Raw genomic sequence first — 1,008,991 nt, forward strand, 5'->3', positions numbered from 1 at the left:
ACGATACATGACAATGTGCAGTCTGCATTCTCGTGAAAACGACTTCTTTCCACAGTGTAGGTACCGATACTGTTTATTGTACTCATTGATAATTATTGTTTCTAATTTGTATTCACAAAGATTTAGCTACATCAAAAATACTGATAAACTTGTAGCCTAATACTTCTGTGCCGCACGTAGAATGTAATCCGCTCTTTGCAAACTTCTTCATAAGTGTAACAGCAGACAGTAAATTAACTACCTACGTGTAATATCTTTAACTGGTAGTAATTAAGCACTGCATTTAAATTGCCTATAAAATACTTCTATCAATGAAAGAAAATATGTAGTATTTTGCCATCATAAATTAGCTTTTTTGCTATTTGTTTTACGTCACACCGACACAGATAGGTCTTATGGCGACGATGGGACAGGAAAGGTCCAGGAATGGGAAGGAAGCGGCCGTGGCCTTAATTAAGGTACAGCCCCAACATTTGCCTGGTGTGAAAATGGGAAACCACGGAAAACCATCTTCAGGGCTGCCGACAGTGGGGTTCGAACCCACTATCTCCCGGATGCGAGCTCACAGCTGCACGCTCCTACCGCACGGCCAACTCGCCCGGTCATCATAAATTAGAAGCCATAACCTAATTATTTGGTAGAATTGGACAAACCAAGTATTCTTCAACCCCAAACAGCTGTGACTGTAGAGGTTATAGTACTCTTAAATTATAATTTTCAAACTTTGCTCTGCATATTCTGTAGGTAGTTATAATTTTTATACTTATTATTGTCGGTTCTAAGTTCTAACTTTTGTGCTGATGGTAAAAATGGAAGAATATTAAGATTAGGATGTGGGCTGTGCCAACACAAGCCTGTATAAAGCCTAGGATTTATTTGCTTTACAACATTTACTTAGTAGAATTATTATTTTATTTCTTCCCCAAGATTACAGTTTAAAAGACAGGTAACTCCCCCGTCACCTGGCTAAGTCTTTGGCATAGACCAAACCAACAAGAAGTTACTCCATAACCTCTAATAGTGGAAAATTACAGTAGCTTAACTGTTAAGGTGAATTAGTGTGTCAACGGTAACATTTCTCTGACAAACCCGCTTTACATGTACAGTTGCACTTCACATTTTCACTCCCTTTGTTCAAGACAACATTAACTTTGTGAGGTTTTGAATCGATGTGGGATGATTGTAAACACAACGCTACAACACCAGTTTCATCTTCTGTTTCAAACTTTTTACTTACACATATCAAGTAATTACGCTTGAATATTTCTTTCCCTTCCACTAATGGACGCGTGAAATCTCCGACAACTCTCAACAGTTGTGCATACGACACCAAAGACATTTTGAACACTTAATAAATCCTACAGACCCACACCCGATCACTGTCGTGTTTATTTCCCGTCACTATCTCGCCGCCATATTGGAAAGAGCTGACCGTAAGCTCCTCCCCCGTTTCGGACGTCAGTAGCCACAGAGAAACAGTGCAGCGGGCAGCTCCCTTTACTCCCTGTGAACAAAGCGTTGCCTACGCTATAACACTATATTATTATAACGTAGGCAACGGAACAAAAGGTGTAGTGTATCAAGAAAATATAAATAAAAATCAGCTGATTCTTGTATTCCGATCATTTGTAGTTCTGAGTAGGCAGTTAAAGTATCCGTTAGCTAATAATAATCAAGTTCCTAGATCCCAATAATTGCAATTCAAGTCCCTGTCTTAGTTCTGAAAGAAGTATTTTTGAGAAATTATCGTAAACAACCTTATTTAAGCATTTAAGAACATTTTTATTTTCCATACCGCGGTGTAGGGAAAATGATAGTAATCCACCATCAGTAATATCACAGTTGAGAATATTGTAGTGTAGATACGGTATCTTGCCTGTTATATTCGTGTGTATCTTTTGTACGGTAGCCCTAGCATTTAACCAAATGGCAGGTTTCATTGCTATTACAGAATAGTAGGATAAAGTAACGTTTAACTTTGTTGGTAATCCTTGAGTACCGTACCGGTAGTTTTTGAGAATTTCTAACTTCAGGCCTAATTGGAATTTTCATTTCTATTTGTGCTTAGTAATAAACTAATAATCTATTGTAATTAGGATACGTCTGAACCACTGCCTGCTCGATCTGCATCCGATGGCTGCTTGAACTGCCTGCTCATTCCATACTCAAACGTGTAACATGCCTTACAAACAATCTGCCGCTAGATGGCAGCACCAAACATACCAATTTACCGCGTGAATACAACTAGATAAGCATACCAGCAAAATTTAAAATCTGAAAGTAAGAGAAATATTAAAGAATTTTACGTATAAAGTGGTGCTCTAGAGAGTTATATATTTGCCGGGCTGAGTGGCTCAGACGGTTGAGGCGCTGGCCCTCTGAGCCCAACTTGGCAGGTTCGATCCTGGCTCAGTCCGGTGGTATTTGAAGGTGCTCAAATACGTCAGACTCGTGTCGGTAGATTTACTGGCACGTAAAAGAACTCCCGCGGGACTAAATTCCGGCACCTCGGCGTCTCAGAAAACCGTAAAAGAGTTGTTAGTGGGACGTAAAGCAAATAGCATTAATTATTATTATTATTAGAGAGTTATAGCTTCAGCACTTTTCGAGAAAGAGGTTTCGACTTTGTCTGTATGGCACTTCCCTACATTACTAAGTAGAGGTTTCACGACTTTGGCCACCACAGTTTCTGACACAAGTTCCTGGTGCTTATTGTTACTAAAACACTTTAAAAACTTACATTGGCACAAAGAAGGTAGAACATAGTTTTTTATAATCTGGAGCAGACTTGCAGATTTCTTGTAGTACGGTAGAGCCGCCTCAACAAATTTCTGAAGCCTCATAATTAGTCCAATAAATCGTTGCTAGGGCTGGCGCAGCTATCAATGGGGATGAATTAAATGAGGTAGAAACGTTTTTCAAGCACGTGCTGCATTCTGTTTTTTCTTCGATTACACGCACTAAATAACCACACACTAATCCCTGGTAAGCAGTTTCCGAAGTGACACACACTGACTCAGGGGGCTCACGAAAATCTTCCAGTAAATCAAGTACATACTCAGGGAATAATAATAATAGACGGCCTATTAGGCGACTTGCATATCTGTGAAGATGAAAGCCCTATCTAGGATGATTTCTAATGCTGAAGATGCCACACACACCCCAGCCCCCGAGCCACTGGAATTAACCAATTAACTAAATAGGCCCTACTTGCGTAAATAATAATAATAGTAATAAAAAGAGCAGTATATTGACATGATTTTATACTGCTAGCAAAAGACTCGTAATGGAATCTTAATCTGATTACCCTCCAGGGTTGGCTTTTCCCTCGGACTCAGCGAAGGATCCCACCTCTACCGCCTCAAGGGCAGTGTCCTGGAGCTTCAGACTCTGGGTCGGGGGGATGAAACTGGGGAGGATGACCAGTACCTCGCCCAGGCGGCCTTACCTGCTATGCTGAACAGGGGCCTTGGAAGGGATAGACAAGGAAGGGTGAAGGAAGCTCCCGGCATTTGCCTGGAGGAGAAGTGGGAAACCACGGAAAACCACTTCCAGGATGGCTGAGGTGGGAATCGAACCCACCTCTACTCAGTTGACCTCCCGAGGCCGAGTGGACCCCGTTCCAGCCCTCGTACCACTTTTCAAATTTCGTAGCAGAGTCGGGAATCGAACCCGGGCCTCCGGCGTTAGCAGCTAATCACACTAACCACTACACCACAGAGGCGGACAATGGAATCTATGACAGCATATTATTCTGTTTTGTACCTTCACATTAACAGTACAGTGTCCCCAGATATTATATTACTTAGTATGTAATACTTCAAACCTTATGCTTACCATTTTCTGCGATGGTGTTTGAAGAGCTCTTGTTAAGGCCGGTCTCCACTGTTTAACATTTAACACCAACATGTTAAATTTAACATGTTACAGTTGACATGTATATTGTGATTGTGTCTTCCAATTGACTTTGCATGTTAACTCAGAATGTTGAGTTAACACTTTTAACATGTTGGCTTGTTTTCCGCTCCAAGTGGAAAACATGTCAAGTCAATTCGTTGTCCGTGCGATGTTGGCACAGCTTCGGCAACTTCCATGCTGATTCCATGCCAACACATAGCCTAAACGACGCAAACGACGTGCTCCTCATGAAATAGGTTTATAATTACAACAATCTGCAACACTGATTCTCTTTGTTATAAGCTACAAATACAGTACGCACACGTGTGTCGTTCTCTCTGCATTATACTAAAATGTACCGGTATAGTCAGACATGGAGTAGAGCGAGGAGATTAATTAATGATATGCCTTTTAGAAAGGCCTTATTTGTGGGATGTCTCATCAGAGGAATACAGATATAAAGCGAAGAAAGCCGACAGTTTCCAGGAACTCGAAAATATCTATAATTGTCCCCGCGAGTAAATCGAAAAAAAAAACTAGCGTCCCTCCGCTCCCAGTACAGTCGAGAATTGCAGAAAGTTCAGAAAATTGGGTAATCGGGAGCGGACGAATTTTGAAGCAATGAGCAGAGTGAGGGGAAGAAATGTGCCTAATAAGACTGCATTTCTAAATCATAACAAGAAGCAACAGTGGCAAGAACAAAGGCCAATTCCTCTTCATCTGAGTCCATTGTCCTTATTTAAAAATACTAGACACCACCTAAATGTATTACCATAAATTGATATAATGAACTACCTGTATATAAACAAAGGATGTCAAGTTTAACATGTTTATTAAGTGTGGACACAATGTTAAATGAAACAGTATTTGACATTTAACATGCTGATGGTGTCACCAGTTAACATTTAACACTTTTAACATTTAACATGTTGTTGTTAAATGTTAATCAGTGGAGAACGGCCTTTAGACGGCTCTGTGCTTGAATCCCTTCTCTTAATCATCGCTGAAATTAGCGGTTGTTTATAAGCTGGATAATCAGGAAAAGGGCTGGGTACAGATCCTGTTTTTAATTTTCGCGTTTTGCTGGTCACTTTGAAATCGTCATTTACGAAATGTAGACTGCAAACCACGGAATAATCAGAAGGAATCCATTTACTTCCCTTGCTGTTTCCTTCCCTGGATATAATACTTAACCACTTTCGACGCAATTGTGTACTTGAAGGTATATCATGGAATGAAATATCACGCCATTCTGGTTTCCCTTTCTTTGATTTGCTGAAAGGCAAGCAGCAGTACACCATTTTCACTGAAAACAAGTACAGTCTATCCTATTTCCCGCTATTTCATTCCGACAGGTCTGGAGCCGGTTGATGCTGCCACCTGCTGTAGGTATTTGTAAACGGAGTGTTTCATTTAGTGCCATGTTAAAATGTTGTAATGAGCAGGCAGTATAAGCAGCCATCGGATGCAGATCAAGCAGGCAGTGGTCTGAACATAGTTTAAAAATTACTGTAGTGTATTGTAGTAATTACTAGAAATTAGAGTACTTATTCTACTTTTTTTTTTTTTTTTAGTAGGCCTAGTCTTGCGAATTTCAAACTTTAATTGTAATTTCCATTTCTGTTTGTGCTTAATAAAAACTTGCTGTAAGTAGGATACCGGTACGTCTGATCGTAGTTTAAAATTATTGTAGTGTATTGTAGTATCTGAACGTAGTTTAAAATTATTGTAGTGTATTACCTTATTAGAAATTAGTGTGTTTATTCTATTACTGTGAAATATTTGTGTAGTATAGTATCTGTGGTATCTGTAGTAGCCTACCAATACCGGTTAGTCTCTTACTAGAATTCTGTTGTAGTAATTAGGGTAGACTTAACTGCAGTTTAGAATTGTGTAATTCTTGTGTATTATTTTCTGTGTTCAGTAATTAATAGCAATTTTCATCATGTTAGGTTGTTGTAGGAAAAAAATCGTACAACTAAGTAGTATTGTAGTGTAGTAGTAGCCTATATTACCTTATTGTCGTGTGATATTTGTGGACTATCTTAGACAATATTTCTTTCCTTTGATTTCTATTTTGCACAGAATAATTTATTGTTTCTTTTTTTCTTTTATTTTCAATATTGTGTAACGAATAGCTAAGGAGTGCAAATGTAGGCACTGTGGGTGTGGCCAGTCATTAAGGAGTATGAGAGAGGAGTTGAAGAGTTTGAGGGAGATAATTAGGATTCTCTCAGAGGACAGGAAGGAAAGTAGGCCTCCCTCAAACAATGTACAGGATACAGTAGGTATAAAAGAGGGATGAGAAGGAAAGAGGGGAATTGTAGAACACAGATGGTCTAATGTTTTAAAGGGAAGGAGATTGCAGGCTAAGGGCTCCATTCAGGATCAGAATTCAGGACAGGTGTCTGTGAAAAATCGGTACGAGTCATTGCAGGTAGAGAGCAACCGAGGGAAAATGAGGAACAGGGAACTGTTGCTGAGAAGTGTGGAAGGAGGAAGGGAAAAGGTAGGAAAGGGAAATTTAGAGTAATGGATAGGAAAAGCCAGTTGGAACAGGGTCATGGGATGGAGAAAAGGGACGAGGAAGTAGCTTCTGCAGCTGTCAGGAAAGATAGGACTGACCAGGAGGGGAGGGGATTATATGAGGTGGGTAGGGTTGAGGCTCTGGTCATGGGGGATACCATCGTTAGACATGTGGGGAAAGTGTGTGGAGGAAAGGGAACCAGGGTAGAGTGTTATCCAGGAATTTGGTTAAGGCGGATGTTGGGGAAAGTAGAAGAGAAGGAGGAGGAAAAGGAGAAGGTGGTAGAGTTTTACGTTGGTACTAACAATGTAAGACAAGCAAGTGTAAGTACCAACATATTTGGGGATGTGTGGTATCTAGTAAATGCAATTTAAGGAAATTTAAAGAAGCAGAAATTGTTATCAGTGGAATACTGTGTAGGAGGGATACTGACTGGAAAGTGATTGGGGATTTAAATGAGATGATGGAGTAGGTATGTGGAAAACTGGGAGTGAGATTTCTAGATCCTAACGGGTGGGTAGGAGATAGGGATATGCGCTCAGATGCCCTTCACTTAAACCGCAGTGGTACATATAAGTTAGGAAATTTGTATAGAAGGGTTATAGGGAGTTACATTCAGGGAAACAGGGTGGTCTAGGGAACGGTGATAAGGGAACAGGGAACTGAAAGTCAAGTAGGGATGACATAAAAATGTTAGTGCTCAACTGTAGAAGTATTGTAAAGAAAGGAATAGAATTAAGTAATTTAATAGATATGTTTACTTACCAGATATTGTAATAGGAGTTGCATCATTGCTGAGAAATGATATAATAGATGTATCGTAGAGATAGGATAGCAATGGTAGGAGAGAGAGTATTCATTCTGGTGAAAGAAGAATTTGTAAGCTACAAAAATGTTCAAGATGACAAACATGAAATTCTAGGTGTACGGCTCCTCTCTAAAGATAATAGGCAACTTCATGTCTTTGGAGTGTACAGACTGGAAAAGGGTAGCCCTGATGCTGATTCAGAATTATTTGAAAAGATAATCAGCTATGTGGGAAATGATAAGGAAAGGAACGTGATTGTAGCGGGTGATCTCAATTTACTAAATGTCGATTGGGAAGATAATGGGAACGACAGGAAGCATGACCAACAAATGGCAAATAAGTTAATATGGGAAGAGCATTCAATTCAGAAAGTGATGGAACCAACTAGAGGGAAGAATATTCTGGATGTGGTGCTGGTAAAACCTGATGAGCTCTATAGAGAAACCAAAGTAATAAATGGTATTAGTGACCACAAAGCTGTTTTTGAGGTAGTTAAAAATAAATGTGGAAGAAAGGAAGGCACCAGTATTAAAATTAGGACTATTAGGCAGTACCATATGGCTGATAAAACAGTCATGAGGGAGTATTACAAAGTAACTGTGATTGATGGAAAACGATAAATACAAATGTAAACAGACTCTGGGATGGGTTTTAAGCAGTTGTAGAATGTGAAAATACGTTTGTACCTTTAATGAATGGTAAAGATCCACTATATAATAACAGAGAAATAAAGAGTCTAAGAAGCAGGTGCAGGTTGGAAAGAAATAGAATTAGAAATGGCTGAGGAAGTAAAGAGAAATTGTAGGAACTTACTAGGAAATTGAATCTAGCAAAAAAGGCTGCTAAGGATAACATGATGGCAAGCATAATTGGCAGTCATACAAATTTTAGTGAAAAATGGAGAAGTATGTATAGGTACTTTAAGGCAGAAACAGGTTTCAGAAGGACATTCCAGGAATCATTAATGAAGAAGAGGAGTGTGTATGCGAGGATCTTCAAAAGGCGGAAGTATTCAGTCAATAGTATGTTAAGATTGTTGATTACAAGGATAATATCCAGATACAGGAGGTGACTAATACTAAAGAAGTATTAAAATTTACCTATAACAATGACATTTACAGCAAGATCCAAAAGTTGAAAACTAGAAAAGCAGCTGGAATTGATAAGGTTTCTGGGGATATGCTAAAGACAATGGGTTGTGATATTGTACCATATCTGAAGTACGGTACTTATTTGATTATTGTTTGCATGAAGGAGCTATACCAAATGAATGGAGAGTTGCTACAGTAGCCCCTATGTATAAAGGAAAGGGTGATAGACATAAAGCTGAAAATTACAGGCCAATCAGTTTGACATGCATTGCATGTAAACTTTGGGAAAGCATTCTTTCTGATTATATTAGACATGTTTGCAAAATTAATAACTTATTTGATAGAAGGCAGTGTGGGTTTAGGAAAGGTTATTCCACTGAAGCTCAACTTGTAGAATTTCAGCAAGATATATTGTGGATTCAGGAGGTCAAATGGGCTGCATCACAATTGATCTATCTGAGGCATCTGATAGGGTAGATCATGAGAGACTACTAGCAAAAATGAGTGTGATTGGACTGAATGGGTGGCTGTATTTCTAGAAAATAGATCTTGGTGAATTAGAGTAGGCGAAGCTTTATCTGACCCTTTAATAATTAAGAGGGGAATTCCTCAAGGTAGTATTATTGGACCTTTATGTTTTTTGTGGAATCAGAGATAAGGCTTTTTGCAGATGATATTATTCTGTACAGAGTAATAAATAAGTTACAAGATTGTGACCAACTACAAAATGACCTCGATAATATTGTGAGATGGACAGCAGGCAATGGTATGATGATAAACAGGGTTAAAAGTCAAGTTGTGAGTTTCAGAAATAGGAAAAATTCTCTCATTTTTAATTACTGTGTTGATGGGGTGAAAGTTCCTTTTGGAGATCATTGTAAGTACCTAGATGTTAATATAAGGAAAGATCTTCATTGGGATAATCACATAAATATGATTTAAAATAAAGGGTACAGATCTCTGCATGTGGTTATGATGGTAATCAGAGGTTGTAGAAAGGATGTAAAGGATAGGGCATGTAAGTCTCTGGTAAGACCCCAACTAGATTATGGTTCCAGTGTATGGGACCCTCACCAGGATTACTTGATTCACAAACTGGACAAAATCCAAAGAAAAGCAGCTAGATTTGTTCTGGGTGATTTTCAACAAAAGAGTAGCATTACAAAAATGTTGCAAAGTTTGGGCTGGGAAGACTTGGGAGAAAGGAGACAAGCTGCTCGACTAGGTGGATATTAAAAATAACACTTGTAACATACTTTGTATTTACGTACATCTCAGTACGGGCTTAACATGAGAATTATAACGTGTAAGTGGTATGTTCCTGGCTGTCAGAGGAGAGATGGCGTGGAATGCCATCAGTATACAAATAAGTTTGAGTGGTGTTTTTAAAAGTAGAAAAGATCACAATATGAAGATAAAGTTGGAATTCACAAGGACAAACTGGGGAAAATATTCATTTATAGGGAGGGGAGTTAGAGATTGGAGTAACTTACCAAGGGAGATGTTCAATAAATTTCCGATTTCATTGCAATCATTTAAGAAAAGGCTAGGAAAACAACAGATAGGGAATCTGCCACCTGGTCACGTGAGGCAGATGGAGGAGGGTAGGTTGCCTAGGAGAATAATAGATTCAGTCATCGAGGGTAAGAGACATAGAGACCAAGACAACGATGGTTAGGCTTGGTTTCTAATGCTTTTAAAAAAGGGGGTATGGAAATAAAAATGAACAAATAGCTAATTACAAACAAAGGATTATGGTGGCATTTAATAAATTCACAGAGGCTTCTAGATTGAATGCTAAAAGGCATAACAGTCTACAATGAATAACAGTGTGTATGTAAATAAACTCTGCTTCTATTTTGAAATATCAAGATTGTAAGTACATCATGAAATGTTTCTTCATTGTTTTAAAAATAAAAAGCTACAGTACTTGATTTATCAAGAATTTTGCATAGTTCTATTTTATCAGCTATTTAAATTCTCTGCATAGCACAAAGGAAAGTATGATAGAGCAAAAATTTTCCATAATAGAAACCTTCCACAAAAAACTATTGCTTCTGTCAAGATATCACTATACTTTCTAAAGGAAATAATGTTTCCAACCAAGTGTTTTGGTTGTGTGGTTAGGGGCATGCAATTTGAACCCCACTGTTGGTAGCCACGCCCACTCCTCACCCTTTCCTATTCCATTGTTGAAAACTGCTTTTGCCCTTCTCTCCAAACTCTTTGTTGAGTAGATTTGGTTCATGCCTGCATAAAATCTACTATTTCTTAATGAGCACAGAACTGGAGGTATGGAGCATTGGCAAAGCCAGTGCCTGTAATGGAAATACACAAAGGCTCATTGAACGAGATCCAAAATCTGTTTCAAATACAAGTGTTGCAAATCTGTTGTCTGAGAAGCTTGTTATGACGGCTAATGAAATTAGTCAATATTCTATTACATAATATTCAGTGTGATTCAGTTAAAATTAAATCTGTTTTATGCAGTGTCCAGATATGAGGGGGTACCCAACAAAAGCTGGAATTATTTTTTAAATGCTATTTATTTTCAAATTTTTTACAAAACAACCTTATCCCCTTCAAAATACTCTCCATTACAACCAATACATTTGTCCCACAAGTTCTTCCACTGTTCAAAACATTTTTTGTAGTCATCTATAGAAATGGCTGACAGCTCCTCCCTCATTTTTCTTGACCTCTTCAGTGTTGTCAAATCGGTATCCTTTCATGCCTCTTTTCATGCGTGGAAGTAAGAAAAAGATGCACAGAGTCAGGTCAGGCATGGGGCAGTGGAACCATGCCATTTTTAGCCAAAAACAGTCTGTGTGCAGGTGTATTGTCCTGATGGACAAACCAGTCTCTTGTCTGCCACAAATTGAGTCTGTTTTGACTAACACTGTTGCACAATCTTTTTAAAACTTCCCATGAAAAGGTTTGCATGTTGTTCACTTAAACTTGCTATCATAAGAAATGAAATATGAACAAAACAGCGCTAGCAAAAACAATCACTGCAGATGAACAGAACAAGCCAGCTAGACAACACAAGTAGCACTGAACTGGCAACGGGTTGCACTATACATGCCTAGCAGCATAAATGCATACTACACAAGCTTCGCCAATGTCAATGTTATTCTGGTTATTTTTGGGTACCCCCTTTTATATAGTAAATAGTATTTCAATGAAGAGACACATAAGTATTAACCTGCAGGCGACATACAGAAAATTTGTAGTTCTTCTAAAACACTGAAGTCTGTAATATTTAAAACAGACCATTTTCACAACTGTTCCTAGCTGAAAAAACAGGGATAAAGACATTGACACTCGGTCAACCAGCACCTCATTTAAGACTAGAACAAGTGGGGCAATATATAGGGCACGAATATTGGCATAGATCCCAGCGAAGGGTGTATACAGAACACAAATTCATGTGTGGCTGCAAGTAAAATAATGTGTTTTTCTGTTTTCCGTGCATGTTATTCGTACTTGACTTGAATTGGATGAAAGCTGGAAAAACAGATCTCAAACATTTGAAAGAATTTTTGTTTAAAACACAAAAGTTCCTCCCAACATATCATCCCTTGAAAAGCGAAGTATCTTAAGTGATAAAATGTAAATTTTACAGGAGATGATAAAAATGATTAGGCAGTCAAATACTTACAGTTTAGGCTGTTTTGGATTTTATTCTACTCCAGAAATGAATTTTTCACCTTATTGTTATTTATTTATTTATTTATTTATTTATTTATTTATTTATTTATTTTAATTCCATAACATAATATTTAATTCATTATTTAATTAATATTTAACTCCATAACATAATATTCAGAAACTACCATCACCTATATTACCATCATTATTGGTTTCACTAGGAATCAACTGGATGTCTTCTTCACTATCTGTATGATCAGTACAAAGTTTTAGTCATTTGTAGACTATAGAATGCTTATCCATCATAACTGCAATGCACAAACGACCCAACGTGTTCCATAGTAAAACCTATACTACAGCAGCGACCGACAACAGTCACAAACAATAAAACTCACACATCTCACGTTCCCTCCAGAATTTAAACTTGATACTTATGATAATCTGTATCCAAATTACAAGATTCTAACTCAGGTGCTTAAGATGCTGGTACTTACGATAACCTGGTGTTCCATATACCACTGATGGTGGTTATGATAATTTGATAATTTCTTTTCTTAGTTGTTTTTACCTTCTAGATTCATTTTACACTTACAATACTTTGCCAACATGTGCAGTGCAGTCCAATTGAGATATAAACTTTTTAAAACAAAAATGTTGCTTACGATACTTTGCCTTTTCAGGGACAATATTAATTCATGCATGGAATATAGTGAATATGGTGACTCAACTAGATTCTGCTTATTGCCAATCAATTAACAAACAATGATCACGTTAGGAAAAATAGAGTATTTATTTGTTTACTTGTATGTGTTTAGTAAGAATGTTAAATTTGTGAAAAAGTAGGGCCCCTCCACCAGCCCCCTCAGCAGTCACTACTGCATGGTAGCTGCATCAAGTCTGTAGGTCAGCATTGGTACTAAGTAATATCTATACAGTGTAACCCTGGCAGCCCAGATAAAAGAGCCAACATATAGGAGGTGCCATACAGGGCAGTGAAATGGCTTACAGGCTGTGTTTGATGGTGTTGTTGGAAGAACCAAAGTTGTCTAAGTATGTTGGTGCCTATGCTGTTAGTGTCAGTCTCAAGGTGATACAGAAGATGTGCTTATGGAACACAAATCTTTTATTTTTGATTGACAATGGTATTGGTTCTATCTTCTTGATGTATAATTCCTCATCAGATCTCAACTGTAGCTGCCCTTCAATCCATGTGCTGGCTAAAATATCCTCCACTCTCTTTCTACTAGCTGGCTGACTTATACTCGTCTATTCATAGTCGAAATCTCTGAAGCATATGTTGTGTGTCTGAGAAGTTCGCTGAATGATGCTATATCTGAACAGCAACGTGGCTCTTCAGAGATGTGGGGAGAGCCACTATGTAGCGTGGCAAGGTAAACCCACTGCAGCCAGTCGAACACAGTATCAGAGGTAATATCACAGCACATTCGAGCAATGAGTGAACATAAAGTTTTGCTACAAACTGGGGAAATATGGTGTCAGAGATGCATGAAATGATGGTGCTAGTGATGCAAGTGTGATAAACTGATATAACTTAAAAACAATATTCTCCCACCCTTGGGTAAATAATGCAAGTATCAAGCTTGAATTATTATTATTATTATTATTATTATTATTATTATTATTATTATTATTATTATTATTATTATTATTATTATTATTATTATTACTCATATACATTCACTTATTAGTATCATTATTAATTTACGATCGCATTATTTGTGAGGTTATGTCATAAAAACATTTGCTATATATAGATATTTATATGAGTTTAGTTAATGTAAGAACCTGTAATTAATATTATATTATTTATTATTACCTGTATTAATGATTTGTAATCACTACAGAATTGTGAAACACACTGTAACATCCAGAATGGTACTGGATAGACGAGAACTCGGTAGAATATTCTGTACATTATATCTGGGCCTTAAGCACTCTAGAATTTACAAGAAAATGTATCTTTCTAGAAGCCTAGCCAAGCACATATACAGTATAAAGAGGTGGTTTTGATGGTAGAGATGAGTTATTACTTAGTTGGATTTATGGTTTAACAAGAGTATACTTGTGACCTCGTGCTTTGTTTAGGCAGACATGTTAGTCAGCAGTCATTTGTTTTAAAGTTGCGATCTCCATGTGGAAGTGCTTAGTGGTAGGCATTTGTTGAAGATGGCAGGTTGTTGATGTGTGCATTTTGTTTGTGACAACAGTTGATTAGTTTATATTATGTTTATGTGAAGTTAAGGTGAAATATATGTGTGCCAACTGACAGCATCTTGGGTGCGTCTTTGTGGATACATCACTAGTTTATGGGATGGAAGCCGTGAGGAAGACATAATTACGAGTGGTTCAAATGCTTCAACAAAGGGAAGGAAACCACTGAGGATATGCCACATTCTGGTCAGCCGTCGACAAACAGAATCCCAGACATGATCGAACGAGTGCAACAAATGATGGCAGAAGATTCACGACTGACTCTACGATTGATGGCAGGACAATTGAATGTTAGCAAGGACACAGCACGCACCATCATCCACAGTGGCTTGGGTAAGTGGAAGATCTGTTCTCAGTTTGTTCTGCATAAACTAACAGAAAGCAAACTGGAATGAAAATTTTTGGAGATTCTTTACCATATGTGACCAGAAACCATCCTTTCTGCAAACCATTGTCACGGGGGACGAGACATGGTGCTGCCAGTTCGATTTGGAATCCAAGTGGTAATTGATGGAATGGTGTTCACTGACTTCCTCGTAACCAAAAACGAGTTGCCTGCAGAAGTCCAAGGTCAAAACACTGTTGACTGTCGATATGGCAGCCATCCATGATTGTGTGACAGCCGTTCTGCATTTGATTCATAAAGAGGTCTTTGCTGACAGTTTTCAGAAGCTGTATGAACAATGCTAAATGTGTTTTGTAGTGGATGGTGATTATTTTGAAGGGCAATAAAGGAAATATGTTTTTATCTTCTGTATTTTGTAATTTCTGATAACATTTTCGACATGCCATGTATAATCCTTAACATCCATGCTGTAGTGTCTAAGCTTGGTTCAGTTCCTATACTCACCCTCTTCTTATTACAGATGGTTTTCTTCAGCTCTATGCCCACTCCAGTTCCTGATATTGGTAACTTCCTGTTCTAGTCAATTCTGTTGGATAATTTCACCTGGATAACCAAACTTCTTGATCTATCCAATCTTCCCATAGTTAGTGATCATCCATTCTGATTAGCCTACTGACATTAATTGTGACCATCTTCTCAGAGTAGACTTGTAGTCCTATTCGCCCAGCAATTCCTTTCAGCCCTTATTATCTCATCCATTAGAGTAATAGCTTTTTATATTGCCTCTAAATAACGTAGCTAAAATAGGTACCTATTCTGAAGAAGAGGAAGCCTGTTTCCAGTCATTCGACTGGGTCAAGAATGGAATGAATGAAGCCCCATATAGCGGCGAGGATGGGAATTGTGCCAGCTGCTGAAGTCTGTCGCACTTATCTGGGGCAATGATTAATAAATGACAGATGAAATTAAATGATACTGGAAAGTGCTGCTGGAATGAAAATATGACAGGGAAAACCGGACTACCCAGAGAAAAACCTGTCCCACCTCTTTTGTCCAGCACAAGTCTCATATCGAGTGACTGGGATTTGAACCACAGAGCCCAGCGTTAAGAGGCCAGCATGCTGCTGCCCGAGCCACCAGGCTTGTGCAAGTAGAATGTTGATAAAAATATTGAAATAAACATATCTTTATGTATTACTTTGAGGGCAGATTTCCCTGCATAATTTGTAGAATATATTTTAAATGCATCTGTTATATCAGTGTTTGAAGTTTACGTATAAGGAGAATGTTTCAGAAAATTAAGATTAATTTTAAAGAAATTAATAGACAAAATTCTGTGATACGTCGACTTTAATGTGTATGCTTATGATTTTTATCCTCTGATAGAGAACAGACACAGTAGTTAATATTTAAGAACACAATAGTATGTATCAATATAATGTGAAGTAAATCACTTACTAATTTACTGTATATATTATAGTGGCCAAATTTTATTTTAAATAGAGGTTAAATTTGATAATTATGAAAATGTTTCATATCTAATTAACAACTGATGATTTAAAATTTTATTAAAAATTCTAATGAAACAAATGTTTGTGTTTACATCAACATTCAAAAGATCCAGTATTACTTTTCTTATAAAATCTAGAAAAAACAAACATTTCTAATTTCTATTTACAACAAGCAACTACATCTTATAAAATAGGACTAGAATTTGTCACTTCATATGTTGATATTTCACTTGGTATTTTTAGAGAATGTAGAATTTTTCCACAAACATTTTGTTTCATTAGACCAACAATACTTTACAATTATCTACAGATAAAAAATAAATAACAATTTTATTTTTATTTTGTGTATATGTCACACTCCAGTTATAAAATTACCCATTCCATGAAATAGCCAAGCATTCACTCATTTTGTGAACGGGATTGTGCATTTGCCTACTTAATAAAAACTGCCCAATTTATGAAAAGAGGAAAACAGAACATGTTCAGTTTACATAATGACAGCATACCTGCCATCTTTACAAAACCAAAAATCAGGAGATTTTGATATGAAAATCAGGAAAAATCAGGAGATACAATTGGTCAAAACTGCTTATTCTACATGTCTTGCACAATACAGGAGTACTTTGTATAGACTATATTATAACACGTATTGTCTCAAAACCCGACTGTTGCTATACGAGGCTGCAAGGCTAAAAATTACATATCTCTATTCCCTCACACAAAGTATGTGAATGAGATGATCGGTCTCTGACAAGCCTTCTGAAAATAGTATGAACTCATGCTCCACACATGTGAATCAGACATGCACTTGAATGCCATTACTTAGCAAATGCATAGATTAATATATTGCATTATGCGGTTATGCTAAGTGCAATGCTATTTTTATCACATAATAAATTAAAATTTGCCAGAATTGTCTCCAAATGGCTCCTAAAATCTCTAGAAAAATCACTAATCACTATCTTGAAATTATGTCACTAAATTACTAAAACAGACTCCAAATCTAGCAACTAGTCTCTAGAATCGACTAGACTGATGTGAATGAACATGAACATAACACACGAAAACGAGAGATTGACAATCGATATACACAATGGAAAATTCTAAATTCCCGTGGAGGAATTAGATATGTTTCATCGATATACACGTCGCGATATACAGGTTTCGAAAAACATCGTACATTCACACGCATTTCTCGTATTAATAAAAGTCTATATTTCATTTGAAAGTGGCCATTGAGCGAAGGACTTCTAGGCACTGGCGTACAAAACTGAAATGGCGGGATTTGAAAACAAATGTTTGAAAATAACCAGAAAATAAGCTAAAATCGGGAGAAATAATAGAATAATCGGGAGGCGGGAGAAATTGTTGAAAATCGGGAGTCTCCTGCCTAAATCAGGAAAGTTGGCAGGTATGTGACAGGTATGCATACACTATCTGATCAGAAGTATCCAGACACCACTGCACACTAGCAAATAACAAAAAATGATGCATCATAACAGTGTAAAAGGAGGAAGGGATGTTTGTATTGTTCAATGCGACTATGGAACAGCATGAAGGGTAGGTCGGGTGAGCTTAGTGACTTTCAGTGTGAGGTAATCATTGGTTGCCATATAAGCAAGAAATCTGTAAGGGATATTTCTAATATTACAGATGTACCCAAACTGACTGTTAGTTACGTAACTGTAAAATAGAAGCATGAAGTTACAATCACAGCATAAACACAATCTGGACGGTTACATTTACAGACACCCAGGGATCAACAAACATTAAAGAGGGTGGTATGAGAAAATCATTGGTTGTCTATAGAGAAAATCACCAGGGAATTCAAAGGTGTTATAGTATAGCTAGACCCATGATTGTGCATCGGGGATTAAGAAGAATAGGGTTCCATGGTCAAGCAGTTGCCTATAAACCAAATATTTCCCATCTTAATAAAAAGCACCACCTGGAGTGGTGTAAAGAGCGAAGCCATTGGACACTGGAACAGTGGAAACAGGTCATTTGTAGGGATGAATCATGTTACTCATGTTACAAGTTGTGGTGATCTGATGGGAGGATTTGGGTATGGAGAATGCCCAGGGAACGAACACTACCTACCTGAATGTTTAGTACCATTGGTGAAGTTAGGAGGAGGTGACATTATGGTGTAAGGATGCTTCTCATGACATGGACTCAGTGCTCTAGTAGGATTGCATCACTGTAAACACAGAAGGATATCAATACATTCTGAATGTTTTTGTACTACCTAGCATGGAAAATCAGTTTATTGATGACTCTTGTTTATATCAATATGATAACGCTCTGAGTCACAAAGCAGGCTCTGTAAGCCAATGGTTTAAGGCTAATAATATTCTGCACCTGGAGTGGCCCACACATAGTCCCAATCTAAATCCAATAGAATATCTGTGGGATAAGATAGAACAGCAACTTTGTTCCAGACCCCACCATCCAACATCAACACATTCTCTGGTTATGGCTCTTCGGGAAGAATGGAATGCCATTCCCAAGGAAATGTTCCAACACCTGGTGAGAAGTCTCCCCAACAGAGCCAGGGCTGTGGTATAGGCAAAAAGTGGACTAATATCATATTAATGGTGACTACGTACTAGAGAATATGTGACCAGCAAACTGTGTCTTCTGTTTGAAGTACAGTAGATGCCTGGATACTTTTGATAAGATAGTGTATTTAAAACCAAATCATGACATGTTTGATAATACTGACTAAATAGGTATCAAACTTGCAGAATGTTCAAAGATCAAACTCTATTACTAGCTTTCTCTGAAATTATTGCATATGAAGGGAAATACCACTGCTGCCGGGGAAAATCCTCTATGTGCAGCAATGAGTGAAAAATGAGATTTTGACACTACTGGAAAGCTCAAACCATGCTCTACAATCCAATCAAAACATCTTGTGTGACATTTCAAAGTAATGGCTGCTAATCCAGAAAATATTCTACCTCCTACCTGACAAATTATTACATTAATTCAAGCTAACATAAAAGAAGCAAAACATTGTATTGTACAAGTAATATGCTGAGTGTGAGTGCGAGTTCATTACATGTATGAATCTGCAAGCATGCTTGTGTATGTGTGTGTGCATGTATGAGTGTAAAATCATGTATTTATGTACTGCTGTTATTGTAATCTGAACTATTAATTTGGTAAACATTTTGAAATAATAAATGATGTAATCTAATGAAACAAATATCCTATGTGTCAATTTGCAAAATACAAAATCTCCTATATCAAACATCTAACAAATTAATATTAATTTTGTAGTGAATATCAATATTCTACAGATAATTAAACTTCAAATAGAAGCTAAGGGGTAATGATAAACAAGAATGAATCATAATCTTGGTCGTTAACTGTATCTCTTAAAAATGAAAGAGTTTTCTTGTCTCTCCAGTAAAATGTTATGTTTTACACATAGGAGGTTTCTTCCCAGCAGTGATGATATATTGTTTACACTAATTATAATATGGCCTCAGCTACCACATGCAGATATTTTTATCTAATGCTATTTGTAATTTCTATGTTCAGTTTTACTCTAGCGGAACTCTGTTGGATGATATATCTGAGCTTTAATTAATTTTGTCAGGTATACACCAAACATGTCACAAGAGATCTTTTAATGTTGATATTGTATGACATGGAGTGCCAAGAGGACCTTCCTCTGACATACAGAAATCCAACTACTTCCACCAAGTTTGAAACAATCTGGAGGCTTATACTTTACTGCTGATCCATAGGGATAACATTATTTACACTGATCTGTCAGTTATAAAGAGTGTGTTAGGTTATGATGACAAATATACTGTACATCCTCCATATATTGACAACTGATCAGGCCTATTACCCACAAATTTACAGGATGATCCACAAGACGTTAGATTGTTGAAAGCAATATTGTTATAGAAGCTCAGTTCACTTGTACTAAAGTAACAGAAAATTCATGTGAGCTGCTTAAAGAAGAGAAATATACACTGATGAGCAGTAAAATTAGAGATAGCTGGCTAATAGCCTGTAGAACACCCCCCTTTCACCTTGATGATGCCAGTGACTTGGGATGACATGGACTCTACAAAGTATCAAAGACATTAGGGAACTATACTGATCCATGAGCACCACACAACCTTCCATACTGAACAGTGATTGGTCAGAGCAGGATCCAGCACACACAGATCCCTCTTGATAGCATCTCAGATGCACTCAATAGGATTGAGGTTGGGTGACCTTCAAGACTTGGCAAGCATCCTCACATCTGCGGAATGTTCATTGAACCAATTGGCCACAATTTGGGAGCGATGGACCCGTACATTGTCTTGCTACAGCAAAACGTTTCTGCAGGGTGCTAGAGGTGAATAAATGGGTGGACATGATCAGACAGCAGGTTCCTGTAATGTTCACTGGTGAGGAACACTGGGAGATATACCAGGGATCTCATTTAATTCCACATGAACAGTTCTCAAACATGGATACTGCCACCACCAGCTGAGCTGTAACCTACAAGCAAGAGGGACCCATTGTCTCATGGGCTGGGTGACGCACTGCTATCCTGCCATTGTCGCGTACCAACTGATACATCAACTTGTCTCACCAGGTGAACTTTTTCCATATTCCAAAAGTCCAAAGGCAGTGTTCCTTTGCCTATGTCAGTCATTGTGCCTTCTGACGTCCAGTGAGCAGAGAGGATTCCTGTACCCCATTGTGATGAGATGGTTCTGGATGGCATAGCTGCTCACACTTCGTTGTTGTCCAACATTGAATTCACCATCTGGCTCCATGGGTAAATTGCTAGCATGCTGGCCTTTGGTCACAGGGATCCCAGTTTCGATTCCCGGCAGGGTCGAGAATTTTAACCATCATTGGTTAATTTAGTTGGTACTGGGGCTGGGTGGATGTGTCGTCTTCATCATCATTTCAACCTCATTACGATGCGCAGGTTGCCTACAGACGTCAAAATCAAAAGACCTGTACCTGGCAAGCCGAACATGTCCTCGGACACTCCCGGCAGTAAAAGCCATACGCCATTTCATTTCATTGAATTCACCAGAGATCTGCTGCACTCTAGGTCCACCTATCACCTTTTACCATCGAAACTCGCCAACGGTGGCACTAAAGGCCATACGCCATTTCATTTCATTGAATTCACCAGTGATCGACGATGATGATGATGATGATGATGATGATGATGATGATGATGATGATGATGGTGATGCTTGTTGTTTTAAGGGGGCCTAACATCGCAGGTCATCGGCCCCTCACCAGTGATCTGCTGCACTGTAGGTCCGTCTATCACCTTTTACCATCCAAACTAGTTGATGGTGGCCTTCGTCATTGTGTTGTACTCCATGACAGTTGATCCTGATAGTGGTGGTAGTCCCCAAATCCACATACTCATAGAACAGTCTTGACACGGTGGCCTTTGGAAAGCCCAATGCCTGCCGACTTCGAAGATGGAAGGACTCCTATGTCTGGCACTGATAATCCGGCTGCACAGAGATCTCATGCCTTGCCCAATCTGTGGTCTACTGTTACTCACATAGCCAGTATGAGGTCTGACAAAATTATAGTCATGTGGTATGCTGTAATATTACATTTATCACTATTTTGCACTATTTCACCAAAATGACAGGTACCTCTAATTCAGTTGCTCATCAGTGTAGATATAGGGGTCCAAGGCTTTTAAGTTTGCCCCCTTTAAAACAATAATCACAATCATCAGAGATAGAGATGCGTCTGGCTCTATGACAGAGCAGTCAGCATCACGGTCTTAGGTTCAGAGGGTCCCAGGTTTGATTACCAGCTGGGTTGAGGATTTTAGTCACATCTGGTTAATTTCTCTCCCTGGGAGACAAGGTGCTTTATGTTTTTTGATCAACACACGCAACACAACGCAACACAATGCAACACATCACACTACCAACCATCACACAAACACCTTATAGTGAATAACACGATACATCCCTCCACATAGGGTTGGCATCAGAAAGGACACTCAGCTGTAGAACAGGGTCAGCTTTGCAGGCCGATGACCCAGATGTTAGGCCCCTTTAAACAACAAGCATCACATCTGCAACACAGTTTGCAAAACACGACCCCAACAGGATGGAAGAAGAAGTAGAAGATCTGAGATGTAGATGCAAATATTATAGCATAACGTACTAGATAGCTCTTCTTATTCTTATTCTCCCACTGTCACCCTTATCCAGGGAACTCCTGAGTCAGACTGTGGATCATTGACCTCCATCCAATTATATCACCTCCCTGGAGAAACAAGAGATGCATGCCGCTTCTGGGGTACTCCTTAGATCTTGGTACTGATCCACTTTGGTGTTTAACATACAGTAGACTATCATTATAATGGGATCACCATACCCAAAGGCTAGAACAGCTCTTATAGAGTATAATTTATCAGATGTTTTAATAATTTTATTTACCAGTACCCATACATAGCAGGAATAGCTTTGTTTTGGAATGAATATTTTCCAGGTTGTAGAGTCGTAATCCTCTGGACCTTCTCCATCCAGATGTCTTATCTACAGCGATGGTAGACATCTTCAGAAGCAAAGGGAACTCAGCCAAGGCTGCCACGACACTGAAGATGTGTACCATAGCTGTAGACAAAACATATGGACAAGAAGGGAGCTCCAGTGGACCCTATATTCATTCCACAATTACCAGCCATAAAATGTTAAACAATTTTACTTACCGTATGTTAATACTGTGACATACAAAGTTAACTCATATTGGCAGAAAGGTCTCAAACTGTAGAAAGCCCACTGCCATTTTTTTTTCCCAATTATGAAATGAGTAATGCTGGAAACCAGTTCACAGATGGGCAAAAACTTACCAGATTCATGAATTGGATAATTTCACACATAAAGTGTAACATATGCTAAACCATTAACATTTAACTTATGTATATTATAAATAAAACAAGAAACACAAAAGAAAAGAAACAAAGTAAAATAACATTCATTAAAATAACAGATTTTTAAGTACATAAATATGTGTTCTGTTCCATGGAGTGTAATGAGTATTTAGCATTTAATTTTTATTATGTATTTGTTTCATTCATTCCACTAAAACCACATCTCAGTTTCGAAGTTCATATGATTATACTTAAAAAACAGTTACTCCTGACCATATCTATAGCATTCCTTTCCACACATTCAGCTACACTTCCAGTTTTAAAGATACTGATGATGTTACCACTGACCTTACTGATGTAGTAAGTTTACTGTAAATGCAACCCAACACATTTCTGCAAGGTAAAATCAATCAATATTTTACTTTCCACAAACTTAGTACAGTCTCATATAATAATTCTTGCACTGAAGTACAAATTAGTCTTAATGTGGCAAAGTCTTCAATACCTTGTATATGATTTTAAAAAATTAACCAATGAATATTCCTTGTCACTTACTTTTTTCATTCACAACAAACCACTTGTGATCCTCTGGATTTTTCATCTAGTAGAATAGTTTGTTACAAATGTTGTATACGCAATAACCTGGAGGCATCACGCTTTCCACACTTATCAAGCCCAGTATTTAAAACATCATCTGTTCTAGCAGCACAACAAAAGATACATAATTATTACACAGAGTATTTAACACATGTACATATGTATAATATTTATTGGAGTCCTAATAGTAACTGGCTAAGTACACAACCTTTGGTTATAAACATACAGGCTGATTATATATGTGCACCCCAGATCCAGGAGTGATTTTATAATTGTCTTAACACTCAATTGCTCAGACTCAGAGAAATGATGTCAAGATATTATCTTCCAATTTACATCCAAATACATACCTCATCAGTAGGCCTAAGTTGCTTTTCACCTACATTGAGTAAATTTATTAACTATTTCTATCTAAATTTACTCTAATTCCATTTAAGTTACCCAACAGCAAATTAGAAATATTTTATATGAGTTGTTCTTTCGAATTAAAGTTAAATCCACGCAGATGATTGGTGGAATTTCATGTTTATTACTATCTTAAATAGAAGATTGTAATCGATTTAAGATAAATCAAGAGTAAAATTTGGTATAACTAGTAAATATTATGCTGGGCTGAGTGGCTCATACAGTTGAGGCACTGGCCTTGTAACCCCAACTTGGCAGGTTCGATCCTGGCTCGGTACGGTGGTATTTGAAAGTGCTCAAATACGTCAGCCTCATATCAGTAGATTTACTGGCATGTAAAGGAACTCCTGCAGGACTGAATTCTGGCACCTCATCATCTCCAAAATCCATAAAATTGTAGTTAGTCAGACGTAAAGCCAATAACATTATTATTAGTAAATATTATTATTGAAAATAATATGACTATTTTGCTGCACACACAACTTCCTTTAGTGGCATTCAAGGGCGCCCATACCCGGGGGCAAGGTGGGACTGCCCCCCTCCACCCCCCCTAGCTCTCAGGGAAAGGCAAAAATCTAGTCTAGTCAGGTGTTTTCCTTTCAAGAAAATGATTCAAAACTCAGTATTACGTAGAAGTGGTAGCACTGTTCCCCACCAACAGGCAGGGAACACCGTGGGTTATTCTACCACAGAATTCAAGTCGCCATTTATCTTCCAAAATATTAAAAATACTACGTACACCCAGGTCTGGGCCCCACCCTACAAACTGTCATATGGGTGCGGATGGTGGCATTGCACTTGAATGTGCCATCTTTTTACGTGTTCAGGTCTAGGACCGATATAAAAGAATCTCAAGTACAGTATTATGTCTGTGAAGTCTGAATATCTTTGTCCTATGTAGGCCTTTGGGCTTATGCCGAGATTTTCTTCCGAAGAAGCGGAGCAAAGTTCTCTGCAAAATGTGAAGAGTTTCACCTTGTTTTCTTGACATGGCATAAACCCAAAAGCCCATATCATGTCTACGAGTACGGGCCATAAAAGCATCAGTGTTAACATCTTTGTCCTATGTTTGTGAAGTCTGAATATCTTTGTCCAGTTACCCTTGTTGTTCTAGTGTTACATAATCCTGACTGCTGGCTAACCCTGGACCAGTCATATGAGTAATTTCTATCTGATAAAGAAGATCATAATGAATTTAGGGTAAATCAAGATTAAAGTTTGGTACCCTTTAGAAAATATGAATTATTGAATCATAAAAATAAATATACATGCATATATACATCGCAGACCCATACTACATTTCTTATGCCACTGCACTTTTAATGTCTCTTGTTTTCCTTGTCCATCAAGGTATCTCTTGAAATTCTTGGCATTTTTTCCAATTCTTGTCTCTTTTCACTTAAGGGCATGTCGTCTTGCATGTTACAGTTATGCATGTTGCTTTGCTTAGTAATTGTCTTAGGCCTTGCTATTTGCATAAAATACTTTCATTATTGGGTGCCAAAATATTTAGACTTCACAGACATGATATTCCACTTGCTTTCGTTTCAACCCCGGACCTGAAGAGATAACAAACAACGACACGCTGAAGCACAATGCCACTAAAGAAAGTTGTATGTGCAATGAAATAATCATGGGTATAATTTTATGTTTTAATAATAATTTTCACTAATTGTACCAAATTTTACTCTTGATACACCAAAAACCCATGATGATCTTCTCTTTAAGATAGAAATAAGCATTAAATTCCACCAATTATCTGTGTCAACATCAACCAAACTAATACAAGGCAATCCATATGAACATTTACAATTTTAATGAGTTATAATTTCCCTCTGGATGTAAACATGAAAATTAGTTTAATGAATTCAGTAGCTCTAAGAGAACTTATTTTGGTACCTCTACCATCCATTGTTGACAATTATTACTATTGTTGGCTGTTATTATTTTTCTTTACAATTTACTTTATGTCACACTGACACACATAGGTCTTATGGCGACGATGGGATAGGAAAGGGCTAGGAGTGGAAAAGAAGTGGCCATAGCCTGAATTAAGGTACAGCCCCGGCATTTGCCTGGTGTGAAAATGGGAAACCACTGAAAACCATCTTCAGTGCTGCCGACAGTGGGGTTTGAACCCACTGTTGGCAATTATTAATTAGTTTGCAGTCACTATTTTTTACATTCATAACAAAAACATGCTGTATTCTCTTTAGCAATGCTTTTTTTTTTCTTGTGGAAACATACAGGAAGGTAAATTCCTTGAATAAATCATAATGGGCATTTCAAAGAGAATTTGGTGTGCATGTTTTTCCAATCAGGTCAACAATTTTATCGCTGGTATGAAAGCTGAAGACAACTGGCATGCTCCTCAATGAGAGTGGAGGGCACAGACCAGGCAATGGTCAAGATTGTGTTGACGATGATCGAGAACACTTACTGACCTCATCAAAATAATCATTAGTATACAAGCATAGGCCATGATCGCTTGCTAAACAATGTGAAGTACTAGGAATGAAGTCAGTAGGATTGATGAAGATGCACTTTGGAGAATGCCATGAAATATGGTGCAATGAGTACAATTGTATATGGATGCAAGAAGAAGACACTTTCAACATTTATTCTAAGGAATCTCCCACAGTTACTCTGAAATCAAGAACATATTGCACACATTTCTTATTATAAGTTCAAGAATTATATGGTATTAAAATTGTAAAGTTTTATATACCGAGTAGGTGGCTGTGCGGTTAGGGTCGTACAGCTGTGAACTTGCATTCAGGAGATAGTGGGTTCGAACCCCTCTGTCGGCAGCCCTGAAGATAGTTTTTCCATGGTTTCCCATTTTCATACCAGACAAATGCTGGGGCTGTACCTTAATTAAAGCCATGGCTGCTTCCTTCCCACTCCTAGCCCTTTCCTATCCCATCATCACCATAAGACCTTTCTGTGTCAGTGCAAGGTAAAGCAAATTATACCAAAAAGAAAGTGTATATGGATCACACTGCATACTGAATTGTCTTATAATGTTGTTCGTGATTTGTGAAAAGGATAAGTTATACAATATACTCAAGATCCCAATCAAGACATTTCAGAAGAATGGTTATTTTCTGAGAGATTAATAATGTCCGAAGCCCAAAGAGAGATAATCATAAATTTCTTCACTTGCTAGTTTGGCTTTCTTGCCATAAGTAAAATCTACCATGGATAGGACTAGCAGCATTCTCAGAAGGTACAATGTCAAGAGCATTACTTCACCATGTTAAAGATTCCATTGGTCTTAACTGCATTGGAATATATGAGATACCTTGTTTCAGTGCATCTTTCTATATTGGCTGAATGGGCAATATACAAGGTGGTCAGAAATAATGTGAACTGGGTATATGAGCATTAGAGGGTTTATTATACTGATAAATGTTTTGAAAAAATTAAATCGATATCTTGCGCCATTGTAATTTCATCAATTTCTGAATTTAACCAATCGGATCACTCTGCAGAAGAATTCAAATGGGCTATGAGAAGCAGTGTTGCTAAATCTGCACATGGATTAAGATCGGCTTTAGAGCACCGATGGAAGAAAGAGAACTTTGCCAGGGGAACAATATGAACACGGACCTCCGAGCTGACAGGATCGCGCCATAGCAAGTACACTACGGTGACACCGGATGAAACCCACTGAGTGTTCATGTTTGATGAAACACACACACACAGCACTCGAGCCATCAGAATTCACCAATGAAGGTTAAAATCCCCGACCCAGTCAGAAATCAAACCCAGGACCTCTTGAACCAAAGGACATTATTTTGACATCGTATGTCTTTAGGGTCCTAACAATAACCAGCAGAAAAAATTAATATTTATCTTACAACACCCTGTATGCACATGGTGTGATTTGACACTATAAATAATCACTACCCAGCATTTAGAATTTTTTTTTTTTTTAATTTGGTAGCAAGTGGTATGATAGGTGATCTTAACTAATTTTCGGTTGCTGAAAACGAGTCCGTTGTCCATTTCAATGTATCAGGACACACTGCGGAATAGACAGACCGAACAACAAATCAGAGGCACTATTTGAACTACTGGAAGAGGAAGGCTTCATCCTCAGCAACAAAGCACAGGATAAAACATACATGTCCCACAACAGCTCGAGCACTATAGACCTTGTATGCTACTGCAGAAACGACCTAAAGCTCAAAACCATAACTACCACCACAGAGTCAGCAGGCACACCTATAAGGAAACATCTCCCAATAAGAGCAGAATTCCAGATAATATCGATGGAGAGAAGCACACAAAATGAGCAGCGATGGATGCCAAGAAAAATAGTTCCCAATCTACTAGTTCAGAATATAAACGTGGAAGAAATACTGAACACAATAGAAAGGGGCAACATTGATCTTGCACTGAGGAACCTAACTGAATCTCTGATGCAGTCTGCATCCCCAAATCCGACAAAGAGGAAAAGCAAACCCTGGTTCGACAGTGAATGCTACACAGCACGGAACCTGGTCCTGGAAAAACTGAATGACCTGAAAAAGATAGACACGAACGACGACACTCTAAGGCTCAACTATGTACACGTAAGAACGAGATATACCTCGCTCCTGAAGGCTAAGAAACAACAGTATACCCAGGCCAAAGAAGAAGAATTAATACGAGAAGCAGAAGCAAAACCCTACAAAGTCCTAGAGCTACGGAGAACCAAGGTGACCCCAAGTATCTCAATGACAATATGGGAAAATCACTTCGCAAATATACTTCAAAAGAAGAAAATGCAATACCATGCCAAAGGAAGTACCCTGCTAATGGAAGAAAAAAGAATAACAGAAGAAGAAGTTTGGCAAGCAAACGAAAAGAGCAAACCTCGAAAGGCAGCTGGCCCAGACAATATCTCGAACGAGGTGATGAAAGGATCAATGATATACACCATTAAGATATGGACAGCCCTATACAACAAGTGCCTAGAAATCATGGACACCCCTGCAGTATGGAGAGAATCGACGGTCAAGGTGATCTACAAAGGGAAAGGACCACAGAATACTCCAGAATCCTACAGAGGGATAGCCCTGGAATGTACACCATTCAAGATAATGAACAACATCTTACTTAAAAAGATCCATGACAAGATAATGGCAGTTATACCTCGGGAACAGTACGGCTTTACTCCCGGAAGATCAACTGTACAAGCGGTGGGATACGTACTCCAATTCATAAGCGAAGCCCTGACTAAACCCAAAGGCCATGCATATGCAGCATTCGTTGATTACAAACAAGCTTTAGACGGGGTAAACAGGGATAGAATACTGGAAAAACTAAAGCCTGTGTTAGACGAAGAAAGTCAGATCTTTAAGTTCATAGCAAGCATCCTCCGAGAAAATACAGTCAGAATCCACGATGGCCTAATCCAATCCAAAGGAATCCAGCAACCAAACGGAGTACTCCAGGGAGATCCTATAAGCCCCATTATGTTTAACGTACTTACCCATGATGTGATACAAAGGATACAAACAGAAGAAGTGAGGATGTGGTTGTACACTAATGACATGATCCTGCTCTCAGAAAGAAGAGAGCCCCTGCAAGAAGCCATAAACAAATTGGAAGAGTGGTCCCAAGAAAATGACCTAGTTATAAATAGGGAAAAGACAAAAATAATGAAGTTCAGAAAAGGAGGAAATTTGGCAAACACTGATAGATTCACTTGCGGGGAAGAAGTACTGGAAATAGTCAAAAGCTACAAGTACCTACGACTCACTCTGCAAGTGACAGGACATGCCTTTTCCAAGCACATTGAAGACAGAGCTGTAAGAGCAATAAAGGCGACTTTCGAGATAAAGAAACTGCATCTACTATCCGTCACAACAGCCCTGAGACTATTCGACATAAAAATTGCTCCCATTGCCTCATACGGCATACAGCTTATATGGAACCACCTCACATACTTGAATCTGAAGCGATTAGAGGGAATTAAAACAGCCTACCTGAAAAGAATGCTCTGTGTCCCAAAATACATGCAAAACAGAATAATGTATATCCTGGCAGACACAACCTTCTTTATAGAAGACCTGATGAAAGCTCATAATCTGATACCAACAAAGCACCAGATTCCTAGAAGACAGGCGACAGAAAGCGAGGGACGTCAATCCCAGACTCCTCACCACCCGAGCGATGACAAGCAACGAATGGAAAAAGGCCAACTACCAACTGCGCCATTTATATACGAGACTACATCACCGAATATGTTCAACCAAGGGATACCACAGCCCCACCGACAGATGTCAGTGCAACATATGTGGAGAACCATGCAACACGTATCATATCATTGAGTGCAAAGACAGGACATTGACTTTGTCACACTATGCAAATGATGCTAATTTTGTTTAATTAATTAATTAATACCTTGTACACAATGTGTTTAATAAATTATATATACTAGCATATAATAATAAAAAAGTAAAATTAAGATAAGTTTGTAAATATTTACAGAGGAAAATAAAGATATTTTGAAAAACAGTCCATGACATATGTATTCATTCCACTATCTTTTTGTGGTTGCAAGCCAAATAAACAGGAGTTTCATCTGTATAAATGCCAATATCTGGGGTCTCTTGATTCATGTAGATGCTAATAAACAGTACATACATGATTTCTGTGCTTTAGCAATGAAGTGTGAGTACTGAATTCAGGAAGAAGACAATGTAATGCAAAACAACACCAGAAAATGCTATTAAAGGTAAAATTTGTAATTACCTTCATGTGAACAGTCCTAGATGTTCCCTTGGAATGACCACTTGGCTGGCCAGCATCTGACTGCTGCATTTTTGTAATCTCTTTTCAAATACCAACAGAAGTTCTTTCTGCCTCCTTCAGGTCTTGGTGAAACCTCTCTCCCGTCTCTTCACTAACAACTTTTCCAAAAAATAAAGGAGATGAGAATGAAGCAAGTGCACTTTCAGGCTCATCTGTTCAAAGTTTCACTCTTTCAGAAGCTTTCTAATTTGTGGCCCAACAAAAATGCCTTTCTTGACCTTTGCATCTGATATGTGGAAACTTGCTTGCAATGTACTGAAAACAGGGGCTACTTTTGTCCAAGGCATTAACAAAGTGCCTTATGATTGCCACTTTGATGTGTAACTGTGGCAAAATAACTTTTTGCAGATCAACTAAGGCAGCATTTGTAACATATTTACATCCGGTGTCAATCTCTTAGGTCAGGTAGGTGTAGACCAGTGTTTGCCCCTAGCTCTGCTGTCCTATTCACATAAATGACAATGGAATTTATTGTAACCTGCTTGTTGCCCTAATAGAAAACCCCACATCTTCAAGTCACAACACACATCCTACCTGCACTCATGATATTTGATATTGTACAAAACAGTTTTCATAGGTGATGTAACTTAATTTTAACAAAATGGATGTGCCACAGGCATTAAAGCTAGAATGGAGTACAGCCTTTAAATGCTTTAGAGGACTCCACAAACAGTCTCCAGTCTTCTGGCTTGTAATTGCTCCCCAGCTGTTCTATCAGTCTTGGAATGTCACAGCAGTAGTTCAGATCATCTTCCTTCTTGAAATACTTCCTGAACTTCTTATCTCTATTTTTATACAAAGGAAAGGTAGTTCCAGGAGCAAAATGATTTTCTTCTTACAATCATGACCCTAGCAGTTCACTTCTTTCCTTCATGACACTGAGATCTAATATCATAGAGTTTGAGGGATGTTCCACCATTCAACACATTGTAAAATATGGTAAATTTATTGGGCAAAGACCAGTTTCGAATCCCTTGGAGTCATCATCAGTTCTTGTTGAATATCAAATCAAGGGGAATCTGATAACAATCATCATTAGGGTTACAACTCAATTGGTTGACATAAGACATCATAATAAAAAATTATACACATAATGGCGATTGCCTAAAAACACATCAATGGGTTGCAAAACATACACCTTGAATTGTAACATACACAGAGTATGCGCAGGCTCCGATTTCAAGTAGTTAGTGCCCTGGGCAAACAATATTTAACCGCCCGCCCCTCTGCTCGTTTTCCTGTTCCTCTAAAAAAATAATTGTTTACAAATTAAATATTACAGTTTTCAAGATTAAAACAGCACATTATGCAAATACAGTTCTCATAATTAAACTTATTAAGCCAAATAAGAATGAGACTGTTTTTGTTTTTATTTAAAAAGCCGTTGGTTCAGTTTGATAGTTTGTATGTGAGTAAATAATTTTAGAAATAATACACGTTTTCTTCATGAAATTTAAATATATAGATTAAATTCAGGTTTTAAAGTTAGAATGCCCAGTCCACCCATTTGTAAACTGGGGCCTGAGTATGCGATACTAGGAACTTAAAAAGTTCTTAGTTCTGATTTAAACTGTCGTGTGTTCATGCAACACAAACACTGGAGACATATGCACTGGTTGAAAATATATACAAATCTACATGAAATACCTATAATGATATGAAACATATGACGTTTTAAGAATGTTCTTGGACTTGATGGTCTAGTTTCTATCTAATTAAACTATATGAAATATATACACATTGAAATGAAATGCACACAAAGACATAAACTAAAGTTTTTGGTTCTGGTTCAAAAAACCACACTATCACATGAAACATTTGGTAATTTACAAAAGTTGACATGGATTTTTTTTTTTCAGCAAACGTTACCACCGGGCGAGTTGGCCATGCGGTCAGGGGCACGCAGCTGTGAGCTTGTATCCGGGAGATAATGGGTTCAAATCACACTGTCGGCAGCCCTGAAGATGGTTTTCCATGGTTTCCAATTTTCACACCAGGCAAATGCTGGGGCTGTACCTTAATTAAGGCCAAGGCCGCTTCTTTCCAACTCTTAGGTCTTTCCTATCCCATCATCGCCATAAGACCTATCTGTGTTGGTGCGACGTAAAGCAACTAGCAAAAAAAAAAAGCAAACATTACCAAACGTTTCATGTGATTGTGTGGTATAATTAGTCATTAAGTGTTGTTTCAAAAGGTTCACATGTTTTCAGATGATTGTAACAAGATTGATGGATAAGTTTATGCTGAGTTATACAAACATACGACAGTTTTCAACCCAAATCCAAGAATATTAAAGTGCCATGTGTTTCATATCAATGTATAAATTTGTATATTTTCAACTAGTGCATTTGTTTCCAGTAGATTGAAACAAGACCAACAAGTCTATTCTGTGTTCCACGAACACACAACAGTTTTTTAAACAAGAACCAAAAACTTTTTAAGTGCCAAGTAGTTGATGTCTTTGTGTGCATATCATTTCAATGTGTATATATTTCATCCAGTTTAATTAGATAGAAACTACACCATCAAGTCCAAGAACATTCTTAAAGCGCCATATATTTCATATCATTATAGGTATTTCATATAAATTTGTATACATTTTCAACCAGTGCATATGTCTCCAGTGTTCGTGTTGCATGAACACATGACAGTTTAAACCAGAACTAGGAACTTTTTAAGTTCCAAGTATTGCATACTATGTGTATGTTACAATTCAAGGTATATGTTTTGCAACCCATTGATGTGGTTTTAGGCAATCGCCATTATGTGTATAACTTTTTATTATGATGTCTTATGTCAACCAATCGAGCTGTATGTAGGCAACTCTAATGATGATTGTTATCAGATTCCCCTTGATTTGATATTCAACAAGAACTGATGACGACTCCAAGGGAATCGAAACCGGTCTTCGCCCAATAAATTTAATATATTTTACAGCATGTTGAATGATGGAACATCCTTCAAACTCTATTACACGGTATTAGTTATACGACAACACAGAATTGAAAATCATAACCTACAAAAACCGAGATCTTATAACAGATTATTCAACTCCAGCTGGTTAAACAATTGTGGGCTTACTGCTTCTGTGGCTGCTGAAAAATCCATGTCAACTTGCTTTTCATCAGAATCTGAGGAAGCTTCAGAGTCAGGTATACTGGTAGGAGGTGAAATTTCTGGTCCATAAGGAACAGGTCTCATTGCTGACCTTAAATTCAGGTACACAATACTGTTCTTGTTTTTCTTGTTAAATTCAGTTACTTTACACAGGCAAACATAGCAGTCACTGGTATGGTCCTGGGGTTCATACCAAACCATCCCTGTCCTGAATGGAAGGGCCTTACATTTTCCCTGGCTCCATTGTCATAGGTTTTCAAGGCACATTTACAAATTACGTGAGGAGCTTATGCCTTATCCAAGTCTCCTAATTTTACTTTAAAATATGCATAATATAAACTTTTCATCATTGTGGATATTGGCCTACTTTATTCTTTCATTATGTAACACTCACACATGTAACAAAATGAGCCTGGCTTATTCACACATCATCTTCTAATTTCTGACACACTCACCATTTTCACAATACAACACGATATAAACAACAGGTCAGATTTCCACCACACTCACAACGCAACTGACACAGGACTAGGCCACAACTCTGCATTTCAGGTGGTAATAATTCTAAAAATAGACTCTGATATTGGATGAGTTCAATGGAGGAGACAAATTCGGTGGAGGTGCATTGGATTGACAAATATGCACAACAAAAACAAAGCAAACTGCGGCCATACTAACAACAGCTGATTCACTGTTGCAATGACATTTTCAGGTAGTAAATGGCATTTAACACTAAAACTAGATGTGATACAAAAGAAACAGTGACATTTCTGAAATCAAGAGACCTTATTTAGTTAAAATCAGTTATGAGATTCTTTGCCACAAAAATCATGCTGGTAATCATAATCATAGGAAACTTCCATGGAAAATATGAGATCTGTGAAGTGCTGGTAGTGATGTTTTATGTTTGTGACAGGAAATGTATTTGGATGTGCAGAAAAAATCAAGAGGTGGGGTGAAATTCTGAATTATCTTGACGCTTTTTAGCATAGAAAACCACAATTCAAACCAATGCTATACATTGATGAATAACTGAATTAGAGATATCTGCTGGTTTAGCAAAATGGCTCTGTGGTCGGCCCAGTAAATGTGATAGTATAGCATAGCATGTCACTGTGATGTCATCAGACCTTGTACCGGCCGTGGACCACAGGATGGGCAAGGCATAAGATCTCTGAGCATTTAATTGGGGCCAGATATCTGAAGTAGTGCAGGTATTGGGCTTCCCAAGAACTGCAGTGTCATGTGTTCTATGTGTATGTAGATTCGGAGGTAACCACCACCACCAAGACCAAGTGCCATGGAGTATGTATTGATGACAAAAGTCACCATCAGCTAGCTCGGATGACAAGTGGTGATAGATGGGCCTGGACTGCAGTAGATTGCTGGTGAATTCAATGCTGTACAACAACAAAGTATGAGCAGTTATGGCATCCAGATCCATCTCATCACAATGGGGAAAAGGAGCCACCATCTCACAGAGGTGTCTCTGCTCACCACGCATCAGAAGGCATAATGACTGACATGGGCAAAGGTACACTGCCTTTGGACATTTGAAGTGTGAGAAAAGGTTACTTGGTCAGATGAGATGAGGTATCAGATGGTAAACGACGATGGCAGGGTACAAGTACATCACTCACTCCATGAGACAATAGGTCCCTCTTACCAGTAGGTTACAGTTGAGCCAGTGGTGGCACAGTATTCTCTTTCAAGGACTGTTCATGTGGGATGAAATAGGATCCCCGATATATCTGCCGACATCCTTCACTGGCAAACATATCAGGAACCTGTTGTCTGATCATGTCCATCTACTTGTTCCCCTTCAGCAATCTGTAGGAAAGTTTTCCTGTAGCAAGGCTGTGCACTGGCCCATCACTCCTAAATAGAAGCTGACTGATTCAATGAACACTCCACAGACATGAGGATTCTTGCCTAGTCCTGAATCCTATTGAGTGCATCTGAGATACTATCAAGATGGATTTGTGCACCCTGGATGCTGCTCTGATCAATCTCCGTGCAATATGGAAGGTTCATAGTAGAGTTCACAGAAGTCCCACCTTACAATACAAACATCAATTGAATTAAAATCAATTAGTACATGTTTCATCCTTATTTCATCGATATCATCAGCTATAGCCTAAATACCATGTAAAACTAAAAGATGAAGGTATCACATAACAAGAAATGCAGACCCTCCACAGCAAGACATGGATAAACCAACTTCAGCCAGCAAGGATATATGTTCTTTCAATACCTTAACTTTTAACAGCCTGGCTTGAGCATGAGGTCACACAATGTCCCACACAGCACAAATCAAGATTCTCCAAACTCATAATATAGTATTATAACGTCTAAATCTACATCCACTTTAAGAAGAGCCCAAGGTGGTGCCTTATTTTAAGTCAATGAAAGACTTTTACACAACAAGGATTTGATATTTTAGCCTTTATATAATTTTAACCATTTCTTGTCAAGTGATACCTTTATCTTTTAGTTTTAAATGGTATTTAGACTATTGCTGATGATATCCATGATATAAGGACGAAACATGTACTAGTTGATTTTAATTAAATTGATGTTTGTATTGTTGAACTCTCTTATAAGCTTTATGGTGACAATATGGAAACATTATGAAGTTTATAATATGTAACAATATGGGAGGTTGCGCAGTGGTCATGTATCAGTATGGCTCCTTATTGCCTTCACTAACTTGTGGAGTCTATGTCATGCCATGTAACTGCCATCATCAGGGCAAAAGGGGGTGTTACACGCTATTAGCCAGGTATCTCTAATTCAATTGCTCATCAGTGTATAACTATGGAGACAGACACTATTCTGTTGGGCTAATGGATTAACACAAAGAAGATGAATTAGAAGTCATAATAGAATAAAGACAATGGCAAATCAGCATCAGAAGAGTGAACAATTGAAAAGGAAACATGGACAAACATGAAAACACAAAAGGACAAGGACAATCGCTATATCTCCATACTTTGCCATCCTCTGCTCTCTACTCATTAATCCCAGTTCTTTCACATCCATTCCTTCTCAGCCCCAACAAGCTCATTTCTGCTTCCCAGATTCAACAGGAGGATGAGCTTCAACACTCATCAAAAGGCCATCTTGATAGAACTCCAGCCTTAATGTGGGACGAGTGGAATAAGAAGAAAGTCAAATAAATGGAGGAAAAGGATTTTTTGTTCCCTTCCATCACTTATAATAAGAATAAATGATCTCTGATATATGAGATCTCATTCAAACTAAGATGTTCGATATGATGGAGGTTGATATTTTGTTGCCCCTTAAAACAAGAATCACCTCAAAACTGAATTTCCTACCTCAATAAAAGGCAATTGTTATTATATCCATACAAAAATCATATTTGAACATCAAGATTATGTTGTTTTTAAAAACATAATACATGCACATTAATTGGTTTGCCTTTGGTGAGTGAGTAGAAAGATAAACTGTATTTTTATAGGCATGAAATCCCCTTCATGTACTTTATAGGGCCTCCCAAATTATAAAAACTCTGCCAATGGAATTGGTCTAATCTAATAGGCTATGTTTCATCTCATTCCTTTCAAGTGCTGGGTCAAGTAACAAAGACTGTCTACATGGTAAGTTATACAAACAATACAGTTGGACAGGCCTGTCACACACCTTCATAATGATGACAAATACTTATGGAACATTATTGATATAAAAATGACAGGGAATGCAGGACATACTACAGAAAATCTGTCTGCGCTATGCACATTTTTTTATGAACTCACTGAGTTGTGTATCTGGAATACAGGAGTGATATCTTACTGTCTGAGCTATGGAAAGCTGTCAAAGATACCAATATGAAATAAAATTCTATACAATGCCCAGACCTTTAACTTGGATATACTTTTCAGGTTAGATTCTAAAGCTACAAAGATTTTAACCCAATCACATTTATCCCATTTCCTAGGTCCTGACCAACACTCTGGCTATAAAATCTAACTACAGTGTGATATGAAATAATGGACACTAAAGGCTTCATCAATGAACTAAGTGCAGGCCTTTGAAACGTAGATGCATCACAGGATTTTCAAGATCATAATGAGGTGGTACTCCATCATGCTAGGATATCCTGTAAAGTTTTACCTCTAGCAAAATGTAGGGAAGCAGTCTGATTTGATTACATTTTCAGAATGACAAGTATATTCTGATACAAATAACAAGAAAAGGCAAGATAGAGCAGGGATGTGGGCAGTATAGATTATCCTGAATACTGAACCTCTGACAGTGGTTCAACCATGTCGAATATAAGACCAAGTGTGAGGACTCAGCCATTAATAGCACGGTAGTTTGCAGTCCCGCTACTGCACGCACTGCAAGTGATTATATACAACACGTGCTCCAGTAGTTCCGGCAAGCTGGGTATAGTAAAGTGCAGGAAACGTGACTGTGTGAGATGATTCAGTGAATAAGTTGAATTGTCTTTGCTTTCAGTTCCTAAAGTCAGTTCATTGTGTGTTGTATACTTCAAGCATGTATCTTGTAAGACTTGATTCATTTAATAGTTCAGCATGCTGCACTGTTTTGTGCCTGGCTCTAAGTCAGGCTATGGTGGAGTAGTTGATGATATGTGATTTTTTTCACCACTGAAGGATAGGAATCAATTTGAAAACTGGGCCAGAGCTATTCCACGGAAGGATACTGAGTTAATGCCTAATAGCTGAATTTGTCATGTTCATTTCTCTGATGATTTGATAGTAAAAGCAAATAATTTTATCGTGAATGGTGAAAAAGTAGATATCTCTCATGTGAGATGAAAATTACGTCCAGGAGCAGTGCCTCACATTTTCCCTAATTTGCTGCCAAATCTTTATGCAAGCTTTCGAAAGTCCAGCAACTGACAAATTGAGTTGGTAAGTAGAGTATTACCTTGAAATAGTTCATGGGTGTTTGTTTTAATATGCTGGGAGTTAAGTGATATTTATCTGTATATGTACACTCTAGTAACCTGTGCTTTCCACAACATGTGATGAAGGCCATAGCTCTCATTTCCATGTATGATTTTTTTCCATTGTAACCTGCCATAGTATTTTAATTGTAATCTCTCATTGTTTTTAAAAAGGCAGTGTATATACTTAACAGTTACAGAGTAATACATTTCCTCTGGCATTATTCCTAAGACTAGTTGATCAGTACTGTGGAGCTTGCCCACTTGAGTGCTGCCTGGCGGGGTGCACTTGAACTCAGAGTCCTCACACTTGTTCTTATATTCGTCATCCATGATAAGGCAATTCTGTTATGGGAAATACAAAATAGCAAAACTTACTCCATGATAGTTACCAACCTTCTGCAAGGAGATGTCACCAGAGGAAGGAAAAGAAGAAAATATAAAAGAAAAAATATTTCTTCTGAGAAAGTGAAGCAGAAGATTTTGCAGAATGTCGAGAGTTTAGGCTACTAGTCTCATTTCACAAGGAATAATTCCAACTGTCTTTTACATCTAGTATTCCAACCATTAGGCTATATTCAAGCCAAATAGAAGAGAATCCACCCTGTTTTTATACTACAATATTGTACTATCTTTTTCAAAAGAAATACACTTCTAACTATTCCAAATTAAAAGAATATGTTTCATCCCTCTTTGGGGGACATCTTCAGCTTATAGAAAGTACAAAGTTATACAAAAATACATGTCAAATATTTGACAAGACAATCTAAAATTTATTTGAAAGTTGCTGCCCAATACAAAATGCAAGATGTGATTAATATTCTAAAGGGACCAATACTTTCTTTCTTGAACTAGATCCAAGTTAGTGGTTGTCTCGTATATCGGAGGAATGGGAGGTCCATTTTGGTAGCTGAGTGGTTAGCGTGCTAGTCTTTGGATACAAGGGTCCCGGATTCAATTCCCAGTTGATCAAGGGATTTTTGCCTCCAATGGTAGGTTTCCTTTGCTTGGGGACTGGGTGCTTGCATGTAACTCACCGTTTAGTTCAGCCCCTCAACTCCTCTGTATAAATGTTAGTGGCAGAAAAGGTATCCAGCTGTAAAACATGTGCCAAATCCAGAATTCACCAAGAGTTGACCAGAGCCATCTCGCATCATGAGTGACTGAAGGAAAGGCAGAATCTTACTCCTAGCGTGATGTCATCTGCATGAGTGAGAGTGGTGGGTGGGGGTGCCCTGGGCGTCATAAACCCTTAACACGGCCTTGCCTGTCATAAATATCTGTTGAGAACTGGGATCATATGAGCCCTCATTCTTTAATGCTAATGGCTAGAAACAAAATCTTTGAGATTGTTTGACAGACCTTATATCATATTTATCAAAACATACAAATAAAGAATTTGCAAACTCTTATAAATCATGCACATCAATAATATTTCAGTATGAAATGGTCAGTTATGTATGAAAACTGTTCCATGAGTTAATATGAACCCATTATGTCACATAAATAGCAATAGAATTTTAGTTAAAAGTAAAATCTGATCCTAGGCTGATGGATACTAACTTTGAGTTACAGCAGAAAGAACTGATCTCAGACATTCAGCTCAGCTTCTGCTTTCTAGTAGAGAAACTACGGGATTCCCTGAGAGGTAGAATCTTATCCATTTATTATTTTACAACAGGTGAAAAATCTTTAAAACCATCTACTATATTTCCTTCAAGGTATTACAAGGGAAGTGTATCTGTTCCCTGCCTCAAAAGAATTCATCTTCAATAAAAACATTCTTCCTTCCTCTGGATGAGATATGACTATGTACAGCTATTAGGACTCCATTAAAAAGACCTGTATGTACATCGACTAATAGGATAAAGATCATCTTGACAAGTATAAATATCCTGTATCTCACATAAACACATTTTGGGTACAAAGATCTCTTGTTTATATATGTACATACAACATAATTTTATTAATATTACACTTATGCAATTGTTTGATATTCCTGCTCCACTGTATTCTAAATTTGCTGACAAAAATGAAAAAGTTTGCAAAGAGAGAACAAGAATCTGAACAGTGAAAAAAATATAAGCTCTTCTGTTGTAGTATGTTATACTGGGTTACATCACAAGATGTTTGTTTTTATATATGGTACCAAATATACACAAACACATATACTCCCACACAAACACACATAATAAATAATTTATTTATTGTTTTTTTTTCTTTCTTTCATATAAAATTGTCACTCACTCTCCAGTTTCTAGTCACACTGTAACTCACTCGCAAACACAGTCACTTAATACACGAGAGACGAGACACCATTTCATGGTACAGTTCCCAGCACTGATGCTCACAGAGAAAGGTGATTGTAGCTGACAGCTCCAGACTGCAACAGAAATAAGCCAATTAAGTGAAACAATATTTCTTTGACAATATAGGTTTTTGGACACTTTTTTATCTCATGATAACAAATAATTCACAAGAACTTGCCTAACATGACGAAATACTTGCTCCTGACATTTCTACACATGTCCTTATTTACTTACCTTACTCACCACATGTTCCTAAATTCCAGCCAAAATACGTGACAGAGACTTTTTTTTAAATCAACTAGGAGGAACTGAAACACGCTGCTTTAAATAGTGAATAGGATAATGAATTCTGACAGATAATATAGACAAGAAAATAGACCTATTTAATTCTATTATCTATTGACAAACATGCACCTAAGAAAAGAGCGAGTCTCGCAGCCAGCTTGCCCTTGATTGACAGTTGAACTAAAATCTACAATGGCACAATGTGATGCATTGTATCGATGTTATAAGCAAATCTTACTGTTAGATATAGCCTGTATGAACAATACCAACCTCTTAGAAACAGAATCAAACAACAGATCCACGACAGTAGCTTCAATGTTTAGGTAGTAACATAAACAAAGAAATTACTCAGAAACAACTTCAATCATTAGGTATTCGTAAACACCATGAATTAAAAATTTCCCCTCCATGAATTAAACAGTCAGTATACTAGGGAAATACTAAACACAGAAAAACAATTAGTGTAAAATACAATCAATTATTTACTAAGACAACAGCCTCCTGATTACCCATCATTCAAATTCCAAAAAGTTACAGAGTACAAAGTGAGCTTGATGTCTCCAGCCATTGGATCAGATGACATCCTTTTCTCTTACGATACCAGTATTGATGATACCATATTGCCAATAATAACAAACATATTTAACTTCTGTCTTCTTCTTTCAGTAATTCAGTCTAATGACTGGTTTTCCCCTTCAACTGGGTCGATCCTGTGTTGTGTCTGCATAGCTCCTGCATCCTGAGTTCACAAGAAATGTCATCATGTCTTACCACTGGTTATTTTCCAACATTAAAATTGGATTTGTAGTCCTCAGAACATTAAAAAGTCCATAAAATATTTTAAACGGCATCTGGAGTGTCATTACAAGTAATAAATCTCATTGTAGACCGTATTGGACATCAGATATGAACATTAAAACAAGAATAATAGTTAACACCACCTTTCCAATACTTATCTTTCCTTATATTTAGGAAATAAACATTACAACAGGCATTGTAAGATGGGACATGTTTCGCTTAACAGTCGTAAGCATCATCAGCCAAAAATAAATCTTAGCCTAAAGTTAGGTCAGGGCCCTGAACCTAGCGTCACTGTTCATCTCAGCAACCTGGAAAAATATGGATTCAACACTAATATTGGTCATTTTCAATTTTGATTTCATGTCAGTCCCTCTATGTTTGGTTGAGAGCTATGCTGGAACATACACACATAATCTTGGCCAATTTGATGATGATGATGATGTTTGTTGTTTAAGGGGCCTAACATCAAAGGTCATTGGCCCTCGGTCAATTTGGACATTTTCTTTTTCACTCCTCACCTCCCATGCCGACAGGGGCTGAACTTGGACTTAAATGGCATTTGGAATGTCCGTATCTATCTCACTGACCCCCAAAACTATAGATTCAGCACTAATATAGGTCGTTTTCAATTATATTTTACATGTTACTCTCTCCCAAATTCCACCTCTAGGGGTGTTAGGAGGTGCCCTACCCCTCCAGTATTTCTCTGTATATAGTACTAATAAATAAACAAACAAACAAACAAACAAACAAATAAATAAACATTAATAATTAATTTGAAGATACAGCATACAAATTGTGCATAGAGTTGAGAACATACTAGAATTATCCTGTACACTATCATCATTCACTTTCACAAAAGATCACAATAGAAGATCTTCAATTTGTACAAGTGAGTGCATGGTATCAGGTGCATTGCACACCACATAATTTCCTCTGGGTCATGAAAGTGCTCAGTTTTACACAGCTTATGGTGTATCCATGTACCACCAATGAGTTCACAAAGTTTTGTAGCTCTTGGTTAGTTTTGTCCATGTCCTATTCATCATGGCCTCCGTTCTATAAAAGATCATCATTTCATCTCTTTTCTTTACTCTGTCTTGCTTTAGTTTCTCCCAGGCATCTGTGAATGGTAGCCCTTTTATCATTCGGAGGTCTGCGATGAAGGAGGTCTCCTTGGCCAAGTTCGTATGCTAGTTGAGATTTTGTGTATTTCAATATCCCCAGGGTAACTTTTAGAAAGTGTGACTTGGCTGCTTCAAGTGTCATCAAGTCTACCATGGTCACCTTCTCCCAGATGATTTCCAGCCCGTATGTGGTGATGGGAGCTATTTTTGTGTATTATATTATTTGTGGAGACTTTATGTGGGCTCTGTAGACTCTAGCTGTTGTTTGTAATGTCAATCCTAGATATGTGAATGTATTTACTTACTTAAGGGGAGTTGAACCAAGGTAAATCTTGTCATTAGCTGCTTCTCTGCCTCCTTTCCAAAATATCATTTTTACAGTTTTCTCAGTGTTTATTTTAATATTGTTATCCTATGCCCATCTGTCTAGATTGTCAATGGCTTTTTGCAATTCAGGTAGAGAACTCGACCCAATGACCATATCATCTGTGTACAAGTATATGTTAACATTTACAGTTCGAAGCTTGGTTGCTGTGACCGGAGTTGGGACAGCAGTTAGAAAATGGCGGAAGCCTCTTCAATTTTGTTTTGAAAAATTCATTTGTTGTCTTAAAAATTATTTATGTTGTATAAAATATCTCCTTTTTGAACATTTGAACATTGGACTTATAGTTTCAGAAAATTAGAAAATTTTGCTATGGTTTTGTATAAAATATCTGTTTTGGAAGAATTATGTTTGGAAAAATTTTGTGTTTAAATTATCATGTAGCTGTGAGTTTTGAAATTATGTATCTAACTTATGAAACAGAGTGTACTTACACATGCCATTTTTTGGTGACAAAATTAGTGTTGCGTAAAGAAACATCACGAACATTCGCTAGCAGAAATGAAGAGAGCTTTGATTGGTAGGAATAACGAAAATTTTAATTGGTGAATGTGAAAGTCGGGAGTGAATTCCATATCCTGATTGGTTACCTCGGTGGTTGCACCATTTTTGGCTTCTTCATTGGAGCGAAGCTTGCATCCATGTCTTTTGCTTCGGACCAACCTTGTGAGTGGTCATGCTCCTGGATTCATCCTGTAATGGGATGCCAGCCTCAGGGAAAGCACTGTTTCTTCTTGTTTTTCGGACATTAACTTAACTCGAATGTAAATTTTCCTTTTTTCATAGAAGTTCACCCTCGGAATTCACATTCGTCACTAATATTGTTACAATGACTTAGCTTTTAGCCAAGCTCATATCATTTTAAATCTTCAGAAGCAATTCCATTTTCCTTTTTTAGAAACATTGTAACTAACATTTAATTTAGATTTCCCTTGGGCTTGCCTTCCATAGTTCTGTTTCACTTAACTCAAGCCAGTTAAACCTATGCTCCTTACTAGAAGTAATTTTAGTATGGAAACAAGTTAATTGGCCTTCGTGTTAAGATTTATATCCCCCCTTTTTTTTCTGTGTTAAGATTTTACTTCTTCCCTTTTTTTTCTTTTCTGTGTTAAGATTTTACATCTTCTTTTTCTCATTTGTTAAAAGGAATTAGCCCTCATTATAAACCATGTAAAGTTATTTCTATTTTCCTTTTTTAAAGTGTAATTTGAAATTGTCATCGTATGAAGTGCATGCATATTACAGGTGCAGTCTATTTCTAACAGCCTTTGGTATATGAGATGTTTTGGTTCTTTCTTTGCTGATTTTGAGTCGTCCTTTTTAATATTGGTTTTGTTGGCTTAAGGGTAATTACCTTCTACAAATTTTTCTTATACAAGTGATACGCTCCACCTACCTCATAGGATTTCCATGCCACTTCCCACATCATTTTGTAGTTTTCAAGTTTCTCAACCTGTTGTTTATGTTTTACGTGGCTTTGAGTATGTGAACCTTGTGTGTGTTCTAATGTTTTACTGTGTTTTTAAATTCATTATATTTATCATTAACCTATTATTTTTATTTAACATGTTTACACAATCTGTAACAAGGTTACAGTTGCCATTACCACATCGTGCATCGCTATGTTAAAGAGCCGGGGGTTGACTGGGTAACTTTGCATTACTCCCTTGATTTGCATTATCAGATTAGAAGTTGTAACACTGTCATCAATTTGTAGGTAGTTAGTTGTCAGAATGCTGCTTATCACTTTTGCAAATTTGTTGTCTTCCCCCATTATAGCTTCCAGTTTCACAATTATTAACAGCCTGCTTAATGTGTCAAATGCTTTTGCATAATCAACAAACGTTACATGAAATTCAAATGAAATCAAAATCTCTTTATTTGCAAATGAGGTGTCTACCTCAGTGGCAAATGGTACACTAAAATACATTATTATCAAGCACTAAGTATTAAATTAACAAGAGAAGATAATTTTCCTATAACACAATATTATACAATTTACGCTAACATTTTTTTCTATTAAACACACAGCTCATCCTTAATAAATTTATATTGTTTACAAAATTCTACTCATAATATCTCCTGTACTACTTACAAATATAGTCAACTGATATACAGTATGTGGAATACTTCAAATGATACTATACAACTAGTATAAGATTAAACTTTACATTGCATTTATTTACTTTTTTTTTTTTTTACCCATTCTGGAACCTAAGTAGCATAACAACCTGCTGCATCTTAACCAGAGCCCCTTTTGCCACCACTTTTCAGAGTTCCTGAAGGGCCTTCACAGCTACCGTAGCGGTCCCAGGGCCCTCGAAGTCCCCACTGTACTTCACCCCTACAGGCAGTCCCCTACTTTGGCTGTCCAAACTCCTTAGACCAGGGGATGGAATTAATTTATTCACACACATTTTTTTATTTACAATAACCTGCACTGGTCGAATGCCCTCTAACACTTCATTTATTTTCTCTGTTGCTGTTTATTCTTTTCTTGAATATCTGTACAGATTTTGGAAAAGGATCAAACACTACCCCTGGTAACCTGTTCCACTCCTTCACACCCTTCCCAATGAATGAAAATTTACCCCAATTGCTTCTGCTAAAGTTCCTTCTAATTTTATATTTGTGGTCTGTCCTGCCGATATAATTATTTTCCAACTGAAGCCTCTCATGGATATCTCCCCATGCTTCTTCTCTTGTATAGGCTCTATATAATCCTATAAGTCTAGTTTTCTCCCTTCTCTTACTTAAAGTTTCCCACCCAAGTTCCTTTAAAATTTCTGATACACTACTCTTTCTCCTGAACTCCCCTGTTACAAGTCTTGCTACTTTCCTCTGCACACTATTTATTTCTTTTATTAGGTATTCTTGGTGAGGATCCCAAACATTGTTTGCATATTCCAATAATGGACGAACCATACTTAAGTAACTTTTTTCTTTTAATTCTTTATTGCATCCTTTAAGTAGCCTCATAATGACATGTAACGATCTGTATGCTTTCCCAACAATGTTATCAAAATGACCCTTCCAGTGCAAATTACTTTCAAATCTCACACCTAAGTATTTGCACTTGCCAACTTCTAGGATAACTACCTCATCCAAAGGATAATCAAATTCAGTATTAAAGCTCCTGTTTGTAAATGTTGTAACAGTTGATTTCCCTCCATTAACCTTCATATTATTTCCTTCAACCTATTCTTGGATACTCTCAAGATCCCTTTTTAATTCTGAACAATACTCAATGTCATTTATTTCCCTATAAACAATTATGTCATCTGCATACAATCTTATTTTTGACGTTATATTGTTCCCTAAATCATTTGCGTATATTAAGAAAAGTAACGGACCAATTATACTACCTTGTGCAATTCCCTTCCAAACTTTCTCTTCCTGTGATATATTATTTCCTATTTTGACTTTCTGAACCCTTGAATTTAGAAATATTCTTATCCAACGTATAACCCTTATGTCCAATCCTATTCCCTCCAATTTCTTTAATAATATTCCATGTTCCACTCTATCAAAGCTTTGGAAAGATCTATGGCTATGCAGTATAACTGGCCTCCTGAATCCAACTGATCTGATATGTCCTGCTGAAATCCCACCAGTTGTGCCACACAAGAAAATTTCTTTCTAAATCCATACTGGCTCCTCATGAACCAGTTTTTATCATCACATATCCCTGTGATGTACTTTGCTATTAAACTATCCAGTATTTTACAAACTATACTGGTCAGGCTGATTGATCTGTAGTTCTCTGGTTTCCTTCTATCACCCTTTCCTTTATAAATTGGTATTATTATAGATTCCTTCCATTCCTTTGGTATTACACTATTATTTATGACATAATCAAAGAGAAATTTTAAATAAGGCACTATGTACCACCCCATTGTCTTTAATACCTCCCCAGTAATTTGATCACTTCCTGCTGCTTTTCCTTGCTGAAGCAGTTGGATTTCTCTGAAAATATCTTCATTTGTGAATGAGAAGCTTCTTGTTTCCCTATGTGTCTCTCCCTCTCTATCTTCTGTTACAGTTTCCAACTCCTGATAATCTTCTACTGAATCTCTGAATTCCCTACTAAATAGATTTGCTTTCTCAGTATCTGTTAAATAGTGTTCACCCCCTTCTGCAACGATTGTAGGAATTTGGATTCCTTTTCCTTTTCGATTCCTAATATATGAACACAGCTTTTTCCATTTCCCTTTGTGGTCATTATCCTCTTGAAGTATGCCATTCATATAATTCTCTTTTGCTTCCTTTTTCACTCTATTCAGTTTCCTCATTAGCTGTTTTCTAGTTTCTCTATTCTCCCTACCCTCTTTGGTTTTCCTGTTTACTATTCTACGTTTTCTTTTTAATTTTCTTATTTCCCTTGTATAATAAACAGGGTCTGAGTGTCATTTTACCCTTCTTAACAGTTACAAATCTCCTCTCTCCTTTGTAAATGATTCCTTTAAATTTAGCCCAAAGTGTATCCACATTACTTCCTCCACTTATCCAACAACTGAATTGTGATTTAAGGTAAGTCCCAAATTCATCAACTTTAGTTTTCTGTACAATTTCTTTTCTTGTGTAGCCCTCTTATTAAGCATTTTTGGTACGAGTCCTACATCCATTATTACAGCCTTACGGTCACCTATTCCTTCAATTACCTCAGTTTTATCAACAATTTCCTATGGTTTAACCAAGAACACATCTAGCAAGTTATTGAGATGAGTTGGTTCTTGTACTACTTGTGTAAATCCTCCCTCCCAAATTAACTTATTTGCCCGTTTCTGTTCATGGGCTTCACTTGCAGCTCCATTCCATTCAACTCCAGGCAAGTCTAGATCCCCCCCAATTATTATCATATCATTATTATTGTTTTTATGAGTAAAATCTATTATTTTCTCAAATATTTCTATGTCTCTTTCCTCTCTTCCAGGCCTATGTTGTTGTTTGAGTCATCAGTCCATAGTCTGGTTTGATGCAGTTCTCCATGCCACCCTATCCTGTGCTAACCTTTTCATTTCTACATAACTATTGCATCCTACATCTGCTCTAATCTGCTTGTCGTATTCATACCTTGGTGTACCCCTACCGTTCTTACCACCTACACTTCCTTCAAAAACCAACTGAACAAGTCCTGGGTGTCTTACGATGTGTCCTATCATTCTATCTCTTCTTCTCATCAAATTTAGCCAAATCGATCTCCTCTCACCAATTCGATTCAGTATCTCTTCATTCGTGATTTGATCTATGCATCTCACCTTCAGCATTCTTCTGTAACACCACATTTCAAAAGCTTCTATTCTCTTTCTTTCTGAGCTAGTTATCGTCCATGTTTCACTTCCATACAATGCCACGCTCCGCACGAAAGTCTTCAAAAACATCTTTCTAATTCCGATATCAATGTTTGAAGTGAGCAAATTTCTTTTCTTAAGAAAGCTCTTTCTTGCTTGTGCTAGTCTGCATTTTATGTCCTCCTTACTTCTGCCATTGTTAGTTATTTTACTACCCAAGTAACAATATTCATCTACTTCCTTTAAGCCTTCATTTCCTAATCTAATATTTCCTACATCACCTACCTTCGTTCGACTGCACTCCTTTACTTTTGTTTTGGACTTATTTATTTTCATCTTGTACTCCTTACCCAAGACTTCATCCATACCATTCAGCAACTTCTCGAGATCTTCTGCAGTCTCAGATAAAATAACAATATCATCGGCAAATCTCAAGGTTTTGATTTCCTCTCCTTGGACTGTGATTCCCTTTCCAAATTTCTTTTTGATTTCCTTTACTGCATGTTCTGTGTAAACATTGAAAAGGAGAGGGGACAAACTGCAGCCTTGCCTCACTCCTTTCTGGATTGCTGCTTCTTTTTCAAAGCCCTCGATTCTTATCACTGCAGACTGATTTTTATACAGAATGTAGATAATTCTTCGTTCTCGGTATCTGATCCCTATCATCTTCAGAATCATAAATATCTTGGTCCAATCAACATTATCGAATGCCTTGTCTAGATCTATGAATGCCATGTACGTGGGCTTGTCCTTCTTGATTCGATCCTCTAAGATCAGACGTAAAGTCAGGATTGCTTCACGTGTTCCTACATTTCTTCTGAAGCCAAATTGATCTTCTCCCAACTCAGCTTCAAATTGTTTTTCCATTCTTCTGTAAATAATGTGTGTTAAAATTTTGCAGGCATGAGATACTAAACTAATTGTGCAGTAGTTTTCACACCTTTCAGCACCAGCTTTCTTGGGAATAGGTATAACAACATTCTGTCAAAAATCGGATGGGACTTCTCCTTTCTCATACATCTTGCACACTAAATGAAATAACCTTGCCATGTTGGTTTCTCCTAAGTCAGTGAGTAATTCAGAGGGAATGTCATCAATTCCAGCTGCCTTGTTCTTATTTATGTCACTCACAGCTCTGTCAAACTCTGACCTCAAAATTGGGTCTCCCATTCCATCAGCATCAACAGCCTCTTCATGTTCCAGAACCAAATTATCTACATCTTTATCTTGATACAACTGTTGGATATGCTCCTGCCATCTTTCTGCTTTGTCTTCTTTCCCTAGAAGTGGCTTTCCATCTGAGCTCTTAATATTCATACACCTAGATTTCCTTTCTCCAAAGGTTTCCTTGATTTTCCTGTATGCAGCATCTAAATTTCAATTTATCTATCAGTCAATACTGATCTGCATTTAGGGCAGTCGCCCAGGTGGCAGATTCCCTATCTGTTGCTTTCCTAGCCTTTTCCTAAATGATTTCAAAGAAATTGGAAATTTATTGAACGTCTCCCTTCGTAGTAAGTTATTCCAATCCCTAACTCCCCTTCCTATAAATGAATATTTGCCCCAGTTTGTCCTCTTGAATTGCAACTTTATCTTCATATTGTGATCTTTCCTACTTTTATAAACGCCATTCAAACTTATTCATCTACTAATGTCATTCCACGCCATCTCTCCGCTGACAGCTCGGAACATACCACTTATTACAAGTGATGAAAATCATTTTTCGTCCGTATTGAAAGTTTCATAAACTGTATATAGGATAATATCTTTTGTTTATTTCCACCTATTCAATACATTACAAGAAGTTGGGATTTATATTAAAACATTATTCAGATGAGACATGTTTCGCCTCTCACTTTGAGGCATCTTCAGTCATTATCAAAAACCTTATTATTTTACCAGGCATCTGGTTAAAGATATTCAAAAATTGTGTTTGATGATTATAAGAGAGGTAAGATTTACGTTAGTTATAAACATGTACATGAAGTAACTAAAAATCCAATATATTGATAAAAACATATGTAGTTCTTTGTTGAATAGGACTTGTTTGATTCTACTATAGTAAGAGAAGGTGGCTTGAAGCCGTAGTCATTAATAGATGTCTAATACATAGTGGAAGGCATAAAATATCAGTTCTATGAGAATATACATTACCGGTACATTCAAATGATACTAAAAACTAGTGGATTCAAAGGTAGTACATATAAAATGTTCAATGAAATAACTATTGATCTAATAAAATGATAAACACATATGTAGTTCTTTGTTAATTAGGACGTCGTAAGATTGTACGGCTTAAAGCCGTAGTCATTAATAGATGTCTAATACATAATGGAAGGCATATGAAATCAGTCCAGTGAGAATATATAATACAAACAATTGATACATAAAAACTGGTAGATTCATAAGAGGTACATTTAAAAATGAAGGCGTCATGTGGCTATAAAAGACAGTTGATGGCTTAAAGCCGTAGTCAAGGTTTGAAATATAGGTCAAATAACTGCTAAATATATGGTAAAAAGATATAAGTCAAAATATACAGCTTAGTATAAAAAAATATGAAGGAAAAACATTCCAATTGCTTGACAAAAGTTACTTGACGTTGGCATGCGTATGTCCGTGATATTTATTGGTCAACATTTCGTAGGTTATTTTAGATTTATTCGGCAAGATTGCGTTGACAAGAAGTTCACCAGATGTTTATAGTTGGCCTAATTTGTAAGAAGAAAGTTGTAGAGATGATGATGGGTGGAAATTCTCAACGTTGGTATGGTTTTTTTGACGTGAAGGTTGGAGAGCTGTTGTGTTCTTCTTCGATGACAATATATTTTATAAAACGTTGATTGTAAATAATTTATACTATTGAAGAGTATTATGGAAGTTTGATGAAGCTGTTGAATTATTGTTGATATAGAATGGTTCTGAAATGAAGAAAAAAAAACTGTAGTTAATTTTGACGAAAATGAAAGACAACATGGGAAGGTTTTGTTTAAGTGTTGTTAGTGAGAAAATGTTGGTGCTTACCTATGGCGTTGTAGGCCCATTTAACAAGCTGTGTGAGGCGCTATTAGGATACTAATGGTCACTAACGGTTTTTACTCCTTGTGTTGTACGTATGTCGTCTGGCTAGAGGGGGGTGGGTAGGAGGGGGCGGAGTTGTAGGCTTGTGATTCGTGAACTTGAGGGAGTTGTGAATGGTAGGGGAAGCGGAGGGGCGTGTATCATTTATTGGTTTCTGAATGGCGCGTGAAGGGGAATTACGTAAGATGGGAGGGGGAGGGGGGTATGATGTATTTGTTGACGTAGGGGTGTTTGTTGATACTGTTTTGAAAATATTAAAAAACTTTTTGTCCTGAAGGTTTACATTATTGAATAATGTTACTATTTGGTCATATAAAGGGCTTCTATTGTCTATTGGATCGTTTAAATTCTTATTAGCATTGAATTTTTGGTCCAAAAATATGTATAAATTTTCGAATTCGGTCATAAGTCTACCTTTTTTTACTGTTTTTAAAATTTGAAGGTCCTGTTCAATTGTGGTAAAGTTGTGCCCCGTTTCTTTCATGTGATTGCTCATTGCTGAGTGTTTATTATGTTTCTGAGCATTGAAATGTTCTGTGTACCTAGTTATGAAGCTTCTTCCTGTTTGTCCGATGTATGAGCTGAGGCACTCATTACATTTTAATCTATAGATACCGGAGCCTGAGTATTTATTATTTTCTGAATTTATTGTATTATGGTTGAAGAACATTTTTTGGTTTGAATTTTGAGTTTTGAAAGCTATTTTGATCTCTTGATTTTTTAAGGTGTTGGTTACTTGGTGTATGATTGGGTTGGTGTATGTAAAGGTTGCGAACTTAGATTTTTCATTTTTTATTGGGGAGAGGTTTGTGGATAGTTTCAATTTAACTTTATTGATTAGTTTGTCTATGATAGAGGGATTATATCCATTAAAAGTGGCTATTTCTTTTATTGCATGTATTTCTTTTTTAAAATTGGTCGCTGAAAGGGGGATTTTTAGAGCTCTGTATACCATACTATAAAACGAGGACTGTTTGTGTGATTGTGGATGAAGGGAACTTTGTTTAATAGTTATAGGTGTGAATGAGGGTTTTCTGTAAATTTGGAAATGAAACTTATTGGAAGTTCTTGTTATTGTGATGTCAAGAAAATTAATTGATTTGTGGTTCTCGTCCTCTTTAGTGAATTTAATATTGTTATCCAGATTATTTACATAAGTTAATATGTTTTCACTATTGTTGAGGTTTTTGTCAATTATTACTAGCGTGTCATCAACATAGCATAGCCAGAGATTTAATCCATTGATGTTATTTATTATTTTGCTGTTTTCGAGGTTTTCCATATAAATTTCAGCAAGTATTCCGGATAAAGGGTCTCCCATGGCCAGGCCTTCCTGTTTGTATATTTTATTGTTGAAAGTGAAAAAGTTGTTTTGTAAGACGAAGTTTAGTACTTTTAAGAATTCTTCTATTTCTGTTTTGCTTAAATTGCTATGTTTGGAAAGATTGTTTTTTATATTTCTATAGTTTTTTTAGCGGGAATGTTTGAATACATGTTAATGACGTCGAAAGAGCACAATGTGTGATTAGGTTTTAAGTTAAATTTTTTTAGAGTTTCACATAGTTCTATTGAATTTTTGGGGTGTTTGTTATGGAATTTGAAATGTTTTTTGAGAAATTTCTGGAGGAATTGTGAGGTTTTATATGTCGGGCTATTTTGGCTGTTTATGATTGGTCGAATGGGAACATCCTTTTTATGTACCTTCGGTAGTGATCTGACGGTGGGTAGTTTGGGGTTCATATTAATGAGACTTTGGTATTCATGTTCATTAAATAAAAATGAAGAGTTTTTTAAAAGTGTTTTTAGATTATGTTGAGTTTTTGTAGTGGGATCCTTTGAGATTATTGTGTAGGTCTCATTAGAGAAGAACTCCTCTGTTTTATGAATGTAATCTTGTTTTTTCATTAAGACTACAGTATTGCCTTTGTCGGCTTTAGTTATTATTATGTTATTAGTGTCCACTTTTTTCTTAATTCTTGGATCTGTTTTAGTGAGGACGAGTTATTTTTGTTAAAAATTTCTTTTACAAGGGCAGGTAATTTCTTTTTAATTTCGTATTTTATGTCGTTTTGTTTGTCTGTTGGAATTTGTTTGTTTATGTTTGTTTCAGCTTCGGCTATTGTAGTGGTTATATCTTCTGCTTTATGTGGGTTGGGCCAATTATGTTTTAAGCCTTGGTTGAATAAACGTGTTTCTTTATCTGTAAACGTGACGTCGGATAGATTAATTGTAGTTGGAATATTGTTCCAAGGAGAGGGGGATATTTTTATATTACTGTTCCGGTTCATTGATTTTGCTTTTTCTCCTTTTAAGTGTGTCAATTTACGATTCCCGCTAAAAAAACTATAGAAATAATAAAAAACAATCTTTCCAAACATAGCTATTTAAGCAAAATAGAAATAGAAGAATTCTTAAAAGTACTAAACTTCGTCTTACAAAACAACTTTTTCACTTTCAACAATAAAATATACAAACAGGAAGGCCTGGCCATGGGAGACCTTTTATCCGGAATACTTGCTGAAATTTATACGGAAAACCTCGAAAACAGCAAAATAATAAATAACATCAATGGATTAAATCTCTGGCTACGCTATGTTGATGACACGCTAGTAATAATTGACAAAAACCTCAACAATAGTGAAAACATATTAACTTATTCAAATAATCTGGATAACAATATTAAATTCACTAAAGAGGACGAGAACCACAAATCAATTAATTTTCTTGACATCACAATAACAAGAACTTCCAATAAGTTTCATTTCCAAATTTACAGAAAACCCTCATTCACACCTATAACTATTAAACAAAGTTCCCTTCATCCACAATCACACAAACAGTCCTCATTTTATAGTATGGTGTACAGAGCTCTAAAAATCCCCCTTTCAGCGACCAATTTTAAAAAAGAAATAAATACAATAAAAGAAATAGCCACTTTTAATGGATATAATCCCTCTATCATAGACAAACTAATCAATAAAGTTAAATTGAAACTATCCACAAACCTCTCCCCAATAAAAAATGAAAAATCTAAGTTCGCAACCTTTACATACACCAACCCAATCATACACCAAGTAACCAACACCTTAAAAAATCAAGAGATCAAAATAGCTTTCAAAACTCAAAATTCAAACCAAAAAATGTTCTTCAACCATAATACAATAAATTCAGAAAATAATAAATACTCAGGCTCCGGTATCTATAGATTAAAATGTAATGAGTGCCTCAGCTCATACATCGGACAAACAGGAAGAAGCTTCATAACTAGGTACACAGAACATTTCAATGCTCAGAAACATAATAAACACTCAGCAATGAGCAATCACATGAAAGAAACGGGGCACAACTTTACCACGATTGAACAGGACCTTCAAATTTTAAAAACAGTAAAAAAAAGGTAGACTTATGACCAAATTCGAAAATTTATACATATTTTTGGACCAAAAATTCAATGCTAATAAGAATTTAAACGATCCAATAGACAATAGAAGCCCTTTATATGACCAAATAGTAACATTATTCAATAATGTAAACCTTCAGGACAAAAAGTTTTTTAATATTTTCAAAACAGTATCAACAAACACCCCTACGTCAACAAATACATCATACCCCCCTCCCCCTCCCATCTTACGTAATTCCCCTTCACGCGCCATTCAGAAACCAATAAATGATACACGCCCCTCCGCTTCCCCTACCATTCACAACTCCCTCAAGTTCACGAATCACAAGCCTACAACTCCGCCTCCTCCTACCCACCCCCCTCTAGCCAGACGACTCACGTACAACACAAGGAGTAAAAACCGTTAGTGACCATTAGTATCCTAATAGCGCCTCACACAACTTGTTAAATGGGCCTACAACGCCATAGGTAAGCACCAACATTTTCTCACTAACAACACTTAAACAAAACCTTCCCATGTTTTCTTTCATTTTCGTCGAAATTAACTACAGTTTTTTTTTTCTCATTTCAGAACCATTCTATAACAACAATAATTCAACAGCTTCATCAAACTTCCATAATACTCTTCAATAGTATAAATTATTTACAATCAACGTTTTATAAAATATATTGTCATTGAAGAAGAACACAACAGCTCTCCAACCTTCACGTCAAAAAAACCATACCAACGTTGAGAATTTCCACCCATCATCATCTCTACAACTTTCTTCTTACAAATTAGGCCAACTATAAACATCTGGTGAACTTCTTGTCAACGCAATCTTGCCGAATAAATCTAAAATAACCTACGAAATGTTGACCAATAAATATCACGGACATACGCATGCCAACGTCAAGTAACTTTTGTCAAGCAATTGGAATGTTTTTCCTTCATATTTTTTTATACTAAGCTGTATATTTTGACTTATATCTTTTTACCATATATTTAGCAGTTATTTGACCTATATTTCAAACCTTGACTACGGCTTTAAGCCATCAACTGTCTTTTATAGCCACATGACGCCTTCATTTTTAAATGTACCTCTTATGAATCTACCAGTTTTTATGTATCAATTGTTTGTATTATATATTCTCACTGAACTGATTTCATATGCCTTCCATTATGTATTAGACATCTATTAATGACTACGGCTTTAAGCCGTACAATCTTACGACGTCCTAATTAACAAAGAACTACATATGTGTTTATCATTTTATTAGATCAATAGTTATTTCATTGAACATTTTATATGTACTACCTTTGAATCCACTAGTTTTTAGTATCATTTGAATGTACCGGTAATGTATATTCTCATAGAACTGATATTTTATGCCTTCCACTATGTATTAGACATCTATTAATGACTACGGCTTCAAGCCACCTTCTCTTACTATAGTAGAATCAAACAAGTCCTATTCAACAAAGAACTACATATGTTTTTATCAATATATTGGATTTTTAGTTACTTCATGTACATGTTTATAACTAACGTAAATCTTACCTCTCTTATAATCATCAAACACAATTTTTGAATATCTTTAACCAGATGCCTGGTAAAATAATAAGGTTTTTGATAATGACTGAAGATGCCTCAAAGTGAGAGGCGAAACATGTCTCATCTGAATAATGTTTTAATATAAATGCCAACTTCTTGTAATGTATTGAATAGGTGGAAATAAACAAAAGATATTATCCTATATACAGTTTACATACCACTTAGTCGAGCAGCTCTTCTTCTTTCTCTCAATTCTTCCCAATCCAAACTTTGCAACATTTTTGTAATGCTACTCTTTTGTCGGAAATCACCCAGAACAAATCGAGCTGCTTTTCTTTGGATTTTTTCCAGTTCTTGAATCAGGTAATCCTGGTGAGGGTCCCATACACTGGAACCATGCTCTGATTGGGGTCTTACCAGAGACTTATATGCCCTCTCCTTTACATCCTTACTACAACCCCTAAACACCCTCATAACCAAGTGCAGAAATCTGTACCCTTTATTTACAATCATATTTATGTGATTACCCCAATGAAGATCTTTCCTTGTATTAACACCTAGATACTTACAATGATCCCGAAAAGGAACTTTCACCCCATCAACGCAGTAATTAAAACTGAGAGGACTTTTCCTATTTGCGAAACTCACAACCTGACTTTTAACCCCGTTTATCAACATACCATTGCCTGCTGTCCATCTCACAACATTTTCGAGGTCATGTTGCAGTTGCTCACAATCTTGTAACTTATTTATCACTCCATAGAGAAAAACACCATCCGCAAAAAGCCTCACCTCCGATTCCACTCCTTTACTCATATCATTTATATATATATAAGAAAACATGAAGGTCCAATAATACTGCCTTGAGGAATTCCCCTCTTAATTATTACAGGGTCAGATAAAGCTTCACCTACTCTAATTCTCTGAGATCTATTTTCTAGAAATATAGCAACCCATTCAGTCACTCTTTTGTCTAGTCCAATTGCACTCATTTTTGCCAGTAGTCTCCCATGATCCACCCTATCAAATGCTTTAGACAGGTCAATCGCGATACAGTCCATTTGACCTCCAGAATCCAAGATATCTTCTATATCTTGCTGGAATCCTACAAGTTGAGCTTCAGTGGAATAACCTTTCCTAAAACCGAATTGCCTTCTATCGAACCAGTTATTAATTTCACAAACATGTCTAATATAATCAGAAAGAATGCCTTCCCAAAGCTTACATACAATGCATGTCAAACTTACTGGCCTGTAATTTTCAGCTTTATGTCTATCACCCTTTCCTTTATACACAGGGGCTACTATAGCAACTCTCCATTCATCTGGTATAGCTCCTCCGACCAAACAATAATCAAATAAGTACTTCAGATATGGTACTATATCTCAACCCATTGGTCTTTAGTACATCCCCAGAAATCTGATCAATTCCAGCTGCTTTTCTAGTTTTCAACTTTTGTAACTTATTGTAAATGTCATTTTTATCATATGTAAATTTTATTACTTCTTTGGCCTTAGTCTCCTCCTCTATCTCGACATTAGCCTTGTAACCAACAATTTTTACATACTGCTGACTGAATACTTCTGCCTTTTGAAGATCCTCACATACACACTCCCCTTGTTCATTAATTATTCCTGGAATGTCCTTCTTGGAATCTGTTTCTGCCTTAAAGTACAGGTACCTATACATACCCTTCCATTTTTCACTAAAATGTGTATGACTGCCAATTATGCTTGCCATCATGTTATCCTTAGCTGCCTTCTTTGCTAGATTCAATTTTTTAGTAAGTTCCTTCAATTTCTCCTTACTTCCACAGCCATTTCTAACTCTATTTCTTTCCAGTCTGCACCTCCTTCTTAGTCTCTTTATTTCTCTATTATAATAAAGTGGGTCTTTACCATTCCTTACCACCCTTAAAGGTACAAACCTGTTTTCGCATTCCTCAACAATTTCTTTAAACCCATCCCAGAGTCTGTTTACATTTTTATTTACCGTTTTCCACCGATCATAGTTACTTTTTAGAAACTGCCTCTACTTTTCTCTACTCTCTACTCTCTACTCTCTACTTTTCTTTGATGTGAAAACTGCCTCATGCCTGCTTTATCAGCCATATGGTACTGCCTAATAGTCCTACTTTGAAGACCTTCCTTTCTATCACATTTATTTTTAACTACAACAAAAACAGCTTCATGATCACTAATACCATCTATTACTTCAGTTTCCCTATAGAGCTCATCTGGTTTTATCAGCACCACATCCAGGATATTTTTCCCTCTGGTTGGTTCCATCACTTTCTGAATCAGTTGTCCTTCCCATATTAACTTATTTGCCATTTGTTGGTCATGCTTCCTGTCGTAAGCATTTCCTTCCCAATTGACATCTGGCAAATTCAGATCTCCCGCTACAATCACATTTCTTTCCATGTCGTTTCCCACATAGCCGACTATCCTATCAAATAATTCCGAATCCGCGTCAATGCCCAGGACCATACAGCCTTCGACATCCTTGCACTTCTCCTTCAGCCATTCTTCCTTAGCTACCTTGCACTTTCTATCCACTTGATTCTTTAATCGCCTGTATTCTTTTCTGCCCTCTTCATTTCTAGCATTCTTGTATTTTCATCGTTCATCAATCAGGTCTAGTATCTCCTGAATTATCCACTGATTCTTAGTTGATCTTTTCTTCCTTCCTAACATTTCTTCAGCAGCCCTACTGACTTCATTTTTCATGACTCTCCATTCTTCCTCTATAGTGTTTCCTTCAGCCTTTTCGTTCAGTCCTTGTGCAACATGTTCCTTGAAACAATCCCTCACACTCTTTTCTTTCAACTTGTCTAGATCCCATCTTTTTGCATTCTTTCCTTTCTTCAATTTCTTCAACTTCAGATGGCATTTCATGACCAACAAGTTGTGGTCAGAGTCCACGTCTGCTCCTGGGAAAGTTTTGCAATCCAGCACCTGGTTTCTGAATCTCTGCCTAATCATAATGAAGTCTATTTGATACCTTCCAGTGTCTCCAGGTCTCGTCCACATATACAGCCGTCGTTTGTGGTGTTTGAACCAAGTATTGGCAAGGATTAAATTATGATCAGTGCAGAATTCAACCAGTCGACTTCCTCTTTCATTCCTTTGTCCCAATCCACATTCTCCTACTGTACTACCTTCTCTTCCTTGGCCTACCACTCCATTCCAGTCTCCCATCACAATCAGATTCTCATCACCTTTTACATATTGTATTAAATCTTCTATCTCCTCATATATTCTTTCGATTTCTTCATCATCCGCTGAACTAGTAGGCATATAGACCGGCACTATTGTGGTGAGCATTGGTTTGGTGTCTATCTTGATGACAATAATTCTTTCACTATGCTGGTCGTAGTAGCTTACCCACTGCCTTATTTTCTTATTCATTATTAAACCAACTCCGGCATTTCCCCCGTTTGATTTTGTGTTGATAATTCGGTAGTTGCCTGACCAAAAATCTTGTTCTTCTTGCCAACGTACTTCACTTATACCAACTACATCTAACTTTAGCCTATCCATCTCCCTTTTCAGATTCTCTAACCTACCACAACGATTCAAACTTCTAACATTCCATGCTCCGACTCGCAGAATGTCAGTATCCATCTTTCGGATGATCGCCCTCTCTCGTGTAGTCCCCACCCGGAAATCCGAATGGGGGACTAGTTTACCTCTGGAATATTTTACCCGCGAGGAAGCCATCATCAGTACATCATTCATACAGAGAGAGCTGCATGTCCTCGGGAGGTAGTTACAGCTGTAGTTTCCCATTGCTTTCAGCCGTGTAGCTCCCATCATGTGAACAATAAGTTTCCTTCACCAGAATAAACACCCCCCCTCCCATCTTATCTCCTCGGTCTCTACGATAGACTTTATACCCTTCTGGAAATACTTCTTATTACCCACCCCTTCTCTCAACCACGATTCCACTCCTATCACCACATCAGTCTCATAAGATTCCATCAATGTACCGAATTTTAATTGTTTATTTACTACACTCTGACAGTTTACCAAGAGCAATCTCAGACCCCCTTCCTCCCTAAAACTTGACTGTTGCAATTGGGTAACATTTGACTCATGAGTTGAGAACTTCCCTGGAACCCAGATCCTTGTACATAGATATTGATTTAAGGATCTGGGTTTTCTGGCAAGTTTCCCTGTATGTGCCAGTTTAGTGGTATGGGTTTTCTTAAGTGCAGATTAGTTTACAAATCTCTGTTGATAATTGTAGCAATTTGTCTACAGAGAGTTGCTTTTCCATTACCATTCAGATGTAACCCATGCCTTGTGAACATTTGCCTAAAGTATCTACTATATAGACATTTCTAAAACTCTTAAATAATCTCTTGATTTTTATATTTACATCATGTATAGCTTTGTTCACACATGAGTCCTCTGAAAGGTCATACCTGGGTGGCACATTAACTACAATTACTTTTGAGTCGGGTAGTTTGGAAATCTTACCTCTGAGGGTCGTAATTAGTTCCTCACCTTCATTTGCAGCAATGTCATTTGTACCACTCACAATCACCACATAATTGTCCTTCTCTAACACAGGATCACAACTTGAAAGGACGTCTTCAGTTTTGGCACCTGGTTTTATTAGTCCTAAAACCTCAGTTTCTGGATTCTGCAGCTCATCCTTGATGCCTTCTGATAGTTTCTCCCATGTTTAACCTCGGCCGACTGGATCCGTCGCTGCGCTCCTTATACCGGCCTTGACAATTGCCTGTGAAGCCCAGCATAAAACTGTAATTGGAAAGTTTCACCATAATGCCGCTGGAGCGCTGGCTTACTACCCACTGACAGGAAGCTGTATACCACAAATTGCCACATTTCCAATTTTATTTATATGGTTTTGCTGTCATAAATGTTGGCAATGTGTTCACAATGAGGGACTTGTTGGCTTGATATTGAGATCTGATAGTTATGTGCTAGTGAGTTAATTTTTTTATTGTGTAGTGTGGTGATTATATTTTTTAAATTGTGTTTACAGATCTTGGAATTTGTGACATTCTTGTGCACCTTTTTGTACTTTGAGCAGAAATTTTATGGAAACAAGAACAAAGTGATTTCTCGCTGTAACTTTGTCCTGAACAAGGATTTTAATTTACGTGCTAATTTGTTTTTTTAATGGTGTGGTGATTTGCTTTTCTTTAACTGTGTAAGGAAATAATCGAATATATATTGCTGTGTGCCTTTTTTGTATTCCGAACAGGAAAAAAAGAGCAAAGGTACACTATCATTTCAAGATTTCTCTGTAGACCAGGACAAAACTGCGGAGTGGCTAAAAGCAGGTAGCACTCTCATCTTAGTTTTTTGTTTCTATTTTGGGTATTTACCTTCGTTCTTTCTTTCTTTCTTTCTTTCTTTCTTTCTTTCTTTTTTACTCTGTTTAACCCTCCAGGGTTGGCTTTTCTCGTGGACTCAGTGAGGGATCTCACCTCTACCACCTCAAGGGTAGTGTCCTGGAGCATGAGACTGCGGGTTGGGAGATACAACTGGGAAGGATGACCAGTACCTCACCCAGACGGCTTCAACTTCTATGTTGAACAGGGGCCTTGTGTTGGGGATGGGAAGATTGGAAGGCATAGACAAAGAAGAAGGAAGGAAGCAGCCGTGGTCTTAAGTTAGTTACCATCCCGGCATTTGCTTGAAGGAGAAGTGGGAAACTATGGAAAACCACTTCGAGGATGTCTGAGGTGGGAATCGATACCCCCCTCTACATAGTTGACCTCCCAAGTCTGAGTGGACCCAGTTCCAGCCCTCGTACCACTTTTGAAATTTCATGGCAGGGCCAGGAATCGAACCCGGGCCTCTAAGAGTGGCAGCTAATCACGCTAATCAGGTATTTTTACCCATGAATTTTCTTTCATAGAATAATCCTTTAGGCAGTGTCGTATTTGCCGTATGATAGCAACACAACACATTTTTATCCAAGATAATATGAATTTTAACATTTAAACATTGAAACGTAAGAATCCACTACTGCTATGATGGTAAGGCCAATGTATGAAGTGTTTTTACCTGAGCAATGGGGCCAATGACCTACATGTTAGGTCTCTTTAAACAACAAGCATCATCATCATCAAGCAGAGAACAGTTTACAATTTATTTACTCAAAATTATTAAAATTCTTCTTCTTTTTTTGCTATTTGTTTTTCGTCGCACTGACACAGATAGGTCTTATGGTGACAGTGGTATAGGAAAGGGTTAGCAGTGGGAAGGAATTGGCCGTGGCCTTAATTAAGGTACAGCCTGATATGAAAATGGGAAACCACGGAAAACCATCTCCAGGGCTGCCGACAGTGGGGTTCGATGCAAGCTCACACCTCACAGCTGCATGTCACGCAGCCAACACGTTATACCCTACTGCATTTCAAGTAAAAATTATTGTCTGAATTTAGCCCAGCCAACTTCCCTGCTATTTAATATTCTAGTGAAAGGTATGAATGAAATGTAATCTGAAACTATATATATATTGAAATTAAAATGTAAACTTGTTTGAGTCAAAATATTTACGTTATGCATACAACGAATATGGAAAAAGTAAGACTTGTATGTTTTGTCCAGCCCAAAAGTAAGACTTTTATGTTTTGTCCATCACCATTCCTGAGAGCAGCATTTGAAGAATTTTAAAACTCTAATTGAACAATGACTCTTAATCTCAATATTAACATCAGAAGACAAAAGTATGTGGTAAGTTCTGCTATGTATCTAAATGCCATGATAATAAAAAGATTACTATTATTCCTCACAATTAAGGAACGTCAGTTGGACTACTCCATCCTCTGCAATTTCATTTCACGACGTTATTTTCGCACATATCAATGAAAGTAGCCTTTAGGATTAATCATTTTAACAATATTAGTCAATGTAATATACTCTTTTATACCCTAAATTAAGATACATCGGCAATCAGAGTCAATATCAGAACGTCAGCTGGACTGATTCATCTCCCTGCAGTTTCATTTCACGACATCATTTTGTCAAATATCAACAAAAGTAACCTTTAGGATTAATCATGTTAACAATATTAACCTATGTAACATTCTCCATAACTCTAAATTACGATAAATCGGCAATCAAAGTCAATATATTTTCCATAAAGAAGTATGCATTTGTACCGCAAGTAAGTCTGCCGCCAGCGCTACGTGTCGAGCTGTGTAACTACTCCGATTACAGTGTGTGGACCCGATTGTCAAGGCCGGTAAGGAGCTAGCTAGAGCGACGCATCAAGTCGGCTGTGGTTTAACAATAGGCCTAAAATAGCTACGTGTCACTTCCGTCCATGGCGATCTTTCTTCTCCAATGTCTTCTTTATCTTCCAGTTTCTTTATTTTGTCCTTTAAGCTTTCATTTTCAAGTTTCAGAGCACATAAGTCTTCTTGTAGCACTCCTAAAATCTTAATTATAGTTTTGTAAGTCTCTCTTTCTTGTTGTTCTGCTTCACTATCAGTTTGTTTACACTCAGGACACAGCCACACACTTTCTTCAATATCAGTCCTATTTACAATATTTGCACAACGAAAATGGTACCATTCATCACACTTACGACACAGAATCCCATTTTTAACTACTCTTCTGCATTTGCCAAATTTTTCACTGCATCTTACACCATCATCCACTACGGATATCACAGATTCACACACAGTAGTCGCCATCTTGTAACCGGTAACATGCCGACTCATATCTTCTTGAGTCTCCAGTAACCTATATACAAATGAATAGAACATTCTGTACAACTCAAGTGACAAAGGTGCTATACTCTAGACTCTTACCCTGTGTTGCACAACGTTACATCAGACTTATACATCAGATTTACAGGTACCGTAATAATACCGTAAATTATATACTATTAATTACGTGTTCTTACATTAAATAAAGTCGTGTTAATAAACATACAGCAGAGGTATCATGACATAACCTCACATGTTCTGTTGCACAAGACAGATTGTACAACACACAAATAATAAATGATATGACCATGATTCATACCGAATAACTAAGCAGATAATAATAATAATAATAATAATAATAATAATAATAATAATAATAATAATAATAATAATAATAATAACACCTGCTAATCAAGCTTGATATTTTCACTATCTACCCATGGGTTTAGAGAATTATTTCTAAGATATACTAGTCCATTACACTTGAATCAGAACCTCATTAAAAACAATGAAGATCCCGAAAGGTTCATTGAGGTGGAAGAACAACCAGACTCGTCATCGGAAGATGAGATAAATATGACCACAATGTGTTCCACATAATGAGCATGATAAAGACACTCAACAGCAAGATCTTCGAAGGTAATTCCACCTTAACAAAACAGATTTCTGACAACATTTCAAAAGTAAATGAAAAAATTTCAGATGAAATTTCACAAGTTAATTCTGCCTTAACAGAACACATTCTGCTGGCATGGGGGCTGGGTGTATGTGTCATCTTCATCATCATCATCATCATCATGACGCGCAGGTCACCTACAGGCGTCAAATCGAAAAGACCTACACCTGGCAAGCTGAACACGTCCTTGGACACTTCTGGCACTAAAAGCCATACGCCATTTCATTTCAGTAGGTTACAGAATTATTCTAGCAAACCCTTTCAATTCTTCCTTAGCCATACCCATATCTACTCAAATTATATACAACTGAATAAATGTTTTATGCATATGGTAACTTACTACTGAGTTTTTCAGTTTAGGAAAATCTGACAGAACGTTAAGAAGCCATAGCTTACAGCAGCTTCCATTCATCAGTAAAGAAAAGGTTGATTTTTTTTCAGTTTCTGTGACATAATTCAACCAACAGCCAAAGACACAACAGCAATGAAGCATTTTCAAGTTTTCAATATCTGTAAATAAATAGGATATTAATGTATTAACTTACCTATAAATCCACAGCACTGAAGTTGTAATTTATCCAATTTGTGTATTGCAGCTTAACATTGCTCAATGAAGAGAACGTTGAGGTTACATACACATTTCTGTTGATATTTACTTACACTTCTATACGCAATACTGTCAATGTAAGGGACTGTCGCACAACATATTCCACATAAACACAAAATCTCCCTAACTTACTTACATAATTAATAATAAACTAGCAATAACACTGCAAGAACATGTGTTAACCAACTTTACTCCACCAGTCCTCGGACTACCGGGCGAGTTGGCCGTGCGCGTAGAGGCGCGCGGCTGTGAGCTTGCATCCGGGAGATAGTAGGTTCGAATCCCACTATCGGCAGCCCTGAAGATGGTTTTCCGTGGTTTCCCATTTTCACACCAGGCAAATGCTGGGGCTGTACCTTAATTAAGGCCACGGCCGCTTCCTTCCAACTCCTAGGCCTTTCCTATCCCATCGTCGCCATAAGACCTATCTGTGTCGGTGCGACGTAAAGCCCCTAGCAAAAAAAAAAAAAAAGTCCTCGGACTGGCCTAGTCACATGATTTTACCACGCCATGGCCTGTCTTTCTCGTTGGCCTCGGTTCAACCAAGTGGCACACTAAGTTTGCCAATGACAACACTAGTAAGTGGTATATAAGTGAAGATCGGAGAGCCAATAAGGGATAGTGGCATTGTGATTCCCCACCATTTGTGTGCATAGATTGGGTAAGAATACAGTGTTGAAGAACATGACAACCATATAAATAGGTTGCCAATGTTGACCGCAGAACAATCATGTCCTATCGGGATTGTGGGGGTGAAGGTAGGATGGACTGAGTGACATGCAGGAAGCCAGTGGCCCCATCCTACCAATGAACATGCATACAGACATCCGATGCACATGGTACTTATGGACTGTACATTCATATCAAACATCCTCACTCAAGATTTCTGGCATATGGCACATCAATCTGCAGTAGCAGGAGAGCTTGTCCAGGTTCCCATTATTGGCTGCTACTGATCGATATTCCTCATATAGGTGGAAAATTATATTACTATTTCCTATACTATCATAAATTGTTGCTACGGAATTATGATGAATTTTATCTTATGCAATGCCACTGATAGCTCACCACAGGTGCCTGTGGCTGCAATGATGCTGGGAACATTGGACCTGGAGGGATAAAGTAAACTCGTGTCCTCAACCTGAGATGGTGCAGCTCTTTTCAGGCAAACCCCCAATGGACCCACAATTTCAACCACATACCAGCCCTCCTGCCATTCTTAAATTTCTGTTATCTTCTCTAATGAATCCCACTTCTGCTTGCAGTACCATGATAGTCGCATCCATGTCTTGTGGCACAAAGTTCCATACCTGCCCTTGTGTTACATTATGTGCCATCATACAAGCCCGGCACCTGGAGTTCTGGTATGAGGTGCCGTTAGATTCCAATCCTGCCTGCTCATAGTCTGCATCACTGGTATACTGGCTAGCAACCATTATATTCTGGAAGTGATGGAGCCTGTTGCTGTCCCCTACCTTCAGAGCCAGGCTGGGGCCTCTTACAAACAGGACAATGCACAAAAGTTGTGGCACATATTGTCCAATGGTTCCAAGATGAGCACCATGCCACGTTGCTTCCTTGTCTTTCACATATTCACTGGATGTCTTACCCATTGAAAATATGCGGTTCAGAGTCGGATGATGACTGGCCCACCTCGGGATACCTGCAGCCACTACAAATGAACTTTGAGAATGCATCAAAGCAGCATGGGTGAAGTTACCCCAGAAGGACATCCAAAGTCCATTCTTCTTAATGCCGTGTCATGTAGCAGCAGTTATTACATCCGTGTTGCAGCCACATAGTACTGATTTCCTGATGTTCTCCAAGTTATACTGAGCTGCAAGAATAATCATGTTACCTGTGTGTGATGGGTATTCTGTCCAATAAATCTGGTTGTGATGGCTCACGTCCTTCTTGGTGTTGCAATTTTAATGGCAAGTAGTGCAGTTATATTTATTAATAAGTTTCAGAATTTTTGGGGACAAAGATTGCATGTGGAGGAAGATGAAATAATGGACATATGGTAAAACACAATACATCTCTATTAAATTAATTTATGCTGATATTTTGGTGTTTAGTATTATTTAGAACTGAATAGATTGTAGGCTTACTTACCACATATTGTTATTTAGAAAGAGAGGTACTGAATAATATATTTGCTCACTTCTGCAACTGTTTCTCCGTTAATATCAAAAAGACACAAACTTACAAACTTACCTTCATATCTTTACCTGCACGGACGTAGAAGAAAACTTCAATAAATTTAATGTTCAGCAAGATATTTCTGTGTCTGAGATGTGATGTCTGCTACTATTGACGGCTGCTTGCACAGTGAAGGGGCGCCCTTGCTGTTGTTGCTGTGGCTCAATCTCAGGCTCTGAGGAAGTACTGACATGTGAAGGAGTCATACTGACGTTCACATATGGCAAAGGCTGTTTGTTTATGAGTGCAGCAGGGTCCAAAGAAAGAGCTGCTTTGAGGTGATTTTGTTGGTTGTTATTATTATTGTTATTAGGAGAAGATTTATCAAGGCTGACTAAGCTTCCAACAGCAGCAGGCTTTTCTGTACTACCCCCACTACTGGATGTTTCAGCCTCGAGTAATGGTTGCGTTGAACGAGACTCAGGAAGCACAAAACTAGTCTCCCAGTCTGAGTTTGAAAGAAGTTTATCCACACTGCTTGTGGAAGGGGATGATGGCAGGTCTGGAGTAGGACCTGACAGGGGCACGAGGTAGTCCGAAACCCTCTGGATCTGTAGACAAGAGTTCTCGTGGGCTGGCGGGCGCATGATGGTGGTATCTCGTTCAGCAGAAGGGGGGCGATTGAACACAGGCAGTGGTGCATTCATCACATCAGGGTCCTGAAGTTCACAAATTTAAGCACTGCATTCCATAATGTAGGATTTAATCATATTTCCATAAACTAAACTAATAAAATATGAGAAGGAAGGAAGGAAATGTTTAACAAGAACAGTACATCATTGTAGACTTCCATGGTATGCTGAACTAAATATAGAATTCACTTCATAAGTCATGGCAAATGTGTTATTTTCTTTTCTCTCTCTCTCTCTCTCTCTCTCTTTTTTTTTTTTTTTTGAATTTGCTTTACCTCACACTGACTCAGAGAGGTTTTATGGCGATGATGGAACAGGAAAGGACTAGGACTGGGAAGGAAGAGACTATGACCTTAATTCGTTACAGTACCACCATTTGCCTGCTGTTAAAATGGAAAACTTCGGAAATCAATCTTCAGAGCTGCCGGCAGTGGGGTTTGAACCCCCAACCTTCCGAATGCAAGCTGATAGTTAGATGGCCCAAACAGCACAGCCAATTGTTTGGTATGTGTTATATTTTCCAGACATGTGAGAACAAGGCAAGTCCAATATATACAATTGAAAAACTTGTCACGTGTGCTTTGGTAGCCAGTTAACAAAGTACGGGAAAGTTAGTGTGTTAACGACTGTGCTCAAAGATGGATGTAAGTAAAATTGATCAGCGGTCATGTGTGAAATTACAATTCACTGTCACAGAAATGTACGTCGGTGTCATGCGGAGCTAAGAGAAGCATTGAGTGATTGTGCTCTACCATATCAAACTGCTGATCAAACATACAAAGGGTGTTCCAAAAGAAAACAAACTTTTGAAATAGTGTGCCAGTTTGCGGGTGGAGTACACTGTGGCTACTGAGAACATGTAGCGGCATGTTTAGGCAAAAGAAAACCTGCCATTTGTTGCGTTTTATGTTGACAGTTAGTCGTCGAGCTACAGCTGCTGAAGTGAGCATGTGCACAAGCTGTTTGTCAGAATAATGCCAAAATGACAATGAAAGAGCTTGAAGAACAATGTGTGTGTGAGATTTTGCTACAAACTTGGCAAAACTTTCACAGAGACATCATAACAAGCGATAATAATAATGGTGTGTGGCCTCCGGAGAGGCCTGGTGCAGGTCTTTCAATTTGACGCCATATAGATGACGTGCGCATCTATGAGGATGGGGTCCTACCTATGATGAATTATAATGCTTAAGACTGCACACACACAGCCCCCCAAGCCATTGGAATTAACCAATGAAGGTTAAAATCCCCGACCCAGCCGGGAATCAAACCCAGGACCCTCTGGACCAAAGGCCAGCACGCTAACCATTTAGCCATGAAGCCGGACATAACAAGTGATGAGACATGGGTTTATGGCTATGATATTGAAACAACGGTGCAGTTGTCACAGCGGGTGGGCAAAGGGTTTCCTCATCCAAAAAAAAGCATGCATGAACCGTTCAAAAATCAAGGTGATGTTGGTTGTGGTTTTTGACTGTAAAATCATTGTCCATCAGGAAGTTTTACCACATGCTCAGACAGTAAACCAGAAAGTCACCAGGGAATTCTAGAATGTTTGAAGGATGTTGTGCCTAGGAAGAGACCTCAATTGTGGGAAAACCAGACTTGGATGTTTCATCATGACAATGCACCGGCTCACGTATCGCTCCTTGTCTGCAGTTATCTAGCAAAACATCACACTTCCATTGTGCCTCATCCACCGTATTCTCCAGACTTAGCCTCATCAGACTTTTCACTGTTTCTTAAACTTTAAACGACGTAGAAAGGACATCATTTGCAAACACCAGAGGAGATTCAGGACAATGCAACATGAGTCATGAACAGAAAGTGCAATCCAGGAGGCTTTCCAGAAATGAAAGAAACTATGGGAAAGGTGTATTGCCAGTAGAAGGGACTGAGGGGGACAGTGCTTTAAATGTTGTACAATAAGCTATAAACATAACATAACGTAACTTCTTTTTGAACACCCCTCGTAGACACATAGCCACAATTGAACTGTTGCAGAATGGATATCCCATGTAGGCTCACACAGAGCTGTCAGTGACCATTATTGAAAAATTTTAATAGAAGAAATGCATTGGACTGTATAGGAAGTATCCACACATAAAGGTGTTGACAGTGTTCTGAATTTTGCAACAGAACTTGCTAACACACAAGATATAGGTGCATATTAAAACTGATTTCTATTTACTTATCTTTCAATTGTCTCTTGCTCCTGTAACCTGATTTAGTTTACATTAGCACTGAGAAGCACATTAATGACCTTCAAACACATATAGTGGATTTAAACTGCTCCTGCCAAGAAGAGTGGCTCAGATGGTTGAGGCACTGGCCTTCTAACCCCCAACCCGGTAGGTTCGATCCTGGCTCAGTCAGGTGGTATTTAAAGGTGCTCAAATATGCGAGCCTTGTGTCGGTAGATTTACTGCTACATAAAAGAACTCCTGTGGAACTAAATTCTGGCACCTCAGCATCTCCGAAAACTGTAAAAGTAGTTAGCAGAATATAAAACCAATAACATATATTAAATTGCTGCTGCTTTATTGGTGGTTATAATGTGGTTACATTGACTTATGAAACAATACCCATTTAATATTTGTTGTTGCTTTATATTTAAAGGTTAGGATAATGAGGTCAACAGCTCTGTGAATAAAATGGATAATATATAAAGTACCTATGTGATTGTGGTGTCAATACGGGTATGTGAACATATGGTTCATTGGAGTTAGTATCAAGAAATAAAACACATGCCAATATGGGAGGAATCTAATAGCTATGTTAACTCCTATACTGATGACAACTAGACAGTATAACATCTATTTGAATTATGCCATGGAGATAAATCTCCAACTTTTGTTGATAGCCTTATCGAACCTCATCAGGAGAAGACCATAAAATGGAGTGAAACAACTGCCAACAAATTTGATTACTGTGTATGACTATTCACTTTTGAACTAAACCGTGAATGCACAGTGTTGAGGAGAGAAAATTTATAAAAGAATAGAGAAGTAGAATATCAGGTGCATTTATTGCATTTGTATTCTTTCACATTTTAACCATCTTAGACTGATTGTGATTCCCAAGAACTGAAAGTATTAACATGACCTGATGTTCCCAGAGGTACTGTATTGAATAAAAAGGGCTACTGAATGATTGGAAAGCAAATGAACCTTCTTGAATACCAGGCCAAAACTACTGTAGTTGTTAGTTCTACTTAGAAACAGGTTAGTGTGACCTCACCATGGTGTGGAAAAAGCTGTAGAAGTACCGTAGTAGTAAAGCATCTAAAGAAATAAAACTGTGAGAAATAACCATGAAAGTCTACAACCATACTGCATGACATTATTTTGTTGAATTCCTCACAGTCAGTCACAAATGAATAATACTGGAAAGTTATAACTTAAGATGTTAAAAAATATCAATTTTGTGTACTTTGGATTATAATACGTGAATAAAGTACTTCACATAAAATGAGTTCATCAAAACATTTAATAATAGTGAATAATACTATGCAAATGTAAAAGTATGAGTATTTAAGACTAGTATGAAAGAAAGTTTTATAGAAAAAATGAACATGTTTATCTTCATTCCTTCTCATATCATATGCATAGAAAATTCTTGAGAGTTAATAGAAATTACATGCTTTTACATTTACACAATAATCTTATGATTAGAGAAGTAATATTCATCCTTTGACTGTTTAGTGTTATAGGTCAAGAAGGAAGAAGGGGGAATGTGAAAATAACAGGTAGTGAAGTAGCCATTCACTGATTCAACTGGAGTGAAGGTGACTAAGCCAATTTAGAACTAAGGGCAAAATCTGCATTGAAGCTGATAGATAACATTGGTACCTGTCATGACAACCTTGTAGTGGGTACAACAAATTAGTGGTATTGCTGGTGATAGTAGGGACAAATTTGTCTCCACAAAACTAAGAGGGTTTTGAAGAAAACATTTAACTCTTGTAAACAACACATCTTACAATGAATATATTCACATAAGAAAGACTCAAAAAGAGGAAGGGTTAATATAGACCATGAAGATAAAATAGGTAAGGCTCCTAGAGGATAAGATCTCCCATGTGGAGTGAGGATGTGAGAAGGTTGTTGCAGAAGGCATGGTCTGCAGGGATTTAGTAAATCCATTTTATCCTGGATTGCAAGCCTAAAGCAGTTGCACTACATATTGTATGGGTAGAAATTATTATAACAGAAATACTGTTCAAGCATGGTTGGCGGTTTGATGTGAACAAATGTGTCAATTCTGACATTGGGAAGGTGGAGGTCGATAATGATGAAAATGCAAAAATAAAAAAAAAGTCTCTCAAATGAAATGGACACTTGTAATAGGAGTTGAGGTGATTGAGGAAGAAGTCAAGGGGGTATTCTTAGCTGTTGCTAGCTTCCTTACTTGAGTAAATTAATTTCCTAATTTTCAAATTTCTGTCAACGTGATAGGTTGCTATCCCTTTTATCTTATTGGTGATTAAAAATAACAGAAACAATGTTTATGTAGGTCTAAACCAAAAATGATGAACAGTTTCATGATATGAACTCTAGACAGGAGTGACAGTCTTTTCACAGGCCACTACACAAAAAATTCACACTCTTGAATCAAGGTGGTGTAACTGTGAACACAGACAACCCAGAATATAATATAAATTACCATGCACTGCTTTGATTACACTGGTATGTTCTGCAGTCTTCAAATGATCCTTGATCTTTGGTCAGTCTTATTATAAAAAATTTTAAAAACCCATGGTGCAAGAGCCCATGAAGGGCTTTGACCTACCAAGCGACCGCTGCTCAGCCTGAAGGCCTGCAGATTACGAGGTGATGTGTGGTCAGCATGAAAAATCCTCTCGCCGTTATTCTTGGCTCTCTAGACCGGGGCTGCTATCTCACAGTCAGATAGCTCCTCAATTGTAATCACGTAGGCAGAGCAGACCTCAAACCAGCCCTCACATTCAGCTAAATGTCCCTGGCCTGGCCGAAAATCATACCTGGGGCCTCTGGGTAACTCAGTCTTGTTATAGAATAATTAAATCCCAAAATCCCTATAAATACTATAAAACTGATAACTTCCTATAGCGGGTTTCCATTAAGACAAAGTATAACAAGATAAGTGATAAAGATATGTGATGAAAGTTATGTTGGTCCAAATAGGTCAGACCTTAAGATAGTTACAAATCCTCAAACGGGCACAATTAGTGCAATTACTACCTTTTCTTCACAGACAGAAGAAATTCCTTCCAGAAATTCATAAAGAAGGCTGAAATGGTATCATGATCTCCGACCATTAGACCATTAGACCTATAACTTCAATGTTGTACAGTTGGCTCAAATTTTCTGAGTGAACTTCTTTGGGTTAGCCTAAGTAGTGTTCAAATCATATGTTCAGATTGATAATGAGGACTTTCATCCTGTCCTTATAGGCCATCATGTCAATCCACTGTGGACTTCTTCATAGACATTGAAATTTTTCTTGTGGAGTTCATCAGCAATCAGTGTTCTTATCTTTAGGTGACATGAGTTTCTCAGCACTTCTCCGCATGAACAGGAACCCAGGACGTGGGCCAGAGTTTCTTTCTCTCTGACTCATTGAGAATAAAGGTTTCTGTCTTGAGTTCTGCCCAGAACAGTTCGTATTGCAGAAAAATTCAATTTCATTTTGATAGCTTCTCGCCATTAACTGAAGGAAAGTCCGGCTCCATGGCTAAATGGTTAACGTGCTGTCCTTTGGTCACAGGGGTCCCAGGTTTGATTCCTGGCAGGGTCAGGAATTTTAACCATCATTGGTTAATTCTGCTGGCATGAGGGCTGGATGTATGCGTTGTCTTCATCATCATTTCATCCTCATCTAAGGTGTAGGTCACCTACGGATTCAAATCGAAAGCCGAAGTCCTTGGACACCTCCCGGCACTAAAAGCCACACACCATTTCATTTCATTCTTGCAGGAATGTCTTTGGTAATGCTGTAGCCAGTTCTTTGATGGGAGATGTTCTTTATAGAGCTCTATTCTGATCTCTTTCTGAGGAAGAGAGTTCCAAGCTACTAGCTGACAGCTCCTCAACTCTTGGCATATTGTTCATAGATTAAGAAAAATGCCTCTTTTACTGGAGATGCTGTCAGAATCTGTAATATAAGGGCCTGTAAGCAGTGTATTATTTCAGATGCCAGGTCACACATTTTTGAAATGTGATTGTTTCCAGCTCTAAGGAGGGCATTGCAGGTGCTTATCTGCTACAGTTGAACTTCCCACATCACATTACAAAGCTCAAATTCTTTTTACTTCACATCAAAGTACAGTGCACTCTCAGGTGTGTCCATGGATAGCTGCAGGATTTAATTCAGAGAGGTCCGGATTATTTTATCAACAGCTTGTGAGAAATTAGCTGGTACATTTTAAATTTCTGCTGTTTGAAAAGTGTTCGCAGTAGGGAGACAGACTGTTTTGTATAAAACATTGAACATTTGGTCTGATTTGAGTAATGGTGGAGCTATTGACAGATCCAACTTCCCATGGAGGTTTCATAAAGCAGTAGTCACACTGAGGATGAGTATAAGGTAAACTCATATCCTCATCCCAATATGGAGCAGCTCTTTTCTGGCACACCCCCAGTGGAGGTGAGCTGCATGTACCATTTTAACCACATTTTAACCACATTTTAACCTGCCATTCTTAAATTTTTGGCAGTACTGGAAATCAAATCTGGGCCTCCTAGGCTGGCAGCACTAACTATTACACTACACAGGGGGGCACCATTAAATGTGAAATCTTTAAAAATCTTCCTTGACAATCTCGGAAGTGTTTGCAGACAGAGCTGTTCTATTTCCCCCTCATTCTCCAGATCTAACAGTTTGTGATTTCTACTTGTGGGGTATGTTGTACGTTGGGTATTCATCCCGAAGGCTGGTTTGATCCTCCACAGCTCCACCAAAAGCTATCATAGATAGCCTAGGCATCACTGAAGAGGCATACTAGGGAAATGAGGAGTGAGGTAAAAAAAAATGTCTCAAACAAATCCTCACAGATTGGAGGAACTGAAAGAAAACATTACAAATAAAATCAGAAACATTACAGAGGCAGAACTCATTCACATCAGCCAGAATGTGGTTACCAGATACAATGCCCATATAACCCACGAAGGGCGACACTTTCAGCATCTTTTATAAGGCAAGGTTTCATGTAGAAATGTATACATGCTTAAAGCAGGGTGGCCACGAGTGACGTAAGTTTGGCTGAGGCAGCTGTCATAGCGCAGAGTACAAGCACCATGCGTTCAGTCTGAGTTTATATCATAGACCCTGTATATTTCCCCTTAAAATAATAATCACCAACAGTAAGGTCAGCAGTGTCTCAAATAATCTTTACCTCTCAAAGAAAATCTGAAGATTGTGGAAATCCCTCATTCATCTGGAGAGCTTGTTTAGTTATCTAAAAACCACCACAAAACGGGGGATAATTCTAAAATATCTGCCACTAATTACAATTTGTTCTACGTTGCACTGACACAGATAGGTCTTACGGCGACAATGGGACAGGAACAGGCTAGGAGCGGGAAGGAAGCAGCCATGGCCTCAATTAAGATACAGCCCCAGCATTTGCCTGGTGTGAAAATGGGAAACCATAGTAAACCATCTTCAGGGCTGCCGACAGTGGGGTTCGAACCCACTATCTCCCGAATACTAGATACTGGCCCCACTTAAGCGACTGCAGCTATAGAGCTCGGGTCTGCCACTAATGAGGAACAGGAAATTACAGGAAATCTAACATTTCATCCATTAAGTTACTGAAATTCTTTATCTTAGCCATGGAACAGGTAACTTTGCAGATTATAATTTTTTGTTATTCATGTTAACATTTGGACCATGCTGTATAATAAGAACCTAGGCCTATTAGGAAATAAGAAGTATCTCTCAATGCTTTCAATATAGGATGCACTAGATGAAAGAATAACAGTCAAAGTAATAATTGCCTGCAACTGCAATTACTCCCAAGAACTTTCCAACTATTTCATCATAACTGTCACATGAAAATTGTTAGATAATGAAAGATTCTCCAACAACAACCACAAAATTTGGCTATGCATTGAGATAGGAAGAGAACACAAATTTTGTAACCAAGGACAGAGACTTGAAATGTGTAAGAAGAATAGAAGAAAACTAAGAGTGCATTTATCAGGAATGCTTTAAGAATTTATGTGGTAGAACATCAGGAAAAGAACGACAGAAAAAGGTACAATGTTCAAATGACAGAATGAATAAGAAAGTTCAGGAAATAAATAAACTATGCATGTGGAAGACTGAAGAAAGTAGAAAGATGTATGAGGTAAAAAGGGCAAAAAATCTCAAATTTAATGTACAAAGACTGATTTAAAACACCAAGTAATTCAACAGGCACAGATAGCAATGAAATGAGAAGGATATCATCATGTGGTCTAATTGGTAGCAGCTTATTGGCTGACGGAAATGTCACTGATTGCACTTTACAACCACAAGGACTTCTTGTGGTTTGAATTTAACTAGTGATTTCTATACCCCCAAATCCTAAGTAATTGTTGGCATATACTCCTTAGGTCTGCTTTCAACAATGTGGGTTAATCCTTAACCCAATGTAACTCTGTTTTAACTCTGAATTTGACTATTCATTCTGTTTCATAAAGGTGGTTTAGTTTCAACTCTAGGTTATGGTCAGAGTTAAGTTAACCCCTCTTTTCAGCTAGGTTAAAAGGTCAACTCAATGCTAAAAGGAAACTACTTCTTCTTCTTCTTCTTCTTCTTCTTCTGCTTCTTAAGACGCCGTCTCCGAGCGGAGGTTGGCGATCCACGTAACTAGCTCTGATCTTGACAGCGCAGAATGGAATGCCATTTCTGAAGTACAGAAATTTCTTCTTCTCCCAACAGATCTCTTCCCCTGTATCTTCCCTTCGATAATAAGCTGTAATAACTGATACCTCTCACCTCTCATGATATGTCCTAGGTATCGCGTTTTCCTCTGTTTTATGGTGAGCAGTAGTTCTTTCTGCTTTTTCATCCAACGAAGGACCTTGGCATTTGAGATTTTTATTACCCAGGATATCCACAAGAGACGGCGATACAGGAACATTTCGAAGGCATCAATACGTTTTTCTATGATTGGATCCAGAGTCCAGCTTTCACATCCATATAGGAGAACAGAAAATATATAGCAGCGGATCATATGAATTCGTAGTTGGAGAATGAGATCTGACCTCACAAAGAATTTCTTCATGGTAATGAATTGTTTCCTGGCCTGCCCAATTCTAGATATTATCTCCTGTTTGGAGTTACATTGGTCATCCAAGATGGTACCCAGATATTTGAGAGAAGACGCTTGCTCAACTATTTTATCTTTTATTATGAGATTTGTCTGAATTGTCTTCTTAGAGAACACCATCAGTTTCGTTTTTGAGGGGTTAACATATAATCCAAACTCTTCACTGTGCTGAACTAAGGAGTTTATCATGCACTGAAGGGCAGGCATGTCATCAGCTATGACAACAGTATCATCTGCATATCTGATGTTGTTGATGATTTTCCCATTAATTTTGATCCCACCATAGTCTTCCAATGTTTCTTTAAAGATTGCCTCTGAGGAAACTGCCAGCTGTAAATCATGTGATGGATGCAGAGTTGCTTTATTTAGATATGATAAATTGTGCAGATGATGATCACGTTGACACATCTTATGAAGCAATGAGTGACATTGTTAGTCAGGGTCAACAGCAAGGATAGGACTGTGCTAATGGGCAATTTCAATGTGAGAGTTGAAAATAGAACTGAAGGATACAAAAGGGTGATTGGTAACTGTGGGAAAGATATGGAAGCTAAAAGGAATGGGAAGCATTTGCTAGACTTCCGAGCTAGTATGGGATAAGCAGTTATGAATAGATTCTTCAAGCATAAGGCTATTCACCACTACACATAAGAGAGTAGGGGCAATAGATCCATGTGTATGTTGTATGTTTGGTATTGAGCCTGAAGGCTGCTTTGATCCTCCACAGTTCTGCCAACAGCTGTCATAGATAGTCTAGGCATCACTGAAGAGGAATATTTGGGAAATGAGGAGTGAGGTAGTTTCCCGTTGCTTTCCTCACTGAGCCACAAGTTACCATTACATATCAGTCTGCCAAGCCCACTGAAATGCACGCAGCAACTGACACTATGAGTGATATTTTCACACCATTCATAACATGGACTGGATGCATAAGGAATGGCATTACTGGCATCACTCATACCTCAGTCACCTTCATATTGCCAAAGCCAAGGATGAGACTGAGACAGGTCAATGAAAGTAACAAATTTATTCTAGCCCATACCAGAAGACACAGTGCACTGTAAACACTATATCTCACCAGCAAAGTCATACCAGATGCATAATAGACTATATCACAACAGACTTTAAATTCAGGAAATCTGTTAGGAATGTGCAGGTTTTCTGGAGATTTTTTTGATGATACAGACCATTATTTGACCTATAGTGAATTGAGTATCTCAGGCCTAGGACAGAGAAAATTAAATCTGTCTGCAATGCAATATTTAATGAACTAACAAAAACAACTGCATTACATTCCTTCAATATAGTCACCCGCAAAGTCTATTATCTTTCGCCAAATGTCAGGAAGCCATTGGGGACTGTTGGTAGGGCGTTCTCTGTTGATGACAGCAAGGGAGCACCATACTGCACAGAGTACAGACTCCATGCTAGGAAATCGGTGGCCTTGGAGGGGTTCATTGAACTTCAAAAACAGGTCAAATTCACAAGGACTTATGTCTGCTTAGTACGGAGGGTGTTCCAAGACCTCCCAATGCCGCTGTTGCAATAATAGTTTGACACTGTTTGCGATATGACGATGTGGGTTGTCATGCAATATGATAGGATGATTCTCTCAATAAATGGGAACATTTGCGCCACTTAATCAGAAACGGGCAATAGTAGTTGTTGCAGTATCTGTCCAGGTAGATGCCAGCAAGTGCATACTGCTGCCATTTCTGTACGTGGTTTGTCCGGAAAATACGTATAAATCCGTCGGGGTGACGTATCACATATCGTGGAGGCGCCACCAGGTGGCACTGCTGTTGTCGCCAATCTTCTCAACGCTCAGTTCGAGTCGGAGAGCTCTGCATGTCAGTAGCAGCGTGCGGGTGCTTGTTGAAAGTTACCCGTTTTCACCTGCCGTCAGTATGGAGCTCTCTCTGATTGAGGAACAGCGCATCAACATCAAGTCTCAGAGCTCGTGTGGCCCGAGTTCGACCGGATTTGGCACAAAGGGGCAGGTGGATCCTTCATCACGACAATGCGCCCGCTCACACGTCGCTCGTTGTGCGTGAGTTTTTGGCCCAAAGCTCAATCACCGTGATAGACCACCCGCCTTATTCACCCGATTTAGCCCCTTGTGACTTCTTCCTGTTCCTGAAATGCAAAATGGTGCTTCGGGGGTGCCACTTGGGTGATGTGGAAGCCATCAAGGGAGAAACGACACGGCAACTGAACAGCATCACAACTGAAAACTTTCAACAATGTTATCAACAGTGGAAACGGCGTTGGCAGAAGTGCATCTTGTCTCAGGGAGAATACTTTGAAGGAGACCATATTGTAATACCTGAATAATTGTCAAATAAAGTTATTATTCAAATTTTATATGTATTTTCCGGACAAACCTCGTATGATGATTCAGGACAAATATTTTAGGTTCCCTATGGGAATCAACATCTACATCATTCGATGGCCAGGCAGGCATCAATTTTTTGGAAATGAGACATAGCTCTCGTAGTGCATTGGCACTGCTGGTGGCTTCAAGTAGCTTATGCAGTGGCCTCCACGGTATGCACTAGCCTTGCGTCTTGGGTGGTGTGCTAAGTCCCAACTGACGAGCCTAACTTAGCACACGAGGGCGAAACGCAGGCAACCAAGAATGAGTTAGCTGGAAAATTTATAATGTCCAATAACGGACCATTAAATTGGTATTACAAACCTCGTATGTCAGTGAGATGATGTGGAACCCAACAGGATGTAACTTTCATCAAGTTAAGATATTTTGTTAGTATGTGCCCACCGTTCGACGACTGAGGCCAACCTCTATGGATAATTCCTGGACAGTCCATCGATGGTCAACAGACACGAGACCACTCACAATGTCAATCCATCTTGAGGAATGGACAGCTGAACTATGCGGTGCAAATCCGCAGTCTCATTCTGACCTCTACAAAATGCATTGACCCATCGTGCGACAATCCTATAACGTATTTTCGCCTCTATAACATTCTGATGAAGTTTTGCCATGGGCAACCTTGATTTTAATCCACGAATGCTTATCATCTTTTGAGAACATGTTTTAGAGCAGTGAAATCATCACTCTTCACTTTAAAGCCATACTACAACTCTCCCAACTGGATGCCCATCAAATGCATACTACACATCGACAACAGCACCATCTGACCACTCCCAAATCCTATTTGTGCATTCCCGATCTCCTGAGAGTGTCTGGACTACGTTGCCACTACTTTGTTTACAACCCTCATAGATCCCAGGGACAGGTGGAAGGAATATTTTGAAAATCTTCTCAACGTAAAAGGAAATATTCCTAGTGATGCTGCGAACAACCGAGCTCATGAGGGGGAGGGGGAGGGGCGAGAGCAATGTTGTTGGTGAAAGTACGCTTGAGGAAATGGAAAGGATGGTAAATAAACTCCACTGTCATAAAATGGCAGGAATTGATTATATTAGACCTGAAATGGTGAAATATAGTGATAGGATGGGAGGACAGGGATGAAATGGCTTCATAGAGTAGGCCTAATGAGTTTAGCATGGAGTGTTAGTAAGGTACCTTCTGATTGGACAAAAGGCAATTGGAAGAGAATATGTTACCTAGGAGAATAATGGACTCTGTTATGGAGAGTAATAGAAGTAGAGGGAGACCAAATGATGATGGTTAGACTCAGTTTCTAACAATTTAAAGTTAAGAGGTATAGAACTAAATGAGGCCATAGAACTAGTTACAAATAGAGGATTGTGGTAGTGGTCAGTAAATTCACAGAGGCTTGCAGACTGAATGCTGAAAGGCATAACAGTCTATAATGAAGATATATCTATAAAAATGTGGTGTTTGTGTCAAATCTGGTCAAATGGCTTTTGAAACCAGACTGAGAGGAAAATGTACTATACCCTTTTCTGTTAATAATTATGATGGATAACATAACAAGAGCAGGATTAAAAGGTATAAAAATTGACACAGTGTTATTTGCTGATCATAATGTGACATGAGAAGAGGATGAGTACTGTAAAGACAGCTTTATGCAGAAAATCGGAAGACTAAAGAACGGGGAATCAAAATTGGTGTGAGGAAAAGTAAGACAATGGCAATAAGGAGACAAAAAAATGAAAAGAAAAGATAGAGGGAAAGATAGTAAAGATGTAGAGATCTTTAAATATTTAGGCAAGATTTAGAACTCTGCAATAGAACACAATTTAAAAGTGTTTTCTATCATGAAGTGTGAAATAAAAATGACATAAAGCAATGTGACTAGTACTGTACAGTAACATGGTCATGGATAAAAAGTGGTTGAAAAAGATAGTAAAATGATGAGAACAATCCTCTAAAGTTTGATGTTCACACACACACACACACACACACACACACACACACACACACACACACACACACACACACACACACACACACACACACACACACACACACACACACACACACACACACACACACACACACACACACACACACACACACACACACACACACACACACACACACACACACACACACACACACACACACACACACACACACCCCCCCCAAAAAAAACCATGGTGATTAGTATTTCCGTCATGGATAGGCTGACCAGCTGTTCCGGTATTGCTAAGATACTCTCACTTTTTAAGCAACTGTGTCAGTGTCCCAAGAAAAATCTTCTGGACACTTAATTGTCACTGTTCATAATGTATGCCTGTTCAGTCCGTCAGCGCTAACGCTGGTGGGATCCTCAACAGCTCTGCCATCAGCTGTCATAGATGGCCTAAGCATCACTGAAGAGACGTACTAGGGAAATGAGGAGTGAGGTAGTTTCCCGTTGCTTTCCTCACCGAGCCAGAGTTGCTATTACATATCAGTAGAGGCATGATTTTTTCGCATTAACGATAAACGCGACAAAAATATTTTGAAGCGATTTTGCGATATCTTTACGAATCACATGTTTCTGGTTAAGAAAATATGGATATTATTTTCGCGAATTAAACCGAATTAAAGCAATAAGGCCATTTTAAAGCGAAATTCAATTATTTCACGATAAGCGCGATATTACAGCGAAATCTGTAGTGAATAACGAACTTGATGTTTTGTTCCAAGATTATGTATGAAGAGAAAAGAAAGAGCGAAGAAAGATTCATCAACAGGAAAGAAATATGTTATTAATGTTCTGGAAAATCTCTTTATGACATAGCATCAAAGAAAAGGGGTTGGCTCCAGGTTTCTTGCCAAACGAAATGTTTGGAATGTTGTTCTTGTGGTGGGTGGTAATCCCACCCCAACCTGTCTCCTCACGGCATTGTGCAATACTGGAATCGCTAATGACGTCTACAAGCAGCACAACTGACTGGTGTATTTTGGCTTCGTGGTCAGGTAAAATTAAGAAAGTGATCACAGACAGTAGTGAAGATGGATCGCTCGACAAGTGTTACGGTGTACAGCAGAGCTAAACAGTTTGCGAGTGAAGCTTTATACGTTTCAGAAAGCAATATTTTAATGTGTAAATTTTGTAATGTTCGTATCGAGTGGGAGAAAGAAGATACTGTCTCAAAACATTGTTTTAAAAATAAGGAACATTCAGAACGTAAATTTAGCACTCCAACAGTGAAACGGCAGGCAACAATAGAACTCTCATTAGATATGAAAAATAAAGCTAAGAGTAAAAAAATAGAATTTATTCACGAAACAACAGTGATAATACTCAAAGCCAACATCCTGCTGGAGAAGGTAGACGACCCTGCAGTCCGGAAATGGCTTCAAAAGTATGTATTAGGTATGTACAGTCTATCAATTAAACCTCCACAATCAACGATCAGTGATTAGTAATTAAACGTTTAATGATTAATTTTAGAATTTCATTAAAGCGAAATTAAAGTGAAACGGCAATATCTATTTCATGAAACAACGCGAAAATTAGTATTCTTCTCGCAAAATCGTTCAAAAATTAATGCGAAAAAATCATGCCTCTACACATCAGCCTGCCAAGCCCACTGAAAAGCATACACCAACCAACCCTATGAGCAACATTTTCACACTATTCATAGCAGGGACTGGCTGCAAAAGGATTGGCATTGCTAGCATCGCTCATACCTCAGTTACTTTCATATTGTCAAAGGCAAGGATAAGACAGAGACAGATCTATGAAAGTAACAAAATTGCTCTAGCCTATACCAGAAGACATAGTGCACTGTAAACACTAGGTCCTGCCAGCAAAGGTATACTGTTCATAATGGGGAAACATAATGCATACCTACTACTCTTCCTCATTTCCTTAATTTTATATATTACCGGTAACAGCAGTGTAAGAACTGAAGATATTGGGGAAGCAAAATGCATACCTACTACTCTTCCTCATTTACTTAATTTTATAATTAATAGCAGTGAAAGAACTGAAGACCACTAGAAAAGGCATCACAAGGATATTTCACCCTGCAGTAATGAAATGAGGTGGAAATGATTGCAACCTACATGACTACAGCATTGCTTATTTTTATTTCACTTAACAAGATTGCACTGAGGTGGGAATAATTTTTTGTATTCTGGGGAACAAGCTATTATATTTTTATTTGACCAAATTTATTAAAATTCATTACACCATTCTAGAATTATTTTATAATTTTTATGTGTAATGTAGATTTTCCTTATCAATCTTCAAGAAGAATCTGCTCTTAACATGAGTTTTCAGCCAGTTGCATTACATTTTATAACTAATTTCATAACATAAAGGAAAACAAATTAATGATGAGCATTGAAGTGAATTTTAAGTTGAGGTGTTCCAGCTTTTCACATAAAAAGTCTGTGTCCAAGGCTTCTTGTCACTGGCCTCTGTAAAGAGTCACGAGAATTTAAATGATATTGCATGGTGTATTCTATTTTGCCACGAGATCTGCAGAAGATAGTCTGGCTGTCAACTGCTGATGGTCAGTTCAGTACTGGAAAATTGAGTCCAAGTACAGTAGGCTACCTATGCAGGGGCACCATATGCAGGAATCAAACTGAACTGCCAGGATGAACATGAACTGCCCTCAACAGAATTTGGACTAACCATATTATCCATGCTGTATCACTCTTTAAATGGGGTAAAATTCCTTCTCCCTAAAGTGAATGTGGTGTTCCCTTGATTAAAGTTAGGTTATGTGTATAACCCCAAAAAATTTTAATGTAATATAGGCTAGGTTACCATATGTATTTAGGCTTAATCATGTGTATTATTTTATCTCATGTATTATAGGTTAGGCTATGTTTTTCATAACCGTTGATGTATTCATTCATTCAGAAAACTTTAATCACTTTCAAACGAAAGGCAAAGGAAAATCTATGGAATAGATACTTCATAGGTGAAATATAAATAGGTAATGTTTAAAACAAACACTGGCCCTGCTTTGTTAATCCTGTTGCATTGTTACTACTCACTCGTAGTACTAAAGAGTTTAAGTATCTTAGTATAATTAAGGAACTATAGAATGGTATTTTATTTTTATTTTTTACACTTTCTGTATTGATGTCTCTACTTTTACTGTTTAAAGTCACCTGATTATATCATTGCAAGTATCAGAGTTTTTAGATCCGCCATTGAATACATTATTCATTATACAATTCTTCTGTATGAGCCTTTGGCTCGTTGGAATTAATTATTGAAATAAATATCTATCTATATGTGTATTACTCAAGGGTAATTAGTTATGGTTACATTATGTTTATCACTGTAAATTTATGGTTACATCATGTTTATCACTGTAAATAACTGCCTGAGTTTTCCAAGTTGCTCAGGAAAACTCCCAGTTGTATGAGTTAATGTAGGCGGGTTCTGGAATCTTCATGTATCAAGGACATGTTATACAATTTTTTAGATGCACCATAGCGACAAACTTTTTTCAAAACAATTCTAGAGTAGGTACTTATGAAGGAATTTTGGATGTTATTACAGAATCTTCCAGGTACCGTACATTGTAGTAATACTATGTGGTAAGGAAGCAGGATTGTCTAGAATCATAGCCAGTATATATATATGAAAAATGTTGAGAAAAGTACAGTTAAGTTGTACAGAGATGTAAATCAATTGGTGTTGTTACCATAGTTCAGCTGTTCTCATACCATATGATAGTGGATTTGCAGTGAATTGTTATAGAGTTGTGTTGTTGATACTGCATCAGTAAATCAATTGTGGTTTATATGAGTAATGTGTTGGTAGTCATTGTGTTACTGCTGAAAACATGTCTGTGAATCTTTTCTTGTACTGTGCATCTGGTATGTGATGAGTCAGTGAGCAAGTGAGTGTACACAGTCAGCTGTTGATGTAAAGAGCTATAGTGTATATGTTTTGAAAGTTAGGTTATTGTATTTATGTTGAATGAATACAGGTTATGTATATATAAGTGGGTAATTGGTGATAGTGGTGTTGTTGTTATTATTTAACTACCGGTGCTTTGGTGAATCTACTTCACCTTCACAGTTACAGTACGCGAACCTTTTCTTGAGCCCAAGTTCCCTTCAGCACTATGGAGCTCAGGGCTCAAGAAAAGGTTCGCGTACTATAGTTCACCATATTGTGTTTGAAGGTGATAGAAGAGCATAGCATGGAAATCGGTCTGATTTCCTATTGGCAACATCCATAGTCATAGAATAAATAGGAAATTTAGATGTAAAGGTACAATCCTGCCTTGACATTTGTCCCCGTAAATTTGTAAATTTTTATCTTGCATGGGTTTGCTTATGTTGTATGGTAAATACCTACATAATAAATACCTTGAACATTTGGTCAGCCTTCTCATGGGACACCAATCCTACTAAGAGCACAGAGATTTCTTAAATTGTCACAGAGATTCAATAATGTGAAATTTCTAGCAGTAAGATTTTTAAAAATATATAAATAAATAAAAATGGATAGACCACATGAGGAATGGGAGTGATCAGTAATGGAAATCTGAAGATTTGAATTTGAATTCCACTAGTCAGAATCCTTAGAAATGATTATTTTAACCCACTTACTACTTCCTTTATTGTACACAGAGTTTTAATACAGGATAACTGACACAGTATAGGAGAGTATGTTAAATAATGAGGATGCTTGAAATCCAGTTGAGGAGAAAATGATGAACTGACATCAATTATATCATACATAATCTCTAAAATTTTATTTCTAAAATAGAGACAAGCATTAATATAAATAATAATATAAACATCAGGGTATGAAATGTTTTATTTTTAAATATCAAGCGTAATATTTACCTGCATGCAGTAGTCTAGTCTCTCGAGGATGGTAGCGAAGTTCGGCCTTTCATCAGGCTTTGGATGCCAACACTGAGTCATAATACCATAGACTGGGCCGGGACAATTGTTAGGAGGCTCCAAACGTCCTCCACTTGTCACTAGTTGCATCACTTCTCGATTTGCACAACCAGTGTAGGGCATGTATCCCAAAGACATGACTTCCCACAGGAGTACACCAAAAGACCTGTAGAAAACAAAAACAGGATATAAGTAAGGATTCATCAAAAGGAATTTCCTGCTTACTTAATATCAGTGGACAGTTTAATAACATTTTGATACAAAGTGAATATAACTACAATAGCTCTTTGTATTAACCTTTGAACTGCCAATGTCCAATGTCCGGACGTTTGAGGTTCAGGCTAAAAAAACCAACGTCCGATTGATCCGACGTTCCAGGAAAAAATATTTCCAAGTTATTTATTCATTTTAATAATCTATAATACATGTTTTGGACTAGCATTAGATTAAATAAGACTATATACAACAAGTTTATTTGAGGAACTAGCTGCCGAGTGGCTTGGTGACCAAGCAGCAATTGGCGCTAATGGGTTAATGCAAAATCGCACGCATCAAATAATAATTAAATAAAATCAACTTCATGGTCCGTATCACACTTTAACAGATTCACTACCGGTATGTATTTTTTATTTTCCACCTTGTCGATACATAGTTGCGTAAGGCAACTGAATGAATTTTTCATCTAAACAGTGTTATGTGGCTGAAGATGTTGATAATATACAAAACATGTACCACTTTTTACCAATAAGTTGGCTAATGCAATTAATGTATCGACAACGTGGAAAATAAAAAAAATACTTAGTTGTGAATCAAATAACAATGGCGTGTAACCTCTGAAGAGGCCTGGCACAGGTCTTTCGAGTTGATGCCGTATAGGCAACCTGCGAGTCTGTGGCCCTACCTGTGATGAATTCTAACGCTGAAGATAACACACACACACACACACACACACATACACACACACACACATGCCCAGTCCCCGAGCTGTTGGAATTAACCAATGAAGGTTTAAAATCCCCCAACCCGATTGGGAATTGAACCCAAGAACCCTGGACCAAAGGCCAGCACACTAACCATTTAGCCATGGAGCTAGACATAGAATCATTTGAGCCTGACTTCACTAACCTTGTACTGATCATGATGAAATTTACTGGAAACCTTCTGAAAGAGTCCTAATAATGTTTTCTGGTGTGGTAAGTTGTGTAAGTCAGATCCCATTAAAAGGGCACACAGTAACTTGGTACAGATTTCATGTGGTTTTGAAGGGGTCTATATGTTCAGTATCACCATCCACACTTTCCTCAGAAGAGCTTTGAATATTGAACTTGCATTCTTCAACATTAATTGGGCATTCTGAATAATTATCTGCATGGAGTTCATTAAATATTTATTCTGGATCTAAACATGCAGTTGATCTGGAAAGCACCATCTTACCCACCATGTGGCACTTTGAGCGATAGAGACATGAGGTTGGAAAATTCAAAAAAAAAAAAAAAAAAAAAAGTCATAAAACAGGAGAACAAAAAGTAAAGTTAGCATGGAATAACCAAAACCTTCAGCACTGAGATTCTATCAACCTTGACCGCTGGCTAGTTTCAGGAGTTCCAGTAGATGTCACTGAATATACAAGTCATGTGAACACGAGTTAACTCAGGACCCATCAGCAATGTTTGGCTAGCCAAATACGAGTAGACTAGAGTCTCATCAGCAATGTGTTTTCTGAATCATATCTTACTGTTGATAGGAGTTTGCTTCATCTTGCTCCATAGAATTGTGCTGGAAATAACCTGCAGCTGCCGTATTCTTAGAATGTTCCTCAGACATCTGTTGACTCAAGTCTGGAGGCTCCTGGCTAGCAGTTGGTCAGTCCTCTAATTTTGCAAATATACACTGGAGCAGATTTGATGTCAAGTGTTGAACATGTACAACTTTATATTGATATGAAGCTTCATGATTTCTAAACTGGTCGCAGCACTGCAAACTTGCTTTTGGCCTTACTGATTCAATTCCTAAAATCTTCTGCAGTTCCCCCATCAGATGCAATGATGCTCCCTAAGTAGCAGAACTGTTCAACTTACTTGACATTAATTAGTGGGAAAGAAAATAACAAACATAAACAACAACATAATCGGGTATAGCTTTACTGAAATGAAAGAACTTATTTCTATGAACTTACCATACATCTGTTTTTGAAGTAAAGATTCCATCTAGAAAAGCTTCTGGAGGCATCCATTTTATAGGCAGCATTGCTTTCCCACCTTTCCTATAATAATCTGCCCTGTGTTCACATAACAGAAGAATTAGGATTTATACATGACCAAGACATGAATGCATTAGTAAGCTGTAAAATTATAAAAAACAACATTTTGAAAAGAGTATATAATTTTCCATCCTTCCTTTAGAATTATAGCCAACTAACTACATGTGGAGTTTACTGAGATTTTCAACAACAACAAAGATTTCTTTTTTAATCATACTTTTTGATGACCTTTAATATACTGGCCTGCATGTCAGAAGTTTAAAAATACATAACCATGTATTTTGGTTAATCAATGTATCAACTAACCAAGTGCGATATATAGGCCAACAGGCTACTCATAGAGTTATAAATTAAATGCCTGGAAATTTTCGTACAATTTAATTACCGGTACATGTTTTTAAATGTTGTCAGTAAACTGTTTTTTGTCAAACAAATTAATTCTAAAGGTTTCTTGCTAGCAGAATATAAAATGAAATAGAAGTAACTGGTATGAATAACTGGTAAGAAAGAGAGAATAAAGGAGTAGAAAATAAGTAAGAGCAGTATGAAACCAAATCACAAAGATAATCATTAACATCCCTGTAACAAACTAGATCTACTGTCCTGTTTGTCTGAAAACAATTACTGCATCAAGCTCATTTCTGAACAATACCATGTGTATCCTCTTAAGAACTTGATTGCAATGCCTTATAAATAAGGAAGTCGCTTCTGCACTAGGAAACAAGATGTGGGGTAGTTTCAGATACAACACTGAATGTTACTAGGACTAAACTACAGGACTGGAGATTAGATTAGACCTTAGATGATATAACTTTCAGGAATAATAATAATAATAATAATAATAATAATAATAATAATAATAATAATAATAATAATAATAATAATAATAATAATAATAATAATAAATTAGTTCACTTGAACATGATTCCATCATGCTATCAAGTTAAAAGTATTGGGGAGATCGATCTGTGTCGGTGTCATGGTTACAACTGAAGTAGTGAGCTTCAGAGGTTGCTGAAGATGTTTGTGAGCTGTGCCTGTTTTTGGTCCACGAGAGGTATTTTATTTCCCTCAAGCTCTCCGGACAAGTCCGGCGAGCCTCCCGATCCGCCACCAGGGACACGCCCGATACAAGAACAGGCTGAATTCATTCCATTGAAAAACTACATGAAATTGCCATCAAAACAAGACTTCAAATTTCATATGAAAAAATTTAGTACATGGAAGGAGCCTCATGATACTTAGATGGACAGCCTATGATAACTAAATTCGGCAAAATTGTTCAAGTGAACTAATTTAAATATTTGGAAGAAATTATTCAGCCCTCTGATTTAAACTGCGAAGCAAATAAAGAAAGAATTTCCAAATTACAGAAAGCATACAGGATCACTTGGAACAGGTATAATAAAAAATCAATATCTTGGAATGCAAAACTTAGATACTATAATACAGTGATCAAACCTGAAGCATCATATGCCTCAGAAACCTTAATCGACAATCACCACTTTGAAGACAAACCCAACACCAGAGCTACTATAACTTGGACAGAAGAACGAAAGGAAGAAGCTCAGTGAGAGGATGAAGAGATAAGAAGGCCAACACATCAGCTAAGCTAGTTCAACCATGCTCCTGAGTAGGGCATAACGATGTTAAAAAAAATAAAAATAAAATAAAATAGTAATAATAATAATGGCATGTGGCCTTCGGAGAGACCTGGTGCAGGTCTTTTCATCCGACGCCCATAGACGACCTGCGCATCGTGATAATGATGAAATGAAATGGTGTATGGCTTCTAGTGCCAGGAGTGTTCGAGGACAAGTTTGGTTAGCCAGATGCAGGTCTTTTGATTTGACTCCCGTAGGCAACCTGTGCGTCGTGATGAGGACGAAATGATGATGAAGACGACACATACACCCAGTCCCAGTGCCAGCGAAATTAACCAATCAAGGTTAAAATTCCTGACCCTGCCAGGAATCGAACTCAGGTTCCCTGTGATCAAAGGCCAGAGCGCTAATCATTTAGCCATGGAATCGGACATGAAATGATGATGAAGACAACACATACGGTGACACATACACCTAGTCCCCGTGCCAGGGGAATTAACCAATTACAGTTAAAATTCCCGACCCCACTGGGAATCGAACCTAGGACTCCTGTGACCAAAGACCAGTATGCTAACCATTTAGCCATGGAGCCGGACACTTCTAGGAATGAAAATGTTGTCCAATTCTCATCTTTATCTACAGTGTTGATGAATAAATTATCTCCTCCGAAAAGATGTACGGTATTACTAAATAATATTTCCATGTTAGAACAATGTATTCATTTTAATCTGTTATTGTTATTTGAAAATGTAAAATCACTTTACTTCACTTCACCACAAAGTAAAGAAATATACCCCACCAAAGAAGAATAATTGTTCTACAAAAACTGCAATTTATGAATTCCTATAAAAACCCTACCTTCTCCATCTTCCACTTCTTTGTCCACACAGATTAACAACCACAGTAACACATGCCTCCTTATTTCCATGCATACTGAAGTGTATGTTCCAAAATACCTTTATGATAACAAAAAGGAATTGAAAGTTGCTAACTTCTTACAAAATTGTACAAAATTATGTTCAAATCCTCTTAGTCAATACTATAATATTTTACATCCAATTAAGACAAACCTTTACAGAAACAGAGACACATTTTGACCCAGCATAGGTTCATTCTCAGTAAGAAAGTTGCTTACTCATGGATTGTAAAAAAAGAAATAAAATTTTAAAATCCAACACAGACCAAGTAGACTATATGCAAGTTATAATGATAGCTTTCAATTCTTTCAAAGGAAATACAATTTTGCTGATCTATATTAAGTTAATCTTGTACATATACCCACTCTTTTGATGAATGTTTCAGCGGGTGAGTTGGCCATGCAGATACGAGCATGCAGCTGTGAGCTTGCATCAGGGAGATAGTGGATTTGAACCCCACCCCAGAAGATGGTTTTCCATGTTTTCCCATTTTCACACCAGGCAAATGCTGGGGCTGTATCTTAATTAAGTCCATGCCAGCTTCCTTTTCACTCCTAGCTCTTTCCTGTCCTATCATCACTATAAGACCTAACTGTGTCGGTGAGACGTAAAGTCAATTGTAAAACAAAATTGAGTATTTCATTGTTAACTCTCTTGGTGCCAGGCGGTAGTGCGAGCATCCGGGCTTTAAATTGCCAGAGCCGATCTGGTCGGCCTTTAAGAATCCAGTCGGAAGTTGCCAGAGCCGATTACATCGGCCGGCTTAAAATTCTGTGGTATACGTACTTTTGAGGCAACCTATAGTGACGTGCATACTTTTGTTACAACCTGTAGTAAAGGGGCTACACTTTATTGTGTGTCTGGCCTTGCTTTGGCAGTTGTAAGAGGGTGTTATACCTTTCACAAGAGTCGTTTCCTGTGTTTACAAATACCGCTAACCGGTCAGTAAGAGATTGCTCCTTGCAGTGAGGGGATTTGCGACAGGAAAATGGCATGTCGTTCACGTGATATTTTTTCAGCAGGTATTGATGACAATAAATTAATGCAGTATTTCGAACAGTGCGAAGTTAACGCGGATGATTTATCGGATAGCGATAGGGAATTTAGTTCAGAGAGTAGCGACGAAATTACACCGCACACGTCCGCGGAATCACCGCAGCTAAAGAAGAGACGTTTAATTGTGTCTAACAGCACTAAAGCTACTCTGAATATGGTGGGAGATGAAACTAGTGATAACGAATATGATGATGTCTCTGGAGAACATTTTGTGGAAATTTGTCCCAATGAACCCGACAACATTCCTCAACCTCCTGTCTCCTTCAAGGAAGTTCTTGGACCTAAACATGCACTACCGTCTGATTCTCCGCCCATATCATACTTCAATTTACTTTTCACTTACTCTATGCTAAACCTTATAGTCACATATAATCCTCTAACATTACCTAAATGCCGGTCTCCGCGGGCCAAGTGTAGCGTGCCTGCCTCTCACCCGGAGGTCATGTGTTCGATTCCCGCCCAGGCCAAGAATTTTCGCCTGGTCCTGAGGGTTGGTTCGAGGTACACTCAATCTAAGTGACACAAAGTGATTGCAATCGAGGATATATCTGAGGGTGAGAGGGCGATCCCGGTCTGGAAAACCAAGAAATATTGCTGAGAGGATCCGTCTCACTGACCATGATTCATCTCGTAAACTGCAGGTACCGAACTGAGCAGCGGTGGCTTAGTAGGTGAAAGCAAATCACGGCTTTAGTGCCATACATTTCTTAATTTCGTAAATTCTGTTGTATTGTAAAATTATTTTTCTAATATATACTGCAACAGAAAAAACGAGAAACTATTTTATCTGAAAACAAAAAACTATAATATCAACTACTATTTTTTACTTATTTAATATTTCAGAATTATTTTAATACTGTGTTGTCCGCACGTAGAAAATTAGTTGTCAGTATTTGCCAACCATCGATACACGTACGCTAATTTTATCGGTGAGTAAAATTGTCTTGTTTTTACTAGTGACATATGTTTGAATTTTTATTTTTTACGTTTTTATTTTTCTCGTTCAAATTAGTTATTTTATAGAATTGTATTTAGAAATACATTATACATAATTACGTATATTCTTTTGTATCGTAAATTATTTTTTCAAAGTAGATATTGAGAGAGAAAGTGCGAAAATATTTTTCTCTTCCTAAAAATAAACGTTTTCGACAACTATAAATCAACAATAAAACGTCTTTGACTCTTTATATCACTCCAAACCAGTTTCTTATTCTACGTAGTCGATATGTAGAAAATTTCATGCCGGTATTTGCTATACAGCGGTAGATATACGCGAATTTTAAAATACATGTATTTCCACTGAAAACGGCCTGGCACTTTACAGTAGTAGAGTGGAGGCGGAGCTCTGGCCTCTTCCAGCTGATGGGGAGCGGCCGACCAGATCGGCTCTTGGCTCCAAGAGGGTTAAATTCATCAACAGTGTAGTATCCTCGACTCTTTTAGATACCGTATTAACATAAAATAATTTATTAATACTATTGCTCATTAATGTTAGCATACATGTTCGCTCTTCATATCCACATCTGAAACATAAGACAATCCATAGCAATAGCATTGTCATAATTGGAATTCATAAAAAATCCTGCGATTTCTGGAGGATAAAACATTCAAATATGGCCGTCTCCAATGTATTGAATCATTGTCTTCTGTTATTTTATATAGTGTCTTAGGTGATGAAATGATCAACATACTACATCCCCCTCGCATAAATAAAAGCCATTAAATAGACACCATTTTTCCCTTTGCAAAAATCAAATGGTCTTATATATGTGTCCCAGTCAGGGCCATCCATCAACGGCTGCTAATTTCAGATGATAACTAGCCATCAGACATAGCCTGTATGGTTGCTATGATTATACTTCTGTCACACATTTTGTCCTGGCACAATACAAAAGTTTTTGGATTACCCCCAGCCAAAAGACATTTTAATGTCAAAAAAATTATGTTTAACCATTCATATTTCCTCAATGAGCCATTTAACTTTCTTCCTGGCCCTCTGATGTTGTTCAGTAGTAATAGTAGTGGTGGTGGTGGTGGTGGTGGTGGTAGTAGTAGTAGTAGTAGTAGTAGTAGTAGTAATAGTCGTAGTAATAGTAGTAGTAGTATTAGTCGTAGTAATAGTAGTAGTAGGTTGCACCTCCACAGAAACAGAGGCAGGCATGGTGGTGGTGGCCCGAGAGGGCAGAGTATCCATGGCAGTCGAAGAAAGCTCTCCGACCATTGACCTAAGCACTGTCGCATCATCATTAAGAGCAGGATGAGAAAAAAGTTCATCAGTTGTGTCCGGTATCGCTGAAGTTGACATCGGGTCTGTTGGGACCATATTGACATGGAGCAGCCATCATAGTCCATCAGAGGAAAGAAGATAAGTCATTTTGGAACTATTTATCATCCTCTGAAGTTTCAGCCATGTCAGATAGTGCAGATTGCAACTGATCATGATGTCAAATCCAAAACCTCTGAAGTTGTGGAACAAAAACTTAGGACCATCTGGGACCCAAAACCTCAGTAATGGTTGTCCTTATCTATTTGCTTTCATTTCTTTAGTAATTTCTTGCCCATACTTTGCCATTACCCGAAAATTCCTTTGATTACGACTGAGTTTCACCATAAGAAACAACTTGTTTCTGTTGTTTGTCCTCTGAACTTTGTTCATCATTGGGAAGGTCAGAGTAAATATAGTCTATTTCTCAAAGTGCATACCATAAGAGCATGTGCTGGTAACACTCCTGTTGTCACATGGGGAGTATGTAGTAAAAACCTTTGAAGACACAATTCCAATTTCTCCACTGGAATATTATGCAATGCAGCTCGTAAAGCTCCTTTCATCCTCTTCACAGAATTTTCAGCCACACCATTAGTTTTTGGGGAGAATAATATGCCACTTGAATATTACCCTACTCATTAAAAAAAAAAAAAAATCAGTTCCTTCAAATGCAGAGTAACTGTCAGCTACTAGGTCTTCTGGTAGACCAAATAAATCTGGCAAATTCTTGATGCAGCAAAGCTGTCACTGATTTGGTCTGGAATACATCTAACCACTTTGAATGACTGCGTATGTCCAAGGGATGTGAATTCTTTGCTATGGTCATTGTGGTCATTCCCATGGCACAAGGGAACACTTACGAGGGTTATCATAATTGGCTTGCATGAACCCCCCTCTCCCCCATGACACTACAGCCCTTGAAGGGCCTTGGCCTACAAAGCAGCTCCTGCTCAGTCCGAAGGCCCGCAGATTGCGAGGTGTCATATGGTCAGCACGGTGAATCCTCTCAGCCATTATTCTTGATTTTCAAGACCGGGGCCACTATATCACCGTCAGATAGCTCCTCAATTCTTATCACGTAGGCTCAGTGGATCTCAAACAAGCCCTCAGGTCCAGGTAAAAAAACCTGACCTGGCCGAGAAGTGAACCCAGGGCCTCCGGGTAAGAGGCACACATGCTACCCCTATATGAATCACAATTTTTTACAAGTCTCTCAGTTGTGCAATCTAACATTGGCCTCCATACATATAAGTGAGCTACAGCTTTGGGCTTACAAATTCTTGAGTGGGAAGCATGAATACCTTTTAAAACTTTATTTCTTAAGTGAAAGATATCACAACCTTACACCCCCAAAATAATATTTCATTATCACCATGCACCTCATCTTATCTTGTAAAATATGGTAACAAGTCATCATCGGATTTTATAGGCCACCCTATCTTAAGGTAACGTTCAACATCATAATTGTAATTTGATATGTACAAAGCCCAATGCTGTAACCTGTTAGCAGCACACACCGGAATACCATTTTTAGGTCCAAAAATTGCAGGTAATGGATGGTTGTCATTCTAATTAATTTTTCTAACAGCAAAGATTAATGCAACCGCCACTTTATGGAGTTGGAAGTACCTCTCCTCTGCTTCAGTCAGGGTATGGCTAGGAAAAGATTTTTCAATTCAATTTTAGCAGTTTCATTGTAAAATGCTGTAACTGAAACCTGAGGTCCAAATATGTGAACCACACATCCCTCTTACATGTGCCATGGTAAAATCCGAAAAGGGTACTAGGTTGTTTTCTGGTATCCCAAAGATCAAGAAAATATCAGTAGCACAATTTTGTCTCAACTTTTCATATCCCAGGACTGAAGAGGTTGCTTACCTCTTTTACATCACTCTAAAATCTGTACATATCCAAAGATGGTAGGGAAGAAGAGGACCATTAAAGGCAAGGTAATGGTCATGGGCTAAATTAAGGCGTAGCCTTAGCATATGGCCGTTGTAAAGGTGAGAAACAAACGAAACCCTCTTCAGGACTACTGACAGTGGGATTGAAACCCACCCTCTCCCAAAGGCAAGCTTGCAGCTACACAACCTGTACCATGAAGTCAACTTAGCTCACATACTCAGTTCTCTTTCTTGCTGAAAACTTGTCTAAAGAGACAAAGTTGGTATTTTAACAACAGATGACTATTTATATTTGTGAAACCATTTGACAACCAATATTCACTTCCATGTATAGTTTCATTATTACAGGGGATATGAATACTTCTAACATCTGATGAATATTATGTATGAGAGTTGCCAAAATTGAGACTTTCTGGAGCAAGAAAAAAAAAAAAAGGCAACATTGCCCATGCACCAGTAGATGACTACATATGATGAGAAGAAAGAGTCTCAGAAGGTCTCTGAGACACTTTTTAGCAGTGGGGCAATCTACAAAGGAGAGCATGCTGATTTCATACCTGGTGCTGACACATACCCTCTGGATGGAGGACATGGTTTTTCCTTGATAGAATGAATTTTCAATGGTGGAGGAATCTCCTACAGTGAGAGCATGCTGACATTGTAGTAGATGCTCCATCTGGCACTGACGCATATGCTCTGCCCAAAGGACATGGTTTCTCCTTAACAGAATGAATTTTTGATATGAGGCAGGGGGGAAATCTCCTACAAGGAGAGCACACTGACTTCATAGTAGATGCTCCAGCTGGCAGTGACAAATACACTCTGGATGGAGGGCATGATTTCTCCTTGATAGGATGGGTGAGACAGCATTTAGGAGGAGCTCCTTCCTTCCCCACTCTTTTCTCTAGTGTAGATGGGCTGCAAGGGATACTCCAAGTGCTGGTCGATGAAGCAATCTCTGCTGACTTAAAAGTAGCTTTTATTGACCTCAAGAGGACAAATTGGGGCAAATATTCATATAGAAAGATGCATTATGAATTGGAATAACTTACCAAGGGAGATGTTCAATGAATTCCAAATTCTTTGCAATTATTTGAGAAGAGACCAGGTAAACAACAGATAGAGAATCTGCCACCAGGGCTACTGCTCTGAATGCAAATCAGTGGTGATTGATCAATTGACTGAAGGGGAGCAGAGAGAGACTTGGTATTCCTCCCTAGTTGGTATTCCTCCTTAGTTGCCTTCGCCGACACAGGCTTCTTTATGCCCAAAGGTGGAGTAGACCTCACCTTAAGGCTTTTACTTTTTGCAGCATTGCTCGCTGGAGACACTACTGCTTTGGACACAGTGATCTTTGGTGGTATAGTTGGAAGAAACAATTAACTTGATAAACTCTGTGATATAATGCTGAGGTTAGTATCTTTGCGGTTACATTCAAGGAATAAAATTTATGGCACATTTTCTGGTATGAAATACCACCCAGGGTTGTAATCTCCTGAGTTTTCTTCTCATTGAGACAGACAGAACATTTCTTATTCTGAGGAGAATGAAGACCAGGTTAATTAGTGCACATGTTTGGAGGTGTGTACTGCTCCATGCCATGAGCAGATTAGTTCAAACAACAAAATAACCTGTGTCCAAACCTTTGGCGGTTATAACACTGCATTGGAGGTGCAACGATAGGTCACTACTTTGACTTTCTCTGGTAACACTCATAGCTTAAAAAAGACTATGAAAGCACCAGTGGCATCTTCATCCTTGACTTAGCATATACTGTGCCTGATGTGTGTCACGTCATGGTTCTTCAGGTCTTCCATTGGTTCATCAGCAGCGTTCAACATCAGGTTGTTGTGGAATATCAATCTGCTAACCTAACAGAGAGATTTATGCTCTTACAGTTTGGCAGGAAGTTCACCAAAGTGGCTGCATCTGAGAAACCAATTAGCCTGGCCTGTGGTGCATGTCTTGAACAACAAACTAGCTTTGGGTATCTTTTTAAGATTGTCGTGTTTGCTGTGGACAACTTCTATGTGGCTACTAAACAAAATAGACTTCACCAGTTTAAGTCATTGGTTCTAGTAGCAACTACAAATCTAGGGAAGCTGGATTCCAACTTTTCATGCTGCACTTGTTCCCAGGGGTTTGACCCCCACATAGAATCAAATGTTAAAGACTTGGGTGGTGAACGACTCTGAACAGGCTAAATACATATCTCCAAGACTGAAAATAGTATCCTCCTTGTATGCCACCAATTCCAACCATGAGCTGTCTCTGTAGCTGCCAGGCAGCCAAGGCAGTACCTGCCTAGCTTGGAAGGTATTGCCCAGCTTTCAATGTTAAGAGGAGTTCCAGCTCAGGTACTCGGCTGTGTGGGTAGTTGTATTTTCAAGGAGATAGTACTGCCTGGGTACATGGTGCTCTCACCCAATGGGATGGGGATACTGTCTGGGATTTTTGACATTGTCATACAAGCAAGAAGTCCTTCCCTAGGAAGCATGCATTAAATTTAGATTCTGTCAAACCTTCAAGAGGGGGCCAAAGGCCAAGTGACCCTTTCAGTTGCCTTCTTCAAGAGACAGGATTAGTCTGCCTATGGGTGAATGTATGTATTCTCACCCTCCCACTCCAAATCATTACACTGGGGCAACATGTTTATTTATTTATTTACTTTTTTTTTTTGCTATTTGCTTTATGTCGCATCGATACAGATAGGTCTTATGGTGATGACAGGATAGGAAAGGCCTAGGAATTGGAAGGAAGCAACCGTGGCCTTAATTAAGGTACAGGCCCAGTATTTCCCTGGTGTGAAAATGGGAAACCACGGAAAACCATCTTCAGGGCTGCCGACAGTGGGATTCAAACCCACTATCTCCCGGATGCAAGCTCACAGCAGCATGCTCCTAACCGCATGGTCAACTCACTCGGTACACCCTCTTTAAACAAGTATTCTGACAACACTGAAGAAACCTGTCATCTTACAGAGATTGACTTAAATACTGCTGTAAGGACAGAATTTTTCAAAAGTAACCAACAATCTAGTTAATTTCTTTCTGTTCTTGAATTATTTGCTCTATGCTATATTTCTTGAAATGAAAGCTTGTTTACTTGTTGTTCCCTTGTGTTGAGTTTCACTGACAGTGAGGTGGTGAGTGAGTCTGGATGGTCTCTCAATTAAACTTTACACTTAAATAAGAATTTTAAAAAAGAAACAACAACAACTTTCAAACAGTGAGGAAGAAACATGTTATTTCAAAATATGGACTTTCCTCAGCACATTTGTAGACAGAGTATACAAACGCTTTGAATGGACTAACACATTTCTATCTTCTAGGTAAGTGTATATGACTGTAATCCCTATATTCTACTCTTATACATTGTGATTTGTGAATCAGTTTAGAAATGTCTTGTTGTTCGTGAACTTACATACATGTCACGTACATATATAGCACATAGATAATTGTCCATAGTCAGACTCACTTTGTCAATAGTCCATTCTCGATCCTATTGCCAAGATTATCAAAAGAAAGCAGAAAAACATTTATATTACAGTAAATTGTACTAACCAATAAAATAAAATGATAATCAATATTACTAAATTTACATTTTGTCTTATCTAAACATTCAAATGAGTAATGAAATTTAAGTGAATTTTGAAGAACTCATTGGGAATTGTCCCTAAAAAGAGATGAGCTACGTCTGCCATGTGTGTACCATGTGAAAGGTGCCATCTGTGAACAGTGCAGTCTTTTATAATTATGGAAGCTAGAGTAGGGTGACCAGATTTTCAGGCACAGAAAGCAGGACCTAGTCCTGAAAGTGATCAAATGAGATACGAACTTAAATTTTTTCATTTGCGTTATCGTTATTAATGAAGTAATAAATACAGTACATGACAAAAGAAATAATGTAGACAGGGATATTAATGGGAAATAATGTAATCTTGTTATGAAGGACTTTCCCTTCTATAATAAACTGTAGAAGGTAATAAGTATTTACATTTCTGATAGATACGTTACAGATATGCAGTCTTTCTCCTTTTAACTGTAACTGAGCATACATTTCAGGACTTCAGAAATCATTCTTAGTGCCCATCCCTCAACACCATACATAAGTAAAAAATATTTTACAGATCTTACCCTAAGATTGATGCCCAGGTCTGTACATGTAAGGAATTTCATGAAAGCACTAAGGACATTCCTATACAGCATTTCATCTCCATATCTGATGAAGGTCAGTCATCCAAATAAACTTACTCTTTCTACTATGGTCCCTCAGAGGAGGAAACGCCTCTGAAACCCATCCAGGTAGTGTCTGCACTCCAGGTTAGGGGCAGCTACAAGAGCATCTGTTCTCCACACTAGAAACGGCCTTTTAGATCCCATCACTCCTTCTTTATTCTTCACAAATCCTGTATTCACCTTTTCTTACCTACAGTTACTTATAATTTCAAATAATAATTTTTTTTCCAACTTTTCTTCAGTAACTAAATTTTTGCAAACTCTTTTTGCTTCCATGTATTTGGCTCTACTCTCTTCAGTCTTTTGTAGACTCCTGCATCTGTCATCAGTACTTATCTGCAGCTCAGAGAAGCAATGATTACTGATGGCGTTATAATCTCTGACAGCACTAGCATGAGGATCATTCACTACTTCAAGTTTGTGGTGGATGTTTACTTGCTGGAGATACGCTACCCACGCTCCACGAAGTATAGACAACCTTTATATTTATTGCTTGTGTACAATATACTGTTAGGTATGTTACTTGGTAGCTGAAAAATTTTCTTCTTTTCCTTTACTTTATCTTCCACCCTATCATTCCAGCATTCTGTTTCTTTCTCTCTTTTCCCCTTCCTAATGTCCTGCATGAAGGCCATACTGAGAAAATAAATATCAAATGTGGAGTGATGCAAGGAGATCCAGTATCACCTTTTTTATTCAACTGGGGTATTAAACACAACTGGGGTATTAACCACATACTTAATGATATCACTGAAGAAAAAGCTGGTGAAGCTTATGGTTTAAAACTAACCCCTGATACAGATCCAATAACTGCATTATGTTTTGCTGATGATATAGCAATTGTCGGAAATGACAAAGAAGCAGCCTTGATCTTGTTCACAAGCACTATCAATATGCTGCAAGAGGTAGGCCTAGAAATCAATACTAGAAATCTAGAGCTATTATCATCCAAAATGGAAAATGAATCTGTAATACAATTCCAACAATCTGTGGCAGTAACACAAGTATCTGCGGTGATGATGAAGTTAAATATCTGGTTGTGTCCTTCAATGTGACTCTGATATTCAATGAAAACCAAACTTTAGAACAATTAAGAAGTAATTTAGACAAGCTTGTTACCTCCCATTTGCTATAATCTATAGAGAAAATTCCCAAGAAATGTTCAATAAAAGCAAACAATCTAATCAACAGTGTGTGAAGGAAATTCTTCTGCTACCAAGTAACATACCTAACAGTATGCTGTACACAAGCAATAAATATAAAGGTTGCCTATACTTTGTGCAATGTGGGAAGCATATCTCCAACAATTAAACATCCTCCGCAATCTTGAAGTAGTGAATGATCCTCATATTAGTGCTGTCAGAGATTATAATGCCATCAGTTATCATTGCTTCTCTGAGCTGCAGATAAGTACTGATGACAGATGCAAGAGTGTTAAGAAGATCCGAGAAATTCTACGAGTGAAGGAATTTCATCTTGGAGTAACTACCCACACAAAGGGAGAGGAGTTCCATTATTTGCCGAACTACCATCTGCCAATTCATGGGTGATGAAATGCAATGGGCTATCACCCTCAGAACAGAGAGCCATGCTAAAAATGATGGCAATGGTCACCCCAGTGCGCAGACGCGCAGGTCGCCTACGGGCGTTCAATCAAAGGATCTGCACCTGGTGAGCCAAACTTGTCCTCGGACACTCCTGGCACTAAAAGCCATACGCCATTTCATTTCAGTCTACGTGAACATTCTACGAGCACAGGCCACTGCAGGCACTGCAGTGAATATGAAACCCTACCCCATGTGCTTGGGAGCTGCCCTCAGGGAGAGTTACTTTGCATTAGGCTTCATAACACCATGAGATATTTATTAGTGAGTTGTCTCAAAGAAAAAAGCCTTAAGGTTCATGAAGAAGTCCACACTGTAGCAGAAGGTGGAAGTAACCGTTGTACTGATATAATTGCCCTCAATCGGAGACTAGACAAAGCAGAAATCATTGGCCCTACAATAAGGTGTGAAGACTCTGTTTACCAGCCAGATGTTGTAGATAAAGAAAAAAAGGATATATATGCACCAAAGATACCCTACTTCCAGAGAGCCTACAGCATTAAGAACATAAGAGTAAGAGGACTGCTTCTGGGTGCTAGAGGAACCATCCCCAGGAATTTTGTTGAATGGTGGCAATCATACAAACTGGGCAGAAATATTTAAGACAAAATTGTTACCACAATTATAAAATTCTCAGTGGCAATAATGCAGAAAAATTTGTATGGAAAACATAGTATTTAATTTCCTCCTGACAGCATAAAATATAACGTTCATTTTCTTTAGTACATTGATATTTCTTTTCAAAGCCTACAATTCAATTATGTTTTCAAAGAATGAATGAGCTATTCTGTGTCCTTTGGCAAACATGTATTGGTGTCAGAATGAATAAATAAAAAATACATTTTTATTTACGAAGAATAAATTATAGCAAAATTCACCAATGACCAGTAAGTTTTATTCTTCATGAGAACAGTACAAGCACGAAGCAAGCACAAGAATGAACAGAAATGTTCAAGGAACTTGGGTGGGAAGCTTTAAGTAAGAAAAGGGAGAAAACTAGACTTATAGGATTATACAGAGTCTATACAGGACAGGAAGCACAGGGAAAATCCGTGAGAGGCTACAGTTGGAAAAAATTATATCAGCAGGGCTGAACACAAGTATAAAATTAGACAGGATTTTAGCAGAAGCAATAGGAGTAAATTTTTATTCAGTGGTAAGGGCGTGAAGAGTGGAACAGTTTACCAGGGGATGTGTTTGATCCTTTTCCAAAATCTGTACAGAAGTTCAAGAAAAAAATAAACAGAAACAGAGAAATGAAATGAAATGAAATGTTAGAGGGCAATCGACTTGTGCAGGTTATTTTATATAAAGAATTTTTATGAATAAATTAATTCTATCCCCTTGTCTATGGAGATTAAACAGCCAAAGTAGGAGACTGCCTGTAGGGATGAAGTACAGTGGGGACTTCGAGGGCCCTGGGACTGCTACGGTAGCTGTGAAGGCCCTTCAGGAACTGTGAAAAGTAGTGGCAAATGAGGCTCTGGTTAAGATGAAACAGGTTGTTATGCATGTTAGGTACCAAAATGGGTAAAAGTTAATAAATATAATATAAACCGAAATCTTATAGCAGTTGTATAGTATTATTTGAAGTGATTCTACCTGGATATACTGTATACAAGTCGATTATGCGTGTAAGTACACAAGATATTATGGGTAGAATTTTGTAAATAATATAAATTTATTAAAGATTAACTGTGTGTTTAATCAAAAAATTGTTAGTGTCAGTTGTATAGTACTGGCAATGATGTAATAGGAAAGGGCTAGGAGTGGGAAGGAAGCAGCTGTGGCCTTAATTAAGGTACAGCTCCAGCATTTGCTTGGTATGAAAATGGGAAACCACAGAAAACCATCTTCAGGGCTGCTGACAGTGGGGTTCGAACCCACTATCTCCTGGATGCAAGCGCACAGCTACGCACCGCTAACGGCATGGCCAACTCGCCCAGTTTATTTAAAATTTAGTGCTTGATAATAATGTATTTTTGTGTATCATTTACCACCGACGTAGACACCTCATTTTAAAATAAAGTGATTTTAATTTGATTTGGAACAGAACCACATTAACAGAGGTAACAAACATACAAACAAGTTACTATGGTGAGGAGAAATGTATAGGGATATAGCCACTTGAAACATTCAAGCATACTTAAAGCTTTCTTCAGCTTGTCCCAGTTTTTTCTAGGGTCACTGGAGCCTCACAAACTCATTACGGTTTTAGCTGGAGGTTTAAGAACGGATGCCCATCTCAACCCAGAATCGACCAGGATTTGAACCTCGGTCTTCTGGGTAAGAAGCCAGCAATTAAGCCACTGAAATAATCACACCCCCCCAAACATTTAGGCGTACATGCAATATAATAATTTTCTATGACAGTGTTCCCGTTCTTTTTCCTATCTATGACGCGGTATGTCACTTGTGTGTTCCTTTTCATTACTTATATTATTAACCTGTTGGGATCTTTTCTCTTAGTCTTCTACCACCTCTGTTTGATGATGATGATTTAAGGGTCCTCACATCTAGGTGATCCCCTCCCTAACATTTTCATCTTTATCTTATGTCTCTTCCCTTATTTGGCTCACTTCTTATCCTATACTTCTCACATCAAGACTGAACATTTGTCAAGATGACCCCTTAGTGAATGTTGATACCTGCCCTCCTGATAAAGTCAGGAAGCAGAAGCAAACTTGTCAAAGTCTGAGAAGAAACGGATATAGAAGAAGTAGGGTTAATGAGGAAAGAGCCAATCTACTTCATGATGGCCGTATATGAAGATGTTTGTCCTTGTCTCCTCTTTCTATTATTCCCCAACAATGCCCTATCTTTGTAAGTTCCTTCTCATGTTCCTATCATTTTATATATATGATTCTGTCAATTGTTTGTTCTTATTCATTACTTATACTTACCCTGCATGTTATCAAATTTATACCTAACAGTGTTCCATTAAAACCATTCATACAGAGATTCTGATGACAAGGAACATGAGGCTTCAAGACATGTCAATGTTTTCTGGGCTTGTAGGCATTGGTCTAGGAGCGTGTGATGTTCCCAATGTTTCACCGAAGACTGCGTCCGGCATTATCAAGGGTTCCGACTGGCTTCGATAGCAGCGAAGCTCACAGTGGAATGGAGTGGTGAAGCAATTCCACCTCGTTATATAGTGCAGGCTAGGGTGCACTGCTCGCCTATTGGTCCGCCGTGTTGGAGGGGCGGTCGCAGATTGGTTGTTCTTCGGCCACTAATTGAAGCATTATGGAGCCCAATGTACGTCAACCCGCCTTGATGGAGACAGGCAACTGATCACCCGTTGCTTTTTCTGGTTTGCCCTGGTCATCGAGTCCTCCAGAATTTAAGGCTTTCAGGACTGGAAACCAGGCTTTGTTTACCCGTACCAATTCCTCCTTATGGTTGAAGCTGTTAATGTGCTTCAGGAGTTCAATGGCTTCCCTTTGTAGCTGGGTATAATAAGATATAGTGGTTGACAGTACTTCGGTGTTGCTGTACTGTATGTCATGGCCTGCTAGCAGCGAGTGTTTAGCGACTGATGATCTTTCATCTTGTCCCAGCCAGCTATATCTGTTATGCTCCTTCAGTCAAGTGGCAATGTTGCGTTTTGTAGTGCCTATGTATACCTGGCTGCCGCTACGTGGGATCTTGTAGACACCTGCTGTGAAAAGAGAATGGCGCTTGTCGTTAGCAGGTCTGCTAATTGAATTGCAACACCACTCCATTCCACTGTGAACTTCACTGCTATCGAAGTCAGTCAGCACCCTTGATAATGCTGGACGCAGTCTTCGGTGAAGTTTTTTTTTTTGCTAGTTGTTTTGCGTCGCACCGACACAGATAGGACTTACAGCGACGATGGGACAGGAAAGGGCTAGGAGTGGGAAGGAAGCGGCCATGGCCTTAATTAAGGTACAGCCCCAGCATTTGCCTGGTGTGAAAATGGGAAACCACGGTAAACCATCTTCAGGGCTGCCGATAGTGGGATTCGAACCTACTATCTCCCGGATGCAAGCTCACAGCCGCGTGCCTCTACGCGCACGGCCAACTCGCCCGGTCGGAGAAGTATAGGGACCATCACATGCTTCTGGACCTTAGCCTACAAGCCCGTGAAACATTGTCATAATTTGAAATGCTGGCCGTGAAAGCCTCAGCTGCTATAAGAATTCAAGACTGAGTCTTTATTCCATATGTGCAGACTACAATGAAGAGTTTCCATACTATTTCATTACAAGCCTTCAAAGCCAACTACAAAAGAAAGACACCAATTGGAATTAAAAAGAATATTTACATGTCTTTAAATCTGTATGGAAAAGAGAGACTAATAGGAACTTTACAATCCACTGAAGCACTACTATCCAGCCTGCTACCAGAGTGGTCCAAGGGGATAGAGTTTGAAGATAAACTGCCATTAAAGCAATAAAGAACCATTGTATCTAAAAAGATCAAGGTATTACTTGATATTATCAAAGAAAGAATGCACTAACTGCATGATTGGAAAACAACTTTCATTCTAATAAGAGCTTAAAAAGCTATCCAAATCACACTACAAAGAAGATAACTAAAGAACAGAATAAAAAGAAAAGAAAATCTTCTGAAATATACCTGTAAATGTCTCGTGCCATTCCAAAATCTGCAATCTTTACAACCCTCCCAGGACCTTTTGTTGTAAGAAGGCAATTTCTGGCAGCAATATCCCTGTGAATAAACCGGTTATCTTCCATATACTTGCATCCTTTAGCAACATCCATTGCACAGGTAAGGAGATCTTTCATTGTAAGAGGTGATGGTCTTTCCTGGAGTAAAATAACACAAAATAAAAATTTAGTATTTGAGAGAAAAAAATAATACAGTAGTCCAAAGTATAAAACATTATTTACAAGCATATTAGAATGGTCTTTAAATTATTTCATTGGGGAACAACAAATTACATAGAAAAATTATATTCATAAAACTTGGTAAAATCATGTACTTGAAATTAACTAATTTGCTTGCACAGAAATTCAAATTAACTTATATAATCTATATATTAAAAGAATTTACTACAAACAGCTTTGGAAAATCCATCCGTCCATTCTACTGGACCAATTTGCTTCATTTGGTTGGTTTATTCTCTCTGGAATTGCCTGCCAGTGAATCATGAGAAATTGATAGGTCTCTAAGTTCAGCCAACTTTGAGTAATCATAAAATCAAATCAGTAAATGATCACTCCAATAATTGCAGGCAAAGGCAATACATTCTGTTGCTAAGCGACTAACACTTTCAAATACTGTATAATCCCGAATACCACCCACACTCTTTTCCCCAAAATATTGGTTCTAAATCTTAGGTGCGGGTCGTATTCAAGCCGTTCATTCTTGTAGCCTAAATATTTACTATGTTTACATGGAGTATTGAAATAGATTTCAATATGGTTACCGTACCTACTCACTATACCACATGAAAACGGGCATTCAGGTCTAATTGTTAGTTGTGTTCTAGAAAACAAGATCAATTTTTCTCAATACGGTTACAGTGGCATGTAAACGTAAAATGTAAGGTAATGAAATATGGTATATCAAAGAATATGGGTAAATATGCAGTAAATATGAAAGCCACTGCTGCAGATGCTCGATCGTAATTTGTTTCACAAGTGTTGCTGGCATGCTGGGTGCGCAAATAGCTGATCTCACAGGATATCGTACTTTGCGAGAGTCGAGACTGTTGGTTACTGAAGTCTCCTCGCTCACATTCGAGTTACGTACCTGTCCCGTGAAAGTGCTGTTTTTATAGTAAGCGATGGATTTGAAATGGTATCTGCGGTCATTTATTGTGCATGAGAAAGTTAAAGTTGTAAGCGAAGCTGAAGTACATGGAAATCGTGCCGTTGGTAGAAAGTACGAAAGTGATGAATCGTGTATTCGTGATTGGCGGAAGAAGAAGAAGAAGGAAAAACTTCTAAAAAGTAACAGTGATCGCAGAGCGTTCCTCGGGCGGAGTGCAGTGTTTCCGGAAATTGGAGAATGACTCCAAAAATTTGTGATAGAAAAACATGAGTTAGGATATGGTGTTTCTAGTGAAATGTGTCAACTGAAAGCACTCGAGATTTCAAAAGAACTCAAAACACAGGGTTTTACTGCAAGCCGCGGATGGATCCAAAACTTTTATTGGAGAAAGGGATTGTGCATTTGGAGATGTGCGTCTATTTTACAATGTCTCCCTAGGGCGTATGAATAAAAATTAACGGCCTTTCAGCGTCACATTATTCATTTGAATAAGCAAAATTCTTATTTACTGTCACAAATTGGGAATGCTGACCAGGCACCTGTTTATTTTGAAATGTCGTTGGAAAATACAGTGGATATGAAGGGTTCTAAAAGTGTAACTATTAGAACAGGTGGTAACGAAAAGCAACGATTGACGGTAATGTTGTGCATATTAGCGGATGGAACCAAACTCCCTCGATATGTGCTTCTGAAAAGGAAAACACTTACGAAAGGAAACATGTTCTCCGGTGTTATTGTTAGAACATATGAGTTCAGCTGGATGGACAGTACGTTAGTTGAGGACTGGGTGAAGTGCGTTTGGCAACGTCGCCCAGGAGCTTTGTTACAAAAACGAAACGTGCTTGTGTTGGACAGTTACTGAGGACATACAACTGACGCCGTAAAAGAAACGATGAGGAAAGGTAAACCAATCTTGCGATAATTCCCGGAGGACTCACTTCTATTCTACAGCTGTTGGATGTGTGCATAAACCGGCCTTTCAGAACTGCAATGAAACAGTTGTACACCGAATGGAATTCTGATGGTGAACACGCGTTAACACCAACCGGACGAGTGAAGAGGCCTGAAGTGGGACTAATATACAGCTGGATCAAGACTGCATGGGTGCACATTCCCAATGATCTAGTGTCCAAAAGCTTTAAGAAATGTGGAATTTAAAATTCAGTGGACGGTAGTGAGGACGACTATTTGTGGAAAGATGCCAGCGACGAAAGTTCCTGTGGTGAAAATTCAGATGACGACGGTGAATTGTGAATGATCTGAGTATTGGACCGATTTTATTTATGATTTTTGTGATGATTTTATTAATTGTATGCTGTTTGAATTTATATTTGTGGTATATTTGAAGAAAATTAAATAAGTATGTTATTTGATTATTTATTTTTTTCTGTATGTTGCCATCTCAAATTTAGGGTGCACATCTTATTCGGTGGTGGGTGGTATTCAGGATTACATGGTATTCTGATACGTATGTGATTTTCATTCTTAGCAGGGGTGAATGCTGGTCATGAAAGTCAGGCTTGCTCTTCCATTCGTGAAAGTTGGTGGGGTGGGACATGCATAGTTCTGAATGAATAAAATTCATAAACCCAAAAATCGCTAAATCACATGAACATTTTAATCATGCATTCAAACTGGTTGTCACACCTTCAATAATGGCCAAAAGAATAACAATCAGACAAATTTTATAATTATTAACAAATCATGACAAGCCAGTGATTATATAATTTAAAGAAGTAAATGTCAAACTATGTACACAGAAAAACTGCAACTATTTATTAGATCTTCCTACTTGAAAACAAACTCTACTCTGCGGCTTCTCTTTACAAAACCATCAATAACTTCATCATAGAAAGAGGACTGGAATCTAATTTTTGCAAGCAATCCTTTTTCAATTGACAACATAGCTGAGATACAGAGAACGAACGTACATATTCTCTGTTTTTCTCCCTGTGCTGTGTCTTTAAATCTGGCAGCGCCGGACAGGGCCTACCATTCTTAATAATGTCTCTTTTCTCTTGGATAGTCCTCCGAGAAAATAGATTTGATAACAAGCTGCCAATAATGCACTGTTCGGAACCCATTGCAGTATGTCAAATCATTCAGAATAGATGATCAGGAACTTACAGTACACTACTCACTAACACAACACACTAGATCTGTAGCTCTCAGACCAGAGCTTCCAACCACACATTACAAACGTGACAGCTTGCAACCGGCCTTGGAGAGAAGAAACCTGCGCGCGCATACATTTCTCGCTGTGTCGACAGCGCTACTGAAGCTCCTAAGATATGAGCAAGCCTCGCTGGACTCGCCAAGATAAATGCAGCACGCGATTTGTATAATGCAGATCTATTACAGATACGGTACATATTGTAATTTTTTTAACTCACCTGCTTTAGAAAAATATTGCGCTTGCGCAGCAAGCGTAGCATGCTCGGAGAAACCGCCCCTGATTCTTAGTAATATCACTGTATGCAGCCATGTTTGATTACTACCTGTCAGCCAGAGAGCATTACACTTCTTCTGATCATGGAAGAATACTATTCCCTGCTAGATACTCGTTGATTCTCTAACCTTTCCCAGCTTCCAAATATATTGAAGAGATCACAGAGCTTTTTTAATAACTTACATGCTGCTAAGAGAAAAAAGTCTACGTACAAACAGACCCCATCATGACATATGCCTTAGACACTATCTGGGAACACCTACTGAAAGATAACCTAGCTACACTAGAAAGAGTGAAGTCCATGTATCTTTAAAAAGTTCTCTGCCTGGCAAAAAGTGCTCCTTCAAGACTAACCTATGAGCTCAAAAGACAACCGTTCTATATAGAAGAAATGCGATTAAGAATACCATTGCCTTCTATGACAAAATATCAAGCTTTACATCAAAAACTGCAGGATAAACAAGTGAATATATGGATAGACTTTTACCAAACAGACGGCATGATGATGAAGTGTGTCATACCATAATGCGCTTCTTATTAAATGTTCATAAAACCATTGAAAAGAGCAGGCAAAACAATATGACTGTGACAAGGATATCAATACAACTTATCTGACCTATTTACAACAAATGCTGCGGGACTAATATGCAGCTGGATCAAGACTGCATGGGCGTACATTCCCAACGATCTAGTGTCCAAAAGCTTTAAGAAATGTGGAATTTCAAATTTAGTGGACGGTAGTGAGGACGACTGTTTGTGGAAAGATGCCAGAGACAAAAGTTCCTATGGTGAAACTTCAGATGACGACGGTAAATTGTGAATGACCTGAGTATTTTTCATTTATCCATAAAACATGCTAATTTGATACTTGACAATTATGATACATGCAGACAAGGTGGGAAATGAGCAAGGGCTACCTGTTCAAGGACAGAGCAGACCAAAGAATTTAGTCCAATGCTTACATTTGACCACTATAACATTGGTATGCTGACAGGCTGAAGCCAAAAAATTGGAACAGTATTAAAGAGTTAATGCATCAATATTGCCTATGTACAGAATACAAAGTGGTCAAATCAGAACATCACAATGTCTGTAAGGAAAAAATTTCAGGGCAACATAGTTGAAGTAAGCTGCATCACTGACTGCTACTTTCTATTAAGACTAGTACCGATACCAACACCACAACCATCCACCCTTTTCATCTCATGCTATGCACCTCAAGCAGGTTAGTCAGATGACAAGAAGGTAGAGCTCCAGGAGTGTGTGGACATACGTCTCCAATCATTTGCCAGATACATGTCCACTGGTGGAGATCTTAACGGCCACATGGGACTTGCTACAGACCCTCAGTAAGGGTTATAAATTTCATGTTGTTGGTCCGTATTGAATGAATTTTAAACAAATGTTTGCATTTTCAAGATCATGATTCCAAGTATTTCTTTTTACCACTGGAGAAGTGCATATGCTCGATTTGAGGCTCCAGCATCATGAAACTCACCTCACAATAGTCAACCACCTTCATTTCTCTATGCTTCTGATCGATAATTTGCATGTAATAAACTTCGTACTGAATCTGTACTCATATTACAAGATTTTAACTCAGGCGATTAAGATGTAATGAATGGTGCTTATGATAACCTGGTGTTCTGTATATTACTGATGATGGTTACAATAATTTTTTTTTTTTTACGTTGTTTAAACCATCTAGATTCATTTGACACTTACGATAATTTGCCAGCACGTGCAATGGAGTCTGATTGACGTATAAACATTGTAACCTCAATTTTGACAAAAATGTTGATTACGATACTTTGTCTTTCCAGGGATGATTTACAAACTGGTAAACATTAAAATGTATATAGGTTCTTTTCAAGTGTTGTACTGGGAATTGTTAAATGACTGCTTCTCCATAAAACATTACAAAGTGCTAGTACAAGTCATAACAGTACTCACAGGTTTTGGCCGGGATTCTCTCAAGAAGGTCTTCAGGTCTCCACCAGCAAGCAGTTCAAGAATGATGAAGCGAGGATGTTTGTCGAAGCATACTCCGATGAAGTGTACAATGTTTGGATGGTTAAACTTGCTCATGATGAGAGCCTCCATCAAGAAATCTGTTTCAGCTTGATTTGTTGAAAGTTCTGGAAGAGTCTGAAAATATATCCAAAATGTAAACAGACCAAATACTTTTCATAAACAGGAAGTACTACAATACAAATATTTTTAAATACCAGTACTTTTCTTCTATTGGTGGAGTAATTTAAAAAATAAATTTATCAAAATTTTTTACATGTAATCAAGCAGAACAAATGCTTCACTCCAAAAATGATAAATAAATTTAAAGTATTGGCTTACTAATTGGAGCTAGAGATTAATGCTGAGAAAGTTTTACGACACTTGTAAATTATTCTAGTAGAGGCACACTCAAATTAAGGAAATTAAGGAACAAACTGAAGGATCATCTTCATAAATGATGAACCAAAAATAAACCAAAACCTAGGCGCAACAGCTCCAAAGGGCCATGGCCTACCAAGCAACCGCTGCTCAGCCTGAAGGCCTGCAGATTACGAGGAGTCATGTGGTCAGCACGACGGATCCTCTCGGCCGTTAATTCTTGGCTTTCTAGACCGGGGCCGCTATCTCACAGTCAGATAGCTCCTCAATTGTAATCACATAGGCTGAGTGGACCTTGAACCAGCCCTCAGATGCAGGTAAAAATCCCTGACCTGCCTGGGATTCAAAGCCAGAGCCTCTGGGTAAGAGGCAGGCACGCTACCCCTGCACCACGGGGCAAGCTTATAACTGATGCCAACAGGTAAACTGTAAAAATTTTCTTGTCAATTACCATCTATATACATAGAATAAGAGTTTTGTCTGTACATTGCTCAGAAATTTAAAAGAATGGTATTTCTGTCTTGGTCATGTCCACAGTAACAAGGAAATGCACTTTTTAATTTTTGGTCATTTCTGTCTGTTTGTCTCTATGTATGTACGTGCATCACAATAAAATGACTGAATAGAATTTAATGAAAATCGGTATGTAAAGTCAGGGAATGAGCCACTACAATCTAGGCTATAAACAATTTTATTCACACTGAGTGAAATGGTAGTTTAGGGGAAAGCCTAAAATTTAATTCTCAAATATTTATGTTATTAGTGCTTCTATTGATAAATACTGCATAGCAAAAGCTATAGCGAATTAAATTTCTGATCATTTATGTCTTACACATTTTTACTGTACCAGCTATGATAACAGAGATATTCATGAATTTTAATTTTTGATTATAAGTCCATATAAACGCCGAGCCACAAGAAAATGGGTTAACAGAGTTTAATGAAAATCTTTACGTAAAGTTGGGGAATAAGGAACTACAATCTAGACTATAAATAATTTTATTCACCTTGAATGATATGGTAGTTTAGGGGAAGGCGCCCAAAATTTAATTTCTAATTGCCTATGTTATTGGTCCTATCAAAAAGTACTACAGTGCATAACAAAAGTTATAGAAAATACAATTTCTGATCAGTTATGTCTTATTCAGTTTTACTGTACTGACTATGATTAGAGTGGTAAAAAAGTGAAATGGCGTATGGCTTTTAGTGCCGGGAGTGTCCGAGGCCATGTTCAGCTCGCCAGGTGCAGGTCTTTTGATTTGACTCCCGTAGGCAACCTGCGCGTGGTGATGAGGATGAAATGGTATGAAGACGACACATACACCCAGCCCCCGTGTCAGCTAAATTAACCAATGATAGTTAAAATTCCCGACCCAGCTGGGAATCAAACCCGGGATCCCTGTGACCAAAGGCCAGCACGCTAACCATTTAGCTATGGAGCCGAACATTAGAGTGGTGGTGGTGGTGGTGGTGTGATTATTGCTTTAAGAAGAAGTACAACTGGGCAACCATCCTCTATATAACATTAATAAGAGAGGAAAAAAATGGGAGGCGTGTGACACTTTGAAAAATGAAGCCATTGGCCTAAGAAAGACAAGGGCCACGAAAGCCGTGAAAATGAAAGACTCCCCAGGCCTCCATACGCAGTACTGTTGAGGTCAGGAAAGAACAAGAATTGACCAAGGGAGGTTGGACAGGATAGATAAAAGTGAGGAGCCTGGCATAAAGTAAGCGGAAGCAATGACAGGAATCAGTTTAGAGCCCCATGGTCACCAACCCACCGCTCCCAAGTTCAGAGGCCCCCGGGGCCCCTTTTAGTTGCCTCCTACGACAGGCAGGAAATACTTCGAGTGTCATTCTACTGCCCCCACCCACAGGGGGACAACTATGATAAGGGAATTCATGAATTTAAATGAATTTAAATTTAACATTTTGTTGCTTAGTCCATACCAATGTCGAGCATTGCTGACATGGAAATACTGTTCAAACGTGCTAACTGGTGATGATTTTTGTCATGATTGTCTTAAGGTGTAAAAACGCATGGTCATCAGTCCATATCAACAAGGAAAATTGTGAATATGATTATGAAAATGAGAAAAGATCTTAAAGGAACAATCACTTAAAGAATAAGACAAGAAGAAGTCTTGAAATAAAGGAGGGTTCTCTACATTAGATGCCAAAATATCAAAGATTTGGAAGAAAACTCTGAAGGCTTACAATATCGAAAGTTCTTAAAATTGATCAACAATAACATTACATTGATCATTGTTTGTTGTGATGTGCTTTCTCTCCTCTGCTGCCACTCATCTCCGATAGGTGGGATTACTGCTGCGTACCGAGTATAACAGCCTGCCTGAACATTGATGGGATGTAGCTGGGGAATTCAATAACTTTCTTCTGTAACATGCCATTCCTCTGATTCATAAATTTTCTGATATTACTGGTGTGTAACACACTGGGTCTTCATAGTATTCCAGCTATTCAATACCTACTCTGAGGCATTGAAATGAGCATTGTGCATACTTCATGGAATAATGGCAGATGAGTGTTCACTGCCCAACTTGATTGTGACTGGCAGTAGGCAAGTGGGCCTGCCATCATAATGAGAACTTCCCAACTTTATTGTGACTGATAGTAGGCAACAGGGCTTGCCATTACAATGAAAATTCTCTAAACCAGTCTTCACATGAGAAAAGACATATGGTGATTCCCCCCCTTCGTGTTTCTGGGGTGACGCTAATAGCTATTCAATTTAATACAGTCTTACCCACAAAGTGTATACTACTTAACCTAGAATTCTGTACACATTGTAGAATTCCATAGCGAAGCACGAAGCACGGGTATATCAAATAATCATCATTATTATAATAAATTCAGTTAGTTTCCTTATATATATATATATATATGTGTGTGTGTATAATCGGCTTATTGAGAAAACTGTGTAACTTCATTAGGGTAAAGTATCCCAGAGAGCAAAAAAGTTGGAAAAAGTTATGTTCAATTAATGTCAACATTCATTTTCTTTGTGACTTATTGATAGATTTCTATTAAATATAATTTGTTATTTGTGGTTTTAATTTCTTATTAGGTCACAAATGGAATTATGAATTTTTCTTAATGTGAAACATATACGTCACTGGAGATATGAAGAATGCAAGGATGAGATAACATATGCACAGTCAATGATGAAATAAATCATATTTTTGAGTGGTTTGTCACTGCCCGTGCAAAAGAAGTGCCTATTTTAGCACCACTAATTCAAGCTGAGGCTTTAGAGAAAGCAAAAATTTAGGTAAAGACAATTTCAAGGCATCTCATTGTGTCTGAAAGTTTCAAACAATGGCAAAACATTGTCTTCAATTTTGTGTTTGGGGAAGCTAATGACAATGATATGAAGAAAATGACATACTGGAAAGTAAAAATAAGATCCAGTTGCAAGAAATTAACCTAAAGACATGCACAAAGGTGAAGAAGTGGGCTTGATTTTTAAGGTGTTGCCTTCAAAGGCTATGACTGTATGTGGTGTGAAATGCACTAGTGGAAAGATGTCTAAAGAAAGAGTTTTTAATTTTGCAAATATGGCTGATGAAAGTGAGAAATCTATTGTGGTAGCAAAAGAAGCATGGTGCAGACCTTTCAGAAACCTGTTTTTAAATATTCCCCTCCAGTGCAATTGTAATGGAATAAAAAAAGCCTGGATGACCAACTCTATCAGAGAAGACTGGTTTCATTCCTTTAACAGAAGAATGAAAATACAATTTCATAAGGTCATATTGTTCGTAGACAATGCTACCTGCCATCCAAGGAACAATTTGTCTAAAGCTAGCCTGTTTCTCGCACAACACAACTTCAGTTATACAACCTATGGATCAAGGTATAAGGGAAACCTCTGTTTAAAAAAAAGAAACAATAACAATAAGCAGGTTTAATTCTTCAGAACCCAGTCATAGCATAGATGAAGAAAAGCACAAATCTCCAATGAAATCTTTGTATTGATGTATCTTTATTTCTGCTTGTTACAACGGTTTAGGTAATCAAATTATACCACTGAAACACCAGCTTCATCATACACATCCATTTATTACGAGCTGTTGACTACAACTGAGCATCACACACACCAAGCAGTTCAAACGTTCAAAGAACAAAGCAAGCAAAGGTAAACCACTCGACTAAATTTATATGAGTTACCAACATATAACCTCAATGTTATTTTCCTTACGATATATACAAGATATGATACATGACATTTTATTTTTGCGAGAAAACCACAATATTCCAACACTTTGGGTTTTCAATTATAATATTATACTATGTGTAAATTGTACATCAAGCAAAAATACAGTGGAAACCCTGTTAACCAACCTTGGGTTAACTGGACTAACTATGTTAATAATGTTGATTGTGGTGTCTCACCATTGTGATCCTCTGATCCTGCTCTGCTCACAGACAAGATGCAACTAGTTTCATATTGCTTATAACAGCATATGCTATTTTTGTGTTTTCATTTCATTGGTATTGTAGTTTTTAATAGTTTGAAAGAATTTATTTTTCATGAATTTACTTTAGATATTTCACCATGTTGTAAACAATATTTAAAAACATAATAGGCTTTAAAGTTGGTTTAGTTACTGTAATCTATACAAATTATATAAAAATAAAATGAATAATATAAGAGTGTAGTATGTACATGCCAATGTGATTGTTGGCCATAACGCAAAATATTAGATCCAGTTCATGGTCCAAAAGCTGTATTTTCTATTTCACAACAGAATTGCTTAAAAATATGGTGAAATATCTTAAAGTATAATACTATACATATCTGGATATTTTAATATTGCTGGATTAACTGGCCAGTTCATTATCTGACCAAGAGTCCAGTCCTGTGCAGGCTGGTTAAAATCTACTGTAAGTATTAATACAACTCACCTTCATATGCATGTACAATAAATTGTATTTACCATAAATTTAACATTTTTCATTTAGTGTACGGCTTTTAGTGCTGGGAGCGTCTAAGAACTTGTTCGACTCACCGATGTGGGCCTTTTTGTTTGACACCCGTGCGCGATCTGTGTGTCTGGTTATGAGGTATTATGATAATGAGGTAGGAAGAGGTGAAACCCGGTGTCGGCACATATGCTACTCCCATCAAAAAACACCAATGGATTTCCTCAGGGCTTAACGTTGCCATGCAATGGATGAACTTCCATCAACAGAATAGTAGGCCTTCACTCCATATGAATACTGCAGGGAGGTTTGGAATTGATTTTAGGATTCTATTTACAAGAGGAAGAATTTCTTTCAAGGTTATTTAATTAAATTTTGTTAGTATGGTGAAACCTCTCTAATAAGAATACTGATCGGATCCAAAAATGCATCCATTGCAATGCATATACAATACTAAGAGATATATTAAGTGATAACTTAGTATGTATTGTAGTTTTAATAATTGTTTTACATTGCACCGGCAGAGACAGGTCTTGTGGTAACGAAAGGACTAGGACTGGAAAGGAAGCAACCATGGTCTTTGCTAAAATACAGCTCCAGCATTTGTATGGTGTGAAAATGGGAAACCATGGAAAACCATGTTCAGGGCTGCCGACCGTGCAGTTTGAACCCTCTATCTCCCAAATGCAAGGTGATAGGCAGTATCCAACTGAAGGAAGCAGAATCAAGCTTTACTGTAAATAATATCACCACAAAGTATTTCTTTAATATAGTTTTAACAATATATTAAACCATCATTATTTCCAGAAAGGGGCCAATGGTCTCGATGTTGAGCCCCTTGAAATATGAAAAGGCTTTTCTAAAATCAGTAACATCCATCTGTGTATATGAAATAGGTGAAAATAACTAACCTTGACAGCAACAGGCATTTCTACAGCATCACCAGCACGATGGCGAAAGAAACCTTGATAAACCTCTCCAAATGCTCCTTGTCCAAGTGCTCTGTACCAACAGAAATAATAGAGAACTGCTTAGAACGCAGCACAAAATGATATTATGAATAATGTATTTATAACCATCTGCAGTACAGAAAGGAACAGGGCTAAAATTCAACAAGCATCTTAGTAGGGAGAATTTGGGGTTAACTGGACCATGGGGTTAATTGGACCATCTCAATAATAATTAAAATAAGAAGGTTTTTTTTTTTTTTTTTTTTTTTTTTTTTTTTTTTTTTTTTTGCTGCCACATGTTAATTCCTATAGGTTGGCTTCGCTGTGTAATCTAATATGTCTGCTGTATGTATGCCGTATTCAGAACAATGAATAGAAAAGTTAATTCCAGAGGTAAGAGTACATTTTTGTTGCTAGTAATAAATTCTCCTGAAGTATTAGTTACTAATACTTCACAATTATCTCGATTAGTATTAAATTCAGTGGTTATTGCTTTATGAAACTTTATGAAATCAAAGATGCAGATAAGGCCATTTTCATGATTATTCATAGAGAAAATGTAGGGTTAAATGGACCATTAAAATTTGGGGTTAGGTTGACTGGTCCAGTAAACCGCAACATTTTTGACCAAGTTATTATAAGTTAGATACCACTATTATGTTAGTCAGTATTTAATGAACTTTACACTTTTAAGACAAATACACCTTTTGTTAAAATTTATCTTCCTTTATTTCAGAAAATGCCTAGTAATCATGTACATATGTCCCAAAACCAGTCATATTCTACAATAGAGCTGGCAAAAGCTGTGAAATCTGTAGCAAATGGAGAGTTGTCTGACCGTCAGGTGGAAAAACTAACAGATATTCCTCGTAGCAAAAATGAGTGCTATTGGACTAGAAAAAAGAGTGACTGAATGGGTGGCTATATTTCTAGAAAATAGAACTCAGAGAATTAGAGTACGCGAAGTTTTATCTGACCCTGTAACAATTAAGAGGGGAATTCCTCAAGGCAGTATTATTGGACCTTTATGTTTTCTTATATACATCAATGATATGTGTAAAGAAGTGGAATCAGAGATAAGGCTGTTTGCAGATGATGTTATTTTGTACAGAGTAATAAATAAGTTACAAGATTGTGAGCGGCTGCAAGGTGACCTCGATAGTGTTGTGAGATGGACGGTGGGCAATAGTATGATGATAAACGGGGTTAAAAGTCAGGTTGTGAGTTTCACAAATAGGAAAAGTCCTCTCAGTTTTAATTACTGTGTTGATGGGGTGAAAGTTCCTTTTGGGGATCGTTGTAAGTACCTAGGTGTTAATATAAGAAAAGACCTTCATTGGGGTAATCACATAAATATGATTGTTAATAAAGGGTACAGATCTCTGCACATGGTTATGAGGGTATTTAGGGGTTGTAGTAAGGATGTAAAGGAAAGGGCATATAAGTCTCTGGTAAGACCCCAACTAGAGTATGGTTCCAGTGTATGGGACCCTCACCAGGATTACTTGATTCAAGAAGTGGAAAAAATCCAAAGAAAAGCAGCTTGATTTGTTCTGGGTGATTTCCGACAAAAGAGTAGCGTTACAAAAATGTTGCAAAGTTTGGGCTGGGAAGACTTGGAAGAAAGGAGACGAGCTGCTCGATTAAGTGGTATGTTCTGATCTGTCAGTGGAGAGATGGCGTGGGAGGACATCATTAGATGAATAAGTTTGAGTGGTGTCTTTAAAAGTAGAAAAGATCACAATATGAAGATAAAGTTGGAATTCTAGAGGACAAATTGAGGCAAATATTCGTTTATAGGAAGGGGAGTTAGGGATTGAAATAACTTACCAAGGGAAATGTTTAATCAATTTCTAATTTCTTTGCAATTATTTAAGAAAAGGCTAGGAAAACAACAGATAGGGAATCTGCCACCTGGGCAACTGCCCTAAATGCAGATCAGTAGTGACTGATTGATTGATAACTTCAGCAGAACGAGGAGTTTTGGTGACTGTTGCAGCAATTGTAGGAGCCACTGAAAAAGTAGTCCCCCCATTCATTATTTTTCCTAGGAAGAATTTCTGTAACCACATGCTCAAATGTGCTCCACCTGGAAGTGATGGAGGAGTCAGGCCAAGTGGATAGATGACAAGTGAAAACTGTTTCTGTCTGCACTGAAATATTTTGTAAAGCATGAACGGCCTGCCAAGGACAACCAAAACTGATCATGCTGGTCAGCCATGATTCGCATTGCAGTATTGATTCTCTGAACTTTGCCAAAAATAATGAAATTGTTTTGCTGACCTTTCCACCACACTGTAGTCATAAAATTCAGCCCTTGGACTTGACTGTATTTGTACCTCTAAAGGCTAAATACATTTCATGTGTAACTTCATGGGAACACCAGCCAATGCACCAAGAATTACCATATATGACATAGCAGTCCTTGTATGTGTAGCTTATCATTTGGCGTTCACTCCAGCCAACATTCTGAAGGGATTTAAAATTGGTGGTATTGAGCCTTTCAATACAAATAATTTGACTGATCAAGATTTTGTGTCATCTTATGCAACAGACAGACCTTTACCAATTCAACAGTCTGCAGAAGATGACTCTCCAGGAGAAGGGCTGAGCACATGAACAGAAGACAACATGGGGGATCCTGGGCCACAGTCAGAAGATCTACCAATTCAGCAGTCTGCAGAAGGTGACTCTCCAAGAGAAGGACCAAGCACATGCAGATGGCAACATGAAGAATCAACAAACAAAAATTAAATCTCCTGAGCAAATCCGGCCATATCCTAAGGTTAGCCAACAAAAAACTACTAGAGGTCAAAAGAAAGGAAAATCAACTGTCCTTACTAGTACATCAGTGAAACAACAATTAGAAGAAGCAGCAATAGTAAGAGCAGCAAAGAAGCAGAAACAAATTGAACTGAAGTCTTCTGTAAAATGCTGAATAATAGAGAACAGCAGTGACTCTGAAGAATCTGACCATGTCCACCATATTCTGATACTGATTTAGGCCTACATAATAGTGTTGAAAACGTTGAAACAGTTAGAAATGGGAACTTCAATGTAACGAAAGTAGAAGGGCTATTAGTAGCCGCAATTATGTTACTCAAGTTGTTAAAATGTATGATGATGGCTACAAAGTTCAGTTTTATAAGTGAGTGGTTTCTACTACAAAATTTGAGGCTACAGAAGAATAATAATAATAGTAAAAAGAAGAATAAACTTCATTACTTCTGATGAAGTAATTTCCAAACTACCTACTCCTATACGTGGCACTACAGTCCACTATGAAGATATGATATGGTTTTCAATTGATATCACAAAATTCAGTGTCCACTAAGACTTGAAATGTTCATCAAAATGTTTATTTTGTGCTATACTTAAGTATCTGTTATAACAGTTGTTGCAAGTACTAATGCAATATAAATATTTCTAATGAGAGTAAACTATTCAATTTATTTAACCACGAGGTCCAGCTAACCCTGACATATTGTCCAGTTAACCCAGCCACTAGGGTTAAGATACTGAAGTTTGTGAGTATACCTATGGAAAAGTTCACGATAAAAAATCTTAAAAGGATACATTTCTAATGTAAAATTTTAGGGAAAGAGAAATTTAGGTCCAGTTAACTCCAACCTTCCCAGTAGGGTTAACTACGCACTCTTAGCTACCGTTAAATTAGATTAAGTACTTTTTGAATGATGCTGTTAAGGTGATGTCAGGAAGGACAGGCCGGCATAAAAACAGCAGCTGGAAAGGGCAGTCACTGAGGTTAGTGTGAGGTTAATGCCTCATTCTTAGCTAACTCCTACTACTAAAGAAATGATAAGAAGTCGTTTACAGACTTTTTGCAAAACGTTCGAAAGAATACATTCTTTTCATGTCTGAGGGAAGATTTTAATTGAAAGATATTTATTTCAAGAAGAAAGAAGATTACAGGCTTTTGAACTGTGGTGCTACAGGAGAATACCGAAGGTAAGTTGAAGTGATAAAATTACATATGACGAAGTACTGAAGACAAGAGGCAACAAGAGAAAGAGAGAGCTTATGTTGAGTAACAAGAAAAGAAGAGAAGAGAAGAGAAGAGAAGAGAAGAGAAGAGAAGAGAAGAGAAGAGAAGAGAAGAGAAGAGAAGAGAAGAGAAGAGAAGAGAAGAGAAGAGAAGAGAAGAAACACTCTGATTGGACACCTCCTGAGACATGATAGCCTTGTATTAATAATGTTAGAGGAATAGATAGATGGATAAAAAGGAGGAGGCTAGCCTAGAATAAATTTAATGGACAAAATTGAAAGAGAGTGCAATACATATCAAGAAATGAAATGATCTGAGACAACAGGAATGGAAGTTGCTATAAACCAATCAAAAGGTTGAAAACTGTAGAGGAAGGATTTCTTTCAAGGTTATGTCTTTAAATTTTGTCAGTACAGTGAAACCTCTCTAATATGGACACTGATTGGACACAAAAAGTTGTCCATATCTAGGAAGTGTCTGTTAATAGATGGCATGCTTACATAAGCAAAATATATCCCTTGCAATACATATACAACACTATCTAAGAGACATTTTAAGAGGGAACTTAGTAACTTAAGTAAAGAGTTGCAAAATGTTTAATTGGAGTCAATTCAAACCACTATTGTATACTGTACTTCAACTCGCCAACTCTCACCATTTTATGACATATTTCTCTTTAAAAACTCATCTAGACTGCTTTGATGACAACATTTCATGTTGACTAGCTTCTTCTTCAAAATGGCCTGTAGTTGTATTGGCTGAAGGCTTTTGGCATCTCTGCGATGAAGAGCAAATGTCTTCAATTGTTTCACCATTTGATAAGGTGAAGGATTAAAGAATCTGAACTGGAGTTTTAATCTTTTTTCAACTTCCTCCTCATGGTCATTACATTCACCAGCTTTCATTTCTGTTGCTTCAACATCCTTTCACCAGTTCACTAATATCCAATTAATTTTCCTCTAAATGTAAACTCCTATCAATCAAGGTGCTTTCACTGGCATCAATATTTTCATACCCTGCCTGGTTCAAAAGACCCTGGATTGAATCTTTTAGTTTTTTTCCTCTAGATTTTCAAAGTTCCCTTCAGTACCATTATCAGAAAATCCTGCCTTGAAGAAACAGTTGCAAATCGTGTCCTTTGTTACAGCTTTTCAAGCCAAGTCAATTCATTCCACTGCATCCAATACAGAAGCCGAAGATGCAATGTCAAGTATTGCCATGAGCTGTATCAGAATTAGCTGTCTGCACTGGCCTTTGAAAATGTGAATGATGCCTTGATCAAGAAGTTGACAGACAGAAGTAATGTTCAGTAGGAAGAACAATAACTGGACATTTTTCAAGTTTAATTTAAGATGGGAAGTTACACTGTCTAGGAAAAGAACAACTTTCCCATTTTGGTTCTTCATTTTCTTTTTGAAAGAAACAAACCAGTCCGTCATTATTTTTCATGTCATCTAAGCCTTTGCTATAAGTTCTCCATTCCACTGGTAACTTCTATCCAGTCCTTTAAGACATTGAAGCTTAGATGCCATTCAAATAACAAAAGGTTTTGATATTTCACCTGTCGTATTTAAGCAGAGTAGCACACTCAGATGCTCTTTAGACATTTTTTTCTCCACCATATTTTTATCCCTGGAAACTTTTGTTTTGGAAAGTTTTGCTGGGAAGTGCACAAGAAAACAGACCAGTTTTCTCCACATTATAAAGGTCTTTTTTCTTATAACCTGAATTAGTGGAGAACACTCTCTTTCCACTGTTCAATTTGTGGGCCAGCAATAACAGCCGATTCCCTGTTGTCCATGTGAACTGTGTAAACTTGACCAATGGCATTTGACTTCTTATTCTACCACATGTAATAAAGAGTGAGGGAACCTCAGGATACAACAAAATCTTGCCGAAGTCATCAGTGCTGCAAGAATTGAAGAAAGCAGTGAGCACTGGGTCAGCTGCATTGCCAAACTGAACATCATTAGGGTTATAATAAAAGTTTTGTGTGGCTATTTCTAGCTGAGTACAGCCCTTGTAAGGTAGACCCTCTGATGAGGGTGGGCGACATCTGCCATGTGTAAGTAACTATGTGTTATTGTGGTGGAGGAAAGTGTTATGTCTGGTATGCGAGTTGCAGGGATGTTAGGTGACAGCACAAACACCCAGCCCCCGAGCCATTAGAGTTAACCAATGAAGGTTTAAATCCCCAACACGGCCGGGAATCGAACCCGGGACCCTCTGAACAGAAGGCCAGTATGCTGACCATTCAGCCAAAGAGTCGGACATCATTATGGTTGAAATACACATATTGACCATTCTTCACATATTGACCAGCTGGAATACAGTCAGCTCTCTGTCTGGATTAGGAAAGAAAGGATTCTCCATATAGTTTCAGAACTGCCAGTGTATTTTCCAGTCTGATACTGCAAAATCTTGTCCTTCCCATTTTGAACAATGAATGTGGGATCAGATCCTTTATTAACATACTTACAAACATATTTGATACACTTCACTGAATTACAATATTTCCTGTTGATGTGGGCCTTCAATGTCCTACGAAGCAGTGGTGAGTAAGATACCACCCAGCAGTTGTCAGCAGCGGTGGTTCCTTGTCTACCAATCATCTCAAAGAAGGCCCCTTTGTCTGCAGGGAGTCTCTGCCTGTAGGGAGTAACCATCATTGTCTGAGTGTCCTTGATGGTCTTCTTGACATAGTTCTTTGATCATTGCCAATTTTTCATGCATGGGCTGTTGAAATTCACAGCAACACAGGGCCCATGAATCATACTAGTTTCACAATTACAGAAAATTCAGGGTTGGTGTCATGGTTAGGGAGTTCAGCACAAATGATTGAGTCAATGACATTAGCTTCAATTTTTTCTCTATCTATATCAAAATATGCACGTGGGAAAGACCTTGTTTCTGCCATTTGATGGAATACATGCAGCATAGGACAGATCCAAAGATTTTTCTGTTCATGAGAAATCTCACAGGGTATTTCATCTGAAACACTCTTCTGACAATGTTGCACCAATCATGAGCCTTCTGGTGTTTGAACAGCTCCACTTCAATATCTTCTCATTTTGGGTTACACGTAAAAGTCCTACTGTGGTGCCACATGAAAGTCAATGCATCTTGGTGTTTTTTGTATATGTAAAGTGGACTCCCATGAAAGTGGACAGTAAAATTGAATGTTCGCCCACAATGTTAGTTTTTCCATCAGTAATGATTGCATCATACATGTGGATGAAGTTTTTCTACATGGGGTGCTCTCTAGTTGGTCCATATGTACAGTAAGAGTTAACTTCTAATTTTGGCATACATACTTGTTAAGAATTGACTCCACAATCTTCTAAACTAATGTCAATAATTGAAGCATTTGTTTGGATTATGAGACATATAGAAGTTCATAGATGAAACTTTGCCCTTGCCATCAGTGTGTTGAGTAGGAAATGGTATCCATCCTCATCTCTAGGGAAGAGCAATATTTATTGGAGGGCATCATATGACCTGTGTATCTCAGAAATTTTGGTCAGTTTGTTGTCCTTGGCTTTAAGTAAGATGTCCCTCTACTCAAACTCCTGGCCTACTAACAACACTGTCACTTCATTACATATGGAGGCATTAAAAACATCCTCTGAGAGAGTTGCGAGGAACTTTATCTGCATGAATGATAACTGACAAATATCCAGATGGATTGATTTCCAGATTGTTCTTGAAACTGAAGATTTATAGTATGTATTATCATGTAACATACTTTGTAAACTTTTCACCACACTTGGGATGAAAGCTGGGTTATTTTTATGACACAAGTCTGTCTCATTGTCACCTGCAAAATATATCTGTAAAAATTTAGATTTTGATTTGTGATCCAGGGGAGAAGGAGATCCAATAAAGTGGTAAACTTGTACTATGAATGTCAGCATGAAACTTTTGTGATAAATGATTTGAGTGCTGAATGAAGTCATTTGGAAATGCGAGTCATACTTTCTGGTGTTGACAAGAAAGTGTTTGGAGTGGGGATGAATACCAGTGAGAAGACCGTACAGAGGTTCAAGTGCTGATGGATATTCTCCAATTAAGGGGTGTCTGTTCAAAAAGGTGTTATTTCCACTTCAAACAAAAATCAGCATTTCATCCACATGCATTGCAGTACTTGAATTCTATTCAATGCCATGAGCAATTCAGACAAAAAATGATGTAATTCCTTAAAGGTTGTACCATACCTGATCATGGGTATGTTCCATGTGCCTTTTATTATACATTTCATGTGTTTTCCCACAAACTTATTTTAGTGGAAATAGTGTCTTTTGAACAGACCTCAGTTCTGTTTTCCTGTTAAGGCAGCAGGTTCGAAGAGGCTCATTATGCCACATTAGAGCTTCACAGTACTGACAGACTACTGTCATTCTGCCATAAATGGGCCAGTATCATAAGCCACCTTGGGGTCATAATGGAAACCTGAATCTTTCTTAACTCTCCAAAGTGAAGAAGTCAAGTTTTCAACACTCTCCTTTGAAGTTTGTAACCAAAGGTAACTAAAGGTTCTTCTCAATACTCTTTCATCATCTAGTCTTTAATGGCTCCAGCCTTTTTTCTCTTCCCTCTTCAGGTTCTCCTTTTGCACCCTTAAATTTTTCACTCTCTTCTCTCTTTCCTCTTTAACTTCATATTCCATCCTCTTTGTATATTGCTTTCTTAAATTTCCAAATCTCCACTTCTTACCTCTTCATCTCATTCTTTTCGTCTCTTTCTTAAGTCAATATCATCTCTCTTCTTCTTTCATTTCTTGTTTTGTTCCTCCCCCCCTCAGACCTTGATTCTCTTTTCTTTTTCTTTAGTTTCAAAATCTCACAAACCTTCTTCTAACTTTTTAGGAACATTTGAAGAGGTCCCTTGAGTAGGCCTACTATTTCTGTTTGTTTCCTTCAGGCCTGTTGTCAGTTTATTGAACCTGCCCCTCTGCTTAAGCAGGTTCAGGGTCATCAGAGGTTGATTCACCCAGTTCCTCATACACATCAAAGTATTTGGCAAGGACCTCACAGTTTCCAGAAAACCTCAACCTCATTATCATAGCTCCTTCCCCAAAAGACACAATCCATGTTCTGTTAGTGTGCACCTCAAACTTGTAATCTGGATACCCCTCACAAGCAGAACCAGGAGATCAATGTTTACTCATAACCTTTGCATATACGAAGGCACTTGGATAGCTCTATCATCTACGATAAGAGTATGCATGCCATACATCTCCCACCTGTTTGCGACATGACGTACAATCTATTCCTTCACCTCCATGTGCCATTCGGCATCACCAACAGGGCCCGGAATAAGCATGACCTATTGCCCTGTATAGGTATCACACAGAGATCAGTGAGTGATTCATTTTCCAATTTAACTTTCTCCATAATTCAGCGAGTACAAAATTACTTAAAATATGGTAACTGAAATAAGCAACAAATAGCCTCAACTACGGTGCTGAATGCAAATAAGATTACATGATTAAAAGAGTACATAATATTAATTATCATACTAAAAGTTACACTTCAGGTATAGATAAGTTATAGAATCCCATAGACACATTATGTGTACAAAAATGTCAGCGCCTGTTTTAGTTCCTGCATAGTCAACCAAAATGACATATCAATCTGATAATATCGGCCAGTTATAGAAAAGTAATAATTGTTGTTCAGTGACAAGTAGTGTAATTATTAGCTGAATTCAAATAGGAAGATACCTGATTATTCTTCAATAATCTGTCCAATGTGATATTTTTTGGCAAATCATCTAGATCATTCACCTAAACCTATGAGTAAAGAATCTTCAGCTATGAAGGTACCAACACTTTATCTTCAACTCTACATTTGAATAATTTGAATGAATAAAGGTAATAATGTTTGCATGTCTAAATGAATTGAAACACTCAAGATTAATGAATTAATACTGTGCAGATACTGTGCAATATGCATTATGAGAAATGGACAAGGATGGGTTAGGTAGAAGAATTATGGACTCAACCATGGAGGGTAAGAGAAGTAGGAGGAGACAAGACAATGATGATAAGAAGTTTTAATGAATTAACAAAAAGAGGTGTAGAAAAAATCAGACTATGGAGCTAGTTGAAAGTAAAAGATGTGGAGCTTCATAAGTTAGATCACAGTGACTACCTGCAGACTGAACATTTTAAGCAATAATGGTCTGCAATTTAGATATATGAGTTTGTGATTATTTTGTAATTCGTTTGTAAAGTCATATCATTAGAAAAACAAGAGATCCAAAGATAATTAAATTGACCTAATCTAATGCTATTTTACTTTACATTATTTAAACATAATTTTCATCAATTATTTTTTCAATGATTTGGTGATGAAAACTGAAAGATTAAAAACTAATGAAATCATTATCCTATAACTAAAGTGGAAGGCAAACCTATGGGTTTCATGACTTTCACGATGATGGTTGTCTGCATCAGGTTTCAAACTCTAGATTTCTAAATGATGTTGCTTCCTAACCTGCTATTTTTGCATTTGAACTATGACAGTGGGTATACCTGAATCATTTCCCTATAAAATGTAAGAGGAATTGCTTCCACCATTGATCTATCACTCCAATGAGTTTACAAACAAGAACCTGAACACAAGACAAGAACATAACATAAAAATAAAAAATAAAAATTGAATTTAATAGTAGTGATATAAATATTAACTTACTTGACTAATCTTAGATGATCCCTGGGTATATCCTTCAAGTCTTGGATGGTGTAAGTGCCTCCTCCAAATTCATAATTGGGATTGTATTCAGTCATCATACTATCTGAAGCTTCTCGGAGCCGATTAAGCTGAAGGTCTGGACCACTCATTATTTGACGTCTGACCCTTGCAAGTTTATTTCGTTGAAACCGGTTGTCTGACAATAACACATAATTTTAATGTTAGTCCGCAACCATGTCTGATATAAGATTGAATATTATTTATAACATTCAAATACTCAGGTAGGAAAACCAACTATGAATGGCACAGAACAAGGAAACAAAGAGTGGTAAACTCTAATAACTCTAATAATAATAATAATAATAATATGACATATGACCTTATCTACCCAAGTGCAGATCTTATGAAGTGATGCCATCTAGGCAATCTCCTTAGCAATTTTAGCATTCTAATATTGTGCTGCTATCTACCAATGACAGCTAAATTCTACTGAACAGTTCCTGTAGCTGAGTAAGTTTAATTCTGTCAGTTTCTGCCGAGTGTACTACAAAGATTTCCGACTTGCCAGCAATGACATGGAGTACAAAAGATTTTTGACGATCTTTCAAAAATGTGCTACCTCGACCGCGATCAAACCTGTAGGCTAAACTTGGGATCATGAGTCAGACATTCTACTACTGATCCAATGAGACAGCTAAAAGAATAATAAAGTATCTGTTGAGAGTTCATTCAATTGGTATTGATTTTGAGAGACCGAACTCGATAGCTGCAGTTGCTTAAGTGCGGCCAGAATCCCATATTTGGGAAATAGTGGGTTTGAACCCCACTGTAGGCAGCCCATAAGATGGTTTTCTGTGGATTTCCACTTTCACCTTAATTAAGGCCACGGCTGCTTCCTTCCTGCTCCTAACCCTTTCCTGTCCCATCATCACCATAAGATCTATCTGTGTCGGTGCAAAGTAAATCAAGTTGTAAGAAGATTTTAAAAGACTCTGGAGTGCTAGAACTTTGTCCTGAAAAGAGGATTTTTAAAGTGTTAATAAATCTGCTGATGGGGGCCTCTATCAAATTTAAGCACTCCTAAACCAACCAGTATTGTCAGGATTTAACCCTGAGCATAAGAGATGAGAATCAAACAAACTATATTATGCAGCAAGATAGCAAATTGTCAGGTAAAATAGTAAAAAAGGAATTTTCCCCACTTTATATACTATCAACTGAAGAGAAAAAAATGTTACCACTGCTAAAACAAAACCAAAGTTTATGACCATCTGATGAGTTGCTCTTTTTATCTTCACTAATGAGGATGATATTATAAATTTTGCAGCACTTCTTCTCAGAACATTATCAATCACCTTCTTCCCTAGTAAATCTCCACACACCATCAGTTTCTTTAAACTGTGTTAAGACCAGTTTATATGTCTGACTATTAGAGAATATACAGGTAACAAGAAGCTTGTTATAAAAGTATAACTACTGGTAAGAAACAAGCAAGTGTGAAATTAATATTTGAAGAGATAGGAACACTTAATGGGAAGAACAAAATGACAGGTTAATATGAGAAGAAGGAGCCACAGAAAGGGGAGAAAAGGACAAAAATGATAACATAAAGGGCAAAAGCAATCTCCACATCATACACTGCTATCTTCAAATAAATTAGCTCTTTTCTAGTCAATCTTAGTTCTTCTACAACCATTTCTTCTCAGCCCCTGATGAGCATATTTCTACTTCCCAGCTTAATCAGCAAGGCAGGTATCAATACCCACTGAGGGGCTATATTGACAGATCTTGTAGGATAAGAAGAAAGGTGTGGATACATGTGGGAAGGGAGAAGAGACATGAGATACAGATTGACACAGGTGGTAAATAGAAACACAGGACAAACACAAAAGAAGAAAGATGTCCCAACAGGATAATAATACAAGTACTGGAAAGGAATCAAGTATCAAATCAAGTCATATATAAAGAGATAGGAATATGAAAAGGAATAAACTTTTTAAAATATCGTTTTATAATTTGCTGTACAATGCACTCACACAGATAGGTCTTCTGATATCAATGGGATAGGAAAAGGCTAGAAATGAAAAGAAACCAACTGTGGCCTTAATTATAGCCTGGTATGAAAATGGGAAACCACAGAAAACCACTGACAATGGGGCTCAAACTTACTGTCTCCTGAATGCAAGCTGACAGCTGCATGACCCCAACCGCATAGTCACTCGCTTGGTGAACACACAATAGGATAAACACAATGAAATGATTTCTTTATCAGAAAAAGCACTGCAACTGCATTTTCAGTCTGGTGCAACAATCTTCTCATATATGAAAAATTCAACCATGCATTGTTAACACAGATCTTAGTGATTCACACTGTTCCATGCAATTTCTTTCTTTTCTCACAATTAAAACAGTCTTGTTATAAAATGTTAGATTAAATATTCATTCAGAGTCATAAATAAGTGTTTAGCTGGTATCAAACAAGGAAAATACGAAGCTTATACACAAAAAAATAATAATACTGTGAAAGTGACAAGTCTTCAAGTCATATTCAGAAGTTGTGAAATCTATAACATAAGATAAGTTTTAAATTTTATCTTTTTAAAATGTACATTAATTGAAAATGGCATAATTTCCTTGTATAAAATATTAACAAATTTCTAAACCAAAACTGAAAATTTTTAAATTACTGAAAGTAATTCAAGGGAATATATTTTAGACATTGCTTTATAATGCATGTATACACTGGCTAAACAATTTTAAAAATTCTGGGTCATAAAGAAAATAATTCTCCAATAATTGATTAAAAAGATAAGTTTGAAGTTATTGAAAATGAAACTTGATAATGAATGTAATCAATTACTCTATAAAATAAATAATAATTATAAACTTACCAACTTGGTCTTCAACTTCACTTTACAACAAAGATTTAGGTCTCCTTCTGATGAATATCTGAGACCAGTCACAGATATGATGACAATTAATTTATACTTTCAAATTAACAACATAAACAGAAAAATCAATATGAATGCGCAAAATAAAATTTCATTCTTCCTAGACATCCTTAAGGATTTCAAGGAAATGGGAGAAAGCCTTCAGTGACAAGATGGCATCCAAGGGAGGTGGTATGGTCAAGTTTTTGATACCTTACTTTTCTTCAACATTTCAATCATATGATGTGCATTATGTAGGATAATACTGTAATACAGGATACATCAAGATTTTAACAATGTTATTGATTTTATGTCCTGCCACCTACTTTTTTTTATTTTTGGAAATGACAAGAAGCTGGAATTATGTCTCGCAGGAGTTCTTACGTGTGCTTGATATACTGACACAAAGCTGGCGCACCTTCAAATACTACTGGACTGAGGCAAGACTGACCCTGACAACTTAGGCTTAGAAGGTCAGCACTCTACTGTCTGAATCACTCAGCCCAGCACACATCAAGAATATTACAAACTAATCTTAATGGCAATTAGTACCTGACCTGGTCAAATGACTGGAAACAGGCTGTGGATTTTTATTTTCATTTTTTCATTTTTCAGTACCTATATGTAATCTGAATGACATTAACAAGAATTTGTAGCATTAACCATAATTCTGTGATTGTCAAGTAAAGAGAGAACTCAGGGAATAAATAAAATTGGATAAGAAAAAATACTGAGAGGAAATAAGACTTACCTAGGCATAGACAAAAGGCACATACTTAGTAGTATAGCACAATATGTATTTCAGTGGAATATCTCTGTCAACAGAAAGAAGAGACAAGTACAAAAATGTTTTGTCCAAATACTTCTTTTTGATTCATTATAATTTATTATGTAAAACTAATCCTATTATTATTATTTTATCTCTATACATTCCTTAGCCAGTCATGTTTCTATGACCTATATTTTAAGAAACATGGCAAACAAGCAGACAGTCTCCTTACTACTTCTTCCTATCAGTATTATTTTGTACTTAAAAATTATAACCTTCCTAAAAGAGTGCTATTTGCTTTATGTCCTATCAATTGGACTAGAATTTAAGAGATGCTAGTGTGACAGAAATTTATCTCACAGGAGCTCTTTAATATGGCAGAAGCAAACAACATGTAGTAATTCATTTAAACATCTCCAAATGCCATCAGCCTCAATCAGGATCAAAATGGTTGTTTTAGGAGCAGAAAGAAAATGTCAAATAAGGTGTGTGACTGAGGCTGGCATCCACCTGGCATCCTAATCAGTTCATAAGAATAATATTTATTTTATATGATGTTTGAATTATGCAGGGCTTGAGTCATAACTCAAGATTACTATTACCACTATCAGGCCTGTTCAAAAAATAACCAAACTTTGAAAATCCCATGCAAATTCAATTATGGAATTAATTATCGTACAGCAGCTGTTAGTTTGCAAGTGTATAGAGTATGTGTTATGATTATTGAGATATCTGAATACTATGAGCAGCATACCAACATTTGCTTCTAATTCAAACTAGGGAAAATGTTTATGGAAATACACAGTGTTTTACTAAGACTGACAAAAGTATTGCAGGTCAGGTCAAATGTGGAAGTGTTATTGATGGTCTTTTTTGACATCAACAGTGTTTTACACCATGAATTCCTTCCTAGGGGTCAAACAATGAACCACTGGTATTATCTCAAAGTCTTGAGAGAAAACGTCAGGGGAAAAAGACCAGACTTGAGCACCATCCACCATAACAACAGAGTCCACTGTGCTTGCTCATACAACATATTCACCTGACCTAGTCCTGGCAGACCATTCTCTATTCCACTAACTGCAATTCACCCAGAGAGGACAATGATTTCAGTCAAGTGAAGAGATCAAACTAAAATTGTAGGCAGAACGCAATCTTCCTACCAGGACTGCTTCCATAAATGGAAATGGCATTGAGTGCACTGAAGTATTAGAGGAGGGGAGTACTTCCAAGGAGACAAAGCTTACTAGGCTGCAGGTAAATCCCTCTAAAGTTATTTGCAAAGATTGGTTACATTTTTAAACAGGCCTTGTATGTGTTTATCATATCTTTTCCTAGGTAAGTTGCTTTTCATCTCTGTACTTTGCCAGGTTCAGTGGTTCAGATGGTGGAATGCTGGCATTCTGAGTCCAAGTTGTTGGGTTTGATCCTGACTCAGTCCAGTGCTATTTGAAAGTGCTCAAAAATGCCAGCCTTGTGTCGCTAGAATTACCTGCATGCATAAAAACTTTTGTGGGACAAAGTTTTGGAACCTGACTGTCCCAGAAAGCTGTAAATAAGTTAGAAGGATGTAAAACTAATCCTATTATTATTATTTTATCTCTATACATTCCTTAGCCAGTCATGTTTCTATGACCTATATTTTAAGAAACATGGCAAACAAGCAGACAGTCTCCTTACTACTTCTTCCTATCAGTATTATTTTGTACTTAAAAATTATAACCTTCCTAAAAGAGTGCTATTTGCTTTATGTCCTATCAATTGGACTAGAATTTAAGAGATGCTAGTGTGACAGAAATTTATCTCACAGGAGCTCTTTAATATGGCAGAAGCAAACAACATGTAGTAATTCATTTAAACATCTCCAAATGCCATCAGCCTCAATCAGGATCAAAATGGTTGTTTTAGGAGCAGAAAGAAAATGTCAAATAAGGTGTGTGACTGAGGCTGGCATCCACCTGGCATCCTAATCAGTTCATAAGAATAATATTTATTTTATATGATGTTTGGATTATGCAGGGCTTGAGTCATAACTCAAGATTACTATTGCCACCATCAGGCAGATTGTCTCTCTGAGATTTTATTTGAGAAAGAAATCTTCAAGTTAGGGAGTAGAAGTGTAGAAGTGGTGTCTTACACTCGCCAATGAATTTTTCAATGCTGAGTCCGCTATGGTCTGGATAATAGTGTCCGGGATTTTGTTTATTCTTAAGAAGTCCAGCGTCTCCTTAGGAATTATCCCTCTAGCACCAATCATAAGGTCAATGACTTCCCATTTTGTAATTTTGTAATTCTTTCCGAGATCCTCAAGGCATGGCTCATATATGGCCTTTTTCTCCTCACACACTAATCAAGGCTGTTGTTCATTTTCCTCAAATCTTACAGTGGAATCAATCACCATACCCGTACCCTTTGCCCGGTCAATGACAACAATATCAGCTCGTCCTGTAGAACCATTTGCAGAAAGACATCCTACTTCTTCATGGATCTCCAAATGTTGTTGTTTACGGAGGCTTCTAGCGATCAATGTGCGAACTGTATTGTGTCAATGGATCCTCATCAGCTTTCCGTTATGACAGAACCCTAACACATGAGGTAAGGTTTCAAACTCGTCACATCTTCTGCAACGGGATGAATTAAGGCTCCTTTCAGGGAGAGATCAAATTGGGATGACATTACAGTTCATTTTAATTGCTTCTGTCCATTGTCCGCATGACATACCTCTCTTATTACTGATCCAAGCGTTTCCTTTCTTCCAGTGGGAAAAGAATATCACTCCCTTACCTTTGGATGGTAAGGTGCACCAACTCCTAAAGGAATCTGCGCAGAGTACTTTTTGGATGAGCTTGGGAAGAGGGTTTTCGAGATGTTCAACTTGTTCCTTGCTAAGCGGCAGGCGTTCAAGGCAATGGGCGATTTCAGTACAGAGCTCTCTAGTGGCTTTGATGTATGGTCTTCTCACATGCAACAGCCTTTTGCAAATATTTATATGCTGAATGAAAGCCTCCCAATGAGCTTTGAAAATGCCAAGTCCTCTAAGATAGCATGGTGCATAAATAATTGCATCTGGGGCATTAGTAGGTAATACAATAATTTCTTTAACGGAAGTCCTTATAATTTTATCAATGTAACCCAGAAATTTAATTATCAGATTTTTCAGAGGTGCACACTGGAATATATTGGTTGAGTATATTTAGCTTCTGATCCAGAATGAGAAGGGGTGAACTAGCCAACTGGTTCAAATTACTTGTGAGTTGACTGATTATTGCATTACGATGAAATTTAATTTCATATTAATATGTGACTCCAATGTACCTTATTGTTTCATCTGGTGAAATGCACTCAATTGTATTCCCATCCAGAATTGTGAGAGCAGAGGTGATCAGCTGACCTTTAATCTCAATATGGACTTTCCTTTCGTAGTATTTATTTGTAGTAGAGTCCTGCAGAGAAGCCCAGCCCATGAACTGCTTCAGCAGTAGACTGCAATGGGCTTTGAAAGGCTCGAACATACAAAGCCCGTGACGTTATCACACGGGCCGGTCTGGGCAGCACTCTGTCATTCGTATGCAGTGAGCCAAGGACAACGCTGTGGTAGTTCTACGGGCTGACTGCTTCAATGTGTACAGTGTACTGCATGTCAACGGAGTGCGTTGCATTATGGTTAAGTGCAGCCGATCAAATTTGCTGTGGTTTTCAGTTTGACTTCTCTGTCCATCCTGTTATCGGAAACAAATGTGGACCATAGTTCCAAAAGAAGAGAAACCATGGCAAAAAATCGTGAAGTAAAAAAAAAAGCAACAAACGAACTAAAAACCGCACAATACAAGACTTCTGAACTGGATCCTAAACTTAAAAGTAGCATTTGGTTGGTATTCAAGCCTGCAGTTGACAGTGACGGTGATGTTGTACGATCTGTGGTGAACTTTATGTACACACTAGCAGTTACCCGCAGCTTCTCACGTGGATTTCGTAATTTGATAAAAGTAATCGTTCCTTGGTACTGTACTAAGACATTATCTGAAAATACCAGAAGTATAAAACCTCACTGAAAAATTGAGTTTCATTTACCCCAGAAACTCCTTGTAAACCAAATTTGTGGTATTGCCTTTTGGGGCTGAGATGACCATGCGACATAGAACTGTATACATGAGAACGTCTTCTCTCAAGTAAAAAAAAAAAAATGTTTCTTTATTTTTAAAGGCGATTACAAATAAATATTTCCACATCTGTAACATCTTCAGGTTTTGAGATATAAGTATCCGCATGAAAAGAATTCAACCCCTTTATCAGCCCTTCCTCCACCCCCACTTACGTGGATTTTCCGTAAACGAAAAAGAGAGACATGTTTCTTTATTTTTAAAGGACATTCCAAGTACCAAGTTCCATATCTGTAACATGTAAAGTTTTTGACATACACTGTAGATATCCTGGTACTCATTTTAAAAATTCACCTGCTTTTTCAATTCTTTTCAGTCCCTAAGTGATTTTCCGAAAACAAAAAATACGTGTTTACTGATAAAGGAGCTGCCAAATACCAATTATCACGACTGTAACATCTTCAGTTCTTGAGATATCAGTACCCTAATAAAATTAATTCAACCCCATTTTCAGCCCCTTTTACCTCCCATGTTAAGTGGGTTTTCAAAAAACAAAATAATACCAGTTTTTTTATTTTTAAAATATTAAAAATATCGATTTTCACATCTGTAACATGTTAAGTGTTTGAGATATACTGTAGATATGCTCATCTTAAAAATTCACGCCAACCCACATTTCAGCCTTTTAAAACTCCCCCCCCCCCCTTTAGTATCCTTCCCAAAAACAAAATAATACATTTCTCTTTATTTTTAAAAGAGATTACAAATACCACTTCACGTCTGTAACATGGTAAGTTTTTGAGATATGTTGTAGATATGCTCGGGGATTATGTGTACAAATTTTGGTTGGCAGCTATGCCCAAATGTACACGCATAAATAATCTCGCTGCTGTGCCATGGTTACAGCAGTTCATTTCCTTATCCGATTCCAAGAGCAGGGGTAGTGTGGTATTATTTTGTTTTAAGGCCCGTAGGGCTTACCAAGATTTGTTCTTTGGGTCAAGCAGCTTAAAATGAGCTTAGTCTCGTCCTTGCATGACAAATTCGATATTTTTCCTATACTAGCCTACCATTTTTATATCTCCCCCATCACCCCCACCTCGAATTGTTTTGAAAATAAAATACGGCCCATGTCCCACAGGGATAATGTATATTTACAGTACCTACATTAGTAAAAGGATTTTTAGAATTAGTCCAGTAGTTTCTGAGATTACCCTCCAGATATACACAAACTAACAAAATTCGCGCTCTCTTTATTATATCAGTATAGATTAAAGGAATCGGACTGATTTCGTCTTTTCATGATTAGATAAAAACTTACGATGAACGAGGTGTGCTTGAATGATGAGCATTCTAATGTTTCCGTATCATCAGACTCCACGACTATGCCACAACCTGCCAAAGTAATGAAGTTTCTTCGTGGACTGACGTTCATGATGCTCCTATTCCAACAGATGAGCTGGAAAGGTATTTAAAGCAAAATTGTGCAATGGAAGAAGATAGATATAGTGTCCTATTGGAGAACAAATGGACAAAACTCTCCAAAATTTCACCAGATCGCTAAGAAAGTAAATATGTATGCAAGCATCAAGTTCAGCTTCAGAGAGAAATTTCAGTTCAGCAGGCTTTGTTCTCAGTGCACGACAGTCTCTTATACAACCAGACAATGCTGATTCTCTTCTTTTCATTCATAGTAATTCCATTCCACCACATTAACAATGACCAATAAACTACGCACACTAAGTAAAGCTATGTTCAGGATTGTTTTTGTTGTTAGCATATTGCACGTCAATTCTGTTCGTAAAGAATGTGTTATGTTCAAAAGGGCTGAAAATCCTTCTTTATTCCAAACGTCATTTTTATTGCTAAAAGGCAAGCAGGGCCAACAAAACAACTTCTGTAAAGCTGGAGAGGGGCACAACCACAGAAATTCCTTCAACCACAATCGTTTGAAACTAAGATTGTAAGATTTACCGGAATGTTTCACTTCTTTTGTAGCACAAATTTGCAGCGATTCAGTAGGGCGACCAAAACGTAGAACTTCATTCTGATCTTTGTTTCTCCAATGTGAAAATGGTGTTTCTAATAAAACACATACTATGTCATAAACAGGATATAATTATGTTTAAATAAAACAGCACAACACTACGAATGAAACACACTGCATAAGTACTCGTACTTCACACAGGATGATGCAGGGAAGACGAAACATTCCGATATTCCGGCAACTTCACTTGCACATTTCGCTATGAGGAAAGTATGCAGGTGACGTCATGGTTGTCATGGCAACCGCCAAGGCCAAGCGGCACTTATGAGGTAGAGCCAGCTGCTGAATCTCTCGTCTTCACTCAAGCTCACGTGCCGTACTGTGGGTGGCCGACAGCCGGCGCTTTCGTAAGTTCCCCTGGTTCTCATCAAGTGATGCAAGCTCTTGGTGCTCCAAATACCGTACAAAAAACATTTTCTTTCCGTAAAACCAACAAATCAACTTGTGAAAATTTGGATTATATAATTCCACCTTTACAATACTGCAAGTGTCTTTATTAAAAGACTACATTAAATTACATTCATGATACATGTTTCGTCCTCTTATGGGACATCTTCAGTCACAAATATAAAACATTAAAAATAAGGCGAGGACACGTTGAATTGAGTAGATAAAAAGTCTTAGTATCATGTGACGCGGCGTGGTGGCGTCTTGTCAATCATCAATATTAAAATGGTGCGGTGTGAACATGATGTGAAACATGAAGTCCAATAAAATCATAAGTTAAAAATGTTGTTCAAAACGTCGAATTGTCAATTATTAAAACACAGTAAGTGGCTGTGCGAATAAAATTATGTGCCTATTGTACAAAAACAGTGTTGAGGTGATGCCACATTACAACAGCTTTCTTGATTAGGAGGTAGAGTTATACTGGTGATACAAGTTGAAACTGATAGTGTGTTGACAATAGGGGCCTAAAAAGAAAAAGATATATGAATGAACTAAAGAAATAAAATTCAATTGAAATGTAATTGAAATGTAAACTAAGTGCCCATCCAGTCACTCACCTCCTTGCCCGTCCTACATCGACCACTCCACCTCAAGTGCTAAAGCTAACTGAGTGACGTCCTTGAAGGTCGTTGAGGACTGACCGTGAGGGGAGGTTGAGGGGAGTTTGATGTAAGGGGAGAGGCATGAGGTAAAGCATTACTCACGCGCCTTCGTGAAAAGAATTTCTTGATTAACTCCTCGACAAGTATATTAATGTCCTCCGATATCTCATTAAGATTATAAATCGGGTTGCATTTTTGATCAATATTTATAAAAATGTTTTCTAAAATATTCAATAGATTACCTTTCTTACATAAATGAAGAATTTGAAGGTCTTGTTGTATGCCTGTGAATGAATGATTAGTGTCGTCCATATGAGAACCAAATGCTGAGAATCTGCCGTACTTTGACGCATTAACATGTTCACCATACCTTATATTAAAATTGCGGCCTGTTTGTCCGATATAACTGGTGGAACACTGCTGGCACTTTAATTTGTAAACACCTGATTTCTGAAATTTGCTACTACTGCTGTTGATAGTGTGTTGATTGAAAAAAAGATGAGCGTTGTTATTGGTTGTTTTAAAAGAAACTTTCATATTAAGTTTCTTGAAAACATTCGTGATATCGTATATTTTATTGTGACTAAAGGTAAAAAGGGCGTAACTATCTTCTTTCTTTTTGGTATCCTTAGTTAATGTGTAAAGGTGGAATTATATAATCCAAATTTTCACAAGTTGATACTTTGACAATACGGGCTCTAATATGAAGTTTATTACATGTAAACCAACAAATGTCATAAGAAAAATAAATTTTAAAAACATTTGTTGTGGTAAATATAAATGATGAAGTGGCACTTCTACTACTTCACCTGAAAAGCTGCCCCTAATTGTACACTGGTCATAACGTCTTCAACTGCCTTACTCTTTTGTGAAAAAGAGACAACACAAGCCAAGTAGATGCTTGCTTACAGTTTAATGAAACCAAAATCATATCTAAGATGCTTTTTCTAAAACTGTTGATATCAAAATATAGTCTTCACAATCTCAGGTAATAATAATGTCTATGTCCTACATGCCCCCTTCATCCCTTCCAGAAAACGGTTCCTTTTTCCTAAGTGTCTCATTCTGAGCCTCCAAAGAAAAAATGTAATTTTATAATGTAAGATATTTTATTTCACCAAAAATTTATACATCAATTATAACCCAGAATTTTCAAAATAATGCTACATAAATGTACCATAATACTAAAAACATAGAGAAAAACACATTTAAGAGATGAGCCGATAGTGGCATGTATTAAGTTTTCAGTACAGTCTTATAGAAAGTAATTGCTTTTCACATGTATTCTAAGTATTAAGCTTGACAAAACAGACATAAAAGATGCTAAAAGAAAGCACAAAAACATTGTAAGCAATATAAAAAAAGTACTGTTGAAATAAAAATTTGTACTTGTCTAAGACAGTGATGTTATTAAACATTAAAGCAATAAGAGGCTTTGAGTGAATGTATTCCTGTAATGTGAAATACTGAAATGCCTTCAATATATATAACTTAACTCTAGTTTTGGTCTTCTCTTGTGTTGTTCCCATATCTCTCAGCACAGACTTCTTGCTCTTTAACCCTGAGATGGGCAAATAATTTCTTACTGGCACCATTTTTCTTAGCCACACACTTTCTTTTCCCTATAGCAACATACATTATGTAATTTAATATGCAAATTAAAAAATAATATGAGTTTTCAAAGAAATTAAAACATAGCACATTTTACACAAAATCACAACAAATTGTAAATAAAGAAGGAGTTCATGCGTGCAGCTTTGTACAACTGTTAATAGTGGCAAATAAAATGAGTTCATGCAATGTAAATTTATGGTTCAGAAAGACCAAGAACATGATTCTATGATAGAATTCCTCCACATTGATATTTCAACAAAGAAACAATATTATTGTTTTTAAATGAGTGCACAATTTTAGGGTGGATTTCAACCTTCTACCTATATCCATGCCAGCACCTCTTTAAAAAAAGATGAGGTAAAAGAGTCATAATGATAATACTGGTAAAATGTTAATCAAAATAATTTATGTCATTTCCATTAGCATAAAGCTAAACATTAAAGAAATAAATGATTTGAAGGAAGTATATTGACAAAGACATGTCTGTAGGTTCACTGCATAGATATCAGACCTATTTAACGTTGTACTAACTCAGGTAAGTTCTTGGTGTATATTCAAAATGTAAAGCTTTCACTTTCAAAGGTTAAAATATATATTATCTCCCAAGGTGAGTATTAAAATAAAGATAATACAGTTTACTACAGTTCCTAATTTTAAACTTGTTTGTATTCATTCTCCTCCACAGAATGTGTGTAATATTATTTCTCTAGTTTTGACATCCTGGGACATTTCAATAGCAATCACTCAATTTTGTAACTTTTAATTAAGAATGGCTTTCTTGAAGGTCAAAGTTTATGTACAAGCTTTAAATTTTCTGAAATTTCACCTGCATTTAATATAACAAATCATCACTTCCCTGTCAATGAACTAAACTGAACAAAGAGGAGGTTAATGAGAAGCTGCAGATCAAAGATAGATAAAGTAGTTACAACTACAGTACTGAACCGTATCACCGATTCACGGTCCAGTAAATCTACATATTATAAAGCAACATATTCTATTCTCAATTTTATTCATTTCTTCAACCATCCAGTATTTCAAATATAGCGCTAAGCGGCAACTGAACTCCGTGATTTAGGGAGAGCTGCCCACACATAAGCAGGATATCGACCATGAGAGAGGGTGTGTAGATCCCGATGTTTCAGTGAACATTGAGTTAGAATTATTTGAACAGACCTGGCTAGAGAGAGAAGCTTAGCATGGTAGGAGACGGAGCGCTTTGAAAGTTGTCGCGTGGAGCAGAGTGTACCAATCCTACGCGCGGAAACTTGAGCGACTCAGGCTTGACGGACTGTTATTTGTTCTAGTTTTTTATTCACAAGAGCTAAACATAAGTTGTATCTGACCATATTATGAGTGTATACAATTTATGATGATGTTATATCACTGCAATGTTATACAAATTGATCAGTTTCTATATCTTTCAAACTCAAACAGCGGTTGAGAAGCAACGGCCACACAACAAAGGAGATTTGAAGAAGTCCAGGGGAGTGCCCAGGGCTCACGTCTATCGCCACATCTTATAAATAGGAGGGAGCCGCCCAGCTCATGCTCATTCTGTTACTCGCTTTCACCGGTCGTACATGATCAGTCATATATAGATGTTGATTCCCATAGGAAACCTGAAATATTTGTCCCGAATGAGTAAATTTATAATACCAATATAAATGGTCCGTTATTGGACATTATAAATTTTGCAGCTAACTCATTCCTGGTTGCCAGCGTTTTGCCCCCGTGTGCTAAGTTGGGCTCATCAGTTGGTGCATAGCACACCCACCAAGATGAATGGCTAGTGCATACCATGGAGGCCACTGCGTAGGCTACTTGGAGCTACCTGTATTTCAGGTTCCCTACGGGAATCGACATCTATATCATCTGATGGCCAAGCAGGCATCAATTTTTGGTAATGTGACAAAGTCTCTCATAGTGCATTGGCACTGCTGGTGGCTCCAAGTAGCCTACGCAGTGGCCTCCACGGTATGCACTACCAGTGCGTCTTGGTGGGTGTGCTATGTACCAACGGATGAGCCCACCTTAACACATGGGGCGAAACGCTGGCAACCAGGAATGAGTTAACTGGAAAATTTATGATGTCCAATAACGGACCATTTTTTATTGGTATCGTGATCAGTTGCGCCATGATTATACTCGTTCTTTGTGAGATATATCCAGAGTATCATGTGTACTGTTTGCCAGAATGCGAGACTGCATGCCTTCATACAACAGCTTAGATGAACAGTTAATCCTGACATTTCCAGAGTGTAATCTATGTACACAGATATAGACTGTGAATTATCAATCTGTTATCAGACCATAAGGAGCTCCTTCGAGCTGTATTGCCAGTTCAAGCTACAAGTAGTTTCCTGCTCATGGTATTTTAGTGCCATTCATGCCTATTTAAATGCCTCCATGGACTAGGCTGTGATCGATTATATTTTAATCAATGTGGGCACTACATTTGGCAGACTAATTCAAAGTAGGAGATTAGCACAATAATCTCACCCTGATCATAGCTCACAAGGCATCTGTATATCTGTGTGTGCATGTTCCAGCCAGCATTTCCAGTATATATATATATATCCTCAAGCAACAAGATTTCCAGTGATAGCCCAAGAGAGAAGATGCCGATCAGATCAGAGGCCGTCCAGATGATTGAAGCCCAGTATTCCAGACCCGACATCTCTAGCGTCATGATGGGTTAATTAGACGATGTGTCCCGGCTTGAGGGCCGGAGGCGATGATGCGGAAAGTCAGTTGAGTTGATCTACATTTTTTTTAACATGATAAACAATTTAATTTGGATTGAGCCCTATTTCATTTTGTTAGCTTAATTTGTAAATATTCTTAACTTTCTGTATTTCATTCATATGCCTTTTGCATTTTTAATTTTTTCTTGTAATTTAATTAATGCTTGGGGCTGACAATTTGTTTGTGTATATATTTAGATTTTGATTCGTTTTGGTTTGAGGGAGTTGTAGTTTGGAGTGTTAGTGTGTTTGGTTATGTTATTTCTGTGGTACTTTTCTGGAGGTGCTAACTCAGCGACGTTATGATCATTTAAATATTTAGAGGTAATTTGACCTCATGCATTTGTGTGTGGGAACAGGAATAGATTGTCATATAGATAAAACTGGGAGGGATGTGTTGTGTGAATTACAGGTTGGAGCCAGAGTAGCGAGACCAGGCATTACTTACCAAAGGTGTGGCAAGTCCTTTTAAAAGCAATTAAGCGACAGACCGAACCGGAGCTGGAGATGACATTCGTGATTTGTTGTGACATATTCAGAAGGCCAAGATGCGCCTAACATGATAGCACTGCCGCTGATGTGTCGAGTTGCAAGGCAACCATTTAAGAGGCTATGCATGCCCGAGCTATGAATCTGCACACTGTGAGCTGGAGAGCCAGAGAGTGCTGATGAATGTTTGTGTTAGCCATGGGAGTTAACGGGATTTTAAATTAAATAATTATTATGTCCAGAGATGGCTAAGTATGTTGCAAGAGATGAAAATTGCGAGAAAGTTCCTTTAAGTATTTGCTTCTGCTTGTTACCAGTGAAGCCGAGGACATTTGTCAGCCGCGAAGGCTTGCTTTGTGATATGTCATACTGCAGGCTAGAAGCAGATGAGCAGCCAGGGTGCTGAAATGCAGGTCCCGTTAAGAAGTCTCGAGTGAAGGGGAAGTTATGTCAGCTGTTTTACTTCCACTTTCGTAGCCCATTCATTCTTGCTTGCCAGCTGGAGACAGTGGCTTTCTCAACTCAAGCTACGCCAGTTGCACGTGACCCCATACATTCTGACGTCCTTGGAGTGCTGCAAAATATTGTGCCATATGGTATTCAGATGTGTATTTAAATGTACTTCTGTTCCAGGTCATTTCTGTTATTATTGTGTGCGTATTTGTTTTTGTTGTTGTTATGTCTTTGTGTTTATATTTCATTGTTGTTTTAATTTGTGTGTGACAGCACGGGCTGTTTGGTCATGGCTGGAAGTTCTGACTTCTTATTTGCATGCAGACCGTATCTGTATTTTAGCATCAGTGTTTTTGGGGGGTTACTCACATTGGTCCCAAGACTGCATTAGTTATATGTGTTTTACCAGCATGTTCGGATTATTATACATGTAAATAGTTGGCCATCGCAATATGAATCTTATATTGTTTATCATCATTTCTGTGTTTAAATTTCCTCAAGGCTTTATGCCCCTCATAGATCATACTCAACTGATTTAGGTCCACACGTAAACATACGAGTCAGCTGATTTTCCACAAACAATGACATTTGTTTTGGGTCTTCAACCCACACTGAAGGGTCACACTTTGTGATGCCGAGTTGTATTTATGTACAGTTATGTGAATTCCAGTATAGTCGTTGGCGCATCTCTCATAAAAAAAAATTTATATTAAAGTTTTGTGTTTTTCCTTAATCTTTGACTTCTCATTTAAAGACAATTTGTCTGCCTAGACCTGTCCTCTTATGCCATGGTATTTTTATTAGTTAGATTTTCACTCACGTTTATATAACGGACCATGCACGCGTTTCTCCACTGAACTAGACCTTATGCACATGGACAGGGTAAGGTACAGTATGTAGATAGAATAAACATGATTGTGAAAATAAAAGTCGAGAGTGTGTTGGCTAATGGAAAGCAGAACTGCAATAATGTGAGCTGGGGTCAGATGCAAGCAGAACAATAACCATGGCTAATTGTTGAGGCATGTAAAAGGGAAACTGGCCCAGCCCAGTCAAAGATTCTGGAAGTGGCTAATAACACAGTACAACAGTGAACTGCTCTCAGACACAAAATATATCAATTATCATGTTTTCAGATATGCTGGTCATGAAAATAACATTAGTTTTTTTTTTGTATCACCTAACATTGTTGATATATTTGTATTGCACCCTACAACGGGACTGTTACAGTCTTTAGAAGAGGAAGGCACTATTGCCTCCCTGTCTGGGCAACTTTTTTTATTATACTTCTTGGTTTTATTACTCTAAAGGAATGTTAACCCCCCCCCCCAGTTACCGATTCCATTAATAAGTAAGAGAGATATGATGGTATGGAAACAGTTCTTAAGGCTTTGAATTGTACAGAACATGAGTGGCAGTTTTGTGCAGATCTAAAAGTGATAAGATACTAACAGGAATGCAGCAAGGATTCACAAAAATTTGTTGTTTTCTCTGTGTGTGGGACAGTCAATATAAGCATAATCATTATGAAATTAGAGAGTGGTCTTCAAGAGAAAGTGTAGTATTAGGACAAAAAGGCGTTAAAAACTTGCCACTTGTTGATGTCACCAAAATTATTTTTCCGCCTTTGTGTATGCAGGCAAGTCAATAAGTATCTACAATTATGCTCTAATTGTCTTTAGGTTGGCTCTATGGCATTGTGTGCTCACCAGCTGTTAGATGGCACCGTTGTCTAAGCCTGTGGTAGGTTTCAGAATTATCAGTGGAAAGAATTATCAGATCAGTACAGCTTGCACTGTTGTAACATAAAGGTAATCCATTCCTTGTGGTCTGAGGGTGTACTAAGAGTGGAAATTCACAGAATACTTTCAACACAATACAGGGACAATGTTTGCCACAACAAAGTGTTTACTAGTGGATTGAACAGTTCAAAAGGGGTCACACGAGTGTGAAGGATGAGGAAATATCCGAGCGTCCATCTGCAGCCGTAACTGATGCCAGTATTGAACAAGTGCATGATATGATCCTGAATAACAGATGAGTGACTGTTGATGACGTGGCAAATTGTATGCACATTAGCCATGGTTCTGCATATGAAATCATGAATAACAGGCTTAACTTTCACAAAGTCTGTTTGAGATGGGTTCCAAAACAACGCAATGAAGAGCAGAAGTGCAATCGTGTGAGAATCTGTCAGCACCTGCTGGACCATCATGCTAACGAAATATTTCTGAAACGGATCATCACTGGATATGAAACATGGGTTCACCACTTCGAACCAGAGAGCAAACGTCAGAGCATGGAATGGAAGCATCCCGGATCACCAGTCATAAAGAAATTCAAAAGTCAACCTTCTGCAGGAAAAGTAATGCTTGCAATGATTTGGGACCCTCAATGACCAATCCTGGAACATTGCTAGGAAAAGGGGGAAACACTAAATGGTGAACATTACAGCGATAAGATGATAAACAAGCTGAAACTTGCAATTCGCAATAAATGCAGAGGTCAATTGCTGGAAGCAGTTCTTTTGGTGCATGACAATGCACGTCCACATACTGCCACCCACACCACTCATACTCTTCAGATGCTGCATTTCAAGGTGTTGGAGCATCCCGAATACAGTCCCGATCTCGCCCTATCGGATTATCATCTGTTTGGTCCACTTAAAAATGCTCTAAGAGGCCATTGATTCAGCTCCAATCAACAGGTGAAGGAAGCAGTGCATACATGGCTTGCTGTGTAACCAAGAACCTTTTTTTGCAGAGGATCTCAGAAAGCTCGTGAAATGGGGGACCATGTGCACTGAGAAGGGGGGTGACTATGTTGAAAAATGATATCAATAACAAGTGTGTACTCTTTTTGTAATCTATATAAATAAAGTTGTAGGGGGTCCACTGTCTGTAATTTCTTTTGTTTTGCCAATTTTTCATATATTTATCCATTTTAGGTCAACTCAAGACTGAATCGGTGGTTTTTACTTTTCATGTCCGTTTGTCTGTTTGTCTGTTCCACCATCACGTCGAAATGGCTGGATAGATCTCAACCAAACTTCATATTTGGAGTATACTCGTCCCACGGAAGGTTTCAATATGCATATAATTTTAAAATCTTTAATAGACGGTTTTCCTCCATTTTCTCTTATACTATTGATTTTCTGTAAACTTTGTGTACCGTATGTGAAACGTCTCTTCATTATAAACAACTTTCATTATGTTCATAATTTACCTTACTCTTCACATGACGGAGAAATTTACTATTTTCTGCAGGTATCATGCTCTGCATTGAGTGACCGACAGACCGACAACGAACCTACAGGTTACCATGGCAACGTCTGACTGCTTGCCAGCAGGGAAGTAACGTATTGCCATTTTCCTCATCGTGCTTTTAAATTCCTGGTTGTTCCTTGGGTAGAAGGCAAGAGAGGCGTCATTCGGCCTATCTACGGGATATTGGCAGAACATCGTTGGAGGTTATAACTGCCCTCAAATAGCTTATGTAATAACACCATTAGTCATCTTCTTATCTGTTTACCTAAGAATTACTGTGCCTAAATGTCTCATCTGTTACCGCTTTATTACAAGAAAATCGAAATTGCAACACCATGAAGGCATTAGTCGTTTGTGTTGATTTTCAAGATATAGAATGATGCCATGTAGGTAAGTAAATGATCAAAGTTTCAGACCCATTGGATCATTGCTACAGGTCTCCCCATGTGACTGGTCGCGGAGGAATAAACTCCAGTATACGGACTCTGGTGTAGCGTAGTTGACTTGCAATCTGTGCAGTGAAGTGCTCCCCGTCAAACATGCCTCGATGACAGAGAAGAGCATGCTATCAACAACTGTCGCCGTTTGAGAGGGCTCGGATAATTGGGCTGTGTGAGGCTGGATTATCGCTAAGGACTGTCGCTTCACGTGTTGGCCAATAGGCATCTACAGTACAACGTGTATGGTAGCAGTGGTCAAATGAAGCTACCCACACTTGTAGACCTGGCACGGGCCCAGCACGACAGACAACTGTGAGAGAGGATTGCCGCATCATTCGGATGGCCCGGATGGAACCCCATGCAACAGCAGGGCAAATTCGAGCAGCTGTGGCACCCCAAGTTACACAACAAACAGTTGGTAATCGCCTGTGTGCAGCTGGCTTACGAGCTCATATCCCTGCAGAAGGTGTTCCATTGACCCCACAACAGCGATGTGTAAGGCTGGCCTGGTGTCGAGAAAGATCGACGTGGGTCGACGAATGGCATAGGGTCATATTTAGTGATGAATTGTGCTTCTGTCTTGCCCACAATGATCGCCGGAATCATGTGCGCTGATGTACCGGGGAGAGGGGCCGCCCAGATCTTATTGTCAAGAGGCACACAGGGCCAACACCAAGTATTACGGTCTGGGGAGCTATTGGCTTTAATGTGAAATCACAATTAGTGTTTGTTGAGGGCACTATGACTGCTCGACAGTACGTTGATAGGGTACTCAATCCAGTGGTTGTCCCTATGATGACAAACATTGCTGTATTGATTGTTGTCCAAACTTGCGGTCAGAGGGACCTGAAAGTGTAATCATCGAATCACAACTAAACACTTGTCCTGCATGTTCAATTGCAGCAACGTAGCACCACTCCTTCTGGCTGTTGCAATTTCCATTTTCTTCAGTGTATATCCATAATTCACACCAGCATAATTTATTGAGGGGCATTTGATTTTCCAATACATTCACTTGGCATTTACATATTTGTCATTATCCAGCTGTCCTCAGTTACAATCCATTTTCTATTTATTTCAACTTTCTTAACTGTATTATTTTCTTCCTTAATTACTCCGTATGTATGCGAGTGCTAGAATCTACTGGATATATTTCCACCAAACTTCATATTTAGAATCCACCTGTCCTTGGGTAGGTTTTAGGACAAATATTGTTTCTAAATCCCTGAACTTTTTTTTTTTTTTTGCTAGGGGCTTTACGTCGCACCGACACAATCCCTGAACTGACTGGGGGTTTATACGATACTGAAACCGTGATTTTGCACTCCCACAAAATGTACACAACCAAACTTAATTGAAATCTACCTGCCTTAATGGAAATTAATTTCTAAGCTTTTTCTCAGGTGCATCATTTCGATACGAGAATTAATAAGGGAGATATCATTAACCGACCGTTTTTTGGTACAAGTCCCATCGGACTTAACTCAAGAGCTGGTGTGTGCAAAGCGTACTTCTTACAACTTGAAAACTACTGAAGATATTTGAACCAAACTTTATATTTAGCATCTACCTGTCCAAAGGTAGGTTTTAAAGGTCAATAACATTTCACGTTCCCGGAATGGACTGGTGGTTTATAGGGAACCGAAATGGTGATTTTACTCTTCCACAATATATACAGTACAAGAACAACCTGACTGGAAATTGACCAAACGTGATGGAATTCCATCTTGAAAACATTTTTTTCATGTGCATTTTTTTGTCAGGAGGATTAATAAGGGAGATATCATGAATGGTCAGTTTTGCAGGTTAAGTCCAGCGGAAAAAGCCCAATAGTTGTTGTACGTGGAGCAGATTCCTTATCTATCTATATAAATAAAATCATAATGACTGTGTGCCTCTACATTGACTATTTTGGCAAAATCTTCACACAGCTATCCGTTTAAGGGGTAATAATTACCATCTGCATATTTTTTTTTGGTTTAGTTTCCTGAAAGTCCTAATTTTTACACTCCTCGCCCAAAATCCAGATTGCGGCATAATACGCCAGACGAAAAAGAAAATTGAAATTTGACAAAATTATTCGATTTAGCCTGTAGCGGACGGAAAACTTCCAAGATCTTTAAATTTTTCATTTTTTATCCCCAATGAATATCGAAATATGGAGGCAATTTTAATTATGGTGCAGACCTTCGGGAAGTCCTATCACATAACGGATGGCACAATCTCTGTTCAATTTGAAATGATCTACAACCTTGGTCTTATGACTTTTTGTCGTATCTGTATCCTTTTTACGTTTGAGCATGCATATTTTTTTAAAATTCCCCTACCCAATTGTGTTTGTCTGTAGGCCAGGGTGCCCGCCATTATAAACAAATGTCCTCATCTATAATGTGACTGGCATTAGGCATAGTGGCCTGCTATTTTGATGGAAACTCACCAGCTTTGTGTGACTGGCAGTAAGCTGGCTGGTAGTAGGAAAAGGGGCCTGACATTATAATGATAACTGATTTCGACTGATAGTAGGGTAGTTGCCTGCCATTTTAATAAAAACTTCTCAACTGCTATCTGTCTGGAAGTAGGAAAGGGGTGCTGCCATGGAAACAAAAACTCCCCAAATCGATTGTGACCACGCAGTAGGCAACGGGGCCTGCAATTATAATAAAAACTTCCCAACTTGATTGTGAATAGCAGTAGGCAATTGAGCCTGCCGTTATATCAGAAATCTGTAACAAACACTTTACATTAGAAACAGCATGTTGGGACCTCCCCATGCTGTTTCTCAGATAACGCTAAGAGATATGCAATTTTAAAACAATCTTATTTACTGCATGTACAGTATTTACTTTGATATTTGAATACAATGTAGAATACCATAGCAAAGCACGGGTACATTTGCTAATAAATTATAAAAATTGATTGCAGATACTTATTGACTTGCCCTCGTATAAAACTGCGGTTGATGAGGAACTTTGTTAAGGTGATATACATATCAGGAAGGACATTTCAATATTTAAGGGGAAAATTCCAAAGGTTAAGTGAGGTAAAACTGAAGGGAAGTATCTTTATAGGACCATAAAATATGCAATCTCTTACATAATTTATTTGAGGGGACTCTCATTCCTGTTGAAAAAAAAAATGCCGACCTTGCTTTTAAATCAGTTTCAGTGAATTTTCTGGGAAACTATAGAGCAGAAAATTACAGAGAAGATTTGTTGATAGCTTACAAGACACTGAGATGCAACATGTCCCTTGAGATTCACTTCTTCCATACACACTTGAATTTCTTTCCACCGAACCATGGTGAGGTCAGTGATGAGCATAGGGAAAGGTCCCATTAGAACTTATTAGGAATGGAAAGGCAATACAAAGGGAAATCGGTGTCCAACATACTTGCCAATTGAGGAGTTGGATGCAATAACAGCGTAAGTAGACTTACGTTATTTTGAGAAACAGAAGCTTGAAGTTTATAAATGTTCTGAGTTAAAAGTAATATTAGGAATCAACCTGAATTTCATTTAAGGACAATTAAAAGAGCCAGGAAATGTATTTCCCAAAGAATTTTATTGATCTGATAGCTAATAAGAAAGACAGAGTTATTTAAAGTTTCATTTTATACACTGTTATTGCATGAAGAGCAGGAAAATTATATTTTGCCATACACCAATATTGATCAGGGAGTTAGGGAAGCATGACCGCCCACTGTAGAGGAAGAAATGTGGCAGTTTATCCCACCTCAGTTCTCCAAAATATCTAAACTTACTAAAATTAAGAACAAATTCCTAAAAAAAAAAATAATAATAATAATAATTGTCAACTAAGAAAGGTTTATTCGTTATTTAATATTCACCTTTTTGTTCTTTTTGCGTAAAGGGTCGAGAGTATTTTGTTACAGTGCTCTCTCCAACTGTGGTATTAGGCTACGGTAATTGCCCCACCACCACCACCACCACCAATTAGTTGAAATATTATAAAATATTATAAAATATTATAAAATTAGTAACATTCCTTTCTGAACAATTTTTATTCCTATTTTCATTTACAAAATGATTCTCTAAACATAAAAGAAAAGGAAAGGAACAAATAACAGATCACGAAGTATATACTTGTTTGAAATACTCAAATGCATCACTGATCAAAATCAGGATGATTCATCTTCACATGCTGCATTAGCAGACTCTAGGGAATCATTACACTCAGACATAACTTTCACATACCACTCAACATTTTGAGTATTTTAAGTATTTCATTAGTGAAATAACATCAACTCTTTTGTCTGCTTTTACGCCACACTTTATTACATCATGTAGCCTCAAATAATTGAAACTGAGAAAGCTATCACTCCTCTTTAAGAAGGTAAATGGCACATAGTTAGGAGTGTAGGACTATGACTCTGATACAACACCATTATGGTAATAAAGTCACACAAACTTTTGTATCATGAATCTGTTGCTTTTACCAGAGTGCATTCTTAGAAACATAGGTCAAAGTGCAGATACCAGTCTTTTATTAAATGTGATGCCACAAAACCTTCTCGTCCACTCGGTGACATCTTCTCCAGCCAGAGAACTGGCGGCAACTGAACGTGTCACTCGTGAAGCATGCATCATGCAATAACAGCGTAGCGCACGGTACCAGTTTTAGTGAACTCCTGACATCTAGCGGCATCCTAGCGAACTAAGACCTGGACTGGGTTATAGTGAAGGGACCAGGAAATCTGAAAACAGTATTCATGCAATAACAGCGTAAGTAGACTTACGCTGTTATTGCATCTAACTCCTCAATTACTGCTGACAACTTATCAAACATGTTTCGGAGCCATCATTTTTATTTTACTTTTTTAAATTTATTTCAAAAGAGACACCTGAGCCAAGGCTCATAATGGTGCAGTACAATGAATTACATTTGGCAACAGAGATGATATTTGAGAACATCAGCTTCTAGGACAAAAATATAACAGACTGTACAATGAATAGGGGGCAAGGCTTCAAGGAAAAAGTTTTAAAAAGGTAAGAAGTTTTACTATATAAAGTCTTAATTGCAACATAAAAACAATTTTAGAATACTTAATATATTTCTGTTGTTGTGCATTTTGGATTATGGATGATTTGGGTTAAAATTACACCAAATAGAATAATAGAAAACTGCAAATGAACAACAGTGAAATATGTAGCCCCTGCAGTATGTTGTGGAAAATTCATCATGTCCTCCCAAATAACTGTTAGGTGATAGAGAAAAACAAGGTTTAGATTCAAAATTGGTATATGTAAATTAACTAAAATTGCATATTTTCATTTCTGAGAGCGACAAAAATTGGAAATTTGTTGCACTGTGTAATGGAAAGATGCCTGGAATGATCTGGAATTGGAAACTGTGAGATGCTATTTCTATAGTCTTCCACTGGTCTATTTAAAGAGCTACACTGAGGAGATAGAGGAGTCAGTCAGATGGTCTTGTACTACACAGAGTTCAGTGAAACATGAGAGCTGAGTTCTTAAACTTAGTCAGTGAGTGTTAGCTCAGTGTATCAGAAAGTCAGTGAATTGGCAAGTCAGTTCTAAGTGCAAATGAGCTCAGTGGTCTCTGTTTGAGCATACTGTGGAGTGAACTGGTCTGGGGACAACACCATGCTGTGAGAGCTCCAGCTGGAGAATACGAGTTTGATGCACTGGAGTGCTGTGTGGTCAGCCAAGTTAGTGGATGTTAGTGAAGTAGCTTTAGTAAATTTAGTTGACAGTGAAACATCTTTGAATACCAGCAGTTATTTTAGTTTCGAGGACCCTAACAACCCGCAACATGTTAAATGTTGTTTATTATTTCATTAATACAACTTCCACGAGGAGGCTGCCGCTTGCAACTATCTCAAAGTATAATAAAATAATAATCATCATCATTTTCAAATTCCAGTTTTCCAGGTATGGTGACAAGTGATTGCCATCTCCTCCTGTCTGGATACATATTATGTTCCAGGACATCTTTCCACCTGACCTGTCTCCTCCACCTCTGATTTCACTGGCACTATTCAGCCTTTGTTTGGACTTCTCCTTTGTCTTTCTTCCTTGGATAGTTAGGTCAAAGTATTTTCTGGCAGGTCTTTTGCACTTCATTTTCATAGTGTGTCCATACCACTGAAGTCTACGCTTCTTTATTAAACTTGTGATAGGGACCTCAGTGCCAGCTACCTTCATATTTGATTCATTTCTGAGTTTGTCCTTTTGAGTAATTTGATTCATAGCTCTAATGAATCTCATTTCTGTTGCCCGAATTCTGCTGTAGTCATTTTTACTACTTTATGTAGTAACTTCCCACTTCCCTGACCATCTTCCTATATCATGGTAGTAAAATCATCCTAGTACTTTAAAGAATAATCATATTTATATAAATAAAGCATTTTAAAGATATTTAGTGAATACAGAATGATAACAAATTCGCTATAGATTGTGGCAGTGAACAAGTTACCTCAATGGGCAATTTCAACTGATTTTAATTGGTCGTCTACAGCACTGGGTAAAATAAACTACATAGAAGAGACGTTGGAAATGAAAAAGGAGTAATATGAGAGTACATACAATTTAGCTGACATTTCCTCGCATTAAGAATGTTCTGTCCAATCCTTGTCTAATAGAAACAAATAATATGATTTGAGAGAAGTTTAATGAAGTACACACCTCTGCAGGTACTTTGCATAGGGATCAGTTTGAGAAACTGAATGACACAAAAAGCACAAATTAAAACTTTTTTTTTTTTAGACTCTATGACCAATGAATCAACCAATTTTGTAATATTAGATAGTAGAAGGATGAAATTTTGTAACCAGTTAGCCTTCTTTTCTCTCTACCCATTGGGAGAATATCTTGTATGATGGTAGAGAATTATAAATAGCAGTTAGCATTTATGGGCGATACTGAATGTTACTTTTCCTCTTTGTCATACAGTATATTAAGTCATAATATACAGTTACAACTTCAAACAAGAACATTAATGTTGCATTCTCTATTTAATGTTACTTCACAGTCATGGCAGATACAAAAGTATGCAAATTAAAGAACACAACATAAATCTGAAGCCATGCAATTTCATTTATTAAAAGAATATGGAGCCTCTACTACAAAACACTGCAAAATTATTCACTTACAAAACTTTAGAAATATAGGACTACTAAAATAAGAACAATCTATAAGCAAATAAATCATATTTTCATTCAAGTTATTCTCTGAAATTTTAATCCTCAAACAGAATTAATATGAACTACTGTATTTATGTGAACATGGCCTGAATATACAAGAATGGTACATAAACTTCTTGTGATTCCTTCCCACTTGTCTTAATAAAAGTGCATTATTCTCTTTCCACATCTCCATATTCCATCTTCTATTTGTTCCAAGAGCTATAAAATTGTTAATATTGTTGTAGCTTCATGTACGGAGCTTGGGATCCCTAGGAACAAATATGACCTCTCGATCAGGAAAGCGTAATGTTGGTATTGTTGAAACTGTCACACAATATCTAGTTTACATGTGAAATATTAAATGCTAATGGAACAAACACCTTGTCCACAGGAGAACGATGGAAACTTTACCTTTGGATGGTTTGGAAAATATATACCCCAAATAGGAAGGTAATTAAATTGCATACAGAATTTTAAAATAAGGAATAATTTTCTGAACCTGTCACTGTTAGCACTGGAGTATCACAAGGATCTCACCTTGCTCCCTTGCCTTGTATTATCTACATAAACAATATCAAAAATATACTTTACAATTAAGATTTGCTTATGTTTGCTGAAGATGCAAAATATTTCATAAATGTTAATTGTCCACTAGATTGCTTAAAACTACAAAATGGTTCACATCAAAATGTACTGTTCACAAAATGAATTGAATTTGAACCACGATGAATTTAAAATAATATTTTTTTAAGAAAAAAGGGTAAACATCATTTCAATAAATGTTTAGCAATAACATCCTAAAACCTGTTCTACAAATTAACAATTTACTATTTTACCTAGTTATGATCTGTCATTTAATGAGCATATTGGATATATTTGTAAGAAATTATTACAAAGATTAGGTTGTATTACTAGATGTTCCAACCAGTGGCACCAACTTTGGGGGGCAAGGCATTTTCTGCCCCACCCCCTTCAAATGATCTTAGGGGCAGAGTGCCATTTTGACACCCCCTCCTCCCCCAAAAAAAATTCTCCTCCTAGATGTTAAGTCCCCTAAAATATGGAGTTTGGTAGTCTTTGGAAGCTGCTAAGGCGTTAAATCCAGAGAAGGTGGTAGAGGTCAAGAAACAAGATTCCCTCAGAACTACATTTCTCAATGGAGACTATTCAAGCGGTACATCTGGTGGTAGAGCTTATCACATTTTGTATCCTGAAATGCACAGTATACAGTATGGTAATAGGATATTTAGTAAGAAAATGTATTTAGGAAGCAAGTTCTAATTTTTTTTACTTGATTATTTTTGATAGCTTCATACAAAAAACATTCCTTCAAAATATCTGTATTCATGAATCAAGTTCTATTTTTCTGTTTAGAGGTGAATATTATCAAAAACTCTGTACATAAGTTTCATTCAAAAAAGTATTTGAGAAACAAGCTCTATAACTGTTCAGTTTTTCCTGTTTTGTTGTTGTTGTGAATATTGTTATTATATAGAAATGTTTGTATTGTTCCTTATTTCACCTGCCTGTTTTCATGTGAACCATGGCCCCTCAATACCCGAAGTCGCACAGCTGATTCCAACGTAACTACTCATCATATGTTGTAGGCTATATATCCTTGGTAGTCCTATACTGTACACCTATGTGAAACCATACTTACAAGACCTAAAAGATTCAGAACAATATAAATATCTTTATTTGTACAGTATTTGTTTAGAGCAGATCTCCGCAATGATAACGTTGACTATACAGCCTTAGAAAAAAAAAAAAACAGAAAGCCTCAAAAACTTCTCATGTTAAGATAAATTAAATTTCTTCTAAAATAAATCTGAAATCCAGTTAGCAAATGCATGAACTATCTATATAAATCATATTATAAGTCTGTCTATACAGTTTAAATTTTTGCCCCATATTTCATTTTTGTCTTGAATTAGGTAAATGAAAGTTGAAAATATCTTCAGTTCAATTTTTGTTAGTTTGTTCATATGTTTTGTTAGTTACATCACAGAAAAATGGCTAAACACTATTTTCTTTAAACTCAGTACCCCAAGTTCAGGGACTGCCAGATGCATTAGGCTATATACTGTATTATTTGATTAGTATTGCATAATTAAGGGATCAAAACAGGAAATGATAAATTTCCCCATTTATACCAACTGTATAAAAAAATTGCACATAATAAATGATGTGCAACACATAATTTCCAATCTATCATGTATCATAAATTTTTGATGCATGAGAAATAAGAGTAAAGATAATCATGATTATTATATTTTTCACAAACTTAAATAGTTGTAGTGATAAAGTTAAGAGCACCTAAAATGGATGAAACACCTGCTAAATGGAGTGAGAAAATTGCTAAATATTACTTCTATCTAAAAGGAGTGTGTAACAAACATTATAGAAAATCTAAGCTCCAATCTTTTGTACCTGATACATTTTACTCTATGAATTTTTTTTTTTTTTTTTTGCTAGCTGTTTTACGTCGCACCGACACAGATAAGTCTTACGGCGACGATGGGACAGGAAAGGGCTAGGAGTGGGAAGGAGGTTGCTGTGGCCTTAATTAAGGTACAGCCCCAGCATTTGCCTGGTGTGAAAATGGGAAACCACGGAAAACCATTTTCAGGGCTGCCGACAGTGGGGTTCGAACCTACTATCTCCCGAATACTGGATACTGCCGCACTTAAGCGACTGCAGCTATCAAGCTCGGTACTCTATGAATTTTTTTTTTTGCTATGGGCTTTACGTCGCACCGACACAGATAGGTCTTATGGCGACGATGGGATAGGAAAGGCCTAGGAGTTGGAAGGAAGCGGCCGTGGCCTTAATTAAGGTACAGCCCCAGCATTTGCCTGGTGTGAAAATGGGAAACCACGGAAAACCATTTTCAGGGCTGCCGATAGTGGGATTCGAACCTACTATCTCCCGGATGCAAGCTTCACAGCCACGCGCCTCTACGCGCACGGCCAACTCGCCCGGTACTCTATGAATTATAATAATGGAGAGACTCACAAATTTAAATTAGTATTGCTAAGTCCATCAATGGCAAGCGTAGCTGATGTGTAAGTAACATTTAATCATGGTAATGGACTAACTGGTGAAGGTCATGGTTGTAGTCATGATTGTTTATATAAACTAAAAAACTGGATGGTCATGAGGGGTAAAGGAATCATGAAAGAGAGTGTTGAAAATATAGGCCTTGAATACCTTAATATTGCAAAGCCAGAAGAATACAAAGAGGGATGGTCTACAATGGACCTAAACTCATAAAACTTAACAATAACGTTACCCTAACCGACTGTTATTAGTTCAAGTGTGTTCTGTCTCTTATGTTGCCATTCATCTCTGCTGTAAACCATTCCTGCTGCAGTTACAAAAACAAACCCAACAGCAACTTATACAGCAGCTAGTCCTATTAATACTACAGGTTATGCTGACATAAGTACAGTAGTTTTAGATATAGTCATCATTTTTCCTTCAGTTGTTACAAGTTAGTAGATATCAGCTCATCTCAATGTTACAAAAATGTTAGTAATAAAGGATGAGTACTCACAAAGACAAGTGCCCAACCCAATGAATGCTGAGCAGATGAGAACGCCAAAAATCGCTGTGATCACCACCCACAGCGGGAAGCCAGTGAAAACTACTGAAACAGCTAAATATGTTGCAATAAACAGCCAAACAAAATGTACACCGAATTATGAGCCTAAATGTTATTTAAGACTAGCAAAGAAAATCATTTTACAACACTACTGAATCACTGCCAATGAGACCTAAGAGACTTCATGTTACTGCCTGGCAATCAATGCAGAATTATCTTGTGTCTTACTCTACGTTCGATCAACGCTTTCAAGTTGAGGAATGAAGACATCCATTGGAAGCACTCATTTTTTGTACATGCTTTCTGGTAGCAAAATATAACTTTTGAAGTGTGTTATCTAATCATTCATGTCTTTCATGTGATAAATATTTAATTTTCTTTATATTAATTAGAAATCTGTCCTTAAAACTAGTCCTGAGATTCAGAGATTTTTTTATGATCATTAATTTTTCTGGAGACGTTTGTGTTCTTTCTTCTTGGCTGTTAATTGTTCTTAATAATAATTGTACCGGAGGTACACCCACCCCGCACATTTAAATTAAGCACCTTGTATAAGGCCATCTGTAATATAAACCTTGAAACTACTAGTACAAGAAGTTTGGACATTTTTCTGACACATGTCTCTACTATCAGCTGATGTTGTGCCCTCTGGGGTGAAGATGAACTATTAATTTTCAAAGTAATATTGTAAGTGAAGGTTTCCTAAACTGAACTGTTTATTGATTGTTGTTAGTGTTCAAAAGTTATCAACATTTCTAACTCTTCTCGCCAATTTTATTCTTCTACCAATAAGAAATTTTGTACATTTATTTATCTACCAATCAAAATTTTCTGATATTTATTAAATTATCCAAGAAGAATAGGGGGTGTGTCAGGGCCTTGGCCCAGAGTTTTCTGGAACTTTCCTCTCTGTTATAAAAGCCGAGGGCTGGTGAGCCAAGTTGTCTTTGTGATCACTCCAGTGTATAGTGTGTTCGTAACAGAGGCAGGGGCTACCTCGTCCATCTTCGGGAGGTCCACCAGCTCAAGTTAATGGCAGATTCTGGTTAATGTGATGGTCTTTCAAAGCTAGCTCAAGGGGAAGGTTTCAAATCTTTAGTAGTGTAACTTTTATTTCTTCAAATGTAAGTTTCAACCTTTAAATGTAAATTTCAAACAAGTCAAAAGAAATTAACTGAAATCAGGGAATAAAGAATGTGGAACCCTCTTGTATTCCCTCTCAACTTAATATTGAGGTGACTATGATTTTTTTTAACCTTTAAAATCTATCTAGTAATTTCTGTGACTTAAATATTTTTCTCCATCTAGTCACCTCCATAGGATAGGCTTAGCCTCTGTAACATCGGGCCATAAGCCCAAATAGGGTTTTAAGTATTTCATGTGAATTTAAAGGAGTGCAAATTTTAGGTTCCTAACACCGTTCTTTTTGGCCAGTAATGCTAACCTTTTGTTTTTTCCAGAGGCCATGTAGGATGGGTACTTGGCAGTATAGGACATGGACACCACGTATGAGGCTGGCGGTCAAAGGGTTAAAGAGTTCAAAAGACTCGTTAAGTTCCTGAAGGGACCTACTTCATTCATTATTTGAACATTAGTTTTAACCAGATGTTGTCAGTCTTGTTTTACGCAACTAACAGATACTTGGAATTTTAACTGGTTGATTCCATGTCCAAATTGCTACAAATAATGCCAATAATGCACTGTCGCCTGTTCATTCAAAAGAATAGCACACAAATAACAATACGGTAGTTCACTGTCACCTTCGGGCTGGGAGTTTCTACACAGTCAAATAGTTGAAGAGGCATGCCTCATTGGGGCCTAGACCTAATGGAGAGAGGAGCACGGGCGGTAGCCTAACTTCCCTTCGCCGCCCCGCTCCCAATTCCCTAGTTCACAGAACGCAAGCAAAACAAAAAGTCCTTGGTGAGTCAAGTTACGTCTTTCCTCCCTGTTAGAAGGACTAGTCTGCTGTCACCATCTAGTGCGCGATCAGTGAAGCACATCATCCGCTTTCATATTAAATAGCGATTATTATAGTTTTGGCACAAAAACAACAGCAGACACATTTGTTACAATATTTGTATAATTTAATCATATTTCTTAGGTTAGGCATTGCCTCAAATGACTCCAAGTAGTTTCACCACTGCTTATACCATCTATCACTTTTCTCTTTAGAAATCGCTTTATTCCATCATGCCTGCACACTAATATTTTTATTTACAATCCTTTGTTTGGGGTTTCAAACATGATGCCAGGTAGCATCTTGCAGTTCGAGATGTATTCAGTATGTTAAAAATTAAATAACTTGAGGTTCAACCTATTCAATACTCAAAAGAAACAAACGTAGCAATCACATTTCTATTTAAATGGGACCGGTTTCGACCTTAGTCTAGGTCATCATCAGCCATAAAAAACATGTAAAATGTTTAAGAATGTTGGAGGTCAGTTTTTCACTGTTAGGCACAAAGACACGACATCACATTCTGTTAAATGTATTCAGTAAGTTCAAAGAAAATTTGTCGTAAACTTACTTGCTATCTAACAGTTAATTTGAAAACACTGTTATTATGCAGGCCTTTAGGTCTCATAGGCAGTATAAGTATATTTTATTTGACAATCATTATTAGATAGAAGAAAAAATATAACAAATGGGAAATACTCACATTTATTGTTGCAACTGACATTGTCATCTCCAAGAACCCAGTCATTTGGACACAGACATTGAGTGCTGTGACGGAACTCATCCATTGCCAAACAGCGATAGTTACAACCACAACCAGTAATAGCAGGTATAATGAATACTGCACCCATTCCATCATGAGCACCTTCCTGAACATCACCGAAGAGTCCTTCACCAATATATGAGTAGCCACCTTCACCAACAGATTCATTGTACCAAGTATTGCCACCTGAAAGAAAATATCAACCAATCAACATTGTTCTAATTGCCTTTTCAAGAATTACGCTAGCTGAAGCAGGAAGATTTTTGGGTTATTCCTCTAATCTGGTACTGTATTTATGAGGGTACTGATAGAAGAATCATTTAATAATGCATGAATCATTAGTAGATTGCCCCCCTACATAGTGTAATGGTTAGCACTATTAGTTGCCACCCTCAGAAGTCCATATTCGATTCCGACTAGTACCAGTAATTTAAAATTGGCAGGAGTCTGTTATGTGATTAAAAAGGTACATGCAACTCGCCTCCAGTGGGGATATGCCTGTAAAGTGCTGCACCACCTCAGGATGAGAACTGAAATTTACTTTACTATCAGTAGATTGAGAATTTTGTTAGATGTAATAAGTCATAACTGTAATGGATTAGTCAGACTTGACAAGTTATCATACACTGTTACGTAGGTCAAGTCATAAGTCATGGCAACTTTTTTTCTTCTTCTCGCGAACAGGAGACAACATGGAAAATCTAAAATATGCATTTGGAAATGTACAGTATGTACTTGCACATGAAGCCACTAGATGGTGTATGTAAACAACAGTGTGGGTCTAAGCATGCCACCAATTTCAGTGTGTGAGTGAGAGCATCACAAAATGGAAGTCAACAAGCAGGAGCAACGATCGTGTATTAAAATAGCAGTTCTCCACGGTAGAAATGCATGCCAATGCCATGCTGAACTATGAGAAGCCTTAGGTGTGCATGCCATGCCCTAGAGAACAGTGGCGAGGTGGGTGGAGACGTTAAAACGGGGTAGAGTATCAACTGCCATTGTTCAGCATCACTTACAATGCTGGGGATGGGAGGTTCTTCCAGACCTGCCTTATTCGCCTGATCTGAGCCCATGTGACTATGATCTAATCCCTAAAGTCAAGAGGACATCGTTACAGCATTTCAGAGAGAGGTGTTGCACGTTAGCGATACACATGCAGCGAATGGTATTCAGCGCCTGCCCCTCCGCTGGCAACGCACAGTGGAAGCCTTGGGTGATTATTTTGAAGGTCTGTAACCAGTGGAGACCTGTCCTTTGTACGTAATCTTGTGTATTTGGTGTCTATACCATAATAAAACAATGTTTACCAATGGCCTGTGTTCTGTCACTTTCTTACGAGAATCTCCTAAAGTCAGAATTTGTCTTCAGGCACTATGCATAAGTACATGCTCTATATTTCAAATGCATATCTTAGATTTTCCGTGTTGTCTCCTGTTTGCGAGAAAAAAAATTAGTTGCCATGACGTATGACTTGACCCTCGTATGATATCGGTGAAGTATAGTGAACATTACTGTGCAAGTATAAATTTGTTGAGAAAGCAATGAACCAGTCTGTGTCATACTCGGGTGTTCTGTGAGTACGTTATATGGTCACTCAGTTTTGATTATGGAAGCTTTTGGACCTAGACAATGAGTGCTGTGATGGAACTAATCCATAGCCAAACGATGATAGTTGCAGTGAAAAATGATACCTGTTCAGGAAGACCTTCAGTTACAGATGACAACCATCTTAACAGGATATAATGAAGAGAGATCATGGTCTCAGCAATTCATAAATAGCCTAGCTACTGTAAAAGTATGAAATATTATAAGGCTGGGACAAATGAAAAGGTGATGTGAATCACTGATGGTGGCATGTACAGATCAGTTAAAAGTAACACAGTGAGGTCAGATTATCTTTCACCTGGGAGCTGGCTGATAGAGTGCCTAGCTCTTGAGATACTTGTTTTGTAACATTCCATTCACTCAAACATATATTAAGTAAAATGTGCAAACAATGATAATAATTCAATGCATCATGAGAACTAATCTATATTCAGTATTAACAGTTTAGTAACTGGATGAGCTGGTTCTTTTGAAACACCTACTTCTTGGGACAGATGAAGTAGGAATTTTGCTGGACAGGGTTTGAATTTTGCCCCAATTTCAGCCAGCTTTTAACTCTGTGTTTGCCAAGAAATTGTAGTGTTTAGCAAACCAGTCTATCTTAATCTTGATTGATGCTTTCACGGCCCATAATTCTACATTCATGTTCATAAAAATCAGAACACCTTGAAGGCTATTTATGAATTGCTGAGACCATGATCTCTCTTCATTATATCCTGTTAAGATGGTTGTCATCTGTAACTGAAGGTCTTCCTGAACAGGTATCATTTTTCACTGCAACTATCCTAGAGATAGGAAGTTCATATTCACAGGATATTCTGAAGAAATGATTAGCATTTGAACCATGTCGGCCCTCAGGTTCAAGGTCCACATTGATATCTCAGCGCACCACCACCGACTGGTAAAATGTGCCTGTGGCTCTCATCACTATAAACTGAAGGATCAGTGTGACAGTGTAGGATGCCTTGCAGACATATGCAAGAACTGTACCATCAACTGAGTGAGTTTGAAAGAGGGCACATTATTGGCATGAGAGAACCTGATGCATCCATCTGGAAAATTGCTGCTCGTGTGGGATGAAGTGTGTCGGGAGTGCAACAGGTGTGTACAGAATGGTTCACAGAAGGCCGTAGAACATGATGAGATGGGTCTGGTCGCACTACCCAGACCAACCCCTGAGAAGATTAACACCTCATCCGAATGGCATTGCAGGACAGATCTGCATCCTCCTTGGCTCTGGAGCAACAGTGGAACAGTGTAACGCATCGTACACTATCAGGAGTGACAGTCCGTCACCGTTTATTATGGTCTGGGTTACCGGCGCATCGTCCACTTCTCCAACTACCTTTGACTAATATGCATAAACATGCTAGACTGCAGTGGTGTATGGAACGACATCACTGGCGACAAGAATGGCAGCAGATAGTGTTTTTGGATGAATCCAGATTCTGTTTGTTTGAAAATGATGACCGCATTTTGGTTCGCAGCAGACGGGGGAGAGGCATCACATTGACTGCATTCGCACAAGACATACAGTGCTAACTCAAGGCCTGATGGTGTTGGGGTGCTATTGGATACAACCACAAAATCACAGTTGGTGCGTGGCCAGGGCACTGTGACCAGTTTGACCTATGTGAATGACATCCTTCAATCTGTAGCCATACCCTTTCTGCACGACACCCCAGACACCACATTTCAGCAGGACAATGCACAACCATATATTGCTGCATGAATACATGCCTTCTTGTTGTCACATGATGTCAGACTGTTGCTCTGACCCGCCCGATCACCAGACTTGTTGCCAATCAAAAATGTATGGGATATGGTGAAACGATTGGTGCAGCACTGTGACCCAATGCCAACCACCAAAGATGAACTGTGGAACCAGGCGAATGCACCATGGATGGCTATATCCCAGGATCCCAGTCGCGCCTTATACGCGTCGATGTCATCACGTATGGAACAAGTTATCAGTGCCCATGGAGGACCCAGTGCCTACTAGGCAATAGGACACATGCCGAACGTAGGTAACTGAAATGCTAATCGTTTCTGCAGAACATACTAATGAGCATGTCCTGTGAATAGGAACTTCGTATCACTAGTCTGTCAAGGTTTTATGTTTTTACGAACATGAGTGTAGATGTGATAATAAGCTTTTGGGCTTTTGCCATGTCAGAAAACAAGTTGAAATTTTTTACATTTCACAAAGAACTTTTCTCTGCATCTCCAGAAGACAATCACGTCTGTTCATGAGCAAGACTGACTGACTGACTGACTATGACTTGACATTAATGTCTGCATACACTTTTGAAAACCACACAAAAGTAGCATTAGGATTCAACTGATCACACACAACACAAGGCAGACAGACAGTCAGCCAGCCAGATGCCAGTAACATGACCAATGTGACTTCAAGTCGCTGTGTCTTGGGTCCTGGCCGAACATTGCACCAGCCCCAGAGTGGCGAGGATAAGTGTCTACATGATCCCATTTCTTCCTTCCTTTAGCTCCAATGTGGTTTCTTCTACATGTGACATTGTCTATCAGTTGCTAGCGGTACTTTTCTCATACCATTCTTTACAAAACTGGAGTAACCATTTGGAAGACAGTAAACTCATACATAATATTCTCATACACCTTTTGGAAAATAGACTAAAAGAAGTAAGTCAAAACTGACTGATGAAGGGAATACTTGTTCCATCTAGACAGACCAAATACAGATTAATAAATGCAGGAGGAAACTAAACAACTATAAAGGATTCCTCAATCACACAACATCAATCACCACTGATAAGCATTTAGGGCTGTTGCCCAGGTGGCAGATTCTTTATCGTTTATTTGCCTAGTCTTTTCTTAAATAATTTCAAAGAAGTTGGAAATTTACCAAACATCTCCCTTGATAAATTATTACAGTCCTTAACCCATTCAGTGGGTGATGCAGTGAGATCCGTAGCTACAAGTCGCTTGCTCATTGGGGAACGCGAATATATCTGCTGATTCTATTTATTTTTCTCAGTTGCCTGCCCACAGATTTTTATTTCTTTTTCAGCAGTATCTTCTAGATTAGTCTGCCCCCTGATGTGAATTTTTTCAACTATGTTCTCCCAACACCAATGTGTCATCAAGTTGTAACATAAAGAATGCATCCGGGCAAGAATGACTTAAAACCTAATAGCCTCGGGCTGAAGCTTTACCTCATTCAGTATAATGAGTAGATTGTAAGTGGAACAAAATGAGAATAAAAAGTATTATTCCAGGTAAAATCTTACATCTGGCAACCCCATGTTTTGGAATGGAACCATACAAATTACATAAAGCTGGGACAGGGTATATAACATGATATGCTTCCGTGAGTATCATAATGAACTGCTGTAAAAGATATAACACTGTGAAGACTGTAAATACTGAAAATATCACCTCTTGTGTAGTGTAATATATTGTGCGAGTGTCATCTGTGAACTGTAGGTATATAAATTGAATCTCTCAATAGTGCTAACCAACATAAAAGAAAATTTTGCGAGTATTCTAATTTATTACATTCTAAATCTTTTTAAGTATATGTAAACTTTGTAAATCTACAATTTTCATGTAAAAAAAATGTACTTCCAGGCAGAGATTGTTAGTAAACTGCTTAAAATATGTTGGTATAAGTTATTGTATAAACGAAAACCGGAGCTTCGCTATTAGGAAGAAACAAGCTTGGTATCACAGTGTGAAAGCACTTAGTATGTTCTTGCACAAAGTATTGAAAAATTAAAATAATAGGATTTTTCAACAATTAAATGCACTCCATTCAAGTAAATATTCCTCTGAGAGCCATTCTAGAGTTCATTTTAGTCCAAGATTGTTATTAAGCAAGTGATTAAATATTTTCTTCAATCAGGGAAATCGCTACCCACCTGGGAGTGAGACGGAGTGTACTGAACTCCCCACTTAAGGGGTTAATTCTTCTTCCTATAAACAAATATTTGCCCCAATTTGTCCTCCTGAATTACTAATATCTTTATATTATGATCATTCCTACCACTTTTAAAAACTCCATTCAAGTTTATTCATCTGCTAATGTCATTTTACGCCACCTGTCCACTGACAGTTTGGAACATACCACTTAGTTGAGCAGCTCTTCACCTTACTCCCATGTCTGCCAAGCGTAAAGTTAGCAACATTTTCATAATACTATTCTTTGGTTGGAAATCACCATGAACAGATCATGTTGGTTTCCTGTGGATCTTTCCCAGTTCCCATATCAGGTTATTGTCATGAGGGTCCTATATACAAAAACATATTTAAATTGGGGTCTATCCGGGAGATAGTAGGTTCGAATCCCACTATCGGCAGCCCTGAAAATGGTTTTCCATGGTTTCCCATTTTCACACCAGGCAAATGCTGGGGCTGTACCTTAATTAAGGCCACGGCCGCTTCCTTCCCACTCCTAGCCCTTCCTTGTCCATAAGACCTGTCTGTGTCGCTGCGACGTAAAGCAACTAGCAAAAAAAAAAATTGGGGTCTTCCCAGTAATCTACCCCTCCTTTATATTCTTTCTGTCTGTCCGGTTATCAGTCCAGAGGCTGGTTGGATACTCAAATAGTACCACCATAGGTTACACAGTTACAGGAAAACTGCAACAGACAATGCTGGTGCCAAAATGAGGTGGACTAGGAAAGATGAGAAGTGAGGTAGTTTGCCATTTCTCTCCTCACTGGAAGTTTCACACGATTGCACTTCTCTTCTTCATTGAGTTGTTTTGGAAGCCATGTTGAACTTCTTCTTCTTGAGGCGCCTTCTCCTAGCGGAGGTTGGCGGTCCACATAGCCAGCTCTGGACGTGATGTTGCAGCATGGAAAGCATCTTCTGAAGTGCAGTTGTGCCATCTTCGGATGTCCTTCAGCCATGATTTCTTCCTCCTGCCAACAGACCTTTTCCCCTGTATTTTACCTTCAATGATGAGTTGTAATAGCTGGTACTTCTCGCCTCTTATAATGTGCCCTAGATATTGGGTTTTTCTTTTTTTAACAGTAAGTAATAGTTCTTTTTGTTTCTTCATGCGATGAAGGACTTCGTCATTTGAAATTTTCAGCACCCACGGTATTCGGAGTAGGCGGCGATATAGATACATTTCAAAATCATCAATTCTTTTTTCTAGATTTTGGTCAAGGGTCCAGCTTTCACATCCAAAGAGAAACATGGAGAATACATAGCACCGAATCATTCGCATTCTTAATTGTACACTTAGGTCCGATTTTGTAAATAGCTGTTTCATGCTAAAAAATTGCCTCCTGGCCTGTTCTATTCTAGTTTTTATCTCCCTCTTGGAATCACATTCCTCATATAGCACATTACCCAAGTATTTGAAGGAGGATACTTGTTCAATCTTACTGCCGTTTATTGACAGGGTTGCTGGAATTTTTCTTTTAGAGAAGACTACAACTTTGGTCTTGGAAGCGTTGACAAACAGGCCAAACTCTTCACTGCGCTGGACTAATTTTTCTATCATGCGTTGGAGCACAGGTAATTCATTTGCTATGACAACAGTATCATCTGCGTACCTGATATTGTTAATTGCCTGTCCATTTATAACTATCCTGCTGTTTTCCTCCAACAATACCTCCTTAAATATTGCCTCAGAATAAATGTTGAATAAGAGAGGTGACAGCACACAACCCTGATGAACACCTTTTCTGATTGTAGACGCTTCTGATGTTCTTTAGTCGATTTTGACATCTGCGGTTTGATTCCAGTACAGTGCGCTGATAATGCGTAAATTGCATTGGTCAATACCAGTCGATCTTAATATCTCTATCATCTTTTCATGTTTCACAGAGTTGAAGGCTTTTTTGTAGTCATTAAAACAAGTATATACATCGACATTCATGTCCCTGCACCTCTGTACTAGTACATTTAAGGAGAAGAGTGCTTCACATGTGCCTATCCCATTTCGGAAGCCAAAGTGGGTCTGATCCATATAAGATTCATATTTCTTGTAAATCCGGGTGTGTATGATTCACAGAAATATTTTGAACAGACTTTATGAAAGTTAAGCCTGTTTTACATGATTTCATGTGCAGAACTATGGCTAATGTGCATATGATTTGCCATGTCATCAACAGTCACTCGTCTGTTATTCAGGATCATATCATGCACTTGTTCCATACTGGCATCAGTTATGGCTGCAGATGGATGCCCGGATCTTTCCTCATCCTTCATGCTCGTGCAACCCATTTTGAACTGTTCATTCCACTGGTAAACACTTTGCTGTGGCAAAACATTGTCCCTGTATTGAGCTGAAAGTCTTCTATGAATTTCCGCTCCTGTTACACCCTCAGACCACAAAAAATGGATTACGGAACGCTGTTCTTCCTTGGTGCAAACAGGGAGTGGCACAGCCATCTATACATCACAACAGCACAAACTGTACTGATCCTGATAACGCTCAAACCTACCACAAACATAGACAATGATACCATCTAGCGGCTGGTGAACACACAATGACATAGAGCCAACCTAAACACAATTAGAGCAAAAATGCAGCTAGTTACTAACTTGCCTACATAGATGTCTTATTTATTTATAATCTAGTTAATGTGATTACCCTAATGAAGATCTTCCCTCATATTAACACCTAGGTACTTACAATGATCCCCATGTGAATCTTTCACCTCATGAGCACAGTAATTAAAACAGAGGACTTGTCCTCTTGGTGGACCTTACAACCTGACTTTTCATGCCATTTACCATCATACCACTGTCTATTAACCATCTCATTATCTTGCTGGGGTTTCTTTGTAGTTGCTCACAGACCTATAACTTATTTATTACTCTATACAGTATTAGGAGTATAAAAGAATTGAGAAAATAATAACTGCTATGTGGAAAAGGAGATAAGCTTTACATGGGTAGATGAAGAGAATGAATCTGGAGAGGCTGGCCCAGAAGATATTGACCCTCCAAGAGAAATGGAAAACCCAACATTTGTGACTGAGAGGGAAACACAAAGACTAAGAAGAGGTGCATGTCTGACAAGTAAGAGATACAGCTAAGATAGGTCCTTAGCAGGAAAATTGTGGAAATGATGGATACACTCAAGAAACAACTTGCCAAGCCATGAAATATCTTGGTGCATGAATGAGAAAGGGGAAGCCAAAGAATTAAGTACTGTACCTTTAGTGGGAGTGCAAAGATAAAGGCATAAGTCTGAGGGTTACACAACAATGATGACAATGACCACAACAACAACAATAATAATAATGTAAAGTCCTCAGCTCAAAGGCTGGTAGGATCCCCAACAGCTTCACTATAAGGTGTCATAAACAGCCAAGGCATCAGTGATGTGGTGTACTAGGAACACTACAAGATAGGTAGTTACTTGTTGATTTCCTCAGCAATCCAGAAGGTGCTATTGCCTGTCACTCTGCCAAGCCAATAATCATCATCATCTTTATCTTGGCAGATGCTAAGTATACACTTATCTGTACATTAAAATAACACTCCTAAAGAAGTAGTTTATACTACCTGAGTAACCTCCTCCACCGCCACCTGTCTTACAGCCACTGCCTCCTCCACCAAACCCTCCCTGACCCTCATCCAGTTTCCTTGTATTGCAGGCGCTTCCTCCAATACCTCCTTCTAAGAGAGCCATACCAGTGACATGCCTAGGATTTGGATTAGTACTCTTCCAGCCACCTCCAGCACCTGAAGTCAATATTAAATTTAACATTAGACAATGCAAAAATATGCAGTAAATTGTTCTGAGCAAAACATTAAGTTGTAAAGTATATAAAATTATATCACATACAGTCAAAACTTGTTAGGACGTTTTTGTGGGTACCAAAAGAAATAACGTCATAAAGAGGGAACATGCTAAAAAATGAAATATTATTTCGCTGTTAAATTTAAGGTTAGGTTTGAACTAAAAATAATTATGATTAAAACAAAAAAACAAGTGTTTGCAATTATAATTATTGAAATAAATAAAGAAATAATACATTTTAAGAACACCAACATGGTAAAACTTCAAGGAAAAATGTTCTTAAGAACACGAACTACACATGTCGCTGACAACTATCTTTAAAGTTGTAACAGGAAAGTCCAACATCTGGGTGATTTACACACGTTTCATGTGTGGTTTAGCATCCACTTTCTCAATAAATTTTAATTTTTTATCTCTATAAACTGTCTAGCTTTCTTCTTCTCCATAAGTGAATGTCCTGCAAACCACTATGTGTAAGTACAATAGGCCTAATTTATGTACGTCGTTACACACATAAGTACAGTAGGCCTAATTTACGTACACAAGGACTCCCCCTCCATCGATGAGGCGTTACTCCTTTTCAATTGAGGACTCTCCCTCCGTCGATGAGGCGTTAACCCTTTTCTACGACTTCCTTCGCGCTGTAATAAAAGACGCTGTACCGTCCCGGATAGTTACCACACGGAAGTTCCCATGCTGGTACGACTAGGAGGTAATAAATAATTAAAAGAAAAGGAGAGGGCAAGAAGGAAGTTTAAAAAAACGGGCCATAGTAGTGATTATGTGCAATTTTCGATGATGATGATGATGATGATGATGCTTGTTGTTTAAAGGGGCCTAACATCGAAGGTCATCGGCCCCTAATGGAACGAGATGGACGAAATGACATACGACAGTTAAAATTTTACAACGTAGCCACTGATTAGAGTTTTTTAAAAAATGGCGATGAAAAATGAGTATGAGATTAAAACAATCAGTGGATCTAATTCGCAATGCCTTATTTTGGAATAAAATAAGAAAAATTACAGGAGACAATGGAATAAGGCATTGCCTGCTAGTACAGATATATATATACATACTTTACATTAGACGTTAAAAGAACACATTAAAATACGCAACACAAACTAAAATGAAGTCGATAGGATAAGAGTGTAATTGACACAAGGATACAAGCACAAAGGACATCATTACATACGATAAAACAGACCACTATCCCTCATAAAGCGGATGACGAGGTCTGCTGACTGCACGTCATCACGCAGGATAAGGGAGATGGTATTTGGGAGGTTAAGACTACGGCGAAGATCAACCAGGTCCGTATACTCCGTAAGGATGTGTACCACGGTAAGATGGTCACCGCAGGTACACACCGGAGGAGGTTCTCCTTTCAAAAGATGCGAGTGAGTCACGATACCATGGCCGATCCGAAGACGACATAATACCACGGCTTCCCGCCGCGAAGCCCGAAGGGAAGTCTTCCATACCTTCGTTGTTCCTTTTATCGCTCTCAACTTATTGGGAGGTGGAATGGCCTGCCAATCCATCTCCCAATGGGACATAACCAGATGTCTTAGCTGAGAGCGAATATCACTTGCTGGAACCTTGAAAGGCAACGGGGGCAGTGTAACTGCCTCCTTGGCAGCCTGATCTGCTAACTCGTTTCCCTCTATGCCCATGTGGCTTGGGAGCCACAGAAACGTGATTCTGGTGCCGGCATCCCAACACCCGGCCAGCAGGTCCTGGATCCGCTGCACCAGAGGGTGTTGAGGGAAACAGGTATCAATAGACTGAAGCGAACTCAAGGAGTCAGTACACACAAGAAAGTGTCGGCACTCATTGTATAGTGCGTACCGCAGAGCTCTGCAGATAGCATAGAGCTCTGCCGTGTACACACTACAGGTTTCCGGGAGAGCAAAAAGAAACCGATCATTGTCGACAACGAACGCACAGCCCACCTTCGTATCTGTCCTTGAACCATCCGTGTAGACGACGACTGAACCTGGATAGCGGCCAACAACGGACAGGAAGAGCCTCCGATAAATCGAAGGGTCCGTGTTTTCCTTCGGGCCAGTGTGTAGGTCCAGGATTATTTCAGGATGTCGAACTACCCACGGAGGTGCCCCACTCGGTTGTCTGACAAGGCATGGAACCGAAGGTACGTTAAACAACCTGTAACTGCTCTCCAAGCGTATTCCAACCGGCCGCGTTGCTCGAGGACTAGCAGCGTACAGAAAATGGTTGCCATTGTTGAATACGCAAGGATAGCTGGGATGAAGTGGCATCTGTCGCAAATGAGCAGCATACGAAAGAAGCATTTGCTGGCGCCTCAGGTGTAAAGGCGGCACACCAGACTCAGCGAGCAGGCTAGCAATGGGGCTTGTACGAAAAGCTCCCATCGCCAACCTAACCCCGGTGTGGTGGATGCTGTTCAGCTTCGCAAGAACGCTTGGTCTTGCGGAGCCATATGCTGCACTGCTGTAGTCTAACCTAGATAAAACGTGTGCGCTGTAGAATCGTAGGAGCACCGCACGGTCAGCTCCCCAATTAGTGCTGCTAAGAAATTTCAAGAGATTTACCCTCTTGGTGCATTGCACTTTTAGCTCCCGCACGTGTGGCTCCCACGATAATTTACTGTCGAAAAGGCGCCCAAGAAATCGGTAAGTGTCAACCACGGGAAGAGCGATATTTCCTACAGAAAGTTCAGGATCTGGATGTAGAGTACGTTGACGGCAAAAGTGGACAACGGAGGTCTTTGCAGTAGAAAACCGAAAACTATGTTCAAAGGTCCACTGCTCCACCTTCTGGATAGCTTGCTGTAATTGTCGCTCTGCGACTGCCATACTGTGCAAGCTATAGTGCAGAGCAAAATCGTCCACATATAGTGACGGTATTACTGCTGGACCAGCAGCAGCAACAATACCGTTTATGGCAATCGCGAACAGAGTGACACTAAGAACCGATCCCTGTGGGACTCCATTTTCTTGAACGTGGTATTGCGAATATGTCCTCCCTACTCGGACACGGAATAGACGGAGGGACAAAAAGTTCGCAATGAAAACCGGCAAGTTACCTCGGAATTTCCATTGATGCAGGACTGAAAGGATATCATATCGCCATGTGGTGTCGTAGGCCTTTTCTAAGTCAAAGAAAACAGCTACCAAATGCTGTTTGCGGAGAAACGCATCCTGGATAGAGCTCTCCAGGCATACCAAGTGGTCAGTGGTGGATCGAGCGGCTCGGAAACCACACTGGTACTCGGACAAGAGTCCTTGTTTCTCCAGACACCACACAAGGCGGCGATTTACCATCCTCTCAAACAGCTTACACAGGCAGCTGGTAAGACAAATAGGTCTATAACTTCCTGCATATTTAGGATCTTTGGCAGGCTTGAGGACAGGAATGACGATGCCCTCTCGCCACTGAGATGGATAGTCACCCTCCATCCAGATTCGGTTGAACACACGAAGGAGATAGAAAAGACTGTCCTCACTAAGGTGTTTCAACATCTGGTTATGGATATTGTCTGGTCCAGGAGACGTGTCCTTGCAAAGCGCGAATGCGCTACGGAGTTCCCACTCCGTAAAGGGCACATTATTGTCCTCTGAAGCCTGAGTGGCAAAACTGAGATGACGACGTTCTGCCTCCCGCTTCAGAGGTAGGAAGTCACGATGGTAATTCCCGGAGCCAGACACGTCCGCAAAATGGCGAGCAAGATGGTTAGCAATCGAGAGTGGTTCAGTGACGATATTGCCTGCAATGGAAATTCCCGGTACTGAAGATGATCCATGGATACCCGAAATACGCCGAAGTTTAGTCCACACTTGAGATGATGGAGTGTGTGACGTCATAGACGACACATATCTCTCCCATGAAGCCTTCTTACTTTGGTGAATAAGAACCCGCGCCTTAGCGCGGAATTTCTTAAATGTTACCAAGTTGGCCGCAGTAGGCTGTCTACGGTAACGTTTATGAGCACAACGGCGTTCTTTGATAGCTGCTGCTATTTCTTCGTTCCACCAAGGAACGAGTCTTCGGCGAGGAGTCCCCGAGAAGAACGGAATGGACTCCTCAGCAGCAGCAAGAATAACTTGGGTGACATAAGTTATTTCCTCGCCGACGGTCCGCCTGATATCATCATTAAAGACAGCTAGTGATGTGTACTTTGGCCAATCAGCATGTTTAAGAATCCATCGAGGGGGAGCCTCGGCGGATTTTTGGTTCATCAAAGTAAGAATGATGGGAAAATGGTCACTGTCACAAAGATCGTCGTGTGTGTTCCACCGAAACAGCGGAACCAACGTTCGGCTGCATAGACTTACGTCTATGCGAGAATATGTGCCGTAATGTACACTGAAGTGTGTTGGTTCCCCTGTGTTCAAAATACATAAATCCAGGTCTGTTACCAATGTTTCCAGCTCTCTTCCCCGGGGGCAAGGCGTCTCAGAGCCCCAGATGGGGTGATGGGCGTTAAAATCTCCCAACAAGAGGAAGGGAGGTGGAAGCTGATCTAGAAGATCAGCGACATCATTAATGTTAAGAGGTAGCCCTGGCGGAAAATAGACATTACACACTGTTGTTATGACAGGCAGCGGAACGTGAACAGCTACAGCCTCCAGCGGGGTTCTTAGTGGAACCTCTTCACTGTAGGTATCAGAATGGACAAAAATGCCAACGCCACCGGAAGCCCGGTGAGAATAATGTCGTTCTGTCGAGTATAGTCGAAAATTTTGCAATACCGTATGATGATCTGGTCGGAAATTTGTTTCCTGAATACAGACTATACTCGCCGAATACTCGCTAATGAGCTGGCGCAACTCAGCAAGATGCCTATCATAACCGTTACAATTCCATTGTAACAGTGCCATATTGTAAGTGTGGACTTCTGAGGATTAGGATAGGAGCAACGGAATGCTACTTAACCTAACCTACACTCACATCCCCATCCGAAGATGGAGATTCGTGCTCCATGTACAGCTCCTCGTCATCAGACGAGGTGATGCAGGCCTTCAACTTCTTCGACGTAGTCCGGGTGCGGGGTTTCTGCCCACGAGAGGAGCGCGCAGGTTTCCCCGAAGGAAGACCTGCTGACGCAGAATCAGGCCCTCCAGGTGGAGGGCGTGACACCCCATTTGTAGGAGATTTGGAAGAGCGCCTATTAAGGGCGCTCTTCTTCCCCGCCGTCGATTCTTGTTTAGACGGGCTGGGAGGGGAGTTCCCAGCCCTGGTCGACGATGCTGCCTCCGCCGGCTTAGGCGCGGCTTTCGCCGACGCCGGCACAGGCAGATTGGTGGTCGAAGGCCGGGATGGACCAGCCTTCGAGCTTGTTCTCTTTGCGGCATTGCTCGCAGGAGCAACCGCCGCCTTGGGCGCAGCGAACTTCTGGACAGGTGTTGCAGATGAAAATGAGGAACCTGGCAGGGACGGAGCTATCAAGCTGAAGTCTAGTGTCTTGGCCGGTGCATTCAGGGAATTAAACTTACGGCGCGCTACCTGGTAGGAAAGACCATCCAGGGTCTTGATCTCCTGGATCTTCTTCTCACTCAGATAGGTCAGACAGTTCCGATCCCGAGGAGAATGAAGACCAGAGCAGTTAGTGCACTTGTACGGAGGTGTGCACTCCTCCGCGCCGTGAGCTACTTTCCCACATGTACCACATACTGACTGATTCGAACAACGAGATACCATGTGTCCGAATCTCTGGCATTGATAGCACCGTATAGGAGGCGGGATGTACGGCCTCACATCGCAACGATAGGTTGTCACCTTGACTTTCTCTGGCAACACTGACAATTTGAAGGAGACTATAAACGCACCCGTGGCAACGTCTTCACCGTTGACTTTGCGTGTGATACACTGGACGTGGGTCACGCCGCGGTGCTTCATGTCTTCCATCAATTCATCGTCAGTGTTCAGGACGAGATCACAGTGGAAAATCACTCCACAAACCAGATTCAAGGTTTTGTGCTCTTCCACTTTGACGGGGATGTCGCCAAAGTGGTCGCACTTAAGCAACCGATCTGCTTGGAGCACAGTGCTCGTCTTTAAAAGCAAACCACCATTGCGCATTTTTTTCAGGTCCTCCAGTTCACCGTAGACACCTTCAATGTGGCGACTAAACAGAATCGATTTCACCAGCTTGAAGTCTTGCCCATCGGTCCTGGTAGCAACCAGGAACCTAGGGAAGCTGGAACCCAGACTAAGTCGCTGCGCTTGTTCCCAAGGGGTTTCCCCCCTTAGGGAATCAAAAGTTAAAGACTAGGGTAGTGAACTACCCGAGGTGGCAGGCGGAAGGTGTTTCGACGCCATGCCCGAAATCATCCTCCCCGAATGCCACCCACTCCGATCAGGGGTGTCTGTAGCTGAACCAAGCAGCCAAGGCAATACCCACCTGGTCGTAGCAGGTATTGCCCGGGGTCCGATGTTGAACGATGCCTAATACGGGATGACTGAGGCAATGAGCACTAGGACTCCCTTCCTCCAGTCACCCGCAATAGGATGTACCCCATAGCGTGTACCGAGCACTAACAATAGGAAAAATAAATAAAAATAATTAATAATAATATGTCCTTCTGGCATTCGGCTGTGCGGGGACCTGCATTGTCAGGTGGATACTACTGCCCGGGTACATGACACTCCCATCCGCCGTGTCCTGGGTGGTTGCTGGCACGGGCTTTCGAGCGTAGTCGCACACATAGGAGCTCCATCGCCGGGCAGTACGCACATCAAATTTTGAATGGTCTACATCTGACCCTCAGAAAAATAATAAAAAATAAAGAGGGGACCATGGCCACATGACCCTTTAAGTCGCCTTCTACGACAGGTAGGGATTACCTATGGATGTATTCAGCCTCTCCCATCCACAGGAGGTCCATCACATTATACCAAACCGCAATCCATGTCCGCGCCAAGGTCGCCCCTTTTTGTCGCCTCTTACGACAGGCAGGGGATACCGCGGGTGTATTCTGCATGTGTGTCCCCCACCCGCAGGGGGTAGTGTGTTTGGTCCGCGAGAGGTATTTTATTTCCCTCAAGTCCGCCGGCAAGCCGGTTAGGACCCCCCTATCCGCCACCTGGGACGCGCCACGTGGGAGTATCACCTCTCCCCCTACTACGCCATCGTAGTAGGTTCGTGGTGTGCAATTTTCAACCATACACGGTGAATTTAAGTGTCTTCAGCTCAAAACATACAAAAATTATATAACTTCGATGGAATCAAAATTAGCTGCCAACCCAAAGTGTTTCTGGAATTTTGTAAACAACAAACGGAGGTCATATCGCCTACCATCTACTATGCTTCAGGAGGGGAAAGAATTACAGGATAACAGAGAGGAGCATCTTGGACAGTTTTGCAGATACCTTTGAAAAGTATCACTCTTCTGCCGCACAGTGTAATCTATCCACTTCGTCCGTGTGTGATATAGGCCTAAATTCAATAGTGACCTCTCCAGCAGAGGTATCTTCAATTCTTGCATCTTTGGATACCTCCAAATCATGTGGTCCAGATGACGTATCCGCAATAGTATTGAAAGAATGTGCATCTGTGCTAGGTAGGCCACTTAGTATCATAATAAATATGTCATTCTCATCAGGGAATTTTCCGTGTGAGTGGAAGAAAAGTTATGTCATACCAGTGTTCAAGAAAGGAGACAAAATGGTGTTTGATAACTATAGGCCTGTTGTGTTATTGTCCCCGATTTGAAAGGTGGCAGAGAAGATCGTGTATAAGAGATTGTACAGTTCAGTTTCACAGTATATTAATATAGCACAGCATGGTTTTGTACAGAAACGCTCTACTGTCCATTATGGTGGTGTATATCAATATTTCATTTCAGAATCTCTGGACAGGAGGCAACAAGTGGATGTTGTTGACATAGACTGTTCCAAAGCCTTTGATTCAGTTCAACATGATGCTCTACTCATCAAATTGTCAGCATATGGGATAGGAGAAAGTGTTTTGGAGTAGATCAGAAGCTATCTCACTAATAGGGTTTGCATAGTAAAAGCTGATGGTATTATGTCAAAGCCGTACCACCCTAGTTCAGGTGTCCCCCAAGGATCTTTACTGGGCCCTCTTTTCTTTGTCATATTTATAAATGATATAACATCAGTTATAAAACACAGTAATTGCCTTCTCTATGCTGACAATCTAAAGATCTTTAAGGTGGTCAATAGTGAGTTGGACTGTAAGTTGCTACAGTCTGATTTAAACCTCCTAAGTAACTGGTGTAAAAAGTGGCTGCTTGGTTTGAATACTTCAAAATGCAACACAATTACATTTTCATGTAAGTTGGAACCAGTAAATTACCCTTACCATTTATGCAATTTCCAAATAGCTCATGTGAATGAAATAAATGATCTTGGTGTGACACTTTCAAACTGCTACGGTCTTTCCTTCGAGAAACATTTAGATAAGATTTCTAGGAAAGGGTTTAAATTACTTGGCTTTCTGAAAAGAAACTGTGCCGAATTTGTTTCTCCTAGAACTCTAATATCTTTGTTTTGCACTCTAATCAGGCCATCGTTAGAATACTGTTGTGAGGTGTGGCTACCTTCTCAGCAGTATTTAATACAAAACTTGGAAAGAGTACAAATTAGGTTCATGAAATGGATCAGCTACAAGGGTTTGGGTATTTCTCTCTCTTCGTCCTATTACAAGTCTTTTTGTGCGACCGTGAGCATGAGGACATTGCACTCACACCGCAGATGTGCCAATGCCCTCTTTCTTTATAAGTGTCTGACGAATAGAGTGGATTGCTCAACATTACTCGAGCTGATTTCATTACATGTTCCTCATCGCAATACAAGGCAAAGGTATATTTTTCATCTGCCTAAAGTGAGAACTGTGGCTCGGGCTAACTCATGGCTTGTGAGGGAACTAACATCACTGAATGAGGTGGGTGAATCAGTGGACCTTTTTCACGAACCCCTGTCTAAAACCAGATGTGCCCTAATGACCACATGAATGTAAGGCCCTATCTGTAAGATATGTAAATATGTAAATGTTACTTGATGCAGTTTAATAACGTCAATTATTTTAAGAGATTTTGTTTTATTTTATTTACTTATTTAAGGTGTTGAAAATGTGCATATATAAAGGTCTCTAGATTTAGTTTGAACTTGTTTATTGTTTTAGGAAATTAGTGTTATTTAAGGTGTATTTGTTGTATTTTACGTTTTATTGAATCATCTGTAATTGGGAAAATAACCTGTTGATGATAAATAAATCTATTCTATTCTATTCTACAAGTCACTCAGGCCTCTTTCAGATGGCACAGAAGTAAAACGCACCCATGTGAATGCGCGGGTTCATCTGCTTCCGCTGACTCTTACTCACACAACAGGTCAGTGCACGTTTTCAGTGCAAAACTCCCTGCGCTTTCCAGTGGATACTTTTCAACACTCTTTTCAGTGTGGGTAATAAATATTGACCATCATAGTCTTCGTTTACCTTTTACATTTAAGAAAATATTAAACTAGTTTACACATGCTATGTCCTTCACATTTCATTAGAGAAGGAGATGGGTACAATTTTCAGGATACTCTCTCAATAACGGGTCTAAATTACATCATGCTTTCCAAACCACGAGACCACCAGTATTTCCAACATTAAAGTTAATAAGTTCTCAATGTCTATTTTGAGTCCCATAACAACCATTGCAAATCACACAGGAAGAGAAAAAACACACGAATAACTTTTAAATTGAAAATGAAAAATGAATATGTCAAATGGGTGACAACGGACCTATTTTTGTTTATCGTCTAAATGCATTTCTACTCGCGTATCAGAACACTATCGGGTTCTGATACAGGTTGCAGTACTGATGTCGTAAGCACGGCCGATCTGCTGTGTATGATGACATGCATAAAAACTGATGTCCAATAACAAGTAACTGTGGGCATGCTCCGCAACTTGCCATGGGCTGCCCGCTGAAACATTTCTCCCTCATGCGGTTACTCTCTGTGCTTACGTATCATCTGAAAGATTCTATTTGAACAATCAGTTCTTAGTTTAGGCCTATGTGGATTGGCGGCTAAGCGCGGAAGTGGGTAGAACCCATGCCATTTGAAAGAGGCCTCACAAATGTAAAATTAAGCACCAACACGTTAGACGCAAAGATAATAAGATTGGCTCGGGACTGATGCTCCCTGCAGCTGTAAGCCAACACACAACCGCGCTCTGGCACCATATAATTAAGTTCCCTACCTAATCCTTACCCAGGCCAGTTGTTGCTGGCCTGTTGAGCATGCAACGTGGCCAGGAATGCTAATTTAAATTTCTTATCATTAGAGTTATGAACGTACTAAAGTGTGACATAAATGCACTATCCAGGTTTCTTTAGCATGTATTTAATAGGACACATCCTGGGACTTTGGAATAATGGCATAATAACCAGGGAAACGTGCTGGAGAGGGACACTAGTTTCGAGTGTATAATTTAAAGTAAAGATAGGGAACGGTTCCTATAGATGGGAAATGAGTACACGGTATTAAGAAGTCCGTAAAATTCTTGAAGTTCTACTGGTGAGAAACATCTCATGACATTCTCAAGATTAGTAAGCATGCTTCTGACATCATGTGGTACATGAAAGTGATAACATGCTGTGAAATCTCTGTTAACCGGATGAATCACAAGGCAGTATGATCTCCCATTCACAGTGAATAACACAGACCTTTGGGCAAGTGGGAAGAAAGGTGATAGGTGGATAGCACAAATTCTCATTTCTTTTACGCCTGAGCTTTTGACTGCTGATGGATGGTAACGATCTGAATCCTGCTCATAATTTAATTAATATAATATTTTTAGTCTATATTTATGGGTATCAAGAGAAAGTAATGGGTCTGGTAATACTTCACAGAAGTCCTAGAAAATAAATTACAATGGAAGATTTGTTCCTGGTGTATTAGATTCGAAAGCAGAAATACACTGAGTATGATTTACCGTTCGAAGAACCATGAGATATTACAAAGCAGTCAAACATTGGCTATTAGCTCTTCTATTTTACAGGCTTCATTTGGAGTTCAAGCCACATTCTGTTCTTCATTGTTTCTTTTTTGCTAGTTGCTTTACGTCGCACCGACACAGATAGGTCTTATGGCGACGATGGGACAGGAAAGGCCTAGGAATGGGAAAGGAAGCAGCCATGGCCTTAGTTAAGGTATAGCCCCAGCATTTGCCTGATGTGAAAATGGGAAACCACGGAAAACCATCTTCAGGGCTGCCGACAGTGTCAACCGCACCATATCATTTTATGGTACGTTTGCCTTTTCTGAGGTCTTCACATTCTTAGCGAACTCTTGTGTCTATGAGCTATTACTCTTTCCCATCATGTGTTGTTACCACTATGTAATCTTTCCTTATTCCGATAGATGGCATCTCATACATTAGCATAGGTCAAAGCATTTCTTTTCTGCTCTGTCTTGTTAGGTTATCTTTCTGGTTGGTGGGGTGTGGAGATTTTTGACTTGAGAAGATGGAAGGATTGGATTTCCAAGTTGCCTTTGTGGCATATAAAAGATATTTTAACCGATTCAAAATGTCTGTACATATCACGGCCTTTCGAGAATGTTAATTGCTTATGTAATCAAGGTATTTATCTTTCTTTAATCTTCTCTTGGTTTTATTATTACTTCGTTCTGTGCTCACTATGGTTAAAAAGGCTTCCCTCATTACATGTGTTTCTAATTTATTTGTGTGTTAACTTTACTTTTACATGCTTCTTTCGGTATTTTCATTTACCGATCCACTATGTTTATTTTGAGAACAGAAGGTGACACGGATTCATGTGTGTGTGTGTATGAGATTGTTTGCTGTGTGTGGCCGAGATCTTTTACTCATGTCGCTTCATTAACATTCCGCTTGAGCTCATGTTGTATTATTTTATCGCGTGTTCTGTATAATTCATGTCCACTTCATAGACCTGGTATGAATTCAAGCTAACTACGCGATTTGCCTGCTTCTGTGTGTTTTGATGTTGGAGACACTCCGTCTCTTTAAGATGGACCACTTTCTAGTTCATACTATCTGAGCTCGAGAGCGGTTGTTTATTTTGTTATGTGCTGTGTGTTGACGTTCTTATACGTCCCTCTATTCAGTGACCTAACCTCTTGGTCGATGTATGAGCGTGGGTGGTCCTGATGTTTGAGTCCGTGAAACCTTTTGGGTCTAATTTATTTACTGTTCGTTTCACATTGCTGTCATTGGCTTTCTTTACCTGTTTTCTACTTTAATTTGTTTTATTCTTTGCTGGGTGCCTTCTGTGTTATTTTAGTTGTTTTGTGTGAAACCATGGTAACCGCCCCTTTTCCCTTTTTCTCTCTGCTTGAATTTTATGAGCTTGGTGCACCCTTCCATCTTCTCCCATTTTTTGCTCTTTTACTTAATGATATTGTATTCTTGGGGGACGTGATTTTTATTGTTGAGAGTTTTATGTCTTATCTGGGGAATTGAAAGGGAGAATGTTATTATTAGGTGCTGTTACTCCCTAAACTTATGACTGTTTAGACCCGATGTGCTACAAAGAAATGTTTTGGACCCACCTGAATTCATATTCTTCAATTATTTAATATAGATGCCATGTCCTTATTCCAAACTTTTCTTCACATCTTTTATGAAGGTAAGCATGTGTGAAGGTGCTGTAATCAATGAGTCTGGTGTATTTTGATTATAGGCCACATATTATTAATATTAGCTATTTGATTTTTGGCCCCCTTGTTTTACCTATGCAACTTTTTTTTTTTTTTTTTTCTTCTCCATAATAAATTTAAGTTCTTGCCCTTATTACTGTTATACTTTTATTTCTTTGTGTCTCTTATATGTTTGTTGTCTGTAAGAGGCCCAGGTCCAGTTCCTGGCAGTTTTTTTGCTAGTTTTGACCAAATCCACCACACTGGGTCTTCGTCTTGTTCCTAGTGTCAGTTCAAGTGGGGTTCGAACCCACTACCTCCTGGATGCGAGCTCACAGCTGCACGCTCCTAACCACACGGACAACTCGCCCGGTTTTTCTTTTTGTAAATAAGTAATTTTTTATTAAATCTAGGAAAAGCATAATTCAAAGGAATAATGGCATTAAATTTTTATTTCATTGCAATAATAATATAATAAAAAACAAGAGTTCCAAGAGTGTGAAGAGGTGGGTATTATGGAGGATAAAAACAATGATAGGGTCAGTTTCAGAAGGATGGTGGAAAGCCATCAGGGCTTTATGATGAAGACAGAAACCAGAAGATGGAGAGGCCCTTTACCAGAGAAGTGGAAGGAAATGCTGATCTATGGGCTCAAGAGATACTGGAAGGATGTCAAAGCCAGCGGATGAACAAGACACAAGCACTGAAAATAAGATTGGTTGTTAACACGCAGTCCATAGAGACTCGATTTGGAAAAAAAAAAAAAAAAAGTTCAATTTTCCAAAGAGTTCCTGTACTGGGTTTTCTTCTATTTCATTTATTTTTGCAAATTAGCAATTTGTTAATACAATACTCTCAAGGCAATGAGTTATAAAAAGATATTGTGCTAGATTTGGCAGATTTCTACATGGGAAGTAAGAAACACCGATTTCTTTACTTCATAGCATGAAAATGAAATACCACAACCATTTAATGAATGAAAGAAGAGACCAAGGATATATTAACTAATAAATAATGATACACTAGTGTAAAATATTTATTACAAACTAAGAACTAATACATCATACAAACTGAAAGTAGTACACTATGAGAGATGCCATTCTCAATGGATTTATTTGTGATTGAAACGGCAATGGTAAGTGATGTATTAACAGAACCAAAGAGTATAAAATATTTCAAGAATATACTCTTCTTTGATCAAAATCGCACACTTTTTAATAATGGTAGAATGGTCAAGTTAAACAGCCACTCTGTAGTGTAATAGTAGCAAAGTCGAGATTGGAATGGTTTGGGCATGTTAAGAGAAAAGACCCAAACCGAGCTGCTAAAAAGTGGATGGATGGAAGAAGATCTAGAGGCTGACAAAGGAATCAGTGGATCAGCCAATCAGTGGATCGAAGTAGAACAGGAGAAGCTATACCTTGAAGACAAAGTTGGTGTGCGCTCTTGTACTGCAGTGAGGAAAATAGAGACGCTTAAGTGATAATGACAATTTTAAAATAGACAATTTACGGAACATTCAGCATAGAGTTTAAAGAGTAGATCATAAGTGGAACAAAATGAGAATAAAAAGTATTATTCCAGGTAAAATCTTACATCTGGCAACCCCATGTTGCGCATGTGTTTTTACGGAACCATATCCTTATATACAGCTTGAGTCCCATTCTTCTAGAGAAATATTTACAATACGCGATCTGCACAGGCACAAAGAGATTGCAGGACTGTATACTTTGACTCTCACTTTGATTCTCAAGATTTTGGCTGAGGCTTTGAGACTCTCAAGCAAGAAGAATTACCATCCCTAAGGGGTTACAACTGAATGAGGAGAGGTGAGAGATTTTTAAGTCTCAGCTAGAACAGACCTAGGTAGCAGGAAGACTTATACCATCTGTCCCACTCAAAGGCTGCCCCATTATATTTTTGGCCTACATTTGGTAATATTCAAGGGATCACTTTTATATTTTGACTATCATCAGCAGTCCAATGCACAGAGGGTTATGCATACACGAACAGACCATGTACATTAGATGATTTACAGGAGAACATTCAGCTTGAAATTAAAGCTTGAAATTCAGGTTCTAGGTATCATCTCCATACAGGTCATGAAAGCCCTTGGAGAAGTAGGAAGTAAAGGGTTCCACCAACTGTAAACTCGACAGTAAGTACCAGTAATACAGAGTGGTTAGCTCTATGGCCGGCTGCCTTTTCCCGCAGGAATTAATCCAGCATTCATTTTCTTTGGTGTAGGTTGTGCGGACCTCAGAACCATGTGTCACTCCAGAAGTGGAAATCTCGCTTGTTAGATTATTTGGCTACCTGACAGGGAATCGAACCACTGTTCCTCCCAGCAGACCAAGAATGCCTTTACTGGTACCCCTGGTGTATGACATATCAGTGCCTCATATTCTCCTGTGCTGTTAATTGAGTCATTTTTCTGGGGCTACATTTAAATGGGACACACTGTATTGAAAAATAGTCGTTGACGAACTTTTCCCCTTCTGAAGATGGTAGTAATGGGAAGTAACAGAAATAAATTTTATTTTACAGATTTAATAGTGGAACAACTACTATTCTTGACTGTTTAAAGTAATTATTAATTTTCTTACATTCATATTTTCTTCTTGAAATGTTTCTTTTGCATAAATTAAGTAAACACTAAATACTTTACAGATATGTACAGTACATTGTCTCCTCAGTCTCCTTTGTCAACACTGTCTATAACAATGATAATGATGATATACATGAAAAAATGAATACTTGAAGCATCTGTACATGTAATGGTAGTGGGAACTCTTGTACTAATTCAAACAAAAGGGAAAATTTTACCTGAAGAATTCATGCCAAACTCTGTTCCTGTTAGTGGCTTACGATCAGGATTTACTCCATGTCCATGCTGCCGTCCATCATTTACACTCTTCCCTTCTCCAAGACCTCCTCCACCAGCTGCTATTAACACTGGAACAATTTCAGTTCCATTCTTGTTAATCTGGAAAATGGGAAAAGCCAAATTTGCATCAGTAGATTTCAAAGAATGAACAACTTTTTTCTTATGAATGTCAAACATCATGATGTTGAACCCATAAGATCAGCGATGCCTCTAAAGTTGCTGTGAGACTTTCACAGTGAACTGATATTCTTGTAGAAAGTCATCTGTTGAAGGTTTTATGGTCTATGCCAGCCCATAGGTATAGAAGAAGTGTGTCTGCCTCTTACCTGATCCCATGGTATGGCCAAGGATTTTACTCCTGGAATGAAGACTGGAATGAGGTTTGTTCATCTTTGTGATTTCAATTGAGAAGTTGTCTGATATGAGAGGCAGCAGAGATGGTACAGAAAGTCAAGCACCGGGTGAGTTGGCCATGCAGTTAGTGGCATGCAGCTGTGAGCTCGCATCCGGAAGATAGTGGGTTTGAATTCCACTGTCGGCAGCCCTGAAGATGGTTTTCAATGGTTTCCCATTTCTACACCAGGCAAATGCTGGGGCTGTACCTTAATTAAGGCCACGGCCACTTCCTTCCCATTCCTAAGCCTTTCCTGTCCCATCATCACCAGAAGACCTATCTGTGTTGGTGTGACGTAAAGAAAGAAAAGAAAAAGAAAAGTCAAGCAATATGGTTGAGGAAGACATCACGCTGACCAGATGACACTCCAATATCTGCATACCATCTGGCTAGGCAGAAGTTGTCTTGGTGGACCAAGGCTGTCAATGTATGTGCTTTTCGTGTTTTGATTAATGAAATTAGTGTAACAAATTTTATTGCTGTTATCACAGAAGAATTGATAGACATGTCTAATAAGTTGCAGTCATCATCAAATATTTCACAATGTCACATGTGATGGAAACATTGAAGGAAGATTTATAGGTTTTTGTGAGGTAAGTAGTAACTGCAGGGCAATTAGCTTGTCCAAAGTTTTAATTGATTACATGGAGCAACTTAAATGTGATGATAAACTTGTGGCACAAACTTATGACGGTTCGTGAGCACAACAGTTTACAAACAATAGTTTGGAAAAAATACAAAAGGCAATGTGTGTCACTGTTACACTCACAAGCTTAGTTTTATAACAGTCGAACAGTCAATTAAACAGTCCAAAATATTTTTCCAGACAGTAACATGGTTGTTTTTGTCTTTTATAAAATCATAAAAAGAACTAAAGCTCTAAATGATGAGGTAAAGAAATGCCCCGAACAATATCTGCCAGTAGATGGAACTACAGAAGCAGAATGACAGGTGTTGTTCTTCACCTCAAAACTGAACTTGTCACACTTGTCACCTTTTCAGACTGTGATGATAGATAAAAGCATGTGGAATGGTGAAACAAGGGCATGCGCATGGGATATTATCATACTACAGTATAATAAAAGTACCGTACAAACATATATTAAAACTGTAAGGATTGTTGGTGCATAAGATATACCTTGTTTCTTAGATATTATACACTCACAGAAAGAGAACATATTAAATACTAAGAAATAATGCAGTATAATTCTATTTCTAGATTTTATTTGCTATTTGGAGCTTTTAAACTTCTGTAATTATAGGACTTGTGTATTGGCTCACCATGAATACAAAAGATGCACCACCTCCCCCACCACCTCCTCCTGTTGGTTGATCAAATTTCTTCAGAATACTTGTTTTTATAATATTACTGCCCCTCAGAGGAGCTTGACAAGAATAATCCTAAAAATAAATAAAGATGACACATCAAAAAAATAAATAGGGTAATATAAGAAATCACATGTTTAACAATTATATCTTCAGTTTTAAACTTCAGAATGAAGCCAGTTACATAATATGGCTAAGGTTAAATTGTGATATGAAACATTGGCATAAGTATAAAGAAACAAATTAACACTCACTCTTAGGCAAGCACTAGTTCCCTCTTGCCCCACAAGGATGAACAACCGTTGACCTTTATGTAACTCCACTATTAAGCGAGCTACAGCACCATAACTTGAACCATTGCCATCTGATCCATACCCTCCTCCAGCACCTTTAGCTATAAGCCTAGAACAGATCAGAATCTTGTAGATGCTAGAAGATCATATTCAGAACAAATTAACAAACTATACTACAAGAAAAATTACTCACTTATTATACAGTAAATCAACTGACTGAACATAAAGTCAACAATAAGTTTCCAGAAAGTGAACTCGAGGGTAAGAATGAAAATATGCTTATGAACAACAATGTCCACTTTTTTTATTTTTATTTTGTTACAACTTGCTTTAGGTTGCACCGACACAGATAGGTCCTACGGCGGTGATGGGATAGGACAGGCCTAGGAGTGGGAAGGAAGCAGCCTTGGCCTTAATTAAGATACAGCCCCAGCATTTGCCTGGTGTGAAAATGGGAAACCACAGCTTCAGGGCTCCTGACAGTGGGGTTCAAATCCACTATCTCCCGGATGCAAGCTCACTGCTGCCCACTCTAACCACACGACCAACTTGCCCAGTGTGTCAATTTTTAATAATGACAATTGGAGATAAATGTCTGGCCAGTTACTCTACTACAGTAATGAACAGACCATACAGCCAGCGTCTCACCTAGTGTTGGGTGGCAGTAAATAACCCGATCCCCTAAGGTGACCAACGGCTTTGGGCAGATGAGTTTCTTTTGGTGGGGTGATGGTCCCTTCAGTGTAGGAAATTACACTGGAAATCATAGAGTAGCTTCTGAGCCCAGGTTACAGGTGGCTGCAAAAGGCATTTGGATCCAAGTGTATGCCACCTAAACTGGGTGCAAAGAAGAAGATATGGACAAATTGCTAGAAATCTCAGAGAGAGAAGCCAAACGGGATAAAGAGAGAGCACATTTTTCCATTTGTAATTAAAACTGCTATATATATGGTGAAGGCAGCCAAAGGACCTTAAAATGCCATACTGGGTACCCAAAAATTATACATGTCATGTCTTGCACATGCCTTACATATAGGATTACGAACCGTCCGGCTTTTGCCGGACATGTCCTGCTTTTCAATCATTTTGGTTATGTCCGGCCGGCATTTCTAATTTATCAACATTGTCTGGCATTTTTCGTTACAAGATTGCTCACTTAGGTTTTATGCTGAAGACAGCATGTTATTGTATCGTACATCAACTCCATGTGCTCAGGGCGCTACTTCTGAGGGTGGAAATAAGTAATACTAATATTCGATATATTGAACTTGAAGTCCAGGCATCGATCAACCAATCAACGCGCTTCATTTCCACGTTTATGTTGAGAGAAACCAGAAGTGTCGAGAGCTACAGTTTACATGTGCTTGCCATATGATTTGCAGCTATCGTGTTTGGCTATCTGGTTGTTGCCGTAAATTATAGTGCGAGTATGCAGCGAGTGGAGTGAAATATTAATCTCACTGCATCCTATTACGTACCGGTATGTCATCTTTGCAACCTGAAAGGAGTGAATCTAAAAAAAGACAGTGTAAATTTTCAGATAAACTAAAACATAAGTATCCTTGCTTTACTCACGGACACAGTGAAAGTGAAGCGAAATGTGCAGTGTGTGATAGTTATGTTAATGTCGGATGCAAAGGTGTTGGTGACTTGGAAAGACACGTTAAGAGTGAAAAACACAAAAAGACGGTGAGAACTAGGTCAATATCATGTTCAATGTTATCATTTGTCACTCCGAAATATTCACCAAATGATGAAGTTCAAGCCGCAGAAGCTACAATGTCATTTCATACAGTTTTCCATCACCAGTCGTACAAATCAATGGACTGCACAGCTAAATTGAATAAGAGTATGTTCTTAGGTTCTGAAGTAGCACAGAAACTGACCTGTGCAAGAACTAAAATAGAAGCCATAATAAATAATGTTATTGCTCCTCACTCGACAGATATTATAATTTAAACTCTTAACAATAAAGTTCTATTTTTTGGCCTAGGAACAGATGCAAGTAATCATGGTGCACTAAAGTTGTTTCCAATTGTCATCCAATTCTTTGATTACAAAAATAATGACATTCAGATAAAAGTTCTTGATTTACAAGCATGTCTAAATGAAAGTTCTGAATGTATTTCCTCCTATATTTCAGATACTCTCAAAAAGCATAAAATTACTTCTAGATGCATTGCATTTTCTGGAGACAATGCCAGTGTTAATTTTGGAGGCCTTGCACGCAGGGAAGAGAAGAATGTATTCTCTGCTCTCAAAAAAGACTTGAATGAAAACATAGTAGGTGTTGGATGTCCTGCTCACATTCTACATAACTGTTTGCAACATGGAGCTGATGCTCTTCCTGTTGATATTGAGTCTGTGGTGATGAAAATTTTCAACTTCTTTCATATATATGCAGTGCACATTCAGAAACTGAGAGACTTTTGTGAATATGTTGATGTAAATTATCTGTAGCTTTTAAATCATTCTAAGACTAGGTGGTTAACATTGTATCCAGCAGTTGAAAGAATCCTGCAATTGTTCCCAGCTCTGAAATCCTACTTTCTTTCTCAGGGTAGGAAGTCAGTCCCTTCCATCAATTAGAAACTTCCTTGAAAATGACTTTTCAGAGCTCTATCTTTTGCTTCTTTCCTCAACCATGCACATTTTTCACTATACAATTTTGTCACTTGAGAAAGAACATAATTCAGTTGTAGAAGTGCTTGAACTATTAGAATCTGTCCAATCTTCATTGAAAGGCAGATTTGAAGGTCAATTCATTCCCCTTAAAGTCAGACAGATGTTAAATACATTTTCAGAAGATGGTTCGGATAAAGAATGCAAAGTGTGTATGGAGAATGTCTTGTTTCTATGAAACCTGCACTGAGTACTTGGATAAATGGATGCATCCTATAGAGGAATTCAAGTGTTTCAAATGGTTGAAACTTCAAAACATTAAAGACCTCAGCTTTGACGGTATTGTACCATGTATTCAGTACTTACAGTCAAAAGGTGTAGATGATTCAAAATTATTCGATCAGTTCTGCAACGTAAGGCTTATTCTAAAACTTCAACTTTGGATAAACATATACCACTAGAATAACAATGGTCTGTTTTAACCACGTAATGAATGAATTTGGTTTGGGCATGTTCACTTAGCAGACTAGCCCAACTTATTTTCTCCCTCCAACTTTCCTGTTGTAAAACCTTAGGCACAATGGAACCTGGACAAGTAATATAACTAATTGGATTAAAAACAGTTTGAGCCACTGACAAAACTGTCCTTCTTGTGGGAACATTGGAGTTATTTAACTTTACCGTTTTACATGACAAAATACGAGCTGGAGAAAGAATTTTCGTCCTCAGACTCACATTCACTAAAATCAGACACTTTTTCGACCGTATCATCCAATATTTACACTATGTCTGTATCACTGATCCATTTTCGTGATGCTATTTTACTGGAAAACTGCAAAAATACGTAAGAAGTACGCACATAAGAAAACTGCGTCATGCAACGTATGTATTACGTTACTCTCACAAACAGGAAAGCAAACTCATCAAGATACTGTGGGGACTTCCCTCACCGGAAGAGTTGTTCTATGTTGGTAAAGAAGAGAGGAAGCTTGGGGAGTGCTCCTCACTAACAGAATGAAAGAAATTAGAAAACTAACTAACCCTAAGCATTGGTTTCATCTACCAGGCACAGACAACCCAGCTGATCTATGTTTGAGTGGTTGCTCTATGTCGCAGCTGGTCTCTTCTCATTGGTGGGAGGGTTTAAGAAAACAGTTGACCATCGTGCACTGTAAAAGTTAATGAAGAGGAGGTCAAAGGAGAAACAAGAAAAGGCCTTGTTACCGCTACTATGCTTATCTCCCAGGAAAAGCAGTGATATTTAAGATTCTTTTTCCAGTATTTAAGAATCATCAGAATTGTGGCCAGGATGCTATGGTTCACCAACAATGCCAGAAAAGACGTAGTGCAGAATGGCACTTCTGAAATGGATTGTCTTGAAATTTCAATGGCGGAGAAATGATTGTTGAAAATTATTCAAGAAGAGAAATTTACCGAAGGAACAACCAAAAATCATTGTGCTTTTTCAAAGACCAGATGGGCCTCATCACGATTAAGACAAAAATTGCAGCTACTGTAATATAGTGTTTCTCTCACAGAAGTTGAGAGCGTTTTATTCAATGTGTCTAACTGGTTTTACCTACAGTATACTGGGTTTGTGTTGGTCCCTAACAAATTGCCTGTGTGCCAGCATCGGGTTTTATCATCTCGCTTCCTACTACCATATATCATGTCACTCATTTCATATCATAAACTCCTCTGATGAAATTGATCCAGAAAGAGCGTCCAGTCATTAAAACTAGCTATGAAGATTCATCTCACTTCATACCCAACCCGGTACAGAAAGAGGACAAGGGTTGGACAAACAATTAAAGACATTTACAAAAAACACACAAAAGATGAATACTAGGAAGAGAGCTAGAATTAATATTTCTAGGGATTCACTCAAGACAATGGGTTGGGATATGGTGCCATATTCCGAGCTGTCAGCAGAGAGATAGCGTGGAATGACATCAGTAGATGAATTAGTTTGAGTGGTGTCATTAAGAGTAGGAAAGATCACAATTATGAAGATAAAGTTGGAATTCTTTTTTTTTTTTTTTTTTTGCAATTTTGCTTTAGGTAGCACTGTCTTATGGCGATGATGGGATAGAAAAGGCCTAGGAGTGGGAAGGAAGCAGCTGTGGCCTTAATTAAGGTAAAGCCCCAGCATTTGCCTGGTGTGAAAATGGGAAACCACAGAAAACCATCTTCAGGCCTCCCAACAGTAGGGTTCGAACCCACTATCTCCTGGATGCAAGCTCACAGCCGCGCACCCCTAACCGCATGGCCAACTCGCCCGGTAAGTTGTAATTCAAGAAGACAAATTAGGCAAATATTAATTTATAGGAAGGGGAGTTAGGGATTGGAATAACTTACCAAGGGAGATGAAGGGAGATGTTCAATATTTCCACTTTCTTTGCAATCATTTAAGAAAAGGCTAGGAAAACAACAGACAGGGGATCTGCCACCTGAGTGACTACCCTAAATGAAGATTAGGATTGATTGATTGATTGATTGATTGATTGATTGATTGATTGATTGATTGATTGATTGATTGATTGATTGATTGATTGATTGTCTGAAGTACTTATTTGATTACTGTTTGCAAGAAGGAGCTATACCAAATGAATGGAGAGGTGCTATAGTTGTCCCAGTGTACAAAGGAAAGGGATATAAAGCAGACAATTACAGGTCGGTCAGTTTGACACAGACATGTGTTGCATGTAAGCTCTTGGAAAACATTATTTCTGATAATATTAGATACACTTGTAAAATAACTAACTTGTTTGATATAAGGCAGTTCAGGTTTAGAAAAGGTTATTCCAGTGGGGTTCAACTTGCAGAATTCCAACAAGATATATCAGATATTTTCAATTCAGGAGGTCAAATGATCTGTATTACTACTGACCTGCCCAAGGCTTTTGATAGGATAGATCATGGCAAATTTCTAGAAAAATGACCTCAAAGAATTAGAATAAGTGAAGAATTATCTGGTCCTGTAATGATAAATGGGGAGGTTCTGTAAGGTAGCATTTTTCGTCTTGTGTATACATAATACTATGTGATTCGGCTGCCCCTTCTAAACATAATCCTACCTACCACATGTTTTCCAGTCATTGACCGGGTCAGGGATGTAATGAATGAATCATATATAGGCTATTAGTATGATGGGGTTGCCACTCCCAAAGTGATTTATTAATGATTGATAGATGCTATGAAATGAGAATGGAGAGTGTTGCTGGAATGAAAGATGACAAGAAAAACCGGAGTACCTGGAGAAAAACCTGTCCTGCCTCCGCTTTGTCCAACGCAAATCTCACATGGAGTGACCGGGATTTGAACCACGGTATCCAGCGGTGAGAGGCCGACGTGCTGCCGTCTGAGCCACGGAGGCTACTGCCCCTTCTAATGTAGTCTTATTCAACCTGCAATATAAGTTCCATCCTGAAAACATCTGCTCTGCCAGTGTACTCCGACAAAACCGCCTCACCATGATAGGACGTCGTTATATTTCTTCTAGATCATATGAACCTGACACGCCGGCGAAACACTAAATTGATATTGGGACCACAGTAAACATAATACATGGTATAAGCTGCACAGTGTGCCATACGGAACCGTAGCATAGTTGATAAAGGCGCAGCGGAGAGGTCTTACATGTGAGGTGGGAGGTTCGAGTCCGGGCGAAGATTCCATATTTTTAAAATATTTGTTTAATATGTACCGCACGTAATGTAAGTTCAGTACCCACTTTCATGCAAATTATGTGTGAATGAATGTGTTTATGGCCCTAAGAAGGGCCGATTAGTTAGCAGGCCAGACACATATGGACTGGAAATAATAGGAACTCAACTGCCCTGATAATGTTTTATTGCAGCAAATGCTCAATGTGATGACCGTTTTGGTCTATGCACATTCGGGCCTGGTGTCCCATACACCACCTTGCACATTGAAGAATTCCAGGTGGAATTGCTTGGCAGGTGCCCGTGATGAGTTACAGGAGCTAGTCGGGAGTTTCAGGCGCTTGAGTATAAACAATGTTCTTCAAATGCCCCCACAAGAAGAAGTCTAACGGTGTTAAATCCAGTGATCTGGCAAGCCGAGAAACAGGGCCTCCTCGTCCTATCCATTTTCCTGGCAGTTCCTCATTCAGATGGTTACAAATGGGTAAAGTCAAATGTGGCGGAGCTCCATCCTGTTGAAACCACATCATCAAACGATCTTGCAAGGGCACATCCTCCTGCAGCAGTGGGAGTTCCTGACACAGAAAGTGCAGGTAGCATGGGCCCGTACAATGGCCTTCAAAGAAATAAGGTCCAATTAGGCGATCCCCCAAGATTTCACACCAAACATTCACTCACCGTCGTACTTGATGGAATGCCTGTTGCACCCAGTGAGGACTGTCCGGATTCCAATAGTACATGTTGTGGCAATTGACGTTCCCATTACTGTGGAAGCGCGATTCATCCAAGAAAAGGATGTGCAATACGAATGCTGCATCATTGTCCAGCCTGCCTTATAGCCACCGAAAGAACTCTATTCAAGCTTAGAAATCCCGCCCTTGGAGCTCTTGGTGTAGCTCAGCATAGTATGGGTGAAATTTATGTTCATGCAGTATTCGCCAGATGGATGGCTGGCTGGTGTTCACCTGTTGTGCAATTGCCCTTGTTCTGATGTGTGGATTATTACGAGCTGCTTCCAGAACGGCCTCTTCGGTTTCACTCGATGTAACGGGCCTGTTGTGGACTGATGGCTACTTGGAAATCATGCCTGTTGTCCTTAGGCGTCTTTCAACACGGTGGAACGTCGTAGCAGCCGGATGTCACCTGTCGGGATACCGTTCCTAGTACAGACGTAGTGCCTCGCATGCATTTTGTCTTGCTTCCCATAAATGAGGAGCATGTCCAAGTATTCCTCTGTGGAAAACATGCCAAATGACAGCAGAGTTTACACTGAGGCCCTAACCAGCAGAGTATACACAGGGCACAAGATGAATAACAATGTCGTTCTTCTGTTTGAACGTGGCAAATGTGGGCATGTGTTTTCAAACATCATACCCATGCAAAAATATTTGAACGATGCAGGATTCGAACCATCGATGACACATTCTGTCAACGCCTAACCACATCCGCTATGCTATAACACTCAGAATATGCTGGTAGTACAACGAGAGAGAGTACATACATTATCTGATTCGGTGTTTAAGACATTAATTAATGTACTGTTACCTAGTTTCATGCATTGATTCCCCTCTTTGTTACACCCGGTCATGAGGCATGGCACATTAACATAAGTTACATGTTCAAAGGACGTCGTTACATGATTTCAAGGCGTCATGTTTTAGGAGCAGACGATATAACCTGTCGGTAGGGTTTAGCATCATGTGCGAAATGTGCTCATTGGACATTAGTACCATACAGTATGCCTGCAGGGGAATAGCCACCTTATAACCATGTTGTAAGTTAGTTCGGTTCCATAAAACCAAATACAGTAGAGACAATACGCGACACTTCCGGATTTAGCCTTGTTAAAATGGGAGACAAGTCACAAGTGGAGCTCCTAGTGGCTTGACCTGAAAATTCGCGCTAAATTCAAATATCAATGGAAATGTATATACGGAAATAGATAAATAAATTACGTCTAGAAAGAAAGTGTTACTAAGATATTAACTTTAAAGTTGTTAAAGCAATTCTGGATAAATGAATGAAGAGTTATTTAAAAGGTTGTTATTTAAAGACTGAAATTAGACATATAAACAAGATGTGAAAAGGACTGCTATGAAATGGGTTGATCTTTCATTTATGCATTACTTTCTTTGCTTTAGCATTCTTGCCTGAACTTTTACAGTTAGATTTGTCTTTTTGCTCATTTAAGAAACATTGTATCATCACATTAAAACACTTGTCAACAAAAATATCGGCACATTCCTTACACACATGATTCAATGAATTTACATTTAAGAGTTGGACAATTTTCCTTCTTGAAGCCTACTAACAGAAAGAAAATTTATAAATTTAGCCTCAAAAACATCCAAACTTTCCATATAAGCGATACCTGCCATAATGCCATTACATTAGGGTAAAGCAAATTTGCATCATCATATTGTTTCAACAAAATATGTACATTTCTTAAATCACCCATATTTTCTTCAGTGCTTGACAACGCATTACGGCATTCCAAATGGGGTAACTTGGAACACAACTAGCTACACTCATATGCATATGTATTTTCTGGAATTAAATCAAACCCACAGATCACACCTACAACACATCGGTATTGAAGGTTAACTGCTGCACTATACAATAAAATATGCGTATTATATTTTAAGCCAGTTAAAATATGGATCGAGCAGGTCATAAGATTAGGAAGTACTATAAAAATCTCTTTGTCACTGGAAGAATATATATGCAAACACAATATTACTTACATTTTCTTGTCACAAGGGAAACGGAAGAAAGACCGTGCATTCTTCTCTACTTCATAGTTACTGCAGCCAAACACAGCACATACCTTTCCCCTCATGTTGAGAGGAGATATCAAGGAATGACATACGCTACTATTTAATTATGTCAACTCACTGAAAACACATAAATAACACCAAAATCTTCACACACAAATACACGTGCTCTTATGACAGAATCAGTAAGTCTCAGGTCAATCCGCTAGAGAGAGCTCTAATAGCTGTCCCTCGATATCTTGCTGATTGTCGCGTATTGTCTCTACTGTATTTGATAAAACTACATTGGAAGGAGCGGCTGAATCACACGGTATAAATGATATCAGTAAAAAACTGGAATCACATTTAAGGCTTATTGCAGATCATGTTACACATCATGTTATACTATATAGAGTAACAAATAATTTACAGGATAGTGAGCAACTGAAAAAGTCTCAATAATGTTGTGAGATGGGCAGGAAAAAATGGTATGATGGTCAGCAAGATGAAAAGTCAGGTTGTAAGCTGCTAAAAAGAAAAAGTCCTCTCAATTTGAATTACAGTCTTGATGGAGTGGAAGTACCTCATGGGGATCACAATAATTACCTAGGTGTTAATATAACGAAAGAATTTCATTGGCATAATATCACATTAATAAGATTGTAAATAAAGGTTACAGATCTCTTCATATGGTTGTTAGGGTACTTAGGGGTTGTAGTAACGAGTAAAGGTGATGATGATGATGATGCTTGTTGTTCAAAGGGGGCTAACATCAAAGGTCATTGGCCCCAACGAGTAAAGGAGAGGGCATATAAATCTCTGGTAAGACCCTAATTAGAATATTGCTCCAATGTACCCATACCAGGGTTACTTGATTCAAATAAACAGAAAAAGATCCAAAGGAAAGCAGCATGATTTATTCTTGGTGATTTCGAAAACAAAACAAAAAAGAGTAGTATTATGAAAATGATGCAAACCTTGGGCTGGGAACACTTGCGAGTAAGGAGATGAGCTGTTTGACTAAGCAGCATATTCTGAGCTGTCAGAGAGACAGTGTAGAATAATGTTAGTAGATGATCAAGCTTGAGGGAAATTTTAAAAAATAGGAATATGAAAATAAAGTTAGAATTCAAGAGGAAAACTTGGAACAAATACAGTATTTGTTTATAGGAAGAGGAATTAGGGATTGAAAAGGATTTACCAAGGGAGATGTTCGATATATTTCCAAGTTCTTTGAAATCATTTAAGAAAAGTTCAGATTAATAAACTCACCAGCAAAACAAGAAACAAAAAATGAAACTCTATGTATTTTAGACAAACTTTAATGTTAGTCCATTTGAAAATCGGTAAAAATCAAATATTATAACATTATGGCAATGCATTTTAAATTAAATAGTTAATTTGAAAATTTTCAGCTCAATAACTGAGAAACATTATTTATCATAACAATCACAACAGTCCACCAACACAAATTTGGAAATATTGAAACCTGGAGCTCTGCACCGTTTCATATGCAGCCCATTTTTCTACATGTTTTCAACACATTTCCATTGCCTCAGTAATGGGTATTATCATCTCTAGCCACAGTTACAGCTGTGATTTGATCAGGCATGCTCAATATGCAATCTTGAATGTTATCTTGTTGTATGAGCCCTCATTCTGCCTGGAGTGCAGTCCGAAATTGAACCAGTGTGTCAGGGGAATGACTCCTAGCACATCTCTCAAGCACATCTCAGACATGCTTTATCAGGTTTAGGTAATGACTACAAGCAGGTCATACCATGTGCTCAATTCTGACTTCATCCAGGTACATACACAAACAGCAACGTGTGGGCGAGCATTGTCATGCGTCAGAATAAAGTTTTCACCGATGACAGGTGCAAAAGGCTCCACGTGATCCACTATAAACTCTTTGATGTATCGGTGGGCTGTTAGACTTCCATTCTCAAAGAACACAAGGTCCGTGCACGCATGAGTTTTAATCCCAGCCCAGACCATCACAAAGCCTCCATTGAATGGTGTCCTTGCAGAGAAAGTACAGGGTGAATAAACATTCCCCGGATCTTCTCCATACTCACTCCCTTCCATATGGTAATTTCAAACAGAATCTGGATACATCCGTAAACAGCACTGAGCTCCACTGCTCCACAGTCCAGTTTCGATGGGCGTTGGCGAATTGTATCCGAGAGGCACGGTGCTCATGTGTAAGCAGAGGGCCTGTTGTTGGCCTCTTGGACTTTAAATCCACTTCATACAACCACCTGCTTACTGTCCTTTCACTGATGTTTGTGCCCAGTATGATTTCTGTCTTCCACAGCTGTTATGTGTCGTTCACAAGGAACTTGAATTATGATAACGTGATCATTGCGCTCAATAGTGCTTCTCCTATGATTAGAACTGGGCCTCTTGGTGTAGATATTGTCCTCTCTGCACCTTTCAACAATTCTGTACACGTTAGAACACAACATGCAACATGCCTATAACGTCCACTACATAGCCCTTGCTGCGTTTTCAAGTGAAAGAGCCATTATGACCTGACCTAGAAGTGTGAGTAACCATCAATCAATCACTAATGATCTGCATTTAGGGCAGTCACCCACATGGCAGATACCCTATCTGTTGATTTCCTAGCATTTTCTTAAATGATTGCAAAGAAACTGGAAATTTATTGAACATCTCCCTTGGTAAGTTATTCCAATTCCTAACTCCCCTTCCTATACATGAATATTTGCCCCAATTTGTCCTCTTGAATTCTAACTTTATCTTCATATTGTGATCTTTCCTACTTTTAAAGACACCACTCAAATTTATTCGTCATTCCACGCCATCTCTCTACTGACAGCTCGGAATGTCCACAAAAATACACAGCACGATAATTCACAGCAATAAACCTTGAGACACCTTTTTGTGGTAATTCTTGTCCAAAGGCAGGAAATGGTAATATTGGTGTTGTTTATCAATTATTGCACTGAAACTTCTCAACTGGGCTAATTAACTTATGATGCATCACCATTGTGTTGCAATATCTTAACACTTAACTTATACAGGGTTTCAAATGGACTAACATTATATTTTGTCTAAAATATACAGTGTTTTTTTTTTTTTGCCAGTGAATGTTGTTTATAGGGAATTTGCCACCTGAACATCAGCCCTAAGGCAGAATGGTGGCAATTGATGATAATAATGATGAGTTAGTCTAGTCTGTTGGACTTCTCTCATGTTTGAAGACATAGCCATATTATCTGTATAGATTACTTGTATTTTTTCTGATACTATAGTGTGAACTAAATCAGCTCTTGTTAACTTGAAAAGCAACGGGCTTAAAGAATAACAATCTAAGACACTGATTGTCTGCTCTTTTGGTGATATCATCTCATAGCCTGGCAAGCTTTTGCAAAAGAGACAAAGTCTCTCACAATGCATTGGCATTGCTGTTAGCTTTAAATAGCCTATGCAGTGCCTCCATGTTGGTATGCACTAGCCATGCATCTTGGTAGGTGTGCTATTTACCAACTGATGAACCCAAATTAGCACACTGGAGCGAAATGCTGACAACAGGAATGAGTTAGCCTGAAAATTTATAATGTCCAATAATGGACCCATTATATTGGTATTAATGCTCTTTTGGTTACGATCTCGTTATGTTGCTGTTGTTGTTGATTTCCATTAAAGAAAGACAATTACTTTAGTAGAGCATTACCCGTCAACAGAGGGTGGCTATGTTTATGACAGAATGTGCAGTGAAGTCAGAAAAATTAATAATATATGAAAATATCAGTGGCGTATGCTGGGATCAAGACGTGGGCTATCACTAGACTTAGGTTACCCCCTTTTCGATGATTGATTTAGTGAAGTCAAGCCTTCAGTGTTTTGAGCTGCAGCCAATAGCCAACGGAGAAGCCTGCTGTGTTGTCAAGGCTGCTTCACAAGCTACTGCCCTGGCCTCTGCTACTGCCAATGCTCAGTGGAGAAGGTAGCCTAAGAATTAGCAAATTAAAATTCGGCTTTGTGCCCAAATGAATAGAATACTTGCCTCTGGTCCAATGGCCCCGGTTCAATTTTCAGAATCAACCCCCTCGTACTGTTAATTCCCCTGTCTTGGGGACTGTGGTTTATGATGCCTTCGCCATTCATTTAATCCTCATTAGGTCACCGCCAAGCCTATACAGATGCCAATTATTATTATTATTATTATTATTATTATTATTATTATTATTATTATTATTATCATCATCATTTTAGGAAGGCTCGGCTTGTGCCGGTAACATAATGGGCTAACTCGACCTAAGCAAGGAGTCACCCTCTTGATTATGAAACTACAGGTACATATATGTACAAATATTTACAACAGAAATAATTACAACATATACATTTATACAATAAATACAAACAACTTCAGACTTCTTATGTCCCCGTTTTGGGAATCTGTTCTTCAGTATTACTGGGACTGCGGCCTGGATCTTCATGCTGTTTGGCGTGAGTCAGAGGAAAAGTCGTTCCTAGGAACTTCCTCACAATGTGGCAAGTGCTCAGGAGGGTGGCTTTCTGTAGTTCTACGTATGTGTGATGATGCAGGTTTAATGCGGCCAGAGAGCTGTGCAAGCATTTTGGAATAACACCGGTACATGATATTACTATTGGAACTGTGGTGACTGATTCTAGTTTCCACAGACGTTGTATTTCTATTGCCAGTTCTGTGTATTTTGATATCTTTGTGGCTATTGTTGTTTGCAGATTGGAGGTATTTGGACAAGCAATTTCTATAAGGGATGCGGATCTTTTTGATTTATCGATTAGAATAATATCTGGCCTATTGTTGCTGAGCGTGACATCGGTTATGACTTCTCGGTCCCATAGTAGTTTATATGAAGAGTTTTCGAGAATGGGTGGAGGTGTATATTTCCAATATGCAGTTGATGACTGAAGAAATCCACATTTTACAGAAAGTTTCAGGTGAATGATTTTTGCTACCTGATCATGTCGGTGCTTATAATCGGTGTTGGCCAAGTGTGGGCAACCAGAGATGATGTGCTGTATGCTCTCTGTAGTTCTGGAACAGCGGCGGTAGTTGTCTGAGACAACTGTTGGATCCTTCATGATAAATCTACGGTAGGTCCGTGTAGCAATTACTTGATCTTGGATGGCCAGAACAAATCCTTCTGTTTCTGGGAAAAGACCGGAGTAGGTCAGCCAAGCGTGCGACGCAGGTTTGTCGATATGAGGCTGATCCAGTTCATGGGGGTATTTCCCGTGAAGAAGTTTTTGCTTCCACATGGCCATATTCATCTCTTTTGTAGGTGGGGTAGAAACAGGCATTTCTGGCGACGACAGATTGAGAGGTGTATAGTTTATATCAGCTCTGCAAACAGCATGATGAAGACACGATGTATCAGCTCTCGAGTGGAAATATTCTCTTAGACTTGATATCAGATTGCTATGTAAATTGACAATGGATAAGAAGCCCCTACCACCTTCTGATCTCGGGAGTGTAAGACGTTCGGTTGCAGATTTAGGATGGTGCATATGGTACCGGGTGAGTGAAACTGCTGTTTTCGTTTGTAACTGCTGAAGTTCTGTTTGGGTCCATTTTATGATACCAAAGGAGTATGTGAGCAGTGGTACGGCATACGTATTGACTGCTTTGGTAAGATGTTTAGCTGTCAGTTTTGATGATAGTACCTTGTTGAGACGTGTTATATATTGTTGCGTGACATTTCTCTTGATGTCGGCATGTTTCATACAAGTGCTCTGATGAAAACCGAGGTATTTGTACATTTCTTCTTCCTCCAGCTGTTGTATGGATTCGTCGCTTAAACTCAAAGGTGTCCCTTGTGCTGAGTAGGATCCTCTGATGACAGTTTGGGTTCTGCATTTGTCCAATCCAAACCGCATGCCTATATCTGAAGAAAACGTCTTGGTAATTGAGAAGAGATGTTGGAGATGGGGTTTGGTAGAGGCATACAGCTTAATGTCATCCATATAGAGTAGGTGGCTGATTTTTAATAGCTCTTCTCGCTTATTCTTAATGCTAAATCCATACCCACTTGTGTTCAGTAGGTAGGATAGTGGATTTAATGCCATGCAGAACCATAATGGACTCAGTGAGTCCCCTTGGATGATCCCTCGTCGTATTGGTATGGGTCTCGTTGCAACACTACAGTTTCTTAGAGAAACGTGAAGTGAGGTGTTCCAGTCTGCCATTACCGTCTTCAGGAAGTGAATGATTGAGGGGTCAACTTTATATAGTTCCAGAACATGTATGAGCCAAGTGTGTGGTACTGAATCAAAGGCCTTTTGGTAGTCAATGAAGCAAGTGTATAGGTTCCTGGATTTATGGTGTGCTTGTTCCAGGACCACAGTGTCAATAATCAGTTGCTCCTTGCTCCCCTTGGTATTCTTCTTGCAACCCTTTTGCTCCTCGGCAATGATGTGGTTTTCCTCGCAGTGTTTCAGAATTCTGTTGGCTATTATAGATGTAAATATCTTATATAGAGTAGAGAGATATGTTATAGGCCGATACTTCGCTGGATTTTGCAGATTTTCATCCTTTGGTTTCAGATATGTGATGCCAGTGCACAGGAAAGCTGGGAATGTTGCCGGGTTGTCTAAAAATTTCTGGAAATGTTGAGTCAGAAGGAAATGAGTACATGTAAATTTCTTGTAGTAATAACTGTGTATGCGATCAATGCCTGGGGCCTTCCAGTTCTGCAGTTTCTTGATGCTCTGTTATATTTCTCCGATCTCAACAGCCTTGGTTGCCATATGCTTCACTTCATTAGTTCTATCTTTCAGTTCACTGATCCAATGGGCTTCCGCATTGTGCTCTATTGGGTTCGACCATACTCCTGACCAATAGCTGTGAATTTTTCCTTCGCTGGGCGTATTTCCATCTTGTGCTGCATCTTGTGTTCTCTCGTTCAGATTGTTGTAGAACTGTTTCTCATTTCTTTCGAACATTGCGTTCTGTGATTTTCTCTCTGTGGTGTTTTGGTATCTTTTGAGGCGCTTGGATAATGCGGCCAACTTTTGCTTCATGATTTCGAGGGTTTCTTGTAGTACTGTGCTTCCAGGTTCCTCCAGACTCTGCCTTGAACTGATTTTCAGAATTCGAATAATTTTGTTATTTAGGCGTTTCCCTCTTACTCCATTCTTGTATTGCTGCAGGCGATTGACATCCTGGCGGATTTGGATGATGCGTTCTTTCAGGCGTTTTGCCCAAGGTGGTTCTCTCAATTTTTTCTTGACAGACTTAATGTTAGGCAAAAATGGCTTTCCATTGTTTAGTCGTACTGCGGCTAGTGCTGCACAGTATATAGCAGTATGTACTTCAGGGACCGTCTGATGCTCTTTCAGATATTCTGGCAAGACTTTCGAATTAAGATCTTCAATGATTTTTCCAAACTTTTTGGATGATTGCTGCCTTGGCAGTATGGGTCGTTGTGTAGGATCGGTACCAGAATATTCTAGAAGGGCCTTGTAGAATTCAACATGTGTCTTGTCATGGAGGTCAGAGTTATCTGAAAGTATCACTTCGGGAGTACTTGTATGTACTGTAATATCAGTATCAGGTGGACTGTTAACCGTTGAGTCAGACTCGGTACTTTCAAGATGTGGAAAGAGTTCTTGTGTTACTTCTTGTCTGATTCTACTAAGAACAGGACCCGGGATCAAATTGTTCTTGATGATTGATCTTCGTTGATCTGCAATGCGCTGTTCAGTAACTTTCATTGTTGGGTACTGATTTGTAAAGGCTGTGTGTAGTTGTTGTCTATATCCTGCGATTTCAGTTTCAAGACGAGTTATTCGAAGATATGTCCGCATGATAAATTCATTCATATCATTGTTCCATTTAATGTGTTTTTTGGGGCTTACTGATACGAGTGGTCATACTTGGCACAAAAGCACTTGCACCAGGTGCGGTATGGTAATCAGGTTCTTGTGTTCCGCCATGATCGTCTTGAGCTACTGTAGCTTGTTCGGGTGACCCGATGGGAGGCCAGCAGATTATTATTATTATTATTATTATTATTATTATTATTATTATTATTATTATTATTATTATTATTATTGGTACTATTAAATTAAAATGTTCAATTTTGCAACGGGCGTACTCATCGTTCACGGTTTAATTAGCTTCCTCGGGAGATCAGTGGTGGTGTCCGACCCATGATCAAGAAGTAAACGGAAGTGAAATACCAGCACTCTGTTATCTATGTAATTAAGTGAGGTGAGGAAGTATATGCGATGAGTAACACATGGTTGATAGTTAGCAGTGGCGATCTGACGAACCGAAGCCTAGCACACCTATTCTCCCCAGTCACCGCTCCTATGTGATATACTGTACAGCAGCAAGCCATGACGGGCGAGTCGAGGGCAGAGGGACGAGAGTCTGGGCTGCAATATCAGTTTCTGATGCCTCGCTCTCAGAAATATGTGCTACGTTTTTTCTAACTGCTTTGAAGTTTTTTATATGGAACAATGTGTCAGATGCGTACATTATAATGTGCTTTAGACTCCCATCATTCTCAATTGAGGTTTGGGCTTCACTGATAGCCTTGGTAACCCTCAGTATACGCCACTGGAAAATATCGCGTGTAAACATTTTAATCATTTGAAATATGGTTAAGGGGTAAGAAAAAGTTGGTACATGGCGATGGCGATGGTAATTAGGTAGAGTTTCATCGTAAAGCTCAGTCACATACTGAAACAACTCATTTTTGCTACCTGTTTAATACCACACTAAAGCAGACAATACTGCGATAGGAAAGGTTAGGATTGAGAAGACACCAACCATGGCCATAATTAAGGTATAACACTAGCATTTCCCTAGTATTAAAAGGGAAGACCAGAGCAAAGCACCTTCAAGGCAGTGGAAAATGAGAATATCCAACCCTCATTTCATGAATACAAGTTTACAGCTACTCTGTATACTCATTCTATGTCAATGATTAAAAGTGCTTCTTAGTACTGGTACCCTACTTACGTGTAATAGTTTTCTTCTGGAGCTACCCATTCTTGAATGCCCTTTAAAGGGTAAACTGTTTTGACAACAACTCTTGTATTTGTTTGGTTGTATGCCTCCTCACATTCAGATGGTTTAGGACCTTCTCTGCCTCTTGCTCCACACGAGTTCAGAGAATAATCTGAAAATGTGTAACACAAGGTAATAGTTAATAAAAACATTATAAATGCAAAAGAACCTCTAGATATTGAAAAATTCATATCCTTAGGCTTCATTTCTGTTCCTTGTAGCTTTAGTTTTCTGTTTGATTACCTTTGTGCAAAAGAAAAATAGAACCACAAAATCAAAGGTCAGTTTTGTCTTTATGAGGTGGAGTTATGAAGATAAATTCTTTGACTCTAATTTAACAAATAAAATTGGCAGATGAGACTTCATGAACCAATTTGTTTATTTTTATACAATAATTTCTCTTAAACTCACAGATAAAATATATACTTCCTAACAAACAAAAAAAAAGTGAATTTTTGTATGGAAGAAGCACAATCAATCATTTTATCCTGTGTCACAATCTTTTGTAATAAAATATTACTTGATTTATTCTTTTATATACATCTGCCCAATACAGACTTGGTCAATAAATTTGCATAGTTCTATTATTGTGGCAGTATAAAGACAAAAGCAGGAATGTATTGAAATTTCTTATTTTATTGTATTAAAAATTATTTTTGTTGTACAAGATTTCATTCTGTTTGGACGTTTGGACTTGGAAGAATTGTTTCGATCTCATAAACCTGGATCTATCCAGATCATTTCAAATTCTCTTTTAGAAACTCTTATTTATGGATTGTATCAAAATTATCATTAATTTGTGAATTTTAATGTTTTCATATTTTATCTAAATTTGTGAAACACGCAACAGTTCTAGAAGCATGTGTCCTGTTGCATAAACAAAGACTTTTCTTGAACACTTATTATCGCTGTGTTAGCAAGAAAGAAGAGACTTTTGATTGGAGAAAATAAGAGTAAATGTAATTTAAGAATGTGAAAGTCGAAGGTGAATTCTGATTGGTTCTCTTTGGTGGTTGCACCATTTCCTGTTTTTCAATCTTATCTCGCTCCTTCTGTGGGAGCAAGGTAGTATCTGTGTCTTTGATCATCTGACCATTTTAGCGAGCAGATGTGTTCCTCCTTTGGTCCCCTCGTGCGAAACCCAGTCTCAGGTTAAGCACTGTTTCTACACTCATTTCTGTTTTTAACTTCATTAAAATGTGATCATTTCTTTTTCTTACACAGGAGTTTATCCTTGAGTTTCATATTCACCACTAAATTTGTCGAAATGACTTAGCTTTTCAGCTAAGATCTTATACTATTTGTTCGGAGGCAATACCCTTTCTCTTAACTTTGTAACTTATAATGTAATTATCTTTCCGGTTTGACTCCTGGTATTTTTGTGTTACCTTGCATAAGTACAGAAAATCTATGCAAATTACCTGAAGAGTTTTAGATAGTGATGCAACTTTACTGTACCTCTGTGTTTGGTTTTATTTCTACATTTGTGTAGATTGGGATTAGCTCTCATTTTAATCATCGCATCGTGTATCATTGGTTAGTTTTTCTTTGGATTCAAATTCAATTATTAAATTTCTTTTAATGAAATGTGCTTGTCTGCAGGCATGCTTCATAACTCCTTGATTTCCCTTTATAAATATCTTTCTATTTTGAGTTTTTGATTTGTTTCCTTTTCTTTTTTTTTTTTAAATGAATGTGTGTAATCCAAGGGCAATTACCCTCTCCATTTTCTTTCATAGCAAAAGGTTACGTTCCATTTCCTCTCAGGATTCCATGCCACTTTCCACATCCATTCTGTAGTTGTCATGTTTCCTAACCTGTTTGTTTACATTTTGGGCTGCAATGTTTTTTGCTGAACCTTAAGTTTTTTCACTGTGTTTAAAATATTATTATTATTATTATTATTATTATTATTATTATTATTATTATTATTATTATTATTATTATTATTATTAGTGTAATCAAGCCAAAATGCAGTTACGATTATGTTATGAAAGTGACAAGCAGCATTTTGAGCAATTTAGGAAGCAATAGGGCTAACTCACCTAGCTATACCACAAATGGATACGGTATATACAGTAGATATAAATATGGGTGGCTTCTTTCCCCATACATTTCACATATTAATTTTACTGATATCAAGGAAAATAGCTTACTCACATGTTTTATTTGTAAAATCAGGATGGTGTTCAGTCGGAGGAACAAATCCTATTAAAAAAAATACGATTTATAATTAGAGAATCTTACCAATACTATAATCATTAGTTCTAAAAACAGCAATACATATGGTATCAGTTGATGATGTTAATGTCTACAGCTACTGTCAGTAGTTAAACTGCTTTTATTCTCAATGAGCATTTCAGATGTGAAGTGTATAAAAAGTTCTGGGTAGGACTCATTTAAATGGAAATCATACAAGAAGTTAAGATTGTTACTTATTGATTGCCTAAGACTCTGCCAAAATTTAGACTAATTTGATACAATAAAAGTGATGCATATGGAATAAAATTAACACTGATGGAGGAAAGGCGGAAACACAAGTACAAAGAATCAAACTACAGATTGTAGCTGGTGGATCATTTAAAAAATTTTAGAACTGAATTCCCCCATCAAGTATCAACACGGTGAGGTTTATATTCTAATTATGCTGACTTGGAATATTGAAAAGCTGAACTAAGTATATACTCACTTCTTTGCCAGTAAGAAATACTGTAATTATATCCAACTGTTTCATTAAGGGGAACACCTGGAACAAAACAAGATAAAATTTTCTCATTAAAATATGTTTATACATTTTTAACATAGGATCTGTTAACATTATAATCTGCAAGAGGTTTTTTACAGAAAGTCAAAAAGGAGTAAGCTGAAAATGTTGGAATACTTTCAGGAGAACAACTGAAATGATAAGCATTTGTCTCTATAGTCAATGAGTGAAAGCTTTTATATTCTCACTCATAGATTCAAAGGCCTTTCAATATCTTTACAATTCCAAAATTTCTCCTGTATGTATTATATAAAATCATTTCAAACATTCCTTTGTATGTATACCAGGCATTACTACACTGTAATTCTGTACTGCACTATTCCCTAACAGTCTCTGAAAATAAAGAGGAATATAAAAAAATTTTAAATCAAATACCAGTATTAATGATATGTTGCACACAGAATCTTAGGTTTAAACCAGTACTCATAATTTGTTGTAATATCTGGTAATACCCATGAGCTTATCGTAACACTCACCTTTTCCAAAACACTCGGGACTCATTGATATATCATCTATGGCTATGTCTCCCAACCCGCCAATACCTCTCCTTGCTTCAAAGCGAAAAAAATATCTGTGAACAAAAAGAAAGGGTTTGCATTGATATTCAGTCAACTGAATTATTTTCTTCTCTGATCTTTGAGACTAAAACAACTAGGAAGAAGGATGTGAGCAGCATTAGATGGTTGAATTATGATTTGTTAGGAGTATGTTTGGGAATAATAATAATAATAATAATAATAATAATAATAATAATAATAATAATAATAGAAGAATAAGAAAATGATGATGATGATGATGATGATGATGATGACGATGTCTAGCTTTCTGTGGACATATCAAAAAGGATGAATAATTTTTTAAATTCTTTTTTTACAATTTGCTTTACGTCGCACTGACACAGATGGGTCTTATGGCAAAGATGGGATAGGAAAGGCCTAGAAGTGGGAAGGAAGCGGCCGTGGCCTTAATTAAGGTACAGTCCCAGCATTTGCCTAGTGTGAAAATGGGAAACCACGGAAAACCATCTTCGACTGCCGACAGTGGGGTTCGAACCCACTATCTCCCAAATACTGGATACTGGCTGCGCTTAAGCGACTGCAGCTGAAAAGGATGAATCCAGAGGGGTTAGCCCACAATAGAGTGACCCTGCAAGAAAAATGGAAAACCTAACCTCTGTGATGGAGAGAGGTACACAAAGACTTCTGTGCGAGAAGAAGAAAGTTAAATGACCAGAAAAAAAAAACTTTAACAATTTCCCAGAGATACATCGTTGCTCTTTGGCTGGGCTGTCTACACTGGAAAAGGACGTCTTTTGAGGACATGAACTATGGAATTCTCCAAGTTGATTTTTGAATTTTGACCTTTGTTGGTTCTTCTCCATGTAAAAAAAAAAAAAATCTGTTCTTGGTTTTTACAATATGAAAGTAAGAAATGTAATGGAATATGATTATTTATGAAGAAGATGAAGTTATCAGCCTGCATTTGTCTTCTTCTTCTGTAAATCTGTCTTGAGACAGGTATCAACTGGACAGTCTCCATGATTCTCTGTCCTGAGCATCTTGATTTAGTTGTTCATTCCAAACCACCTTCTTCCTCTTCCTTTTCTTCCATCTATTTTTCCCTCCATCACCTTCTGTTGAAGACAATTTCTACGTAGCATGTGACCCAACCAGGATATTTTCCTCTTCCTTATTGTTTTCATCAGGTGTGTCTTCTCTCCTACTTTTCTTAGCACTTCATCATTTCCCACTTTATCTGTCCACTTCACTTTTTCCATTCTTCTCCATAACCATATTTCAAAACTTTCCAAATACTTTGGTTTTTCCTTTCTTTTTTTTTTTTTTTTTTTTCTTTTTTTTTTTGCTAGTTGCTTTACGTTGCACCGACACGGATAGGTCTTATGGCGACGATGGGACAGGAAAGGGCTAGGAGTGGGAAGGAAGCGGCCGTGGCCTTAATTAAGGTACAGCCCCAGCATTTGCTTGGTGTGAAAATGGGAAACCACGGAAAACCATTTTCAGGGCTGCCGACAGTGGGATTCGAACCTACTATCTCCCGAATACTGGATACTGGCCGCACTTAAGTGACTGCAGCTATCGAGCGCGGTTTTTCCTTTCTTAATGTCCATGTTTCAGCTCCATACAACACTACACTCCACACAAAACACTTTGTGAACCTCATTCTTAAATCAATAGGGATTGCCTTAGATGTCAAAAGCCCTCTCACCTTTCCAAAAGCTTCTTTACCCATAGATATTCTGCTTCTTATTTCTTCTGTACAGCTTTCATCCATGTCAATAAACTTCCCAAATATCTGAATGACTTTACTTGTTCCAATTTCTTTTCCCCTAGTATTATTTTAACAGCAATCTCCTCCTTTCCTATTCTCATCACCTTAGTCTTCCCAATGTTTATCTTCATTCCAGACTCTTTGTCCACTCTCTCAATATTTTCCAACATGATTTGCAGATCTTTTCTTGATTCCGCTAATACCGCCACATCATCTGCGTATTTTATGGACTTTATTGGTTCTCCTCTCACTACAATGCCTCTTGCTTTTTCCAGGGCCTTCTGTAACAGTTTTCCAGCATATATATTGAACAGAGCCAGTGACATGCAACATCCCTGTTTTACTCCTCTTCCGATACCCACTTCTTCTGTTTCATATTCATCTACTCTAGCCATCACCTTCTGATTCTTATACAACTCTTTTATTAGTCTTTCCAGTCTACACCATCAGAATGCACTCTGTCAAATGCTTTTTCCCAGTCAATGAAACATATATAAATTTCCCTATTCACTTCTAACATACTTTCTGCAATCATCCTTAGGCATCCAATTGCATCCTGGTTCCTCTTCCCTTTCTAAAACCAAACTGATCATCTCCCATATTCTCCTCTATTTTCTTTTCTATTCTTCTCAGCACTATCCTGATCACTGCCTTAGTGACATGGCATATAAAACTAACTGTTCTATAGTTGTTACATTGTTTAGCATTACATTTCTTTGGTAAGGGAACCATAATGGTCCTAAGAAGATCTTCTGGCCACATGCCTGTATCGTATATTGTGTTCACCAGATTGTTAAGTCTATCTATTCCTCCATTCCCTAAAGTCTTTAATGCTTCAGATGGTATATGGTCACAGCCCATCACTTTCCTTTCCTTTCCTTTCCTTTAGGTCCTGGATTGCCTTTTCCACTTCCCATTTTTCTATCCTTGGTCCTCTAGATTCTTTGTCACAATCCTGCTCATTCTCCAGTATCATTGTTCCAGTACCAGCTTGATGATCATACAGATCTTTTGTATATTCCATCCACACCTCCTTATTTTCTTCTAAACTTGATGTCATCTTTCTGTGTTTGTTCATTATTCCTTGCTTGCTTATCTTCCTTTGATTTCTCCTCATCAAGATCCTTGCTGTTCGATACATCTCTTCTATTTTTCCCCTCCTTTTCCAACTTTTCTATTTCTTCACATTGGTTTTCATCCATTCTTCCCTGGCCTTATCAGTTGTCCATCTCAGCTGATTGTTTAGTTTTCTGTATTGTATTTTTCCTTCATCTGAGGAGTAATTTTTCCATTTCATGCGTTCATCCATTTTATCTAACACCTCCTTCGTTATCCATTCCTTTTTATTCTCTTCATTCTGACTTTACCTACTTCTTCTTCTAAGATTTTTACTATTGCACTACTGATGGTAAGCCATTTCTGTGATACATCCATACTCATTCTCGAGTTTTCCAACTTTTCTTCAGACCTTCTTATACAAGACCCGGTATTTTCATTCTTCAGTTTTTTTACGTCCCACTTCCTTCCAGGGTGTTTATTTCATATATTTCAGTTGTGTTCTTATATCTGCCACTATCAAGTTGTGGTCTGTGTTTGCATCTGCCCCAGGGAATGTTTCAGCCATTTTGATGCTGTTTTTTGAACCTTTGATTGAGTATAATAAAATCTGTCTGATATCTGGCTGTATCACCAGGACTCTTCCATGTATACAGCCTCCCCTTATGGTTCTTAAACCAGGTGTTAGCAATTCAAAGGTCAAGGCTCTTGGAGAAATCAATAAGTTTTTCTCCTCTTTCATTTCTTCTCCCTAATCCGTAATCTCTGACCACATTACTCTGTCTTCCACTTCCCACTACGCTATTCCAATCTCCCATCATCACAGTTCTTACTGGACCTTATTCATTCTCCTCAAACACCTCCTCTATCTGGTCATAAATCTGGTCTACCTTTTCCTCGTTCGCATCCGTAGTAGGCATATACACTTGAATGATCAGTGTATCAACAGGGTCACTCTGTATCTTGAGTGCCAGTACCGTATCACTTAGGCATCACCTTAATTATACTACTATCTAGAACTTTCCTAAACAATAGTCGTACTCCTCTTTGCCTGTGTTCTCCTCCCTTATAAGTCATCTTGTAGTCCTCAGATACAAGCTCTCCTTCTCCTTCACATCGCACTTCAATAATCCTAAAATACTGACGTTGTATTTATCCATTTCCTTTTTCACATTCCCTAGTTCAGCTTTCTCATTCATTGTTCTGACATTCCGAGTACCAATCCTCAACAGTTCAGATGTCTTCTTCTTCCCATTCCGTTCAATTTTCACATCGCATGGTTCTCCTGTTACAGCGCCCATCTGGAGATCCGAATGAGGGCATATTACTCTGGAATTGAATTTCTTCTCAGGAACAGCCATATACATGGATTTTGTCCAGTGGGACTAGGGATACTACAAGAGTATTTAATGCGGTGGTTTCCCCTTGCCTTCTGCATCCTATGCCGTTGACTTCCAATAAGTTCATCTGCATTTAGGGGTGATTTCTCACCCCAAGGACAAGAGGGTGCCCTTTTCTCCACCCGCTCATTCACCCTCCGAGGAGGCTGTTGGCCATTTGTAGAGGGGGACCACTTATACCGGTGGTCACCGGGTTTCTTTAAATTGTACTCGTATTAATCCCCTAGTCCAGGGTTGCCTCTTACGCCATCTCCACCATACCGAAGTCCACCTTCTCCGCCATAGATTCCGTTGAAGTCTTCACTCGTAAACCTGAACTGGGACCTATATCAGATGTTGTCAATGTGCTCTGGGACTCACATAGGCAGGGGTGCCACTCCCTGGGTAGGGCTGCCTCCGAAGAGGGTCCCTACCCGCTACCTGCAAGTACTAATGGTTCGAGGACTTTTTGTGCAAAGCAAGTTACATGTTTATGTCTGTTTTGATGTCAAAATGTGCAGTGACCTTTGAAATATTATATTCATATTTGTAAAAATGGGAAGATCAGTTGCAGAAAATTTACTACAGTAAACTAGGGTTAAGTACAAGAGAGGTCAAAAATATTCAAATACTCATAATAAATGTTAAGTTCTGAGCAGTTTATATTGAAACTCACAAACCATAACTATATTAATTAGGAAATCATAATTTCTCACATTTTTCTTACAGAAACATTTAGTCTAAATCTATGGAACATGAACTGCATTATATCTTGTTGTTCTATCATTTGTTGTTTTCTTATATCTTGTTATTCTTTCATGTTTTTGTTGTAAATAATTTTATATTTTGTTTAGAATTTCTCCTCTGTTCTAGCAAGTAAATTATTAACTTATTAAGTATGATTTTGTCAAATTTCTACTGCTACCATAACATTTATTAATTGGGTATAATTATGAGATGAAAGGTTATGATTTTATATTTGTCAGTGTATACTATAACTTTTGGTTCATGCATTCATAGCAGTGATTACTACGGTGGCTTAAATACACAATTGCCTATTGTTAGGCCTTCTTGTTGATATTGCCTTTACTGTCATAACAGGTTTTTTACACTGCCACCCAGCAATGTCAGGCAATGACATCTCACAGCACTGGAGGACTGTTTCCACAAGCCTTACGGGACAGGCAACCTGTTCTCTACTAGCCTTGGTAATGGCTTAACCTTGTAGTGCTAAGTACATCTGAAGTGCAGTTATTTTATTAGTTAGTATCTTGTTTAAGTTAGGTCAGGATCATCCAGTCACAGTATGAGACAGTAGACGGTACTACCTGTGACTTTCTAAGAAGAAGGAGAAGAAGAAGAGAAAACAAGGAGGAAGCAGAATTTTAAGACCCTCCTGTATATTTTTCTCTTCTTGTTTGCCAATCTTTCTCAAGTAGAAGAAGAAGAAAATAATAATAATAATAATAATAATAATAATAATAATAATAATAATAATAATAATAATAATAATAATAATAATAATAATAATAATAATAATAATAATATATTAGTAATATTAGTAATAATAATATATTAGTAATATATATTATTATTATTATTATTATTATTATTATTATTATTATTATTATTATTATTATTATTATTATTATAAGTAGAAGAGGAAGAAGTTAACGAATAAGTCAAGGAGGAAGGAATATTTTTGGACCCTCCTCTATATTATCTCCTCTTGTTCTTCAATCTTTGTTAAGAAGAAGATAATGAAGAAGAGAAAATACAAGGAGGAAGCAGAATTTTAAGACCCTCCTGTATATTTTCTCTTCTCCTGCAATCTTCTTAAAAACTAATATGATGATGTTAATGAAAAAGGCCAAGGGCCATTACACCAAACTTGACACCACTGTGTAGGAAATGACACATAAATTCAACAGAACATTGTCAACAGTTTAGATGGCAGAGGACTTCAGTACCAACAGCGGATAAAACAGAAGAAATTTCTCCTGTCAGCAATGTCTGTACTTCAGGGAAGTGGTTGTAAAGTATGTCTGTACCCTTGAGCAATGGCCTAAAGTTACACCTGGCAGTAGGAATGAAATGCCTCTGGGATCGGCGACACCACCGTAATAATAGCCAATATATAAGGTATTTCTGAACACGCCTTGGAAAAGGCAACCAGTAGCCAACATGATGATGATGGGCATAATCAACCTTACGACCCCGACAGAAAAGGCAGAAGAAGTGGTGGATTTTATGAAGACAGAGGGTATAGAAATGATGGGGTTGAGTGAAGTTAAATGGAAGGAGAAAGGAATGAAGAGAATGAGGAAAGAATATACACTGTACTGGAGTGGTGGCCGTGAGACAGAAAATGGAGAGGGCCTGGAAACTTCGAAACAGCTGTAGGTGTACGTGGATATGGTAGAATACATCAGCAACAGGATAATGAAAATTAGACTGAGAATGAAGGACTTCATACAAGTGTATGCACCACAGACAGGGAACAAAGAAGAGGATATTGAGGAATTCCTGGAGAAAGTAGAAAAATAAGTTAACTAATGTGGAAGTGATTATAATGGGAAATTTAAATGCACAGGTGGAAAACAAAAGACAGGAAAGGAAGAAGTAACAGGACCACATGGATATGGAGAAAGAATGAAGAAGGAGAGAAACTAGTTGAGTACTGTGAGAGGAATGGAATGATTGTGGGCAACAGAAGGTTTCAGAAAAAAACCCGCAGGAAAATTACAAGATATGGCTGGGGTGACAAGAATAAAATAAGTAACTGATTACTTTCTTGTGGAAAGGATAAATCACAGACAGTTGTTGGATGTAACAGCTTTACCAGGAGACAGGATTGTGATAGCAAAAATGAGAGAAAAAAATGGAAAAATTAAAGGAGATAAGAGATAGTAAAATAAAAGTGTGGGAATTATAAGAATATGCACGAAGAATTTCTGGAGAGATTGAAACAACAAATTCTAGTTAGTGAAGTAGGAAATAGGGCATTTGTAAGTGGGGCAGAGAGTGCCTGTGGTAGAACATTGACGAGAGTGAAAAAATTAGAGACACTGTGGTGGAATGAGAAGGTGAGAGAAGTAGTGAACGAAATGAAGAAAACATGACAAGAATGGAATAGGGATGAAAAAAATAAGAAAGCAAATGGAAGTATCTTGATAATAAAAGAAAATGTAAAAAAAAAAAAAAAACCTGGTAAGAAAAGAAAAGTTGGGAAGAATTTACACAAAAGATATAAATGGATTGAGCTGGCAGTAAAAGAATTAAAAGTAATAAACTTCATTGTTAGGTTCCGTATTGAGTTGAGACTATGCTTAAAGTAAATACAAAATTTTAATATTCCACCTTCTCAATACTAAAAAATCATGTGATGTTTTTACAAAAACATTACAATGACATTAAAATGGTACTAGTTTCGGTCCACTGTGGACCATCATCAGCCTAGCCAAATTACAACAGTAAAAGACATAGTGATAAAAAAATAGTATGGAGAAATGAGAGGATCTAAAAGGATGGGATGGTGGTGGAATGACAGATAAAAGTGAAAAAACCGTATTTGCAAATAATGATAAAAGTAGCAGAAGTGTTCACAATGACAAGTAAAATCTTGTGAAGTCACGTAAAAACCCTTGATGAGATAGTCAGGTTGGCAGTTGCTCCTCTGTTGCACGATTGACATATATAACTACGTATATGCTTCTAGAAAGTTGTAGATGTGAGTTCCACTTTTGCGTAGAAGGAAGAATTGTCCAATGAGACTAGCACCAGATTAAAATTGACAAAGTTGAACCTGTTCTATGGTGGAATTAAAGGCTTTCTGTGTTGAACAGAAGTCTCAGTTCAATCGGGACCCCAATGAACCTGGGGAGAGAAGATAGTATTAACGCGGTAATCGGATAGAGAAGAAGCGAGGCACCGGAAAATATAAACGATGACTCACCTTGCGCTGCGTGAAACAAACTTGCTGGATTGAATGCAACTTACGGAGTGAGCGTAGCGCGGAGTAGATCAGCAGAAAAGGGGTAGGTGAATACGGAGGAGAGGAATGACGTAAGTAGTGGAGGGTGGGAGGGATGGGAAGGTTCAAGGCGGGGTGGACGGGAGAGGAAGTGAAGGTGTTTGTACTGTCGGGGGACCCTTGATTGACTTAAAGAAAGAATTTTGAACGACCGATTTGTTTTTTCTGTAATAAGTAATGAAAAGGTCAAATAAAATATTGGGTTTCTCAGTTATTTCGTTAAGGTTATAGTTGGCATTAAAGTATTGATCTAAATGAATGTAAAAGTTCTCTATTATATTGAGTAGAGGTCTTTTCTTAGCTATTTTGAGAATGTCCATGTCTGTTTCAATATTCGTGAATTTGTGGTTATAGTCGACCATATGTTGGCCGATGGCTGAAAATTTGTTGTATCTGACTGCATTGAAATGTTCTAAATATCTAATGTTGAAGCTCCGGCCGGTTTGCCCCACATAAGAAATATTAGAGCATGTATTACATTTAATCCTGTAGACGCCTGATTTTGTGTACCTATTTATTTTATTAACACGTGATGTGTTATGTAAGATTTGTGTGTTGTTGTTGTTGGTTTTAAAGGCTATTTTCATACCTTTTTTCTTTAAAACGTTGGTGATCTTGTGAATTCCATTGACGTAAGTAAAGATGGAAAAAGAGTCATGTTTAGGTGGTTCTTTTTTAAGTGTGGTTTTGGGGTGAAATTTATGTTTGTTAATGATGTTTTCTATGAAATGGCTATTGAAGCCATTGAATCTGGCGATGTAGCGGATAGTATTCAATTCGGTATGAAGATCATTTTTATTCATAGGAACGTTGAATGCTCTATGTACAAGACTGTTATATGTTGCTTTTTTGTGGGGGAGGGGGTGAGCTGAATCTTGTTGGATTGTGACGGCCGATTGGGTGGGCTTTCTGTAGATCTTGTACTAGTACCATTTTAATGTCATTGTAATGTTTTTGTAAAAACATCACATGATTTTTTAGTATTGAGAAGGTGGAATATTAAAATTTTGTATTTACTTTAAGCATAGTCTCAACTCAATACGGAACCTAACAATGAAGTTTATTACTTTTAATGATGACGCTAACCAAGCTAAACACAAAGCCTTTCAATATCTAGGCATTAAGTTGAAAATAGCCAAATTAGGCAAAGACAGATTTTCTCAAACAGTGCATTCGGTTTGATTTAACGCCAAATTTCTTAAGACACAACAAAAAGAAACATCGTATCACGTCACAAACTTCCAAAACTCAAACTAAGACTAATAAAATTTGGTTGAAAGATGAAATCAAGTTTCTTTATAGGAAAAAATCATTCCTTAACCTCAAACTATACGAGTCTCACCTTGCGTCAACAAAATTGTTATCTAAAGCGCATTGGACAATCTTCTTCCAATCAGTTGAAGATAAATTATTTATAGACTTAACCAAGAAACAACATATTTTGGATAATAAATTGGAGAAATTAAAGATATCCAAATCGCAAGATTACCAAATTAGACGCAACAGTAGACCAGCAGACGATCGTAACCATTTTCATCCACCCGTAATTAACCTATCCAATACTCCCCTAAATCCAAATGAAGAAGGAACTTTAGCCAAGGGACCCAAACATAACTGGCCCGATTTGAACACAACCAATTCACTTATTACAATGATAACAGAATCGGAATTAGCTATCTCTAAAACGCCTTTAGATACACAAGATGAATTAAGATATGACATCAAAAAGAAACTTAATAACATCCTTTTTCGCAATAATTCACCTAATTTTCCCGCCAATTCTAATAACAGGAATGTACTAACCGATCTGAAGCTCCTGCACACCCTAAACAAAAAAATTAAGGACAACGACCTAATCGTGACCAAGGCCGATAAAGGCAACACGACCGTAATCATTGATAAGAATGAATATATCAGTAAAACATCAGATTTCTTTAAAGATAGTTCCTTTTCCATAATTAAAAAAGACCCCACACAAAAAGTCCAAAGACTCCTTAAACAAACCTTAAAAAACTCCTCCTTCCTACTCACTGAACATGAAAAAAGCCAGCTTATAAGTATGAACCCTGGGCTTCCTACGGCTAGAGCTCTCCCAAAAATTCATAAGGCAGGTGCTCCCAAACGTCCAATCATCAATTTTAGACCGAGCCCTTTATATAAAACCGCACAATTTATTCAAAAGTTCCTAAGCAAAAATTACCGTTTTTCATCCAATAAATCGGTTAGAAATACCTTTGAATTAATAGACAAACTTAATAAATTTAACATGCAACCTCATTACTCACTTCACTCCTTTGATATCGTAAACATGTACCCAAGCATTCCAATTTCTAAATTAATTCCCATCATCAAAAGTAACTTATACAAAAACAATCATTTGAGTAAATTGGAAATTCAAGATTTCATTACATTGTTGAAATTAGTCGTAAATAACAACTTTTTTACGTTTAATGATACCATCTATCAACAAAACGGTCTGGCAATGGGTTCACCTGCATCAGGCATTCTCGCAGAAATCTATCTGGACTTTCTCGAGAACACAAAAATCGACAATAAATTCGACAATATTCTCCTTTGGGCTAGGTACGTCGACGATGTCCTAGTAGTTATCAACGAGAACTTGGAAGATGCTCACACCACACTCCAAACACTTAATAACATCGATCCGCATATTAAATTCACATTGCAGTCAGAAGTAGATCAAAATATCAATTTTCTGGATATTACAATCACTAGACAACAGGAATCTTTAACCTACAAGATCTACAGAAAGCCCACCCAATCGGCCGTCACAATCCGACAAGATTCAGCTCACCCCCTCCCCCACAAAAAAGCAACATATAACAGTCTTGTACATAGAGCATTCAACGTTCCTATGAATAAAAATGATCTTCATACCGAATTGAATACTATCCGCTACATCGCCAGATTCAATGGCTTCAATAGCCATTTCATAGAAAACATCATTAACAAACATAAATTTCGCCCCAAAACCACACTTAAAAAAGAACCACCTAAACATGACTCTTTTTCCATCTTTACTTACGTCAATGGAATTCACAAGATCACCAACGTTTTAAAGAAAAAAGGTATGAAAATAGCCTTTAAAACCAACAACAACAACACACAAATCTTACATAACACATCACGTGTTAATAAAATAAATAGGTACACAAAATCAGGCGTCTACAGGATTAAATGTAATACATGCTCTAATATTTCTTATGTGGGGCAAACCGGCCGGAGCTTCAACATTAGATATTTAGAACATTTCAATGCAGTCAGATACAACAAATTTTCAGCCATCGGCCAACATATGGTCGACTATAACCACAAATGATATAGATGTTGATTCCCATAGGGAATCTGAAATATTTGTCCTGAATGAGTAAATTTATAATACCAATATAAATGGTCCGTTATTGGACATTATAAATTTTCCAGCTAACTCATTATTGGTTGCCAGCGTTTCGCCCTCGTGTGCTAGGGTGGGCTCATCAGTTGGTACCTAGCACACCTACCAATACGCTGGCTAGTGCATACCGTGGAGGCCACTGCGTAGGCTAACTAGAGCCACCGGCAGTGCCAATGCACTAAGAGACTTTGTCTCATTATCAAAAATTGATGCCTGCTTGGCCATCAGATGATATAGATGTTGATTCCCATAGGGAATCTGAAATATTTGTCCTGAATGAGTAAATTTATAATACCAATATAAATGGTCCGTTATTGGACATTATAAATTTTCCAGCTAACTCATTCTTGGTTGCCAGCGTTTCGCCCTCGTGTGCTAGGGTGGGCTCATCAGTTGGTACCTAGCACACCTACCAATACGCTGGCTAGTGCATACCGTGGAGGCCACTGCGTAGGCTAACTAGAGCCACCGGCAGTGCCAATGCACTAAGAGACTTTGTCTCATTATCAAAAATTGATGCCTGCTTGGCCATCAGATGATATAGATGTTGATTCCCATAGGGAATCTGAAATATTTGTCCTGAATGAGTAAATTTATAATACCAATATAAATGGTCCGTTATTGGACATTATAAATTGGTATTGGTAGGTGTGCTAGGTACCAACTGATGAGCCCACCCTAGCACACGAGGGCGAAACGCTGGCAACCAAGAATGAGTTAGCTGGAAAATTTATAATGTCCAATAACGGACCATTTATATTGGTATTATAAATTTACTCATTCAGGACAAATATTTCAGATTCCCTATGGGAATCAACATCTATATCATCTGATGGCCAAGCAGGCATCAATTTTTGATAATGAGACGAAGTCTCTTAGTGCATTGGCACTGCCGGTGGCTCTAGTTAGCCTACGCAGTGGCCTCCACGGTATGCACTAGCCAGCGTATTGGTAGGTGTGCTAGGTACCAACTGATGAGCCCACCCTAGCACACGAGGGCGAAACGCTGGCAACCAAGAATGAGTTAGCTGGAAAATTTATAATGTCCAATAACGGACCATTTATATTGGTATTATAAATTTACTCATTCAGGACAAATATTTCAGATTCCCTATGGGAATCAACATCTATATCATCTGATGGCCAAGCAGGCATCAATTTTTGATAATGAGACAAAGTCTCTTAGTGCATTGGCACTGCCGGTGGCTCTAGTTAGCCTACGCAGTGGCCTCCACGGTATGCACTAGCCAGCGTATTGGTAGGTGTGCTAGGTACCAACTGATGAGCCCACCCTAGCACACGAGGGCGAAACGCTGGCAACCAAGAATGAGTTAGCTGGAAAATTTATAATGTCCAATAACGGACCATTTATATTGGTATTATAAATTTACTCATTCAGGACAAATATTTCAGATTCCCTATGGGAATCAACATCTATATCATCTGATGGCCAAGCAGGCATCAATTTTTGATAATGAGACAAAGTCTCTTAGTGCATTGGCACTGCCGGTGGCTCTAGTTAGCCTACGCAGTGGCCTCCACGGTATGCACTAGCCAGCGTATTGGTAGGTGTGCTAGGTACCAACTGATGAGCCCACCCTAGCACACGAGGGCGAAACGCTGGCAACCAAGAATGAGTTAGCTGGAAAATTTATAATGTCCAATAACGGACCATTTATATTGGTATTATAAATTTACTCATTCAGGACAAATATTTCAGATTCCCTATGGGAATCAACATCTATATCATCTGATGGCCAAGCAGGCATCAATTTTTGATAATGAGACAAAGTCTCTTAGTGCATTGGCACTGCCGGTGGCTCTAGTTAGCCTATGCAGTGGCCTCCACGGTATGCACTAGCCAGCGTATTGGTAGGTGTGCTAGGTACCAACTGATGAGCCCACCCTAGCACACGAGGGCGAAACGCTGGCAACCAAGAATGAGTTAGCTGGAAAATTTATAATGTCCAATAACGGACCATTTATATTGGTATTATAAATTTACTCATTCAGGACAAATATTTCAGATTCCCTATGGGAATCAACATCTATATCATCTGATGGCCAAGCAGGCATCAATTTTTGATAATGAGACGAAGTCTCTTAGTGCATTGGCACTGCCGGTGGCTCTAGTTAGCCTACGCAGTGGCCTCCACGGTATGCACTAGCCAGCGTATTGGTAGGTGTGCTAGGTACCAACTGACGAGCCCACCCTAGCACACGAGGGCGAAACGCTGGCAACCAAGAATGAGTTAGCTGGAAAATTTATAATGTCCAATAACGGACCATTTATATTGGTATTATAAATTTACTCATTCAGGACAAATATTTCAGATTCCCTATGGGAATCAACATCTATATCATCTGATGGCCAAGCAGGCATCAATTTTTGATAATGAGACAAAGTCTCTTAGTGCATTGGCACTGCCGGTGGCTCTAGTTAGCCTACGCAGTGGCCTCCACGGTATGCACTAGCCAGCGTATTGGTAGGTGTGCTAGGTACCAACTGATGAGCCCACCCTAGCACACGAGGGCGAAACGCTGGCAACCAAGAATGAGTTAGCTGGAAAATTTATAATGTCCAATAACGGACCATTTATATTGGTATTATAAATTTACTCATTCAGGACAAATATTTCAGATTCCCTATGGGAATCAACATCTATATCATCTGATGGCCAAGCAGGCATCAATTTTTGATAATGAGACAAAGTCTCTTAGTGCATTGGCACTGCCGGTGGCTCTAGTTAGCCTATGCAGTGGCCTCCACGGTATGCACTAGCCAGCGTATTGGTAGGTGTGCTAGGTACCAACTGATGAGCCCACCCTAGCACACGAGGGCGAAACGCTGGCAACCAAGAATGAGTTAGCTGGAAAATTTATAATGTCCAATAACGGACCATTTATATTGGTATTATAAATTTACTCATTCAGGACAAATATTTCAGATTCCCTATGGGAATCAACATCTATATCATCTGATGGCCAAGCAGGCATCAATTTTTGATAATGAGACAAAGTCTCTTAGTGCATTGGCACTGCCGGTGGCTCTAGTTAGCCTACGCAGTGGCCTCCACGGTATGCACTAGCCAGCGTATTGGTAGGTGTGCTAGGTACCAACTGACGAGCCCACCCTAGCACACGAGGGCGAAACGCTGGCAACCAAGAATGAGTTAGCTGGAAAATTTATAATGTCCAATAACGGACCATTTATATTGGTATTATAAATTTACTCATTCAGGACAAATATTTCAGATTCCCTATGGGAATCAACATCTATATCATCTGATGGCCAAGCAGGCATCAATTTTTGATAATGAGACAAAGTCTCTTAGTGCATTGGCACTGCCGGTGGCTCTAGTTAGCCTACGCAGTGGCCTCCACGGTATGCACTAGCCAGCGTATTGGTAGGTGTGCTAGGTACCAACTGATGAGCCCACCCTAGCACACGAGGGCGAAACGCTGGCAACCAAGAATGAGTTAGCTGGAAAATTTATAATGTCCAATAACGGACCATTTATATTGGTATTATAAATTTACTCATTCAGGACAAATATTTCAGATTCCCTATGGGAATCAACATCTATATCATCTGATGGCCAAGCAGGCATCAATTTTTGATAATGAGACAAAGTCTCTTAGTGCATTGGCACTGCCGGTGGCTCTAGTTAGCCTACGCAGTGGCCTCCACGGTATGCACTAGCCAGCGTATTGGTAGGTGTGCTAGGTACCAACTGATGAGCCCACCCTAGCACACGAGGGCGAAACGCTGGCAACCAAGAATGAGTTAGCTGGAAAATTTATAATGTCCAATAACGGACCATTTATATTGGTATTATAAATTTACTCATTCAGGACAAATATTTCAGATTCCCTATGGGAATCAACATCTATATCATCTGATGGCCAAGCAGGCATCAATTTTTGATAATGAGACAAAGTCTCTTAGTGCATTGGCACTGCCGGTGGCTCTAGTTAGCCTACGCAGTGGCCTCCACGGTATGCACTAGCCAGCGTATTGGTAGGTGTGCTAGGTACCAACTGATGAGCCCACCCTAGCACACGAGGGCGAAACGCTGGCAACCAAGAATGAGTTAGCTGGAAAATTTATAATGTCCAATAACGGACCATTTATATTGGTATTATAAATTTACTCATTCAGGACAAATATTTCAGATTCCCTATGGGAATCAACATCTATATCATCTGATGGCCAAGCAGGCATCAATTTTTGATAATGAGACAAAGTCTCTTAGTGCATTGGCACTGCCGGTGGCTCTAGTTAGCCTATGCAGTGGCCTCCACGGTATGCACTAGCCAGCGTATTGGTAGGTGTGCTAGGTACCAACTGATGAGCCCACCCTAGCACACGAGGGCGAAACGCTGGCAACCAAGAATGAGTTAGCTGGAAAATTTATAATGTCCAATAACGGACCATTTATATTGGTATTATAAATTTACTCATTCAGGACAAATATTTCAGATTCCCTATGGGAATCAACATCTATATCATCTGATGGCCAAGCAGGCATCAATTTTTGATAATGAGACGAAGTCTCTTAGTGCATTGGCACTGCCGGTGGCTCTAGTTAGCCTACGCAGTGGCCTCCACGGTATGCACTAGCCAGCGTATTGGTAGGTGTGCTAGGTACCAACTGACGAGCCCACCCTAGCACACGAGGGCGAAACGCTGGCAACCAAGAATGAGTTAGCTGGAAAATTTATAATGTCCAATAACGGACCATTTATATTGGTATTATAAATTTACTCATTCAGGACAAATATTTCAGATTCCCTATGGGAATCAACATCTATATCATCTGATGGCCAAGCAGGCATCAATTTTTGATAATGAGACAAAGTCTCTTAGTGCATTGGCACTGCCGGTGGCTCTAGTTAGCCTACGCAGTGGCCTCCACGGTATGCACTAGCCAGCGTATTGGTAGGTGTGCTAGGTACCAACTGATGAGCCCACCCTAGCACACGAGGGCGAAACGCTGGCAACCAAGAATGAGTTAGCTGGAAAATTTATAATGTCCAATAACGGACCATTTATATTGGTATTATAAATTTACTCATTCAGGACAAATATTTCAGATTCCCTATGGGAATCAACATCTATATCATCTGATGGCCAAGCAGGCATCAATTTTTGATAATGAGACAAAGTCTCTTAGTGCATTGGCACTGCCGGTGGCTCTAGTTAGCCTACGCAGTGGCCTCCACGGTATGCACTAGCCAGCGTATTGGTAGGTGTGCTAGGTACCAACTGATGAGCCCACCCTAGCACACGAGGGCGAAACGCTGGCAACCAAGAATGAGTTAGCTGGAAAATTTATAATGTCCAATAACGGACCATTTATATTGGTATTATAAATTTACTCATTCAGGACAAATATTTCAGATTCCCTATGGGAATCAACATCTATATCATCTGATGGCCAAGCAGGCATCAATTTTTGATAATGAGACAAAGTCTCTTAGTGCATTGGCACTGCCGGTGGCTCTAGTTAGCCTATGCAGTGGCCTCCACGGTATGCACTAGCCAGCGTATTGGTAGGTGTGCTAGGTACCAACTGATGAGCCCACCCTAGCACACGAGGGCGAAACGCTGGCAACCAAGAATGAGTTAGCTGGAAAATTTATAATGTCCAATAACGGACCATTTATATTGGTATTATAACCACAAATTCACGAATATTGAAACAGACATGGACATTCTCAAAATAGCTAAGAAAGGACCTCTACTCAATATAATAGAGAACTTTTACATTCATTTAGATCAATACTTTAATGCCAACTATAACCTTAACGAAATAACTGAGAAACCCAATATTTTATTTGACCTTTTCATTACTTATTACAGAAAAAACAAATCGGTCGTTCAAAATTCTTTCTTTAAGTCAATCAAGGGTCCCCCGACAGTACAAACACCTTCACTTCCTCTCCCGTCCACCCCGCCTTGAACCTTCCCATCCCTCCCACCCTCCACTACTTACGTCATTCCTCTCCTCCGTATTCACCTACCCCTTTTCTGCTGATCTACTCCGCGCTACGCTCACTCCGTAAGTTGCATTCAATCCAGCAAGTTTGTTCCACGCAGCGCAAGGTGAGTCATCGTTTATATTTTCCGGTGCCTCGCTTCTTCTCTATCCGATTACCGCGTTAATACTATCTTCTCTCCCCAGGTTCATTGGGGTCCCGATTGAACTGAGACTTCTGTTCAACACAGAAAGCCTTTAATTCCACCATAGAACAGGTTCAACTTTGTCAATTTTAATCTGGTGCTAGTCTCATTGGACAATTCTTCCCTCTACGCAAAAGTGGAACTCACATCTACAACTTTCTAGAAGCATATACGTAGTTATATATGTCAATCGTGCAACAGAGGAGCAACTGCCAACCTGACTATCTCATCAAGGGTTTTTACGTGACTTCACAAGATTTTACTTGTCATTGTGAACACTTCTGCTACTTTTATCATTATTTGCAAATACGGTTTTTTCACTTTTATCTGTCATTCCACCACCATCCCATCCTTTTAGATCCTCTCATTTCTCCATACTATTTTTTTATCACTATGTCTTTTACTGTTGTAATTTGGCTAGGCTGATGATGGTCCACAGTGGACCGAAACTAGTACCATTTTAATGTCATTGTAATGTTTTTGTAAAAACATCACATGATTTTTTAGTATTGAGAAGGTAGAATATTAAAATTTTGTATTTACTTTAAGCAGTAAAAGAATGCCATATGGAATTATACAAAGTAATAGGAAAGAAAGAGTTTGTACAAAGTTGATGAAAGAGGAAGGTGGAGAGTTGATAACATATCCAGAAAAAATAAAGAGAAGATGGAAGGAGTATTATGATAAACTGCTGAATGTGAGAAATTGTACAGAGGAGATGATAGTAATATGGTGTGATGACTCAACAGTAGAAGGTTTTATAACCATGTTAGAAGTGGAATTAGCCAGTGGCGGTTTCTGGTATAGCGCAATAGAGCAATGAACCTCCAGTTTATATCAAATTGTACTCAACTAAGTAATTTTCATAACTCCCTTGTCAATCTCAAAGCTCTTGCTAAGTCCCTCTATGTAATATACTCATACTGGCTTTCAATTTATGTGAGCTGCGCAAGGTCTGTGGCTGAATACTCATCTGGATTGAACCCCCTCGCAAGGTAAACTCTCCATCTGTGCATAGGCGAAGGGAATGGCGAGGTGCCTGCCATCTGTTGCCCTTACGGGAATTTAACTAGGCAACAGAGAATAGTGCACATAATTAGCACTAGTGTTGAAAAGCATCATTACTACCAAAAATCACATTAAACTGCCAAATTCCAATTGACATCTTGTCCCAAATATATCAATACTTACTAAACACCTACTCATTTGCTTTCTTTGGAATAATTTTTTGGAGAGAAACTTAAAAATCATTGAGGCAAAGAATAGCGGCAAGGTTATATCAATGAAAACTTTTAAATACAGTTATTACTGTTCCTATAATGACATCCAATGCAGAAAGGTTCTTCTCTACCCTGAAGAGAATAAAGACTTTCTAGCGCAGCACAATGACCGAGGATGGACTTAATGATTTTGCTATGTTGTCAACTGAAAGGGACTTTTTTCAAGACTCTGCGGACTTCAATCAAGCATTTATACATAAGTTTGCATCCTTCAAGGAGCGCAGGATGGATTTTTTGTATAAGCTGTCTGCATAGGGTAAGTTGATTGTAAAACATTTCTTATTTTGCATGTGGTAAATTTCGGCATATAGGCCTACCGTATTGTCTGCTTCTCTCATATTTGATCACATTTCTAAAACTTCTGTCATCTTATTTTAGGAGATTATGGTCCACAATGGAAGAGGTGCTGGGGGAGAGGGGGAGAGGGGGAGAAGAGAGGTTGGGGAGGAAGGGGCAAATTTTTCCTTCTTTTGAACCCCCAGTGATGAAAGTCACGCGCTGCCACTGGAATTAGAAGTCCATAAAATTAAAATAGGGAAGGCACCAGGTATGGATGAAATAAGTGTGGAAATGATAAAGGCTGCTGGACACGTTGGACTACAATGGGTGTAAAGATTACTAAAGTGAATATGGAAGCAAAGATGTGTGCCAGAAGACTGGGGAAAGGGAATAATAATACCAGTCTTTAAGAAGGGGGACAAAAAATGGTGTGATAACTATAGAGGAATTACATTCATATCACAAGTGTGAAAAATACTGGAAAGAATATTAGAGAATAGAATGAGGAAAAAGGTAGGAGGGTTGCAAGAGGAACAGTATGGCTTCAGAAGTGGAAGATATAGAGTCCTTGAAAAGAACTGGGAATATGGAAAGGATCTGGTCATGACATTCATAGATCTAACAAAGGCATATGATAGTGTACCCAGGGAGAAGGTTTGGAACACCATACTCAAAAAGAAACTGGGTAGAAATGGTGCAAGCAATGTACAAAAACTGTGTCAGCAGCAAACAGACTCTATTTGGAAAGACAGAATGGTTTAGAAATGAAACTGGAGTACACAAGGGAATGTGCTATTGCTTCTCCTATTTCTAATGGTTATGGACAAAATTGTGAAGGAGACAAAGGAAGCATATGGAATAGGGAGATAAAGTTCTTACTATCTGCAGACGATATTGTGGTCTGGGGAACATACAATAGAGGAAAGCGTAACTGATCCATCTTTTTTCAATACAAATTGTGTTGTTAAAACAATCACAACATTTTTATTTAGAACCGGTTTCGATGTCTTTGGACACCATCATCAGCCAAATAGGTTATATGAACAAAGATATACAAGTATTATAATACATATTATGGACCCTTAATGGGGAACAAACAGCAAAGAAATACAAGAACAACTTGACGCACTGAACAAGTAAATCAAAGAGTATGGTATGAAAATCAGCACAGAGAAAAGCAAGACCATGGTGATATAAAGAGGAGAAAGACATGGGAAGGCATTGTGAAAATTGGTAATCAAAGCCTTGAAACTGTGGACAGTTTCAAATACATAGGAAGTGAATTAATGCAGAATATAAGGCTAGACGTGGAGATTAGTAAGGGGGTGCAACAGGGCAATGCATTCTACCAGAGCATAAGAAATTTTGTCTGGAATAAGGAAGTACCAAGGAAGTGTTAAGAGATAATGTACAAAACATATTAAGCACCCAAACTGACCTATGCAGCTGAGACCTGGACAACGACAAGTACAGAGGAGAATAGAATTCAAGTCAGTGAAATTAAATACCTAAGGAGTATGATAAGAAAGACAAGGAAGGACAGATTGAGAAACGAAGATTCGAGAAAGGATGTCAGAATGGAAAACCTCAATGAGAAAAGTGATAGGAATAAACTAAGATGGTTTGGACATGTAAAGAGGGTGGAGTTTAAAAGAATAACAAAACAGATGATGGAGATGAAGTTCAAGGGAAAGAGAGCAAGAGGGAGACATAGGAAAAGTGGATCGATTTGATAAAGAGGAGTGCAAGAAGAAGAAACCTGGACTGGGAAAAAATGGAAGAGGAATGAAGGTAGAAGAATTAAGATTGGCGAAGAAAGAGCCTACCTGTTTTAAAACCAGTGTATGAAGATGTGGAAATTGTCCTAGTCCCTTCTGTTTCCAGGTTCGTCCTTATCTCCTCTTCTATTGCTCCCGCTTCCAATACTACCTGTCATTTTGTTTATCCTATCTTCCTACAGATGACAATCAGTACCATTATGGTCATTGTTTTGACAAAGACCTTTACTTCAGTTGAGTTTCATAATACTAACCAAACTTTTACATAGTATATAGGAGATAGATACAGTATGTTTGAACAAAAGTTCCATACCTCTCTGTGACGTTGGGTACGGTGACTACTTGTCGATACCACATGTTGCGTTTGCCACCAAAATTCCGCCACAGCTCTTTGTGGTTTTGTTTTTTATCGAGTTCCACGAGATAAAGTTTTAATGCTCCGCTGTGTGGTCCATACTGATGATAATGAAATCTTAACTGAAACAAAGAAGAAAAAGAAGGTTAAATATCTCAGTTAATTCAATAATTCAAGGATACAGAACATGAGAACACCAAAGCTCTAGATTCATTGCTTGCATGATATAGGCTTTTGGGCTTATGCCATGTCAAGAAAATAAGGTGAAATTCTTTACGTTTTGCAGAGAACTGTGCTCTGCATCATCAGAAGAAAATCTCGACTGTCCATGAGAAAGGCTTCTTAAACAATGAACTTTGAATTTAGACGTTATAATAGAAGTTGAAATGGTAGTTCATTCATCACCAGATGGCTCCCCGGATGCGGTACAGCACCAACGTTCGAAGCAGAAGTTCTGTCAACTTCTATTATACCTCCCTTAACATCTGTCCTATCGAAAAGAGTAAAATGGGTCTTTAGTTTTTCCCGTTGCCCACCTTGAAGTGACATGCACGACATGTCCCATGGGACTTGGACTAAAAATCCAAATTTTCATAATCATCTGCATTATTATCCGTCATACAATAAATATGTATGTGACATAAAGGAATGGAAATAATATGTTCTTAAATGTTTGTTACATACAGTCTTTTGATAGACCTAATGTTAACAAAAATATTTGAGAATAATCTTCCTATAAATACCAACTCCATGTAATTATCATGACATCATATGCACCTGATAACACAATCCTGAGTGAGTAGAATCCAAATATGTAGTTTGGTTGAAATAAGTCCAGCAGTTTTTGACTTTTAGGAATATACAAACAGACAGACACCAAAGGGAAAAGTTCTACCTCATGTTACCTCGGTGTTCAGATACAATAAGTGGGGGTAATTTTAAAGCCAAGGGAAATACGATGCAACCTCTGATTTTCTCCTGTTATGGATCCTTCTAAATGACTGTATGTCTGTGAGGATATCCATCACTGGCTGCAGAGCATGAAGTCCTTAGAAAATAGTAATTTTCACCATCATTTGAAGAGCAAGCAAAATTACATATATAAAAAAATTGTTTAAAATAAAGGGGCATTTCACATGTAGTCTACAGATTTTACATATAATCAATAGTGTAAGAAAAAATTGAAGAAACTGTTCTGGTCTTCCTACAAACTCCCAGTCTATTCAAAGATTTTTAAATGATATGCATATCAAAACCTGCTCCTTGATGAGTAGACTACAGATATGAAGTTTGGCTGAGATATAACTAATAGTGTAAGAGAAAATTGAAAAAAAAACTCTTCTGGTCTTCCTGTAAACACCCAGTCTGTTCAGTGATTTTTAAATGATATGTGCATTGAAACCTGCTCCTGGATAAGTAGGCTCTAAATATGAAGTTTGGTTAAGATCTAATGAACTGTTTACCTGTGATGGTGGAACAAACAAACAAACAGACAAACCGACACGAAAGCTAAAAACTACTGATACGATCTTGAATTGACCTGAAACAGATCAATACGAAGGTTGGAACTTAAATAGTGGCAACTATTTATTTACAACAGATACAAAATAGTTACATGTTAGCAACCTTTCCTGCCCTTCAATGTAGTCACCAGCATTGTGTATAATCCGTTGCCAGCGATGTGGAAGTCGTAGTATACCTTTAGCAGAGCCTGTTCTCTTGATGGTGCGAATGGAGCGGTCTATTGCCTGTCGAATCTCTGCAACAGTTCTGAAGTGAATGTTCACGAAACGTTTGGTTTTGATCACTGTCCAGTACGCGGCAAGAGCATGCACTTCTTTTTCACTCATAGCACGACCTGCCCGATGAATGTCGGCCACAGTTTGCCGACCATCGTTAAAGGCTTTTACCCAACGTGCCACTGTTCTGTAAGGCAATGCAGAATCCCCGCAAGCTTCCTGAAGAACTTGATGACACTGTCATGCTGTACAACCTCTGGCACATTCAATCTTGATCCAACTCCATTGTTCCTGTTTGGAAAACATAGTGACAATATTACGTTAGACCGCTAGCTCACAAGTGACTGTGTTTCTCTCGCTTGTGCGCATGCAGGTGATGTGGGAAGGGCAAGTCCATTTGCTCTGAGGTAAGGTGCGTATGTAACCAACGTGTGCTATCAGCGACAATATTAGATTCCGTTGCATAGTGTCTCCACAGCAGTGTTGCCACTATTTAAGTTCAACCCTTGTATATCAACATTTGGAAAAATAAATTACATTACAGACAATGGACTCCCTAGAATTTTATTTACAGTGTAAGATTATGGAACCTGAAAGTAATGGCTGAGAAATGCTTTACAACCAACTGAATGTAGGCAGTGTCTAATGTTTGATAACTCTATAATGTCACCTTCAACTTCAATGCCTTAATGGTGGTTTTGTCCAAGATTCTATTGAAGAAACTGTGCAATGCAAGCTTCAGACAGTTCCTTGAGACATATACAAGTCATCCAGTTCCCCAAGAATCTGCACTAAAGAAGGATTACTTGGCTTCATGTTATGAAGAGTTGTTAGATAAAATAACAAGTTCTGTGGGTGACAGCACAATTTGGGTGTCAATAACTGAAACAACCAATGCTGAGAGTAGATTAATAGTGAATGTAATCGTTGACATGTTGGTAGTACATATCTAGAGAAAAATTTCAATCGGGTGAACAGCCAAAAAGAAACGAACTATTCTACCATTGGTGTTCTCTTTGATAATTGTATGAATTTACTGTGTTGAAAAAAAAAAAAAAAGAAAAAAAAAAAAAAAAAGAAAAAAGGAAAATGTTCTCTATTTTTGTCCAATGCAACTCCACATACACTGATGAACAAATTAATTAGAGATACTGTAGCAGCTGTTTTGGCAAAATGGTACTGTGGCCAGTCCGGTGAATGTAATAATTCTATGTGGTTCATGACTGCAATGTTGTCAGACTTTGTAATGGCCATGTGAGTAATGGGCAAGCACAGGATGGCTAAGACACAAGATTTCAGTGTACTTGATCACAGTCAGATTATCGGTACCGAACGTATGGGCTATTCCAAGTTGTGCAAGCAATGGGTTTTCCATAGGCCACCGTGTCCAGAGTGTATGATGAGTGCATAGATTCAGCCAAAAACACCACCTCCAGGGTCAACTGCTGTGGAGTATAATGTGTCGTTGACAGGAGCATTAGAAACAGGCAAAGTTTGAGGCCTGTCATTGAACGTGGTTCAAATTCAAACTCAAGCAAAAATTACACCTCAAACACATGCACTAATCCCTTAATACAGAATACCGTAAATATGAAAACTATGATGCTGAATGCATCAATAACGAAGACCCTCAAACAATTAACAACTTGTTTAACTATATCACAATGGGAAATGCAAGACCGAAACCTTACTACAATTAACTAACAAAAATTACTTAGTAATCTCAATAAAATTCTTATAAAATATAGAATATAACAAGACTCTAAACACTACACTATTTACAACATATCACAAAGGAATTTAAATGAATTGTAAACACCAAGTGGTAACGAAATATTTGAAAATAAAAATCACACCAAAGAATCAACCACCATGAAAGTTGATGTGCGAAAAGCATACACACACACAAACAAAGCCATGTGCTGTAAGCAAAAAGAGGAGTGGCTGCAAAAGGCATCTGGTCACAATATTAGGAGCAACCTACAAGTTTTGGCTAGCAGTAGCTCTGAATGCCTTTGGGAGTGAGGAACCTATCATTATAAAAGCCTGTCTGAATACAAGTGTACTGTGCTGGACCCTCAAAAACTTCTAGGGCTTTCCCTACAAGCAATGAGCAGTTTTTCTGATGCTGGGAGAACTGTAATAAATGGGCAACCAGCAACCAAATATATCAAGATAGGAACTATCAATGTAGTGACACTAACAGGAAAAGTGGGGAAAAAATAGTAGATTTTATGATTGTCAAAGATATTGTATTGCCAGAAACCAGTGTGACCAAATGGAAAAGAAACTGATGAAAGGCTACATCTTATACTACAGTGGAGGAAGAGAAGATAGAAAGGGTGTAGACCTCATAATTAGACAAGACCTAAAGGAATATCTAGAGTTGGTGGAATGTATAAATGACAAGGTGATTAAGGTCAGATTGAGACTTGAAACTGGTGTGACAAATATACCGTAATTCAGGGGTATGCTCCTCAGACAGAGAATGCAGATACAAGTCTAGAGGAATACCTTGAAAATCTGGAAAGCCATATACAAGACAAACAAGTTGTGATCATAGGAGACATGAATGCTGAAGTATGTCAAGAAAGGAGAGAAGATGGGATTACAGGGTCATTTGGATATGGGAAGAAAAACAAGGCAGGACTGACAGTAGAAGAAATGAGTTGATTATTGATAACACATGGTTTCAAAAGTAAAACAGTCAGAAGATAACAAGATATGTTTAGTGCTCCCCTTAATGTTGTTGTTGGTTGTTGTTGTTGTTGTTGTTGTTGTTGTTGTTGTTGTTGTCGTCGTCGTCGTCATATTAAAAGTTTTATAAACTATGTAGGGGTTCTTAAAAGAGTTGACCTAATTGAAAATTACATAACGGAAAATTACCAGTATAATAGGTAACCCATTAAATGATCATTAAGAATCCCTGCATAGTTTGCAAAACAATTTTAATACTGATAACAACAACAACAACAACAACAACAACTGAACTTCAAGGGGAGCACTAAAATTAAAGCACCTAGAAGTAAAGTAAAGTACAGCATGTTGACCTAGCCAGGGTGGGGCATGTGGCATGGCAGAAGGTCAACGGACTGACTAGCCAGCTGGTCTCATGCCAGCGACAGAGTACCGGTATTACAACAACTTGCATTCTATGCTAGCGTGGAGAGAAGTGAGGACTTCATTAAGATAAGTTCCAAATTTCAAGTTTTTAAAGATTTAAATAGAAATAAAATGTTTATAAATTTTTAAATATTTTTGAGTGTGATCTGACAGAATCTGATGTTCTTTCAAGAACTAAAGATGTCATTCTATTTTAGTTAAATGTACAAAATCAATTCTTTTCTAGTAGACTATGTTAGTGTAAACATACAGCCAGGCTGAGTGGCTCAAACGGTTGAGGCACTGGCCTTCTGACCCCAATTTGGCAGGTTCAGTCCTGGCTCAGCCTGGTAGTATTTGAAGGTTCTCAAATACATCAGCCTCGTGTTAACAACTTTTCTGGAATTTAAAAGAACTCCTGTGGGATAAAATTCTGGCACCTTGGAGTCTCCAAAAACCATAAAAACTAGTTAGTGAGTTGTAAAAAGCATAACATCATTAGCATATGGTAGAAATTAATAATTTTTGAAAATAAAGTTCATTAGTTATTTCCATGATGAGTTTATTTTAGGATCACCATGCAAAATACTTAAACTCACCTTACAAGATTTGTAGTATGGAGATGTTGAATTACTGTGGTATGGTGGTGGAGGGTAGTAGAGTGGACTCTGGCTGACAGCTTCTTCAGCAAACGTGGGTGACTTGGACATGTTCACATACATATATACTCCTGTAAAATGGGAAGAAAGAAATGAAAACAATGAATAAGGAAATAAAGAATGAAATAAATAAGAAAGAAAGCTGTTAGATAGAAGTCTAATCTAGAGATTTGGGTTCCCTAACTTCTAAAGACTGAGCGAGTTAGCTGCATGATTTGGGTCACTAGTTCTGAGCTTGCATTCAGGAGATAGTGGTTTTGAACCCCAGTCTTGGTGGTCCTGAAGATGATTTTCTGAGGTTTCCTATTTTCACACCAGGTAAATGCTCGAACTGTACCTTAATTAAGGACACGGTCAATTCTTTCACTGTGCTAGCCCTGTCATATCATCACCATAAGAACTGTCTGTGTTGGTGTGACGTAAAATATTTAATGGCAAAAATATAGGGTTATTCAGCTAAGTTGTCCACCTCAAATATTTTCTGATCCATTAAAGATTTTGTTTTCAAATTCTTAAGTTGTATTAAGAGGATTCATAAAACATTGTCCAATTTATCTCCATCACAAAATATGTAATTACCAAGAAACCAGTAGCAACTTTGTTTTTAAAAATGGTACTATACTAATTTCACCCATTAGAACCACTAATAATCAAGCAATAAGTTTAGTGATTTGCTTATTTTGCGAATCTGACGGGTACTTTTGGTGATATTAAAGGGTTTCATACGTGTAGGCAATAGAGAGAAAGTGATGTGCCACTCACTGTAATGTTGGGTGCATGGTTCTCCTGTGTGACTCATGTTTTGTTGATAAACACACGTACCTTGCCCTTACCTCAAGCAGCCCCAGAGAAACAGGTCGGTGGATACAGAGAGGGTTTTGGCCCTTGGGTTTCGTCCCTTAAGAGGCCACGGTTTGTCCGTGGTCCAACAGCTCTGTACTCTGACCGGCCAACCGAGCAGAGGAAAGTTGGCCACGGCTCTACTGTGGCTCTACGCCTCTGCATTCAGGAGACTGGCATGGGGCACAGTGCCAGACTTCACGCCTGGCTCCACCCGTCGGCTGTCCTGAGAATGGTTTTCCGTGGTTTTCCATTCTCCTGCATGCCACGGCCACCCACTCCCTCACCTTCTCCACACATCTCCTTCATCGTAACAAATTTCCCGGCCTGAGAGATGGTGTCACCATCTAAGAGGCCCGCCTCCCCCTTCAGGGGTGGAATGAAAATGTTTAGTAGTAGTAGTAGTAGTAGTAGTAGTAGTAGTAGTAGAGAAACAACAGTATGACGTATAGCATTTTAGAGTTACAAGGTTTCTATTTCATCGACATTAAATCAGAAAGAGACAAGATAATACAGTAAAATTATAATACTTCAAGTGTTTTATTGTCCTTCTCATGAGTAGGTACACAGTACATGAAATTAAATTAACAACTTCAAAATCCAATGAATGACGTGGTCATTGGAAAGAATGAATGCAAAAATTAATGGAGAACATTATGTTGGGCTCCTTGGTCCTACTTAAAGCCAGCATGTAGGACTGATGTACCTTAGCAACAGGCAGTGGTTATTTGAAATTGAAAAACTGGGGAATTTTATATCATGTATTTATTTATTGTTTATATTTTCTGTGTATGAATTTTGGAATTATTTGATTTTGACATGGCTTCAAGATTGTTTGGTTGTCATGAAAAATTGAAGTAAGATGTAATAATTATGAGACATACTGTAGTACACGCGCTAGATCGGGATGGGATGCTTGCTGGAGTTTCCGGTTTCATCACATTGCATTCGTTTCAAAATTTCTCAATGCTACTCGGTGTTCTTTATCAGCACTTTTTGCTCGGCCCTCATTGGATAAAATAACAGTAGTTGTGATTGGCGGACGAAGGAAAATACGGACGCTCATTGGTTGTTTTACTATTTCCTAATTTCCGGAGAGGAGTTTGTGGCTAACGCCAAGCTCTGCTGAGCCGTCTTTGAATTGTGACCACTGAAGGGAGAGGTTGCCTTCTCCAGGTGATGGGTCTTCTTGAACCCTCCAACAGGTAAGCATTTAGTTGTTTCTCATCTTTCTGGTAGTTATCTTCAAATGTAGTGTTCCATTTTAATTTATTTTGCCTAGAGCTTACCCGTTTTTCCTTCAGTTGCCAAATTTTTCTTAAAATGACTTAGCCTTCCAGCAAGTCATATCGGATTTGTGTTAAGAGACAGTTCCCATTTCTTTGGTTTTGTAAATTATTTGTAATCGTAAAGTGTAACTTTCCCCTTGGGGCTGTAACATTTATTCTGCGTCATCTTGGAGTATTCACATTTAGCACGGGCACCCTCTCAGAAGTGTTTTTGAGGGGGCTGCCTCCTGAAGGTGCTCTACACCAAGATTATCATTTTGAAGGTTGTATTTTCTTTCTTACATGTATATCTTTATGACTGTATAACGTTATTCTGCGTCATCTTAGAGTATTCACATTTAGAACGGGCACCCTTTCTCAGAAGTGTTTTTGAGGGGGCTGCCTCCTAAAGGTACTAAGATAAATATCTTAAATGTTGTTCTCCTTTCTTACATGTACATCCTTATGACTGTATAGTGTTACTTTCCTTTTTCCTTCCGTCAGTATTATGTGATTTAAATGTTTCGCCATGAACAGTGGAACATTATGTGAGATGTTCCGGCCTAAGGTTACATAACTGAAATTGTACCCTCTGGGTAAATTTGTAATTGTTTTTGGAAACTATTTTCCATTTTTTGAGGTGTAATTTTGTTGATTATTTGTGCTTTAATTTTCATCTAAATTGTTAAGTAAACTTATTGAATTGGAATCACCATTGATTTCGCTTCTTCAACATTGCAATACCTTTCACCGCCTGGATATACCTTTAGAATGTCTTATATCCACTGGTGAATTTCATGGGCTATTGGTCGTTGTCGCTCTTTCTAAATACCACTTCCAATGAGTTCAGTCATGTAATTATTCATACCATTTTGCCTAGCTGTACTCTCTCAAGAACTTCAACCACTAGTACAAAAACACTTACACTACTGCCCTCATCAATTTTGCAGCAGAGAAGTCAGACATCGCTTGGCTGGCTGTTCAAGCAAGACTGTCTCTATTTTGGAACTGAAGTCTTTATTCAAATAGTTATCAGTTTATCCATGGACTTGGAGACTCAAATGTGTAAGAGGGGCTTGCCCTTTCTTTAGATTCCATTCATAAATCATTCACAAATTTTGGAAAATAAATAAACAAGAACAATGATATGAAACAATGGCACATGAATACAAGCTACCATAATAAAAATATAAGCAATATTGTAGAGACCATACACTTACCAGTCTTGTTCTTGTAGGTGTGATCAAAGGACGGGCCTGTGTAGTTAGATGCTGATGAACCATTATGTAAAGCCCACTGCAAATTCTTATTCCGTGTGTTATTCCAACCACACCAACCATTCTCAAAGTCGCATCGTGTTATAGCAGCTGGAACATCATCTGTATAAAATCATAAGAGAACATTACATAATTTTATCTTAATTTATTGAGAGCAGACATATTGTAGAAAAATAACATTTAATTTCATGATACTGGAGGTACAGCTGACCACAAAGATCCAGAATATCTAGGTTAACCTTCTCCATTCACATTCTCATTTGCCTTCTGTCTAGCCATCTATGATCAGTTGTAACAGGCTACATATATTACTTCAGAAGATGCGACTAAAGGAGACAGCTTAGAGAAAGAATAATTTTATTGTATTTAGTCTAATGACTTTTGTAGCTTCTACAAAGTCTGTTTTTTTAACCTTCAATCACGCATGTAAAAAATCAAGAGCTAGTTGGAAGCCAGGTCTGTGCATCACGTGATTGCGCAACATCCGTTCTACAACCTCTGCCACTGTCAGCTCCAATGCACCAGTCATATCAAAGCTACTGGCAGTTGAAATGGCCACTAAGATCGATACTTCTGCCAAGTGTGAGATGCAAAGAACATCATCAGATTCTTTCAAATCGCACTCAAATATATTTAGAAGTATATAAACATTTATCTTTATTTCTACTTATGTCCTTATAAAACTTGAATTTTGGAACTTATTTTAATGAAGTCCTCACTGCTCTCCACTCTAGCATAGAATGTGAGCCGTTACAATACCATTACTCTGTCATTGGCATGATTCCAGCTGCCTAGTCAGTCCGTTGACCTTCCGCCATGCAACATGCCCCGCTCTGGCTAGGCCAATGACACACTGCAGCCCTGAAAATGGTTTTCCGGGGTTTCTCATTTTCACACCATGTAAATGCTGGATCTGCACCTTAAAGAAAGCCATGTCTGCTTCCTTTCCATTTCTAACCCTTTCCTATACCGTCATCACTGTAAGACCTGTCTGTGTTGGTGCAACATAAAACCAATTGTAAAAAAAGAAAATATTACTATCTTTAAAAAAAATCTGATGTAGAAATTTACTTTTGCTTGGCCTAAATATATGGTGTTGCATACTGTTATTTGATGCCTCAGCTAATTCAAATTACACTACCATTTTATTTGTTGTTGTTATTATTATTATTATTATTATTATTATTATTATTATTATTATTTAAATTGTTTTGGGTAATCATTTTGGGGTTGGCTAATGAGCTTTCAATGGGCTGGCTAGTTTTCCTTTAATTTTCCATTATGTCACTTACCTCTACATGAACGCCTTTTGTTATGCATTAAAAGACAGTAAAGTCTAAATAAATAAAAAATAAAAAAAGTATCCCTGCCCCATAATTGAATCTATCATGTGTAAGACTGGCATACCCCAGTGTTCGACTTGCTCTTATCATCAGATCAAAAACTGGATGTATGGCTTTTCAGGCGTTTGCTCTATTAACCAGCATTTCGTCTAGTGTCAGACCTAAGATGAAATGCTGGTTAATAGAGCAAACGCCTGAAAAGCCATACATCCAATTTTTGATCTGATTTTTGATATGCTCTATTGGTGGAAAAATATCTAATTCCCTTCATGGGAATTTAGTATTACCATTTGCTCTTATCATCTATGCTATACTGCACTGCAGCACAATGCGTGTAGAATATAGCTCATGTAAGAGTTTTAACATGGTGGCAATGTCCACCACATTGTGTTTCACAGAAGTTTCATTTACATATCAATCAATCAATCAATCAATCAATCAATCAATCAATCAATCTACTAATGACATTCCACACCATCTCTCCACTGACAGCTCAGAACATACCCCTTAGTCAAGCAGCTCCTCTCCTTTCCCCAAAGTCTTCTCAGCCCGAACTTTAAAACATTTTTGTAATGCTACTGTATTGCCAGAAATCATCCAGAACAAATCAAGCTGCTTTTCTTTGGATTTTTTCCAGTTCTCAAATCAAGTACTCCTGGTGAGGGTCCCATAAAATGGAGTCATACTCCAATTTGGGTCTGAACACAGACTTACATGCCCACTCCTTTACATCATTACTATAACCCCTAAATACTCTCACAACCATGTGCAGAGATCTGTACCCATTATTTACAATCCAGTTTATGTGATTACCCCAATGAAGATATTTTCTTATGTTAACACCAAGGCACTTACATTGATCCCCATAAGGAAGTTTCAACCCATCAATGCAGTAATTTAAATTGAGAGGGCTTTTCCTGTTAGTGAAACTCTCACTTGACTTTTAACCTCATTTGTCATCATACTATTGCCTGCTGTCAATCTCACATCAATGTCAATGTTTTTTTCAGTCACTTACAATCTTGTAACTAATTACTCACTAGCTGATGTACCTGTGCTTCGCTATGGAATTCTACATTGTATACGGAATTCTAGTGTACAATTTGTGAGCAAAATTGTATTAAACTGCATAGTTCTTAACGTTACCCTCAAAACGCGATGGGGAAGTTACCAAACATCTTTTCTCATATGAAGACTGAGTTAAGGAATTTTCACTGTAATGGTAGACCCACTTGCATACCATCAGTCACAATCGGGTTGGGGAGTTTTCATTATAATGGTAGACACTCGCTCTCCACCTGCCTTTTTACATCCTCATAAAGAGTGTCTTAGTGGTTTTTGCAATTGAAATGAACATACATTAAAGTGACGTCAGTAGGAATGGTGCGATTAAAAGCAATGCTTTCATATGAAATATTCAATCAAATGAAACACCATACATTTTCTCACTTTTAACGAACAGGACTACACTGCCGATCTAACAGTCTAAAGTTCCAGACCAAGCCGCAGACAGCTGTGATTCGTTAACACTCTTCGTCCTTTTTCGGTGGGGAGAGGGTCGAATAGTGGAGACTCCCAGGGCTAAAACTATGCCATTTTACTAATCTGTTTCCTAGGAGTACCCGATGAGTCAGAACATATCAATTCACTACACTGGCGGCGGATAAAATCTATCTGACTTGGAGGCAAATTTTTCCTCCAGGCCAGAGGAGAAACCTCCTCTTCACTGATAATTTGGAATAAAATGAAGGTAGAATTTAATAAAAGTGAAGAGGAAGAAGCTTTTCTTAAGAAACGGCGTTTTTCAGGGTTGAATTTTGAGTTATTTAGTGAATTGTGGTGCTATAATTTGGAATAGGCCTAAATTATTATTCTAGACCAGGCCATACTACTACTACTACTACTACAAAGTCCGCCTCTGCTTTAAGTATGTGCACTGCTCATTCAAGACAGCGCGTCAGGGTAGGGATCGAATAACTTGAATACTATGAAGAACCAGTGTGTTACATACCAACTGTATCAGAAAACGTATGAACCAAAGGAATGGCATGCTAAAGAAGAAAGTTTTCTAACTCCCCGGCTATTTCACGCCAATATTCGGTCAGGCTATTATACTCCGTACGCAGCAGTAATCCCATTTATCGGAGTTGAGAGGCAGCATAAGAGACAAATAACATCACAACAAACAATGGTCAAAGTAATGTTATTGTTGATCAATGATATGCGCTCTCGGTATTGTAGGCCTTCACATTTAGTTTTCTTCCAACTTTGAAATACCACTAATCATAGTCAGTATGGTAAAACTGAATAAAACATAAATTATGAAAATTGTATTCTCTATAACTTTTTTATGTACCGGTAGTACTTTTCGATAGGACCAAAAACCTAGGTACTTAAAAATTAAATTTTAGGCGCCTTCCCCTAAACTACAATTTCATCCGGGGTGAATACAATTGTTTATAGCTTAGATTTTAGTTCCTTATTCCCCGATTCTATGTACCAATTTCCATTAAATTGGGTTAACCCATCTTCTCGTGGCTCGGCGTCGATATGGACTTAGCAATAAAAATACAAATTCATGAATATCTGTGTTATCATAGCCGATAAGTAAAAATGTATAAGACATAAATGGTCGTAAATTTAATTCTATATAACTTTGGTTATGTAGTATTTATCAATATGACCACTAATAATATAAATATTTGAGAATTAAATTTTAGGCCTTCCCCAAACTACCATTTCACTCAATGTGAATAAAATTATTTATAGCCTGAATTATAGTGACTTATTATCCGACTTTGTATACCAGTTTTCAATGAGATAGGACCACTAATGACGCAAATATTTAAGAAATAAATTTTAGGCCTTCCCCTAAACTACCATTTCACTCAGCGTGAATTAAATTATTTATAGCCTGGATTGTAGCGACTTGTTCCCCAACTTTGAATACCAATTTTTATTAAGATAAGACCACTAATAGTGTAAATATTTGAAAATTCAATTTTAGGCTTTCCCCTAAACTACTATTTCTATTAGCGTGAACAAAATTATTTATGGCTTAGATTGTAGCTACTTATTCCCCGACTTCATGTATCAATTTTCATTCAATTCTCTTTAGCCGTTTTCTAGTGATGCGTGTACGTACAGACAGACAGACAGACAGACAGACAGACAGACAGACAGACAGACAGACAGACAGACAGACAGACAGACATTACGGAAAAGTAAAAAGTGCATTTCCTTGTTACTGTGGACATGACCGATACAGAAATAGCATTATTTTCAAATTCTGAGCAATGTACAGAGTTATTTTATATATATATATCATTCCTATATATCGGGTGGTTCACCAGCCCCTTATTTTTTATGGAGGTAGATAACATAACTAACGCGTATATCATAGTCATCCAAAAAACATTAGTACCTGCTTCTTTATGGCCTTCGTACAACCATGCCGTTTTTATAATGCTCCCAAATATTGTAAAAATCATTAACGTCAGTGTTATTTCTATTACTTAAACTATAAGAAATGTGTAAAACCATCACAGTTATGAATATTACTAAGGACTACAACGTGGTAAGGATGCACTGCGGTTGGTAAGGTGACTGAATCACGTATTAGTGCTGTAGCATCAGCAAAACTCTGTTATAGTAGGTTTGATTCACAGGCTAGTACACTTTTTTTTTATACATGCCATTTACAGTGACCATAATATGGCCACATGTCATTATGTTCCAAAAAGTGAATTTTTATTTGGTCCTGAAAAGGGCCGTCTTTACATAGCCAGGTTAGACTGCGACATGATGGTCTGTAGGTAGAAAGTAGGGTGCCCTGCATATTCAGAGTAACAAGTGTTCGAAATGTTGACCACTTTACAGTGTTCATTTAACTCTTGACCATTTCGGAACACGTGGCATAGTCCTATATATTTATTCGACCGTACTTTCTCCATAAATTAGCAAAGTCCAACATACTCTTCATAGGAATACATCATGAGGAAATTAATAAGCTCTGTGATGTGACTTAGTAGGTGTGGATTATTACTTGTGTGGATTGGACTCGGGAGGTTGTGGGATTCGAATCCCATGTTGCCTATCCCGAATACAGTTTTTCACGGTTTCCCAATTCCACCACCAGGCAAATGCTTGAACAGCACCTTAATAAAAGACCAAGGCCAATTTCTTTCCCAATCCTTCCCCACCCATCCTTAGGAGAAAGACATCAAATCAGAGCGCAACCAATAGCAAAAAATATTTATTATTATTATTATTATTATTATTATTATTATTATTATTATTATTATTATTATTATTATTATTATTATTATTATTATTATTATTATTATTGTATCCCCGCTATAATGGAGCACCTATATGGTTCAAATTAGACTGATGCTGAATTTGAACCACTATGCTGCTGATACTCACAAACCTTGTGCTCCAGTCCTTAACCAATTTAGCCACAAAGTCAACATATGATGCTTGCTAGAGGCTTAGTACTTAAGTATGGCTGTTCCACCTTGAAAGTTAATATCCATGTCAAAGTCTTCAATGATGGTTTACAGTGTTCATTTAACTTCTTTACATTACAGAGCACATTAATTCAAACGTATTATGGGTACCTGTTTTATTTCAAGGCATAATAAATCACATGTTTGCAGAATGGTCCTCAGTATTTGGCATGGAATTGTGCATAGTAGTTCTTCTTTTGCTTGGCCCATGGATCAATTTACAGTGATGACACACAGGTGGGGGAGAGCCTTATTGACCATGGGAAGAAATGTCAAGTTAGTTTTCTTTTCATAAAACTAAATTATAAGGATTCTTAGGTTATATGTGTTATTTGGGTTGCCTATCTCTGAAAAAATAAGGGGCTGGTGAACCACCTAGTATGTAAGAAAACAAAGATCCAATAATACTGCCTTGAGGAATTCCATTCTTAATCATTACAAGATCAGATAATGCTTCACCTACTCTAATTCTCTGAGTTCTATTTTCTATAAATATAGCCACCCATTCAGTTACACTTTTGTCTAGTCATTTTTTTCAGCAGTGTCCCATGATCTACCCTATCAAATACCTTAGATAAGTCAATCGCAGTGTAGCCCCTTTGACCTCTTGAATCTAAGATATCTGCTATGGCTGGAATCCTACAAGTTGAACTTCAGTGGAATAACCTTTCCTAAACCCAAACTGCCTTCTATCCAACCAGTTATTAATTTTGCAAAGATGTCCAATAAAATAAAAAATAATGCTTTCATAAAGCTTACATGCAACACATGTCAAACTGACTGGCCTGTAAGTTTTGGCTTCTTTTTATCACCCTTTCCTTTACACATAGGAGGTATTGTAGCAACTGTCCATTCATTTGGTATAGCTCCTTCATGCAAAACAGTAATCAAATAAGTACTTCAGATATCTTACTATATCTCAAGCTGTTGCCTTTAGTATATTCATAGAAATCTTATCAATCCCAGCTGCTCTTCTAGTTTACAAATTTTACATCTTATTGTAGATGTCTTTGTTATTTTAGGTAAAATTCAATACTTTCAATACTCTCAGTACTTTCAATACTCTCAATACTTTCAATATTATCTAGACATTATCCTTGTAAACAACAATCTTTACATACTGCTGACTGAATACTTCTGCCTTCTGTGGATCCTTACATACATTCTCCCTTTGTTCATTAATGATTCCTGGAATGTCCTCCTTAAATTTGTTTCTGCCTTAAAGTTCCTATACATACCCTTCCATTTTGCACTAAAATTTGTATGACTGCCAATTATGATATGCCATTGTGTTATCCTTAGCTGACTTCTTTCCTAGATTCAATTTCCTAGTAAGTTCCTTCAAGTCCGGCCCCACGGTGTAGGGAGCAATGCGTCTGCCTGTCACCTGGTGGCCCCAGGTTCAATTCCCGGCTGGGTCAGGGGTTTTTAATTGTAAATGATTAATATTCCTGGCCTGGGGACTGGGTATTTGTGTCATCCTTAATGTTCCTTTCCTCATATTCAACACTTTACACTTTGGCCATTTCCAAATACAAGCAGGTTCACAACATATGGTGCAAAGTAGGGGCATAAGATCTTCTTAGGTCGACGCCCTGAATAAAAAGCAATTTTTTTTAATTCCTTCAATTTCTCCTTACTTCCACAACCATTTCTAACACTATTTCTTTACAACCTATATGTCTTTCTTTTTGTCTTTACTTGTCTGTTAAAGTATAGTGGGTCTTTACCATTACTGACCACTTTTAAAGCTATATGCCTGTTTTCAACTTCCTCAGCAATTGCTTCAAAACCCATCCCACAGTCTGTCTACATTTTTATATACTGTTTTCCACCGACCTAAATTAATTTTTTTAAACTCCTTCATGCCTAATAGTCCTACTTTTAGAACCTTCCTATCACATTTATTTTTAACTATAACGAAAACAGCTTCATGATCATTAATGCCATCTATTACTTTGGTTTCTCTACAGAACTCATCTGGTTTTACCAGCACCACATCCAGAAAATTCTTCCCTCTAGTTGGTTCGATCACTTTCTGAATCAGCTGTCCTTCCCAGATTAACTTATTTGCCAGTTGTTGGTCATGCTTTCTGTCATTTACGTTACTTTCCCAATTGACATTTTGTCATTGAGAACACCCACTACAATCACATTCTTTTCCATATCATTTCCCACATGGCTGATTAAGTTATCAAATAATTCCAAATCAGCATCTGTGCAACCCTTTCCTGGTTTGCATGCTCCAAAACGGTCAAGTTGCCTTTTGTCTTTAGAGATGGGACATTACACTTGGAATTTCATGTTTGTGGATGTTTTCGTTGCTTATATATTCTTATTTCACCAGAAATAATCCTCCTCTCCCCTACCATTTGTATCCTGTCTTTACAATAAACACTCCAGTTCCATGAGAAAATTTCTGCATCTGCTCATCTTATGTTAACTCTTGACATAGTATTGTATATTAACCTAATTACCATTAACTGATTTGCCAGCCAAATCACCCTTTATTTATTAAGTATTTTATATTATCCTTGTTCCAACTATTTTTTTTTTTCACTAATTAGCTAATAATGTCTCAAATGGGGACAAAATTTTAATAAGTATATGTTATTTTGGAATGAAAATAATGACTTTATATTGTAAAGGTGGAACTTTTCACTACAGATTTATAATGCTTATATAAGTGACAATACAGCCTCAATATAAAATTTGTTTCTTGCTATTTGTGTTAAGTGAAAATATTATGAAGTGGATTACGCATGAAATGCATCAGATTTACTGATTGGAAAAATACGATTACCAACATTTTTTTGTATTTGTAAGCACATTTAAATGCCTCGATCGTGTTCTTTGTGTCGAGCAACATCTTATGTATATGTGGAAGGATCATGAATAATACCCTACAAAGTTTCAATCCACGTATACATTTTTGTAAATGTGTAATAATGTTTTCTGTTTCTTCTGTATATTGTCATAAATAAGAGCCTTTTACTTGACAACTGTTGATATAAACCCACACATGCTCTCTCTCTCTCCCCAGTAAAAGGAATGTTTGATGTAAAACTCACCACATAGTAAGGGATCCTCATCTTCTCCATCAGGGCAGTCAGGAGAGATGTCACACACATGGTCCCGGCTGATACACGTCTCATTATCACAGTGAAATTTCATATCATTACAGCCATTTTGGGGGGGCTCTGGAAAAGAAAAGATGCTGAAATTCTGAATATTACATACTTTATATGTGCTACATTTACTGATAACATGGTCTTCATTTTCCTTCATATCTTACTGTTCTAGTTATAAACTATAGAATACCGCTAACCTGCTACTGTAGGGATAACGTGCCTGCCTCTTACTCGGAGGCCCCGGGTTCAATTCCTGGCCAGGTCAGGGATTTTTACCTGGACCTGAGGGCTGGTTCGAGGTCCACTCAGCCTATGTGATTAGAATTGAAGAGCTATCTGAAGGTGAGATAGCGGCTCCGGTCTAGAAAGCCAAGAATAACGGCCGAGAGGGTTCGTTGTGCTGACCACATGACACCTCGTAATCTGTAGGTCTTCGGGCTGAGCAGCGGTCGCTTGGTAGTCCAAGGCCCATCAAGGGCTGTAGTGCCATGGGGTTTGGTTTGGTTTTACATCTAAGTACTAATACTAATAGTCTTAACACACTGTATTTTTATTTATTATGCCACTTATATAATATAAATAGTGAATCTTTAAAGAAAGAACTGGAATTTTTTTTAAAGTAGCTTATACAGGAGTAAACAAAAGCCTTTTATAGGAGGAATTCAAATCAACCAAACCAAACCAAACCAAACCCCATGACACTACAGCCCCGAAGGGCCTTGACCTACCAATAGTTTACTGCTCAGCCCAAAGGCCTGCAGATTACAAGGTGATGAATCCTCTCGGCTGTTATTCTTGGCTTTCTAGACCTTGGTCACCATCTCACCATCAGATAACTTCTCAACTATAATTATGTATGCTGAGTGGACCTTGAATCAGCATTTCAGATACAGGTAAAAATTCCTGAGCAGGCCGGAGTGGTACCTGAGGCCTCCGGGTGATAGGCAAGCACACTACCCCTAGACTACAGAACTGGCTGGAGGAATTCAAATCCTTTTATTAAAAAAGCACTTAATATCACAATTAAAGCCTATGACACAGCTTTCAATTTTTTAAATGTTTTGTTGTTGATAAGTACAAAGCCATTCTTTTCCAGTGTTGACTGAAGTTAATGTAACTTAAGTTTTTCAGTTATAAATGTTCATTTTTTACAAGAATGTTCATATGTTTTAATTGTTATATTTATGTATGAAGATGCTGGATGCTTCCATTACATACTCCTTGTAGACATGATATGGGCTTTTGGGCTTATGCCTTGTCAAGAAAACAAGGTGAAACTCTTTGCATTTCGCAGAGAACTTTCCTCCATATCATCATAAGAAAATCTCGACTGTTCACAAGGAATACTTCTACAATAATGAAGGTTTGAATTCAGGGAATTTAGACATGTGTTGACAACTTATTGTAAACCTTCTTTGTTGTAGAAGTCTTCCTTGTGAGCAGTTGAGATTTTCTTCTGAAGTCGCAGAGCAAAGTTCTCTGCAAAATGTAAAGAGTTTCACATTTTCTTCACAAGGCATAAGCCCAAAAGCCTATATCATATTTATAAATATTGGCTGTGAAAGCATCAATGTTTACATATTTCTTGTTTCTGGCTTGAAGAGACAACACACAGCTTTGTCTCCTGTCAGATCCCAGGAGATGGAAGCTGAGTCATTTTAATACTACACCAGTTTGAGGATCTTTTCAAGCATCTGACAACAACCTTAATACTCACTGTGAATACAACTTTGTGTATTCTACCCTCATATGTACAATTTTTATCCACAGTACTCCTGAATTCCCTCTCCATGGAAAGAATGATAATCCTAAAATTTTTCTTCATGAGTCTACTCAAGAAGTTTGAGAGTGACAACATCATGTGCCTGCCTGAGTATGGCCTCTTCAATATGCTTTGAAGTCTTGCAAACACTGGTGAAAAATGAAATCACAACACCAAGCAGGAGTTGTGGTAGATAAATGAAATTCAGGAGGCTTCATGTTTGCACATTATTCAAATTTGCGTGCTAGTCGATGAAGAGTGGTACTGGTAGCCCCGCCATGACCCTGCAAAGCAAGTTTGTTTTTAAATACATGCTGAGCACTTCATGAGTGTTTGCCATTCTCTGGTGTTGATGTTGTGGGATAGGTGTGAGTCAAACATGTCTTTAAGAAGACGAAGAAGGCAATATCAGCAGCTTACCGAGTCGAATGAGGCCGTGTAATAAAGTTCCGAGAAGATGGATGTTCTTTCTGCGATACTGCAAAAAGACTTGGCAGGGATGTATTAACAGTGTATCAGTGTTGGCAACAGTGGTCATGGTAAGGCACTGTCTTAAGAAGACCGGGTTCCAGCCACACACAAACCACTATGGAGAGGGAAGACAGTTGTATTCGCCACGTAGCTGTGGTGGATTGTACTGTATCTGCAGCAGCCAATACAGCTTCAGCTGGCACCAGGGTAACACAGCGAACTTTAGGGACAGCTCTGTGCCAGATTTCTGTCGTGTTCATGCCACTAACTTTGAATCACTGCCATCTGTGACTTCAGTGGTGTCAAGCTATAGCTCATTACTTTACTAACTTTTTAAATATACAGGTAAGTATTCATTTGGATCTTACAGGAGGAGGTCACTAAACTACTCGATACATCAAAATGATCCAAAATAGTTATTCCCAATTTTGATAGTCGCCTTCTTAGTTAACTTGATTCAACCACCCTACTAGGATGGAAAATGTCATGCAGAACTTCAGTTGGTTGTTGTGACATCATTAACATCTATAGCCAAGTTCATTATCGCGATCTTAGAATGACAAGGTTCTATCTGACAAAATTTGGGAAAGTCATATTTGTATACTACAGGGTTCTATTTGGCGTGATCTATTCAAAAACAAGCACTATGATGCCATCTGTGAGAAAATGTGGAAACTACGAGTGTGACAAAGTTCTATCTGCACTGATAGAACCTTGTTTTATTCCACCTTTTTCCCGGCTAGCAGATACACCCTTGACATTTTTACTTCCTTGTTGAATGTGAGCGGAAAGCAGTGACTGGCTGTTCGGTAGCCAGTTGTTTTTTTTTTTTTTTTTGTTGCTAGTTGCTTTATGTCGCACCCACACAGATAGGTCTTATGGCGACGATGGGACAGGAAAGGGCTAGGAGTGGGAAGGAAGCGGCCGTGGCTTTAATTAAGGTACAGCCCCAGCATTTGCCTGGTGTGAAAATGGGAAACTCAGTAGCCAGTAATCCAATAGAAACACAGTTTATAATATTTTCATCCAATCACATCTGCACAATCACCATCCCCGCAATCCACGAAGCAGAGTTTGTATAGGCGTATCTTTGTTACGGAGTACAATCTAGACTTTCACAAGCCGAAGAGTGATCGCTGCGATGTGTGTGAAGCTTATAAGGTTTCAGAGTGTCAGCATATAACAACCGTAGAGCAGAAAACAATACGATGAGCATTTCCTGAATAGAACTCTGTCTCGAGCTGAAAGAGATAGAGACAGAAAAATCGAGGACATACCTGTATTAAGTTTTGATCTGCAGAATGTGATTGTTTGTCCTAGGGCAGAAATAAATTCTTTCTTTTATAAAAGAAAATTGAACACGTATAATTTGACCGTTATTTTGTCAACAACAAGACAAGTTTACTGCAGACTGAGGTACAATCAGGAAGAACAGGAAATGATATCGCCAGTGCATTCAGGGTACTACTGGATAGAGTAATTGCAGAGAACAATTTTGATGAACTGATAAGATGGAGCAACTCATGAGTTCTGCAGAATAGGAATGTGCATATTTCATTTACTGTGTTAGATTTTTTGAGGGACAACAATGATGTGAAGCGCATCACAATGAAATATTCCACTCCACGTCACTCGTGTATTCAGGAAGTGGACAAAGTACCTAGTTGCATTGAAAAAGCCATGCAGGTTAGTGAATTTTTCTCTCTCTCAGGACTAATCAGAATTTTGAAAGGCATCGATGGAACAAGACCTTACAAGATTGTGCAAATGAAGGACACTGATTGGTACCCCTGCGAAGCTTCTGAACTACAACTTGATTCCCTTCATGAAAGTGAGTTCTACAATATTTAGTCAGGTACTACATGAAGTTCAGTTTGTGCTCAGCCACTCTCCCGATTTTCAGCAACAGGTTGTCTACCTGAAGATGCTGGAGAAACCAGTGCGCCGAACAACACAGAAAGTGATGAATGCCCAGTCTACTTCTCCAGGTGTGGCTTCAATCTTGGAACTAAAACCAGAAGTTACCAAACAAATATCTCAGGTTACAGAAGAAAAGAAGGAAGATATAAAGGCCATGTTGCAATTCATGCCTTAACAAGACCGAGCATACTACAACACAGTCCTCTATTTATAACCGTAGAAGTTGTAAGTTCCAATCATGTTAGTTCAAGGTAACTTGTTGTCATTGAACATGATATGGGTATTCCCAAGAAAGCCGGTGCTGACAAGTGTGAAAACTACCGCACCATTAGTTTAGTACCTCATGCCTGCAAAATTTTAACACATATTATTTACAGAAGAATGGAAAGACAAGTTGAAGCTGAATTGGGAGAAGATCAATTTGGCTTCAGAAGAAATGTAGGAACACATGAAGCAATCCTGACTTTACGTCTGATCCTAGAGGATTGAATTAAGGAGGACAATCCACGTACATGGCATTCGTAGATCTAGAAAAGGCATTAGATAATGTTGATTGGACCAAACTATTTATGATTCTGAAGGTGATTGGGATCAGATACCGAGAACAAAGAATTATCTACAATCTATATAAAAATCAGTCTGCAGTCATAAGAATCGAGGGCTTTGAAAAAGAAGCAGCAACGCAGAAAGGAGTGAGGCAAGGCTGCAGTTTGCCCCCCTCCTTTTCAATGTTTACGTACAACAGGCAGTAAAGGAAATCAAAGAGGTATTTGGAAAGGGAATCCCAATCCAAGGAGAGGAAATCAAGACCTTGAGATTTGTCGATGATATTGTTATTTTATCTGAGACTGCAGAAGATCTCGAGAAGGAAGTAGATTAATATTGTTACTTGGGTAGTAAAATAACTGACAATGGCAGAAGTAACGAGGACATAAAATGCAGACTAGCACAAGCAAGGAAGAGCTTTCTTAAGAAGAGAAATTTGCTTATTTCAAACATTGATATAGGAATGAGAAAGATATTTCTGAAGACTTTCTTCTGGTGCGTGGCATTGTATGGAAGTGAAACATGGATGATAACTAGCTCGGAAAGAAAGAGAACAGAAGCTTTTGAAATGTGGTGTTACAGAAGAATGTTGAAGGTGAGATGGATAGATCGAATCACGAATGAAGAGATACTGAATTGAATCGGTGAGAGGAGATCGATTTGGCTAAATTTGATGAAAAGAGAGGTAGAATGATATGGCACATCTTAATTGAGACACCCAGGACTTGTTCAGTTGGTTTTTGAAGAAAGTGTAGGTGGTAAGAACAGTAGGGGTAGACCAAGGTATGAATGAATATGACAAGCAGATTAGAGCAGATGTAGGATGCAATGAAAAGTTTAGCACAGGATAGGGTGGCATGGAGAGCTGCATTGAACCAGTCTGTGAACTGATGACTCGAACAACAACAACAACAACAACATGGGTATATTGTATACTTTTTGTAATAAATATAATTTGAAATTTTCTGACATTAATTAACCGGTTTTCTCATTTTAATTACTTGATCCCAATGAAAAATTGAAATATTAAACGTGTACAATGTAATAACAGGTGAAGATGCAAATTTTATCTTAAATATTCCATTGCACATGAAAGCAAACAAGGCATTATAAAGTATTAATCCTGTGAAATGTAACAAGACAAGGTTCTAACTGCATTTTTACGCTTTCAATTTATGGTAAATTTGAAATGATATTGATTTTCTGACACAATGTATTTGTGTCTAATGTGTGTATCAGGTAATACAGAAAATTTGAAATGTTTTTATTAAAACTGAACAAAATTAAGATGGTTTGAATTTCCAAATGCAAGTTTCTCCAAATAATAAAAATGGCAGATAGAACCTTGTCATTCCAAGGTCACCTAATCTCTTAGGCAACCTATGTTTTTATATTCAGGTCCTATCATCAAAGTCAATTTATAAGCACAATACCATTCAACACGTTTATCTCTAATTTGGAATTTTTATCTGAAGTACTCCTCTCCTGCCATATAATAAACTGTCAAGTCATGACCTGCATTGTCAGCTATTCCACCACTTCAATATCTCTTAACGAAAAGGAAATTGCAAAAACATACATTTACTTCCAGAATAAAACAATGAAGCTGTTGTTTTTATTAAATTCAAAACATACACTGAGAATACACATAGAACAAAGAAATGCGGAGTTAAGTCCAGCGCCGCTGTATAACACTGACGTAGTCAATGATGACTGCTACTTTTGAAATCTAAGAGAAGCGTTTTCTTCACTCCTTCTTCTTCTTTTTTTCTGCTAGTTGCTTTACATCGCATCAACACAGATAGGTCTTATGGCGACAATGGGATAGGAAAGGCCTAGGAGTTGGAAGGAAGCAGCCATGGCCTTAATTAAGGTACAGCCCTAGCATTTGCCTGGTGTGAAAATAGGAAACCATGGAAAATCATCTTCAGGGCTGCCGACAGTGGGATTTCAACCCACTATCTTCCGGATTCAAGCTCACAGCCGCGCGCCTCTAACCGCATGACCAACTCGCCCGGTGCACTCCTTCTTGCTGAGGCATATCAAAAGTTTAGTATGTATGTACGTATGTTCAGTCCGTCAGCGATGCCACTGGTGGGATCCTCAACAGCTCTGCCATCAGCTGTCATAAATGGCGTAGTCATCACTGAAGAGGCGTACTAGGGAAATGAAGAGTGAGGTAGTTTCCCGTTGCTTTCCTCACCGAGCCAGAGTTGCTATTACATATCAGTCTGCCAAGCCCACTGAAAAGCATACACCAACTGACCCTATGCTCAACATTTTCACACCATTCATAGCAGGGACTGGCTGCATAAGGATTGGCATTACTAGCATCGCTCATACCTCAGTCACTTTCATATTGTCAAAGCCAAGGATAAGACAGAGACAGATCTATGAAAGTAACAAAATTGCTCTAGCCTATACTAGAAGACATAGTGCACTGTAAACACTAGGTCCTGCCAGCAAAGGCATAAAAGTTTATTACTACGAGAAAACTAATTCTTCCAAAAACCGACTGAATGGTTCCTGTTTTAATGGTTTTGTAAATAAATCCACCAACATCATATTAGAAGGACAGTATTGAACATTTGTAACTCCCTTCTCATGCAGATCCCGTAACATAATGACAGACATTGATATACACAGTTCAAAAATATTAGGGTAACATGTTTTGTAACGTCCGGTATGAGAACGTTAATTTGGTAGATGGGGTTCCAGTGGTCATACAGCATACCTTGATACCTTAGCTACTCAGGGTATGTCAAATCGAAGTTATGCTCCATCTGTAGGAATAGCCATGTATTAAACTGTCAGGTGACCCCTCAAAACAAAGTGAATACTGGTGCGTCCGTGTGTCGTTATGAGGTACACAGACTACTGCAGTCATTTGAGCACATTGCACATAAACCAGCACATCCCATGAGACATCATAACATGGTTCAGGGGCCGTAACTTTGATTCAGGAAGGATGGACTTTTCGTCGTGTTGCTGTGGATCTCAACGTCTCTCCGTCAGGTATTCACCGCTTGTGGAATCGCTACAATGAGACAGGCCAGTTTACAAGGAGGGTTGGACAAGGTCATGGACACATGACAACCTTACAGGATGACCGATATCTGACCATCTGTGTGTTGCGGAATCATTCAGCAACTGCCAGTGAACTGCAACAAGACCTCAGGAGGGTCACTGGAGTCACGGTGTCTGACCAGACAGTAAAGAACAGATTAAGAGAAGTGTCCTTACGACCCAGACGTCCTGTTCGTGTGCCCTGTTTAATGCAGCAACACCGTGCAGGTTGCCTTCTGTTTGCCCATACCCACGTCAACTGGCAACTTCACCAATCAAGACCTGTGTTGTTCACAGACGAGTCCAGATTTCCCCTGACACAGCGTGATGGATGTCAAGGTGTATGGAGACGCCGTGGTGAGCAGTACATCCGAAATGTTGTCCAGGAAGTCGACCGATTCAGACAAGGTTCTGTGATGATGTGGGGTGGCATTAGTACTGATGGCCCTATGGATCTTGTCGTCGTACGCGGTACTCTTATCGCTACGGGGTACATCGAGCGGATACTGCTACAGCATGTGTTGGATGCTGCATACGGTGTTGGCCCTGAATTCATACTCATGTAGGGTTCATGTAGCACGTATCACCAGAGCTATCTTGCGAGAACTGGACATTAAAGAGATGGAATGACCAGCAGTGAGTTCCGACCTTAATCCCATCGAGCATGTGTAGGATAGGCTTGACAGTAGTGTTCATGGGCGTCCAGTTCCACCACAGACTCTCCAAGACCTTGAACAGGCTCTCATTGAAGAATGGGACCTGATACTGCAATGTGACCTCTGTCGACTTATACGGAGCATGCCAAGTAGTTGCCAAGCTGTAATAAACGCTCATGGAGGACATACACCATGCTGAAGCCCTCAACTGTGATAAAAAACCACCATGGAGGACTGTTATCACTTTGTTTTTGCCCCTATTTGGACATTTCCGCTTGTGTTATAAAAATCAAAGCAAAACCATCAATGTTCTTTAGTATACTTCAACGGTAAAGAATAAAGGTTTAGATGGTAATATACCTGGGTGTGAGGTATTGTTTTGTGGAGCATGGCATACATTCAAAAACATGTTCCCCTAATTTTTTTGAACTGTGTATTTAGTCTGAACTCCAGAAACACTTGATTCAATCAGTTGAATGAAATCCTGGTTATCTACGAACAAGGTGATTGGCTCAACAATCTGTATACCAAAATCTTTGATTAACTGCTTGAGCCACAATAACTGTCAACTAGTTAGAGATGCTGCAACATACTTTGCTTCTGTTGATAACATTGCAACAGAAGTTTGCTTGTGGCTAGACCAGGAAATTGTTTCTGCAGATAGGAAATTAGTTTCCATTGGGGTAACTGCTGACTTTGCTTCTGATAATCCATAGTCTTTGAGTAGTTTTACAATTTTTGACCTCTGCTTTAACAAGAACGATCCATCTGTTTTTCATTCATTCTGGAGTCTCAAATAATGTTTTACATCACCTATGTAAAAATAATTGAGTAGTTCTTGAGCAACTCTTGCTGTTAATTCTGAAGATTTACCAGCTACCAGCAAGTCAGCCACATATAACAAAATATACATGATAGGACCATCTTCTTCCCATTGGGATTACATAAATTGATCAGCCTTTCTTTGTTGAAATCTTAGCTTCAATAAAACTTCTTGAGCCTTTTTATTTATACACATGCAGGCTGCTTCAATCCATAAAGACTTTTTTCCAGTTTTAATACTCTGTTTTCTTTACCCAGTTCTTTGAAACCTTGTGGCTGCTCCATATACTGGGTGGTCCACCAGGTCCTTACAATCCAGTTTTATGCATCCCTTCACATTTACTACAATTCTGAAAGATATCGGTTCCTCTCCCTAAACTTGGGTAATATAATGAGATGTGTGTTTACAGGCTAGAAGACAGCAGTAATCATGAGCACCACTACTAATTCATTATGGGTACCTCGAATGATCCTGTAAAACGAGTACAGATACGCAGAACACGATTTTAAAACTGGAGGTGGACGCAAAGACCGGGAGCATGGTACTGTACAGGTTGGGAAGTGAAGACCATAGGTCAAGTGTCACAGTAGTTCACATGGTAAGCGGGTGGGGAGATATGTGATAGCAGACAGTGCACAAGGTAGGAGGTTCGAATCCCACATAAGATTTTTTAACAGCCAGTTGCCTGGGATGTGGTAAGGTTGCATACTTGATAGCTCCCAAGAATTGATTTGTTTATTTGGCCCTGTAAAAGAGCGTATGTATCATTGCATTGGGTATGGTGCTGGGTTGGATGAGGATGTGGTGATGATAGTCTGTGGCCAGTATAGGCTGGGAAGTGCGTGCCATAGGTCAAGTGTCACAGTAGCTCATATGGCTAGCACATGGTAGGTTGTGTGATAGTTAACAGTGCTCCAGGGTTAGAAAGTTCAAGTCCCATACAAGTATTCTTTTAAGCCAGTTGCCTGGGACATGGCAAGTTTGTATATTTAACACCAGTATTTTTCACAGACTGATTTGTTTATTTGGACCTGAAAAGGGCCGTTGTTATGGAGCTGGGAAGATCGAGTCTAGAAAACATGTGACAGGATTTCAGTTATCCATGTCGTTTAACGCAGCACCTGCTTGAATTGACTACCTCCACGGTCGATACAGAGCTGCGCGTTGTAAGGACTGTCTGGCCTGTTGCAGCATCTCCGGCAAAACGGATCGGCATGCCTCGGTGATGAGCTGTCTAAGGTGACAAGGACTGGCCGGCTCCTGTGCATACACCAGTTGTTTTACATGGCCCCACACAAAAAAAATCCAGGGGCGCAACATCAGGCGATCTGGCGGGCCACGGGACAGGTCATCCCCTTCTATCCATTTATCAGGATACGTTGCATGGAGATGGTTCCGGACGACCACCGCCGCGTGCGGTGGTGCTCCGTCATGTTGAAGCCACATCCTGCAGTGGTCAAGGAGTGGCACATGTTCCAAAACAGTGGTGGTTCATCTTGGGGAAACCGCAGATAGCGCTTGCTCGTCAGATAGCCCTCAAAGAAATGGGGAGAGGTGATCATCCATGATTCCACACCATACATTCACGCTCCACTGTACTTGAAAAGCAATCTGTCGCACCCAATGGGGATTATCTGCACTTCAGTAATGCATGATATGGCGATTAACGGTTCCATTGTTGTGGAATCGTGTTTCATCCGTAAATAAGAGAGTCGCTAGAAAAGCAGAATCAGTGTCCACATGCTGTAGGTTCCACTGACAGAATGCCACCCAGACATCGAAATCATGACTATGGAGCTCCTGGTGTAAGTGCAGATGGTACGGGTGAAACCAGTGGGTATACAATACCAATATAAATGGTCTGTTATTGGACATTATACAATATCCGCATAACAGACGCTCAGCTGATGTTCATTTCCTGTGCAATGGCCCGTATGCTAGTATGAGGGTTACGCCGGGTAGCATCAAACATGACCTCTTCATTGTCAGCAGACATCATGGGACGATCTTGAACAGGCGTGTCCTTCCCAGGGATGCAATATCCTGCAGGCCACTTTCCACACTTCAAAATGTCATGCCCATCGATTGTCGTCTATCCGGATAACGTTCTTGGTACAGGCCTTGTGCCTGGTATGCATTCTGTCTAGATTCTCCATAGATAAGTAACATATCCACATACTCTTCACTGGAATACACCTCACGGCAGTGAATAAACTTTGTGTTGTGAATTGCTTCGAAGGAGGGAGTTCGCGCAGCTACATACTTACCTGCCATCGCATGTTGTTATCATTACAATGGGGTATGCTTTGCCCTACAAAGTTTGGAACATGTACGACAGAACATCATCTCTTCACCCTTGTCCAACCCAGCACCGTACCCAATGCAACGATACATACGGTCTTTTACAGGGTCAAATAAACATATCAGTCCTTGAAAGCTATCAAGTATGCAACCTTACCACATCCCAGGCAACTGGCTGTTAAAAAAAAAAAAAATCTTATGTGGGATTCGAACCTCCTACCTCAAGCACCGTCCACTATCACATATCTCCCCACCCACTTGCCATGTGAGCTACTGCGACACTTGACCTATGACACCCACTTCCCAGCCTATACAATACCGTGCTCCCGGGCTGTGCGTCCACCTCCTGTTTTAAAGTACGTGCTCTGCATATCTGTATTCATTTTATGGGTCAATTAGCAAATGTACCCGTGCTTCGCTACGGTACTCTACATTGTATACGGATATCAAAGTAAATTAGTGCTCATGAAGTAAATAAGAATTTTAAATTGGGTTTGTCTTGGCTTTATCCGAAAATCAGTATTGTGAAATCCACAGACGTTGTTTCCAATGAAAGTGTGATTTGCGGAATTGCGATGATAACGGCAAGTCCACTTGTTTACTGCAATTCACAACGAATAAGGTCATTTTCATTTAACGGCAGACCCCACTGCCTAGTGCGCGGCCAAAATCGATTTGGGGAGGTTTCATTACAATGGCAGACTCCAATTCCTACTTTCAGATAGATTACAGTTGAGGAACTTTTATTATATTTGCAAGGACCTTCCTTACTGCCAGTCAAAAGTGAGTTGCGTTCTTATCTTTATAATGGCAGACACATTTTCTAATGCCAGTCAGCTTCCTGCCAGTCACACCGAGTTGGTGAGATTCCATTATAATAGCAGGCCACTATGCCTATCGTCAGTCACATTTTAGATGGGTCAATTTGTTTATAATGGAAGACACCCTTGCCTACTGACAAACAGGATCACGTAAAATAGTTTTGAAAAAAAATTGCATGCTCCCTAGAGTTCTGCTAGTCGAATCGAGAAGGGAATTATGCATTAAAATAGTGCACAAGAGATGGACGACGACCCCATTCTTACTGCCTGTCAAAGTCGATGTGGGGAGGACTGAAAACAATAGCAGAAGCCCTCCTTCTGACAGTCACTATCGATTTGCAATGTATTTAATACCAATGGCAGACAAACCCTTTCTAGATTGCTACAAATCAATGTCATTGAAAGAATATAGTCGTCATATGGAAGTATAAGGATGTTAACCATCATTTACAGAATAACTGCTGCTAAACGGTACATCAAATCGAAAAACGGATTGTACAATAAGACGCACTTTATGGCCATATCTTGGGGTCATCAGCTACTCCCGTACAAGTTTCAAATTTCTGAGATTTCTCGTAGTGCCTCATTAATTCACGTCTTTTTTTCATTTTTAACTATTTATATATACATCACTCCAGCCCGACTTGCTTTTATATATATAGATGACGGATAAGCATGAGCACGAGATTCATATCTCCTAAACGGTGCATGATATTAAGAAACGGTTTGCGCCATTAGATGCCTCATTTATTGCTCTAAATGTTTGTGTCTGCACCATTTCCTCGTATCTCCCATATTAAGGGGGTAAATTGAGTTCAAATTTTGAATAGGGTGAAATTTGGGTACATTTTTAACATTTTACATTACTTTTTGCCTACTTATGTATAAGCTAGAAACATGAAATTTGGTCCACACATGGCCCTTAATCGTGCCAATGTGCGCACCCAACGTGATGATCCTATCATTCTTCTAAGTGTGTCAAACAATGAAATATACTTGTAAAAATCACCAAATTTACGAACAATCCAGAAATACGGCCAAATTTAATGTATAAGGGAGAGAGATACGACAAAATGTCACAGGATCAAAGTTGTAGATCACTCCAAATTGAAGTGACATTGTGCCATCCGTTTTGTGATAAGACTTACCGTTTAGCAAAAAAATAGCTCAAAAGGAATATCTGCACAGTCATTAAAATTGCCTCCATATTTCGATATCTTTGGGGGTAAAAAGTGAAAAATTTGAACATCTTGGAATTTTCCCGTCGGTTAGGGACTAAAAACTATACTTTCACCAAATTTCAATTGTCTACCTCGTCTGGCAGGTTGTGCCGCCATCTTGATTTTGGGGGACGGGGGATAAAAATTAGGAAATTCCCGAAAATTTTTAAGCCCACAAAAGCTATAGGTTGCCGTTTCGGACATATTATATGACTGCGTTCTTATGCTGAGCCCAAAATTTGAGCCCCCCCAGCGTGCCCCCTTCAGGGAATTTTGAGAATTTCCGATTTTTCTAGGGATCCTGGGATCATCAGCTTCTCCCATACCAAGTTTCAAATTTCTGAGATTTCTGGAAGTGCCTCATTAATTCACGTCTTTTTTCATTTTTAAATATTTATATATACATCGCTCCAGCCCAACTTGCTTTTATATATATATAGATTGAGGTACCCATAATTAATTAATAGTGGCACACACGATTCTTGCTGTCTTCTAGCCCATAAACACACACCTCATTATATTATCCCAGTTTAGGGAGAGGGACCGATGTCTTTCAGAATTGTAGTAAATGTGAAGGGATGCATAAAACTGGATCTCAAGGGGCTGGTGGACCACCTGGTATATATCTTCTGTTAATTCACCATTCAAGTATGCAGATTTAACATCCAAATGTTGAACATGGAGACATTTCTGTGCAGCTACAAGAACAAAAACTCTAATAGTCTCATGTTTTAAAACTGGTGTAAATGTTTCATCCAAATCTTCTCCAAATGTTTGCAAAAAACTTGAGCTACCAAACGGGCCTTATACATGTGGACGTTTCCAACCCTGTCTCGTTTTGTTTTGAAATCGCTTTCTATCCAGATGGAAGATCTGCCGGTTCCCATACTTTATGTTCCTTTAGAATATGTATTTCCTCTTCAGCAGCAGTTGACCATAACTTTTGCTTAAAGGGTGCCATTTTCAGCAGTTCATCCCATATGCTTGGTTCTCTCATGTAATCTGTAGGTCAATCTTGATTGTGGTACTCCTTTATTTCCCTGTTCTGATGCAGGTCTTTGGGATTCCTCTTCAATTTCAGTTGTGCTGTCAAATTCCTCTTCCAAGTCATCCTTTTCTTCATAAGAATCTTGTGCGTTATTATTAGGTAAACACATTTCAATAGAAATACCCTTCATTAATGAGTTGGTCTTCAAGATGACATTGATTTTTCCTTCAGGCATTTTACTGCTAACAAGATTTGTGTGACTGGTTTCATATTAGACTATTTTCACAGACCTGCTGACCCAAACCTTGGCTGTCTTAGGGTCGAAAATCCTATACACTTTAGTTCAGTCATACCCAATAAGAACATATTCTGCTGCTTTATCATCCCATTTCTTGCATTTCTGCTTGGGAATCAAGGAATAAATCTTGATCCCAAACTAAGACTAACATCAGGTTTTATTCCTGTGAATAACTCAACTGGAGTTTTATTGATACTCCGACTCACTGACCAATTTTGTATGTATGCTATTGTTAATACAGCTTCTCCCCAGTAATGGTTTTCCAATCCAGCATCTGATAGCATACATTTCACAGATTCAGTTAGTGACCTGTTTTTCCTCTCTGTGATGCCATTCTGCTGAAGAGTATAGGTGACAGGCTGATGTTGTATTCCCTCTTTCCACAGAAATATCTCAAGTTCTTGGCAAACATATTCTTTGCCATTTTCTGTGTGAATGGAAATTGTTTCCTCCCAAATCTCATTTTGACATTAGGGTGATATATTAGTGTATGGCACCTGGTACTTCATCCTTGAATTTGACTAATCTCATTACAGTAAATCTTGAATAATTGTCGATTAGTGTCAGAAAATATCCATTGTCAATAGGTATTGCCATTTGCATATGCCCACAGATCAAAATGGATAAGTCTCATTGGTTCTGTTCCTCTTGGCATAGCATCCAAAGACTTTGATTGACCTAGTTTTCCTTTAATACAATTATTGCATATTACCTCCTCCGAGTATGAAGATACTCAAATCTCTGTAGCCAATTGTTCGCTAATTAATTGCTTAACTGCAGCTAGATCCCTGTGCCCCAATCAACGATGCCATAGATGGAGACATCCTTCTCTTGCCATGTTAGCTACCTGCCTTGGAGTCACAGTTTGAAGTCGGAATAAATTTCCGTTGCTTCTTCTCTCAGTAATGATCTTGTGTCCTTTGTAGATTCCACATGAATTCTTCTCAAAAATTATATGCTGACCTTGTTCTGTTTTTCATTTGACAGAAATCAAATTATCGTCCAGTAGTGGAATATACAGAATGTTTTTGAAAAAAATAACATATTATGGTCTCTCTATAATTTTTATTTTTCGCACCTTTGTACGATCCTTTTTTTATCATGATTAGTAATCTTACTTGAGTCTGTTGTGGTTGACTGTAGTCCTGTCTCCAAGTCATCATTTCCCCGACTCACCTGCTTTGACAATATACACTAGCCATGCGTCTTGGTAGGTGTGCTATTTACCAACTGATGAGCCCAACTTAGTACAATGGGGAAAAAGGTTGGCAACGAGGAATGAGTTAGCTGGAAAATTTATAATGTCCAATAACGGACCAACTAATTGTTATAAGTTTTTATACCCGTCGAGTATTTTTTCCTGTTAGGTATTCTATAGTTAAATCTGCTTCAACACAACCTTCAAGCACTGTAATGATTCCTGAGTATATTTTTGGAAGGCTCACCAATAATTCTGCGAAAATTTCGTTATTCTCAAGAGGCTTACCTGATGCTCACAGCAATCCGATCACTTCCATGATAGCATCAATATGCTTGTCCATCAGCCGTTACAATAGGGTATTCCCTACAACTTCTGACATAAATACAGCCTGCTGCTGAACGTGAATTTCTCTTATTTCTTTAACAATGTTTTCCATGCATCACACATGTTTCCCAGATGAGCAAAATGAATGAATTAGCTATCCTCAACACTCAACATAATGTACGCTATAGCCTTGTTAATCCTTCTTTCTCCAGTCATCATTTGCATCTTCGGGTTTTGGCTCACTGATATTTTCCTATAAATCATCACGTACAAACGTAGATGGCATCCTTGTTTTCCAAAATATGTAATTGCCATTATTCAGTAAAGGGATATTCATCCTTACACTATCTTGAGTCATATTGCACAATTACAGTACATTTTTATAGAGAAGTTTCAATCTATTTGTGCAGTTCACCTGATGAAAATGAAATAACGAAAACACACATTTACTTCGGGCATAAAACAATGAAGCTATTATTTTTATTAAATTCAAAACATACACAAAGAACACACATAGAACAATGAAATGTGGAGCTAAGTCCAACACCGCTGTATGACGTTCATAACAAGATAAACTTGAAATTTTGAAATGTTTAGATAAAGGGGAAAGTGGAACAAATACCAGCTGAATTCAGAATTGGAAAAGTCATGATAAATGATTGGACGAAAAATTGAATCAAAATACACTAGAGTCCCGTTAATCCAAACCCCGTTAATCCGAAAGTCCAGTTAATCCAAACTGAAATATTCAATTTTTTTTTAAAAAGTACACCTTATTGAAATGAAAGAACATATTATAGAATGAAGACTTACTTGTACTTTATTAGTCATATTTTTCTAGAATAACTTAATGTAAACATAATTATACATCATGAACCATCAATCACTGGGCGTTCATCTTTACAAAGTCTGTTAGTTTCTTTTGCCGTAGTGATTGGGACCTACTCGAAGATGCAGTGTTAAACCAGAATCTCATAAACATCACATCAATGGGTGTAGTAGTGGAGTGTTGCTCGACGTAGTGTACGGCAAGTTCTAGGCAGCCGCGGCATCTGAATATGAGACTAGTGTAAAACGTTACTGTATTTTAGCAGTTTTAGGAGATAAGTTTTAACCTAGTTTTAGTCGTTTTCTCCTCTACGGGTTCTAAACTACCTTATTGTAATTTTACACAGTATTTTATTAATGTAACTGCTAAATAATGGTCATTTCAAATTACAGTATGTACTGTACTGTATTGTAGAAACTATTTTCCTCAGACGGTTGAGGCGCTGACCTTCTGACCCCAACTTGGCAGGTTCGATCCTGGCTCAGTCTTGTGGTATTTGAAGGTGCTCAAATACGTCAGCCTGGCGTAAGTAGATTTACTGGCACATAAAAGAACACCTACGGGAGAAAATCCCGGCACCTAGGCGTCTCAAGAAACCGTAAGAGTAGTTAGTGGGACGTAAAAACAATAACATTATTATTAGAAAATATTTTCCGGTTAATCCGAAAATTTTGTAATCCGAACAGACTCCGGTCCCAATTAGTTCGGATTAACGAGACTCCACTGTAGAACAAATTTGCAGAACTGTGACCAAGAGAATAATTGAGGAGCACCGTACGTAAAAAATGTCAGACTTTGACAAAGTTGATGAGCTCATCCTTGTATGGTTTTTGCAAGAAAAACAGAGAGATGTTAGGCTGAGTGGTCCTATAATCCTAGAAAAAAGACACCAGCTCAATAAGCTGATGAACAGTAATTTCAAATTTACTGAAAGTAATGGCTAGCTGAACCAATGGAAGAGGAGGCACAGGGTACAACAGTTATCTATCAACAGAGAATAATTATCAGCTGATCACATGGCATGGTTTCATTGCAGAAGTTTTCACCCTAAGAAGTTTACAAGTGCAATGAAACTAGATTAAGTATTAAGATGTTGTAGCTAAAGCTCACAGTTTCAAGATGAGCACAGAACATGTCACAGTTCTAGCATGTTATATGATACAACAGGGAATCACAAGTTATGACTTATGGTTGTTGGAAAATCAAAATATCCAAGAGTGTTCAAAAACATCAATAAGAACAATCTCCCTGTCTTCTACAGGAACCAAAATATAGCATTAATGACTAGTGCATTATTAAAAAAATGTATTCATAACCAGTTTGTGCCTTCAGTAAAGGAAAAGGTTTAATGCAGAAAATGATCTACCACTCAGGGTGTTATTTATTTTGGATAATGCACCAGTTCACCCCTTAACAGGCGAACTGATCAATGGAGATATAAGAGTAATTTTTCTGCCTCTACCGACCAAGGTGACCACAGGGATAGGGTCGATTAGCTGTGAGATTGCATTTGGGAGATGGTTGATTCAAATCCCACTGTCGGCAGCCCTGAAGGTGATTTTCTATTTTCACACCAGGCTGGCGAGGCTTGCTTAAAATATTCTGAGCTCGGTAAATTCATGAAGCAGGATGCTACCCTACTTGCACATAGTCCAAGTGAGGATCTCTCCTCTAACGGGTTATGGACCACCGGTGAATTGTATAGTCCTAGCCGCCTGAGCACAAGGAGGGGCAGGACTCAGAATATGTCCGAGATGCCCACTCCCATTCCATAGCAACTGGTATCCCGACTCTCAGGACCACTTACTAGGCCACTCAGCCATTGCCCATGGTTCACGAACTAGGACGTGACTACAGTAACCCACAAACATATAGTAAGTGAGATTGAATCAAGGTGTAGTAAAGCTAATGCAGTGAGCTCGCAGTTGCGATTAGCAGTATTCTGTAAGAAGGAAGTCAGCTCCCAGACGAAACTATCTTTACATCGGTCTGTTTTCAGACCAACTTTGCTTTACGGGAGCAAAAGCTGGGTGGAATCAGGATATCTTATTCATAAATAAGAAGTAACAGATATGAAAGTAGCAAGAATGATTGCTGGTACAAACAGGTGGGAACAATGGCAGGAGGGTACTCGGAATGAGGAGAAAAAGGCTAATTTAGGAATGAACTCGATGGATGAAGCTGTACGCATAAAGCGGCTTCGGTGGTAGGGTCATGTGAGGTGAATGGAGGAGGATAGGTTACCTAGGAGAATAATGGACTCTGCTATGGAGGGTAAGAGAAGTAGAGGGAGACCAAGACGACGATGGTTAGACTGGGTTTCTAACGATTTAAAGATAAGAGGTATAGATGTAAATGAAGCCACAACACTAGTTGCAAATCGAGGATTGTGGCGACATTTAGTAAATTCTCAGAGGCTTTCAGACTGAACGCTGAAAGGCATAACAGTCTATAATGATAATGTATGTATGTATGTATGTATGTATGTATGTATGTATGTAATGCTGGCGCTGTACCTTAATTAAGGGTATGGCCGCTTCCTTCCCAGTCCTAGCCTTTTCCCATCCTTGTGTGGCCAAATACCTTCAATGTGTTAATGTAACATTAAACCACTATTAAAGAAAAATCTGCCTCTAAATGTTATGCCATTGTTACAACCAATGGACCAACAACTGCTACAAAACATGAAAATTGTTTATAACAAGATGCTCCAAAGATCCTTAATAAAAAATGAAGGCACTTCTAAAACCATTGTCAATGTCCTCAAACAAATCACTATCAAAGAAGTGATTTATTGGGTGGCTGAGTGATGGGAAAATGTCAAAAAGCAATTACTTAGAATTCAAGGAAAAAGTTATGGCCAACAGTGAAAACCCAGACCAAGCAGAGGAGACCAGACTTGAAGTTTTACATCTCATTAAGCAAATCCCAGACTGTGAAGAAGGAGAGGAAACAGATGTGAACGAGTTGTTGGCAGCTGACACAGAGATCAAGTTATGATTGACCAGGAAATAGTTTTTCTTGTAATTCAGATAAAGAAGGTACAGCTCCACTACCTAGAATTACTCATTGGGACACAGCAAAAGAATTGGAGACATCCCTGCAGTACATAGAGTGCAATAGTGGCAGACATGATGTTCATGAAGTTCTGGTGTATTGTGCCATCCTTAGGATTTCCATCTGTGTCAGCAGAAAGGGACTGAATTTTTTGTAATAATGAATGATGTAAGAAGATACTGCATTGTTTTATCATTTTCACTGTTACATTTGTTGAGTATTAAATCTGTTGATCTGTACTGTATGTAATTATATATTGTATTATTTTTATAGTACATTTGATGTTCGAGCATGCAATACAAGCCCATTTTAATATGAAATTTCTTTGATATTTTTCCTTTCAGAAATTTTTGTGTTTGGATTATTCAGGTTCAATATAGATTTTGATTCCCACAGGGAACTTGAAATATCTGTCCTAAATGAGCAAGTTCATAGTTCCAACATAATTGGTATATTATTTGATATAATACACTGAAGAAAATGGAAATTGCTACACCATGAAGGCATTGGTTGTTTGTGTTGATTTTCAAGATATGGAACGATGCCATGTAGGTATGTAAATGGTCAAAGTTTTAGACCCATTGGATTGTTGCTACAGGTCTCCCCACGTGGTTGGTCGCGGAGGAATCAACTCCAGTATACGGATTCTGGTGTAGCGTAGTTGACTTGCAGTCTGTGCAGTGAAGTGTTCCCCGTCAAACATGCCTCGACGACAGAGAAGAGCACGCTATCAACAACTGTCGCCGTTTGAGAGGGCTCGGATAATTGGGCTGTGTGAGGCTGGGTTATCGCTAAGGACTGTTGCTGCACGTGTTGACCGACAGGCATCTACGGTACAATGTGTATGGCAGCAGTGGTCAAATGAAGGTACCCACACTCGTAGACCTGGCACAGGCCCAGCGTGACGGACAACTGTGAGAGTAGATCGCCGCATCATTCAGATGGCCCGGATGGAACCCCATGCAACAGCAGCACAAATTCGAGCAGCTGTGGCACCCCACATTACACAACAAACAGTTGGTAATCGCCTGCGTGCAGCTGGCTTACGAGCCCGTGTCCCTGCAGAAGGTGTTCCATTGACCCTACAACAGCGACGTGTAAGGCTGGCTTGGTGTCAAGAAAGATCGATGTGTGTCAACGAATGGCATAGGGTTGTCTTTAGTGATGAATCGCGCTTCTGTCTTGCCTGCAGTGATCGCCGGAATCATGTGCGCCGATGTACCGGGGAGAAGGGCCACCCAGATCTTATTGTCGAGAGGCACACAGGGCCAACACCAAGCATTATGGTCTGGGGAGCTATTGGCTTTAATGTGAAATCACAATTAGTGCTTGTTGAGGGCACTATGACTGCTCAACAGTACGTTGATAGGGTACTCAATCCAGTGGTTGTCCCTATGATGGCAAACATTGCTAATGGAATGTTTCAGCAGGACAATATCCGGGTTCACACTGCACGCATCTCCAGAGAAGCTCTCCACGACATCACAACCTTAGAATGGCCCGCCAGATCCCCGGACCTTAGTCCTATTGAGCATGTGTGGGACATGATGGGTCGACAAATGGCCAACCGTCCTCAGCCACCCACAACTCTGGAACTGACCCGTGCAATGCAGCAAGCATGGGCCACAATTTCTCAGGAAGCGGTCCAGGGCCTTATTGACTCCATGCCTTGACGAATTCATCAATGTATTGCAGCTCGTGGTGGGCACATCCTGTATTGATTCTTGTCCAAACTTGCGGTCAGAGGGCCCTGAAAGTGTAATCATCGAATCACAACCGAACACTCGTCCTGCATGTTCAATTGCAGCAATGTAGCACCACGCCTTCTGGGTGTAACAATTTCCATTTTCTTCAGTGTACATTTCACAGCTAACTGGCACACTGGGGCAAAACATTGGCAACCAAGAATGAGCTAGCTAGAAAATTTATAATTTCTAATAGCAGACCAATTACATTGGAATTATTCAAGGTTTTCCAACTGAGGTTCAGATTAGAGGGGCTCCACTGTATTAATGTTGAGTTGCAGTCCACACCAATCTATTATTCCATTCTGGGACTGATGTTGAAGATTAAGTTTGTTTTTCATAGTCAGCATACAGAAGGGTCCAGGATATCGACTGACGTAGATCTGCCCACAACAGTACCCATCACAGGGACAACCAGAAATTACTGGATGCACCTTCAGCAGCTTGGAAGTAGCTTCAGGGCACTGGATAAAGTAGTGGCAACCAAGCAACAAGGTACTTTTGGACACTTTTCAAAATGCTAGCTAAACCAGGACAAGTAGCACATGATCGAATACTTCATTGATATCCAGGAAAGCAAGATCAAGCAGTTTGTATTTCTAATAGTGTAATAGTGTATATTCATACAGCATGCATTGCAGTGATTGTGCTACAATTCCTCACATATCCAGCTTGATTCTTGGTCATTTTGACAATCTTGTAAATCAATTTAACCAGAATGTGTTTGAAAATTGGCTTAGAATTCAGATCAGGTGGTAGTTTGCACACTTGGTGCAACTTCCCTTCTTGAAGATTGTTACAGTGATTCTCTGATGTCAGTCAGTCAATCAGACAGCATTCATCCATCTTTGATAAATTTTGTTGAACAGTAATATTAATCAGCTACTGCATCACATTATTACTCCAAGGTTGTCTGGATCAGTGGTTTTTCCCAGCTTTGTTTTTTTTAAAGCAGTGTTAACTTCAGCAACATTGATTTATTCAATGGGTCCTTCCATGTTATGTCAAGTTTCTCATCAAGATCTGCATTCCAAGTGCCGTTGTCACAATCTTCCTTGACTCCCCATGAACCGCTCTGAAGGCATTCCGATGAGGTGGTGAGAAAATCATGATATAACTATTTCTTCTTGCTAACCACACCACTGACATCATGATTGCTTCTTTGTCAATCTGTTGTTATCTTAAACTCAAAGTTTCAAGAATAGCATATGCAGCTTTAAGAACAACCTCTTTCACTTTCGTCCAACTATCTTCGACTCTGGTAATGGACAGCCATATTATTCATGTAACAACGACTGACTCCATATTATGTTTGAACCATTGCCATTTCATTCCCAATGGTCTTGTTTGTGTCGTGCATTGACTTGTCAGTGATGTGTAACTTGCCAATGAGCGACAATCTTGAATGGTTAAAATTCTTTCACTGTTACTCAGAAAAAGCTTCTGTCAGCTTCTTGAAAAGATGTAAATTTCTAATATATTTCTATGGTCTTGTTTCCAACCAAGTATTCATTTGCTCCTGAATTGTTGACAACCTTTCTGTTTGCTTTCCTGGGAGTCATTTGAGACTTCTTGAACACTTCTTCAAACTGCACCTTTCCCAGCATGAAGTCTTCTCTCAGCCAGTTCTCTTTGACTTCTCTCCTTTATATTAACACCTCAACATATTCATCCCCAAACCAGCAAACCAAGTCATCCTGTCTATGACCTTTCCCTTCATAACTTCTTTTACTGCTTCTGTAACCATGTCCCAGATTTCAGTTCAGTTCTGCTCTGTCTCATATTCTTCTAGAGTTTCAAATCAATTTTGCTAAGCTGAAGTTGGAATTCAACCTTCTTGACAAAATTTATCAAGGATATTGGGTTAGAAGCACTAATAGGGTCAGTAATAAATAACATCCATGGTATTCACTGTCTGCCATAAGAGGTGACTAAAAGATGCCCCAGAGGTTCTTAACTTGGGAGCATAGGTTGGTGACCATAGGGTCCTTAGCTGAGTCCTGGCATTGCTTCCACTTACTTGTGCCAGGATCCTCACTTTCATCTATCCTGTCTGACATCACTTGGTCAACAACTGTTCTTTTCCGACCACAATGGTATTGGGTTGCAAGTCCTAGGGTGTCTTTCATTTTCATGACCTTTGTGGTCCTTGTCTTTCTTTGGCTTATACCTTCATTTTTTGAAGTGTCAAACCCCTTCAATTTTTTCTCTCTGATTAGTGTTAATAAAAGGTAGTTGCCTAGTTGTACTTCCTCTTTAATCACTACCACCTCTATGTAGCCAACGGCCGTAGCCGTGTTGAAACACCGGATCCCATGAGATCTCCGAAGTTAAGCAACATCGGGCGTGGTTGAGAAGTGGATGGGTTGCCACGCGCTGTTGGTGGGGGGTAAGGGGATGGAGGAGCGGAAAGGAACTAGCCACCCTACCGTACGTAAACTCCGGCTCAGGTACCCCTCCGTGGAGGTTCGGACCTGCCTTCGGGCAGAACACACCCTTACCTTACCTTTACCTCTATGTACAATATTTTTCTCTGATTTATTCGGTAAGGAGACAATTTTTTGAGCAGTTAAATATTTTTTGATTAGCCATGCTTTATTTTGAATAACTGATAGCATTGATATTTTGTTGATTATGTACTTTTTTGAACTTGCAATTTTGTAAATGGCAGCAGAAGTTTATTTTTGTTCATTTCAAGTCAGTAGGCTATGAAAATATGGATACTAGTTAGCAAGTAGAACTCTTTCTTATGGTACTGATGAACAAGTTACCAATGAACTAAATGTACAAATTAGCAAAGCAACTGAAAACAGGATCCATAGAAATCTATTGCTAAAGCCTCACATTCTTTGAATTTCACCAAGGTAACGGTTGGCTAGACACCCCTGTTATGGTGAGGGATGAAAAGAGGGGTGAAAACCAGTCTAGAAAACAGCAAGGTGCGACCTTCACACCAGTTGTTACCAAGCAGTGGGATTGAAAGCAAGTTAAGATGTCAGTGTGGTCTAAACGTGAATATCGCGCAATTATCCGCTACAATTTTGCTCGTGGATTAACTGTTGACCAGTGCCTGGAGGAAATGACTCCTGTACTGGGGAAAGACTGTCCACATTGAACAACAATTTTCCGCTGGTACAAAGAGTTCCAGAGGGGAAATTTTGGGGTTGAAGACGATCCTCATTCTCGGCGACCGTCTGAATCAGTGACTAAGAAAAACATTGAAGCTTAAGGAAAATGTTGAAGCAAGAGAGGCGGTTGACATATCGGCAGGTAGAAGAGACCCTCCACATCTCTGCACCAGCTATTCATTCAATTCTACATGACCATCTCGATGTAAGAAACGTTTGTTCCATTGTGTACCCCATTTACTTTCAGAGGAACAAACGGCACATCGAGTGAAATGGTGCCAAAAAATGCTAAAACAGTTTGAAAATGGGACTTTGTGTAATGTCAATAGCATCATTACAGGTGACGAAACTTGGCTTTATTATTACGATGTCTCAACAAAATCCCAGAACAAGGTGCGGATGTTTGAAGTTGAGGGTACTCCTGTGACTGTGCGAAAGTCATGCTCAGTGAAGAAAAGGATGATTGCAGTATTCGCCACTAAACGGGGCATCCTGACTAGGGTTGTTCTAGAAACACAAAGGATAGTTACTGCGAAGCGGTACAGTGGGACTTGTCTGCCTCAGGTCATCCAGGCTCTCAAGCAGCTCCGTCCGAGGTCATGGCTCAACACTTTGCTCTTGCATCACGACAATGCTCCAGCACATTGTGCTAATGTAACAATGGATTTTCTTGCCAGATCAGGGGTGACTGTGCTTCATCACCCTCCATACAGTCCTGATCTTTCCCCATGTGTCTTCGCACTCTTCCCAGAAGTGAAGATGAAGCTGAAAGGGCGGCGTTTTTGATCCGACGAGGTGCTTCTGGCAGCATGGGATCAAGAGTATGAAAATGTAACCGAAGAAAAGTGGCAGAGTTGGTTTAGTGACTGGTTTTGACGTATGGAGAAGTGTATTGAGTGTGGTGGAAATTATTTTTAAAGTCTAAAGCATTCACTCACATTGCAAATCTTTCCTAGTGCTCTTTGTATAATAAGATAATCAAGCATTTTATACTACAGTAGTATGATAGATCACAAGTACAGAAATGAAAATCCACAGCCAGTTTCCAGTCATTTGACCGGATCAGGAAAGGAATGAATGAATGAAGCCCTCATCTAGTGGCGAGGATATGAATGTGCCGGCTGCCGAAGCCTGTCGCACTCCTTTTGGGCAATAATTAATGAATGACAGATGAAATGAAATGGTAATGGAGAGTGTTGCTGGAATAAAAGATGACAGGGAAAATTGGAGTACCCGGAGAAAAACCTGTCCCGCCTCCATTTTGTTCAGCACAAATCTCACATGGAGTGACCAGGATTTGAACCACAGAACCCAGCGGCGAGAGGCCGGCACACTGCCACCTGAGCCACGGAGGCTGTCAGATCACAAGTACTAACAGATGTAATTTATACTTCATAAAGAACAACCACCTTACCAGGGAAGCAATCAAGGAGTCTGATATTGTCCATAGCTAAGTGGGACGGTACTCTTCCACTCGTCACAACCTCCAGCACGATGTTAAATTCTTGACTAATTCGGCCAAGGGTGAAAAGATTCTTTTCCCATCTGAAACAATGAAATCAAAATGTATTAGGCCTACAGTTACTCTATAATTGATAATAAACAGTGATTTAAAAAAATATATTTGTACTATTTATTATTACAAAAATATTTTAAAAAATAGATATAATAAAGTCAGTCTGAGACCAACTTTGCTAGTGAAAGCTGGATGGACTTAGAATATCATACTCATAAGCTGGAAGTAACAGACATGAAAATAGCAAGAATAATTCTGGTATAAACATGAGTGAATAATGACAGAAGGGCACCACCAAAAAGAAGAAAGAGGCTAAGTTAGGAATGAACTTGACAGATAAAACTGTGCACATGAACTGGCTTCAGTAGTGATGTCATGTCAGGTGAATGGAGGAGGACAGGTTACCTAGGAGAATAATGGACTTGGTCATGGAGAGTAAGAGAAACAGAGGGAGACAAAGGAGACAACCGTTATAATCAGTTTCTAGACAATTTAAAGGTAAAGAGGTGGAGGACTAAATGGAGCCAAAGAGCCACTTGCAAATAAAGGATTGTGGAGGCCCTTAGTTCATTTACAAAGGCTTGTAGACTAAGCACTGAAACGATGATGATGGTGATGATGATGAAGATAATGATGATGATGATAATAATAATAATAATAATAATAATAATAATAATAATAATAATAATAATAATAATAATAATAATAATAATAATAATAATAAGTTTCATATCCCAAGAATTAATTTTATGGTTTTCAGAGAATTAGCACTATAAAGCATATTAGAGGTACCTGGCTATTAACATGTAACACCTACTTTAGCCTTTATGACAGTGGCAACGCGGTGTGGCATGGACTTCACAAGACACCAGAAGCTTTGGGGAACCCATGATCACTACACAGCCTCCTATAACCCATGAAGATTGGTCAGAGCAGAGCTCATGTCATGCACATACCTCTTGACAGCATCTTAGATGTGTTCAATGGGATTGAGATTGTGACTCCTTGGGGAGCAGGAAAGTATCCTCACATCTGTGGAGTTCTCATCGAACCAGTCAGCAACAATTCAGGAGCAACAGGTTGCAACATTGTATTGCTGTATGTATCATTTGCCTGCAGGTAAACAGGTAAACGTGATCTGCCAACAGGTTCCTGTAATGTTCACCAGTGAGGGATGCTGTCAGATGTGCCAGAGACCTCATTTCATTCCAGTGTCCATACAAGGATACCACCAATACCAGCCAGAACTGTATTCCACTGGCAAGGCAGATCCAGTGCCTCATCTGGTTGACAATGCACTCATGCCTGACCATCAACATGCACCATCTGGCAGTTTAACTCATCTATCCAGGCAAACTTTTTCCATGCTTAGAGCATCCAATGGTAGTGTCCCTTTGACCATGTCAGTCGTCGTGTTTTGTGACAGGTGTTTAACAGAGGTACCCTTATAGGACACATTTGCTTCTTTATCGCATGGTGAGGAGGTGGTTCTGGATGGTATGGTTGCTCACACATCATTGTTGTCCAGCATAGAACTGATGAGTGATTTGCTGCACTGAGGTCCGACTATTTGCTGTTACGATCTGAGTGAGCTGACAGTAACTCTTGTCATCAACATGTCATACAGTACAACAGTTTTGCCCAAATCCATGTACTCACGGCACACTTGGCAAGCCCAGTGCTTGCATGATTCCAAGATGGAGCGGCCCATATGTCTGGCGCCGACGGTATGGCCATGATCAAATGTGCAGAGGTCTTGTGTCTTATCTACCCTGTACTCAACTGTTACTCATACAACCAGGCAACCTGCACATCGTGATGAGCATGAAATTATGATGAAGACGATGCATATACCCAATCCCGTGCCAGCAAAATTAACCACTTATGGTTAAAATTCCCGACCCTGCCGGGAATAAAACCCGGAACCAAAGGCCAGCATGCTAACCATTTAACCATGGAGCTGGACATTTGCATGGTTATGACTGGTCTCAGACCTCACCCCATTTTCTCTGTTGTGGCTCACAAATGGGTGATTTTAAGAGAAATCAGAACAGGAAATATTTCATATTCAATCTTTGCCATAGAGAGCAAAACAAAATAGAGAGTGATTCATGATTCTGACTGGTTTTGACATTTTATTCATTAAATTTCATAGAGAATAGGCAATATACATCTTAAATTTAAATTTCATAGTAATTTTGGCAGGATAATATTAAGAAGCAGCTGCATAGCCCAATGCTGGAAGCACACAATTTACCACAATGAGCACAGGTAAATGGCAAACCATTCATTTCTTCTGATAACTTCCTTTTCTTTGCTTAGTTGTTTCCTGTCAATCTCAATCTGTCATAGTCTTTCTCCAAAATGGAATGTACCATTAGGTACCAATGCTCTCCAAGATATACGGTCTAGAGCTGATGTCTCCCAGTTATTAATATCGATGTTGCATCTCGTGATATATTCTCCAATTATATCTTAAAATGTTTTCTTTGTGTTCTGATACCCTGTTTACACAGTGATAGCTCAGAATGTAATATTTATTTGGGAAGGCAGTGATCATGAAGCTGTTTTTGTCGTAGCAAAAATAAATGTGATAGAAAGGAAGGTCTTAAAAGTAGGACTATTAGGCAGTACCATATGGTTGATAAAGCAGGCATGAGGGAGTTTTTAAAAGTAACTATGATTGGTGGAAAAAGATAAATAAAAATGTAAACAGACTCTGGGATGGGTTTAAAGCGATTGTTGAGGAATGTGAAAACAGGTTTGTACCTTTAAAGGTGGTAAGGAATGGTAAAGACTCTCTTTATTATAATAGAGAAATAAAGAGACTAAGAAGGATGTGCAGAATGGAAATAAACAGAGTTAGAAATGGCTGTGGAAGTAAGGAGAAATTGAAGGAACTTACTAGGAAACTGAATCTACCAAAGAAGTCAGCTAAGGATAACATGATGGCAAGCTTAATTGACAGTCATACAAATTTTCACGAAAAATGGAAGGGTAAGTATAGGTACTTGGCAGAAACAGGTTCCAAGAAGGACATTCCAGGAATCATTAATGAACAAGGGGAGTGTGTATGTGAGGATCTTCAAAAGGCAGAAATATTCAGTCAGCAGTATGTAAAAATTGTTGGTTACAAGGATAATGTCCAGATAGAGGAGGTGACTAATACTAAAGAACAATTAACATTTACATATGATAACAATGATATTTAAAATAAGATACAAAAGTTGAAAACTGGAAAAGCAGCTGGAATTGATAAAATTTCTGAGAATATACTAAAGACAATGGGTTGGGATATAGTACCATATCTGAAGTACTTATCTGATTATTGTTTGCATGAAGGAGCTATACCAGATGAATGGAGAGTTGCTATAGTAGCCTCTGTGTATAAAGGAAAGGGTGATAGACATAAAGCTGAAAATTACAGGCTAGTAAGTAGAATAAGTTATTTTATTTTTCCTTCTCTTCCCATTATTCTGTAAATAATGGTTACGCAGTGCAAGTGTGGCCAGGCATTAAGAAGTATGAGGGAGGAGTTGGAGAGTTTGAGGGAGATAATTAGGATTCTCTCAGAGGACAGGAAGGAAAGTAGGCCTCCCTCAAATAATGTAAAGGATACAGTAGGTGTAAAGGAGGGATGGGAAGGAAATGGGGGAATTGTAGAAGACAGGTGGTCTAATGTCTTAAGGGGAAGGAGATTGCAGGCTAAGGGCTTTGTTCAGGATCAGAATTCAGGACAGGTGTCTGTGAGAAATCGGTACGAGTCACTGCAGGTAGAACAACCGAGGGAAGATGAGGAACAGGGAACTGTTGCTGATATGTGTGGAAGTAGGAGGAAGGGAAAAAGTAGCAAAGGGAAATGTAGTGTAGTGGAAAGGAAAAGACAGGTGGAACAGGGTCTTAGGGGGGAGAAAAGGGAGAAGGAAGTAGCTTCTGCAGCAGCAAGAGAAGATAGGGCTGACCACGAGGGGAGCGGTTCAAATGAGGTGGGTAGGGTTGAGGCTCTGGTCATGGGGGATTCCCTCGTTAGAGATGTGGGGAAAGTGTGTGGAGGAAAAGGAACCAGGGTGGAGTGTTATCCAGGAATCAGGTTGAGGCAGATGTTGAGGAAAGTAGAAGAGAAGGAAGAGGGAAAGGAGAAGGTGGTAGTGTTTCATGTTGATACTAACAACGTAAGGCAAGCAGGTATAAGTACCAACATAGTTGGGGATGTGTGGGATCTGGTAAATGCAGCACGGATGAAGTTTAAGGAAGCAAAGATTGTTATCAGTGGAATACTGTGTAGAAGAGATACTGACTGGCAGGTGATTGGGGATTTAAATGAGACTATGGAGTGGGTGTGTGAGAAACTGGGAGTGAGATTTTTAGATCGTAATGGACTGGTAGGAGACAGGGATCTGCGCTCAGATTGCCTTCACTTAAACTGCAGTGGTACCTATAAGTTAGGAAACTTGCTTAGAAGGGTTATAGGCAGGTACATTCAGGGAAACGGGGTGGCCTAGGGAGCGGTGTTAAGCAAACAGGGAATTGGAAATCAAGTAGGGATGACATAAAAATGTTAGTGCTCAATTGTAGAAGCATTGTAAACAAAGGAATCAAATTAATTTAATAGATATATACTTACCAGAAATTGTAATAGAAGTTGAATCATGGCTGAGAAATGATATAATGGATGCAGAAATATTCTCACGGAACTGTGGTGTGTATCATCGAGATAGGATAGGAATGGTAGGAGGGGGAGTATTCATTCTGGTGAAAGAAGAATTTGTAAGCTACAAAAAAGTTAAGGATGAAAAACATGAAATTCTGGGTGTAAGGCTAATCTCTAAAGATAATAGGCAACTTGATGTCTTTGGAGTGTACAGACCGGGACAGAGTAGCGCTGATGCTGATTCAGAATTATTTGATAAGATAATCAGCTATGTGGGAAATGATAAGGAAAGGAACGTGATTGTAGCGGGTGATCTCAATTTACCAAATGTCAATTGGGAAGGTAATGTGAACGACAGGAAGCATGAACAACAAATAGCATATAAGTTAATATGGGAAGGGCACCTGATTCAGCAAGTGATGGGATGTGGTGCTGATAAAACCAGATGAGCTCTATAGAGAAATCGAAGTAATAGATGGTATTAGTGATCACGAAGCTGTTTTTGTGGTAGTTAAAAATAAATGTGAAAGAAAGGAAGGTATTAAAATTAGGACTATTAGGCAGTACTATATGCCTGATAAAACAAGCATGAGGGAGTTTTTAAAAAGTAACTATGATAGCTGGAAAATGGTAAATAAAAATGTAAACAGACTCTGGGATGGGTTTAAAGCAATTGTTGAGGAATGTAAAAATAGTTTTGTACCTTTAAAGGTGGTAAGGAATGGTAAAGATCCACTATACTATAAGAGAGAAGTAAAGAGACTAAGAAGGAGGTGCAGGATGGAACGAAATAGAGTTAGAAATGGTAATGGAAGTAAGGAGAAATTGAAGGAACTTACTAGGAAATTGAATCTAGCAAAGACGTCAGCTAAGGATAACATGATGGCAAGCATAATTGGTAGTCATACAAATTTTAATGAAAAATGAAGGGTATGTATAGGTACTTTAAGGCAGAAACAGGTTCAAAGAAGGACGATCCAATAATCATTAATGAACAAGGGGAGTGTGTATGCAAGGATCTTCAAAAGGCAGATGTAATTCAGTCAGCAGTATGTAAACATTGTCGGTTATAATGATAAAGTCCAGATAGGGGATGTGAGTAATACTAAAAAAGTATTAAAATGTACCTATGATAACAATGACATTTACAGTAAGATACAAAAGTTGAAAACTAGAAAAGTAGCTGGAATTGATAAGATTTCTGGGGATATACTAAAGACAATTGGTTGGGATATAGTATCATATCTGAAATACTTATTTGATTATTGTTTGGTTGAAGGAGCTATACCAAATGAATGGAGAGTTGCTATAGTAGCCCCTGTGTATAAAGGAAAGGGTGATAGACACAAAGCTGAAAATTACAGGCCAGTCAGTTTGACATGCATTGCATGTAAGCTTTGGAAAAGCATTCTTTCTGATTATATTAGACATGTTTGCGAAATTAATAACTGGTTTGACAGAAAGCAGTTCGGGTTCAGGAAAGGTTATTCCACTGAAGCTCAGCTTGTAGGATTTCAGTAAGATATAGCACATATCCTGGATTCAGGAGGCCAAATGGACTGTATTGCAATTGACCTATCTAAGGCATTTGATAGGGTAGATCATGGAAGACTACTGGCAAAAATAAGTGCTATTGGACTAGAAAAAGGAGTGACTGAATGGGTGGCTATATTTCTAGAAAATAGAACTCAGAGAATTAGAGTAGGTGAAGCTTTATCTGACCCTGTAATAATTAAGAGGGGAATTCCTCAAGGCAGTATTATTGGACCTTTATGTTTTCTTATATATATCAATGATATGTGTAAAGAAGTGGAATCAGAGATAAGGCTGTTTGCAGATTTTGTTATTTACCAAGCTCGATAGCCGCAGTCGCTTAAATGCAGCCAGTATCCAGGAATCGGGAGATAGTGGGTTCAAGCCCCACTGTCGGCAGCCCTGAAGATGGTTTTCCGTGGTTTCCCATTTTCACACCAAGCAAATGACTCATTGGCTGAATGGCCAGCGTACTGGCCTTCGGTTCTGAGATTCCCGGGTTTGATTCCCGGCCGGGTCGGGGATTTTTACCTTCATTGGTTAATTCGAATGGCCCGGGGACTGGGTGTTGGTGCTGTCCCCAACATCCCTGCAACTCACACACCACACATAACACTATCCTCCACCACAATAACACGCAGTGTCCTACAAATGGCAGATGCCGCCCACCCTCATCGGAGGGTCTGCCTTACAAGGGCTGCACTCGGCTAGAAATAGCCACACGATATTATTATTACCAGGCAAATGCCGGGGCTGTACCTTAAGGCCACGGCCGCTTCCTTCCAATTCCTATGCCTTTCCTATCCCATCGTCGCCATAAGACATATCTGTGTCGGTGCGACGTAAAGCAAAAAAAAAAAAAAAAAGAAAAGATGATGTTATTTTGTACAAAGTAATAAATAAGTTACAAGATTGTGAGCGGCTGCAGGGTGACCTCGATAGTGTTATGAGATGGACGGTGGGCAATGGTATGATTATAAATGTTGAGTATGTGTGGGAGCTGGTAAATGCAGCATGGGTGAAGTTCAAGGAAGCGGAGATTGTTATCAGTGGTATACTGTGTAGGAGGGATACTGACTGGAAGGTGACTGGGGATTTAAATGAGACTATGGAGTGGGTATGTAGGAAACTGGAAGTGAGATTTCTAGATCCTAATGGGTGGATATGAGATAGGGATCTGCGCTTGTGTGGCTTTCACTTAAACCGCAGTGGTACGTGTAAGTTAGGAAACTTGTATAGAAGGGTTATAGGGGAGTACATTCAGGGAAATGGGGTGGTCTAGGGAGCAGTAATGAAATGTCACATGGCTTTTAGTGTCAGGATATCCCAGGACGGGTTCGACTCGCCAGGTGCAGGTCTTTCTATTTGACACACGTAGGCGACCTGCGCGTCGTGATGAGAATGAAATGATGATGAAGACAACACATACACCCAGCCCCCGTGCCATTGGAATTAACCAATTAAGGTTAAAATCCCTGACCCGACCGGGAATCGAACCGAAGGCCAGTATGCTGACCATTCAGCCAACGAGTCGGACATTAATAGGTTATGCCATGTGTTCTGTAATGTAAACAAGTTAAATAAACACTGTAAAACATCACTGAAGACTTTGAGATGGGTATTAACTTTCGAGGTAAATGAAATGGCGTATGGCTTTCAGTGCTGGGAGTGTCCGAGGACATGTTCGACTCGCCATGTGCAGGTCTTTTGATTTGACGCCTGTAGACGACCTGTGATTCGTGATGAGGATAGAATGATGATGAAGACGACGCATACGCCCGCCCCCCGTACCAGTGAAATTAACCAATGATGGTTAAAATTCTCGATCCTGTCGGAAATCGGACCCGGGACCCCTGTGACCAAAGGCCAGCACGCTAACCATTTAACCATGGAGCTGGACACTTTCGAGGTGCAAGGGCCATATGTAATACGTAAATATCATGTACGTTGACTTCGCAGCCGAATCGGTTAAGGGCTGGAGTACAAGTTGTTGTGAGTATCGACAGCCTAGTGGTTTGAATACAGCACAAGGCAAATTTTTTGAACGCACGGTTTTTTGGACTTCATTTTAGCAGGGACACAATAATAATCAATATTTCTTTTTCCTATTGGTTTTAAGGGATGCACCCTGAATTGGCGTCTTTCCCTTAAGAATGGGCGGGGAAAGGATTGGGAAGGAAATCGGCCTCTTTTACTAAGGTACCGTCCCGGCATTTGTCTGGTGGTGAAAATGGGAAACCGAGGAAAACCTTTTTTTCAGGACGGCCAGCCAGCATGGGATTCGAATCCACAATCTCCCGAGTCCAACCCACACAAATAATAATCCACACCTACCAGGTCACATCACAGCACTTATTTCCTAACGTTGTATTCCTATGTAGAGTACGTTGAGTCGTTCTTTCTTTCTTAATCTTTTTACCCTCCAGGGTTGGTTTTTCCCTCGGACTAAGCGAGGGCCCCACCTCTACCGCCGCAAGGGCACTGTCCTGGAACGTGAGACATTGGGTCGGGGGATACAACTGGGGAGAATGACCAGTACCTCGCCCAGGCGGGCTCACCTGCTATGCTGGACAGGGGCCTTGTGGGGGGATGGAAAAATTGGAAGGGATAGACAAGGAAGAGGGAAGGAAGCGGCCGTGGCGTAAGTTAAGTACTATCCCGGCGTTTGCCTGGAGGAGAAGTGGGAAACCACGAAAAACCACTTCCAAGATGGCTGAAGTGGGAATCGAACCCACCTCTATGCAGTTGACCTCTCGAGGCTGAGTAGACCCCGATCCAGCCCCTCGTACCACTTTTCAAATTTCGTGGCAGAGCCGGGAATCGAACCCGGGCCTCCGGGGGTGGCAGCTAATCACACTAACCACTACACCACAGAGGTGGACCGTTGAGTCGTTGCTAATTAATATGTATGCCACATGCTCCGTAATGCTAAAAATTTAATAAACACTGTAAAGCATTATTGAAGACTTTGACACGGATATTAACTTTCGACGTCGAACGGCCATACTCAAGTATTAATCCTTTAGCGAGCGTCTTGTATGTTGTATTTGTGACTGAGTCGGTTAAGGGCCGGTGGCACAAAGTGTCTGAATACCGGCAATGCAGTTGTTCGATTCCAACCTTACGCACGGTTTTTTGGACCCCATTTTAAAGGACACGCAATGTTTATGCACACTTACCAGGTCAAATAAAGAATAAGATGGCGACTACTGTGTGTGAGTCTGTGATATCCGTAGTAGATAATGGTGTAAGATGCAGTGAAAAATGTGGCAAATGCAGAAGAGTAGTTAAAAATGGGATTCTGTGTCGTAAGTGTGATGAATGGTACCATTTTCGTTGTGCAAATATTGTAAATAGGACTGATATTGAAGAAAGTGAGTGGCTGTGTCCCGAGTGTAAACAAACTAGTGAGGCAGAACAACAAGAAAGAGAGACTTACGAAACTATAATTAAGATTTTAGGAGTGCTACAAGAGGACTTATGTGCTCTGAAACATGAAAATGAAAGCTTAAAGGACAGAATAAAGAAACTGGAAGAAAAAGAAAACATTGGAGAAGAAAGATCGCGGTGGACGGAAGTGACGCGTGGCCATTTTAGGCCTAATGTTAAACATATGGGAGAAACTACGTACAACTTAAAACCGGGAAAAAACTCTTTGCAGTGCCAAAATAGATTTCAGTTATTGCAGCAAGTTCCAGAAGAAGACACACCAAGTTTTCCAAATAATTTTAAATCCAGTGGAGGTAAGCTACAGAAGAAAACCAACCGAAAGTCAAGATCGCCAAAGATTCATCTCTACGCAGACAGTCAAGGGCGGGGTATGGCAGAAGGCATCAAGGATGAGCTGCAGAATCCAGAGACTGAGGTTTTAGGACTAATAAAACCAGGTGCCAAAACTGAAGACGTCCTTTCAAGTTGTGATCCTGTGTTAGAGAAGGACAATTATGTGGTGATTGTGAGTGGTACAAATGACATTGCTGCAAATGAAGGTGAGGAATTAATTACGACTCTCAGAGGTAAGATTTCTAAACTACCTGACTCAAAAGTAATTGTAGTAAATGTGCCACCCAGGTTTGACCTTTTAGAGGACTCATGTGTGAACAAAGCTGTACATGATGTAAATATAAAAATCAAGAGATTAAGTAAGAGTTTTAGAAATGTCCATGTAGTAGATACTTTAGGTCTTGGCAGGCAAATGTTCACTAGACATGGGTTACATCTAAATGGTAATGGAAAAGCAACTCTCTGTAGACAAATTGCTACAATTATCAACAGAGATTTGCAAACTAATCTGTACTTAAGAAAACCCATACCACTAAACTGGCACATACAGGGAAACTTGCCAGAAAACCCAGACCCTTAAATCAAGATCTATATACAAGGATCTGGGTTCCAGGGAAGTTCTCAACTCATGAGTCAAATGTTACCCAATTGCAACAGTCAAGTTTTAGGGAGGAAGGAGGTCTGAGATTGCTCTTGGTAAACTGTCAGAGTGTAGTAAATAAACAATTAAAATTCGGTACATTGATGGAATCTTATGAGACTGATGTGGTGATAGGAGTGGAATCGTGGTTGAGAGAAGGGGTGGGTAATACAGAAGTATTTCCAGAAGGGTATACAGTCTATCGTAGAGACCGAGGAGATAAAAAGCGAGGAGGGGTATTTATTCTGGTGAAGGAAACTTATTGTTCGCATGAATGGTTTACTGATGAAAGGGATGAAATATTAGGGATAAAGTTTGTGATAATATGAAGGAGGTGGGAATTATAGGAACATATAGGCCTGGAAGAGAGGAAAGAGACATGGAAATATTTGAGAAAATAATAGATTATACTCATAAAAACAATAATGATACGGTAATAATTGGGGGAGATCTAAACTTGCCTGAAGTTGAATGGAATGGAGCTGCAAGTGAAGCCCATGAACAGAAACTGGCAAATAAGTTAATTTGGGAGGGAGGATTTACACAAGTAGTACAAGAACCAACTCGTCTCAATAACTTACTAGATGTATTCTTGATTAAACCATGGGAAATTGTTGATAAAACTGAGGTAATTGAAGGAATAGGTGACCATAAGGCTGTAATAATGGATGTAGGACTGGTACCAAAAAGGCTTAATAAGAGGGTCACACAAGACAAGAAATTGTACAGAAAAACTAAAGTTGATGAATTTGGGACTTACCTTAAATCACAATTCAGTTGTTGGATAAGTGAAGGGAGTAATGTGGATACACTTTGGGCTAAATTCAAAGGAATCATTTGGGAAGGAGAGAAGAGATTTGTACCTGTTAAGAAGGGTAAAATGACCTCAGACCCTTTTTATTACACAAGGGAAATAAGAAAATTAAAAAGAAAATGTAGAATAGTAAACAGGAAAATCAAAGAAGGTAGGGAGAGTAGAGAAAGTAAAAAACTGCTAATGAGGGAACTGAATAGAGTGAAAAAGGAAGCAAAAGAGAATTATATGAATGGCATTCTTCAAGAGGGTAATGACCACAAAGGGAAATGGAAAAAGCTGTATTCATATATTAGGAATCAAAAAGGAAAAGGAATCCAAATTCCTACAATGGTGGGAGAAGGGGGTGAACACTATTTAACAGATACTGAGAAAGCAAACCTCTTTAGTAGGGAATTCCAAGATTCAGTAGAAGATTGTCAGGACTTGGAAACCGTAACAGAAGATAGAGAGGGAGAGACACAGAGGGAAACAAGAAGCTTCTCATTCACAAATGAAGATATTTTCAGAGAAATCCAACTGCTTCAACAAGGAAAAGCAGCAGGAAGTGATCAAATTACTGGGGAGGTATTAAAGACAATGGGGTGGTATATAGTGCCTTATTTAAAATTTCTCTTTGACTATGTCATAAATAATAGTGTGATACCAAAGGAATGGAAAGAATCTATAATAATACCAATTTATAAAGGAAAGGGTGATAAAAGGAAACCAGAGAACTACAGACCAATCAGCCTGACCAGTATAGTTTGTAAAATACTGGAGAGTTTAATAGCAAAGTACATCGGAGGGATATGTGATGATAAAAATTGGTTCATGAGGAGCCAGTATGGATTTAGAAAGAAATTTTCTTGCGAGGCACAACTGGTGGGATTTCAGCAGGACATATCAGATCAGTTAGATTCAGGAGGCCAGTTAGATTGCATAGCCATAGATCTTTCCAAAGCCTTTGATAGAGTGGAACATGGAATATTATTAAAGAAATTGGAGGGAATAGGATTGGATGTAAGGGTTATACGTTGGATAAGAACATTTCTAAATTCAAGGGTTCAGAAAGTCAAAGTTGGAAATAATATATCCCAGGAAGAGAAAGTCTGGAAGGGAATTGCACAGGGTAGTATAATCGGTCCGTTACTTTTCTTAATATACGCAAATGATTTAGGGAACAATATAACATCGAAGATAAGATTGTATGCAGATGACATAATTGTTTATAGGGAAATAAATAACATTGAGGATTGTTCAGAATTACAAAGGGACCTTGACAGTATCCAAGAATGGGTTGAAGAAAATAATATGAAGATTAATGGAGGCAAATCAACTGTTACAACATTTACAAACAGGAGCTTTATAACTGAATTTGAATATACTTTGGATGAGGTAGTTATCCCAAAAGATGGCAAGTGCAAATACTTAGGTGTGAGATTTGAAAGTAATTTGCACTGGAAGGGTCATGTTGATGACATTGTTGGGAAAGCATACAGATCGTTACATGTCATAATGAGACTACTTAAAGGATGCAACAAAGAATTAAAAGAAAAAAGTTACTTAAGTATGGTTCGTCCATTATTGGAATATGCAAACAGTGTTTGGGATCCTCACCAAGAATACCTAATAAAAGAACTAGATGGTGTGCAGAGGAAAGCAGCAAGGTTTGTAACAGGGGATTTCAGGAGAAAGAGTAGTGTATCAGAAATGTTAAAGGAACTTGGGTGGGAAACTTTAAGTAAGAGAAGGGAGAAAACTAGAATTATAGGATTATATAGAGCCTATACAGGAGAAGCAGCATGGGGAGATATCCGTGAGAGGCTTCGGTTGGAAAATAATTATATTGGTAGAACTGACCACAAGTACAAAATTAGAAGGAATTTTAGCAGAAGCGATTGGGGTAAATTTTCTTTCATTGGGAAGGGCGTGAAGGAGTGGAACAGTTTACCAGGGGTAGTGTTTGATCCTTTTCCAAAATCTGTACAGATATTCAAGAAGAGAATAAACAACAACAGAGATAATAAATTAAATGTTAGAGGGCATTCGACCAGTGCAGGATATTGTAAATAATAAATGTGTGTGATTAAATTAATTCCATCCCCTGGTCTAAGGAGTTTGGACAGCCCAAGTAGGGGACTGCCTGTAGGGGTGAAGTACAGTGGGGACTTCGAGGGCCCTGGGACCGCTACGGTAGCTGTGAAGGCCCTTCAGGAACTCTGAAAAGTGGTGGCAAAAGGGGCTCTGGTTAAGACGCAGCAGGTCGTTATGCTACTTAGGTTCCAAAATGGGTAAAATATAAATATGTAAATAAATTCAGTGTTAATTTTAATCTTATACCAGTTGTATAGTATTATTAGAAGTAATTTCACATACCGTACTGTATATGAGTTGACTATGTTTGTAAGATATTATAAGTAGAATTTTGTAAACAATATAAATTTATTAAGGATGATGTGTGTGTTTAATAGAAAAAAATTATTAGCGTAAATTGTATAATATTGTATTCTAGGAAAATTTTCTTCGTCTCCTGTTAATTTAAAATTTAGTGCTTGACAATAATGTATTTTAGTGTACCATTTGCCACCGAGGTAGACACTTCATTTGCATATAAAGAGATTTTGATTTTGAAATCACAGCACCTATTTATTCACTCACAATGTATTCCAGTGACGAGTACGTTGATATGTTACTCATTTATGGGGAAACAATGCAAAACGCAGTCCAGTCGCAACGTTTCTATCACAAGCGTTTTTCTGACAGAAGACTACCACCACAAATACGTTCCGAAATCTTTAACGAAGATTGGGGTCATGTGGGATGCTTGGAAGGGTAACTTCCGTTAGAGATGCTCCTATAACGTCTGGTCCAAACGAAGAGGCTGTTTTGGACGCTACCCATAATGAATTAGTACACGAACACTTGCACAACAGACTAACATCAGTCGGTCATCAGTCATCCGTATATTGCATAACAATAAATTTCACCCATACCATCTACAGTCACACCAGTAGCTTCTCGGATGTGATTTCGATGCTAGAGTAACATTTTGTCAATGGGATTACGCAGGATGACCAATAATGCAGCCTATTTGTCAAGAGTCCTGTTTTCAGACGAATCACGATTTCACAACGATGGCGTCATGAATCGGCACAATATGCACTATTGATGGCGAAGAATCCCCATTGGGTAGAACAGGGCCCATTTCAAGTGCAGTGGCCAGTAAATGTCTGGTATGGGATCTTGGGTGACTACCTCATCGGACCACATTTCTTCGATGGACATCTAACAGGAGCACGCTACCTTCATTTTTCATCAAAAGTGAACTCCCACAGTTGTTGGAGAACGTGCCACTGCGCGAGCGATTCCGAATGTGGTTTCAACAAGACGAGGCTCCACCTCACAGGTCAGTAGTCGTCCCGAAGCATCTTCATACTTCATATCCAAATAAACGGATAGGAAGAGGCGGACCCGTTCACTGGCCCACCAGATCACCCGATCTAACGCCACTTGACTTCTTCCTGTGGGGTCACTTAAAGCAGGTAGTGTATGCATAGGAGCCTGAAGTCCTGGTCAACTTCTGCAACTAATCACCGAGGCATGTCAAGCTGTTACACGTGACATGTTACAACGTGCAAGAATGTCCATAAAACGCCGCGCTGAAATCTGCATAAACCAAGATGGTCAACAATTGGCTTTACGTCGCACCAACACAGATAGGTGTTATGGCGACGATGGGATAGGAAAGGGCTAGGCGTGGGAAGGAAGCGGCCGTTGTCTTAATTACAGTACCGCTCCAGGATTTGCCTGGAGTGAACATGGGAAACCACCGAAAACCGTATTGAGGACTGCCGAGAGTGGGGCTCGAATTCACTATCTCCAGGTTGCAAGCCCACAGCTGTGTGACCCTAACCGCACAGCCAGCTCGCCCGGTAAGGTGGTCAACATTTCGAACACTTGTTACACTGAATATGCAGGGTGCCCTACTTCAAACTACAGACCATCATGTTGTAGTCCAACCTGGCTACATAACATCGGATATAAACGGTCATTTTCAGGACCAAATAAAAATTTACGCTTTCGAACAGAATTACATGTGGTCATATTACAGTCACTGTAAAGGGCGTTAATCAAAAAAAGTTGCCGCTAATGATTTCTACCTTATCCGCGAGCATTATAATAACGGTACAATTATATTAAGGCCATAAATTAGCAGGCACTAATGTTCTACAACCGGGCCAGTTGGCCGTGAAAGGTACGGGCACGCAGCTGTGAGCTTGCATTCTGGAGATAGTGGGTTAGAATCCCACTGTCGGCAGCCCTGAATATGGTTTTCCGTGGTTTTCCAATTTCACACCAGGCAAATACTGGCCTTAATTAAGGCCACGACCGCTTCCTTCCCACTCCTAGCCCTTTCCTATCCCATCGTCGCCATAAGACCTGTCTCTGTCGGCGAGACGTAAAGCTACTAGCAAAAAGAAAAATGTTTTTCGGATTACTATGATATGTGCGTTAGTTGGGTTACCTACATCCGAAAAAATAAGGGGCTGGTGAACCACCCGGTATATAAATGATATGAGTCATCATCATCATCACCACTGGTGGTCTGTCTATCGGCAGGTCTTGGCATGAATTCTCCACGCTGTTCTGTCTTCAGCCATTCTCTTTGTCTTCTAATAGCTTCTATTTACCTTTACACTGTCTACTAACTGATACCTCTTCCTTCCTCTCTTCAGTTTTCCTTGTATCTTCCCTTCCAATGCTTCGGTTATTAAACAATTTCGTCACAAACAGTGGCCTAACCAATTTTTCTTCCATCTTTCAATGCATTCCAATATCGTTCTCCTTCCTTCAACCACTCTTTTTAATACTTCCCCACTCCTTACTTTTTCCTGCCTGCTGACTTTCTCCATCTTCCGCCAGATCCACATTTCAAATGCTTCTAGTCTTCTTTCTTCCTCTTTTCTTAACGTCCAAGTCTCAGCCCCATAAAGCGCCACACTCCACACAAAGCACTTCACTAACCTCTTCTAAAGGTCCTTATTTAGAGGCCCATTCAACAGTGTCCTTTGTTTCATAAATGCCTCCTTGGCCATTGCAATTCTAGTCTTCGCTTCGTCCAAGCAATAAAGATAATTTCTGATTATGCTTCCCAAATATTTGAATGTAGACACTTGTTCGATCTCCTCCCCGGAAAGTATTATTTTAGCTGTTGAGTCCTTCTTTGACCCGCCTGATCATTGCCTTGGTCTTTTTCCTATTAATTTGCATGCCTAACTTCTTACAGGATCTGTTCAACTTTTCCGACATAGCATTCATCATTTTCTCAGTTTCTGCTAGAACCGCCATGTCATCTGCAAATCGAATGCATTCATTTCTGTTTCCTTGAAAGCAATTTGCAATGAATTCCTTCAAGTATATATTAAACAGCGTTGGTGAAAGACACCCCTCTGCCAATTCTGCTCCCTTCTGACAGATCATGTCCTCTTTTGATTTGGACAGTTTGGTTTATGTAAAGCTTCTTAATTAGCCTTCTTTTTTTCCAGTCTACTCCATTCTTCTTCAGTATGCCCAGTAAATTTCCCATTGAACTCTATCAAAAGCCTTTTCCAGGTCAATGAAAGTCACAAATACCAGTCTTCCTTTTTCAGTGTTTCTTTCTCCAGTAATTATTAGTAACCCATTAGTATCTCTTGCACTTTTTCCCTTTCTAAATCCATACTACTCTTCCTTAATCGATTCATCTAATTTTTGATATAACATTCGATTCAAGGCTCTCATTAGTACTTTTGCTGCATGGGAAATCAGACTTATGGTCCTGTGATCTTCAAACTTACATGCGTCCTTCTTCTTTGCTATAGGGATCATTACTGTGGTTAGAAAATCGTCAAGCCACTGGCCTGTCTCATACATGCTGTTACAAAGTGATGTTAAAATTTGCGTACCCTTATTTCCTAACCCTTTTACAATTTCTATTGGTAGGTCATCAATTACACATATTTTCCTTGTCTCATTTGTTTAATAGCAAGTGCAACTTCGTCCTCAAGTATAGAGCATCCCTTTTCATCTTCAGTCACTTTACTTTCTTCTTCTATTTGGATGTCTACTGGTCTATCTTCAGTCGCATACAAAGACTCTACATATCCTTTCCATTGTTTTAAAGTCTCGTTTGGATCAGAGATTGTTCTATCACTTCCTTAAATTGTTCCTCCTGCCCTACAACTTTTCCTTTTAAATGCCATCCTCTTTGATTCCTGATACATGTGTTCATATTTTCCTTCTCTTTCCTAACTCTCCATCTCCTCACATTTCTCATTTAACCACTTTTCTCCAGCTCTGTCAGTTTCTCTTCTTAACTCATTATTTAGCTTTCTGTACTGCTTTTTGCATTCTTGTATTTTATTTGATTTCCACTTTCTTCTTTCTTCCATTTCTCCAACATCTCCTTTGTTACCCACTCTTTTCTGTTTCTTCGTCCTTCTCTTATGCCAAATGCTTGTTTTGCAGCCTCATTCATTCCATCTCTAATTGCTATCCAGTCTTTTTTTATATTTCCTGTATCTACAGTGGTTTTCATCGTTTCAGTAAAAATCCTCTCCATCTCATCACGGTTTTCTTTTTCCTTAAGCTTTCCTAGATTTAGCCTCTCTCTAACTGCAGCTTTAGTGGTTGTCTTTAGTTTTACTTCCACCTCAGCTACCACTAGGTTGTGATCCGAGTTTATGCCTGCTCCCGGATAAGACTTTGCATTTTTCATCCCATTTCTGTATCTCTTTTGTATAATGATATAGTCGATCTGATATCTTTGATCATTCAGTGGAGATGTCCAAGTATATCTGCGTCTTTTGTGGTGTTGAAATAATGTATTTCCAATCACTAACTGGTTCTCTTTACAGAAGTCAATTAGGGTCTGTCCTCTATTGTTCCTTTCTCCAAGTCCATATTTTCCAACAATTCCCTCTTCCTCACCTTTTCCAACTACAGCATTCCAATCCCTCATAATAATAACACAAGCACCCTTTTGCCTCTTCTCAATTGTGTCTTCTATCATAATATTTTTCCACCTCATCTTCGGGGTGTTGACTGGTTGGCATATAAAATTTGTATTAGCACCAAATCTTTTCCTTGTACCTTTAATCTCATCATCATTATCCTGCCATCAATTACATCTACTTTAATAACTTTCCCTCTGAGGTCGTTTTTCAGTAGAAATCCTACCCCATTTGTTCCATTCCTCTCTTTTCCTGAGTAGTAAAAATAGTAATCACTACTTGTAACTTCACCACTTCCACCCCAACGCATCTCAAACATACCAGGGATATCCAGACGGTTCTTAATAATTTCTTGTCCCATTTTCACACCAGGCAAATGCTGGGGCTGTACCTTAATTAAGGCCACGGCCACTTCCTTCCAACTCCTAAGCCTTTCCTATCCCAACTTCGCCGTAAGACCTATCTGTGTCGGTGCGACGTAAAGCCCGTAGAAAATAATTTCTTGCCTGGCATTTTCGAGTTTTCCAGAGATAAGGCTTTTTGCAGATATTGTTATTCTGTATAGAGTAATAAATAAAGTACAAGACTGTGTACAAAATGACATCAATAACGTTGCAGGATGGACAGTAAGCAATGGTATGATGATAAACAATGTTAAAAGACAGGTTGTCAGTTTCACAATTAGGGAAAATCCTCTCAGTTTTAACTACTGAATTGATGGGGTAAAGGTTTCTTATGGATATCATAGTAAGTACCTAGGTGTTAATATAAGTAAATATCTTCATCGGGGTAACCACGTAAATGGGATTGTAAATAAAGGGTACAGATTTCCGCACATGGTTATGAGTGTATTTAGGGGTTGTACTGAAGATGTAAACGAGAGGGCATATAAGTCTCTGGTAAGACCCCAACTAGAGTATGGTTTCAATGTATGGGACCCTCACCAGGATTACTTGATTCAAGAACGGGAAATATTCAAAGAAAAGCAACTCGATTTGTTCTGGGTGATTTCCGACATTATGTTGCAAAGTTTAGGCTGGGAAGACTTGGGAAAAAGGAGGCGAGCTACTCGACTAAGTGGTATGTTACGAAATGTCAGTGGAGAGATGGCGTGGAATGATATTAGTAGACGAATAAGTTCGAGTGGTGTCTTTAAAAGTAGGAAAGACCACACTATGAAGATAAAGTTAGAATTCAAGAGGACAAATTGGGGCAAATATTCGTTTGTAGGAAGGGGAGTTAGGGAATGTAATATATTAGTAAGGGAGATGTTCAAAAAATTTAAGAAAAGCCTAGAAAACAACAGATAGGGAAACTGCCACCTGGGCGACTGCCCTAAATGCAGATCAGTAGTGATTGATTGATTGATTGATTGATTGATTGATTGATTGATTGATTGATTGATTGATTGATTGATTGATTGATTGATTGATTGATTGATTGATTGATTGATTGATTGATATTATAAGGAATGCCAACTTAGATGAAATAGAAATTGGAATTGCTGGAATATAAACAACCTCAGATATGCGGATGACACCAGCCTGATAGCAGAAATTGAAGACGAAAGAAGAAGTATACGTACAAAGGCAGGACTAATATTGAATGTCAAGAAAACAAAAATCATGAAACAAATCCCATTGCTTCTTGGCATATAGAGGGAGAAACATTGGAGGTAGTTCCTAGTTCAGTCTACCTAGGCTCCAAGATCTCTTTTAAGGTGACTGTAGCCATGAAACCAAAAGAGTCTTGCCCAATCTCGACAATGTTTTCAAGAGTAGACCATACGATCCGTATAGTAAATGCTATGATCTTCCCAGCAGTGGTGTACGGAAGCGAGACCTGGACAATAAAAAAGGCTGAACGTCCAAGAGTAGACGTATTAGATTTATGGTGTTAGAGAAAACTCCTTTGAGTTCCATGGTGTTGTGTACGTTGTAAAACTAGTGAATTATAAGTGGACTTCACTGTTAAATTCACAACATCACTTTTATTACCATAGACTCGTCTTAGAGTAAATATAAGTGGCGATCAAAAAGTTTCCGTTTGACGGCCGTACAGTCCTGTATCGGGATGCCAATCAGGCAAAATCGCCGTGAGCAATGAGACACTCATCCCACCGACGCACCAGGTTGAAGATCCCTCTTTGTTTTTATTCTCATTTTCCTGGTACAACCCTGGTACAACCCTGGTACAACCCTGGTGCAACAACATACGAATTTTCATTTACTGATAGCAAATGTTGTGTTTGAAACGAAGTTTTCTGGGGAAGGGAATGTTCCAAATGATGGACTATTCCACTCTTCTCCGCATAATTGGAGCAGTCTTGAGTCTGTGCAGCATCGGGACTCATTATGTGCATTGACATAACGGGCTTATGCATGAATGCCCCAAAAGTTCCCCTTTCTAGCCAGAGGTTTCAATGTCGGACGAAAACGTCAGGTATGAGCGCCGATCCATTGTTCATCTCTACCAAGATCTCATTATATTTCTACTTATCCTATTCAATTAGATGAACGTCATCCACGATACTTCATATTCCCATTCATAGTACTGTTAAATTCAACCAATCGCTCCCCTGCACATCCACCTGTTGGGTGGTAGAATAACATCCACGGTATTTCCTGTCTGTCGTAGGAGGCGGCTAAACGGGGCCCCAAGGTCTGTCAATCTATCCTACTCGAACTCTTTTGGTCAACTCTTTTTCTCTTCCGACCCCGACGTTATTAAGTTCCGAGGCCTAGAGAGTCTTTCATTTTCACGCCCTTCGTGGCTTTTGTCTTTGTTTGGCAGATACCTTCCATATTTTCTCTCTGATTAGTGTTATATAGAGGATGGTTGCCTAGTTGTACTTCATCTTAAAACAATCACCATCACCACTTCCCCTGCACAGCAGTTTGGCTCCTTGGCCGAATGATCAGCGTAGTGATGGCCTCGCGGTCAACTTTGGGGAACTCTATTTATACACAAAAGGCTACCAACCACTACGGAAACACGCGATGGTTATATCCATTCCTTCAAATAGGGTTGGCGCCTGGAAGCGAAGTAATTGAAGAAAGAAAAAAGAAAAAAAGGAAACTTCCTCTACCTACCAACAAGGCTTATAAATATATTCCATCTTTACACTGCTTTACAAATTCTGCTCTCAGAAAACTGTTAATAGTCTGCTTCCTGGTCGAATTGAACAGCTTTTAGCAAGTACGTGCATTAATTGGTCAGCACCGTGGTGTAGGAGTTGCGTGTCTGCCAATAACCCGCTTGCTGAGGCAGTGAACCCGGTAACGAAAGTCAAGCAATATGACTGAGAATATTGTCACGCACATCACGTGGCCCTCCAGTATCCCTACTTGCAGTGGTGCCGACTTGGGCGCCTTGCCCCCCCCCCCCAAATGATCTCTTAGGGGGCAGAGTAGCATTTTGCCCCCACCCCCAAAATTCTCCTCCAGTCCTCCTAGATGTTAAGTCCCCTTGATACGTGGACTTCGATAGTCTTCGGAGCCCGGAGTCAAGAACTACAGCGTAACAAATTTTAAAAAGGAAGTCCTAAGGTTGGCTCTCTCAGGTCTGCTGCAGGATGGGTTGAGCTGCGCTGATGGGGTTATACCCAGAGAGTCCGGTGAGCTCCCCCCCCCCCCCTAGAGGGTTTGGTAGATGATTTTATATAAAGAAATGAGATTGGAAAGCAGGCATTCCTGCAAAGAACTAGATTTCCCAACGGAGACTGTTCAGGCGGTACTTTTGGTGGTAGAGCAATTATCATGAAATGAACAATATACAGTAATAGGACATGTATTCAGAAAATGTGTGTATGAAGCAAGTTCTACTTTTTTACTTGCGACTATTTGTGATAGCTTCGTAAATAAGACATTCCTTCAAAATATCTATTTATGGATCAAGTTCTATTTTTCTGTTTCTTTCTTTCTTTCTTTCTTTCTATCTGCTTACCCTACAGGGTTGGTTTTTCCCTCGGACTCAGCGAGGGATTCCACATCTACCACCTCCAGGGCAGTGTCCTGGAGCTTCAGACTTTTGGGTCGGAGGATACAACTGGGGAGAATGACCAGTATCTCGCTCAGGCGGCCTCACCTGCTATGCTAAACAGGAGCCTTGTGGAGGGATGGGAAGATTGGATGGGACAGGCAAGGAAGAGGGAAGGAAGTGGCCATGGCCTTAAGTTACGTACCATCCCGGCGTTTGCCTGGAGGAGAAGTGGGAAACCACGGAAAATTACTTCCAAGATGGCTGAGGTGGGAATCGAACCCACTTCTACTCAATTGACCTCTCGAGGCTGAGTGGACCCCGTTCCAGCCCTTGTACCACTTTTCAAATTTCGTGGCAGAGCCGGGAATCGAACCCGGACCTCCGGTGGTGGCAGCTAATCATGCTAACCACTACACCACAGAGGCGGACTTTTTTCTGCTTACGTGTGAATATTATTGAAAACTCTGTACGTTAGATTCATTCAAAAATGCATTTGAGAAACAAGCTCTATTATTGTTCTTTCTTTACTGCTTATTTATGAATATTGTTAATACTTATATACGAATGTTTGCATTTCATAATATCGTATGCCTGTGTTCATGTTAATCATGCCCCCCCCCCAAATAATTACCCGGAGTCGGTGCGCCTGCCTGCCTGCCTGCTTGAGATCAATGATTTGCAAATTATTTTGTATGTAGTATACATTTCCCTCCCGATGGTATTACCACCTTGACGAAGGCAAAATACATTTTGCCGGGTGTTTTGGAGGCTTGCATGTTCAAATGATTCTTAGAGCTATGCCGGCGGGAGCATATGCTCCTGGTAGGGCCACCCAAGCCGGACAGGTCTAAGGTGATGATCCAGACTAAGAGTGATACCCTGGTCCTCCAGGTTGGGGGTTGGTACGTGGGGCTAACAACTCCACTACCACAAAACTACATATTATTCAGAAACCAAATCAAGATAACCGGACGGTCCCAAACTTACGACGACTAAAGCGCGCTAAATGGCAACGATACGGATATATTGGAACATGGAATGTGAGAAGTATCTTTCAGGCCGGGGCTAGTAGAAAATTGGAGGAGGAATTACTTAAATATCAGATAGATGTGGCAGCATTACAGGAGATAAGATGGAAGACAATCGAGGTGACAGATCTACAGCACTACATTTTGTTCAATAGTGGGGAGGAAGAAAATAGAATAGGAACAGGGTTTATGGTCAAGAAATCGGTCAGTCATAATGTGATTGAATATGAAGCAATAAGCCCCAGACTATGCCGGTTAAGATTGAGAGGGAGATTTGCCAACATATCACTAATTAGTGTCCATGCACCAACAGAGGATGCCGATGAGGAAGAGAAAGAACATTTCTATGAAAAAATGGAGCAAGTATATGACAAGTTGCCCAAGTATGATGTTAAAGTTGTCCTAGGGGATTATAATGCCAAAGTAGGCAAAGAGAAAGAAAACCACCCAGTGGCAGGATATCATAGTAAACACCAAGAATCAAATGAAAACGGGTGGAAATTGATTGACTTTGCCTTTAGCAAGGAGCTGGTGATTAAGAGCACATGTTTTCCCCATAAGGAGATCCATAAAGAGACATGGATATCACCGGATGGTCTGACAAAGAACCAGATAGACCATGTGCTGATAGATGCGCGACATGCCTCCAATATAATGGATGTGAGAAGCATGCGTGGTGCAGACAGTGATTCAGATCACATACTGGTGAGGATCAAGTTCCGAGAAAGACTGGCAATTAAACCCAGGGACAGAGCTGAGCAGAACAAGATCTATAATGTAGAACTGTTAAGGGATGAGAAGAAGGAGGAAGAGTATAGAGACCGGCTGAAAAGAAAGCTACAGATGGGCAGAAACGGAGATGTGGACATCAACACAATGTGGGAGGAAACCAAGATAGCAATAAATACAACGGCGCAGGAAGTACTTGGAGAGAGATGGAAACAGAGTAGAAATAAATGGTATGACGAGGAAGTGGGTAAGGTTCTGGAAGAGAGAAATCTTGCCCGACAAAGAATGCTACAGAGACCCACTCGAAATAATATTGCAGTTTTTAAAGAGAAACGGAGAATAGCAAAGACATTGATAAGGAACAAGAAAAGAACAGAAGAAAAGGAGAGAGTGGATGAAATGCAGAAGAATTTTGAAAACAAACAAGGCAGAAAATTCTTCCATGGGGTTGGACAAGTAAAGAAGGGATATCAACCCAGAGTGAATATGCTTAAGGATGAGACTGATAGACTCATTGTTGGGAAAGAACAAATTCTGGAAAAATGGGCAAAACATTTCGAAACACTACTTTCTGTCAGACCAATAAATGAAGAAAAAGAAGGATCAGACCGTATGGAAACTTCAGAGAGAGATGAGGAGGGTGAATATGGAGATGAGTGTGAGGAGGAAGAGATGGATGAGGAGAATGGAGATGAGGATGAAGACGGTATGGGATCACCATCGATTGAAGAAATAAGAGATATTATAAAACAATTGAAGAGCAGTAAAGCCCCAGGGAATGACCTCATAACAGCAGAAATGGTAAAACATGGAGAAGTGTTGGTGAAGAAAATACACGAGATAATTAAAAAGGTATGGGAAACAGGTACAATGCCGGAGGACTGGACACTAGCAAATATATGTCCTATACATAAGAAGGGGTCACGCATGCAATGCAAGAATTATCGAGGTATATCCTTACTGAGTATAGTATACAAAATCCTCTCTACAGCCATAACAAAGAGAGTTAGTAGTAGAGCGGAAAGAATTATAGGGGAGTACCAAGCTGGTTTCAGACCTGGAAGATCGACGATGGACCATATTTTCACCATGAGAATGACTCTGGAAAAGACATATGAATACAACGTTCGACTAGGGCATCTTTTTATAGATTTTAAACAAGCCTATGACAAAGTTAAGAGATCGACATTGTGGGAAACAATGAAGGAGTTTAAATTCCCACAGAAGTTAATAAAATTGACTAAGATGACCCTGGAGAACAGCAGAAGTCAGGTAAAAGTGCAGGGAAGTCTGTCAAGATCTTTCAGAACCGAAGAAGGCCTAAGGCAGGGAGACCCCTTATCACCAGTGTTATTTAATCTAGTGTTGGAGAAAGCTGTAAGATCAGTAACTACTAATCCGGGTGGTAATATTTACTGTACCGGGCGGTACACCTCCACACCGTTTATTTAAAAGTTGCGCCAGTTGAAACTCCTCTTCTGGAGGAAGTCTGAACTTTATCTACGGTCTTAATTTCCAAATTTCTCAGAAGATGTCACTACCTGGAAATTTTTGAGTTTGTGAACTGTGTCATTTTCGACGTACTTTTGTCTTGCTTGTATTAAGAAGTGTGAACTTTCTCTTCTAGAGGACACTACTGAAGATCAACAATAGTGCACCCTAGTGCGGAGTCAAAGAACTATTTTGTTGGAGAAAATTTAATTTCAGGAGTTTGTTCTTTGTTAAATTTCTTTCTGTCATTGTTTAAGTTGGCAATATTTACCCCTTTCTTCCCCTTGTTTTGAATGTATCCAATCACGAATTTTTTCAATTAAATTCTGACCAATCTGGTGTATCTTTCCCCAACTTGAATCTGTTGCGGGGTCCTACCCAATAAAATCTTTGTGGGAGGGTGTTTTCTTTCCCCTAACGCCTAGAACTTTCTGCGAGAGTATTTAAACTGCTGATTTTAGGGTCTCCGGGCCACTTCTGTTCCATCTTTCAGTGTATTAAGTACATAGCAGGAGGCGGGAAGCGCCTCTTTCCTCGGCAGCGGTCAACAATAAGGTAATGGCCGATTAATAAATTCTTTCTTTGCTAGCTCAGCAGTTTAACTTTCGGGGCGGGTTCTAAGCGTTCCCCTATGTAACCTTTTCCTAAAATGTAACTTCTCTTTTCTTCTATTCTCTTGTAAAGCGACATACTGGGATAGAGAGTGCTAACCCTCTCGAGCTCCCACTCACATTGTCTTGAGGTGAACTTATTTTCTCAATCAATTCTTCCGTAATGTAATGTAAATATTTCTTTTTTAAGTCACCTCTGTAGTATGGGATTAGCCCTTGCATCAGTGGCCTAAGAGCCAAAATAGGTCTTAAAGACAAAGTGTATTAGGAGTGCAAGTTCGCCTCCTCTCAAATTGTTACCTTAGAGGTCATTTAATTAACCCTTTTTTTTATTTCCTAGACCTCAGTAGATTGGGTATTTTACCCCTGTGTTTAGGTCCGTTGAGGACAACTTGAAGGTTGAGTTTGGTGTGGCCTGGGAGAAGGCTTAAATTTGAGAGCGTGTGGCTCTTTTAAAAATCAATTGTGGTATGCCTCGTGGAGGCTTATCGGTGTAATTTGGAGCAAGGGCTCCGAGGTATGAATGGGGTTTTCTGCCCCTCTGTTGAAACTTGTGTTTTGGAGGTAAAACTGGGCTGATTGCCCAAGCATTGTGTTTTCGGGGCTCGAAGCCCAAATTATGTGAATATTGTGACTCCCCTTTGATTTGCTACTTTGTACCTGCCATACTTGTTATTTCTTTGTTTTTGAAAAGAAAATATAACCTTGTTAAATTTTACATTAACTTTGATTCCGTAGTTTGAGACTCATTCACGCCCGCACCTTCTTTCACCTCTACCTACCACCAAAAATCGGTAACAAGTGGTAGCAGAGCGTGGTTGAATGGGTCTCAATTTAGCCCCTTTTGACGGCTAAATATTGTTTGTTCCGAACTCTAACTATTTTCCCAGTTGCTGGAATTTTTTGAGTTTTTCAAAATTGGTCTGTCATCATGCCCGGCCCTCGCGATGTTCTCCTTCTTAACTATTTGCGTAAGGAGGAGTTGATCTATGAATTAACTATCAGAAATGTGCAATCTGGAGGCACGGTTGCAATAGACACTAACAAACTTAGAGAGTCCCTTGATTTGCCCATTTCTATCCCCAATTTGGGAGAGAAAGAAATTGATGACTCTCTTTCCACGATCACGGAGAATATTACTGGGCTAGCATCGGTCGTTAGTTTTTTTGATGAAAATGATCCGTCTCCAAATCAAATTAAGCGTGTGCAAGGCAGGCTATATCATTTTTCAAATAGAGTTAATGATCTGTTGTCTCTAAAACTGAATGATGTTCAGAGGAAGGAAGCTAGTACGCTCCTGGAAAATATTTCCGAATTATCTAGTAAGGTCACTCAATTGTTAACTGGGGAAGTTCCTCCCAAATCTGATCAACCCACCATAGTAAATGCAGGTAGTGAGGAAGCGCCTCCCAAGGGAGAAGTTAATAGAATAACCGTTGCTGCTCAAACTATCCCTGCCCCATTGGACAACGAGTCTGAACGCCGTGCATCGCTGAGTAACATCCGTTCTGAATTAACTTCCTTGCCATTGAAACCTTTACCTACTATGTCACCCGGGTTTAGTAGCTTGCCTCATCCATTGGCAATGTTGCTCAGAGGTATATCTAAGTTTTCCGTTAATACCACCAGTGACGTAATTTCATTTTTAAGATTTCTAGTGGAATTCCAGGATCATGCCCTTGTTTTTTCTCTTTCTCCATGTCAAATCTTGCAAATTATCTATCCGTATGCTATTGGTATTCTCTCTGATAAAATCGTAAGAGCCATTGCCGAGCAATCATCTATTGAGGATTTCCATGCCCATTTGCTAGCTAACTTCATCCCTGCTAGGGCCAGGTCCTCCCTTATTCAGAAGTACTATTATCGTGTACAGCGCTTGGATGAAAACTTGGCTGATTTCATACAGGACATTAAGTTTTATACTAGGGTGTTTGCCCTTCATTTTCCTGAAGATCAGATTGTACAGGCTATTGTAGAGGGAATTTCACCTCCCTATAGGTCATATTTGTGTTTCGCGGCGTGCCCGCAAACTTTCTCGGAACTTGAAGCGTTGGCCGTCTCGGCGGAAGGAGTTAGATACGCCGATTCTTTGCGTGTCGCGAAAGAACCCCCGCCTTCCTTTAGTAACACTCGGCCTCCACCTCGCCGACCAGTCAATCCCCGTAAATGTTATGCGTGCGGGGCGCCTGACCATCTGCGCAATAAGTGTCCTCTGATCAAGTCTAGTAGGGCAAATAATGAAGCTGGTTCATCACAAGGCTGTTTTAAATGTGGGGCTTTCTCACATATCGCCAAGAATTTTCCCAATTCGAATAGCACCCCCTCCTGCTCAACTTCTGGGGTAACTTCCAACAACAATCAAAAGTGACTAGTGGCTTCGGCTGAGTCAACTAATTCATCTTCCCGAGGCTCAGCCCCTGGTAAGCAGATCGAAAATTCTGGGAACGTTCAATCTGCTAATCTGTCCTTTGAATGCCCCAAAGAGTGTCTTAAGATTGCGGCGGATACCCCCGCACCTGTTCCTTTCCTTAAGATTGAGGTAAATAACGAACCTATAACAGCTCTATTAGATTCAGGCAGTGTTTGTTCCATTATTTCGGCTGAATGGTACTCGAAATTGAAGTCTGTTTGTAACCTACCTGTCTATGACTCTTCTCCTGTGAAATGTGTTTCTGCTAATACATCTCCATTAGAAATTCTAGGTTCCTTACTGGTCAAAATTCGTATTTTTAAATTTACATGGAAAATTAAATTGTTTGTGGCCAAGCAATTGTCTTGCCCCATTATATTGGGAGCTGACTTTATTTCTCACACTGGTCTTGTGCTCGATCTCCAGTCTAGGTCGTGCACATTCAAATTTGCTTCTAGTTGTAAAATTCCACTATTAAAGTGTAATTCTGTGTCATGTTCTTCTATTACGCCTACCCAGGATGAGATGTTGTTAGACCTTAGACATCTACCTGAGGAGCAGGCTGATAGTATTCGCAAACTGTGTCAGTCGTTTCCCGAGGTGTTCTCTGATACTCTTGGTGTTACTGACCTTATTGAATACAAAATTGAGGTCACGGAATCGATTCCTGTCCGTTTTCCACCTTATAGGCTATCTCCACCTAAAATGAAGGCTCTGAAAGAAATTATCGATCAGATGTTGAAGGATGGTATTATTAGGCCCTCTAAGTCGGCGTATTCATCGCCCATTTTTCTAGTCCCGAAACCCCAAGGAGGCTTCAGGCCTGTCATTGATTACAGGGCTCTCAATCGGAAGGTGGTGTTGCAATCTGTGCCCCTTCCTGACCTTCATTCTTGCTTTTCATGGTTTCATAAGGCCAAGTTCTTCACTATCTTGGACCTGAATCAGGCCTATAATCAAATTCCCCTTGCCGAAGAGTCTAAACACCTTACAGCGTTTGCCACGGACTGGAATTTATACGAATACAACCGCGTGCCTTTCGGGCTCCCCACGGGGGCAGCTGTGCTCACTAGGCTACTAGATAGGGTCTTCTCCGACATCAAATTCGAGTACTTATATCACTACTTAGATGATGTCGTCGTATTTTCAGAGACCTTTGAAGAACATCTAGATCATTTGCGAGAAGTTCTCGATCGCCTTCGTAAGGCTGGGTTAACTGTTAAGTTGTCCAAGGTTGTCTTTGCTAAGCCCTCTATGTCATTCCTAGGGCATATTGTGTCACCCGATGGTGTAGCAGTCGATCATTCTAGAACACAGGCCATCCGTGATTTTAAACCTCCCAAGGACATTAAAGGTATCGCCAGGTTCATTGGTATGGTGAATTTCTTCAGAAAGTTCATTCCTAACTTTGCTAATAGAGCGGCGCCCTTAAACCTTCTTCGTAGGAAAGGCATCAAATTCGAGTGGGGACCTTCTCAACAAGCCGCTTTTGAAGATCTTAAATTAGCGCTTTGTAATGCCCCTGTCCTTGCTATGCCTGATTTCTCGAAGAAATTCATCGTCCAAACCGACGCGTCGTCGTCAGCAGTAGCTGCAGTCCTTCTTCAAGAGACTGAACTAGGGAGGCGACCTATCGCCTATGCCTCTAGGACCTTGTCGGCTCAAGAAGCCAAGTATTCCATCTATGAGCTCGAAGGTTTGGCAGTCTTATTCGCCTTAGAAAAGTTCCGTCTCTATCTGGAACACGTCAAATTCGACCTGGAGACAGATAATCAAGCATTAAGCTGGGTCTTAGGTAGGCCGCGTCGTACTGGTCGTATAGCCCGCTGGGCTATTCGTATTTCCGCCTTCCAGTTTGATGTTAGACATATCAGAGGCACCGAAAATGTTGCTGATGGACTCAGCCGTATGTTTCATAACGACGTCGAGACCCACGAACCGGTCGACAGTTCATCACCTCCCGAGTCCATGCTATCTGAGGTTAATGCCATCCTAACAGATGCTCCCATGCTGTTTAGGGATATCGAGAAATACCAACGTGAAGATCCGACGCTGGCTCCGATAATGGAAACCCTTTCTTCTGGGGAACATGTTGTCCCTTATGTTCTGAGGAATGGAGTTCTATGTTGCCCTGCGAGGCATGATAAGATGATGAAAGTTGTTGTTCCAGCGGTTCTTGTACCTATGATCTTCAAGTATTATCATGAGACCCCATTAGGAGGGCATCTTGGTACCTTTAAAACTCGTGAAAAGATTCGTGATATGTTCATCTGGAAGGGTATGGACGGTGAAATCCGTGAATTACTAAAGGCATGTAAATCCTGTTTGCTTAGTAAACCGACCATGTCCACTAAGGTAGGTCTTTTGTCTTCTCATCAAGCGTCGCGCCCCATGGAGCGCCTGTATATTGATTATGTGGGACCCTTCCCCCAGTCAAAGGGAAATGCCAACAAGTTCATCCTTGTATGTGTAGATGGTTTTACTAGATTTTCCTGGTTATTTCCGACTAAGCTGGCTACCGCTCAGTCCACCATTTCTTGTCTCAATACTATCTTTGCTTCTTTTGGTCCTTGTCAATACATAGTTTCCGATAATGCTAAGGCTTTTACATCTAATTTATTTCGTAAATTCTGTTTTGACTTATCCATCTCTCATGTAACTACTTCTGCTTATTACCCTCAACCATCTCTGGCTGAACGGGTTAACCGTAATCTCAGGTCCGCACTCATTGCCTATCATCATGAAGATCCTTCCAGGTGGGACACGTCCCTGCATTGGATAGCTTTTGCTTTGAATTCAGCGGTTCATGAATCTCACAAGTTCACTCCAGCTTCTTTAATGTTCAAGTTTGTTCCCAACTCGCCGCTCTCTAACCTCTGGTCTCTGAATGACATTCTACCCGAGACAATAGATCCGGATAACATTAAAGATCTTTGGAAGAAGGCTAAAGTCAATCTTAAAGTGTCTCATGAAAAGGTTAGGGAAAGGTATGATCGTGGACGGAGACCCACCCCTTTGAAGGTAGGTGACCAGGTTATGGTCAAAAATTTTGTTCCCGCGGGCAAGCTTGCCCCCAGATTTCATGGGCCATGCATCATTCTCGATTTTCTCACACCGGTTACATTGTTAGTAAGCAATCCAGCCACCGAGAGGATATTTAGGGTTCACCTGTCACAGGTGAAACCGGTGTAAATTTTCTGTCAACTTGCTTCATATAATTGATAGGAATATGATGGTTATATATTTTTTTTTGAGTTCCACGCTTAAGGCATTCTGCTCCTTCTATAATATTTTGTTTTATATGTAAGAATTTCTTGTAAACCTCCCCCGATCCGTTAAACTGCCATCCTGTTCTTGCCACGGCCATTACCACGCTCCCGTCTCCTGCTCCACCTTACACTGTGGCTTCATAAGATTAAATGCCATGGATATCTACACGCCGCTGGCCCCTCAACCTCTCCATAATGCCTGTGCCTTCAAAAAGACGATGGTCCAACACAATTCTGCCGCCTAGCTTTAATGTTTCAGTGCCCCCGCAGCCGCGCAGCGCCGTGCAGCAACTGGCGAGGGGGATGGACCCCCTCCTCTCCAGCGAGGACGACATGTGCACGGCGAGCCGGAGCTCTCCTCCCGGCCAAGGCTGATGTGCGGCGCACGACCTGCTACTGGCCCGCAGCCTGTATATGTTCACCGCGGGCGCGGCGTGTTTCAACACTCTGCTCCCCTCATAGTGCGGGCGAGCGGTATCTCAGGGTACTTAAGGGGTCCGAGCGGCCTCCTTTTGGACGCAAGCTGCAACGGCCGGTCCGGCCATCCAACTTCATCAACATCAACTACATGGACAGTTACTATAAGAGATAACTACATTTGGGAATTCAACAGCAATATCTGATGGACATTGCAAATTTTTCCTTCACTTTTAAGTAGTAAAAGCTTATCTTCAGATATTCAACTTCTATAAACCTAAAGACTTTACTTCACCTCCGACAACAAAATTTTGGAACCGAATTAAGAAATTTCTCAAATACTGCTGCAAGTTATCTTAATATCAACATCAAAACTTGGAACTTATTTTCAAACAAAAGTTTATGTTCTTCTGTGTTACCCCGTGGAGGAACTTTTGGGGGGGGAGGTCTGTACCGGGCGGTACACCTCCACACCGTTTATTTAAAAGTTGCGCCAGTTGAAACTCCTCTTCTGGAGGAAGTCTGAACTTTATCTACGGTCTTAATTTCCAAATTTCTCAGAAGATGTCACTACCTGGAAATTTTTGAGTTTGTGAACTGTGTCATTTTCGACGTACTTTTGTCTTGCTTGTATTAAGAAGTGTGAACTTTCTCTTCTAGAGGACACTACTGAAGATCAACAATAGTGCACCCTAGTGCGGAGTCAAAGAACTATTTTGTTGGAGAAAATTTAATTTCAGGAGTTTGTTCTTTGTTAAATTTCTTTCTGTCATTGTTTAAGTTGGCAATATTTACCCCTTTCTTCCCCTTGTTTTGAATGTATCCAATCACGAATTTTTTCAATTAAATTCTGACCAATCTGGTGTATCTTTCCCCAACTTGAATCTGTTGCGGGGTCCTACCCAATAAAATCTTTGTGGGAGGGTGTTTTCTTTCCCCTAACGCCTAGAACTTTCTGCGAGAGTATTTAAACTGCTGATTTTAGGGTCTCCGGGCCACTTCTGTTCCATCTTTCAGTGTATTAAGTACATAGCAGGAGGCGGGAAGCGCCTCTTTCCTCGGCAGCGGTCAACAATAAGGTAATGGCCGATTAATAAATTCTTTCTTTGCTAGCTCAGCAGTTTAACTTTCGGGGCGGGTTCTAAGCGTTCCCCTATGTAACCTTTTCCTAAAATGTAACTTCTCTTTTCTTCTATTCTCTTGTAAAGCGACATACTGGGATAGAGAGTGCTAACCCTCTCGAGCTCCCACTCACATTGTCTCGAGGTGAACTTATTTTCTCAATCAATTCTTCCGTAATGTAATGTAAATATTTCTTTTTTAAGTCACCTCTGTAGTATGGGATTAGCCCTTGCATCAGTGGCCTAAGAGCCAAAATAGGTCTTAAAGACAAAGTGTATTAGGAGTGCAAGTTCGCCTCCTCTCAAATTGTTACCTTAGAGGTCATTTAATTAACCCTTTTTTTTATTTCCTAGACCTCAGTAGATTGGGTATTTTACCCCTGTGTTTAGGTCCGTTGAGGACAACTTGAAGGTTGAGTTTGGTGTGGCCTGGGAGAAGGCTTAAATTTGAGAGCGTGTGGCTCTTTTAAAAATCAATTGTGGTATGCCTCGTGGAGGCTTATCGGTGTAATTTGGAGCAAGGGCTCCGAGGTATGAATGGGGTTTTCTGCCCCTCTGTTGAAACTTGTGTTTTGGAGGTAAAACTGGGCTGATTGCCCAAGCATTGTGTTTTCGGGGCTCGAAGCCCAAATTATGTGAATATTGTGACTCCCCTTTGATTTGCTACTTTGTACCTGCCATACTTGTTATTTCTTTGTTTTTGAAAAGAAAATATAACCTTGTTAAATTTTACATTAACTTTGATTCCGTAGTTTGAGACTCATTCACGCCCGCACCTTCTTTCACCTCTACCTACCACCAAAACTCGGTAACATTTACAATAGACTGATTCAAATTTTGGCTTATGCAGATGATGTGGTGATATCTGCTAGAAGTAACGAGGCACTTACAACTGCCTTGAGGGAGCTGAAAGATGCGGCTGGGTCCTTGGGCTTGGAGATAAGTGACTCTAAATCTAAATATATGGTAACAGAGAGAAATGGAAGGAACACTGAAAAACTCCAAGTGGATGGTTACACCTTTGAAGCAGTAGATAGCTTCACATATCTTGGCTCAGTAATAACATCAGAAAATAAAGTTGAGACAGATATTGTAAATCGAATTAAGGCTGCCAGCAGATCCTACAGGGCACTGAATCCCCTTCTGAGAAGTAAAAACTTAAGCAGGAAATTAAAACTGACTCTCTACAAAACAATAATTAAACCAGTGCTTATGTATGGGAGTGAGGCATGGGTATTGACTGAGGCCACAGAGAGGAGATTAAATGTGTGGGAAAGGAAAGTACTGAGGAAGATATTCGGACCGGTGAAGGAGGGAGATTTATGGAGAATCAGAACAAATGAAGAAATAAGATTATTGTATAAGGAGCCGGACTTGGTGACATCAATCAAAATGAGACGAATTGGATGGCTGGGGCATGTACAACGGATGGGGGAAGGAAGACTTCCAAGGAAAGCACTGACAGGACACCCTGGGGGCAGGAGAAGGAGAGGTCGGCCCCGGATGAGATGGCTGGAGGATGTGGAGACTGATCTGAGGACCGTTGGAGTCAGGAGGTGGCGTAGGCGTGCTGAAGACCGGGATGACTGGAGAGCTGTGGTCAAGGAGGCCAAGGTCCTTAAAGGACCGTAGAGCCATGGAGTAAGTAAGTAAGTAAGTAGTATACATTTCGCTGTTCAGGTCAAAATGTTTTTCTTATTACTTCCATACACTCATATCCTTTGGTTGGATAAATATAATACGATCATGTATTATGTTCGTACATGTTCATGGTTTTAGTTTCTTTTGCACCTTGTTTCGAAACCATTGTATAACTGCTTCCAATGCAGACTCTACAAAACAGGGATCAGTGGCAAATTAACACATTCAATCCTCTCTCTTAGCCTAACATCTCAAATGTTTTTCTGATCTAATATAGGGTTATTTACTTTTGAGAACTGTAGTTGAACGTAATACTTTGTTTATCTCACGCCATTCCGCTTTAGAAAATATACTTTTAATGTTTTCTACCTTTAAATTGTCACACTTAATACCGGTATGTGATTAGATTTAATTAATCAATTGCACTCACTCTCATTTAGATCGTCAGCCTGGTGACTGAAGAAGGATGAACGAAAGTCTCGAACTATCGAGGAATGAGAATATTGCGTGTAGAAAGTGGTGCCCCAAAACTATGAAAAAAATGTGTGGTAACACACTCTCGAAGGCCTGAATTCGTCGGCGTCTGAAATTAAATAGAAAACAAGCTAATAATAATAATAATAATAATAATAATAATAATAATAATAATAATAATAATAATAATAATAATAATAATAATAATAATAATAATATTTTTTTGCTATTTGCTTTACGTCGCACCGACACAGATATGTCTTACGGCTACGATGGGATAGGAAAGGTCTAGAAATAGGAAAGAAGTGGCCGTGGCCTGAATTAAGGTACAACCCCGGCATTTGCCCGGTGTGAAAATGGGAAACCACGGAAAACCATCTTCAGGGCTGCCGACAGTGGGGCTCGAACCCACTATCTCCCGATTACTGGATACTGGCCGCACTTAAGCGACTGCAGCTATCGAGCTCGGTAAAAATAATAATAATAATAATAATAATAATAATAATAATAATAATAATAATAATAATAATAACAATATTGCATCAGCAACCTTCTGTAGGCATTTTTATTTGATGCCATCTAGGCTGTCACCGGGTCAATTTCGATGTTTCGTTTTACTCTACAAAAAATGCACAGAAATGGGTCTTTGATGAGCGATGTAAGGCTGGGTTTTAATTATTTTGTCGGGTAAACACCGAATGTGTTACCACACATATTTTACATGCCGAACTTGTACGGGTTGGACTGTCGAATGAACTTCTTTCCGTCCTTCAAAAATCCGACTACCTCTGCTGGGACTGAACCCGAGATCTTGGAATGCAGAGGCCGTCCACTGATCCACAAGGAGAGCTAACAAACTAGTACTTTGTAGGTTCAATTGACAGTTTATACCGTGATCACATCCATGGGACTTAGAATTTTAAAAGGAATACGAACCATAGGAACGCAACATTTCATATAAAAATATACAGGGCAAGTTGGCCGTGTGGATAGAGACACGCAGCTGTAAGATAGTGGGTTTGAGCCCCATTGTCGGCAGCCGTGAAGATGGTTTTCCGTGGTTTCCCATTTTCACATCTGGCAAATGCTGGAGCTGTACCTTAATTAAGGCCACGGCCGCTTCCTTCCCACTCCTATCTCTTTCCTATCCCATCGTCGCCATGACCTATCTGTGTCGGTGCGATGTTAAGCCAATTGTAGAAATAAAAATAAAACACCTCATATACAAATACGAATAGAGCCTCCTTTGCTCAGACGGCAGCGCGTCGGCCTCTCACCGCTGGATACCGTGATTCAAATCCCGGCCACTCTATGTGAGATTTGTGCTGGACAAAGCGGAGGCGGGACAGGTTTTTCTCCGGGTACTCCGGTTTTCCCTGTCATCTTTCATTCCAGCAACACTCTCCATTCTCATTTCATAGCATCTATCAGTCATTAATATATCACTTTGGGAGTGGCGACGCCATAGTACTAATAGCCTATATATGGTTCTTTAATCACATCCCTGACCCGGTCAAAGACTGGAAAACAGGTTGTAGGTTTTTCATTTTTTCATACAAATACAACATTTACTGATTAGGGTTCAAACTGTGGTCACCTCGGTTAGTAGTCAGAAACTAGACTATGTCACTCAGGCAGTGACAGTTCTAAGGATAGGGCCTAAACATTAACATTTAAAATTACGTATTGACATAGTCCGCCTCTGAGGTGTAGAGGCCCGGGTTCATTTCTCGGCTCCGCCACGACATTTGAAAAAGTGGTACGAGGGCTGGAACGGGGTCCACTCAGTCTCGGGAGGTCAACTGAGTAGAGGAGGGTTCGAATCCCACCTCAGCCATCCTCGAAGTGGTTTTCCGTGGTTTACCATTCTCATCAAGGCAAATGCTGGGATGGTACCTAACTTAAGGTCACAGCCACTTCCTTCCCTCTTCCTTGTCCATCCCTTCCAATCTCTGCCCCCCCCCCCCGACAAGGCCCCTGTTCAGCACAGCAGGTGAGGCCTCGTGGGCGAAGTACTGGTCCTCCTCTCCAGTTATATCCCCTGACCGAAACTCTCACCCTCCAGAACACTGCCCTAGAGGCGGTAGAGGTGGGATCCCTCACTGAGTCCGAGGGAAAACGAATCCTGGAGGGTAAAGATATTAAGAAAGAAAGAAGAAAAGTATTGACATAGAGATCATCATCATCATCATCAATAATAATAATAATAATAATAATAATAATAATAATAATAATAATAATAATAATAATAATAATAATTGTACCGGGTGGTACACCTCCACGACGCAAGTTCAAATCTTGCGCCAATTGAAACTCCTCTACAGGAGAAGCTCTGAACTTTACAACTGAACTAGTTCTACGGTTTATCAGAAGATGTCACTGAGTGTTTGTGATTTACTTTTGTTTTTCATGGATCAAGAAGTGTGGACATTCTCTAACAGATGTCTCTACAAAAAACTATGGTAATACACTCTGGTGTAATGGAATGAACTTTCCTGAAGAAATTTAGTATTCATAAGTTTTGTTTTTACTATATTTTGTTCTGTTATCTTTGGGTTGGCAACATTAATCCTTTCTATCCGCCTGTTTTGAATTTAGCCAATCCCAAATTTCTTTAATTTATTTCCAACCAATCATGTATGTCTTCTTCAACATAGATATGTTGCTCTAAGCTATCCAATAAAAGCGAAAGGGTGTGTCTACTCATTCCTGAAAGGTCTCGAATTTTCCACGAGGGTATAAAACTGCTGATTTTCTTGTCTCGGTGCCACTAGTATAACATCTAATTCAGTGTGTGGATATGTAGCAGGGGGCGGGAAGCGCCTCTTTCTTCTAGCAGCAGTTCTTCTACAAGGTAATGGCCTTTTAACATCTAACTCTCGGGGAGGGTTCGAAACCTTTAGTATGTAACCTACCTTTTAAAATGTAAATTCCTTTTCTGTCTATGTAAAATCTACAAATTTCTTTCACTATAAAGCGGGGATAGGGAGTGCTTTACCCTCTCGAACTCCCCTTCATTTTGAAACTGAGGTGACTACGTTTTCATAACCGTTTCTTCTCTTCCTTTATGTATTAAAGTTCTCATACGGGTCACCTCCCTTGCTTGGGATTAGCCCCTGTGTACCGGCCTAGAGCCACTTAGGTTTTAAAGGTATATTTTGGAGTGCAAGTTCACGCCTCCAGTTCCTTCTGTACTTTGGGCCACTAACTCATCCTGATGTTTTGTTTTTTTTCATGCAAAGGCCCTGTAGGTTGGGTATTAGATACCCCTGTTTCACTGTATGTGTGCCTTGAGGACAATTAGGAGTAAGGGTTGTTGTGGACTTTGATAAGGCTGGTAAAAAACGAGAGCAGGTTAGCTCTTTCTGGTATTTTGGAAAGTGCCTCTAGAAGGCCTGACATTGTTAAGCGGGAGCAAGAGCTTCAGGTACTGAAGGGGTTTTCTGCCCTTTGTTGAATTGTGGGTGTGAGCTGGGAGCTCAGACTTTGGGGCTTGTAGCCCAGAATTGTAAAGTTGCTGTGTACCTGATTTAACTGTTGTTATTTGTTGTACGCTCAAAATTCTATGTTACCATTGTTAAGTTTTGAAAATATAACCTTTGTTGAAATTTTAATTCATCTTTCGAACTTGTAGTTAGACCCATTCCAGCCCGCACCTTCTTTCACCTCTGCTGATCCACCAAAACACGGCAATAATAATAATAATAATAATAATAATAATAATAATAATAATAATAATAATAATAATAATAATAATAATAATAATAATAATAATAATAATAATAATTGTACCGGGCGGTACACATCCACGCCGCTAATTCAAACTTTGCGCCAGTTGAAACTCCCCTACTGGAGGAAGTCTGAACTTTATCTAATGTGCTAATTTTCAAGTTTCTCAGAAGATGTCACTACTTGGAAATTTTGAAGTTTCTGAACTGGGTCGTTTTCGATGTATTTTTGTTTTGCCTGTAGTAAGAAGTGTGAACTTTCTCTTCTAGAGGACACTACTGAAGAACTACAATGGTGCACCCTAGTGCGAAGTGAAAGAACTGTTTTTTGGAGAAAATTTGAATTCATAAGTTTGTTCTTTGTTAAATTTCTTGCAGTCATGGTTTAAGTTGGCAATATTAACCCTTTCTTTCCCCTTGTTTTGAAGTTAGCCAATCCCGAATTTCTTTAATTAATTTATGACCAATTAGGTGTATCTTCTCCAACTTGAATATCTTGCTTAACCCTAGCCAATAAAGTTTTTGTGGGAGGGTGTTCTCATTCCTGAAACGCCTCCAACTTTCTGCGAGAGTATATAAACTGCTGATTTTCGGGTCTCCGCGCCACTTCAGTAACATCTTTCTGTGTGTAAAGTACGTAGCAGGGGGCGGGAAGCGCCTCTTTCTTCGGGCAGCAGTTCATCCATAAGGTAATGGCCGTTTAATAACTTCTTTTCTTGCTAGCTCAGCAGTTTAACTCTCGGGGCGGGTCCGAAGCTTTTCCACCATGTAACTTTTCCCTAAAATGTAAAGACTCTTAGTATCTATTCTCTTTTAAGCTACATATTGGGATAGAGAGTGCTTAAACCCTCTCGAGCTCCCACTCATATTGCTTTGAGGTGAACTTATTTTTCACAACCGTTTCTTCCTTAACGTAATGTAAATTGTTTCTTTCTAAAGTCACCTCTTTAGTATGGGATTAGCCCTTGCATTAGCGGCCTAGAGCCAGATTAGGTTTTAAACAAAATGTATTAGGAGTGCAGATCGCCTCCTCTCAAATTGGCATTTTAGAGGCCATGTAATTAACCTTTTCTCACTTAATAGGTCTCAGTAGGTTGGATATTTTACCCCTGTGTTTATGTCCTTAGAGGACTGCTTGAAGGTGGAATTTGGTGTGGCCTTTGACAGGCTTAAATTTTGAGAGCGAGTTGCTCTTTCTTGAAAATTTTGTTTTCTGCGCGCCTCAAGGAGGCTTTACTGTGTAATTTGGAGCAAGTGCTCCTGGGCATGAATGGGGTTTTCTGCCCCTCTGTTGAAACTTGTTTTGGGGTAAAGCTGGGCTAATTGCTCAAGAATTGTGAGTTCGGGGCTCGAAGCCCAAATCCTGTAAATACTGTAATTGTACTTTTGTTGCCTTGCTACTCTGTACCTGCCATGCTTGTTATTTCTTGATTTTGAAAAGAAAATATAACCTTGTTAAATTTTATCTTAACTTTAATTTCGTATTTTGAGGCCCGTTCACCCCCGCACCTTCTTTCACCTCTGCTGTTCCACAGATACCTCGGAACAATAATAATAATAATAATAATAATAATAATAATAATAATAATAATAATAATAATAATAATAATAATTATTATTATTATTATTATTATTATTATTATTATTATTATTAGAAGGAGACGACTCTGATCCCCTTCCCTGAAGAATGTTATGTTCGAAAAGTCCCTGAAATTGCTGTAGATTTTAAGACTCACCGGGGTTTCAGAACTTTGTTCCGCTGGAGTTTTTTTTAACGTAGCTGCATTTAAACACCCTCAAATCCCGCCGTCCTCAGCTGAGATCTTGGAATAGAAGGGGAAAGACTAATTAAATACGCCACTGAAGGCGGCTTGTGGAAAAAGGATATCAAGAATAGAGAAGAAAGCCCCCGTATAAGTTAAGAAAACGAAGATTCGCTGCGTCTCACAAAAGTAGGTTTTCGGAAGGCTTGGAACATGTGGTGAATTGGTATCGTAGTGGATGCCGAAAATAAACCCAGTCAAGTGTTTTATTTTGCAACATTCTCTGACATGGTTCAATTATAGTCTTCATTGTCTTAATCAGCGAAGAATTTTGTCTATTATTATGAACAACAGACTTATTTACACCTCAATTTCAGGCCACAACTAGTTCAATAGGTCTGGCATATCATTCCGCGAAGTTCTCGAAAATTCATATTTCAACTGCTGTCTTCAAATCTATTATTCTATTATTCTCTACCCCTCAACTGATTTCTGATTTTAGACTTTTTTAAATGAGATAATATGGGGTACAGATCTCTTCCTACTGTTATGAGTGTATGTAGGGGTTGCAGTAAGAATGTAAAGGAGAGGGCGTAAATTCACTGGTAAGACCCCAATTACAGTATGGTTCCAGTGTATGGGATCCTCACCAAGATTACCTGCTTCGAGGACTGGAAAAAATCCAAAGAAAATCAGCACGATTTGTTTCGAATTATTTTCGACAAACGCGTAGTGTTACGAAAATGTTACAATCTTTGGGCTGGGGAGACTTAGGCGTAAGGAGACGAGCTGTTCGACTTAGTGGTACGTTCCGAACTATCAGTGGAAAGATGGCTGCCTCTGTGGATCAGCGGTAGAGTGTCGGCCTCCGGATCCCAAGATAGCGGGTTCAAACCCGGCAGAGGTAGTCGGATTTTTGAAGGGCGGAAAAAAGTCCATTCGACACTCCATGTCGTACGATGTCGGCATGTAAAAGATCTCTGGTGACACATTTGGTGTTTACCCGACAAAATTCATTAAATCTCAGCCATAGACGCCCAAGAGAGTTCCGGTTTACTCGGTCTGCCATCTAGTGGTGGCCTAGAGTAAAACGGAACGTCGAAATTGACGAGCAGACAGCCAGATGGCGTCAAATTGAAATGTCTGCACACGGTAGCTGAGGCCATACGATTATTATTATTATTATTATTATTATTATTATTATTATTATTATTATTATTTTATTAGTGGAAAGATGACGTGGAATGACATTAGTAGACCAAAAACCTTGAGCGGAGTTTTTAATGGTAGGAAAGAAGATAAAGTTCGAATTTAAGAGGACAAATTGAGGCAAATACTCGTTTAACCCTGAAGCACACGCGCCAGATCTTAGGATGCAGACACACGCGTGGGTGTGCTTTTCACCCCACATGTCATCGTATTGTAAAATATGAATTACTGTATTAATTGGAGATTTTAAGATGGATTATGTAAGAATGACTCTTTCTGCGGGGATCCAGCCAAAAAAGTGCAAGAGCGGGGAGAGCACAGAAAAGTTATTTGTACATTTCACTAGGAAATAAAATGACCTGGGGTGGATTACACCCTATACGCGTGTGTTTGAGGGTTAAAGGACGAGGAATTAGGGAGATTTCGATAAATTTCCAATTCCTTTGAAATTGATTGCCCTATATGCAGATCGATGTTGAATAAGAAAATGCATGTTCACTTAGGCATTGCCTGGTCACTAAATTCTTAAAACTAGTGGACTACACATTTTCGTACCACCCAATAAATTGCATCCATGTGCAGTCCATGTGCAATGATTTGTCAGAAGCCAGTTTTATTTTCACATTTCGGTTAAAAAAACACGCCAGTCGAATTCATTTCTAGCATCTCATTCTGGGATTTTATTGGCTAAAAGATCTCTGTTTTTATGGCTTCATATTGTTGACGTGAATGAGTGTTCACCGAAGGGGTGTATATGCCACGGGCGGTGCATGGTATTGTTGCATAACTCCAAATAATTATACACTTCATTTATCGTCTTTTCTTCTATTGTTTTAGTTTAATAAACCTATACTGAGAGTCAACTTACGACCTTAGCGGTCCCTTTGATGTTAGTCAGACTTCTGGTCGGTGAAAAGGCTTCCGCAGCGCCAAATAGTTCCCTAGGTTTGTTACTTGTTTCTGAAGTCAGGAGCTTCCTTCAGTTTGGTTAGATATTCTGGTGAACTGACTTGATGAATTAAAATTTTTACCCTGTATAAATATGGAAAATATATCACAGGTTGTATGTTATTCGGGTTCGTTACCAACTCTTATATTTCATACGTAGATGGCTGTGAATAGTTATTGTTCTCAGTGGTGTATGTAGCAAAATAATAATAATTTAATATGATATTGATATCTTATTGCACTGTGTACTTAGTAAGTTTGTTAGAGTTCATTCCACTGTTGATAAGTTCGCATAATAGGTGGGAAGTTGAAGATGGATCCAAGAAAACTGTTGGCAATACTGGCTGCAACAGCGTGTTCACTGTTCAGTATTCATAATGGCTGCCAGCTGTGAGCAAGACGTGTGTGATGCTGTGACGTTTGAGTTCCCTGTGAATTACTTTAAAGCTAACAAAAGTAGAGGAAAATAAAGTAGAAAATCTAAACCAAATTGTTTTAAACGTTTACAGTAGCCTACGAGATTAGAATCCACTGTGGACTGTGGAAGACGTGAAAAAGTCCGCGCAGCTGATCGGCGTTTCTGTGCACAGTGTTTACGCCACTCGCTTGGAATGGAAAATCCAAGTCTCCGGGGAAAGAAAGATGTGTCAGCTCAGCACTCGCCGTAAATAAAACAGGAAGGGCCTTAACACGGTATGGGAATAGGATCTTTGGCGTATTCCATGATGATAATAATAATAATAATAATAATAATAATAATAATAATAATGTGTACTTTACTTTATATTCCCAACCGCACTCTACCTACAGAAATGTTGTCATGAGAGGATCATGAGTTCGTTTTTACCTTCCGAATGACGAGACTACAATATTTATAACATTTCTGGAAGCATTGTATTTTGCAATCCCACTCACCGGTGGGTTTTTCAGCTTTTTTAACTATGAGAAACTGCCACTGACAGTCGTTGCAAGAGAGCGGAATCGTATACGTATGTTGTAAGTCTCCATGTGCCACACACAAATCGCATTATGAAACAAAAATAATTCTTGCTTCTCTTGCCTCGGAATTCGTCAGTAATTTGTAGGTTTTATATGGTCAATGGAGGAATAAATAGGTATGGTACGTAATCAAAGTACAGCTATGTGAAAGGCAGTGATTTCGTTTGATGCTTCACTATTTCAGAATGAAGTACTGTACTTGTCAGATGGACGCACGGCTTTAATGATAAGCTGGTTGTGGCGGAGATGGAGAACCGCGACGAGACGGGAAGGGGGAACAGGGGACGTGCTCACATGCGGAAGGATACTTTTCCTAAGCTCTTAACTTGAATTTCAGTATAACATATATTCGAAAACATGTTAAAATCAACCATCTTTGGTTGTTCACTGTACTAATGCTTCGTAACGGGCCAATAAACGCTGCTGGCTTCGAATCAAACTCAGGGGGTTTGCTTTCCTACGGCAACTCCCTAGCGGACAGCGCAGCGCAATGTACCTCAGCAGGGACGAGCCTAAGCCTGTATAGCATCAGGTAGCAAGCTCGCCAGTGTCGGTCTCAGGGAGTTGCACGAGACTAGCAAGTCCCCTATCGAGAAACAGTTCCAAATGTCCCCGTTAGATAGCGTCACTCTGCAGAGATTACTTAATTCCTACTTTCTCTCCTCTCGCAAAAGTAATTTCATTTACATTTTTTAAATTTACAATTTTTGCTTTAGGCCCTACGTTGCACCGACGCAGATAGGTATTACAGCGATGTGATAGAAAAGGGCTAGGAGTTGGAAGAAGCGAACGTGGCTTTAATCAAGGTACAGCCACAGCATTTGCCTGGTGTGAAAATGGGAAACCGCGGAAAACAATCTTCAGGGCTTCCGACAGTGGATTCGAACCCACTATACCCCCGAATGCAAGATCATAGCTACGCGACGCTAACCGCGTGACCAACTTGCTGGGTAATTTCTTTTCCACGCCATACCAGACCACCCACAATATTGCCAACATTTTGCTTCAATGAAAAATTTTTAATTCAATTTAGGCAAAAGTAACTGTGCCAGGCTAAGTGGCTCAGACGGTTGAGGCGCTGGCCTTCTGACCTCAACGTGGCAGGTTCGATCCTGGTCCGGTGGTATTGAAGGTGGTACATCTGCCTCGTGTCAATAGATTTACTGGCATGTCAAAGAACTCCTGCGGGGCTAAATTCCTGCACCTCGGTGCCTCCGAAAACCGCTAAAATGTCGTTAGTGGGACGTAAAGCCGAAAACATTATCATTGAGAGTACCTGTAGTTATAGCGTATAATTAGCCTCTTATTTCCTTGGTTGAAATTGCCAGATATATTTTAATTTTAGTAGGAATGTAGTTCATTACTTAACGATAATAGAGTCTCTTGTTATTTCTGTAAGCTATAAAAATGTGACACTGAAAATTTTGGTGCAACATCCAGGTTCAGATACCACCAGCCAATACTGGTATATGCTGAAACATTGTGCAACAAAAATAGATTTCGCTAAAACAGCTTGCTGCTCTGCGACTTTAAACCACAAAGCAATTGTTTTCATGTCACCATAGCTGCTGTCCGTAACTTGACGCCTCAGTCGTTTGAAACACTCCATTCACTACCCTCCCCTGCAGGCGAGGAGTAACTCGGTGCATTCCGAGTGCATGCGCAGTACCGTTTCACTCACTGTTGCTTTTCTGCGTGAAAGTTGAATCTTGAAGCTAAAAGTGACCGTTGAGGCCTATGTATCCGTTTCTATTATATGCATATCGCTGAAATGTCGAAAATAGTTTTAAGTTATCAAGCCAAACATGTTGACGAAACTCTCATCGAGATATCTCCGTCCCTTCAAGAGATATGGCCCCAAGAAGATGATCGCAGAAAGTCCGACGCTGACATGACTACTACTACTAGTACTACTAAATGTTTTCATTCCTCCCTGAAGGGGGAGGCGGGCCTCTTGGACGTTGACGCCGTCTCTCAGGTCGGGAGGTTTGTTACGGTGAAGAAGATGCACGAAGGTGTGAGGGTTGGCGGCCGTGGCCTATACGAGGAACTGTCCCGGCATTCGCCTTAGCGCAGGAGAGGAAAACCACGGAAAACCATTTTCACGACAGCCGACTGTTGGTGCCAGCCGTGTCCCGTCTCCCGAATGCAGAGGCGTAGAGCCACGGTAGAGCCGTGGCCACCCCTCCTCTGCTCGGTTAAGTGCGGCCGCGGTGATCTGGCGATACAGAGCGAATATTGTGTTTCATTCAAATGATTCCGTGACCTACGAATAAATCTGTTACATTCGATACATGCATTTCATTTCACTGGACTCCACAAGTAGACGTTGTAATGCCTAAAACTTTCGGGCGTGCCGTATGCACAGTTTACTCGATTTTTCCCCCTTGAAGTATCTCAACCAGATCCATATCATACCTGGACACAATCATTTATCTGGCTCTAGTGTGTGAACTTGGTTAATTTCTTGCATCCCAATATGGGTAGGGGATAGAAATTATTATTACTATTGCCTTTTATGCTTTCACGGCACGTACTTAGTGCAGTCGAGATTTTCTTCTGATGACGCAGAGCACAGTTCTCTGCGAAACGTAAATTATTTTACCTTATTTTCTTGAAACGGCATAAGCCCAAATGCGTATCCGGTATCATGTCTATTTTGACTATTATTATTAATACCTACTTGTCGTAAGAGGCGACTAAAAGGTGTTCTCATCTTGGGAGTGTGGATTAGCGACAACACGCCACAAGCTGAGTCTCGCTGCCTCCATTTACTTGTATGAGATTCCTTATTTTAATATTTCCTATCTGACCTTGGCCAATTCTTTTTCTCTTCTGATCCCGAAGATACTACATTTAAGAGATCTAAAGAATATTTTATTTTCATGCCATACATAAAGCTTCTCTTTCTTTTGACGGTACCTTCATTTTTCGAAATGTCGGACCTGTTCCACACTCTGTATTAATTAGGGTAGTAACCACCACCTTTACACGCATGAATATTCGGTCAGATGGTGTGATGTCGACTTTTAGGTAAATCTGGTACAGTTAAGCGCGTTTCTCTATTTAGGAACCGTGTTTAATCCAGTATTGATTTGTGAATAAAAATATTTATGGGCGGGGAGTAACAAACAAGGAAGGTCGGGCAGGGAAGACGATGGACACCACCTTGTACAGGATGACGAATCTATGACAAGGGTGCCACTTGGTGACACACAAACACGGCTTCTGTGGCGCGCTCAGCAACATATTTTAAAGCCTTTAACATGTAATAATACGTCGAAAATCTTGCAATGTAGCATATTTCAACATTACGCTTCAATAAATAAGTATATCACAATTAATTCTTTGGCCATATATTTTTACAAATTTTATTAGGTTAAAGCAAAAATATTCCTTATTCCTAAACTTTCTTCTTCTTCTTCTTCCTCATCATCTGCTTACCCTCCAGGGTTGGCTTTTTCCCTCGTACTCAGCGAGGGATCCCACCTCTACCGCCTCAAGGGCAGTGCCCTGGAGCGTGAGACATTGGGTCGGGGGATACAACTGGGGAGAATGACCAGTACCTCGCCCAGGCGGCCTCACCTGCTATGCTGAACAGGGGCCTTGGTGGGGGACGGGAAGATTGGGAGGGATAGACAGGGAAGAGGGAAGGAAGCGGCCATGGCCTTAAGTAAGTTACCATCCCGGCATTTGCCTGGAGGAGAAGTGGGAAACCACGGAAAACCACTTCCAGGATGGCTGAGGTGGGAATCGAACCCACCTCTATTCAGTTGACCTCCCGAGGCTGAGTGGACTCCGTTCCAGCCCTCGTACCACTTTTCAAATTTCGTGGCAGAGCCGGGAATCGAACCCGGGCCTCCGGGGGTGGCAGCTAATCACACTAACCACTACACCACAGAGGCCGACATTCCTAAAATTTACCTGTTTTAAAAATGTAATTTTCGGTGATGTTAACAAAATTTAAACCATGAAATATTCAGTCGAATGGATTTATATGTAATGCAATCTAATATCTAAAGTCAAATGAGAGGGTTTCATGATGATTTTAAAGGAAAATAACTGATGCCACACTAGACAATAAAAAGCAATAAACAAGACCTTAACTGATACGCTAGTCGGGAAAGGTTTGCCATCCCTGAGAGGCTGTGCCTTTGCATAATTTCATCGCTATTTTCACAATAGTATTTCTGAAAGAATTAAACCGTTTGGTCTTTATAGACAGATGTCCGTCGACACAGTGGGTGTAATATACAAGAATGTAGGTGGAATAATTATGCAATTTAAAAGGAAAGGTACCGTGATGAGACTTTATTTGACATTTGAGAATGTAAAACTTTGGGACTTGTCCGCGACTGTGGTTTAGTGGTTAGTGTGATTAGCTGCCAACCCCGGAGGCCCGGGTTCGATTCCCGGCTCTGCTACGAAATTTGAAAAGTGGTACGAGGGCTGGAACGGGGTCCACTCAGCCTCGGGAGGTCAACTGAGTAGAGCTGCGTTCGATTCCCACCTCAGCCGTCCGCGAAGTGGTTTTCCGTGGTTTCCCACTTCTCCTCCAGGCAAATGCCGGGATGGTACCTAACATAAGGCCACTGCCGTTTCCTTCCCTCTTCCTTGTCTATCCCTTCCAATCTTCCCATCCCCCACCAAGGCCCCTGTTCAGCATAGCAGAAGAGGCCGCCTGGGCGAGGTACTGGTCATCCTCCCCAGTTGTATCCCTCGACCCTATGTCTCACGCTTCAGGACACTGCCCTTGAGGCGGTAGAGGTGGGATCGTTCGCTGAGTCCGAGGGAGAAACCAACCCTGGAGAGTAACCATATTAAGAAAGAAAGAAAGAAAACTTTGGGACACGAAGGAGTATTTATCAGGCTACACCAGTGGAATTTAACAAACAGATAGTTGTATCACGTTGTCAGAGCATATCCTGGAGAGATCTAAATTATTTAATCAAAGAGTAGAGGCTAGAAGAACTTTGGACTGATTTAAAGTATATTAAATATCAACCATGGATGAGTAATTCTCAAAACGTGAGACTAACGTATAAGGAACAGGTTAGTGAGGCAAGAGGATTGCATAACAATGCATATTTGGACCACAGCATCGGCTGAGAGACGACGTATTTGTTCACTTCTTCTTCTTCTTCTTCTTCTTCTTCTTCTTCTTCTATGTGCCCTGCCCAGTCTCCCGGACGTTGGCGATCAATGTGGAGAGTGCTTTTCTGTCTTCAGCAACATGGTAGAGTTTTTCAGTGCTTTTTATGCCTGTCCACTGCCTACTATCAATGTTTATCAACGAGGCAGACTGTCGTGGTTAAGCGGCCATTTTAAATGCATTATGGTGTAGGAGTGCGTAAATACGTTATGCAAACATACACTGACTGACAGAGCAAATGCAACACCAAGAAGGAGTGGTCAGAACTTTATGCCAATTGCAGGGTAGACTGACGTCACTGAGGTATGCTCATGATGTGAAATGCGCCGCTGTGCTGCGCACGTAGCGAACGATAAATGGGACACGGCGTTGGCGAATGGCCCACTTCGTACCGTGATTTCTCAGCCGACAGTCATTGTAGAACGTGTTGTCGTGTGCCACAGGACACGTGTATAGCTAAGAATGCCAGGCCGCCGTCAACGGAGGCATTTCCAGCAGACAGACGACTTTACGAGGGGTATGGTGATCGGGCTGAGAAGGGCAGGTTGGTCGCTTCGTCAAATCGCAGCCGATACCCATAGGGATGTGTCCATGGTGCAGCGCCTGTGGCGAAGATGGTTGGCGCAGGGACATGTGGCACGTGCGAGGGGTCCAGGCGCAGCCCGAGTGACGTCAGCACGCGAGGATCGGCGCATCCGCCGCCAAGCGGTGGCAGCCCCGCACGCCACGTCAACCGCCATTATTCAGCATGTGCAAGACACCCTGGCTGTTCCAATATCGACCAGAACAATTTCCCGTCGATTGGTTGAAGGAGGCCTGCACTCCCGGCGTCCGCTCAGAAGACTACCATTGACTCCACAGCATAGACGTGCACGCCTGGCATGGTGCCGGGCTACAGCGACTTGGATGAGGGAATGGTGGAACGTCGTGTTCTCCGATGAGTCACGCTTCTGTTCTGTCAGTGATAGTCACCGCAGACGAGTGTGGCGTCGGCGTGGAGAAAGGTCAAATCCGGCAGTAACTGCGGAGCGCCCTACCGCTAGACAACGCGGCATCATGGTTTGGGGCGCTATTGCGTATGATTCCACGTCACCTCTAGTGCGTATTCAAGGCACGTTAAATGCCCACCGCTACGTGCAGCATGTGCTGCGGCCAGTGGCACTCCCGTACCTTCAGGGGCTGCCCAATGCTCTGTTTCAGCAGGATAATGCCCGCCCACACACTGCTCGCATCTCCCAACAGGCTCTACGAGGTGTACAGATGCTTCCGTGGCCAGCGTACTCTCCGGATCTCTCACCAATCGAACACGTGTGGGATCTCATTGGACGCCGTTTGCAAACTCTGCCCCAGCCTCGTACGGACGACCAACTGTGGCAAATGGTTGACAGAGAATGGAGAACCATCCCTCAGGACACCATCCGCACTCTTATTGACTCTGTACCTCGACGTGTTTCTGCGTGCATCGCCGCTCGCGGTGGTCCTACATCCTACTGAGTCGCTGCCGTGCGCATTGTGTAACCTGCATATCGGTTTGAAATAAACATCAATTATTCTTCCGTGCCGACTCTGTTTTTTCCCCAACTTTCATCCCTTTCGAACCACTCCTCCTTGGTGTTGCATTTGCTCTGTCAGTCAGTGCACATACGTACAGTGCGGTACAGTAAGGTTCATTTTCCTTTATATATGAGCATAGGAAAATGAACACAACGAGAATTGCTCTGTTGGTCTGCACATCCATATGCAGCTGGGAAGCGTCCTAAGGGTATAATAATGGCGTGTGGACCACCGGAGTGTCCCAGTGCAGGTCTTTCGAGTAGACGTCCATGAGTGACCTGCACGTCCGTGAGGGTGGGGCCGTTCCTAGGGTGAAATATAATGTTGAAGACGGTACAAACACCCAGCTCTCGAGTCAGAGGAAATAACCAATGAAGGTTAAAGTCTCCTACCCGAACAGGAATCGAAGGCGGGAACTCTCGGGTCAGTGGCCAGCATGTTAACCAATTAAGGACGGAGCCGTATTGTACCCATAATTCTACGATGAAAAATAATTCCAGATGTTTATTTCAGCTACAAACAACTATTTTGAGAGTAGCCATGTTTTTATTTCAAGAGTCTCGCTATCTCGTGGGAACGCGCTCTTCGCGACAGGCCAGCCGCGAGCTCGTAAAATGCCGGGATACTTCGGATGACCTCTAGTATTGAATAATTTATCAAGTTCGAAAAATCCTTCATAACGAGAGACCTTGGCGACATGGTAAATCCAGGAATAAAGGATCTAAATTATTAATAAACCTTACGTGAAGATAGAATCCCAAGGGTAAATGTAAATGCAGTTAAGCCTGGAGGAAATGTGGCGTCCTACTCGCGGACATGCGCAAGGCCGATTGTTGAAGAAAGACCGCGAAACGACATGTCAGAAATAATTCATTACGCCCGTTGCAATTATGGGAAAAAATATAAAATTAACACCATAATGAATTAAAAGTCTGTCCGAATTTATGGAATAAATTTCAAGAAATTTAGTCCAGTGGATGTGGAATCAGCAGATTGCACAACTGAACCTCGTGGAGAGGGTGGCGTCCCTCCCAGAGGGTAAATAAGAAACCCCCTCCACCTATTTTACACACACTGTCTGAAGGTCTGGACGGTGAAACCCACGTCACTCGTCTGCAAGAAAGTGTGAGGTTTAGTTCTCAAAATAACTTGTCATATATATTCGTGTCAATAGTTCAAGTAGAATATTAAATGGAAGGTGATAGAAATTTTCCTGAGCTTCTGCCGATGAAAACTGTGAAGGCTTACATAATATGTTTAAAGTACGTAGCTGAGTTTCTCTCCGTATTACAATTGTGTGTGTTTCATTTTTGTCAAAAGGAGTCCGGAGGCTAGCCGGTGAGGGCTGATTTTTTGTTATCTATTTGAAACACCTGGACAGGATTAAAGTTACGAAAACAGAGTCCTGGGAAAACAGTGGCAGTCACAGGTTGAGAAGCGTGCTCGTCGCATGTTAAACGCGAAGAAGGTGCGGTATTTGCGGTGTTAATCGACACCAAGTGTAAAATCTGTGTAGCTTAAGTTATATATATAAGAAGATGATATCCATTGTAGCCATGGAAGGCTAAATAAGAGGGCAACCGGATAATGTGGCCAGAATCTCCAGGACGTCTATGATTATAGGTCTGTGACTATATTTTCATTAATGTTGTAGTATAGAATTTGTTTGTCCCAATAAATTTTTCAACGCGTGTGTCGAATTAATATTTAATAATGATCAGGCGAATGTGTTACATTTCTGGTCGTCGTGTTAAACTCTTCAGGGCAGTAAAATTCACGTCGAGAAACTATAAAATGCGAAGTTTAAATAATGTGTTAACATTCTTTGAGATAGTGTTCAAATTCAGTAAAGTTAGAAAGGTGACAACGATAATGTAGTCGTGGTGAATGCCTTAACCCTCTCGTGCGCACAAGCCTCATATGAGGTCCCAAAATTATGTTTGTTTCGTGCGCCGTTCATTTAATATTGAGATGAATTTGTGGACAATTATGACTCTGTTCTTCACTTTAGACCTCATGTGTGGTGTGATATTAGTTACAACTATATCTATGAGATAACAGCACTTCCTAGCAGCTGCAAAATTGTAGGCTGTTGTGGCGCTCTTGTTATTTGTGTGTTTCATATGGAGACTAAATTATTGAAATTGATACGTCCTTTACAAATATATGCAACTGATAAGTAAAAATGATTTATATAGCAGAAAAGCATGCTCTTTCCTATGGCATTAGTATTTTTATTGTACATGCAATTTATTACCATTATTTTGCGTAATATTATAGGGGCCTCATATGAGGTCTAAATGTACGAGAGGTTATAGTTCACTGTCATAACCTCAATTAGAACTACACCATATTGTAGTGTTTTGGTGGAATTTTTTATACAAACCAAGACAGACTACTGATGTTTCATGGCACATTTGTCATATATTCTCGTTTCTATGCACTTAGAACAAGATGGATGAAGAACCATGGCCGTCTGTAGAAAATGTAGTCTTCACAACAAATGTCACAATATACTCTGCGCTCTGTCAGTAATACCTGACATTATGATATACAATCGCTTTTGCGTGATACGGAAGTATTTGCACTTCATTGACAATCAGAGCATTCCAGCAGACGTCAATGATCGGCTTATACATTTACGTCCTATGATTGACCATTTCAAGCACATCTTTAGATGTTATTCCCAGCCAGAAGAATTTTCATCAGTTGATGAGGCCGATCAAAGCTGAAACAATGTATGAAGAGTAAACCCTAAAAATGGGGCTTCAAAATTTGGGTCTTAATCAGTTCTTCAGGATACATCCATAGCTTTGAGATCTATCAAGGAAATGTTCAAAATGGTCAAGGTCATTCTGAATTTGGAGCAGTTGGTGATGATGTTCTTAGGCTGCGTGAAGACGTGAAGTTCAAAAGCCATAAGCTTTTGATAATCTGTTTATGTCGATTAATCTTCTCTAGAAACTTCTTGAAGATGGCATTTATGCTTCCAGAACTATCAGAGCTAACAGGCTTTGTGGTGCTTATCTCAAGCTACGGTCTGTGAAAACCATGAAGAAGGAACCGAGAGGGTTGTACTCTGTTACGTCGCAGTCCAACATCACAATAACCTGCTGGCATGATAATTCAATTTTACACGTAGCATCTACATTTGCTGGAGCCGAACCTGTAGGTGTTGCTAAGAGATGGTGTCGAAAACTGCATGCAATCATTGAAATTCCACGACCATATTCCATCAGCATTTACAATTCCCACATGGGTGGCGTACATCTAATGGACTCGCTCGTAGGTCTATATCGGCACACCATAAGGCACAAAAGGGAGTACTTCAGAGTTTTTCATTATCTACTGAATGCGACCATTGTAAACTGTTGGATCCTCTGGAGAATGAACCGAGATTGTGAGGAGCTGGATCTGTTAGCATTCAAGTACTCAGTAACTACTTCTGTCATTTACATGGAAAGCAATCATCAAGCCAAGAAAGGAAGACCCGCTTCACAGATGTCACCAGAAACCAAAAAAATGGTTGAAAGTGAAGGCTACCTATAAGCTGAGAAAGGATAGAAATGCCACCTTCACGGTTGTTCAAGGAAAACCAGGTATGTCTGCCTTCGCTGCCAATGCGCCCTTTGTTCACAGTGTTTTGAGGAATTCCATAGCAGGAAATAACAACAGCACCCACTCCTTAATGCAAAATTTAGTTAGGTAAAACGTGCATGTACAACTGACATCCAGTGCACAGTATCCCCCAAGAAAATTATTCCTCAGTTCAGTTGTGTTGTGGTGTGTGTGGACTCCCTTCATACACATAGGCCTCATATGAGGTCCGTGGAATTTTCAAAGAAAATGAACTATTATTTCTTTTTCTTTAACATGATTGTATTTTGTAACCTTCCAATGAATAAAAAATCAAGACAATATTTTTTCCACTTCAAACTGAAAATGCGTGTACGAGAGGGTTAATTTCGAATATCGTATGAATTCAGAAAATTTTGTCGGAATAATAATAATAATAATAATAATAATAATAATAATAATAATAATAATAATAATAATTACCGCGGGATAAAATTGTTCTATGTTAAAAGTGTGTTTAACAGATATGTTCAATAAGATTTGCGTTTGTCTCGAAATCCAGTTAAGTCTGTTAAAGTTATATTTATTCATGGGAAGGTAATTTTGTGACATCGTGTATGTCGGTGATATAGGAAATCACGGTGTGTTATTGTATTCTTGAGGTCCGAAAGTGGTAATAAAAGCGAATGAAAAGGATTCTTATAAAGTTGTTCGTCACGGGAGTATTGAGGTGAAAAGTTGTGAAACAGGAAGAAATGGATTGTGCCGGAATGATATGTTGAGAGAACAGTTGTGTAGATGTTGAAGGCAGAGGAAGCCTGTATTTAATGATTAATGCCGCCGTGATAGGCGATGAAGATGAATTTTTGAGACAGGCTATATTTCGTTGATGGCGAAGAAATTTTGATACAGGCTGTATATTAAATGTGATATTTCTGAGGCAGGCTGTAGTGAAATTCCGCTAACAATCCGGAACAGCTAACCGGGTGAAGGTTGGTTCGAAATGAGTACTTTGTGATGCACATTAAGATTTCAAGTCAAGATCTCCCAGTGAAAAACAATTCTGTAGAAGATAGTAGCTCGCTCTTGGCAGTTAAACCCAAGTGACGATTTATGTAAAGTCAGCATAATGAATATTATAGTGGGCGACCTCAAGGGTAGAAGAGCATTCTGAATACACTGTTGGTGTTATTTGATTGTTATAACAAATTTCCACTCAGTAAATTTCATATATTATGAGATGATAATTTATCATTAAATCAGAAACATTATGGGATGAGATATTGGACGTTATTAAAGCGTTAGTTTGGCTGTGTAGATTCATTGAATTTCGCTTCACTGGATAGTTATGGATACGATTGTTTGGAATAGGCGAAGTTTGGGCCTCACACTAGAATTATAGTGTGGATTTTTGCGGTAGTGATGATTACTGTTTTGGCGATATTCACGTAATGTTAGACGTGTGCTGAAATTCATTTATTTATTTATTTATTTATTTATTTATTTATTTATTATTTTTCCAAACTTCATTGCGCATGTCGAGATCGTGCTTGAGTTGTGGATTGCTTGCCACGCGTTATTTATTTTCAATTTCACGTTTTATTGACAAGATAGGGACTTTGTTGCATTTCCCGACTTGCGTTTATTTAGTGGCAAGATTTGTTTCATTGTGTGCTATAGTTTCGACACGGTTTCCAGATAAAATATCTAAGAGTGTGTTTGAAGTTACGATTTCGCTTGAAGCGTAGACAACCCAGTTTCCGCTCGACAATAGATATAGGAAGGTGTGTGTGTACATAGATGTTAGTGTTAAGGTGTGTAGACATTATGTAGGCCCGACGATAGGTTTAGGGTGTCGTCTGTATATATTCAAGTCTTAGGTTAGGTGTTTTTGCGAGGTGACTTGAACGATGGTAGTGTCTGCAGTAGTGTATGCAATGCGAAGAGTGTTAGCGAAGTAATATTGAGGCCATGTTTTGGAACAGCCCTTACCAGCTGGAAGTGCTTACATAAGATTATTTATTTATTTATTTATTTATTTATTTAATTTATTTATTTATTTATTTATTTATTTATTTATTTATTTATTTATTTATTTATTTATTTATTTATTTATTTATTTATTTATTGACTTTAGCAGTGGCGAAGTTAGGGCTCATGGAAACACTAGTGGCCTGAACGTGAGGGCTGTCCAACATTGGATATTTAGCTAACGGTGATTGAGTATTTACTGCGGTTTGCCACGCGTGTTTGAGGAGTTCAGTGAACTTCAGTATTTTTTTTATTTATTCACGGACTTAATTGTTTTGTCGTTCTAACGTCCGATTGCTTTGCTAGTGTGCGTGTTGACACTTAGCTTATTTTGTGAGACTTGAGTTACGAATGCGGGTTCGATTCGTCAGCCGGGAATATATTTTATTTTCATTTTTGTCGTTCATTCATTTTTGTAATAGTTCATTGTGCTCGATCAATAACTTTGTAGTTAGCTTGTTGGGACAAACAATAAGTAGATGGATCTGTAATGGTAGTCGTTGTTCTAAAGGGAAGAATTCCTAGAGTTTTGATCTTATTTTACCATGTGGACTTGTAATTTTATTAAGCTTAACGTAACCGTTTATCACCTGAAAGTTGGTTTTATAAGAATATATTTAAGTGATTTACCACTTTTTCTTTAACTTCAGTGTTGGCATTTCTTCCAAATGCATGATGAATAAGTGTTTCCTGCATTTCGCAGTTTTTTTCCTTCAGAACGACGTAACGTAAGATCCTCTCGGATCGAATTGTTGTTGGTTCTTTCTGAACAGCTATTTGGGTGATGCACGTTTCAGCATCGGGATTAGTCTATAACTTAAGGGTATCACGAGATGACAATACATGGTAGAATTTTATTTTTAATTATTACTGCTACTGTTAACTTGTAGTGAATACCATGCTTTCCAGTAGTGTTTCGCAACCTATCCAAGCAACTGATAGTCAATTTGGTTCGATTAAGGGTCTATTCGGCGGGTGTTCCCATATCCGAAAGGGTATTTGACTGGTGGATAACCTTAGTTAAAAATTAATCTGGAATTCTACTTGTTGAAGGTCAGATTTTCCACGGATCGTGTGGATTAATTCTCAGTTATCGTTTGGATGAATAGGTGCCCGATTTTCAGGTTTTCTTTCATTTTTCTAGTTTTCGCTGTCCACTAATCTGTGATATTTCTACTTTTCTCCGAAGAAAATTCTTCGATAGTGTAACTAATAAAACTAACGCCATGCAATGTGCCTGCGTTTGAAAAATTAAATAATTTTTTTCTTGATCAATGATTTATATAAATAAATTTTTGCATTTAATTGATTCAATAAAAGTTAGTAAGCACACATTTGCTCATCATTTCAAGTAGTTAGGCTCTCTTTTGAACCCCATCGTTTGGTTAAGATCGTGACCGAAATATTCCCGCTTCGACCCCAAGATTTAAGAGTTCAATATTTCTCTACTGCAGCAGCTGTGGCCGACCAACCATGGAATGGTAAGTTAAAGGGTTCAGTATTATGTCATATCAAAGCGATATTTTGTTATAATCCTGAGAATTATTCCTATTGGGTTTTACGAGAGTTTTCCTAAGATTGGATTAAAAAGGATTGTGTGTTTAAGAGACAAATCTGCTAAAGTGATTTATGCTTTTTTCAAGACAAGTCTATTTTAGCTTAAGTGCCTCAGATGGTAGAGTGCTAACTTTCTGAAAGGAAGGTGGCAAGTTCGAACTCGGTTCATTTCGGTGGTGTTTGAAGGTGCTCAAATACCCTAGTCTAATGCTGGTGGATTTACCAGCACGTAAAATAAAAAACATCTACTGGACAAAATTCCCGCCATATCAGCAACTCAGTGCCAGAGAGGCGTAAAATTATTAGCATTGAATTATTCAAATTATTTCTCTCTTCTTTCTTAATCTGCTTACCCTCCAGGGTTGGTTTTTCCCTCGGACTCAGCGAGGGATCCCACCTCTATCGCCTCAAAGGGCAGTGTCCTGGAGCGTGAGACATCGGGTCGGGGTATACAACTGGGGAGGATGGCCAGTACCTCGTCCAGGCGGCCTCACCTGCTATGCTGAACAGGGGCCTTGCAGGGGGGATGAGAAGATTGGAAGGGATAGACAAGGAAGTGGGAAGGAAGCGGCCCTGGCCTTATGTTAGGTACCATCCCGGCATTTGCCTGGAGGAGAAGTTGGAAACCACGGAACACCACTTCCGGGATGCCTGAGGTGGAAATCGAACCCACCTCTACTCAGTTGACCTCCCGAGGCTGAGTAGACCTGGTTCCAGCCCTCGTACCACTTTTCAAATTTCGTGGCAGAGCCGGGAATCGAACCCGGGGCTCCGGGGGTGGCAGCTAATCACACTAACCACTACACCTCAGAGGCGGACCAAATTATTAAGTTCTGTTTTAAATTCATGTCTACGAAATATTTAGGAGCAAGAAGGCATCCAAGTTCACTTTGAGAGCATTGAGAATTCTTGTAATGAGTACCGCTCATATATATATATTGCTATTTGCTTAACGTCGCACCGACACAGGTCTTATGGCAACGGCGGGAAAGGAAAGGCCTAGGAATGGGAAGGAAGCAGTCGTGGTCTTAATTAAGGTACAGCCCCAGGATTTGGCTGGCAGGAAAATGGGAAACCACGGGAAACCATCTTCAGGGCTGCCGACAGCGGGGTTCGAACCCTCTATCTCCCGGATGCAAGCTCACAGCTGCGTGACCCTAACCGCACGGCCAACTTGCCCGATAATACCGCTCATAAAATTCTGTAGCGACCTATAAGCTGAGCTCGGATAATGAAATGTCCGCTGAAGGTTGTGATTTGGCAAGATATCCCAGCCAATTTCGCACAACATTCTGCGGGTAACAAATGGTCCCCAGAGCCCCACGATTCCTTGACAGTTCTTGTCTTTACTGTTGAATGTTCAAGTGATATTTGTCACCTTATTCAATGAGAATACCTTGTAGTAAAATGTGTCTTTGAAATTTGCAAGATCGGGTATTCGCTGTAATACTGTGGTTCCGTAGACCGACCTCGTGAAGTTTTTCACTTTACAATGTGGTAGACAATTCAGTTTTAGCAAATTGCAGATGAATTATAAGCCCCATACAGTTGTTCTATGAAAGGTTACGTTGGTTCTAATATTATTACGGGACGCATACTCAAATTAATATGTAATTTTCATGACGATATTGAAGGCTACTTGAAATACAATTTGTTTTACGTCGCAACGACGATAGAGGTGGGAAAGCGCTAGGGCGGAGAAGGAAGCGACCGTGGCGTTGATTAAGGTACAGCCTGGTGTCGCGATAGGAAACCACGGAAATGTACCTGAAATTGGCTTTCAGCTTAACCATCCGGCACATCCACACCAACATGTTCGGAATTTATTTCATATCAAGTCTTATTCTAGGATCAGGTTATGACATGTAATGGATTACTTATTTACAAACAAACAAACAAACAAACAAACAAACAAACAAACAAACAAACAAACAAACAAACAAACAAACAAACAAAAACAAACAGACAAACAAGCCTTGATTAGTTCCAAAAGAGTAGGCGAAAAGAAATCTATCATCTCAGTTCCCTTTAGAAGAAACCTTATTAAAGTATGTCAAGTCTAGGATAGGAAAGTATATCTGACGTACTTTCCTATCAGAAGAAATTTATATATAAGTCAGAAACCTTTTAGAAACAAATGAAAGAAGACTCAATGGATGTGAAGCTACATCGGGACTGATTTGGTCTTAAGTTCCAGTCATACATGTTATGATCATACAAGAGACCAAATCTTTGGCCTGCGTAAATTAACGGTCGTACTGCTACAAGGGTTAACTCAGCCATAGAAATTACCCTGTAAAATTTCGCTGTCGTTGGTGGACAGCAGCTCAATTGGAAGGCTTTCTCAATTCAGAAGGTCTGCAACTAGGTAGTCGATATTATGTATCATCCGATCGTCTTCTTGAAGTTAAGAACACTTGAAGGACAAAGTGGGATATCAACCCGTTCTCAATAGTTCTTATAAGTCTGAGTACATGTTCTACGCCATGCACGTAAAAACTCATCAAAAATTCACATTTTGATTTGTTATTTCTTTGAATAGAATGAGAACTCCTGAATCTTGTATGCTCCTGCAGTAGAAGTGTATTCAGAATACTTAAATACGGCGGTATACTTGCCGCTCTCATTCAGCTGTCAGCTGATATCACATTTATGACACGGACTTTCTTTCTTAAAAATCCTTGCGCATGCTTTTATCAGGAACCACAAGCAATAAAACTCAGTGCACTTCTTTAACTGCCCTACATATTAAAGGAAGACTTGAAAAAATTTCCCCACCAAAAAAAAAAGAAAGCATTTTTACATGTTACTTTACGTCACACCGAGACAAATAGGTCTTAAGGCGACGATGGGACAAGAAAGAGCTAGGAGTGGGAAGGAAGAGACCGTGGCCTTAATTAAGGTACATCCCCAGCATTTACCTGGTGTGAAAAAGGGAAACGACGGAAAACCATCTTCGGGGATGTCGACAGTGGAGTTCGAACGCACTGTCTCCCGAATACTGGATACTGGCCGCACTTAAGCGACTGTAGCTATCGAGCTCGTTCCCCCAAGAAATATAAGTAGGCCTAGTATTGCACTAACCACCTCCAAATTCTTGGCGGGGGGAGGGGGGAATATTTTCATTCTGAGAGTCCATTTTAATAGGTAACGTCTTTAAGAGCGTAACCGTTAGCGCTATTAGTTGCCGTCCTCGGTGGTTCGGGTTCGATTCCCACTACTGCCAGAAATTTAATATTGGCAGGAGAGCTGGTATATGGTTAAAATGCTACACGTAGCTCATCTCCATTGGGGGTGTGGCTTGAAACAGCTGCAGAAACCTCCATAGCGTAAAGCACCCCATTCGAGGTGTGCCCGAAAAAAGCTGCACCACCTCGAAATGAAGACACGAATTTATTTAATTTACTTCTTCTTAATCTGCTTACCCTCCAGGGTTGGCATTTCCCTAGGACTCAGCGAGGGATCCCACCTCTACCGCCTCATGGGCAGTGTCCTGGAGCGTAAGACAATGGGTCGGGGGATCCCACTGGGGAGAATGACTAGTACCTCGCCCAGGCGGCCTCACCTGCTATGCTGAACAGGGGCGTTGCGGAGGGATGGGAAGATTGCAAGGGATAGACAAAGAAGAGGGAAGGAAGCGGCCGTGGCCTTAAGTTAGGTACCATCCCCGGCATTTTCCTGGAGGAGAAGTGGGAAACCACGGAAAACAACTTCCGGGATGACTGAGGTAGGAATCGAACCCACCTCTACTCAGTTGACCACTTGAGGCTGAGTGGAACCCGTTCCAGCCCTCGTACCACTTTCCAAATTTCGTGGCAGAGCCGGGAATCGAACCCGGGCTTCCGGGGGTGGCAGCTAATCACACTAACCACCACACCACACAGGCAGACACTTTAATTTACTAATAGGGAAAAATACTGTTTGTACCCACTTGCAAGTTTTTATTGTAGGTTCTAGTGTCATTGACTTGAACAAAGTGAATTACGACTCGAAGTAATATTTTCTGTAAAAATTGTACCTACATTTAAGGCAAACATTTGAATTGTTAAATGTGTTTCATGTCGCCTGCGTGGTGTAGTGTTTAGCTGCCACCCCCGGAGGTCCGGGTTCGATTCCCGGCTCTGCCACGAAATTTGAAAAGTGGTACGAAGGCTGGAACCAGGTCCACTCAGCCTCGGGAGATCAACTGAGTAGAGGTGGGTTCGATTCCACCTCAGCCTTCCTGAAAGTGGTTTTCCGTGGTTTCCCACTTCTCCTCCAGGCAAATGCCGGGAATGGTACCTAACTTCAGGCCACGGCCGCTTCCTTCCTTCTTCCTTCTTCCGTGTCTATCCCTTCCAATCTTCCCATCCCTCCGCAAGGCCCCTGTTCAGCATAGCAGGTGAGGCCGCCTGGGCGAGGTACTGGTCATTCTCCCGAGTTGGATCCCCCGACCCATTGTCTCACGCTCCAGGGCACTGCCCTTGAGACGGTAGAGGACCCCTCGCTGAGTCCGAGGGAAGAACCAACCCTGGAGGGTAAGCAGATCAAGAAAGAAAGAAAATGTGTTTCATTTGTTATCTGCATCCCTACTGATAAACGAAGGGAGATAGGTAGTTGATAGTTTGCATGCATTTTGCCCTAGTTTATTTTTAAAAGGGAGCATAATCTGACAGTTTTTGAAGACATAATATATTATATACGAACCTACAAAATAGGCCTAAAACATGCAGGTTTAACGTCCAGGTGTCCTTAAAAACTAACCCCTTAAACAAGGTGGTGGCCTTCTATGTATCAAGAATTAATAAATAAATAAAAAATACCATGAAATAGCCAAGTGTGTACTGGAAGAGATTTTCATATGCTTTGGCGACTTCATCCCAACATAGGTTTTCCGGGGTAACGGTAGCACACGCAGCTCGGGTGGAGAATCAATACTCACTTGGAGAAAGAGCGTGGTAACCCGGAGATAAAAGGCTCACTTTTCATCAATATGGCCGTGGTGTAATTTCTGTTACCGTACTTCACTGACTATTGGGCACTAACAGTTACATGGAAGCATTGTTTTATACTGAAGGTATAACGATTAAGAAATATAGTTGTCTTCTTTTTAGTGAGTGTGAATAACGTGGTCATTAGTTCCGCGTAGTTTCTCAGCGTAAATCTCCGTACAGGCTATGAAGGCCTTTGGAGCAGTTGAAGGTAAAGGCTTTCCTATTCGCGTTCTCTTGCCTTTGCTGGCAAGATGTAGTGTTTACAGTGCACTATGTCTTCTGGTATGGGCAAGAATAATTTTTTTACTTTCATTGACCTGTCTCAGTCTTATCCTTGGCTTTGACAATATAAAAACGGCTGAGGTATGAGCGATGCTAGTAATGCCATTCCTTATGCAGCCAGTCCCTGCTATAAAAGGTGTGAAAATGTCGCTCATAGGGTCGGTTGGTGCACGCATTTCAGTGGGCTCGGCAGACTGATATGCAATATCAACTTCTGGCTCAGTGAGGAAAGCAACGGGAAACTAACTCCTCATTTCTCTAGTACGCTTCTTCGGTGATACCTAAGCCATCTATGACAGCTAATGGTGGACCTGATGAGGATCCAACCAGCCTGCGGGCTGAATACCCAACATACATTCGCGTTCTCGGCACTGTATGGGTTAGGGCCGTTGCTCTATCCCAGCCGTCTTTGGTCCCAGGAATAAACCTGGTACTTACCTTTAGGTGTAGGCTGACTGAATCTCAGGGCCATTTGCGTCTTGAGAAATAAGCTGTATGGAGTAGTTTTTGAGAAAATGGGTCATGAAGTCAGCAAATACACTGACTGACAGAGCAAATGCAACACCAAGAAGGAGTGGTTCGAAAGGGATGAAAGTTGGGGAAAAAACAGAGACGGCACGGACGAATAATTGATGTTTATTTCAAACCGATATGCAGGTTACACAATGCGCACGGCATCGACTCAGTAGGATGTAGGACCACCGCGAGCGGCGATGCACGCAGAAACACGTCGAGGTACAGAGTCAATAAGAGTGCGGATGGTGTCCTGAGGGATGGTTCTCCATTCTCTGTCAACCATTTGCCACAGTTGGTCGTCCGTACGAGGCTGGGGCAGAGTTTGCAAACGGCGTCCAATGAGATCCCACACGTGTTCGATTGGTGAGAGATCCGGAGAGTACGCTGGCCACGGAAGCATCTGTACACCTCGTAGAGCCTGTTGGGAGATGCGAGCAGTGTGTGGGCGGGCATTATCCTGCTGAAACAGAGCATTGGGCAGCCCCTGAAGGTACGGGAGTGCCACCGGCCGCAGCACATGCTGCACGTAGCGGTGGGCATTTAACCATTTAACGTGCCTTGAATACGCACTAGAGGTGACGTGGAATCATACGCAATAGCGCCCCAAACCATGATGCCGCGTTGTCTAGCGGTAGGGCGCTCCGCAGTTACTGCCGGATTTGACCTTTCTCCACGCCGACGCCACACTCGTCTGCGGTGACTATCACTGACAGAACAGAAGCGTGACTCATCGGAGAACACGACGTTCCGCCATTCCCTCATCCAAGTCGCTGTAGCCCGGCACCATGCCAGGCGTGCACGTCTATGCTGTGGAGTCAATGGTAGTCTTCTGAGCGGACGCCGGGAGTGCAGGCCTCCTTCAACCAATCGACGGGAAATTGTTCTGGTCGATATTGGAACAGCCAGGGTGTCTTGCACATGCTGAATAATGGCGGTTGACGTGGCGTGCGGGGCTGCCACCGCTTGGCGGCGGATGCGCCGATCCTCGCGTGCTGACGTCACTCGGGCTGCGCCTGGACCCCTCGCACGTGCCACATGTCCCTGCGCCAACCATCTTCGCCACAGGCGCTGCACCGTGGACACATCCCTATGGGCATCGGCTGCGATTTGACGAAGCGACCAACCTGCCCTTCTCAGCCCGATCACCATACCCCTCGTAAAGTCGTCTGTCTGCTGGAAATGCCTCCGTCGACGGCGGCCTGGCATTCTTAGCTATACACGTGTCCTGTGGCACACGACAACACGTTCTACAATGACTGTCGGCTGAGAAATCACGGTACGAAGTGGGCCATTCGCCAACGCCGTGTCCCATTTATCGTTCGCTACGTGCGCAGCACAGCGGCGCATTTCACATCATGAGGATACCTCAGTGACGTTAGTCTACCCTGCAATTGGCATAAAGTTCTGACCACTCCTTCTTGGTGTTGCATTTGCTCTGTCAGTCAGTGTATAACATTAGCGGGATAGGCCATTCATTCTTCTTCTTTATCTGGTCATCCTCCAGGTTCAGTTTTTCCGTTGGACTCAGCAAGGGATCCCACCTCTACTGCCTCGAGGGCAGTGTCCTGGAGCTTCAGACTCTGGGTCGGGGCATACAACTGGGAAGAATGACCAGTACCTCGCCCAGGCGGCCTCCCCTGCTATGCTGAACAGGGGCCTTGTGGAGGAATGGGAAGATTTGTTGGGACAGGCAAGGAAGAGGGAAGGAAGCGGCCGTGGCCGTAAGTTAGGTACTATCCCGGCATTTGCCTAGAGGAGAAGTGGAAAACCACGGAAAACCACTTCCAGGATGGCTGAGGTGGGAATCGAACCCACCTCTACTCAGTTGACCTCCCGAGGCTGAGTGGACCCCGTTCCAGCCCTCGTACCACTTTTCAAATTTCGTGGCAGAGCCGGGAATCGAACCCGGACCTCCGGTGGTGGCAGCTAATCACGCTAACCAGCACACCACAGAGGCGGACTGGGGTAATACATTCGGCACAAAAATTAGGCGAACAAATGTTTGACATGCTGTAAAAGTTTATGCCGTGGAGCATGAAACATGTACAGGTTTATACGAATTGCTACACACCTTAGTAACGCAGTCACGGTGGTTTAATTGCGTAGGAGATACCCAATTCAACATAAACATGCCTCCCGTCCCGTCAGATCTCAATACAAAGGAGTCCGCAGTACACGAACCATTCTCGCAACACTATTGGTGACGTTGCTACGCATTATTCTAGTATGAAACAGTCAGCTTGAGGAATCTAAGCGAAGGGGAAATGTCCCGAGTTATTGCCCTACGTCAAGAAGGGAGAACAACGCCGTACGTACCTAACGACCACAGAGTGTCTCCATCCGTTGTGCACAGGTTCTGGTATCGTTATTCGGAGACAGGAGGGTATGTTAGACGCCGTGGACATGGCCACAAACGGAAAAGTACTACTCAACAAGACAGATTCCAATGGTTATCGGCACTACGCCTGCTCTCCAGTAGTGCCAGGGGTTCATCTGTGTGTTCAGACCATACGCAATCGATTAAGAGAGGATAACTTACGCTCTAGAAAACCTGCTCGTGTACACCTTCTCACTAGGAATACCGTAAAGCTAGTCTTGCGTTTGCCAGACAACATCGTTGCTGGTAACTGAGACAGTGGCGTCAGGTAATGTTTAAAAATGAGTCCAGGTTTACCTTACATGGACCGGATGGTCGTCAACACGTGTGGAGACGACGAGGACAGTGATTCTTTGAAGATCTTATGCAGGAAGTGGAGAGACGTAATGGTGTAGGAGGGGATCATGATTGATAATCGCACGAATCTTGTGTTGGTACCTGGCCGCCTCAATGCTGTCGTATACATCAGCGACATCGTGAACGACCATATTGCTCCTGCTGCTCTTGGTGTTGGGCCTGATTTCTTGCTGATGCATGTTAATGCCACAGCCCATACTGCACGAGACATCAGACATCACCTCGAACGATTGCACATTTCTGTGGCCTGCAAGAAGCCCCGTACTAAATCCATGGGAGCGCTTATGGGATGTATTGCAGAGACGGATTCGACAGCGCGAAAATGCTCCACAAACACTACACGACCTCAGTGAAGCACAGTTTGGGGAGTGGGACGCCATTCTACAGACAGTCATCAGGCGTTACATAGGCAGCATGCTACGAGGTGTGAAGCTATAATTGAAGCTAGGTGAGGTGCAACACAGTATTAGACAACTGTCACTCGGGTAGTTCATCTGTTATGTTGCGAATATTGTGGTGAATGGCTAAATGCAGTGGCTATGGTTTTGTTATTGTTGTTGTTGTTGTTAAATAATGCATGCAGTTCCTCCGCCAACATGTGCTTCTTTTCACAAATCCATAATTATGTCGAGATTCTACACAGCATTGAAAACCTGTTCCCCTAATTATTGTGGTGAGCGTACTTGTCCGATGGTTTGAGCCCATTTCTATTTCGAAATGATGCAGGTTAAATCAAGACATGTATTGATGGCGAATCTTTTCGATATTCTGGATGGTATCGAGGATGAAATGTTGTATCTTGACCATACGGACAGTGACAGATATCGGCATATTGGAGGAATTATGGAAAGGGGAAATCCCTTGTAAGATTGTGGTAACAAAGTTTAAAGGGAGATTCCATGTATCTAAAGAAGCAGTAGGGTGGTTATTAGACTGAATAAATGGAAGTTTAGAATTTCCAGCTCATCGAAATAATTCTGTCTTTCCCATGAACAGACTTTTTAAGGGCATTTGCAACTGGTGCTTTTATTTTCTAGTATAAATGTATAAGAGCCGACCGTTTCTAGAAGAACATCCATTTCATACGTGGACAAATTATGGGCCATGTTTTTGTTTTCCTTTCACAAAGTCTTAAAGATAACTGGCACATGAAATGGTTGTTATGATTATATACGAAAATAGTGTGGCCAACAAATGAAACGTACGGTACAATTGATACGCTTAGTCGCCAGCAATTGTCAAGAGAATGTAGCCTACATGTCTATTATCATGTATGCATCTTTACGGATGCTTTCCTTTGTAATACAGAGATATTATCATCGAGTTCACCTGGGTGAAACGTACGGTTAGCTAAGTGTGTTTTATTGGCCAGCGGTCAATGTTGGTACACCGCAGACATACAGTATGTGTGTCTGTTATTCGTACAGACTTCAATTTCTTTTGAAGTCCCGTATATTCACATTAACGATTGAAAAATTGAAATGAAACGTACTTTACGGGTAAAAACATGGTTTGACAATAATAATTCGTTAGTGAAAACCATACTCATTTCCAGACAGGCAAGAATATTTGATACGAATATGCCGGCATCGACAAACGCGTGTACCAGTTGTCTTCGTACACATGGACAGGATGATGCCCACTGTTTATTTGCGATGCACGGAAAAGTCTCAGTGACGGCATACGACTGGTCAAGTGAGTTATTCTCCTTTCTAGTGTATTTGTGATGGACATAGGTAGGAGTGCAGAGTTAAGTACGGAGCTTAAGAACACTATACTTAAACCGGCACTTAAAGGAGTTTCATTACGAAAGATTGGACAGCTGGTTAATAGAACACATTCCACGGTGCAATATGTGGTTGATAAACTTAAATACAAAGGCACTGTTAGAACACGCCAAGGAAACCCAAGTAAGGTAAGGTAAGGTAAGGTAAGGTAAGGTAAGGGTGTGTTCTATCCGAAGGCAGGTCCGAACCTCCGCAGAGGTGCGCCTGAGCCGGAGTTTACGTACGGTAGGGTGGCCAGTTCCTTTCCGCTCCTCCATTCCCTTACCTCCCACCAACAGCGCGTGGCAACCCATCCACTTCTCGACCACGCCCAATGTTGCTTAACTTCGGAGATATCACGGGATCCGGTGTTTCAACACGGCTACGGCCGTTGGAAACCCAGGAGAAAGTGTTAAACTGAAGGGGAAGAACGGTTTGTTGTTCGGCTGATAAAGACAGAATCCAAATTAAGTGCACCATTATTGAGACAACTCACGGAGGAACGAACTGGAAAGAAGATCAGCAACTCCACCATTCGTCGGATCGTGTATCGGCATGGGTACTATGGAAGAATCCTTCGGAAAAAGCCATACGTAAGTAGAAAAAACAGACGGCTTAGATTGACATTCGCTAAGGAGCATACAAATAAGGAGAACGAATTCTGGAATATTATCTGGTCTGATGAGACAAAAATAAACCTATTTTGGTCAGATGGCGTCCACAGAATATGGAGAAAAATTGGTACGGACAATGATGTGGCGAATACACTCCCAACTCTAAAATACGGTGGTGGGGCTATATGTCGGCCAGAGGTGTGTGTAACATACATTTCATTGACGGAATAATGAACAAGGAGGGCTATACTGCAATCCTGAGGGAAAACGTGAAGCAGAGTGCCGAAAAAATTGGGATACCACCTGTTTATATGTTCCAACATGATAATGACCCAAAACACACTGCTGACATTAATAAGACATGGTTGATCTGGAACATTCCTAAGCAGCTTACAACACCTCCCCAGTGTCCGGATTAAAATCACATCGAACATCTTTGAGCTACGTTGAAGAGGAATCTCCGTAGACAACGTGTGCGTACGAAGGAGGAACTTAAAAGTGTGATTCTTCAGGAATGGCAGAAAATCAGCTCTGACATGTGCAAGAAATTAGTGTTTTATATGCGGCGACGATGTCAGGCAGTTATAAAAGCTAGGAGACATTTCCCTAGACACTAACATGTTCCAGGAACCTTTTATTTTTGTTTATTTCAAGTGTTAAATTTGCTTGAACGAAGAGGAAAGATACAAGATTATGGGCGCGCTTTTCTTGATTAGAAGCTGTATGTTTTCTTAACATGGTTGCAAACAGATACAGTAGATATATGTTTTCTGAAGGCTTGTTGAATATATGTTCAGAGAATAAAATCCTTTTCAGTTTATTATTTTCTGGCAGTGCGTCGAAGTACTCAAGAAAACAGCCCATACGAATAGAATAGGTACATACTGTATTTTGAAGGTGATCATATTTTTACCCTGTTCCCGGGATCCTAGGTCATCAGTTTTTAAGATCGAAATTGGTGCACTCGACCAATACTTGCAATGGGCTAATCAGAGCATGTATAGCATTACATTAAGTAAAAAAAAGAAGGCATTTTATTTTTAAAAGACGCTGATAATTTCACGATTGAAAAAACGTAAAGACTTAAAGAGAAATATTTTATTGTTGTTTAAGATTTAACATTCTACGTTTTGTCCTGTTGAAGGTTTTTTTTTTAAATTCTTCCTCTTCTTCTCTGTATTCGGGACAGGAACTGTCTCTACCAATAGGCAAACTAACTGGAGACTTATCAGAGTTATCGGGCTGAGAAGGTACGTTTGAAAAGAGGTATGATGCATGGCAAAACTGTAAGCATAGATCACAAGACCACAGGAAGTAAATTAGTTAAGCTCATTAGGGATTTAGCAAATAGATCCTAAATCATGTCTATTCTGGACTCCAGGAAAGGGCAGGTGGTAAGCTCAGAGGGCTGGCAAGCGGCCGAAACCTCTGTGGCACATAAATGATGTGTTGATGACGTTGCTCGCCAGATGGCAGGGCGCGTGCGTGTCAGTGAGTATACCACCACCGACCGCGCTACACGCCCAGTGACGTCATGCACAGATTTTACTCACACATACACATGCACTTGCGCGTTCTCGTGCGCTCACGCGTGGCTTATTACGCCTGGATGCATATACGTTTAAAAAAAAAAAGATCTGACATGATTAAGTAGTACCGTCTGCATATCAGGAGAACTGCACAGCAAGCCTCATAGTCATGACGTATGTAAAGGTAAGTAGATGACCTATCATTAAATAATAATAATAATAATAATAATAATAATAATAATAATAATAATAATAATAATAATTGTACCCGGCGGTACACCTCTACACCGTTTATTTAAAAGTTGCGCCAGCTGAAACTCCTCTTCTGGAGGAAGGTTGAACTTTATCTATTCTATTAATTCTCTACTTTCTCAGAAGATGTCACCACGTGGAAAATTTTGAGTTTGTGAAATGTGTCATTTTCGACGTACTTTTGTTTTGCTTGTATTAAGAAGTGTGAACTTTCTCTTCTAGAGGACACTACTGAAGATCAACAATAGTGCAACCTAGTGCGGAGTCAAAGAACTATTTTGTTGGAGAAAATTTAATTTCAGGAGTTTGTTCTTTGGTAAATTTCTTTCTGTCATTGTTTAAGTTGGCAATATTTACCCCTTTCTTCCCCTTGCTTTGAATGTATCCAATCACGAATTTCTTCAATGAATTTCTGACCAATCAGGGGTATCTTCCCCCATCTTGTATCTGTTGCGGGGTCCTACCCAATAAAATCTTTGTGGGAGGGTGTTTTCTTTCCCCTAACGCCTAGAATTTTCTGCGAGAGTATTTAAACTGCTGATTTTAGGGTCTCCGGGCCACTTCTGTTCCATCTTTCAGTGTATTAAGTACATAGCAGGAGGCGGGAAGCGCCTCTTTCCTCGGCAGCGATCTACTACCAGGTAATGGCCTATTAATATCTTCTTTTCTTGCTAGGTCGGCAGTTTAACTCTCGCGGCGGGTTCGAAGCGTTTTCCATCATGTAACCTTTTCCTAAAATGTAACTACTCTTTTCTTCTATTCTCTTGTAAAGCTACATTATGGGATAGAGAGTGCTAACCCTCTCGAGTTCCCACTCACATCGTCTTGAGGTGAACTTATTTTTCTCAACCAATTCTCCCGTAATGTAATGTAAATTGCCTTTAAGTCACCTCTGTAGTATGGGATTAGCCCTTGTATTAACGGCCTAGTGCCAAGTAGGTCTTAAGCAAAGTGTATTAGGAGTGCAAGTTCGCCTCCTCTCAAGTTGTATTTTAGAGGTCATGTATTAATCTTTTCTCACCTAATAGACCTCAGTAGGTTGGGTATTTTACCCCTGTGTATATGTCCTTTGAGGACAACTTGAAAGTTGAGTTTGGTGTGGCCTGGGAGAGGCTTAACTTTAAGAGCGAGTGGCTCTTTTCTAAAACTGAGAGTTGTATGCCTCGAGGAGGCTTTGCTGTGTAATTTGGAGCAAGAGCTCCAGGGTTTGAGTGGGGTCTTCTGCCCCTTTTGTTGAAATTGGTATATCGTAAAGTTGAGCTAGTTGCTCAAGAATTGTGTTTTCAGGGCTCGAAGCCCAAATTCTTTAATCCCTGTAATTGTACATTTCAAGTTGTATTTCGGCTACTAAGTACCTGTTCTATTTGTTGTTACCTAATTTTGAAAAGAAAATATAACCTTGTTAAATTTTAAAATTTAATTTCTCTTTAGTAGCTTGAGACCTATTCACCACCCAGCACCTTCTTTCATGCTTAACTACCACAAAAACTCGGTAACAAGTGGTAGCAGAGCGTGGTTGAATGGGTCTCAATTTAGCCCCTTTTGACGGCTAAACATTGCTTTGATTCGAACTCTAACAATTTTCTCAGTTGCTGGAATTTTTTGAGTTTTTCAAAATTGTTCTGTCATCATGCCCGGCCCTCGCGATGTTCTCCTCCTTAACTACTTGCGCAAAGAGGAGTTGATATATGAGTTAACTATCAGAAATGTTCAATCTGGAGGCACGGTTGCAATAGATACTAACAAGCTTAGAGAGTCCCTTGATTTGCCCATTTCCATCCCCAATTTGGGAGAGAAAGAAATTGATGACTCTCTTTCCACGATTGTCGAGAATATTACTGGGCTAGCATCGGTAGTCAGCTTTTTTGATGAAAACGATCCATCTCCTAATCAAATTAAGCGTGTGCAAGGCAGGCTGTATCACTTTGCAAATAGAGTTAATGATCTATTGTCTCTAAAGGTGAATGACGTTCAGAGGAAGCAAGCTAATACGCTCCTTGAAACTATTTCTGAATTGTCTAATAAGGTCACTCAATTGCTAACCGGCGAAGCTCCTCCCAAAACTGATCAACCCGCCACGGTGAATGTAGGTAACGAGGAAGAGCCTCCTCAGGGAGAAGTCAATAGGATAACCGTTGCTGCTCAAACTATCTCTGCCCCATCGAACAACGAATCTGAACGCCGTGCGTCATTGAGTAACATCCGCTCTGAATTAACTTCTTTGCCCTTGAAACCTTTAACGACTATGACACCTGGGTTCAGCAGCTTGCCTCATCCATTGGCAATGTTGCTTAGAGGTATCTCTAAGTTTTCCGTCAACACCACCAGTGACGTAATTTCATTTTTAAGATTTCTAGTGGAATTTCAGGATCATGCTCTTGTTTTTTCTCTTTCGCCATGTCAAATTTTGCAAATTATCTATCCGTATGCTATTGGTATTCTCTCTGATAAAATCGTAAGAGCCATTGCCGAGCAATCATCTATTGAGGATTTCCATGCCCATTTGCTAGCTAACTTCATCCCGGCTAGGGCCAGGTCCTCCCTGATTCAGAAGTACTATTACCGTGTACAGCGCTTGGATGAAAACTTGGCTGATTTCATACAAGATATCAAATTCTACACTAGGGTGTTTGCTCTTCACTTCCCTGAGGATCAAATTGTACAAGCTATTGTGGAAGGCATATCACCATCTTATAGATCATACTTGTGTTTTGCGGCATGCCCGCAAACTTTCTCTGAACTTGAAGCGTTGGCCGTCTCAGCGGAAGGAGTTAGATACGCTGATTCTTTGCGTGTAGCGAAAGAACCCCCGCCTTCCTTTAGTAACACTCGGCCTCCACCTCGCCGATCAGTCAATCTCCGTAAATGTTATGCTTGCGGGTCGCCTGACCATCTGCGCAACAAGTGTCCACTGATCAAGCCAAGTGGGACTAGGAATGGAGCTGGCTCATCACAAGGCTGCTTTAAATGTGGGGCTTTCTCACATATCGCCAAGAATTGCCCAAACTCAAATAGCACCCCCTCCTGCTCAACTTCTGGTGCAAATTCCAGCTATTCCAATAATAAAAAGTGACTAGCGGCTTCGGCTGAGTCGACTAATTCTGCTTTCCAAGGCTCAGCCCCGGGCAAAAGGGTCGAGAATTCAGGGAATGAGCAATCTTCGAATTCTTTTTTTGAATGCCCCAGAGAGTGTCTTAGGATTGCGGCGGATACCCCCGCACCTGTTCCTTTTCTTAAGATTGAGTTAAATAACGAGCCTATAACAGCTCTCTTAGATTCAGGCAGTGTTTGTTCCATTATTTCGGCTGATTGGTATTCTAAATTGAAATCTGTTTGTAAACTCCCTGACTATGTCTCTTCTTCTGTTCAATACGTTTCGGCTAATTCATCTCCATTAGAAATTCTAGGTTCCTTACTGGTCAAAATTCGTGTTTTTAAGTTTACATGGAAAGTTAAATTGTTTGTGGCCAAGCAATTGTCTTGCCCCATTATATTGGGAGCTGACTTTATTTCTCACACTGGTCTTGTGCTCGATCTCCGGTCTAGGTCGTGCACATTCAAATTTGCTTCTAAGTATAAAATCCCACTATTAAAGTGTAATTCTGTACATTGTTCATCTATTTCGCCTACCCAGGATGAGATGTTGTTAGACCTTAGACATCTACCTGAGGAGCAGGCTGATAGTATTCGCAAACTGTGTCAGTCGTTTCCCGAGGTGTTCTCTGATACTCTTGGTGTTACTGACCTTATTGAATACAAAATTGAGGTCACGGACTCGATTCCTGTCCGTTTTCCACCGTATAGACTATCTCCACCTAAAATGAAGGCTCTGAAAGAAATCATCGATCAGATGTTGAAGGATGGTATTATTAGGCCCTCTAAGTCAGCGTATTCTTCGCCTATTTTTCTAGTCCCGAAACCCCAAGGAGGCTTCAGGCCTGTCATTGATTACAGGGCTCTCAATCGGAAGGTGGTGTTGCAATCTGTGCCCCTTCCCGACCTTCATTCTTGCTTTTCATGGTTTCGTAAGGCCAAGTTCTTCACCATCTTGGACTTGAATCAGGCCTATAATCAAATTCCCCTTGCCGAAGAGTCTAAACATCTTACAGCGTTTGCCACGGACTGGAACTTATACGAATACAACCGCGTGCCTTTCGGGCTCCCCACGGGGGCAGCTGTGCTCACTAGGCTACTAGATAGGGTCTTCTCCGACATCAAATTCGAGTACTTATATCACTACTTGGATGATGTCGTCGTATTTTCCGAGACCTTTGAAGAACATCTAGATCATCTGCGAGAAGTTCTCGATCGCCTTCGTAAGGCTGGGTTAACTGTTAAGTTGTCCAAGGTTGCCTTTGCTAAGCCCTCAATGTCATTCCTAGGGCATATTGTGTCACCCGATGGGGTAGCTGTCGATCATTCTAGAACACAGGCCATCCGTGATTTTAAACCTCCTAAGGACATCAAAGGTATCGCTAGATTCATTGGTATGGTGAATTTCTTCAGGAAGTTTATTCCTAATTTTGCTAATAGAGCGGCGCCCTTAAACCTTCTTCGTAGGAAAGGCATCAAATTCGAGTGGGGACCTTCTCAACAAGCCGCTTTCGAAGATCTTAAATTAGCTCTCTGTAATGCCCCTGTACTTGCTATGCCTGATTTCTCGAAGAAATTCATCGTCCAAACGGACGCGTCGTCGTCAGCTGTAGCTGCAGTCCTTCTTCAAGAGACTGAACTAGGGAGGCGTCCCATCGCCTATGCATCTAGGACTCTATCGGTTCAAGAAGCCAAGTATTCCATCTATGAGCTCGAAGGGTTGGCAGTCTTATTCGCCTTAGAAAAGTTCCGTCTCTATCTGGAACATGTCAAATTCGACCTGGAGACAGATAATCAAGCCTTAAGCTGGGTCTTAGGTAGGCCGCGTCGTACTGGTCGTATAGCCCGTTGGGCCATCCGTATTTCTGCCTTCCAATTTGATGTACGACATATCAGAGGTACCGAAAATGTTGTTGCCGATGGACTCAGCCGTATGTTTCATAACGACGTAGAGACCCACGAACCGGTCGACAGTTCATCACCTTCCGAGTCCATACTATCTGGTGTTAATGCCATCTTAACAGATGCTCCCATGCTCTTTAGGGATATCGAGAAATACCAACGTGAAGATCCGACGCTGGCTCCGATAATGGAAACCCTTTCTTCTGGGGAGCATGTCGTCCCTTATGTTCTGAGGAATGGTGTTTTATGTTGCCCTTCGAGGCATGACAAGATGATGAAAGTTGTCGTTCCAGCTGTTCTCGTGCCTATGATCTTCAAATACTATCATGAGACCCCATTGGGGGGGCATCTTGGAATCTTTAAAACCCGTGAAAAGATTCGTGAAAGGTTCATCTGGAAAAGTATGGACGGTGAAATTCGTGAACTTGTAAAAGCCTGTAAATCTTGTTTGCTTAGTAAACCAACCATGTCCACTAAGGTAGGCCTTTTGTCTTCTCATCAAGCATCGCGCCCCATGGAACGCCTGTATATTGATTATGTAGGACCCTTCCCCCAGTCGAAGGGAAATGCCAACAAATTTATCCTTGTATGTGTAGATGGTTTTACTAGATTTTCCTGGTTATTTCCGACTAAGCTGGCTACCGCTCAGTCCACCATTACCTGCTTAAATTCTATTTTTGCTTCTTTTGGTCCGTGTCAGTATATTGTATCTGATAATGCTAAGGCTTTTACATCTAATTTATTTCGTAAATTCTGTTTTGACTTATCAATATCTCATGTAACTACTTCTGCTTATTACCCGCAACCATCTCTGGCTGAACGAGTTAACCGTAATCTCAGGTCCGCTCTCATTGCTTATCATCATGAAGATCCTTCCAGGTGGGACACGTCCCTGCATTGGTTAGCTTTTGCTTTGAATTCGGCGGTTCATGAATCTCACAAGTTTACTCCAGCTTCTTTGATGTTCAAGTTTGTTCCCAACTCGCCGCTCTCTAACCTCTGGTCTCTGAGTGACATTCTGCCCGAGACAATAGACCCGGACAACATCAAAGATCTTTGGAAGAAGGCTAAAGCCAATCTTAAAGTGTCTCATGAAAAGGTTAGGGAAAGGTATGATCGTGGACGGAGACCCACCCCTTTGAAGGTAGGTGACCAGGTTATGGTCAAAAATTTTGTTCCCGCGGGCAAGCTTGCCCCCAGATTTCATGGGCCTTGTATCATTCTCGACTTTCTTACGCCGGTTACTTTATTGTTAAGTAATCCAGCCACCGAGAGGATATTTAGAGTTCACCTGTCCCAGGTGAAACCGGTGTAATTTCTGTGTTAACTTGCTTCATATTATTTTGAAAGGATATGAAGGTTATATTTTTTTTTTTGAGTTTTACTTTTAAGGCATTCTGCACTACCTATAATATTTTGTTTCAGATGTAAGCTTTTTGTAAAACCTGTCCCGACCCGTTAAACTGCCATTCTGTCCTTGCCACGGCCATTACCACGCTCCCGTCTCCTGCTCCACCTTACACTGTGGCTTCATAATGTTTAATGCAATGGGTATCTACACGCCGCTGGCCCCTCAACCTCTCCATAAAGCCTGTACCCTCAAAGAAAATGATTGTCCAACACAATTCTGCCGTCTAGCTTTAATGTTTCAGCGCCCCCGCAGCCGCGCAGCGCCGTGCAGCGACTGGGGAGGGGGATGGGCCCCCTCCTCTCCAGCGAGGACGACATGTGCACGGCGAGCCGGAGCTCACCTCCCGGCCAAGGCTGATGTGCGGCGCACGACCTGCTACATGCCCGCAGCCTGTATCTGTTCACCGCGGGCGCGGCGTACTTCAACACCTCTGCTCCCCTCATAGTGCGGGCGAGCGGTATCTCAGGGTACTTGAGGGGTCCGAGCGGCCTCCGTTGGACGCAAGCTGCAACGGCCGGTCCGGCCATTCGACTCAATCTACATCAACTACATGGACAGTCACCATAAGCAATAATTACATTTGGGAATTTAACAACAATATTTGGTGGACATCGCAAAACTTTTCTTCACTTTTAAGCATTAAAAGTTTATCTTCAGAAATTCAAATTCTACAAACTTAAAGACTTTCATTCACCTGCAACAACAACATTTTGAAACTGAATTAAGAAATCTTGTAAATGCTTCTGCTATCTATCTTCGTATCAACATCATTACTTGGACTTTGTTTCAAACTGATTTCATGTGTCACCCCTGGAGGAACTTTTGGGGGGGGAGGTCTGTACCCGGCGGTACACCTCTACACCGTTTATTTAAAAGTTGCGCCAGCTGAAACTCCTCTTCTGGAGGAAGGTTGAACTTTATCTATTCTATTAATTCTCTACTTTCTCAGAAGATGTCACCACGTGGAAAATTTTGAGTTTGTGAAATGTGTCATTTTCGACGTACTTTTGTTTTGCTTGTATTAAGAAGTGTGAACTTTCTCTTCTAGAGGACACTACTGAAGATCAACAATAGTGCAACCTAGTGCGGAGTCAAAGAACTATTTTGTTGGAGAAAATTTAATTTCAGGAGTTTGTTCTTTGGTAAATTTCTTTCTGTCATTGTTTAAGTTGGCAATATTTACCCCTTTCTTCCCCTTGCTTTGAATGTATCCAATCACGAATTTCTTCAATGAATTTCTGACCAATCAGGGGTATCTTCCCCCATCTTGTATCTGTTGCGGGGTCCTACCCAATAAAATCTTTGTGGGAGGGTGTTTTCTTTCCCCTAACGCCTAGAATTTTCTGCGAGAGTATTTAAACTGCTGATTTTAGGGTCTCCGGGCCACTTCTGTTCCATCTTTCAGTGTATTAAGTACATAGCAGGAGGCGGGAAGCGCCTCTTTCCTCGGCAGCGATCTACTACCAGGTAATGGCCTATTAATATCTTCTTTTCTTGCTAGGTCGGCAGTTTAACTCTCGCGGCGGGTTCGAAGCGTTTTCCATCATGTAACCTTTTCCTAAAATGTAACTACTCTTTTCTTCTATTCTCTTGTAAAGCTACATTATGGGATAGAGAGTGCTAACCCTCTCGAGTTCCCACTCACATCGTCTTGAGGTGAACTTATTTTTCTCAACCAATTCTCCCGTAATGTAATGTAAATTGCCTTTAAGTCACCTCTGTAGTATGGGATTAGCCCTTGTATTAACGGCCTAGTGCCAAGTAGGTCTTAAGCAAAGTGTATTAGGAGTGCAAGTTCGCCTCCTCTCAAGTTGTATTTTAGAGGTCATGTATTAATCTTTTCTCACCTAATAGACCTCAGTAGGTTGGGTATTTTACCCCTGTGTATATGTCCTTTGAGGACAACTTGAAAGTTGAGTTTGGTGTGGCCTGGGAGAGGCTTAACTTTAAGAGCGAGTGGCTCTTTTCTAAAACTGAGAGTTGTATGCCTCGAGGAGGCTTTGCTGTGTAATTTGGAGCAAGAGCTCCAGGGTTTGAGTGGGGTCTTCTGCCCCTTTTGTTGAAATTGGTATATCGTAAAGTTGAGCTAGTTGCTCAAGAATTGTGTTTTCAGGGCTCGAAGCCCAAATTCTTTAATCCCTGTAATTGTACATTTCAAGTTGTATTTCGGCTACTAAGTACCTGTTCTATTTGTTGTTACCTAATTTTGAAAAGAAAATATAACCTTGTTAAATTTTAAAATTTAATTTCTCTTTAGTAGCTTGAGACCTATTCACCACCCAGCACCTTCTTTCATGCTTAACTACCACAAAAACTCGGTAACAATAATAATAATAATAATAATAAATGTCCGCCCCCGTGGTGTAGTGGTTAGTGTGATTAGCTGGCACCCCCGGAGGCCCGGGTTCGATTCCCGGCTCTGCCACGAAATTTGAAAAGTGGTTCGAGGGCTGGAGCGAGGTCCACTCAGCCTTGGGAGGTCAACTGAGTAGAGGTGAAGTGGTTTTCCGTGGTTTCCTACTTCTTCTCCAGGCAAATGCCGGGATGGTACCTAACTTAATGCCACGGCCCCTTCCTTCCCTCTTCCTTGTCTATCCCTTCCAATCTTCCCATCCCCCCACAAGCCCCTGCTCAGCATAGCAGGTGAGGCCGCCTGGGCGAGGTATTGGTCATCCTCCCCAGTTGTATCCCCGACCCAATGTCTCACGCTCCAGGACACTGCCCTTGAGGCGGTAGAGGTAGGATCCTTCGCTGAGTCCGAGGGAAAAACCGACCCTGGAGGGTAAACAGACTAAGAAAGAAAAATAATAATAATAATAATAATAATAATAATAATAATAATAATAATAATAATTCAATCAATGTCGGATTGAACTGTGTAGAATCCTGTTAGGTTACACTACCCAGCATCATTTTTGCGGCAAAGCATCTAATACGTGATTTTAACTAAATAAGGTCTCCTGATTTCAGAAATTTCATTGGTTCTATTGTATCACATCTAGTTTTCGTGTTATTTGCCATTTACTGTCTGAAAATGTGTCATTGCGGCACAGTGCTGCTTTGTGAAAACAGCGAATCTGTGGTTTGTGGATTCCTACAAGAGGAGCTTATAGGCTGTACTACTTTATAACGGAAACATTCTAGCTTCGATTCCTGTGGCACATTCGGTTTCACTAAAAGAAAATTACAATATATCACAATGCAAACTGTTTTAGATAAAATCAAGTATCATGAGCACCGGTGGGATGTATGTAGTGACTTGAAGGTGTGTGGTATTGTATTAGGACAACAAGCAGGCTACACTAAATTCCCTAGTTATTTCTGTGAATGGGACAGCAGAGCTAGGGACAAACACTGGTCTATACCTGGACCACAAATTAGAAAGCTTCTGAAAGACAGAAACTTTGAACAGACGATGAATGCCGTGGAACTTGATGCATGGAATTCAATAAGAGACGTCATAATGAACTTCCTGGGAAATGTAAAGGATGAACATTACGAACAATAGTGAAAACTATGTTGGGTGATGTGAAAGAGTTGCGTAGAATGAGTCTGAAACTGCACTTCCTTCATTCTCATCTCGATCAATTTCTGGAAAATCTTGGGACTATTAATGAAGAGATGGGAGAGAGGTTCCAGCAGGACATCAAGGAGGCAGAAGGAAGATACCAGGGGAGGTGGGATGAACCAATGATGGCAGACTACTGTTGGTGTTTGAAAAGAGAAAACAAACTTGATGCAGTCAGACGTTGGGGAGCCAAGCGTTCATTCCAAGCGGACATCTAGGACTGTTAATTTTGTTCATATTTATGAATTCATAAAGATACTGAATAAAAGTTAAATTGTTTGCTTGTAAATCACGTTTAATTGTCAAAATAAAATGCTTTCATTGCCTCAGAGTTGTTTATGTGCTTTTGTGTAAATCAGTATTATATTACAATAAATGCTAAATATTTCATTGTAATTTTATACTCAGTAATTATTCATTGTATGTAATAATTCAAGACAATATTCAACTATTTCAAAATATATATAATACAAATAAATATAAATATTTCCAAAATTATCAACGTTTTTCAGTAATTTTTAAATGCAATATTCAGTTCTATCTCTTATTTTGATATACCTATTGCGAGAAAACGTGACGTGATACGTAAAAACGGACAACAGATTCGTGTTCAGCGACCCAAAATTAGTTAAGATCACCTATCACACCTCTTGCAGCAAGAAAAAAGTTTGAAAATGCTGGGTTGTGTTATCGAAATCTCGGGGCCCCTCTCGCAAATGATCTCCTCGAAGGTTTTTATTTTGCCAACCAAGCATATTAATAAACTAATTTTTTTAACGAATAGAAAAAATCAACAGGTTAATTTTATTAAGCGAATGATCGTAAGTTATTTAACACACTTTATTGAATATCAGGCGTGTTAGAGAAATAAGAATCAGGGAATGGAATTCTTTGCAAAGGGAAATGCTCGATACATTTCTAAGTTCTCTGAAATCATATAAGAAAAGACCAGATAAACAACTCATAAGGAATTTACAAACTGGGAAACAGTTCTAAATGGAGATCCATAATGATTGATTGATTGATTGATTGATTGATTATATTGCAGACCATTATTAAATAAAATTTAAAAAAATAACTTATGGATGTTAATAAACCAACAAAACTTCATTCACGCCCTTTTTTCTCTTGCGGTAAAATCTTTCGGGATATCTTTGAATTAGTCTACCTTTTGCACGATGTCGTGGCCAAATGGCTCGTGAGTTCCATAGTTCTTGTGTCATTGAAGACTGAAGGATATTTTTCAGCATTTTTAACTTCGAAAATGCTCGTTCAGCAACAACTTTCGTGATCATGAGACACCTACAAATGAAAGAAGTTGGATGATGAGTACAGTGTGTTGATCTGAAGAAGAAATTTGTCAAATGAACACACATTTTGAGTCAGCCAGGATTCGTTCCCTTACATTTAGAGGGACGTGCGGGGTGGTTAAAATGGTGGACATATGCATGACATACTGATTAAAGTACGTGCAACCACGGGAGTTGACAACATGGCACATATATGTCATATATATGTTTGTAAGGCACAAACATAGTCTGGAGTGGTAAGAACAAAGTGCTATTTTTTTTTTTTTTTTTTTTGCTACTTGCTTTACGTCGCACCGACACAGATAGGTCTGATGGCAACGATGGAACAGGAAAGGCCTAGGAATGGGAAGGAAGCGGCCGTGGTCTTAATTAAGGTACAGCCCCAGCATTTGCCTGGTGTGAAAATGGGAAACCACGGAAAACCATCTTCAGGGCTGCCGATAGTGGGATTCGAACCCACAATCTCTCGGATGGTGCTATTAAAAAAAGGCAGCAATCCAGGAAGGAGTGAGATAATGCTGCAGTTTGTCCCCTCTCCGTTTCAGTGTTTATATAGAACAGGCGGAAAGGAAATCAAAGAGGAATTTGAAAAGGGAATTACAATCCAAAGAAAGGAAATCAAAACTCTGAGATTTACCGATGATATTGTCATTTTATCTGAGAAGATCTGGAAGAACTGTTGAATGGTAAGAGCACAGTCCCGGAGAAGGAGTACAAGATGAAAGTAAGCAAATTAAAAAAAAGTAATTGGGTACAGTCAAGTGATGCAGGTAATATTAGATTAGGAAGTAAAGTCTTAAAGGAAGTCGATGAATAATGTTACTTAGGTAGTAGAGTAACCATCGATGGCAGAATTATGGAGAACCAGTACAAGCAAGGAAGGAAGCCAGGAAGCCCTTTCCTAAGAAAAGCAATTTGCTCACTTCTAACATTGATATGTCTGTCTGTCTGTCTGTCTGTCTGTCTGTCTGTCTGTCTGTCTGTCTGTTAGGTCATCAACCCAGAGGCTGGTTATCCTCAAATAGCATCACCAAAGGCTATGCAGTTATAGGGAAACCACAAAAACCAATGGCAGTACCAAAATGAGGCGTACTAGGCAAGATGAGGAGTGAGGTAGTTTGCCATTGCTTTCCTCACTGGGCCAGACAGTGCTATTGTAGTACAACTAACCCTTTGAGCAACACCTTTCATGACACTCAGACACACTGGTTGTGCTCTGAATGTCATTACTCAGCACCACCCATAGCCCAGCAGCTTCCATATTGTCACAGCCATGGATGAGACTGGGACTTCAGTGGAAGCTACACTTTGCTCTAGCCTGTGCCAAGAGATGGATGCAAAAGTACTGTATCCATCAAGAAATGACAGCAGGCATAACATTGATATAGGAATTAAAAACTTGATGAAGACTTTCATCTGGAGCGTGGCATTGTATAGAAGTGAAACATGGACGATAACCAGCTATACGTTTTTGGAATGTGATGTTACAGAGGAATGCTAAACGTGAGATGGGGAAATCGAATTAGGAATGAAGTGATACTGATTCGAATTGGTGTCCGATGATAATAGCTAGCCTCTAAATGGTGATGAAGTTTCATCACGAGTGGGGACATAGATATTTACTATCCGAGATTAAAGTACAACAACAATGTATCTACCACATAGATGTACAGTATGCCTTCAAATAAATAATCTAACTGATGTTATTCCCAATAAGCATGATTGGACTGTTGGTGAGTTTATCAGATAATTTAAAACCAAACGACCACAAGACACAGCTTATCCTCCTTAACTCTGCATCATATTACAAATGCTTCTAAAGCAACTCTTAAAATTCAATAGTGAATATTGTAATTCATTACGTACATTATCAAAATACTTGACCGAGCTCGATAGCTGCAGTCGCTTAAGTGCGGTCAGTATCCAGTATTCGGGAGATAGTACGTTCGAACCCCACTGTCGGCAGCCCTGAAAATGGTTTTCCGTGGTTTCCCATTTTCACACCAGGCAAATGCTGGGGCTGTACCTTAATTAAGGCCACGGCCGCTTCCTTCCCACTCCTAGCCCTTCCCTGTCCCATCGTCGCCATAAGACCTATCTGTGTCGGTGCGACGTAAAGCAACTAGAAAAAAAATTGATGTTGTAGGCCTAACTCTTTATTGTACCCGATCAAAATACATGAACTGCAATGAACATAAGTAACTTATTTCTTGGAGCGTAAATTGATAATGACGTGGATTTCTGCCCTCTTTCTTTTTTTCACGGCTTGTGACGAAACCATAACGTCACTGTGCTTGAATCGCCTACCTGCCCGCCCGCTTGGGGTTCTTGGAGCTAGTGCTGGGACATTCGATTCATTTGATTCCGTTCACGTTACTGAATCGATACAGTGATCCGATTCACGGCACATTAGTCACCGCTCCTACTGCGTCTGTGTAGTATGTGCTGGTAAGACAGCAGCAACAGCATTCAGTGCTCGCAGCTGCCATCTGGCCTTCATACTATGAACTCCTTTCTTAGAAAAAAATGCCAGTCACTCTAAAACATCGAAGGTTTACGGAGACGCAGGGTGGGAAAGGTTAGGATTAGGAAGGTAGCAGCCATGGCCTGAATTAAGGTACAGTCCCAGCATTTCCTGGTGTGAAAATGGGGACACTACGGAAATCCATCTTAACGGCTGCCGACGGTGGTATTCGAACCCACCATCCCCCGAATGCAAACGTATAGCTACGCGATGACGGACAATTGTTACTGTGCACTTTAAAATCACAATCATTGAGGGTAACACGTGTCTTCCTAGCACAAGTACAGAGCTCTACTAAAAACTGAGCTTTACAGGATAGAGGGTGGGGTAAAGAAGCTGGTTTCTCCCGCCACCTTGCTCCTTGCTCGACCCTGTTCTTCCAGTCCGCTCGCTATGCGCGCCTCACTTGAATTTGCCATAAACTCTTGTTTAGCGGCCACTGTATCAATGCTATTCAATTTAAGTAGTTCGTTTCTATATTTAATAATGTTCGTGATTATAGTATCCTGAGTATAACGTAAAATTATCATTGAAGGTCTGCCTAATTCAGACGGCAAGGACGTTTTTGATTTCCCTACAAGGACATGGATTCGAGTTCTAGTCAGGAAGTCGAGAAACGAAATTTCAACGCATGGAAAGGCACATTGAACTAGGTTTCACTAATTTTACAACATAATTGAGTACCAAGTTGATTGCTGTGGACAAAGCCTGCTACCGAGCGAGTTGAACACGAAATAGTGATATTTATTTATTTATTTATTTATTTATTTATTTATTTATTTATTTATTTCTCGTATGGCTTTTAGTGCCGGCCACGAACCTACTATGCTGGCGTATCAGGGTGAGAAGTGATACTCCCACGTGGCGCGTCCAAGGTGGCGGATAGGGGGCTCCTAACTGGCTTGCCAGCGGACTTAAGCGAAATAAAATAGCTCTCGCTGGGGGGTAACCAAACATACAACCCGCTGTGGGTGGGGGACGCAGACGAAAAATACACTCTCGGTATCCCCTGCCTGTCGTAAGAGGTAACTAAAAGGGGCGATCAAGGAATGATCGAATTAGAACCATGAGACTACTTGTAATTGGTACCATCACGCGGGGAACACCATGGGTCAGGTTTACAGTACTTACGAGTAGTACCACTATGTTAGGTACACAATAGGTTTGTGATTATTAGCAACAGGGTGTGAATCAGGATGAGGTTTACAGTACCCGTGATTAGTACCACTACATGCGGAACACCACGGACTTACGTTGCCTGTAATTAGTACCATCATGTGAGGAACACCACGGGTCTGGGCGTTGCCTGTGATTAGTACCACTATATGAGCGACACCATGGGTCTGCGTTGCCTATGATTAGTACCCACTATGTGAGGAACACCACGGGATAATACAAGTCCCTGTGATTAGTGCACCTATAGGCCTGTTTACACGCGGACAATAATTTAGTAGTAACTAAATTTTAAACTTAATTTTAAGTGACTTGCAGCGTGTGAACTGCGACTTTAGTGGCAAGTGGTAAGTAAACGATTAAGTAACAATTTAGTCAAGTGGAATAGAATCCAATCTATTTTTCCTTTCAAGTAGACCCTTCACAAGCGGCACGCGCACCCATCGGAGTAGTGGGGGAAGCACTGTACTTGCTGCTTACCACGTGTGAACGGGAGCAATTTAGTAAAGTTCATAAGTTGTGTGTGAAATTACGGAGTTGATCATCCCTGTGAGTTCGTTTTTCTTTCGATCGTTCGTTCTTATTGCTGAGAACAATGACTACATGGACATAAGATACATACATGCATACATCATCATTATAGACCGTTATGCCTTTCAGCGTTCAGTCCGCAAACCTCTGTAACACTCCAAAATTCATTAGTGAATACGTTCATCACGAGTAGCTTTGGAATACTAAAATGCACTGCACATGATAGTATCTCTCTTTTGTATCAAAGGTTCAACTTTATGCAGTAACTCATTAAATGTTACTTCTGACATTCGCAAGGTTAACAAATAAATTATGTTATTCACTTTACGTCCCAGCAACTGCTTTTGCGGTTTCCGGAGAGCCGAGGTGCCGGAATTTTTCCCCGCAGGAGTTTTTTACGTGCCAGTAAATCTACCGATACGAGACTGACGTATTGAGCACCTTCACCTTCAAATACCACTGGACTGAGCCAGGACCGAACCTGCCAAGTTGGGATCAGAAGGCCAGCGCTCTACTGTCTGAGCTGCTCAGCCCGGCTAATAACAGATATTCCTGTCGATCCTCCTCGGCTAATTATTTAAAAAGAATTGTACTTTTTCCAATTCTTTCTGGTTATCCGTTCTTACTCTTAATTTCGGTCACCTAATGCTCAATTCCCTACGCAATGAATAACGTCACTAACAAGTTTTACTCGCTGTTGATGGCCGATCATCTTATCTCTGATCTGGTTGACGACGCAAGAACGACTGAATCAACTGACTTGAGTGACAAATTGCCATTGGTCACTGTACTAAACGCTGTCTCACGTTTAAATTGGCCTACATGAGTTAAGTAGTAACTTGCCACTTACTACTGTACTAAACACTGTCTACGTGTAAACCGACCATATGTGAGGAACACCATAGGTTTGCGTTGCCTGTAAGTGGCGCCGAAATGTGAGAAACGCCATTGGTCTGCGTTATGCGTGCGTATTACATTACTTGTGAGTAGTACCATAAAGTGTGGAATACCGCAATATGACAAATACCATGGTTCTATTTTACTAGTGGTAAGTACCATTATGAGGGGCCAATGATCTGGATATTTGATCCCTTTAGACAACACGCATCATCGATTAAGGATTGTGCTTAGAAGCAGTCCCTTGGTCAGTGCTTTACGATAGTTTCTGGGAATGAGGGCCTTGCGGGTCGGATCCACTGATTGTTTTAAATTCATATTCACCCATTCATTCTTCGTTTTGAATTCTGGTCAGTGGATGATTTTGTACTTTTAAATTGGCATTCCATTTCATCTCATTAGGAGCCGATGACCTAGATGTTAGGCCCCTTTAAACAACAAGCATCATCATCATTTTAGTGCTGGGAGTGGCCGAGGATATGTTCGGCTCGCCTAGTGCAGGTTTTTCTATTTGACACCCATAGGCGACCAGAGGATCTGGATGTGGGATGATAATGAGGTAGAGAGAGGGTGAAACCCGGTGTTGGCACGTAGCCTACTCTCACGAATCACCATCAACAGCGTCGTATGCTTTCTCTCTCTCTCCATATGAGCACTGCGGAGAGGTTTTGGAATTTAATCCAGGCTTTTGGCACGCAATCTAGTGATTAGAAATTGTATGCCTCCACCCCCCCCCCCCCCCATACGCTGCCGGTCAACATTCTGATGGCAGAAATCTTTTCGACCAACGGGACTCGAACTGGCTAACCACGGTGTCAGACCGTATAAACTTCAACGCCATAACGATCATGGCCACAAGGCGGGCTACGAAATAGTGGTGGCATCCCTCACCGTAGGTTTGGCGTTGGGAAGGGCATCCACTCCTAAAACTGGACCAAATGAGCACGTTGACAGCCCCGTGAAAGTGGGATAAAAGTCATGAAGTAAAAGAAGAAGCTAATCTCTGAATATGACAGGGAAATAAGATTTAAAACGAGAACATTGTCATTATTTTTTCCACGATGTTTCTCTTTTTTTTGTAAAGCTGACAGAAGGTATAAGAAAGCAAGATGCTGCTGTCAGTCTCAAGATGTCAGTTGTTCCTTGACAGACGCAGCCTCATCTGCTCAGAACAAGCCACTCCTTCTGCCGTTATAATAGCTCGTCACAATCTTTCAGTTATTAAGGACTGACAAATAGATGTTTACAATATAACAGCCTCCCTTCCGCTCTGCTCAAAGTTTAGCATCCAATTTCGCACCACCGCGCCGCGCCAGTTGCAGCGAGTTCAAGTAGCGTTCTGCACCCCGCGCCGCGTCCCGCTCCTAGCCTTCATAAACAACACTCCGGTATAACAAGGTGCTAAATCAATGCCCGTCTAGTCTTGAAGCCATTCTCCTTTTAAAAAATGCATAGTACCTTCCACTGGAACGAATATAACTGACTGTACATGACTCAATAAATAAATTTCTTGAAGTAGTGCAATCATTCTTTGTTGCCATTTTTCTACACGTAAAAAGGAATCATTGTGGGCAGTAGTGGTGGCTAGAAGTGGTAACCAGGGAAATGGCCGGACAGTAGGTTTCCACACGAGGACAGTAATGGCTTCCATTTTAATGCTCCAGTGGCAGCCGGTAGCTAGTTTTTGTGTGGACATGGTGAGTTCAACATTGTTTTTTTTTTTTTTTTGCTATTTATTTTACGTCGCGCCGACACAGATAGGTCTTATGACGACGAAGGGATAGGAGAGGCCTAGGAATAGGAAGGAAGCGGCCGTGGCCTTAATTAAGGTACAGCCCCAGCATTTGCCTGGTGTGAAAATGGGAAACCACGGAAAACCATCTTCAGGGCTGGGATTCGAACCCACTATCTCCCGGATGCAAGCTCACAGCTGCGCGCTCCTAACAGCACGGTCAACTCGCCCGGTGGTTCAACATTGTCACAGGATGTGTGAGAACACGGAAAAAGTTGATGAAGAGTACAAGGAAGTTGTTGATGAGCCTGTAAGTGATATTGTACATTTTTTTTAAGCGAAGAGCTTCGAGAAATACTAACCAAAAATAGGGTACGTTGATGTCGTCAGTGGCCGGTCCACTCACTTTCAGGAGTTCACCACTGAACGTGGCCTTTATAGCCTTTATACGGGCTCTTGAAAACTAGATTTGGGAGATGCGGCCCCTAGTCCTACTAATTCACCCTTTAATTTAATAACTGAACTCTCACTCTTCGCCTTGTTGGCATAATCAGAATGACAAACGTTCCATAGTAGTTCATAGTTTATGTAAGTTTCTAAAAAGTACCGATATTGTCCGTACTCCATTTTTCACTAGCAGTTGGTTTTGTCTTCGCTTCTTCAGATTGGGAACACATTTCGCAACGAAAGTAAATCATCATCATCATCATCTGTTTACCCTCCATGTTCGGTTTTTCCCTCGGACTCAGCGAAGGATACCACCTCTACCGCCTCAAGGGCAGTGTCCTGGAGCTTCAGACTCTTGGTCGGGGGATACAACTGGGGAGAATGACCAGTACCTCGTCCAGGCGGCCTCACCTGCTATGCTGAACAGGGGCCTTGCGGGGGATGGGGAAGATTGGAAGGGATAGACAAGGGAGAGGGAAGGAAGCGGCCGTGGCCTTAAGTTAGGTACCATCCCGGCATTTGCCTGGAGGAGAAGTGGGAAATCACGGAAAACCACTTCCAGGATGGCTGAGGTGGGAATCGAACCCACCTCTACTCAGTTGACCTCCCGAGGCTGAGTGGACCCCGTTCCAGCCCTCGCACCACTTTTCAAATTTCGTGGCAGAGCCGGGAATCGAACCCTGACCTCCGGGGGTGGCAGCTAATCACGCTAACCACTACACCACAGAGGCGGACAACGAAAGTAAATACGTAATGTAAATCACAAAAGTAGTTTCTCCTTCAATAGAATCTAGCGCTCTGCTGAAGGCCATTACCTCTTCACGAACAGTAATGCCTGCCACTAGGTCACATGACCCTGTTACTGATCCTCTGGCATCCACTAAACTCAAACATGCTTGAGTTTGTTTGGTGGCCACCCCAACTGGACGTTGACGCGGAAGTGCCCCTCCACAAGGGGGCAGTAGACGGATAATTAATAGCCGCCATTACTGGCTGTCACTACTGTCCCCGTGTGCAGGGGGCTTAAGTGGTTCTCAATGACGGAATTATGAGGTGTTGTCAACTGTTAAAGGTGTCAAAGGGACAGGATGGAGAAAATTTTCCTCCTATGTAGGATGACATCTGTAAAGGGAAGAAATGAGGGACAAGACAGTAATAAAACAAGGACATATGACAATTTTTGGAGACAGTTACACTTTTAGCTGTATTTCAAAACGGTGAAAATTGTAACATTTTCAAAAATATTTTGTTTTCAGTTTTCCTCTTTCTCGGTCAAGAGTAGGGCCTACTCTTACTGAAGTAATTTTTTTTTAAATTCACTCATTTTTATTGTACAATTTCCTTTCCAGTCTGTGGGTTGAGGGCCCTTCATCCATGAGGAACATTAAACATCATATTGCAAAGTTCACAAAACGCCTTGTGGACGTTACTTCGAGTAGGAGATAAGTATTGCGTGTTGGTTTCCCATTTTGCATTATATGCACATACGCATTATTTTTCCTTTTGCCTTCTCGGGATTAAATGATGGCTTTCTTTTCCGGGACGCCGAATCCATTTCAAAAAGTCACAAAAATATTTAAGAATCAATCAATCAAATCAATCACTACTGATTTGCATTTAGGGCAGTCGCCCAGGCTGCAGGTTCCCTATCTGTTGTTTTCCTAGCTTTTTCTTAAATTATTTCAAAGAAATAGGAACATTATTGAACATCTCCCATGGTAAGTTATTCCAATCCCTAACTCCCCTTCCTATAAATGAATATTTGCCCCAATTTGTCCTCTTGAATTCCAACTTTATCTTCATATTCTGATCTTTCCTACTTTTAAAGACACCACTCAAACTTATTCGTCTATTAATGTCATTCCACGCCATCTCTCATCGACAGCTTGGAACATACCACTTAGTCGAGCAGCTCGTCTCCTTTCTCTCAAGTCTTCTCAGTCCAAACTTTGCAACATTTTTGTAACGCTACTCTTTTGTCGTAAATCATCCAAAACAAATCGAGCTGCTTTTCTTAGGATTTTTTATCCAGTTCTTGAATTAAGTAATCGTCCAGTTAATACAACACGTCTATGCAGATGCGCTTCGTGCCGCACACACCATTCCACGGACTAACGGTAACTCAGAAATCAGAAGATGCATCCGGAATTCTTCTCCAAAGACGCTATAACCTACTTCTTTGCACTTTCAAAGATCATACCGTTGGCAACGGTTACGCTATGTTTAGCTGAAACTAGATGGCAGGACAGTGGTGTATTGTGAGAATTCGTACCGATGACAATAACACAAACATTTGTTCAGATAGGAAACAATACAATTGTGGGTCAAATGACGTCCCATGTGGGACGTTTACAACATATCTTAGAATGCGGAACGGTTGGTCACGCTACTCCTATGGCTACATGACACAAGTGAGCCCTACCTACCGTACGTAACTGACAAGAAAACCAAGAGATGCCGACTCACTGATGTGAAACAAGATATAGTAATAATAATAATAATAATAATAATAATAATAATAATAATAATAATAATAATAATAATAATAATAATAATTATAATAATAATAATAATAATAATAATAATAATAATAATAATAATAATAATAATTGTTACCGAGTTTTAGTGGTAGATAGAGGTGAAAGAAGGTCCGGGCGTGAACGGGTCTCAAACTACGGAATCAAAGTTAATGTAAAATTTAACAAGGTTATATTTTCTTTTAAAAATGAAGAAATAACAAGCATTGCAGGTACAGAGTAGCAAGTCAACAAAATGTAGGTACAATATTTACTGGATTTGGGCTCAGCGCCCTTACTTCACAATTCGTGGGCAATCAGCCCAACCTTACTTCAAAATAAGTTTTACCAGAGGGGCAGAAAACCCCATTCATGTTCAGGAGCATTTGCTCCAAATTACACTGAAAAGCCTCCACGAGGCATACAACACTCAAATTTCGAAAAAGAGCCACTCGCTCTCAACTTTAAGCCTCTCAAAGGCCACACCAAACTCCACCTTCAAGTTGTCCTCTCAGGACATAGACACAGGGGTAATATACCCAACCAACTGAGGTCAATTAAATGAAAAAGGGTAATTACAATGACCTCTAAAGAAACAATTTGAGAGGATGCGATCTGCACTCCTAATGTATTTGTTTCAAAACCTAATTTGGCTCTAGGCCGCTGATGCAAGGGCTAATCCCATACTACGGAGGTGACTTTAGAAAAGAAACAAATTTACATAATGTTAAGGAAGAATAGGTTGAGAAAATAAGTTCACCTCAAAACAATATGAGTGGGAGCTCGAGAGGGTTACGCACTCTCTATCCCAATACGTAGTTTAAAAGATAGAATAGATACAAGTTTCTTTACATTTTTAAGGAAGGTTACATAATGGAAAAACTTCGGACCCGCCCCGAGAGTTAAACTGCTGAGCTAGCAAAGAAAGAAGTTATTAATTGGCCATTACCTTGTTGTTGACCGCTGCCGAAGAAAGAGGCGCTTCCCGCCCCCTGCTATGTACTTTACACACTGAAAGATGGAAGAGAAGTGGCCCGGAGACCCTAAAATCAGCAGTTTATATCCTCCCGCGGAAGGTTCGAGGCGTTAGGGGAATGAAAACACCCTCCCACAAACTCTTTATTAGGTAGGATACAGCAACATGTTCAAGTTGGGGGAAGATACCTCTGATTGGTCAGAAATTAATAAAAGAAATTCGGGATTGGCTAAATACAAAACAAGGGGAAAGAGAGGGGTATACAGCCAACTTAAACAATAACAGAAAGAAATTTAACACGAAACAAACTTTTGAAATAAAAATTTCTCAAAAAAAATAGTTCTTTCACTCCGCACTAGGGTGCACTATTGTTGATCTTCAGTAGTGTCCTCTAGAAGAGAAAGTTCACACTTCTTTCTACAAGCAAAACAAAAATATGTCGAAAATGACACAGTTCAAAAACTCTAAAATTTCCAGGTAGTGACATCTTCTGAGAAACTTGAAAATTAATACCGTCAATAAAGTTCAGACTTCCTCCAGCAGAGGAGTTTCAACTGGCGCACATTTTAAATTAGCGGCGTGGAGGTGTACCGCCCGGTACAGACCTCCCCCCCCCAAAAGTTCCTCCAGGGGTGACACATGAAATCTGTTTGAGACAAGGTCCAAGTTATGATGTGGATATGAAGATTGATTGCAGAAGCCTTTATAAGATTTTCTTAATTTGGTTTGATTCAGTTTAAAAATTTTTTGTAGTAACAGCGGAAGTACTGTTTTAATGTTTGTAGAAGGTTGAATTGAGAAGGAAAATTTTAGTTTTAAAGTCGAGGAAAAATTTTCTAAGTCCACCAGATTTTGTTGTTGAATTCCCAAGTGTAGTCATCGCTTATAGTAACTGTCCATGTAGTTGATGTTGATTAAGTTGGATGGCCAGACCGGCCGTTGCAGCTTGCGTCCAAAGGAGGCCGCTCGGACCCCTCAAGTACCCTGAGATACCGCTCGCCCGCACTATGAGGGGAGCAGTGGTGTTGAAGCAGGCCGCGCCCGCGGTGAACATATACAGGCTGCGGGCAAGTAGCAGGTCGTGCGCCGCACATCAGCCTTGGCCGGGAGGAGAGCTCCGGCTCGCCGTGCACATGTCGTCCTCGCTGGGGTCGAGGGGGCCCTTCCTCTAGCCCAGTCGCGGCACGGCGCCACGCGGCTGCGGGGGCACTGAAACATTAAAACTAGGCGGCAGAATTGTTGGACCATCATCATTTTTTGAGGGCACAGGCTTGGTGGAGAGGTTGAGGGGCCGGCGGCGTGCAGATATCCATGGCATTTAATATAAGCAAGCCACAGTGTGTATAGCAGGAGACGGGAGCGTGGTAATGGCCGTGGTAAGGACAGAATGGCAGTTAACGGTGCGGGGAGGGTTTACAAAAATACTTACATATGAAACTAAATTTTATAGAAGGGGCAGAAAGCCTTAAAAGTGAAACTCAAAAACATATAACCTTCATATTCCTTTCAAATTATATGAAGCAAGTTGACACAAAATTTACACTGGTTTCACCTGTGACAGGTGAACCCTAAATATCCTCTCGGTGGCTGGATTAATTAATAACAACGTAACCGGCGTAAGAAAATCGAGAATGATACAAGGCCCATGAAATCTGGGGGCAAGCTTGCCCGCGGGAACAAAGTTCTTGACCATAACTTGGTCACCTACCTTCAAAGGGGTGGGTCTCCGTCCACGATCATACCTTTCCCTAACCTTTTCATGAGACACTTTAAGATTGGCTTTAGCCTTCTTCCAAAGATCTTTAATGTTGTCCGGATCTATTGTCTCGGGTAGAATGTCACTCAGAGACCAGAGGTTAGAGAGCGGCGTGTTGGGAACAAACTTGAACATCAAAGAGGCTGGAGTAAATTTATGTGATTCATGAACCGCCGAATTCAAAGCAAAAGCTAACCATTGCAGGGACGTATCCCACCTGGAATGATCTTCATGATGATAGGCAATAAGCGCGGACCTGAGATTACGGTTAACCCGTTCAGCCAGAGATGGCTGAGGGTAATAAGCGGAAGTAGTTACATGAGAGATGGACAAGTCGAAACAGAATTTACGAAAAAGATTAGATGTGAACGCCTTAGCATTATCAGACACAATATATTGGCACGGACCAAAAGAGGCAAAAATAGAATTTAAGCAAGTAATGGTAGACTGAGCGGTAGCCAGCTTAGTCGGAAATAACCAGGAAAATCTAGTAAAGCCATCTACGCATACAAAGATAAACTTGTTAGCATTTCCCTTCGACTGGGGGAAGGGTCCTACATAATCAATATACAGGCGTTCCATGGGGCGCGACGCTTGATGAGAAGACAAAAGGCCTACCTTGGTGGACATGGTTGGTTTACTAAGCAAACAGGGTTTGCAAGCCTTCACTAGTTCACGGATTTCACCGTCCATACCTTTCCAGATGAACATTTCACGAATCTTCTCACGAGTTTTAAAGATACCAAGATGCTCTCCTAATGGGGTCTCATGATAATACTTGAAGATCATAGGTACAAGAACAGCTGGAACGACAACTTTCATCATCTTATCATGCCTCGAAGGGCAACATAGAACACCATTCCTCAGAACATAAGGGACGACATGTTCCCCAGAAGAAAGGGTTTCCATTATCGGAGCCAGCGTCGGATCTTCACGTTGGTATTTCTCGATATCCCTAAAGAGCATGGGAGCATCTGTTAAGATGGCATTAATATCAGATAGTATGGACTCGGAAGGTGATGAACTATCGACCGGTTCATGGGTCTCGACGTCGTTAGAAAACATCCGGCTGAGTCCATCAGCAACAACATTTTCGGTACCTCTGATATGCCTGACATCGAATTGGAAGGCAGAAATACGGATGGCCCAACGGGCTATACGACCAGTACGACGCGGCCTACCTAAGACCCAGCTTAAGGCTTGATTATCTGTCTCCAGGTCGAATTTGACGTGTTCCAGATAGAGACGGAACTTTTCTAAGGCGAATAAGACTGCCAAACCTTCGAGCTCATAGATGGAATGCTTGGCTGCTTGAGCCGATAGAGTCCTAGATGCATAGGCGATGGGTCGCCTCCCTAGTTCAGTCTCTTGAAGAAGGACTGCCGCTACTGCTGACGACGACACGTCGGTTTGGACAAGGAATTTCTTCGAGAAATCAGGCATACCAAGTACAGGGGCATTACAGAGAGCTAATTTAAGATCTTCAAAAGCGGCTTGTTGAGAAGGTCCCTACTCGAATTTGATGCCTTTCCTACGAAGAAGGTTTAAGGGCGCCGCTCTATTAGCGAAGTTAGGAATAAACTTCCTGAAGAAATTCACCATACCAATGAACCTGGCGATACCTTTAATGTCCTTGGGAGGTTTAAAATCACGGATGGCCTGTGTTCTAGAATGATCGACTGCTACACCATCAGGTGACACAATATGCCCTAGGAATGACATAGAGGGCTTAGCAAAGGCAACCTTGGACAACTTGACAGTTAACCCAGCCTTACGAAGGCGATCGAGGACTTCTCGCAGATGATCTAGATGTTCTTCAAAAGTCTCTGAAAATACGACGACATCATCCAAGTAGTGATATAAGTACTCAAATTTGATGTCGGAGAAGACCCTATCTAGCAGCCTAGTGAGTACAGCTGCTCCCGTAGGGAGCCCGAAAGGCACGCGGTTGTATTCGTATAAGTTCCAGTCCGTGGCAAACGCTGTAAGGTGTTTAGACTCTTCGGCAAGGGGAATTTGATTATAGGCCTGATTCAAGTCCAAGATAGTAAAGAACTTGGCCTTACGAAACCATGAAAAACAAGAATGAAGGTCGGGAAGGGGCACAGATTGTAACACCACCTTCCGATTGAGAGCCCTATAATCAATGACAGGCCTGAAGCCTCCTTGGGGTTTCGGGACTAGAAAAATAGGCGAAGAATACGCCGACTTAGAGGGCCTAATAATACCATCCTTCAACATTTGATCGATGATTTCTTTCAATGCCTTCATTTTAGGTGGAGATAACCTATATGGTGGAAAACGGACAGGAATCGAATCCGTGACCTCAATTTTGTATTCAATAAGGTCAGTAACACCAAGAGTATCAGAGAACACCTCTGGAAATGACTGACATAATTTACGAATACTATCAGCCTGCTCCTCAGGTAGATGTCTAAGGTCTAACAACATCTCATCCTGGGTACGTGAAATAGATGAAGATGATACGGAATTACACTTTAACAAGGGAATTTTACAATTGGACGCAAACTTGAATGTGCACGACTTACTCTGGAGATCGAGCACAAGACCAGTGTGAGAAATGAAGTCCGCTCCCAGTATGATGGGGCAAGACAAGTGCTTAGCCACAAACAGTTTGATTTTCCATGTAAATTTAAAAATACGAATTTTGGCATTTACAGAACCTAGAATTTCTAATGGGGATGAATTAGCCGAAACATATTGAACAGGAGATGAATCATAGTCAGGTAATTTACAAACAGACTTAAATTTTGAATACCATTGGTCCGAAATAATAGAATCTAATAGAGCGGTTACAGGCTCGTTACTTAACTCAATCTTAAGAAAAGGAGCAGGTGCGGGGGTATCCGCCGCAATCCTAAGACATTCTTTAGGGCATTCAAAAGATGAATTTGAGGACTGATCGTTCCCTGAATTCACGACCTTTTTGTCAGGGGCTGAGCCTTGGGAAGCAGAATTAATCGACTCAGCCGAAGCCGCTAGTCACATTTTATTATTGGCATTGGTGGAATTTGCACCAGAAGTTGAGCAGGAGGGGGTGCTATTTGAGTTTGGGCAATTCTTGGCGATATGTGAGAAAGCCCCACATTTAAAACAGCCTTGTGATGAACCAGCCCCATTCCTTGTCCCACTCGACTTGATCAGTGGACACTTATTGCGAAGATGGTCAGGCGACCCGCAAGCATAACATTTAGGGGAATTGACTGGTCGGCGAGGTGGAGGCCGAGGATTACTAAAAGAAGGAGGGGGTTCTTTCGCGACACGCAAAGAATCGGCGTATCTAACTCCTTCCGCTGAGACGGCCAATGCTTCAAGTTCAGAGAAAGTTTGCGGGCACGCCGCGAAACACAAATATGACCTATAGGATGGTGAGATACCTTCCACAATGGCTTGTACAATCTGATCCTCAGGGAAGTGAAGAGCAAACACCCTAGTATAAAACTTAATGTCCTGTATGAAATCAGCCAAGTTTTCATCCAAGCGTTGTACACGGTAATAGTACTTCTGAATCAGAGATGACCTCGCGCGGGCGGGAATAAAATTTGCAAGCAAGTGTGCATGAAAATCTTCAATAGATGACTGTTCAGCTATGGCTCTTACTATTTTGTCAGAGAGAATACCAATTGCATAAGGATAGATAATTTGCAAAATTTGACATGGAGAAAGAGAAAACACAAGGGCATGATCCTGAAATTCAACTAGAAATCTTAAAAATGAAATTACGTCACTGGTGGTATTAACGGAAAACTTAGAGATACCTCTGAGCAACATTGCCAATGGATGAGGCAAGCTACTAAACCCGGGTGACATAGTAGGTAAAGGTTTCAATGGCAAGGAAGTTAATTCAGAACGTACATTATTTAATGAGTTACGGCGTTCAGACTCGTCCAATGGGGCAGAGGTTGTTTGAGCAGCAATGGTTTTCCTATTTGCTTCTCCCTTAGGAGGCTCTTCCTCACTACCTACATTCACTGTGGTGGGTAGATCGCTTTTGGGAGGAACCTCCCCCGTTAACAATTGAGTGACCTTGCTATACAATTCAGAAATATTTTCAAGCAGCGTACTAGCTTCCTTCCTCTGAACGTCATTCAACTTCAGAGACAACAGATCGTTAACTCTATTTGAAAAGTGATGTAGCCTGGGTTGCACACGCTTAATTTGATTAGGAGAAGGATCATTTTCATCAAAAAAACTAACTACAGAAGCTAGCCCAGTAATATTCTCGACGATCGTGGAAAGAGAGTCGTCAACTTCTTTCTCTCCCAAGGTGGGGATGGAAATGGGCAAATCAAGGGACTCTCTAAGCTTATTTGTGTCTACTGCAACCGTGCCTCCAGATTGCACATTTCTAATAGTTAATTCGTAGATTAACTCCTCCTTGCGCAAATAGTTAAGATGGAGAACATCGCGAGGGCCGGGCATGATGACAGAACAATTTTGAAAAAAAAAATCAAAAAATTCCAGCAACTGAGAAAATTGTTAGAGTTCGGAACAAAACAATGTTTAGCCGTCAAAAGGGGCTAAATTGAGACCCATTCAACCACGCTCTGCTACCACTTGTTACCGAGTTTTAGTGGTAGATAGAGGTGAAAGAAGGTCCGGGCGTGAACGGGTCTCAAACTACGGAATCAAAGTTAATGTAAAATTTAACAAGGTTATATTTTCTTTTAAAAATGAAGAAATAACAAGCATTGCAGGTACAGAGTAGCAAGTCAACAAAATGTAGGTACAATATTTACTGGATTTGGGCTCAGCGCCCTTACTTCACAATTCGTGGGCAATCAGCCCAACCTTACTTCAAAATAAGTTTTACCAGAGGGGCAGAAAACCCCATTCATGTTCAGGAGCATTTGCTCCAAATTACACTGAAAAGCCTCCACGAGGCATACAACACTCAAATTTCGAAAAAGAGCCACTCGCTCTCAACTTTAAGCCTCTCAAAGGCCACACCAAACTCCACCTTCAAGTTGTCCTCTCAGGACATAGACACAGGGGTAATATACCCAACCAACTGAGGTCAATTAAATGAAAAAGGGTAATTACAATGACCTCTAAAGAAACAATTTGAGAGGATGCGATCTGCACTCCTAATGTATTTGTTTCAAAACCTAATTTGGCTCTAGGCCGCTGATGCAAGGGCTAATCCCATACTACGGAGGTGACTTTAGAAAAGAAACAAATTTACATAATGTTAAGGAAGAATAGGTTGAGAAAATAAGTTCACCTCAAAACAATATGAGTGGGAGCTCGAGAGGGTTACGCACTCTCTATCCCAATACGTAGTTTAAAAGATAGAATAGATACAAGTTTCTTTACATTTTTAAGGAAGGTTACATAATGGAAAAACTTCGGACCCGCCCCGAGAGTTAAACTGCTGAGCTAGCAAAGAAAGAAGTTATTAATTGGCCATTACCTTGTTGTTGACCGCTGCCGAAGAAAGAGGCGCTTCCCGCCCTCTGCTATGTACTTTACACACTGAAAGATGGAAGAGAAGTGGCCCGGAGACCCTAAAATCAGCAGTTTATATCCTCTCGCGGAAGGTTCGAGGCGTTAGGGGAATGAAAACACCCTCCCACAAACTCTTTATTGGGTAGGATACAGCAACATGTTCAAGTTGGGGGAAGATACCTCTGATTGGTCAGAAATTAATAAAAGAAATTCGGGATTGGCTAAATACAAAACAAGGGGAAAGAGAGGGGTATACAGCCAACTTAAACAATAACAGAAAGAAATTTAACACGAAACAAACTTTTGAAATAAAAATTTCTCCAAAAAAAGTAGTTCTTTCACTCCGCACTAGGGTGCACTATTGTTGATCTTCAGTAGTGTCCTCTAGAAGAGAAAGTTCACACTTCTTTCTACAAGCAAAACAAAAATATGTCGAAAATGACACAGTTCAAAAACTCTAAAATTTCCAGGTAGTGACATCTTCTGAGAAACTTGAAAATTAATACCGTCAATAAAGTTCAGACTTCCTCCAGCAGAGGAGTTTCAACTGGCGCACATTTTAAATTAGCGGCGTGGAGGTGTACCGCCCGGTACAATAATAATAATAATAATAATAATAATAATAATAATGCCTTTACGTCCTCCCACCTACTTTTACGGTTTTCAGACACGTCGAGGTGCCGGAATTTTGACCCGCAGGAATTATTTTACAAGCCAGTAAATCTACCGATGCGAGGCTGACGTATCTGAGCACCTTTAAATCCCACCGGTAGAGGCATGATTTTTTCGCATAAATTTTGAACGATTTCGCGAGAAGGATACTAATGTTGGCGTTATTTCGCGAAATAGATATTGCCGTTTCGCTTTAATTTCACTTTAATGAAATTCTGAAATTATTTATTAAAGGTTTCATTACAATCACTGATCGTTGATTGTGGAGGTTTAACTGATAGACTGTACATACCTGGTACATACTTTTGAAGCGATTTCCGGACTGCAGGGTCGTCTACCTTCTCCGGCGGGATGTTGGCTTTGAGTAGCATCGCTGTTATTTCGTGATTATTTCGTGAATAAATTCTATTTTTTTCACTCTTAGTTTTCTTTTGCATATCTAATCAGACTTCTATTGTTGGCTGCCGTTTCACTGTCAGAGTGCTAAATTTACGTTCTGAATGTTCCTTATTTTTAAAACAATGTTTCGAGACAGTATCTTTTTTCTCCCACTCGATACGAACATTACAAAATTTACACATTAAAATATTGCTTTCCGAAACGTATACACCTTCACTCGCAAACTGTTTAGCTCTGCTGTGCACCGTTACACTTGTCGAGCGACCCATCTTCGCTACTGTCTGTTTTTTTCCCTGACTCTTCAATACCACACCTCAACACTACCTTACCAATACAAACTCTTGCCGTGGTAGCGAGTCTAACTCGGAAACCGGCAGATACTACTTGTATCACTTTCCCACTCTTCCCTGCTATCTCTTTCTTCTTAGAAATTAATAGCATGTCGGAGGCCATGTAGATTGAGTCGATGGTCACGGCGGGGGAGCGGGCTACGGGGGCCCCCCGTAAAAAAAAAAAAGCTACTGTCTGTGATCACTTTCTTAATTTTACCTGACCACGAAGCCTAAATACACCAGTCAATTGTGATGCTTGTAGACGTCATTAGGGTTTCCAGAATTGCACAATGCCGTGAGGAGACGGGCTGGGGTGTAGTGCTGGGCAAAACAGTTGCGCGCAGAGAACGGTTGTAATAAACGGTTGCAAAATAACGTACTCCTCCCGAACAAAATAGGGAGTTCGCGGTAACGCCTCATGTCTTTCCTTGCACCGGCCAGTCAGTGATGTATATCATTGTAGCCGATATAAATATAAACTGATATACAGGAATGCAATTCATTTACGAGTTTCAGTCATACAGCATAACCATTAGATATATAAAGATCACAACGCGACCAAGAATGGAGTTTCCAACCAACCTGAGCTGAGAAAAGGTAGTCTTACAAAATTGATGACAGCTCTTTTTCTTGGAAACATAAAATTCTTAAATTTATAAATAATGCATAAAACATTACATTGTATGTTGTGTTAAAATTTTGATTCGATATGATGACGTGTTTTGAGAAATAATTTCTTAAACTTGACGTATGGTTGAAACACGTTTAAAAACGGACACTTCCTGCGTTCCATTTGCCATTAAAAATATTAAAGTACAAATTAAAAATTCCAAACGTTCGTGACTAACGTGAAATAAAACGAGAAAAATTATGGTGTGACTAGATTTTATAGGCCTATTGGTGACATCATATTCAACCTCCAAACTCGAATGAGCATAACAGTTTGATCGACAGTAATAATATAACTATTTTTTCTAACATTCTTCTATTCTACTATAAATTTTTGCCTATTCAGACTACTGGAAATGTGGGCTAGAGGAATTTAAAATTACCGTGTGCTTGAATCGTATCTAATCTTCGATTGAAAGTCTAAAAATTCTACTACCCCACATAACATAGAAATTACAAATATTTATATCTGAATATCAACATAATTTACAAATTCATAACGAAATATAATTACTGTACTTTCTGCGACCTAGAAGTGGAATATGCTCGTAGATAACTTCCTTCTTTAAACTGGGGCAGTAAAAAGCCTTGATTAATACCTATGTCTTTAGTTGTTCGTAAAAGGTTGATTCTCAACTCACAATCGCCTTTGTGTGTCTGTCATTACAGAATCAGATTTGAAGACATGTTATTTTTTCGTATTAGTTTTAAATGTTAAATGTCACGGCATCTAAATACCCAGTAGTTCTGTATTTCATGACTGAATGGAGGCTAATTAGAATAACTAACAAAATTAACTCTAAAAATACTCGACTAACTGCATCTTACAACACTCAGGCCATTGAATCTGGGGTAGCACTGTCTATTGTGGCTTTCGGAGACGTCAGGCGCTTCATTCAGTAGCAGGGGAGCTCTCCAGAACGGCCTATCTGACCTGTGAGTTACACTGGAAAACCCCAGTGTCAAGAAACGCAACGATTGCGGAAGGCAGTTTTGTATAGGTACCGGTTGCGAAACTTGAAACGTCACTTCATCGGTGCTGGCGAAGAACGCAACAGCAGAGCGCCACTGCAGCTGCAACTGTTATTTTCTCGCAACGGTTTAATTCGACAACGGTTGTGTTCCGGAAACGGTTGCGATAAAACGGTTGCGTTGTATCTGTCCCAGCCCTACTGGGGTGGGATTACCAGCCACCACAAGAACTACATTCCAAACATTTCGTTTGGCAAGAAGCCTGCAGCCAACCCCTTTTCTGTGAAATGAAATGTCGTATGGCTTTTAATGCCGGGATATCCCAGGACGGATTCGGCTCGCCAGGTGCAGGTCTTTCTATTTGACTCCCGTAGGCGACCTGCGCGTCGTGATGAGGATGAAATGATGATGAATACAACACATACACCCAGCCCCCGTGCCGTAGGAATTAACCAATTAAGGTTAAAATCCCCGATCCGGCCGGGAATCGAACCCGAGACCCTCTGAACCGAAGGCCAGTACGCTGACCGTTCAGCCAACGAGTCGGACCCCGTTTTCTGTGATGCCATGTCTTAAAGAGATTTTCCAGAACATTAATGATAACATATTTCTCTCCTGTTGATGAATATTTTTTCGCTGTTCCTTTTCTTTTCATACATAATCTTGGAACAAAATGTCAAGTTCGTTATTCACTACAGATTTCGCTGTAATATCGCGTTTATCGCGAAATAATTACATTTCGCTTTAAAATGGCCTTGTCGCTTTAATTCGTGAACATAATATCTATATTTTCTTAACCAGAAACATATGAATCGTAAGGATATCACAAAATCGCTTCAAAATATTTTTGTCGCGTTTATCGTTAATGCAAAAAAATCATGCCTCTACCCACCGGTCTGAGCCAGGATCGAACCTGCAGAGCCTCAACCGTCTGAGCCACTCAGCCCGACGAAAAAGATCTGCGAGACCTGGAGATCAGACATGGAGATATCCAGGAGTGTGATTCCATTAAAAAGAAACTGAAGTACACCAGGGTTTCCAAGAAAAGCCGAAGCAAAGAACTTATCCAAGATGTGGACAGTAGAGCACCGAAAGTGAATACGAGACGCAAACGTTAAAGCCCAGAGGTGAAAATTTTGCAATAATGCGCTTCAGAGCTGAAGAATAAGAACAATGTTATTTGTTTAATGTCCCTTCCAACTAGTAGAAGGAGTTACGAGACATAGGAGCTCTTACGTGTGCCGGAAGCCAACGAAGAAGTTCGACATGTCCTTCAAACTCACTCGAATTGAATGCTCTAACCTTGGAACTGAAGACCAATGAATAACCATGCTTATGAATGATTAAATGGGGCTAAGATTAGAAATTAAGTGACGTGGACTTCATGTTAAATGCACTCCTTAACAGTTATGTATGCACATTTTCGGAGGTGGGGGGACAAGGATAAAGAGTTGACATATTTATCCTTGTTCTCTTTGCCTGTCTCTCCTCGCTCTTCAATTGTGTGCATGTGCATGTGTGGTGCGCACGTGCTTGATTTGACCAATGAGAGTGTAAGCCTGTTCTAGTTATTAATGAACGTCAGTATACCTCGTACTGTGCTTTGATCTCACGTAATAAAATATTGTGTGTCTCTCTCTTTATTATAATGTGTATTTGTTGAATGCAAACTTTGAAAATAAACTTGCGTGGTTCTATCATGTTTTTATGAGCCCAATATAGCAGGTTCGATCTCGGCTCAATCCGGTGGAATTTCTACATCTTTTCCTGCCGCTTTTTTCACACCCTGGTGGCAACACGGTTACGAACTGTCTTATACATGTGGGCATGTTGCTGTTTTACGGCCGGATGTCCTTCGTGACTCCAACTAAGTGGAAGAACATGTAATCTATTACGCGTTTTTGTAGTGGTTGATAATGAGATGTGTTGGATGTACAGAATATAAAGAGGAATATACTGTATGGGGACGTTCACAAGCACCCAGTCTCCAGGCCAGAGGAATTAATCAGACGCAGCTAAAATCCCTGGTCCAGCCAGGAATTGAGCCAGGGATCGATACCTTCAACACCATAGAGTCTGGTGGTATTTGAGGGTATTAAAATAAGTCAGCCTCCTGCAAGCACATTTATCAGCACATAAAATAATTCCTGAGGGGAAAATATTTCGGCACCTGGGCGTTTACGAAAACCGTCAATTAGTTAGTGGACGTAAAGGGGTTCTGGGTTCGATTCCAGACCGGACAGCAGATGTTAACAAGATTTAGTTAATTCCTCTAGCTCGAGGGCTAAGTGTTTATGACTCCTCACTTTCCTCTGGATAAGGCGTATTTTCCTCCCGACTCCGACAGTGTTAGGTCTGCGAGGCCTAAGGAGTCTTTCAGTTTCACATCTTTTGTGGTTTTTCCCCTTCTTGCTGATACCTCCATTCACCGAATAGTCAAACCTGGTCCATTTTTTTCTGGTCTGACTAGTGTTAAAAGAGGATAATAATTTATATAGAATGCCTCTTAAAACAGCGTGGAAATCAAAACACTGGACGCAGGAATGTAACACGGAAAATCAGCTTTCCCTAAACACCTTCTCCCTGTTTATTACAAAGGAAAATTTTACAAGTGTTTTATCAAGTTTATTTTTTACATAAAGAAATTAAAAAATTAATCAGAATTCAAGGACAACTTTCCTCTTGGTGTTAAAGTAAGAAATGTTACAACTACTAGTTGGGATTCTAGACCGTTAAACTACTGATCTTTTTTTACGTTTTTTACAATTGGCTTTAAGTCGCACAGGCACAGAGAGGTTCTATGGTGACGATGGGACAGGAAAGGGCTAGGAGTGGAAAGTAAGCGGCCGTGGCATTTTCCTGGTGTGAAAATTGGAAATCATGGAAAACCATCTTCAGGGCTGCCGACAATGGGGTTCGAACCCACTATCTCACGAATGCAAGCTCAGAGCTGCGCGCCCCTAATCGCACGGCCAACTCGCTCGGGTAGACTACCGCTCCATATTTTATTGATGGTGCCCTCGGTGAATACAAAAATCTTTAACAGTCTATTTCAAGTATTGTGGTACCTAGATCTTTAATACCCTGGTGCCCTGCATTCAACAGTGTTAAATGAAGTATTTCCCAGGTGACATTGTTCCCTGGAATGTCCTCTAATGACTTTTTCTCATGAGGACATTTACAAATAAAAATAAGCATCCATGAGGAAGCCTACAAAAGTATTGACGGTCTGAAGAATGCTGAAATTATTTTTAAAAGCTATATATCTTCAATTATTTTACAAAATGAAGAGAAGCGGTTACAGAGCCGATCCCTGGTGGACACCAAACTGAATGGGGAATGGCGATGGTAGAGCTTTGATAGAGCAAATTTATCCAACGGACATAAGACATACTCCTCAGGGACGCCGTGTGATCTCAGTGCATGCCAAATCAGTTCACGAGGAACGCGGTCAAAGGCTTTTTCCAGATCCTGGAAATAATAATAATAATAATAATAATAATAATAATAATAATAATAATAATAATAATAATAATAATAATAATTGCAAGTGGCCTCCGAAGAGACCTGGTGCAGGTCTTTCGAGTTAACGCCATATAGGTGACCTGCGCGTAAGTGAGAATGTGGCCTTACCTAACATGGATTCTAATCAGGAAAACGGCGGACCCCTCCGAGCAGTCGGAATTAACCAATGAATTTTGTAATCCACGACCCCTTTCGGGAATCGCACCCGGGACTCCCTGGACCAAAGGCCATTTAGCCAGGGAGCCGGACTCTTTCCTAAGTATGTCCACCGAGTACGGAAGCACCACCTCACGTTTACGGTGCGAAAGAATGATGGACAACGGAACAATGACTTTTCGTATAGCCGTCTCTTCTATAGTACAGTTATTATGAGTTTCGACTTGACTGCTTTTTGGCGAAAACTAAGTGAATTAATAAACAGCCAGTCATAGACAGCCGACCGCTCCGATTGAAAGCGTTAGACTCTAGTTCCGGTTACCAGTGTTGTCGATTTGTTGTTTACTATGGGTACGTGCTATCAGCCGTGTTGTATTGCGCTCTATTATTTTCGCGGTATTTGTCAGTTCACTTTGACAAAGCACCAACACTAGCGGCTAGAAGTAATAAGTTAATTGAGTGGCCGAAGGAGCTCAATATTTCGGTTCGCGCTGACTTGAGGAAGGCGGGGATTTTACCCATCTTGTGAAATGAAACAAGCCCTAGTACCCAGTTTACGTGATGGATGAAATAGCCAGGAGACATGGGCATAACGGTGTTAGCCTTCCCCCATACTATTGCCATTTTAACGCCATAGAACCAATTTGGGCCCGAGTGAAGGAATATGTTGCTGCGAATAGCAGACTCTTCACAGTTTCGGAAGTCGAAAGACTTCTCTGGGAAGCCATAGGCCGTGCAAGTGCAGGTTGTGACACACAATCAGGTATAAGTGAAACTTGGGAGAGGGGAAGTATCACAGACGATTATGTTGAAGACGTTCTTATCTCGTTACGGTCAAGCGAGAGTGAAACCTCAACAGACGATGACAATGCCGATAGTGACTCAGAAATGATTGATAGGATTCTTCCTTCCTTAGAAATTTAATCGATTAGCAACGCGAGGTCTTCTAGATGGTGAGTATAAATTTCATTTCCTCGCGTTTTATCTGTTCGAGCACGGATCTATTTTTTTCTTATACACTAGCCTTATTCTAAATATGTTACGTGTTATTGTTAATCTTATGTGAGTTATGCATGTTGCTACAAAGTATTGTTTTTCTGAACTTATATTCGAGTTTATACATTTCCGTTCGTGTTGTGTGTCTTGAATCAGCTGTTTGTATTCGTAACAATTTGGCACCAATGTCTGACTTCCGGTTAGCTGTCAAGTCGAAACTCATAGAAACGGAACTATAGTTTGTGCGAAGGTCAATTATTTGAACTATCAAATGCCCATGCATGTCGTAACAGGAATCTGTATGCCAAATTTTACTCTCATTAGGTGGGTCCTGAGACATCATGGTGCATGAGTGTTTTTTCGTATTTATATATAAAAACTACTTAAACATATTTAGCGCAGGATCATTCTTGCAGCGCGCAGAGAAGCTCGGCCATGTTTTAGGATTTTCGTTTTAACACAACATCTCACTCATTTTTAACCTTGATTGTGTTCCTCAACACATAAAATCCAGAACTTCTAAAACGCAATAAGTGACGTCAATATATATATTTGTGGATAAACTTCCAGGGATGAAGAAACTGTGTGCCAAATCTCCTCTGATGTTTGGCAGCCCACGTCCGTACAACCTCCCAGCCGTGGTAGAGACAAAGATTGAGGCTTTATCACCTCCTTGATAAGCTCGTCCTTACTATTAGGACTATTTTGAGATTCCCACGATCTCTCTTGGCTATAAATGATGACCATTACAGGTACGGAATTAAGTATAATAAATATATAACGTCCCTTCAATTGGTAAGAGAGACAGGGATGTTGTCCCTCAGAAGTTCTTTAACCTGGCCAGTTTAGTCGTATAGGTGCAGCGTGTCTAACTCGCTAATCGAAGCCTCGGGTTCGATCTCTGGCTCGTGCCTATTACTAAGTTCTTCAATACATTAATCCTGACTGTTACACCATCACTCTAAAAGATAACTGCAACTAGAACACACAATTTGAGAGTACTTAGACCAAGAACATACGGTATTCCTTCCAAATACAGTGACTCTCATTGGGATTTTGAGTGCCCCCATGCAAGTCGATCGCTAGCATATTAGCATCATTCATCAAGGCTCTAAACTAAACCAAGTGGGAGTATCGCAAACGGAGCACTGATGGCATTTAAAGCGGGCGTGTCTCATGAGGTACCCTGGTTTTAAATGACGATTTACCAATAACTATATTTGGATTCAGAAAATGTTGGGGAACTTTACTGGACAAAATTGAAATATATTTTTCATCATATATGGATACCCAGTGAACTTCATATGCATCATACTGAGTGAGGTAATCAGTCACTTATTTCCAGGCTCATCTCATACTCGCAAACTCATCAGGCCCGCAGCATGCTGGGGAAGATTTTATCGGTTCATGGGTATATTAGTGCCTACTGGTGATACAAGAACAGGCCTATGGCAACTGAAAAGCATAACTAATCGGCGAAGGAGGACGCAGGTCATATCACTTCCTTATTTGACACAGACCTCATCAAAATCGTCAGCCAGTGCACTCTACAGAATACAATGCATTTCTCGCGTGCTTTGGCAGTCATCGTTCACCATGGGTTCTCTTCTTTACATTGTGGGATATCAAATGCCCCTCCTCATGTGATTCATAAAAGTTCGAAATGACTGTGGATCCAATCTGCGTGCAAGATTTTATACAAGCTTGTAGTGGATCCGTAATTGTGTGGAATATGTCCTATTATTCGTAAGTGCCATAGGCAGTCACACATAACTGGTTAGACGAACATATTTCTGACTCCATTTGGCCCAGCAATTACCAGATGCAAATCTCAATGAGTTGTTATGGGATTCTCAGAAAATTTTACTGAATGGCTTATAATCACAGCTAACAAACACAATTGCATTATGGAAAGCATTCAACTTACCTGAAGAGATATGACTTCAAATAACTGACTACGAATAAAGTCGAGTATCTTTCTGATGAATGTTTCAGCTATACGTAACAGCTATACGTAATAATATGACAATTCAGTTTATACGTACAGGTTGATAATAGCTTAATAAGGACCATTTCAAGGACATGCTCCTTGTTGAATTCTAGATCGATTTAACCAAACTTCATTAGTACAAATTCTAATAGTTAACAGGTAGACAAGCCTAAATCTGGGAACTATAGACAGCAATTTTTATATTAGATATGTTAGAAGTGGGAAATAACAGTTACACATCACACAACACATGAAAACTCTCTATATTTTATCCGGAAACTAGCGTTTACCCGTGGCTTTACACGCGTAGAATTCTTTTACGTTTGATAAGAATTTCAACCAACAGTAACTCGCACCTGCTTTCCCGTGAACAGGGACAGTGCTCCAGCGCTCCATGCGGACAGTATGTGAAACGTGTCCGTATGAGGCAGTTGGCGGAAGGGATGAAGTGAAGCAACCAGACAAAAAGAAATACGAGGAAGTCTGAACCTTGCAGTAACAGTTTCAGTAGCTCGGGCTCAGTAGCTCGAACAGTAGAGTGTTCAGAAGGCCCAAATTGGCAGGTTCGATCCTGGCTCAGTCCGGTAATGTTTGAAGGTGCTCAAATTCATCAGCCTCGTGTCGGTGGACTTACTGGCACGTAAAAGAACTCCTTCGGGACAAATTTTAACACCTCGACGACTCTGAAAACCGTATAAGTAGTGGTTAGGACGTAAAAACTATTATTATTGTTCCGGGTGTATCTGTGGAACGCAGAGGTGAAAGAAGGTGCTGGGTAGAATGGGTCTATCTACGATATCAAAAATTAAATTAAAACTTTAAAACAAAGGTTATATTTCTTTACCAATCATCAACTTAACAAATTTTTCACTGAGTGAAAACAACAAAATCTCAGGTACAATACCAATTTATTTTGCTACAAGGGTAGGACATCCCAGAATAGGGAATTTAACAACTTTGGGCTTCAAGCCCCAGATTTACAAGTTCTGAGCTACAAGCTCCAGTTTACAAAATTTACAACGTCTGCAAAATCTCAATGTTTTTGCAAGGACAGGCATATCCCAATTTAAGAGCACTTTCCTCCAAGAAATTTACAGCCTTCTAGAGGCACCCCACAATATTACAGCTGGATTTAGAAATCGAAGAAAAGAGCTCACATGCTCTCCCATCTTAACTAATTTCTTACAGCCCGCTTAAGGCAACATTACACAAAACCATGTAATCTCTGGCCTCGGTAGGCACAATTTACAATAAAAAAATTTACACAGGGGTATCAGTTACCCAAACTACTTGGCCTTCGTGGAAAGAAAAACAGGTTAACTTACTGACCCGAACAAAAAATGAATGGAGTCGTACACTTGCGCTCCTAGAAAATTAAAAAACCCTAATTGGGCTCTCGGCCCGATGATGCAGAGGCTAATCCCAAGCTACTGAGGTGGTTAGAATGGAGATTAATTTAACACTTTACAGAAAAGAGAAAAGGTTACAAAATCACTGTCACCTCAAATTAAGTTGAAGGGGAACTCAAGAGGGTAACACACTCTCTATCCCCGATTTACAGTTTTAAGAATTTATGAAATTTTACATTAGCCGGAAAAAAGGTTTACATTTTTAGAAAACAGGAGGTTACATAATTAGAAATTTGAACCTTCCCCTCGTGTAAGTCTGCGGAGGTAGCTACAGAAAAATAAATCTGGTGGACATCCCGTTGGCTGATGGACTGCCTGGCGAAGAATGAGGCGCCCCGCCTCCTGTCTTGACACACACTCTTTCAGAAATACGGCGATCAAAAGACAAGGCAGCCTGAAAGGCCGCAGTTTATATACGCGAGAGGACGGTTCTAGAGGGTTCTGGACTAATCCGGACACACCCTCTCAATTTTATTGGCAGAATCAAAAGTTACGCCCAAAAAACCAACAAGAAGCCTGTGATAGGCTGAAAAATAATTATAGAAAAATAGGGATTGGTCAGATTCAAAACTGGCCGAATGAGAAAGAAGTGTTGCAAACCTAGAAATATATACCTTATAAAAAGTAAAAGTTAATCTACTTGAGAAAACCCATGAACACAAAATTTCTTTCAATAACAAATTATTCCACCAGAGTGCGTGACCCCAGTTTTTGTAGATACATCTATGGAGAAAAGCTCAAACTTCTTGATGTACACCAAAACAAAATAACTCCAATCAGCATAGGAAACTTAGAAATGACGAACTTCTCAGTTATTCAGTAGTGGCATCTTCTGATTAATGTCCCAACTTCATGCAGTAGCAGTTTCAAGTTTCGTTCGATAGATAGGGTTCTTTAAGGCGCTTCTTTTGATTGTGCGGAGTTGAGGTGTACCTCCCGGTACAATTATTATTATTATTATTATTATTATTATTATTATTATTATTATTATTATTATCATCATCATCATCATCATCATCATCATCAACATGTCACTTTTCCTCACTCTTTGCCTTCGTCATCACGCAAGGGATCCTTCGGTCTTGACTCACTTCCTTACCTGCATGCGAGTGAGTTGGATCTACTGCAGATTTACTGGCACGTAAAAGAACTCCTGCAGGACAGAAGAAGCAGATGTTTTCTTCTAATACATTTCGTAAAGTGGAAATTCACAGCCTGTTTCCAATCATTCGACCGCGTCAGGAATGAAATGAATGAAGCCCCCATCTAGTAGCCAGGATAAAATTTGTGCCGACTGCCGAAGCCTATCGCACTCCTCTGGGGCAATGATTAATGACTAACAAATTAAATGAAATAATACTGGTGAGTGTTGCTGGAATGAAAGATGACAGGGAAAATCGGAGTACCCGGAGAAAAACCTGTCCCACCTCCGCTTTGTCCAGCACACATCTCACATGGAGTGACGGGGAATTGAACCACGGAACCCAGCAGTGAGAGGCCGGCACACTGCCGCCTGAGCAACGGAGGCTCACCCTTAAAGCGATACTATTCTTTGAAAATACATATTGCAGCTTATATTATTGATCGTTATTAAATGCTCTTCCTTGTTGTGTAGTTCATTTTTCCTACAATTTTCTTGACTCCACGCTGAACATATTGTGAGCGCCCTCAACCGAATGCACGAAATGCTCCTTTAACACGTAAAAGAGTGCAGTTGTCTGGCAAATCTTTAGAGTTACGAAGTAAACGCGTATGAACCTTTTTTTATAGGTAATTTAAATCTAAATCCTGCATGTCTGCTCCTTTCATTTGTAACGCCAACAGTTTACCAGTTATTTTGGTTTTCATCGGATAAAGAGTACGCTAATATATAGAAAAGCATTTTTCCTCGAAAAATGTTAAGAGTTAACAAGAAAACGCATATGAACTTCTTTCTATGGAACTGAATTCTAAATACACCTGACAGACTCCATTGTTCAGGTGAGTGCAACTGGGCTAGACAAAAGAGTGACTGAATGTGTGGCTATATTTCTAGAAAATAGATATCAGAGAATTAGAGTTGGCGAAACTTTATCTGATCCTGTAATAATTAAGAGGGGAATTCCTCAAGGCAGTATTATTGTACCTTTATGTTTTCATATATATATAAAAATTATATGAGTCAAGTGGAATCAGGGATAAGGCTTTTTACGGATGATGTTATTCTTTATAGAGTAATAAATAAGTGAGAAGATTGTGAGCAATTGCAAAATGACCTCGATAATATTGTGAGATGGACAGTGGGCAATGGTATGGTGACAAACGGGCTTAAAAGTCCGGTTGTGACTTTTTTTTTTTTTGCTAGGGGCTTTACATCGCACCGACACAGATAGGTCTTATGGCGACGATGGGATTGGAAAGGCCTATGAGTTGGAAGGAAGCGGCCGTTGCCTTAATTAAGGTACAGCCCCAGCATTTCCCTGGTGTGAAAATGGAAAACCACGGAAAACCATTTTCAGGGCTGCCGATAGTGGGATTCGAACCTACTATCTCCCTGATGCAAGCTCACAGCCGCGCGCCTCTACGCGCACGGCCAACTCGCCCGGTAGGTTGTGAGTTTTCCAAATAGAAAAAGTCCTCTCAGTTTCAATTACTGCGTCGATGGGGTGAAAGTTCCTTTTGGGGATCATTGTAAGTACCCAGGTGTTAATATAAGCAAAGATCTTCATTAGGGTAATCACATAAATGGGATTGTAAATAAACGGTGCAGATCTCTGCACATGGTTATGCGGATATTTAGGGGTTGTAGTAAGGATGTAAAGGAGAGGGTATAAAAGTCTCTGGTAAGACTCCAGCTAGAGTATAGTTCCAGTGTATGGGACCTTCACCAGGATTACTTGATTCAAGAACTGGAAAGAATCCGAAGAAAAGCAGCTCGATTTCTTCTTAGTGATCTCCGACAAAAGAGTAGCATTACAAATATGTTGCAAAGTTTTGGCTGGGAAGACTTGGGAGAAAGGAGACGAGCTACTCGACTAAGTGGTATGTTCCGAGCTGTCAGTGGAGAGATGGCGTGGAATGACATTAGTGGACGTGAACGTTTGAGTGATGTCTTTAAAAGTAGGAAAGATCACAATAGGAAGATAAAGTTGGAATTCAAGAGGACAAATTGGGGCAAATATTCTTTTATAGGAAGGGGAGTTAGGGATTGGAATAACTTACCAAGGGAAATGTTCAATAATTTTCCAATTTCTTTGCGATCATTTAAGAAAAGGCTATCTATCTATCTAGGTATTCTGCCTTATGGCAGGTCTTGTCATGGGATGAACCTCTTCCACTGTTGCCTGTCCTGCGCCAAGTTTTTCATGTCCGAATATTTATTTCCTTGGATATTGTCCAACATTTAATATTTTTTCCTTCCTCTTCCTCGTTTGCCTTTCACCATTCCGTCTACTCCTTCTTTCAGTAAACAGTCCCTCCTCAAACAATGTCCGATCCAGTTCATTTTTCTCCTTCTAATGGTTTGTAACATACTTCGTTCTTCTCCAACTCTTCGTAATACCTCCTCATTCCTTACCCGGTCTTCCCATTTCACTTGTTCTATTCTCCTCCATACCCACATCTCTAGTGCCTCCAATCTTCTCTCATCTTTCTTTCTCAATGTCCAAGTCTCTGCGCCATACACCGCTATGCTCCAAATGTAACACTTAGCAAGTCTTTTCCTCAAATCTTTGTTTAGTGGTCCACAAAATAATTTTGATTTTTTCCTAAAGCCTTCTTTTGCTATGGCAATTCTTTTCTTAATTTCTGTTGTGCAATACATATCATCTCTGATCATACTTCCCAAATACTTGAAGTTACTGACTTGCTCTATTTCTTCTCCTCCTATACTAATATGACAACTTCTACCTTTTCCTCCAATTATCATACTTTTGGTCTTCTTCTTATTAATTCTCATTCCATATTCTTCTAGTTTCATGTTGAGTTTATCTAACATTTGTATCATTTCACGTTCGCTTTCTCCCATCACAACCATATCATCTGCAAATCTTATACATTCTACTCTCCTACCTCCAACACAAACTCCACTATTTCCATTAAAACTTTCATTGATTATTTCTTCGAGATAGATGTTGAACAGTGTCGGTGATAAAGAGCAGCCCTGTCTTACACCTCTTCCTAATTCACTTTCTTCACTCAACTCATCTCCTATTCTCACTTTTGCTCTCTGGTTTATATACAAATTCTTTATTAGCCTTCTATCCCTCCAATCAACTCCATGTTTCTTCAGGATTGTCATCAATTTGTCCCATCTGACACAGTCAAAAGCCTTCTCAAGGTCAATAAATACAGCATAAACCTTCCTGTTTTTCTCTATGTACCTCTCTCCTATCACCCTCAGAAGTCCAATGGCGTCTCTTGTTCCAACTCCTCTCCTGAAACCAAACTGTTCTTCACCTATAAAGTTATTCAGCTTTCCATATATCCTTCTGTTGAGCGTCCGCAGTAAGACTTTGGCTGCATGTGAAATTAGACTCAATGTTCTTCACATTTTTTGCTGTTCTTTTTCTTTTCCATAGGGATTAAGATGATTTCACTGAAGTCCTTTGGCCATTTTCCTGTCATGTATATTTGATTACATAATCCAATCAACTCCTTTCTCCCTTCATTATTTAACGCTTTTAACAGTTCAACAGGAATCTCATCTATTCCCATTGCTTTTCTATTTTTCATCTCGTTCAGTGATGCTTCGATCTCTCTTCTCAGTATGGTTTCCCCTTTATCATCCTCTTTAACCATATCTTCCTCCTCTAATTCAAGTTCTTCTTCATTTGGTCGATTGTCCCGATCATATAGCCATTCTATGTATTCTTCCCATCTTTTCATTATTTCTTGGGGTTGATATATCATTGTGCCATCTGTAGCCTCTATTTCCTTATTGCTGTTGTTCTTCTCTTTTCTCTGAATACTATATTTGTTGCTTCCTTGTACATCAAGGCTAGGAAAACAACAAATAGGAAATCTGCCACCTGGGCGACTGCCCTAAATGCAGATCGGTAGTGACTGATTGATTGATTCTGTCAGCATACTCTCCTTGCGTGCGATATTTAATCCAGGTGTATCAAGTCGTCCAGAGGTGCTAGTTACACAAACACCCAAACACATTGATTATATCATTGCGAGTGGCTACGCAGTTTGGGTCACGTAGCTGTCAGCTTGCATTCGGAAGATAGCGGGTTCAAAACCCACAGTCGGCTGCTCTGAAAATAGCTTTCCGTGGTTTCCCATTTTCACAGATGTACCTTAATTAAGACCACGGCCGCTTCGTTCGCAGTCCTAGCTCTTTCCTATCCTCTCCTGTGGGTGGGGGCTGTAGAATAACATCCACAGTATCCCCTGTCTGTGGTGAGAGGCGACTAAAAAGGGGACCAGTGTCTCTGAAGTTGCGAGCATGTGTTCTCCTAGCTGAATCTGGCATTGCTTCGACTTTCTTGTGAAAGGCTCCTCACTTTCCGACCGTCCTTGGTCAACTCTTGTCCTATTCCGACCCAGATGGTATAGAATTTCTGAGGCCTAGGACGTCTTTCATTTACATGCCCTTCGTGGCCCTTAAATTTCTTTTGCCGATACATTCATTTTAAGTGTCGGACCTCTCCTATTTTTTCCTCTGATTAGCGTTAATACCCTGTTGTACTTCCTCTTAAAACAACAACAACAACAACAACAACCACCACCACCACCACCACCACCAACACCACCCTCTCCTATTTCATCGTCGCTATAAGACCTGTCTGTGTCGGTGCGACGTAAAACAAATAGTTTAAAACCCTAGGGATTAACAGCAATTCCAAAAGTACAGTTTCAAAAGATGCAAAGTACAATGGAAGATCAGGTATTCATGAGATTGAAATAACTTGTTTCAACAAAAGTAGACACAGAGAGGTAAATAGAAAACACTACAGAACACAGGAAATAACATACTGTTGTTGCGGTTAACGCAGGTTTGGTTCGAGGTACCCTCAATGAGCCTCAGTTACATCTGACCCCTATGCAGATGTAAATACGTAGCGGTCGCGATAGTGCCAGGATGATCCTTTATGTGCCCTATAGTAGCAGTACTTTGTGTCATTTATTCTTCACAGTAATTGCAACTTAGTCTCATCGTTGATAGCAGCGACCATACTTTTTATGTGACTGCACAAGTAATAAACTGTCGTATTCTAATATTTCTTATTAGGCCTACAAAAATCGTCGTCTAATGTTTCCAACTTCAGGCCGTCTATCAAATCAACAACTAGAATTTTTACTAAGATATGTTTAACTGCTGTAGAATATGAAATTTGCTGAAAACGCTCATTTTTTTCACAGAGGTCTGTGAACATGTTTTCGGAAACCGTATCAAACTTTCACAATTTAAAATAATCACGTGCATAATTTGAACACTGCTTAGAGCCAAAATAAAAGAACTTGTATTGTTATGATCTTCAAGAAAGTGGGCATTGCAAGTATTTCCTTGAAGTTGCCATGGCCATTTAGGTACTTGTTATACATCCAGAACAGTTCAAGTATTCCATTGACGTACAAAATTGTTCCCTGTTGCTTCGGTCAGTGCACGGCACCATCCATTACGTCCTGTTCACTTATCAAACAGTTTTTCTTCATTTTTAGAAACTGGTAAAAAGCCGACGGTGCCATGTCCAGACTGAAGGGTGAGTGTGGAAATTCCTCTTCATCAAATTTCCATACTGTAAGGTGAGTATGGGAAATTTTCTTCGTGAAATTTCTAGACTACAGTGAGTCATCGGTCCATAGACTGGTTTGATGCAGCTCTCCATGCCACCCTCTCCTGTGCTAAACTGTTCATTTCTACATAACTGCTGTATTCTACATCGGCTCTAATCTGCTTGTCATATTCATACCTTGGTGTACCCCTACCGTTCTTACCCCCTACGCTTCCCTCAAAAACCAATTGCACAAGTCCTGGGTGTCTTAAGATGTGTCCTATCATTCTATCTCTTCTTCTCGTCAAATTTAGCCACAGCAATCTTCTCTCACCAATTAGATTCAGATTCATTCGTGATTCGATCTATCCATCTCACGTTCAGCATTCTTCTGTAACACCAGATTTCAAAAGCTTCTATACTCTTTTTTTCTGAGCTATTTATCGTCCATGTTTCATTTCCATACAATGCCACGTTCCACACGTTTTCAAAAACATTTTTATAATTCCTATATCAATAATCGAGGTGAGCAAATTTCTTTTCTCAAGAAAGGCTTTCCTTGCGTGTGCTAGCCTGCATTTTATGTCCTACTTACTTCTGCCATCGTTAGTTATTTTACTACCCAAGTAACAATATTCATCCACTTCCTTTAAGACTTCATTTCCTAATCTAATATTTCCTGCGTTACCTGACTTCGTACAACTGCACTCCATTACATTTATTTTGAACTTTATGATTTTCATGGGGTATTTCTCATCCATGACTCCGTCCATACCATTCAGCAACTTCTCCAGATCTTCTGCAGTCTCACATAAAATAACACGATCATAGGCAAATCTCAGGGTTTTGATTTCCTCTCCTTGAATTGTGATTCCCTTTCCAATTTTCTCTTTGATTTCCTTTACTGCCTGTTCTATACAAACACTGAAAAGAAGTGGGGACAAACTGCAGCCTTTTCTCACTCCTTTCTGGATTGCTGCCTGTTTTTCATAGCCCTCGATTCTTATAACTGCAGACTGATTTTATATAATGAACCCGAGTGACTTAGGCCCAAAGTCAATCATGATTTGATTTATGAAGGGAAATAGTACATTTATTGAAATACAGAAGTGTAGTTGAAAATATTTCATCTGTGTAGTGTTGAAATATGAGCTAAGGAACACGACAGACTGGAGCCTGACGGATTAGCTCGACACAACAACATTTAGCTACTTCACAGCAGGGGATCCCATTAGTTGGCGACCAGGAAAAATACATGTCCACAAATAAGTCTTGGTCAGAAAGAGAAGGGGGTAGTTTGACACAAAGGAAGCTTGCAACATGAGTAGTGCGCTGGAATATTTTTGGCGGACGGAAATTTCCGTGACGTCATGGAAAAGTACAGTGGTTGCGAGGACATTCGCTAGCCTAGGTTATCGCAGGTGGAAACTTAAATCACGTGACCACTTGCAGGCCAATCACGAAAATTTAGATGGAGACTCAGGGATACCATCTTGAGGAATGATGGATGAGATATTCTCGTAACTTCGAAAGTAATCAGTAATAAATTATTGTGAGTACACGGAGCAATGTAATGAATTTATTAGATGTCACGCATGGAAAAATAATAAATAATTATTGGCAAATTAAATAAATTGAAGGCTGGATTTCTTGGAAACCAGACAGCTTGAATGTCATTGGCTGGACGAAAACCATGTTGTAAGGGACGCTTCCAAAGGCGCGAAATGTGAGGAGTTAAATCCACCCGTATCTCCTAAATCTATGATCGTTAGGAGTTCATATTTAATCCAGCAAATATGCTAGCGGAGCGGATTAATTTGATATAAATTTTAACGTCCAATTCGGAGTGCAAGTGCCGATATTAAAAATCCACCCCCTCCCTCATGGGCATGACGTCAATGAATCCGCGAGGGAAAGCTTCATCCATATATACGGGCGCAAGGGATACTCGACATCACACTTGAAATGAATCTCTGGAGCTGAACCGTCGTTCGCAGCTGACTTATAAAATGTGATCGCGCTCAAGCAACCTGAACTGAAAGTAGTTAACTTAAGACAGTGTTTGCCAGTTATAAATATCATAGTGAAGTCAATTAATTGCATTGTAAGAGTGAGTAATATAAATTGCACCGCAATAAGTACGTAAATAACATACTGTGTGACGAACAGTACTTTGAGGGAATAATAGCCTGTACTTTGGAATATCGAACCGCTATCATGAACACTTCAAGAGGGCCGTATGAAACAGGCGTATCGCGTCGGACGACATAAATCGCGACGGGCGTAAAATTCGACACACCGTCGTACGTGTCCATGTCCATGTGTGCGGTAATTGGACGAAGCTTAAAACAGTGTAAAATATTAAATTTTTGGGTCTAGGGTATTAATTTGTTTTATAAAAGTAAATTTTTCAGTGTTAACATTGTCAATGGTGAAGTAGTGTGATAGTTAAGGTATTAGTGTAAAAATGGTAATGTGCCAGGAAATCATTTGTGGAACTACGCCATCAAGAATGGAGGAGTAATACGGCGGATAGGGGCCGAAAGGAGCCTCTCATCTGCCAAGCTGCAATGGATTACCAATAACTAAGATGAGTACTAAAATGTAGATAATATTTGGGAAATGTTAGCGTGATTGGAAAAATGGGAATAATTTGATTAGACTTGGTTACCTTCTGTAACAAGATGAGTCGCTTAACGACCCCATCCTAAATTTGTAGCACGGACAGTATTAAATAATAACAATGTAAATAATCGGGTCTTTCTATGTATTCAGTTTGTTGTAGGTGTAAATTTTGTAGATATAGGGTAGTACGTTAAGTCATGAATGCATTCATATTTTCTTTGTAGTCAAAAATATTTTTTTTAACACTTGATTTTGTTATCATAGTCTAATAGACCCGATATGTGCTTTTCTGTTTGTCATTTTAACGAGTTATGTAATGACATTGAAGGAAAGTCCAGCCTTGTCATACCAGTGGGGTTTTGTTGTTGATTAGTGTGTTCATATTTTCAAAGTGAAGTTGTTAAATTTGTGAGAAGCGATATTAATAATAATAATGATTCATGAGATATTGGAAATTTTAGTGAGCAGTGCATAATAATAAAATTTAAGTGATCAGGTGTTGAGTTTGTCGGGAATCATTTAATGACGGGATGTCGTTTTTAATTCGGAATTAAAGTGTGTGGTAATTTAACTTGATAAATTAATAATATTGAAATTTAATATCGGTGCTAATAATCCGTACATGTTAATGAACGTGTGGTTTAAATTACGGTCCAATATTTTTTTAACGAATAAATGTCGTGTCTTAAATTTGCAATTCAGTAGCCGGAACACGTAGGACTAATATTACGAAACCATGATTGTCAAATTTCGGTAAATATAATTTCAAAATGTTACGATTATTTGTGGAGAATGAATTAAGGCGTAGATCAAAATGAGATAGAAAAATGTTAAAGAACCTGCAGTCAGATAATAAAAGGTCGTACGATGTCAGAAGTGGAATAAATAAGTCAGTTGATAATTCTGTGAGAAATAAATGAATCAAGGAATATTGAGATAGAAAGGGATATAAATTCCGTACGAGAGACACTTAGGATATTGAAATGAGTGTAAAATGTACGGACAGTGTCACAGAGAAATACTGAGTTACGTAGCGGGTAGAATTCGAACCCGTGACAGCATGTACGAAATAAATAGACTGCACCGCTATTCGTCGAGATACTACGGATCTAAGGATAATGAGAGTTCAGAGTCCACATAAATGATCGGATATTGTAATCATTGTAATGACGAGTGATGACAATCATGATGGCGTGATGATAATAATAAATATTGCAGATAAAGGATTGGACCGCCTTGATTAAATGAGCGTTGAGAAAGATGTTAAACGGGAATCTAAATGAGAATATGCAACCGATAATAATAGTAACAATGTTAGGACGATGTCAAATCGTCGCGGTCAGATTAATAATAATTGTCATAATAATAACAGTAATGATGTCGTTGGTGGATCAGTAAAATAATTGTAATCGCGAACGATATCCTAATGCATTTTTGGCGGAAGTGACCGGTTCATTAATAATAATAATAATAATAATAATAATAATAATAATAATAATAATAATCTTGAGTGACATTAATAATAATAATAATATCTTGAGTGACATTAATAATAATGATAATATCTTGAGTCACCTATTCATTAATAATAATAATAACCACAAGAGGGATATAATAATAACAGTAATAACCATTTGTGTTTGCGTCCCGCATAATAATGACGATATTAACCAAACGTGACAGTGCCGGGAACCGTTGAGTAATAATAATAATAATAATAATAATAATAATAATAATAATAATAATTTCAAGGATGATAATTTCGTGGATAAATGAATATTCCGACGATAGTGAATTAATTAGTTGGTGACAAAATCCCTCTACTCGTATGTTTGAATAATAAGAATAATAAATATTATAGTCATTTGTTACCTCGTTATCGTACGGTTTCCGCACGGGACATGTTACAGTAATACTTAGAGTGTTTGTTTACTTCGCTTGCGATGCGAGGGGGGTCTTCGGCACGGTATTTCCCACCGCTTCTCGTTATCTCATCTGTGGCAGTAGTCTACTGAGGCTACTTTGTAACATTTCAGATCATGTGTAAATAAAATATAAATGCTAATTCAGTGGTATGGCATCAGCTGGACATCGTAAGATAGGAACTGTCCGTGTAATCCATTTTTCGTAATTCACGAGAAACATTACCCAGTCCGAGTACCGGTCTCGGAAAAATGTATATAGCCGGGGTACGTCATCTTAGTTAAATCGAGAAGCCGACCGTAACATGGGTTATGCTCGGGCTCCCGATAGAAGGAAGCTATATCCTCGAACAACGGTTCGATTCAAATGGAATCGACCCATAAGTTATACTCCAATTGTAATTTCTTCCAGAAGCAACCCAGCAAGATATTGATAACACTTGCGGTATAGCAAGTGATTTGTTTATGTAACATGCGTGGAAATTTAAATATCATTGCCAAATGTATCAAAATTTCGTACGTCGGGTGGCGTAATAAACTGCTCCTTCTGGCAATTATTTCAAAGGAAACCATTCTCGTAATCTTTTTATTGTAGTTAGATGATACCCTTTTTAAAGTTAACTGCAACGTCCTAGTCCTATCATGGAGTCCTTAAATTCAAGTTTACAATCGAGCCTTCCCCATTTTAAATTTAATTGCTCCGTTCATTCCCGTGTTCTATTATGCCTCTATATTTATATATTCGTGGACTTAAAATAATGAACCGACACCCCTGAGATAAATGCTAGTCTGGGACTCGGGAGGTGGACGGGTGCAATAGATTGTAGATAATTCTTCTTTCTCGGTACCTGATCCCGATCACCTTCAGAATCGCAAATAGCTTGGTCCAATCAACATTATCAAATGCCTTTTCTAGATCTACGAATGCCATGTATGTGGGCTTGCCCTTTTTAATTCGATCTTCTAAGATCAGATGTGGAGTCAGGATTGCTTCACGTGTTCCTACATTTATTCTGAAGCCAAATTGATCTTCTCCGAACTCAGTTTCAACCTGTCTTCCCATTCTTCTGTAAATAGTGTGTGGTAGAATTCTGCAGGCGTGAGATACTAAACTAATGGCGCGGTAGTTTTCACACTTGTCAACATCGGCTTTCCTGGGAAAAGGTATAACAACATTCTGCCGAAAATCGGACGGCACTTCCCTTGTCTCATACATCTTGCACACTAAATGGAATAACCTCGCCATGATGGTTTCTCCCAAAGCAGTCAGTAATTTGGGGGGAATGCCATCAATTCCAGATGTTTTGCTCCTATTTAGGTCTCTCAAAGCTCTATCAAATTCTGAACTCATTTCATCAGCATCAACAGTCTTTTCTTGTTCCAGTACCATATCATCTACGTCCTTACCTTAATACAACTGTTGGATATTTTCCAGACATCTTTCTGCCTTGTCTTCTTTCCCTATAAGTGGTTTTCCATCTGAACTCTTAATATTAATACACCTAGTTTTCGTTTCTCTAAAGGTTTCCTTGATTTTTCTGTATGCAGCATCTACCTTTCCTAGGACCATACAACTTTCAACATTATTGCACTTCTCCTTCAGCCATTCTTCCTTAGCTGCCCTGCATTTCCTATTCACTTCATTCTTAAGCGCCTGCATTCTTTTCTACCCTCTTCATTTTTTTGCATTCTTGTATTTTCATCGTTCATCGATCAGGTCTAGTATCTCTTGAGTTCCATTGATTTTATATTTATATTTCCTTTCTTCCCAACATCTCTTCGGCAGCCCCACTGACCTCATTCTTCATGACTGTCCATTCTTCTTCTATTGTGTTTCCTTCATCCTTTCCATTTAGTCCTTGTGCAACATGTTCCTTGAAACAATCTTTCACACTCTTTTCTTTCAACTTGTTTAGATCCCATCTCACTGGATTCCTTCCCTTCTTCATTTTCTTCAACTTCGGATGGCATTTCATGACCAACAAGTTGTGATGAGAGTCCATGTCTGCTCCTGGGAAAGTTTTGCAATCCAACACCTGGTTTCTGAATTTCTGCCTAATCATAATGAAGTCTATTTGATACCTTTCAGTGTATCCAGGTCTCATCCATGTGTACAGCCGTTGTTTCTGGTGTTTGAACCAAGTATTAGCTAGGACTGAATTGTGACTGGTGCAGAATTCAACCAGCCGACTTCCCCTTTCGTTTTTTTTTTGGTCTCAATCCGAATTCTCCTACTGCATTACATTCTATTCCTTGGCCTACCACTGCGTTCCAATCTCCCATTACAATTAGATTCTCGTCACCTTTTACATATTGTATTAAATCTTCTATCTCTCCATACATTCTTTCGATATCCTCATCATCCGCTGAACTAGTAGGCATATAGGCCTGCTCTATTTTAGTAGGCATTAGTTTGGTGTCCATCTTGACAACAATGATCTTTTCACTATGCTGTTCGAAGTATCTTACCCGCTGCCCTATTTTCTTATTCATTATTAAACAAACCCCTGCATTTCCCCTGTTTCATTTTGTGTTGATAATTCTGTAGTCGCCTGACTAAAAATCCTGCTCTTCTTGCTAACATACTTCACTTATACCAACTACATCTCACTTTAGACTATCCACCTCCCTTTTCAGATTCTCTAACCTACCACAATGATTACAACTTCCAACATTCCACGCTCGGACTCGCAACATGTTAGTATCCATCTTCCTGATTAATTAATTAATTTCGTGTGGCTATTTCTAGCCGAGTGCTGCCCTTGTAAGGCAGACCCTACGAAGAGGGTGGGCGGCATCCGCCATTTGTAGGTAACTGCGTGTTAGTGTGGTGGAGGATAGTGTTATGTGTGGTGTGTAAGTTGCAGGAATGTTGGAGACAGCACAAACACCCAGCCCCCGGGCCATTGAAATTAACCAATGAAGGTTAAAATCTCCCCGACCCGGCCGGGAATCGAACCCGGGACCCTCTGAACCAAAGACCAGTATGCTGACCATTCGGCCAACGAGTCGGACATCTTCCTGATGAACGCCCCTCTCGTGTAGTCCCCACCCGGAGATCCGAATGAATGGGAGACTATTTTACCTCCGGAATATTTTAACCGGAAGAAAGCCATCATCAGCACATCATTCATACAGAGAGATCTTCATGTCCTCGGGAGTTAGTTAGGTTGTAGTTTCCCGTTGCTTTCAGCCGTGTAGCAGTATCAACAGAGCTAAGCCATGTTGAGTATTATTACAAGGCCACATCAGTCAATTATCTAGACTGCCTCCATTGTAACTTCCGAAAGGTTGCAACCCCCCACCCCCCGTTTCGATGAACCATTCGTTAGTCTGGTCTCTCGACAGATACCCATCCGATATGGTTGCACCTGAGATTTAGCTATCTGCTTCAGTGGGACGCGCAAGCCTCCCCACCACGGCGAAGCCACATGGTTCGCAGGGGAGTTTGAGAAATACGAGTGAAAAATTATTAATTCAGTTTTTAATCTATTAGAAACTGTTCTTTCAAATATAGAGCGCAAATAATAAGACGAGATCATAAAATAAAATGCATATCAGAACGGTTTTAAGAGCATGTGTCTGTATCAAATATTATGAAATGATAAGAAAATAATCTGCATTCTTTGTTTATATGAACGTTTACTAATCATGGTGTTACGCTCAGTATGAAATATATATATATAAAATAAGAGATTTGTCTGGACATTGTTCAGAATTTAAAAAGGATGGTATTTCTGTATCGGTCGTGTCCATAGTAGCAAGGAAATGCAATTTTCCGTAATTTTGTCTGTCTGTCTGTCTTCTGTCTATATGTACACGTATCACGAGAAAACGGCTGAACAGAATTTAATGAAAATCTGTATGTAATGTCCGGGAATAAGTCGCTACAATCTAGGCCATAAATAATCTTATTCACGCTGAAAGAAATGGTAGTTTAGGAGAAGGCCTAAATTTAAATTCTCAAGATTTTATGTTATTAGTGGTCCTATCTTAATGAAAATCGGTATGAAAAGTCGGGAAATAAGTCGCTACAATCTAGGCCATAAATAATTTTATTCACGCTGAGTGGAATGGTAGTTTAGGAGAAGGCCTTAAATTTAATTTTCAAATATTTGTGTTATTAGTAGTCCTATCGACAAATACTACATTATTAAACTTATATAGTATTAATTTTCCGATAATTTATGACATACATTTTTACCGTACCGGCTATGATAACAGAGATATTGATTAGTTTGGATTTTTGTTGCTAAGTCCATATCAGCGCCAAGTCACGAGAAAATGGGTAAACAGTTTAATGAAAATCGTTATGTAAAGTCGAGGAATAAGGAACTACAGTCTACGCTATAAATAATTTCGTAAGACGCCCTAATATCACAGAGTCGAAAGGAAATTAAATATGAAGACCTACAATACAGAAAGCTCATAACATAGAACAACAATAACATTACATTAATCATTGTTTGTTGTGATGTGCTTTGTGTCTTCTGTTGCCAGTCATGTCCGACAGATGGAATTACTGCTGCATACCGAGTATTCTTTTAAATTTGCTTTACGTCGCACCGACACAGATAGGTATTATGACGACGATGGGATAGGAAAGGGCTAGGAGTGGAAAGGAAGCGGCCCTGACGTTAATTACGGCACAGCCCTAGCATTTGCCTGGTGTGAAAATGGGAGACCACGGAAAACCATCTTCAGGGCTGTCGACAGTGGTTTTCGAACCCACTACCTTCCGGATGCAAACTCACAGCTGCGCGCCCCTAACCGCATGGCCAACTCGCCCGGTCGTACCGAGTATAACAGCCTGCCTGAATATTGTGAGAATTAGCTGGGGAGTCAGATAACTTTCTTCTTAAGCGTGCCATTCCTCTGGTTCATAAATTTTCTGATACTACTGGTCATCATAGCATTCGAGCTATTCAATCCTTGCCCTCTGGCACTGATTGGAATGAGCAGTGTGAATATTTAATGGAACAATGGCAAAGGAGTGTTCACGGCTGTCTGCGACCAGGTCATTCCAGTACTGGAACTTTGGACTGTTAGATCGGTATCACAGTACTGTTCGTTAAAAGTGAGAAAATATGCGATTTTTCATTTGAGGGAGTAATTTATATTATAACATTGCTTTTAATCCCCACATTCCTACTACCGTTTTTGTAATGGCCTAAGTTAACTGTAGTTAGGTAAACCAGAAAGACAGTCTTTCTGAGAATCCCGTAGCGAAGCACGGGTACATCAGCTAGTAATAACTAAGAAAAAACAATTTTAATCCAAATTCTGAAGTTTATGATTTGTGAATCATCAAAGCTTCCAGTGAGAAGTCTGTGTGTACATGGCTGGACACATTTCTCGGAGGTCTGGTTGGCCAGGTGAAACGGTCAAACTTTCAAATGCAAAATTTACCCTTGAAATAGGTAACATAAATTTGGTGACGATGTTAACAATATGAGGAAACGCGTTCAGTCACTGCAACCAAGCTTACAAGATAGATAACAAAACACAGGTTTTCCAACTTCGAAATGTTAGGACCACTTTAAACACTTGCTACATTGATAAATGATGTCTAATGTTACGACGAATAAAATGTTCTTGTAGAATTTGACTGAATCGTAAACAGCGACGTTAAAACTGCGACGTATTGTGTTTGTTACCGGGTTGTGGTGGACCAAAGGATAAAGAAACGTGAGGGTTAAATAGCTGGACAAAGCATACACAAAACATTACTTTCTGAAAGGTATATTTAAACGAAAATTCTTTTCTTTGTGTAGATAATCTTTTCAAACAACAACAAGAACAACAATAGTGAGTTTTCAACAAGAAATATATTTTAGATAGGGATAACAATAAATGACGTCAAGCTTTGAAGCTTAGCTTAGTACACACTCGGGGAAAAAAGGTTCCCATTTTCTTGACATAAGGCTTTAAGTCTTATCTGAGCTCTAAGTCTTGCAATTTAGGCTGAAGCAGCTGCTGTAGCACAGAGTACAAATACCGTGCGCTCGATCTGGTTTTATAAGAGAGACCCTGAATAGTGAGTCGTTGGTACGAGAGAGATCAATGAGGGATTCGCCTTTACAAATGAAGTTCCCCCGCAGAGGAAGTATCAAACCTTACTTTGTTCAAAATGGAAAGAAGCAGGAGCATCCAGAACAAAGTTACCTAGCGGGAAATCGTATCCGCAATTGCAAGGCCACAAGTCAGAAGGGTTACGAACCCTGAATTACAATTGCAATGACCGGGGGAGCTGGCCGTGCGGTTAGGGGCTTGCATCCGGAGATAGTGGGTTCGAACCCCACTGTTGGCAGCCCTGAAGATAGTTTTCCGTGTTTCCCATTTTCACACCAGGCAAATGCTGGCTCTGTACCTCAATTAAGGCCGCGGCCACTTCCTAGCCCTTTCCTATCCCATTGTCGCCATAAAGACCTACCTGTATCGGTGCGACGTAAAGCAGTTAGTAAAAAAAAATGCAATGGCTCAAAGGCCCAAAGAGTTCACTTTAGGCACCTCTAATTACATTTAACCTCTCTAAAGAACCAGAGAAACAAGGAAATGCCATTTGGTCCTTGTTTCAATGACGGTGAAATCCTGACATTCACCTCCCCGCGGTAGAGAGAGGGCAACGACTGCATATAAAAATAATATTTTATGTACAGGCGGCTAACGACTGAAGGGAGCTATTATCTCCCGGTATAAGGAGATCCCCTATACCAAGTGCCAACAGTCTCTTTGAGAGTGGATGAGCGGGTATGGGTAAGGGCACTCTATTGTCCTGGAGACAAGAAATTGTTCCCAAAGGCGGAGGAACCAGTTTGGTCAACGGCATTAGGATGCAGAAGGCAACGGGAAACCACTACATTAAAGATCCTGAGAGATATTCCAATACATTCACATGGCATGGCTGCAACGTCAAGATCAGAGCTGGCCGTGTGGAGCGTCAACCTCCGTTTGGAGAAGACGTCTTAAGAAGAAGAAGAAGAATTACATTTAAGATTTCACAACAGAACACCATTTTCTGCACCGATTTTCATTAGGAGAGGACCACTAATAACATAAAATCTTGAGAATTTAAATTTAGGCCTTCCCCTAAACTATCATTCCACTCAGCGTGAATAAAATTATTTATGGCCTAGATTGTAGCGACTTATTTCCCGACAAGTTAAACAGCTTTTGGGCTCGCTAACTTTATTCCATAGGGGAGCCACACCCAAATAACGGATTGAAAGATTCGGGAACTTATGAGTCGAAGCTCATACTGTACGGCCAAGAAATGGAAAAACAAACGATAATAGAAAGCAGTAGCGGGGATTAGGGAAAGGGCGAGGGGGGAAGTCCCCCCCACTTTGTTTAGAAAATTTTAATTCCATTTTATGCGTCTAGAACTAGGAATTATACTCGTATGAATTATTAAAACAAGCAATTTGTACAAGCCTTGTTGCCTTATCAGCTAATTATTTTCTTTAATTATTAACAAAATTATTAGCGGAAATACGTACAAAATATCGTTCGTCGCGGCTGACCGATCTGTATGACGCCACAGCAACCGAACCTGATGTAAACAAAGAAAAATGTGTATCCGTATGTATCCATCCGCTGTCTCAACGTTGATTCGAGAATCACTGGGCTACTCCCGGGCATATGGCAGGAACCACGTGGGCAGTCTTGAAACTGTCGTTACTTCGCTTGATTGCGGCGATTACATCAGGATTAGCTCTACATAGACTGTTGCCGGATACCACTGACGTCAACATGTAGTTGACAGGCAATTGTGATGCTGATTACGGCACAAATTATTCTCCTGTCCGCGAAAAATAAACAACAATGAATGATAAATGGCATCTCGATATTTAACATATCAGAAAAGAAAGGTAGATTTGAATTTATGGCCGAAACGTAAATACGTAATAAATCAATCATAACAGCGCCTATAAGTAAAACTTCACACATTTAATATTCTAATCAAATAAAACTCTAGCGAGGAACTTATAGCATATAAAAGGCAATATTAAAACAATAAAATGTACAGTACTTTACCTAATCAGAATGTGATAAAGGACGAACGCCTTCCAAGTCGGCGCTTCTTCGATTTTCCAGGTGTTCTTACCAATCCTTGGTGCAGTCGTTCGCTGCGCGCGGTATTAATGCTCCACTCCGAAACACAAGTGAACTCGGATGTCAGCTTCGCAAATCCTTTAAAGCTAAAGTCGGGTATTTCTTACAAAATTTATGAAACACATTCAATGCAATTGCCTTCTCGCCACTTTTCAAAGGTTTCCCTTTGCGATGCTTAACGAACTCAACTCGGTGATCCACATTACACAAGAACAAGTAATGTCTCACTCACTCACTCACTCACTCACTCACTCACTCTCACTTACTCACGCACTGTATCTACTTGCTTCCCAAGCTCACAGCTTAACAAGATGGCGGGTCAAGCATGAGCGCATGCGTCCCTGGTGCTTTTCAATTTGAAATGCTTGTTTATATTAAATAACATTGAATACAAACAGGTTTTTTTATTTCTCTTAAATTATTTGAGGAATTATATTTCGGAAATTTTGCATCTAGGATCGCATTAGCCATGATGTGGCTAACGAACTAGTTTCATGTCTCCGCGTAGGTGTCCCGCGGCAGCACTAACCAATAAACGTTAACCCAAGCACGTGCTTATGTTTACATCACGGCTGGTTCTCTGGGTGAAATCTGTGTAGATCTCGTTTTGGTCTCTTATCTGGTGGCCATGATCTTTAAGGTATCAAAACGCTATGGTCCTATACCAAGCTTAGCCGGTTCGAGACTCATTGCTAGAAAGACATTTCACCATCAGAATGTTGGCTAGCAGGGTAGGAGTGGTAGTAGTAAACCATTTCTAATCGCTAGATTGCGTGCCAAAAGGCTGGATTCAATTTGAAACGTCTCCACACTGTTTATATGCAGAGAGGGCATATGACACTATTGATGGTAATTCGACTTTCGGATGGGGATGTTAAGCCTTAGGAAGACGCCCTGGTGTTTTTCAACAGGAATAGGCTATGTGCCGTCACCGGATCTCACCCTTTCCCTATCATCATCTCATACCCAGACGCAAAGTTGATCTATGGACGTCAAATGAAAAGACCTGAACTAGGCGAGCCTAACGTGTTCTTGAATACTTCCGGCACCAAATAAATAAATAAATAAATAAATAAATAAATAAATAAATAAATAAATAAATAAATAAATAAATAAATAAATAAATAAATAAATAATCAGTTCAGATATTTATGCTGAAGAGTGAGCTCGACACCTGGTCCTCCAGCAGTTTAGACACTGTTCCAGCTGGGAACAGCTAGCAGCTAATACATCACAACTCTTTTTGTTTCATTCTTTAACTTCTATTTTGATGTTATTGCAGTGGGTACATTTTTGTTATATAATAGCACCAGGTCTGGCACTGGAGCCAAAAACAACCCAAGCATGTTCCCCATTGAATTCCCTGACGTCAAAGTAAGGAGCATAAACCAATTGCTCGATGCCCGAAATATCATTCCTCTCCCCTCGCGCATTGTCTTGGAGATAAATAGAGCACAGCCAACACAGTCATCGCATCGTCTGAGGAGCCTTTGTCTTGTCTGTGTTAATAAAACTATATATTCCACCAGTTGGTTGGCGAAGATATACAAGACACTCTGGTCTTTTACTGAGCCATCGACCTCTAAACACAGATCTCTGTAGGTGATTTCGTGGTAGAGATCATGCAGGAAATATAAGTAGAATATTCTGATGATTGTAACTGATTTATATAATGCTCATATTTCGTTTCCTGTTTTGAAAGTATAAAACTGTTGACAGACGTCTCTCCAATACGAAACTTGTTCGGTATGAGTCAAGGCACGGGCGTCGTTAGAAAGATGGCAGGTGAGGGAGGAGGTGAGACATCTCCCACCTGATCATTTCCTGTACAATGTCTTACGCCAACGTTTTATTTATTTTAAAATACAGTCGATTGGAGTTCTGCAAGCGAAGCAGACGTGTGTACGAGTGTGTTGAGTGCTTGTTGCGTAAGCGATATGGGGATGGCATAGAAATCTACCGAGCGGTCATCGGCCGATGGAACAACCACATAAAGTGCCAGATATGTGGAATGGTATTGGCATAGACAGTGATCGCAGTGCTATTGGTAATTGGAAGAGTGGAAAGCAACCCTGGGCCACTGAGTTGGGAGGATATTGAAAAAATTAAAGAGGTGATAAAAGAGGTCGGCCAAGCAGACACAACGAGAGAATAAGGATATTTAGGACTTAAAAGATAGCCTGAAAGGTGACATGGCAGGTATAAAGAATCCCAGGATAAATACGAGGAGGAAGTGGAAATTCTAAAGGAACACCGTTTGGTGTTGTAGTAGTGCACACGGGAACTGGAGATGCAGGTCTGGAGATAAACGCTTGCCCAACGTAGCAGATGCCTCATCATATATGGGATTAAAGAGAATAGGGTCGAGGGTAAATTGGCATTATTATTGTTACGGAGTTATCCGTGGTAGTTAGAGATGAAAGAAGGTGCGGGCGGGAATAGGTCTCAACTTACGAAATTAAAGTTAATTTTAAAACTTTAACAAAGGTTATATTTTCTTTTCAAGATCAAGAAATAACAAGAATAACAGGAACACAGTTGTATATCAACAAGTTAAGAATGTACAATTACAGTTTATTAATGGATTTTGGGCTTTGAGCCCCAGATTCACAATCCCTGAGCAATGAGCTCAACTTTACTTATGAACAAGGTTCAACAAAGGGGCAGAAAACCCCAATCATGCCAAGGAGCACTAGCTCCCAATTACCAGTTAAGCCTGCTCGAGGCACACAAAAACCAAATTTAAGAAAGAGCAACCCGCTCTTAAAGTTCAAGCCTATTCAAAGGCCACACCAAACTCCACCTTTAAGCTGCCCTCCAGGCACATAAGAACAGGGGTAATAATACCCAATCTACTGAGGCCTATTAAGTAAAGAAACAGGTCAATTACATGGCCCCAAAATACCAACTTGAGTGGAGGCGTAACTTGCACTCCTAATACACCTTTTTTAAAAACCTATTTGGCTCTAGGCCGCTTATGCAAGGGCTAATCCCATACTACGGAGGTGACACGATAGGAAAACTTTATTACATTATGAAACGAAGAAAAACGATTATGAAAACGTAGTCACCTCAAAAACAATATGAGAGGGAGCTCGAGAGGGTTAGGCACTCTCTATCCCGATTTGTAGTAAAAGAGACGGAATTTTATACCAAGTGTCTTTTACATTTTAAAGGAAGGTTACATGATAAAAGTTTCGAACCCGCCCCGAGGGTTAAACTGCTGAGCTAGCAAGCAAAGAAGTTATTAAAAGGTATTACCTGATGGATGAACTGCCGCCTGAAGAAAGAGGCGCTTCCCGCCCCCTGGTACATAATCACACTAAGAAAGATGTTACTGAAGTGGCCAGGAGACAAGAAAATCAGCAATTTATATATCCTCGCGGAAAATTCGAGACGTTTCATGAATGAGAACCCACACCCCCCTCAACATTATTGGCTAGGATCAAGTAACATATCCATATCGGAGAAGACACACATTATTGGTTAAAAATTAATTAAAGAAATTCGGGATTGGCTAAATTCAAAACAAGCGGAAAGAGAAGGGTTATACTGCCAACCCAAAATATTACTGAAAGAAATTTAACAAAGAACAAACTTATGAACACAAAATTTCTCAAAAAACAGTTCCTTCACTTCGCACCAGGGTGCACAATTGTAGTTCTTCAGTAGTGCCATCTAGAAGAGAATGTTCACACTTCTCACTACAGAGAAAACAAATATAAATCGAAAAAGACACAGTTCAGAACTCTTCAAAATTTGCAATAGCGACATCTTCTGAGAAACTTTAGAATTAACATGGTTGTTAAAGTTCAGGCTTCCTCCAGTAGAGGAGTTTCAACTGGCGCAATGTTTGAATTAGCGGCGTGGAGGTGTACCGCCCGGTACAATTATATTCTGTGTTAGAAGTGCTTATGGCAGGAGTGAAAGTAAATTGCACGGAATCCGGTGTGGATAACGTGCAGAGAATAGGAAGGTCCCAAGGAAATAGACCGATTAAGGTGCAATTGTTATCCGGGATGTAAGCCTATGAAAGCCTATTTTACAATACAAAACGGGGAAACTGATACTTAAGTAGAGCGCCTCATTATTCGAAAGAAGAGAACAGCGCGCATGCGTCTGTAGATGATTACGAATGTCAGAAAGAAAATTTGGTATAGCCTGAAAGTGTCGGTATGCCGCTTGTACGTGCGAAGCAAAATGACTAGAAACGGTTTTGCCACGAATTCGTCCAGAACGACCTAGCATCGGTTATTTAGTTTATGTTGGCAGATGGTGTCAGCGTCGTATGAACGATGTGTGCGGGAATGAGTGTGTATCACTCTGTACAGTGTTCAGATGGTGTTGGGAATGTCATCTTGGATGAGTAAGAAGGTGATGAAACCAGGCCAGGCACTCGTAAGAAAGTAAAAGAAAAAACAGAACAATAAAGGGATGACATTTACTGAAAAGGAGTGGCTATGGATTCGAGCTCTGCATTCGTGAGATGTGTGGATTGGAACCCCACCGTCGGCTGTCCTGAGACTGTTTGTCTGCACTTAACCATTTTCACCTCCAAGCAAATTCCGAGACAGTTCCTATTCGTAAGCTACAGCTGATTCCTTCTTCCTCCTTAACCAACTACGTTCAACCTCATTTATTCCATCTTCATCAGCTCCACAACTGACGCTGGCGTCAGGAAGGGCATTCGGCCGTAAAAGCATGCCGTAAATGTCATCTCCTCTCATCTCCGACCCCGTATCAAGAAATGAGACTAAAGCGTAAACGTTCAATGAAGGGATGACGGCTCCCAAGCGATAGTGAGTCAGAGAAGCCGTTGATGAACTGTTAAACCGCCAATCACAGACTGTGTTCGCTCACAGTATCAGTCATAAGGTAGACCACAGGGGACTTTCTTGAACGAATAAGACGACTATATTTAGGCAGATATGTCTCGCATATATCACTCTTCACTTTCTGTAAGTTTATGAATTTCAAACAATAAACAATTAGAGCAAGTTCTTTCAAACGCCCAAAATATCACGTGTGCAAACTGAGGTTGAGAGGTTCTGAGCACAATGCATCGGTCCGACTCGGCTCAGTTCGGACCAGCCTTTTGTCTCGGGGCGAATCGGCTAACGTCGGCTCCACTGTGCTCGGATAGTGGAACGCTGCAGAGCAAGTCAGGAAAGGGAAGACAGGCAGAGCGAACGAGAGAGACGTAGGGAAAGAGAAAGACTGTGCTATTGTTCAAAATCCAGGAGTGGGGGTCTGGACTCTGGTCAACCTAGCGAAGTCCTCATTTCCACCTTGTGCCGCGCAATGCAACGGTGCATGCACCCTGAGAGGCCCTGCATTACAGAAACCAACACAAGTCCCAGTTTCATTTGAGCAACCCTTTTACTCTGGATGGGAAAAGAGACAAGAAGAGAAAAGCTGTAAGGAAACACCCGTCGCATTCACCATAAGTGCTGACAACTTATCTGCATAGAGCAAGGAGGTGAGACTTGCTCATGCTCGAGACTTTGATTATTTCCTTCCAGCAGGTGATGGTCATTAGAGGTGGTGATGAGTGGCAAGTAAGCGTTCTGTACCTGCACTGCCACGCTAACCGCTGCGTTGGAAAATCTGTTACAAATTGGGGAGACGACGACGGTGATATCAGCCTGGCACATCAGCCTTAGATGTACTGTAAACATGAAATTGCTCCTGAATAATGAAAGCATTGTCTGTGTTAAAGACAGTGGTTGCTGTGAAATGAGCCCGGAAGGAAGGTGTTGTTTCAAATTTGGTATCCTTTTCCGATCGCTGTTGATTTTGCTGACTTCAAACCGTGCAGAAGAAGGATTTTTCAATGCTCTTCGCTGATTAAAAACTTATTTACAGTATTTGCGCATTGTTAATTACTTTTCTTTAAGTTTTCAGGTTCATCATGAACAATGGAATATAATAAACTTATGGAAATCATGATGGATATGATACAAGTTTAATAACCCTATTGGGGCAAAGATGATGGTAACCTGACGAGAATATGCAGTCCACCCGATTCCATGCAGACGAGGAGGGGAGAGCAGACTAGGATAAGTGGAAATTTTCACCTTACCATTATTTAATGCATGCATTGACTCAGTACACTCCTCCTTTCTTTTCTTTTTCGTTTCAATGGTATTGTGACTGTAATTCATTAAAGTAAGATTAGGATTTGTTATGTGAATAAGAGTAGCTTGAGTGAATAAATAATACTTTTAACTAATGATCATCTTTTATGGAACGTGGATTTTCGTATGTAAGTTTATGCTAGGTTGAAATAATTTGAGTAACGTCCTCAGAGCCAAGTATAAATGCATAGCGTTGTTAAATGTAGACCAACAGTTGTGATCATCTCGAGTTCGAATTTACAAGGGTTAAATTTCTTCTTATCACTAAAGACATTGCTTTACGTTCAATCAATCAATCAATCAATCAATCAATCAATCAATCAATCAATCAATCAATCAATCAATCAATCAATCAATCAATCAATCAATCAATCAATCAATCAATCAATCAATCAATCAATCAATCAATCAATCAATCAATCAATCAATCAATCAATCAATCAATCAATCAATCTATCAATCAATCAATCAATCCTGACCTGCATTTAGGGGCAGTCGCCCAGGTGGCAGATTCTCTATCAGTAATTAAAACTGAGAGAACTTTTCCTATTTGTGAAACTCACAACCTGACTTTCAACCTCATTTATCATCGTACCATTGCCTACTGTCCATCTTGCAACATTATCGAAGTCATTTTGCAGTTGCTCACAACCTTGTATCTTATTTATTACTATACAGAAAAACATCATTTACAAAAAGCCTTATCTCTGATTCCACATCTTTACTCATATAATCTATATACAGTATATATATAAAATAACATGTCCTAACTGACTGACTGACTGACTGACTGACTGACTGACTGACTGACGGATTCATCATCGTCGAATCAAAATTACTGGACATAAAGAAATGAAATTTTGGGAATACATTTATATTGGTGTGTAGATGCTCAAAAAGGGAGGATTTTTGGATATTCCATCGCTAAAGGGGTGAAAAGGGGGAGGTGAATTGCTTAAATGAGTATATCTATCCGTGCCTGATCTGGTCCCGGTTGGGGACTGGTTCTGAATTGAGTACGAACCAGTCAGTACTGTTCAGTTCCTATAGATATGCAGGGCAGGTGCAAATAAGGTTACCACGAATCTATTACGCTGGCGTTGCAGGAGGAGAGGTGATACTCCCACGTGGCGCGTCCCAGGTGGCGGATAGGCGGGTCCTAACCGGCTTGCCGGCGGACTTGAGGGAAATAAAATACCTCTCGCGGACCAAACACACAACTCCCTGTGGGTGGGAGACGCAGACGAAGAATACACCCACGGTATCCCCTGCCTGTCGTACGAGACGACTAAAAGGGGTGACCAAGGGATGATCAAATTACAACCATGAGACTATTTGTAAATAGTACCATCATACCGGGAACACGACAGGTCACTTGTACTTGCGCGTAGTACCACTATGTTAGGTACAAAATAGGTTTATGATTAGTAGCGACAGTGTGTGGCTCAGGATGCATTTTGCAGTACCTGTGATTCGTATCCCTGGGATGAGCGACACCATGGTTCTGCCTTGCCTATCCTTAGTACCCAATATGTGAGGAACACCACGGGATAGTGCGGGTCCCTGTGGTTAGTCTACTTAAGTGAGAAACGCCATAGGTTTGCGTTGCCTCTAAATAGCGCCGCAGTGTGCGAAACACCATAGGTCTGTGTTACATGTGCGAATTTCATTACCTGTGAATAGTACCATAATGTGTGGAATACCGCGAGTCTACGCTACTTTTGATTAGTACCGCAACATGACGAATAGTATGGTCCTAGCGATAAGTATGAGGGGACGATGACCTGGATTTTGGACCCGTTTCGACTACAAGCATCATCGATTCAGTATTGTGCTTTATACAGAGCTGTCCCTTGGTCAGTAATACTATTATTTATCGCTAGTTTCTGGGAATGTGGGGCATCCTCTGATTGTCTTAACTTCATATCCATCCATTCATTCTTTATCCTCACGTTTTCGAATCTGGTCAGTGGAGGATTATGGATATTTAAATTGTCATAACATTTCGTACCATTAGGGGCCGATGATGTTAGGCCCCTTTAAACAACAAGCATCATCATCAACATCATCAGATAAGGTTATACCAAATAAGCACCCGCGGATCAACTGAGGCAATCCACTGCCTTATGGATAGGGTTTTGACCCAAAGGCTATGGGAGTAAACCCAGAAAGAAAATCAAGCAAGGACAGAGGCTTTAACGGAGCAGTCCTCTCACGGTCCTAGCTCCATCGCAGGGTTAATTACCAGTATGGAGTGAATTTCAAAACAATTCAGAGAAATATCAGATTTGAAGCTGGAGGATCACAAGACGATGAATTGGCGAGAAACGGAATATGAGAATCGGAACCTGGAATATTACCTCTCTGATAGGCAAGAAGTGGAAGTGGTAGAGGAGATGAAGAAGTACAAACTCGAAATTCTCGGGATCAGTGAGGTAAAGAAAAAGGGTACGGGGGAGATGGAACTGGACCAGGGATATGTTCTGAGATATTCAAGAGTAGATAAGAGAAGTAGAGCTAAAGAAGGAGTCGGCATTATCATAAGTGAACAATTAAGTAATAAAGTGGTGGATTGGAAGGCAGTAAGCCCAAGGATAATGAGATTATATCTGTATCTGGAAAATAACCGAAAAGTTGCTCCTACTGAAAATAATGATGAGATAGAAAAGGAGATATTTTACTCTGCCCTCCAGAGGACATTGGACAAAGCTAGAGATACCATAAAATCGGTGATAATAATGGGGGACTGGAATGCTAGAGTTGGGAATAAGATGAGTTCTGGCCATGGAAGCTTGGGTAGGTATGGGACAGAGAGAAGTCTGAATAGCAATGGGAAGAAAATGCTTGAGTTCTGCATAGATAATGATATGCGAATAGGGAATTATTTCTTCCCTCATAAACAGATCCACCAAATAAGCAGAAATGTACGAAGTACAATAGACTACTACGTGTACACAAAGAATACCCACTATGATGTAATGGATGTGAGGTTATTCCGCAGTGCGGAACTCAACACTGAACATCGTTAATAGGTAATGGAAACCTGGTTCAGATATATACCAGAATCAACAAAAATGTCTTAGAGAATATCTCCAAGCGACGGGAGTATGAGAATAAGTTGAGCGAAAAACGCATACAGAGGGAGCAAAATCACATTGGTATGTGGAACGTGAAAGACAAATGGAAGGTGATGAAAGAGACTATTAACCATATAGCTACAGAGATGTGCGGTATCAGCAGAGTCAAAGGAAATAGGAGACAGACAAGATGGTGGAGCAAAACCAGTAAAGGAAGAGGTTGCAGCCAAGAAGAATGCATGGAAAAGATATATAAAATCCATAGTGATGAAGACAAAGGAACATATATACAAAATAATTCTGGGAAGATTTCCGAGATTACCTTCATAGACACTTCCTTCCTTATGAAATACGACACAGGTTGAGTCTGGAATTTATTCGAAGGCATCAGCGTGCTTATGAGTCTACTTATGATCATCTCGATACTATAATTGCCTTTACAGATATATTGGCAATTGCTAATCATCCATCTGAACTAATTTCTATTGTACAATTTTATGCCTCTCGATCCCATCGCCAATTAATTAACCCCTTTTGCCTGCCTATTGCTATTGCACACTAGTACAACATTGCCCAAGCTGGCGCTCTAAATTCTTACAGTAATACAACCTACTATTACACTGTCCCCCCACCGTTCTTGCCTATTCCTCCACCCCCTTGCCCTCGACATCAAATGTTCAGTTTCCTCCCCAGGGAAAGTAATATTCTAACCGCAGACAACCTCTTACGTGTTTTCGGAGATTTTACAAATAACAAATCTGACAAGAACTTTAATTGTAGGGTGAGTAAAAGTGAACGGGTGGGCATGGTTGGTGGGTCGATAGTGCGAATCGGGGCTATTAATTCTGGGTGATTTGAGGGAGGTGTCGTGTGTCCTCTACATCGTCGAGAATAGACTGGATGGCTTCCCCCGCAAGTGTTACAGCGGGCGGCGTGGAGGGTGTTGGTGGCATGATGCTGAGTGCAATGACCGCAGACTGGATGATTTGCGTTGCACTGGGCCGTTGTATGATTGTTATAGATGAGGCATCTTTCACATCCGATTGACTGTGGAGGTGGAGCACGAGAAGGTTCGACTCTGCGATGGTGGCGATGTATCGATACACCACTGGCAAGCAGTCTGCCCACGTCGGCTGGTGTTGGCAGAAGAATACGCACCATGAATGTTGGACCCGCCGCATTCCGGATGCAAAAGGCCTTCCGAGCTGACACTCTCCACATTGAGCTCGGCAAGAATCGTCTCTTCTGAGAGTGAAGGATCCACACCAAGTATGACAGAGTTTAGTAGATTATAACGTGGTGGTGGAGGTGGTGGTTGAGTGGCTGGTGGTGAGAGGGGTTGAAGAGGGATACCTGATCCGAACGGAGTTGCTCGGATTGTGGTGGCGAGTTGGTTTGCTGCTGTTTCCCCGTTGATTTGAATAATGATTTATTTTGAAGTCATCCTGATATCAGCGATGTCCTCTCGGCGCATGTTGTAGCGAAAAAGGGTGGAGAAGATGGCTTGAGGTGTGTGAAATTCTGGGGAAGGTTTAAGGAGGAGAAATGCATGTGTGCCGGAGGGGGTTTGCTGGAGAAATTGGAGATGGTTTATTGGTCGTCTAGTGCCAGAAGTGGAGAAATATTCGAGCCGAGAGGAGATGGAGATGTCCATTGGAAGAAGATCACCCGTATTAGCTTTTGTTGCGAGTGACTCAATTTTTATATCTGCTGTGAAACTTCTTCTTCTTCTTCTGTTTACCCTCCAGGGCTGGTTCTTTCCTCGGACTCAGCGAGGGATCCCACTTCGACGGCCTCAAGGGCAGTGTCCTGAAACTTCAGACTCTGGGTCGGAGGATACAACGGTGGAGCGTGACCAGTACCTCGCCCAGACGGCCTCACCTGCTATACTGGACAGGGGCTTTCCGGGGGGATGGGAAGATTGGAAAAGATAGACAAGGAAGAGGGAAGGAAGCGGCCGTGGCCTTAAGTTAGGTACCATCCCGGTATTTATCTGGAGGAGGAGTGGGAAACAACGGAAAACCACTTCCAGGATGGCTGAGGTGGGAATCGAACCCACCTCTACTCAGTTGACCTCCTGAGGCTGAGTGGACCCTGTTCCAGCCCTCGTACCACTTTTCAAATTTCGTGGCAGAGCCGGGAATCGAACCCGGGCCTCCGGGGATGGCAACTCATCGCACTAACCACTACACCACAGAGGCGGACCTGCTGTGATACAATTTTTTTATATGACGCAATCTTGGTCGTCAGTTACTAGAGAATGGACTTAAGAGCATTTAGGGTCAAATTAGAAGCACATTTTAAACCAAACCAAACCCCACGGCACTTAACGCCCCTGAACGGGTTTGAGCCTGCCCAGCGACCGCTGCTCAGCCCGAAGGCCTGCAGATTTCGATGGGCCATGTGGTCAGCACGACGCATCCTCTCGGCCGTTGGGCTTTCAAGACCGGAGCCGCCATCTCACCGTCAGATAGCTCCTCAATTCTAATCACGTAGGCTGAATGGACCTCAAAGAGAGAAAAATCCCTGACCTGGCCGGGAATCGAACTCAAGGCCTCCGGGCGTCGAGGCCTGCTAAAAGCACATTTTACTTCATCAAATGTTAGTTAACATGTTGGCAATGGATCAGGTTAGGTTGGAGATTAGGTAATAAAATTTAAGGGTTCATTTGATGATTATCTGGCACCCTGTTGGCGATTTTAATCATTGGATATCCTTACTAGAGATGAGGTTTGGAAGTCGAATGCACGAGAAACGGAACTTTCACACACAGACAACTTAACCTACGATTAACTTGAAACCTTACTTAGTCTTTAGGTTCGCATTTCCTTACTTTTTAAGAATATACAATAAATAAACTTCAGCAATATGAAGCCAGTAACTGAGCCAAACCAATCAGAAGACGACATCTCTGTCGCGGTGTAATAATTTACGAAACAATTTCTTGTTGAAGTAACAATGTACATCAGATACGATCTACTGTTAGACTGCCCCATTGTTGTGTAACAATCCATCTTCGCTGTAAATGACAACATTTAACAACAGATTATTATTTTGGACAATAAATCTTTTTTTTTTGCTAGGGGCTTTACGTCGCACCGACACAGATAGGTCTTATGGCGACAATGGGATAGGAAAGGCCTAGGAGTTGGAAGGAAGCGGCCGTGGCCTTAATTAAGACACAGCACCAGTATTTGTCTGGTGTGAAAATGGGAAAACACTGAAAACCATCTTCAGGGCTGCCGACAGTGGGATCCCTGAAGATGGTTTTCCGTGGTTTCCCATTTTCACACCAGGAAATCTTCCTATACGTATCAATGGAAACTTGTCATTCGATTCGTTTTGTAGATTGCCATCCCACCATCGTGAGTGAAGATGCATCCAGTCATCCAGATGAACTATTAGCCCCTTCGAGGTGAGTATCATGTACCATACCCCTGAGCTAAGCCACCATGAAATAAAAATAGTCCTCGTACTGGTGCAGTAAGTTTATAGGTGAAAAAGTAAGTGCTTTTTTGAACTCCTCTCCTGGCCATCAGTCAGTACAACACCTTTCCACTAAGTCAAGTAAAGAAGTAAATGTTAGGACAGGTCTAGCCATGCACTTGCCAGCCACAGGACCAGTTGAATAAATCTTAGGGAGGAATTAATTCGTGCGACATATCCATTCGATTGTAAGCCTGGTGTCAGACATAATTACACTTTATCCTCCTTTATGAGTTTAATGTTTCACCTCCGTTCTCACTGAGAACTAAGATGTGTAATGATATCAAACGTGGATTCATTATAAAGTTCCTCTTTATCAGAATAATTATTATACACTTCACCAGTCAATAAGAGGAAATGAGCTTCCGAAGTCAATTATCTCCTCTCGGGTGCAATATTATCTCGACTCCACATCAGAGTGAGTGACGGGGATGGCTCTAGACATGTTCAGACTTACTACTGAAGGTAAATAGATGGATAGGTTTAAAAAAGACAATTAAAAAAGCCGCAGAGTTCATGCTCGCTTGATTCATCAAGGTTTAAGAAGTGCGCCTCTTACTGGGAGGATTTGAGTTCACTTCCCGTCCAGGTCAGTAATTATTATCTGTCCGTCTCCTTGGCTGAATGGTCAGCGTACTGGCCTTAGCTTTAAGGGTCACGGGTTCGATTCCCGCCCCGGCCGAGATTTTTACCACTTTGGTTCATTCCTGTAGCTCGGCGACTGAAGGTTTGTGATAGTCTATATACACATATTCATTTACATACAACATATTACACTAATAACCACTACAGAAACACGTAATACTGAATACATCCCTCTACATAGCGTTGGCGTCAGGAAGGGCGCCCTGTCGTAAAACTAGGCTCAATCCATATTAGTTCCAACCCTCGATAACTGTTAGAAAGGCTACGAAAGCGAAAGAAATGAGTGCTGGTTCGAGGTCCACTCAACCTAAGTGAGGGCAACTGAGAAGCTAGGTAGACCACGGTCCATCAGAGCTGTAACACCAAGGGAACCAGGTTCTATTCTCCATCAAAAATTTAACACATTTAGAAAATCGCCCATCATTTCAGGAGAGGCATGCAGACTTACGAATCTCTCAGCCCACAACAAAAGTGACTACCAGGTACGTATATCCAGGATTCCGTCAGCATTCAATACAGTGACGGCTTCTGGCTATTCGCATACTCGCATATGCACACCCGAATCGGTTAGCAGGAATGACATTTATTTTCAAGTAAAAAATAAAGAAAACACAAGTTTCCGATCATTTTTTAAAATGTTTTTAATTTGCGTGCGCTCTCTCCACAGCTATTGACACCTCTCACGAGCATTTTATTTCCTGGCAGGATGACGGTATCGGGATCACGCGAGAGGTCTTGTGAGTTCGTGGAACCAAAACTGCTAGATTTAGAGCAGTCTTGTAAAGGACATTTGGAGTTAAGACTATGAATTGCGATAGATTCTCTTTTGCAAGTTACTGTGTGTTGTGTAGGAAACCTTGACAGAGTCCGAAGAACTTTCACCACCATTGGCTAACGTCAGGGTGCAGCACTTCCTGGAGATCCTAATTACTCATACAACCCCAGTAAGGTGCGTTAATCGAGACCTGAGAGCCCACCGCCACTGGTTTTATCTAAAACTTGTACATAACAAAAGTTACAGGAAAGTTCACTCCCGATCATTTACTGTCTCATTAATTTTAATCGTATGAGATCAGTGGCGGTGGGCTCTCAGGAGCACAGGAGCACGGGAACACCCAGTTTTAATACATATTTACGCATTCATGGATAATTTAAAACTTTCTTTCGACCTGATTTCAACAATCGATCGAAAGCATTCGACTTATATCGAAGCTCCGTTACACTGACAGTTGTTCGTTTTGACTGACAGTGCAGCGAGCACACTGGATAATGCGCTATTGTGCTGAAGACTATACACATGCGCAAAGCAGATGACGTCATGGTTTTCTGCACTGATATTCCCATTAGCGAAGAGCACGGCAAGGTACGTGCCTTGTCGTCTAGAGCCGCTCTCAACCCAGTGGCAGTATGACAGTTGACCACAAGGGTCCGCCACCTCCCCTATTACGGTTAGCCACAGCCTCCCAGGAACTACTATTGCATTACATTACCGGCAGATTTCGCTGGTACCCTAATTCTGAATAGGCATTTTCTAGCTCGTTGTGAACAGTTGTTTGTAATCGCGGGAAGAAGTTTGCTTTACCTTGTGACTGGAAAATATTTTCAAGTGAAATTAATATAAGTGTTCTGTTCTGCTTCTGTGTTTGTATGGTTTGTGACCATGGTATTCTTTGTGTAAGAGGAAATGAATTCGGTTCAGGTAATTTTAACCAGTGAAATATTAACCTATCAGGATAAGTTAGAATTTAAAAGGCTTGGACCGAACAGACCAAATTTGATTATCGAAAAATATACAAAAACTGACAAACGCGAGTATAGGCGTAAGTTTAAGAGAGAGGTGTACGAAACACGCAAGTGTCTCTGTGGATATAGATCTAGGAACGCGCTTTTTTCTTTGCCCTGTTTATTGTTCAACAAAGAAAGAAGTGAATGGAATTCAGCTGGGTGCACAGACCTTGCTCATTTGAGTGCAAAAATAAATAAACATGAAAATTCTCATGCACACAAAAACGCGAGTATTGAATTCCCTACGGTAGTATTGTCTATAATTTCCAAGACGAGAATAATTAACATATAGCTGCCTCTGTGGATCAGCGGTAGAGTGTCGGCCTCCGGATCCCAAGATAGCGGGTTCAAACCCGGCAGAGGTAGTAGGATTTTTGAAGGGCGGAAAAAAGTCCATTCGACACTCCATGTCGTACGATGTCGGCATGTAAAAGATCTCTGGTGACACATTTGATGTTTACCCGACAAAATTCATTAAATCTCAGCCATAGACGCCCAAGAGAGTTTCGGTTTACTCGGTCTGCCACCTAGTGGGGGCCTAGAATAAAACGGAACGTCGAAATTGACGAGCAGACAGCCAGATGGCGTCAAATTGAAATGTCTGCACACGGTAGCTGAGGCCATACGATTATTATTATTATTATTATTATTATTATTATTATTATTATTATTAACATATGACACAGTAGAACTCTGCCGGCCCCGTGGTGTAAAAGTAGCATGCCTGCCTCTTACCTGTAGGCCCCGGGTTCGATTCCCGGCCAGGTCAGGGATTTTAACCTGGATCTGAGGGCTGGTTAGAGGTCCACTACAATTGAGGAGCTATCTGACGGTGACATGGCGGTCAAAAGCCAAGAATAACGGCCCAGACGATTCGTCGTGCTAATCGCACGACACTTCGTAATCTGCAGACCAGCGGGCTGAGCAGCACTCGCTTGGTAGGCCATGGGGTTTTGTTTGGTTCTACACTAACACCCAGGTGAAGTTCGTGCTATTTAAAAACCAAGAATAGTGCTCGCATCCTTCAATATTCGCAGTGTAATAAAGTTATTGTGCATTTTACTTTAGTTCTACACTAACAAATTAGTCTCGTATAAAATTTATCCACGGTTATAGGGGTTCTACCAAATTATTTGTGAAGAAGGAACCGTACAAGGAACTGTTAGGGAAATTATTTTTGTACCTATGTTACTTTTTTGCTGATTTGAGACATGAACAAAAATGTTGTGAACACCCTAAAAATCTTGTCACGAGCCGCCATTGTATGAGATATTATAATTGATATATTCTCGAATTCAAACGTTTATTCATCTCTTAAAGGACGTCCCCCTGTGGGTGGGGGCGGTAGAATAACACCCACGGTATCCCCTGCCTGTCGTAAGAGGCGATTAAAAGGGGCCCAGGGGCTCTGAACTTTGGAGCGTGGGTTGGCGATCACGGGGCCCTCAGCTGAGTCCTGGCATTGCTTCCACTTACTTGTGCCAGGCTCCTCACTTTCATCTATCCTATCCGACCTCCCTTGGTCAACTCTTGTTCTTTTCCGACCCCGACGCTATTAGGTCTGCGAGGGCTAGGGAGTCTTTCATTTTCATGCCCTTCGCGGCCCTTGTCTTCCTTTGGCCGATACCTTCATTTTTCGAAGTGTCGGGCCCCTTCCTTTTTTCCCTCTGATTAATGTTATATAGAGGATGGTTGCCTAGTTGTACTTCCTCTTAAAACAATAATCACCACCACCACCACCACTCTTAAAGGACGTGGTTATAAGTGCCACCTAGCATCAAAGCTGAGTTTTCCCATACATTATATTGATAACAATAACAGTCCGACTCCGTGGCTGAATGGTTAGTGCACTGCCCTTCGGTTCAGAGTGTCCCGGGTTCGATCCCCGACCGGCTAGGTTATTTTAATAGCTCTGGCTTGGGGATTGGGTGCTTGTGTTTGTCCTGACACTCCCTTCTTCATATTCAGCAATATACCGCACTACAAATCACCACAGAAACACACAATAGTGATTACATCCCTCCATATTGGATTGGCGTCAGAGAGGGCATCCGGCCGTTAAACAGGACAAAATCCACATGTGTGACGCAGTTCCCACCCACAAGCCCAAAGTTGTAGGAAGAACGGTAGAAAAAGAAGAAGATACAGCAGAATGATAACAACAATAGTCCGACTCCGTGGCTGAATGGTCAGTGTACTGCACTTCGGTTCAGAATATCTCGGGTTCGATTCCCGATCATAACAATTTATTAGCAAAACCGATAGTAGCAAATATAATTTTTAAAATACAGCGGATATCTACCAGTACTAACCGAAGCACGGCACAGAATTAGTCGGACATCACGGGGATCGAATCGCGGGTGATCGGTAATTGAGTCCTGAATACATATTCTACAGGACCAGAATAACTGCTTGTTTTCACCGAGCTACAAGTAATATTTTCTAAAACTATAGACCTATTGTATAGTAATAGTGATATTTATTTCCTCACTGCGGGGTTCAAACCGTAGCCGTCATTAAAGGAGCACTATACACAACAACCCGGGGACCATGGCAGTTGGTTTTTTCACCACTAAAGAATAGCAGGTTTTCGTTATTATTTCTATTAGTGCCACGAGTAAAGTGGTACAGTATATTATGTTAACTTATATCATATTAACATAAATATGGAGCTAGGTAATACAATTTTGTCTACCTATCGGTTAACTTATTTTTTTGCTAGTGGTTTTGCGTCGCACCGACACAGATAGATCTTATGGCGACGATGGGATAGGAAAGGCTTAGGAGTTGGAAGGAAGCTGCCGTGGCCTTAATTAAGGTATAGCCCCAGCATTTGCCTAGTGTGAAAATGGGAAACCACGGAAAACCATCTTCATGGCTACCGACAGTGTGATTCAAACCCACTATCTCCCAGATGCAAGCTCACAGCCGCACGCCTCTAACCGCACGGATAACTCGCCGGTCATCGGTTAACTAATCGTATTGCTTTCTATCTTCTGCGTGTGTTAAGATTATATACATACCGATAAGTCATATAAGAATACGTTTCTATGTGTAGTTTGATGATACTGCGTTGTATATTCTGATATGTAAAACCATGTAACCTGGAATGTCGTAATGCTATTTTTTTCATTTAAATGTAGGCTAACTTTACAGTCATCACACTTATTATTCAAGACAATGATTGTACTATTTTATACCACATGTATTATAATATAAATGTTATTATAGGGCCAGCCACCTACACAGAATTTCTAACCTCTTCAATAATTGTGACTTGTAGGCCTATACCACGTATAAATCTAAACTTTGAAGTCTTACATCAGGTGGTCAGACTGAATATAACAAATACTGATAGGCCTATATACACACAGCATAAGAAAAATTAGTAACACCTTAAAACATTTAACTAGTCTATTCTTTATTGAAAATAATAATATCATTATCCTTCATCTATCAGCTGATTGAGTACTTGGCTAAAACATGGCGGCTCTACTGAACTTCGCCCTTACTGTACATATATAGAGTCACTGTACGGAGCAGGTGTTACTTGCTCCGCTCGGGACGGCTGGCTGCCGCATGAGAAGAGAGCTGCGGACAGGCGGGTTGCATACCGTAGCGATACTCGCAGTAACCCCACGGAGATAATGCTACCAATATGAGCAACAACAACAACAACAACAACAACAACAACAACAACAACAACAATTATTCTGAATTATTCTGTTTCTCATAGCAAGAACATTTTAGTGTCAGATTAACATTATTATTATTATTATTATTATTATTATTATTATTATTATTATTATTATTATTATTATTAATGAAGCATGGCTCTTGCGAAACGAGCAAGGCACATATTATAGAGTATAACGGGGTAAAAAATTATTCATCGACATAGGAAAAACACAGCAGTGAACAATATGCCTTGAATAAATAAATTTTCACGATTAAGTAACTAACGTTTTGGGAAACGCGCATTTATTGAAAGAACATATAGGCTTGAACGTCGTGTGATGTGAGAATAACGTGGACCTCCGTTGGCTTTCAATACGTATTACATCATGCACTTCCCCTCCATGCTCGCTCAGTTGCTTTCGTTCCTCAACAGCGAGGAGCAAACTAGCTCCGAAGTTGTTTCACTGAGTTCACGCGACCTGGTCTGCGGTAAACAGTGAAATGAAACGGCGGATGGCTTTTAGTGCCCGGAGTGTTCGAGGACAAGTTCGGCTCGCCAGGTGCAGGTCTTTTGATTTGACTTCCGTAGGCGACCTGGGCGTCGTGATGAAGATGAAATGATAATGAAGACGACTCATACACCCAGTCCTCGTGCCAGCGAAATTAACCAATGATGGTTAAAATCTCCGACCCTACCGGGAAGGGAATCGAATCTGGGACCCCTGTGGCCAAAGGCCAGCAGGCTAACCATTTAGCCATGGAGCCGGACGCGGTAAACAGTTAGGTGGAGATATCGAAGTGCCAACGGCTGAAGGGTAGGTCTGCTACCCATTTATGTGCGGATTTGTGTATGCGAGAGACAGAGAGAGGGAGAGAGAGAGAGAGAGAGAGAGAGAGAGAGAGAGAGAGAGAGAGAGAGAGAGAGAGAGAGCGTGAGTATGAAAGAAGGAAATGTTGCACACCCATTTGAATAAACCACGAGCGATCATTGGTTCAGTAGAAATCAGTGCCAGATTGGCAAAGAGGTGATCGCTCTCAAGCACATAGTACCCAGAGAAGTTACCATTTTATACTTTTTCCACTCCTTCCTCTACATGAGGAAGCAAAACCAGACTTGCAGTTTTACGTGACTGATAACAGTGTTATCATTGCTAAGGGATCTCCAGTTTTACTTGGAATCCGATTGACTGGGATGTGACTTTTCTGTTTAAAAAGTCGAACGTGGCTGTGTCAGGTTTACGGCCGCAAGTATTCACGTAAAATACGTACCACATGACAGCTATTGTAAAAATAAAGTACCTAGTCAATGTGGCTTTTAAATGTTATTATAGACCCTTATATTTAACAATTCTTAGTAAGAATGTACGTATATACTGTCCACCTGTTCAATACAATAAAATATTATCACTTAAATGAAATGGTCTGACTAAACATTATACCAAAGAACATGCTTCGACCTGTGTTAAGGTCATCTTCAGCTTGATATACAATAAATAAGACACATAAAAACAGCAGTACACGAGCAAAGACTAATAGGAGATAAAAAATTAACAGTATACAATAAAAACTCAATTTTGTTAAAAATATTTGCCATTCTTCAGTATTTCTGTGATTAAAATTAATGCTGATTTGACTAGAAATAAGTCCAGATCTGAACAAAAATTGTTGGCTGGAGGAGTATAATTGAAATCAGGTGGACTGTGTTCAAAGGAAATGTCGAATATTATCGGTCGTCAACGTCGGAACAGAGTGAAATCAAAGCTCCGTGTTTCTACAATGAAGAAAAATGTTAATCAGTTTTCTCTCTCCCTCTCCTCCAGCCCCGTACGTGATTTCAACGATTTCCTGATATTCTTAAATTCAAACTTTCATTCTTAAAGAAGTCTTGCTCGTGAACAGACGAGATTTTCTTCTGAAGACGCGGAACAAATTTCTCTGTGAAACGCACAGATTTTCACCTTTTCTTTTGACATGGCAAAAGCCCAAAAGCCTGTCTACAGTCTTCGAAGTGTTAGTGCGACGTTTAACCACTAGAGTAGAACGCAGCCGGGAAGGCGGTTTCCTATCTTCGACTGCGCAGAGAGAGACAGAAGTATGAGGTGCGGTGATGCCAATTTGGCATCGATTTCCGTAGCTTGTTTTATCCTCTTTACGCTTCGCAGGCCGATACCACACGCGAGTGCTGTCTTCTTTCTGAGGCGTGGCAACATCGCGTTCCTCACCTTCCCCGCCTCTGAACGCCTGCTGCTTACAAAACACAAATACGCTCTAAATATTATTTCCCTCGCCTGTCGATGCAATACTTGTCTTTTTGCTCTTGCTGGATCCTTCGTATACACGCAAACAATTCCCTAAATTTGTTGACTATGATATTCACAAATAAAAATCGAAACATTCACTCGTGACCTGCACAAACAGGTACCTCTTACTGAAATGATTCTATTGGCTCAGCGGAAAACACGTCATACTACAAAGCGCGCGAATGTTACTGCGCACCCCTCTTCAAACCGCCTTCCCGGCTGTGTTCTACTCTAGCAAAATGACTGGGTTAGATTAGTTATATCTTCCTTTCTGCTTCGCTCAGCTTTTCAGTCTTTGAGAATATTGACGGTACAACTTCTTTGAGATCAGGCTACATATATTTAAACTTAAATGTAGAAAAATCATTGGTTATATAGGATTTAAATGCCGGACATCAATTCGGATCAACCAGATTCCGAGTAATTCTAAGATGACCTAGTTAGTGGCAAAAGAAAAAAATTAAGAAAAGTAAGTCGGGTCAAAACAAGATATACTAACTACATTTCAATATTTAAAAAACCGTGTGGATTGGCCGATCGTATTAATGCGCTATGGCTATGGAGCCAAGCGCTGCGTCCCGGAGACGGGTGGATTCGAACCCACCGTCAGCTGTCCTGAAGAGTTTTTTTCTGTGGATTCTCATACTTTTTTTACAGTTTGCTTTACGTCGCACAGACACAGAGAGACCTTATGGCGACGATGGGATAGGAAATCCCTAGGAGTGGGAAGGAAGCGGCCGTGACCTTAAGGTATCAAAATGGGAAACCACTGAAAACCATTTTCAGAGTTATCGACAGTGGGGTTCAAACCCACTATCTCCCGGATGCAAGTTCACAGCTGCGTGGCCCTAACCACATGGCCAAATCACCCAGTCCCATTTTCACTTCCGACAAATGCCGGGAGAGTTCCTATTCATACGCCTCAGCAGATTATTTGCACTTTCTTACCCAGTTTCATTCACTATCATTCATTTCATCTTTATCAGCTTCTCAACTGATGTTGGCGACGTAAAATCCTGCCATATAATTAACACCTCATCTCATCCTCGACCCCGTATTCTGAAACGGGATTAAGGGTAGCCATATATACATCTAACATTAAATAAATTCATGTTACGCTATCGTAAAAATACCAGTGTTTCGCCTTAATATTACATTGGATTTGTTATTTGGAATACCAAACCTCTCCAAGACAGAAGAGCTCATCACAGCGTGGCTTGCAGTCAATATTTAGAGAAGTCCGCTATTCCAACTGACGAGCCCAATGGCGCACTGGGGCGTATTACTGGTATTTTTATGATTGAGTAACCTGAATGTACATGTATTTAATGTTCTCAGTCGAAAGCAAAAACTACATCTAATATTATTCTGTTCGACTTACGTTCGGTGGTCGTTGCCGGGGATCTCTGCAGCCACCCAGGACGTGTGATCCACCGTCTCGACCACCACCTTGAAGTTGCCCCCTATCATGTAGGCCATATGCAGCGCCACGCTGATCCGACACTGTTCTCCGGCACCCACATACTTGGGGCTCCGTACATGCCATTCCCGCATCTCCGGACTTCCGTGTAAGAGTAGAAAATGACCTGGAACATAACAGCAACATAGTGCATTAAAACATAAGTTTACATAAGTGTCAGTGAGCATCTAATATCATTGCTGTTTCCTATCAAATGTCAGTTATCTGAAGGAAACTATAATATTTTATTGATTGCAAATGTTAAAATCATGAAAGCTCTTTCGGCCTTTCTTATTGGTCAGTGAAAATATGTAATTGTTTAACGTCTTCTGTTGTGTGTGTTCAGTTCTCAACCCGAAGTTGCATCCTCAACAGTTCCACCATTAGCTGTCGTAGATGGCCTAGGCATCACTGAAGAGGCGTACTAGGGAAATAATGAATCATCGTGTTCAGGAATAGATATGTGTGAAATTTAAGTTTGTAAGAAAAGAGCAGGAAAAAAATATGACCAATCACAGAAATCCGAGCCGTAGCGATGAAAAATAATAATGTTCGTAGTTTTAGGAGATGCTAAGGTAGCGGATATATATATATACGTTGCATACCTACGTTGCATACATAACACGACAGACCGTATTGCTTATATATATATATATATTATTCGCAGTAGTTCTTTTACGCGATGTTGGTGAATTAACCGGCTGGCGTATTTGAGCAACTTCGAGCAAAGCCATGATCGAACCCGTCTTCTTGCGCTCAGAGAGCAGTGCACTTGAGCAAAGTTAAGAAGAAGAAAATTCTGTGCTAGCTGGGTTTATGTAAAATATACGAAAATAATGTCATGAGTCTGAGGGTAACTACTATTCAAACAAACCTCACCACCTGGCGAGTTGGCCGTGCGCTTAGGAGCGCGCAGCTGTGAGCTTGCATCAGGGAGACAGTGGGTTCGAGCCCCACTGTCGGCAGCTCTGAAGATGGTTTTCCGTGGTTTCCCATTTTCACACTGGGCAAATGTTGGGGCTGTACCTTAATTAAGGCCACGGCCGCTTCCTTCCTATTCCCAAGCCTTTCCTATCCAATCGTCGCCAGCTTTGATATCAAGGGTTCTGAAATCGACATATAATAGGACGTCTGTTAAGGAAAAAGGTGTAAAAAGGAACTGCTTACCTACGTTGCATACATAACACGACAGACCGTATTGCTAAATTCTTACGTAGGCACCATGTAAGAACTGTTTTTGGAACATCAATTAAGATTAGGCAACTCCTGCGACCAACTAAGGATAGTTTGCCTAAATTGCAACAACCTTGTATCTACAGAGTTCCCTGTACTTGTGGCAAGGTTTATATTGGGCAGACTTCGAGAACGGTGTGTACTCGCATCAAAGAACATACCGGATGTATCAGACTCAACCAACCTGATAAATCAGCTGTTGCTGATCATGCCAAGAAGTGGATGTTCTCGCCCGTATAAAGCAATATCGCCCAAGAATTATCAGGGAGGCGGTTGAAATACGTAAACACCCAGATAATTTCCACCGCGATACAGGTTACAACCTCAGTGAATCATGGCTACGTATTATCAGAACCATTAGAGAGTAATGCTTTACTGTTGCCATTCGTTGTCTCTAGCATGGGGCTAAAATGGCGTCCCTTTTACATCTTAGGGCACCATTTCAAGTTCCTTGTTGCTTTCTCCTAGCAACCTTTCATACGTCGTTTCATTTCTCTGTTGTCTCCTGATGAAGAAAGGCAGGGTTTCTTTCGAAACGCGTAGAGTGTGTTTACAATTAATTACACGGCATAAGCCCAAAATATACCTAATGAATAGTTACACAGGACGGGAAAATCTAAATGATAATATTAGATTTAGTTTATTTTTATGTTTTAAGAGTGGCGCTTGCTTGTGGTCCGGTTTTCCGCCCATGTGAGCGTCCAAATTGTAGACTTCGTTTATTTTTATTTTGCGTACACATGGTAGATTTAGTTCATACTTTTTTTTTCTCTTCGTAACGGGAACATGTATTTGGGCTGAAAGCCTGACATGTTCTACAATGAACTTATAAAATTAAAAAGTTATTTCGGATGTGATACAAATGGGAGTCATTTTACTATACACGTTCTATAACAGTGGGCATGTGTAAATTCGCCACAAAGATGCAGTAAATCAAGTAAAATGACTGATTAATTTATACACGAACGGACATTCCACTTTGCCATAAAGTTTCTGTATGTGCCTTGAGCGATTCATTAGCTCTTAATTTCAACTATGTCCAACGAATACGTGTATAGCATGCAGGCGGCTATTTGGAAACTCCTGCGCATACGGGCTGCAAGCTTCGTCTGCATTCCGACCGGATTCTTCATAAATTAAAATTAACCCTGTGTATTCGAATCAAGGTCCCTTTGGCCCAAAGGTAAAAAATGAAATTAATATCATCCGATTAACTGATTTTCTTTAGCTGTCATTTATTGTGAACTGACTTATCTGACTGGTCATTTAGTATTAAGGATGGCTAATTATATAGCCCGAGTATATGTTTGATAGGACACATCTTAAGACACCCAGGACTTGTTCAGTTGGTTTTTGAAGGAAGTGTAGGGGGTAAGAACGGTAGGTGTAGACCAAGATATGAATATGACAAGCAGATTAGAGCAGATGTAGGATGCAGTAGTTACGTAGAAATGAAAAGGTTAGCACAGGATAGGGTGGCATGGAGAGCTGCATCAACCCAGTCTATGGACTGATGACTCAAACAACAACAACATATGTTTGAATACATACGGTTATTTTAAAATTTTCGTGCAGCAAGTCACTTTTGCCCTAATTGTTCTGTCTACTGCAATGGTGTCCGACTCGTTGGCTGAACGGTCAGCGTACTGGCCTTCGGTTCAGAGGGTCCCGGGTTCGATTCCCGGCCGAGTCGGGGATTTTAACCTTAATTGGTTAATTCCAATGGCACGGGGGCTGGGTGTATGTGTTGTCTTCATCATTTCATCCTCATTACGACGCGCAGGTCGCCTACGGGTGTCAAATAGAAAGACCTGCACCTGGCGAGCCGAACCCATCCTGGGATATCCCGGCACTAAAAGCCATACGACATTTCATTTCATTACCGCAATGGTACCGTTACGTCGAGCGTAATATCCTCTATTCAATGATACACAAATCATAGGTCAGAATTTACATTATGAAGTGGACATAAATAAAGAAATGTTCACATTTCCAACCCCGCAAAACTTTGTTCCAAAGGGACGAGGGTAACCGTTGTTATACCATCCTCTCGAGCTCAAGGAGAGATTTCTATTGAAACTTCACATGAGTGGTCGGAATTTATATTTAGACTGTCAAATCGAAGTTTCCAAAATGTTGTTGCAAATTTTTTAACGTTCATAGTTACTTAATAAAAATACTATTCTTGCCTTTGGTGTTCCGTCACCAGACATGCCAGCCGTCAAGGTGGTTGTCCGTAGTGGCATAGTTTTCTGCAGACAAGAGAAGTTAGTGTTCAACCAAATAACATGTGAAAAAACATTCAGACCTTATAACACTATTACTGTCACTTTCCGTCGTAAAAAACGAGAGCGTCTTATACTGACCTTCGATGCATCCACATTCATGTTTTTTTTAATTTCCCATGTTTAATTGAAAAATCAGATTTGTATATTCCACGGAACGTGTCTTTCGTCGAAATTTTCGATGGTCCTGTTGCCGTTAACACTGAATAGCTGCAGATCGTCTTTCTCCACGATTTCTCGGCTCTTCACTGTTCTTACGTTTACATTATTTCTTATTATCTTAATTTACGTTATCCTTAACGTTTTTCTTTCTTTCTTTCTTTCTTAATCCGTTTACCCTTCAGGTTTGGTTTTCCCCCTTGGACTCAGCGAGGGATCCCACCTCTACTGCCTCAAGGGCAGTGTCCTTGAGCGTGAGAATTTTGGTCGAGGGGATAACACTGGGAAGGAGGACCAGTGCCTCGCCTGCTATGCTGAACAGGGGTCTTGTGGGGGATGGCAAGATCGGAAGGGATAGACAAGGAAGAGGGAAGGATGCGGACTTGGCCTTCACTTAGGTACTATCCCGGCATTTGGCTGAAGAAGTGGGAAACCACGGAAAACCATTCAAGGATGGCTGAGGTGGGAATCGAACCCAACTCTATTCAGTTGACCTCCAGAGGCTGAGTAGGCTCCGTTCCAGCCCTCGTACCACTTTTCAAATTTCATGGCAGAGCCGTGATCGAACCCGGGCCTCTGGGGGTGGCAACTAATCACACTAACCAGTACACCACAGAGGCGGACTACTCTTATCTTCACCGAAATAAATGCGTGTACTACACGCCATTAATTTGCAGCAAAAGCATGGAACGGAATTAATCATCAGCGCAGGCAACTCATTCCTACATCACACATAAACAGAAACCGAGCAGATATGCTGGGAATTTAAAAGATGTTATACTGGCTGTTAAAGGTGCAGATGTCGCTATTCCGTCATTTTCTTTTTCATGAACTAATTTATAAAACCGAGTCTCCACCGAGCTCGATAGCTGCAGTCGCTTAAGTGCGGCTGGTTTCCAGTATTCGGGAGATAGTAGGTTCGAACCCCACTGTCGGCCGCCCTGAAGATGGTTTTCCGTGGTTTCCCATTTTCACACCAGGCAAATGCTGGGGCTGTACCTCAATTAAGGTCACGGCCGCTTCCCTCCCACTCCTAGTCCTTCCCTGTCCCATCGTCGCCATAAGACCTATCTGTGTCGGTGCGACGTAAAGCGACTAGCAAAAAAACAAAACAAAAAAAAACAAGAGTCTCCAACTTTTCATGTTTGCGGAAGAAATGGAGAATTTATAAAGATCATTTCGATTTTGTGAAATCTGTAATAATTAGTACCACTCCCGTTTTGTCTTTGTCTTTATATGAGAATAAATAGTAGAAACTACGGCAAATCTGTAGTACTTCGCAACTCTGAGTGACTAACATTTGTTAGCCTGTTTACTTGCAAACAAAAGCAGAACAGAATCTTCTAATTCGGTCGAAATGATCACTCGCTACGGTGCTCCGAAGTGTACTGAATGCGCATTATGGAGTACAGTACTGAAAGCACTAGGGCTCCGCGGGGAGAGGTTGGATCATCGCGCTAAACTTTTATTGAACGATTTAGCTGAGACCATGAAGTATCTAGGTAGTGATACCAGAATATTAAACGTATCTCTTATAATTTGTTAAAATCAACCTCTGATATACAGGCTGATTTTCGTAACGTCAACTTTCCGTACATACATGCCTCCGGATTAAAACGTATTCACTAAAAAAGGATAAATTTATTTGAGTGACTGCACAGCTCAGTATGATCTATCTCTGTTGAAATGAGTAACTAATTTCATTCTAAAGTTTTCGGTCAATATCTGCACTGTTTGAGTTTCACTTTCTTTATTTCTTTCTTTCTTAACTGAGCGAGTTGGCCGTGCGGATAGAGGCATGCGGCTGTGAGCTTGCATCCGGGAGATAGTGGGGTCCTGAAGAAGGTTTTCCGTGGTTTCCCATTTTCACACCAGGCAAATGCCGGAGCTGTACCTTAATTAAGGCCACGGCCACTTCCTTCCAATTCCTAGGCCTATCCTCTCCCATCGTCGCCGTAAGACCTATCTGTGTCGGTGCGAAGTAAAGCAAAATAGCAACAACAACAACAACAACAACAACAACAACAACAACAACAGGAATTGTGAAAGCTACCGAAGCCTGTCGCACTCCTCGGGGTCAATGATTAATGAATGACAGATGGAATGAAATGATATTGGAGAGTGTTGCTGGAATAAAAGATGACAGGGAAAACCACAGTACCCGGAGAAGAAGCTCTCCCCCTCCGCTTTGTCAAGCACAATTCTCACATGGAGTACCCGGGATTTGAACCACGGAATCCAGCGGTGAGAAACAAGTGCGCTGCCACCTGAGCCACGGATCTCCTTTTCTATCATACAATAGTGAATTTATTTATTTCAAAATTAAATATTTAAATGATTTTGACATGTCGCCACGTAAATCATCCGCGTTTGACTTATGCAGCGGCGTTTTCTTGTTTTGTTGTGTTTGCTAAGAAAGATAATAATAATAATAATAATAATAATAATAATAATAATAATAATAATAATAATAATAATAATAATGCTATTTGCTTTACGTCCCACCATCTACTTTTACGGTCTTCGGAGACGCCGAGGTGCCGAAATTTAGTCCCGCAGGAGTTCTTTTACGTACCAGTAAATCTACCGACACGAGGCTGTCGTATTTGAGCACCTTCAAATACCACCGGACTGAGCCAGGATCGAACCTTCCAAGTTGGAGTTAGAAGGCCAGCGCCTTAACCGTCTGAGCCACTCAGCCGCTTCGAAAGATAGGAGTCATGTGGTAATAAAACATCAAAATTAACGTTATTTGCTAACAGTGAACCGTCCACTAAGCTACCAGCGACGTACGCATGGTCCTCCGGTTCTGGTCTAAGAAGGTAATAAAAACTTTATGATTTGCTGTGATTTTATGTGGTGGAAATGGATTAACCTAGACAACAGTCAAGATGGTAATGGCGGTAGATTACCTGAGCTGGAAATACAGAGTCGCCATAATTGGTGTGGGTGGGTACGGAGCCATAGTGTTGCAATCAGATGGAGAAACAACAGGCCTACAATAAAAAATAGGCCTACAAGTTTGAAGTTCACTGCTTCACAATTACTCGCACTATCCGTGTTTAGATTAGTCTGAAGCAGATTTTTAACCAATCAGAGTCCATTTCTAACATTTTTTTAAAGTGCAGAAAGTACTTACTGTACCGTAAAGAAGTCAATTAAGTCATAGTTCTTTCTTTCTTAACCCGTTTACCCTTCAGAGTTGATATTTCCCCTCGACTCAGAGAGGGATCCAACCTCTACCACCTGAAGGGCAGTGTCCTGGCACGGGAGACGTTTGCTCGGAGGGATACAACTGGGATGGAGGGCCAGTACCTCGCCCAGGCGGCCTAACTTGCTATGCTGAACAGAGAACTTATAGGGAGGGGTAGGAAGATTGGAAAGGGTAGACAAGGAAGAGTGAAGGAAGAGGCCGTGGCCTTAAGTTAGGTAACATCCCGGCATTTGCCTGGAGGAGAAGTGGGAAACCACGGAAAACCTCTCTAATCAATTGACCTCCCGAGGCTGAGTGGACCCCGTTCCAGCCCTCGTACCACTTTTTGAATTTTGTGGCAGAGTCGGGAATCGAACCCGGGCCACCAGGGGTGATGGGGACTGATGGTCTGCGACGGGAGAACCGCCTCCTGCAGGTGGTAGTTGACACTGATGTGAAGTCTTGTGTATTAGGATGGTGTTGTAACATCGACGATTCCATGTTCACAATTGAGTCAGATGTTTTATGTGTAGAATGCTTCTTCTCTAGTCATTGGTGCGATTGGTTGGCCACAGGTTTGATTAATGCATTTCATGTTACCAGCAACTGCGGCACATCATGGCTGGTATGAATAGCAAAGTAAATGAACTGCCCCAATGGCACTACTAGGGCTGGAACAGGGTCCACTCGGCCTCTCAGCCTCGGGAGGTCAACTGTGTACAGGGGAGTTCGATTCCCACATCAGCCATTCTCGAAGTGGTTTTACGTGGTTTCCCACTTCTCCAGGCAAGTGTCGGGATGGTACCTAACTTAAGGCCACGTCTTGCCTCGCTCGCCACGGTGTTCATATGTATCTACTGTACCTAGCGCTTGTGAGTCATAGTGGGCCGTGCATCTTGTGTGTCAGTGACTTTCTTTCCTTGTGCTACTAAATATCCGCCATTGGGGCAGTTCATTTACTTTGCTATTCATACCAGCCATGATGTGCCGCAGTTGCTGGTAACATGAAATGCATTAACCAAACCTGTGGCCAACCAATCGCACCAATGACTAGAGGAGAAGCATTCTACACATAAAACATCTGACTCAATTGTGAACATGGAATCGTCGATGTTACAACACCATCCTAATACGCAAGACTTCACATCAGTGTCAACTACCACCTGCAGGAGGCGGTTCTCCCGTCGCAGACCATCAGTCCCCATCAATGGAGATCACAGGTTCCACGAATACTGCAACACAACTATTACAACAAATTCAGGTAACGATTTAATATCTGATTTCATTAGTGCCTCTGAATTTCAACCGAAACATTTCCGTTGACATGACTGATAATAATAGTGACAATGTTGGCAACATGATAATGGAATCGAGTAGTGTTCTCGAAACGACCAATCGTTCGGACTTGGCAATGAGCAATTCTAACGTAGATTCTTCGAGAACTTCGAAACCGCCACCCCCACGCAGTAAGGATAACCGATATAACAGCTCAGACAATATACCTTTTTATGCTTGTATAGAAGGAGTGGGCCGCACAATTGGTAATTTATACCCTATGACACTCGGAAAAATGATATTTAATGAGGATATAGTACCCAAACCGGAAATCGTAAATATAAACTCTGTAGGGAAAATAGTCTACGCATCGAAACACTATCCGGTACAGTGGCGAATCATTTAGTTGAGTCTTCCTACTTCAAGCAAAATAATCTAGAAGCTTGCATACCTCACCATAACACTCATAGGCAAGGTCTCATAAAAATTGACATTTCTCTCAGCGAAGGGAAACTCGTAAGTGAGATTTACAACGAATTCCCGGTAACACGCGTAAAGCGATTTACAAAATAAACCCCATCTAAGGAAACTAGGCCAATTCCAGTCTGCCTAGTTACATTTCGCTCGTAGCGCTTGCCTGAAGCTGTTTACATCCACGGAACGCGCTGTGCTTATCTCTCATATGTGCTACCTGTTGTCCAATGGCACCGTTGTTTACGTTATAACCATTCTAGCTTCCAGTGCCGCAGTGTTCAACGCTGCAGCCGCTGTACAGGGCCTCACGATGTTTCTGCAAGTTCGGCATCAGTCAGCCCGTGCTGTATATACTGTCAGGGTGCACATCTATCAACAGACAAAGGATGTCCAGAGCACAAGAAATGGGCTGAAATGAAACGACTGACGACACTGAACAACATCACTCAGCCAGCTGCTCAACGTGTATAATAATAAGCCTTATGCAACAATCGCTTCCAGCCCTGTTTGCAACTGGCGAAGTAGGGAGGATTTTCCTCCACTCCCAACTGTAACCCCTCAAATACGAAATGAAAGTGCTGTCACCCCAACTCAGGGAACAGATGTTTCTGATCTTACAATCCCAGTTCAAGCACCGGTTAATGCTTCTAACTTACATGAACTGTTGAATCAAAAAGTCATAAATACACCTCGAAACAATCTTCCTACTCCATCCTACCCTCCAAATCGTTCTATCAGCCAGTCTTCTGCAGTCGTTCGCCAACCGAACTATCACTATTTTTGAACGTACTTATATCCCTCAACATTTACCTGTAACACCCATACAATATAATCCGTACCCTGCGCAGCCACATCGCATAATCCCCCTTCCCCATAGAGCGATCATCTGAATAACTAATCGAACAAATCTTTAACATTATTATGGTCATCATCACCCAACTGCAGTCCCCTACGTCACAAACCTTACATCCGGCTTCTATACGTCAAATGATTACCGGCATTTTTAACAACTCAAATGCACTGTAAGATATTGCATTGGAATGCCCGATCTGTTAATGCAAATGTGAATCGGGAATCTTTACAATACAAACTATACACTCAAGAAATTCAGATCGCCGGCTGCTCTCACTGAAACTTGGTTCCACCCCGGATCAAATGATGTATTTCTGAGGCTACAATACAGTATGTTCCGATCGTGGGGATGGATATGCAGGAGTTTCTTTGCTCATTAAGAATTTTACCTCAAGCTAATATTAACATTGCTCATTCTAATATGGAGAGTTTTCAAGCAATCGCATGTCGCGTCTCTCTTCAACAGTCACAGTAATATCCATCTAGTGTCCTCCAAGAATGACGATTAACAGGAATGACTGGAATTTACTTCTCCAACAACTGGAACCCCCTTACTTGTTCTGCGAAGATTTTAATGCTCACCACCCTCCGTGGGGTTGTGCTTTCAATGACGCTTGTGGGTACGCCATAATGAACATTATTGAAGACGATAATTATTTCCTTTTAAATGATGGCTTGCCAATGTTAGTATCCACCCCAGAACACAGACTTTCCGCTATAGATCTTACTTTATGTTCGGCGTCGATCTCTAATGATTTTCAATGGAAAATTCTACCATATCCATTGGGATATATTCATTGTGAAATAGAAATAACGATGATCAAAACAAGTTCACCGATAACGTACTATCCCACTTCTGAAGAGTAAAATACCGTAATTCCATAGAGGGACAACTTCATACTGTGACAATGTTTGGTGACCCATTAATTCAGTACGACGCATTCATACACATCATTAATTCAGCTGCAGCTTCAGTCATCCTGCAGCGAAGGACAACTGCTTACTCAAAGAGACTTCCAGCACCGTGGTAGACTCCGGAATGCTCCCGACCGATTGCAAAAAGAAGACAAGCACTCCGTGTGTATAAACAATCATCAACGTGGAATTATTTTCTGGCATATCGAAAAATGGACTCAGAAGTGCGATTTCTTAAACGACAAAAACGGAATAGTTGGCGACAATATTGTGAGCAAACAAATAACGATACTCCTTTGTCCAATGCCTGGTGCCTGATTAAAACAAACACAAAGGGAAACCATTTCACCACAAGTCTCTTGGGAACAGGACTGAAGAATTTGCAGACATTATCACCCCTCTCACAGGAAACCTGCAGAGCCTCTGTTCTCTAATCGTGACTCTTCTATATTCTCTCAGAATATTCTGCTGAAACCTTTTACATTTCAAGAATTCATAACAACAGTAAAGTCTTCATCAAACACTGCACCAGGTCGTGATCCGATACATTACTCCATGATATTTCATTTACCACTTGAAGCCGTGAAGATACTTCTACGACTGTTCTCGGATTTTTGGACAAGAAGTGTATTTGCTACGGACAGGCTCATACAGATAATAGTTCCAGTTCTCAAAACGAGTAAAGTTTCGAACGATGCGCCGTCATATAGTCCGATAACGTTATGGTCCTGTGTAGCGGAAACGTTCGAACGGCTTCTGAAACTCCGTATAGAATGGCGAGTGGAACACTTCAATACCTTGCCACCTTCTCAATACGGTTTCCGGAAATCAAAGAGTACTGAGGACAGAGTGTGCGTATTTGCGATGGATATAGAACGGACTTAATGCCATTACACAGTTCCTTATTAATAAACTTTGACTGGTAGTATTTCCTGAAATTTATCTTCGAAGAATTTACACCTTGTTACACTACCGCATCACTTACGTCCGACAAGAAGACAACACTATTTGGACTACGAATTGCAACACGAGGCTTACACCAAGGCACCATTTTAAGTCCACTCCTTACGTATTGTATGCTGCAGACCTGGACCACATCTTCACTCCAAATATTATGATTCTCCAATACGCTGATGACATTTGCATCTATTCTTCATCTCCCAGCTTTGAAATCGCCTCACACTTCTACCCACCAAATCCTCAGTGATAATATTCACAAGAAAACGCAAACGTATATAAAATCCGATATTCGTCTTGGCCCGTACACCTTCCCTGTGTGTACATCGAACTTTTGGGATTATATCTCGACAGCCGATTGACGTGGAATCGCCATTTTATGTGTATATCAACTAAAGTTTATTCAGTGTTAAATATTCTACGGGATCTCACTCGGACCTGGTGGGGAGCCGATCCTACCACTCTATTATTACTGCATAGATCACTAATACGTCCTGTCCTTGATTACGGCGATATGGTCTTCGTAAATGCATCAAAATATGTATTACGAAAACTCGATTTATTACAATATCGGGCCATCCGCGTATGCCTCGGCACCATGAATTATACACCAACTAATACTCTTTTGGTAGAAACTACGGAAATGGGACTCTCACATCATTGACAAATGCATTCCGACATGTTGTTGCTAAGTCGAGCTTCAATTACAACACACCCTCTTCCATCAAGAACCCAGCAACGGGATAGGCTTCTTCGCACCAAACGGATCGCTGAAACCGTATTCTTTTGCTAATTAGAAGCCATCGATATTTTCAGCATCTGTTTCCATTTACACTGCAGACCAACTCTGTACCTGCCTTTTGTCATGCGTATGCATCATCCCTTTCTCCGAAGAAAGTCTTCACTTTGCCGGACTTCGTCATTTCAAGCCCTTCCATAAACAGTATGGTAGATGAATCGGCCAGATTTCATACAAATTTATACCGATGGATTCACGACATCTACTGGAACAGGATACGCCTATTTCTGCCCTCTTACTTCGTCCTCTACCTGAACCAGCAACCATCAAACCAGCAGAAATGATCGCCATACGTTCAGCTGTACAGTATGGGATTACTCAGAATTTTTCTATTCTCGTAGCATTCTTCAGTGACTAGAATATCAACGTCGGTCTATAAAAAACCGCCATATATATTTATGCCATCCTACATATGGTAAAGTGTGCGAGAAACGCTGGAATCACGATACACTTGTTATGGATAGGAATACAACACAATGAACGAGGTGATCGTCTTGAAAAACTGAGTATTACTGAAGGTCAATTTAAAGGAATCCAGCTTCCCTATATGGACTTCCTTCCATCACTACGTCAACGATCAGTCGGAAAGTGGTGGACAAATTCACAAACTCAAAGAGGACGACATTATGCAATCATCCACCCAGACGTTCCCACAAAACCCTGGTTTCAACCTTACCTCCATCATCCGCATGCGTTTGGGACACGGCTGTTACCACATCCATTTATATTGAATCAGTGTGTTGAACTCTACCATGTGTGATTGTGATCCGTCAAGTGTTGCAGATCTGAACCACATATTGGCTTGAAAACACCATTAAGTTGCTCAAACCCGTCTGTATAAAAGGCTACACGAACTTCGAATAGCCCTCCCTACCAGTTTTACAGTGCCACTATTCCCATTTAAGCACGAAGTGTATTTAGTTCTCGTTGAGTATCTCCGCGAAACAACTTTGACCATATGAACGTTTCTGGGTCCATCAGAAAGTGTTGAATGTTTATTTAGTATAAGTGTTTTCTCTTTCATTAGAGACTGTTTTATTGGTTTATCATATGCTTATCTTTTGTATCCCATTCATTGTTTTTCTTGTATATGAGTATGGTGGCTGCATGGTCACAAGACCGAAAGCTAAAAAAAAAAAAAAGCTTAAGGCCACGGCCGCTTCCTTCCCTCTTCCTTGGCTATCCCTTCCAATCTTCGCATCCCCCCCACGAGGGCCCTATTCATCACAGCCGGTGAGGCCACCTGTGCGAGGTATTGGTTCCCCTGTTCAGTTTTATCACCCCGACCCAAAATATCACTCTCCTGGACACTGCCCTAGAGGTGCTAGAAATGGGATCCCTCTCCGAGTCCGAGGGAAAAGCCAATCCTGGAGGGTAACCGGATTAAGAAAGAAAGAAAGAAAGAAAGTAGCAGTAGTAGTATAATACCTTCTGAACAACTTCATTTCATCCAATAATACGCGAATGTTTCTCATCCTAAATTATTGAATTTCTTCTTTGACCCCAAGATAATTAAGTATTTGAGAGCTATAGGTTTGAAACTGAAATTGTATCATGGAGAAGAGGATGTTAACGAGAATGAAAGTTAAACACGTAATTCGCTTTACACCTAAATTTTTGTAAGGAATATACGTGAAAACTGCGTTACATTAGTAAATATTGTTAAGAGTTATTTTGAAAGAATAGGTTGTTAAATTGGATATATAATTTTGGACAGAAAGTTAATATAATATTATTTAGAAGAAAATGCATTGGACACAGTGTGAGGGGGCAAAAACGAATTATGGAGTGTAGACGAATGAGGACGAATTTTAAATCTGGCCGAAATGTGCGCTATCATTTGAATCACTCATCCCGGCAGAATTAAAGAGAGAAAAACAGATAGGAAGGAAGGAAGGAAGGAAGGAAGGAAGGAAGGAAGGAAGGAAGGAAGGAAGGAAGGAAGGAAATATTTTAGCTTAGAACTTTGGCCGGTAAGGTTCTGTCATTTAAGGTGTGCGAATATTGTCACAAGGAATTCTCGCTCTTCATAATATATGTGCTGTGAGTCAGTATTTCTGCAAATATATTATCAAGTAACGATTTTTGCAGGCGCAACGACGGCATAAATTGAAAAATAACCAGATATACATACATACATACATACATACATACATACATACATACATTATCATTATAGACTGTTATGCCTTTCAGCGTTCAGTATACAGGCCTCTGAGAATTTACTAAACGTCGCCACAATCCTCGATTTGCAACTAGTGTTGTGGCTTCATTTACATCTATACCTCTTATCTTTAAATCATTAGAAACAGAGTCTAACCATCGTCGTCTTGGTCTCCCTCTACTTCTCTTACCATCCATAACAGAGTCCATTATTCTCCTAGGTAACCTATCCTCCTCCATTCGCCTCACATGACCCCACCACCGAAGCCGATTTATGCGTACAGCTTCATCTACCGAGTTCATTCCTAAATTAGCCTTTATCTCCTCATTCCGAGTACCCTCCTGCCATTGTTCCCACCTGTTTGTACCAGCAATCATTCTTGCTACTTTCATATCTGTTACTTCTAACTTATGAATAAGATATCTTGAGTCCTCCCGTAAAGCAAAGTTTGTCTGAAAACAGACCGATGTAAAGATAGTTTCGTCTGGAAGCTGACTTCCTTCTTACAGAATACTGCTGATCGCAACTGCGAGCTCACTGTATTAGCTTTACTACACCTTGATTCAATCTCACTTACTATATTACCAACCCGGGAGAACACACAACCTAAATACTTGAAATTATCGACCTGTTATAGCTTTGTATCACCAATCTGACATTCAATTCTGTTGAATTTCTTACCTACTGACATCAGTTTAGTCTTCGAGCGGCTAATTTTCATACCATATTCATTGCACCTATTTTCAAGTTCCAAGATATTAGACTGCAGGCTTTCGGCACAGTCTGCCATTAAGACCAAGTCCTCAGCATAGGCCAGACTGCTTACTACATTTCCATCCAACTGAATCCCTCCCTGCCATTTTATACCTTTCAGAAGATGATCCATGTAAACTACGAACAACAAAGGTGAAAGATTACAGCCTTGTCTAACTCCTGTAAGTACCCTGAACCAAGAACTCATTCTACCATCAATTCTCACTGAAGCCCAATTGTCAACATAAATTGCTTTGATTGATTTTAATAATCTATCTTTAATTCCATAGTCCCCCAGTATGGCGAACATCTTTTCCCTCGGTACCCTGTCATATGCTTTCTCTAGATCTACGAAACATAAACACAACTGCCTATTCCTCTCGTAGCATTTTTCAATTACCTGGCACATACTGAAAATCTGATCCTGACAGCCTCCCTGTGGTCTGAAACCACACTGGTTTTCATCCAACTTCCTCTCAACGACTGATCGCACCCTCCCTTCCAAGATGGCAGTGAATACTTTGCCTGGTATACTGATCAATGAGATACCTCGATAGTTGTTGCAATCCTTCCTGTTCCCTTGCTTATAGATAGGTGCAATTACTGCTTTTGTCCAATCTGAAGGTACCTTACCAACACTCCACGCTAATTTTACTACTCTATGAAGCCATTTCATCCCTGCCTTCCCACTATACTTCACCATTTCAGATCTAATTTCATCTATTCCTGCTGCCTTATGACAATGGAGTTTATTTACTATCCTTTCCACTTCCTCAAGCATAATTTCACCAACATCATTTTCCTCCTCCCCATGAGCTTGGCTGTTTGCAACACCTCCATGATGATTTCCTTTTACATTGAGAAGATGTTCTAAATATTCCCTCCACCTCTCCAGTGATTCCCTGGGATCTATTATGAGTTCACCTGAATTACTCAAAACACTGTTCATTTCCTTTTTCCCTCCCTTCCTAAGATTCTTTATTACTGTCCAGAAAGGTTTTCCTGCTGCTTGACTTAGCCTTTCCAGGTTATTACCAAAATCTTCCCATGACTTCTTTTTGGATTCAACAACTATTTGTTTCGCTCTGTTTCTTTCATCTACGTACAAATCCATGTCTGCCTCGGCCCTTGTTTGGAGCCATTTCTGATAAGCCTTCTTTTTACGTTTACAGGCTGCTCTCACTTCATCATTCCACCAAGATGTTCACCTTTTCCCATCTTTACACACAGTTGTTCCTAGGCATTCCCTTGCTGTTTCTACTACAGCATCCCTGTATGCCACCCATTCACTTTCTATATCCTGAACCTGCTTACTGTCAACTCTTCGAAACTTCTCACTAATCATATCCATCTACTTCTGTCTAATTTCCTCGTCCTGGAGATTTTCTACCCTTATTCGTTTGCAGACAGATTTCACTTTCTCTACCCTAGGCCTAGAGATACTTAGTTCACTACTGATCAGATAGTGGTCTGTATCATCGAAAAATCCGCGAAAAACTCGTACATTCCTAACACATTTCCTGAATTGAAAGTCTGTTAAGATATAGTCTATTATGGATCTGGTACCCCTAGCCTCCCATGTGTAGCGGTGAATAGCCTTATGCTTGAAGAATGTATTTGTAACAGCTAAACCCATACTAGCACAGAAGTCCAGCAAACACTTCCCATTCCCATTAGCTTCCATATTTTCCCCACGATTACCAATCACCCTTTCGTATCCTTCAGTTCTATTCCCAACTCTCGCATCGAAATCGCCCATTAGCACTATTCTATCCTTGCTGTTGACCCTGACCACGATGTCACTCAATGCTTCATAAAACTTGTCAACTTCATCCTCATCTGCACCCTCACATGGTGAATACACGGACACAATTCTTGTCCTAATTCCTCCCACTGACAAATCTACCCACATCATTCGCTCACTTACGTGCCTAACAGAAACTATGTTGCGTGCAATGGTATTCCTGATAAAGAGCCCTACCCCAGACTCTGCCCTTCCCTTTCTAACACCCGTCAAGTACACTTTATAATCTCCTATCTCTTCCTCATTATCTCCCCTTACCCGAATATCACTTACTCCTAGCACATCCAGATGCATCCTCTTTGCTGACTCAGCCAGTTCTACCTTCTTTCTTCCATAAGCCCCATTAATATTGATAGTTCCCCATCGAATTCCATTTCGTTCGCTAAGTTGTTTCCTAGGAGTCCTTCGCCTGTCAAATGGGAGTGGGACTCCGTTACTCCCATAGGTCCGAGGCTTGCTTAAAGTGTTCTGAGCTCGGTAAATTCATGAAGCAGGATGCTGCCCTACTTGCACATAGTCCAAGTGAGGATCCCTCCTCTAACGGGTTATGGACCACCGCTGAATTGTATAGTCCTAGCCGCCTGAGCACAAGGAGGGCCACGACTCAGAATATGTCCGAGATGCCCACTCCCATTCCATAGCAACTGGTATCCCGACTCTCAGGACCACTTACTAGGCCACTCAGCCGTTGCCCATGGTTCACGAACCAGGATGTGACTACAGTAACCCACAAACATGAACCATCCGATATAGTAAAAGGTAAACGAACGCAGAAGTAGGAGGAACAGGGATGATAAACGATAAGAAAAAACAGACATTTACTATCAATTTGAGGTAGACATGGAGCGAATTTCTGGTTCGATGCAACATAGAATTATTTTATTCTCGAGTGCTGTACTCCTAGTCTGCACCGCACCGTGGACTGACAGTGAAATATCAGGTTTTCGTTTCGCCTCACTTAATCTTGCCAAGATCAACATGCTTCAACTGCAATCAAAATAATATTGGGATGAGCTACATATCCGGAGACGAAAGACTGTGGCGTGCTGGAGAATGATGGACGGTGTGTACAATGGAGGAGTAAGTGGGCTGGAGAAATAAACATCAGCTGTGTATGCAGCGGGCAAGCTTTAGTTATCAGGAATGTGCTCCTAGAAATCTCAAGATCGGAGTACAGTGGCACGAGCCGTCTCTACTAGCAGTGGCTCCACCAGCATTAAGGGCCTGTGCCTCTGGGTTTTCGTGACTGCGCGTGACGTAAGAAACTATCGCTCCAAGTAAAATAAATAAATAAATAAATAAATAAATTAAATAAATAAATAAATAAATAAATAAATAAATAAATTACTATTATCATTGTAAATACAACACGTTCATATACAAATTCACACATACCATAAATAATTCAGATGCCTTAATACTATATTTACATTGGATTGAGCGTTACATTAAAGTATGACACCATCACATAAATATTTACTCACAATTTACAGAATGCTGGAGCCTATAACAGAGAACTGTTTTTTTCTGAGCCTGAGTTTGTGAGTTCGATTCCAGTTCAATGAAATTGTCGATAGATCTACCGGTACGTGAACAATTCCTGAGAGACAAAATTCTAGAACCGTCTCACTGACTACTTCTACGGTTTACTAAGACGCCAAAAGTTTGTAACGCAGGAGTTGTTAACAGTACCAACACGAGGCTAGCGTATTTCAGCACCTCCAAATACCAGCGGACTGATCCGGGATCAAATCCTCCATGTTAGGCTCAGAAGGCTAGCGCTCTGCCGTCTGAGCCACTCAGTCCGGTAAGTAACTCTAAATAGCTCAGTAAAAGAGCGATTGAAGATTATGAGTGCAATAGCCTGTTTTGACACATGATGGTGGAACTGAGTGCCAAGCGGGACGGTGCCAAGTGCGAGTAGTTGATAGCGTCAAGTCGTGACGTCATTTAGGACGCACCTGTTTGGGTACACGCAGTGTCCCCGAATAGACGACCCGCTAGCTATTTCGAGACCCCCACTGTATGTTTCTTGACCATGCCGCGGACACATGTGACTGCTCGAGCAGGCAGACTGCGCGACGCGACGCTCTCTCGTCTCACTGCTAGGCCTACGGGATGTGACACCCGCGAGGCAACGGTGAGCGTCTGCTTCTTCCTCAACTGAAAACATTACTCGCCGAAACCTACTCTTTCTGCATTTTGGGGATAAGAACACAAGATCTTCAACCACGTGTAGCATTTAAGATTTTGACTGGCCCGTTATGTTATAACAGTAGAAATTATTTTTAATTCTTTTTACACTCTGCTTTACGTTGCATCGACACAGATAGGTCTTATGGCGACGATGGGATAAGAAATGGCTAGGAGTGGGAAGGAAGTGGCAGTGGCCTTAATTAAGGTACAGCCCCAGCATTTTCCTGGTGTAAAAATGGGAAACCACGGAAAGCCGTCTGCAGGGCTGCCGACAGTGGTGTTCCAACCCACCATCTACCAACTAGTTCGGTGTAATAATAATAATAATGGTTATATAGGATTTAAATGTCGGACATCAATTCGGATCAACCAGATTCCGAGTAATTCTAAGATGACCTAGTTAGTGGCAAAAGAAAATTTTTAAGAAAAGTAAGTCGCCTCAAAACAAGATATATTAACCACATTTTATATTTTAAAAACCGTGTGGATTGGCCGAGCGTATTAACGCTCTATGGCTATGGAGCCAAGCGCTGCATTCCGGAGACGGGTGGGTTCGAACCCCACCGTCGGCTGTCCTGAAGAGTTCTTTCTGTGGATTCTCATACTTTTTTTACAATTTGCTTTACGTCGCACAGACACAGAGAGGTCTTATGGCGACGATGGGATAGGAAATCCCTAGGAGTGGTAAGGAAGCGGCCGTGGCCTTAATTAAGGTATCAAAATGGGAAACCACCGAAAACCATTTTCAGAGCTGCCGACAGTAGGGTTCGAACCCACTATCTCCCGAATGGAAGCTCACAGCAACTTGCTCGGTATGTTGTAGTATTATGTCAGTTATAAAGCATTGTACAAAGGGAATGCCACACTCGGTTTACAGCAATTTCTTCGTAAAAGATCTATTGTCCCCTTCCAAGTCTTTCATATTTCCTCGTTATCAGCTGAGACGAGCGAGTGAGAAAATTAAACCACATGGTACTACAGGCCTTGAAGGGCCTTGGCCTACCAAGCGACCGCTGCTCAGCCCGAAGGCCTGCAGATTGCGAGGTGTCGTGTGGTCAGCACGACGAATCCTCTCGGCCGTAAATTCTTGGCTTTCTAGACCGAGGCCGCTATCTCACCGTCATATAGCTCCTCAATTCTAATCACGTAGGCTGAGTGGACCTCGAACCAGTCCTCAGGTCCAGGTAAAAAACCCTGACCTGGCCTGGAATCGAACCCGGGGCCTCCGGGTAAGAGGCAGGCAACCCCTACACCATGGGGCTGGCAAGAAAGACAATTACCGCTAGAAGTTCTTTGGAACAGCGGGGGAAATGTGACGAAGGTCAACCTTATACCAGTGTGCAATACAGTTATACTTCTTTCAAATGTTGTTTAAAGTTAAGGGAAATATACAGCAGTTCTCCATATAAGGCTGATGCCACCCACCCTCGACGGGGGATTTGCCTTATAATAGCCACACAAAATTATTCATTATTATTATTATTATTATTATTATTATTATTATTATTATTATTATTATCAATCTGTTTACCCTCCAGGGTTGGTATTTTCCTCGGACTCAGACCATCACACCTCTACCGCCTCAAGAGCAGTGTTCTGGAGTATGGGACATTGGGTTGGGGGATACATTGGGGAGGAGGACCAAGCGGCCGTGGCCTTAAGTTAGGTACATCCCGGCATTTTGCCTGGAGAAGTGGGAAACCACGGAAAACCACTTCGAGGATGGCTGAGGTTGGAATAGAACACCCCTCTACTCACTTGATCTCCAGAGGCTGAGCTAATCTCACTAACTATTATTATTATTATTATTATTATTATTATTATTATTATTATTATTATTATTATTATTATTATTATTATTATTATTGGTTGGCAATGGTTGGCTAAGGTTGTGTGTGAATAGTGCTCCGGTAAATGTGAGTTATTTTATAATGAGTATGTAAGTTCAGTGATTAGAACCTGGACCCACAGATTCTGTAAGTGTTATGGATGCTATGAAACTATAAATATTGGAACTAATCCTTCTCTAAGGCCCGGTTTCATCAACACATGTTAGTACTTAACAAGGTGTTAAATCATTTTAACATACGATTTAAGAAAATTTGCGTTTCATCAACAAGTGTTAATGTTACCAAATGTTAAACTGCGTATTAAAGTTAACATCAGCCATTTCCAATGTTAAAAGGCTAACATTAGCATTTAGCAACCTGTTCCAAAATGGCTGCTGTGAATCTCGCTTTCGAGGCGGAATTGCTCTATTTAGATCTTTTACAAAACAATCCTGATCGAAGAAGAGTTCAGCGACGTAATGACTTTGAAAATTTGACGGATCCGAAATTTCTTCATAGATACAGGTTATCGAAAACAGTCGTTGCTAAGGTTGTTGACGAAATTCAAGTGAGGTTAGAATATCCTACGAACAGAAACTTACCTCTTTCTCCAATGTTGCAGGTACTGATAATATTACGAGTTTTTGCTACTGGTTATTTTCACATAATGGTCGGAGACAATGCTGGAATTTCTAAAGCCACTGTTAATAGAGTTGTTTATCGAGTGTCTGCAGCAATAGCATCCATGAGAAGGAGGTATATAACATTCCCTTCAGTAGAAGAGCGTCAGCAAATTATCAGCGACTTCTATGAAATAAGCCGTTTTCCTGGTGTTTGTTCTACGTGCAATAGATTGCACACATGTAAGAATCCAATCACCTGGAGGCAAATGGGCCGAAATATATCGTAATCGAAAGGGATATTTCTCTGTTAATGTTAATGTTCAGGTGATTAGTGAGCCTAACCTCCAAATCAGGGATATACTTGCTAGGTGGTCTGGTTCCGCACACGACAATACAATATTTAATAACTCCCATATCGGAGCACAGTTTGAAGTGGAACAATTAACGAAGTGATTTTGTTAGGTGACAGCGGATACCTGCTAAAAAAGTATCTGTTTACCCCATTGAAACCCTCGCGGACTTTTCCCGCGCCTCGTCCTTTTCTTTTATCGTCAAGCCATCTGTGCGCTTGTACTCAATAACTTATATATATTTACTAACTAATTCAATTAGCAACTCTTTTTCGAAGGAGGAAAAATTAGAACTACGATTTCGTTTCACTTCACGCGCCATATTTTACAGCTGTGCTCAAACAAAAGCGCATCGGAGCGCGCTGTAAAACAGCATGTTCGTACCACTGCCTCCTTGATTCGCACCAGTTCGCAATATTGGGAGAGTTAACAGTCGATTAGTTAACATTTCACAAGAAAAGTTTGATGAAACTCAAGAAACCTAACAAGATGTTAAATTTCTAACTCCGTATTAACTAACTACTTGTTAGTATATATTTAACATGTGTTGATGAAACCGGGCCTTTAAGAGTTACATTTGTGATCATAATTGTCAGGCTTAAGGCCAAGTGTATGTAAACAAAGGCATCAAGGTAGTTTAATGTGCTTTTGAAGGGTGACGACACTTTTATATATTATCTTATATTATCTTTGGTTTCGATTCGATATATCGAGTCAAGGTAACGTGAACGTGTGGTACCGGGGACACAACACACTACTCACATCACATCACTTGCCTACTGGTTAATATTATATTAAGGAACAGATATGAGTACCTGTGCGAAGTGTGGGAAAGCAGTACCTAGGCAGAACATAGCATCCAAAATTGAGTGTAACACTTGTAACAGTTGGTTTCACAGTAAGAGTGTGAACCTTAACGATCAAGATGTGGAATATTTGAAGTCCCAGGATCAGACATGGAGGTGTGACCAGTGCAACTCACAGCGGCGTAGGAGCATGCAAGAAGAAGCGCAGTCACTTGTGTCGGTACCATCAGTTGGGGACGTTTATAAACTGCTGCAAATTTTAACTGAAGATATGGCTACATTGAAGAAAACAACTAGTGAAATAGAAAAACGGTTAGGTAAGTCCATTGATGTGTGTCATGAAAGGCTGGACGAGCACAAACGAATTCTAGATAATCAGCAGGCAATAATTAATAGACAGAAAAATATTATTGATAACTTATTATCTGAAAACACTCGGCTTGCAAAAGCATTCAGTGAACTTAAAATCAAGTGCGATGACAACGAGCAGTATTCTAGGATTAACACACTTGAGATACACGGTGTTTCAGAAGTATCGAATGAAAATGTCTGTCAAACTGTTATCAGTGTCGCCAAGGCGTTAGATGTAGAAATAAAAGAGGATATGATTGATGCGTGTCATAGGCTGGAAAAAGTTAATAATCGTCCAACTCGTGGCATTATTGTAAAATTTGTTAGAAAATGTTACAAGGAACAGTTCTTAGAAAAACGTAAGATCAAAAGGAATTTGTCCACAACTCATCTTGGTCTTTCCGTCCCTAGTCCCATATATATTAATCGGTCTTTAGCTCCTAACAGGCGAATTTTATTTGCTAAAGCTAAACAATTGCAACGAGATAGGGAATATAAGTATCTGTGGGTGAACAGGAGTGGCAAAATTTTGATGAAAAAGACTGATGGAAGTCAAGTGCATGCTATACGTTGTGAGGGAGATTTGGATAAATTGTAATTGTTTCATTGTAATGTTGTTCCTCTTTCAACTTTGATTTTTCATGAGCCATGAGATGGAGTTTTTCGTTTATTATCAAAATGTAAGAGGACTTAGAACTAAGGTTGATATGTTTATCCAAAATCTCCTGTGCTCTTCATACGATATTGTTGTACTTACTGAGACTTCTCTATCAAATAGTATATATGATAGTGAATTATTTGACAGTAGATATTTAGTGTTCAGAAATGACAGAGATCCTTTAGTATCTGGTAAGGAGCGGGGCGGGGGAGTTTTGATAGCCGTCAAAAAGAGTTTCAAGGCGAAACTATTATCCAAGTACTCTAAACAGTATTGTGAATCACTTACTATTTGCATCTCAAATAATAACAGGAAGTTATTAAAAAATGTTGTATACATTACTCCAGCATCATCTTTAACAGTTTATCAGGACTACTTTCGTTATTTAGAAAGCACTGACAATCTTATGATTTCGGATTGCGTTATCGTGGGTGATTTCAATCTTCCTGAAATTAATGGTACTGGTTATTCATTTACAGAAGGAACTGTGACTAGTAAAAGATTGGGTCAATTGGTATCATATTTAGGTTTAACGTCGTACAATAATATTCTTAATTACAATTTTAGGACGCTGGATCTTGTACTGGCCAATTTCGTAGTTGACGTGAAACGTGAGGAATTTGCTCTTGTGCCTGAAGATTGACATCATCCCCCACTATGTTTATCGTTACCTCCAGTAAAGAGGTGTTCATTACCAAAAAATATAAATCGATAATACTATGATTTCAAGAAAGCGGATTTTCTACAACTGTATTACGAGTTAAGAGATATTGATTGGAACCCGTTGTATAAGTATCAGAATGTGGATGAGGCTGTGGATTTCCTTTACTCGTCAATATATAGATGCTTTGATAATTGCATACCTAAGTGACAGATCATTAAAAAATCAAAATTTCCAGTCTGGTTTAATCACGATATCATTCAGATAATCAAAAAGAAAAGGAAGTGTGCCATAAAGAGGAAATCCTCCAGGTACTATGACGAACGATTCAAACAAATCAGATTTGAATTGAAAGTAAAAATAAATACCGCATATCGAGATTACATAAGTGAATTAGAGGTTACTTTAAAATGTGATATAACACCTTTCTGGAGGCACATTAAAAATAAGCGACTCACGAGATCAGGAGTAACTACGTTTGAGTATAATGGTGAGAACTACGAGGGCGGTAATGTTGTTCATGGCTTTGCTCGATATTTTTCGTCAGTTTACGTCAGATCAGATTTTAATTATATATTGGATGATTTGGCTTTAGATGACATTCCTCTATTTCCCTCTGTTGATATATTGTATGTCAGCGAGATATCTGTTGAAGAAGTGAAAAAGGCTATTAATGGTAAACTAAAGCCTAAAAGATCGAGTGGTCCTGATGGCATACCTCCATATATAATTAGGGCTTGTGCCGATTTATTGGCTAATCAATTAACTTTCATTTTTAACCTTTCTATTCGCACTTCATCCTTTCCTCAAAAATAGAAAGTCGCTAAAGTTACGCCCATTTTGAAGACAGGCAGTTTTGTAACCATATCTAATTATCGTCCAGTGTGTATTATTAATGCCGTCGCTAAGGTATATGAACATATATTGCACCATAAGATTTATAACCATGTCAAGATTGCTCTGTCAGAATTTCAACATGGATTTGTACCCAACAGATCAGTTATCACCAATCTTTTGGGCTATACTCAAAGTTTGTATGATACCATAAATACCAACGGAAGGACTGATGTTGTTTATATGGATTTGGAAAAAGCATTCGATAAAGTCGACCATAGAATTTTAATTACAAAAATGTATAAATCTGGTTTTTGTAAACAGTTGTTGCAGTTAATGTGTTCATATTTAAAAAACCGACAACAGTTTGTTTATTTTAACAATGGAATTTCAGATAATTTTATCAGTCCTTCTGGTGTTCCGCAAGGTTCAAATCTTGGACCTCTATTGAATTCTAATTAATGATTTACCAGACAATATTTGCCACTCTAACTGTTTACTTTTTGCAGATGATTTGAAACTTTACAAATACATTAGCGACCACCACGACCAAGACGAGTTGCAAAAGGACATTAATAATGTCATTTCTTGGTGTGATGTTAATAAGTTGTCTTTGAATGTTAGTAAATGTAAATACATGACCTTTACCAGGAGGAAGGAATTTGAAGTCTCAGCCTATCATATACGGGGGGAAAAACTGGATAGGGTTTTAACGTTTAAGGATCTTGGTATAATTTTTGACAGTAAGGTAACGTTCAATAATCATATCAATACAATAACAAAGAATGCTAACCGAATGCTAGGATTTTTGATAAGAACATCGAGACCATTTACTCAGCCCTCTGTACTGAATAAATTATATATTACCTTGGTACGGAGCATACTGGAATATTCTGTAATAATCTGGAGCCCGTGCACAAAGCAACAAGTGAAGGCTATTGAAATTGTACAAAACAAATTCCTACGTTACCTTTATTTCAAAACTTTTAATACTTTTTGCCCTTTCGACAGATCAACCCATTTATTAAGGAATATATTTAAATTTACTTCATTGAAAACTAGACGGTCCCTAATTTCTATACAAATACTAAGAAAAATTGTAATAGGACGATTTGATTCCTTGGACCTGTTAAGACGCATTTCATTCCATGTTCCGCAGACAAGATCACGTCAGCACCAATTATTTCACGTTCAAACGTCAAAAACATTGCATCAGTCAAATTCACCTTTAGTAAAAATGACAACGCTTTATAACACTGTAACAAAAGAAGTCGATATATTCACCAAATCGGATAAAGAATTCAGTAAGAGACTAGAAGCCTGCCTTTACAATTTGTAAATTTTTGATAATTCCTTCTTTCTGGTATTCTTCATATTTCCCAGTGTACTCATTCATGTTTTAAGTTTCCTTGTTTTTGCATTGTGTTTTCCTTTGAATTACCGTGTGATTTCTTAGTGAATTTTTCATTTATTATCAACTGTAAATGGTATCATATATAATGTTAATTTTGTTTCATTTTGTTTTTGTTCATTTTAAATTTTGTTTTTGTTAAACTTTAACTCAATGTACATAATGTTACTGAATGTCAAGAAGGTACTTAATTGGGTGTAAAACCTGTGTACTTTCAAATAAATAAATAAATAAATAAATAAATAAATAAATAAATAAATAAATAAATAAATAAATAAATAAATAAATAAATAAATAATAATAATAATAATAATAATAATAATAATAATTATTATTATTATTATTATTAATAACAGGTACCTTAAAATAAACAAAATAAAGCTGTATTGGTTAAATACAACAAATTGATCTTTTTAGTTTCTGACGAGAAAATGTTTAACGGTAATTTTAGGTCCTACAAAATTTGGATACGTTAGTTGTAGTATATACAACAAAAAAGTAAAGGGTTATATCGAGACTAACTAGACATCAACGGGATAGGTTCGAACCTACGAATCTGGGACTTAATTATCAGAAATAGATGCTTCCTTAAACTTCGACATCATCATGAATTTCTTGGCGGAAACTTTCCGAGATTGTCGCTTCATTTTTCTGGCAGTAAGGTAAGGTATGAGAAAATGGAGTGGCATGGATTGCTTCGTATTCATACATCGCATTAAATTTCAGTACAAATATAGTGTAGTTAAAATGGGGTAAATTTTACTGAGGTTAGCAGGTGGTCAAATGGGATAAATGAAATCTGTCTTAGAAAGAATGTACGTGTTGAAATACGACTGAAGCTTTATAAAAATATAAACTGGACTTTAAAATGATCGTGGATTTGTAAGTGAATGTCCAGCTGCTGCGTGGCACGTCTGGACAACGGCTGTATCAGTTTTATGGCAAGTAGGGCAGTAAAGCTTCTGTTTACGGCCGAGCGTTTAACTTCCTGTGTTGTGCTTTCTCTTCTGCGCTACCAGCTGCGCCCTGTGATACCAACAATTCCCAATCGAAAATTATTGTCCTCTTTAGTTACAAACACATCCACCGGAATGATGTTACTCAATCCGTGGTGTGCGTGCCCACGAGGTCCGTCAAAAGAGGCTCAAAGTGTGTAGAGAGAATATCCAACAGATAGCCGCCCCTATTAGGGGATCGAACCGAACGTTTCTAGCGAACAGGTTCGTATATGCTATTGAGCATGAGATTTATGTTTGACAATAATTTAGTATTAAGAGAAAATGAAAACCTACAACCTGTTTTCCAGTCATTGACCGGGTCAGGGATGTAATGAATGAAGCAGATATAGGCTGTTAGTACGATCAGCTGTTCGGTTCGATTCGATTCCACTAGGTGGGAGCGAGCCTTTACACGGACAAGAAGCATTCTTCGCCTAGTCCAGCGTAGCCGCCTTCCGATTAGGGGCCCCAGACCAGAGGCCAGGTCTTGTTAATTCCTCTAGCTCGGGGTATGGATGTTTGTGTTGGTCTTAACGGACACCTTCATTTACATAAATCATTGTGTACAACAAACCACCACAGAAACACACAATAGTAAATATATCCCTTTGCATACGGTTGACGTATTTCCAACAAAAGAATAGCATTACGAATATGTTGCAAAATTTGGGCTGGGGATACTTGGGAGAAAGGAAACGAGCTGCTCGACTAAGTGGCATGTTCCGAGCTGTCAGTGGACAGATGGCATGGAATTACATTAGTGGACGAATAATTCTGAGTGGTGTTTTAAAAAGTAGGAAAGATCACAATATGAAGATAAAGTTGGAATTCAAGAGGAAAAATTGGGGAATATATTCGTTTATAGGAAGAGGAGTTAGGGATTGGAATAATTTACCAAGGGAGATGTTCAATAAATTTTCAAATTCTTTTCAATTATTTAAGGCAAAACTAGGTAAACACCGGATAGGGAATCTGCCACCTGAGCGACTGTCCTAAGTGCAGATCAGTGGTGACTGACTTACTGACTGACTGACTGATTGACTTATTTATTTATTTATTGATTGACTGGTCGTGAGGCGTGTTCTGCGAGTGTAGGAAGAGGAGTATACTGAGACAAACCCAAACACCCAGTCTCTGAGTCAAATCAATTCACAATTTTAAGCTGCCCAGAAAAATACAGATCTACCACTTCGCCATTGTTCATTGCTGAATATTAAAATGAAGATCTACATAAGAAATGCTCACATGAGTAGGTTATAAAATCTACGTAATGCACTAGAATTAAAATCGAATATATAATGATACAGCTTTATATAAGGTGGTCGTAAACAACGTGAATCGGGTATACGAGTGTTAGAGGGTTGGTCTTACCGATAAATAATTTGAAAAAAAATTCGATATCTCGCGCCGTTGTCCTTTCAGGCAATCAGATTGCTACGTGAGCTAGTTCAAATGAGCTTTGCGACGTGGTCATGCTAAATCTGTTCGGGACTTAAGACGGGATTGAAAGCACAAATCGAAGAAGACTTGTGTTGCAATGTGAGTCTAAGTCCACTGCAGACTTGCCACATTGCTGCTTCATGAGCATTTCCGTAAATGACTGATCGCCTAGCAGCTACCGATGCCGAGGAATCAGTATCACCGGGCGAGTTGGCCGTGCGCGTAGAGGCGCGCGGTTGTGAGCTTGCATCCGGCAGATAGGGGGTTCGAATCCCACTGTCGGCAGCCCTGAAGATGGTTTTCCGTGGTTTCCCATTTTCACACCAGGCAAATGCTGGGGCTGTACCTTAATTAAGCCACGGCCGCTTCCTTCCAACTCCTAGGCCTATCCTATCCCATCGTCGCCGTAAGACCTATCTGTGTCGGTGCGACGTAAAACCACTAGCAAGAAGAATCAGTATCACACAAAAACGCACCGTAGTTCCCAGCCGGTATCACCGTAGTGTACTTGCTATGGCAAGATCCTGTCAGCTAGGAGGTCCGTGTTCAAATCCCTCCCTTGGAGAGAAGTCTTTTCTTCAATTGGTGCTCTCAAGCCACGTGCAGATTTAGCAACACCGCATCTGATGCCTAACTTCAGCAGCTGATAAAAAGACGACGGAATGAGATATCGAATTATATTTTTCAAATTATTTATCAGTTTTACCAATCCTGTAACACTCATATACGAGGTTCACGTTGTCTCCGGCCACTCTGTATAACAGTTATCATACTCGTGAGTTCGCTTCAACTGGGATGAAACGTCCGTAAACTCGCGGTAGACCCTGCTCGTCTTTACTTACTGTTGGACTTGATGGTGATCTTAGTTGTTCATACAGTCCCTTTCAAATAAATAAATAAATAAATAAATAAATAAATAAATAAAAAAATAAAAAATAAATAAATAAATAAATAAATAAATAAATAAATAAATAAATAAATGCGGTAGACTGTCACTATTTCAACGGTCGCAGGGTTTTTGAGGGCTTCGTAGGTTTACTTATTGGAAATAAAAGACAAATATTATGTGGATAGTAAATTTTATTTGATAGAACGTGGTAAACTTGGAACACTTCTAGTGTGGGTCTGTGTTTTGAGAAATACAAGACATAATTTAAGAGTTCATAAGTACCGAGCTCGATAGCTGCAGTCGCTTAAGTGCGGCCAGTGTCCAGTATTCGGAAGATAGTGGGTTCGAACCCCATTGTCGGCAGCCCTGAAGATAGTTTTCCGTGGTTTCCCATTTTCACACCAGGCAAATGCTGGGGCCGCTTCCTTCCCACTCCTAGCCCTTTTCTGTCCCATCGTCGCTATAAGACCTATCTGTGTCGGTGCGACGTAAAGCAACTTGCAAAAAAAAAAAAAAAAAGTTCGGGAGTAATATTACGAGTAAAAGTAAAATCGCGCAATGTGCTGCGATAACTTGCTCGGCACCTGAGCGCGCGAGTCAACACAGCGCCATCTTATAACAGAGTTTGTCTGTGACGTCACATATTTAGCACAAATTTGACCTTACTTTGAAGCGCTATTTCATGAAAACTAGGTTTTAGATTTTTTTGATTTTTTTTGTAACAGGTAGCCCCCTCTTTTATCTGTCAATTGAGTCATTAAACATAATCGTAAGTTAAGTACTCTGGACGATATACGCGTTCTGCCCAAACACTAAATGCCTCTTAAAATGTTTCTTTCCATGTTGTCGAGGAACGTAAGTCTACGTAAAAGAAGTCGTTTCATCCCCTAACAAACTACAAATGCTTTCATTCCCCACCCTGAAGGGGTGGGGCGGGCCACCTAGAGGGTAACGCCCTCTCTCTGGCCAGGAGAGGTGACGGGGTTGGAAGAAGTGTGAGAATAAGGAGAGGGGAAAAGGAAGATATTCTCTATTAGGGCTTGGAAGCGGAGATGGAATTACGGGAGATGTGTGGAAGGACTCGTGCATTTTATTGAGAATTTTCCAAGAGTTACATACATTGAGTTTCATAGGGTTTACAATAGAGTTTGCACATACATATAGTGTTGGTACAGTTTGCCGGTTGGACGTGATGGTTTAGTAATGGGTACTGGGATAGAGTTGGGATGTAAGGAAGTGGATGGTTGTTGTAATGTTGGTGATGGATGTGGCTACAAGTCGGAGAAGGTCTAGAATTGGGAGGGCGGTAGGAGGAAGCTATTTTGAGGAATGGATAGGTGCATGGCTTGCGGGGGTGTGGTGGGTGGTGGGGGTGGTTGGGAGGGGAGCGCATAGTATGGGGTGGGGAGCGTGAGTGCTCTACTCGGTGGTACTGGCTGTGAATTCGGACGCCGTTGGTTATGAGATGATGTACTTCTTCTTCGGAGGGGAGTTGAATTCGTACCATGAATGTTGGGCCGTGCCTGTTGTAAATGCGATATGCTTCATCTCCTCTACGCATCTAGCCAATAACTTAACTCTGAATGTGAATATGATTTATGTGCTAATTTGAGGGTTGTAACTCTCGCGCGGCAGCGCATGGGTTACCACCCAATTGACCTCGGTGTACCCTTTGGACCGGAGAGCCATTTGCTAACGCAGGTGCAAAATGAATATATAAACACAGGTTTTGGCCACTTGCTACAAGTCAGCTGGCGATTCAGTGCGTTAGTTTCTAGTGCCAGCTGGCATGAGCTATACCGTACGTCACCAACGTTTCTGCGCGAGTCAAACATCTGAGAGCCAAAAGTATTCTTCACAACGTGTAACACCACCTCCGTTAAACCTGGTGGAAGTTGGAGGTATGGGTCAAATATTCGAGAATGAGAGTTCTGTAAGTGCTCGACAAGACTTGCAAGCATTAGGCCTATGTATAAATATCCCAAAGTTTTATTTCACCCTTATTTCTCAACTTCCTTTCTTCAACTTATCCCAGCTATCAGTGGCTCAGTTTGGTCTTGGCCGGGGGTTTAAGGCCGAATGCCCTTCCCGATGCCACATGATTTTTGAGATGAAGATCTGAAATTCAGTATTGATTGAGATTCGAACCTCAACCTTTTGGGTGGGAAACCATTACCCCACTCCTCCAATTTTTGAACATTTATATTTTTCGTACCGAGCAAGTTAGCCGTGCGGTTAGGATCGCGCAGCTGTGAGCTTGCATTCGTGAGATAGTGGGTTCGAATCCCACTATTAGCAGCACTGAAGATGGTTTTTCGTGGTTTCTCATTTTCACACCAGGCAATTATGATTTATTATTACGATTTATTTACATTAATTAAGGCCACGGCCGCTTCCTTACCACTCCCTGCCCTTTCCTATCCCATCGTCGCCATAAGACGTATCTGTGTCGGTACGACGTAAAGCAGATTGTAAATAAATAAATATATATATATTTCGTGTAAGGGGTGTATTTGCTCTGGAAGTATCAAAGCAAAGCAAAGTCATCTCCGTACAGGCCATGAAGGCCCTTGGAGGAGTGGAAGGTAAAGGCTTCCACTATTCGTAACCTCGGCACTTGATGTGGTAGAGTGGTTAGCTCCACGCCCGACCGCCTTTGCCCCCAGGAATTAACCTGGCACTCATTTTGGGTGTAGGCTGAGTGAACCTCAGGGCCATGCGCACCTCCGGAAGTGGAAATCTCGTTTCTTAAATGTTACGACTTTCTGACGGGGATTCGAACCCACGTCCTTCCGAGCGAACCGAGCACGCCTTTACCGCCTTGGCCAGGCAGCCCCTCTGGAAGTATCAATTTCTTTAATTTGAAAATGTTAGCATGAGATTTTTTTTACTTAATATGAACAAACACTGATTAATAGGATAAAGGGAGCTAAAAAATATTGCCAAAAACTTCAATAAAAATGAACTGATGGCCTTGAAAGCAGGGGCGTCTCGACTTAAGGACCACACGAGCACGTGAACACACTGGTAATCTCAAAACTCTCGAAATTTACACGATACTGTATGATAAGATTTATGTACGTTGAGGACGTATTTACGAAGTTGTAAGTCCCGATTCACTTTCCATTTCCAGTTGAATCGCGCGTTACGGCAGCCGATCAGAACCCCGTTTTGAACTAGGAACTTCGGCGTATTGCATAACTAGAGCTTGAAGGGGCAATTCTGTGCGTATGGCGAATATGATCACAGTTTACCGTGTGATCACGGCACTGCCTCTTCGATTTGCATCCGATGGCTGCTTCATATCGAGCAGGCAGTGGAATACGGACCGCTGACCCCCTTCCAATGCCTACGGAAAAACTTATTTTCAAATCCCAAAGATGGCAGCACGTGTCGTGAAGTCCGTAGCAGTGGTTAATGCAGTTACCCCAGCGCGGAATGGTGAATCCCCGTTACTTCATTATAGTCCTTGAACTAAACGAACTACTCCGAGGGAAGCATTTCCACACACGATGCGCTATATTTCAAGCAGTAGAGTGCTCCATCACGGACATCAACAAAAGCGGCACTGCTACTGGTATCCTGCGCCTTCCACACACCTGATAAGAGGCGCAACATGTTGCAGGAGATTACATTAAAGACCTATAGAAGAATGGTGGTTCTACAAGAAAATGTTTCGTATATGTGCATATGTTGCTACTACTCTCTTCCAGCCCTTGTATTTGCGCTCATTAACCTTGCCAGCCGTTTTCAGACTTTAATATTCCCAGAAGTATATAATATTAACAGCAAAAACAAATAAATAATAATAATAATAATAATAATAATAATAATAATAATAATAATAATAATAATAATAATGTCCGCCTCTGTGGTGTAGTGGTTAGCGTGATTAGCTGCCACCCCCGGAGGCCCGGGTTCGATTCCCAGTTCTGCCACAAAATTTGAAAAGTGGTTCGAGGGCTGGAACGGGGTCCACTCAGCCTCGGGAGGTCAACTGAGTAGAGGTGGGTTCGATTCCCACCTCAGCCATCCTGGAAGTGGTTTTCCGTGGTTTCCCACTTCTCCTCCAGGCGAATGCCGGGATGGTACCTAACTTAAGGCCACGGCCGCTTCCTTCCCACTTCCTTGCCTATCTCTTCCAATCTTCCCATCCCTCCACAAGGCCCCTGTTCAGCATAGCAGGTGAGGCCGCCTGGGCGAGGTACTGGTCATACTCCCCAGTTGTATCCCCCGACCAAGAGTCTGAAGCTCCAGGACACTGCCCTTGAGGCGGTAGAGGTGGGATCCCTCGCTCAGTCCGAGGGAAAAACCGAACCTGGAGGGTAAACAGATGATGATGATGATGATGATGAGATGTACTATAGGTGGTAAAAACATGCGCATCAACTGCATGGCCTCAGAGATATTAATTGTTTTGTTCAAGAATGTTGGAAGGTTGAATAGGATTTTTTAAATGGTAGGATCTGAACCGTGGGAGCAGCGACGAAGGATCTGCTCCTCCGTGTACACACCCTAGATACAACCTGGGGGAATTGGAGCACAGCCTTACTTGTACTCACAGTCTACTCTCCTTCGGAGCTTCAAGAAATCCTTATCATCCACCCCTGTACTGAAACAAATTTGACAGGCACCTAATTAACCAATTACAACAATCGGCTGTGAACTACATGCTTAATTAACCCTCAACCCTTTAGTACGCGGCGAGTTGACGGCGGACATATTTATCAACTTTCTTTTACTTGTGATATTTCTTAGAAATATAGAGTATGGTTCCAGTGGTCCGGCCCCACGGTGTGGGGGGCAACGCGTCCACCTGTCACCCGGCAGCCCCGGGTTCGATTCTCGGCGGGTCAGGGTGTTTTTTGATCCTAAATGATTAATATTCCTGGCCTGGGGACTGGGTGTTTGTGTCGTCCTTAACAATCCTTTCCTCACATTGAACACTTTAAACTTCCGCAATTACACTTTCACGCAGGTTCTTCATATATGGTGAAAGTAGTGGTATAAGATCCTCAGAGGTCGACGCCAAGAACATTTTTTTTTTTTTTTTTTTTTTAATGGTTCCAGTGTAAGTATGTACTGTATGTATCCTCACCAAGATTACTTGATTCGAGATATGGATAAGATCCAAAGGAAAGTAGCACATTTTGTTGTATGCGATTTTAGACAAACGAGTTGTGTTACGAATATGTTACAGTTTTTGGGCTGGGAAGACTTAGGAATAAGGAGACGAGCTGCTCGTTAAGCGGTATGTTCTGAGCAGACGAATAAACTCGACTAGGACTTTTAAAGATAGGAAAACCGAGCTCGATAGCTGCAGTCGTTTAATTGCGACCAGTATCCAGTAATCGGGAGATAGTGTGTGCGAGCCCCACTGTCGGCAGCCCTGAAGATGGTTTTCCGTGGTTTCCCATTTTCACACCAGGCACCAACACAGATAGGTCTTATGGCGACTACGGGATAGAAAAGGGCTAGGAATGGGAAGGAAGTAGCCGTAGCCTTAATTAAGGTACAGCCCAAGCAATTGCCTGGTGTGAATAATGGGAACCACGGAAAACCATCCTCAGGTCTGCCGACAGTGGGTTCGACCCCACTATCTCCCGAATGCAAGCTCACAGCTACGCGACCCTAACCGCACTACCAGCTCGCTCGGTAATTGACTGAACCCTTGCAAGACGTAGCAACGCAGCCTTTTCCGGTCACATCTTCCGAAATGACCAATACAACCCGATAAAACTGATCATAGAAGCCAATATGAAAGGGAAACCGGGACGTAGGCGGAGAGGATGATCCTGGGCGCGGAACCTCCGACAGTGGTCCGACATCCACGATACAGCAATTATTATACTGGAAAAACGAAATAGGGAAAGAAACGTCTGTAAGGAGACGACACCAAACGAAGAAGGAGAAGAAGACAATTTGTTGGACTGTGAAAGCGGAAACCAAGGTACGTACTGGAGGTACCGTATTTTTCGGACCACAAGGCACACACTGATATTTTGTTGAAAATTTAAGCAAAAAATATGTCACTGTATTTTCAAAGCATATTTTACAGAAATATTTTTAATTAGTGTACAAAGAAACATTACAGGTAAGCAGTGAAATACTGTCACTGTTGCGATTCGCAAGTAGGTATTGTCCTCTTGCAGCCCTATTTCCATAATATAATTTTGCGTAACTTTTAATTTGAATGCTCAGTCGCAAAGAATCATCTTCTGTACAACTGACATTGTGTATGGTAAATTATTACCACTAGAACTTGCCATTACGGCAACTTACTGCTGATTACAAAGTGAAATATTTTCTTTCTAGCCTTCCTTGAAGGTTACCTATAACGGTAGTCAAGGTTGCTGCTGTTTCTTAACTGCAGTAATAACTGGAACCAACTGCTGAGAGTATTGTAAGGAATATTTTGAGCATTGGTGCGGCAAATCACGTATACTCGTGTCTAAGTAAAACTCAGGCTGTTTTTCGTAACAAAAAGTGCGTCTTATGATCCGAAAAATAGGGTACTTGGATTGCCTTCTGATATTTAACATTAGGTATCGCAAATATCATAATGATAACAATATGCTGGCATTGTTATTTCCACGGATAAATGTCATATTAAATTGAAGGCAATCACTATTTCAGCTTTGGGAAATATTCGATATTCGTGAAATGAGCGGAAGTGTAGTGAGGGGAACCATTAGAAGAAGAAAAGTGGCCACGACCGTTTGATGACAAGCAACAGGTAACAAGAAGCAGTATGGGATGCACTCTGCCACAATCTTCGCCGTGTAATTGATTTTCACCTCATTTCCTGTCAGTGAAAGCTGAAAATATTAAATCAAAACACGAGTCTTCATTAGCAATGTTATAGCTAACTGCCCGTATTCATTTGATATAAAATATGCGAACAGGGAAATTCACGTTCTTGGATGTAAGTGACCTTCCTCAGACTTAAACTACCCGATTCTCTATGATTTTGGAAGATCCAATTTTGAAAAACCTAATTCTGATATTCTGTGAATTATTTGAATTCTTTGAATTCCCTTAATGAAATCGCTGTACGAACCCCATAACCTTATTAAGGTTTTCTTAAATTTTCCTTCATCATTGATGTCTTCTTTTCCACTTCTATGTGTAAAAAAAGAAAAAGAAAAATGGAAGTTCTACCATAAATTTTGACCGCGGAATGGAACATTATAGTAGCTGATTATTATTTAGGGCATGCATGAGCGTTTACTGGTTCTCGAATCACAAGTGGTTCTTCACCTACCGAGCAATTTGGCCAGGCGGTTTAGTTACGTAGCAGTGAGTTGGCATTCAGGAGATACTGGCTTCAAACCCCACTGTCGGCAGCCCTGAAAAGTTTTCCGTAGTTTTCCACTTTTACACCAGGAATATGCTGGGGATGGACCTTAATTTAGGTCACGGTAGCTTCCTTCCCAACTCTAATCCTTTCCTATTTCAACTTCGGCGTAAGACTTGTCTATGTCGGTGCCAAGTGAAACAAATAGCAAAAAATGTTTCTTGACCTTCATGTTTAATATAATACATAATGCTGAGAGTTATCTTAATGATTTGAATGACATGTTGGGTGAAACGTTCTTGGACGTAAGTGACCTTCCTCAGACTTAAACTACTGATGTGAGATGTGTGGAAGGGACTGTCATCTGTATGCCTACATTAACTATGGATTTGTTAAGGAGAAAGCCTAGTGAGATTTTTGCGTATATTAAGAATAGAGATATTTTAAACGTTGAAATTTATAAATGTTCCGAATGAAAGTTTGAAATGTCTGTTCATCATTTGTCCTGCGCTCTGCCGTATGATGCAATAATAATTCATACGACAATTCCGAGCAGGCTTTTTAAAACCTGCACCCGAGAAGTTGGTTGCCAGCGCTGATATTGGGAACACTGACGCGAGAAACCCCAAAATATATGTCACAAACGTGTTTCGCAATTTTTTAATGCAATTATTTCCACACTATCTCATTTGTTGGCGTAGAATACATCTGTAGATTCGGAGCAGTACTTGAGCCAGCGACCGAGTAGGGCAGACTTCGGCGTAACAGCGTTTGGCTTCGGCTAACCTTGCAGCTCTACATTCAGGAGGCGGTCTCCACCGTCGGTTGCCCTGATAATTGTTTTCCGTGGTTTTCTATCCTCCTACACTGAGAAGAATTCCGGAACAGATTATTATCACCACACCAAATCTCATGGCCTGACGGGAACCACTTTTCAATGCACGATAAGCATAGTCCTACTCCCTCCCGATATATAGTGCAGTCCAACCTGATACACTTACAAGGGAAAGAAGCGTACCGGGGATTCACGGATCTTACGTAAATTTTGCACATGCGTTAAATTAACCAAGAATAACGTAACGGCCAAAACATTTCTTTCGGAAATTAACTAACGCGACCTACAGAAAGCGTTATAGTTCGCATGTTTGAATTGGCGCGCGTAGCTACGCAGGACTGCGGCGCGTGCTGGGTTCTTTCGTTGAGGGACCGTGCCATGATCTTCTTTTCTATTCCGTAATTGCCTAGCACATCGCGAAAATGATGTAGTGGCATTAAGAGAAATCATTTAGTCCCTGCATTAACTGAGGGTCACTAAAGGCAATAGAATAAGATTGTTATACTTAAAATAAAGGTCAATCAGTAAACAAGGGATGTTACACACGAAAGCAAGTTACTCCTTATAGTTCGTACAACAATGATGTTCGTAGTAAAAATGATGAAGGCACAAAGCGGTTCTACACCAACCACACCTAACAAGCAAGGATAAGGACAGATGGAACATTTTAAGTCGCCGCTCTCAAAACAATATTGCTGAGGATGCGCAAAGGCTCCCGGGTTTTGGACAAATACTGGTTTCGGTATCAGGCGTATTGCCACATGGGACGAAATCGTCACACCGATACAGATAGATCTTAAAGCGACAAGACGATTGGAAAAGGCTAGGAGTGGGAAGGAGGCGGCCGTGGTCTTAAGGTACAGACCCAGCATTTGTCTGGTGTGAAAATGGGAAAGCACGGAAAACAATCTTCAGGGATGCCGACAGTGGGGTTCGAACCCATTATCTCCCGGATGCAAGCGAACACTGCGTACCCACAACCGCACGGCCAACTCACCCAGTAGTAAGAAAATTGATGCTCGAGGTAGGATAATTCCTGATGGGAAAATTAATATTGAGAAAACAATTAATAAGGTAAATATTGAAATTGATTATCAGAAGGAAGGGAATCAAAGGCATTTTGGAATAGGGGCGTGATGAAACCAGGAAAAAGATGCCTCTGATAACCTATTTTGTGCTAGTGTTGAATATTGATGCTCTTGTTGAAGTTTCTGAAATCGAAAGGGAAAAGTTTCCTGAAGGTGAAGACGGTGAAGAATGTTCTCGAAGTATACATCAGAATGAGGATGTCATTATGAATAGTATATAGCGTACGGGAGAAGATTAATTTTAGGTCAGTTGTGTGTCAGAATGGTGATGTTGAGATTATTGAAGCTTCCAGTAAGAGGGTTGAGAATATCTGTGTTATTAGCATGAAAGTTGTGCGTGTGGGAGCTGATATGAAATTAAGTGATGTTGGAGTAATTGTTGGGAAATTTCGTATAAATAATGAAGACCGCGAAAGTAGATATTATAGTAATTTCACTAATAGACTGAGTGTGAGAGGCAGGACGTGTGCTAATACATGTGGAAGTGGGCTCAAGGTAACAGAAGCTGGTACGTTTAATAAGTGTGAGTTTACTGAAACTGATGATGGTTGTTTTAAAGGGCCTAACATCGAAGGTCGTCGACCCTTTACTGAAACTAAAACAGTTGTCCGTAAGGGCTTGTCTGGGATTCATAGGAGGGTTTGTAAATTGTATGGCGATTCAGGGTTTGAATATTTTGTGAGGAATGACTGTGTGGGAGTGTTGGGAAGTTTTAAGGAAAGTGAAAGTGGAAATATGTGTGGGGCGGCAGGAAAGCAATTCAAGCGTGTGTGAGAGTTATCTTAATTATTTGAATGACATGTTGGGTGAAACTGATGTGAGATGTGAGGAAGAGACTGTCATCTGTACACCTACAGTAACAATGGATTTGTTAAGGAGAAAGCGTAGTGAGATTTTTTGCGTATATTAAGAATAGACATTTTTTAAACATTGAAATTTATGAGTGTTCCGAATGAAAGTTTGTATGATTCTTGTGTGAATGAATGCATGAGGTAGAAAAGATTTTTTAATATGAGCACAGGGTAGGCAGTACCCAAAGATGTATGAAGATAACGATGGCAAATTGGGTTAAGTCAGAGGAAAAGCAAGTTGAGTTAGACAGCAGAAGGAAAGGAGGCAGGATTTTTGAAACATAAGAGATGAAGTTTTGTTATGCATTCCTCATCCGTCTATTTTTTCGTTTGTCAGTGGTTTAACCTCTTACTAATACATCGAATGTTTTCGGCTTCGGAAGGTTGGGAAAGTGTTAGGATTGGGAAGGAAGCGGCCGTGGCCTTAATTAAGATACAGCCCCAGCATGGGAAACCCCGGAAAACCGTCTTCAGGGCTGTCGACGGTGGTATTCGAACCGACCATCTCCCAAATGCAATTTCACAGCTACGCGACGATAACTGCAAGGCCAACTCGATCGGTCATCCGTCTAATGCTGAGAATAAAACTATCCACAAATACTTCCAATTATTTCACGGCCCATATGCTATAAGAAATTAGATCAGTATGTGTGCATACGAACTTGTGGGTGGAGATAATACTCTCCTGTTAATTTCTAATATTATTTAGGGCCTGTACTACGACTGTCAGGTAGACAGACAGATACGTAGGCTGCAGTTTTGCAAACTAGAAGTTAAATATTTTCTTGCGTACTAATAACGGATTTTAACTCTCTTCTTCTTCTTCTTCTTCTTCTTCTTCTTCTTCTTCTTCTTAATCTGTTTACTCTCCAGGGTTGGTTCTTCCCTCGGACTCAACGAGGGATCCCACCTCTACCGCCTCAAGGGCAGTGTCCTGGAGCTTCAGACTCTGGGTCGGGGATACAACCGGGGAGGATGACCAGTACCTCGCCCAGGCGGCCTCACTTGCTATGGTGAACAGGGGCCTTGCAGGGGGATGGGAAGATTGGAAGGGATAGACAAGGAAGAGGGAAGGAATTGGCCGTGGCCCTAAGTTACGTACCATCTCGGCATTTACCTAGAGGAGAAGTGGGAAACCATGAAAAACCACTTCCAGGATGGCTGAGGTGGGAATCGAACCCTCTTCTACTCAGTTGACCTCCCGAGGCTGAGTGGACCCTGTTCCAGCCCTCGTACCACTTTTCAAATTTCGTGGCAGAGCCGGGAATTGAACCCGGGCCTCCAGAGGTGGCAGCTAATCACACTAACCACTACACCACAGAGACGGACATGATAGATTTTAATATTGTTAAATTAGAGCAGACTACACTTAGTAAAGGTCTAAAGAACCTCTGTGGTAACTTTAATCAGAATGCTTCCAATACAACTTTTCCCACTAGATTAACCAATAATAGTACATCTCTCATGGACCATTCATATATAAATAAACCTCGTAAATGTAATTTATATAACATCTTCCATGATTTTAGTGACCATAACATGTTGGTATATAACACAGAAATATCACTCCAGGGTAATATAACTAGAAACCTCATAACATCTTAGAAAACTATTAAGAAAATGGATCAGTATATGTCCATAAACCCTTTAACGATTACATAAGACGATTGGTGTGATACTATAGTTAACAAAATTGTTGAGTATGTAGCGAAAGCCAGTGCAGAGGTTAGAAATCAAAACAATAAGCATAAAAATATTAAAGAGCAAGACCACTTTGTCCAGGGAAAACACCTGAACTTTTAGACTTTATTCGCCAGAAAAATAAATTATACAGTAAAATTAAGAAGCAGCAATTTAGATTTAAAATGTTATGAAGTCATGTATCACAACAATTCAAGAAATATTACAAATTTGTGTGTTATAGAGTTACTAAACTTAAGCGAGAGTTAGAGAACTCATACTATACTAATAACTTTAGAAACACACATAATCAGTGGCAAGTTATAAATGAGATATTAAGAGGAATACTGTCCGGCTCCATGGCTAAATGGTTAGCGTGCTGGCTAGTCATTTGGGTCCCGTATTCGATTCCTGGCAGTGTCAGGAATTTTTAACCATGATTGGTTAATTTCGCTGGCATGGGGACTGGGTGTATGTGTCGTCTTCATCATCATTTCATCCTCATCACGACACGCAGGTCGCCTACGGGTGTCAAATCAAAAGACCTGCACCTGGCGAACTTGTCCTTGGACACTCCCGGCACTAAAAGCCATACGCCATTTCCATTTCCAACAGGAATACCAACAATAGCAAGGCTATTCAGAGGTTCGGAGTGCGTGTTTTTAAATTAAAAAAAGGGAAGCTGAAAGAACACGAAAAGAAGGAAAGGATGATTCTAAGGAAAATTGTGGGACCACAGAAGATTACTGATGTGACTTAGAAGAAAAGGAGATATGAGGAGCTCTACAAGTTCACGGAAAAGATCATGGGCACAATGCAGACTGAAATTCTACGGACACCTAGTGAGAATGGACAAACGGATCTTCAAATTAACCATGGGGTTAATGGGCACCTCCAAATAGGTAGAAGAGGTCAACAAGGATGCTGAAGAAGTTTGAATTACGTTGCAGATGACCCACAACAGAAGAAGAGTCGACAGTCGAAAATCATTTGAAGAGACACCACTAAAACGGAGGCCCAACAGATCATTTCCAAAGATAAGAGAAAGGTGAGAAGCGAAGGAATGAAAGGTTCTGGGAAGAGAAGAGGGGCTAAGAACCCGTAAGTTCTATGCGGTCCATAGATGGCAAAATTCGGAAAAGAAGAAGCAAGGATATTAATTTGAAAATATATGATAAAATAGTTACTAATCAAAAAGAAATGTTTACAATATTCAATGAATATTTCACGAGTATATGGAAAGATCTGGCCAGCACATGAACTTCTTAATTTAGGAACAGGATCGAATAATTCTTTGTTTTTTTTTTGTTTTTTTTTTTTTGTTTTGCTTAGGTCAAGAGAGTTCGGGAACCTTCCCCCTGAGTTGCAATATACGCTGGCCGCTTTTGGATCATTTTGTCATCTTCATCGCTGCGATCCAAGTGTGAGTAAGGCATCGTCGGAAGGCCCAACAGCTCAAGGTAATGACAGACATATTTTAATATGTGATAGCTCCAGACAGTTAACTTGAGGGGAAGGTTTCAAACCTCTTTCTTAATATAAAATTATCAAGTTTAATATCACCTTTTAAATGTAAATTTTCAGGCAAGTCTAAGGACTCTATTCAAATTCCCGCTGGGAAATATGTAACTTAGGGAATAAAGAGAGTTGACCCTCTTTTAATTCCCATTCAACTTGGTGTGGGGGTGACTATGATTTTCTAAAACTCTAAATCCTCAAAACTATTTTGGTACTTAATATTTCGCCATCTAGTCACCTCTCTGTAGTATAGGCTCAACCTCTGTAACTTCGGGCCATAGTCCCATGTAGGATTGTATGTGTATTTCTAAAGGAGTGCAAGTCTTTCGACTTCGCATTTTGTTTATGGCCAATCGTCCTAAACATTTTTATTTGTACACTAAGGCCATTTAGAATGGGTACTTATTGCCCCTGCTTAAAGTGTCATTAGTTGTTGACGAGTGTGTAATAGACTGTGGAGCTGAAATGACAGTAAACACTGTTTTGAAGTTTATCTAGTGTAAAATTTGACAGAAAACTCGTGGCTCCCAGAGGCTGGACTGTAGTAAAATTTTGGAACGTAAGTGAGTGGAGCAAATGTGCCCTTTGAAATAGTGGAACGTTAGAGCTACAAAGCTCATTTCTTATAAATTATTGTGTCGACAATTTTCTTTATTGTAGCTGATTTTCTTGGACTTATAATCCACTCTTGTTACCCGAGCTGACAAGCTCTTTAACTGTTATTTGTTGTTGCCTATTCAGATCATCTATGAAAGTCAGAAAAAAACATAATTTAGTGTTTTAAATTATACTTTGATCTTTTTTCTGTCCACCCATTTCACCCTGACACCTTACACCTCTGTAAACCAAGGAATTTCCCTATCAGATATAATTTAAATATAGATTATTAAAATTCCTATATAGTAATTATTTCTTTTGTCAATATCAATATGGATTTTTACGAAATTCAGACACTTACAATGCTGTGGAAAGTACTGTTATTAAATTACAAGAAGTTCTGGATCTAGATCAATTAGCATCGGACATATTTATACAGTTGCGGTATTTTAATCACTAAATTATAAGCAGCTGGCATAATGGATGTTGCGCTAGATTGGTTTATAAACTATCTTACAAATAGGGAACATTTGTTTCCAATTGTCTGAATACTAATAGAATAGAACACTTCCATCCTCTAGTTTGGGATCACTTGAAACTGGAGATGGAGTAATAATAATTTATTGTAATCGAAAATGTGTTTTGATACATGCGTTCTTTTCCTTATTACTGTTTATCTATTACTACATTAAACATTGCAATTAAACTTATTAACTATTTTAAACCAATTTATAAACTGTAGTTTTTCTTTTCCATTTTATTATCCTACACCTTAACAGAGTTAAATAGTCTCGGACAAACATGGATCTTACGCTCTCTAAATTGAATTAGTTCTTACTTTTGTCTCACAGTTCTTTATAGAGTTGTCCTACAATCACAACATACATTTGTAATTAATTGAAGAATGAATTGGTGAATGAATGATTTCATGATTGAATTCTATTCATGCATGCATGAATGAATAAACACTCTTCTCACCCAGTCACGGATAGCCACCAACTGGCGAGAGAGAAATGAATACTAATAGTAATTACCAAACTATCTCTATCGCTCTCCCACATGGCTCAGTGATAGGAGCGTTCCTTTTCATATGTTTACTAACGATATTGATAGCTTATATCATAGGTGTATCACTATTTCTGATGACAACAATGTATTCTATACCGGTGATTACATTCCAGAACTTGAACAAGATACGCAGAATGAAGCAAATTTAATTGAAATATGGTGGTGCAAAAGGTGATTTACAAGATTAAAATTAATTCCTTTTTAGATTTATAGTTGATAGTTTTGGATAATTAATACCCAGCTACTTAATTTCTTGGACTAATTATAGATGAATCATTAATCGTCGTATAATCGTGTAGAATCTATCTGTGACAAACTGATCCCAGCTATCGGCATCATACACAGATTAAAATAAAACGTTTCTCGTGATTTATTGAAAAGTGTTCTCCAAGCACTAGTTGAGAGCCATATTACTTAAGTGATTCATATATCGGCATGTTGTAGTAAAGAATTATTCACTAGAGTTGTTATATTACACAAAAGGGTTAAAATTGCCTCTGTTAACTCCTACTGAACAATTGTGTAGGCTACACAATGTTCTTCCACCTGATAGCCTACTGCAGACATATTCATTGATCATGATGTATAAAATTGTACTCGTAAATTGGCACACTCAAGTACATTATGTAAAACAAATTCAGTAGTTCACAATTACCGTATAATACAAGAAACGCTAATAATATCCACTGCACAGTTATATGGAAGTAATTCATTGTGGCATTGATCTGTTAGTCTCAATAGTAAACTGCCAGAAGATATAAAGAACATCTCTACAATACTAATGTTCAAAACGAAGTTAAACCACTATCTTAAGTAGAATAAAAGTGTAGAGTTTATAAATTTTGAAATTAACTGTTACATTTACTTTCTTGTATATTTAGTTGTTTGTCTGCTTGTTTGTTTTCTTTGGCCTTCTGCCCCCAACTTCGGAGGTTCGATCCTGGCTCAGTCCGGTGGTATTTGAAGGTGGGGATGTGTGGGATCTGGTAAATGCAGCACGGATGAAGCTTCAGGAAGCGGAGATTATCAGTGGAATACTGTGTAGGAGGGATACTGACTGGAAGGTGATTGGGGATTTAAATGAGACTATGGAGTGGGTATGTGGGAAACTGGGAGTGAGATTTCTAGATCCTAATGGGTGGGTAGGAGACAGGGATCTGCGCTCAGATGGCCTTCACTTAAACCGCAGTGGTACATATAAGTAAGGAAACTTGTTTAGAAGGGTTATGGGCAGGTACATTCAGGGAAACGGGATGGCCTAGGGAGCGGTGTTAAGCGAACAGGGATGACATACAAATGTTAGTGCTCAACTGTAGAAGCATTGTAAACAAAGGAATCGAATTAAGTAATTTAATAGATAAATACTTACCAGATATTGTAATAGGAGTTGAATCATGGCTGAGAAATGATATAATGGATGCAGAAATATTCTCACGGAACTGGAGTGTATATCGTAGAGATAGGATAGGAATGGTAGGAGGGGGAGTATTCATTTTGGCGAAAGAAGAATTTGTAAGCTACGAAAAAGTTAAGGATGAGGATGGGTGTAAGGCTCATCTTTAAAGATAATAGGCAACTTCATGTCTTTGGAGTATACAGGCCGGGAAAGGGTAGCACTGACGCTGATTCAGAATTATTTGATATAAGATAATCAGCTATGTTGGAAATGATATGGAAAGGAATGTGATTGTATCGGGTGATCTCAATTTACCAAATGTCAATTGGCAAGGTAATGCGAACGACAGGAAGCATGAACAACAAATGGCAAATAAGTTAATATGGGAAGGGCAGCTGATTCAGAAAGTAATGGAACCAACTAGAGGGAAGAATATTTTGGATGTGGTGCTGATAAAACCAGATGAGCTCTATAGAGAAACCGAAGTAATAGATGGTATTAGTGATCACGAAGCTGTTTTTGTCGTAGTTAAAAATAAATGTGAAAGAAAGGAAGGTATTAAAATTAGGACTATTAGGCAGTACCATATGGCTGACAAAACAGGCATGAGGGAGTTTAAAAAAAAGTAAATATGATCGCAAGAAAATGGTAAATAAAAATGTAAACAGACTCTGGGATGGGTTTGAAACAATTGTTGAGGAATGTGAAAATAGGTTTGTACCTTTAAATGTGGTAAGGAATGGTAAATATCCACTATATTATAACAGAGAAGTACAGAGACTAAGAAGGAGGTGCAGGTTGGAACGAAATATAATAATAATGTTATTTGTTTTACGTCCCGCTAACTACTTTTTAAGGTCTTCGGAGACGCCGAGGTGCCGGAATTTAGTCCCGCAGGAGTTCTTTTACGTGCCAGTAAATCTACCGACACGGGGCTGTCGTATTCGAGCACCTTCAAATACCACCGGTCTGAGCCAGGATCGAACCTGCCAAGTTGGGGTTAGAAGGCCAGCGCCTTAACCGTCTGAGCCACTCAGCCCGGCTGGAACGAAATAGAGTTAGAAACGGTTATGGAAGTAAGGAGAAATTGAAGGAACTTACTACGAAATTGAATCTAGCAAAGAAGTCAGCTAAGGATAACACGATGGCAAGCATAATTGGTGGTCATACAAATTCCAAGAAGGACATTCCAGGAATCATTAATGAACAAGGGGAGAGTGTATGCGAGGATCTTCAAAACGCAGAAGTATTCAGTCAGCAATATGTAAAGATTGTTGGTTACAAGGATAATGTCCAGATAGGGGAGGTGACTAATACTAAAGAAGTATTAAAATTTACCTATGATAACAATGACATTTACAGTAAGATACAAAAGTTGAAAACTAGAAAAGCAGCTGGTATTGATAAGATTTCTGGGGATGTATTAAAGGCAATGGGTTGGGATATAGTACCATATCTGAAGTACTTATTTGATTATTGTTGGGTTGAAGGAGCTATACCAAATGAATGGAGAGTTGCAATAGTAGCGCCGGTGTATAAAGGAAAGGATGATAGACATATAGCTGAAAATTACAGGCCAGTCAGTTTGACATGTATTGCATGTAAGCTTTCGGAAAGCATTCTTTCTTATTATATTAGACATGTTTGCGAAATTAATGACTGGTTTGACAGAAGGCAGTTTGGGTTTAGGAAAGGTTATTCCACTGAAGCTCAGCTTGTAGGATTTCAGAAAGTTATAGCAGATATCCTGGATTCAGGAGGCCAAATGGACTATATTGCAATTGATCTATCGATAGGGTAGATCATGGAAGACTACTGGCAAAAATGAGTGCTATTGGACTAGAAAAAAGAGTAACTGAATGGGTAGCTATATTTCTAGAAAATGGAACTCAGAGAATTAGAGTAGGCGAAGCTTATTTTTTTGCTAGTTTTTTTACGTCGCACCGACACAGATAGGTTTTACGGCGACGATGGGACAGGAAAGGGCTTGGAGTGGGAAGGAAGCCGCCGTGGCCTTAACTAAGGTACAGCCCCAGCATTTGCCTGGCGTGAAAATGGGAAACCACGGAAAACCATTTTCAGGGCTGCCGACGTAATAATTAAGAGGGGAATTCCTCAAGGCAGTGTTATTGGACCGTTATGATTTCTTATATATATATATATATATATATATATATATCAATGTTATGTGTAAAGAAGTGGAATCAGAGATAAGGCTGTTTGCAGATGATGTTATTCGGTACAGGGTAATAAATAAGTTACGAGAGTGTGAGCGGCCGCTGGTTGACCTCGATAGTGTTGTGAGATGGACGGTGGGCAATGGTATGATGATAAACGGGGTTAAAAGTCAGATTGTGAGTTTCACAAATAGGAAAAATCCTCTCAGTTTTAATTACTGCGTTGATGGGGTGAAAGTTCGTTTTAGGGATCATTGTAAGTACCGAGGTGTTAATATAAGAAAAGACCTTCATTGGGGTAATCACATAAATATGATTGTTAATAAAGGGCACAGATCCCTGTACATGGTTATGAGGGTATTTAGGGGTTGTAGTAAGGATGTAAAGGAGAGGGCGTATAAGTCTCTGGTAAGACCCAACTAGAGTATGGTTCCAGTGTATGGTACCTTCACCAGGATTACTTGATTCAAGAACTGGAAAAAATCCAAAGAAAAGCAGCTCGATTTGTTTTGGGTGATTTCCGACAAAAGAGTAGCGTTACAAAAATGTTGCAAAGTTTGGGCTGGGAATACTTGGGAGAAAGGAGACGAGCTGCTCGATTAAGTGGTATGTTCCGAGCTGTCAGTGGAGAGATGGCGTGGGAGGACATTAGTAGGCGAATAAGTTTGAGTGGTGTCTTTAAAAGTACGAATTTTCATAATATGGAGATAAAGTTAGAATTCACGAGGACAAATTGGGGCAAATATTCGTTTATGGGAAGGGTAGTTAGGGACTGGAATAACTTACCAAGGGAGATGTTCAATAATTTTCCAATTTATTTGGGATCATTTAAGGAAAGGCTAGGCAAACAAGAGGTAGGGAATCTGCCACCTGGGTGACTGCCCTAAATCCAGATCAGTATTGATTGATTGATTGATTGATTGATTGATTGATTGATTGATTGGATTGCTCAAATACGTCATCCTCGTGTCGGTAGATTTACTGGCACGTTAAATAACTCCTACGGGACAAAATTCCTGCACCCCGGCGTCTTCAAAAACCGTAAAAGTAGTTAGTGGGACGTAAAACCAATAACATTATTAAAATCAGTATGTATCAGTGTATCAGTATGAAACATTAAACAAATAATTCAATTATTATTATTATTATTATTATTATTATTATTATTATTATTATTATTATTAAACAAAACCCTAGCATTAAAAAATCAATTTGCATAAGAATATATATCAGAATAAATCATTTGATTATATTCCTGTGATACATTAATATTTGATGATATTTACGATCTATTCATGTAATCAAAATTATTGTTAAACTGATTTGATTTTACAAACTTATAATACTGGAGTGTATTAATTTATTTTATACATATTCTGTAGCCATTTAATATTATAATGTACTGCACCACAGTGAGCCCAGGTGCCTTGACAAATAAATAAATATATAAATAATACGTAAAAAAATAAATCAAAGTATTCACGCAACCATGGTGCCTGTTCTAGGATTAATCCAGTACGCGACTGTTCGCAAATAATATACTTTCATGTTTATATTTTGAAACTAGCAGAAGTACCCGTTCTTCGTACGGGTTATCAGAAACTAGCTTTAGTTACTCATACTATCGGTGTGACTGATTTCATTAGATATTTATATCACTGGTGTATTTACTTAAGTAAGTAGAAATTATTTGTCATGTTTGGAATTATAGTGTATCATCTTCTCCTTTTCTTCATGGTGGCCTTTAAATATTAGTTTCTAATTAGCGTCGACCTCTAAGATCTTTTGCTACCATGTTTTTCCTTCATTCCCACCTAGATATACCTGCTCCTTTCACAAAGCTGCAGGTTTAGTGTAAGTATACTATCGCCAGATAGTACCACAAATATAAATATTATTGAATGTATTTGTTTGATCCGACATTTCAAAACTATTACAAATGATAAAGGAAATACGCAATGCATAAAAGAAACTACTATAATTATCGAGAATTATAATTCTCAGAGCTTGTCACTCATGTCGCACATCATATAATGAATCTGAGTATAAATGTTGAGAAATTTCTTCAAGTCATGGGCGCACCATCTTGACAATTGTGTACAGTATATAGGTTTCACTGTTACAATGATCGTAAAAGTGGACCAAAATATCGGCACTAATAACATCAGTGATCCTACTACTCCATGATTTGATAGAAAATAGTTTAAACTATACGTAACAGACTCCTCAAAATGCTGAAACCTAAGCCAGTACGTAAAAGCGGAGGCCCGTCGGCAACCGCTGTACTACGGAGATATCCGGGGCTATTATTTTTATACTTCACTCCCTTTCCATTCCCGCCCAAAGGAGTGCTATGAGCGTCTTTCACAACAGTTTATTTTTTCCAGATAGTAAGCCATATGTGTATCAATTTTGGTTGGCAGCTATGCCCAAACGTACATGCATAATCTCGCTGCTGTAGAATCCTGGAGCTGACGTTGCAATGGTTACGGCCGTTCGTTTCTTTATACGATTCCTAGAGCAGGGGTAATGTGGTTCCAATATCTCCATAACGGTTCGTTTTAGGGCCTTCAAACATGGTTTTCGAACCCGAAGGGTTTACCGAGTTTTGTTCTTTGCGTCAAGGGGCTTAAAAAGAGATTTGTCTCGTCCTTGTACCACAAATTCGATTTCGCCCATATTAGCCTATTATTTTTATATTTTTATATCTCCCCCCCGTCGTTCCCCTCAAATTGTTTTGAAAATAAAATACAGCCCATATTACTCATTGGCAATGTAGTTTTCTCCAGGTGAAGTAATTTTTAAAATCGGTTCAGTAGTGTTTGAGTCTATCCGTTACAAACAAATATACAAATTTTCCTCTATAATATTAGTATAGAAGTATAAATTACATCTCTACACATACGGTTGACGTCAGGAAGGGCATCCAGCCGTAAAACAGGGTTTAATCCACATGTGCGATACAGTTCGCACCCGCAACCTCACAGGTGTGGGTAAAGCGATAGAAGAAGATACTCATTTTTTTAAATTCACCCGCGTTTTTATTCTTTTCACCCCCTTAAATGGATTTTCTAAAAAGAGTGTGTTCATTTTTAAAGGAGATTCCAAATACAAATTTTAAAGTCTGTAACATTTCTTTTTTTGAGATATATGAAAAAATGAAAACCTACAACCTGTTTTCCAGTCATTGACCGGGTCAGGGATGGAATGAATGAAGCAGATATAGCCTATTAGTACGATGGGGTCGCCACTCCCAAAGTGATTTATTAATGACTGATAGATGCGATGAAATGAGAATGGGGAGTGTTGCTGGAATGAAAGACGACAGGGAAAACCGGAGTACACGTAGAAAAACCTGTCCCGCCTCCGCTTTGTCCAGCACAAATCTCACATGGAGAGACCGGGATTTGAACCACGGTATCCAGTGGTGAGAGGCTGACGCGCTGCCGTCTGAGCCACGGAGGCTTTTGAGATATATGTATCCTCATATAAATAATTCAACTCCTTCCTCACTTTCTTTCACTCCCCTGCCCTGAAGTGGATTTTCTGAAAACGAATATTTGTGTTCTTTTATTTTTAAAGAGGATTCCAAATATCAATTTTCGTGCCTGTAAAGTTTTTGTGATTTATTGTAGATAATTTCGCTGCTGTAGAATCCTGGAGCAGACGTTGCCATGGTTACAGCAGTTCATTACTTTATCCGATTCCTGTAGCACGTGTAGAGTGGTGCCAATATCTCCGTAAGGGTTGGTTTTAGGGCCTTAAAATATGGTTTTCGAGCCCGTAGGGCTTACCGAGTTTTGTTCTTTGCGTCAAGAGGATTAAATTGAGCTTTGTCTCGTCCTTATACGACAAATTCGATATTTTGCCTATATTAGCCTATTATTTTCATATCTATTTATTTATTTATTTATTTATTTATTTATTTATTTATTTATTTATTTATTTATTTATTCATTTATTTATTTATTTCTGCAACAGTCACTAGGCGGACGATACATTATATGTGACCTAGAGTGAGCCTGAGTATTGATGTTGGCATCGCTCAACAGGTCTCATTAGACGTAACACGCCTGTACGCAGTCGATGCCCACACGTCCAGGCACTACATGGGTTTCTTGACGCCACTCCAGAACACGCTTGCCAAGTTTAATAACGGAACAGTGATTCTGTCAAGTTGGTGATTGCGTAACTGCTCGGAGACTATTTACAAGGTCCAGCTGTCATTTATCATGGCACCATCCCTATGCAGTTATTGCCTCTTCGTTAAGACGAGATTCTTCCTTAATCTGTTTACCCTCCAGGGTTGGTCTTTCCCTCGGACTACGCGAGGGATCACACCTCTACCGCTTCAAGGGCAATTGCCTAGAGCTTCAGACTCTGGGTCAGGGGATACAACTGGGGAGGATGACCAGTACCTCGCCCGAGCGTCCTCACCTGCTATGTTGAACAGGGGCCATACGGGGGGATGGGAAGAGTGGAAGGGGTAGACCAGGAAGAGGGAAAGAAGCGGCTGTGGCCTTAAGTCAGCTACCACCCCGGAAACCACGGAAAACCACTTCCAGGATGGCTGAGGAATCGAATCCACTTCTACTCATTTGACCTCCCGAGGCTGAATGAACCCCGTTCCAGCCCTCATAGGACTTTTCAAATTTCGTGACAGAGCCGGGAATCGAACCCGGGCCTCCGGAGGTGGCAGCTAATCACACTTACCACTACACCACAGAGGCGGACCTAAGACGAGATTATCATGATTATGTTCTTACTGTAACAAGGGAAATGTTTGCCTTTAACTAGACCGATTGCTATGAAACTTGCTAGGATGATTAATTAAGTCATCACAACCTTGATGGTAATATTGTTACGCATGAACTTGTCCGGCCTCGCGGTGTAGGGGTTCGATTCCCGGCTGGGTCAGGGGTTCTTAATTGTAAATTATTATTGTCCCTGACCTGGGGACTGGGTGTTTGCGTGGTCCTTAACGTTCCTTTCCTCACATTCAACATTCTACACTTCCTCCATTCCAATTACACGCAGGTTCATATCACATGGTGCAAGTACGGGCAAACGATCTATATAGGTCGACGGCCCGAACAAATAGCATTTTGAAAAGGTATGAACTTTATTCTCTGTTCCTGCCATTCCCAAACTGTGCTCCACAATACAAGGGATCCACAATAATAATGTCAGTTGTAAGTATTTCAAGAGATACATTTTATTGTGCACATACAATTCATAGATCATTATTCTAAATTTAGGAACATATGTCTTCACTGTTGTTTAACTTACGTACAGTATATGTAGTTCTTGGTCGATAAATGGTACAAGTTGGCAGTATCTTGTGAAGACCTTGTACCACAACTCAACGTCCTTGATGGACGGTTAGAACCATGATGACCCCTATTTCGGTTCGGGTGACTAGGCTTCACAGCACCATCCGTCGCATTGATACAACAACTGTACCAAGTGAATTTTCTCAAGTGAATTTCCAGATCCAGACTGTTGTAATTATTAGCCAAGATTCACAATGTTTCTATGCATATATAAAGTAAGTCATCTCCGTACAGGCCTGAAGATCCTTGGAGGGGTGGAAGGTAAAGGCTTCCACTATCCGTAACCACGACACTTAATGGGGTAGAGTGGTTAGCTCTACACCCGGCCGTCTTTGCTCCCAGGAATTAACCTGGTACTCACTTTCTGTGTAGGCTGAGTGAATCTCAGGACCATATGAACTGCCTGAAGTGGAAATCTCACTTCTTTTTTTTCGACTTCCTGACGGGGAATCAAACCCACGTCCTTTCGGATGAACCGAGGCGCGCCCTTACCACCTCAGTCAGGCAGCCCCTATATATAAAGTAACTTTATGTAAAAGAAGTTACATTTAAATTTACAGGAAAGTAAATATTAGTCCTAAATTATACGAATACAATCAAACATGGTAACAATACAAAATTCTGTGTTTTGTTCACTGAATTCAGTATTATGTTTCGTGCCTAGGGGGTCCTTGGACACGAAAGCGATATGCTAATGGGGTCTCAGACACAAACAGTTTGGGAAACTCTGCTCTGTTTCGTTTTGAGTTTGACATATGATTGTATTCCTTAGAAAATATGTCACTGAGTTTCCACCTATTCAATACTTTGTCACTATTCGTGTTAAATAGCTATATACAGATATGTAACATAAAAACTTTCCATTCTGTCAAAAATACAACAATTTCAATGTAAATTACTAGCAATTACCCACGGCTTCGCTCGCGTGGATTTCGTAATTTGATCAAAGTAATCGATCCTCGGCATTGTACTAAGACATTATCTGAAAATTCCTTTCATTTCATTTACCCCAGAAATTCTTGGTAAACCATGTTTGTGGTATTACCTTTTGGAGCTAAGACGACCATGCGACATAGAACTGGACATATGAGAAAGAGTCTTCTCTCAAGTCGAAAAAGTAAATACATGTTTCTTTATTTTTAAAGGAGATTCCAGATACCTATTCCGACATCTGTAACATCCTCAGTTTTTGAGATATACATAAGTATCCCCAAAAAAAGAATTCAACCCCTTGATCAGTACTTCCCTCATCCTCACCCCCATCTAAGAGTAATTTCCGAAAACAAAAATACATGTTTCTTTATTTTTAAAGGAGATTCCAAATGCCAGTTTTCACGTCTGCAGCATTTTAAGTTTCTGAGATATGCTGTAGATACGCTACTTTTAAAAATTCACCCCCTTTTCAGTTTCCCTTAAGTGGATTTTCCGAAAAAAATATTTTTGTTTCTTTACATTTACAGGAAATTCCAAATAGATGTTTTCAAATCTGTAATATGTTACGTGTCTGAAATAATTAGCAGATATATTCTTTTTAAAAATTCACCCCGTTTGTCACTCCTGTTCGGATTATCCAAAAACACAAAAATGCGTGTTCCTTTATTTTCAAAGGAGATTCTAAATTTCAATTTTCATGTCTGTAGCAACTTCAGTTTTTAAGATATAAGTCACCCCATGAAAGGTGTTCAACCCCTTTTCCCCCTTTTTCACCCCTCCCCCTCTTAATGGGATTTTCAGAAAACAAAAAAATACGTGTTTCTTTATTTTTAAAGGAGATTCCAAATACCAATTTTTACGTTTATAAACGTTCAACTTTCTGAGATATAGATATCCTCATTTTAAAAGTTAACCCCCCCCCCCATTTTCAACCCCTTAGCGATGGAATATTAAAAAATCCTCCCTTAGCGAGCACCTACATGTTAATATAAATGAATTCCCAAAATTTCATTTCTTTATGTCCAGTAGTTTTGGCTCGGCGATGATGAATCAGTCAGTCAGTCAGTCAGTCAACCAGTCAGTCAGTCAGTCAGTCAGGACAAGTTATTTTATATATATATAGATAACACTCCGAAGCTAAGTCTGTTGTTACCAAATACTATTTCAGGACAGATAGTCGCAAAATTATCCGTCCACCAGCTGGTATGATAAACACTTTGATAAAAGTACATCCAAAAGCCTTCACAAAGCCCCGAAGATAGTATCGAGCAAAGAAACATTAAGGCGGAATATAGTGGTACACTAGGTGTACCTCCGTTTATGTTTAATAATCCATGAATGTACAAGAATGTAGCGTAATAAATGGTAACGCAAAAGTATTCGTCCCGTGAGTTCTCTGCGATGATGGTTCAATATGTAGCCACCACTAGAATGGGTAAGACAAGGGAAAACATTCGTTTAACGTGAGCGAATTGCTGAACTCTATAAAGGAGGGCATTCGCTACGACACATTGATGAAAAGACAGGAATACCAGTAGAATGTATTATTCACAGGTTCAAAACCACTTCGACTGTGATAAATAAACCACGAACAGGACGCCCTCGGAAGCTCACACAAGGTGAAGAGAGACGCAGTCTACGCACCGTACCACAAAATTCGCGGGTTTCTGGTCCTGGGCTGTGCGCAAACGTAAAATCGTGAAGTGGGACGGACATCAGTACCGATACTGTAAGACGAGTGTTACACAGTGCTGGTATGAACGGCCGTATGAGCAAAAAAGAAACTTTGGATAAATAAGGTAAACAGACTGAAGCGGTTGGAGTTTCCAAAACAATCTGCTAGCAAGCCACTTACATTCTGGAAACGAGTGTTATTTGCGGATGAATATACATTCGGCTAGTTAGATACGTACGGACAGCGTCGTGTGTGGAGAAAGACGAACGAGGAAATACACAGAAAAATCTTCTGTTTACAGTTAAATATAAGCGTAGACCCATTATAATATCGGGTTGTATGTTGGAGGCTGGTGTAAGAAACTCCTGCAAACAATGGATAGGCTGGTGTATTTGGGCATTTTAAAGCAACATCTGAATCCCAGTGTAGAAAACTTAGGGACTGCTGCTGACTACGACGTCCAGCAAGAAATGACCCAAAATATATTGCCTAGGTCGTTAAGCACTGGTTGCTTTAGAATAAACCTTATGTGCTTCGAACACCACTCCAGTCGCCAGATTAAAAAAAAACCATACAGCATTTACTGGCGGAACTAAACCATAGACCGCAGCAAAAGAGGAAAAAGTAAGGAAAGATGGAAGCCAACATTTCTTGAAGACTAGCAGAAGACAGAACCAGAAATCACGGCAAAACTAGTCTAGTCCATCTCGAAAAGGCTTCAAGCTGTCATTGCTGCCAAGGGAAATTCGACTGGATATTGAAAGTTATATGTTCTCTGAGTCAAGTTCATGTGAAGTACAAGTGGACGAATAATTTTGCTACACTCCTTGTCGGAACAGACAGCTACAGAAGCCACTATTTTAAATATGTTGTGTTATTATTTGATTTTTGTATATTATCACTTTCTCATTCCCAAATATAAGGTAACTAAGTATTACAACATGGACTTCCCTGCTATCTTTCCACTACTGACCGTTATTTCTGGTCACGGCAGTGACTGGACGGATACTTTTGCGACTGTCTGTGTGTATATTTTACAGGACATGTTTCGGCCCAGTTAAGCCATTTTCACACCAGGCAAATGCTGGAGCTGTACCTTAATTAAGGCCGCGACCGCTTCCTTCCCACTCCTAGCTCTTTCCTCTCCTATCGTTGCCTTAAGACCTATCTGTGTCGGTGCAACGTAAAGCAGCTCGTAAAATATCTAAAATTTCAATTTCGAAAATATTAGTGATGAAGATGTAGTGTTTGATGATGCGTATATGTGTGTCCAAACCTTGTCCCGTTTCTCTGCGGCGCCTGGTATGAAGTGAAATGAATCTTCGTAGCGAGTTTTTACAACCAGATACAATTCCTGATGTCAGGATGATATAGATGTTGATTCCCATAGGGCTTCAAGTAGCCTCCACGATATGCACTAGCCATGCGTCTTGGAAGGTGTGCTAGGTACCAACTGACGAGCCCAACCTAGCACACGGGGCCGAAACGCTGGCAACCAGGAATGATTTAGCTGGATAATTTATAATGTCATCAGAGGAGTTAATGAGATGAAATTAATGACGTGATATACAGTACGATAGTAGGAGGGGAAAGAGTGAAATCTCGTGCGAGCAAGTGGCTGTCCTGTTTGAGTCACGCAGCTATCAGCTTGTATTAGGGAGATAGTAGGTTCGAACCCCACTGTCGGGAGCCCTGAAGATGGTTTTCCATTATTTTCCATTTTCACATCAGGCTTTATCTTAATTAAGGCCATTATCGCTTCCTTCCCGCTCTTAGTCTTTTCCTATCCCATGGTCACCATACGACCTATCTGTGTCGGTGCAACGTAAAGCAGATTGAAAAGGAAAGAAAGAAACCCGGTGCCGGCTGAAAGCCTAATCTTGTTGAATAGCAACAAGTGGTCTGCTCAAGGCTTAACGTCTCCACCCGACGGACGAATCGCCATCAACACGTTCATGTTACCATTGTCCTACTTATCGTTTCGTTTAACAATCTTTCGGCCTCCTTTACTACTCATTATATATCTATGAAGGAAACGTATTTGTTTTGCTGTAAGGATATTCTAAACCGACAATGAAGTCACCTACCCATACAATGTACGCAGGAAAGGAAGCAGTTCGGTTTAACATCCCTTAGATTGTCAACTCCTTGTACTTCATTTACAACGGAAGAATAAACGCGCGACGATTTGTTCATTTGTGAAGTTGCGCTGTCGGTGATGGGACCGATCAATACTAGAGGTCGCCTGGCGAGTACTACAACACTCACGGAGGTACTAGTACACTCCTCACACCGTCTGTTACCATTACTACAAGTATTACAACACTCACAGTTAGACCGTTACACACCTCACATCTGTCTATTACCATTACTACGAGCACTACAACAAAGACCGTTACACACCTCACATCTGTCTTACCATTACTACGAGCACTACAACAAAGAGAGACCATTACACACCTCATACCTGTCTGTTATGTCACTACAAGTATTAAAACACTCACAGCGAGACCGTTACACACCTCACATCTGTTTTACCATTACTATTTGCACTAAAACACAGAGTTGCCATTACACACCTCATGCCTGTTTGTTACCGTTACTACAAGTATTACAACACTCACAGTGAGACCGTTTACACCTCGCATCTGTCTATTACCATTACTACGAGCACCCCCACACAGAGGGACCATTACACATCTCCTTCCTGTCTGTTACCGTTACTTCAAGTATTACAGCACTCATAGTGGGACCCTTACATACCTCACACTTATATTTTACCCCTGCTACGATTAGTACAAGCAGGCCCCGCGGTGTAGGAGTAGAGTGCCTACCTCTTACCCGGAGGTCCCGGGTTCGATTGCCGGCCAAGTCAGGGACTTTCACCTGATCTGAGGGCTGGTTCGAGGTCCACTCAGCCTACGTGATTACAGTTGAGGAACTATCAGACGGTGAGATGGCGGGCCCGGTCTAAAAAGCCAAGAATAACGGCAGAGAGGATCCATCGTGTTGACCACACGACACCTCGTAATCTTCGGACCTTCCGGCTGAGCAGCGGTCGCTCGGTAGGCCATGGCCCTTCAAGACTGTTGCGCCATGGGTTTTTTTATTTTTTATTTACATTTTGGCATTTGGTCCGTAAGACCATGCTGCCAGCTCTGTACATGGGGTTTTGTTTGATGCGAGTACTACAACTCGCACAGAGGGACCATTGAACACCTCACATCTGTCTGTTACTGTTACTACGAGTAGTGATAACACACTTAACACTTGTATTTGACCATTACTACGAATACTATAACACTCACACATTGATCATTACACATCTCGCACTCATTTTTCTCATTGCGGTTAGCAAAAGTTGATATTGGCTCTCTTGTGATACTGATTACCTTGGTTTAAATCTGAGTATACAAGTCACTTTGATGAAGAACGTTATAAATATAAGGTCTTTAGTTTATAACTGTACGCGAACATCATTCAAGCCGGAGCTATTTTCCACACAGGCATTCCTCGCCGGCTTCTCACCTAAGAGCCCGCGGTAAAAATCCTAGCCGGGGCATATAGGATTTCTGACATGAAAAGTGACGTCCCTCTGGTTCTTGAGAAATTCGTTTACGCGCCGGTAAATCTATCGACACGAAGGTGACGCACTTGAACATCGTTACACGTTAGGCTTTAACAGCCGTAGTCACGGTGAGAACAAAATAAACGTTCCAGACGTGTAGGCCGTAGTCCAGTAGGGTTCTTACCTCCCAACATTGCAGCGGTAACTGCATCTCACCTTCGGAGATAGTGAACTTTTCAAACTGCCGGGCGCTGTTAACGGTGAAATGTTGAGAACTAGCCAATTAACCACGGACTACAATCCTATACTGACGGATCTAAAACTCCGTCCACAGCCGCCGTGGAATGTGCGTTCTACTGTCCCAGCACTCAAGAAACTCGTCAGTTCTCACTTCCGCCTGCTACTTCTATATTCTCCGCGGAGGCAATAGCTATCTTCGAAGCCCGTACGTACACTGGTGGAAGAAAATATCCAAACACCATGAAATAAATTATGTAGAATGCGGAAATTTTGGCAATAAATTTGTCGAGGTAACAAATTTAATTGATTAAAGGTACAAGGCTACTGATTAATATCCGCGCAAGAAAAACCATCGCAAATATGCCATGCTGGTCCATTAATAACCGGTGTAATCGCCTGACTGTTGAATGCAGGCATGCAAACGTGCATGCATTGTGTCTACAGGTGCCGGACGGATGTCAGCTTGTGGGATGCAGTTCCATGCTTGTTGCACTTGGTCGGTCAATACAGGGACGGTTAATGTCGGCTGTAGGTGACGCTGAAGTTGTCGTCCAATGATGTACCATACGTACTCGATTGGAGACAGATCAGGGGATCGAGCAGACCAAGGCGACATTTCGACAATCTATAGAGCATAGCAGGGGAGGCCACCTCGGTGAAGTACTGGTCATCCACACCAGTTGTATCCTCGACAACATGTGGACCCGAGCCGCACCCGGCAGTGACAAGAAGGACTGGTCCCTATAATAACTGACAATGGCAAGGAAATTGTTATGATTGCATAACACATATTTCTAAAGACACAGTCTCTGGATTTTTATAGCCCACATCCTTTCATGTGCTATCTGTAAAAAGTCAGGTTTTATATGTAGGCTCTTTCTTTTTCCGCCTATGTGGTTTTCCCTGACCCTTAACACCACGCCTCAACACCATCTTACCAACACAGACATCTGCCTGGTAGCATGTCTGACATGGAAACTGGCCGATACTCCTGTAGTATCATCTCCCAGTCCTCCCTGCTTTTTCTTCTTTCTTAGAACTAATAGCATGTCGGAGGCAATGTAGAATAGTGACGATTGCCACGCGGGGGGGGGGGGGATCGGGCCTGGAGAAGAAGTGGGGAACCACGGAAAGCACTTTGAGGATCGCTGAGTGGGAATCGAAGCCCCTCTATTCGGTTGACCTCCTGAGGCTGAGTGCACACTGATCCAGCCTCGTGCCACGTTTCAAATTTCGTGACGCTGTTCACGCCCGTTATATACCGTACCAGGCCTGGTAACGATTCTAAACACGAACAACACTAACGCATTCTGGTGGTCGTACTATCACAGAGAATTGTAATTCTAATAGTTTACATACCCGCAGATGGTGTGTATGTGTACAAAGTTACATTGACATCCGACCATTTCTTTTTGATACTTCATTTTTTGTCAGGCAGTATAATAATAATAATAATAATAATAATAATAATAATAATAATAATAATAATAATAATAATAATAATAATAATAATAATAATATAACCTTTATTATGTCCCATTTACTACTTTAACAGTTTTCGGAGACACCGACGGGGCCGGTATTTTGTAACGCACAAAATCATCTACGTGTCGGCAAATCTACCGACACAAGGCTGACGTATTCGAGCATCTCCAGATACCATATGACTGAGCTGTAATAGAACCCACCAAGTTGTGGTCAGAAGACCAGCGCCTCTACCATCCGAACCACTCAGCCCACCAAAACGTGGAGTTCTTATACATATTATTTTGCATTGTGCAATAAAAGTAAAATAAGAATATTTAGAAAGAAGGGCTTGCAGGCATATTTTTGTCTAAAACGGACTGATTTACCAATTAAAGAACTGATTTTAGAAGATGACATTTGGAAAAATATTATCTTACCACTGTGTCCGACCCATTGGCTGGACGGTCAGCGTTGAGGCCTTCGGTTCAGAGGGTCCCGGATTTGATTCCCGGCTGGGTCGGGGATTTTAATCGCATCTGATTAACTTTTATGGTTTGGGAACTAGGTGTTTTTGTGTTTGCCCCAAACACTACCAACCCCTACGGAAACACGCAATGGTGATCACATCTTTCCATATAGGGTTGGCGTCAGGAAAGGCATCCGGCCGTAAAACAGGGCCAAACCTATACGAACGACACAGTTCACACCCACAACCCCACAGGTGTGGGATAAGCGTTAGAAGAAGAAGTGCTCTTACCACTGTATAGACTTGACATCGAACATCACTCTTAAATTAAGAATAATATGTTGTGAAGTGGCGTATGGCTTTTAGTGCCGGGAGATCCCAGGACGGGTTCGGATCGCCAGGTGCAGGTCTTTTGGTTTGACTCGCGTAGGCGACCTGAGCGTCGTGATGAGAATGAAATGATGATGAAGACAACACATACACCCAGCCCTCCGTGCCAGGGAAGTTAACCAATGATGGTTAACATTCCCGATCCTGCCGGAAATCGAACCCAGGCCCCATGTGACCAAAGGCCAGCACGCTAACCATTTAGCCATGGAGCCGGACAGAATAATATGCTGAAGTTGAAGTACCTATATTATCTTTACTTAATTGTGTATAACCTAAATTCTATGTTGAAAACCAGAAACTAATGGACAGTTTTCATGACAACACAACGTTCGTTTGATAATAGTTGTTTCTTGATGGCTCGGACTAGGTAAAGCAAATAAATACATCTGCTATTGTGTAACTAATGTAATTGAATTTCTGAAGTGAGTCCCTTCTTTTGCTACCGTAACTAGATTAATTAACCTGCTCTTTTGTGTCTCCAACCTGCAAATCAATAATATCTCGTCATCAGTTACAGGGAAAGCATTTCATTTCGACCACCTGTAATATACGTAATTGTATTTACTCTCGGCATTCTATCAATCGCTACTTCGTGGAAGAACTTTACCTATGGATCTCTAAAAGCACTATATGCCCGGCCAATACACAGCGCAATTCTCGTATGACGTAAATAACGAACGAGAATGTGATGATTACAATTCTTCTTCTAAATATTAAGTAGACCGAGTTATTAGTAATTTAGTTTCTTTCTCAATCCGTCTACCGTCCAGGATTGGTTCTTCCCTCGGACTCAGCGAGAGATCCCATCTCTACCGCCTCAAGGGCAGTGTCCTGGAGCGTGAGGCATTTGGTCGGGGATACAACTGGGGTGGATGACCACTACATCTCCGAGGCGGGCTCACCTGCTATGCTGAACAGGGGCGTTGCAGGGGGATGGGAAGATTGGAAAGGATAGGAAAGGAAGAGGGGAGGAAGCGGCCATGGCCTTAAGTTAGGTACCATCCCGGCATTTGCCTGGAGATGAAGTGGGAAACCACGGAAAACCACTTCCAGGATGGCTGAGGTGGGAATCGAAGTCCCATTACTCAATTGACCTCTCGAGGCTGAGTGGGCCCCGTTCCAGCCTCGTACCACGTTTCAAATCTCGTGGCAGAGCCGGGAATCGAACCCAAGCCCCAGCGGGTGGCAGGTAATCACAGTAACCACTACACCACAGAAGCGGAACTCTGTATATTTAATAATAAATTGCGATAATTATAGAGGCATTTGGCTTCTCAACTCGGGATACAAAATATATGCCGGCATCATAGAAAATAAACCGTAGCGCTACTACTCCAACTTAACAGGGGAAGAACAAAATGGATTTCGCAAAGGAAGGCCATGCGTTGGTGGTTATATCACTCTCAAAATTTTGTTAGAGAAGCATAAAAAATGCAATATAGATACCCACGTAGCACTTGTTGACAATAAAAAGGCGTTAGATAGAGTAAACAGAGCGAAACGTTTAGAAATTCTACAAAAAAAGATGAAATCCCACAACAGATGATGCTAGCAATATCTAAATTCTACACAAACAATTTTATTGTACACGTAGTAAGAGTTAACACAGCACAATATCAGAATGGAAACCAAACAACAGAGGTGTACCACTGGGTTGTGGCCTATCCCTACTGCTTCTCATAATCGACATGAAAGCTCTTATTGGAGACTTCTTCACGGTAGCATCACCATAAATTACCGCCTACAACTAGATACGCTGCTATATGTTGATGATCAAGTACTATTTGCCTGTTCAGGGGATGCTTTACAACGCTCTGTATACCATCTCAGTGAATAATATGACATGGAAATCATATTTTCTTCTTCTTCTTCTTCTTCTTCTACCTCCTTTCCCACGCCTGTTGGGTCGCTGGTGTTAACTGTGTCTCACTAGTGGATTTGCTCCCGTTTTATGGCCGGATGCCCTTCCTGATGGTAACCCTATGTGGAGGGATCTATCCACTATTGCGTGTTTCTGTGGTGGTTGGTAGTGTGGTGTGTTGTCTGAATATGAAGGAGACTGTTGGAACAAATAGAAACTCCCAGTTCCCGAGCCAAAAGAATTAATCAGACGCGATTAAATCCACGACCCGGCCGAAAATCGAATCCGGGATCCTATGAGCCGAAGGCCTCAACGCTGACAATTTAGCCAAGGAGTCAGACTGAATATGACATGGAAATAACTGATAAAACAACAAACACTCGCCTTGAAAGTTGAATGAAGCAGTTGCGTGTAAAATTATACTGAATAGTAAGCCATAGAACAAATTAACTCCTTGAAATACCTCGGCTACTCACTGCAATTTGACAACAATACTTATATCGACAACAGCATTGCAAAACTTAATAAATTCAGTCACGAACCCGTCTATAACCCTGAGAAACAAAAAAATACATACTTTTTGTCGGCCAATTTTTTTGCGGTTGAGAGTACAGAGGACCTACTGTACGAATATTTCGAGCCCTGGGAAGGTACTGCAGTAGCATAAGGCTCATAGGGAGGGAATAATCAGAGGGAAAGTGAAGGTGGCTCGAAAGTATGGTACCCTACAAACAAAAGGCAGTTTATCATCTGTAATTCAATAGGCGTATTTACATGAACTCAGCAAAAAAACATTAAAAAGAGCAAACATAGTTATAGAAACAAATTAAACTGCTGAACCACATGACGGCAATAAAACAAACGGAAGTCGGAAGACAACTATGTCTCATACATAAAAAGAAAAAGATTGTATAATGTACCGAAAGAAAATTCTCCAACCGGAGCGTACTTCTCCAACTAATAACAGAGTTCATTCTGTTGAACATACTCTTCAACATAAAGTTAATGTTCTGTCGAACCTATTTCTTACATAAAACTATACTGGAAATCAGAACAATAGAGCATACTAGGCTACGAGACCGACACACACATACACACAGAAATCGCAAGCACTTACCCCATTTACACGCCTAATCAGTGCTACAAGGTCCGGCCCCGTGGATAAATGGTTAGCGTGCTATCCTTTGGTCACAGGGGTCCCGGGTTCGATTCCCGACAGGGTCGAGAGTTTTAACCATAATTGTTTAACTTCGCTGACATGGGGGCTGGGTGTATGTGTCGTCTTCATCATCATTTCATCCTCATCACGACGCGCAGGTCGCCTACGGGAGTCAAATACAAAGACCTGCATCTGGCGAGTCGAACTTGGCCTCGGACACTCCCGGCACAAAAAGCCATGCGCCATTTCATTTTTACTGCCACAATCACCAAACTTTCATCCAATATATCGTCGTTGCCGGGACAAAACCTCCTATGTGATAATATTTTTGGAGATATACTGACCCGCAGCACATAAATTATGAAAAGCAAGAATGCCTTGAAAATATTCACACAATATTGCACCTCAGATGATAGAAACTTACCGGCCAGAGTTCTAAGCTAAAATGTTTCACATAGGAGGTTTTGTCCCGGCAGCGACGATATACTCTAGACTAACACTCCGATGCTCGCAACATAGCAGCCTTGGATTCGATAGGGACCCCTAACGAGACAAGTGAATTGTCTGACAAATAATCCGTGAAGGAGAGTGAATCACTGGACCCACCAAGACTACGTTTGAAAAGGAAAGGGGAAAGAACAGATGGAGGAACAACCAACAAGAAAATATAACCAATAACAACACAGAGTATAGTCCTAAATTATTACACAGGGGCACTTCATATGTCCGTTGAGTATCTTTGAGACACAGACAATATTTTGGGTGTTATGCCTTACTGTGCGAAGTTTTGAGATTATAACAGTCATGCAAAATACATCCGTAACAGCCCCCATTTAATTGAACCATTTTACTGTAGCCCTATTTGCATAATCTAAAACCATCTCTACAATCACTTTGGCGCATGGTCTAATTTTATAATTATAACATATTCCTCAATTTATTGTTTTTACTGTTACAATTTTCTTTACGTCGCACTGAAACAAATAGGCTTTATGACGATAAGACACGAATGGTTTAGGAGTGGGAAGGAATTAACCGTGGTCTTGATTAAGTGTGAAAATGGGAAACCACGGAAAACCATCTTCAGGACTGCCGACAGTGTGGTTCTACAGTAACTCTATCTCCCAAATGCAACCACAGCCACTCACTTGGTGTTTTCTTTCTCCTTTAAGAAATGTTACCTAAGTAGATTTCGAAAAAAATTGCTTCTTTTATATTTCAACTGGCCTCTCTTTCATTTCATCATCCAAATGTTTCAAGAGTGGGTTTGTTTCCAAACCTGTTTACTTATGTTGAACAGAGGTCATGCCTACGATACATCCACACACAAGAAAATGACTAGGAAAAATGCCTATTTGCAAAGGTTCTATATTTCATGCTTCCATCAATTCATAGCAATTTCCATCCTGGTACCTTCTGCAGGGACCATGTTATCGCTTTCCGAAAAACAATTTAAGGTCAAGATATATATTTTGTTACAACAGGTTTTTTTCAAATGAGTTCATCTCTGTGATGAATAACATTTAACGTTGTTAAGATAGGACATTTGACAATATGAAAGTGACTGAGGTATGAGTGATGCTAGTAATACCATTCGTTATGCAGCCAGTCCCTGTTATGAATGGTGTGAAAATGTCACTCATAGGGTCGGTTGGTGCATGCATTCCAGTGGGCTTGGCAGACTGATATGTAATAGCAACTTCTGGCTCAGTGAGGAAAGCAACGGGAAACTACCTCACTCCTCATGTCCCTAGTACTGTATGCCTCTTCATTGACGCCTATGCTATCTATGACAGCTGTTGGCGGAACTGTGGAGGATCAAACCAGCCTCCGGGATGAATACCCAACACAAGATAGGACATTTGACGAGATTGCAGAAAACTATAGCCCAATCTGTGTTCGTCGTTGTTTCGTCGATGATCCAAGACGTCCCAGATTCGATTCGCGGCCGGGTATGGGATTTTAACTCACATAGGTTAATTCCTCTGGCTCGGAGGATGGGTGTTTGTGCCGTCTTCATTACTAGAATTCATGTAAGGTAGGACCCCTTCCTCAAAGACATACAGGTATCTTATAGGCGTGCAACAGCTCTCTCACGCCATTCATAATTATCTTAATCGTTATATCGACCTTCGTTTTACGGAGGTTCGACTGGTCTTATTAAGATGAAGCTTTCTGCTACGAAAATAGGCCAATTCATCATTAGTAGTAAAAAAGTATTCTGAGACCGTGAACGCTCAAAGAAACCTCTTTTCTCCATGACGAGTATCAGCTGCTGGCCTTGGGTGCCATAGTGCTTATTAACTGCATCTGTATTACATCCTGTCCAACCAAGGGTCTTGTTTGTTCTGTGACGGCTGTTTATCTTTCAATAAACACCAGACGTTACACAGTTTATCGTTCTCTTCCCCACAGACTGAAAATTTATACAGCAATTCTTAATTGTCACTGAAGATGGTAGTTAAGTGCTGCTAGGACGGGTCATGAAAACAAAATTTTCTCGGTACTCTGAGCTAGTGTCAGAGTCCTTGTTCCCGTATAAGTCCTACCCCTCAAAGCCTTAAGAAATTCTTCACTATCCATTTTGCACAGGATTCCTGTTTCCAGGAGCTTACTGCAAGAAAGCACGGATCTGTGAATTTGAGAAACTAATTATTATTATTATTATTATTATTATTATTATTATTATTATTATTATTTCCGACTCGTAGTCTGAATGGTCAGCGTACTGGCCTTCGGTTCAGAGGGTCTCGGGTTCGATTCCCGGCCGGGTCGGGGATTTTAACCTTCATTGGTTAATTCCAATGACCCGGGGGTTGGGTATTTGTGCTGTCCCCAACATCCCTGCAACACATACCACACATAACACTATCCTCCACCACAATAACACGCAGTTACCTACACATGGCAGATGCCGCCCACTGTCATCGGAGGGTCTGCCTTACAAGGGCTGCACCCGGCTAGAAATAGGCACACGAAATTATATTATTATTATTATTATTATTATTATTATTATTATTATTATTATTATTATTATTATTATTATTGTACTATCAGTAAGGCCTCTCCCTAATGACAGGCAACACCTTAAACACTTGAGAGCCTTGAACTGTTATTGAAATAAGCTGAAGTTTTTGAAGTGTACTTGATTTTCAAGTTTCTTAACAGATGCCACTAGTATGGATTTTGGAGTGCCACCTAGGAACTTGGACTGTGTATGACTTAGAAGAGTACTGTAACTGTTTAGGGGCTGTCACAAGAAAGCTTTCATCTCCTGTTTGTTTATTTATTTATTTATTTTTGATAGTTGCTTTACGTCGCGCCGACACAGATAGGTCTTATGGAGACGATGGGATAGGAAATGCCTAGGAATGGAAAGGAAGCACCCGTGGCCTTAATTGAAGTACAGCCCCAGCATTTGCCTGGCGTAAAAATGGGAAACCACACAAAACCATCTTCAGGGCTGCCGTCAGTGGGGTTCAAACCCACTATCTCCTGAATGTAAGCTCACAGCTGCGCACCCCGAAACGCACGGCCAAATTTTTGATTAAATAAATAAATAAATTAACACTGAAAGATGCCGACTTTCATTTTATGGTAAATAGGCTGATATACTTTGCTGGAGCGCATTAAATTGGTTTTGCTCAGCCATCTTCAGCAACTGACACCCAAAATAAAAATATCTGATAGTACATGTCTTCAAGGTCTCTTCAGCTGCTGCTGGTATTAAATACGCTAAAATGCCGGAAATGTGTCTGGAAGAGAGTAGTGACGCGAGACTCTCGCAATCACAGTTAAGTACTCTGAAATACGAAACGATCGAACTTGCAACCTTGGGCAGCCAATACGGGCGCTTGACTAACAGTAGACTCCAGCTATTTGTATTAACTCTTTACGCCATCATCATCTCACGTGTTGGTCGTATGTCAGCACTTGGGTTCTATTTCACGTCAGGGAAAGGATACATTTATGATGATGATGATGATAATGTGATTATTATTATTATTATTATTATTATTATTATTATTATTATTTAAAGGTGCCTAACATCTAGGTCATCGGTCGAAAGAATACATTCATAAACACGACTACCATTTCTCAAAAGGCATGGTCTATGATCTAAGTTCACAAAGCCTACAAATAAATATTGAATCCATCAGATTACTACCTTCGATATTCAGTAATTCTTAACTGAGTAGCTCGCACAAGGCCAAATACATCCTAGTAGTGATAAGAACTAGATGCATCATTGAATGAGTATCCTTTCTCGGGTCAATTGCTATCCCGTGATATCATCGTGTGACGTTATCATAGAGTACTCGATCCCTGTCAAAACTGCTGATAGATTTACATAAGATTATAATGCAGAGAATGATGTTATTCTGTTTATGAGGAAGCTGGAAACATTACGTTCGATAGCTCTGAGGAATTAACGTGTGCCACGTCTAAAATTTTATGTTGGCAGTAATGGAGTATTTATTACTTCTGAAGAGGAAGTGAAGAATCCACGGAAGAAACACTTCTAGAACTGTCACAATGGCCATGTTGTTCCCTATCAGTTTGACTGGGTTCGAAGCCCAAGTTGGTGGATTCGACTCGGCTCAGTCCGATGGTATTGAAAGGTGCTCAAATTCGCCAGCCTCCTGCCAGTAGATTTACTGGAACGTAAAAACGTCCCGTGGAACAAAATTTCGGTGCCCGGGCGTCTCCGAAAACCGTAAAAGATGTTTCCGTAAGATAAAACTATTATTATTATCATTACTGTTAATTACAGGCCAGGGTACGTATTCATGACTGGAACAAGGAAGCTTGTACCTTCATGTGACAGCTTTACCTCCAGTTTTACGTCGAACAGAAACCACAGATGCTTTTGGTGACAAGACCTAGTGTTTACAGTGCATTGTGTCTTTTGGTATGAACTAGATCAAATTTGTTACTTTCACTGACGTATCGAAGTCTCATATTTGACTTTGACGGTATGGAAGTGACTGAGGTATGATTGATACTGGTAATACCATTCCTTATGCAGTCAGTCCCTGTTATGACTGATGTGAAAATGTCACTCGAAGGGTCGTTTGGAGTATGCACTTCAATGGGCTCGGCGGACTGATATCCAATAGCAACTTCTGGCTTGGAAAATATCAAGAAACTACCTCACTGCTCATTTGCTTATTATCCCTCTTTATTGTTGCCTAGGCCATTTATAACATATTTTGTTCCTCAATAGATAACTTAAAATGAAGTTGTATTTACACGTTTCATGTATTTATAGATTAAAAACGGTGGTCCTGTAGAGCCTAAAAATGCCTAAATTGACGTTAGAACCTACATTTTTCCATATTCCTATACTTACATTCTTTTCCCTAAATCGATTAAAAATGATTTTAATATATTCCCAGAAACCGAAAAAAATTCAGATATTTTCAGTATAATAATTTCTTGTGGCTATTTCTAGCTGGGTGCAGCCCTTGTAAGGCAGATCCTCCGATGAGGGTGGACGGCATCTGCCATGTGTAGGTAACTGCGTGTTATTGTGGTGGAGGATAGTGTTATGTGTGGTGTGTGAGTTGCAGGGATGTTGGGGACAGCACAAACACCCAGCTCCCGGACCATTAGAATTAACCAATGAAGGTTAAAATCCACGACCCGGCCGGGAATCGAACCAGGGACCCTCTGAACTGAAGGCCAGTACGCTGACCATTCAGCCAGCAAGTCGGACAGATATTTTCAGTATCTTGACCAGTATGTTCTTCAAATCTTTCTTTCTTTCTTTCTTTCTTTCTTTCTTTCTTTCTTTCTTTCTTATCCGTTGACCCTCCAGGTTTAGTTTTTCCCGGGACTCGGCGGGGAATCCCACCTCTACCACCTCAAGGGTAGTGTCCTGGAGGGTATACAACTGGGGACGAAAACCAGTACCTCGCCCAGGGGGCCTCACTTCATATGTTGAACAGGGGCCTTGTGGGAGACAGGAAGATTGGAAGGGATAGACAAGGAAGAGGGAATGAAGTGGCCATGGCCTTACGTTAGGTGCCATCTCGGCATTTGCATGTATAAGTGGTAAACCGCGAAAAAACCCTTTGTCACTTTCATGGAGTGAAAGCCAAGGATGAGACAAAAACAGACAGGAAGTAACTAACTTGATTTAACCCATATCAAGAGAGACAATGCAGTATTCATCCTGTATCGCTCCAGAGATGGCTCAGAGCGGAAAGCGGTAGTGGCGATATGGAACTAGAAGAGGGGTGGCTGGGGGCACAAACATTTCACAACGACATGTACAAGCTGTCTGGGTGATATAGGGGTGGAGGTTAGATAACAAAGTGGAAAAAAATCTACAAAATTGTTAAGTTTTAGGCGAATTTCGACAGAGAACTAAAGGTTGACAGTTTACAAAGTTAACTACGGTAACACTAGCTTTTTCAATATTATAAATTTATATTATAAATGCTCATACTTTCGACATTTAGTTGGAGGAGTCGAATGGTTGGTCCATACACCATATTGTCAGAGAGTGTGAAATGCGGGCATACACAGGCAGCAAAGTGGATTTTCTGATGGCAACTCCAGAAGCAATACAGTGGATCAATGATCTTGACATTCATTTCTAAGGAGTCTTTCCTTGTTCATTGTTTTCTTGTATGTAAATGTGTATATAATTTATTTCTGTACTCAACTTGATTGTATGGGCCATACGCTAAATAAAATATATTATAAATAAAACGTTCTCCAAAGGAACAAATACACATGTATTAAAATTAGAAAGTAATTCGGATTGATCATATAATAAAACAATCGTTTAGTATTTCACTACACAGTGAGTATTAACCTCTAGATGGAACTACACAGACACATTGAGTGAGACTGCCAACCTAACGAATGTGTGCGGCAAGCGGCAAAGTTATGGTGGGAGAAGACGTGCTCTTGCCTGCGCGAGTCTCCACTAATTGCTGTAGCTTTACGTCGCACCAACACAGATAGGTCTTAAGGCGACGAAGGGATAGGAAAGGGCTAGGAGTGGGAAGGAAGCTGCCGAGGCCTTCATTAAGGAACAGCTCCAGCATTTGCCTGGCGTGAAAATGGGACACTACGGAAAGCCATCTTCAGGTCTGCCGACAGTGGGGTTCGAGCCCACTATCTCCCGAATGCTAGCTCACAGCTGCGCGCCCGTAACCGCACAGCCAACTCGCTCAGTAACTTGCTGTGGCATTGTACGAATCGGTTAGTCGCGACGCATGACATCTTTTGCGTATTTCCGACAAGTAGTTTTTAAAATAATTAAATACATTTTTAGGAAAGAATTAGGTGATAAGACAACAGGGTTTATATTTTTTTTATAATTCCTACTTTTAGGCGGATAAAATGGAATAAAACTTTGTTTCACAAAGTGGAGGGGACACAGCTACTCTCCTCTCCACCACTTAATCGTCGCAGTTGGCAGGTAGATAAATTAATAAGGGGCAGTCAAGTGGAAACGAGTCCCTTGTCAAAATGTATAGCAAACTTAGTCACCAGAACTGTTAAGACTGGATGATTAGACGGTCAATCACATCCTTGAAAACTCTGGCGGGCTATCGGCAGAACCACATTTGTACCCAGTCACACACATCGTCGTCCGCTGCAAACCGAAGTCTACGAATTTATTTATACAGCTCGAGCATGACGCCACCAACAATGCACCGCGCTATGAAGACAGGTCGCAGAAACTGAGACACGTGATAAAGTCTAAACGTCCGGACATGTTATCGAACGGTATTATCCTTCTTCATGACAACACCCACCTCCAGACTTCCAACTCTAGGACGAATATGCTTCAGAGATTTGGCTGGCAAACTCTTCAACAACCTCCCTACAGCCCAGATCTCTCCCCATTTAATTATCACATCTTTGGAGACCTGAAAAAATACATTTGTGGACATCGGTTTGCATCGGACGACAACGAGTGTGATTGGGTAGAGATGTGCTTCTGTTGACAGCCCGGCAGCTTTTTCAAGAATGGGATTGATCATCTCATCATCAGAGGGATAAATGAGAAGTGGACATTCCAAAGGGTCTAAGTGCTTTTCAGAAAATTTTACAGTAGAGAGAAAAAACCGTAACATTTAAGTACAGTTTTTATTTTCCTTTATTTAATCATCATAAAGGAAATTAAATAATACTTCATATTAGGGTATGTTATACAAAACAAATTCTATTGTTGAGTTTGAGTATGTACTGACACAAAGGTTATAGAAGGTTCTAAGTCCCTAAGTTTCTAAGTGCCATAAGGCATTATTCTGAACAATAAACAAAAATATGTTTTCTTTCTTTAATATAAATTGAACAGAACACTACAAACCAATACTAACTTACAGCACCTGTTGCACAGAGCATAACTGGGAGTCCGTAATAATGAGAGTAATCGCTTGTTTTGACAAAAACGAAGTGCAGCACATACTTTCTGCTATGTAAATGGAGGTTTCGGACGATAGTTTGGAGATACCACGTTCTCTCGTTTGTTGGCAGTAATATGCATATCCCACCGAGTCATCGATTTTGGAACCTTCCGTGCAGATATAAGTACTATTGTGCACAAGGAGCGAATCAGAGTCGGAATGTAGTCCTGTGTATGAGCTTCTGTAGTGAGGTGTCTAGGTAGATAGTATATAGGCAATCGATGTGAAGAACACTGAAAGCTGGCTTCAAATCCGGGCATGTTTCGTGTTTTGAGTGTTAGTGAGAAAATCGTTTTCAGTTTGTTGTAGCAGCGAAACAGAAGCTGTGGTTTGTATCACGAGCGTCGTTCACGTCTCTCCTGGATAACGGTCAATTGTTTAAGTGCAACAAGAATGGGATACTGTGAAATACTGTACAAGAACGTTGTAAGAGAAATTTCTTGCCTATCATTTCTCGATTCATTTGCAAAGATAATTCTCCAGCTTCTATTAAGGGAGGATTTATTAGTGTGGATCGCATAGCACCCAAAAAGATGCGGATCGCCCGAAATTGTATGGTGTCGAGTTTCTTCGTGGCGTATGCAGGAGCATTACCATACAAAATAAAAAACCCTCCATAATCCGCTGCCGGCAGCAAGGATGGCTGGGCAGGTTCGATGTGTTGACTCACGGGCGGACTGCAGGCTGTAGTATGAGGTTCACTATAATTTACCGCATTTTAGATAGAGGGAGCTACTTTACAGGGACGGAAATTTCTTTGCACCACCTTCATTCTAATGGTCATATGACACACCAGCGAAACCATTACTTACTTACTTACTTACTTACTTACTTACTTACTTACTCCATGGCTCTACGGTCCTTTAAGGACCTTGGCCTCCTTGACCACAGCTCTCCAGTCATCCCGGTCTTCAGCACGCCTACGCCACCTCCTGACTCCAACGGTCCTCAGATCAGTCTCCACATCCTCCAGCCATCTCATCCGGGGCCGACCTCTCCTTCTCCTGCCCCCAGGGTGTCCTGTCAGTGCTTTCCTTGGAAGTCTTCCCTCCTCCATCCGTTGTACATGTCCCAGCCATCCAATTCGTCTCATTTTGATTGATGTCACCAACTCCGGCTCCTTATACAATAATCTTATTTCTTCATTTGTTCTGATTCTCCATACATCTCCCTCCTTCACCGGTCCGAATATCTTCCTCAGTACTTTCCTTTCCCACACATTTAATCTCCTCTTTGTGGCCTCAGTCAATACCCATGCCTCACTCCCATACATAAGCACTGGTTTAATTACCAGCGAAACCATGCTTACGTCAAAACGTGGGCTGTGATGTTCATTATCAGGGGCATAGCCAGAACCCCACCCCTTGGAATATTTTCAAAAGAAAATAAATGTCGATGTTTTCTATTGTTTAAAGGGGCCTAACAACTAGATCATCGGCCCCTAGTGAAATGAAATGGCGTGTATCTTTTAGTGCCTGGAGTGTCCGAGGACATGTTTGGCTCGCCAGATGCGGGTCTTTTGATTTGACGCCCGTAGGCAACCTGCACGTCGTGATGAGGATGAAATGATGATGAAGACAACATACACCCAGCCCCCGTACCAGCGAAATTAACCAATGATAGTTAAAACTCCCGACCCTGCCGGGAATCGAACCTCGGACCCCTGTGACCAAAGGCCATCAAGCTAACCATTTAGCCATGGAGCCGGACGGCCTCTAATGATAATAAAATAAACAGAAACTGATAATAAACAAGTGAAAGTCGACTCAATGGGTTGGTTCTTTTGAACATTCACAGAGACATAATTGTAAAACCAACAGATCTCTTCAATCTATATTCTAAGAAGCCTCAAAAGTTGGATTTTAGATTGTAATCTAAACATACCATTCGCTGTAAAATTATTGACCTTGATCATAATTTCCTTGTTCTGTATTTTAATGTAGGAGTTTGTAGTGTACCGGTACTGCAGCCTGAATATCAACATAATTCACTTGTATCAGTGTCCTTATGACACTCATGCATACGCACACCACACACGCACAACGTTTGTTAAGCTGCGCGAAAACTGCTATGTGAAATATTTCAGCTTAGAACTTTGGCTGGTAAGGTTCTGTCCTCTAAGGGTCAATACTGTGGGAGTAATTTCAAAGAATTCTCGCTCTTGTGACATAGGTGCTGCGGGTCAGTATTTCTCCCACAATATTATCACATAGCAGTTTTTGCAGGCGCAGCGACGATAAGCATCTTCATTATCCTCTATTATCATTTTGTATCTATAACAGGGTGGTGGTGGTGATTGTTTTAAGAGAAAGTACAACTAGGCAACCATTCCCTATATAACACTAATCAAAGAGAAAAATGGAAATGATCCAACACTTCAAAAATAAAGGTATTGGCCAAAGAAAGACAAGGGCCACGAAGGGCATGAAAATGAAATACTACCTAGGCCTCACAATGCTCTAATACCGTCGGGGTCGGAAAGGAACACGAGTTGACTAAGGGAGGTCGAATAGGATAGATGACAGTGAGGAGCCTGGCACAAGTAAGTTGAAGCAATGTCAGGACTCAGCTGATGGTCGCCAACGCACGCCCTGGAGCCCCTTTTAATCACCTCTTACGACAGGCAGGGGATTCCGTGGGTATTATCCTACCGCTCCCACCCACAGGGGTTGTAACTACCCCCCTCCCCCCCATACGGTCGATCCTGGCTACGCTCTTGATCACCACCACTTAGAGTTTCAATGAAATGAAATGAAATGAAACGAAATGAAATGAAATAGCGTATAGCTTTTAGTGCCGGGAGTGAACGAAGGACAAGTTCGGCTCGCCAGGTGCAGGTCCTTTGATTTGACTCGCGTAGGCGACCTGCGTTTTGTGATGAGGATAAAATGATGATGAAGACGACACATACACCCAGCCCTCGTGCTAGAGAAATTAACCAATGATGGTTAAAATTCCCTGCCCAACCGGGAATCAAACCCGGGACAATTGTGACCAAAGGCCAGCACGCTAACAATTTAGCCACGGAGCCGGACAGAGTTTCAATAATTTCATCTGAATAACGAAACTGGATATAATATTTCCCTATTAATTCACTCGTACAAATTGGGAAGTCACTAGGACCATCTGTCCGGCTCCAAGGCTAAATGGTTAGCGTGCTGGCCTTTGGTCACAGGGATCTCGGGTTCAATTCCCGGCACGGTCGGGAATTTTAACCATCATTGGTTAATTTCCTTGGTACGGGGACTAGGTGTATTTGTTGCCTTCATCATCATTTCATCCTCATCAAGACGCGCAGGTCACCTACGGGTGTCAAATCAGAATACCTGCACTTGGGGAGCCGAACCCGTCCTGGGATCTCCCGGCACTAAAAGCCATACGCCATTTCATTACTAGGACCATCTGACGTGGCCTACATGGTTCGAATTAAATGGAGCAGGTTCCTAGCTCTGTGCTACACTTCGTTCACCAATAAAGAGAATGGAATTAATAAACTAAATTGCGTATTGCTTGAAATAATAAACAGAGTGCTGTATATTCCTATTCCAGTGTCTCACTGTTTACACTCGTAACTCGTTGCAAGCCTCAAGCGGGCTACGTATTCCCACAGCAGCGCACCGTGTACATACACCTGTCAAGAAAACTGCATCGGAAGAGAGCTAAGCGAAGACTGTGAGTTCTGTGGTGTACGAAATGTTCTGTTGTACTTTTTTTTTTTTTTTGCTTTACGTCGCACCGACACAGACAGGTTTTATGGTGACGATGGGAAAGGAAAGGCCTAGGAGTTGGAAGGAAGCGGCCGTGGCCTTAATTAAGATACAGCCCCAGCATTTTCCTGGTGTGAAAATGGGAAACCACAGAATACGATCTTCAGGGCTGCCGACAGTGGGATTCGAACCCACTACTTCCCGGATGCAAGTTCACAGCCGCGTGCCCCTGACCGCACGGCCAACTCGCCCGGTCTGCTGTACCTTTAACGTAGCTTACGATCCTCGACAACGGATACATAGAAAGACACATTTTAAGACGCTTTTAGTGTTTGAGTAAAACGCGTATATCGCCGAGAGTATGGTTAATCTTTCAATTGACAAATAAAAGAGGGGGCTACCTCCTGAAAAAAAGTATAATAATCTCAAACGTAGGTTTTATGAAATAGCGCTTCAAAGTCAGGCAATATTTTTGTTCTAGATATGTGATGTCACACTGTTATAAGATGGCGCTGTGTTGACTTGCGCGCTCAGTTGGAGGTTAGCTGTCGTTGTGAATACATCGTGGACAGTTGTATATAATAACAAATTTGATAATGGAAAAGAAAGATTTGATTAGGATTTGGCAAAAACGTGCAAAAGGAAGAGTTGAAACGAGGAAAGTGAATGAAGAAACTCGTCGCCATAAGACCTATCTGTGTCGGTGCGACGTAAAGCTCCTAGCAAAAAAAAAAAAAATGAAGAAAGAATAAAAGAAATGAAACGAAGAGAGCGTAACAGGCGTTACTATGAGAAATTGAAACGAAAAAACAATTTACAATAAGTAGCTACATAAGTACATAATATTTGTCTTTTATTTCTAATAACTAAGTCTTAAAAACCTCAAAACTCGGAGGCCGTTACAATAGTGATAGCCTACTGCCAATATTTTGACAGGTGACCCGTTTTCATTTGACTCTCCCTTATATATTTAAAATCCTACTCGAATTAAGCGACAGCCTACCGCCACTTTTTGGCAGGTGACCCGGTTTCACTCGACTGTCCCTTATGTATTTAAAATCTTATTCGATTTAGCAGAATTTTACACCAATATGTACTTACTTTTTCGTTGCTGATAAAGGATTTTCGCTTACAGAATTTAAATTTAAATATTTTGGGAGGTAATAATAAAACAACACACCCGTAGGGCAACAGCCCATCAGGGCCTTCGTCTTACAAGATGACTGCTACCCAGTCAGATGTGTTGAATACACTGGAGTGCCACGTGGTCAGTGTGACAGTACCTCAATCCATTACTTGGTTTTCTCGACCGGGTGCGCTGCCTTTCTTATGATACATCTACTCGGTAGGTCTCGTGGGACGGATTGAATCCCACGAACCTCAGCCCAGAATTAAAATACCTGGATTGGCTGTTTATCGTAACTATCTCTACACTACGGGGTTGATATGTCTATACAAATACGTGTTTCTTCTTCTACTACTACCGCTTTTCCCACACCTGTGGGGTCATGGGTGCGAACTGTGTTGTGCAGGTAGATTTGGCCCTGCTTTACGGCAGGATGCCCTTCCTGATGCCAACCCGTATGTTGAGGGATGTAATCACTATTGCGTATTTCTGCGGTGGTTGGTAGCGTGGTGTGTTGTCTGAATATGAAGAGAAAAGTGTTGGGACAATCACAAACAGCCAATTTCCGAGCCAGGAGAATTAATCAGACGTGATTAAAATCCCCGACTTGGCTGGGGATCGAACCCGTGGCCCTCTGAACCGGAGGCTTCAACGCTGACCATTCAGCCAAGGAGTCTGACATAAAAATAAATAATTCTGTATACATTGAATTTAATTAAATACAGGATAATTCAAAAGATCACCGACGAAGCTTAGAACGTATAAGGGAGGAAAACTGATCATTTTTCAAGCGGGGACGCATGTCTGTAAATCTATGCTTTGGGTGCCGTGGGACAACATTTCGGATATGCCTGTGGGTGTGCGTTCCATATTTTGTGAAAAAACCTTCACATGTACATTAAAATACAAAAAGGTTTCGAACTGTCGACCTCCGATTTGATTACAGAGCTTTCATCGAGGATGTAGAAATTGGCGTTCATGGTCAAAGGCGTGGAACAAATATTCATTTATAGGACAAAGAGTAAGGGATTGGAATAAATTATCAAGGGAAATGTCCAATAAATTTCCAGATTTTTGAAAATGTTTCAGAAAAAAGTAGGTAAACAATTGAACGGACGGACGGACGGACGGACGGACGGACGGACGGACGGATGGATGGATTGCTCAGTGGCTCGTGCACTAGAGCAGTGCAAAACGACGTGTAGACTCGCTCAAACTCATTGACAAGAAATAGGTCCCGTTCAGTCTAGACTCGTTCAGAGTTTCCTGCTCGAGCATACTGTTCGATCGGTGTTTGGAAGGACAAATTCGAAAATGATATACAGTGGAACCTCGATATCTCGAAACACCTCGGGAGCTAAATTTTATTTCGAGTTATCGAAATTTTGAGATATAGAAAGATGAGTATGTATAGCACATAATTGAATCATGTGTATCTGCGTGTTTATACTGAATAGAATATTTTAACACTATTTTAAAATATGCAAACTATTTTACGGCATCACTTTAATTATAACCCTTATTATTGTAACTTTTTAGAAGACAGGATACAGTGCGAACAGTAGTGAAACAAGAAACATACCTCGGTTAACACCTTTGGAAAAAATCCGGTGGCCCCTTCTATTTGTTACTGTTAACCTTTCCTCCCTTTACGTTGAAACTTCTCGTCAATACCTCGCAGCTTGTAAATGGAGTTGTCATCCGCGACTTTGGGGGTAATTAATTAATTCATACCCGAGAAACAGCAAGACATCGCCGATTTTCCGATCATTAGAAGATTTAGTTTTCCGGTTCCCGTCATATTGTCTCCCAGCATCACTGTAAACCTTTATTTACTTGTTAACTGTTCCTCACAAACCACCAATGCCGTATTGCACAGTTAATGTTGCACAAAATTCGAGTTAGAGTAATTTTTTGCTTCAAGGGAGGAAATGTTCGCTTCGAAAAATCGAGAAATTCATGTACCCGAATTTCGAGTAATAGGAAAGCAAAGCAAAGTCATCTCCGTACAGGCTATGAAGGCCCTTGGAGGAGTGGAAGGTAAAGGCTTCCACCATTGTTAACCGCGGCACGTGATGGGGTAGAGTGGTTAGCTCTACGCCCGGCCGCCTTTGCCTCCAGGAATTAACCTGGTACTCATTTTTGGTGTAGAATGAGTGAACCTCAGGGCCATATGCACCTCCGGAAGTGGAAATCTCGTTTCTTAATTTTTACGACTTCCTGATGGGGATTCGAACCCACATCCTTCCGGGCGAACCGAGCACGCCTTTGCCGTCTCGGCCAGGCAGCTCCTAATTTCCAGTAATAGAGAAATAAATACACGTGAAGAATAGGACAAATGGCCGGGAAATTTAAGTTACTTCGAGATACTGAAAATTCGTGTAATGGAGGTTCGAGACATCGTTCGACTGTATGTAAATTTCTCCGCTACAAGGAATCATGGATATAATCTTGGGTCTAGAAGACGAGAGAGTAAATACAGATTGTTCGGTTGTTCCCCCGTAGTAGCCTCTTACGACATGCCAGGGGTACAGATAACGCATCCTTTCACTCCACCCAGAGGGGAGATAAAGAGTCCGATAACTCGGAAGAAATGTGTAGCATTTTGTTCTAAGTCCTACAAATGGCACCTCAGCATCCCCATACCATGTCGCAAGATAGCTAGCCAGCCCCACCTATCAAGATCTACGTCCAACAAAATGATCGCTGATTTAGCGCACAGTTTTATGGCCATAAATATTCGCAAGGTATGGGCCGATTGCAGAAACGATGACTAGTTTTAAGCTATAGACATCGTCTACCTAAACAACGTCTAAATCATTCACGATCTTCCATTGCATAAACAATGTTCAGTCGATGTTTAACTAGACATCCCTTAAAGTTTCAATTTTGTTTTGAAAATGGAGACAGAAGTATCTTTCATGCAACTCTTTGCTTGTCGCAACCAATGAAATTCGTCGGTGCGCGCGCCGAACGCCAGTCAGCTGTTTGTCTTCCTACACATTACTCAAATGTGGCTGAGCATGACTTGCCCACAGATAAGAGTATCGCTTTGGGTGCAAATTAAATCTCATAATATTATCGACACTAAAGCGATACGCCACCGTACGGGGAAGTGTAGCTTTCATTATAATGTTGTTACAGTGAGTGTAATCTACTCGTAAATACGGTAGCTTCGACGAAGAGAAGATGAAGCAATAGTAATGTGTAACCGAGTGTGTTGTACGGGCCATATAGATGTAGCTTGCATTCTTGAGATCGTAGATTCGAAACGCATCATCGACAGCCGTGAAGATTGTTTTCCGTAGTTTCCCTATTTTTACACCAGGCAAATACTAGGGTTGTTATTATGGCCACGGCTCTTCTACCCCAGTCCTCTTTAAACGATAATCACCACCACTTGCCTTTTCCTATCTGATAGTTGCCAAAAACCTATGCGATTATACATATATAAAAATCCCATACAACCTACTTTTTAGTTTTCACTATTATGTGTGTTTACTTGGCAATAAATATAAGTGAATCTCTCCCGGTTGATGTATGTGACAGCCCTCGGACGATTGAGACACGTAATTGCGATATGTATGTTGTCGAAGTGACCTATAATTCCATGGAAATTACCCCACGTATATAATAAAATATATCGATTGCCAAGAATTTATTCAAGTTGACAGTTACCGGACTGTCACTTAGTCAGTCTCAAGAAACAAGTCTCTCGTAAACCGAAACCTTATTTTATGATTATCTCCCCGTGCATGTCAAACGAATTGCTGCGATTTAGCAGCGGGCAACCCACAGAGAGGCCGTCGGACTAACCTTTCTTCCCGGAATCGTCTCAACATGATAATACAAATTACCGGTACATATTTCACGGTACATAACCTCTGATTGTGAATTCACTCCTGTCATTTCAGGTTAAACAGTGCTCTCGGCAGTGTTTAAACATGACCGGCTGAACATCGGTTTTAGACAGTGTCTAAGTGATAAATAACGTCTCTGCAATGCGGCAGCCATACTTAGGCATTGTTTAACCGTAGACATTGTCTAAATGCCGTTTCTGCAATCGGCCCTATGTCTTTTGAGAAAACTTCTGCTTCTTTCGGTTACGTTAGCGCGTGTAAGGGGCTTTCCTGTAAACTATACGAAACGCTAGTCAAAGACAGTGGAAAATCGTTGAAAACCCGGCGGCATTTGTACAGGATGGGCAAAGTAAAACGTCATTTATTTGTGCAAGTGAGAATGAAAAGATCGTAGAGTCGAAAGAGTTTTTTTTTGCTAGGGGCTTTACGTCGCACCGACACAGGTAGGTCTTATGGCGACGATGGAATATGAAAGGCCTAGGAGTTGGAAGGAAGCGGCCGTGGCCTTAATTAAGGTACAGCCCCAGAATTTGCCTGGTGTGAAAATGGGAAACCACGGAAAACCATCTTCAGGGCTAGTCGAAAGAGTATCAAAAAGGACCTGCATCTGTGCACCCCATTGAAAATCCACAGCCTGTTTCCAGTTATTTGACCGGGTCAGGGATCGAATAAATGAAGCCCCATCTAGCGGTGGGGATGAGAATCGTGCCGGCTGCCGAAGCCTGTCGCACTCCTCTGGGGCGATGATTAATGACTGACAGGTAAAATGAAATGATATTGAAGAGTGTTGCTGGAATGAATGATGGCAGAGAAAACCGGAGTACCCGGAGAAAAACTTGTCCCGCCTCCGCTTTGTCCAGCGCAAATCTAGTGACCGAAATTTGAACCACGGAACCCAGCGGTGAGAGCTCGACGTGCTGCCGCCTGAGCCACGGAGGGTACCTGCATCTGTACAAATTTTATGTTGTGTATGCGTTAAAGCGTCTACACGAACCTTCTAGTGTTGTGCATGTGGGAAATGCACACGCGCAATCATATGACAGCAACCGATTGGTGCATCGAAATTACGATTTCCAGCATTTCCTGTGAATGACAGTTCTGCTGTTCATTAACAAGGGTCAATGCCGCGAGAGTGTTATAAATATTTCCCGGGCCTGTTTTATTTTGCTCACGCGGTACCATCAGTATATGGAAGGCAGAGTTCCAGCCGTCGCGTCGGCGGTTGCCTGTTGCCTGCAAGTGACCACGACTGGTCCGTAGGCCGACGGCTCTGCACTCCGACCGACCAACCGAGCAGAGGAGGGAAGGAGTGGCCACGGCTCTACCGTGGCGGTACTCATCTGTATTTGGGAGACGGAGAGTGGCTGGTCCCCACCGTCTGCTGTCCTGAGAATGATTTCCCGTGGTTTTCCATTCTCCTGCACTATGTACCTAGTATAGGCCACGGCCGCCAAACTCTCACTTTCTCCGAGCAGCTTCTTCACCGTAACAAAGTCCGACTCCATGGGTAAATGGTTAGTGCGCTGGCCTTTGGTCACAGGAGTCCCGGGTTCGATTCCCGACCGGGTCGAGAATTTTAACCAAAATTGTTTAATTTCGCCGGCACGGGGGCTGGGTGTATGTGTCGTCTTCATCATCATTTCATCCTCATCACGACGTGCAGGTCGCCTACGGGAGTCAAATCAAAAGACCTGCATCTGGCGAGCCGAACTTTTCCTCGGACACTCCCGGCACTAAAAGCTATACGCCATTTCATTTTTACCGTGACAAATCTCCTGGCCTGAGAGACGGCCTTACCGTGTAAGAGGCCCGCCTCCCCTTTCAGGAGAGAAATTAAAACAATTTAGTAGTAGTACTGAGTTCTGGCACACGGTAGTAACGTAAGGAAGAAGATGACGAACACCGGTTGCCTGGTTACCATGTTTTCGGTTTTCTGTCCGCGAAATGGTCTACGTTAAACTGCCCCCATCCCCCAGCAGAAAAACATATCCATGTTAAAAGGCGCTCTACTTCACTGAACAAATGTGTCAACTGAAGTGTCCATGCTGTCTGATGTCAATGCGCAGAGACGTATCTGGACACATCTAGTGCCAATTTAAAATCGCCTCTATTCTCTTTAATCCCATTAATGAACATGCAGCTGCTACATTGGGCAAGCGTTGACCTCTGGACCTGCATCTCCACTCCTGTGTGCGCGCTGATCCAACACCAAGCGATGTTCCTTTGCAATTTGCACTCCCTGCTGGTATTTCTCCAGGGATTCTTTTATACCTGCCATGTCATCTCTCAGGCTATCTTTCATATCCTGAATATCCTTATTCTGTTCCATAATCAGGTCCCTCGTTGTGCCTGTTTGGCTGACCTCTTTTTATCACCTCCTTAATCTTTTCAGTATCCTTCAAACTCACTGGACTAGGATTGCTTTCCACTCCTCTAATTACCAATAGCACCGCGATCACTACCGCTGCAACACCATTTCAAAGTAATTTATATCACATTTTAGTCCACATACTTGTTCCATCGGCCGATGACCGCTCGGTAGAGTTTTATACCTATCCCCATTTCACTTACGCAACAAGTACTCAGCACTCTCCCACACACATCTGCTTCACTTGCAGGGCTCCAATCGACGACTCTGGACACATCTAGCAGCTCGGAAACTCAGAAGTTCATGTGTCTCAGTCATTGGCACACTGTTGCCACATGTATTCGTTCTCCGCACATTGTATAACATTCGTAAAACTCACGTATGAAGCAGAAACAAGCACGTCGGGCTCTCACCGTTGGGTTCCGTGGTTCAAATTTCGGTCACTAGATTTGCGCTGGACAAAGCGGAGGCGGGACAGGTTTTTCTCCGGGTACTCCGTTTTATAAAGCAACCTCCGTAATCCAACAAGAGCATTGCATCGTGCATTAATTGCAAAAGGGGTTCGGATTGTTGTCCACCGATTTGATAATAGAGCCTATATCTTTGGTGCGGAGATTGGCCCTCACCCAACGAATGACTGAATATTTGAGTGGTCTGGTATGCCGAACCTGTTACGAGTTTCGTGTTTAGGTTGACACAAATATCGCCCATTTTAACTGAGCAGCAATGAGTCTTGCATATATCTGTCCAAACTCATTTATGAGTTGTCTCTGTTTGTTCTATCAGCAAACTCGTTCTTTCACCAAAAGTAAAAGCGGAGATAAAGTGAGCTGAGACTCTCTTATTGCACGGCTCTATCATACAGTGAGTTTCTCTCATCGTTTGGCCGGCAGGCCCGCCCAGCTTATCTGCCTCCCGTTAACTCACCACTTCCCGTTACACAGCGCAGCGACAGCACAGGAATGCCCGCACTTCGCAGTTCAGGTCCGTGCTTAGAATGTGTATTAAGTGTTGATGTGTCCCTCCAACTGTTCTCGAGTTGTGAAGTGTTACTTCGGGGTATATTTCTCATAATGCCTCCACATGTGTACACTGTAGAAGAAAGGGTATTTATGTGTGATAATTATGTGAAAACAGAGTCTTGCAGGGAAGTAACACAGTTTTCAGGTGTACGCTCTCCACATAGCGAGACCATGCGGAAACTCGCAAACAAATTGAGAGGAACTGGTTCTTTACTCAATAAGGAGCGAAGTGTTAAAATCGCAGAAATATTAGAACATACGCTTAAAAATCTCCAAGATGACTTGAACAAGAGGCCAGGCGGGCAACGAAAATGTGTGTGAATTGTAGTTACCTAAAACGATGCCAGAAATATGTGGATGCAGGGGGAGAACACTTCCAACATCTCCTGTCATAAGGTACGAGTTTCTTTTCTTAACTAGCTGATGTACCCGTGCTTCGCTACGGAATTCTACATTGTATACAGTATTCTAGGTTAGGTAGTGTACACGTTGTGAGAAAGATTGTATTAAATTGCGTAGCACTTAACGTTACTCTAGAAACACGACGGAGAAGTCACCAAACGTTTTTTCTCATGTGAAGACTGGGTTAGGGAATTTTCATTGTAAGGGTAGGCCACCTTGCCTACCATCAGTCACAATCAGGTTGGGGAGTTTTCATTTTAATGACAGACACTCACTCTCCACCTGCCTTTTTACATCCTCAGAAAGACTGTCTTAGTAGTTTCTCCAATTGAAATGAACATAGGTCATTACAATGACGTCAGTATGAATGGCGCGATTAAAAGCAATGCTTTTATATGAAGTACTCGATCAAATGAAAAACCACACATTTTATCTGCCGATCTAACAGCCCAAAGTTCCAGAGCTTGAATGACCAAGCCGTAGAGAGCCGTGATCCGTGAACACACTTCGTCTTATCTTCGGCCGGGTGGGGGTATCGAATAGTGGAGACTCCCAGGGCAAAAACTATGCCCTCTTACTAATCTGTTTAATAGGAGTACCCGTTGAGTCGGAAAATCACAGTTCACTACGCAGGCGGCGGAAAAATCTATCTGACTTGGAGACAAATTTTTCCTCCAAGCCAGAGGAGAAACCCCACCTCGCTGCTAATTTGGAATAAAATGCATGTAGAATTTAATAAAAGTGAAGAGGAAGAAGCTTTCCTTAAGAAGCGGCTCTTTTCAGGGTTGAATTTTGAGTACTAATTTTCTTAATTCTTATTTTATTAATTTTAAATGTTATCTCATGTCATGCACGTATAAAGTGAGCGAAGTGCTGTCCTTATTGCTATGCCACGGAGCGGGCAGTGATGAGTCACTGGAGGCAGATAAGCTTGGCGCGTCTGCCGGTCAACCGAAGGGAGAAGCTGTACATCATATCCTTGATAGTACCCGCAACAAAAACATATTTGACGATGAGGGCCAATCTCCGCACCACCGATATAGGCTCTATTATCAAATTGGTGGACAATAATCCAAACCTCTTTTGCAATTAATGTACGATGCAATGCTCTTGTTGGGTTACGGAGCTTTCTTCATAAAATATGGAACGCACGCCAACTGTCATATTCCAAGTGTTATCAAAATTTGACGCCCCACAGCACCCAAACCAGACGTTCACGGACGCCGCTTGAAGTATATTCAGTTTGCCGTCCCACACAACATCCTAACCGTTGCCGGTATTAATTTACATCGCACTTTATAACTTATAACACGCGTGTAAGATCAAATTATCTGAGAGAAATTAAGAAGTATTACTCTTCAAGTAAAACGTCACAGGAAACTAATGTGAGGATAAGAAATGTTAACAGAAGAGAAAGAAGAGGCCTTATATGGTGGATGATGGGAATCCACAAAAACAAGGGATGGATAAGGGAAGAGGAAAATACAAGGCGCGTGTTGTGTGGGGAAATAAGAGAAGAATTTCGTCTTTTAAAAGTATGTGAAGAAACTATAGTGATGAGAAGAATTTTTTTAGTAATATTGAAGTATTAGTATTAAGTCAGAAAGAGAATGATTGTAAAATTATGAGATGGATGAGAAATGAATGGAATAATCCTAGGGTAGAACGCAACCGGCAAGGAGGTTTCCTATCTTCGACTGCGCAGAGAGAGACAAAAGTATGAGGTGCGGTGATGCCAATTTGGCATCGATTTCCGTAGCTTGTTATCCTCTGTACTGTTCGCAGGCCGACACCACACGCGAGTGCTGTCTTCTTTCGAGGCGTGGCAACATCGCGTTCCTCACCTTCCCCGCCTCTGAACGCCTGCTGCTGCATGCTTACAAAACACAAATACACTCTAAATACTATTTCCCTCGCCTGTCGATGAATTACTTGTCTTTTTGCTCTTCCTGGATCTATCGTATACACGCGAATAATTCCCTAAATTCCTTGATTATGATATTTACAAATAAAACTCAAAACATTCACTCGTGACCCACACCGACAGGCACCTCTTACTGAAATGATTCTATTGGCTCAGCGGAAAACACGTCATACTACAAAGCGCGCGAATGTTACTGCGCAACCCTCTTCAAACCACCTTCCGGCTGCGTTCTACTCTAGTAATGTAAGCAAGTACTTAGTTGTAGTTAGAAATATGTGTATACGAAAGTTACAGGAAAGGAGAAGTGATAGTGTTTAGCTGTAATCAAACAGTAGAAGATTATTGGAGGGGCGGTAAAAGAGTAAATAAGGGCAGGTAATTTAAGTGTGTATTTAAGTGAAGTGAGAGAATTATGTATAAAGAAAAGAGAGGAAGTGGATATGTGATTAGAGAGGACACAGAGGAGAGTTATCGTGTGTGAGTGCTGCAGTGTATTATTGCAATGTTGTAATGATATGGGGTACTGTAGCTCAGCAAGTATACGGGAGGGAAGTTGGTTGAATCAGCAAACGATCTTGGATAGACAAGACACGCTGATTCAGCCAAGGTTTAACATGTACATAACTTTTGCCGTTTGCCGTATGATCAGTAGTGCAATTATTAACCAACTATTCATTCAATCTATTATTTAGTTCATTCATAGGTCTGTTGCAAATGGAGGATAACTCTGTACAGATCTGTTATATAAATAAATAAATAAATAAATAAATAAATAAATAAATAAATAAATAAATAAATAAATAAATAAATAAATAAAATAGTGGTCTATTACCAGTGAACTCTCATGTCCGGCTCCATTGCTAAATTATTAGTGTGCTGGTCTTTGATCCAAGGGGTCCCGGAGATTTTAACCTTTATTGGTTAATTCCGATGGCTCGCGAGCTGGGTGTGAGTGCAGTTTTCAGCATTAGAATTCATCATAGGTAGGGCCTCATACTCACAGACGCACAGGTCGCCTGTAAGGCGTCAACCCAAAAGACATGCACCAGGCCTCTCCGGAGGTCACACGCCATTATTAAGTGAACTCTGATGGACTGAAATGTCAATTATCTAACAGGTTTAACATAATTTTTCGATCCATCGAAGTCGCACCGACACAGATAGGTCTTATGGCGACGATGGGATAGGAAAGGCGTAGAAGTTGGAAGGAAGCGGCCGTAGCCTTAATTAAGGTACATCCCCAGCATTTTCCTGGTGTGAAAATGGGAAACCACGGAAAACTATCTTCAGGGCTGCTGACAGTGGGATTCGAACCCACTATCTCCTGGATGCAAGCTCACAGCCGCGCACCTCTAACCACACGGCCAACTCGCCCGGTTAAAGAGAGAATGAAACTGTTTAGTTTGAGAAATTTAACAACCAGATGACACAAGCAGAAAATCCCACGTGTGAATACATTGCAGATATTCTTGCAATTCTGGGCCAGTTTCATGCACTCCACCTTCCATTCACAAACTACGCCCGTACTATTAAGATGCTCTCCCATTTTGAATGGTTAAACGAATGGAAAACATCACAACTCATGAAAGGCAAACATAACACCACCATTCAGCCGAACTTCCTAAAAAACCTTGGTATAGTGATAGAATTACAACCACCAGATGACATGCAACATCTATAACCAGAGCGATACTGAACACAGTTATTACCCGATTACTGGAGCTCCTGAATCACCAATCTACACGGCTCACCCTGATAAAGCATCAGACCTACATTATCTATAACTTAACGATGGAAAATATACTCGGCATCAGTTAAAAAAAAAACCTACCGGTGCCTAACAACCAATGGAATTTAATGCCATAACAGGCCTCATGGAGAGAGGATATAGTGCTCCACGCATTCCACAATCACAGACAAAGCTGGCTGTGTGGTACTTCATTCCGAATGCCACACAATTAAAAAATGCGGATAATTAAACAAACATATCCTGGCCAGCGGAACTGCACAAAGGACTCCAACTGGGAGAACGTAACTATCCTATTCCACTCGATAGAGGACTGCAAGGACTGCATCTAAATCATGTATGGGCAAACTCCGAACCACTTCATAAACAACCTACAGACCAAGTGAACACCACGCAGTTACGCACGAACCATTAGATTGCAGTGAAGTGGCGAATGCTGATTCTTTGACAAATACCGAGTATGATTTATACTCGTATGTACTTTAGACTACAATAAACAAATGAAAAATGACTTTTAATTATTTCACTAAAATTTGGTTTAATTTCAGTATAATAATAATAATAATAATAATTTCGTGTGGCTATTACTAGCCGAGTGCAGCCCTTGTAAGGCAGACCCTCCGATGAGGGTGGGCGGCATCTGCCATGTGTAGGTAACTGCGTGTTATTGTGGTGGAGGATAGTGTTATGTGTGGTGTGTGAGTTGCAGGGATGTTGGGGACAGAACAAACACCCAGCCCCGGGCCATTGGAATTAACCAATGAAGGTTAAAATCCCCGACCCGGCCGGGAATCGAACCCGGGACCCTCTGAACCGAAGGCCAGTACGCTGACCATTCAGCCAACGAGTCGGACATTTCAGTTAAAACTTTCCAACTGAGCCAACAGATCTTCATCAGTCGAACAGAATTTGTATTTTCACCTTGGCATAGTTCATTTGTGACAATAGTTGCTTACACAAATACGTACGAGTAAAATAAGTACTCATTTAAACTGAATATTACATACAGTATTTTCCAGCTTTCAATACCTAAAAAATACATACTTTAGAACGGGTTACGTTCTATTTGAACTTCTTCAGCAATTAATTACATTTAATAATCCTTCATAAAATGCAAATAGGTATTTTTAATGAACATTTACGAAAACGTTCGCATTCTATTGGATCAAAACAATGATCCTAGCAGTAACCCAAACGAAATTCGTGGTGAGCACACTAATATACTTTTTGAATAACAATTACACACATTCAAAACACTGAAAATATTTAAAATTAAAATAATTACAATGATCATATTACTTAATAGAACACGATTCCTCCTACTTCACTCCTACCAATCCCCCGCTCTACTTAATCATCTTAGTCCAACAACACACTTACTTAGCAGTCCTTTAAACTTTAAAAAAGGGCACGTGAAGGGCATTTTCCGTTTCTAAAAGTACCAAATGAACATACCTGTGAAATCATCCATTTTATTATATTTTTCTTTATTCAAAGAATATTTTGATTTAATTAAAACGGTTAGGGGCGCGCAGCTGTGAGCTTGCATACGGGAGATAGTGGGTGTTCGAACCCCACTGTCGGCAGCCCTGAAGGTGGTTTTCCGTGGTTTCCCATTTTCACACCAGCCTTAATTAAGGCCACGGCCGCTTCCTTCCCACTCCTAGACATTTCCTATCCTATCGTCGCCATAAGACCTATCTGTGTCGATGCGATATAAAGCAAGTTGTAAAAAAAAGATTAATGATAAAACATTCGATCAGAATCTTTATATTGTTCCTTAACAAAAAATTAAATAAATAAATATATTCTAATTATAGCTGAGAATGTCAAATAAGACCAAAACATGTTCTAATACGCTATGTGTATTTGTATATTTCTAAGTTTTATATGGTGGAAAATACATAATATTCCATTTAAAGAAGTAATTATTATTTTATCATTCAAAGTCAACAGCCAACGGCCGTAGCCGTGTTGAAACACCGGATCCTGTGAGATCTCCGAAGTTAAGCAACATTGGGCGTGGTCAGGAGTTGGATGGGTTGCCACGCGCTGTTGGTGGGTTGGGGTAAGGGAATGGAGGAGCGGAAAGGAACTGGCCGCCCTACCGCACGTAAACTCCGGCTCAGGAGCACCTCTGCAGAGGTTCGGACCTGCCTTCGGACAGAATAACCCTTAACTTACCTCAAAGTCAATACGGAACCAATATAGGATTCATCAATTTTACAAGTAAGTAGTACCAAACATATCCAGAATTTTAGCTGAAAATGATTTTAATTCCATTTGCTTAGCAAACTATTTTTTAAACATATCTACACCAATTTTACCGTCATACAGAAACTTGAACTAATATCACTTTTCAGCGATTTCAATTCAAGCTGCAAATAAAGTTTTACCTTTGTAAGCTGTCAATTCATTGGATTCATCTCCACTTACCTTCATATTTATGTCATTCTCACATTCCAGTCTGATATTTCCTAGTGTTTCTTCGTAACAGTCAACATTTTCTTAATACTTATTCTTCCGGTGTTTAAAAATATGTATATTTTAAGCCCCGACACATTTAAATTTATTTAAAAGAATATCAGATCACATGGAAGAAAAGCGTTGCATTAATCGACATAATATTGAGAACTTTCCGAACATGAGGAATGTAGAAGTTGCTTCGTCTAAAAGAACTAGACTAAAAAGTTGCACATGAAGCGGCCATTCCGTTTACTACCTGCTAATTCCTAAGAGACTTGAGATCGCTGATCCGCATTTACAGATTTTCCACATTTCTGACAGAAAACACTTCTAAAACGTTCCACTAAATTCAAACAACGTATTACTGTAAACGAGGACGAACACTTGCCTTCACTTTCGGCATTATATCATCAATCACTTCATTACTTATGTACCGGTACTGCATAAGCAGTCTGAGTTAATAAAGACGAGTTCAAGATATTGCTTCATTCAATACAGTAGATGAAGAATTCCGCTTTGAAGGGAGAACGAGCGGGCCAGTACGTGCAGTTGAGGTCACGATGCAACACATTCAAGAAATATATTAATTCACTTTGTGATTTCGTTAACACGTGCTGTATTTGGAATGAATTCTTAATAAATAAATCATCATCATCATCATCATCATCATCATCATCATCTGTTTACCCTCCAGGTTCGGTTTTTCCCTCGGACTCAGCGAGGGATCCCACCTCTACCGCCTCAAGGGCAGTGTCCTGGAGCTTCAGACTCTTGGTCGGGGGATACAACTGGGGAGAATGACCAGTACCTCGCCCAGGCGACCTCACCTGCTATGCTGAACAGGGGCCTTGTGGAGGGATGGGAAGATTGGAAGGGATAGGCAAGGAAGAGGGAAGGAAGCGGCCGTGGCCTTAAGTTAGGTACCATCCCGGCATTCGCCTGCAGCAGAAGTGGGAAACCACGGAAAACCACTTCCAGGGTGGCTGAGGTGGGAATCGAACCCACCTCTACTCAGTTGACCTCCCGAGGCTGAGTGGACCCCGTTTCAGCCCTCGTACCACTTTTCAAATTTCGTGGCAGAGCCGGGAATCGAACCCGGGCCTCCGGGGGTGGCAGCTAATCACGCTAACCACTACACCACAGAGGCGGACATTAATAAATAAATAAAAAGTGTAATTATTGCAGAATTATTGAAAATAAGTATTTATTAACATAAAAATTCTCTCCTTTGATTCCCTTGATTAATTGATTACCAAAGCAAAGCAAAGCAAAGCAAAGTCATCTCCGTACAAGCCATGAAGGCTATCGGAGTGGTGGAAGGTAAAGGCTTCCACTATTTGTAACCGCGGCACTTGATGGGGTAGAGTGGTTAGCTCTACGGCCGGCCGCCTTTGCCCCCAGGAATTAACCTGGTGTAGGCTGAGTGAACCATATGCACCTCCGGAAGTGGAAATCTCATTTCTTAAATTTTACGACTTCCTGACGGGGATTCGAACCTACGTCCTTCCGGGCGAACCGAGTACACCTTTACCGCCTCGGCCAAGCAGCCCCTTTAATTGATTACCAGTCTCTTTATATCTAAAATGTTCAATCGAATGAAAATCCCACGCGAATATTTTCAATTTAGCTAGGCTTCACTGAAAAATATGGCTTCTAATCAAACCTTGTTTATGTCTAAATGCCAGCCTATACTTTAACCTACCTCTGACACTGTTAACAATAATTATTTTGGCCGTGAGGTGACCAACCTATATTATTAACCGATTTCCGGCGCTGTTAACAATTGTTATTAGTCTTGAGACGAGCATACGTTTCCTTATACCCAAAATAAAAGGCTGTAAGTAGAAATAAAATCCCGACGTAGAACAGTGAGGGAAATAAACGTGCCTGGGATCGATCGAGTCTTATCAGAGGCAATGTTTAGGTTTTTTTTTTTTTTTTTTTGCTAATTGCTTTACGTCGCACCGACACAGATAGGTCTTATGGCGACGATGGGACAGGAAAGGGCTAGGAGTGGGAAGGAAGCAGCCGTGGCCTTAATTAAGGTACAGCCCTAGCATTTGCCTGGTGTGAAAATGGGAAACCACGGAAAACCATTTTCAGGGCTGCCGACAGTGGGGTTCGAACCTACTATCTCCCGAATACTGGATACTGGCCGCACTTAAGCGACTGCAGCTATCGAGCTCGGTGCAATGTTTAGAGTCCTCATTTTTTAAATAATGGGTATGATGCATAAACAGTAATCCACTGCTCATCAGAATGTATAATAAATACATTTTAATACATTAAATACTTTGTACGATCAAAATATCGACACACGGGCAAAAGATATAGCATTTACAGTGGTTTACGTATGCCACTTCTTACGACATGTCATCACCTCCGCATGTGTGCCAGTAACTCCATACCTTCACTTACAATTCTTGTATATTAATCTTTATTTGCCTTGTCATGCTTTTAGAACATATTTAGTATATTTGTATAAGAAACTTTTATAGGTAACTATTCAATAACCGGAGCTAGTCCCCGTTTTCTTCCACTTTAAATAAATATATAAATAAAATACATAAACAATAAATAGGTGATTCAGTTCAATATTGTTATAATCCTAAAACACGTACATATTTAACTCCGTGTACCCCTAGAAACCAAACTCTCGTAGTAAAAAGTTGCCAGTGTTCAGCCAATAATTAAGGATTTCCTGGAAGATAACTTGTTGATGAACTGAATAATTAATGTCTCAGTTCTATTACAAGAGCCACACAATAGAACTAATAAGTACAAACCGGAAAACCCACTACAGTACCTGTATATTTTTAAGCATAGGATAAACCTGGCAATACAATTTGAAAATAAATGTTTCTCTCTTTTATCCGTTACAACTGTGGAAATCTTAAAACTCTTGAAATAAGCAATCAATTTTTCTGAGTTGTACTATTGAAGTGAGCCATTAAAATATGCTGCTTTCAGGACGTTTCGTCCAATATACCATACGTCCACAAACACTTCGTCCGTTATAGTTTTTCCTCCAGTGTCGCTTCGTCCACTATCTTACGTCTACAACAATTTTTTGGCCCAGAAGCATTCTTCGTCCATTATCTTACGTTCATGAGCATTTCTTCCATGATATTATTCTTATGCATTGTCAATTATTGTAGAATCCACGCTGCTGGACGTATTTTCTAGGGAACACATATGCAGTAGTTACTTGAATAACGGAAAACTAAAGAGGGAAACTATATTTACGTGCAGAGGATCTACTTTTGATCCCTTTGATAACTGAAATTTGTATTTATAACGGACATCCAGTTTCATTCTAAAAGTAAGTTTCATAGTTCCGTAGAGTACAAATATGCCATATAGTTTCCGTGACAATTAATTTATACAAACTTGTATACCTTTCTTTATTGTTTCTAATTTAATGAATATATAGTTAATTTATGGTATTTCTTTAAATATTAACGTGCATAATATCTAACATTGCTTGTAATGTTCGCTTTAATCGACGGTTCGCATTCGAAAGGTTTTCAAGAACACGTAACATTTCTGTAATAAATATTCAGAAAAATTAAATTTTGAATGTGACTGGCTGCACCGTTTTGAATGTAAATATTATAGTATTAAAACTGCGGTTAGAAGAAATGAGAGCATAATTAAGATAAAGGGCCAGGGACGGCGTGCAGGCAACAAGGTCACGCTGGAAGCAGGCAGGGACGCCGCCGCCTGCCACTGGATCAATTTCCTCCCGTCTCCACGGTAACGCTGGCAGGGGAGCCACCCCTGACAATCACAACTCTCGATACCAACCTACTACACACACTTCACGTTTTACTTCTACTTGTCAGCCATTTCAGGAACATTATACTACGTGTAGCCAGCCATTAACCACCCGATATTTGACTCACATTTGTACTGTACAGAAAATGAGAATTAATTTTTACACTCAAACAGAATATCTGTTATGAGTACAAATTTTACTTCCTATAAATCATGAGTCGTTTCTCTACACGTCAATTTAGGTTGCCGTTTTCATCGCAAGCTAATGTCATAAGTGCGTGCCATTTATTATCGAACCCATCTCTTGTCAGAGATTATCAATAAACAAATGTGATGAAACAGATCCGTTGAATGTGTACACTAGACCATGAAAACGGTCCTAATATTATCCCCCAATAATGTTATAGAGAACTACAATACTTACACACTTGCCTATGAATTAACATATTAACGAATGACAAAAGGCAGGTGTTTTTCTGTGTTCGTACTGTTACCATACTTGATGGATGTTGTAAAGTCAGATTTTTTATTTCCTTCTCATTCTTATTCGCACATTCAGTCTTCTTGGAATTCAGTTTTGGACTTTTTGTAATCATGGCTGGGTGTTCTAAGTACGTTTTACAGCCAAGAATATTGCAATGGTAGAACGTTATGAAACATATCTGTTTACTGTGTACATTGCATATCAGCCGTGAATGTGGTTCTAAAATTTTCTCCTGAATAACTTCGAGTGAACCGAGCGAGATGGCTGCGTGGTTCGCGTTAGGTAGGTGTGATCTCGCTTTCGGGAGATGATAGGTTCCCGTTTTCACACCAGGCGAATGCTGGGCCTGCACTTAAGTAATACCACGGCTGCTTCATCCCAGATATTAGCCCGTTTGTTACGGTTTTCTTCGAAGTTTCCATACATTGTTATTCCTGGCCTTTTTTTCCAGATTGAAAGGGTGGGGCACTTTATGTATTTGTGTGACGTTATACCACTAACAAAAATGAAAATAACGGGGAGAGTTGACCGTGCGGTTAGGGGTGCGCAGCTGTGAGCTTGCATCCGGGAGGTAGTGGGTTCGAGCCCCACCGTCGGCAGCCCTGAATATGGTTTTCCGGGGTTTCCCATTTTCACACCATCAAATGCTGGGGATGTACCTTAATTAAGGCCAGGCCGCTTCCTTCCCATTCCTAGGGCCTTCATATCCCATCGTCGCCATAAGATCTATCTGTGACGGCGCGGCGTAAAACAAAAAAGCAACATTATTTTAAATATATACAAATTATCTACTCGTATTTTAACTCAGGTACCAACAAATCATGTCATAGAGCCGGACTGGGTAACTCAGGTCGTAGAGCACTAGCTTCCTGAGTTCAAGTTGGAGGGTTCGATCCCGGCTCAGTTCGGTGGTATTTGAAAGTGCCTTGTGTCGGTAGACTTACCGGCTCTGGAAAGAACTCCTGCGGGGCAACATTCCGGTACATAGGCATTTCCGAAAACCGTAAAAGTAGTTCGTGGGACGTTAAGCCAGTAATATTATTATTATTATTATTATTATTATTATTATTATTATTATTATTATTATTATTATTATTATTAACTAGGCCGTAAAACTGGTAAATTTAAAATGGACGTTGGACCGTAAATGTGTTCCAAATAGTTTCCATCGAAGGATTTTGAAGTCTTCGACGTTTACGTTCTGGTCGTTTTACTAAAACATCGGTATTAAAAGACAAGTACGGCCTATTTTTTATGTTCATAAAGATGCCACACTTGATGGATGTTTGATGTCAGAAGTTCTATTTTCCCCTCAGATTATATTTCGGAGTTGCCGTGGAGTAAACTATGAAATTCATTTCTGAATCTCTGTCACCAATAACCAGGTGTTCAAAATCCAGTTTTTAGTCAAGAATTTTTAAAGTCTTCACCTTATGGTCTTGACGAGATTACCTATTAATAAATATATATATATAAAACCAACTTGTGTGAATGTCATTATAATTAGAGGAATGAATATGGTTTGGTTTTTCGAATATTCTATTATCATGTTTTCCGAAGTTTATATTCATTATTATGTGGTTAAGTGTAAGAGAATGTTGTGAGCCCTAACTTCGCCACGAATGAAGGCATGAAATACATAACAAAATATTCTTGTTCTTTTTTTACAATTGGCTTTACGTTGCACCGACACAGATAGCTCTTATAGCGTCGATAGGATAGGAAATGGCTAGGAATGGGAAGGAAGTGGCCGTGGTACAGTCCCAACATTTGTCTGGTGTGAAAATGGAAACCACGGAAAACCATCTTCAGGGCCGTCAACAGTGGGGTTCGAACCCACTGTCTCCCGAATGCAAGCTCACAGCTGCACGCCCCAAAACCGCATGGCCAACTCACTCGGTAAAAATAAATAAATAAATAAATAAATAAATAAATAAATAAATAAATAAATAAATAAATAAATAAATAAATAAATAAATAAATAAATAAATAAATAAATAAAACACGTCGTGAAACGAATCTCTCTAATGTGTTCATTGGACCGTGAATGTGATCCTAACATTTTCCATCGAATAATTTCGAGTCCAAAATCCTACACACCGGTACTTTAATATAAGTTCTTCTTCTGCTTCTTTTTCTTCTGGTACCGTCCCCTCACAGAAGGTTGGCGACCATCACGGATTATTGTTTTCCTATTTTATGATAACCATGCTCATTTTCATCCGTATTGACTGAATATATGTTGTTGTTGTTGTTGTTGTTGGGTATTCAGCCCGAAGGCTGGTTTGATCCTCTGCAGCTCCGCCAACAGCTGTCATAAATAGCCTAGGTGTCACTGAAGAGGCGTACTAGGGAAATGAGGAGTGAGGTGGTTTCCCGTTGCTTTCCTCACCGAGCCAGCCGTTGCTATTACATATCAGCCTTCCAAGCCCACTGAAATGCATGCATCAACCGACCCTATGAGCGATATTTTCACACCATTCATAACAGGGTCTGGCTGCATAAGGAATGGTATTACTACCATCACTCATACCTCAGTCACTTTTATATTGTCAAAGCGAAGGATGAGACAGACAGGTCAATGAAAGTAACAAATTTATTCTAGCCCATACCAGAAGACATAGCGCACTGTAAACACTACATCTCGCCAGCAAAGGCATACTGAATATATATATATATATATATATATATATATATATATCTATATCAAACTATTTTATGATTCCCTTATCAAAGTTTCCGTGTAGTGGATGTCGAGTGTTCGCGTACACATGTTCCCCCTTTACAGTACCTGGCCTTCTATGGTCAATCGTAGCAGGCTGTACTTGTTATTTCTTAAGGCGTGACCGAAATAATCTCTTTTCGTGTGTTTTACGACAATTAAGACTTCACATAATTTCCCGAGACGATGGAGTCCCTACTCGTTTGTGACATGGTGTACCCACGGGACTTCGAACATTCTGTGATACACCCACATTCCAAAGGCTTGCATCCCGTTCACTGGAGAAAGGCTCAGTGTCCATCCTGAGATAACGTGAAGCAGCACCGATGGGAGATCACGGATTCACACAATTTGTTCTAATTTCAGAATCACACTTGTTGCAGTGCCGATTCTGGTTTCGATCACTATATTCCGATACTGTTTTTCTGTAAGTGGTATCCCAAGTTCTTCAAGTGCGACACCCTCTTAGTGGTGTTTATGTCCAGGTTGGTAACAGCGTTAGCGATTCTCTGCTTGTTGATTTTTAATATTTCTTTTTTTTTTTTTTTTTTTACAATTTGGTTTATGTCACACTGATACCGATACGGTCTTACGACGACGATGTGATAGGAAAGGGCTAGGAGTGAGGAGAAAGTGACCGTACCCTTAATAAATGTACAGCCCTAGCATTACCCTGGGGTGAAAATGGAGAAACACGGAAAACCATTTTCAGGGCTCCCTGCTAGCTGATTGCTATGCATTTTGTTTTCTATATGTTAAGTTTAAAGTCAAACTCCTTGCTTAATAACGTACCACAAATATCAAAAGACAAGTGTTGTTTCAGAGTTATTATCGAGGGAATAACTGATGGGTGTGTAAATTCTTTTCTTTATTTCCTTCAGACACTTCATAGAGTCTATGGAATTCATTTATAGACTCTTTGAGCCACGCTTGTGTTTTCAAAAGTAATTATTCAATCATTTTTTTTACAAAAGTCATCAGTCGAAAATTATCGAGCATGTAGGCTGCGCGTGTTAAAGCAGTATAGCTTTATTTTAAAATTTAATTGACCTAAGTTGTAACAAAATTTGGTCATCCTCCATGTACAATGAAAACTCACAGCACACATACAAAAATATGAATTGCCAGCGCAAAGTACATTTAAGAAATACAAACCTCAAGTACATAAAACCACACTGAATCTCTCTTCCGGGAGGAGAAGGGGAGAACAAACAAGACACTAGCAGCAATGCGATGGGCACAAAGTCAAATTCTTATATCCACGGTTCTCAAAAAGTCCATCATAGCATTGAGAACTGAATTGTTTTCTCCTTGCAACACCAATGCAGCTCTAGTCGGGATAGAAAGCGGCTACGAGAAACATCATACAGGCTACATTTAAACAAAATGTGGTTGAGATCACCATCCTCCGCATACTGACATGCCAACGCGGTGAATCCAAAACTCCTATGCGATGTAGATGTGAAGGGAATGGTCCATGATTTAGCCTCATTCGGATTACTGAAATCGTTAGACTTCGTGACTGATGAAACTTATAATGCCATGGCTTAGGAGGCATGTTGGGTTGCACGAGAGCATAACTTATGCTCTACCTCTTTGGCTATAGATCCAAGGACTGTATTCGGGAGACGTGGGTTCGAACCCCATCGTTGACTGTCCTGGGGATAGTTTTCTGTGGTTTACCACTTTCAGTCCCAGACAGTTCCTATTAATAAGCTACAGACGATTCCTTCCACCTCCTTACCCAAAATTCATTCACCATTATTCATTTCATCCTCGTTAACTCCTCACCTGAGGCTGGCGTCAGGAAGGGCATCCCACCGTAAAAATGCCATGTAAATTCATCTCACCTCATCCCCGACCAAGTATCAAGAAACTGGATTACGGTACAGAATACAACAGTCAAAATTTAAGTTCCCAGAAGGAAGCTATAATATAATTTCATTGATTGCAGATGTTAGAAACATTCAAGCTCTTCAGAATTTTTTCAATCTTGAAATTACCAGCGTTTTGCCCCAATGTGGCAGTGGGCTCGCTCACTAAGGGTCGGCTTTTATCCTAATTTCTTATCTGGACCACAGGGATGTGTCTCCTCCTCAAGGTGGTTCTGTTCATCACTGCATTGTTCCTGGGCGTCCCCTGTCTCTCCTTGGTTCTGCGATGGCAAGAACTTATGTACAGGATGACTTTCACACCGCTTGACGTGTCCGTACCAGTGGAGTTCTCTCGCGTCTAGTTTTGCACCGATAGCGGTGATACTGAGAGATCCTCTTACGTCAGAGCTGCACAGGATTCTTGCATGCGTGAAGGACACTGTGCAAGTGAGCGAAATGACTGGGTCGAATTCAGAGTTGCTAACAGTGGAATAGGATCACCCACTAAACGGCTGCTTGAAAACCACTAGCCCCCTTTCCCCTCTTGAAACTACTATATCAGCACTAGAAGTAAGTACGTAGGCCATCCACAAATTAAGATTCCCTATTCCTTCCTTGTAAAGTAAACGTATTTATCCGGGAAATATGAGCATAGGCGATAGATCTATGACGCAGCAATCAAATACCGGCCGGACAAGTTCCGCCAGGTGTCAGTAGCGCAGCAGCAGTGGCTGGTATTCTTTCTCCCGCCGCCTGCGAGGTTCGGTCTGTGATGAATTTTCTACGAAAATTGTGACGGGCCATTCAAAACAAGTGGCGCGGAATGCTCAGTGCAGGTGTTGTGCTAATCCATAGCAATGCTCGCCCACATACGCTCGGCGCTCAGCACCTGTTCTGCAGGAGTTCGTCTGGGAGGTGACTGATCATCCACAGTACAGTCCTAACCTTGCTCCCAGTGATTTTCATCATTTCTTGCACTTCAAGAAATTCCTGTCCTCCTGTCAGCATTTTCACACAGACGAAGAGCTGAAGACGAATGTCACACGCTGGTTCCATTTCCAGGTGGCAGACTTCTACGACACTGGCATACAAAAGTTGATCCCACTATATAAGTGTCTCGGTTCTGGGGGTAAAATGAAATGACGTATGGCTTTTAGTGCCGGGAGTGTCCAAGGACATGTTCGGCCAACACCACCTAGATATAAGGCATGTGCATGGTGTCGAGATTAAAAGGAAAATGGCGGACTGTTGAGGCAATGCCTTGTGAAAGTGATCCGTAATTTTGTCATACAAAATACAACAATGGTCTAAAAATGTTGTGTGCCTAATTGTAGGGGAAACTACAGTGCCAATAACAAAGTACAGATTTTTATATTTCCGAAAGATGAAGATCTAAAAAGGAAATGGGTATGTGCAATAAAGCGCGAGAATTTCGTTCCAACGAAGTATTCAGTGGTAAGTAACTAGATAGCCTACTAGGTTATGCATTTTTTATTCGCAAATGTTTTATTTCATAGTGTGTTCATATATTCATATAATCAAGAGATGGTAGTATAAGATATCTGAAAAAATGGCTATTAGGTTAGACGGGATCTAACCTCTAACATGCATGGTGAAATTCGTTCAGGTTAGGTTAACTGATTGTCTGTAATTGCAGGTTTGTGAATTACATTTTAATCCATCCGAAATAAGGAAACATACTGAGTTCCACTGTGAGGATGGACAGCTTATAACTCTACCACTGAAGGTTCCACGACTTATCCCCAGTGCTGTTCCTTCACTTTTGCCAAATTGCCCAGCGTATTTGAGTAGTTCAAAAACGTATCGAGAAGGTCCTGAAGAGAAGAGAAGAAGAAGAGAAAATGAAAATATCCAGGCAGCAATCGAGGAGAGTGAAGTAGAATATAATTTACACAAGAATAGAATAACATTTTCTAATTTCACTGACCTGAAAGATAAGTTAAATAATCTGAACGTAGGTGAATCATGGGACATACTTCACAAAGGTGTAAATATAGTAATAGTTAAAATTGTGTTGAACACTGAACCTGAAATAATTAGTTCTATAGTTATCAATGAAACTTTGGAATTAAGTGTATACTATAAGAACATAAAATTAGACAGTATTGGTTACTTTCATTTCCCACAGTCTGTAAAGGACTTGAATGAAATTTCAGTGCTTCTTGAAAAAGTTGACATGTTAAGTTCTGACGTTCACAGTGCAAACAGCACTAATGACATTTTAGGTTTAGCAGCATACCTTTTTAAACAAGTCAGCCTATTAGAACCGAGACTAAAAGGACCACTTGAATTCATGATTGAACAGATTGCACTTTGGTCATACGAGAGGAGGAGTTATAGTCCTTCCTTTCTGATTTTATCTTCAATATTGCAGTCCATTTCACCCCATTGCTATGCATACCTCAGACATCTCAATTTATTGTATCTGCCTCATCCATGTACCATCAGGAGGCTTTCTTCTTCTTTAAAAGTAGATCCTAGAATAGAACAGCACGATGACAATTTCCTGAAGTATATAAGGGATCAATTTTCTGGCAATGATAGTGATAAGTTTATTGTGCTTATGATGGATGAAATTCATGTTAAACCATTAATGGACTATAAAGGTGGTAATGTTGTTGGCAAAGCATTCAATGATGAGCAGTTAGTAACAGGTGCTTATTGTTTTATGGTTTCAAGTTTGTTATCTGATTTTAAGGAAGTAGCTCACATATTACCTATAAAATCAATTACTGGAGAATATTTGCATGGTGTACTAAGAAAATTTATTGTAGGATTAGAGGAAACAGGGTTTAAAGTTGTTTGTGTTGTTAGTGATAATAGTTCTGTAAACAGAAAATGCATGCAAATATTTTCACCTGAAAATGAATTGAAATGTGTTTATCCGCATCCTGCTGATGAGAGCAGACCACTTTTCTTTGTGTTTGATAGTGTTCACTCGCTCAAATGTGTTCGCAATAACTGGTTAAATCGAAAGGATGAGAATATGTGCATGAACTTCCCTGATATTGAAGATAACAGTGCAGTGCAGTGTGCTTCTTTTCTTACAATTAAGAAATTATATGATCTTGAGCATGAAAAGTTCATAAAATATGGTTATGATCTGTCTCTCAAAGCATTAAGTCCTTCATCATTTGAAAGGCAGAATGTAAAATTAGCTCTGCAAGTTTTCAATGTCAATGTTATAGAAGGGCTTAAAGTGTTAGGTGAAAAGTGTAAGCTACCATATTATAAAGAAACAGCCTCATATATCAAAATAATTATAGATTGGTGGGCTGTTGTCAATGTCAAAACACCAGGTAAAGGGGTAAGGCTCAACAACAGCTTAATGTGTCCAGTCTCTTCGAATTCAGGGGAAGGGCTTCAATATTTGAAGAAATTCCTACAATGGCTAGTAAAGTGGAGAGATCTAGGTGGAAAAGGTTCATTATCATCTGAAACAATGGCTGCTTTGATAATGACAACTGAAGGATTGTTGATGTTGATAGAATATTGTTTGTCAAAACTTAATTTTGCATATGTCCTATTAGGAAAATTTCAAACAGACATATTAGAGGACAGGTTTGGGAAATATAGGCAGCTTGCAGGAGGGCAGTACAATATTTCTGTGAGGCAGTTGTTTGAAGTTGAAAAGAAGTTAAGGTTACTGTCATCACTGACTCTAAAGATAAGATCAAATGCATTTGGGGAGATTGAAGTAGATGAGTTCTCTGACCCGCCTCCTGAATCCTCTGCTTTTTTGGATTTTGATAATTCATTGTGTAAGAGCATAGATGTACATATAAGTTTACATGATATTGAAAACTGTAACAATGACATGCCAATTTTAGTCTATTTAGCAGGTTATTGTTGCTATAGTGTCTCAAAATATTTGAAATGTGAACACTGTAAAGGAATTCTTGTTATTGAGGACTTCATTGATGCTGATGATGAGGCATATAATCTAATTAGAAATAAGAGTAGGGGTAGGCTTTTGTTCCCTGAAATGTTTGTTATCAATGTAATAATACATAATTATCTGGTAGTAACAAAATTATGTACAGAGTTTGAAACAGAGTTTCTTTTAGTAAATGATCATAGGGAGGTTGCATGTGAGAGTACAATGAAAGTTATTCATGATAAAGAACTTTTGTGGGAGCCAGATATGTGCAATAACATACATCAGAATGTGTTTGTAGAAAACTGGTATGGACTTCAACAAACATTCTTTTGAATAATTATTGTAAGAAAAAAAGTTCCATGTCAAAGAATGTATTGACGAGGAAGAAACGTGGTATTTGTCAACAGGACTGAATTTCATGCAAATCTGCATTTATGTAAATACGTGTGTTGTTGCTTTCAATTTTTTTTTTTGTGGGTGGGGGGGACAAAATAAAACATTTATTATGAATTTCGGTATTCTGCCATTCCCTTAATTCTTGAACCTCACTTGAGTTTCAGCATTATTTAGAAACCTTGTGTATCAACTATCCCTATTTTTTTCAGAAATAGTTCCTTGAAGGTGTAAGTGACTTTTATATGAAAGCATGAGGGTTTGGGGTAATTATTTTGAGGTTTAAGTAGCCAGATCATTTAAAACATACGGTAAGATGCCATAGTGACATTATGATGATTGCCCCTATTGTCAGCCATCTTGGTTTCGTGCTTACGCCTTATATCTAGGTGGTGTTGGTTCGGCTCGCCAGGTGCAGGTCTTTTGATTTGACTCCCGTAGGCGACCTGCGCGTCATGATGAGGATGAAATTGTTGATGAAGACGACACATACACCTAGCCCCCCTGCCAGCGAAATTAACCATCATGGTTAAAATTCCCAACCCTGCCGGGAATCGAACCCGGGACCCCTGTGGCCAAAGGGCAGCACGCTAACCATTCATCCATGGAGTCGGACAGTTCGGGGGTGATTTTGTCGAAAAATAGCTCCAACATTGCTGTAACGGGGTGTCAATAAAGTTTTTCATATAACTATGTTGTATTTTTTTATTAAGGGAATTTAATTTCTGGATGGCTTCGTATATTCTTCTAGTTCAATGTTTAAAAGTATTCGAAATATATTTCAAGGTGAACTTATCTAATAGTAAGTGATCATTGATGTATTCTTCTAACACTTCAATAGAAGGCACATAGGAAGAATCAGGAATAGAAACACATATCTGATATATTTTCACAGTCCCTACTTGTAATACTTCTTTTGGTGGCTCATACGGCATGTTTGCTTCTTCTCACAAGTCAGTTCTGCCCAAATAGATAAAAGCAAATTTATTAATTCGGGCCTGATTCTATTTTTGGCTTTAGTTCTAATAATGTTCTACTGACTAAAAATTATCTCCATTTCCACATTTGACTATATAAATTCTAGGCGCAGCAGTGCAAATGTTGCCGGCCCCTCACCGCTGGATACCGTGGTTCAAATCCCGATTACTCAAAGTGAGATTTGGGCTCTACAAAGTGGAGGCGAACAGGCTTTCCTTCGGGTTCTCCGGTTTTCCCTGTCATCTTTCATTCCAGCAACACTCTCCAAAATCATTTCGTTTCATCTGTCAGTCATTGCCTAAGAGGAGTGCGACAGGCTTCGTCAGCCGGCACATATTCTATCCACACCGCTAGACGGGAGCTTCATTCATTCCATTCCTAACCAGGTTGAATGACTAGGAACAGGCTGTAGATTTTCATTTTCATATTAATCTTTGCGCTGACCTCCAAGTTACATGATTTAAGAAGGGGAATCATCGACTCTATAACAACCTTTAAGTGTATTTGACACCTGGAGAAGTGACACTTCATTATGAAGGAATGAAAGACGCAATGAAGCGTTCCTTGCTTCCCTATTTTTAAGATAATCCCCTACACTTCAGCTCCACCTACAACTCAGATCTTCCCCGGCTCGCCTTTTGGTGGCACCACGACTAACAATGTCAAGAACTTAAATATGAACTATTGCATAATTATACTCTCTATGAGGAGTACATAAGAGATTAGAAATAGTGGGACGAAAGATTCTCAGGGACCTCGAAGAACAGAGGACGGTCAATTTAGAAGACGATTCTGGAGATAGTAGGTTCGAACCCCACTATCGGCAGCCTGAAAATAGTTTTCTTTGGTTTCCCATTTTCACACCAGGCTGTACCTTAATTAAGGCCACGGCCGAGTCCTTCCCACTCCTAGCCCTATCCTGTTCCATTGTCGCCATAAGACCTATCTGAGTCGGTGCGACGTAAAGCAACTAGCAAAAAGAAAAACAAATTTAGAAGACGAGCGAACCAAGAACTGTGTACCATGATAGACAAAATCTTCGACATCATACGAAAGGAAGGAGCATGTTCTTTGGACACATCCAGAGAATGGACCAGGGGAGGTTAACACTGCCAATAATACAGTTTCTTGTGAACAAGAGAACCAAAGTACGCTGGATCGAAGAGGTAGAAAGGGATCTAGAATAAGTGGCAATACAGGAACCAGAGATATACAACAGAGTGATTTTTAAATAAAACATTTAGGCTTGCACAGGTTTTCAGGACATAACTAGACCAAGAACAAAATCATCATGGATAGAAGAGCAAAAAAGTTGTAAAATATGAGAATGAAAGAATATTGGACAAGGAGAAAGACCAGAAGAAACAAAGCTCGTATGAATCAACATGGTCCTCAGATGGTCAAAACTAAAACAAGAAGAAGAAGTTGCATAAAACTGTATTTGAAAAAAATCACACTAAAATATCCACTGACATAACCATGAAACAATGCCCACTGACGAAGAGTAAAAACCACTAGATTTAGTGGAAAAAAACACCGTGTTGGCAACGATGGTCGAACTGCATTCCCCATCTTCCCGGAGCAGGCAGATAATCTGTCTCTCTCATTCTGAGTGCGTCCCTTTCCTCTACAAATGCTGATGCGTTCTCTCGCGCTACTTATCTCTCTTCCCCAATACTTATGTAGTTATATTAATGCATCTACAAATTATCGTCAACTTCGTAACTGATGGCAAATTAATTGGCATTCAAAGTTTTTTTTAATGCTTGAACCTAGAATTCACAGAATTATACAAATTAGCGATTTCTTCAAAATATAAAGGTTCCTATAACGTTCACGATTTAAATTTCATTTGTTCTGCTGTAACGAAGTTAGAAAATGCCGGGTATTACGGTTCGACTACCGACGGAAAATGCCTTGTTTTTTTAAAAACTGAACACAATTTTGAAATGACAATATTGTAAAACCATCAGTTCCTTCAAAAACAACTATTCTGAAAATGTCGTGAAATATAGTCCAACGAACAGACAACCTTAAACTGCTCTTAAGCTTCACATCGATAAATTTGACCTATAGCTAGGCCTACGTAGAGAAAAAATTCATCCATGCTGAACTGGGCTCTTCCATCCTGCGCACGCATGAACATCACAGCACGCCTTGTGTACCTCCGTCGTACGTACTTCTGTGCACTCGGTCGGTCATTGTAATGCCTCCAAAACACCGCAGAATTCACCCATCTGTGGTGTGCATTTGCTAATCGTTCTGCCTTATCCAATATCTGGAGCCCTATAAGAGGCCAGGTCTGTCATCCATCTTGTAAACCATGCCTTTACACTTTAGAGGCATCCATTTGTCTGTCGCTGATCATTCATCCCAAGAAGCGAACGTCTCATAGGCATTCTAAACAATTTACCCAACACGTCCGTCTTCAAAACATATGCACATCGGTGATACTGCACTCCATATTGTCTCTCCAACAAAGCGATCGCTTTAAAACTCGCAGAGTAGAGTTGTCTTGCATATTGATTTGCATCATTAATCACTTCAAGAGACATCTGGTAAGCAAGCATTGAGAGAATGGCCCAAAACCACGAACCATTTCGTTAATTATGTGGCTCTACGTCACGTGATTCCGTGCCGTTTTTACCGGAGCAATGACAGCGAAATTAACCCATTATGGTTAAAATTCCCGATCCTGCCGGGAATCGAACCAGGGACCCCTGAGACCAAAGGCCAGCACGCTAACCATTTAGCCATGAAGCCGCACGCCTGAGTTCTTAATTCGGCAGCATTGTGTAGGGCGCTGAGGCGTCGTGTGAGGCGCACCATGTATGATTCTTAACGTCTCTTGTGTGCACTTGTCCCTACAGATTTTCCCACTAAGACATATATTGTCCGCCTCTGTGGTGTAGTGATTGGTGTAATTAGCTGCCACCCTCGGAGGCCCGGGTTCGATTCCCGGCTCTGCCACGAATTTTGAAAAGTGGTACGAGGGCTGGAACGGGGTCCACTCAGTCTCGGGAGGTCAAATGAGTGGAGGTGGTTCATTTCTCACCCCAGCCATCCTGGAAGTGGTTTTCCGTGGTTTCCCACTTCCTCTCTAGGCAAATGCCGGGATGGTACCTAACTTAAGGCCACGGCCGCTTCCTTCCCCCTCCCTTGTCTATCCCTTCCAATCTTCCCATCCCCCCATAAAGACCCCGTTCAGCATACCAGGTGAGGCCGCCTGGGCGAAGTACTGGTCATTTTCCTCGGCTATATCCCCCTACCCAATGTCTCACGCTTGAGGTGGTAGAGCTGGGATCCCTCGCTGAGTCCGGGGGAAAAACCAACCCTGGAGGGTAAACAGATTAAGAAAGAAGGAAATGATGTATATTATTTGAGTTTTGCGCAGTGGCGTAGCAATATTAAAGCAGCATAAACAGGGTATGCAAAATTTCTCCGTTGTTTTTTTATTTTTATGTTTCATGTGATTTTCTGCGAGAGGGGTAATAACAGAGAAAATGGCGATTATTACATTCATCACAAACGTCCAGTTATCTTCACAAATATCAGTTCCATTTACCAGTACATAACCCATGTTGTAGAAAATACTATGTTCTATATTTATATCCCATATGTTTTTGCCGTAAAAATTATATTGAGGGAATATTAAGGAATTTTATTTAATGGTCCGCCTCTGTGGTGTAGTGGTTGTTAGTGTGATTAGCTGCCACCCCCGGAGGCCCGGGTTCGATTCCCACCTCAGCCATCCTGGAAGTGGTTTTCCGTGGTTTCCCACTTCCTCTCTAGGCAAATGCCGGGATGGTACCTAACTTAAGGCCACGGCCGCTTCCTTCCCTCTTCCTTGTCTGTCCCTTCCAATCGTCCCATCCCCCGGCAAGGCCCCTGTTCAGCATAACAGATGAGGCCGCCTGGGCGAAGTACTGGTCATCCTTCCCAGTTGTATCTCCCGACCCAGAATCTCAAGCTCCAGGACACTGCCCTTGAGGCGGTAGAAGTGGGATTCTTCGCTGAGTCCGAGGGAAATACCGACCCTGGAGGGTAATCAGACAAAGAGGAAGAAGAAGAAAAAAATGTATTTAATGGAAAGTCCTTAAACGGCGATCATCTCTGGCATGGAAATATAAATAATCTCTCAGTTAACATATCGAGATTGAGATATATGTAAGTACCTATACATTTCAAAGCTTTACAACTGCACGCGAAGTCTAGTTTTTAATAAAGAGAATGTTCTCTCGTCGATTGCTGGTCTTCCAGAGTTACAGCATGAATGTATTGATTCAATAAAATTGATTGTTCGGCTCCATGGCTAAATGGTTAGCATGCTGGCCTTTGATCACAGAGTTCTCGGGTTCGATTCCCGGCAGGGTCGGGAATTTCAACCATAATTGGTTAATTCCCCTGGTACGGGGAATGGGTGTATGTGCCGTCTTCGACATCGTTTCACCCTCATCACGACGCGCAGGTCGCCTACGGGAGTCAAATAAAAAGACTTGCACCAGGACTCTCCGGACGCCACACGCCATTATCGTTATTTTAAAATTAATATTTTCTTTATGAAGACCGAAGACAAAGACAAGCCGTTAAGACATACGCGGAACAATTCCGTTCACAAGCAAAACACACTTGAAATTCATTTTAAGTACTGCGCCAAATATGGCGGGCAGTCCAATACTTCACATCAAACAATAGACGAAAAGCACTCGGGTTTATTATAAACAGGTCCTCATATCACTCTGCCCACGCTATTCCATATATTTAATCGACTTTCATTCCTGGCTGTATAGAATATGCCAGAAAGGAATGATCTGCCCACCTACGTGTGCGACTGAAGACCGATATTATCGAGGAATCTGAATGGGGTCGTGTTACGTACGAGGGCTCTAAATAAAGGAGTGGCAATATTGAGAGAACGCAATATTTAATGAACTAACATGTACAATTGCATTACATTCGTTCAACGAAGCCACCCGCACAGTCTATTAGTAGTAGTAGGATTTACTGAACCTTGCAGGCCTTCGCCCAATACAGTGTTCAAATCCATAATAGCTTAAACAAATGCAGAATGTATAAACTCCCCTGCTTAAGAACAATGACAAAATAATAATTCGATTAAACAAAACAATATAGTATTTCGAAACAAATGGCCCACGTTCAACTCACTTCCGGAGAGCCGTTAGCCCTGGGAATAAATTTAATCTACAGTTATAAGTAATGAACAAGCTATGACAGGTATAGTGGGCCCTCCACGCAGTGATCACTGCCCGCTGGAGCCTGTTGTATTCGGCGATTGCCATAGAATCGCTAGGCTACTCACGATAATAATAAGAATTTGTAAAAATAAAAATAGCTCCCTCCTGTAATGATAACTGCTGGAAGGAGCCCGGCGATTGATAAAAGAATAAACTGTAATAGAGGTACAGTCTATTACCTTTTGCTAATAATGTCAGGAAGCCGTTGGGGACCGTTGGCAAGGCGTTCTCTGTTGATGACAGGGACGGGGCGCCCTGCTGCGCGGAGTACAGATTCCTCTAGGGATAATTCTCGGACATTCCTTCAATAGTCTACGGCAAGGCCTCTCAAACGCCCAAAATCTCATGCGTGCAGATCGAGGCGTAAGGGCTCCGTGCACTGTGTATCGATGCCGCTCGGCATGGCTCGGATCAACGTTTCATCTCTGGGCTACTCGGCTAAGCTCGGCTCTACTCGGCTATACTCGGCTCAACTCAGCCCGGATTTTGAGCGCTACGGCGCAAGTGGGGCAGAGGAAAACAGGCGAAGCGAGCGAGACAGCCGTGAGGAAAGAAAAAGTAAGCGCTATTGCTCCAAATGGAGGAGTGGGGGGGGTGTGCACTCTGGTCAACCAAGTCAAGTCGACTTTTGCACCGTGCACCACGCGCATGCACCCTGAGAGGCCCTAGTCTACGGAAACGAGACCCCTCTCGAGGTCAATCTGATCTTGAGGAAAGAACGGCCGACCTGTGCGGTGCAAATCCGCATTCTCATTCCGACACGCACGAAACGCCTTGATCCATCGTGCAACCGTCCTCTACGGTAATGCCGTCTCGCCACAGGCTTCACGTAATCCTCGATAACATTCTGATCCATTTTTGCCGCCAACCTGATTTTAATCCACGAACGCTGATCACCTTTTGAAAAACATGCTTTAGTGTGGTGGAATTGACACTCTTCACTTCAACGCCACTTAGCAACAACAATCCCAACTGGATGCCCGTCAAATGCACACTACACGATGACAACAGTGCCACCTTACCACTCCCATATTGTAACCGGAACGCCCGTACTTTAACTTCAGCGAAGAGCATGGGTTGACGCCAGGGCGTGTCCGGTCCATGCTAGGAACTACAGACAGAAGGGTATTTGAATTTCTTTAAAATTAAAATCCTTATATATTCATATTAGACAAGCAATATATCACCTTTTACAGATGCGATGGATGGATTTGAAAAAGTTCAAACAGTGGTCGGAAGAGACTCTGTCCCTCGCCTTCGGCGATGTCCCGCGTCGTCGGACTCCTTCCCCATCACCATGGATCTCCTCTCAGCACCATGGCACCCCGTTATCCCACGGCGGTTGACGGATCTTGAAGTACCGGTGAGGATTGGGATCGAATCCGAGAGTCTGACGCCTGATGATCGTTTGCGTGCAACGTGGAATAATTAATTTAGAATTTAATTCCACTGGGATCCCATGAAGGGAGTAAAGAAGTGTACAGGCATCGCACAGAATGTCAATGAGATCTTATACGACACTTTTCTACCGCACTGCACTGAATATTATTATACAACACAGTTCGAAGTATCTACAAGTTCCACAGTTCTCCATGAAGAAAGAAATTAACAAAGTTCAACGTAAATAAATTGATAGTCGATCGATGCACTTGTCGACGTAATTCAAATTAATAAAGCATCAAAGTTTGTAAGAAAAAGAGGATTAACACAGTTCAGAAAATGAAACAGTGGTCGTTCGATACACTTGTCGACGTAATAATAGAGCATCACAGTTTGGAATGAAATAGAGGATTAACACAGTTCAGAAAATGAAACAATGGTCGTTCGATACACTTGTCAACGTGACTCAAACTGATGGAGTATCACAGTTCTCAAAATCTTAAACCTTTTTTGACACTAAGGCACAGTTTTACGAAGATAAATTAAAGAACAGGTTTTGCGAAACAAATGCTGTCATTGAGGCACAGTCTAGTGAAATAAATTAAAGCTCAGTTTTTACGAAATAAATACTGTTACTAAGACACAGTCTTGCAAAAATAAGTTAAAGCACAGTTTTTGCAAGTCAATAGTAATTCACGATTATTTGCTCGGAGAAATATGTTAATTACTCGAGCTTTTCCAGTTCAACACACACGTCTATTAACTATTGACGACACGAAATACACAAAAATAGAGTCCAAAGTTTCCACCTCCGACACTTAGAAAATGTAGACATGAACACTTGTACTTTCTAACACAACTATCGGCGGCGATATGTCGGACAGAGTAACGGCCTCGAGTAGATATCTCCACAGCTACCCGAACATGGTGGCAGCTGGGAATACACGCAGATACTGACTTTTATATCCGTAGACCGGGCAGTGTGGTTTCAAATTCGACATTCTTCTACCTTCAATTACTCGGCTATTCCACCGCCGATTTTGATAAAATTCGGTATACTACTACTACACGAAGATGTGATCAGAATGTTTATATCATATTTGGTACCGGAAATAATGAGATGGAAGGAATGGAATGTTCGATGGCTACGTCATCTGTTCTTGGCTGGCTCTCCTGCAACGAGCAGGTTGGGTGGATAGCTGCTACATCCGTCACTCGCGCGCACAGCGGTCTTTTCAAACTTCTCGTACAGGTGGTATTACGAGTTGCGCTCATATCAACGAGCTAGAATAACAAAGAGGGGCTTTATGCCTGACATCAGCGCTCCCTGCGGAAGCAGCTTCATAAAGGGCAGCTATGTTGACGGTTGTCAAAACAAAGCTAGTTGGCGCGAGAATATATTTTGAGATGACAGGGAGATTGTGCATGACAATTTAATTTTGTAAGTTTTAAGAAGTAAAAAGATAGATTCTCGCTTTCAAGAACGCCAGCCGTATGCTCAGCGTACGGTTGTACTAACCGGAGTAGCAAAATATATCGTATTTTTAGTATTACTGAATGATAGCCGAGATCACTTTTCGTAGTTTCTGTTTGTAATTAAACCCATTTTAATGATTGCAGGAGAGCCAGCCAAGGACAGATGACGTAGCCATCGAAAGGACTCATAGCCACGGTTATTTGTCGGATTTTGTTTCAGATTTCCTTTAAAGAACAAGGAATTAACGGTACAATGGGTTGTGAGGACGAAAAGAGATAAATGGTATCCCACTCAATACAGTCGTTTATGCTGTGTACATTTCGAAGATAAGTAAATGTATGAAATAAACGACCAACGGCGATTATTGGCAAGTATCGTTTCAACCCTATTTAATTTTCCTTCACATTTACAAACAAAGAAAATGGAGCACTCACCGCCAAGGAAACATAACCACGAACAGTCACCTATTTCGGTCAAACGTACACCAAGCATGGTAAATACAGTATTTTTCTGTTATTTGTGAAATTTATGCAGCCTTTATTGTAGATGTCAGTTGCATTGGTATTTAATACTAGGCTACACTTCATAATGGAAAACTTTCAAAGTTACCTCTCACCTAGTAATCCCAGTATGATATGATAATGTCCCCTATATTATAATAAATAATTAAATTAAACAGTTATAGTGGCACAGTACTCACGGACCGCCTCCGTGGTGTAGTGGTTAGCGTGAGTAGCTGCCAACCCTGGAGGCCCGGGTTCGATTCCCGGCTCTGCCACGAAATGTGAGAAGTAGTACGAAGGCTGGAACGGGGTCCACTCAGCCTTGGGAGGTCAACTGAGTAGAGCTGGGTTCGATTTACACCTCAGCCATCCTAGAAGTGGTTTTCCGTGGTTTTCCATTTCTCCGGGCAAATACCGGAATGGTACCTAACTTACGGCCACGGCCGCTTCCTTCCCTCTTCCTTGTCTATCCCTTCCGATCTTCCCATCCCCTTGCAAGGCCTCTGTTCAGCATAGCAGGCGCAGCAGCCGCCGCCGCCGCCGCCGCCGCCGCCGCCGCCTGGGCGAGGTACTGGTCCTCCATTCCAGTTGTATCCCCCGACCCAAAGCCTCACGCTCCAGGACACTACCCTTGAGGCCGTAGAGGTAGTATCCCTCGCTGCGTCCGAGGGAAAATACAACCCTGGTGGGTAAACAGATTAAGACAGAAAGAAAGAAAGAAAGTACTCATGTGGATGCAATACTTTTAAAAAATATCATGAATGAGGTTGTAACCCATTATAGGTCCCTATTCTTGTTCCGATTTCGAGACCTATTCGTATGTCGCTGTGCGACGATTTCGAACTACCCTACAATCAGCTGACCGTGATGTTGGCTTCGTGTCACAAGATGAAGTGGCGGTATTCACAGTCTATGATTTTAATGCTTTAAGTTTTCGGCCAACGGTCTTTAATTCTGCCCCAGTGATTCTAAAATTCGTATTTTCTACGCTTTTCGTCATTCAAGAGCCACGCCCCCTTGCTGGAGTGACCACAGGAAACATGGCGGACGTTCGTTCTATTAGCTTCACCCACGCCTCCCTATGTTATTCTAGCTCGTTGGCACATATCTATATAAATAAAATTGTTTCTGTTTGTCTGTTTGTCTGTCTGTTTGTCTGTTCCACCATCACGTCGAAACGGCTGGATAGATCTCAACCAAACTTCATATTTAGAGTATACTGACCCCGGGGAAGGTTTCGATATGCATATCATTTTAAAATCTTTGAAAAGACGGGGGTTTTATAGGAAAAACGGTTTTCCTCCATTTTCTCTTATACTATTATAGGCAAAATATCGAATTTGTCGTATAAGGACGAGACAAAGCTCAATTTAATGCTCTTGACGCAAAGAACAAAACTCGGTAAGCCCTACGGGCCCGAAAACCATGTTTTAAGGCCCTAAAACCAACCGTTACGGAGATATTGGCACCACACTACCCCTGCTCTAGGAATCGGATAAAGAAATGAACTGCCGTAACCATGGCAACGTCAGCTCCAGGATTCTAGAGCAGTGAGATTATGCATGTACGTTTGGGCATAGCTGTCAACCAAAATAGGTACAAATAAGACTTAATATCTGGGAAAAAAATATACTGTTGTGTAAGGCACTCATAGGACTCCTTTGGGCGGGGATGGAAAGGGGGTGAAGAACGAGTGTAAAAATCTTACTATATATAGAAATGGAAGTGTGTGTGTAAATGACACATCTCCAACTAAACCACTGGAGCAATTTCAACCAAACTTGGTACACGAATCACTTACTATCGGGAGACGATCACTGTGGGGGGTAAGCCATCCCTAGCGCCCTTAAGGGAGAGGGTCAGGGGGGTGGTAGTTACAATAATAATCGAGAATAGTGTCGAATTCATAGTTTTCGGGGTCGCTGAGTTGAAAAGTGATACTCTAGAATTTTTTTAAAATCCAGCCCCCTTTTAGGTTGGGAGCAAAGGGTGGGGGGGTGGGGTGAGATATATAAATAATTAAAAACAGTTTCGAATCCATAGATTTCAGGGTCTCTGAGATGAATAGTATTACTCCGGATTTTTTGCAAATCCAAGTGGGGATCGAAGGGGGTGAGATATAAAATTAATCGAAAAACTACATATAAAAATATTATCTTCTTCTTCTTACTATATATAAAAATTGATGTATGTGTGTGCGTGGGTGTGTGGGTGTGGGTGTGTATATGACACATCTCCTCCTAAACCACTGGAGCAATTTCACCAAACGTGGTACACTTATCAATTAGTATCAGGAGACAAACCGCGTGAGGGTAAGACACCCCTAGCACCCTTTTGGCAGGGGGCGAGGGGAGTGGTATAAAAATAATCTTATAAATAAAGTTGTTCGTTTCTGTTTGTCTGTTTGTTTGTTTGTTTGTTTGTTTGTTTGTTTGTTTGTTTGTTTGGCTTAAGTGCGGCCAATATCCAGTATTCGGGAGATAGTAGGTTCGAACCCCACTGTCGGCAGCTCTGAAAATGGTTTTCCGTGGTTTCCCATTTTCACACCAGGCAAATGCTGGGGCTGTACCTTAATTAAGGCCACGGCCGATTCCTTCCAACTCCTATCCCTTCCCTGTCCCATCGTCGCCATAAGACCTATCTGTGTCGGTGCGACGTAAAGCAACTAGCAAAATAAAAAGAATAAAAATGTTTGTTTGTTCCACCATCACGTCGAAAGGGCTGGATAGATCTCAACCAAACTTCATATTTAGAGTATACTCACCCCGGGGAAGGTTTCGATATGCATATCATTTTAAAATCTTTGAAAAGACGGGGGTCTATAGGAAAACCACAACGGTCTTCCTCCATTTTCTCTTATACTATTGATTTTCTGCAAACTCTGTGGACCGTATGTGAAAGGTCTCTTCATCACAAACAACTTTCGTTGTGTTCATAATTTACCTTACTCTTCAAATGACGGAGAAATTTACTATTTTCTGCCGATACCATGCTCGGCATTGAGGGACCGACAGAGCGATAACGAATATATGGGTTACCATGGCAACGTCTCTGACTGCTTGCCAGCAGGGAAGTAACGTATTGTCATTTTCCTCATCATTCCTTTAAATTCGTGGTTGTTCCTTGGGTAGAAAGCAAGAGAGTCGTCAATCGGCCATTCTGCGGGATATTGGCGGAATATCATTGGAGGTTATAACCGTCCTCGAATAGCATAAGTAATAACACAAATATTCATCTTCTTATCTGATTACCTAAGAATCCCTGCGCCTAAATTTCTCTCCGATTACCGCTTTCTTATATCCATAACTCACTCCGGCATAATTTATTGAGGAGCATTTGATTTTCCAATACATTCACTTGGTATTTATATATTTGTCGTCATCCGGATGTCCTCTGTTATAATCTATTTTCTATTAATTTCAACTTACTAAACTGTATTACTTTCTTCCTTAATTACCACGTATGTATGCGAGTGCTAATCCCGAATGCTGTACACTCTTTCCTTTGAGAAAATATTCTAAGCTATGCAAATGTATAACTTCTGGCCCAGGAAAATTCCGAAATATGGATGCAATTTTAACGGCGGTGCAGACCTTCGTTTCGGGGTAATTGGTGGCTAATCAGTAAGTCGTATCAAAAGTCACAAAGCAAATTGCGTTTCATTTTGGAGAGATCTACAACTTTTGTCCTGTGACTTTTCGTCGTATTTCTATCCCTAATACATTAAACACAAGTTGATTTTGTACTTTTACACGTATATGTTATCATTTGGCACACTTATAGGAAAGGTAGAATCATGACATTCGGCACGCACATTGACATGACCATTGGCAATGTTATAGCCAAATTTTATGATTCTAGCTGTCACATGAGAATCAAAAATATAAAGTAGCATTCAAAAACTGTACAAGATTTCACCCCATTCAATGACTCTAACTCAATCTAACCCATAAATAAAGGAGATACGAGAAGATGTCATAGGACCAACCATGTAGAGCACTGAAAGGGGCGTCTGATGGTGAAGTCCGTTTGTAGATACGTCGTACAGTCGAAATAAAGGTCTACACTTCTAGAGTATGTCTGTACATTGACAATTTTGGCGAAATTTCCGTACAGTTATCCGTTTCAGGTGTAATAATGACCATCTGCATATATTCTGTTTTGGTGTCTGTCTGTTTGTTTGTTTGTCTGTTTGTCTAAAACTTGGAAACTACTGGATATATTTCCACCAAACTTGATATTTAGAATCCATCTGTCCTTTGGTAGGTTTTAGGGCAAGTATTGTTTCTGAATCCCTGAATTGACTGGGGGATTATACGAAACCGAAACCGTCATTTTGCAACCAAACTTAATGTAAATTTAGCTGCCGTAATGGAAATTCATTTCTAGGCCTTTTTCCTCATGTGCATCATTTCAATACGAGGATTAATAAGGGAGATATCATTAACGGACCGTTTTCCGGTACAAGTCCCACCGGACTTAACTCAAGAGCGGGTGCGTGTAAAGCGTATGTTTTACAACTTGAAAACTACTGAAGATATTTGAGTCAAACTTTATATTAACATCCACCTGTCCAACGGTAGGTGTTAATCGTCAATAACATTTCATGTTCCCGGAATGGACTGGCGGTTTATAGGGAACCGAAATGGTGATTTTACTCTTCCAGAATATATACAGTACAAGACCAACCTGACTGGAAATCGACCAAACATGATGGAATTCCATCTCTAAAACTTTTTTTCATGTGCATTTTTTCGACAGGAGGATTAATAAGGGAGATATCATAAACGGTCCGTTTTTCCGGTTAAGTCCAGCGGATATAGCCCAAAAGGTGTTGTACGTGGAGCAGGTTCCTTATTTATCTATGTAAATAAAATCGTAACTACTGTGTGCCTGTACATAGACTATTTTGTCGAAATTTTCGAACAGCTACACGCTTAAGGGGTAATAATGATCATCTGCATATTTTTTGGTTTAGTATCTTGAAAGTTCTACTTTTTACACTTCTCACTGAAAACCCAGTATTGCGGCATAATCTGCCAGTCGAGAAAGAAAACTGAAATTTGGCAAAATTTTACGACTTAGCCTGTAACGGGCGGAAAACTTCCAAGAGCTTTAAATTTTTCCCTTTCTATCCCGAAGAATATCGAAATATGGAGGCAATTTTAATGATGGTGCAGACCTTCGGGAAGTATCATCACATAACGGATGGCACAATCCCCGTTCAATTTGGAGTGATCTACAACCTTGGTCGTACGACTTTTTGTCGTATTTATATCCATTTTACGTTTGACTTTTCTCTATTTCTCGATCTTAAGTAAAGTAGTACTTTTCACATACATAATTCATACCTTCCATCACTTAGAGGAAAGATAGAATCATCATACTCTACACGAAAATTGGTCCACCCAGTAGCCATATGTGAGCCAAATGCTATGTATGTAGCTGTCACTTAATTATCCGAAAAGCAATGCAATGTGAGATAATCTTACACAAATTTTACCCAAGTTTCTAACTCAATCTGACCCATGAATAGATGAGATATCATATGACCAGCAATTTAGGCCGCTAAATCCGGCGTCTTATGGTACAATCTTTTCTCGATATGATGTACCGTTTAGAAGCAGTTAATCTGTAAATGAAGGTCTGCAATATTGTAAACAAGCACATACTTTCGTATGTCGAACTATATATATTCACTGATGTCGATTTTGTAGCGATCGAGAAAGGGTGTGTCTGCTATTGTAATCAGTACTCCGCACACCGACTATGACTGGCAGTAGGAATGGAGTCCTTCTCCAATTCCTGTGTAACTGGCATTAATGAGGCAGGCCTACCATTGTAATGAATAATTCACTTCTCGATTTGACTTTCAGAAGGCAAGGGAGCATGCAGCATACAGTCTTTGGCTGTAGGCAAGCGTTCCCGCAGTTATAAACAGATGTACCCATCTAAAATGTGACTGGCATTAGGCATACTGGCCTGCTATTTTGATGGAAACTCATCAACTTGGTGTGACTGGCAGGAAGCTGGCTGGCAGTTGGAAAAGGGGCCTATCATTATAATGATAACTGCACAACTCAATTTTGACTGGTTGTAGGGAAGTTTCCTGCCATTATAATAAAAACTCTTCAATTTGTAATATGTCTGGAGGTAGGAAAGGGGGCCTGCAATTGTAACGGAAACTCCCCAAATAGATTGTGACCGCGCAGTAGGCAATGGGGCCTGCAATTATAATGTAAACTTCCCAACTCGATTGTGAATCGCAGTAGGGAAGTGAGCCTGTCGTTATCATCACAAATCCGTAACAAGCACTTTACACTGGAAACAACGTATGGGGACCTCTGCATATTGTTTCTCGGATAACGCTAAGAGACATGCTATTTTAAAACAATCTTATTTACTGCATGTACAGTATTTACTTCAATATTCGTATACAATGCAGAATACCGTAGCGAAGCACGGGTACATTTGCTAGTTCATCTATATAAATAAAATTGTAGGGGGTCCGCTGTCTGTAATTTCTTTTGTTTTGCCAATTTTTCAGATATTTATCCGTTTTAGGTCAACTCAAGACCGAATCGGTGGTTTTTACGTTTCGTGTCTGTTTGTTTGTCTGTTTGTCTGTTTGTCTGTTTGTCTGTCTGTTTGTCTGTTCCACCATCACGTCGAAACGGCTGGATAGATCTCAACCAAACTTCATATTTAGAGTAAACTCATCCCGGGGATGGTTTCGATATGCATATCATTTTAAAATCTTTCAATACTCGGGGGGTTTATAGGAAAACCAGAATGGTTTTTCCACCATCACGTTGAAACGGCTGGATAGATCTCAACTAAACTTCATATCTAGAGTATACTCATCTCGGGGAAGGGTTCGATATGCATATTATTTTAAAATCTTTGAATAGACCGGGGGTTTATAGGAAAACCAGAATGGTTTTTCCACCATCACTTCGAAACGGCTGGATAGATCTCAACCAAACTTCATATTTAGAGTATACTCATCCCGGGGAAGGCTTCCATGTGCATATCATTTTAAAATCTTTGAATAGACGGGGGGTTTATAGGTAAACCTGAATGGTTTTTCCACCATCACTTCGAAACGGCTGGATAGATCTCAACTAAACTTCATATTTAGAGTATACTCATCTCGGGGAAGGTTTCTATATGCATATTATTTTAAAATCTTTGAATAGACGGGTGGTTTATAGGAAAACCAGAATGGTTTTCCTCCATTTTCTCTTATACTATTGATTTTTTGTAAACTTAGTTTACCGTACGTGAAACGTCTCTTCATTATAAACAACTTTCGTTATGTTCATAATTTACCTTACTCTTCACATGACGGAGAAATTTACAATTTTCCGCTGGTATCATGCTCTGCATTGAGTGACCCGACAGACCGACAACGAACCTACAGGTTACCATGGCAACGTCTCTGACTGCATGCCAGCAGGGAAGTAACGTATTGCCATTTTCCTCATCATGCTTTTAAATTCGTGGTTGTTCCTTGGGTAGAAGGCAAGAGAGGCGTCAATCGGCCTATCTGCGGGATATTGGCGGAATATCGTTGGATATTATAACCGCCCTCGAATAGATTAAGTAATAACACCATTAGTCATCTTCTTATTATTTGTTTACCTAAGAATCACTGACCTAAATGTCTCCTCTGTTACCGCTTTATTATATCCATTACTCACACTAGCATAATTTATTGAGGGGCATTTGATTTTCCAATACATTCACTTGGCATTTACATATTTGTCGTTATCCGGCTGTCCTCAGTTATAATCCATTTTCTATTACTTTCAACTTTCTTAACTGTATTATTTCTTCCTTAATTACGCCGTATGTACGCGAGTGCTACAAACTACTGGATGTATTTCCACCAAGACTCATATTTAGAATACACCTGTCCTTGATAGGTTTTAAGGCAAATATTGTTTCTAAATCCCTGAATTGACTGGGGGTTTATACGAAACCGAAACAGTGATTTTGCACTTTCACAAAATATACACAACCAAACTTAATGGAAATCTACCTACCTTGGTAGATAATAATTTCTAAACCTTTTTTCTCATGTGCATCATTTCGATACGAGGATTAATAAGGGAGATATCATTAACGGACCGTTTTTCTGTACAAGTCCCATCGGACTTAACTCCCGAGCGGGTGCGTGTAAAGTGTACTCCTTACAATTTGAAAACTACTGAAGACATTCGAACCAAAATTTATATTTAGCATCCACCTGTCCAAAGGTAGGTTTTAAACGTAAATAACATTTCATTTTCCGGAATGGACTGGCGGTTTATAGGGAACCGAAATGGTGATTTTACTCTTCCACAACATATACAGAACAAGACCAACCTGACTGGAAATCGACCAAACGTGATGGAACTCCACCTCTAAACCTTTTTTGCATGTGCATTCTTTCGTCAGGAGGATTACTAAGGGAGATATCATGAATGGTCACTTTTGCAGGTTAAGTCCAGCGGACATAGCCCAAAAGGTGTTTTACATGGAGCAGATTCCTTATCTATATAAATCAAATCGTAACGACTGTGTGCCTCTACACTGACTATTTTGACGAAATTTTCGTACAGCTTTCCGTTTAAGGGGTAATAATGACCATCTTCATAATTTTTGGTTTAGTTTCCTGAAAGTACTAATTTTTACCCGCCTCGCCCAAAATCCAAATTGCGCCATAATCTGGCAGAAGAAAAAGAAGATAATTGAAATTTGACAAAATTATACGTTTTAGCCTGTAACGAACGGAAAACATCCTAGGTCATTAATTTTTTCACTTTTTATCCCCGAAGAATATCGAAATATGCAGGCAATTTTAATGATGGTGCAGACCTTCGGAAATTCCTATCACATAACGGATTGCACAATCTCCGTTCAATTTGGAATGATCTACAACCTTGGTCTTATGACTTTTTGCCGTATCTGTATCCTTTTTACGTTTGATTTTTCTCTTTAATCGATGTTAAGTCAATTTGGAATTTTCACATGCATAATTCATACTTTCAATTACTTATATGAAATACAGAATCATTAAACTCTTCACGAAAATTGGCCCACCCAGTAGCCATATGTGAGCCAAATGCTATGTATGTATCCGAAAAGTAATGTAATGTGAGATAATCTTACAAAACCTTTACCCTGTTCCACGTTTCTAACTCAATCTGACCCAAGAATAGATGACATATCATAGGACCAGCCATTTAGGCCACTAAATCCGGCGTGTCTTATGGTATAATCCTTTGTCGATATGACGTACGTTTAGTAGCAGTTAATCTGTAAATGAAGGTCTTCAATATTGTAAACACGCATATACTTTCGTATGTCGATCTATATATTTTCACTGATGTCGATTTTTAGCGATCGAGAAAGGGTGGGTCTGCTATTGTAATCAGTACTCCCAACACCGACTTTCACTGGCAGTAGAAAAGGGTTCCTTCTCCAACTCCTGTGTAACTGTCATTAGTAAGGAAAGCCTACAATTGTAATGAATAGTTCCCTTCTCGATTTGACCTGCAGAAGGCAAGTGAGCATGCAGTTTTGTTTAAAACTCCCCTACCCGATTGTGTTTGGCAGTAGGCAAGGGTGCCTATCATTATAAAGAAATGTCCCCATCTAAAATGTGACTGGCATTAGGCATAGTGGCCTGCTATTTTGATGGAAACTCACCAACTTGGTGTGACTGGCAGTAAGCTGGCTGGCAATAGGAAAATGGGCCTGGCATTATAATGATAACTGCACAACTCAATTTCGAGTGATAGTAGGGTAATTGCCTGCCATTATAATAGAAACTCCTCAACTGTAATCTGTCTGGAAGTAGGAAAGGGGGCTGCCATATTAACGAAAACTTCCCAAATCGATTCTGTCCGCGTAGTAGGCAATGGGGCCTGCAATTATAACGTAATCATCCCAACTCGATTGTGAATTGCAGTAGGCAAGTGAGCCTGCCGTTATATCACAAATCCGTAACAAACACTTTACATTGGAAACAACGTACGGGGAACTCCCCATGCTCTTTCTCGGATAACGCTAAGAGACATGCAATTTTAAAACAATCTTATTTACTGCATGTACACTATTTACTTCGATAACCGAATACAATGTAGAATACCGTAGCGAAGCACGGGTACATTCGCTAGTCAGAAATATTTTGGTAGTGAATGTCGCGGTGGCATTCCGGTTCAATATCCTATTTGCTCATGCCCGATCTCCTGCGAATGTCTGGACTACGTTGCCACTACTTTATTTACAACCCTCGTAGCTGTATGGAAAGGCAGGATTGAAATCAGCCAATACAGTGCGTTGTGTTCTCGAGTTACGTCTTTTAAAGTCATTATATTACTGTTTCAATCCTGATGTGACCGCTGTGTAGAGGGTGTCGATTGTAAGACATTCCAATAAATAGGTGGCATCCCCTGGTTAAGTCGCGGAACAACGTCGTCCGGTATTGTAAATTCTAGGAACGTTGCACAAAGAATTCTCGCTTCGCTCGTTTTATAATTTCCATACGAGGTCTTGTGTTGTTGTTGTTGGGTATTCAGCCCGGAGGCTGGTTTGATCCTCCACAGCTCCATCAACAGCTGCCGTAGATAGCCTAGGTGTCACTGAAGAGGCATACTAGGAAAGTGAGGAGTGAGGTAGTTTCCCGTTGCTTTGCACACTGAGCCAGAAGTTGCTATTGCATATCAGTCTGCCAAGCCCACTAAAATTCATGCACCAACCGATCCTATGAGCGATATTTTCACACCATTCATAACAGGGACTGGCTGCATAAGGAATGGCATTACTGGCATCGCAAATACCTCGGTCACTCTCATATTGTCAAAGCCATGGATGAGACTGAGCCAGGTCAAGGAAAGTAACAAATTTATTCTAGCCCACACCAGTGTGCACTACATCCCGCCAGCAAAGGCATCTTCAATTACCATTATAGGCGAGTTGCATACGACTGTTTATGCTCGACGATAATTATAACTCTATTTTTAAATACTCATAAATTTCTGTCGAGATGTCGCTTGACAGTTGAGTTTACTGAACAGAGCGCAGCGCTAGGTTATTGATTTTCCGTGAGTGGATCGGAGACCTTGACAATGTCATATGTTTTCAAAGCTTTGATAGGTTATCATAACGTAGCTTGATTTCAAATACAAATTGTTTAATGTACAGTTGGTGAAGTGAGTTTGCGGAAATGTGCCGTGTGGTTGTGGAATATTGGAAGTAGAAGGTACATTGATGTTGTTAATATTTGTGTCCTACATGTTCGATTTTGGAAACAAGTGCGAAGCTAGTGCGTTGAGCGCAGGTGCGATGCTATCCTAACCTAATTGGTCCAACAGTTGTATCATAACGAAAATCTGAACTCTTATTGGTGAAGAACCCCCGCAGCACTTAACGCCCTTGAAAGGGCTTTGGCCTGCCCAGCGACCACTGCTCAGCCTGAAGGGGCCGTGCGGTGAGCACGACGCATCCTCTCGGCCGTTATTCTGGACTTTCGAGACCGGGGCCGCCATCTCACCGACAGATTGCTCCTCAATTCTAATCACGTAGGCTGAATGGACCTCGAGCCAGCCCTCAGGTCGAGAGAAAAATCCCTGACCTGGCCGGGAATCGAACCCGGGGCCTCCGAACGAGAGCAGGCACGTTACCCCTATACCACGGGGCCGGCATGATTGGTGGAGAACCTGTATCATAATGAAAATCTGAACTCTGATTGGTGGAGAACCTGTATCATAATGAAACTTGAACTAGAATGAGCCTCAATAAGATTCAGTTTTCTGGCATATAATATTTATATTTCGGCATCGTCGAGCATAAAATGAGTTCTAACATGGAAATACTCATCGATCCGTATATTTATAAATCATCTTATTATTCTTATTCTTCGAAGTGTGAGAAGTCTGTCCTGAAAGTTTGACCAAACCTTATTTTTACACCCTGTATATAAGACGAATGAAGTGGACGACATAAGTGAAATTTTGTATGCTCTAACATTTTACCAAACCAGGTAGCTGTGTTAAGAGTGAGTGTTTTCATATGACTGTCTTACGTCAAAACTAATTAAATAATAATGGTAATATGCTAACGGAGGTAGCAATGATAGCTTCTTAACATGTGTAGAGCTAGTCTTCCAGAATATCTCACGCTGTTTGTGTAATGGACTAAAGAAAGATAAACCGCAAGCGCTGAACTGTTAACACATTTAGTGGCGGGATATCCCAGGACGGGTTCGGCTCGCCAGGTGCAGGTCTTTCTATTTGACTCCCGTAGGCGACCTGCGCGTCGTGGTGGTGGTGGTGGTGGTGGTGGTGGTGGTGGTGGTGGTGGTGGTGGTGGTGCTGGTGCTGGTGGTGGTGGTGGTGAAATGATGATGAAGACAACACATACACCCAGCCCCCGTGCCATTGGAATTAACCAATTAAGGTTAAAAATAAGAGATTCGCAATGAAGGAAGAAAATACTGGGTGGACGGGGGTAAGGAACATCGTTGGTACTTGCGTCAGTTAATGATCCATTCTACTTATGCGCGTGAACGTTGTTTTAGAGGAGCTTCTATATGAAGTTGCATACTTAGTGTAAGTACCAGAGAATTAACAGTTGCAGTAATCTGAAACAGCTTAAATGATTCTGAATGGTACACAACCTTCATTACACTTATAAATTTCTTCGTGAAAATTAATACTAGTAAAGCAGATTGCACTATGACGACGACTTCTTCGTAGTGTCAGACTGAAAGACTGCATTCTAACATGCCGAGTCTGAAAAGAGGGGCAGGGAGGCTCCAAGACTAACGTTATGTCAGCTGGGAGGAAACCTAGGAGAACTGAGTGTCTGGTAGGAAATACAGGTGGATTACTTCAAGTAATTACGATGTGTATTCTCCCAAAATGGCGAGTGGGAGACGCAGATGAAGAATACATCCACGGTATTCCCTGCCTGTCCTAAGAGGCGACTAAAAAAGGCGACCAAGGTATGGTGGATTTTGAACCATGATATTACTCCGTGGCTCAGGTGGCAGCGCGCCGGCCTCTCACCGCTGAATACCGTAGTTCAAATTCCGGTCACTCCATGTGAGATTTGTGCTGGACAAAGTGGAGGCGGGACAGGCTTTTCTCCGGGTACTCCGGTTTTCCCTGTCATAATTCATTCCAGCAACACTCTCCACTATCATTTCATTTCATCTGTCAGTCATCAATCATTGCCCCAGAGGAGTGCGACAGGCCTCGGCAGCCGGCAAAATTCCTATCCTCGCCGCAAGTTGGGGGCTTCATTCATCCCATCCCTGACCCGGTCACTGACTGGAAAATAGGTAGTAGGTTTTCATATTACCTGTGATTAGTATCATTACGCGAGGAACAACATGGGTTGACTTGACTTGCGATTAGTAGGCCTACCACAATGTGAGGAACACCATAGATCTGTAATAATATCATCGTGGGTGGATTACTGTGGGTTTACAGTACCTGTGACTAGTAACACTATGTGAGGAACATCATAGGTCTAGGCGTTGCCTGTGATTAGTATCACTACGTGAGGAACACCATGGGTATGCGTTACCTATGAGTAGACATTACCTCTGATGAATACCACTATGTGAGGAACACCTTGAGTCTACGTTACTTGTGATTCGTACTGCTCCATGAGGAGCATCATAGTTCTACCGATTAGTACCGTTATGAGGGGCCGGTGACCTGGATTTAGGACCCTTATTAGACAACAAAAATATATATGAAAAGACCTAAAAATCCATAAAGGACCTTAATTTATTCATATAAGACCGTTAAAAAAGGAAAATTCTGGTGGTATGCAACCAACAGTGCAAAAATATTTTGGGTGAAATACTTCTTCTCTAAGACATTATATATTTTTAGATTACGATAATTATAAATGAATTCTGCATTTGTTAAAAAAAAGCACTTTTTTCCAGAACAAAATATTTTTTCCTCCTAGAATGAACTCAGCAAACCCGCAATGGACATCCTGGAGAAATAAACTGATATTATCCAATTGGAATCATATTTGGGTTAATCACGCTACACACCACACCCACACTCTATGGCGCAACAGCCCCGAAGGGCCATTGCCTAGCAAGCGACCGCTGCTCAGCCCGAAGGTCTGCAGATTACGAGGTGTCGTGTGGTCAGCACGACGAATCCTCTCGGGGGATCGGGGCCACTATCTCACCGTCAGATAGCTTCTCAATTGCAATCGCGTAGGCTGATTGGACTTCGAGGCAACCCTCAGATGCAGGTAAAAATCCCTGACCTGGCCGAGAATCGAATCCGGGGCCTCCGAGTAAGAGGCAGGCACGCTACCCTTACATCGCGGGGCCGGCTTAATAACACTAGGGTTACAGGAATTTGAATTCGGAAGCCTTATCTCAGTTGGTTTGCAGTATATCAAAATACTTATCTCCAGGTTCTTAGGTGGAAAGGATCGTCAGTTTTCAGATAATACTTTGCGAAACATCGAGAAAATTTTCTCCACATTAACGGATATTAAGGATTCATACTTGAAGCAAGTGGCATCTTCCTTTTCAACAACACTCACACCAACATTTTCTCCTTTCAATATTTGACTTATCTTGCTTATAATTCGATTGCCGGCCGGGTCGGGGATTTTAATTGCGTCTGATTAATTCTTCTGACCCGCGGACTGGGTGTTTGTGTTTGTCCCAACACTTTCCTCTCTATACTCAGACAACACACTACACTACCAACCACCACAGAAACACGTAATAGTGATCACATCCCTCCATACAGGGTTGGCGTCAGAAAGAGCATCCGGCCGTAAAACAGAGCCAAATCAAGATATGCGACATAGTTCGCACTCGTGACCACACAGCTGTGGGAAAAGCGGTAGAAGAAGAAGAAATATAATTTACACAGTTCAATTATGCATACTAAACTACATAATAAAGTATAACACAGATAAAAATCAAAGCACTTCACACCAATCACGAGCAGAACCTCAAGTGCATTCCGTGTTGCATGAAAAAAGATCGTCTTCAGTGCAAGAAGATAGACACAATGAATACTGGAGCATATGCTGCATAGTTTGTTCTTTGCCACAGTCACATTTGATGTTTCCAGCATCGATATAGCCCCATCTTACTAGGTTGACTTAGGATCTGCCCATTCCTGTCCTCAGTCTGTTCAAGGACTTCCAGACAGACCAATCTTCATGGTATCCAGGTGGCAAACGTTCTGCAATTGTCATATGTCCTGGAATGATGGGGACCATAGCGTTGTAAAGCTGTACTCTTGCAGTGTCAGGTGTGTATACGTATGGATTTCAATTCTAACGGAGGGCATTTGGAACGTTTCATACAATAAAGTGTTTCATGTGGTATGCTGTTCCTGTGTGTCTCCCATGATTAATGTACTGTGCAGAGTTGTAGAAAATGAGCTGTAAAATGGAAATAAAGCGTTTCCGGATAAATGTCCGTATAATATATTTTCTTCTTCTCCATGTGAGGAATGTGTCCTGAATGTTTTACCGTATATTATGGTTACACCATGTATGTATGTATGTATGTATGTATGTATGTATGTATGTATGTATGTATGTATGTATGTATGTATTGCGCCGTTCCCGCGTCCAGGCATGTACACAAGAGATCCTGACTAGCTCTAAATTCAATTGGTTCAACGACTAAGTTTTATGGGTATGGGTTCCGTAAGAGAAAAACGTTCAGGTCGGTTAATGGTAGATTCTAACTAACGTTGAAAGACGTCTCTTTCCCGTTGCTAGTTAGATACCATACTCTTATTAGCTCATAGAGAAGTTGACGTCAACTGAAGATACCACTATCTTATAACTAATACTTATTCTAGGAACACATAGAAAGAATGCCGAGGTTATACTATCTCACATTTATTTAAATATTAAGTTAGACATTATAAGAAAAATCATCTTAAATTCGACCAATGAAAACTTCTTGAAGTGAGTAATTCGTTGTTATTCCTACAGTCTGTATTCTTCACGAACATCTCAGAAAAATCCTATCCTCCGAACTCATCGTAAATAAGCGCATTCTAGGATTCTACCATTTCATTTCATGAGTCCATTGATCTCTCAAAATTATAGAATATTAGAAGAAATATTACATAACATTTGGGAATTATAAAGGAACATATGTTTTCATTCGTAGGCAATTCACTTACGAAGTTGGGCGATAATGAATTAAACTAATATGAAATAAATTAATTATATTTACATGTGCCATACTGGCAAGAAAATAAACATTAAAATCAAGAATATTAAGAGTGTTGGATGCATCCTTTAAGAAGAAAAAAAATTGTACCAATTACTATTTACACTATCTCTGATTAAACTTTCTTGAGAAATAAAGAACGCTTATGGAATCATCGAGTTGGTGTTCAGATAAGAATTGCAGTCCAAATTGTCTGAATATCAGTTATTCTTCGGATAAATATGAAATTCAGCTCGTTACTACCTATTCCTTACTCATAGGACTGACACATATTTCAATTTACACTAACTGTCTGTCTCGATGCAGGTGTAAAATTCTCAATAAAACTATCTCAAAATTTCTCCTGATTTTGAATTTACAAGTACACTCACGTATGTTTCACGGTTTAAATATTCACATTCGCATGCTCAATTGCCTCTTAATTACTCATATTTCCCTGTGTCACTCACCATAAGCTAAGCTATGTCCAGTGTAAGTCGTAATCACCCTCCAAGTAACGTTATCATAAGATTTAACTTATAAACTTAAGGTAATGTGACCTTAGTTTTAGTGATAAGTATTAGTCTACGTGCGTATTTGGTTGTAAGAAACGTCATCATACATACCCTATGAAATTATCATCACACCTACTACTAACGGAAAATCTACTTGGTCAGAAGACACTATCTTCGACTAAAAATAATCCTTTTTGAATAGCTATGTCACCAGTGATTAGTCTAGTAGGTAGAATATTGTTCAGAATAATGTTATTCACAGTGAGAGTTTCAAAATCATCCGAAATAATTCAGTGAAGGCTTAAATATTATCATGACTACATGTATGACTCTCTAGACAATCCTAACATGGATAAAACATTGCTCTATCAATCTCGAGATCGTATCCTAAGCTATGTGAAAATGCATAGGATTAAGAATTATCATATGGAATTGGCAAGAATTCACTGACACTCTCAGAAACATCACTTGAAAATCACATCGTCTCAACTTAGAACAACTATGACTATCTCTCTCGAAGAAATAATAAATATGATCATCATAAATCACTATCATCCATATACCATATCTATAACGCGTCAATTATTACTCACATCTCACGTATAACAAATCTCTCTCTTCATCATATGCAAATCACTTCATTAAACTGCACGTCAACGTGCCGTGACATTCTTAAAATGCCCTCTTTACTTCCTGTCGTCATAGTGCCAAATTTAACATCATAACTCTGAGTAATCTACTGCCTTATTCCTCCATAAACACTTCCTATATACGATCTCGCACCGAGTGACTTTGATTAAAATAGTATACACTGGTGTTAATGTCAACTTCACGCTTTACTCTTCACTGATAATAATAATAACACTAACTATTTACTCTCACATACCACTGGAAACATTACGATCGGAATATCACTTGGTGACCACGCCTACTAATGAAATTGACATTTCATATAGATGAATACCTACTTCCAATCATCTCATCTAGACGTTTATCTACGCACTGTCTTCGCACAAATACACATATCAACATATAATTATAAAAGGTAATATTCTCTTACTTACGAAAACGACTCAGATAATGGACTTAGCTTTGCTCAAGGTGGTCTCGATGTCTTCTCATCTCCGGTCATCTGAGATTAGGATCTCGTCATCTGGTTCCTCCACGAGTGATCGGGTTCATCGTAGCTCTCCACAATTGATTACTGGTCATCTGGGATGATCAACATCGTATCGCCTCATCAGGATCCAAATAGCGTTGCCTTGCTTCTTTACAGGCTCATAGTGGAATCTCGGACGTATGTAACAGTATAATAACAAAAGATGTGATTCATTGCTGTCATTCTTCAACTAATATGTATCTTGTGAAGCTCAAATTGTATGGATTTTGCTATGGTACAGTTAGTCCAATATGCTAACTCCAAATCGACTAGGATAATTATTAAGTATTTATTCCAACTTGAAAAGGAACTTCTTTCCTCTATATCTTTATTGGTGCGAACGCACTCAACAGCTGATCATTACGTATCTTTTACTATTAAGCGGTATCGGGCAAATTTATTTAAGCTCTGCGCCACTTCGTGACGTAACTCTATTGTAATCTGGTTTATCTCCTTTTATAGTATTTTATGTTTCGCGCAGCGATTAAATCTTGATAACAAGTGTTGGGCGTGTAGCCGCGAATTATATTTCCTTCCAAATTACGGTATTTATTCCAGATGAATAATCTCTTTCAGTCTAGTCCTACGTCTTCTTACTGCTTCAAGGTCTGATTATATAGTGAGTGATGAGCAAATTTGTTTCTTAAATAATAGGTTTAATAATGTCCATTTGTCATTCTTTTCCTGCGCCTTCTATACATGGTTCTTTCCATAACTGACTGATGAAAATAATTACATTTCGGCCCGTATTGACGTTAAATGCATTTATTTTAACATTTTGATCGCAGAGACTCCATGTTTGTTCCTATCAGCTCGTACAAAGAACTGCGAAACGGCACAGTATGTATGTACGTATGTATGTATGTATGTACTTTTACTGAGTGGCCAAAAGTCACAGGAAGGGATGTCCCATTAGAAAATGTACCGTGCATGACCCCTGAGCGTTGCGCTAGCTGCGGCGTAGCTGAGCAGTCTGTCACAGACACCAGTATCGTGAAGATGACAACACTGTAAGTTTCCTAAGTCGCTGACTAAATTTACAAATATTATATAAAACTGCATTTAATTTGATAAATCTGAAATATCTGCATTTAAAATGGAAAATCTGAAAATTAACATTCATTAAATAAAATACACACTCGTCGGACCTTGTACTCACACTTACTTGTTACCTGCTTACTTACACATACGTTATTTGAAGGGCGCCAGCTGCCACTCAGTGCAGCAATAATAGAATGAGACTCTTGACTATCTCTAGGGTGTGGGGTAATAAGCTTACTTTTGACAACATACCATATAAGTTCTCGGAAAAGGAGATTGGCGTTCGGTTTCCCCATTAATTTTGAGGTTAAGATATTTTGCTGTCAATGAAATAAAACTATGAATTCGTTTGATAGAACAATATATATTCTTTAAATAATATATCAAAAAATAGTGAGTCCTGTTGCGATAAAACAGATGAGAATATGAAATTATGACATTGCAACTGAAAGAAACTAGGCATGAATTTGAATTCTTCTTGACCGGACATTTAACAATTTATACGAAATATTTCCCTCACTGATTCACTTGACTGTACCTTCAACACTTTGAGTGTAATTACGACGTATTCCTTTGATCTGGTGTTTACTGTAGATGTGTCACGCCTAACTTGGTGATACATCCTTGTAACTGCTTCTTCTCCATATCATCTGACTTCTTTGTAAGTCAATCTGGTATTACCTCTTGGCAGGTCCAGGGTTGCCCTCTCTGACTCCATGGTAAGCCTTGCGTCCGTGTCTTCAACTAAGTGACCAACTAACTTTTGGCCTCACTCTCTCAATGACCAATAATTAATGGCTCACTGAGTCTTCACCATCTCTCGTTCACACTCGTTGACTGACCAACTAAGGCCTCTTGATCTAGTAGACTTCTTCACTGTACTGCTTCCGTTTAAGTAATGACTGACGCTACAATGTGCATCCACCTTTTATAGACGTTGGTTGACACAGCTACGTAATCTCCAGAAATAACAATGACAAACTCCCACCTACGCGACAGATATTACATACAGTGGTGAAACAGCCCGGGGCGGCCGACTCTCTGAGCGCATATTCTAAAAGCTCACGATGACGTAGCCATGACTTGGCAATGACTTGGCAGAATCGCCAGTAGTATAGCAATATAACAACGTCACTTCCACAGCTGATACATCGAAACTCTCACTGTACAGGTATTTAATGATAATCTACATATACATATATATGCATACACTCAATTACAAATACGCATGTGACAAGCTTTGCGTACTGGAATTGAATAAGACTGATAATTACAATAATAGTAACAATATCACAGATAACCTAATAATAATAATAATAATAATAATAATAATAATAATAATAATAATAATAAAATACAGATAAAATCATACAATAATAAAAATACAGATATCATCTTGTAACGGGATTTGAACCGTTACAACACGTCGCGAGTTAACCGACTTTGAACGTGTTATGATCATCGGCGCACGGCCCATGGGTCATAGCCTTGCGGACATCAAACGCGAATTCGAGTTTCCAAGGTCAACGGTGTCAAGGGTGGATCTTCAATATCGCAGAGAGAATGTTACGACCCACGTAAACCGCCGCACTGGAAGACCACCAGGTGTTTAACGAACGGATATCACGTCACCTCCGCAGAACCATACTGGGCGCTTTTCGGACTATTGTGAGTCAGATCACCGTCCAGTTGAATGTTGGGAATCAGGAACCCATGTATACCAGGACTGTAAGGAGGCAACTGCACTGCACAGGTTTCACCAACCGACGACTAGCTCGTGTCCCTTTGTTCACACCTCAACACAGAGCTCAACTACGTGCATGGGCCCACGAACATCGGCAATGGACCATGGAGCAGTGGCGGCGTGTGATGTGGTCCGATGAATCCTGGTTCCAGTTGTATCGAGCTGATGGGCTCGTGAAAGTGTGGTGTATGCCCCATGAAGCTATAGACACTGCGTGTCAACAAGGCTGTGTCCAGGCGGGAGGTGGCTTAGTTCTGCTCTGCGCGGTGTTCTCACAGTTGAAATTAGGCCCCTTGTCCGTTTGCAGGGAATGTTGACAGGTGCATGTTATGTGGACATTCTTTCAGACAATCTGCATCCCTTTCTGACCCTAGAGTGCCCTGATGGACATGCCATGCTTCAACAGGACAATGCGCCATGTCACCGCTCTGTGGTGGCACGCAGGTGGTTGGAGGAGCACTCCAGTGAAGTTACGACCATGCATTGCCCTCCAGATCCCCCAATCTTAATCCAATCGAGCATTTGTGGGATGCTGTCGATGCTAGTGAACGTTCCATGAACCCCGCACCAAATACACAAGACCTCTGTGTGTAGCAGTGCAAGATGTGTGGGTCCAAATCCCTCCAGAACGATTCCAACACCTTGCAGAGTCGATGCCTCGCCGTACTGCTGCTGTTTTGAAGGCTCACCGAGGAGCAACTCGTTGTTATTAACATCACATTCAGTGTTTTCCCATGAAATTTTGGCCACTCGGTGTATAATAGATTGAAAATCTTGCTTGGATGAATTATTTATAAATGCTTGTAACACAATGAAAATGTCAACTCTAATTCACATTTTTATTTAGTTAAGCGCATGGCTTTTGAATACATTAAACGAATACAAGGAAAGTACTTAAATTAAAGCACTAGCCAGCATGTTCCGTTCGTCGTGAGGACAGGCAAATTATACTATAAGATAATTAAGTATTTTATTGCATTAGATCAGCTGGCAAACCCGATAATAATCATTTCGCATGGCTACCACAGTCGGATTAGAAGCCTTTGTAATACAGACCTTCCGTTGATAGTGGGCGGGGTCTACTGTGTAAGGGAAACTGAGTATGTATTATAATATAACTGAGGTATGTGAGTTGCAGGAATGCTGGGGATAACAGAAACATCCGGCAGAGAAGCAAACATTTCTAGACCACACCGAAAGCAAATACTCAGATGATTCCGTACGCACATTCAAATATATTTCAAACGTACTGGCCAAAACACCGGTAGCATCTAGTGGTGTTGTTTAATACAAACATCACTTCGTATTAAAATGTGATTTTTCATGAGCACCAACCTGAAAAAATTCCCAGGAAGATTGCGATTTTGAATGTTTAATTATGATAAGTGATAACGTAAAAGCCGGCCCCGTGGTGTAGGGGTTGCGTGCCTGCCTCTTACCCGGAGCCCCCGGGTTCGATTCCCGGCCAGGTCAGGGATTTTTACCTGGATCTGAGGGCTGGTTTGAGGTCCACTCAGCCTACGTGATTGGAATTATTGTTTTGCTATCTGACGGGGAGATAGCGGCCCCGGTCTATAAAACCAAGAATAACGGCAGAGGGGATTCGTCGTGCTGACCACACGACACCTCGTAATCTGCAGGCCTTTGAGCTGAGTAGCGGTCGCTTGGGATGCCAAGGCCCTTCAAGGGCTGTAGTGCCATGGGGTTAATCAGTTAGTTTTAGACAACGTACGAGCGGAAAGTGCAAAATTCTGCAGAAAAGAGAACGTGGTGGGTCACACTTTTCGGAGACGCCGAGGTGCCGAAAGGTTGTCCCACAAGAGTTCTTTAACGTGCCAGTAAATCTACCGACACAAGGCTGACGCATTTTAGCGTCTTCAGATACCAGATACCAGACGATATGCAAAGTCAAGGCCCAAGCGTAGCCACGGCATTGAACCTGGCTGAGTATATTATATTTACACAGTACAATCATCCTTTCACTAGTTGTAGCTGCTAGGCTGTACCTTCCGTCACAACGCATACACTACTTTACATGCCTGAGCTGAAGCGCTGCTCACTGAGCAGAATTGTGCGCCTTTGATGTAAGCAGTACTGTTGCAGTACTCTTCACGCACCCTTCGGTAGCTCCTGCTAGGGATAAGCGAGTCAAACTGGGGTTTACAAAAGCAGGCTCATCTCGAAGAGGTTGTCGTCTTGTCTTGTGTTGTGTTGTGTCCTGTCGTGTTGTGTTGTGTTGTATTGTGAGTAGTAAGTTAAGAATCACGGCCTAGGAGTTACGTGTATGGACGGTCACGGGAGATGATTGTGTGAGTTATCGGTCTTGTCTGGAGTCAAGCAAAGTTTAAAGCAAGCATGCGATGTGACAGCCAAAACACGTGCATTAGTACCTGAGTGCATGAAAATATTGTGTGAAGTAACTGTGAAACGCGTGTAGCGAAGTGAAAGTGAAAGGTGAGACCTGTCAGTCAATATTACGGAGGATTGCCAAGACCTACTGTGAGGACAAGAGACGTTTGTAAACAGCCAGCATTTAATGATCTGTTGTTATTTACGGTCGAATATAAAAGAGAGAGTCACGCGTGCGTGCGCTGATTCGGCAATCCTCTATTAAATTAGTTTAAGAAACACTCAGTGCTTTATTCGTAACAATACGATTCGTGTAATACGCGACGTAGTTAACCTAACTTCCATCCCTAGTGATAACCATATTTTTGTGGAGTCTGTAGTAATGTGTGTTAACTGAAGTTATGTTGGCAAGTAATTTACCGAGCAGATTGACGCACTACGGTGATTGAACCAGTCTCTGTATCCGAGTTACGAGTGGGTTGGAAACTCCAACCATCCGCTGTCCTGAGAATGGTTTTCCGTGGTTTCTCGTTTTGACTTCCAGGCGATTAATTAGTGGTTTCCTATTTTTACTCCAAGGCAAATGCCAGGGCAGTTCCTATACTTACGCCACAGCTGATTTATTTCACCTCGTAACCCACTTTCATTCATATATAATAATAACAATAATAATAATAGTAATAATAATAATAATAATAATAATAATAATAATAATAATAATAATAATAATAATAATAATAATAATAATTGTACCGGGCGGTACACCTCCACTCCGCTAATTTAAAATGTGCGCCAGTTGAAACTCCTCTGCTGGAGGAAGTCTGAACTTTATCTACGCTATTAATTCTCTACTTTCTCAGAAGATGTCATCACGTGGAAAATTTTGAGTTTTTGAACTGTGTCATTTTTGATGTGGTTTTGTTTCACTTGAAGTAAGAAGTGTGAACTTTCTCTTCTAGAGGACACTACTGAAGATCAACAATAGTGCAACCTAGTGCGGAGTCAAAGAACTATTTTGTTGGAGAAATTTTTATTTCAAATGTTTGTTCTTTGCTAAATTTTTTTCAGTCTTTGGTTAAGTTGGCAATATTAACCCCTTCTTTCCCCTTGTTTTAAATCTAGCCTATCCCGAATTTCTTGAATTAATTTTCCACCAATTATGTGTTTCTTCTTAGTATTGTGTAGGGGGTTTATTGATCTACCAATAAAATCATCGCGGGAGGGTGTTTTCATTCCCCTAACGCCTAGAACCTTCTGCGAGAGTATTTAAACTGCTGATTTTAGGGTCTCCGGGCCACTTCTGTTCCATTTTTCAGTGTATAAAGTACATAGCAGGAGGCGGGAAGCGCCTCTTTCCTCGGCAGCGGTCAGCAATAAGGTAATGGCCGATTAATAAATTCTTTCTTTGCTAGCTCAGCAGTTTAACTCTCGGGGCGGGTGCGAAGCGTTCCTCCATGTAACCTTTTCCTAAAATGTAACGATCTTTTCTTCTATTCTTTTAAGCTGCATATTGGGATAGAGAGTGCTAACCCTCTCGAGCTCCCACTCACATTGTCTTGAGGTGAACTTATTTTCTCAACCTATTCTTCGTTAATGTAAAACAAATTGCTCTTTTCTAAAGTCACCTCGGTAGTATGGGATTAGCCCTTGCATTAGTGGCCTAGAGCCAGATTAGGTTTTTAAAAACAAGTGTATTAGGAGTGCAAGATCGCCTCCTCTCAAATTGTTATTTTAGAGGTCATGTAATTGCCCATTTTTATTTAATAGACCTCAGTAGGTTGGGTATTTTACCCCTGTGTCTATGTCCAGTGAGGACAACTTGAAGGTGGAGTTTGGTGTGGCCTGGGAGAGGCTTAAATTTTGAGAGCGAGTGGCTCTTTTGAAAATTGAGTGTTGTATGCCTCGTGGAGGCTTTTCTGTGTAATTTGGAGCAAGGGCTCCTAAGTATGAATGGGGTTTTCTGCCCCTCTGTTAAAACTCGTGTTTGGGGTAAAACTGAGCTGATTGCCCAAGCAGTGTAAAATCAGGGCGCGAAGCCCAATTCCTGTAAATATTGTAACTACCCTTTTGATTTGCTACTTTGTACCTGCCATGCTTGTTATTTCTTTGTTTTTGAAAAGAAAATATAACCTTGTTAAATTTTAGATTAATTTTGCTTTCGTAGCTGGAGACCTATTCACACCCGCACCTTCTTTCACCTCTACCTACCACGGAAAACTCCGTAACAATAATAATAATAATAATAATAATAATAATAATAATAATAATAATAATAATAATAATAATAATAATAATAATGTTATTGGTTTTACGTCCCAGTAACTACTTTTACGGTTTTCGGAGACGCCTGGATGCCGGAATTTTGTCCCGCAGGATTACTTTTACGCGCCAGTAAATCTATCGAAACGAGGCTGAAGTATTTGAGCACCTTCAAATACCACCGGACTGAGCCAGGATCGAACCTGCCAAGTTGGGGTCAGAAGGCCAGCGCCTCTAACGTCTGACGCACTCAGTCCGACACCACTTTCATTCATCATTCATTTCATCTTCATTGGCTCCTCAACTGAGGTTGGTGACATGGCATAAAAACATTTCATCTCACCTCATCCTCGACGCCGTGTCAGGAAACGGAACTAAAGGGGTAGCAAACATAAATTGTGCTAAGTGATTTGAGGCTTGAAATAAGATCTATTCTGGCATTTTCCTAGAAGTAGTAGGCCTAGTCTTCTTCTTCTTCTTTATCTGTTTACCCTCCAGGGTCGGTTTTTCCCTCGGACTCAGCGAGGGATCTAACCTATACTGCCTCAAGGGTAGTGTTCTGAAGCTTCAGACTCTGGTCGGGGGATACAACTAGGGAGGATGACCAGTACCTCGCCCAGGCGGCCTCGTCTGCTATGCTGAGCAGGGGCCTTGCGGGGGGATGGGAAGATTGGAAGGGATAAACAAAGAAGAGGAAAGGAAGTGTCCGTGGCCTTAAGTTAGGTACCATCCCGGCATTTGCCTAGAGGAGAAGTGGGAAACCACGGAAAACCACTTCCAGGATGGACGAGGTGGGAATCGAACCCATCTCTACTCATTTGACCTCCCGAGGATGAGTGGACCCCGTTCCAGCCCTCGTACCACTTTTCAAATTTCGTGGCAGAGCCAGAAATCGAACCCGGGCCTCCGGGGGTGGCAGCTAATCACACTAACCACTACACCACAGAGGCGGACAGTAGACATAGTGTCGAAGGAAAACCAAGGTGAGGATGGCCAGTTTTACGCAAGGCTGTCGGCCTTGACTCTCGAACCCCTGCAATTTCCATGTCCTGCCATAGAACAGAATTAAATCTTCTGATATAAAAGTAGGTTAACGAATCGATTTTACATACCTGATAGACATTTTTAATACAAATTCTTCCGCGCTATTATAAATTTGACTCATTACTGAAACTTTGTCTTTATTACATCACAATGACGTAATCAATGGGGCTGCGGCCGCAATCGACATTCGATCACGCTTTTTTGTTTAAATTAACACGAAGAGCAAACGCCAGGTTTTGCTTCGAAGTCCATTTTACTTGGTGAAGGCCAACAAAAACCATCCCCCAAATTGCACTTCCCCTCTGTAATGATGTACAACCACTCCATTACCTGATTGCCATATACGTGATAGCTGCAAATGACAACGGGGTGGAAATGATTGACATGATCTTTTCCTGAACTGTTTACTGCTATGAGTTTGAGCTTGATCGATCAAAAGTCTGCGGGAGGTGGGATCATTGATCTGTGGACGTTGAGACCCTCATTAAACCAGCTGCTGCTATTAGAAATCATTGCAACGATCAACAAAGCAAATTTGCCCTCAATAGGATTCCATTGGCGACAGATTAGAAGAATATAACAGGAAAATTGGTTGTATTTGACCTCCAAAGTAGGAAAAAAAATTACTGTGAAATAAAGATTTTTTTTTTTAACGTGTTCGAAGAACCTGTGTGTAAAGGTTATTGAAAAGAAAGAATACATGACTTAAGGAGAGGTAAATTTGATCCACAGAAATTTCTCTCTAATGTTATGTTCTACTTTTATAATTTTGATATAAAACCATAATTATGTCATATCTGATGTACTTACATCAGAGAAGAAGTTTGGTATAGCATTGGTTGTATACATGGAACATTTCATATTTTTAAGATGGTTCATATTGTTACCAAACATAGAAAGGGTTAATATTTGTACTTTTGGTTTGGTCAAAATCTAGGGAATAAGTAACACATTATATTCTAAATTTTATAAAGAGGATCATACAATGGAAAATGCAAAAAAAAAAAAAAAAAGACAAATTTCTTTTTTTGTTTCGTATGAAGTTATGACTTTCTGTATGTACACACAAAATGTTAGGTACAAATTCAGCATAGCTTCACATATATGTACGTTTGTGTAACAGCTTGCGCATTGCAAATGGCGTAACACTGGATACCAATAACACAAAAAGCAAGGGAGAGAAAAAAGCAAGGGAGCCAACTATGGAGGTTAGAAGATTTAGAAGACGGCTTAGATTGGAAAAACATGCTATGAATATTCAAACCGAGAGGTTCACTTAACCCAGTGGTGCCTTCTAGGATAAAATGCGAGTGAAAATGTGTTAACAATTTTATAGCCATTTTTCTCAAGAGTATCTTCTCTTACACAAGAAATACGATAACACAAGAAACACGATCCTTTCAGTCAGACTTTGCAGTTTATCTATAATATGTATGGAGGATGACCTACAATGATAGAACTGAGGCAAAATTTAGACCTTAAAAAACAGAAATTTGCTCAGAAATATATATCATTTTGGACACCAAATTTCTAAAAATAGGTCAGACTATTTTGGATTTCCTTATATAATTCATCATATGTTACATTCTATAACATTATATTAGCTTTATACAAAATAGGGATATCAGCAATTAATTGGACTCATATTTCAAGAGTTATCAATATGTTTGTTATAACTTGTAATTACCGGGCGAGTTGGCCGTGCGCGTAGAGGCGTGCGGCTGTGAGCTTGCATCCGGGAGATAGTAGGTTCGAGTCCCACTATCGGCAGCCCTGAAAATGGTTTTCCGTGGTTTTCCATTTTAACACCAGGCAAATGCTGGGGCTGTACCTTAATTAAGGCCACGGCCGCTTCTTTCCAACTCCTAAGCCTTTCCTATCCCATCGTCGCCAGAAGACCTATCTGTGTCGGTGCGACGTAAAGCCCCTAGGAAAAAAAACTTGTAATTAATAATTTTGTAAAATATTATTAATGAATAATGTGATAATTTTCTATTCAATTTTGAAGTACGACATATCAAATAATAGGTAAGGGTGTTATCTAGTAACATGAAAATTTTCGAAGCAATACATAAAGTAGTATGGAAATATTCACTATTTTCTACAGTGGTAACAAAAGGTAGCGTTCCTACTGTATGTTCCTCCGCATCCCTTGAGCACGGTCTCTGGGACCGGAAATGCCACCTCAGTAGTTAAATGTTAATCGTTCGTGTAATCTGAGTTCAGCGTTGAGTGTTGTATCTTCAGTTATTCTTCGACTTTTTCTCTTGCTGATAGATGTGCGATTGTATAGCGATTATTTTACTCTAATTTCGGTGTATATAGTGCAGTTACTTTTGGTGAATATTTCGTGAAAAGTAGGCAATTTTCTTTCATATTTCACATATTCTTAACATTCATTCATCCATCAATTTATTATTATATATTTTAAGTTTTTTTACAACGTTGTGCCCAACTATGGAGCGCGATTGACATTATTTAGCAGATAAATTAGCTTCCTTCTATTCCCACAATCTCATCATCCTCTCGCTGTGTTTTTCCTCCGTTCTTCCGGCCATGCAGCGGTAGTTCTCCATCTTGGGTTTTTCAGCAAAGTGATGTTTGTTCGCCAGCGTTCTAAAGCAAGGTCTTTCCCATATAATTTCACCAGTTACGCCGATTATTTCTCTTATTATTATTTTTCTTATACGCCAATTGAAAGGAGATTGCTTTATATACAGTCGCGCATAAATTATGTACATAAATGTCATGGTGCGGGTGTGGTCTTAAAATCTAATGACTGAAAAGTAAAATATTATCTCCATAAAATGGAAACAGGAGATAATTTTTATGTAGCCGACGTCTCGAGTGAACGTTTTGGTAAGTAATTGTCCATTCCTCCGCGTTCAACAGGCCATGGCGATGCGGGAGGCGAAGTAGGATGCTTCTCCCTCGAAGCATTTAAACCAGCAGTCATAAAAATGCTCTAAATCAATATCAGATGCTTATGAGAATAGTATTGCAAGGCATTGGGTATATTGAATGATAGTGACATATTACAGCTCAATCAATCAATAAATCAATCAATGATCGGCATTTAGGGCTGTCGTTCAGGTGACAGATTCCATATCAATTGTGTACCTACCTTTTTCCTTAAATGTTTTCAACGAACTTGAATATTTATCGAACATTTCCCTTTATTATTTATTCCAATCCCTTTCTCTTCGTCCTATAAATGAATATTTGCCCAAATCTGTCTTCTTGAATTCCCACTTTATCTTCATATTATAATATTTCCTAATTTTAAAAGCTCCATCGAAGCTTATCCTTCTACGTATGTCATTCCACACCAACTCACCACTGAGAGCTGGAAACATACCACATTGTCGAGCATCTTGTCTCCTTACTCCCCAAGTCTTCCCAGCCCAGAGTTTGCAACATTTTCGTAACACTACTCTTTTGTTGGAAATCACTCGGAACAAATCGTGCTGCTTTCCTTTGAATTTTTCCAGTTCTCGTATCAAGTAGTGCTGGCGAGGATCCCGTTCACTGGAGGCACACTCTAAATGTAGTCTTACTAGAGACTTGTACGCCCTCTCCTTTACATCCTTACTACAACCCCTGAATACTCTCTTAACCACGTGAAGGGATCTGTAACCTTTCTTAACAACCTCGTTAATATGATTACCCCAATGAAGATCATTCCTTACCTTAACACCTAGGTATTCACATTGTTCCCCATGAGGTACTAGCACCCTATCAACACAATAATTAAAACTGGGAGGACTTTTCTTCTTGATGAAACTTACAACTTGTCTTTTCATCCCATTTACATCCATATCATTGTCCATTTCACAATATTGTTTAAGTCTCCCTGCAGTCGCTCAATCCTGCAACTCATTTACTAATCTAAGCAACATAACACCATCCGCAAATAACCGTATATGTAATTCCAGATCTTTACTTACATCATTTATATAAAGTATATAAGAAAAAATGAAGGTCCAACAATACTTCCCTGCGGGACCCCCCTCTTAATCGTTATTACAGGATTAGATAACTCTTCACCTACTCTAATTCTCTGAGTTCTATTTTCTGGAAATGTAGCCACCTATTCGACCACTCTTTCGTATAGTTCATTTATGTTTTAACCTTATCAACGCTAATAAAATTTCCTGCAGGGCTGAACCATGGAAGGATAATTGCTTCATAACGTAAGAAGAGTTTTCACATAAGTCGTGTAATATGTGATATTGCATGAAAATAGCTTCCCTTAAGCATTTGAAAAATAAAGAAATCTTTCAAATATTTCAGAGATCGAGGGATAGAAGAAAACTATATCAGTGACATAAATACAATATATATACACTGATCAGCCAGAACATTATGACCACCTACCTAATAGTCGGTATGTCCATCTTTGGCATGGATAACAGCGGCGACGCATCTTGGCATGGAAGCAATGAGGCCTTGGTGGGTGGATGGAGGGAGTTGGCACCACATCTGCACACACAAATCGCCTAATCCCGTAAATTCCGAGGAGGGAGGGTGATGATCTCTGACGCCACGTTCAATCAATCCCAGATGTGTTCGATTGGGTTAAGATCAGGCGAGTTGGGGACCAGCACATCAATTGCAACTCGCCACTGTATTCCTCGAACCACTCCATCACACTCCTGGCCTTGTGGCATGGCGCATTATCTCGTTGAAAAATGCCACTGCCGTTGGGAAACATGATCGTCAGGAAGGGGTGTACGTGGTCTAAAATCAGTGTACGATACTTCTCGGCCGTCATGGTGCCTTTCATGAGATCCACTGGACCCATGGATGCCCACATGAATGTTCCCCAGAGCATAATTGAGCCGCCGCCAGCTTGTTTCCGTCCCGTAGTACAGGTGTCAAGGAGCTGTTCCTCTGGAAGACGACGGGTTCGCACCCTCCCATCGGCATGATGCAGAATGTATCGTAATTTATCAGACCAAGCAATGCTCTGCCACTGCGCCAACGTCCAGTGACGATGGTCAGATGCCCAGTTACCGATGTCGTGGTGTTAACATTGGCACATGCATGGGTCGTCGGTTGCGGAGGTTCATCCTTAGGAGTGTTCGGTGCACTGTGTGTTCGGACACACTTGTACTCTGCCCAGCATTAAAGTCTGATGTTAGTTCCGCCACTGTTCGCCGTCTGTCCAGCTTACGACGTCCGACATCTGTAATGAGAGGTGGTCGCCCAACCCCTCGACGTTTGGGCGTGGTTTCACCTTGGTTTCGCCACTTGTCGAAGACACTCACCATAGCACTCCTCGGAGACCCGACAAGTCGCACAGTTTCCGAAATGCTCGTGCCGAGCCTCCGGGCCATCACAATCTGCCCTCGCGCCTTCCCTGTTCTACACACGGGCAACACGCTCACTGATACCACATGCACCATGCGTGTGTCTTACTGGCAGTCATTCCTCGTCAGGTGACGCTTCTATCGCCTGGAAGGGTTAATATCGATAGTGCAGTAGGTAGGTGGTCATACTGTTCTGGCTGATCAGTGTGTGTGTATATATATATCATAAATTAAGGCGACACTCCGAAGATAAAAATCGATATTTTGGTCATTTTGATGAATTATTTTTATGGCTGAAATTGAAAGGATTGAGTTTCTTTCTTTATCTTGTCACAAAGTCATTCCCCCCCTGTGGGTGGGGGCGGTAGAATAACACCCATGGTATCCCCTGCCTGTCATCAGAGGCGATTAAAAGGGGCCTCAGAGGCTCTGAACTTTGGAGTGTGGGTTGGCGACCACAGGGCCCTCAGCTGAGTCTGGCATTGCTTCCACTTACTTGTGCCAGGCTCCTCACTTTCATCTATCCTATCCGACCTCCCTTGGTCAACTCTTGTTCTTTTCAGACCCCGACGGTATTACGTATGGAGGCCTAGGGAGTCTTTCATTTTCACGCCCTTTTTGGCCCTTGTCTTCCTTTGGATGATACATTCATTTTTCAAAGTGTCGCATCCCTTCCATTTTCTCTCTGATTAGTGTTATATAGAGGATGGTTGCCTAGTTGTACTTCCTCTTAAAACAATAATCACCACCACCACAAAGTCATTCCGCTGAATTCAAACAATTTATCACTGTAACAATGCTTTGTTTTCCAATTGTAATTTTACATTTAAATCCCATTTTTCTCCCATAATATTCTGCAAAATGTAACAAAATTCGTATGGCATATGTATCACAGCTATATTAAGAAACCTGCCTATGGAATTTTTGATTGCAGAATGTCTTCAAGTAGTAGGAATTTTTAAGTTTAACATTTTAGAACGTAAAATGTTACACAAACTTTAGTACAATATATCTCCTTTTATAAATTATTTACAGCAAAATCGATACGTAGATCTTTTAAAAGAAGTATTATCTACCTAATTACGAATTTACATTAACATATTAATTAAATTTCATGAAAGAAATGGAAATCAAAAATTTTAAAAAATTATTTTGGAAAAACTATTAAATGTATATGAAAGAAATGTTCGTGATATCTCTACTTTTATGTAGGTGATATTTCCACAAAGTTTCTTGAAAATCCATGCATTAGGTAAATATACTTTTTTATCTCCGGAGAGTCGCCTTAATACAACTACTCTCACTTCGAGTTAGTCCACATGTTTAGTTATTTATGCAACAGTCACGGAAAGTAACCTTTTACGTTACGAGTGAGATGCTTACATCCGAGCCGAGATTTCGCAACGGGTAACGTAAATTTGTCACTTTAGTAGCTGTTTCGCACAATATTTCATTTGATACTATGGTGAATGTACTTACTGTTAAGTTAATTTAATTACAAATACTTTTGATTTCTCGCAACTCATATCGTCCATGTTTGATTCGTGCATTGACGTGTTCATGTTTTGTTGTGTGGATTTTCTTCTATGAAAGACATGAGGTGTGTACATGAGGTTATGTTGTAATAAGAAATTAAAAATTAATGCTATTTGAAGCAGTGAACAGTCCACTAAGTTACGAAAGTTGTTAACATGGACCTCTGGTCCTGGATTAATGAAGGTAATACGCACTTTTGATATACTGTGATATATACGATGCTAAGAAATGTGCCCGTGCTTCGCTACGGGTTTTACATCGTATACGGATTTCTACATAAATTACTTTACATAAGGATGTCAAACAGTGAAATATACGTGTAAAAATCACAAAATTTACGAACAATCCAGAAATACAGCCATTAAAATTGCCTCCATATTTCGATATTTTTGGGAGTAAAAAGTGAAAATTTTGAACGTCTTGGAATGTTCCCGTCGTTTACAGGCTAAAAGCTATAATTTCGCAAAATTTCAATTTTCTAGCTCGTCTGGCAGATTGTGCCGCCTCTTGATTTGGGGGGAAGGGAGATAAAAATTAGGGAATTCGCGAATTTTTTAAAGTCCTCGAAACCTATATATTGCCGCTTTGGATAAATTATACGAATGCATTCTTATGTTGGGCCTAAAAGTTGAACACCCTAGCGTGTCCCCTTCGGGGAATTTTGAAAATTTTCGATTTTTCTGGGAATGCTGGGGTTATCAGCTTCTCCGGTACCAAATTTCAAATTTCTGTAATTTCTAGAACTGCCTCATTAATTCACGTCTATTTTAATGTTTATTCCTTTATATATAGATCGGTCCGGACCGACTTGCTTTTATATATAGAGATTTATCTGTTGTAAATTAGTCAGTATGGTAACGGCGGCAGATTACTTGTGATGGGAGTACAGAGACGCCATTTTTTTGTACATGAGTACGGAACCAGAGAAACAATTCAACAAGATTAAGTTCAGTGACCCTCGATCCATCATCTCTCTGACTATCCGTGTTTACATTACTGTGAAGTACAGTTCAATCAATCAGATATGAATTCTAATAAAACCGTGTGGAAAGTTTTATTACAGAACGGTAAAGCGTCATTTTCTGTACCCTTTTGAGTACGGGTACAAGGCAAGGAAACTTTCACTTTATTGCTAGTGGTTTAAAATCCCACTAACTCCTTCAAGATTTTCGGCGACGCAAGGATAGGAGAGGGCTAGGACTAAGAAGGAAGCAACCGTAGCCTTAACAGAGGAACATCCCCAGCATTTGTCTAGTGCGGAAAATGGGAAACCACCGATAGCCATCTTCAGCGCTGCCGACCCACCATCTTCCGAATACAAGCTGACAGTTACGTGACCCAAACAATGTAGCCAACTCGCTCAGTAAATCCAGTATAGAAGACTTCAAAATATTCGTCTTCCATCACTGAAAAAGGTTGAAAATATGCAGTAAACAACTATAAAAGTGGCATGTCCAGCGTCTTTTTCTGTACATCACTCCTGTTCTTTTGTACTGACAGAAATTATGATAGCAACTGTTGCTGCACTGACCCACAGGTTGCAGTCGTTGACAAAGATTCAGAAGGTGCAGATACACGTGATTGTACTTGCGACAGATTTTCCTGTTATTTGAGTACCATGTACAGTACATTATCAGAACTACGAACCGGTAGAATTTTAGATTTTGAAAAAAATATCTTTTATTATAAAAATGCTAAGATCTGTCATTACAAAACTGTTGTCAGACCACAGTTTTTGTACGCCTCAGAGACCCTCCTGATGAACAAAAAAGGCACCATGGATGATCTAGAGAAAGCCGAAAGACGTATCCTCAGGAAAATTCATGGACCGAGATTGCTCCCAGATGGAACCTACAGACTTAAATCGAACTCTGAGCTGTATGGACAGTTAGAATCAGCCAATACCAGCATGCGACGTAGGAGGCTTAAGTTCTACGGACACCTACAACGAATGGACAGCAACAGGCTATAGATATAGAAGATCGTTCCAAATTTTGTGCTATGGTACAGCCTTGGACCCCACCACCTAGAGTCCCTAGAAGTCGGAAGCCCCTTTCACAGGAAATAAAGGAGAAATTATCAGCAGGGCTCAAGAGATATTGGGAACGAAGAAGAGCATCGAGGAAGAACTAGTCATCAGCGCTCCTTAGTGGGCTTAAATCAATAATAATATATTTTATTATTATTATTATTATTATTATTATTATTATTATTATTATTATTATTATTATTATTATTATTATTATTATTATTGGGTACCTTCTTTCAATGCATTTCTTCAAATTAGAAACCGTTTCCTTGTAACTGAGTTTTTGTTCACATAACCTATGTTGCTCATTGTCCACAAAAAAGCGTGAATCACGAGATGCGACGCGGAACTGTTTCGAAGAACTGCGCTTCTGTATGTATTACAACTAGTAAGCCTAATACAAAGCTCTTCAAAGAACTAAAGAATATCACTAACCGGCCAGCAAGTACCAGAGTAGGAATGTCAGTACCGCCTCTAAACTGTTACAAAATTATCGCTTGCACCTGCGCAACATTATTACGAAGGTAGTTTCAATATATAATGCAGCACATTTTCTTTTTCTAAAAGTTGTTTTTATTGAGGATTCAAATACACCATGTTATTCTCCAATCCGTTTGCTACAATACCCTATTTTGCAACAGAATCTCCGTTCAATGCCACGGCCTTAACGCCACCGTAATGCGACGGCCTGTATGCCTGCATGGTACCACACGACTGGTCGATGTCGGAAACATCGATAACTTCCACATCATCCACGTAATGCTTCCCGCGGAGTGGATGAGGAAGAACAGTCCACTGAAGTTTTGTGAACTTCTGTCGGGTGCGCAGACAGAAAATTATTAAACAAAATAAGTGAAAATAATGAAATAAAGATAAAAGCTGGCTGAAGTCTAGGTTGTCGTGGAAAAGGTTCACCGTGCTTTTGTCCACAGCCAGGTCTCCGTAGACATTGTGCAAGCGTCTATGAATATTTGTGATGCCCTGGTTTTGTACTGAACCCATGACCTTTGTGCCCTAAGAATTTTAAGTATGAAAAGTTACTACATTTCTGAAAATTTCTTGATATCACGGGAGTGACACGTGGCAACGAGGTAGCTACTTTCCGTCCCACGCTGGGATACGTGACGTCATCCGCACGTGTCGGCAGTGCTAAGCCATTTCTGGGGATTATTTCAGAAGGGCGCGTGTGTAGAGCGTCCCCACGCGAAGTCGACAGAAAAGTAGTGTCTATCAAATGAGGTCATCTAACCAGTTAAATTAAGGTGCATACATTTTAAATGTCCAGGAACACTACCGACAGCCATGTAGCAAGTATGAGGTTACATCCTAAACTCTTTTAAATACGGTTCATTTCAGTCAGAAAAGTTACGCGAAATTTCTTGGCGGCAAAGGGAAAATGCCTGGAGAGAGGGGGGTACTGTCTATAAATATAGAAGGGACGCCATGTTGAAGGCCCTGCATTTTGTATCGTGAGGCTGAAGACAGAGGGTTGAACTGCTCTGTAAATCGATCGACAAAAGTAGACTAAGTCCAACCAAAAGATTTTAGCCGATGTGGCTGGGGTCTTGACTCCGTGGGGATATAGTTTTTATTTGAGCAGAAGTAATTGTATAAAAAAGACGGCCAAGATAGAGGAAGAAGTTTTTTTTACATTTGTGTCTGGTAAGGGAAGTTATTCGTGTGCGGAAAATAAATACTATCAGTCGAGTGCGATCAACAAAATCAACAAGTGAAGGGTATTTCTTTTTTTTAATGTTTTATTTCCAGGACAATAAATAAAGATTATGATGTACAGCCAGGAATGTAAAATGGCTAGATAAGCAGGGGAAGGTCACAGGTGAGCCGAAGGATGGAGTCCGACGTCAATTTGAGGTAGGTGCCTTGTCATCTTACTACCTACTATATCCTGTTTTGTGATGTCAAACTTATGTGCATTTGAAATGGGTTTTTCTGACGCATTTGGTCACCCTTATGTTTTTGGCAAATGTCAAAATATGACGAAAGATCATTTGTTTTATTTTCTGCTTGGATAAATTTAAAATCTTGCGAAATGCCGTGTGACATGTAAACGTTATTAGTGAGGGCTTCGAAGTGATATCACGTCCAGAGTAGATCGTTATTTCCGTGAATTTATTGCCTATACCTTTGTGATGTCAAATTCAGATATTTTACCTGACGTAAAAAATTTCTGTTTGAAATTTGATGGAATTAATATAAGAAGTCCATGGTTACCCATTTTCAATCGAGTGGAATAGCGCTGTCGGGTTGAGAAATTTAGAGTGGTGAATTTGGTCACGAAGGGAAACGTTATTCTATGCCCATTTAAACTGTGTCTGACTGACGATAAATAGTAGAATTTTGACCGTCATTTTGTGAAATCCAGTTTTGGAAAATACGAGATCATTATGCGAAGTGTTCATTATTAATGTATTTGTGCGTGTTATGCGTCGTGAATTCTATATTATTTAATTCCATTTCTTTGTTAGTGAGGGCCGTCGAGTGAGGCAGAGTTCAGAGTTGTCGTATGAGTTCAGATATGATTTTTGAATCAGGTGATTGGAAGCCTGTAAATGTGCCGGGATATGTATAAGCCCGAGGGAGATTTTGTGTAATGTTTGGGATGGAAAGTAGAACTAGAAAATCCATGCCGGTATTAATTTGCGACGTGTACCATTAGTGTGGGGCATTTTGAAGTATAAGCTATGTGCATTTTGTTGGTCAGAAATATTGTATTTGTTTAATTATGTCGGCGAAGTTAAAGGTTTCATTCTGAGAGGCCATTCAAGCAAGACGAACAGATGTTTCATATCACTGCAGAGCGAGGGTCGGGGCTCAATGCCGTCAGCTGATAGGAGTTCGCAGCTCGCATAACGGAAAGAGCAGAGTGTGTTACGCATTGACACGAGATTGCATTTCTTGGCAGGGGATAACGTTAACTGTTGGATCTAGTTGAAATTTTCATCCGGGAATAACGTGTGTGTTATTAGATACTGTAAATTTGTCTAATTGAGATTGTAATGTACATTTGAGACCACAAACTTAGAGTATAATGAGTAAGGTTAGCCAATTTCAGGGTTGTCCACAGTATACAGTGATGGTAATTATGATTGTTTTGTTTGTGAGGGGCGCACAAAGCTTCACGGAAATTTTATGACAAGATATGACATCGTAGTCGGTTTACATTGTACGGCGAGTTACTTATGGTTTGGACTTAATTATCAGGGTTATCCAGGTAGTAATAATGGTTAGTATTATATTAAATTAAAGTGTGATATCACGAAACAAGATGAATACTGGAAATAAGTGATGTAAATTTTTTCCAGCTACCGACGATATCCATCCAACATGATTAAAAATGAATTACATCAAGACATTAAGTAGGGACTTGTGAAAGAAACCATTCGTCCGCGGAGATAGAATTTGTTGTTCATTAAGATTTCATTAAATCATTTAAATGTATTTAATTGTTAAATTCAGTGGAAACGTACTTTGAAATAACTTTAAATCAAGCGAATGACTTGAAGATGCATTCTGGAAATCTTAGTTCATTTTTAGGGGAATATGTAAATGTTAACGTAACGATTAAGGGGACATATCCGAAGGTAACGGATTTTACAGCCACAAAGTATTGTGAGCATTGTTGTTGTTGTTGCATTATTTGACTTTGATTGATGGAGCAGTAAATGTGCTGGGATTAGTAAAAGTGGAAACTTTGGTCATCAACCGATGTAGCTTAATCGTGTTTAGCCTTCAGCTTAGAAACTTGGATGGTCATGGGGTCATCAACCTCAGTGACTTAGAGTAGGGCCATATGCCACCGTAGCATCATTTTCCTTGCGGTCATCATCCACAATGACTTTAAAGTAACTTAGAAGTTTAGATGTCGGTCCATGACATAGTCGCAGGTTACAGCGATTCAATTACGAGTCCATGCCGTATAACCACTGTGTGGCACACACCGATTGGACTGCCTTCATTATACCCAGAGTCCAGAGTTCGTGTTACGAGGACTGGACTGATAGGTAAGGAAGGTAGGTATCCTTCATAGTGGACCAAAAGGGTTCGGTACCAAAAGAAACTCAGTAACTTCTCTCTGTTTAGTATGCACCTCTGTTACAGACGCCACTTTGAAGGCTAGTTATAGCGCTGCCACCTACCGGAAATTAATTAAATTCTACGAGATGAAGCGGAAATATTCGAAGATGTTCTAAACAAAATTCCAATTTTTTAAAATCGAAATTGGCCGAGAAATAAAATATGTTGCGTTATATATTGAACACCTTTCATATATCACGATTTGTAACTCCCATCTCTAACTGCTAGACTCTTCAGTAAGCGACAGGAGCGCGGGAGGGCGTTCGGTTTCATGACAATAGAGTTAATAATGAATGAAGTTGAAAACTGTGGATCTTATTTTTCACCAAAATAGCTGTTGAAAATGATGTCCATTGTTCTCGATACAAAGTTGAATCGGCGTAAGGGGAAAAATCCAGAACACTCGTTTATTTATTTATTTATTTATTTATTTATTTATTTATTTATTTATTTATTTATTTATTTATTTATTATTTTTTATTTATTTATTATGGCATGGCTCCGGCTCTGAAGCCTGCTGTTATGCCAAACAATCTTATATGTACTACATTGTACAAACTACAGAGTCTTAAGGTTCCTAATTTTATTACGTGTTATTAACTATGAAATTAAACTTAAATTATATTTATAAATGAAAGGTAAATTTCTATTTATATTATACACTAATTTCTTAAGTCTATGCACCATTTACAACATCTATTTTTAAATACATCTCTACTATATATGTTAGGGCCTGCCTGGCCGAGGCGGTAAAGGCGTGCTTGGTTCGCCTGGAAGGACATGGGTTCGAATCCCCGTCAGGAAGTCATAAAGTTTAAGAAATGAGATTTCCACTTCCGGAGGTGCATATGGCCCTGAGGTTTACTCAGCCTACACCAAAAATGAGTACCAGGTTAATTCCTGGGGGCAAAGGCGGCCGGGCGTAGAGCTCACCACTCTACCCATCAAGTGCCGAGGTTACGGATAGTGGAAGCCTTTACCTTCCACCACTCCCATGGCCTTCATGGCCTGTACGGAGATGACTTTGCTTTTGCTCTGCTTTTACTATGTATGTCTCTAATTACAGGCGGGGGGGAATTCCAGGAGCGTATGGTTGCAGGTATGAATGAGTTACCGTAGCTTGTCGTACTCTTAGAGACATGATGTGGGATTTTGAGCTTACGTCGTGTCAAGAAAACCAGGTAAAACTCTTTATGTTTCGCAGAGAACGTTGCTTCGCATCTTCAGAAGAAAGTATCGACTGTTCACGTGGTCTCTTCGCCTCAGAAATCTCGCGTATCAGTCGTCTGATTTCAATGTCCAGAGCTTTAAAGAGTTCGTGGATTGTTCTTGTACACTTCCTGTTTTAAAGTTTCTCACAAATAAAAACTCGTACAATCTTGAATAGGGGTAACAGGGGGAGGAGACCAAGGTCCTTGGCATTATTCGCTCATCGAACGCCTGTTAAAATGTATGCATTGCCTGAGGAGCTGTTCGGGCAGTGGAGTTACTCTACTGGAAGTAGGCATACTGCCTTTCTTCCTCAGTCAACACTTCAAAAAATGGCTGCATTATGTTTGCATACAATGTGTCTCAGAACTAGACCTGCCGGGCTGAGTGGCTCAGACGGTTAAGGCGCTGGCCTTCTAACCCCAACTTGGCAGGTTCGATCTTGGCTCAGTCCGGTGGTATTTAAAGGTGCTCAAATACGACAGCCTCGTGTCAGTAGATTTACTGGCACGCAAAAGAACTCCTGCGGGACTAAATTCCGGCACCTCGGCGTCTCCGAAGACCGTAAAAGTAGTTAGTGGGACGTAAAGCAAATAACAGTACAGTAGAACTAGACTTATACCGACAAAAGAAATCTGGGATGCTCTTCGTGTTATGTTGCAATCGGATTGCCGGAGAAAATTTTTATTTTTGAGAAAATGAGGTTACATTTTTACTTCCGGGCGCGCGATTCAAATTGAAGAACTCGCCGTATTTGCTACGCCAGAGCACAACCCGCTGCCGTGCTTCAAGGAAGAGAAGGGGAGGGAGGCGAGGTGGGGTGTATGATGGAGACAGAGATAATGCTCCACGCGTATGCACAAGTTTCCTCGTTCGACTCGCACACGACTGTCCTCGCCTCTTATAGGCAACATCCACAGTTCGTTGATTAAACAGCCGTAACTGCATATACAGTACAAGAACGTACTGTAATTAAGACACATTTGTCAGTCAAGGAATGCACCAGATCGTTACTACACCCGCCCCCCCCCCCTCGTCCGTTAGTCGCAGTAACATGCTCGAGGAAGCAACGCTGCCGTCCCACGATTGTATATCCCTTCACTCACAATATTGTAAATGGAATGAAGTGCTGAAGGAAGGAAACAACATGCCCAATGCTTTGATTACAGTAGATGTTCAATATGCCACCTCCACCCCCCCTCCTACTTCGATGCGCAGTTCACAATGGTGTAGCAGTGACCTTTGGACTCTGTTCAAAATGTGATGTGTGTCGCAAATGACCTGGAATGCTGCCTGTATTCTTGGTACAAGTGCATCTACTCTTTCTACGGTGTTCGCACAGTAGTCAATTTGCGCAGAACAAACTATGCACTGCCTAGTGCGGCTGCGAAGCGACTATGCGGAAAGAACGATAAACTTGTGCATTCGCACCGAGCATTACCTCTGTCTCCAACGTCTCACTTCCCCTCCCTTCCCATCTCTTCCCTTCCCTTCCCTTCCCTTCCCTTCCCTTCCCTTCCCTTCCACTCTCTGACACACACCAACAGGCAGCGGCTGGCTCACTGGCATAGCAAACACCGCATGTTCGTCAATATGAGTCACGTGCCAGGAATTAACAAAGAAACCTCATTTTGTCGAAAAGAAAAATGGTGTGTGCCAATCCGATTGCAACATAACACGACGAGCATCTCTGTTTTTTTTTTTTTTTGTCGATATAGTTCTGATATGCCCTGTATAACGTTATGCAACTAATACCGCTACGCTAATAAAACAAGAACTCCACTCAACCAACAAGGGGGCATTCCCTACTCGTCACTACCGATTTCGCTCAAATTTATAGAACATGCAGGGCTTGGCTAGAAATGAAAATACCCAAAGTGGGAACTGCAGACGGTCAAGCGTATAGAAAATAAAAAATAAAATAATAATGTTGACGCGGCTCTCGTACCGTATAAGCCACTTACATTAGTGCGCACGCCGAGCAGTAGTTGGCGTAGCGGTAAGAGCTTGGACTAGCCCTCTCATGCATGAATTAAAAAAAATTAATTTAAAAATAGTGTGATGTGATTTTCCTGGTTAAAATGACCCTATTTAGATGCTATAAATATAAAACACAAAACGAAGTTACCATACTTGGCGGGAATTTGATGCCCTCATATGAGGACATCATGCATTTAGTGGAATAATGTCAACACGTCATACATTTACTACTTTGGTTTATTATACTAGTATTTACAAGAACTTTTTACACCGGAGGCAATTGTTTGAGTACAGCGAAATCACACTGGTCCTACTGGGGCGTTTATATGTAACTTATGTACTTCACATGTTCATATTTCAGGCAATGGTAAGGAAACTCTGAAAGCACTCTGGAAATAGTGGTACATTACATTTTCCACAAATATACCGGGTTTTACTTGCGCAGTTTTTGTCACGGCATCAGTTAGCACTTCTAGCCTCTGTTTTCTGCGGATAGTGTCCTACACCATCCATCTTTTCAGCAGGCACAGTATGTGTAGCCTGTTTCTTGAGTGGTGGTGATGGGCCTTCTTTTGCTTGGCCGTCCCCTCTTCCGTGGTGCTTCTTCTGCCTCACCACTGAAGATGAGTCCTGTTACCACTCGACTCTTGAACTCGAGCAGGTCCATAGGGGTCTTACAGTCCATTTTCCATAGTAACCAAGCATTTACAACTGTGACGTTTAGCATATGGTAAAAAATCCTCGTGTACTATCTGCAGTTCCTTATATCATTCCTGTAAAGAGCCACCAAGGAATCCATGAGATAAACACCACCCATATGGTCGTTGTGTATTTCTATACCCTTCGGCCTGTCAATTTCAATGAAGTTCTTCTCTTTTCTACACCATCTTCTGGCCTTACCAATTGGTTCTAAGCCTGCATAGGAAGAAATGATCTGAACTGCCGAATTATCAACCCACCGGATTACTGTGCTACCATCTGTTGATGTTGTAAATGATGAGCTTCCTCGACCCTCTTTCTTTAGGTCCTTGACATCTTTCAGTTTTTTAGTAGCGTCCGTCAGTCTATTTTCTCTGCAGGTCCCTGCAAACCAGATATCAAGTTCTTTCAGTTTCAGCACAAGGGGTAAGTTAAATACTGCTATCTGGTGGGAATGTTGTAAACTACTATAATCTTGTCCTACAAACATTACTCGCTCATATGATAACATTACAAACCATTTGGAGAATCCTGGAAAATAAATATTGGATGAAGCAGTTGAGAATACAAGCTAACCTCAAAAATAACATATGGTAGTTTGATGCATGATGTCCTCATATGTGGACGCCCGTATTATACCAATATTGTGTAAAGACTACAAACCAAAATAAGCTGAATTAAAGTGGTAGCGATAGTAGAATGTACAAAATGAAGAACTACACACTTACCTTGGGCATTTTCAAGATAGGAACAGCTCAAAACAATTGGAAACTATGATGACTTCTCACAAAATGGCGAACCATGAATATCATGTTTTCAATGCTGCCACCTGCTGGTTCTTTTAAAAACTGATGTTTTCCACTCTTACCAAACTAAAATAATATTTTAGTAACTTTACCTCCGTCTTTGGAAGCTTCAAGGAATAAATAATGCCTAAAAATTCGGATGTCCTCATATGAAGACATCATGCATGAGAGGGCTAGTAGTTCGTTGGTCATGGGTTCGACTCTCCGTGTCGAGGATATTTTCTCAATTTTTATATTATTCATTTATTTTATTTTATTTATTTACAAATATGCAAAAGGCATATAGGACGTCATTTTTTTAATGAGCGCGCAATTGTAGAAAATTTGGAGCTGCGAACTTTCCCGACGTGTTCAAACAGAATTTTTTCTTTTTTCTCCTGTACTGGCTATCTCCCCTCCTTGGGGAACGTGCCATAAACGCTAGTAGTCGTTTCGCTGTAAGATTCGTTTTCACCTGACAAGTGAAGGTTGCACCTGGCGGCTGTACACAAACAATAGATTCTTGGCACAGGAAGAAGAAACTCTGACATGAAATCCCAATTTATTACGTTTTCTATGCCTTTTGCGTATAAATAAATAAAATGAATTATTCACCTCTTTGCTTAATTGGAAAATGAATAATATAAAAGTTGACAGAAAAACCAGTCTCCACACGTGGAGTCGAACGCACGACCATCGAATTACCAGTCCGAGCTCCTACCGCTACGCCAACAACTGCTCGACGTGCGTACTAACGTGAATGGCTTATACGGCGCGAGAGCCGCGTCAACATTTATATTTATTTTTTTTCTATACGATTGGCCATCTGGAGTTCCCACTTCGGGTACTTTCATTTCTAGCCAAGCCCTGCATGTTATATGAATTTGAGCGAAATCGGTGGTGATGAGTAGGGAATGCCCCCTTGTAAGTATTCATTCCATACGCTTATCGCTAACCATACTCTCGCTACGCTGTCCGACGGCGCACACTATTCCCGCCACTCGGGAATAGACTCCACCTACGCGGTGGCACCGGCTAAAGTGCTGGTAACTTTTCTCTGCCGCTCCCTGTATGATGCGGATGAGACTTGGAACCGAATGTTATTCCGCTCACCTATGCCGAATTAAGGTGTTGGACTCAACAATATGCGAACACGACCATTCGTGCGTTGCAGACTTAAATCAGCTGATACTTGAATGTATAAAATAGTGTGAGTGAGGGAAGTGATGTACCGGTACAAGAAAATCATAAACATACCAATATCACTACCAAGAAGTGTATCTGTGTTGATATCTTTCTGAACCCAGCCTATTTACACCATTTCAGCTAAATTCTCGCAAGAAAGTTACAATAAAATATAAGTTCTATAATAATAAAAATAATGATAATAATACTCGTATGGACTCAGCCATCGTGTGCAAGCATCTGGCTGTCTGCTCGTCAAATTCGACGTTCCGTTTTACTCCAGGACCACTAGATGGCAGACAGAGTAAACCGAAAAATCTCTTGGGCGTCTGTAGCTGTGTATTAACGAATTTTGTCGGGTAAACACCAAATATGTCAACAGAGATCTTTTACATGCCGACGTCTTACGACATGGAGTGTCGAATGGACTCTTTTCCTCCCTTCAGAAATCCGACTACCTCTGCCGAGTTTGAACCCACTATCTTGGGATCCGGAGGACGACATTCTACCACTATCCACAGAGGAAACCATGGTGCACATCGACTACACAATTTATGGAAAACCAAAATGACAGTGAGCCCAATTTTCTTGTTCAAAGGACTAAAAAATAATTTTTGACTTTGTATAACAAGCTACGTTGCCTCTGTGGTGTAGTGGTTAGTGTGATTAGCTGCTACCCTCGGAGGTCTGGGTTCGATTCCCGGTGCCACAACGAAATTTGAAAAGTGGTACGAGGGCTGGAACGGGGTCCACTCAGCCTCGGGAGGTCAACTGAGAAGAGGGGGGCTCGATTCCCACCTCAGCCATCCTCGAAGTGGTTTCCCGTGGTTTTCCCCTTCTCCTCCAGCCAAATGTGTGGATGGTACCTAACTTAAGGCTACGGTCACTTCGTTTCCTCTTCCTTCCTTCCTTCCTTCTTCCTTGTGTATACCTTCAGATCTTTCCATCCCCCCCCCCCTCCCACAAGACCTCTGTTCAGCATAGTAGGCGGGAAGTCAGTCGAGTAGAAGGTGTTCGATTCCCACCTCAGCCATCCTAGAAGTTGTTTTCCGTAATTATTGACTTTTCCTCAGTTGTATTCCTCTGACCCAGAGTCTCATGCTCAAGGACACCACCCTCGAGGTGGTAGAGGTGGGATCTCTCGCTGAGTCCGAGGGAAAAACCTACCCTGACGGTTAACAAATTAAGAAAGAAAGAAAGAAAGAAAAATAACAAGCTACCTATTGGTGTCACCTGCCTGTTTTGTCTGTAATTAGGCCAAAAGACGACTAAATAAGACATTCCTCCCTTATCCGGCTTTGGACTGGCAAGGTCTTTACAACCCAGGTGGATATCTTCTGCCTTACAGAAGAAGAAGAAAATAGTTATGGTCCGTGGAGCCAGCGGCTTCCTGAGGGGGACAGATAGGGAGATAGAAGTGAGTCATATTGAGTCTGGACATTTCCTGTATCAACTCACAGAAGTAATTCAAGACAGACAGGCCACAATGAGCTAATCTGTCGGCCGGGTTTAAATCACTCTCATTCAAGTGGAGAAGGATGAGACAATTATTAGAGTGCTTCATCGAAGCACGTGGCTCTCGCCCTCTTCGAGCGGATGCATTGATTGTTAGCTGTTATCGAGAAGAATAGAGACGTGCTAACTTTACTGACGTGCCCAGTTTACTCACAAAGGAGTTACAATACACATGGACGTTTGCTGATTGACAGAACGTCAAGCAGTTATTTTCAAGGCTACATGCCTCATAGATCATACGACGCTCTGCTAAATTCTTAAATAGTGAGAGTGCTGATGCATTTTCATTCGGAAAACATCTTCACCAAGCTGCGACTCTGATGTTGAAGATCAAACTGTTCAGGGCATAGTCGAGATCAGGGATTGAACAGAACAGAAGTGGGAATACGCGCTCAGCTTCGTTCATGAAGTGACCAGATCCGTTCCGTTTTGTGAACGATGTTACTACTTTCTCGTTAAACATAAAAAAATAATTTACTAACATTTAACTAAGCATCGAATAGTATCGCTTTGTAGGAAAAGAAATAAAAAATGTAAAAAGAGATGAAGTCCGCCTCTGTGGTGTAATGGTTAGTGTGATTACGTGCCAACCCCGCAGGTCTGGGTTCGATTCCCGGCTCTGCCACGAAATTTGAAAAGTGGTGCGGCGACTGGAACGAGGTCCACTCATCGTCGGGAAATCAAATGAGTAGAGGGGTTCGATTCCGACCTCAAACATCCTAGAAGTTGTTTTCCGTAATTATGACTTTTCCTCCGGGCAAACGGCGGGTTGGCACCTAAATTAAGACCACGGCCGCTTCCTTATCTATTCCTTTCGATCTTCCCATCCCCTTCCCCCCACAAGGCCTCTCTTCAGCATAGCAGATAAGGCTACCAAGGCGAGGTATTGGTCGTCCTCTCCAGTTGTATCGCCCGTCCCAAAGTCTCACGCTCTAGGACACTGCCCTTGAAGCGGTAGAGGTGGGGTCCCTCGCCGAGTGTGAGGGAAAAACCAACCCTGGGGGTAAACGGATTAATAAAGAAAGAAAGAAAGAAAGAAAGAAAGAATTCTTTTTTGCTAGTTGCTTAACGCCGCACCGACACAGATAGGTCTTATGGCGACGATGGGAAGGAAAGCCTTAGGAATGGGAAGGAAGCTGATGATGATGATGATGATGATGATGATGATGATGATTGTTGTTTAAAGGGGCCTAACATCGAGGTCATCGGCCCCTAATGGTACGAAATGAGACGAAATGAAATGACAACTAAAAATTCCAAAATCCTCCACTGACCAGAATTCAAAGTATGAGGACGAAGAATGAATGGATGGACGGATATGAATTTAAAACGAACAGTGGATCCGACCCACAGTGCCTCACATGCACAGAAGCTGGCACAAAACAATCGTATTACCGACCAAGGGACTGCTTCTATAGCACGATGCTGAATCGATTATGCCTATAGTCGAAACGGGTCCAAAATCTAGGTCGTCAGCCCCTCATAATGGTATTTATCGCTAGGAAAGTAGAACCATGCTATGTGTAATGTTACGGTACTAATCAAAAGTAGCGGAGACTCGCGGTATTCCACACATTATGGTACTATTCAGGTAGTGGAATGCGCATTTGTAACAGACCTATGGTGTTTCGCACATTGCGGCGCCAGTTGCAGGCAACGCAAACCTATAAAGGCAACTCAAACCCATGGCGTTCCTCACATAAGTGGACTAACCACAGGGACCCATACTATCCCGTGGAATTCCTCACATAGTGCGAAATGAGCATAGGAAAGGCAGAACCATGGTGTCGCTCATCCCATGGTGTCGCTCATATCGGTGTACGAATCACAGGTACAGTAGGACCCCCATCCTGATTCACAGTCACTACTACTCACAAACCTATTGCGTACCTAACAGAGTGGTACTACGCGCAAGTTGTAACCCATGGAGTTCCCTGCATGATGGTACTAATTACAAGTAGTTTCATGGTTCTAATTGGATCATCCCTTGGTCACCCCTTTTAGTCGCCTCTTACGACAGGCAGGGGATACCGTGGGTGAATTCTTTGTCTGCCTCCCCCACCCACAGGGGGTGTGTGTTTGGTCTGCGAGAGGTATTTTATTTCCCTCAAGTCCACCGGCAAGCCGGTTAGGATCCCGCTATCCGCCACCTGGCACGCGCCACGTGGGAGTATCACCTCTCCTCCTGCTACGCCTGCGTAGCAGGTTCGTGGTGGGAAGGAAGTAGCCGTGGTCTTATTTAAGGTACAGCACCAGCATTTGCCTGGTGTGAAAATGGGAAACTACGGAAAACCATCTTCAGGGATGCCGACAGTGGGGTTCGAACCCACTAACTCTCGGATGCGAGTTCACAGCTGCGCGCTCCTAACCGCACGGCCAGTATAGAAACATCAACAGTAAATGACATCAGCCGTGACATGGAAGCAAGCCAATGTCAAAACGCAAGTTGCTACCAGGCAAGGTGGCGGAAAACAGAATCAATATTATCATCTACTACACAGCAGATATTGTGTTCAGGGGAATTGATACTACCCCGCTACACAGCGCCGGTCCTGCAAGCAAACACCAGAACTGACAGCATCATTATCCTGTTGGCTACTGAATCATGGAGAATAATTACTCAGCTGAGGTTAACCGAGGTTAACGACCAGAATATATTCTGTCGAGATGTTGATAGTTATTTCTAGTTTAACCATATAGACTCTACATAAACTGGGTGCGCAATACAGAATTCAGTATCTGATCCGAGTTTCAATAAGTAAACTCGTGCACTCGCCCTAATGTGGTGCAGCTCTTTTCAGGCAAACCCCCAATCATTGTAACTACATACCAGCCCTCTTGCCATTCTTAAATATCTGGCAGTACCGGATGGGAAAGTGATAGTATTGGGAAGGTAGCGATATGGCCTTAATGAAGGTATAGACCCAGCTTTTGCCTTGTTTGAAAAGGAGAAATGAGAAACCACGGAAAACAATCTTCATGGCTGCCGATGGTGGGTTTTAAGCCCAGCGCCTCCCGAATGCAATTTAATATTTACGCAATCTTAGCCACAAGGCCATCCCGCTCGGTGTTGATTATTATTATTATTATTATTATTATTTTGCTAGAGGCTTTACGTCGCGCCGACACAGATAGGTCTTATGGCGACGAATTATTATTATTATTATTATTATTATTATTATTATTATTATTATTATTATTATTATTATTATTATTATTTGCTATTGGCTTTACGTCGCACCGACATGGATAGGTCTTATGGCGACGATGGGAGAGGAAAGGGCTAGGACTGGTATGGAAGCGGCCGTGGCCTTAATTAAGGTACAGCCCAAGCATTTGCCTAGTGTGAAAATGGGAAGCCACGGAAAACCATCTTTAGAGCTGCCGACAGTGGGGTTCGAATCCACTATCTCCCGAATACTGGATACTGGCCGCACTTAAGCGACTGCAGCTATCGAGCTCGGTATTATTATTATTATTATTATTATTATTATTCTTATTATTATTATTATTATTATTATTATTATTATTATTTAATTCGTTTAGTGCAATTGGAGATCACGTTAAGTAACTTATGATTTTTTGGAAACTTTTTTTTTGCAGCCCAGAGTCACTGAGTTCTTTCTCTGTCAGCCTGTCTTCTTATGGAAGCTTTTGAATTTGTTCATCAGTAACTTGTATCACGCTCGATCTGAGATGTCTTTCTGCCTGAGAACAACCCTCCAGTCCTCTCTACTCGAACCACTTACATGAAACTTTAGGTCTATTGTCCAGCATTTTGAAGATCTACTCATCAGCCGTTATTCATTCGTTCTGTACAGATGTCCATAGAACTTCAATCTTCATTCTCTACTCGACTCCAGTCGTTCGTTTTCTTGGTAGTTTTCTTCGTTTCCTCTTAGCCTATATTGTTCAGTCACCGTCTTCAGACCCATTATCTTGCGAAGGATCTTTCTCTGAGATTTCTCGGCTTCACAAAGCCCAAATTTCCAGTCATTCGATGGGACTCACTTACATCAAGACACTTCGCTTTAATTGCTGTGTTGTAATGTATTAGTTTAGCTTGTCTTGAGATGGTCTTAAACTCGGTCAACGGCCTCGATTGGCAGAAGAGGAAATATCCCAACGGCAGAGGGGGTGGAAGAACAGGCTCTACGGCTTCTAACTGTGGACTTGTCCCATCAAATACTCTGTGAAGTCCTATCATCATCATCATTATTATTATTATTATTATTATTATTATTATTATTATTATTATTATTATTATTATTATTATTATTAAAGATGATTTTTATTTGTGGACTCTAGATCAGGGTTTCCCAAACGCTTTGTCTCTGAGGCCCCCTGTGCATATCTCATGCAAGTCCAATGACCCCCTAGCCACAGAACATAATACTGTATTCAGTAAACAGAAACATAATTTTGTAATGATGCCATGTTTGATTTTACTAGTATAATTTACGACTAATATTTACTTTGCTTGAAAGATTAATTTCACTTCATTTACATAAAGATACTTTATAAATACACATAAATTATAAAACAGTGTAACACTTGGCTAAAAATTATGGAACTTGAAACTTACTTGTTGGATCAATGGGACCGATGGTTCCGTTATCTAAAGACCAAGCGTTTTATAAGTGTAATCACTCGAACAGAAGATCAGACTCTATATTAGCTCTGTTTCTGTACTTCTTTTTCTTTAGTGTGAAAGCAGAAAAGGTACACTCACACAGTTATATTATCAAGAAAGTCTAGAAAGACACGAAGTTGTGTTACATTCATGTAACTTCCTGGAGCTAAACATGCCACTCCATCTGATTCTTCACCCATACTACTTACTTTTCACTTTCTCTCCGCCAAGCTACTTCGGATACTTGATATTTCTCAAGGAAAGGCAGTTCATGTTCAGTTTCAAAGACAATATTTCTGATCCACGAGTTTTTCTCAACCAGAGACGGAAGATATGGTCTGAGTGTAGATACTAGCAACTCCATTTGTCTCACAATTACATCACTTACTCTACCTTGTAATATTTCTTCTTTTTCCGCTGATAACTTGTACTGCCTACCGGCTAAGTTAAGAGTTACATGTACTGTATGTAAGTTATATAACAGTAAAGATATAGTTCCTAAATTTAGTACGGTGCTCTATAAAGTGTGTGTTTGTACAATAAAATTTCACTCCTCAAATAAAACTTACATTATTATTATTACGGACGCGGCCCCTCCGGGGCCCGTGGACCACAGTTTGGGAATGGCTGCTCTGCATCATTAAATAATCGCGTGTTTAGTACTTTGAAAGTTTATTTCAAGTACAATGTGGTCGTGAAATGTAAATCATTGGCTTGGTTGACAATGGGCGACTTGCACGCACTCTGCAGTGTGATGGCAGTAGTGCCAGAACTGTAGCTTAGATCCTTTCCAACAGAACAAATATGACCTAGGTCACCATAACTGAATTGGCTAAAGCAACCGACGCGAAATCGGGAGGTTGTGGGTTCGGATACCGCTGGTATTCGGTTGGCCATTTTCGTTCTGTTCTTATCATCTCTTCAACATATACCATACATAATGAACACGACCTAGTAAGTTGGAAGTTTATTTAGAGTACAATGCAGTCGTGGAAATTAAATATTAATCGAGTCTTCACTTGGTTATTTGACAAGTAGCATGTTTATGACTCAGATGTGTTCTCACTGTTCTATCGATAATGCAAGCACAGTCGATTCTCGCTTCTAAATACACGGTAGTACATATGAATTTTGTATTTGTTTCATTCCAAGTTTTCTTTCCATACACTCCTTTCGTTGACATTGTAGTGACTTCATGAAAATTGGCACTTTACTTTCTACACATGGACACCTTTTACACATTACACAATATACATTGTGTTTAAAAAAGAATATGCGTATTACAAAGAATTATTCTGTCAAAACTATCAACCGCTGTGCCATCTATTTTGCTTGGTTACCGTCACATGTTTCACTTCGGTGTAAAAAGGCTATTCCGCAGCAGAAATCATTTTGTGTTATCAATTTTGCGAACTTAAATTCCGTGATTACAGTGCAAAGACGTTTCAGGTTGAGGTAAAAAACTGGTCCTCTGAATAGATGGTATTGACAATCTGTAGACAATGTTTATGGCCACCCTCCTCTTTCTGAAGAAAATGTCGCATGAATTCAAACCGCCTTCCAACGTAGTCCTACAAAATCAACTTGTCGTACCAGTCGGGAGTTAGAACAGCCTACAACAACAATTCGGCATGCTTTCAGACGTCGGTTGGTTATGAAGCCGTACTAGTTATAGCTGTTACATGCTCTGCGTCCTGCGAGATCCATAATGCTATTGACAATGATAACACTTTAGCAAAACGCAAGGTGTTCAGTGATGAAAAGACTTTCCATTTTAGTAGGCAGGGAAACAAACATAACGCTCGAATTTGTGGCCTACAGAACCCACATGCATATACTGAACATGTACGAAATTCGCCCAAAGTCAATGTGTTTTGTGCAATGTCTCACTCATCTGTTTACAGCTCATTCTTCTTTGATGGAAACACGGTTAACGGTCAGCAGTATCTTTCTGTGTTAAAAAACTGGTTGTTTCCGAGGCCACTCGAGGACAATTCCATTTTTCAACAACCCCCTCACTGGAGTCGCCAAGTGCGTGAATACCTGAATGAAACTCTACCGAACTGTTGGATTGGTCGTCAAGGAGCTGGCGACTTAGCACTTCTCAGCTGGGCTCTACGGTCACAGGATTTGACGCCCTATGGGGTTTCATTAGGACAACGTTTATGTACCACCACTACTACAGAACCTGGAAGAGTTGAAGAACCAGATACGTACTGCCATAACGTCAGTGACGAAGGACATGCTTACCCGAGGATGGGAGGAATTCGAGTATCGATGTGACATTGTTCGTGTCACTTGTGGAGGACATATTGAACATCTGTAATCTAAACTTGAGAGATTCGTAAATAATTGTGCCTAGTTTCATAGCTGTATGTATTACAGTTTAATAAATATACTTAAGCGTTCGAAATAGGTATATTTTTTAAACACCTTGTATGTATGTCATAGTCATGGAAGAAAAGACCATTAACTTACTCTGAAAGTTCCTCCATATTTCCTGCCTTGGGTTTATGTCACATAATTCCTGGTATACGGAATGAAAAGCGGAAGCAGATATAGTCAGGTGCAGGCTGCATCCATATTTTATTCCGTCAAACGTTTCGTTCATTTTGCAGCACGTGATGAATATCAAGTACTCAGACTGCTGCAGTTCAGTTCAGTTCAGCCATTTGTTTGTTTTCTCACGTCGTGAGAACTACATTTGTTCTCGCTTTTAATTACTAGTTTCGTTTGTGTAACTTGTTGAAAATTTAATTACACAAGGTGTCTATCCAATATGTCAGCCAGCTTGTAGCAAACAACAATTTATCTTTTCTTCAACAAGAGGTAATATCAAATAGTAGGCATGTGAAAACTATGGTCATTCGGAGATTACCATAAGTTAGAATATACAGGATGATTCACCTAAATTGTCCACTTCAAATATCTTGTGATCCGTTAAAGATATATACATTCTCTTTTCAAATTCTGAAATTGTGTTAAGGGTCTCATTTTATTTTATTTTATGAAATACTTCCTCTCATGCAGAGGCTGGGCTGCCTTGCGACAAAGTATACTTTTACATTTATTTTTAGAAGAGAAATAGATTATAATGTACTTGAGAAATGTTGAAAGTAACCTAAATGTAACAGTGATATCTTAGAATTATCAGTGAGCCTCTTAAGGCTATGATGGCAATCTCCCGTAACGTTGTAACTGGCAGAGACATCTTTTTCCAGAAATTAGCGGCAAAAGCGGGAATCGTTCCCCTTGCTCCAATCATTAGACCTACTATGTCGATTTCCTCTATCTGGTATTTCTCCCTGTAGTAAGAAATTGTTGGTAAGAAAATATTCCTTTTCTCTAGGTTAACATCTGAGGGCTGCGACTTATGGCTTTCAAAGCGAATTGTGGGGTTGATGATGTAACCTCTCTTCTTATTCTTGAAAGCAATGATGTCAATCCTTCTGTGGCTTCCGTTGTCCGCTAAGCCATGAACCTCTTCAAATACCTGGAAACCATGGTCTTTTAGAAATAGGTAGCAACTTTAATTTTTAATGGGACTATACTAACTTAACCCAATAGAACAATTAAGAATAGAGCGACAAATTTAGTGATGTGCTTATTTTGTGCTTACTTTGCAAATCGGACAAGTACTTTTGGATATATTGAAAGGTTTCAAATGTGTGGGTATTACACAGGAAGCAACACGCCACTCGCTGCGATGCATATCTCACACTTTGTTGATAAACACACATACCGAACGTATTCCATACATAGCATATAGTGATGGTATTATACTGTCAAAATTTTTGATGGTCAGCCAAAATCGTAAAAATAAACTTAGAAGAGACGTTCACAAGGAACTAAATGGGCCAGTTTTGTTCGATTTTAATGTGTAAATTAATTCAATTTTCTCAGGTTCGTCGGGACTTATTATTTCAACTCCACAACTGCCTGTTGCTAACGTACATCGATCTTATATGTTGGCTTTAAGGAAGACCAAAGAGCCCAAGAATAACGTTGTCCATTAAGTTTGCATCCATTATTTCCAATAATCATGTCATTCATCGGATTTTGAAGTTGTTGATTTCATATCATATACTATGCAATAATAATAATAATAATAATAATAATAATAATAATAATAATAATAATAATAATAATAATAATAATAATAATAATAATAATAATAATAATAATATTTTATTTATCCTGGCAAAGTTAGGGATGTACTCCCTTTCTTACACTTAACCAGTCTTAACCTAGAACACTTAATAATAACTACTGATGACAATAATATGATAATATGAACAATAATAACAGTAATAGCATTAACAAAAGTAACCACACTTAAAAATGATCATATCATCTATATAATATAAATCGTACGTAGAGTACATTAAGAATATAATTATGAATAATGAGTACTATAACTAGTACTTAAGAAAAAGTTTAGAAAATATATACATATCTACAGTACACCGAAATATCGCCTTCAATTGAGAGGTGAAGAGAAGGATCAGTAAGAAGAAGAAGAAGAAGAAGAAGAAGAAGAAGAAGATCTGTGAAAGGAAGAGGGAAATGATGATGAAGAGGCGGTAGGAGTAGGTGTTTTCATGTCATAATTTGATGATTCATGCACGTTTACCTAGTATTTCGACACAGGCATGTTTAAAAGCTAAGCTGCTGGACATGCTTCTGACGTCCACTGGTAAGAGATTCCATTGTCGGGCTGCGGTAACGGTGAATGATTTCGTGTATATTGCTGTTCTGTGTACAGGAAGGGATAAACACGTGGTGCTGCAGGATCGGGTATTTTTGTTATGGTTAAATTATTACAATTTCACCGTGTTATCTGCTCTTTTTCTGATTCAATGGCAAATAAACAAAAGATTTTTAACTACATATACTGTTTTCTCCTCCCCGCCCCCCGAGATAATGGTGAGGTGTATGTTTGTCAACGAGGCTTGAGACAAGCACGAGAACTACACGCCCGACATCAAGATGGGAATCGCATCACTTTCTGTCTAATGCCTACACATTTGAAACTCTTTAATGTCTCCAAAAGTTACTCGTCGGATTTGCAAACTAATCACATCACTAAATTTGTCGCTCGATTCTTAACTGTTCTATTGGGTGCAATTAGTATAGCCCTATTTGAAAGGAAAAAACAAAACAAAGTTGCTACCTGTTTCTCGGTAATTACGTATGTGATCGAGAGGAATAGGACAGTACTTTATGAGCCCCTTAATACAATTTAAGAATTTGAAAACAGAATGTCTATATGTTTAATGAATCAGTAGATAAAATGAAATGGCGTATGGCTTTTAGTGCCGGGAGTGTCCGAGGACATGTTCGGCTCGCCAGATGCAGGTCTTTTTATTTGACTCTCGTACACGACCTGCGCGTCGCGTCGTGATGAGGATGAAATTATGATGAAGACGACACGTAAACCCTGCCCCTGTGCCAGCGAAATTAACCAATTATGGTTAAAATTCCCGACCCTGTTGGGAATCGAACCCGGGACCCTTGTGACCAAAAGCCAGCACGCTAAGCATTTAGCCATGGAGCCGGACGAATCAGGAGAGATCAGAAGCGGACAACTTAGCTGAATCACCCCGTATATGCTATGGTTTTACATATTATAACGTAGGCATATAAAGGAAAGCAAAAAGATATGTCATACTCCTATACTGAATAATGCAAATGGAACTTAACCACAGTGACAGTACAAAGCGAGGAAGTGCATGTAGCTGCTCATATTGAAATATTATAGTAGTTATACCCTTTAGAAGACATCCGTGACATGCATGGTCTTCTTGCCCAATATGTGATGTCATAACGATAGTGCTAGGCCACATGTCTCCCTGCCACACATGTTGTATTGAACACTTGACATTGGTCAAACGTTCTCCACTCACCGTAATGTTCAGATTTTCATCATCCGGATTACTCATAAGTAAACTATTTATGAGTGATTCTCATAAAGAATGTCTTTCTTTGTATTCTGTGAGTGGTTTAACACCGCTCTGACTCAGGATTTTAGCGACGATGGGATAGGAAAAGAGTTTAACTGGCAAGGAAGCGTGTGAATTTTTAATTAGGACGCAGTCCAAGCATTTGCCTGGTGATCTGCTGTTTGCAAGATTACAGCTACGCTGCCTTTATCATGTAATCAACACGGTCGGGTAAACAAATTCAGTTTCTTTTGTGGCCGTCTGCGCACAAGAAAGGCCATAACTCAGAACATGTTCCTAATGGACACTTAATCGCGCTTAGACGGTGCACCTTTCCTTGCTACTACAAACAGACTGAACTATGTAGCGCCGCAAGCTTCAATCCTATGCGCATGGCTAGGTGCAAGAAGTTACAAGTGCTTCGCGTGCTGAATGGGAATCTCTGTGCCTCATTTTGTATTGTTTTGCTTGTAAAATATGGCGTATGTTTTTTTTTTAGTGCCGGCAGTATCCGAGGACAAGTTCGGCTCGCCAGATACAGGTCTTTTGATTTGACTTCCGTAGGCGACCTGCGCGTCGTGATGAGGATGAAATGATTATGAAGACGACAAATACACTCAGTCCCCGTGCCAGCGAAATTAGCCAATTAATGTTAAAATTCCCGACCCTGCCTGGAATCGAACCCGGGACCCCTGTGACGAAAGGCCAGCACGCTAACCATTTAGCCATGGAGCCGGACGTTTCGCTTGTGACTGAATTTAGGTATAATGTTCGTTTGTAATTGAAGTTAAAGTATAGACTTGTATTCGACGTGTATTTAACTTTTAAATATACAGGGTGGTCGGAAACAACGTGAAACGGGTAAATGAATGTTAGAGGGTTGGTCATGCTGATAAATAATTTAAAGGGAATAATTCGATATCTCGCACCATTGTCTTTGTATCAGGTGCTGAAATTAGACGATCAGATCACTTTGCGGGTAAATTCTGATGGGCTTTGCGAGGCTGTGTTGCTAAATCTGTACGTGGTTTAAGACCGGCGTGAGAGCACCAGTCGAAGAATAAAACTCCGCTAAGGGAGGGGCTTGAATACCGACCCTCGAGCTGACAGGATCGCGCCAAAGCAAGCACACTACGGTGACAGTGGCTGAAAGCAACGGTGTGTTTGATGCTGATTTCTCGGGATGGTTCTCAAACCGGTTCTAAGCCACGTGCAGATTTAATAATACCGCCGCGCAAAGCCCATTTTAATTCACCCGCGAAGCGATCTGATTGGCTAACTCCAGTAGCTGATAAAATGACAACGGTGTGAGATATCGAATTATTTCTTTCAAATTATTATCAGTATGACCAACCCGCTGCCTTTGCTGGCAGGACCTAGTGTTTACAGTGCACTATGTCTTCTGGTATGGGCTAGAGCAATTTTGTTACTTTCATTGATCTGTCTCAGCTTTATTCTTAGCTTTGACAAAATGAAAGTGACTGAGGTATGAGTAATGCTAGTAATGCCATTCCTTCTGCAGCCAGTCCCTGCTATGAATGGTGTGAAAATATTGCTCATAGGGTCAGTTGGTGCATGCATTTCAGTGGGCTTGGCAGACTGATGTGTAATAGCAACTTCTGGCTCGGTGAGGAAAGCAACGGGAAACTACCTCACTCCTCATTTCCCTAGTACGCCTCTTCAGTGATGCCTAGGCCATCTATGACAGCTGATGGTGGAACTGTTGAGGATCCAACCAGCCTTCGGGCTGAGGACTAAACATACATACATACATGACCAACCCTCTAACGCTCATATACACGGTTCACGTTGTTTCCGAACAGCTGTATAGAGTGGTGTTTTATACATAAAGTATGATAGTAATCATCAGTAGTCCTAAAGTCACAGATAAATACATCATTGCTGAAACTGATTCTCTCACATTACTATCATGGTCAAAGTCACTTACTAATATTATGGTAAAGTTTCTGAATAAACGACAGGCATCAGTTTCACACGTCAGAAAATCAAAGGAAGCTTTTGTTTCTTAGGAACCCTGGCATACGTCTTTTTCGATTACGTTTTCACTTCGCTTTCAGTAATTATAATAAAATTGGCAGCGATACCATCAAATTGAAATGGTTTAGAATACATATTTCCGTCCTTGTACATGCGCCTTTCATAATCACGTGTAAACAGAAAGATGCATGAGGAAAGATACATGCAAATCTTGCAACTTGAAGCATGTAATGTATGCAGAGAGGCACGAGAAGATACACCGTCTAATCAAGACTTTAGTGTTGTTCCTCAGCACCTTCTTTTAGCTTGTTATCCTTCGCTCCTGAATGTGAACCACTTCCAAATCCCGTCATGTAGCTCAATCTATAGGATCAGTTCTTCCCTCTAGTCTTCCAGCTGGCGTCATGACGTCCTGGATTGCCATCTCAACATTTATTAGTCATTCATCTTCCACTCTGTATTGCAATAAACCCTGTTAGGTACGTCATATAAACATATATACTTACAGTACTGTATGGTAAGGTTCATTTTCCTTTACACATAACCATAGGAAATTGAACACAACGAAAATTGTTCTGATGGACTGCATATTCGCAGGTGGCTGAAAGGCATGACCTGTCTTAAGGAACGTAATATATAGGAAGAGCATTGTGGGATACGAGGTATTGCTCCTCACGCGACGATATGCCCTACGGTCGATCGTTTACTAGTTGCAGGGAGCGCTGACACGTGCACGTTATGCAGACATTCTTTCAGACAATCTGCATCCCTTTTTGGCCCTAAAGTACCCGGATGAAGATGCCATGTCACCGCTCTGTGGTGGCACGCAGGTGGTTGGAGGAGCACACCAATGAAGTTATGACCATGGATTGGCCCTCTAATCCCCCGATTGTAATCCAATCGAGCATTTATGTGACGCTGGTGTATGCTCCATGAACCACGCACCAACTACACAAGACCAATTATGAGTAGCAGTGCAAGATGCGTGGGTCCAGATCCCTGCAGAACGATTCCAACACCTTGTAGAGTCGATGCCTCGCCGTACTGCTGCCGAGTTGAAGGCTCGTGGAGGAGAAAATCGTTATTAATATCACATTCAATGTATTCCCATGACTATTGTCCACTCAGTGTATTTCAGTCCTGCTTTGGGAATCGAAGCGAAGATTATTGAATTAACAATCTTTGACACTCAGGTAGCATATCTGAATGTCATTTTAATCTTATATGATTTTTTGGGCAAACTTGTTACAATATCTGCTGATAACACTAATACAAACGTCGATGGCGCAGAAAGGAAGGGAAGGAACAATGTTTACTACAAATGAAGAAATAAAATTTATAAACAATTAATTGGAATAAGGTTCAGTGCACATGTATTTCACAGCACCATTCAGACAGCAGTAGATTCACGACCCTACGCATTATGGTGTGAGGTGCCATTAGTTACAACGCCCATTCTCCTCTGCTGTTAATAGTGTATCTCACAAGCATGAGTAAAATTTTTAAATGCTTATGATTGGAGGAATCAGTCAACATAGAAATGAACCTAGCATCTTCCATCTCTTTTACAACTGCTTTGAGAACAAAAGAGGCCAACACATTCACTAAGATCTTCTCGCACTTGGTATGGTTGCACGTTTAATTGCTTCCGTTAAAAACTTTTCTTACAATGGAAGAAGTGCAATCCATAAAACGGAAGCTATGGATGTGTCTGACGGTGTGATAATTTATTGAAACTTCTTCTGCTGAAACTTGTAGTTCTTAGTTCTTCTTTCCCTGCAACAATAGGCTTACGAAAATCCGTCATTTTTTCGACGACGATGGTAACGTAGTATTTTTATGTTTCTTCTTGCTGATGTGTTGGTTGATGTCTGCTCTCCTGTCGGGTGTTATTGAAAACGAGGAGTTACACCACGTACATATCTTAACTTTCCAATATAATGAAACTCTTGTTTGAGTTTATCACTGAATGTATATTTTCTTTCAGGCATGTTGGAAGTACTTTGCTAAATATTCCACAGTTATTCATTTTAAAGTAAAAAAATATAGAGCACGTGTTACTACTTTTTACAAACCGTAACTTCACTCTACGCATGATCTATGCTTTGCAATTTTTGCTTTCGCTATAAACGCTGGAACCAGAAATGCCAACATCAACAATCCAACAACACTTCAGACACTGCCTTCATGATGATAATTCTAACAGAACGATAATCACGACGGTGGAGGCGATGCTAGCGACTTTCCAATTAGGTTTTAACATTGCTGCAGAAACGGATTTTTTGGAACACCGGGATAATTTGTGAAAAATGACGTACTGTACCGGTAAAATCGGGACGTCTGATCACCGTACTTACCTAGCCCATGTGGAGTAGCTGCCACCATTTTGGTGTACCACCAGTGATACTGCACTCTAAATCAAGAAGTCCTAAAAATGGCCATCATGTGCCTGAATGCACTCTTGAACATACCACCTCATTTACTGTCGGACATGTTCGATCACGCCAGGTATTACACGTATTCTTGTCCCATACGTTGGCTAAGTACTACGGAAATTAAGCGGTGAAAATTGATTTTAGTCATCAATTTCTTCACCCTATTTTTCATGTTTTAATTGGATCTTAATCAAAGAGAGTTTTGGAATATTAAAATAGTATATTATATTTTACCTTGATCATAATTTTCAGACTTTCATCGTAAACACTTAAGTGATTTGGTACTTAGCACTTAGAGCTTGCTGAGAAAAACAGCCAAGAAGCTCCCCTGAGGCACTCATTAGAGAGGTCGAGCAAGCTTCATTAATTCTTGACCGGCTGGCACTCAAGATAAGGCACATGTAATCACGGTCACGTCTCAGACTGTCAGGCTCCAGCAATGGTTCTAACTTTGAATACTACGTAAGAATTTCCTGGCATTAAATCTGTAATATGTTGCTTAACCCCATGCGTGTCACGTGTTCTATTCTGTGGTGCTGGACGATGATGACTCTACTTAATTAGTGCCATTATTAATTTCAGTCGTCTTTCTCCACGTTTCTCACCGCCGTCGTAGGGTCGAGGGAAGAGATGAACGAGTCAGTGCTTATATTGAACGTTTTCGTCCGAGAGTAAAAAACACCTAGCAAAGAGGCAGACTTACATAATACTTTTGGGCCTCTAATGCATAATCCCGTTCTGATGTCACACACAAACGACACACGTAGCTGCGGCTTATTTCTACTGTACATGCTCCGTCAATTGGAACATTTCCTTTATTCGATTAGAATTCAATACGTTTGCTATCAGTCAATCTCATACTGGTGTTTCGATCATAGACCCCTATAATCGAAGGAGCACAACGGACCATCGATTTTCTTTTCTATTTGCTTTACTCTTGAACATACCACCTCATTTACTGTCGGACATGTTCGATCACGCCAGGTATTACACGTATTCTTGTCTACAGATAGGTCTTATGGCGACGATGGGACAAGAAAGGCCTAGGAATGGGAAGGAAGCGGCCGTGGCCTTAATGAAGGTACAGCCCCAGCATTTGCCTGATGTGAAATTGGGAAACCACGGAAAACCATCTTCATGGCTGCCGACAGTGGGGTTCGAACCCACTATCTGCCGGATGCTAGCTCACAGCTGCGCGCGCCTAACCGCACGGCTAACTCGCCCGGTAGGGCCATGGATTAAGACAACAATATTTCAATGCGGGATTATAGGCCTTTCTTTAAGAAAATGAATTTGTTCCCTTCGAATATTGATATAATAACTAGAAAAATGTTTTTGAAGATTTTCAGCTGGACGATAATTAGTTCGTAAAGAATAGAAGCTTTTGAAATGCTGAAGGTGAGATGGGTAGATAGAATCACGATTGAGCAGATACTGCATCTGATTGGTGAGAGCAGATCGGTTTGGCTAATTTTGACGAGAAGAAGAGATAGAATGATAGGACACATCTTAAGATAACCAAGAAATGTTCAGTTAGTTTTTTGAGGGAAGTGTAGGCGATAAAACTGTAGGGGTAGGCCAAGGTATGAATATTACAAGCAGATTAGAGCGGATGTAGGATATAGCAGTGACGTCGAAATGCTATTATTATTATTATTTTTTTTTTTTTTGCTACTTGCTTTACGTCGCACCGACACAGATAGGTCTTATGGCGACGATGGGACAAGGAAGGGCTTGGAATGGGAAGGAAGCGGGCGTGGGCTTAAGGTAAAGCCCCAGCATTTGCCTGGTGTGAAAATGGGAAACCACGGAAAACCATTTTCAGGGCTGCCAATAGTGGGGTTCGAACCTACTATCTCCCGAATACCGAATACTGGCCGCACTTAAGCGACTGCAGCTATCAAGCTCGGTGACGTAGAAATGAAAAAAATTAGCACAGGATAGGGTGGCACGGACGGCTGCATCAAACAAGTCTATGGACTGATGACTCAGATAACAGCAATGTATTTTATTGAATATATATAATATAACTTGATGTAATATTATTTCATCTGTCCCTTGACACAAGCCAGAGTAAAATGTAGCTTCTACATTTGGGGCTGTGAAAATACGGAAGCTGCCGAGGTATGCGTGGTGCTGAGTAAATACATGCGGAGCTAGACTAGTACGTCTGTGTGTCTGGCCCCATCGCTGAATGGTCAGCGTCGCGATATTCGGTTAAGTTGGTGCCGGGTTCCATCGCGGCCTAGTCGGGGATAATAGAGTCATCTGGTTCATTCCCCTGGCTCGAGTATTGTGTGTTTGTGTCTATTTTTGTCTGCTTCAATGCACAGCTCTTCACAAATACATACACGACAACTAGACTTCCAACCGCCACAAAAACACCTACCCCTACATAGGTTTGGCGTCGGGAAGAGCATCCGGTCATAAAACAGGGCCATGCCCACGTACACGACAGAGTTCACACCTTTGACAAGAGATTAACGAAAACAGCTTCTGTTCTCGCTCAACCCGCCCGGCCAGCGAACTTTTACCGCCAATATCACACGGAATTTAAGGGTGAAAATATGCCGAGCGGGTCGCTATGGATGTCACAATCGATGTCCGCATCACTGCTAAAACTAAAGCTCTGACCTGAATTGAACAGTGCATGCCCAAGATGTCTCGCTGTCCAGGTGACTGCCTCGATGTCTCGCCGCGATACAAATATTATAAGAGTATATATATAATACATGAGGAGAAAAATAAGTAATGCGATACGCAACGATCCCGCAATATCGGACAAAAGAAACAAGACTAGTCACAACACACGTTTTCTACAAACAAACAAAAATTATCTCACGAGCTGGGAATCACAGGTAGGTAAGTGCTCAACTTTCTTACTATGAATGGACACATGACAACATGTAAATAACTCAATGACTTAAAATGACAGCGGAATACACTTCAGCAATCTGTAACGAGTTCCTAAATAAAACGTGACTACACATCACTCTTCACTTGTCTGGAAATCTTCTGTTAATATTCTAGCAAAAACTTTCCGAAGCGTTTTAATGCATTTTGCTCTCCTGGAACAAAATGGAAGGGAATACAGTTGGGCTGAGTGACTCAGACGGTTGAGGTGCAGGCCTTCTGACTCCAACTTGGTAGATTCGATCTTGGTTCAGTCCAGTGGTATTTAAAGGTACTCAAATACGTCAGCCTCGTGTCGATAGATTTACCGGAACGCAAAAAAACTCCTACGGGACAACATTCCGGCACCTCGGCATCTCCGAAAGCCAAAAAAATAGTTAGTTGGACGTAAAGCCAATAACATTATTATTATCATCAAGGGCATACATAACCCTCCTTATCAATGATGAGTATATAATACAACATTTTCGTCCACTCGACAAAAAACAGTTTGCGACTGAAGCAGTAAGAGTTTCCCTTCATTCTGCGACCGGCAGCGATAGTGAATACCTAGCGACCCACTCGGCATGTTTGCGATTTGTCGACAGCGATAGTGATATCCAGCGATAGCGTGAGCGACCCACTTCACGTGTTTTCACTTGAACTAGGGGATGTGTAGTATGGTTTAGTGTCGCTCGATAGTGGGTTACATCCAGTAAATGAATAAACAGAGAGGAAAAGTAGAACATCTTATGAGTATAGCCCGAGAAGAATGTATAGTAATGATGTGGTTTTCCAAATTAAGTAGTGGAAGATGTTTGTTTTGATGATGATGATGCTCGTTGTTTTAAAGGGGCCTAACATCGAAGGTAATCGGCCCCTAGTGGAACGAGATGGACGACATGATATATAATAGTTAAAATTTTAAAATATATCCACTGACTAGAGTTAAAAAATGGTGGTGAAGAAAAATGAGTATGAGATGAAAACAATCAGTGGATCTAATTCGCAATGCCTTATTTGCTATTAAAATAAGACCAATACAGAAAACAAAACAATAAGGCATTGCCTGGAAGTGCAGATATATACATAATTTACACTAGACGTTAAAAGAACACATTAAAATACGCAACACAAACTAAAATGAGGTCAATGGGATAAAAGCGCAATTAACACAAATACACTAGGGCAAAGGACATCATTACACACGATAAAAAAAGACCACTATCCCTCATAAAGCGGATGACGAGGTCTGCTGACTGCTCGTCATCTCGCAGGATGAGGGAGATGGTACGCGGGAGTTTTAGACTACGGCGCAGATCGACCAGAAGCCCGAGAATCCCGAAGGGAAGTTCTCCATACCTTCGTTGTACATTTTATCGCTCTCAGCTTATTTGGAAGATGAGTGTCCTACCACTCCATCTCCCAATGGAACATAACCAGATGTCTCAGCTGAGAGCGAATATCACTTGCTGGAACCTTGAATGGCGACGGGGGCACCAGAGGGTGCCGAGGGAAACAGGTATCAATAGACTGTAGCGAGCTCAAGGAGTCAGTACACAGAAGAAAGTGTCGACGCTCATTGGACAGTGCGTACCGCAGAGTTTCACAGATAGCATAGAGCTCTGCAGTGTACACACTACAGGTTTCCGGGAGAGCAAAAAGAAACCTATCAGTGTCGACAACGAACACACAGCCCACTTTAGTGTCTGTTCTCGAGCCATCAGTGTAAACGACGACTGAGCCTGGAAACCGGCCAACAACGGACAGGAAGAGCCTCCGATAAATCGAAGGGTCCGTGTTTACCTTCGGGCCAGTGTGCAGAACCAGGATTACTACCCACGGAGGTACCTCACTTGGTTGTCTGACAAGGCTTGGATGTCTGACCGAAGGTACGTGAAGCAATCTGTGACTGGTATCCAAGCGTCCTCTAGCCGGCTGCGTTGCTTGAGGACAAGCAACGTACAGCAAACTGTTGCCATGGTTGAATACGCAAGGATAGCTTGGATGAAGTGGCATTTGTCGCAAATTAGCAGCATACGAAAGAAGCATTTTCTGGCGCCTTAGGTGTAAAGGCGGCACACCAGACTCAGCGAGCAGGCTAGCTATGGGGCTTGTAAGAAAAGCTCCCGTCGCCATCCTAACCCCACTGTGGTGGATGCTGTTCAGCTTCGCAAGCACGCTTGGTCTTGCGGAGCCATATGTTGCACTGCCGTAGTCTAGCCGGGATAAAATATGTGCCCTATAGAATCGTAGGAGCACCGTACGGACAGCACCCCAATTAGTGCTGCTAAGAAACTTCATGATATTCAGCTTCTTAGTGCACGGTAATTTGCTATCGAAAAGGAGCCCAAGAAATCGGTGTCAACAACAGGGAGAACGACATTTCCTAAGTATAGCTCAGGTTGTGGGTGAAGAGAACGGAGCCGACAAAAGTGGAAAACAGAGGACTTTGCGGTGGAAAATCGAAAGCCACGTTCTAAAGCCCACTGTTCCACTCTCCTAATAGCTTGCTGTCATTGTTGCTCCGCGACCGCCATATAGCAACGATATTACGGCTGAACCAGCAGCAGCAACAATGCCGTTTATGGCAATCTCAAACAGAGTGACACTAAGGCCGGTATTCATAGTCAGCGACTTATTTCTCTAATAAGAACGACTTAACAAAGCTGTACTTATTCGTGAAGTCGACTTAAACGTTTCTCGTATTCATAGTCGTTGGTCAAGTTCTACTTTATTAAGCTGGACTTGATAAAGCGTTACTTATTATGCAGACGCTCTGCACAATTAAGTTGAACTTTATAGTACGAGAAATAGTACAGCCATCATCACAACAGTTGAATATGCGAGTCATCCTTCAGACACGGCCAACTAGATCTACGCTGCGCTCCTTATTCCGAGTTTATTTGTTTATTTATTTGTTCTTTTACCTGTTCCTCTGCGGCTAAAATTGTAGTTACTTTTTCTTAAATGGATATGAAATGCAGTCGCAAGCATTTTACTTCCGTTGAAAACTAGGCTTTCAAGGATATTTTATTGAACCATTCTCAAATCATCTATCTATCCATCTAATATAAGCAAGTCGGTCTATAAATATATATAAAGGTACACAAATGTGAACAGACGTGAATTAATGAGGTAGTTCCATGCATCTCAGAAACTTACAACTTACTAGAAAAATCGAAAATTCTCAAAATTCCCTCCGAGGACACGCTGGGGGTTGGGGAGGCTTGAAATTTTGGGCTCAGCATAAGAATGCACTCATATATATTTACCCAAAGCGATAACCTATAGGTTCAGCGGGCTTAAAAACATTCGGGAAATTCCTCATTTTTATCCCCCTTCCCCCCAAATCAAGCTGGCGGCACAATCTGCCAGACGAGCTAGAAAATTGAAATTTGGCGAAGTTATAGCTTTTAGCCTGTAAGCGGCGGAAACATTCCAAGAATTTTAAATTTTTCACTTTTTACTCCCGATTTTTTGTCGTATTTCTTTACCTTATACGTTAGACGTGGCTGTATTTCTAGACTGTACGTACATTTTGTGATTTTTACACGTATATGTCATAGTTTGACACACTTATAGGAAAGAGAGAGTCACCGAATTTGGCACGCACACTGACACGACCAATGCTGGCCATATTGCGAGCCAAATTTCATGATTCTAGCTTCCACGTCAGTATGCGAAAAATAATATAAAGTGTTAAAAATACACCCAAATTTCACCCCATTCAAATTTTCTAACTCAATTGAACCCATAAATATGGGAGATACGAGAAAATGTTTGAAGGCCAAACATGTAGAACTACAAAACTGGCGTCTGACGGCTTAAACCGTTTGTCGATATGATGAACTGTTTAGGAGCAGTAAATCTAGAAAAGTCGGTTTGGAGCGATCTAGAAAATGTGTGTCATTATTATTAATACTTTACAAATTGATAGTGACTGTCAGCAGGAGGGCGTCTCCTGTTGTTATAAATTCTCCCCCCATCTACTTTGACTGGCAGCAAGAATGGAATCCACCGAGCTCGACAGCTTCAGTCGCTTAAGTGCGGCCTGCCGGGCTGAGTGGCTCAGACGGTTAAGGCGCTGGCCTTCTAACCCCAATTTGGGAGGTTCAATCCTGGCTCAGTCCGGTGGTATTTGAAGGTGTTCAAATACAACAGCCTCGTGTCGGTAGATTTACTGGCACGTAAAAGAACTCCTGCGGGACTAAATTCTGGCACCTCGGCGTCTCCGAAGACCGTAAAAGTAGTTGGTGGGACGTAAAGCAAATAACATTATTATTATTATTATTATTATTATTATTATTATTATTATTATTATTATTATTATTATTATTATTATTATTATTATTATTAAGTGCGGCCAGTATTCAGTATTCGGGAGATAGTGGGCTCGAACTCCAATGTCGGCAGCCCTGTAGATGGTTTTCCGTGGTTTCCCATTTCCACACCAGGCAAATGCTGGGGCTGTACCTCAATTAAGGCCACGGCCGCTTCCTTTCCACTCCTAGCCCTTTCCTATCCCATAGTCGCCGTAAGACCTATGTGTGTCGGTGCGAAGTAAAGCAACTTGTAAAAAAATGAATGGGGTCCTTCTCCAACTCTTGTGTAACTGCATTAGTAAGGAGGGCCTACCATTTTAATGAATAATTCCCTTCTCAGTTTGACTAGCAGAAGGCAAGGGAACATGCAAATTTGTTCAAATCTCCCCTACCCGATTGTGTCTGGCAGTAGACAAGGGTGCCCGCCATTATAAACAGTTTTACCCATTAAAATGTGACTGGCTTTAGGCAAAGTGGCCTGGTATTGTAACTGAAACTCACCAACTCGAGTGTGACTGACAGTAAGCTGACTGGCATTAGAAAGTGGGGCCTGTCATTATAATGATAACAGTATAACTCAATACTGATTGGCAGTAGGGAAGGTGCCTGCCATTGTAATGAAAGCTCCTCATCTGTAATGTGTCCGGAAGTACGAAAGGGGACCTGTCATTGTAACGAAAACTCCCCAAATCGATTGTGACCGGCAGTAGACAAGGGGGCCTGCCGTTATCACAACTCCACAACTCGTACGTTACACGGGAAAGAAAGTATGGGGTCCTCCCGTGGCGTTTCTTCGATAAAATCTCACTCAGCGCGTGTACAGCAATTCACGTAGAAATCTGTATACAATGTAGAATACCGTAGCGAAGCACGGGTTCATTTGCTAGTAGAGAATAAGAAAACGAGCGCGGTATCTTCTAAGCAAAAGGAAGATGCTTGGTTAAGTATTGCTGAAGAATTCAATTCCTCAATACACACTGTAGAAAATGGAAGTAATGTTCTTATAATGGTAAAAATACTATTTCAGAAGCGAAGATTGTATAAGTATTATTATAACTAGCACTAATTTCGTTATAATTTATTATAGCGAGATGCTAAAAATTGCGGGAAGTATGGGCAAATATGAAATGCCATCACAGAAACCTCCTTTTGAATTCCACTTCACTGTAAAATTCAAATGGGTCCATAACATTTTGCAAGTATCGCTTTGGAGCACGGATTTCGTCTAACACTTCCTCAAAATCTTCATCCATTTTATAGGTTAAGATGCGAAATAAGTCAAGGGTCTGCTTGACTTGACGAAGTTCAACTTATTTCATCACATAAGTAACACTTAAATGACTATGAATTCCAATAAGTCCAGCTTCATGAAGTTAGACTTTATGAAGTATATCACTATTAAGTAGGACTTATTTGTGCCGGAATCTGGAATAAAGTCGAGATTTAAGTTCGACTTGAACGTAAGTCTTACTTATTGCGACTATGAATACCGGCCTAAGGACCGATCCCTGTGGAACCCCATTTTCCTGAACGTGGTATTGCGAATATGTCCTCCCTACTCGGACACTAATATACGGAGGGACAAAAAATTCGCAATAAATACCGGCAAGTGACCTCGGAATCTCCATTGATGCAGTACTGAAAGGATACCATATCGCCATGTGGTGTCATAGGCCTTTTCTGAGTCAAAGAAAACAGCTACCCAATGCTGTTTGCGAAGAAATGCATCCTGGATTGAGCTCTCCAGGCGTACCAAGTGGTCAGTGGTCAGCGGTCAGCGGTCGAGCGAGCGGCTCAAAACCCACATTGGTACTCGGACAAGAGTCGTCGTTTCTCCAGACACCACACAAGTCGGCGATTTACCATCCTCTCAAATAGCTTACACAGGCAGTTTGTAAGACAAATCGGTCTGTAACTTCCTGCATACGTAGGATCTTTGTCAGGCTTGAAGACAGGAATGACGATGTCCTCTCGCCACTGAGATGGAAACTCGCCCTCTATCCAGATTCGGTTGAACACACGAAGGAGATATAGTAGAATATCCTCACTAAGGTGTTTCAACATCTGGTTATGGATATTGTCTGGTACAGGAAACGTGTCCTTGCAAAGCGCTAAGGCGCTCCGGAGTTCCCACTCTGTAAAGGGCACGTTGTAGTCCTCTGAAGCTTGCGTGGCAAAACTAAGTTGATGAGGTTCTGCCACCCGCTTCCGAGCTAGGAAATCACGATGGTAATTCCCGGAGCCAGATTCATCCGCGAAATGGCTAGGTAGATGGTTAGCAATCGAGAGTGATTCAGTGGAAATTCTCGGTGCAGAAGATGAACCTTGGATACCCGAAATACGTCGAAGTTTAGTCCACACTTGAGATGACGGAGTATGTGACGTCATAGGCGATACACATCTCTCCCACGAAGCTTTCTTACTTTGGCGAATAAGATCTCGCGCCTTAACGCGGAGTTTCTTAAATGTTACCAAATTGGCCAAAGTAGGCTGTCTACGGTAACGTTTAAGAACGGGACGGCGTTCTTTGATAGCTGCTGCTATTTCTTCGTTCCACCAAGGAACGAGTTTTCGGCGAGGAGTCGCCGATAAGGACGGAATGGACTCCTCAGCAGCAGCGAGAATAACTTGGTTGATGTAAGTTATTTCCTCGCCGAAGGTCGTCTGATATCGTCGTTGAAGACAGCCAGTGATGTGTACTTTGGCCAATCAGCGTGTTGAAGAATCCATCGAGGAGTCACGACGAATTTTTGTTTCAACAATGTAAGTATGATGGGAAAATGGTCACTGTCACAGAGATCATCGTGTTTATTCCACCAAAACAGCGGAACCAACGTTCGGCTGCATAGACTTACGTCTATGCGAGAATATGTGCCGTAACGTACACTGAAGTGAGTTGGTTCCCCTGTGTTCAAAATGCATAAATCCATCTCTGTTACTAATCTTTCCAGCTCTCGTCCGCGAGGACAAGGCGTCTCAGGGCCCCATATGGGGTGATGGGCGTTAACATCTCCGAATAAGAGGAAAAGAGGTGGAAGCTGATCTATAAGATCATTGACGTCATTTATGTTAAGAGACTGACCTGGTGGAAAATAAACGTTACACATTGTTGCTATGGCAGGCAGAGTTACTCGGACCGCAATATCTTCCAGTGGGGTCCTTAAAGAAACCTCTTCACTATAAGTACCAGAACGGACAAAAATACCCACGCCACCAGACGCCCGGTGGGTATAATATCGTTCTGTTGAGTATAGTCAGAAATTTCTCAAGACCGTATGATGACATGGTCTGAAGTTTGTCTCCTGAATACATACTATACTCGTTGCGTACTCACTAATGAGCTGACGTAGCTCAGCAAGATGCCTGTCATAACCGTTACAATTCCACTGCAACAGTGCCATAGTGTGGGTGTTAACTTCTGAGGTTCAGGTTAGAAGCAGCGTAATGCTACATAACCTACACTCACATCCCCATCTGTAGATGGAGATAAATGCTCCATGTGCATCACCTCGTCACCAGACATAGGGGCGGCTTTCACCGACCTCGTGGGGGAAGGAGACGTCTTCTTCCCCTTCTGTGCCAGCGTAGCTTTCTTAGCTGGCACAGGGTTATTGGTGGACGAAGGTCGGTATGAACCCACCTTCGAGCTCTTTCTCTTTGCGGCTTTGCTCACAGGAGCAATTGCCGCCTTGGGCGCAGCAATCTTCGAAAGTGTTTCAATAGAAAATGACGAACCTGGGAAAGACTGTGCGATCATGCTGAAGTCTAGTGTCTTGGCCGGTGCATTCAGAGAATTAAACTTACGGCGCGCTTCCTGGTAGGAAAGACCATCCAAGGTCTCTATCTCCTGGATCTTCTTCTCACTCAGATAGGTCAGACAGTTCCGATCTCGAGAAAAATGAAGACCAGAACAGTTAGTGCACTTGTACGGAGATGTGCACTCCTCCGCGCCGTGAGCTAGTTTCCTACATATACCACACACAGACTGGTTCGAACAACGAGATACCATGTGTCCGAATCTCTGGCATTGATAACACCGCATAGGAGGCGGGATGTACGGCCTCACAACGCAACGATAGATTGTTACCTTGACTTTCTCTGGCAATACTGACAATTTGAAGGAAACTATGAACGCATCCGTGGCAACGTCTTCACCGTTGACTTTGCGCGTAATGCGCCGGACGTGTGTCATGCCACGGTGCTTCATGTCTTCCATCTATTCATGTCCGTGTTCAGAATAAGATCACGGTGGAAAATAACTCCACGAACCAGATTCAAGGTTTTGTGCTCTTCCACTTGGACGGGTATGTCGCCAAAGTGGTCGCACTTAATCAACTGGTCGGTTTGGAGTGCAGTGCTCATCTTCAGAAGCAAACCTCCATTGCGCATTTTTTTAGATCGTTAAGTTCGCCGTATACACCTTCGATGTGTCGACTGAAAATTATGGATTTAACCAGCTTGAAATCTTGCACATCGGTTCTGGTAGCAACCAGGAACCTAGGGAAGCTGGAGCCCAGACTAATACGCTGCACTTGTTCCCAAGGGGTTGCTCCCCTTAGGGAATCAAAAGTTAAAGACTAGTGTGGCGAACTACCCGAGGAGGCAGGTGGAAGTTGCTTCGACGCCATGCCCGAAATCATTCTCGCCGAATGTCACCCACTCCTATCAGGGGTCTCTGTAGCCGAATCAAGCAGCCAAGGGAACACCCACTTTGTCATAGCCGGTACTGTCCGGTGTCCGATGTTGGACGATGCCCAATACGGGAGGACTGAGGCAATGAACACAAGGACTCCCTTCCTCCAGTCACCCGCAATAGCATGTACCCCATAGCGTGTACAGAGCACTAAATATAGGTAAAAATAAAGAAAAATAATAATATGCTCTTCTGGCATTCGGCTGTGCGAGGACCTGTGTTGTCAGGCGGATACTACTGCCCGGGTACATGACACTCCCACCCGCCGCTTCCTGGGTGGTTACTGACACGGCTTTCGAGCGTAGTCACACGCGTAGGAGCTCCCTCTCCGAGCAGCACGCACATGAAAAATTTTGAAATGGTCTACAACTAGCCCTCAGAAACTAATCAAGAGAGGACCATGGCCATATGACCCTTTAAGTCGCCTTCTACGACAGGCAGGGATTACCTGTTAATGTATTCAACCCCTCCCATCCACAGGAGGTCCAACACATTATACCAAACCGCAATCCACGTCCGCACCTAAGTCGCACTTTTAGTCGCCTCTTATGACAGGCAGGGGATAACGCGGGTGTATTCTACATGTGCGTCCCCCACCCGCATGGGGTGTGTGTTTGGTCCGCGAGAGATATTTTATTTCCCTGAAGTCTGCCGGCAAGCCGGTTAGGACCTCCCTATCCGCCACCTGGGATGCGCCACGTGGGAGTATCACCTCTCCCCCTGCTACGCCAGCGTAGCAGGTTCGTGGGATGTTTGTTTTAGAAAAGAATAAACAGTGTTTCAAACAGGAAGAAAGGATGTGGCAATTTCTTCCTTAGCGTCGACGTCACTAATTTCCAAGTTAGCGAATCACCGAAGTCGCCTCTGTAATATAATTCAACATATAACCCAATAATCTCAGTGACAAGACAGGCAATGCTGTAAATTATTGAGGATATTGTTAGATAAACTTAACCCTAATAGGTATTTAGCAATGGGAGAGCATATAGTTGAAAGGAATAATAAATTTACATGGAATTAATACATTTGGTCAAAAAGGGAAAATCACTTTGAATCAAGTTTGAGTGAAAGAAGTACAGGTGAGAAACCGTTGTATAAATTAGCGTTTAATCATTTAAGGAAAAAAAAGAAAAAAGAAGAAAAAGATAAAACTTAAATTTATTTAGGTAATCTCATTCAACATCATCGGAATATAAAAAAATTGTATTTAATTTTCCTAATATATCATTAATGTTTGTTTATTCATTGATATGGCGAATTATGGTATAATACTTCTTTAAATGTTGGGCTAAAGTGTTATATTGCTTTTATTCATTGACTGGACTTCATTGATGAAGGGAATGTACTATGTTCCTGAAACATGTTTGAATAAATAATTTTCAATTATAGAAATGTATTGGCAAGGTGGACCAAGCACATACTATTTTATATTTTAAATAGTTTTTAATAGCTTTTAATATTGCTAGATTCAGCTACTGGAGGAGTATAATGCACAGACCTAGGAACTGAAAATTAATTATGAAAGGTTTCTTTAGATGTATGTATTTTCTTTCAAAATTTCCAGTTGAGACTCTTTCGGTATTTTTCAATTTACGTTTTATAGCACGTCTGCAGATTCTTTACTAGCGGTGTCAAACATACGGCTCGCGATGTCATTCGTTTCACGACATTATAGCTCTCGTAACATTGCCTATGAAATGAAATAGCGTATGGCTTTTAGTGCCGGGAGTGTCCGGGGACAAGTTCGGCTCGCCAAATGCAGGTCTTTGATTTGACACCCGTAGGTGACCTGCACGTCGTGATGAGGATGAAATGATGATGAAGACGTCACAAACACCCAGCCTCCGTGCCAGCGAAATTAACCAATTATGGTTAAAATTCCCGACCCTGCCGGGAATCGAACCCGGGACCCCTGTGACCAAAGGCCAGCACGCTAACCATTTAGCCATGGCGCCGGACATTGCCTATGATAATACGCTTCTTACTTTCAGTGGTGCGTGTACTCGTTGACTTACAAATATTTCCACCGATCATTTTTTGTATCAACTGATCTTATACAATCGTACATATATCAATATTCAATTAATTAAAGCATTAACGCTAGTGTTGGTCCTGTTTCATGTAGCTTGGTATCTTAACTGTAATAAAAATTGACTGTAATTTAAAATAAATATTTTTCAGCTCACAGATAATAGCTCTCCCAAGGACATCACTCTGCTGTATCAATACTCACCTGTAAAAGAAAAGCGAGAAACATATACACAATTATTCCGTAGCATTTTGGTGAGATAAGCATTGATTATAACTCATTTTTCTTGCAAGAAATCAACTAATCTTATATATGAACTAAAAGTAATCAACAATGTTAATAATATAATTATTAATTAATTTAGAGTGCTTGATAATCATACAGTGTAAATTAATTAGCACTAACTTTAATTATCGAATCAGTTACTGACTAGCTAACGTTACAGAAATTATTTAAGTAAATGTATAACAAAACTAACCGACTGCACCTTATATACCTTTCTTTTTTTTCTTTTCTTTACTAAAAGGGTCTCACTTCTAGACTCAAACAATATGGTGCATTGAAACAAGAAAATATGCCCATGTGATCCGACGGGAAACCGAAGTACTTATGGACCATAACTTTAATTCAAAAATCATACACCGTGCGAGATCGCTACGTGGCTTGAGTCTCGTAGCAGTGAGTTTGCCTTTGGGAGAAAAACCCCATTATCGCCAGCCCCGAAAATGGTGTTCCGTAGATTCCAGTTTTTACCAGGTAAATTCTGGAACTGTCCGCCTCTGTGGTGTAGTGGTTAGCGTGATTAGCTGCCACCCCCGGAGGCCCGGGTTCGATTCCCGGCTCTGCCACGAAATTTGAAAAGTGTCATGAGGGCTGGAACGGGGTCCACTCAGCCTCGGGAGGTCAACTGAGTAGAGATGGGTTCGATTCCCACCTCAGCCATCTTGGAAGTGGTTTTCCGTGGTTTCCCACTTCTCCTCCAGGCGAATGCCGGGATGGTACCTAACATAAGGCCACGGCCGCTTCCTTCCCTCTTCCTTGCCTATCCCTTCCAACCTTCCCATTCCTCCACAAGGCCCCTGTTCAGCATAGCAGGTGAGGCCGCCTGAGCGAGGTACTGGTCATTCTCCTCAGTTGTATCCCCGACCAAGAGTCTGAAGCTCCAGGACACTGCCCTTGAGGCGGTAGAGGTGGGATCCCTCGCTGTGTCCGAGGGAAAAGCCGACCCTGGAGGGTAAACAGATGATGATGATGATGATGATGATGATGAAATTCTGGGACTGCACGGTCACTTCCCTTTCAGTCCTAGCACTGCCCTATCCCGTCGTCGTCATAAGACCTTCTTACTGTGCCGGTGCGACGTAAAACAAATAGCAAAATTTTAAAAATGCACGCTTAGTATTACAATCTTCAAGCGGTTCAGAATTCGTGATTTAAACATTTCGAAAAGCGTTTTACGTTTGTTGTCTGGTATTATTACTTTGTTAAGGAGTCCGGCTCCATGGCTAAATCGTTAGCGTGCTGGCCTTTGGTCGTAGGGGTCCCGGGTTCGATTCCCGGCATTGTCGGTAATTTTAACCTTAATTTTGGTTAATTTCGCTGGCACAGGGGCTGGGTGTATGTGTGGTCTTCATCATCATTTCATCCTCATCACGACGCGCAGGTCGCCTATGGGAGTCAAATCAAAAGACCTGCATCTGGCGACCCGAACTTGTCCTTAGACACTCCCGGCACTAAAAGCCATACGCCATTTCATTTTTTTTACTTTGTTGAACGTTTCTTATTTCAAGGATTGCTAGCAGTTGAACAATGTTCTAATTTGCCTTCTCCTTCTTCCGCCTTGCATCCGGGAGATAGTAGGTTCGAATCCCACTATCGGCAGCCCTGAAGATGGTTTTCCGTGGTTTCCCATTTTCACACCAGGCAAATGCTGGGGCTGTACCTTAATTAAGGCCACGGCCGATTCCTTCCAACTCCTAGACCTTTCCTATCGCATCGTCGCCATAAGACCTATCTGTGTCGGTGCGACGTAAAGCCTTCTTCCGCCGCTTTTCCCGCCCCTGTGGATTCACGAGTGCGAACTGAGTCACACCTGTTGATTTGTCCCTGTGTTACGGCCGGATGCCCTTCCTGACGCCAACCCTATCTGGAGGGATGCCATCACTATTGCGTGTTTCTGTGGTGGTTGATAGTGTAGTGTGTGTTGTCTGAATATGAACCAGAAATTATTGAAACAAACACAAACACCCAGTTCCAGAGCCAGAAGAATTAATCAGACGCATTTAAAATCCTCGGCCTGGGCGGGAATCGAACTCGGGACCCTCTGAACCGAAGGCCTCAACGCTGATCATTCAGCCAAGTAGACGGACAATGTTCTAATTTGCCTGTTGTTAATTTAATTTCCTAACTATTAACAGCAGAGGAGAATGGGCATTGTAACTAATGGCACCTCAAACCATAATGCGTAGGGTTAGAGTCGTGTGTGAATGGTGGTTCTGTGGCATGCCAGAGAGAGGCTCTGAGCCTCCAAATCACGTGCAATCACATGATTGCTGGTGCTTCATTCTGACGCCCGCCGTATGATATCAGCGTCAAATTGTACCGTACGTGGTTTGTAATCTACCATACCCTTTATCGAAATGCAAGCTTGTATTTTTTACGTGATCTTGAATTTCACGTGGAATCCCAACCACAGGTGAGTATATCCTACCATCAATCAGGGTACGAAGCGAGGCCACTTAGGTGAGAAGACAATGACGCAGTCACTAAGGTGTTACATCTACAGACTCTTTGTGATTGTGAAGGATAGGTTCAGTGCTTAAACTACTTGTTACCTTACTTCTAATATTGGTTGTGTGGTACAGTATTAACAAAAAATCTGGTGACGAAATTAACTAAAATGTAACAGTACTTTTTTGAGAGTCCACCTCTGAGGTGTAGTGGTTAGTGTGATTAGCTGCCACCTCATGAGGCCCGCGTTTGATTTCCAGCTATGCCACGAAATTTGAAAAGAGGTACGATGGATGAAACGGGGTCCACTCAGCCTTGGGGAGTCAACTGAATAGAGGGGTTTCGATTTCCACCTCAGCCATCCTCGAAGTGGTTTTCCGTGGTTTCCCACTTCTCCTCCAGGCAAATGCCGGGATGGTACCTAACTTAAGGCCAAAACCACTTCTCCCTACTTTGCCTATCTCTGCCAAACTTCCCATCCCCCATAAGGCCCCTATTCCGCATAGCAGGTGAGGCCGCTGGACAAGATACTGGTCCTCCTCCACAGTTGTATACCCGAACCCAAAAGTCTCAAGCTACAGGACACTGCCTTTGAGGCGGTAGAGGTAGGATCCCTCGCCGAGTCCGAGGGAAATATCAACCCTGGAGGGTGAACGAATTAAGAAAGAAAGAAAGAAATAAAGAAAGAAACAAGCAAACAAACAAAGAAAGGAAAAACTTTTTCTGAGAGAAAAGAGCTCCAGGAACTTTATAACTGAAAGGATCGGAAAACGCATTTTATTATTATTATTATTATTATTATTATTATTATTATTATTCAATTTGCTTTACGTCGCACCGACACACATATGTCTTATGGCGACGATGGGATAGGAAACGGCTAGGAATAGGAAGGAAGCGGCCGTGGCCTCAATTAAGGTTCGAGTACATCCGCAGCATTTGCCTGGTGTGAAAATGGAAAACCACGGAAAACCATCTTCAGGGTTGCCTAGAGTGTGATTCAATCTCACTATCTCCCGAATGCAAGCTCACGGCTGCGCGCCCCTACCACCCGGGCAACTTCCTTGGTATTATTATTATTATTATTATTATTATTATTATTATTATTATTATTATTATTATTATTATTATTATTATTATTGGTGGTGGTGGTGGTGATGGTAACTGTTTTCACCATACAAAAAATTGGGAGTATAAGCAATTAAAGAGGAATAATTCCAGCCTCTCGAGCAATGAGCGTATCGGGCACAGAAAGGAAACAGCTGTGATGGGAGGAAGATGATAGACTTCCTAAACCTCGTAGACATAATATCACCGTGATCAGTGGAAAGCTAATGGAATGAGCCACGATCCTATCCACCAGCTTGGGAATGGACGGCCATCGCTCTAACGTCTGAACCACTCAGCCCGACAGGAACAGTAGGCCTACACATTATATCTTGCAAGTGCAAGTTATAAAAATTGATCATTCAAACCTCTGTAGCTTTGAAAAGATTCGGGTAGGGTAAAAGAGTATCAGAGAGACATTCTTCCCTGGTGTCACACCAAGAAGGCCACAGTACGAATCCCTACCAGGTACGGCTATTTGGCTGAATTGGTCAGCAGAGCGGCATTTGGTCCAGAGAGTTCCATGTTCTATTCTTGGGGATTTAAGCCTTGTCCTCCAACTTGGGAACTGGGTATTTATGTTCCATAAGTTAATTTATTCTTGTAGTAGAAAGAAAGTTAAAGAAAGTTAAAGTCAGTTTCATCAACACTGACATTGCGGCAGGCTTTATGGAGAAGACCGAAAGGCAATCATTTTAAAAATATAAAATGTAAAAACAAATCTCTACCAATAAACTTTGAAATTTTGTAATTGGAAAATTACGTAAAAATGGCGTAGATTCCAGGTAAAAAGGAGGTACTGCTACTATGATCACGATATCATCATTCAGGTAAATCTTGCAAATTTCTGTACTCTTGTTTGCTCATGTGTAAGATAACTTCTTATTGAAAATGATTAATACTGCCATCTTCCAGTGTACACACTGCGTGTAGTAGTTGACAATATTCCACAATCTTTGGGAAATAAATGAATACAGTTTATACTTAAATATTGTATGTTGTAGCAGTGATTAATACTTATTTACAAACGCAGTCCAGTGTCATTTTCAACAAACCTCTGTTGATAATTTTGATGTATTATTTAACATTCCATAGAAGTCAAACGTTATAGACACACAATCCTTTAGTACATACTACTGCCCCAGGTACGACTTCACTAACGTAAGGAAAATTCGATTAGCTGTTGCTACACGTACCGTCTACCTGTTTAAAATTATATCATATTTTACAAAGTGTTTAATAATTATTAGCTGCATTACCCATCGTTGGGTTACTGATATTTCTTTGTCAACAGTGTTCGCTGTTGATGAAGTAAGCAATAACAATACAAGTTAATATCTCCCTTACCGAGCCCGATAGCTGCAGTCACTTAAGTGCGGCCAGTATCCAGTATTCGGGAGATAGTAGGTTCGAATCCCACTGTCGGCAGCCCTGAAAATGGTTTTCCGTGGTTTCCCATTTTCACACCAGGCAAATGCCGGGGCTGTACCTTAATTAAGGCCACGGCCGCTTCCTTCCCACTCCTAGCCCTTTCCTGTACCATCGTCGCCATAAGACCTATCTGTGTCGGTGCGACATAAAGCAACTAGCAAAAAAAAAAAATCTCCCTTAACATCACTCACACGGTAAAAACGTATAGAATATTAAATATTGTGAATCGCATTGGAAAAGGCTAGGAAAGCAACAGATGGGGAATCTGCCACCTGGGCGACTGCACTAAATGCAGATCAGTATTGATTGATTGATTGATTGATTGATTGATTGATTGATTGATTGATTGATAAGTTTTGTTATTTATAGGCATTAGATCGACCCATATTTGTAGAGCTAATTGGTCACATGTGAAAGTGTAATCGTATCGATTATCTTAGTTTACCTTGTGCGGTAAAATCGCACGAGAAATGGAAATTGTTAGTTCCTCAACTTTTATTATGTGGGCCCTACAGTTTCCCGATTAACGGAAAACTTTGACAATAATATACAACCTAGTGCATAACCCGGCCATCCCTTAATTTAAAAATCGACTTTTGAGAAATTCTGTTGAGTCATTTTTCCGTTATTTAACAGACAGACAGTCACACAGAAATTGAACTAAATCTACACACTTTCGACTTTAGTTTACCTAATACGAGCTAAACAAATGTTCGGGGAAAATATTCTAAGTGTCCAGACAAACTTAAAATTTCATTTCTGAACATGACGTCAATTCACAAACAAAAATAAAAGGTTCACTAAGACTGCCTTTCAAATTCGCCATACCGGCTTCATGACTTTAGACAAGACTTCCACCGGGCGAGTTGGCCGTGCGCGTACAGGCGTGCGGCTGTGAGCTTGCATCCGGGAGATAGTAGGTTCGAATCACACTATCGGCAGCCCTGAAAATGGTTTGCCGTGGTTTCCCATTTTCACACCAGGCAAATGCTGGGGCTGTACCTTAATTAAGGCCACGGCCGCTTCATTCAACTCCTAAGCCTTTCCTATCCCATCGTCGCCATAAGACCTATCTGTGTCGGTGCGACGTAAAGCCCCTAGCAAAAAAAAAAATACAAGACTTCCAGATCATAAATCAAGAGATATAAACGTTGCCGGTTGTAAACACACGGGGCTGATGACCAAGTTATCCTCAGCACACAAATGAAGTAAGAAATTCTGTCTAATGTCTACTCCCTGAACTTTGACTGGCCCAACCTCCAGCTTTTACCAAGACAACGCTGGACAGGTAACTTGAGCCGGAGTTTACCAACGGAAGGGTGGCCAATTTCTTTCAGCGAGCTGACCGTGCTATTAGAGTCGCGTAGCTGTCACCTTGCATTCGGGAGATATTGGGTTCGAATCCCACCGTCGACAGCCCTGATGATGGTTTTCCTTGATTTTCCATTTACACATCAGGCAAATGCTGGGGCTGTCGCTTCCTTCCCACTCGTAGCCCTTTCCTATCCCATCGTCGCCATAAGATTTATCTGTGTAGGTGCAACGTAAAGCAAAATTGTAAATTAATAATAATATGCGCGCCAACATAACGAGGGACGATTCTAGAATATAAGACGCTCAGAATACAAGTGGTGTACCGTACGTCCAATTTTTTCGTTTGTTTTAGCACAGGCGTATTATACTCTCCAGTATGGGGCTTTATCGTAGGACTAGTGAATGAAGTCCATAGCTGAGCTGATTGTCTCCAGGTGGTTGCACTTTACATGACCAATGAAGCAAGTGTTTTTTATTACAGAATAGATGTGAAGCAAGTTCACACTCCATGCTGTGTTTTGATGTTTTGTTGCTATAACACCAGTTAATCATTACTGTGGACAGAGAAGGGTGCTATTAATCATATGAAGCCATATCCTGCCTATCATAGTCATTACACAAGAAACAAAAATCGTGAAAGAAATTAAACCATGATTTGTATATCTGCAAAATGTACAATATGCACATGCAGGAATGTAAAGAAGAATAGAAAACACCAGTGAAAGAGAAAGTCTATTACAATATTTTCGCGACCAAATTTAATCCTCATTAAGATAAAGATTCCAATGGAACACAGTGAAGCTAAACTGATGTGTCTGAAGCAGGAAAGGTAAATGCACTTAATAAGAGCTTCTTAGGTAAGGAAAAATTTAAAATTAGACGCAACTAATTTTTCATGTGAATGTTACTCTTGCTCTAAAGATGCTGATGACCATGATGAATTGTTATATGTGTAAAAAAAATGCGAATGGAAACACTGGAATTTCGTACTTTTTAGATGCATTTTATCAGTTAAACACTTCAAATGAAAATGTTATATTGTGTACTGAAAGTTTTCTAATAAGTTTCAGTAGACAACTGAAATGAAATGTCGTATGGCTTTCAGTGCCGGGATATCCCAAGAAGGGTTCGGCTCGCCAGGTGCAGGTCTTTCTATTTGACACCCGTAGGCGACCTGCGCGTCGTGATGAGGATGAAATGATGATGAAGACAACACATACACCCAGCCCCCGTGCCATTGGAATTAACCAATTAAGGTTAAAATTCCCCGACCCGGCCGGGAATCGAATCCGGGACCCTCTGAACCGAAGGCCAGTACGCTGACCGTTCAGCCAACGAGTCGGACAGTAGACAACTGAAGCAAGACCATAAATTTTATTTCAAAATTTATTATACTTCCAAATATTTATTCTGTGTACTAAAACTCACACGGAACGAGTGAAGTACTATTTTATCTTTGCAAATAGACCAAATTTAGATTTGTAAAATATATGCCGATTATTTTTGTTCCCATCTATCTTTAACTCTCAATCTCACAAAAGCAGTTTATCTGGACTTACACCACTTGTAATCTGAACGCCTCTGTCCAAGCCAGCGGGCAGAACAAAGAACAGCATTGGATCACCACTAAGTGATATCGAAACCAAATACGTAAGCAAGGATCGTCCATTACTGAGACAGAAATTATATTGTGACTCCTAAAGGGAATAATTACCAAGGTTGATCTGATTCACGTTGTAAACATTGAACATTAATCTGTAATATATTGCAAGTTTCTTTTCATGTTAGTATGGTCAATAGTACAATCAAATTGTCAGGTATAGTAACCTTGACTGCATGCGCCTATTATTCCTATCGTTTGCAGGGAGTAACAATAGCATTTCCTGAGCTTTTATAAGCACTATCTGAGAAGAAATTTTTATTCTCTATTGTTATCGTTATTAATATTCAAAATTGAAAATCCTATGGTAACCTCTGCCGCTCATTTACCTACACCTTCACCAAATTATATACATTATTAATAATAATATGCGTTTTTATAAGAGGATTAGAATTATTATTATTATTATTATTATTATTATTATTATTATTATTATTATTATTATTATTATTATTATTATTATTATTCTCTCTTTCCTTCTTTCTTAATCTGCTTACCCTCCAGGGTTGGTTTTACCCTTGGACTCAGCGAGGGACCCCACCTCTACCACCTCAAGGGCAGTGTCCTGGAGCGTGAGACATTGGGTCGGGGATACAACTGGGGAGTATGACCAGTACCTCGCCTCACCTGCTATGCTGAACAGTACCTTGGTGGGGGATGGGAAGATTGGAAGGGATAGGAAAGGAAGCGGCCGTGACCTTAGGTACCATCCCGGCATTTGCCTGGAGGAGAAGTAGGAAACCACGGAAAACCACTTCTAGGTTGGCTGAGGTGGGAATCGAACCCATCTCTACTCAGTTGACCTCCCGAGGCTGAGTGGACCCCGTTCCAGCCCTCATACCACTTTTCAAATTTCGTGGCAGAGCCGGGAATCGAACCCGGGCCTCCCGGGGTGGCAGCTTATCACACCAACCACTATACCACAGAGGCGGACAGTTGAGTTACCTACCTCCGAAAAACATAAGGGGCTGGTGAACCATCCGGCGTATAAGAAAACATAAAGGTCCAATAATACTGCCTTGAGGAATTCCCCTCTTGGTTATTCGGGGTTATATAAAGCTTCCCCTACTCTAATTCTCTAAGGTCTATTTTCTAGAAATATAGACACTCATTCAGTTACTCTTTTGTCTAGTCTAGTCCAATTGCACTCATTCTTGCCAGTAGCCTCCCATGATATACCCAATCAAGTGCCTTAGACAGTCAATCGCGGTACAGACAATTTGACATCCTGAATCCAGGATATCTAATATATCTAATATAGCGTGCCTGCCCCTTACCCGAAGGCCCCGGGTACGATTCCCGGGCGGGTCAGGGATTTTTACCTGGTTCGACGTCCACTCAGCCTACGTGATTAGAATTGAGGAGCTACCTGACAGTGAGATAGCGGTCCCGGTCTAGAAATTCAAGAATAACGGCCGAGATGGTTCGCGTTCTGGCCATACGACACCTCGTAATATGCAGGCCTTGGGCTAAGCAGCGGTCGCTTAGTAGGCCAAGGCCCTTCAAAGGCTGTAGTGCCATGGGGTTTGGTTTTGGTTTTGGAATCCTACAAGTTGAGCTTCAGCGGAATAATCTTTCCTAAACCCGAACTGCCTTCTATCGAACCAGTTATTCTTTTTACAAACATGCCTAATATAATCAGAAGGAATGCTTTCCCAAAAAGTAACATGCAATACATGTCGAACTGACTAGTCTGTAATTTTCAGCTTTATAGCTATCACCCATTCCTTTATACACAGGGTCTACTATAGCAACACTCCATTCATTTGGAATAGCTCCTTCATACAAACAATAATCAAATAAGTACTTCAGATATGGTACTATATCCAAACCCATTGACGTTAGTATATACCCCGAAATCTTCTCAATTCCAGCTGATTTTCTAGTTTTCAACTTTTGTATCTTATTGTAAATGATGTCGTCATCACAGATGAATTTTAATACTTCTTTAGTATTAGTCACATCCTCTATCTGTACATTATCCTTGTAACCAACAATCTTTACATATTGCTGACTGAAAACTACCGCCTTTTGAAGATCCTCGCATACACACTCCCCTTGCCCATTAATGGTTCTTGGAATGTCCTTCTTAGAATCTGTTTCTTCCTTAAAGTACCTATACATACCCTTCCATTTTTCACTAAAATTTGTATGACTGCCAATTATGCTTGCAATCGTGTTATCCTTAGCTGACTTCGTTGCTAGATTCAATTTCCTTCAATTTCTCCTTACTTTTACAGGCATTTTAAACTATTTCTTGCACACCTGCACCTCCTTCTTAGTCTATTTACTTCTCTGTTATAATATAGTGGGTCTTTTCCATTCCTTGCCACCTTTAAAGTTTCAAACCTGTTTGCACATACCTCAACAACTTCTTTGAACCCATCTCAAAGTATGTTTACATTTTTATTTACCGTTTTCCACCGATCACAGTTACTTTCTAAGAATTCCCTCATGCCTGTTTTATCAGTCATATGGTACTGATTAATAGTTCTAGTCTTAAGACCTTCCTTTCTATCACATTTATTTTTAACTACGACAAAAACAGCTTCGTGATCACTAATGCCATCTATTACTTCGGTTTCTCTATAGAGCTCGTCTGGTTTTAAAAGCACCACGTCCAGAATATTTTTCCCTCTAGTTGGTTCCATCACCTTCTGAATCACCTGTCCTTCCCATATTAACTTACTTGCCATTTGTGGCCATGCTTCCTGTCGTTTTCATTACCTTCCCAATTGGCATTTGGTAAATTGAGATCACTCTCTACAATCACGTTCCTTTCCATATCGTTTCCCAGATAGTTCATTATCATAATTCTAAATCAGCGTCAGCGCTACCCTTTCCCGGTCTGTACACTTCAAAACATCAAGTTGCCCATGATCTTAAGAGATGAGCCTTACACCCAGAATTTTAAGTTTTTCATCTTTAACGTTTTCGTAGCTTACAAATGCTTCTTTCACCGGAATGAATACTCCGCCCTCCTACCATTCCTATCCTATTTCTACGATACACAATCCAGTATCGCGAGAAAATTTCTCGCATCCATTATATTTTTCTCAGCCATGATTCAACTCCTTTCACAATATCTGGTAAGTATATACCTATTAAATTACTTAATTCTATTCCTTTCTTTACAATAGTTTTCAACAAAACCATTTTTATGTCAACCTACTTGACTTCCAGATCCCTGAACCCTTATCACCGCTTCCTAGACCACCCCGTTTCCCTTAATATACCTCTCTACAACCCTTCTAAACACATTTCCTAACTTACACGTTCCACTGCGGTTGAGGTGAAGACCATCTGAGCACAGATACCTATCTCCTACTCGGCCATTAGGATCTAGAAATCTCACTCCCAGTTTCCCACATACCCACTCCATAGTCCCATTTAAATCCCCAATCACCTTCCAGTCAGTATCCCTCCTACACAGTATTCTACTGATAATTTCCGCTTCCTTAAACTTTACCCGCGCTGCATTTACCCGATTCCATACATACCCAACTATGTTTGTACTTATACCTGCATGCCTTACGTTGTTGGTACCAACGTGAAACACTACCATTTTCTCCTTTCCCTCCTCCTTCTCTTCTACTTTCCTCAACATCTGCCTTAACCTAATTCCTGGATAACGCTCTACTCTGGTTCCCTTTCCTTCACCAACTTTCCCCACATGCCTAACAATGGAATATTCCATGACCAGAGCCTCAACCCTACCCACCACATTTGATCCCCTCCCCTCCTGGTCAGCCCTTTCTTCTCTCACTCCTGCAGAAGCTACTTCCTCCTCCCCCTTTCCCTCCCGCAACCCTGTTCCATCTGTCTTTTCCTATCCTCTACTTTACTTTCCATTTCCTACCTTTTCCTTTCCTCCTACTTCCACACTTCTCAGCAACAGTTCCCAGTTTCTCATCTTCCCTCTAATGTTATAACTGCAGTGGATTCTGCCGATTTCTCACAGACACCTCTCCTGAATTCTGATCCTGAATAGAGCCCTTAGCCTGCAATGTCCTTCCTTTTAAAAATTAGATCATCTGTCTTCTACAGTTCCCCCCTTTCCTTCCCATCCCTCTTTTAGTTTGTTAAGTCACAAAACGGAAGCCAAATAATGTTCTCTGTTTGTGTAGGCTGCTGCAGTTCTATCCGTTAGAAACCTACTAATCATAAGTGCTTTTAGTCTTGCGCAAATGAAAATGCCATATGCCCCTCATATTACAGACGATGCCAGAAATTAATTCAGCGACTCGGAAAACGTAGGAACACAGTCTTCGTAACCAAAGATAGTCCTTTTCACACAAGTTAATAGTTTTTCCACCTCGATGTTCCATTCCACACATTGTAATGATATAATGGCGTATGGGCTCCGGAGAGGTCTGGTGCTGGTCTTTTTCTCGTAGACGGCCTATTAGGCGACCTGCATGTCTGTGAAGATGAGGGTCCTACCTACGATGATTTCTAATGCTGAATGCACCACACACACACCCAGCCCACGAGCCATTGGAATTAACCAATTAAGGTTAAATTCCCCGATCCTGCCGGGAATCAAACCCGGGACCCACGGGACCAAAGGCCAGCACGCTAACAATTTAGCCATGGAGCCGGACTCAACACATTGTGAGTCGTGTAGATACGTTACATTGAGCTGCATATATTCATCAGGAGGAAATCAGCCAATGGCATTTACAAGGCTTATCATTGCAGGTTATAAACTTCATTTTCCTCGTCCGTATTGAAGATCTACTTGTGATACAATTCCTTTAGTTTTGCCAATTGCCACCTTTTCAATACAATAAAAATATGTTACAAACTTACATATTTATTATGATGTTTACATGGTACATGTTTCGGTCCTTTTCGTGATAGTTTGGCTGATGATGCTCACGAAAAGGAGCGAAACATGTACCATGTAAACATCATAATAAATATGTTTGTAACATATTTTTATTGTACTGAAAAGGTGGCAATTGGCAAAACTAAAGGAATTGTATCACAAGGCCTATCATACCAAACTTAATATTGCTCCTGTGGGAAGCTGGATTGAATGGCTAATCTACAGAAATTTGATAACAAGTACGAGCGCAACCAACGAATTTTCAGGCACCTAGCCAACTACGCTACGTAGCTGATTGGTGAACCTGCAAAGCAAGCTTCTGCTTTCTATTTGACTGCTGATGACGTAATCATAACCAAGGGTTTGGTAGAATTCGAGCCACAGGAAGGCGACTTTTCATTCTTTAAATCTCGCATGCATTGCCCGGGGTTAGAACAGCGACCGCCTTGATCAGAGGCCAGTGATGTCACTCGGATATCGAGTCCCCGAACCTTCAAGTAGAAGACTGCAAAATCTACGGCAGCCGTGAGGGATCGATCTCGCTAACTCTACAGAGTGGGAGATAAATTCAAAAGATGTCTAAATTTAAGGTTGACAGAGATAATTATCACCAATTCCGACTTGAGTTTCACAGCTCTGAACAACTGTTGTAGAGCTCACGCCGTGCATTACAGAGAAACATTAATAAATATATATATACCTTCTATGACAAGATAAGCGGACAATTGGCAAGCAAGTGATTGATTCTGCGCGGCAATTGATTCCATAAATCAGATGGAAACAACAAACTAGGAAATGACGAATGTCAGTGCTACAGTCTGCGGTGATGTAGCGGAAGAACATCGTTGATAGATACCATTTGGATGATAACACCAATTAATGGTTCACTAAAACAAAAAATGCGTACATTCTCCATCGGAGACCGTACTTTAGTGCACTCGACCTGTTCCAGATTGTATACTTTATCCACCGTACTTCAGACGAGAGAGATGCCACAGCATTGTGTTCTTCTTCTTTTCTTCTTCTTCTTATCCTTTCGTTACAGCCCTGTAGGAGGACGAATAGCTCCCTCATGGGTTGGGTCTTCCTCTTTTTGTGCTCCTAGAATCTCCTCATCCTCTCCCTCCTCCTCTTTGTTCCTTCCCCTGTGATTTTCAGTATCATCTTCCCTTGTCTCCCTCATTTGTGCTTCTCTATCCTGACCCATCTTTCACTTCCTCTTTTTGGTTTCAGTATTTTCCTCAAAATATTTAATAACAGCTTCATTCTACAACTTAAAAACCATAACTGATACTATACCAGACGCGTCAGCTATGGGCTGCTATCATTAGTGTATTTTTCTCGTGTTTCTTCCTAGTGCATAGCAGGTAAGTGCTGGGATAGAATTCTTACAATTTGGTTTACGTCGCACCGACACAGATAGGTCTTATGGCGACGATGGGGTAGGAACGGCCTAGGAGCGGGAAGAAAGCGGCCGTGGGCTTAATTAAGGTAGACCCCCAGCATTTGCCTGGTGTGAAAATGGGAAACCACGAAAAACCACCTTCAGGGCTGCCGAAAGTGGGGTTTGAGCCCACTATCTTCCGGAGGTAAGTTCACAGCTGCGCGCCCCATACTGCACGGCCAACTCTCGCGGTGTACAAAGAGATATGAAGATGCTATCCTGATCCCTAATTGGCTGATCAAATTGTGTTTACAACATATTGCACGTCCAGACATTTATCTCTATAAACTTTTGAGTGGGACGGGACAGTGCAAAAAATGTCTTGCGAAAGCTGTCCTTTTTTTTAAATGGAACGCCATTCACGTCGCTGTGAATTAGTATTTATCCAACATTATTTTTAGAATGCGAAGTAAAAATGAAATGGCGTATGGCTTTTAGTGCCGGGAGTATCCGAGGACATGTTCGGCTCGCCAGGTGCAGATCTTTTGATTTGACACCCGTAGGCGACCTGTGCGTCGTGATCAGAATGAAATGATGATGAAGACGACAAATACACCCTGCTCCCGTGCCTGCGAAATTAACCAAATTTTGTTAAAATTTCCGACCCTGCCAGGAATAGAAACCAAAGGCCAGCCAGCTCGCTAACCATTACCCATGGAGCTGGACAGGATATGAAGTTTTGATATCTTAATGATAGTGTGCATTATGGATCATTTTACGCCACTCAACCCGGACAACCGGGCGAGTTGGCCGTGCGGTTAGGGACGCGCGGCTGTTAGCTTGCATCCGGGAGATAGTGGGTTCGAATCCCACCGTCAGCAGCCTTGAAGATGGTTTTCCGTGGTTTCTCATTTTCACAGCAGGAGAATGCTGGTGCTCGACCATAATTAAGGCCACGACCACTTCCTTCCAACTCTTAGGCATTTCCTATCTCATCGTCGCCAAAAGACCTATCTGTGTCGGTGCGACGTAAAGCGACTAGCAACCCGGACAACTGCATTGTCTAGTCGTAGATTGACTGCTTTCAGATCTTGAGTTTCAGTAACCTGCTTCTTTGTTTACTCCCTGTCATGAAGTAGAATATTTACAAACAACAAAGGCAACAAAGGCACATAGCCCTGCAGTTCTCTCAGTCTATTTCTGACGGGAGTAACAGGTTAGTTCCTGGAGTTAATGGTTTATTAAGTCCCACTGACTACCTTTTCATGGTTTTAGGAGACGCTAAGTTGTCAGAATGTTGTCCCGAAGTAATTCTTTTACACGCCAGTAAATCTACCGACACAAGGCTATCGTATTTGAGGACCTTCAAATACCACCGGGCTGAGCTAGGGTCGAACCTTCCAAATTGGGCTCAAAAGGCCAGCACTGTACAGTCTGAGCTACATATCCCGGAATTCCTGGAGACAAAGGCGATTGGGAAGAGAGATAATCACTCTATCTGACCTAATAAACCGAGGTTACGGATAGTGGAAGCCTTTACCTCCTAACTTCCAAGCACCTACAGAGATGGTTTTGAATTACTGCGAACGAGTCGATTGGAGCCCTGCAAACGAAGCAGACGTGTGTGCGGAGTGCTGAGTGTTGTGGCGTAAGCATAATGGGAATAAGCATAGAACTCTACCGAGCGGTCATCGGCCGATGGAACAATCGAATAAAATATCAGGTATGTGGTTTAAAATGTGATATAAAATACTCTGAAATCATGCTGGCAGCGTTAGTGATTGCTGCATTATTAGTAATTGGAGGAGTGGAAAGCAACCCTGGGCCACTGAATTGGGAAGATATAGCTAAGATCAAGGAGGTGATAAAAGAGGGCAGCCAAACAGACACAACGAGGGAGCTCATTATGGCACAGAACAAAGATATTCAGGATATGAAAGACAGCCTTCGGGGTGATATGGCAGGTATAAAAGAATCTCTAGATAAATACCAGGAAGAAATGAAAATTGCTAAGGAACACCGACTGGTATTGGAGCAGCGCACACGGGAGCTGGAGATGCAGGTCCGGAGATCAGTGCTTGCCCAACGTAGCAGATGTCTGGTCATACATGGGATTAAGGACAATAGAAGCGAGGACAAACTGGCGTTACTAGATGCTGTGTTGGAAGTGTTCACACAAGGAGTGAAAGTAAATTGCACGGAATCCGATGTGGACGACGTGCAGAGAATAGGAAGGATCCAAGGGAACAGACCGATTAAAGTACAATTGGTATCTGGAATGAAAACTCACCAAATTCTCCGGAATGCCAGGAATTTAAAAGGGACGGAAGTCTGGATCCAGAGAGACCTGGGAATTGAAGAAAGGAAAGAGATGAAAATCCTAAGATTCCACTTGGGGAGAGCAAGAACAGAGGGCCTTACAGCGTTTATTAGAGGCAAGAGACTATTCATCACAGGCGACGGTTGGAGAAAGAGCTACACGCCATCCCAGCTGGAAGCCCTGGCGCGAGGAGGAAGTGCGGTACCGGCGCAACACGGAAGAAAGAATGATGACGTGCAGGAAACAGGAGCAGAGCTCGTGTCGCCAAGGTTGCTGACACCTACTGACAGTGAGGGCGTTGCCGCTACTACGGAGAGACGACCTGTAAGTAAATGTTTAACACCAGATGAGGAACCGGGTAATAGCTCATGTACTACTCCGGTAGCTGAAAAAAGCAGCTGCAGGACAGAGGACGATAAGAAAAAGAAGCAGGGACAGAGCTTGAAGGACTTATGGGCTAAGAAGGGAGTGTTCTCAGATGGAAAAGGTAATAAACGGGAAGGAAAGAAGTTAGGGGAAATTTATAGTTCCCCTCATGGAAGTATAGTACAAATTGATAAAACAATAACACACGTAGTAAAACAGGTAGTGTCTCAGATAATAGGAAAGTGAAATAACTAGCATTGAAAATTGGTTTTGTAAATATAGAAGGCATATTAAGTAAACTGGGGAATGATGGAGTGTCTGAGCTTGTGGAAAATTTTGAGATATTTGCTTTTTTAGAAACATGGATGCCGGAAGGAAAGATTTTAACATGGAAGGGCTATATTACGAGAAGTGTAATAAAAAGAAAACGAGGGACTCGAGGGAGAATTCCGGGAGGAATAACACTTCTGATAAAGGAAGAGTTTAGTAGTCAGATAGAAGAATTGCCTAACGATATGCAAGATGTAATTTGGATCAAACTTAAACTGGAAGGGAGTAAACAGAGAGACATATGCTTAACCTTTATATATAACCATCCGATAGGGTCACCATATACCAATGTGAACTTTTTTGAGGATTTAATAGAGGAGATCAACCTAATGAGAGGTAAATATGAAGAAGCAGGAATCATTATGTTGGGGGATTGGAACGCACGAATTGGTGAGTCAATTCCCGCATATAGTAAAGAAGGAATAGAGCCAATGAGAGGTAGCAGAAACAGTCGGGATAAGGAACGTAATGTATATGGGGATAAACTACTAGAACTATGTACCGCAGAGAATTTATATATTCTAAATGGATGGTGGCGGGGAGATGAAACGGAAAAGCTAACATATATTACAGCGCAGGGAGGTAGTGTAATTGATTTGGTTGTGTGTACGGGAGATATTTTAGAGATGGTAAAGGAAATAGAGATATTAGAATGGGCCGAATCACATCATTCCCCGGTATCTGTTACCCTAGAAGTGTATGAGAAAGAACAGGAGGAACGTAACACTGTAACAGAAAAAGATAATATTAGGATAATTAATAAATACAAGTGGTGCAAGAATACCCCAAAAAGAGTAGAGTCATATTTAAAGGGAGAAGAATTCCAGATAATTAAGAGTGGAATAGAGGTTGCGTTACTGAGTAGTAAGGTGGACTTAGCGGTAGAACTGGTAGAGAAACCCTTTAAAACTATAGCTCATGTGAAAAGGAAACAGAATAATAATAATAAAGATAAAAGGAAAGGATGGTACAATGATGTATGTAAAACAAAGAAAATGGAGGTGATTAGAGTCCTAAAGGCATATAGAAAAGAGGGGGAGCCTAAGGTTCGGGCACACTATTGTAAACTAAGAAAAGAATATAAAGTGTTGTTAGTAGAGCAAAAGAGGATATGGCAACAGGAGGAGGCAAAATTAATAAACATAGACTGTAAGAATAATCAAAGTGATAAGGTATGGAATAGAATTAATAAAATAAGCAGAGGTGAGAGAGGATATGCCAATGTTAAAATTGAGAATGGAGTCTGGATTGATTATTTTAATAAATTGCTAGGAGGACAGGATACTTGGATAAATAATAGAACATGTATGGATATCTCGAGGGGCTTAGAGATTTGTATCCCCTGCTTAGATGAAGAAATAACAGAATGTGAGGTTTTAGAAATGATTAGAAAGGTCAAATGTAGGAAAGCGGGGGGCTTCAGTGGTATAACTAATGAATTTTGGAAAGAAGCAGTAAAAAGTCAACAAATGCTGGAAATATTAGTAAAATTGTTCAATAGGATATTTGATTCTTTGGAGTTTCCTAAGGCATGGCAGACAGGTATAATATGTCCAATTTACAAGAAGCGTGGGGAGAGAAGTAATCCAAACAACTACAGAGGTATAACACTATTGGACTCCCTAAGTAAATTATATACAGAAATTCTGGCAAATAGACTGATGAAATGGGCGGAAGAATTCTCCATCCTCTCGAAATATCAAAGTGGTTTTAGAAAACGCAGAAGAACAATAGATAACATCATGATTGTCAAAACAATAATAGATAAGTATATAAAACCGAAAGCAGGAAAATTATATATATCGGCTATAGATTTTGAAAAGGCCTTTGACACAGTCAGCAGGACTGCATTGTTCGCAAAATTACGCCTATTAGGGGTATCTAGTAAGATGGTACAAGCATTGGAGGCAGTTTACCGAAGGGTGCAATGCAGTATAAGGGTAGGTGATGGGGTAGCATGTGGTCAAATAGATTCTTTATTGGGTTTAAAACAAGGATGAAAGCTATCTCCTATTTTATTTCTGTTATTTATAAACGATATATTAAACGGACATGGAGGTGATAACTGGATGAGTCCAGTTTTAGTAAATCAAGAAATACCAGGCCTAATTTTCGCGGACGATGTCCTGCTGATGACGTTAACGGCCGGAGGCATGCAAAAGAGCATTAATGCTGTGACAGAGTTTGCTAAAACGTGGTCATTAAAAATTAACATTTCCAAGACGAAAGTTCTGATTTGTAAGAAAGGCTGTAAACGAGCGAAGAATGAACAATGGACGATTGATGGTTGTCAAGTGGAGGTCACAAATAGATTAGAGTACCTGGGAATATATATAGCAAACAACGGGAAGTGGATCCATCAAATAAAACAAGCCAAATGGAAAGGTCTTGCAGCATTATCAGTAATTAGAATTCTTGAAAATAAATTCCCAAATATAGACTATAAGATTCAGAGAAATGTCCTGCAAGTCGTAGTTAAAAATCGAATGCTTTATGGAGCTGAGCTATGGGGTGTAGAGAAAGAGTGTGAGATGCTGAATCAGGTTATAAGTAAGTTCTGTAAAATTGTAATGGGGTTACCAAATTGTACAGCAAATTGTGGAGTAAGATTAATATGTGAAGAAAATATCCAAGTAGATGTTCTTAAGAGAGTTCTGAAATATCTGTTGAGATTGAAAGGAAGAGAGGGTGGCGAGCTTCTGCAGATCGCATATCAACATCAGAGAGATAATATCCAGGGAGAGTATTGGTTAACGAAAATCAGAAGTATATTGGATAGGTTGGGATATGGAAGTTATTGGGAGAGGTTGGAAAGATCAACGAATAAACTAATCATTAGACGACTCAGAGATATTCAAAGACAGTGGTTGGTATCCGAGTGTAGAAGCAAGGCGACCCTCTCAGAGTTTATTAGGATAAGGCAGGATATGAACATAAATATTGTGAGTGTAAATAGAAGAGAAATCAGGGGTTTGATATGGTGGTTAATGGGAATTTAACAAGAATAGGGGATGGATTAAAGTGAAAGATGCAACAAGGTGCCTTCTCTGTGGTGAAAACAGAGAAGAATTTCACATGTTGAAATCATGTAAAGAAACCATAGCGGTGAGAAGGAAATTTTTGAATAACAAGGAACAATATATGATAAATGAGGATGAGAATGGCTATAGGATTATTAAGATGATAAGCAAAGAATGGTATAAACCTGGTAATCTCAGTAAACTGTTAATTGTAATTAGAAATTCATGTAGAAGAGTGTTGAAAGAGCCTAGGGTAGGTCATATTACGGATGGATGATTGTGTTGCGAACCGATTAGTTAAGAAATTGCCAATAGGGATATGTAGTAAAAGGAATATTAGTATATGTGGCACTGTAAAGTCGATATGTTAGTAAGCCATAACGTAATTAACTGTCAAACTGTTTGTAATGAGACAGGGCCCAATGGATATAATGTTTCATCCTCAGCTGCTGGCGATCCGTGGCTGAAAGGTTGATAACATTCACTCATTCATTCACTACTCATTCCACATATTATTCATTCAATCATTTATTTAATTCATAACAAGGGCTCTCTCCCCAGTTACTGGTTATCCGTACTGGGAGGGATGAGTATTTTTTCCTAACATGCATGCATGAATATCCATATACCCATTCATAAATCCATCCATACGAGTTTTCTCAATACAGTTAGGGAATTGGTAATTAATTAATCAATTAATTCATTTATTCATACACTCATGTAGATAATCGTAGGCGTGGCCCTTGCATGTGGAATGGCGATCCGCCTGTGCAAAGGGCACTATTTTAGATAGGGAATCATAGCCAATTAATTAATTCATACACTTATGTAAGGCTATAACCGAAGTAGGACGGGATAGGACGGGCCTATCCCAATCGAATATGTAGAGTGATCTAAATGCAACAGAGAAAGAAGAATAGGGAGGGGGCACATGAGGTGCGGGATTTCCGCTTACGTGTGCCTCGCAGAAATTAGGGAATGGTGAGAAATTAGTGTTTGACAGCTATTAGATCAGGTGGGGTCTTCTGTTTGGGCCTCAAGGGAAAGGGCCGGACGTGTTATCCTTGGGAAGGTGGCTCCTTTTTCTCACCAGGGGTGGATAACACGACCGGGCAGTAGTCATGCATAATCCCATCCATGCATTTATCCTGCCAACCGAATGCTCTCTCCTCAGTTGGTGGCTATCCGTGACTGGGAGGGAAGTGTTCATTCATTTATTCATGCATGCATGACAATATTATTCGGTCATGGAATCATAAAAAAACCTCATTCATGCATTTATGTACACCTATGTATAGTGTCTGTGAAAATGGAGGAGAACTCTGTACAGACTTATGATAGATAAATAAATAAATAAATTACTGCGAACTGGTTCACGGTCACATCGAACTAGGATATGTTCAAGAAATGTTTCCCGTTAGTGATATCTGTATCGGAAGCAAGCGAGCTTTTTGTTTTACATGACTGCTTCTATCGTGATTGTAGCTACCGGACCTCCAATTTTAAGTGCTTTCTGATCTATGGCGATGTGACTTTTGCTTGAGAAATTTCATATACATTGGCCGAGATTTAAACTGCAGTCATCTTCATGAGAAACAAGTACATATCTACATTGGAAATTACCCAAATATATTCCGGCTGCATCTCTGCCAGTTGATGCACTCATACCTATTATCACCCAAGTAATCAATTCTATATTGCTTTATTTGTTAATTTATTCGTCCCCATCGCCTCTTGAAGATCTCCACGACTTTCCTCGATATAATTGTTGATTTCGTTGGCAAATAGCCCCTCGCAATTTCTCCTATGTCGAGTTCGTTGATTCTCAAGATGAAGTAACATGGAGTTTGTCATGACGTTTTCATTTTCCGACCTAAGAATCTTAGTACGTTGTCCTTAACAAGGAAATGCTCACATTTCAAAGGTATAGAAATACTTCTCAAGCTGCTCTAATATACAGTAGCTCAGATCTCTAAGGTACATCAATGGGAAGAAACAGGAATTGTCTATTCTAACTCAACCAAAAATGTCAATGGTGATAAATTGTTTTCGCGCTGTAGTTTGCGAGGAAGAGACTAGCTTTCGTCATATATTATGGTTTATAACATGCTTTACGTCGCACCGACGCAGATAGGTCTTATGGCGACGATGGGATAGGGGAGGGCTAGGAGTGGGAAGGAAGTGGCCGTGGCCTTAATTAAGGTACAGCCCCAGCATTTGCCTGGTGTGAAAATGGGGAAACCACGGAAAACCATTTTCAGGGCTGCCGACAGTGGGGTTCGAACCTACTATCTCCCGAATACTGGATACTGGCCGCACTTAAGCGACTGCAGCTATCGAGCTCGGTGATAATAACTCTTTAGGGGCCCGCCTGCAGTCTAGTTAGCTTTATATTTTTGATATTACTCCCCTTCTCTATAAATAAAGCGCTCCCAAAATCGTTTCCGCTGGAAGCAGTCCTGGTAGGCAATTTGTGGGAATGGCGTGCAGCTCCACCTGCGATTTTCTTCGATCTGTTCAGTTGACTGAAATCAACGTTCTTTTAGGGTAGATTTCAGTTGAAGGAATTGAAAATTCTCTGCCGGAAATAAGTCAGGTGAGTAGGTGCACAATTTTCTTCGTATTCGTCACAAATTCACGAACCAACATTGAAGCGAGAGCTGGCGCGTTGTAAAGATGGAAACCGCTCCAGGTGTTGTTTCTACAGAAGTCTGAACTCTTTGTCCTGGAATTTTCTTTCAAAAGTCTCATGACCAGTGGTTCACCGTTTGACCCTTGGATATAAATTCATGGTACACAACACTGCTGATGTCAAAAATATGCCCTCAATAACACTTCGTCTTCGACCTGACCTGCCGCGCTTTCTTCGGTCTTTGCTATATTTTCCACACCACTGTGTGTCTCCGTAAACGCTTTCCGTAATTTGATGCAGAGGTGAATGTTGATACGCTGCTCGTAATAAGCAGACATCTTGACAATCACAACATATACTCTGCACAATTGCAAACTAACAGCTGCTGGTCAAGTGACTTGTTACTTAGGAAATATACCACTATACAGCACCACTTACTAGAAACCGTCAGATTTTACATTTTCACGATATTTTAAAATTCTAGTTTTGACCTCTCTTTTTCTTTAGATGATAAATCGAATACCTTGTCAGATCTATCTACTAGGTACCTAATTAAGAAACGCCGTACTTATTAAAACCTGTACCGTTTCTTCATAACTCTGAACTTAATTCCATGTTCCTATTAATATTTTACTGATCGAAATTATGCGAAATTAGACGCCTGTAAGATCTGTTCAGGCAACTCTTGTATATTTCTACCGCAAATTCCTTTACCATGCGCATATTCAGTCATGAATTATTGGAAGCTATTAACGACGAAGTGCTCATAAATAAATTTAAAACACTCCCCTGATAGGGTCAGACATTTGAATTTTGCATGACGCTCCTGGATTACGTTCAAAAACAACAATGTGTTCGAACAATTTTCAAGGAGCTATGTTGCCCCTTCAACATAGGTTCACGGAGGTTGAATTAGACAATTAGTTGAGTTAATCTGTTTGCCATATTGCATAGCCGCATTATGTTAGGCGCTGAAGCTAAATTGAAAGAGAGAGAGAGAGAGAGAGAGAGAGAGAGAGTGTGAGTGTGAGTGTGAGTGTGAGTGTGAGTGTGTGTGTGTGTGTGTGTGTGTGTGTGTGTGTGTGTGTGTGTGTGTTTTGGGTATACAGCCCGAAGGCTGGTTCGATTCTACACAGCTCCAGCAACAGCTGTCATAGATAGCTTAGGTGTCACTGAAGAGGCATACTAGGGAAAATGAGGAGTCAGGTAGTTTCCCGTTGCTTTCCTCACCGGGCCAGAATTTCCGATTACATATTTGTCTGCCAAGCCCACTGAAATGCATGCACCAACCGACCCTATAAGCAATATTTTCATACCATTGACAACTGGGATTGGCTGCTTAAGGAATGGTATTCATCGTTTTAGTGGCCGTACGTCTCACCGACACAGATAGGTCTTATGGCGACGATGGGATAGGAAAGGGCCAGGAGTTGGAAGGAAGCGGGCGTGGCCTTAATTAAGGTACAGCCCCAGCATTTGCCTGGTGTGAAAATGGGAAATCACGGAAAACCATTTTCAGGGCTGGCGGCAGTGGGGTTCGAACCTACTATCTCCCGAATACTGAATACTGGCCGCACTTACGTGACTGCAGCTATCGAGCTCGGTATTCGCCAATCTGTCTGTCCTGTTTTTTTAATATGTCCGTAAAATATCAGTCTTCTCTTTTTCATGTTGACTTATTTCCTTCGAATTCTTTTATAGATCGTTGTTTGATTTCAGGTAGAGTGTGAATCCATGTCCAGGAATCTCGTAAGATCCTACAATTCTCCTTAGACATTCCTTTCTGTTTCCAAAATTCTCATTCTAACTAAGGCTTCTGCTGGGTATAGACACTCTAGCTTGACTACTATGATAGTGTCTGTACTTGACCTCATAGGAAAGGGATCTTAGTTTGTATGACTTGAGGCAGAGCCTGGATGTCATCTCGATTTTTTCACCCTCTCCTCAGTGGCACCTTCCTCGTCGGACCTCGTATTTATAATTTCTACCAAGTATAGCAATTTTCTCGGTCCTGTGAACAGACCCAAACTAGGTGCTCATTTTTCCGAATTAGATCTCATCAGTTTAAGTTCATTTACCTAGTAGAACTGGATCTTCTGCGAAGAAATCTACATCATCCGCAAAGGCCAGGTAACCCAATGGGAATTGTATTATTATTATTATTATTATTATTATTATTATTATTATTATTATTATTATTATTATTATTATTATTATTATTATTATTATTATTATTATTATTATTATTATTATGCTCTCCTACATTAACCAAGGAGATTGCGCTCCCAATTTCTTACAGCCTATTCCAGGCAACATTACATCAAAAATCTTATACATTTTTGGCCTCTCTGGGCCCAACTTATACTTTACAGTTTAGTACACAGGGGTAACTAGTACCCAAATTACTGGGCCTTCATGGAAAAGGAAAAACAAGTTAAATAACAGGCCCGAACACAAACAGAATGGAGGCGTACACTAGCGCTCCTAGAAAATTAAGTAGGAAATCCTAATTGGGCTCGCGGCCCAATGATACAGGGGCTAATCCCAAGCTACTGAAGTGACTCGAATGAAGGTTAATTTAAGTGCATTACAGGAAAGAAAAACAGTCACAAAATCGTAGTCACCTCAAACCAAGTTGAAGGGGAACTCGAGAGGGTAACGCACTCTCTATCCCTAATTTACAGTTAAAGACTTTATGAAATTTTATATTAGCCGAAAGAAAATTTTCATTTTAGAAAAGTTTGGTTACATAGTTAGAAATTCGAACCTTCCCCTCGGATAAGTTTGCGGAGACAGCTAGAAAGGTATAATATTGATGGCTATTACCTGGGCTGTTGTTCTGTCTGCCGAAGAATGAGACGCCCCACCTCCTGTCTTAGCACACACACACACACACACACACACACACACACACACACACACACACACACAGAAAGACGATGATCAATGAGGCAAGATAGCCAGAAAAGCCTCAGCTTATATACCAGAGGGAATTGTTCAAGAGGATTTTGGACTAATCCGGACACGCCTTCTCATTTTTATTGGCAAATTCAAAATGAACAAGAAATATGTGATTGGTTGAAAATTAATTACTGAAAAATTGTGATTGCTCAGATTCAAAACCGGCGGAATGAGAATTAAGTGTTGCCAACCTTGAAATAACAAAATAAATTAACATTAATTTAGTTGGGAAACATAAGAACAAAAATCTTCTTTAAATCGCTAATTCTTCCGTCTTGCACCAGAGTGCATGACCACAATTTTTGTAGACACATCTATGGAAAAAAGTTCAAACATCCTGATGTACACCAAAACAAAACAAAAATTAATCCACACAATTTAGGAAACTTAGAAATGACAAACTTCTCAATTATTCAGTAGTGACATCTTCTGATTAATGTCCCAACTTCATGCGGTAGCAGTTTCACGTTTTGTTTGCTAGATAGAGATTTTTAAGGTGCTTCTTTTGAGTGTATGGAGTTGAGGTGTACCTCTCGGTACAATTATTATTATTATTATTATTATTATTATTATTATTATTATTATTATTATTATTATTATTAACACGATGTCTCAGATTGATAAATAAGGATGAACAACCAAAATTTTGGGATTTATACATTAAAAATTCAATACACGTGAATATAATCTTCAGTTCCCAAAAACATTTTTGAAATTTCCATAATTCCTACGATAAAATATTTTGAAATCTCTTACATTCCAGTAATGCAGCATCTAATAAAGTATTATATGTACCTCAAAAACTTACATATCTCTTTGATATTTTCAACAATAGCATGTGGTTAATGTGTAATCCATAGAAAGACACGTAAATAGCTTCCAACTAATTTCAGGAACAGCGAATCATTGAAATAACCCATAGGATTTTCAGAATAGGCGACTTTCATGGATACGACTGAATGAAACATTACGTTGAATGAAGCATTATCCGGTTTCACTACATTCATTTCGTTTCAATGTGTTAGTGGTGATACTATAAAAAGCTGATTCTCCAGGAAGTTTCATATCCAAGTGGCTAAGAGCTATTTCTGACCCGTATTTATGAAGGACAGGGAATCTGCAAAATATAGTACAGCAAAGGTGATGACGACGACTGTTATAAAAGGCCGAACATCGAGCCCACGACAACTGTAAAGCACAGGTAAACAACTTAAAACTGAAGAATAGGTATCACTCCAGAAGTCATTTAAAGACGATTAATTTATTCCGCATTGCGCATCAGCATTTCCTGCACTTCTCTTTCAGGTTCCTTTTGGTGTAAATTAGGGTTTGGTTCACGTAGCTATCAGCTTGAATACGGAAGATAGCGGGTTCGAACCCCACTGTCGGCAGTCCTGAAGATTGTTCTCTGTGTTTTTTTCATTTTCACACCTGGCAAATGATGGAGTTGCACCTTAATTAGGGCCACGGCCGCTTCCTTCCCACTTCCTTCCCGCTTTCCTATCCCATCGTCGGCATAAGATCTGTATCGGTGTAACATAACACAAATTACATTTTTTTAAATAGGTACGTTAGCTAGGACATAAATGGAAGAAATGGTATACTGAGCCGTATCCTGCCGGCCCATAATAATAATTAGAATATTATTTGACCCAATATGTAAAATTTATTCATAAAAGTTACAGTCTAACATGTTAAAGTATCGTATCCCAAGATAGTTGATACCGGATGTTGAGCAAGATAGTGAATCGCTGGATATTGCTTCATATTTCCGTATGACCGTGAGAAAGGATAGCGTAACCAAGCGCTGGCAAGGATCGACACGTGTATTAGATGCTGACCAAGCAAGATATTTCAGCCAATGGGAACTTAAGGATTTGGCAAACCTGGAGGCCACACCGCGCCAAATCTTAATTCCAGGATGACCAACGTGCTCAGTTGATAAAGTCAGTTTCTGTAGGTAATCGGTTTTCCACAGTTTCTGAAGTCAGATATATTTGGAAATGTAATATAAAAATTGGTGGAAGAGATTTGCTAGTGTTTGAGCTGTGTTTTGTAAATATATCACAATAAGTATTGTGTCATTATATACGACGAACTCTCTGATTGGTGGTTGGTTCAGACACCTGGTAACCCCAGCATTAATGGCGTCACCGAAGCCTCCTCAGTAACCCAAGCTCTGGAGAGCGTCACTCTGTGTTAAATGCTTGGATAGTGCGGAAGCACAAACTTTGATTGGTGATCGTAATTAACGTGGTGTTATTCCAGTAACAGTAACTGGTTCTCAATGATACTTGAAATTGTGCAGTTGCAATATTTTACTGTACTTGAGTAAAAGGAATAGTATAATTTTGGCAGAGTTTACTTTCAATCGATAAAGACGGTGTTTAGTGACCGCTGAGTAACAAGTGTAGTGGAAACGTGCTATTGTTTCACTATTCCGCGACGGGCGCGTTTCGCGATGAACTTCCGTAGCGAACCGTGTGCTGCTTTTTAAACTGTATTCTCACCCTTTAAGTGAAGTGTGTAATATATATGTCAATCAGTGTGTTTAGCTGATCTTGTAAAGAGAAAGGGTATTTCGGCTCGCAGCATTAAGCAGCGAAGATATTATCAACTATAGTCTTCTGTGTTCCAGTGAATTATTTTCCAGCAGGATGATGGATACGCCTGCAGAGGAAGGAAGTGCATTCCCACATGTTAATGCTGTGATTAACATGGTGTAGATCCCTAAATCAGTAGGGATGTAAGCTGCTATCCTGGTATCCCGAGAGTCGTCATGTAAATACAGTAAGGCGCATGTGTTATTTATGGCATGATATGTAAATTATGTTAAGGTACTAGGGCAGTGTAGATAGAATTTTTACTTTTCATGTAAAGTAAGCTTGACGGCATGTGTTTGTTTAATTTTGTTACTATGATAGATTCGGATACGAGAATAATGCACGTTTATTTTATTTTCATTTTGCTTTATGATTAGATGTTTGGGAAAATGAGGGATTGATAGGATCAGTTGTTGTTTATTTGTGTATGTTACTTAGCGTAGGATATTCCGAGTTTTCCTTAAATATATGCTAGAAGGGCTAGATGGACAGGTTCATTTTTATACAACGTTAAACACGTATCAGTTCATTTTATTTCGGTTATTCAGAGAGACAGGTATAGCCATTTTGCATGATGCATGGTTTTACAGAAGCTGCCAGAAGGAGCTGCAGAACGCCGTTGTTAAAATAAGATCTCTGAAGTTAAGTTGGATTCTGTTTGCCTGATGGTCTGCCAAGGACACAAACTGCGTCTCATTATGTGGAAAGGCCAGTGGGATTCATGAGAAATAATGAGATAAAAATTGCATGCGGAATTATAATATATTGGTGCAGGCTGATTGTATGCCTGACAGGATAAAGAGTATTGTGCAGATGTGTGTGCCTGCCTAGTGTCTTCTGAGTGTATATTGTGATCAGAATGGACAGTGTTAATTCCAGACTATTGAGTCTGATGTTGTTACATGGCCCAAGCATGCTAAGAAGGAATGAATATACGTGAGTTTCCGTATAGCCGATGAAAGGCGTTATCTCATGGCAAGCTGATTCCTGGCCTGTGTTTATCTGTAAGTGTGAAGGAGACACTATTTCCTTGTGGCGGCCTCGGGAGACAAAATCCAATCTCTAGCATAGTGGAGTTCAACATTTCTTTACAGCTCGTAATCTATCCGGAAGTACATGACGGATGATCACGCTGTTGAGCGCTCAAACGCATCAGAAGGAGGCAATGTTGCCCATTGCTTTCTTCATGATATCAAGGGTTATTATCATGTTTTTCCCTTACAGGATGTTGTTTTACATTATTATTTGTGATTGTATACCTTGTCTCGTTGTTTTAAAGGGAACAGCCCGAGTGCTGAAGTATTGTTGGTTTATCTAGTTCTGTCTAGATCTTTTGCAGTGAACCGGGATTCACATTAGATTCAGTGTAGCATTTAAGATTTTACTCGATATCCGATGTATATATATGTTTAGTTTGATTATTTGAATTGTTGTAAATATAGTGTAGGATTTGCCCCTAGTATTTTGCATAACTTACATAGCGTCCATTGCGTCTTAATTATTTTTCTTTCCGTCGTAATTTTTCTTTATTATGTAACTTTTATTTTACGGAAATAGTTTGATGACTCTCGGGATTAACTTAACTTTTGAAACCGTATCGTTGGGATGCGATAGTGTGAAACTCCATACGGAAATACCACATGTCAGTGTTTGCGTACTCTTATTGCCATACAATATAAACATTGGACTATAAGAAGAAACTCAGTCTTGATTTATATAAATGTTCTTTGTTGAACTTGTTTGGTATGATCATTCAATTAACGTTTCTAATTTCGACTTATTTCAATACTTTGAGTTCATTTCTTTACTAATTATATTTTTCTTGATTTAATTATTTTCATGTGATATGATCGGGGATATTTATTAATAAATCCATCTTACCCCCTATGATTGTTTCTCATTCGTGTTATACCTCCATTTCCTGTCATTGATTGCTATTTTAGTGTAGAACTTCGACTTTTTATCCTGACCCAACCGACAACCAACCCACACTCTGCCCAACCCTGAGTTAGTCGGATGTTCATACAGGAATGGAGGCATCGTCCTAGAGGATATTTACCCCTGGGTACGGTACAATACGTCATTTTTGAAACGATCGTCGAGTAAAAAATAGTTTCCTTCGCCAGTGTGCAAGCTGTTCACTGGTAATACAGAAAGGAATTGCGGACGGGAGTGAAGAAGAATATCCTAGTAGTTCGATTTCCACAATATGTCAACCTGAAAGGAAAGAAAAACAGTAACAATTACCGTATTATGGTTTCCAAACCTCTATGAGGAGGAGACATTATAAAGGGTAAACCAGTTATAACTTCCGACCATTAATTTTACACTCGGATAGTCATTGGCCTCCTTGTCCCAAGATAAATGGTTTCAATTTCAACCGAGATAAAGTAATGTAAATGATTGAAATACGACTACTTTATGTCGGTAAGTTAGAGAAATCTAATAGGACAAAATATCTACTGCTTGACTTTTATTAATACACTTTAAATTGACGGTAAAAATACACTTATATAGTAATTTGACGCAGCTACTGTGATTATTGCCCTCAACATCTCCTCACGAGGAAATAAATTTGCTTTCGAAAGAATAAAGGCGGGATTCGATAGAGAAGTTTACTGGCCCTCAAATATATATACAAAACGTTTGTAATTCTTTGGATTTATAATAAACTAGCAAGGTACCCGTGCTTCGCTACGGTATTATACTGAAATTTGTAATTGAATGCTTATTGTTTTAGATATATAATCCGCCGAAATTCGCGATCTGATACGTTTTCAGCGAGAATCCACCAATATTCCCGATCTGACTCGTTTTCTATTAGATTACGCCACGTTTCCTCCCATTTTTCAATCTTCCTTTCCAGCAATCGATTTCGTACTTCCCGGGCTAGGCTCAGGTATTCTTCCCGGTCAGTTGGGTCCGTAAATCTTTGCCAGACCGTATTTTCCTATAATCATTTTTAATCTGGATAAAATCCTTCAGGAGATCCGGCGTGGTGTCATATTGGGTGCCTTGGCGGCATTGAACCCGCGGCCGGACTGCATTCTTAGTCATTACGCGTCCAGGAGCCGTTTGCAGCGCGGTCCGCACTTTTGACGACGGTCCGGAACATTATTATTATTATTATTATTATTATTATTAATGTTATTCTTCTTCTTATTATTATTACTATTATGTGTTGCTGGGATGAATGATGACAGGGAAAACCGGAGTATCCGGAGAAAAACCTGTCCCGCCTCCGTTTTGTCCAGCACGAATGTCACATGGAGTGACCGGGATTTGAACCACGGAACCCAGCTGTGAGAGGCCGGCGCGCTGCCGCCTGAGCTACGGAGGATCCTTATAAGTACATTGAGAACAGTAAAATCAATTGGTCTCACCTCCTTTTACACCCCACCGCCGTTAGTTTTTACTGCCATCCCCCCCCCCCCCAAATTAAAAGAACGCGTGTTTCTTTATGTTTAAGGGAGATTCCAAACACCAATGTTCACGTCTATTACCTTCAGTTTTGAGATACAAGTATCCCCATGAATATAATTTTCTTTTGTCACTTCATTTCAGACTACTTCCCCCCCCCCCCCTAAGTGAATATTCCCGCAAAAAATACTTGTTTCTTTAATAGTGAAGGATCTTCTAAATACCAATTATCACGACTCTAACTTCTTCACTTTTTGATTTATGTGTCCTCATGAAAGGAATTCAACTCCTTTACACTCCCGCCCCCCAAGATGGTTTCCTCCCAAAACGCATTTTTCTTCGTTTTTAAAGGAGATCCAAATACGAATTTTCACGTCTGTAACAACTTTAGTTTTTATTAGATGTATATATTCTCATACAATTAAAGTCAATTAATTTTTCAATTCTTTCACCCCCCTCCCCCCGCTTCATTGGATTTTCCGAGAATACGTGTTTCTTTACTTTTAAAGCAGATTGCAAATATCAAATTTCACGTCTGTAACATCTTCAATTTTAAGATATCAGTAGCCTAATTAAAAGAATTCAACACCATGTTCAGTCACTTTCACCTCCCCCCCCCCCTCCACCCAAGTGGTATTTCCGAAAATTTAAAATACACGTTTCTTTAGGTTTAATAGAGATAAAAATACCATTTTTCACTTCTGTAACGTTAAGTTTTTTTAGATATACTGTAAAAATTCTCATTTTAAAATTTCACCCTTTTTGGGTTCCCCTTAAATGGAGTTTCCAAAAACAAATCACCTATGTTTCTTTACATTTACAGGAGATTCCAAACACCCACTTTTTACGTCTGTAACATTTTACGTTTCCAAGATAATCTTTCAAAAATTCACCCCAATTTGTCACTTCTGTTTAACCGCCATTAATAGGATTTTCCAAAAACTAAAAAAATACGTGTTTCTTTATTTTTAAAAGAGATCCCATATACAAATTTTCAGTTCTGTAATATCTTCCGTTTCTGAGATATATGTATCCTCATTAAAGGCATTCAACCCATTTTTCACCCTTTTACACCCCTCCTATTGGGATTTACAGGAAACAAAAAAATACGTGTTCTTTTATTTTTAGAGGAGATTCTAACTACCAATTTTTACATATGTAAATTTTAAAGTTTTAAGATGTGGACACATTCATTTTAAAAAATTCACCCCCCTTTTCACCCCTCAATATTTGGATTTTTCAAAAACGAAAAAATACGTGTTTCTTTATATTTAAAGTAGATCCCAAATACCAATTTTTAGGTCTGTAATATCTTCAGGTTCTGAAATATAAGTAGCCTCATTAAAGGCATTCAACCCATTATTCACCCTTTTACACCCTTCCTATTGGGATTTTCCGAAAACAAAAGAATACCTGTTTCTTTATTTTTAAAGGAGATTCTAAATACCAATTTTTACATCTATAAACTGTAACAGTTTTGAGATATAGATACACTCATTTTAAAAAATCACCCCCTTTTCACCCCCCCCCCCATTAACTGGATTTTCCAAAAACAAAAAATACGTGTTTCTTTATTTTTAAAGGAGATCCCAAACACCAATTTTCAGGTCTGTAATATCCTCAATTTATGAAATATAAGTAGCCTCATCAAAGGCATACAACCCATTTTCACCCCTTTTCACCCCTCCTATTGCGATTTTCCGAAAACAAAAAAATACTTGTTTCTTTATGTTTAATGAAGATTCTATATACCAATTTTTACATCTGAAAACTTTAAAAGTTCGGAGATATAGATTCACTCATTTTAAAAATTCACCCCCTTTTCACCCTCCCATTAATTGGATTTTCCAAAAACAAAAAAATACGTGTTTCTTTATTTTTAAAAGAGATCAAAATTACCAATTTTCAGGTCTGTAATATCTTCAGTTTCTGAGATATAAGTACTGGTATCCTGATTAAGGGCATTCAACCCATTTTCCATATTTTCACCCCTTTTCACCCCTCCTGTTGGGATTTTCTGAAAACAAAAAAATACGTGTTTCCTTATTTTTAAAGAAGATTCTAAATACCAATTTTTACATCTGTAAACTTTTAAACTTTCGAGATATAGACACACTATTTTTAAAATTTCACCCCTCTTTTCACCCCGTTAGCGCAGGAATATCCAAAAATCCTCTCTTAGCGAGCACCTACATCTTAATATGAATATATCCCCAAAATTTCATTTCTTTACGTCCAGTAGTTTTGGCTCTGCGATGATGAATCAGTCAGTCAGTCAGTCAGGACAAGTTATTTTATATACATATAGATTTACCGACCCTGTAAGCAGTTCCATACTACTATAGGTGCTCATTTCTTTGAGCTAGATCTGATCCATTCAAGTTCATATATTCTATTTTCTCGATGGAGATTTACCAATATGCTCTTCCAGCTGCTTCCTTAAGAGTCTCTGTTTACCTAATAACATCTTCTAAATCTGGCCTTTTCTCAATTACCTGGTGTTGAACTGTATATTGATTTAGCCCAGTTTTATAGCCGGATGCCTTTTCTGACGTCAATCCTACATGGAGGGATGTAGTTACTACTGAGTGTTTCTGTGATAGCTTTTAGTGTGATGTGTTGTATATAAATGAAGATGCGTATTAAGATTATCACAGGCACTTAACTCCTGAACTAGAGGAATTACTCAGATGCGGTTAAAATCCCCGATTCAACCGGGAATCGAACTCAGGACCCTCCGAACCATTAATACAAGCAACCGGACAATTGTGTGAGAACTGTCTTTAAAAACAGAACAGGATGCCGAGAATGAACGAGAGGAACATTTAAGTAAATATGTGATATAATGAGAAGGCTGCCTTTGAGGATAAGGCGAGAAAAATGGATATGGCATCCAGGCTCTGCCGGTCCTGTCAGGTCAAGTACAGACACTGGGGGTTACATTGAGGAACTACATCAGTTATTGGGCCCGGCGGAGATGTGGTAAAACGCTGAGGTGCGTATTGGTGCACAAAATTACGACACACACCCAAGCCACAGCGCTTATACGCAGCAGAGACCTTATCCAATCGGTGATAGTGATTCTGGTGTATCTTAACGCACCCCAAGGGCAACTCGCGAGTACGTAATATTATTGTTCATTTTCCGAATATCACATCATTGTGCAAGAAGCGATGACATTTTCTGTAAGACGTCTTCCATCATTTTGCAGGACAACAATCGAAAGCATGTCAAGCACCCGACGGCTGAGTTATACGCTCGAAAGGATTGGGAATTGCTCTATCATCCCCCACATTTCCCGCACTTAAGCTCCAGTGATTTTGCTTTGATACCAAAGATGACGAAACCGCTTTGTGGCATCCGCTTCCGGACTGTTCCCGAAGTGCTGCAGGCGATAGACGGTTCCATTCGCATAATCCAGGGAACGACGCTGCCACCGAGATACTGCGGCTTCCACATCACGGGCAGCCGATTCTATACAATGCTGGCGCTATATTGAGGAAGTAAATCAGATGTTAAACGGTGGTCCTAACGGAAATGTAGTAAAACTTCGTAGAAATCGACCTCAGCTTTTGTGAATAGAGCATCGTATTATTGCACGATAACACTAGGCCTCACTCAGTCAACGGCGCACATGAGCTGCTACGGTGTTGCTTCTGAGATGTAATGGGATATCCTGTCCAGATATGTCATCGACTGATATCCACCATTTCGTACCGAGGAAGCGTCTAGGTATATGAAGATTAGGAACTAACAGTGATATTGAACCAGCCGCCATATTCTGACATCAGGCATTTGATCCTGATTTTTCATCACCGAGGTAGATACCTTGTTATGTCGTTGAAACACGTATTTAGACAAATATGAATATTATGTAAGAAGAATATACAGTGTGATTAAGGTAAAATGCCCACTTCAAATTACTCGTAAACAGTTCAAGATATCAAAAAATCTATTTTCACATTCAGTACTGTTACCAAGAGACTCAAAATTGAGGTGGAATATATTCCTATGAGCCCTTATTCCGACCATTGTTTTTTTCTAACACGCCACAATGTTGAGAATACCCTGTGAAAATTTCAGTTCATTATCTCAGCACTAGAGTTCAATAGCACAGCTTTTGTAAACACATGTTTGATAGTTGTTTCCACTGTTCCCACGCTTAGTGCTTGTAGAATAGATGATGTAAGAAGTTTGTGTACACACATTCCCCAAAGAGACCGTGACTGGATTGAATTGGATGAGCCTAATCATTATTATCAGCAGATTTGATTTTGTAGGCCTCTTTAAGCACCTATAGTTATTTTTCTTCCACATACTTATTTTTGCAAAAAAGTTTGTTTTGAAGACATACAACCTAGATATTTTATACTTTTCCAGTGTACAAAAAAATTAATATCTTGAATCATAGAGTGCACATTACTTTAAACCTGACCCCTGGTTGAGAAAAGGGCACATAACACACTTATTTTTTCAACTGTCTAATTAAAACTAGAATTTTTAAGATCAAACATAAAAAACATTTATGATAAAAAATGAAATTAATCGTTCATATCTTAGGAGTTATAAGTGTTTAAGGACTTTAAGGCTCAATATCTCAAAGGCAACTTTTGTCATATGTGCCCTTTTTCCGGATGCCGCCTCAATTGAACTTGCACTACTTTTCCAATGCGTCACAATCTGCGGAAATAACGGTTCTAATTTGTGTTTTAATGGATTTAACCTGATTTCTACATCTAACATACGCGTTAAAAATACTGCAATTTCAGGAGTGCGATTATTTTCAAAGTCCGACAAGCGTTTCTCGAGAAAATGGAATCCAAACTACTTTTTTTCGCTCTGGCCTTTGTCTCGTTTCATTTTGGGTCGGCTCTCCTAGTCTCACTATACCAGTGCTTCCTGTTCTGGGTTATTGCTGGATTTAGTTGTACTTCCCGCAAATCTGTATTGATAACGGACATCCAGATTTGACGAGTTCTTCCTCGACCTCTAGGTTCAGTTATGATTTCCATTACTGTCCGAATCGTATGGTCTTCTGGGCTTCTCAGGGCAAGGCCATCTCAGCCTGCTCTCGGGAAGATTGTCAGCAATGCAGCTGACTTTGAAACCGCCCACGAATTGTTTCTCACTTTCTCTAGTAATATGACCGCATCGGCCCATCTCGACAGCACGTTACTTTTCCACATGTTCCTTCTTTATCAGGCCAACACTCCGCATCGCACACTATAGCTGGTCTTATTGCTGTTTCATTTGTTCTTACAAGAATTATATTGTCACGTAGTACCCCCGACAGGTCTCTCCATTTCATCCACCCAGAGTTTATACCAAGGCCTCTCAAATGCCCAAAATATCACACGTGCAAATCGAGGCGCAAGAGCTCCGTGCTCTGTGCATCGGTTCCTCTCGGCTCGGCTCGGACCAACGCTTCGTATCTGGGCTACTCGGCTAATCTCGGCTCGGAATTGGAGCGCTACGGAGCAAGTGAGGAGGAGCGAGCGAGACAGGCGTGGGGAAAGAGAGAGACAGCGCTATTGCTCCAAATCGAGGAGTGGGGGGTCTGCACTCTGGGCAACCAAGCAAAGTCGTCTTCTGCACCGAGCACAGTGCATGCACCAGGCGCATGCACCCTGAGAGGCCCTGGTGTATACGATTATCCTCGTACAGTTTTTTTTTCTAAAATAACTTACACAATTGTACCTCAGCCGTATTATCATTCCTCTTGAAACACGTGGTGCGGATAACCCTTCAGTCGGTATAATTTCTGCTTTTAAACAGTAATTCAGTGGATTAAATTAAATACCTACAGCTGATGCAAGACCGTGCTCTGCTATTACATCGAATATATCTATATCAGCACGCGCAGTAATCGAATGTGCCTCCCTCATTCCATCAACACAGTGTGATGGAACTGTGCAAACTATGCGTGGGAAGTTTTGTATTATACGCACGAATTCCTCCTTTCATCACAGGGGATTAAATAGTATAGCGAAATGCACTGTAGATAGAAAAGCATTCCAACCAGTGACTTCATGGAGCTGTTCAAATTTTATACGCAATTCTAGACATTGCCCCTCCCCACTTTCATTATTACTATTATTATTATTATTATTATTATTATTATTATTATTATTATTATTATTATTATTATTATTATTATTATTATTATTATTATTAAATAAACTTAACTCTATCCTGTGTTTTAATATTTATCGCCCTGTTTATCCAAGTTACAGAGATACCATCCACTCTTTAATTTCTACCTCGCCTCCATCTCCCCCTCCAGCTCTACAATTCCACCACAGGAGGTAGATATAACAACAATGGACCTGTCCTCTACAGATGACAGATATCCTGTGGTTTCTTTATCTCCCACATATCACCAGTGCAGAGACATTTCTATAACAGTGTATTGGACTGTTCGCTTAACATTTCCCAGGAGGGGCTTTCGCGTACCATTTTCAAATTTCTTAATAAAAAATTGCAAACTACTAATTGCTTCACATTCGAAATAATCAAAACCACTGCCACCATAGCCGTGTGCGTTTCATTAGTAGTGGTTTCTTTTATAATTTTAAGGGCACCTGAACATGAAACCTGCATGTCTTAAGGTCCATTTTGTAGGTTTATACCTATGAACTGTCCTTTATGACTACCAAACATTGGTAACTTTCTAACTATGTTTTTTTTTCTTTTTCTTTTTTGATATTGGTATTATGTCGCACTAACTCAGACAAGTCTTTTGGCGACGATGCGATAGGACGGGGCTAGGACTGGGAATGAATGGATCGTCATCTTAATAAAAGTATAGCCCCAGCCAGCATTTGCCTGGTATAAAACTAGGAAACCGCAGAAAACCATTATCTAGGCTGCCGAAAGTGGGGGTCCGAATCACGACACAGCCAACTCCCGCGGTCTTTTAATACATACGGCAAAATACATGTAAAATATGTGGTTATTAACAGGGATGCAAGTAGCAACTAATCTCACATTTAAAAATGAAACTTTCTGACACAATTTTAGGTAAAACGTTCACGGAACGTATTACCTTATGAGTCATAATTCTTGATCAACTTAATTACACTAGCACCTACAATAATGACCTACAAGTTTATCCACAGAGTGTTTTATCCTGTTAAACTGGGCTTCCGCAATCCCGGTCACTCCATATGAGATTTGTGCTGGACAAAGCGGAGGCGGGACAGGTTCTTCTCCGGGTACTCCGGTTATCCCCGTCATCTTTCATTCAAGCAACACTCTCCAATATAATTCCATTTCATCTGTCAGTCAATCATTGCTCCAGTGGAGTGCGACAGGCTTCGGAAGCCGGCACAATTCCTATCCTTGCCGCTAGATGAGGGCTTCATTCATTGTATTCTCGACCCGGTCAAATGACTGGAAACAAGCTGTGTATTTTCATTTTGAAAATGGGCTTCCGAAAATAACATTTTAATTCCATCCTTTTCCTCAATCCTTTACTCTTGATAGGGCACGGCGGTGTTCATGATTCTACCGTGCTGACTGTCTTTCTCCAAGTCTGGCTGTGTGTTACTATAAGGGTAGCCTCGTGGAAAGATTTCCCTATCAGAGGCTGCAGCTGGTCCACCGATATGATTGGATCCATTTAACCCATACTATGATGAAATCGGCTTCCAGACTCGAAAGCATAGGTACGGAAAATAACGCTTTACGGCACAGTAGCTACTTTCAGGGCACTTTTGTTAGAAATCGTCTCTGACTGGTTCAACTCATCAATCAACATATGTTAAGATGACTGGCCTGTAATTATCCATTCATTTGGTATCGCTCCTTCATGCAAATAGTAAACAAATAAGTATTTCAGATATGGGACTATATTCCAACCCCTACCTTTAAAATACCCCCAGAAATGTTATCAATCCCAGCTGCCTTTCTAGCTTTCAACTTTTTTTACAAGTTGCTTTACGTCGCACCGACACAGATAGGTCTTATGGCGACAGGGAGCGGCTAGGAATGGGAAAGAAGCGGCCGTGGCCTTAATTAAGGTACAGCCCCAAGATTTGCCTGGCATGAAAATGGGAAACCACGGAAAGCCATATTCATGGCTGCTGACAGTGGGGTTAGAACCCAAGCACGCAGCTGCGCGTCCCTAACCGCACGACCAACTCATTCGGTAGTTAATACGCAGAATTTCTAAATGTCGTATGATAATTGCTGACATGGTGCAGTCCTCGAAAGGCACTCTCTAACAAGGGTGGGTGGCTCCTGCCCTATATGGGAAATTATGTGCGATGGAATACAGTGTTGTGTGCGAATTGCAGGAATGTTCCGGACAGCAAAAACACCCAGAAATTAGCCTAGGGAATTAACCGTTTACAACTAAATTTCCTTGCCCCTGCCGGGAATCGAACTTGGTGCCCCGAGGACGAAATACCAAGACGCTGCTCACCCAACCATGGAACAGCGCGCGCGTAATATCATCTGTATGTAACAGGAACCTCATTCCCCTTCAAACAAATATTAATAAAAATATAATTTAACATCATATAAAGTGTGTCTGTTTTCGGTTTTTCCGAGACAACAAGATGCCAGAATTTGGTATCGAATGAGTTCCAGTAAAGCTTTTTCCAAGTTGCTTTACACAGATAGGTCTTGCGGCAACTATGGAATAGGAAAGGGCTACGAGTGTGAAGGCTGTGCTCGAGGCATACCTCTCCAAAAAAGAATTTCATGTCTAAAATGTTCTTGACGAAAATGTGAACCCATGTCCCTCAGAGTGAACATTGCAACCCCAGCATTTGCCTGGTGTGAAAATGGGAAACCACGGAAAATCATCCTCAGGGCTGCCGATGTCGGGATTCGAACTCACTATGTCCCGAATGCAAGCTCACAGTTGCGCGACCCTCATCGCACGGCCAATTCGCTTGGTCCAGTAAATCTACCAATATACCACCGGACTGAGCTGGGACCGAACCCGCCACTCACGTTAGTGCTCTACCCTCTGAGACAGCCACAGCAAGGAAGCATTTCTGAGGTACAGATAGGTCTGTACATAATCGACGGCCAATTGTCTCGGAGATAAATCCGAAAGCAATAAACATCGCAGGCTCGAGAACCAGCAAACTGCTTTGTCTCCTTTTCTTCCTCAACTCCAGTTCATACTGCATCAGCAGAGCGCACGGCAACGACATAGTATTTCAATGGAGGCAGTGAAACTTAATAATCCTTCCTGGGAGTGACGTGGACACAGTATTGTTATTTGACGTCACAGTGAGTGTCTGTCAACGATAAGGACTTACTTCCTCCTAACGAGGCACGTTCCCCTGTCCCGTGATAACATCTACACAACGAATCCATGAGCGATGAGGGAGGGAAATTAAGCTTATTACCTGTTTATAATGCGGCTCCTTCCGAATGAACATACAATATCTGTTTGCGAGGACAAGTTTCAAGGAGAGAGCTATTTTGCTAGTTGCTTTACGTCGCACCGACACAGATAGGTCTCATGGCGACGATGGGATAGGAAAAGCCTAGGAGTTGGAAGGAAGCGAACGTGGCCTTAATTAAGGTACAGCCCCAGCATTTACCTCGTGTGAAAATGAGAAACCACAAAAAACCATCTTCAGGGCTGCCGACAGTGGGATTCGAACCCACTATCTCCCGGATGCAAGCTCACAGCCGCGTGCCCCTAACCGCACGGCCAACTCGCCCGGTTTCAAGTAGAGTAACTCCAGTGGCAAGGGGAATACTGCGCAGAATAATGGTTATTTTTTGTGACTGCATAGTCGAGGCGGTAGTATGGGAAAACTGTACCAAATTTCACCTCATTCAATGACTAACTGAATCTAACCCATAAATATAGGAGGTAGGAGAAAATGTCATAGGACCAACCATGTAGAGCATTGAACGAGGCGTCTGGTGGTGAAGTCAGTTTGTAGTTGCAATATAAATAATCTTACTCACTGCCTTTACAGTAATTTACGAGAAATTCGTATACAATGTAGAATATCGTAGCGAAGCACGGGTACATTTGCTAGTTCATAATGTATTTGTTTGAAGACAATGCACAGGTACGCCATATGATTCAATGTTAACTTGCACAGACTTAGGCTACTCTACGACAAATGAAAGCGATGAAAATGCCAAGGAAATATATGGCAAATTTGTACAATTAACATTGTCAATAAATCTTTATCAAAATAATTTATAGCAGGAGTGGTTTTTAATTTTTTACTTTTATTCATGTTTTATTGTAAACAAATTCACTCTCTCTCTCCATCTCTTATCATAACTACAGCAGTGGTTATAAAAATTACAGGAAAAGCAAAAATTTGTAAAGCCGTGAGTGGCAAGACAGGACGATAGTAAACGAATGAGCTTAAGAAACAGATTAGATTACACTTAATCTGTGCATTTCCTAATCCGTATCTAAAAAAGACAAAAACAGTTAAGAAAATGAAAAGAAATAGGAAGGAAATAAAAAAACGTTTAAAAATAGATGCTGGTGCACCGCGAACCAAAGACGTCCTCATGGAAATTAGGGACGCTGATCGTTAGGTAATTAGTGCTACACACCCATACACGCAAACTGCCAACGGCTCTGCAGGCTGTTAAATTTAAACAACGGTTTTCTCGATAAATAAAAACTAATGTCACGAACCCTCGAACGTGTATCTGTTTATTTTCGACGATTCCGAAGACTGAACGAAATCGGTGGAGCCCGCAGCTGCGGCCTCTCCTTATTAAAACCACGGCCACTGAATTGGGCGGGTGAGAAACTCTGCGCTGTTGTCAGATATGAGAACGGCGAAGCAACACATGGTCGAGAGTCGCTTACCTCTGAGCACGGATTGGCAACGCTGTTCGTGCAATGCTGCCAAGTCAAAGCCGATCTGCTCCAAGTCCACATATTCTTTAAACTTCTCTTTTCTATATTACACAGTCCAATGTATAGCATTCAAATATTTAAAGTTATATTGTAAACTATAAACAAATATTTTAATACAACTGATACAGATTATAATACGTAATCCGAACGCACTTACCATGTCCTGTGCCCTGCGCCGGCGCGTTACCCGAACGACCTAAGCTAGCCACATTTGTATGGCCACTTCCCGGGCCATTTTCCAGGAAAACTATAGGACCCACGGAAACATGTTTCAGGTAAAAAAAAACTTAAGTCAGACAATTTTCTACATTTTCCCCGCTGACAACATTGTATTGACTGAAGAAACAAAAACGTGGCCGTTTACTGAACATTACATTATTTTACGGATTTAAATTTACTTGTTGAGGTTTTTATTCTTAATAAGTATTTAAATTGGATTGTGTCGAAAATATTTATACCACTCAAATTATCAATCTTCCCTGAAGTTTGTAGTACAATTTCTTTTGCAACATTGTAACATCAGGAGGTTGGGAGAGAACCAGTAGCGTGTACTGAGGGCTACCAAGGCTATCAGTGGGGGCCAAACCTCAATTGAGAATATAACATAGGCATCTGACACATGGTTCCATTTACAAAGCTTGAAAGCAGTGAGAAAAAACTTTGCACGTATTTCTGAGAGCAAGGCATCGGAGACAGATATTGCAGCCCAGACTCTCGTCCCTCTCCCATCGACTCACCCCACGCGGCTTGCTCCTGTACGTCGGATAGGAGTGGAGACCGGGGGGAAGGTGTGCTAGGCTTCGGTTCGTCACATCGCCACTCTCAACTATCAACCATGCGTTACTTGTCGTATATACTTCCTCACCTCATAATTCTGATTTAATTATATACTCGTAGATGACAGAGTGCTGGTATTTCACTCCCGCTTACTTCCACATCCTTGTAGAAAGACACTGCAGGGCTGCTGTTACAGGAGCAATATCGTTTTATTTTTATTGGTAGATCTGCTAAAATGAAATACAGTCTTTCAGGTTTAGTGTTCTCTTTTGTTGGTTGGAATCGAACCCGTGATCATGGGTCGGATACCATCACTGATCTCCCGAAGAAGCTAATTAACCAGCGAACGATGGGTATGGCCGCTGATTAATTCAACATTTTATATAATAATAATAATAATAATAATAATAATAATAATAATAATAATAATAATAATAATAATAATATAATGGTGCATGCCATCTGTACAGGCTTGGTGATGACCAAATGAGGATAAAATGAATGGGGAAGACATCATAAACACCGAGTCCCCAAGCCAGGGGAATTAACATAATGATGGGGGTTGATTCTGAAAATTGAGCTGGGGCCATCGGACCAAAGGCAAGCATTCTATCTATTTAGCCACAAAGCCGGACTTTCATTTGCTAAACCTTACGCTACCATCTACAATGATCAGGGATTGAGTATTGGCAGTAGCAGAGGCCAGCGCAGTAGCTTGTGAAGCAGCCTTCACAACACAACAGGCTTCTCCGTTGGCTATTGGCTGACGACTTGATGTTCACGAAACCAACCACCGAATAGGGGTAACCTAAGTGTAGTGGTAGCCCACGTCTTGATCCCAACATACGCCGCAAACAAACTGCCACACTCTCCGATATGATGTCTTCAATTGGACATGTCTTCGCCATTAGCAGCATAAGCTTGGCAACAGCATAATTTCTCTGACCCTCCTAACTTGGTGTCCGCAGCAATAGAAGTTCAAAGACATTTCACGAATACGAGACTGAGGCCGGCCGCAAAATGAGACGCAGGTCCGTGAGGTGACGCAGGATGACTCACGGTGAGTTTCTGCGAACCACAGAACTGACTGTCCCCGCGCACGTTACGGCGCAGGGTGACGTGACGCAGTTGCTGCGCGTGGTGACCCCGCGGACCGCAGTCTCTCTTCCGCAGTTTCCTGCAAGACTCACGGTGATTTTGGTTGTTCATATTGTTGATAAACCATATTTCTGACTCAGGAATTCTTTTTGAAATATCATATTAAATGTATTTTTTGTCTAAACCACCATAAGCTATATACTGTGTTTTGAGGAAGAATTAATGTACGATATAAAGCAACAGTATACCAATGTATTGCAGTTAAATGTTTTATCTATTGATGAATGAAAAAATAATTGTTTTGAAATGAGAAATTCCAAAAATAAACTCATGTGACAAATACAAATTATTTGTAATGGCTAAGCTGAGATATACAAATTGAAAACAACTTATTTCCATACACAAAAAAAAGCGTTTTAGTGAGAAAAATAAGTAACAAATAATGTGACGAAGTCATGACGAGGCGGTATGAGAGAAGGTAGTAATTATGAGGGTTTTTTTTCTTTTTACAAGTTGCCTTACGTCGCACCGACACAGATAGGTCATAAACTGCGTACTGAAACTGTGATCCAACTTGCGACGATTGTCGCCGTGACTCACTCTGCCGTGAAGAATTCGACGTGAGTCACCCTGCGTCACCTCACGGACCTGCGTCTCATTTTGCGGCCGGCCTGAGAGGCTTTCAGTTGTTAGTTTCATGAGTAAAACTACTCTGTATAGTAATGTAACCTGAACGAAGCCCACAAATATGAAGAGCGGCGTCTACGTAAGTGAAGCGCCTTGTTCTGTTCTTCAGAGGTGCTTCTTACGTCACTCTCATGGAACAATTCGCTGTTCGCCTGGAGAAGAACAGCATCGCTCTTCATTTTTAGCATGGAAAATGTAGGCCAGGTCTCGTGAAGTGTTCACAACATTTCATTATCCACAAGTACTCGGCTCTCGCAAGGTAATGGAGGTTCACCGCGCCGCAACAAGAAGAGTCCCTCAAGGGTCGACCGTCATCAACTTTAGATAAGACGTTCATTATTCCACTCGCACCGAGCCTTGATACACAACTGCTCACAATTCATGTCTTCTTTACAACATTCTTTGAAATCTTTACTCAAGTGATGGAGAAAATCTTTATTTATGATTATTTATAGTTTAATACATATGGGACAGTAGAGAGATATTGATATGGTGGTGGAGGGGTATGCAAAGTAGAACGATCTTTGAAACGTTTGATTGGAGAAGCTAATCAATGTCTGTTGAACTAGCAAAAAATTGAAGAATGATCTGGAATATGGATGAAACCAACAAATCAGTATTTTTTCAGGGGAGAGGAAAATTATATTTGGAGTTTATTTCATGGTATACACTACTTGAACCAATTGCATATGTAAGTGTACAAACGAGTTCATCTATTCAAAACTATATTTTCAAATGCAAAACACCCCTGGATTTCACACACCACATTATTGCTAATTGAAGAGAAAAGTAATTTGAAGAAACGTGGTATACATACCATGGAGGACAACGATAAATACAAGACAATACAGCGTAATTGTAGATCTGACAGGACACACTTTCTCAACAGTGTATGCAAGGAAATAGAGGAACATCAAAATCAGAACCAGGTATATGACATCTACAAAAACTGCACAGCATTACCCGAGAGTTTAAACCACGCACATGGGTAATAAATGATCTAAATGGCAATCCCATAGGAGAAAAATAGAAAGCTGTAGAAAGGTGAAAACAATATTGCAGAAAAACTACATTATTAAAAAATAACATATTAAATCAGGAAATATTGAAACAACCTCAATTGAAACCTGATATTTTGTTCAGTGATAGAGAATGCAATTAAACATTTAAAGGATAACAAATCCCCAGATATCGATGCTGTTTCAGGAGAAATGCTTAAAGAGATGGGAGAGAAAGGCATCCACGTATTGCACTCATTATGCGACAAAATTTGGAGAACAGGAAAGTGGCCAAAATACAGGACAAGTTCTATCTTAATTCCCCTGCACAAGAAAGAGTCCGTCAGGGATTGCTCTAACTACCGAACCAAAACACTTGTACTCAATGCAAGCAAAGTCCTACTACACGTACTGAATCAACGCTTGAAGCCTTTCTTGTATCCTCAGATATCCCTGGAACAAGAAGGTTTTGTGGAAGGTAAAGGTACACGAGAACAAATTCTGAACACGAGGCAAATAACTGTAAAATGTTGTGAGTTTTGTGTTCCTGTTTTTATCTGCTTTGTAGATTACAAAAAAGGCTTTCGACTGTGTTGAGTGGGACAAACTATGGAAAGTATTAGATGAATATGATGTTCCAGCACATCTCATATCACTGCTGAAAGGTCTTTATGACAGTAACTTGGCAACCGTAAGGGTGGATGGTGATACCTGAGACATTTTAGTGTATCCAGAGGCATAAGACAAGGCTGTGTATTGTCTCCCGAGCTATACAATATCTATGCCGAGCAACGTCATGAGGAGGGCGCTTGATGGTTGGTCTGGTGGTATCTCAATTGCTGGATGAAAAATCAACAACTTGCGTTTTGTTGACGACACCACACTCATTGCTAGCAGTTAAGATGAGCTTGAAGATTTACTTGCAAGAGTAAAAGATGCAAGTCTCACTTCTTCTTCTTCTTCTTCATCATCATCGTCATCATCATCGTCATCATCATCATCATCATCGTCGTCATCATCATCATCGTCATCATCATCATCGTCATCATCATCATCATCGTCATCATCATCGTCATCATCATCGTCGTCGTCATCATCATCATCATCATCATCGTCATCGTCATCATCATCGTCATCATCATCGTCATCATCATCATCATCATCATCATCGTCGTCATCATCACCATCATTTCCCAACTTCAGTTTCCCTGATCTGGTGCACAAGCGCTCGCCATCTCCTTTCTTCATACACTTTCTGTTCCAGTACATCCTCCCATTTTTGTCCTCTCTCCTCCACATCTGATCTTACAGTCTCCATCTAGTGTTTTCTTGGTCTTCCCTGTGGGCTTCTTCCTATGAGATTAAGGTCAAAATATTTTCTGGCAGGTCTTTCCCTGTTCATTCTCATTCTCATTATGTGCCCATACCACTGAAGTCTGCGTTTCTTTATGACACTGGTAATAGGATCCTCGATACCAGCTACTTTCCTATTCACTTCATTTCTGATATTATCCTTTTTGTTAGTTTGGTTGTGGTTCTAATGAATCTCATTTCAGTTGCTTGGATTCTGTTGAAGTCTTTGTTTAGTAGGGTACATGTCTCTAAACCGTACGTGAGGAATGGTACGAAGTAAGTGTGGTACATGATTGTTTTCGCTTTTTGTGGTATTTTGCAGTCCCAGAGAAGATGTCTGACTCAACTGTAGCAGTTTGGTGCTTTCTGTGTACTGCTGAGTATTTCCTGCCTAACAGTGTTATTTTTCGAGATTGTGCCTCCGAGGTACTTGATGTGGGAAGCGGAATCGATTTTCACCCCTTCCAGAAATATTTTTGAACTTGTTCCTTGCCTGGTGATGGTCATTTCCACTGTCTTTGTTTCGCTCATCTTCAGTCCAAAATAGTTTAATGTACTGTTCCATTCGTTAAGTTTCTCCACAACTTCAGCTTCTGTCTCTCCCCATAAAAGCACATCATCAGCAAATACCAGGGCGTTTGGTTCACTGTCCATTCAATTGATAGATTTTATGACCTTGCCCATTACTATCACTAACAGGAATGGTGATAGGGCACTAGATTGTTGGACACCTCTCTTTGCTTGGAACCATTTTGATCGTCCGTTGCCTATCGGTAGCACTTCTGGTATAGCATCTTGACTTTGTCGATTAAGTACTTTGGCACCGTTGGGTCTTTCAGATATTCCCATATCATGTTTCGAAGAACACTATCTAATTTACAGATTAGAAATCAATTTGAAGAAGATTAAACTCATGATCATTGATCGTTGAAATCAAGTGCACTTCACAGGTCGATTAAAGGGACTGGAGTTGGTTAATGACCTTGTATACTTTGGTTAATGTATAAGTGACACAGGAAACTGCGAGAAAAAGATAAAGAGGCGTATTGTCCTGGGACGTGCAGTCATGAATAAACTAACTAAGATCTGGCAGAACAGGACAGTATCCGAAATCACGAAGATTCGATTCGTTGAAGCACTAATATTTTCCATGTTCTTTTACGGTTGTGAGACATGGACCGTCAAGGCTAAGGACAAAGACCACATCGATGCCTTTGAGATGTGGTGTTGGCGTAAAATGCTAGGTGTAGCTTGGACCAAAAGGAGAACAAATGCCTCCATCATTAAAGAGCTGAAGATGGTGAAATGCCTCTCTACCCGTGTCGGTGAAAGAATACTTCAGCTCCTTGGACATATCCTAAGGAGGGATAACAGTGCAACGACACTTCAGGAAGAAGTACCACAAAGATCCACCAACTGCTAACGCCATTTGGCGATAGTACGTGCAGTTTAAAGCTTCAGGATGCCTCTGTAAGGGGAAATCAACGGGTTTGCCTGAAGTGACTGAAGAAACAGTTGATCGCGTGCGGGCAAGTTTCATGCGTAACCCACAGAAGTCGACAGAGAGAGCAAGCAGGGAGCTGAATATACCACAGCCGACCGTTTGGAAAATTTTACGGAAACGATTAAAGTAGAAGCCTCACCGCCTACGATTGCTACAAGCCCTGACTCCCGATGACAAAGTCATACGCCTCGAATTTTCGGCACGGTTGCAACAGTATATGGAAGAGGATGAGTTTAATACGAAACTTGTCTTCAGTGATGAAGCAACATTTTTTATTAATGGTGCAGTGAACAGACACAATGTGCGAATCTGGGGGGTAGAGAATCCTCACGCTATCGTGCAGCACATTCGAAATTCACCGAAAGTTAATGTGTTTTGTGCAGTCTCACGGTTTAAAGTGTACGGTCCCTTTTTCTTCTGAGAAAAATTCGTTACAGAGCACGTGTATCTGGACATGCTGGGAAATTGGCTCATTTCGCAACTGGAGGAGAACGCGGACTTCACCTTCCAACAGGATGGTGCTCAACCCCACTTCCATGGTGATTTTCAATCATTCTTAAACAGGAGATTGCCAAACCGATGGATCTGTCGTGGTGGAGCTGATGATCAGCAGCTCATGTCATGGCCTCCACACTCCCCTGACTTAACCCCATGCTATTTCTTCGCGTGGGGTTACTTGAAACACTCAGTGCTTACATCTCCTCTCCGAAAAAAACCTGCCAGAACTGCGAGCTTTCGAATCCATTGATAGGGACATGCTGCGCCGAGTTTGGGAAGAACTTGATTATAGGCTTGATGTTTGCAGAATCACTAAAAGGGCACATATCGAACATTTGTAAAGGCAAAAGAAACTTTTGAGTTTTTCTATGTGTGTGCAAAGCCTTATGACATGTCAAATAATAAAGTTATTGTAGAGCTTTGGAATCGTTCAAATCATTTACAATACCGGTAACCCTGAACATCGCATAACAATTTCATCAGTGTCTATGAAATTTTGTTTGAATTCCTGAGCCAGAGCAATAAATCGGGCACTGGACTCCTTTGGCATGGTAAATTTTAGATGGTAAAATTTAGTAGTACACTCTTTTAGCAATGTAATACTTTCAAACTCAATGCGACTACGAAACAACTCACCCTTGCGCTCATCGCTCACTTGCTGTCCACATTCTCTTATAACACCGCGACAGTTACCAGAATGTTCTCATTCATGCTGGAACTGCAGTCTCAGCGATTTCTAGTAGCTTCGAACAGAACCCAGTCTCAATTCTCAAAACTATGCGGGTGCGGTTGCTGATATCTCTGTGTCCCCAGCCTCCGCCTCCATGCGAATAGATGACGTCTCTCACAGTAACAAACCCACATTCACGAATAGCAGGCTACTGATTCTGGTGGGATAGAATCACTCATTGCCAATTGAATTATTGCAGGCTACATCATCGCGATAAAGCGAAAGAATTGTCGAACATACAATTATTTTCCATTGTTCCAGGTGTGCTTTCAACTCCCGCGTGGTGTTTACTGAAAGATGTAGGCTTACTATTCGCACATACACAGCAACCTGAGGAGAAGTTAAATATTTTATTTTGATTAGAAACCATATAGAATAAATTGGAATTAAACTTAAAAGAGAAAAGGGGGGAAGAAGAGGATTATGGGCATAGTTGGGGGGAAAAGGGATAAAGGTCCCAAAAAAGGAAAAAAAGGTACGTGAAAAATGCCTCTTTTCGCAACTAGAAACAAAATTTCACACTGTGATATCTTTCCGAACAGCTTTAATTTGCCTTAACAAAAAAGGTGAGCACCTAAAAATCCTAACCCTGGGATATACAGTACGTATAATTCAGTGTCTGGTTAGATGGAAGAGAAGGCCTTTCTTTGGATGGTAATAGCGCCTTTTGAACAGACACTCTTCAACTGAAGCTCGTTATTACTGCATATGGCTTACTGATGTGTTGTGGGAGGTGCCACGAGAAAATCACGGGATTGCTGTATGTGTGCTCCTATTCTCATTCCGCGGTGGTGCAGCTGTTTTCAGGCACACCCCCGATGGAGGTGAGCTGCATGTACCATTTCAACCACATACCAGCCCTCCTGCCATTCTTAATTTTTGGCAGTACCGGGAATCGAACCGAGGCCCTCGAGGACGGCAGCTAATAATGCTAACCGTTATGCTGCGGAGGCGGACACGGGTCTGCTGCTAGTTGCGGAGTTCCTGTTCTGGTGGTAAGGGCAGTTTTGGGCAAGCTGCGGAGTTCGGGGGAGCAGAGAAAATCACACAGGCTACGGTAACCCCTCAAGGCATAGATAACGCGAAAGTAACACGTATTAAAATAGGCTTTGCTGACTTAGCTGATACCAACGTGACATCTTGTGAGTGATAGACACTTCTTATCAATCCAGGTGATCAGATGGATGATATTTCATTTGTTTATATTGGTTCCATCGGACGAAGGCAGACACTTCTCGGTTGTGTCCACCTCTGTGGTGTAGTGATTAGTGTAATTAGCTGCCACTCCCGGAGGCCGGGTTCGATTCCCACCTCAGTCATCCTAGAAGTGGTTTTCTGTGGTTACCCACTTCTCCTCCAAGCGAATGCCGGGATGGTACCTAACTTAAGTCCACGGCCGCTTCCTACGCTCTTCCTTGTCTATCCCTTCCAATCTTCCCATCCCCCCGCAAGGCCCCTGTTCAGCATAGTAGGTGAGGCGCCTGGGCGAGGTACTGGTCCTCCTCCCCAGTTGTATCCCCCGTCCCAGAGTCGGGATCTCCAGAACACTGCCCTTGAGACGGTAGAGGTGGGATCCCTCACTGAGTCCGAGGGAAAAAACTCACCCTGGAGGGTAAACAAAGAAAAAGAAGAAGGAGAATTAAAAAGGGTGAGAGGAAAACGATTTTAAATGTGATCGACGACGACGACTCGAAGGAAAAGAATCCAGGTCGTAGTCAATCGTTTATTGTTAGTGACCTTTGTAAGACGATTGTCAGTAGAAAAATATTCATAAGATTAAGAAAAGAACGTAACAAAGGATTCAGTGGCGTAGCCAGCAAACCTAATCAGTATAGGGGGATCATACGGAGTGCCTAGGGGCCTCCCCCCACAATTATTTTGTATTTAAGCTTAAAAAATGTATATCCAGACCATCTTAAAGATTAGAATGTAGACGTAAATTCACTGCGCTGGGCTCCCAATTTTATAATATTTCAGAGAAAATTCGAAAACCATAAGAAATGTAATGCCAAATTTATATACGGGGAATGAACAGTTACTGTAAAATACTATAAAATGGTAGGATTTTTTTTACACAGAATGACCAATAGTTGTCCTACGCTAAAGTTAAATATTTAAACCCTCCTACAGACAAATATTTACAGTGAGTTAAAAATGCGCATTTTTACAGAAGTCACTTTTAATCAAAAGGCTAACTGTAAATTAAATTACTACACAACTTTTTTCCTCGTTCTAAATAAAACAATAAATATTAATCAAAATAGACAAACATTTATTTTGAAATGTAGACAATCACGAAAACAACACAAAGTAAAAGTGAGCAATGCTTCTTCATAAAACGTCTCCATTAATTTCTTTACAGAAAGCAAGTTATTCAGAATATGATTGGTGATATTTTTATATTTCATGCGATAAATATGAAATAATCGTATGGCCTCAGCTATCATACGCAGATATTTACATATGACGCCATCTAGTTATCTGCTAGTCATTGTCGACGTTCCGTTTTACTCTAGGTCTACTAGAGGGCAGAATAAACCGAATCAATCAATTTTGTCGGGTGAACATCAAACGTGTTACGCTGACATCGTACGCCATGGAGCGTCGATTGGACGTTTTTCCACCCTTCAAAAATCCGACTAACTCCGCCAGGTTGGCATTCGGAGACCGACACTTTTTCATTGGTCCACAGAGGCAGGTATTTCACGTGATTATTCGCGATTACCGAGAGAGATGGCCGTGCGGTTAGGGGCACGCAGCTGTGAGATTGCATCCCAACCCCCTGTCGGCAGCCCTGAAGATGGTTTTCCGTGGTTTCCCTTTTTCACATCATGCAAAAGCTGGGGCTGTACGTTCCACAGCTGCTTCCTTCCCATTCCTAGCCTTTTCCTATACCACTGTCGCCATAAGACCTATCTGTGTCAGTGCGACGTAAAGCCAATTGAAAAAATATATACAGTATATACCGTATATACAAGGTGAACAAAAAATGCCACACATAGAGGTCGGCGTGCGGTTCCTCGTCGAAATTCGCGACAAAAGTTTATCTTGCAAAACCTAGTCCCACCAATAGGTTTAATAGAAATGCGAGTTAAGAAACGAGGCTCTGGCAACGCTGTAACGCCGTGCAGCGTGGCCAAGCACAGGTCGCATGAACTCGGTGCTCTGCCAGAGCCGTCTCATTCGCTCAGTGAGACGAGGCAATGCCAGAAATGCCGGTTGTGCGGACGCGCCGATGTTCGAGGCCATTTTTTTTCAGTTAATGTATCAAAGTGTATCCAATGTACACCTCCACTATGCAATACACTATGTTCTGTCTTACCGTTACAGTTACCTTTATTTAAACATTCAAACATAACATGAACTTCTTACAGACGTAAACGATCAGTTTGTTTCGTCCATGGCACAAATAAAGCCAATACGTAGAACATAATAGTGGATAAAATACCGGTAACATTGCCTCTATCCAATGCGGTACAAGGAAACACAATACAGTACAGTAGGTAGGCTACACTGGATTGCCCATTATGCTACGCACGATAATTCCATAGTGTACGTATGACGTCCAGTCTTATCTTCACAGAGCCGGTACGTACACTTACGAGCAACGTTCACTTCACAGCTGATGTTCAAAGCGACCACCATGCATTTGCAAACACTTCGCCATTCGCTGGAGCATGCTTTGCCGGACCCTACGCAACATACCCGCATCCACCATTGCCGATGCAGCATGCACGCGTGCTATTAGGTCTTGTACATCCAAGGGTGGTGTACTATAAACATGTTCCTTTAAGTATCCCCACAAATAAAAATAGAGTGGAGTAAGGTCCGGGGAGCGTGAAGGCCATAACACTGGACCTCCACGACCAATCCATTTCCCTGGGAACGCTTCATTTAACCATTCGTCACTCCATATCGCATTATTTATAAAATGTTCGTTATCTCCAACTTGTTACAAAAGCCATTCACAGAACTGTATTCGTTGAATGCGGTCTTCTGGCCGCTGGTGTTGAGTTAACGTGTAACGATATGGATGCGGTTTTTCGTCGTGCAACACGTCAAGAACCAGTGTTTGAGATACCTGGAACTGCCTTTGCAATATCACGGGTACTTCGCCGAAGTGATTGGTGAACGGCTTCAAGAATGTCGTCCTCTATTTGTGGAGTACGTCTAGTCCTTGGACGACCTCTGTCCACTACTTGTGGACGAAGATTACCGGTTTCTCGCAGGCGTTGCTCAAAGCGACGAAAAACATTCTTATCTGGATGGCGCCTTTGAGGGTACCGTGCTGCATACTCACGAGCGACAGCAGAAACTTGGTTATCGGATGCACCCAACACTAAAAGCATATCGACGTATTCGCCGTTTGTGTACTCCATCAGGAAGCCGCCCTACATGCACTTGACAGGACCAGTTATGGTTGTGCACTACGTGGTTAGTCGACTCATGCATTCAGTTGAATGGATCACACTGTCATGTGTTCGACTATTGTCATTTGACAACAGGATATCATGCTTATAAACGCAGTTACGCGGCGGGAACTAGGGACCTGACGTCACACACACACACACACACACACACACACACACACACACACAAAAGAAAAAACTTGACGTAGATTCGAGCCATAGCTCCATGGTGCATGTGGGTTTGATAACCCCGCCGTTTACTCAGTGAGCTGCGACGGCGGGTACGGTACAGCGGGATGACGCACGTTTCTCTCTTACATTCCGATGCGCTGCAGGATGTGACAGTGTTGCCAGCTTCTCGTTTTCCACTTGTTTTCCAACAGCACCATATCCGATTTGGCTATAGAAACTTTTGTCTTGCAATGGGATGAGGAATCGCATGCCGACTTCCAAGTGCGGCATTTTTTGTTCATCCTGTATACATTTGCGATTATTATTATATTTTTCACAAGACTTCACATGTCTACAGAAAAAAAAAGTTTTATCTTAAAAATGTTTACAATATTAAGCATAATAGAAAGTGTGATTCTTATTTCTTATATCTGATTAATTTTATCATTCCAGCCATAAAAATGGAGATAGTAACAGACATCCAAATCCATGAATAAGTCCATCAATGGTGAGCATCTCTTACGTGGAGATCTTGTTCTGTCGTCATAGTAACGAACTAACTGGTAATGGCGGTAATTGTTATCGTGCCGGGCTGCGTAGCTCAGGCGGTAGAGCAGTAGCCCAATTTTTTTTTTTTTTTGCTAGTTGTTTTACGTCGTACCGACACAGATAGGTCTTACGGCGACGATGGGATAGGAAAGGGCTAGGAGTGGGAAGGAAACGGCCGTGGCCTTAATTAAGGTAGAGCCCCAGCATTTGACTGGTGTGAAAATGGGAAACCACGGAAAACCATTTTCAGGGCTGCGTACAGTGGGGTTCGAACCTACTATCTCCCAAATACTGGATACTGGCCGCACTTAAGCTACTGCAGCTATCGAGCTCGGTGTAGCCCAATATGCCAGGTTCTATCTTACCTTAGGACGGTGATATTTGAAGGTGCTTAAGTACGTCAGTCTCGTATCGGTAGTTTTTCTGGCGTGTAAAAGATCTCCTGAGGCACAATATTTCGGCACATCGGCGTCCCCGAAAATCGTAAAAGTAGGAAGTGGGACGTAAAAACCAATAGCATTAATATTACTTGTTTTAAACTGGAAAACCATGTGGTCATTAGCCCCTATTACCGGGCGACATGGCCGCGCGATTAGGGGCGCGCAGCTGTGAGCTTGCATCCAGGAGATAGTGGGTTTGAACCCCACTGTCGGCAGCCCTGAAGATGGTATTCCGTGGTTTCCCACTTGCAAACCAAGCATTACATTGTACATTAATTAACACCACGGTTGCTTCCTGCCCACTCCTAAGCCTTTCCTATCACATCGTTGCCATAAGACCTACCTGTATCGGTGCGACGTGAAGCAAATTGAAAAAATATAAGCCCCTGTAGATTACGATTATAATTAAGGTGACTATTTAAATAAGAAAAAAACAGGAAAGAACAATCGCTCGAAGAAAGAGGGTAAAATAATCTGAAACGTGAAAAGGGGAATATTACTGTTAGTTAAGGTGAGCTCTTTTGCCGTCATTCATTTCCGCAAGATGGCAATACTGCAGGAATTACGGAACCTAATCTGTTAACGACGGGTATCCAACACCTGGTTGAATATACAGATACTGAAGTTGCAGAAATCTGCAAGTTCCTAGAAAGTTACTAAGAGGAGAATTCAAGAATTACATTTCGATAATCATTCTCTCTATAAGAATAAGTTCAGTTTAGAATGGGACACGCTAATCCGTCCGAGGCATGTATCTAAAAGCTTTGAAAACTGGACGAGTTCAGTAGCTGCGCCCACCTCTCGCGCTGAACGAAACACATGGTAGGAACTTCCTGTCGGATATGATGCTCGGAGAATCAATAATGACTCCACGGCGCACCCTTGGTGTACTGTATGTCCCTACTTGTCAGTGCACGATCAATTCCCGAGCTGGGGCGTAGAAGAACGTAAACAAATGTCGGCATTTGTTCCACGATTAACACCATACCTGGTAAAATCAACATCAACTGATATTCAGCTCAGTTTTTCTCATAATTAGATTCACCTAGGAGCTAAGTACTGGTATTGCTAAACAATTCAAAAAATTCGGTTCTGCTGGTCCATTTACGGTATCGATGTCAATCAGCGCGTATATGCGTAACAGGGGATGTACAGTGTGTGCTGCTAGAACACACCGAGCACAACGCTATAGGCACAGGCTGCAGTGAGGATTGTGCGTCGGTAGATGCAGAGTGGGTCTCGGCCCATAAGTGGCCACGCCTGGTCCATGGTAGAACAGCTCTGCATTCTGACTGCCTAACCAAGCAGAGGAGGGGTGCCCACGGCTCTACCGTGGCTCTACGCACGTGCGCTCGGGAGACGGGACAGGGCTGGACCTCACGGCTGGTCCCAACTGTCGGCTGTCCTGAGAATGGTTTTCCGCGATTTTCCATTCTTCTGCACTAAGGCGAATGCTGGGACAGTTCACTGTATACGCCACGGCCGCCAACCCCCTCACCTTCTCCGACCATCTCCTTCACCGTCACAAATCTCCCGACCTGAGAGAGGAATGAAAACATTTTAGAGAGAGAGAGAGTGAGTGAGTGAGGATTGTGCAAAGCAATGCCTGAAATTTCTGACCCAAACTGGATTAAGGACCATAAATTTTAGTTCACATTTTTAAACACCATAATTTACATTTGAAGCTGTAAGGTAAATATTTTAATTAACCGTATAATATGTCAAATACGGTTGATAGCTTCAATATGAAGTTTTCGTAGTGGATATTCCAGTTGGCAAAAAGCAACTTCTTTCACTTTCAGGATAATCAGTCACCGGATACTAAAAAACTACAACTATGAATTGGTTAAGAAAATTGGATATTCAGCTTTGGTTGTACTTCAGTTAGTCATTGATCAGTCTAATATGTAAATACTTTCTCTTGCCATAATAAATAAATACACAAATAAATACACTGCAGTATATTAAAATACCTCAAGACTTAAAAGTAATCAAATCCGAACTCTTCTGTCGATGTTTTGCTACAAATAAAAAACTGTAGTGTAGATATAATTAGTACTTTAAATACGTTACCCCTGGAGGCTCGGGTTCGATTCCCGGCTCTGCCACGAAATTTGAAAAGTGGTACGAGGGCTGGAACGAGGTCCACTCAGCCTCGGGAGGTCAAATGATTAGAGGTGGGTTCGATTCCCACCTCAGCTATCCTTGAAGTGGTCTTCCGTAGTTTCCCACTTCTCCTCCAGGCAAATGCCGAGATGGTACCTAACTTCAGGCCATGGCCGATTCCTTCCCTATTCCTTGTCTATCCCTTCCAAACTTCCCACCCCCCTACAAGGCCCCTGTTCAGCATAGTAGGTGAAGCCGCCTGGGCAAGTTACTGGTCCTCTTCCCCGGTTTAATCCCCGACCCTATGTCTAACATTCCAGGACACTATCCCTTCCAAACTTCCCACCCCCTACAAGGCCCCTGTTCAGCATAGTAGGTGAAGCCGCCTGGGCAAGGTACTGGTCCTCCTCCCCGGTTTAATCCCCGACCCTATGTCTAACATTCCAGGACACTGCCATTCAGGTGGTAGAGGTGGGATCCCTCGCTGAGTCGGAGGGAAAAACCGACCCTGGAGGGTAAACCGATTAAGAAAGAAAGAAATACAACATTATTAAAATATTCATCAGGATCTCCTTAGTTTTCATAAATCTTCTCTACTCTGAACAGTATTCGATGATTCGTAAATCTGTGATGAGTATATACAGAATGTCAAATTAAGTTACGGAAATTGTAAGATGATGTTTTTTCTTTTCCTTTTTTTGCTTTACCTCGCACTGACACAGATAAGTCTTATGGCGACGATGGGACAGGAAAGGTCTAGGAATAGGAAGGAAGCGGCCGTGGCCTTCATTAAGGTACAGCCCCAGCATTTTCCTGGCGTGAAAATGGGAAACCACGGAAAACCATCTTCAGGGCTGCCGACAGTGAGATTCGAACCCACTATTTCCCGGATGCAAGCTCACAGCCGCGTGCGCTGACCGCACGGCCAACACAACGGAAAATATTACAGGAACGACCGACTGTGGCAATGGTGCTCGTAGCATCTTCCGGCAGTAAAACGTGAGTCGCATGCATAATAATGCATTCTAAATGTAAACATTCGAATTATAATAGAATGCAGTACTCAAACTGGATAATCCGCACCCGGATAATCGAGAGTTTGCTCTATACCGTGTGGTTCAGCAGCCACTTATTACTTCGGAGGTAGGTAACCCAACTAACGCGTGTATCATACTCATTCGGAAAACTTTTTTTTTTTTTTTGCTAGGGGCTTTACGTCGCACCGACACAGATAGGTCTTATGGCGACGATGGGATAGGAAAGGCCTAGGAGTTGGAAGGAAGCGGCCGTGGCCTTAATTAAGGTACAGCCCCAGCATTTGCCTGGTGTGTAAATGGGAAACCACGGAAAACCATCTTCAGGGCTGCCGATAGTGGGATTCGAACCTACTATTTCCCGGATGCAAGCTCACAGCCGCGCGCCTCTACGCGCACGGCCAACTCGCCCGGTCGAAAAACTTTAGTACCTGCACTTTATGGCCTTAGATCAATTATACCGTTTATATAATGTCCGCGAATATGGTAGAAATCATTGTTGGCAGTCTTACTTCTATTACTTGAACTGTAATGAATGTGTAAAACGACCACAGCTGAGAATAACGCCATCTTACGTTTGGACAGGAAGTGTCCATAAGGACTACAATGTGCTACCCATGCACTACGGCTCGCGGTAGCTAAGGTGGCTAAATCGCGCATTAGTTCTGTTGCATCAGCATGGCTGTCTAGTACAGTAGTAGGATCGATTCGCAGGCTGGTAATTTTTAAATGTTTGTTAACGCCGTTTACAGTGACTGCATATCATTTTGTTCCGCCCGCATCTGTGGTGTAGTGGTTAGCGTGATTAGCTGCCACGCCCGGAAGGCCCGGGTTCGATTCCTGGCTCTGCTACGAATTTTGAAATGTGGTACGAGGGCTGGAACCAGGTTCACTCAGCCTCGGGAGGTCAACTGAGTAGAGGAAGGCTCGATTCCCACCTCAGCCATCCTCAAATTGGTTTTCCGTGGTTTCCCACTTCTACAGCCAAATGCCGGGATAGTATCTTACTTAAGGCCACGGCCGTTTCCTTTCTTTCTTTTTCCTTTCCTGTCCCTTCGAATCTTCCCGTCCCTCCACAAGGCCCCTGTTCAGCATAGCAGGCGAGGCCGCATGGGGTAGGTATGGTCCTCCTTCCCAGTTGTATCCCCGACCCAAAGTCTCACGCTCCAGGACACTGACCTTGAGGCAATAGAGGTGGGATTCCTCGCTGAGTTCGAGAGAAAAACCGATCCTGGAGGGTAAACAGATAAAGAAAGAAAGAGAGAAAAAAGAAAGAATCATTCTGCTGTAAAGAGTGGATTTTATATAGCCCTGTAAAGGACCGTTTTTATCCGATGTCGTAGCCAGGCTGGACTACGACATGATGTTTGTAGGTAGAAAGTGGGGTACCCTGCATATTCGTGTAACAAGTGTTATGTGTGTATGTGTGTGTGTGAATCCGTGTGTTTACAAATCTTCTAATTCATGAAGCTAACAAAATCAGGACTAGGGTCTAGGGTGTAACAGTTTAGCATGCCTCGGTGATCAGTTGCCGAAGGTAACCGGGATTTTCAGGTTCCTGTGCATGCACTATCTGCTTTAAGCGACCCCACAGGAAGAAGGCAAGTGGCGTTAGGTGGAGTGATCTAGCGGGCCAGTGAACGGGTCCTCCCCTTCCTGTCCATTTATTTGGATATGATCCATGAAGATGGTTCCGGACGACTACTGATCCGCGAGATGGAGCCCCGTCCTGTTGAAACCATATTCGTAATCGCTCGCGCAGTGGCACGTTCTCCAGCAAACTATGGGATTTCATTTTGAAGAAAATAGAGGTAGCGCGCTCCCATCAGGTGTCCTCCGAGAAATATGGTCCGATGAGATACTCGTGGTTACCCAAGATCCCACACCAGACATTTACTCCCAACGTTTTGAAACGTACTGGTAGTAGTAGTCTTCTATCAGGAAAACGCTCGTGTTAGAGACGTTGCGACTGGACTGAGTTCTGCCTTGTTTCCCCATACATGAGCAACATATCAACGCACTCATCACTAGAATACATCGTGAGTGAATGAATACGTGCTGTGATGCGACCTGGTAAGTGTGCATAAACAGTGTGTGCCCGTTAAAATGGGGCAAGATTTGTCGGTCAAAAGTAAAAATTAAAAAACACATGCAGGAGGTTGGAATTGAACCACCACATTGCCGATATTCAGACACCTTGTGTCTAGTGATGTGCTTAAGCCCGGCTCGAGCTGCTCGAACAAATGACGTCAGAGTTCGAACAATTCGAGCTCTGCTAGAGCTGTTATGCGCGCCGCAACCTAGCGCCTTGCTCTTACTAAAGGGGCCCATTCACAGTCGAGCGGGTTGGCGAGCCCGTTCGTGACCTTGGTCGCACTGACCGGCTCGAAGGTGTATGGGGGGTTGTTGAGGGTTGGGCTCGAGGTTGGGTCCGTGTTGGCGGTTCGACTGCTAAACCAGCGAACCCGACCGGTTCGCCAACCCGTCAGTGTGTGTATGGCCACTACCTGACCGGCTCACTGTGGTTTCGTCTGTAGCTTTATTTGGTTTCTGTGTGAGTTAATTAGGCCTACCTCAAATAACAATGACTTTTGAGAAGAATAAGCCGTTCCGGGAAGAATTTATTGAAATGTACCGGGCGAGTCCTGTAGCTTTCCCATCCTTGCGTCACGCAATGCCTTCCATGTGTTAGTGCGACATTCGAACGCTAATAATAATAACAATAACAACAATAATAATAGTAATAACAGTAATTTGAAGAAGAAGAATCCATGGTCTCCCGATACTCTCGTACAAATATTATTAGCCTATAGACCATTGTGCTATGACATATATGACTCTCGCGCCTCTGCACTTAACTTGTTAATACTGTAAGTAGGCTATGTATCATACATTACTACAGTAGTGGAATTTTCTGTATGTCATAAGTAGTAGTGAATAACATTTCTAAGTAGTAGTGCATAACATTTCCCAAACTAATCACTTTCAAAAGAATATTATGTTTGTTTTATAAAAACTATCTTATAATACATCACAATCAAAATTGTGTAGGCCCACTTACGTGCAAATATTCCAACTGCAACGTATCGAAGACTGCCCAACACGTCTCAGGAATGATTTTTCCAAGTAGCTGAGGAGATATTACACTGCTAAATTTCAGGTCTTCATAACTTTTCCCTGTCGCTAGAAATCGCAATGACCGAGCTCGATAGCTGCAGTCGCTTAAGTGCGGCCAGTATCCAGTATTCGGGAGATAGTAGGTTCGAACCCCACTGTCGGCAGCCCTGAAGATGGTTTTCCGTGGTTTTCCATTTTCACACCAGGCAAATGCTGGGGCTGTACCTTAATTAAGGCCACGACCGCTTCCTTCCCACTCCCAGCCCTTCCCTGTCCCACCGTCGCCATAAGACCTATCTGGGTCGGTGCGACGTAAACCAACTAAAAAAAAAAAAAGGAAATCGCAATGTTACAATTAACCTCTCTTCAGCACAGATGGTATCTCTCATGTGTGTCTCCTGTTTCTCTATGTTTGGCCGAATCAACTCCAACAATTTTTCGCAAAAACTGTCGCTATCCATACGCAGAAAGTTCTTATAATCTGCAGGTTCTTGTACGCACAGAGTTCTTAATAGGCTAACGTGTGAAAATCCTAGTTTATCTCTCAACCATTCCTTCATTCACACACGTTTCTTCTTCTTTACTTCATCATTGCACAAATTCTGTAACAGCTACAGCCACTTTGGAATGTTTTCGTTGGGCCATAACAAAAACATTTTTTTGCTAGTGGTTTTACGTCGCACCGACACAGATAGGTCTTATGGCGATGATGGGATAGGAAAGGCCTAGGAGTTGGAAGGAAGCGGCCGTGGCCTTAATTAAGGTACAGTCCCAGCATTTGCCTCGTGTGAAAGTGGAAAACCAAGGGAAAACCATCTTCAGGGCTGCCGACAGTGGGATTCGAACCTACTTTCTCTATAACAAAAACTAGGCAATCCACGTACTATTTGCAATACAGACTGGCGGACTGGTCCGCCAACGGGTTCGCCAGTGTATGGTCACCGTCGAGCCAGTCGGGTTCGGGGTGTGGATTTTATACATGGACGGGCTCGCCAACCGGCTCGACTGTGAATGGGCCCCTTAACACTCAGAAAACTTGAGAAGGATGTGTAAGAATATTATGCTGGACGGTACCGGTTCGTCCTCTGTTTACTGTTACTTCCGTGTCTTTTGTACATAATTTCGACCCATATTTGTATATTGGAGACAGTCAAAATTTGTGTTTGTGCGATGATTCATTACAAGTGCCTCCATCAGACCAAACTAATTTTCTACTATGATGCGTTGTTGAGCCGTATAAATACAGAAAAAGGAAACCATTACACATGTCGAAATAGTTACAAATTTGAATGGTTATAAGACTAAAAATGTATGATCTTTTGTCTTCAGTTGTTGACGCATGGTCAGCGTGTTAGCTTTTGGTCACAGGGGATTCGGGTTCAATTGCCAGCAAGGTCGGGATTTTTAACAACATGAGATGATGTCTTGTTTTGTTTATTCCGGGTGGGCTCGAAAAGTACTGAACCGATTAATCTGAAGTTTGGTAAAGTATACAGCTTGAAATCTCCAGTCCCCTTCGATTTTCATATTTCATGTAATCAGACAGTAACATTGCTGCATAATAATATGTATAAATGTATTTATGTACACGATTGATGAGACGCCAATCCTTTCTTACTCAAATTCTTCTATACGAGCAAAAAGGGTAATTCTCTCCCATGGAGTGGATTCAAACCCCCACCCACATTGAAGACAGAAGGAGAAGCTCGCCTACTGCGTTACACAGATGTCTTAGCCGCCCAAAGCATTACATTATAAAAATAATATTACCGTATTCATAATTTTGCGTTATACGTACGGTTGTTACAAAATACATAAGTACTGCCTTGGGAGGAAAAAAAATGAAATGAAATGGCGTATGGCTTTTAGTGCTGGGAGTGTCCGAGGACAAGTTCGGCTCGCCAGATGCAGGTCTTTTTATTTGACTCCCGTATGCGACCTGGGCGTCGTGATAAGGATGAAGACGACGCATACACCCATCCCCCGTGCCAGCGAAATTAACCAATTATGGTTAAAATTCCCGACCCCACCGGGAATCGAACCCGCGGCCCCTGTGACCAAAGGCCAGCACACTAAACGTTTAGCCATGGAGCCGGACCCTTATGGGAAATACTTCCGATAATACGCGGGGAATACCTACGGATACATGCTTTCTCCTTTTCATAACATATCATAATCTAAGCCTTCTAAGTTTATGGGCAGTCTTTATTCTCCATAAGATATACGTCGTCCGCCTCTGTGGTGTAGTGGTTAGTGTGATTAGCTGCCACGCCCGGAGCTCCGGGTTCGATTTCCGGCTCTGCCACGAAATTTGAAAAGTGGTACGAGGGCTAGAACTGGGTCCACTCAGCCTCGGGAGGTCAAATGAGTAAATGTGGGTTCGATATCCACCTCAGCCATTCTGGTTTTCCGTGGTTTCCCCACTTCTCCTCCAGGCAAATTCCGGGGTGGTACCTAGCTTAAGGCCACGGCCGCTTCCTTCCCCCTTTCTTGTCTATCCCTTCCAATCTTCCCATCCCTCGCACAGTCCGGAGGAAAAACCAACCCTGGTGGGTAAACAGATTAAGTAGAAGAAGTTTTTCCTTTGCTAAGAAGGATATACGGCCGTAAAAAAGAGCCAAATCCACGTGTGCGACACAGTTCGTACCCACGACCCCACAGATGTGGGAAAACCGGTAGGAAAAGAAGAAGTTTTTCCTTTGCTAAGTACGTGGATCAATTTACAGTAACGACACACACGTAGGGGAGAGCCTGATCAAGCATAAGGAAAAACGTCAAGTTATTTGGTGGTCATAAGTGTATAAGGATCTTTAGGTTATACGCGCTATTTGGGTCGCCTATCTCTTATAAAATAAGGGGCTGTTGTGCCACCCGGTGTGTGTGTGTGTGTGTGTGTGTGTGTGTGTGTGTGTGCAATTCTTCTAATTCATGAAGCTAACAAAGTCAGGACTAGGGACCAAATTACCCGATAAGAATATGCTTATTAGGCTTATATTTGCGGCTTCAAATAACATAAATTACTTACAAGGTCGGTATCGGACAAAAATCGTATAAACGATTGTTGTGAAATTTAATTTTAATAGGTTATTTTTTCGCTACTTCAATGAAGACAATAATTGTAATAATCTAGAACATTCAGAAAACATGTGTCATTTTTAAGAAATTAAATCAATATTACAACATAACGACAACTTTAGTTGTATATGCAAATTCTTCAGCTTTAAAATAATGTAATTTATGGAAAATGTTTAAAAAAGTATGTAAAGAGATCTCGCATCTGGACACTGTTAAGTTTGTTAACCCATGCCCATTGCTCATGCCTGTGTTTACGGTAATCCACTCCAGCACGGCTGCACACCAAGCAAACGAAGATCGCTCGTGTGCCGTATCCTTGAGACCGCAGATGAAAGAACTCGAGACACCGTGGTGGGCATTGTCTGACTGATAGATTTTCGTGTAAAACACAAGCAAGCGTGTAGTTTTGTGATACTTGCAGCTTAATTTCATCTTACTTTGGAAGACATTTCCACTCGATAGTGGCTGTCTTTACACAAATTCTATACTTGTCTGTTCCTCTAATTGTATTAAGCATAGTCTCTCTTTGTATAGCTTTAGTTCAGGCGGTTACAAGTTCCGCTTGCTGGAGCAGCCCACGGGTAGCCACTGTCAGCGGGTGCGGTAAACTGCCTCCCGGGATTCAGATATGGTGGACGTAAATTACCTCCGATAGATTTAAAACGTTAAAATTCTTTCCCATCGTGTATACGCCTCTGATTCGTAAGTTTATTTACTATTATTACCTTTAACCAACATTTTCGTTTCCATGTGCAGACTTAGAACAGTCGAGAATATAAATACTGTATATTCCTGGCATAGTTAAAAATGTTGACTGGTACAATAATATTCGGTAAAAAACTTCGTCGCCCGCCTCTGTGGTGTAGTGGTTAGTGTGATTAGCTACCACCCCCGGAGGCCCGGGTTCGATTCCCGGCTCTGCCATGAAATTTGAAAAATGGTACGAAGGCTGGAACGGGGTCCACTCAGCCTCTGGAGGTCAACTGAGTAGAGATGGGTTCGATTCCCACCTCAGCCATCCTGGAAGTGGTTTTCCGTGGTTTCCTACTCTCCTCCAGGCAAATGCCGGGATGGTACCTAACTTACGGCCACGGCCGCTTCCTTCCCTCTTCCTTGTCTACCCCTTCCAATCTTCCCATCCCCCCGCAAGGCCCCTGTTCAGCACAGCAGGTGAGGCCGCGTACTGGTGATTCTCCCCAGTTGTTTCCCCCGACCCAATATCTGAAGTCCAGGACACTGCCCTTGAGGCGGTAGTGATGGGATCCCTGGCTGAGTCCGAGGGAAAAACCAACCCTGGAGGGTAAACAGATTATGAAAGAAAAACTTCGTCATAGTTATCAATATTCAGACTAGAAGAAACTTGAAGGAGACAACCCTAACAGCTAAAGGAGTGAAATCCGTTTTTCTCTCAGGACAAGTATTTTATTTTTTTAAACAGTTCTTTGTCCAAAACAGCCTTATGGCTTTCTCCTTGACTTCTTAGCGATACATTCGTATCACTCTGAATATGTTTTTAAACTTCAACAATATCGTGTATATTGAGATAGCTGGCAATGAAAAGGCTGTTTAGTTTTCTGTGAAACGAGTCACAGTTGTTTGTGTTGCGATTGACTGATGATGTCACGTCACTGTATAATAGGAAGGATTGCGTCCTCCAAAATGGTGAATGTAGTCAGTAAGGTCTCTTATGACTGCGTTGTCAGGCTGCAATGCCAGCATGTCTACAGAACATTCACGGATGGCTTCAGGTTTCAGTAAGGGAAGACCGAGAAATAATTTTTAAGACATTTCCCGTCCTCTCCTTTTTGGTACACACGAATTAGTCCTAAAGTTTGAATTTTTAGATACAACCTCTACACGAGATGAAATAGATAACCCTTTATGTTCGATAACACAGTATTTATAACAAATTCAAAATCCACACACATACAGTACGTAAGCAAAGCAACTGTAATTCATTGTTACTACACTCTCAATTACAATGTGTGAAAACGCTTCGGTATACGTTAGAATATATTTATTTGGAAGAAAGAAGGAAAAGAGAGAGGAAAGTTGATATTTTGATGCACTCCATGAACTGTGAGTAACTGGTGGAACAGTTTGGGTGAACTTTTAAATGTGCCATCTAAATATAAAATTGCCATTTTAATTTAAATATTCAAATTGGTTTTGTTGAAAAAACCTAAAATATTGTTGGCACGATCAAACGACTAAGTAATGTTCTCCCCATTTGACTTCATTGTGCTAAAGAGACGTGGAGGTCATTAAGTGAACTAGGTAACTTCGGTCGATTAGAAGATCTTGCATTTTGTACTTTTTATTAAACTGCCATCATATTTCGATAATGTATCCACATCGCTAGTACTGAGATATTGATGTAGTAATTCTGCAGGTCTGGTACATACTGTATATCTTCTACAGCTTTATCTTTTAAGTGGTTGCTTATGTTTACAGTTTGTGTACATGGACTCCCATGTGAAGGTACTACTATTTTCTCTACTATAGTATTTCACTATTACTATTAATTTTAAAATTACACTTACATAGACCCGTTGTGCACGACTACCTTGCAATGGCTTATGAAAAACAGAACTTGTATCCGTCAATGATATACAATTTCTAACCCTTTTCACTTAACACAGACTCCATGTTCACTAGTGTGGATGACGAACTCAGTATAATACAAGTATTTATGTTGACCTTAAAACAGATATCATGCACAGTTCTGCCAACCTTTATTCACCTACAGACAGATTTCACTCGGTATTTGAATAAAATTGTCGATATCAAGCAACCCATGTAAATGAAGGGAGGCAGTGTCAGATTCCTAAACTTACCATCCAAAACAAATGGGAAATAAATTACGCTACTGAACAAATGACCAAGGAGGCAACTAAACAAAACAACCTTTCGGGAGGGAATTTACCTCACTACACTGCCAGTACCGTAGGGGAAGAAGCTGCATGGCGTTCTTCAGCATACTATTCTTAAACCGGAGGGGAGGAGGAGATTAAAGACCAGGATAACCTAGGCTGTAGTCTAAGAACCGCTCAGAAATAAGGCATTATAGAAGCGACTGTTTAGTGTTTGAACAATTCTTACATCAACATATTATTTCAGGTATGTCGGCCTGTATTTCAATGAAAGTATACTTCTGTACGACAGACTGCAAAGGAAGCACAATTTCCAAACCGCAGTTAAGTTTGAAGGACACATGTTTAGCAAATAGTCAATGAGACGGCGGCTTGCGTGTTGTTCGTAGTGTTAAAAGTAGGTACCAGTTTACTAGGGTTTTATTACTATACACACTCGGTTGTCTGATCTTCTAAAAGCGTCTTTAATCAAGCACGATTACCTTCAAGTGGAAGCAATTATTCAAAATATGATGATGTTCATTACCGCTAAAATCAGAAAATTTGATAGCTTTAAGAATACACACAGACACACACAGCAGTGTATCGGTCTTCAGTTTTGTGATCCATCCGATGATACTGGCTACATAATTCGAAACTTTTAAAAATACCGTGATATAAATGATTTGGATGTTTCAAATTCAAGTGTTTCCTCTGAGCAAACAGGTGCGAGGCGAAAAAGCTGTTTTTCTCTCAAATGGAAAAACGCGAATGGATACTATACTTAGAAAGGTAAGGTAGTTTTTCTGCATTCCGTATCAGTGGCGTAAACTGGGGTCAAGACGTGAGCTACCACTGGACTTAGATTAGCCCCTCCCCCTTTTTTTCGACAGTTAGTTTAGTGAACATCAAGCCTTAAGCGTTTTCAGCCAACGGAGTAGCCTGCTGTGTTGTCAAGGCTGTTTCAGGAGCTACTGCTAGGCCTCTGCCACTGCCAATACTCAACACCTGATCAGTGGAAATTGTAGCTTAGTGTTTAGCAAATTAAAGCCCGGCTTTGCGGCTAAAGAGATAGAATGCTTGCTTGGGTCCGATGGCCCCGGTTCAATTCTTGGGATCAATCTCCTCGTGCTCTTAATTCCCCTGACTTTAGGATTGGGTGTTTATGACGTTTTCGGCATTTATTTCATCCTCATTGGGTCACCACCAAACCTTTCCAGAGGCTAGAGGCTACGCACTATTATTATTATTATTATTATTATTATTATTATTATTATTATTAAAATGTACAATTTTACAGCATTGCCTGCGGTTGTACATGTCGTTCGCTGATTTATTAGCTTCCTCGGTAGATCGGTGGTGGTGGTATCCGACGCATGTTTTTTCTTTTCTTTTTTAGAATTTGCTTCACGTCGCACCAACACAGAGAGGTCTTATGGCGACGGTATGATAAGAAAGGGCTAGGAATGGGAAAGAAGCGGCCGTGGCCTTAATTAAGGTACAGCCGCAGCATTTGCCTGGAGTAAAAATGGGAAAACCACGGAAAACCATCTTCAGGGCTGCCGACAGTGGGGTTTGAACCCACTATCCCCCGGTTGCAAAGCTCAAAGCTCCGCGCCTCTAACCGCACGTCCAACTCGCCTGGTCGACCCATTATCACGAGTTCGATTCCAAACAACTAAAGAGAATACTAACCCTATAAGATTGCTTTTCATTTTAGTACATCTATCTATGGGGCTGCCTGGCCGAGGCGGTAAAGGCGTGCTCGGTTCGCCCGAAAGGAGGTGGGTTCGTATCCCCGTCAGGAAGTCGTAAAATTTAAGAAACGAGATTTCCACTTCCGGAGGTGCATATGGCCCTGAGGTTCACTCAGCCTACACCAAAAATGAGTACCAGGTTAATTCCTGGGGGCAAAGGCGGTCAGGCGTAAAGCTAACCACTCTACCCCATCACGTGGGGAGGTGACTTTCCAATCCTCCCAGGGCCTTCATGGCCCGTACGGAGGTGACTTTGCTTTGCTTTTATTTTTTATTATTATTATTATTATTACTATTATTATTCTTATTATTATTATTAAAATGTAGAATTTAACAACATTACCTGCGGTTGTATACGTCGTTCGCCGATTTATTAGCTTCCTCGGTAGATCGGTGGTGGTGTCCGACGCATGTTTTTTTTTTTTGTTTTTTGTTTTTTTTTTTTTGTTTTTTAATTTGCTTTACGTCGCGACGATGGGAAGGAAAGGGCTCGGAGTGGGAAGGAAGCGGCCGTGTCCTAATTAAGGTACAGCCCCAGAATTTGCCTGGAGTAAAAATGGAAACCACGGAAAACCATCTTTAGGACTGCTGACAGTGGGGTTCGAACCCACTATCTCCCGATTACTGGATACTGGCCGCACTTAAGCGACTGCAGCTATCGAGCTTGGTCATCAACATTTCATCCTCATCACGACGCGCAGGTTGTCTACGGGAGTCAAATTGAAAGACCTGCACCTAGCGAGCCGAACATGTCCTCGGGCACTCCCGGCACTAAAAGCCATATGCCGTTTCATTTTTCAATGGTGAGTGATGATTGATTGATTGATTGAAGATAAATGTGGAAACCCTTCGGAAGGAAAAACACTCTTGCAATCTGCGGATAGCAGCCTGATTTTCTGCACGCAAGTGTACTTTTCTAACCACATACTAGACCTCTGCGCAGTCTAGCTCGAGCAGTCGAGGAGAGAGGTTGCGTAGCGAAGTGCGTGCTGTAAACATGGTTGGCATTGAACAGTACCGGGCCGCTATTGGGAAATGGCAGGCAAGGCAGAAGAAGGAGGTCAGGAATGGATTGGTGACGGACGGATTGAAAATGAGTGAAGCGGTGCTGGTGGTGACAGTGATAGCAGTGTTACTGGTTATTGGGGGGGTGGAAGTAAACCCAGGCCCAAATACCAGTGGAAAATATAGCACAGAGGATTTGGCCGCACTCAGGGTGGTTGTAAGTGAAGTGATGCAGGAAAAGTGTCAATGGGATAAGGTGCAGGAAATAAAGGACATGATGGAGGAGCAGAGAAGGGAGATAGGGAACATGAAGAAATGGCTTGAAACGAAGACAGAGGAATCGAGCAGGAGAGTGGTCAATAACGAGAAAGAAATTGAGTTATTGAGAGGGGAAGTGAAGCATCTGAAAGACGAGGTGATGAAGATGAAGAAAGAAGCGGAGGGGTACAGGCAGGAGAGATTGAAAAAAGCCATATTTTTATATGGAATTGAGGAAGGGGCGAGAGAGAGCAAGATTGAGCTGATATTTAAGGTGGTGGAAGCTATACGGGATGTTATGAAGGTAAACTTTAGTGAGGTAGACATTGATGATGTAGAGAGAGTTGGTAGAATCAAAGGTCGGAGGCCAATTAGGGTTACATTGTTCTCAACCCTAATGGCAGATTCTGTGTTAAGAAACAGCAAGAATTTACAAGGGCGGAAAATAGGGGTGAAAGGAGACATGGGAAGAGAAGGAAGTGAAAACGCGAAGATCTTGAATAGGCACCTTTGGAGAGCGAGGAACCAGGGGCTAAAGGCCCGAATAAGAGGTCTGAGGTTGGAGGTGACGAACGGGCGATGGGTCAGAGTTCATTCAGTTTCTAAGCTAAAGGAAATGGACGAAAACGAGAGGGCTGAGAGTGGTGAGAGGTCAAGACAAGATGGGAAGAAGAAAGAAGAAAAGAAGAGGAGGAGGGACGTGGCAGGAGAGCAGGGCATCTCGGAAGAGAATGGGCAGTGCAGCCGGGAGACAGAAGACCAAGATAGTGAAGTGGACGGTGAGAGTGGACCGCAAGAAACTGGGAGAGGAGAGTGTAGTGGTGCAGTGAGTAAGAAAGGACAAAGGGAGATGGATTCAGAAGTCCAAAATAGTGAGGGGGAGAGTGGGGGTGAGCAGCAAGAAGAGGTGAGTGCAGGGTGCAGTGGTGTAGCGAAAAAGAAAGGTCAAGAGGAGACAGATAGACAAGAAGGTAAAAAACTTATGAGTAAAGTCAGGAGTAAGAGCTTAAAAGACATATGGGGAAAAGTACGTAAAGGGATGGAGGATACAGAGGGAGAGAGGTCGATAAATACTAGAAGTAAGAATAGAGTGGGAGACCTAGAAGGGAGGGAGGGAAAGTTATAACAATTTTGGAAGATAGGATGTGTGAATATTGAAGGAGTAAGGAGCAAATTAGGAAACAAGAAAGTTAGGGAAGTAATTGAAAGTTTCGATGTTGTGGCACTCTTAGAGACGTGGTTGGAAACAGGGAGGGAGATTGCATGGAAGGGGTTTGAGATAAAATATAAATATAGAAGAAAAGAGAGGAATAAGGGACGAGCACCAGGAGGGATGATAGTTCTAATTAGGGAAGAAATTAGTGAAAGAGTAGAGGATATAGAGACCGATATGATGGAAACCATATGGCTGAGATTGAATTTGGGAGAGAGAGAGGGACGGAGGAAGAAAATAAATCTAGCTTTTGTTTACTGCCATCCTAGTAATTCAGAATATGCAAATAAATATTTTTTTGAAGAGTTATTGGTGGATATTGGTAGGATAAGGGGAATGTATCCAGGGGAGGAGGATATGTTGTTATTTGGGGATTGGAACGCGAGAATAGGAGAACAGAGCCCAATTTATAGTAAGGAGGATGGAATGTGTTTGTTAGAAAGCAGAAGGAGTGAGGACAAAATTACAAATAGTTATGGAGAGAAGCTACTAGAGATGTGTGCTGTGGGAAACTTGTATATTCTGAATGGGTGGATAGAGGGTGACAGGACGGGGAAATTGACATATGTTACGGAGAAAGGGGGTAGTGTGATAGATATGGTTCTGAGCTCGGAAGGGATGATTGGGGAAGTTGTAAGTATGGAAATAGGAGATTGGATTGAGTCACACCATTTCCCGGTGAGGGTTATGCTGAAAAGAGAGGTAGAGAAGCGTACAATGAAGGAAAATGAGACAAAGGATAAACGAGGAAGGGGTTATAATAAGTACAAATGGACAGAGAAGGTGGGCCGGGATTGGAATAGGGTAGTAAAGGAGGAGTTACATCTTCTGAAATTTGGGTGGGAAGGGGCGTTAGAAGAGAATGATACTGATAAAGCCTTGGAATTGTTGCTACATCCAATAAAGATGATAGCGCAGAAGGTGAAAGCTAGAAAAGGAAATAAGAAAGAGGGAGAAGAATGGTTTAATAGGGAGTGTGAAGGATTGCGGAGGAGGGTGATGGACGCTTTAGGAGAATATAGAAGGAAAGGTGGAAGCCAAGAAAGGGAGTTTTTCTGTAGATTGAGGAAGGAGTACAAAAAGAAAATTTCTGAGACAAAAAAGACGTGGTTAGAGGAACAAATGGAAGCCATAAATAATGACTGCAAGACTAACAATTTTGAGAGAGTCTGGGATAAGATTAATAGAATTATTAAGGGTGGAAGGAATATGGAGAGAACGAGTATTGAGGAAGTGCAATGGGTCAGGCACTTCGAGGAATTACTAGGAAAAAAGGGGGGTGATAGATTGAGAGGTTCGGGAGAAGAAGTAATTTGGAGTAATAGGGGAGTGGCAATTTATGACTTGGATAAAGAAATCACAAGAGAGGAAATCCGGGGAGTGATAAGCAGAGCCAGAGCGAAGTCGGCCGGGGGGTGTAATGGTATAAATAATAAGTTTTGGAAGGAAATTAGTAAAAATGAGATAATGATAGAGGGCATGGTGAAACTATTCAATAGGATATTCGAGGGAGGAAATTACCCTAGGGAATGGGAAACAGGAATTATATGCCCTATATACAAGGGAAAGGGTAGTAGGAACGATGTGAACAGTTATAGGGGTATATCTCTGCTGGATTCTCTGAGTAAAATATATACTGGGGTGCTAGCGAACAGAATAAGTGGGTGGGCGGAAGAAAATGGAATTTTGACAGATTACCAAGGGGGATTTAGGAAAAAGAAAAGAACAGTGGATAATATAATGATAGTAAAGACTATTTTAGAAAAGTATAAGAATATGAATAGAAGTACGGTTTATGTAGCAGCAATAGATTTTGAGAAAGCTTTTGATAAGGTAAATAGAGAGGCCCTACGAGAGAAATTAGGTAGGCTAGGGATTTCGGAGAAGATGTTGAGGGCAGTGGAAGGAATATACAGGGATGTCAGGTTTTGTGTAAAATTGGGAGAAGGGAGAATGAGTGGACCATTGGAGTCCAAGGTGGGTTTAAAACAAGGTTGCAAGTTATCGCCCATACTGTTTATTTTATTTATAAACGATATTTTAGAGGGGTTTGGGGCAGGAAATTGGGCTGTACCGGTAATTAATGGTGTGGAAGTGCCAGGACTGATATTTGCGGATGATGTGTTATTGATGACGTTAACTTCAGGGGCGATGAATAGGGCCTTAGAGTCAGTGATGCTATTTGCGAGGAAATGGGGATTGAAAATTAATGGAAATAAGTCTAAAATATTGATAGTACAGGTGAACAAAAGAAGAAAGATTGAAGGGAATTGGGTAATACAGGGAGAAAGATTGGAACAGGTAAGGAAGCTGGAATATCTAGGAGTTATTTTTAATGATAAAGGAACTTGGAGTGACCAGATCAAAAGAATGAAATATAGAGGCTTGGCAGCCTTAGCCTCAGTCAGAAATTTGCTACTCAAGTTCCCGGGGATCAGTTACAAAACACTGAGACTAGTGTTCAGGTCGGTAATAGTGGGGAGGGTATTATACGGAGCAGAAGTTTGGGGGCTGGATGAAAAAAGAGAGGAACTAAGAAAGATTGTTAGTAGTTTTGCTAAGTTAGTGATGGGCTTACCGAGGTGTACAGCAAATGTAGGGGCGGAATTAATGTGTGGGGAGGATTTGGAATCAGAGGGTGTGAAAAGAATAGTTAGATATTGGATGAATTTAAAAAGACAGGAAGGTGGGAGAGTTTTACAGGCTGCATATGTACAGCAATTTAAGAGCATGTATAAGGGTGGATGGTTAGAAAAAATAAAAGGGTATCTAGAGAGGATAGGATTAGGGCACCTGTGGGGGGAGGTTTGGTCAAAGACAGAAGTGAGAGGGATGAAAATACTGGAAAGGAGAATTAGGGATATCCATAGGCAGAAATTATTGGGGGAAAGCAGACTAAGAAATTCGCTGAGTGTTTTGACGAAAATAGAGGAGATAGCAGGGTTGAATATTAGATACGTCGATAGGTCAAATAGATATGGGATGATGTGGTGGCTTTTAGGTCTGCCAAGGAATAAGGGCTGGTTACAGGGCAGGGATAAGACAAGGTGTGTACTTTGTGGAGATGTGAATGATGAGTTTCACTTGCTAAGAGACTGTGAGAGAACGAGGGGGTTAAGACAGGGATTATTGAGTGCCGAGCATCGGGAAATACTGGGGAGAGGGGATGAGAACGCAATACTGAGATGGATTCTTAAACAATGGGAAAAAGGGGGTGAATTGAACAGGTATTTTTGTGCGACAAAAAAGGCCTGCGAGAGTAAAATGAAGGAGAGTGAGTTAGAGGGTGGGCAGGGGAATAGGGGGGTAGAATAGTTATCTCTATAAGGGAAGGAGAGAGTAGGTTAAAATTTTAATGGTTTAGTGTATATAGGGACTGAGTATTTAGTTAGGGGAGTTAGGTAAGAGGACAGGAGGGCATGGTCTGTTTGTTTTATGATATGTCAGTAATTGTTATTCATTGTAATTTTATTAGGTTATGATGGTAACTATTTGTGAAGGCTGAAATATGGTAAATAATTTGTGAAGGCTGAGACGTGGTAAGGGTGAAGTGATATATTTATTGTGATATTTGGAGTTGACGCTGATTGGTAAGTTTTATGATATGTCAGTAATTGTTATTCACTGTAAATTTATTAGGTTATGATGGTAATTATTTGTGAAGACTGAAATGTGGCAATGGTGAAGTGGTATATTTATTGTTGATGTATATAAGAGAGAGGATAGCATGATAGTGTGGTATGAGATTGAGAGGTGGTATATGAAGCGATGTGTTGGTATTGAAGGGAGCTGTATTAGCTTTTGGTTAGGTAGGAGGTTTATTTAATGCTAACTAAGTGAGTGTTAAGAGGGACAAGAGTTTTGGATGGTAGAGATTGGAATGTGGTGTTGGTGAAGAGATGGTATATGAGTGGTTGGTATTTTAAGGTGAAGATGGCCTGGTATCTAGATACGATTAAGTTAAGATGTGTCATATTGCTGAAATGAGGTGTTGGAGAAGTGGTGGTATAAAATGGTCGCAGTTATTGAGGACTATGGTTGAAATATGGTGAGAAGCGGTGTTAAGCGGTGTTATCTTTGTAAATCTGAGATGTTGTAAATTTAGATTTAGTGGTGTATTGTGGAAGGTATATGAGGTGGATCGGGAATGGAAATTGTGGGTAAGAGGTGGTATCTGAATACGGGAGTTTGTATGTAGATGGTTTATTTATTGCTGAATTATTTTAGATTTATCGATTGAAACAAAATGTGGTGTGGGAGAAGTGTTGGTATAGGCGAAGATGGTTTGGTAATGAGATGGTTTAATTTATTGCGGAAACTTTTCGAGTTGGAGAGATGATTGTATTAAGTGCGGGTTGGTAAATGTAGTGTATGATGGATTGAAGGGCGAGTGCGGAATGTTGGTTGTTATGGTTTGGACAGAGAGTAAGTTAGAGGACAATGAAGATGACGTATGTGCTGAATCCACAAGGACACGTAATGAGTGGTGGTTGCGATAGCAAATGTAATGCTGAGCATGGCTTGGGTTTTAAAATGAGATCAAGCATGGCTAAATAATGGGCAAGTTGCAACATGAGAGGTAGTAATGCATTGAAATAAGAGTGGTATTTAAGGTAAGTGTGGAGGGAGACCAGTGTTGAAATTTGATTGTAAGTTATTATGATTTTCTGCTGGGTTAGGATTGTGTTATTTATTGTTGTGAACGTGGAGGACTTTTGTTTGGGTTATGGCTGGTTAGAATGTAAGTGCTGACTGTCGATGTTTTGGTATTGATCGGGAGTATGTCAGGGAAAATGAATGTGACGAAAGTTGCTGTAGGCATAAGGACAAGTGATGAGTTTGCTGGATCCTCGAGCCGAGGACTGCTACAGAATTGTTATCATTTTTGTTATTATTTATTCCTATTATCTCTATTATCATTATTATATTATTATGTATTTAGTTATTATTATTATTATTATTATTATATTATTATTATCATTATTTTATTATTATTTTTATTATTATTATTTTTTATTATAATTATTAATATTGTGTCTTATTGCTTTGTGAACATGTAATGGGGCGGAAAGCCTGTTTGTTCATAAATAAACAACAAACAAACAATACTAGACCTCTGTTATAAATTTCTAGAAGTGCTAGGAATCGAATCCATTCCTCTGGAGACAGCAACTAATAGCGCTAGCCATTATACTTACTGCGGAGGTGGACAGGAGACTTGTATACTTAATTATTGTATTGGTCTCCTTTAAAACTGTGGTGCATGAAATAATCGCTAGTGCCTGCAGGTTTCTCCTCCAGCTGTACCTCAAACAGAATATGTTGAGGATCTTCCATTGAAACGAATAAATCATCGTGTTGAATGGTAAGGACGTTAGCGATTGTGCTAAAATTAAACTGTCCCAGTAGCTGGCGCCACGTTCTGGCTCTTCTAGGAACCTCTGGCAATCTGCCCACAACAGTCACGGCGCAACAACAAATAAAACTGCGGTAATAATGCACAACCAACATCGCCGCCACCCACGTGCTAACACTGACAACTGAACTTCCGAGAAGAGGGAACCCTTTCCCCGAAACTACAGTATTAGAGACAGGGTAACATTGCAAGTTACGAACTAACGGTGACGGGAGATTGAGGGTGGGGATTACCCTTCCCTAGAATTTGTATACGCCTAGAGGAAAGAGTATGAGAATAATTCTTCCCCTTATAGGTAAGTTAAAGTCTTGAAAATTCCCAATGTAAATAAATAGACATATGCACCCGACAGAGGGGGAGGGTACAATAGTATGCCTTTTTCTGCATATTTATTTATTTATTTATTTATTTATTTATTTATTTATTTATTTATTTATTTATTTATTTATTAAACCAAAACAGCGAGAAGACGAATTACAGATTTCCCCAATGAAAAAAATATTTACAATGGAGTAGCACATAGCAAACGTAAAAAATAAGTGGAAGAACAATGAGGAAAAAACATCTAATGATAAAACTAGAGGAAAAAATTAAAAACTACCAAAATAACTGTAGAGACACCGATTAACATCAAAACATGAAGGCAAAAGAAACAACGAGGAAAGTTAAAGATTAAACGTAAAACGAAGAGAAGAACTTATAGCGTCACACTAAGATAAATACAGATATAACGCATAAGTAACGGTATAGTACAGTAAAATATAAATAAATATTACATTATGTACAAAATACGGGACAGCATTGCGAAGAGAAAAAAGGAATATGAAGAAAATGAACTACGTTAAGTTACCGTAAGGAAGAATCGACTAAAGGAGGCATACGAAGAAAAGACGTCCAAGTTCCTGTCAGAAGATAAAGAGTTAAGGAGGGTTGGTATGCGGATAAATAAAGTTCCTTGAACGAGAGGGAGGCTGGAATACGGAATATGAAAGGGTGGATTAATCCTGGTTCTGCGAGTTGGAACATGTAGGGAAAAGAAGGATGCAGTTTCAGGAGAACGAAATAAACCGTCAACAGCGTTAACAACATGCCCATTTCAGCGAAAGGATGTCGTAGAAATTTAGTTTCATTTCATCAAAGAGGTAGGTACTTGTCTTCTTGGCTTGAGTTCAAGAGCGACAGTATTAAGAAATAGCTGACACCCCACAGCGTTAGGAACAGCAATGTCGAGCTCTATCAATGATCCGAGAGATTCGGAGTTAACAGGTAGTGCCATGAATACAAACTGAAGTATGTAGTAAACACACAAACATCATTGCAATTGACAAGCAGCAGATAATTCATTTGGTAACTGAATCAACAGTAAGATTTAAAGGCAACCAACCGGGCGAGTTGGCCGTGCGCGTAGAGGCGCGCGGCTGTGAGCTTGCATCCGGGAGATCGTGGGTTCGAGCCCCACTGTCGGCAGCTCTGAAGATGGTTTTTTCGTGGTTTCCCATTTTCACACCAGGCAAATGCCGGGGCTGTACATTAATTGAGGACACAGCCACTTCTTTCCAACTCCTAGGCCTTTCCCTTCCCATCGTCGCCATAAGACCTATCTGTGTCGGTGCGACGTAAAAGCAACTAGCAAAAAAAAAAAATTAAGGCAACCATACACAGGCCAAGTACGTTGCCTGTACAACAACAAAAAACCAGCGAACATCGCCTTAACAATCTGGAGCATATTCATACTGATGGAAATGTAACGATTTTTCAGAGGTAACTACTTCGAAATTTCGTGTCAATTTCTTAGACCATTTCAATTTCACTCTCAAGTCCTTCAGGACATATCCATTAATATTTTAAAGAACCATCTGTTTAGTTTCTGAAATGAACAGTATAATTTCGTAACATTGCTGTGAATAACAACTACTGAAGGTTTTAAAATCCGGTATTACTACGTAGTAGTAGTAGTAGTAGTAGTAGTAGTAGTAGTAGTAGTAGTGCTGAAGGTGAGAGGGATATATCGAATCACGAATGAAGTGATACTGAATCGAAATGGTGAGAGGAGATCGATTTGACTAAATTTACCAAAAGAAGAGATAGAATTATACGACACATCTTAAGACACCCAGGACTTGTTCAGTTGGTCTTGGGGGGAAGTATAAGTGGTAAGAACGGTAGGGGCAGACCAAGGTATGAATATGAGAAGCAGATTAGAGTAGATTTGGATGCAGCAGTTAGATAGAAAACAAAGGTTATGACAGGATCGGATGGCATGGAGGCTGCATCAAACCAGTCTATGGACTGGTGACTCAAACAACAACAAAAACAACAACAACATTATTATTATTATTATTATTATTATTATTATTATTATTATTATTATTATTATTATTATTATTATTATTATCTTCGACCTTTCGTGGTGAAATAATCTGGCCTATAAGGCATTACATGCAATGCCTAGGGAAACCTTCATTTTCCACTTTTGACAGTCCCTTCTTTTTTTTTTTTTAATACATATTCTTCGGTCACGATACTGATATTGCGGATATTAATGACCGTGAAACATCAAACGTCCGCGTCCGTAGTGTGGTGGTTAGTGTGATTACCTGCCACGCCCGGAGGCCCGGGTTCGATCCCCGGCTCTGCCACGAAATTTGAAAACTTGTACAAGGGCTGGGACGGGATCCACTCAGCCTCGGGAGGTCAAATGAGTCGAGGTGGGTTTTATTCCCACCTCAGCCATCCTGGAAGAGGTTTTCCGTGGTTTCCCACTTTTCCTCCAGGCAAATGCCGGGATGGTACCTAATCTTTAAGGCCACGGCCGCTTCCTTCCCTCTTCCTTGTCTATCCATTCCATTCTTCCCATCCTCCCACAAGGCCCCTGCTCAGCATAGCAGGTGAGGCCACCTGGGCGAGGTACTGGTGATTCTCCCCAGTTGTATCCCCCGACCCAAAGTCCAATGCTCCAGGACACTGCCCTTGAGGCGGTAGAGGTGGGATCCGTCGCTGAGTCCGAGGGAAAAACCAACCCTGGCAAGTAGACAGATTAAGAAGAAGAAGAAACAACGAAAACAATTACTACAACAGCAGAGGGATACTTAGCCAGTGTTTAAGAGAGTAAAGAACCACATTTTGCCAACCTATGAGTAATGTCTCCTGAAAAAGCCACTGCGAATTAATGCTCTCTTACGTACTCACTGGTAAAGTGAGCAAATACAGCGTTTACAGTTCGTACGATGTTATCCATGGAGGTGGACTACGTGACAGATCAAAGGAGGAGTAGGTGGAAGTGTTACTTAGCTCTGCTGTATGGTCTGACGTATCTAACAGACAATTGGCCGGGTGTTCCACTTGTTCATCGGAGCTAAAAGAAGGTGGCGCTGATGACTGAGTGGTTCAAGAGTATAGTTATTATGATAGAAACTTCGTTCCCGGTTAAAGGCGATTGAATTTTGAAAACGGAAAAATCCATAGTGACGTCTAAAGGAACGTTCGTGATCAAGCAAACGGTCACTTCTCAGCGTTCTGAACCTTTCTCGCCTTTGATACTAGGAGTGCAGATTGTAGATTGCTGTGTTGTTTCAAGTAAATGGGCATAGGCATCGCGGGCAGATGACATGCTTGGTCTATCTGATGACCTGTGAAGCTGTGTTTCTTCTTCTTCTTCTTCTTCTTCTCCGTGGCGTTTCCCGTCAAGATGCGGGGTCCGCCATAAGTCTACATCGGGCCTTCCACTTCATCCGGTCTATGCTATCAGCAGGTCGTATGCCCACGTGTCGCATATCCCCACAGACACAGACCATCCTGCATTTTCTTGGCCTTCCTCTTAGTCTCGGTCCATCAGGGTTAAGTGCTAGAGCTTGCTGCTCAATGGATGTTGGAGCAGCTCTGGCTACGTGACCATACCAGCAAAGCCTTGTCTTTCGCATCGTGTTTTGTACTGGGGCGACTTTGAAAGAGGCATTTACTCGTGTCTTGTAATCAAATGTCAACACTGCGCCCCATAGAGAGTTTCTGGGTGGACAATCGTGTGGTACATCTTTGACTTCAGATGCAATAAAAATGTCTATAGATGAAAACAAAATTAAAACCTTACAAGACGGTGGTTCAACCAGAGGTGACATACGCAAACTAAACTCTTCAAAGTCACTCAGAAAAACAGAATCGACAAAATCGTAAAAGTAGAGAGACGAATAGCAAGGAAATACATAAATAAAAAGTATCAAAAAGGTGGGCAATGGTGGATAGTGCCAAATGAGGTGTACACAGAAATGGATCCCATCATGGATACCATACGGGATTAGAGGATCTCATTTTTGGACACATTATCAGAACACCAGAAACCAGATTATCAATAAAAATTATAGAGAAACTCTGGAATCTGAAGCAACAACTAGGATGGATTAAGGAAATTAGAGAGGATATGGAAGAACTATAAATAACTCTGGGCATTTGGGAAACAAAACAAAATTTTAAAGAAAACGGAAAACCACAAAAATAAGATTAAAATCAAAAACAGACAAACGACATACAATGAAAAGAGTATTATAGATGAGGAACGGCAAAAAAGATAAGAACGAATGAAAAGCTACTGGGCAATTCGTAAAGAAAACCACTCCAAGAAGTTGACCAGAAAATGACTGACGTAATAATAATAGTAATAACAATAAATAATAGGAGTGTAATACCAGAACACTAACCATTCGGTGAGATATTAATGATAATTTTGTGGGGCTATTCCTAGCCTGGTGCAGCCCTTGTAGTGGAGACCCTCCAACGAGGATGGTTCGGCTTCTACCTTGTATGGGAACTGCGTGTTTTTGTAGTGGAGGATAGTGTTGTGTATGAGTCGCGGGAATGTTGGGGACAGTACAAATACCCAGTCCCCAAGCCAGAGGAAATAATCATTTAAGGTTAAAATCTTCGACCCAGCCGGGAATCGAATCCGATGCCCTTTGAACCGCGGTTGACTACGTTGACCATTCAGTCAAGGAGCCAGACAGTTATAAATTAATTTTGTTGGGTAAACACCAAATGCGTCACCGGAGATAATTTATACGCCGCTTCCTTCCCATTCCTAGGCCTATCCTATCCCATCGTCGCCATAAGCCCTACCTGTGTCGGTGCGACGTAAAACAAATAGTAAAAAAATGTATACGCCAGGCAGTGTCGACTGGTCTCCCCGTCAAAAAGAACCCAATATAGGCTCTATCAAAGCTGCGATGTCATACCAGGCCTACCATATGAACCAGACATTGTGTAGTTTGACTTCAATTGCTTCAGAATTCAATGAATGGAAAGTAATGTTTGATTTATTTTTATATATTCTTTTTATTTTGTATACTTGTTTAACGTCACACTAACAGATGGAAGGTTTTCGGCGACGGAAGGATGGGAAAAGGCTGGGATTTGAACGGTAGCAGCCGTGGCCTTAATTAAGGTATAGCCCCAGCATTTGCCTGGTGTAAAAATGGCAAACCACGGAAAATCCTCTTCGGGGCTGCCGACAGTGGGATCCGAACCCGCTATCTCCAGAATGCAAGTCTACAGCTACGCGACCCTAAACGCAAGGCCAGCTTGCTCGGTGTTTGAATTAAACATTGTCGAAAAAACCTTCGATGACTTTCATATTCAAGTCAGCCCATTGCCACTCGGATGGAATTGTTTTAATAGCTGGAGAGGTGAGCTCTCATTTCCGTGTTGCAGGGGTGGCGTATCTCCTACTTATCAGAGCGACCTGTGTTCGACTCTTGGCTCATAAAAGAAAATAATCCTGGAATGAAGGCTGAAATGGGTTTTTTTGTTAGGGGCTTTACATCGCACCGACGCAGATAGGACTTATGGCGACGATGGGATAGGAAAGACCTAGGAGTTGGAAGGAAGCGGCCGTGGCCTTAGTTAAGGTACACCGAGCTCGATAGCTGCAGTCGCTTAAGTGCGGCCAGTATCCAGTATTCGGGAGATAGTAGGTTCGAACCCCACTGTTGGCAGCCCTGAAAATGGTTTTCCGTGGTTTCTTATTTTCACACCAAGCAAATGCTGGGGCTGTTCCTTAATTAAGGCCACGGCCGCTCCCTTCCCACTCCTAGCCCTTTCCTGTCCCACCTACTATCTCCCGAATACTGGATACTGGCCGCACTTAAACGACTGCAGCTATCGAGCTCGGTCGTGCAGTTTTTATGAGACCTAACCCATCTTGTACATGTCTTTTTTTAAAATTGGCATCATCATTTCATCGCCATAATTTATTTACTCTGTATTTACGATACCCACACACCCCGCATCTCCCGCACGATTTACCCTTCGTAGTTTCAAATAGCTCCACTGCAGACCACTTTCACATAGAAAAGTTAGCTAGCAAACGAGGAAATGTTATCTTTTAATAACGTAAGAAAACTGTAAGTCCGCCTCTGTGGTCTTGTGGTTAGTGCGATTAGCTACCACCCCTGCAGGCCCATGTGCGTGACTGAAGTTTAGGGTTTCGTATGTAAGAGTGCTATGGTGGTGCGATGTGGTAGCGAGACCCGAATTCGAAACTGAAGAGCAAAGCGCTCAGGTGGTATCAGTTCAAATAACTTGCAATCAGCTGCTGACACCACAAGATATTACGAAAAGAGTTCAATTTTAAGAAAGGAGGCCATTGTCCTCTATTGGCTACGTGGTCCGAGGCGTGTACATGTTGGCTTGCATTCTGTATATAGTGAGTTCTATCTCCACTGTCAGTAGCCCCAAATTCGGTTTTCCGTGGTTTTACCCCTATTTTCATACTATGCTGTATGCTCCATCTTCATTAAGGCCACGGTCGCTTCCTTTTCGTCCAACGTCCCCATAAGACCTCCCTCAGCCGGTGTCAATTAAAATAAATAGCAAGTAGCCATGACCAAGAGTAACTGGACGGGACGAACAATAGGCTATATCCTTTGCTTTATTTTTTGCTATTGGTTCAACGTTGCGCTAACACATCGAAAGTTTTGAGTGGCGAAAGGATGGGAAAGAATAGGGATTTTTGCAACTTGTCCAATATTATAGCCTACCTGGCACCGAAAACAAACACAGATATGATACTGTATAGGCTTTTGGGGTTATGCTGTGTCAAGAAAATAAGGTGAAATTCTTAACGTTTCGCAGAAAACTGTGCTCTGCGTCCTCAGAATAAATCTCGACTGACCACGAGAAAGGTTTCTTGAGCAATGATACTTTGAAATATGGACGTTATAATAGAAGTGGAAATGGTACGTTCATTCGCCACCAGATGGCCCGGAAATTATTTATAGAACTGACGCAGAACTGAACCTTGTTAATGAGCAGCAGAACTGCCCATCACAGGAAATGCTGGAAACTGTGATTTCGATATACCAACCGGTTGCTGCCACACGTCCCGGATCTCTCGAGTACGTCGCTGTGACATTACGTGTGAGTGAGTGAGAGGAGCAGACGTGTTTGGTGAACAGCTGAATGCAACAAGAAATGGTGCTCACGGTAAAACAGCGCGTGCTCAGTGTCGAGTATTATGCGATTCGTGGAAAACCTGTGCGGAACAGTTTAAGACTGGAAGTGTTTTGGCAAAACCTCCAGCAAAGTCTGCACTGCCAAAATTAGCAGCAAAATGGTGTGAAATGGGCTCTGTAGCGAATAAAAGCGATAACTCTCGATAAAGAGTTCGAACACCAGAAAACATTGCTCGAGTGAAGGAAAGACAGGAGCGAAGTCCGAATATATCTCAGCGCCGTTTATCTGTGCAAGTGGGATATATATATATATTTTTTTTTTGCTAGTTGCTTTACGTCGCGCCGACACAGACAGGTCTTACGGCGACGATGGGACAGGAAAGGCCTAGGAATGGGAAGGAAGCGGCCGTGGCCCTAATTAAGGTACAGCCCCAGCATTTGCCTGGTGTGAAAATGGGAAACCATGGAAAACCATTTTCAGGGCTGCCGATAGTGGGGTTCGAACCTACTATCTCCCGACAAGTGGGAATTAAGAATGGTCGTGTCGAAACGTTATCAAAAAGGACCTGTCTCTATATCCTTTCAAATTTACTGTTGTGCACGCGTGCTGAGTTCCGCAGGTGGTTTCTGAGTGAAGTGAAGTCAGGACTTTTGAATTCTCAGTTTTTCATTTCTTCAGATGAAGCCATTTCCAGTCCCGCGTCAGTCCTATTGTAAATATTTTTGGACCTATTTTATTTTGTCCACCCGGTATATAGCACACTATCTGTTTACAAGGATACTCTTGTGGGAAGGATTAAGCAGCAATTGAAAGTGTCACACCTGTCATGTTGCTGAAGATACGAGAAAGCCGTACAAGGTGTCTAGTGCTTGGGTGGAACAAGACGGTGCGTATTTTTTACATATTTTATTTAGAAAATTGCACTTCACAGTCACGAAATTGCACTGTCTATTTACGTTCTCCTTTTTCCCATTACTCGGCCCGCTGTACAGATAACGCAGCGCAGAAATGTTGCGAACACATCGGAAGACTGGTCTGAAATTTCTTTTCTCTGCAGCACCCGTTACTGTAGGCCACCCAACTTACTGAGTTGTATGTACCTGAAGCATATTGTGCTGTAAATCAGGTCCTGTGGCTGTGGTCACAAAATGAACAGTAATGTAAAACTGCAAGCTTTTTTTTTTTTTTTTTTTTTTTTTTTTTTTTTTTTTTTTTTTTTTTTTTTTTTAAAATCTCAGTTCATCATCGCTTTGCTCAAAAGAGACCAAACGTGTTTGTTTAGCTCTCGCCTCTTGTACTCAGTGGTTGTGGAATGGAATACCGGAACAGTTGGTAGACAGCTGGTTTACTATCACAGAACAAAATTCAGATACACTAGCCCCTCATAAGACCGGCATGAACTGAAAAGATGTTTAAGTGCTAAAGGACCTTAATCTAATAATTTGGAGCTTGAACAGATATTCAGCTAATATGATATGAAAATTAGCATTTTCAAGGCTAAAGTGATGTCAGTTGGGAGGAAACGTTGGAGGATGGAATGTCACATAGAAAGTGCGAAACTAAAACGGGTCGATCTCTTCATGTATGTAGGATGTGTATTATATTATTATTATTATTATTATTATTATTATTATTATTATTATTATTATTATTATTATTATTGTTGTTGTTGTTGTGCCGGCCCCGCGGTGTAGGGGTAGCTTGCCTGCCTCTTACCCGGAGGCCCCGGGTTCGATTCTCGGCCAGGTCAGGGATATTTATTTGTATCTGAGAGCTGGTTCCAGGTCGACTCAGCCTACGTAATTACAATTGAGGAGCTATCTGACGGTGAGATGGCGACCCCGGTCTAGAAAGCCAAGAATAACGGCCAAGAGGATCCGTCGTGCTGACCACACAACACCTCGTAATCTGCAGGCCGTCGGGCTGAGCAGAGGTCGCTTGGTAGGCCATGGCCCTTCGGGGCTGTTGCGCCACGGGGTTTGGGAGGGGGTTTATTATTATTATTATTATTATTATTATTATTATTATTATTATTATTATTATTATTATTATTATTATTATTATTATTATTATTATTATTATTATTATTACTTCATTATGCCCAATCAAAGAACAGGTTTGAACCTATTAGCTTGGTTTGACGACTTACTTTTATTATTATTATTATTATTATTATTATTATTATTATTATTATTATTATTATTATTATTATTATTATTATTATTAATCTGTTTATCCTCCAGGGTTCGTTTTTCCCTCGGACTCAGAGAGGGATCCCACCTTCACCGCCTCAAGGGCAGTGTCCTGGAGCGTGATACATTGGGTCGGGGGATACAGCAGGGGAGAATGACCAGTACCTCGCCCAGGCGGCCTCACCTGCTATGCTGAACAAGGACTTTGTGGGGGGATGAAAAGATTCGAAGGGATAGACAAGGAAGAGGGAAGGAAGCGGCCGTGGCCTTAAATTAGGTCCCATCCCGGCATTTGCCTGGCGGAGAAGTGGGAAACCACGGAAAAACACCTCCAGGATGGCTGAGGTGGTAATCGAACCCACCTCTACTCATTTGACCTCCCGAGGCTAAGTGGACACCGTTCCAGCCCTCGTACCACTTTTCAAATTTCGTGGCAGAGCCGGAAATCGAACCCGGGCCTCCGGGGGTGGCAGCTAATCACACTAACCACTACACCACGGAGGCGGATATTATTATTTTTTCTCCTCCCAAACTATCTTCATGAATATTCTGTGGTGTTTTCCCCGTTCTTCTTTCCACTGTTTTCAGGTGGTATTCTTAGCTTTTAAAAAGAATGTGCGATTTGCAAGCAGAATTCCAAAGACTAAGATTTTTATGGAATCGTTTGTAGCGTTAATTTCTTGTAAACCATGCTTAATTTTTTACAACCTATTGATCTCGACCTACTTTGAATTGGTTGTAGTTAACAGTATTTTAGTAAACTATTATTATTATTATTATTATTATTATTATTATTATTATTATTATTATTATTATTATTATTAATCGGTATCTAGGTCTCTTTATGCTGTGGCACTTACATCAGTCTTGCAAGCAGCACCCGTGTTTAAGCGGGACTTCTCGAATGTAATCGGCAGCGTGCGAGAAGCATCAGAGGAAGTCTAGGATTTCCGAGTGCAATTGAATCACATCAAGCACTCTACCGGTCTGAATATGAACGTGAGAAACAACTTCGTCAGCCCGATATCGGAGAATAAGGAAATTGAAGTATATGTGTTCGTTTGTATCACACTCAGATACGAATGAAATCAATCAGCCCTCACCGACAGGATGAACTACGTCTACTGAGAGAAAAACAAGATAATATGGAGATGTTTCATGAACTATTCTGACATACACGATTGTAGAAGTGTTCATCTTGTGCAATATCATTCTTCTCAGGTCCATCACTACTTTCTGTATGCATATACAGACATTTTTATTATAGACTAATTTTCTTTAGTGTTCAGTCTGCAAGCCTCTGTGAATGGACTGCGTGTCTGCACAACACATTATTCACTTCTCCCACTGCAGTCTTCTCTCCCTTTTCTGGCCTCAGTGGCGTAGGTAGTTTATAGTTTATCATTCTGTTCCAAAGTCAGTGGATTCATTTCCATATGAGCACAACGATATTTCAAGTTACTTGAAGGAGACAACGTGGTGTTGGCTGCCAGCTCTTTAAGAACACTTGTGAGACAAAATTTTCGACATGTCTACGTCTGTTCAAAAATGTGTTTCAATTTAAGTGAGGTCAAATAAATACTGAACTTACTCAACCGATGTTTTTATCCTCGATTTTAGCAAAAATGCTCGCGAATATAATACACATCTGCTCTACAGAAACATCATGGATCAATCTAAGGTTTCACACTTGTACATCAAGAACTCTCGCAGCTATTCCGTTACTGTTCTTTTCTGCGTTTGAAAGCGATAGAAAGAGTATCATAAAATTTTCTCCGCTTATTCACGTACATGTTTACCAAGAAGAGGAATAAGAAGGGTCCGCCTATGTGGTGTAGTGGTTAGTGTGATTAGCTGCCACCCCCGGAGGACCGGGTTCGATTCCCTGCTCTGCCACGAAATTTTAAAAGTGGTACGAGGGCTGGAACGAGGTCCACTTAGCCTCTGGAGGTCAACTGAGTAGAGGTGGGTTCGATTCCCACCTCATCTATCCTGGAAGTGGTTTTCCGTGGTTTTCCACTTCTCCTCCAAGCAAATGCCGAATGCCGGGATGGTACCTGACTTCAGACCACGGCCGCTTCCTTCCCTCTTCCTTGTCTATCCCATCCAATCTTCCCATCCCTCCGCAAGGCACCTGTTCAGTATAGCAGGTGAGGCCACTTGGGTGAGGTACTGGTCATCCTCCCCAGTTGTATCCCGACCCAGAGTCTGAAGCTCCAGGACACTGCCCTTGAGGCGGTAGAGGTGGGATCCCTCGTTGAGACCGAGGGAAAAACCAACCGTGGAGGGTAAACAGATAAAGAAAAAGAAGTAGAAGAAGAGGAAGAATAAGAATCGTTTGGCCTCAGCTACCGTGTGCAAGCATTTTAATTTGACGCCATCTGGTTGTTTGCTCGTCAATTTCCACGTTCCGTTTTACTCTAGGCCTACTAGACGGAAGAGTAAACCGAATCCCTCTTGGGGATCTATCTTCTTCGTCTTCTTCTTCTTTTCCTACCGCTTTTCCCACACGTGTGGGGTCACGGGTGCGAACTGCGTCGCACATGTGAATTTGGCCCTGTTTTACGGCCGGTTGCCCTTCCCGTCACCAACCCTATATGGAAGGATGTAATCACTATTTTGTTTGTTTCTGTGGTGGTTGGTAGTGTAGTGTGTTGTGTGATTATGAAGAGGGGAGTGTTAGGACGGACACAAACACCCAGTCCCCGAGCCAGAAGAAATAATCAGAAGTGATTAAAATCCCCGACCCGGCCGGGAATCGAACCCGGGACCCTCTGAACCGAAGGTTAGTAAGCTAACCATTCAGCCAACGAGGAAAACGAGGAAAACGAGGAAAACGAGGAAGAGGAAGGAGACGACATCAGTTATTAGACAGCATTAGAAAAAGAAAGGAAGATTATGCACAAGTGAAGAAAAGGGCACAAGATCGAGAGATATGGAGGTCACAGCCATGATTGGACCTGCCGAATGGCAGAACAACCTATGATGATGACACCAATGAATGCAATACGCACCTGAGTTTTCCAGACGACTTTAGCTTAAAAAGGGTGCGTATTATAATCGTGTACATACGTAAATATTAACAAATATCTGTGCGTCATTTGTCAGATCATTTATAAACTAAACAGGAAGGACTAACTCCTAGAGGAGATTCTCTGACACGATCTGGAGAATCCATAACAGACTTAGAACCGGTGTTTCGAGGTGAGAATTCATGCTCAAGCACTCGTTCTCGTCCTGAGGAGGTTAAGCGAATGCTGTACAAATCAATATCTCTTGGAAGCAAATAAAATGGCTTTGTCGAGTGCTGCAGTTAGAAAATATTGCATTTTACGCGGATATGGAAAAGTCAAACCCCATAATCGAAATTGATTCAGAAACACATTTTTTATATGTGTTCATTCCTTAATGACTATAGGTTTTATCACTTCATTAACAATACCCTCCTAAAATTTCTACCTAACTCTCGTAACACAAAACATTATTGATCTGTCATTTTAGTCATCGTCATGAAGTATGCATTCAAAAGACCGGTTTCTTGCCATGAAGGTTAGTAAGAAAATACACAGTTCAAAAAAAAAAATAGGGGAACATGTTTTGTAACGTCTGGTATGTGAACGTTAATTTGGTAAATGGGGTTCCAATGGTCATACAGCATACCGTGAGACATTAGCTACTCAGGGTATATCAAATCGAAGTTATAATCCACCTGTAGGCGTAGCCATAAATTAAAATGTCAGATGACCCCTCAAAACAAAGTGAATAGCGGTGCGTCCGTGTGTCGTTGTGGACACGGACTACTGCGGTCATTTGAGCACGTTGTACGTAAACCAGCACATCCCATGAAACATCTTAACGAGGACCAAGTCGCAAAGGCCATCACTTTGATCCAGGAAGGATGGACGTGTCGTCGCGTTGCTGTGGATTTCAATGTCTCCCCGTCAGTTATTTACCGCTTGTGGAATCGCTACAGTGAGACAGGCCAGTTCACAACGAGGGTTGGACAAGGTCGTGGACGCATGACAACCCCTCAGGATGACCGATATCTGACCATCTGTGCGTTGCTACTGCCAGAGAACAGCAACAAGACCTCAGAAGGGTCACTGGAGTCACGGTGTCTGACCAGACACTAAAGAACAGGTTAAGAGAAGTGTCCTTACAACCCAGACGTCCTGTTCGAGTGCCTCGTTTAACGCAGCAACATCGCGCAGCTCGCATTCTGTTTGTCCGTACTCACGTCAACTGGCAACTTCGCCAATGGACACCTGTGTTGTTCACAGACGAGTCCAAATTTCCCCTGATACAGCGTGATGGACGTCAAAATGTATGGAGACGCCGTTGTGAGAAGTACATGCCAAATGTTGTCCAGGAAGGCGACCGATTCGGACAAGTTCCTGTGATGATATGGGGTGGCGTCAGTACTGATGGCCGTACGGATTTTGTCATCGTCCGTGGTAATCTTACCGCTGCGGGGTACATGAAGCAGATACTGCTACAGCATGTGTTGGTGGCTGCATACGGTGTTGGCCCTGAATTCGTACTCATGCACGGCAATGCCAGGGCTCATGTAGCGCGCATCACCAGAGCTGTCTTGCGACAACTGGACATTCAAGAGATGGAATGGCAAGCAGAGAGTCCCGACCTTAATCCCATCGAGCATGTGTTGGATAGGCTTGACAGAAGTGCTCGTGGGCGCCCTGTTCCACCACAGACTCCCCAAGACCTCGAACAGGCTCCCATTGAAGAATGGGACCTGATACCGCAACGTGACATCCGTCGACTTATACGGAGCATGCCACGTAGGTGCCAAGCTGTGATAAATGCTCGTGGAGAACATACACCATTCTGAAGCTCTCCAACTGTGATAAAAATCCACACCGGAGGACTGTTATCACTTTGTTTTCGCTCCTATTTGGACATTTTCATTTGGATTCTGAAAATGAACGCGAATCCTTCGATGTTCTTTTGCATAATTCAACGGAAAAGAATAAAGATTTAGTTGGTAATACACCTGGGTGTGAGGTATAGTTTTATGGAGCATGGCATACGTTCAAAGACATGTTCCCTCCATTTTTTTAACTGTGTATATAAAATTACGTAATAAAATAAACAATTATTACAGTATATTCCTAGTATGTGCAATTATATATATATACTTTCTTAGAGTTGGCTTTACGTCGCAGAGACACAGATAAGTATTATGGCGACGATGGGATAGGAAAGGCCTAGGAGTGGAAAGGAAGCGTCCGTGGCCTCAATTAAGGTACAGCCCCAGCATTTGCCTGATATGAAAATGGGAAACCACAGAAAACCATATTCAGTGCTGCCCACAACTCGCCCGGTCAATAATAATAATAATAATAATAATAATAATAATAATAATAATAATAATAATAATAATTGTACCGGGCGGTACACCTCTACACCGTTTATTTAAAAGTTGCGCCAGTTGAAACTCCTCTTCTGGAGGAAGGTTGAACTTTATCTATTCTATTAATTCTCTACCTTCTCAGAAGATGTCACCACGTGGAAAATTTTGAGTTTTTGAACTGTGTCACTTTTGATGTGTTTTTGTTTCGCTTGAAGTAAGAAGTGTGAACTTTCTCTTCTAGAGGACACTACTGAAGATCAACAATAGCGCACCCTAGTGCGGAGTCAAAGAACTATTTTGTTGGAGAAATCTTTATTTCAAAAGTTTGTTTCTTGTTAAATTTCTTTCTGTTATTGTTTAAGTTGGCTGTATACCCCTCTTTTTCCCCTTGTTTTAGATTTATCCAATCCCGAATTTCTTTTAGTAATTTCTGACCAATCAGATGTATCTTCCCCCAACTTGAATCGATTGCGGGGTCCTATCCAATAAAAACATTGTGGGCGGGTGTTTTCATTCCCCTAACGCCTAGAAACTTCCGCGAGAGTATATAAACTGCTGATTTTAGGGTCTCCGGGCCACTTCTGTTCCATCTTTCAGTGTATTAAGTACATAGCAGGAGGCGGGAAGCGCCTCTTTCTTCTTCAGCCGTTCAACACCAGGTAATGGTCTATTAATAACTTCTTTTCTTGCTAGGTCGGCAGTTTAACACTCGCGGCGGGTTCGAAGCATTTCCATCATGTAACCTTTTCCTAAAATGTAATTACTCTTTTCACCTTTTTCTTGTAAAGCTACATATTGGGATAGAGAGTGCTACCCTCTCGAGCTCCCACTCACATTTGTTTTGAGGTGAACTTATTTTCTCAAACTATTCTTCGTTTATGTAATGTAAAGTGTTCTTCTCTAAGTCACCTCTGTAGTATGGGATTAGCCCTTGCGTTAGTGGCCCAGAGCCAGATTAGGTTTTAAAAACAAAGTGTATTAGGAGTGCAAGATCGCCTCCTCTCAAATTGTTATTTTAGAGGTCATGTAATCAACCTTCTTTTCATCTAATAGACCTCCGTAGGTTGGGTATTTTACCCCTGTGAATACGTCCTTAGAAGGACAGCTTGAAGGTAGAGTTTGGTGTGGCCTTGTGATAGGCTTACAATTTTGAGAGCGGATCGCTCTTTGAAATTTGTTTCTGTATGCCTCGTGCAGGCTTTATGTGTAATGTTTGGAGCCAGTGCTCCTGGGCATGAATGGGGTTTTCTGCCCCTTGGCTAAAATTTTTTTTGGAGTAAGGCGGGGCTGATTGCCCAAGAGTTATGAAGTAAGGGCACTGAGCCCGAATCCAGTAATATTGTACCTACATTTTTGCTACTCTGTACCTGTTATAATTGTTATCTCTTGTTTTTGAAAAGAAAATATAACCTAGTTAAATTTTAAATTAATTTTACATTGCACGTTAATTTCGTAGCTTGAAACCCATTCACACCCGCACCTTCTTTCACCTCTACCTACCACGGATATCTCCGTAACAAGTGGTAGCAGAGCGTGGTTGAATGGGTCTCAATTTAGCCCCTTTTGACGGCTAAACATTGCTTTGATTCGAACTCTAACAATTTTCTCAGTTGCTGGAATTTTTTGAGTTTTTCAAAATTGTTCTGTCATCATGCCCGGCCCTCGCGATGTTCTCCTCCTTAACTACTTGCGCAAAGAGGAGTTGATATACGAGTTAACTATCAGAAATGTGCAATCTGGAGGCACGGTTGCAATCGACACCAACAAGCTTAGAGAGTCCCTTGATTTGCCCATTTCCATCCCCAATTTGGGAGAGAAAGAAATTGATGACTCTCTTTCCACGATCGTCGAGAATATTACTGGGCTAGCATCTGTAGTCAGCTTTTTTGATGAAAACGATCCGTCTCCTAATCAAATTAAGCGTGTGCAAGGCAGGCTGTATCACTTTGCAAATAGAGTTAATGATCTGTTGTCTCTAAAGGTGAATGACGTTCAGAGGAAGGACGCTAATACGCTCCTTGAAACTATTTCTGAATTGTCTAATAAGGTCACTCAATTGCTAACCGGCGAAGTTCCTCCCAAAACTGATCAACCCGCCACGGTGAATGTAGGTAACGAGGAAGAGCCTCCTCAGGGAGAAGTCAATAGGATAACCGTTGCTGCTCAAACTATCTCTGCCCCATCGAACAACGAATCTGAACGCCGTGCGTCATTGGGTAACATCCGCTCTGAATTAACTTCTTTGCCATTGAAACCTTTAACGACTATGTCACCTGGGTTCAGTAGCTTGCCTCATCCATTGGCAATGTTGCTTAGAGGTATCTCTAAGTTTTCCGTCAACACCACCAGTGATGTAATTTCATTTTTAAGATTACTAGTGGAATTTCAGGATCATGCTCTTGTTTTTTCTCTTTCGCCATGTCAAATTTTGCAAATTATCTATCCGTATGCTATTGGTATTCTCTCTGATAAAATCGTAAGAGCCATTGCCGAGCAATCATCTATTGAGGATTTCCATGCCGATTTGCTAGCTAACTTCATCCCGGCTAGGGCCAGGTCCTCCCTGATTCAGAAGTACTATTACCGTGTACAGCGCTTGGATGAAAACTTGGCTGATTTCATTCAAGATATCAAATTCTACACTAGGGTGTTTGCTCTGCACTTTCCTGAAGATCAGATTGTGCAGGCTATTGTAGAAGGTATTTCGCCATCCTACAGGTCATATTTGTGTTTCGCGGCGTGTCCGCAAACCTTCTCTGAACTTGAAGCATTGGCCGTCTCAGCGGAAGGAGTTAGATACGCCGATTCTTTGCGTGTCGCGAAAGAACCCCCGCCTTCCTTTAGTAACACTCGGCCTCCACCTCGCCGACCAGTCAATCCCCGTAAATGTTATGCGTGCAGGTCGCCTGACCATCTGCGGAATAAGTGTCCTCTGATCAAGTCAAGTGGGACAAGGAATGGAGCAGGGTCATCACAAGGCTGTTTTAAGTGTGGGGCCTTCTCACATATCGCCAAGAATTGCCCAAACTCAAATAGCACCCCCTCCTGCTCAACTTCTGGTGCAAATTCCAGCTATGCCAATAATAAAAAGTGACTAGTGGCGTCGGCTGAGCCGACTAATCCATCTTCCCGAGACTTAGCCCCTAGTAAACAGGTTGTAAATGCAGAGAACGACCAGCCTTCAAATTCATCTTTTGAATGCCCTAAAGAGTGTCTTAGGATTGCGGCGGATACCCCCGCACCTGTTCCTTTTCTTAAGATTGAGTTAAATAACGAGCCTATAACAGCTCTCTTAGATTCAGGCAGTGTTTGTTCCATTATTTCGGCTGATTGGTATTCTAAATTGAAATCTGTTTGTAAACTCCCTGACTATGACTCATCTCCTGTTAAATATGTTTCGGCTAATTCATCTCCATTAGAAATTCTAGGTTCCTTACATGTCAAAATTCGGGTTTTTAAATTTACATGGAAGATCAAATTGTTTGTGGCTAAGCACTTGTCTTGCCCCATCATATTGGGAGCGGACTTCATTTCTCACACTGGTCTTGTGCTCGATCTCCAGAGTAGGTCGTGCACATTCAAATTTGCGTCCAATTGTAGAATTCCCTTGTTAAAGTGTAATTCTGTATCATGTTCATCTATTTCGCCTACCCAGGATGAGATGTTGTTAGACCTTAGACATCTACCTGAGGAGCAGGCTGATAGTATTCGGAAACTGTGTCAGTCGTTTCCCGAGGTGTTCTCTGATACTCTTGGTGTTACTGACCTTATTGAATACAAAATTGAGGTCACGGATTCGATTCCTGTCCGTTTTCCACCGTATAGGCTATCTCCACCTAAAATGAAGGCTCTGAAAGAAATCATCGATCAGATGTTGAAGGATGGTATTATTAGGCCCTCTAAGTCAGCGTATTCTTCGCCTATTTTTCTAGTCCCGAAACCCCAAGGAGGCTTCAGGCCTGTCATTGATTACAGGGCTCTCAATCGGAAGGAGGTGTTGCAATCTGTGCCCCTTCCCGACCTTCATTCTTGTTTTTCATGGTTTCGTAAGGCCAAGTTCTTCACGATCTTGGATTTGAATCAGGCCTACAACCAAATTCCCCTTGCCGAAGAGTCTAAACATCTTACAGCGTTTGCCACGGACTGGAATTTATATGAATACAACCGCGTGCCTTTCGGGCTCCCCACGGGGGCAGCTGTGCTCACTAGGCTACTAGATAGGGTCTTTTCCGACATCAAATTTGAGTACTTATATCAATACTTGGATGATGTCGTCGTATTTTCCGAAACCTTTGAAGAACATCTAGATCATCTGCGAGAAGTTCTCAATCGCCTTCGTAAGGCTGGGTTAACTGTTAAGTTGTCCAAGGTTGCCTTTGCTAAGCCCTCTATGTCATTCCTAGGGCATATTGTGTCACCTGATGGTGTAGCAGTCGATCATTCTAGAACACAGGCTATCCGTGATTTTAAACCTCCCAAGGACATTAAAGGTATCGCCAGGTTCATTGGCATGGTGAATTTCTTCAGGAAGTTCGTTCCTAATTTTGCTAATAGAGCGGCGCCCTTAAACCTTCTCCGTAGGAAAGGCATCAAATTCGAGTGGGGACCGTCTCAACAAGCCGCTTTTGAAGACCTTAAATTAGCTCTCTGTAATGCCCCTGTACTTGCTATGCCTGATTTCTCGAAGAAATTCATCGTCCAAACCGACGCGTCGTCGTCGGCGGTAGCTGCAGTCCTTCTTCAAGAGACTGAACTAGGGAGGCGCCCCATCGCCTATGCATCTAGGACTCTCTCGGCTCAAGAAGCAAAGTACTCCATATATGAGCTTGAAGGTTTGGCAGTTTTATTTGCCTTAGAAAAGTTCCGTCTCTATCTGGAACATGTCAAATTCGACTTGGAGACAGATAATCAAGCCTTAAGCTGGGTCTTAGGTAGGCCGCGTCGTACTGGTCGTATAGCCCGCTGGGCTATTCGTATTTCCGCCTTCCAGTTTGATGTTAGACATATCAGAGGTACCGAAAATGTTGTTGCTGATGGACTCAGCCGTATGTTTCATAACGACGTAGAGACCCACGAACCGGTCGACAGTTCATCACCTTCTGAGTCCATACTATCTGGTGTTAATGCCATCTTAACAGATGCTCCCATGCTTTTTAGGGATATTGAGAAATACCAACGTGAAGATCCTACGCTGGCTCCGATAATGGAAACCCTTTCTTCTGGGGAACATGCTGTCCCTTATGTTCTGAGGAATGGTGTTCTATGTTGCCCTTCGAGGCATGATAAGTTGATGAAAGTTGTCGTGCCAGCGGTTCTTGTACCTATGATCTTCAAATACTATCATGAGACCCCATTGGGGGGGCATCTTGGAATCTTTAAAACTCGTGAAAAGATTCGTGAAATGTTCATATGGAAAGGTATGGACGGTGAAATTCGGGAACTTGTAAAAGCTTGTAAATCTTGTTTGATCAGTAAACCCACCATGTCCACTAAAGTAGGCCTTTTGTCTTCTCATCAAGCGTCGCGCCCCATGGAACGCCTGTATATTGATTATGTAGGACCCTTCCCCCAGTCAAAGGGTAATGCCAACAAGTTCATCTTTGTGTGTGTAGATGGTTTTACAAGATTTTCCTGGTTATTTCCGACTAAGCTGGCTACCGCTCAGTCAACCATTACTTGCTTAAATTCTATTTTCGCTTCTTTTGGTCCGTGCCAATACATTGTATCTGATAATGCTAAGGCTTTTACATCTAATTTATTTCGTAAATTCTGTTTTGACTTGTCCATCTCTCATGTAACTACTTCCGCTTATTACCCTCAACCATCTCTGGCTGAACGGGTTAACCGTAATCTCAGGTCCGCACTTATTGCCTATCATCATGAAGATCATTCTAGGTGGGACACGTCCCTGCATTGGTTAGCTTTTGCTTTGAATTCGGCGGTCCATGAATCACACAAATTTACTCCAGCTTCTTTGATGTTCAAGTTTGTTCCCAACTCGCCGCTCTCTAACCTCTGGTCTTTGAATGACATTCTACCCGAGACAATAGATCCGGATAACATTAACGATCTTTGGAAGAAGGCTAAAGCCAATCTTAAAGTGTCTCATGAAAAGGTTAGGGAAAGGTATGATCGTGGACGGAGACCCACCACTTTGAAGGTAGGTGACCAGGTTATGGTCAAAAATTTTGTTCTCGCGGGCAAGCTTGCCCCCAGATTTCATGGGCCTTGTATCATTCTCGATTTTCTTACGCCGGTTACCTTATTGCTAAGTAATCCAGCCACCGAGAGGATATTTAGAGTTCACCTGTCCCAGGTGAAACCGGTGTAATTTCTGTGTTAACTTGCTTCATATTATTTTGAAAGGATATGAAGGTTATATTTTTTTGAGTTTCACTTTTAAGGCATTCTGCCCCTTCTGTAATATTTTGGTTTTAGATGTAAGCCTTGTGTAAAACCTGCCCCGACCCGTTAAACTGCCATCCTGTTCTTGCCACGGCCATTACCACGCTCCCGTCTCCTGCTCCACCTTACACTGTGGCTTCATAATAGTAAATGCCATGGATATCTACACGCCGCTGGCCCCTCAACCTCTCCTCAAGCCTGTACCCTCAAAGAAGATGATAGTCCAACACAATTCTGCCGCCTAGCTTTAATGTTTCAGCGCCCCCGCAGCCGCGCAGCGCCGTGCAGCGACTGGGGAGGCGGATGGGCCCCCTCCTCTCCAGCGAAGACGACATGTGCACGGCGAGCCGGAGCTCTCCTCCCGGCCAAGGCTGATGTGCGGCGCACGACCTGCTACATGCCCGCAACCTGTATCTGTTCACCGCGGGCGCGGCGTACTTCAACACCTCTGCTCCCCTCATAGTGCGGGCGAGCGGTATCTCAGGGTACTTGAGGGGTCCGAGCGGCCTCCGTTGGACGCAAGCTGCAACGGCCGGTCTGGCCATCCGACTCAATCTACATCAACTACATGGACAGTCACCATAAGCAATAACTACACTTGGGAATTCAACAACAATATTTGGTGGACATTGCAAAATTTTTCTTCACCTTTAAGTATTAAAAGTTTATCTTCAGAAATTCAAATTCTACAAACATAAAGACTTTCATTCACCTGCAACAACAATATTTTGAAACTGAATTAAGAAATCTTGTAAATGCTTCTGCTATCTATCTTCGTATCAACATCATTACTTGGACTTTGTTTCAAACTGATTTCATGTGTCAACCCTGGAGGAACTTTTGGGGGGGGGGAGGTCTGTACCGGGCGGTACACCTCTACACCGTTTATTTAAAAGTTGCGCCAGTTGAAACTCCTCTTCTGGAGGAAGGTTGAACTTTATCTATTCTATTAATTCTCTACCTTCTCAGAAGATGTCACCACGTGGAAAATTTTGAGTTTTTGAACTGTGTCACTTTTGATGTGTTTTTGTTTCGCTTGAAGTAAGAAGTGTGAACTTTCTCTTCTAGAGGACACTACTGAAGATCAACAATAGCGCACCCTAGTGCGGAGTCAAAGAACTATTTTGTTGGAGAAATCTTTATTTCAAAAGTTTGTTTCTTGTTAAATTTCTTTCTGTTATTGTTTAAGTTGGCTGTATACCCCTCTTTTTCCCCTTGTTTTAGATTTATCCAATCCCGAATTTCTTTTAGTAATTTCTGACCAATCAGATGTATCTTCCCCCAACTTGAATCGATTGCGGGGTCCTATCCAATAAAAACATTGTGGGCGGGTGTTTTCATTCCCCTAACGCCTAGAAACTTCCGCGAGAGTATATAAACTGCTGATTTTAGGGTCTCCGGGCCACTTCTGTTCCATCTTTCAGTGTATTAAGTACATAGCAGGAGGCGGGAAGCGCCTCTTTCTTCTTCAGCCGTTCAACACCAGGTAATGGTCTATTAATAACTTCTTTTCTTGCTAGGTCGGCAGTTTAACACTCGCGGCGGGTTCGAAGCATTTCCATCATGTAACCTTTTCCTAAAATGTAATTACTCTTTTCACCTTTTTCTTGTAAAGCTACATATTGGGATAGAGAGTGCTACCCTCTCGAGCTCCCACTCACATTTCTTTTGAGGTGAACTTATTTTCTCAAACTATTCTTCGTTTATGTAATGTAAAGTGTTCTTCTCTAAGTCACCTCTGTAGTATGGGATTAGCCCTTGCGTTAGTGGCCCAGAGCCAGATTAGGTTTTAAAAACAAAGTGTATTAGGAGTGCAAGATCGCCTCCTCTCAAATTGTTATTTTAGAGGTCATGTAATCAACCTTCTTTTCATGTAATAGACCTCCGTAGGTTGGGTATTTTACCCCTGTGAATACGTCCTTAGAAGGACAGCTTGAAGGTAGAGTTTGGTGTGGCCTTGTGATAGGCTTACAATTTTGAAAGCGGATCGCTCTTTGAAATTTGTTTCTGTATGCCTCGTGCAGGCTTTATGTGTAATGTTTGGAGCCAGTGCTCCTGGGCATGAATGGGGTTTTCTGCCCCTTGGCTAAAATTTTTTTTGGAGTAAGGCGGGGCTGATTGCCCAAGAGTTATGAAGTAAGGGCACTGAGCCCGAATCCAGTAATATTGTACCTACATTTTTGCTACTCTGTACCTGTTATAATTGTTATCTCTTGTTTTTGAAAAGAAAATATAACCTAGTTAAATTTTAAATTAATTTTACATTGCACGTTAATTTCGTAGCTTGAAACCCATTCACACCCGCACCTTCTTTCACCTCTACCTACCACGGATATCTCCGTAACAATAATAATAATAATAGTCATCATAAGCGATGTTACAACACTGAAGAAGTGTATCATATCGCACTTTCGAGCGAGAGTCGTCGGTTTCTTGCAGATACAGTATATTTGATTCATATCGTGGCAGATATGGTCTGTCTATAATCTTCTGCAACTTCCTCGCTCTTTTCTCATCTCTATGGAGGTATCCGCTGAAACCATCCGAGACCAACGTTCTTCACGCATGCCTTGAAAGTGATCATACCACTTTGGTCTCTCTGCCCTTATGTTATAACTTATGATGGTGGTTATAGTCATTCTATTTCTGATCTCAGTTATCACACTACCTCGCAACATGATAATAATCAGGCAAGAATAAGTATAATAATAATAATAATAATAATAATAATAATAATAATAATAATAATAATAATAATAAGGATAAGAATAATACTGTTCGTTCTACGACTATCACATTGTATAGAAGTTAGAGGGCAGGAAGTTTATACTTAGAAGAGGTTCTTTAACGAGCCAGTAAATTTACTACCGGGCGAGTTGGCGGTTAGGAGCGAGCAGCAGTGAGCTCGCATCCGGGAGATAGTGGGTTCGAACCCCACTGTCGGCAGCCCTGAAGATGGTTTTCCGTGGTTCCCATTTTCACAGCAGGCAAATGCTGGGGCTGTACCTTATGAACCCATGACCTTTGTGCCCTAAGAACATTATGCATAATGTAACAATTAAACTAAAAGTTGGATTCTTGATAGCATGGATTTGACACGTGACGAGGGGGTGATTACCTTCGGTCCCACGCTCTGGGGTACGTGACGTCAGCCACACGTGTCAACGGCGGAAGAATCTCAAGTCATTTTTGTGAACTATTTCAAAGCGCGTGTACATGGCGACCCAAGCCAAGTCAAAAAAATATAGTGCCTATCAAAGGGGGTCAATCATCTCACAAATCGAACACGTAAAAGTTTTAAATGTCCATGAACACTACCGCCAGAAATGTAGCAAGCATGTAGTCACTTTCAAAACTCTTGAAATTACAGTTTAGGTAAGTCAGAAAATTTATAGAAATGTTCTTGGCGGCAAAGGGAGAGATCCGAAGAGAGGGGGTAACTTCTATAAATACGAAGGGACGCCATGACGAATTCTTCTTCTCCGGCATTTGTGATACAAAGCGGACGAAAAATTGTTGAGCTGCTCTGCGAAATCAAACAACGAAAGTAGACTGAGTTCAACTGCAGATTTCAGCCAGTGTGGCTAGGTCTTGAGTCCATGAGGGGATAGTTTTCTTCAGTGAAATAATTGTACCAGATAGGACGGTCAAAGTACTGAATAAATTCTAATGTGATTAATTAATTCGTGTGCGGAAACAATTATAGTCCATCGTGTGCGCTCAACAAACAAGTGAAGGGTATTTTCTTTTTTTTATGCTTTATTCCAGGAAACCTGAAGAAAATAATAATAAACTGTGAAACCATGAATGTAAAAATGGCTAAATAAAGTGCCAGGGTCGTAGGTGAGCCCTATGACGAACACTGGCGTGACGACATGAGGTAGGTGACTTTCCATCTTACTACCTCTTATATCTTGTCTCGTGATCTCAAAAAGGTGTCTTTGAATGGGGATATACGACGCAGTGGTCACCCTACTAAGTTTTGTAAATGTGAGAGTACGACTAAAAGAGTCATTTGTTTTATTTTCCACTTGGATAAAATTTTGAAGTCTTGCGAGTGCCGTATAATGTTGTAAAAAGTTATTGAATAGGGTTCGGAAGTGATATCACGTCCAATGTAGATCGTCATCCGTGTGAGTGTACTGCCTATATTTTGTGATGTCAAATTAAGATGTTCATTCGACGTAAATTTTTTCTGTCTGCAATTTGACGTTAATAATAATAATCCATGGTTACTCATTTTCAATCGAGTGGAAGCGCGCTGTCGGGTGAGAACCTAGGGTGATGAATTTGGTCACGGAGAGAAACGTTTTTCTATGCCCATTTTAAACTGTGTCTGACTGACAATAAAAGATCTAGTAGAATGTTTCAGTCATTTCTCGTAAAAATCAAGTTATTAAATACGATATCATTTATGCGAAGTTATTCATGATTAATGCATTGTGCGATATTAGACGTCGAGATTTCTAGTAAGGATTTTATTCCAGTTCTTTGTCGATGATAATTGTGGAGCTGGGAAACAGAGGTTAGTTTGTTGATATGAGATTTGTGAATCAGGTTGGACCTGTCATTGAAGCCGGGACACGGAAGCCCGAGGAATGTTTTATATGAGTTGAGATGAGATGTGCGAATCAGGTTAGAGTCCTGTCATTTGAAGCCGGGACATGATAGCCCGAGGATTATTTTATAATGTTGAGAATGGAAAGAAATTCATAGAAATCCATAGCGGTAATAATTGGCGACGCGTATAATTAGTGTGGGCATCTTGAAGCATAACCTGTGCATTTTGTTGGTTAGAATATCGTATTTGTTTAATTATGTCGGCAGAGTTTAAAGGGAGCATTTTGAGAAGCCAGTCAACTGTGAATAAACCAGGTGTTTCGTGTAACTGCCAAGCGAACTCGGGGGATGAGAGACCTCAGCTATGATAACGGGACAGGCGTGGAGTTGAGATTGTACTGTATTCTCGGCCAGGGAAACGTTAAAATGCTGGATTTAGTTGAAATTCATAGCCGGTAATGATCTGAGTATTGTGAAATACTGTAATTGGGGACGTAATGAACATTTGAAACCACGAACTTGGAGTATAAGGAACAGAGTAACCAAATTCAGGGTTGTCCAAAATATAGAGCGATGGTCGTGATGATCGGTTTGTCTGTGAAGGGTGTGCAAAATTCATAATGGTATGACGAGATATGACATCGTAATTATATGGCGAGTTGTTTGGTTTGTACGTAGATTCATAGGATATCCAAGTTTTGATAATGGTTAGGACTAGATTAGATTTTAAAAAGTGTGAGATCACAAGACAAGATATATAACTGGACATGAATTGTGTAAAAATTCTTTTCCAGCCAGATAAACATCGCAATATTGAATTCACATCACAAGCTGCGCAGAAATTTGTGAAGAAACCAGAGTCCGCGGAGATAAAATTTGTTGTTCGTTAACATTTCGTTAAATCATTTAAATTTATTTAATTATTAAATTCAGTGAAACCGCATTTTGAATAACTTTAATCAAGCGAATAACTTGGAGATGTATTCTGGAAATTTTAGTTTGTTTTTCTGGGGGAATATTAAAATATAAAGTAACGATTAAAGGGATATATCCGAAGAAAATGGATTTTACTGCCACAAAGTTTGTGAGCATTGCTATTGTTGTAATTATTGAACTTTGATTGATTGAGCAGTGAATGTGCTGGGGATAGTAAAGTGGAACTTTGGTCATCAACCGATGTAACTTAATTGTGTTTAGCCTTCAGCCTAGAAACTTGGATGGTCAGGGGGTCATCAACCTCAGTGATTTAGATTAGGGCCATATGCCATTGTAGCATCATTTCCTTGCGGTCATCATCCACAATGACTTTAAAGTAACTTAGAAGATTAGATGTCGGTCCATGACATAGACGCAGGTCACATCGATTCAATTAAGGGTCCATGCCGTAGAACCACTGTGTGGCACACACCGATTGGACGGCCTTAATTATAACTGGAGTCCAGAGTTCGTGTTGCGAGGGCTGGACCATAACGAATCACTATGATGGTACATGTGGTCTCACGTGGAAACCGAATTTAAGGATTTCCAGACTTTCCTTTCTTAAATGATTAATAATTGAGACAATGGTTTCTAGTAAGAATGCCCGTCAGGCAGTTACGTTAAAGTCTCACACCAGTGTTCTGACGTTTATGTAAAAATGATTGTGGTGTCCAGTGGACACAATTGACTTCTATGATACCATTGACATAGAATGTTTCAGAATGTTCCTGAATAAATAGGAATCTTTTAAATAGACCTTTCATTCCAGTAGATAGATTAGAATCCTTGAACCGCGCCTTATACCGCAGCAAGTGACGACATTAAAATGTTGCCCAACGTGGTGGCATCAGTCACTTAACAGTGGGGCCTAAGTCACGATAGCGAGGAGGATAATTGTACACGTTGTGCATCAGTAAAATGGCTTCCAACGTGGTGGCTTCAGTCACTTAAGAGAGGGCCTAAGTACATCGAGAGAAAAACTACAAGTTAGGTTGGTTGACATCAGTGAAACGATGACCAATTGTAGGATTGTTATACGTTGGTCGATCATTAAAATGTCGCACCAACGATGGGGCATAAGTCACGATAACGATGAGGGAACCTAAGTCACGATAACGATAAGGATATTTTGGAAAAATCGTGTACTAGAGGAAATGAGAAATAATGTTGAGGCTATGCCACATTATGGATGATAAAATCGTGCGCCAGAGTTGAGAGTGAACTCGAAGAAATAGATAAACGCCCGATGAGTAAGGCTAGGAGATACCACTATGAGAATAATTTATCTACTGAATGAAAGGTATAATTTAAGTGTGTTAGAGTAATTTCCCAAAATTTTGAATACTGGTTTGAGTGTTTTGGCTGATCACTTCGATCGAGTGAACATTGAATTTCACGTTTTGTTAAATAAAGTTTTAGAGAATGTTGCATTAACAGTGTGATGTGTTAGATAGGAGGATGTTGTGATGTTTATCGTTGTAGTCCTATTATACGCCGTTGAAGTCTCGGTCTCACCGATGACCTATCGTTTTCTGTTAAATACAGTATGTTTATGCAGGAGGGAGAATTGACCCAAGGGCAGTTGGTCCAAATGATCAAGGACTTAAGTGAGAATATTAAATCTATGGGTGTTAGGTTGGATAATAAGCTAGAGACAGTGGACAATAAATTAGATAGTGTAGAATTAAAAGGTATGAAGGAAGTTGTTCAAAATGTTGACATTAAAGTGCAGGACACTCAGGATAGTTGTAAGGAAGCTAGCGTTGATATTAGGAAGGACATTGGTGACTTAAATGTGAAGGTGGAGCAGAACACTAAAGCACAGGTTGACTTTAAACATGAAATAAATCAGCAGTTCATAGAAACTCGCGAGCTACATCGTGTTCTCAGTGAAAATCAGGACATACAGTAATTAGAGGAGACCTCGATAGGCACGTCAACGGAAGTAGAGATCTACATAAGCAGTTGATGTCAGATCAAGCTGAGCCTAGGGCCGATCTGAAGACAGAGGTAGAAGAGGATATAAGAAATTTAGGTACTACTCAGGAAGAAACGCCTAGGAGTATTGAGGAGGTGCAGGCAGACTTGAAGGAACCAAGTGAAAATATAAAGGCGGATGCGAAAGACTCGAACAAGAAGTTAGAAATAGTGGAGGTTATACTGGCCCGTATACTTGAATATCTAACTAACATGAAGTCTCCTAAATCAGCGGCACAAGTAGTTACGCATGTGGAAAACCAAACGAATGTCGCAAACCATATCGAAGAGAGTAGACCGGATAGGGATGTCTCGCAGGCAGTCATACAAGAGAATAATGGGCAAGGGTGTGAAACCATACTAAACCAGGATAGTAAGAACGTGGAACAGCCTAGCTACCTGTACGGAAAGTGGAATAGACGCCGTGATCCATGTAGGAGGAACCAGGGTCGATGTCGGGAAATTTCTTACCAAAGACGCAGACGCCATCGTGGAAATGAAGCCGATGAAGGTGGAATAATTACGAATCCAGACGTTCTGATCTGTGGCATGGGTCTGAAGAGGAAAAAGCAAAACCTAAACGATTTAGTGCCAATAAGAAGAGTCCTAAGAAAATCAGCAGTGACGAGAGGGATGAACGTTCAGACGAAGATGCCAGTAATGACGATTATAGTCCGTCAAAAAAGGATCAAGCAAATGCGAAGAAGTGTAAGCCTGCTTCTAAAATGAAGATGAGGATGGTGATGAAGGAGATGTGTAAACCAGCTGCTAAAATGAAGAACATGGGGATGATGATGAAGAAGAAGGGTAAGCCAGCTGCTAAAATGAAGATGAGGATGATGATGAAGAAGAAGGGTCAGCCAGCTGCTAAAATGAAGAAGATGAGGAGAATGATGAAGAAGAAGAAGAACGGTAAACCACCAGAAAAAATGAAGAAAGTCAGTGACAACGACAATAATGAGGACAGGGATTTGAACCCAGAAACTTCGCATTTTGATGTGAATGCAAGTTCGTTGAGAAGTTGGAAGGACAAACCACCTAACATACAATAAGTCAACTACAATTCACTGGAGATCTACCCCGCAACCCCGAACTCTCCGAGCAACCAAGAACTACCAGGAAACCGAAGACATCAACTAATATCCGTACACCAGGAGACGAACAATTGCATAAGAGATAAGAAAGGAATTTATCTTCAAAGGTCATGTTTCATCAGATGTCGAAATTAGAAATTTCACCATCTGGAGTATTTTAAAGGAAATTCCTTGTCACGGTGCGAAAGGAATTCGTGTCTTGGGGGAAATATGAACCCATGACCTCTGTGCCCTAAGAACATTATGCATAATGTAACAATTAAACTAAAAGTTGGATTCTTGATAGCATGGATTTGACACGTGACGAGGGGGTGATTACCTTCGGTCCCACGCTCTGGGGTACGTGACGTCAGCCACACGTGTCAACGGCGGAAGAATCTCAAGTCATTTTTGTGAACTATTTCAAAGCGCGTGTACATGGCGACCCAAGCCAAGTCAAAAAAATATAGTGCCTATCAAAGGGGGTCAATCATCTCACAAATCGAACACGTAAAAGTTTTAAATGTCCATGAACACTACAGCCAGAAATGTAGCAGGCATGTAGTCACTTTCAAAACTCTTGAAATTACAGTTTAGGTAAGTCAGAAAATTTATAGAAATTTTCTTGGCGGCAAAGGGAGAGATCCGAAGAGAGGGGGTAACTGCTATAAATACGAAGGGACGCCATGACGAATTCTTCTTCTCCGGCATTTGTGATACAAAGCGGACGAAAAATTGTTGAGCTGCTCTGCGAAATCAAACAACGAAAGTAGACTGAGTTCAACTGCAGATTTCAGCCAGTGTGGCTAGGTCTTGAGTCCATGAGGGGATAGTTTTCTTCAGTGAAATAATTGTACCAGATAGGACGGTCAAAGTACTGAATAAATTCTAATGTGATTAATTAATTCGTGTGCGGAAACAATTAGAGTCCATCGTGTGCGCTCAACAAACAAGTGAAGGGTATTTTCATTTTTTTATGCTTTATTCCAGGAAACCTGAAGAAAATAATAATAAACTGTGAAGCCATGAATGTAAAAATGGCTAAATAAAGTGCCAGGGTCGTAGGTGAGCCCTATGACGAACACTAGCGTGACTACATGAGGTAGGTGACTTTCCATCTTACTACCTCTTATATCTTGTCTCGTGATCTCAAAAAGGTGTCTTTGAATGGGGATATACGACGCAGTGGTCACCCTACTAAGTTTTGTAAATGTGAGAGTACGACTAAAAGAGTCATTTGTTTTATTTTCCACTTGGATAAAATTTTGAAGTCTTGCGAGTGCCGTATAATGTTGTAAAAAGTTATTGAATAGGGTTCGGAAGTGATATCACGTCCAATGTAGATCGTCATCCGTGTGAGTGTACTGCCTATATTTTGTGATGTCAAATTAAGATGTTCATTCGACGTAAATTTTTTCTGTCTGCAATTTGACGTTAATAATAATAATCCATGGTTACTCATTTTCAATCGAGTGGAAGCGCGCTGTCGGGTGAGAACCTAGGGTGATGAATTTGGTCACGGAGAGAAACGTTTTTCTATGCCCATTTTAAACTGTGTCTGACTGACAATAAAAAGATCTAGTAGAATGTTTCAGTCATTTCTCGTAAAAATCAAGTTATTAAATACGATATCATTTATGCGAAGTTATTCATGATTAATGCATTGTGCGATATTAGACGTCGAGATTTCTAGTAAGGATTTTATTCCAGTTCTTTGTCGATGATAATTGTGGAGCTGGGAAACAGAGGTTAGTTTGTTGATATGAGATTTGTGAATCAGGTTGGACCTGTCATTGAAGCCGGGACACGGAAGCTCGAGGAATGTTTTATATGAGTTGAGATGAGATGTGCGAATCAGGTTGGAGTCCTGTCATTTGAAGCCGGGACATGATAGCCCGAGGAATATTTTATAATGTTGAGAATGGAAAGAAATTCATAGAAATCCATAGCGGTAATAATTGGCGACGCGTATAATTAGTGTGGGCATCTTGAAGCATAACCTGTTCATTTTGTTGGTTAGAATATCGTATTTGTTTAATTATGTCGGCAGAGTTTAAAGGGAGCATTTTGAGAAGCCAGTCAACTGTGAATAAACCAGGTGTTTCGTGTAACTGCCAAGCGAACTCGGGGGATGAGAGACCTCAGCTATGATAACGGGACAGGCGTGGAGTTGAGATTGTACTGTATTCTCGGCCAGGGAAACGTTAAAATGCTGGATTTAGTTGAAATTCATAGCCGGTAATGATCTGAGTATTGTGAAATACTGTAATTGGGGACGTAATGAACATTTGAAACCACGAACTTGGAGTATAAGGAACAGAGTAACCAAATTCAGGGTTGTCCAAAATATAGAGCGATGGTCGTGATGATCGGTTTGTCTGTGAGGGGTGTGCAAAATTCATAATGGTATGACGAGATATGACATCGTAATTATATGGCGAGTTGTTTGGTTTGTACGTAGATTCATAGGATATCCAAGTTTTGATAATGGTTAGGACTAGATTAGATTTTAAAAAGTGTGAGATCACAAGACAAGATATATAACTGGACATGAATTGTGTAAAAATTCTTTTCCAGCCAGATAAACATCGCAATATTGAATTCACATCACAAGCTGCGCAGAAATTTGTGAAGAAACCAGAGTCCGCGGAGATAAAATTTGTTGTTCGTTAACATTTCGTTAAATCATTTAAATTTATTTAATTATTAAATTCAGTGAAACCGCATTTTGAATAACTTTAATCAAGCGAATAACTTGGAGATGTATTCTGGAAATTTTAGTTTGTTTTTCTGGGGGAATATTAAAATATAAAGTAACGATTAAAGGGATATATCCGAAGAAAATGGATTTTACTGCCACAAAGTTTGTGAGCATTGCTATTGTTGTAATTATTGAACTTTGATTGATTGAGCAGTGAATGTGCTGGGGATAGTAAAGTGGAACTTTGGTCATCAACCGATGTAACTTAATTGTGTTTAGCCTTCAGCCTAGAAACTTGGATGGTCAGGGGGTCATCAACCTCAGTGATTTAGATTAGGGCCATATGCCATTGTAGCATCATTTCCTTGCGGTCATCATCCACAATGACTTTAAAGTAACTTAGAAGATTAGATGTCGGTCCATGACATAGACGCAGGTCACATCGATTCAATTAAGGGTCCATGCCGTAGAACCACTGTGTGGCACACACCGATTGGACGGCCTTAATTATAACCGGAGTCCAGAGTTCGTGTTACGAGGGCTGGACCATAACGAATCACTATGATGGTACATGTGGTCTCACGTGGAAGCCGAATTTAAGGATTTCCAGACTTTCCTTTCTTAAATGATTAATAATTGAGACAATGGTTTCTAGTAAGAATGCCCGTCAGGCAGTTACGTTAAAGTCTCACACCAGTGTTCTGACGTTTATGTAAAAATGATTGTGGTGTCCAGTGGACACAATTGACTTCTATGATACCATTGACATAGAATGTTTCAGAATTTTCCTGAATAAATAGGAATCTTTTAAATAGACCTTTCATTCCAGTAGATAGATTAGAATTACTGAACCCTACCTTTACCTCAGCAAGTGACGAAGAACCCGATACGACCCAAGAGACAGATCTCATGAACTTTGCTGATAGGTGAGGAAGGTAGATATCCCTCAATATGGACCAAAGGGTTCACTTAATCAAGGCCACGGTCGCTTCCTTCCCATTCCTAGGCCTTTCCTGTCCTATCGTCGCCATAAGACCTATCTGTGTCGGTGCGACGTAGAGCAACTAGCAAAAAAGAAAAGTTTGTAAGTGGTAGCCGGTCGAACTGAAATTCACGACGAACGAACAAAGGAGCGGGAGACCGTCAACTTACATCAAGACAGTCGTGAAGGTTGAGCAAATTATGCGTGAAGATCGGCGGATCACCCTGGATGATCTCTGCACTTTGGTTCCTGAGGTTTCCCGAAGCGCCGCTCACAACTTCCTGAACAGCATGGCGGCGAGCTGGTATGCATGGGCATAAATAAACTGTCACAGCGTCTACAAAAATGCATCGACCGAAATGGTGATTATGTAGAACAATAGCTAAATATTCAAGCTGTAAAATTATGTAAACTATTGTAGAAATGAACAGGTCTATGTATTTATAAAAATATAGGAGACCTTATTTTTTGGATTACCTTCGTACAATTTTGTAGTGTACCGGTCCTTCATTAAGTCCTATCATCACTTTGTAACTATAACTACGCCCCCCCCCCCCTCTCCTCACTGGTCGGTCCTGGCTATGCTATTGCTATGACCATTCTAAACATCGTCGTAACACAGTACGGTGCTAGACAATACAATACTCCCTGTGCAGGTGTTTTACTGTTGCTACACTTCAGATATTTGACGAATATTAAGCTATTCCTACCACTTCTCGTGCATCTACGGCATTTCCAAAAGAAGCCGACGAAGAGAATATTGATCATTTGAGAAACATTATCTTAGCATGATCAATAAAACTGTGTATTCCGTCTGATAACCTGTGATATGTCCGCCTCCGTAACGTAACGGTTAGTGTTGTTAGCTGCCGTCCTCGGAGGCCCGGGTTCGATTCCCGGTACTGCTAGAAATTTAAGAATGGCAGGAGGGCTGGTATGTGGTTGAAATGGTACACGCAGCTCTCCTCCAATGGGGGTGTGCCTGAAAAGAGCTGCACCACCACCTCGGGATGAGGACACGAGTTTACTTACCTGTGGTATCATAGGATCTGTAATCATGCCTGAAACTATAAGTATTTGAGAATAGGAATGAAACAAACTCGCTTGCTATTAAATGTTGTATTGACTGGTTTCGGCGATATTGGGATAGCGAAGGAAGAACTGGAAGGTGGTGAACATGCTTGTTCTATATTTTAATGTACGATTTTGTTATGTACCGGTACTGAAATCTGAAAATAGGGAAATTATGGAAAACCATATTCAGGAATACTAACAAGGGAATTCGAACTCACCATATACCGAATGAAAGCTAGCAGTACCGAGCGAGTTGGCCGTGCGGTTAGGGTCGTGCAGCCACGAGCTTGCATTTGGGAGATAGTGAGTTCGATTCCTACCGTTGGCAGCCCTAGTTTTTCGTGGTTTCCCATTTTCACACCAGGTAAATGCATGGCAAGGCTTAATTAAGGCCACGATCACTATCTTCCAAATCCTATCCCTTTCATATCCTTCAGTCAACGAAAACCTTCGATGTGTTAGTGTGACATTAAACAGGTAGCAAAAACAAAAGCTAGCAATTGCCCAACACGCACCGCGTTGTCAACACGCTCGATGTATAAGAGAATTCTGTGCCACAAGAGCCAAGGAGACGGAGTTGTCTTATTCAAATGCATTCAAGTGTAGCTGACCTCAGTGTTCGAGAAGATAAAGGCAATGAGTAATCAACAGCTCCAGTGAGATCAATTTAGATCCTTCTTCATAAGACCATAATCAGTTGAAAGAAGGAAGAACAATTTTGACTCCTCAAAGACTGAAGGAAAGGAAGAATAATGAGACAATAAAACTGTAATTTATATGTGGTTTATGGCCTCCGGAGAGGCCTGTTGCAAGATTTTCGAGTTCTTTACAACTTGTTTTACGTCGCACAAACACAGATAGCCCTTATGGTGACGATGGGACAGGAAAGGGCTAGGAGTGGGAAGGAAGAGGCCGTTGTCTTAATTAAGGTACAGCACCAGCATTTGCCTGGTGTGAACCCACTATCTCCCGAATACTGGATACTGGCCACACTTAAGCGACCGCAGCTATCGATCTCGGCAATTTTCGAGGTGATTCCCATGGGTGACATACCCGTCTGTGAGGCTACTATTGAAAACGGCACACATACACAGAGTCTTCAAGTCAGAGGCATTAAGGCTGAAATCACTGACCCGGTCATGAATTGGACCCAGGACCCCTTGGGCCAAAGTTCAACATGCTAACCAGTTAGCCACAGTGTCGAACAGTAAGGAAAACTGAAGATTCCCTAGGTCTCGCAATCTAGTCAAAGGAGAACTAGAATCCTGGAGAGAGGGGCCTGACACCGGTAAGTGGTAACAAGAAGTGTGGTTCTGCTTCAAACGTCTGTAGAAATATCAAGAAGTTTCAGTTTTCTAAATACATCTTCAGGTGCAAAGTTTAGTTCTAATGTAGGGCCTGCTTAGGTAACTCATATTTTCTTGAAGATTTACAGCATCCTCTTCCAGTGGCATCAGTTAATTCTTCGAATTACTGCAGTTCTATGAACTGAATGAAGTAAACGAAAATTCGAAAATATAATGAAGCCATAGCATCAAATAACATCTGTTAGTAACTCGTCCTGAATGCCCGAAGTGTAATACAAGGCGATGACATAGCTTCATTGTCCAACGTTTTATCTTATCTGGCTTTACCACAAGCAAGTGTTCCGAATCACCCCAATCGTCTGAGTGAGGGCAGACTGAGCCGGATGTAGCTGTGAATTGCTTTAGTGTAAGTTGTATCTCTTCCTTTCTTGAATGAGATATGAATGGAACAGTTGTCGCACTCCCCTTAAGGTAAACATCATGCCTATGCTGCAATATAATACTATATTAATGTTTGGATTGATGGTGATCTTTCATTTCAGATCCCTAAATGAGCACCTTGGCTCGTATTCAACGATAAGACTGAGAAATGTGATAACTGATTTCCAGTTTCCGTGCTTTCCTGAATCAAATACACTGACTGACAGAGCAAATGCAACACCAAGAAGGAGTGGTCAGAACTTTATGCCAATTGCACGGTAGACGGACGTCACTGAGGTATGCTCATGATGTGAAATGCGCCGCTGTGCTGCGCACGTAGCGAACGATAAATGGGACACGGCGTTGGCGAATGGCCCACTTCGTACCGTGATTTCTCAGCCGACAGTCATTGTAGAACGTGTTGTCGTGTGCCACAGGACACGTGTATAGCTAAGAATGCCAGGCCGCCGTCAACGGAGGCATTTCCAGCAGACAGGCGACTTTACGAGGGGTATGGTGATCGGGCTGAGAAGGGCAGGTTGGTCGCTTCGTCAAATCGCAGCCGATACCCATAGGGATGTGTCCACGGTGCAGCGCCTGTGGCGAAGATGGTTGGCGCAGGGACATGTGGCACGTGCGAGGCGTCCAGGCGCAGCCCGAGTGACGTCAGCACGCGAGGATCGGCGCATCCGCCGCCAAGCGGTGGCAGCCCCGCACGCCACGTCAACCGCCATTCTTCAGCATGTACAAGACACCCTGGCTGTTCCAATATCGACCAGAACAATTTCCCGTCGATTGGTTGAAGGAGGCCTGCACGCCCGGCGTCCGCTCAGAAGACTACCATTGACTCCACAGCATAGACGTGCACGCCTGGCATGGTGCCGGGCTAGAGCGACTTGGATGAGGGAATGGCGGAACGTCGTGTTCTCCGATGAGTCACGCTTCTGTTCTGTCAGTGATAGTCACCGCAGACGAGTGTGGCGTCGGCGTGGAGAAAGGTCAAATCCGGCAGTAACTGTGGAGCGCCCTACCGCTAGACAACGCGGCATCATGGTTTGGGGCGCTATTGCGTATGATTCCACGTCACCTCTAGTGCGTATTCAAGGCACGTTAAATGCCCACCGCTACGTGCAGCATGTGCTGCGGCCGGTGGCACACCCGTACCTTCAGGGGCTGCCCAATGCTCTGTTTCAGCAGGATAATGCCCGCCCACACACTGCTCGCATCTTCCAACAGGCTCTACGAGGTGTACAGATGCTTCCGTGGCCAGCGTACTCTCCGGATCTCTCACCAATCGAACACGTGTGGGATCTCATTGGACGCCGTTTGCAAACTCTGCCCCAGCCTCGTACGGACGACCAACTGTGGCAAATGGTTGACAGAGAATGGAGAACCATCCCTCAGGACACCATCCGCACTCTTATTGACTCTGTACCTCGACGTGTTTCTGCGTGCATCGCCGCTCGCGGTGGTCCTACATCCTACTGCGTCGATGCCGTGCGCATTGTGTAACCTGCATATCGGTTTGAAATAAACATCAATTATTCATCCGTGCCGTCTCTGTTTTTTCCCCAACTTTCATCCCTTTCGAACCACTCCTCCTTGGTGTTGCATTGTCACTGTCAGTCAGTGTACTAACAAGCGAACCGATATTCTGCCGGTTCTGGGTCAAACATAAGCCACTCTTCGTTAATGCCACATTTCTCCAAGTCACTCCCGAAATGCAGTGACAATGCACTCCGGGAGGTATATTCAATCGTCGATTCTGGTTTGAGGCGTATGTTTTTTTATTTCGTAAATGTAGTCCAGCCTCTGTGGTGTAGTGGTTAGCGTGATTAGCTGCCACCCCCGGAGGTCCGGGTTCGATTCCCGGCTCTGCCACGAAATTTGAAAAGTGGTACGAGGGCTGGAACGGGGTCCACTCAGCCTCGGGAGGTCAACTGAGTAGAGGTGGGTTCGATTCCCACCTCAGCCATCCTCGAAGTGGTTTTCCGTGGTTTCCCACTTCACCTCCAGGCGAATGCCGGGATGGTACCTACCTTAGGGCCACGGCCGCGCCACGTGCGCCTGGACACCTCGCACGTGCCACATGTCCCTGCGCCAACCATCTTCGCCACAGGCGCTGCACCGTGGACACATCCCTATGGGTATCGGCTGCGATTTGACGAAGCGACCAACCTGCCCTTCTCAGCCCGATCACCATACCCCTCGTAAAGTCGCCTGTCTGCTGGAATTGCCTCCGTTGACGGCGGCCTGGCATTCTTAGCTATACACGTGTCCTGTGGCACACGACAACACGTTCTACAATGACTGTCGGCTGAGAAATCACGGTACGAAGTGGGCCATTCGCCAACGACCTCCTGCATGCTAACCCAAAACTCTATCCACTGCACCAACTGCATAGCACGACTCGTATGTGCTGATAGAGGTAGTTACCCTACATGTGGTTACAGTGTTGCCAGATTGCCACTTTTCAACGTTCTTTTTCTGTCGGATATACTCGCAGAAGGAACTTTTGTGAGAGACATTTTTTTATTGCTGGCATGTGAGGAGTCGCGCTGCGACGCCCGAGTGCGCGAATTTCGCTTCACCCTGTATACAGGACGGTCGAAAAGAAAACGAACCGGGTATATGAGCGTTAGAAGGTTGATCATGCTGACATATTTTTTTAACATCTATATCTCCCACCGTTTTCACTTTATCAGCTGTTGGAGTTGGTCAATCTGCATGATCATCTACCACACATTATGGTGAAATACTCCAATTACAATTGGACTAATATTTGGACAACATTCCATATTGCTTGTATCACCTTGGAATCGAAAGTAGCAAGCTGTAAGGTTATAAACGAGTTACTTCCGACAGAAGAACAGAAATTCCGCGATCCTATCAGCTCGTGAAGTCCGTATTTAAATTCCTCCCCTGGCGAAGTTTTTTTCTTCCTTCGATTGGTGCTATCAAGCTGGTCGTGATCCAAGTGCAGATTCAGTAACACGGCCTCAGAAAGCACGTTTGAATTCTCCCACGAAGCGATCTTATTGGCTAACTGCAGCAGCTGATAAAATGGCAATACCGCAAGATATCGAAATACACATTTCTAGATTATTTATCAGTATGACCAACCCTCCAACGCTCATATATCGGTTCAAGTTGTGTTCGATCAGCCTGTATATATCCTTCAAGATAAAAATTAAACATCTGTCTGTCTACATTTCGAAACGATATCACGTCTAAACCACTGAGTGGAATTTTGCACAAGCCTTCTTAGAGGGATATGTTTAATCAGTCACTACTGATCTGCATTTAGGGCAGTCGCCTAGGTGGCAGATTCCCTATCTGTTGTTTCCCTAGCCTTTCTTAAATTAAAAAAAGAAATTGGAAATTTATTGAGCATCTCCCTTGGTTATTCCAATCCCTAACTTCCCTTTCTATAAACGAATATTTGCCCAAATATGTCCTCTTGAATTCCAGCTTTATCTTCATATTGTGATCTTTCCTACTTTTAAGGACACCACTCAAACTTATTCATCTACTGATGTTATTCCACGCCATCTCTCCACTGACAGCTCGGAACATACCACTTAGTCGAGCAGCTCGTCTCCTTTCTTCCAAGTCTTTCCAACCCAAACTTTGCAATATTTCTGTAACGTTACTCTTTTGTCGTAAATCACCCGGAACAAATCGAGCTGCTTTTCTTTGGATTTTTTCCATTTCTTGAATTAAGTAATCCCGGTGAGGGTCCCATACACTGGAAGCATACTCTAGTTAGGGTCTTACCAGAGACTTATATGCCCTCTCCTTTACATCCTTACTACAATCCCTAAATACCCTCATAACCATGTGCAGAAATCTGTACTTTTTATTTACAATTATATTTATGTGATCCCCAATGAAGATCTTTCCTTATATTAACACCTAGGTACTTACAATGATCCCCAGAAGTCGCATGACTTTCTTATATCTCAAAACATTGAACTGTTTAAATATATTTGAAAACTTCTTTGCAAAAACGACATCTTCATGGCTAAAACGAGATGGTGCCTGTTTCTTTTTCGTTCAATCACGCTAAAACTACAACTGAGCTGAAATTTGGTATAGATATATTTCAGATCTTCAGTTCAAACGACGTCTGTTCTGATTGTTCAGTACTTAACCGCTTGAAATTTGTGCCAGTAATATGTAGGTATTTAGCTTCCTAAACTTGGGCATGTTTTACGCACCAAAACCCAAAATAGTGGGCAAATGGTCAGTGCTATCAAGATCAGCGTGAATGCTTAAAATTAAATTTTCTACAAAAGTCACATGCGAAAACGTGAGTTCCAGAGCACCCGCCAGCCAAGCACTGTGCAAAGAAAGTTTGCTACAGAGAAAACCTGTTTACAACGGAACCTGCACATAGCGGAAACTTGGTGTTAACAGAAATATGCCATGGTCTCATGAGACTAACACTAAAATATATACAAAAGTACCTGTACTTGGCGGAACCTGCCAGGGCGGAAAAGGAAACTGTTTATCAGTATACAGCGGAATATAATATTTTAGGGTCATTTTTCATTAATAATGAGAGTCTAATTGTTTATAAATTTTATTGAATTTCTTTGAATCTTTAAGAAAAAGCAAGGATATTGACAATCCTACACATTACAATAAGTCCAGAAATCAATTATAGTACTTTAACAAATGTTAATGGTTTCGAGTAATTAAACTTCCTTGAGAACATGAAAAGCAGTGAAAAGGAAATTTATTGTAGTGCCTCTCTTGTGTAAAGATTGGTAAAGTAGACAGTGTTATCACATATAGCAGTCCGCTATGCATTGAAACGACCAGAAAACATTTCAGACTGCTATGCAGAACCGCAGTATACAATACGTGAACTATGTATGGTACCTTATGTCACGTTTACCTGTTCTCAATGGAAATGTGAGCCCAGCGGAAAAGAAACGTGGTACCATGACATTCAGTTGCGTTCAGGTTTCACTGTAGTATCAGCGGAATTATTGCGGTAAGAATGCTCTCTTCGAACCACGGTTGCCAGATTTTAGAGAGGAAAACCAGGAACACGCGTATTGACACTGAACTTTTGCGGTTAGGAGCACGCGGCTGTGAGCTTGCATCGGGGAGATAGTGGGTTCGAATCCCACTGTCGGCAGCCCTGAATATGGTTCTCCGTGGTTTCCCTTGTTCACACTAGGCAAATGCTGGGGCTGTACCTTAATTAAGGCAACGGCCTCTTCCTTTCAACTCCTAGATTTTTCCTATCCCATCGTCGCCATAAGACCTATCTGTGTCGGTGCGATGAAAAGCCACTGGCCAAAAAAATTAAGGTACATCCCCAGCATTTGCCTGGTGTAAAAATGGGAAACCGTCCGCCTCCGTGGTGTAGTGGTTAGTGTGATTAGCTGCCACCCCCGGAGGCCCGGGTTCGATTCCCGGCCCTGCCACGAAATTTGAAAAGTGGTACGAGGGCTGGAACGGGGTCCACTCAGCCTCGGGAGGCCGAACTGGCCTCAACCTCAGCCATCCTGTAAGTGGTTTCCCGTGGTTTCCCACTTCTCCTCCAGGCAAATGCCGGGATGGTACCTAACTTAAGGCCACGGCCGCTTCCTTCCCTCTTCCTTGTCTACCCCTTCCAATCTTCCCATCCCCCACCAAGGCCCCTGTTCAGTATAGCAGGTGAGGCCGCCTGGGCGAGGTACTGATCATTCTCCCCAGTTGTATCCCCCGATCCGATGTCTGAAGCTCCAGGACACTGCCCTTGAGGCGGTAGAGGTGGGATCCCTCGCTAAGTCCGAGGGAAAAGCCAACCCTGGACAATAAACAGATTTACACGGAAAACGACATTGAGGGCTGCCAATAGTGGGGTTCGAACACACTATCTCCCAAATGTAAGCTGATAGCTACGTAACCCAAACCACGCAGGCACTTGCACGGTAATAAATATTCTGAAACATGTGGCACATACACTCTTCGGATTGATGGGAACTGTGAAGGAAATGCCAACACATGAATATCAAATAGAGTAAATGTGTATTAAAATAGTTACAAAGAAATGAAAATATAAACATAGTACGGGTTGACATTAAGAAATTAGTCAACTATAACAACACAGTGTTTATAAAATCATCTCTGAATTACCATTGATACGTTTCGCTTTATTCTCGTTCTGATTTACAAAAAGTTCAGTTCACTCGAATGATTTTAAAACAAACTATAATTAGCCAAAATGCCTCCCTCTGACCTACTTGTCATGGAAATACAGACTACCCTTGAACGAGTGGGCGTGGTGTATCTGAGTGTGGGGGCGTCGGCTCAGAGCTCACTATTCCCACAAGTGCTTGAAATACGTGAAAGTAAAATACGAACTCACGAGAGGAATTTTAATAATAAATTGGGTGCGTCACAAGAAATAGCTCAACTACAGAGTTTCACTCCCCCTGGACCTCTTAGTGTTGCTTGTCAAACTGAGTGGCTCAGAAGGTTGAGGCGCTGGCTTTCTGAATCCAACTTAGCAGGTTCGATCCTGGCTCAGTCCTGTGGTATTTGAAGGTGCACCAATACATCAGCCACATGTCGGTAGATTTACTGGCTCGTAAAGTAGCTCCTGCAGGACTAAATTCCGACACCTTGGCGTCTCCGAAAAAGTAGTTAGTGGGACGTAAAAACGATAGAATTAGCCTATGCTTTATTATTATTATTATTATTATTATTATTATTATTATTATTATTATTATTATTATTATTATTATTCGTACCGTATCGTAATCTGTTTACCCCCCAGGGTCGCTTTCTTCCTCGGACTCAGCGAGGCATCCCACCTCTACCGCCTCAAGGGCAGTGTCCTGGAGCTTCAGGCACTGGGTCTGGGGATACAACTGGGGAGGATGACCAGTACCTCTCCCAAGTGGCCTCACCTGTTATGTTGAACAGGGGCCTTGTGGGGGGATGGGAAAATTGGAAGGGATAGACAAGGAAGTGGGAAGGAAGCGGCCGTGGCCTTAAGTTAGGTACCATCCCGGCATTTGCCTGGAGGAGAAGTGGGAAACCACGGAAAACCACTTCCAGGATGTCTGAGGTGGGAATCGAGCCCACCTCTACTCAGTTGACCTCCCGAGGCTGAGTGGACCCCGTTCCAGCCCTCGTACCACTTTTCAAATGTAGTGGCAGAGCCGGGAATCGAACCCGGACCTCCGGGGGTGGCAGCTAATCACACTAACCACTACACCACAGGCTATCAGGAAAGATAAATGGAAAAATCTATACACAGTGTGAACGCGAACGCGAAACTTTCGGAGGTTGTTCAGGGATACCTTCTGAGTATATTGGTATAAGGATCGTGGTCTCCGGTGGCCCGTTGCATCTTGGCTTCAGCATGTACCTGATTTTATTTTCATTGAGTTGTAGTACTCTCAATCTTAGCAGCCTATTGCATGATAACTACCATCAACTGAGCTCTTATCTTGGCTCATCACTAGGGCCCGGATTCACATGCAATAAAAACTCCGAAAATATGCATGCGCATGTGCGCTCAAAATGTTGTAAATATGCACTTAAAAGAAAACAAAATACACTTACCAGGCGCATTATTTAATTTTAACTCAGTGTTAAATTGATAAACATGTTTAATTCCTTGCAAAATGATGCATGTCAGTAGGTTTCAGTAGTTTTTCAATGTTTTAGGAGTCAATAACTTTCTGTTGTCGGCCAGAATTAATTTATACGCTGAAAATGATCGTTCTACGTCGACAGACGTAAGTGGGTAATGCTTGAACACTGGCAATGACTGCTCGGAACATTCTTCTGGCAAAACCTTTAGGCATTTTTACAGTTTAATCTATTGAAACACTGCATTAGACGAAGGGCAAGTTAACAGATGAACGCACTTGTTCAAGAAACCTTGGGATGCTACTGTGAGAAGAATGAAAGAGGAATGTCAGAAATACGGAAACAGCCATTGTGAAAAGCGTCATTATTCGTCTACCTGCTTGTATTACGAAACTGAAAGCTTTTTCTTTGATCAGGGAAGGCTTCTCATGTTGCCAACATACAGAGTTCATTAGATTTTTTATTTCGTTCAGAAATCTTAGATAATCGATCGCACATAAGAGAAAAATATATCTTTATATGCACTAACGTTCAAAATATGCATCTGCATATGCGAATATGCATTTTTTTTAATCCGGGCACTACTTATCACAACGATGTCGTCTGTGTATGCTCTCCTTTCATGGACAGGGACTACACCCAAACAGTGAGGATTCTCTCCATGTCTAATAGCCCATTCTAGAACTGGATTCATTGTGAACGGATTCAGTAACAACAGGCCTCACACCACAAGAATTGTCGATTTGGAGATCGTCAATCGCTTTCAGTACCTGGGATCCGTTGTCACTAATACCGGAGACTAAGCCTGAGATCCGTACACGTAGTGCGATAACGAGAAATTCAACAGCAAAACTTATCTGCATTTGGAAACACACCTGTATCACTATCGGTTCGAAACTCACCCTTGTGCGAACTCTTTATCATCCATCTTGCGACCTATCCAGCGGAATATTGAATGATGTGGATGGCTGATCACCGGATTTGACGCTCTAAAAGTATAGTTGCAAGAGAAAATTATTCTGAATATCTTCAACGACACACCAGACTAATTAATCTTTCAAAACTCAACAAGGCTTTCTCGGCCCTTATCAGCCAATGACAACCCAGATACTTTCATCTCATTGTCAGGAGACCAAAAGAATAGAAGGATGAATCACAGAAGATATAGTCGACGGCCGAAGACCCAGAAGACGTGCACCATCGCGATGTAAGAAGCAGTTCCAAGAGATTGGCCGGGATGAGTCTACGACAAACAAGTCACCATGCACGCAACAGAGACTCGTGGAGGCGGGCCGTTAACAGAATTAAAGTGTGATGCCACTACAACCTTACGCAGAACTGGACTGAGAGAGAGAACAAAATAAACAAATTTAGTTTATACCACCTCAAGTGCTGACAGTGGCATAATAATGACCACCATAATGTCACCATAATGACTCCCTTCATATCATATTTTATTATATGTTACAGCTAAAATTTACCTTCTTAACACGCACTTTTAAGTTACATCACAATTATCATCACCTGCAGGCCAGTTTCTTCTTTTCCTTTCAATGAGATACACATTCACCAAACCGAAAGGCTGAACCTCCATTTAAATGTCAAGTCGCACGGATATTTTGTTGAGATATCCTTTAGAACACGTTCGTAGAAACATCTTTATTTTAAGGGAACTAAGCCGTGGAAATCCATCCAAATAACGATTTTATTGCATTAAGTTATGCTCCAGTCGTCCCTGAACACGAACATGTGTATTTAACGCATAAACAATGACTTTTATGCCACGCCTCCTTCTGTCTGTCATCGTTCAGCCGTGTTTATCCGGACTCTCTCTTGCATCACTCTATTTATTCTATGACCGCAATTTTTCATGTTGAGTATCCCGGTGTCCGCCTCTGTGGTGTACTGGTTAGTGTGACTAGCTGCCACCCCCCGGAGGCCCGGGTTCGATCCCCGGCTCTGCCACAAAATTTGAAAAGTGGTACGAGAGCTGGAACGGGGTCCACTCAGCCTCGGGAGGTCAACTGAGTGAAAGTGGTTTTCCGTGGTTTCCTACTTCTCCTCCAGGCAAATGCCCGGATGGTACCTAACTGAAGGCCACGTCCGCTTCCTTCCCTCTTCCTTGTCTATCCGTTCCAAACTTCCCATCCCCCCACAAGGTCCCTGTTCAGCACAGCAGATGAGGCCACCTGGGCGAGGTACTGGTCATTCTCCCCAGTTGTATCCCCGACCCAATGTCTCACGCTCCAGACACTGCCCTTGAGGCGGTATAGGTGAGATCCCTCGCTGAGTCCGAAGGAAAAACCAACCCTGGAGGGTAAGCAGATTAAGAAAGAAAGGAATGAAAGAGTATCCTAGTGCTAAACGAGTATAGGTAGCAGGTGAATATCATTTCAGCTAGTAAGAAGACCTTCTTCCTCTGTGGTGTAGGAGTTAGCGTGATTAGCTGCCAGCCCCGGTCGCTCGGGGTCGATTCCCAGCCTGATCTTCAGCCCGCAGACTGGTTGGATCCTCAAATACCATCATCAAAAGTTCTTCTCCTTCTTAATCTGTTTACCCTCCAGGGTTACTTTTTCCCTCGGACTCAGCGAGGGATCCCACCTCTACCGCCTCAAGGGCAGTGTCCTGGAGCGTGAGACTTTAGGTCGGGGATACAACTGGGGAAGATGACCAGTACCTCGCCCAGGTGGCCTCACCTGCTATGCTGAACAGGGGCCTTGTTGGGGATGGGAAGATTGGAAGAGATAGACAAGGAAGAGGGAAGAAAACGGCCGTGGCCTTAAGTAAGGTACCATCCAGGCATTCGGCTGGAGAAGTGGGAAACCACGGAAAACCACTTCGAGGATGGCTAAGATGGGAATCGAACTCACCTCTACTCAGTTGACCTCCCGAGGCTAAGTGAACCCCGTTCCAGCCCTCGTACCACTTTTCAAATTTCGTGGCAGAGCCGGGAATCGAACCCGGGCCTCCGGGGATGGAGCTAATCACGCTAACCACTACACCACAGAGGTGGACACCAACAAAAGTTACGTGGTTATAATGAAACGTCAATAACCGATGGCAGTGCCACAATGAGTCGTACTAAACAAGATGTGGAGTGATGTAGTTTCACTGAGCCAGACACGATTTACTTTATGAGTATCATCTTTCATAACAAAGTATGCAGACGTAGTAGTCCTACTCTGAATGTCATTACTTAGCACCACCCATACCTCAGTAGCTTCCCTACCGTCACAGCCATAAATGAGGCTGAGACTTCCGTGGAAGCAACATTTTGCTCTAAGCTATGTGAAGAGGTAGGTGCAAAAAATACAGCAATCGTCAAGAAGTAATCCCAGGTGGTCTGTTGACTCTAATCATAGCATAAGAGATGAAGTGGTCAATTTATTTATTTATTTATTTATTTATTTATTTATTTATTTATTTATTTATTTATTTATTTATTTAGCCTCCGTGGGTCAGGCTGGGTTCAGGGTTCAAATACCCATCACTCCATGTGAGATTTGAGCTGAACAAAGTGGAGGCGGGGGTTTTTCTCCAGGTACTCTGGTTTTCTCTGTCATCTTGCATTTCAGCAACACTCTCCAATATAATTTCATTTCATATGTCAGTCATTAATCACCGCCCCAGAGGAGTGTGACAGGTTTCGGCAGCCGGCACAATTTCTATCCTACCGGGCGAGTTGCCATCCAGGAGATAAAGGGTTCGAATCCCACTGTCGGCAACCCTCAAGATGGTTTTTCGTGGTTTCCCATTTTCACATCAGGCAAATGATGGGGCTGTACCTTAATTCAGGCCACGGCCGTTTCTTTCCTACTCCTAGCACTTTCCTATCCCATCGTCGTCATAAGACCTATCTGTGTCGGTGTGACGTAAAGCAACTAACAAAAGAAAATTATATCCTCGCCGCTAGATGGGGGTTTGATCCATTCTATTCCTGATCCGGTCTAATGACTGGAAACAGATTGTGATTTTCATTTTCATTATTTATTTATTTATTTCTTCTTCTTAATCCGCTTACTCTCCAGGGTTGGACTTTCCCTCGGACTCAGCGAGGGATCCCAGCTCTACCGCCTCAAGGGCAGTGTCCTGGAGTGTGAGACTTTGGGTCGAGGTATACAGCTGGCGAGGAGTACCACTACCTCCTTCGGGTGGCCTCACCCGCTATGCTGAACTGGGGTCTTGTAGGGGGATTGAAAGGTTGGAAGGGATAGACAAGGAAGAAGGAAGGAAGCGGCCGTGGCCTTAAGTTAGGTACCATCCCAGCATTTGCCTGGAGGAGAAGTGAGAAACCACGGAAAGCCATTTCGAGGGCGGGTAAGGAGGGAATCAAAACCACTTCCCTCTACTCAGTTGACCTCCCGGGGCCGAATGGACCCCGTTCCAGCCCTCAAACCACTTTTCAAATTTCGTGGCAGAGGCCGGAATAGAACCCGGGCCTACGGGAGTGGTAGCTAATCACACCAGCCACTACACCACAGAGGCGGACTTTATTCATTTTTACGATTTGTTTTACATCGCAACGACACAGATGGTCTCGAAGGTGGGAGAGGAAAAGGCTACAGTCCCAGCATTATCTTGGTGCGAAAATGGTAAACCACGGGAAACCATCTTCAGAGCTGCCGACAGTGGGGTTTGAACCTGATATCGCCTGAATGCAAGATGACAGCTACGTGATCCAAAGCGAGCAGCCACTCACTCAGTGGTCAAATCTTTCAAATAATGAATTTACTGACAAATAAAGGAAAAGAACTGCTATGAACGGCATAGAAACGATATACTGATAATCCTAATACTTTTGAGCTCGGAAGAGAAGAAGGATTTCCTAAACGAGGACGGTTAGGAAAGGTGACTGGCGTATGAAAGTGGAAGCAATGCCAGACTCACCTACAGCCCTTGTGGTCGGTATACCACGTTACCAAGTTCAGAGTCCATGACGAATCGACATATGTATCCTGTGTCAAGACAGAAGACCTCAGGAATAAAATTCACATTTAAGATCAATAACACTTCAAAATTCAGATGAATATTACTAAGTTATAACCCTGCGAAGCCTACAGATTTACTTGAAATACGAACCACTGAGGTGTGACTTCACGTTATGAAAAGCTCCATGCTACTGACCAGGATTCCAAGCTAGGAACAACGATCGGACATCTTGATATTATTATTATTATTATTATTATTATTATTATTATTATTATTATTATTATTATTATTATTATGCTCTTCCATCAATATAGGTAGAAATTCTGTCTAGGGGTTGTGAGCCTGCCTTTTAACTGGAGGACCTGGGTTCATTTCTAGGCCAGATCAAGTATTTTTACCTGGATGGCTGGTTCGAGGTCCACTTAGCCTACTTGAGAATAACTGAGAAGCATCTGACTGTGAGATAGCGACCCTAGTCTAGAGAACTAAGAATAACTACCTAGAGGATCCGTCGCCCTCACCTCGCGCCACATCATAATCTGCAGGCATTCCGGCTGAGCAGCGGTCGCTTGATAGGCCAAGGATCATCAGGGCCATAGCGTTGGTCGGTCGGTCGGTTGGCTTTACGTTATCAATAATAAGGGAGGCGAAGTAGACTTACCAAGACAGCGATAACCAAACGGGTAGTTTCGTCCAGTGATTGATAATGCTGGTTGTTGATACAGTTTAAAATGCATTCATGGCGGAGGCTTTATATTTTAATATTAACTATGTAGGTGGAGAAAAATATAAAGGGAAACTACTCAATTATCAGTTTTGGAAAACAGAATATATTTCAAAAATCGCTTATTATAAAGGTGAGGAAGTTCAGCTTAAGGAAAAAGTACTCCAAGATGACTATTTCTTAATAAATGAAAGTTATTTTGAGATATTTCAAACAGTAACTAGGAATTCCATCTTTTCTTTAAGCCTATATGCATAGCTATGCAGTCGTTAGTTACTTATTAGGAAAGAATTAAAATGCCATAGTACAGTGGTTCGATTCTAGGTCACGCTGTATTCGGGCGACTGAATGTAATCTTCCCCGCGCCTGCATATTCACTCCAGAAAAATTCCAGTGAAGTTTCTCATTATCAATTATCAATTCATGATCTAATAAAATTAGAGAAATACACCACAAATACAAAATGGCACAGGTTATCAGTGAGATTTTCTGTATATACACAAACGTATGGCCGAAACCCATAATGCTCTACCCTTAAATATAACAATCGGTTTGTTTTTGTTCACTTCGTCACATTACAAACCACCCAATAGTTAATACGTTCCTCCATACGGGATTGGTGTCAGTAAGGGCATCTGGACGTAAAACAGGGCTAAGTGCCGACCCCCAAGTAACTGAGTAAAGGCCAGAAAAAGATATATTTTTTCCCTTCAAAACATAATTTGTAAACTTTTACGTATGTACTTCTTACATCATAACAGACTATACATTCATTCCAAAAAATAAAATTTTGCTTGAGTATTTATTTAACTTACTATCTTTTCACTAACTAAAATGGCTCAAAATTGAGAATGCACAGTGTTAAAAATTTTAAACCAGCCTCTCTCGATGGATTAAATGACAGTCCAGAAGTTATAAAGCGAAATATATTTCAAGAGAAAAACTGACCAGAATGTTAAAAATTAATTTTTACAAACGCATTAATTCTGTTTTTCAGTTGGGGAAAATCTCTGTTTGATAAATAATTGCACATAATTTTTTAAATGACTCCGATAAATCTAGAAAGTTCTGACATTTTCATTACCTACAGATTACATCCTTTTCCTTGACCGTTGAACTTGACGTCAATGTGGACTATATGCTACGAAATGTATCTTCAAATCCATTGAAACCACGATAACATATTATGGCCATAATTCCTACTACAAGTTTGTTTCATTATTAGAATTTCAAACAGTAACCCTAATTTTTGGCCCTCGCACTGAAATGAATACATTGGAGATAAAACGAGGAATAAGTAAAACATTCCCCAGACATTTTGTGTTACGTGAAAATGTTTGAGCGGTCAGATCCAGGCCACATTGTGGAATCATCCACTCATCTACGTCGTGCTGATTTATGAAACTGAGTACTCCGAAATGGCAGTCCGCACCAAAACGAGCAGCAGAACTATTAACGAAGCAAAATTATTACTGCACTTGATTACAGGTACACTAAAATCGTTCTTTTTTTCCTTTATAAAGAAGAGTAAGCAGTATATCGGCAAGCTGCGGCCATTAAAAATGACAAGCTTAAGAGAGTGAAAGGGAAGAATCCCCTACCAGTTGGACGTCAGGCGCATAGCACGAGGAATATGGGGCAAAATAAAACTAGTTTGGTAAAATGACACGACAAATGAAGCGACAAGAAGTTATTTGATTATTGAAAAGAATTCAGATTAATAATAATAACAAAACTGTTTCTGTGTCAAGCTCTAATGCTCCCACCAAGGCTGTTTTTAAGGGCGGATGCCAACGGCAAAGGGGTGAAGGTGACGGTGAGGGTGAGGATGAGGGGTGAGGGCGGAAAGTTGTAGATTATCCCAGGCAGGTCATATTCAGGAGGTAAAAATGAAATCTTGAGATTTAATGACCGAAGAAATAGAATTTCACAAAGGAAAGAAAACATGTAGTAGTACTTCAAGAGAGAAAAAGAAATGTGGCAGATAGTAAACTTACCATCACTGTCATTTGAGGCATCTTTGTTGGGTCCGGAGAAATCTCTTGGTCTTGATTTTTGCGTTTCACTAACATTCCGTCCCGTAACCAACATAAAACCATTTGGAATGGTAGAGTTCCATCTCCATGCACACACCTCTTCGAAATCACATCGCACATCAGTTAAAGTGAAACTACCGTCATCAAGGCGCGAACCGGAGACCGCGAACAGCACTAACACCAAGAGTAGCGGCACTAGACGCCTGAGCAGCATACTCGCTCACCCCAGTTAAACTGACAGATCCGACACTCGACACTTATCACTGCATAGCTGGCGAGAAGTTCGTTTATCTGACAGTAAGGAGGACCAGGCTCCACGTATTTTCATGATGTTCTACTTGCGACGCAGCCAGTTTCACAGCTGAGCTGAAGTGAGCTGCCTACCAGGGTGGGGGTTGCCCCTCCAACACACCCCCTACACATCGCGTAACACTACTATACTCCTTTTAGCGTAGACAAAGTACATTATCTACCCACGTCAGGAACAGATTGTCAAAAAAATAAACCTTCTTCTGGTCTCTTAGAAACACTCATCAAAATCAAACAGACGCAATAGAACGGGTACTTTATGTTCAGGGTGTATATGCCGGTTTGGCGACTCGGCTACTGGTTGGAGAACATGACCCACCGTGCGTGCCACCACTCAGGACCAAATACACTCCATTGCCGATCTCCCGGGGGTTTCATAGGGCTGCCAAGATGAGCCTGCTATACTAGAGCTCTCTACGCGGGATGCTGGTGTACTAAGTAGAGCTGGTCTCGTTGGCGCGGTCGGTACGGGAGCACTATTTATTGACCTGATGATCAGGGGGCGAGCCCACACCTTGAAACACGTAGAGAACTCTATCGTACAACCCCCAAATGAAGGAGTGCATTGTTACACACCCCTTTCTCTCCACAGAGATGAACGTCCCACGGCTCGAATTGTTATAATGTCATATTTTGATATTGCTGTCTTCTTACAAACTTGAAACTCATTTCTGGCTTTTGTAAACAGGTTGACATGACTTCTAGTGGTCATTTAATTCATATGTTACTTTATATCATTATTAAGTTATAATGAACCACAAAATGATATTAAAGCTTGTTTTATAATTGTTTTGCTTTACGTCGCACCGACACAGATAGGTCTTACGGCGACGATGGGATAGTAAAGGCCTAGGAGTTGGAAGGAAGCGGCCGTGGCCTTAATTAAGGTACATCCCCAGCATTTGCCTGGTATGAAAATGGGAAACCATGCAAAACCATCTTCTGGGCTGCCGACAGTGGGATTCGAACCCACTATCTCCCGGATGCAAGCTCACAGCCACGTGCCTCTAACCGCACGGCCAACTCGCCCGGTGTTTTGTAATTGTTCTAGCCCAGGGGTTTCCAAATGGCGGCCCGCGGGCCGCATGTGGCCCGCGAAGCCATATAATGCGGCCCGTGAGAGCATTTTAATAAATAATGTGAAGAATAGTTACAAAATAATATTTTATAGATCGTTCAAAAATGTACTAATTTTTATATTCGTTATAGACCCAAGTCCGAACTAGTTCATTCTTTAATATTATTTCCTCTTGTTTTAAAATTCACTTGATCTAAATGGGGTTATTTTCATTTTTAAACATTTAAAATCCAAATTTCAGATAATAATGATTGGTTTTTACGTCCCACTAACTACGTTTGATGTTTTTCGGAGACGCCGAGGTGCCAAAATTTTGTCGCGCAGGAGTTCTTTTACGTGCCAGTAAATCAATCGACACTAGGCTGACGTATTTGAGCACCTTCGGAATGATCTAACATCGAACCTACCAACTTCAGAAGACCAGCGCCTCAACCATCTGAGCCACTCAGCCCGCCTTCAAATTTCACTCTTTTATGCAACTGTTAAATAATATTTTACCTAAGTAATTAAAATGATCAAACCTTTATTTCAATTGAATTATGCATATTATTTTTTCATAATGGTACTTCTGCAGGCCTACTATATGCAGAATGCAGAATTTTATGAAAATTGGCCTATTATTCAAGTGCGGCCAGCGAACATGACTAAGGTTTCCAATATGGCCCTCGAGCCCTTACAAATTGGAAACCCCTGATCTAGCCGTTCTCCAAGTATTAATCACAGGGTTTTTTGCCGATAATGCCAAACATATTTGCATGTGTTTGTTTTCTTTTTATTTCATTTCCTTCAAATTATTATGTCCGCCTCTGTTGTTAGTGGTTAGTGTGATTAGCTGCCATCCCCGGAGGCCCGGATTCGATTCCCGGCTCTGCACGAAATTTCAAAACTGGTACGAAGGCTGGAAAGGGGTCCACTCAGCCTCGGGAGGTCAGCTGAGTAGAGGTAGGTTCGATTTCCACTTCAGCCATCCTCGAAGTGGTTTCCGACTTCTCCTCCAGGCGAATGCCGGGATGGTACCTAACTTAAGGCCATGGACGCTCCCTTCCCTCATCCTTGTCTATCCCTTCCAATTTCCCCATCCCTTCTCAAGGCCCCTGTTCAGCACCGTAGGTGAGGCCGCCTGGGTGAGGTTCTGGTCTTCTTATCCAGTTTCATCACCTGACCGAAAGTCTCATGCTCCAGAACATTACCCTTGAGGCGGTAGAGGTGGGATCCCTCGCTGAGTCCGAGGAAGAAACCAACCCTGGACGGTAAATGGATTAAGAAGGAAAGAAGGAAATTTCCTAATTTCCCAAACCTCGTAGGTTAATGTTGTAACGAGTGATCTTTTCGTTAGCTCACAGAGTAGTATTAGGCTGCAAAGAGACGACAATGTAGAAATTGCCGCGCTGAGTAGTTCGGATGGTAGAGCACTGGCCTTCTGACCTCAACTTGACAGGTTCGATCCCGCTCAGTCCGGTGATATTTGAAGGTGCTCAAATACATTAGCTTTGTGTCGGTAGATTTACAGGCACGTAAAAGAACTCCTTTCTTTCTTAATCTGCTTACCCTCCAGGGTTGCTTTTTCCTTCGGACTCAGCGAGGGATCCCACCTCTACCGCCTCGAGGGCAGTGTCCTGGAGTTTCAGACTCTGGGTCGGGTATACAACTGGGGAGGATGACCAGTACCTAGTCCAGGCGGCCTCACCTGCTATGCCTTCTGGGAAGATGGGAAGATTGGAAGGGATAGACAAGGAAGAGGGAAAGAAGCAGCCATGGCCTTAAGTTAGGTACCATCCCGCATTTGCTTGGAGGAGAAGTGGGAAACCACGAAAAAACCACTTCCAGGATGGCTGAGGTGGGAATCGAACCCACTTCTACTCAATTGACCTCCCGAGGCTGAGTGGACCCCGTTCCAGCCCTCGTACCACTTTTCAAATTTCGTGGCAGAGCCGGAAATCGAAACCCGGGCCTCCGGAGGTGGCAGTTAATGACACTAACTACTACACCATAGAGGCGGACAAAAGAACTCCTTCGGGACCCAAATCCGGCACCGCGGCATCTCCAAAAACCGTAAAAGTAGTTATTTGGACGTATAAAACCAATAACATTATTATTGATGTAGAAATTGAGATTGAGAAAGAAAGCCACGACAATGCGAAAATTGTAACGTTATTGTAATAAGCAGGCTAATGTTCACCTTCGCAGAGTAACGGTTAGTCCTCGGTGGCCCGGGTTTGATTCCCGGTACTGCCAGAAATGTAAGAATGGCAGGGGTTTGGTATGTAGTTGAAATGGTACATGCAGCTCACCTCCATCGGGGGTGTCCCTGAAAAAAAGCTGCACCACCTCAGAATAGAGACGCGACTTTATTCCGCCTCCGTTGCATAACGGTTAGCACTATGAGCTGCCGTTCTCGGTGGCCAGAATGGCACGTGGTTGGTATGTAGTTGAAATAGTGCATGCAGCTCACCTCCTCCTGAAAAGAGCTGCACCACCTCAGGATGAGGAGACGGGCCTAATACTATAGTTTCGATCAAATCCTGTAAGCACGTGTTGTGCCTATTGAGTTCTTAACAACATTATTTTCTTTAAGTCCCACTAATTACTCTTGTACGGTTTTCGGAGACGCCGAGGTGCCGAAATTTAGTTCCGCAGTAGTTCTTTTACGTGCCAGTAAATCTACCGACACGAAGCTGACGTATTTGAGCACCTTCAAATACCACCGGACTGAGCCAGGATCGAACCTGCCAAGCTGGGGTCAGAAGGCCAGCGTCTGAGCCACTCAGCCCGGCTATTGAGGTTTTATTCAAAGTTGCTTTACATTACACCGACATAACTTACTTGTAGATAGGTCTTATGGCGATAATGGGAGAGGAAAGGCCTAGGAATGGGAAGGAAGCGGCCGTGGCCTTAATTAAGGTACAGTCCCGGCATTTGCCTTGTGTGAAAATAAGAAACCACGGAAAAACATCTTCAGGGCAGTGGGGTTCGAAACTACTATCTCCCGAATACTTGATACTGGCCGCACTTAAGCGACTGCAGCTATCAAGCTCGGTCTATTGAGTTTTTAGTTGAACTGTTAATGTGATTGCAGTGTACTGTTCCTCCGGTCTGTCTGTTAGTAATAGCAATAATGAACAGGCCTAATGCAGAAAATGATATGCGTAGGATATTTGACGAAGTTCTGTCCGCCATACTAGAAAGGAAACGGTTATAATGTAGTTTGTTATGTAACAAATGACTAATTGTTTGATATTCTTTATAGAACATATTCGTCAACAGGCCACGGAGGAAGAAACAGAATGGCATCGGAAGTGGAGAAAAATATTGCATCATCACCAAGGAAAGCAGTATGATTTATTGAAGTCTTTGTGTGCACTGCCAGAAGAAGTCAAGTATATTTTTAAAAAAGCCCTACTCTACATTCAGCATTTAACTCTTCAATACGGGTCGATCTGATTGAAATGCAATCTCTCAAAGCTACAATGGCTTTCTGTTTATAATGGTATATCAATATCATTTGACTAAACTCGTTTTGAAGCCCTTAAAAAAGCAAACGCGCAGAAGAAGAACCTATCAACCTGATTGATATTTACACAACGTTAGGAGCTCCTGCGACCTTCCACTCGGATAACGGACGAAAGGTTGTGAACTCCGTACTAACTGAAGTGTACGTTATGTGGAACGAAGTTAAAATCGTCCACGGTGAACCAAGACACAGCCAGAAAGAACGATCCGCGGTGTTGTAAAATCAGACCCCCTTTTCCGTGTTTTCCCATTTTCACACCAGGCAAATGCTGGGGCTGTACCTTAATTAAGCCCAAGACCACTTCCTTCCCACGCCTACCTCTTTCCTGTCCCATCGTCGCCATAAGACCTATCAGTGTCAGTGCGACGTAAAGCAACTAGCAAAAAAAATCAGACCCCGGATTGACCTATAGGTCTGTAGTTCATTCAGTTTAAGAAAACTTGTGTAACCAGGTGAGTCGGCTGTGTGGTTAGGGGCGCACGCCTGTGTGCTTGCATCCGGAAGATAGTGAGGTTTTATTTTTAAAAATTGATTTTTTTCTGATATTTTCTTATTTCTCTCATTCTTTTTCATTGTCGTCCGGCTCCATGGCTAAATGGTTAGCGTGCTGGCCTTTGATCACAGGGGCCCTGGGTTCGATTCCCGGCAGTGTCGGGAATTTTATCCATCATTGGTTAATTTCTCTGGCACGGGGGCTGGGTATACGTGTCGTCTTCATCATCATTTCATCCTCATCATGATGCACAGGTCGCCTACGGGAGTCAATTCGAAAGACCTGCACCTGGCGAGCCGAACATGTCCTCGGACACTCCCGGCACTAAAAGCCATACGCCATTTCATTTCATTTTTTGTTGTCTATTTAAGGACGACACCCACACAGACCCAGTCCCTGAGCCAATGGAAAGAACCAATTAAGATTAAAATCCCCGACCCGGCTAGGTATCGAACCCGGGTCTCCTTGAACCAAAGGCCAGGCATGGAGCCGGACACTTTGAAGCCCACTGTTGGCAGCCCTGAAGATTGTTTCCCCATAATTTCCTATTTTCACACCAGATAAATGCTGTACCTTAATTAAGGCCACGGCCGCTTCCTCCCCACTCCTAGGCCTTTCTTATTCCCTCGTCGCCATAAGATCTATCTGTGTCGGTGGGAGGTAAAACAAATACTTAAAAAAATCGTGCTCTCCATTCAGGTAAGTGTTTTTCATATTATACTCTTAGCTACCATTCCAATAAGAATTAGTTTCTGTCTAAATATATCATGTCAATAATTGAATATACTTAAGTTGAGTCCTTCAGACCAGTGACTAGTTGAATCCTCAACAGATCCACAACAATATGTCACGGGCAGCCTAGGCGTAACTGAAGAGGCATTCTAGGGAAATGAGAAATTATGTAGTTTACCGTTGCCTTCCCTTCCGACTAAGAATACGTTATTACATATCAGTCTGACAAGTCCATTTATTTATTTATTTATTTATTTATTTATTTATTTATTTATTTATTTATTTATTTATTTATTTATTTATTTATTTATTTATTTATTTTATTCGTATCAGAAGCATATATTTTACATAGCATAATGGTACTTAATGACATACATATCAAATAGTTTCTGCCCAGAATTTTGCCAAATCACGGGCATTAGGTGTCGCAGCCATCAAGTCCTGCATTGTGCAACTTAAAGGACACTTACTACAGTTCATGATATGGGCCGTGGTTTGGTCTTCACCACATTCACATTGCCTGGATGTGGCAGGTAGCCCCACTTTACCATATTGATTCTTGATCTACCAACCCCAGTGCGAAGCCTGTTCAACGATTTCCAAGTAGACCAATGTTCCTCGTGTCTTGGAGGGAGATGTTCAGTTGGTAGCATCCAACCAGCAAGTTGGGGATTTCTAGTTCTCAACCTTGTGGATTGAGCAGATTCGTTTAGATCTTCGGTTGTATTTAGGAAACTCCTCCTAGACCTCAATCTTCGATGGGCGGGTTCATATACATACAATGGGTGTTACATGAGGCAAGTGCTTTAGTTCTCTCATTCATGAATGCAACTTCTCGTCTAATATCTGGTGGGGCGATTCCAGCCAAACAATAGATTCTGCCTCATGGAGTTGCTCTCAAACAGCCAGTGATAAGTCGACATATTTCATTTAGAGAAATGTCAACTTGTTTAGCATGACTTGATCTGTACCAAACAGGGCAAGCGTACTCTGCAGTGGAGTAACACAGAGCCAGGGCTGTAGTTCTCAGCGTCTTTGGATGCGTACCCCAATTGGTTCCAGACAACTTGCGAAGGATGTTGATTCTAGCTGACACTTTCTGCTTGATGTTCATGCAGTGTTGTTTTTAGGTGAGAGCACGATCCAATGTTACACCTAGATATTTAGGTGTTGGGCAGTGATCTAGTTGAGTATCTTCCCATATTACCTGCAATTTCCTTGACGCCTGTCTTTTTTTTTTAAATGGAGGGCACATGCCTGAGTTTTAGATGGGTTAGGCTTCAACCTCTGTAGTAGTAAGATAGTTCAGAAAGAGCCTCTGATAACTTTTCTTCTACAACCTCAAGGCACTTTGCTTGAGTAGCAATAGCTCGATCATCCGCATATATGAAGCTTCTGGTGCCACCTGGAAGAGGTTGGTCATTCGAATAGATATTGAAGAGCATAGGAGCGAGAACACTGTAATGCGTATACTAACTGAGTCTATGAGTGACACTTTCAAGCCACTCATCACAGGACTGGCTGCATAAGGAACTGCATTATTAGCAGCACACATACTACAGTCACATTCATATTGTTAAAGCCAACGATGAGATTAAGACAGATAAATGAAAATAACAAAGTTTATCTAGCTCACACTTCTTCTTCTTAGCTTTTTCCCCAATTATCTGGGGTCAGCCAAGTTTTACATAAGGATGTCCTGCCGGTTTCGGACATAAACTGCGTCCACAGACCGAGTGACCACCGGTATAAGTGGTCCTCCTCTCCAAGTGCCAACGGTCTCCTCGCAGGGCAGATGAATGGGTAGAGACCACACCCTCTTTCCTTTGAAGTGAGAAATCACTCCTAAAGGCAGAACCACAGAGGTCAGCAGAATAGGATGGGGCAAGACAAAAAGAAACCACCCCATTCAAGATCCAGAAACGAAAAACTAAGATGAAAGTGCTAATTCAAGGGTGGTTGTGGGGAGCTATAATACAAACATATGTGTTTCAGTCATCCCTGTGCTTGTAATGAAATTTCTCCTCCAGACATATCTCCACTTCATGCTAGTTATTCTACAGTGAAACTGACTTTTGAGAATGAATCTGTAAGTAAATCTCAACAATATCAGAATTCATCAGGTTATTTTTTTCATAGATTTCAACGTAGTGTTCTCAGCTTTGTGTCAGCTTGTTAGTTGTAATTGGAGGCAATAAATGATTTCTGAAAACTGCAAAAGCTTTGAAGTGATTTCCTGAAATGAAGACTACAGACAACAGAAGAAGCAGAATTATTGTTAGGGACAAAGTTATGGCGAGAAATTGCTTTAATCCACTCCAGTTTTGTATTGGTCTACCGGGAATTCGCAAAATGACAAGTGTCCCTTTGCTCTTTTTTCCTTTTCAAAATACAAAAAGGCACACAGCAATACATGTTACAATATTTCCAAACACAGTTAAAGAAAAATGATCACTTCAATACACAAAAAAAAAGAAAAAAAAGAATTAGCGCATAAATTAAAAGTCACGGCGAGAAATCACTTTAAGCCACCCATTACATTTGTTCTTGTTGGCAGAAAATTTCTATTCGAAGTACAAAAAGGCGCACAACAATATCACATATTCGAAGACTTGTAAACACAGTTTAAAAAATCAAATAACCACACTACACAATAACAAATAAATTAATTTAGCATAACTATTAACTCTCAATAACAAGCCAAAAAACACCTCATTGCGAACACATTACCAACACGTACAACAGTAAAACAATATAAATGAAATTGGAAATGTGGTAATTTGCGGTAAAGAACGTCCTGTCAGTGACTTAGGAGGCCAGCGCTCCAGCGGCATTATGGTGAAACTTTCCAATTACAGCTTAATGCCGGGCTTCACAAGCGATTGTCAAGGACGGTATAAGGAGCGCAGCGAGGGATCCAGTCGGCCGTGTGTATTCACAAGTCCTTTCCGGTTTCACTAAGAGATGGCACCAGCGAACAGGAAGCAGCGTATGAATTTGAAATGTACGCCAGTTTGTTCGTCTGACATTAACCTACCAACACACATAAGTTGAGTCCACCAAACACTAGTGTCTGTGTTGTATCGTTCAGTCGACGTTTGTACCTGTAAAGGAACATTTGCGGCACGTATGGCTTTTCTTATCTAATCAAAAGAAAAATGCTGTGGAAAGTCATCGTTTGCTGGTAGAAACATATGGTGAATACGCTCCATCAATTATAGCACGTGGGACATGGTTTTGGCAATTTAAACCTGGTGATTTCAATGTGAAAGACAGTGTGGGCTATAGTAGACCACAAAAGTGCTACGACGAGCAATTACAGATGTTACTGGATGATGACCCAACTCAAACTCAACAGCAATTGGCACACGCATTAAATGTGTCACAAGAAACAATCAGCAGACGTTTACGAGCAATGGCGAAGATCAGTCTTCTTCTTTTGCTACCGCTTTTTCCCACACCTGAGGGGTCGTGGGTGCGAACTGCGTAGCACATGTGAATTTGGCCCTGTTTTATTTTTTATTTTTTTTATTTTTTGCTAGTTGTTTTACGTCGCACAGACACAGATAGGTCTTATAGCGACGATGGGATAGGAAAGGCTTAGGAGTTGGAAGGAAGCGGCCGTGGCCTTAATTAAGGTACAGCCCCAGCATTTGCCTGGTGTGAAAATGGGAAACCACGCAAAACCATTTTCAGGGCTGCCGACAGTGGGGTTCGAACCTACTATCTCACGAATACTGGATACTGGCCGCACTTAAGCGACTGCAGCTATCGAGCTCGGTGGTCCTGTTTTACGGCCGGATGCCCTTCCTGACGCCAACCCTATATGGAGGGATGTAATCACTATTGCGTGTTCCTGCGGTGGTTGGTAGTGTGGTATGTTGTGTGAATATGGTGAGGAGAGTGTTGGGACGGACACATACACCCAGTCCGCGAGCCAGAAGAATTAATTAGAAGCGATTAAAATCCTCTACCTGGCCGGGAATCGAACCCGGGACCCTCTGAACTGAAGGCTAGTACGCTTACCACTCAGACAACTTGTCGGACCAATGGGGAAGATCAGTAAATTCGGTAAATGGGTCCCACACGATTTGAATGAACGGCAAATGGAAAATCGCAAAGTCACTTGTGAAATGCTGCTTCAACGCCACGAAAGAAAATAATTTCTGTATCGAATTGTGACGGGTGACGAAAAATAGATTTATTTTGAAAGCCTGAAGCGGAGAAAATCGTGGCTGTCACCTGGCGAAGCCGGTCCTTCAACACCAAGGTCAAATCACTTTGGCAAGAAGACCATGCTTCGAGTCTGGGGGGACCAGAGCGGTAGTGTATATTATGAACTCTTAAAGCCCGGCGAAACCGTTAATGCACAACGCTATCGCCAACAAATGATTAATTTAAACCACTCATTGATCGAAAGACGACCGGAATGGGCCAGAAGACAATGAAAAGTGATTTTATTACACGACAATGCACCGTCTCGCACAGTAAAACCAGTGAAAGACACCTTGAAATCGCTTGGATGGTACATTCTTCCTCACCCGCCGTACTGCCCCGACCTGGCGCTATCTGACTATCACCTCTTCGCATCAATGAGGCACGCGCCCGCAGAGCAGCACTTCAGCAATTTCGAGGAAGTTGGAAAATAGCTTGACGAATGGTTTGCCTCCAAAGACAAGCAGTTTTTCTGGCATGGTATTCATAACTTACCTCAAAGGTGGGCGAAGCGTGTAGAAGTCTATGGCCAATATTTTGAATAAACAAATATGAATTTCCCTTGAAAATTACGTGGTATTTTTTACCACAAAACCGGCAAAAACTTATGCATACACCTGGTACTACCGTTGTATCTTTCCTGGCTTCTTTCCCCGTTGACGCTAGAGGAAAATCCTTGACGCTATTCAACACTTCTTAGGTAATCAGCCCATCAAGTGGTACGAAATTCCCGGTGGTACGAACTGTCCGTGGTACGAAATGTCCTGGAATCGTAGGGTACATAGCGGAGATGTCTCGCTGTCACCAGTCTCTTAACGGGGCTTCCCGAATTGAAGCAACAGTTCATCTTATCAGCCATCACCTCCAAAAAAAAAAAAAAAAAGAAAGCAAAAAAGAAGTTTTCAGAAAGATATTTGGCTGATGCATAAAAGATATAGACAAAATAATCAAGACAGAAAGATGGAAATGTATCGTCTTCGATTAGCAATTGATATGACACCTACCTAAAATTTACAACAGTCTCGTCACAGAGAAGAAAAATAAAGAATAGGACTGTGTTACAAAACTTTGAAAACCGCTCAAAGAACGAAGCTCGTTAGGGTTACGTGCCAGAAGCGACCGTGCCGGATGCGACCACACGAAAATCGTGCCACTAGCGACCGAACAGATTAAGCATCTGTATTTAGGCCCGTCGCCGAAATGGCCGATTGCCTATCGGCTATTTATCTAGTCTTTTCTTCGATAATTTTCAAATTCTCTGAAATTATTGAACATTTCCCTTGGTAAATTATTCATTCCTTAACTCCTGTTTCCTATGAACGAATATTTGCCGCAATTTGTCCTGTTGAAGTCCAACGTCATATTGTGATATTTTCTATTTCCAACTTCATCTTCATATTGAGATCTTTCCTACTTTTAAAAGCACCACTCGAACGTATTCATCTACTAATGTCATTTCATGCAATCTCTCCACTGACAGCTTGGAACATACCGCTTAGTCGAGCAGCTCGTCTCCTTTCTCCCAAGTCTAAGCGTAATGGTGCAAGCAAGAGACCTGAAAATTACGGCATTGTGATTCTCTCTCCACGATCTACTGTGTTAATTTGGTGCATCAGTTACCTTCCATCCTGCATATACTGGAATGTGGTTTGATTATGTAACATGACCTCAGGAAACTTCAAAGTATCTAAATAATTGCTACCATTTCCTATGATTACCTTGAACGTTTTAAAAATTTATTTTTAGCGCATGATTTTTAGTGCTGGAAGTGTCCGAGGACATGTTTGGCTCGCCAGACCTGTAGCTCCGTTTCCCGGTACACCCCATGAAAGTGAACTACATGTACTACTAGGAGAGGGTGTTGTCTGTGGGTATAAATATAATTGTAATGGCTAAGAATGGTAAGAAAGTGGTCGTGGCTATGAGAAAGGTACCGTCCAGTGGCGGAGATAAGAGTGATTTTGCGAATTGGTAAATCTGCAGCACACAACACAGTATTTGTATTACAGAGGGTTATTCAAACTTTGGCCGTTGTAGTGCAGAACTACTTTCGTCAATAGAAGAAAGGTACGGTAGTTACTCTGAAAGAATGTGGGTTTCCCAGCCTGATCCAATAATAACCATCCCTTGCTGCCACTCACGACAATCAACTAGGCTTTTGAAGTAATTAGCCACTTCTCTGAGAATCCAGTGGTAAGCGAAGATGTGGTAACAAAGACATCCTCCTTATCTAAACTCTAAATACTGAAGTTTCGAGCCTGTTTATAACTCTCGGCAGTCAGTGTGGCTAAGCAGGCCTACGATGGGTGGTTGAGTTTAAATCGTTAAGTCCCAGGAACGAGATTATTTCTTAATATTGTGACAGTCAGCGTATTTTGGTTACTATAATTGGAATATATACTTCTTGTGTGTGTGTGTGTTCGTACCATACAAGTGTATTATTTTAATTTCTTCGGATCTAAAAACTAAAATGTATAATTTATTATTATTATTATTATTATTATTATTATTATTATTATTATTATTATTATTATTATTATTATTATTATTATTATTATTATTATTATTATTATTATTATTATTATTATTATTATTATTATCGTTGCTGTTCATTGTAATAATATACAACCTTGTACTACGAAATAAACTTGCAACTTTCATTAGCAGAAAACGAGGGGCCCATTTTCAATTATTGCAGAAGGGGGGAGGGGAGCGGGTCCCGCGCTTTTTAACGCCGCTACTGGTACCATCCAGGCATTTCGCTGGAAATGAAAATAGGAAACCACGAAAAAACATTTTTGAAGATGGCCAACGGAGGTTCGAACCCAGCCGTCTCCCTAAATAGCCGTAACAGGCAGTGCCGTAACATACTAAGATAACCAGTTTGGTAACTTCTCCCAGACAAGGAAATGCAGCTCCATATATGGGTATATTGTAAAATAAAACGTAAACGCATCACAATAATTCGTGTTGTAAAAAACTACCAGTTTCCCGCAATAAATTCTTCAAAAGCAACTTAGGAGGATGGTGCTCTGTCACTTCTGTTTCCCGAAAATCCAGGGACTGAACTCCATGATCCCCAAGAACTGTGTTTATAGATAAGGTAACAGTAAAACAAATATAATCACCGGGCCGAGTAGCTCAGTTGGTTGAAGTGCTGGCCTTGTGACCCCAACTTGGCAGGTTCGATTCTGGCTCAGGCCGGTGGTGTTTGAAGGTGCCCAAATACGTCAGCCTCGTATCGGTAGATTTACTGGCACGTAAAATAGCCCATACGGGACTAAATTCCAGCATCTCGACGTCTCCGAAAACCGCAAAATTAGTTAGTGGGACGTAAAGCCATTATTATTATTATTATTATTATTATTATTATTATTATTATTATTATTCCGGGGTATCTGTGGAACGCAGAGAGTTGAAAGAAGGTGCGGCTTGAATGGGTCTAACTACAATATTAAGAATTGAATTAAAACTTTAAAAGATTATATTTCTTTAGAATATCAAACTTAACAAATAACCCTAGGATAGGGAATTTAACATTTTTGGGCTTCAAGCCCTTAGTTCACAATTTCAGAAGCGGTATTACTCAGACACAGATAGATATCTCCCGAAAACAAGAGCACTTGCTCCAAAAGTTACAATCTTTAGCCTTCCAGAGACAAACCTTACAATTACAAAACTTTGAAAAGACCTTCCATGCTCTCGATTTCTTACTACCCACTCAAGGCAACATTACATCAAAATCTTACACTTTCAGGCCTCACAAGGCATGATTTACAAAAGGAAATAGTTTTACACAGGGGTATCTAGTACCCAACCTACTGGGCCTTCGAGTAAAAAAAGAAATAACAGGATAAATTAATGGTCCGAACACAAAATGAATGGAGGCATACACTTGCGCTCCTAGATAATGAAATATTAAAATCTAACAGGGCTCTCAGGCCGATGAACCACAGGCTGGTCCCAAGCTACTGAGGTGGCTCGCATAGAAATCATTTTAATATATTACAGGAAGGAAAACAGTTACGAAGTCGTAGTCACCTCAAACCAAGATGAAGGGGAGCTCGAGAGGGTAACTCACTCTCTATCCCCGATTTCCAGTTAAAGACTTTATGAAATTTTTACATTAGCCGAAAGAAAATTTACATTTTAGAAAAGTTTGTTACATGGTTAAAAATTCGGACCTTCCCCTCGGATAAGTCTGCGGAGGTAGCTACAGAAAAAGATAATTTAGATAGCAATTACCTGGCTGATGTATTGCCTGCCGAAGAAGGAGGCGCCCTGCCTCCTGCCTTAACACGCACACTCAGAAAGACGACGATCAATTGACAGGTAAACTTGAAAAGCCGCAACTTATATACCCTCAGGGAAGGTTCGAGAGAATTCTGGACTAATCCGGACACACCCTCTTAATTTTATTGGCTGAACCCAAAAGTTACACTCAAAATCGAACAAGAAGCCTGTGATAGGCTGAGAATTAATTACAGAAAACTTTCATTGGCCAGATTTAAAACTGGCGGAATAAGAAGAAGTGTTGCAAACTTAGGATTACATTTTTTTTAAAATGAACTTTGAGAAAACCTATAAACACAAAATTTCTTTCAATAAAAAATTGTTCTTCCTGGCACCAGAGTGCGTGACCATAGTTTTTTTGGTAATGACATCTGTGGAAAAATGTACAAACTTCTTGATGTACAGCAAAAACAAAACCAAGAGAAATCCTATGTTTAGGAAACTTCACAATAACACAACTACTTAATATTTCAGTAGTGACATCTTCTGATTAAAGTTTCAACTTTATGTAGTAGCAATTTCACATTTTGGTCGATAGAGGAGTTCATTAAGGCGCTTATTTTGAAAGTGTGGAGTTGAGGTTTACCTCCCGGTACAGTTATTATTATCATCATTATTATTATTATTATTATTATTATTATTATAATTATTATTATAATTATTATTATTATTATTATTATTATTATTATTATTATTATTTACAAACATACTCTTCGTTAAAATATAACTGAACCTGTGTTATTGTAGTATTCAGTATAGAATTACCTGATTGTACATCTTCCCCCGCATTTTTAGGGTTTTGACCTTAAAATGTCTCTTGCATTATTTGTGACCCATCTGTTTTCTTTGGGGGAAAATCTCTATTTATGGCATTCCAAACTATACATTTCACTGATTTAGTTTTCAACGACGAGTTCTTGAGTTGGTTTTAGGTATTTACCTTTATGTATTATATAATGTATGAATGTTTTATTTGAACTTTCGTAATAGAAATGTACTCATTTATAAACCTTTCACGCAGTCGTAGGGATTGTTCTCCGAAAAGATTTATATCGGCTGTATTTACTAACGACTCCGGCCCCATGGCTAAGAGGTTAGCGTGCCGGCCTTTAGTCACAGGATTCAGGGGTTCGATTCCTGGCAGGTTCGGGAATTTTAACCATCATTGGTTAACTCCGCTGGCACGGGGGCTAGATGTATGTGTCGTCTTCATCATCATGTTATCCTCAGCACGACGCGCAGGTCGCCTACGGACGTCAAATCAAAATACCTGCACCTGGCGAGCCGAACATCTCCTCGAACACTCCCGGCACTAAAAGCCATACGCCATTTCATTTTTTATTATACTTTTTACCAACGACTAATTCAGTTTACATAATTAAATGCTATGCACGGTTTGTGGTTGTAGTAGTTCACTATTTGAACAGAACAAAGAACAATTTCATTCCCAACCCGGTAAGCAGTGCTATACATGTTTGGACTTTTTTCTAATTTTTTCTTGTTCTGATGTAGCTTACTTTATATTGGATGATGACACAGCTTACTAAATTAAACTGGGTTGTCAACACCGGTCGCATCCGGCACTATTACAGATTATGCGGTCGCTAGTGGCACGTCAGAATCGTACCGCATATGACCCATCAGTCAATCAATCAGTCAGTCATCACCGATCTGTATTTAGGGCAGTGGCCGAAGTGGCAGACTGCCTATCGGCTGCTTACCTAGTCTAGAACTAGAACATTTATTGAACATAACAGGCGACTTCGCCCCTATACATGTTCACATGCAGAGTAAAATAAATAATAATAATAATAATAATAATAATAATAATAATACACTGACTGACAGAGCAAATGCAACACCAAGAAGGAGTGGTCAGAACTTTATGCCAATTGCAGGGTAGACTGACGTCACTGAGGTATGCTCATGATGTGAAATGCGCCGCTGTGCTGCGCACGTAGCGAACGATAAATGGGACACGGCGTTGGCGAATGGCCCACTTCGTACCGTGATTTCTCAGCCGACAGTCATTGTAGAACGTGTTGTCGTGTGCCACAGGACACGTGTATAGCTAAGAATGCCAGGCCGCCGTCAACGGAGGCATTTCCAACAGACAGACGAATTTACGAGGGGTATGATGATCGGGCTGAGAAGGGCAGGTTGGTCGCTTCGTCAAATCGCAGCCGATACCCATAGGGATGTGTCCACGGTGCAGCGCCTGTGGCGAAGATGGTTGGCGCAGGGACATGTGGCACGTGCGAGGGGTCCAGGCGCAGCCCGAGTGACGTCAGCACGCGAGGATCGGCGCATCCACCGCCAAGCGGTGGCAGCCCCGCACGCCACGTCAACCGCCATTCTTCAGCATGTGCAAGACACCCTGGCTGTTCCAATATCGACCAGAACAATTTCCCGTCGATTGGTTGAAGGAGGCCTGCACTCCCGGCGTCCACTCAGAAGACTACCATTCACTCCACAGCATAGACGTGCACGCCTGGCATGGTGCCGGGCTAGAGCGACTTGGATGAGGGAATGGCGGAACGTCGTGTTCTCCGATGAGTCACGCTTCTGTTCTGTCAGTGATAGTCACCGCAGACGAGTGTGGCGTCGGCGTGGAGAAAGGTCAAATCCGGCAGTAACTGTGGAGCGCCCTACCGCTAGACAACGCGGCATCATGGTTTGGGGCGCTATTGCGTATGATTCCACGTCACCTCTAGTGCGTATTCAAGGCACGTTAAATGCCCACCGCTACGTGCAGCATGTGCTGCGGCCGGTGGCACTCCCGTACCTTCAGGGGCTGCCCAATGCTCTGTTTCAGCAGGATAATGCCCGCCCACACACTGCTCGCATCTCCCAACAGGCTCTACGAGGTGTACAGATGCTTCCGTGGCCAGCGTACTCTCCGGATCTCTCACCAATCGAACACGTGTAGGATCTCATTGGACGCCGTTTGCAAACTCTGCCCCAGCCTCGTACGGACGACCAACTGTGGCAAATGGTTGACAGAGAATGGAGAACCATCCCTCAGGACACCATCCGCACTCTTATTGACTCTGTACCTCGACGTGTTTCTGCGTGCATCGCCGCTCGCGGTGGTCCTACATCCTACTGAGTCGATGCCGTGCGCATTGTGTAACCTGCATATCGGTTTGAAATAAACATCAATTATTCGTCCGTGCCGTCTCTGTTTTTTCCCCAACTTTCATCCCTTTCGAACCACTCCTCCTTGGTGTTGCATTTGCTCTGTCAGTCAGTGTAATATAGTATTCTTCTAGCAGTCATTAGCTGTAGTAGTCACTCACTCAATGTTCAAACATGCTCATCCAGTGTCTTTATTGTGCTTTGTACTTGCGTCACATTATTGTTCCTGACCTACACCTAACCAATAAATCAAACAACAACACTCAGCATTTCAGCACTTGCATTCCAGCCAACTTTAAAACAAAGAGACCATGCAATCCCTTATAATTACCCAACTCCACCTAACTAAGTACTCGACCCCAATATTCTCTAATCCATCAGAAATTTTGATCATACTATCCCCTTCCCTTATATACATAACTATTCCACCCCCCTATTCCCCTGCCCACCCTCTAACTCACCCTCCTTCATTTTACACTCGCAGGCCTTTTTTGTCGCACATAAATACCTGTTCAATTCACCCCTTTTTCCCGCTGTTTAATAATCCATCTCAGGATTGCTTTCTCATCCCCTCTCCCCAATATTTCCCGATGCTCGGCACTTAATAATCCATGTCTTATCTCCCTCGTTACCTCACAGTCTCTTAGCAAGTGAAAATCATCATTCACATCTCCGCAAAGTACACACCTTGTCTTATCCCTCCCCTGTAGCCACCCTGTATTCCTTTGCAAACCTAAAAGCCACCACATCATCCCATACCGTTTTGACCTATCAACGTATCTAATATTCAACCCTGCTATCTCCTCTATTTTCGTCAAAACAGTCAGCGAGTTTCTCAGTCTGCTTTCCCCCAATAATTTCTGCCTATGGATATCTCTAATTCTCCTTTCCAGTATCTTCATCCCTCTCACTTCTGTCTTCGACCAAACCTCCCCCCACAGGTGTCCTAATCCTATCCTCTCCAAATATCCCTTTATTTTTTCTAACCATCCACCCCTATACATGCTCTTACATTGCTGTTCATACGCTGCCTGTAATACCCTCCCACCTTCCTGTCTTTTTAAATTCATCCAGTATCTGACTATTCTTTTCACACCCTCTGATTCCAAATCCTCCCCACACATTAATTCCGCCCCTACATTTGCTGTACACCTCGGTAAGCCCATTACTAACTTAGCAAAACTACTAACAATCCTTCTTAGTTCCTCTCTTCTCTCATCCAGCCCCCAAACTTCTGCGCCGTATAATACCCTCCCAAAAATTACCGACCTCAACACTAGCCTCAGTGTTTTATAACTGATCCCCGGGTATTTGGCTAGCAAATTTCTGACTGCGGCTAAGGCTGCCAATCCTCTATATTTCACCCTTTTTATCTGCTCATTCCACGTTCCTTTATCATTAAAAATAACTCCTAGATATTCCAACTTCCTTACCTGTTCCAGTCTTTCTCCCTGAATTACCCATTTACCTTCTATCTTTCTTCTTTTGTCCACCTGGACTACTAATATTTTAAACTTATTTCCATTAATTCTCAATCCCCATTTCCTCGCAAATAGCGTCACTGACTTTAAGGCCCTATTCATCGCCCCTGGAGTTATCGTCATCGATAACACATCATCCGTAAATATCAGTCCTGGTACCTCTAAACCATTAATCACCGGCACAGCCCAATTTTCTGCCCCAAACCCCTCTAAAATATCGTTGATAAATAAAATAAACAGTATTGGCGATAACTTGCATCCTTGTTTTAAATCCACCTTGGACTCTAAGGGTCCACTCAGTCTCTTCTCCCAATTTTACACAAAACCCGACAATCCTATATATTCCTTCCATTGCCCTCAACATCTTCTCCGAAATCCCTAGCCTGCCTAATTTCTCTAATAGGGCCTCTCTATTCACCTTGTCAAAGGCTTTCTCAAAATCTATTGCTGCTACATAAACCGTACTTCTGCCATATTCTTATACTTTTCTAGAATAGTCTTTACTATCATTATATTATCCACTGTTCTTTTCTTTTTCCTAAATCCCCCTTGGTAATCTGTCAAAATTTCATTTTCTTCCGCCCACCCGCTTATTCTGTTCGCTAACACCCCAGTATATATTTTACTCAAAGAATCCAACAGAGATATACCTCTATAACTGTTCATATTGTTCCTACTACCCTTCCCCTTATATATAGGGCATATAATTCCTGTTTCCCATTCCTTAGGGTAATTACCTCCCTCGAATATCTTATTGAATATTTTAACCATGCCCTCTATCATTATCTCATTTTTGCTAATTTCCTTCCAAAACTTGTTATTTATACCATTACACCCCCCGGCCGACTTCGCTCTGGCTCTGCCTATCACTCTCAGGATTTCCTCCCTTGTGATTTCTTTATCCAGTTCATAAATTGCCACTCTCCTATTCCTCCAAATTACTTCTTCTCCCGAACCTCTCCATCTTTCATCCCCCTTTTTCCCTAGTAATTCATCAAAGTGTCTGACCCATTGCACTTCCTCAATACTCATTTTCTCTATATTCCTTCCACCCTTAATAATTTTATTAATCTTGTCCCAAAATCTCTCAAAATTATTTGTCTTGCAGTCATTATTTATGGCTTCCAATTGTTCCTCTAACCACGAATTTTTGTCTCACAAATTTTCTTTTTATACTCCTTCCTCAATCTACAGAAAAACTCCCTTTCTTGGCTCCCACCTTTCCTTCTATATTCTCCTAACGCGTCCATCACCTTCCTCCGCATTCCTTCACACTCCCTATTAAACCCTTCTTCTCCCTCTTTCTTATTTCCCTTTCTAGCTTTCGCCTTCTGCGCTATTATCTTTATTGGATGTAGCAGCAATTCCAAGGCTTTATCAGTATTATTCTCTTCTAACGCCCCTTCCCACCCATATATCAGAAGTTGTAGCTCCTCTTTTACTACCCTATTCCAATCCCGGCCCACCTTCTCTGTCCATTTATACTTCTTATAACCACTCCCTCGTTTATCATTTGTCTCATCTTCCTTCATTGTACACTTCTCTTCCCCCCTTTTCAGCATAACCCTCACCGGGAAATGGTGTGATTCAATCCAGTCTCTTATTTCCATTCCGAACTTAAAACCATATCTATCACACTACCACCCTTCTCAGTAACATATGTCAATTTCCCCGTCCTGTCACCCTCTATCCACCCATTCAGAATATACAAATTTCCCACAGCACACATCTCTAGGAGCTTCTCTCCATAACTATTTGTAATTTTGTCCTCACTCCTTCTACTTTCCAACAAACACATTCCATCCTCCCTACTATATACTGGGTTCTGTTACCCTATTCTCGCGTTCCAATCCCCGAATAACAACATATCCTCTTCACCTGGAAACATTCCTCTTATCCTACCAATATCTATCAATAACTCTTCAAAAAATATTTATTTGCATATGCTGAATTACTAGGATGGCAGTAAACAAAAGCTAGATTTATTTTCTTCCTCCTTCCCTCACCCCCTCCCATATTCAATCTCAACCATATGGTTTCTATCATATCGGTCTCTATCTCCTCTACTCTTTCACTAATTTCTTCCCTAATTAGAACTATCATCCCTCCTGGTGCTCGTCCCTTATTCCTCTCTTTTCTTTTATATTTATATTTTATCACAAACCCCTTCCATGAAATCTCCCTCCCTGTTTCCAGCCACGTCTCCAAGAGTGCCACAACATCGAAACTTTCTATTACTTCCCGAACTTTCTTGTTTCCTAATTTATTCCTTAGTCCCTCAATATTCACACATCCTATTCTCCAATATAGTTCAAACTTTCCCTCCCTCCCTTCTAGGTCTCCCCCTCTATTCTTACTTCCAGTAGTTATCGACCTCTCATCCCTCTTCTCCATTCCTCCTTCTTTAACCAACCTATACCGTCCCATGCCCTCTGTATCTACCATCCCTTTACGTACTTTTCCCCTATGTCTTTTAAGCTCTTACTTCTGACTTTACTCATAATTTTTTTACCTTCCTGTCGATCTGTCTCCTCGTGTCCTTTCTTGTTCACTACACCACTGCACTCTGCTCTCGCCGATTCTTGCTGCTCACCCCCACTCACCTCCTCACTATTTTGGACTTCTGAATCCACCTTCCCTTGTCCTTTCTTGCTCACTGCAACACTACACTCTACTCCCCCAGTTTCTTGCTGCTCACTCTCACCGTCCACTTCACTATCTTGATCTTCTGTCTCCCGGCTGCACTGCCCATTCTCTTCTGAGATGCTCTCCTCTCCTGCCACGTCTCTCCTCCTCTTCTTTTCTTCTTTCTTCTTCCCATCTTGCCTTGTCATCTCACCACTCTCAACCCTCTCTTTTTCGTCCATCTCCTTTAGCTTCGTCACTGAGTGTACTCTAACCCATCGCCCGTTTGTCACCTCCAACCTCAGACCTCTTATTCGGGCCTTTAGCCCCTGGTTCCTCGCTCTCCATAGGTGCCTATTCAAGATCCTCATATTTTCACTTCCTTCTCTTCCCATGTCTCTTTTCACCCTTATTCTCTGTCCCTGTAAATTCTTACTGTTACCTAACACAATTTCTGCCATTAAGGTAGATAAAAATTTTACCCTAATTGGCCTCCGACCTTTAGTTTTACCAATTCTCTCTACATCGTCTATGTCAAAACTACTGAAATCTATCTTCATTGTATCACGTATAACTTCGATCACTTTGTCTATCAGTTCCAACTTGTCCTCCCTCACATCTTCCTCCACTCCATATATAAATATGACTTTCTTCCATCTCTCCTGCTTGTACTCCTCCCCTTCTTTCTTCATCCTCATCATCTCCTCTTTCAAATATTTCACTTCCCCTCTCAATAACTCGATTTCTTTCTCATTATTATCAACTCTTCTGCTTGATTCCTCCGTCCTCGTTTCCAGCCATTTCTTCATGTTGCCTATCTCCTTTCTCTGCTCCTCCATCATGTCCTTTATTTCCTGCACTTTCTCCCACTGGCATTTCTCCTGCATGACTTCACTCACAACCACCCTGAGTGCGGTCAAATCCTCTGTGTTATATTTTCCACTGGTATTTGGGCCTGGGTTTAATTCCCCCCCCCTCCCCAATAACCAGTAGCACCGCTATCACTGCCACTACCAGCACCACTTCACTCATTTTTAATCCGTCCTTACTTATCACCAATCCATTCCTGTTCTCCTTCTTCCGCTTCGCCTGCCATTTGCCAATAGCGGCCCGGTACTGCTCGATGCCAACCATGTTCACCGCACGCACTACTCTACACGACCTCTCTCCTCGACCGCTCGAGCTAGACCTGCTTACCTAGTCTTTTCCTAAATTGTTTAGAAATTTATCTCTTGGTAAATTATTCCTATCCCTGACTGGCCATTTTCCAGCAAATATGACCATCAATTTACAGAACATCAAGGCGTTTGCAAGCAAATCTGCTAATATGACCAAGAGGGATTTGAAGGTCTTCCTAGAACATTGCGGCAGATATACAGTCGTGTACTAAAGTTCTTGTTTTGGTTGATCCCTGGACAGTCAACAGCGACGACGAACTGTACAACTCTACAGGCCCTCAAAGCACTGAAGCTAATTCCAGCAAAGTATACAGGCATTGTACAGCCTACCAATGTTTTCTTCTACCGTCCATATTCCGGCATGTATCACAGATACAACTATGATGTATTCTGATAATTACATTAACATATTATGGCAGAGAGACCAACGCTGCCAATCGTTCGTGTGTTTCCAGTTCTCGGCAGAAAGATTGTCTAACTTATTCAAATCTGCCTTTCTTTTGTTTCAATGCAACTACACCAAAGACTTTCCTGGAGTATTTAAAACACCCTTGGATCACGGGCATGCCCAGAGGGGTGGCATTGGAGGGATAAATCTCCCCCCCCCCCCGACAACCACCACTACACCGAAATTTTGAAGTTTAGAACTTCTTATTAATTGTGATAACCAAGTAAATGAAGATTTTAGGTAGCTCATTGTTTTGGTTTTAATTTGAACTACGTATTTGCCAACAATGTGTTGATGCTTCCATTAATACATAAATATATATATATATATAAGTTTTTCTTATATAAGCAATCATCCTGAACCAATGGGCTTCATTTCAGCACTTAACATTTTGCGACAGTGATATGTTCCCAACGTACAGCGAGTACCGGTACTGAAACTGCTGTCTTACTAGTAACCACTGCCACAACAGCACGCGCCTTTCCATCCCTGAAATATTTAAAATGCTATTTGCAGAATATGACTGTACAGGAAACGTTGAATGTGTCAGCTCTTTTGTAATAATAATGGTGTGTGGCCTCCGAAGAGGCCTACTGGAGATATTTCAAGTTGCCGCCGTACAAGCGACCTGCGCGTCTGTGAGGATGGGGCCTATGACCAAGACGGCACGCACACCCAACCCCCAAGTCATCGGAATTAACCAATGAAGGTTAAAAACCCGGGACCCTCTGGACTAAAGGCTAGCACGCTAACCATTTTACCCATGGAACCGAACTGTTATTTTGTATATAGGCCTACACAAACAAGAACATGTGACCGTAGAAAATATAATCCATGAGCTGGGTAAAAAAAGAACAGATGTCTGCTAGTGTAATCAACATGAATTCAAATGGGCCTTAATTATATAATTGTGTTATTTTGAAAGTTTTAATTTAGTGTTTCTAATTTCACAATATGCACCCAACATTATTTTATAGAAGTCCTCAAATTATAATATTTAATATTATCCCCCACTCCCACCCCGAAAATAATTTCTGCGTACTTCCCTGCCTTGGGCTTTGAAGGAGGATTAACGGAAGAGTATTTCCATGAGAAATGTGACCAACCTGCTTTCATCCATGTGTATGTAAGGACCACGCTTTTATTGTTGCCTTGCATATTTTCGTCTCTGACCATCTAATCAGATTAGAAAACTCTGTTGTCGATTGTTCGGTGTCATATCATTGACTATTCGTCGCAAATAATCCACTTATTTCATAATAATTCATATGACGTCCCCATTATCATAGTATTTTCATCGTTACTGTGACGACTGATATCTTTAATTGAAATAGTCCATAACAGCCACAATGTGTAAGGTGTTTGTTTCACTATAAACTGAACTAGCTATATATATAAAAGAACTTGGCCTGACTGACTGACTGACTGACTGACTGACTGACTGACTGACTGACTGACTGACTGACTGACTGACTGACTGACTGACTGACTGACTGACTGACTGACTGACTGACTGACTCATCATCGCCGAGCCAAAACTACTGGATATAAAGAAATGAAATTTTGGGGATACATTCATATTAAGATGCAGGTGCTCGCAAAGAGAGGATTTTTGGATATTCCTTCACTAATGGGGTGAAAAGGGGGGTGAAATTTTAAAATTATTACATCTATATCTCAAAACGTTAAAAGTTTACAGGTGTAAAAATTGGTATTTAGAATCTTCTTTAAAAAAAGGAAACATTTTTTTTGTTTTCGAAAAATCCCAATAGGAGGGGTGAAAAAGGGTGAAAAAGGGGTTGAATGCCTTTTATCAGGATACCGGTACTTATATCTCAGAAACTGAAGATATTACAGACCTGAAAACTAGTACTTTTGATCTCCTTTAAAAATAAAGAAACACGTATTTTTTGTTTTTGGAAAATCCAATTAATGGGAGGGTGAAAAGGGGGATGAATTTTTAAAATGAATGTATCTATATCTTATAACTTTGAAAGTTTACATATGTAAAAATTGGTATATGAATCTTCATTAAAATTTTAAAAAACACTTTTTTTTAATTTCGGAAAATCCCATGAAGGGGTGGGGGCGAAAAGAGGGGGAGGGGTTGAACACCTTTTATGAGGAGACTTATATCTCAAAAACTGAAGATGTTACAGTCATGAAAATTTAAATTTGGAACCTCCTTTAATCAGAAAGAAACACGTATTTTTTTGTTTTTGGAAAATCCAATTAGTAGGGGGTTGAATTTGTAAAATGAGTGTGTATATATTTCAAAACTTTTAAAGTGTACAGGTGTAGAAATTGGTATTTAGAATCTCCTTTAAAATAAAGAAACACGGATTTTTATTTTAGGAAAACCCCAATACAAAGGGTGAAAAATGGGTTGAATGCCTATGAGGATACTTATATCTCAGAAACTGAAAATATTACAGACCTGAAAATTGGTATTTGTGATCTCCTTTAAAAATAAAGAAGTACATAATTTTTTTTGTTTTTGGAAAATCCAATGAATGGGAGGGTGAAAAGGGGGGTGAATTTTTAAAATGAATGTATCCATATCTCAAAACTTTACAGATGTAGAAATTGGTATTTAGAATCTCCTTTAAAAATAAAGAAAGACTAATTTTTTGTTTTCGGAAAATCCCAATAGGTGTGGTGAAAAGGGGTGAAAATAGGTTGAATGCCTTTAATTAGGGTACCTATACCTCAGAAACCGAAGATATTACAGACATGAAAATTGGTATTTGAGATCTTTTTTTTAAAATAAAGAAATGCTTTTTTTTGGAAAATCCAGTTTATGGGGGATGAAAAGGGGGATGAATTTTTGAAATGACTGTATCTATATCTGAAAACTTTAAAAGTTTACAGATGTAAAAAATTGGTATTTAGAATCACCTTGAAAAATAAAGTAAAACGTATTTTTTTCGGAAAATCCCAAAAGGAAGGGTGAAAAAGGGTGAAAATATGTTCAATGCCTTTTATGAGGATACTTATATCTCAGAAACTGAAGATATTACAGATCTGGAAATTGGTATTTGGGATCTCCTATAAAAATGAAGAAATGCGTATTTTCTGTTTTTGGAAAATCCAGTTAATGAGGGGATGAAAAGCGGGTGAATTTTTAAAATGAATATATCTCTATCTCAAAACTTTGAAAGTTTAGAGATGTAAAAATTGGTATTTAGAATCCCTTTTAAAAATAAGAAACACATTTTTTTTGTTTTCGGAAGATCCAAATAGGTGGGGAGAAAAGGGGGTTGAATGCATTAAATGAGGATACTTATATTTCAGAAACAGAAGATATCATAGACCTGAAAATTGTTATTTGTGATCTCCTTTGAAAGTAAAGAAACACGTCTTTTTTTGTTTTTAGAAAATCCAATTAATGGGGGTTAAAGAGGAATGACAATTTGGGGTGAATTTTTAGAAAGACTATATCTACAGTACATCTCAGAAACGTAAAATGTTACAAACGTAAAAATAGGTATTTGGAATCTCCTGTAAAAGTAAAGAAACATAGGTGATTTGTTTTTGGAAACTCCACTTAAATTTACCGCCAAGTAGCGGTCTTGCATCTTGCTGTGGGGTCCAGAACAACAACGACAACAACAACAATAATAATAATAATAATAATAATAATAATAATAATAATAATGTTCTGGACCGTCGTCCAAATGTGCGGACCGCTCTAGAAACGGTTCCTGGTCGGATGATGACTACGATTGCAGTCCGGCCGCGGGTTCAGTACCGCCAAGGCACCCAAGACGACACCACGCCGGATATCTTCAAGGATTTGAACCATATGAAAATGCTTACAGGAAGAGATCGCAAAGATGTAGGGAGCCAACTGACCGGGTGGAATACCTGGCATTAGCCCGGGAAGTACGAAATCGATTGCTGGAAAGAAAGATTGAATAATGGGAGGAACTTTGCGGTAATCTCTCAGAAAACGAGTCAGATCATGAATTTTAGCGGATTCTCTCAGAAAACGAGTCAGATCGCGAATTTTGGCGGATTATAGATAAAACGTTAAGCATTCAATTATAAATTTCATTTTAATACCGTAGCGAAGCACGGGTATCTTGCTAGTATATTAATATAACTTGCGCGACAACATATCGTGACCATTCTTTGTCAGTCCGGTGGTATTTAAGGATGCATGAATACGCCAACCTCGCGTTGGTAGATACAGTAGATTGGTACGGTACGTAAAAAATCTTCGGTAGGACAAACCTTCGGACACCTCGGCGGCTCCGAAAGCTGTAATAGTAGTTAGTAAATGTTAGACCAATAACATTACCACTACATAGATATAAGTTCACCGTATGTCGTTCTCTTTGTACATATGAGCAGTAATGGCTTCTGAGGAACAACTCAAAGAAAATAATGCCACACGAACAGCCTCGGCTGAAGCTGCCAAATTACATGTGTAAGAATTTTTAGAGCATTGACTTTCCTACAAAAGGTCCGTGGGACTAAACAACCTATCTTAAAGAGTACGTCCATAATAACAAGTTTTGTATTATGTTGTTAACAGTAAAGACCTTGAAAACATTCACGATTGCCATCCAACAGATGAGCCCACTGCTACACTGGGGAGAAACGCTGGCGATATAACAATTGAAAAGGCCTAGAGAGCTTGAAAATTTTTAACATTTTCAATCGATGAAATTAAATTATAGTTTCCTTCTTGGAAAATTTTTGAAGTAAAAACCTTGCTCTAGGTACGGGAAGAGGCTACCTGAGGCTCGGCTTAACGCTCCCTAAAACTACACTATGTGATCAAAAGTATCCGGACACCCCCAAAAACATACGTTTTTCATCTTAGGTGCATTGTGCTGCCACCTACTGCCAGGTACTCCATATCAGCGACCTCGGTAGTCATTAAACATCGCGAGAGAGCAGAATGTAGCGCTCCGCGGAACTCACGCCTCGAACGTGGTTAGGTGATTGGGTGTCACTTGTGTCAGAAGTCTGTTCGCGAGACTTCCACACTCCTAAACATCCCTAGCTCCACTGTTTCTGATGTGATAGTGAAGTGGAAACGTGAAGGGACACGTACAGCACGAAAGCGTACAGGCCGACCTCGTCTGATGGCGGACAGAGACCGCCGACAGTTGAAGAGGCTCGTCAAATGTAATAGGCAGGCATCTATCCAGACCATCAAACAGGAAATCCAAACTGCATCAGGATCCACTCCAAGTACTATGATAGTTCGGCGGGAGGTGAGAAAACTTGGATTTCATGGTCGAGCGCCTGCCCATAAGCCACACATCACGCAGGTCAATGCCAAACGACGCCTCGCTTGGTATAAGGAGCGTAAACATTGGACGATTGAACAGTGGAAAAACGTTGTGTGGAGTGACGAATCACGATACACAATGTGGCGATCCGATGGCAGGGTGTGGGTATGGCGAATGCTCGGTGAACGTCATCTGCCAGCGTGTGTGGTGCCAACAGTAAAATTCGAAGGCAGTGCTGTTATGGTGTGGTCGTGCTTTCCATGGAGAGGTCTTGCACCCCTTGTTGTTTTGCGTGGCACTATCACAGCACAGGCCTACATTGATGTTTTAAGCACCTTCTTGCTTCCCACTGTTGAAGAGCACTTCGGGGATGGCGATTGCATCTTTCAACACGATCGAGCACCTGTTCATAATGCATGGCCTGTGGCGGAGTGGTTACACGACAATAACATCCATGTCATGGACTGGCCTGCACAGAGTCCCGACCTAAATCCCATAGAACACCTTTGGGATGTTCTGGAACGCCGACTTCTTGCCAGGCCTCACCGACCGACATCACTACCTCTCTTCAGTGCAGCGCTCCGTGAAGAATAGGGTGCCATTCCCCAAGCAACCTTCCAGAACCTGATTGAATATAATACTGCGAGAGTGGAAGCTGTCGTCAAGGCTAAGGGTGGGCCAACACCATATTGAATTCCAACATTACCGACGGAGGGCGCCACGAACTTGTACGTCATGTTCAGCCAGGTGTCCGGACACTTTTGACCACATAATGTATATCGAGTATAAAATGAGTTCGCGAGACCACGTGAGTATGAAGAAGCTCTCAACTAAATACACTTTCTACGTCTTTGCAATCATTATTTCTATGCAAGTAGAAACAAGGATAAAATCTAACATTATTAAATTGCAAATAATATCATTCTAACGTGCGTATTTTTTAAATATAATAATTCGTCCTTGAATAACAAATAAACAAACTCAAACAAAACCAGCTGTGTATTTTCAACGTAAGTCAGCATTGCAATTATTACTCCCAGAAGTATAATCTCTGACAGTCAAGGTTTATTACGTTCATTTCACAGTAGCTAAAACTGATGCACCGTTGTTGTACCACTTAGCGATATTTTTAAAACTTTTGCTTGGTTTCTCAACATTTGGTCGACATGGGTGGAGCTGTTCGTAAAAGCCGTTTCCTTTTATAAAATTGTCTTCAATATGTTTTCTCTCATAATTTCTCCCCCTGAGCCGTTTCGACCAGGAAGGTTTCTTAAAACCATCCATTTAATGGGTATCCTCGTCGCCTTGTGTGCTAACTCCGAACTTGAAGTTAGCCAGACTTACGTCTTTAAGCCGCGGCGCAATTGTTTGCTTAACAAGATCAGCACTAGTCCATAGTACAAACAGTGCAAGGCGTGTATTCAGTGTCCAGATCGTACATACCAGTACAGTGCTTAAGATTCTGACATCATGACATTAAGGGGGCACGTACATCTTCCACCACTGAAACTTGACCATTATATAAATCATGTTCCTCGAAACTTATATGCCCTATAAATCAATATATCTTATATAATTTAAACTTTCTCTTAAATACTCAATTCAAAAAAATTCGGAGAACATGTTTATGAACGTATGCCATGCTCCACAAAACAATACCTCACACCCAGGTATATTACCTACTAAACCTGTAATCTCTACCGTTGAAGTATACAAAAGAACATCGATGGATTCACGTTAATTTTCAGAACACAAACGGAAATTTCCAAATAGGGGCGAAAACAAAGTGATAACAGTCCTCCAGGGTGGATTTTATCACAGTTGGAGAGCTTCAGTATGGTGTATGTCCTTTATCACAGCTTGGCACCTACGCGGCATGCTCCGTATAAGTCGACGGAGGTCAAGTTGCGGTATCAGGACCTATTCTTCAATGAGAGCCTGTTCAAGGTCTTGGAGAGTCTGTAGTGGAACAGGGCGCCCACGAACACTTCTGTTAAGCCTATCCAACACATGCTCGATGGGATTAAGGTTGGGACTCACTGATGGCCATTCCATCTCTTGAATGTCCAGTTCTCGTAAGACAGCTCTCGTGATGCGCGCTATATGAGCCCTGGCATTGTCATGGATGAGTACGAATTCAGGGCCAACACCGTATGCAGCAACCAACAAATGCTGTAGCAGTATCTGCCCGATGTACCCCGCAACGGTAAGGTTGCCACGGACGACGACACGATCCGTACGGCCACCAATACTGATGCCACCCCACACCGTCACAGAACCTTGTCCGAATCAGTCACCTTCCTGGACAACATTTGGCATGTACTGCTCACCACGGCGTCTCCATACACGTTGACGTCCATCACGCTGTGCCAAGGGGAAATCTGGACTCGTCTGTGAACAACACAGGTCTCCATTGGCGAAGTTGCCAGTTGACGTGGGTACGGGGAAATATAAGGCGAGCTGCGCGACGTTGCTGCGTTAAACGGGGCACTCGAATAGGACGTCTGGCTCGTAAGGACACTTCTGTCAACCTGTTTTTTACTGTCTGGTTAGACACCGTGACTCCAGTGATCCTCCTGAGGTCTTGTTGCAGTTCTCTGGCAGTTGCTGAACGATGCCGCAGCGCACAGATGGTCAGATATCGGTCATCCTGCGGCGTTGTCATGCGTCCACAACCTTGCCCAACCCTCGTTATGAACTGGCCTGTCTCACTGTAGCGATTGTACAAGCTATGAATAACTGACGGAGAGACATTGGGATCCACAGCAACACGACGAAAAGTCCATCCTTCCTGGATCAAAGTGACGGTCCTTGCGATTTGAACCTCGTTAAGATGTCTTATGGGATGTTCTGGTTGATGTACAACGTGCTCAAATGACCACAGTAGTCTGTATACCTCACAACGACACACGGACGCACCGCTACTCACTTTGTTTTGAGGGGTCACCTGACAGTTTAATGCATGGCTACGTCTACAGATGGAGTATAACTTCGATTTGACATGCCCTGAGTAGCTAAGGTCGCAAGGTATGCTGTACGACCATTGGAACCCCATATACCAAATTAACGTTCACATAACAGACGTTACAAAACATGTTCCCCAAATTTGTTTGAACTGTGTAGTCAATAAAAATGTATTATCTGGTTTTAAGTTTTTGATTGCTAAATTTTTAAATGTCTCATTGTAAAATTTACACTAAATTATCATTTTCAAAATTACCTCTTAGATGTTTAACATTTTGAAGTCCGGCTCCTTGGCTGAATGAGCAGCTTAGATGCCTTCGGTTCAGAGGGCCCCGGGCTCGATAACCCGCAAGATCAGGGATTTCAATCGCATCTGGGTGACACAGTTCGTACCAGAAACCACACTAGGGAATGGGATATGAAAAAGAATAAGAATAAGAAGAACTGTTAACATTTGTATTATCGGCACACTTTATCTTGGTGCATTTGTGTACGGGGGTGAGGAGTAAGGAGGGAGCTGTTCCGGTTCCGGTAGTGCTGCCAACTGAATGAAAATGAAATCTGAATTTAATCGAGAATATGATCGATCGATATAAAGTTTCTAAACTGTTATTATCTTAAGCCAATAACTGTGTCACATACACATTATATAACATTATATAACATTTCTGGATGCGAATATTGTTCCTAGCATGAATTCTATAATTTGGCTTTGCTGTGTAAACAACAACAGTACTAGTACGTAAATTGTACGCCAGATGTCGCACAACGATGCTTAAGCGATTCATAGTTTGTGTTTCAAAGGTTGCTAGTACGAATCTCGAAGATTGCCGACGTCGACCGATTCTGCACTAGGGTGTAAATGCATCAAGATAAAGTGTGCCGATAATAAGTGATTTCTTTTTTTGGACTAATCCTGAAAAGTTAAGATATTTGCACTGTAAGAAGAAGAAAAAAATTGAAATCATGAAATATTTTTATCAGATAATATTTCATAAAACTTTACGTTGACGATTGCTCACACTGACAAGAAAGTGTAAAAAAATTCAACCTGGAAATTAAATTTGCATTATTTTGAATGGGGTGCTATAATATAAACTAAACTCTCTGAAGTATTGTCATTTTGAGTGTTGCCGTATAACTTGTCACTTTCAAGGGGACGTGGGTGGCAATAAAATTAAACAGTATAATGCCATAGAATCAAGCCCTCAACCAACAGTAAGTACTGTTAACGTGTGTGGCTGTGGAAATAAACATATGGAGGGAGAACTGCAGGCATGACCGTGTCTAAATGTCACTGGGTTACATCGTCGCTCCAGCTGAGTCCGTTAAATGGACAATTGTATCAGCACCTCTCTTTTCGTAGCTCAGACCGGATACCAGCGTGGTTCAAATCCCGGTCACTCCATATCAGATTTGTACTGGACAAAGCGGAGGCGGGAGAGGTTTTTCTCCGGGTACTCCGGGTTTCCCTGTCATCTTTCATTTCAGCAACACTCTCCATTATCATTTCATAGCATTTATCAGTCATTAATCACTGCCCCAGAAGAGTGCGACTGGCCTCGGCAGCCGACACAATTCCTATCCTCGCCGCAAGATGGGGGCTTCATTCATTTCATCCCTGACCCGGTCAATGACTGGAAAACAGGTTGTATATTTTCATTTTCATGTAGACCGGATACCAGCACCCCTCAGTCATCTGAGGTTGGATTGTTTTAACAAGTGTTTTAACTTCGCGTCGGCTCAGCCAGGTACTGGTGGTGGGGGTGCTGATTCTTGTTTTAAGACTAAGTACAATTGGACAACCATCCTGTATTAACACTATGCTAGGTCTTTCGGCGACGATGTAATAGGAAAGGGATAGAGCGGGGAAGGAAGCAGCTGTGGTCTTAATTAAGGAGTCATTTCCTGACATGAAAATTTAGAACTACGGAAAGCCATTTTCAGGACTTCATACGCTGAGGCTCGAACCTGCCACCCCCCCCCCCTTTCCAAGCTCAAAGCTATGCGAACCGATCGTAGTCAACTTGCTCGGTCGAGGTTGGAATCGTGCTGTAGACAGCTGCTAACGCAAGGATTTGCGACACCTATTCTAGGCAAATCCTCGGATGTCCAACGTTTCTGCTCTGTTCATTAGGCCATAGACTGATTTGTTGCAAGCCTCCACGTCACCCTGTATTGAGCTAACCTTTTCATTTCCAAGTAACTATTTCATCCTAAGCACAGATGTGATCGTTCCGAAAAATGGGTAGAATTAGTTGAGTTTAGCACATGGCTTTTAGTGCCGAGAGTACGCGAGGATATGTTAGGCTTGCCAAGTGCAGGTCTTCCTATTTGCTTCCCATGGGTAACCTGCGCATCTGGGTGTGAGATGATGATGAGTAAGGTTCGGGTGTTAAAAGAAAGTAATGTCATTCCTGAGGTCATTTTACCCGAAATCTGAGAAATAACTGTGAATGATGGGTCCCTGACCCTGTTTAAAGCAAATTTATGTTGCATATAAATGCATATTTCGGCCATATTATTCCTTTGCTCATATTTTGTTCATTTTAATGACATTTGAGTATATTTTGAGATTTTTGTTCAAACTGAGGCGTCGTTTTTTACAAGGTACATGTTATCTGTGTCGATTTTCAAACACAGGATTTAAAAATGCTGTAGTAGATGTATTTTCTTTCTTTTCCAGAAACAAATAGGTAGTAGGTTTAGAAGACATGATTCCGAGAAAGAGATGCTGTACAAACGCCGACAGATACCAAAAAGCATGCTAATACAGTGGAACCTCGGATTGCGAGTAACTTGGTCTACGAGTGTTTTGCAAGACGAGCAAATATTTCAAATAAATAGTGACTTGATAAGCGAGTGAGGTTTCGCAATACGAGCGTCACGTGTACGTACGTTTATACCTCCCCTGTGCCTTTGTTTTCCCCTCCCCCTGCCCCTCTTTTTCCTGGGAAAGTGTGTGTAATCATTTCCCGCGTTGGACTTCAGTTGGCGTGCCTCGCTCGCATAGTCAACACCGTACGAGTGTACATGTTTTGTTTCTGTCATCTGTTATATAACTGTTCTGCAACGATGGGCCCTGTGAACGAAAAGAAGGCTAAAAAGGAATTCGGTCGGAAGAAGGAGATGATTACAGTGCATGAATCTGTTCAATGACAATGCAATGTCACATTTTCGTGAAATCCTCAAAAAGAGGCAAAAGCAACAGTCATTGGACAGGTTCCTCGTTAAAGTTGCACGAAAAGAAAACACTTCCAATGAGCCAACCGATAGCACTGATTCCGTTAGTGAAATTCGTGCTACACAGTAACTCTTCTCATGTCATCTCTCGTCTCCCTGACACCAACAATGATTCTATTGTAAGGTAAAGTGCAGTTTAATTGTTTTACGTTATATTTTGTTTTAGAAATGTTATGCGAATAAATGTTTTTGTGTTGTGGACGAATCATCCGAGTTTCAATAGTTTCTTATGGGAAAGTTTGCTTTGATTTACGAGCGATTTGGATTACGAGCATGTTGCCGGAACGAATTATGCTCGCAATCCAAGGTTCCACAATACTTCATTTTTGGTTATTTTTAGGAAAACAGAATGAGGTCTGCTCCTCAGGGCTATGATACCGAACGAAATGTATAAAGTTTTAATATATCTACTGTAGCTCTGTCAGTTTGCATGATTAAACGTGTCTCCCGTATTATCGCTCATACTTTTTGACACGTTTAATGTTATATTTGAATATTTGCTTGGATATTTTGTACTTCTTTAGGTCATGAGCTTCCGAACCCTAATGATGAGATAGGTAAGGTAAGGGTTATTCTGCCCGAAGACGGGTCCGAACCTCCGCAGAAGTATTCCTGAGCTGGAGTTTACGTGCGGTAAGGTTGCCATTTCCTTTCCGCTCCTCCATTCCCTTACCCCCACCAACAGCGCGTGGCAACCCATCGAACTCCTGACCACGCCCAATGTTGCTTAACTTCGGAGATCTCATGGAATCCGGTGTTTCAACACGGCTACGGCCGTCGGCTGATGAGATAGAGAGAGTAAAATCCGGTGTCGGAACATAGCCTACTCCTTTTGAATAACACCAAAGTTCTACTCAAGGCTTAATGTCTCCATCTAACGGACGAGTCACCATCAACAGAGTCACCATTCTCTCACTCCGTATGAAGACTGCGGAGAGGTTTGGAATTGAATCCAGGCTTTTGGCACGCAATCTAGTGATTAGAAATTGTATACCGCGATCTTTCCTACCCTAAAGGTCAACATTCTGATGGTGAATAGGTTTTCCACCAAGGGGAATCAAACTGGCTAACCACGGTGTCAGACCATAGAGACTTGACACCCTAACAATCATGGATTAAAGTTAACGTATCCACAAAGACGCACACGAGATGCTGTCAGTTGGTACAATTATTTTATTCACATCTATTTACAAATTAACCACACACATAACCTTAATCACTGCTGTAACAAACAAAACACTCCCATCACAAAGCCGCCATTTAAAAAACAACTGACAGTCACTTCAAGATGGAGACTGCAACTATTGCATGTCACACGAGATAAATATTCTTTCTACACCATAACTCCACAACAACTCGTCGTAAACAATAACTCTCCAACCAATAACTCGTCGTTACCATCAAGACCATCTCCTTAAATATGTGTCCTGGCCAGGCTTCCAGAAAAATACATTACAAAAACTACCTTCGTGAAAATTCTAGACTGCCTAATACATATATTATAATGTACAGAATATTCTCAATCGCTCTAGTGCCTATTACCATTCTGGAAGTTACAGTATGTTTCACAATTATGGATTACAAATTATATATACAGGTAAGAATGAACTATATACAGGTTCTTACATCAATTGAACTGATATAAATGTCCATGTACAGCACATGTTTCATGATATAACCTCACACACAACACGATCATTCGACTACGTAAATAATAATAATACTAAATAAATACACATCACTTCATAGCCATACATACAAGTAATAATAATAATAATAATAATAATAATAATAATAATAATATATCATATAATATAATATAATATAATATAATATAATATAATATAATATAATATAATATAATATAATATAATATAATATAATATAATATAATATAATATAATATTATTATTATTATTATTATTATTATTATTATTATTATTATTATTATTATTATTATTCGAGCTTGATATTTGCATTAGTTACCCATCGGTGAGAGAATATTGTTTTCAAGTTATATCTGTTTATCGCACTTGCGTCAAAGTGCACTGTGTCTTCTGCTATGGGATAGAACAAATTTGTTACTTTCATTGACCTGTCTCAGAGTCTAACTGCTGGGCTGGATGCTCAGCGTAGTAGCCTTCGGTTCAGAGGGAGCCGGGCAAGATTCCCAGCCAGGTCGGAGATTTTAACTTATGACGAGGATGCAGAGCAGTTATCAAGTTGGGCAGGGAAGCATGCTAAGGTACCCAGAGGTTCAATTAAAGGAATAAGTAATATGACAAACTCCCAAACTTATCCGACAAATATTTTCAATCCTTCATATATTCTTATTTTTAGTTAAGCTATCACATAATGGTAATACAAGGAATGAAACAAGATAGTAGATGCCATAATTTGAAAACCACGATTCTCAAAACAGAATGAAAATAAAGACCAATCTACTAACAAAGCGATGATACAAGAAACATTTACAATGACTTAAAATTACCAGGGTAATACGAAAAGGAAATCTCCATATAATAAGGCAGAACCATAAAAGACGAGCCGAAGTGCCAGCAAATTATGCTCTACATTACACGTAAAAGCTTGGGAAAATATTACAACCTCAGCTATGCATAAGGTTTTCACAAATAGTGAGACATAGGGTGGTTTCCTCCTTTCGTTCTTTTCTTAAGAATATATGAACTGTAGGTCCTGTCTAAAAGTGTTCTCTTATTTAACTTCCTTCTGTGTCAGATGAAGACGTTCTGCATATCATGTACTCGTAGTTCGAGCGCGTAGAACTACGGTATAATACCAGGCTAAAGATACATTCAAAAGGGTCAGCGGATGCAGAATGAGTCTCGGCCCACAAGTGGCCACGGCTGGTCCGTAGTCCGACAGCTCTGCACTCGGACTGGTCAACCGAGCAGAGGTACGGTGGCCACGGCTCTACCGTGGCTCTACGCCTCTGGCGGAGAGGGACTGGTCCCCATCGTCAGCTGTCCTTATTTATTTATTTATTTATCGTATGATGTACACAGAAAGATTATATAAATAAGTATGCAAATAAGTACACAATGTATACAAACAGAAGCCTATAGTTCCAAATCAAGTCCATTGATCCATTTTAAGGCCTCCTCAGTTGCGTTATGAATGTCCTCCAAAGGACCTTGAAATGCTCTCTGTGGACACTCGACAATTACATGGTAGATGGTCTGTGAGGTAGCTCCACAATCACACCCAGGAGACTTCTGCCAGCCCCATTTATAAAGAGTATAGCCGCATCTTCCTTGATTGACTCTAATCCTGTTTATAGTCCTCCATTGACGTCTGGGTAGATGGAATCCGGGAGGTTGAACATGAGGTAGGGTCACAAGATGTTGATTGGGAACAGAAGACTGTTGCCATTGATGTAACCAGGCGTTCGTGATGGAGAACCCAGATTCTTCCAGTGTAAGTGCAGCACGCCAGGATGGAGATCTAGACTTAAGTCGTGGAGGGGCAAATTGATTAATATCTTGATGAACGGGGAGGTTGGAGTCCTGGTTGATCTTCTTCCACAATTTTAGAAGAGCTTCAGACCTTCTTAAGCAAGGCGGTGGAATATTGCTGAGTGTAGGCAGCCAGGCCACGTTTGTAGAGCGAATGCAACCAGTTATAATGCGCATTGCTTGATTTAGTTGAGCATCTATCTTCGCAGTATGAGCACTGTTCAGCCAAGTTGAAGCGCAGTATTCGGCAACTGAATAGCAAAGGGCTAGAGCAGTAGATCTCAACACTTGGTTGTTTGCGCCCCAAGAGGTGCCGGCTAATTTTTGAAGGATATTATTCCGACTTTTAATCTTGGCGGCTGTGTTGTTAATATGATGCTTATATGTTAGGGATCTGTCTAATGTGACTCCTAAATATTTTGGGAAGGGACAATGCTGTAAGGATTGATTTCTGATTGTTATTGAAGGCTTGTAGTTGGCAAATTTATTTCTGAGATGGAACACAGATACAACAGTCTTTTGGAGGTTTGGACGAAGACACCATTTTTGGAAATATGTGTCTAGCTTTTTTAGATCTGCTGTAAGTATTTGTTCAGCTTCTGGAAAGCTTGGTGTTTGACTAACCAGTAGTATATCATCTGCGTAAATAAATTTCCTGGACTTAGTTGCTGGTAAGTCAGCAGTATAGAGGTTGAAAAGTAAGGGTGCCAGAACAGATCCTTGTGGAAGTCCATCATTCAGTTTGTAAATTTTGCTTACTGCATCATCCGAGAAGATCTGAAAGTTTCTGTTGCTAATCATATTGCCAATGAGATTTGTAAGCTTGACACAGGGGATGGCAGAGATAAGCTGTCCTGAAAATGGTTTATCCTTAGTTTTTCATTCTTCTGCACTAAGGCGAATGCCAGAACATTTATAGACCATGGCTGCACCCATCTCACCTTCTCCGTAAATTACATCAACAACACAAATTTCCTTGGTCTGAGAGACGGCGTTACCGTCTAGGAGGCCCGCCTCCCCCTTCAAGGGAAGAATGAAAATATTTAATAATAGTATTCGTTCAAGAAGATGATTTAAAGTTGGCCAGTGGGAGGGTGTAACCCTCTAGGTAGCCTACCCTACCCCTTCAGGGTGGGGAATAAAATCATTTGAATAAAGAAAGATTCCACTACCGAGTAAAGTGGACTTCGGCTTAACAGCGGCTACTCTTACTAACTTTGCAGCTCTACATTCAGGAGACAGAGGTGCTAGTCGCAACCGTCGACTGCCCTGAGAATAGATTTCCGTAGTTTTCCATTCTCCTGCATTAAGGCGAATGCCGGGACAGTTCATTTATAGGCCACGGCCGTACCCATCTCTCCTTCTTAGTAAATCACATCACCAACACAAATTTCCTTGGCCGAGAGACGGCGTAACCGTCTAGGACGCCCGCCCTACCCTCTCCGGATACAGAATGAAAACTTTTACCCAACCCCAACCCAGATTTTTTTTTTGCTAGTTGTTTTACGTCGCACCGACACAGATAGGTCTTACGGCGACAATGGGACAGGAAAGGGCTAGGAGTGGGAAGGAAGCGGCCGTGGCCTTAATTAAGGTACAGCCCCAGCATTTGCCTGGTGTGAAAGTGGGAAACCACGGAAAACCATTTTCAGGGCTGCCTACAGTGGTGTTCGAACCTACTATCTCCCGAATACTGGATACTGGCCGCACAACCCAGATTCAACAACTCCCCTACTTTGCAGGAGTCTTGCGACAAACTCAAGAAGAGCATCCCAGTCTCCATGAGGAGGTGGTGAAAGTGCTCTCCATGTTCAATTCCACTGGACTAATACATGCGTTTTAGCTGTGGCAAGGTGTATCAATATCATTTCACATTTAATTGTTGCACATTTTACAGTTACTACAGTATACAAATTACGCATTAGTGTCACTAATCATCATCATATAATGTCCTGCATTATCAATGGCCTACTGCCGACGCTGGGGCAATTCTTCATTTCCACGGCTGAAGAAAACTACCGGTTTGGCGATAAAGAAATCGACAAGCCAAGTTCGAAGATCATTTTTTTAAAAAAGAGCGTCCTTTCATATGGTTCGGTAAAGAAAGGAAAAGGTGAAAAGCGGACGGGACAAGATTGTGGAATAACGGGGTTTAGAAGAACCTCCCAGCCAAACTACTGGTTTCTTTTGTCACGTTAGCGGCATGTAGGCATGAATTACCGTGCAAAAGCAGCATTGATGTCGTCCCGGTAGGTTTTTTTCATAGCGGCCGTAAGACGTCTCACCTGTTGACAGAAAACGTCAGCAATGAACGGTTATATTTCCGGAAAGCAGCTAACAGAACACAAGGCCCTCTTTGTCTCGTCAGATGTTTAGGGCCGATTGCAGAAACGATGACTAGTTTTAAGCCTTAGATATCGTCTACCTAAACAACGTCTAAATCATTCACGATCTTCCATTGCATAAACAATGTTCAGTCGATGTTTAACTAGACATCCCTTAAAGTTTCAATTTTGGTTTGAAAATGGAGACAGAAGTATCTTTCATGAAACTCTTTGCTTGTCGCAACCAATGAAATTCGTCGGTGCGCGCGCCGAACGCCAGTCAGCTGTTTGTCTTCCTACACATTACTCAAATATGGCTGAGCATGACTTGCCCACAGATAAGAGTATCGCTTTGGGTGCAAATTAAATCGCATAATATTATCGGCACTAAAGCGACACGCTACCGTACGGGGAAGTGTAGCTTTCATTATAATGTTGTTACAGTGAGTGTAATCTACTCATAAATACGGTAGCTTCGACGAAGGGAAGATGAAGCAATAGTAATGTGTAACCGAGTGTGTTGTACGGGCCATATAGATGTAGCTTGCATTCTGGAGATCGTAGATTCGAAACGCATCATCGATTGTTTTGATTTGAAGATTGTTTTCCGTAGTTTCCCTATTTTTACACCAGGCAAATACTAGGGTTGTTATTATGGCCACGGCTCTTCTTCCCCAGTCCTCTTTAAACGATAATCACCACCACTTGCCTTTTCCTATCTGATAGTTGCCGAAAACCTATGCAATTATATATATAAAAATCCCATACAACCTACTTTTTAGTTTTCACTATTATGTGTGTTTACTTGGCAGTAAATATAAGTGAATCTCTCCCGGTTGATGTATGTGACAGCCCTCGGACGATCGAGACACGTAATTGTGATATGTATGTTGTCGAAGTGACCTATAATTCCATGAAAATTACCCCATGTATATAATAAAATATATCGATTGCCAAGAATTTATTCAAGTTGACAGTTACCGGACTGTCACTTAGTCAGTCTCAAGAAACAAGTCTCTCGTAAAGCGAAACCTTATTTTATGATTATCTCCCCGTGCATGTCAAACGAATTGCTGCGATTTAGCAGCGGGCGACCCACAGAGAGGCCGTCGGACTAACTTTTCTTCCCGGAATCGTCTCAACATGATAATACAAATTACATATTTCACGGTACATAACCTCTGATTGTGAATTCACTCCTGTCATTTCAGGTTAAACAGTGCTCTCGGCAGTGTTTAAACATGACCGGTTGAACATCGGTTTTAGACAGTGTCTAAGTGATAAATAACGTCTCTGCAATGCGGCAGCCATACTTAGGCATTGTTTAACCGTAGACATCGTCTAAATGCCGTTTCTGCAATCGGCCCTTAGACGTTTTCTCTGATGGGCGCAAGCTCTTGGACGTGAGCTTGCCTTTTGTTTATGGCTCATCCCTTCCTTTCCTTTTGTTATTTCACACAAGGACACCGTTCCTCGTCACGCGGACAAGAATGTTCGATGCAGTTCATTCGGCAACAGAAAACGATCCAGCAAAGACACGCAAATGATTACACTCCTTTGTTTATTGTTTTCCCTTAAGTCATACGGTACATACACACCGCATTTCTGAACATTTCGCAAGGATTGTAAATGTCGCACGAGGGTTGACTGGTTACAGATCATTCTTCTTCTTCTATGGTTCCGCAGTTCATTGTAAACCTTGGTCTCTTCAACAGTCTTCCTCGATCCAACGCTAAAGCTTTCCAATTCCTATAGCCCATTTCCCGAAGCCCTGAGATTTAAAATTCTCGATAATTATAGTAGTTTATTTTATGCATCGCATATTTCCTTGATCATTTGTAACAGTTACTGTATCTCAACTTTTGGCCATCGCCCATAGAAGGGTATCACAATTATTCCCTTTACTTAACGCTAATATAATAGCCTCTCCACATAAAACAAGCTCCTGCTGTTTGTCACAATGATCAGGCCGCTACTCAAGTATGCCCGTCCTATATGGGGCATTGCCGCCAACAGCAACCTGTATACGGTGAAAATCGTCCAAAACCGGGCACTTCGCCTTATTACGGGTGCTGATTAGTTCATTAGAAATACAGACATTCATGACGAATGTCATATCGTCACTCTGGAAGAGAGACGGAGGCTTCTGGTTGGCAAGCTCTGCAAGCGGCTGCCTAATGTAGGCAACCCGCTTGTCAGCCAGCTAGGTAACTACGAGACCGATGTCCTCAAATATAAGAGGCCAAAGGTCATCTTGCTCTAAAACCTGCGCTTGGCGCCAGGCCATACACTGGCCAGCCATGACCTCACTGAAGAACCGAACCCATATTTTCACACATAATTAAAGCAAGCAGGATAATAATAATAGTTTCGTGTACAAGGGTGCAGCCCTTGTAAGGCAGACCCTCCGATGTGGGTGGGCGGCATCTGCCATGTGTAGGTAACTGCGTGTTATGCAGGCATTGGGGAAGTTTTGTTGATAATGACAAGCCGCATTTCCTACTGCCAATCACAATTGAGTTCCGGAGTTTCTACTATAACGGCAGGCTCACTTGGCAACTGCCATTCACAGTAGACATAGAGAGTTTTCATTATAAAGACAGGCCCCTTTTCCTAATGCCAGTCACAATCGAGTGTGGTGTGTGAGTTGCGGGGATGTTGGGGACAGCACAAACACCCAGCCCCCGGGCCACTGGAATTAACCAATGAAGGTTAAAATCCCCGACCCGACCGGGAATTGAACCCGGGACCCTCTAAACCGAAGGCCAGTACGCTGACCATTCAGCCAACGAGTAGGACTAGCAAGCAGGGGAATTCACATATCAAGATAGGGCTCTCAAAACCGGTATCGGTTGACAGGCCACAAATATACACAGGAGTTTGTTTTCTGGATATTTCTAGAGCCTTCGATACGGTCTGGCCTGAGGAACTAATCTATAAAATGAAACATTTCGGCTTCCCACCTCATTTGGCAGCTTTAATTACGAGCTACCTCTCAAAGTCTCGAAGTCCCAAAGTCGACGAAAGAACTGGGTGGGTGGGTTCTGAGAAGGCAGTTAGTCGTCCAACGGCTAGCTACACCTTACTTCAGAAGCGCAGAGGGTGCTCTGAATAAGCAGATTACTGAACAGGTGGACTGAAGCTAGCTCGTGAGGTTTCTACCTCTAGGCTCACTGACATCTCTCCAAACTTTACATTCTCAAATCTTCAGCTCTTGAATGAGCACTTCGACTTTGTAGGTCAGTTGCTATGGAACATTTCTCCCTCAGCGAGTCTTCAATTAGTTTATGTACTGGCAACGTGTAAATCTATCTACTATATACTGTATATACTGTATATACTTGCAACGGTATTCTATACTGTATAGGGATTTCTCCGTAAATTACTGCAAAGGCTTTGAGTAAGAATATATTAAATCGCATGTCTCTTAGCGCTATCCGGGAAAAACAGCATACGTTGTTTCCGATGTAAGGTAGGCATTGGGGAAGTTTTGTTGATAATGACAAGCCGCATTTCCTACTGCCAATCACAATCGATTTCCGGAGTTTCTACTATAACGGCAGGCTCACTTGGCAACTGCCATTCACAGTAGAGATAGAGAGTTTTCATTATAAAGACAGGCCCCTTTTCCTAATGCCAGTCACAATCGAGCTGGAGAGATTTGATTATAATTCAGAAATGCAACGCTATTTAACGTGTCAACAATCCAGACACTACAATAAGCCATAGGACCAAAATTGTAGATCTCTCCAAACATTGAACGGCGATTGTGCTGTTTTGTTATACGACTTATTATTTCTTCTGCTTCTTCGCTAGTGGCTTTACGTCGCACCGACACAGATAAGTCTTATGGCGACGATGGGACAGGAAAGGCCTAGGAGTTGGAAGGAAGCGACCGTGGCCTTAATTAAGGTACAGCCCCAGCATTTGCCTGGTGTGTAAAAAGGGAAACCACGGAAAGACTTACTGTTTAGCCACCAATATTGCCGAAACTAAGGTCTGCACAGTCATTAAAATTGCTTCCATATTTCGATGTTTTCCGGGGCCAGAAATTATACACTTGAACGCCTTGAATTTTTTCCTGACCACACGACACCTCGTAATCTGCAGACTCTCGGGCTGATCAGCGGTCGCTTGTTAAGTAAAGACCATTCAAGGGCTGTAGTGCCATGGGGGAGGAGGGGGGTATGGTGTTATTGCTTGAATCTAAAAAGGCAATGCAGAGGCAAGAAATTAAAGTGTAAAACAGAAATAAAGTAGAAATTGACTAAAGATTATAGCAAATGCCAGAAATCAACTTACGGCGTGAAATAATGGACTGCACTCCGCGGTACTGTTCAAATATTAACAGCGTCCCTTAGTGCTTGGAGGACGATTGTAATCTCCAACGGTATTCCGCCAATCTCCTGCAGAATGGACGGTTGACGTCTCCTTTTTTTTTCTAACCAAGGAACAACCGCGAGTTTACAGGAATGATGATGAAAATGGCAATGCGTTAGTTCCCTGCTGGCAAGCAGTCAGAGACGTTGCCATAGTAACCGGTAGGTTCGTTGTCGGTCACTCATTGCAGAGCATGAGACCCGCAGAAGATAGTAATTTTCACCGTCATTTGAAGAGTAAGCGAAATTATGTACATATCAAAAGTTGTTTATAATGAAGGGACATTTCACATATAGTCCACGGATTTTACAGAAAATCAATAGTATAAGGGAAAATGGACGAAAACTCTTCTGCTTTTCTATACTACCCCCAGTCCCGTCTGTTCAGAAATTTTAAAATCGTACGCATATCGAAATCTTCGTCGGGATTAGTATACTCTGAATATGAAATTTGGTCGAGATCTATCCAGCCGTTTCACCGTGATGGGGAAACAAACAGACAAACAGACACGAAAAATAAAAACCACTGATACGGTCTTGAGTTGACCTAAGACGGAGAAATGTCTGAAAAATTGCCAAAACAAAGGAAATAACAGACAGCGGAGCCCCTACATCTTTATTTATGTAGATTACAGTTGAATAGAATTAACCAAGTGGCTTCAGTAAAGAGAAATTACTTTCTCGTGCAAGTGGTTGAAGGTCATGACAATACTATCTGTAGTATTAGACACACGAGTTGGCGAGTTGGCCATGCGGTTAGGGGCGCGCGGTTGTGAGCTTGCATCCGGGAGATATTGGGTTCGAACCCCATCGTCGGCAGCCCTGAAGATGGTTTTCCGTGGTTTCCCATTTTCACACCGAGCAAATGCTGGGGCCGTACCTTAATTAAAGCCACGACCACTTCATTCCCACTGCCAAGCCGTTCCTATCCCGTCGTCGCCATAAGACCTCTCTGTGTCGGTTGTCGTAAAACAAATGTCAGTAATAAGTATTAATAATTATTATTGTCTTTTCAGTCAATTGAAAGAAAACAAAGCACATGCAGACTAATAGAACTACGACGATAAAATAGTTATATGCTACAACTCAAACCTACGTACCTAACGACTCTGGACATCAAAAGCGTTATAATGTCTAGGTTGCCTTAGGCACAATTCTGTTACTGTATCACTTCTTTTCCTTCCACCTGTTTCCTACTCCACATTCTTCTAATAATGTTGAATAATTTTTGCAATTATTGCGGGGTGCATCAATTCTCTGTTCAATAACTTTACAATTGTATACAGCTAATTTTCGTTATCAATTTTTTTATATCCTCCTCATCTACAAATTTCTCTCGTAATTGCCGTGCCTCTAAACAATCCTTTATAAGTACTAGACATAACAAAGTGGCCTCAGAGAACAAAACGTTATTTACCTTCGTAAATAAATACCCCACTGTACAAAATTCACATTCTGTAAATATCAAGTGCCATGTTACAATAGCGTGTGAACGGAACTAAATTCATACGTCTGTACTTAACATGTTGTAATCTCACCAACTTCTAAATAATTCTCACAATAGTAGGACGTAACAAAACGTCTTACGCATTTGTGTCCTCTTACTTCATATACCGTGAATCGCACAAGTGAATCATTACTTTTAATTTATTTAAAACTGTGTCCAGTGATTTTTTTTTGCTAGGGGCTTTACGTCGCACCGACACAGATAGGTCTTATGGCAACGATGGGATAGGAAAGGCCTAGGAGTTGGAAGGAAGCGGCCGTTGCCTTAATTAAGGTACAGTCCCAGCATTTGCCTGGTGGGAAAATTGGAAACCACGGAAAACCATCTTCAGGGCTGCCGATAGTGGGATTCGAACCTACTATCTCCCGGATGCAAGCTCACAGCCGCGTGCCTGTACGCGCACGGCCAACTCGCCCGGTAGTGAAATTTTCAATACTGCGTCAAGTGAATGAAACTTTCCAAAAATGTCCAGTGAAATGGTTCTTTTGAAAATCTTTAAAAACTATGTCAAGTGAATTTTTGCTTTTGAGTGCGTGTTTGATCCCATTAACATTTGAATCACAGAACAATTTCTCGATTTGTATAAATGCAGTTATAGTAAAGAATTATTCGTGATAGATTATATTGACATTCTTGCTGGGCTGAGTGGCTCAGACGGTAGAACGCTGGACTTATGACACCAACTTGCCAGGTTCGAACCTGACTCCGACCGGTGGTATTTGAAGGTGCTCAAATTCTTCAGCCTCGTGTCGGTAGATTTACAGGCACGTAAAGGAACTCCTGCGGGACTAAATTCTAGCACCTCGGCGTCTCCGAAAACCGTAAAATTTAGTTAGTGGGACGTATTGACATTCTATAGGGTACATCCACATTTCTTTACTCTCTTCATGGGAACTATTTAAACCATTCAATTTAATTTCAAACTACTCCAATGATCACTCGAGTGTTGACTCCCAGACCGTTGCGATCTGCCAGAACTTCCAGAGCTTCTAGTCGTCGTGGGAATTCACATGGTCGCATGGTACAGAGAGCTGACCTATGGTGTGGGGAAGAAGTACCAGCAACAAGCGACATCACCTACCACAACACAAACGACATTCACTCCTCTCTTCCAACTCCGGCTCTATTAAGGGTGATATGCAACTTGTCTTATTTTATGAATAAACAAACAGTTTAATTATTTTTAAAACTTTATTTCGAAAACCTCTCTCTTTGTACGTATTCCTAGCATGGACCGTACACTCCTTGCGTAAATCCATGCTCTCCAAGATGGCCAAGTACGAGCGTTCCTGGTATATTATATATATAAATCTAATCAAAAGTAGCTTCCAGGAAACAACAAAAATCAGGCAAACTAACTTACAGCTTTACATGGCTATTGGTATCATTTTCATACACAAGAGATCTACGGTTCTATGAGAAAGTCAAATCAAAGGGACTTGATTTTCATTCTCAGTGATTTCATGTGCGCTTGCAAGGAAACGGACCTCGCCTTGGTGAGAAGCCAATGGCAATATCACCTGACTGTCCCTCTCCGTTTCATTTGAAATCAAGCGGGAAATCAAATTACAGGGAAAGTTGCTCTCCGATTGTATCGCATAACTGAAATACTTTTATCTCCCTGGACCAAGGACTTAAGGGTTTATCTCAGACTCAGTGTGTTTAAATATAAGAGGGCTGTGACTAAAGTAGTGGCAACGTATTCAGACACTCGCAGGAGATCGGGCATGCGCAAATAGAGTATGGGAGTGGTAAGTTTGTACTGTTGTCGATGTGTTGTGTGCATTCGACGGGCATCCAGTTGAGAGTGGTGTTGCTGTGTAGCGTTGAAGTGAAGAGAGTTGATTTCACCGCTGTAGAGCGTTCGCGGATTAAAATCCAGGCTGCCCTTGGTAGAAATACACCATAATATTATCGAGGATTACTGAAGCCTGTTGTGAGAATGCACTACAATACAGGACGGTTGCACGATGGGTAAAGGCATTTCATGCGGGTCGGAATGACACTGCAGATTTGCACCGCACAGATCGGTCGTCCATTCCTCAAGATCAGATTGACATCGTGAGTGGTCTCGTTTCCGAAAAGATCGGTAGACTGTCCGGGAATTATCCGTAGAGGCATCTGTACTCATCGCAGTAGGGCGCTCCGCTGCTGTCATCAGCAGAGAGCGCCAAACCAGTGGTCCCCAACGGCTTCCCGACTTTTTGCCAAAAGGTAATATACTTTGCGGGTGACTACTTTGAAGAATGTATTGCAATTGCACTGGCTAGTTCATTAAATATTGCCGCTACTTTATCTACAACCCTCGTACGTTGAACGAAGACGCAATCTCAGTTAACTTATTTTCTAGAAACCCCTGGTTCCCAGAATAAAAGAAGTTCTCATGAAAACGGATTTTTGGAACAAGTTATATATGAAGTCAGTGAAGCATTGAGATATGAAGGAAATTGAAAAAGAATAACTCTATCGAGACGATTCAAGGAATTCAAGATAGCTCAGTAGTCAATATAATCTAGATGGTTTTACATGTAGCTTTAATTAAGTTCTTATTTTTCTGATTTACATGCTTCAGTTTCTTTCTATACAGTCAAACGAAGATCTTTTTATAAGGCCATATATCTCATCCTGAAACATAAAAACTTTTAATGGCATTGCTATTTACATAATATATAGCCTATATCTACATCGTACACCGTATTTTATTTTCATCTGAATACAACGAAGAAGTTTTCCTATGAAATAGTCTTTCAAAATCAGGTTTTCGGAGTCAAAGGTATCTTATAAATAATTTTGCAATAATAATCTTATTTCCAGATTATTATAAACTGATCATGGTCATCAAGCACTTGGTGGCAACGTAAGGTGAAAACAATTCATAAAAAAAACGAATTCACACGAGTTGATGCTGGTTATTGTGGTGGTAGTAATGGCTGTGGTGGTCGAGATTGTGAGCATAATTATTGTTTTAAGAGGAGATTTCTAGCCAGCCATCTCCTCTGACTCCAAGGCTTAACGTTATCTCTTCTGTTCCTCGGAAACAGATTGCCTAGTTATTTATGAAAATTGTACATACTTTCTTTGAAATGGAATACGAACCAATACTTTAAACAACTACATTAATTAAATACATACATACATACTGCACCCTATACTAACCAAGGGTACAATACATGCATACACATATACACAAACACATACGTACATAATACATACATACTTCATTATAGACTCTTATGCCTTTCAGCGTTCAGTCTGCAAACCTCTGTGTATTTACAAAACGCCACCAAAATTCTCTATTTGTACTCACCTCTGAGGCCTCGTTTTGCTCCACACCTCTTTGTATAGATATAAAGCAGAATGTCTGTCTATGTGTCTGTTCCTTATACAAATCCATACCGTTCCATCAATTTCAACTAAAGTGTGTATACGTACCTATTAAGACCCTGCGAGTAACCCCATCTACAGGAAATTGTAACATCCCTCTCCATTCCCTGGATTTAGGCCCTCTTTCAAATTAACATAGGCTAATATAGGCGAAATATTCAATTTGTCGTACAAGGACAAGACAAAGCTAATTTTAAGCGTCACGATGCGTAGAACAAAACCATGTTTTAAGGGCCTAAAACCAACCGTTTTTGGAGATATTAGCATCATACTACCCGGCCTTAGGAATTGGATGAAGAAATGGCCAGCAGCAACCACGGCAAATACAGCTCAAGGATTCTGCAGTAGAATACAAGTCTGGTGTTCGAAGTAGGCACGTGTGTAAATGTAGGCTAGACCAAGGAGAGATTGTGATACACATAGCTGTCTGAAAAAAGCACTGTGTGGGTAGGCCACCCCTAACGGTTGTGGTCGGGAGAGGGTGGCATATATAAAAATAACCGAAAATAGTATCAAAGCCATAGTTTTCCAGGTCGCTGAGATGAACAGTGACACTCCGCATGTCGTTTAAGTCCAAGTTCAGTCCCCATCGACATGGGGGCGAGAAGGGCTGAAAAAAGTCCAAAATGGCCCAGTTTATGGATTTATGTGTGTGCGCCCCTCTGAGCGGGAGTGGAAAGGGGCTGGCGTATAAAAGTAATAGGAAGCTACCAATAAAAAAAAGTAGAATCCGTAGTTTTCGGTATCGCTGAGATGAATATTGACAGTCTAGATGTCGTTTAAGTCCAAGTTCACCAGCATCGGCACGGTGGTGAGAAGGGGTGAAAAAAATATTCATATCCAAAATAACCGAGATTATGGATGAATGTATGTTCCAGCATAGCTTACAAACAAACAAACAAACAACAAAGAAACAAAAATGACTGTGGGGGCAGGACTCCCCTAACACCGTGACCCTTTGGGTGCCATTTAAGTCATACTTCAGGCCCAGTCGGAATAGAGGTTGACAAGGGGTGAAAAAAAGGAATGTTAAAAAAACCGAGATTATCGTTGTGGATGTATGTGTTATATTCCAGTATTTTGACACTCCGCATATTGTTTAAGTCCAAGTTCAGTCCCCATCGGCACGGGGATGAAAAAGGCTGAAAAAAGTCCAAAAGGGCACAGTTTATGGCTTTATGTGTGTGCACCCCTCTGAGCGGAAGTGGAAAGGGGGTGAAGTAAAAAAGTAATAGGAAACGACCAATATTAAAGTAGCATCCATAGTTTTCGGTATCACTGAGATGAATATTGACACTCTAGATGTCGTTTAAGTCCAAGTTCACCCGCATCCGCATGGGGGTGAGAAGGGGTGAAAGAGAAAATATCCATATCCAAAATAACAGAGATTATGAATGAATTTGTGTTCCAGCATAGCTTTCAAACAAACAAATAAACAAACAAACAAACAAACAAAAAATTACTGTGGGGGCAAAACTCCCCTAACACCGTGACACTTTTGGTGCCAGTTAAGTCATGCTTCAGGCACAGTCGGAATGGAGGTTGAGAGGGCGTGAAAAAATAATGTCCAAAATGACCGAGATTAACGTTCTTTACACAGTTTTGGTGTCGCTCGGTTGATTGTTGACAATCCCAGTGATAGTTGGAATCGTGTACATTATATCTACAATGCGACGTGTAAATACATTACGTTATAATTTATTTTTATTATTGGTTGAAAGAATCTACTGCTTACCAGAAAATCGGGGCTGCCACAAGGAAATAATTTAAGGTAAATCAAAATAATTTCAAGCTAGAACGTAAAATAGTACACATAACAATATTTCTAAATTTAGAAATTTACAAGAGAGTTCATAAAAAATTAAGCAACGTCACAGTTAAGAAAACACTTGAAACAGGTAATACAAATACTAAAAGTAAAAGGTGTGAAAGAGTAAATTACCAAAATTGTAGATGTACATGTGTACAGTATCTTCTACAATAGCTCTCAACCACAATTCGTACAAATGCGAATTACACTCTCGAAAAGATACTGGAGGAGTAAAACGCCTTCTAGCAAACCTAGGAGAGGGAATGACGTACAAGAATAATCGAAAACGACCAATATTAGCGTCAAATTCATACCTTGCGCGGTAGCTGAGTTGTATTGTGGCACTCTGGATGCCGTTTAAGTACCAGTTCAGCTGCGAAGGCATGGCGAAAAGTGGTGATGAGGAAAATGTCCAAACTTACCGAGATTAGTTTAATTACCGAGAAACGAAATAATCTATAAGACTTGAAATTAAGCACATTACTATAACTTCTAAACTACAAAATAGTTTTTAATCAGTCAACGTCACAATAACGGTAAATGTACAAAAATTCTCTTCACGCATAATAAAATTAACGGGTAATAAATAAATAAATAAATAAATAAATACAAATGTAAACAGACTCTGGGATGGGTTTAAAGCAATTGTTGAGGAATGTGAAAATAGGTTTGTGCCTTTAAAGGTGGTAAGGAATGGTAAAGTTCCACGATATTATAACAGAGAAGTAAAGAGACTAAGAAGGAGGTGCAGGTTGGAAAGAAATAGAGTTAGAAATGGCTGCGGAAGCAAGGAGAAATTGAAGGAACTTACTAGGAAATTGAATCAAGCAAAGACGTCAGCTAAGGATAACATGATGGCAAGCATAATTGGCAGTCATACAAATTTTAGTGAAAAATGGAAGGGTATGTATAGGTATTTTAAGGCAGAAACAGGTTCCAAGAAGGACATTCCAGGAATAATTAATGAAAAAGGGGAGTGTGTATGTGAGGATCTTGAAAAGGCAGAAGTATTCAGTCAGCAGTATGTAATGATTGTTGGTTCAAGGATAATGTTCAGATAGAGGAGGTGACTAATAAAGAAGTATTACAATTTACCTATGATAATAATGACATTTACAGTAACATACAAAAGATGAAAACTAGAAAAGCGGCTGGAATTGGTAAGATTTCTGGGGATATACTAAAAGCAATGGGTTGGGATATAGTACCATATCTGAAGTAGTTACTTGAATACTGTGAACATGAAGGAGCTATACCAAATAAATGGAGAGTTGCTGTAGTAGCCCCAGTGTACAAAGGAAAGGGTGATAGACATAAAGCTGAAAATTACAGGACGGTCAGTTTGGCATGTATTGGATGTAAGCTTTGGGAAAGCATTCTTTCGGATTATATTAGACATGTTTGCGAAATTAATAACTGGGTTGACAGAAGGCACTTTGGGTTTAGGAAAAGTTATTCCACTGAAGCTCAACTTGTAGGATTCCAACAAGATATAGCAGATATCCTGGACTCAGGAGCTCAAATGGACTGTATCGCGATTGGCCTTTCTAAGGCATTTGATAGGATAGATCATGGGAGACTACTGGGAAAAATGAGTCCAACTGGACTAGAAAAAAGGAGTGACTGAGTGGGTTGCTGTATTTCTAGAAAATAGAACTCAGAGAATTAGAGTAGGCGAAGCTATACCTCACCCTGTAATAATTAAGAGGGGAATTCCTCAAGGCAGTATTATTGGACCTTTATGTTTTCTTATATATAAATGATATATGTTAAGAAGTGGAATCAGAGATAAGGCTGTTTGCAGATGATGTTATTCTATACAGAGTAATAAATAAGTTACAAGATTGTGAGCGGCTGCAGGGTGACCTCGATAGTGTTGCGAGATGGACGGTGGGCAATGGTATGATGATAAACGGGGTTAAAAGTCAGGTTGTGAGTTTCACAAATCGGAAAAGTCCTCGCAATTTTAATTACTGTGTTGATGGGGTGAAAGTTCCTTTTGGGGGTCATTGTAAGTACCTACGTGTTAATATCAGGAAAGATCTTCATTGGGGTGATCACATAAATATGATTGTTAATAAAGGGTACAGATCTTTGCACATGGTTATGAGTGTATCTAGGTGTTGTAGTAAGGATGTAAAGGAGAGGGCATATAAGGATCAGGTAAGACCCCAACTAGAGTATGGTTCCAGTGTACGGGACCTTCACCAGGATTACTTGATTCACGAACTGGAAAAAATCCAAAGAAAAGCAGCTCGATTTGTTCTGGGTGATTTCCGACAAAAGAGTAGCGTTACAAAAATGTTGCAAAGTTTGGAGTTGGAAGAATTGGGAGAAAGGAGACGAGCTGCTCGACTAAGTGGTATGTTCTGAACAGTCAGTGGAAAGATGGCGTGGAATGACATCAGTAGACGAATATGTTTGAGTGAAATTTTTTAAAGTAGGAAAGATCACAATATGAAGATAAAGCTGGAATCAAGAGACAAATTAGGGCAAATATTCGTTTATAGAAAGGGGAGTTAGGGATTGGAATAACTTACCAAGGGAGATGTTCAATAAATTTCCAATTTCTTTGCGATCATTTAAGAAAAGGCAAGGAAACAACAGATAGTGTATCTGCCACCTGGGCGACTGCCCTAAATGCAGATCAGTATTGATTGATTGATTGATTGATTGATTGATTGATTGATTGATTGATTGATTGATTGATTGATTGATTGATTGATTGATTGATTGATTGATTGATTGATTGATTGATTGATTGATTGATTGATTGATTGATTGATTGATTGATTGATTGATTGATTGATTGATTGATTGATTGATTGATTGATTGATTGATTGATTGATTGATTGATTGATTGATTGATTGATTGATTGATTGATTGATTGATTGATTGATTGATTGATTGATTGATTGATTGATTGATTGATTGATTGATTGATTGATTGATTGATTGATTGATTGATTGATAAAGTACCTAAAGGTAAACAATCAATAAAATGCCCGGTCAGCGCCGGGTAATATAGCTAGTATTGGATATACTGTATCTCAAGTGTTGTAATAATCTGTTTATGTGACAAATACGTCCATTCTATGAAAAGACTTTTCCTTCAGCAGAGTCTGAACTTTGAGTTTAATGTGCAAGTGGCACATATTTTGCAATACTGTATCATTGCAATTCTCCTTTAATAACATTTTGTTTCGTGTGTTTGAAATAACTCTCTTAATACACAACAGTAGCCTAAACAGGAGGATGTGGAATTATATATATCACTTCTACAGTGTGTACCGTAAAAGGGAGCCTATTGATCTGAATGTTAGTACACTACTACCATGGCCGACTTAATGCCGTATCTTAAACTAGTGTCTTCTATTTCAACACACTCTATTTATACAAATCTACAGCCCATCCACCTCTCAAGGTCACTATTCCTAAGTAACTTTTTGTGACGTCACTTCCGTTATACATATCGTCACGTCACGCACATTTTCGGACGTCACCCAGCCCTAAGACATATTCATGTCAAAATAATTTGTATATGACGCCATTGTTTAGCGTACTATCAAAGGCATGGTGTACGAGACTCCTGTGCCATAAAAAAAGTACGTTATCGCTATAAATCATTCCATGTTAAAAAGTCAGTATTGCTCTTATGTGAGAATTAAGGACATACAGACCCAGAAATGTTTGGAAGAATGTAGGGAGAGGCCTTCGCTCAGCCTATTCTACAAGGTATACCAGCTCTCAAAATTACGTATAAGATTTGGGGATGGAAGATTTAAGGGTGGCTTACTATGGTGGCTCTTGGGGATGCATAGAAACAAAGGGTGGAACAGGATCAGGAAGAACTCTCAGTGTATACTATGTGAGGCGGAACAAGATGACTTACACTTTCTTTGTGACTGTAAAGGAACAGAGAAATTAAGGGCAAAATTCCTAAATGTTAAGCAGCAAAAAATGTGCACGCAAAGAGATGAACAAAAAATTACTGTATGGATTGCAAATCAGTGGAGAAATGACAGTGGCCTGAATAAGTTTTTATGCGCAGTGAGAAAACAATGTATCAGAGAAATACGAGGCAGTATATGATGTAACGGCATGGAATGTAAATAGTGTAGTGGCCAGCATAATCAGGTCAGAAAGAGATTGGCACTCAGTATTTTAGAGGCTAGGACAACGTCAGCGTGTACTAATAATTACATTAGACGTGCTGACAGGGTAGGAAGTAGAAGCAGGTTCACAGGGGTGCGACATCTTGCTTATTATTATAATTGCCTTAACTTTACATTAACTATTTTATCTAGCATACCATTTTAATTTGTTAATTGCCATTGTCAGCTCACATGCTGTTTGCCGAAATGCCATGGCTACCGGACCTCCGAGAAGGAGTTGTCCAAAGCCCTTATGGATATAGATTTTAATTTATTGTACTTACTTATTTTATTTATGTATTTAGTTATTTACTTATTTTTAATTTATAACCCGATGTGAATAAGAACATATATTGGGCGGAAGCCTATTTGTTCAACAATAAATACTACTACTATTGCTCTTATGGATCTACAAGGAGTGAACACACCCCTTCTTAGACACCAATAATTCCTCGTGATTAAGGAATATTTCTGTACTGTACAGCTGTTTTTACTAAAGAATTTGATGCTGTGCCGTGCAGAGTATGATTTGTACTGATACGTAAATTCGCTATGATATTTATTTCTGCTCGGTTTTGTTATTTCTTAGGCGCATATTATTTTTAACGCCGTTTTCCCGTATTGCTGTGAAAATCAAAATGATCCCCCACTAGCCCCCTCCCCCACCGCCCCCTTGAGGAAATAAAAATACTTTGCATCTTCCCCTTTTAACTTGTTCTTAAATGTTGAGTTTCACAAATTTATGTGTCGCCGTTTTCCCGTATTGCTGTGAAAACCTAAATGAGCTCCCTTTAAAAACCCCGTCCTCTTGAGTTCCTAAAAGTAATTTTCAGCTTAGAATCTTCCCCCATTCATCTTGAAATGAAATGCTGAGTTTCACCAATATATGGGCTGTCGTTTTCCTTGATGCTGTGGAGCAGATCAGTTCGATATGGCAACCCTGTTGTCATAAGGGCAATACTTTCTTAACGTGGAATGACCTATAGAACCCACGCCGCCAGCTGCGGCGATTGGGAATTAGAAGTGGGGCCGGGGGCAAAAATGTTCAGACAACGAAATGTACCCGCGTTTGTGGGATATAGTGGAAGGGGGGGGGGGGGATATATTTTGATTCAATTCTCTACGATAAACTTTCACCAAAGGAACAATATTACAGACGCATTACAATTAAATATAAGTCCGGTGTAATCATACAACTAAAAATCTTCTACCATTTGACTTCACACTAAGAAACTAACAGACATTAAAAAGACTGCCAGATTGACGAATGCGCGCGGCAAGTGGATGAAGGATACCTCAGCGTCCACGAGCTTGGCAAAAGATACAACCTGTGACAATAAAGTTCGGTGAATGAAGTCAGAACGGTAGAACCGGCAACACTGGCGACACACAACGCTGCACCCGTGTACCAGCAGGTTTTGACCACCTGCTCCCAGCGCTGTTCAGTTGAGCATCGTGTGCGTGCTGTGTAAGACCTGTTTGACACAGTGCTTGTTTAGTGCGTTGGTTCTGAACTGCGAACAGGTGCGTGAACGACAAAAGCAATATACAGTTTTGTTTTAAGCTTTTCAAGACACCGAAAGAAACGCATGCGATGCTGGTACGTGTTTATGAAGATCAAGCCCTGTCCTTGAAGTGTGTGTACGGGTGGTTCGCCCGTTTTCGAGGAGGCCGGATAAATGTTTCTGACAACTCCCGTAGCGGAAGACCGACGACCGCCGTCAGTGACGAAAACACTGAGAAGGTGAGGACATTAATCACGAACGATCGGTGATTAACTGTGCGCGTGATAGCGGATAAATTGCAGATTAACCGTGAATCTGCGACAAATCGTTACCCAGAAGTTAGGGAAGAGGAAAACGTGTTCTCTTCTTGTGAAACATCACTTGACTGACGATCAAAAGCAGACACGTTTAGAGGCTTCAAAGGATTTTGTCGAAACGGCAGATACGACACCAAATTTCTTGAACTGTATTGTCATAGAGGATGAAACCTGGTGTCTCAGGTACGACCCTGAAACGAAACGGCAAAGCATGGAATGGCGTTCTCCGGGATCCTGCAGACTTCTTCCTATTCCCACGACTCAAACCCGCTTTGAAAGTAAAGAGATTTGACGATAATCCTGATATCCAACGAAACGTGACGAGGCTTTTGAACACCCACCCAGAGGAAGCCTTCCTGCAAAGTTTCCAGGACATGTATCGCCGATCTCAGCAGTGCATAGTTATGGAAGGGGACTATTTCGAAAGACAGTAAGGTCACTGTCGTGCATTGTTCATCTATGTTGATAGTACAGGACTATTCACCGAACCTTATTGTCACAGGTTGTATATACCCCTGCTACCCTTCCTCCAGCACATGCAAAGTGTCCACTACTTACCGTGGCGCTATACAAATCGGTTAGCCGTGACGAACGACATCTTGTACGAATTTCTGCTAATCATTTTGTTAATAATTAAAGAAAATAAAGGAAATAAATAGCTGATAAAACACGAGGCTTGTACAAATTGCTTGTTTTAATAATTCAACTACCCCCGCCCCCCCCACCCCAAAAAAAATCGCCACTACTGCGACGCAACGACTGAAGCACTGAACACACAACCACACATTTTTGATGACATGCACCAATCTCTGCACCACAAAGTTCTGTAATAAAGTTTAAAGTTGGAGGTCGACAATTCGAACCACTTTTGTAATGAAATGCACGAAGTGTTGCTCTTGACAAAATGTGGAACGCATACCAATCGCCATATCCGAAGCGTTGTCAACCATTGACAGTCTCATAGCGCTCATAGTTTCCGGCATAACTTATGATACTAAACGTCGCATTTATATTTGATACTGGTTTAACGTCGCACTAACACATCGGAGGTTTTCGACGACTGGTCTCCCTTCAAATCACATGAATATTTTACTCATCGAAGATTTTCGGCGACGCAAGCCTGGGAGAGGGATAGGATTGGGATGGCGGTGGCCGTCGCCTTAAATAAAGTAAAGTCTCAGCATTTACTTGGTGTGAAAATGAGAAACCACGGAAAAGCATCTTCAGGTCCGCCGATGGTGGAATTCGAACTCACTATCTCCTGAATGCAAGCTCACAGCTTCGCGCTCCAAACCGCACGGCGAACTCGCTTAGTCGCACTTATCCTGAATAATTCTGTCTAAATGGTGGTGGCCATTATTCAGAGACTCAACGCTGACCATTCAGCCAAGGAGTCGGGCAAGCAACCTCTCTTAGCACTAATTATAGGAAAAAAAAGACACATAACCCTTCGAAGAATGAAGATGGGAGGAAAAGAAAAGGAAAGTCCACGAAAGCCGTAAAAGTGTAAACAATTTAAACCTCCTAAACCTAGCAGCCTGTCTCTGTGGTGCAGTGGTTAGTGTGATTAGCTGCCACCCCCGGAAACCCAGGTTCAATTCCCGGCTCTGCCTCGAAATTTGAAAACTGGTACGAGGGCTGGAACAGGGTCCACTCAGCCTTGGGAGGTCAAATGAGTAGAGGGGTGGGTTCTATTCCCACCTCAGCCATCCTGGAAGTGGTTTTCCGTGGTTTCCCACTTCTCCTCCAGGCAAAATGCCGGGATGGGACCTAACTTAAGGCCACGGCCGCTTCCTTCCCTCTTCCTTGTCTATCCCTTCCAATCTTCCCATCCCCCACCAAGGCACCTGCTCAGCATAGCAGGTGAGGCCGCCTGGGCGAGGTACTGGTCATCCTCCCCAGTTGTATCCCCCGACCCAGAGTCTGAAGTTCTAGGACACTGCCCTTAAGGTGGTAGAGGTGGGATCCCTCGCTGAGTCCGAGGGGAAAACCGACCCTGGAGGGTAAACAGATAAAGAAGAAGAAGAAGAAAACCTAATAATATTGGGGTCGGGAAAGAACAAGTGTTGACCATGGGAGATCAAATAGGAAAGATAAAAATGGGGAGCCTGCCACATACAAGTGAAGGCAATACTAGATTTAACTAGAGGACCCATGGATGCCAGCCCACTTCTCCAAGTTGAAAGCCCCTTTACGACAGGCAGGGGATAGTTCGCATGTATACTACCGCCCTTACCCACAGGTGTGAATACATTTTAATATAAATTTTGCAATTCGATCAACAATTTAGGATTTTATCTCATTTTAAGTACGCATTAAATGGTTTAGGCCTACAGGTCGTGAAAAATGAAACGCAAAATTACAAGCCTTTCTATTTCGTGTAATATAGCTTTCGCGAGAACCCCTCCCCCTCCCCCGAGACAACCATTTAATAATAAGCCTTAAGTATTTTAGTCGTTAAGTCCTCTCTCTCTCTCAGATTTGGATGAATCAGTAAAGCTTTGCCATTGTCAACTTAGGGCCGTGTAATATTTGCGATAGGCAAAATGATACAATAAGGGAAATATTTGTTCTGTTCATCCACGTTAGAACTACACAATTCAAATTTTTATTAATGAATTAATATGTGTGAATTTTTGTACAGTGGATACGGTTCTAACCTGTTTCTTGTGTTTTACATTTTCTTTCTTTGGTCATTCTTCATTAATATAAAAGTTTTTTTCAAATTACGCGTTAAAGATATTGATCACTTTATTTAGAAGTATTGGGGGTTGCCTAACCGGTGCTCTGTTCACCCAGAAGACGGGTTCAGTTCTCTGTCAGGAAGTCGATTTTCTTTTTAACAAGTCTCTCACTTTTGGACAGACACATAGTCGTGAGGTTCACCCAGCTTACAACATAAATTCGTCATTTTCGTCCTTTAGCATAGATTTCACATTGTCTTCTTTCTTAATCTGCTCACCTTCCAGGGTTGGTTTTTCCCTCGGACTCAGCGAGGGATTCCACCTCAACCACCTCAAGGGCAGTGTCCTGGAGATTCATACTCTGGGTCGGGGGATACAACTGGGGAGGATGACTAGTACCTCGCCCAGGCGGCCTCACCTGCTATGTTGTACAGGAGCCTTCTGGAGGGATGGGAAGATTGGAAGGGATAGGCAAGGAAGAGGGAAGGAAGCGGCCGTGGCCTTAAGTTAAGTACCATCCCGGCATTTGCCTGGAGGAGAAGTAGGAAACCATGGAAAACCACTTCCAGGATGGCTGAGGTGGGAATCGAACCCACCTCTACTCAGTTGACCTCCCGAGGCTGAGTGGACCCCGTTCCAGCCCTTGTACCACTTTTCAAACTTCGAGGCAGAGCCGGGAATCGAACCCGAGCCTCCGGGGATGGCAGCTAATCACACTAACCACTACACCACAGAGGCGGCCTAGATTTCACAATTTGATTTTTTAAAATCAGATTTTATTTCGTTTTCAGAACGCATTGAAAAGTGGTTTAGAGGTCATGAGAAATGAAAATACAAAATTATAAGCTTTTATACTTAGTAGTTTGTGTAATATAACCTTTGTGAGAAACCCACCCACCCTGACCTCCACGTAATAAAAATCCGTAAGTACTTTTTGATTAAGTATTTTCTCTCATGTTCTAAGGGTGTGGTGACATCATAGTGCAAAAATATGTTGACAGTTAGTTCTTAGGTCGAACGTATTTTTCGCTAGTCAGAAGTAGCCTGCAGTGTTCTAGGGTAGCAGTAAATCGAATGAAGGGCGTGAATCCCGGGATGCGGAGTGTGTGCGTAGAGGGGAGATGGCCGCGTGGGATGTGACCGATGCGTGAGATTGCGGGTGGGCGAGCTTGTCCGCTAAAGGTTAGCAAGCTGTGCACTTTCTTAATGTCACATGTACCATCATTAACGCCCACGACACTCACTCTTCTAACAATAGTAGAACTTAAACAAACCATCCACATTAAGTGGTTAGCACATAAAATATCCATCTCTAAACAGTAAGTCAATTATCCAAACTCAATTCCTGTTAAGTGGCTCGAGTCATCGTAGTCATTATCCCTGTGCACTTATTGGTTGTGATAATTCTGTCTAATAATTTGTATTACTATGGTGGTATTTTTCTTTTTACCTGCCTTCTAGGGTGTGTATCCTCCCAGGATGGCAGTATACCAACAAGGGGACTGTTGGGGTTGGACGATAGTCATAGTGCGTCCCTACCTTAAACAAGAGAATGAAGTTAGCTGATGTATTTGCCTCTCACTCGCACACATGTGTCCTGTAATTAGCTTCGTCCTTTTCTACCTCCACGATTTTGCCTATTTCCCAATAATCCAAAGAGATAAATCTAATAGAATGTAGAGAATTTTTCTCTCTTTCTATTGATGTCAAATATAGTTTTCAATAATTAATACAAGACCTTTTTGTTTACAATTACGTTATTTTGTCGCGAATCAAAATGTTTTGCAACTAAATAACTTATCACGCCGCGCATAAATAAAAAAACAATGATGAAAACTGATTTTTTTAGATTGGCTGATATTGATATGAAATACCCTCTTTCCCTGACTATAGATTTTACATAAGAAGAAAACTATAACTGTTTTTAGTAAATACTACTTGAAAATTTTCGTATGGTAACACAAGAAAGTGTCCACCTTTGTGGTGTAGTGGTTAGTGTGATTAGCTACCATTCCCGGAGGCCCGGGATCGATTCCCGGCTCTGCCACGAAATTTGAAAAGTGATACGAGGGCTGGAACGGGGTCCACTCAGCCTCGGGAGGTCAACTGAGTAGAGGAGGGTTTGATTCCCTCCTCATCCATCCTCGAAGTGGTCTTCCGTGGTTTCCCACTTCTCCTTCAGGCAAATGCCGGGATGGTACCTAAAAATGCCACGGACGCTTCCTTCCATCTTCCTTGTCTATCCCTTCCAAACATCCCATCCCCCCACAAGGCCCCTGTTCGGCATAGCAAGTGAGGCCGCCTGGGCGAGGTACTGGACATCCTCCCCAGTTGTTTCCCCCGACCCAGAGTCTGAAGCTCTAGGACACTGCCCTTGAGGCAGTAGCGCTGGGATCCCTCGCTGAGTCCGAGGAAAAAACCGACCCTAGAGGGTAAATCGATCAAAAAGAAGATAGGATAACTTTAGATATGTAATTTTTATCGATAGGACCACTAATAACATAGATATTTGAGAATTATATTTTAGGCTTTTCCTTAAACTACCATTTCACTCAGCGAGATCGTCCTCACGTTTCGGTACAGTTCATCCCTTGATCTTCGTTTCCATCTTTCACCTCCTCTTTTTGGTCCCAGTCTCTTTCTGAGAGTAGTCTCCGTGGCTCAGGCGCCAACGCGCCGGCCTCTCAACGCTGGGATCCGTGGTTCAAATCCCGGTCACTCCGTTTGAGATTTGTGCTGGACAAAGCATAGGCGGTGCAGGTTTTCCTCCGGGTACTCCGGTTATCCCTGTCATCTTTCATTCCAACAACACTCTCCAATGTCATTTTATTGCATCTGTCAGTAGTATAATGGGAGAGTTCGGCCGCCACCTCCACCTCAGGCTCCCAGTGGCCACCTCCACCTCCACCTCAGCCAGAGGCCTCCCAGTGGCCACCTCCACCTCCACCTCAGCCAGAGGCCTCCCAGATGCCTCCTCCACCTCTCGCGGGAAATTTGAATTTGTAAACAAAGCCACGTGCTTTTTGACAGACAACAACGCACCGCTAACCTCAGTACTGCCATCTTGACGGGCCTAAACCTCAGTAGTACCAACTTAACCTAACTAGCGCGAGGTAAACAAAGCCACGTGCTTTTTGACAGCCACGTGCTTTTTTGACAGCTGTCATCCGCCATCTTTAAACCACAGAGCACTGTGCTGCCCTCTTTATCGTAGTAGATGTAAAATTCATCACCTGTCATCGGCAGTGCTGCCATCTTGACGAGCCTAAACCTTAGTGCTACCAACTTAACCTCACTAGCGCTTGGTAAACAAAGCCACGTGCTTTTTGACAGCCACATGCTTTTTTGACAGCTGTCATCCGCCATCTTTAAACTACAGAGCACTGTGCTGCCCTCTTGCGTCACCTGTCATCGGCAATGCTGTCATCTTGGCGGGCCTAAACCTTAGTGCTACCAACTTAACCTAACTAGCGCGTGTTAAACAAAGCCACGTGCTGTTTTGACAGCTGTCATCCGCCATCTTTAAACCACAAAGCACTGTGCTGCCCTCTTGCGTCACCTGTCATCGGCAGTGCTGTCATCTTGGTGGGCCTAAACCTTAGTGCTACCAACTTAACCTAACTAGCGCGTGTTAAACAAAGCCACGTGTTTTTTTTGACAGCTGTCATCCACCATCTTTAATCTATAGAGCACAGTGCTGCCCTCTTTAGCTACTTACCTTTGAAATGTGGTGGCGGATAATTTGAAAAATGCTTTTCGACAAGCAGCCATCTTTAATCCAGAGAGAACAGTGCTGCCCTCTATGTGGTGGCGGCAAATTGAAAAATTCCACGTGCTCTTGTTTGAAAACAAACTCACGTGCTTTTTTGACAGCTGTCATCTGCTATCTTTAATCTATAGAGCACAGTGCTGCCCTCTTTAGTTTGAAATGTGGTGGTGGTAAATTCCACGTGCTCTTGTTTGGAAACAAAGCCACGTGCAGCTGTCATCCGCCATCTTTAATCAACAGAGCACTGTGCTACTATCATGCGGGCAATTTCATCACCTGTCATCCGCCATCTTTAATCCACAGAACACCATGCTGCCCTCTTTGTGGCTACTACCTTAAGCACGTAGTAGCGGGCAATTTGAAAACTTCTGTTAGCTATCATCCGCCATCTTTAATCAAGAGAGCACTGTGCTGCCATCTTTAGCTAGATACCTTTGAAATGTGGTGGCGGCAAATTGAAAAATTCCACGTGCTCTTGTTTGGAAACAAACTCACGTGCTTTTTCGACAGCTACCATCCGCCATCTTTAATCAACAGAGCATAGTGCTACCCTCTTTAGTTTGAAATGTGATGGCGGCAAATTCCACGTGCTCTTGTTTGGTAAACATAGCCATATGCTTTTTTGACAGCTGTCATCCGCCATCTTTAATACAGAGAGCACCGTGCTGCCCTCTTTATTGTAGTAGATGTAAATTCGTCACCTGTCATCCGCAGTGCTGCCATCTTTAGCTAGATACCTTTGAAAAGTGGTGGCGGATAATTTAAAAAGAAAAATTCTACAGCAGCCCTCTCTCGACGCTAATTGCATAAGATGGTGGCTATACATGACTCCTTAAGGGTGCTTACGCAAGATGGCTGCTATACACAGGTTCTTATGAGACGCTCTTGGGATGCTTGCGCAAGATGGCAGTTATACATGGCTCCTTATGAGATGCCCTAGGGATGCTTGCGCAAGATAGCGGCTGCTCTTATGGGACGGCTTAAGGGTCCTTGGCTTGAGACGCCCTAAGAATGCTTGCGCAAGATGGCGGACACAAGATGGCGGCTATACACAACTCCTTATGAGACGCTTTAAGGGTGCTTGCGCAAGATGGTTGCTACTCTTAGCTTAGAGGCTAACGTGTCGTGATAGTTCGATTCATTAAATTTAGGGCTTAAATGCAAAATGTTAAATATATCGAAAACGGTGCACCGTAGAGCAAAACGGACAAAATTTTTCTGCCTAATACCTAGGTTCGCAGTATGAGGAACAAGAAAATCATAGTCTAGTGATGGGATCAACGGTTCGGTTCCTACTTAGGCCCTTTGGCATTTGCTCTGTTTTAGCTTGTATTGAAGCGAGTCTTCGTAACATGATCAGGTCTAGCTATCGTAGAGAGTATAACGTACCGTGCAGGTTCGATTCATTAAATTTGGAGGCTTAAATGCAAAATGTTAAATATCTCGAAAACGATGCATCGTAGAGCAAAACGGACAAAATTTTTCCGCCTAATACGTAGGTTCGTAGTATCAGGAACAAGAAAAAACATAGTCTAATGATGAGATCAACGGTTCGATTCCTACTTAAGCCCTTTGGCATTCGCAGCTATCTATTTCTACAAGATGGTGGCTGCTCTTATGAGAAACAAGATGCCTTGAGACGTCCTAGGGATGCTTACGCAAGATGGCAGACACAAAATGGTGACTATACATAGCTCCTTATGAGACGGCCTAGGGGTGCTCGCACAAGATGGCGGCTACTCTTATGAAGAAAGCTAGCTTAGAGGCTACTGCGCAAGATAACAGCTGCTGTTATGCATGTGGTGGAGGGCAATTTGAAATTCTATGTGCTTAATCAACAGAGCACCCTGCTGCCCTCTTTAGCTGAAATGTGGTGGTGGATAATTTGAAAAATTCTTTTGACAGCTATCATCTTTAAAAACAATGGCGACTATACATAGGCTGTTAAGGTCTTATCATTCTCCTCCTCCTCCTCCTCCTCCTCCTCCTCCTCCTCCCCCTCCTCCTTCTCTACCTCCTCCTCCGCCTCTTATGTCAAGGCATAGCTTTATATCGAACAAGTTTAAACCTGCATCGCGAAGGCAAGCGTGTGCAGCGATAACATTATTGTGCATGTTTAGACATAAGAAGAGTAGAATCAAACGCTGTACTCGATACGACATGTGATCAGAACATTGATTGATGCGTTCAGAAAAACAAAATAAGTGATCAAGACTAGAATCGAACAATGTACTCAATACATCATGTGTTTAGAATATGTCAGGGGATACGCTTGTTCTAAGAAGATCAGATTGAAACATAACAAGACTAGAATAGAACACTGTAATCGATGTTGTTAACTTCAACATGTGATCAGAACATTGATTGATGTGTTCAGAACACAAAATAAGTGATCATGACTAGAATCGAACACTGTACTCGATACAACATGTGATCAGAACATTGATCGATGTGTTCAGAACACGAAATAAGTGATCAAGACTAGAATCGAACACTGTACTCAATACAACATGTGTTTAGAACATGTTAGGGGGTACCCTTGTTCTAAGAAGATCAGAATGAAACATAACAAGACTAGAATCGAACACTGTAATCGATGTTGTTAACCTCAACATATGATCAGAACATTGTTTGATGTGTTCAGAGCAAAAGTACAATTTTGATGATTTGCTTAGTGTAAAATCAAAAACTATGGAAACACACTGTGCACATATCGCGTAGCTAACTCGCTCAGTAAGCAATATTGCAAAACTACAACTTCAATGATTTGCATAGTGTAAAAATCAAAAACACACTGTACCCACACTGCGCAGCTAACTCGCTCGGTAAACGATATAGCCAAAGTATAACTTCAAATTATTTACCTTCCATCATTCGTCTTGTGTGTAAAAATCAGTCGAACAAGTTATCGCATAAACATGGCTGAAAAAAAATCGTGATAGGGTATGGAACCCAGGGGTTACATCTTATCAGAAGGGCAAAAAGGATGAAAGGACTCTTCCTCCTCCTTACCGCACATTCCTTGAAGGGCTAATTGGCTGAAGGGCTAATGGGCTAAAGGGCTAAAGGGCTAATGGGCTAAAGGGCTAATGGGCTAAAGGGCTAAAGGGCTAATGGGCTAAAGGGCTAATGGGCTAAAGGGCTAAAGGAGCAACAACCTCGTCGATCGCTATCAGCAAGAACGCTTGTACTTTGTTAAGTGTAGAAAATTAATCTTTATTTGTAAATGGTTTCATGTTCAGAACAAGGAATGGAAAATCCCCGAGGTGCGATGAGTTACGTTTTTCGAACTAGTGTTTGGAACACTGAACTTTTCAAGATGATAGCAGAGAGTTTAGCAATGTTCTGTTGTTGGATTTTAAATTCCGCGCTACAACATGCATAAGGTGGTAGCCTTGAGGTTTACCGCCGTAAAGATGGCAAGAGTGAGGTTAACAATGTTCTGTTGTTGGATTTTAAATTCCGCGCTACAACATGCATAAGGTGGCAGCCTTGAGGTTTACCGCCGTAAAGATGGCAAGAGTGAGGTTAACAATGTTCTGCTGTTGGATTTTTAAAATTCCCCGCTATAACATGCAAAAGGTGGCAGCCTTGAGGTTTACCGCCGTAAAGATGGCAGCAGTGAGGTTAGCGACGCTCTATTGTCCTTCAAAGTGAGGTTAGGGTTCGTCAAGAAGACAGCTGTCAAAAAAGCACGTGGCTATGTTAACAAAAAAGGAGCACGTGATCGTGACGTCACGGTCACGTAATCAATCCTTAGCTCGACGTCGCTAAGAGCAGCATTAGGATTAGCTATTCTTAAAAGTCTTGGGAACAGAGCAGCAGTATGAATTGCTATGTTTTAAAGCGTGTACACATGACCTATCGATTTTACATGCATCGACCATCGAACTAAACTTCATCCGCTAGATCGTGCTGCTATCTTAGCATAACCTATACCCATAAAATTAAAGTACAATGAATAGCCATGTTTCAAAGCGTGTACACATCACCTATCGATTTTGCACACATCGACTCTCGTACTAAACTTCTTCCGCTAGATTGTGCTGCTATCTCAGCATAACCTATACGCGTGACCTTAAGGTACAAAGAATAGCCATGTTTCAAACCGTGTACACATTACCTATCGACTTTGCATGCAACAAATATCGTACTAAACTTCTTCCGCTAGGTTGTGCTGCTATCTTAGCATAACTTATACACATGAACTTAAAGTACGAAGAATAGCCATGTTTCAAAGCGTGTACACATTACTTATTGATTTTGCATGCATCAAATATCGTACTAAATTTCTTCCGCTAGATTGTGCTGCTATCTTAGCATAACCTATACCCATGAACTTAAAGTATAATGAATAGTCATGTTTCAAAGCGTGTACACATCAACTATCGAATTTGCATGTATCGACTCTCGTACTAAAGTTCTGCAGGTAGATTGTGCTGCTATCTCAGCATAACTAAGACGCATGAACTTAAAGAACAAAGAAGAGCTATGTCTCAAAACGTGTACACATTACCTATCGATTTTGCAAGCATCGACTCTCGTACTAAACTTCTTCCGCTAGATTGTGCTGCTATCTTAGCGTAACCTATACGCATGACCTTAAGGTACAAAGAATAGCCATGTTTCCAAGCGTGTACACATTACCTATCGACTTTGCATGCAACAAATATCGTACTAAACTTCTTCCGCTAGGTTGTGCTGCTATCTTAGCATAACTTATACACATGAACTTAAAGTACGAAGAATAGCCATGTTTCAAAGCGTGTACACATTACTTATTGATTTTGCATTCATCGAATCTCGTACTAAATTTCTTCCGCTAGATTGTGCTGCTATCTTAGCATAACCTATACCCATGAACTTAAAGTACAATGAATAGTCATGTTTTAAAGCGTGTACGCATCAACTATCGATTTTGCATGTATCGACTCTCGTGCAAAACTTCTTCAGGTAGATTGTGCTGCTATCTTAGCATAACTAAGACGCATGAACTTAAAGTACAAAGAATAGCCTTGTTTCAAAGCGTGTACACATTACCTAATGATTTTGCAAGCATCGACTCTCGTACTAAACTTCTTCCACTAGATTGTGCTGAAATCGTGTAAGTGTGCTGCTATCTTAGCATAACCTATCGATTTTACATGCATCGACTATCGCAAGCATAACTAAGACGCATGAACTTAAAGTACAAAGAATAGCCTTGTTTCAAAGCGTGTACAGATCACCCTGAACTTCTTCCGCCAGATTGTGCTGCTATCTTAGCATAACCTATACGTATGACTTTAAGGTACAAAGAATAGCCATGTTTCAAAGCGTGTACACATTACCTATCGACTTTGCATGTATCGACTCTCGTACAAAACTTCTTCCGCTAGGTTGTGCTGCTATCTTAGCATAACTCATACACATGAACTTAAAGTACAAAGAATAGCCTTGTTTCAAAGCGTTTACACATTACCTAATGATTTTGCACGAAACGACTATCATACTAAACTTTTTCCACTAGATTGTGCTAAAATCATGTAAGTGTGCTGCTATCTTAGCATAACCTATCGATTTTACATGCATCGACTATCGTACTAGACTTCTTCCGCTAGAGCATGTAGCAATCGCTTTTGTGTATCCCAAACCCCTGTGCACGAACTTAAAGCATAAAGATGAGCTATGTTCTAAAGCGTGTACACATCACCTATCGATAATGTATGTATCGAATATCGTACTAAACTTCTCCTGCTAGAGCGTACGAGTATCGCTTGTGCGTGCACGAACTTAAAGCATAAAGAATAGCAATGTATAAAAATCTTGTAAACAAAGCAGCAGCATTACGTATAGTCAAGATTAAATGCGTGCACACATCATGTCTCCATGATGCACACAGTACTAAACTTATTCCATTAGAATGTACAAAGTTCGCATGTGTTTGTACTGCTATCTTAGCATAGCCTATGTGAATGAACTTAAAGCATAAAGAATAGTTATGTGTAAAAAATCTTGTGAACATAGCAGAGTGTTAACTACGTAGGTGTAGACATTGAACTTTACATGCTGAGGCAACATACTACGTGACCGTGACGTCACGACCACGTGCTCTTGTTTGGTAAACATAGCCACGTGCTTTTTTGACAGCTGTCTTCTTGACGAACCCTAACCTCACTTTGAAGGACAATAGAGCGTCGCTAACCTCACTGCTGCCATCTTTACGGCGGTAAACCTCAAGGCTGCCACCTTTTGCATGTTATAGCGGGGAATTTTAAAAATCCAACAGCAGAACATTGTTAACCTCACTCTTGCCATCTTTACGGCGGTAAACCTCAAGGCTGCCACCTTATGCATGTTGTAGCGCGGAATTTAAAATCCAACAACAGAACATTGTTAACCTCACTCTTGCCATCTTTACGGCGGTAAACCTCAAGGCTACCACCTTATGCATGTTGTAGCGCGGAATTTAAAATCCAACAACAGAACATTGCTAAACTCTCTGCTATCATCTTGAAAAGTTCAGTGTTCCAAACACTAGTTCGAAAAACGTAACTCATCGCACCTCGGGGATTTTCCATTCCTTGTTCTGAACATGAAACCATTTACAAATAAAGATTAATTTTCTACACTTAACAAAGTACAAGCGTTCTTGCTGATAGCGATCGACGAGGTTGTTGCTCCTTTAGCCCTTTAGCCCATTAGCCCTTTAGCCCATTAGCCCTTTAGCCCTTTAGCCCATTAGCCCTTTAGCCCATTAGCCCTTTAGCCCTTTAGCCCATTAGCCCTTCAGCCAATTAGCCCTTCAAGGAATGTGCGGTAAGGAGGAGGAAGAGTCCTTTCATCCTTTTTGCCCTTCTGATAAGATGTAACCCCTGGGTTCCATACCCTATCACGATTTTTTTTCAGCCATGTTTATGCGATAACTTGTTCGACTGATTTTTACACACAAGACGAATGATGGAAGGTAAATAATTTGAAGTTATACTTTGGCTATATCGTTTACCGAGCGAGTTAGCTGCGCAGTATGGGTACAGTGTGTTTTTTATTTTTACACTATGCAAATCATTGAAGTTGTAGTTTTGCAATATTGCTTACTGAGCGAGTTAGCTACGCGATATGTGCACAGTGTGTTTCCATAGTTTTTGATTTTACACTAAGCAAATCATCAAAATTGTACTTTTGCTCTGAACACATCAAACAATGTTCTGATCATATGTTGAGGTTAACAACATCGATTACAGTGTTCGATTCTAGTCTTGTTATGTTTCATTCTGATCTTCTTAGAACAAGGGTACCCCCTAACATGTTCTAAACACATGTTGTATTGAGTACAGTGTTCGATTCTAGTCTTGATCACTTATTTCGTGTTCTGAACACATCGATCAATGTTCTGATCACATGTTGTATCGAGTACAGTGTTCGATTCTAGTCATGATCACTTATTTTGTGTTCTGAACACATCAATCAATGTTCTGATCACATGTTGAAGTTAACAACATCGATTACAGTGTTCTATTCTAGTCTTGTTATGTTTCAATCTGATCTTCTTAGAACAAGCGTATCCCCTGACATATTCTAAACACATGATGTATTGAGTACATTGTTCGATTCTAGTCTTGATCACTTATTTTGTTTTTCTGAACGCATCAATCAATGTTCTGATCACATGTCGTATCGAGTACAGCGTTTGATTCTACTCTTCTTATGTCTAAACATGCACAATAATGTTATCGCTGCACACGCTTGCCTTCGCGATGCAGGTTTAAACTTGTTCGATATAAAGCTATGCCTTGACATAAGAGGCGGAGGAGGAGGTAGAGAAGGAGGAGGGGGAGGAGGAGGAGGAGGAGGAGGAGGAGGAGGAGGAGAATGATAAGACCTTAACAGCCTATGTATAGTCGCCATTGTTTTTAAAGATGATAGCTGTCAAAAGAATTTTTCAAATTATCCACCACCACATTTCAGCTAAAGAGGGCAGCAGGGTGCTCTGTTGATTAAGCACATAGAATTTCAAATTGCCCTCCACCACATGCATAACAGCAGCTGTTATCTTGCGCAGTAGCCTCTAAGCTAGCTTTCTTCATAAGAGTAGCCGCCATCTTGTGCGAGCACCCCTAGGCCGTCTCATAAGGAGCTATGTATAGTCACCATTTTGTGTCTGCCATCTTGCGTAAGCATCCCTAGGACGTCTCAAGGCATCTTGTTTCTCATAAGAGCAGCCACCATCTTGTAGAAATAGATAGCTGCGAATGCCAAAGGGCTTAAGTAGGAATCGAACCGTTGATCTCATCATTAGACTATGTTTTTTCTTGTTCCTGATACTACGAACCTACGTATTAGGCGGAAAAATTTTGTCCGTTTTGCTCTACGATGCATCGTTTTCGAGATATTTAACATTTTGCATTTAAGCCTCCAAATTTAATGAATCGAACCTGCACGGTACGTTATACTCTCTACGATAGCTAGACCTGATCATGTTACGAAGACTCGCTTCAATACAAGCTAAAACAGAGCAAATGCCAAAGGGCCTAAGTAGGAACCGAACCGTTGATCCCATCATTAGACTATGATTTTCTTGTTCCTCATACTGCGAACCTAGGTATTAGGCAGAAAAATTTTGTCCGTTTTGCTCTACGGTGCACCGTTTTCGATATATTTAACATTTTGCATTTAAGCCCTAAATTTAATGAATCGAACTATCACGACACGTTAGCCTCTAAGCTAAGAGTAGCAACCATCTTGCGCAAGCACCCTTAAAGCGTCTCATAAGGAGTTGTGTATAGCCGCCATCTTGTGTCCGCCATCTTGCGCAAGCATTCTTAGGGCGTCTCAAGCCAAGGACCCTTAAGCCGTCCCATAAGAGCAGCCGCTATCGTGCGCAAGCATCCCTAGGGCATCTCATAAGGAGCCATGTATAACTGCCATCTTGCGCAAGCATCCCAAGGGCGTCTCATAAGAACCTGTGTATAGCAGCCATCTTGCGTAAGCACCCTTAAGGAGTCATGTATAGCCGCCATCTTATGCAATTAGCGTCGAGAGAGGGCTGCTGTAGAATTTTTCTTTTTAAATTATCCGCCACCACTTTTCAAAGGTATCTAGCTAAAGATGGCAGCACTGCGGATGACAGGTGACAAATTTACATCTACTACAATAAAGAGGGCAGCACGGTGCTCTCTGTATTAAAGATGGCGGATGACAGCTGTCAAAAAAGCATATGGCTATGTTTACCAAACAAGAGCACGTGGAATTTGCCGCCATCACATTTCAAACTAAAGAGGGTAGCACTATGCTCTGTTGATTAAAGATGGCGGATGGTAGCTGTCGAAAAAGCACGTGAGTTTGTTTCCAAACAAGAGCACGTGGAATTTTTCAATTTGCCGCCACCACATTTCAAAGGTATCTAGCTAAAGATGGCAGCACAGTGCTCTCTTGATTAAAGATGGCGGATGATAGCTAACAGAAGTTTTCAAATTGCCCGCTACTACGTGCTTAAGGTAGTAGCCACAAAGAGGGCAGCATGGTGTTCTGTGGATTAAAGATGGCGGATGACAGGTGATGAAATTGCCCGCATGATAGTAGCACAGTGCTCTGTTGATTAAAGATGGCGGATGACAGCTGCACGTGGCTTTGTTTCCAAACAAGAGCACGTGGAATTTACCACCACCACATTTCAAACTAAAGAGGGCAGCACTGTGCTCTATAGATTAAAGATGGCAGATGACAGCTGTCAAAAAAGCACGTGAGTTTGTTTTCAAACAAGAGCACGTGGAATTTTTCAATTTGCCGCCACCACATAGAGGGCAGCACTGTTCTCTCTGGATTAAAGATGGCTGCTTGTCGAAAAGCATTTTTCAAATTATCCGCCACCACATTTCAAAGGTAAGTAGCTAAAGAGGGCAGCACTGTGCTCTATAGATTAAAGATGGTGGATGACAGCTGTCAAAAATAAACACGTGGCTTTGTTTAACACGCGCTAGTTAGGTTAAGTTGGTAGCACTAAGGTTTAGGCCCGCCAAGATGACAGCACTGCCGATGACAGGTGACGCAAGAGGGCAGCACAGTGCTTTGTGGTTTAAAGATGGCGGATGACAGCTGTCAAAACAGCACGTGGCTTTGTTTAACACGCGCTAGTTAGGTTAAGTTGGTAGCACTAAGGTTTAGGCCCGCCAAGATGACAGCATTGCCGATGACAGGTGACGCAAGAGGGCAGCACAGTGCTCTGTAGTTTAAAGATGGCGGATGACAGCTGTCAAAAAAGCATGTGGCTGTCAAAAAGCACGTGGCTTTGTTTACCAAGCGCTAGTGAGGTTAAGTTGGTAGCACTAAGGTTTAGGCTCGTCAAGATGGCAGCACTGCCGATGACAGGTGATGAATTTTACATCTACTACGATAAAGAGGGCAGCACAGTGCTCTGTGGTTTGAAGATGGCGGATGACAGCTGTCAAAAAAGCACGTGGCTGTCAAAAAGCACGTGGCTTTGTTTACCTCGCGCTAGTTAGGTTAAGTTGGTACTACTGAGGTTTAGGCCCGTCAAGATGGCAGTACTGAGGTTAGCGGTGCGTCGTTGTCTGTCAAAAAGCACGTGGCTTTGTTTACAAATTCAAATTTCCCGCGGGAGGTGGAGGAGGCATCTGGGAGGCCTCTGGCTGAGGTGGAGGTGGAGGTGGCCACTGGGAGGCCTCTGGCTGAGGTGGAGGTGGAGGTGGCCACTGGGAGGCCTCTGGCTGAGGTGGAGGTGGAGGTGGCCACTGGGAGCCTGAGGTGGAGGTGGCGGCCGAACTCTCCCATTATACTACTTCTGTCATTCAATCGTCATTGCCCCCAGAGGAGTGTGACAGGTTTCGGCAGCCGGCACAATTCCTATCCTCGCCGCAAGATGGGGGCTTCATTCATTCCATTCCTGGCCCGGTAGAATTACTGGAAACAGGATGTGGAGTTTTATCTTTCTCAGAATTTTTCGTTCTTTTTTCTCCAGTTTCTCTGCCTCATGCCTTCCTAGTGTCATCTTCTCGGCCGCGTACAGGACTGCGTTCCTCACTGTTGCCTTGTAGTACCTGAGCTATGCGTCTCTTTCTTTTTTTTTTTTTTTTTTTTTTTTTGCTACTTGCTTTTCGTTGCACCGACACAGATAGGTCTTATGGCGACGATGGGATAGGAAAGTCCTAGGAGTTGGAAGGAAGTGGCCGTGGCCTTAATTAAGGTACAGTCCCAGCATTTGCCTGGTGTGAAAATGGGCTGCCGACAGTGGGATTCGAACCCACTATCTCCCGGATGCAAGCTCACAGCCACGCACCTCTAACCGCACGGCCAACTCGCCCGGTGTTTCTTTTATTGTACACTTCTCTGATCGTCAGGTAGGGGGTCATCTTTTTCACCCTCTGTTTTATCCCATCGCTGCTCCTGTTCCTTCATGTCATGTATCATCCAAGGAAGTTTTCTACCTTCTGCACGATGTCTTCTGGTGTTCAGAGTCTTAGTCTTTTCGTAGGCTATCCGTAGGCCTACACTTCTAGCTACCTTGTAATGTATATGAATATATCAATATGAGAGTTTTAATACTTGTGTATCGTTTGTAATGGAGGATAAAATATGGGTCGGTAGATGCAGAGTGGGTTGTTGTCCCATAAGCTCTGTACTCTGACCGGCCAACCGAGCAGAGGAGAGGAGAGGTGGTCACGGGTCTACCGTGGCTCTACGCCTCTGCATTCGGGAGACGGGCCTGGGGCACAGTGCTGCATTTCTCGCCTGGCCTCGCCCGTCGGCTGTCCTGATAATGCACTAAAGCGAATGCCGGGACAGTTCGTAGTATAGGCCACGCCCGCCTACCCCCTCCCCTTCTCCGCACATCTCCTTCACCGTAACAAATCTCCCGGCCCGAGAGACGGCGTAACCGTCTAAGAGGCCCGCCTCCCCCCTTCAGGGGAGGAATGAAAACGTTTCTTAGTAGTAGTAGTATTAGTAGATAAAACATTACGTAGAATGGAATATTTTGGTAACCTACATACAGGGTGATTCAAAACATGTGAGAAGTAATCGAGGGGGAGGGGGAGGGGAGGGGTTGATAGGGCAACGCACTAGCACTCCTCTGGGGCAATGATTAAAGACTGACAGATGAAATGGTATTGGAGAGTGTTGCTGAAATGAAAGATGACAGGAAAAACCGGAGTACCCGGAGTAAAACCTATCCCACTTCCGCTTTGCCAGCACAAATCTCACATGGAGTGGCTGAGATTTGAACCACGGAACCCAGCGCCAGCGGTGAGAGACCAACGCGCTGCCGCCTGAGCCACAGAGACTATAAACAAGCATGCCATTAATATAATACTTTATTAGCACAAACAAGAGAACTGCCCGATTCCTGTTCAGAATCACTGATCTATTGTGTTATGGATGGTCTCGTATGTAACAACGGCAGACGTGTCGGGATGACATGATGTTTTATTGTTTTACAATTTGCTTTACGTCGCACCGACACAAATAGGATAGGATAGAAAGGAGCTAGGAGTGGGAAGAAAGCGGCCGTGGCCTTAATTAAGGTACAGCTCCGACATTCGCCTGGTGTGAAAATGGGAAACTACGGAAAATATTTTTCAGGGCTGCCGATAACGGGGTTCGAATCCACTGTGTACGGAATGCAAGCTTACAGCTACGTAACCCTAACCGCACTGCGAACTCGCTCGGTTCCTGGTGTTTTAACTGATCGTCTTAGGTACGTCACTTTCCATTCAAAACTGCGGTAATAATTTACAGGGATTTTTTAGTATGTAAATATTATTTTACGACAGGATGACTTTTACCATTAAGCTTATGATACATGAAAATTTTTCCAAACTTTATTACAATCAGTCCGATCCAACCCTAATAGCTGTATGGTATCAAGTTGCAGTAAATCCAATGGAGTGAGCTCGCAGTTGCGATCAACAACATTCTTTAACCTTCAAACACACGCATATGGGGTGGAATCCACCCCAGGTCATTTTATTTCCTTGCGAAATGTACAAATAACTTTCCTGTGCTCTCCCTGCTCTTGTACCTTTATGGCTGGATCCCCGCAGAAAGAGTCATTCTTACATTAACTATCTTAAAATCTCCAATTAATACAGTAATTCATATTTTACAATACAATGATATGTGGGGTGGAAAGCACCCCCACGCGTGTGTCTGCGTCCTAAGATCTGGCGCGTGTGCTTGAGGGTTAAGAAATGAGTTCTTGAACGAAACTTTTGCATGTACTATATGTATGTTTGAAAATCTACGATATACTCTTTGAGAATGGTAATACTCGCACAAATCCTTCCTATGTATTATTTATGACCAAATTCATTGCAATTGGGAGATATCGCGGTGGTAATGTCTGTTTACAGAATCCGACTGCTTAACTGAATGGCCAGCGTACTGCCCGTCGGTTCAGAGGATTTCGCGTTCGATTCCCGGGCGGGTTGGGGATTCTAATCCCTTCTGATTATTCCTTACGGCTCGGGGACTAGGAAATTGTGTCTGTCCCAACACTCGTATTGACAACACATCATACTACCAACCACCACAGAAACACGCAATAGTGATTACATCCCTCCATGCAGGGTTGCGTCGGGAAGGGCATCAAGCCGTAAAACAGAGCCAAATCCACATTTGCTACGCAGTTCGCACCCGCGACCCCACAGGTGTGGGAAAAGCGGTAGAAGAAGAATGTCTGTTTACAGTGTTATAGCATTCATACATACATACATACATACATACATACATACATACATACATACATACATACATACATACATCTTCATTATACTCGTAGACTGTTATGCCTTTCAGCGTTTAGTCTGCAAGCCTCTATGAATTTACTTATCGCCACCACAATCCTCTATTTGTAACTAGCTCTCTGGCCTCGTTTAGTTCTGTATCTCTTATCTTTAAATCGTTACAGAATCTAACTATCGTCGTCTTAGTTTCCCTTTACTCCTCTGACCCTCCATAACAGAGTCCATTGTTCTCCTAGGTAACCTATCCTTCTCTGCCTTTTTCATCATCATCATCATCATCATCATCATCATCTGTTTACCCTCCAGGACTTAGCGAGGGATCCCACCTCTACCGCCTCAAGGGCAGTGTCCTGGAGCTGCAGACTCTTGGTCGGGGGATACAACTGGGGAGTATGACCAGTACCTCGCCCAGGCGGCCTCACCTGCTATGCTGAACAGGGGCCTTGTGGAGGGATGGGAAGATTGGAAGGGATAGGCAAGGAAGAGGGAAGGAAGCGGCCGTGGCCTTAAGTTATGTACCATCCCGGCATTCGCCTGGAGGAGAAGTGGGAAACCACGGAAAACCACTGCCAGGATGGCTGAGGTGGGAATCGAACCCACCTCTACTCAGTTGACCTCCCGAGGCTGAGTGGACCCCGTTCCAGCCCTCATACCACTTTTCAAATTTCGTGGCAGAGCCGGGAATCGAACCCGGACCTCCGGGGATGGCAGCTAATCACGCTAACCACTACACCACAGAGGCGGCCTCTGCCTTTTTATCGGAAAAAATTCTTCTAATTTGCTCCCGTTGTTAAATTCCCGCGTTTGAGACACTAGGCAAGATCATTCACGGGGTTGTAAATTTCAGTCTATCGAACACACAAGTTCAATATAAATATTACACTATAACATACATGTAAAAAAACACATTATTAAACAAGGAATGACATATTTCGTCCTTTGTAGTGTGCATTTTTGTTCCTTGTTCAATAGTGTGTTTCTTTACAGGTAGGCGTATGTTATAGTCAGTGGCGATTCGTATATGAAAGGTTATTGGGCGCCGCCCCGCCGCCGTTTCCAAAACATTTAACTCTGTAATTGATAACATAAAGAGATGGAAAAGTGTAGCGAAGTTGAACTTATGTGGTATGATATTCAGTTGTAGAATGTTATCTTTATTATTTCGGCTGTAAACATTTTGCTTTTCTAGCTTCAAGAAAATGGCAAAGGCTATCAGACCGTGACTGCTGTCCAGCAATCACGATGTTTTCTCTTTAGTCGTGAGGTTCTCGGACTGTGGCAGCAGAGCCCTGAGTATGTCCCTAGACTTAGCAAGTGAGCGGGGTGAGGGAGGAGCCTGGAAGGATGATATGTGCTTGTCAGGGGAAGGAAGAGTGCAGGCGGGTGTATGGTCTGTCCGGCAGAGCCCTCGGTAGGTTCCTAGAGTTTAGCAAATGAGCGGGGTGCGGGAGGAGCCTGGAAGGACGATATGGGCTTGTCAGAGGAAGGAAGAGTGCAGGTGGGTGCATGGTCTGTCCGGCAGAGCCCTCAGCAACATCGCCAACCATTTTACAACGCACCATTAATTGTTGTTAGAGATTAATTCCAAAACATTTTACAAAACAATGAATTCCATTATACTAAATAATTCAATTCTATAAAGAAGCTAAAATAAAGATTCAAAATGTAGCTCTAACGTGACGACACTATTTGTAGGGTGGTCAAATTGTCAAATACGTTGTCATACTTTGAAATCTGAGCAAGGAGAGAGAAATTCGGGAGTGCACTGTTTATATTTATTCATGAATGTTGTTATCATCACTAGTGCTTGTGATCAGTGAAACAGAGCAGTGCATAGCAGTCGGGATTGCATTAGCTGTTAGCTTGCTAATGTGTGTGCATAAATGCCATTGTAGTGTAGTTAATTAATTAATAAATAGCGGCACAACCCTGCCAGAGTAAAATGTCACGAACCGCCACTGGTTATAGTGTAATATTGACAGTATATTGAACTTGTGTATTCGACAGACTGAAAAACCTTTAGGTTACGTTTAACTGAGTCGAGAAACGAAGGTACGGCTACCTTCTTAGTAAGATATTCAAAGGGTTGATCAATTCTGAGTGAATTGCATAATTAACAACTAAAATATGCTTAAATTTCTCTCACGGAGAGCATTCACGGGAACAATTAATCGCCATTCTAGCAGCATTTACCTTCGTTAAGATGTTATAGCAGGGCCTCTCGAACGCCCAAAATCTCACGCGTGCAAACTGAGGCGCAGAAGTCCTGTGCACAGTGCATCGGTCCCACTCAGCTCGGCTCGGACCAACGCTTCATCTCTGGGCTACTCGGCTAAGCTCGGTTCAATTCGGCTGCGATTTGGAGCGCTACGGAGCAAGTGAGAAAGAGGGAGACAGCGGAGCGAGCGAGAGAGGCGTGGGGAAAGACAGAGACAGCGCTATTGCTCCAAATCGAGGAGTGGAGGTCTGCACTCTGGTCAACCAAGCGAAGTCGTCTTTTGCACCGTGCACAGAGCAATGCACTGGTAAATATGACCACTTTCTGCAAGAATGGAAGAATTAGGCTGGTAGCTGCCATATAAAACACTCTGACGTCCAACTGTCGGCCATTGCAACACATGGTGAGACTACAGCACATTGCGCGGCGACACACGATAACATTCAATGTTCGCAACACGCAACGCAGCGGTGCATTCCTCCATTAACGCACGGAGCATATAAATGTATGCAGTCTGCTTAAAAGGTGCATGGTGGGTCTCAGCCCCAATTTGACGCACGCTCCAAGCTGTGATGTCACAACGAAATGGTGGATGCATGGACCGCTCACTGTTGAGTCATCTGGCCTTCATAGCTATTTGAGCCTTCATTTACTTTACTGCTGGCTTTTTATCATTCCGAAATTGGGTGCGGGGCGTGATTAGTTTAGCTACTGGCTTTCCATCCAGAAGGTTGAGGTTCGAATCCTGATCGACCCTGGGTTGACATTTTCATTCCTTAATTCGTATTTTTATTTTATATTTATATATATAATTTTTAAATGATTGAAGAAAATCTGCTGTACATGTTTATGTGACACTTTTTTTTTTTTTTTTTTACGGAAGGGCCCAGTACCGGAACCAAACGCCAAAGCTGTTGGGTTGAGGGATGATCCAGAGAAAGACCCTGCTAAACCGCGGAACATCTCGGCGGAAGAATGGCTGAAAGGGAGCGTGGCGTTGAAAAATGAAAAACCTTTGCTTACAATGTAAACAAACTGATGTCGGCCTAAGAAAGAGAGGCAGATAGTTTGTGTAACCGTAGTCCACAGTTGGCTGTGTCACTGTAAATAAATAAATGTATATTAAAAGCAAAAATATATGATAGTTAAGAATGAATTACGAGTAGTATAACAATCATTTAAAGCAATCGCAGAGGGCTTAATGCGCAATTTACAGAAAATTACTTACGGTAAAATATTTATTTCCATAGATGCAGCGTAATACAATTACGAAACAGTCACTCAGAAATACACACAAAATTTTAAAATCTAGCTTATAATATGTCATTCTTAGTAGCATAGCATAAATATTTACACACGAGTATGTACCACAGTTTGTTTCCCGTGGGCTCCTGTCTACTTTACTTGAATGATCGATCGGCCCTGCTTATGCGACGCGGATTACCTAGTCGATTGTTCAGCTCTCCCCCGGCTGATTTATTCGTATATGGTACATGGTACAAAATCGTGCTTTCTGACGTGAATGAAAAATCCACAGGCTGTTTCCAGTCACTCGATCGGGTCAGGAGTTAATGAATGAATGCAGCCCCCATCTAGCGGCGAGGATAGGAATTGTGCCGGCTGGCGAAACCTGTCGCATTCCTCTGTGGCAATGATTACTGACTGAGATGAAATGAAATTTATATTGGAGAGCGTTGATTGAATGACACATGACAGGCAAAACCGAAGTACCCGGAGAAAAATCTGCCCCGGCTCGCTTTGTCCCGCACAAATCTCACATGGTGGGACCAGGATTTGAACAACGAAACCTTGCGGTGAGAGGCCGGCGCGCTGCCGCCTGAGCCACGAAAATTCCCTCTGGTGTGAATATGTCTTGTAAATTGAGATGCCAGTTTGAAAATTTGAGCGAGATGAAAATAGGGAAGATATTAAAACGTTATGCCTTTGATGGAGAGATGTAGTGTTTGCAGTCTTCTGGTATGGGCTAGAATAAAATAATGTGTTGATTTCATTGACATGTCTCAGTTTCATCCTTGGCTTTGACAATATCAAAGTGACTGAGGTATGAGCAATGCAAGTAATACCATTCCTTATGCAACCAGTCCCTTTTATATATGGTGTGAAAATCCTGTTGTCAAGATAGACACCAAGCCACAATAGTGCAGGTCTATATGCCTACTAGTTCAGCAGATGATGACGAAATCGGAAAGATATATGAAGAGAGAGAAGATGTAATACAATATGTACAGTAAAAGATGACGAGAATCTAGGTGTGATGGGAGATGGGAATTCAGTGGTAGGCTAAGTAAGAGAAGGTAATACAGTAGGAGAATTCGGACTGGGACAAAGGAACGAAAGAGAAAGTCAGCTGGTTGAATTCTGCACCGATTATAATTTATTCATAGCTAACACTTGCTTTAAACACCACAAATGACGGCTGTATATGTGGACGAGACCTGGACACACTCGAAGGTATCGTATAGACTCCATTGTGATTAGGTGGAGATTCAGAAACCAGGTGTTGGAATGCAAGGCTTCCTAGGAACAGACAACTTGTCTAGATTAGTAACCACAAGCACTAGTGATGAATGATGGCCAATTACGCTAACAGACAATTCATGGCAAGACAGTCCATGACAGATTATTCAACGTCGTTCTGACTGAATTCATATAAGAATGGTTACATACCAACTGAGTCCCAAACAACAGCTGCGTTTTACAGAGGTAAAGTAATAATAATCATAATAATTTCGTGTGGCTATTTCTAGCCGTGTACAGCCCTTGAAAGGCAGACCCTCCTATGAGGATGGGCTGCGTCTGCCATGTGTAGGTAACTGCGTGTTATTGTGTTGTGTGTGGGTTGCAGGGATGTTGGGGACAGCACAAACACCCAGCCCTCGAGCCACTGGAATGAAGGTTAAAATCCCCGACCCGACCGGGAATCGAACCCGGGACCCTCTAAACCGAAGGCCAGTACGCTGACCATTCAGCCAACGAGTCGGACGGAGGTAAAGTGTAAATATGCTATAACTGAGGTACTTTTGTCGTGATTGAGAATGAACATATTACATTTCCTTTTAATTGCAATGCTTGTCTGCCTTCGTAGCGTAACGGTTAGTATTATTAGCTGCCGTCCTCGGGGGCCCGAGTTCGATTTCCGGTACTATCAGAAACTTAAGAGCTGGTATGTGGTTTCAAGTCCGCCTCTGTGGTGTAGTGGTTAGCGTGATTAGCTGCCACCCCCGGAGGCCCGGGTTGATTCCCGGCTCTGCCACGAAATTTGAAAAGTGGTATGAGGGCTGGAACGGGGTCCACTCAGCCTCGGGAGGTCAACTGAGTAGAGGTGGGTTCGATTCCCACCTCAGCCATCCTGGAAGTGGTTTTCCGTGGTTTCCCACTTCTCCTCCAGGCGAATGCCGGGATGGTACCTAACATAAGGCCACGGCCGCTTCCTTCTCTCTTCCTTGCCTATCCCTTCCAGTCATCCCATCCCTCCACAAGGCCCCTGTTCAGCATAGCAGGTGAGGCCGCCTGGGCGAGGTACTGGTCATTCTCCCCAGTTGTATCCCCGACCAAGTGTCTGAAACTCCAGGACACTGCCCTTGAGGCGGTAGAGGTGGGATCCCTCGCTGAGTCCGAGGGAGAAGCCGAACCTGGAGGGTAAACAGATGATGATGATGATGATGATGTGGTTTCAAATGGTACATGCAGCTCACCTCCATTCGGGGTGTCCCCCTAGGGTTGAAGACAAGAGGTTTTTTTCTTTTTTAATTGCAATCCTGTACGAAAACTGTTGAAAAGTGCGGCCAACAGCTGCAATACAAACTCTGCAACGAGGTGCCATTGTCTGCCGAATAAGTTCAAAGACTCTAGGACAGTAAATAGCAGCAAGCACCTGAGCGACGAGCTCTTCCTCTTAGGTTGGAATCTCTTACATCAAGTTCTTCAAGTGCTTCCATACGAAAAGGGGGTGAGGCCAAAAGATGGAGCTTATTTTGCAACAGAAGGTCGCACGTTTGAATAGTTTTCATAAAGGCTACTATTAAATAAATTTGTAATATTTTCATTCTCAAAAACGCAGCACAATTATCAATGTTAAACCTTCTTTCTTTCTTAATCTGCTTACCATCCAGGGTCGTCCGGCTCCATGGCTAAATGGTTAGCGGTGCTGACCTTTGGTCACAGGGGTCCCGGGTTCGATTCCCGGCACGGTCGGGAATTTTAACCATCATTGGTTAATTTCCCTGGCACGGGGGCTGGGTGTATGTTTTGTCTTCATCATCATTTCATCCTTATCACGATGCGCAGGTCACCTACAGGCTTCAAACCAAAGGACCTGCACCTGGCGATCCGAACCAGTCCTGGGATCTCCCGGCACTAAAAGCCATACGCCATTTCATTTTTCATCAAAAGAGGAGCCTCCGTGGCTAAGGCGGCATGGCGCCGGCCTCTCAAAGCTGGATTCCGTTGTTCAAATCCCGGTCACACCATGTGAGATTTGTGCTGGACAAAGCGGAGGTGGGACAGGTTTTTCTCCGGGCAGTCCGGTTTTTCCTGTCATAATTCATTCTAGCAACACTCTCCAATATCATTTCATCCGTCATTCATTTAATCATTGCCCCAGAGGAGTGCGACAGGTTCGGCAGCCGGCACAATTTCTATCCTCGCCGCTAGATGGGGCTTCATTCATTCCATTTCCGACCCGGTCGAATGACTGGAAACAGGCTGTGGATTTTCATTTTTCATTTCATCAAAACAGAAAGTTTATCAGTGAGACCAATATTATTATCAGAATAACTTGTGAGATGACTTACCAAAGTGTCAAACTTCGTCGACCTATCGCGTTTCAGGTCTTCATAAGCATCAGATTCCAATATAAACCTAAAATGCTCTGTAGGCAAACACACATTTTTGTGAAACACTTGAACTGCAAATGAACTTGGAACTTTAAAACTCACTGATGGAACGTTGATAAATGTCTCATCATACATCTTCACAAACAACACAATCTTCCTTCACTATTACAGTGAATGGTTTAGCGAATTTCTTCTGAACTTCACAGATGAATGAGGTAAAATATGTAACTTTGTCACTTTCACACCACTTACTGAAATAACCTCTAAATACTAAAAACATCACTAACACATTAAAAATATCTAGGTAACCAAAGAACCCACAAAAGGATACTGCAACACTGTTTAGCACACAAAAATGAGTGGATAATTAAATCGTGAATTCCAGTAGCAAAATAACTTTAACGAAGCACACAGGTGCGCGGTGTAAACCAAACTGAATATAAACATGGCCCCACACGCCGGATACACGTGGCCCAATGAGGCAGCTATTTTGTCACGTATTGATATGTGCATTCAGATCTGATAATATTATAGTTGGTCTTGCAACATCTATCGAAACGTCAAGAAAAAACGAGATCTGGATAACGCTGGCCTATGAAAACCTCGTATCTCAAAAGTGTTCAGTAATTGCTTTCTTGCATTTTTGTGTGTATAACCTCGTATCACATGTTTCTGGAGAATAAAAAAGAATACCTTAATATCGTGCTGGCCTCTATCGGGGAAAAATCAAACCTCGTATTCGGTGTGGTAGCCATGTTGAGTGTGAAGGGCGCGTATATTGTAAGCATTTACTGAGTTGTTTTAACGAAATTCTACTGAACTTCTAGAAAATATTAGCATCGTTTTCCTGCTGGATACTTACTTAGGTAAGGATGTTTCCCTATATAGCTCATTTTAATCATTAAAACCTATGTAACAACCCGTTTTTTGATGACCTAATTTGCTGCTATAACATGGAAAACCTCGTATGAAGGCTACAAAGCAAACGTGTAGTATGAGAAATTCATAAGTCAGAGATACGAGTGTTTCATGTATAAATTGGCCATTGATGTTATGGTCCCATGTCATTTATTAATGAGTTACGTGGTCTTGTAATTTGTATTTGAGCTCGTCAGTTTGTACTGCATTAAATTTCAGGTTGATAATTATTTAATTATAGATTAAGTAAACTAAATAGAGTAATTTTATATTACCGTCTGCTGTTTAATGTAGTGGTAGTTTTTCAGATGGCTAACTCAAGTGGTTCTAGGCTTGAGAATATGGATCTTGAGATTCTTAGGACCAGTATATTAAAACAATAACTGCATCTAACAATATAGCTTCCATCTGTGTAGACACCGATATCATTGCCGATAAATCTGAAGATGGTTCAGGATAGTTTTCATCCGTACAGTTTCACAGGACGCATTGATATACAACAACTCCCTTGTTGCGAGTTTGTCTGCATAAGCAAGGGAAGTTAATGGGTTATTGCTTTTTTAATTTTTCTAATCTCAAACTATTATTATAGGTCAAGAATGTAAATCAATTCAGCCCAGAAGCCAATGGAAGTGGTAACTGCCTTCAGAAAATTCAGACTCAAAATGTAGGAGATGCTTTCCATCTCCATACTTCACAAGTTAATAATCTTTAGACTGTTAGAGGAGTAAAAGGCTTTCCATTATAGTAAACTTTCAAACTTAAGGACTCATCATCACTAAACAATAGTAGGTAATTCTGGTTTTGATCAAGTAAATTAATTTGAAGGTATTCTGTCACTGCCTGGAATATTAAGTGATTCAGTTCTGCCATACTGTATTGAATATTTCATTCATTTGATTTCTGAAGAGTTAAGTGAGAGTACCAATGTTCATTAAGTGAACAAGGAAATTGAAAATGTCGGAGAGAATTTGGGTACTATTTTAAAAGAAGTTAAGCGTAATATTGTTGATCATCATGAAGAAGAACCGATTCATCAGTTGAATGACGTTAACTTTGATTACCATCAGAAAGAAATTGAAGATTTCCCAGACAACAGTTATGAACCCTCAAATGAAAGCAATCATGATGACAGTTATGATGGAGTTAACCTTAGTAAGGAATTACCTCAAAAACCGAAACGTGCCAAATGAGTTAGGGCTGATAAAAGAAAATGGATATCTACCAAAAACAGAATAAAAAGAATGAAAAGAGAAGAATACGAAGGACGGAGTAAGTCTGAGACGGTAAAATCTGCATTTGATGTCAAAAGACCGAAAAGGAGTATTCAACTTCGCTGTTGATGTGACGAAAAACAAAAGAACAAGTTCAAATATACGCAGATCGCTGAGGAAAGAAGGCAAATTTTTTTAGAAACTTTTGGGCATTAGATTGGAACCAAAGAAAGGTTGAAGCACATCAGCTTGTGGATTTAAAGGATGTGTATCAAAGAACAGTATCTGGTACAAAATCTAGAAGAAGTGCCTCTTTGTTGTATCATCCCAAACCTCAAAACAACTTACAGAAAATACGTGTATGTAAGACAATTTTCCTAGACTCCCTATGTGTAGATGAATGGATGGTAAGGAATTGGGTATTCCAGAATAAGATACAAGGACAAGATGACCAAAATGTAATTAACGACGCACATGAACAGAACAATGAAGATGTAGAAACCGAGGAAATTCTATTCGCGTAAAACGAAAAACATTATCATGGACAAAAAAAAAGAAAACATGGGGAACTTCTCTGTGCAGATATTAAAGTTAGTGGGGACACGACTGTATAGTTAAATGAACACCTAAAAAAACAGAACCAAAATCTATATTGGCTAGCCAGAAGTACGAACAACTCCATGAACTACAAATTCGCTTGGACCAAGAACGGGAAGATCTTCATGAGGAAAAATGAGGACAACCCCATACTGCAAAATTAAGACTGCAGCTGACTTACCAGCAGCTCCTACGAAGCATAGATACTAATTATTCAAGTTAGGGTATGTATACCTGAGCCAAGTGATTCATAAATATACTTACATTGAAGTTCTCTCTCTAAGTGTGCACCAAGCAATTACAAATAGTAATACTACACATTAGGCTATGGATATGAAACCAGATCTTGAGTTAGGGCTTACCTTACAAGATGATATCACCACAGGTATTGTAAACACCCCTCAAGACTTGAACAAATTAATCCACTAAATTGCAGGAATGAGAATAATGCACCTGAATATAAGTGGCATGATAACAAATTTTGAAGGCAAGCTAGTTATGTTAAATCAACTGGACCATAAACCAGACATTATAATACTATCAGAAACCCAACTCATTAGGGATATATCCTTCTCTATTGTAGGATATAATGAGTACTTCATACCCCCGCAAAATTCTACACATGACAGTTCAAAGATACACACATGTAACCTTCATACAAAATGTTGCAATATCAACAGTGAAAACCCTAAAAGCAGCCAATGGTAGCCTACTCAACCTAAAATATAATAAAGAAAGTTACTTGATACTTGCTATGCACAGATCACCCTCCGCAAGCCCAAAGATATTCATAGGAGAACTAGGAAATACACTTCAGCAGCTACCTGCAGCCACACATTATATAATAATAGGAGATATTAACATAGACATTTTAAAACCAACTGGTCAGTACGCTAAAAAAATAAAAGTGAATACATAAACACCTTAAGTGCTAATGGTTTCATTTCATATATCAACCCTGCAACAAGGATAACCACAAAATATAGAACATGTATAGGTCACATACATGTTAAATCCCATAGAAATAACAATTTTGAGTCATATGTTCTACATACTAGTATCACAGATCACAGTCCTATTCTTCTCATAATAAAACGAACCCAGAAACATCACATACCACAAATGAAAGGAAAAATACTGAACAATGCCCCAATAAATTATGAAGATTCAAATAAAGCCTTAAAAAAGAAAAATTGGGAATATGCCCTGAATGAACATGATGTCCACGAAGCGACCGGTAGTTTTATGCGACTATTAACTAAACATATCTCTGAATATTCTACTAACACAAGACATGTAAGATCAAAATTCAGAAAGATAACACCATAGATCACAACTGGAATCCTAACCATTAGTATAAGGGACAAATTACACCAAACAATTGTAAACAAAAGATGAGGGCCTCAAGTAATGTCGAGATCACAAACACTATTAAGAAAGATAAAACATACCGAAACTGGATAAACAGGCTTATTAAAGTAGCAAAAGAGAAGTACTATTCTAATGAAATTATGTCAAGCTCAAACAATTCTAAATTCTTATGGAAAATCATAAATGATATAACATGTAGAAAGGAGAAAATAAATTCAGATATAGACAGTCTTACAGACCCACAAGAAACAACCCAACCAACTATCATTGCAGACAAATTTGTAGATTATTTCAGTGGTATAGGTTTAGAACTCGCTGAAAAAATAATGAATACCAGCAAAGAACCCAATGACACTTGTACATACGACATTCATGCAATACTCAACCACAATCAATCTTTTTTCTTCCCATAACAGAAACATAAATAATGAATCACATATCAATCAATCACTACTGATCAGCATTTAGGGCAGTCGCCCAGGTGGCAGATTCCCTGTCTGTTGTTTTCCTAGCCTTTTCTTAAATGATTGCAAAGAAATTGGAAATTTATTGAACATCTCCCTTGGTAAGTTATTCCAATCCCTAACTCCCTTTCCTATAAACGAATATTTGCCCCAATTTGTCATCTTGAATTCCAACTTTATCTTCATATTGTGATCTTTCCTACTTTTAAAGACACCACTCAAACTTACTCGTCTACTGAAGTCCTCCCACGCCATCTCTCCACTGATAGCTCGGAACATACCACTTAGTCGAGCAGCTCGTCACCTTTCTCCCAAGTCTTTCCAGCCCAAATTTTGCAACATTTTTGTAACGCTACTCTTTTGTCGGAAATCGCCCAGAACAAATCGAGCTGCTTTTCTTTGGATTTTTTCCAGTTCCTGAATCAAGTAATCCTGGTAAGGGTCCCATACACTGGAACCATACTCAAGTTGAGGTCTCACCAGAGACAAATATGCTCTCTCCTTTACATCCTTACTACAACCCCTAAATACCCTCATAACCATGTGCAGAGATCTGTACCCTTTATTTACAATCATATTTATTGTGATTATCCCAATGAAGATCTTTTCTTATACAAATACCTAGGTATTTACAATGATCCTCAAAGGGAACCTTCACCACATCAACGCAGTAATTAAAACTGGGAGGACTTTTCCTATTTGTGAAACTCACAACCTGACTTTTATCCCAGTTTATCATCATACCATTGCCTACTGTCCATCTCACAACATTATCGAGGTCATTTTGCAGTTGCTCACATAGCTGCACTAGAAGAAAACTCAGCCAATGGCTATCACATTATCTCAAGGAAAACACTTAAAACAATTAGTTCATATATTCTGCAGCCTCTGCAATATATTTTTAATCTTTCACTAATGAAAGGACAATTTTCAAACCCATTCAAAATTGCTATCATAGTCCCAATCCATAAATCAGGCGATAAGAGAGAGTTAAACAATTATCGCCCAATTTCTCTCACAACCCACCTTTCAAAATTACTAGAGAAATGCATTACAGCCAGATTAATTAATTACCTGGATAGGTATAACATATTGTCTCCAAATTAGTTTGGTTTTAGACCAAAAATTAGCGCTCAAGATGCAATATTCTCCTTAACTGATTATTTGTATAAAACCATTGATAGCTCCAAAATGGCTATTTCTATATTTTTGGATTTAACAAAAGCATTTGATACCGTAGACCACAATAAACTCCTTAGAAAACCTGAAAAAGTAGGTATTCGTGGAATTCCTCAAAATCTAATTAAAACCTTTCTTTCTAACATAATACAAAATGTAAGAATCAAGGATACTCTAAGTAAAAGTGCTCAAGTTAAAATCGAGTACCCCAAGGAACAGTGTTAGAACCAATTCTTTTTCTGTTATATATCAATGATCTGTGCGAGCTAACTGTAATGCAAAACTTAACTCATATGCTGATGACACGGTAGTCACAGTCACGGGAGAAACTTGGGAGGACACCTTCAACAGAGCTCAAGAAACCCTAGTCATAGTTCAGAAATGGCTAAACAACCACCTACTTAAATGAAAATAAAACGAAATTCCCTGCTTCTCGCATAATAAAACAATGCAACCATCAGACAACCTAACACTAAAACTCCACACACCAACTTGCAAAAATACTGAAAGCCGCAACTGTTATACTTTACAGAAATCAATAAATGTTTCATACATAGGGAGATAGATAGTTAAGTTATCTGAAATGGAATTTTCATGCATCAAATTTGATCATTAACTTCAGAAACTTATTTATATATTTTACAGAATTAGAAATGTTATTTCAACAAAACACTGAAAGTCTGTACACTTTGCCTTAGTTCAATCGCAACTGAACTATGGAATTAACAGTTGGGATGGAATATTTGATTCACACTTAGCTCAGGTAAATACATGTCAGAACTACATACTGAAAGTCATGTACAAAAAAGCCACTGATGTTTCCAACATATGAACTGTTCCAGAAAAGCATGGTACTTAACATACGGAAGCTATTTGTACAGTCAGTGACCCTTTACATGCATAAAAATTTAAAGCTCTTCTGCAAAGAACACAAGTCAAAAATTTTCACTAGGCTGCAAGACAGAACTGGAATAAGTATACCATGCCGGAACACTTTACTTGGACAAAGAAATCTAAGTTGTCTAGGACTATGGATGTACAATGCATTACCTGTGGACGTGATTAGTGGCAATCAGAATACCCTGAAGAAAAGGCTATTCACGTGGCTCATTAACAATTATTACAAAGTAGATCAACTTATGAATTTCCATTATAATATTTAAATCAACTAGGACACTATTCCTCTCTACTAAGAAACCAACCTTCTCCTTAACCCATGTCCCTCCTTTCCAGTTTCCTGTTTATTACACCAAATGCAGAAAAAATAGTTCATAAAATCACTGCAGTCAAATATCATCAAAATGAAATGGAATAAATTATATTCACTAGATGCCACGATATACATAATCTAGCCATTGTATTTTTGAAGCCCACACACAAGTTTACCGTATGTGGGATTCACACTGTATCTTTTACTACCTCTGTATGTATATGAAAGATATTGATTGTAAATAAAAATGTTTAAAATAAAAAATCTTTAAAGGAAAGTGTAACAATAATGAATGAAAACTTTTAACTGAATTTTTCAATAATCCCCATAAACTTGAGTCACGCTTTTGCCGTTAGGACACGAACAAACTTTATCTCAAACCTCATTGGCAGTCTAAAGCACAGCTTTTCAGGGAGTACAGTTGTATTGTAAAAATGAGGATAAAGTACACTTAGTTGCATCTAGTTTTATACTCCACGAAGTGTTTGAGTCTCAAAATTTAGGCATTTTCTCTCCCAAAAAAGACCAGCGCGACTTGTATTGTGTTTACAAACAAGGCAATGTGAGTGAACCGGAGGATGTTGCCCATTTAACAAGAAAAAATGCAGCAAGAAATGAAAAGGTTAAGGACAAAGAAGAAACAGACTAAAGAACTGTCATTATTACCATGGATGTTCAAACAGTGTCCGCCTCTGTGGTGTAGTGGTTAGCGTGATTAGCTGCCACCCCCGGAGGCCCGGGTTCGATTCCCGGCTCTGCCACGAAATTTTAAAAGTGGTATGAGGGCTGGAACGGGGTCCACTCAGCCTCGGGAGGTCAACTGAGTAGAGGTGGGTTCGATTCCCACCTCAGCCATCCTGGAAGTGGTTTTCCGTGGTTTCCCACTTCTCCTCCAGGCGAATGCCGGGATGGTACCTAACATAAGGCCACGGCCGCTTCCTTCCCTCTTTCTTGCCTATCCCTTCCAATCTTCCCATCCCTCCACAAGGCCCCTGTTCAGCATAGCAGGTGAGGCCGCCTGGGCGAGGTACTGGTCATTCTCCCCAGTTGTATCCCCGACCAAGAGTCTGAAGCTCCAGGACACTGCCCTTGCGGCGGTAGAGGTGGGATCCCTCGCTGTGTCCGAGGGAAAAGCCGACCCTGGAGGGTAAACAGATGATGATGATGATGATGTTCAAACAGTTCTCCTATGCCCTTTCTTAAATGCTTCGGCTCTATATTATACGAGGAAATTAAAAGTTCACAACTTAACATTTTATAATTTGAAATCTTGCGAAGATTACTGTTACCTCTGTGATGAAAGTGAGGGGGGAGGGTGAACGAAGACGAATTTGCTGCGATAGTTACTCACTTCATTTCGAAATAAATCAATCTGGATATAGTCAAACACGCCATCTTGTACAGCGATGGTTGTACAAGCCAAAACAAGAATTCAATAATGGCCAATGCATTATTACTAATTTCGCACAAAACTGGGGTGACAATAACCCAAAAATATTTAGAAAAACGCCATACACAAATGGAATGCGATAGCATTCACAGCAATGTTGAAAAAATGAGGAACATGGAAATTTACTTCCCAGCTGGGTATGTCGAGGTTTGTAAAACGGCTCGAATTAAACCCCAGCCATACAGAGTAGAACAACTTGATCACACTTCCTTAAAGAGATAATACGACATTAACCGTTTTGTGTCACTTAGACCTGGTACAAAAAGGGAGAACCTTTAGTAACAGACGAAAGGTGTATCCCGTATAAACCTGACTGCACAATACAAATAAAGCTGAACAATCCGGATCAATTTTTAGACCTCTCAAGAAGGAACCATTGGAACAAGAAGCCTTCAGATAACAGTGCTAAACGTCCCCCATTATACAACTCGCTGTTATCCATTGGTTTGGTAAAGTTTAAGCATCTTTAGGAGCTCAAATCTGTGCGCCCCAAAGACAATCGCTACTTCTATGACAACCTGCCACACGGTTCTAGTAGTGGCATGTAGTGACAACTTCTGTTGATTGAATTTAACATAGTTAAATGTATTTTGCCAGGTCAACCTAATGATAATGAACGTCTTAGACTTAACAAAAAGCTGAACAACGATTATTATAGGTAGTTTTCTAGATGAAACATTGTTTTGTTGTAAAGAGCAATGCAGTTTGAATGAAAGGAATTCCCCTGATATGGCAAAAATATTCTATCTTGTATTAGTCCACTTCCTTTATTGTATTTTGAATCGATTAGGTAATTGAGTACGTTAGCAATAGATTTTAAGTTTCACCTAACCACTTAAATGTGTAATTGTATTGTGTGGTGAAATAAACAATTTGGAAAATTTTTGTTTCTTTTATGAAACCACATCAATGAAATAAATGATGAAGGTATTTCACTTACAAAAAATGCAAACAAACTTCAAAACATGGTTATAACAATGCTTCGGCAGCTAATAAAAATGTATCTTACATAAGTCAAAAGTTAGAGAACCTCGTAACTAAGAATTAAATAGTGAATTCCACGTAACTCAGTTAGTGTGTATATAAGAAAACCTCGTAATTAAGAATTTAGGAATGAATTCCACGTAACTCAGATAACACGCACATAAGAAAACCTCATAATGTGCTTGTAATTTAAAAAAATGTTAAAACAACCTCCTTGGAAAGCTTTGAAATTCATACTTATAATTTTAGAGCAGAACAAAATGTAATATAGTATAATAACTAATCAGAAAAATGGTTTTATGGTCTCCTACAAAATGCAGTTTACGTGAGTTACGAGCTTTTCATTCTAGGCCATGGATAAAGAATAGGTTAAGCATCATTAGTTAAGTTCCGAAGTTTGCATGGCATTCAAATTGGATCACCACCTTCTTTGGGAATAATTTATTCCCTGGCAATTAATTTTGCATCAAAATGTTTAATGCACAGAACATTATTACCATTTGGTTAGAAATTTCTCTATGAACCAACCTAACTCATGTTTTCCCTAATATGAAATGTAAAAAATGAAGCTTGTGCACTACCCCTTAATTGGGCGTACACCCACACACACGGCACATACGACCCATCCATTTAAACTTAAAACATACTGGACAGGTAACTGAAAATATAAAGAAAACACTTTCAGAGAAGAACACGAGAACGATAACCTAACGAACATCGAAAATGTGCGAATAAATAAGCACAAGCACAAGAACAAACAGCTTCTTACGGTTCTGAAGAGTTTTTAAGGCTATAAATAAATAATATAATTTACGATTAATAATATTACAGTTTGCCTGCTGCCATTTCATGATGGATACAGTACTTTTGTATCCATCTCTTGGCACAGGCCAGAGTAAAGTGTAGCTTCCACCGAAGTCCCAGTCAACATCCATGGCTGTGACAATATGGAAGCTGCTGGGGCATGGGTAGTGCTGAGTAATGACATTCCGAGCACGACTAGTGCAGCTGAGTGTTATGAAAGGTGTTGCTCATAGGGTCAGTCATGCTGCAATAGCACTTTCTGACCCAGTGAGGAAAGCAATGGCAAACTACCTCACTCCTCGTCTTGCCTAGTACGCCTCATTTTGGTGCTGCCAATGGTTTTTGCGGTTTCCTTATAACCGCATAACCTTTGGTGGTGCTATTTGAGGATCCAACAAGCCTCTGGGCTGATGACCTAACAGACAGACAATATTAAAGTATCCGTAAATATTTGGTAAAAACACAACTTCACAAATCAAAGCAAACACATGCTAGCATTCCAATTGCTGCCATTTTGGACAGTATCGATAGGTTGGTTAAGGGTATACGGAAAGCAATTTTGGAGGAAAAAATCAAAAAAAGTTTTTTTGGTTGTTATTAAACTTTGGAATTTCCTCTTTAAGATGACATATAAATCTTCAACAAATAATGTATAGAAGCATTTTAAATTAATTTTAAAAAATGTATTGTCTTACGCACGGCGAATATTCTGCCATGGCATGGCGGATGACTTATTGTCAACATTTTGACATTTCATTATTTTTGTGCATATCGTGCTGATCTAGGAATTATTTCTTTGTTTGAAAGAAAGTTGTCTTAGATTATTGTCTGTTGATCATATTGTAACAGTTTACATTATTGATAGTCCTTTGCTGTTTAGCAACAGGTTGGGCCACGTTTTTTCGCAAGATCTTTCTGTGAGTTTATGTAAAGTTTGTGGAAGTTATGCCTCGATTTTCGAACAAAGTGTTCAGGAAACGTGTGGCAAAAGATGAAATGTCCTTCAACTCTGCCAAAAACCATTGTTTAGAGCCTTCACGATGTGAAGCAGGGCCGAATACACCTAACCTAATAAACGTGAGTGAAAATATTTGTGAAACCCCGTCTGATAAGATGGATGCTGGGACTGAGCGCTCATCTAATAGAAAACTGAATGGTGTCGAACAGAAATACGATAACTTTCGTACTGGACGTGAAATTAACGAAGTGATAGATATATCAATTTTATCTGATATATTAAAACATAAATTATGTTGCAAAGAGTGTGGTAAGTATGGAATTTCCTTGAAAACAAGGAGACATATTGGCCTTGCTACTGAATTAGAACATTTCTGTGCTTGTTAATACAGTGTCAGTTTTTCAATTCCTCAGCTATAAATAGTTTACAAGACAAGAGCCTTTACACTATAAATATTAGATTAGTTTATGGCCCTCGGTCATTAGGGAAGGGCAGAGCAGCAGGTGGGCTCCCGAACAGTAAATGCTATGCATTCTATAGACATGGAGAGAATAAGATCATTTGAAAATGCTACCAAGTACATCATGAACTGTGGAAGAAACAGGAGAGCAACCAAGAAGAAGCTTCTTGATGAATTGCAAGAGGATGCTGATAATCTCAGCTATGCACCAGGCATGCATTGATGTTGAAACTTTGGAAGCGATTTCCCACAAAGTTACTTTTTCCTGCAAAAGGAACATTATCTCAAAAACTAATACAGATATCACTATGAAATTTTCAGTACTCCTTTGTAAGAGTATGCCATATATTCTGAAGCAATATAAACAAACATATTGCAAAAATTCTGAGGTGGGTTGGAAAAAATTCATGAGAATATTAGCAAACAATTTTGCATTATTAAAAAATATATATTTTTTTCCAAAAAATGATCTTTATTTTAATGATCTTAGCATCGATACACAGCTCATATACCTGTTTATAATATATAAAAATTTCAAGTGTCTGTGTCAAACAGTTGCTGAGAAAATGTTCCTTAAAGGTGACGTATTTTAACATTGTGAAGATAGGGCTTTCCGTATACCCTTAAGGCAAATAGAGTAGAGACAATACGCAACACTCAGCAAGATATCGAGAGACAGCTATTAGAACTCTCTCTAGCGGATTGACCTTAGAACTACTGATTCTGTCATAAGAGCACGTGTATTTGTGTGTGAAGTTTTTGGTGTTATTTATGCATTTTCAGTGAGTTGACATAATTAAATAGTAGCGTGTGTCATTCCTTGATATCTCCTCTGAACATGAGGGGAAAGGTATGTGCTCTGATTGGATGCACTAACTATGAAGTAGAGAAGAATGCGCGGTCTTTCTTACGTTTCCCTCGTGACAAGAAAATGTAAGTAATATTGTGTTTGGATATATATTATTCCAGTGACAAAGAGATTTTTATAGTACTTCATAATCTTCTGACCTGCTTGACCCATATTTTAACTGGCTTAAAATATACCGAGCTCGATAGCTGCAGTCGCTTAAGTGCGGCCAGTATCCAGTATTCGGGAGATAGTAGGTTCGAACTCCACTGTCGGCAGCCCTGAAAATGTACCTTAATTAAGGCCACGGCCGCTTCCTTCCCACTCCTAGCCCTTTCCTGTCCCATCGTCGCCATAAGACCTATCTGTGTCGGTGTGACGTAAAGCAACTAGCAAAAAATGTAATACTCATATTTTATTGTACAGTGTAGCAGTTAACCTTCAATACCGATATGTTGTTGTAGGTGTGATCTGTCGGTTTGATTTAATTCAGGAAAATACAATGCATATGAGTGTGGCTGGTTGTGTTCCAAGTTACTCCATTTGGAATGCCGTAATGCGTTGTCAAGCACTGAAGAAAATAGGGGGGATTTAAGAAATGTACATATTCTGTTGAAACAATATGATGATGCAAATTTGCTTTACCCTAATGTAATGGCATTATGGCAAGTATTGCTTGTAGGGAAAGTTTGGATGTTTTTGAGGCTAAATTTATAGATTTCCTTTCTGTTAGTAGGCTTCAAGTTAAAAGGAAAATTGTCCAGCTATTAAATGTAAATTCATTGAATCATGTGTGCAAGGAATGTGCCAATATTTTTATTGACAAGTGTTTTAATGTGATGATACAATGCTTTTAAATGAGAAAAAAGACAACTCTAGTCTTGAAAGTTCAGGCAGGTATACAAAAGCTAAAAAAGTAATGCATAAATGAAAGATCAAGCCTTTTCAGAGCAGTCCATTTCACATCTTTATTATGTATCTAATTTCAGTCTTTAAATAATAACCTGTTAAATAATTCTTCATTCCTTTATCCAGGATTGCTTTAGCAACTTTGAACTTAATATCTTAGTAACACTTTCTTTGTAGACGTAATTTATTTTTCCATTTCAATGTATACATTTCCATTGATATTTGAATTTAGCACGAATTTTCAGGTCGAGCCACTAGGAGCGCCACTTGCGACTTGTCTCCCATTTTAACAAGGCTAAATCTGAAAGTGTCGCGTATTATCTCTACTGTATTTGGTTGGAGCGAGCCTTATTATTCTAGCACCCGACAGAGGCCAGCGGCTGCGCACGCACTGGGACTCGCATTAATGCCATAATTTAAGAAAATACTGAAGTGTGCACTTTCAATGTAGTACTCATTTTATAAATTATGACATGAGGTCATACCCTTTGGTCATAATTATTGAAAATAACTGGAAGTGTATTTTAACATTCGAAGTTCCTTTTTTGAAATTTACATACAAATTACACAATAAATTTGATATTAAATATCACGTTTTCAGAAACATAAGGAATATACCATCAAATAATGTTATTCAGGACTGTTGTGTTAGTTGTATCTTTAATCAAAATCCTTGAAAAACTCTCTGTAAATAATTAATATGTATTCACTGTTGCAAAAACAAATATACAATCATAAATATTTTCATGAAAGCAAACGATTTCTGAAACAATATCATTATGCAAATTTGCTTTGCCCTAATGTAGTGGCATTATGGCAAGTATTGCTTATAGGGAAAGTTTGAATGTTTTAGGCTATTTTTTTAGATTTTCTTTCTGTTAGTAGGCTTCAAGTTAAAAGGAAAATTGTCCAGCTCTTAAATGTAAATTCATTGAATCATGTGTGTAATAAATGTGCCAATATTTTTGTTGCCACGTGTTTTAATGTGATGATACAATGCTTTTAAATGAGAAAAAAGAAAAATCTAGCCGTGAACGTTCAGGCAGGAATTCTAAAGATAAAAAGTAATGCATAGATGAATCATCAAGCCCTTTCATAGCAGTCCATTTCACATCTTGATTATATGTCTAATTTCAGTCTTTAAATAATAACCTATTAAATAATTCTTCATTCCTTTCTCCAGAATTGCTTTAGCAACTTCGAAGTTAATATCTTAGTAACACCTTCTTTCTAGACGTAATTTATTTATCTATTTCCGTATATACAGTTCCATTGATATTTGAATTAGCGCGAATTTTCAGGTCAAGCCACAAGGAGCGCCACTTGCGACTTATCTCTCATTTTAATCAAGACCGACTCCAATCCTCAGACCGTAATATTAAAAAGCATGGCGGCAGGAGTAGACGGATTGCTGTGATTGGCTAACGTGAAAATATCACGTACACGGGCGATAATTTCACATTACAAATGTAACATCATAGCGAAAACCACTGTTGCACGTACGAAAACACCTCGGCAACCACTACCCATCACATATAATCAACTAGATGTACATATATTCTACTACAATGAATGGACAACCCCAAAATAAAAAAAGGAACAGCAAGCTGATTATTTAGAAATTTCACTTAGTCAAATAACACTGTCTCTTCAATTTCACTTCACAGGATAACGGGAAAAGATTACAAAACTGGTTAAATAACTTTACAACATCATTTTGAACATTTAAACAAATTATGGTGTAAAATTTCTCAATTTGTTCCTATGCATGAGAGCTATGAAAGCATAACTTTTGCTCTGAGGGAATCGAACATTTTAACAAGAATATTACAGAGCAGAGTGAACTGGTGAGGATGTGGGGCTGGAATATTCCTGGAATGAATAAAGCTAATGTTTGAAGGTGAATGGAGGTAATCAAGCCAGCCAAAAGAAATGGGTGCAAATGCTACAGGACAATAAATGAATGTAAAATATGCTTTAGGCCTACCTTATTTACTGCTGAGTTTTAATGCCTTACGCTTGTTCATTTTAACTCCAAGTTCCTCAGTAATTTTCCTTTTATGTCCTGGTTCTCAAGTTTCTTTGCCAGTTCCCTGGACACATTTTTATCATGCAGCACTTTTGAATAGTTATTAAAAAATATGTTAGCAAACACTTTCACACATTTCTTGACATTTTTTTTCAAAGGCACGCCGCAACTGCATTCATCACTTACATTGCTTATATTGCTCTCTATAAACTGTATCCCTAATGTAATCACAGCATATCTCTGATTTTCCAACTTTAAAAATGCAGGTTCAAACCTTCTGCTAATGAGTTCCTGAACAAGTCTATAAATGTCACAACATAAACACATCAAAAAAGGTGAAGGACACTCCAATCCACCCCTGTTGAATTCACTGAAGTAAGATAGAAGATCCTCCTTGTCACAATTGATGATTAAGTCGTCTTCAGATTGTAATACTTACTTACACTGTGTGCACTTTCAACTTTTCTCTAGCATTAAGAAAACCTTCATGCTCGTGTAACTTGCAATACATACAATTATTTTTAGCGTCTCAAGAGAAATCGACACTAAAGGTGTTTCATCCAAGGCAGATTGAAATTTGTCCAACTTCTCAACTACTTTATCTTGGCTGAAAGTAACTGTCAGATCCTTGAGAGTAAATTCCCCCAACTTTGCAGAATGAAGTTTTAACAATCTTATCATCTTGATCTTCGTTCAGATTCTGGCACTTGTTCTACTGAGACATTATATGTGCAGCCACTTAACCTTCTGTATGCTCCGAATCTGCCCTCTAAACTGTCTGTCTGCAGCTTACCTGTCAGAATGTAGGGCCATTTATATTTATTGAAAATATATCTGCATGACTGAACAACTGCAGTCAATGTGTGTGTAAAAGCTAAGAATGTTTCATTACTAAGTTTACCCTCATTGTGTGAGGTGCTGCTATGCCATATATCAACATATGTCTTAATAGTTTCTAGAAAGACAAGCTTAGCATCACCAGGGCCATTAATCGGGCTAGCATCATCATTTCGTGTGTATTTCCCTTTCATTGGGTGCTGAACATTAGAAATTTTCCACCACTTAGAAACTTTTGAAAACTGGACAGTCCCCTCAGAAATAGTGACCCCCTCACTTTCAAGCATATCCAATGCCACTGTGTTTTTTGTATCAAATATACTCATAGCAAGAGCAACATTCTGTCTCTCTATAGCGGTGGGATACAGTGCCTTTCTTGATAAGTTTGGAGCCAGTTTTAATATTATATTTTTTTCAGAATGGAACAGGTCTCTGATATCAGATAACTTTGCCTCAACATCTGTGTACTGAAAAGTAGATTGGTTTGCAGTAGAGTGTAGCATGCTTTCTATTTTTGGAAATATCTGCTCAGTGTTAGGAATGACAAAAGTTTGACTGGATTGATTTAATTAATTGTTTCTTACACATTTCAGCAAATGTACACTGTCGAACAGAAGAAATAGTGACCTGGAAGGATTAGCTGGGTTTGCAACGCAGGATTTTAGAGTACCACCACCCAAAAGCTCAAACATCTTGCGATTCGTGCTATGGTTATCTGATATCAAGTAGACTACATCAAATTTAAGCTCCTCCATGAAGGTTAAGACATCAATAGTTACAGTCAATAGAGTTTTCGCATTCATGTTTCTCACAGGGAAAAGACCTATTACATCTTTATTGTCTGAATGTAAAGAGGACAACATGAAAGTCTGAATGGTAGTGGCAGAGTCTCCTCCTGAGGTATTTTCAGCCATTCCTATTATTTTCCCTGCTTTATAACTGAGTTTGGAATGGACATAGATCTCATCCAGCAAAATAGCGACAACTTTCTCATCATCATTCAGGTGCTTACTTTTTTCTCTTAAACATGACTTTTGCAAAGGGCCCATACCAGAACTGTTTGGACCTATTTTGGACAAGAACTGTCTCAGATAATCATGGTGAGGTAGTGTCATTATGTTTGTTCTTCTCAATGATTGATAAGCCCCTGGATGTGAGTAAGAAATACTTGCAGCCCATATTAAAAGATCTGCTGAATATTTAATTTGACAAGAAAGAGCAAGTTCCAACTGTTCTAATGAAAACTTTATCTTTCCAGCCCTCTCTACATGCATATCAGCATCGAGTAGCAAGCCCTCCTTTGTAACATTCATCAGTGAAGCTACCCTCTCAGAGAGGGATACATTTTCCTCATTATCATTAGCAAGACAACTCACCAGATTCTCCAGTTTGCTCCATCTATCACACTTGTAGGTTTTGTTTCCATTACACTCCAAGATCCAGGCAAACGTTTCCACATGCAAGCACAGATTCTTGTAAAATACACTTACATCTAAATCGCTGGACACATTAAAGCACACAGACACTGATGGAATATCTCGATATCCATTATCATCTATTTTAATGAAACTAACAGAGTCTTTCTTTACAATCATTGTGAATGGATTTACCTGCCTATTTTTAATTTCACATAAAAAGGAATCAAAATCTGCAATAGTATCCTCTTCACACCATTCATTAAAATTATCTTCATCTCTCTGTAATATCTTCTGCACACGTTCTTCAGGATATTTTCTTCCTTTACTTAGCCTGGCTGTTAGATATGATGGTTGATTAGGGAAAATTGTGGGGTAAGTATCATTACTTAGTTTTAGATATTTTCGAGGAACACGAATAGGTTCTCCATTTAGAACTGGGAAAACATCTTCCCTAACCACAGACTTATCCTCAAAGTGGTGTATGCACACGACTGTTTTATCATTTACTTCAAAATTGTCACGGTGTATACTCCTAATCCACTTTTCTCTTAATTCTTTATTATTATTCTTTATTATTATTCTTTATTATTATTATTTTTCTCCAGATCACAGTAACCAAATACCCAATCGATCCATTGAATGAGAAAAATAACAATGTTCATCCTAAGCCACCAAATTCCACCAACAGAAATTGACAACACAAATTCTTAATAAAATTAATAATACAAACGGAAATAATAATAATAATAGTAATAAACCCCAAACGTACTCCTTGGACATGCCATGAAGTCCGTTGGATACTCCGGAAACTTGACCCACAAAGTTTGGGTCAACACAGTAGTCATCCTCCGTACCTTCATGCCACGTCCATCGTCTCCCCTAAATATATCTATTGCAACTCCAAATTATGTTCTTTAAGTAAAATATAAAAGACAAATTATAACTACTGCTACTGTCCGACCGTGTCATCACCCCTGGTGAGAAGAAGGCCGCCCTCCCGATGATGACACGACCGGCCCTATCCGTGGGGTCCCAAGGAAGGCCCCAACAATCCTACCAGATGGCAATGCATTTCTCTCACCATTCCATTGCGGCCATCCCCATGAAACTGGAGCCGCTCTCCTCTCTTCTCCCGCCTTTCACCTTCTTTTGCTTATTTGTATTGGGTCCGTCCCACCCCGCCTTCTTACGGGTGTGTCCTGCTCACCCTTGTCCCTCTTGCCTTACCATCTCCTACTCTGCTTGGATAGTGAGAAAAAAGCACCGTCACTGCCTCAAGGTTCTAGCATACTCTACTCGTGTCCTTATGCACTCAGCACTTTCGTCACATTCATCCTTGCCGTCACGGCACATTCCTTCACCGCTATTGTACTTCTGCTTGACCCACTCCGGATTGCTGAGTCCACACTCCCTTACATCACCAGTCTGGACTTTGTTTACATTCATCTGCTCATGTTGCAACTTTATCCTTGTGCTACTTCTCTGTTTCTGCACTTCATATTTAACCCTACCTAATCTAATTCAAAAACCAAGCCACACTCCACATTAAATTTGCCATCCCGTTTCCATTAAAATATACCATCAGTCCTTCTATAACTTAACAACTTCTCCATACTTCTCCAAGACTTAATCAATAATACCTCCATAAATAATACTACAACAGTAAATACACCACCACTTCTCTATACTTCTCCAACACCACATTTCATCATACCAAACCGCCATCCCTTCACCTTCATCCCTTACTCACAAGTTACTCATAATTCAATACCAACACAGCTACCATATACCATCAGTCCTTCTATAACTTAACAACTTCTCCATACTTCTCCAAGACTTAATCAATAATACCTCCATAAATAATACTACAACAGTAAATACACCACCACTTCTCTATACTTCTCCAACACCACATTTCATCATACCAAACCGCCATCCCTTCACCTTCATCCCTTACTCACAAGTTACTCATAATTCAATACCAACACAGCTACCATATACCATCAGTCCTTCTATAACTTAACAACTTCTCCATACTTCTCCAAGACTTAATCAATAATACCTCCATAAATAATACTACAACAGTAAATACACCACCACTTCTCTATACTTCTCCAACACCACATTTCATCATACCAAACCGCCATCCCTTCACCTTCATCCCTTACTCACAAGTTACTCATAATTCAATACCAACACAACTACCATCACTTTACCATCTTCCCACTACAAGAATAAATAGCCCATCAATAAATAATTCTACAACAATAAATACACCATCATTTCTCTATACTTCTCCAGCACCACATTTCAACATCAAGCCAACATCACTTACCACTTACTCGCTCCATCAATTCAATACCATCACATAAATTTGCCATCAGGTTTCAATGAAAATACACCATCAATCCTTCTTTAACTTAACAACTTCTCCATACTTCTCCAAGACTTAATAAATTATACCTCAATAAATAATACTGCAACAGTAGATACATCACCACTTCTCTCTACTTCTCCCACACCACCTTTCAACATACCAAACCGCCATCACTTACACCTTCAACCCTTACTCACAAATTACTCATAATTCAATACCAACACAACTACCATCACTTTACCAGCTTCCCACTACAAGAATAAATGCACCCATCCCTAAATAATTTTACAACAATAAATACACCACCACTTCTCTATACTTCTCCAACACCACATTTCAACATCAAGCCAACTTCACTTACCACTTCCCCGCTCCATCAATCCAATACCACACATATTCATCAATATATAATACCACAACAATAGATACGCCACCACTTCTCTATACTACTCTAACACTACATTTCCACATACCAAGCCACTTTCACTTACCACTGCATCTCTTACTCACAGCTTTTACCATCTTCACATTACAACAATAAATACACCACCATTTCTCCCTACTTCTCCAACCCCACCTTTCAACATTCATTCATCAATAAATAATACTACAACAATAAATACACCCACCACTTCTCTATACTTCTCCAGCACCACATTTCAATCTACCAAACCTCCTTCACTTACACTTCATACCATACTAACAACTTACTCATATTTCAATACCAACAGATCAATAAATCATACTACAACAATACATACACCACCACTTACTCTTAAATTCCATACCAACACATCTACCATCACTCTACCATCTACCACTGACGACTTCATCCCTTACTAACAAATTACTCGTAATTCAACACCAACACATCAGTAACTCATACCACAACAATAAATACACCACCCCTTCTCAATACTTCTCCAACACCACATTTCAATAAACTCAACCGTCTTCGCTTATTCTGTCATAGAACCATACCAGCGAACATCACTTCTCAACTCTACATTCTGTCGTCAAACCATCTTTAACTTCGCTCTTCAATACACTAATGTTTTTTGCTTCGAGTAACAACACCCCTCTCATTTCCACCTGTACCCCACATGTCTGTCAATTTTCTGTGCCTTCCTGCTTCTCTACCACCTCTCTTGGCCGCCATTTCATCACTATCTTCACTCTGTTGGTTTCCTTTGCCTCCAACTTCAGCTCCACTCAGGTCCCTTAAACTTCTGCTCCTCCCTCTGCTCCTACTCAGATCCAGACTCTCCCAGGTCGCCCCTGACCTTACCTTTTTACCCTTCGCTTCTCTTACTTCACTGCTTTCACTTTCCTGCCTATCCTCTTCACTGATTATGGTCCCATTTTCACTTGGCCCCTCTCCCTGCCTCACTTCACATAGACTACTGATACTTTTGGTGTTTTGCCTATCATCGCTACTGATCGCTGCTCTTCCCTCTTTTTCGTCTTGTTCTATCTTCATTTCTAAGTCCATCAATCTATTCACAGACCAGATTCTCTTCCAGTTGCTGCCTGTCACCACTAGTTCCTGTCCCTTGATCGTTGCTCTCAGCCCCTGCTTTATAGCTCGTATCTTGTGTTTTCTCAGTTTTTTTTTTCATTCCTAATCGCCTCCATTCCCACGTCTCTCTTGATCCATATTTTTTTCCCTCTGCACATTCCCCGCATTGCCTAACACAGCATCCGCCATCAGCGTAGAAAACAGTTGAACTTTGATAGGTCTGTTGCCTCTAATTCTCCCCACTCTCTGCACATCATCTATGTCCACTTCACTAAAATTTACTTTCAATTTCCCCTTATTAAGTCCACTACTTTGTAGGTTGTAAGCACTTTATCTTCTTCTCAACTCCTCCGGCACACCATATATAAATAGGCACTTCTTCCTGCGATTAAAAGTGTTGGCTTCCACTTCTGCTTTCAGTTTCAACGTCTCCTCCTCTAGTCGTCCTATTTTTTCCCTTAATGTTGCAACTTCTTCAGCGTTTTTCCTCACTTGTGCTGTTGTATCGTCAGCCCTTTCTCGTAACCATACCTTCATTTTTTCAAACTCCCTGGTTTGTTCTTGAATCATATTTTTAAGTTGCTCAAAGGGGCAGACTTCTTCAACCACCTCTTTTATAATTTTTCTGAATTCTTCCATGTCTTCCCAGGTCTCATCTCCACTAGATGTCGGACCTGGGTTCAGCTCAACCCCCCCAATCCATAGCAATATTATAACCACTGCCGCTGATAGCAATAATTCTTCTTTAATCTCCATTTCAACTTTACACCCACCTGATATCACTTCTTCTTCTCCCCTGCCATCTTCCTATAGTTGCTCTGTATTGTTCCACACCAATCATAGTCGATAAACTCCACACAACATTCCAGCACTCAGCACTCTCTCTCCCTACTCCCACTCCCGGGACCCGGCACACAGCATGAGCGACCCATATTAAAATAAACACATTTTCACATTACTACACATAATTACACATCATGAATGTCCACTGATTCATATACACACTCCCGCGCTAAAATTCTGCAAATAACCTAACGTTTATCCTCAACTTTCATGAAAAAACACCGACTGAACACGATCACAACAAACCAAAACAAACCCACGTTTCCAACAAATCCGGATACTCGATTCGCCATCTTTGAGCAATCGAGAGTAGCATTAAGGTCTGAAGATTGGAGTTGGTCTTGTTTTAACCGTTGCCTACGTTATAATACAAGGCCTGGAAATAGAGCCCGTAAAACGCTATGAAAGTGGTTACACTGAAGTTCAATGCCGGGCCGCTAGGATCGCTATCTTGCCCCCTGTCGACCAGGCTCGCGCCTTTAAACGTGTTCATTAACTGAGTTGGTTGTGAATGTATTATGTATTTGTCTGATGTTAAGCATTCGCAGTTCCAGTCATGGTTTATTCACGAGAAATTAAAGGTAGTGGAATTTCGTTTCACAAGTTTCCAGTGAATGTTCCAAGTTTTGATCCGAGTTACGTCATAAGAATCGGGCGATCCCAAAATTTGTCACTGGACTTTTTTTAAACTATGCTACCGTGACCGGCAATCATTTGAGAGGCATCTTCAAACTCAGAAATCTTAAATTAAGAAACCAACGAGGAAAATAATTTGCCCAACAAATTTCACGAAAATGAATGTAGCAAGAGCTAAAAATATTGTATTTTCCCCTGAAACAATCTCTGGTTTGTAAAGTATGGAGGTGGTTTTGTCCCGAGAGCATAAAATACAGTTTAAAATAAGCCATTTGTTTTATGGAGCATTTTATTAAACTGTTCAATGCGCATAACGTCTGCAACACCTCACATGGGACATATTCAGGAACGAGAACAAACGAGCACCTTTTAACCGGGCGAGTTGGTCGTACGGTTAGGGGCGCACGGCTTTGAGCTTGCATCCGGGAGATAGTGGGTTCGAATCCCACTGTCGGCAGCCCTGAAGATGGTTTTCTATGGTTTCCCATTTTGACACCAGGCAAATGCTGGGGCTGTACCGTAATTAAGGCCACGGCCGCTTCCTTCCAACTCCTAGGCCTTTCCTATCCCATCGTCACCACAATACCTATCTGTGTCGGTGCGATGTAAAGTCACTAGCAAAAAAAAAGCAACTTTTAGTACTGAAGATGAACTCCTCAGTTGGTTAATTAATGATTTCCTGTCATATATTAAGAAACTTAAAATGCATTCAGAGAAAGTAAAAAAGAATCATGAGAGAAATGCATCAGGCATAGATCTTGACTACCCAGTCCACTGTGGCCTGCGTAAAATACCTCATAAGTATACATTTGCATTATGCATTGATGAGGAACCTAACGAGCTATGACATCGAGCTCTTCTTCAGCTACCTAAGACGCCAAGCGGAATACAAAGACATTATGGTTCGTGTGGCAAAAGAAAAAAACAGACTGTAAAGGCTGTTTAGAACATATCTGTTCTCCAGCTACTCAAAGTCCAACATTGTGTCTTATTCGTTTTCAAGATCGAGGAGTTCTCAGATACCGAAAATCGTCTGTGGCACTTCTGCAGTGAACGACGGAATTTGTCACTTCCGCTACGCAGTACTTGTCCCGAAGAGAGTTACTAAAAGGTGTACGTTTATTTTTTCGAAAGACATGTTCAACAGTGAAATTAAGTGTGGAAAGTGTAAAGGCGACAAACCACCTCTTTTTCTACTATGAAAATTTCTGAGACCTCTGTTAGACAACATTGCTTTGAGCCACTCAAGTAGAAGAACGAAAGTTTTGAAACTTGATAAGAAGCCTCTCAGAAGGAAAGTTTTGAAACTTCAATGACATATCCAAGCCAATGCAGTACCGCTCTATAAATAAAGTACTGTCAATACTCGCAAAAACATTGAGTTCTTTTTATTTGGGATATACTTTAATTGACATATACGGCCATGCGAATACAAGGGGACAAGTCCGCGATCCTAGCGGCTGAATGGTGAACTAGGAAGCAACCTGTTTCCACGAGTGCATTTCAAGGCCTTGTATTATAGCGTAGGCGACGGTTTTAACAAGGCTAAATCCGGAAGTGTCGCGTATTGTCTCTACTATATTTGGTTCAGGGCTGAGCAAGATCTGAAGCAAGACTAACTACTGGTCTTGTCTGAAGCAATCTGAAGTATATATACTATAGGTCTTTTCTTTTCTTTTTTTTTCTTTCGATAGTTGGAGTATGACGTTGACGCTGCCGTTGAGAAAAATAAACGAACTAGAAAGAGGACTCGTTGCGAAAAATTGTGCGTTGTTGTCATGGTAACGTAGGCAACATTGAAACCGACGTTGAAATGTTTACGGCGCTAAACCAAGTGTTAATTTCTCATTGTCACTTCGTGCTCTTTCCCGGTAAATTATCTTTAATGCCCATTTATATTATTTTACCATTGTGTGTGCGTACAGCTTTTGCATTTTCAGAGACTTTTTATATAATTCCACGCGTCCAGTAATTATTTTTACTATTCATAATAAGCTTACTATTATATAGTTTGTTTACCGGTATAGTTGTTAGGTGAAGGTTACTTTTTTAGTTTAGTTGCAGCTGGTAGTGATTGTCAATTGAGTTACAAACTTTTTTTAAATTAGACTTTTTGGATTCCATGATTGAATTATTCAGTCCCGCATCAAATATTCCCGTCGTGATTTTGTGAATTTTTCATTACCGTACGTAATCTGTTGATCGTAGGTAGCTTCTGAGGAAAAGCAATACGAAATATTTGAACTTATAATTGAGATTTATACCCACTTTAAGCTTAAGTTGTTTTTTTTTTTTCATATTATCGTGTGTGCTCTAGTTTTTTGAAAATAGAATAAAGCTTTAGAGAATGAATTATGACTTTAAAAACAACGAGAGTCCATGAGAATGGCGTGGCACCTCCTATTCTTGACAACATTGTTTGGTGGTGTTCGTTTATTTTCTGTAGTTCAGCGCTTTGTGTCATACAGTATCCTGTATCCTATTTTTTTTATTAATCCGAAATCGGCACCTGCTCTACAAATAAGGTGACCATTGAGGTCCAGGGCTATAAAACAATAAATATGAAATTAACATACTATCGTTAATTATAATAGAAAGAAAGAAATATAGCAATAGAAAACTTCCTACCTCGTTATACAAATGGTTATTTAAAATATGTATGGAATCTTCAAAATAACCTTGTGAATTTCTGTATATTTCTGTATGTGTCCATGTTGCTCAACCTGTGACATGCTTTTTTTTATCTGCTTACGTGTGTTGTCGTACCTGCTTATATTCGGAAATCTGGCGGGAAACTAGGGACGTGGTGATGTAAATAGTGCACTGTTATTTTCAGTCAACATGGCAATTCATATACACCGAAACAGCGATTTGGATAAAAATAATTCTACTGTTCATTATTTACCATGTTATATCGAGTCCGATGGAGATGCTAACGTGTCAAAATATTTTCAGCGTTATATTGACAAGGACAAAGAAAAGGAGAATAGTGAAATTGGTATGAACTTGTATTATTATTCCTGTATTTAAATTAAATGCGTATGGTACCGCAGTTGGATAAGGCAGATATCTTTTAACATTAGGCCTAGTTCGTTGAAACTATATTTTGCTATATTAAACTTTTTCTGTGGAACTTCTTGGTCATATTTATAAGGTTTAGGTTAGGAATTAGTAGCCCTATAGAATCTTTTTCTTCGGTGCTGCGTACATTCCACCTGTGGCTACTTCTTGATGGATGCAGTATTTTTATTCTCTCTCTTGCCACAGGCCAGAACAAAATGTGGCTCTCTAAGAAGTCCCAGTTGCATTTATGGCTGTGACAGTTTGGAAGTTACTGAGGTATAGTCAATGTCTAGTTATAATAAAGTTTTATTGCAGCCAATGGCCATATGTAAATTTTCTACTCTTTACTATATTCATGTAAGGACTTTTCTCTTTTGCTACACTTATTGAAGTGGTATCGTTCACATATTTTCTCACACAGTTTGCACACGCATTCGTCGCTTGGATCGTGATATGTCTCTTTTACGCATAGCTTATGATGGAAACCATGTACTGCCAGCCTGTTGATAGCGCTGCGCATGATCTTATTTGGGCCCATCCAGTCTCTGTTTGTCATAGCATCCGTCACGTAGAACTCCGGCCAGATTTCTTCTCTTTTGGTTAACCTCAGATTTAGGTGAGCAGTGGCTTGGGGTGTCGATGGCACAGAAAGATATCTAAGGTCCTCGATAAGAAAAGGCTCCTGAGCTAGTTCATAAGCTAGTCTAGATGGAGATGTCTTAGAAATACCTAATATTCTTTTCAGGAAGGTAGCTTTCACTTTTTCAAGGGTAGTTATGTCAGATGTTGATAATTTGTCCCAGATTAAATCTATGCCATATGTCAGAATGGGTAGTATCTTTGCATGAAAAAGTTTCATTGCTGAACCTATTGATATTCTGGTTGGGTCTTGTATATCGTAAATTCCTCTTATTGCTGCTGCTGCTCTTTCCCTCACATGTATTTTGAATGAGGATCCTGACGTTTGTAGAGTGATGCCAAGGTAGCGAAAATTATTTACTGTAGTTAAATCTACCCCTGCATATGAAATTCTATCTGTCGCTGCTATTCTTCCTCCTTTTCTGAAGACCATACAGACTGTTTTGTTCTTATTAACCTGGAAGTCGTTTGTTTCGGCCCATTCCTGTAGTCTGTCTACTGCGATCTGAAGGTCTTCTCTGTTTCTCGAACCTATTATCATGTCATCTGCGTAGGCATACAGCACTGTTGGCAAATTATCTGTTATTCTTGTGATGTCTTTTGTAGCTACGTTAAAAAGCGTAGGGCTAATGGGGTCTCCTTGTAACACACCGTTTGTTTGAGTGATGGGGGAAGAGAGTGATACCCCATCATCTATTCTCACGCTATTATAGGCTAGAAGGTTATTTATTATAATCTTAAGTTCGTTGTCTGCTCCAATCATGCCGTCTAATTTTTCCATTAATTTTGATCTGTTGAGCATGTCGAAAGCCTTGCTGAAGTCAATGAATATAGCATAAAATTTTCCTTTTGGGTGCCTAAGTGCTTCTTGCACCTCATCTAATAAATTAGCGACAGCTTGTAGAGTTCCTCTGCCTTTCCTGAAACCGAATTGTTCTTCTGGGAGATGATCATCTATTAGTTCGTTAAGTTTTTGATTAATGATTTTTGTATATACTTTCATGATGTTGTTCTCTAGCGCTATTCCTCTATACGAGTTTTCGTCATCAGGTTCTCCTTTTCCCTTGTATAAGATTTTTATATAGGACGTCCTCCAACTTTCCGGAATTCTACCTGTTTCTAGACATTTATTGAATAGTTTGGTCCAATAAGGTGCTAGCAATTGTAGAGTGTCTTTTAGATTCTCGTTGTAAATTCCATCCGGACCGGCTGCTTTGTATTTTTTAGTATCTTGAATTGTTCTCGTCACTTCATCTATTGTTATTTCTAGATTTTTTGTAGAACATTTTGCGACTTCTAGTGCTAATGTTCGTCTTCCTGTATTTAGTACATTATTAAAGTGGGTTTCCCAATTATTCATGTTTATTTGATTCGTTGGATTCATCCTTTTCCTCTTTAGAGCTACAAAAGGATCTCTTAAAGCTTCTTGGGCTTTCTGTTGTGCCTGCATTTCGGTATAGTTGTTCCTTTTCGATTTCAGTAATTGTTTATAGTTTCTTCGTTGTATCGCGTACGCTTGTAAGGTGATTACAGTTTTAAGTTTTCTGGCTATATGTAGTAAGTTGAGCGTTTTTCTTCTTTCTATGTAGCATTCTTCGTCAAACCATTCTTTGGACTTCCGAGGTTTCTTGTGGAACAAAGAATCTCTTATTATTCCATTGATGGCATCTAGAGCTGTTTCGAGATTACCTTCCTCGATGAGCTGATGGGTCTCTTCTATTCTTTGGCTGTTTTCCCTGAGTTTGTTTTCGTCTATATTTCTTGATCTTATGCTTATATTCTCTGTTTCGTGTGGAACCTCTTGTCTGATTAAGAAATTTGTCGATACTGGTAGATGTTTCCTTTGTGCGGCAATACCTTGATTTCTCATAATCTGATGTCTTATCAATTTAATATTTCTTCCTCGGTAGAAAATTAAATCAATGGTACTGGAACCGTTTGGAGCCAAGTAGGTGACTTCTTCGCTTTTATTGATTAGACGGTATCCTTCCGTTATGGCATTTAGATTTCGACTAATGCATTTGGATGAATTGTGATCGGTTGTGTCTAGCTCATCATGCCCAGTATAAGGCCTTCCTGCTACGTGTGTGTGTGTGTGTGTGTGTGTGTGTGTGTGTGTGTGTGTGTGTATGTGTGTGTGTGTACATTATAATGTTTTCCTTCTGCACGACTTACAGATTGTGAGTCGTTTGTGGCAGTCAGAGATCCCCAATCAAGTCTAGCATTGCTTCCACTTGTACCAGGCCCTTGTCTTTTAACAGTTTGCTAAGTCTCGCTCAGAGGTTTTATTCTCTTGTCTTTTCTGTCCTTTTTGTTCCTTACTTGCTACCCCTATTTGAAGGGCTCTCTTCTAAATTTATCAATTTCCTTTATTGTTAAAATAGAGTAGTCAGTTTTCTCTAGTTGTTTTCAGGAATAGTCATCCAATGTTACCTTTCTGTCTGTTCAGTGTAGACTACAGTATTTACCAAGTAGGCCTACTTTGAAAACAAATGATGTTTTTGCACCTCACTGAGTTATTTAAATTTTTGTTACAGAAACAAACCTTCTTCTTTCAAAATACTATCAGCAGCCAACTGTTTTCAAGACTGTCAATCTCATCCTGGAAGGAACATAACTCGTGTAAGGCAATGAAATATTGAGGGGCACTTTCTGCCTCAGTCCTTTATTTTTAAACTGTTTCATACATTAAGTGACTTTTGTTCATAAAAATGTGGTAGTTTGTTGGTGCTATATCGGAATGATATGAAAAACAAGGGATTTCCTCATAGGTCACTCAGCTCTTTTCTTTTCATTTTTGCCACCTAGAGTATAGTGTTGTCTGGTAGCATCAAGTCTGGTCTGTCCGACTCGTTGGCTGAATGGTCAGCGTACTGGCCTTGGATTCAGAGGGCCCCGGGTTCGATTCCCGGCCGGGTCGGGGATTTTAACCTTCATTGGTTAATTCCAGTGGCCCGGGGGCTGGGTGTTCGTGCTGACCCCAGCATCCCTGCAACTCACACACCACACATAACACTATCCTCCGCCACAATAACACGCAGTTACCTACACATGGCAGATGCCGCCCACCCTCATCGGAGGGTCTGCCTTACAAGGGCTGCACTCGGCTAGAAATAGCCACACAAAATTATTATATATAAGTCTGGTCTTTTGACCAAAGACACCTGCATTTTTCACAAGTCCTGGCGTATTTGATTAATTTCTGTATGGTATGTGACAGCAATAATGGTTTAACCAGGAGAAAGTATTACTCGTGCAACTTTTAGTGATACCTGGGCTCCATAGTGCTGAATCGGTAGACCTCAGTTATCTTCAAGATTCGTATTGGCTACCTTTGAAACATAAACTATGAATCGCTTATGCATCGCCGTGAGACATCTGGCGTACACTTTACGTACTAGAACAGTTGTTGTGTACACAGCAAAGCCAAACTATAGAATTCATGCTAGGAACAAAATTTGCATCGAGAAATGTTGTATAATGTGTGTGTGACACAGTTGTTGGCTTAAGATAATAAAGGTTTAGAAAATTCATATCGATCAATCATATTCTCAATTCAATTTTGATTTCATTTCCATTCACTTGGCAGTATTACCAGTACCGGGAGAGCTCCCTCGTTACGCTTCACCCCCATAACACCAGGTATCACTGAAAGTTGCACGAGTAATACTTTGCAATAGACAGCACTGATATTAGCAACATGTATGTGGTATTAACATTGGTTTTGGGAAGTGTCTGGGGGTTTTCATTAAGGTAAACTACTGCCTATTTAACTTAAGATTATCATCATTCAGGATCCATTTTCCATCCTATGTTAAAATATGATAGAATAGGTTATTATTTGTTTGTACTGCTACTTGTGATACTCAGGATTTTCTGTGGTGTTTACTAGTCATTCTCTTTCTCCGTTTTGCTGTAATTCAGTCAGTCACCACTGATCTGAATTTTGGGCTGTTGCCCAGGTGGCAAGTTCTCAATCATTTTTTTAAATTAGCCTTTTCTTAAATGATTATTATTTTACTTTCCACTAATTCTTTTATGGTTTCCAGAGATGTCAAGGTCGCAAAATTTTGTACCACAGGAGTTCTTTTACATGCAGTAAATCTACTGATATAAGGCTGGTATATTTGAACACCTTCAAATACCTCTGGACTGAGCCAGGATCAAACCTGTCGATTTGAGCTTAGAAGACTAGCGCTCTACTGCCTGAGCTACCCAGCTGGGCATGTCTTGTCTTAAATGATTTCGAAGTAGCTGGAAATCTACTGGACATTTCCTTTGGTAAATTAATCAATTCCCTAATTCCTCTGCTTATAAATGAATAGGGGGAACTTAGGATACTTGACCCAGGTACCACTTTTTTTTATTTTTAGGATTTTTAATGGCATAAACAATATTATTGAATAATGTAATTAGGTATTGTAATCATATCCCAATTATATTCAGTTGTAATATCAAGAAAGTTTACATTCTAAATGTGTAAATTTTATGGTGTTCATGTGCACAAAAGTGTCAAATATCCCTTGAGTTAGGGATACTTGACCCATGTCTAATTATTTTAAGCTCAAACAAGGTTGAAATTGAAATTATTACAAGAATAGCTGTAATTTTAAGTGAAACTGCATTTATTATATGTCAGCTTCTAAAACTAACTGAATCGTTCTGCATGCTATGAAGAAATGTGTTAGATTTGAAGTTGCTTATGTCACATTAACATAGAATCTAATGGTTTCTGTTAGCCTAAGCAAAGAAACCTGTGTGTGTTATGCATAGGCTACTATAAAAAATCTTACATTGTTGGACTATTCAATGAGAAGTTGAAACTGGTGTTTACTGTAAATTGAAAACTGGTAACTCTGCCATTTTTCATTGGAAACTCAGAGGGCTCTATAACAGCTTCAGTTTGCTCTGGATCAATCTCATAGATATCATCACATTCCGGCCACTTGAATCGTGAACCATCTACACTTTTGGAAAATTTAACCACGAACACTTCAGGAGAAACTTTGCTAACTTGTCCCACATACCTGCAAAATTTTACAATCACCCAATCACCTATGCTTGGAATTTTTTCTGTGTGACTTGTGTCTTCATCAGTCAATTCTGATTTGGAATCAAACTGAACATGTTCTAGATCAGGTTCAGAACTTTCAGTTTCATGAGACCTGCCAAATTGTTTTCTCCTTTTCTTTTTCATATTTTCCTTTTCTGAAAACAGTCTTTTGCGTGATGCCCTTTTTTCCTCAATTCTTTTCTTTCTTCTTGTATTTGGCTTTGATTTCCTCTTTGTTTGGTGTATCATTCAAAATAATGGTGTTTATGGCCACCTTTTCGATGCGTCCTTCTCTCTCCTGCTTTAGGATATGGAAGTAGACTTTCTGGGCTGATGCAAAAACCTTCTAACCTTGTATACTGATCTTTTTTTTTTTTTTCACATTCTACAGTTTCATTCACAGTTCCCACAAGTAAATTGCTAGAAGGATCTGGGGACACTGATGTTACTTTGGCTATTGCTGCTGATGATGTTGAAGGTTGCAAGTTCTAAGGATTAGGTTGAACAGTCACAGCGGAACAAAGAAAATCGTCGTCTGAGAATATGGCCAAATTCCTGTGGCCTTGAAGCCACTGATTATGTTATGTGTGGTGAATGGTTCTGAAAATGCCTTTCCAACCAACCCGGCAACATGATAAATAGTGATCGGTTGTCCTGGTTTATCTATGGTGAGGTAGTTTGTACATTGTGTACTGGTATTATAATACCGTTTGAAAGGACCATAAACTGAAACATCCAAAGGTTGAAGTCTACGAGAGCAATGTGAAGGGAATATTAAAATTACAATCCCATTTTCTCTGGCATAAAGAATGACATCAAGAGATATGTGGCTCTCATGAGTATCAGTGAGTAGCAGAATTTTTCTTATGGGAGACCATCCAACATATTTCTGGATGTGCTTCAAATACAAAAGAAAGTTTTCAGGTGTTATCCAACCAGAACTATGTGGGGAATGATCAGAACCCACAGGAGCCCCAAACATGAATGCTGGATTTGGTTTTGCACATGGGGAAATAATAAAATAGTGGGATGCTATTCCCTAAAGCATTCACAGCATTACATACAGTTACTAAATGCCCTCTTTTACCCTATTTAGCTAGACCTACTTCCTTTGATTTCTTTGCCCTAATTTTTCCTCTTGAATTCCAATTTGATCTTCATATTATAACCTACCTAGCCCGCCTGGTGGCCATGATCGTTAAGGCGCTGAAGTCTAAAAACGATCTAACACCGAGGTTAGCCGGTTCGAGTCCCGTTGGTCGAAAAAAATTTCACCATCAGAATGTTGGCCGGCAGGGTAGGGGAGATGGTGGTATACAATTTCTAATCACTAGATTGCGTGCCAAAAGCCTGGATTAAATTCCATACCTCTCCGCAGTGCTCATATGGAGTGAGGGCATATGACGCTGTTGATGGTGATTCGTCCGTTGGATGGGGACGTTAAGCCTTGAGCAGACCCCTTGGTGCTATTCGACAGGAGTAGGCTATGTGCCGGCACCAGGTTTCACCCTCTCCCTACTATCATATATCACGTCATTCATTTCATCTCTCATTAACTCCTCTGATGAGGTTGACGTCAGGAAGGGCATCCGGTCATAAAAAAACGCCACGACAAATTCATCTCACCTCATACCCGACCCCGTAGGGAAACGGGACAAGGGTTGGACAAACATTATAACCTACCTACTTTTAAAAACTCCAGTGAAACTTAACTAACCAGTTCGCGAAAGGGAGGTTAAGAATCCTGTGTGGTATAGCTCACACTTAGGAACTTACATCAGGCTAGAAATGAGGCACTCGATCTGGATTGGTTAGGATCTGCTAGTATCAAGACCATTGGGATGGATTGGTTAGGTTCGGCTAGTGTCATGTCCATTGAGCTGGAAGAAAGTAAAAGAAGTCTGGAGGTGTCATCTCTCAGATTAGAGCTGTGCAGTGACCCTGTTCACCCCAGTGAAGATCTTAGGCTATATTAACACCTAGCTCCTTACAGTAGTTCTCATGAGGTACTTCCTCTCCATCAATACAGTAATCAGAGGATGTTTCCTCTTGGGAAAACTTACAGCTTGACTTTTCACCCCGTTTGCCTTCATACCATTGTCTCCTGTCCTCACTGCTTTGCTGTGGTCTTTTTTGCAGTTGCTCACAATCCTGTGTGCATCATATGCAGGAAGCATTACCTACGATTCCATTTCTTTATTCATATCATTTATGTAACCTATATATGGCAAGGGTTGCCGTCGTTTATGCACGCCACTTGTTGGTAAACGAGAGTGCGGTTACCGCCAAACCATTTCGATACAGCCTTAGAAAACTCATCAACTTAAATGAACGAATAATTGGATCAAAAAATGATAAAACTTACCCTTTACAGCAAGTATTGAGAATGCTCTCCCGCAGCCTGTATACAAGTGTTGTAGCATGTAATTGTGTTCCAGTTCTCCCTCTGCAATTCAGCCTAATGAATCTTCAAAATTTTGGTGCGACTTGCATTTAAAAGTGTACAGCATGCAAAAATATGCTGTTCAACACTTAATTTAGAAGGTATATAATGCACTAAACTGATCAATATACTGCTGTATAAAGAAGCAATCGTGCTGGACGCTATACGGAAGATTATTACAGACTCATTGAGACCAAGACATCACTGGATGAGCTACATGGGTCAGGCAGCAATTGCATCATCCACTCGCCTGGAAATGGCACAGGGACTAACCAGCAACTCAACTGAGGCTCGCACAGAGTAAGAAAACGTAAAGGTCCAATAATACTGCCTTGCGGAACTACTCCTTAATCATTATTGGATCAGATAATACTTCCCTCCTGTAATTTTCCATGCTCTGTTTTCTAGAAATCTAGCCACCCTTTCAATCAATCACTTGTTTAGTCCAATAGCCATCATTTTCTTCAGTAGTCTCCCATGATCTCTTTTATCAGAAAGCTTGGGGTGGTCAGTACCTATTCATACAGCGCATTTGACCCCCTGAATCTAAAATATCTACTATGTATCTTGTTGGAATACTACAATAGGGTCTCGCTAAACCTTTTCTAAATCCAAACTGCCTTCTATCAAACCAGTTAGTAATTTCTCAAATTCATCTAATGTAAAGAATGCTTTCCCAGAATTTACATTCAACACATGTTGCACTGAGAAGCCTGTGATTATCAGCTTTGTGTTTATCGCCTTATCCTTTATATACAGAAGCCACTAACAACTCCGTTCATTTGGTATAGCTCCTTCGTGCAAACAGTAGTCATATTAGTACTTCATCTATGGTACTATATCTATGGATATATTGCTTTTAATATATCCCCAAAAATCTTATCAATTCCAGCTGCTTTTCTAGCTTTCAACTTTGTTTCTCTTTATAAGTATCTTTATAAACATAAGTACTGTAAATTTCAGTACTTTGCTAGTATTAGTCACCTCCTCAACCTGAATATTATTCATATGTCCTCCTGCCTGCATGTGGATTTGGTCCTGTTTTACAGCCAGATGCCAAGCCTATGTGGAGGGATGTATTCACTATTGCGTGTTTTTGTGGTGGTTGGTACTGAGGTGTTTTGATTGAATATGGAGGGGAGATTGTTAGGATAAACACAAACACCCAGTCCCTGAGCCAGAAGAATTAAGCAGGCGCAATGAAAATCCCTGGCCGGGTATTGAACCCTGGACCCTCGGAATCGAAGGCCTTAATGCTGACCGTTCGGCCAAAGAGTCAGACTTTATCGCCGATTAACTTAAAGTACCTATATATACACCCTTCCATTTTCCACTGAAATACACATCTTGCCATCATATTACCCTTGGCTGACTTTATTGCTAAATTTCCTTGCAAGTTTCTTCCATCTCTCCTTACTTCCACAACCATTCCCAACTCACTTTCTAACCTGTACTTCCTTCTTAATCTCTTTTTCTCTGACACAATATAGTGGGTCTTTACCATTCCTTACCACCATTGAAAGGTGCGTAACTATTTTCACACTCCTCAACACTTGCTTAAATCCCCTTTCCATAAGCTGTTATATTTATTTATCATTTTCCACCAATCATAATTATTCTCCCTCATGCTCATCTTATCATTCAAATGGTACTGCTAAATAGACCTACTTTTACATCCCTCCTTACTATCACATTTAAACTATGAATAAAACATCTTAATGGTCATTTATACCCTCTGTCACTTCCGTTTCTCTTTAGAACTCGTATGGTTTTATCAGCATCACATCTAGAATATTCTTACCTCTGTTTGGTTCCATCACTTTTGATTCATGTGTCCTTTCAAAATTAACTTATTTATCATTTTTCGTCATGCTTTCCCAGTTAACATTTTGTAAATTGAGATCACTCCCTACAATCACATTTTTTTCTGAATTGTTTCCTACCGAGCGAGTTAGCCGTGCAATTAGGGGTGCGCAGCTGTGAGCTTGCATTTGGGAGGTAATGGGTTCGAACTCCACTGTCATCAGCCCAGAAGATGGTTTTCTGTGGTTTCCCATTTTCACACCAGGCAAATGCTGGGCTGTACCTTAATTAAGATGACATTTGTTGCCTTCCCACTCTTAGACCTTACCCATCCCATCCTGTCTGTGTCAGTACAACGTAAAGCCATTTGTAATTGAATTTAACCACAGTACATGACTAAGCAACTTACCATATCACAGAAACTTATGAAAACTTCTATCCCATATTATTGTCTTTTATTGTTAAGATGCGTGTTTGTCTTTAGAAGTCCGGCTCCATGGCTAAATGGTAAGCATGCTGGCCTTTCGTCAGAGGGGTCTCGGGTTCGATTCCCGGCAGGATTGGTAATTTTAACCATCATTGGTTTAATTTCACTGGCACGGGGGTGGGTGTATGTGTTGTCTTCATCATCCCTTCATCTTCATAACAACGCGCAGGTCATGTACGAGTGTCAAATCAAAAGACCTGCACCTGGCGAGCCGAACATGTCCTCGGATATTTCCGGCACTAAAAGCCATACGCCATTAATTGTCCGTAGAAAGGAACTCGTTGCATTACTGCTCTATGTCCAGTGACCAGCTCACCCACTGCTTGCACATTCCTGGTACAGTCTTGAGATAATTTTTTTAAAAAAACAGAGAATATGATAAATTCAAACAGCATTCTTCACACCTCTGGGAATCACTAGTCTAGGTGATGAAGGCTTTTAAGCAAAACTGGAGTTTCTATCTTCAGAGGCCTGAAAATGCATTCATGTACTGTACACGAGTAATCTTGGCGGTAAGTGGTGCATGTCTTCTCGCATGATATGAAATTTCAGTTTATTTTTCTCCTTTTGTTTCAGTTGTAAAAGCGTCGTTTAGAGGCTACCCTTTGCATGGTCAGATTATTACATTACCACATAACTACCAAGGAATTGTACTGAAAGAGATGAAGAAGCCCTTGACAGAGGATGCTGAAAGAAATTTCCACACTACACATATATTCAGATCTCTTACATACTGGAACTGGGATTTACAGCCATCACGAAATGATGCTTTTATTAGTGCTCTGGATTGGATTGACGTGGCAGAAGCAGTAAGTGTGTGCCGCTTAGGCTTTCTTATGATTATTCACATGTATTTTATGCTCTCTCACAAAATGCTCTTAAAAGAAAGAAGATTCCATCATAATCTCTGTAACTGACTTAACAAAGTTATTAGTAGTACATAACTGAATTATAGGAGCAAGGGACCCAGTGTTTTACTACTTACCGGGCGAGTTGGCCGTGCGCGTAGAGGTGTGCGGCTGTGAGCTTGCATCCGGGAGATAGTAGGTTCGAATCCCACTATCGGCAGCCCTGAAAATGGTTTTCCGTGGTTTCCCATTTTCACACCAGGCTGTACCTTAATTAAGGCCACGGCCGCTTCCTTCCAACTCCTATGCCTTTCTTATCCCATCGTCGCCATAAGACCTATCTGTGTCAGCGCGACGTAAAGCCCCTAGCAAAAAAAAAAAAAGTGTTTTACTTGTTTTTATCTCTTCCTGTTACTGTTTCTCCCACCGAACGATCACTTTCGAACTAGAATTTAACAAAGGACTAACTCCTCAACATCGAATGTGAAAGGGACATTGATGTCAATAAAGTCAATAATTTGCACCCCAGAAAGCACGCTACATGCCCCAGTTTCAGAACACTGAAATTTTAAAAATATAAAAACAAAAGATAGAATTTGATGTTGTATTTCAACCCTTACAAAATATTCAGTTTTAAAAATAATATCTATGAATTAGTTTTGTAATCTTACAGTTAGTCTTTTGCACATGCTGTATTAAAGGGATATAGTTCAGATGAAAGTTTTGTTTGTATTTGCTGCAGTTTAATTTGTGTGTGTTATTGATACAATATCTTTGAGGGGGCCCAACTGCAGGTGGACCATATCATATTATTTTTGCCTCTGAGTAGATACAATTGAATAAACAACCAGTCAATCTATATAAATAAAATTGTTTCTGTTTGTCTGTCTGTTTGTCTGTTCCACCATCACGTCGAAACGGCTGGATAGATATCAACCAAACTTCATATTTAGAGTATACTCATCCCGGGGAAGGTTTCGATATGCATATCATTTTAAAATCTTTGAATACACGGGGGGGTTTATAGGAAAACCAGAATGGTTTTTCCACCATCACGTCCAAACGGCTGGATAGATCTCAACCAAACTTCATATTTAGAGTATACTCCTCCCGGGGAAGGTTTTGATATGCATATCATTTTAAAATCTTTGAATACACGGGGGGTTTATAGGAAAACCAGAATGGTTTTTCCACCATCACGTCGAAACGGCTGGATAGATCTCAACTAAACTTCATATTTAGAGTATACTCCTCCCGGGGAAGGTTTCGATATGCATATCATTTTAAAATCTTTGAATACACGGGGGGTTTATACGAAAACCAGAATGGTTTTTCCACCATCACGTCGAAACGGCTGGATAGATCTCAACTAAACTTCATATTTAGAGTATACTCCTCCCGGGGAAGGTTTCGATATGCATATCATTTTAAAATCTTTGAATACACGGGGGGTTTATAGGAAAACCAGAATGGTTTTTCCACCATCACGTCGAAACGGCTGGATAGATCTCAACCAAATTTCATATTTATAGTATACTCATCCCGTGGAAGGTTTCGATATGCATGTCATTTTAGAAACTTTGAATACACGGGGTGTTTATAGGAAAACCAGAATGGTTTTTCCACCATCACGTCGAAACGGCTGGATAGATCTCAACCAAATTTCATATTTAGACTATACTCATCCCGGCGAAGGTTTCGATATGCATATCATTTTAAAATCTTTGAATAGACGGGGGTTTATAGGAAAACCAGTATGGTTTTTCCACCATCACGTCGAAACGGCTGGATAGATCTCAACTAAACTTCATATTTAGAGTATACTCATCCCGGGGAAAGTTTCAATATGCATATTATTTTAAAATCTTTGAATAGACGGGGGGTTATTGGTTCTGGTTTTCCTCCATTTTCTCTTATACTATTGATTTTCTGTAAGCTTCGTTTACCGTACGTGAAACGTCTCTTCATTATAAACAACTTTCGTTATGTTCATAATTTACTTTACTCTTTACATGATGGAGAAATTTACAATTTTCTGCTGGTACCATGCTCTGCATTGAGTGACCGACAGACCGACAACGAACCTACAGGTTACCATGGCAACGTCTCTGACTGCATGCCAGCAGGGAAGTAACGCATTGCCATTTTCCTCATCATGCTTTTAAATTCGTGGTTGTTCCTTAGGTAGAAGGCAAGAGAGGCGTCAATCGGTCTATCTGCGGGATATTGGCGGAATATCGTTGGATGTTATAACCGCCTTCGAATAGAATCAATGGACCTAAATTTCTCCTCTGTTACCGCTTTATTATATCCATAACTCACACTAGCATAATTTATTGAGGGGCATTTGATTTTCCAATACATTAACTTGGCATTTACATATTTGTCGTTATCCGGCTGTCCTCAGTTATAATCCATTTTTTATTACTTTCAACTCTCTTAACTGTATTATTTTCTTCCTTAATTACGCCGTATGTACGCGAGTGCTACAAACTACTGGATGTATTTCCACCAATACTCATATTTAGAATACACCTGTCCTTGATAGGTTTTAGGGCAAATATTGTTTCTAAATCCCTGAACTGACTGGGGTTTATACGAAACCGAAACAGTGATTTTGCACTTCCACAAAATATACACAACCAACGTTAATTTAAATCTACCTGCCTTGGTAGAAATTAATTTCTAAACCTTTTTTCTCATGTGCATCATTTCGATACGAGGATTAATAACGGAGATATCATTAACGGACCGTTTTTTTGTACAAGTCCCATCGAACTTAACTCACGAGCGGGTGCGTGTAAAGCGTATTCCTTACAACTTGAAAACTACTGAAGACATTCGAACCAAAATTCATATTTAGCATCCACCTGTCCAAAGGTAGGTTTTAAACGTAAATAACATTTCATGTTCCGGAATGGACTGGCGGTTTATAGGGAACCGAAATGGTGATTTTACTCTTCCACAATATATACAGAACAAGACCAACCTGACTGGAAATCGACCAAACGTGATGGAATTCCACCTCTAAACCTTTTTTCATGTGCATTTTTTCGTCAGGAGGATTAATAAGGGAGATATCATGAATGGTCAGTTTTGCAGGTTAAGTCCAGCGGACATAGCCAAAAAGGTGTTTTACATGGAGCAGATTCCTTATCTATATAAATCAAATCGTAACGACTGTGTGCCTCTACACTGACTATTTTGGCGAAATTTTCGTACAGCTTTCTGTTTAAGGGGTAATAATGACCATCTGCATAATTTTTGGTTTAGTTTCCTGAAAGTCCTAATTTTTACCCGCCTCGCTCAAAATCCAGATTTCGGCATAATCTGCCAGAAGAAAAAGAAGATAATTGAAATTTGACAAAATTATACGTTTTAGCCCGTAACGAACGGAAAACATCCAAGATCATTACATTTTTCACTTTTTATCCCCGAAGAATATCGAAATATGCAGGCAATTTGAATGATGGTGCAGACCTTCTGAAATTCCTATCACATAACAGATTGCACAATCTCCGTTCAATTTGGAATGATCTACAACCTGGGTCTTATGACCTTTTGCCGTATCTGTATCCCTTTTACGTTTGATTTTTCTCTATTAATGGATGTTAAGTCAATTTGGAATTCTCACATGCATAATTCATACCTTCGATTACTTATATGAAATACAGAATCATCAAACTCTTCACGAAAATTGGCCCACCCAGTAGCCATATATGAGCCAAATGCTATGTATGTAGCTGTCACATAATTATCCGAAAAGTAATGTAATGTGAGATAATCTTACAAAAACGTTACCCTGTTCCACGTTTCTAACTCAATCTGACCAAAGAATAGATGACATATCATAGGACCAGCCATTTAGGCCACTAAATCCGGCCTGTCTTATGGTAGAATCCTTTGTCGATATGACATACGTTTAGTAGCAGTTAATCTGTAAATGAAGGTCTTCAATATTGTAAACACGCATATACTTTCGTATGTCGATCTATATATATTCACTGATGTCGATTTGTAGTGATCGAGAAAGGGTGGGTCTGCTATTGTAATCAGTACTCCCCACACCGACTTTGACTGGCAGTATGAAAGGGTTCTTTCTCCAACTCCTGTGTAACTGTCATTAGTAAGGAAGGTCTACAATTGGAATGAATATTTCACTTCTCGATTTGACTTGCAGAAGGCGAGTGAGCATGCAGTTTTGTTTAAAACTCCCATACCCGATGGTGTTTGGCAGTAGGCAAGGGTGCCCGCCATTATAAAGAAATGTCCTCATCTAAAATTTGACTGGCATTAGGCATAGTGACCTGCTATTTTGATGGAAACTCACCAACTTGGTGTGACTGGCAGTAAGCTGGCTGGAAGTAGGAAAATGGGCCTGGCATTATAATGATAACTGCACAACTCAATTTCGAGTGATAGTAGGGTAATTGCCTGCCATTATAATAAAAACTGTAATCTGTCTGGAAGTAGGAAAGGGGGGCTGCCATTTTAACGAAAACTCCCCAAATCGATTCTGTCCGCATAGTAGGCAATGGGGCTTGCAATTATAATGTAAACTTCCCAACTCGATTGTGAATGGTAGTAGGCAAGTGAGCCTGCCGTTATATCACAAATCCGTAACAAACACTTTACATTGGAAACAACGTACGGGGACCTCCCCATGCTCTTCCTCGGATAACGCTAAGAGACATGCAATTTTAAAACAATCTTATTTACTGCATGCACACTATTTACTTCGATATTCGAATACAATGTAGAATACCGTAGCGAAGCACGGGTACATTCGCTAGTAATTAATACAATTGAATAAACAACCAGTCAATAATTATTATATTCTTTTACTAGAATTCCTTTCCTCAGTTCATACATTATGCTACGATTTCATTTGAGATATTAATAAAATTTGTAGCACTCTCCTTTCTTCTTTCTTTAGTAAATTTGCTTGCTCCTATTGCATAACAAAGGACCAGGAATATATAACCGTACCTGAGAAGCAAAAGGGCTTATGTCCAATGTATTAAAGTAGGGCATAAGCCCTTTTGTTTCTCAGGTACGGAAATAGCCGGGCTGAGTGGCTCAGACGGTTCAGGTGCTGGCCTTCTGACCCCAACTTGGCAGGATCGATCCTGGCTCAGCCCGGTGGTATTTGAAGGTGCTCAGATACGTCAGCCTTGTGTCGGTAGATTTACTGGCACGTAAAAAAACTGCAGGATTAAATTCCAGCACCTTGGCGTCTCCAGAACATTCTTGAGTTCAGTCTACTTGTCTGACTCTCTCATTATGAAGAGTTGCCTCACTTAAACTTGGATAACCTATTTTACTTTTTTTTTAAAGCAAGATTCCCTTTAACAGCACTATTAGCTGCTTTCCTCAAAAGCCTGGGTCTGATTTCTGGTAGTCAGAGAGTTAAGAATGACAGGAGGGCTAGTATATAGTTAACCGAGCTCGATAGCTGCAGTCGCTTAAGTGCGGCCAGTATCCAGTATTCGGGAGATAGTAGGTTCGAACCCCACTGTCGGCAGCCCTGAAAATGGTTTTCCGTGGTTTCCAATTTTCACACCAGGCAAATGCTGGGGCTTTACCTTAATTAAGGCTACGGCCGCTTCCTTCCCACTCCTAGACCTTTCCTGTCTCATCGTCGCTGTAAGACCTATCTGTGTTGGAGCAACGTAAAACAACTAGCAAAAACGTATATAGTTAAAATGGTACATGCAGCTCACCTCCATTGGGGTGTGCCTGAAAAGAGCTGCACCACTTCAGGATGAGGACACAAGTTTACTTTTCATGGTGATGGTACATCTAGAAGCAAGCATGTACTGCAGCAGACCAAAGCCACAAATATTGATAAGTGAGGTGTCTAATAACTTCACAGGGATTGTTCTGAGGGGTATCATCGTGGGAGATAGTCTGGCAATGGGACTGGATGCCTAATCCGTGTGGATACAAACTTCAGAGCTGTCATCACCGTACAAATGAGAATGTCGTCATTGTAAATGGGGTTCCATAACCTTCTTCTGGAAGTGGAATTGCACATTACTTGCAACTCTGCAAATCTTGAGTTCTCCTCTAGCACATTGATCTGCAACAACCATGAACTCCATGGAGAACACCTCTTCCAAATAAAGTTAGAGCACTCGTAGTGGCCTATCAGGTTATAAAAAATGGTTTAAGATATCTTTGTGTAATCCAAGTACACCCACACCTCATCCTGGGTAACTACCCATTGTCACTTATCATCCGTCTAGTGGTTTCTGTACAATTTTCCAGCATTCCTTTATATGCTACTATTTCAAGACATGTCCACTACTCTAGCCCTAAAGTTTGATGAATCATCCTATACACTGTTTCATTTGATGTTCCTATGGGTTAGGCAATGCTTCTTTGTGTTGGCAGGTTTTTAAACGTTACTGCTCTCTTCACTTGGGCTATTACTGTTGCAGTTTCTTTGCTCTGCTCACTCAAGTACTGACTGTTGCCATTTTCCTGATCTCATGTCAACATGTTTATTTATTACCATTGTGGGGTTTGTTTTGATTTTTCATTAATATTCTACACCAGTTATTTTTGGTGCCACTGATCTCTGTAGAACTTGCTTAGTTGGCTTTATGTAACCCAGTGTTGGTTACCTCTTAAGATAATTCATACCAAGCTCGATGGCTGCAGTCGCTTAAGTGCAGCCAGTATTCAGGAGATAGTGGTTCAAACCCCACTGTCGGCAGCCGTAAAGATGGTGTTCCATGGTTTCCCATTTTCACACCAGGCAAATGCTGGGGCTGTACCTCAATTAAGACCACGGCCGCTTCCTTCCCACTCCCACACAAAACCGCACACGAGCCGGTCGGGCAAGAGAGAGAGAGATAAATAGGATGGAGAAAACCTTTCATATACCGGTACCAATAATATGTATGGATTGCGTGAATTGTCCAGGTACATAACCAGCATATTGAGTAATTCCACGTAGAAGAAACAAGCCCTGTTTAACCAGACACATACGTACTCAAGCTTCCAACTTGAGATGGCATCAACCTAATTCAGGATTTATTTCCAATTTTAGAACACTGTGATCACACATTAATTTTATTTGGAGTATCAAAAACTCAATGGGACTTTTCTCAAGGCAGTATTATTGGACCTTATTGAAATGAAAGAACAAATTATAGAATGAAGATTTGCTTGCATTTTATTAGTTATATTTTACTAGAATAACTTAATGTAAACATAATTACACATCATAACCATCAATCACTGGTCATTTATCTTTACAAAGTCTGTTAGTTTCTTTTGCCGTAGTCATTGGAACCTACTCAAAGATGCAGTGTTAAACCAGCATCTCATAAACATCACATCAGTGGGCGTAGCAGGGGAGTGTTGCTCTACGTAGCATACGGCAAGTTGTAAGGCGGCCGCGGCATCTGAATGTAGTTGTTCATTGTGGTCTTCTTCATCGTCACTCTGTTCCTCATCAACTCCAGATTCTTTCTCAGTCATAGCTACAATTTCTTGGTCTGTTTGTAATTGGTGACAGTCAGCTTCCATCCACTCGCTAATGTCATTTTCATTGGCTTCCTCGCACCCAGTTGTTGAGCGATTTCGAGATTGACATTTGCAGACGCTTCCGCTGGACTCTCGGTGAATGCGAGACTCGGCCACAATTTCTTACACGTTTTCCTCATGAACTGCTTACTGACACCCTCCCATGCCTCTGCTGCCCAGTAAACCCCGTCCTTTATATTCACGTTCTTCAGTTTTTGAAGAATAGTAAGTGAACTGTCATTCTCAATCACGTACCTGAGAAGTTTCCATTTATACACAAATTTTACATTTTACAGAACGCCCTGGTCCGTTGGCTGCAATATTGACGTAATATTACGATGCAAGAAAATTGCTCTTATTTCACCGCAAGTTAATTCACTCACTGCCTGGGTGCGATGGAGCGTTGTCAATTAAGAGCAATGCCCAAGAAGGCCTTCTTTTCCTCAGACGGTTGAGGTGCTGGCCTTATGACCCCAACTTGGCAGATTCGATCCTGGCTCAGTCCGGTGGTATTTGAAGGTGCTCAAATACATCAGCCTCGTGTAAGTAGATTTTTTGGCACGTAAAAGAACTCCTACGGGAAAAAATCCCGGCACCTAGGCGTATCCAGAAACCGTAAAAAGTAGTTAGCGGGAAGTAAAAACAATAACATTATTATTAGAAAAAAAATTCCAGTTAATCCGAAAATTCCATAATCCGAACAGACTCAGTTTCCAGTTAGTTCGGATTAACGAGACTCTACTGCAACATTGTGAGAAATTGCGAAATGACCTCGATAATGTTGTGAGATGGACAGTAGGCAATGGTATGATGATAAATGGGGTTAAAAGTCAGGTTGTGAGTTTCACAAATAGGAAAAGTCCTCTAAGTTTTAATTATAGCGTTGATGGCGTGAAAGTTACTTTTGGGAATCATTGTAAGTACCTAGGTGGTAATATAAGGAAAGATCTTCATTGGGGTAATCACATAAATATGATTGTACATAAAGGGTACAGATCTCTGCACATGGTTATGAGGGTATTTAGAGCTTGCATGCACTCTTACCCGACTTAAAATCAGATCATGCCTCAGAAATACAAGTGAAAGTCTTCTGAATATACTCATACCAAGCTCAATAGCTGCAGTCGCTTAATTGCGGCCAGTATTCAGTATTCGGGAGATAGTGGGTTCAAATCCCACTGTCAGCAGCCCTGCAGATGGTTTTCCATGGTTTCCCATTTTCACACCAGGCAAATGCTGGGGCTGTACCTTAATTAAGGCCACAGCCGCTTCCTTCCCACTCCTAGCCCTTTGCTCTCCATCATCGCCGTAAGACCTATCTGTGTTGGTGCGATGTAAAGCAACTTGCTGAATATACTCAGTCATACAAGAAGTGAATTGTGATGACATATTTGAAGTCCTTGATCTTCTTTAGAAGACCTTTAGCCGTGATTCTGTCTTCATCTTTCCTTTCAGAAATATTCTCTCAATGCACCGCTAGGCATTCTCAGTTTCTGACAAGTGCATGCAAAGCACTTAATTTGCTTGCTACCTGTCTAACTTGGTATAAGTACTACAATTTAGATATTACACATTCCAGCAACTCCAAAATTTTCTTCAGTTCGCGAAGTCGTTTTTGTCGAATGTCGATAAAACATGAGTCGTCAAGTTGCAAAACCCATTACGTGCAGACAAACAAATTTTTCAGGAAACGCAAAAAACTGCCATTTGTTATGCAACACAAAAAGTCACATTATTTTTTTAAAAAGAATGTGAAGTATCAGCTCGTCATCATCAGATTTATCTGTTGATCCGTCGAGTAAGATACTGACATGAACGTTCCTTAATGCCACATATAAAATCTTCACGAAGATCTGAGGCAATGAATGAAATAAATTCTCTGCATTGTGTATCATTCATATACTTCTTCAGAATCAGTGTAGGGTCTGTTATTTTTTGCAATATGAAAAGATGCCATGAACAATGCATTCATATGCTGTAACATATTAACATTCATTTTCTTTATGCACTTCGCTGAAAGTGCACATTCTGAATTTTTCATGAAACTTTCAGCCTCCTGCCGGCCCTGCGGTGTAGGGGTAGTGTGCCTACCTCTTACCCGGAGGCCCCGGATTAAATTCACAGCCAGGTTAGGGATTTTTACCTGGATCTGAGGGCTGGTTGGAGGTCCACTCAACCTACATGATTACAATTGAGGATCTATCTGGCGGTTAGATGGCGGCTCCGGGGAAGAAAGCCAAGGATAACGGCCGAGAGGATTCGCCGTGCTGACCACACGACACCTCATAACATGCAAGCCTCCGGGTTGAGCAGCGGTTGCTTAGTAGGCCAAGGCCCTTTGGGGCTGTTATGCCATTTTTTTCAGCCCTCTGACACTTCGAGTGAGGATAGAATTTTTCGTGTGTTTTAAACTTTTCCAGTTTAAATGGTCTTGAAAATCCGGATACAACTTTAGAATTTTATCGGCAATACTACGAAAGTTACTGCATAATTTACACTTTGCAATTCCTTCTTTATAGCACAGCCACAGTAGTAATTCAAGCTACGATTCTCTGCATTGCGTTTCATTCATATACTTCTATGAATCGGTAACATTCAACTTGCTTACCAATGTAACCAAACCTTCAAAAACAGTGTAGGGTCCGTTATTGTTTGCAATATGATAAGATGCCATGAACAGTGCATTCATATGCTGTAACATATCAGCATTCATTTTCTTTACACACTTCGCTAAAAGTGCTGAAATTTCAGTTTGCCTAAAATTTAAATTTTGTAGTATTTTTAATGTTTGACCTACCATTGTCTTGAACACCATAGATCTCACGCTGGTCATTGTCATCCCGAACACTACAGTCGGCACTTTCATCAAGTGTTTTCTCACCACTTCTGTATCACTGTGTTACATTTGCCCTACTTACTAAGAAATCTGCAAGAGTACACTGTTTTTTACTCACATCAGTCAATTTGTGTGGCTTTGTTCATTTCATTTTGCAGATTTTCTCAAGTATAACACAGAAACGTAAAATACACCAGCGTTAAATGGCTTCCGATTTTGCGGGCTTCGATGTCTGATGCTACATAGCCAATTTTCCATAAACACACAGGAATAAAAACAACCGTATTTATAAAGTGCAAACTGTTCAGTATCAAGATGCTGTACATAAATTATAATGTTCGGTGAAAATACAAGAATTGATAAATACGTCATTCTGTATGTTCTAAATGCAAAGAAAGAATTCCACAGGAATTTATCAGCACTGCTTTGGTGGCACTAGTTGAGGAACGGCTAGTCACAGGAAAGAAGGCGGTAATGTCGTGTTTGTGGAATTATTTAACATAGTAGTTCTCTGCATTTCTCCACAACTCTAGTCTGATCTTTGTACTTGGCTACCGATAGCTGAGCATCTGTAATTGAACTCAATGTGTTATGATATGTCCACATGAAAGGATACTTGTTTGACAGGTTACAACAATATCTCCCATGACCGCTAGACAGCTCTTGCGCAGAGTTGAAACATCCAGCTCCAAGGTACGAAGAGCAATTACAGAATTCAAGACTCTGCCAAAAGCACTGAGAATGTTTATTGCACATATTAGAATATATGAGCTACAGAAAAAACATGAAACACCACACGACTTGTTACTTTGTAAAGTGGTGGGAACGTACATTTAAGGCACCTCCGGATTTCAAAAAAAAAATTCTAAACCGAATTTGAAAATTCAGGCGCCAGGTAAAAATTTTCAGGTGCCCGGTATTTTTCGACCCCTGAGAGTAGCATTACAAAAATGTTGCAAAGTTTGGGCTGGGAAGACTTGGTGGAAAGAAGACAAGCTGTTCGACTATGTGGTATGTTCTGAGCTGTCAGTGGAGAGATGGGGTGGAATGACATCATTAGACGAATAAGTTTGAGTGGTGTCTTTAAAAGTAGGAAAGATCACAATATGAAGATAAAGCTGGAATTCAAGAGGACAAATTGGGGCAAATATTTGTTTATAGGAAGGGTGGTTAGAGATTAGAATAACTTAGCAAGGGAGATGTTCAATAAATTTCCAATTTCTTTGCAATCATTTAAGAAAAGGCTAGGAAAACAACAGATAGTCAGTCTACCATCTGGGCGACTGCCCTAAATGCAGATCAGTAGTGATTGATCACTTAGTAATTTGGTCTTATGATAATTTTTTAACAACATGTACTCTTTTTTAAAAAAATTGTGTTTACATATGACAGATTGAGCCATCTTGACTATTAAACATTTTAAGAATAAGTCATTTTTTTAGTGTTATTAAGAATATAATGTGTTTATTATTATAATATTTTTAGGCTGAAGATGTCTCACAAGGAAGAGACGAATATGTCCCTTTTTAAAATAAAATAAAATTAAAAAGGAAGAACCATGTACTGTATTGCAAAGGTGGAGTCACTCAATTATTAAGACCGTCTATCTTGTTTTAAATAGCCTAAGTAATTTGTACTGTCTTTTAAATTACAAACTATCCACTTCATGTCCGTATCGATATGACAATCTAAGAATCAAAGAACTGATACCTTTATTTGCCTTTGGCAATTTTATAAAATCATTAGTAGTCATCATCAGCTACATTCACTTATGCTTAGGTATGTTGTTGATGATGACTGCAAAGCAGTCGAAACATGTACTACTAATGATTTTATAAAATTTCCAAAGGCAAATAAAGGTATCAATTAGATGGTTGAATAATTCTTTGATTCTTAGACTGTCTGTTTAAATCAAAAGAGAGTTTTTTGAAAGCATGACCTGCGTTTGTAAATGTAAATGGCAACCCTTCTCTGTGGGGAGGTCCAAAGTTTTACAGGAGGGGCATGAGTTACTAGTTCAAAGAGAAATAATAAAACACTTTTGTTTGTTAGCAGTGATTATTTATAATACTGATATGCAGAAAATACATTAATAACAAATATACTGTATAAGCAGTTTATATACAAAATAAATGATTCATAGTTTGCTTAGGAATAAGCATTGTTGTTTGTATGATGTGATGAGCTTTTTATGTGCAGCTGTTGTCAGGAGTCCTAGACATTGATCCCAAGTGAATAACTATGCGCATTTATGAACATACTTGCTATTTATCCATAGCATACCTTCTGTGTTACGTTTTCTAACCAGTATTATGTTACATGATCAGTAATTATATTACACCACGGTAATATTTATCTCTGTTTCAGTTGCATGCTCCGGTTGAGAAAGACTGAAGAACATCATTCTGAAAGAGATTGTCTTTTGTTTACCTGAACCCTCTATTTTGCTACCAATAAATGTATATTGATATGAGACTGTTAATTACACTAGTCCCAGAACATAGATCATCATCAATAATAAAAATTGTAATTAATATTGATTTTATTTTATTTTTAACTGTATGTGTTCTCTATAGAAGACCATTTCTCTCAAAGTTCTGCTACTACTGGCATGCTCTCTGTCTGCCAGCATGATCTATCATTTAACAAAGTAGCTTCCCATTTGGTTTAGTTCTGGCTCTGCCACAAATATAAGAATGGTTTGAGGTGGATACAGCCTGGGCACACAGTGGTGAAGAGAAATGGGGTAAAATCCCCCCCTTAGTTATTCTAGAAGTGTAACTGAGGATTGGCCTAGTTAGGTATAGCCTGTTCCTTCCTAATCCTATCCCCAGTTAAGAACAAATACAAAGTCTGCCAAACAAAGGTGAGCATGCTATGCACATCAGCAAAAGAAAATGGTATGTTGATAGTACTAAATTTAATTATAGTGCATCACAAGTGTAATACAAGTTTCCTGTACCTATACAGTCAACGGAAGCATTCAAAATCCAGAAATGTTAATAGTGGTGAACATGATGGAAATCTAAATGCACCTCTTCGTCCTATCTGTCTGTAACAAACTTGTCACAGAGCTGTGCAGTTGTCAAGTGTGTTGGAGATTCCATTTGAAACTCACCTCCTTCAGCAGCATATTGACTTTAAAATACAGTTTTGTTCCTCAAATATCAACCGTATTCCAGCCATCTTCTTTCACTATCATGCATCATATGACCTTATAGTCATGCAAGTATTCACATCTGTTGAGAAAACACCATACTACATAACAATAACCCAGTTCAGCATCAATACACATATACCATCTATTAAAGTGTAAATACATATTTTTGGCAAACCCTGTTCACATGTAGAGACTATAGCCACAAAAACTTGTAAAACAATGTGTACACACACTAAGTGTGTAAGGCTATTGACTTAACTTCCTAAGTATTTTACAAGAACCATCAGCATATCTCTGGCTGGGAAACACTGGTAGTTCTGGTGGACAGGGGAAAAAAAGGAAGTTCTCTAACCTTGATATTTGTGAATGGTTCCCAAGCAAGACCTTCATCAGGACCATTCGCTATCTCATGCAATACAGTAACAATGCCATTTGCTTAACCTTGATTCTAGTTTCCATTGGAGCAGTTTTTTATCACCCCGAAAGCTATCGATGCAGAGGTGATTTGAACACCAATAATTGCCATGCAATGCTATGTGGTAAAGCATCTGCATTGTAACAGAAACCCAAATAGTCAATACCATAGCCTCTTCCATGCTAATCCTAGCCCCAGTTAAGAACAAACACATGTATAAAGACACTATAGCCACAAAAGTTGTGTAACTATGCATAATCAGACAAAATTTCTTATGAAGAAATTACTAAAGCTCAATCCATCTATTCAGTACAGTGTATACAAACGTTTAATGATAGTATATGTTTATGCCATACTGTTCCTCTTGTAACTCTCCTACCTTTCTTCTCATTCTCCTATCTAATATCCTTTCCAGTACTTTTGCCACTTGTGATAAGAGTGTGATTCCTCTGTAGTTATCGCACACTTTTTTTTTTAAAGACTGGTATTATTACAGTATTATTATTCCATTTTCCCTGTCTTCTGGCACATGTTTCTGTTTCCATATGCATTTTAACAATATGTACACCCTTTGGAGTCCAACATGTCCAGCAGTCTTTAATCATTTCCACACTAATTTCATTCTTCCTCATTTTCACTTTACTGCCTGCTAACATTGTTATAGCATCTACTGTTGAGTCATCACTAGGGAGTGAATTCTTGTGTAATTACATATTTTTCTTGCATTTGTTTTAGCACAATTTATAAAGTTTATTATTCCTATTGTGCATCCCCAAGTGTAAAAACCTAATCTTATTTCACATAAAATGCATATTTTCACAAAATATTTTGAGAAAATCCATAATAAGCACATAAATCAGCAATATTTGCTACTCAATAAAATTTAAAATTGTTGTGTATTATAAAATGATGCTCTTATTCACATTTTATGATTACGGTATTGTTTCTAACAGTGTATCAATCATATTTCTGAATGTTGTGGCTATTTATGGACTTTCCTCCAGAAGTTTGAAGACTTGCTGGTCACCGTTAGACAGTGATTTGATTTGTTGCAAAAGTTTTTTCCCTCCATGACTGAGTTAGCTATCACTCTAACTCGCTTGTACTAGTCAGGTCGCTCTGATTTTGTTCATAGAATGTCAGCGACACACCACCACAGATAGATATGTGTTATTTAGATGTATGTACGCCAACATTCCCCTTGAAAAAATAAATAATCCAAGACAGAAATTTCCTAAAAAATACATTAATTTTGAGCTTCCAGACAAATCCACATCAAGGAAAAACTATCTCCCAGGATGTTATGGAGTAACTTTACAAAGAATTTGGGCACTGTGTGATAGCAAAAAGAAAAAAACTGTGGGTGAGCCTTGTTGAAACCAATTGTTCAAGTGGCAAATTCTGTAGTTGATATGTTGAAGAATAACAAAACTGCTTGTGAACATCCTTATTTGCTAGCATGGAAAGAAATGCTGGCTGCAAACCATGTCACTGTATTTAGGTTGTTTAATGAAGCCATGCAGTTATTTTGGCCAAAAGGTGGAAAATACGACAATGTATTGCTTCTACGTACTGATAGTAGAGCGTACAAATGGAAAGTAGCCGAAGTTCTTTCTGTAAGCATTCCAAAAATGATACAAGTTACTTGCGTTGTTCATCTTCTACACAGGTAAGGGCTTAGTATCCTAAAGACTGTCCGGCTGCATGGCTAAGTGGTTAACGTGCTGGCCTTTGGTCACAGGGGTCCCGAGTTTGATTCCCGGCAGGGTCGGGAATTTTAACCATCATTGGTTAATTTCGCTGGCACGGGGGCTGGGTGTATGTGTTATCTTCATCATCGTTTCATCCTCCTCACAACGCACAGGTCACCTACGGGAGTCAAATCGAAAGACCTGCACCTGGCGAGCCGAACATGTCCTCGGGCACTCCCAGCACTAAAAGCCACACGCCATTCCATTCCATCCGGAAGACTTGAGCGAGTTGGCCATGCGGTTAGGGTCGCGTAACTATGGGCTTGCATTCGGGAGATAGTGGGTTTGAATACCACCGTCGGCAGCCGTTAAGATGGTTTTCCGTGGTTTCCATTTTCACACCAGGCAAATGCTGGGGGCTGTGCCTTGATTAAGGCCACAGCCGCTTCCTTCTCACTCCTAGCCCTTTCCTGTCCCATTATTGCCATAAGACCTATCTGTGTCATTGTGACGTAAAGCAAATTGTAAAAAAAAAAAAAAAAATCTTGCTTCTCTTACCTTCTAATTCCACCGCGGTGTCTCCTTTTCTTTCATTCTCAATGATGTTCTACCAAAGACACTTCCACATTTTGTATTTCATTAACCTTTTTTTTTTTTTCTCTCTCTCCAGAAATCCTTCCTGTAACTTTATCTTTTAGTTTCCACACTTATATTTTACTCTCTCTTACCTCCTTTAATTTTTGCATTTTCGCCACTCAAATTTTGGCTATTACAACTTTATGATCTCCATCGAATGCTTCTCCTAATCTATTATATCCATCAAATGTCTGTGAGTTGTCCTTTCCACCAGAAAGTAATCAATTACCGGTACTGATTTTATTCTTCTGTCACCCCAACCATATCTTCCAGTTTTCCTGCTGTTATTCTTCCGAAATAATGTTTTGCCCACAATCATTCCATTCCTCTCACAGAACTCCTCAACTAGTCTCCTTTTTCCATATCCATACGGTCCAATTACTTCTTCCTCTCCATGTCTTTCGTTTCCCACCTGTGCATTTACATCTCCCTTTATAAGCGCATCCACATCAGTTATCTCCTTTTCTAGTTTTTCCAGGAATTCTTTGATATGCTTCTCTTTGTTACCTGCCTGTGGTGCATACACTTGTATGAAGTTGGTTATAAATGATTAATTCTGTCTAGTTATAAGATATTGTTTATTTAACTGTAAAAGGTGCAATTAGGGTTCAAAACATGTACTATCATTAAACGTTTGTATGTATTGTATTGAATAGGTGGACTGAGCTTTGATATTTTTTTTATAAGAAATTTTGTCTGACTATAGTGCAAGTCAATATGGATCAGATCTTGAAGTTCATCACATGTAAAATTAATGCATATGTGTACATACACACACTAGTATATAGGGCTATTGATCATTATGTCCTAAGCATTTTACAAAAACCAACAGAATCTCTGGATTGAAATCACTAGTGGTAGTTTCTATTTTTCATTCCTCTTGGAGGTGATCAAGGCAGATCCCAGTATAGAGGAAAAAAGAACAAAGGTCCTCTCACCTCAACATTAGTAAATGTTTCCCAGACTACACCTTCATCAGGACTGTTCACTGTTTCCTGCGATACAGTGGGTGGTATGAATAAAACAGAGACCTAACTCGGCTCACCTTTCTCGCGAGTGAAGAGAGCACAACCTCGCAGTTCTAAGGAAGCTCACAAATTTCTTATGAATAAAAACTATTGTGATAAAGGAAGCTTGCTCTCGTGCTGTTTGAACGGACTCAGAAAACTTCCTCCAGTTTTCGTGCACCCATGCCATACATCCGATTGTTGACAGTCGTCCCGCTCAGTCGAACCAAGCAAGGCTAATCATAGTGAAGTGCAAAATTACATATGTAGAGCGTCGGGCTGAGTGGCTCAGACGGTTGAGGCGCTGACCTTCTGACCCCAACTTGGCAGGTTCGATCCTGGCTCAGTCCGGTGGTATTTGAAGGTGCTCAAATACGTCGGCCTCATGTCTGCAGATTTATTGGTACGTACAGTAACTCCTGCGGGACAAATTTCCGGCACCTCGGCGTCTCCGAAAACCGAAAAAGTAGTTAGTGAGATGTATTATTATTATTATTATTATTATTATTATTATTATTATTATTATTATTACATATGTAGGGGATGGTTTGGAGAAGAGCATGAACATCAGTGGACATGATAAAAGATCAAAGAGCAATTTTGTTACTTTCATAGATCTGTCTCTGTCTTATCCTTGGCTTTGACAATATGAAGGTGACTGAGGTATGAGCGATGCTAGTAATGCCAATCCTTATGCAGCCAGTCCCTGCTATAAATGGTGTGAAAATGTTAGTTATTGGTGTATGCATTTCAGTGGGTTTGGCAGACTGATGTGTAATAGCAACTCTGGCTCGGTGAGGAAAGCAACGGGAAACTACCTCACTTCTCATTTCCCTAGTACGCCTCTTCAGTGATGCCTTGGCCATCTATGACAGCTGATGGCAGAGCTGTTGAGGATCCCACCAGCGTTAGCGCTGATGGACTGAACATACAGTAATTACCACCAGAAGTAAGACAGAAGGAAACCTGTGCATTTGAAAGCATTAGAGAGAAGTATGAGAAGTTGTTTGGCATCTCTGTAAGAGAATCACAATTCACCTGTCCGATACGAAAATCCGCCTGAAAAAGAAGACTGGAAACAAACCCGTAAAATTGAATGACTTGGGGAAAGAACATGCGAGCTGATGAAGGACGAGACCAAACCTGTTACTGTATCAGGAAAAGTAAGTCTGCTCTGATTTGCATGTGATTTAGTGTTTAAGTATAATTTTATGATTAGTTCTATAGTGTGTATTTTACATATTATGAAAGAAGTATTGCATTCATAGTTAGATTAGGATGTACATTTCTCTGCTACACGGAAGAGCATAGTATCATGGATATGTTTCTGGGCTGAGAGGACGAGAAAGCGAGTATAGTTTCTTTGGTTGTTCCCGTCTTAGTAGCTTCTTACTTTTTTTTTTTCGGGGGGGCCCCCGAAGCCCGCTCCCCCCGCGTGACCAACAACTCAATCTACATGGCCTCCGACATGCTATTATTTCTAAGAAGAAGAAAGAGATAGCAGGGAGGAGTGGGAAGTGATACAAGGAGTATCTGCCGGTTTCCGAGTCAGACTCGCTACCACGGCAAAGTTTGTATTGGTTGGATAGTGTTAAGGTATGGTATTGAAGGGTCAGGGAAAAACCACATAGGCAGAAAGAAGAAAAAGCCTACATGTAAAACCTGACATCTTTTGATAGCACATGCAAGGATGTGGGCTGGAAAAAGACCAGAGGTTGTTTTAGTTAGGAACAGGTAACATGCACAAAACATAAACCTATTCCCCGCCATTCCATCGCCTGGGGATCAGTCCGTCTGGGCACTGCTGGGACTACCGCGGTCCTTGCCGGCTGCGGAGCCATGCGTCAAGTACCACTAGGGCCTGTCGCACGGCTCCACCTCCTTGGGGTACCTCGTACCCAGTCTCCGATCCCGGAGAATGAGGCCAAGCCCGCCGAGGCGGGGGCCTCCTGGAATGGGGTGGGTCATGGGGCCAGGAATCCCTCCTCTCTGCCCGCGCCATGGCCCTGTAGACTGGGCAACTGCGGTGGGAGGCCGGGTGGCCCCCCGCGCAATTGGCGCACACCGGCGCCTCCTTAAGTGTTGCGCAGGCCGTGTAGTGGTGATCACCACCACAGCGGTTGCACTTCACTTGGAGTCCACAGCTAACTTGGCGGTGGCCCCACCTCAGACAGCGGAAACACTGCAAGAGCTGCTGAGGGGGACGTTGTACTCTCACCTGACTGCCGCTACCCGCTGAGGTCCTCTCCTGATTGGCTCCTCGGTTGACTGCTGTCCTGGGAGCAGTCTTGGGTTGCGGCTGGGCGGTCCTCTCCTGATGAGCCAGCGTCGCCTTCTGGTTCCTGGTGCGGCGTCGTCTTCTTCTTCTTCTTCCCTGGGGCTGCTTCTCGGCTGGGGGGAGGCCTCGTCTTGGTGGCCCTCCTCCCGACCTGGTGACCCCGGGGTGACTGGTGGTTCCGCTGTGTTGCCATCTGCTTCTTCCTCCTGGGTGGCGGCGGCGGCGTCGGTCGGTGCTAACACTCGACTGCGTTCCCTGTCCTGTGGGGCGCACATCGAGGTCTGCATCTCGAACGACATGTTGGCTGGCAGGGCCTGGACGGCGGCCTCAGCACGCCAAGGGGCGTCCTTGTCCGCTGCCATCCACCATCACGGGCGCTCTCCTGGTTTGCGCCCGGGTTACAGGCCCCTCCTGGTAGGCCTGCGTCTGCGACCACTTCGCCTTGGTAGGTGGGCGACGATCCTGGTTGGCGGCCTTGTTGGTCTGCGTGTACTTCGTAGTGTACAGCTTTCCAACTGGGGTCGCGTCGTCGCGGCGCTCGGGAGCGCCGCCGTCGTCCTCGGTCATTGGCTCCGTCTGCGTGGCTGCCTCCTGGTAGCCCGATACGTTCAGGTGCTCCCTGAGTCCTGGTAGCCGGGCAACCTGGAACTGCTGGGACGCGCGCTCCTCGTAGACCCTGAAGCTGGCTGCGTCGTTAGGGCGAATGATGATCGCCCAGGTAGCAACCATAATGCCGATGATCGGCAGGAGTGGCTCTCCGATGAACTCCGCAGTCGCATTCAGGTTGTCGAAGACGCGCAGCGTCCCCTGGTGGTCGTCTTCCCCCGGCCGGTTGAACACCACTAGTCCCGGGCGTTCATAGCTGGGGGCATCCGTCTCGAAGAGCGCGTCTTGTAGCTTCTCGACGGCTCCCTCGTAGTCGTAGTCGACCAGTCTCACTGGTAGGGTCGGCTTCTCCATCCTGGTCCTCCTGTAAGAAATTCTGAAACAGAAGAAAGAGCGAGCACTGACAAGTGCTTCAGCTCAGACAATGCTCCTTCGAAATGTACTAATAAGTACAAGTGCCTGGCTGATACTTGAAAAGTACAGAGCGCCTGGCAAGGAGAGAGAGCACAGCGAGAGGCACGTACATCCTTTCACTTCGGCAGTCACCTCGTCCTTAGTAGCTTCTTACGACATGCAAGGGGTACAGATAATGAATCCTTTCACTCTACCCATAGGGGAGGTAAAGAGTTCCAATAAATCAAAATAAATATGTCTCATTAATGCCCCAACAATATGGCAGCTGATCTAACACACAACATTCCCATGCCAAGTCATGGGATAGCCTCACCTATCAATATATATGTCCAACAAAATTTGTCGCTGATGTAGTACACACAAATATTCCCGAGACACGTATTATGAGAAAAATTCTGCTTCCTTCGGTTACCGTGTGTAATGGGGTTTACTGTGACCTAGACGAAACATCAGTCAAAGACAGTAGAACTCGTTTAAAACATGGTGTCATTTGTACCTATTGTATATTGAGGGCAGGGTTCTGGCATACTGTAATAATGTGAGGAAGAAGATGACGAACTCTGATTGCCTGGTTACCATGGTTTATGAGCATTGCTGTATGGATCCGTATTGACCTTTAATAAACTTTGATTGAGTTTCTACCTTTAAATACTTTTATTTTGCCCTACAAGTACTGTACATAGGACTAACACATTATATAGATGTTACTGCGTATGTTTTTCGTTGTTATTCTAAAGGGACTCTCTTTTCTTGTTGGCAGGGGAAGCTCTATTCCACCGTAGTTGAAATTTGGTATCGGGTGGTGTCTTGTCTGTCAATAAGCAGTTTATATATTATGAGGTCTTTGATACCAAATATAGGACAAACTTTTCATCATTTTACCACAACAGTATCATAATAACTTTTAACTAGTGATGGGCAACGCTCACGCGAGAATCTCGAGATCGATCCTCCTGTAGTGCAAGCTGTGCGACGTACAGGTAACTAAGACTGTGAACTTGATAGTATATCATTGGCAGTAATTGCGTGAAATTACGTTCTCGTATGAAAACGTGTGAGCCAATACATTTTGTCAAAAGCCTGGAAAAGTGCTGCATGTTTAACTATGAACCCCTTAACACAATTAACGAAAGTAAAAACAGAAAGTCAGTATCTTAAACTGTTCACGACTTATTTGGGGTGGACATCTTAGCTGAATAACCCTGCATAGTTTGTGAATAACTGTAGATAGGATGTACACCTACTTGAATACTAGAGGCGTGCATTATTCGAACCTGAGAAGGGGGGAAAATGAGCTTTGCTACATATGCAACGTGTAATCTAAAATGCCCGACTTTGCTCCAATTCTTTCAGCAGGGCTGAAGGACAACGCTCTCGAGGCCTATTTTCGTGTGCTGCGAGCTGTGCGACGTCCGAGTAACTACGAGTGTAAGCTTGCGTCAGCAGTTCTCATATGGAAATGTGCGCGACGATAAATTTTGTCAAAAGCCTAGGAAAGCACTGCATGTTGAACTATGAGCTACTTAATACCATTAACGAAAGTGAATACAGAATGCCAGTACCTTAAACTGTTCGCGAGTTATGTCAGGTGGACTTCTTAGCTGAATAACCCGTATAAGTTGTTAATAACTGTCGTTAGGATGTAAACCTACCTGGATACCTCACAATCGTTGTCAGCAGGGTACCTTCTTGTGATTCAGACCGGGCCGGAGGTGTTCTGTGACGATTCTTCCATTGATATTATGCGTTTGTAAGTGCCGGATCATCCCAGAAGTATTTCTGCCGATGTATTTTACTTCTTTTGAATAAGCAACACAGTGGGCTCTGCTATGTGACATCTCTTCAAAATAACCGACATCTACGACTTACGTTGCGTTTCGGATATCGTCTTCAAGTTGTCGCGTACAACTCGACACAATTGGGAACATGCATCATTTTCAAAAATATTTTTTTTGAAAAGTACACCAATGAAATAGTACGTAAACGTATTACATTGTGGTATGTTGCCTTGTTTTCTACCATTAAAAAAATATTTAATAGTGCCTTTCCGCAAGGCGAGTGAAACGGCCTCTGACGTAAGCGGCGCGCTATGACGTCACAATCCAGTACCGCATGGAGCTCTACCAGCCGTTGTGCATCAGCCGTTGCTAAAAGCCGATTGTTTATTATTCATGATCGCGAATAACTTCGAAATGACAGAATAAACGTTCAAAACAGCACAGTCAGACAATCTACCATGTGTAGATGTCATCATTCTTGAAAAATGTGACTGTTGTGGCCGCAGAAATTCGCGGATAACAAGCAAGTTTGTAAGTGGCGTCTTTTATATACGTGCAATGTACTGTAACCCATAGTATTAGGATAACAACGAACCTGGATAGATATCACATCACTTTCAACATTTCCTTCTAGACTGATTTCCCTATTAAAGAATAACATTACATTTTCGGGCTTTCAGCATTAGTAAAGTAAGAAATCGGATTTCAGCACTAACAAACATATAGGTAGCATTATAGTACTAGTCCGCTTCTGTGGTGTAGTGGTTAATGTGTGTCACTCCCGGAGGCCCGGTTTCGATTCCCGGCTCTGCCACGAAAGTTGAAAACAAATAGTACGAGGGCTGGAACGGGCTCTACTCAGCCTCGGGAGGTCAACTGAGTAGAACGGTTTCGAATCCCACCTCAGCCATCCTCGAAGTGGTTTTTCGTATTTTCCTACTTCTCCTCCAGGCACCTAAGGCCACGGCCGTTTCCTTCCCTCTTCCTTGTCTATCCCTTCCGATCCTCCCATCCTCCAACAATGCCCCTGTTGAGCCTAACAGGTGAGGCCGCCTGAGCGAGGTAATGGCCCTCCTCATCAATTTCATCACCATACTCAAAGTCTCACGTTCCAGAACACTGTCCTTGAAGTGGCAGAGGTGAAATCCCTCGCTGAGTCCGAGAGAAAACTAACCTGAAGGATAAACTGATTAAGAAAGAAAGAAAGAAGGAAAGAAAGAAAGATCATAGTACTAAAGAGCTATAATCTATCATCCCCCCCCCAAAAAAAAAAATTTATGGTTGGGACAACTGGCCTACCCACTTCCGGGGCCCATGAAAGAGAATTAAATATCTTTGTGGAGGGAAAAAATTAAACATGATAAAGATAAATATGACTTCATCTAGTTTTCACAAGTCGGGCTGAGTGGTTCAGACGGTTGAGGTGCTGGCCTTCTGACCCCAACTTGGCAGGTTCGATCCTGGTTCAGTCCGGTGGTAGTTGAAGGTGCTCAAATACGTCAGCCTCGTGTCGGTAGATTTACTGGCACGTAAAATAACTCCTGCAGGACTAAATTCCTGCACATCGGCGTCTCCCAAAAATCGTAGAAGTAGTTAGCGGGGCGTGAAGACAATAACATTAATTACATCTGGCTTTTAACAAGCTGAGCATATCAGGAAAGAAAAGTGTCCTGGTGACATTTTAGTCGCTCAATACAGGAATGTCTTTGGGTGCTGTGACTTTTACTTTTTTTCTTCTGTTTGCTTTACGTCACACCGTCACATATAGGTCTTATGGCGACGATGGGACAGGAAAGGCCTAGGAATGGGAACAAAGCGGCCGTGGCCTTAGGTACAGCCTCAGCATTTGCCTGGTGTGAAAATGGGAAACCACGCAATACCATCTTCAGAGCTGCCGGCAGTGGGGTTCAAAACCCACTATCTCCCGGATGCGAGCTCACAGCTGCGCGCTCCTAACCGCACGGCCAACTCGCGCAGTATTTTTACCCTTCGGTTTATTGACTTGGCTTGTATAACCTAAAACTTTGGCTAAGTAGGATAATATTTTAAACACCTACATCTCTATTTTCACCTGTGTGCAATTATGTTATTTATTTCATTAATATTATGATAATTATTATAATTGAGCATTGTTAACTTATAAGACAAGCATTGGTTTTGTGTAGTTATACGTTTGTTAAATTCACGTTGTTTCCTTTCATGATGTACACTCCTATTCTTTGTTACATTATAGAGTATTTAGATATAGCCTAAATTTCTTTACCAATTAAGCTCTTCAATAAAGACATACATAACTGTCCCATGCCAAGATATATTGGTAGAATTAGAGCTGTCAAAATGGCTCATAACCCCTTTGATTTATTATCTTGACATGGATCACCCAAAACATAGGTTAGGTTTGGAGAATACTTTAATAATCAGCATTATTTAATGCACTGTTTATTACTTTCATATTCCAAGATGTAATTGAAGCATTTAAATAAAGCATCATACATTAAAATTTAAAGTTTTACCACTAGAACAGCTGACATGGAAAAGTGATTTGAAAATTCAAACAAATTCATCTTACGTTAAAATCTTCAAAAAAATAAACTGTAGACTTTTCCGATATATCACCAGCATTTCTCCGGCTCGCCAAAATCCATTTCTGCCTAGTTTTAGCGTCTTTGGAACATTTATAAACAATTTGTTTGGTATGGTATGCGATGTGCTATTGCACATCGGAACTCTACACCATTTATAAGTTTTCTGCCTCACTGTCTGCGCAGGATTCATTTTAAGTCTAAAATATACCACTCAGATTATTATCCAATGTATAGACCTCGAATTTAACCATACCAGACACTAACATAAAGTAGAAATACGCGAAGTGTATCCTGCTTCTCACAGCACACTGTGTGTTATTTCCTCTGCTAATTCAGTCAAACTGTACGATGACGTCAGACCAATGAGATCGCGTACTTGCGTGACGTGACATTTTCGTAGATTTTTTATCATGTTTGGAGTTATTATTTGTACATTCTGATCCCATTTTTGAATTCTGCATGAAATTTTGAATCAGATTAGCATATTTTTAATTAAAACACCGGATCATGCATGTTCCCTATTTCACATTGCACCGTCATATATCGAAGTACCTAATTATGACGCGAATATTCTATAACATTGTAATGAAATATTTCCTTCGTCTCCAAAATATCGGTAAACACAAGCAGTGGTCATATGTTATTTAATTGCGGGGTCTGATAACGATGTACAACTACCTGTCGAAAGAAATGAAGCAAACTGAAGCATTTTAGTACACATTCCACTCATGCGTAATGGTGGTTGCATATGCAGCAGGGCACATCTTGCCTCGTCCCGAGTTTGAATAATGCACGCCTCTAGTATCCAGGTACGTGTACCTACAGCAGCCGTCAGGTTCTGTACTTAAACCACTCATTCGTGTACCTACCAGTACATACAATGCAAGAATACGTATCCTTTATAATTAGGTTATACTGCGTCAAAATAGACCTCGGTAGAAATAAAGCCCCTAGTCACTTGTTGACACGTATTTACGAAATAAAGAAGGCCCGTGGTTGGCTAATCGCATACTCGGCACAAACAACATTCAGCTCCGACTACCTGTAGGTCTACGACACGCTGCTCGCCACTCAATGCGGGGACAACGCTCTCGAGATCTCTCGAAATTTCTCGCGAGAAATAGTGCCTGCGCTAGTCTCGAGAAATCTCGAGACCTCGTCTCAGATGCCCATCACTACCCTGTCGGGACTCGGAATCGTCTGTAGACGACTTAGGTACCGGGCGGGGTGTTGTACTCGGTAGAGCAGTTGCCACGCTGCGATCTGTTGAGACTGTTGGACCAAAGACCACCATCTTGACCATGGAGCCAGATAGTACTTGGAATGAGACACACTTTCAATGGTTGTTTCGTTAAGGGACTAATTCACTGAACTAGTATTAACCACAAAGATAGAAACTATTTATTGCACACGACACAAAACATGATACATACACATGGCTACCGCCATTATACATCACTCTTTTGTCTTCACTGTCCTATCAGGCATCACACGCCACCGAGTCTAAGTAAAACATTCATATCCTGCCAGTGTCCACCATTTTAGAGGCCAAGAGCAAATAAACATAACCAAATTTTCGTAACATCCTCCCATCTTTTAATTACATGATTAAGACCACTAAATTCACAACCAAAACAAAAGCAAAGAAAAATCTACAAATTGAGGCGAAAGGGAATTCGTATCTTCCTCCCACATCTTGTAGTAACCACTCGTGGAACAGTTCTGCTAGAGACAGGCACAGCAGGGCTCTTCTCCTGGACCTCTTCTTCATTCTGCCGCTCAGCAATGGGAGTTGCTTCCAGTGGATAGATGTTCTGCACAGGCCGGTCCAACTCACCACCAGCAGTCTTCACCTTGACCACCCTGACGACATTGTCTTTCCCGGGATATACAGCAACCCCTCTTCCTAAAGGCCAGTCCATTCTACGTTCTCCGTCACTTCCAAGGATCACTACCTCCCCAACCTTTAACTCTCGATGAGGTTTCGCCTGGCCTTTCCCCGGTTTAAGTTGTCCTAAGTACTCTATCCTGAATCTTTTGCGTAATTCTGTCCTCAGATGCTGCATGTATCTGAATCTCTTTTCGTAGCTTATCTGATCAATGTGATCAATATCGGGCACTCCCACTCTAGGAATATCCTGAAGACACATTGCTGGAGTCAATGCTAGTAAATCATCACTATCTTCAGATAAGTAAGTCAATCGTCGGGAATTAACAACTGCTTCAGTGGCCATTAGTACTGTCAACAGTTCCTCGTAATCCAAAGAGGAACGACCTAAGATTCGTCGCAACAACTTCTTTAGCATCTGAACAATACGTTCCCAAAAGCCTCCCCATCATGCAGCCGTGGGAGGATTGAATTTCCAAGCGATTCTCAGACAACTAGCTTCTACACTCACTTTCGTCCAGCGAAGATCACGGAACGCATTTTCAGCTCCCATTAAATTCCTTCCATTATCACTGTAAATAACATTTGGTCTCCCTCTCCGAGCAATGAATCTTCGTAACGCTTGAAGGAACCCTGGAGTAGACAAAGTCCTGATGAGCTCAAAGTGTACAGCTCTGAAAACAGCACACGTGAATATCACTATCCACGCCTTTTCACCCCCCTCGGAGATGTAATGGGCCAGCCAAATCCACCCCTACAATCTCAAAAACAGAAGCATCTCGAATTCGATCTTCAGGCAAAGGTGCGACCTGTATGGTAATTCCTTTCACTTGGTATCTTCGACACTTGACACAGCCAGAAATCACCTTTCTTATGGTTCTCCTACCATTGACGATCCAAAACCGCTCTCGCAAAGTAGAGAGCAGAACTTGTACTCCAGCATGAGACGATTCCAAATGTTTCTCCATGATCATCATGTGAACTAGCTTATGGTTTGCAGGTATCAGAATGTGAGTAAGGAATAATTATTCATCCTTTCTTCTTATTAACCTCGTCCTGACTCGAAGTAACCCACTTTCATCTTCAAACACATTGAGAGATTTGAGGGACAACTGCTCCTTTTCTCCAAACATCTCTTGCGTCACAATTTTCCATAGTCTCCTTTCAGCCATTTGATAATCTTCCACTTCAAGTTCCTTTGAAGTGTGTCGTCCTCTCTTTCCTGCCATGTTGCGGATGAATCGCAAAATCCAAGCTGTCATCTTGACAACTTTCGTATACTTTGAAAAATACTGAAGATACCATTTTTCTTCTGGTTTCGCAGAAACTAAAACAGTAGAAAGTCCTTTTTTTTTCTCTTCATTGACCTTTTCTTCATCAGGCATAGCATCGTCAACAGGCCACTCAGAACTGGGGCATCTCAGCCACTGAGGGCCCTCCCACCATTTCGACATCAGGAGTTTGGTAGCGGAGCAGCCCCTGGAGGGTAGGTCAGCCGGATTATTCACTCCACGCACATGATACCAACTATCAGGGCTCGACAACTGTTTAATTTCCTTCACCCGATTGGCCACGAAAGTTCCCCAGACTTCTTTCCTCTTGATCCAGCAGAGCGCTGTTGTCGAATCCGTCCAATAATAATAATTTGAAAGATCTCCAATTCCTAAACTTGCCTTTACGGAGGAAGCAAGACGAGCTCCAACTGAACAAGCTAAGAGTCAGTGGCGGCTGGTACAGAAAATCAGTTGTGTGCTGTAACCCATCCCCACTCCAAAAAATAAAAATATTTAGAAACATACCGGTATGTGGTTTTCAAGAGGCTCCCCACTTAGTTTTCCACACTGAACAAACACGCAAACAACCACAGTACATATACACATTCCTCATAAAAAAAACTATAAAACTATATACACTGACTGACAGAGCAAATGCAAAACCAAGAAGGAGTGGTCAGAACTTTATGCCAATTGCAGGGTAGACTGACCTCACTGAGGTATGCTCATGATGTGAAATGCGCCGCTGTGCTGCGCACGTAGCGAACGATAAATGGGACACGGCGTTGGCGAATGGCCCACTTCGTACCGTGATTTCTCAGCCGACAGTCATTGTAGAACGTGTTGTCGTGTGCCACAGGACACGTGTATAGCCAAGAATGCCAGGCCGCCGTCAACGGAGGCATTTCCAGCAGACAGACGACTTTACGAGGGGTATGGTGATCGGGCTGAGAAGGGCAGGTTGGTCAAATCGCAGCCGATACCCATAGGGATGTGTCCACGGTGCAGCGCCTGTGGCGAAGATGGTTGGCGCAGGGACATGTGGCACGTGCGAGGGGTCCAGGCGCAGCCCGAGTGACGTCAGCACGCGAGGATCGGCGCATCCGCCGCCAAGCGGTGGCAGCCCCGCACGCCACGTCAACCGCCATTCTTGAGCATGTGCAAGACACCCTGGCTGTTCCAATATCGACCAGAACAATTTCCCGTCGATTGGTTGAAGGAGGCCTGCACTCTCGGCGTCCGCTCAGAAGACTACCATTGACTCCACAGCATAGACGTGCACGCCTGGCATGGTGCCGGGCTAGAGCGACTTGGATGAGGGAATGGCGGAACGTCGTGTTCTCCGATGAGTCACGCTTCTGTTCTGTCAGTGATAGTCACCGCAGACGAGTGTGGCGTCGGCGTGGAGAAAGGTCAAATCCGGCACTAACTGTGGAGCGCCCTATCGCTAGACAACGCGGCATCATGGTTTGGGGCGCTATTGCGTATGATTCCACGTCACCTCTAGTGCGTAATCAAGGCACGTTAAATGCCCACCGCTACGTGCAGCATGTGCTGGGCCGGTGGCACTCCCGTACCTTCAGGGGCTGCCCAATGCTCTGTTTCAGCAGGATAATGCCCGCCCACACACTGCTCGCATCTCCCAACAGGCTCTACGAGGTGTACAGATGCTTCCGTGGACAGCGTACTCTCCGGATCTCTCACCAATCGAACACGTGTGGGATCTCATTGGACGCCGTTTGCAAACTCTGCCCCAGCCTCGTACGGACGACCAACTGTGGCAAATGGTTGACAGAGAATGGAGAACCATCCCTCAGGACACCATCCGCACTCTTATTGACTCTGTACCTCGACGTGTTTCTGCGTGCATCGCCGCTCGCGGTGGTCCTACATCCTACTGAGTCGATGCCGTGCGCATTGTGTAACCTGCATATCGGTTTGAAATAAACATCAATTATTCGTCCGTGCCGTCTCTGTTTTTTCCCCAACTTTCATCCCTTTCGAACCACTCCTTCTTGGTGTTGCATTTGCTCTGGCAGTCAGTGTAATTAAACACACAATAACACCTGCAATAGCAAAATATTCACGAACTCAAACACTTGGTGTGAGCGCGCAAAAACAGAACTTCCCAATGTTACCAACAACATTGAACTAAAACCAACAACGTCGTAATGTAAAATTACATGTTATGTTTTTTATAGTTACATTTATGAACTAGAAATTTTTAATTAAAGAAAATCACAATATCATGTCCTTATTTTGACAACATAAAAAGTAATGTAAAGTAAAAGGCAAGTTGTTAGTATTCTATTCTCTTTGGTATTAAAAGACCTGGCGGGAACAGCTCTACAGTATTTTGTTTTCCCGTTTGCTTTGAGCGATCCCCTCTTAAATACTACCGCTGAGTCAAGAGGGTGCCAGCTGCCACGTTCCCATATCGGTCATAATGCAAGTGTGACTACTGCCTCTCTGTGGTCGAACGATGAATCGCTGTGAAGTGATATCTTGGCTGTTGTTTCCACAGCCTATTGGAATACACATTCTCTTTGTATCGGAAAAGTTCGGCACGCATGCGCAAAAGGCAGAGTTCCTGGTGTCTGGCTAAAAGCTAGCTGAGCTGTGATAGCACAGCACCCGGCGTGGCGCGCAGCGCACCAGTAACCTGGTTGTGAGGAGAGTTGAATAATTTCCTATTCTTTGGCTAACGTCTTTTTCAATGCACTGTATTTGGTTGTAGATAATATTTTTAAACTAATTTATTTTTCCAATAGGCAGTGTGCTGCAGCACTTCAGCACGTAAGATACGGCCGCCCCTGCTAAGAGTTCCAACCGAGAAATAGTAGTTTTCTTCAGAGGTGCTACATGAGATTATGCCTGTAAGAATTTTGACCATCTTGTGATCGAAGGAATACAGCTGCGACATATGCTACGCCGCTCGCATCGCAAAATGTGTGAAGGCTCCAAGATTCCTGTGTTTCACAAGGTGCTATTTGTATAGGAATTTTAATATCAGGCAATACGTTCAGTTCTTGAAGCCGATTTTCAAACTTTTTCCTCACTTCGTCCTCCATTTCTTCATCCCAATTCATTTTCTTCCGCCAACTTTCCTGTAACAGCAACTTGGGTACTATAGAGACAGGGCAGGTAAAACCGATGGGGTCAAAGATGCTCTGGGCAGCAGCCAATACATTTCTTCTTCTAATAATAATAATAATAATAATAATAATAATAATAATAATAATAATAATAATGTTATTTGCTTTACGTCCCACTAACTACTTTTTAAGGTCTTCGGAGACACCGAGGTGCCGGAATTTAGTCCCGCAGGAGTTCTTTTACGTGCCAGTAAGTCTACCGACACGGGGATGTCGTATTTGAGCACCTTCAATTACCACCGGACTGAGCCAGGATCGAACCTGCCAAGTTGGGGTTAGAAGGCCAGCGCCTTAACCGTCTGAGACACTCAGGCCGGCTACATTTCTTCTAGTGATCTTCTCACCAATCCTCAATACGTCAATATGTTCACAAGAAAGAACATCTCTTGCTTTATTCCATCGAAGACCTAACACTGAAGTTACCTCAGAAGCGGATGAATCTCTTTCAGAAGAATTTACCCATGTGTGCTCCCAGTTACGAAGATCGAACCGTGCTCTGCTCAGCAATGCAGTAGATTCTTCCATAAACATACATAATTCTTCCTCATTGTCCACAGTAGTGATACAATTATCAACCTTTCATCTGTCTCTCGGTAGTCTGTACTATGTTTCAAGTGTAGATCTAACACTGTTTCCAGCAGAAATGGGCTTCAGTTCAGTCCAAATACTACTCGGCAGTGACGAAATGCCTTTAATTCTCTTCTCTCTAAATCCTTCCACCATAAGAAGCGTAACCAATCACGGTCAGTTTCTTGGACAGATATCTGAAGAAAAGCCTTTCTAATATCCGAAATCACCCATATCCTATTCTTCCGAAACATCAAAAGAAGTGTGGGGATTTGCAGTAGCAAATTAGGTCCTTTCTCGAGGCACTCGTTCAATGAAGGCGTATCCTTTGACTTACAGGAACCATCAAAAACTGGTCTCACCTTAGTGGTAGAGTTGTCTTTAAACATTCCTCGATGTGGTAAGTAGTAACATCGATCTTTGTTTTCTTCCTCTGGAACCTCTTCAATGATGTCCTCATTTATCCACTCCTGAAACACCTTTCCGTATTCCTCAAACTTTCCTTCCTTGATCAGCCTGTTCGAAACAGAGATCAATCTCTTTTCCGCTATCTCCTTGTTGTTCCGTAGATACTGACGGCTCTCCAGCCAAGGTAACGCAACTTCATATCGGCTATCGCCATTAATTCTTACGTATTTTGAAAGTAGTTACGTGCGGCTTCTTCCATTTCTTCTCTCGATTTGTTTTCCACTGGATCAGATATGCCTATGGTATCCAAGTTCCATAAGTCAGCTATCGAGGCAGATTGAATGAACAGTGAGGTTGTATATACAGCTAGAGTGTCATTCTCCCCTTCCTTCAGTCTGCCTGTCACTGTCCAGCCAAGCGCAGTCTTAACGGCTACCAATCCTGATTCAAGCTTATGCATTTCATCCATCAAAATATTTCTATGCTGAAATTCAAGTCAAGAGCTTAGGAAAAGTATCCTTCCGCATGTGAGCACGTCCCCTGTTCCCCCTTCCCGTCTCGTCATGCTTCTCCATCTCCGCCACAACCAGCTTATCATTAACGCAGTGCGTCCATCTGACAAGTACAGCACTTCATTCTGAAATAGTGAAGCATCAAACGAAATCACTTCCTTTCACATAGCTGTACTTTGATTACGTACTATACCTATTTATTCCTTTATTGGCCATGTAAAACCTACAGATTACTGACGAATACCGAGGCAAGAGAAGCAAGGTTTATTTTTATTTCATAATACAATTTGTGTGAGGCACATGGAGACTTACAACATAAGTATATGATTCCGCTCTCGTTCAACGACTGTCAGTGGTAGTTTCTCACAGTTAAAAAAGCTGAAAAATCCACCCGTGAGTGGGATTGCAAAATACAGTGCTTAAATATTGTAGTCTCGTCATTCGGAAGGTAAAAACGAACTCATGATCCTCTCATGACAACATTTCTGCAGGTAAAGGGCGGTTACGAATATAAAGTAAAGTACCGGTACACATTATTATTATTTCTATTATTATTATTATTATTATTATCATCATCGAATATGCCAAGGATCCTATTCCCATACCGTGTTAAGGCCCTTCCTGTTTTATTTACGGCGAGTGCTGAGCTGACACATCGATCTTTTAGCTGGAGACTTGGATTTTCTGTGGAGTTTAAATTCCAAGCGAGCGGCGTAAACACTGTACACAGAAACGCCGATCAGCTGCGCGGTCTTTTTCACGTCTTCCACAGTCCACAGTGGATTCTAACCTCGTAGGCTACTGTAAACGTTTAAAACAATTTGGTTTAGATTTTCTACTTTATTTTTCTCCACTTTTGTTAGCTTTAAAGTGTTTCACAGGGGACTCAAGGGTCACTGCATCACACACGTCTTGCTCACAGCTGGCAGCCATTATGAATACTGAACACGCTGTTGCAGCCAGTATTGCCAACAGTTTTCTTGGATCCATCTTCAACGTCGCACATATTATGCGAACTTATCAGCAGTGGAATGAACTCGAACATACTTACTAAGTACACAGTGCAATAAGATATCAATATCATATTAAATAATTATTATTTTGCTAATACACCACGGAGAACAATAACTATTCATAGCCATCTACGTATGAAATATAAGAGTTGGTAACGAACCCGAATAACATCGAATATAGTAGAGACAATACGCGACACTTACGGATTTCGCCTTGCTAAAATGGGAGACAGTTCGACGGTGGCGTTCCTAGTGACTTGACCTGAACAAATCGCGCTAAATTCAAATATCAATGGAAATGTATATACGGAAATGGATAAATAAATTACGTCTAGAAAGAAAGTGGTATTGAGATATTAACTTCGAAGTTGCTAAAGCAATTCTGTATAAATGAATGAAAAATTATTTTTTTTTTTTTTTTTTTTGCTAGGGGCTTTACGTCGCACCGACACAGATAGGTCTTATGGCGACGATGGGATAGGAAAGGCCTAGGAGTTGGAAGGAAGCGGCCGTGGCCTTAATTAAGGTACAGCCCCAGCATTTGCCTGGTGTGAAAATGGGAAACCACGGAAAACCATTTTCAGGGCTGCCGATAGTGGGATTCGAACCTACTATCTCCCGGATGCAAGCTCACAGCCGCGCGCCTCTACACGCACGGCCAACTCGCCCGGTGAAAAATTATTTAAAAGGTTATTATTCAAAGACTGAAATTAGACACATAGACAAGATATGAAATGAGCTGCTGTGAAATGGCTTGATCTTTCATTTATGCATTACTTTTTTAGCTTTAGCATTCCTGCCTGAACTTTTACGGTTGGATTTGTATTTTTTCTCATTTAAAAAACATTGTATGATCACATTAAGACACTTGTCAATAAAAATATCGGCACATTCCTTACACACTTGATGCAATGAATTAACATTTTAAAGCTGGACAATTTTCCTCTTAACATGAAGCCTACTAACAGAAAGAAAATCTATATATTTCCGGCTTTAATCCGAGAAGAGGGATTAAAGAAAGAAAAGTATGAAAATGTTGTCGATAGTGATGCTTTGAGGAATATTTCCGTACAATTAGAGTAAAAATGTAACATACCCTTGGCTGTATAGTCGAGGAATTTTAAAGTCGCTGGCCTGGAAATGATCTGAACCGATCTTATAATTCTTATATAAGCGTAACGTCCCTTCTTTCTTGTACACCGGGCGAGTTGGCCGTGTGCGTAGAGGCGCGCGACTGTGAGCTTGCATCCGGGAGATAGTAGGTTCGAATCCCACTATCGGCAGCCCTGAAGATGGTTTTCCGTGGTTTCCCATTTTTCACACCAGGCAAATGCTGGGGCTGTACCTTAATTAGGGCCACGGCCGCTTCCTTGTAACTCCTAGGCCTTTCCTATCCCATCGTCGCCATAAGACCTATCTGTGTCGGTTCGACGTAAAGCCCATAGCGAAAGAAAAAAAAACACCTTTCTTGTACACCTTATCCAAATCACTTCTGTGACATTTCAAAACCCACAGATCACACCTACAACAACACATCGGTATTGAAGGTTAACTGATGCACTATACAATAAAATATGCGTATTACATTTTATGCCAGTTAAAATATCGGTCGAGCAGGTCAGGAGATTATGAAGTACTATAAAAAAAAATCTCTGTCACTGGAAGAATATACACTGACTGACAGAGCAAATGCAACGTTCCGCCATTTCCTCATCCAAGTCGCTCTAGCTCGGCACCATGCCAGGCGTGCACGTCTATGCTGTGGAGTCAATGGTAGTCTTCTGAGCGGACGCCGGGAGTGCAGGCCTCCTTCAACCAATCGACGGGAAATTGTTCTGGTCGATATTGGAACAGCCAGGGTGTCTTGCACATGCTGAAGAATGGCGGTTGACGTGGCGTGCGGGGCTGCCACCGCTTGGCGGCGGATGCGCCGATCCTCGCGTGCTGACGTCACTCGGGCTGCGCCTGGACCCCTCGCACGTGCCACATGTCCCTGCGCCAACCATCTTCGCCACAGGCGCTGCACCGTGGACACATCCCTATGGGTATCGGCTGCGATTTGACCAACCTGCCCTTCTCAGCCCGATCACCATACCCCTCGTAAAGTCGTCTGTCTGCTGGAAATGCCTCCGTTGACGGCGGCCTGGCATTCTTAGCTATACACGTGTCCTGTGGCACACGACAACACGTTCTACAATGACTGTCGGCTGAGAAATCACGGTACGAAGTGGGCCATTCGCCAACGCCGTGTCCCATTTATCGTTCGCTACGTGCGCAGCACAGCGGCGCATTTCACATCATGAGCATACCTCAGTGACGTCAGTCTACCCTGCAATTGGCATAAAGTTCTGACCACTCCTTCTTGGTGTTGCATTTGCTCTGTCAGTCAGTGTATATGCAAACACAATATTACTTGCATGTTCTTGTCACGAGGGAACCTGAAGAACGACCGCGCATTTTTCTCTACTTCGTAATTACTGCAGCCAAACACAGCACATACCTTTCCCCTCATGTTGAGAGGAGATATCAAGGAATGACACATGCTACTATTTAATTATGTCAACTCACTGAAAATGCATAAATAACACCAAAAACTTCACACAAAAATACACGTGCTCTTATGAGAGAATCAGTATTGTTCAGGTCTATCCGCAAGAGTGAGCTCCAATAGCTGTCCCTCGATATCTCGCTCAGTGCCGCGTATTGTCTCTACTGTATTTGATAACATACAACCTGTGATATATTTTCCATATTTATACAGGGCAAAAATTTTAATTCATCAAGTCAGTTCACCAGAATATCTAACCAAACTGAAAAAAGCTCCTGGCTTCAGGAACAAGTAACAAACCTAGGGAACTATTTGGCGATGCGGAAGCCTTTTCACCGACCAGAAGTCTGACTAACGTCAAAGGGACCGCTAAGGTCTTGAGTTAACTCTCAGTATAGCAACATCAGCTCCTAGGAGAACTTTCACCTCAGCTGGATCAGTCCCCACATCTGAGAGCAATATCCTTTTCTCTCTCATCTCCTTCATCCAGGGCCCAAACTTCAACTTTGGAATTTTACCACAAATTACCTTCTGATCGATTAACTGCAACGTTGTACTATATGAACCATCGCAGCTGCTCACCTCTACGTTGTACACGTGGTGGTCTTCTTCACAGGTCTCAGCGCCTCCAAACAACTTATGAATCATCGTCTCTGTTTTCAAAGGTATGTAACCCATTTCCTCAGCCGTCTTCAAGATGTAGGATCTCTGAGATCCACTGTCTATCAATGCTCGGACTTTCTTCTGTTTCCCCTTATGTGTTAGCTTGATACACAATGTTTGAAGAAATGCCTCTTTTGTGGCACTCTGAATGTTCATGGAGATATTGCTCTGGTTTTCCCCCACCTTCCCGAGTTCTAGGTTCAAGTTTCTCTTCAGCCCCTTTCACACTTAGTTTGGCACATAATAACAATATGAGGGTTAGTGCACAAGGGGCATCGAATGTGTGCCCTGCAAAACAACAGTTTTCTTTGGCTAGCTTGTTACGCTTTTCTTCCAAGCTCATTTGTTGAGGAAGATGACATTCCTTACTCTCATGTGGTTTACTGCAAAACACACACTTTCGCTTCTTGCCATCAAATTTTGCAGAGAACAATGAACTCGCAGTTGGTAGCGGTGTGTCTTCAGTAATTTTCCCTCTTTCCTTCTCTTGTTTTTTTCCTATCGGCTAAACCGAAACCTGCCTGCGCAAAGGTAATCCTTTCTTCTCCCTCCAATTCACGTTTGAGGAAATTAAGATGAGTCTCCAGTTTATCTTTATGTGGACTGATGAAATCTTCATTCCCTGACGATTGATTTCTGAGCCATACCCTTAAAACATCTTCAGGTAAGCACGATTCTACCAGGGGGAACAACATTGCCCCATATTTATCCCTGGTTACACCTATGGATTCTAATGCTCTTAACTTGCTCTCTAGTGTATCATACAAAGTAGCTATCCCTGATTTATCTTTATGGGACACATTCTGGGTGACTAACCCAATAAGCTCCCTAACGTAATGCTCAGTCAAAAGATCTTCACGTCCAAAGCGTTCCTTCATACACTCTATAACCTTTGGATAGTTTCCGGCAGTGGCAGGGAAGCTATTTGCCAGTTCTCTGGCTCGACTGTCAGGTTTGGTGCAATGAATCAGATACTGAAATTTATCTTCAGATTCTATATCACAATCGTCATGGATTCTTTTAAACATGCTCCAGAATCCGAGCCAATCCTTTATCCCCCCCCCCAAACTTGGCTAGTTCCAACTTAGGTAGTTTTAAATTATTTTTAGCTGTAGATGAAATATCCGATCTGTGATCTTTAACTATGCCTACATTTTCAGTACATAAATTCGTCATCTTTAACTTAACTTCGTCCAAATTGTCTCTCTATGTTTCAATTGCCTCGTACTCACGGTTATAAACATCGTCCTCTTGTTCCAATGTTAGTTCTAATATTTTTTCATCTAGTGGGGAAAGGTCAGCATCTTCTGTACCGATTCCAGTTCAACTACTTCACTAGTTAAACTTCGCATTAGTTCGTTATACACCTTTGTAAACGACGCCCGAATTGGTTTACGTTGTTTCACTAACCTTTCCACGGTCGTGTGCCGGTATTTTTCACTGACAAAAGAAATCTTATGTACGGTACCATATTCTATCGCAACTTTTCTTACTGTACCGTACGTGTTATTATCACATCGGGATCACCATATTGTTTCGTTAAGGGACTAATTCACTGAACTAGTATTAACCACAAAGATAGAACATACTATTTATTGCACACGACACAAAACATGATACATACACATGGCTACCGCCATTATACAGCACTCTTTTGTCTTCACTGTCCTATCATGCATCACACACCACCGAGTCCAAGTAAAACATTGATATCCTGCCAGTGTCTACCATTTTTGAGGCCAAGAGCAAATAAAAATATCCAAATTTTCGTAACATCGGTGTTTCTGTCCATGTTAACAGCATTGGTAATTTTCTGCTTGCTGTTAACTGTGAATTTTGTTTCTGAATATTTGAGATCAAATTTCCTTGCTTACTTCACTGATGCTATTCAAAAGGAATTGAAATTCTATATTGTCGACAGGTGCCATTTGCATAGTGGACTGTGTTTATTTGCTTGCTGTTAATCTTGATTCCTATAAAATATTCATCAAGGATAATTTGAAAAATAGGTTATGGTATAAAGGCTTGTCCCACACAACATGGTCTCCAATTTTGATGTGTGCTGTTTGGTTCCAATACATGTTAACATTTTTATTGTCAAGCCCAAAGTGATTTAGCTGAAGTATATCATGTTTAACATAGTAATAATATTAACGCATTAGTAAACCAAACTGGCATATAGAAAGGAAACAGGCAACGTGTAAATGAAAAGCTCATACTTACAGAAATTCTTTACTGTAGAATAATACAATATCATTATATGTACAATTACAAGAAATCAAAAATCTTACTCACTCCCTCCCTCAACAACTGGTTAAAATATAAATAGGTGCATTTAATAAATTAAAAATAGACTAGAGGGAGATTATTCAGCATTTTCATTTTGTAAACAAACACATCTGTATGACAAATTATATTACCTCTACATGTAATCTAAAACTGACCACCAGTTGAAGAGACAAATATACATGATTTTGTACAGCATATAAAAATTCACAACTCACGGGACCAACTCTAAATAGGTACAGTACGTCAAAATACACATAGGTTATTCAACTACTGGAACAACTTCTGTGATAAAGGATGGATGTCTGCAGCATAAAGTATTTTATCTATGGTGGTCAGCCCATTCCTGTATTTACTTTCTAGAATGTCTATACAACAGTCATAAGAAATACTAAATAAAAAAACTATATTCTTTGTTCCTAATACTGCTTCTTCTGTAAAATATTAGAGATATGGTGGTGACTAAGAAATCAATCTTTCAAGTTTTGAGAAGTCCACATTGTCACCTTGCATTCGGGAAATAGTGGGTTCAAACCCCACTGTTGGTGGCCCTGAAGATGGTTTTTCATAGTTTCCCCATTTTCACAACAGGCAAATGCTGGGCCTGTGCCTTATTAAGGCCATGAACACTTTCTTCCTTCCCACTCCTATCCATCATCGCTATAAGACCTACCTGTGTTCATGCGACCTTAATTGTGGAGCGCTGCTTTCAGAGTCAAGGTGACCGATTCAATCCTGGCTGAATCCAGTGACATCTGAAGGTACTTTATTACACCAGCCTCATGTTGGCAGATGTAAAATGACAACTGCGGGACAAAGTTTCTGGTACTGCAGCGTCTCCAAAAATCTGTCAAAGTAACTGGTGCAAATTAAAGCCAATAACATAACTGGATCAGTCTGAAATTACGGGTGACCAAAAAGATCCTGAATATTACAGTAGGTTTATAAATTGAAGCTTATAGCAGTTATGAATAAAAGAAATGAAAATATCAAAGAGATGGATGTAGATGTCTCAATATGCTGATTAATCCCTTTGATGCTATAAGGGCAACAGTATGGATTGCATCTTAGTTGCTTGTGAGTCTGTTGCAGAAATTAACATAATCATGTCCCTGGCTCGAAATGTAAGTCCCGCAATTTCGAGGTGACTGACAGTATGTGGCCTGATGCAAGTCTTTCTAATTGACGCCCATGGGCGACCAGTGCATTTCTACGTGATGATTAAATGGGGGCTGTGAAATCCGCTGTCGGCACAGAGCCCATTCCTGTCGAATAATAACAAAAGGGTCTGCTAAAGGCTTAATGTCCCCATCTGACAGGCAAATCTCCATGAACAGTGTCATATACCCTCACTCCATAAAAACACTGCAGAGAGGATGGGTATTGAACCTAGGCTTTTGGCACATAATCTAGCAATTAGAAATGTATACCACCACCTCTCTTACCCTGCCAGCCAACATTCTGACAAGGTTCTTGAGGTGATATATATAAGATAGCTTTCCTGGAAGTGACTAGTGTCAATGGTTAGAATACTGTATGATCATCTATAGACCAGTTAGGTTATGTAAGTAATTACTCCAAATTTTGGACTGTATTACACAGTTTCTCTCACTTTACAGATCAATTCCCATTAATCTATAATATATATGAAACAATATTAGAAACAAAGAATATAAAAGTTAAAAAAATTTCTTTGGTTAATAATATCTCTTATGTTTGCTATAAAATTTTATTTATCTTACTCCTTCATTTATTTATTTATTTATTTTATTTATCTTCACTCCTTCAGACCACTTCTAAAAGAATCATACCAGTTATTACAGCTGAACCATGACCAGCACTGTTCACATGACATTCACTTGAAAACACACAGCCAATCAAAACAATAAATATTTCCTGTGCTCCTAGAAATTGCTCTAAAAATCAGTACACCAGCAAAAAAAAAAAGAATGAAGTAACTGCTATCAGAAAAAACATAGGGCCTACCGGTACTAGTGTTAGAATAACAAATATGCAAGGAGATGAGCAAATTAGGAGCCAACATGCTATACATTACCTTATTCATTAGCACTAGCAGTGAAAGTGAACATAAAAACATAACAAAACTCTGAAGCAAGTAGAAGGTATAACATAAATGTAACAAGCAATCTGTGTTAAATTACTACTAGAATATTTACCTAAAATAAAAGGCATATCTAAGTTTAATTAATTCATTTGAGAGCTGTAAAACAATTCATAAATTAAGAACTGGAAAATTAAACTGAATACAAATAAATTAACAAAACCACGGCCATTGAACTACTGAAATATGACATAAAACTTTGGCCTTAAAAGTGAGTGTAAGTAGTTAAATATTCTACTCTTATCTACACATTAATAAAATATTAATGTACTTCTTATGTATACATTATCAGCCATAATCAGTATTTAAATGGTTAAAATTTCAGATCACATTTTTGTGAAGGAATTTAAGTGTTGAAATTTGTGTATTGTGGCTAGTTTAACCCATCATATATGTTAAGAAAGAAACTATACCAATATTTTGTTTTCTTCACGATAATTCTGTTTTACAAAATTGCTCATGTCTAGACAACATGGCTACATTTCAATAATAATTTTCATACGATTTTGTTGTTACGGTATCTATATTGTTTACCAGATTTCAACACAAAATATTAAACTGCATATAATTATTCGTACATAAATCAACACAGCTATTGAACATTTCATAACATAGGAAAGCTAATCTGTTGTATTTTCGGTAATAATTATGCTTGCATTCGGGAGATTGTGGGTTCGAACCCCACTGTCAGCAGCCCTGAATATGGTTTCCCATGGTTTCCTATTTTTGCACCAGGAAAATTAAGGCCACGGCCACTTTCTTCCCATTCCTAGCCCTTTCCTATCATCATCATCATCATCATCATCATCATCATCATCATCATCATCATCATCATCATCGGACCTATCTGTGTCGGTGCGGCGTAGAGCAGAGTATTTTTAAAAAATTAAATGTTGGCACAGCAGCGATGATGTGTGTGCTGGACCAGTAACAGGCAAAATAATACTGCTGGCGAATGGTTACAGCTCTCAATAAGGAAGCTGGCTAACAATGGAGCAAGTGCCCAGAATGGTATGGAAATGGAAACTACAAGAATCTTCTGTGAGCTTATATAAAGAGCACACCTGCAGAAGCACAGGGTCGGTCTTGAATGTATGGTAAAGTTCTTAACATCATGCTGCAAGAAGCAAAAACTGGTATTGGGAATTACAAAGGACACTGATATATTTGGCCATTTTTTTTGTGTGTGTGTTGAATTTTAATGGAAAATTTTTTCAAAAGTACAATTTTAAAATGATTTTTATGCTTCAGAAGAGATGGATCGAAAAAGGGCTAGACTTATCTTATGCAATACTGTAGGCGTACTTGGTGGAACTTTTTTTTTGCTTTACGTCGCACCGACACAGATAGGTCTTATGGCGACGTTGGGACAGGGAAGGGTTGGGAGTGGGAAGGAAGCAGCCGTGGCCTTAATTAAGGTACAACCCCAGCATTTGCCTGGTGTGAAAATGGGAAACCACGGAAAACCATCTTCAGGGCTGCCGACAGTGGGGTTCGAACTTACTATCTCCCGAATACTGGATACTGGCTGCACTTAAGCGACTGCAGCTTGGCGGAACTGTAGATTTCACTGGATACTTTGGTCTTTTAGAATCTTGAGATTGCACACATAGTAAGGTTGAGAAATGATTTTTAAGTATTACACTTGCTTTACCCTTGTCAATGTCTAGTCTGTTCCTTTTATAATTTCAAAATGAATTCATAAGCAAAAACACATGTTCAACCAAAGCATCAGTCCTAGAAACTGTTGACATTTGTTGTAAAGATCAATCAAATCCAAACAAAAAGCCAATGAGTTTTACAATTTTTGAACCAATCAGTTTTACGATTTTATACCATAACTCGACCATGGGCTCATTTATGGAATACTTTCAAATCTTTCATTATTTTGATTTACAGTAATACAACACACACATGCATTGATGCATGGTAATTTCTGAACATCCTGTTGCATGAAGCAAAAATCGGTATTTGTTTATATTTAGATCAAATCTGGAACATTGGTATTTGTCCTGAAAAACACTTTTGGGGCACTGGGACAGAAGACTGTAGTCTGGTAGTGTCCCAGAAACTACAGCAACCCTCAGTAGTTGGCTAGCAAGTATGAAAGAACTGGCCAATGAGGCGAAGAAACATATCTGAAAGGCACTCTTCCTTTGGCAAGTACAGAATACAGAAAGACAAACAGAACTGAATGTTGCCAGAAATCTGCCACTGCAATACCAATGCAGTTAGTTGGCCTTAAGCCCACTCCTCATGGAGGTCTCTTGTCCTCCTGCAACTACCCTTTGAGGTCACTTAGTTTTCCCACAGAACAGAATTATCATGCCCTTCCCACTCCTGTTTTGTGCTCTTATTACCCACCTAGGAATGTCCCCCAAATCACAAGAGAATATAGTCACTTCTTGTGTCCTAGCGACCATTATAAACAATTTGCGAGATGTGAAGCTGCACAACACAAGCAGTATCGACTTGGTTAGATGCATGCTGCCGTTGTCGCCTTGCATGTTATGCCTTGATGTTCAGAGCACATTTGTAATTTCAGTAGTTTATTTTGTTGCATACTATATATTGATAGTGAAATAGCAATAAATTATATCAATACAATTACAGCACAAAGGTGTTACAATGTGAATAGGAAATACTTTCATTCTAGTTTGATATTTCCTACAAAATCTTCTTAGAAAATATGCAAATACAAACAGAAATATAACACAATGGAAAAAAGATGATGATGATGATGATGATGATGATGATAATAATAATAATAATAACAATAATAATAATAATAATAATAATAATAATAATAATAATAATAATAATATATTCTATAAAATGTATTTCAGTCAACTATTTCTATTGTTCAGACTTGATAATATAGGATATTTCCTTTACAATAACTGATTTGTACGTCTATGACTTAGATAAATCATCTTCCTCTACACAGAGAATATATTTACAAATCAACAGATTAGAGAATATTAAGCACACATTCCTAATACAAATCAACAGATTTAGAGAACATTAAACACACATTCAAACACTTCTGAACAAAATTAAACATGCTTGTAAGAGAGTCAAACAAGATACAAAACATCTACAGAAATGCCAACCAAAAAATTAAAACTAGATGGGGGGAAAAAATACATCGTTAAAAGTTTTTAAACTAACCGCAAAATATTTTGAGCAAAATATGCAAGGGAAATGTATAAATTTCTAGATAAAAACAAACAGCATATACACATACACACCAGTATTTCATCTGATTAAATATAATTTAACAGAATTGGTGACATACAATAATTCTATTTGTTTCATAAAAATGTAAATAGTTTAAGTATGTAACTATGCATCTTTTGTGATGCATATTTACATCAGTTGCTTTTGATTCTACAGCAGTGAAACCAAATTCTCCACTCAAGCATACCTGTTGTTTATAAAAGCAAGTTAACATATTAATGCAGTGAATTTAATGATAATCAATTTAAATATCTTGAATTATGGTCCACAGACAGAAAAAAGGCTTTGATACCATATCAGTGGTCTATGGCTCTACAGTTTACATAGAGGAAGTTGGTCGATGAACTTTCAAAGACAAGGGACATTTCCGACTACCAGTCTTATGTATATGAGTATATAACCTATCTGATCAAGTACCTAACTGCTATCAATGATGGTCTATATAACAGTAGTAATTCAAGCCTAAGATTGGGTTAAACCCCAGGACTTCATTATTAGGACATATCCCACCACTTTGCTGAACTGTGTGGAAAAATCTGAGGGAATAGTATATTGTACTGTAAGTGCAGAAAGAGCTCTATTGCAAACCGAGTATGAAATCTGGAGCACCATTATCATTTGTGCTTTAATCGTAGAAATTTTGCAATGGTCATTTCCAAAAGTGTGTTACATGCTATTTATCTATGAAAGTGACTTAATTTAAAAGATCAAAGAAAATTTTATACTGGTCAGAATGAGAGTCTTTGTACTTTATTTGGGACACTGTCTTTTGGCATGTGTATGTTAAATACATATACATTTCCAGAATAGCAGTGATCTCCGAGTCAGGTTTGTTGTCTACGTTATATTGTTGATGTAAACAGCAGTAGAACATCAGCCTAGCTGGAGTATAAGTGGGGATTCGTGTGTGTGGAAGCAGAATTACGTGATTAAGTGCAACAGATCCTGTGAATAACTTCTTACGTAAATATGGTGATAGTACTGTTGAGAGATCAGAAGAATGCATATACCCAGTAAGGTACAGGGGGAAGAGGTTTTTTCCAGCCAAGTCTGTGATGTAACCGTTGCCATAGCAATCTCGCTACTAACTAGGTGACTTATTTTTAACATCAAGTAGCAGCTCTTGGTGCTATCAGTTGCAATACAGCCATCTCTGCATTCATTGCCACAGCATTGCTCCAAATAAGAATTTCTTTCTCGGTTTTCTGTCTTTTATCCGTTGTTACTGCTGTTGCCCTTTATTTCCATTTTTATTTCTGTGTTAGTAACTGTTTTGTAAAGACTCTGTAATGTCTGTTGTTAGCAAGAAGGGAAAGATGACTCATAGTGAAGCTAGAGAAGTGATAAGGAACATTGTTTATTTGTAATTTCCTCATCACACTGGTTTACAAAGTACTGTCTCAGTATGCCATTAAAAGTGATACAGTGAAATGGTTAAAAGAAAACAAAGTAATGTTTCATTAATGAATAAAGAAACTTAACTTCAACTTTATGAATTAATCAAGGAGTACAAAAAAAACAGGAAAGAATACCAGTTTGATGAATTATTAAGATTGCATGAATTTTATGCCTGCCTTCTTACATGTGTGAACTCTATGCCATTGAGCTTGCCTGGGCCAAAATCAAAGAATTGTACAAGACCAAAGCATTATGGGTAACAACTCATTAATGAAGCTGCAGGAAGTGATGCTATCGCATCTGTGACACCTATCAACTGGGAAAAATTCTATCAACATGGAAAATGAGTTCTGCAAGAAAGATGGGTCGATGGGAGATGCAGTATAGACAGTTTTGTGGTACATTTACCAGTTGTAGCACAGTCATATATGAATCACCTTAGAGAAAAAAATCGACAGATTTGTCCATAATTCATCTGAGTTCACAGGCCTAAATCAGGCGAGAGTCTGCACTCTGCAAAACTTGAGTCAAAGTTTTCATGTCATCATCATCATCATCATCAGTTTTCCACTCCAGTTGCCCAGGTGTTGTTTACGAGCACTCTCCATTTCTGTCTGTCCATGTACCACTCTTCTCTCAAGACGACATCCCAGCTGACTCCTCTTGTTCCTATGTCCTCTTTCACTTGGTCAAGCCATCTCTTCCTAGGTCTTCCTACCAATCATTTTTCGGCCACGACTGTGTGTAGCCATTGTTTTGCTGTCCTTATATCATCCATTCGTTTGACATGGCCAAACCATTTCAAACGGGCCCTTGTCACTTTTTCATTCAGGGATGGGTACACACCAGCTTCCTCCCTTATTCTTTCATTCCTTACCCTGTCCCTTTTTGTCTTCTGTACCATAGTTCTGCGGCTTGTAGTTTAGCTATTCACTTGTTAAGTTGTTGTGCAGGTTTCTAGGTCATATGTTATTATGGGGGTGAAGTATGATTGGAATAGAATCTGCTTTGATCTTAAGGGAACTTGTTTGTTCCAGAGGAGGTTCCGAACTTGATGGTAAAACTGAGCTGAGTTTTGAATGTGGTTGTTAATCTCATGCTGTATTCTCTTATCACTTGAAATGATGCACCCAAGATATTTATATTGGTCTACTGTTTCCAGCTTTACAAAAGCTGTGTATCTTCCAGCATTATTTTTCCTTTCTTCTTCTGCCTGTTGACAGACATTGTAACAGTTTTTGATTTATTTATCGTTAATCCGTGTGCTTTCAAATGTTCATTCCAGGTGTTCAGCCTCTCTTGGACTTCCTTTCATGTATCAGACAAAATTTGATTGGTCTGGGTAGAACAGGAGGTTCATGTATACACTACATCCCTCACCCTTCCATTCTCGTCTACCAACAGTATGAGGGGAACCCAACAAAAAAAAAAAAATATTTATTAAAAAGCAAAGTCATCTTCATACAGGCCATAAAGGCCCTTGGAGGGGTGGAAGGTAAAGGCTTCTACTTCCGTAACCTCGGCACTTGATGGGGTAGGGTGGTTAGTTCTATGCCCGGCCGCCTTTGCCCCCAGGAATTAACCTTGTACTCATTTTTGGTGTAGGCTGAGTGAACCTCAGGGCCATGTGCAACTCCGGAAGTGGAAATCTCGTTTCTTAAATTTTACGACTTCCTGAAATCTCATTACTTTTTAAAAGCTATTTCAAATGTTTTAAAAATCAACCTTATCCCCTTCAAAATACTCTGTTACAACTAATACATTTGTCCCAACGGTGCTTCCACTGTTCAAAACATTTTTGTAGTCATCTTTAGAAATGGCTGACAGCTCCTTCCTTGTTTTTTCTTGACCTCTTCAATGTTGTCATATCGGTGTCCTTTCGTGCCCTTTTTCATGCATGGAAATAAGAAAAAGTCGCACGGAGCCAGGTCAGGCGTGGAGCAGCGGAACCATCCCATTTTTAGTCAAAAACTGTCTAACAGAAATGGCTGTGTGTGCAGGTGTGTTGTAGTGGACGAACCATTCTCCTGTCTGCCACAGTCGGGTCTTTTTTGACGAACACTGTTGTGCAATCTTCTTAAAACTTCCCAATAAAAGGTTGCTTGTTGTTTAAACCTAACAACTAGGTCATCGGCCCATAATGGTATGAAATGAGATGAAATGTAATGAGAATCTGGAAGTCCAAAATCATCCACCGACCAGTATTCAAAACAGGATGATGAAGAACGAATGGATGAATATGAATTTAAAACAAACAGTGGATCCGACCTGTAATGCCCCACATTCCTAAAAACTAGCAGTAAACAATAATATTACTGACCAAGGGACTAGAGCACAATCCTGAATTGATAATGCTTGTAGTCTAAAGAGGTCCAAAATCTACGTCATTGGCCCCTCATAATGATACTTCTCGCTAGGAAAGTAGAACCGTGGTATTTGTCATGTTGCGGTACTAATCAAAAGTAGCATAGACTTGTAGTATTCCACACATTATGGTACTACTCACAGGTAATGTAATGCGCATATGTACACAGACCTACGGTGTTTCTCACAATGCGGCACCAGTTATAGGCAACGCAAACCTATGGTGTGCCTCACATAGGTGTACTAATCACAGGGACTCAAACTATCCCGTGGTGTTCCTCACATAGTGGGTACTAATCATAGGCAAGGCAGACCCATGGTGTCGCTCATAGAGTGGTACTAATCACAGGTACTGTAAAACTCACCCTGATTCACACACTGTCGCTACTAATCACAAACCCATTGTGTACCTCAGATAGCAGTACTACGCGCAAGTAAAAGCGACCCATGGTGTTTCCCGCGTGGTGGTACTAATTACAAGTAGTTTTATGGTTCTAATTCGATCATCCCTTGGTAGCCCCTTTTAGTCGCCTCTTACGACAGGCAGGGTATACCGACTGTGGATGTATTCTTCGCCTGCATCCCCCACCCACAGGGGTCTGGAGACTAGCTTCCAATGAGACAGTTTATAAAGAAATAGAACCTGTGACTAGCACAATGAAAAAAGAAACAAATATCATTCTTAGGCCATCTAATACGGTCACCAGAAAATAGAATCAGTAGAAAAATTATGGGAGAGTAAGAGTCAGAATAATATTAGATGGATCACAGAACTTAAAGAAGATATGAGAGAGTTGCATATTACAATAGAAGATTTAAAATACAAAACCAATACACTCAAAATATTGAAAGATAAACACACTAGACTACAGACAAAAATCAACAAGCAGAACGGAACAGGAAGAGTGATTCCAGAAGCAGAAAGAAAATTACATTCAGAAGTGATGAAACAGTACTGGGCTGACAAAAAAAGAAAAACCTCCATAAACCTGACTATGTAGTCCTATGTTGGCTAAAAAATTAAAACAATAATAATTATAATCTTACGAGCATAAAACACAGAATGATTAAGATGTAAGTGAAAAAATAGGTTAAAAGCTGAGAATCCAGAACCCTAGTAATGACTAAATATAATTACAATACCAGAATGAAACTGTGTTTACTTAAACTTGCCATCATAAAAAAAATTAAACAAGAACAAAACAGCACTAGCAAAAACAATCACTACAGATGAACAGAACAAGCCAGGTCAACAACACAGGCAGCACTGAACTGGTAATGAGTTGAGCTATACACGCCTAGCGGCGGAAAATAGCAGTTACAACATTAATTAATCGACCTTTCCAACACATAACAATCCTTATATTTAGGGTATAACCATTATACAGACGTTAGAACTAGGACATGTTTCACTTATACTTAGTAAGCATCATCAGCCAGAAAAGGACTTAAACCAAAGATAGGTTAGGGCCCTGTACCCGGTTCATATAATATAAAATGTTCCAAAAGGTCGTTTCAAAAGGTCTAACGTTACACTGATAACACAGCAGTAAGCTAGTAATCGATAGACCTTCTTAAACAACAAAAGGGACTAATCACCTCGCAGCCAACATAAGGGGGTTCAACCTGATTTGATTCTGCTCATTTCACATTAAAAGATTAGTTGAATTCCCCACTTGGAGCTCATGATAACAGATTGCCACCAACACACAATAATAACGGTCGAAAACAACCTGAAGAAGTCCCTTGTGCTCACGCCGATTCAGACGACATTTTTATCTATCTTCACAACATTCATTTTTCAACCTACCCAGCATGTGATTTCTATGTACCTGACTACGTTTTAATCTGTAAAATGAGATCATAGCTCGTAAATCCATACCAGCTCACTCTAATTGGAGAAAACTGTTCCCAATTATAAGCATTCAAATGCCACCATGTGAAGATTGTCATGATCTCGAACATTATACGAACGATCATTCATAGTAACTCACTGCAACATTTCCATTTCGCTCACCTCATATGTATCTCAGCAATTTTATAGTTACCACTTGTTTTTAAGAGACACAATATAGTCTTATTGACCGGTTTTAAATTGTTAAAATTAGTTTTTGATCAATGTAACATTAGACCTTATGGAACATTTTATATTATATGAACCATGTACAGGGCCCTGACCTATCTTTGATTTAAGTCCTTTTCTAGCCTTTAAGTCCTTTACTAAGTGAAACATGTCCTAGTTCTAACATCTGTGTAATGGTTATACCCTAAATATAAGGATTGTTATGTATTGGAAAGGTGGTTTAATTAATGTTGTAACTTCTATATTCTGAAATCCAATATGGTTTATAATAAGATTCATAACTTGCAATAGCGGCAGAAATGCATACTACACAAGCTTCGCCCACAGCAATGTTATTCCGGGTATTTTTGAGTACCCCCTCGTATATAAGCACATTCTGTAGCCTATAAGTATAACCATTTAATACTGTGATTGGAAGCACCTTGGTGTATACACCATCCCTAGATTGTATGAATAATTTACGGAAAATAAGTATGTCACATGTGAGTGATTCTGAAATAATTGAAATTAACACAATTCATTTGTACACAAGTTTTATTAGCCTACAACCTCATATAACAGAGTTAGATGTAATGACTTGGGCCTGGACTTTTAGATTTTTATAAAAGCAAGCCTTTTATTACCACAGAGGCTCTTTTTAGGTTGTTAAAATTATTTTAGCCTTTTACAGAAATCATACAACATATTTATAACCGAGATACAGTATATAATACCTGTTTCATTCTGACAAGCTTTACAAAAATTATTTTTCCATCGGTAGTGAAATTAACATCCACTGCTGCATCAGACTCATTCTGGCATGTCAAATATGTTACACACACATTAGCTGACAAAATGAAGTGAATAGGGTACATATTCACAACTTCAATACACGTTCACTAGGGATGGAAAGGCAATGAGAAGAAATATACCGGCCAACCTCCAAAGTGGAAGTTACTTTTCAGTATCTTGTTGGTAGAGGCAATGTTAATGGCGTACCCTACCCTATTCTCTTTTCAGAGATACCACATGGATTCGAAACAGAAGTATCAACGATCAAATTATTTTGAAAAAACCTGTTTTAACCCCTTTTTTAGGTTCAACAAGGCCCATACATTATAATCTTACGAGCATAAAACATATAAGTATGTTGAAATTTTCTGATTAAGATGTAAGCGAAAAAATAGGTTAAAACCTGAGAATCCAGAACCCTGGTAATGACTAAATACAATTACAATACCGGAATTAAACTGTGTCAAATAATTACTACACCTGTACTGCTTTTTATCACTGATCCACTTAATGGGAACTGTAATCGAAAATTTGTTTCCTTACAACTCTCAGATGCCTCCAACAGCCATGACGTTACTGTAAACAGCCTGTGATTAGGAGTGTAGGACACATACCTTCAGATGTTACAGATCATCATACTTTGTTTTGGAAATAGGCAGCAGTCTATGGCATAAATTGCGTTAATTGCTTCTAATTGCATGTTGACAGTCCGTGTGGAGAATGGGGGCAGTCCCACTGCTTCATGTTTTCTGCAAAGCCTGAACCTAGAGTGTTCTTGATGTTTGCAGCCACTTCATCCCCCACTCAGGGGACGGGGAGAGGGGCTTGCATCTTAGACTGTTCACAAATTGCTGTAGTACACAGGCACACGTGGAGACCACCATACTGAACTGAACTGCATGTGTTCTCAGTGTTATAGTACATACATGTTAAGCATCTGCCCACAGTATCCCCTCATGGTCTACTATATCAAGGTGGATTTTCATATGACTCAGAACGTGTTTTCATTATGTGCCTCAAGCACATGAAAATGTTCGTGCTAAGCTATTAGATGATAACATCACCTCATTTTCCATTAACAAAAGTGTTACACCATGATTCAATGATGAATTCAAATTGCTATAACAATGTACAGTCACTAAAATATCACATGGTATTTCACGTACCTCACATTTAATACCGTATTTACGCGTGTAATCCCTGCATATTTTTTTAAAAAATTTTGAGGCACGAAATTGGGGTGCGGATTTTATTTGCGTCAAGGTTGCCAACACGCTCCTGGCTTACCTAGTTTTCGATGATGAGTGTACAGTTATGCTTTGTGCAACCGTAGATGGAAGAAAACTGTCTCCATATGTCATATTTAAACAGAAAACAATTCAGACTTTCAATTCTAAACTGAGTTTATATGTTTTTTAAATAGTACCGTATTTTACAGAGTAATTTAAATTCAAAATTTCTCCGTGTCACGATAGAACGAGTCTTTCGGAATGTGCAGGGATAGCTTTCCGCACTTTCACTCACTTCGGTATTTCTATAGTGTGTTTCATAGTTGAAAATGGAGTGAAATCATAATTCTTTTGTATTCAGCGTTTTAAGCAACGCCACAATATCACATAGCAGGCAGTACGCGGAAAAGCAGAATCCACGAAAACTGGTGAGGGTTGGCATTTCTGAATTACAAGATGGCTGTTAATTCAAAATCACGTAATTGGAAGTCCGATTTCTGTATTACAAAGACTTCAAATTAACGAGGTTTTACTATATCGCAAAACTAACATCAGATTTTGCTGGTGTGTCTATTTCAAGTATTTACATTGGACGAAAAGAATTATCCACCACCGGTCGTGTTACTGTCCGGTAAAAAGAGACCACGTGTGAGAAGTGTTTTAGGCCCATATTCACCAACGTCAGTTACTTTTGCTGTTATGTTAGATTTTCAAAACTCGGATAATGCTCACTTCCGTATACACCACAGAATTTATTATCTCGGTTTTCCAAAACTAAGTTTTTGTTTCAATCTGAGTTTGAACCGCAAATTTTTCATACTAACGCACGCCTGCATGGAAAACAAATGACTACGTGCTGCCACCGCTATCGAAATGTAAACCAAGTTTATGATTCCATTCGAGGTTTGCAAATAATTTGCAAAAATTATGTCGGCTATTAAGCAGAAACGAAGAAAGAAGCTTAACATGACTTTCTGAGAAAGTGACTGTTATTAAATCTGGTGGCAGAAAGCATTAACAAAGATAGTAAGAAATAAATTATGGCCTACCATTGTATATTTCACTCAAATTATAAGGCAGTATTTCTTCGTTCTTTATTTAAAAGTCACCCAGTCGCGTACCGTACAAGATATAATCGAGACTTCATTTTAGGCTTATCTGTGTTGGGAATTCCAGCTTATGTTCGATCATACTGACAGTGTCAAAGCTTTAGATAACCTAAAATGTGTCTGGTCGTCGTCCTCCTCAAAATATGCCGCACGTACTTTCATCCATCTAAGACGTTTGTTAATTGCATAATCTTGATCATATTACTTGTCGCTGTGATTTTCTCTAGCAATTAGACATTCCAGCCGTCTACGAGTAGCCATCTTAGATTTCCCATTTTACCAGCCAACCAATCTACGGTAAAATTTTAGACCGAGATAATGTTGTTGGTGAATACAAACTTAACTGTTATCTTGGATTACATAGCATTAAACTAGGATAAAAGCCAACTCCATGAACTTGTAAGTAATTTAGGAGAGGATTCTAGTGATGCAAGAGACACTGAATCTTCCCATCTACAGGGAATCGAGCCTACTTCAAGTTCAGATTAATGAAATACCTGTCACACAAGTAGGCCTACTTGCTCATTTTCACGGAAAATATATTTCATACTAGTGATATTTGCGTAAAGACCACATGGACCTCACGGAGTGATACGAAATATTTGTTTATGCCTACGTTACTCTTTCAATGGAAGGAATTTTAGTCCGTTTTATTTTTTTCAAAATGAGCCTTCTTAAAATGAGGGTGCGGGCATTATTCGACGGCGGGGATTATTCGAGTAAATATGGTATTTTATGAGATGTAAGTGCAATTATTATCCAAATATAATTCTCCTCCTATGCAGATACAAACCCTGTTGATATCCACAACAAACATATTTATAGATTGAATTGTTTTTGAGAAAAGTGTACCTGCATGGAACTTATACACTACCATTCACTCATCCTTTTTTTTGAGAGGCTGTATAATCGGAGTATGAATCTAACATTTAAAGACTTCATAAAGCGTACTTCAGTACGGTAATGATGGCGGAAGAAGCAGTGTTGGCATCAGAGTGTGTGACAGCGTCAATGAAGTGACTACAAAAGGTCTTTGTTCTCAAGGTTAGGAACGGCCAAAATTTATGCTGGCAGTGGCTTTTAACTGGTCATTTAATTCCCTTTCTTTTAGGAAACACCTTGGGAATACAGCAGTTAAATAAAAAGTCGCAATAACATCCTCTGCAAACCTTGTGGTACATGGTGGGACGCCTCTGCAGAAACCGTAAGGAACTCTGCTATAAATCTTTTCTTCTCTGTGGCTGAATACTATGCCCCAAAAAGACTAAACAGTTCTCACACAAAGCTAACTGATACCCAACTCAACAATACCATGTAGAAGATTAGCGGTGTCATCAGACCCACCCTCACTCGTTGGCTTCCCGTCCTCAGCCACATTATACCACCTCATTTGCGGAAAAATGTCGCTCGTCAGAGAATATGACAAGAACATGGCTAATCTGGACCTTCAGAGGGGCAGGCTGAAGTTTATTGTTTATACCCAGGAACTAACTGAGAACCACTTGAATGGAAAGGGGAGTGGACTATCAATACCGACCATCTCCTTTGGCGTCTGCTCAGCAGTAGCAGCCCTGCTCCAGGATTTCATCTCCCAAGGAGGACAATATCTGCTCCAAATAGGATCTGCGTAAATGCAGTAAAACGTCATTATGACGTTTCTGCAGGGGACCAAAAAAATGAATGTTTTAAGCAAGAAAACATAGTACTGAATATACGAATAAAAACTATCCAATTAAAAATAGGAAAGAATTTCCACCAATCAATACTTGTTTTTTTTTATTGCTTATATTAAGCTACAGGACCGGTTTCGACCCCATATACAAGGTCATCTTCAGCTGAACCATGAATACATATTTATATGATGAAGCTTTGATTAAATTGCATTGTCAAAGGAATGTTATATGATGTGCATTTAGTCACATACAAATGGGGCATGTCTTATCGTGAATTGGCATATATGTCAGTATGTACAATATTGCAACTGTATGTCTAAAATATTATGTTGAGGTCCTAAAATTAGTGTATAAAACATATCTTCACTTAAACTAACTTATATATATATACACTGACTGACAGAGCAAATGCAACACCAAGAAGGAGTGGTCAGAACTTTATGCCAATTGCAGGGTAGACTGACGTCACTGAGGTATGCTCATGATGTGAAATGTGCCGCTGTGCTGCGCACGTAGCGAACGATAAATGGGACACGGCGTTGGCGAATGGTCCACTTCGTACCGTGATTTCTCAGCCGACAGTCATTGTAGAACGTGTTGTCGTGTGCCACAGGACACGTGTATAGCTAAGAATGCCAGGCCGCCGTCAACGGAGGCATTTCCAGCAGACAGACGACTTTACGAGGGGTATGGTGATCGGGCTGAGAAGGGCAGGTTGGTCAAATCGCAGCCGATACCCATAGGGATGTGTCCACGGTGCAGCGCCTGTGGCGAAGATGGTTGGCGCAGGGACATGTGGCACGTGCGAGGGGTCCAGGCGCAGCCCGAGTGACGTCAGCACGCGAGGATCGGCGCATCCGCCGCCAAGCGGTGGCAGCCCCGCACGCCACGTCAACCGCCATTCTTCAGCATGTGCAAGACACCCTGGCTGTTCCAATATCGACCAGAACAATTTCCCGTCGATTGGTTGAAGGAGGCCTGCACTCCCGGCGTCCGCTCAGAAGACTATCATTGACTCCACAGCATAGACGTGCACGCCTGGCATGGTGCCGGGCTAGAGCGACTTGGATGAGGGAATGGCGGAACGTCGTGTTCTCCAATGAGTCACGCTTCTGTTCTGTCAGTGATAGTCACCGCAGACGAGTGTGGCGTCGGCGTGGAGAAAGGTCAAATCCGGCAGTAACTGTGGAGCGCCCTACCGCTAGACAACGCGGCATCATGGTTTGGGGCGCTATTGCGCATGATTCCACGTCACCTCTAGTGCGTATTCAAGGCACGTTAAATGCCCACCGCTACATGCAGCATGTGCTGCGGCCGGTGGCACTCCCGTACCTTCAGGGGCTGCCCAATGCTCTGTTTCAGCAGGATAATGCCCGCCCACACACTGCTCGCATCTCCCAACAGGCTCTACGAGGTGTACAGATGCTTCCGTGGACAGCGTACTCTCCGGATCTCTCACCAATCGAACACGTGTGGGATCTCATTGGACGCCGTTTGCAAACTCTGCCCCAGCCTCGTACGGACGACCAACTGTGGCAAATGGTTGACAGAGAATGGAGAACCATCCCTCAGGACACCATCCGCACTCTTATTGACTCTGTACCTCGACGTGTTTCTGCGTGCATCGCCGCTCGCGGTGGTCCTACATCCTACTGAGTCGATGCCGTGAGCATTGTGTAACCTGCATATCGGTTTGAAATAAACATCAATTATTCGTCCGTGCCGTCTCTGTTTTTTCCCCAACTTTCATCCCTTTCGAACCACTCCTTCTTGGTGTTGCATTTGCTCTGTCAGTCAGTGTATATGTACAGGATAAAATACAATATATAAAAAAACATTTCGTGCACATGAACATTCGTATCTTGCTTGTTGGTCAATTCATCAACTCTCGTATTTAAGTCCCATTTACATTTGTACACTCAGCTGCTGTTCTTGGAGTTTAAAAGATGTGGTTGTAAAATTGCTTGATGAATTGACCAACAAGCAAGATACGAATGTTCATGTGCACAAAATGTTTTTTATATATTGTATTTTATCCTGTACATATATATATATTAGTTTACGTGAAGATATGTTTTATACACTAATTTTAGGACCTCAACATAATATTTTAGACATACAGTTGCAATATTGTACATACTGACATATATGCCAATTCACGATAGACATGCCCCATTTGTATGTGACTAAATGCACATCACATAACATTCCTTTGACAATGCAATTTAATCAAAGCTTCATCATATAAATATGTATTCATAGTTCAGCTGAAGATGATCTTGTATATGGGGTCGAAACCGGTCCTGTAGCTTAATATAAGCAATAAAAAAACAAGTATTGATTGGTGGAAATTCTTTCCTATTTTTAATTGTGTAATTCGTCAATACGGAAATGAAGATTATAGATTACGATAAAAACTATCCAACAGGGAAAAGGAAACATTAGATACTTTTTTTCTGACATGAAGGCATTTTACGTCGTGCATCCACGGGAACAGTGTAAACTGTATCTACCATTTCTCAAGATAAGAGGAAATTATTAAAAGGGTAAAACTTCCATACTCGGTGTGCAAAAGTGAGGTTAGAGATCCAACATGGCGCGGCTCGGGTTACGTCACGTAACATTTGGCAGGCTTGCCAACTTATGCATTCTTAGCGACAAGACCAATGGGCTGGATGGGTTAGGTCCAGCTAGTGACTAGACCATTAGTCTGAAGGGCAAGCAAAGGGGGTATGGGGGCCTAAGCCACCAGGTTAGAGCCACGAAGCAGCCCGTATGTCTCTAGTATCCCGCGTGACACCACCATTAGTCTGGATAGGTTAGGGTAGGTTAGTGACAAAACAATTGGTCTGGATAGGTTAGAGTAGGTTAGTGACCAAACCATTGGTCTGGATATGGTTCTCTTACATTTAGCGAATATGGCAGCCCTGTACTTGCACACGATGTGAGCTCTATCGGATACAATACGAAGCTTGTCCGGCAAATAGGAACACATCGCGAACATTGACCAGCCAATAGGAACACAGTACATGGTCTCATTCACCTGATTTACACAGTCTCGCTTTTAATTCCGCTATATAAGTAAGAATATTTCTTGGGGCGGGGGTGTCGGTAGATACAGAGTGGGTCTTGGACCTTAAGTGGCCACGGCTGGTCCGTGGTCCAACAGCTCTGCCCTCTGACCAGCCAACTGAGCAGAGGAGGGGTGGCCACGGCTCTACCGTGGTTCTACGCCTCTGCATTCGGGAGCCAGGACAGGGCTGGACTTCACGACTGGCCCCAACCGTCGGCTGTCCTGAGAATGTTATTCCGTGGTTTTCCATTCTCCTGCACTAAGGCGAATGCTGGAACAGTTCCTAGTATAGACTATGACCGCCAAACCCCTAACCTTTCCCTTCTGGGGAGGAATGAAAGGATTTTAGTAGTAGTAGTAGTAGTAGTAGTAGTAGTAGTAGTAGTAGTAGTAGTAGTAGTAGTAGTAGGGGCAGGATGATGGGTTTCTAGCAAGCATAAAGGAAGGATCTCTCCTTTGTGCTACTTAAGGTATCGTTGCACATCATTTGTATGTGATTTTTATCATCCCTAAGTCTGTCTGCACACCGGGTACAGAAGCGGCACCATTAAAAGGTGTGAAAAAAACAGAACAAGTATGAAAAACTTTTCAGCTGGGGCACTGAATGGTGTGAAAAACACCAAACAACAAATATGAAAACATATGCACGGGGGCAAAAATATATCCAAGTATTACTGCAGATCACACTCTTTCTAAAACAAATGTTTGGAGAAAACTTTTATTTTGGAGCAGTGGGTTATAAAACATTATTTTCTGGTCACACTCTTAGACAATGAATTGGAGGTTACACTCGGCCGTGTGCCACTGCAACAGAATGACTTTGGCCACCATTCTGAAAAACTTCGACCAAGTCGAAACTCAAAGGTGCGAGTTCAACATTCGCGACCTCTGCATACTTAAAGATGCCGATGCCATTCCACTTTCTGAAAGATTTTTAATGTTGTCTTCATTAGAAAGGAATTTCACTTTTTCGATATCCACACCTAGGCTATTACAAGACAAATATGCACCACGCTGGTCAATTTCACACAATTATGTTCATAATCCAGATATAGGCTACCATATCACGTGAAAAAACTTCACTGTACCATTTAACACAAAGTAAATTTTGAACTTCTGAATGGAATACAAGCACAAATAAGCTCACTTTTTCCGTTATGACGCACCTGTGGCAACGGCTCTTACCCGAGTTGTAAATCATGTTCCTTTCACAAGGGCAGGGCTAGGAAAAATGTGATCGTACTAAGCGGTAAAAGCGAAAATTCGCGACGCGATTTAATTCTATCAGAATTGGGACTTCGAATTTACGACGTGCTAAGCGGAAAAAACGTGTTAATGAGGAATGCGTTAATGAGGAATGCACTAATGAGATTTCATTGTATTGGAACCCATGCAGAGTCCTTGTTCAGATGGAGCAAAGTTTCATTACCCCCCAATGACTTTGGTGCTCCTTCATAGTCTATACAGCACATCACATTCAAATGCAGACTGTGGGCCTGCGAAGGTGATCCATTGGACTTTGTTCAGGCCACACTTTCTGTGGCACAGTAACTGGATAGTTTGGATTTAAGACCACAGATATGTTATTTCTTGTTATGTATATATATATTGTATATAGTACTTTTCATCATCTTTCAATCTGATGTAAATACTTCAGTTGTGCATGTAAAAGTCATACGATATAATGAATGAATGAATGAATGAATGAATGAATAAATAAATAAATAAATAAATAAATAAATAAATAAATAAATAAATAAATAAATAAATAAATAAATAAATAAATAAATAAATAAATAAATAAATAATGTAAAATAACATTGTTTTTCCAATAATCTTGAACTTTAAGTTTGCAACTCTGATAATTTTGTATATCAGCTAATACCTTAGGAATGTACAAATTTATTATAAAGTTGTAAAATATATTGTATTATCATGAATTTTATGTGGTATCAGTTACATAAGCCCCATCTCTGAGACCAATTGTACTGTTCAAGTAGAGGGTTAATGTGTTGCTTTTACAATCTATTACTTCTATCTCTAATCTGTTCCAGATTATTACAGATGCTAATACTCACAATAAGATGCAGAAGATATAGGATTCATATTTGTAAAGCATAAGGTGATTTGTATTATGTAGTGGTTACTGGCAAGGAATGCACCTTTATATATGAAATGTGTCCACAACCATATAATTTGATGTATAGAATTTCACTGAATCATATTTCAGAATGAATACTTTCTAGTCTGCAATCCAGGGTAATTGAAAAACGAATTCCTGTAAAGACAACAATCTGTACGTCATCACAAACAGATCTCCAGAAATATCTTAAAATCATCTTAAAATATTCTGGGTTTATGAAATGAAAAATTACTTTCAAGTTCAGGAATTTCAGGATAAAAGCCATGATATAAGCAAACCTAAAAGAGTATTAAGAATTCAATTATTCCAAGGTACTATATTTAAAAAAAGCAATATCATGAAACAGTCATGTTTCCAGATATTTGTAGAACATAACATTAAAAGAGAAGTCTTGGCTCCAGCACCATTAGAATCAAATGCTTCAATGCAATTAACCTAAAAAGCAATATACAATATGACATTTGTGCTTTCTGAATCAACAATTACTTGTTTGCAGTCCAGCATTATCTTGTGCATGACATAACTTGCATTTCTGATGACACTGCACTATTTTATGTAGGAATACATAATATACTAAATGTAACTTCAAATGTTCTGGCACCACTTCTGATATTAAGACTCAAGCCTGCACCATACAATCATAATGTTGTTTCTTTGTAAATCACAACACACATCCTTTCCAGATTTGACTATAAGCACAGTAATTCACAGCCTATTACTTTTCATATGCTGATGTTGCTTTCTTTGGCTTAAAATTCATTTGGTTATGAATTTAGATTGTGTTTAAGTCCACTAAGAGATGAACAGATTTCCAACAGATGTCACATCCAGTAATAGTAATGCTACACAAGAAAGGGTACTAAAACTCAGTTGCAGAACATGTCCACACTTAAATGCCACCCTTATATCAAAATTATTCTAAAGAATATCAAAATCTTTAAATTTATATAAAATTTAGTAAAAATGATTGACGCAGCTCCTCTTACATACATATACAACCTAATAACACACATTATTTTAGCTTCCACTGGACATACCAGCAACATTTGACATTTCCATTTGGCGCATTGCTTTCTGATGTTCCTGCTGTTGCTGTTTGATAAATGCACTGAGTCTATCCAAAAGAAATTGTTTGTCATGACCTTCTAGAACTAACTGATTTTTCAATACTTGGACCATCTGTTTGTTTGCAGCAGATACAGCAGAGAAATAGTAAAGACAAAGAACAAGAGTAATAAATGCAGGAACAGCAAAACCTGCTGTTGAAAAGAAATTCAAGACTGTCTGAATCCAAGGTGGAAATTTATTGAAAGTCGTCACAACCAACTGCCAAACTGTACTCTGACCTACAAATGGGCCACAACAGCTGGAGGGTCTGCTTTCGGCAATGGAATATGCCACTGGTATGAAAGCTAAGAGAAACGAAAATAATAGCACAGCCATAAAGAGGGAATTTGACTTAGATGCTCGATATACGGTGGATGACGGTGTACTATTCACTAAGCATGCAAATTTTTTTATATAAAACAGTAAAAAATATTCAATTGTGGCCATGGCAGGCAAGATAGGGGCATAAAAACTACCAACCCAGCACAGTGTTTGACTATACACTATATCAAGTACATGTTTTGGCAATTCAAATTCTTGCTCTCCAATGAACTTAGCAACCTTACTTTTAGAGTGTCGTGCAATCAACATACGAGGAAAATTAACTATAAAAGTAACGAAAATATGAGTTACAAAATCTAATATTACTAATTTATATATCTGCTGGCCTACATATATTTCCCAACAACTATCTGGCTGAGAATCTAAAAAAACCTTGGAATAAAAGGACTGTAGAAGAACTACAAGAGATGCCAAACGAAGTAAGACAGTCCTCAATAAGGTGATCCTGACAACAAATAAGGGAGTATAATGTTCATATGTTACTAAATGGGAGAATAAATTTGGGACAAGCAGGTTTAAACCCACTATAGAAATAGATGGAAGATACTCAAGCAAAAGAGTATTCAAATCATTGGAAGAGTATGTTTCTTCAGGACTTCTTTTTCCAAGTTTACTATTAGAAAAGTCTAGAGCTTTATATATAGCAAAACCAGCTCCAGCCAATACTAATATCACAATAACATTAATCACACAACGCACTAAGATCAACTTCATCTTCTCTTCTCTTGACCGACTTTGCCTTTCATCTTTCAGCCTCTCTGCTTCCAGGCAGCCTTTAATTTCATTGTACAATGCTTTGTGCTTGACTAAGGCTGACTTCTCATTATGGATGCAGTAATCCCAACCTCCAAATACTAGATTACAGAACTGATAAAACTGACCTTCACCTTCTACTAAACGATCTTTGAAGCCTTGAGCTGCAGACTTAACTATTGCAATCAAACTGATCAAAAAGTAGACTAGAGCAACAATAACATAAGCAACAGGCAGATCATAATAAATACTAGAATCAGTGTCAACTCCAAAAATCTTCCTTGGATAAACACCATAAAACAGAAGTGTGTTTTCCATCCATCCTGTACCTTGAATTATGTCCAAAACAAAGCTGTTGTTTTTGCCAATTCCACTGCCGCACGTGTTTGAACTGTCATTAAGATTAGTTGTATTGCCAACACTGCACTCTAATGAATCTGTACAATCTAGTAATACTGCCGGAAGAATAATGAACAGGAAAATAAAAGCAAATATGGCAAGATTCAGAAACATGAGCCATTTAAGAAATAAGAAATAGGCAACCACTCCAGTACCAAAATTTCCTTCAATCATCTTCAAGCTATGTCTCCACAGTTCCAACTTGGAATAGGTTTCTTTCCATCTACTCTTGAACTGCTGCCAAAATTTCCGTCTCTGCCACTTGAACTGTTCAAATCCTTGGAGTCTGAGTTTTGTAGCACTCTGAAAAATAGAAATATTAAATATCAATATATTGAACAGTATGATGTTTTAAAATCTTTAATCATAATTTAATTGCAAAGCAATACAATAAAACACAAAAACACTCCAACAATTCTGGTCTTATTTTTTGAGCTCTGAAAAGAGAATAAAAGACATATAAAGCAAGTGGAACTAAATCATATCTTTGGTTACACAAGTATCTTATGATTGAGAATATCGTTCTCAGTACAGTTCATAATAAATGCAGCAAACAAACTCTTCAATATGCAATGATGGCAGTTTCCTGCTGTTTACGCTTAAGAAGAAGACAGATTAAAATCTGCATGCATAGCTAATACGGTCTGCCTGGTTCCAACCACTCATAGATGAAGTAGTTTTACATTTATCTACAGGTAGAGGCTACAGCAATTTGTAGCTTTCACTGACTTCTGCCTCATTATAACTGTAATAATCTAGAAGCTGTTGAAATGTGTATGGTGCTAAGTAAAGGTATTAAGGGTGTGGCCACAGAAAAAATATGTTATTTTCCCTATTTTATGGGTAAGGATAGGACTAGGACTGAGAAACAAGCAACTATGGATTTACTTTTTTACTTGGGAGTAGATTTTTAAAATATTCCTTACATCTATCCAGCAATTCTCTAGAATCAACAATGAATTCAACCAATTTATCCAAACTGCAATGAATTTCTCTTTTTTGTGTCGTAAGATTCTGTGGACTACACAAAAGAGTGACTGAATGGGTGGCTAAATTTCTAGAAAACAGAACTCCGAGAATTAAGAGTAGGTGAAGCATTATCTGATCATATGGTTATGATGGTATTAAGAAGCTATAGTAATGATGTAAAAGACAAGGCATATATATCACTGGTAAGACCACAATTTAGAGTATGGTTCCAATATATGGAACCCTCATAAGGATTACTTGATTTGCAAACTGGAAAAATCCAAAGAAAAACAGTTTGATTTGTTCTGAGTGATTTCTGACAGAAAAGTAGTGTTACGAACATTTTGAAAACTTTGGGGTAGGACGACTTGGGAGTAAGCAGTGCTCGCTCGACTAAGCAGTATGTACTGTAAAAATAAAAGACTTGCGGATTTCCACCTTTTCAATACAATTCTAATCACACTTAGTAATTAAATGACATAATCAAAAAAATTCACAGTACATGTTTTATCTCATGAGAGATATCTTCAGCTGCTTGTTAAGAGCTTAGATTAAAATGGATATAGATAGACAACACAAGTCAAAAACATCTAAGATTCCTAAAACTTAACAAGCATGCACTGAATACACTAGAATCAAATTGGTGCTTAGAACTAACTAATGATCACAGTCTTGAGGACAAAACAAAAACAAAACAAAAAAACAACAAAAAAAAGCATCATTCATTTCTTCATGTTCGATTTAAAAAATACTACACTTTAAAATACTTTTAAAATCTGTCAAAGTAGAACTGTCCTTATAAAATACAGTATGTGCCAAAATATACAGTACTGGAAATTATGTTACTCTTATTGTCATTACCTTTCTCGAACTCTGGTATCTATAGGCTTAAATGCACCCATTGTGGTTTTTCTTATATCAGACAGACCAGACGTAGCTTTTTGACCAGATACCTTGAACACTACAATGCTTCGAAACATAAAAAGTATTCTGCCATGAGCACCCATATGGAAGAAACTGGCCACAGTTTTACGACAATTGAAAAAGACCTTCAAATCTTGAAATATGTCAATAAAAGTAAACTTATGACAGAGTTTGAGAACATTTATATATTTTTAGACCAGTATTTTAATAGAAATCAAAATTCAAATGATACTTCAGAAATTAAAAGTCCAATAATCGAAAAAATTCCAGAACTACTTTCTCTTTTCAATATAAATAATCATAACTTTATGAGAATTTTTAATTATACAACCGCTAATAATATTTCCTCTGTAACAACAGCTACTGCTCTACCGCCCCTTCATGCAACACCCCCTCCATGAACATTCGACCCGCCCAAAGAATCGGTCGCCCCTCCACCTCACATGACTCACTCCCCGCCTCTACATATACATACATATAACACTAGAAGTAGCAATAAAGCTACTCGCCAGTTCACTTCACGCAGCTAACACTAGCGGACACCTCACACTAGTCCCAAGGGTAAGCCTCCTCTTTCAAATTTTTTCTTTTCTCCATTTTCCGTTATAATTTCATTTTCCTCCCTTTTCTTTCATTCCAGATTTCAAACTCCAATTGTGCCATAATCTGCTTCATTCATCTACGGATTGCCTGAACTCTCGCTTATTCAAGATCACAGTTACTCCTTAATGAGTTCATCATTGATGTTCTACATTGTATACGTTTTTAATTTTATGCTAGCGCGTGAATGTGGACTAGTTCAACTTGTAATTCCTTCTGGCATTGTGATTCTCTCCCCTACAGAATTTGCAATTACCGGTGATCATGTCATATCATTCTTGGTTACGTCGTCATGCGCCTTTTGACTGGTTCTATTTGACTCGTACTGTTCAATTAACTCTAATTCAACTTTTGTTTTCGCACAATTGTAAGAACTCCAACGTCAATAATTAATCCACGCTTCACACATTGACGTATATTTTAATTGTCTACAATATCTATTTTTGTTTTTCACTTTAACAACCCCATGATTGTTTTTAACTCTACAGACTGCCATCGTTCAATGTATTTCACCATAAATTCTTGCTGTTGATCTGTACATACTGTTACTAATTAAGTCTTATGTTATCATATTACTTTTTATTACGACATTGTTATTCTTTTAACAATTTTAATCACTTAAGTTCAGGGCCCTGACCTTAGTCTTTGTACTAACGGCTGATGATGTTCGCAATGCCGAACGAAACATGTTCCGTTATTTAAGCCATTTTTTAAGACATCTCATGATTATTTTATAATTCAATGAGTGTATTATATTGTATTGAGTAGGTGGTTGTTAATAAAAGAATTTTATAATTTCATTAATTACCTTTCTTATCGAGATGATGGTGTAAATGTTCAAAATGTGCTCCATTGTGCTGTAGGCAGTGTTCATAACGATCACGCAGATTTTCCAACATATTCTGGAACATAGGTTGCTGCAGAGTCCCAAAGAACGAGACGATCTTCTGACGTAATGCAGGTACAGTTTTGGGTGGATCTGGACAGTTGAAAATTTGCTCCTTTAACATTCCCCACACGTAAGCATCAGGTGGTGTGAGATTGGGGGAATGTGATGGGTAGGGGAACTCAGCCCCGTGGGAAATTAATCGTCCTGGAAAAGTTTCTTGCAGCATAGCCATAGTCTGTCGAGCGGTGTGGCAGGTCGCCCCATCTTGTTGGAACCACTGTCTATTCATCTGCATGTTCCTGGCACGACAAAACCTTCTTAGATCCTGAATAAATGGCCTGGTCACCATGTTCCTATAGCGTTCCTGGTTAACAGTACAAGGTGCACCATCATCATTCTCTATGAAATACGGACCTAGCACACCGTTTCCTGACACTGCACACTAAATTGTCACATGCATACTATTTAGCGGTTTCTGGACTATAGTGTCTGGCCTCTCGAAACCAAGAAAGCGAGTTGTTGGGCGATTGATAAAACCGTCCAAGTGAATGCGACTTTCGTCGGAGAACCACATGTTGAACAAGAAATGTGGATCCTTGTACACCATGGCCAAAAATCGTGCACAATATTCCACCCTGACATGCCTATCATGCTCCTTCAACTGTTGCCCAACCTGTATTCGGTACGAAAATCCACCTACGTCTTTAAACAATCGTCGAAGTGACGTACGGCTGATGTTTAATTTCAGGGCTGTTCGCCGAAGAATTTGCTTTGTAGACTGCAACACCTGATTGAGGACACGTCCATTATTTTCATTTGTGGATACAGTTACTGGCCTACCAGACCTTCCCTTGCGTTGACACAATACACTACCCATACAACGAAATTTTTTAGCAGTAGATAGCATAACTGTGTTGCTAGGTGTTAGCTTATTGAAGTGTTCACGATATTGTTCCGCCACTAACTTTAAACTCGGCCCACCTTGATAACTGTTTCCGTATAAGCGAAAATAATACTCCACTATAAACACCTTTTCCTCCATCACGAGACCCATTGTCACTTCCAATCACAGAGCACAATGTTCTTTACACAACTAACAATTCATCATGGCGATGTAATAACACGCCGACGCTGAGGCATGCACGTGCCCATGCGCACTGCGCGAAAATGAGTACTGTATATTTTGGTGCATACCGTAGTTATTTATATGAACCCATTATCCATAATACTCTTGCAGACAATACAAACATGCTGATAGAGATGACAATCTTAAATGAAGCAGTATGTTCTGAAGTGTCAATGGAAAGATGGCGTAGAATAACATCAGTAGATAATTAAGGTTCTGTGGCGTTTCTAAAAGTAGGAAAGATCACAATATGAGGCTAATGTTGGAATTCATGAGAACAAATTTCTCAAGGGAGATGTTAGAAATGACTAGGTTAACAATTGATAGGAAATCTGCCATCTAGACGACTGTCCTAAATGGAGATCAGTGGAGAAGACAGTTTGATTGATTGTTGATCACACTTCAGGAAGGTTTCCCTGTAGCCTGATATAGCTTTTCCAAGTCTTCCAATGGTCTCCTTTTGACCTACAATTATTTATTTAATTCTATGCAGAGGTATTTATAACACACCTTCTTTTATGTTTACAAGTTGCTTTGCCTGTACCATTCCCCCAAGATGTGAATATCTTTATACACTGTTGTTACAAGACATTCCACTGTCATTTCTATTACAGGATCCCTGTATGCTATTTTCCAAATTCTATATTTGCTTACTACAGTATCAACTTTTTGAAACTTTTGACTAATCATATGATCTGCAAACAGATTTCACTTTTTGTGCCATAGAACTAGCAATACCTGATTCACTTCAAAATATAAAGTTATCTGTACCATAAAAAATTCCCAGGAATAAACATGCAATCTTTACAAATTTTGGACCGAGTGGCACAGACAGCTGAGGTGCAGGCCTTCTGACCCCAACTTGGCACGTTTAATCCTGGCTCAGTCCGGTGGTATTTGAAGGTACTTAAATACATCACCCTCGTGTCGGTAGATTTACTGGCACGTAATAGAACTCCTGTGGGACACAACTCCGTCACCTCAGCACCTCCAAAAAAGCATAAAAAAGTAGTTAGTGGGACGTAAAACCAATAACATTATTATTATTATTATTATTATTATTATTATTATTATTATTATTATTATTATTATTATTATTATTATTACTATTATTTACAAATTTTCTGAATTCAAAGTCAGTTATGATATAATATTACCTACCCATCTGAAGCACTGAATAGTCTTATGCTTTAACGCTAGAATGACTACGCTTCTTTTCAGTCTAATCAAACCAGAGCACATCCATTGGACCCTTGTATCATCATGGTATTTTCAGGAGTATCTCACAGCACGTTTTCGATAGCTTTGACTACTAGGACACATATCTGATGAACCAACCTTACCACCACCACCACACCCATAACAAGAACAAGGTAATATATATTCCATTTAAATATAATGCTTCTAATGAAAAAGTGGTCAATTTTAACCATGATCTCCACTTAGCACTTCTACTGCATTTTATTTTAAACTCCCACGTATTATCTCCAACATCAAGACCAATGTTTCTTGGGACTGTTAATCTAACTATAATTACATCTCCAACAAATTATTGAATGTTCAATGAACAATAGTATTCTTTGAATACAGTGCACATTTATATCATTTTTCTTTTATATCTCCTTAATGTATATCTTTAACCTTTTCACTGCTGAGTTTTGATGACCAGCCGAACCCTCTGGGCTGGGTTTTTTTTAAATGGAAAAAGCACTTTTAGAGAAAAATTATTACTGATACTATTTGTACCGGGCGGTACACCTCCACTCCGCTAAGTTAAAATGTGCGCCAGTTGAAACTCCTCTGCTGGAGGAAGTCTGAACTTTATCTACGCTATTAATTCTCTACTTTCTCAGAAGATGTCACCACGTGGAAAATTTTGAGTTTTTGAACTGTGTCATTTTTGATGTGGTTTTGTTTCGCTTGAAGTAAGAAGTGTGAACTTTCTCTTCTAGAGGACACTACTGAAGATCAACAATAGTGCAACCTAGTGCGGAGTCAAAGAACTATTTTGTTGGAGAAATTTTTATTTCAAATGTTTGTTCTTTGCTAAATTTCTTTCAGTCATTGGTTAAGTTGGCAATATTAACCCCTTCTTTCCCCTTGTTTTAAATCTAGCCTATCCCGAATTTCTTGAATTAATTTTCCACCAATTATGTGTTTCTTCTTAGTATTGTGTAGGGGGTTTATTGATCTACCAATAAAATCATCGCGGGAGGGTGTTTTCATTCCCCTAACGCCTAGAACCTTCTGCGAGAGTATTTAAACTGCTGATTTTAGGGTCTCCGGGCCACTTCTGTTCCATCTTTCAGTGTATAAAGTACATAGCAGGAGGCGGGAAGCGCCTCTTTCCTCGGCAGCGGTCATCAATAAGGTAATGGCCGATTAATAAATTCTTTCTTTGCTAGCTCAGCAGTTTAACTCTCGGGGCGGGTGCGAAGCGTTCCTCCATGTAACCTTTTCCTAAAATGTAACGATCTTTTCTTCTATTCTCTTTTAAGCTGCATATTGGGATAGAGAGTGCTAACCCTCTCGAGCTCCCACTCACATTGTCTTGAGGTGAACTTATTTTCTCAACCTATTCTTCGTTAAGGTAAAACAAATTGCTCTTTTCTAAAGTCACCTCGGTAGTATGGGATTAGCCCTTGCATTAGTGGCCTAGAGCCAGATTAGGGTTTTAAAAACAAGTGTATTAGGAGTGCAAGATCGCCTCCTCTCAAATTGTTATTTTAGAGGTCATGTAATTGCCCATTTTTATTTAATAGACCTCAGTAGGTTGGGTATTTTACCCCTGTGTCTATGTCCAGTGAGGACAACTTTAAGGTGGAGTTTGGTGTGGCCTGGGAGAGGCTTAAATTTTGAGAGCGAGTGGCTCTTTTGAAAATTGAGTGTTGTATGCCTCGTGGAGGCTTTTCTGTGTAATTTGGAGCAAGGCCTCCTAGGTATGAATGGGGTTTTCTGCCCCTCTGTTAAAACTCGTGTTTGGGGTAAAACTGAGCTGATTGCCCAAGCAGTGTAAAATCAGGGCGCGAAGCCCAATTCCTGTAAATATTGTAACTACCCTTTTTGATTTGCTACTTTGTACCTGCCATGCTTGTTATTTCTTTGTTTTTGAAAAGAAAATATAACCTTGTTAAATTTTAAATTAATTTTGCTTTCGTAGCTGGAGACCTATTCACACCCGCACCTTCTTTCACCTCTACCTACCACGGAAAACTCCCTAACACTATTAATGGAATGCATATTGTCCTCTCAGCCCTGCAGCCCAATATGGGGTCGGAAATGAAGTGAGATTATTTTAGAGCATATTTTTATGGCTGGATGCCCTTCCTGATGCAAACCTGAGTTGAGAAGATAATGAATACGAAATGAATGATGGTGAATAAATCTGAGTACGGAAGTGGAAGGAATCAGCTGTGGCTTATGAATAGGAACTGTCCCAGCATTTGCTTGAGAGTGCAAAAGGAAAACCATAAAAATTAAGTGGGTTCGAACTCACTCGCCTAACAAATGCAGAGCTTGGCTCCATAACCGTAGCAAGGCTACTCCGCTCATTGATATTATTACTGAAATATAATACAAAATTGTTGATTTAAGAACTGAAATCAAAATCATTAACATTTGGGGTAAAAGGAATTTATCTGAGGAGGGGGTGACAATTCCGCATGGGATTCATTATTACTACTTTGTCTCACACTTTCTTGATCGCCCCGTACATATTCTCCATCTTCATTATCAAAATATAGCTCTCCAGAATCACCATTTATGAGGAAACATTCAATTTCTTCATCACCAAGAGATGAATGTACACTTCACATATACTGCTACACATTAGCAGGAAAGATGTTCCACTCCAATGAAGCTGAAATAATACCATCAGATCGTTTTCAAAACACACAAAATGGAGTGCTATATCTGCCATACAGAACTTCTTTGAGCATTTACACGGAATTTCAAAGTATGACACTACTGTATCCCATTCATATATGAGATGGGGGACACGGAAAGAGCCTCCCCGAAGAGTGTATGATTTACATTCGGGCGTTCCCTGGGCAACGGTGAGGTGTTAACACCGGCTGATCTTTCCAATCCAGAAGTAACATCAACTATTATATAATGACATTCATAAGTCGGGAAAGGTTCTTTTCAGAACCGAAAATGACCATCATATCTATAAACATAGAAGGTATGTCAACTTGTAAACAACGGCTCTTACAAGAACTTTGCCAAACAACAAACTGTGATGTAATATGTGTACAAGAAACTCACAGGGATGTACACCAACCACGTCCTAGAATACCAGGTATGAAATTGGCAGCAGAGAGACCGCATGGACGATATGGTAGTGCAGTCTTCGTCAAGCCAGATCTCCAAATTCTCTCCACATCAATTACAGAAGAAAATGATATAGAATTGATCGCAGTGGAATTGAGCAATTCGATTATAGTTTCCATCTATAAACCTCCTAATGTAACATTCTCATTCATGCCACCTAACAATCTCGATGATTGGAAGGTATCTTTCTTCATTGGTGACTTCAACAGCCACAGCAGTATTTGGGGTTACGAACAAGACAACGAGAGTGGTGAGAATGTTTTAGAATGGGCTGAGGAACACCATCTGTCTCTTATCCATGATAGCAAGCTCCCTTCTTCTTTTAACAGTGGTAGATGGAAGCGGGGTTATAATCCAGACTTAATATTTGTGAGCGAAAAGATAGCACATCAGTGTGTTAAATCTGTATGTGCTCCTATTCCAAATACACAGCATCGCCCAATAATGTGTCAACTGGTAGCTGCCATTAGACCTCAAGAGGTCTACTTTAAAAGGAGATATAATTTTAAGAAAGCTAACTGGGAAAGATTCACCAACTTACTGGACGAGAAGATCAAACCACTCAATCCAATTCCAGAAGCATATGAACAGTTTAATAATATCATCAGGGAGTGTTCTAGAGCTACAATCCCTAGAGGATGTAGAACAAACTACATACAAGGTCTAACTCAAGAAACCTCTGCCCTCTTAACAGAGTATCATAAACTTTTCGAAGAAAACCCTTTCAGCAATGACACCATCACAATGGGACAACAAGTAATCTCTTCTATTTCTGAAGTAAAACGGGCACAGTAGTTAAGGTTGATGGAAGAGATTGACATGGGTAGAAGTAGTCAAAAAGCTTGGCGATTACTTAGACGACTCAGTAGTGATCCTAATAAAACTTCAACACATTCCAGTGTCACAGCAAACCAAATAGCACATCAACTTCTACGAAATGGACAACCATCAAATCCATGTCGGCTTCAGAATAAAGGAATTGAGAGGGATTATGAGCAGGAGACAGATACACTCACTAAACCTTTTACTTTATCTGAGCTGAACAGAGCAATAAATCAGTGTAAGAATGGTAAGGCTGCTGGCCTAGATGAAATATGTGTTGAGCAAATTAAGCAATTTGGACCTGTTGCTAAACAATGGTTACTAGAACTGTACAACAATTGTATAAACACCTGCAAATTACCACGTGTGTGGAGGAAATCCAGAGTAATCGCAATTCTCAAACCAGGAAAAGACCCAAATGATCCAAAAAATTACAGACCTATCTCACTGTTGTGTCATCTGTACAAGATCTTAGAACGGATGATCCTGGAAAGACTTACTGTGATCATTGAACCACTTCTTATTCCAGAGCAAGCAGGATTCCGTAAAGGAAAAAGTTGTACTTCACAGGTCCTCCATCTGACACAGTATATCGAAGATGGATATGAAAATCATAAGATCACAGGGGTGGCTTTTATCGACTTATCTGTTGCATATGATACAGTTAATCATCGTATACTGTTGCGCAAATTATACAACCTGACAAAAGATTACAAGATGACTCAAGTAATTTGCAATCTTCTCCAAAATCGTAGGTTCTTCGTTGAATTTCAGGATCAGAAAAGTCGATGGAGGAAACAAAAGAATGGTCTGCCACAAGGCAGTGTTCTCGCCCCTATGCTCTTTAATATCTATACGAATGACCAACCTCTTCCAGTTGGCACCAGAAGCTTCATATATGCGGATGATCGAGCTATTGCTACTCAAGCAAACTGCTTTGAGGTTGTAGAAGAAAAGTTATCAGAGGCTCTTTCTGAACTATCCTACTACTACAGAGGAAATCAATTGAAGCCTAACCCATCTAAAACTCAGGTATGTGCCTTCCATTTAAAGAACAGACAGGCGTCAAGAAAATTGCAGGTAGTATGGGAAGATACTCAACCAGATCACTGCCCAACACCTAAATATCTAGGTGTAACACTGGATCGTGCTCTCACCTACAAACAACACTGCATGAACATCAAGCAGAAAGTGTTGGCTAGAAACAACATCCTTCGCAAGTTGCCTGGAACCAATTGGGGTACACATCCAAAGATGCTGAGAACTACAGCCCTGGCTCTGTGTTACTCCGCTGCAGAGTACGCTTGCCCTGTTTGGTACAGATCAAGTCATGCTAAACAAGTTGACATTTCTCTAAATGAAACATGTCGACTCATTACTGGCTGCTTGAGACCAACTCCACGAGATAGAATCTACTGTTTGGCTGGAATCGCCCCACCAGATATAAGAAGAGAAGTTGCATCCATGAATGAGAGAACTAAAGCACTTACCTCATGTGCACACCCATTGAATGGATATGAACCTGCCCACCGAAGATTGAGGTCTAGGAGGAGTTTCCTGAATACAACCGAAGATTTAAACGAATCTGCTCAATCCACAAGGTTGAGATTATGGAGAACTAGAAATCCTCAACTTGCTTATTGGATGCTACCAATTGAACATCTCCCCCCAGGACACGAGGAACATTGGTCTACGTGGAAATCGTTGAATAGGCTTCGCACTGGGGTTGGTAGATCAAGAACCAATATGGTAAAGTGGGGCTTTCCTGGCACATCCAGGCAATGCGAATGTGGTGAAGACCAAACCACAGCCCATTTCATGAACTGTAGTAAGTGTCCTTTAAGTTGCACAATAGAGGACTTGATGGCTGCAATACCTAATGCCCGTGATTTGGCAAAATTCTGGGCAGACACTATTTGATATGTATGTCATTAAGTACCATTATGCTATGCAAAATGTATGCTTCTGATACGAATAAATAAATATATGAGATTGGTGCACCAAAACGTATACGGGTTTGGCGAACGAGACACGGCATTCAAAAACAGATTTATATGGGTTCGACGTTGAATGAGTTAAGTATATTGAAAATTTGTACCTAGTCTTCTCATAGCTGAAGACGTCCCATACCGGAACAAAACATGTACTATTATAAATGTAATTGTGTTTCTTTTATGACATTATATTGATTGGTTTTGAAAAGGTGGACTCCTTTCAAAAGTTTCACTTAATACAAGACATACTGCTTAATCGAACAGCTTATCTCCTTACTTCCAAGTTTACCCAGCCAAAAATTTGCAACATTTTTTGTAACATTACACTTCTGATGGAAATCACCAAGAGCAAATCGCACTGCTTTTCCAGTTCTCATATCAAGTAATCCTGGTGTTCAGATTAATTTGCATGGAGTTGTGTATGATCCCATTCGCTGTCAAATAAATAGTGCTTCAGTCGCTGCCAGTCAATGTTTATTACATCTTTGTAAGTTATGGTTCATGTTTGTGGGTTACTGTAGTCACGTCCTAGTTCGTGAACCATGGGCAATGGCTGAGAGGCCTACTAAGTGGTCCTGAGAGTCGGGATACCAGTTGCTATGGAATGGGAGTGGGCATCTCGGACATATTCTGAGTCGTGGCCCTCCTTGTGCTCAGGCGGCCAGGACTACAATTCACCGGTGGTCCATAACCCATTAGAGGAGAGATCTTCACTTGGACTATGTGCAAGTAGGGCAGCATCCTGCTTCATGAATTTACCGAGCTCAGAACACTTTAAGCACGCCTCGGACCTATGGGAGTAATGGAGTCCCACTCCCATTTGACAGGCGAGGGACTCCTTGGAAACAACTTGGCGAACAAAATGGAATTTGATGGGGAGCTATCAATATTAATGGGGCTTATGGAAGAAAGAAGGTAGAACTGGCTGAGTCAGCAAAGAGGATGCATCTGGATGTGCTAGGAGTAAGTGATATTCGGGTAAGGGGAGATAATGAGGAAGAGATAGGAGATTATAAGGTGTACTTGACGGGTGTTAGAAAGGGAAGGGCAGAGTCTGGTGTAGGGCTCTTTATCAGGAATACCATTGCACGCAACATAGTTTCTGTTAGGCACATAAATGAGTGAATGATGTGGGTAGATTTGTAAGTGGGAGGAATTAGGTCAAGAATTGTGTCCGTGTATTCACCATGTGAGGGTGCAGATGAGGATGAAGTTGACAAATTTTATGAAGCATTGAGTGACATCGTGGTCAGGGTCAACAGCAAGGATAGAATAGTGCTAATGGGCGATTTCAATCCGAGAGTTGGGAATAGAACTAAAGTATACAAAAGGGTGATTGGTAAATGTGGGGAAGATATGGAAGCTAATGGGAATGGGAAGCGTTTGCTGGACTTCTGTGCTAGTATGGGTTTAGCTGTTACGAATACATTCTTCAAGCATAAGGCTATTCACCGCTACACATGGGAGGCTAGGGGTACCAGATTCATAATAGACTATATCTTAACAGACTTTGAATTCAGGAAATCTGTCAGGAATGTAAGAGTTTTTCGGGGATTTTTCGATGATACAGACCACTATCTGATCTGTAGTGAACTAAGTATCTCTAGGCCTAGGGTAGAGAAAGTGAAATCTGTCTGCAAACGAATAAGGGTAGAAAATCTCCAGGACGAGGAAATTAGACAGAAGTACATGGATATGATTAGTGAGAAGTTTCGAACAGTAGACAGTAAGCAGGTTCAGGATATAGAAAGAGAATGGGTGGCATACAGGGATGCTGTAGTAGAAACAGCAAGGGAATGCCTAGGAACAACTGTGTGTAAAGATGGGAAAAGGCGAACATCTTGGTGGAATGATGAAGTGAGAGCAGCTTGTAAACGTAAAAAGAAGGCTTATCAGAAATGGCTACAAACAAGGGCCGAGGCAGACAGGGATTTGTACGTAGATGAAAGAAACAGGGTGAAACAAATAGTTGTTGAATCCAAAAAGAAGTCATGGGAAGATTTTGGTAATAACCTGGAAAGGTTAGGTCAAGCAGCAGGGAAACCTTTCTGGACAGTAATAAAAAATCTTAGGAAGGGAGGGAAAAAGGAAATGAACAGTGTTTTGAGTAATTCAGGTGAACTCATAATAGACCCCAGGGAATCACTGGAGAGGTGGAGGGAATATTTTGAACATCTTCTCAATGTAAAAGGGAATCATCATGGTGGTGTTGCAAACAGGCAAGCTCATGGGGAGGAGGAAAATGAAGTGGAAAGCATAGTAAATAAACTCCATTGTCATAAGGCAGCAGGAATAGATGAAATTCGACCTGAAATGGTGAAGTATAGAGTAGTAAAATTAGCGTGGAGTGTTGGTAAGGTACCTTCAGATTGGACAAAGGCAGTAATTGCACCTATCTATAAGCAAGGAAACAGGAAGGATTGCAACAACTATCGAGGTATCTCATTGATTAGTATACCAGGCAAAGTATTCACTGGCATCTTGGAAGGGAGGGTGCGATCAGTCGTTGAGAGGAAGTTGGATGAAAACCAGTGTGGTTTCAGACCACAGAGAGGCTGTCAGGATCAGATTTTCAGTCTGCACCAGGTAACTGAAAAATGCTACGAGAGGAATAGGCAGTTGTGTTTATGTTTCGTAGATCTAGAGAAAGCATGACAGGGTACCGAGGGAAATGATGTTCGCCATACTGGGGGACTATGGAATTAAAGGTAGATTATTAAAATCAATCAAAGGCATTTATGTTGACAACTGGGCTTCAGTGAGAATTGATGGTAGAATGAGTTCTTGGTTCAGGGTACTTACAGGAGTTAGACAAGGCTGTAATCTTTCACCTTTGCTGTTCGTAGTTTACATGGATCATCTGCTGAAAGGTATAAAATGGCAGGGAGGGATTCAGTTAGGTGGAAATGTAGTAAGCAGTTTGGCCTATGCTGACGACTTGGTCTTAATGGCAGACTGTGCCGAAAGCCTGCAGTCTAATATCTTGGAACTTGAAAATAGGTGCAATGAGTATGGTATGAAAATTAGCCTCTCGAAGACTAAATTGATGTCAATAGGTAAGAAATTCAACAGAATTGAATGTCAGATTGGTGATACAAAGCTAGAACAGGTCGATAATTTCAAGTATTTAGGTTGTGTGTTCTCCCAGGATGGTAATATAGTAAGTGAGATTGAATCAAGATGTAGTAAAGCTAATGCAGTGAGCTCGCAGTTGCGATCAGCAGTATTCTGTAAGAAGGAAGTCAGCTCCCAGACGAAACTATCTTTACATCGGTCTGTGTTCAGACCAACTTTGCTTTACGGGAGCGAAAGCTGGGTGGACTCAGGATATCTTATTCATAAGTCAGAAGTAACAGACATAAAAGTAGCAAGAATGATTGCTGGTACAAACAGGTGGGAACAATGGCAGGAGGGTACTCAGAATGAGGAGATAAAGGCTAATTTAGAAATTAACTCGATGGCTGAAGCTGTACGCATAAACCGGCTTTGGTGGTGTGGTCATGCGAGGCGAATGGAGGAGGATAGGTTACCTAGGAGAATAATGGACTCTGTTATGGAGGGTAAGAGAAGTAGAGGGAGACCAAGACGACGATGGTTAGACTCGGTTTCTAACGATTTAAAGATAAGAGGTATAGAACTAAATGAGGCCACAACACTAGTTGCAAATCGAGGATTGTGGCGACGTTTAGTAAATTCTCAGAGGCTTGCAGACTGAACGCTGAAAGGCATAACAGTCTATAATGATAATGTATGTATGTAAGTTATAAATTTTGGTTGGAATAAAAGTACATGTAATGAATAAGCTAAGTAAATAAGGTCATGCATCTGGGACTGGTATTCGGCCACGTCTGAGAATTTTTTGTGAATTATTCATTATCATAAGGTCCATCAATGTATCTGTGGTTAAAATTGAGGTATTAACATTATTACAGTAGTTGGTTCAAGAGGCAATACAGGTATATCAGAAGACGTGAAAGTGTTTATTAATTTCACTTTATCAATGGTGTGAAACAGAAGGTTAATGTTGAAGTCTTCAAAACCAAGTACGTGCTTGTAAAGTGACATAAGTCTCGTTAGGCTGTCTTCTAAGTCTCCCATGCTTCCCGCCCCTGATGAGGTGGTCTGTATACCACTGCAATGAAAACCTTAATGGTGTTAATAACAATCTCTACAAACATAAATACAGGATCATGATTTATGGTTGAAGCTGATGAACTTACTATCCTGGTCTTTAAATCTGAGCTACTGACAGCTTGGAACATACTGCTTAATGCTGGTCTCCACTGATTAACATTTAACACCAACATGTTAAATTTAACATGTTAGAATTGACATGTATATTATGATTGTGTCTTCCAATTGACTTTGCATGTTAACTCAGAATTACAACGTTTTATTATAATTTTTGGGTCCACCTTATTCAATACATAAAATTTGTTGCGTAGATGTAATTACAACATACATTTTTCAACCAGTACAAGTTTCGACGCCCTACTGCATCATCATCAGCTGATAGAAGTTTGTAGAAAAATTGACAATCATAAGTTTATCAACGGCAATTATAATAAAACGTTGAAATCTTGGTTTAATACGGACAAACAATGAAGTTTATTCATTTATATGTTAACTCAGAATGTTGAGGTTAACACTTTTAACATGTTGGCGTGTTTTCCACTCCAAGCGGAAAACATGTCAAGTCAATTCGTTGTTCGTGAGATGTCGGCACAGCTTCGACAACTTCCATGCTGTTTCCATACCAACAGATAGCCTAAACGACACAAACGACATGCTTCTTGTAAAGTAGGATTATAGTTTCAACACTCCGCAACACTCATTCTCTTTGAGCGTACCTCCGCTCCCAGTACAATCGAGAATTGCAAAAAGTTCAGAAAAGTTGGAAGTCAGGGCAGGAGCGGACGAAGTTTATAATTCAACGTGGTTTGCTTTTGAAGTAATGAGCAGGATGAGGGGAGGAAATACGCCTAATAAAACTGCATTTCTAAATCACAACAAGAAGCAACAGTGGCCATAACAAAGGCCAAATCCTCTTCATGTTTCTTTTTTTACGTCACACCGATACAGATATCTTATAGTAAATTCAATTCTTTCAAGGTCCACCTATTTAATACAATGACATTTTTTTGTAATTCAATCAACATGTCAAATGGTCAAATGGTACTAGTTTCGGCATCTATGTGCCATTATCAGCCTTAAGTACAAATTAAACAATATATATATATTCCTTAAACATTTAAAACACATTTTAACACATTATAAAATACAATTACTGTAGTGATACATGAGATAAGTTAAAATTATGTTACAATTGATTGCTGCAATGTAAAATTCTTAAAATTCCGGCTGTTCGTTACATAGTTCAGTCTGTGTACATCCGGGATAAGTGAATTTGTGCTGTTGAATGCTGTCTATGTCAGTGGCATTTATTCTCTTGATATTAAGTGGTTACGGGGAAGTTTATTTTGATCATGTAAGATTGTGATGTAAATAAAGATAAATTCCCACTTCAATTTAAACTTGAGGAGAAAATAGCCAAGTTAGACGTTGGAAGCAATGTATGGAAGTTACTAGAATCATTAGGATCATTGCATGATGACTGACTCACCCTGAGCAGCATGTTGAACGTGTTGTTACACAGACGGAGCCGGATGAAGTGTGTGGGCAGTGGTAAAGGTGGCGAGGGGAAGGACGGATGATATAGATGTTGATTCCCATAGGAATGGAAGGGGCGGAAGGATGGGGTAGTGGGGGTAATTGACAGTAGTGTGTATTCCGGATTACTTGGAAAATCGAACTGTTTTTCGATAGTTTGGTATTTTTAAGCCAATTGATTAAAAGATCGAAAAGGATATTGTGTTTCTCGTAAATTTCGTTTAAAGTATAATTGGGGTTGAAGTATTGATCGCAGTTGATGTAACAACTTTCAATAATATTCATGATGGGTCCCTTGTTTGCTGTTTGAAGAACTTCCATATCTTGTTCAATGTCGGTAAATTTGTGATAAGTGTCGTGCATATGTATACCCATGGCGGAGAACTTATTGTGCCTCATCGCATTGACATGTTCTAAATATCTGATCAAGAAGCTGCGTCCTGTTTGACCTACGTAAGAGCTATTGCATTCCTTACATTTTAGTCTATATATTCCAGCTTTGGAGTAGATACTGGGGGTATTGATTGATGCAGAGTTGTGTAAAATTTCAGAGGTTCTATTGTTAGTTTTGAATAAAATTCTTACATTGTGTTTCTGGAAAAGGTTGGTGATTTTGTGGACGTCGTTATTGTAAGTGAAGGTTGTTGAAATAGGAGTTTTTCTTTTTTTCTTTTACGAGTTTGGTTTTAGGCCGGTACCTATATTTGTTTATTATTTGTTCTAAAAACGGCCTGTTGTACCCACTGAACTTGGCAATTGCCCTTATGGTGTTAAGTTTGTTATTAAGATCTTTCTTTGCCATGGGTACGGCAAAAGCTCGATATTGTATGCTGCAGGTTTGTGCATTATGGGATGTATGGAATCTTTATGGATAGTGTTAGCAGTTTGTATAGGTTTCCTGTATAATTTGTAAGACAGGCCAGATATATTTCTAATAATGGTTATATCTAGAAAATTGATTGCTTAATTGATTTCTGACTCTAGTGTGAATTTAATGTATGGGTCAATACTATTCAAGTCTTGAAGAGTGGAGTCCGCGTTCTTGATTAATTCACCCATAATGACGAATGCGTTGTCCACATATCTGGCCCATATGAGAATATTTGGAAAGTTGTTATTATTGATTTTTGTATGTTCTAAGTTATCTAAATTGATATTAGCCAAAATTCCTGATGAAGGTGATCCCATCGCCAGTCCATTCTGTTGATATATAATTTTGTCGAAAAGAAAGAAGTTATTGTTGATGACCAGTTTTAGAAGCTGGATGAAATTTTGTATTTCTAGTTTACTAAGAGAACTATGTTTACTTAAATTATTTTCAATGATTTTTGGAAGTTTAGAAATTTAAAAAAATAAAAAAAGTCTTATGGCGACGATGAGATAGGAAAGGCCTAGGATTTTGAAGGAAGCAGCCATGGCCTTAATTAAGGTACAGCCCCAGCATTTGCCTGGTGTGAAAATGGGAAACCACGGAAAACCATCTTCAGGGCTGCCGACAGTGGGATTCAAACCCACTACTTCCCGGATGCAAGCTCACAGCCGCGTGCCCCTAACCGCATGGCCAACTCGCCCGGTAATCCTCTTCATCTTAGTCCATTGTCCTTGTTTGAAAATACTAGACACCACCTAAATGTATTACCACAAATTGATATAATGAACTATCTGTATATAGAGAAAGAAAGTCAAGTTTATTTATTTTATTTTTTTTGCTAGTGGCTTTACGTTGCACCGACATAGATAGGTCTTATGGCGACGATGGGATAGGAAAGGCCTAGGAGTTAGAAGGGAGCGGCCGTGGCCTTAATCAGGATACAGCCCCAGCATTTGCCTGCTGTGAAAATGGGAAACCATGGAAAACCATCTTCAGGGCTGCTAACAGTGGGATTCGAACCCACTATCTCCTGGATGCAAACTCTAAGCCACACGCCTCTAACCGCACGGCTAACTTGCCCAGTGAAGTCAAGTTTAACATGTTTATTAAGTGTGGACACAATGTTAAATGAAACAGTATTCAACATTTAACATGTTGATGGTGTCACCAGTTAACATTTAAGATGCTGTTAAATGTTAATCAGTGGAGATCAGCCTTTAGTTGAGCAGCTAGTCACCTTTCTCCCATGTCTCCCTAACACAAACTTTGCAACATTTTTGTAACGTTACTCTTATTACATACTATCCACTTCATTCTGTATCGATATTGTAATACTTAAATGTTATCACGTTACTCTTTTGTCGGAAATCACCTAGAACAAATTGCACTGCATTTCTCTGGATCTTTTTGAGTTCTCTAATCAAGTAATCCTGGTGAAGGTCTCATTCCAATGAAACTGGTACCCTGACTGTCTCAGCACCACTTACTAGGTCATTTATGAACTAGTGATGAATAATATCATATTAATTGAAATATTTTTTAACTCCATAAAAGGGGCCAAGTTATACCTAACTATTTAAGTTAAATACAGGAAATTCCAACATATTTGGAACATTTATTAAACACACAAATAAGAGGAAAAAAGTTTAAGCACATGTGATTAACGAAAGTTATTTCACAGATTTAAGTGACAATACTGCAACCATAGACACAGATTACATGTTACAATTCTCATATTTTGGTCCGTATTGAAATGTACAATGAAGTCAAATAAATATTAAAGTTTAATCATTCCACCTATTCAATACATAAAAAGAGATTTTAATAAAGAATTAAATCTGTAAATAAAATTATAGGGACATGTTTCGCCCTTTAATTAAGGGCATCTTCAGCCTTAATCTCAATCTGAAAGATAATTAATCAGGTACCTGATTGTAATTAAATTACATATGAATGTGAAGATGATGTTGGAAATATATTACAAATGGTGAGCGAAATGGTTGACAATAGTTATGATATTCTTATAATGAAGCCTTAATGAAGTCTAATATACAAATAGTCGTAAATTTGTAAATGTCCTTGTTTAAAAATTGGTAACAAATTGTATACTGGTAGTTTTATAAGAACGTAAATTTTGTAAAGTGGCGTCCTCTGGACGTTGAGGGCGTTAGAGAAAACTTTTGGATCTTAAACAGATCGAATGTCACAATAATAATAAAAATGTAGTTGATAATTCCAAATAGAGTATTAATACACAATAAAGCTAGTAAAGAGATGTTTCCATTGCTCACTTCAAGTGAGGTTTATAATAAATTGTTACGTTGAAACAAGTAAAGCGGGGCCTTTTCAAGGTTGAGGGCGTTAGAGAAAATTTATGAGGTGTTAAACAGTTCAAACATCAGGATAATGATGAAGAATGTAGTAAAAACTCCAAGTGGAGTTTAAACACTTCAAGTGGGGTTTATAATAATATAAAAAATTGTTAGACTGTTGTAACTCTTGTGTGAAGAGATGAAACTGCAGTCTTCTAGAAGCACGAGTGAAGAAGAGTGCTTGATGGTAAGTAGCTGTGTTAAATATTAGCTGGAAGGAGCAACTGTAGCCTCTTGTATAGAGTCGAAAGGGAAATTTGGTTTGAAGTCTCTTTATTAATGTTGAAATTGGTTGATGTAAAGAAGAGTTGGAGCTCTCTACGTTCTTATAAAACTACCAGTACACAATTTGTTACCAATTTTTAAACAAGGACATTCATAAATTTATGACTATTTGTATATTATACTTTATTAAGGCTTCATTATAAAAATATCGTAACTATTGTCAACCATTTCGCTCACCATTTGAAGCATATTTCCAACATCATCTTCACATTCATATGTAATTTAATTACAATTAGGTACCTGATTAATTATCTTTCAGATTGAGATTAAGGCTGAAGATGCCCTTAATTAAAGGGCAAAACATGTCCCTGTAATTTTATGTACAGATTTAATTCTTTATTAAAATCTCTTTTTATGTATTGAATAGGTGGAATAATTAAACTTCAATATTTATTTGAATCATAGACACAGAACCACCAATTTCACATGGAATCAAACCCACAGAAATATTATTTCTCATTTTAAAAATCCCACATGCTTTAGTCCAGATTCAAACTACAGCCACTTTGGTCAGAAGCCAGTGACAAAGTCACTAGGCTATTGTGCCCCTCTTCTATCTAATTCTCACCTGAAGCTTGGACTTCATTTCCTTCTTCTGTGCCATGCTCACAGGCATTGCCTTGATTTGCATAATTTCCTCCCATGTTCTTTCTTCATTTGACAGGTTTTCTGGAAATAATTTGAATGATTATATATTAAAGGCAGTATACTTTGACATACCATGCTCACTCACATGATCAGCAAAGTCTGTTCACCAAACACAATGTGAAGTATGGTAGTATGGTAAGTCACCTCACAATCCACGCATATTGCGATTAACCGAGTGACCTAATTAAGAATAATTATAATAATAATAAAAATCATAATAATAAATATAACTGTGTAATCTAAGTAATTAAGTGTATGAAGATGTTGGAGTTGAATTTGTTCCCTGTTTTCACGTTAGTACTGTGCCTGTGCATATCAGCAGGAGAGTACACAACTCCTGTCTGGAATGCATCAGCTCACATAAACTGCATAGATGTTGTAAGAAATGTTTTGTTATTTTACAAGTTGCTTTACGTTGCACCGATATAGATAGATCTTATGGTGACAATGGGATAAATGTTGCTGTCATTGTTGGGAAAGCATACAGATCGTTACATGTTATAATGAGGCTACTTAGAGGATGCTACAAAGAATTAAAAGAGAAATGTTACTTATGTATGGTTCGTCTATTATTGGAATATGCAAACAGTGTTTGGGATCCTCACCAGGAATACCTAATAAAGAAAATAGATGGTGTGCACAGAAAGGCAGCAAGATTTGTAACAGGGGATTTCAGAAGAAATGTTAGAGAAACTTGGGTGGGAAACTTTAAATAAGAGAAGGGAGAAAACCAGACTTATAGGATTATATAGAGCCTATACTGGAGAGGAAGCATGGGGGGAAATCCGTGAGAGGCTTAAATTGGAAAATATTGTAATTACATCGGCAGGGCTGACCACAAGTATGAAATTAGACGAGATTTTAGCAGAAGGGCGTGAAGAAGTGGAACAATTTCCCTGGGGAAGTGTCTGATCCTTTTCCAAAATCTGTACAGATATTCAAGAAAATACACAGTAAGAGAGAAAAGAAATGAAATGTTAGAGGGTATTCGACCCGTGCAGGTTATTGTACATAAAGAATTTTTGTGAATAAATTAATTCCATCCCCTGGTCTATGGAGACTCAACAGCCGAAATAGGGGACTGCCTGTAGGGGTGTGGACGTTGAGGGCCCTGGGACCACTACAGTAGCTATGAAGGCCCTTTAGAAACTCTGAAAAGCAGTGGCAAAAGGGGCTCTGGTTAAGACGCAGCAGGTAGTTATGCATGTTAGGTACCAAAATGGGTTAAAAAAAATTTTAAATGCAATGTAAATTTAAATCTTATAGAGTGTATAGTATTGTTTGAAGTTATTCACATACTGTATATGATTTGATTTTGTGTGTAAGTGCAGAAGATGTTATGAGTAGAATTTTGTAAATAATATAAATTTATTAGTTGCTTTACGTCGCACCGACACAGATAGGTCTTTTGGCGACGATGGGACAGGAAAGGGCTACGAGTGGGAAGGAAGCGGCCGTGGCCTTAATTAAGGTACAGCCCCAGCATTTGCCTGGTGTGAAAATGGGAAACCACGGAAAACCATTTTCAGGGCTGCCGACAGTGGGATTCGAACCTACTATCTCCCGAATACTGGATACTGGCCGCACTTAAGCGAATGCAGCTATCGAGCTCGGTATAAATTTATTAAGGATGAGCTGTGTTTAGTGTACATTGTATTAATACTGTATTTTTGGAAAATGTCCTTTTCTTCTTTTTAACTTAAAATTTAGTGCTTGATAATGATGTATTTTTGTGTATCATTTGCCACTAAGGTAGACACCTCATCTGCAAATAAAGTGATTTTGATATGATGGGCCAGGAGTGGAAAGGAAACGGCCATGGCCTTAATTAAGGCACAGCCCCAGCATTTGCCTGGAGTGAAAATGGGAAACCACGGAAAATCATCTTCAGGGCTGCCGACAGTGGAGGTTCAGAACCTAATTATCTCCCGAATGCAAGCTCACAACTGTGCACCCCTAACCGCACAGCCAACTCACTTGGTTGCCATACATGAAACTGCCCGCATTATCACAGGATGTCTTAAACCAACAGCTATTCATAAACTCTTCACAATACATTGAATTAGGAGGATACATTTAATTTTTTTTCTTTATAAAGGAAAACCATCAATATGGAATGATTCTAATATCTTGTAATTCAGAAACTCGATCAAGTTATTGAAATTGCAGCTGCTGATATACAAACGAAAGTGATAGCTGCTGCCAAACATAAGAAGCAAATGGAAGATCCATGCCACACACTATAACCAACATCCTCACAAATGCCAGTTGTGGTCCAGGAAGAGTTTCTTCACCAGATCTGAAGCTCTCCAAGAATTCCCAGAAAATAACTGTCTCAATAGATGGGTATATAAACTAAATATCCCAGGCTTAGAAGTTAAAGAAGAGCTAACAGACTTAGAACCGGAGTTTTGAGCTGCAAGATGAACCTTCAGGGGTGGGGTTTCCTTTTAGCAGGAAATGGTCCTGAGTGTCAATGTGAAGACATCTAGGACTAAGCACATTGCTTGGTTTGCAGGAGAATTAAACATTGCACAAATCTTGGAGACAAAAGAAAAGACTGTTTCATTGGCTGAACTTTAGAAATACTGCATTTCACATGGACAATGAAAGCAAGCAAGTACAGTATTTGTTTTCTTCTGTTTCCATTACTTAATGCATCGAATTCCTTTTAATCATCAATAATTGTCTCATATTGTCTTCCACCATTTGTACAATCATTTTGTTTCATCTTTTCTTTTATTTATCCAACTTTCTTCTCATTCAGCTCTTTCTATATCAACAAAGAAGAGGAATGCTCAAGAATGACTCCTGAACAAAACCTTTTCTTTTTGTTCTGGCTCATAGTCCCCTAAGTTTCTTTCCACTATGTTTATTTATTTGATGTTAATATGTTACTATTATTAGGTTCGTTACAACCCCTGAGGATCATGAGTGACTTGTTCAGTAAGTCTTCTTTCTTCCCAATACCTCTTCATTCTCTCACTCCTCCTCTTTCTCTCGGCTTCTGTGATCTGAATCTGGATCCTGGTAAGTCTTCTTTCTTCCCAATACCTCTTCATTCTCTCACTCCTCCTCTTTCTCTCGGCTTCCGTGATCTGAATCTGGATCCTGGTGTCTGTCTATCTGTGACCTTCCACGAGCTTTTTGTATTTGGACCTATCCTGTACTGTCATCAGTGAATATTTTTCCTTTATGCCAATAGTCTCCCAATCTTCTCTGACTTCCTTCATCCACTTATTTCCAGTTAAGCAGGTTGCATTCCATATCTTCGTCAGCCTACTGTCATCCATCCTCATGAGATGTCCAACAAATCCTAACCTTCTCTTTCTTATCACACTCGAGATTGGTTCTATACTCGCATATAGTTCCTGCCTTGATCTGTGTACCCAGATTTCACCTTGCTTTTTGGTGCCCCATATATGTCTCAAGATTCTTCTTTCCTCCTTCTCCAATTGTATGCAAGCTCTCTTGCCCAATGTCAGCGTTTCAGTTGCATATAATGCAGCATTCCTGATGGTTATCATGTAGTGTCGCAGTTTGGTGTTCCTCGAGAGGTTCTTCTTTCCATATGTAGTCATGGCTGCATATCGTAGTTCCAGCAGCAGTTGAGCTCTGTCTGTGGTACTTTTGTTGCTTTGTACTTTACCCGTGATGTTCTCACCTAGGTACCGGAAGCTGTCAACTCTCTCTACCACTTGGCCTTTTACATTCCAATCGGTCTTCATATTCAGTACCTTCATCTTGTTGTAGGCTATTTTCAGACCAACCTTTGCTGCAGTCTCTGCTAGATTTGCTAGTGCCAACTTTGCTTCTTCCTTCTCATGTAACAACACCATATCATCTGCGAAGGCAAGGCAATCCACTATGACATTGTTTTTGATCTTATATCCAATCTGTACACCTTCAATTCCCACGGTTCTATTCAACAGTCTCCACTGCTTCACCACTTCATCCAAAACTAGGCTAAATAATATTGGCGACAGCCCATCCCCTTGTCAGACTCCTGTCAATTTCAAAGCTGTCTGACAACATACTCCGGTATCTTACTCTAGCAGTTGTATCCTTCAATGTTTCCCCCACCAATCCATGTGTCGTAGAATCCAATCCTCTGTCGCGTAGGATGTTCAGTAGTGTGTTCCTGTCTATTGAATCGTAGGCTTCTGCGAAGTCTACACATGTAACTATTGTGTCTTTTCCTTTCCTGTGTCTGTGTTCTATGATTCTCTTGAGTCCAAAGATCTGTTCTACGCAGTTTCTCCCTTTCCGGAAACCACCCTGGGTATTCTCCTATGGTCGATTCAAGCTGTGCTTCCACTCTGTTCAGCAATAATCTCGAGAGTATCTTGTACCCAATATTTAGCAGTGAAATACCTCTGTAGTTATCCAGTATTCTTTTGTCTCCTTTCTTATGTACTGGTATAATTATGGCTTCTTTCCAGTCGCTAGGTTATCTTCTTATTTATCCAGATGTCCATTATTATTCTGTACATACTTTCTTCCATTGCAGGACCACCCCATTTGATCTCCTCGGTGCATATACCATCATTACCTGCCGCTTTGTTGTTCTTGAGATCCTTGATTGCCTTCACAACTTCTGTTTTGGTGGGTGCTCGTCCTTGGTTGATGTCTCTGCTATACTGTAGAGTAATACTCCCTGTGGGTGCTTCTGTGTTACATGTTAACTTTTATGCTGATAATATATGTACATTCTCCATGGCCCTGTATGATGGTAGTGATGTTGATCTTGTGGTCTGTGTCATATGTTACTGACAAATTCTTGGGTTCTTTGGAGATGTAACATTAATACATGAGTATTGCATAAGAAAGATATTTTAACATTTCTTTCTTGGACTTTTATCTCATGATGAGATTATTCACCAGTATTATAATATGCCACATAAACAGGAGTGTCTCTCATATTACTATACATGATGACAGTACTAGTGGAGTTTTGAAGAATGCTGCATACTGAATAAACTCAATGGAAAAGATAATAGTGCATTCAGAAAATGGAGTTCTGTAATTTAAAATGCCAAAATCACAGGACACACTATAAACTTTTTTTTTTTTTTTTTTTTTTTTTTGCTACTTGCTTTACGTCGCACCAACACAGATATATCTTATGGCGACGATGGGATAGGAAAAGCCTAGGAAGTGGAAGGAAGCGGCCGTGGCCTTAATTAAGGTACAACCCCGGCATTTGCCTGGTGTGAAAATGGGAAACCATGGAAAACCATCTTCAGGGCTGCCGACAGTGGGGCTCGAACCCACTATCTCCCGATTACTGGATACTGGCCGCACTTAAGCGACTGCAACACTATAAACAAGGATGCATACTTGAGTCACCTTAGAGAACCGTAACAGAACTCATTGTTAACCTTTCTTACAATGACAGAACTTGTTAACATACACTTCAATGAAATATACAATATTCTTCAGTTGTTTTTTTGAGGGAAATGAAGGGGTGAAGAATGGTACCAGGATGCCATGATGAGTAGATGGAAAAATTATTACGTTAGCAAATGATAGGGTAGCAAAAGGAACTGTATCAAACCAGTCACTGTTTTGGAAAATTATTTGATTTTTGAATGGTGAGAGAAATCATCTAACATGTTTTCCAAATCCAAAAGTCACATACAACTGATTACCTGATAAATCTGGCATCATGGCAACATGAACATCATGTGCTGTTGATGTACGTCTAGATGTGCTATGATAGCGAGAACGAGTAGATGTACGTCTGCGGAGAGTCGGTTTAACATCACCTCGAACCCGCTTGGCAGTAGCTGTAAACATTCCAACACAAAAAAAGAATTTAATCTGGTCACCTAAGGAAAATGTTCCATAAACAAATCTTATACTAATGCTAACATAGGAAATAACAACACAAAATTCTACTCTAACAAAATAATTTTTATTTGACTAATTTATTTTGTACAATCTACTCTATGCACAACGTAGACAGCAGTTCATCACTGACATAAGACATTACCACCTAGCTACTCTCATCTCTCTTTTTTTAGAAATTGCTTTACATTGCACCGACACAGATAGGTCTTACGGCGAGAATGGGATAGGAAAGGCCTAGGGGTGGTAAGGAAGCGGCTGTGGCCTTAATTAAGGTACAGCCCCAGCATTTGCCTGGTGTGAAAATGGGAAACCATGGAAAACCATCTTCAGGGCTGCCGACAGTGGGGTTCGAACCCGCTATCTCCCGGATGCAAGCTCACAGCTGCGTGCCCCTAACCGCAAGGCCAACTCGCCCGATGCTCTCATCTCGAACATGTCTCAGTGACAACAGTTAGTTACTGTAATGTATAATGGACCTTGTCTGGCTCCTCAGGGAATATTGCCACCAACTGATGATCCTCATTTCACACGTGGAAAGAACAAAATTTTGAAGCTCGATAATGAAAGTGATCTGGCTGTTTAATAAGACCTTGAGTTTACTCACCACCTGATACTTTCACAGCTGACTCATGGCACGCCTCCTACTGCGCTCAAAGCTGCTTTCCTACTAGTGTTGTATCTGTGTGTGCCAGCAAGGTCTGCATGCATGGTGGACGGAGGGGGAACAACAACTGCAGGAGGTGGAGGAGAAATGTTCCGTCTAAGTGGGGGAAAATTCTTCCTTCTGTAACCTATTTTGTTAATGACGACGGGTAGGTTTAATAAGGAAGGTATTAAATCAAATAAAGGATTCCCTATTTTCTATGTTGTCGTTATATTATGTTTATTATTACAGAACTTGTCCAGGAAAATAAATAGGTTCTCCACTGTATTCATGAGGCACCCTATCTTCACCTCCAGATCTTGTTCTATGGAGGTATATGTATGTTCTACTAATTGCTTTACGTTGCACCGACACAGATAGGTATTATGGCGATGACGGGATAGGAAAGACCCAGAAGTTGGAAGGAAGCGGCTATGGCCTTAAGGTACAGCCCCAGCATTCGCCTGGTGTGAAAATGGGAAACCACGGAAAACCATCTTCAGGGCCGCCGACAGTAGAATATGTATGTTCGGACTCTTCCATGTGGTTACTCATAGCAGAGAATTTTTTGTGTTTACAGGCATTTACGTGTTCCATATATCTAGTTGCAAAGTCTTGCTTGGTTTGTCCAATGTAAAGACCTCACAATTAGCACAATTAAGTCTATAAATGCCTGAATCTGTATAACTAGTTTTTTGGTTTAGCACTACTGTGATTAAAAAATGTATTGACATTTGTATTATAGGTGGAATATGCCACTTGGACTTTTCCTTTTTTTAAACATGTTTGCTACTTGGAAAATTGTGGAATTACCATATGATACGAGAAAACAGCAAAGCTGGATTTCTTACTTGTGTCAGAGGTAAAGTTTGAAAAAGTTCCCTCTTTACCTTACTTTTGATTTTATTGATAAACTTTACATCAAAACCATTGAATATGGCTACATTAGGTAAATATTTCAACTCTTTGGAACGTTCATCTTTTGAAAGGGGTAATTTAAAAGCTTAAAATACTGCACTATAATAAGCTGCTTTCTTATGCCCGGCTGGATGCATAGAGTTACAGTTAATTGTGACGGGTGAATGTGTCAATTTCCTGTATATTTTATAGATGAAATTCTCTTGGTCTCTCGTAATAGTGACATCTAAAAAGCTTATGAAATTATTTATCTCATCCTCAACAATGAGCTTGATGTTTTTATGTAACGAATTAAGATATTGGAGAATATCATGGCTATTATTTTTGTTCTGGATGACAATAAACGTGTTAACATATCTCAACCAGATCTCTAGGCCCTGTACTCGTCCAATAATTTTAGTATTTTCCAAAACATCCCAGAAAAACATCAGCTAAAATCATGGAGGCTGGTGCTCCCATCAGAAGGCCCATTTGATGATAAATTTTGCGATTAAATGTAAAGTAATTGTTGCTTAAAACAAAATGAAAAATGTTGATGAAATTTTCTATTTCCAGTGTGCTTACATGATTTTGGGCCAAAAGATTGTCTTTGATAATGTTGATAGTTTCTTTAACCAGAATGTTTTAGTACATGTCCTTGATGTCATAAGAACACATGATATGAAACTGTGACAATTTAAATTGGTTCAAATCCTCATGGATCCTTATGGATGTCTTCCTATGGATATTGTAGTGTTGTTTTAAGAAATTATGTATTTAGAGATCTTATGAGTAGGACTATTTTGGAAGTTCATGATCAGTCTAATGGGGACTCTTGTCTTAGGCAATTTCGGGAATGCTCGGGCTGTCGGAAGACTGGGGTTCATGTGAAGAATTTTTGTTTCTCTTGTTCAGTGAAAATGAAAGATGGGTTTTTCAGGAGTGTTTTTAATTTCTTTTCAATCTGCATTGTAGGATGTTTATTTACTACAGTGTATGAACTGTATGAGAAAAAGGTCTCTGTTTCTGACATGTAATCGTCCTTGTCCATTATAATTTTTTTCCCCCTTATCAGCTTTTGTAACAATGACATTGTTTTCTCATACTTTAGTTTTTAATTTCTTATTTTGTTTGGTAATATTCCCCGGGTCCCCTTCCTTAATGCCGTTAGCTAAATTTAGGGAGTTTATTTTTATATTCATATTTAACATCTTGTTGATCTATCAAAAATTCTTGGATGTTAGCTTGTGTTTCTGCTATGGAAGTTAACAGATCTTCCCTCTTATTTGGGCTAGGCCAATTGAACAATAATAATAATAATAATAATAATAATAATAATAATAATAATAATAATAATAATAATAATAATAATAATAATGTTACTGGCTTTACGTCCTGCTACCTACTTTTACAGTTTTCAGAGACGCCGAGGTGCGGGCATTTCACCCCACAGGAGTTCTTTTAGGTACCAGTAAATCTACAGACACAAGGCTGAAGTATTTGAGCACCTTCAAATTCCACCGGAGTAAGCCAGAAACAAACCTGCTCAATTGGGGTCAGAAGGCCAGCACCTCAACCGTCTCAGCCACTCAGTCCGGTGTAGGCAAATCAAAATTGCACAAAATGTTTAATTCGGTCTCGGTAAAGTGAACACTGGACATATTATTGATTAGGGAGGTTTAATTTGCTTTAATGGTTGTACATCTAGAAGGATCTTGTTTTCCTTTTAACTATTTTTCAAGCCCCTAACTTGTGATCAATAATGGCCTGTTTTTTTGAATAAAACTTTCTCCACCTTATTTAATGTGTGTGTTTGAAATGAACTCCATTCTAAGGGAGTCAGCTGTTGGGGATACCTGCATGTGAGCCCTATACAGTTTCTCATTCAACATGGCTTTTTTTCGATACAAAAACCTAACTTTATTCTTTAATCAGATTTAGCTAATGCTGTTTTGGGTTACTTTGTGTTGCTCAGATGGCAATTTTTTTTCTTTGGGAGGACTTTAGAAAATATGGAATGAGCTTGTGGGTCCTGCACTCTTTCAAGAAAACTATGCCTTTGTTAATTTTGGCAATTATGATCTTAAAGATTCAAGAAAGTATTAGGAATTTTTGCTTGGTTGGCTGTAGTATTACAAGAAATGAATTTCACCTTCGTCCATGGTGAAATTATTATATATGGCAAATTCTAAGTTGTAAGTTTGAGAAGTTCCACCTTTCCACCACTTTAAAACCTTACGATTTTTCTTAGATTAAAATAAGGAGTAGTTGCAAACTTCGGGCTCAAAAGACTACGGAGTATTTATTTATTTATTTATTTATTTATTTATTTATTTATTTATTTATGTATGTATGTATGTATATATTTATTTATTTATTTATGACACATGTCTGTAACAGAGTTGCACTCCAATTACAACAGACATTACAAAATATAGTACAAAAATATATGTTGCAAAACAGAAAACAATCACAAAAAATTAACAACGGATTTTGAAGTATGGAGATGAGATGCTTGACTATGTGGCATATTTTGAGCTGTCACTGGCGAGATGGCATGGAATAAAATTAGTAGACAAATAAACTTGAGCAGTGGTTTTAAAAATAGGAAAAATCATAATATGAAGATAAAGTTGGAATTCAAGAGAACAAATTGGGTCAAATATTCATTTATAGGACGATGAGTGGCTGGAATAAATTATCAAGGGAAATGTCTGTTAAATTTCCAAATTCTTTGAAAATGTTTTAAGAAAAAGCTAGCTAAACAAGTGATGGGGAATCTGTCACCTGGCGACAGCCCTAAATAAAGATCATTGATGACAGATTGACTGATTTGATTGAAGAATTCACTAAATCTGTTCCAGCAATCAATCTTAAAGACCAAGATGTGGAAGTTACTTCGATCTGAAGGAACTCTGTTTCTCATGGATCATTTCAGTTACTGAGTCAATAATTAAGATTTTTGAGCACCTACTGGATGCATGTTTCTGAGAAATTGAAATAATATAAAACCAATGCATGCCTCCAAATAGAAACATAGCGTATAGAAGTGTGCATTCTCCTATTTAGATATACAAGGAATTCATGGTCCTGCTGCTTAAGAGCATAATGACAAATGGGCTGGCTCAGCAATGGCTTGTAACAGAACATCTTGTCTTTGATTTTGTAATGAAGTGAGCAGTGTTGATTATGGTGGGATTGGAGTTCATGTCTTTCGAAGTGATTTCTCTTATTCATCCACTTCAGTTACTGAGACAATAATGAAGACTTTTGAACGCTTGCTGGATGCATGTCTCCAAGAAGTCATTGAAATAACATTGAATCAGTGCACACCTCCTAATGGAATCATAGCACATTGAAGAAGTGTGCTGATTCCTATTTAGATATACAAGGAGCTCGTAGTCCTGGCTACTTAAGATTGCGATGAATGAAACGGGCTGGCTCTGTGCTGGCTTGCAATAGAACATTGCTCTTCTTTGATCTTACAGTGAAGTGAGCAGTATTGATTTATGACAGAATTGCATTTTATGTCTTTTCAAGTAATTTCTAAGTATTCAATTAGTAATGTTTGCTGTAAGCATCTAAAAGCTTGGCATAAAATTACATACTGTAAATCTGAATGTGTAATACCAGAGCAGAGGAGAGGAGAGTGCACGTTAAACAACAATAAAAAAACTTACACAATCTAAACCTTGTGAAATTACTTCTGTGCTGAGTATTAAAATTGTTGCAGAAACACAAACACAAAAAAAGGAAGGTGGAAAGTGTAAGGGGAAGATAGGAATGTTCATTTTAAAGAACTGTTCTTAATTCAATACAGAATTGACATTCCAACGTGTTTTGTCCACGAATGCAAATCAGGGTATGGTGAAAAAGCTAATAACAGACACTTTTCTAGGACACCCAAGGAAAAAGAAAGGCAACTTTCAGATAAAAGTAAAGTTAGCTATTTACAGTGAAGAGTTTATTATAAAACAGATGCTTTTAAAGTGGAAGGTGAAAAGCTGGAAATATCCAGCAGGCTGTATTGGAAAGTGAAACCAAGAGCAGTTCCTCATATACTCTCTAACTTGTCAAAATATTTGTCAGTTCCAACAAAGTCTCACAAATGACCAATGGTGCAGCGTGACGTTCTAACAAAAACTACGGAAGACTGAAAATAAAACAAGTCAGATAATTCAGTAAAATACAACTCAAAAGTGAGTAAAATTACTTACATGTTAAACCCTGTTCCTCTCACACACAGAATTCAACTGAATTAGATCCTTTGAAACAAAACTTTATTCTAAAAAGATGAAATAAAATCTCCAGCAGGAAATTAGTTTGAACTGTAATTAATCTCAGCATGGCCAAAGCCAGGATTAATATGCTAAGAAAGAAACTTGAATCAACTCATTGCCAATGCACAAGTAATAAGTTAGTAAGAAGCAAGAAATAGTTGTTGATGCTGTGCTTAAGAAATGTCAGGTTAAAGATTCCCATGGCATGAGATAAAGTGATGATTTCATTTTAAACAATTTGCTGCTCAAAATAAAATCTCCCAAAGGATACAGACACTATCTCAAGCATGACTTCTTACCTCTTCCTTCTGGAAGTCATTTGAGGAACCTTCCTAATAGACTTAAAATGTTCATATGGAGTTAAATCCACATGCATTGAAGGTTATTTCTGAGTATTACAAAAGTGAAATTGACAAGAATATGAAATATGGCATTGTGATTTGTGATTAAATTAAATTGAGGGAAGGGCTTTTTTTTACAATAACACTACACAAGTTAGATGGGTGACCTGACTCCGCCCTACGAGGTAAATGATATAGTAAACCATGCTTTAGTATTTTTTGTTCCCTTCCTCCAAATTTGGATCCGAACAGTTGCTTGCATGCTAGCAGAAATGCAACACCTGCAAATAACTCCTTCACATCATTTCATAACTGGAAGAAGCTGGTGTTAAAGTCATCTGTTTCATGTGAGACAGAAATCAGCCAAACAATGAGGCATGAAGGTTCTTAAGAATAAGCAGAGAACAGAGTTTTATATTAAATCTAGCAGATGACAAAAAGGAAAATATGGTCATTTCCAGATTTTTTGCATATTTAAGTACATAAGGAATTACTTCCAGGATAAGGCAGAACTTCAATATGAAGGTGAAAATATAAATTTCACCTTCTATGGGAAGCTTTATAAAATTGATACTTGTGAATCTTCAGGACTTAAGAATCTGTCCCAAGCTAACAAAAACATATAAATCCTTAGTTATTCCAAAAAAATGAATGCAAAACTTGCTTTCCAATTCTTCAGTAAGATTGATTGATTGATGTTTGTTGTTTAAAGGGGCCTAACATCGAGGTCATCGGCCGCTAATGGTACAAAATGAGACAAAATGAAATTACAACTTAAAAAGTCCAAAATCCTCCACTGACCAGAATTCAAAGCGTGAGGATGAAGAATGAATGGATGGACGGATATGAATTTAAAACGATCAGCGGATCCGACCCACAGTGCCTCACATGCACAGAAGCTGGCACAAAACAATAGTATTACTGACCAAGGGACCGCTTCTATAGCACGATGCTGAATCGATTATGCTTATAGTCGAAACAGGTGCAAAATCCAGGTCATTGGCCCCTCATAATGGTATTTATCACTAGGAAAGTAGAACCATGCTATGTGTAATGTTGCGGTACTAATCAAAAGTAGTGTAGACTCGCGGTATTCCACACATTATGGTACTATTCACAGGTAGTGTAATGTGCACATGTAACGCAGACCTATGGTGTTTCGCACATAGCGGTGCTATTTACAGGCAACGCAAACCTGTAGTGTTCTTCACAAAAGTGGACTAACCACAGGGACTCGTACTATCCCATGGAATTCCTCACATAGTGGGAACTGAGCATAGGTAAGGCAGAACCATGGTGTCGCTCATACAGGGGTACGAATCACAGGTACTGTAGGACCCACCTCCTGATTCACACAGTGTCGCTACTAATCACAAACCTATTGCGTACCTAACACAGTGGTACAACGCGCAAGTAAATGCGACCCATGGTGTTCCCTGAGTGATGGTACTAATTACAAGTAGTCTCATGGTTCTGATTGGATCATCCCTTGGTCACCCCTTTTAGTCGCCTCTTATGACTGGCAGGGGATACCGTGGGTGTATTCTTCCTCTGCGTCCCCCACCCACAGGGGGGTCAGTAGGAATGTTGCTTATGCCATAAACAATTGAAGCATGCAGCTGAATAAAGGTCTATGTTACATTTTTACCCATATTGATTATTTGGTGGAGTAAGGTCTATGGACACAATTTCCACAAATTATGTTAGAGAATTAGCTTGTGCGCACTTGCCTACCGCGAGGCATACTGAAGCTCTCTGACCTTTTCAAGCTCATAATTAGAAACACGCCAGGTGTAACATAGATCCTTATTCTGCCGCATGAACTTCAATTTACTTGAAAAAGGACCCAAGGATTTTGAAGGATCTCAGCAAACAGAAAAATTCATGAGAGATTTAAGTGAAGTTTCTGACACATTAAATTCATGTATACTATCAAAAGCCCTGTATAAATATTCAGACTCCACAAAACTATTATTACTACCACTATACACTATGGTTCTATGAAAATAGGGATACAATCCACGTGGCATTTTTCTACCTTCGACTGAATACCACAAGAGATCATCCGATAAGTACATGAAATTTACATTCAATGGGTCCATTTTCTCTGCAAAAATATATCACCAGCTCTGTCCTCTGTGTCCTAAAAATGTCAGAAGCATTCAACATCCATTGTTGGAATTCATTAAATTTCAAATTTGTCCCCTTTCCTACTCATTCTCTGCCTTGACACCAACACCACAGACTGCAGACACCGTACCCATGGATGCTGATCTTCGCTGAGGACGTCTTGGTAGCCTATGAATCTTGTCAGAACCTACTACGGCTCGTTCAGAGTTGGAAAATTAGATTGCATAAAAATGGACTGCGACTTAACATGAACAAGAGTGAGTACCTTGAGTGTAGAAAGCCAACTGATGATTCAGTTACAATAGACGGCACTAAACTAAAAAAAAATACCTAGTTGGGATCAGTCGTCTCATATTTGACATAGCACTGTGTGAAACTCAAGCTATGATGGTACAGTTTTTGACGGCAATTTGATTTCAAGAAAATCTCTCACTCTAAACACTGTAGGTTGCCGAATAAGGACGACCAAAGAAGTGCTTTCTTGACATACTAGGCAATGACATGGCCATTGCGGGGGTTTTTCCTTTCCTCCATGAAAAGCATTACATTAATTTCTAGAATTTCAATATAGAGAGATATTCTGAATTCTGAAACAATCTGATATGTATGTTATACTCTTGCCTAATGAGACTGTATGGTTTAGATCTAATCATATGTGAATTCCATTCTATTACTCTTTTTCTATCTAATATCACTAAATATTTGGCATGCTCTGTAACAAACAATAAGTATGGTTTCATTCTTAATCAAAATCAGATACTATAGTGTCTGTACAATTATAAAACTCAACATCTGTCAGATGGTTTTCGCTGTTGTCTAGAGGATCTCTAGAGGAAGATTTTTGTGTATTAAACTGTGAAAAAAGAAAGTCAAGCAATAATGATATCCGTGAAAAAATGGAAAGACAATGACGCCACATGAATACTTTCTCAGCTTATACTGCCTAAATCATTAAAGATAGCCATGAACTATATGCATAAGAATTGTAGAATGTAAAAAATTCTACACAAAATACATTTTTTATTAATTTGTTACCAGTAGAAACCCTGTATTAGGTACAGGAAGAACATTCCTTACGCTTGGTTTAACATTGCCTGAACTGTTGAAGATCAAACACTTTCTCGGCTTATGCTGCCTAAACCGTCCAAGAGATGCACAAACTATGTGTGAAAGAATTGCAGAGCATAAAATATCTGCAGAACCACCTTTCTAACTTTAAAAGGTCACTCAAGAAAACATCATCATTATCGACTGTTCTGCCTTTCCGCTGTTATGTTTACGCAGTGGATTGGTGTGAGTCACTAGTGTACTACTATACACGAACCTTTTCTTGAGCCCTGAGCTCCCTAGTGCTGAATCGGTAGACCTCGGTTATCTTCGACATCCATATTAGCAACCTTTGAAACACGAACTATGCATCGCTCTGCGACATCTGGCGTACACTTCACGAACTAGTACTGATGTTGTTTACACAGCAAAGCCAAACCATATAATTCATGCTAGGAACAAGATTCGCATCGAGAAATGTTATATAATGTTAAATAATGTATGTGTGATAGAGTTGTTGGCGTAAGATAATAAATGTTTAGAAAATTCATATCGATCGATCATATTATCGTTTCAATTCAGATTTTATTTCCATCCAGTTGGCAGTATAACCGGAACTGTCAGCATTCTCTCTTTACCCCTCACCCCGTAGAAATCAGGCTCAAGAAAAAGTTCGCGTATGGTAATTCGTAACGATTTCATAAATAATGAGTTTTACATGTAGCCAACTGCGAACAATCCAACAATACAAGGCTTCGCCCATGTAAACCAATCTAGTTTGTGAATCTGTTTTAATTTATAATTGTTACGTTTCTCAGTCTGTTGAAAATTAATTCCAAAAAAATTTTTTACAAAATACCTGGAAAAGAAACACTAAATAATAGATCATGCCTGAAAAAGATACCATTAATTAAAAACAGGAAAAAATCTCTGTTTTAAAACAATGATGGAGCAGAATCATTATATCCTTGCAAGTGGAGATGAGGACAAAAGGTAATATTAATAAACTGCAAATAACACCATTCCAACTTCTCTATTTTCAGAAGTATAATAATTTATCACTGAGAAACAAACTCAAACAAAAACAAGCTCGGTAGCTGTAGTCACTTAAGTGCAACCAGTGTCCAGTATACGGGAGATAGCAGGTTCAAACCCCACTGTCGGCATCCCTGAAGATGGTTTTCTGTGGTTTCCCATTTTCACACCAGGCAAATGCTGGGGCTGTACCTTAATTAAGGCCATGGCTGCTTGGTTCCCACTCATAGCCCTTCCCTGTCCAATCATCACCATAAGACTTATCTGTGTCGGTGCGACATTAAGTAGCTTGTAAAAAAACTCAAAAACAGCTGCGTAATTTTAATGTTAGTCAGCATTGGAAGTATTACCTCACAGAATTTTTCACATAACCTCTGACATTCAAGGTTTATCCAAGGTTTATGAAAATCCATTTTACTGCAAAACAGGTACACCACTGTATTAGTGAATTTTTACAAAACTCATAGCCCACAATCGCCTGGATTCATAAAACCTGATCGACCAGGCATAGCCATGGGTAAACGCTAGTTCTAGTACAATATAAATTAATAAGAACACATTCTCTCTTTGATAAAATAATCTGACAAGGAAATGATCAATGAGCTTGTATTGAAACCTACCTTGAATTTATTCTAAAATCATCTGTGTCATATAGGAAGCACAGTTACAAAAAACTAGTTGCATGTTTTAACTGGGAGGTTCCAAAATTGAACCTAAAAAATATTGCATGAGAGCAATGAGTTAGCAGCAGCTCGACATTCCTGAACAGTTCCAGATACTCGAGCAGGTAATGGGGTGAGTGCTTGACTGTGTGCTTGTGCTCCACCAGTTATCCGGGCTGCACAAACGTAACTAACATCCCAAGCAGTTATTCAACAATGTTTCTCAGGATTCCAATTTTGACTTCAGAACCTTCCATTTAAAATTTGTAGCTATTTTTTGGTAAGTGAGGTTCCTATAAGACGTGGATGATTAATTTAACAAAATTTCAAGGTAGGTTTCGATATGACCTCACTGTTGGTTCTGTTGTGAGAAGAAAAGAATATCTCCAGAAACAATACAAAATAATTATACCATTACCAGTATCTTGCTTCTGCATCATAGTAACCTTATATGAATTTACCACACAGATGTTATAAATATAAAATCAAACACCAATCACATTGTAATGATGCAAGTACTGAAACAGTGTAGAAACAATTCAACTGTTAGTTGCTCTGATGACAATCTTTACACAACTGAAGCTCTCACAACAAAAAGACTATGAGCAACATTTGGTTGTGCAAACAATAATCTCCTTATCTACCCTTATCATGTAACATCACAAATCATAAGAGAACTTTATCTTGATTAACCCATATGGCTTATAAACACATTGTTTCCTGCTTTCCTTGTTCAATGTTGACCAAAGAACTCTAATGAGGTAACAGTTATAATAGACTATATAAGAAACTGAGAATGAATTATAGACAGAGGGAGCAAAGGGATAACATGAGATTCATGAGTTAGAATATAACATATTTCGCAAAAGAACACTATTAATACGCAGCTCAAGATAGAACATTATGATCTGTCTTATTATCGTTCCCTCAATCCTGGAGATCATGATCTCTGAGAACATTTCTTAGTGTAAGTTCCCATCATTTGCAGGCCCATATGAATTTTGTGAGGAATCTAATGGTTCAATATTTTGTGCAGTCTATCCAACATAAACGTAAATTACATAACTGAAAATCGAAGGAAAAGTAACCAACCCATTCGAAAAGCTCATTGGACCATCCCAAAATAATAATAATAATAATAATAATAATAATAATAATAATAATTATTATTATTATTATTATTATTATTATTATTAATACCATAAACTGCAGTTACATGGTGACAGCTTTAGTGATTTCTTCAATATAATCAGAAAATATCATTATACATTAATGATTTTCCTATATTATTGTCCTCCTCTGCGAACCATGTGACCTTGCCGCGGTGGGGAGGCTTGCGTGTCCCAATGATGCAGATAGCCGAGCTGCAGGTGCAACCATATCGGATGGGTATCTGTTGAGAGACCAGACTAACGAATGGTTCATCAAAAGGGGGGTAGCAGCCTTTCGGTAGTTGCAAGGACGGCAGTCTAGATGATTGACTGATACGGCCTTGTAATAATACTCAACATGGCTTAGCTGTGTTGATACTACTACATGGCTGAAAGCAACGGGAAACTACAGCCGTAACTACCTCCCGAGGACATGCAGCTCTCTCTGTATGAATGATGTACTGATGATGGATTCCTTCCGGGTAAAATATTCCGGAGGTAAACTAGTCCCCCATTCGGATCTCTGGGTGGGGACTACACGAGAGGGGGCGATCATCAGAAAGATGGATACTGACATTCTGCGAGTCGGAGCGTGGAATGTTAGAAGTTTGAATCGTTGTGGTAGGTTAGAGAATCTGAAAAGGGAGATGGATAGGCTAAAGTTAGATATAGTTGGTGTAAGTGAAGTACGTTGGCAGGAAGAACAAGATTTTTGGTCAAGCGACTACCGAATTATCAACACAAAATCAAACAGGGGAAATGCAGGAGTTGGTTTAATAATGAATAAGAAAATAGGGCAGCGGGTAAGCTACTATGACCAGCATAGTGAAAGAATTATTGTCGTCGAGATAGACACCAAACCAATGCCCACCACAACAGTGCAGGTCTATGCCTACTAGTTCAGCGGATGATGATGAAATCGAAAGAATATATGAGGAGATAGAAGATTTAATACAATATGTAAAAGGTGATGAGAATCTAATTGTGGTGGGAGACTGGAATGCAGTGGTAGGCCAAGGAAGAGAAGGTAGTACAGTAGGAGAATTTGGATTGGGACAAAGGAACAAAAGAGGAAGTCGGCTGGTTGAATTCTGCACTGATCATAATTTAGTCCTTGCCAATACTTGGTTCAAACACCACAAATGACGAGACCTGGAGACACTGGACGGTATCAAATAGACTTCATTATGATTAGGCAGAGATTCAGAAACCAGGTGTTGGATTGCAAAACTTTCCCAGGAGCAGACGTGGACTCTGACCACAACTTGGTCATGAAATGTCATCTGAAGTTGAAGAAACTGAAGAAACTGAAGAAATGTTAGGAAGGAAAAAAAGATCAGCTAAGAATCAGTGGATAACTCAGGAGATACTAGACCTGATTGATGAACGATGAAAATACAAGAATGCTAGAAATGAAGAGGGCAGAAAAGAATACAGGCGATTAAAGAATCAAGTGGATAGAAAGTGCAAGGTAGCAAAGGAAGAATGGCTGAAGGAGAAGTGCAAGGATGTCGAAGGCTGTATGGTCCTGGGAAAGGTAGATGCTGCATAGAGGAAAATCAAGGAAACCTCTGGAGAAAGGAAATCTAGGTGTATGAATATTAAGAGCTCAGATGGAAAGCCACTTCTAGGGAAAGAAGAAAAAGAAGAAGATGGCATGAGCATATCCAACAGTTGTATCAAGGTAAAGATGCAGATAATTTGTTTCTGGAACATGAAGAGGCTGTTGATGCTGATGAAATGGAAGACCCAATTTTGAGGTCAGAGATTGACAGAGCTGTGAGTGACCTAAATAGGAACAAGGCGCCTGGAATTGATGACATTCCCTCTGAATTACTGACTGCCTTAGGAGAAACCAGCATGGCAAGGTTATTTAATTTAGTGTGCAAGATGTATGAGACAGGAGAAGTCCCATCTGATTTTCGGCAGAATGTTGTTATACCTATTCCCAAGAAAGCCGATGCTGACAGGTGTGAAAACTACCGCACCATTAGTTTAGTATCTCATGCCTGCAAAATTTTAACACGTATTATTTACAGAAGAATGGAAAAACAAGTGGAAGCTGAGTTGGGAGAAGATCAATTTGGCTTCAGAAGAAATGTAGGAACACGTGAAGCAATCCTGACTTTACGTCTGATCTTTGAGGATCGAATCAAGAAGGACAAGCCCATGTACATGGCATTCGTAGATCTAGAAAAGGCATTCAATAATGTTGATTGGACCAAGCTATTTATGATTCTGAAGATGATAGGGATCAGATACCGAGAACGAAGAATTATCTACAATCTGTATAAAAATCAGTCTGCAGTGATAAGAATCGAGGGCTTTGAAAACGAAGAAGCAATCCAGAAAGGAGTGAGGCAAGGCTGCAGTTTGTCCCCTCTCCTTTTCAATGTTTACATAGAACAGGCAGTAAAGGAAATCAAAGAGAAATTTGGAAAGGGAATCACAGTCCAAGCAGAGGAAATTAAAACCTTGAGATTTGCCGATGATATTGTTATTTTATCTGAGACTGCAGAAGATCTCGAGAAGTTGCTGAATGGTATGGATGAAGTCTTGGGTAAGGAGTACAAGATGAAAATAAATAAGTCCAAAACAAAAGTAATGGAGTGCAGTCGAACAAAGGCGGGTGATATAGGAAATATTAGAAGGAAATGAAGTCTTAAAGGTAGTAGATGAATATTGTTACTTGGGTAGTAAAATAATTAACGATGGCAGAAGTAAGGAGGACATAAAATGCAGACTAGCACAAGCAAGGAAGAGCTTTAAGAAAAGAAATTTGCTCACTTCAAACATTGATATCGGAATTAGAAAGATGTTTTTGAAGACTTTCGTGTGGAGCGTGGCATTGTATGGAAGTGAAACATGGACGATAACTTGCTCAGAAAGAAAGAGAATAGAAGCTTTTGAAATGTAGTGTTACAGAAGAATGCTGAAGGTGAGATGGATAGATCGAATCACGAATGAAGAGATACTGAATCGAATTGGTGAGAGGAGATCGATTTGGCTAAATTTGACGAGAAGAAGAGATAGAATGATAGTGTCCCCGTTAAAATTGGCGATATTATGAATATTGTCAACAAGTGGAAAGTGAAAATTTTATTGTCTGCTTGGAACCACAGCATATCATTTGGGGAGTAGTGGCGAGCTAAGAACGAGTTTTTTTCGTCGTTCAGAGGGGTGACACACCGGCCAAGACTGTGCCAAGGTCAGAGCAAGCCACGTGACCACCGCACGCGCGCAACTCAGTCTGTTTCTGGAATAGTCTGCGCCAATTAAATGAGACCATCAGCCAATTACCGTTCTCGTTGAAGATCACACCTCCCAGGCTGATAATATAAAAAGGCCTTGTTTCGAGTAAATCGCTCTCTTGAAACTCTTACTCTGAAGTTCTGAAGCTCTTACTCTGAATATCATTCGTCGTGCTGTGCTGCACCACGGTATCGGACCACGTGGAGAAGTAATTTCAGTTCAAGTCGACGCCGTTCTGCTAGAATTTAGAGAAACCATTAGTGTATTCCTATGGAATAAAAACGCTTTAAACACCAAGTTAAGTGTGACTGTGTAGACGAGCTAACTATATTCGACGTGCGCTTGTGGAATATACTTAATTTTGTCATCTCAGTTACAGCTTGTGACCGGCGTTCTACCGAAGTCGTCTTGGAAGTTGAACACCTCAAGATGGATAATTCCGCAACCACCGACATCATAATTTCATCGAGGGACACCTGCTACGGAGCCTCCATGGAGCTGTAAAAATGTGAGGCGTGTCTGGTAATTGGAAGGAGACTGACCGGAGGAAAATGCTGAAATAATTGACTGTCGACAGGAATCGAACTCCATCAAAACTTGAGTACCTTTTTAATTTAATTTATCTGTCTTACCTTTTGTACAACTAGAGGTCTTTCTTCTTTAAGTCGTAGATCTATTAGTTTGTTGTAGTTAGAAATATTTCATTTTTCCACTTCTTAAGGTGTCGTGGTAGACTAGGTACGTGTGAATGAAATTTTTGAATCTATTAGAGTAGACATGTAGGTTGTCTTTGAATGATTTCCCATGCTTAGGAGCTTTATACTTAATAATCACTGACCACGCGATAAATCTACTTTCCTTGTAATGTTGGAAGTTACTGGACTGAAATTTGCGTGTACATTTTGAGTGAATAGGGTCGAACCTAGTGTCTTTTAAGATCACTTGTTGTATTTATGATGAAGTCATCTAATTTTACGATATTCCACGAGGATCAGTAGATGTAATAATCACTTAAATAATAATAATATTGACTAAGGATCGGGTAAAGCAGAATTAAACGCTCGTGAGCCATAAAATTACTGTAGAGTCCTTATATGTGAGATTGAATGTGCTCTGTTCACGAAGAGTCTGGAATATGACCAATCCTGAGGGATACTTGTTGTATAATTGTGCAATTGATGATTTAATGGTGATATTTGACTTATTCTTGTGTATTGGGAACGCAAGATAGATTATAATTATTGGAGCACGTGTTGCGAGTGTATTTCACAAGTAGGGAATAAAAATAATACGATTAAGGCTCACGCTCGCGATAGTTTCAACCTGTAGCCCAAACGATGGTAGTGCTTATGGATTTTACTAGAATCTTCCATTAAAATTTCATGAGTTAGATGAACTTACGTTGATATGTGAAATGTGTTTCTACCAAGTGATACCCATGACTTCGATCACTACCCACTATAAATGAAGGATAATTTCAGTACACAGATTATTTTTACTAGATATTACGCGACCTGACCAACTCTAAAAATCATGAATAAACTTGCCAAAACAGGATTCGATGTAAATAATGTACATAAAAGACGTGTTTCCTAGTGTGAATGTGTGTGTGTATGCAAATATGTATATTTCTCTTGTATCATGTTGGTCCCATTTAATTTGATCTGGTCGTGCAGCTGCTGCGACGCAGATTACACTCATCGTTGTGTGTTGCCTTAAGAAGTAATTTTCATGCCCTTAAGGGAAAGTTTGGTTAACTTAAGTCGAGGAAGACTAGAAAAGGGATTTATTTTCTTCATTATCGAGATTTAAAAGGAAAGATCATCTCGTTATTTTATGAAGGCACTCGATTTGTAAATACAATTTATTTAACTAGCTCACACGTTGGTAATGTAAATTTCTGACTCATTTATAGTTGAACTTTGAGATATTTTAAGATTAATTTGAATAGAAATGAAATACAAAGATCAGAAGTGTAGTTCGTTAGCCGCATGATTACTTGGAGTTATGGTGAAACCAAGTCATTAATAATTAATTGAAAATAATTATTCTGAAATGCTAATGACAATCATTAGGTAAATGATGCAGTGGAAATTTAATGAGAACACGATCGTGTGACAATGAAACATAGGTTAATTAAATGATGAGAAATTAATAATAATAATAATAATAATAATAATAATAATAATAATCAGAATAATAATTAATTAATTTTGAAAATTTTGAAATCAATTTTCATTTTCTACTAAAGTTCATGTTGGTGTCATTGACTAATGTTAAATGTTGTAAATGATAAATTCAGTTGAGTACATCTTAAAACCACGTGTTGAGACTACTTTGAGTTGGTAAAGCTTTGAACACATTTATTGTAAAACACTCGTTAGCAAGACAGCTGTTTATGATTTTATGAACTTCTATGTTAACTTATTTAATTCTTTCAATCAAATATTTTGATTCGGAAAGGCAAGAGGCCTAATTTTTCTTTGGTTTTCATTACAGCACAGTAAGGCTGGAGATTAAGAGCACGTGTTACCATAAATGAAGAAATGCAATATTATGGAAGTTCTATTTTACAAAACATATCAGCAAGAGTATTTTATTTGTTGTTTGCTTATGTGAATAAATGTCAGAGTGTTGTTTTAACATTTCTTTTTATCCTGCTTGGTCATCAATCCTTAACATCCCTTAAATGCCTCTAGAAAGTGATAGCCAACGATCGAACGGTCCACCTTGGGATCTCTCGCTCGATGGCTGGGCTTAGCTCGGGAAAAATGGGGGCAATAGGACACATCTTAAGACACCCAGGACTAGTTCAGTTGGTTTTTGAAGGAAGTGTAGGTGGTAAGAACAATAGGGGTAGAAAAAGGTATGAATATGACAAGCAGATTAGAGCAGATGTAGGATGCAATAGTTACATAGAAATGAAAAGGTTAGCACAGGATAGGGTGGCATGGAGAGCTTCATCAAACCAGTCTATGGACTGATGACTCAAACAACAACAACAACAACAACATATTATTGTATGCGTCCACTTTTTGGTTATGCTTTGAAACAATTTTTAGACGTATATTTGCATTTAATCACTCAATATTTCAAGAAAAATTTGTCACAATGTTACCCCATTACTTTGTGACACCATCATTTTACCATTGCGTTTCAACGTTTGGTCAAGAAGTCATAAAGTTACCCCCATTAAGTGGTTGCTGAAGACTTCGGCTAAATATAAAAAGAGAATTTCTTTCACAACCATGATAATACAACACACAGTGTGTTTTTTAAACCCTCAGATATAAATAGTTGAAACCCTTTCTTGTCTATACAACAGTTGAAATATTTGCATCATTCAAAAGAGAATAATTTACAAACTGCTTACTTTGTGCTGTGATTTGCTAGTTCTGGAAAGTCATAGATTTCAAGTTTTCCACTTTGTGTGGTTGGATTAATTTGATGCCATATTTTGTCATCTGCGTACTAGATTTCCTCCTTCATATCCAGCCATTTCTCAATGCTCTCCATTGCACTGACAACTGCACGCCACTTGTATACTATTTTTACGATTCTGGATAGTACTTGCCTTCGAATACTATGATTACATGTGTTCCAACAGTCTTATCTTCAGATTGGAGGTATGATTTTCACGACTAGAAAGTTCTTCAGAGTCAGTATTAGATTCTTCTTCATGCACTGAATTGTCTTTTGATTCAGTACAGATATCATCGTCATTTTTATGTGAAACCTCAGTTCAGGTGTCTTTACGGTTCTTTGAGCATCAATTCTTGTTGGTGCCAATATATAGCTAGGAATTCCATCTGCAATGTCGACATCTGAAGCTGCCATACCTCTTCCAGGTGGCACATCTATACGTCTCTCCTTTCTTCGACCTTTAGTTGTTACCTCACCTATTTTGTGATTCAGGTGCACAGTGAAGCTTACTTACAGCTTATTTCACAGCATCACCTTCTAGATCCATTCCCCTATAACACAGGTGCTTCAGCACTTCTTCCCGGTTCAGAGGGCAAAATACCATATTTCCTGAATCCATAATGTACATTATTCGGACGAATTTTATCTATTTCTCAATTAGATCTTAACAAGGAATGGACATTCTTGTTTCAATATAGTGAAACATTATTTTCTGACTGCAGATTATTTAAATACAGGGAATTTTACAACACGGGGGTTACTTTATGTGAGAGCTATTGTTGTCATGAAGTTATCCCTCGTTCTCGTTTTGATATTATTTTAACATAAATAACAGAAAGAAGGCTCAAAGTGACATGAGAATTATGCATGTTTATCAGGAAGCAGGAAATTAAGATTTCCACTAAACTTGACGTGTGTACCTCGTTAACGTTTCATGCCGTCAACAAAAGTTTCCCGCTATCCACATAACAACGCTCGCAGTACAATACAGCAAAACGCTCTCTTTCACCAACAATTCAACACTTAAGAAGTTGTAATTGTATGCACAGGCAGCAGCGTTATTGAGGAGTGAAAACATGTGCCGTTCATTGTTAGACTATCGCTGCACACCTGTTACAAAGTAACCTATTCAGTCACAAAGTAATCCCAGTTTACGGTAATAATAATAATAATAATAATAATAATAATAATAATAATAATAATAATTGTACCGGGCGGTACACCTCCACGCCGCTTATTTAAAATTTGCGCCAGTTGAAACTCCTCTGCTGGAGGAAGTCTGAACTTTATCTACAGTATTAATTTTCTACTTTCTCAGAAGATGTCACTACCTGGAAATTTTGGAGTTTTTGAACTGTGTCATTTTCGACGTATTTTTGTTTTGCTTGTAGTAAGAAGTGTGAACTTTCTCTTCTAGAGGACACTACTGAAGATCAACAATAGTGCACCCTAGTGCGGAGTGAAAGAACTGTTTTTTGTTGGAGAAAATTTAATTTCAAAAGTTTGTTCTTTGCTAAATTTCTTTCAGTCATTGTTTAAGTTGGCAATATTAACCCTTTCTTTCCCCTTGTTTTGAATTTAGCCAATCCCGAATTTCTTAAATTAATTTTCCACCAATGATGTGTTTCTTCTTCATCTTGTGTAGGGGTTTTCTTTAACCACCAATAAAAGATTGTGGGCGGGTGTTTTCCTTCCTAAAACGCCTCGAACTTTCCGCGAGAGTATATAAACTGCTGATTTTAGGGTCTCTGCGCCACTTCTGTTCCATCTTTTCGTGTGTAAAGTACATAGCAGGGGGCAGGAAGCGCCTCTTTCTTCGGCGGCAGTCAACAACCAGGTAATGGCCGATTAATTACTTCTTTTCTTGCTTGCTCAGCAGTTTAACTCTCGGGGCGGGTCCGAAGTTTTTCCATTATGTAACCTTCCTTAAAATGTAAAGAAACTTGTATCTATTCTATCTTTTAAACTACTTATTGGGATAGAGAGTGCTTAACCCTCTCGAGCTCCCACTCATATTGTTTTGAGGTGAACTTATTTTCTCAACCTATTCTTCCTTAACATTATGTAAATTTGTTTCTTTCTAAAGTCACCTCTTTAGTATGGGATTAGCCCTTGCATTTGTGGCCTAGAGCCAGATTAGGTTTTAAAAGCAAATGTATTAGGAGTGCAGTTCGCCTCCTCTCAACTTGGTATTTTAGAGGTCATGTAATTATCCTTTTTTAGCTTAATAGACCTCAGTAGGTTGGGTATTTTACCCCTATGCTTACGTCCTTAGAGGACAGCTTGAAAGTAGAGTTAGGTGTGGCCTTGTGATAGGCTCAAAACTTTGAGAGCGGATCGCTCTTTTGCAATTTGTTTCTGCGTGTCTCTAGGAGGTATTACTGTGTAATTCGGAGCAAGTGCTCCTGGGCATGATTGGGGTTTTCTGCCCTTTTGCTAAACATTATCTACATGTAAATTCGGGCTAACTGCTCGAGAATTGGAAGTTCGGGGCCCGAAGCCGAAAACTTGTAAATACTATTGTTGCTCTTTGTTGCCTTGCTACTCTGTACCTGCCATTCTTGTTATTTCTGAGTTTGAAAAGAAAATATAACCTTATTAAATTTTAAATTAATTTTACTTTCGTAGCTTGAGACCTGTTCACCACCCCGCACCTTCTTTCACCTCTAACTATCACAAAAATACGGTAACAAGTGGTAGCAGAGCGTGGTTGAATGGGTCTCAATTTAGCCCCTTTTGACGGCTAAACATTGTTTTGTTCCGAACTCTAACCATTTTCTCAGTTGCTGGAATTTTTTGAGTTTTTCAAAATTGTTCCGTCATCATGCCCGGCCCTCGCGATGTTCTCCATCTTAACTATTTGCGCAAAGAGGAGTTGATCTATGAGTTAACTATCAGAAATGTGCAATCTGGAGGCAAGGTTGCAGTAGACACAAATAAGCTTAGAGAGTCCCTTGATTTGCCCATTTCCATCCCCACCTTGGGAGAGAAAGAAATTGACGACTCTCTTTCCACGATCGTCGAGAATATTACTGGGCTAGCATCTGTAGTTAGTTTTTTTGATGAAAATGATCCTTCTCCTAATCAAATTAAGCGTGTGCAAGCCAGGCTGTTTCATTTTTCAAATAGAGTTAACGATCTGTTGTCTCTAAAGTTGAATGACGTTCAGAAGAAGGAAGCTAGTACGCTGCTTGAAAATATTTCTGAATTATCTAGCAAGGTCACTCAATTGTTAACTGGGGAGGTTCCTCCCAAAAGCGATCTACCCACCACAGTGAATGTAGGTAGCGAGGAAGAGCCTCCTAAGGGAGAAGTAAATAGGAAAACCATCGCTGCTCAAACAACCTCTGCCCCATTGGACGAGTCTGAACGCCGTAACTCATTAAATAATGTACGTTCTGAATTAAGTTCCTTGCCACTGAAACCTTTACCTACTATGTCACCCGGGTTCAGCAGTTTGCCTCATCCATTGGCAATGTTGCTCAGAGGTATCTCTAAGTTTTCTGTTAATACCACCAGTGAAGTAATTTCCTTTTTAAGATTTTTAGTTGAATTTCAGGATCATGCCCTTGTGTTTTCTCTTTCTCCATGTCAAATTTTGCAAATTATCTATCCCTATGCAATTGGCATTCTCTCTGACAAAATAGTAAGAGCCATTGCCGAGCAATCATCTATTGAGGATTTCCACGCCCACTTGCTAGCTAACTTCATCCCGGCTAGGGCCAGGTCCTCCCTTATTCAGAAGTACTATTATCGTGTACAGCGTTTGGATGAAAACTTGGCAGACTTCATCCAAGATATTAAATTCTATACTAGGGTGTTTGCTCTTCATTTTCCTGAAGATCAGATTGTACAGGCTATTGTAGAAGGAATTTCACCATCCTATAGGTCATATTTGTGTTTCGCGGCGTGCCCGCAAACCTTCTCGGAACTTGAAGCATTGGCCGTTTCAGCGGAAGGGGTTAGATACGCCGATTCCTTGCGTGTCGCGAAAGAACCCCCTCCTTCTTTTGGTAATCCTCGGCCTCCACCTCGCCGATCAGTCACTCCTCATAAATGTTACGCTTGCGGGTCGCCTGACCATCTGCGGAACAAGTGTCCATTGATCAAATCTAGTAGGGCAAATAATGGAGCTGGTTCATCACAAGGCTGTTTTAAATGTGGGGCTTTCTCACATATCGCCAAGAATTGCCAGCACCCCCTCCTGCTCAACTTCTGGTGTAAATTCCACCAATGCCAATAATAAAAAATGACTAGTGGCTTCGGCTGAGTCGACTAATCCTTCTTCCCGAGGCTCAGCCCCTGGTAAACAGGTCGAAAATTCAGAGAACGATCAGTCTTCAAATTCATCTTTTGAATGCCCTAAAGAGTGTCTTAGGATTGCGGCGGATACCCACGCACCGGTCCCCTTTCTTAAAATTGAGGTAAATAACGAACCTATAACAGCTCTATTAGATTCAGGCAGTGTTTGTTCTATTATTTCGGCCGAATGGTATGCAAAATTGAAATCTGTTTGTAAACTACTTGACTATGACTCATCTCCTGTTCAATATGTTTCGGCTAATTCATCCCCATTAGAAATTCTAGGTTCTTTACAGGTCAAAATTCGTATTTTTAAATTTACATGGAAAATCAAATTGTTTGTGGCCAAGCACTTGTCTTGCCCCATTATATTGGGAGCTGACTTCATTTCCTACACTGGTCTTGTGCTCGATCTCCAGAGTAGGTCGTGCTCTTTCAAATTTGCGTTTAATTGTAAAATCCCATTATTGAAATGTAATTCTGTATCATGTTCATCTATTTCGCCTACCCAGGATGAGATGTTGTTAGACATTAGACATCTACCTGAGGAGCAGGCTGATAGTATTCGTAAGTTGTGTCAGTCATTTCCAGAGGTGTTCTCTGATACTCTTGGTGTTACTGACCTTATCGAATACAAAATTGAGGTCACGGATTCGATTCCTGTCCGTTTTCCACCTTATAGGCTATCTCCACCTAAAATGAAGGCTCTGAAAGAAATCATCGATCAGATGTTGAAGGATGGTATTATTAGGCCCTCTAAGTCGGCGTATTCGTCGCCTATTTTTCTAGTCCCGAAACCCCAGGGGGGCTTCAGGCCTGTCATTGATTATAGGGCTCTCAATCGGAAGGTGGTGTTACAATCTGTGCCCCTTCCCGACCTTCATTCTTGTTTTTCATGGTTCCGTAAGGCCAAGTTCTTCACCATCTTGGACTTGAATCAGGCCTACAATCAAATTCCCCTTGCCGAAGAGTCTAAACATCTTACAGCGTTTGCCACGGACTGGAATTTATACGAATACAACCGCGTGCCTTTCGGGCTCCCCACGGGAGCAGCTGTACTCACTAGGCTGCTAGATAGGGTCTTCTCCGACATCAAATTTGAGTACTTGTACCACTACTTGGATGATGTCGTCGTAATTTCAGAGACTTTTGAAGAACATCTAGATCATCTGCGAGAAGTTCTCGATCGCCTTCGTAAAGCTGGGCTAACTGTCAAGTTGTCCAAGGTTGCCTTTGCTAAGCCCTCTATGTCATTCCTAGGGCATATTGTGTCACCTGATGGTGTAGCAGTCGATCATTCGAGAACACAGGCCATCCGTGATTTTAAACCACCTAAGGACATCAAAGGTATCGCCAGGTTCATTGGAATGGTGAATTTCTTCAGGAAGTTCATTCCTAACTTTGCTAATAGAGCGGCGCCCTTGAACCTTCTTCGTAGGAAAGGCATCAAATTCGAGTGGGGACCTTCTCAACAAGCCGCTTTTGAAGATCTTAAATTAGCTCTCTGTAATGCCCCTGTCCTTGCTATGCCTGATTTCTCAAAGAAATTCATTGTCCAAACCGACGCGTCGTCGTCAGCAGTAGCTGCAGTCCTTCTTCAAGAGACTGAACTAGGGAGGCGACCCATCGCCTATGCATCTAGGACCTTGTCGGCTCAAGAAGCCAAGTATTCTATCTATGAGCTCGAAGGTTTGGCAGTCTTATTTGCCTTAGAAAAGTTCCGTCTCTATCTGGAACATGTCAAATTCGACCTGGAGACAGATAATCAAGCCTTAAGCTGGGTCTTAGGTAGGCCGCGTCGTACTGGCCGTATAGCCCGTTGGGGCATCCGTATTTCTGCCTTCCAATTCGATGTCAGGCATATCCGAGGCACCAAAAATGTTGTTGCTGATGGACTCAGCCGTATGTTTTCCAACGACGTCGAGACCCAAGAACCGGTCGACAGTTCATCACCTATAATACCAATATAATGGTCCGTTATCATCACCTTCCGAGTCCATACTATCTGATGTTAATGCCATCTTAACAGATGCTCCCATGCTCTTTAGGGATATCGAGAAATACCAACGTGAAGATCCGACGCTGGCTCCGATAATGGAAACCCTTTCTTCTGGGGAACATGTGGTCCCTTATGTTCTGAGGAATGGTGTTTTATGTTGCCCATCGAGGCATGATAAGATGATGAAGGTTGTCGTTCCAGCTGTTCTTGTGCCTATGATCTTCAAATACTACCATGAGACCCCATTAGGGGGGCATCTTGGAATCTTTAAAACTCGTGAAAAGATTCGTGAAAGGTTCATCTGGAAGGGTATGGACGGTGAAATCCGTGAACTTGTAAAAGCTTGTAAATCTTGTTTGCTCAGTAAACCCACCATGTCCACCAAGGTAGGCCTTTTGTCTTCACATCAAGCGTCGCGCCCCATGGAACGCCTGTATATTGATTATGTAGGACCCTTCCCCCAGTCTAAGGGAAATGCTAAGAAGTTTATCTTTGTATGCGTAGATGGCTTTACTAGATTTTCCTGGTTATTTCCGACTAAGCTGGCTACCGCTCAGTCCACCATTACTTGCCTAAATTCTATTTTTGCTTCTTTTGGTCCGTGCCAATATATTGTGTCTGATAATGCTAAGGCGTTCACATCAAATCTTTTTCGTAAATTCTGTTTTGACTTGTTCATCTCTCATGTAACTACTTCTGCTTATTACCCTCAACCATCTCTGGCTGAACGGGTTAATCGTAATCTCAGGTCCGCGCTTATTGCCTATCATCATGAAGATCATTCCAGGTGGGACACGTCCCTGCATTGGTTAGCTTTTGCTTTGAATTCGGCGGTTCATGAATCTCACAAGTTTACTCCAGCTTCTTTGATGTTCAAGTTCGTTCCCAACACGCCGCTCTCTAACCTCTGGTCTCTGAGTGACATTCTACCCGAGACAATAGATCCGGATAATATTAAAGATCTTTGGAAGAAGGCTAAAGCCAATCTTAAAGTCTCTCATGAAAAGGTTAGGGAAAGATATGATCGTGGACGGAGACCCACCCATTTGAAGGTAGGTGACCAGGTGATGGTCAAGAATTTTGTTCCCGCGGGCAAGCTTGCCCCCAGATTTCATGGGCCGTGTATCATTCTAGATTTCCTTACGCCGGTCACATTACTATTAAGCAATCCAGCCACCGAGAGGATATTTAGGGTTCACCTGTCACAGGTGAAACCGGTGTAATTTCTGGGTTAACTTGCTTCATATAATCGTGAAAGGAATATGAAGGTTATATTTTTTTTGAGTTTTCACTTTTAAGGCATTCTGCCCCTTCTATAATATTTTGTTCCATATGTAAGTTTTTGTAAACCTTCCCCGCACGGTTAAACTGCCATCCTATCCTTGCCACGGCCATTACCACGCTCCCGTCTCCTGCTCCACTACACACAGTGGCTCGCATCTGAAATGAATTTCTGCACGCCGCTGGCCCCTCAACCTCTCCACAAAGCCTGTGCCCTCAAAAAAATGATGATGGTCCAACAATTCTGCCGCCTAGCTTTAATGTTTCAGTGCCCCCGCAGCCGCGCGGCGCCGTGCTGCGACTGGGATAGAGGAAGGGCCCCCTCTTCCCCAGCGAGGACGACATGTGCACAGCGAGCCGGAGCCCTCCTCCCGGCCAAGGCTGATGTGCGGCGCACGACCTGCTACTGGCCCGCAGCCTGTATATGTTCACCGCGGGCGCGGCGTGCTTCAACACCTCTACTCCTCTCATAGTGCGGGCGAGCGGTATCTCAGGGTACTTGAGGGGTCCGAGCGGCCTCCTCTGGACACAAGGTGCAGCGGCCGGTCTGGCCATCCAATTTAATTAACTACATGGACAATTACTATCAGCAATTACTACACCTGAGAATTCAACAACAATATCTGGTGGACTTAGAAAATTTTTCCTCAACTTTAAAACTAAAGTTTTCCTTCTCAATTCAACCTTCTACAAACATTAAGACAGTACTTCCGCTGTGACTACAAGAATTTTTGAAACTGAATCAAACTAAATTTCAGCCATTTCGATAAATGCTTCTGCAATCAATCTTCATATCCACATCATAACTTGGACCTTGTTTTCAAACAAATTTCATGTGTCACCCCTGGAGGAACCTTTGGGGGGGGGAGGTCTGTACCGGGCGGTACACCTCCACGCCGCTTATTTAAAATTTGCGCCAGTTGAAACTCCTCTGCTGGAGGAAGTCTGAACTTTATCTACAGTATTAATTTTCTACTTTCTCAGAAGATGTCACTACCTGGAATTTTGGAGTTTTTGAACTGTGTCATTTTCGACGTATTTTTGTTTTGCTTGTAGTAAGAAGTGTGAACTTTCTCTTCTAGAGGACACTACTGAAGATCAACAATAGTGCACCCTAGTGCGGAGTGAAAGAACTGTTTTTTGTTGGAGAAAATTTAATTTCAAAAATTTGTTCTTTGCTAAATTTCTTTCAGTCATTGTTTAAGTTGGCAATATTAACCCTTTCTTTCCCCTTGTTTTGAATTTAGCCAATCCCGAATTTCTTAAATTAATTTTCCACCAATGATGTGTTTCTTCTTCATCTTGTGTAGGGGTTTTCTTTAACCACCAATAAAAGATTGTGGGCGGGTGTTTTCCTTCCTAAAACGCCTCGAACTTTCCGCGAGAGTATATAAACTGCTGATTTTAGGGTCTCTGCGCCACTTCTGTTCCATCTTTTCGTGTGTAAAGTACATAGCAGGGGGCGGGAAGCGCCTCTTTCTTCGGCGGCAGTCAACAACCAGGTAATGGCCGATTAATTACTTCTTTTCTTGCTTGCTCAGCAGTTTAACTCTCGGGGCGGGTCCAAAGTTTTTCCATTATGTAACCATCCTTAAAATGTAAAGAAACTTGTATCTATTCTATCTTTTAAACTACATATTGGGATAGAGAGTGCTTAACCCTCTCGAGCTCCCACTCATATTGTTTTGAGGTGAACTTATTTTCTCAACCTATTCTTCCTTAACATTATGTAAATTTGTTTCTTTCTAAAGTCACCTCTTTAGTATGGGATTAGCCCTTGCATTTGTGGCCTAGAGCCAGATTAGGTTTTAAAAGCAAATGTATTAGGAGTGCAGTTCGCCTCCTCTCAACTTGGTATTTTAGAGGTCATGTAATTATCCTTTTTTCGCTTAATAGACCTCAGTAGGTTGGGTATTTTACCCCTATGCTTACGTCCTTAGAGGACAGCTTGAAAGTAGAGTTAGGTGTGGCCTTGTGATAGGCTCAAAACTTTGAGAGCGGATCGCTCTTTTGCAATTTGTTTCTGCGTGCCTCTAGGAGGTATTACTGTGTAATTCGGAGCAAGTGCTCCTGGGCATGATTGGGGTTTTCTGCCCCTTTGCTAAACATTATCTACATGTAAATTCGGGCTAACTGCTCGAGAATTGGAAGTTCGGGGCCCGAAGCCGAAAACTTGTAAATACTATTGTTGCTCTTTGTTGCCTTGCTACTCTGTACCTGCCATTCTTGTTATTTCTGAGTTTGAAAAGAAAATATAACCTTATTAAATTTTAAATTAATTTTACTTTCGTAGCTTGAGACCTGTTCACCACCCCGCACCTTCTTTCACCTCTAACTACCACAAAAATACGGTAACAATAATAATAATAATAATAATGGTAATACTGAAGGAAGCACTAAAAATAGATATAAAACACAGTGTGTCATTGATGTACACAAGGAGAGGGGTGCAACGTGGTGAAAGTAGGTCAACAGACTGCAGCCATTTCGGATCCACGCCAATGACAGAGCAACGGTTTCCAAAAACCTTGCACTAAATGCTGGAGTAGTGACAAAGGAGGTCATCATTACGATAAGTTCCAGATTTCAAGTTCCTAAGTATTAAAACAGAAATAAAAAATATTCTAAATATTTGAGTGTGACTTGATAGAATACAATGATGTTCCTTCAGGAACGAGCTACTGTCACTCACATGGGACACAGGCCCAGTGCATCTGAGTCAATGACTAATTATGAAAGCTTCTATACTATTAATACTTGCTTTCCCTAAAACTGCAAGATAGGTGATATGATCCTTCCAAATGAAGTTCAAAACAGAGCGGTTTCTGTTGGTGAAAGCGCTCGTGCTTGTTTATGCCATGGGGGTAAAAGGTCCAGGCTTCACATCCATTAAGTAGTGTTGAAATTATTTAAGGTTGGTAGTAAGAGTCCTCCATCAAAACGGTAGTGAACTCTATGCCTGGGTTGTTTGCAGATGTTATTTTACAAAGCATGGGCATCAAGTAAAGAACAAAAAGTGTTGGGGGAAGTACACAACCCTGCTTCAAACCATGTGTGAACAGAAAATCTTCAGTAAAATTTACCCAGACATGTAATCATGAAGTGCTTGGACTAAACTGGCAAATCATTCTGGACAGCTAAAGCACAGAATCAAAGGCCTTTCTCCAGATACCATGAACAAGAGTTTTGTTGCTCCCTACATTTTTCTTGAAGTTGTCTAACACAGATCAAATCAAATGTGCCTCTAGAAGCTCATAAACTACACTGGGATCCCCAAGAGAATCCTCTCAGGAATAACATGGAGGTGGCTAAGCAGAATTCTTGCTAGGACTTTTCCTACTTATTGATAGCAAGGATATACTGCAATAGTTTCCACATGCACCACAGTCACCTTTCTGGAAAACAGTAATGGTAGTTGCATTTTTATATCACCAGGTACTTTTTGGGCTTCCCATATTAAGAGAGGAAGCGTCAAAAATCTTGTCTTTAGAGGTAAGCCTCCATTCTGGATCAGTTTCAAAGTGATGTCTGATCCATATACCTTACTGAGTTCTGGCTTATTTAGTACCTCATTGAATTCCGAGTCTGTTCTTGGCACTGCCATCCATGGCTGTTGGAATTGTTGTGGAATGACAATGACTATACTACTTCTAACAGGGAGGTTTTTTTTTTTCTAGTGGCTTTATGTCACACTGACACAGATAGGTCTTATGGCGATGATGGGATAGGAAGGAGTTAGAAAGTCCTTAACTGCAGAGGTTCAGTTCCAAATAGTGTAAACGTGTCCCTTCCAGCACTTCACGAAATCCTTGCTGTAAGCGAGGACTGTAGCATTGTCGGCAGATTTCAAGGTTCCTGTCAAAGAGAGAGAGTACATATAGTTTGTTTATTCCCGTGTAGAAGTTTTGCTGGCCTTGGCCATCAGACAACCTCTGAAGTTCATATATTTTTTCCTTTTTTTTTTTTCTTGCCACTAAAGTTCATTTCTCTTATGCACATGAGATACTACCATTTGAGGTCTTGAAAATGAGCCTTCTTCATGCTAAATGGTAGATTTTGAAGAAGGAACAGATGAGCTTCCCGTTGGCACTGATGAGGCTCAAAATTTCTTCATTCTTATCCTTAAAACTGTCTTGATTCTTCACTTTCTCAAAGCCAATAATTTCTTATGTTGACTCAGCGATGATCTTACGAAGCACTGATCATTCTTTTATGTTAGTTGAGTTATTTGCAAGCCTGTCAAAGATTCTGTTTTGAAAGTCTGCAGCAATACATTCACTGAAGAGAAACATTAAACTTTCATTCGGACAGATATAAGCAATACACAAGTGGCTTTCTGCACGATCTGCAATAAATCTGAAGTGTATGGAAACAGCACGTCAAGATTGCAGGTAGTAGAATTTGCTTTATGCCACACCAACACAGAGAGGTTTTATGGCAACGATGGGATAGGAAATGGCTAGGAGTGGGAACGAAGCGGCCCAGGCCTTAATTAAGGTACAGCCCCAGCATTTGCCTTGTTTGAAAATAGGGAACCATGGAAAACGGTCTTCCGGGCTGCCAACAGTGGGCTCACAGCTGCCTGCCCCTAGCTGCATGGCCAAACAAACTTGCAGGTGTAATGGAGGAAAACCACATTCAGAAAGTAGCCTGCCAACATGACTTGTCCTGTTGCCAGCCCAACTCCATTAACAAAAACACTACTTAGCTTATGAAGAATTGACAGCCATGTGATTCATATTCCCTGCTCACGTAAACCAACTCAGAAAAGGCAATCTTAATGAAATCTTACAAAGAGAGTGACAATGTTTGCAACTTCCAGCACACCCTGGGTCTTTGTCAGGCTTTAAAACATGTATATCAATACATCCTAGGCATGAATTGTTTGAAATAAGGTGTTTCAGCAACTGACTGTGTAGGAGATATTACCTTAATGACCACTAAGTTACTGCTTCAGAGACGTCACATAGCAAGTAAACCTCTAAAGAAGAAGTGGCAAATCCTAGAACCATACATGTCATCTCATATTTTTAATCTAGAAATACTGTACAGTGGACATTTCATTTCAAAAATCCCACATGCCTTGGCCAGCCTTGGTTAGAAACCAGTGACAATGCTATTCAGCAATTACGCATCACAGTATTTGTTCTTTTGATGCATAAAAGAATTAGGGGTGTACATCCCTACATCAATAACATGATTCACACTGCTGATATTGTCTGTTACCGACATACTGAAGCAAAACAGGAAGCACTATCTAGATCGTACACAAAGAAAGCATTAAGAGCCAGTTTCCAAGGGTCATCAAGCTTACCAGTTACTACGCAAGATGATAAAACAGCAAAGGAATTCAAAATATTGATTCTAGACTATACTACTTCTAACAGGGAGGTTTTTTTTTTTTTTCTAGTGGCTTTATGTCACACTGACACAGATAGGTCTTATGGCGATGATGGGATAGGAAGGAGTTAGAAGGAAGCGGCCGTGGCCTTATTAAGGTACAGTCCTAGTATTTGCCTGGTGTGAAAATGGGAAACCACGGAAAACCATCCTCAGGGCTGCCAACAGTGGGATTCGAACCCACTATTACCCGGATGCAAGCTCACAGCTGCAGGCCCCTAACTGCATGGCAAACTCGCCCGGTACTTCTAATAGAAATTCTCCATATTACAGGAACATATGTATTCCTGACATGCACAAGAGATTAGTCCACAACAGTCCATTAGGCCTATGCTTTCTTACTCCAATACATCACAATTTCTAAAACTAAAATTTAACTGACTTTAGCTAGATCACTTTAACAATACACACAAGTGTGATGACAGTGTCTTATAGGTTATTTTTGCCAAGAATCACCATAAGTAAAAGGCTGAAGTAGATTCCCAGTTACCTGGGTGAATGACTTCTCAAATACAGAACATACTCATAGCAAAACATCATATTGTTTTTATGTAAGTACATGTGATCTGCAATTCATCAGAATTTTTATACAGTAAGAGGATTTGAACCAAGAACCTGCATTGCCATGGCTTTTCCTATAGTCAATACAGCAGCCATTCTGTCAAATTCAATACACAGGAGGTGGATGAATGCAAGCTTGTTATAGAAACTGGGTGGTACCGAAAGGCATGTTTGTGAGTTGGGTGCTATTCTGTTTTGTGTATTAAAAGTAAATTATGGCTCGGTATACTGGACGTTTACTACAGTGTATGCTTATTTATGATTCATGTGTGTTAACTCAGTCAGCCTGTCTAGTCGAAACATGATTTCAGAAAAGATCTTCGGCTGTAAATGCTTCACCTCTCAATTCTCACAGAAAATAAATTTGTATATCTTAATGAAAGATGCCTACGGGCCTTTTTTTTTTCCTTGTTGGTAACTCATGTACAGTTTCTTAAAGAGCACCAAAAAAAATTAGTGAATAATGAAGGCGGACAGTTTCATCACCACCATCTTTCATATCATTGGTAAATAATAAACTTAAAATACCATTGTATGGAACCATCACCACTAGTGGACTCTGTGGACACAAGGCACTGAGCCACGCTCACTAATAAGAAAACCTCCGAAGACCGTAAAAGCAGTTAGTGGGACGTAAAACAAATAACATTATTAATAAGATAAACACAGCACAGCTAGTTCTTAGTCCAGATGCTCTCACTTAACTATAATTTTATTACAAGGATAATTGTTGTCAGGAGGCAAAAATTAAATTTTACTAAAAGAATTTACATTGCAGGAAATCAGGTGTCTTAAGTTTTCATGTCCTGAATTATCTTTCAGAAGATTAACTTGTCACACCAGATGCTATCAGTTCATCCTATTTAAGAAGTTATATTCAAGTAATTTCAAAGAGAGAACTTGTAGGTTCTACATGGTGTCTTCAGAATCACCAATGTTGTATACATTATTCACCAAATGAAGAACATCACAAATTTCTTGCTGTGGGGTATTACTTTCATTTGAATTTAGAGGCCTTGTAAATATGAATAGGACACAGTGTACCTATGTCCACCTTTAAAAAAACTATAAAAATATTCATTTACCCAGTTAAAGAAACGTCTTGGTCCCTTATTCAATATATGACACATGTTGCAATGCTGAAATTCACTTCAACATCTGTAACTATATTCAAAGGAGAAGAGAGAATTATATTCAGCTAATATGATTTCAGCATTAAATTGAATTCATTGTCTCTGTATATTGAGTAAGCAGCCGAAGATTGGTTTGATCCTCAACAGCTGCCACAGGGACATTCTAGGGAAATGACGAGTGAGGTAGTTTACCGTTTGTTTCCTATTTACCAGTACCATTCTTTTTGCTACTTGTTTAATGTTGCACTAACACATCAAAGGATTTTTTGCTTGCTATGAAAATAGGAAACCACAGAAAACAATCTTCAAGGTTGCCAACAGTGCAATTCGAACCCACTATCTCCCAAATGCAAGCTCACAGTTGCGCAACCCTAACCACACGGCCAACTCGCTTAGTTGCTGTTGCTTTCCTCACTGAGCCAGAAGATGCTATTACTACTCGCACTACTTTTACCGGTAGTGATACCTGGTGTTAGAGGGTTGAGGAGTAAGGAAGGAGCTCTCCCGGTTCCGGTAATACAACCAACTGAATGGAAATGAAATCTGAATTGAATCGATAATATGATTGATCTATATGAATTTTCTAAACATTTATTATCTTAAGCCAACAACTGTGTCACACACACATTATATAACATTTCTCGATCTTGTTCCTAGTATGAATTCTATAGTTTGGCTTTACTGTGTAAACAACAGTAGTAGTACGTAAAGTGTACGCCAGATGTATAAGCGATTCATAGTTTGTGTTCAAAGGTTGCCAATAAGAACCTCAAAGATAACTGAGGTCTACCGATTCAGCACTAGGGAGCCCAGCTATCACTAAAAGTTGCATGAATAATACATACCAGTCTGCCAAGCCCACTGAAATACACACAACAATCGACCCTATGAGTGACATTCTCACGCCATTTGTAGCGGCATCGGTAATACCTCAGACACTTTCATATTGTCACAGCCAAGAATGAGAGTGAGATAAGATCAATGAAAATAACAAATTTGATCTAGCCCATACCAGAAGACATAGTGCACCATAAACATTAAGGGCCTTATACACAACTGTTTTCTGTTGTCATTGTCGACCACAAAAAGTGATCCATGTGTGGTCGGTTGTCGCCGCTTTGCCATTACTATATAATGCAATGGGAAGAATGCTCCCCCTTTTCAGGCGAACATTTTTTCGACCACACGTGAACTACTGTTGCCAGCTGTAGTCGATCCTGTCCACTGACCACAGCCTAACTGCAGCACTTTCCTTTCAACACATATGTATGAAAGGCTACAGACTGCTCATTGTAAAGTGATTATGAAGTAGTAATAGGTTAAGTACCATGACTGCACCCAATATCCTATAAAATTAAATATAAACTAACTGCACTTAATACAAGTTCATCAGGCTGAGTGACTCAGACTAAGACGCTGACTTTCTGAGCAAGTTGGCAAGTTCTATTCTGGTACTGTCCGATGATATTTCTGCATCATTGCATGAGCAAAAGAAGTACAGCCTCCTCTTCAGAAGGTTGGACCACATTTTGATGCTGGCTTTAGCCACAAAATCTGGTCATACTGAACTACAGAAGTGGTCGGGCCGGCGACAAAGTAACGTATTTTTTAGGTTGACAACAATGACAGAAAAACACTTGTGTGTAAGGGCCTTTAGGTCTCGTCAGCAAAGATAATAATTCTTTTTAGGAGTCACCCCATGTATACAATGACAAAGTCTTAATGGTTTTAATGGCCAGCTCCTTGATTGAATGAGCAGTGTAATGGCCTTCAGTTTAGGATTTACAGTCAGGTCAGGAACTTTAATTTTCACTGATTAATTGGCTTGGAGACTGGGTGTTTGTGCTGTCCCCAACAGCCCTTCAACTTATACATTACTCACAACACTACCCTCCACCACAATAACATGTAGTTTCCAACAGAAGACAAATGTTGTCCATCCTCATCAGAAAGTATGGCTTATAAGGGTTACAACAAGCTAGCAATAGATAGACAAAATTACTATAATGATTGTAATAGATTTTACTTAACAAGTAACACAGTGTAGTGCAGGTCCAGTATTCAATACCTACAGACCAGTAGGTATTCCGTAGATTACCATCTCATACAATTTATATGCATAACAAAATTAATTTCTCACTTACACTGGAGACTGATGCATATACAGTATATAAATGGACCATCAAAATTTTCAGCCAATCAATCAATCAATCACTACTGATCTGCATTTAGGATAGTCGCCCAGGTGGCAGATTCTCTATCTGTTATTTTCCTAGCCTTTTCTCAAATCATTGCAAAGAAATTGGAAATTTATTGAACATCTCCCTTGGTAAGTAATTCCAATCCATAACTCCCCTTTTGCCCCAATTTGTCCTCTTGAATTCCAACTTTATCTTCATATTGTGATCTTCCCTACTTTTAAAGACACCACTCAAACTCATTCGTCTACTGATGTCATTCCACGCCATCTCTCCACTGACAGCTTGGAACATACCAATTATGATAAAGATGTTGATTCCCATAGGGAAGTTGAAATATTTGTTCCGAATGAGTAAATTTATAATGTCCAATAATGGACCAACTATATTGGTATTACATACCACTTAGTCGAGCAGTTCATCTCCTTTTTCCCAAGTCTTCCCAGCCCAAACTTTGCAACATTTTTGTAACGCTACTCTTTTGTCAGAAATCACAGAGAACAAATCGAGCTGCTTTTCTTCAATTTTTTCCAGTTCTTGAATCAAGTAATCCTGGTGAGGGTCCCATACACTTGAACCATACACTAGTTGGGGTCTTACCAGAGACTTATATGCCCTCTCCTTTACATCCTTACTACAACCCCTAAATACCCTCATAACCATGTGCAGAGATCTGTACCCTTTATTTACAATCATATTCATGTGATTACCCCAATAAAGATATTTCCTTATATTAACACCTACATACTTACAATGATCCCTAAAGTGAACTTTCACCCCATCAATGCAGTAATTAAAACTGAGCAGACTTTTCCTATTTGTGAAACTCACAACTTGATTTTTAACCCCATTTATCATCATACCATTGCCTACTGTCCACCTCACAACATTATCGAGGTCATTTTGCAGTTGCTCACAATCTTGTAACTTATCTATTACCCTGTACAGAATAACATCATCTGCAGAAAGCCTTATCTCTGACTCCACTTCTTTACACATATCATTGATATGTAGGCTATAAGAAAACAAAGGTCCAATAATACTGCCTTGAGGAATTCCCCTCTTAAATAATATAGGGACAGATAAAGCTCCGCCTACTCTAATTCTCTGAGTTCTATTTTCTAGAAACTTTTTCTTGCTATTTGCTTTACGTCGAACCGACACAGATAGGTCTTACGGCGAAGATGGGACAGGAAAGGGCTAGGAGTGGGAAGGAAGCGGCCATGGCCTTAATTAAGGTACAGCCCCAGCATTTGCCTGGTGTGAAAATGGGAAACCGCAGAAAACCATTTTCAGGGCTGCCGACAGTGGGGTTCGAACCTACTATCTCCCGAATACTGGATATTGGCCGCACTTAAGCGACTGCAGCTATCGAGCTCGGTCATGTTATCCTTAGCTGAATTCTTTGCTAGATTCAATTTCCTAGTAAGTTCCTTCAATTTCTCCTTACTTTCACAGCCATTTCTAACTCTATTTCTTTCCAACCTGCACCTCCTTCTTAGTCTCTTTACTTCTCTGTTATTATATAGTGGATCTTTACCATTTTTTACCACCTTTGTAGGTACAAACCTATTTTCGCATTCCCCAACAATTGCTTTAAACCCATCCCAGAGTCTGTTTACATTTTTATTTACCGTTTTCCACTGATCGTAGTTACTTTTTAAAAACTCCCTCATGCCTGCTTTATCAGCCATGTGGTACTGCCTAATAATCCTAATTTTAAAATCTTCTTTTCTTTCACATTTATTTCTAACTACCACAAAAACAGCTTTGTTATCACTAATACCATCTATGACTTCGGTTTCTCTATAGAGCTCATCTGGTTTTACCAGTCAGACTCGTTGGCTGAATGGTCAGCGTACTGGCGTTCGGTTCAGAGAGTCCCGGGTTCGATTCCCGGCCGGGTCGGGGATTTTAACCTTCATTGGTTAATTCCAATGGCTCAGGGGCTGGGTGTTTGTGCTGTCCCCAACATCCCTGCAACTAACACACCACATATAACACTATCCTCCACCACAATAACACGCAGTTGCCTACACACGGCAGATGCCGCCCACCCTCATCGGAGGGTCTGCCTTACAAGGGCTGCACCCGGCTAGAAATAGCCACGAAATTATTATTATCTGGTTTCACCAGCACTACATCCAGAATACTCTTCCCTCTAGTTAGTTCCATCACTTCCATCATATCATTATATGGACAATTCTTAATTTATAGGTTACAAATACAAACTGTGATTGAGATATTATGTTTGATCACTTTGAGTTTAATTATTGTTGTTTACCATGAGGATTACTGCATGCTAAGGATTAGATATTGGCTAAACAATATGTATATCAGCGACATGTTAGGATGTGTTAGACAAAGCAGTTACTTTTGTGATGAATTATGAAACTTCCATGCATGAGAGACCAAAGAGACTAACCAAATGCCCTTCACAGAAATTACTAATTGCTGTGTGTTGTTGCTTGTTGTTTAAAAAGGCCTAACATCGAAGGTCATCAGCTCAATTACTATTTGCAATGAAAAGAAGTGAATAATGAGAAGAGTCTAAAATAAGTTAGAAGACTGCATAGCCACATGATTCACTAACGGTTAAACACCTATGAAGCTGTTGTAGTTAACCTCTCACTGCTAAAATCATACATATTTAACTAAACAGCTCAAATGGTAAGAAATTATGATACATCTAATTACCAGCACGAGACTGCTTGCTAGGTAACAGTGTAGCTATATGTGAAGGGTCACGTTGCAGGGCTTCTAGATCAACATCTGCTGGATAACTCTCTTGATAAAATTCAGCACCAGCTTCTTCCCAGCCTTGACCTCGTGAAGTACGCTTTTTACGCTCCCCTCCTGACATCCCGCTCCTGCAAAAAAAAAAAAGTTTCTTTCAGTTCCACTACATTATTTTAACATTTAAAGAAATTATGTATGTACTACGACATTTATGAATAATTTTAACCTAGTATAGTGATTAATCTTGTTGGATCTATGAACAATGAGGACTATTAGAATAAGAAGTAGAAATAAAACTATGCATGATTGCCCCTCATCTTATACACCAAGAAATCGTAACATTTTGAACAGGTATATGTTTTAGACTTAAAAACTGTGAGACTTGTCTTTCGATCAGATGAATGATAGTAAATTATCTACAATAAAGTACCTAACACACATGTATGAAAGGTTACGGATTGCTCGTTGTAAAGTGATTATGAAGTACTAAAAGGTTAAGTACCATGACTGTACCTAATATCCTGTGAAATTAATGATTAACTAACTGCACTTAATACATAATTAAAAGTCAAGCTCTGGAATAACTATAATGGATACACAAAAATCGCCCACATCTATTATTCAAGTCTAACGAAGTGCCTGCAGCTAAAACTACATTATTTCCGTCTGTATATGTATCACTCTATTATTACGTCCATGTTATCAAACATACCCCACACGGATTAATGTTGTTACCTTTTTTAGTGAAATATAAATAAAATTCGGATCATAGCAACATAAGTTTTCTAATCCTCATACGCTTGAAAACAAGAACACATGTTTCCTGTCATATTCCCTGGACATTATCGTTTGAAACTAATCACTCTGAAAACTTAAAAATGTATCTAAAGGTTATAATACCGGGACGTGACAGTAAAACCAAAACATTATTTCTCATCTGTCAAAAGATACTGGGCGTATACCTTCAAAGAAAGTATAAATCTAAGAACGTCTAGTAAAGATATAAAACTACCCTCGAAACCAATGGCATTTCAGAAACAAACATGGAATATATTCGATAAGCAACTGCTCCGGTCTTGTAAACACGGCCTGCCTGATACTCACAGAACACCAGATACTTTCAGTTTAGCTATGTAGTACGGTAGTATTTATAAAATGCCTCCCCGGGCGACTGCTAATAACTGTACGACGTATTAGGACAGATAGTAATTTCTGTTCGTCCTGACATATTTAAGTCTAGGGTCTCTCATGATACAATACATTAAAAATCTCCGATTTCAACCCCACTAAACCATTACCTTTCCCACGAATAGTATGGATGGTAGGGTTATTTCCAGTGTGACTCCCGGATAATAATAATAATAATAATAATAATAATAATAAAAGCGAAGTCATCTCTGTGCACGCCATGAAGGCCCTAGGAGGGATGGAAGATGGAAACTTCGACTATCCGTAACATCGGTACTTAGTGGGGAAGAAAAGTTAGCTCTACGCTCGGTCGCCTTTGCACCCAGGAATTAATCTGGTAATCATTTTTGGTGTAGGCTGAGTGTACCTCCGGAAGTGAAACTCCCGTTTCTTTAATTTTTCGACTCCTGGCGGGGAGTCGGACTCACGTCGTTCCGGATGAACTAAACACGCCTTTACCACCTACGCCAGGCAGCCCCTGATAATAATAATAATAATAATAATAATAATAATAATAATAATAATAATAATAGGAAAACTGTCGTGCGTTATTCTAGTCGATTAATATTATTATTATAAGAAAAGCGCACGAATGTGCGTTCAATAGATTATTGGCCATATTAGTCTTTGCTATAATCACATAGAGATGTGTCGTTGTTTTTACATCTTGTGATGTGATATATGTCACAGAACCGATCGCACAACGAGCACTCACAGTTTTCATTTGAATTGTGATAAGACATATTTTTACATATTTTATGGTGGTACCCGTGCACTGCTAATTTCGATCCGTTGGATCTCCGCTAGGTGAGCTTCTACATTCTTTGTGGATGGTAGTGGTAGGTTTATCCTTAGTTCTTCAATAAGGAAGGGTTCTCGTGCTAGTTCGTATGTTAGGCGGGAACGCGTGTATTTTGAGAATCCCATTATGGTTTTTAGGAATTTTGCTTTAACTCCTTCAGTGGTGGCCAAGTCTTTCTTTGTTAGTCTTTCCCATATCAAATGGATTCCATAGGTGAGTATTGGTAAGATCTGTGTGTCGAATCGGCGCATAATTGTTTTTGAGGATAACTGCTGTAAATTGTTGATGTCGTACATGGCTTTCATGGCTGCAACTGCTTTGTCTTACCTATATGTGTAGTCTGAACGTCGCAGTAGTCTGTAAGGTTATTCCCAGGTATTTGAATGAATTTACTATTTCCACTATTCCGTCTTCGTATTCTACACTGTCGTCTGCTGCATTTCGTTCACTTTTCCGAAAAACCATCTGTTGAGTTTTTGTCCAGTTTATTTTCAGGCTGTTATTTCCTGCCCATTCAGCCAACGCTGAGAAGGCGTGTTGGAACTCTTCCTTCTTTGTTGACCTTGGATCATGTCATCTGCATATATGGAGATCACTGCATGCTTCGCTCTTTCTCTGATTGCTGTTGTTACATCCGCGGTGGCAATATTGAATAATATTTTGCAGGTCGCATCGTCTATGGTGATCCGGTTGTATGCCAAAATATTTCGTATTATAACTGTAAGGGGGTTTTGATTTCCAATCATAATTTGAAGTTTTGACATTAGTTTTTTCCTGTCTGATATGTCAAAGGCTTTTGTATAGTCTGTGAGGACTGCAAAGAATTTTCTTTTGTGAAGCTGCTGAGCTTCTTCTATGTCATTGAGTAGGTTTTGAATTGCATGCAAGGTTCCTCTTCTAAATCCAAATTGTTCCTCTGGCATTTTGGAGTCTAGTCGATTAATATTGTATTCTGCCAAGAACAGTGACGTCATTGTGATGACCTATGTCGAGTTCCTTTTAATATTTGTCTGCAACTGTTACAGCATCACGAAAAAATGGATGAATGGATTTTAATAAAACTTGGTATTTCAATTTAGAATAAGGTCGAGTAGGATTTTAGCTATAAGTTATCCAGAAAACAGGGGGTGCTTCAGAAGGAGCGTAAGGCATAAAATTCGTTGGCTTTACACGAATATAACTCATGGAGAATGTCTGTTTATGCCTTTTTCTGATACAGTGAATAATAAGGCAAATATCAGTGGCAGGCATGTGAAAGTTTAAGTCAAAGAACCGATAACTAGCCCTATAGACTGCAAAGAGTGGTGCTTTCGAGATCGTTCCAGCAACGTTTGAAAAGCTTTATATACCTGTCAGTTTTTTTTATATTAACCCGATATTTGGCTTCCTTTTATACCGGAAGGAGAAGATCAAGTCAAGATCAGCAATAATGAAAAAGAAAAGAAGAAAGAAACTGTAAAGGGCCACAGAGAGCAAGGAAGTGAGTACATCACGACAAGCCACTACCAGGGGAGACACGCCCACTTCAGTTTCTCAGAATCTGAGGGGTAGACAAAAATGTTATCATACACATGCTGATTGTCCAGTCAACAACGGATACTACAGCTACAGTAGTTACCGTATACTGTTCGAGAGAAATACTTTTTGTTGTTAGGGGTCACTTTTAACCTGCTACATAAAGAGATAAATAGCAGTTTAAAAAATGAAGTGTGATTATCTCCATCATTATAGCTCGAACGGTAAAATTAGGGTATCCACAAAGACGCACACAAAATGCTGTCACTTGCGTATACTAATTTATTTACAACTTATTTTTACAGTAACCACACATCAATAAACAACCATATTGAACGGTTCGCCAATGTAAGATGAGTCCACCAATATCTCTTTTTACGATTATCTTCATTATTCAAAATATCATTTAATAAAAGTAAACCTGCAACGCAACCGATTTGCACTGTATCCATTTCAACTCACTCACTAGATAGGGGTTGACTTCTCTCTAGGCGGGTCTGTTGCTGATCACAGGCCGCGTTTTGTCAGTCACGTGTAGATTGAAACATTTTGGCGCGGTCGGAGGCTGGCGAAACGCGGCGTTTTACCCGCTCATATAGAATAACCCTTATATCGATAGCCCGCGACATAGAAACCCCGTTGCCAAATTTCTTGTTTATATTCACCACGTGGTTAAGCTACCTCGCTGAACAAGTGTGCCTTGATGCAACGTTTGGTTCTGGAACATGAAGAGGCTGTTGATGCTGATGAAATGGGAGACCCAATTTTGAGGTCAGAGTTTGACAGAGCTGTGAGTGACCTCAATAGGAACAAGGCGCCTGGAATTGATGACATTCCCTCTGAATTACTGACTGCCTTAGGAGAAACCAGCATGGCAAGGTTATTTCATTTAGTGTGCAAGATGTATGAGACAGGAGAAGTTCCATCCGATTTTCGGCAGAATGTTGTTATCAGTGGCGAAGCTAGGGGGGAATCTAAGAGTCTCAGATTTCCCAGACGAAATACGAATAGTAAATTATTGATATAAGGCACGAAAATTATGTCTAATAAACTTAATAGACTTGACGGCTCTCCGATCTGCCGCGCTACTCGCAGAGCACTGAGCCTAGCCGTTGAGTCTGGCTTCAGCCAGACTCTTACCTTTCTGCTAGCGGGCGGGGCTTGTGCTGGTTGCTATGACAACGTATGACGTCATGCAGCGGTAAGTGCTCGCTTTGAAACCTAGCTGGGAGTCTAGTCTCCAAGTCTCGAGTTACGAGTTAATGTTTACGCTCTGATCTGTTGATCTGTGAAGTTTACAACTTATTAGGAGTGGTCTGTGTTTTGTGAAGAGTTGCCAGTATTTTTTAAATCCGTGTATAATGAATGAAAGTAATGATCTTATTACATACTTGCTTCGAACTCCATTTTCTTCTTTGTCTTTCGAAGAAAAATGTGCCCTGAAAGACAAGCGGCCACAGTCATTATTGAAAATTGTGCAAAAGGATGGAAACCAAATAAGAACTTTCCAGTCCCAATGGTATAAGGATTATACATGGCTTACAGCAAGTGTGACAGATTGTAAGTTTTAGTGTTACATTTGCATATTATTTGGAAGTGATAGTGAATGGAATGAGGGTGGCATCAGTACCCTAAAACATTTTCATAGAAGAGCACGTAAACACCAGATTTCAAAAAGACATATTCAGAACAGTGAGCGTTTTCTTCTTCTCGGCAGGAGTAGAATAGATCATGCGATATCAGAAGCGGCTTGTCTTGCAGCTCTAAAGCATAATGAGTTAGTAAATCATAATAGACGGGTTCTTGGCAGGTTAGTTCAAGTGGTGTGTTTTCTCGAAGAACAAGAACTTCCATTCCGTGGGCATGACGAGAGTAGTGACTCCGTAAATAAAGGTAATTACCTCGAGACCTTGGAATTGCTAGCACAAGAAGAACAATTCATTAGAAAGCATCTGGGAGCAACTTCAGGATTTAAAGGAACTTCTAGTGACATTCAGAATGAACTTATTGACTGTGTAACTCAAGTGATGAATGAAGAGATTCAGAAAGAAATTTCTATTTGTGAATTTGTATCAGTTCAGGCGGATGAAACATTAGATATATCTTGTCAGAATCAGATGAACATTATATTTCGGTATTGTGTTGGTTATAACGTTCAAGAGAG

The 1,008,991-nt window shown here is 40.4% G+C and overlaps 3 protein-coding genes across 10 annotated transcripts; 1 reads left to right on the forward strand and 2 right to left on the reverse strand.

Annotated features, from left to right (window-relative positions):
• Window positions 1-22,611: 22,611 nt before the first annotated feature.
• On the reverse strand, window positions 22,612-752,642 carry Alk (Anaplastic lymphoma kinase). Of its 5 annotated transcripts, XM_067151542.2 has the most exons (26): window positions 751,955-752,642; window positions 431,197-431,401; window positions 278,068-278,198; window positions 251,438-251,566; window positions 242,456-242,614; window positions 239,068-239,198; window positions 233,586-233,749; window positions 212,053-212,147; window positions 211,502-211,558; window positions 210,973-211,020; window positions 208,765-208,924; window positions 190,703-190,850; window positions 190,404-190,523; window positions 188,668-188,827; window positions 172,980-173,159; window positions 163,803-164,048; window positions 161,092-161,193; window positions 130,464-130,659; window positions 119,724-119,814; window positions 113,431-113,625; window positions 107,868-108,058; window positions 89,587-89,688; window positions 87,351-87,576; window positions 68,222-68,865; window positions 41,056-41,191; window positions 22,612-23,640 (listed from the first exon to the last, which is right to left on the reverse strand). In XM_067151542.2, exons 1-24 carry the CDS (start codon window positions 752,205-752,207, stop codon window positions 68,275-68,277), a joined length of 4,080 nt encoding a protein of 1,359 aa, XP_067007643.2. In that variant the 5' UTR covers window positions 752,208-752,642; the 3' UTR covers window positions 22,612-23,640; window positions 41,056-41,191; window positions 68,222-68,274. The 5 variants fall into 5 exon arrangements, with proteins under 5 accessions (XP_067007643.2, XP_067007645.2, XP_067007644.2 ...); XM_067151544.2 differs by lacking the exon at window positions 22,612-23,640 and having other exon boundaries at window positions 40,449-41,191; window positions 161,092-161,181; XM_067151543.2 differs by lacking the exon at window positions 22,612-23,640 and having other exon boundaries at window positions 40,449-41,191; window positions 161,092-161,184.
• Window positions 752,643-862,811: 110,169 nt separating this feature from the next.
• Window positions 862,812-887,313, forward strand: LOC136877046 (ribonuclease H2 subunit C). 2 transcript variants are annotated; one of them, XM_067150857.2, is made up of 4 exons: window positions 862,849-863,093; window positions 866,335-866,419; window positions 874,160-874,392; window positions 887,171-887,313. In XM_067150857.2, exons 1-4 carry the CDS (start codon window positions 863,019-863,021, stop codon window positions 887,195-887,197), a joined length of 420 nt encoding a protein of 139 aa, XP_067006958.1. In that variant the 5' UTR covers window positions 862,849-863,018; the 3' UTR covers window positions 887,198-887,313. The 2 variants fall into 2 exon arrangements, with proteins under 2 accessions (XP_067006959.1, XP_067006958.1); XM_067150858.2 differs by lacking the exon at window positions 866,335-866,419 and having other exon boundaries at window positions 862,812-863,093.
• Window positions 887,314-934,576: 47,263 nt separating this feature from the next.
• LOC136877047 (transmembrane channel-like protein 7) lies at window positions 934,577-1,004,214 on the reverse strand. Of its 3 annotated transcripts, XM_067150860.2 has the most exons (5): window positions 1,004,058-1,004,214; window positions 1,003,281-1,003,453; window positions 964,647-964,784; window positions 958,916-959,016; window positions 934,577-937,796 (listed from the first exon to the last, which is right to left on the reverse strand). In XM_067150860.2, exons 2-5 carry the CDS (start codon window positions 1,003,444-1,003,446, stop codon window positions 935,910-935,912), a joined length of 2,292 nt encoding a protein of 763 aa, XP_067006961.1. In that variant the 5' UTR covers window positions 1,003,447-1,003,453; window positions 1,004,058-1,004,214; the 3' UTR covers window positions 934,577-935,909. The 3 variants fall into 3 exon arrangements, with proteins under 3 accessions (XP_067006961.1, XP_067006962.1, XP_068084630.1); XM_067150861.2 differs by lacking the exons at window positions 1,003,281-1,003,453; window positions 1,004,058-1,004,214 and adding an exon at window positions 976,302-976,435; XM_068228529.1 differs by lacking the exons at window positions 1,003,281-1,003,453; window positions 1,004,058-1,004,214 and adding an exon at window positions 976,296-976,355.
• Window positions 1,004,215-1,008,991: the final 4,777 nt, after the last annotated feature.

This window comes from Anabrus simplex, chromosome 7, assembly GCF_040414725.1.
Source record: "Anabrus simplex isolate iqAnaSimp1 chromosome 7, ASM4041472v1, whole genome shotgun sequence".
NCBI lineage: Eukaryota > Metazoa > Arthropoda > Insecta > Orthoptera > Tettigoniidae > Anabrus > Anabrus simplex.

Coding starts and splice junctions, on each gene's coding strand:
- Alk (XM_067151542.2), bottom strand. CDS start 752,207: ATGCTGCTCAGGCGTCTAGTGCCGCTACTCTTGGTGTTAGTGCTGTTC. Junction 431,402..751,954: donor TGCCTCAAATGACAGTGATG/GTAAGTTTACTA, acceptor GTTATGTTCCAG/GTCATTTTCTACTCTTACAC. Junction 212,148..233,585: donor GTACCCAACGTCACAGAGAG/GTATGGAACTTT, acceptor TTTTGTTCACAG/ATATTTTTTTCGCTTTGAAG.
- LOC136877046 (XM_067150857.2), top strand. CDS start 863,019: ATGGAGATGCTAACGTGTCAAAATATTTTCAGCGTTATATTGACAAGG. Junction 863,094..866,334: donor AAAGGAGAATAGTGAAATTG/GTATGAACTTGT, acceptor TTTTTGTTACAG/AAACAAACCTTCTTCTTTCA. Junction 866,420..874,159: donor CTGGAAGGAACATAACTCGT/GTAAGGCAATGA, acceptor CTTTTGTTTCAG/TTGTAAAAGCGTCGTTTAGA.
- LOC136877047 (XM_067150860.2), bottom strand. CDS start 1,003,446: ATGTCAGGAGGGGAGCGTAAAAAGCGTACTTCACGAGGTCAAGGCTGG. Junction 959,017..964,646: donor CATGATGCCAGATTTATCAG/GTAATCAGTTGT, acceptor AATTATTTCCAG/AAAACCTGTCAAATGAAGAA. Junction 937,797..958,915: donor AAATGAAGTCCAAGCTTCAG/GTGAGAATTAGA, acceptor TCTATTTTTCAG/AGTGCTACAAAACTCAGACT.